This window comes from Ischnura elegans, chromosome X (genome assembly GCF_921293095.1).
Source record: "Ischnura elegans chromosome X, ioIscEleg1.1, whole genome shotgun sequence".
Classification (NCBI taxonomy): Eukaryota; Metazoa; Arthropoda; class Insecta; order Odonata; family Coenagrionidae; genus Ischnura; species Ischnura elegans.
The window spans coordinates 80,649,576-81,803,008 of NC_060259.1; the positions used below are offsets into that span (position 1 = coordinate 80,649,576).

The 1,153,433-nt window shown below is 38.0% G+C and overlaps 9 protein-coding genes and 1 non-coding gene across 22 annotated transcripts; 5 read left to right on the forward strand and 5 right to left on the reverse strand.

Moving 5' to 3' along the window:
• Positions 1-64,813: 64,813 nt before the first annotated feature.
• LOC124171393 lies at positions 64,814-235,713 on the reverse strand. Of its 2 annotated transcripts, XM_046550565.1 has the most exons (5): positions 235,376-235,713; positions 98,632-99,881; positions 81,451-81,702; positions 68,718-68,756; positions 64,814-68,221 (listed from the first exon to the last, which is right to left on the reverse strand). In XM_046550565.1, the coding sequence occupies exons 1-5, from the start codon at positions 235,635-235,637 to the stop codon at positions 67,949-67,951; spliced, it is 2,076 nt and encodes a 691-aa protein (XP_046406521.1). In that variant the 5' UTR covers positions 235,638-235,713; the 3' UTR covers positions 64,814-67,948. The 2 variants fall into 2 exon arrangements, with proteins under 2 accessions (XP_046406521.1, XP_046406522.1); XM_046550566.1 differs by lacking the exon at positions 68,718-68,756.
• Positions 235,714-271,677: 35,964 nt separating this feature from the next.
• On the reverse strand, positions 271,678-289,940 carry LOC124171676 (leucine-rich repeat and death domain-containing protein 1-like). Its single transcript, XM_046550910.1, has 5 exons — positions 289,862-289,940; positions 285,403-287,786; positions 284,371-284,643; positions 281,138-281,349; positions 271,678-272,169 (listed from the first exon to the last, which is right to left on the reverse strand). Exons 2-5 carry the CDS (start codon positions 287,458-287,460, stop codon positions 272,067-272,069), a joined length of 2,646 nt encoding a protein of 881 aa, XP_046406866.1. The 5' UTR covers positions 287,461-287,786; positions 289,862-289,940; the 3' UTR covers positions 271,678-272,066.
• Positions 289,941-333,568: 43,628 nt separating this feature from the next.
• Positions 333,569-874,383, reverse strand: LOC124170540 (potassium voltage-gated channel protein Shal). Of its 2 annotated transcripts, XM_046549334.1 has the most exons (6): positions 873,012-874,383; positions 377,075-377,237; positions 370,666-370,854; positions 368,097-368,249; positions 351,958-352,038; positions 333,569-337,905 (listed from the first exon to the last, which is right to left on the reverse strand). In XM_046549334.1, exons 1-6 carry the CDS (start codon positions 874,124-874,126, stop codon positions 337,363-337,365), a joined length of 2,244 nt encoding a protein of 747 aa, XP_046405290.1. In that variant the 5' UTR covers positions 874,127-874,383; the 3' UTR covers positions 333,569-337,362. The 2 variants fall into 2 exon arrangements, with proteins under 2 accessions (XP_046405290.1, XP_046405291.1); XM_046549335.1 differs by lacking the exon at positions 351,958-352,038.
• Positions 465,289-465,362, forward strand: Trnan-guu. Its single transcript has one exon. It is a non-coding gene; the product is annotated as a tRNA-Asn (tRNA).
• Positions 874,384-954,972: 80,589 nt separating the features above from the next.
• LOC124170545 (protein phosphatase 1H) lies at positions 954,973-979,652 on the reverse strand. 2 transcript variants are annotated; one of them, XM_046549339.1, is made up of 8 exons: positions 979,392-979,652; positions 976,640-976,999; positions 976,092-976,335; positions 975,840-976,007; positions 970,628-970,825; positions 962,558-962,740; positions 962,200-962,471; positions 954,973-957,624 (listed from the first exon to the last, which is right to left on the reverse strand). In XM_046549339.1, exons 2-8 carry the CDS (start codon positions 976,945-976,947, stop codon positions 957,018-957,020), a joined length of 1,980 nt encoding a protein of 659 aa, XP_046405295.1. In that variant the 5' UTR covers positions 976,948-976,999; positions 979,392-979,652; the 3' UTR covers positions 954,973-957,017. The 2 variants fall into 2 exon arrangements, with proteins under 2 accessions (XP_046405295.1, XP_046405296.1); XM_046549340.1 differs by having other exon boundaries at positions 976,640-977,155.
• Positions 979,653-1,000,072: 20,420 nt separating this feature from the next.
• On the reverse strand, positions 1,000,073-1,012,873 carry LOC124170546 (PHD finger protein 13-like). Of its 2 annotated transcripts, XM_046549341.1 has the most exons (6): positions 1,012,710-1,012,871; positions 1,011,994-1,012,034; positions 1,011,022-1,011,123; positions 1,010,787-1,010,910; positions 1,006,328-1,006,375; positions 1,000,073-1,004,606 (listed from the first exon to the last, which is right to left on the reverse strand). In XM_046549341.1, the coding sequence occupies exons 1-6, from the start codon at positions 1,012,729-1,012,731 to the stop codon at positions 1,004,359-1,004,361; spliced, it is 585 nt and encodes a 194-aa protein (XP_046405297.1). In that variant the 5' UTR covers positions 1,012,732-1,012,871; the 3' UTR covers positions 1,000,073-1,004,358. The 2 variants fall into 2 exon arrangements, with proteins under 2 accessions (XP_046405297.1, XP_046405298.1); XM_046549342.1 differs by lacking the exon at positions 1,006,328-1,006,375 and having other exon boundaries at positions 1,012,710-1,012,873.
• A 226-nt stretch (positions 1,012,874-1,013,099) lies between these two features.
• LOC124170533 lies at positions 1,013,100-1,030,409 on the forward strand. Of its 4 annotated transcripts, none has more exons than XM_046549316.1 (9): positions 1,013,101-1,013,334; positions 1,022,498-1,022,829; positions 1,023,074-1,023,137; positions 1,023,238-1,023,378; positions 1,023,722-1,023,952; positions 1,024,738-1,025,076; positions 1,027,256-1,027,348; positions 1,028,111-1,028,268; positions 1,028,383-1,030,409. In XM_046549316.1, the coding sequence occupies exons 2-9, from the start codon at positions 1,022,674-1,022,676 to the stop codon at positions 1,029,079-1,029,081; spliced, it is 1,881 nt and encodes a 626-aa protein (XP_046405272.1). In that variant the 5' UTR covers positions 1,013,101-1,013,334; positions 1,022,498-1,022,673; the 3' UTR covers positions 1,029,082-1,030,409. The 4 variants fall into 4 exon arrangements, with proteins under 4 accessions (XP_046405275.1, XP_046405272.1, XP_046405273.1 ...); XM_046549317.1 differs by lacking the exon at positions 1,013,101-1,013,334 and adding an exon at positions 1,022,143-1,022,276; XM_046549318.1 differs by lacking the exon at positions 1,013,101-1,013,334 and adding an exon at positions 1,022,284-1,022,358.
• A 2,924-nt stretch (positions 1,030,410-1,033,333) lies between these two features.
• On the forward strand, positions 1,033,334-1,045,643 carry LOC124171598 (eukaryotic translation initiation factor 5A-like). 3 transcript variants are annotated; one of them, XM_046550773.1, is made up of 5 exons: positions 1,033,334-1,033,429; positions 1,034,114-1,034,260; positions 1,039,631-1,039,798; positions 1,040,192-1,040,326; positions 1,042,770-1,045,643. In XM_046550773.1, exons 2-5 carry the CDS (start codon positions 1,034,153-1,034,155, stop codon positions 1,042,839-1,042,841), a joined length of 483 nt encoding a protein of 160 aa, XP_046406729.1. In that variant the 5' UTR covers positions 1,033,334-1,033,429; positions 1,034,114-1,034,152; the 3' UTR covers positions 1,042,842-1,045,643. The 3 variants fall into 3 exon arrangements, with proteins under 3 accessions (XP_046406729.1, XP_046406730.1, XP_046406731.1); XM_046550774.1 differs by lacking the exon at positions 1,033,334-1,033,429 and adding an exon at positions 1,033,515-1,033,982; XM_046550775.1 differs by lacking the exon at positions 1,033,334-1,033,429 and adding an exon at positions 1,033,515-1,033,915.
• Positions 1,045,644-1,057,878: 12,235 nt separating this feature from the next.
• LOC124171910 (ras association domain-containing protein 1-like) lies at positions 1,057,879-1,118,910 on the forward strand. 3 transcript variants are annotated; one of them, XM_046551321.1, is made up of 11 exons: positions 1,057,879-1,058,283; positions 1,058,366-1,058,457; positions 1,058,712-1,058,918; positions 1,063,771-1,063,980; positions 1,067,262-1,067,385; positions 1,106,644-1,106,792; positions 1,108,220-1,108,381; positions 1,110,087-1,110,274; positions 1,110,478-1,110,593; positions 1,114,805-1,114,920; positions 1,115,832-1,118,910. In XM_046551321.1, exons 2-11 carry the CDS (start codon positions 1,058,392-1,058,394, stop codon positions 1,116,057-1,116,059), a joined length of 1,566 nt encoding a protein of 521 aa, XP_046407277.1. In that variant the 5' UTR covers positions 1,057,879-1,058,283; positions 1,058,366-1,058,391; the 3' UTR covers positions 1,116,060-1,118,910. The 3 variants fall into 3 exon arrangements, with proteins under 3 accessions (XP_046407277.1, XP_046407278.1, XP_046407279.1); XM_046551322.1 differs by lacking the exon at positions 1,063,771-1,063,980 and having other exon boundaries at positions 1,057,883-1,058,283; XM_046551323.1 differs by lacking the exons at positions 1,057,879-1,058,283; positions 1,058,366-1,058,457; positions 1,058,712-1,058,918; positions 1,063,771-1,063,980; positions 1,067,262-1,067,385 and adding an exon at positions 1,081,677-1,082,666.
• Positions 1,118,911-1,122,229: 3,319 nt separating this feature from the next.
• On the forward strand, positions 1,122,230-1,138,928 carry LOC124170748 (run domain Beclin-1-interacting and cysteine-rich domain-containing protein). 2 transcript variants are annotated; one of them, XM_046549674.1, is made up of 9 exons: positions 1,122,230-1,122,397; positions 1,123,349-1,124,252; positions 1,125,121-1,126,086; positions 1,126,217-1,126,285; positions 1,126,442-1,126,560; positions 1,126,631-1,126,850; positions 1,127,811-1,127,942; positions 1,131,161-1,131,331; positions 1,138,256-1,138,928. In XM_046549674.1, exons 2-9 carry the CDS (start codon positions 1,123,920-1,123,922, stop codon positions 1,138,373-1,138,375), a joined length of 2,130 nt encoding a protein of 709 aa, XP_046405630.1. In that variant the 5' UTR covers positions 1,122,230-1,122,397; positions 1,123,349-1,123,919; the 3' UTR covers positions 1,138,376-1,138,928. The 2 variants fall into 2 exon arrangements, with proteins under 2 accessions (XP_046405630.1, XP_046405631.1); XM_046549675.1 differs by lacking the exon at positions 1,126,217-1,126,285.
• Positions 1,138,929-1,153,433: the final 14,505 nt, after the last annotated feature.

Here is a 1,153,433-nt window from a genome sequence, read left to right on the forward strand (position 1 = left end):
ATTCTTGAGAATAGCACAAAATGACATCATTTAAGACAAATCGGGTGTACCTATGTATGTGTGTCAATGTTTGTGTCACATGTGTGTAAAAATGGGCTAATTGTGCTTTTATTTATGATTAAAAACCTGTAAGTACTATGCTTTTTGGTGTAAGAAAAGCAAATATATCCGATATGATGTCACAAATAAACTCGTCCAGAACTGATGAGAGTTTTTTAATTTTTCTTTCTTTAAAAAATGTCGTTCAACCCAAGCATTAAGCAGGAGATTGATAAATGTTATCTTCTCTACATACCATTCAAAATCGTCGTAATGGTGAGTAATGTAGCTGAACACAGACAGTAAACTATAGCACATAATTTTCTCCAGCCACCTAGGGCCCTTCAATGGAAGAAATAATGACGACTATAAATCAGTGGAGCAGTAAACCACTCTCACCAGCAAATGTCATAAGCTTAAGATGGGTGATGGTTTCAACCCTTTAAGGTCCACAAAGATTTCCTATAAGTTTTCAGGCTTAAGTATATCAATGCGCAAATTCCAAACCCATTTATTTTAAAGTGGTATCTCAAATGATTTCTGAGATACAGTCCGGGATGTGAAATAATACCAATTCTCGCTCCTTGTAGTCCATGGGAACATGTGTGTCACATGACATAAAAACACTAATTTTGTGAAAATTAAAGCAAAAATGCGGATTTTTTAGCGCTAACTCCACAGGCTGGGTACACATAAAAGATGATCCGAATGACTTGTCATTATTGACCATCACATTGATTTGTTATTAGCTATAAAATTGCCACTTCCTACACGGCATTTGGTGGCTTAAATGCGCTCCTGGAAGCGCGGCCAAAATCGCGATGGCCAGAGCCCCCGACTTCGCTCGCCGCCATGGACGCACCACCAGCCGAAAAGCATTGAATCATATGGAGCACTATAATATAGGATATTAAAAAACATAGAGAAAGCTCACGGCTTTGATGGTTGGATTAAAAAAAATTGGACGGTGGTTGGATTTAAAAACATTTACCGCCTCTTACATAGCATGGACTGAGACTTAATATATGTTTGCAAAATCACAAATATTTAGTTGTAATATTTTCCAGAGATATACGAGGATTACTTTGAAAAGTGACGGACAACAATATTCCTAAGTTTTTGGTTTAGTAAGTCTCTTTGCACTCATGGTTTACCCAAAATTTTATTTCATACAGTAGGTAATGCTGTCTGCGGATCATTTTGACGAAGAGCAAGCAACGCTGGAATGGTATTTCACTCATATTTATTGTAAAATAGCATTAATAGTAAGTATTAGTTTTAGCTATTTTTGTAATAGTTTAACGGCTTGAAATTATGAATAAGTTATTATTATTTTGAAGCATGCATAATTCTGTAGAATTTCATCTTAGTTAAAACAAGCGAATGTTTCTTAAATTTTAAGAGACTGCTTTACGTTTAAATAAGGCTTAATTCTGTTGTCAGAATCACATAAGTATACTACATAGGATATCCTTCTAAAGCAGATAAAAATCACCATGTAAAAATTAATCATTTTAGTAGTAGCTATCTTCTTCAATTAGAATTAATCTCGATTACTTTGCCTAGTGGGAATGTACTAATCATATATTCCTTTACTACAACACTCGTTAGTACTGTGAACATCACTGTGAACCTCATTATCATAGCCGTGATAAATATCCTATAATTTAATATTTTACTTTGCATATCTAATTGTCTTAAAGGTATATCTACGAAGAATTGTAAAGCAGGCATTTATATTGGGCCATTATAATTTTGTCTCGTGGCTGAGTTTAAAGCCACCAAGTGCGTCCACTGGGTAGCGGATGGTAGATCGACCTATACATATAGAGTTTAAGGGATATCCGTTTATTACGTGAGGCGTTTAGGATGGAGGGAATCAAGCCGATTCACACCCAATTTCAAGTGGGGAAAAGTGGGGCCCCTGGCAAGTATCACATTTTTTACGCAAGAAAAAGTGCTAAATTGCTATGTTTGTAATCTTAACCTTCCGTCGGGCGCAATGGATCTGACAGGCTCAGCGAGAGCATTTCTTTCATTTCTCCGCGTAAATAGGCGCCATAGACCCTTGGCGCTTGTAGAAGCTGTTTCTTTTGACATGCACAATGCAGCATTTCGCTTTTCGCATTTTTTGTCGACAGATCAGTGACGCATTATTCATCGTAATTAATCAAAAAATATAATTTCCATACTAAAATAATTACATATAATAATACCTAATAGCCTAAAGAGCATTTAAAATCACAACTTGCTGAACCACTCCGGGCCATATGACGGCATGTAAAGTGGTACATGTTTAGCACAAAAGACATACAAGTGTTCAGCTACACTTATAATTATGAATAAAAACTTTTGGGCTATGACGTTGGGGCCACCCAAGAATTAAAACGGCGACGTAGCCCAAAAGTTTTTATTCATAATGACGAGCACTCGCGAAAGTTTTAACGAAGAATAATACTTATAATGGTGATTTCAACTTTAAAAGTGTACCTCTGTGCCATGATAAGAGTTAATAATGTTTTTTAATATAATTTACAAGGCAAAATACATTGAATATAATAACACTTAGTAGCCTAAAGAGCCTGTTTAATTACAACTTGCTGGAGCACTCCGGGGCCGTATGACGGCATGTAAAAGGGTCCATACTCAGCACAAAAGACATGTAATTGTTCAGCTACCCTAATAATGGTGATTTCGTCTTTAAAAGTGTGTCACTGAGCCATACTAAGAGTTAATTATGTTTTTTTAACATCTGTGCCTGTTAGGCACATTGCGCCTGAACTCAGCAATTCAATATTGCGCCTCATAGAGGATTAAATACTATTTCTAACTAATCATAGATAAAAAATTAAAAATATATTTATTCAACGCGATGAAGCATAGATTAAAGCATTTACACTGAAAATACCAATTTTGAACTATGTCACAAGAAATTAGAGGGAGCAGGTCGAGTAAAACCTCATGTTATCTCAATAATGGGTGCCCAAAAATCCCCAAAATCACCTCACGTAATTAATGGCCCCCTTAGCGTAAAGTGACGGAGTTCTGACGGGGTATAGGCCTACCCTTAGGTAAGGTAGGCCACTCAAATGATACCGAAATCCGTGAAGATGACGTGACTTTGTGACTGGAGGCCGCCCACTACTACGCCTCTCATCGCCTAGGGTAGAGGGCAGCAGCTCTTCTTCAGATTTGTGAAGGTCGAGACCATAACGGTTGGCTCAGCGCCCCATATTTCAATACGGGCGTGGTAACATTTACTTCAACGAGTATAATACCAACGGGATTCCACCACATAATTATCCAGAGGAGTAATAACTGCTCCACTAATTTCTATTGTTAAGGACATGGAATGTGATATCCCTTTCTACCTGCGGTAGGCTAGAAAACCTTAAGGTGAAAATGCAAAGAATGAACCTCTACGTGCGATGAACCTTAGCGATACGAAGTGGCCTGAAGGGGGAGACTCAGAAAGAGTTCCAGGATAGGTAAGAAAGGCTACTTGCAGTTTATGGAAGGGATAGTAATGGTAAGATAGAAGCCAAATCCATAGCTATTGTAGCGGTGCAGTTTTACTTGCATATCAGATTATGAATGTAAAAAAGTTAAATTTTCAGAAATTTAAGTAATCCGTGAAAAAAAATTTGACAGGTTGAAATATTGAAGGAGGTTCAGCAACAACTGAAATTTAAAGAATTTCTGGAATTCAGTATCTGAGTACGCAGGAGAGCAGATGGCGAGATGTCATTTCATGTATCTGCACTTTTGTAAAATAACAGTTCATTCCGCAATAATATATGCATGACTGCATCTATCAACACTTGAACTACCTCAGTTCGACCTGGTAGAACATTTTCAGCCCGTTTTACACAGGGCACGCAGATTTTAGCTGCATTCATTTAACCTATAACTTTTAACCTAAATTAATTTAAAATATATGGCGTGGAATTGCGCGAATACGCGAATGAAATTTGTACAGGAGAAATTTTACAATTTCATATTTAAGCATTCTCGCATGCGTTCCAGCAATTCCCGCTTCACACGACGCAATTTTAACTGCTCCTTCCTACCTACGTCAGGTTGTGAAAATACATGCCCCGCGTAAATCGGCCTTTTAAAAGCCTGTCAAATCTTTAATGCTTCGCTCCCAAATTATTCGAAATAATGGCAAATAAATGTAAAGTATTAGATAAAGTGGAAGCTGTGGAAAAGCAAACAGGAGATGATGTGATGAAAATCAGTGGAAGAGAGCTGGAAATACATTAGAAGTGCACTAGAGGCAGTAGCTAAAGCAGGTCTTGGTAGAAGACAAGTCATACTGAAAAAAGCATGGATCGCGCAGGAATTCTTACCCCTCATTTGAGAAATAAGATGTAAGAGAATGCGAAAACAGAGGAACAAAAGAATAGTTACAAGGAAATAAGAAACGAGATATACCGTTTAGTTAGGAAGGCTAAAGAAGCGTGGATAAAAAATATCTGTATAGACATACAGAAAAATCTTGTGCATGGAAAAGTTTATACTGCCTATGGGGTGGTCAGGAACCAATTCAAGGAAAGGTAAATTAGATGTGATACCCTAATGAGCTAAAATGGGGAACTAACGATTGAAAACGAAGATAAATTGAAGACATGGAAAGAATATCTGGATGAATTGTACGACAGAAACACTCTAAGAACAAAAGCTATGGAAAAGGAGAGAGAAATTGATAAACATGACATATGAGTGACAATTTTAAGATCAGAATAACTACTATCATTACTACTTAAACTGTTTATTTTATGCGGTAGTAAAAGACCTGCGGATGTATAAAGGCTTGTTTACACGGTACATTAACACGTGCGGGTTAATGTCTAAATGTATGAACGCGAGAATGAACGCCATAATGCACCGTGTAACCACTCAACTTGTGCAAATGCATGCATAGAAAATAGAAACTGTTCTAATTTGGTTCATGCATTCGAACACGTTCCGTTCCGGTCCACAGAAATCATTCATGAAAACAGACATTAACTCGTACGTGTTAATGTATCGTGTAAACACGACTTAAGGCAAATGGAATTGATGATATTTCTGCAAAAATAACTACAAATGCAGGTGAAAAGACGTTAAACCGGTTCAATTTTGAGCGATCAAAAATTTGAGCATAGTTTAGGAAAAAGAAATCTTCATATTTTAACACGATGTGTGAAGAAACTTTGGAATATAGGAAACGATTTACCCCAAGGAAACGATTTACAATGGGGCAAATAAAAGCAGATAAAATCATAGGCAACCGGCGAGTGAATACCTGAGGAAAACTGCGAATATTGATCCAAATTACAAAGCTATATCAGAAGTTGATGACTGGTACAAGAAACACAGAAAGAAACAGATATTGGGGGAAAAATGCGCTATTCATCAAAACCTATTACGAGCAAACAAAAAGCTTTACACGGCTTTCAGACGAATTAGGCTGTAAGCCGCCGGACACTCGGAGGCTACGTGCGAGGATTAGATTGCTCGAGCTGTTAAGAACAGATATCTTTCAATGTGACACGGCGAACCTCGCTTTATTTCTAAATCCGACAAAAACTATATATAAAGAGATATTTCCCGAAAGGATGGGTGTATCACTTCGTTATTTCCCTGAACTAGGAATGGCTTTAACAAATGCTGGATTGAACTCAATCGCCAATTATTGTTTCATTCAATTTTATTTTAACTTTTATTGACGGCTGGTTACCTAACACCCCCCGCCACACACCTTTTGAAGTTGCATGAGGGGTAGCGTGTAGATTTCGATGAAAATATTTTAACTCGTATCTACCAATGACCAATTTCCTTGGATTTGAAGCATCTTAGTTAAAAAACAAATTGCCATATGCGATTCATTTCTCGGATTATGTTTCACGCAAACTCTTTATCGTCAATTACCAATACATTCCATTAAATAGGTGACAGAAGAGCATATCCTGGACTAAATCACACTTTTATAGATTATACATACTGGGTGTATGGAGTTAATTTCCTTTCTTGGACCACGCACTACGACGATTTTGACTTATGTTAGGGTACCTGACGGCCACACCGGGGTTTGAACCCTCTGCCCCTCCATCAGCAGCCATCCTCAAAGCTTCCACTCTATCTATTTCTGCAATGCCTTGCATTCCTCTGCCATTATTTCAAAGAATTTGTAAGCGAGGCACCGAGGATATTCGCTGGGCAGGCTCTCAAAAGGCCGTTTTACACGGGGCACGTATTTGCACACATTGATATACGTACAAAGGGTCAGTCAAAATTGCGTCGTGCAAAGCGGTGAATTGCCAGAAGGCATGCGAGAATGCTTGGAAGTTAAATGGTTAAATAGCCCCTGTTCTAATTTTGTTCTTGCATTCGCGTAATTACACACCATAATGAGAAATTAATGCGGTTCTTACCTGCGCAATTACGTGTCCCGTGTAAAACAGAAAGAATCGTGATCTAGAGTTTGTCTGATCGGACGATATATTTTAAAGATTTTTTATACAAATGCGAGGGAAAAAATGGTTATCCCCTAATATAATGTAAAAAATATAAAATGAATAAACGATAAAAAAATAGGTTCTATCCATCTAAGGGTAGTTATAAAATGAGCATGTTACGAAGGTATCCCTGAGAATTCCTACCAGGACAAACGCAGGTAATTTAAATGTTGATAAATGCATTCTTACATATATTATTTATGATAAAACTGTTTCTCTAAAAAAAATACATGCAATTACGTCTCGCCACCTATTCTCTTGTCTACTCGGATATTGAATTCCAGAGCTGGAAGAAAAGTTCACGAATTCAATAAGGAATACAAAAAAATAAAAGTAAAATCATGAAGAGTAATGGATATTCGTGGAGACACTAACATTGATAAGTTATTTCGGAAGAAAATGGCTGAGAAGAATGAAAGTGGTGCTTAGGGGACGTATATCCGAATTGATGACTCCTGGCGATCATTTGTCTTAGTTATCGGGTCAATTTTTCTCAGTGAATGTCTCATTCACCTTGGGATTCCATGAAAAAGCTAAAAATAATTGCAACTGAGAATGCAAATAATGTGACAAGTTAAGGGCATATTGTCGCCCTATGTCATGGGGGCATGGTTGTCTCTAAGCGGTATCGTCTCAGTAGCTATTATTTGAAAAATAATAATAATTCACATTAAAAATTCATAACTTGTGAATAATTATGGGTAGATGTAACGGGGGCATTATTTGTACTGACCATTAGACAATAATACTTATTCGTCATACCCCAATGCAATATTTGAATGATTTCTTAGTACCGTGTTAGAAAATTGCAAATATCAAACACAATTTTTAATGTATGTGATATTTTCTATCCAAAACGCATTTTTCTTCCTTTCCGGAGGACTTCCATTGAACTGCAGGAATCAAAAATGTAAAAAATTCCTGATATTTACTCCTTCATCATCAACTATTTATTTTAAAGCTTTTTTTTTATACAGCCGTGAAGGAAGAAATAGCCACCCCTAATATAATGTAAAAAATATAAAATTAGTAAACGATAAAAAACAAGTTCTCTCTATCTAAGGGTAATTATAAAATGAGCAGGTCACGAAAAATAAGTTTTGTAGATTATCATTATTAGAAATTTGACAGAATTTAAACTTTTCTGAAAATCTCTGTTATATTATTTAAATTTCATGACTACATATAAGAAATTATACAATAGTATCTTACTGCCCTAGAATTACACTGCGGTGCACTGTCAACAAAAATGAGGCTTTGCCGAAGCTGTTACTACATAATACTTTGAGACTAGAGAAAAAAAGCTCACGGCTGAACTTTATGCCTACGAGTGTGTGTAAGGGGTTTTGAATGGTGGGTCAACCTCTATATACAAAGGTTAGCTTCGGTATAAACGAGTTAACTCGTCGAATAAGCAAAAAGCGACGGCATTCCGAGGTGGTATGGCTCTATCCCTGGGTATGGTAGGCATTCCATGTGATACATTAAGCCTGTGAAGATGCCGTGACTTGGTGACGGGAGATCGCCAACAATTATGCCTCTCATCACCCGGGGAAGACGGTGGTATCTCTCCTTCATATGAGTGAAGTTGGAGACTGCAGTGGTAAGTACGGCGTTACTTATTTCACTGCAGGAGTGGAAACATTTACTTTAACGACTGTAGTACTGATAAAGGGAATGCAAAGGGAAACCACCACATTGTCATCCTGAGGAGTCTAGCAATTTGATCGATGGATATTTCTTCCTCATAGAATAATCCTCCAAAATCGCTAGAATAGTAATGGCTTTACCTGGTTTCGCTATTTAGTTTGGCCCTCTTCCCTTCTACAGCGTTGACGTGTTTTTCCCCGTCCCATCCCTTCCGAACATATTCTACCCCAGAGGCGTCGACGGGCTCCTATGGCGGCGGCGCCTCTTTCCTTTTTCCTTCCTCTCCAGCCCCTCCCCGGGTGATCGGGCGTATAAGTCACGGACTTGGTTCCCGGCCCCGGTGGTTGTATCCTCGAAGGACTCCCCTGAGCCCTCATTCTCTGTCATCCTGAGGAGTCGCAATAGGGTAGTTTCCTTCATCAAAGAAAACGAAAGGCATTGATTGCGATTCGTTACCCACCATATCGTGTATTCATAATATAGAAATTATTTGGTTCAGGAGTCCCAGTTTAGACGAATGTTAATGGTCAATTTTAGCCTCATTTGAAAATGGCCAGATTGGTGCTCGTGCGATGCCACTCCACATGACCTCACAGGGACCTAGATTCTATACGAGTAGACATGAGTTTTACATCGTTTGAGATTATCAATGCATGCATGAGGCACAGGGCCCAGGGAAACATTTCTTAATAATCACCTATTAAAACTGCATTAGGTCGGAGAGTTTTATTCGTTTGATAGGGTATTAATAATCCTTATTTAAGCCAAGCACTACCTGCTAGCAGCCTGCATCGTAGCGGCGCTCATAGCCTCGCTCCAAGGTGACCTCACAAGGCGGCAGCTGGAACTAGAATGACGTCACACGGGATTTTCCCAGCATTCATACTTTTTCGCGCGCTTGAAAATTTTCTCTTTTCATTTAATCGCGAAAAATGGATATCGTCATTTAAAAATCTAAAAGCGTGAAATACGCACTCAAGGAGTGATAATCTTTCGATTTAGGCAATTTAAAAAATAGGAAACCACCCTATACTCTGCTCATTCATATATCATGACATGATGTAATTCCCTTAGTTAAAATATTACGGAGGTAAACTAGTCCCTCATTCGTATCTCTGGGTGGGGTTCACCCAAGAGGATGTATTGGTCATCTGTGATAAAGTAAGGAGGATAGGATCATAGAACATGAGGTATATTAGGACCTGTGGTATGCTATAAAATCTTGAGGTGGAATTACATAGGATGAACCTCGACGTGCAAGGACATAGCGTTATGAAGTGATGGAGTGGAGTGTAGTGTGGAGTAATCTACAGAATGATACACACAGGCTCGCTGAATGGTAATTCTGGAGTAAGGATAATGCTTATAAGGAGGGCAAGAAAAGACTTCTGCAGAGCAATGGCGGAATAGTAATGGTAAAATTAGAGTTAGTCCTAATACATAACTGTAGATGCCGGAGTGATATAGGTTTACGTGTCTATGACAGACTACGAGTACGAAGAATTTGAAAATGTCGATTAATATATCATAGAGGTAATCAAACTGGTAAATGATGAAGAAAACCTTATTGTTTCAGTTGATTAAAACACTGTCGTTGGCTAAGTTCATAACGGAACGCATGAGGGCTCAGGGGAGCCCTTCGAGGATACAACACACCGGGGCCGGGAACCAAGCCCGTGGCTTATACGCCCGATCACCCGGGGAGGGGCTGGAGAGGAAGGAAAAGGGAAAAGAGGCGCCGCCGCGATAGGAGCCCGTCGACGCCTCTGGGAAAGGAAAGGGACGGAAGGGACGGGACGAGGGAAAGACACCTCAACGCTATAGAAGCGAAGAGGGCCATACTACTAGCGAAACCAAGCATACGAAATTAATGTGCCAGCGATGTTAGTGGGTTTTCCTATGAGGAAGAAAAATCCATCGATCAAATCGCTAGAAGGTCAGTGGGAACGAAACCCTTAGGACGGGCTCGCGGGATACACTCCTGGGGCAGGGACTATAAGCGATCAGCTTTTTTCCTCTGCTACCAGAAGGGGAAGGACGGGAAGGAGCAAGGAAAGGAGGCGCCGCCGCGATGAGAGCCCGACGACGCCTCCAGGGGAAGGACGGGGAAGGAAGGGAGGGGACGAGGAATCCTGTACCGTCACAAGGCGGGCAGGTCAATCAGCGAAACCAAGCTTACGCAATTAATATGCTACCAATTTTAGTAGTTTTTCCTATGAGGAAGAAAAATCTATCGATCAAATCGGTAGATCGCTAGAAGGTCAGTATAAATGGAAAATATGGATTATAAAATCGAAATGAAAGAGGAGAAAGGCTCCTGGAGTTCTGCACAGGGCAAAAATTAGGGTGGCCAACTTACTGTTTAGGAATTATATGCGAAGAAGATATGCATGAAAATACCAGTACACAATAGAAAAATATAATTAAATCATATTTGAGTTAAGTAGAGGATTAGGAAACAGTTAAAGAACTGCAAAAGCTACCTGAACGATTGATCGTAATATAGTGATAATGGACTGCCATCTAAACATGAAGAAATTAAAGAAGAATGCATAGCAAATAGGGAGACTAACAGAGCCACAACATCATCGTGGTATTCAAGAAGTAGAAGAGATTACAATGGGATTAGGTCTGACAGAGACGTCAATGGAGAAAAAAATACAAAAATATTAATATAAGGCTTCAGGAGATCGCAAGAGCCGTTCAAGCTAGAAGGATAATTGTTAAGAAAAATAAGCCATAGATAACGGATGAAGTCATAGACCTCACTGATGAACGGAGGAAGTACAAGAATACGATAACTGAGGTGAGGAAAGACAAGCTTATTACAAGAGAATAAGGAGCGCAATATGACGCAAAGCTACGAAAGCTAGAGAAGCATAGATGATGACCATTTGCAAGTATGTGTAAATATCCTAGACCTAGTAGAAGAAAAAGCGACCTGTTTGGAACCATTTCAAATAATTGAATACCAAACAATACCTTAAGAGACAAGAATGGAAATATTTCGAATGAAAATAAAACAAAGTGAAGAGATGAAGATAATACCTGAAAGAGCTATACAACGGAAGAAAACTTAGCGCCAAAAGTTATCGTAAGTGAAAGTAAAGTCGAAAGGCTTGACATTGGGACCCAGCATCTTTATGCCGTAATTTGACGCTGCAATAAGAAACTGCAAAATAATAAAGCACCAGAGACAATGAGGTTCCAATAAAGATTACCAAAAATTCAGGAGAAAAGACTTGAACTTAGCTGCTCAAAACTATATTCTAAATGTACTCAACAGGAGATTTACCTAGTGGAAATCAACAAAAAGAAGACTAAGATATTAATATGCAACAAAAGAGAGGAGGGTAGGAGACACATTAAACTAGGAAATAAACTTAAAGAACTGAAAGAGTTTGTTAACTAGAAAGCCGAATAACCAGCAATGGCCGAAGCAAGAGAGAAATAGTCAGTAGAATAGCTCATGCGAAGAGGGCTTTCCACAAAAAGAAGAATCAATATATATCTGAGAATACAAGTATAGAGGCATATAGAAATACAAGTATATGTACCCTTCTTCAGATGCTACATAAGGAACCTGTTTGTCTACGGAAGCGAGGCTTAGAAGTTGACAGCAGCCGTGAAGTCAAGAGTCGTAGCATTCGAAATGTGATGCTTCGGAAGGTATGATAATGATGAAATGGATCGATGGAGTAAATAATGAGGAATTTCTAAGAAGAGTGGGAGAAAATGGAAGTCACCTGAATACCCTTAGGAGAAGACGGGACCATTTAATTGGTCACATTTTGAGGCACGATGGCCTGATGAAAATGGTAAAAGGATAGTTGGACGAAGAGAAGCTCATGGGACGACCGCGAATGCATTGAATGTGACACATTATGAAGGGTTTAAAAGAGAAGAAAAGCGATACTAAAAAGGCTAGCAGATCGGAAGAAGAACGAAATGGAGAGCTTCCTCAAACAAATCTTAGGATTGTTATCTTAAACTTATGATGATGGAAAATATATTACACTTAAGGTTCACAATTTATGTATAATGGACACGACCCGAGTTTCGTATAAGAGTTACATCTCTAGACTAAAGGGAAACTTCGCTTTAAACCAAACTTTTTGGTTATGAGTTATTTTTGTAAAACATATAAGTTTCCAACTACAAATTTTCAGGGCAAGTAGAGCACACCCTGATTGACATTCACCAGCTTCCTATTAATTAAAAATTGCATCAGAAATTCATTAGAAAGTAAAATTTAAAGTTTTCAAGCTAAAGATACAACAAAATGTTGACAACGGCGTATGTTACATGTCCTGAGAATTTTAAGTTGTAAGTACAATTTTTACGCGAGCATCCGTCATCCTAAAACTCCAGCGAGCTGAAGGTTTGAGTCTTCTTAAGTAAGAATGTGGAACTATATTACGGAACTCGGCAGGTTTACGTTATGCAAGGGGTTTGGATTAGTGTGTTGGCTTGAGTGCTGAATCCACACCCCGAGGGCCCGGGTTCAAATCCCAGCGGTGGCGGAGATTTTTCAGAGGCTGTTCAATCCCTACTTGGATGCTTTGTGGACGGTACCTAAAGTACAGCACTCCGGCCGCCAGAAGGGACGATTAATCGTAGTCCCCTTGGCGTTTTTTGTAAAGAGCAAGATAATGCCGACACCAGGTTTCTCTCCATCCTCTCCTCCTTACCCTTCCTTCATGGCTCATATAGCTTCAGCTATTGGTCACCTCTTACTTATACCATACTATCAATTAAATTTATATAAATGTAATTATACTAGGTGCAATATTTTTATTTTCCATGGTGGAAAAGGTATCAAAGAGTAAAGCCTGAAGTTATTTGTAAATATGGAGGAAGAAAATACTCTTTAGAAGTTTTCCACACTTAAACGTTCACCGACCTAGATTTCAACGGATGAAATAAAGGAGAGGTGACGAACTTAGAGAAGGTGCAGAGAAAAGCTGCCAGTTCAGTGCTAGGTAAACACAAAAAATAGAGAGTGTCACAGGAATCCATATTGTACTGGGATGGGAGAGTTAATAGGACAGGAGGAAAAGGAGCAGGCTATCTTCGATCAACTGTATCTTGTTTATTTTCCGATATTTAATATCATTATTTTCTTATCAATGGAGATCTTCACCCGGAGGACAGATCGAGTTCAACTACAATATATTACTATTACTTGATAATGACTATGTAGTATCGGAAACCCAGGGCCGGAATAATAAAGTTGTGTGGAATATAATAAAGTGATTTTTGTCGCACTATATTATTCTCTGCTGCTTGGATTGGGAAAAAATACAGGTCAAGGAGTATTTGAAATATAAAATATCGTTGAAAATGTATTTGATCACGAAAGTGGGGGAGAAAGCGCGGAAATAATTTGGGAAGGACATAATAAAATCGAACTATGTGGGAAAAAATTATCAACTGTACTAGATAAAGTGCCGACCACAAAGGACAAATGTAAAGTACGTAGTTATCCTTCTTGAACAAGACCTTATGGGATCGGAACGAACTACAAGAGAAAAATTTAAAAAAATTGACCCCTTCCCAAAAAATTTATATACTTAAAAAATGGGTTAAAGAATTAGGTTTCAATGGTTATTTTATAATGTTTTCAGTTGTTTTAGTTGCATTTCCATGTCACCACCAGGTCAATGACGTACTTGTAACAATTTAAGTAAAATAAAAATAATTTGGCGAACAGTAATTTTCAATATTCCTTTATGGTGGAAAAATTCCACGAAATAAAACCTGAGTCAATGTTTAGCTGTTATTTGTTTTGCCTAGTTTGATTTTATTGCAAGTAGTACCTCATATCTATAGTACCAAGTGACTCACTTGGTAATGCTCCAAAAAACTTAATTATTCCGACCCTGGATTCCAACTACGTCAATACTGAATTATGATCTCTCCGTTTCCCGGTGAATGATGTCTTATAGTTGATTTCGGGCTGTCCACCGGGTGAAGACCTCCATTGATTCCGACGTTTCGAAATCCAATTCGTTTTAAAACTGACGAAAACTAGTTGATCTGAACTCGAACAGCTCGCATTTCAAGCAATTTAATATATCTCCTAGGAAACCCTAGGTTTTTAAATATCAACAAAATTTTGGTAGTTTTATATAGTGTACAAACGGAAGAGAATATTAAAATAAAAATTTAACTGTTTAAGTGTTATTATTTCCCTATATTTAGTATCATTATTTTTCTTATCAATGGAGATCTTCACCCGGAAAACAGACTGAGTTCAACTACAATACATCACTACTACTTGATTATAACTATCAAGTAGTTTAAACCCACGGTCGGAATGATAAAGATTTTGAAACATTATAAACTGAGACTTGTCATTCTGTTATTATTATTCTATGCGGCCAGGGCTGACCAAAATACAGGCAAGGAGTATTTGAAACACAAAATATCCCTACAAATGTATTTTAAAAGCAAAATACGTTAGACTTGGTTATTTGAAAAATACTCTACAAAAGAGTATTTTAAATACCTTTAAAAAAAACATTTGTACATAAAAACTAAGAGATATTAAAAAATATAACTTGCCTTGGAACGTTATGAATACTTGAAAACATGACGAAAACGATTCACACGAAAACGAAGTAATGTTTGGAGTATAATGTTACAAAAATATTATCTACTTCAAAAGTATTTTACAAATGTATTTTTTATTTTAGACTAGGAAATACCAAAAATCTATATTTGAAATACAAAATACAAGATACATTCGTGTAGTGTATTTTAAATACAAATCAAAAATTTATTTCAAAAGCGTATTTTAAAATACTTGCACTTGATGTACTGCCCAGCTCTGTAAACTGCCTAGTACATAGTTACCCGAGATTCAAGAGCTGTGAATATTCGCGCGGATGACGTCGGAATGCGTTCGCATTGGGCCGACGCCACTGACGACTTCACCCAATGATACATTCTCGAGTCCATTGGCGCCCCACTGGACTTTGCCGGGGGGCAAGCTTTTGCGGCCTTCCCGGCGCAGCCTCACCACCTCCCTCCAGCCCCCTCCGCCCCCGAGCCCCACGGAGGGAAAATCGATGAGCAGAAAATTCGGGGAATGCCAGATGGCGGACTGAATTACACGACTTTCCCTCCAAACGCTTCGACACTTACACCCCAAGTCGCATGCAAAAAGGACATTTCCGACCTATTCGTCTAGATCTCTTGCGTCTCTTCTAGCCTGTTGCTTCCTAGTCACGCCTTCGAGGAGTTCAAGTCACGGAAATTACGAGGAGGCAGTTGGGAAACGTTTGAAACAAACTTCGGAGAAAGTTCGTACGCCATAATTTTATAACGGCGCGAAAGCATTTTCAGAGATGCACGAGTTCAACACACCATTAATTGAAATGCTTGGGTGCTGAAACTCCCTATATACACTAACACTAGGTACACAGAAACATGCATTATGCTAGCAGTCATTTTATTTTTTTTTTATTACAATTTTATTATTTTCTAGACGAGTTAGGTGCTATAATTCTGCCTTTTAAGTTCAACACACCATAAATTAAATGTTCTGATGTTAAAATGCCGAAAATAATATTATATAGAAAGAGGCGGTATGCTAACATTTTTAGTATATTTTCGACTTTTTTAAAATTTTAATATTTTCTGGACGACTATCTCAGCAATTCATTTCAAATTTAACTATTACTTGCTTACAGTTGAACAAAATCGTAAGCTGCGAATCTATAATTTTGTTTCTAGTGCTTTCACATCATTGGGTCACCCTTTATTACATAAATACTACACAGAAACAGGCATTAAAATAGCAGTCATTTTATTTTTTCATTACAATTTTATTATTTTATGGACGTTTTATCTAATCAAGTTATTTAAAATTTAACTTTTACTTGTTTACAATTGAACATACTCGTAAGGTACTTATCCACAATATTGTTTCCAGTATTTTTACATCACTAGGCCACGCTTTAATTACCTTCTTATATAAAATAAAGAATTGTACTAAAATATTTTGTTTAGTTACACTTCCTACATTCACACATATTCTAAAGAGGATTTTGAAGAGATATTGTGATGCAATCCCCATACCTGTTTATAGACCGCAGCGCGGGAGATTGTTCCGCGAAAAGATGCATTGCAAGCGGCTTGTATGGGAGTACTATAGCGTCCCACGAACCAGATCCAATATCCAGGCAATCTGTCAAAATATGAATGCCTGCGGTGCTCGGAATGCGCCATTCCGTTCGCGTCCATCGAAATATGCTACAGGGACATTTCCCGTGTTGCATGCACTCATATCACCACTGCAGAACGTTTTTTATTCCCTTCCTTTTTGAAATAATCCTCATCATCATCACCATTGGACAACAATATTAAGAGTGGCTACACGCAGCTCTCCACTTAATTCTCCCATCAGCCAATATTTTCACACCTACGAATTTCTTCTCTCTCACAACCTTCTTTAGTTGTTCCATATATTTCGTTCGAGCCTCGACCTCGACTTGTGCCTCGACGATTGTCTTCATCATGCCTCAATATGTGGCCTATAATGTTGTTGAAGAAGTCCTAACTCCTGAAATATATGTCTACGAGCGTGCTGCGCCCGCTCCCAGCGGGCTTACCCCGCTCTTTTCAATGCAGATCCACAGAGGGATAGGCGCGTTTCTAATTTTAAAATGTAGGCAGGGTCTTATGTACAAATAAAGGCAGGGCAGGGTCTTATGTACAAATTTAATTGGAATGTTCATGTACAAATTGAGGTTAGAGGACCTCTTTAAACACAACATTGGAAGTAATTACACTATCCTCTGTTAAACGCACATGATGACTCATACTTACATATCAACAGGAGACTTGAATGTAGAATCAGCGGCATTTTGATAAAAGTTATTTAAAGAATGCGAGATATTGTTGCAAATGAACAAATGTATCAGTTTGTGCGCCGTTAGCGTCAGGAACATTTACCGGTTTTTTGTTGTTTTTTTAATTATTAAAAAACCAATTGTAGGAAACAATAGCAATATTAAGGAAGTAAGATATGCCGTCGTATGTTCTCTGATAAATTCTGTGCATTTTGGTACCTCATCTGTAGAGTTTGGTTGCGTATATGTTGAGAAAAAGGTATCTATACAGTAGAAGTAATATAGAAGATAAACTTAAAACACAACATCGCTAGAATTTTATTTATTAATTTATTTATTTCACCACCAAAAATAAATGTTGATGCGTAAAAATGCCGCATGTAAATTAATACAATACCGAAACAGACATGCTAGCTGTCTATATTTATTTTCAATTTATGTTAAAACTTTATCATTTTCTGGACGAGTTTTCTCATCAACATATTTAAAATTTAGCTATTACTTGCTGACAGTTGAACATACTTGTAAGGTAGACCCGTGGGGAGCTGCATTTTTTCTGCAGAACTATACTCCTTGTCATTTAATAATTTAAAAAAGTAACCTACCTGTTAAGATTTGTTGACGAGGATCATTTTGCGCTTTACTACACTACCAAATTGGCTGTTCTCAATAAATAAATAACAGCTTAAAGATAACACAATAGATAAAAAAATAAGCAGAAAAAAAAGTGTTTAAACACGTGTAAGGGGATAATGGGCGATATAGGGTATTCGGTAGAAAAGAGAGCGCTGAGAGGTGGAAAGACGGGATCGCGGACTGGGAATCAGAGAGTAAATATTTTCCTCACTATATTACACGATTGACAGATAAATAGATTTTTCAAAATCCATACCTTTCAAAATCTTCCTTGTGTGGCTTTTGTAGTGTGGCAAAGATTCAGCGGAGTCACTTACGGGATATACATCGCGAGACATAACCTAGACCCTCCTCTTCCGTGACCTAAAGAAGTCAGCTGGAATGCCGGCGAAACTATCGTCTACAAAGATGGACACACCCGGTGTAATTCCCATAACTCTCTCCGCTGATTATAAAAAAAAACTATTCCTTCGCCATATTTTTCGTTGCGGTCATAAAGCCTTTACTTAACACTCTTGAAAAACCATCAATTAATCAGCCATTAGAACCTTAATATGAAATAATATTGCAGGAAAATGTTATCTTTAATATTGCGGTGGAAAGTAAAAATTGCAATTGAAATAAAATAGAAATAGCCGTCGTGGTTTCCTACACTTATTTATTATCTGAAACGGCTTCAATTTTTCAAGAGCTGTCTCTTACAATGGTGTATGAACATTGACACCGGTTGAGTTAGTAAATAAGTGTGGACAATTACTACGGCTGTTTCTACCTTATTGCAATGAATTTCCACGATGTAAACTCGTCTACAATCGATCCGATTGAAAACGGAGCACAGAGAAAATGAGAAAGCAGCGTCGTCCTTTTCTGATTCCTTCTTTTCCAGCCCGTCAACAATTATGAGAACTGTGTTCACAGCCCTAGTGAAATGTACTTGTAGCGAATAAGTATTGGGTATGATACAGATGCAGGAGGGATATATTTTGTATATTTTTTTACTTGGAACATATTGGTGTGATGGAACTTTGCCTATGAATAATTACCGATATTATAAATTTCGAGGAAACGATTTGGGAATTATTACCAAGAATTTCTAATTTTTCAATTACCTTGGTCATAATTCCAGCAATTTCGGTACAAGAGTTATAATGAATACTAACTAACTTGTGAGATGAGAATTCTGGAAGACTAACACACAATGTTACAGGTATGATTTGGTATGTTTGTATGATCATAGCAGAGAATCACACGCATAGATTAGATGAATTGCGTCTGATAAGCTACGGACTTCCCAGCACTGGGGTTGAGGTGGTAAACAAATATCGGTGATCAATGTACTGAATAATTTAACTTCCAGACTTTAACTTCCAGGAAATTTCAAATGGCTCTTATAACACATATATGAGATCAAAATAAACCTCTATCCAGTAAACCTTTCAATGGGGAAATAGCTTGTTTTTTTTCAGTCGACGCTAAATCGATCAATTGGTTATTTTTTAAGGTTATAACTATTCCAAATTTGTTTTGCTGCCTCTTAGTGCTAGAAACCAAAGGGTGTGTAGCAGCATTCTTAGAAGGTCCCTAAGAAACAAGTATTTAATTATAATTCTAAAAAAAATTAAGTTTCTTTTAAATAATCATTTGAGAAAGGAAAACGAATGTCATGAGGTATGAAATATAACTGAAAAATATGATGCTCATGACAGAATAGCCTAAAACTTAACCCGGTAATTCCATTAATGTTTGGAAAATTCTAAGCCAAAAATATGAATTGAACTGGTATAGATTAGATCCTGGTAACCTTAAATCCTCAAAGAGTACTTATGCAATAAACATTCCTCAGAGAATAATAACTTCTTAGTAACTCATACAGGCAATGGCTCTCAGATAAGACGGACCCAAGCTCGACTTCTATTCCACTTTTTTTTCTTGATTTTGTCTCTGAGGAATTTCCACATCAAAAATCATCATTGTATGTACATAGAACGCCAGCAAAGACTAGGATAAATTCCAATGCCGAGAGAGTAATGCATTATTAAAACGGTATCAGCTTTGCCTCTATGCGGTCCCTATAATATATAGAGTCTTCTGAAAGTTCCCCATTTGAATTTTCTGGTCTATTGGAGTAATTATATCCTACTGGTCAAACGTATTTATATCATCTATTAAACAAGACTATGCAGAAACTATCCTGTTTACCTATATTCAAAGAGTGTCAGTTGTACGGTAGAGTTAATATTCAGCTATTCAGGAGACTGCGTAGGCTTTATTAGGGGTAAAATGGCTCGTATCAATAAAACAAAATATTTAATATTCAGCTCTTCAGGAGACTGCGTAGGCTTTAATTAGGGGTAAAATGGCTCGTATCCATAAAACAAAATCATTTAAATTAAGGATATTTCATGCATCACTTTCTAACTCATCCTCTGTTAAAGGGATTCAGCTTTAAGTCAAGTTGGAATGTTAACGAACTGAAGCAAATGAGCTCGCACTGGTGAATACAGAAAATAAGAATTCCGAAAAAAATATTTTTATCTTCACTTCTGAATAAGTCTGCGGGGCAATTACCAAAAACGAGCGCTGGAGAAAATAAAGAGTTAAATTGACCAAGATAATTGGGTAGCAGACGGTATGGTAGCGAAACATTATTGAGAGGAGATATATTACAAAGAACTCGCCCACGCGAGTGGAACTTGGGAATTGGGAGAGGAGTTTCAAATCAATAGAGCTCGAACCTCAAGCAATTTAATCTCTCTCCTTTGAAACCCTAGGTTTTTGGTTATCAACAAATTTTTGGTAGTTTTTAACACAATAATAACAGAAGAAAATAGTAAAATATACAAATGTATCCTTTATTGTTTCATTATTTTCGTATTAATGGAGACCTTCACACGGAGGACAGACCGAGTTCCACGACAATATGTGCATCACTTCTACCTGATAATGGCTATCTATTAGTTGAAACCCACGGTCGGAATAATAAAGTTTTGTGGAACATTACAAATTGAGTTTTTTCGCGCTATATTATTCTCTTCTGCTAGGGCTCGGCAAAATACAAGCTGAGGAGTATTTGAAACACAAAATACCGCTCTAAATACATTTTAAATGAAAAATACAAATTTTGATATCATTATTACCCTATCTTCATAAATAATTGGCTAAGGTATTGCAATAGCGTTTTCCCCATATGATTCTCAGCTCTTGGGCTGCAATACCTAGTAATAGCAGGTTGTAAGGCATTTATAACTCATATTACAGTAATTTTAAGTAGAAAAAATAACTCTTGCGAAAATATACATAGGTGAATATCATATGTTTCTGATATTTTCTTCCCAAATTAATGATATTCATGAAACATTACTTTTATTTACTCTGGTTACTCTATCATCACCTTCAATGGACGCATTCGGTAGCTGTTGTTAAAATATGATGGAACGCGCATTTGTATTTTAAAATTTTTTCTCGTCATATATATCTATAAACCAAAATAAATTTATTAAAGCAAAACTTGAAGCTTACACGTGGTGGAAGGGCTTCATATATATTGTGAATGTAACAAAGTGTCTTTAATTGCTAATAAATTTATTACCTTTCGTTTTCTGCAGATTAATCTATTTCGGGTAGTTAATTTACCATACTTACGTCATTAGAACCAAAAGTAAATAATGGAGTATTTAAGCATTTAAAAGATGAAGCCGAGAATCGTAAAACAGTAGAAGTTATTCTCAATATCTATTGTGAAAAAATAACGTACTTTGCACATATTTATAGCTACCAAATCCATTGTTGCAATTCTCCCCTTGATGTTACACTATTTAATATTCATTCACAGAAAAAAATTCGAGAGACATTTATGGCAGACCAAAACTTCTTACAGAACAAAAACTATTACTTAAATATAAACGGACTGTTAATCTCAAATTACTGACAGGTGGACTTGAACTGGACTATCTTTATTTCAGTAGCTAGGCATCGTGAGAATGTTAACGAAAATGTTCTTAGGGTTATTTTATTGAAATGAAGTTCGAATTATAACAGTTTAATTACTTTATCAATTATATCACTCATGAGACTGCGTTGGCATAGTAGTCTAAGTAGAAGCGACGCTTCGTGGACACTGAGTTACTCAAGTTAATTTCTCGATGAACTAGTATGATTTCAGATGATACTTAATTATTTGGAACAGCAAGAAAATATTATTTCACTATTAGCTTACATTTACTACGACCTACGGTACTTCAATGTTCCGGGTGGTTTTTTATTGTCAGTAGAAAATATTCCTTGGATTTGGAAGTAAATGCCTTGCAACGGGTGTAATATTTATCCTTTAACTAGCTTGTACGTATCCGTGATAGACGGTTTTCTCCGAGAAAAAAATACGAAGATAAATAGCAATTTTGGCCTCAGTTTCGTAACATTTTACTGGAATAAATGTCGGGACTAATTTCAAATGCTATCATGACCAAAGACGGTAGCATTGAAAAAATATGTTATCTCATTATGTCATTATGTCATGTCATATGTATTTTCTCCTTCCCTGGTAACTCTATGACAGAGATCAGGACACCAATCTGGGTCCTCTGAGGGTTAAAACGCACCGGGGCTGGGAACCAAGTCCGAGACTTATACGCCCGCGCTCCCGGGGAAGGGTTTGGATGGGAAGGAACAAGGAAAGAGGCGCCACCGCGATCGGAGCCCGACGACGCCTCTATGATAGGGATAGAGTTGGAAGAGAGGGACGGGGTAAACACCTCACCGCTATAGAAGCGGAAAGGGCCCACTTAATAGTGAAACCTGGCATTAGCCATTAATGTGCCAACGATTTTGGAGGATTTTCCTATTTAAGAGAAAAATCCATCAATCAAATCGTTGGATGAATTCTATGGCAACATATTTAATCATAAATTACTTCTAATAAATTTTAACCGTTTTTATTCATCCCCATCACCACTATTAACTATTCACATGAATTGCCACGAGACAATTTCCCTTGGAACGCGAATCGAACGGCAGACCTTTATCAGGCAACTGCGCAGGCCACTTATAAACCTAGGTTCTTTAATTCCCATGGCAATTTTAATAATAATCAATGGTGCTAGGTGTTAACGTTATGGTCTGGAAATTCCAAGGTCTGTAGTTTGATACCCGGTCTATGGAAGTTTTTCTCATTTAAATTAATGAGAAATTTAAAGCCGTTCACGCAGCAGGTATGAGTAAACCACTCTTTCAATTATTGCGACGCCAAATAAAAAAATTACACTAAAGAAGGATTGAATGTAAATATAATTGACAACAAGTGATTGTATATCTTTCAAGTCTTAGCAAAATTAACCTTCGACGCAACGAGTAATCACACTAGAAGTGAAATTATCATCAAGTATCAATATGAGGTCTTAAGCCTGCAGTTATAACCCATGACTTCGGAGGAACAGCCTTAGCGAGACTGTATTTTCGCAATATTGGGGCACCGTATTCCACCTCCATGAAATCCTGGAATGTTCCCCGTTATTTTTCGGATGTAAACGTTTTGTAACTAGAAGTAAGGTATTGATTGTTTAACAAATTCCTGACGAGTATATTGATCAGAAGAACAAAGAAAAAAATATCAATGGCCAAAAAAAAAGTTGTTTATGCGTCAATTCTCCCGAGCTACCTTTTTCCTCACTCGATGTATTTCTTAAAAAATGAAAATTTACGAGACTAATGAAATTATGACATAATTAATGCATAGTTACAGTTATGTCAATATATAGATGAATTTTCTGTTGTACAAAAGCGGAGGAAAATTATGATATGGTACTCTCAGGGCATATTGCTGTGGTAAAGGTTGCTTGTGTTCTCTATATGGCCAAGTAATTCGTCATTTCCAAGAAGAACTATCTATTCACCATCCTCAAGGCAGATGATCTTATTCCGAGGACGGGAAGAAGTTGTAGCTTGTTCTTCCACGCAAACTCAATGGTACAAGGGATCTTGAGGAAAACGCAGGCACATAGCCTTTAATACTGAGAAGATTGGATAATGAACAATTTTTCATGATTGTAAGATTTCCTAATTAATTTTTTTCTTCTTACCTTGACCTCGTTTAATTCATGGTCAAATGGTCAGGTCAAATTCATGGTCAGGTCAAATGTATGTGATGCAAAAAAGTTTTTGCCAACGTTTCAGTTTATTATAAACTATCATCAGGGCTTGGCTTTGCACATATTTATTGTAATTCACATACAAATTCATTCATTCAAATTGTTTACTGGAATAAATATGTGAAAAGCTAAGCCCTGATGATAGTTTAAAATAAACTGAAAGGTTGGCTAAAAATTTTTTGCATCACATACATTTGACGTATACTCCGAGAACTATTTTACCATGCAAGATTTCCTTCATCCTTCTGATCGAATCTACAAGCATTGCGAGTTTTCCGTTCCAAGGAAATAACTTTACTTTTGCATTACCATGCTCTCAAAATCTCTTGATTAAATTAGATATTGCCATTCAGTAGGTCCAAAGACCTCAATGGAATCCACTGAGGACTCTCATACGAGATATTTTTGTATAAATTCCTCCCCATTTCATGGATAACTCATTTTTCGTAATTTCTTCATGTGGACATACAATATAAATTTAATTGTATAGATAGAATAAGGGTTTTTCCTCGCAATAAGGAAATATTATCACTATTTCTGTCAGAAAATGTCTAAAAAGTGTGTATTTAAGGTTAATCATTTCCGTAGGCATTACTGCTAAAACTGTTTATTTTGAAGTCAGATCCGCAAGAAAAAATCAGAGAAATCCTTTCCATCCATTGGCTACTGAATATAAAGGTGATGTTATCATGAAAAAGGGAAATATATATTTTGAAGGCCTAGCAATATTTCGGCGACGCTGAATTGAATTGATAAAGAAAGGGTAGAATGGAGCCTCAAAATCATAAGAATAAAAAATTGAGCTCCTAAAAGAAACAAAAAGTTATAGCATAAGTTTTAATGAAGCTGCTATAAAAATTGGCTAATGATGGCCAATGAGAAAATGTTTTAATAGAAGAAGGCGAGAGAGATATATTTTAACACTTAAATATTTTATTTGGGACGAAAGTTATTAATACTGAGAGATTTATATTTGACGCCATTTTGCTCACGAAATTATACATTGCGTAAAAATTCAAGAGTTTCTCCATTAACTGTGGCATCAAAGCACAGGGCCCGGAAATTCAAAACGTTCACAAATGGGAATACCCGAGAAGTGTCCTCATGTAAGATACAGCTAAAGGCCACTAAATCGGGATTCTCTGAGACAAATGGGGAAGTTATAAGTTTCGCTTACTTTCTACTTTTTTGTTTGCTTCGCCACGATTTCAATTCAATTATCCCTCAGATAATGTGTGTATTAAGTTCTTGAAATGCAAATTTGTGAATGACGCAGGATGAGTGTTAAATAATGACATTTATCTGGCCATAAAGAATCAAAGTTACCGAAATAAAAAACGACGGCAAATGCTTGGAACACCTTCAGAAAAATATAGTTAATACGTAATGAAATGAAGATTGAGTGAGATAAAATTTTTCAGCAGTTACAATATGGAATAACACAAATGTAAAAGATCCTAACAAAAGAACTGATGAGATGCCAGAATAATGACTAAACTAACTACAAGATAGGGCTGTTAGCAGGAAAGTACGGGGTATTTCACATGAATAGGATAAAATTAATTCAACACTCCAATTATAATCTACAACTGTTATAGAAGTGTGTAGCACTAAAATGGGTTTTGAAAGAAGAGGGAAATAAGAAAATTGCACTTGAGTGTAACTTTCAAAATAACAAAAGAACCTGAAACATAACCAAGAGTACGATAGCTAAATAGTGAGCTGCTTGATGGATACAATACGAGAACGAGGTTAAATCGCATGAACTTTCTTCGAGTAATTTTTTTCAAGGCTAGAGAATAATATGAAAATGAGTTTTGAATTGAAATAATACAGTGAATGTAAAATAGCTATTGAGGGTAAGCGGTTCTCAGAAACTAAGAAAAAGTACGAAGCAATGGGTTGAATAATATGACGTGAAAATAAATACATGAATATGACTCTTTATACCTAGGTAAATATACTCTGGAAAATTATATCGTGTATCCAAAAATTAAAAACTCCTGCTTGGATTCCTCTATACTAGGACCCTCACTGTCACCCATGCGTATATGCAGCGAATTTAAATTGCAAGGCCATGTTCAAAACTTGCATAATAATGTGACTGACTGAAATACTTACATTTTACTCATTGTAATAAAGGCTATGGAGCATGACAAACTAACAATCCATACAAGTGTATTTTCTCACTGTTGATAGTTTATAAATTTATATCTTTTTTAACTCATTCATATGTTTTTATAACTTATTTGTTTGTAGTTTTCCTAACCATTATACCATATATTTTTAGGTATTTTTTATTTTTAAAGCAATAGGGTAGTTTCCTTCATCAAAGAATACGAAAGGCATTGATTGAGATTCGTTACCCACCATTAGTATGTTCATAATATACAAATTATTTTAAGTTTTAGAAATCCCAGTTTAGACGAATGGCAATGGTCAATTTTAACCGCATTTGAAAAAGACCAGATTGGTGCCCATGCGATGCCACTCCACGTGACATCACAGGGATCTAGTTTCTATACGAGTATATAGGAGTTTTACATCGTCTAAGATTACCAACGCATGCATGGGGCACAGAGCTCAGGGAAACATGTCTTAAAAATCAACTATTAAAACTGCCTAGGGTCGGAAAGTTTCCTTCGTTTAATAGGGTATTAATAATCCTTATTTAAGCCAAGCGCCACCTGCTAGCAGGGTACTCTGCTATCTGCTAGCAGCCTGCATTGTATCAGCGCCCAAATCTCGCCCCAAGGTCTCCTCACTTGGTGGCAACCAGAACCAGAATGACGTCACACGGGGTTTTCCCAGCATTAATACTTAGCCGTCGCGTTTTCGCGCGCTTGTAAATTTTGACTTTTCATTTAATCGCGAAAAATAGATATCGTCAATAAAAAATCTAAAAGCGTGAAATACGTACTCCAGGAGTAATAATCTTTCGATATAGGCAACAAAAATAATAGGAAACCACCCTATTGAAAGCATTTTTCCAGACTCCTGAATGGCAATAGTGCCAAGACATTATATCAAAAGATGTAAAAAGGTCCAAATGAATTAAAGTATGAATTATGTTGAGACAGGTAATAGGAACTCGAAATAAGGTTTCAGTAAAACTGGAGACCTCGAATAAATTTTACTGAGGGCAAGCGGTCACTCAGGATCTGAGAAAAAATACGAAGCAAGGGGTTGAATAATACGACTTGAAAATGATACTAGAATATGACTGTTTATACCTTGGTAAATATACAATGCTCTGGAAAATTATATCTTATCTCCAAAAATTAAAAAATTAAGACTGGTGATATGGACCAAAATTCAAGAAAAAAATAAGGGTTTGCATAAGGCTATTTCCAAGTTCATTTTCAAAATAATACTTTTTGGATCATTATTAGCCAAACGTGACGCTGTTTTCATGTATTTAACGTGATTTGACCGTGTTACTCCTAACCTCGTGGAGAGCGTGGTAGCCAAAGAGACTACATGGTGGAGGCACAAGCGTCGGGGCGAATTCAGCATCAAATTTAGGGAGAGGGGTAGTGGCCTGTGTACGGGAAGTGTAGAGTACCCCCCGGAGAGTAGTTTGCTTTAACATTTGGTAGTGCTAAGCTCTACGATAAATGCAACTCAAACTTTTCTCACATTCGGGAGTTGTAGCCATGCATTTACATATAAAACCCTTTTCTCTTTTACAAGGATATAAAAAAATTGGGGATCGGCTTGGTGTGGTGGCTAGAGTGTTGGCTTCCCACCCAGCGGGCTCGGGTTCAAATCCCGGCAGTGTCAGAGAATTTTCAGAGACTGCCCGATTCCTGCTTGATTGTTGTGTGGAGGACATTTCAAGCGCAACACTCCGTCCGTCGGATGGGACGTTCAGCCGTGGTCCCCTTGGCGCCTCTCGTCAAGAGCAGGACAATGCCGACGCCGGGTTTCTCTCCACCCTTCCTTCCATACACTTCTCTCATGGCACAAATGACCTCAGCTGTCGGTCACCTCCTCCAAATACCATACCATACCTCTAAAAAATTGAAGTAATAAAAATTCAATTCTTTTATAAAATTTTGGGGTATTGTATTGTGTGCAACAGATATTATGCGGAGCATCACGAGCGAGGAATGTGAAACTTGAGGTAAATGTGGTTGGTGAAAAACTTGAGCAGGTTGAGTAGTTCAATTATTTAGGCAGTGCATTAGAGGAATATATATTAAAAACCCCTGTGACCTCCCCCACCCTAAATCCGCTAACTACACCAGTCCGTCCCGCCGAAGCTTAATTTTTGTCTTCACTTTTAACGCATTGTATTCGGTTTTCGAAGATGTCTACAGCGCGGTGACGAGGAGAGAGCGATTCATTTGTACTCACTATTTGCAGTTTATTAATGATCGTTAGGAGCAGCATTTAAAAGATATTAATGTGATACATCGCCTCAATACGAATTTAAATTTCGGTCAACAGATTTCGTATGGTATGGTATTTTGAGGAGGCGACCGACAGCTTAGGTCATTTGCAACATGAGGGAAGGGTATGGAAGGAAGGGTGGAGAGAAACCAAGCGTCGGCATTAGCCTGCTTTTAACGAAAGGCGCCAAGGGGACCACGGCTTAACGTCCCATCCGACGGACGGAGTGTTGCGCTTGAAATGCCCTCCACACAACACTAAAGCAGGGATCGGGGAGTCTCTGAAAATTCTGCCACAGCCGGGATTTGAACCCGAACCCGCTGGGTGGGATGCCAACACTCTAGCCACCATGCCAACCCGATCCCCACAACAGATGTCATTGCACGTTACGTCTCCGTAAAAATCGGATAACTCTGCCGTCATTGACAAAAGTGGCAACTTATGTGATGCCATGTGTGGTGGGTTGCAACAAATCTAGAGGCCATCAGGAGAACCCTCCACTGTGATATTCGTGGTTATCTAACGATTTGATCGTTGGATCATTCTTCCTCATAGAATGATCCTCCAAAGTCGTTAGAACATTAATAGCTTTGCTTGGTTTCGCTTTTCAGTGGGCCTTCTTCGCTTCTATAGCGTTGGAGTGTTTTTCCCCGTCCCTTCCCTTCCGAACCTATCCCTTCCCAGAGGCGTCGACGGGCTCCAATCGCGGCGGCGCCTCTTTCCTTTTTCCTTCCTCTCCAGCCCCTCCCCGGGTGATCGGGCGTATAAGCCACGGGCTTGGTTCCCGGCCCCGGTGTGTTGTATCCTCGAAGGGCTCCCCTTAGCCCTCATCCGCTCTGATATTCGTGGTGTTATCCTAGTGGTAGGAGCGGTTGAGGGTCCTGGCTAAGTCCTGGGTAAAGCCTTTAGAAATCCTCAAACATAAAATTCTCGAGCAAGCCCACTATAAAGGTGCCTATACACTGTGTAACATGTTATATAAAACAAGTTACATTTAACATGTTTTACGAAAAAGTTACAAATCCGTGTAACATATTACATGTGAAACTGTGTCATGAAACAAAAATTCGTGTCATACAATAAGCTTTGGATTCACGCATCGTGTGGGAAACCAAAAACTTGTTTTAACACGGTAACTATATTTTGTTTTATAACTCAAATGTTACGTGTAACATGTTACATGGATTTGTAACTTTTTCGTAAAACATGTTATATGTAACTTGTTTTGTATAGCATGTTACACAGTGTTAACGCACCTTAAGGATCAGACCCCTACTATGAAATGTGATATATCCTAGCTATCGATTGACTTCACGGTGAGTCTGAGGACAGTTCTATCCAGAGCTGGGCAGCATAAGAAATAAATGATTTTCAAATAAACATTTTTGAAACTTTTATAGCTTTCATTTTTTGTATCCAAAATAAAAAAACAAAGTATTTTATTATTCCCTTTCACCAGAGTAAGAGTATGTATACTGTTGTGGGTTAAATTGTAGGTACTGCAGTAAAACCTCCATTTTATATTTCGTTCTGCAATATTTTTTCATTAACCTAAATTAATTATATACGGTTAAAATGCTTGTTAACAACAAGAGTACATGTTAACTGCGGATAACCTACATAGCAGATGTGAGCTTATGGTTTTAAATTTTCCTCATAAGTTATTTCATAAATTTATACCTAAATTTTTAGAGTATACCATACTAATTTGCACAAAACGGACTGCTTAGCTATGTTTTTAAGTAGTTATAACGAAAAAAAGCAGTAAGAAATCTTAATTCTTGTTCTCATTAAGAACTTTGCAAATGATGAAATTCTTTGTCTTTGTAAGGTACTATATAAAATACTTTGAAGGAAGTATTTGCAATTTCAAGCCCCATTAAATACCAAAATATAATTTTTTTACCAGTTTCAATTATGCTAACATTGCCGCACATGGGGCTTACTTTGTTGGTCAATTACTTGTTAAAGGCTTCCAATCCGCTTTGGCGACAACGAAACCTTTAAATAAATTGACGATTGGCCATAGGCTTTGTACACCTCGCTTATGATGATAAACGCTTATGACACCGAAGGTATTTATATAATTGATTGCTGCGGCCTAAAGCCCATAATGGATATTTTTTGCCCATGGCGGATTTTATCGTTGCGGGAAATTGACCCTCATCAACGTTTTCGGCAAACGACGACCGTCGTTTAACGCTATAAAAAACTAAAATTAGTTAAATGAAACATGGAAATGTTCCAATGAATTTATTTAAGCACGATGGGTTGCGTTGTTATAACAGCATTAAAGAGTGCTTTTTGCTCACATGTTGCTGTCACAACGAAATACGTCGTGCTCAAATAATTTTATTGGAAATGTTGTAAATTTTCACTAAACCCCGTAAACTGGGGTGACTTAGCAACAGTTTTTCAAGATTTTTCCTTTCCTCTCTCATTGCAAGTTAGTAATTCTGAAATTGGTTGAAATTTTAGGCAACAGTAAATCCCTAAGTATGTTCTAACGTCAACACACTTCTCGGGATGACTTTGAACCAATATGTTTCTGCATTACATTTGAACGGACGATGCCTTTTGACAAAATCTCACCCCATTTCTATGTACACAAAACATGATTAGGATGGTTTAGGAACACCTTAATACAAACTTAGTGACATTTATTGCATACTATTATATGCTATATGTCATCCGAAGCACGCACGTGCAGCACCAGCAGAAGTTTTGACACGATTTCATACATAAACGAGAACAAACACAGTATATTACATCACAATCCAAAGAGCAGAACATGTAAGCAGGCATGAAAACCTTTCCATAATGTTCAAACTTAATTACACAAATCTGAAGCAATTGCCATTTACAGCAAAATTTGCGCAATAGAACAGAATGATGGTGGGATGATTCAAAACCGGCGTGGTCTAAATACACACCATGTGGTCCAAAGTCACTCAAGTGTACGCTAATATTAACAGCTTCCACCAGATCGCACCAAATATCATGAAAGTTTACAAATAAATTTGAGATAATACACGATTTTGGCGCTAGGAGGAGAGGAGCTGCTAAGGAGCGGTAGCTCGCTCCGATAAAATACGTGACATCAACAACTTATCTATTGAGGGGCTAAGGGCGTCCATTTTTACATACGAACAGCATAAGAAGTAGACAATGGATCAAAAGATGGAAAACGTGAGTGTCTTATTAATCAATTTCTATCAAAATAGTCAATTTGAAAACAATTTGAAATTCAGATGTATTCTAACACTTATATTGCAGTACTAACATGGAATATAACATCTAAATACAACTAAACATCTCAGTACAACTAAAAGAGAAAGGGACAAGCATACACTTTTCCCAATGCTGGACATTCTATCCATCGTGAAGCGCGACTGGTATCCTCTTCTGCAAATAATTGTTTCCCCACCAGAAGATGCCTTTTTTCTTGTTGTAAAATTCTGTTTTAATAGATAAAACAGCAGATATCGATCAATTTATCACTAACTTTTTTTTTGGCCACTCAGATGAAGCTACTGCCAGAAAGAAAAAAGTCAGTATGAACAAAACTTATTTCAGATTGGAATGGACTAACTTCTTCAACAAACAAAAGTGCACATTGGGAGTACCACTATAAGGTAAAAACATTATTTTGATAAAAATGTGCAGAAAAATGAATATTTTTAATTATGATATTAACAATGAGCATCGCTGTCAGTTGCGTGATACCGTTTGCATTGTTTCAGTCTGCCTATTCAAGGAAGTGGAGATCTTACTCCTCCACTTCGATATCGCAAAATTTACCAAGCATTGTAAATGAACAACGTAACAAAATCAGTAGATTCACGTGAATTTATTTAGCTAGATCTAGGTTTCGTTTCGCATGCCAGCATCAGAAACAAAAACATAGATATGTGAGCATTTTTATCCCTGTGTGGGAATCTGATGATGTCGTTCAATGTCAAATCAAAGGTCGTGTTCCATATATTCACGTGGTATTTCAAAGTTACTTCATTTTATCCTAACTGAAATGAGCTTAATATAGACACATTTTAATGAGACATTAAAATTTTCAATTTTAAAGCGCACAAGTAGTTTCAATTTTATATTATACGAAATGCTTTTGAAATTAAAGTTTTATTTGGGAGTTTGCAATGCACAGTTTCCGAGTGATTGGTATTTTGTATCTCACATATCATCGGAGTATATTTTCCCAGCTCTGAATTTGATCTTACCTTGCTGCAACAGCATTTGGATTCAATCACAACGTGATTTGACTTTAATGACAGTATCTTATTTAAACTTTTTTTAACGCAAAAACCGATTTCAGAAGACACGCAAAAATAATACCATTTTTTTCATTGCCAATAGATATGATTCAGTCAGAAGATTATGCTTTGAATTTTTAATTAAAAATGGAATTTCCTTCCAATACAGGCGTATCATACGAAAGAGTTTTTATATCGAGTTTCTTAAATGAATTACTACGTAAAAATGCGTATAAATGCTAAAGAAATCGTGAAAAAAATATATATATATTTACAGTCACCAAGCTGCGGTGAAATTATAAAGGCTGCAGGAGTCAAGTGACAGCATACAAGATTTTACGCTAGGCAGTCCTCAGAGGTTGATCAGCTTATTCTAAATTTATATAAAATGGACTTAACTGGTCAGAGAACGTAGCACAAGATATAGGAGAAAAGACTCTGGAATAGAGCTAAAGAAGTGAAGAAGGTGAAAGACGATGAAAGCTACAAGCATAACTAAATAAAAAATACATATGATATACATATATATATATATATATAATCACCAAAGCTTTGATCAGCTTAGGACTTTCTTAGGAGCTACAATAATAACTAAATAAAAAAATATAATCGCCATCTAGCAGAGTATATACTTTTGGGCTTTTGCTACTGTCAAAATACGGTTAAAAAGGCATTCTAGCCCTATAAGAAACCATTAGCATAGAGCTAGGCGAGTCAGCATATGACTATCTCCCCGTTGATGAATGCCAATTTATGTAGTGTAATGCGTATTTCAAGTTTGAAGTGAGGCTAGGCAGATGGTCAATCGCCCTTTATTGAACACTGATGTCAGTTGTATAATAATATTTTTATTCTCATGCCAATCAACAGTTAAACGTGGTCGAAATCCATGCCATGGATTGTTACTAACAGAGAAAGAACAAGGAACAAGACTAAGAAAGAAAGGGACGGGCATACGCTAATTTCTATGCCCGACATTCTATCCGCCAGACGTGAAGCGCGAGATGTATGGGTGTCTACAGCAAATGCCTGTACACTCCAAGGAGGTTGTAAATATCAGGAGGCGCTGTTTCCGAGTTTTTGGAGTGGTTAAAGTTCCGCCATCTTGGTGTGACAATTTTTGGACTTATGTTAGTCTCCGACTGATATTTTGAGGTGGTTAAGTTATGTTCTGAAAATGAACTACATTAAGTGAAAAATGCTACCATAATCATTAGTATTTCGCCGGTGATTGCCATAGGATTTTACCCATTATTCGCGATACCTCTATTAAGGTCACTGTACACGGTGAATTATCATACGAATGATCATGCTGAATGATCACGTGGTTATTACAGGGTCATGCGAGCAAAATGGAACATTCTCTAAAGGCTACTATACACGGCGAATGATTTCATTCGCATGATCATTCATCATGATCATTCAACACGATCATGCGAAATGAAATTAGATGAAATTAGAGCATGTTCTATTTTGTTAGCATGATCCTGTGAATGATCACGTGATCATTCAGCATTTCGCTCCACGCTCGAAACCAGTGGTGCCCCCTCCAAATATTTACAACCTCCTTGGTATAACCCCAGTGGAGGACACACTTTTGCTAGCTGTAACATTCTGTTGTAGTTGATGAAACTACAGATGATATCAATCAACTTTTATCATTTTGTGGTTTTACCTACCCAGGCAGGGATTCCGACTTACAAAAAATATTGGGGGGGCCCAAACCGGCGATCTTGCCCCGGGAAATTTTATAAGTAGTGAGTTTTAAGTTTTTTAAGCATTTTAGAATAGTCATATGACCAACATCAGAACCCTGATAACTCGAATCTCGATGTATGGACACTTCGGGGAAAATCGACAAGCCTGACACATTTTTTCCTCACACCCATAACGAATTTTGGAGGGGCTCGGGCCTCATTCAATTCAACTCGGGCCTATGACTCAATGGTAAGAGCGATTAACACCAACGATCGGGTTGTTCGATGGCTTCAGTGCGGGCTTCCCACCCAGAGACCGGGTTCAAATCCCAGATGATGGTGATTTTTCAGAGACTGCCCTGCTTGAGTGCTTCACCACAGGTACAGCACTTCGTCCGGCGGACGGGAAGTGAAGCCGTGGTCCCCTTGGCTTCCATAGTTAAGATCCGGCTAATTCAGATGCCAAGTTTCGCTCCACCTCCCTGTCTCTAACCTTCTCTTACGGCGCAAATTAGCCTTAGCCGTCGGTCACCTCCTCCAAGTATCATACCATACGTGATTGATAGCCAACAGATAAATCCAATGAATAAATGCTTGATAACGACATTTTCATGGAACGTATTTTTTCATAATTCCAAAATGGTCAAATGTCTAACATTTTACCTCGATACATGCATCATAACGATTAGAATCCACATAGAGGTTGATGCGTATTTTTCCGCGGCGTGGTCTAGATGATGTCTCCATGCTTCTGGGTTTCACTGCGTGGATTTTCTTTGCGACGACAGTTTCTCCGGTATTACAACCGGCCTCTTCAGGTCGAAGACCATCGACCTGAAGACGCCGGTTGGAATACCGGAGAAACTGTCGTCGTAAAGAAACCCCACGCGGAAAAACCCAGAAGCATGGAGACATCATCTAGAATCCACATAATATGTTTACCTCACAAATCCCACATATTCATATAGGCAGCTCTTCTCATTCACCCATACTCATTTGTCTGCTTTATTTCAAGAGGACACTGGGCTGCTCACACAGAATTACATAGGAAATTAGTCCCAAATTTCTTAGAGAGGGGAGGGGTGTTATGAAATGACTTATAACTCTCCCTTCTACTAAAAGAAAAAACAAGAATATTTTGCAAATAATAAAAGTTTTATTTTGCGAGGCTTCTAAAATATAAAGATTAAGTCCATTTCTCATGCCTGGATCCCTATTCAAAATATAACCCAATGCCGGTAATTCAGCTGTGGAACTAAAAATATTTTACTTTAGCCACCTTAACTACTTTATGAAATGGAACAGAATAAGCCATTCATTGGTGCAATTCACACTCTCAAAATCATAATGATAATAATCTCTAATAAAGAAATAGAGGATAAATTAAACTACCAGAGAAATTATTATGATGTAATGGTCTCCACTGGAGCCCGCAATGCAAAAGGGCCGCAATTCAATTGCCAAATTAAATGTACTTATATTTATAAAATAATTTAGCCGTATGACACAAAATACTTGCCATAATTCGAGCTCATTCTATTATCTTCATGAAGATATTATGAGTGTTTTATGCCACCAAACGTTATGAAATATAAAAATAAATTTCATTTCTAGCCTCAAAAAAATTAATTTAGCTGAATGAATAAAAGATATTTGAATGAGGTAGTTTATTTAGGTCCGACATCGCATTTGATACGATGATTCGGTAGATGGTTGGGAAAGAGAAGTTAATACAAAAAGGTCTTCTTTATTCTGCCATATTATCATAACTTAAAAATGAAAAAGATGCCGACCACATTTCATCGACATCTACAAACTACTCCTCAAGCCGCCTCAACAATCGTTCGGCAGGGGGTGATACGACAATAGCCGTCAATAAATAAAAAGGAATTGCTCTAACGAAATCACGCCTAGTAAACATGTAAGTCCTTATTTGCCCGGGGGAAAAACGAATTTTTGTATCTACCCGTTCGGCAAAATACCTCTCTTAATTTATCGTTTCTGTCGGAGCGGGAAATATAGTGGGGTTCTAATGTTATGTTCACCATGTGGCCCTTAACATTTCGTCAGGCGCATTATAGGCATTGCTGAGTTCAGGCGCAACGTGCCTGGCAAGCACAGATCTGAAAAAAAACATTATTATCTCTTAGCATGGCTCAGTGGAATGCCTTTAAAGTTCATAGCACCATTATTGGTGCAGTCTAACATTTTGCCTTTTTGGATATTTACACACCGGTTTACACACCATCATGCGGCCCCGGAGCGGTTCAGCAAGGTGCATTGAACGTGCTCTTTAGGCTATTAAGTATTATTATATTCAATGTATTCTGGCATGTGAATTTTTAAAGATCAGTGTTTTTTTATTTTGAGAACTTATTTAGTTAATAATGCCTTTATTTTGCTTTATTTTGCCATTTTTTCTTAGTTGTGCTAAATAATCCGCCACTGGTCTGTCGGTATAAATACGAAAAGCAAAAGGCTGCACTGAGCATGACAAAACAAACGGCTACTACAAGTGTCAAGGGTCAATGCCGTCTATTTACGCGGAGAAATGAAAAACGCTCGCGCTGAGCCTGTCAGATCCATTGCGCACGACGGGAGGTTAAAGACATCTATTCTCAATGGCACAAGTAATCTAAGTCTAGCTCGCCGCCTCCGATTTCCTAGCGGCTCCCAGCCTAATTAGCTGAACATCTGAGTAACGCTTTCTGCACGCCCGTAACAGTTTTTGACGAATCGCGCAGCTTTCCTTTTAAATTATTTAGTTTACGGATTAAGTCAATCAACGCTGCATACCATATGCTTGTTGCATATTCAAGGTGTGGCGCAATGGCGTACCCAGGATCATTACTAGGGTGGGCAAGCGATGGTCTAGGGGGAGGGTAAGCCATGGGATTGATGAGATTATCTCCTTAAAAAATATTTTTATTTTAGTTATATATCTTATACTAATGTATATCATTTTTCGTGGGCTTAAAGAAAATTTGTTGAACACTTTCATTTCAATTCAGTAATGATTTTGCTGAAAGGCTATTGCGATTGTTGCTTCTGGGGGGGCAGCTGCCGATTTAATCCGAAAATTTCCCTACAATAGGCATGATGAACCCTGGCTTCTTCAAGGCTATGCCACACATATTTTGTACATGTGTTCACCATGATGAATTAGAAGTTCTCGCTACTCCCTGAAATTTCACTCGTTTTTCGACTCTATGTTGTCTTTTCATTAGTTTGTGGCATCATTGAAGTTCCGGGGCATTAGGTCGTTGATAAAGACCCGATCCTTGATGTAAAGAATCGCTCATTAATGTGCTAGTGACAACCATCCACGATTGACCGATAAGCGAGGCCGAGAAGTAGCGCAAAAGTGGTGAGCCGCTCGGCAAGAGTCCGTGACGTCATGAACTTAACAGCAAAAGGTTAACTCGAATTTTTGCCAAATAGCCCGTGAAGTAGGTGACGGATTGAAAAACGCAAAAATAAGGGTCTCTTTATTTTTAAAAATCAGCAATAATAAAAAATGGTAACCGACCCCAATTTCTTCCTGATAAATAACAAGCATTCGAAAAAATTTCAAATTATTCTCCATTTCTTTATTCGTCCCAAGCCTCAATCAAACTCATGCTTCAATCAATTCACTCACCTCTTTCTTGTCAGACTCTTTGTACTCTTTTTAAAGCGTCTTTCTCCACAGCAGGTTTCCGTATTCCTGCTCCCCTCCTATCATTCATTGATTCCCGTGATATGAAACAACGCATCCGAATTTTCTCAAGATTTTACTGTCAACAATTACCAATTCTTTCTCACCGTTATTATCGGAATAATGACTCCTCACGTTTCCAATATCATTTCATTCCTCTACCGCAAGCACCAAAAATCCTTCTTCAGAATAAAATCCACTTTATTTCAACGTTATTCTTCGTCAATATTTCCGCTGCACTATTTTTAAAGACAAGAGATTTTATGTAATGGAATTAGTTTTGAAGGTTTAAATTTCGTTCCCAAATGAAAACATATCTAAAAACTTTCTCATTAATATTCTCACGTTCCCTTGACTCCCAGCTTAATTCCTCAAACAATGATTGAAGGAAAAAAAGTAATTAAAGATTAAAATTCTTTTAATTTCAATTCTTTTTAATTCCATCTTTATTCTGAATCTGGAAAATAAGGGGATTGTGTCAAAATATTCTCTGGCGTTAAGGAGGACGAAGAAGTTAAAAAATATGTGTCCATCCTGATTAAAGTTGAAAAAATTTTATTTTAACTTTATTTGCACCGTTTATTGTCTTGACCTCTACGGAAATAACTAACTAGAGGGATGATAACTTATACAGTATTTTGTGACCTTATTAAACTGTCATTATCACGGCGCCATTGTATTGCATTCAGATCAACGTAGTCAAGTGCAACAATGCGTTCAATATTTTCTTATTTTCCGTGTTTTCATCCCGAATTAGCATTTTATAATTTTAAATTTTATACAACAAGCTTCTGCTCTCCCATTCCCCTTTGATAGAGGCTAATACCGCCAGCAACAGCTCCGCCACCTTTTGGCCAATCAATAAAATACCCAGTCCCTGTAGTTCCATATGTCCCCGGTAGATGTCGCAGCAGTGGGTAAGCGGAATCTCTGGCGCTCCTCAGTCGAAATCGTAGTGTTGATTTTAGTCGCATCATTTTGGCGTTCTAATATTAAAGTTTGAATTTCAGTCTTCCATCGTTGATATCCATATCAATAGTCCCCTAAGGCCGTATTTCAACGTACTGTCAACCGTCTACCAAGAAATATTAGGATTATTTTTACTTCTGAAGACAAATGTGTCCAATTCTTTCTCCTCATATTTAGTTAAACAAAGTTAGTGAGTATGAGGAAGGGTATTATTAAAAAGCTACGATAAAATTAGGATGACTTTTGAACGCTAATAATCAGCGAAGATAACGCTCACAACCATAAATAGTTCATAATATACTCTCCGTGATTTGTCAGGGATTTCTCAAAACATTTTACATAAAGAATAACGTTTTTTCTAATTTTGCAGCTAAATAAAAGTTTTATTTTATCAAAAAATGCAAACCTATGCCCTACATTCAGCACAATCAATATATTGAGGAAATAACTTTTTTGTGTCAAAAAAACTATTTCACGTGGAATGATTCATCCGAAAGTTGGTTGTCACCTGTTAAATTGAAGCTCAATAAGGATCTTGTCAAAGATTAGTAAAATTCTAACATTTAGAGTAAGGAGTTCCTTTCCTTGTACCGATTTGCATCTGGGCATTGAAGGGTCTCCCAAGTCATCAAGCATTAATTAATCTTCGCAAATGCAAGCTTTGCTATGCAAAAATGTCAGATTGGCTCCGGAACATTGAAACTCAAAGTGTGGTTTATTCAGGTAAATATTTAAAAGTTTATGAGTACGAGAATTTTTTGATTCCCAAACTTATTCGTCTAATTAAAAACCAACGTTGAATACTTCGAAGTTGGTAGGAACGTCCCTTTTACATGAGCGAGAGAACTATTCCTGAGCTTTTTCTTATAATCCATCGCGTCAGCTGCCAGGTGAAGGCAGTTGTTCCTTGATATAAAAAAATTGAAAATTTTCGTGCGAAAAAAAAGTGCGAAAATAAATAAAAACATAAAGGACTTTCGCAAATTTAAAATATACCTAACCACCTTTCTTAAGTAGCAAAAGATTTTTGCCACATATGTGAAAAGAGCCAAGTAAAATAGACAATAAAATGGGTCGGGAAAGGTGGGCCCTTCAGCCACTATTACCATGAAAAGTCAGCTAGACAACTTCCCCAAGGCAATATATTATACTCTTCTAGTAACTTCTCATTTCCCAGACTTGAACTCATTTATCGACAATTAGATCACATGGATACGGGCACAACTGCTATCTGTGCTTTTTTCTATTTCCGAATGCAAAGCGTTAATCTGTCTTAACCTTGCTTTAAATAAGTATAGAATAATACTGAAAGTTTTATTCACCTATCATAGCTTTCCGTTCATCTCATCTAAGTTTAATTTAAATGACGACATGAAGAATGTATGCTCATATTACATTAAGCAGGGAAAAGCCCAAAATGTTTGCTTTCGAGGGATTTCATTCGGGCTAATCAAACATCAAAGTGCTCCTGCGACAACCATGGCCAAACTTATCCTTGAAAAATGTCTCCCCTCACCTACTAGGTAGGATATATTCTCATGATACTTCATGCCTTCCTCGTATAACTGGCAAGTACCTAAGTAACCGATTGATGGAAAATTGTAAAAATTTCTATGCTCTTTCGAAATTCATATAAAATGTATTGTGCCAGCATCAACTAACCCTTTTACTATAGAAAAGTATGGTAGGTATGATAATGAAACATTTTTTCAGATTTATTTATTTCCTGCCTTTAGTTATATCCCATTCACTGAGAGGACACCCAGGTATTAACATCAATAAAACTGCAATTTCTATGCAATATAGATATATATTTCTATAAATGGCAATAATAAATTATGCATTTTGATAAGTTGGATATATAATCAATAGTAAAGTATATGATGAACAGCTACACAATCTGCTTGCACGACTTTATTCGCTTGAGCCCATAGGAATTTCATCGAAATCTCACCAACTTCGGAATTATTATCGCACATATCGTTGAAAAGGGCTATTGAGTTCATAAAGACCAAGTAAGCCGAACTTTTTGCAACTAATCAAAGGGGATATATTTCAAATCCGGGTTAAACCTTTGAGAAATTATTAGCAAAACATTTCAACGCGTGTGAGATATCCCTCCATCTGCACCTCATTGAATTTAGCTTCATAACTTCGCTTCCCTTATTCATGACATTAGACGGGATAATTACTATATACGTTCCTTTTGGGAAAACTGTTTTCTTTGTTTCTGAATGATATGATTATTTTTTCCGTCCCCCAGAATAATAGATAAAACGATAGTTTTTTTCAGGGAAAAAAAAGAGTGATCGCTCGACCAATAATTTTCTGAATCATATGGTCATTCCTATCGTCCTTTTTTCCATTGCTTTTACTGTCACTTTCCGCATTTAATACTGTCATGCATTTAAAAGCCTAGCGTCGCGTTACAATAGCGGTTAGGGGCCTTGCATTCTAATTGTATAAAGAACGGTTCCAGCAATGGTTTCAGCGAAGAAAATTGTACGAAAATGGTCGCGTCCAACGGTCATTTTTTTCGGCCATCATCGAAGCGATCGCTGGAGCTGGCCCTCGAAAGGGATGAAATAAATGATCGTGTGATTCTGGTTTAACTGTAATTCTTGTATAATATTTCCGTAAGCGAAAGAAGACTCTGAAAATTATTTTCTACCTCCCTCCGGGCACACAAGATGGCGGCAGTGTTGGCAATAAGGGAACTCTGTCCGAACGCTAACCTCGGCACCAGGCTGGTAGGGTAGAGACATCAAAAGTATTCTTTTATGTAATGCAAGGTGTCCTGACTGATTCCTTCACTTCTCAACGCACAGCCTTAAGTATTTAAGGCAAAGCCATGCAACGTTAATAGGGCGCATACCTCCTTTTTCCACTACCACCATCATCACTTCCTTCTTTGATGATGGGTTACTCGCACAAAACTTATGACATCATTTTGAAGTTTTCTGAAAAGTTAGGCTTGCTTTAATTATTTCCATTAAGCAAGGTATGAATGGTAAGAATGAGATCAAAATATCATATTGCAACATAAAAGGAAACCAAACACATGTGTATCTTAATAATGCGTCGTGTTGCGACACGAAAATGAAATAATTCAAAGGAAGATTCCGCGTGAAAAAACGGGAAAAAATCAGACGTCACGAGTGTACAAAAACATTTCCTCGCACAGAATTAAAATTTTCAGTGAAAATAATGAATATAATTGTGAATAGCAGGTTTCTGCAAAAGAAAAAGTTGGAGGAAACTATGAAAAAAATTACCACAGATGGGAATCGAACATGGAACTACCTTGCTGACAAATAGGTACGCTCGAATATTTTTTGCTGTAATTTTTCGGTAAGGGCATATGCCAATGGCAACACGATATTTAATATTTGCATTAGCTGAATACCGTAATCATCATGGATCTCATAGTTTGAGAAGGATCTTAAATTACGACGGTTGCAAGGCTTAGCTGGAAAATTAGGAATAAAAACATGCTGTGAGCGGTCAATGCTCGAAATTACTCCCCAGAATCCTAACTATGGACAGTTAAGGTTGGTTAACTTCCCTACGTCTTGGTAAGTCTGTAAGCATAGAGCATAAAGCATTATTTGCGTCGCAAAAACCTTACATTCGGAAAAGAAAGTGCTTTCATAATATTTTCTTTGGAATAGCAATCGCATCTGTCTGTTTGCTAGGTTCCGTAAATATCACCACAGATTTTCTTTTGCCCAACATGAAAGGCATAATACAAGGCAGAAGTATTCCAAATAAAGGAGTAAAACTTTGTCAGGTTCATTATTATATTAATATGGGCACGATCCGGGTTTCTTAACCTAGTTATATCTCGTTCATCTCTCTCGTACGTCTCGCACGTAGTAACGAAACTCTGGTCGTGCCCATATTAATATAATAGTGTACCTGAAAAAGTTTCCTCGTTTATGTCAAATATGGAGAGGTTTCACAAAGTCAAGTCTGAAGTTCTCAGTAGAAGTATTCCACTTTGTAGACATCAACTGTTTTCATTTGTATCACTCATTGGAAGTTATGCAGCAGTATTATTATTACATTTCCGCTATATTTCTATTCATGATGTCTTAGGTAATTTATGCATGCCTCACATTATATGCAACGTACCGTAGTTTCTTTCATCGTTGTGCTCAGCAGACGAAATATGGCCGCCATAGTTCTGCGGGATGCAGGGATGGTACGGGCACCCTCTAGCAAGTGGGGACATTTTAGTTCCGAAAACGGCCACGAGCAGTTGCGGATACATAGACAAATCTCAAAGATGGCTCGCAAAAGATACCTTGAGTTTCATTTATTTGTATCGTAATAAAAGAGAATCAAGTCACATGCAAAGTTTAAGAAAGTTTTAATCAAAGTGATTTTACACACATAAAAGACAATGCCATATTATGATATAAAAAAGTTACAACAATGGTTCTACAATGTTTGGCTACACGGGCGGCCCCGCAAGGGGTTTGCACACCCTCTGCGCTCACCATATCTATCCGCCACTGGCCACAAGTAGGGTTTGCCATGGCGTATGTCTAGGAAGATTAGTTTAAGTAGGAGCTGAGGACGTATCAGTAGCGATTATAGAAAAAACTCACAAGGGGCGCAAAATATATCTTGAGTTGTCTTCATTTTATCGTAATAAAAAATGACTAAGCCACAGGCAGAGTATTAGAAAGTTTTATTTAAAGTGACAATACACATGTAAAAGACAATGTCATCTTATGATACAAAAAAGTTACAAATGTGGTTTTGCAATGTTCGGCGATACGAGCGGACCCGTAAGGGGGGGGCGCGCGCCCCCATCTGTATCTGCCAATGGGACATAACAAGGGCTCCTTGGCCCAACAGGGCGGGCTAAGAATACGGCCCTTACATACAGGCTAATGCTGACAATTCTCTACTTTTAATGCATTGAATAATAGAAGTTACACACGAGTAATCCACCACTAACACAGACGGATCTCCCGGGCACAATGCATCTTCTTCAGGATATGCTCCTTTTGACACGTTTTGGCGCACTAAGAAAGGGTTATTGCGAGAAACGAATTTTCGGGTTGTTTTCACCCCATTGATATTAGCTTTTTGACTCCCGTAAGAAAACATTGAATTCCGTCTATGACTTTTTCCTTATATTTTTATTGCTACTTACACTTTCGGTAGTGATTATAAATTTGTATGATGGTCTTAAATATGTAATTATTTTTTATTTTCAACTTTTCAAAACATTTTGTGGTCTTGTGATTTGCACTTTTCGATCGAAGTTTCTAAATTTTTCTTCCATTTCCACAATATAAATTAACCGTGATAATTAGGTGTAGACATGCAATAAAAACAAATTAATTAGCCTAATTGCTTTGACTAAACCTTTTTTAAGCAGCAAAACTCTGGTTTAATAAATTAAAAGGCATGTTTCAGTCCTCATTACCCATTTAAAATTCAATGGGTACTTTTCGGTAGTCTTTCATTTTATGCAGTACTGCTTTAACCCTTCGAATTCTGCAGCATAAAGTAACTCTTCGACGTAAGCTCTCTATAGGAGACGATATAGAATTTCTCTGTAGTACCAAGTGGACACTTTTAGTCATGGAAACACGAGAAAAACCAGCCTCTAACTTAGCTTTAATGAAGCACACGGGGATATCCACAGCCAAGAGGTCGTGAATATTTTACCCCTAGTGGGAGTAGCTAAAAATTGTGGGCGGGTAAGCAAATGTTGTGGATGGAGTTAAAATAAAGGCTTCATAGGAAACCGAATAAAATGATAATTACGGTAACTTCAAAACTGCCATCTATAGTAGTTCGAGGAAAGAATGGCACCTTAACTCACTCTGATCTTCAGTTTTTTTCCTCCCTTTCTTCTCGAGTATTTGGCGGACCATCCCATGCTTAGAACTACCGCTCGAAAACCATTGCATAGAGTATTAATATCCACAGAAGATAAGAAACTAACCTCTTTCACGCAAGGTGCATGTATCAAATAAATGAAACACTAGGAAGCAATGAAGGCCAAGTTAAACAGAAATAGTGAAAAGGAAAGACAAAAATACATTCTCTCAATCACCCTTACCGAGTGCAGAGATGCCGTCGTAGAACTGCGAAAATGTATCCATCCCTAAATAACGAAAAAAAGAACGCCTTTCCGTTCGACGCGTGGGATATTTCTACAATGCAGACTTAAAAATCATCACAGGACGCGATCAAAAAACGACCTCAGTGCCGTCTCTTTTGCTCTCCATTGCTACAAAGAACAGAAACTCATATTATCACGTGATGTTTTCATCAAGTAGACGAGTTCCTTTTACAGAGGACCGAATTTATGAATTAGGTAAGATATATGTAGATTCCATCAATATTTTTTATTTCTCCAACAACTTGATACATCTATCATTCACCTATTTGAGGAATTTTTTATCCCTGATAACGAGCTCGTCCATTTGTTGAAAGTATAAATTACCAGCATAATTTTTTTCTCATTGCAGTAATGTAGATGATAAGATAAGAGTAAATCATAAAAGCAATTGCTAACGAAAATAATCCCAGAAAGCGTTCCGTCTAGAACCACGTGACGGCTCGCACCAGCGTTATCAAGCTTTCTGAGTAAAATTCATCGTACGAAGTAGATAAAAAAACCATTTTTATCGGCATTGCACTTGGGTCATGATAAAACACGAAAGTCCGCTGGGTGGCGCATCCTAGAAATTAGAGATTGTGCTGGAAGCCTAGAAATTTTTCCTAGTTCCCAATCCCGCTGGCGCAAGGCATCCCGAAGACCCTCACTTCAAGGAGGGGTCGAGAAAAGGGTGGGATTATGAGGGATGGATGGGTTGCGAGGGACAGACCTCGCAGTGCCCTACGCATAACAGGTACTAACCATTGCTTCTATCGGCGCACAGTGGGCTGAAAACGAAAAAAGCTGGCCAAAAATGAAAATATTGACTTTTTCATTTGCACCGGGAGTAGTATATCATCACTTTAGAATGTTGAGGGCATGTAAAACTGAGGTTATTATTTTTCCAACATAATTTGTTTAATTTTTATAGCTCACCAAAAATCTACGAAATATCGAGTGTGCAATTTTTACGAAAATGTTCAATGTTTGTTCCTCAAGCATTGCAGTACAATTAATAATCCGGAATTTTTGAGGATATCCATTGGTAGAACTACTAAGTTAATTAATTAAAATCGAACTTTTGTTAGCGTCAATTGTAATTTATTAACTTCATGATTTGTTTAGAATATCACCGTTTATCGTTAATTTTTCACCTAGTGCTACGATGAAAGTAGTTACCGCCGCTTGCTGCTCCTGAGATATTTAGTCTAGGAGTTAAACTGAGGTCTATATTATTAGACGGGAAAGAAAAATCTTGCTTCAACTTGCTCTCCTCGGATTTTTTTGAGGCAAAGCAAAATTATGCATGTCGGTGGTCGCGCCCCATGACCCGTAATACACGGGGTGGGCACTCGGGAACTTAGCATGACATGCATAGCAGTCCATTAGAGAGAATGCGTTTTCTCTAAATCTTGAGTGAATTGCATTGAACTACTTGTATTTGCTGTGTATGTATGGTATGTACCCTCTTCTAATGGTTTTATCCCTCATTCTTTGTGCGCAATCTGCGTGCGTACCGCAATAAACCTAAACGTTACCGGTACGCGCGGCTATCACTTTATGCACCTAGATTTGTTCTTTTATATGAACAAGTACAAATTTTTCCATTCTACAAATTGTTTTTTCCCAAAATATGCCGTCTATGCGATTGGCTCGCTCATTTGTAACCGAGAGCACAACATTAGTCTCCCTTCAGTATTCCTTGCCGAAGGACGTTCACAGAGAAGTTGCAAAGTTATGAATACAACGAAAGTGACTCGCCAAGATTGACATAAGGTGATCCTGGCGAATAGAGAGGGTCCATGAAGCAGAGAAAAGCATTTGTATTGGAATTTTAACGCAAAAATCCTTATTTTGGAAGGAGATGAGCAATTAAAAACGTTGCTTGCGGCCTTCATTCAAAAAATGTTTTTTCATCAATATTTTCGAAAGTGGGATGAGTGCTTCAGAATGAACAATAGATATCTGAAAACTTGTCAACTCAGTGGGTTTTCTTAATCATTATTTTGGATGTTATTATTGCGTCATTTGGTAAACTATCGACGATCCTAATAGAGTGCCATACACAATCCTCATCCAAGAAGATCGGGGGATCTAATTACCCACTTCTCAGTAACTATGAGAGCTGTATCGATTAGACTTCGAGTAAAGGATGCGGTTTCCTCATCTTACTGCCATAAAACTAGTAAACTGTATGTCAAGCTTTACCCATAGTACCTATCACATGACACCAACTATTCATAAAGCTTTAATGCATGGAGCGGATATTGTGAAAAATGCCATACTTCCTAATGGGCAGCTTTCCGAAGAGGCGTTGGAAGCCCGCCAATAAGATAAGAAGATATCTAGAATAATACACTCGGAAAGTTTCTAGGATTGCAACGAACCATGACCTTTTCCATACGCTTCTGCTTGCATTAGATCATTTTATTTCTTGCTCTGTGGAGGTTCCCGTAAAAAAAATACCAGAGGAGGTGCAAATATTCTTATTTATAGCGTAAATATTTTAGAATACAAGGAGTCTTCATTCTCTGATTCAGATAGGATATAAATTGGCACGCCCTTGTTTTTGAGCAAGTAGCAATGAAAAGATTTATAAATGGTATTCTTCATTGAGCAGTATTTATAGTTTAAAAGACTTAATAGCAATTTTCTATCATCACTTACTTTATGAAATGCTATTAGATAGCTAAATCGCTGTTAACAATAGAAAACAATAGGAATTCTATCTTTCCCTTGATGCTCCCGTGTCAAAATTTCGAGTTGCCCCCCGTAACTAGGGTTCCCGCATAACTCCTAGCTATTTTTAATTTTCATTGCCCTCCAAAAAATATTATGGATTATATTATCCCAAATAAGTTTCACTGTTTCCTTAAAATGCACAATTCGCAAAATTTTTTATTAATTTGGTAATATTTAAGCCTACAGCGATTTTTGGCCAGCTTTTTTCCTTATCAGCCCACTGTGCGGTGTTGGATGAAAACAATTTTGTTTTAAATACCTATGTTGTTTCTAATTCCGCAATGTTCAAGCAAACTCTTCGACATAATATTTTTTTACCCATTCCATCCCTTTTAGCAATTCGTTTCTCTGAACCTATTACTTTCCGTCCTCTATTTGTCGCAAACATAAATCATCCTGCAATGAGGATCTTAGATGACCATTGCCCTTTTTCATTTCCCCAAGGACTTGTTGCACCCATGACTTACTTTTTCGGGAATTTCTTCTCCCTATTAACAACTTCGAGTACCTTCTCATTCGCTTTTCTTCCCTTCTAGTGCACCCTGTTATCCTACTAACCCACATCTATACCGTTCAAAGCCTATTATCATCTAATTTACAACTTGCGTTAAAGGGTGCTTTTTCTCCCCATGTGATGAGATAGGCCATGCCAAGCAAATATTCTTCCACTTTTCAGCATGTGTAACTGCCGTACTAGCTTTTTTTCCTGCAACAGAACCTTAATTTTATTTTTATCCACGAGTGATAATTCATCTGATGTTCTTTTCTCATGATCCTTTCTAGCAAATTTAACCATTCCACTTCATCTTGTTTTAATTATGTTAAAGCTATGGTATCGGTTAAAGTGGCGTGATATTTACTTCCCTAGAACTTGTACTTCTGAATCGTTTCTTTTTATTTCACATACTATTTCCCTGCGAAAATATTGAAGGCGCTTTTTCAGACCTCTCAGACGCCAAACCTCTCTGTACTGAGGTAATTAGCAAAATTTTTAGTTTCTTAGCCTACAGCCAAGACTTCCCTGGTCTCGCACGAAGTGCGAAGTGCAGCATTGTCTCCCGAATGAAGTGATAATTTTAAATCGGCATCAATGAAACATAACCGTTTGAGATTGTCATTTTCGATATCATAGTGAAAGATTTATATTTAAACATAATGATACGAAATGAGAGCACACCAAGAATCTCAAACATAGCTAACCTTGAAGTACTTTTTGCTCAGCGGGTCCATCGCATATTGCATAAAACCTCTCGGCTTCCACTCTGTCATTTATTAACCTCGTCGTATGTTTTTGAGATATTTCTCTGCATCGTTTTGAACTGGATACCAGTATTCCCACTGTTCAGAACCTAAATTCATTGCACTTAGCCCTACCATCGTTATAGAGGAGTAGAAATTCCTGAAATAGAGACGTTAAAGATCCTATCGTCCCTTAATTTGTTTTCTCTAACTTTTATCTGCATCTATATATTTCTAATTTCGCAATTTACTAGCAAATTCTTCGCCATGATATTTTCTTACCCATCTTATCTCTTTTGACAGTTTATTAATCCAGTTCTTTTCCGTCATCTATCTCTTGTAAACATTAGCCTTCCTGGAATGATCATTTTAGGTGATCGTCGCACTTTTTTTTGTTTCTCCAACTACTCGTTACATCTTTCTCGAGTTACATCTATCGGGAAAAAAACACTTTCTTTAATCAGTCAGCTTGGTAGCCCAAATCATTGTGCAAACATGTGTATCCCTGTTAAAATGGGCAAACAGTTCAACGGTGGACACCGGTAACTCGTTTTCAGTCTTGGCGATGCTACAGTGCAGCAAATAAATTCTAATAACTACAATAAGTTTTAATTTTTCGGGAATTATTCTAAGCATTAATTACTTTTCGTTGGCAGTCTTAAATGTATTGAATGACGATACATAAAGGCTTAATTTATTATAACCTCCAACCTTCAGTACCCCGATGTGTGGGCTTGACTTCATTTTGTATGATGTGAGGCACGATGTGTGGGAGTTCTTAATACTAGTAAAATTAGACATTGCAGTAAAAACACTGAGTTTTATTTTAACACAATGTGTTCCGTAGTTGGTTCGTTTGCGTCAAGTTGATAATGTTGTTTGTAACTACGAAACGCGTTGTGTTAAAATAAAACCGAGTGGAATTGCTGCAATGTCTAATTTTACCAGGGAATGACTTTATTGAAAAATACAATCCACAATGGATTCCGGATCAATGTGTCAAACCTTAATTAATACTTTAAGAGAAGTCATTGTTCCCTCTTGACTACCATAGTTAGTCTAACGCATTCCTGTTTTAAATTACTCTGTCGTCTGTCAATACAAAATTGAATCTTTCGTATGTAAACTTTACTTCAGAAAAAATAAAGAGAAAAATTTTTATACTTAGATATGAACCAATATTTACTTAAGTTAAATATATATAGCCCCAAAGTATTAATTTTATGGTCCGAATTGCGTTTCAGATAGGAATATTTAAATGGTGACAAAGGTCTTAAGCATCTTAAACTTTTCTCCATGAAAGCATTAGTTGTAAGCAAGAGTAAAATCACGAAAAAAAGACAATTACACCGGCTAAGGGGACTAATCCAGCTTTAAAATGGACTGGACCGTATGGAACAAAAATGGCCGCCTGTGGAACTACGTTTTCGGCGTTTTCCGGATCGGTGCGTCTCTCTCTTTAAATGACGAATACCTCCTGCTGGGTCTGTCATTTTTGGCGACGAATTGCTCGATTAAAACTTATGCTATTACTTTGAAATATTCACAGTGTGCGGAATAGACTATGGTTAAAATTTTCCTGCATCCCAAGCCTGAAAATTTTTCTTCAAAATTTTTAAAAACTTACAGTTTTAATATTTGTGATACAGGCTAGTGTTGGTCTTCACTACATACTCTGAATATTAAGATGTGAATGAATGAGCTTCACATCTTAATGGGTAACATGTCACAAAAGCAACCACACGCTGCCGCTAGAGGGAGAGGGATGTGTCTCCTAATGAATATTACAATAGAGGATTTTCTGGACGACGACTAAACGCGTCGTCGCCTACCGCGCATTTAAATAGGTTTTCCAAAGTCACCACTCGCGGCGCTGGTGAACAGAGCGATCCGAATTGCACGGGGGAATAAGCTATAATTAGGGCTCTTAGCCTAAATTTATATCCGTGATTATGTGATGCATAATATTAATCACATTTTAATTCCAATCCTTGCCATAGCAAGTGCAAGAGTGCGGATCAAGAGGATTAATAGAAACTCTGTCCCTTTGAAACTTAATTCTTGTTACCTAAATAGGTGAACTTTTAACGGCTTTCAAAAATATCCACAATAAGTTAATGACTGCTTAGCGATGCATTCAGTCTCAATATTTACTAACTTAAAATTTATAATATTTTGGTTAAGCATTTATAAGTTATGAATTCGATAGAATTTACCATCAAGAATGCACATTTTGGTTAACAGCCCTAACTATAGCTTATTTCTCCGTGAAATTTGTATCAAACTATGTCAGACAGAGGTACGAGTGTCGACTTTTGTTGCCCCATTTAAATACGCAGTGGGTTATTAACAACACGTTAAGTCGCCGATCTGAAATTACTCTAAGGAAATATTCATGAGAAAACACATCCATCTCCCACTTTCGGTTGAATTTGATTAATTTTTTGTCTCATTCGCCATTTGAAAATAATGCATTCATTTCTAAATTTTCAAAATATGTAATGTAATAATACTCAGGTATTGTACGGGTCGCAGGTAGCGGATAGCGGACGATCCAACTGATATGATGGATAGCTGAGAATTGGGGAAACCTGGATAAGCAGTCCTGGACCGAGGCGGCAGGGTCTGGAGGGCGTGGGTAGGGTGTTCTGTGGCTGGATCGCACTCAGCAAAATCCACTAGAGCCCAATGATAGTGCTGTATCATGGCGAGTCAATGCCGCCATTAAATAGGCACTGCCCGAACTGCCTTGTACGATAGAGTATAGGCACTCAAAGGCTAAGAGAAGGAAACTCTGATATAGAACCAAGGTCAGGTTAGGATCTTAGAGCTGGAGTGGAAGCCGCTAACCTAGGAGAAGGTGACTCTAATCAAAAACCCCTGGTCCTCCAGATTGGGGGTTGGACACTATGCTGACAACCTACCCCGTAGAAACACCTTGTTATGTATCGCCAAAAAATTGCCTCGCAACAGGACTGGATGTCACGGAAAAAGGACCGGCTCAGTACAAAGGAATTACGAAGATTAGCTATACCTGGAGCAATAGATATTCTATCAAAGGCACTTGAGGAGGAAACCATGGAAATTGTAACTCCACAAGAAACTAGGTGGCTCCTGGGTGGAAAAGTAAATACTAAAGAGTATGTGATATACTATAGTGGCAGTGATAATAATAGATTTTATGGAGGAACCGGATTTGTGGTGAGAAGATAGTGAAGAGCATCAGTACTCTTTCAATTCCTGTAATAATGGAGAAGAAAACACCAAAGAGAAAACAGGGAACTTTTCAACTCGCCAGACGTAGAATCTGAAGCTAAGAGCCGCAGATTGCGATGGGCAGGGCACATAAAACAAATAGAGCAAGGTGCCCTAGTAAAACAAGTCTGGGTAGAAAACCCTGATGGAAGACGACCTCCAGGAAGACCGAAAAAAAGATGGGAGGATGATGTGCTGATTGGTATGGGGAAATAGGGAGTCAACGAGGCGGATGCAGAAGTTAGAAAGAGTTGGAGGCAGATATAGTAGTACAGAGGATTTGGTCGGCCTCAAAAATTGTAGTCACTCACCACGCATTCCTTCCTCACGAACTGTCATTTTTGGCAACGGATTACTCGTTTAAAACTTATGATATTATAATGAACATTTCAAAACGCATGTTGTAAACTCTGGTCAATATTGGCCTGCATCGTAACTTTGAAAACTTTACCGCATGCCGAATTCTAATACTTTAGAATTGGAAAGGTCTTGACAACAGGTCTACATTATACCAGGGATGGCAATAGAAACTAAACGAGAGTCAAGACCAGTAAAATTTTAATAGTTTCGTTCCCTGGAGCGAAATGTAGAAACTAAACGAAATGGATTTAAACCCGGGGAGCTAAACTCTGGGTCGAAACGAAACGGGTAAGTAACGTATAATTAGGGGTATCAACCGAAATCTACATTTGTGATGATGTGATTATCAAATTAATAACTCTTCAATGCTACTCCTCGCAATTACAAAGCAATTATACCGCAAAATATAGGAAAAAAATGTCGATCATATTGCACTCATCACAGCGTCGCGGACATTTTTGAAAACCGATGAAAAGACGCCTAAAATGGCAACTGAAATCAGCCTTCCATGGAAAATACGAGGAAGGTTTTTTTTTCAACCTCCGACCGCTCAGAAAAAACACCATACCTCCGACAGGCGGGCACTGCGCAGGTAGGGAAATTGCGCGTCCTCCGTACCACACTCTCAAGTCATTTCTGACCGTAAGTTGTTAGTTTAAGGTCAGTGGCAATCTCATTAGCTACACCGACTCAATTGATTCTCCCGCCAAGTGTGCACTGCGGAGCCAGAAAACTAACCGAATGGCTTCAGCATTGTCAAGTCTTGACTTTTATGCCGATAAAAGGGTATTTTTCTTTGATGCAATGTGGCATGAGCGTGAAACATGGCGTCCATTCCCATTCTAAACGAAAGAAGAGACATTCTGACTTCTGGAAGCGTTCTTATCCGTGATAACGCCTGTCATCTCTGCGCTGATGCGGCCCAACTGCTCCTTCAGCAATTCCAATGGGAAATTTTCGATCATTCGCCGTGTAGTACGTACCTAGGGCCGTGTGACTTCCATCTTTACCCTGAAATGATATTTGCGGCTAGAGGGCAGGCGTTTTCAAACGAGCGGTGAGCTTCAGGACAAAGGCATAATTCATTTGAAGTTATCGGCGGCAACATTCCATTAGGATGGTAGAGTAAAGCTTGTCCACATGCACGACCAATTTCTCAAATGTCCGAGGCGATTACGTCGAAAGGACACCACAAGTGTTATCAACATTTAGCGATGAAATTATGTTTAATCAATCGCTTCGTCTTCTGATCATGACCCATCGGAGGTTGAAAAAAAAACGTCCCTCGTACTATGCTGCATAGTAATGGAAAATTTAAGATAACTTTTGACTCATCAACGCCTTACCGACATTATCGAAAACCGATGAAAAAGTGACTAGAGAAATCAACTTTCTATGGAATGCAGTGAGGTCTCCCGTATGTATTCTCCTCGCGTCTTCTTAAGGAGATCCAGTCTTGTGCCATTTTCTTCCCGGACGAAAAAAAAGGAAAACAAAACGCAAGCGTGCGATATGAGACGGTGCGGGCCCGGATGACAAAGGCGTCAGTGCCTGGTGGTTATGGGCGCTCGGGAGAGCATGGCCCCGCTTCGGTGGGACTTCGCGAGGGGGCGGGGTCGGGGACCGTGTTCGCTGTCAAGTGCAGCGTCGGATGTGCGGGGGATTTATATTGGGGCAGGGGGACTTTATTAGCGCTCGCTCCGCCTCCGGTGGGGCGGCAGTTTGGGGGGCAGCAAATGTGTGTGACTCTCCGGCGGAATGCTCACTTACTTCTCCTCTTCGTCGCCGCAAAACGGGTCTCATCAGCGCGAGTCCCTCTTTCCTCGGACCGAGAGGCACTCGAAGAAGTTGGCCCACGACAGCGCGAGTCAAAACAACCGCTTGATTTATCTTCTTTTTCGTCCCTACCCTCCCACAGTTTCCGCTGATGACTTGACTCGGATCGTGGAAACGTAGCGTGATAAACCCACGATACAATTTTGGAGGAATATCCCTGACAGTAGCGCAGCGAGGGGGGGTTTAGGGGGTTAAACACCCCCGCCAGGTTTAAACCCTCTGTTTAAACTTGCCGCAACACATACCCATCCTTTACAGTACTGAGTACATATATTGGTAGGCTACATAAGATATTCCTCGTATATTGGTTTGAAATGGAATCTATTCAGCTCATCATTAATACTTTAAATGCATAGTCTTGATTGAGTTGTGCCATCATACCACATAATCATATATTCAGTGGCGCAGCGAGCGGGGGTTTTAAACCGCCACCCCCAGAGCTCAGAGAAATTTTTAAGATTAATCCATTTTACTTATTTGGATCAGTATTACTTATAGAATAGAGTAAGGATTAATCAAATATCCATCAGAAGGCCGTAAAACTCGCCATTTTGAACCTTTATTCTTTAAATTTTTCAAAGGAGGGCCCTCGCAACCCCTGCTTACCTTGGCGGGTATGCAATACCCCCACAGCCCTAAGTATTATTTGTGCCTAAAACCCCCCTAGCCTTAATTCTTCGCTGCGCCCCTGATCCCTGATGCTTTGATAGCTAACTTTGTGGGACATAGGTTTAATGGTTGAAGAAGTATATTTAAAAAACTTTGTACATTCCACAAAACATTTTCATTTAGTAACAAAACATTCCTTAAGATGGCCTATGGGTACTGATACCGTTCGTACGATAATAGTGGAAAAAAGGAATTTGCTTCTTTCAAATGGAAAAATTCCACTAAAATACGCTCATTTCTTCTGATTTAAACCGTAAAAAAGGTTAATTTTAAATTAAAAAACTATTTGATATACAGTGTAATCTCTCATATACTAGCACTAACTGTTCTAGAAAATGTGCCTGCAAGCAAGGGATGTCTCAAAGTTGGTAGTGACCTGAAGAAAACCTCATTTTCATTTACCCTGCGAGTTTTATGATGTAGGAATATGAGTTAGATGAATGAAAGCTCAATTTTTCAGAGATCGCTCACGAAACCCATGGCGATGGTGTCTTTTATAGAGAAAAATTGTGCCTAAAAAGTGTCCAAGACTCTAAGTGGGATAGATCGAATACTTCGAGTTTTGTCCTCATACAAATGCATATCAATTGAGAATGAAAAGTTCAGACTTCCCTCGATGGAGAAGCTTTATGAATCGGAACATAGGTAAAAGGCATGGTAAGAGTGAATTACATTGACTGGTATTAATTGATAGAAACGAGTGAACCGAATCGTACAAAGCAGGCTAACCGTATGGATTCAAAGCTCTACTTTGGCGCACGGGGTCACACGTAGAGAATTGAGGAAATAGACTTAATAACATTTATTTAAAGATGTAATTATTTCCTTACTTTATGGGGAATTTCAATGGTTTCTCGATTCATAAAATTAATGGCGGAACTCGCTATTCCGATTGATTGCATTTTTTGCTCCTTCCATTCGTATTTTTCCCTCTCTGTATTTTACCTAAATTTAAATTTTCTTCGTACCTTCCGTTTTATTTTTTCACGCATTTCTTCTTGTTAAGGACCCTGCATATTCTAACTTTGCATAAATGTACTATATCAAAGACTAAACGTTAGAAAATTTTTGTTTTCTATGTTATATATATTCTGTGATACAGTCTTTGGTTGTATGTATTGATGCACGTTTGGAGGGAGCTCATAACACCTGAATGAATGTGTACGAATCACTTATATTGTTGTTTATTTTACGATCATATAGTTTACACGTCGGGAACCTGTTGCATGGTGATGATTGTTCACACACTGCTAAACGCCCTAGTTGTGGCTCGCAGAGTATTATATAGATTTAGATATTCGGAGCCTCGGGGCAAAAAAAACGACAAATGGAGCTCAATTACAGTGACTCAATTCCAATGTCCCTAAGTGAACGCAGATGGTTTAACGACTGGGTCCCTAACTGAGCGAACAGCTGGGAGGATACTGGGAATGAGTAGGTGAAAATTCAAACCCATTTCAGAGTTGTTTACTGTTCATGAAGACTAAGACTTTGAAATAATAAGATATAATAGCTGATAAGCTAAAGTGTTTGATGCTGAACGGTGGCAATCTAACATGTCATTGAATCTGTAATAAATATGTGGTTCAAGTTGACTACGTGTAAACTACTGTAAAAGCTTCGCTGAAATATATACGACGGTAAAACACTGTATATAAGCTCAACATAAAACAGCAATAATTTTTATAATCATGCATCTACTTTGTGCAATTAGCATTTAATTTGGTGCAGTTCTCGATTGAGATAAATGGCCACTATTAGTGGAAACTGCCTAAGTTTTTTTCCCCTTTTTATCACGTTAGTTTCCACCAAATTTTATTTAATACCCGAGAAAATTTAGTTTACAACACGTATTGCTGTTATTTTGAGCGTAAAATTAGTACTCTCTAACACTCTCTCACCTTTGAAACGTCAGCTCTGACTGAACAGCTCACATGGTGGGAATCCCGTGAAGAATTCATCGACATCATACGCCAGGAAAGACTCAAGTCAAAATAATAGTGAAAATATTTCAAAATATACCTTCAGACTAAAACAAAAAATCTGCGACGAGTAATTTCCGATAAAATTTCGTTGAAAACGATAAGGGATAGCCGCCATTACTTCGGCCTTGTGTTGTCGTGAAGATATCTTTTTCGCGTTGAAAAGGGCCTCGAGGAGGTCGAAATAGCGCTATACGCATATCACTTTCCTATTATATATTTTGACCCGCTCTTCTTGAGCTTTTTCTCCCGGTAGTTTTACCCTGTGTTTTGGTGACTACGAGTGATTGTGTGTGAGTGAGTGCCAAGGCTGGTCGGTTGAGAGGCTGTGTCCATACACAGTCCCTGCAGTTCTTTTCCATCTTCGCAAACCATTGCAGCAATTCCGGGTCGGTGTAAAACTGTAAGTGTACGATTCTCACTTCCCTTTTATACATCTTTACCCGCTCTTCTTGAGCGGGTCAAGATGTATAAAATAACAACGACAACACAAGGCCGAAGTAATGGCGGCTATCTAAGATCCCTTATCGTTTTCAACGAAATTTTATCAGAATTTATTCGTCGCAGCTTTTTTGTTTTAGTCTGAAGACATATTTTGAAATATTTTCACTATTATTTTGACTGTATTCTTTCCTGGCGCACGATGTGGATGAATTCTTCACGGGATTCCCACCGTGCATGTATTATCCCGGCAGTTTCAGCTTGGCGCGTGGGTGTGAGTGAGTGAGAGCAAAGGCTTACCGGTTGAGAGGCTTTGTTTGGTCGCTGCATTCCTTTCCATTCCGCAAACCACTGCAGCAAATTCCGGGTCAGTGTAAAGCGGATAAGTGTAACTTTTTACGGCTTTTGGAGCATTTTATTTAACATTTACCTGTCAAGGCCGTAGAGTTAAATACCTCATAGCCACCATTGTTGTCGTACGCTTGAAAATGTTCACCACAGGGAGGGAAAGTATTCGTGGCGGACGCTGGCATTGTCGGCTTCCCCCTTCGCGACCCTTCTCATCTGGTCCCTTCCCTCAGTACCGATTCCAAGAGCACACGCGTCACAGGGTTCATAGGGCATAAATCCAAAAACGTGCCCATCGCCTGATCCCAAGGATACCTCATTCAGGGAACACTTCTAATGGACAGATAATCTCCTATAATTGCAGCCGTCTTTTCTCGTCGAACAGATCGGAAGTGTCGCTCTCGGCTCGAGTATTTTTCCATTCAAATCCGCAGAGGATCGAGATGATGCGGTTGTAGGAATCGCGCCTTCCAATGGAGTGCTCAGCTTCTGGTGACGCTAAATTTGCTTTGCTGAATTCCAAGCACTTCTCTGTTGTAAAATTTCCCCGGAGGCAGCTTTGAAAAGGCGTAGACAAAGCGTAGAGAGAACGGAAGAAACTAAGTCTTGCATGAAGCAATGCTGATGTGCATTTTATTTCTTTTGTGCTGATACCCCATAATATGCTCGGAAGCTGCCGTAAAATATTTTTTCTGAAATACTTTGTACTATGGAGATACACATTTTTATTGCGTGGTTATATAATGAAAACGAGGGTATAATAACGCCTAATTTTTTTCTTCTCATAGCAGTGAAAGTAGCACATGTTGGCCTTATGCATCATTTTTTTAAATTTAAAAATGACTTGTGCTCAAACATTCATGCCCTAGATAGGGGAAATCTACCCAGACATTAATTCCGCATTCCGCAAGCATTTGCGACACCTATTCTTATAGTTGTTGTTAAATATAATATTTGTAGCTATTAAAATGCATAATTCAGCCATGAATTTCCAATTTACGCAATATTGCCTTTCCTTATGATAACTAAATGTCTCTTTCTAATGATTTATATTTTCGGTCGAGGTGTTATTAGATAAACAAACGAAGGTGACATCCGCGTCCTCTCAAGTGAACCAAGGGGACTCCCATACTATGTAATATTTGTGACGTGAACTGTGTTGTTGTTTCGGAGTTCTGTAGTGAAATCGAAGAATTTCGGCATTTGCCAGCGTGTATCGCATCGTAATAGATCTTCAAATTTTGCAGTATCGTATTTGGAGTTTTTTTCAAAATTTGGAGTATTTGAGCTGAAGCGAATAGACTTGAAATAATGGAGTGGGAAGCAAGGTCGTGTTTTAGTGATTTGAATTTGGCGGCAAATGTTGAGCTGCCGATGCCATCTGAACTAGTAGGCGAAACTCTTAACTGTCAAAGACGTTTTGCGTGGAGTTGGAAGTCTATGGTACACATCCTTAGAAATGCCTCTCTCAAGCGCTAAGCCTTGGTTTTCACTTACCTTTTGCTGTACACCTCGCGGTCTCCACTGCATTCCTCTGCCTTACACTGCAACTCCATGCCGCGACGAATGATCCTCGACTACCCCTCAGTGATTCTAGGTTCGCATTCACGACCACACTCGCATGAACCATGAATCATGCTTAGTCAAGCACATAAGGCACATAACCAGAACTGTCACTCGACCAAGGCAGTTGAAAATATGGTGAAGGCCACAGGAGGGGTCTTGCAAATAGGAATCAAGTGAGGCATTAATAGTGGTGACTGGGAAGGTTTACTCGATAGAAACAGAATATTCTAAGTGAGGCCTCACTTTGAATATGCTGATAGCGTATGGGACCCTTACGAAGGAGGACTAATAGCTGAAATCAATCGAGTACAGCGCAGGGCGGCCAGATTTGTGATGAGTTGTTGCGACAAAGAGTGCAGCGTTTCCAGTATGTTACACGAGCTAGGATGGGAATCTTTACGGGAGCGTAGATCGATGTATAGGCTTAACTTACTTAGGAAATTCAAAGAAGTTGTTTTCTCAGACGAAGTGAATCATATCCTTCGTTTACCATCGTACTATGGTGGGCATGATCATGAGAAGAAAATAAAAGAAGTATGATGCAAAACAGAGAGATTTAAAATGCCATTCTTCCCTCGTACTATTAAGGATAGCAAAGTTGTCTCAATTGATAGGATTAATGGCGTCACTTGCTAGGATGACTTTTTGTGATGACATGTTTTTTTTCCATAGTTCTAACCTTGCATGTATTTTCTCTAGGAATTACTAACCATTAGCAAGTTTTTTTTATGAATAAGCATGTATAGTTTGCTAGCATGCATAATATTTCTATGACCGAGTGGTGTGCATTTGGCGGTCCTCTTGCATGCTGCATGTTGGTGATTGGTCACCCCCTGCCAAACACCCTAGAGGTGGCTCGCTGGGTATTATGTAGATATTGTAGAACGAACACCTGGCCATTAGACTGAGAGCCAAAAGCTTCCGTGAAGAGTCAAGGAGCCAGCGACTTCTATTATTAATTTAAACGACCACGTTTTCATTTGGACAAAAAAGAAGAAAATATGGCGGACCCAGACCCAAGGTCCCACGTAAAAGTTTTAGAGATAATAGACTGCATGTTCAAAAGTGACAACGTGGAGCACATTCTCTTTATATTTGGCGATGGAGTGATACATATTTATTATCATATAGTTGAGATTTAAGATGTAGTATTGTAATTCTCTCATTTATCTCTCAACTAGGGTGCCAACGGAACATGTCATCGGTTCTCCGCAAGTGAGGCCTTAACATCATAAATGATTAGTGGTTCGGTGTACCTACAGGAAATTCTTACTATTGAATAAACAAATATTACACAATATTCACACAAAATGTATTCACCCGCAACGCGGTTCTTTTTACTGCATTTTCGAGAGCTGATAATGCTGTCGTGTACAATGGTTGCTAAATATCGTTGTTGAGTAGCTTTTATAGCAGAAAGCTTGAATGCGTAAAGCAGGCTAGACTATTAGTGTCAAATACCCAGTCCCATATGCACACCTCTAGATCACAGCATCATTTTTTTCTATCCCTCAGAGTGATAGCTTCAGCAATAGTTTTTCTGGAACCAAAAGAGTGATCGCTCGACCCATCATTTTCTAAATCACGCGATGTTTCCCACCGTCCCTTTTTCCATCGCTTATCCCGTCCCCTTCCTTTTTAAAAATGCCATTCAATTAAAAGCCAAGCATGGCATTACAATCGCGGTTAGAGATAAAATCACTTGTAGAGCCAAATAAACTCTCCCAACCCTGACAATATTAATATGATATCTTATTTAATAAATAAAATATCGTAGCACATTTCCTCAAAATTCTTTACTGCGTACAAAGCGTTTCGGCTCACTGGGCCATCATCTGGTACAGAGCTCTTGTACCAGATGATGACTCAGTGAGCCGAAACGCGTTGTACGTAGTAAAACATTTTGTGGAAAAGTGTTATGATCTTTTATTTGTTAAATATATCTAACTTCCACCAATTGAAGCCTGAATCTGTTGATTATGACTACATACGTTATACACGAGTTAATCTCTGCCAAAAGTGACGAGTCGAGATGGAGGTAAGTCCTCTAAAATGCTATCTTTTTTTCTAACCATCCATCCACTCATAACACTGAAAAACCGAAACAGTTTCCTCACGATCAATAAGGAGGATTTTGGCTTGTGGCCGCGCGTTCTGATTGGCTGAAGGACGATGCCAGCGTTAGTTTCATGGAAGGAGAAAGGGACGTGCCGAGTGAAGAGAAAAGGGATGGGATTTCTATCCCTGGAGCCATCGCGGAAAATGAATGAGTGAAACGGCCATTTTCCGCCATCATTGGAGCGTTTTGGAAAAGGGTTGGAAAGAATCACGAATATTACAAAAGAGGATCCTCAAGTCTGCCACTAAAAGTGTTGTCTCCCACCGCGCATTTGAATGGGTTTACAAAAGTCGCCACTCGCTGTCGTTGACGGAAAAAATGACCCGAGTTTCACGGGGAAATATGGTATAATTAGGGGTAATAACCGAAATGTGCACTTATGATGAAGTGATCTATCAAATACACAGCTTTTCAATGCTATTCCTCGCAATGACAAATATTTTATAAAGGTGGATTGCATTGAACTCATCACCGCGCCGCGGACATTATTGAAAACATATAAAAATTAAAACAGATTTGGGAATCAAATTGCATGCTGCATGCTGGTGATTGATCACACTCTGCCAAACACCCTAGAGGTGGTGGCTCGCAGGGTATTATATAATTGTAGATGTAAAGTGCAACCAAAGTGGCAACAGAAATCAGCCTTGTATGGGATGGCATTGGGCCTCCTCTATGCAGTCCCATTGAAAAATTGATCATGTTATCCAGGCTGAGGTTCTCTGAGGTTAGTCTGAGGTTCCAACTTCAACCTCCTTGGCCTCATGCCCGCAGTGAGCCGTCCTCTCAGAGTCACAACTGAATAAAGGGAAGGAATTCTGTGACGGTGGGAAGTCAAGCCAATCGAAGGGCGAAACTTCCTCGTTCCCACAATGCTATCCGTCGAGTCAGCGCTAGAAGATGACAAGATTGAATGGGTCAATGGACGCTGGATTTCCGACACCAACCCATTGAGTGACGCAATAAAACTCCCGCGTCCCACATAACAAGGAAAGGACCAAGAAGTTCCAAAGTAAAATGGAGGCCCTGCGTAGGGGCGCAGCTAGGAATTAAGGCTAGGGGGGGTTTTAGGCACAACTAATACCGGTGTGTCTGGGGGTGTGGAATACCCGCTAGGGTAAGCGGGAGGTGCGGGGGCACTCCTTCAGAAAAATTTCAAGATAAATAGTTCAAAATGGTGAGTTTTACGGGTTTCGGAGGGATATTTTATTAATATTTACACTATTCTGTAAGTAATACGAATCCAATTAATTAAAATGGATTAAACTTAAAAACGTTTCTGAGCTCTGGGGGGGGTTTTATCCCCCAAAACCCCCCTCCCTGCGTCACTGGCCCTCCGCACGCGGTTGATCTCGAAGTCAAAATCCTCCTTCTTGGACGCGAGGAAACAGTTTTGGCTTTGCAGAGTAATGAGTGGATAGTCAGAGAAAAGATAGCAGTTTAAGAGAACCTACCTTCATCTCGACTGGTCACATTTGGCAGAGATTAACTTGCGTATAACAAATGTAATTACCTTAAAATTGTCAGGGTAAGGATAGTAGATCTTGCTCTACAAGTGATTGCATCTCTTATATAAAAAGATTACATCAGAGAAAATAATTCGAGGAAAAAATGTGAACCATCGAATTTGAGATTTAGGCATATGTTGACAATGATTTACTTTGTACAACATCCCGTATGCTTCCTTAAAGGATATTCATCATGTACCATCATTGGCAAGCAAACTTCAACACGTAAAAGGTACAACCAAAATTTCTCATGCACTCACGCTCCTGTTTCACAGTAAATTAAGGTGTTTTGAGTGTATTCTTGTAAATGTTCAGATTTTTGTCAAAATTTGTTAAAATCAGCGAAATTATATGATAAATATGAAAAAATTATACTTCACAGTGTTTGTTTTACATAAATTCAGCTCTAATTTTAAGTCTTACTGAGCATGATATTAATTCCCGTAAAAATCAATTGTGAAGATTTAGATCTTGTAAGAAAAACATAATATGATAAACATGATTAAAAAGGATCCCTAGAAAAATTAAGTAGCATACCGATTAAATTTATTGAAAATATGTTTTAACCATTTATTGACCCTACAGTAGTGAATCCAATCACATTATGAACTAGACAACGAATAAGACAAAATTATTTCGTGGCTTCCGTTGCTAAGCTAATTTGTCCTTCAATGTAACATAGGCATAATTTTGTGTGTACCTACGCTGATACAGTATCGTAGCCAGGATTTGAAATGAGGGGTGCTACTGGAGAATCCGGGGCCCTTCCAAGTTGCATGAAAAACATCCCAGGGAATAGGGGGGATGGGATTTTTATGTTGTAAACGTGATTTTTCGGACTCAAACATAGTCATTTTGTGGGAGCATTTATTAAAATTAAGTATTTTTAATTTATTGGGCCATCTTACTTGTTTTTGGCACCTCTTTTAAAGGCTTAAGTGGGGGATTATAAACCCATAAATCCCCCCCCTTGCTTTTGAGGACATCTACGCCACCGCGAAGATAATAACAGAGGCTCCTAGAGATAAGAGATTACCATTCCAGCCGCCTCAAAAAGAACTTATAAGCATACCCTTTCCATTATTTGATTCTCTTTGACCCCATATGTGTTAAAGGTTTTGTAATGAGCGAGAAATATGTAAGTGAGATGTGGACATTAAGGAAGATTGAAATGACCATACTTGAAGCTGCAGTAATGTGGTTTTGAGGACAGTTACAAGAACTATGTATGAATAGAAAACCTTAGCCCAATTACATTTATGTGAAGTGCACGCAGAAAAAGAACTGCTGGAAATTTTTAAAATGAGAAAGTAAAACTCATTGGACACTGATTAAAACACGGTAATTTAATTCAGAACATCCCTTTCAGACCCAGTGTGTTGAAGGATAAAATCTTCGCCAAAACCAGAGGGCAACAAGAGTTTTTCACGAAGTTCGGAAAAACATTTTCAGTTGTGAATACATACGGTTCTTAGGTACAAATAGTTCCATGAGATATTTAGAAAGATGTGTGAATACTGCCAAGAAATTTTATTCGGGAAAAATTTTCAAAAGGCTATTGCATCATTCAAACGATAATAATGGATACCATTTAAATGAAGAAATAATCAAAATGACTATAGACTTTGGATATACAAAGGATATTGTACATCAACATAACTCAAACATCCGTTAAATTCATACAAATTTATTGACACATAAAAGATTTAACTACATAAAAAGGTTTTTAAGTTTTATATAACAAAAAGGTTGTGAATTTTTAAACTACATAAAATTGATGAAGTGAAATTAATTTATTTCACTTAAACTCCAGTATTTAATTATAAATAAACCTCTTTGGATTATCTTTGGAAACTTACAATATATCCATCTAAACATTCGTAAATAATAGGCCACATGTAAAAATTGGCCTTTTACTATGAATTCATCTAGGATCTACGAAAGAACATATGCTGTCTGTTGCACGTAAAAAGAATAGTCTTCCCCAAATATAAGACGGATATTGTGCGAAAAAAATATAAAATTTATTTTAATTTCTCAAGCTATAATATCAAACAATTTGGTAATTCTTTGGGTTGGGGGTCGTTCTTTTAAGGCCGTTGGGTTCTTAGCGATTCAAAGAATTACTTTTAAAAATGATGTGATGAATAGCATTTATGTAACATAAATTCACTTCCAATACTTCCAAATATGTTTAATTATTCTCCCATGCTATGTTATTTAAAAAAATACCCAAAAGTTTCTTTTTACGTGGAACTAATAAACAGCATTTTGCGATTTCTCAGGGTGATAGCCCAGATTACAACTTCTTGACCCGACATTTTTAAAGACCTATTATAGCTGTCCATTAATAGAAATTTCCTCACTGAAGGAAACATTTCGTAAACTCATAATTGGACATTAAAGCTTCATCCATCAGTTTCGGTCAATTACATCGGTTAGAATATGAAAATGTGACACTTTGGAAAGATTTTTACCGTGGACTAGAAAGACTCAGTGGCTATACATTTTTTCCGAATAGTTTAGCAAGTATCACATCTCTATATTATTTCTAGTTAGTTTCATTTGCAACATATTCTTAAGTTCAGCCAATCAAATAGCCTTTTAAAGTATTATCATTTCATTATAGTTTCCAAATAATATATCTGCATCTCCTAAGTAAACTAAAATGGAAGAAGAGATCATTGTAAAATTTTAAACTAAGATATTTTAATGCATTTAGTTTACCATTCATGAGCTTATTTCTAACTTGCCTATTGTGCACATTTCCCATCAAAGTTCCACCAAGCTCGGAAATATTTTCCATACGAATCTTGTTCATGGAAGTAATTTCACAATGAAAAGTGAACACCTGCAAACATTTTGTGATATGGAATGTATTTCTTGAATCTCACGGGGTTGCATTGGAATTAAAAAAAATAAAACTGTTTTATAAGAGAAAACAAATAGCTGCGCAATATCAATTTTTAAATTACTAGTAGACTAAACATAGGGTAATTTTAAAACATTGTGTGCTCCAGTAGCACATCATATTAATCATCAGCCTTCACTTCGGCGTTGTGAGTGGATAATTTTTTTCTGGAGTTCAGTCTAGAAGTAAATAATGTAAGAATACTGACCAAGAGTGGGTGGGCGGAATAATGATGATTTGGCAGATTAACTCGCGGACGCTTGGAATGGAATGGGGTACTCCATAAAAATATTATTGTGAGGGCTCAGTCTGACTGACTCATTTTTTTAATGCATAGCAGGAGCGTATTTCATTAAATTTCCAAAAGCGACAAAGAGAAGGGGGCTAACAAAGAACAATAAAGAAAATTGATCTTAACGGTCACTCTCTACGACTTTTCGGTAGAAAGAATCCAAAAAAACATTTGCATAGAGGAACATAACATAAGATCGAAAACGCACCTATTTTTCAGACACCCATAACTTATTCATTCCTAATAGTTGAAATGCACTTGAAACGCTAATTGATTCTCATTCCAAAAACAGAATTAGGGGAAGGAAAAATACAAAATAAAAACCAGAAATTAGTGTGGGTATTATCTTTTGATATACTACGATATTTCTTTCCGCCATTCCCAGCATTAACTAAAGAATGAATGAGTGAACCTCTTTGTGCAATCATACGACTGATATGAGTGAATATGATATAAGATAAGTATCCAGTTCGAAAAAATGAGTTAAAAAATTTAAAATGATTCTGACACTAGGGGCCGATTTTTAAAGAGAAAACAAAATAAGCTAACCTGATACTTATCGTTCAATGAAAGTTATTGTTCAATTGGTTTTCTGTGAACTTGAAATCATCTGGGACTTTTCCCATTTCTTTCCAGGAAGAATATACAATTTATTTTTACGTGAACTTCATGAACGAATCAAATATGCGTCCATTGTAAATCGGATGGACTCCTTCAACATGTAAATTCCAAAGTCATCATGTATTTTTTTCGCGGAAGGGAAATACACTTATGATAGGCTTTTTTACAAACACGCCATAAAGAGTAAGTGGTTAATTGGCCACACACTGAATGCCAATTTGAGCTTAATACATTTTCATATCCAGCAGACGAATATATGATGCTGGTTCCATTTTTTTATGGTGTAACGAGTCTTACTTGCCATTAACCACCTTTTACGAATAACGAAGATAAATTAATACACAGTTATGGCGTGAAACACCAACTAATGACGCAATATGCAGACATAACATTGCCATAAATCTACTCCAATTAACATGGGAACAGTTCTAATATAAATTCAATATCAAAATATTAAAAAAAGTTTTTAAAAGAGAAATAGACTTAAACAAGGAAATATTTCATTAAAAACGACAGATGTATAAAATGATTTCTATATCGGTATTTAAAACCTAAATGCTAACATATTTAGTCAATACTTATTTGACTAGATGGATAAAATCCATGTCGGCTGTACTAAATTCGGTGCTTGCAATAGACACTTCAACCGCATAACCCACTGCTCCAGGCATCATTATCAAATGTAAGAGTTTTTTTTTGAATACCCTTTCAGAAATATGTGGACGAATGATTTCTCGATCAAAGAAATACCTCACATTCACCTGAGAACAGCGCTTACCAATAGGCCCTTAGTACCAACATGGAGAGCAACCTGCAAGGGGTTGGGAGTATATTAACATTAAAACTATTTAGCTGAAAGGTGGGTAGCTTCAGTGAACCGGCATCGTGGCAACCTGTTATGGTTAACCTGGCTGTCGCTGATCATCCTCAGCGCTGCTCTCTTCCCAGAGTATTGAATACTCAAATAAATGTCAGTCCGGATGTTGTTTTTGCACACAAGTCTCCATTTTTCGTCGTTTCAGGTACTCATTGGCCTTTCCACAAAGTCTTGTGACGCACGCAGGCTTAACCGATGAATGCTTATTGGCAAGCGCAGCTAATCACCTTGAGCCTCGGAAATAGTCGGAGGACAAAGTCTTCGTTCTCGTCCACGTACAGCATGATCAAGGGAGCAAGCGAGTCGGGTGCACAGCACGGCTCCTGCGCCTGCACCCGGGCCGCACCACGACGGTTCTCGCCGAGCGCAGACCAGTCGTTTGCAAATTGCTCGTCCGGGATCTGGACGATATAGTCTCGCTGACGTAGTGAGCTCATCATGTAGAGTGTCTTCCCGCGGGTTGTGGAGTAAAAATCCTGAGGAGAAAGAAATATATTAAGTTTACGGGGATAAGCCGCGGTAAAAAAAAATCGGAGACAACCGCAATTTATGCGCAATTCACTGGAGGTGACTCCGGTGAAGTATATTGTTTCCTAAATTTAAAATTTTCAAATAATGGGCTAATTACTTTAAATACCTATATATTCTTTCTGATTTAACTTGATTGACCATTCTGAATACTAAGAAATCGCCCGTTTTTTTTACAAAAGCTTCTCTTTAATGAACGCATTAACCAATTTCATACAAATTTTCTGACATTAAAATATATTGAAATTTTGGAATTATGATGCATTCTAAAAGTGTTTATTTACTAAATTTCTATTCTACATTCTAAATTTATTTACTTCATGACAGTGATAACCGCTGAGGTCGGTGGAAACAAACACGCATCAAATAAATGTAGAGAAGCTAGGTATAAAACAAAAAAAGACATAAATACAAAATAATTACAGTTTAAACGCAAATACTTACGCAGCTTTCATCCTGTTGTTTAGAGCCTCCCTTATCCAGCTGCATGAAAGTAAATTAGGGAATCAGACAATTTTAAGTAGATAATAATTATTAATTTGAATTAAAGGAAACCATTTTGCAAAAAAGGATTTCAACCGCTGGTACGTGTTGATGAACCAATGATTTAACGATACGGTAGAGCCGAGCGGACGCGACACTTTTGTACCATTTGTAAATCCAACACTTTTTCTCTCCTTGAATATTTTTGAAGTGAAAACTCCTTATGTCGCGTTGAGCACTTTTTTAGATGGGTAAATGACATTGGACTCGCATCACCGTCACCATCACGGCTACTAAATATATGTGTAATTGTATATTACAATAGCACCGTTACTGTCACCAGTGCATACTCGTGCAGGAGAGTGTACTCAATACAAGAATAGTGAAGGTTAGTACAATATGGCTCAATTTTTTATTACGTTCAATTTGAGTAGCTTATTTAATAAAAACACTCCATTCGAAATTATTCCTTACATTCAAAAATGTTCACGTTATTTAAATTTTTCACTTCTGTCGGCACTCCCGGAGTGCAGTTTTTTTTAGAAAGATTTTTTGTTTTATATAAAAAACTATAAGAAATATACCTTAATCTGCGAATGTGACATTTATATCCTATGCAGTGACTGTCCATTAAAACATTGACATTTTACGCTAGTTACCATGTAAACTATGCCTGATGAGTCTCTTTCCTGGTTTCTGCAAGCATTGACCTTTTCTCGAGTCCTGGTTAAAAACTCCGTCGTCGCCAACGTTTCAAAGAGCGCGTTGCTCACCGTCTTTAGGGTAGTCGCATGCAGGGGTCGGATAACCGGGCTTAAATACGATTGCCGGATAGGAGTCAAGCTAGATATTATTGGTGGATGCACCTAATGATCAGGTTCTATGATTGGTTGAGGTGGCATCCTTGATAAGGCGAAAAAAGCGCATGTATAGAGATGTGTGAAGAAAGCGCACTAGGGCCAATTTGACTATGAGAAAGTGATGACCAAGTGAAAGAAATTAGCTACTTCTCCCTCGTTAGACCCCATTTAGAATATATTGCCTATGTTTGGGATCCTCATGAAATAGGCTTAAAAACAGATTTAGAACGCGTGAGGTTCAGTGCCAGGTAGGTGGAAGTTCGTTACGATAGTCTTGTTAGTGTTACTGACCTCTTAAATTAACTCGGATTGGAATCTCTGTCAGACCGTGGACTGAAAAAATACTAAATCCATTAGGTTAATTCAAGATCAGTTTACTTTCCTACGAAGTTAGCCATATCCCACGAACATCCCTACAGCAGATCAGATCATATAAATAAAATAAGAAGAATAGACTGTAGAACAGATTCAAAATGTCATTTTTCCACGGTCAATAAGAGATCATAATGGCAGCGTTGTTGCTCACAAATAGATGACTCGTAGTGTAGCCAACTAACTTATGTACTCCTTAATGCATGTTTTCTTATTATTTGTGACAGCATATTTTGTGCGCTGGTACTTTATTGGTAGACTACTTTAATGAGTAGTTGATAAGTTGTGCCTTTGCATGAATGTGGTAGTATACGTTTTTAGCATGCGTAGCGTCTTTTGGACCACATGATGTGCATGTGAGAATCCTATTGCATGCTGCATGCTAGTGATTGTTCACTCCTGCCTAATACCCTAGAGGTGGCTCGTAGGGTATTATGCAAATATAGATGTGGCAGTTTGGGGTAGGGTTTACGTTACCAGGTGCCTGATTTACTTGGAGCTGCCTGGAGGTGGGTCATTAAGAAGACAATAGCTCAGGTATATTTTTCCTGGCCATGGCATCCACCACAGTTCAACTCACGCTACAGGAATGTCATCACGTAATACAATAGTTCAGGTATATTTCCCACGAGCATTCGCACCACCTCACCAACCCCATTTTGGTGATTACTTTTTTGACGGTCCTCCAAGTCACTTCGCAAGCAGCAATCGTATGTTTCAATGTTTTAAACTTACAAGTGTTAATTTTCTATATGCACGCTTACTTAGTGTTTTGAACATTCAAGTAATTTTTAAAGTTTTTACATGGTACATTTATGGATGTCATTACTACTAACAAGGGTAAGCCTGCAGCTCATTATAATGCATACGCCTACAGGAAGTTTAGGAAGAAGATAGATGGGTTGATAGCTTGGCGTTCCTTATTTCTGAGGAGATAGGGGCTGGAATCCTTTTGTTACAGCAAAAGGGCTTACTGTGCGCTTTTGTTAAGATATTGATCCCCTGTTCACGGTTAAAACTTTTTCTTTATGTCAGACGAATTTCAATTGCTTATTTCCCCACCCAACTTTCACTTTCACCGAAACTGCCCCACTACCCCCGAGGATTTTGGGACAGGTTGGTGAAAGAAGGAATTGGAATTCGTCTGACGAAAAGAAAACGTTTTAACCTTGACCATGGATCGCAATCATTAGGGGATCCACCAATCACATCCGGCTTGATCCCAGGGCAATCTTAATATGTAAGCCCGGTTGTTCAATGCCTGCATTACACTGCCCTCAGGACGATGGTAACCTACTTTTCGAAACGTTGGACGATTTATTTTCAGCTGAGAGAAATTCATATTTACTATGTAAATAAGTTTTGGTAAATATAAAAGGTTGATAAATAAATGGATAATGACTTTTGATGACATCGAAAAGTTATCGTAAAGGGTCGTTATATTGTAGAAAATACACTTAGCATCATATGTGTTGTACATTGCACGTTGTATTTCATCTTACGGTCAATTCAGTTATGATATTATAACGCACATAATGTTTTTTATCTCAAGACATTGTGTATTTTGGTTCTATGTGTTTTCATTTCCGCAATTTATTAAATTTGAAGTTAGCCTAAACACAGGCTTATTGCCTTAAAGGCTTCCTTACTTGCTTGAATGGATATGATAATCTGTAAAAAAAATATGTATGCATGGAAGAATAAATTATATTATTGTTATTAATTTGATTCCAGCATGACTGCATAAATCCGGATTCTCTAGCCGCGCTTGACGTTTTTGATTAACTATAGTTTTTTAACATCATTATGCTTTCCATAGAGCAAATATAGTGACAAAAGGGAGCCGAAACTATCCAAAGCGTATCACGGAAAGCTTGGAAATCCACAAAACACCTAATATTAACCAGGGATAGCAATCGAAACTAAACATAGAAAGGCAAGAATAGTAACATTTCAATGTTTTCGTTTCAGGGAGTGAAATGTAGAAACGAAACGAAATGGATTTAAACCCGGGGAGCTAGACTCATGGTCGAAACGAAATCGAAGTTGCAACTACTTTGGATCGAAACTAAACTAAAACTGTGGTGCAAAACGAAAAACAGATAATTTTTCGCACCGGAGGGACCACATGCTTTACCTTCGAGCAGTTTAGTTTCGACTCACACACCGAGTATTAAGAATGGTTGAATGAAGTAGAGGTTCAGCCTACCGCCATTATATGCTTAAGGCACTCATATTTTTCCCGCTAACAGGAGAACCGTGTGCAGAAACTGGCCATTCGATTTTTAAGCTCGATGTGTTAACCTCTCTGCATGCATGTTATACGTAATGGGTTGGAACTATTCCCTCTTACCCCCCTCCACTCAACTTCTGGGATCGAAACTTAACTATGAGCAGCAGAATTTCGATTGATTTAGTTTTGTTCCCGGGACTAACGTTTCGTTCCGCGTCGAAACTAAACTGCTTGGCGATTACCATTTCGCGCGGGATTGAAACTAAACCTAAGCCTCGCATTTTCGTTTCCCTCCAGGTCGAAACAAAACATTTTCGTCTCGTTTCTCTTGCCATCCCTGACATTAACAGAGATAATTGCTACGCAATCAGCAATGCATGGAAGGGAGTACTGACCAATCAGTACTCTAGGGAAGAATGACCAGTGAAAATAAGGCGACAAAAAATCAAGTTCTTCACCTTCGACCTGAAGACGAAAGCAGGATTGCTTTTGAAACTGTAGTTAATCAAGAGAGAAAAACTCGGCTGGAGAACCTGTAATTTGGCAGTCATCGTGAAATCTCCGCGAAAATCTACGCAGGAATTTCATACCAGGGTTTTATTCGACAAATGCGATCATGCATTCTCAAACGCTCACCTCTCTCTACCAAAAATGTTCCTCAGAAGCTAGAGTCGGCATAAGTGGAGCTGCTCAATCGCTCTAAAATCCCAGGTTCCTGATTTTCTCACGATTGTGGTCCATATTTTCAGACTACGCAGTTGCCAAGAAATGAATGGTTGGTTGGTTAGCATATTGAGTGGTTCCATGCCACAGAAAATTTGTATTAAGTCTCTTTTACATATTTGAGGAGCAAAAATAGAGCCCTCAGCATGATCTATCATTTTTTTATAATTCATAGTAGCGGGCGTAACTTTTTGGACATCCATTATCGTAGGCATAGAAGATATAAAATTTTATTCTGGCTGAAGAATCCGGATTTATGCAGTCATGCTGGAATTAAATTAATAACAATAATATAATTTATTCTTCCATGCATACATATTTTTTTACAGATTATCATATCCATTCAAGCAAGTAAGGAAGCTTTTAAAGCAATAAGCCTGTATTTAGGCTAACTTCAAATTTAACAAATTGCAGAAATTAAAACACATAGAACCAAAATACACAATGCCTTGAGAAAAAAAAACATTATGTGCGTAATGTGCGAAGAGTACTTGTATGAGGACCAATTTGGATTCAGAAAAAAAAAGGCACAAGGGAAGCAATATTGGCCCTAAGACTGCTCATAGAGAAGAGAATGGAAAAGAACAAGCCAACATTCGTTGCGTTTGTGGACTTAGAGAAATCATTTGACAACGTGGATTGGAGCACAATGCTTGGAATCCTAAAGGAAATTGGGGTTCTTTATAATGACAGGAGAGTCATCCACAGTTTATACAAACACCAAGTAGCCGTGATAAAATCAGGGTCCAGCTGTGAAGAAGCAAGAATTAGGAAAGGGGTGCGACAAGGCTGTACATTCTCACCCGTAATTTTCAACGTTTACATTGAGAAAGCCATTAATGAAATCAAAGAAAAGGAATTGGGAGTGAATATCCATGGAGAAAAAACTAGCATGCTAAGATTTGCCGATGACATAGACGTTATTGCAGAAACAGAGAAGGATTTGAAAAATATTCTGGTTAATATGGGTAGGGTAATGAGTAGATATCAACTGAAAATAAGCACGAAGAAAACTAAGATCTTAGTATGCAGCAGAAGAGAAGAAGTCAAGACCAACATTAAAATAGGGAGGCAAAAACTGATAGAGGTGGATGAATTCTGTTATTTGGGAAGAAAGATAACTAGTGACCTATGAAAACTTTTCTTAGTACAATTTCAAAATGATACATTGCATTTTTTTACAAATTCCTTATTAGAGTTCACAAGACCGTTAATTTTTGCCTCAGAAACATGGTTCAAAGACGCATTTGATCGTACGTATACGATGATTGGCGGGAACACGATACAAGCAATTATTTTTGTTGTATTTCGTAGTTGCCAAATATAAAACTATTGTCATAGCTGTCAGTTTTCGGGAGGGAGCCCCCCGCTCTGAGGGTCGAGGAGGGAGGCCAGCGAGGGTAAGTGACTCGAGGAAAGGGTTGGGGATTAGCGACCCTTACGAGAGTGGGCCAAACCCAACTGGGGTGCACCTTAACCCTTAAATGCTTTTATTTTTTTATCAAATAAAGGCGATTCGCCAAATCTGGTCAAAATTGATGACCAAAGGAGCAAACACATGGTCAATTTTGGACAAATAAACGAATAACAAAAATAAAACTCGTTAGTCATGACGACCCGAGTTGATATCTGTGTTGAACTAGTTGAATGCAATATATTTAGAGCCTGCCGTGCGAAAGGAAGATAGTTTTAAAGAATCTAGATAGGGTAGAGGTCTTCACGGTGCCCAAAGCCCGAAGCCCGTGATTAAAGTCTCCGTCCAAGGGAACTTTTTCCCATTCAAATTAAAGATTTAGCGCTGGGCGAATTTCAGTACACAACATCAAGGCAGAGCCAATGGTGCAATCGCTTCAGTTTTTAAGAAGTAGAAAATCGGTGTAATTCATGGTAGCAATGTGGGGCTGGGGTAGAGACAGCCCAAGCCAGAGGTCAATCAATAGTAGGGCCCTCGCTCGAAGGATAATCACATTCGGACATTTTCTATAGCTTCGAGAGATAATCCGGATTCAATCTATTCAATCATCCTTCTACATTTAGAAACTATAGTAGTTTTTTTTCTAAATAAAAAAGTAAAAATCATTTTTGTGCGGCGTTAATAAGTGCAAAACCTGATGAAATTAATGCGAAAGTTAAAACAATTTAAATTTAAAAAGTTGGATTTTGATCGATTTTGATATCACGAGAAGATTTTCGTGTAATTTTTGGAGCACGCAGTATTGTATTCTTACCTTTCTAATACGTGTTTAATCAATTCAAACCGTGAATCCTAAATCTTGGAATGAATAATGTCATGCATATAAAATGGAATAGAGAAGCACTCGGCGAATTAGACAGCGAGGCAGCTAAGAAACGATTAAGCTCAATGAAAATAGAATGTGAGAGGCAGTTAGGGGTTTATTTTTTAATTGATTGGAAAAGTGATTAATTTTTAAGTATTTCATTTTGACCAGGATACGTCTTTTAAGTGCACAGAAGATGATCTAACTCCTTTCCCCTTTTTTGGTAAAGTTGACTAAATATTTTTGCAACAGTTATGTTTTATTTTAATATGTCTATTTTTTTAGCATACCATAATAAAAAATAAACAATTTTAGAGTCCGAAAATTTCTATTTTGTTAAGAGTAATTTTTACATTTTATAGCACATTTTAACTAACTAAAATGTGCTATTTTTTCACATAATTCAGAAATAGCGGCCTCTCCTTTGAAGTTACGTGCTTGAGGTTTCAATAATCCGACGCGGTGATTAGAAGTGGAAATTTGTTCGCACTTTTAATAGTTGAGGGTATTCAACTAAAAGTGTGACGGCATTACAGTTTCCAACACTTGTATACATTATATATTTCGTATTAGTCATATTGTTCCAATTTCTCAACAGAATTATAACGATTCCATTGATACGATCAACTTAAATGTGCCACTATCAAAAATAAGGAAGGTATGAGTTTTATTCAGCATTCTTCGATTTCAGACATGTGTGCGCCGCCAGTGACGCATGAGTACTGTCATTTAACGTCAAAATTTTAGCTAGTTATTTTCATTACTCATCCTTAAGGCCCCCAGCCCCCAGCAGACGAGACAAGACAGTCAGTGTGCAATTTATTCTTCAATATTAAGATATGCCTCTGTTATGCTTAGAAACTGCTATACTCAAGCCTAAAAATGAAGCCTTCGAACATACATACACTTTCCTTGCACCGAAATTGTTCTGTTCCATACCGGTTCAGATACTGTTGCGAGTCAAAATTCTATGGCTTTGTTTCTGGCTAAAGTAAAACAATGGCTACCATCCCAAGGCATTGAAAATATTGAAAAATTGTCAAAACTGGTTCTATAACCTTGATAATTTTATTTTGTAATTTATTTTGTATTCTCATTGTTAAAAGCTATCATTCCTACAAGATGAAACATATTCTCTATTGTTCTCTAAATTCATGATGTATTTAGTATTTGCATTGCTATAATTTATAATTCTTGAAATTTATTTTCTCCATTCCGCTATTTTACAGCACACATACATTTCAATATCAAAATTGTTTTTGTGGTGTTACATATATTTTTGCAGCCAGCCGCTGCTTTAAGAGATGATGGTAACCCCCAATGCAGGACTACGTAAGTTGGACCTACATTCTACTTTATTGTTTTATTTATTGTATATTTGTACTTGTATACTTTGTATACTATGTAGTATATGTATACTTTTACTTTCATTATTATTATTATTATTATTATTATTCAAATTTATGCACTTTCTCAGCCGGTTAAAACCAAATACCAACATTCACCTATCCTAAGGTCAAATTGGAATTAGCCTCGGATGTCAATGAAGAGAATTCACCCTATCCTACACTGTCTGATCATACACGGCCCAGGAATCTTCTCACAATCTAGCAAGTCTTCAGTAAAATAGCTTTTTTTTCCTAGTTTAATCAGGTGTTTTTTAATTCCCAGGTCTAAAACATCTTTTTTTAATATTTTTGATAAGACCCCCTCCGCAGAGATTATTAGTGGGTGAATGCTGACCTCTTTCAACTTCCAACTATTTTTTATTTCACCGGACAAATTTTTACATTTTTTATTATCTCTCTCTCCGTTAGTCGTGGTTGAAACGTTGTGATTCAGTGGCACTGCTACTTCAACTATATTTGCTCTTTGCTGTGATTCCTGGACCAATAAAATATCTGGTCTATTGTAATCTATGGTTTTATCTGTACGTATCGGTCTGTCCCAGTATAGAATGTGTGTATCCTTCCCTAGTACGACGGATGGATGGTATTTGTAATACGGTGGAGCATTTTTCAAAAGTCCGTAAGAAGTTGTTAGGTTCTGGTGGATAATTTTGGCCAACTGGCTGTGCCTATTAATATTGATATTTTATGCTCAGTTAGAATAATAATAGTAATAAATATTATTATAACTATTATTATTATTATTGTTGTTATTAATATTTCTATTATTATTATCATTGTTATCTTATTTTTAAATTTATTTTTTATTATTATTTTTATATTCGATAGACATCGCGGTAAGTAAAAATAGATTTTGGCCGACGGCTTGGACGAATTGGCAACATAGAATCAAAGAGAACCGAGGGGGCAAAAGCGAGTTGAGATCTTTTTTACCACCCCTCCACCCCACTCCCCTTTTAAGCCCTGGCCGCACTGAAAGCCAAGCTAAGCGAGTTAGCTGTTCTCGCAGCAACGTCCGCCGTTTGTGGGAACACACAAAAAACAATACCAGCAAAGCTCTAGCTCGATAGAGGTATATTTAAATTTATCACCAGATTGCAGAGATGAAGAAACCCTCCTCTTGACATTGACTGAAGGGAAGAGACGTAAATGGGAGCATTCTACTGCGGAGATTAAAATATTTTTTCATTGCTGGTCACTAGGGTTGGACAAATGACTTGCGTGCGCACCATTAATTTGAAATAAGTGATCCAAAGTGAATATAAAATAACATTGAAATTTCGTTTGGAAAAAATTATTTCTTAGAATTCTTTTAATTGAATCGATCGCCGAGAAGTAGTTCTTTCTTTAGTAAAGGAGAATACCTTTCGAAAATAGGGAATGCACTTATCCAATTTGTTTAGGAAAAAGCAAATTTTTACTCGGGTGCAGAAAAAAATTAAAATGCTTCATGTATATTTTCAGTTATGAAAAATAAGAAGCTTTGCTTTCTACAACTTAACCGTAAATAGTCAACTAGTTTCAATACACTGTATCATTTTCAACACTAGTGTGTAGACAAGGTGACATTTTGAAATCAAAGTTTGATATTGTTCCTAACCTACAGAAAGACTAGTATTGAAAATGGTATTGTGTATTGGTACTAGTCAACAGTTAAAGATTAAGTAGTAGAATGCGAAATTTGTTATTTTCCCTAACTTAAAATGGAATTCTATAAGGCTGAGGCCTCAACAATTCAGTGCATAAAATATTTCGGTTGGCGATAAAAATTGAAAATAAGAAAAATAAAGAATCACCACCTTGATCAATGAAGGTGAAGTTTGGTACATTCCCGGATAAAAAAATGAACCACTTAGGCCTACATGTAGGGAACCACTCTCGTAAGCTCTGCTGCTGGCCCCTATTTCAACAACGCTGCACCCCCACTACATGCCTTTGGAGGGTGCACTCATTCAGTCCTCAACCCAAACAAAGTGTTTGCAAGGATTTGGCTTACTGGAGGGTCGAAAAGTTAACCCATTTTGAGGGTAAATGCCTGATTTTTTTAGTGAAAAGGACTTAGTGAACAATAATCGGGCGACATTTCGGAAACACGATCACTTTTTTGTGCAGAAACCTTCTCCAATTCCTTACTACCGTTTTCACAATACACACGCTTGTAATTTAAAATCTATCTACGCCGTTAATCAGTTATTTCGGATAATGGTTTAAAAAACTCAGTATTGTTGGCTTTAAAGGGCAAAATGGTTTATGCTGCCGGATATAAGATGCCACCATGCAGCACATTCGCGCACACATCACCACATTCTGGAGGCTAAAGCCAGAACATGGCTCATTTCTATTCATCAGGAATGTACCCAGATATAGGAATTCCAGCATTTTCCACCACGATATATTAATAATTTAGGCCAAAATTGAGGATTTCAAATTATATCAGAGTATTTTTGGGTGTATTAATTATAACGTTCAATGTAAATGGCAATATTTTTTATTCATTTTGACAGAGTGAATTGAATGACACCTCTGTGGAAATACCGAAGAGTAAAACACAATAATTATTATTTATACAACAGAAAACTGCAATAAAAACGGTGATCCTCAGTTTCACGGCGAAATCTGCAACGAAGGCAATTAAATCTCTCATTTCTAGCTACCCTTTGAATACTAGGAAAAATGGGCCAATGCATGATGATACCCACGAATGCAACAGGTACCTTGCTTGCGTGGAAGATTCAAGAATTTCTTTCAATTGCATGAATACCTTTTTATTTCATTTGTGAGAACAAATTGAGCGTTAAATTCTTTATTTAAGGGATTTAGCTAAGATAAAATATCCATAATCCTCACCCAACTGATTACTATCTTTCAGCACGTTGGCATTAGTGTGAATTTTCTCCTCGTGAAAGATAGTACTCAGAGAAGTGGGAAGCTGGGAACTTGGAATGCATGGTAGAATAGCAGGTTTTTAGCCACGCTGAACAGCAAACAATAAAAGAAAAATATGCCCATAAAAAGCGCACGGGATCAGTTTATACCCCGCTCCACAACATAGATCGCTACGAGTGTCGTACATGTGTAGACCAAAAATGTCTTGTGAACTCAAACCCCAGCAAAAATTTTGCACCGAGAGGACTAATAGATAAGAGAGGTATTATTGGAGTTATGTTTTCTCTTTGAGCGAGGGAAGAGGTGGACCTACCCGGGATGATATCCAACCATAGAAGTTGCATTACGTGACGTAACGAACGGAAGTGACAAAGCGCTAACTCATGAGACTTGAAGGACTCGTCGGACGCAACTTAAATTAGCACTTCGGGGTTTGAGAGCATAAGATGCCCTCAATTTATTTTACTAACTTTATCTGTACTATTTACTAACTTTAGCTGTAATACGTCCAGCCGTATGGAAATGCATAGCGGAGAAAAAAAACAGATATCCTCTTTTATGTGCATAGATTATTCGTAATTTTTCTACGATATTTTTTTTTTGTTCCATTCTTTGAGAATATATTTATTAATACTTTTAATTTTCATATTCCAACTCAGTTATTCTAGTAATTTTACCGTTATGTTTATTGCGAACAGTTGCATCGTGGTGAGGAGGGAAATCTGGGGAGAAAGACAGGTGGGATGATTCGCAAAATGCTCCATATAGAAGTAACCTACATGAATTGACATGAGAAAAAAATTTCCCCTGGACCGGGAATCGAACCAAAGGTCCGCGCCAATGCGCATATCACTACGCGGCCCAGGTTCACGATATACCATTGCAACTGTACCGAGGCTTATGGTACTTGATGTTAGGCCCTAACGGTCCATGAAGGATGGTTACATGAGGGAAAAATGACTTCAATGAAGCCACAACTGGTTGATAGCCTCAAACCTACGCTTAAGCCGCGCATAGTGGTAATGTGTAATATTTCAAAAATAAAATTTCATTCCCGGTTGCGGCTTCATCGAATTTCTTTCTTTTCTTCATTTTTTCTTCTTCGTTGAAGTCGCGTTGCCACCTTTGATGGACCGCGAGAGATTAACATCTAGTACCATGGGCCTTGACACAATTGCCTTCGTAAATGAGGCACCTAGACAGCATAGTGGTCTGCGAATATTATATGACAATATCATAGTACGTGCTTTTTAAATAATATAATAGGAGTAATTGCATATGTTTGTCATGAACTGAAAAATCCACAAATTTCTCGAAATGCTCGTTTGGACTGGAGGTACCATACACAGAATTGGCCTCTATACTGAGGGTCGGGCATTCGATACCGAACCCCCCAGTTCCTTTTATCTCTTTTCTTTTTTGGAAACCTTGATAAAAATAATCAACTTTAATGTTTCATTTTTGATTTTTTAATGTTATATTAATTACATTGTTCACTTGTGTTTACCTCCAAACTTTTATTAACACGAAAAGTTTTAAGATACGCATTAAAAAGCTCATTGCAATGAATTAGAGCAAATTTTAAATGCTTGTAATGTTGTACTTATATATAATTGTATGTGATACCAATATGCTTGAAATATTTTCAACATAAACCATGAGAGTTTGTTGCCATAATATTTAGTTGTTTTGCACGAAAAAGCACTAACAGCTTCATAAAACGCATTTACCCAAGAAGCCATTGAACCGTAGTTCTTTGCCCCGTCCAGGAGATTTTTTATCTCGCAGAAATTCCTATAATTTTCATCGACGTTCCCGCGGTGGGCTCGAAATGTTACACAGAGGTAACCTATATACACTGGTAGGTTACCTTCAATAAATGAATATGCAGTCGTCGTGGGTATGAAATATCGGTTTCTAATGGAATGTTACCTTGGGCTCAGGATGAGGGCATGCTCCAGTGCATGAACCCGATTGAAAAATCCTGGGTCCATATAACCAGTCGGACCAGCCAAAAGCCCGAAAATCAACGGTGAAGCTTCGCAGGGAGCAGTTTCCGGTGGCAGTGTCTCTGCCGAGAACACTTTGACGCTCCCTGCCATCTTTGACGTCTTTGGGGCTTTTCGCCACCGCAGGTCCATCAGAGGATCGGTACCTTCCTCCTTTGCGTCGGGTACTCGTGCTCTGGAAACAAGAAAATATGCAGATATATCATAAACTAGCGGGTCACCCGACGTTTCTCGGGAAGGATAATAATAAATCAACTTTATTGGGTGACATTGGGACTAGAAAGTCCCATTTTCCATCTAACACCTCATCATATATTAAAAATTTTTGCAGTTAAGTACAAAGCCAAGTTGCTCTTGAAATTACATGCAGTCAATTATGGCAAAAGAGGCAGGGAAAAACGCTTTTCAATCCAGTAGCAACATTATAAGTTAACAAAGTTACCATACACCAAGGGTAAAAAGATGTGAGCAAAAGTAGGAAAAAACTAAGGATATTTATTGGCTTGCGACCTTATTGGAAAAAACCCACTGCAGAAAATAATCCCAATGCAAAATGGCACCCAGAGAGGTGGAAAACTTGAAATTCATCGTCACATGGCAGGATTTTTAGGTGAAGGAAGAAAGCAGGTATCCCTCTCTTAATTTTTGTTGACTCAAAATCGAACAAAGGCGGTGAGCGGAAGAAACAAAGCTGCAAACAACGGAAAAACTATTTCTGTTTACCGCGCACAGCATCAGCTTATACCCCGCTCCACAACATTGATCGTAATATGTGTCCTTACGTGCGCAGACCGAAAACGTTATGTGGATGCATGCCCCAGCAAAAACGTTTGCACAGAGAGGAAAAATTGGTATGTTTAGCATTTAGGAGTTATATTTTTCAAGCGTTTTACCTTCGATCGTATCAAGAGGTGTGCGAAACCGGCAGGATGCCCAACCGCAGAGGTTGTATAATGTGACGTAACAAATGGTAATGAGAAAACGAAGCAAAGTACGCGTTGAATCCAACTGAAAGTAGAACTGCGAGGTTTGGGAGAATGAAATGCACCTATGTACTAACTTTGGTCGCAATCCAGGTAGCCGTATAGAAACGCATAGCAGTCAGAGAAAAAGACCTCTTCTTTAATATGCATGCATAATGCAAAATATCTAAAACATGATGAAGGATTTTTCGATGATGAACGAAAATATGAATGCGATTATATTTGGTTCATTAGCTAGATGTATGTATCAGGTTAAATTATACTTAAATGATTTTTGGTGGCTGCATTTATACCTCAAACGTTTCGTGCTTAGCAGACCTTGTCACTGTAAAATAATATAAACAGGACCATTTATTACTAAGATGGAAGGTTTTCAAAACCTCTCTCATTTTGACAAAATGTGCCTAAACTAATTGATAATGTAAGTAAGCACTAGATTTAAAATGTATAATGTTATTTTTTGTTGAAAATCCTTCATCCTCTTACCGTTTGAATTTCTTCATACTTCACATCATCTGCTTACATGGATTTAATTGTATGAAAATGGCTCTGAACTAAACAAAAATTCATCACATTATTCTGCACGTTGTTTACCCCAATTACGTGTGTATACGATTCTTCAATTAGAATAATAAGATCTCAGTGTTTGATCCGACATTTTACCCTTTTTCTCTAGCGTTGCGGAAATATTGAAACTGACTGTGGATATTCTATATCATTTGACTTGATCTTTTAAAGCCTTGAGCTCTTTAAATCTTTTCCTTTCTCTAATTACCCAAAAAAACAGTCACACACTACAGACTGAATTGTGAGCATTAGGGTTTTGGTATCAAAAAATTCCCAGGAAAAGATTTTCGCATCGTTTTGGCCCGAAAAAAGGCATCAAAAGATTTTGACACGATTCTCGGTTTGGTCATGTTCCACCAATCGTACAAGGGCATAACACGATCGCGGGTGCGGAGTTTTTTGCACAGACCATTCTCTCGGATACCACCCGTAAAAACAATTTTTAAAAAACCATGCAAAACTTTTTAGACTTACACGCCGGTAGAATCTTGAAAATATTGAAATGATCTGTGGTGAATAAAATGGCCTGCGTAGACGCACGATATTTTGAGAAAAGGCATTAAAAATAAGTAGAAAAATTATTTGAATTGCTCCTAAATATTTCACATGAAAAAAGTAATTACTCATTTTACAAAGTGGACCACAAAGAATTTTCAGCTGGGCAATGCAAAGGTAATTAAGCACTCGTTTGGGAATATTGTAGGGAACTTTATAATGATGAGACAAAGAGAGCGCGAGAAAATAGGTTGCTCAATAAACTATTCATAGTAATAAATTGGATATTATTTAAGAAGACAAAAACTAACTCGTTATGATCAAAATCCATTACAGAAAATAAAGTTTCACACTATGAACAAGTAAGTACCTATTATTCACGACCAAAAATGATTTTCTACCGAAATTATGACTTAGAAACTTGAAACTCTTCTCCCGACATACAGAATGGTTTTATTTCTTATTGCCACACAAGTCATCCCACATCTAGCTTATTTTACATTGAAAATGCTCAAAAATATTTATTACAGAGGAATGAATTAAAAACTAAGCTACATAAGGAACGGTTACTTAAATGGCTACTAGGGGAAATGGAACAGGAAAAATGTAGCCAATGTAGTCAGATAATCTTTTCTCATACCGCTATCGCTGCTTTTTAATAGCGGAAAATCAGCAATGTAATTGAACGAAGAAGAGACAATGGCATTTATGATGACTTTTACAGGTAATATATATCAATAACATAAAAAGTAATTCAAATCACTGCATGAAACCATAGAGATGACATTCAGTGTTAAAAAGCGTAGATAGCGTAGCGGACGACGCGTCGCGACGCGGGTGGGGCTACTGCAGCGCATTTGACGGGAGTTTGCCGTAAACTAGCACCCTCCCCTAACGTTTTCCCTCCCCTCCATTCCCCATTACCTTTTTATTCTTGCTTTGCGTGTTGCATGCCGTAGGGATACTATGCGGGATATGATTTAATTAAAATCACTCAATGTGCAAAGCAAATGCCCATTTATTTTCTCAAAATTAGCAGACAAAAGTCACTCCGCAACCAAGTACAATGATTTGAATTAGTAAATAAATAAACACTAAACATAGGATGGCGAAAACCTGGCTAGCATCTCTCCATGCCTCACTTGTGGACACTAAGTCCTCGCACCCATACACACAGCGAACTATAACTCCTCAGTGTCATCAAAAATTACGGGATAGGAACACCACGTAGAAAATTCTTTTACCAGTTGCCACTTCACTGCGCTGAATATGAAATTATTGATTGTTGAAACACACAAATTCGTAAGCAAAATCAAGATCACCCTACAGGCATTGATGGGCTGAATATACGTGACTACTTTAGATAATAACTTTTTCGAAAATATAAAATTGTCAACCACGATGTCTCCATGTTTCTGGGTTTCACCGCGTGGATTTTCTTTGTGACGACAGTTTCGACCTGAAGACGCCGATTGGAATACCGGAGAAACTGTCGTCACAAAGAAAATCCACGCGGTGAAACCCAGAAACATAGAGACATCATCTAGACAACGCCGCGGAAAACTACGCATCAAATTGTCAACCACTTCGCACACCACACGCAGGCTTAAAAACTTGATGTAGAGAGAATCTCGTCTGAGAATCTCGAAAATTAATAACTATATACAAACAACGCCTAAAAACGTACATTGCGAGAGCACAAGGTCTAACCAGTCCACAGTTAGTGGATGTTTTCATAACGATCAAAACTTTCGAAATGAGGAGGAAATAATTTTTAACGCAATAAATTTTATTAATCAAAACTATCGTATGAAACCATAGCGTTAGTTCAGGCGCACACTCGCCCAGCCCTGGTGGCGCACGCTGCAAACAGTTTGCCCGGCTAGTGCCTCCGCTGTGCATGAAACAAGTAATTTAGTTCTAGCAAAGTTCTATTCAAGGATTAAGGTCGCCATCTTGAAGTTCCCTTGAAAAGGTGGCTTGGTGGTGTAGTTGGTTAACACGCCTGACCAACTATCGTGACATTCGAGTTCTAATCCCGGATAGGCCAAATATTTTTCATTGTGAACTTAATCCTTAGTGAGTTCTGAGGAACTGTTAGCCTAAGACAAAAATGAACGAAAATTTGAATACACAGTATGCAGAACGCACCTAAAGCTATTTTTAACGTCATCGCATCTCCTGAGATGAATTTGATTCCCTTGCTTAGGCAGGACTCCCCTTTAATAAATGAGGCTACAATCGTAATTTTGGTGATGGTCGAAGGATAAGAGAGAAAACGTAAAGCGTAAGTAATAAAATGTAAGTGATAAAACTTAGCTAAGTGATGGTGGTGAAACGATGTAAATTTCTGGTCCTCCGGCTTTTAGGAGTAACTTATCTCACATCATCAGTGGAATGGAGAGTACCTTGTCGATAAATTATGATCTTCATCATTCGCTTGATATGCCGATAGGTTTTCAAAAAAACTGTATCCTAAAGTACCATCTTCTCATCTGGATATCAGGGCGTCTAAGGATGGCAACCCTCCTTCTGCTTCCGCTTCTGTAGTGAATCGTATGCAATGATCAATATTATTTAGATAATCATCAAATTCTTCTAATTTCCTCAGGCCGTGTCTCTACACCACGAAGATGTCCTACACGAAGTGTAACTACCTTGAGGGCTTGATTATAGCATTACCCAATCCATTTTCCTAGCTTCTATGTAGCATTTTCGAGTCGTTTCTCCATTCTCCTTGGTTGGTTGCCATCCATTAAGATATTGGGCACCAATATTACAAAAGGTGATCATCAAGTCGGCCTCTCCATGTGTTGTCAAACACCACGCACTTTAAGGGGGTTTACAGAAGTCGTCACTCGTGTCGCTGACGGACACATTGATCTGAGTGTTACGGGAAAATAACGTATAATTAGGGGTGTCAACCGAAATTTACATTCGTGTTGATGTGATTATCAAATTAATAACTCTTCAATGCTACTCCTCGCAATTGAAAAGCAGTTATAATGCAAAATATTGGAAAAAGTGGATCGCATTGCACTCATCACCGCGCTGGGGATATTTTTGAAAGCCGATGAAAATGCGACCGAAGTGGCAACAGAAATCAGCCTTCAATGGGATGGAATTGGGCTTCCTCTATGCAGTCCCCATGTAATATACGCTGAGTTTTCGCATGATTCGACCACTTTTACTGCTTCCATAAGATTTCTTCCGAACCACTGTGACAGCTGCCACGCTAGAAAATCACGTGAATGGTATAGACACGTCAAAGGTGAGTGAGATGTCCTGAGACCACAAGTTTCCTATTAATTCCTGAAAGCATCTGAGAAAATTCTGCGACATTTTTATGGAGGAGCTTGCCTTTTTGAACTATGGCTAGAGAATGGAGGAAATATTTTAAGCTAAATGATACATGGGCGAGTAAATGGTCGTTAAAAGAGGCTTTTTGTTGAATTCCTTCGTATACTACTGGTATTCCTAATACACATGGTATTTTCATGAATCGGTGGGGGAATTTCATGAAATTATCGCAAGGAATGTACCAGCGGATTTAAAAAGAAATCCCCTACATGACAGAATCTATGCAATACAATTTTATTCATCTACATACTACCCCAAAAGCAACCTCAATACGTAATCGGTGTTAGGATACCAGCCATTTACAGATATAAACTATACCTAACGTCGCTCAAACGAAATTGCATCAAGCTTCCATTAACATCCTTTATTGTTCGGGGGAATACGAATTCTCATACCTTTCTGCTCAGTAAACTATCTCGCTCGATTTATTGCTTCGGTCGTACCTAGAGATGTAGTGCGAGCCGCGAGCCGAGTAATATGACGTTCTCCGTGTCGCTCTTAAAGATATCTATTCTCAATTGCTCAAGCCATACAAGCCTAGGACGCAACCTCCAAGTCTCTTGCGGCACCCAGCCATTAATCTTTTAACATATGTGTAACGCTTCCTCTACGCTCGTTGCCCTTTTCGTTAAAACCATTCAGGGTGTATACATGGGGGTAGTTGGACAAACTCTTCAATAAATGCGCAGATAAAATACTTAACATGGTTAGAGGATTGATGATTAGAGGTTAGAGGACACACTAACAGATTTGTACTTCACGTTGGAATGTAGGCAGAATTTTTTAGAAACGACTCGTGCAGCTGAAGGCTGATGTGAACTAAAAGCTTTGAAAAATTGGCAGGGGAAAGAGCTCTTGGTAACTCAATGTTTTAGGCATGCAAGTACGTAGTACAGCCGCTAAGATCTACTGCGAGGTTACCAATGCTACTGAATTTTTAGTATGCTACTGTTTATAATCAATATGAGAATTGATTTCAATCCTATTTTTACTGGATTCATAGTCTATGTCAATACGAACTAATAAATAAACATATTTGACTATCATTGAAACCGAATACATTTTTTCAGTACTTTTCAGTAATTCAAATTCAGTACATTTCCAATCGCTAAAATTTATCAATTAGGTAAGGTGCCAGATTTTTCGTATTTGTTGCAAAACATTCTTCAATATTAAGTCTAATACAATTGCAGCACACTGAAGTTAACCCTGTACAAGAAATAGGTAGCTGTAATAGTTTCATCCGCGGTCCCCGTACACTTCACGAATATGCGCCAATTTCATTCTGCATTGCAATTGGTTCGTGAAATTTCTCCTCTTTTTGTTCTCGTATTCTCCAAGATTGTTGGTATTGTTTCGGTGGATAAACTGAGAGGCATCACAATTACCCATTAGAACTTCCTCCAACGGTATTAAGTTCCAATAATATAACAGATTACTTAAGGCTCGGCTCTCTGAAACCTCTTCATATTGGAAATAAAAGAATAAAACTTTGTAAGGCTCACTTGTATATTTAAAGCCTTTCCCCATCTTTTCCATCCCCATCAGTGAACTCACACAGTGACAGCCTTAAAAATTTCTAAGTGCCCATCCACCTGTGTGCTATTAAAATTTTCCAAGAAAGAGTACCACGCAGTGATTCTGCTAAAATTCCTCCAGTGATCCATGTCCTTCGGGGAAATCAGTATCCCATGCCCGCACCATCTTTAGCCGGACTCGTGAACTACCATAGACTATTGTGACTTGGATAACTCAATGTACCCCCGCTAATATTCTCTTTATTCTCCTCTTCTCCAACACCGCAACCTTCCTTAGCCCCTCTTTCCCTCACCCACCTTACCCCCTCCCTCTCCTCACTGATCAGATACCTATCCACACAGGGAAAACCCTCCTCCCAAACTAAGTCTCCTCCTCCTTCTCCCCCTCCATTCCCTGCTTAACCCCCACCCCCACTCACAAAATCCACTCCCTTCCGATAGATGTCCTTTCTGTCACATTGAATTTTGTATAAATATGAGATGCATGTAATATCAGTCACCTGATAATGTAACTGTGTTACGAAACCCGGGTCGTGCCTATTTAAATATACAAGTGAACATTACAAAGTTTTGTTCTTTTATTTCCAACCAAGTTCCAATAAGTTTCATTTAGGCTCCGTAAACAGTAATATTTACTCTGTTTTCAGAGAAAAGTTTGTTTGATCACACAGATTCTGATTTCATCAGCCTCTCCTATAATATCAGCTATTTACCTCGGAGAAACTACTTTCAAAATGAAAAGTTTTAATAATTTCATAGTGTTATATGAATTTCCCATCTTTCGGAAGCTTTTTAAATGTTCATTATTGTATATAATGAGTATGTGAATCGATTGAATTCGTACTTGGAGCTTTTAAAGTTTTGAGGCTTATTAAATCCATTCACTTGCCCAATGGCATAGATATGGGGACCCAGTCTGAAGCCTAGCTGCCACTAGACAACACCAGGGGTCGGTGAAATCGGTTTTTGGTCATTTGCAACTTTTATACACACCACGGTGCGGGACGTCTCGCTAGGTCACTGGACAGACTCAGAGATGAGACGAGGTTGATTGAGACCGGCGCTAATGAGGGTCAGAACCTCCTCTGGAACTTCCTAATGGAATCGCAGCGGCTAAAACTTTCTGCAGACCCGGAAATCAGCCACAGACCGTTAAGTGCCGCGCTATTAAAAAGTTCCGTGGTAAATAAAACAAGACCATGTGAAAAAATCACTTATCCCTTAACGGGCGAGAGTTTCAAGTTTATTCAGAATGTATTCCTTTCCTTTTAAAGCACTTTCGGAAGGGCGATGCTTTCGCTGCCCATTGGGGAGTAAGAGGTGTCTTCGAAATGGCGACCCCGCTCTCTACCGCTAAGCCAGGCTCCTTGATTTTTTAATTGGAGAGTGAAAGTATGCCAACTGTATAAAGCCCTTAGCAGCGAAATGAATTTCAGTCAGAGTTGAAGAATCTCCATGTCCTAGCGGCACTGTCGCCTCGACCAAAAATCATACTTTCATATCTCATCCCATTCATCTAATAGCAATACCCCGGTTCTCTCACCAGTTGATTAGGAAACGTGCAAACACATCTCATCCCATTAATCTTGTTGCAATACCCCAGAATTCTCACCGGTTGATTAGAAGTAAGTAGTTACTTTCGTAAAATTCCCGTAAAAATTCCTCTTAGATCACTCTCGGAAGTTTATCAATTTTTGTAAAATTTAATTTCACGCCAGATGCAACCAACGTTTAACTTTTTTTATAAATTATTTCTCCACGGATAGAAGTGGGATTACCAAACGGACCGCTATTCAAATAATTATCATATAATTAAAAAACAAGTAAAAGATGATAATAATTATATAAGTATTACGAAGATGCTTTAATTTAAAAACGTGTAAACCATAATTATTCCTTTCGAGACCCTATTGATAAATAATAATTGACCAAAGGTTTGAATAGATGTTTTGCAGATGGCCGTTTTTTAGTTTACTATTGTACAGAAATTGGAAAAAATAAAGCCACATATCACAGCAACTGATAAACCTAACATGAACAGCATTCAGCTTTCTTTTGCCCGAAAAAATAACCGATCAACGAGAAAATGAACATTGAAGTAGTATATCACTTTTCCTCCTCAAAACACTCAAAAGGTCGCACTCATGGATTCCAGTCCATTATATTTGAGGCCATAAATGTCCTGTGCAAGCAATCAGGACAGAATGTTCGCCAACATATTACCCGGCTATTTGGGTCCAAGCGTGACATTTATATCTGATATCGGCATTTGACAGAAGAGATTTACCGCAATTCTTTTCGAAGGAAAAATTGTCTCCACACATGGGAATGACTGAAAGTAGAGGGATAAAAGGAAGACTGGCTATTACACAGTAAAACGTGCTAGCGCTTAGGTATGCAATTATTTACAATTGTGATGGAATTATGAACACTGATTCCACAAACAATTCTTATGCATTCAAAATTATATGGTAAATAGTAGTTGTCTTATTTCTGTCTTTATGATGAATAAATTCTAACAGGGTAAGTCAGAGGCATTAAGTCACATATGCAGTAATATTATAATTTTATTTATTTCAATTAACTTTGTGGATACTTGTTTTTACACGATGACTTTTAACTGAGTAAATGGTACATATGTAAGTTTATTGCGTACAGTTTTTAACATAATAATAATAAATCGTTACTCAATATTTCATTCTAATTTCACCTATGACTCTAAGCCTCATTAAGGTGACACGGTGATGACCTTACAGAAACTCAGCCACAAATCATGGAATTATTTGACGCCAATGCAGAATTTAAGACATGTTCGTGAAAAATGGATGCGATGATGATGCATATTATTTATAAAAAAATCGCGGTTTCGACAAAATTGAAATCTTAGTCATTCTTCCATCTTATTATTATATTATTATTATTAGATTAAGATTATTGTAGCCTTGTTTATAATTACATGCCTAAAGAGTTGGATGAAAGTTACAAAGGCTACGTAATTCATGTGTAAGAAAGATATGTATTCAATTTAAGAAAGGATGTTCATGTATCACAGTACAGAATCAGCCTTGGTTGTGTAACTCTTTGTATCCGAAGAAAATATCTACTCGGTGCTCTCCTTTTTAAGATTTTCAGGGAGGCTATCCCTAATTATCTCCGGGATATCTTTATTAACAGATCAGTAACTACTCACATGTCATCTCGCAAAAAGGACTATTTATGTGTTATCCTACTCCACGCACAGCTACCTACCAGAAATAATTTCTAGTAACGGCATCTAAATTTTGGAATTATTTCCTTGAGGATTTAAAATAGAAGGGCTCCATTCATGCATTTAAATATAAATTATGCATGGCTTTGCTCAATGAAGAGCGAAAATAAACTCCTACATAAAGTACAGCCAACATATTCCATGTGTTGTCAAATTTCAATCCTTGTTTATGTGTCATTTCTTTATTATCGGTGTATGAAACAATTTTGTTGTTATTACTTGATGTTTTCATGAACTTTGTGTTTTAAATGAGCCACATATTGTAAATTGTGTTTTGCTCCAAGGGTATAGCCAGATCATGAATAAATATCTATTCTATTCTATTCCATCATCGAAAGTTGAATGATAAACACGCCTTCAATGAATCGACCGCTACGAGTTAAAATTGATGTAATCTAGATCTTGACGGATGTTAAAATTTCCCATTCCGCCTATTTAATTGATGACTGCGTTTTTACACATTTAAATTCCTTACTAGGGATTATACATTATTTAAAAATGATTATAAGGTCTTACTGGCCGCCACTTTATTCAGTGCATAAAAGTATCCTCCAGTATTCTCATAACCACCTGATTCAGCTTTAACAATAATAATGAGGCTGTTGCAATAATAAAGTGAGACATGTTAGGATTTCATAGCCTGATGTTGCACTACGTGAATTCACCCAATTTGAATTTTACGAAGATCCATGGCTAATATTTTAATAAATACAGCCCAATAACGACTGACAGGGTAAGAGCTGTTAAACAATGAATAAAATTGCCCCCACGAATTCAATGCAAAGATGTCAATATACTGAGCGGATATCAGAACAGCATACTGCTGGTTATAAGATCAAGCACAGCAATGGAAATTCAATACCTGTTATCATTCAACTAGCCCCGAAGATATACAAAGGACAATTTCTCAATTAATAATTATTTCTAGTGGACGATTCCAGATGGTGATTGGTGATTAGCAATGGCGGTTGATTTCAATCGATTTCCAATATTTGAAAATCATTACTACTCACCATTCACCATAACATATGTCATATGGATAATTTCTAGTATTTGTCAGGCTCAGCCATTCTCCATGTAACGTCTATATGTATGTTGAGTGCGACGGTTACGCTATGAGCAGCAAGCGATATGCTCACCATCGCAAAAAAATCGAGCAACACAGCTCAGCAAAAGGTGATAAAATCAGCATTTTCTTTTACTCGATACTCTTGAACTCCAAAGGCATGTAATATAGTTAAATAGTATTTTTATTTACTTCTGTGATCATTAGGCTCATATTTCATTATTTAATGCAAAAAATACATACAAGAATAAAACTGTTATCGAAAACTTTATAGGCAGATGGTTCTGCTGATCGCACGCAAATGATTTATTTTCACACGAGTGCCATGCTGCTGTCTGATAATCCGAATAACGACATCCGAAAAATAATCCGAATGTCTTCGGAGGGATCATTCATAGCGATCAAAGTCAAACTACGTGTTTGCAAGGTGATGAATTTCTGGAATAACAGGATACAACACATTGTAAGGGTATAAACCCTGAAAATTTTCTGAAGCATTGGAACGTGGTGATTTGGGAAATAGCCAAAGACATTTGGGAAAGACGAGCACTTTTTCATCATAAATGGTCTCCGATTACTCGTCACCGATTCCGTATTACACACGTTCGTAAGGTAGAATCTATCAACGAAATAAATCGGTTATCATGGATTTTTGCACTGAGTAAATTATTTATGACAGTATCTTATTGTTGATTAACTCCCATAATTGAGATATATTTGTGATGCTAAAAAGGTGGAGAGGTTGTAGATTTGAAGTATATTTGATTCAAAACTACCTGCGAATATAATGAGATACGGATTCTATCGCACGTGTTGAGCAAATAATTTTATCCGGCAGAACTTTCTCCATGGATAACATGACCGACTTAGAAGTTGTGCAGCACCTATTTAAACGATAGCATACTTTCTGGTAAGAGTCATTATCTACCTTTCATTTCCTCCAGTTAGTTTTCCCTAGTTCAAAATATGGTGGGTTTCTATTATTTTTTATTGCCTAAATAGAAAGATTATTACTCCTGGAGTATGCATTTCACGCTTTTAGATTTTTAAATGACGATATCTATTTTTCGCGATTAAATGCAAAGTTAAAATTTTCAAGAGCGCGAATACGCGACGGCTAAGTATAAATGCTGGGAAAACCCCGTGTGACGTAATTTTGGTTCCCGCTGTCGGGGTGTGAGGTGACCTTGGGGCGAAGCTTTGAGCGCTGATACGATTCAGGCTGCTAGCAAGTAGCGGAGTACCCTGCTAGCAGGTAGCGCTTGTCTTAAATAAGGATTATTAATACCCTATCAAACGAAGGAAACTTTCCGACCTTAGTCAGTTTTAATAGATGATTATTAAGAAATGTTTCCCCTGAGCTCTGTGCCTTATGCATGCATTGGTAATCTGAGACGATGTAAATCTCCTATCTGCTCGTATAGAAACTATGTCCCTGTGACGTCACGTGGAAAGGCATCGCATGGGCGCCAATCTGGCCTTTTTCAAATGCGGTTAAAATTGACCATTGCCATTCGTCTAAACCGGGATTTATAAAACCAAGTAATTTGTATATTATGAATACATTAATGGTGGGTAACGAATCGCAATCAATAGCTTTCATTTTCTTTGATGAAGGAAACTACCCTATTGACTCAGGGGCTACCCAGAGGTCATCTGCTTGTCAATCACTAGACTCTCATTACCCCTTTACTTCAAACTTCCATGACAGTGGCCTCAGAAGGGGAAATGGGACCTGAGTAATCTAGCTTAGCTCTAATTTTTCCTTTGAAGAACACGATACGTTACAGGTAACCATGCTTCCATCGTTATTCTCGCCGAATGGCTATTAAGCTGGCTTTTTGATCGACGTTTAAGATTGATTTTCGTGTTCCGCGGTTGATAGCAAAAATTCCGTGTTTTATTCCATAAATTATGCACGCGACACACAACATTCACTATGGATGTTCGTGAATGCAAGACTTAGATGGAACTATTGGCTTCACCGCCGTTCGCACTAATCACTGGTCGCACCATAGGTGCGCAGAGATGCCGTCCCAGAAAACCAATACTCACCAAAAACTATGTCTGTAATGTGTAGGTAGTCTGTTACTCGTAATATTAGAATTAGAGCGTTGAAAACATGAGTTGGCGATTTTTATATACAATTTATACAGAATTATATACGCAAAGTAAATCATTTCATTTTCATTCATATTGTTTTATCTTTTTTATCATGTCTTGCTATTATTCCTTTTTTCTTGCACGTGTAAAATTTAAATATTTAATTATCTTTTTGTTTTATTTTTTGCTATATTTCAAATAATATGAAGACTTTCAAAATATGTAATTATATGTAAAAATGTGTAAACTTGAAGAATTGGGAAGACACACAAATGACTCATAAAAGAGTAACATGACGAAGCGGAAGTACATGTAGTTGCAACTGTAGGATCATAGTTCCACATGTCTGTTAGTTATGTATCATTAGCTGCCCCGAACCTGGACTTAAAAATATTCACTAGTTTGATCAATCTTTATTCAGTTTACAGAGGGAAGTTTAGCGGAAAGGATATGAGAATTGCGCGTTAATTTGGAGAGGCTGAGCAGAATACGGAAGGACTTGTTTTGAACGATTTCTTTACTTTTGCGGACTAATCTATCATTAGCAAAGATCTCACAGTGGAGTGTTGGCCTGAATAAACAAGAGTATAATTTTACTCATAGGGCTCAGTTTTCAGCTCACGAACTGTGGGAATGTGAAAAGGGGGTGGAGAGTTCCGTTGCATGCTGGTTATTGCAGTTCTTACGCCAACTATGACGATTGTTGACGCAATTTTTCGATAGATGGTCGAGGATGAACATATGTTTATATTTATGTGTAGAATAAAATTACTACGTTAATTTTCACAGCTGTTTACTAATTTACAGCCGGTTAAAGGCTATCAAGATCAATTGACCTTGATATTGAGTCTTGCAGTTGAAGCCTTGGTCGGTACAGTAAATAAATATCTGCGAAACTTAACGAAGTGATTTTATTCTACACATCGCAATGCGGTTCTACAAAGCAAGGCCTAAGAATGTGATATGTATGGCTATACTTATAATTTTGTAATGAAACTCTCCTGATTTTTTTTTTCTATTTCAACCAGAATTTTTTTCAAAATCAACCAAGTAAGAGCCAAAATAATTATACGTATATAATACGTATATATAATATAAAGCACGATACAATATCCCTCTTCATTCATAGCTTCGCATCGACGAAAATACTTCGGCTTCAATAAAAGATAAGTGATGCCAAAACTAGGGTGAGAATATTTGCCTGATAAGTATCATACACTGCTCTAATAAGGCACTAATTGCAGCACACTGCTGCTGAAAAGTGGAATTCCTTTGATTGTCTGAGTGATCATATTAAAAAATAAAGTCTGAAAGCAGAGAATTCTAAAAATAAAACCTTTTACAAGAAAAAATCACTTGATAGATTTTTGCATTGAAAAATGTCGAATAAATGAAAAAATGAAAGGTTTTAAAAATAGGCTTTTAAGTTAAAACGAAATGTAGGATTTTACATCTTTATTGATAAAAACTTGAATACAAGTGTCATTTATACCCAGCCAGTTAAATGAATTAATTTAAAAAAAATGTAATTTAATAATATAAAGATAATATGACAGCGGAGGGAAAATTGAAAATTCTTTTTTTCTTATATAACACTGTAGAACTACTGCAGTCTGAGAAGCATTTCATTAGCCTGTATCTTAGTTTTTATGGGCTGCTCACGATTGCATGTAAGACCAATACATAATATTAGAAGCTGAACTGTGAACGTTTGGCAAGCGGAAATTGAAACGCATTCAAATTTAACACATAATTCACTTTAATTCGTATTATGCAATTAAATTGAATTAAATTTGGCATCATTCCATTCATAGATCATATGTGCTTAGATCATAATTACCCAATTTACTTTATGGAATCTTGCTTGGCATTTATAAATATTTTTGTCGTTATATATATTTCAGGCTTAAACTACATTGATAACTCCGACCCATTATTTCCATTGCATAAAGTAAAAAATCTAACCGTATAGGTTGCACCGCAGTCGTCATAAACGCAGCACGTTCTCGTACAAAACCTCAAAAAATTAGATAAATGAAAATTTCAGCACATCTTAAGATTGAAGAACGAAAGATTTTGAGTAATTTAACATGGTCAACTGGCTGGATGGCGATACTCGGTGGAACTTGATGGCAGGAAACATAATAAAAGAGACACTGTTATAATGTTATATGTTCTATAGAACTTCTGTGGAACATACAATAGTGTACCTATACTATTTTAGCATGGTGTTTAAAACGATGAAAAACACAGAGAGCATCATGAAAAAAGGATTCTTTCTTCACCGCGACTTTAATTTTGAAGCCATACAAAATGATGGCAATGGAAATACGAAAGGAAGAAAAGAAATATGAAATAAAACAAGTATTTGAGCATCAAACTTGGATTTAGTCCCTCCTAAGTCAATCGCTGTCCAGAAAGGGTCGTGTATTGTCCTCATGATGAAATGCACCCAGTCATAAGTGGAGTGGGTGCAGAATTTTCACGTTCTCTGAGTAACGCCTTTCACAACACGAAAGTGGTTGACTTTTTTCCCTAGACTTCACTTTAGATGTCTCAATGCACGATTACTTACCAATTATTAACAAAGATTTAAGGGAGAACATGTCACCGGAAAAGTCGTTAAATATTTATTAACAAACAGGTAAAGGTTTGAAAGGACACAAAAATTTTGACGGCGAAGTCTGCAATGAGACGTAAGAAGGCTAATTAAATCGACGAAGGATACTTTCATGGCGAATAATGTAATTTGCTCCTAAGATAAATGATGCCCTCATCAAATGTCTCCAATGGAATGGGAGCTATCTTTGCCAATATAAGTACTAACCAAAGGGGAAGCAGGATCATACATTTAAATTAGGGTATCTTTGTGAGCTAAATAATGTTACCTAGAATGATTCTCACACATAATACAAATCTAAATATTTTCACCCAATCGTAATGGTTTCATTGATACTTTCACAAGCTCAATCCATTCAAAAAGCCACAAAAGGAAGTTGAGCTCCAGAAAATTATACAATGATATCTATACAAAACACAATTTGATTAAGTTACATTACCATTAATAAAATAAATTACATACACAGAATAAAATATTTACATTTATTGCCCATATGGGCAATGGGCATTTAAGTTAAATATTTTATTTTGGGATTTACGAATACAACTCTTCGTGAGGAATGTTTCAATCTCACCATATACATGAAATAACTCAAGATTCCTCATCAGACAGGCGAAATGCTCAATATTACTTACGCTTTTTGATATCTTATCATGAGCAACTTCACCATCTTAATCACTGAACGTGAATGGCCAAAGTAGTTGGCATGAAGTACTATCAATAAACCATAATCAACAAGGAGGAAGAGAAGGTGATGTAGTGTAGTCATGTCTGCGACGCCTATTTTTCCAATAATCTTTATTTCTTAAATGATATTACTTTTGAGAAATTACTTGTGCTCACATCATGTCCTTTCCTCAGCTAACAAATTCTGGGGCATTAAAGTACACAGCACTTCTGCTAGTAGAGGAAATATAATTGCTCAGTGGAATTTTAGATATTGGTACTCCTCATACAGGGTACCTAAAAGGTTAAGTTAGGTCTTATAATTTATCTTTTAAAAATCATTCTCGCAATAAAAATCAAAGCAACTTTTGTAGGGAGTTTACGAGGGGCAAACTTAAAGAATGAAGCTATTTATCAGCAAAACATTTTTGTACTTACCTCTCCAAAGCTTCGCCACATATCTTCTCTGTCCTCCTCACCACCTTTTCCTCGACTTGCTTTCTCGGATCCATCCTTACCGACGCCCACTGCGAAGCGGCTGGATCGTTGGCTTGACTTCGCCGATTCCTTGCCCTCTTTCAGAGGGATTTCATCACTCTTGCGATTGGATCTGCTCTGATCCTCCGTGGTCCTTGCGGAGCCTTGTCCATTATTAGCCTTTCCCTCAGGTCTTGCATCTCCTGGAATGGCACCACCCCAAATACCATCCCTCTGTCTCCTCACTCCAGCATCCCTCCAGGATCCAGGCTGAGCCAGCGGCAAAGACGGGTAGGGCGACGTGGTGTGCTCTTCCAGCGGCAGGCCAGTGGGGTTGACATTCTCGAAGACCATCCCGTTGGCGACCGCTGGCATGACAACTTGTTTGGTCAGCACTCCAGCAAGACCATCGTCATCTCTGGGGAGCTCATTGTCACTGATATCCCGGCCTTTCCTCTGCTTCCTCTCCTTCTTGTAAAACTGGCTGTCCTTCCCATGCTTTTTACCCATGTTGTCCAAGTTCCCAAAACCTCCTGTCGGCTCGTGGATCTTGTTGCTTTCAAAACCATACCCCGCGTCCAGGTAATCTGCATAGTTGAATCCCTTCCGGGTTGGACCAATGTAATTTCCGCCCATCACTTTCAGCTCGTTGTCCGTTACGGACAGGTCCTCAACACTACCAATCTCGAGGTCCGAGTTGAACCAGGAAGAGTCCCGGTAATCTGCATCCTCTTCCTCCACCTCCTCTCCGTCCTCGGACGCTTTGGAGTACAGGACCAGGTAGGCCATGGGCTCGTCGGCACAGCGCGCTTGCAGGAAGTCTTCGACGGGCAGGGTCAGTGGTCGGCGGGCACGCCGGCGTTCCGAGCGGCCGCGCTCCTCGAAACGGACGCCGAGGAAGACCTGTCTGGTGTTAGCCGTGGCGGCTGATTCCCTCACAGCGGCGGTTACGTCCAGAACCCTCCAACCGCGTTCGCCACGTGCAACCGGGTACGACGCGATATTGGTGGGTCTCTTGCGGCCGCGAGGGTCCACGCGGACTAGCCTCACGTGCATCGGTGGTTCGAGAGTCTTGCGCAGTCGGCGCTGGTGTCGCGCGGCGCCCTCGCGAGGTAGGCGTCGCCGGCGGAGGTGCAGGTGTGCCGTGAAAACCTCTTCGTTGGGGGCCAGTGAGCTCATGTTGAAGACGACCATGTTCTTGCGGTGCGGTTCTGCAAAGAAAAGAGAAAACAGGCTTTGAAAAATTGAAATAAAATGAACACAGAAGTAAGGAAACAATTCATCAGATGCCACGTATGGATATGTGTCTGTATGGATGTGAGGCTTGGACTTAGACAGTAGCAGGTAATTCAAGAGTGGTAGCATTCGTGCTACCAAAGAATGTTGATGATGAAATTAATCGACCACCTACGTTATGAGAAAAAGTTAAGAAACGTGGTAGAAAAGAGGAGTCTCCTAAAAACCTTAAGGATAAGACGGGACAACCAAGTTTACCACATTATGAGACACGATGGCCTGATGAAAACAATCGTAGAAGGACAAGTGAAAGGAAATAAGGGCAAGGAATGGCCCCGAATGAGTTACTTCGGGCAGTTTATAAAATATGTAAAATAGGTTAAATACGTCGCTATGAAAGGCTTGCGTCGCTTTGAATAGGAGAGAGGAATGGAGAGCTGTGTCAAACCAATCCTAGGATTCTTGACTAATGATGATGATTAAAATATGGCATTCTGAAGGCTACGGTGGGTAACATGGAGAATCAGTCAGTGCTTCCACCCGAACGTTGGCTTCAATGGGTGATAATATAGCTACCCTTACCCAAGCTACAGGATTGCACACATACTGGGTAGGTGGGCCCATACCATGGGCTACTTATCATTCCGATGATTTACTACGCATAAGGGTATCCAAATATGTTCCTCGGGATCTTAACTCAGAACCCTTTAATCGGTAGCCATGTGCTCCACTCACTGGACAGTCACGCCCCCCTATTAGGTACAGAACGCCCCTTTACATTCTCCACTCTCACCAGCTGTGAATGTCTTTTAGAGTTCCCACCGGCTTAGGCACACAATTTCTGCCGATGTTTCGATGAAACACTCTTTCATCGTCATCAGGGCTGCTTCATTCATCAACCCAGTGGGAAGCCCGTGAGACATTAACTGCCACCATTTGCCGACAAAGAATTATACCCTTCTCCACTCTCACCCTCTGCCTATCCTTCACTGTATTTTTTCAGCTAGGTTTAAGGCCACCCGCTCGCTTACCTGAGCCTTTTTATATCACTATTTCCAGCTTTTTTCACTCATAAAAATACCCACTGAATATCCTCCTTTCCTTTTTTGTTCAAGCAAAGCCTCATCATTCAGATGCGAACCCCCTCACGAAGTGAAAACATACTCTGTGTGAGTGAAAGACTAAGGATCGTAATTTTCCATGTGTTGACATAATATAATTCTTAAAGATGGAACCAATGTGACAAATAAATTTATTTCAGAAGTCAGCAAAATGATTATTAAGTTAAAAAAACAAGGTTTCTCAAAAGTGAAATAACACTAGGTAGGTGCTAGGACTTCAGCCATTTGAGTATAAAAAAGGAAATTCTCCAACGAAGTTCCATGAGAACGTTGGCATTTATTAAGTCCTTTATTTTTCTTAGGAAAAACGAATTCCACTACCTATCCTATCGGGAAAATATTTCTCTTTATTTGTCGTTTCTGTATGACCAAGAAATAAAGTGGGGTTCTAATATGATGCCATCCGCGCCGCTCTGAAAGATATCTATTCTCAATTACTCAAGCAAATTAAGCCAACCTTTCAGCCCCTTAGTCTCTAGCGGCTCCTCGCCTAATTTGCTTAACATCTGTGTGACGCGTATTCTTCGTTTCCTTATAAATATACCGCCCCAAATTTGCTTCGCGAGATATTTTTAGCATCATTATTCCCCTTTCTTTCCCTTATTTTTCATTTCGCTTTTGCAAATTTCAAACCCCTGTCTGTAATAAAATGTTTCTAACATGTATTTTATTTTTCGGTAAGTACCAATCCGTCCCAAATAATTGAAGTTCAATTCCATTATAGCTAAAGCGGCGTTCCTGTACGTGTAGTGGCACGTACATTTTTAGTACCTATCTGGAAATATATATTAAGAACCCAAAATGATATCCTTGGGTGTCACACTGAAAGGAGTCCCTGCGTCAGTATAATCAAATAGTGAGTATAACGAAGCAAGGTTTTGTAATGGGACTCTTAAGCAATTTGTAATTTATTATGTACATAGCTTCATTTGATTATCAGTTTTGCCGTTCCCATGAATTCAACGAAATTGAACCTTTCTATTAATTTCCTGAGCAGTAATTCTTGTTTGCACTCGTATGTACGGAACCCTGCTCTCGTTTCCTTCTTGTCTGGCTATCAAACTCTGCAAATCTAAGCAGAGTATGATAGCCAGGCATAGTTTCCTAACCCATTAAAAATAAATAGCTGTGAAAAAGTTCCAATCGCTCGCCAATACGACCACTGAGGGTATTTGCCAGGTTTTTCAATTTCTGCCCATTGCGCTTCAGCACTGATCCAAGGATGAGAATAAAAAGTGCTACTTGGTACTATGGAGGCATCCTGAATACACGGCGAGCATATGCATGGGCGGATTTAGAGGAGGGGCACGTGCCTCCCCAAGCACTTAAAAAATAGGCAATATTTTTAAAACGTTTGTAATCGTGTTAGTTTTGTTTTGTGCTTTACGAAGCCTAACTCATTTAGTTTCATATTCATACCTTTTATATTAAAATAAAAAGAATATTTCGCACCGTAATTATTGTATGATGTTTTTGGCCTCAATTATGAGAAGATCGTTTGCCTGTCATATCGTTGTGCCTCCCTCCCTAAAATAATCCTGTATCCGCCCTTAAGCATATAGGATTCATCACAGGAAGATAATCCGTGAACTTAATTAAGTACAGAGGAAAACTGCGTGATTAGACAAAAATTGTCTGCAAAAAATTGGCTGGGAGCCGCTATAGACTCGGAGGCCTTGTGCTACTAGGCTTCGATTGCTAGAGCTATTAAGAATAATTATATCTTTCCAACAGATCTGAAATGTAGATATAGGTGTAAGCTGGGAAGCGTATCAGTAGACTCGGTAGTCATACAGCTCAAAAGACATCTCCTTATCTTTATTTCTATCGCCCTAGCCTTAAATTTGTGGAAGTTCATTTAAACATTAACGAAATGAAAATGATTGTTATATTCCACAAATTTATTTTAGGCCACAACTAGCTGTTAACAGAATGAAAATGAAAAGAAAGTTAATTAAATGAAAAACTTTGTTGCATTCCACCAATTATTTTAAGGTACGACTAGTTTCAACGTAGCGGCGTCATCATGATATACCTGATGATGCGTCGCTGAGATGAAACTAGTCGTACCTTAAATTAAATCTGTGGATTACAACAAAGTTGGCACTTTCCGGGTATACTTCGAGGATTTTTCTGAATATTTGGGATTAATGAATTTAATATTTGTTTTTCCGCAGAATATTTTATTAAAACACAATCCTGACCACGACGGTTAACTTCAGAAGATCACGAATAAAAAATTCTGTGGAAAAACTAATTTTAATTTTCTTCATTCACAGTGAAACAATTTTTTACACTTGATGTGTAGAACTGAATACAACAAGTTTCATTGACCTGATGATGACGCCGCTGCGTTCAAACTAGTGGTACCTTAAAATAATTGGTGGAAAAATTGGTGGAATGAAAAAAGTTATTTAAAGAAAAAGACGTAAATGCAGATATGGATGCGAGCTCGGAAATGATTCAGTGGACTTGGTAATAATATAACTCATACGCACATCTCCATATCTTTATCTATATCGTCTCAGGCTAAACTTTGTGTAAGTTCATTTTAACATTAATGAAATGAAATAATTTTTTGTATTCCACCTATACAATTTTAAGGTAAAACCAGGTATTTAAATGTTATGCCAGATGTATATGATGTCAGGTATATGATGATGACGCCGATACGTCGAAACTAGTCGTACCTTAAAATAATGGTGGAATGCAATATTGTTTTTCATTTCATTAACGTTCTTCTCATATTATTTTTGCTTATTTACCTTAAAATGAATTAATGGAACGCAGAAAAGTTTTTCATTTCATTTCACCGTATACGTAATGATGACGCCGCTGCGTCGAAACTAGTCACACCTCAAAACAATTGTTGGAGTACAAAAAAGTTTTTCATTTCGTTAACTGTATTCCATTCAATCACCCACTATACGCCTTTAGAGTCGGCTTGTGGGAAAACTCGTACATGTAGATATAGATCGGAGCTGGAAGACGATTTAGTGGACTTGGTAGTCATATAACTCAAACGCGCATCTTTACCTTCAAAACGCAAACCGTCTCTTTATCGTCTCATGCTAAACTTGCGGAAGTTCATTTAATGTTATATGAACTTTCACAAAAAAAAAACATTGGAATGAAAAAACTTTATCGTATCCCACTAATTATTTTAACCCTCTTATGGGTTCGCTGTGCCTTAGCGGCGCTTGTGGTTTTAAAAGTGGTGTAAAAATTTTCCATTCCGATGGATCATTTTGAAATTTTCAGTAGTCTATTTTTTCTTCTTTCTTCGTCTATATATATATAATTTTGTTTGCATAGTGTCGACAGTTTATATTTTATTGGCCTCTAATGAAAAAAGTTACGTCGTTGGATTTACGGTGCCGCTGCGGCGCCGAGAATTTCCTTGTCGCTACGTCGGGGACTGCACTCTCAATGTTAATGTCAAAGCAATTAGGTTTCGCATGAAATGCTATAATCTGTTTATAATCATATTATTTATTTTTTTAAACTTTATAAACAAAATGAAATTGTTTAACAAAAGGAAATATAAGTAAACCAATTTTGCTTTCTCTTTTGGCTAGGAATCATAATATTTGCCTCGTTATAATGCTCATAGACAAAACTTCATCATTTTACAAGAATTATTCATAGAAACTCATGGCTAGGTACGACTATTTTTAACAAAGCGGCGTCATCGTCATATACCTGATGATGACGCCGATGTGTCGAAACTAGTCGTAACTAAAATTGATGGTTGGAAAATTGGTGGAATAGAATAAAGTTTTTCATTTCGTTAACCGTATTCCATTTAATCTCTCGCCATACGCCATTTGAGACGGGTTGCGGGGAAACACGTAGATGTGGATATAGATGCAAGCTGGGAAACGATTGGGAAGCGCGGTAAGCACTTGAACAAACGGAGGACAGCGGCTTGACAGCGGCGGGACGCGCCTGTGGGGAGAAGAAGACGGAGGCGCGGCGGGTATTAAACATTAAGAGCACAATCCCATCGTAATATGAGCGGTGGGCCTTTTGCCTTCATTAGCCGCTCTCCGCCTCCGCATCCAACTCCACCCCCACTCCCCCGCGACATGGCTCGCCCTTAATTTGGCTAATTGCGACCAGCACACGGCTCCCCGACCGCCGCCTCTCCTAATGATGCTGCCGCACACGGCCAAAGCCCCTTGCGGCGGGGGCGCCTGCCTCCGCTCCGCCCCCGGGGGCGGGAAACTGGAGCCGAGGGGCCCGAAACTGGATGGAGACGGCAGGAGGGGGGGAGGGAGGGGATGAGGGTTTTCTTTCTGCAGTTGGCGCCACGGGAGAGATTTGGAGGGGGTCGAGGTGTTTGGCAGGGGTGGCTGCGGCCAAATTGTTTTCTAACGAGGGGCTGCGCGGGGCGCCCGGCTGCATTGATTGGCGGGATCACAGCGGGCCCTCTTTCACTCGGAAGTCGTGCCAAGTCGGGCAGAATATCGGGAGGCGTGGGTGATTAGTGTCCTTCAAAAGTGACGGAAAGAGAGTCAGCAGTCGAAGAACAACTTTTTGACACGCTAAGCCGCTTGCTACGGAAGGAGAATTTCCGGAGGAATCCTGCGATGCGATAACAGTTTGATGTTGGTGGTTAAAAACGCTCTCCACGTATCTAGGGCTTCCGTTTTGACGTAACGGTACTCTCCACATACACAAAATTTCTAGAGTATTTTTTTATACCAGGCTATAATATTGCAGTCACATATTCAATAGAACAAGGGGATAATAGAAAACTTTACCAGTACAGGATGAGAAGTTCGAAAATGATAGGAAGGAGCTTTCGGACGTGTGTTTGAATGAAGGCTCAGATACAAAAAAATACCTATAAAACCAATTTAAATCCCAATTAAAAATAGGGATAGGTTGGTTTGGTTCTTCATATTTCCAAAAAACAAAAGATACTAACAATAAGTAGCTTTAAAGGGTTTATGTATGACGAATGTTTGTAATTATAATTAGGTGCTATTATGTGTGTACCAAAGACCAATTATGTAGGAGTTGATGGCCAATGCCAGAGTTCCTCTTGTAACTTACGGGAAAGAAATAGATGATAGTGAAACTAGTTTTATAACTTTCTGGCGCAAAATTTATAATGTTTCTGTTCAAAATTAAAAATAATTGAGCTGGTGGTATAAAAACACTCAATCAAAAAGATGTAGTTGTAAAAATTTATTCCGTCCTTTTTACAATTAAGTAAGCCATTCAACCAGAAATTAAACCATTTATAGCATGAATTTCAATAAAGGGTATTTAATCACTTCTAATGCTTTGAATACATGTTTACGCCTCGTTTCCATGACTATGAACATGAAAGAAGAATGATGGAATTCGGACATAAAAATACAACTATCATGAAAAGGCGCTAGGAAGTCCATGGAAACGGAGAAGAATTACATTACAGAGTAATTAGATTATCCCTCTTCCCTCTGAATTGCTGGAAGTTGAACCCAGTATTTCGAGTGGAAGTAATTTGAAAGAACAAAAGGGAAATATCTTGCAACGAATTGAATGCTCTTATGGGATCAAAACGTTAACTCAAATGGGCAGAGAACTAAACCAAATTTTTCAGGAAAAGATTCTACCTTAGTGCACCCATACATGACAAAAGGAATATATACTGAACACTTCATGGCTGTAACTTCAGTAGTTCGGGTTTTTCTTTGATGAGTGAATGCATTGGTCGGGATACGCCGTTTATCTTTGATATTTTATGGTTGATTTATTAACCATTCCCAGAAATGTGGAACAATTTCTTACAGCTTGATAAGTGACGAAAAGAAAAACTTTTTAACACGCTAAGTCATTTACTTTGAAGGAAAGTTTCCTCGCCCTGAATACCAGCAAGAAATATACTATGAAATGTAAGGAAGCGTATTGACAATCTATACGTTTTGCTGGGGTTTTTCATCCGAATCAAATGCCAGTCACCCAAGTTTGATGGCTAATACCTCGGAGAGCACTCATTAAATTTTAAAATAAATTTCATCAGATTAAGTTCTTTCAATTTCTGAGTGCAAATACGGCATGAAGTTTAAACTTACTAGATTAATGATTTCATTCCGTATTCAGAAATGGAATATCAGCGAATAACTCGATCGATTTGCGGCTTACCAGCAGCGAAATAGATCAAGATGTAAGACTCCCTTTCTCATTTACTATTACTGAATGCTTTTGCAATATTCATAATAAGCCATGTATGATTACACTCATCAATTTTTAGCTACAACGTAATATATAGCTACAATAACTTCAGTTCCGAGCGCACAAAAATTTCGCTGTCTTCTTGCTCTCCAACTAATAGTTATGAATCCAAAAGTTTTTTACTTTAATAGTGCCTCAGCTTTAGCCAATTATGAAGAAAATACCACATTCCCTTCAATATTGACGGTAATCAAGTCAGCAGCCAATGAAGGCCTTTTTACGTGTCAAACCACTTGCTATGAGTCTACAGCGTATGGGAGCCAGGCGAGGATTGTGCCCTCAATTTCAAAGTTTTACGACAAAGATTGTGGCGCCTTTTCTGCTTCTCAAGAAATTTCATTTTCCCTTACTCCTTTAATGTCCTTGGTCACACACCGCAAATATTTTGTTTGTGCTTTAATATGCCTATATGAACCTAAGGAGAAGTTACTTCATACACTTTCATCACTCTTTTTCTATTTATGTTGGATTAAATAATTATTCCAAGTGTATTTACGGCCAACTTTCTTCGGTTTTCACTGTCGGTTTGCCTTTTAATGTACATATTAAAATACACCCACTACATAGAACTGCGATCACCTCTTGGGCAACATGTGGTGTTGAGAAGGTGATGGCTGAGGCATTGGGTATACGTCGCGAGATATTTTAATCTATTTTCAGCTCGTTCATTAATTTTTCTTCGTAAAAATTATTCTAGTCATCACAAAAGGAAAAGAAATCGTTTTCGCTACTTAATAACAATGAATCATACACAACTTATAGATTTGTAGGCTTGACTTGATGGAAATGCGTTAATATATTACGTCTTGAATTCCATGGAGCCCCGTAGGAGTTGTACTACCTTGATATTTTCGTACTAAATGTTGACAGAGGTTAGTTGGGTGCTAAATTTCATTATATGGTTTTGAAATCTCTCTGTGTAATATAGGCTTTTGTTTTATTCCCAAAAGCTCCTTAATATCCATTAACTATTGCGCGCTGTGAACGTGGCGCATGAATTCACAGTGATATTAAACATCCCTCGGGCTCTCTAGGAATCCTTGTTTTCCTGAATGCGTTCAAAAGGGTACTCTACAATGGTATATTCTAAGCAATTAACTATTCAATGGAGTGCATTGCTTCATCAGAATAGTCACTCTTTCGTACCGTAAGCACCCTCGATGCGGATTATTCAGTACTAGGTAGACTACGTCAGGAACTAATACTTAATTTTCCCAACGTGGTGATTTTTTTCATCATGGTGATTTTGACAATGATTGATGTATCCTTTTGAAGAATAACAGCATTTTTATGGTCAGGGATTGGAAAAGAGGGTAACTCGATGATAATGGATGGAAAAAAACTCGGCGTTAGTGTTAACGTAGTTGCTCGGGAGAGCCTCCAAGGGGTCTCATGTATTAGTTTTCAGTGACAAATATGTTGTTTTAAATTACGGGAGGTATGATAGATGTTCTGTTATGAACACCAGGCTAATCACCAGCTTCAACGGGTGGGTGATGGAGCACAGTGTTCATCACCACAAACCTCAGCCTAGGGATTCGGAAAAGAAGGTTACTTGGTCGGAAAGGGTGGATAATAATCCTATGTTTAACGTGCTAGTTGAAGACTAGACCAAAAAAGACACAGATTTGCATTTGAAACTCACTTTACCATGTTATGGCTAACTTTAAAATGAAATATAAGGCTTATACTAAATGTTATATATTTATTTGTATCTGGTACATGAAGCACAGTGAGCAATAAATGAACATGGAAGTTAATTATCTCAAGGAGTGAAATATTACTCAATTTCCATTTTGACTTCACTGTGCATTCATTCACCGATTGACAGCCGCAGCTCTATCCAATTCCCTCAAAAACTCAAAAGTATAGATCTCCTCACATCCAGTCACAAAATGTTGTACCCCAAACATTGATGACTCAATTTAACTACTCAATTTAAGGAGTTAGGTCAATTCCAAGGTCCATTTCAGGTTCACGAATTGACCGGAAATTCATAAAATCGCATCGCAAGAATTATTTACATCCACCTATCTACATATACATATTATCCATACATCTACATATTATCTTAAAAGCTACCTACAGAGGGATTTGGCAGGAGGTGAAACATTCACCAACATACAACTAAGGATTAAAATTTAAAACTTCCTTTAACATACACTACTCGTCATGTACTCTACATATGACACACATTATACCATGCATGTCTTAATCATGAAGGCAATCTACCAATGAAGCTTAGAAGATGCAAATAAGCTGTTAGAATAATTAGAAAAATCCAAACACATGAATTAAGGAATGCAAAACTTATTATGCTACACTAACAGCCAACTAACCTATTTCTCAGTCCTAACACTACCGCAACATTCTACTTTCGATCGGGGAAAAGCGACATCTGTTCAATAGTCTATCTCTCTAATTTTATTTTTATGATCTGATATACCATAGTATGCATGCTATCGTAAGATATGGTGAATTTCATCGGAAAATAAACTGATCTTGAATGTTTATAAAAGCTTCAGTATAGTTTTCCATCTACGGTCTGACAGTGATTCCTATCCGAGTTTCTCTAAGGATCAGTGATACTAACTAGACTATCGAAACGGCTTTTCATGTACCTGGCTGGTCTTCTCTTTCCACGTTCCAAACCTACTTCTAAGACAATTTCACAAGGATCCATAACTTTGGCAGCATATTTCAAATAAGGTCTAACGAGGGAGAAGTAGCTAATTTATCTCACTTTGTCGTCGCACTTTCCTAATTTTCCTTCATATTCTTTTCTTACGATTAGCTTGACCTGTTAATTACCGAATATGTTTTTCCACGAAATGTCGTTAATTATTGGGGCTATTTTCGAGATATTTTACAGATTATACAAAATCTATAAATATTATAGGATATGAAAATAAGGAATTCACCATGATTGGAACCAATTTGTAGGTATTATGTTTGACAGAGGCGACCGACAAATAACATCATTGAGAGCTGTTTTAAAAAGATAGTAACGAAAGTCGCCAAGAGGATATCAGCTTAACGTCCCGTATGACGGACGGAGTACTGTACTTGCAGTGCCATTCACACAGCAACAAGCTTTCACAGAAAATTTTCCGCCAACATCGGTGTTTAAACATGGGTACTCTGAAAGAGATTCCATTACCCTAGTCACAAAACAGAGATTCCCTCGATCTAAAAAAAAACAAGACACAAATGCTGTATTGGATAATTCCTTCAGAAAATATTACCCTCACATTCCACGGTTCGTTATTGAATCGAGCAAAATATATGATTCATAACGATATGATCCAGTTAATTTGGGAGGAAAAAGCTTGAAGTGCAGCATTAGACGCGGGACTACAAATTCCCTGGGATTGCGTCCCATGTGGTTAGAATCTGTAAGTTAGTCCATGAAGTTAATGGATCGTCGATAGCACACATTACTCATTTAGGGCCGCCCTACATTAAGGGCTAAACGTGGGAGTCGACCTTAACAACAGTGCAACATATTTCTAAACATGCTACTTTTTCATAGGCTTAAACTCGGTAATTACTCTACAAAAAATACAATGAAGTTCTTTTTCAAGAGTATACCATTTTGATTTATAATCATCTCATCACACCTCATTTTCATTTCCTTTCTTTCCTTAAATGGGGGAATTGCGATACAAAGGTTTTCATCATATTTTTTCGAAAATTTCCTATTACTGCGCGGTTCTTAATTTTGCCGAAAATAGTGATTTTCCGCCGCACTATTTCATCCTTGAGGATTTATTTTTACTTAGCGCAAGAGTCACGTGAGTTACCATAAGTGAAAATAAAGTGATTTATCATTTCCTTCAGCGTTTTTTGAGTCGCTATGTCCCTCTTTTTATTCACACAGTTACGTTATGTTATGATTCGGTATTTGGTCTCTAGGGAGCAGCAATGTTACCCTGATATTTACAAATATGTGTGCAGTGAAGGTTAGTTGAGGTGTTGAACACATTAAAATAGGAATAAATGGACTTTTTGCTCCAGGATGGGGTCTTAAAATGCTCCATTTGGTACAAAAAGTGTGATCCTGTAATGTGTAGCATGTGTCATATGAGACAGTTATGATGCCAACTCAGATTTCCCGGCAGAAAGTAACGAAGAACCAGTACAAATTTAAAGAATGTGCGGAGACAAGTTTCTCTGAATAGGAATCAAGGTCTTCAATGAAGATAAAATGAATATAGTTGCCTCGTTTTTTTTATTTAGAAACAATAAAAACGTAACACGTAGTCATTTACTCGCAGTTTAATGCCTTCAGCAAATGGTATTTTTTTTAATTTTTATATGAAGGAGCTAAAATTTTTTCTACTGTCGATGGACATAGGGAGAAGCATCAGGGCGGAAATTTATCCAAAATCTCTTCTACATCACAACGACCGTAAATACCATTCCTTGGCTTCCTTGTTTTAGCTACTCACGTCACGCAGGAGAGAACGGAGCTGTCATTGGTGAGGATCAGAGCGAAGTGCACGATGGTTTTACTCCGTGGAGATGCAAAGTATGATTCTCTCATCATTAAAAGGATCTGGATTATTTCGAGTCGAATGAAGTAGCCAATCTCCTTCACGCAGAGTAATGCAACCGGAAGTAAACTCATTGAATACCGCATTCGAGGGACTGAGACAGATTAGGGCAAATCCATTTAAGAGGCCAAATGCGAAACATCCTTCAGATTTCAAGGCTGGTTCCTTGACGAGAAGCAGTTGACCTACTCCAGGATGCGATATTTTAAATATCTGACGTGTCAGTGGCATGGACGCCGGGAAACGACCGAAGAGCTCGATTTGGTGTAGGAGGAATTTCGGTTCAAAAAAGGATTTCATACTACTTTCATACGGCCGGAGATACTTATTTCTACACTATAAAGCCACAAATAATCAGTTTATGATATTATATTTGGGATATACTTGATTAATATTTTCTTATTAATTTAAATCTTTTTATTTTACCCGTCGGCCAAACAAACATAACTATATTTTTATTTTTTTTGTCCACATCCCCTCAATCAATAAAGTAAGAAGGAACAACATGACCTAAAATTTTATTTATCGATAGTGATCTTGTTTAACCACCTTTTCCATATAGAACTCAGTCCTTTTCCACTATCCATAATTTCACTGAAGCTTGATTTTTTAAGCATTTTAATCTTGTGACCGTGTTTTGGCTGCAGCACAATCGCCATGAACTTTCTGTTTGTATTCACTCCGACGACCTTACAGGTCACCACTGTGTAAAACCACTTAGGCTTGCCAAGGTCGTGTTAAGCTCATCACCCACGTTCATTAGTGAGCTCAATCACGCCCCACTCACTGGAAGCCCAAACTGATTGACGCTTAGCTTCCGACTCAGCTGGGGGGATGGTAAGTATCACTGATATCGGTGCTTGGAACTAAACCGGGATCCATAAATACGATTCTGATTATTCGCTGGCTCGTCTATGATTGCAGGCTTCATTTCCTGCTCCAATAATTACAAAATATCAATCCCATACCTGAGGGACGGTATCATAAATGCCATAGGAGTCACAGTTGTCAATCATCAGTTGGGGCCTTTTAATTCCTATGGTCAAACGTCAATTAATTGGACTGCAGCGTCGATTCAATAGCAGATCCGACGTTTTTGACTTTTGCATACTTGATTCCCTACTTGCAAAGTCTTTCAAACTCGTGTAAAAGTGAATTTATAATACTCGCAAATGTTCATATTGATGTTATTTTCAGAATGTACCCATCATTTAAAAAGACGTTACCTATACTCAGTATTACCATAAAAGTTACAAACAGGTTCTGGTCCTCAATGTTTATCTCAATGATGTCAAATATTACCCCTAATAATATTTCATCTCATTACCGTCCTAATTTCTATTTTCCCATTCTCACAAAATTAACAAGTAGGTTGTTTGGGATGGTAAGGGTATAGCTCACCACAAATTAAGCCGCGGATGTGTGAATATTTTATAATTTAAGGAGGAGCAGTTGCTTTATATGGGCTTCCTTAAACTTCGTTTACTTTTATTTTAGATTGCCTACAGGTTTCCATCAGAATTAAAACCCGAGGCAACACTAACAACTGCCAAGCGCTCTTCACACTGGGATACAACAGTCCTTATGTTTTACTTATTTTGTGCATTTTATAAATGATGCCAATTGATACATTAGGCGGTTATCATTAATTTTTGTCGAAGTATATATTAACTACAGCCACTAAAACGTTTCTATAAGAAAAGAAATAAATTAGAACGAGCACAGAAAAATTATAGAATATGCATAGGAGAAAAAAATAACGTAAAACAGCTGGATCTTATGTTATTGATTCTTATGCACAGAAATAAGATTAAAATGAACTATTTGCTCATTATCTCGAGCACACCAGGAGCAGCGAAGCGAATTCCCATCGATCCTGGAGAAAATATTCATTGCTATTAGCGTGCTCAGCCAAAGATTTACTTAGAATAAAAGCCATGAATGAAAGCTAAGGATTTACTTAGCACTTAAGGAAAGATAATAAACGAAATAAAAAACCTATAGAATATAGAGGATTGAAGCAACGCAATGGGAATGACATGAATGACGATTTCCAAATGAGTAGATTTCCCTAACGTCTGAGTTTTTTTATTTTTCTAAGTAGTGGAAAAGTCCTTTTCTAGCCAATCCACAGCATATTTGAAGCCCTACAATGTGTCAGCTAAGAGGAGAAGTCAGTGAGTTAGATAGGAAGGATTGTGAGTAAATTAGCGACCGGATAAAGGTCCATAAGTAAGGGCTACGGTAATGTAAATCAATCTGGGAGAAGAAATTTCTGAACATAAAAAGATAAATAACATCCTTACATGAAGGAAAGGTTTCAATTTTAAGGCCATAGGCCTAACATATGGTAGAAGTAACTGGCTTTAAAAATTAAAGACTTGTCAAATCATAAGACGGTAATCATAGTATTCCACCATTTTTACCAACACTGGTAACCATAAACTTATCACCAATTATCACATCATTTGACAGGAAATGATTAATTGCTTATAAATGCAGGATTTAAATCATTGCTTCCGTCCTTAATTTTCTCGTAGACCGTCACAGGAAAAATTAACTTTAGAAACAGCTGCCATTTTTCAAAATAGAGGGCTAAAATTATTATCTAGAAAAATTTTTATCGCATCGGGTGTAGAAAAGATTTTTTAAGCATTTTCCGTGATTAAAACTAGCTCAACACCTTGAGACTAATAATACAGACGATATTAATTATACAAGCACAATAAATGCAAAGCCGTGGAAATAAAGGCAACAATTTTAGTGAGAACTAAATTTATTTTTCACAGCATTTCAAATGTATTTGTGGAATGAAAATAATAGCTAACATTCCAGGTGTTTCTAACTCATGGTTAACGATTGATCGCAAAATTATGAGTAAGGGAAAGATGCACTTAATAAACAAACCTATTAAATGCAGAGGTTCAATGAAAACCAATGGGGATTACATGAACGTCGAATTTCACTGGAATACATTTCCCTAACCTCTGAGTTTTGTATTTTTTTTCAAGTAGGAAAAAAGTTCTTTTGAATCCAATCTACCACATATTTCAATATTTATTCTGGTCATGGTGTCATCTAAACCTAAAAATTCTGGATAAACGCACAAAAACTACCGACGTTTTTTATATTTACTAAAGTTCCAGGTGAATACTAAAGTATATCTTTAAAGAACCAAGAATGAACCCGATCCATTTATTTGCGGTTGGTAATTTTTAACATGCGGAGGATGTTAGATATGAAGCATTTTTGGAGGAAATGTAGTGGAAATCCCATAGCAGAAAAAGAAAAGTGACACTATGTTACGAGAGGAGAGATAGGCACGAGTTGTGCCTAAAGTCTGCCGTCAGCAATCAGTTCCCGATAGGGAGCGCAAGCAGTGTGAAGGCGATCTTAAACGGCCAGCCGGCCGGCCATTCAATATCCCTTGGCACTGGGTCCAGACGCACCTATCGCTCGGACAGCCGTCACTGCTCCCCATTTGCCCTCGTCCGTTTGCCACCCCATCCCCCCCACAGACGCAGGCGTAACCGGGAGCCAAATGAGAAACTTTCTTAAGCCCGTTTTTACACGGGCCAGGGAATTTTGCAGGTTGGAAATGCATTAATTTCTCATTATATATCATAAGAATTATATTATATATATTATATTATATATACACAATGTTTTAGAAAAATTAGATGCACGTAATATAAATAGTTCAAGTCAATTTCAATAAACATAGAAACACAAAAAAAGAAACACTCGCACGGGAAAATGGAAGCTAAACGGAAAAACATGGAAGCTTTCGAAGTAGTGACTTCTTCATCAACCTAAGTAAGAATGACTTACTAGGAACTATTGTTCCTAACTTAAAACCTAACTTAAAGGACGGTGGTAGTGCCATCGCTAATATATTCGTGAGTTTTTTTGTCTTTCATAGTCTTCCATACGCTGTCTTACCTAACCGGGGCTATATCTGTGTTACATTATTATATTATATACATATATTTTACTCATTATTAGTAACTATTATTTAAGCTTATACTAATTAATTCTTTTTCAATTGAAAATCTTAGAGCTTTGATTCCAAATGTCAACATTTTGTACTCTCTACATCTTAATTCATTGGGGAAGGCTAGGGTGTTTCGTTGTCTTTCATTCATATGCTTTTTCTCACCTGACGAATTTTCTACCGTTTACGGTTTTTCTCTTTTCATTTCCTCAAATTTTCTTTTCAAAATTTCAATCATGCAGCTTGAATCACCCTCATTTTCCCTTTCAGTGCTGGCCGCAAGTATTTTAGACTCTTTTTTGCCATTCATCTTAAGGCCGTTTGGTACGGGACACGTTATTGCGCAGGTTAGAAACTGCATTAATTTCTGTTTACGACGCGGAATCTCGCAAATGAACGAACGAAATTAGAACAGGGGCTCTTTTGCCATCTTAGGTCCATCTATTCTCGAATGTGTTCTAGCAATTTACCGCTTTAAACGACTCAATTTTGATTGCGTCTCCGTACACATGTGATACCATGCAACTACGTTCCCCGTATGGAATGGCGTTTGGAAAGACATTTTTGGTACCAGGGAAAAAAACGATAAGCACAATTTTTAAATAAATGAAAGCGAAAATTTCGTTATTCCAAATTTTTGTGTCGGACTACAAAGTTTTCGCTTTCATTTACTTAAAAATGGTAATTGCCATCCTCTGCGGCGGCGGGGTATAGTCCTTACCTACCAAATAAAAGGTCTCGGGTTCGAGTTCCGCATGTGTAGGCTTCCTCTACCCAGGGCATGGAAGTTCTTGCACGTTTAACTGCCAAGTTAAACCCGGCATTGTGAAAGGCCAGCGGTACTGTTTGCTGTGGTACAAGAATACATTTTTTAAATAAAGAAATGTTAAGCAAATCTCACCTAGTTTCGTCTGACTTAATCAATAAGACATGATTGATTAAAATCAGCTATGTGGTTGATAAAAATTAACCAGCTATTTTGCAACTCATACTACCATGATAGATAGGCATGGCTGCTATGTTTGCATAGCGACTTCGAAATCGCTTAAGATCAAGTGAAGATGTTTGGAAAACACAAATATTGTGTTTTATGCATGATGAGCAAAACTAACTTGCCAACGTTTAACTTTATGCGCCGTTGTGTGCGAATATGATGGCGAATCACGGATGCATGGCCTATTGTCCAAATAATAAGATGAAAGTTTTAAGTCAAACCATATTTTCCAACACGAACTATATCCTACTCCGCGTTCTTTGATGAACAACAATGAAATGGTCGCCGCTGCCGCCTCTTTTGAAACCTTAATCCAGGGAGAGGGGAAGAATAATCCGCTATAAATTTGGAAGAAAAGCTTTAAATGATAAATCCCAGGATTTACAGGTCAAAACAGTTGTTGTTTACATATCTGAGCCTAAAAAAATATTTTGTGTCCTCCTCTCCAGGTAGCTCTTTGGCTTTAAAACCAATCAATTCGCATATTATTCCAGCGCATTTTAACACAAAATCTCAGCATACTGTCTAATATGCATTGATATTCCTTTCTCTACTCATTTCTTTGATTGATTTGACTCATTTCTTTCTCAAAAACTTCTTTATTTTACCGAGTAAAAAATTTAGTAATCACAGTTAAAAGAGTAATTTTATAATAAAGCTGTCTTCCTCAATAATTCCACAATGCAAAATATCATACGCATACTCCTAGTCACGATTCCTCCAATATGAATGGTTATACATCCCTCAACTCTTGTTTTAGATTATATACGGCTTTCGGGTAAGGTAGGCCACTAGGTCGTAGTTTTCTCTTCAATGGAGAGCAAGAGTAACTGCATCTCAAAAAAAAAAAAAAAAACATAATTTTGTAACAACACCAATACCAGGTGGAAAATAAAACGAGTTTAAAAATTTTACAGAGTAGCTCATAACGAATATCTTGCGAGATTATCCTTGGCATGGCAATAAATGAATGCATGTGTAACAGTGAAGGGTGCAGACAATAAAGAGACAGAATATCAGAGTCTAAACATTCATTGATAGGAGATTTTAGGGGACTACTGCGACCAACCAATATTCGTGTATTTTTTTTCTAAAATATTTCCACCGTGCGAAACCCATCTAATTCGCATGAACGTAAATTTATAATTCTTGCATGCCTTCCTATTCACATTATTTATACAAAGCGTTTATTATTAAAATTGCCCAATATATATTTTACCCAATGACCAAAATATTGTAGGAAAATACGACCTCCCTATGTAGATCAAATTAAATCCGAAATATGCAAACGGATCTCCGTTACGAGCGCTAGAAACAGGTGATAAAAACTACAGCCAGAAATTTCCGCACTTTAATATAGAACTCCACTACAGGCCATGATTTCCAAATTCACAACTCCTTAGTTACTAAGGTATGACAACGTAATCTCGTTTCTGGATGCATTCTGCAATTACCTTGAAACAGATTTTCTTGTATATCTAGGTATTTCGAATTTTAATTTAATATTTTGGATTTTTAAGGACATTTAGTAATTAAAATTGGACGAAAATATGCGATTATAATTCTCTAAACTAATTATTTTTGATCTTAACTAAACAAGAGCTTTGAGCGAGTATCAAAAATACGATTGCATAGTCTCACACATTTTGAAATTTATTGTTCCAGGCTATTATAGCCGCACATTTTCGTCCAATCTTAATTATTTGATATCCTTTATAACCCACAGTTTGGTTAACTATGCTTTCAGACATTTAAATAAAATGTCTGAAAGCATAGTTAACCAAAAAAACTGCTTTCATGGTAACTGCAAGGCCCATCCAATAAAATCTTTTCCTTGCCATAGCTCAGTAACAAAGGAATGTCAACCCTATATTTATGAACAAAAAAATGTCTCACCTATCACCTCATGAAGTATTGCAAATTTCTCCTGAACACCCTATATATTACATGCGTAAGCTATTTTTGGGCGTGCAGTAGTTGAAATTACGCACCCTATGTATGCTGTTTAGAAGGTTTTATTAATATTGTTATTTTATAATTTATTAGTTAATGATTATTGGTAAATAATGCCATTAGAAAATGAAACAACTTTTTCAAATAAAATTTTCAAATTTTGCATCCGGGGCACGTGCCCCCTCCTTCCCGTGATTATACAATATAAAATCGTTTCAGGCTTGACTTGGTGGAAATACGATACATCCATGTTAAAACTACCAATTGTAATTTCTATACTTTACATAAAACTCCACTACTGAGCATGATTTCAACATATTACTTCATTTTCAAGGTTCTCTGATAATCTCGAGTACATGCGTAAGCTGTTTTTTTGGAAACGGTAGTTGAAATTACACACCGTATGTTTGCCGTTTGGAAGTTTTTTTATGTTCACTCACTCTTGATTTACTTTTTGGTATTCCATGATAAGTTTTCCTGGATATCATACAATTACTTATACTACTTATTTTTATCAGAACGCGACCCGGGTTACAATGAATTGTCATCATCTTAATTTGCACCTGAAGATGATGATAATTTATTGAAACCCGGGTCGCGCTCTGATAAAAAATAAGTGGTATAAGTAATTGTCTGATATCCAGGAAAACGTTTTTTATATTATTTATTGTGGCATTTAGAGGCGGGGGAAGGAGGGATCAGGGAAGGTGGGGTGGCAAACTGATCTTGGCCCTCCCCTGACAAAACTCCTAATTCCGGCCGTGGGTAGAATCACGTTTACCCACCGACGATATCAATTGGATGACCTTTGCTGTTCCCTGCGATGGAAGTGCGTTTCACCCCGCTGGAAGTCATGCCCGATCACCGTGATCCCACCTTTCCGATTCATCCAAAACTGTCGGCCGGCCTCGCCTCCCTCGAGCCGTCTCCAGCCTTCGAACTCGATCAATTTAATCCGCGCCGCGGTGCGTCTAGCATTGCGGTCATTTGCTCGGGTGTTAACGCCGCGGTGCGACCAATCTCACCCCAACATCCCCCGTGGACATGGACGCAACCGCCACGGGAACGCGGCGCGGATTCACACTCTCGTGGTCCGAATGCGGTTTGAAGGAGTGGTGGGCACGGGGACGCGAGTTTATGTTCATACGAAGGAAAGGCTTCATTTTCATTTTTAAATTTAAAAAAAGTAAGGCAAGTTTTCTTAACTGTCTGAAACATTATGATTATTTTCTACTAATAATCAACGTTTCTCCCAATTTATGATAAAAATAACTATTAAACTTTCCCACATTTATTTATAAAATAAGCATAGAAGTAAGGAAACAAGTCATAAGATGCTAAAAATGGAGTATGTTTCTCTATGGAAGCGAGGCTTGGACATTGGCAGCAGCAGAGAAGTCAAGTTTGAAAGCATTCGAAATGTGGCGCTACAGGAAAATGATGAATATAAAATGGATTGACCGTGTTAGTAACGAGGAAGTGCTAAGAAGAGTGGGAGAAAAGAGAAGCCTCTAAAGACGGGAAAACTTAGTTGGCCACATTTTGAGGCACGATGGTCTGATGAAGACAATCGTTGAAGGACAAGTGGAAGGGAAAAAGGGCAAGGGACGGCCCCGAATGAGTTACATAGGGCAGGTTATAATGGATGTTAAAGGGAAGAAATACGTCACTATAAAAAGGTTAGCGGATCGAAGAGAGAAATGGAGAACTGCGTCAAACTTATCTTAGGATTGCTGACTAATGATGATGATTTATAAAATATACACATTCAGTAATAACTCGTGAAAATTGTACTGATTAGTTTTAAATTCAATGTTAATTTATCAGTAAACAATATTTCTGTCATCCTATATTAAAAATAACCATTAAACTTTTCCAAAATTAATAATAATTAATTAATGCATTTGCTAAATACACTACATAAATGTGGAAGAGTGCATTTTTTTATTTTCATGATAACATGAATAACTTCCACTACACCTCGCCTAAATCAGTTGTTCATATCAGTACTTAAAATAGATCTATGTACCAATCCGGATTTTAGATGCCATTGAAAGGGAAAAAAGCAAGAAAAGAATAGATTTTCTACACCAACCGGACAACTAAACACTGATATTATTTGCATATTAAAAAATATTTAAAGAAGTTTAAAAGCAATTTCTAGGAATAATGATAAATATAATATTAAAATCGATAAATTAAACGCCCTAAATGGGTTGCGATTGAGAAGAAGTCCCTTCTCCCTTGTCTATCTCCTGCAATTGCAAAAAATAGGGAAATAATAAATTAAAAGATATGTAAATTTGTGGGGAAATCTAAAGATTTCAATTGAAACATCCTTTTCGGAAAATAATCCACTGCAATAAAACACGCAAAGGAGAAGGGATTGGTGAAAACCGAAAATATGAGGAAATTTTAACGACTACATATTTGTATGAAGCATTTTGATGCTACGAAAGCGGGATCACGATAATATCCTCATTTATTTGATAATGACTCAAGTCATAGCACGGTTACAAGCCTACGCTGGATTTTTTCATAAATGTAATAATACGGTTATCATTAATATCGGATTGTTGCTGGAAATATTATGATATCCTGCCCGTAATTAACGATTTTCCTATGATAAGCCAAAAATTAATCATAAAGGTATGTAAAAATCTTTATTTTTTGTTGCAATGTAAAAGAAAAAAGGCGGAGAAAGTTAAAATTTTCTGACCATAAGTCGGACAAGATAGATGATTTAAAAAATTCCGTTTCCCTTCTTTCTCACTGAAATCTTCTTAAAAATAGATTACAGCATTTTTCTACATTTCCTTATTACGGAAATTACAACAATTATCTCACTCTTCAGCAATTGCAATTAAAAATCATATCCTTAGTTAGGTTCACTATCTATGTTTGATGAGCACTCCCTATCATTAGGAAATGTAATATTGAGATTTATTATATTTTAACGGTATCAAAAATTTAGACCTGAACTTATTATTTTTTATAAATAGATATTTTGCAATTTCACTCACGATTATGGAAGGTTACTATGTCACCAATCACTTCACACCAGGGGAACATTTATCATTGAGAACTTAGGATATAGTTGTAATGGAATAGGACACATTTATTCAGGAAAGCAAGGCCATGACAGAAAAGACTGGATAATGAAGGCCTCGAATTTTTTTAGCAAAATTGGCATAATTGGTGTATTAAAGACACCAGTGATTTTAGCGCTGATTACATCAGGAACCAGGCTCCGAGGCTACGGGCTAGACTTTGTTGGTTCGAAAATTTGAGAAAAACTGTCTTTCAGAGTTAAATTGTGGATAATTTTGGTAATTTATTTATTTATATATCATGTTTTATGCTCGCCCATCACATACGTAACTATAGGGTGAACAATCCAAGAATGTAACTACAAAAATTAAAAATAAATGCACCACATTTACTAGTACCGATAGAACTTTTACACTCCCGACAATAAAATGCTGTATTTAAAAGTAAGTCACAATCAAAACACACTGGACACCATAGTTTCTAATAATATATATTCTCTCAAAATTAAAAGCTGATGTCCTAACGACCATGCCACACGTCCATTGAGGCGGTTTATGGGGTAGTATGTAGATCCAGATGAGGGTAGAGCTTTGTACAGAGGATACAGATTTTTTGAGATCAGTATTACATATTTGAGATTCAGTTGACCATTTTCACTGGTCTACGTGAACCTTTTAGCTGATGGTGCAAGATTTGAGAAGTAAGTTAGGAAATCAAGCAAAAATACAAAATTAATAGCGGCGGTGAAACATCCTCTTAAATAACGCTCGTATAGTATTCTCAAGGCAAAATTCAATTGAAACATTGAAGTGAAAGGTATTTGCACTTTTCCACAATTATTTAATGCACACCACGCATTTCGGCTTACAAAGCAATTATCTGGTACAAGATGTACCTTGTCATAGATGACATTTATTTTCAAATTTTTTTTGTTACATTCCTGGATTTTTCACCCTATGGTTCTGTATATGCTGGGCGAAATGAATGAACAAATAAAGAAATTACCAAAGCTGTCCACAATTTAACGGTCATAGACAAGGTACATCTTGTACCAGATAATGAGGTTTTTTACGGTAACGACGCGTTTTTTTCACAAGTATGTGAGACAAAATGCGTCGTACGCTTTAAATAACTGTGGAAAAGTGTAACTACCTTTCATTTTAATATAATGAACTTCCACTGCATCACTCTTGAATCGGGTGAAACAAGGAATTACTGCGTTGCAACCCTAAACTGAAACAATGCCTAACACTTATTTCAATTTTACGATAGTAAATGGAGGAAGCTAGCACGTTAAATGCTTCCAATTCTTTTAAAATCACGATTCTTATCCTCCTCCGTGAGAAATGAATTTATTTACAATTAATTAGATCCAATCAGAATAAATGCAATCGTCGGAATCACCCAATCAGACCGATTAGGCTCGTCACGTGCCCCGGAGATTTTGACTTTCCAATCTAGTCCGCATGCGCAAGAGCCGAAAATCGCTTTCACTCGGAGAGAAAATGCCTCTCAAGGAGTCGAGATTTGTCGAATGTGGCGCATAGGACAATTGCTGGGGTCCACGGCAGGTGAGACCCTCGGTCGAGGAAGACGGGAAAGAGGGAGGGCGGCGGCGGGGGTGTCAGCACGGCCTCCACCCCGCCCCCGGCCGGATAAATCCCGGGGGGCTTTATCGCGATGCGAGGGATCAGGTGCGGCGGCGGGCGATAATCCGAGGCAGCAATCCGCTTATACGAGGGGCGGGCGACGCCAGTAATGAGGACCAGACGCCTCTGCCTTTGTGGGGGGGACGATTTGACGGTGGCTGGGGGCCGTGCTTGCGGCGCGGGCGGCGGCCTGGGGGCGTGACCATTGGGATGCTGAGTGATTTTTCCGTGACGGCCGGTGATGCAGACTGTGGTGGTGACTCGAACCTGGCTTTTCGAGAGGTTACGATGTCACCTTACGTTAGCGCCAGTTGAAAGGGTAAATTAACGATTTCTCGTCTATTAAAAATGTACCAGCAGAGATGTCATTCATAATTGTTGGCATTTAATATTTTTGATGGATTTTAAGACTGGTGCCTATTGATAGGTTATCTATTACTACGCTAGCACCACGATGTGCCAGTGGGAAGGGTAAATTGACCATTTCGCGTCGAAAAAAACGTACAAATGCAGAGCTCATACATATTTGTCGATTTTTAACATTTTTTCGGATTTTAAAACTACCGAATATTGTTATGCAATGCCGTATATGTTATCTATTGGTATGATTTCACCTTTATTTTCTGCTGTTTCAGAGTCGAAAGCAATTTTCCTTGAATGTAAAGAACAGCTACGTGTTAATATTTAATGGATCAACATTACTATCGGATTCAATTAACTTTAATTTTTTTAAATATGCAATTTAAAAGTAGCTCTATTGTGGCACACTAAAATTGATTTTTTAATTTACATTTTAATGAAAACATAAATTAGGAAAGACATTAAATACGATACACTATAAGATATAAGGATAGTTTGAAGATATTTTCTCCGACTATTGATATGAAGGGCTATCTTTTTTCTTTATTTTACAAGTGTATTACTTGCATTACATGTGCATTACATCAAAGGGGATATAATGGAACTTCACTAGAGCTCACTATTTCCCAGTCCCTCATTTTAAATTTTCGCGCATTAGTGAAGAGGAAGCCTAAAGATTTGTCGATATTTCTTGGTGAATACATGCATTTGATAAGCAAAAAGTTATGTGAGAGGAAAACATACAAAAAATGAATGAATATTTCTACAATGAGAACTAATATGAGGGCATACTATTGAGGGAGACATAGGAAGTGCTGATGTATTAGAGATAAAACAAGGGACAAGAGATGAAATTTTGGCTTAAGGGTGACTAGAGAATATCTACATCTTTCAAGATCCTAGGTCTTCAAGCTTCAAGAATATCAATGATAAAATAAAATTTCCGGCACAAAGATTTGACCCTTTGTTGGGGGGAATACTTTTAAATCATAACGCAAATATAATCTCCCTCGCGGGAGTGTTAATAATCTAACTGGAGTGGCAGAGAAAATATCGTATGTTGAATCGAATGATTCAAGTATTCAAAATAAAATTTTTCGAGTAGTGTGGCTTAAAAATATATTTGTATCAGTGGCATTTTTCTGGAGCATGATAAGGTAAAATAAATAATACGAGGTGGATGCTGGAAAAAGATCAAGTAAAACTCCATCATTCGCGTAGGCACCTCTTTTCCGGGACGCAACAAAACTAAGTTCTTCTCGTATGGATCGCACTAGTTTAGATTCTATTTGACTGTTTCCAAAACGTATTACTAAATTATTTGTAATTTTAACTGACAAAATTTGCAATAGTTCACTGATGACTCGATCTTTTCTCCCTGTTTCAATGGCTTCCCACCATTCTGAAGTTCATTTTCATTCACAACATATTTCTACTCCCTTGATACATTCATTCATCACTTGATCATAATGCATAGATTTGTAAATACGAGGTGTTATTAAAATGTAAGAGGATGATTTTTGAGTTATTATGAAACAAATTCACAACATTTTCCCGACCCTAACTTTATGATTTTATTGGCCGAGTGGAGTCATTTACCCGATACCTAAGTGTGCATTATGAGGAGTAACTATGATAGAACTACGGAGAATAGTCATGATCACTCCCACGAATCAGAGAATAGTGGTTTCAGGAAACATCCTACACAAAAATTCAATAAAGGTACCTTTGATCAGTCGAGTGAAATCTCTTCTGTGGTGCGTTTCAGTTCCAAAGGAAACGATTAATGAGAGGTATAATATCCAGAATGGGGTACACACTGGATCTCGTTTTCCGCGGAACAATAAGGACTCTAGTGAATTTTGGGTAGACCTCAGTGGCCAAATGACCCATATGCAAACTGTTCTTGTAGATGGCTGGTGATCTGTTTTATTGAAGTGGCTTGCGGGGTAGCATATGTATGAAGCTGTAGGAGGCTATTTATGAAATTGATCATGAAAAACAGTCCCCTTATTTTACTCAATCTCATTTCATTACAATTACTAAAAAGACTCCTTTAAATTAGGAGGCTAACGGAAATATGATAATAACTCGGGTAAGTTCTCAGGTTGTGATCAACTAATAAAGAAAAATTCCTAAGTACCCAAGAGAGGCTTGAATTTTTGTACATCCTCATTTAGAAATAAAAACCACGAGAATCAGCATATGAATCTAAAGAAATTTTGATATTACTACATTAGATTTGAATGCTATACAAGTAGCTAGCTGAAAAGTTGGGGCGCAATTATCTTAACAGCTATGTGTAACAATATCTCACGTTATATTTCAATTACTGAACCCCAAATTAATATCAGGAATGAAGCCTAAAACAGTTTTATTTGACTTTTTTCTTTTTAGAAAGCTATAAGTTACCATTAGAACTCAAATACTCCTAGATCATGAATGAAAATTTAGTTAGGCTTCAAACAAAAAAACGGTTAGTCATCGAAAATCTCAAATGCCAGAGCAAAATTTTCATCTTTTCCCCACATAAAATTTCAATCCAAACATTTCTGTAGAATTCTCCTTGTGCGCACAAGAATCTAAAAATAGCATTGGTTTTAAGTGGAAATAAGGATCAAACAAATTGAAATAAGAAAGTGATGTTTTTATTGATAAAGGTATATTTCCACTTCCTCTAATAAATGAGAGTGTGTTATTTGCAGTAAAGTTTAATAATAGGAACCGGTAAATATTTTAGCATTCAATTAATTATAATCATTGACTACATGCTGCACCGAGTTTAAATCAGATAAATAAACCCTTGTAGATAATCCAATTGGATGAAAGCAGAGACAGACAATGGGGAAATACTGTTAAGGTCTGGAATCTCATTCTACTCTCTCCAACAACCTTTCTGGAAAATATGTTATAAGCCCAGGAAGGAATGGATACAAAGATATGCATAAGATAATTAGAGAGTGAAATTGCAATCGTATTAGTCCGCTAAAAAAGGACGATGACTGTTCCTCACTGAGCGACGTAATGTCTCCGCTTGGCATAACAAAAGAATAGACAACAAACACATGGACAAAAGTTGAAAATAGTCCATTACCATCGGGATTCAAACAACGTCACTGAATGAAACCAAACTACGCAGTAATTGCATGAGGGCAGCAGCCTAGCTGAACTTGAACCGCATGCTTCTTCGGAGAAGTAATAATAAGACATAGAGGAAATAGTCAATATTCTCACGTTGACTACTAGGTATCAGCCAACTTACATAACCGGCTGCATGGCGATCATACATAGACACTACCCTCAATGTGTACATTTATCGAAGCAAGCGAAGTTTTAACTGATAAACTGCTCTCTAAGCTTGAAACAAATGTACCAATATATCTAAGAGAGGAGGTAGAACGTAAAATTCCAATTAACCGAGACATGAGAACACCAAGTCCTAAGATAGACCGACTAGCACAGATTCTAGAGACACTGTTGAAATCCCGGTCAAGACGAATGGTTTCTCCTTTGTAGAATTTTTGGACTCAGGTACACTTATGGTTGTTTCCGTAAAGGTATGTCGTTAGGTTAGCCTGCAATTATTCCTTGAATGAGAGGAGTATGGCCTAAGAGTATCACTCCAGCCAAATGAATGGTTGTAAATACGATCCATGGACTGAATACATAAACAGTAATTTAAGCAAAATCTTCATAGATAAAATCAGTTCTTGGACTACATGTACGAGCTCACTCTAACTCAACTAAATATTCAGGAGGTTGGTTTTAACCCTTACTAACCCAGAGCTGCTTCTGGGAGCAATTGTATTTAAAGACTTCTAATTTTAAAACTGTGAAAATATTCTATTCAATCATAGTTTCTGTGTCAGGCATACATTTTACCATTAAAATTTACAGCAAGAAAAGAACACTTAGTTTAAATATTTTCTGAATAGAGCTGAAAATGTATAAATTTTTGATGCTACTTATAAGCATCATCATGTTATAATGGGTTAATATGTGAGGGTAGAGCTTACCCCGCACTAAACCCCAGGCGTACGGATTTCACATATACAGAACGGGGGGACCAGTTCCTTTCCCTGTGTCATTCCTAACTTCGAGGATTTTGAATAAGAGAATACGAAGGCTTCACCCTGACTTTAAATCCGGGGCCCCTTGATCTGCAAAGCACTCTAACCACTCTCATGTGCATACTACTACATGATAATTTCCAAAGCAATTCTACTCAGTTATTTGAACACCCACAGTGCATGACAATCTAATACCTAGTAAATTTATAAACTACTTTGAAAGTACCATATAACAGCAATAAAATATTCAAAGAACTTAAGTACTCCAAGACATTAACTTCTACCACGAGAAACCTAGTGTGCTACAATGTACTTATAATTTTTAAGGTATTATTTCTTCAGAAATATGAAAGACTGCATGAAATCAGTATTTAGTACGCAGCCAAATACACGGGTGCATAGTTAAATGCACCAATGGATGTAGTTAACCATGTAAAATGTTTGCGTAAGTCGGGATTCGAACCCGGATATCGCTAATTCCGGTAAGGCGTCACACCACCAAGATGACTTTGTGGCAATCGGCTAACACGCTTGGCCGGCATTGGGGAGATCGAGTTCGAATCCTGATTAAGCCAAACAAATTTTATGGAGAAATTCGTTCATTAGTGTATTCAGAAATAAAGAAAAGCATTAGTGCTGATAATAACTATACACGCAGCTGTAGTAATTTCCCACACTATTTTATTCACTCATCCGGTTTTAGTGTTTGCACACCATTATCAAGATCTGTTTTTGATAGAGAAAAGACGCTATGTGTCTCGAGACAGTTCTTGATATTAATGTGTAAAAATTGAAACCGGTTGAGAAAATAAAATAGTGTGTAAAATTACTTAGGTGTTTGCATAATCACTATCGGTAAATTTCCTTAAAAAAATTCGTCAACAACCGATGTGATTAGAGCAGATATTTTATTCATTGAGCAGTAAATAAGAGACAAATGAAGCAGAGTAATTCAGCCACAAAAATCTACGGTCAATAATGGACGCTCAACACTAACAAACTTAAACGTGGTATCAATACTCTCCAACGAGAGATTCCCTTTAGTGGAAGAAACCCACTCATGTAGAGACATCCCAGAAAATACGAAACCATTCCGAATCCGAACATGACGACGACATACATACGAACCGATAACACTGTATGAATAACCCCACGGAATCTTCCAATGCAAAGGAATCGAGCCAAATGATACTGAAGAACTCAGAGGGTTTGGAAGAAGAAAAAATACCATTCACCCTTTTGAGATCCCAAAATTGATGCCAACCAAGTTCTTTCTGAAAACGCGAAACCCAAGGAATTGAGGAAATCCCATGAAAGACTCGTAAAACATCCGGGAGCCAAGATCCTGCGGTTGGTTTGATCGGATGCGTTCAAGAAACCGGAAGAATTCCGATATACTCCAGGAAGACTTAATACGGACTCTGAGAGAGCCTGGAATGAAAGTTTTCTTGAAAGCTTACGAAGCCCAACTTAACCTCAAAGTCTTTTCCTCTTGAGAATATTTATAAAGACCTACGATAGTATCAACCTAAAATTTCCAGGGAGAAGGGAAACTAAGCTCAGCAGAAATATTTCATCATCATAGAAACATAGGGTAAACATTTTTTCCGTTAATGATTTCTAAGAATTAGCGATCAAAAATGTTTTATAATGAAGGAAAAAGTTACTGTGGAAAACACACGCAATTAGCTGACGAGAACGCACCATTATCCAAGAAAAAAGATAAAATTTACAGAAAATTGTTCATCTCTTACCCTTACTAGAGTGGGAAGACCTGAAGTTACTCTACAGAAATGAGTTTAATCAAATAACTTACAAGCTTTTTAAAAAACAGATGACTTCTATTTGAAACTTTTACATCGTTCCTCTGTTAAAGATACAAGTTTCTTCTGCTAAAAATCTGTTTATTCAGAAATTAGGCTAAAATACTGATGTAGGTCATGTGATCCAATTGGCTAACCCGTAAAGTGGTTGGAAATTGCTTGGACGAGCTGCTGTTCCTGGGATTACTTATGAACTGATAATTACCTGGAAGCTACGCTCTATACTTTGGTTTCAATGCAACACGAAAGACTTTCCTTTGAACCTAGTAATAATCCCAGGTCAAAAATAAATAGAAAAACGAGGAATAAAATTATCGAAAGGTGAGGTAGAAGAGTTATTTTTCCCAAGAGCATAATGAGGACGCATTTTCTATCGGTTGTATTTTGTCTTTGTGGCGTATTACTTGTTTAAATCTTACGATATCATCTCCCAATTTTCACCATAGCATGAACAGATGACTCTTTCCTTCATTTGACGGATTCTAATGTATTAAAAAAATTCATTTGACAAAATAGTGAGGACATTGTCCAAACTTGAGTTTCAAGCAAATGTTGAAAAGGTTCTACTCCACATGTTTGAAATTTCAAGATGATAGTTAAAGTATTAGCGGAGTGATCCGTTACAAAAAACAGTCGAGAGGCAGGTTTGCGTCCTTAAAAGAAAAATCAAAAACAATCTGCAGCAAAAATACTGCACACGCATTAAACAGGCTGGCAAGTTTCTTTGAAATCGTACAGATCTAGGCAGGGGTGGATTGAGGTCACTGAGGGGTCCGGTTCATTACTTATCACTGCGCCACAGTGGTAGGCAATATTTCTCAGTGATAATGCATGTGAGGTCTAAAATGTGCATACAAGGGACTTGTGGATATTCTTCAATAATTTTTATGTATTGTTTCCTACGCTGAGGGAATTATAACTCTCATTGAAGAGCCACTTGAAATACTACTATATTTTAAAATTTCCAAAACTTATGGGTGTGAGGTAGTCCCTCCCCCACACCACCCCCCAGCCTCCCCTTTAACCTGCCTTCAAGTTTTAAGTAATACATTGCAGAGTCATTACTTTTCGGTATTCTAGTGGAAAAGAGGGCAAAATTTAAATTAACCGACCTAATATCATGTGGAGAAATATATGATTATTGCGTAATTGAACTGCAAATACACTGAAAACCTTCTTAGTGAGACATGCACACATGAGATTATGCACATAATATAATTATAAATTTTCCTGAATAAAATTGAATAGGCTTACTAATCGAAAATAACCAAAAATGTCTTCAAATAACGTATTTGCAAATATCGAGGACCAGATGGTAACCAAATCATGATTTATGGAAGAAAAATATGTTGTTTGTTATTCTATCGAGGATCATGGTGAAATCAAGATCCAGCTTGTAAATATTTGTTCTCATGAGAAACATGGAGATAGTATTTTATGGGCGGCGGTATTTATATTGGCGTATACTGTACAAACCACCTTAAAAGCACTTGGTTTATCTCATAGGATCCTGTACAGGAATTTTCAATAGGTGAACTGGGCAAAATGTAAAATAAATCTACGAGATTCACAAAACACAGTTATGAGCGAACTGGGATAGTTACTCAGCTTTTACACGAATAAGACTTGGAGCCGCTAGAGACGCCAAGGCTGCGCTCTAGGCTTAGATTTCTTGAGAAATTATGAACTGATATCTATAAAATCAACACGGAGAGAATCACCTTAAGATCGCACTGTTTCCACACACTAATAAAAACTATAATGTAAGAAAAATATTTTACCGAACGGATAAGTTTAGCGATTATTTTTTCCCTGAGCAATAAAGGACTTCAATACATTCCTGGCGAGATTCAGCTGTCAAACCACTCCAACATGCATTTTTTTCATTTTTATAGCGTAAAAAACCTTAATCGTTTCAATTTCTTGGGCGTATAATATATATTTATCGTTTCAGGGTAGTTATGCTGGATCCGTCCTCTCATGTCTAAAAAAAAGTTTTTGCACACAATTTAACTTTAAATACGAGTTTATAAAAGTAATATACCGATTAGGATTGGTTTTCACGGAGTTATTACGGAGAATTGTGGCAGTATCCTCTTCCTTTATGAACTTCCCTCTTCAATTCACAATAAGGCCTACTCTCTTTCATTCAAACTTAAAATCCTATTATCTTCCTTCCTCTCCCTCGTTTACCCAACATTCTCCCCTCCCCGCTCAGTGCTCGCTCCATCCAAACTTTCCGTCTCCTCCGTATCTCATCTAAGGGCCTCTCCTCACCCACCATGTCCAGCACTTCATCGTTCTTCCTCCTCACCTTCTCCATCCTTGTCTATATCCACATCTCGCATGCATCCAGTATTTTCTCGTCCTCCTTCCCAAGTGTCCACGCTTCCGCACCGTTAAGCGCTACACTACTGATCAAACTCTTCACTAGCCTATTCATCACTCTCTTACATAACGATCCCACCGAGAGCTCGTTTCTATTCATGGACGCCTAATTTCCCGATAAACATGTATTCCTGTTGCCTTTCCTGCAACTCCAATACCAGTAGCAATGGGATATTTGAATTCATTGAAGGATGGAAAAGCAAAATAGATTGCCAATACGGTCACGTTTACTACGAAATGTTCACTTGACAAATGCCATGAACATCAAGTGCTGAAGAACTACGCTTACTAGTAATCATTACACTGAGATAAAAGAGAGAAAAACAATGGATTTCCATGTGTCATCGCAAAGTCCTTTAAGAGAAGTAAAACGACGCAACAAGTATACTTTACATGACCTCGGCGCGCAACGGTTTTACAGTGGATTACATGGGAATAAATTTAAATATTTTCCTTTTGAGCTGGTAATATTTCAAGATGTGTCCTAAAAGTATGAAAATGTTTTGATAAAAAGATTGAGCTCATATAATTTACACTCTGAGAGGAACCCGAAACAAATATTACGCACTTGTAATGGAATAATAAGCTGCATATTGTTTAGGCCATGATATTATCCCGCCCGTTCGTTCTATGCCAAAGATTGTCCATGAAAGTACACAGCTCAAACAGAATTTGTTTGCCTCTGGTATAAGATGGAAAAACATTCACCGCGCACTTTTAGGGTACACAGACGAACAAATATAACACTTGCATGGTACAGTAAAGAATTGCGCTAAATGGTTTAAAACTGTACGCATCCCTGAACTGAAGAGCATAATTTAAAATATGGGAAAAAATATACTATTACCAATATAGTCAACCGGCATTGAAAAATGAATCACAAGCTGCCAGTATTTCATCTGGCGAGGTAAATGGAAATTCGTTTATGTCAAATCCCAAGAAACCTTATTCCCGATATCTTCAATCTATCCTATTTCGTACCCAAATGTCCATGAACAAGTTCCATAACGTAGTTCGAAGTCTTCTGACATGATTAACTGAATTTTGCTTTTTAAAAGGCTTCATGGATTATTGTAATTTGGATACTAAATCTTAATTTGGCAAAGATTTTGTTCCTCCGTGTGAATTCCATACTTCCAGGAGAAGTAATTGTCGATATATGTTTATTAATTTTATTGAGAAAAAAAAGAACATTATAAGAGAAAATCTTTTATGAAATATCTGTATAATCGTTGCACGAGCTCAAATAAAACGCCACAAGGAAATATGGGCATATTTCATCAAAAATGTTACGAGAAAGAAGCCATTGAAAATTGTCTACTGATAAATTAAGCAGCTTCTCGGGAGTTATAACACTCCTATGGGTTCCTCTTCCAGTGATCAACGACCAAGATTAGATGAAATCTCCATTTACTGTTCATTTTATAAAACCCATGCTCATAGAATTTCAAACTTTCCGAATGAAGCCATTATATAAAACCACAGATTTGAAAATTAAGTACCCTATAGGAGGGTAGTTTCAATTCCGAATCAACGTAAGATATAATAATTTCGACATGGCATGGGATCATTCCCAGTTCCTAAATTTCCCATGCTTGCACCTATCGTTCGTTTTCTTATTGTTCTCAGCCAAACAGACTCCAGCCAAATTGTACCAGTAGTAAACACCACGTTCACTTATTTCATACTTTCTGAGAAGATTTTCATCCTAAGGTCAGTTTTAATTTCATATTTTTCATCTGCGTAACGATCTACACAATTTTCCTCACTTACGCTAAATCTTGATATTATTTTGTATAAAATAATGCCGATAGCTATTTTAATACACCTTTTATCAAAAATGACAACCAATACTGGGTCTTATTTTTATCGCCGATTGGCTAAGATTCATAATTTTCTTCCGATTCCGGGAGATAAGACGCAACCCAATGAATATTACCTCTTGTGATATGAAAACTTATGACCGTAGCTTTCTAATGCTTTCGGCATAGGTGGTATGAGCACGGAGAACTAGTATGGCTGATAATTGTGACTCAATGTGAATCTTACATGTTCTATTTTGCGTAAAAGCAATTGCAATTACTAAAAGTCTTAAAAATGGAGAAATTCTTGGCAACAATCCATTGATAGTCTGTTTCCTTTTTCCCTCTATGGATATGTTTTTGGCGTTTCATTGCTTTTATTGCTTTCGAATCTCAAAACGTTTTTGGCCATTGTAAAATTTAGAATTCGCAGTGGTTGATGCTGCACTTGATTCAAAGCCGTTCACTATGGTAATGTTAAAGCCATCTAAATGGCTTTGCGAACAATAGGAGATCAAAATGGCTCTGTGATATCTTTTCCTTGCCTAATAAATGGGGTTATGCCTAGGAATTTTAGTAAAAAGAATTGTACCTATCGGGGATTTAAAGCCTATAAATCAAACTTAATACCTGTAATTAGGACTGCGGAAAATAAAAATTACATTGAATAGTATTGGAAAGGTGGCAATTTATGTTGGCTCTAAGAGGTCTCCTTCTTAATCCATTCTTCCTGATTTCATTTAGAACTAGTAGCTATTTGGAAAGCACTTTTTGATGGATTTTAAATGCAATTTGAGTTTTGGGGAGGTAAATTCTAATTTTGATTGAATGGTAGCATTCTGATTTACTTATGCCTCAATGTTTTTACCAGGCATGAAATTAATTTTTCGCTACATTCTCTACAGTTATTTCATCTTTATTGCAAAAAGGCAAAGATTTCGCACTGTTCAATTGATGATGCCCACATGAAACTTGCTTCTCAATTGATTCCTAACTACCCCTGGTGATTAGATGTATTTCAATCTATCAGTACATTCTATTGAATTAATGAATAAATAGCACCCATATCTTGCAGGACGCGTTGAAAATATATTTTGTAAAATTCGCTGATGATAACAACACATTTCACCCACTGTTTATTTATGAAGACAGAACCGGATACACAAATTTTAATTCCAAACCAAATGTGGCAGACTAATGAAAATCGTTAGCTACACGCTTCCGCGCGATTACCCTCTTCTGTTCTATAGCATCAGCTGGAAGAAGACAATCTCTGTAAATTGAATTTTCATGACAGAATTAATCATGACTATTTCAAGTTAACCAAGGTTTAATGGGTTAGTAAATATGATAAACTGTAAAGCGGATCGGTATACCATAGTACTGTTCCAGTGGAAAACCGGGGAAAAAAGCGAGTAATGGACGGTAATGCTATACGCTATATAAGAGGGCGTTGTAATCGATCGCGTTGCTTGCCCCTCATTCAGAGCGTGCGGGTTCGAATCCCGGTAGTAGGGGACAGAAATCCGATCCCCCACTAGGCTGAAGAGTACTTCAATAGCAGGACTCAGCTTGTAGACTGAGGCATTTAACTGTGCACTTCTTGGCGCCATTCGCCCACAATATGGCGACCACGACACTAATCCCCTCCCCTTCCCTTTCTTTACCCTCATATTGCGCTTTCTTACGAACCTTCCCACCACTTCTCCAGGCCGGAAATGAACTCAGCAGGGTAACCGATTACTATGAATGTCTACCCTGGATTTTCGACGTGGCCCAAGCCAACCAACAAGGGGAGCTCTAAGCCTCTCGCAAACGAGGTAAATTGAGGCCTCGCTACAGTGCATCACGCTGCTAAGGAGGGTGAAATATAAGGTGACGCCGTTTACTAGTTTTAAGCGTTAATCAGAGCGCTACCATTTTGGTTGGACACATTCTGGACTTCGTCTTCAGTAGTTTTAGAGAACTCTGCATTTTTTTCGGCTTTTATGATATTAAAAAAATAACTGCTGAAAAATTGCTAATTTAGACTCACAAAGTTAATCTTTTAGAGCTAGAAATATGTTTTAAACCGAGCTAATTATTCAAAGTTTCCATTGAGTTCCATTATTATTCCACACTTGGAAAAGACGGCAGGGACACACTATCGCAAAGTCGCTTGCGCTTGCGCTGCATGCAGCAAGAGAGGTAGGTCCTCTTTTTCCGTTATAAATTGTATCATTTTGTAATAGCGAGCTATGGCCAAACATTTCAACGAAATTTTCCCATTAACCACTGACCCATTTCCAAGTTTTGGACAGAGTACGGGAGGCCTATCCCACACAAGCATTCTGTCACAATTTGATCCATGCTCGGAAATACTTTTCCCTTCATTATAGTCTATTGACTATTCTTGAACAATTCTATTGATTGGCTTGTAATGTTCTTTCCTAAAATTATGTGGTTCCCTATGTAATACAAGGTTTTCCAGTTTCATTCGAATATTTTGGAGCCTCAATGACCTCACCCAAGTCCAATGCGTCGAAGCATATACGTGGGTTCAAATCAGAAGTGACGACTTATTGGCCCGAGCTTGTTTATTTTTTTTAAGAATATGGGAATTATCTCTGTAAGATTCTTCTCCTAAGAGGAAATCGTTGCGTTTTTAATGAATGTAGGCACGGACATCACGGAGGGGTGGCGTAATTAAGCGTTCAAGAATATTATTTCCTCAGATATTTTATTCAAATCGTAATAAAAGATGGCTTCCTAGACAAAACCATAATTATAAAAATCTAAAGGCTAGAAGTCACTATAGTGCAAACGAAACTATTTTGGATGGATAAAAATCAACATAGTAGAAACTCTGAAGCCTTGCAACATTAATAATTCCCTTTTGTGCTTATTTTTGTGCTTCTATCGTCTGTTTTCTTTTGCACCATATAAAATTTGAAAAGGTTGAATTATAGTTTAAAAGATATGTATTTGCTTCGAGTTGTATAAAGCCCGCTGCGTAATATATTTTTCACATAATATCTTAAAGGGGAAATTACGACTGATATTTTATATTTTCAAATACGAAGATTCCAAAATTTGCATCAAATATACGATTTCAGAAGCAAGAAGGGATAGCTCGTGAATTGTAAATGGGTTCAGATTCGGAATACAAATGGAATGACCCATACTTGCTTTAATTAACATCCACAATCATGAGTTCACGTAACCAAAACACGAAATAAAGCTCATCATAGCTTAATTTTGAGTAATTTACGGCTGTCAGTCCTCCTAAAGATGCCGCATATTTTTTATATAGCTGCAGTATTTTTTCCCAACAATTCCTCTAAGCTCAAATTAATTTAGAAATCCAATCATTTTATATATTGTGGGTTCGATAAAATTATTTTTATTTATTTAATGTGGGTTTCAACGGTTTATAACTGAATTATTCGACCTTCTCAGCGAGACTTCAATATTTTAATATCAGTAGTATTTTCACCGGAAATTTCTGTCCTCTTACTCCTAAAACTATGAATGAATATTGAACTGAAATGATATGCTATACCTTTTTCTTTATTGATTAAAATTTACACCCACGAAGATTCACCTGATACGCTTTAATACCATAAAATTACCTATGGTATGTTCGTGATCATTTATGAAATCTAATCACAGAAGATTTTACACAAAATATTTTCTTGGAAACATGAAAAAAATGTAGCCTTAAATGACTAACTACTCTCTTTCCTCACTGCTTAAAAAAATTCGCCGGACACGGTTAAATAAATGTACCAATACCGACTCGAATGAAATGTACCAATAGAAACTCATGGAAACTTGTTCATTTTGATCATACAAATTTTTTCACTAGGTATTTAGTGCTACCATTTCTGAAAAAATAAAATAAATTTGAACCAAAATACCTTACGAAGTCTTTTTACTTGCTGAAAACCCATTCAACCACCGAAAACTGGAACTATTCGTCCTGTCCAGGGAGAGACTAGTTAATTTCCAACTGGGGCAGGATCCGAACGACAAATCCGGCTCGCTAAACAGAGGCAAGAGGTGGAGGAAGCGAAGGGCATTCGCGCAGAAAGGAGAGAGAAGAGGAGTAGAAGGTGGTGCGGCAAGGAGGGTGCAGAAACGGGAGCGCGGCTAGAGAGAGAAGAGGAAAGAGAGGAGAGAGAGGTTGGAAAGAAGAAGGGCTTTTGGCTCGGACCCTCCTCTCTCGCAAGAGAGAAGGGACGACGTTCTGTATGGAGAGGGAACGATGCGGATGGGATTGTTGCGTGGGTGCGGTAGGGGGGGGTGCGGCTCGGGGGTGCAGGGAGTTGAAGTGAAGCAGCAGCAGCAGCGCCGGCTTAGCGGCGGGCGACGCTGAGGAGGAGGTCTTATGAAACGGTGCGTGGCAGATGGAGGAGAGAAGGCCCTAAGCCCCCCCACGAGTGTGGAGGGGAAAAAATCTGAAAAATGTGCCGTAATAAGCTTCTGTGGAGGGAAGGGGGATGAATTCATCTTGCACCGATAGACTGAGGGATACATGCCAACGAGATGGAGCCGCGTTAAATACTTGAGAGCCGTCGTAGTTCGTAGCAATTGATAGCTGGGAATATCGAATAGTTGAACACCTACAGCTCAAGGAATTTAGACTATGCTAGTCCATTATTGAACAATCAATGAAATCGTGCGTCTTCCACATTATTTTTAACATTGAACCCTGCAGTTTTTCATCAACGGGCACATTGTACGCCACAAATGTACCTTATGAAGCCAGTGCGAAACTGTTAGTGTTCCATCAAAAAAAACTGAGGAAGAAACATAGTTACTTTGATACTTTAACTATGCATACTATCAAATATTTGAACTTCTACAAGTCAAGAAATTTAGACTATGGATCCCTGATAAAACCCCACACCTTGAAAATGATATAGAATGTTGAAACTATGGTCGTTAGTGGAGTGTTAAATTGAAGTGTAGAAATTACTATTTGTAGTTTTTATCATGTATACATCGTATTCCTACCAAGTGAAGCATGAAACGATCATGTATAGAGTTAGGAAATTCTTGGAGCCACGTGAAACACTAGACCGGCATCGTACCTCAACAATAAATTATGGCTGGAACTATCAAATTGTTGAACATCTACAACGCAAGGATTTTAGACATTGGACCCATAGTAAAAACACCTTTTCTTGAAAAACTAAAATTAAATAAATCTTGAAAATGACATAGAATATCAAAACCATTGTCAGTAGTGGAATATAATATTAAAGTATGAAACATGATAAAAACTACAATAGCTAATTTCCACACTTTGATGCAAAACTCAACTACCGACCACAATTTCAACTTATTATGTCATTTTTAAGGTAACGAAAATGACATAATATTATAATTTTGAAATAAATGCCGAAAATGGCATAATAAGTTGACACCATGGTCGGTAGTTAAGTTTCAAATGAAAGTGCAGAAATTACCATTCAAAGTTTTTATTATGGATAATGAACTTCCACGAGGTCAAGCCTAAAACGATTCTATACGTATTTGTAGTTTTTATCATGGATACATCGCATTTGCACTAAGTGAAGCCTGAAACGATTCTTTATACACATTGGAAATCCTTAATTGAAAAAAACTGAAAAAATTTGCCATAGTAAAAGCCTGTGGAGGAAGGGGGATGAATTCATCTTACACCGATAGACGGGAGGGATGTGTGCCACCGAGATGGAGTTGGATAGTTAAATACTAAAGCGACACCATAGCTCGGAGCAAAGGATGGCTGGGACTATCAGAGTTGAGCATCAGCAATTCAAGGAATTTAGACTATGGAAGTCCTTAATTGAGCAATCGATGAAAGCGTATGTCTTCCACATTCTTCATAACATTTAGCACTACTGTTATTTCATCAACAGGCACTTCCTACCTAAAATTCTTCAACTCGAGGAATTTAGACCTTAGGAATCCTTAATTGAACAATCAATATAACCACGTGGTTTCCACATTGTTATCAGCACTGGGCACTAGCGTGTTATCATCAAAAAGCACATTGTTCCCCATACGTGCGCCTTATGTTGCCATAGCAAAGTTGGTAGTGCTGAAATTATTAAAAAACAGAGGAAGAAACATAGTTACTTTGATTTTTTAACTATGCATACCTTTCTCAAAGTAAAGTTGAAAAGAATATTTTTTATGAGTCCTATTAAAAATAAGCATGGACACATTATATTTATTTATTTCAACACCAAAACAGCACCAAGGCTTTTACAATAGCTGGCCTCAATAAATAAATAACAGCCTAGATAAAATGAAATTAATGAAAAAACAAAATGTTTACACTTAAATGTATAGATAGGTCTAGTATAGATTTCTCTCAAACGAAATTCAATCCGGAAATAAAAATCAAGCACTGCCCAAATTATAATTTATTCGACAGCCAAAGACTAGAGTTTATTTCCGTAGCGAAATAATAGCGATTCCATTCCACCCAAAAAGAAGTGTGAATAGGTCTAGATAGGTTATTTAGATACAAATCAATAGGCCAAGATTTTATTGTATTTTTTTCAAATTTTTACGGCAAATATTTTACATCGAATTCATACGGTGATTTTTTAAGTGAAACTTATTTATGACAAATTCTAAATTTCGTAAAAATGGAATTTATATTCACACAAACCTCAGTATTACTCAAGTAATGCAACGCATTCCTTTTTTTAGAATGGAATCACCAGTATGTAATTGTTGCTAGAATTTCTTGAATACTTCAAATCAAAATTAAATTTTCGTAAATAAAACTGAATTACAATTAGGTCTTCTCCTATCAGTACTTTTTATAGAATTTCACGAGTGCGATAAGCCATCAAGACATCCGTGATTGTATTCGTGAATCTAATTGCAGTAAATACGAACTAGCAATCCCTAACAAACAGGTTAATTCCTATGCATTTGCTAAAATGTTCATTCCATTCACCCCGCAACATTATTTTCTTTTTATTTGTATCTAAATCCTATTCGAATACGAATTCTTTGATATTTAATCAATTACATCAAAAGTTGCATAATATTTTTATAAGTTCACTATTTTCAAAGATGAGACTTGGTTATAAATTCAAATAACCAGAATGGGCCCAGTTTTTCACAAACTGGTTATTAATTATTACTGGTAATTAAATTAATCTCCAACATAGGCCGAAGAATTATTATAAGAATGAATACGCATTTATGTTTGAATTAAATCCAATCTGAAATTCTCCCTGCTGTCCAAATATAGGTGATGGCCCTGGTCACTGGTCCTGGCCTTGATTTAGGTCAGCCAACATAAAAGCCTTCATGTCGTTTTCGGAGGTGAAATAAATAAATACAGTGTGTCAAGTTATAATTTTTTGTAACTACAAAGATGAGAAGAAATTGCACAACGTTAAGACTGGTTACCTATGCTTCCTCAAAATACGTTTGTTAAATTTGGGGACACCAGCAACACCTCACCTCACTGATGAGTTTTAAACTCACGGAAGTCTTTTTTCCCCGTTTTCTCATGTACAACCAATTTTACAAAAGGTGCGGAGACGTAGAGGTATTTAAACATTTACGGTTTATAACAATCAACCCATAGGCCACATTGAAAACATCGATAAATCAACTACTGCCGGAGCTTGAAAATTCATTGGCTCACGATAAGCACGATGTTGTGGTGAAAATTCAACTTAAATAATCGTGATCGCCATATTTCATCCAAAGAAAGACCTAATACATAACAGATATTATATTTTGTACTCGTCATATTATGTTACTACGAACGTGATGCGCCCGCTCCCAGCGGGCTTCCCCCGCTCTTTTGAATGCAGGTCCACAGAGGGATAGGCGCGTTTCTAATTTTAAAGTGTAGAAAAAAAGGCAGGGTCTTATATACAAATTTAATTGGAATGTACAAATTGAGGTCAGAGGACCTCTTTAAACACAACATTGGAAGTAATTACACTATCCTCTGTTAATACTTGTTTAGCGTTTTCTTTAATATTTACAAAAATATTTTGAAAAGATCTTATCCTAGAGAATGCTACATAAAGTTGGCCATGAAAGACAGGGTCAGGCAGGAATAAGTCAGCTCTTTGCAAAGTCTAACCCTGAGCCTTGCTAATAGTCATCGCATAGGAAATCGTAATGGGAAATTGTCTGCGAGTCAAATTAGAAGGCATGGTGGGATCCGACGGCGTTAACTGTATTATTGGGATGAGGACAATCTTGCCGGAGTCGATTATTTTTTCATCGATTTTTTTTATTTTTTAAAACCAATTTTAGGAAACAATAGCAATATTTAGGAAGTAAGACATGCCTTCGCATGTTTTCTGATAAATTCTGTACATTTTGGTACCTCATTTGTGGAGTTTGATTGCATATAAGTTGAGAAAAAGGTATCTACACAGTAGCAATAATGCAGAGGATTTTACCAAAAAGAATGGAAATTAGTTTTTCCTTGCATGATTAAGGTCTTTAATAAATGATATGCGAAATTTCGTTTGAGTATGTCCCTTTTATGTTTAAACGGCTGGTGTCAAAACACCCCCGCCACGGGCCTATCGAAGCGGCTGGCGGGGTATTATGTAGATGTAGACGTATTAGAAGAGTTAAAATAATGAAGTTGATGGTTGGTGAATTAACTTTGTGGAAGTTATTATTATTTAAGTGTTCTACCGATCAAGGTAGGTTTCCATGGAGTACTTGAGAAGAGTTCTGGGATCCTCCCTCCCAATCAACCACTTCCCTCTTCAATTCACAGTAAGGCCTACTTCCTTTCATTCTATCTAAAAATCCTATTTTTTCCCTTCATCTCCCTTATTTACCTAACATTCTGCCCTCTAGCATAGTTTTCAGCATCCTCTTCCCCCTAAGTACTCGCTCCATCCATACTTTGTCTCCTACGTATCTCATCTAAAAGTTGCCTCTCCTCACCCACCATGTCCAGCACTTCTTCGTTTCTCCTCCTATGCATCCATTTCACATTCTCCATTCTTCTCCGTACCCACATCTCGAATGCCTCCAATCTTATCTCGTCCTCCTTCCCTACTGTCCACGTGTCCGCACCGTAAAGCGCTACACTCCAGATCAGACTCTTCACTAACCTTTTCTTTAAATTCTTACATAGCGAACCTCTCATAAGTTCATTCCTGTTCATGAACGCCTCCTTTGCTAATGAAATTCTCTGTGGAAGTCATACATGATAAAATAAAATAAGCCTGGCGTTAAAAATGAGAGAAAGAAGAGCAATCGGTGGGGGCCGTTAAGAATAACCCGATGTTCGATCAATGAAAAACATAAACGCGGAGACCACTCTAGCGATGTTTACTGAACTCCAGGGTACACCTGCGGCGAGTCCCAAAAATCTCACCCGGGCCACAGCAAGAGGCAGGAGAGGAAAGGGATGGCGGCTCGATTGGAAAAGCCACTCTCACGAAATCTAACCCGAAAATAAAAATCACACACTGCCCAAATTATATTCCATTCGACAGCCAAAGACTAGAGTTTATTTCCGTAGCGAAAAAACGATGATTCCATTTCGACCCAAAAGAAGTTAAAATTGAATAATAAATATGATGTACCATATCCACGTTCAATCTCTTTGACTTACTCACTGATATTCATAATTTTCCCGCTATATTCACTTCGTTTACCATCATTAGTCAGTTGAAAATTCACCTTCAATTGAGTTTTACTGTTAATGGTCTTCGTTCCTCTGCAATTTTTTGTCATTTAAAGTCGATCACGCATTCACTTTGGTCACATTAAATACAAACAATCAAATTCAATGTCTTCAAAAACAATTTAACGTTTGTTTTTGAACAAGAACAGGGAAATGTTCCTAAGGAAGTTAGTGACGCTCATATCTGCGCTGAATCCGAATCGGTTAACAAAAGTACCTACTCAATGATATGACGCCGTAATTTTGAGATATTATGACATGAAACTTGGGGCAACGCTTTAAGTCAACAAGTGCATCTAGCGGGGTGTGGTTGAGTAGTCGACATTTAGATTAATAGTATAGCTGCGAAATGAGCTAGTTAACTGGTCAAATACGGAATCGTTCGCATGATACAACGGCATTCCGAGGTGCTTTTTATCTATTCCTAAACAAGGTTGACTGTTTAAGTAATGCTTGAATATGTGAAGACGCCATGATTACCCAAGAGAGAGGTCAAAAGCCGCATTTCAGATAACTCAAAGTGGAACCACAATGGTTGATGTAGTCTTACGTGCGGCACGATGAATACAACGACTGTATTATTGCAATTAGAAATACAAAGGGAAACCACCACGTAAGTATAACATTAGCACGGTACAGCACAAAGATGACATACAAGTTTTAGCAGACAAAACGAAAGATTTTAAGAATATACTAATAAACATGGCAAGGTCAATGGTCAGGTTTAAAGGGAAATAGATGCGAATAAAAGCATGGAAACGAGTTGGCTAAAGGTTAAAGAGCTCCTCTATCTGGGAGGTAATCTAAACCACGTTGGTCGAAGCAATAAAGAAATGGTCAGTAGAATATTGCAGCTGAAGAGAGCATTGTACAATACGAAGAATCTTCTTGAAGATGTGCAAAACAAGCTCACAATAGGGAAAAAATCATAACTTCCATCTGAAGCACATTTCTTTGCTTCAGACTTCAGTGAGAAGCGAACAATGACAACAACTAAGAAGTCATAGCATTCGAAGTGTCGCGCTACCGAGGAATAATGAATATCAAATGGATCAATGGTGTTATAAATGAGTAATGCCTAAGAAGCACTGGGAAAAAGAGTTCTCTTTTGAAATCTGGAGAAAAATGTGGAATTACTTAATTAGCCTCATCATTAGATATTATGGTGTGATTAAAATGTCGACGTAGGCAAAGAAGACAGGGAAAATCACCATTAAAGGTCTTGAATGAGATTTAAATATGAAGTATGAATATATTGTATGAATATGCCTAGGAAAATCAAGAACAGAAAATAATTACCTGAAAATACAATGGAATGCAGCGCTAACTCAAACCAAAAGGGCAGTTTCCTTTACCAAAGAAAACGAAAGGCATTGATTGCGATTCGTTACCCCACATTGGTGTATTCATCATATACAAATTATTTTGTTTTAGAAATCCCAGTTAAGACCAATTTTTATGGTTAATTTTAACTACATTTGAAAAAAAACCATGCGATGCCACTCCACGTGACGTGACGATAGGAGTTTTACATCGTCTAAGATTACCGATGCATACATGACGCACAGAGTTCAGGGAAATGTCTCTTAATAATCACTTATTAAAACTGCAAGTGGTCGGAAAGTTTCCTTCGTTTGATAAGGTATTAATAACCCTTATTTAACACTAGAACCGCTGAACTTTCCAACCCCACCAAAACCGCGGCATGGGAGTTTATTGTGCCATTGACAAAATACGTTGATCCTGTCATGTTTAAGTATAATTGACGGTTTTTGTGGTTTGTGTGAACAAAACACGTGTTTAGGTAATGCTTAAAACGTTTTATTAAGTATAACTAGGAATACAGTAAACTTATTTTGACGTGTTGGTTGCAAGCTCAGACCTGCAAACGCGCCGGGCAGAGGTGACGCGGCCGGCGCTGCGTGAGTAGGCGGCCGGCGCAGTGCACAGATTATTACCTTCCGCCCTTCAAACTGGCAGAATAACGGTATCTGTGCATTAATCCCCTTTTTAATAAACTGTTATTATGCAAAATACAAAATAAGTGTACAATAAAAACTGAAACTGTACGTTTTTCCCATATGGGACAAAAAAGTCCCATCCCGCGGTTCTAGGTAAATCGTCATTTTTCTCGTGAACCAAACATCGTACAATATTTTCAATGCAACCATTCGAAAGAGCATAAAAAATTAGTTAAAGTCAGTAAATTTCAAAGGGATAAAATCACTAGTAGATGAATGGCAAACATTTGCAAAGGGCGATGGGACAAAAAAGTCCCGTCCGCGGTTTTAGTGTTAAGCCAAGCGCTACCTGCTAGCAGCCTTCATCGCAGCGGCGAACATATCCTCTCCCCAAGGTCACCTCACAAGGCGGGGATCAGAATGACGTCACACGGGCTTTTCCAAGCATTAATGCTTAGCCATCGCATTTTCGCGCGCTTGAAAATTTTCACTTTTCATTTAATCGCGAAAGTTAGACATCGTCACTTAAAAATCTAAAGGCAAGAAATGCGTACTCCAATCTTCAGATTTAGGCAATAAAAAAATATTTGGAAATCTCCTTATCGGTGGATTCTTGACCACCCATAATGTAACCTTGAGGTGGAGAAAATTGATGTCTAGAGGTAGAAATTTGATAGCTGGAGGACAGCGTGAACCAAGTGTGTCGGGAAAATACCGCGGGTTGACTATGAGAAGTCAGTAGACGCGACATGTGCATGTAGAATTGAGTTAATACTAGTTTCTTCCATTTTTTTCTGAACTAACCGCATGCATTTTTAACAACTGAGATTCACGTAACCGTAGCACTAGCAACGCATCCCGAAGAAAATTAAGCTCATTTTTTAAGCCCGAAATCCGCATACCATGGGATGTGAGGTATTCAAACAACACTGTGTTAGCAAGAATATTGTCATTAAACATAGATAATGCATTCAAACGGATTATTTTTCACGTTAACTTCAGTTTTGTTTTGATTCGTTATATCGTTTCTTTTTATAACGAATTCTCTCTTTCTTAGATCATGGTCAATATATCATCCTACCGTCTCCAATAGGGTTCTAAATCGTCTGAACAATAGTTAAAACTTCTTTCTCATACTATTATCTGTTCCTAGCGACAATCTCAGCTGGATGAGACAAAACGCAAATCGCTCTTAGCTCTTCCACTCTCCTGGTCCGTTCCATAGCCATCGAAAAAGAACTTGTTTTTTTTTATCAAGTCCATTAGCATCGGGCAGTTGAAACTCAAGAGTTTATCAGTTCCTTAAAACCAGTCCTCTCTTCCATTAGAGGACACTTCTAGGATATTTCCTTCCCAAGTCCTTTCGAACCTTTAATTTCCTTTCCCCGTGTACTAATCACTCCTAAGAGGTTTTTACCTCCTTCCACGCCATCCGCGCTATCCCCATTCTTTAGTGAACTCCTTTCCAATGCTCTGCTGGAGGAAATCCTATTTTAGTTTGGTCAGGCTATTGAAATTCTTCCGTTTCTTTTCGTAGTTTATGCCAGCTTAGGGTGGAATTATCTTAGAGGAGACTTTTATGAGGGGTATTTTCCATTCCGGTACAGGACTTCGACATTTGTGACCGATTTATAAATTCATCCCGGAAAATAACTACTTAAGCTATGAGATTACAGGAAATGATATTATATTTTCATATTCTATGTACAAATTTATTGGTTATAATAATAATAATAATAATATATTTATTCCTACTGTTACAACTTAAACATTTTGAAATATCATAGACACAACACCAATTTTGGAGCTTTAGGTGGTCCCACAGGCTAATTTCTGTTGATGGGATCACCTTCAGGAAACAATCCTCATACTGTGTGTATTATTGAATAACAAAAATTGACTTCCAGATGAACATTTGATACATAAGTAATATATAGTTAAGATACACAGAAGGAAAAACAATGAACTAATAATCAAATAAACAAAATTAAAAAAGGAATATGGTTTGAAAATACTTCTGAGATATCCCCTATAATATTTTCTAGCATGCAATGCATAATATCTCTCTCGTATCTCATGTATACAATACTCTCTTACCTAGGCAATATGTTACTTTTCAATGCTCCCATCTTGAAGGCAATGCAATAATTACATGAAAAAGAATGAGAAAACATCTGCTTAGTTTGCAATGGGGTTCGTGTTCCGCCTTCGCCGATATATTCAATGGCTAGAATTCGTTAATTTTCCTATTTCGATGACATTTCAGCGAAATTTGCCAGGCTTGAGGCAAGGTAAAATGCGGAAAAAATTGTTATTCAACAGCCATCAGGAATGAACAATCTCGATCCATAATGCTATCACGTGCCCTTCCTTAGTATTCCATTGTTCCTAAAGTTAATCTTTCAGTGGACTTTCGTAAATAAAAAATCAATTTCAAATTCAATATACTTGGCGATGTTCCACACTACCAATGAAAAGACACTATTGCTGCCGTGCGAACCAATGAAATAGCATGTTTTTTTGTTGCCCTATGGCTAAAAACTTCCAAAATCAATAGGAAATCAAACCAAAAAGTGCATTATTTTAATACAAAATAACTCGATAACAGTGAGAATAAATAGTGTTAAAATACAAACGATAAAATATAATATTAAAATATCAGCTGGAAATATCCTAGGACAAATCTTTGTAAGCCCTTAGAAAACTCATGACTAAAATAAGGTAAAGTCTACCGTTCTAAGAATAATATTAATTAGGCGTTGAAGTAGTAAAATCAAGGAAATAAACAAAACCATGGCATATATGCCTTGAGAGAATAAGACACGCCTTGACAAAATGTGATTAACGATACGTGGTCCAAGATAAAATAATTTTCTTGTGTGTCGGATGGAGGATAAATTTTTAACACGAAAAGCCATCTTTGACAATTCTCAACAATGGAAATGGCCCTCGTCGATTGTTTTTCAGATAATTCGGAGCGAGGTGCGTGTTGAAAGTCATTTTTCACTCTCCTTTCAAATATTGGTAGAGTGGAACGGTCCATCTAGATGAAGTGAGTCCAACCAAGAAGCTCAAATGATTGCGATCTCTTTGAGAAGAACCCATTTCAAGCTCGTCGTGGGCTGCCTATTTACACCCTCCCGTCCTGAACGATCGTGGTTCCTGTTGCTCTACTTGTGCTGTCAGCTGCATTCCCTCAGTCATTCACACAGATATACCAGCCTAACTTTTAATTTCGCAGACTTATAATTACTATGATTGCAAGGAAGCAAATCATAATAATCTCCAGGAGTTGGATTGGTAGAGATGAATAATTTTAGCTCGAGGGTTTGAGTAGACATTAAAACTTTCACATTCGATATAAATGTCCCTATATTATACAATATGAACGATTATATACAAATATAACAATAACTATTGATTCCATGACGAGAAATCAAAATTTAATAGCACAAACCTAATGATTCCACGGTGTTAAATTTTAAAAGTAGGGCATCATGTTTGGTTGAAACTGTTTTTCTAATTTTAAACCTGGGGAATCACTTTTATCAAATAAGTGAAGAAGTCATAAAATTCAACGTTGTTAATTTTAATTCTACCTCTCTACAGCCAAGAGATTCCCATAAAATGCTGTGACAAATTTACTTACGTCGACAATCGTCTCCCGGACCACGTACTGAAACTGACGTTTGACATGGAAACATAAGGGGATGTCCTGATAGTAGCACATAATACAACAAGGTTCCATAAGCGCAATGGCAATGTGGGAGAAATTATGGTTCAAAGAAATTGTGTGTGCCCGATGTCATACCAGCGCTTTATCCGCGTTTGGCTGCCTATACGATATATCAATTATTTCAAACCGAATTCCAGTCAATTGAATACGAGAACCTGAGTAGAGAGGAGCTCACATTGGCCAGAAAACCAGAATATAAGGCTTGATTCCTAACCGTTGCGACGCTTTCCCGAGGGTTCTAAGGAGAGTAAATGCACTAAACGTCCAAAACTTGGATTTCAGATGTCACGAACTTGAGCCTCAAGAGAAAAGGGAAAATTAAAATGATGTGCTAAAATGGTTTTATGGATCTAAAGAGGATAAAAGTCTGAACTATAGTTCTATTCATTATGAACATTGCCGTTAATTGAGCTCAATAGCGATGCTCATAGTGAGCTTTAACGCAGAACCTAGTTAAAGTCAGCATGCGACTTGGTCAGTTTTACATTTGTGTGAACTTTTCTGAGGCCGCAGAGTCGTTATGTTTTTTGTTGTTTTTAATGCAATTAACATATGTGTTTTGCTAACCCTAATGATGAATAATGGAATAGGTAATTTCGGGTTCCGCAATAACATAAATGTAATGGTGATATTTACCCCGGAAAAGGATTCAAGGTAGTTACGGAGCAAGTCAACTCAATTACGATAGTGTTTACGGCGGTTAGTAGTTCGTTCTTAGGACAGTGAAAGATGCATTCAGTTCACGTTGTTTTCCTTAACACTCCAGGGGCATAAAACTAATTTTGCTTTTAGAGAAGCATGCAGCAGCTAGTTGCATGCCTGTGCACACGTTTTTGCTAACTGAACATTCTCAGTCGGAACATCCAGGTGTTGGACATATCCGGGAAATTTTGTGTTGTTTCATAATTAAAACAGCGCTTGCTTTTCAGCTGCTAATGATCTTGTGCGATTGCTGATGTGCATTTAAGAGTTCACAAGAGTATTGCGTTATACATGTCATGAAGTTTAATGTTAATAAACCTGCTTTTTGTCCTTGAATTTCACATATAATTTACTACAGGATGATATTTTAGTTTATGCAGTTGTTTCCATTATATGATTAAATTTGTAGAGCTTTTTTTCGTAAATATGCTCACCTCTCCAGAAATTTATCCTTCAGAAGTGTTAATTGTATTATGTAAGTTGAACTGATAAGATTAGAACTGGAAATAATTTATCATTGGTGGCATGGATATTCCGTCAGATGGATTGGTATTAAAATTTGTTTTTCCACCGAACAACAAGGAACTTAAATAAATGCCCGACGGAACTTCGTACATGCAATGGCCTCCTTTTTTGTTAATGGCTGATATCCAAACATTCCCCACCACACGGCTATTGCGGCATCATGTGGGGTAGTATGTAGACATAAATACCTCTACTTCATTCGCACGGTTTTATTTTTTGTGACAAATGACATTTTAAAAACTCACGCCATCATCGTAAAATTTTTAAGGGTAAATCAAGTTCACTTCAGTCACCATCTGTGTCTCAAATATATATTAAATTGCATCTCAACATATAATGAGGGAAAAAATTTCCAAATAAGAGATACAAACAAATTTCACCCAAAGTCCCTGAAATTAAAAGATTATAGTATGCTTTTCAATAGAGTTATACTTAACCAATTATGAAAGCAGACAAGCGGGAGGGCTCCTTGCGAAGTTTTGAAAAAGATGCATATCTCTCGCTCGATCGGTCGTTTTTAGCGGCAGATTACTTTTTTCAAACTTGTGCTATCATATTCTAATTGTCAGCTTATGAAAAGTACGAAACTGTCTACATTTTCCTGTATCTCAAACATGATAGTTCGTATTTCCCGAATTATTCTCGCAGATGTAATTTTTTATATTTGAGATGCAGGCTTCTGTTGAATAGCGTTTACTCGTTTATGGTTATGTACAAAGTAATGTTGATCTGATCCCAGAAAAATTTGACCATATGCCATGAATTAATGGAATTACAGGGCTAACTGGCCACAAAATTGTTTCGTATTAATGGGGTCAGATTAACTGTGGAGAGCATAGTTGCCTTGTGGGTAGAGCGATTGGCGGCAGACCTAAGGTCCAGACTTTTAAATCCCATATGAAGCCTTTGAGCATCCCCAAACAAAATTCTCGAAGCGCAAGGAGGCCCAGGGAAATGAACTGGCTTCCCTACCCTGAATGTGTGAAATTCACACGCCTGCGGCTTGGTCTGGGAAGAGCCTTACCCTACCTTCGGTTTGAAACACCCAAATGTTACCAAAGGTCTAAATTGTGTGTATATTCTGAATATTTCAAGATAATGGCGTAATGTTTGAGGAAAATTTTGGAAAAAGGGACGGCTCCTCCAACCCTGAGTATAAGAAATTCGCAAGTATACGGCTTAGTCTGGGGTGAGCTCTAACCGTCACCTGTCCATAAAAAGTTTCGGTTTGAATTTCCTAAAAGATACCCAAGGTATATATCGTATTTATCTCAGTGATTGAACCTGAAACTGTCCAAATGTTAACATTAGTATTATGCAACTAATACTTCACCGAAAAGACGGAGGTAAGGTCCTCTCAGGGTAGTTCGAACGCCTCGCGAAAAGTAACAAGAATTTGATGAAACTTATGTCACATTTTCTTTGTAAGGCGCATTTTGAATGATCCAAAGAAAAAGGTGTTCCCGTGTGCCTTTCTGAGATATTTGACGGTGAAATTAGGATAATTTAACATGGGCTCTTATGGCGAAATACGGTTTTTTCGAGCTAGCGAAGCTGTTTGCCACAGGAAATTGTTGAGATGGCACTCTTTAGAAGCACAAAGGTTGTGACAAATCTATATATACGAGGTAAAGTATACGTCCATGATAAAATTAGATAATTGCGAAAAACTGCCTGAAAATAGTAAGGCGGACGGGAATCTCCCGTGCCAACATTGCAAAACGAAAACCTCTACACCGACTTCGCCTAAATTACGCAAATATATACGTATATATTTAGTTTTCCGACTTTTACATAAATCTTACATATCTTTTATTTGTAAATAAATATATTTCTTTGGGATTTACCACTTAAATTGTGAATATTTAGTCAAAAGTGTCGTCCACAGTTCCGTGCGCAAAGGATGGAAGCATTGTTGAAGCTTGTCGATTTCACTACTGTTAATACCTTTTAAAAATCATTTTTGACGTTTGCATAGTGTTGAGGTGCAAATTGCACTCAAATTTTATTTAGCCAAAAGTGTCGTCCACAGTTCCGTGCACAAAGGTTGAAAGCATTGTTGAAGCTTGTCGAGTTAACTACTGTTAATACCTTATAACAATCATTTTTGACGTTCGCATAGTACTGAGGTGCAAAATTGCTCTCAAATTTCATTCCTAATTTGTTTTCTTTCGTTTTAATTTTTTTGGCGTAAATTATAGGTAGCCCGAGTACATCGCTTGACTTCAGCCGATGCCGGTCTACTACCTTACTACCTTGCCGCTATAAACTACCTTAATTCAATTTTCCGCCAATTTCCTCCATAAACCTGTCTTTAGGGAATGGATTCCTTTCGCGTCCTTTTGTCCTAGCCACTGCCTGACCAGTGCACGTCACCTGGCGCCTCACACATCGGCCGGGACCCCTCCTCCCAGCCGTCACCCCCACAATGGCCCCACCCGCTCGAGTGGCTCCGGACAGACGCCCCGTCGAGTGCAGGGCCCTTCTTGCCTCGCCACTCGTGCGGACGTCTTCGAGGGCCACTCGGACGGAGGAGGCGAAAAGGCGACGGCTACCTGACCCGCAGCCGGTTTATTTGCCGCCCCTGAGAGCTCTCGTAAATTAAGTCTTCCCTCGGCGGGAAAGTCTTGAGGGGGAGAAAAAAATGTGACGCGACGGAATAAAATGGTGCCAGGTGACTCCGTGTGGGAAGTGGGATGAGAGAATGTGAGGCTCGCGTCCACGGTATTTCTCAAGAATATTACAACAGAAGATTCTCCTGTCGGCCTCATCCAACGCACATTTAAAAGGGTTTACTGTAAATCTACATCTACATAATACCCTGCGAGCCAAATCTAGGGTGAAGAATGATCGTAGGCTTTCCCGGCGTATAGATTTGTGGAATGTTACACGGGATTTCCACCGGGTCAGGTTCCACCAGGTCAGATGGAGTTGGAGAACCTGACCCGGTGGAAATCCCGTGTAACCTTCCACAAATCTAGGGTGTTTGGCAGGGGGTGATCTATCACCAACATCTTCATAATACCCCGCAAGCCGCCCAAAAGGTGTGTGGCAGGGGGTGTTAGGACACCAGCCGTTCACACATAAAAAGGAAGTGCTCTAAGGAAATTACGCCTAGCATTTATTAAAGTCCTTTACGGTTCGGGGGAAAAGCGAATTCCCACATAGACGGCTAAGTTCTTACATCACCTATCTCAAAAATAACAACTTTTCCGGAGAGTAAAAGAAAACGATTTATTTTTTTAACTGCATATAATTTTAATTGAAATTAAAAACCAAAAAAACAGAAAACTGAAAAAGAAGCATACATTCTCAAACAAAGAGTTGGTTTTTTACTTGAATTTTATTGTTTATTAACAGTAATAGCAGTGTTAACTCAAACCGACCAAATTTTGAGATACGTGTTGTTAGAACTTAGCCATCGATATGCATGCTGCAAAACATACAGCATGCAGGAGGACCACCACATGCACACCGCACGGTCATAGAAATATTAATCAAAAGAGCAAACTATAGATACATATTCATGTAAAGGCAAGACTTGCCAATGGTTAGTACAACTAGCGTCGCTGACGGCCAAAGTGGTCCGAATTTCACCTAGAAATTAGCTATGAATAGTGCTTTTACCAAGATTTAGATTTATATTAATGCTATATCCCGATTTCATGTATTTTTTTCAATCGAATTTTCAACCGATTATGTTCTCACACTTTTTTATGCGTGTATATTCTTTTGGCCGATTCCATTTCCGGTCTATGCATCCGTCTAATTCACCTTTTCTGCGTCTCTGGAGCTTTCCTTAATGCCCGTACGGTGCTGATCGTGCTGATAGTGGGGAATGCATTCTTGGTAGACGCTGCGTGTGCGCTTTTCTGAAAGGAAAGCCACCATGCCCGTTCCATGCTGATTTTGCTGAAAGTGAGATCGACTTTTTGATTGCCGGTACGTTTAAACTTTTCTAAAAAAAATGGCGAGCCAGTTGTAAGTTCTAGAACGGATGGGTGTGGGGGGGGGGGGGGCGGTCGGATGCCGCGAAAACTGCATTCATCATTCACTCGAGGTCATTTCGTCACGATTTTCGTCCACAGGGCCGTGGAAGGGAAGCTCTACGATTGACCCGGAGTATCCGAGGGAGGAGGTCACTCTTGTTCATCAACAGTCTCAAAATACACTCCTTGCGGCAAACTCCGTATCCTTCATTTCTCACCAATATGATGTATTTCCGACTTCAATCGGCTGAAATGAGGCGTGTCAAGTGCAGAAAGGATTCTCAGGTTTTTCACCAGGTCACTGGTTGGCTATATCCTGACGTTTCAAAGAGCAACTTTTGTTTCAACGGAATATGTCCTTTTCCCTCCGAGAAGACCACCTTCAAAGTTCAGAAACCGTCAGCGTCAGTCAAGGTTCCTTGTCTGAGTCGCCCCTTGTCCAGCTGCACACGAGAGGAAAGGACATTATGATACATAAAATTTATTAGTTTTCAATGTTATTCCTAATAATTGTAAATATTATAGTGTAATTCATCATCATCATCAATGGTCAAAAATCCTAATATTGTTTTTATGCAGCCCTCCCCTTAATTATCCTTTCAACTAATATTTTCACACCTATGTATTTCTTCTTTTTCATTTCCTAATGTATCGGTTCCATATATTTCCATTCCCTGGTATTCCCTTCCTTTGATTATTTTAATATCGTCTATAATGACATGCCTAAAGAGCTGGATAAAAAGTTGCTAAGGCTACTTAATTCATGTGTAAGATATGTATTCAATTAAAAAAAGGATGTTCATGTATCACAGTACAGAATCAGTCTTGGTTGGCTAAATCTTTGTAACCGAAGAAAATATCTACTCGGTGCTCTCCTTTTTAAGATTTTCAGGGAGGGAATCCCAAGTTATCTCACGGAAATCTTAATGAGCAGATCAGTAACCACTCACATGCCATCTCCCAAAAAGGACTATTTATGTTTTCCTACTCCACGTACTACTACCTACCAGAAATCATTTCTAGTAACAGCATCTAAATTTTGGAATTCTTTCCCGGAGGATCCAAAATAGAAAGGCTCTGACCATGCATTTAAATACAAATTATACATGGCTTTACTCATGGAGAGCGAAAATAAACTCCTACAAAAAATACAGCCAACATATTCCGTGTCTTGTCAAATTTCAATCCTTGTTTGCGTTTCATTTCTTTATTATTTGTGTATCAAACAACTTTATTGTTATTACTTGATATTTTCATGAACTCTGTGCATTAGATGAGCCAATTATTGTAAATTGTGTTTTTCTCCATGGGTATACCCAGAGCATGAATAAATACCTATTCTATTCTATATTTCATTCGATGTTTTCCTTTTCCGTTTTTCCTTCGGCGGGAAAGTCTTCGAAGGGAGGAAAAAATTGGCATGACGGAATAAATTGGCGCCAGGTGACACCGCGTGGGAAGTGGAATAAGAGGGAGTGAGTCTCGCGTCCACCGTATTCCTCAAGAATATTACAATAGAAGATTCTCCAAACGGACTCGAAATTTGTTGTATGATCTTAGATTTTCCCGGCGTGTCAAGTGCAGAAAGGATTCTCAGGTTTTCCAATAGATCACTGGCAGCGTATGTTTAGACGTTTCGAAGAGTAACTTGCTCTTCATCGTCAGGGGATCTTCGAGGAAAACCAGGGAATCCTACCTGCTCTTGATTTGTTGTCAACCACCGCGCGTTTAAACGGGTTTGCAACAGTCGCAATACAGTAGTTTCCTTCACCAAAGAAAACGAAAGGCATTGATTGCGATTCGTTACCCAGCATTAGTGTATTCATAATATAAAAATTATTTGATTTTAGGAATCCCAGTTTATACGAATGTTTATTGGCAATTTAACTTCATTTGAAAAAGGCCAGATTGGCGCCCATGCGATGCCACTCCACGTGACGTCAATGGGACCTAGATTCTATACGAGTAGTCATGAGTCTGAGATTACCTATGCATGCATGTGGCATAGAGCTCAGGGAAACATCTCTTAATAATCACCTATTAAAGTTGCCTAAGGTGGGATAGTTTCCTTCCTTTGATAGGATATTAATAATCCTTATTTAAGCGAAGCGCTACCTGCTAGCAGGGTACTCTGCTACCTGCTAGAAGCCTGAATCGTAGCGGCTCTCATAGCCTCGCACCAAGGTGGCTTCACTTGGCGGCAGCTGGAACCAGATATACGTCACAGAGGCTTTTCCCAGCATTCATACTAAGCCGTCGCGTTTCCGCGCGCTTGAAAATTTTCACTTTTCATTTAATCGTGAAAAATAGATATCGTCAATTAAAAATCTAAGAGCGTGAAATGCGTACTCCAGGAGTAATAATCTTTCGATTTAGGCAATTTAAAAAAAAGGAAACCACCCTATAATAGCGAAGGTGGCCCGAATTTCACCGAGATATGAGCTATGATTAGATCTTTCACAATATTTATATTTATAATTTGATATATCAAATTCATAACTTTTTCAATGCTATTCCTGCGATTGCAAATATTATATCGTAACCTTCGTCATCACCACTAAATAATCCTAAGGTTGGTTTGAAGATACCTCTCCCCTCAATTATTCTATCAGCTAATCTTTTCACTCCTTACGTAGGTATGTGTTCTCTTTCACATCCTCCTTTGCCTGTTCCATATATTTCGTTCGAGGTCTTTGTTATCCTTTCTTGCCATGTACTTGTCCCTCGACGATTGTCTTAATCAAGTCATCAACCAAGTGTCAAACCATATTTAATTTTGATGCATAAAACATTTTCAGCAAATTAACGTTGAAAATGTGGCATAGAAACGGATTTATATGTCAGGGGAGAGGTCGGCAAGTTAGGTGAAAAAAAGAGCAGAAACTGGTGCCCATGCATTTCCTGAAACTCAGTGGGAAAAAGTCTATTGCATCGTAATTTCTAAATCGATCAGTCATTAGTGCAAGAAATTACAAAGCGTTTTTCACCCGGTTGTGTGAAGTGAAGTTCATTTAAAGTGGTTCGAAATTGAGAAATCTCTGGAAAAGGGCCATGCTTTTATAAAAGGGTACAGAACTTCAGCTCTGCACTAATTTGAATGGAAGCTAGCCTGTTAACATCTATCACCTTGGGTCATCACGTTATTTTTAAAGTATATCCATATTACTGCTACCATCATGGAAGCTGACAATACATATGGGTTTCTAAATTCTCCAACCAATTTCTTCTGACTTGGTCATCATTTGGTAGAAAGATCTCGTTTACCGTGAATGATCGAAGGCTCAGCCGTCATATTCTATGACAAATATGCCCCTTATATTATACAAATTAGTTATTCACTCATCGACCAAAGTTTTCACCTACATCTACATAACACCCCGCAAGCCGTCTAAAAGGCGTGCGGCAGGGGGTGTTAGGACACCAGCCGTTTACACATAAAAATGAAGTGCTCTAACGAAGGTGGTACTAGTGTTTATTAAATTCGTTTATGGCTCGGGGAAAAACAAATTCCCATATGTATTCATTCGGCAAAAAGTATCTCTTAATTTATCACTTCTATCGGACCTGGAAATATAGTGTTGCTTTAATATTATGTTCTCCGTGTCACTCTGAAAGATATCCATTCTCAATTGTTGAAGCAATCTAAGCCTATCGCGCAGCCTCCGAGTCTCCAACGGCTCCCAGCCTAATTCCCTTATCATATGGGTAGGGCTTGCAGGGCTTACCCTTTTCGTCCGCTTATGTGCTGTGAAAAATATAAAGGCAGAGAGAGAAATTTTTCTTAAACTTGATCAACTGTCCTTTAAACTTCTTTCTTGCTGTAGCCCGCCATCGAATCCCCACACTCAGATATTACGCCCGTGACTCTAACCTTTCCTCCCTCCGTATTTCTAAAATAACCAGCCACCGTGTGTTATTTGATTTAATGTTTTTGCATAGAATTTTTAGCAGTTTTTTTCGGAGTAATGAAGTTCTCCCCCTTTTCCGTTTTCATGTCCCTCCTCGCCCCTTAAGTAGGTACTAACTCTCTGCTTCACATTCCGCGATTCCGTCCTTCAATCTCTCAACGCTCTCTTTTCAACCGAATCCCCTCCTTGTTTAACTGCATGGCTTCAAAAATCCCTTCCCTGGACCTTTTTTTCCTCTGCGAATCTTTACAAATCCTCCTTATAATACCACCTGAGCAATTCACCGCTGCCTGATCCAAAATGCTCCTTCTTATGTTCAAACATTTCGTTTTCTCTTTGTTTTTCATTGATTGTGTTGCCTTTTAGCTGTTATTTATTTATGATAATAACCAATGTAAAAGCCATTGTACCGTTTTTTGAGGTGAAATAAATAATAAAAATAAATAAGCTTGACTTTACTTGCGGGAGACCTTCTCTGACGAACTTAATAAGTATTAGCACGCCAAGGACTTAAGAGATAGGAAAGATCTATTAAACCTCTATGGTGAAAACACTCACAGCTGTGAGGATTAATATACCTGGCGGACGCTTGTTAGAGCAGATGTGGGAAACCTATCAAGTGTAAATACTAACTTCACCGAAAAAGCTAGAGAGGTTTTGTGGGAAAACTACTCTCGAAGTTTGAAAGCCTGAATTGTAAGGCAAACTAACCCCTGCTTTACCTATCCTTGAGGGACAGGGTTTTTGGGATCGATTTTAGTTTTTTTTATGAATTTTCAAAAACTATTGAAGAATAGTTTTTTACGATATTTGCCACTGTTAACATTTGCAAAGGTTGGTTAGCCTGGGTCATATTTAAATTTGTAGAGTGCTTGATAATGAGTTAATATTTTTTTGGTTTCATATGGATAGAGGATGTATTAACTCTCCTTCATGTTAAACTATCAAAATTATTTCGAAAAATTTCGTTTTTTGAAGACTCAATTTTTACAATATCTATAATTAAGAAGCCAATTATACCTATCCAGAGAAAAATAATCAGAAAGAGCCCTGAAACTGATTCCGACCCAAAAAATTGTTTTCTTAATTCTGCTCCAGTTTTCTTGAGTAATGTCCCTGTGATATTGTTTAACGAATAAAATTTGGCATAGATAATAGAAAATAATAATAATTACTAATACATTTAGAAATTATCAAAAACGTTGCAAAAAAAAGCTTAATTTGCTGTTCAAAAAATATAACCACGTTAGAGACGTCATCATCACTCCTTTAAGAACTACCAGCATAATGTAAAAAGTTTATCAGAAAACTGTTTAAAGTTATCAACACACTTTTTTAAGTTTAAAACGCACTGTGTATTAATGTCGAGTAGAGTTGTTCATTAGCTTACGTGATGCTTTTCTAGATCTCAATTTTCCATTCCATTGTTGACATTCAAATAGTGCTTTATCCAAAGAAGTCTTGTAACATTATCGTCAGTTATAGTCGGCGGAAACATCGGATTAAAGATCCTGAAGGCAATAAATAATTTACTACGACGGTATGCTCTTAAGATATTTCACGCTTATTCCATATTACTCAAAACTTGCGCTGATGCGTCTGTTAATTTACCCATGATTCGCGCAAATATTTTTAAGAATTTCTCCACTGGCCTCATTGATTATTACTTTACACCCACGCATAGTGTTTCCTACGATAAATTTATCGAAAATATTTTTCACAAAGCGTCCTAGAACGCTGTCTGACAGAAAAAAATAGCAACAAATTAACCAATTGAAGCACTCGATTTGAGATTCCTGTTATATTCCATTTATTTTAGTTTTGAACTGAAGTTCTGCACGCTTTTTTAAGGGCATGGACATTTCCCAGAGATTTCTCAGTATCGAATCACTTTAAATGGACTTCATTTCATACAACAGGGTGTGCAACGCTTTTTAATAACTTGCACCAATGACGGCCATGCATGATCGATTTATAAATCAGGATTAAATAAACTTATTCCCACTGAGATGCAGGAAATGAATAGTCATCCGTTTCTGCTCTTTTTGTATCACTTAACTTTTCGACCTCTTCCCTGACGTATTAATCCATTTCCAAGCCACATTTTCAACGAATTCGTGACGATATACCGAAAAAAGTTTATCCATAAAAATTTAAAATGCCATGTTATTATGCATATTATGGCATAAAGTCTTCAAATTTCCATTAAAGTTAACATGAGTGGCGTAAAATATTTCACAGAATTTGTAATAAGCCATTCATTAAATTGAGTAATCATGATTGAAGCTCGCCACAGGAATTTTATCGAAAGTACATGTGGCTTATTGATTTTAATAACTGTTAATACATTCCCTAAGTGTACAAGAGCAATAAATTTTTAAAAAATTCAAATTTTTAGCTAGGATGAGCCATATTTTAGAAAAAAAGCGATTAAGAGAGGTATAATGTAAAATTCAATCCAGACTAAAAATTCCATTACTCATGCTCTAAACACTGCATGCAAGCCCCTGCTGGATCCCTTCTTGGGGCGGTGGACGGCTATGGCCAGGGGGCGCCAGCGCTATGCAGGGGGAGGACTACCACGTGTGGCGTACAATAAATACATTTTGAAATTTTGATCCTTAACCTCTTCAGATTGAATTGAATCTTAATTAATTGAATTATATTAACATTATAGTAATTATTATTTTATATACTCAAGGCAATGTTAATAGGGTGGTTTCCTTTTATTTTTTTATTCCCTAAATCGAATGATTATTGCTCCTAGAGTACGCATTTCACACTTTAAGATTTTTAAATGACGATATCAATTTTTTGCGATTAAATGAGAAGTGAAAATCATCAAGCGCGCGAAAACGGGATGGCTAAGTATGAATGCCGGGAAAAGCCCGTGTGACGTCATTCTGGTTCCAGCTGTCGCAAAGTGAGGTGACCTTGGAGGGAAGACATGTGCGCCGCTAGGCGCAGGCTGCTGATGCAGGCTGCTAATAGGTAGCGCTTGGCGTAACTATGGATTATTAATACCTTATCAAACGAAGGAAACTTTACGACCATAGGCAGTTTTAATAGGTGATTATTAAGACATGTTTCCCTGAGCCCTGTGCCTCATGCATGCATCGGTAATCTCAGACGATGTAAAACTCCTATCTTCTCGTATAGAAACTAGGTCCCTGTGACGTCACGTGGAGTGGAATCGCATGGGCGCCAGTCTGGCCTTTTTCAAATGAAGTTAAAATTGACCATAAACATTGGTCTAAACTGGGATTTCTAAAACCAAATAATTTGTATATTATGAATACACTAATGTTGGGTAACGAACCACAATCAATGCCATTTATTTTCTTTGATGGAAGAAACTACCCTATTATGATGTTAAATGAGACATCATTGAAATCAAGTTAACTGCTCAATGTGACTATTCTGACTGCAAAACTTGGCAGTTTCGGAACAGGAGGGCGCCAAAAATTTCCAGGCTGGAGGGTGCGCACCTGGGTACAAACCGGTGTCCCGGCGACCCAGCACGGACTTGACTGCATGAAACAAATAACTTTATGCTCAGTCACACCCACCGTTACAAAGTCATCAAGGGAAAAATTAGTCATGAATTATTCGTTTGGGTTAGCCAGGATTCGAACCCAGGTCTCCCGATTGCCGGTCAGTCTGATTATTGTCCTGAAAGAAGGTGGCAATGTGATGTAACTTAGGTGACCTGACTGGCAATCAGGAGTCCAAATCTCGGCTAAGCCAAACGAATTTCATTAAATACCTTCTTAAACCATTTTTTCCATCCGTTTCGAGGGACAGCTCTAGCGATCGCTCCAATGATGCCGAAAAAAATGGCCATTCCACGCGATCATTTCCCGTGAAGGATCGAGGAAAAGATTCCCTTCCGTCGAGACAATTCCATCCCTTTTTCCATCACTTGGCACGTCCCCTTTTCCGTCGCTAAAACCGTCCTTTATACAATCAAAACGCACGGCCGATAAAAGCAATTGTAACGGCACACTTGTCTTCTGATCTAATGACAGTTGCAAATACGGAAAGTGACGGAATAAGGGATGGAAAAAGGGTCGGTGGGAATGTGCGATTCAGAAAATGATGGGTCGAGCGATTACTCTTTCGCCAAGAAAACCTATCACTGGAGCTATCATTCTGAGGGACTGAAAGAGATCGTTTAATTCAGGCTTGAATCTACATACTACCTTGCAAGCCACCTACAGAGGTTATTGGCAGGGGGTGAACAAACACCAACAAATATCAGAAGATTAAAATTTGCTTCCATTAACATGCACTACGCTACACGTACGCTACATATTGCACGTAAGCTATTGAATCAATCTATATTCTACTTATGAGGGAAATCTGCCAACGGATCTAGTAAATTCCATTAGAAACACTAGGAAATTTCAGAAACATTCATCAAGGCATACATAAGATTGTAAGTTGCACTACCAGTCAACTAACCTATTTTTATTACGTTAGGTACCGTGTTAGTCTCTTATCGATCGAAAACGGCATTCTTAATCTATCTTCCTTCCTTACTTCTATCCTTCAGTCTATACCACTATTTTTCTTTCGTGATATATTTTAACTAACCTAACTTCGTCGGAAAATTACCTACTCTTGAATTTACATAAAAGGTTTGGTCTAGTTTCCAATCTACGGTCTGGCAGTGATTCCTACCCAAGCTGTTTTAAGAGGTCAGTAAGCAAAACGGCTTATGACGAATCTGGCTGATCTTATCTGTACACGCTCACACTCTGTTTTTAGCCTATTTCACAAGAATCCCAAATACAGGCTACCAATTCCAAATAGTTTACTCCGCGAGTTTAATAAGGGAGAAGTAGCTCATTTCTCTCACTTCGTCGCCGCACTTTACTAGTACTCTTTTCACAAATCCCAATTTACGATTAGTCTTTACAGTCAGTTATTGCCCACCACTGATATAAAGGAGATGTGAGTTGCATACGACTCACAGCCTTCGAGGCCATAGGCAGATTGCCTTCATAAGTAGTTGGCAAGTTTTGCCTTTGCATGAATATGGAAGTATAATTTGTTATTATGCGTAACATTTTAATGACCGTGTGGAGTTCATGTTGTATGCTGTAGACGGATCACTCCCTGCCAAACACCCTAGAGGTGGCTAGCGGGGTATTATGTAGACGTAGAGGATGCCGATTCGCCCGCTCCACCCTTCGGCCATAGAACCCCCTCCGTCACCCTAACAAACCTCCCCTCACCCAGACCTCACCCCTCCTCCACATTTCCATTTCCACCCCTGTGCTGGAGAAGGCGGTTGTGCCCCGGAATATTTCAGAGGAAAAAAATGAAACGAGCGTCCGCGAGAGCGGGTTAGTGCCATCGATATGAAGGTTACCCGTCGATAGCGGATGCAAACAACAGTGTGCACCTCCGCTAACCGCGCCGATTACTATCAATAGAAGCACTTGGCTCGAGTCCTTTGAGCACTTCAAAATTCAGGTCTTGGAAGTTTCGACGATGGCTTTAAAGGATAACCTTCGCGTCACTTTAAACGGTTAGCAGAAAATCCCAATACTCACTCAATTTCGACTGGCTGGAATTACAATACTTATTCTCTCCTTCATACATCATTAAAATTACTTGTTGCCAAGCCGTGGAAACACCGGGCAGAACTATTGTCCTCGGCTAAACTTGAACCTGAAATCAAATGTATGCAGCGCTGTTACCATTTCATATTTTGGTAACTTACTGTTGGTTTACGCCACTAAAAAACTTAATTTTCGCATATTTCAAAAAAAATTTCTATATTTCTATCTCATTTTCATACTAAATACTTTATAGCAGCGGGTTAGAGTGAAGCTGTTGATGGAGATGTCTTATTACGTAGGATATATCTTAAAATACGTATGCTACCGCTCAAGGCTATAAAGTCCTTATCACGAGTTCTGAAGGGTTCATAAGTCAGACACACCTACGCATAGGTTCAGTGGTGAAAATCAAAGGCCATTAAACGATCTTTTTCGTCCAATGTATATAAAAAGTATTGAGGCTTATCAGATGAAAATAGCTCATACAAATGTACGAGCAAATATAGGGCAAAATTATATGAAGATCCGTAGAAGACAACACGTGCGAGTTGAGAAGGCATGGAAAGAGGGACGCAACAAATAGATCCCATGATTATTTGCTTTTGCTGATCTTAAACATTTCGGTGGTTAAATTATATCGCGTTGAATATTACTATCGAAAGCATATGCTTCGTTAGAAATAAATGCGATAAACGAGGAACAGTTTGAGTAGAATACCATCTTAAGTACGTTACAGTTTATGATGTCAGTTTATTTTGACGAAATTAAAATATTCGGATTTTTACTATGAACTTTGAGGCCTCGAGATTTTTCCAGCAACGAGCTGCTTTAATATCAACGAGAAATGCTATTGACCAAAACATACTTGCCAAAAAAATAAAGCACCAAAATAAGTACTATTTTAAATTGCACATGAAATACTTTGACATACTACTCTAATGAGATACCATTATCACATTTTGTTTTCTTAATTGAGTATATTTGTGTTTTCGTGTTGCTTGGCAAGGTGTTTTGCGCGCTTGGTATGATCTCATACCGCCTACGCGAATGCAAACGCATTATTTTTATAATTGTGTATTTTTATGACCATATAGCGTGAATGACGGGAGCCGGCGCACACTGACTATCAATCACCCACTGCCAAGTACTCTAGAGGTGACACGCAGGGTATCATGTAGATTTGCAACGCATATTCGACGCTACGCAACGCTAATTCGCATATCGACTCACGCCTTTTCCTGAATCTCTCCCTTCAAAATATTTTCCTTCCTTCGCTCAACACTACAGGTGCATCGGGAGAGGGGGGTTCTTGGAATTTAAAACACGGTAAAAATGTTGAAGGAGTGGCAACATGGAAGGACGCAGGACAAAAGATGTATTTCCTTGATATTTCGACCGCAAGTTAGGTGGTCATCGTCGAGAGTGAGGAAAAAAAGGACAGAAGGGAGGGATAGGTGTAGGATAAGAAGCTGAGTGGATAGAAGTGGACGGGTGGGGTCGTGGCGTTAGGAAGAGACGATAAGGGCGAAGATTAGTGAGCACTGACCCGGATGACTAAAAGCTTGGTAGGGCCATATTCAAGAATCCAAGATCCTTAAAACATAGGTCATGTCAGGCTCCCATAATGCAATTCGGTTCGAACATCTTGGTTCCCGCCTGACCGTTGTTAAAGTGAAGATTACATAGAGCGTGTCAAAAGGGTGGTTTCCTATTATTTTTTATAGCCTAAATCGATAGATTATTACTCCTGGAGTACTCATTTCACGCTCTTAGATTTTCGAATGACGATATCTATTTTTCTTGATCAAACGAAAAGTGAAAATTTTCAAGCGCGCGGAAACGAAACGGCTTAGTAGGAATGCTGTGAAAAGTCCGTGAGACGTATTTCTGGTTCAAGCTGTCGCCGTGTGAGGTGACCTTGGAGCGAGGCTTTGAGCGCAGGCAAGCGCATACGACGCAGGCTACTAGCAGGTAGTAGAGTACCCTGCTGGCAGGTAGCGCATGGCTTAAATAAGGATTATTATTACCCTATCAAACGAAGGAAACTTTCCAAAATTAAGTAATTTTAATGGGTGATTATTACGAGATGTTTCCCTGAACTCTGTGCCTCATGCATGCATCGGTAATCTCAGACAATGTAAAACTCCTATCTACTCGTATAGAAACTAGGTCCCTGTGACGTCACGTGGAGTGGAATCGCAAGGGCGCCAATCTGGCTTTTTTCAAGTGAGGTTAAAATTGACCGTTGCCATTCGTCTAAACTGGGATTTCTAAAACCAAATAATTTGTATATTATGAATACACTAATGGTGGGTAAGGAATCGCAATCAATAGCTTTCGTTTTCTTTGACGAAGGAAACTACCCTATTTATTTCAAAAAAGCAAAATGTATCGATTGCATCGGTAACAGAAATATTTGGGAGAAATGATGAACTGAAGTGCCTTTTTAGAGCCACATAATCTACATTTCCGACTATACTGGTACGTTATCAATATATTTCTCCTTCTAAATACATTTGATTACACATTAATTTGATTATACATTTCATTATGCACATAAAGACATTTGATTACCCTTCGATAGGCACTACGCGATGTTGCCCGTACCTTGTGCGTCCACGACACTTCATTACGTACTTCAACCAATTGGATTCCACTGTTCTTTATTTTGCTTTGGAAAATCATAACCTTATCATTGTCTTTGGAAGGGTCTCAAATATTTGAAAGGAATTCCGAGTGAATGTGCACATGCTCATTGACATATCATTTGAATATTAAGTACAATTAACCGAAGTAAACGGCAACAGTACTTATAAAATATTAACCAGGATTCCGTGTTCCTTTAATTTCTTGAGTAATCTTATTGAGACACGAAAATACTACCCAGCATTATTCCTGATGTATTCATTGCTATTCCAATGACAGTATCCATCGATATTCCTTCAGTATTTATTATTTTCAGGTTATAACTGAAAGTAACAAAGGATTTGATTGCCTGTCGGCCTCGACCGTCACACGAAAATCGAGGCCCCTTCAATTTCAAGCGAAACATTGCAAGGTCTTCGAACGTCTGCTGAAGCCAAGTCGTGGAGTATGCAACGAGAAACGACGAGACTTCCGTTCGAGTTGTATCGCATATGACGAGATCGTACAGAAATCATACTGTGTTACATGAACTTGTGTGCATTTATAATAAGACACCATAGTACAAAGAATTTCCTGAATCCTCTCGAGTAGTTTACAGGGAGTCCTTTTCCCGTTTTGCAACTAATTGTGAGCTGTGTCTGTCATCTTCTTCCATTTAACACTGTCTTTCCAAAATCCATGAAATTGTTCCATATGGGATTGAAAACGTGATTACTTTCATCACACATCATCCTAATTTGTCTGTAAATACATCGCTAAAAAGTGCAGAAGGTGTAATTTTCTAATTTTCAATGCATATTAATAGATTGTTTTTACTGTGAGAGGTACCCCAATGTACAATGGTTTTCATAGCATTTCTTTCATATCTACATATTACTCCGCAATCAAATTTAATAGGGGAATCGCGAGTGGTATTGGCACACAAGCCATATCCAAAAAAGTTGCGTGTTGAAGATATTTGACTACTGAGTCCCACAAAGATTTATAAAGTTCCTTTATAGGCCGGGAGAGAAATAAATTTTCATACCTATCCATACGACAAAATATCTCCCTTTTTTATTGCTTCCATCACAACTTATGATAGAAGTTCTAATGATGAACTTTTCATCGCTCCGTAAGACGTGTTATATATCTATTATTAATTTCGTAAGCAATCTCAGCCTAGCCCATATCCCTCGAGCAAGTAGCGGCTTACAGCCTAATTCGTGTAAAACCTGTGCAACCCTACATATTCGGTCGTATTAGTTTTGGTGAATCTCGCAGATTTACTTAGTGTCTTATTTGGTTCATGGGTTAAAACTTTCTACGAGGGATCGCACGTCTTCAAGGTGCAGCCTGATGACTGCGAAATAGCACTTCTAGCATAGCTAAAGCATTCATAATGGGAAGAAGTCTAACCAATCGCAGGGAAAATTTTAGAATAAATATGTTATGGAAATTTTTAGCAGAGTACTTTTTGTCTGATGTTCAAGAAATTTTGAGGGAGCCTTGTTTTTATGGTCATCATCATCATCATTGGTCAACAATCCTAGGATTGGTTTGACGCAGCTCTCCACTCTATTCTCCTATCAGCTAATCTTTTCACACCAACGTATTTCTTCTCTTTCACATATCTCTTTACTTGTTCCATATATTTTGTTCGAGGTCTTCCTTTACCATTCTTGCCTTCCACTTGTCCTTCGACGATTGTCTTCATCAGGCCATCATGTCTCAAGATGTGGCCTATAAGGTTGTTCCGTCTTCTTATTAAGGTTTTCATGAGGCTTCTCTTCTCTTCTACACTTCTTAGGACTTCCTCGTTACTAACTCGGTCGATCCATTTGATTTTCATCATTCTTCTGTAGCACCACATTTCGAAGGCCTCTATCCTTGCTTTCTCCGCTGCGGTCATTGTCCACGCCTCACTTCCGTATAGGAGCATACTCCAGATGTAGGTTCTTATAAATTGTTTCTTTACTTCCATATTTAAGTTTTCCGCTGTAAGCAGGTCTCTCTTTTGGTGGAAGAAACGATTAAATGAATAATATAGAGAAGGGAAGTGAGGTGCATAGGGAAATGAACTGCACAAGCAATAGATTTCAGATGTTTTTGTCGCGTACAAGAAGGTACCATAATACCTGCGATAGTATAGCTCTAGGATAGCTTGACTCGGACAAGGTAAAATAGCCTCTGCATGTGTAGTTAATAACTTATTTGTAAATACTAACTATCTGCATGAATTTTTGGCATGTATTAACTCATGCACGAATCACTTACTACGATAACATATCTTTTTTATTTCACTGATAAAAATTTTCACATACATGGTAGCATTTTCATGTCCTTAGCACTCTCCTAGCTTCTGGTCTGACTGTGTCTTGTTGTCCTGAGTGCTTGGCTTGTGTACGCCTTGCCTTGGCGAGTGAGCACATTTCTGATTAGGGCTAGGATGAGTGCCGAATGCCTGGTGTGGAATCACACACCCCTGGTGGTGGCTTGCATGATACCTCATAGATGTTAAATGAAATACCTCGCCATAGGTGTAATAGCAAGTTATCATTTTCCGATAGGCAATATAAAGGAATGATAAAATGAATTCATGGCTGGAAGTACTTAGCTGCCTGTTCCACAGCCAGTTTGACTTTGCTGCGCTACCGATCGTTGCCTTATCGCCAATCGTTGTGACGCTGTTCCCTGTCATAATGGAGCACCTGTTGCTAGTTGCTAGAGCTTTGCAAAGGAGAGCCACTGCGATTGGATTACAGGAATTACTTGTTTGTTGCCACTGCTAGTCTTCCTTTTTGTGAGCAGACTGTTTTTAGTCCGTGTTTTTTTCCCGCAACTTTACACGATGTTGAGCTACAGCAGTGGAACCAAGTCTAAAACGTGCGTGCAGAGATTCTGCGTCGAACGCATCGACCCCATCCCTGTAGCACTTGATACGATAGAGATAGACCCTAAAGTTTGGCTTTGCAAAATGCAGACAGACTTACACGGTACAAACTTAATAGACATAGACGCAAAAACTCCCGACACCCCTGCTATTTTAACCGTAACTTTTTCATGAGCGTCGCTGGTGCCTTATCAATCCCTGCCGTGCGCCTGCGTATGTAGATGGAATGAAATAGAGCAGACTGCATGGGAGGCTTGTTGATGAGGGATCGACGATTAGTAATTCCATTTCTCGAGGTGCGGCGCCAGCGTAAATAAAAAAGGCCTCGCCAGGCCAGAGGTTGGACTTTAAATGATAGATGATGGGCGCCGGGAGCTGAAGCCGGCGATGGAGATATTGAAGCGAAGGTAAGCTAGGCACCCGTAACGGTGATCATGAGTTTGAAAAGCTTCAATGGATACGAGCTTGTTTAAAGAGCAGTCTAGGGAATTCAAACGATATTTATTTATCACGACTATCAATCGCGCATAAATCGGCACAAGGATGTACGGAGTGGATCAAAATATTTATCAATTCTATTTCCAAGCTTCACTCATAAATGTACACATACACCTTAGAGAAGATAAATTACTCCATGATGAAACTTAAATTGCTTTTACTTTTTGCGATTAAGTACGTATATCAGTACATCACGATTTCAATGTCCAACCTTTCCTAAGAAAGGTATTTCAACCAGTAGATGAATTACTTTCCGCCCTTAATAATTTTCTGTATCATTGAAGAAAATGAGCTTAAATTGCCCATAAATTATTGAAATTCGATATGATCCCATTGCAATTCTTTGATGAATTTCATAAAATTATCGATGCCCTTACTTGCACATGAAGTAAGTATTGCAGAAAATTAAAATGCAAGGAAAAACAATGCGCGTTAACCTTACGTCACGCGACATATTTGAAATGCAGAGTTGAAGCGCGATGTGTATGACGGGTGCGCAACCAAAAAAAGCTTTCCGGGCCCTTCCGGGTGGTATGAAAAACACCCCAGGGCAAAGAGGGGTCCTTGGATTTTTCAAATTGAAAATGTGCTTTCGAGACTCAAAAACAGTAATTGCACTAGTATTTATTGAAATAAAGTATTTTTTTATTTATTGAGGCCATCTAACACGTTTTTGGCACATATTTTAAAGTCTCAAGCGGGGGATTGTAACGCGGAAACCACCCTGGCTCAAGGCAATGCTAATGCTCAGTGGAGTAACTTATAAGTTTAAAGCACCATCATTAATGTAGTCTAACTACGTACCTTAGCTTTCCCAGCCACTACGCAGACCACCACACCATCCAAATTATAAATTTCATCCAGCAATTGCAGGCTTCAACTTAGCATAGTGTTCCGGGAAAGGGGACTACATGGAGAAGGCCCAACTCCATCTCTTTGAAGGCTGATTTCTGTTGCCGCTTCGGTCGTATTTTAATCGGTTTTAAAAAAAATTCGCGGCGCGGTGTTTAGTGCAATGCGACCGACTTTATCCAACATTTTGCAATGTAATGTTTTTCATTGAGAGGAATAGGATTGAAATTATTTTTTTACAGATAATAAGTATAAATTTCGGTTAAAACCCCTAATTATACCTTATTTACCCGTGGATCTCGGATCACTTTGCCCGTAAGCTTCACGAGTTGCGTCTTTTTGTTAAACCTATTTAAATGCGCGGCCGGTGGCAACAATATTAGAGGTAGACTTGAAGATCCTCTTTTGTAAAATCCGTGGTTCTGGGGTTCGATTCCCAGTGCAGGGGAATTTTAACTCGTGTCAATTCTTATGAATTTCACTGCTGCTCACGCGTCAGGATTGAAGTATTACACAACTTCCAATGATTTCGCTCTTTGAAAGTGAATTGCTGCTTAAAAGCAATGAGTTGCAACATGGAATTCTGAATCCAGCTTTTCTGCTACCCAAGTAGGTGAATTGAAAAAAAAAAACACGGTTCATTAGCTAATAGCGGGTAGTTGCCATGATGCTTGAATACAAGATGGAAAAATAGCCCCTATTCTAATGAAATTGCACACCCCATTAAAAAATACGCAGTTCCGAATTTTTTAATTAATTTCCCAACGTAAAACAGCCTTTAAAATGTTAAGGCTGTATAGAATAAACTTTTGTCTTAATTTGTAATATATAAAAATACATAAAAGAGATAAAAATTACAAATTTGAGATGCACGAAAACTTCATGACTTCCCGATCCCTTGTACGTCACATCCATAAATGCAGATAGCAAATTTTAGTACCGTTGAATCATTAGAGATAGGCCAAATTGCGAGAGGAAAATTTAAAATAAACATTCCTATTAAAATGCAGAGTTCCCAGGTATATTTATACCGAAAAAGACACTTTACTGTAGAAATATAAAAATACACAGCTGAGAATAATAATAATAAGTATCTTTGCTGATTATACTACTCACGATAACATTAACTGTATATATTGAGTACCTATCAACCAATGATTGCCTTCATACGGATAGGAATGTAAAATTGTCCCCATTCAGTCCATAAAACTCTATAGTCTATAAAACAAATAATTCTAGCTTGAGAGTCGATTATAAATTAAGGGCCATTTCAATAATTTTTACATGTTATGTTTTTGGGCGATTTAAATCAATTTTACCTGTATTCAGTTATTCTGTGCAATATTCTTTGCGCTAAATATTACAATTCTACCCTCAGAAAAATCGTGACAAAGAGGGAATACTTAAGACAGCGTAGGAAAAACACAAACTTAATGTTCACCAATCAAACTGTAAGCAAATAATCATGGGCGTGAAAAACTTCCGCAATTTACGGTTAGTTTCTGCTTTTTTTTTGTGATAAACTTTTGCAAGGAGGGGTTAAATCGAGGTTTTATGTATTAATGGAATAGTTGTACGTTCATTTAATACAATTATTAAATCACATTTTCCATTAAAATGCACGCAACAGAAGGATAAGAGGTTTATATAAACTCCAACCGTTCTGCGCTTCAATTTTCTATGTTTTAAATCTATTTTTAAAACAAATAATCCACTATGGATTTTAAGTAAGGAGGCACATCAGCTCAAGATTTAAAATATGAATTCGTTAAGCCAATTGAAACGGTACATGCAAAATGAAACGCCAAATTGAATACGCTGTTACATCAAATACGCTCCAAGGCCGTGAAACGTGTGTTATAAGTATATATGCTGGCCTAGACGTTGGTGAGATTTGTTGGTCGAATTGGGAAGTTACTTAACCGAAACTTGCGGGTTCTAGTCCTTGATAGGCATGAAAACTACAATTCAAGGCATGAGTATTGGTGCTTGCTCATTGTTATACAGGGTACTGTGACAGAACCAGGGATGGTTATTGAAACGAAAATGTTCACCATTATCCTGTTTGTGGTCAACATATGAGTTCCCCGTGCATCCAATGGTGGTAGGCCTAACCTGTACTTCATTCAACCATACTTCGTACTCGGTGAGTGGGTAGAAACTAAACTGTTCGAAGGTGAAGCATGTGATCCCTCCCGTGCGAAATAATATTCTTCTTATTCTTTATATTATGCTTTTTTTAGTCCCAGAGGTTTAGTATAGTGTCAACCCGGATTGGTTTTGACTCCGATTTAATTTCGACCCTTAGTTAAGCTCCTCGGAATTCATTCTTTTTCGTTTCGTTTCCACATTTCGCTCCCGGGAACGAAACTATTGAAATTTTACTGGTTTTGACTTTCGTTTAGTTCCGATTTCCATCACTGGACAGAAAACACGTTACAAAACGTCTGGTGGGAACTGGAACACAGCGTTGACATTCTCCGAGCCTCCAAGTGGGCACACGTTGATTTTTACTAACGTAAGTGGTCTGCAAAAAAACTAGTAACACCAACCTAATTAACAGAATCAAATTTGAGATATTATTTCGAACGGTTATTCTGTAATAAATTTTTATAATCAGGGCAAGGCTTTATGCTCACCCTGTATATTAATCCTAATGCATAAACCGCAAACTGCAGTTTCGGGAACAGAAAGACACAAATAAATAAAAATACGTTAGAGGAGTGTCCAGTATTTCACGCAAAAATGAGCAACGTCAATCAAAGCCGGATCAATTTTTTTTTCTACGGGGCCACAAGGACCTGACATGCTAACGGTCTTCTCTTTTTGAGATCAAAAACAACATACAAAAATTACTATGCGAAATATTCTCTTTGTTTTAATATGAAATTTATGTGTATGAAATTAAATGATTAAGGCTCCGAAATATGCATAACGAAACGAAAGTAATGATAATCGTATTAAAAATATTGCCTATTTTTTTAAGCGTCTGGGGGAGGCACGCACCCCCGTGACTCCCCATAATCTACCTATGACATCAATGACGTGTGGCCATCAAGTATTACACTTCATCACATTTCTATTATACAGATTTTCACACAATATCCGTGAGTTTATGATTTTCCCTATTGTAATTAAACATTGCAAAGAGGAGTTTTCCTAAGATTTTTGAACTGATGAACTGGTTATATGTTCATTTAGTACTTCTGTCATCACATTTGCAATGCGGATGCACGCTATTTATTTCCATAACTCAGAAACCAGCACCATTTGGCCTTTACATTGTTTTTTTTTAACATTTAGCAATCAAACTCGCACAAACATCCATGCCCTAGATGAGGATAACTTACCCAGGCGGGACTCGAACCCGCTACCTTTGGTTTGGCAGGCAAAGACTTAACCCCGCCGTCACCAAGGCCGGCATTATAGATCAATACAATCATAATAAAGTTCATATCGACTCCAGCAAATTGCGTGATTATTTTTCATTAAAATAAAATAGCTATTACCTCTCTCCTGCTTAGCATTTGCCCCTTATTCCGCATAATCTCTCCTTCTCCTCTCTATTCTTCCTTTAACTTTCTCATTTCCCCTCTCTCCATTCCCCTCCCTAAACACTCACCCCACATTCCCACATCCGCCATTGTAACATTCGTTTCCAGCTTCCAATTATTTCGATTCTCCTTCTTCCGACGGATCTAACCCTTCCTCACTCTCTCTTCATTTCTCCCACCTCTTATTCTCTTATTTTTTCCCTGGTTATACTATTTTTTCCATTTACTACTATTCTTCCTACCCGCTCTATTGTTTTTGTGTTTTTACTTCCGGGAAAAATCTTGCAACTCAAATTTCGACCACTTCCTGATTAGCTACAGCACTGAAGTTTTCAGGATAGCTTAGGACTGAATGGCAATGAAATATATTTACACTTTTATCATCATTGGAGCAGTTTCTCGAGAATTATTAAGAAATAAATGTTAAGTGTGAAGATTAGTTCCAAAAATGGCCACCAATCATCCAATCCAATGGATGTGCTGCAAACTTAACATATACCATGAAGTATCTTCAAAACACGTGTCCACTACGCTACTATGAGCAGAATGATTGTTAAATGTAAGGATCAGATAGACCAATTGAGTAGATGTGGAGTGTATTCATTGAAATGCAGCGTTTGCAATGGTGTATACGTGGGGCAGACAGGAAGAAGTTTTGAAATCAGGAAGAAAGAACGTTCGAGTGCTTACAAAAATAACAAAGATGAAAAAAGTAATTTTGCTAAACACGTAATATGCAGCTGCCATAGGAGCGATTTTAAAATGAATATTTTAAAATTTTGCTATGGCCACCGTGAATTGGGCTCTATGGAGCAGTTAGAAATTTTAAAAATTATTGAAAGTCAGGACAATACTCTTATTAATGAATTTCTTTACCCATCCTTTTCTCCTACTCTGGCGTCCGTTTCAAAATTCACCAAGTAACTAGGTAACAATAATAAGATTAAAAAATCATAATTTTCACCCGAAGATGATGATAATTCATTGAAACCCGGGTCGCGCTCTGAAGAAAAAGAAGTGGTGTAAGTAATTATGTGATATACAGGAAAACTTACAGTTCCATTTGCTAAGGTGGGCGACTCCTAAGTGGTAGAGCCGGGGTCAAGTATCTTGTGTATCCGTTTTTCCACTCTAACAAAGCTAAAATATCTAAAATTATAATATTAAAAGTCATATTAAAAATTTCAATAATCAATGGGAAGTAGGCCTTTCATTTCTTTTTTTAATAAAACGTAGTTATTAAATAAAAATTGAAATCTTTATTCAATGATATTGTTTCTCAACTTCTAACCAATCTTTTACTGGACTTCTTCAAATATCTTTATCCCCATATATATCTCAGCAAGCGTATGGAGGTGACAATGACTTTATTTGACATTTATTTCAAAATATCCAAATACTTGTAATCGTACTCGCAGAGAGACTTTTCCGACGTTTGCGAGCACTCCATTTTTCTCGGACTTTCACTCAGGTTAAAAACTCCATCGTCGACTGCTTCATCGAAGCTTCGGAGAGCGCGTTGCTCATCAATTTTACAGCAGTCTGATGCACGTTATTCGATCCTGCATCAGACCGCTTTGATGATGTTTATATTAGTATTAGAATTATGCTTATAGCAGGGATTGGGACGACTTACAGGCATTAAAAATACTGTGCTGCCCTCTTCTTTCTAAGAAAGTAATTAAATTATCACTGATTCTCTTCAAAAATTGTATATAATCTTGCAATAATAATTGCAAAAATCTCGGGTCAGAACATGGAGATTGAATAGACTACACTTCACAATAATTCTCAAATATTGGTGTTTTAAAATATGTACCTTTAATATCAATTACTTCTTTTTTGGCAAGTAATTGCACACAAAATTTTGCTTCCAAAATTTTCAAATTTTTTTTCATGATTACGACAGGGTGGCTATGTAACACTAATATGTATCCTCTTCCTATTTTTCAGGCTTTCCAGTCAAAAGACATTCATCCCTTACAAATTTAAATAAATGTTTTTGATTAATGCTGAATTGATTACAAAAACTGACCTACAAGACAGCTTATTATATTTATTTCTAAAGCTGCATCAATATATCACTTAAAAACTTTTCATTAAAGCAAATCAGGATGAAGACGTTTCTAACTTGATCTGCTAAGATCCCGATGCATTACATCCCGGAGAGAAAAATGCAGTCGCAAGGGAGTCATTTATTAGTATGGAGTAAAGCGCAATCATCGGTTATATAGTTAATTGATAAAAGTGAAGCAGTACCCTTAATCATATTAAATTATCCAAAAACTCAAATGGACGTTTTTTGATCAATTTGCGAGATTATCAATTTTGTTTTAATTTAAAATTTTGATAGCTCACATCTCTCCTTGAATCAAAACCTATCCAATGAAACTTATCTTTGCTCTCTTCTTCACCCAGCCTAAAATCAAATATCCACTAGTATTTTTTCAAGCCAGGCAACGCAATATACACCTCAAAGTTCAAGCTTCTTACTTCGCTGACGCAACCGGTTTCATGATGCTACTCAGTGGCGCCGACTCCATGGGGCTTGAGGGGGCCCGAGCCCCCTCAAAGATTCGTTTGGGGGGGCGGAGCCCCCTCAATAATTCAAGAAAATAATTAAGTTATATTATGCTTTGTGAAATCACAAAAATATATTGTTAATTTTTATTCCCATATTTGACGATAGTTACCTTTTAAATAAATTCAACAATGTGTGTTGAAACAAATAATTATAAGGTTAGGCAGTTTAACTGAATCAAGTAGTGTGAATCATGGTAGTGTTTCGGTGCTGCGACACACTTTGGATTTAACCTCTTCCCGGGGAAAGACCTCCGATATGGGCCCCCCCAATATTTTTTATAAGTCGGCGCCCCTGCTACTACATGCCCATATCACCGACTGAAAAGCAGTGATCAGAAACACAAGGCTTACCTCAATCTAATGTCCTTCCTTGCTCTTCATCTTTCTCCATTATATTAATAACATCAATAGTAATAATTAAGTAGAATCATAGAGCTTTTCGACGCAACGAGTTAACATACGCCATATTTATTGCTCGTCTAAACGTTCATTGATTTGAATTTCACTGGCGTCTGTAATATGAATCAGATAACATGTTAACCCACTATTCAACAGATTTGATTCCTTCTAAAATAAAATACGTGGTTATTTTGTCTCCCTGTTACTTATGAATACATTCTCCGGCTGTCCCTTTACTTGGCGTCTCCCGCGCAACATCTACGCTGTTCGCATACAGTCAAAATATTTCCCAATATCAGATGCAGGCCACAGTCATCGTCACTGGGGCGGTAATTCTTCATCCATGGGGAAAACCTCCGACCCCGATTTAGCCACTGAGATTTCACGTCGCCTCCAATTCATTCTTCTTCAATGAACTCAATATTTCACTATTCAGTAGAAATAAATACACATACACATAGAATATACTAATATTAAAACATTAAACATGCCATCATATTTAATTTTTTTGGCTGGAAATTCCAAAAAAGGAAACAATAATTATGAAATGTTACTAAAATGTTTTTTATCTTCTAGAATCCGTTTGATTCTAGTATCAAATATATTCAAAATTTTAAACTAATTCCATCCCCTTCATCGTCATTTTCGTTTCGTCCCCCAAATATTTGACACGAAAAATACTTCCTTTAGTTGTGGAAAATCACGCTGTGTTGACTTACTATATATAAGACATATCCACCTGTTGCACATTCCATTATGATCCACTATCCTTCAGTCAACTGATAAAAATAAGCAAAACAACCCCTCCAAGAGAAAAATAAGCAAAACAACTCCTCCAAGAGGAAAAATTTGAGGGGTTCCTAGGTAAAATTACATCCCCGGCGGTGGAGTATGCATTCTACCTGAAAAGTGCATTCCTCGCACTAATTAATAGAAAGAGGTATGTCAAGGATTCAATCGATAAAATCCTTACGGGGAATACGTATGGAGGCATTCCATCCAGGCACATAGCCTTAAGACGTCCCAGAGGGCTATGGAATTTGGAGTCCATTCCGATTTGCATCATGTGCATCACGTTGACGTTTCGATAAGCGAGTTGGATCCCATCTTCAGGATTGGGAACCGACCGGGAACGGTGATGAAGATGGGAACGGACTCGGTTTCTGAGGCGTAGGCTGCCATTTCAACATTGATACGGTGGGAAACCCGATTACCCCTCCAAGAGGAAGAACCTATCCCCGCTCGACCGGTCGCGTTTTTTATTTTGTTATTACGTATTGCTCTTTTAAATCATACTTGAAGTTTTGGAGTTGAATACATTTTACCCTAGCAAACATTTTGCTTCGTTTATTTGCCAAGTTTTTCTCAAATATTTTAGACTAAGACGACATTATGCGGTAGAATCCAACTTGAAGGATTATTTCGGAAAAACTGTCTTTCCCTACAATTTAACACTTTGAGACCAAGCGTCATTTCTAGATGACGCTCCGGACTACGCCCAGATCTGAGCTTCATCAATAGATAACGGCCAACTACGCTACTAAAAAATTTCGGATCTGGGAAAAGTTAAAATTTTTACCTTCGGGCTAAAAGTGTTAATTGGAAAAAGGAACACTACAGATATCTATGAATAAGAAAATAACTTGTATATGTCGTGATTAGGCCAGATACAAGAGGCCAAACTTATCTTCTTCGAAAATAACATGGCTGCAATTAACTCAGCCTAACCACTGCAGCTTTTTGCCTCATCTAAAGTATTACAATTAATAGAAGAGTATGAAATGTTTAATGTTCCTCTGAGAAAATTTTTAGGTAAAATTTTGTTATTTGAGATGCAGGCAAATATTGAAAGAAGTCTATATTGATTTCCCTCAAAATTTTAAAGTTATATTTTAATCTTAGCAAGAAATACGTCAGGAAAAGACAACAAGTTCGGAAATTATGTGACGTCCTCTAAGTTTTGTAGCTCCTCAAAAATAGTCATAAGCGTAAGGTCTATAAGCCAACGAGTTTCAGCTTTATGAATTGAGTACTTCGGATCTGTCAATATAATGTCACAGTTTTCTGATTTCTGGTAATACTCCTTTATTTCGCTAAGCTGCGTCCCAAAATACGGCAAGAACATACCTAAGATATTGTTGATGACGATAGTATGACGGAGATCACTGTGGTTTTGTGGAGAATTCTTTTGAAATAGTGTCTACAATAGAATGAAAAAGAGAAGATTTTCTTTCCCTCTAATTTCGCCAATTGCTACACTGATTACTCTCAAAAGTTTTAGTCGACATCTTAATTTTAAGTAATAAATACGTCATGAAACGACGGATTGGAGTATCCTCTGAATTTTGCAACCCCTCAAAATATTCGTGAGCGTGATGTCTCGAAGTTGACGAATTTCAGCATTTTGAATGGAGCTCTTCGGATTTGTCAATATTACGTCACAGTTAGTATTTCCTGATCTATTGTAATACTCGTTTATTTCGCTCGGATTCGTTACAGCAAATCGATGGCTAAGTTATAACAACACGTATCTCAAAAATAGCTGATTTTGAGGAGAGCAAAAAAACGATTAATATTTGTTACCTGCACGCTGAAATTAAAAGCCAAAAGTACATAAAATTGAAAAAGAAGCATTCATTTGCAAACAGAGTTGTTTTTGAAGTAAAATCTGATGCTTTCCCGGCGAATATGAGAGTTGGTTTTTGCTTGCATTTAATTTTTAATGTTATTATGCATTGCTTAAGATGCCTGTTTCAAACCGGCCGAATTTGAAATACGTGTTGTTAGAACTTAGCCATCGATATGTCCACGGCGATAAGTTCCAGCATACCTAATTTATTGTTGATGACGATAATATGAAGGAGATAACTGAGGTTATGTAGGGCATTCTTTTCGTGCAGAGTCTTCAAGGGAAAGGGAAAGAGGAGTCCTTTCCTTCCCACAAATTTCGCCAATTTCTTTTGGCCATTGTCAAAATTCCGTCACTTTTGCGTCACGAGCATTTCACGGCCCTTCCGTTCCGAATAACCACCACATTCTCCATTCCGCCTCATTCATCTGCGGCCGATGCGACGCGGCGCACCAATCCCAAGTTTGAAAAGGACACCGACGCCTCGGGGATGAAGGGACAATGGTATCGGAGCGTTTCCTTCCCGAGCTTCGGGGGACGAAGCGAAAATTACGATGAAGAAGAAGCCGGAAAAAATTGCGGTGGGGGTGTGCGGTGGTGGAGAAGGAGCAGGACTGAGAATGTTCCCGGGGTGGAAATCTAGAGTCCTGGCAGCAATGTACTCACGGCACCGCCACGGGGGTTGGGTGAGGTGGGTGAGAGAGGGGGATGAAAACCACCCCCATCCCTCCGATTCCATCGCGAGGGACGACAATGGTCGCTTAATATTTCACGACGCCGCCAGCGAGCGGGAAGAGGGTGAGGAGGTCGAACCCATGTGCTGCCGGCTGGGAGGAGACGTGAGGGGGGGGGGGGTAGGACGACGGGAAGAAACTTCAATTGAATAATGCATTCGCGGGGAGGATGATGTTTAACTTGGCCCGGCCTCTTTCCCCCAACCTCCTCCCCGCACGCTCAACTTGCCCCGAAAAACCCTTCGACGTTGGAGAGCCCGCAAGAGGCCTGAATAATTGCACAGGCGTCAGTGATCCGTGGGGAGCCATCGAGCCGCACTTGCTGCAAGAGGCGCCACCGTCGTCTCGAGGCGCAAGGAGGTGAAAATGGAGGCGCCGTGTCCCGCGATCCTCGGAGCAAAAGTCTGCCTTCTCGGTGGGCACGCTGTTTAGATTTTGATTTTAGATGTGCCAGTCCCTCTGTTCTGTTGAATTTGATTCCCGCATCGCTCCTTGGAGGGTGTGCTTGATTACGTTCGGAATTATTCCGATTTTTTCGACTGCATTAGGTGAGATACGATGGAATAGCTTAAATAAATGAGAATTAAAGTACATACCACTTTTAATCCTCTCCTTTTTTGCTGGTACATACTTTTAGTTTAGAAAAGTGGAAAGTTCGAAGAGATTTATTTCAACTTTTACAATATGTTTTCATTGCGACCGATTGATTTCGAGTGGTTTGTATTTGAAATTACTTATTTCGCAGAAAACATTGAGTATGGAATCTCACGTAATGACAAGTAAAAATAAAAGAAGTCAATTACCACAAATTTCGAAAGCGTTGTTATTATTCATAATAAAAAGTTTGTCAGGAAAATAGATCGGATTCTTTCCTATAAGTGCAAGGCTCGCCCACCCTTGCATCGGTTCCCTATCCTGGTTCCAGTTCCAAATCAAATGTTTCATAGCAGGAGAACATTTTTTGAAACCGATTTATGAATTTCGTAGGAATATTATGAAAACTGGCTAAATAAAAGAATCAAGTTTTAATGAAGTGTTTGCTTCGTTGTAATTGTATCCGTCCACAAGTTATACGATGTTATTGAACCACTTTAAAACGCTGTCAGTGGTTTCAGTCAATTATTTAGAAAACTGCGCAGAATAGTAATTCATCTAACAAGTGATTTGATCAAGTTATTAATTTGAATGATTTTCAAAAGCTATCAAATGTTTCCGCTTCATTAGTAGGGAAAGTGGTCATGATAAACACATTAAGTCATTCTACTAGTGATAGTAACATCCTCACTCGTTTAATCGTTAACTGATTTGAATGTAATTGTGGTGGGTCACAGCGCATTGAGCCGGAATCAAGCGGTCATTATTTCCATCAACTTTCCTGTCCCATTTCTGCTAAACTGTCTTTTCACTGCCTTGTTTACACCCTCGTCCGATTGGAAAGCGACCGTTGCGCTACAATCGCGTAACAGTGCTATGCACTCTGATTGCTTAAAAGTTGACGTCAGCAGCGGCTTCAGGAGCAGAAAAAGCGACGTACCTAGACATGGAAAAAGAAAAAGGAAGTTCTATCGCTGGAGTCATTAGTGAAAATTTGCTTATTTAAAAATAATTTACCTTACAACAGATTTATATTCCCCCCTCCCGCCGAAAACATTCTGTATACATACCATTATCTAGCGTTTCCATTTATGCATTTTAACCCAATGCGTAACGAAGACGGCGGCATTTTTTACTTTAGCTAGCCTTATTAAAATTGATTGATTAATTTTCTTTGATTTAATTTGAATACGAGACTATTTCGTCAATATTTATTTGTCTTGTCAGGGTCAGCCAGGGTCTTCAAGCCTGGCTTTAGCTAGTGTATGGCCGCATGCATCGTCTTCTACTGTTTCCCTAATAGTTACACTGTCGTAGACGATTCTTTTCTTCGATCCCTTTGAAAGAATTAGTGAGGCAAAACCCTAATGGTTTCACCAACTCATCAAAAGTGGACTGCATATTTCACGTCTTTTACGTTAAAACTACGAGGAAATGGCTAAATGATGAATACCTTTTTCGTCGTAACTCATTTTTCCTTTCATTCACCTAATTCTGTTAATAATTAGTGTTTCCGGGTGAACCACCCTATTATGAATGAGCCCGAATGAAGTAGCGGACTCTCATTTAACGACCATTTCCATATTCCATTGGATCCCTTTTTCATTACGATATTTTCCTTTGCGGAAAAAACCACGGAGTATAAGCAACAAGAAGCGTGGGTTAATTAAAATATACATGCTAAATGATATAAGTTAAGCATTTAACCCCTACATCGTAGTTTACATCGCTAGGAGTTTTTCCCATAAGGAAGAGTACGCAATATTCAACAACATATGAGATAACTATGGCTAACATGAGAATAAAGATACGAAAAGGGAAATAAAAACATCAAATTTCATTTTTTTTTCGCTGGGTTGGCTCACGGTCGCGTCAAAATCGTGGTGCATAGATTCTCAATTTTTTAACCTTAAAAATTGTTCCAGCATTTTATTTCACATAAACGGCTAACTTTCGTGAAGAATTTCTTCAGAGATTTTTATTGAAAAAAATTTAGACAAAAAAGATTGGAATTATTAGTACTTAAGATGCTATTGATTTTATCGGAAGTGAATGCATAAGCACTATAAAAATTAAGTAGAATAGACTGCTTTACGTAAATTTACGTGACAGCAGTCTTCACCCGTCAAGCACGACGCAAAAAAGTAATGAACAGGTGGCAGGAGCATGTAAATTTGCTTTTCTCCGCAATTCTAATGACAAGACAAATAAATATGGACGAAATTGTCTCATATTCACAATAAATCGATGAAAATTAATCAATAAATTAATAGGGCTAACTGAAGTAAAAAAAGCCGCCGTCCTCGTTACACATTGGGTTCGTCCAGAACCACACAATTAACCTAACCTGCCCCTATGGTTTTCACTGATTGGCTGAAATTTTCACGGTTAAATCATTTTTCATGGTCAAAGTATAATACATATCACTTACTACAGTAGGTTCGTCGTACATAAATGAAAACGCTAGATAATGGTATGCGTACAGAATTTTTTCGGCGGGAGGGGGGAATAAAAATCTAATGTAAGGTTATGTAACTTTAAATAAGCAAAATCAGCGCTTATGACGCACGACACTAAAGTATTCAATAATCAGCGGAATAAAAAAAAATTTTCCTTAGATTTCTGCGCGGGTCCTCCCTTCCCCTTTCCCGATTCTGTAGGGTTCTAATCCATGACATAGGAATAAAAAAAGTTCAATAAAATTTCAATTCCTCATCCTTCGCCAGTTGCATACGCTAACTACCAAGATCTCTACGGAGAAATAAAAGGTACACTAACAGATTATTTCATGTTAAATGTATATCAGTCATATTTTCCACGAATAAAATCAATGATAGCCTTCTCGGGTACAGTTTCACATCAATCACGACTTATGCTTTAGATCAGCTTCATCAAAACACAGCCATGATAAGTAAATATAATAAAATATTCGTAAATCTCATATAATCTGTACAGACTGGAAAGGATCTATGTCGCAATCAATAAGATCGTTTCACTTCAGAGATGGAGGGTGACATTAAATAAGTGCATGGAGCTATCATCCGGATGCAACAGTTAAAAGTGCTTGTTTCAAATTTAAAGAAATATTTTAGTTTGGAACTTGTCATTTAAATTCCACCGTAATGTAAATAATAGAAAACAAAAATTTTCATTAAGTATAAGCAAATTATAAGCTCTTTGTTTAATCCACCCTTTTAAGGCCTTGCACACCCAAATGTCACTGATCAAAAAATAAAGGAAGCAGCTTTGACTTTACGAGGGGACGCATGGATTTTCGTTTTTAGAATTTTTGCGGATGACAACAAAATTTACTCCTAAGTAAAATCAACTGATTTGGGCGTTACTTGGTGGAACGATGAAATGTTCATGGTGAAACAAAAACCAAGTACTGTTCCACAAACTTTTTATTATTAGCTATACTATTTTATTACAGTTCTATTCTATTAAACTACTTATAAATATTTCAGAGTTCATATTAAATCTAATCTGGAACTCTACAAAGAATTTGTAAATTTGCCGTTTCTTAATAGGTAGACTTTACATGCTTTTTGAAATATAGACCAATTACAAGTAGGTCTATGAATTAAAAACAAGCGAAATATTGCTAGGCACATTTTCATTCCTTAAATTCAAAACTATACTACTAAACAACACTTTTGTTACCCCATTACTTTCCCGTCGCTGTAGAGCCAAATGATTGAGGGTGTAAGGCAAATAATTTTTCCTCCGTGGAATTTACGCACTTCAAGTGCAATTTCGAATGGCCCCGAAAAACTACGCCGTTGACATGTCCTCGATTATTTATTTGAACATTGATTGTTTTTGTATACATCGCACTGAACATATAGGGGATCGGGTTTGTTGTGGTCGCTACAGTGTTGGCTACCCACTCGGTGGACTCGGGTTCAAATCCCGGCGGCGGCATAGAATTTTCAGAGGTTGCCCAATCCCTCCTTGAATAATGTGTGGAGGGATTTTTAAGCGCAGCACTCCTTCCATTATATGGAACGATAAGCCATGGTCCCTTTGGTGCCTTTCATTAAGAGCAGCCTAATGCTGACGCCGGGTTTCTCTCCACCCTTCCTTCCATACCCTTCTCTCATTGCGCGAATGACTTTAGCTATCGGTCGCCTCCTCGAAATACCCTGAAAAGATGTATCTTTACTATATCTACATAATACCCTGCAAGCCACCTCTAGGGTGTTCGGCAGGGGGTGACAAATCACCAGCATGCAGCATCCAAGAGGACCGCTACATGTACACCGCACGATCATAGAAATATTACGCATACTAGCAAAATATACATGCTTCTTCATAAAAAAAAACTTGCTGATGGTTAGCAATTCCTAGAGCAAATATCTGCAAGGTTACAACCATGAAAAAAAAACATGCAACGAGTGATCCTAGCGAGCGACGCGACGCCATTAATCCTCTCAATTGAGACAACGTTGCTATCCTTAATAGTACGAGAGAAGAATGACATTTTAAATCTCTCTGTTTTGCAGTCTATTTCTTTATTTACTACACTACCTTCTTTACTATATACTATGTAAATGACGCGTGAGTTGTCAGAGGTTATATGCACCTTTAACTGCAACAAACACGTTTCACAGAATTAGTTAGTAATGTTGTGTAAAACACCTTAGAAAAGGAACTCCGAATTCTATATTTTACAGTGCAGACTACACAGAAACAGTGAAGGGGACGTCCCTGTTTATTCTGCGTAAATTATTTCAAAAGATCTGAATGGAGTATGAACGAGTTTTCCTTAAGGCCTTTTTACACGGGGCACGTCATTGCGAAGGTTAACACTGAAAAAATGTATAAATTGCAAGAATGCGATCTGGGCATTACAGTAGGGGCTATTTTTCCGTCTCTTATCCAGGTATTCGCATGCGGTCTAGCAGGTCACCGATTTACACGACAACCTTTTGATTGCGCCTTCGTATATACGTCAGACAGCGCAATGACGTACCCCGTATAAGAAAGCCTTTAGAATCCCTCCGAACAGAAACGGGCTCTACGGAACTGTCTACTTTTTCAGTAGAATTACTTGCATTCTTTAAAAAAAAGGTTCTACAGAAATTTCTAGTAGAGTAACTGACACCTACTCGTGGCTCAGAAAACTAGACAAAATTGAACTTCTCATACGGAAAAAAAGAAAAAACAAACCTAGGAAACAGTCTCCCTCATTTTCAGGGAGAGAATTCTCCGGAATAATGGTATGGTATTTGGAGGAGGCGATCGACAGCTGAGGTCATTTGCGCCATGAGAGAAGGGTATGGAAGGAAGGGTGGAGAGAAATCCGGCGTCGGCATTAGCCTGCTCTTAACGAAAGGCGCCGAGAGGACCATGGCTTAACGTCCCATCCGATGGACGGAGTGTTGCGCTTCAAATGTCCTCCACACAACACTCAAGCAGGGATCGGGCAGTCTCTGAAAAATTCTCTGCCACTACCGGGATTTGAACCAGCCCGCCGGATGGGAAGCCAACACTATAGCCACCACATCAACTCGATCCCCACCGGACTGACCCAGAGGCGTGAGTTTTTATCACAAAAAAGGCAGGGGGAGAGTTTCTTTCCGAGGTCACCTCGCATGGCAAGTATATCGCTTTGAGATATTTTGAAAGATTCACTCGGGAAATGGACCCGTGTCCCTTCGCTCAGCAGCAAACGCTGCACTATCTCCGTCACCTTGCTTCCATTAAAATATGGGAATGCCATTCCCGTTTATTTCTTTCTCATCTACCTTCATTTGCTCTGTAGTTGTAACTAAGCCTAAGAGTTAGCCTCCTCGGAACTAGTTATTAACGTGAAAGTTTAATTCATTTTAAATTCATCTTTCACCTAGGAAAATAGGCATTAGGATTTTTGTGTAATTTTTTTTATTAGTTATTAAATGTCGAAGTTAATGAATTAATAAATTGCTAGCTTAAATTAAAAGAAATGAGCCAAAAGGTTGTCAAGGGTCAAAAGTTTCTGAGTATTTGTTTAAAAAAATGTTAATTTAAATGAACAAGAGAAAGTGTTGAAGTTAATGAATTAATCAATTGCTAATTTAAATTAAAAGAAAAAGCAAAAGGTAAAGGGTCAAGAGTTGTTGACTAGTTACAGGATAAGATGAATCAGTCAAAGAGACATCAACTAAGTGTATAATTTGAGATTAATAAGATCATTATTTACACTAATACTGTATATAATACATATTTATGGAGAAAAAAAAGAACTAATGCCAATATTAAATACATATATCCCCCTGAAACGTGACCTCTACCTATTTGTTCACTAATTCTCCAAAATGATACATCTCCGGACCACTAAGAATTTCCCGTGACGAAATCGATCGATTCGGTTATCAATTTGTGAAAATTCTTGGCGAATAAAGACATGCGACCTGATTACATTTTCACAGATTTTTTATTTGGTACGACGCATATCGAAGATGAGACGTCATTTTTGCGCATACGAAAATGGCGCATTATCGTCGAAACGCGTCGTGCATAATAATAAAAAAATCCGTGAAAATTTACAAACTTTGTCCTCGTTCATTTACCACAGTCCTCGAGCAATGACCCATTCTTCAGTTAATTATTTGCGTTCTCTATAAAATTTGCAACGAACATCTTTCCATGGTGTATAAACCAGGCGGTGAATCTTACTTGCACTCTGTAGTACCTTTTTATACTACATGGCTAAACTGATGGTAGCACCACAACAAGTTTAATAAACATTGTTTATTCGTCAGAAATGTTCACTCTGCTTCCATATTTTTATTAAAAATATAGATATATGAGAAAATAAATACTAATTGGTAGACTGCATGAAAATCATGAAGTCTATCCTCCTTGGTGAGAAATAAATGCAAATGGAATAAAACTGCTAATGGAAAAAAAGGAGAGGGGAATAAAAACTATCTTCGGAATCAGCAAATAAGGGTCCTCCAGATACGCAAAGGTCGGAGAGACAGAGGTGGGCGATCACTTTTCAGAACATTTCCTTTTCAATCTTTTCCGTATGGTTAGAAAGCGAATATAATCTTATTTATGTCTATTTCAAGTTGAAGACTGAATCTCCCGATTATTTTAAAGATTGAAGGTCAGGGATGGTGGCAACGACAGTTCAAACGATGACTTTCGGACGTCATCATTTTCAGTGTTGGCAGCAATGATAGGGATCACCGTAATTATTTCCTTCGATTGTTACGGTCGCGTTATCCATCACCACGGTGAGATGACTACGCAGAAGGCGTTCATGCTTGCTGATTGACACAGACCAACCAGCTAGTTTACCATGGCGAATAAGAATTCATTGCGCCTCCGTTTGCGTAAAATATGTGGTCAACACAATAAATGAGTTAACACATTGCGGACGGATCACGAGAATACTCGTGTTTCGCGAGCCATCTGTTACGGGCGGATCACGAGCTAACTCGTGTTTTCTACACGCTCCCTTCATTAAATTTATAAATTTACCGAGGCTATGTGCCACAAAAATTATTGATTTTAAGCATGCATTAAAAATTATTTATTCATATAATAACATTAGGTTTTATCTTAAAACACTAAAAATTTGAAAGACATACTTTAAAAATTTATTCAGATGTAAATCAAAAGTTGCATGAAAAATAAAGTCGCATGCAAAAAAACGCCTGCCTTGAAAGATATCCGGCCACTGGGGCAATTTCGAAAAAAAATATCCGGTACTTAATGTGTTAAGTTCACGGTTGCATCCGCATTCCGCACATTTTATGATAATTGATAATAGCAAAGCGATTGCATAGTGGATGCCCAATTCCATCCCATATAAGTCTGATTTATGTTTCCAAATCGGTCGCATTTAAATCGGTTTTCAAAAATGTCCGCGGCGCGGTGATGACTGCAATGCGATCCACTTTTTTTTTAAGATTTTGCATTATAATGTTTAAAATTGCGAAGGATGGCATTCAGAAGTAATGAATTTGATATACCACATTATTATGTGAAGACTACGATTAATACCCCTAATAATACCTTATCTCCCGGTGAAACTCGGATTAATTTGTTCGTCAGCGGCACGGGCGAATTTTGTAAATCCGCGGTGGGTGACAATACATTTAGAGGCCAAATTGAGGATCCTCTTTTGTAATATTCGTGGACAAACTGTTTAGTAATCCGTTCTTCTGTATTCCCCAAATGACCACTAGGTAATTGTTCTGATTGCAGGTTTGGGGGCTTTACGTGGGATATTCCTCCTAGGTACAAAGTCATGTGATGGCGTAAGCGGAGGTTGTAGGGTGGGAAAACCAATGGGATACGTGTTCAGGTACGCTTCGCTTATAATTAGAATCGCTTGCAAAATTTCATGTAGCTTAGTTAGGTCACGAAGCTGTGCAAAGAGTTGTCCAGCTGTAAGGTTTCTTTTTCAATTGACTGCTACTTATACAACTTCTTTTTTAAATAAAGCGACCCGGGTTTCGATGAGTAGGTAATTATCATCAATTAGGCGTAAAATATAGCACAATATTTATGCATAATATATTGATGGTTTCTAATCAAAACCCGGGTCACTTTGTTTAAAAAAGAAGAGGTTTAACTACAAGTCAACTGTACAAGAAACCTTAAAATGGATTACCACTGATTTAAGAATGATTTAACGAATGTTTTTCAATTGAATAAAACTTGAAAGTAAACGCTTTTTTTCTTTGCTCGTTTGTGTCTATTATGTGTCTCAAAGAGCTAATAAACAACTCTTTAAATATACCAGCAATATATAACTTCATATTTACTTTATGTCTGAGATTAATAGCTGTAATATGCGAAGTTTGGACGCTAACCGCCAGGAAAGTTGGGTAAGGCGTGATGTGCGGAGTATGGAAAGTCGCGGACAAGGCAGCTTTGGGCAGTGTGCAGAAAACGGACGTTCTTATCTACCGAGGCAGGTAAAATACGCGGAGAACGGATTAACCGAAGTGCGCAGTTTTTGCGGTAATATCAGTGATGATGACGCAAGCTCTCTCTGAGGTGATTGGGGGCCCTCGGCTGGGGCTCAACTTTTGGAGTGATTCGGGGGCCCTTCCAGGAAAATTTTAAGAAGTGTCATGCCCGGAAACGGATTTTGACGCTATTCTGGCTCTTAATGACTAGATAAAATTTAATTTAAAAATAGCAATTTCATGAAGAAAACATACTATGAAAATTGAGAATTTCCCAGCTTGTAAAATTGAATAATGTTTTACGGTTCTATTATATATTTGGTGAATTTGCTTCTGCACTGAAATCTAAAAAAAACCCTCTGCTTAAGATGACATTTTCCAATAACCCATAATAAGAATAAGGCTCTCTTTGATCTTTTGACGCCTTTATTTTGTTTATTTTTCATACGATATTTTTACATGATTGTGATGAAAACAAAGCAAATAATGATAACGTAGATTTTTCTAATTGCAAAAAAACCCTTTGGTTCAAGTAATCTGAGTACTTTATTACTACACCTTTCATATACGCTTCAATAAAGAGGCAAGCGTTGTCCCAGTTAGCACAGATTTAATCTTATCCCGAGGATAATAAACATGTATGTCGTGACGAAATCTACCTGGACGCAGACACAAAGTATAAAGAATTCACGCCGTATTTGGCGATAACGGGAGATGAATTTCCGCATATTTGGAGATACACTTATCCTTACGCCGGTAGGTGGCAGCTGCCTCGAGTACAGTGGGCGGACAAAAATAATCGTTGCGTCGTCAGCTGAGATTTATGCTAACTACTTGAAAATATAATAAAATATATCCCACATAGCATCAGGTATGCCAGAGATATCTTACCATGGAAGATGAAGAGCAAATTTCTGTAAGATAAAAAGTTGAAAGAAATTACGAAAAAATATAGCCGCAAGCGAGATTCGAACATGGAACGTCGGATTATCAATCGTTCATCTTAACCGCTGGATTGCTGATGACGAAGATGGCCTCATAGGCGAACAAATTTGACCTGAAATCGAAATTGGCAATCACTATCACCTTGTATTCGTTCCACAATCACAACCTTCGCGATGATTCCTTTCTTTACGTGTTCCTCCCATAATATCCACGTAATCCGGGATTCCCTGCTTAAATTGCCAGGCATGATAATGCGCTAGTACGTACTTTCGTAGCCCTCATATAACTTGGGGACACAAGAGCGATTATTAGGTGGAATCATTACTGTAAGTAAAACTGCGCAAAAAATATTTTGTTTTTACTCGCATGCACCACTGAAAACTAGGATTTACATAGGTAAACTCGAAGCAACTAATGGTACTGTGACATCGCCTCCCCAAGCGCTTGAAATCGTGGAAAAAAAGTATATTGAACTTGAAGGATAAGCATATTTAATTTTCTTTTAAATTTTATTCCCAAACAGCTCATAGTGACCATTTTATATCGAGGTATTCAACAAATTGAGTAATTTCACGTACTCAAACAGCCATGCTGAGGATAAGGGAAACCTACCCCGGCGGGACTCGAAGCTACGACCTTTCGTTCGGCCGGCGAGGACTTTGTCTCCACCGAAGTAAGCGATTATACCCTAAATATCTAATTTTTCCAAGGATAAGTTAAAATCTATATTAGCTGGGGTGGTGCCCCCTAAGCTCGGGTCCCTCGGCAATTGCCGACCAGCCGATTTGCCCAAACCTTCCCTGGATGTCGCTAAAGTCGTGGACTTATTCCAAAGCATTGCACAGCTTGCGCAGTGGAGATTACATAAGGGAGCGAAACTGAGGTTGTCGGCGGATTGAAGACCGTGCGGAAGGTTCGCAGGACAGTTTTCGAGACGAACATCGGTCCTGCGGGAAACCGGCCCACGGATCCATTATTCATCAATTTCGGGGGCGGGGGTGGGGTCGGGCGCCTCGGGGGGATGTAGGCCAGCGGCAGGCGGGCCCTCAGCGGCCCCCAGAAAGACCTCGAGTCGGCGGTTAGAAAAACATCCTCTGTTTTTTCTTTCCAAGTCGAGCCCGAGTCAAGTTTTTCTCCTGGACTTTCCATTTTTTTCATCTGTTTTTCTACAGGTTTATTATCTTTTCACATTCGGAACCCTAGTTTCCATCAGTTAATTCCGGATTATTTTTTATGGGCTCCCTTATTCTCTTTAATCTTTCTCACTGTTTTCCATAGCAGTGGAAAATTCAGCGATGGTGGAGCTCAAACTTTTTCCGTCAACTTTGCTGATTTTCGTTTGGAGCGAATTCGAATGTTCGACATCATTATGAATAATTGTAGATTTACCATTAACCTTTCGCTGAATACGCTCAATTCAAGCAGGAGAGACGTGACATCTGTTCATTTGAAACCTATTTTACTGTAGAATGATTTATAAATAATACTCAGTTGCATTGATCAATAAAGTAAAAGGTCATATTTAATGAATTTATCGACTAATTTTAACATAAACGAAGAGATATTGAAAATAATTACAACCCGCAAAAATAACTAGAGATGGTCCTTCTAGTAAGACATACGACCCCAGTCCCTTAAGTGCTAAAATCCTCGCCAAAATACTATATGGAAGTTACATACAGTTTTACATTCGTTCCCACAAATTGCAACTTTACATGATATCATTTTCAAAGCACAGCAGCATGTTAATGAGTCACAATTAAACTCGAGTTCCTCGGGTAAAAGGGCCTTTATAAAAGATACGACTTCAGTGCAGAATATACTTTTCCGCAGTTGATGCCATTCGGGTTTGCGCATTCAAGTATAACTCATATATGAGAGACAAAATCGCTCACGGAAGCATAAACAACAACGAAACGCGTGCGTCCGATGCGCGAGGACAAGCAGTAGTGGAAAAGCGGTGACGCCCCCATAATGAGTTCGTGACGCCATCAACTTAGCTGCGTGAGGATTAAGACCGTAGACTGATCGCTGAGAATAGCTCGAGAAGTAGGCGATGGATCGAAAGATGGAAAATACGGCTTTATTTGTATTTAAAACTCTACTGCAATCAATGTATTTATAAGTGATAAACGAGCCCTCTCGAGCGTTGGAACGAGGGATGTAGTTAAATTTTACGAACAATGAGAAAATAAAAGCAAGAGGAGTTTGCGGCTTCAGCGCATACGGCCACGGTGGAAATGGAAAGCGCTAGTCAGATCACGTGATCCCCCACCCCTACCTTTCCGTGCCTGGGAAGACCACCGATTGGCTGAGTCAGTAGTATGGGTTGGTAGGTAGCAATCTTCGACATTTAGCCGTGAGTCTGTTTACGCCTTATTTTGTTTCGATTGAAAGTTTTGCTTAAATGAACACTGAAAGCGATCGATTTGGCGTATTGGGTAGTGTCCCTACGAATCACCATTTGTCTTAACCCTTAACCGGTGACGGGTGGTCTGAGAGACCGCTGCGTTTCTAAAATTATGAATATATTCAAAATTAAGATTTCAAAATATCTATAATTCTCGTTAGCTTCATATTTTTGCATAACAAGGACATCCCACTCTTAAAATTTAACGTTCCTTTTATTAATTTCTGTAAATTTGCAATTGAACTCTATTAGCGGTCTATGAGACCGCACGTCACTTACTAAGAATGCATCAAGAAAAGGAATAAGCGGGATAAATTTCATGGCTACTTACTACTTAGCCTTCCAACATTAACATTTAAGGCCTTTTTTGAATCTGGCGAAATATTGATACATAAATATAATAATTATAACTCAATTAATGTTTTTGGCATCAGTTTTTTTATCCTGCTTCAGATCACAATTTTTTATGACAAATTGGTTCGTATTGGGAGTGTAAAAATTTTAATGTAAGTTTTAAAATAGTTAAGCATTCAAAGAAAAATTAAACAAAACAATAAAAATGGCGTAGCAATATTTTATGAGTTTTTTATTTATTGCGGTCTCCAACACCGCACGTCACTGGTAGTGTAACAAGAATTGTACGTCACTGGTTAAGGGTTAATGATCTTTCTCTGAACTTTTCTTCTTTGCTTATTGATTTCATGCACATTTTTTGCCACCACTAGAATTCAGAATCAGAATAGACAAGAAGAGTTAGCGAAACGTAGTAATTTATACCTTCTTTTTGATAGATAAACTGTGCTACCCGCAGTGATAAATGCAAGTTTAAACATTTATTACTACCTGCATTTGTGTCGGTAGAAATTTTTTGGTGCCTAGCTCCAAAATTCTTGGAATATTGGCACAGATACAAAAGGTACTCTACATATTTGGGAGATTCATAGCCTAATGCAGGGGTCCTCAACCTTTTTAAATGCAAGGGCCAAAAATTGTTTTCACATCGCCCGGAGAGGAACAATATTTCATGTCACTTAACCACCCTATCAATAAAATAAAAAACAATATAATTTCAAAGTGCATTAATCTTTCAGGGTTAAAAATTTCAATCAATCAATGTGATTTTTGATATTGTTTATTTTTAACGAGTGTGTCGATATATATTTTATATTGCGAGGCACTATACAATATTTTCTTTGGTCTCTAGAGGCCACGGGTTAAAGACCTTTCATCTGATGGGTAAAGCGCTCACCTGCTGATCGAAGGATACCGGGTTCAAATCCCGGGTGTAGCGAACGAACTCCCAATAAACCCCTCGAAGTGCGAGGTGGTCCAGAAAAGGAATTAGCTCCCCTATCCTAAGTGTGTGATATTCACACACCTGTGGTTTAGTTTCAGGTGAAAGCTACCCTCACCTATCCCAACCTACCGTAAAGTTAAAGCAAAAGAAAAAAGGTACGATGATTATAGCCGAACTTTTTTAACACTTCAACGAATGCATTTTCTAACTGACTTCAACGACTAACTAATCGGAGATTGGGTTGGTGTGGTTGCTGGAGGTTTGGCTTCTTACCCCATCGGCTCGGGTTCAAATCCTGGCGGTGGCGCAGAATTTCTGAGATAGTCCGATCCCTGCTTGAATGCTGTGTAGAGAACATTTCAAGCGTAACACTCCGTCTGTCGGATGGGACGTTAAGCCGTGCTCCCCTTGGCGCCTATCGTTAAGAACACGTTCATACCGACGCCGGGTTTCTCTTCTTCCATACCCTTCGCTCGTGGCGCTAATGTCCTCAGCTGTCGATTGCCTCCTTCAAATTCCATACCATACGGAATTCATGATAAGGCGAATTAAAAAAATTAAATCATGATAAAACCAACGGAAAAAATGTAAAACACAAACCGAACGGTTAAAACCGTTTTCGAAAATTTTAGTTAAATACGTGATCCATTTTGGGTTATATGAGGTAGCAAGAGAAAATTAAATAAAGGAACAGGAAAGGGTTTTTGATTGGGCATTTATAATAGATACCCTCAAATTAAAAAATATATCCTTCTTCACGCACCCGTGCGCGTCAGCATGGACATTGGGCAGGAAGTTAAACGGGTTGGTCGGTAAAAAATTGAATTATTTAAAATGTCACCACATTTAAAGAGTTCTCTCTGGATTTTATATATTGTTCCATTATCTTTCATTCCGAAAATAAATCAAATTAAGGGCTCGAACAAGATTACATTGAAAATAAATTGTGTTGGTTAACACGGCCTTTCCAATCGTACTATTTCAGCGCAACGATCATTATATTTATATGGGTATGCTATTACTTCAACCATACCATTATATAGATATTTATAATGGGCTACAATTTATGAAACGCCGAATTTAAAAAAAGAAAAGCATGATAAAATCAACGGAAAAAAGGTAAAACAGCAGCCAAATGGCAATGGCAAGGATTCAATTAGAAGAGAGAAGTCAATTACTTTATCCATCGTCCGCAATAATAATGAATCTCAGAGTTTTAATGTTTCCCTCAGCTTCTGACTAGAGCCCTATCACCATGAGAACTCTGTATATATTTATTTTATGCCTATATCATGTGCGTTGAAATACACTTTTGAATACAACGAGTCCAGTAGCGAGATACCTTCAGCTAGGACTTGGAACGAGGAGTACTTAATGGATAAAACTATCTTGCTCATGGGTCTAACTTACACTCAGCAATAACCCCTGCGTGAACCCAGGGATAGCCGCTAGAAATACATCTCATCAAACACAAGGCATTACATTTCTTCATGGGGCGTCTATCGATTGTTATTCAAATGCTCCGGATAAAAGTAACAGAATTGATTCCTGAGATGAAGTCTAGGAGTTATGTTAACATAACACAAAATAAATGTATTTATCAAATCCCCGAAGAAGCTAAGAATCATAATGCGCATTGTGGGATGATCTTTGGGTGAAAAAGTGGCAGAGAGTTTATGCCGTCTTGGCGCAATTCGAATACTAAAATGCCAAGATACAGGGCGGGTGCCTTTACGAAGTCCTTACGAAGGGTGATTATTCATGAAAGCCAAACTAAAAAAAATAAATTCATGATAAAATCAATCGAAAGAATACGAGACAAGGGAAAGGGATACGGAGGAGAAAGGATTGATACAATGACTCAATAAAATACATAGAAATACATGTGGGACAATAAGAAAACGAACGCAATAGCAATAGCAAAGTAGAGCATGCAGAGTAGTATGAGGTTGTGGAATTCCGCTGTAGTTTCTCACTACTCGGGAACCAATCCGTCTTTTCATAATATTCAATAGGAAGTGGAAGCACTGAGATGTGGTGCAACCAAAGAATGTTGAAAATTAAAAGGATCGGCCGAGTAAGAGCGAGTGGGTGGAAAGAGGATTTACCTGAAAACCTAAAGCAAAATACAGAGACTCAGTATGTCACATCATAGGATATGACAACCTGATGAAAAAAATCGTCGAAGGACAAGTAGACGACAGAAATGATAAAAGGTGACTTCAAATACTTTATAAGAAAAATGTAACGAAGTACGTGAAAGAGAAGAGCTAAGAGCGAAAACATAAACTGTAAGAACAGAGTGGAGAGCAGCGTCATCTAAATCTTAGGATTTTTAACCAGACTGAAACCTTCAATGCTGAAACTTCCAACTAAGCTCTATTTGAGGTTTTTAGATTACTATTTTATAGGATGTATAATCTATCATAAATCTAAAACAAAAACCTCATTATGGATTAGAACAAACAACACATTATAATCGAGCTTTAAGTGCTAAATTAAGTGCCAGCTTTGAAAGAATGCCCTCATTGCTTTAGATAACAAAACATTGCGGTAGAGTCTGCGGTGGTATTTTATTATACAAAAATCGAATATTAGAACCCCTTCTTTTGCGAATTTATTCACCTAACGCTAAACTCATCCTATCCCATAAAATTCCAAGTGCTTCTGACCAAACCTAAACATTTTTTTCATATTACTTCTTACTTATTATTCACTGAATTTTTAACAGCAGCCAAACAGTGATCTACACCGCATCCATCTCCGCACCTATTTTCGCGTCTACGGCCACGCACATGTATTAAAACTTCCACTCCTACAAGAGCATGGGGTTTAGAATGGGCGAGACTAATCCAATGGCAGTAGCCTTACATAGTTTAGAAGAACTAAGAGTGATGGAGTGAAATTTGTTCATATTGAAAAAAGAAACACTTGCAATTTTCCACGATTACAAAATTTTACTCCCGACCTAGGTTTCGATCTCACTACAACATCTTCAAGCTAAATAAATTTCTAGAGAACAAATAATAACACTATTCTGTGCCATGAAGAATATTTAGTAACATAAATGATAGATAGATAGATAATGACACCTAATGATAAGCAGTCGGCAGAAGAGAACGCTATTGGTTCCTGACCTGATCGCACCCCCCTTCGGCCTCTTTCTAATAACAGAAGAAACTTAAGTAGGAAGTTAAAGTTTATAACCGTGGAAAATTACAAGTGTTTCTTTCTTTCAATTACAGAACTTCCACCTCTCGCGTGGCAAGGCATGTAATTCTCCTTTGTGAGATATGGTTTTTCTTATTCACACCTTTTGAAAAGGGTTTTAATGATCTTCCTTATTTTAATAGTAATGTCCAATCCTATGCTTTAGCATTTAAAACAATTGTAATTCACTGTCACAACTTCTCAAATATATTCATCCGGCATTTGACCAGCAACTCATTTCCCTAATTTCAACAGAACAGTGGCCTTCTCCCTCGCCTAATCACTCTTAACGATAAATTGAGTGACATGGAAAAATGAAGAGCCAGGGGAAAGAGTATTTTTCGGCTCAGAAGGCCATATATCAGCGATGATTAAAATCACCACGGTGGGTGATGGAAGCCAGACCAGACGTATTCAAAAGAGGAATAATCCCATTATCTAGGCATATTCCTCATAAGAACTTTCTCTAATATAATACAGGAAAGTCCATAGAATTAGTGACATTCTTGGTTGTCTCCCACTAATTTCGAGCAGATTTCACACCAAGTGGCCATAAGACTAAATTAACCTCGGGTCCTGACGATAAGCAGTCGGCAATCGCATTAGCAAGAGAACCCCATTGGTTCCTGACCTGATCGCATCCCCCTTCTGCCTCTTTCTAATTAAGTCATACCTTGAGATTTTCTCCCCCTCAAACCCCCCGCGCCCTTTGGGAATCGATGGAGTTATCTCTCACGCCACAAAACGTAATCCTACATTACCATTCTGAACTCAACTCGGTCGAATGCTTGCATCTCTAATGTGATGACGGTTTGTTTCCTTCGAGGAAACTACTGAAGCATTTACCCATCTTCATAATCTTAACAATTCCTCTCCCCCTATAAAGTAAAAATAATTCAAGTCATCTTGCGTCATGTTCGTTAGCATAATTTTTACTTCAAGTGATAAGTATTTAAACAAAATAAAATACGCTACTTTCCATCCCACGGTCTTTTAATTTACAGTGATAAAAATTCAGTGAATCAATAATCGATATAATTAACACAGAAATAAATGTAAGAGAAGCGTGGCGGAAACATGCATCACTACTTTTTCTGGATAGTCAAGTGAAGTGTCATTTGCACTTTGTTCACTCATTTGCAAGAAAAGAGGTAGGAAAGAAAAACAGACTATTTTAGAGACTTCGAAACTAATAATACATAAGGTGTATCATTATATAAAATTTATTATGCCGGGTGTTTATAAATGAATATCAGTGTTTTAGCGCTTTATAACATTTATTACATTATACTTACAGTTATAAATTATGTGTCAAATGAAAGAGCAACTCAAACAGTTTTGTTTTTAGCAGCAATGCACGTATAAATCATAATTTATATCTGTAATTATAATGTAATAAATATTATAAAGCGTTAAAACCTCGATATTCATTTATATACACCCAGTATTTGTGAAGGAATGCAAAGGACATGGAAGGTAAACGGCGAGTAAACCAAAAACACGATACCCAGTGGGGTGAATTTTGCATTTCAAGAGCCTCAAAATTCTCCCTCTATCTAAGATAAGGGCAGACCGTAATCTTATACAGAAATAATACCGTTTTAAAGGGATCCACGACAATATTCGTTTGCTGCTAATTATTACGTTGAAGTTTTGTAATGACTAATAGGCTTGGTTCAATTTAAGATTTCCTTTTGTAAATAAAAGCTATTTCCATGATATTTAAGGATCACCAGATCGCAGTGAAAATTCTTAGATTTTAGAAAGCATGAAGAGAATGGTTATGTAATCGCTCGTAGTTGGCCTTGGTTGCCGCAATGTATTCTTCATTAATGCACGAAGTAACTTACGGTGACTGATAGGTTTGCTGGCGGCCTAATCACATCATCAAAAAAATTCAAAAGGCTCACATTCGTGTTCTCTCCTTAGGAATCATTCCATGCTCCAGCCCAAATCTTAATTTCCCCTTGGCACTTTGATTGCTCACATCCATACCACACTGCTACCGACTCTTCACAGTCTTTTTTGTCATATACTCATCCATTGAATATCCCAATAGAATTTGCCTCACTAAAACATGAAAATTTTCTCGATCCTCATTCGACATACAAATGCATTAATTAATAAACTTTCTGCTTTAGCATAAATACCACAGTAGATGTGAGTCTTAAGTTGCTGCACGGATGTACTATCTTGAAATTTTCATACATTTCCATATATATCCTAATAGATCCCAATGTAATAAGCACGAAAACTTTGAAGCCTTGCATTAGGAATGTGGTTGGTATAATGAAAATAAGTATTACCTACGACGGCATTTAAGTGTTAAATATGCAAAAGTAATTCACATAGGCAGGTTTTCATTTTTGGTTAAATAATTATTATTCCAAAATACAGGACAATTCATATTCAAAACGAATTTGGTTGTTCAGTAAATTTTACTTCATGATCATTCATCAGAGTAATAGTTTCACAGTGATATCTAACCGGATGACTTACTTGCTATGTTATTTTCCTCGTTAGTAATTTTTCTTGAGCAATAACAGCTTATCAACTCGAAGTTCCTCCAACTCTCACTTAAGGGCGCCAAAATTTCCTACCATTCCTCTGTATCGCACCGCGTCCGCCAATATATCCCTTGATTCCGGAAAAATATTCTTCTAGTCCTTCAAATCTCCCCAAAAAGCCGAATTCTATATCAATGCAACCACTCCTTCAAATTCTAGCGATAATAAGACCATCGGATTGCAAACGTTAGACACTAGTCTTAATTCAACTTTTTGCATAGAGATGTCGTAGAATAACGTATCGAATGATAAACAATGATATAGTATTTCCCACTTGTTTTATTAAAACAGCTTTCTACACGGGTTTTGGTTGAAACAATCATAATAAGGTACTGATTCCCTGATTTATCTGATGTGACGCGATATCTGTGTCTATCATTTTTCTTCTATGACGTCGCCTCTAATGTAAACAAGCATAACCATCCGATTCCATACATCGCCAATATTACTTCCACTATCATTTTGGCAATTTTATAAAACGGCACGGAGCTTGAGGGAGAGAAACTAATGAGACAGATAAATTACCAATCGGTTTCCACCGTTCAATGAGGCCGTCCTCGGTGGAAAGGATTAATTACTAACCTCCAAAACAAGAGGTCACGAGTTCGAGTCCCGCCTGGGTAGGTTGCCCCTATCCAGGGCATGATTGTTAATGCACGTGTAATTGTCAAATTGTTGGACAAGCTCCGATGTAAAAGGCCAATGTGTGCTGTTTTCGATGTCTCAGGAATTAAAAAGAAGTAAAAAAATGGGACGCTGACTGCGAAAAATGTAAAATAAATAAATTAATAAGTCCGTTGGAAAAGGCAAATGCCATAGCAAAGAGGCTAATGTTATTCCTAAACTGACGCAAATACACTCCTAACTACGTTGACTAATGCAAACTAGGCGCAATCCTTAGAATTTTTTATACGCCTGTCTGAGAAGTGCTCATCCTTCACAACCTGCATAATTTGTTGCACTTGATGGAATAGAGTAAGTCGTATTTGCGAACGTGTAACACACATTTATATGTCGTAGGATATTATTCATGATATAAGTACTCTTCGAAGAATCTACTGTTCCTTTGCTTAGATATAAATTGCTACTGAGTTTACGGTGAGCCATGGAGGCTAGCGATAATGATGATCGCGTTCATCTTAACAACCTCCGTTGCCTCAAAGAACAGCGAAATTGCAAGATTCGATGGGAGATTAAGGCAATCTCCAATTAGCGCGTGTTAAGTTTCCGCTTCATTTCATTTACAACCGTAGAGAGATTACCATCTCCACCAATTGTGCGTAGCCAGCCACCATCAAAGTATAATTTGAGGTTCTCCCAAATAAAAAGCCGGGTCATTTAAAAAAAAGTTTACTAGAGGTAAGTGGGACTCTTTAAGTTTCCTGAGGGATAAAGCAATCTAAAGAAGAAGTAATTTTTCTTTGTACTCCTGTATATGTGAAATGCTTTCGCATGATACAATTAAAATTACCTCCACAGCATTTTGAATGCTCGGATAATTTTACCGAGTACACCTCATGTTCCTCGTTATTTTTGTTCGGATCATAATCGCATGCTCAGATATTTTTCGTTAATTATTATTCAACGATTACTCATAATTGGAAGTGTTAAGAAGGTAACGAGAATTATATTAGCTTCGAAACACATTGAATAAATTAGAACGACCAAATGGACGTTTCGTCTCATATTCTTCACCTGAATGTTTTCTATTTACATACCACATATTTTGCCTTTAGTTGATACTAATATTGGCTTGTAGTACCAGCATTTCTATTTCAGTCTCTGTGCTAGGATTTCATGAGGTGCTAGGAATATTGCATTCTGTGTGTGGTTACGAACCACCCTCATATTTCCGAATACGTTTGAAAAAATGTTATTGCATTGAAATCTACGCTATAGAAATGTTTTCTGTTTTTTTTTCAGAGAAATCACTCTTAGCACCTTTGATGTGTGGGTCTAATGATATTGAAATTGATGAAAGAGCACTGATTGTGAGAGAAAATCCATAGCTCTATTTCACTGGATAGCCAGATCTAAAACTCGGAAAGAACGAAAAATAAAAACTTTTTAGTGTTTGAAAGTCAAAACGGCAACAGCTACGCACAGTGAATTAACTTAACCCCGAATGAGACTAACTAAAAATGACGATGGATTCAACGAAACGTTAAACAATCTGGTCGTATGATTGACCATTGCATTTCTATATCAATATCTATATATAACTCTGTGAGCCACATACAGAGGTGTTTGGCAGGGGGTGAATCATCACCAACAAGCACCAGGGGATTATTTACTGCCACGAACCCTGTAAGCTAAACAAAGAGGTGTTGGGTGGGGGGTGAATCATCGCCAACATGCACCAGAGGAAATAATTTATTGCTACGGACATGCACTAGGCAACATTCGTGATACAAACAACACTTAGTCAATGGGATTATTCTAAATCCTACTTAAGAAGGCAAATTACCTATGAAGCTAGATCATATAGAACATACTGTTAGAAATACTATGTAAAATTAATGAAGGAATGCATAAGTTAGTAAGCTGCACAAACTGTAATAAAGCTATTCCTAAGTACTAAAGCCGCCGTTATAGTCTCTTATCTATGGCGGAAAAAACGACATTCAGTCCAAACATCTGATCTACAGTTTATCTTTCTTGTTTGATTTTTATGATCTTATCTAAATCGGGTTTAACTAGGGAGAAGTAGTTCATTTATCCCTCTTTATCTTCAAACTTTCCTAATATCCTCCTAACAAATTCTAATTTACTATTTGCTGGCACTGTTATTTCCCGAATATATTTATTCCTCGATAGACCATTCCAACAGTCCCAGTTATTCGAATTCTATATTCTCTAACTGGGTACCCAAAACAAAGTATCTGAAGTACCTACTGAAAAATAAAATTAGTATTTTTAAAGAAAAATTAAAACAACGAACTAAAAATTTTATATGAGTAAGCAGGAATTATTTATCATTATTTTGGAATTAGAAAATATTTAATCCGACCATAGTTGTGTTCCTATGCCGTGATTATCTGATGCAGTAATGTGTAATAACCAATAGAGAGGTGCATGACACGATAAACTCGATGAAACACGATTGGTGTACACATAATATTTCACCGGCAGAATAAACTTGATTCCCAGACTCAATTGAAATTTTTTAAAATAGCAGAATTCAAAGCTCCGGAAGCGGTTCCAACAATAAGTGATAAGAAAAACCTTAGTCGTCAGACTCATTGGTAGAAAAGTCTAGTGGATGATTTAACAGAAAAGAATGTGAGGAATACCATACAAGTAACTAGCTAAGTCAGGAAACAGCTACGAGTCACTCCGTTTTTCGTTATCTGCTAAACTTCAATATTTGTGATGAGCGAAGGATTTTTGCTCCTCCGTGAGGTCATCCTCAGGCGCGCGATACACGGCATGAGTCATTGAATAAGGCTCCAGCAAAGGAAGTCAAAGTGCAAGGCAATCATATTTTAGACCTCATTCAAGCTTTCAGTCATATTTTTCTTCGCTCCAAATATTTTACAGATGAAATCATGAATGAGTCGGAGAATGCAGAGTCTTAAAAAACTGGGATACCAACAAGACAGTCTATTTTTAAAAAAGTACGATGGACGTTTACGCCATGAGGCAAGGTGCGCATAATAGGAGGTGGTCTCAGCTAAAAGTGGGGGAGGAAGTGCGTGACGTCACAAAGTTCCACATTGCCTTTCGGTTCTTCAGAGTTTCATTGGACGGTACCAAGTACTTTGACTTGAAATCTTTGGGTAACTGTAATATGAGGTTGAAGTAACTTCATAATAATTGAGAATACTTCTTTTGACAGATAAGTATTGGTTTGTTAAAGATAAATTCAATGTCCTTCCGCGGATCCAATATAACAATTTCTTTCTTTTACAGAAATGGTTATCACTTCATTCTGATTTGCATTACACCTATTTGAATGTGTCCGTGAGGAATATGTATATATGAATACAATAAATAATAGTTGTTTTAGATATTTACATTGTATGTAAATGTCTTATCTTGATAGCAATAGTATTCCATTTGCAATTTTGAAGTGGCTACGAATCTCCAGTCGTGGTTTTCAGTTTAAATTTTAAAGCTGGAAATACTTAAATAAAATAAACGTGTTTACCTATTTTTTAGGGTAGCTTATTCCTCTTATGGGTTTATAATTTCAAAAAGCATGATACATTACCATATTTAACGGATGAAACTATAGGATGTAGAATACGATAATTCTGCTTACTTTGCTAGTCTTATGATGCGATTGAAAAGGAAACAGGGTCATTCCGGAAGAGTATACAACGTAATATGATGGATAATAACGATATTTTTGTTGTAACTCATAAGAATTTGATGCGGAAAGGCGATATCACGACCCGGTTTCTGCTTGTTATTCCCTGGCATACGTCTACGTTAGGAACTCCGTGACGTCACGCCCGCACGGCAGTTTCAGCTGAGACCACCGCCTATTATACGCACCTTGGCCATGAGGAACGGTGGGCTGACGTCAAATCTTTTGAAGAAAAATGGAATGGAAGAACGACAAAGGAAGTTCCGGGATGGGATACACGAAATAGCCGATGAAGGATCTATTGCCGAAATATCCATACATGTAAAATAAGAATTGTTTGTATGTCCGCCATGCGTTTCCATACAGCTGCACGGATTGCGACCATAGTACGTATATACATCTCCTCCTCCCAAAGAGCTACTTTAGGTGGTGTCCGAAGCTTCCTACACGTTTTCTTCTCATTACCATTTGTTACGTCACGTGATACAACTTATGTGGTTGGACATCCTACAGGTCAGGTGAACCGCTTAATACACTTGAAGGGTATAACTCTAAGGAGTCTACACTTAATTATTAAGCCCCTTGATGGACACCATTTTGGTGGGGAATGCGTTAACACAACGTTTTTGGTCTAGGCACGCACGGACACGCGTAACGATCAATGCTGTGAAGCGGGGTATAAGCTGATTCCATGAGCGGTAACCAGAAATCGTTTTTTTCCGTTGTTCCGTTGTCTTTGTTACATATGCATACCATCATTATACCTGTTTCGTTCTATGACCTAGAAATCCTGCCATATGGCCATGAATTCCATCTTCCTAGTTTCCCCTCAGTAATTACCTTCCCGCGCAAATCCTGGTGGCGTATTAATTATGTGCAAATGTTGAAATATTAGCCGATAGGAGAATTTAGTGGCGAGCCGCGTCAAACCAGCATTCGTATTCGGTGAATGCCAAAATTACGCTACAAATTTACGCAGGTCATGAAGTCCTAACTATTAATTTTTGTAAGACGAAACAAATACTTGTGAGTAAAGCTTGTATGGGTTTTCCGCCAGGACAAAAGCACGATCATGGACTCTTCGACGGCAGCCATCGGAACGTCCACCATGATTTAGTATTTGGCCTGGAGAAAAATCTCTTAAGAATTCACCCAAAATGTGCGTCAAGAAAGCCTTGAGCGTCACAAGGAACTACCCTCATGCAAAAATTCCACAATCATTGAGGAAATTTGAGTTCATTGCATATTTTTAAAGGCTACGACGGAATAAAAAGTTATATGGTGACACAGAAAAATATTCTGACTTACTCAAAATGTTTCAATTTTAAATAATTAAGGTGCAAAAATCAAAGAGAACGAATGCATTAAAAGCTCGTGGTTTTCCTCAAGACGAGAAAAAAAAGACGAAATCTACCTCCCCACGAGGATTGAAAAGGCAATTTGTTCACTGACGATGCCTCCAATATTTTATCTCTATTCAGCTACCTCAGAACATGTAATGAAACAACTTCATGATAAAACACTCATAATTTATTATAAGTGGGGGAGGGTGATGTACTTAGGGCATAGAGCATCTAGGAACACTTGAAACTATCGGTAAGTGCTGTGACCTAGGGGCTTTAAAGTAAGCTATTAACTGAAAGAAGCACTAGATTTTAGCATAGGTCAATTTGAGTTCATTTGGATTATGTTTACAAAGAAGACGCTTGTGTGAAGTTTTTGACGCTGAAAAGTAAAACTTTTTGGTTGAATATCGAAGCCTATTACCAAAACTGATCACTCCACAGTGGCTATCGTAGCAGAGGTGAAATCGATAAATAATTTTGATTAGTATTTGCTACTTATTTGGTATTTCAGACGTAATATAAACAGTAAATTCAACCGACATTAAAAATGGCTACCTCTTTTACCAAGAAACACAAGCCCATTATGTGCCTTAGAACATTTTACTGTGTTTGTGATTTTTGTAGTCAGCCGTAATGTATGGTCTTATATTCTAATTTGCTTTTTGTGTGAAATTCATTACATTATTGGACTTTAAAGAATGCTCTCAATATAGGAGAGTTTAACCTAAGTTTATTTTTACTTGAAAGGAGTTATATTTTAAAATTGAGTTTTAACCTAAGCTGCGTCAATTTCTTTAACAGACACGTTAATTTATTTTCAAATTTAATAAACGAATCATATTAATTTCCATTTTCACTTTTTAACTGCTGTTCCCACCAAACTAACTAGTGTTCCTCGATACAATAGGTAGTGTTCCTAGGTGCATGCACCTGAGTTACCTAGGAACAATTTTAAACACTTTTAGAAGTTTTAATCAGATCCATTAATAGTAAAGTTACACGAGTCTAAAACTTAAGGTTTATGTTAAATAACCCTGATGGATTGAATTTTTACCATTACACTGAATCTTCATTAAAGATATTTTGCTTTATATAAAAATCTGAAAAAGTGTTCCGTGGTGAAACCCTCTCTCCTACGTTAAAAAAGTAATGAACCGGTATTAGGATTTAGGCACAACTAAAAGTGCAATAGCAGTTTGTGTTTCCCTGCAAGGAAAATGTAGTTTAAAATATATTCATGGATTGAATTTATGAATATCCCGTTCGAAAACTTCAGTATAAAAAATGAATGCATTTTAGGATTAATTTCCTTCTTCAGCCAAAAGCTCCAAGTATATCTAATCAAGAAAATATTATACTTATAGAAATTAATTTTACTGCAGTACAAGTGAAATTGAACTTATGCTTATATCGTGAATTCTACGATACGCTTCATTAGGACTCTGATTTCAAGGAATCTGTAATAGCCGTTCTATAGGGTAGAAAATAATCAATGACGATAGAGTTTCCGACCCGACACGCAAATACGAAACACAATCCGTCTCAGTGGAATCCTATATGGACTTCTGACTCATCCCCTTAATACAGACATTTCTCACCGGATTCCGTGAATCCCTTTCCGACTCCACCCGCCACTTCGGATCATAATCCACTTCTCTGCAAAGTCATTTTGACAGCATTTCCCCACTCCCTTCCATTATACCCTTCCCATACAAGTGGAGAATGCATCAAATTCATTGAAGATGGGTAGAATTTTTCACTCTTCCGAACATGGACAGCAGAAAAATGATCTGATCATCCTCCAGAAAGATGGAAATGTTATAAGCATATCAAGAAAACATTGGGTGGAGTATTAACAAAATAAGTTTATTCTGAAATTATGAGAAAAACAAATGAGTTTACTTAATTAGATACGGTTTAAACAATGGTTAAACTTTTTTTTTACTCGGTTAGTTCCACGACTTTGGAATCTGGTCGATTTATTTTAGGGTGGAAAGAATGCAGTTCAAGCAGCCTAATTTCAAGTTATGTGGTACAGGGAAATACTTTGGGGTAAAAATATTATCATATGGTACCAACCTGAGCATCAATTTATGACCTAGGTGAAAGACATAAGTGTTATCATGTTCTTCATCACTAGATTTGCTACTTACAATTAGATGTAATAAAGCAGTATTTCTTTAGGGTTAGTGATACATCGATCACCGATAGTTTTCATGATGATTAAGGAAAAAATTCAAAGGCAATTTATTACGCTATCCATTAAACAGCTGAAATATTGACAACGGCATCGCAAATATCTTAATTAGCAGGATATACTGACGCACTGTACGATCATCGCGTTATCATCTATGTTTAGTTATGAATATCAGTATAATCATTATTTTGGCAATGTATAGATATTTTTACCCAACACTAACAAGTCATATGAGAAATCTTAAGTAACATCAAAATAAAATCCCAAGCTGAAATGACGGATGTGACCAAACTCTTAATCACATGCCAATCGGCTGGTTATCGAAATTGAACTGATCTTCTCTCTGAATTGATAATCTCACGTGTACTTCGTTGTCTATTGCGTGACTACGTGGAATCTAATAATCATTTTAAGCAACAAGAACAATTTTTAACGAGGAAAAATCTTGTTAAAATAATTCACTTGGAGATAAAATTCATGAATATTCCATTCTATAACTTCAGTACAGACGGAAGTAAAATGCGCTTCGGGATTGAATTCTTTATTTTGCACTCATCTGTCGGAAATATATCAAATCAAGGGATTTTCTTCAAAAATAAAAAACACATAAATAACTATTATAATTCGATTATAACCAGTAATTTTAACTTTTATATTTCCTTGGGACTCTATTTCCGAGAAATTTTCTAGTCTTCCTATTTGCCAGGAGGTAATCAATGGAGAATAACAAAGTTATTTTTATTAATATCCAACATTCAAAAAATATAAAATGATCTAAGAAATTTCACTCTGGGACGAAAACGTACACGATAAGTGATTTCGTAGATCGGGTTGGTGTGGTGGCTACATTTATGGCTTCCCGCCAAGTGGATCCGGGTTCAAATCACTGCGGTAGCAGAAAATTTTCAGAGACTGCTCGTTTCCATCTTGAATGCTTCGTAGAGGGTACTTCAAACATTGCACTCCATCCGTTGGATAGGAAGACAAACATGGACACCTGGATTCCTTCGTTAAAAGCAGGGTAATGACGATGCTGGGTTTCTCTCTACTCCTCTCTCAAGGCTCAAATGATTTCAGAAGTCGGTCGCTCGCTACAAACACCATACCAGAATTGATTAAAACATTCAGTGAACTTTTTTCCTGCACTGGATGTTTGGTGCTCCGGGCCCTTGCTTCATAATCCATGAGAGTTTGGGGGTTTTCAATGGTGAAGTTTTTAGAGTAGACCTTTCCGTTTCTACCATCTATTTAATTTATTTTCACAAACATGTTTCGAAAAAATTTCATTTGTGCACAAAAAAATCAGCCGATTATGAGAAAATACCTTTTAATGAGACTGAGCATTACATACACTTAGGGGATGCTCAACGGTAATGGAATCTATCCTAAGTGCTATACTTACCCCAAAATGATGCCGAAGTAACAAGAATGGTCGGCTGATAATCACCTATACCAATCTCGCAAATACTCCCGGAATTATAATGAAAATATTAGCATTTAGTCCCTGTTAAAACCAAACTACTCGCTTTCTGATAAGTGCTAAGACGACCTGTATAAATAATCAATAATATCAATAATAGTAACTCTATCTAACAAATATTCAATAACATTTATCGGATGAGATTACAGTATTTACCCTTGGTTGACTTATAAATTACAATATCATCTCTAAAATCCTTATCTTTTCCATTCTTATCCCTGCGTTGCTGACAAATAGATACTTGCATACGAAATGTCGGACTTAAGAAGCAAACACTAATAAAGACTCAAATTATAATGCTCGATTTTAACTAATGGAGGATATTCTTTGCAGGAAAATAAGTGCATAATATTTAAAAATTAAAAATAATAGGAAACTTCGCATCAAGACAACATTAAGCCTACAAAACTGCGGAGCAAACATAGAAGATAGAGCAAAGCAAAATCTGATAACCCAATATGTTTCACCCGTGTGAGGTCACAAACTTAAACGAAAAACAGGCCGAAGGAGGAATTTTGCTGTCAGCAAAATTACGAGATCAACTCCGTGTTTGGAGAAGCCCACTCCTTGGGAATGTCGTCCAGTTGGACATTAGACCGCAGATCTGTAGCAGAAAAGAAGTCTCTTTCCAATGCCCATGAATCGGCGGTTTGTACGACAACCATGAATCACAATCTGTGTGAAAATAGAGCGGCGTTCAAAGCTTAGAAATCCTAGTACTCGCCCGACATTTCGTGTGCAAGTATCGCTTTGTCAGCAACATTGGGATGAGAATGGAAAATATATGGATTTTAAGGGTAAATTGTAGTTTCTAAGTCAAGATGGCGAGCCTTGTAACAGAATTCTTAGACGCAACTACAATTTTACTCAAAGTAATAAGGTTATGCAAATAGCCCTCTGCATTCCACATTGTTCCCATATGCCACTTAAGATGTGAGGTATTCTTATCACGTATTTGCTACCCTTACCGAACCACCACCATCCGATCGAATATTATCACGAGATCTTCTGTACAACTGCGATCTCATAATTATTATTGTGCATAAAACTATTCTTAAACACGTTGGCAATTCGGGTGCAATCGTGAAATCGTCAAAAATTTTACATGCACAATAATTGGTCATACAAAAATAATTGCTGACAAGGAAATATCCGGATGCCATAGAAGCAGATGAAGAAGGCTGTAGGTCATAGTAGCCCCGACTTATCTTTCAACGAAAGAGTAAACCAAACTTCATATACAAAATTACAAAGGGCTGCACTTTTTGTTCTATCACTATACGATTTGCTGAACCTAGAATTAACTGTATGGAAGGCCATATTTCTCGATTACATTGTATAATTTATTGTAACTCAAGTCCTTTGGAATTCATCCTATTAAAGATGGATTTTTTTCCATTCTATTCTATCTTAATGCCATGATACCTTGCTCTGTCCACTTCTATTCGAGGTCTATAAAACTTGCTTATGTAAGATCTTAGAATCTCCCGGCATAAATAGGTGCAGAAAGGTTTCTTGGGTTTACCGTGGTATGATTGTCTCCATGTCTCCCGGCGTTTCGAAGCGCAACTTGGCCTTCATTCATCATTCTAAAGAAGATTCCCTGAGTATGAAGAGCAAGTCTTTCTTCGAAACGTCGCGTCGGGTGAAATGAAGACAATTATCCGGTGGAAAACCCCAGAAACCTTTCAAAACTTGCATACGTGTGCCTTTTTTCATACGCAACCTATTCCAATATCAACATTCTTTACTTTTCCTCCCATACTTCTTCCTCCGAATACCATTCCCATATCGTAAAAGTGACCTTGATCGTATCAAATACGTCCAGATAACATATCATTCGCGCGCCTTCCCGAGGAAGGCTTGGCGCCGAGGATACAGAGGATAGCCGCGTGCTGATCTGTAAACACATTTGGAACATGAACATAGAGATAGGACGATCACCTCCGAAGGGAGGAGGCGAGACGGAAACTAGCAATCGGTGCGCACCTCCGCGGATTGAAGCGGAACCACATTTGTGATCACGAATACTACATAAGAGGATCCCCGTGTCAGCCACTAAATGCGTTGGTTTTACTTGACTTGTTTATTGTTTAACCTGGCCCAGGTGAGGCAACAAACCGGCCCCCTCCTTCCCTGGACCAGGGCCCTTTTACAGGGTTTAATGAGATACAGAGACGACACGCAGGTCGAATTCACTTTGATAATTATCAATTTTTTTGGGACATATTGGTATCTCCATCCAAGTCAAGCCGTCACCTGACGCTACAATGGACCATACTGTGGGAAACACTCAGTCGAATACTGTAAATGCAGTAAAATATATACAAATATCTTAGTGAAAAATCATTATAGAGTAATAAATAGATTTCTAAAACCTATAAAAAATATGATATAAATCTTGGCTGATATAAACTGTTAAAAGAGTCGTGTGGTATAAAATTCCATAGTTTTGTGTTAAAAATTTGTAACAGAATAAAGAAGGCAATGATAAAAGCAATGTAAAAATGGTTTAAAAACTTAAAATAAATAAATATTTATCAGGAATCGAAATGAAAGTTAAAACAGTATTTTAATAAACTGGAGAAAAAGTTCCAAATAAATGAATATTAAAACTTGAATAAATAAATGTGATCAATATTTAACAAAGAATTTCCCCTAAAAGATATATCAAGTAAAGTTAAAAACATAAACTTAGGAACGATTAGTCAATGAAATTTGAATTATTAATTAAACAATTTAGAGAAAATAGATTTCATATTGGACCTTGACGGAGGCGTTGTCAATCACTGCGTATTTAAATAGGTCTACAAAAGTGGCCACTCGCGACACTGACGGACAAAGTGATCTGATTTTCACGGGGAAATAAGGTGTACGACATAATTAACGGTTTTAACACATATTTACATACATGATGATGCAATCTATCAAATTCATAAATGCTCAACGTCATATTACAAGCATTGCACTGCAAAATATTGGGGAGAAGTGGATCGAATCTTGTTGTCCACCACCGCGCATTTAATGGGTTTACAAAAGTCGCCACTCGTGTCACTGATGGACAAAGTGATCCGAGTTTCACCGGGAAATAAGGTATAATTAGGTGTGTTAACCGTGGCTCTTTTTGAAAACGAATTTAAATGCAACCGAAGTGGTAACAGAAAGCAGGCGTATATGGGATAGAATGCGGCCTCCTCTATGCAGTCGCCTTGATCAATCAACTCAATTTTCGTGTGAATGTTTGTGCAAAATTTCTGCCTCCTAACCGACATCCCAATATAATTGGAGCAGTTTAAGAAACTGAATGACTTACTGCGCATTCTGTGGATCCCCCAAACCCTGCACCCACGAATATCACAAAATAGGATGCTCATAACGGCTCCTAAATGTGTTGTCACTAACCGCGTATTTAAATAGGTTTACTTAAGTTGCCACTCGTGTCTCTAACGAACAAATTGATCCAAGTTCACCGGGAAATAAGGTATAACTTGGGGTACTAACCGAAATTTATGCACACGATTATGTGACCCATGAAATCCACAAATTTTCAATGCTATTTCTATCAATAACAAGCACTATACTGAAAAACATTGGGGATAAGTGGATCGCAATGCACTCTGGTAAAGGAAGAAAATGAGCCAATAGCTGGAAAAAATACAATGTGGCTGTATACATTATAGTAACAATTTATCTACCATTTTATTAAATTTTTTACTGATGCCTGCATAAGTTTATTTCCGTATTGATAACCTTGTAAAGATAGCCCGGGTCCAGAGGAAGAGGAGGCTGGATTGTGGCCTCATCTGGGCCAGGTAAGAAATAAATCAAATCAAATCGTCATCGCGCCGCGGACATTTTAGAAAATCGATTAAAATGCGATCAAAGTGGCAACAGAAATCAGCCTTCTATGTGATGAATGAATATACATTGCAATCCTAAGATTGGAATACTGTTGCTCTCTATTTCTCCCAATCTCAAGCTCATTCTGTTACCTCTCTTCTTCCACGTATTCTTATTAATGCATCTCAAGCACTTGTCCCTTGGTTTTCTTCTGGGGACTTTCCTACCCATGAATCCCTCCATTATGCTTCCCACGTAACTTCTGCGTCTTATTGCTGTCTGAAACTAAGTGAAAAAACGAAACACCCAGGTGAGGCCAGCTTTCGCTTGGAACTGTGGAGTACAAATTCAAGTGATATACGTGCAAGTACGAGTGCGTGGACAATCCACCGTGTTCTTTTTTGACGAATTATAACTCTATATAACCCAGTATTGCTTCTAAGTAACGTCAAAAATGTAAACATTTTCAGCTCTATTCAGGAGGGGTGCTGGGTTCGATTATTTCGGACATCCAATTCACAAAAATCCTCTAAGGGTGAGGTGGTCCAGGAAATGACCCCAACCGTGAACGTGCGAAATTTACACACCTTTCAAAAAGTCCAGGGTGAGCTCTACCTTCCCCAATCTAGACGAATCTGGCGAATTATAATTATAATCCTTTATATCCCAGTATTTCTTCTAAGTTACGTCAAAAATGTAAACATTTTCGCCTGTATTCAGAAGGGGTACTGGGTTCGATTATTTCGGACATCGCATTCACAACAATCCTCCAAGGGTGAGGTGGCCCAGGAACCCACCTGACCCATATTCTGAACGTGCAAAATTCACTCACCTTTGACAAAGTCTGGGGTGAGCTCTACCTTCACCAATCCAAACCAACCTTCCACTTGAATCATTCAGAGGCGTTGGTGTTTGGTATGTTATTTATAGGAGGCAACCGATATCTGAGGTCATTTGCGCCATGAGGAAAGGGTATAGAAGGAAGAACGGAGAGAAACCCAGATTCGGCAATAGCCTGCTCTTAGCGAAAGCCGCCAAGGGGACCGCGCCTTAACGTCCCATCAGACGGACGGAGTGTTGCGCTTGAAATGTCCTCCGCACAACATTCAAGCAGGGATCGGAGTGAAAATTCTCTGCCACCGCCACCGCAGGGATTTAAACCCGAACCCAGGTGGTGGGAAACCAACACATCCGTAAAAAATAAATCAGCAAAAAGTCTGAAGTTTGAAGGAAGGTATCGTAAGACTAGTGATTCAATAAAAGAGTGTTTAGCCTTTAAGGGGAACAAGGATCACCTAATTTACTCAATTAATGGTGAGCATAATAGAAATTTTCCTTAATTTAGATTAATAATAAAAGAAGGCAAAAGTTTGTTCTTTATGATGGGATGTTAAGTAATTGGATGTATCTCATGACACCACACTGTCCCGATCTCTGGAATTAATCAATCTTATCATTCAGACAGAGGATGTGAATAATGCCATTCACTACTCAAACCTAGTCCAGGCATTTGTTCCTGCTGTGCACAAGCGGAACCTCACCTCATAACGTATAAAAAGTATAAGGCGTGGGTGTGGAAGACCCAGTAGATAGTGAGAAGGATAAATTGGTTAATATGTGACGGGACGCTGAATAGAGTGATGGAGGACAGAGTTCTTCTGAATACAATGCCGGAAAAAAAGTAAAACCGGATCGTGCATTTTTTGAGAGTTTGAGATAATTAATAAATCGTTCAAGGAAGAAGAGGAGGCTAAAAGAGAAATAAAGGAGCTGATAGAGTGGCGAGAAGAGGATATCAGAAAAACAACAATAATAAAATAAATTAACAATCCAACAGACCTCCCTGAATTTTTCACCACAGGGATAACATATATGACACTTAAAACAATGGATATGGAAGATCGTACGAAATATAGACCAATAACATGTCCTCCTGCTGTGCATGAAATACTCATGTCTTGTATCACAAATAAAATATATAGCCATATTGCCCAGCATAATATACTTGCGGAATAACTAAAAGGATGCCGAAAGTTTCATATGGGATACAAGGAACAATTGGCAACTCTGTAATGCTACAAAAATCACGCAAAAATAATTGAAACCTTCATGCTGCTTATACAGACTACCGTAAGGCGTTTGACAGTGTCCCAAATCATTATGTTCTGACTACTTGCAAAATCCACGGCACCATTGTTAAATTTTACAAGCAACAATGGAAAAGTGGAAAACAGCACTAATGGTCAATGTATCGTGTAAAGGCTTTAAAACACCATAGCACTAAATATGGATACAAAATAAAAAAAGCACAAATAACAGTTATACTTTGTCTCACCTTATATACATGGACGATATTAAAATCTATACCTCGATTGAAATACACTTCAAGTACCTTCTGGATGTCATACGTAGGTTCTCCACTGATATAAACATGCGATTCTGGTGGGATAAAAGCAGATTGCTTCACATAGAAAAAGGAAAATTCAAGCATGGAAACTTCAAAATTACGGACGATAAGTCAATGATATCTATGGAAGCAAATGAGAATAACAAATACCTTGGATTCCTGCAAGCAAAATCAATATAGCATAAACAGATGAAGAAAAAATTAACGACTGAATTTAATCAAAGACTAAGATTCATCCTTAAAACAGAATTAAATGCACGAAATACAATCAAAGCTATAAACACTTTTGCGGTAACTGTGTTGACATACACATTTGAAGCGATTAAGTGGACCAAAACCGAAATAGCGGGCATAGAAAGATCAATTCGTACATCATTCACAAAATTTAATTTACGAAACCCAAAAGCTGCAATAGAGAGACTAACGCTACCCCGATATATGGGAGGTAGGGGTCTAATTGGCATACTGCAGTTCCTCAGAAATCAAATTCATAGACTATTAAATTTCTTTTACAATAAATCAAACAGTTCGATGCTACATAAATCAATAGTGAATGCCGACAATAACTTTAAACCATTAAACTTAAAAAATGGCACGACCAATGGAACAACCTATGCAAGAATTGTTCTATTAAATAGAAAGGTAGAAGAAATATGGGACCAGAAGGAATTACATGGACGACACATCAATGACCTCAGTCAACCGTATCTTGATAAAATCTCACCAAACCAATGGTTGTCATTGGGTGAACTTTATGGAGAATCCGAAGGGTTCCCGCTTGCTATACAAGACCAGGTTGTCCGAACTAAAAATTATGCAAAGTAAATCCTGGGTGATAAAAGCAATGCAGATGTCAAATGTAGGAGATGATTTCAAGTTCAAGAAACAATGCAACACATTTTATCTGGTTGTAAGATATTAGCTAATACAGAATATTTAATTAGACATAATCAAGTTGCAAAAATTATCCAACAAAAACTGGCCTATCAACACAAGTTAATAGATACCAAGACTCCATACTATGAATACCACCCCAAAACAGTGCTCGAAAACAGTTCATTTAAACTTCACTACGATTTTCCGATCCAAACAGATAAAACTATAGTCAATAATAGACCAGATATAATGCTGATTGACAAGAAATATATAGAACTTGTGACAGTTGATATTACTGTGCCACTTTCGCACAAAAATTGCCAGAAAAGTAAATAAGCACCAGGAATTGGCAATAGAAATAAAAAGAATATGGAATAAGGAACATGTTTTCATAGCTCGAATTTTCATCTCTGCTCATAACCAAAACATATCCAAAATAGTTTCAAAATCCTCAACCAAATAAATTCATCAACTTGCAAAAGGCTGTAATCATTTCAACCTGTCATACCGCGAGAAAATTTCTCAACGCAATAGAATAGTAAAGAGTTGCCTTTGTGAAAACCAGTGCTCTTTACAATAAAATGACTCAGTGAAAACTGAAGAAAATTTAAGGAAAAATACAATAATAATAATATAATTTATTGTTCACGGATTGTTACATCCACTTTGAACGGTTTGTGTAAATAGTTTACAGCGCAATAAATTTTCATATTTAATGACATTGAAATAATAAATTGAAATCGATAAACAAATGAAAATGTATAACAAAGGGATAACAAATAATATAATGAGATGCCCAAGATGGGGCACACTGGAGAAATCTGTGGTGATTAAAACTTGACAATCAGGGATAGAATACGACTTGACGATGAGTAGCGGAGAAGGTATGGTTATTCATTTCTTTACCTCCATAACGCCGAAAAGAGCACAATCGACCTTTATGTCGTGGTTCTGCAACAAGTTAAAAAATGAGCTTGCACTAACATGTATGCCCTGGATCTGGGAAACCTACCAGAGGCCAAAAATCTGTTCCGATTATCGTCCGAGCCCAAGAGAATCCGACGACCACTAGGCCCGGCCAACAGCGAGGACTTTACCCCACTGGCGTCGAGGCTGGCAAAATATAAACATTGCGTGGACTCGGACGCAAACACTTAAGATACCAATCGAAGCGTATAAAAAGTAAACATCTCCGCAAACCCAAGCACGACAGAAAGATACACAAACTCCTACGAAAACAGCCATTGGTCAGAAGCTTCTCCTCTTGGCGTTCTGCGCGAGGTTCTTGATACGCGACTCTCTTATCAGCGCCACTTTCACAAAATCCAAAAATAGGGCATTTCATTGTTCGCAGAAGAAAACGGTGACGTCTTGATGCTTCTTTCACCTGTCCGTGAGGTTACAACAATGACAATAAATTAATTGGCCAAAACTAGCCCTAAAAGAGAATCCTTTCATCTATAAGATACAAGTAAAATATATCTGCAGACATAGGCGGATTTAGGGGGTAAGTTCCCCGCCCCTAACGCTTAAAAATAAGACAAGGATTTTAATACGGCCCCGTTATCATTAAGTTCGTTATGTATTACAGAACCTCGATCATTTAAGCCTTGAGCTCAATTCAAGATGACAGGTCATTCGTTAGTAAGTGGTCGAAAAAAAATATCGCCCAAGTGAGAAAGGAGCTCGAAAACTGGCGTTCTTTTGCATGAAGCTTTTTAATATTTTCATATTAATAACTTTTACATTAAAATAAAGAGTTTATTTCGTGCAATAAATGTAGTTCGTTGTTTTTTATCTGAAATGTGAGAAGACCGTTAGCCTGACAGACCCTTGTGTCCCCCCAGAAAAAATCCTGGATCCGCCCATAAATAAACAACCATCACAGAGATCGTACAACTTAGACAAAATTTCTATATAATCCCAACTTTATTCACCTAAAATTTACCGATTCATTTTTTCTCTATATTATTTTCATGTTTCCAATTTCCTTTTGACGCATAGCATAGAACATTAGCCTGCCACCCAGAATTTTACCAATACGATTCTAATAAGATTACGGTACGAGAATATTAGGGGTTGTTCTATGCAGGGGATTCATGTTTGCCATTCAGTAGGCTCCGGTTAAGCTCCCGATGTCAGAAGAAAAAATTCCGATTGAAAGCAACACCTATTCGGCTGCCTTACAGATTGATATTGATGGACTTTCTGTATTCTTTCGATAGTACGTTTATCCGGGCTCCGTTCGTTGTTCACCTATGTGGGGCTAGCGCCCAATATCAGCGGTGCTTCTATTCTCAACCAACCCTCTTCACAGACCGTCATGCTCATCGTTCATTCACTGTGTGTGTGTGCGATTCCTGATACTGATAGAGACGGCACTGCACCATTTCTCGATTCGCTGCCAACTTTTCGAGCTATCAGTGGCCAAATATCAAGTTTCCAACCCTTTATCGGAAAGGAGTACAGAAAGTCGATGTCGTCGATCGTATAATTTTATGGAAAAAAATGTAGGTAAACTTTTGCAAGAACCTTGGTTGTTGGTATGACCTTATTGTAATGCGTTTCGGTTCTATTCCTAATTATATTAAATAGATAATAGTATTATAAGCTTTTGGCTTGTGACATATTATCGGTAAGAAGCATGATATTCCGGTGAAAACCAATAAAGATGTTTAAATGGCGAAATTTAATAATATCATCTGCAGAAACTGATACTTGCTTCCAATTTTTTCCTTCTCTTCTCTCTTTCACTGATTGCTCATTCACCAAATCAATCAATCAACCTAGGACCCATTCACGGACGGACCCTTTCTAGGACCCATTCTATGACGTTCTATCAAAGCCAAGGCAAAAATATATCTATACTAATCCTTTAAATGCCAGTAAAGTAATTACAAACGACTGGGTAAAATACGTATCTTTCTCATTCCGTTGAAAAAAACCACAGAAAAAATAAATAGAGGATAGGAGCATGCTTTCCAGAAAATAAAGTGAAGTGGAAGGGATTAAAGGCAATGACTCGCATAGGGGCAACGAACCTATGGCACGCGTACCCAAAGAGTCCATTCCTTAAGCTGACACTTGAATCAAGCCAGTATGCTCTTACGTCAGGAATTTAGGTACTATAACTGCAAAAGGTTCGTCACCCCTGGTCTAGCACAAGGGTGTACCCAGGATCAAAACTAGGGGGGAGGGGAAGCCGTGGTCGTTCAATTTGTAACATTTTAGCGCAGGAAAGAAAGGTTAATGAAACCAAAATTTTAAGAAAATTGTGGCAGAAATTTATCAGTTTTTATTATTATTTGCTAGGATAAATAATTCTTTTTATTTTAGATCCCTGTCTCAAATTTATATCTATTTTCTTCAAAAGAAAATTTGGTCAAAACTTTCGTTTTGATCTTTAATTATTTCTGCTTAAAGGGGAGGGGGCAACTGCCCCCTCCTGCCCCCCTGCTGGGTACGCCCATGGTCTAGCATACATACTTCCATGCCATGGAAACTACATAAACTATCCAGGCGGAATACGAAGGTTATGCCGGGACAGAATTAAGCTTAGTTTCTGGTGCACATCGCTGGACTAAGAGATTGGAAATTACAACGAGGGCATTGGATTAGTGGACAAACATCGGAAGGAGAAGATTTGTGCCCGCGTTCCATTGCCCTCACCGGTGAGCGGCCGTTAGAGGTGTTGGTGCGGTCGCTTGGAAGACACCACGGCACATTCCCCTGCACCCCGTCCTAGGCTCGTATTCGGTTTCAGCATAATGGACTCACGAGATCTTTGGCAAGGCTTCTTCGCTGGGGGACATGGCTCATAGCGCGGACAGGGTGCAGTCCGCTCCGCGGGAAGCCACTCAAAACTCCCGGGGTCACGGCAGTCCCGACGCCACCGGGATACCAGGCCGACGCCAGCAATGGGAACAGACGAATAACTGAATTACGGTGACGATTAAATTTTAGATTATTTTTACAAGCATTAATTTACTGTTTATAATTTATTTCTTGCTTCACCAATAATTTCAGAATAGCCCAAGCGAAGAGAGCATTCCACCAAAAATCAGCGGGAAACTTAAACGTGGAAATAAAGAATTAATTTATAAGAACCTGCATTTGGAGTATTCTTCTATACGGAAGTGAGACCTGGATAATGACAGCAGCGGAGAAAGCGAGGATAGAGGCCTTCAAAATGTGGTGCTACAAAATAATGATGAAGATCAAATGGATCGACCGAGTGAGTGACGAGGAATTCCTAAGAAGGGTAGGAGAGAACATAAGCCTCGTGAAAACCTTGGCAAGAAGACTGAACAACTTTATATGCCATATCTTGAGACATGATGAAGACAATCATCGAGGGACACGTGGATGGCAAGAACGGGAAAGGAAGACCTCGAACAAAATATATGGAAGAGGTAAAAGAGGATGTGAAAGAGAAGAATTGCGTAGGTATGAAAAGATTAGCTGATAGGAGAATTGAGTGGAGAGCTGCGTCAAACCAATCTTAGGATTGTTGACCAGTGATTATGATGATGAGTACTTTACTAGTTAAGTAGTTGTTTTCAGCGATCGATCTAGGTTTGGACCTAGGGGGAGGGGGGAGCAAACACGGGGGATGGAGAATTCCCCCAGCCGAAGCGCGGTTCGAGGATTTTGGAAATTTGTTTTTCAAGACTAAGCGGTTTTAGGCTAGTTCTTTGATAAAAAAAGTAACTAATATGCATACGTAGTAGATCATTTTATTAGTATCAAAGCGTGTAAAACGGGCTCCAATTTTCAATTTAATTTGTATTTTAATTCTTTATAGGGGTAAATATACCGGAAGATATGACTAAATTATTTTGTAAAAAGTCGTAACTTCCAAGAATTTTGATTGTATTTAGTGCATGTTTCGGCCCAATGGGAGGAGCTCTATCCTCCCCACGCAAAGATCCGTCACGGTTTTTTTGCAACTGCACGAATCAAAACAAAATATTTCCACGTATTTTATATTTTTTTTCTTAATGCAGCATTTATCAAATAAAAGTGTAGCATTCAGGCGCTCTTTCGTGGAATGCTTATGTATTAATAATTATTAAAACCATGGGTACTACAAAGAGGAATCATCAGTCCCTCCAGTTTAGGCTTCATTTTTTTCTACCTTGTTTAATAGGTTTTCAAAAATGTCCGCTGCACGATGGTGAGGTGAGAGCAATCCATTCCCTCTATATTTATTTTATAATACTTAAAATAATGAATAATATTTTAATACTTAAAATAATCAATCGAATCACCACCATACATATAAACTCGGAAAGCAACCCTAATTGTTGCATATTTCACTGTAAATTTCGGATTGCATTGTCCGTCAGTGACGCGAGTGGAGAGTTATGTAAACCCACTTAAGTGCCCGGAGGGTAACAGCGCACTAAAAGGTCGAATTCTCTTAGAAAATGTTCTATTTTATTAGTCGTGATTAAAGTACTTCGCACAATTCCACACGACTTTTCGTATTATTACCGGTTGGAATGTCAACGGCGCGCTATTTTATCTTGACGATGATCTTGTAGATGTGGAAACCGAACGGCTATGTTCAAAGCCTCGTGGAAATGAACTAGGTATTTGATTAATGCTTAAAGCATTTTTCCAGGTTGACATGCAAAATTGAATTCAAAATATGTAGACAATTTAACACTAAAATTTTCAGCTAGCACTTATTCCAGAAATAAGAGCCGATGGTAGGGTCATTTATAATTTACGAACGTTATTTGACTTCACTCACAGCATTTATTAGTAACTCACTGAAAATTGGTCCATTTACGAGCTTATGTTTTATATTAATCATAAATATCAAGATATAATGAAACCATTTGACGAAGACATGTATATTCTTGGATTAATCCAATTTTTTTGCGCGGTTGGACTAGCATTTTCATAAATGCCCGTGTAAAAATGGTGACCTCTCAAATGAATTTTCCAGAATAAAGAGCACGGACGAAATTTTTTAGATGTCATTAGAAAACACCAGAAAAACATACTTTGAAGTTTTTAAAGCAAACTTTTTAATGAACTTTGCTTCTTGCACCAATACCCTCAATAGTATCTTCGCTAGATCTATGATTCCTTCACCTCTTTACTTTTCCTAAAATGTTACCCCGGACTTCCAAAATTCCGCGTACCCAATATCCCATTCACTAAAAAAGCATTTCCCGATCCAATTTTACTTTCCTTTCCGCATTGTTTTCAGATGGGGTCGCAGCAGCTCATCATTAGAAATAGGAAGTATCTGAGTAAATGTAACCCATTTGTCGGTTATTGTTTTAATTTAGGTGATTTCGAAAAATAACAATTAATATCCTCCCCATTGCTTTTCCTATAAACTATTACTTCTCGTATAGTGCTTTGTCATGTCTTATATGTAATGATAAGAAATACATTGTAGAAGTGCCGGCTTCCATTTAAAGTTTGAAAGACTAAATTGTCTATTTATATTTACATAAATATAGTTTGTTAATTTTAAAGATTAAAGAACCGGTTTGGCATCTTGATGTTGAAAGGTCGCATCATATTTTTTGATTGAGTAAAGATAAAGCGAAAAAATAAAGCTTCTCTTCTAATGTTTGGGACGAACAAAATGACGAATAGCATTTATTAAAGTCCCTTATGGTTTGGGGGAAAACGAATTTCCATATCTATCCGTTCGCCTAAATATCTTTCTTAATATATCGCTTCTGTTGGACCTGGAAATATAGTGCGGCTCTAAGATGACGTTCTCCGTGTCGCTCCATAAGATATCTATTATCCATTGTTCAAGCAATCTGTGACTATCACGCAGCCTCCGAGTTCATTCAGTGATAGATGCTGGAGAGATATCCATTCAGTGATACCAATAAGTTATAAATCCGAAATGTGAGACCAGAAATTTTCGCGGGGTTCAATGAAGGCCTTTATCTCCGGTTACTACTTACAGTTTCGCATTCACTACTGTCAGCGTCTTCCGACCGAAGATGACGTGACCTGTCTTCGACCTGATGACGCTGGCCGTAGTGGCAGCGAAACTGTCGTCATCGTCACAGCAACCGATGAGGTAGTAACCGAAAATGAAGGCCTTCATATATTAAAAATGTTTCCCATTCATTGCATACGAGCCGTCCAGAGTGGTTCCATGACAGAATATTGGGAACGGAGGACCTTGATGACTGCAACTGTCGCTCAGCCAATCCCTACAGGGGCGCAGCTAAGAATTAAAGCTAGGGGGGTTTAGGTGCAACTAATACTTGGGGTGTGGGGGTATTGCATACCCGCCAGGGTATGTGGGAGATGCGGGGGCCCTCCAGAAATTTTTAAGATTAATGGTTCAAAATGACTAGTATAACCGCGTTATGAGAGATATTTGATTAATCCTAACACTATTCTGTAAGTAATACTAATCCATTAAGTAAAATGGATTAAAGTTAAAAATTTCTCAGAGCTCTAAGGGGGGTTTTATCCCCCAAAACCCCCCCTGCGTCACTTAATCTCTACATCCCGTTTACAACCAACATCCTCGCTTTCCTAAACAACGTTGTCACTTGTGCGATAATATTCAGGAACACCAGGGAGTACCCCTTCTTTCTTCGGTAAGCACGAAATCTTTCTTCCCTTCTTTTGTTACCTTTTTAAGGGGAGCATAAAAGGAAATTAGAATATCTGGAGGCACTCTTTCCGAGTTTTTAGCGTGGTCAGAGTTCTACCAACTTTGTTTGACAATTTTCGGACTTGGACCCTGACTGATATTTTGAGTTGGCTAAATTTTGTACTACAAATGCACACATTAAGTGAAAAATGCACCCATAATCACTTTCATTTTGCTGGTGATTGTCATCGAAGTTTTCCGATCATTCGCGACACTACTACTAAATTATGAACACCAGTGTCCTAACAGCCATTTTACTGGTGGGGATATCTTCGAAAATGTACTTTTTTACTGTAATCGTTAGATTCCCATTGGTTCTATTACACCTGCATACAAGTATTAGTGCAGGGGAATAACTAGTTTACACTTGTAAAATCTCATTTTCACCTGAGCTGGTTCTACAACTTAACCGTGGTGATTGATAAACATTTTTCCCTGGGAAAATATATTTGAGATATAACTTCGCGAAGCATAACAATAAAGTAATTATAGCAGGTTTTAAGTGGGCGTTTCATCGTTTGTTTTAATGTAATAACAAGTTATGTATAAAAAATTTCACAAGTTTTGTGTTCTGTATATTTTAATGGCGATATATTTAGATTCCACGATAATTATGATTTATTAGAAAATTTTCACACTTTTCATATGAGAAGTCTTGAAATTATGAGATTTCCAATGCGTTGGTCAGAGAAAGCGTGGCTTATCCGATCCACGCAGCCCCTTTCATGCCACACTTCGCTCCATGCTCGGAACCAGTGGTACCCCCTCCATTATATTCCTACCTTCTTGGGAGTATCAAACATTTTCTTTGATTATCCTTTTGTTCATCTCTGACCGCAGATGTTTACATGTCTGCCCTAACAACCTTGTCACTACCCCTCTTTTAACCCTTTTTAATTGTTATGGGACAACTCTACGGTATGCACAATCTACGTTAAAGCCATTATAACCCAATGTCGCCTTTAAGTAACATATCAAAAATTTATACATGTCCAGCTCAATTCAGGACAGATTTCAATGACGTGTTTTGTGTGCTGTATATTTTAATGACGAAATATGAAGATGCCACGCTAATTATGATCGAGTGGAACATTTTCACATTCTTAATATGAGAAGTCTTGAAATTTAATTAAGTTGGTGGTTTCCGGTAGTACATGTGGAATTTGTAGATATTTTGGATGAATAAAATTTAAATTTTTTTTCCCAAAGAAATTTTCACTAACACACTACCATGGTTTCGACAGTTAACGTCTTCTTCTGGTTAAGATACCGTCGGTTAACGTCGGGTAACGTCTTCTGATATCAAAAGATGACGTGAACCGACGAACCATGATAGTGTGCTAATAAAAATTCTGTGGAAAAACAAAGTTAAATTTTATTCATTCAAAATCTTGAAATTTAATTCCTCCCAGAATCCGCTCCGGGTTAAAAGGGCTAAAGGGATGCTGTGTCCGACGCAGGCTTGCGTCGATGGAAAAGGGCTTAAAATGGCCACCTTTTCAGCATCGTCGCATGCTGGTGGACGCTGATAAACACGACTCATCCGGAATGGATAGAAATGCGGGCTAGTTGCATCGAGGAAGTCCCCGACGTGTATGCTCCTTTCCTCGTCACTGCCGGCCCAAACGAGTCATCACGGTGGAGAGCTGTAAGGAAAGAAGCAGCCTCGCGCGCCACCCATGTCGGGCTATGCAATATTTATCCAACAAGGTGAGGTCGTGAACCTTAATATGGGCAGGGGTCCTGAAGTGCTGATTCGCAACGCGGAATATGTCTATCCCTTAGTAATTTTACCCAAGGTTTGGTCTGCATAGGTAATGACAATAATTAAAAAAAAATAATGATAGTAGTATAGTTTCAAAATTCTTAACCCTCATCCAAATAAATTCATCAAAATGCAAAAGGCTGTAATTATTTTAACCTGCCATACCGCGAGAAAATTTCTCAACGCAATAGAACAGTAAAGAGTTACCTTAGTGAAAACCCATGATCTTTACAATAAAACGATTGAGTGAAAACTAAAGAACATTTAAGGAAAAAGACAATAATAATAATAATATAATTTATTGTTCACGTTCTGTTACATCCGCTTTGAACAGTTTGTGTAAATAGTTTGTGCTGTATAAATTTCAACTTGCCGTATCACGAGAAAATTTCTCTACGCAATAGAATAGTAAAGAGTTACCTTGGTGAGAACCCGTGTTCTTTATATAAAACCGAACTCAGTGAAAACTGAAGAAAGTTTAATAAAATAGACGACAGTAATAATATGAGGCGCAGCTAGGCTTCCGGGTTTTCTCCCGCGTCTGTTAAATTTCGTTACGACAGTTTCGCAAGGGTTGCAACAGGCGTCTTAAGGTTTTCACTTCAAACCTGAGGACGCCTTTTAGAAAAAGTGTAGTTCTGCTAAAATTTTCATTTTCAAACTAGAAATATTTCTTAGATTTTGGTGTTTTAATGCAAACAAGACCCTATACTACGACCCCGGTCATTCCAATGAAAATTTTTGCCTCGAGGAAAAGGATTACCTAGTTTGCTTTACTAACGAGGCTAAACAAACCGGCAAGAAGCGTGACAAATAATTACAGCCCTTGATGTTGGATGTGAAAGAGCTTTGTACCAATGGTTTAATCCACAGTGAAATATAATGACAGGGCTAAAATCATCGGGAAAATAACCTTTGACAGAACTGATACAAGCAGAAAAGAACATGGATACAAGCACCAACACAACAGTGAAAAATTTATATTCTATAGTTGGTAATTTTTCATTTCACGTGGAAAAACTCTGCAGCGAAATTTCTCAAACCAAACTCTTTAGCCCTCTAGTTTTCTGGCTAAAAATTATTGTAGGCCTTTATTCTCCACTGGACCAGCATGCGTAATAATGAGGGGAGCTCATGACTAAGAAAAGTCCTTGATATTGCTTGCCCGAAAAGATTTTTTTTATCAATAAATCTACAAGGACTTCGAAAGGATATCAAGAGCACTTGATCCCTAATGGACACGATTTAGCGTACGACGGTTTAACGAACTATTCAGTATAGTTTGAACGCATTTTTAGACCAAAGAAAATGAACCTAACGTCTAATAGAACTTAATAAAATAAAATGCTCAATTTTTCCTCTAATTTAACACCACGATTCTAAAGAACCTCAAAAGCGACAATAAGTGCACCATTTGGTTACGACACCAAGCATACAAAACAAATATACAATATAAATGGTGAATAGGTCTGCGGGTTGAGATTTACCATGCAAAGACAAAGCATGATCTTCGATTCTATGCGTCCGAAACATTTACATTCCTTAAACTTAATATGTAATATTGACACCAGCACATTTACGGGAAGGCAAGAAGAGATAGTAGAGATGACCATTCAATACCTGGAATCAAAATTTACCTTGATGAAAAAGATAATGGATTCTATGAATTGATTCAAAGCTTTTTATGAAGTCTTTGAGAACGAGGAGCTACCTAAACTAAGGCAACAGGTGTCGATTAGTGGTTAAAAATGTTAACTCCGAAGGCAAGCTGTTAGAAGCTCAGTTAATTTTTTTTTTGCTATGGGAAGTCAAACAAATAAATTGTGTGAGACTCATTGTAATTTCCTCAGTAGTAAAAGTATATTCTTGAAAGAAGCGGAAGCACTTCACCCGGAAAGGAAATGATGGATGGAAAACCTTCGTGGAATTCTCAATAAAACGCTTCTATCAACTCTAAATTTTGTCACATCTAGTTGAAGTGCTGTACTTTAAGCTTTGAACATTGCAATTCAATTAATAGAAAAAATGTAACTTACTAAAAGTCATGATGTTAAAACAAGCATTGAAATGATCACAAAAAGAGGCAAATGATCTTAACTCCGTGTATCCCGAGGTCTGGCAGAAAATCTACCTGTTATTTTTCTTCTCAAACCTCCACCCTGTGTTGGTAATTGCACTACTACCATCAGTACTATTCTTTTGCTTTTTTTAAGCACAGACGTAATTGAGTTCCGTACCGTCCACGATGTCAACAACCGAACAAAAGAGCGGCATGAAACCACATATTCTGGCGCCTTAGAAATTCTGTTTCCCTCCGCCGTGCACCCGACACAATAGGTCCTCGATATGGCTTCTCACCCAAGAAATTCCTTCCCATTGATTTTATCGAGTTGATGAAAAAATGAGTATGCGGGCTATTTTTGATATATGGCTTTTACACCGGGTTAAATTAAATAAACGTAGTGCATACAATTCCACTGCGAGCTTCGTCAAGGAAAATATATAGTCATCAGATAAATTTGACATACTGAGCATGATCACTCCCCAATTTCAGCTTAACCTAATTAATCCAATAACGAATAAATACTATCATCCTAAGCATTCACGATAAAGGGAATGACATTGCTCAGCTTCTCAAATAAACGGCTTAAACATAAAAGGGTATTTGTGTAATGCAAATAGTTATTATCGTCAGTTGAAATTTTAAGAAACACATAATTTATGTACAAGAAGCTATTTTTTTAATTTATTACACTGTAATGTTCACCATAAAGAAGTAATACTTCAAATATAACAATCGTTTTACTTTTACCCTTGCGTAAAGTTTTTTTTTTCACTCGAGAGTAATTTAATGGTTCCAGGAAAATGAGAGTCATATGGCATTTTAAATAGTAAAGCAACGTGAAACCTACCCTCCTCGCAGGAAATTTTTAGAAAAACTATAAGTATTAAAGTTATACTTTTTCATAAAATAGGCTTCCTATGACTGCGACGTGTCTATGGGATTTGTTGGGTTTCGTTTTAAAAATGAATACATGAAGGAGTAGTATATCAATGAAAGAAGCGTAAAGAGCACTCTTTGATTGCCAGATTCTAATGAGTAACTCAAGGTATAACGGTAAAAAATTTAAAACATACAAATGGAAGAAAGCGTCCAATCAACGGTTGGAAACAATTAAACAGAAGTAGCGAGTAATACTGCCACCATGCCTCTCATTGTCACCTCGTCAGGAAAATATGCAAGTTTCTGCATTGGAAAGTGGATTAAATTCAATCAGGTATGCAAAAATAGGGCCGTGAATGATAAAGAGTGTTATAGAATACAACTCATCCGCTCGCAATTCGATTTTTAATGTAATTCATCGAAAAGAGACCCATACCAGCATTGTAGTTCCTAGAACTACAAGACATACTGGGTAAAATCTATCGAACATAGCGACACATAGATACGCTGGGCGTTAATAAATGGAAAGTAGCAGACTGTCAATACCATTCAATATAAGACCAAAATCCTCGTAGGGTATTTCAAAAATACTATCGGGTTTTTCCTTAAATATTTCTGACGCTTCCTTGTTAGAATACTCTCAGGTAAAATGAGAATGGAAAATTATTTAATCGTCATTTTCTCAATTTTTATCAGATTAATACAAATTTTTGATAGACTTCTTTCGACAAGCCAACCAATTTTTCTATCATGCGGCTTGGAATGACCATGAAACCAGCAGCTGAATACTGGCAATTCACCAACCAGGTAATGGTAATAGATATCATTACTGCTAACCCGTGCTCGCTCATGATAACGTAGGCATGCACAACAACGGCTCTATACTTGATCGCAAATTTCCTACACGTCTGATTTTAAAGTTTGGACGGCAGAGATTTGCATCAAACCGTGTAGTAAATGTGATTCAAGGATGGTTCACAAAATAATCTTGCTTCAAAAACCTTCGACCGATTCACAAATCACCAAAAAGACGCGTAAATCTGCACTTATCGGGCCAAAATCGAAACCATAGAGTTCAGCAACAAGCAGATGATACTCCGAGAAACCTACGATTCGCACGAAGCGACTACATGGCATTCGATAAAAACAAACACCGTCGAATATTCCACTTTTTCCCTGCGAGAACCTCGGATGAGCCGATAGCCGTCCACTGCGATCCCTCCCACTGCTCGTAATCCGATTTGGACGCTTTGGCCGATAGTGCAGGCGGGTACCGGCCGCACGACCCATTCAAGCGAAATGGCTGTGTTGTGGAGGGATGTGAACAGGAGTAGGGGCATATGATAAGAGCAGCGTCTGCTGAATAAAGAAAAGACTTTAATTTGAGACTGCCTCTCAAGAGTATTTTTGCATGAATGAGGGGACCCATTACCTAGGCGAAAAGCTCCGCTACAGACCAGTACAGTTTCCCATTTCGCTATGCTACTGCGGCCATGATACACTTACATTTTTCGGTACATTCTAAGACAAGCATCTTCTACCCGCGGCTCACTGGCTAATTTCTTGCGGCCCCTAGATGCTAAAGAAAATACTTATCGCAATTACAAAAATAAAAATAATAAAAATAAATATTGGCACACTCTTCAAAAATAGGCACTGTAAAAACTCTATTCCAATGATTGTTTTTTTACCAATTAATAGTATTGCACTTTGAAATATTATATGTTTGTTTATAATTTTATTGATGCGGTGATAAAGTGATGAGGAGCATTTTGGCCCTCCGTAAGATGTGAAATCGATTTTTGGCCCTAACATGAAAAAAGGTAGAAGACCCCTGACCCCTGAAAACCTAGGTTAAAGATGAATTTGTGCAGTCATGAGATGCTGAAAATTGTGTTAAAGAGTAGAATTATTTGGTAAACGAGGGAGAGAAAGGAAGAAAAAAGGATTTTCAGATAGAATGAAAGGGAGTAGGCCTTACAGTGAATTGAAGAGGGAAGTGCTTGAAAGGGGAGGCTCCCAGAATGCTTTTTAAACACTCCATGGAAGCCTACATTAATCGGTAGAATACTATTAATAATATTAATTACGAGGCATTGTTCATTTCAGCGATGAACTTGAGTGAAGATGACGTTAAATTAACGTTTCTACCCAATTCTACAAAATATTATTTTCAGTTTTGACAACAAAAATGAGAATATCACGTAATAGCGGCATATATAGGTCTATTATCGTCGGTTTCAACCTGTACTTATTGCCTTATTTATGAATGAAAAGATACGTTCATTAAAATGCTTACGAATGTATCGAGATTTTTCACTGATGCTAACAAAGTGCTATCGAAAAAAGTAAAATATGCGTTAGCGTTTTCTATAGTCTACACTTTTATCTATTTAAATGCAGTGTTTCAATGAGTTTTCATGGATACATAGATGACGTATTTCTGATATTACTTCACGAGCGTTACGCTTTCCTTCGAGGTAGTATGCCCGCTAAATCTAGTCTAAACATCCTACTGTTCGTGCGGCTCCTTAATATATCATGAATTGTGATTGCTCTGTCCAAAACTGAAATTAACAAAAAAAAAACTCTCGGCAGTAATTTAATGCCATTTTTTATCTCCGCTATTTGAAAAGTATTTGTTTCGCACATCAATTCAAAATGAAGTAGTAGGCAAAAATGTCGTTTGCGTTCAAGTGCCCAGATAAGTAATAAAATAAAATTTGATGCCACGTTCCGTTGTTAATAACGTAAAGAAATCAAGAAAACATAACTACAACAATAAATACTTTTTACCGCATTCATTTATTGGTCGATAGAGGCAAAGTAACCAGTTAACTCACAAACGAATTGAATTTAAAAATTACTTTATACTCTTTACGACACATGTTTTCATCGATTTCTTGCGTAGTTTTGCAAAACATAAAGCGAGAAATATTGGCATAACACTGAACGCGGAGAGTATTTGTGTAAATTTCGGTTTCAAACAGAGCAATTGCCATTGTTCACTGAGCTAGGGGTCGTGTGAAAAAGTAAGGTATTCCGCTTAGCTTGACCATGCATAGATCTCAAGGAACAATCTAAATTTGAGACTTTCCTTTATTTAAGCAGAAATTTCTATTTTAGAAGCAACTTTTCACTGGAAAGAGTACCAAGGCATGATAATTGGATTAGGTTCATTTTTCCAAAACAAAACTCGGAATGAAATTTGAGGTAAATAAGTCGTCGTATAAATAAATATTCCCATCTCGGGCAAAATATTAGTTCAGCATTCGTAGTTTTAAAAATGACGTAAAATGTCCGAATCATTACTATCGACCGTTTAGCCCTGTGTTATAGCCCCGCGCGAACAATGACAAGTTACGTCCTCTGGGGTAGAAAGGGCTCAGAAATAGAAAACGGGTAAAATGCTTGACCAACCTCTCCTAATAGAGTGCGTCAAGGCGAGAGTCGTAGTCGGGAAGGACTCGCCCACACCGTGTCTGAAAAGGGTCGTCGCCGCGCGGGCCCTTCAGAGAATGGCATCCCGACAAAAGCAAGGAGGGGTGCTTGGCGCCAACAAGGATTAGGGCCAAAGCGTGCGTGAAAACGTCGACGAGGCAAATCTCCCGGGGGTATTTAAAGCTTTTTTACGCTATAGAAGAGCTGTCCGAATACTATGCAAGTGATAAGAGTCGTTAGTTCTCATTTCATTCTATTTAGCTTGCTTCGGCGAGAAGTTACACCGCCAATGTTTTTCTCTCTCCGACTCAAAGCATACGTTGACAGTCTAATAATCGAAATTAGGAAAGTTATAAGATGTTAGTAACGACGGATGTGAGAGAGAAGAACTATATATGTATGACAATATTCGTCCGAAGGATAACTGACTAAAAAGTTATGGCAAACTAATCTTAGAGGATTGTTTACCAATGATGACAATCAGTTGGCTTGTAGTATCGTAAATTAAGAGTTCCGAAAAGTAAATTTATTTTGAGCAAAGAAATCATATGCATGAATTTCAATGAGATAAAACTGATTTGTTAAGGCAAATTAACACCATGCAAGCCCCTACGAAGATGCTAATATTGTTCTTCATCGCGAGAGTGAAATGCTTTGCTACTAGTGAGTCTCGAGGTATTACCCTAATTTTCGATAAAACCGCTATTAAAATAAGCTAAGTTACTTTTGACGCTTTTTACGCGAGTGGTATAAATTATATTATAATTTTTACAACATTCTTGTTATAGCAGCTTAAACACTGAAGTTACAGACCTTCACCATTTCACTGAAAACACAAAATTTGATTTTAAAAATTCCCCGACGCTTCAATGCATACGAGGTCACAAAAATATTTGGCCTTGAGTAAAAAACATATTTGAAAATACTTCGATGTTCACCGATTGCCAAATGTTCACCACATAAGCGTGGACACAATCGCGCTGAGAAACTAAAATCGGATTCTTATGCCCCATGCTACATCCACTCACGAGCAATGAGGGTGACAGTGTTCAGATATGGCATCCACTGGAAAGCTAAGGATTCTTAATAGCATACCAACCGATAAAAATTTGGAACGGGTCACGGTATTCACATAGAAAAGATGATTAAGAAGAGATATGCGCCCTGCAATGGTAAGTTTTCAGGTAAATATCCTTCAATATGGTTTTATGAATCCTTTTCATCTCCCATTCCACTCGATATAAATATATTCAGTCACAGAATTCTGATTTCAAGCACTGTAGTGAAGCCTGCTTCGCAAAATTCAAAAACGAAATGATAATCCACATAATCTATCAAAACAACCACAGTATGAACACCATCTGTACTTCTCTAAAAGCAAGCCAAAATACCCCAAAAACAAATTTCTTCACTCAAGAGACAAATCACTTATAAATTCATTAATCAATTTGTCAACCTATATAAACGTAGAAAAACATTAGTATGTCCTCGGAAATAAAATCTTCTGTGTATCACAAATTTCAATTCCCGAGGCGGAAAATCCTTAAAAAATCATATCAGAGAACAAAATGATGCTGAAATATGCTGTGATGACAATATGCTAGCGTCAAAGATGCAAAGACTTATTGATTAATTTCTAAGAATAAACCGTCTTTGTAATAATAACTCCTAATAATAACTACACGTTAAACATTTAGAACAAAGCATTGAATTCGCACATTAAATAATATTTATTTTTTCCACAATAATATAACAAGAGATTGGAAACCCTATCACGAATTAAAAGAACACATCACTCGGTTGTATTTTGCTTTGTTTTCTGACTTGTTTATAGTTAAAAACTTGTCACCTAATCTTCTGCTAGTAAGTTCTATGAGTCCAGTTAATTCAAGAAAAGGTGCCAGTTACTTGCATTTTTTCAATCGCGAAATTTTCAGCGGACAATAAATCCACTGGCAGATGAAATATGAAAATTTTAACCCAGAAAAGATACTGAAGCAGATTATATTTCCGTGACAAAGGAGATTGCTGACAATGGTCTCTTGGATGCACACTGAAAACTTCATGACAGATATGTTTGTGTATAAACGTATGTGCTGTCAGGTTATACGACTGGCTGAGCGGGAATGATGCATACCCTAGCAAGTACGTAAGCGTACCACTAACATATTGTGATGAAAGACTTATTTAAAAACCTATGGTATAATCTTTTCATTTTCGGGGTATGCAACTCACTTCATATCAATTTTTCGAGATAAAGATAGATTTTTGGAAGAATTTACCCTAAATACGCGGATAGTAAAAAATTCAACATGACGGCGTAACTTTGAAACAATTAAAAAACAAAATACTACCAAATGGACGGAAACGAATCTAAACGGACAGTTGTCAACATAAAACACTTACACTCATATCGCAAGGAAAGAGCTGAGAACAGTAAAATTTCGATAGGACTCACCAGCAAGGGGAGCGGTGCTTCTGACGGTTACTACCGCACCACCGCCAGCCGCAACCCGGCCCGACGCCAGCCCCTCGTACAGCTCCCGCATGTGGCGTGGAGGCGAGTCGGCGACTTCGCGACCTCGGCTCGGACGAATCCTCAGCGCGTCCAGCAGGTTTTTGGCGTCTTGGACGACACTCGGTGGCGGCCAGCCCGGTGGGCCGCGGCACATCACCACGGCGAGTCCGGCTGCCAGGAGCAGCGCCACGCGGAGCACCATGCTTCCTCGGTTGACGAATTACGAGCGCGGGAAAGTGATTAGGAGACGTTCGTTCTTGGCGAAGTTGCTCCGTGGACGGCGCGGCGGCATCTGACTCGCCAGCCGACCGCCGCTTGCCGTGCGCGCCACCTGAGGGGGGGAGAGGAGGAGGGGAGGGGAGAATGGGATGAGGGGAAAGGAACCTTCCTTCGAATTGGCCGGGCTGAATGGCCTCAATGCCCCATCGTGCAATTTGTGGCTTCTTCGCTGGGTAAAAACGCTTTAGTCCTCCTTTATAAGAGCAAAATAATGTTGAGTGGAGAAAGTGCAACGAAAAAGGAAGGATATTGATAAGATTCTTTTTAAGGAAGTTTAACAGAAACTAAGCGGAAAGGAAACGGAAAAAAGCGGAAATGCAACTTGAACGAAACGGAAATGTATCGGACCGTGGTACTATCTATGCCGCAACCAGGGAAAGAATATTTATTTGTTGATATTTGGAGAGAGCCTCATTTTCCAGGTTCAATTGAAAACGCATTTTAGAATGCTAAATTCGATTTATTTGAACACGTGTTAAACATGGAAATACGTACATATACGGTATAAAAAAGCATTACATCCCCGTTTTGTTACGTTCTCTATAAGCTGTAAAGGAAAAACCATGATTTTTTATTTTTTTTGAGATAGCCTCATTTTCAACGTTTCATCGTAAACGCCTTTTTCAATGTAAAAAGACGTTTTGTTTGAATCCGTGTTTTACATCGAAAATAATTGATATACGGGATGAAATAGCATGAAATCCTCATTATGTGTCGTTCCCTATTCCCTTTCAAAGAAAAAATATTCATTTTTTGCTATTTTGAGATACCCTTTTTTTAAATGAAAGCAAACGGAAAGGGAGCGGAAAGGAACCGGGAAAGAAACGGAAACGGAGCGGAAAAGGAGCGGAAACAGAACTGAAACGGAGCAGAAATGGAACGGAAAGGGAACGGAAAGGAAACGGAGCGGAAACGGAGCGGAAACGGAACGGAAAGGGAACGGAAAGGAATCGGAAACGTAGCGGAAAGGAAATGGAAAAAAAGCGGAAATGCAACTTGAAAGATACGGAAGTGAATAGGACGGTGGTACTACCTTTGCCGCAACCAGGGAAAGAATATTTATATTATGATATTTGGAGAGAACCTCATTTTCCAGGTTTAATTGAAAACGCATTTTACAATGCTAAATTCCATTTATTTGAACACGTGTTAAACATGAAAATACGTAAATATACGGAATGAAATAGAATTACATCCCCGTTTTTTGACGTTCTCTATACGCTGTAAAAAAAACCATGATTTTTTTATTTTTTGAAGATTGCCTCATTTTCAATGTTTCATCGTAAACGCCATTTTCAATGTTAAAAGACATTTTATTTGAATCCGTGTTTAACATCGAAATAAATACATATATGGGATGAACTAGCATGAAATTCTCATTATGGGACGTTCCCTATTCCCTTTCAAAGAAAAACCATTCATTTGTTGCCATTTTGAGGTCCCTTTTTTTAAGGGAAAGCAAACGGAAAGGGAGCGGAAAGGAACCGGAAAAGAAAAGGAAACGGAGCGGAAACAGAGCGGAAACGGAACGGAAACGGAGCGGAAATGGAACGAAAGGGAACGGAAAGGAAACGGAGCGGAAAGGGAACGGAAAAGGGAACGGAAAGGAAAAAGAAACGTAGCGGAAAGGAAGCGGAGAAAAAGTGGAAATGCAACTTGAAAGAAACGGAAGTGAATAGGACCGTGGTACTATCATTGCCGCAACCAGGGAAAGAATATTTATATTTTGATATTTGGAGAGAGCCTCATTTTCCAGGTTTAATTGAAAACGCATTTTACAATGCTAAATTCCATTTATTTGAACACGTGTTAAAAATGAAAATACGTACTTATACGGAATGAAATAGAATTACATCCCAGTTTTTTGACGTTCTCTTTACGCTGTCAAGATAAAACCATGATTTTCAATTTTTTGTAGGGTTCCTCATTTTCAACGATTCATCGTAAACGCCTTTATCAATGTTAAAGGGCTTTTCGTTTGATCCGCGTTTAACATCGAAATTAATACATATACCGGATGAAATAGCATTAAATTCTCATTTTGTGACGTTCCCTATTTGCTGTCAAAGAAAAAACATTCATTTGTTGCTATTTTAGATTTTCCTTTTTTAAATGAAAGCAAACGGAAAGTCAGCGGAAAGAAACCGGAAAAGAAACGGAAACGGAGCGGAAACGGAACGGAAACGGAGCGGAAACGGAGTGGAAACGGAACGGAAAGGGTACGGAAAGGAAATAAAAACGGAGCGGAAAGGAAACGGAAAAAAAGCGGAAATGCAACTTGAACGAAACGGAAATGAATCGGACCGTGGTACTACCTTTGCCGTAACCAGGGAAAGAATATTTATTAGTTGATATTTGGTGAGAGCCTCATTTTCCAGGTTTTATTGAAAACGCATTTCAAAATGCTAAAGTCCATTTATTTGAACACATGTTAAACATGAAAATACGTACGTATACGGAATAAAAAAAGCATTACATCCATGTTTTGTTACGTTCTCTATAAGCTGTCAAGGAAAAACCGTGATTTTTTTATTTTATTTAGATAGCCTCATTTTCAACATTTCATCGTAAACGCCATTTTCAATGTTAAAAGACATTTTGTTTGAATCCGTGTTTAACATTGAAATAAATACATATACGGGATGAACTAGCATTAAATTACCATTATGTGACGTTCCCTATTCCCTTTCAAAGAAAAAACATTTATTTGTTGCTATTTTGAGATACTCTTTTTTAAGGGAAAGCAAACGGAAAAGGAGCAGAAATTAACCGGAAAAGAAAAGTGAAACGGAGCGGAAACGGAACGGAAGGGGAACGAAAAGGAGACGAAAACAGAGCGGAAAGGAAACGGAAAAAATGCGAAAATACAACTTGTATGAAACGGAAATAAATCGCATCGTGGCACTACCTTTGCCGCAACCAGCAAAAGAATATTTATTTGTTGATATTTGTAGAGAGCTCCATTTTCCAGGTTCAATTAAAAACGCAATTTACAATGCTAAATTCAATATTTTTGAACACGTGTTAAACATGGAAATACGTACAAATACGGAATAAAAAAGCATAACCTCCCCGTTTTTTTACGTTCTCTATAAGCTGTCAAGGAAAAACCAGGATTTTTTATTTTTTTGAGGAAAGAAACGCAAACAAGGCGGAAACGGAGCGGAATGGAGCGGACACGGAACGGAAAGGGAACGGAAAGGAAACGGAAACAGAGCGGAAAGGAAACGGAAAAAACGGAAATGCAACTTGAACGAAACGGAAATGAATCGGACCGTGGCACTACCTTTGCCGCAACCAGGGAAAGAATATTTATTTGTAGATATTTCGAGAGAGCCTCATTTTCCAGGTTTAATTGAAAGCGAATTTTACAATGCTAAATTCCATTTATTTGAACACGTGTTTAACATGAAAATACGTACATATACGGAAAAAATAGCATTAAATCCCCGTTTTGTTACGTTATCTATTAGCTGTCAAGGAAAAACCAATATATTTTATTTTTTAGATAGCCTCATTTTCAACGATTCATCGTATACGCCATTTTCAATGTTAGATTTCAAAGACATTTTGTTTGAATCCGTGTTTAGGAAACGAAATTGGAACCACCAAAAGGAAACGGAAACAAAACGGAAAGGGAACTGAAAGGAAACCGATAAGGCACGGAAAGGGAACGGAAAGGAAACGGAAAAGGAATGGAAAGGGAATTGAAACGGACGGTTGTTCCCTCTATCTGATTTCAAGGAAAAAACATTCATTTTTTGATATTTAGAGATAACATCATTTCCCAAGTTTGATCGTAAACGCCTTTTTAATGCTAAATGCTCATAATTTGAACCGGTGTTAAACATCGAAATACGAACATTACTGAATTGAAACATCATTAAATCCTCGTTCTGAGACACCCCCTGTACGCAGACATGGAAAAAATATTCTTTGTTGATATTCGGATATAGCCTCATGTTCAACGGTAAGGGAGCGGAAAGGAACGGAAAGGGAACGGAAAGGAAACGGAAGGGGAAGGGAAAGGAAACGAAAGGGAACGGAAAGGAAACGGAAAGGGAGAAGAAAGGAAACGGATAGGGGACGGAAAGGGGACGGAAAGGAAACGGAAAAGGAACGGAAAGGAAACGGAAAGGGAACGGAAAGGTAAAGGAAAGGAAACGGTAAGGTAGCGGAAAGGAAACGGAAAGGGAGCGAGCAGGAAACGGAGAGGGAGCGGAAAGGAAATGGAAAGGGAGGGGAAAGGAAACGGAAAGGAAGCGAGCAGGAAACGGAGAGGGAGCGGAAAGGAAATGGAAAGGGAGGGGAAAGGAAACGGAAAGGGAGCGGAAAGAAAACGTAAAAAGGATCGGAAAGGAAACGGTAAAATACTCATTTGTTGATAGTCGGATATAGCCTCATTTTCAACTGAAAGGTAGCGGAAAGGAAACGGAAAGGGAACGGAAAGGAAATGGAAAAGGAACAGAAAGGGAACGGAAAGGAAACGGAAAGGGAGTGGAAAGGAAACGGAAAGGGAGCGGAAACGAAACAGAAAGGGAGCGAAAAGGAAACGGAAAGGGAACGGAAAGGAAACGGAGAAGAAACGGAAAGGGAGCGGAAAGGAAACGGAAATGAAAAGGAAAGAAAACGGAAACGGAACAAAAAGGGAACGGAAAGGAAACCAATAAGGAACGGAAAGGGAACGGAAGGAAACGTAAAAGGGAACGGAATGGAAACGAAAGGGAGCGGAAAGGAAACGGAAAGGGAACGGAAAGGAAACGGAAATGGAACGGCAACGGACGGTTGCGCCCTCTACCTGCTTTAAAGGAAAAAACTTACATTTTTTTATATTTAGAGTTAACCTCATTTTCCACGTTTGATATTAAACGCCTTTTTAATGCTAAATGCTCATACTTTGATCCGGCGTTAACTTCGAAATACGGACATTAATGGAATGAAACATCATAAAATCCTCGTTCTGAGACGCCCCCTTTACGCAGACAACGAAAAAATATTCATTTGTTGATAGTCGGATATAGCCTTATTTTCAACGGAAAGGGAGCGGAAAGGAAACGGAAAGGGAACGGAAAGGAAACAGAACGAGAACGGAAAGGAAACGGAAAGGGAACGGAGAGGAAACGGAAAGTAAACGAAAAAAGAGCGGAAAGGAAACAGAGGGGGCGTAATGGAAACAGAAAAGGAACAGAAAGGGAAAGGAAACGGAAAGGGAGCGGAAAGGAAACAGAAAGGGAGCGGAAAGGAAACGGAATGGGGGCGAAAAGGATACGGAAAGCAAATGGAAAGGAAACGGATAGGGAGCGGAAAGGAAACGGATATGAAAGGGAAAGGAAACGGAAACGGAACAAAAAGGAAACGGAAAGGGAGCGGAAAGGAAACAGAACGAGAACGGAAAGGAAACGGAAAGGGAACGGAGAGGAAACGGAAAGGGAGTGGAAAGGAAACGGAAAGGGAGCGGAAACGAAACAGAAAGGGAGCGAAAAGGAAACGGAAAGGGAACGGAAAGGAAACGGAAAGGAAACGGAAAGGGAGCGGAAAGGAAACGGAAATGAAAAGGAAAGAAAACGGAAACGGAACAAAAAGGGAACGGAAAGGAAACCAATAAGGAACGGAAAGGGAACGGAAGGAAACGTAAAAGGGAACGGAATGGAAACGAAAGGGAGCGGAAAGGAAACGGAAAGGGAACGGAAAGGAAACGGAAATGGAACGGCAACGGACGGTTGTGCCCTCTACCTGCTTTAAAGGAAAAAACTTACATTTTTTGATATTTAGAGTTAACCTCATTTTCCACGTTTGATATTAAACGCCTTTTTAATGCTAAATGCTCATACTTTGATCCGGCGTTAACTTCGAAATACGAACATTAATGGAATGAAACATCATAAAATCCTCGTTCTGAGACGCCCCCTTTACGCAGACAACGAAAAAATATTCATTTGTTGATGGTCGTATATAGCCTTATTTTCAACGGAAAGGGAGCGGAAAGGAAACGGAGAGGGAACGGAAAGGAAACAGAACGAGAACGGAAAGGAAACGGAAAGGGAACGGAGAGGAAACGGATATGAAAGGGAAAGGAAACGGAAACGGAACAAAAAGGAAACGGAAAGGAAACGGAAAGGAAACGGAAAGGGAACGGAAAGGAAACAGAACGAGAACGGAAAGGAAACAGAAAGGGAACGGAGAGGAAACGGAAAGTAAACGAAAAGAGAGCGGAAAGGAAACGGAGAGGGAACGTAATGGAAACGGAAAAGGATCAGAAAGGGAAAGGAAACGGAAAGGGAGCGGAAAGGAAACGGAAAGGGAGCGGAAAGGAAACGGAATGGGAGCGAAAAGGATACGGAAAGCGAACGGAAAGGAAACGGATAGGGAGCGGAAAGGAAACAGAAAGGGAGCGGAAAGGAAACGGGAAGGAAAAGGAAAGGAAACGGAACGGAAAGGGAACGGAAAGGAAACGGAAACGGAAAGGGAGCGGAAAGGAAATGGAAAGGAAACGGAAAGGGAGCGGAAAGGAACCGGAAAAGAAAAGGAAACGGAGCGGAAACAGAGCGGAAACGGAACGGAAACGGAGCGGAAATGGAACGAAAGGGAACGGAAAGGAAACGGAGCGGAAAGGGAACGGAAAAGGGAACGGAAAGGAAAAAGAAACGTAGCGGAAAGGAAGCGGAGAAAAAGTGGAAATGCAACTTGAAAGAAACGGAAGTGAATAGGACCGTGGTACTATCATTGCCGCAACCAGGGAAAGAATATTTATATTTTGATATTTGGAGAGAGCCTCATTTTCCAGGTTTAATTGAAAACGCATTTTACAATGCTAAATTCCATTTATTTGAACACGTGTTAAAAATGAAAATACGTACTTATACGGAATGAAATAGAATTACATCCCAGTTTTTTGACGTTCTCTTTACGCTGTCAAGATAAAACCATGATTTTCAATTTTTTGTAGGGTTCCTCATTTTCAACGATTCATCGTAAACGCCTTTATCAATGTTAAAGGGCTTTTCGTTTGATCCGCGTTTAACATCGAAATTAATACATATACCGGATGAAATAGCATTAAATTCTCATTTTGTGACGTTCCCTATTTGCTGTCAAAGAAAAAACATTCATTTGTTGCTATTTTAGATTTTCCTTTTTTAAATGAAAGCAAACGGAAAGTCAGCGGAAAGAAACCGGAAAAGAAACGGAAACGGAGCGGAAACGGAACGGAAACGGAGCGGAAACGGAGTGGAAACGGAACGGAAAGGGTACGGAAAGGAAATAAAAACGGAGCGGAAAGGAAACGGAAAAAAAGCGGAAATGCAACTTGAACGAAACGGAAATGAATCGGACCGTGGTACTACCTTTGCCGTAACCAGGGAAAGAATATTTATTAGTTGATATTTGGTGAGAGCCTCATTTTCCAGGTTTTATTGAAAACGCATTTCAAAATGCTAAAGTCCATTTATTTGAACACATGTTAAACATGAAAATACGTACGTATACGGAATAAAAAAAGCATTACATCCATGTTTTGTTACGTTCTCTATAAGCTGTCAAGGAAAAACCGTGATTTTTTTATTTTATTTAGATAGCCTCATTTTCAACATTTCATCGTAAACGCCATTTTCAATGTTAAAAGACATTTTGTTTGAATCCGTGTTTAACATTGAAATAAATACATATACGGGATGAACTAGCATTAAATTACCATTATGTGACGTTCCCTATTCCCTTTCAAAGAAAAAACATTTATTTGTTGCTATTTTGAGATACTCTTTTTTAAGGGAAAGCAAACGGAAAAGGAGCAGAAATTAACCGGAAAAGAAAAGTGAAACGGAGCGGAAACGGAACGGAAGGGGAACGAAAAGGAGACGAAAACAGAGCGGAAAGGAAACGGAAAAAATGCGAAAATACAACTTGTATGAAACGGAAATAAATCGCATCGTGGCACTACCTTTGCCGCAACCAGCAAAAGAATATTTATTTGTTGATATTTGTAGAGAGCTCCATTTTCCAGGTTCAATTAAAAACGCAATTTACAATGCTAAATTCAATATTTTTGAACACGTGTTAAACATGGAAATACGTACAAATACGGAATAAAAAAGCATAACCTCCCCGTTTTTTTACGTTCTCTATAAGCTGTCAAGGAAAAACCAGGATTTTTTATTTTTTTGAGGAAAGAAACGCAAACAAGGCGGAAACGGAGCGGAATGGAGCGGACACGGAACGGAAAGGGAACGGAAAGGAAACGGAAACAGAGCGGAAAGGAAACGGAAAAAACGGAAATGCAACTTGAACGAAACGGAAATGAATCGGACCGTGGCACTACCTTTGCCGCAACCAGGGAAAGAATATTTATTTGTAGATATTTCGAGAGAGCCTCATTTTCCAGGTTTAATTGAAAGCGAATTTTACAATGCTAAATTCCATTTATTTGAACACGTGTTTAACATGAAAATACGTACATATACGGAAAAAATAGCATTAAATCCCCGTTTTGTTACGTTATCTATTAGCTGTCAAGGAAAAACCAATATATTTTATTTTTTAGATAGCCTCATTTTCAACGATTCATCGTATACGCCATTTTCAATGTTAGATTTCAAAGACATTTTGTTTGAATCCGTGTTTAGGAAACGAAATTGGAACCACCAAAAGGAAACGGAAACAAAACGGAAAGGGAACTGAAAGGAAACCGATAAGGCACGGAAAGGGAACGGAAAGGAAACGGAAAAGGAATGGAAAGGGAATTGAAACGGACGGTTGTTCCCTCTATCTGATTTCAAGGAAAAAACATTCATTTTTTGATATTTAGAGATAACATCATTTCCCAAGTTTGATCGTAAACGCCTTTTTAATGCTAAATGCTCATAATTTGAACCGGTGTTAAACATCGAAATACGAACATTACTGAATTGAAACATCATTAAATCCTCGTTCTGAGACACCCCCTGTACGCAGACATGGAAAAAATATTCTTTGTTGATATTCGGATATAGCCTCATGTTCAACGGTAAGGGAGCGGAAAGGAACGGAAAGGGAACGGAAAGGAAACGGAAGGGGAAGGGAAAGGAAACGAAAGGGAACGGAAAGGAAACGGAAAGGGAGAAGAAAGGAAACGGATAGGGGACGGAAAGGGGACGGAAAGGAAACGGAAAAGGAACGGAAAGGAAACGGAAAGGGAACGGAAAGGTAAAGGAAAGGAAACGGTAAGGTAGCGGAAAGGAAACGGAAAGGGAGCGAGCAGGAAACGGAGAGGGAGCGGAAAGGAAATGGAAAGGGAGGGGAAAGGAAACGGAAAGGAAGCGAGCAGGAAACGGAGAGGGAGCGGAAAGGAAATGGAAAGGGAGGGGAAAGGAAACGGAAAGGGAGCGGAAAGAAAACGTAAAAAGGATCGGAAAGGAAACGGTAAAATACTCATTTGTTGATAGTCGGATATAGCCTCATTTTCAACTGAAAGGTAGCGGAAAGGAAACGGAAAGGGAACGGAAAGGAAATGGAAAAGGAACAGAAAGGGAACGGAAAGGAAACGGAAAGGGAGTGGAAAGGAAACGGAAAGGGAGCGGAAACGAAACAGAAAGGGAGCGAAAAGGAAACGGAAAGGGAACGGAAAGGAAACGGAGAAGAAACGGAAAGGGAGCGGAAAGGAAACGGAAATGAAAAGGAAAGAAAACGGAAACGGAACAAAAAGGGAACGGAAAGGAAACCAATAAGGAACGGAAAGGGAACGGAAGGAAACGTAAAAGGGAACGGAATGGAAACGAAAGGGAGCGGAAAGGAAACGGAAAGGGAACGGAAAGGAAACGGAAATGGAACGGCAACGGACGGTTGCGCCCTCTACCTGCTTTAAAGGAAAAAACTTACATTTTTTTATATTTAGAGTTAACCTCATTTTCCACGTTTGATATTAAACGCCTTTTTAATGCTAAATGCTCATACTTTGATCCGGCGTTAACTTCGAAATACGGACATTAATGGAATGAAACATCATAAAATCCTCGTTCTGAGACGCCCCCTTTACGCAGACAACGAAAAAATATTCATTTGTTGATAGTCGGATATAGCCTTATTTTCAACGGAAAGGGAGCGGAAAGGAAACGGAAAGGGAACGGAAAGGAAACAGAACGAGAACGGAAAGGAAACGGAAAGGGAACGGAGAGGAAACGGAAAGTAAACGAAAAAAGAGCGGAAAGGAAACAGAGGGGGCGTAATGGAAACAGAAAAGGAACAGAAAGGGAAAGGAAACGGAAAGGGAGCGGAAAGGAAACAGAAAGGGAGCGGAAAGGAAACGGAATGGGGGCGAAAAGGATACGGAAAGCAAATGGAAAGGAAACGGATAGGGAGCGGAAAGGAAACGGATATGAAAGGGAAAGGAAACGGAAACGGAACAAAAAGGAAACGGAAAGGGAGCGGAAAGGAAACAGAACGAGAACGGAAAGGAAACGGAAAGGGAACGGAGAGGAAACGGAAAGGGAGTGGAAAGGAAACGGAAAGGGAGCGGAAACGAAACAGAAAGGGAGCGAAAAGGAAACGGAAAGGGAACGGAAAGGAAACGGAGAAGAAACGGAAAGGGAGCGGAAAGGAAACGGAAATGAAAAGGAAAGAAAACGGAAACGGAACAAAAAGGGAACGGAAAGGAAACCAATAAGGAACGGAAAGGGAACGGAAGGAAACGTAAAAGGGAACGGAATGGAAACGAAAGGGAGCGGAAAGGAAACGGAAAGGGAACGGAAAGGAAACGGAAATGGAACGGCAACGGACGGTTGTGCCCTCTACCTGCTTTAAAGGAAAAAACTTACATTTTTTGATATTTAGAGTTAACCTCATTTTCCACGTTTGATATTAAACGCCTTTTTAATGCTAAATGCTCATACTTTGATCCGGCGTTAACTTCGAAATACGAACATTAATGGAATGAAACATCATAAAATCCTCGTTCTGAGACGCCCCCTTTACGCAGACAACGAAAAAATATTCATTTGTTGATGGTCGTATATAGCCTTATTTTCAACGGAAAGGGAGCGGAAAGGAAACGGAGAGGGAACGGAAAGGAAACAGAACGAGAACGGAAAGGAAACGGAAAGGGAACGGAGAGGAAACGGATATGAAAGGGAAAGGAAACGGAAACGGAACAAAAAGGAAACGGAAAGGAAACGGAAAGGAAACGGAAAGGGAACGGAAAGGAAACAGAACGAGAACGGAAAGGAAACAGAAAGGGAACGGAGAGGAAACGGAAAGTAAACGAAAAGAGAGCGGAAAGGAAACGGAGAGGGAACGTAATGGAAACGGAAAAGGATCAGAAAGGGAAAGGAAACGGAAAGGGAGCGGAAAGGAAACGGAAAGGGAGCGGAAAGGAAACGGAATGGGAGCGAAAAGGATACGGAAAGCGAACGGAAAGGAAACGGATAGGGAGCGGAAAGGAAACAGAAAGGGAGCGGAAAGGAAACGGGAAGGAAAAGGAAAGGAAACGGAACGGAAAGGGAACGGAAAGGAAACGGAAACGGAAAGGGAGCGGAAAGGAAATGGAAAGGAAACGGAAAGGGAGCGGAAAGGAACCGGAAAAGAAAAGGAAACGGAGCGGAAACAGAGCGGAAACGGAACGGAAACGGAGCGGAAATGGAACGAAAGGGAACGGAAAGGAAACGGAGCGGAAAGGGAACGGAAAAGGGAACGGAAAGGAAAAAGAAACGTAGCGGAAAGGAAGCGGAGAAAAAGTGGAAATGCAACTTGAAAGAAACGGAAGTGAATAGGACCGTGGTACTATCATTGCCGCAACCAGGGAAAGAATATTTATATTTTGATATTTGGAGAGAGCCTCATTTTCCAGGTTTAATTGAAAACGCATTTTACAATGCTAAATTCCATTTATTTGAACACGTGTTAAACATGAAAATACGTACTTATACGGAATGAAATAGAATTACATCCCCGTTTTTTGACGTTCTCTTTACGCTGTCAAGATAAAACCATGATTTTCAATTTTTTGTAGGGTTCCTCATTTTCAACGATTCATCGTAAACGCCTTTATCAATGTTAAAGGGCTTTTCGTTTGATCCGCGTTTAACATCGAAATTAATACATATACCGGATGAAATAGCATTAAATTCTCATTTTGTGACGTTCCCTATTTGCTGTCAAAGAAAAAACATTCATTTGTTGCTATTTTAGATTTTCCTTTTTTAAATGAAAGCAAACGGAAAGTCAGCGGAAAGAAACCGGAAAAGAAACGGAAACGGAGCGGAAACGGAACGGAAACGGAGCGGAAACGGAGTGGAAACGGAACGGAAAGGGTACGGAAAGGAAATAAAAACGGAGCGGAAAGGAAACGGAAAAAAAGCGGAAATGCAACTTGAACGAAACGGAAATAAATCGGACCGTGGTACTACCTTTGCCGTAACCAGGGAAAGAATATTTATTAGTTGATATTTGGTGAGAGCCTCATTTTCCAGGTTTTATTGAAAACGCATTTCAAAATGCTAAAGTCCATTTATTTGAACACATGTTAAACATGAAAATACGTACGTATACGGAATAAAAAAAGCATTACATCCATGTTTTGTTACGTTCTCTATAAGATGTCAAGGAAAAACCGTGATTTTTTTATTTTATTTAGATAGCCTCATTTTCAACATTTCATCGTAAACGCCATTTTCAATGTTAAAAGACATTTTGTTTGAACCCGTGTTTAACATTGAAATAAATACATATACGGGATGAACTAGCATTAAATTACCATTATGTGACGTTCCCTATTCCCTTTCAAAGAAAAAACATTTATTTGTTGCTATTTTGAGATACTCTTTTTTAAGGGAAAGCAAACGGAAAAGGAGCAGAAATTAACCGGAAAAGAAAAGTGAAACGGAGCGGAAACGGAACGGAAGGGCAACGAAAAGGAGACGAAAACAGAGCGGAAAGGAAACGGAAAAAATGCGAAAATACAACTTGTATGAAACGGAAATAAATCGCATCGTGGCACTACCTTTGCCGCAACCAGCAAAAGAATATTTATTTGTTGATATTTGTAGAGAGCTCCATTTTCCAGGTTCAATTAAAAACGCAATTTACAATGCTAAATTCAATATTTTTGAACACGTGTTAAACATGGAAATACGTACAAATACGGAATAAAAAAGCATAACCTCCCCGTTTTTTTACGTTCTCTATAAGCTGTCAAGGAAAAACCAGGATTTTTTATTTTTTTGAGGAAAGAAACGCAAACAAGGCGGAAACGGAGCGGAATGGAGCGGACACGGAACGGAAAGGGAACGGAAAGGAAACGGAAACAGAGCGGAAAGGAAACGGAAAAAACGGAAATGCAACTTGAACGAAACGGAAATGAATCGGACCGTGGCACTACCTTTGCCGCAACCAGGGAAAGAATATTTATTTGTAGATATTTCGAGAGAGCCTCATTTTCCAGGTTTAATTGAAAGCGAATTTTACAATGCTAAATTCCATTTATTTGAACACGTGTTTAACATGAAAATACGTACATATACGGAAAAAATAGCATTAAATCCCCGTTTTGTTACGTTATCTATTAGCTGTCAAGGAAAAACCAATATATTTTATTTTTTTAGATAGCCTCATTTTCAACGATTCATCGTATACGCCATTTTCAATGTTAGATTTCAAAGACATTTTGTTTGAATCCGTGTTTAGGAAACGAAATTGGAACCACCAAAAGGAAACGGAAACAAAACGGAAAGGGAACTGAAAGGAAACCGATAAGGCACGGAAAGGGAACGGAAAGGAAACGGAAAAGGAATGGAAAGGGAATTGAAACGGACGGTTGTTCCCTCTATCTGATTTCAAGGAAAAAACATTCATTTTTTGATATTTAGAGATAACATCATTTCCCAAGTTTGATCGTAAGCGCCTTTTTAATGCTAAATGCTCATAATTTGAACCGGTGTTAAACATCGAAATACGAACATTACTGAATTGAAACATCATTAAATCCTCGTTCTGAGACACCCCCTGTACGCAGACATGGAAAAAATATTCTTTGTTGATATTCGGATATAGCCTCATGTTCAACGGTAAGGGAGCGGAAAGGAACGGAAAGGGAACGGAAAGGAAACGGAAGGGGAAGGGAAAGGAAACGAAAGGGAACGGAAAGGAAACGGAAAGGGAGAAGAAAGGAAACGGATAGGGGACGGAAAGGGGACGGAAAGGAAACGGAAAAGGAACGGAAAGGAAACGGAAAGGGAACGGAAAGGTAAAGGAAAGGAAACGGTAAGGTAGCGGAAAGGAAACGGAAAGGGAGCGAGCAGGAAACGGAGAGGGAGCGGAAAGGAAATGGAAAGGGAGGGGAAAGGAAACGGAAAGGAAGCGAGCAGGAAACGGAGAGGGAGCGGAAAGGAAATGGAAAGAGAGGGGAAAGGAAACGGAAAGGGAGCGGAAAGAAAACGTAAAAAGGATCGGAAAGGAAACGGTAAAATACTCATTTGTTGATAGTCGGATATAGCCTCATTTTCAACTGAAAGGTAGCGGAAAGGAAACGGAAAGGGAACGGAAAGGAAATGGAAAAGGAACAGAAAGGGAACGGAAAGGAAACGGAAAGGGAGTGGAAAGGAAACGGAAAGGGAGCGGAAACGAAACAGAAAGGGAGCGAAAAGGAAACGGAAAGGGAACGGAAAGGAAACGGAGAAGAAACGGAAAGGGAGCGGAAAGGAAACGGAAATGAAAAGGAAAGAAAACGGAAACGGAACAAAAAGGGAACGGAAAGGAAACCGATAAGGAACGGAAAAGGAACGGAAGGAAACGTAAAAGGGAACGGAATGGAAACGAAAGGGAGCGGAAAGGAAACGGAAAGGGAACGGAAAGGAAACGGAAATGGAACGGCAACGGACGGTTGCGCCCTCTACCTGCTTTAAAGGAAAAAACTTACATTTTTTTATATTTAGAGTTAACCTCATTTTCCACGTTTGATATTAAACGCCTTTTTAATGCTAAATGCTCATACTTTGATCCGGCGTTAACTTCGAAATACGGACATTAATGGAATGAAACATCATAAAATCCTCGTTCTGAGACGCCCCCTTTACGCAGACAACGAAAAAATATTCATTTGTTGATAGTCGGATATAGCCTTATTTTCAACGGAAAGGGAGCGGAAAGGAAACGGAAAGGGAACGGAAAGGAAACAGAACGAGAACGGAAAGGAAACGGAAAGGGAACGGAGAGGAAACGGAAAGTAAACGAAAAAAGAGCGGAAAGGAAACAGAGGGGGCGTAATGGAAACAGAAAAGGAACAGAAAGGGAAAGGAAACGGAAAGGGAGCGGAAAGGAAACAGAAAGGGAGCGGAAAGGAAACGGAATGGGGGCGAAAATGATACGGAAAGCAAATGGAAAGGAAACGGATAGGGAGCGGAAAGGAAACGGATATGAAAGGGAAAGGAAACGGAAACGGAACAAAAAGGAAACGGAAAGGGAGCGGAAAGGAAACAGAACGAGAACGGAAAGGAAACGGAAAGGGAACGGAGAGGAAACGGAAAGGGAGTGGAAAGGAAACGGAAAGGGAGCGGAAACGAAACAGAAAGGGAGCGAAAAGGAAACGGAAAGGGAACGGAAAGGAAACGGAGAAGAAACGGAAAGGGAGCGGAAAGGAAACGGAAATGAAAAGGAAAGAAAACGGAAACGGAACAAAAAGGGAACGGAAAGGAAACCGATAAGGAACGGAAAGGGAACGGAAGGAAACGTAAAAGGGAACGGAATGGAAACGAAAGGGAGCGGAAAGGAAACGGAAAGGGAACGGAAAGGAAACGGAAATGGAACGGCAACGGACGGTTGCGCCCTCTACCTGCTTTAAAGGAAAAAACTTACATTTTTTGATATTTAGAGTTAACCTCATTTTCCACGTTTGATATTAAACGCCTTTTTAATGCTAAATGCTCATACTTTGATCCGGCGTTAACTTCGAAATACGAACATTAATGGAATGAAACATCATAAAATCCTCGTTCTGAGACGCCCCCTTTACGCAGACAACGAAAAAATATTCATTTGTTGATGGTCGTATATAGCCTTATTTTCAACGGAAAGGGAGCGGAAAGGAAACGGAGAGGGAACGGAAAGGAAACAGAACGAGAACGGAAAGGAAACGGAAAGGGAACGGAGAGGAAACGGATATGAAAGGGAAAGGAAACGGAAACGGAACAAAAAGGAAACGGAAAGGAAACGGAAAGGAAACGGAAAGGGAACGGAAAGGAAACAGAACGAGAACGGAAAGGATACAGAAAGGGAACGGAGAGGAAACGGAAAGTAAACGAAAAGAGAGCGGAAAGGAAACGGAGAGGGAACGTAATGGAAACGGAAAAGGATCAGAAAGGGAAAGGAAACGGAAAGGGAGCGGAAAGGAAACGGAAAGGGAGCGGAAAGGAAACGGAATGGGAGCGAAAAGGATACGGAAAGCGAACGGAAAGGAAACGGATAGGGAGCGGAAAGGAAACAGAAAGAGAGCGGAAAGGAAACGGGAAGGAAAAGGAAAGGAAACGGAAACGGAACGGAAAGGGAACGGAAAGGAAACGGAAACGGAAAGGGAGCGGAAAGGAAATGGAAAGGAAACGGAAAGGGAGCGGAAAGGAAACGGAAAACGAACAGAAAAGGAACGGAAATGGACGGTGGCGCCCTCTATCTGCTTTCAAGGAACAAAATACATTTTTGCATATTTGGAGATAACCTTATTTCCACGTTTGATCGTAAACGCCTTTTTAATGCTAAATGCTCAATCTTTGAACCTGTGTGAAACATCGAAATATGTACAATATTGGAATGAAACAGCATAAAATCCTCGTTCTGAGACGCCCCCTTTACGCAGACAACGAAAAAATATTCATTTGTTGATGGTCGGATATAGCCTTATTTTCAACGGAAAGGGAGCGGAAAGGAAACGGAGAGGGAACGGAAAGGAAACAGAACGAGAACGGAAAGGAAACGGAAAGGGAACGGAGAGGAAACGGATATGAAAGGGAAAGGAAACGGAAACGGAACAAAAAGGAAACGGAAAGGAAACGGAAAGGGAACGGAAAGGAAACAGAACGAGAACGGAAAGGAAACGGAAAGGGAACGGAGAGGAAACGGAAAGTAAACGAAAAGAGAGCGGAAAGGAAACGGAGTGGGAACGTAATGGAAACGGAAAAGGATCAGAAAGGGAATGGAAACGGAAAGGGAGCGGAAAGGAAACGGAAAGGGAGCGGAAAGGAAACGGAATGGGAGCGAAAAGGATAGGGAAAGCGAACGGAAAGGAAACGGATAGGGAGCGGAAAGGAAACAGAAAGGGAGCGGAAAGGAAACGGGAAGGAAAAGGAAAGGAAACGGAAACGGAACGGAAAGGGAACGGAAAGGAAACGGAAACGGAACAAAAAGGAAACGGAAAGGGAGCGGAAAGGAAACGGAAAGGAAACGGAAAGGGAGCGGAAAGGAAACGGAAAACGAACAGAAAAGGAACGGAAATGGACGGTGGCGCCCTCTATCTGCTTTCAAGGAACAAAATACATTTTTGCATATTTGGAGATAACCCTATTTCCACGTTTGATCGTAAACGCCTTTTTAATGCTAAATGCTCAATCTTTGAACCTGTGTGAAACATCGAAATATGTACAATATTGGAATGAAACAGCATAAAATCCTCGTTCTAAGACGCCGCCTATACACAGAAATAGAAAAATATTCATTTGTTGATAGTCGGATATAGCTTCATTTTCAACGGAAAGGGAGGGAAAGGAAACGGAAAGGGAACGGAAAAGAAACGGAAAGGGATTGGAAAGGAAACAGATAGGGGACGGAAAGGGGACGGAAAGGAAACGGAAAAGGAACGGAAAGGAAACGGAAAGGGAACGGAAAGGTAACGGAAAGGAAACGGAAAGGGAGTGGGAAGGAAACGGATAGGGAACGGAATGAAAACGGAAAAGGAACGGAAATGGACGATGGCGGCCTCTCTCTGCTTTAAGGGAAAAAACATTCATTTTGGGATATATGGAGATAACCTCATTTTCCAAGTTTGATCGTAAACGCCTTTTTAATGCTAAATGTTCATACTTTGAACCGGTGTGAATCATCGGAATATGTACATAAATGGTTTGAAACAGCATAAAATCCTCGTTCTGAGACGCCCCCTGTACGCAGATTACGAAAAAATATTCATTTGTTGATAGTGTGATGTAGCCTCATTTTCTACGAAACGGAAACGGAAAGGATACGGATAGGGATCGGAAAGGAAAAGGAAAGGGAACGGAAAGGAAACGGAAACGGAGCGGAAAGGAAACGGAAAGGAAACGGAAAGGGAACGGAAAGGAAGCGGAAGGGGAACGGAAAGGAAACGGAAAGGGAGAGAAAAGGAAACGGTAAGGTAGCGGAAAGGAAACGGAAAGGGAGCGAGCAGGAAACGGAGAGGGAGCGGAAAGGAAACGGAAAGGGAGGGGAAAGGAAACGGAAAGGGAGCGGAAAGAAAACGTAAAATGGAACTGAAAGGAAACGGAAAAATATTCATTTGTTGATTGTCGGATATAGCCTCATTTTCAACGAAAAGGATACGGAAAGGTAACGGAAAGGAAACGGAAAGGGAGCGGGAAGGAAACGTAAACTGAACGGAAAGAAAACGGAAAATGAACGGAAAGTAAAAGGAAAGGGAACAGAAAGGGAACGGATAGGAAAAGGAAAGGGAGCGGAAAGGAAACGGAAAGAGAGCGGAAAGGAAACTGAAAGGAAACGGAAAGGGAACGGAAAAGGAACGAAAAGGGAACGGAAAGGGAATGTAAAGGAAACGGAAAGGGAGCGGAAAGGATACTGAAGGGAAGCGGAAAGGAAACGGATAGGGAACGGAAAGGGAGCGGAATGGTAGCGGAAAGGAAACCGAAAGGGAACGGAAAGGAAACGGAAAAGGAACTGAAAGGGAACGGAAAGTCAACGGATAATAAACGGTAAGGGAACCGAAAGGAAGGAAAAAGGAAACGGAAGGAACGGAAATGAAACGGAAAGGAAGCGGAAAGGAAACGGAAAGGGAACGGAAAGGAAATGGTAAGGGAACGGGAAGGGAACGGAAAAGAAACGGAAAGGGAACGGAAAGGAAAAGGAGAGGAAACGGAAACGGACTGTAAAGGGAACGGAAAGGAAACGGAAAAGAAACGGAAAAGGGTGTGGAGACGAAACGGAAAGGGAACGTAAAGGGAGCGGAAAGGAAACGGAAATGTAACGGAAAGGAAAAGGAAAGGAAACGGAAAGGGAACGGAAATGAAACGGAACGGGAACGGAAAGGAAACGGATAGGGAAGGGAAAAGAAACGGAAAGGGAACGGAAAGGGAACGGAAAGGGAACGGAAAATAAACGGAAAAGGAACGGAAAGGAAAAAGAGAGGAAACGAAACGGAAAGGGAACGGAAAGGAAACGGAAGGGGAACGGAAAGGAAACGGAAAGAGAGCGGAAAGGATACGTAAAGGGAACGGAAAGGAAAAGGAAAGGAAACGGAAATGGAACGGAAAGGAAACGGAAAGGGAACGGAAAGGAAACGGACTTTGACTTTGACTTTTGATTTAATTAACCTGGCCCGGGTACGGCCACAATCCGGCCCCCTCTTCCCCTGGGCCAGGGCTTTTTCACTGAGTAATGTGATATGTAAGTATATATTAAGCATTAATAACATCATCGCTTCGCAGACCGATGTCTGATATTTCCTTTGGTGAAGTCTTCAGGAAAAATTCCGCGATATGATGTACTTTCCCATTTTAGCATTTACAGCAGGCAGCTTCCATTCCATTTCAGATTGGGATTTTTGCTTGTCCAAAGAAATAGAAAAGTAAGTTAGATTTTATAGATACAAATAGTAAATAAATAATACTTGAATGTTACAACCGTTTGACCTGACGCCGATATAAGCGACCAAAGACATAAATAAATAGCAGATAAAAAACAATTATAAAATTATTAATGTTAAATGCCTTTCAAGTTTTGAAAGTATAATTTGAAAGTATAATTTAACCATTCAGTCAATAAAAGTGCACGGTAAGATTAGTAACACATATATTATGTTGAAAATATTAAGTAATATAACGATTTATGATAAACTGATAAAAAATGGAACAATAACAATTGCATAAATAAATAAGAAAGCTAATCATACACTCTTCGACTGACTGAAAATTTAAAAAAAGTGATTAAAAAGCTGTCCTTTTGTATAAGCTTCTTTTAAAAATACTGGAAGGGCGATGTACTCTCTCGCAAATGTGGCTGCTAAGGAGCCTGCCATCCTCGCCGAACGGTGACGAGGGATGAGAAAAGAATGTGGTGCATTCCGGGTAATAAAAACACGGGTCCAACCCAATAGGGTAAGTTTAAATAGATAAAACTTGGGAGTTTCCTCGCCCAAACCTGCTGGCCGGCAGTGACTATAAAATACTTTCTCCTCTCCCTTATTTTAAGAAGCCCTTCTTTCCGATAAAATGGTGTCATGTGCTCCCAAGGTCCCGGCCGTAGCGCATACCGCAAGCACGCGTTTTGGGCGACCTGCATTCGGTCCACGTCTCCGGATGTCATGTCACTGCATGGAATGAGGCAGTAGTCCAAAATGGGTTGTAGTAACGTCTTCATTAGCACCAGTCTTTCCCTACGTCCCGGCTTGAAATGTAAGTAAAGGAAGCCCTTAAGTCTTTTAATACCCCAGTGTACCCTGAACAGAGCCTGGGATACTTGTCTCTCCCACGACAAGTCGCTGGAGATGGTGATCCCCAGGTACTTAATGTGGGGTGAGTAGGGAATGCAGGTGGATTGGACTTGGACGGACGGCGTGGCCGACGTAATGTATTTTTCACGCAGCCTCTTATTACCCACAATCATGGAGGAGCACTTATCCACATTTACTCTCATACCCATACCAGAGATCCATTCACACACACACGCTATGTCTTCATTCATACATCTCACACATTCATCCAGGTCACCCTGCTGTACGTAGGTAACCTAGAGACACCGCCAATGAAAATGTTAAAAAAGAGAGGAGAAAGACATGACCCCTGAGGCACTCCCGTCGGGAAAACCCGCCAAGAGGAAAGGGTCCCGTCCCGCGATGAAATGGCCGCTCGCCGCCCCGACAGGTAGCTCTCGACCCACGCCACCGCATCCCGCCCGAACCGCATGCCTCTCATCACCTCCAGCAGCAGGTCGTGGCGCACGGAGTCGTAGGCTCTGGAGAGGTCGATGGACACGGCGAGGGCGAGCCTTCTCCGATCGATGGCCTCCCGGATGGGGTCCAAGACTCCGACGAGGGCCAGCTGGGTAGAATGGTGAACCCGGAACGCTGACTGCGCCGCACTCAGCATCTCGTTGTCACCGATGTGCTTCGTGAGCTGTTCCTGCATTATCAGGTCGAAGACCTTCCCCAAGCAATTGCCGACTGCGATCGGCCGGTAGTGTCCAGGTGCCGTGGGCGTCCGAATTTTGGGGAGGGGGATAATACGGGACGCCTTCCACTCATCAGGGTATTGGGAACGGAGGATACTGCCGTTGAACAAGAGGACCAAAGGTCGTCGGAGGGCGGGAAGTAAGATGCGGATCATAGCTGGTGTGATCCCGTCAGGTCCTGGGGTCCGCGACTGTAACTTGGTTACGGCCTTCTCGACGTCCTTTTCGGCGATGGCAGAGAAAGAAAACTCCAGATATGGAAAGGAAGGGATGGGGGGCCGTTGGGAGAGGGCGACACCATCCGCCGGAGACGAAGCGAAGGCGTCCAGGAGTGCCACGTGGGGAACAGTAGGGTCATCCAGTGGCTCCTTTCTCGCCCCACCCTGCTCCCGCACAGTCCTCCAGAATCCGCTTGGCCCCTCCTGGAGCCGTTGCTTGAAGTATCTTCCCTTGGCGTTCCGGATGAGCTGCTTTGTGCTGTTCCTCAGCCGTTTGTAAGCCTCCCAGGTAAAGGTGCACTTGTTCTTAGTGATCCGCCTGTAGGCCTCGTCCCTGGCTTTCATTGCCTGACGTAAGTCAGCATTGAGCCATGGTGCAGGAGATCGCCTCACTGTTTTTGTCATTAATGGGGGCATACTTGTCCATCGCGGCAGTAATGACGTCCCTGAGGAGAGCCGCGTTAGCGTTGACGTCCCCATCCTCCGAGATTGAGTCGAGGACGTCAAGGAGGGGGTCAGTGAAGGGTCCGAAAGGTTTATCAGTTTTACGCGGAGGAGCGGGCACCGCCATACGGAGGGTGCAATGAACGAGGTCGTGCCTCGATATTCCTGGCACCGCAACTTGACCGTTCAATGTTACTGCTCGAGGATCAGAGACAACTAGAAGGTCGAGAGTGTTGTGTGAAGAGAGCGTATGGAATGTAGGCCGCCGAGAGATAATGGAAAGCCCACAGTCTTCCATCGCCCTCACAAAACTTCGCGCCGTCGAGTCACACTTGTTTATAGGGACATTAAAATCCCCTGCGAGTATCACGGAGGACTAGTGGGTAATAGCGGCAATAGCGGAAACCCGCGCCATAACCTGTTGCGGTGACCTCATTTTAGGGGACAGTACGCAACACCAATCAAGACCCTCACTCCACCTGCACGCACTTCGGCGAAGAGATATTCCTTACGGTCAGTCCGCGAGGCATGCGACCTCTCGACGACCCTGGCTGTAAAATCGTCGCGCACGTCAAGTGCCACTCCGCCCCCGGGCCCATATGGTCGGTCATTTCGTATGAGTTAATACCCGGGTAACAAGAAAGTACAGTCACGGAAAGCACTCGAGAGAAGTTTCTGACACGGCAATTATTGAGACCCGCCGAGTGTCAAACACGTTGATAAAGTCCGCCCAATGACATCTCAAGGATTCTGAATTGATGTGGGCAACGGTGAACTGAAGATAAGAGTCGTTAAATCTCGTAGTATTACCCGCCATCACTGCTCCGTACTGTCTTTTTTGAGGCGCTCCAGTAGTTTGGCGTAACGATGCTTATCTCGCTTGCGTTTACCGCTCTTAGGCATCGTCTCTAAGGTCTTCTTTATCCTTGCCACGAGCGCAAAACGGTCAACATCGAGCCTCTCAAGATAGGCGTCCAGATCGTGTATGCCGCGGCTGTCACGCATGATTTAGGTAAAAAAAAATTATCTGTGAGACCACGGGCTGGAGAGAGAGATGGGGAGGGGGACCGGTCACGACCGTTCTCCATGTCGGAACCGATGGAACTCAGCTCCGAATCGTCGTAGGCATCATCACTGGCCATCGTAGACCCGGTCTCTCGTTTAGATTGTTTCTTAACACATTCACGCGGCGGGGAATCGCGCATTCGTTTCAGGGTTGAAGTAGAAGGTCCGAGCTCCATGTCCTCGACCGCAGTGTGTACGACGTCATAAGCAGCATTCTCTGTACTTGGGCCCCGGGGTGATGTGTACCCTAGCTGAGGTTCCTGCACTGTCTGCGGTTCACCACTCCCCGCCATACTAATCTGAGCAGGATCGACGCTTTCTCGGCACTTTGAAAAATGGTGCCCCTGGTTGTGACAGGTGGACCAAGTAATGTCCTCCAGATTGAGGAATTTATTATACGTAGTCTCGAGATGGACCAGAGGAACGCTTAAAGGCAAGCTTTCAATACTGTCCACCACCAGATTCGCGATCCTACGGAACCCCTGTACATGGGCAAACTCAGGGTCGTGGCATGCGGCCTTGAGGCGTTTAATCCTCCCGAAAACTTTCCCGAGACGGGACAGTGCATTGTTCAGCACACGGTCAGGAATATCCGGCTGTACATTGGACAGGAACACTCTCAGGGCCCCGGAAACATATTTACGGTAGGAGACTTGCTTGTCCTTGTATAAGAGCGGGGGGAGTATGATACCCTATCGGCCATCCAAGACTCTTTCAGGTAGACGCAGATCCGCTGATGACTAATTTTAGAGGCGTATAATATATCCCTAGCACCTACCAGCGGAAGGAGAGCCCGGAGATGATCGTTAAGTGTGAGACCCTTAACGACCTCACACAAAATAGCTGCATTCCTGTCCGGGAGGGGTTCATCGAGGGGTTCCGTGATGTGCTTGCTGTTATTTGCGGCATTCGATGTGGCTCTCGCATATGTCTGACCCGGAGTCAGCAGAGAAACTTGAGAACCTTGAGAGTTCGGCCGTGTGCCCCCGCCGGAGGGTACTCCCGAAGAGAGGAGCAAACTTTCCTCAGGGGCGCGGTTGCAGTGCTTGAGCATTGTGGGTGGTTTTGCGGACGAGATGGCGGTAGCAGCAGGGCGCTCTTGGCTAGTCATGATAGGTGACGAAGACATGGGCGACTTGGTGAGAGGAGATGGGGAGTTGGATGAGATAGAAACGGAAGATGGGGTGAAGTGGTTTTTCTTTCCCTTAAGGCTGGTAATATTGCATGAAGAAGATTGTTGGGAGTTGACAGGAGAGGGAGGGCACACAGTAGATGCTCCTTGCCTGCTTATAGCAGGGTTACGACCGCTTTCTTCGCGACGAGTCACGAAGACGACGCCAACGGTGCGGTCACCAATGGCCAAGAGGGAGGGCGATGAGCCCACCCTAGTGAGCCTACTCCCCTTATTCGGGGACCGAGGGGGGGACGCCATATCCCCAGGTCCCCTGGGGCCGCAGCCCCCAACACCGATGCACTCCCAAGTGAAAACCGAAATTACAGACAAAAGTTAAAAGCAATCGCCGGGAGATGTAAACAAGCGTAACGCACCAACTGCCTTAACTATTAAAAAATCGATTACACAGCCAAAAAAGGACGCTGAACGTTCTGGTTTGCACTGTTCAGGAGAAAAAAAGGATCAGCAAGGTTGCCAGGTTAAGAAAAACACGGCTAATAAGAGAATGTAAAATCACTCCGGTGGAGCAAAAACTCCCTAACTTTTCAAAATTCAAGAGCACAGTCAAAATGTTTCACTGTTCGCTCGGGTTTTCCCTAATCGGGAGAGGAAACGTTCATAAAGGTAGTCAGGCACAGAAATACACGGCTTATAAGGGATTGATATTACAAAAAAAACAAAACACAATCGCCACTGAACGTAAATGAATACGAAAATGTTGAAAAAACACAAAATTTAACAACTCTTGAGGTCTTCTAGGTATCAAAAACTTATGACTATTATCCTGCGCGTATTTTAAACCCAAAATAACGCACTGGGAGCAATATATGCTAAAAATTGACAAACGTACGTTCTTCACCATGTGCTCACTGTTGAAAACAAAAAACTTAGATATATCGTAAACCAAGGCACAGAATACGAAGGTAGTCATATAAAAGGAAAGGAAATTCCCGGTACAATACTGATCAACTGCGATCCACACCGATATTTCCTTAGGGAATATATAAACTGGGCATATTCACTCCGAAAATGAAGAACACAAACACACAGATTTTTCACTTAAAATCATGAGGGGAACATTGAAATTGCACCAGGGGAGCACGAACGCATTAGCAATAGGACACAAAGCCAAGGAAGTGGGCAAAAGCCACCCCCTGACCAAGGGGGGGAGGCCCTAAAGCTGGATGCTGCCGGTCAAAGTTCGTGAAGCACAAAATATAGCACAAAAACTCCAAATATCAATCAATTTGGAATATTCCAACAAAAAATTAATCATGAACACTTCACAAAGCAGATAACCTGCACAACACACAGGTAAACCACCAATTTACCACAAATAAAGCTCTTTCTCGCGGAGCGACTACGGACACGTCCGATTACGAAGCGGAAAGGGAACGGAGAGGAAACGGAAAGGGAGGGGCAAGGAAACCGAAAGGGAACGGAAAGGAAACGGAAAGGGAACGGAAAGGAAACGGAAAGGGAACAGAAAGCAAACGGAAAGTAAATGGAAGGAAACGGAAAGGGAACGGAAAGGAAACGGAAAGGGAACGGAAAGGGAACGGAAAGGAAACGGAAAGGGAACGGAAAGGGAACGGAAAGGCAACGGAAAGGAAACGGAAAGGGAACCGAAAGGAAACGGAGAGGGAGCGGAAAGAAAACGGAAAGGAAATGGAAAGGAAACGGAAAAGGAACGGAAAGGGAACGGAAACGTACGGTGGCGCCCTCAATCTGCTTTCAAGGAAAAAACATTCATTTTTGGATATTTGGAGATAACCTCATTTTCCACGTTTGATCGTAAACGTCTCTTTCGATGTTAAATTCCATTTATTTTAGCACGTGTCAAACACCAATATACGTACATTTAAGGGATCGAATAGCATAAAATCCTCGATTAGTGACGCCCCGTAAAGGAAAAAACATCATTTTTTGATACATGGAGATAGCCTCATTTTCCACGTTTGATCGTAAACGCTTACATAATGCTAAATGCTCATACTTTGAACCGGTGTTAAACATCGAAATACGTACATTTCAGGAATGAAATAGCATAGAATCCTCGTTCTGTGACGCCCACTACACGCAGACAACGAAAAAATATTCATATGTCAATACGCGGATCATCATCATAATCATCACTGGTCAACAATCCTAGGATTGGTTTGACGCAGCTCTCCACTCAGTTCTCCTATCAGCTAATCTTTTCACACCTACGTAATTATTCTCTTTCACACCTCTCTTTACTTGTTCCATATATTTTGTCCGATGTCTTCCTTTTCCATTCATGCCTTCCACTTGCCCTTCGACGATTGTCTTCATCAGGCCATCATGTCTCAAGATGTGGCCTATAAGGTTGTTCCGTCTTCTTATTAAGGTTTTCATGAGGCTTCTCTTCTCTCCTACCCTTCTTAGCACTTCCTCGTTACTAACTCGGTCAATCCATTTGATTTTCATCATTCTTCTGTAGCACCACATTTCAAAGGCCTCTATTCTTGCTTTCTCCGCTGCGGTCATTGTCCATGCCTCACTTCCGTATAGGAGCATACTCCAGATGTAGGTTCTTATGAATTGTTTCTTTACTTCCATATTTAAGTTTCCCGCTGTAAGCAGGTCTCTCTTTTGGTGGAATGCTCTCTTCGCCTGGGCTATTCTGCTGATAATTTCTTTCTTGCTTCTCCCGTCACTAGTTATCTTGCTTCCCAAATAACAGTATTCATCCACCTCTATCAGTTTTTGCCTCCCTATTTTAATGTTGGCCTTGACTCCTTCTCTTTTGCTGCATACTAAGATCTTGGTTTTCTTCGTGCTTATTTTCAGTTGATATCTATTCATTACCCTACCCATATTAGCCAGAATATTTTTCAAATCCTTCTCTGTTTCTGCTATAACGGCTATGTCATCGGCAAATCTTAGCATGCTAATTTTTTCTCCATTGATATTCACTCCCAATTCCTTTTCTTTGATTTCATTAATGGCTTTCTCAATGTAAACGTTGAAAATTACGGGTGACAATGCAGAGTATTGTCACTCTCCTTTCCTAATTCTTGCTTCTTTACACCTGGGTTCTGATTTTATCACCGCTACCTGGTTTTTGTATAAACGGTGGATGGTTCTTCTGTCATTGTAAAGAACCCCAATTTCCTTTAGGATTCCAAGCATTGTGCTCCAATCCACGTTATCAAATGCTTTCTCTAAGTCCACAAACGCAACGAATGTTGGCTTGTTCTTTTCCATTCCCTTCTCTATGAGCAGTCTTAGGGCCAATTTTGCTTCCCTTGTGCTTTTGTTTTTCCTGAATCCAAATTGGTCCTCATCCAAGTACTCTTCTGCTTTTCGTTCTATTCTTCTATAGATGATCCTTGTCAGTATCTTTGACGCATGTGTAGTAAGGCTTATGGTCCTAAAATCTTCGAACTTCTCCGCTCTTTTCTTCTTAGGAATAGGAATTATAATGTTCCTCTCGAAATCCTTTGGTATCTCACCTGTCGTATACATTTCACTAATGATTTTGTATAGCTGGTTCAACGTCTTCTCTCCTGAATTTTAATTAGCTCTGCAGGAATGTCATCAATGCCAGACGCTTTATTTATCCTGAGGTCTCTTACAGCCGCATCAAATTCCGATCTTAAAATTGGGGCTCCCATGTCATCGGCATCCACTTCCCTCTCGTTTTCGATAGCATTCGTTCTGAGGCGACTTCCTTTGTACAAATCTTCCAGATATTCCTTCCATCTCTTCCCTTTTTCTTCGTTTTCAATCAATAGTTCTCCGTTTTTGTCCCTTAGGGTATTACATCTTACCTTAAAGTGGTTCCTCACTATCCTATAAGCGGCCTCTACTTTTCCATGTTTAAGATTGTTTTGCACGTCTTTACAAATGCTTTTCATCCACGTTTCTCTAGCCTTCCGCGCTTTACGACATATTTCGTTCCTTATTCTCTTGTAACGATTCTGTCCTTCCTCTGTTTTCGCAGCCTTGTATTTTCTTCTTTCTTCAATGAGATCTAATACTTCCTGCGTGATCCATGGTATTTTCATAACGACTCTTCTTTTACCAAGAACTTCCTCAGCTGCCGCCTGCAGACCACTTCTAATAGTTTTCCAACTCTCTTCCATTGGTTTGTTGGTCGTATCCTCCCCTATTTTATTATCTACAGCCTCTTAAAAAGCCAGTTGATGCTGAACCTCCCTCAATTTTTCAATCTGCCATATGTTTTTCACGGCTTTCTTCAACTTTTTAAATTTAAGGTGGCATTTCATCATAACTAGGTTATGGTCACTATCGATATCTGCCCCTGGATAACTTTTGCAGTCCTTCACCTGGTTCCTGAATCTTTGTTTCACTAGAATGTAGTCGATTTGGAATCTTCTACGGTCGCCTGGCATCTTCCACGAGTATCTTCTTCGCAGGGGATTTTTGAATAAAGTGTTGGCAATCACTAGCCTGTGCTCCGTGCAGAATTCAAGTAGCCTTTCTCCTCTTTCATTTCGGTTACCCAACCCATATTTCCCAGTTATTATTCCGTCTTGACCTTCGCCGACGACGGCGTTCCAGTCACCTAAAATAATAAGATTTTCTTCCCCTCTTACCTGCTTGATAACTTCCGCTATATCTTGGTAGACATCTTCTACTTCTTCGTCTTCATAATCTGACGTAGGCATGTAAACCTGTACCACTACAGTAGCTACGGGTTTAGTATCTATCTTCACCATAACTATCCTTTAATTAAACTGCAGGTAGCTTTTAACACGCATCCCGGCGCTCTTTCTAAGCATTATGCCTACTCCAGCATTACCATTTCGCGATCCCGTGTGTATCATTCTGTAGCTTCCACTCCAAAAGTCTCCTTCCTGGGGCCACTTCATTTCGCTGATGCCTAATACATCGAGGTTCATTCTTCGCATCTCCACCTTCAAGTTCTCTAGCTTACCGCAGGTACGAAGTGATCTGACGTTCCATGTTCCTATCCGTAACATTCTATCTCGTTTGACCGATGTACCCTCTCGAGTAGTCCCCGCCCGGAGATCCGAATGGGGGACTAGTTTACCTCCGGAATATTTTACCCGAGAGAATTCCATCATGTCATTATATAAATTGAGTGGAGTAGCTGTGACTCCTCGGGATGATAATGTGGTGGTTTCCCCTTGCCTTCCACATCGCAGTACTACAGCCGTTAAAGTAAATGTTACCACGCCCGTAGTGGAATGTGTGTCGCTGTACCGACTAGTATGGTCCCCACCTTCGCACATGTGAAGAAGAGCTGCTGCCCTCTCCCCCGGGTGATGAGAGGCATAATTGTTGGCGGCCCCCAGTCACCAAGTCACGGTATCTTCACAGGTTTTGGTATCTTTTAAATGGTCTACCTTACCCAAGGGTAGCCCAACACCCCCTCAGAATACCGCCGCTTTTTTTCCACGACTGCTTATTCGACGAGAGAACTCGCTAATCTCGCAGCTAACCTCTATATCTAAAGGTCGACCCACCATCCGCAACCCGGTGGACGCACTCGGCGGCTTTAAGCTCAGCCGCGAGCGGATAAAGCCTCATTTTCAACGAAAAGGAAACGGAAAGGGAACTGAAAGAAAACGGAAAGGGAACGGAAAGGAAACGGAAAGGGAACGGAAAGGAAACGGAGAGGAAACGGTACGGAAAAGAGGCGAAAATATAAAGGAAAGGAAACGGAAAGGAAGCGGAAACGGAAGGAACGGAAAGGAAGCGCTAAATGAACGGAAAGGGAACGGAAAGGAAACGGATTTGAGAACAAAAATAAACGGAAAGGAAAGGGTTGGAAACGGAAGGGAGACGGAAAGTATACGGAAAGGAAACGGTAATGGAAAGGAGAGGAAAGGGGAAGGAAACGGAAAGGAAAAAAAAGAAACGCAAATTAAAAAGAAAGGAAACGAAAATGAAACGGAAGGAAACGGAAAGTGAGCGGAAAGGAAACAGACAAGAAATGGCAAAGTATCGGAAATGAATTGGAATGGAAGCGAAAATGTAACGGAAGAGAATCGGAAAGGAAACGAACACGGTAAGGAAAGGAATAAAAAACGGATAAAAAAGAGAAAGTTACGGAAATATACGGAAAAGGAGCGGTAGAGAATCGGAAAAAAAGGAAACGTAACAGAAAAGAAATGGATAGAATACGATAAGGAAACGGAAAGGAAACCAAAGAGAAGCTCAATTGGAACTAAAAAGGTACGGAAAGGAAGCGGAAAGGAAACGGAAAGGAAATGGAAAGAAATGGGAAAGAAAAGGGAATGGAAAAGATCAGGAAACGCCGAGGGAACAGTTAAGATCGCAAAGATAACGGAAAAAACGGAAAGGTGATGGAAAGGAAACGAAGAGGAAGCGGAAGGGAAACGGAAAGGGAACGGAAAGGGGACGGAAAAGAAGCGGAACTGAAACGGAAAGGGAACGGAAAGTGATCGGAAAGGAAACGGAAAGGAAATGGAAAGGAAACGGAAAGGGAACGGAAAGGAAGCGGAAATGAAACGGCAAGGTAACGGAAAGAAATCGGAACGGGCACGGAAAGGAAATTGAAAGGAAACGGAAATGATGGAGTAAGGAAACGAAAATAGAACGAAAAGGAAACGGAAAGCATACTACTAGGGAACAAAAAGGAAGCGGAGTTGAAACGGAAAGGAAACGTAGAGGAATCGGAAAGGAAACGGAAACGATTCGAAATGGAAGCGAAATGGAAACGGAAAGGAAGCGGAAAGGAAACGGAAACTAAACTGAAAGGAAATGGAAACAGAACGGAAAGGAAACGGAATGGAAGTGGAGATAGAACGGAAAGGAAGAGGAAGGAAACGGAATGTGAAGGGATACGAAACAGAATGGGAACTGAAAGCGAACGGAAAGTAAGCGGTATGGGAATGGAAATGGAACGAAAAGGGAACGGAAAGGAAACGGAATAGAGAACGAAAAGAAACGGAAAGGAAGCGGAAAGGAGACCAAAATGAAAGGCATGGAAACGGAAGGGAGACGGAAAAAATACGGAAAGGAAACGGTAAGTAAACGGAAAGAAAACGGACAGGAAGCGGAAAGGAAGCGGAAAGAATACGGAAAGGAAATAGAAAGGAAGGGGAAAGAAAAGGGATTGGAAAAGAAAAGGAAACGGTAAGGGAACAGTAAAAAAACGCAAAGGAAAGGAAACGTAAGAAAACGGAAAAGGAGCGGAAACGAAACCCTTAAGAAATGGAAAGAAAACGGATATGAAACTGAAAGGATATTTCAAGAAAACGGAAAGGAAACAGAAATGAATTAGAAATGAGGCGGGAACCAAACGGAAGTAATCGGAAAGAAAGGAAAAATAAACGGTAGAAACCGAATGGAAACGGAAAGGAATGGGAAAAGAAGCGGTAGGTAAATAGAAAGGAAACGGCAAGGAAATGGAGAGGAAACGGAACGGAAACGGTAAGGAAACTGAAATGGAACATAAAAGATACGGTAAATAAGCGGAAAGAAAGCCATAAGGAAATGGAAAGGAAAGGGCAAGGGTATGGATAGGAAATGGAAACGATACGGAAAAGAATCGGATAATAATCTGATAGGAAATCATTTATCTCTCTTTTTCATCGCACTTTCTAATATTCTTTTAACACAACCCATTTTAAAATCGCTTGACCGGTTATTTCGAATATGTTTACTCCACGATAGATCATTATGGAGAGTAACTCCTCGATATTTCACTGATTCAACTGTCTTTAATTAGGTGCCCCGCATTATAAAGCCATGTTGTAGGGTGCTTTTCTTCTTTCAGAAATTCATTACGACGCATTTTTTCTAAATAAATTCTAATTTCCATGTATTGCTCCATGCTTGGATAGCTGAGAGGTCTTTGGTTAGTTCGTCCATATCTTTGCTGCAATGGATTTCTCTGTAAACTACAGCGCCGTCTGCAAAAATCGTAGCTTACTGTGTACTCTTTCACCAATGTCGTTTATGTAAGGAAGGAATAGGAGTGGCCCAATGACACTACCCTGAGGGACGCCAGAAGTGACTCTAACCTCGTTGTAGACTGCACCGTCCAAAACTACTCTTTGCACGTGGTCGCTCAAAAGTTCTCTTATCGAGGAAAAGATATATTCATCTAGGCCATAAGATATCAGTTTTATTATTAACTTGTCGTGGGGTACTTCATCAAATGCTTTTTTAAATCTAGAAAAATCGCGTATACTGGAACATTGTCTTCTCCGAAGACTATATTATTTTGGGCGAGAGGTGCTAACTGGGTTTCGCAAGATCTACTTTGCCTGAATCCATTTTGAGTTTTTATTAACAAGTTTTGCGTGTCTTGGTGTTTTATTTATGAGCTGACTAGGATGTGTTCAAGGATTATGCATGAGATCGACGTAAAAGATATCGGTCTGCAATTAAATGGCTGTTCCTTGTCTCCAATTTTAAATATTGGCGTTACATAAGCGATTTTTCAGACATTAGGTACTTCGTGTAACTTGATGGATTTACCAAATACTAACTGCAAGAGAGCGCAATTTCTGAGGCTAGTTCTCTAAACACCCGAGAAGGGATTTTGTTTAAACCAGGTGATTTATTTGGACTGATTGATTTCAATATATTTTCTATTCTGTGCATACTAATGTCAATAGGCGGCATCTTTCGCATGCAGAGATTGTCTACTGTCTCGGATGAGTTCTCAGGAGGCTCGGTGAACAAGCTCTTGAAGTGGAAATTTAATAAATTGTCTTTTTTCGAAAGTGTTTGTCAACACATCTTCATTATCGTTTCTCAGCGAACATACGGTAGATCGTTTACATTGAACTTTCCTAACATAAGACCAACATGCTTTTGCGTTATCCCGTAACTGCTCTACTAGTGTTTTTCTTTTAAAATTCGTGAATGCATTCCTGAACGCTTTCTTCGTTGCGGCTTTAGACAACCTATATTTTTAAATTATTAACTCGTGTTCATTAGCGGATAAATCCGTGCTGACTTTTTCCATTTTAGCATTATACGCCCTCTGTCGCCTCAATGATTTTCTCACTTCCGCGTCATACCATCTCGGTTCGCTGCCTTATTTTATTGTTTTAATTAGGATGTAGCTATTTTTCCTCGAAAGAAGCCGTAAATTGAGACAAGGAAGTGGAATACAGGAGCCGAATTGCGGCGGAAAAAACCGTATGGAAACGGAAAATGAACCGTATGGAAATGGAAAAAAACGTACATTGAGACAAGGAAGTGGAAGACAGGACCGCATGGAAACGGAAAATGAACCAAATGGAAGCGGAAAAAAACGTAAATTGTGACAAGGAAGCGGAAGACAGGACCGTATGGAAACGGAAAATGAACCATATGGAAACGGAAAAAAACGGTAAATTGAGACAAGAAAGCGGAAGACAGGACCGTTTGGAAACGGAAAATGAACCGTATGGAAACGGAAAAAAACGTAAATTGAGACAAGGAAGCGGAATACAGGACCATATGGAAACGGAAAATGAACCGTATCCCAGCCAGCACAGCAGAAATGCTTTACATAAATGGAAGTGAAAAATTGAGAAAATATATCTCTAGATAAATTACAGGGTAGGAATTTCTCTATATTTTCGGTTCGCAGAGAGCCCGCAAGGTCATTTACGGCTCTGGCGCTGTGAATTTACTTTTGAATTATATGCAGAGGACTCAACGCGGTTGGAGAGCGATTTGATATTTGTGTTCCGCCATTGAAGAGACAATTATAACATACAATCTAGTATTGTAAATTCTCGAAGTGGACAATTGTGCACGAAAGGTTGTCATTGTGATGAATAATAATGCTTCCACTTAAGAAGCACTTTGGTCCCTTAGTCCTATTGACGAATTTTTCTATGTTGATATTAGTGCAACTATAGAATAATTCAGCTGCACGTAACAGGCACCTTTTAAGGGTCTGTTAGCATTTTATTAGAAGAGCAAGCTGGATTTAGGAAGGGAAGATCTTACATTGATGGTGATGTTACTTTGAAACAAATCATTCAATAACGAATATAGTAATCTAGAAACGCATCTTGCATTCATAGATTTTGAAAAGGCGTATGGTCGCTTTAATAGAGAAATGTTATTGTCAATTATGAATAAACGATGGTTTCTTAAGCATCTAATAAAAGCTTCCCAGAGTCCCAGAATTGTAATTCATGCTGTGAAACAGATCACTCAAGAAACTGTTATTACCCAACGAGTTGGACAGTGTTGTTGCTTATCCACAACCTTGTTCAATCTATATATACAGATGTACCTGTAGATGACGTTCTGAGAATATGGGAGGAGAATATTGTAGCACCAGCCTTAGATGTGGAACCATCTCAGTACTTTAATACAATGCCGTTTGCTGACGATCAGGTTGTAATATAAGATAAAGAGGACAAACTACAGATGGCAGCACATAGATTGCACGAGTTGAGGAAACTATATAACCTGAGAATTTCAAAAACCAAAAAAAAGACTAAGACATTTTTAGGAAGCAACCCGATGCGAAAAAAATGTTATTAAGGATCAAGTCCTGGAGCAAGTGACGCATTTCTAATACTTAGGATACGATATAACATATGACTAGGAAAAATATATTAATAATAAAGTTAATACTTTCCAGAGAGTACGTGGCACAATTAGAAGAACTAAAAATTAAAACGAGAAAAGAAACACGAATAAAATTTTATGAAGTGATGGCAGACGATAATGTACTCTACGGATTAGAATGATATGTACCAAAATAAATGAATTGAGGCAGATAAAATCGTCGGAAATAAATTTTTTAAGATCAGTGAAAGGCTGCACAAGATTGGACAAATTAAGAAATACTCAAATAAGAAATGAACTAGGTGTCCAGGTAGTTACTGATAAATTACAAGAATACAAACACACATGGAAGAAACATATACTTCGAATGCCAAATGAAAGAATTCCAAAACAAGCAATGGGATCAACCAATTGGCAAGAGAAGTGTTGGAAGACCAAGAAAAAGATGGTAATGTGGAGCCGGGACAGGCAGTAACCTCAGCCTGGAAGGAAGGAGAAGAAGGCTCAACTTTCACTCATCCATGCATATTTTTCATGTATTTAATTTTTTGGTTACTCTTTAATATTTTTATTGTTTTCGAAGCTTCCTCATCAGCCGATCATATGGGCATAAGCTCCATGCAGTTTTTCGAGCCTTTGTGTACAAAGCTGTCAAATAATCATTTGTACCTTCCCCTAATAGTCGACCGGACTATGTCCAACAAACTGACGTTCAATTCCTTTGCAGAAGTTGCACTAGATCAAACCGTCGTAAATACTTTAATTTACTGGAGACGCATAGTAAAGCAATATGACGAGTTTATTGAGGAAAATCGAAGATGGGCTGCTCGGCTTCGTCCCCCTACGCAAGTCTGCTGACAGCCACTCCAGTCGCAAAGCCCCTCAAGGCATACTTAGCTTCACCGATGCGTATTGATACGTGATACAATTAAGAATCACACATGATACAATTGAGATGTTTAAAAATTGCTCTCTCGTCGCAACGCAATGCACCATACAAATCCACTAAGAAAGAGGGTACGAGAAATTAGTTATTTTTATGTCAATTATTAATTGATATTCATCACAGACGTAGTACATCAAATTTTGACGCTTTTGGGATATCTTTATATTTCAAAAATTTACTAAAGAGAAAAATTAATTATTCATCTTATTGATTTCAACTCCTTCATTTATATCTATGCAAAATTATATTTATATATACTTTTGTACGTAACATGGTAAATTACATAATGAATACATTTATTACCACCCAATGCCTAATATATAAGTACTAATACATATTTCCTAGTATTCAAGGTACCTTTATGCACTCTGCTTGATTAATAATGTAATTTGCATTGTATACATTGTGGTTAATTATTATACTGGATTAAAGTTATCCATTGATCATCACTATTTTACAAGACATAATTGAAGGTGTTTCAATGATAATAAAATTGAAATAGGTAAAATACAACTTTAAAAAAGAGCACGTTAAGTGGCCTAAATAAAATGGACATATCCATTTCTTGGTAGAATGGCGGGTTTTAGTAATTTTTGCGGGTGCAATTGTATAAAGTCATTTTAAACCACCGTTGTTACATAGTACCAACAAGGGCAAAAGGTGGTGTAGCCAAGTTTCCGGGTCAGAGACATGTTTTCCTCGCACTGAGACAGGATTTCTGCAAAGAAAAATTCGGTATTTAATAGCGGCAGTAATTTATAAATGTTATAAAATTACCAATAAAAATAAAACAATTCAATGGTAAATACTCCTTTGAGGGATATTTTTTCTATTTATTGTCGCATAAAAAATGTTGAAATTACATAATTTTAATCTACTCGTAGTTATCTGAGAGTGCGACTCACTCCCTCCATTTTTATCTCAAGTGAAAGAATATAATAAGGATAACAGAACTTTTGAGCGATCGTGTGCAAAGAGTAGTATTAAACGGCGAAGTATTCAAAGAGGTTAAAGTTGCTTTTGGCGTTCCGCAGGGTGGTGTCATAGGCCCACTCTTATTCCTTCTTTATATCAACGGTGTCAGTGGCGCAGCGAGGAGGGGGGGGGGAAGTTGGGGATAAAACCTCCCCCAGAGCTCAGAAATTTTTTTGAGTTTAATCCATTTTACATTATCGGATTGATATTACTATAAGAATAGTGTAAGGACTAATAAAATATCCCTCAGGAACCAACGTAAAACTCACCATTTTGAACCATTTATTTTAAAATTCCGCAATTCATTCACCACGCACATATCGCTTATCCTGGTGGGTGTTCCATACCCCCACACCCCCCGGTATTAGTTGCACCTAAACCCCCCAGCCTTAATTCCTAGCTGAGCTCCTGAACGGTATTGGTGAAAACACTGTAAACTACGATTAGTAGCAGACGACGCTGTAGTTCACAGGGAAATCCGTTCCCGTAAAAGTAGGGATGACCTAACGAACGACCTTACTTGCTATCCAATCGTGGTACGATGCGTGGCAGTTAGAGTTAAATTTGAAAAAATGCGCAGAAATGAATTTCTGAAAAATATATAACTCCCCAAAACAAGCTATTTCATCAAGTGTAACCAAATAGAGACCGTAGAATTCGTAAAATAATTCGGATTTAGAGTTTCTAATGATCTATCGTGGAATAAACATATTCGCAAAGTAATAGGTCATGCTAATCGTAATGTAAAATTTGTTTAAAGTATACCAAGTAAGTGCAACGGCAAATTGAGATAAACTAGCTACTTTTCCCTTGATAAAAGAACGAAAATAGTAATTTACACCCTTGTAATTCAAAACTCAACAACCGACCATGGTTTCAATACATTGTGTCATTTTCAAGGTTTTTCATCTCCGCGTCATGTCATCGCCTTGAAAACGACACAATGTGTTAAAACCATGTTCGGTTGTTGAGTTTTGAATTAAAAGTGTGGAAATTACCATTTGTGTTCTTTTATCACGGATATATCGAACTGCCACAAACTCAAGCCTGAAACGTTTTTATACGTACTTTTACCTTGTTAGACCCCATTTGGAATACGCTGCCAGTGTTTGGGATCCTCATGAATTAGGCATAATAATGAAATTATTATGTGTACAGAAAAAATCACCCAGGTACGTGAAAAGCCATTACGATAGTCTTTTCAGTATTACTGACCACTTAGAGCAACTCGGATGGGAATCACTATCAAACTGTAGATTGAAAACTAGACTAAATCTATTATTTAATTTCTTGATGAGTTTATTTTCCAACGAAGTTAACCATATCTCACGAACGCATGCATGCTACGGTAGGTAATATTATATAAATGAAACGAGAAAGATGAACTGTAGAACAGATAGATTTAGAATGCCGTTTTTTCCGCGACTGTTAACAGACCCTAACGGCAGCGTTAGTACATATAAATAGTTTTTAGACCTCTTAGATAAACTCAGATAAGAATCTCTGTCAAACCGAAGACTGAAAAATAGACTATACCTGTTAGGTAAATTCAAGAGCATTGTATTTTCCGACGAAGTTAGCCATATCTTACGAACGCCAAAATACTACGGTAGATCAGATGATGCAAATAAAATAAAAGAGATAGCCTGTAGAACAGATTTGGCGATTATTCCGCGGTCAATAAGAGACTACAATGGCATCGTTAGAAATTACAAAAAGAATAGTTGACATGTAGCTTAGCCTACTAACGCATGCATTTTTACATGTAATGCATGTTTGGGAATTTTCTTAGTAATTCTAACAGCATATTTAGTGTATTCTATCCTTTTTGGCAGATTTCCCTGGCCCGTGGGAAGAGTGGACCGGATTGTGCTCCAATCCGGGCCAGATAAAATAAAAATCTTATTGGAAAGCAAATTAACTACATTCGATAGTTTGCTTAGACACTATCGATATATCGATGGTTGGTTGTAGCATGCTGTGCGATTCACACCATGTGCTCAGTTGAAGTCAATTCTGTTTCGTGTGAAGAAGAAGTTCTCATTGTATTTGTGTTTGATATTAAAATAACGTTACCACTATCTAGAAGTCAATAATTTCAACAGGTTATGGGCCCAGACTGCTTGATCACCGGAAATGTGCGGTCAGTTTTAGTGAGAGAACGTTATTTTTGTGAACTCCAATCGCAACTTTAGTTTTGGCGATTTGTTCTTCGGTTCTATGTTCCAAACGGACTATAAAATGGATTTCCGAGCCAATATTGAAAAACTGAAGGGTGCGGAAAATTGGAGTAGATGGAAACGGCAAATAGAATTATTCTTGAAGCATCACGAAGTGGCCGATGTAGTTCACGGAGGAAGACATCCCGGTATGCTTGCCACGGCTGCTTCTGAAGGTGAAATTACTGCGCATAGACTTGCTGTGCGAGAGTATGAAAAAGCCGACTCTCTGGCACAAATTATACTCGTGAGTAGCATGGGTGATGCTGATGTTGAATTGACTGCGACATGTGCCACTGCTGAAGAAATTTGGAAGAAGCTGCTGTCAGTATATGAGCAAAGTTCGGGCCAAAGAGTGGATCGGTTGATGGAGAAATTTTTCTCGTCGGAGAAAAAGGATTCCGAAGACATCGCAGCGTACGTTGCTCGTCTCCAGAAGGACTTCACGGACCTGAATGACGAGCTGAAGCGATTGACGGATGCTGTGCTCCCTGAATTGCTCTTGATGAGCAGAATTATGTCGACTTTGCCCAGGGCATACTTTGAATTCAAAAGTGTGTGGGAGAGTATACCCATTCCTGATCGTTCTATCAATCTTCTGATTGAGAGACTTCGATTAATTGAGATGAGGCTTCCGGAAAAGGAAATAGACTCATCTGCTTTTGCTGTGAAAGCCGAATCGAAGAAAGGTAAAGAAGAGACTAGAAAATGTTTTAAATGCCATCAGAGTGGTCATCTAGCAAACAAGTGCCCTGAACAAGGTAAAAAGAGGAACAAACATTTTTCAGGCAAGGGTGCAAATTTTTTATCTTTCTTAGTTGAGGGTAATAATGTGCCTAGAGAATCATGGCTTGCAGACACTGGTGCCTCTCAGCATATGTCTAATAGTAAGAGTTACTTCATGGACTACACTCCTTTTACTAAGCCTGTGAATATCACGGTAGGAAATGGTGAAGTAATTAAGGCGCATGGCTGTGGGACTGTGAGTGTGAAGGCGTCAATAGACAAAAACCTTGTTTCATGTGATATTAGAGATGTTTGGTATGTTCCAGAATTGGGAAGGAATTTACTCTCTGTAGGAAGGACTGTAGAAAAGGGATTTAAATTTAGTGCGGATGCGAGAAAGTGCATCTTCAAAAGAAATGGGCTAGTGAAACTTGTGGGAGTGAAGACGGAGACTGGGTTGTACGAATTGAAAATGACTGTTCAACGTCCAAAGGACTCTACTGAAGTCAACGTTACAGCAGTCGATGCTAGTCTTCAATTATGGCATGAAAGGCTCTGTCATCAAAGTAAACAGCACGTGAAGAAGGTACTGAAAAGTAGGGGTATTGAAGTTCAAGCAGAAGAAGATTTCTGCGTTGGATGTGTGATGGGAAAGCAGCACCGTGATAGTTACAAAACTCGAGACTGCAGACCTGATACCGTTGGTGAGATCATCCACGCTGATCTCTGTAGGCCGATGGAGACCTCATCGTTTGGAGGAAGTAGGTACTTCTTACTGCTGAAGGATGATTTTTCCAGTTATCGCCGAGTATTCTTTTTGAAGACAAAAGATATGGTTCCTCATTACCTTGAAATATTTTTGAATGAGGCAGACAATGAAGGTAACAAGATAAAAACTTTTATGAGTGATGGTGGGCTTGAATTTAACAATGCACATGTTAGAAGAATCCTTCAAAAGAAAGGTATTAAGATACGGATGTCCATGCCCTACACTCCAGAACAGAATGGAGTGGCAGAACGTGAAAATAGAACTTTAGTGGAGAGTGCAAGATCTATGTTGCATGCACAAAATCTTCCTAAAGGACTATGGGCGGAAGCTGTGAATACAGCATGCTTTGTCTTGAATCGTACGGGTCCGTCAAAGGTATATGGAAAATCCCCTCTGGAAGTTTGGCTGAAAAAAGGTCCTGTTAATGTAGAGCTCTTGAAAGTGTTTGGTGCAGAATGCTATGTACATGTTCCTAAGCAACGCCGGAGGAAGTGGGACAAGAAATCAACATATGCCAGATTTGTAGGATACTGCGATGAAAGGGATGGATATAGGTGCTGGCTGCCAAACTCAAAAAGAGTAATAATGAGCCGAGATGTTTTGTTTAAACCACTAGAAGTTTTGCCCAATAAGTCAGAGTTTAGAATCAGTAATCATCCTGAGAAGAGAAATGTGGATGAGAATAATACTGAACCACACAATAATCAGGAGGTAGGAGATCTTGAATCCGTGGACGACTCAGAAGTAGAGGAAGAACCATCTGAAGATGAAGAGATGCCCCAGCTGCGTCCCAAAAGGCAAGTAAAGCAGCCTGCATATCTGAAGGACTATGTCATGGCAGCAGAGTCAACATCTCCATCATCTTTTAGTGAAGCGATAAATTCAGAAGATGGAGACTTGTGGAAGAGTGCCATGGAAGATGAGATGAACTCCTTGAAAGAGAATGAAGTGTGGACTCTAGTTGATTTACCAAATGGAAAAAAGGTCATAAATAATCGGTGGGTTTTTCGTGTGAAAACCAATCCAGCCAATGGGGCAGTCCAGTGCTACAAAGCACGTTTGGTAGCGAAAGGTTGTACTCAACGCCTAGGTATTGACTACGAAGAAACTTTTAGTCCAGTGGCAAGATTCGAGACTGTAAGATCGGTTCTTAGTGTGGCTGCTGAGGAAAGATTGAAGCTTCAACAATTTGATGTGAAAACAGCTTTTCTTTATAGAAAACTTAAAGAAGAAGTGTACATGCAGCAACCACAGGGGTATGAGGATGGTACAAACCGAGTTTGTCACTTAAATCGAAGCATATATGGACTGAAACAGGCGCCTCGCTGCTGGAATAACAGACTGGTTGCATTTTTAGCAAAACAGGGGATGAAGAGGAGCTCTGCTGACCATTGCCTATTTGTGAGGAATAGGATGGACAAAAAACTGTTAATTGTAATCTATGTGGATGATGGGCTGATTGCTGGAACAGATGAAGGGGAAATGAGTGAGTTTTTAGAGCATCTAAAGATGGAGTTTAAAATCACTATGGGCCCTCTTAGTTCTTTCCTTGGGATGGGAATTCAGCAGCTAAGCAATGGTTCAATGTTTGTGAGCCAAGGTTCATACACGAAGAAGGTTCTGGAGCGGTTCCGGTTTGCTGATGCAAATGCTGTCTCGACACCCGCCGAACCTGGTGCCTCTGGTGGTGACGATGGCACTGAGGATCAACCCTTGGATGCCAGTATACCATATCGTGAGGCTGTAGGGAGCCTTATGTTCCTAATGGTGGCTACACGCCCTGATATAGCCTATGCCGTGAGTATTGTCTCCCAATCCCTTGAGAGCCCCTCAAACAAAGACTGGAAAAATGTGAAAAGATTATGCAGGTATTTGCGTGGCACAGCTGACTATGGATTGTTGTATAAAGTTGATTCCCCAGAGCAAGTGTTGCATGGATTCAGTGATGCAGACTATGCTGGTGATATAAAAACAAGACATTCACGGACTGGGGTGGTTTGTATGTACTCAGGGGGTGCCATTTCTTGGTTTAGTCAAAAGCAAAGAAGTGTTGTATTATCCACCACTGAGGCTGAGTATGTGGCAGCAAGTGAAGCAGCTAAAGAACTGGTATGGTTGAAAAGATTATTTTCTGAAGTGACATGTTTAAAAGACTCACCAAAGTTACTAGTTGATTATATGAGCGCTGTAAAACTTGCAAATAACCCAGAGTTTCATAAGAGATCAAAACATATAGATGTTAAATACCATTTTGTACGGGAAAAGTGCAGTGATGGAACATTGAACATTGGACATGTCGAGGGTTTGAAACAAGTGGCTGACATTCTCACTAAGCCATTGGCAGGGCCACGATTTAAGACTTTGTGTGAAATGCTGGGTCTAGTTGATGCAATAAATTTAACTTGTGTGTAGTTAGTTTGAGAGGAAGTATTGAAAAGCAAATTAACTACATTCGATAGTTTGCTTAGACACTATCGATATATCGATGGTTGGTTGTAGCATGCTGTGCGATTCACACCATGTGCTCAGTTGAAGTCAATTCTGTTTCGTGTGAAGAAGAAGTTCTCATTGTATTTGTGTTTGATATTAAAATAACGTTACCACTATCTGGAAGTCAATAATTTCAACAAATCTAAGTCAAGTCATTGCCCTCATGAGTATACGACAAGTTTTTACTTTTCATGAGTGTGGAAGAATAATTTGCTAGCAAGCGTAACATTTTTATGACCGTGTGGTGTGCATGAGGGAATTCTCTTGTATGGTGCATGCTAGAGATCGATCACCCTCTTCCAAATACCATAGAGGTTTATACAAATTACAGTCATGCGGATTAAACGAGACAGTTTTAAACTGGATACGCGACTTTCTCAGAGATCGTAAACAAAAAGTTGTTCTTGACGGAATTAGCTCCGATGTTGTAAACGTTACATCAGGTGTTCCACAAGGAAGCGTAATCGGCCCCCTGTTGTTCATTATATACATTAATGATCTCTGCTCCCGCATTAGCAGTAAAATACGTTTATTTGCTGACGACGCTGTCATCTATCGCGAAATTAGTGATCACTCTGACTATGAAATTCTATCATCTGACTTAAACAACGTTCATTTGTGGAGCCAAGAGTGGGGACTCAAACTTAATCTGAGCAAATGCATGGCGGTATATTTCTTACGGAATTCGTCCAACTCTAACCATGTTTATGCAGTGGATGGCATTAATGTAAAGGCAACAGACGAAGTGAAGTACCTGGGAGTTACGATAACCTCGAACCTCACTTGGGGAACACATACAAAGAATATTTGCGGCACAGCCCTGAAGAAATTAGGATTCGTCAAGCGTATTGTGGGAAGATTTTCGGATGAGAAAGTAAAGGAAAGGTGCTATTTCGCTCTCGTCCGACCGCACCTTGAATATGCAGCGAGCATATGGGATCCGGTGCAGAAAGACTTAATCCGCGAACTGAATAAAATTCAAAGGAAGGCTACGCGTTTCGTCAAAAACTGCTACGGGCGTACAGACAGTGTTACCCAGATGTTAAGCGAGTTAGGCTGGGAGCCGTTGGAGACTCGGAGGCTGCGCGCTAGGCTTAGATTGCTTGAACAATTGAGAATGGATATCTTTAAGAGCGACACAGAGAACATAATATTAGAGCCACACTATATTTCCAGGTCCGATAGATGTGATAAATTAAGAGAGATGTTTGCCGAACGGATAGATATGCGAATTCGTTTTTCCCTCGAACCATAAAGGACTTTAATAAACGCTAGTCCCAACTTCGTTTGAGCACTTAATTTTATTTTTAGCTGTAAACGGCTGGTGTCCTAACACCCCCTGCCATACGCCTTTTAGGCAGCTTGCGGGGTATTATGTAGATGTAGATGTAGAGGTGGTTCACAGAGTATTACGTGGATGTAGAATATACTGAGGACCTAATTGACAATGCTCTCCCCTGGTCAATGGAGGAATGCAACGCTAATACCGGAGGATGAACAAAAATTGTAATAGATGGATGGATAGACAAGCATAAATATATGAGCACATTGAACCGAAGGTAAATAAAAACTATAAATCATTCATTCATTAGTCAAAAAAATCAATTCAAAATTATGATAGACTTCTTGAGGATATTCAGTAACATATATAGTAGTATATATACAATTTATACATATTATAACAGTGTATTATATTAAAATATATGTGTATGTATTGCATTATATAATATATGTATTATGTAATAATATATAAATATTGTAACAACAACAATTATTATTACAATGTATACAAATTAGACATACCTTGTACTTAATCATCTATATATGATTACATATGAGGGGGTCAGAAGCCAAGGGGTACATGCGATGCCTTCTTCTAAAGAGGGTTAGGAAAAGCAATGAGTTAAAGAAAATAAACTAAATCAATTAGATACCATTTGATTTTCCACTCGAAGATAGATAACATTTGATTTTCCACTCGATGTCGGCACAGAACAGAGACTCACTCATATCCCTTGGCTACCAAGCTTTTTTATATCTCTTTTATCAACTAATGTTCCTCTGATAAGAAATAAAACTACTTATACCCGTTGGCTTCTTACACCCTCATATATGTAAAAACTCAAGTAAATATACATAAAAAACACGACCACTGAAGTAATGCAGACACAGTGAAGGTGGTAGGAATGTCCCGATTTTCCGAAAACCTTCTGTTATCGGCAAACCATTCAGTACTATAGTTGTAGCGCTAAATACAGCATTGTAGGTAAAAAAGACACAATTTATTTGCTTCCACTTGAATTTTGTATTTCGCAGTTTACGTAATGCTGGAAACAACAGTTTAATATTCCACGGGAAAATAACCGCTTAGGATAGCACCTGACCTCAGTCATATCTAAAGAGATCATAGTGAAATAAATTTTGCATCACCAGAACTAATCAAATGCACAGATATCCTTATTCATCTAACTATATTTTCCGATGTTCATATTTCCCATTGAACTCACCCACAGGAGAGACTTTGAATGTCCACGGTAACTGGCATACTGAGCCTTCTTCCGTACCATCTCTCATCCTCTGCCACAGGCCGTATTTCCTTCAGGGAGTATCGTAAAAGTCTATAAATCTGGCATCCACAGAGAATAGGGTTGTGTCCCAGAAGGATTGTAGCGCGAGCGAATCTTTTGTCTATATGGCAGTCCTGTGGAACTCTCTGCATCTGTGAAATTTGGACACAATAGTAAAAGAATGAGTGCTTCACAACTTAGCGATTTGTGGGTCATGTGTTCTCAGAGTCACTGGCGTTTATTGATTCTCATACCGGGAATGGCCTTGGCCAATTCCCATGCGTTCAGTTCTATACTCTGTTCATTTCATCTCTGCGGGTGATCTGGTGTGGCCAAAGCAAGTGGAGATGAGGAGAGGGAAAGTTTATCGACATGTGACTCTCCCTCGGCGAATCAGCAAACAGTAGGTGTGGCCTCACTGAGTGGCTCTCAGACCTCCGCCGATTGAACATCGTGAATATGCTCGTGGAGCAGTGTTGCCAAACCTCACGCGTTCTCCCTGTATGTGACTAAGTACGCCTTCCACCAACGGTGCCTCATTCAGCGCGATAGCTGACAATGTCATTGGCTTCTGTGAAAGGATTATCCCCAATGCCTTCCAAATGAGTAGGTATATTGTCTCGGCGCCGGGCCAAAATACCTTTTGCCACCTATGACTCACACGTTTTCAGTGACAAAGTAGGGCGGCTTTGTACATTTGGCAACGTTATGTTCGCTCCTCCTCCCACTCTCGGCACTGCCCCTTCCCCATTAGCGAAGCCATCCGAGAGTGTCCGGGCTCTCACGAAAGCTCACCCGCAGACATAAAGTGAATAGACTATAATGTATTAGCAACTCTAAGCAATGGCTTCACCTCGATGAAGATTTTAACCTTCACCACGGGATGCCATGCCAAGACACTACAGGAATATTTGTTCTTTGACCAATTTATACATTTGGCTTTGACTCTCCCGGACTAATGGTCGTGCTTGGGTTATTAGAGCTCAGAAAATATTTTAAGGTCATAAATATAGAAAGGAGACAAAAGACCAATATTCAATGTAAAGGTAAGTTAACCTATTTTGTAAATGAGGACACTCCATGGCAATTATACATGAACTCATAGGAATTATCTACACATATTTTTAATGGATAGTATAGGTATTTATATTATATTTATTTGCTTTGCTGAAAAATTGCCCATTTTATACGTACTCCATTTATTCCCGTTATTTCTAAAGAAAACATGCCTTGAATCATATACTTCCATCTATTTCACCACAAAATCATAGCACAGCTATGATGTATGGGTTATTTAATAGTTAGACTTTGCGTAAGACACGGAAATTTTTAAAATTCATTAAAGTCTCTTTCCTAATATTGTTCTATAGTTAGGTTTAAAAAATTGTTACTAAACTTTTCTCAAATATCCCACCTCATAATTGCTCAGAATGTTATTTGAAATAAATACTTGAAATATGTTACTATTCCAAACATAAAACTTAGCGGTATCTAAAAATTGGGTTTTTATAAAATATTTAAAAATTTACGTTTCTCTCCCGCTCGACATTCAGACTTCTCCGTTAGAAATACAAATCGTAGGCTAAATTTACATGCCCGTCGATGTGATAACGGCTCCAGACCACAGAAATATGTTCTATAGCTTCAATTAAAAACTATCAACGCTGCAAATATATGTTATCTGTATTATTAGCCATATGTTTTTAACGAACCTTATACCATAGAGCTGTGATTAAGATTTGGATATGACAAGCAGCTAGTATGCCTTTACTGCTAGCTGCTTGTCTTATCCAAATCTTTAGTACAACTCTATGGTATATGGTTCGTTAAATTAAGTAATGAGTTATCATACCGAAATATATATCATACCATATCTATTTTGAAATCTTATTGCCTCGCCTTATTATGTTAACACTAGCAACATAAGAACACAATGCCGTATCATTGACCTGACGTAAGCCCCACGTAGACCTTCAAGGGAAATAGGACAAAGAAATGGAAACCGAGGGGCGCCACAACAGTGGTAGTGCTAGAGGAGCATGCCCAAGACATGTAGAATGCATCTCGCTCCTGTATGTGTGAGAAATTTGTTGCATCAATGCCTAAACTTCTGCAGAAAGTGTTAGAGACAGCAAGTGATGCTACCTAATGTTAATTAAAGGAAAAATTTATATATTTACTTATTAAGCACCGATTCCACCTCGACAAAATCATAGGAACAAAATCACGCGTGAGCCTGATTAAAAAGTTTGAAGATATAGGTGGCATCCATTTCGATTAGAAATTAACGTGCTTACGTTGATAGAGGCATTATTTTAAAAAAATGGTCGTAAAAAAATTCAGCATCAACATTTTCTTGGGTAAACTTTATCTACTGTGTTGGTGTTAAGATAGACTCTTAAAAAATTAAAAACGTATGACTACTTATGACTCGAACCCTCCTAGAATTACACCGTTAGATCCGCGCACAGATATGGCGAGCTCAGCTAAAGACCCACGGCCACAGAGTTTATGTTACTATTTAAAAGTCGTGTAGAGTATTTATGACCACGACACTCGTTGCAAAAGCATTGAGTCCAAATATGAATCTAAAAAGAGGAAAAACCTCGCCTAGGAGCCCGAAATAAAACGCTCCGACGCGATGTCCCAACGTAGTCGAGGACGCGAGTTTCCTCTGTGCATTAAATCTGCTCATCTTAAATCTGTAAGGTCTTTCGCCTGGAGTTCGACACAAGCTTCAGTAGGCCGGTCGCGCCCGCTTCCGTCCTCATTGACTCTTGGTGCCGTGAAGGAAAAGAAAGCAGCTTGCTTCAAGTGCCAACTTTCCAAGTTTCCAACGACCCGACCTCATCAGCTAAGTGCGACTCGTGGGTGTTTACAAATTATTGAAAACAATATTACTTACAGCTATGGTGAAATCTTTGAATGAATTAGTAGTTAACGTTTCCAATTTTAGAACAATATAATATGCAATCGAACCATTGTGCTAAATATTTGAACCTTCAATTCATTACAGATATCATGAAGCTATGATATCTCCTTGGTGATAATTTATTGCGTTTCTGCCAAGACATTAAGAATATGGATTCGAAATTTTCAGTGATTTTCAGCCTGGTGAAATAAATGTAAGTATACTTCAATTTTTTTAATGATATGGAAATATAAATGGTTACCTTCGTTTCTGGAAGGTCAACATATATAATGGCGTTGTGCCGCAGGTCTATTTCCAGGTGATGAGAGCTGGGAAGCTCATTGTAGTCATCTGTCTTCATGTAGTTGCTTTCAGGACTATACTGGCTTACATTGAACATGCCGTTTGCGTAAAAAAAGTTGTTAAAATAGATTTCCTTGATTTTATTGTAGCGGAAGTCTACACGCTGGAGATTTGGTAATAGAGAGAAATATTCGGGTACCACCTCTATGTCGTTGTGGGACAAATCCAGGACCTGTTGATTAATAATGGATTAATTTACAATGGAGTCGCAGAAAATATCGAACGTTTTGGTCATCCATATCTTGTATTCACCTCGTTTGACGCTTTGAATTTTAATTTTAAATTTAAATGGAGGCGAAAATGAATTTATTAAATGGAGGCTTTCACTGATAAGATAAACAAAATATTTTAAGGCAAATATATTTTCCATTGTTATTTTAAGCTCTTAATCTAATTTCATCGATAAAACAGTAGCATTGTAGGTTAAAAGCTTGGTTTTTGGCAGAAGCATTCAAACAAGCAACTGTCATACTCACGCCCCCAAGTCAGTGGAGGTGAGCTCTATCTCATGTTACTCTAAATAAAGTTCTGCTTGATTCCATAGCAGGTGGAAGCTTAAGCAAGAAAGATATTTCACTTCCATGGATATGTAAATTTCCTCTCTCATTCTGCAATCATTAAGTGAGTTTGGTTGAGCATATCCAATGATAGCATAAGAGATGAGAGGGGTAATAAAAATTATGCTAGATAATAAAATTATGTATATTGTTCCAAAAATCTTATATTACCATTTTTTCGTGAAAAACGAGAAATATCCAATTCATTGACAAAATTACTTCCTCTTGAATATTTCAACAAAATGTCTACTCCCTGTGGTTACCTTTTCTTGTGATTTCGTTAAATTATCCGGGTATTATTTGAGATAATCATCATTAAATTTGACCATGTATTATAAATTCAATTGATTAGATAAGTCGCAAATCTTACTTACCTCTAAATTATGCGCACGTACCAGAAACGAGTCACATCTTTTTGTTGTAAACGTTTTGTATTCCAGGCATCCATCAAAAAATATGCCATTCCTTGATAGATTCAAGTGTACTAACTTATCCATGCAAAAGTTCAAGCGATGATTTCCATCGGCCCTGAATATATTTCGAAGGGAGTTATTGGAAAGATCCAACGTCCGTAGACTTGGAGACACGTTTCCGTTATAACAATTTAGTGAGAGTTCATCAAATACATTTCCACTCAAATCAAGTGAGACAAGAGTTTTGTAAACTTCACTGATATTTGGATGCTTAGTAAGTCGGTTATAGGAAATGTCAATATGCTCAATATGTTTTAGATGGGTATGAAAGAGGTTACCTGTGAATTCAAAATTCTGGGAGGGGGAAGAGTCAGTTGTTTTAATAAAATTGAAAGAGAGATCGATTCGTTCTAGAGAACGCAAATATTTTAATGCGTCAGAAGAAATGATTTCCAATTCATTCGATCCTAAAAACAATTCTTTTAGTTGAGGTAGAAATAGGATTGGTAGGTAACTTAGATAATTTCCTTCCATATTCAGAAAAACCAATTTCTTTGCTTCTTTAAGAGGCAATAATATTTTCTCAGGCAGATATTCAATCATGTTATGGCTGAGATCTATTTTTTTCAACCTCAGAAGCCCAAAAAAGAAATTCTCCCCCAGAGTGCTAATGCTGTTACCAGATATATTAAAATTTTCAAGCTCACGATTTTTGCTGAAAAAACTCTCTGATATATTAGAAATGAGGTTATTTGATAGATTAATATCGCTTAACATTTCATTAGATCTAAAGAGATTTGTAGGTAGTACAGTGATTTTATTGGAGGAAAGGTCCAAATTCCATAAGTTTATCATATCAGAGAATATATTTTCTGGTAACCAGGACAAGTTGTTATTACTCCCGTCGAAACTTCCGAGTGGAAATAAATAACTTTCATCCGAGGAATCAAGAGAGTCCTCATGCTGAGAAACGTCAGTTGCCATTTCATGTTCGTTGGGTTTGGAAAATAGAGGAGAAATTTCCTCCTGTCCGGGTGTCTCCTCTATATTTTCATTGTAAATAAGCATACCCTTTAAGACAACGGTTCCCTGTAATTCCAAAAGATGGTTTCCTCCTAATGATATAACGGAAATGGATCTCATTAGAGCTAGGCACTGTAAGTCTAGGTGTTGAAAACGATTATCTTCTGCATTCAAAATTTCCAAATTTTCCAATTCGCACAAGCTCGTTGGGAATTGGGAGAGGTTATTTTTGCTTAAATTAATCTCTCTCAGATTTTCTTTGGAAATAAATAAGTTTTCATCTAAGTGGTCTACTTCGTTCCCAGAAATATCAAGTGATTGTAGTTCTGTGAGATTTACCAGTGATGGAACAGCCTTTAATTTATTCTGCATCAATATAAGGTCCGTTAAAGAATAGAAATGGGAGAAAATATTACGCGGAAGGTTTATAATAGATGTTTCGGAAATAACTAAAGCTTCTATGGTTTCTGACGTCCCTCGAAAAAGATCTTCAGGTATATTTGAAAGAGAATGGCAAAATATCATAATTTGCGAAAGTTTTCTAAGATTTTGGAGATGATTACTTCTCAAACTGAAATTTTGTGATTCTTCGCAAGTTAGAATAAGAAAATCCAAGCTGTCTCCGAAGTCATTCATATCAGAAAATGATCTTTGAGGGAATATGGAAGAAAATTCCCGCTTTGGTGGAGGGCATCCTATCACGATTAGAGTGGAAAGACTCAGATGCTCAAATAATTTTGAGAAGAACTCGTAAGGATCGGTGACAACGCCATCATCACATCTGATCTTAATCATACTCACCTCTGCTCCCAGTTCTAAGTGTATTTTTTCTTGGCAGTGGCAAGAGTAATAAAACCGCCTAAAATAGCAATCGCACTCTGGATGGTTGAAAAGATTTTGCAATTTGTGGTTACCCATCGAAGAGGAATATGCAAGAAATATTGTGATACAGATTATTATAAAAGTGAAAGTTTTTCGAAGCATAATTACTTTCATGGAAATGGAAATTTTTCATGGAAATTTAGCATGGAAATCAAACGATATGACACTGAAAATTGATTGAGTTTCTGTGCAAATCTGCAGAAATATGCTGATAATTGTGGTATTAAATTAAAAAATGTTTATTGACATGGATAGGTGTGTTGTTTTGGGTTTATTTAAAGAAATTTCCTAACTAAGGGAATATAAAGTTTTTGTTTTGTTGGTCCCATACTGCTGCCTTAATGGTGGATGATTTCTCGATACAAATATTGTTTCAAATTTTTATTTATCTAAATGTTCCAATAGCTCCTCAGTCTTTCCTCAACTTCATCCCAGGGTCCCTGAAATGTGAAAGGAATTATCATTTTATGATTACGCGTATGGTCAACTGCAGGGGTGGTCTGGCCATGTCGGCTGGTCGGCAATCGCTTAGGGGCCCTCGCTCAATGCTCACGCCTAGCGTGAAGCGTTTATGAGAGGTGTAATGAAAGAAATACTCATATTGCTTGAACCAAATTTTTTTTGCTATTATAAAATTCTAAGTTTTCATTAGTTACAATATGAACAACATGTTCAGTGTAAAAACACTGCATTAAAAATAAACAAAACAAAGGTTTCATAAGATAAAAGAAAACCTTATGCTTTTTCTGTGAGGGTTGTTTGAAAAGGGTTTTTTAGAAGATTTTAAATTTCAGTGAATTTCAAGAGGCAAACTCAATAAATACATAATTGACCCACAGAACATAATTAAATTTTATAATTTGTGAAATGCTCACTGTTCAGAGTATTTCTTCATACGAAATTGCTATTTTTGTTAGCTTTTATCTAGTGTTTACGAGCCGAAACAGCGTCAAAATCCATTTCCGGAAATGCAGTTTCTTTAAATTTCCGGGAAAGGATCCCCGGTAAGAGGGCCCCACTATGAGCCCCAGCCAAGGGGCCCCAATCATCCCAGACCGCCCCCTGTCAAGTGAATAGGTGATTGGGATCAAGATGATGTAGAGTGAGACCTATAGTACACATCAACCTGGTACTTATCCTAAAACATTGCTAATGGTATAGCTGAGAGATAAAGTCCAGCGTGATGCATTTTCGAGACAATGCTACAGCGAGGTGGCAAGCCACACCATGCATCATTTTATATGAGCATGAATGACTTATATCGGAATATCCTGAAGAATTTTGAAAAGAATCTCAACTCCGGAGCATCACTCTTGAAATTCAACGCTTAGCATAACTTAAATGCATACTCCAAAGACATGGAATTTATTTACTTTCAGTTACACTTACAATGTCGAATTACATCACCCTGACCCCAGATATACTTGATATTTTGCGGTAAATTCCAACGCAATCAAAGTGCAAATTCATAAAGCTATGCTAATAGAATATGCACACTCTTTTATTAAAAACTAGGTGTGAAATGTGTCACTGTCATTTTATAGGCATTCTTCTGGAATTGCTTCCTAAATTTACCTTTAATTGCCCAAGGGGCAACTAACACATGCATTGTCAGCCAATTGCGAATTAGCAAAATAACACTGATTTAGTTTGAATGGTTACAATTTAATCCTTAGGGCAATATGCTATTCGATGCCATGTTCGTTCAAAATCTTGGAAAACAAAAGCTTTTACCCTAAGAATTAGATAAACTACCCCACTTGGGCTACTATGGTGCGAGTTCTAAGTAATGTTTACCTAGTAATGAGTAGTTTCACTCTGTGTCCTTTCCTTGGAAATGAAGAAATGGTTTTCCTAGTATTATTCAATTACTTAAGGGGGTTAACAAATGGTAAAATTAATTTAAAAAATACAACACCTATATCTTTACTTACAAGTTTGATTTTTTATCCCACTTGGGCCCATTTTGCGTGAAAATGCTTCCGAGAGGTTTTTTTCAGTCAGTTTTGAAAACGTAATAATTTTCAGAGCACGTATTGACGGCATATGATAGGAAAAGAAAAATTGATAAATTATCCCTATTATATACTCTACGCTCTGCCTAGGGAGAAGTCCTGTTTCAAGTTTTATGCGTGCTCCGCAATATAAAAGATAGTGCAAAACTGGATGGTTTGGACTAAAATTAATAATTATCATTAGAGGTCAGCAACGGAAAAATAACCATCTAGCAAGCAACTGTTTAAAAAAATACCGTTAATCAATTATGGCCTTAAGACCTAAAGGACTCACGCATACCGTAGTTCCCATTTCTATGCAATTAATGAATTTTTATAAAAGTAATTATGATATGCAATAAGACATAATCATTACACAATTTATGATGAACTACGTACATAGAGATGACATGCGAACGATGAAAATTCGGCTATTTTTTAGTGTGATGTTGGGAAAAACCGCGGGGGAAGTTAAAAAAAACTTACTAGAATGGAAAGTAGGGTTGCAAGCGGTTACATACCTGTCCTCTCAACCACTCTAACCCAAAGAATACCACCAGCCAGTGAAGCACTCGGGACGCAACTGCTGTCAAATATTATCCCCCATGTTCCTCCCATTAGTGCTTATTAACTTCGTGTGTGGAGGAGAGGTTGGACTCCGGAAGGAAATGATAAGAGTGATGAATTTAAACGAATTCTCACGTACCAGATATCGCACATCCGCCCTTTGCTCTTTCAGAATGTAATGACAATAAGATAGCGGCGGAAACTGTACGAATTAACCCGGGGTTACTCGCGCGAGATTCCCGATCGAGGTTACTCGCGTGGGGTGCTCATGACACCCCATAGGACATTTTCTTTTTAAATGGGTTCGACAATATTTTATTTGAAAAAAATACTAGAATTAATGTATATTCAAGGATAGTGTCATTAAATTTACGATGGGTCGTCGCATAAAAGAGTAAACAATTTATATATGGTAATTATCAGTGCCCAAATGCAATAAAATAGAGATGAACGAATGGAATTACATTTTACTGTGGAGGAACCTAATAGAAGGGAAAATTTTAATTTACAGTTTGTCCGTTAATTATCAGTAAGTACTTATTATGATTTAAATCAATTTCTACTTGCAGTTTTTACGTTGAGGGAGAGCATCGTACTCACGGCAGAGATGACTCACATTAGTCGAAAAAAAAACGATGCTCAATTATAATGTTGACATGTCTGAAACAATGAGCACTGTGACCCAGTGTTCCATCTGAGAAATTGTTGTTCACACTTACAATACGTACTTGAGATTATACTTGGGGGTGGTGATCCCCCAAAATTTGTATCCGAATCCTCATCCTCCCACGAAAATTACTTCATCAGAATCTTCAATATGCACTGTGAATAATGTTATCATGGTATAAGCACTGTAGTCCTTTTTCGCCGCGTTCTCAAACATTTTTCCGTAACTTATCAAATATTCGTAGTCAGGGTTTGTAATAAACATAAACAAATTGATATTTTTACAATTTATTTCCCTCTTCAGTGATCCTTGGAATTTTCCTTAAAATCCTTGCAAATATAAACCATATGGCTCACGCACATCCAATTATTGCACGAGCAACAGAACAATTTTGTTTTGATGTCTTTATTCCGCGGACATACAACACATCTACCACTTTTTCCTTTTCTTTGCTTCGTAGCACTTTCAAGTGTTGATAAATCAGCGAAATAAGCTGTCTTTCTTTTCAGTTCATTTGGGATCATTTTCATTTCCGCTCTCCTTCTTATAAATGACTTTACCAACTCCCTCGCAATTTCTCGCAGGAATTTTGATCTATACATCTTGCTTCCTGGATTTATGTTATTGTGTATAACAAATGAGTTAATGCCTACCACATTTATCAAGTGGAAAAAAATCACCATTGGCCATCTATTTGCGTTTCTTGAAACACTATATGTTACGCACATCTCATCCACTGTGTCAACACCACCCTTAGTGGCGTTATAAAAAGATATTATCTCCGGTTTCTTCTTGTCACCAGTTTAACTGTCTATTCTCATACTGCTATGCATAGTTGAAAGCAAAATAACGTTTTTACCCTTTTTGGGAACATAAGATAAGATAGTCATATTCTTTCTAAATCCAAAAAGACTACCATTCACCTCCCTCTGTTTTGTACAAACCATCTGTTGTGGCAATTCCCTTTTGTTTTTTTTCAGAGTTCCCACCAGTGTCAATTTACTTTGTAACATGTATTCTGCCAAGGGTACACTTGTAACCCAATTGTCAACAGTGACGTTTCTCCATGTCCCTGAAATTGGTTCTACTAGGCGCCTTACCACCTCTTTAGGAGTGTTGTCTACTTTGTAGGGTCCTTCAGGTTGACTCCCTGCATACACCTCCAAATTGTATGTATAGAATACATTAGAGTCAACCAATGCAAATATTTTAATGCCATTTCTTGCAGGTTTATTTGGGAGATATTGCCTGAATGAACATCTTCCCCGAAAGCCGACTAACTGCTCGTCTACCGTAGTGTACTCTGACATGACATAGTTATCCTGAAACTTTCTGACCAGCATTTCAAAAAGTTGACGAATCGGAGCTAATTTGTCAATAGTTTTTCTTTGTGCCCTACTGTTTATATCATCAAATCTGAGACACTGCAAAAGAAAACGGAATCTCTGATAATTCATGGACGCGTAAAATATTTCAACACCCAAACCATCTCGATCCCATAAATCCTTTATATTTTGTCGCCCAGATCTATTTGTTCCCGCGAAGAGCAGAAGTCCTATGAAACATTCAATTTCTACCTCATCAGTGGGCCTGGTATCCCTCGCGCGCGAATAATTCGCACCTACTTTTTGAATTTGAAGATTTGTGCATGCGGTAATTGTATTGATCACTTCCCTGTCAAAAAACAATCGGAAACAATCTATAGGGCTCTTGATACTGTCTTTTCTACCTTTGAATCCAGGCTTTTCGGAAATGATATTCCTTTTTGGTGTTCTTACATTGGGGCGCGGTTCCTTTTTGCTCCATGTAGTTGTGCTGTCTTTCCCCAGTAGAAGGTTGCTATTTTCAATGGGTAGTTCATCTTCGGAAATATCAGCCTCCTCCTCAGTTTCTGTTTCGTGTTCTGAATGTTCAACGAAATCATCAGAAGAAACATCGTCCGTGTCACTCAATTCTTTATCGGATGATTCATTCAAAAGTGTTATTATTCTTTCTCTTTCCTTCTCTAAATTTTCCGACATCTACGGATAAAAAATTGAATATTTTAGTTCTGCAATACAATTCACTAGTAAAAGTACATTAGGTATGTATAAAAAAACACTTAGTTCCATTTCACCGACACAAGATTGATTAGTAAGAAATAACCATATAAATATATTCCTTCTAAAATGATGTTGTAAAATAGTAACACAAGAATTAAGTTCTGAAATATATTTTAGAAGTAATTAAATGTATCAAAATCAAACTTACAGTAAAAGGTACTTACTTTTTACAGGGCGACCTATCACACTAGATATGAAATTATGGATGGTAAATTGGTGATGAAAAAATAATATTTTCGGATAAGTTGTGGGTGGATAGTCAAATCGAGAAGAAAATCTGAAATATGATATGAGATATTATGACCATTAAACCATGAATATATTTAATATTTCATCAGTACTGTTCAAAGATAGTAAGAGTCTAAGAGAAACCTACCTCACAGGAGTATGCCAAGGAGTATGCGGCGCGGAGTCAATTGGGGTGTTCAGGACACCCCGCGCGAGTAACGCCGGGAGCGAATGTAGAGCGAATGATTTGAAAGACGTTCTCCAGCAAATAAAAGTAAAATACGAGAATTCATGTTACATTGTAACACAAATTTCACATTAACAATGTGGCAAGCAACATAAATGAGGTTTGGTGTAAGCATCGATCGTAAAAGATTTAGTAGCACGAGCATTATCCTGCTTTGAGGCCACTACTCAAGTTACTTATTATGTATGGCTGACAAAGTCGGTGTCAAAAGAAAGAAAACATATCATATTCCAGCTACTGAAAAGGAGAGGTTTGTGGAATTAAGACTAACATATTGATGCAATGAAATAAAGGGTGGGGTGTTCAGAACACCCCGCGCGAGTAACGCCGGGTTAAATTTTTACTGATAGAGAGAGAAGAGATAGAGAGAGTGTGAAGCCAAGCCAACGAGAGGAAAGACAATTTTCTGCGCGATAAACTCGTCGCGCAATGTTTAAATGAATTCTAATAGAAATATTCCAACATCGTAAGTCAACATCTATTCATGGTTACTTTTAAAATTATAAATATTCTGAAGTATAAAATTAACAGCCTAACGTTATATATTTAAATATACGCATTATTTATCAAAGTCAAGAAAAGTTGAATTTTTTCGTTAAGATGATGTTCTTTAAATCCGTGTGGTCCCACAACTTAGTATAAACGTTTCTATTTATGCAGGGCACCTTGGCTGCGTTTTTGGAAATGAAGGAACTTCGATAGGATTCCCAATCTGGAATATATATTGAAAAGCGTTTAGGAAATAGCTTTAAAAAAATATAATAAAAAATAATAGTTTCATCCTTTGGAGCGTACTTAGGACAATGTTTTCCTCTATTACCATTACGGATGGGCTACTCTGACGTATTTAAAACCCGCGTCATCAGGATGAATTTTAAATTAATTTTCATACTCGCGAGTAAATACTTTCCCTTCCACGGACAACCCCTTTTCCAATTCCCCTAAGTACAACCATTGTCATCCGTATTTTACTTTCGTCACCTCTTCACGAGCTGGAAGAGATACCGAACAATTGAAACAGAACAGTTTCCCCACACCCACTCAGCAGAGGCGCCGACTTATAAAAAATATTGGGGGGGCCCATATCGGAGGTCTTGCTCCGGGAAGAGGTTAAATTCAAAGTGTGTCGCAGCACCGAAACACTATCATGATTCATACCACTTGTTTTAAGTTAACCTGCGCACTACCTTATGATTTGTTTTAATACATTGTTGAATTTATTTTAAAAGGTAACTATCGTCAAGCATGGGAAATAAAAAATACCAATATATTTTTGTGATTTCACAAAGCATGATATAACTAAATTATTTTCCTGAATTATTGAGGGAGCTCCGCCCCCCCAAACGAATCTTTGAGGGGGCTCGGGCCCCCTCAGGCCCCATGGAGTCGGCGCCACTGCCACTCAGCATGGCTTTAAATCGGCGTATACAATAGAGTGGTTTCCTATTCTTTTTTTATTGCCTAAATCAAAAGATTATTACTCATGGAGTACGAATTTCACGCTTTTAGATGTTTAAATGACGATATCAATTTTTCGCGATTAAATGAAAAGTGAAAAATCTGAAGCGCGCGAAAATGCGACGGGTAAGTATGAATGCCGGGAAAACTCCGTGTGACGTCATTCTGGTTCCCTCTGCCGCAAGTGAGATGACCTTGGGGCAAGGCTCTGAGCGCTGATACGGCGCAGGATGCTAGCAGGTAGCAGAGTGCCATGCTGGCTGGTAGCGCTTGACTTAAATAAGGATTATTAATACCTTATCAAACGAAGAAAACTTTCCAACCTTAGCCAGTTTTAATAGGTGATTATTAAGACATATTTCCCTGAGCTCTGTGCCTCATGCATGCATTGGTAATCTCAGACAATGTAAAATTCCTATCTATTCGTATGGACACTAGGTCCCTGTGACGTCACGTGGAGTGGCATCGCATGGGCGCCAAACTGGCCTTTTTCAAAGTCGGTTAAAATTGACCATTGCTAAACTGGGGCTTCTAAAACCAAATAATTTTATATATTATGAATACACTAATGGTTGGTAACTAATCACAATCATTGCCTATCGTTTTCTTTCGTGAAGGAAACTACCCTATTAGAGGAGGGCCTATTTTCCCCTGTAGCAGCAGTGTATTCTCTCGTGCGTTGTAACAAGTCACCGCATTACTCGTAGCAAGTTAAACGGCCAAAGTCACACTAGTACAGAATTTACGGCACAAAATATCATTAGGCAAAACCACCTCATTAATTTCCATAGAAATTCCTTCATAAACTAATTGTAAGCTGTGTCAAGCAAGTTTTTAAGTCCGATTATTACCTTGAAGAGAATTCCACGCCTAACACATGTTTATCCATATTCTGTCTCCTTGTAGACATAATTGTCCATTAGTAAATATATTGGCTTTAATTTAATACTCTGCCGATGAATTTATAAACGGTCCAAGTATGAAAAACCGAGAAATAGAACGAGTATGCAATTTAAAAATGTTTCCATATGTTACAGTAGCTAAGCTTTATCACAAAATAATTTAAAACAATATCTCCATAATATAATATAATTCATAGAAAAGAGCAAGTTTTCAATCGAAATACTCTCTAAATATATTTTTACAATAAAAGTTTCATTATACTATCGCTAGCATTACAATCTCTAACCCTGTCAGTTATTTACTATAGGAAATCATAATTCTTCGCCTTTCTCAACTTGAAAATTGAACACTCTATAACTCAATTTTGTGTGGCATAGGGCAGCAGCCTGGCTCCTTTAGAACACAATAATTGCTCAAATGCCACCAATGCTCCTTCCGAATGTGTTGTCTCTGGTTCCTTTTCCATCTCAGCGAATACCAGGTGTCAACGGATGAGATCCTTCGACTGTCCCACTTATTTCCAATGAATTGGACTAATCCTTACAACGTACACGCTCTTTTATATGCAGCGGAACATTCATGGAAATTATAACATTCACGGAAACCAGCCTCTCATTTAGCAATTTTCTCCGAGTAATTTTCTCTCTCTCTGTATTGTTTTACATTCACCGATTAAAATTAAGCATCAGAGAATGCCTATTGCTGGCATCAACAATGATTAAGTGCCATCGCTTCGTCGAAACCTGGTTCCCGAAAATTCAGCCATATTCTCGCATTATTAGGGAATTGGCTAAAATGCTTTGGTTGACTTCATGGTTGATTAGAGTCAGGAGATATGAAAAAAATCATTTTCATCATCATCAGACTTTGTATTTCTCGAAGCTTGAAGACTAACTTAATCTTACGTCAGGCACAATATTGGAATTGCTGAGTGTAGGTGCAATGTCCTAAAATATATGAACAGATATAAAATAACATAATTAACTCTTATCACGGCTCTGTGGTACACCTTTGAACTTTAGTACCTTTGAACTTTAGCACCATTATTAGTGTAGTCTAACCCATAAATGATATCTTATACCCCTATACACACCGTCATCCTGCCCCAGACTGATCCATAAGGGTGCAATTTAATCTGCTCTTTAGGCTATTAAATATTATTATATGTAATGTACTTAAGCATGTGAATTCTATATGATTAGGGTTTTTATTTTGCTATATTATATATCCACTAGTGCTTTTTTACGCTTTATTTTACCATTATTTTGCTTAATTATGCTTAATAATCCGCCACTGACCTATTGGCATAAATGCGAAAAGCTAGATATAGCGTGCCAAAACAAACAGCTACTTTGAGTATAAAGGGTTCTTTGCCACCTATTGGCATGGAAAAGTAAAAAAATACTTGCGCTGAGCCTGTCAGATTCATTGCGCCCGACGGAAGGTTAAAGCTTAACAGTATGGTTAAAAACAATAATTACAATTAATCTAAGTGTGATGGGCATTGTTTATGTCAATATTTATTCTTAATCAATAATATTAGAAACTGATCAACAATAGTTGCTCTCAACAATCAAACCAAATATCCTCCTGGAATGCATAGATGCAAATGGCGCAAAGCAGTTATTCGTGTTTCTGACCCTGTTTCACCAATTTTATAAATCTGAAAAAAATAGGATTATACTTTAAGATAGGGGTAACAACATATATTTTTTCGGCGTGTCTATTGCTTCCTAAAATTTTTAATTTAATTTTCAAAGTTTTAAACCTATGTAAAAGTTTAGTTTTGAGTTCAAAAATTTTGAAAAAATCAGGATGGTAGACCATAATAGTGTACACAATTTAAAATCAAGAAAAAGATTTTACAAAAATAAAAACTGGAGATACGGTTAAAAACTAAAAATCGTGTTTAAATTTTTTTCTGGGGTTATTTTCCATTGTTGAGGCCTTAAACTTTGAGTAAACACATTATTGGGATATAATTTAACACTAGAACCGCGGACGGGACTTTTTTGTCCCATCGCCCTTTGCAAATGTTTGCCATTCATGTACTAGTGGTTTGATTCCTTTGAAATTTACTAACTTTTACTCATTTTTTATGCTCTTTCGAATGGTTATACCGAAAATATTGTACAATGTTTGGTTCTCGAGAAAAACGACGATTTACCTAGAACCGCGGGATGGGACTTTTTTGTCCCATATGGGGAAAACATACAATTTCAGTTTTTTTGTACACTAATTTTGTATTTAGCATAATAACCGTTTATTACGAAGGGGACCGATGCACAGATACTATTATTCTGCCAGTTAGAAGCGCAGAAGGGAATAATCTGTGCACTGCGCCGGCCGCCTACTCACGCAGCGCCCCTCTTGACAAACAATACTTTTGCTGTCAAAATAAATTTACTGTATTCCTAGTTATACTTAATAACACGTTTTAAACATTACCTAAACACGTGTTTTGTTCGCACAAACCACAAAAAAACCGTCAATTATACTTAAACATGACAGGATCAACGTATTTTGGCAATTGGACAAAAAAGTCCCATGCCGCGGTTTTGGTGGGGTTGGAAAGTTCAGCGATTCTAGTGTTAAGTGTATTTTTTTTGTTCCTCAAAATATCGGGGGGCACGTTTCACCATCTTAACCTGCTAGACCCTTTGATTAGCTGGCAAACTTCGCCACAGGTATTTTTTTCAGGAGTGCCTGTTTTCCGCTTTCGATCACATGCTTGTGAGTCGAGTAACTTTTTAAATGAAGTTGAAGGTGGGTGAATTAACTTTGTGGAAGTTATGTTTGCTTAAATAAAATAAAACGCACCTACAATCGAGGCATGGTATGCATATTATGTTACTTTTTAGTTTTTTTGGGGTATCTGATTTTATTTTTGTGTACAGAAGTCTGCTTTGCGTGTTAGAAATTTTGTGTGCAATTTTATAATCTAATTTTTTGAAAACTCTAGTAAGTTGTTCAGATAATTTATTTATATAAATGATTCCACGGAATGGGGACGTTATTGTGTTTGTTAAAGCTAATTTATTTTGTGATTTATTGTAATAGTTGTTGCATTGGTCAAACTTCTCAATATTTAAAAAACCGAATATCCCAGCACAAATCATCAATAAAAAATAAAATCACTCTTTCTGCTCTTGCAAATCACAGTCTAGACTATAGCCATCATTTTGATTTCGAGAACACCAAAATTTTAGACATAGAAACCAATTTTAAGAAAAGATTATTTAAAGAAATGGTTTACATATCAAAATCAAATAACAGTTGCAATAAAAGATCGGACATCAAACACCTAAGCAAAATTTATTATTATTTATTTCATCGAAATTAAAATTGTTTAGTATAATTTAGATTCCATTTGTTAACAAATGAATCAAAATTTATAAATAATCATGATTAGCCTAGTAACGAAACTTTTCTATCACAGGTATGTTGTTTAATTCTGTACACAATTTTTAATTTACCAATGAATTTGTACTGCACAATTGTATTCAAATTTTTGTAACCACTTAATTTATTTATTTTCTTTATTTTCTTTGTAAACATTCATTATAATTAAGAGCCCTGAGGAAGGAGAATAAATCTCCGAAACGTTGGCCAAATGTGAGTTTAATTTATCATGACCTATACTCCAAGAGCATAAACATTACATTGTTATTATCATTAGGCATTGATATAAAATTTCTGCAGAAATTCACTTACGCCTTTTGCATTCAAACAATCTGGGCGATATAAATACCTCTGAGAAGGTAACGCTTGAGACATGGCACTGTCTAGAAGCATGCCGTAATGTACTTCAGCATTTGAGAGGCTAAGTGCCTACAGAGTTAAGAATCAGCACCTGATGCTGATTATGTAGCAATTGAAACACTTGTAGTACGCTGTTATAATAAAATTTGTTGGCATTGCGATATCTTCGTTGATCATTCGAACATTAATAGGATTTCCAATCTGTTTTGTGACGGGAAAAGCGTTGACTGAAGCTTAATATAAAAATATAGTGAAAAAAATTAAAAGCGTCTTTCTTTCGATCGTATTTAGGACAATGTTGCGCTCTCTTACCACTACGGGTTGGCCACCCTGCCGGGTTACCAACCCGCGATCTCGGCGCGAACAGTCGAAGGCGTTGAACTACCGTCACAGGAGTGCTATATACGTTTATTGAGTACACTGAAATTTTTCAATCCATCTCTTTATCCTCTAAAATTGCAAAGTTGAAATCAGCTGTTGGAGTTAGGTGGAGATAATTAAGAGGCCACAATGATAAGCAAATAGAAGATAACTCGGCGCTCCATTCTGAGGAAGTTCGGGCGCTGATACTGACTTTCCACATGCGATATATGCTTTTAATGCAAGATGCCTGATGATTAAGCCAAATTTTTGGCTGCTACAGATATACTTTGTAACATTCAAATTTCATGTTCTTATCACGCAAGAATCTCCGTAACACATGAGCTTTTGAAACGAAAATGCTTTTTGAAACTAAAAATAAGATCATAAATTCTGCGTTTCCTTGCGGTTTTCGGTGCATGCGATTGAAGTACTTCAAAAAACTGTGCTGAAAAACAAAGGTAGAGGCGTTATCGGGCATCAAAGGAGGACTAGCCGTGCCAAATATTGGGGCAATGGAATCGCATGAGAAGATGAAATACAGAACAATAGGGTAGTTTCCTTCATCAAAGAAAACAAAGGCATTGATTTCGATTCGTTACCCACTATTAGTGTATTCATAATAAACAAATTATTTGGTTTTCGAAATCCCAGTTTAGACAAATGGAAATTGTCAATTTTAACCTCATTTGAAAAATGCCAGATTGGCCAAGCTATTCCACGTGTCGTCACAGGGACCTAGATGCTATACGAGTAGTCAGGAGTTTTACATCGTCTGAGATTACCAATGCATGCATGAGGCACAGAGCTCACGGAAACATGTCTTAATAATCACCTATTAAAACTGCCTATGGTTGGAAAGTTTCCTTCGGTTGATAGGGTAATTATAATCCTTATTTAAGCCAAGCGCTACCTGCTAGCTGCCTGCATCGCAGCGGCGTTCATAGCCTCGCACCCAGTTGGCCTCACACAGCAGCAGCCAGACGTCACACGGGCTTTTCCCAGCATTCACACTTAGCCGTCGTGTTTTCGCGCGATTTAAAATTTTCACATTTCATTTAATCGCGAAAAATAGATAACGTCATTTAAAAATTTAAAATCATGAAATATGTACTCCAGGTGTAATAATCGTTTGATTTAGGCAATGAAAAATAGGAAACCACCCCATTGAAGGTAATTAATTAGAATAATTCCACTTTGGTACTATGAACTGCATAGGTTTTGGAAAAGTTGTTTGTCATTCCATAGCTACATTCACAACAAATAACCGAAGTGACGATTACTTCATGGCCAATATAAAGGAAATTAAATACCGCAAGCTATTATTTCTTCAATTAGGTTTCGGGCATTCAGTTTCGTTCTTGACTGAGCACATTTTAAATTTTGATTACCGGAGACACATGCCTGTTTCACTGAATTTATTATTAGTTTGATAAATTCTTATTGCTTTTCCAGTAGCAAAATTACTAACATATATGATAATGATTAACTGGTATTTGTGTATTTGTATTTTTTAAAGTTATTAGAAGGAAGCATTTTTTTCGCTTTTGGCGACACCTAGGAACCGCCGTTGTCGAGGGTTCGTACTCAGCCAAGGAGGTTCGTAGATACACTAATTGTACCTGGGATGTGCGGTCTTACTTGGGAGTACTTGGGACTGATATTCATCCGACGGTGCGGTGTTCGCACACTATTGGTCCAGGGGTGCCCAGTCAAGGGCAGCAAACACTCTCGATACGCCAATGATCCAGAATAGAATGATTTATGAAGTCACGACCATTTTTCTAAGCATAGGATGTACAGAGGGGCGCAAATTTCATCACAATTATTATTTTACGTTTATTTGTATATTTACTCTACTTTCGTAAATAATTAGAATTATTACCTCATAAAATTTGTTGTTCAAGTAAAGTAATAACATATTAACCTAAGATTGCTGAGCAAATGATAGTTGTGACGTCATGGAACTGAGCGACCGAATATCACAGCAGTGATCAATCGCCAATTTAGTGAACTACGAAAACCTTCCACCCTTACTGATCGTCTGAGAGAAAATGGGACTTCAATAAGTAATTCAATCTTTTTTGCTAAACAGTAGGTTTTTTATGGTTGCAATCGCAAGAGCTTTATGTTTTTTTTTCGATATTCTGTTTGTCAATGAAATATGTATTCAATGGTTTTAATTTCTTTGGTTATTATGGCTCTATAGCAGTGTATAATGCTATGGCATCTTGTCTAAACATAAACGATTACGAGTTAAATTGGTAGTACAAAGTAGTTCAGTTGTTACTGAGAACATTTTAAGGTTAAAATGTAAATGTTGCTATACTTTACTTCGTATTTTATTGAAATATATATTCCTGTTTCAAGGTTATTTTAATCTTGATACTTGGCATTAATCAAAGTATTTATATTCCAAGAGTGTCAATTTAATTAAGAGTTTTGATGGGAAATATGAATTTTATTGTTTTGGACCTATTTATTATGGACTTCTTTCATTCAAATTTTAAGATAATTAGAAGTTTTATCTGGTCCCTTAGTTCTCAAATTATCCTATTTCCACTTTACTTGGCTATGAAAGATAATTGTGATTTTGATTTTTAGTTCGGATAAAGCAAATATTCACACAGAATAGCTTGAATCCGCGGCGACCGCCACAACTGCTGACCGAACGGAGCCCAGGTCTTTTAGATCTCGCATTAATCGTGGGTCGTTGAGTGGAGGAGTATATTATTATTGATCGCCATTTAACTTTGACATAAAATTCAATCTGACACATTGAACGGAGATTAAATCGTGCAGCATCATGCAGGCAGCATCGTGCAGCATCAGGTAGGAATATATGTGATGACTGAAAATATTATTTATAATAGTTGTGACGTCGATATTTTCTGATACTAGGGAATTTCCCATTACAAACAGGCCATGTCAAAAGTAAATATCTACAGTTAACTAAATGTAATATTAACACGGTAAACCCAGGTAAAAGTACAACATTAGTGAAGGTATTAGTCATGGCTAGAGTCCTCCTTCCAACGTGGGTTCCCCTCCTCCCGTAGTTGTATCTTTTCCCACTGTCTTCACTCAGTACGCCTGTTCCCACTCCCTTCTTCAAAGATGTTAAATCCTCCAATCCTTCTCAGGGGTATAAATGTGATTTTCAAATGTTCAGCAGTGCCTCGTACCAGGCTTTGCTGTGATGGCTCTGTAGGCCGAAACGCGTTGTACGCAGTAAAACATTCTGTGGAAAAGTGCTACGATCTTTTATTTATTTAAATATGTCTAACTTCCACAAATTGAAGCCTGAATCTGATGAACTTAAAAAAGACGAAGGGATTGTGTGAAAGTCAAAAAACCGTAAAAATTTAAGTATAAAATGAAAAAATCTGGACTTCATAGCCCTCAGGCTACTTGTAGTTAAATGTGAAATGCTGCCGGTGGCAAATTGTGACCTACAGCCACTAAATACCTGGAAAAACTGTTGTAATAAATGCAGTGCTCAATTTGGCATTGACTACTCATCAGGCAACGTGAGAAGTTGAGGACACTCCTAGCAAAGTTTTTCTCTTTTTAAATGTTCCACTTAACCCTATGATAAATGGTAAAGTACGATAGATAATAATTGATAATCTTAATGGATATAATCAGTGCACAGGACTAATATAATTCAGCTGTACTTTCAGTATGGATGGAAAATGAAAAATAAATCCTGTGGCTACTAATCTGATAATGAAAATACCCTGAGCAACAACGATGCGGAAGATGGTCGGAGATGGAAATGAGAACGTAAAAATTTAGTCAGACTATGGCCCAAACACAGAATCCCCTAACGTCTTCTACCAACAGAAAATATCAAGACACATATAAATAGACGTAAGCGACCATTCCGAAACCTCTAAAGTTTTTCCATGCAATATTTGTGCGGAAATTGAAGTAAAATATCCCCTTTCCCTTAAACCTGCAGTGCGGCCCTAAAAGGGTGGTTCACCACTCATCAAGCACGGTGGAGCAAGTCGGCAAACTTGGAAGGATTCTTTAGCGATTTCCAAGAAATATCTGAAGTCAGATTCCGAAACATCTAAAGTTATTCAATGCAATATTTGTACGGAAATTGAAGCAAAATGCCATTTTCCTCATCAATGCTAGAAAAACAAAATGAATACTTACAAAATAATTTCAAGTACTCTCAAGTCACTCGGCATAGCGTTAAGATTTTCCTTTATAGTGTAGACACATAGAATGGGCTTCTGATTTTCCTCTATCTCTGCTGAACTCTTAACCTGCAAACAGTAAGCCACCGTTTTAACTTATAATAATACAGTCAAATTCTTTTATTTCTATCAATCGTTGGGTTAAATTGGCTATATTTTGCTACAAAATTAATGAAAAAAATGTAACCAGCGACGCACCATGTAGCTGCTGGTCACAGTTGTTGCTGTAAGGGTTCCTGAGCAAGAAATCTGTAAAGCTCATGAGTACTACTCTTGAATTCAACTCCATTCTTCGGAATTTTCAAATGTGTATAATTCTTCACTTGGACTCAACAGCAGGAGAGGTCCTTTAATGTCAACGGTAATTGGCAAACAGATCCTTTTTCGTACCATCTCTCATCCTCTGCTATAGGCCGTATTTCCTTCAGGGAATATCGCAAAATTTGTTAATCTGACATCCACAGAGAAAAGGGTTGTGCCCCAAAAGGATTGTATCCTGAGTGAATTTTTTGTGTACATGGCACTCCTGTGGAACTTTCTGCATCTGTGAGATTTAGGCACAATGGTATAGATTTAGATTGAGAAAGATATTTATTGCGGTAGAACTTAAATCCTCTTAGAACAAAACCGATTTAATGAACAAACATTATAGATTAAATATGAACATAGAGTATAGAATTAGATTTAGAAAGATATTTATTATTATAGGACTTAAATCCTCTTGAAACAAAAATTATTTAATGAACAAACATCCTTCATTAAAATATAAACATAGAATAAATAGAAACATAAAATCATGAAATAAACTCACTTACTTGTTTTGGGCGAAAAACCAACACGGCAATAAAACAAAAAGAGCTCCATTATACAAAGATTGAAAAAAGAAAAAAAGATCATATATAATGCTCCAAAATATTATAATTAGTTCCTTCATTGTCACTGTAAGTAACATTACAGCAAATCAATGACCCAGTGATAAATTACAACGAGAGGAACCAATGAGGGAGAACTTATAGGATCAGCTTTAAGTTATATGGAGTATAGGAGTGAGTGAAGAGTATAGATGTATTTATAGTAGGGAAGGGAGTATAAATTTTGTTTGTAAAAATGACGGAAATTTGCTAGGCGAGACGAAAATTCAGAAATATTAGTGCAGACCAGGGGCGCAGCTAAGAATTAAGGCAAGGGGGGGTTTAAGTCGCAATTAATACTTTGGGGTGTGGGGGTATTGCATACTCGCCAGGGTAAGTGGGAATTGCGGGAGCCATCCTCCAGAAAATTTGAAGATTAATGGTTCAAAATGACTACTTTAACCGCTTTATGAGAGATATTTGATTAATCCAAACACTATTCTATAAGTAATACTAATCCATTAAGTAAAATGGATCAAACTTAAAATTTCTCTGAGCGCTGGGGAGGTTTTATCCCCCAAAATCCCCCCCTCGCTGCGCCACTGGTGCAGACTGGTGATTTTTTCTCTCATTCTCTCTTCTTTTCTTTCATTTCATTCTTCTTCCTCATTGGTTCTCCTCACAAAGAGAAGAACCAATGAGGGAGAAGGTATAGGAACAGCTTCAAGTTACATGTAGTCAGTATTTTTAGACGTTGCCAGAGCATTTGATAGAGTATGGCATCACGGCTTACTTTACAAACTCCAACTCCTCCAATTCCCTCCTTCTGACATTCTATTTATCAAGGAATATCTCAACCACCGACAATTCTGCGTCGCCGAAGGGAAAACATTATCCTCCTTAAGACAAATGGAAGCAGGCGTTCCACAGGGCTCAATATTAAGCCCTCTTCTATTCATAATATACGTAAATGATATGCCGTCTACAAAACACACAACATTACACATGTATGCAGACGACACTGCAATTGCAGCTACATCACGTAAGGGAGACACAAACATAAATAAACTAAACACTCATTTAAAACTGATTCACCACTGGACACAAACATGGAAAATTAACATCAACGCTTCCAAAAGTACACACATACACTTTTCAAGAAGACAAAAATTCAAACCACAAACATTCACACACATAAACAAATCCCGAATACCAAGAGCAACCTCGCATAAATTTCTCGGCGTGATCCTAGACAACAAGTTAACCTTCACCCCGCACTTGCATTATTGCTTACAAAAAGCAACTCTTGCAAGACAGGCAATATATTCTCTATGTTCCACCTCATCGCCGTTACCACATCAATCAAGGGCCAGATTATATGTATCTATTGTGCGTCCCACCCTCCTTTACGGATGCGAAATTTTCGCTAGAAATAAAACCATCCGTAAAAAACTGGAATTTTTTCAAAACAAATCACTTCGTCTTCTCCTGAATATTTCAAGACGTACTAACATGAATGACGTTCGCTGGGCTTTGCGTATTCCCCCTATCAACGATTTTATTAATTATTTGGTAAAAAACTTTAAATCCAGGCTCGGGGAAACTAATAATACACTGCTTACAGACATCTGGAACTACGATCCAAACGTTCCCACCACATACATACTGCCTTTACAAATTACTCTTCTATGAGTCCATCCTATGTCTTTCTTTCTTCTAGATTTAAAGTATTGGTTATTACTGTAATAAACTTGTGTCAAATGTTATGTTACTGGACTGCAAAAAAAAAAAAAAAGAAAATATATTAACTAATAACTATTCCATCAAAAGAGACAAAACCAGAAAAAAAAGATAATAAGTCAAAAAGAAAAGAACATTTAAAAAAATAATAATGAAATGTTTAAAAATATTAAAAATAGATAATAAAAAAAACAAAACAAAGTCCAAATAAAAAAATAATTATTGTCATAAATAAATGTGCTCTTTATCTATGTAAAAAAATTATGTTATTTAATTAAGCCATCTGTTTAGTATGTAAGCTTCTGTTAACGCAAACACTCACGAACTCAAACAACACAAACAAATGCGCAAAAGAAATATTCTACTGTAATCTGGCTGGTTGTGGTGAACATGGTTTACCGGTACGGCTATGAACGCGCCTAGCGGCGCGCAAAATAATGTGTATCCTGTTTTGCATTAAAAACAAGATTTTCCCTGTCACCTCCCACTTCCCTCGGCGAGTTCACAAGATAAATACGTTATCCAGATGTAAAGCCTAACCCCATTCTCTCTCTAACACTGTTCTCATTAATAATAAGTATTTGTGTCATTTATGCCTGATTAACCATTGTAGCAATTTTGACATAGATATTTTACATTATATTGAAAAAGGCCTTAAATTAGATTTTATGACAAATTTGAAATTGCCAATAGCCCAAATGGACCTCGTAATGATGTTTTATTTTGTACTGACTCACTTTTGTTAAATATAAGCTTCCCCATGACGTCAAATCCCTGACCTTCACTCACGCTCCTCTTGTTGTATGTCTTCTGGTTTCGGCCGTCATTCATTTGTTCAACTAAACTCTTCCCCCTCCCACTCCCCTCACTCCAATTCCATATTCCCCCACCTCCTACCCTGGCCTGGGTATAAACACTGAGAGAATGTTAATGCATTACCTTGAAAATGACACAAAGTGTTGAAACCATGGTCGGTCGTTGGGTGTTAAATTAAATGGAGTGGAAATTACCGTTTGTGTTTTTCTCATGGATATGGCAAACTTCCACAAAATCAAGCCTGAAACGATTTTATACGTTTATAAATTTAATTTGTAAAAATGGCTGAAATTTGCGAGGCGAGACGAAAATTCGGAAATATTAGTGCAGACTGGTGTCGTTTTCTCTCATTTGAACGCGCGAACTGGGACTAATAGTGCTTAATAATGATTAAATATTATGAATAGATAAAAGAGACAATTTCAATGCAATGTAAGGGTAACCAATTTTAAATTACGACGCAGCGAAACATTTCCCCTCTTCATTCTAAAATAAGGCCTCCTCCCTTTCATTCTATCTAATAATCCCATTCTCTTCCTTCCACTCCCTCGTTTACCCAACATTCTACTCTCTAACACTGTTCTCAACATACCCTCCTCGCTAAGTACTTGCTCCATCCATACCTATCTCCTCCGTATCTCATCTAGAAGCTGCCTCTCCCCACCCACCATGTCCAGCCTTTCTCCGTTCCTCTTCCTCTCCGTCCATTCCACCTTCTCCATTCTTCTCCACACCCACATCTAGAAAGCCTCCAATCTTCTCTCGTCCTCCTTCCTAAGTGTCTACGTTTCCTCACCGTAAAGCGCTCCACTCCACATCAGACTCTTTACTAGCCTTTCCCTAAAACTCTTACATAACGATCCTCTCATGAGCTCCTTCCTGTTCATGAACGCTTCCTTTGCTAACGCAATTCTCTTCCTGGTATCCTTACCGCTGTATCCGGTACGCGAATGATTTTTACACACCAATAATAGATATGTACATCAGAGAACAACGGCATACCCCGACCAATCCCACGACCATGACTCATCTAACTAATCCTGACAACGGTACGTTATTGCCTCCTTTGTATCCAACGTTTCGAGGAAGGAGATTGATCCCATGTCCTATCCTTAGATACGTGCCTGCTGATAGTAATGGTAACGGCTGAGATTAGCTATCTCGATACTGAATATGAATAAGCTTCATATCTTTCCAACGAAAAAAACGATATGTATGCGAAACATTTTTTTAACAATTGTATTTCTTCGTTAAAACTTTCGCGGGTACTCGTCATGTTGAATAAAGCCTTTTGGGCTATGTCGCCGCGTCAATTTTTGGTTGTCCCCGACCGATGCTGGTCGCTTTCTGAAGGGATTTTGAAGAGGTGGGAATTTAAATTCACATATATAGTTATCCCTCTCAGGTGGAGGGGGGAGCGGGAGGTTGGAGGAGTAGGTTGTTAATTTTTTTGTATTTTCAAGCCACCAGGCACAACAAGAAGCCAAGTGACCATGAAAAATGTAAATATTCTTGTTTTTTTTTCATTTTCATTTTTATACAATAGAATTCTTTTTTATTATTTATTTTATTATTGCCAAAAAACATTGTAAAAACCGTTAACGTCTTCATGTATTAATATGCTGTAACCATTCTTCATAGTCCTGATGAAGAAATAAAAAAATATCGAAATGTCGGCAAACATTTTTGCATTTCATCTCCATGACCAATACTCCAAAACTGTATTATTTACTATTTCACCCCATGTATCTTTTCTACCAGACCTGAAAATGAAAGGATAAAGAAGATCAAGAAATATTCATCAAAAATTTATTTCGGTGAATTTTTTCACTGAAAATCGATTTTCAAAATGGGCTATGACCCAAGCCGACCCAAATCCAACAGCGAGAATAGAGTTAGGAGAGTGAGGGGCAAGAGTCCGCATGGGGCAAGATTCCTTTTCCGAATTATTTCTCTAAATACCTGGATGATGCCACTTGCAGTCACTCAGTTTCATTAACGTGACCAAATGAAACAAAGGGGTGCGTTCACTGGAAGACAACGAACGACAGAACGTGAGTTTTTCTTATTTTTTAAGTTTTACGCAACGTTTATATAATTTGTAGGGCCGCGTAATTTTTATATGTGCTTTGGGTATTTATTTAATTGCTGCGTTTCTCTAGCATTCCTTTATATGCATTCTTTGCCTAAAACATTCATGCAGTCAGCAGGTTTGCAGCCCACTATGTGGTTGAGCTATGGCGTATTAGGTGTAGAAAGTGCTGTTGGGGCGAAAGTCCTGGGGCAAGTGTCCGCACGCGGACTCTTGCCCCACTGGCGCTGAATCCTGTCCCACTTTATAGGATTGCTTTTTCTATGACTTCATAGTTTCTGCCATAAATATTATATTTACTTTTTTAATAATTGTAGTGAAAGAAAATGCGAAAAATTTAAGAGAAAAACAATTTGGGAAGCATTAGGATAACAAATTTTGGAGATTGTCTCTGCGTACGCGTCTTAAGACGCTATGTGCAATAAAACATGTAGCATGCAATGATTGGGAATTCGAAAAATGTTACCTATTTCCAGAATTTAAGATCCGTTTTATTCTTAGATATGCATCATATTGCCTGTTGTTATCAAACGTACCCCTGAACAGGCATGAGAATACATTTCCCCAGTCCTTATTTTTCCGAGAAAGCGTTTGAAAATAAGCTTGCAGTTGGATCACCTCCAGGAACTCTTTTGCCAACGACAGATTGGGTATTCATTAATTTAGATATTTATAATGACTGGCTGAAACATTTTAAGGGAGATCCAAAACTCGCTGCTGATGATCTAGTTTTGTCATGGAAGGCGGAGAAGCTTTTTTACCCTCAAATATTCCTTCCTTATACTCCCTTTCCCAATTCATGTCCATACAACCTTCCACCTTGAGTACTTTACTTTGCTTAGTATTTACTGCTTACAACTTACTACAACATTTTGCCTAGCAGACATTGGGAGGCACATGTCTCTCTTGAGAGCATTAGACTATATCCAAAAGCATTGCAAGCGTAAAATCGGCGTAAAAATTTCAAAGTGGTCGGAAATTCTTACGAGTTCCCCCAACACCCAGAAACTAAACGTGAAGATATCTAAAAAGAAAGCAAAGGGATGTAGTACTAAGCGGGGGTTTCTGAACGGCAAACAGGGCATTCACTCCACAGGAAAAACTGATTATGACTATGTAGACTGTGGAATATTGTACTCAGATCCACCAATTGTTAATTGGATAATGTGTTATGAATGTAAAACATGGTGGAAAGAACCTCGCACCTCATTTTATGGAAAGAGAAAGTTCACATGTGAAAACTGTGATTAGGACTCTTGCCCCACAATGGCAGGACTCTTGCCCCACGTGAGGGGCAAGTTTCCTATTTGTTTTTCTCTTACATTTTGCTGAGTAACTCCAGTTATTAATTACTTCTGCAGCAATGGAAGATAAGTAATGCAGTACATGAATCAGGGAACAAATTGTGAAAAAATAAAAATAATGGCTTGAACCTGAATGCATAATTTTTATAATTGTTTGTTAGATGCGTACTCTTGCCCCTCATTCCCCTACATTTTAACCACGCCAGAGACTCCAATGACTGTCGGTTTTGCTATTTTAGAACACAGAGCTTAACACCCAAGCAGCAGAAGATATCCATAGGATATCTGAATAAGCGCATTGTCATTACACGATAGATATTTTGACAATATTACCTACATATCCTACTTGTAACATCCACGACGAGTTCTAAAATTAACATTACATAGATACCCAAGTTTTAATATCCATGATATTGAAAAGCTGTTAGTTCTTACAATATCCATCGGTAGCATATGTTCTGTATAGAATTGAAAAGTGCCAATTTTTTGCTTGTATGTCTTAGGATTACCAAAAACCATAACAATCCCACCCGTTATCGACTAATCACATGTTGTGAAGATATCAAAGAGATGTTGTGATCTGAACCCCCATGTCCACTGGTGTATATCGCTGTAACGTTGTTTGGAGGGCCTTTCGGACATTTGACGGATATCCCTAAAACGTTAGTTGAATTAACATTGACATTGCACGGATATCATATAGTAACGCCGAAAATTTTTTTTTGATATCGGTGGGATATTGATTGCTGCTTAGGTAATTAATGACTGAAGCAGAAATTTCCATTTACTTGATAAATAGTTTGAGAAAAGTAGGATTAAAGATTACCTGTCATGACTAGCAATGCAAAAAATAGAAAATAAACTATTCAGAAACTCATTTATTAATGCTTTTTCGCCTTGTTTTTCAGGAAATTTACGTTTAATAAAATAACAGTTCTAACTCCGTGGCATCTTCTCAACACTCGTGTTGCCAAAAAGCAGGGCATATTGTTCATTCTCTTTCAACTTTTGCTCCTTTAATTCAAACTATGCATTGAACGGAAAGTTTTTATTTTCATTTTTTTTTTCATTTTAAAAATTAATTCGCTATAGTTTAAAGCCTGAAAAAGTTATGAACAAAGCAATTGTCAGTAACGATAGCCGATGCGTTGCTACGGTTACCATGTTTAAATAATGTCTAGAAATACGTATCCGAGAAAGTTATTTACACTTTACACTCTCCCGGTATGACATTGCATTTAGAGGTAGTGAACTACAAATATAGTCATTTGCGCCATGAGGTAAGGGTGTGATAGGAAGTGTGGAGAGAAACCCGGCGTCGGCATTAGCCTGCTCTTGACGAAAGGCGACAAGGGGACCCCGGCTTAACGTCCCATCCGACGGACGGAGTGTTGCACTTGATAGATATATTCTCCAAACAACATCCCAGTCTTTAAAATTCTCTGCTACCACCGAGTTTCGAACCCGAGCCCACGAGGTGGAAGTCGAACACTCTAGCCACCAAACCAACCCAATCCCTTGCACACTCCGTATTTTCCTAAGCTGTTATGTGGGAAGCATGAGACAATTAAGTATCACCTTCTGGCACAACTCCCTTCACGCTTCACTGTTTACACACAGGTATCTTACCATCCCGAATAAATATTTCCAAGTTCTTGATTCTATTTTTGGTTAATTGATCCATCATAGGTGTGGTATTCCGCATGTGTACGGAAAATGGAATAAGTAAGTGAATGAAATATTTGTAAATTTATTTTATTGAAATAACCTCAGATACCTCATTCGTGAGCATTAGATTTAATGGGCATATAATTTCCAATGGAAGTAAAAAAAAAAACACAAATGCAAACGCTATGGTTTTAGTTAGCAACCATTGTAGACATATTGTCTCCGAATTTGCCATTTCAATCTTGGTTGAGTGAAAGGAGTCCGTAAATCCATCTTTTGTATGCATATTTCGGATTGGTTAAGAATAAAGTCACGTTAGCTCCTTCCGAGTAACTTTGATCCGGTAAAGACAATAAGTGGGACGGATAAAAATGTCACGGATTACAAGCGCAGGAGTGAAGTGCGCTAGTTGGAGGACAGTCAAAGAGAGAGATAGAGATAACGAGCGCTCAGCGAGGTAACTTGGCAGGTGCGCCAACAAGATGCGCAAATAAGAGAATTTCCCTAGCGACAAGTGCCGGGACTAAAATTTACGCAAGGTGCACATTTGAACCGAAAATCAGCAACCACGAATATTTACTCCACGGCGAGTTCCCCGTCAAAGGTAAGGCTTTAGTCGTTGCAGTTTCTAACGTAGTTACGTGATCACACTCCGACTACTGTGGATTGACTAGGGCGGATGTCTCGAACCAAGAGGACTGCAAGAAGAACGTCCCGAAGCTGGGAAGCTAATTTACCTGTGGGGTTAAGCATGGGCGTACCCAGCGAGGGGCAGGGGAAACTTATTAAAACTTCTGTGGAACATACAAACGTGTATCTTTATTATGTTTCCTGCCACCAAGTACCACCATTTATCACCGTCCAGCCTTAAGTTGATCAGAGCAAGGAAGTACGACTAAAGCGCCTCCACCCGGGTCCATCTCAGTGTGGTCGCAAGAAGACGAAAACAAGTGAATAAAAATAACTAAACTGCACAATAGGGTGGTTTCCTATTATATGTTTATTGCCTAAATCGAAAGATTATTACTCCTGGAGTACGTATTTCACGCTTTTAGGTTTTTAAAAGACGATATCTATTTTTAGCCATTGAAGGAAAAGTGAAAATTTTTAAGCGCGCGAGAACGCGACGGCTAAGTATGAATGCTGGGAAAAGTCCGTGTGACGTCGTTCTGGTTCCCGCTGCCGCAAGTGAGATGACCTTGGCGCGAGGCTCTGAGCGCTGATACGACGCAGGATGCTAGCATGTAGCAGAGTACCCTGCTAGCAGGTAGCGCTTGGCTTAAATAAGGATTACTATTCCCCTATCAAACGAAGGAAACTTTCCGAACTTAGGTAATTTTAATAGGTGATTATTAATATATGTTTCCCTGAGCTCTGCGCCTCATTCATGCATTGTTAACCTCAGACAATGTAAAACTCCTACCTACTCGTATAGAAATTAGATGCCTGTGATGTCACGTGGAGTGGCATCGCATGGGCGCCAATCTGGCATTTTTCAAATGCGGTTAAAATTGACCATTACCATGCGTCTGAACTGGGATTTCTAAAACCAAATAATTTTATATATTATGGATACACAAATGGTGGGTAACGAATCGCAATCAATGCCTTTCGTTTTCTTTGATGAAGGAAACTACCCTATTCTAGTAATTGAATCAAGTGACTGCATAGAGGAGGCCCAATTCCATCCCATCGAAGGCTAATTTCAGTTGCCACTTCGGTAGCATTTTAATCGACTTTGAAGAATGTCCGCGGCGCGGTGATAAGTGCAATGCGATCCACTATTTTCTAATATTTTACAGTATTATGTTCGTCATTGCAAGGAATAGCATTGGAAAGTTACCATATTTACCCGGAGAAGCTGCGGACTTTCTATCCGGAAATGCCGGTAAAAAAGGGAGTGCGCGGTTTATACGAATCCTCCAAATTTTAATGTAAGCCGCGTACGATTTTCCCTCGAATTCTTTGCGTTTATTTCTCCAGATTTTAACATTGAACCAGGAAACCTTCGCAGGAATAACATGTCTAACATTATTTAAACTTATTAATCACGGTAACGTAAATTTATCGCTTTTGCATCAAATCACGAGTACTTATATTAGACCGCACCCAAAATGGCTAGAAAGTTTTTTTTTCCTCACGAGCCGACCCAAAAATGGGGGTGCGCGGGGTACACGAGGGTATGGCTTACACGAGTAAATACGTTATGAATATCATAGAATACATCATGACGTGTCTACATTTTGGTTAATACCCCTAAAAGGGTAGTTTCCTTCACCAAAAAAAGCGAAAGGCATTGATTGCGATTCGTTAACCACCATTAGTGTATTCATAATATACAAATTATTTAGTTTTAGAAATCACAGCTTAGACGAATGGCAATGGTCAATTTTAACCTAATTTGGAAAAGGCCAGTTTGACGCCCATGCGATTCCGCTCCACGTGACATCACAGGGACCTAATTTCCATACGAATAGATAGGAGTTTTACATTGTCTGAGATTACCAATGCATGCATGAGGCACAGAGCTCAGGGAAACATATCTTAATAATCACCTATTAAAATTACCTAAGTTCGGAAAGTTTCCTTCGTTTGATAGGGGAATTCCTTATTTAAGCCAAGTTCTACCTGCTAGCAGCCAGCATCGCAGCGGCGCACAATATCCTCGCCCCAAAGTCACCTCACACGCCAACAGCGCGAACCATAATGACGTCACGCGGGGTTTTCCCAGCATTCATACCGTCGCGTTTTCGCGCGCTTGAAATTTTTTACTTTTCGTTTAATCGCGAAAAATACATATCGTCATTAAAAAATCTAAAAGCGTGAAATACGTACTCCAGGAGTAATAATCTTTCGATTTAGGCGATAAAAAAATAATAGGAAACCACCCTATTACTCCAGCCCTCGGGGAAAGAGCCTTGCATCAATGACAGCCGGTGAGGAGAGCATGTGACGGGATTAGAGCACTTGAAGACAAACAGGAGGGCGAGAATGCTCAGCGCATGCAATGTATAGTTGAGGAATCCTCATTTACACCTGCATACTACCCCGCAAGCCGCCTACAATGGCATTTGGCATGGGGAGTTAGGATGTAACACGACCCTAATTCTCCCGTCAGGCTTCGCATGTGGTCGATAACAAGAGGCTCTAATAACTAGGAATTGGACATCTAAGGTGCAAATGAGGGTATCAGTGCAAGAAAGGGAAGGTCAGGGAAAATCCGCCTGCACTCGGATGGGAGGTGAAAGGAAAGAAGGCATTGCCTTTTCGTAATTCCCTCAGTGACTTACACTCCTTAAAAGTATCCCGAGCCACGTGTCATCATTGGGAATTACTTCAAGAAGGGAAGAGGGGGTTGGGACAAGGAAGGTAAAAGTAAAGGAACCACGTCGAGCAGGGGCGCAGCTAAGAATTAAGGCTAGGGAGGTTTTAGGTGCAATTAATACTTAGGGGTATGTGGGTATTGCATACCCGCCAGGGTAAGCAGGAGTTGCGGGGGCCCTCTTCCAGAAAAATGGTGAGAATAATGGTTCAAAATGGCGAATTTTACGGCTTTCTGAGGGGTATTTGTTTAATCCTAACACTATTCCGTAAGTAATACTTATCCAATTAAGTAAAATGGATTAAACTTATAAATTTCTGTGAGCTCTGAGGGGGGTTTGATCCCCAAAACCCCCCTCGCTACGCCACTGACCTCGAGCAACTGACTCTCTCGCTACCTCGGCTTCCGCGGCCTCCGCGGTTATCTCTTCGGCTGCCTGAAGTCACGAACTCCAACGAAAAAGTGAATCTTTGTCACAGGTGCACCAAAGGGGATTGCATAGAAGAGGCCCAATTCCACCCCATACAAGGCTGATTTCTGTTGCCACTTCGGTCGCAATGTAATCTGTTTTCAAAAATGTCTCCTGCGGGGTGATGAGTTTAATGCGATCCACTTTTTTCAATATATTGCATAAAAATGTTTGCGATTTGAAGGATTGGCATGAAAAAATTATGAGTTTTATAGATCAGATCATCATGTATGTAAATTTCGGTTAACGCCCCTAATTGTACCGTATTATCCCGTCAAACTCGGATCAATTTGTCCGTCAGCGACGCGAGTGACGACTTTTATGAACCCATTTCAATGCGCGGTGGGTGATAACTCATTTAGAGGCCGTCTTGAGGATCCTCTATTGTAATATTCGTGGGTGCACCGCAGATTTATGTACCCCAGTCGACGCTACTGCCACTCCGTGGGCCGAAGGATACAAACGCAGAAACAAAATAAAAAGGAACGGCAAAAACATGGCGTGAGCATAAAAGAAAACAAAAATACTCTACTTAGGATTCTCCATTCCATGGCTCCATTGATTCCCACAATTCGCAATAAATAGCGGCGCTCCAGTCGCTAGGATACAAGTCAACATACGTATTAGCCGGCAGGAGATACCCTATGCGTTGAATGCAATTGTTTATTGCTCAAACTCAAGCACAATTAATTAATATTAAGGTTGATCCTATATCTAATAGTTTATAAAAAGGAATTAAGCATTTACATGTGAAATTCACTCTCTTCAAAGCATTTACAAGTGCTAAATATGGTTGATGGTTACAGTACTGGTATAACATTCTCATGTTCCATGTTCGATTCCCATCTGTGGTGATTTTTTTTACAATTTCCTTCTACTTTTTCTTTTTCAGAAATCTGCTATTCACAATCATGTTCATAATTTTCACTGAAAATTTTAATTCTATGCGAGGAAATGTTTTTGTTCAGTTGCGACGTCTGATGTTTTCCTACTTTTCACGTGGAAGCTTTCTTTGAATTATTTTAAATTTGTGTCGCAACACGATGCATGATTAATACAAATATGTATTTGGATTTCCTTTTATGTTGCAATATGAAATTTTGGACTAATTCTTACCATTTTTTAATCGGATGTCGTTATTAGTTGAACTTTAAACACCCTGCGGAGTAGGAAAAAACATAACCGGAAAAGCTATATTTCTTGATGATTAAAATTGATATTTCTCTTGAGGGAAAAATCAAAATTTACCAACATGACGCATCTCTGGAGCCTCTAGTTAGAGAAGTGACAGCTTGCTGAGAGAAAATATAGCTGCTTCAGGTTACGTTTTCTTAAGCAGCGTCTCATGGTAGGGAATAGAAAAATGTCCGCCATGTCCACTGAATTTAGCAACTTTCAGTATCTCGGCATCATCTTAAGACGAACACCCCCTGCCACACGCCTTTTAGGTGGCTTGCGGGGTAGTATGTAGATTTAGATAAAACGGGAAGAGGATGACGTTAACCGTTGTAACCATGGTTTTGTTTTAAAAATAGTTCTGTTGAAAAATAACGTTGAAATTTTTTAATCAAAATGTTGAGTAAATTCCGCAGAGTATTACCGGAAACCACCAACTTTAATGATTCAGTCGTCGCCATATTTTTCGCAGTTTAAACATTCAATTTAGCTGTATTTTCATCTCTTTTGGCCATGGCAGAGGGACAATCATATCTTCTCTTTACGGAAGACCAATTCACAGCATATCTCTCTCAGCGAAAAACACATTTTCACCGATATATTTTACAGATCATGTAAATGTCACTAACGATAACCACTTTTTCCATTAAGATGAAGAAAATTAAAATCTTCAATAAATAGGACCAATGAGCAGGAAATAAATAATGATTACTAATGTCTTCTATAACTTTTATTTTCCTTTTTCCATCAAAGATATCCTACTCACATAAATAGCCCTAAAGTGGTTCAAGTAAAGGCTACTTCTGTTCTGGAAAATCAAAGAAGCATCCGATGAGATTTAAAAGATATTACAATAAGAATATAATTGTCGTGAAAATATGGTCAATAAGCAACAAGGTACTTTTTCTCAGTCGAACCGAATAATTTACTCACTTGGCACTTGCACTAATATTAATACTAATATTTTGAATTCCAGGCCTAATATCTAATAAGTATTGATGATATTTATCAATCCTGTATCGCCTAAAATATCTCATAGTTACGCGATGAATTATTAGCTAGAAATTCTTTATTTTCCTTGCTACTTATAACATGGAATATCCCTTATGTTGAAGTGAAAATCAATTCTATATAAAAACCAAAATTGAAAATGACACCGCCAATTTTATTTCGTTTACTATTACATTAGTATACTTTACGGTTATATTTAAAGCGTAACGAGGGGAGAGGTCCGGGGGGTCCGGACACCCCCTCCCAGAAATATAAGAACACAATCACTTCCTTTCCCAATAGAAAACAAAATATTGAAAAATCATAAATTTTAAGCAGATTTATTTGGCAAATAAAGTTTTTTCGTTCATGAAAAGTTTATTTTAAAAAATTAGTTTAAGACCCTCTACTTAGCACCCTTTTTTCAAAAAATCTTCCCCCCTGGTTTTGGATCCCCCCTCCGAACAAAATTCCTGGCTACCCCGCTGGTTAAAGTTTCTCTATATCATGAAAAGAAGAAGAAGAAGCAGAATATTTTACTACGTCAGCAGCTGCCCGGATATAGAACAGTGAAAGGCTCAGTCATCGTAAAACTCAGACTAAACTAAGAGTTTCCACTTGAAACAATTTGAAGAAACGTCAAACCAAGCAGAAACCTCCAGGTAAAAGAATGATGCTACAAATACTTTCGTCTGCGAAGTAATTTCGCTTTAAAATCCAACAACGGTAATGGTCGTAAATAGGATTTCAGTGTTTTTTGTGGAGGCAAATATGATATGGATTAATATTTCATAATAATGGAATAAAATGCTCCTTCTTTCGCGGCCAAAAAAACAGTGCCAGTTTGAATTTTAAAACTGTAACAAATAAACGTAAAAATGTGGTGACGAATTATTTATTACATTAAAAACATCAAGCAGTTACAATTTTTACACCAGTAAACATTGTGTTCATCAGCAGAGTATAACTCATAATGAGTGCTTTAGTATTGCTGGAGAACTAGCCGGCCACCCGCCGTTGCTCGGGAAGGATAGTACCCAGAAAATGAGAAACATAGAGCTTGGAATTCATGGTCATATTGACTTCTCAGTGGAAAAGTATGAAAGAACGTAGGATGAAACACGATTTTCCGGAATGCACGGTTAATAGGGCAGCAAGGTTATTCATGGGCCATGTATCTGTGAACAAATAGGGTGGTTTCCTATTATTTTTTTATTGCGTAAATCGAAAGATTATCACTCCTGGGGGGTCGATTGTATAACAATTCAGATTCCGCACGGAATAATTACGATGTGAAACGGTTGCTACGAACGGAATTGGAATCCGTGCCGTAATGCGATTGTGTAACGTAACTAGCGGAAACTTAATTCCGTGCGGAAAACAAAATTCCGTTCGAATAGACGTACGAATGGAATATTCTGTGTTGCCAGATTTACGATAAATCCAAACTTCTGCGCATGCGTATTAGTGATTCCCGCACTTAAACTTAAGCCGGTATTCGAAAAGAAATGTTAATACTTTTTATTATCAATGTCTCCAATTGTCTATGGCATGATTAGGTGGAAAAATGCTTTATTCCATGTCCTATACATTAACTTATATGTAACTTTTCTCAATGTGACAACTTAAAATACTTTCTAAACACCGACCGCTAACCTCAATTAGGTGGATATTCGGTGAAACCTTGGTGGGTTTTGTGAAGTAAAGTAGACAGGATAAGGAGCATATGATATTATTATTATGTTTATTTTAATTACATAGATAATTTTAGGAGTGATGATTTTCCTTAGACTCAAACACCCTCGTTATTATTTTCCACATTATGTAGTTTTTGATGATGACTATTGCAATGTATTTTTGTGAAATGTAAAATAAATTATTATAATTTAAGAATACACGATACATTAACTTGCGCAAGTTAATGATTGAAAGCATGAACGGGAAAATGCAATGTGTAACCACACCAAAATGTACAAATGCGTAAACAGAAAAAGAACGTACAAATGTATGAGCAAAATTAGAACACGCACGTACGAACATAAGCATAAAAGGTGAACTAAAGGGATGACAGGCCAAAAAAAGTATTATGATCATTTTCAGAGATGTTTCAGGCATTATAATTATAATCCGTGGGTTTACGTCTCGCATGGTGCGGGTATACACTGGATTTTTGTCGATAAATAAAATAATAATGATAATATGTAAATGAAATAAAGGGAAACATTAAGACTCTTGGGTACTTCCATTTTATCGAGGGATTTTGAGTGTTATTTTCAAATTAACAATAATACTAGAAGATATTAGGATTTCGGGTGATTTTCAAATTGACGCAAATTGACAAAAACTTTTAATTCAATCGCCGGCACTGATGCCGCTGCTTGTCCAGCGGGACAAACGAACCTAACTATTGTTGAAACATACGGAAGCAAGCACCAATTATTCACTTGAAATTCCTTGTGTTGAGTTTTTTTACGAATAAATTCTTTATAAAATTAACAAACGTTAACGTACAACGGTAAATTATTAATTCCTTCGCTCAAGCGGACTGCAGAAACTAACGGAAGCTGAGACAGAGAGAGACAGAGAAAAGTGACCTAAATTAAGAATGGCCAGGTAGGTTAACATTATAAATATCATAAAGAAGTGAAATTTTATAAATCTCTAAGTTGTATATAATGTCATGATATTGGATAAGTATATCAAAATCTGTACATTTAATTAAATTATCAAGGGATACAAAGGCGTCTCATGGACAAGTATCATTACTTATAAAATTCATGAAAGAAAATAAGCAATTTGCTCGTGGAGGATTTGTAGGGCCCACAGGCCGAATAAAAAACAACCAAATGTGGGAGCAACTTTCCGACCAGCTAAATGCAGATGGGAGCGGACCCATTAAGCCCGCACATAAATGGCAAAAGGTAATGTTCAATGATGGTCAAACTAGTATAATTAAAGTCTCATGACGAAAAATCATTGACATCCCCTAATTATTATCCTAGACGTGGGCAGACCTCAAGTGCTATATTAAAAAAAATACAGCAAGGCCAAGCAGCATGCCATTGGGACTGGTGGTGGACCTCCCTGCAGCCAATTAAATGCATTAGAGGAAAGAGTGCTGTCTCTGATGACTGTGGAGGCTGTGGAGGGGGACTCCTCTTTAGAGGAAGCGGGGCCCTCACTACCATTTCAGGCCATTCCTGTAAGTAAACTTATAATTTGATTGTGGAATAAACATTTGATATTAATTGGAGGTCACAGCTAAGGATGATAATACTATAATCATTGTTTTTTATGTCACAGGAGCCTGAAATTGAACTCGAAATAAGGAGTACCAGCCATCAGGTTCAGGAGCAGAATGACGAAGGACCTTTGCCACTGGTAATTTCCCTGAAAGGACTTACCTGTATATTATTTGTTAATATTTGAGAAAAGAACAGACCGTCATGCTGCAATGGGCAGTCATATAATGTTTAAACCGGAGATATATACTGTTTCAAAACCCGTTTCCACTAGTGAAATTAGTTTCAAAAAACCATGTTCCAATTGAATTAATAGTTTTTCAAGGAGAGACGAGGCTGTAATAATCAGGGTAATTTGTATAGCTCTTTTATCCTTTTCATAATCCCATTCTATCTTAAGCAGTCCACGATTCTAACAAAAATATTAAATCCCCTCATACTTCATCCTATTTACCCAAAAAACAATATTTATTACTATAGATATCTCTTCCACTGTACTCCTCCCTCCATCACAGATTTCAACTCTTGATTGTTTCTTTTACATCTGACTATTTCCCATCTTCTCCTTTCACTAAACTAATGGCTCTGCTTAAAGTTTCTCGGAAATGGGCCCACTAAAAATAACCACCCTAGCCTGTGAGGATTTAAGTAAAATTAAGTAATAGAAAATGATTTCGTTCACATACTTCAATATTCAAGTGACATTTTAACAAACAAATTCAAATAAGTATTCGACGTACAACAAATTATTATCAAGTCAAGAACTTTTGCTGAAACTATTGGTTTTTCTTACCATTCTCAGGGACCTCCATCTACTGAAATGGTCTCCAGTCCCCTGGTTAACAATAATCCAAAGAAAAGGAAGGTAGGTTCGGCTTCAGCTGAGCTTACCTCTGATTTTATAAGTATAGAGGAGAGGAGATTGGTTATGGAGGAGAGATTAGTCGAAATTAAGGAGAAGAAGGTTAAAATCGAGGAGCAAAAACTCCAACTAAAAAAGGAAAAACTAGACGCTTTAAAAAAAATCATGAAGAAAATTTAGAAGAATACAGGAGGAGGACCGCTGCTCTAAAGGAAGCATCTGAGAAAATAACACAAATTCTCAAGGATTTAAAACAGTTTTAATTGTAGAATGTTTAAAAGTATGTTTTTAAAATTTATTCTTAAATTCTTAACAATGTAGGTATACTTTGATATGTGTTCACATTCAAACTTTTATTTTTACATTAAATTAATTGAAAAACCTAAAGCCTAATTTATTGCAACAAGATGTAAAAAAGTAAAAGTAAATAGAAAAATATATTCATCTAAAATGCTGGGCGATCAGTCGCCTCCTTATTGTGCTTCCATCCTCTGCAGGGATTATGAAAAAGTTATCATTTCGTTGGCTATTAATATCCTCATCCAGTATGGCCTGTGGAAGAGGTACTCGGTAATATAGAGCCATATTGTGCAATACGGCACAGCAATTAATGATTTGACCTGAAAGTAAATGATAGATCTAAGTTTTCCCATGTTGCAATTATATTTCCAACAATTATGTATTGTATCACAATGCAGATATCTAACCTGCTTTATCTGGTGAATAGTGAAGGGTGCGATCACGTCGCAAACACCTAAACCATCCCCTCCATACTCCAATGCAGCGCTCCACACAATTCCTGGCTAGGATGATAGCAGCATTATATCGTGCCTCTGGACTCCCCTCCGGGGGATCATGCACGGGCGTCATTAGCCACGGCTCCTGGGGGTATCCAGAGTCCCCTATAACATTTGACATTCACAAGCATTATATTTTAATAATTAAAACAAATTGAACTCACAATGACCGGGGAAATAATAATAAATTTCATAGTGTGAACCAACCAATTAGCCAGCTGCTGGAACCACCTAGCCAGTATGTTGTTCTCATGTACTCCCGCAGCCGGGATGTGCGCCATACGTGGGAGTCATGGGATCTCCCTCCACGTTGCGCATTTAATGCCAGAATTCTTAAATCATTATCACACACCTGTCAATAAACATATGGTAATCTGGGCTGTTGTATAAAGTTAGACATGTTACACATTTTTAAAGCTTCTCATTGGATATAATACATAACAACATTGGAGGAAACTATATCCATTCATACTCACTACTTGCACATTCTTGCTGTGAAAATGTTTTCTGTTAAGGTAAATGTGCTCCCGGGCTGCATTAGGTGGGACTATGGCAATATGTGTCCCATCTAGGGCTCCAATAACCCCTGGTAAGTTGCTTTTTTCCATGAACCTTGAAAGTACATTTACAAAATTGTAACATGGAAATTTCATTTATATTAAAATGAAATTACTAATTTATGTTATTGTGAGGGCTTTGATGAAATCATATTAGTGAGATGGTTTAGTTCTCAGGATATATTAACTTATTGTATCTAGGTTTCAATAAATATGATCAATAAGTCAGCACTAACTTTAAGTTCAAATTCTTCTTCCAGAAAATCAAGATATTATAAGATAATTTATATTACCTTCTTTTTATTCGATTCCTTTCCCGGTCTGTGGTGGGAAATTTTATCCATTCATTTAATAATAGGTTGCTTATTGCTCTCGTTACCACGCATATACTCTTGCAAACCTCCGCTTGGCTAATGCAATTTAAATAATCCTGGCCAATTCTCCGCTGATAGCTACCACTTGCACAAAAATTCAGACAGCACAGAATCTGAGGGAAATAAAATAAATGGTCACTACTATATTCTACGCATTTCTTTGAAGATAATTAATTGTGACTGCATATGATTACTTTACTCGTGTTGCTTGGCCTTACTAATATAAATTCATATCACTTTACACGCATATATATATGACTCACATTTGCATTAATTTAATGAAAACACTTTTGAGATTCAACATCATCTGCCGATGATTTCTTCATGCATTTGCCTCTTTGCATCAATTATATATTTTTATAAATCTTTTCCGCATTAATTATATTTAAGTATCATTTTTCTCAAAAATTAAAATCCAGATTACTCACCCGTATACTATTGGGAATTCTTGTTCTTCTTCGTGGCTGTTGCAAATTGGGGCTTATTGCCTCAATCAATCGCCTCGCGCCTTCGTGAGGAAGCCTATATAGCCTTATGAGTTCTTCCTCTGCTATATCAAAAGGATTCATTGAATCTCGTAATCTCCTCCTGGTGATTACAAGATTCTGTCTTCCCTCGCGCTCCATTTCTTCCGCAATCATCACCGCAGCTATCAGTCTAGCAGCCATTTTAATATTTCTAACAATTCCGTTGTTGATTCCGTGGCTTTTTGTTACGTGGATTGTTTCGATTCGACCGAAATTAAAATATCGGAATTTTGCGTTATGCAATCGCATTGTTAAATTCCGCGCGGAATCTTTCCAATATGGCGGCGATTCCACAGCGGAATTCTTGAGCGGAAAGTTACGCAATCGACCCCCTGGAGTTCGTATTTCACGCTTTTAGATTTTTAAATGAGGATATCTATTTTTCGCGATTAAATGAAAAGTGAAAATTTTCAAGCGCGCGAAAACGGACGGGTAAGTATGACTGCCGGGAAAACTCCGTATGACGTCATTCTGATTCCGGCTACCACCGTGTGAGGCCACCTTGGTGCGAGGCTATGAGCGCCGATACGATGCAGGCTGCTAGCAGGTAGCGCTTGGCTTAAATAAGGATTATTAATACCCTATCAAACGAAGAAATCTTTCCGACCTTAGGCAGTTTTAATAGGTGATTATTAAGACATGTTTCCCTGAGCTCCGTGCCACATGCATGCATTAGTTATCTCAGACGATGTAAAACTCCTGACTACTTGTATAGCATCTAGGTCCCAGTGACGTCAAGTGGAGTGGCATCGCATGTACTCGTAAGAAAATAATAATCATCTTACATGCTGCGCTTTTACTATTCAAATATGGGTATTTTACTGTGTACGCCGTATTGTTTCAGAGAGGCCCCTGATTGGTCTACAGCAAAAATAACATTTGATTCGGATTTAAGAGTTAAAAAACATTCTTAGCGGAAAAAATCATGGATTTGCATTAAATGATAACGGAGATATTAGCGCTAACAAGCTTTGTACGATGTCCGCCTATTGTGCGTCGGGACTATGAGTCCGTAAAATCAACACTCGGAGTACGGATCTCGGGTCCCTGGAGAACCGAGAAATACATTTTTGTAAATAATTCTTTCAAATTCTTTTGCCATCATTGATGATATACGTATTCCTAGAGAAAAATTTTTGGAGTGTACCAAATAATGTGTGCCTAAATTGAAATTGCAGGCAGGGGTGGTCTGGCGAGGTCACCTGATCGGCAATCGCCGTGTTTCGGGGCTCCCCTTACAACGCTTTCGTCTATCGTGAAGCGCATATGAGATGCGTAATAAAAGAAAGACTCAGATTACTTGAGCCAAATTATTTTGCTATTTTAAAATTTTACGTTTTCTTTGGTTGCTTTATTACAACATGCTCAGCGTAAAAAGATTACATAAAAATAAATGAAAATACGTTTTCAGAAGATAAAAGAGAACCTGATGATTTTTTGAAAGAGTTAGGTATTCGAATTGGCTATTTTAGAGTTTTTTTTTATTTTAGTGTAGTTTCAAGGAACAAGTTCACTAAATAGATAGTGGAACAATATTCATTTTTAAATTGTATAGGCTGTGAGATTCTCTCTTTTCATAGCATATTTTCTAACGAAGTTGCTATTTTTATCTAGTTTTTAAGGGGCAGAATAGCGTAAAAATCCATTTCCGGGCATGCAATTTCCTTAAACTTTCGGGAGGATGCCCGCGGTTTCCCACGGTAAGGAGGGCACCAACATGAGCCCCAGAAGAGAGCACCAACATAGCTCCACAGATCGCACCTTTCTTAGAGACCATATTCAAGAAGTCACTCTCCGAAGGGAAGTTACCGCTAGACTGGAAAATTGCAAGCGTTACACCCATATTCAAAAAGGGAAACAGACATGACCCAGGCAACTACCGTCCGATTTCATTAACATCGATTATAGGTAAGATACTTGAGCATATCATCGTTAGCAATATCATGACTTTCTTGGACAGATTTAACTTCCTCCATGACAGTCAGCATGGATTCCGAAAAGGTAGATCATGCGAAACACAGCTCGCGCTCTTTCTTCACGACGTTATAAAATCTGGTGAATCGAAAAGACAAGTTGACGCACTATTTCTAGATTTTAAGAAAGCTTTCGACACTGTACCTCACAACAAACTTTTATACAAATTACAGTCATGCGGATTTAACGAAACAGTTGTAAACTGGATACGCGACTTTCTCAGTGATCGTAAACAAAAATTAGTTCTTGACGGAAGTCCCGAAGTAAACGCTAGTCCCAACTTCGTTAGAGCAATTCATTTTTTTTAGCTGTAAACGGTTGGTGTCCTAACACCCCCTGCCACACGTCTTTAGGCGGCTTGCGGGGTATTATGTAGATGTATATGTAGAAGAGAGTCCCTAATAACCCCGCACTACCCCTGATTGTAGTGATCCTCGATCTGTTGTACACTGAGGGTTTACCGTGACCCAGCTCCGTACTCTACGTTGTGCATTTTTTCATCGCTGTTATGACGGGAGCATTTCCAAGTCCATATAAATTCCGCTCACTCGGCACGTCCCAGAAAGACATTTTGATTGTTCTAGATGTCTAGAGGCCTCGATTTTCAGTTTTCTCGATGCTTGCCTGCCATTGGCGTGCCGTAATTGATACCTAATATATATAAAAATAACTCAGAACGCTGCATTAATACATTTTAATTATTCTATAAGTCTATAGACTTCGATTTTCAGTTTTCTCGATGTGTGCCTGCCAATGACGAGCCGTAATTGATACTTAATATATTTAAATATAACTAAGTACGCCGCATTAATACATTTTGATTGTTATGGTCTTCTAGAGGCCAAGATTTTCAGTTTTCTCGATACGTGACTGATACGTAATTGATACTGTACATATTTTTAAATAACTAAGCACGCCACTGTAGTACATTTTAATTGCTTAAGAAGTATAGAATCTCCAATTTTCAGTGTTAGCGATAAGTGTCAGCCATTGGTATGCCTTAATTGACACTATGTAAATTTGAAAATTACTCAGCGCACCGCAGTACGACATTTCATTGTTTAAGACGCCTAGAGGCCTCGCATTTCAGTTTTCTCGATGTGTATCTGCCATTTACGTCGTTGTATTCTATATATTGTGGTTGTTCTAGACGTCTAGAAGCCTCCTTTTAAGTTTTGTGGATGTGCCTACGCCGTTCACATCGCTGTTTACCTCAACAAAATAATTGGAATATAATTTTTGACTGTGTGTGGGCCTAGTTATTTTTAAAAAATCCCCACTAATCACTCACTGCCTTATATCCAGGCCCGTGCAGGACCCCTTCTTAGGGCGGTGGACGGCCATGGCCAGAGGGCGCCAGTACTATGTAGGAGGGGCGCAGCTAGGAATTAAGGCTACGGGGGTTTCAGGCGCAACTACTACTGGGGGACTTGGGGTATTATCCTCACACTATTCTATAAGCAATATTAATCCAATTAAGTACAATAGATTTAACTTAAGAATTTTTATGAGCTATGGGGGGGTTTTATCCCCCAAAATCCACCCCCCCCCAATGCGCCACTGCTATGCAGGAGTGGTCCACCGGGGGTCGCCAACGATCTCCTGGCTGAAGAGCGCATCGGGATACGTCCCGGTGTCTCGACGGCCCAGCACTGGCCTGCTTCTATCCACTTAGTTCCCCAGTTTATACATTTATATTTATAATCTAGAAAAATACCTCAATTCCCTTTGGATAATATTAATGAGTCCTTGGTCAGTATCTCTCCTTTGTTGGCATTCTCTCGTCCATACTCATCGACGCCGTTGTTCATTTTATTGCCGATGATCCTTGTCCAATATAAATTCTGCCACAGCCAAATGCAGTGTATGCCAATACATACCATTCGTAGTGACACCTCTTAATTTGAATGATATATAATCAACCGAGTAAATAGATATTTCGAGACAGTGGCGCAGCGAGGGGGTTTTGGGGGATAAAATCCCCTCCCCAGAGCTCAGAGAAATTTTGAAGTAATACATTTAACTTATTTAGATTAATGTTACTCATAGAATAATATAAGGATTATAAAAATATCCCTCAGAAGGCCATAAAATTCTACATTTATCTTAAATTTTTTCTCGGGGAGGGCCCCCGCACCTCCCGCTTCCCCTGGTGGTTATGTCATACCGCCTAACTCCCCAGTATTAGTTGTGCCTAAACCCCCCCCCCAGCCTTAAATCCAAGCTGCGCCCCTGTTTCGAGATGCAGGTCGTATGATAACGAGCCGTGAGATTGGCAATGGTGCGAAAAAGCGATCGTGTTTTTCAGAGGTATGATAGATCGAGGGATCATTTCTTCAGACCGCGAAAAGCTATCGCAGGAAATATATCTCAGAGAGATGGAATAAATGATCGTGTGATTCAGGCTTTACCCTCCTGTTTGACTCCAGAGATTCTAGCCCCGTCGTCCTCATCAGCGACGCAAGGCTCTTCCATCCCGAGCCGAAGTTCTTGTGCGTTTTTCGTCAATCCTCGAGATTTTTTTTTCTCAGAAATTCAAGGATCCTTAAGTGTGCCTTTACATGCGTCACCCAGCGCACATTAAAATTGGTTTACAAAAGTCGCCACTCGCGTCACTTACGAACAAATACATCTGAATTTCACGGGAAAATAAGGTATAATTACGGAAGTTAACCGAAATTTATAAGCGTGACGATGTGATCTAACAAATCCATAGCTTTTCAATTCTATGCTTCGCAATTACAAGCATTATACTGCAAAATATTGGGAAAAAATTAGTTAACAATGCACTCATCACCGCACTGCGGACATTTTTGAAAACCGATTAAAATGCGGCCAAAGTGGCAACAGAAATCAGCCTTCTATGGGATGAAATTAGGTCTCCCATATACATTCCTCTTTCCCTCCCCATTCATTCAGCCGGCGAGTGGAGCATGGATGTACGCAGACCTCGGGAAAATATAGCGCCATTGTATTGGTTAAGTTCCTCAAGCTCACGCCCTCGAATTCACTGAATATTTTGGATTGGAACGTGTTGGAGGAATAGGGTTGTTTCCTATTATTTTTTATTGCATAAATCGAAAGATTATTACCCCTGGAGTACGTATTTCACGCTTTTAGATTTTTTAATTACGATATCTATTTTTCGCGATTAAATGAAAAGTGAAATTTTCAAGCGCGCGAAAACGCGACGGCTAAGTATGAATGCTGGGAAAACCCCGTGTGACGTCATTCTGGTTCCCGCTGTCGCCGGGTGAGGTGACCTTGGGGCGAGGCTTTGAGCGCTGATACGATGCAGGCTGCTAGCAGGTAGCAGAGTACCCTACTAGTAGGTAGCAGAGTACCCTGATAGCAGGTAGCGCTTGGCTTATATAAGGATTATTAATACCCAATCAAACGAAGAAAACTTTCCGACCTTAGGCAGTTTTAATAGGTGATTATTGAGAGATGTTTCCCTGAGCTCTGTGCCTCATGCATGCATTGGTAATCCCAGACGATGTTAAACTCCTATCTACTCGTATAGAAACTAGGTTCCTGTGACGTCACGTGGAGTGGCATCGCATGGGCGCCAATCTGGCCTTTTTCAAATGCGGTTAAAATTGACCATGGCCATTCGTCTAAACTGGGGTTTCTAAAACCAAATAATTTGTATATTATGAATACACTAATGGTGGGTAACCAATCGCAACCAATGCCTTTCGTTTTCTTTGATGAAGGAAACTACCCTATGAGCGAAAGGAGTGGAGGGAAGGGTGAGCACATAGCCGCAGAATGGTAACATTGCGTCTCAGCGTAGAAACAGGATCCTAATCGGAATCGGATGATTCAACTCAAGGCATCCGATGAGTTGTTATCATGGAAAAATTATTAGAGCAGTAATAACACTATCCCTGATACGAATTTTTGAACGTCCATAAAAAAATCAATTTATATGGATACAACATCTAAACAGATAAATCAAAATACGAGGGCCGTTTTTTTCAACCTTTGATGGGTCATTAAGAGAAGACGAAGTGATTGATTAAAAATTATTTCATTGTTAAATGCTGAGCTCACTTGTGGCGTCTGTAGCGTCCCGGGGCCCACGCGAGTGAGACCTGCCAGACAACACGGAGCTGTGATTGAATCCGCGACCATCGGTTCGCCTATTGTCTGAGTGCGGCAAACTTGTATTTGTGTCCTCAATAAATGGATACGTTGTTCATAGTTACATAGGGCGTAGTCAGTTATTCCGCAGTATGATATTTTTCCTTGCGTTAATATTGTTTTGCCGAATTGTCTGTATGTTAACGGAAGTTTGCAACGAGTGAATCTTTTGTATTTCTTTTCATTTTTTCTTTTCTGTTATGAATGTAATGTCACGCTGAACGTGTATAAGTTGTACAATAATCTTCTCAAACATATTCTTGGCTCAAACATATTGTTGCTGAAAATTGAGTTTAAAATTGTGTTAAATTAGAATGTTATACCAATCCGTCATTTATTTTTTTGAAAATATTGTTTGTGTGACACTATTGTCATAATAAATTGTCGCCTTAATTTCTTGTAATAATTAGTCAGTTATATCGCAGTATTTTTCCTTTCGTTAATATTGTTTTGCCGAATTGTCTGTAAGTTAACGGCGGTCTACAACGAGTGAATATTTTGTATTTCTTTTCTTTTTTTCTTTTCTTTTATGATTGTAATGTCATGCTGAACTTGTAAAAATTGTAGAATAATTTTCTCATGGGCCACAAGGCCCACGAAATAAACGAATTTATTATTATTATTATTATTATTACTATTATTATTTCGCTCGAGATAACCCTCAAAGACCCTAAAGTGGACTTTCGACATAATCGTTACGGCGATTGAGGAATTGGTTGTACCTATAGACAAGCTTTACTATGCCTTTGGTTTTGGGGGTAACACCCCCCCCCCTCAGAGCTCAGAATTTTTTTTTTAAGTTTAATCCATTTTACTTTACTGTTTTGATAATACTAATAGAATAGTGTAAGGATTAATAAAATACCCCTCAGAAAGCCGTAAAACTCACCATTTTGAGCCGTTTATCTTAAAATTCCGCAATTTATTAATCTCGCACCTACCGCTTATTCTGGTGGGTATTCCATACCCCCACACACCCCGGTATTAGTTGCACCTGAACCCCCCCAGCCTCAATTCCTAGCTGCGCCCCTGTTGTCATGTATCAGAACACTTCCAGAAGTCTCATGTCTCTTCTTTTCTTTTGAATAGAAATGGACGTAATGTTTCACACACTAGCCACGGTGCATTAAAGAAAAATTCTCTTTTATCGGCATATAGGCCAAGACATGTCAATGCTGAAGCCATTCGACGAATTTTCTGGCTGTCCCTCCGCTGTGCACACTTGGTGGGAGAATCAGTCGAGGCAGTGTAGTTGACGAGATTGCTACTAGCCTTAAACTGACATCTTGCGGTCAGAAATTACTTGAGCATGTGGTGCGAAGGACGCGAAATTGCCCTACCTGCGCAGTGCCCGCCTGTCGCTTGTATGGTGTTTTTGATGAGCAGGCGGAGGTTGAAAAAACCGCTCTCGTAATATTAATTGATGACTGACATACTGCATATTAACATGAAATGCAATTTCTTGTGTGAAATTCTTAGGCAATCGAGATTTCATGTTAAACCCCTCAGTGCCTAGCGTAGGCTAGAGCCGATGCAGATTTTTCCTATGCAAGAGAACAAAAACAGTCATATCCAATGTAGGGGATTTGAACTGAGTGTATCCCAAGAGATGAACTCAGGCATGTCACACTAGGGTGGTCCTTATTTTTAAAGTTTTCGAATTTGTTTTGGAACGCCCCTCAGTTTTGTTCCATTTGCTGAGAAAATAAATCGTGAAAATTATTTTTGCAATCGAATACCGGGAAAACATGCCGCATTGCACTTAAAGTTTTGAAACTTTGGTATTTTTGGGTGTTTTTCGGACGTAAATGAAGATTATGTCACTCTCGGATTATTCTATCATTAGTAGTTCTACATCAAGGAGTATAATTCACTAAAATAATAGAAAAATTTTACATCAGTCAAATTAGCTGGAAATTCATTTAGAAATTTCCATTGAGTTGGGTCATGGGAAAAGGCCATAGGTCTATTTTAATTACGTAATTACTACGTTGCAGATAGTTGCAGGTGCGTTGCAATGCACCCGGAATAGCGCTTCGAGTGAGGAAAGTTATAATTCGCTATGTTTCTCATGCAAGATTAAATGAAAGACTTAGCAGAAAATACTTTCTCATCATAAATTAAGCTTACAGCGGAATGCTCTATTTATATCCCTGCAGGAATATTTTCAATGCCCCAAGCCTTCTCATAGAGGGAGCTAAAAATATATACTTCTGGCAATTGCTTATTCTCTTCAAATGACAAAGAAGTGCAAATAAAGCATCATTTTATGAGTCATTTTTTGCCTCAGAAATTTTGAACTTAAAAATTACAAGCCCTCCAAACTATTGGAGACGTAATTATTACATTGCAGCCATGTTGCAAAGCGACTTGAATGACGCTGCAACCTTGCACAATCCTGTCTGCAATGTTGTTGCAACTTGTTGTGTTTGCTGGGAATTTATTATCCCATTACCACATTTACTCAAACTAATCAAAATATGCATAAGGATACTTTCTATGCTTTTGCATATTGAGTCAATCAACATTTTTACTGAAGGAGCATTTTAATAGCCGCAATAAGTATATGTATTCATATTTAACAGAAAATGAGCAATGATATAAAATTGAGGTTATCTTTCAATAAAAATGAATATTACTCTACAGTTTCCACAATATGTATTCATATTTAACATAAAATGAGCAATAATATAAAATTGAGGTTATCTTTAAATAAGAAAGAATACTACTCTACAGTCTCCACCATTAATCTAAGAATTCCTTGACCAACTGTAAAGAGTAGTCTTCAGCAGATATAAAATAAGAAAAGACACACATAGTGATGGGTAATGGTTTAATACTTTGAAGAAAATATTTACATTTACCAAGAAGCAAAATTTTATATGAATATGAACCATTCCATTTGAGAACTCTGAGAGAGTCATTTCAAATTTTAATGTTAACTTTTCAATTTTGCATACATGGTTATTTTTCTTTCACTTGGTGAGCCAGGTATGAGTACGGAGAAGGATGTGAGACTTTTTAAGAGGAAGAATGGACACGATTCAAATGACCCTCCTCGCTAATTGCATGCACCCCAATGTGGCCTGAGTCACAGGGATGCAACAAGAGAGGGAATTAGGAAGTAACAACTGGGGAGAACATGGTGGTATGCCAAGCGTGAACTGGACTCCACTACAGCAGCTGCCCAATAAATTTACGTTAGGTCCAAGGGCAGAAACAATGCCACCCAGCTCCCCATTGTCATGTCTTTGACTACACACCTATGAGGAAATAATCAGAGCATAGGATTCACATTTGGTAACACAATTGGAGCTTTTTCCAATGTGACAAATAAAGGAAATCCAACCAGTCTCCAATCAAGTTAAAAAATTATCACAAAAAATTCAATAAGCGGAGTGTGAAAATAATCTCCAACAATTTTCTCTAAGGATATAGAGGGGCTTATTAATTAATAATTAATTCTTAAATGATTATCCAAAAGTAACCAGTTCACACCAAGAGTCTTCATAAACACAAAGCTTGTTTTCCTCTCTTGCATTGCCAATGTCCTAATAAAAGATTAGATTATCATGAATAAAACCTTGATAATATTAAGAAGAAGCCTTCTCATTTTGGGGTTCATCTCACATGCATGCGCACTCAAAAGGACTGCACAACCACTAGATTGGTCAATTGCTGGTCAATTATTGATGCCCTTTCGTGGTATCTGTAACTTTTTCGACTCACCAAAACCCCATAACTTCGAGTATATTGGTGAAGTGGTAAACATTTGGGTGGGGAAGGGTTTCTACGAGGCTGTGACTTGGGCTAGCACCTCATTAGGGACACTATCAGCAATACATGTCAGTTTCACATGACACTCACAACTCATGATCACAGTGGAAACCATGAGAGGGGTTGGAATGCATTCCATGGGTTGGTGCTCAAATGCAGACTTATAAACTTGTTTGGGGGTAAACCACATCCCACATAACTGTCCCCGGAGCAGACAAGGAGCTTCAAACTCACAATGGTATGTGACAGAACATACTCAAGTCAGATCATGCCTGTAATAGCATAGATGCAGTGCCTTAGGCCAACCCCAAACACTTGATTAAGCTAAAGAGAAAGACCAGAAGATCGGAAAATAAGTAATGTAGTAACAATTAATTTAACACAGATTAGAATAATATTTGCTTAAGCTCCCACTTACGATAAACATGAAAGAATCTGACAACATTGAAACTTCATAATATTCTCTTTTCCACCAAACCTGTCACCATTTGCTAATTTTTAAGATTACACATTGAAAGTTTGCTGTACAAGAGAAAGGTTTTTTTAACATTTTTTTTCAGATCTACAAATACAAATTTGATTGATGTCCCACAAAAATGAATTGCAAGGAGTAGTATACCCTATGGAGGCCACTTCGCTAATTTGGTACACTGTACCCTTAAGAAACAAATGTAAAAAAAATCATATAAAAATGATTGCAACCACTATGAGATTTAACATGACCGTGCAATTGGTGGCATTGCAAAATAAATCAAATTGCTCTAGAGTCTACCTGTCTCAAACCACTCACATAAGTGATGCGGGCTACCAAGATAATAACGGTCAAAACATGTTTCTGGCTTCATTTAGAAATGAGACATGACTGATCCGGAGCAAGAGAAAGTGCAATAATACGCTTGAACACATTTTTTTCAAAGATGCAGCCATCCTACTCTCTTCTCAGTTGGTCTCACACCAGAAGTCTGACTCAATTAAAATAGTGGATGTGTCACCATTTTGTGAAGAGCACACACAATTTATTTACCATGAAACATTTCTCTATGTCCTCATGGCGAAAATACTACTATTCCAGAATAACCAGACCTCAACTGACTGATTGTTTCTTCAGTTAGAATAAAATATTTCTGTCAGCTTAACATGAGTGAGAGTGTAAGCAGGGCAATTTCATCTGCAGTTATTAATGCCATGCAAGTTATCACTTTTTTGATGAATTACTTCATTTCAAAACTTACCCATCACTTGATCTCATCTCTAGATCCTTCTTGAATGCAAGCTTTTTTTCATCTCACTCTCACACTATAACTACAGCCTTTCAAAATCCTGTGCCCTTAAGATACTAATAAATTTACTTAGATTTTAAAACGTCAATTGATATTCAATTATTATAAAAACCGTTTTAGGTGAGTGGGATCAACCATGGTTTCATTTCGTACTGAATCATATCTAACCCTCCAGGGAGAAAAGGGTAGTCTGCATACCACAGAAATAAGGTCATAAACTGGGTATAGAGGGGTTGTAAAGGGGTAACAGGTGAGTTGGGTAAAGAAATGCAGCTGTTATAAAAATGACAAGGGTTACATTTAAGAAAACACAAGTGCTGCCAACTTCAGTCCAAGTAGAAGTTCTCCCAAAACTTAAAAATAATTTGTATTCGATTTCCTGTAACACTTCTTGAATCTCCTATTAAATATACAGATGTTAAACACCATGGTTTACAAGGTGATGGGCACCAAAGGAAAATGGATCGACAAATATCTTTACCCTCAAAGATTGAGGATAAATTTTAAAAATATATCACACAAAAACTTTGTTGCAACACACTCTAAGTTTTAGAAGTGGATTAAAATTCTCGTTGAATTTCAGAGCCAAAAGTGACATCCACTGCCAAAAACTGCCTTAGGAAAAATTTTTTATGCAGAGTTCGCATGCTCTGGTTTGTTGCCAATGATAAATGGCTGGACTGCTCCTCTCCTATCACAAAGGTGGCCTCAAAGGCACTTTCACCCATTAGCTGACACATATATTTGAGGAAAACAAGTGGCTTCAGAGTCAAAATATTTCTTCCAGTGAAGGATGTCAAATCCTATGTTCCACAAAAAGGAAATTGCTCTTGCTCTAATGTTTTAATTTTCACTGCCTAGAGCATGTTAGGAAAAAGGATCTGTAAGCCCTACTTCCAAACACTACCAACAGATAATGGGAACCTCTCTCAGCAAATTTTTAACGAACATAGTTTGAAATTCTTAGAATTCCTTTAATGTGAAGACAAAGAGGAATCCTGAGGATATCCTTTGCATTCAATGCAATTTTCTCGGAAGACAGGGCTCAAGTAAAATAAAAAAGAACAAAATTAAGAAAAAAACGAGCCATTTTTTTTCAGCTGGCTGTCATTAACGTTTCATTTTGATTGTGACATTATTTTAAAATTTTCACTCTACAGAGCTTATTTTTAGAAGCTTTCATTAACAAATGGTCATGAAAACCATTCCTGAACGAGAGTAAAACATATTAAACTCTTTGGACTCCAGCTCTCACCCTCACTCAAGTGTCCCAACCTATCTGGTCAACGCATTAGGGCACAATATGGGTGACGATATAGAGACTGGCCAAACCTTCATGGGAAAGACGAGGGAAAAGATCCCATGGGTAAAGGAGCTAAGGGCAGAGCCAAACGGATCGGGAGATGTGCATCACATCCCCCCAAAACACCCCAACATTGGTTGTGGTACCTCCAAAAAGACGGAGACGGGAGTCTTAGTTGGCTTTTGGTGGGTGGCACGGTAGCCTGCTCCTACACATCCCTAACCCCTGGCCGACTTCCATCTGATTCCCTTCACAATGTGGATATTCTGACGACTCCCTGCTGTGACTCCACCTGTTGGTGTTGCTGATGGTGCGGCTGTTGCTGTGGGTGGGGCACAACGTGGTCGGGGTGCGACCCGGGGGAAGTGGCGGGCGAAGCGGCAGGTGACGCCACCGGAGACACGGGCTCTATCTCGGAGCCCGGGTAGGAAGAAGGCAGGTTGACCACGACGGAAGCAGTGATGGTCGAAGACGTGGTGGAGTTGGGCTTGCCAATGGAGACAAGGGAGGCCGAGCCGCAGGCACCCCCGGACACTCCCCCTGCACCCTCCCGGCTACGCACTCCCTCCGACATGGCCCCCGTTGACGCGCCCCCATAGCCACTGCCCACATTCCCCGAGGTTGAGTGGCCAAAACCCTGGTTGAGGCTCGCTCGAGAGAGGCGATCTGGAGTGGGCTCGCCAGGGGGCGACCGGTTTGGCTGCAGGCGTATTTGAATGTCATTTAATTCTTCCTCATGAGTTGATTCAGGTGTTGCACCCCGTTGGTGCTTCTGAGAGCCTGGTTCGGCACCCTGAGGAAGGAAAGTATAGGTGAGGCATTGGCGTTACTGTACTATGCACTGCCGCCATCCTCCTAAAGGCAGAGCATGCAGGAACATCCTCCCATATGCTCGAGCAAGAGGCCAATTTCTTAAATATGACTGTTTGAATTACTTTGGTTTGCTGTTTGCCATACATTCTTATGCGTTCAAACCCTCAGCAGTATGTTTACCTCTAAATTAAGGAAATGATAGGGAGGAGGGAAAAAATTTGCCTCACTTTTCAATGTTCTTCATTAATTCAAAGGATTTTTTTCCCATTGAAAAATGCACGCTTTAAAACAAGAAATAAAAGGTTATATAGATTCAATGAAAGTTTTTCCATTCATCCTCATGAAAAAAAATGGATTTCTTGCAAAAACAAAAGAGAGCAAATGATTAAGGCATGCTAACTATCTGCAGGCATTATAAAGAATATGTTTTTATGTATATAGCAGTATGCCCAAAGAAGTGCCAAGCCTTTGATGAGTAAATCGAAATAGTATTCAATACATTATCATAAACAGTAAACATGATTACTATCATATTTCAGCAATCAGTCAATAAGGCATTACCTATCAACCCTGAATTGAAGTTCTTCATTCTGCAATTTTACCAATGAATATCATATGCTTTCTCAAAACAAACTAAGGTTAAAGAATCATGCCACCATGAAACTTAGACAAATGTGTATGTAAAGATTATTCTTCCCATTAAAATAGAGTTCATGACATTTTTTATAAGATATTCACATGAAGTAAATTCATCATCTTTGAAGAATATATGGACAACTTTGCAGATAAAAGCTGCTCAAAGACTCATGCATTAATATCTCCTCGATTAAGCACAAGAAATTGGCTCTTCACTTAAAAGGAATATAACATTTATTCAACCATCACCATTACAAAAAATGGGAACCGATAGCACTCTAATTCTTCAGTATTTCCCATTGAAGCAAAAGAAATAGCAATTTAATCTATTGAACGAGGATGAGGATGAGAAACATAAATATAGATTGATATCTATAATATGGGCCACCGTAAGAGGAGAATATAATCATTAAATTTACATGCATTCATTTGAGTAAAAAAGTTGATCTATTCATTAAAAAGTATTCTTATATATTCAGGGAAGAAAGTAACCATAACCCTTGCTTTTTTGTTTTTTTTCTTCACAAAACCTCCTAGAGTAGCTTTGCCATAATATTCAGTTTCAATTTAATAGCAAATAATAAGGCTCTAGAAACTACTTAAAAGTATTACATAATAGTAGAACCATGGAGAGTAAATGTTTTCAATAGCATGTCAAGGAACAAGGAAGAGTACCTGATGTAGCCAAATACAGTATCATTTGTCTCATAAATAAATTGTACATTATATTTGTGTCCCCAAGATGGCTATAATTTGAAGGACAATGAAGATCATAAGGTGTGATATATGTAAGAAATATGTATTCCTTACAAGGAGATATAATTGAAAATTTTATTTATTCGGTGCTGCAACCATATCAAAAATAAAGTTCAGGTCTAAAATTGGACAGTTTTTAATGTCGTGTCATTGAAAACAGTTGGGGACTGGTATTGAACTAACATGGAGCATAGCACCAGTTTTATCAGGTGTCCACAAGTTCCAAATCAGGAACTATACATAGTTCCAAATCTGATTCAGATCAGAAACTTCAATTTTTTGCCTATTTCAGGACTGATCTGTCCAATTTCAGATTTGATTTTAGTTGGGAACTGATTTGAATATACACATGTAGTTGATAGGGAAGTAGCCACTAGCATAAAATTGAGTGTTGGCTTAAGGAGTGAAAACCCACTGAAAAAGCTACTCCTCTTTAACCACAGACGATATGTGCAGAGAAACTAAAATATTGGCTAGGGGTATGTAAAAATTTATCCATGGTTCATTGCTGAATATGCTCTCTGGAAAGTGGAAATCTTCCTCTACAATACATTAGCTGAGCTGATATGTTAGAAAAAAATTTAATGCACAAAAATCATAATCTTTAGAGATTACTTAAACCATGGAGATGAGATTATCCAATACCTTTATAATGAGAGAGAACTCTACTGAGAAGATTCACTCTATTTTTGCTAGCTGTTTTTACCAATTATGACTGTTTCAAAGCCCAAAGATACTTGAGCTGGTGGTAACACTTCAATGCCATTTCAAAAGCAAAACAATTATATTCAGACACGAGTGGAGGAAATAGAAAAAAGTCTTGCTGTTAAGGCATTAAAGATTAATTTTGAAAAAGTCACTCCAATCACATAATTTCTTTACCAAAATTTTTGGCAAGGCTAAGAAAAACTAAAAAATGTACTTCAAGGCATTTTTTATTGCTCTCGTATGCACCAGATTCCCCATTTCATCTTATTAAGCCCATACATCACCACTTATTTATTTGAACTTCATATTGGCATTGGTACTGGAAAATTATGTATTATGACAGTAAATAAGTAGAGAATACTTCAAAATTATGGCTAAATTTTTGAGGTTTAGATTGCAATTGATATGCCAACATGATATACTATTTGCAGGCAAAATGTTCATAGATATACACCAGCATTTTCACTTTTAAATATATCTACATTTATCATCAGATATTTTAGAAGTGAACATAATCAGACGACAAACAAATTTTTTACCACAGTAATATAAGTTCTTGGAGTAAAATTATTTCTGAATAAACCTATCTCCAAGATAAATATTTTTCAGGAATGATTTTTGAATGAATGTATAGTTAACATTGATCACCATTTTTTAGGAATATCATCTGCAGAACTAATTTTCTGGATTACCTAATTAAAAATTCTGTCACAAAATTCAATCTTATGTTGATGAACTATCCTCACCTCAGGTATATACGTATTCCACATATGGCATATGACCATAGCAAGCCTCATTATAAGGGGAGAGAATCTAATAAACTGAGCCAGGGACACAGCTAAGAATTAAAGCTAGGGGGGTTTTAGGGGCAGCAAATACTTAGGGGTGTGGGGGTATTGCATACCCGCCAGGGTAGGCAATAGTTGGGGGGGCCCTCCTCCAGAAAAATTTTAAGATTAATGGTTCACTGGTGAATTTTTCAGCTTTCTGAGGGATATTTGATTAATCCTAACACTATTCTATAATTAGCACTAATCCAATGAAGTAAAATTGATTAAACTTAAATATTTCTCTGAGCTCTGGGGGTTGGGGGGTTTATCCCCCATAATCCCCACCCCAGAACTCTCCCAGCACCACTGAACTGAGCTATAATTCAGTGTGGCTGCCCTGACTTGAGGATGAATGATAAAGGGGTGGTTAGGGGCAGGAGGATGTGTGAACAGGGGTGGTCTAGCCAGGTTAGCTGGTTGGCAATTGCCGAGGTCCCAAAGCTCCCCCCACAATACTCCTGTCTATTGTGAACCGTATATAAAAGATGAAATAAAAAAAGACTCATATGACTTAAACCAAAGTATTTTTCTATTAAAAAATTCTACATTTATATTAACTGCTATTTCTTATTAACGTTTACCTTATTACTTTATTCTCAAGAGCCACTGTTGGGTCAAAATCTTTTTATCAGCCATACTATTTCCTAAAATTTTCTGGGGGAGGACCCTCAAATCCCCCTGTGATATGGGCCCCATCATGAGCCATGAGCTCCAGCCAAGGGCCCTTAATACCCCTAGATCATCCCCGGGTGTGAATGAGAACCAACAAAACAAACAATTCAGTGCTTATTCAGGTAGACACAACTGTGGAGAAAAAGGAGGCTTCGTTAAATATGTTCGCCCATTTTAGGCATAACCCAAGTGAAATGAAATCTAACCTCATCATTTCGGTCACATCCGCTACGTTTCTGGCTACAGGTACTTCACTGTTCAAGCCAGGGGTGCAGCTAGGAATTAAGGCTGGGGGAGGTTTAGGTGCAACTAATACCGGGGTGTGTGGGGGTATGGTAGACGCACCAGGATAAGCGGTAGGAGCGAGATTAATAAATTGCGGAATTATAAGATAAATGGTTCAAAATGGTGAGTTTTGCGGCTTTCTGAGGGATATTTTATTAATCCTTACACTATTCTATTAGTAATATCAATCTAATTAAGTAAAATAGATTGAACTTAAAATTTTTTTTTAGCTCAGGGCCCCCCCCCACATCCCCCCCTTGCTGTGCCACTGCTTCACACAGATCAAGAATCCCAGTTCACTGAAAGTATTTAGTGGATGGAAGGTTAAGATAAATTTCCAGATAAAAATAATCTTCCTCATACAAACATTCTCTTGTTAGTTTAGAATAACAAAATGCAAAAGCTGCCGCATGCTCATCATTACAACAGCAGCAGATGATATCCATCGTGTATCTAAAAATGGTACATAGATATGTATATGTATCCAAAACACATTGTTATGTTTTATATGATGGATATTTAGACAAAGTTACATAGATATTCTATTTGAAAGATACACAACGAGATGTAAAAATAACATTACAAATGTAGATAACCAAATTATAATATCAGTGATATTAAAAAATTGTTATTTCAAACAGTATCATAGGTAGCATATGTTCTGTATAGAATTGAAGAGTGCAAATATTTTGTCAGTATGTCTGGGGATTACGAAAAACTATAATAAGCCCACACATTACCCACTCATTGCATGTTGTGAGATGTTGTAATATGGACCTCTATATGTCCACGGTTGGACATTGCTCCAACGTTGCTTGGCGGGTCCTTTGGATATTTGACAGATATCCATTCAACAATAATGGGATTAACATGGATATTACCCATTTTTATTCTGGTCGCAGGCAAGTAAGTTGAAAGGACTATTATGGCTCCACCAAATCTTTGGATTTGCTTACTTCTTTAAATAGGGTGGCCATACATTTTTTGGCCTAGACCAGGACATCTTCTCACAAGGATGGGGGTAGAGGGGGGTCTCCAGTGAAGTTCGAAAACCTACAGCCTTATTCCATAGAAATGGATTTCGTTTCGTAAAATCAAGACTAAGATTATTTTTACTATTATTACATATTCAGTAGGATACACGGAGGAGATGTGAGTATGCAGCGATGAGGATGGGATCTGGCAAAGGGGAAGGGTTGGTATACTACTACCATCGCTGCTGCTGTTATGTATACTTCCCGAGATATTTTTAGCAGTTCATTTGTTTACTTGTGTTTAGCTGCCATGTCCAGCAGGTGTAAGTGACAGTTGCTATTGAACTTCTGGGTTCGCAGGATGCGGCCCTGGCTGACTACCATTGTATCATGCATAGTGTGACGTTGTGAATATCACTGATCCTGTGGCATCCAGGGTAGAATGTGTTATTGCAGCCCACAGATATAGCAGCCATGAGGTTTGGCTCCAAACTGATGGTCTTCTTTGATATTGCCGCTATTTGATTACTGTACATTGCAGTTGCTGAAATACTTTTTTTATTCTGAACTCTTATTGTCGCATTGCTGTTCACTCCTGTCAAGTTTAAAACTTTATTCCCATAATTTTTGCATGAAGCTAGGACATTGTAGAGAATTTTCAGAAAAAGACAGGATGCCCTTAATCCATTCAGTGCGGATGACACCCCTGGGCTGTCATCTGCTCCCAGCCACTGGCGCGGATGACAGCCGAGTGCTGTCACGGCCTTATGTCTCAGATGAATGGGTGTAACGGGACTAAGTGCCTCTCTTTCGACTTGCTTCCTTCTCTCAGCTCTTTAGTTGGTTTCTAGCCGTTGTGTAGTGCACACCATTTCCAATTCGGTTGAAAAAAAAATTTTCTGCGGGTTTTGGAAAATCAATGTTTTTTTTCAAGATTTTCAAAGTGATAATCACCTTGGGTCATTGTTATACAGTCTTTTGTGCTATTTGGACCCTGAAATATCAGAATATATTTAAAAAATATTATTATATAGTGTTTGTGCTCGCCAAAATTTTTCTGTGACATTTCCGGATATTAACATAGTGGTTACATTGCTGTCACCTGAACTTCCGAAGTCAATTTTTTTCTCTACCAATTCACCTTTGTATCTCAAGAGGTAAGCACGAGTATCTTTTATTAGCATGTTTTTCCATCGTTAGAAAAAAATATTCACGCATTAAATTTTTGTTTTGCAATGATTTTTGAGGTACCAAATTTAGTTTTCCTAATGGTTGTAAAATGTTTAACTTCGAAAAGTCATTTTCTTCTGAAACTAAAAATTCAAATATCCATAATACTTATTTATACACAGTGCAATATTATTAGTTTTTTGCTTTCATTTCTTCCCATTCCATCTTACTTGTATTGGGAACTAACTAATGATTTCATTAAAATTTTCTTCAGTGTATTTACCTCCTCATTGAAGATGAAGAGAAGAGTCTCGAAGGGTACGAGCCGAAGAGAAAATAACCCTGTGATGAACGCAGGTGACGATGAAACAGCCCGTCCCTCTGGTCTTTCTGGTAAGTGGCTACATTTATATATACTTGAAAATTAATATAGACTGAATTATTCGCAGGATAAACAAATGATTAAAATGTTTTTCTTTGCATTATATAGCCTCGCAGAAAAAACAACCGAGGAAAACGCTAAGGGAGGATGAAAAACGTGCTCTTGCCATGGACTCGTCGGATGACAATTTTTCGAGCGGGTTTTTATTTATTATCGACTCTGACGGTTCTGACACGGGAGAAAGTGACTCGGAAAGTGGCAGTGAACCTTGCACGACCAAGGCGGCAAGGGGTACCGTAACATCTGAGGCTGTTTGGGCGGCTCATCCCCCAGTGAATAGGAATACCCTTTCCTTTGTTGGATCCCCTGGTCTAAAGAAAATTCCAAGTGGCTCGACCGCCAAAGACTACTTTTCCCTCATGTTCACTGACGAGTTTTATGACCTAGTTATAAGGGAAACAGAGAGGAATGCAGAGTACATATTTCTGGGAAATCCGTCGCCCCGTGCAAGGATAACAAACTGGCGGCCACTGACCAAAGAAGAGTTTGAGGTTTGGTTGGGCCTGCTCTGCCCATGGGGACGGTCTGCACAAATAGAATAACGGACTATTGGAAAATGTCAATGTTTTTCAGCTTTCAGTTATTTCGCCAATGCATGGCAAGGGATCGATTTCTTGGGATATTGCAAGCCCTCCATTTTGCAAAAAACACTGATGAAAATGAACCTGCTCCATCTGATCGCCTATACAAAGTAAGATCACTCATGAATTGCTTCCAGAAAACAATGGCTTCCTGTGTTTCCCCTGGAAGAGAACTATGCATAGACGAATCAATGCTGCTTTGGCGAGGGCGATTGAATTTCTGGCAGTATATGCAGGGGAAAAGGCACAAAAATGGCATAAAAATGTACATGCTCTGTGAGCCAGCAGGGTTAGTACATCGGATGATCGTTTATGAGGGCTCTGAGGATAGCGATGTGGGTGGACGCGGACATAGGGACAAAGTGGTCCACAAACTTTTAGAAGATTTCAAAAATAAGGGGCACAGTGTATTTTTGAATAATTATTACAATCATGTTCCACTAGCTAGGGATTCTATTAAATTCAAAACTTACTGCACAGGGACCCTCCGTGTGGCAAGAAAAGAGAACCCAAGAGAGGTTTTTGGGCACAAACTGGCAAAAAACCAGATTGTTGCTCGTTGGAGTGAGGAGGGGATTTGCGTCCCCCACTGGAGGGATAAGAGTGATATGTCCCTGATATCCTCTGTAACCTCGTACCTACTGAAAGGTTGGGGAGAGGTAAACCGGAAGCAGGGGTGCCGACTTACAAAAAATATTGGGGGGGCCCAAACCGGGGATCTTGCCCTGGGAAATGTTATAAGTAGTGAGTTTTACGTTTTTTAAGCATTTTAGAAGAGTAATATGATCAACATTCGAACCTTGATCACTCGAATCTCGATATCTGGACACTCCGGGGAAAATTGACAAGCCTGACACATTTTTCCTCATGCCCATAACGAATTTTTGAGGGGGCTTGGGCCGCCCCAGGCCCCATGGAGTTGGTGCCACTGACCCAAAGCAGTGGTGGAATATAACAAGTTTATGGGTGGTGTCGATCACTGCGACCAGTTACTGTCGTACTACACCTGCCAGCACAAGTCCCTCAAGTGGTACAAAAAACTTGCCATTCATTTATTTCAAATAATGTTGGTAAATAGCTATATTCTCTACAATAAATTCAGTGGCAGCAAGAAGAGTTTGTATGGCTACAGAATGGAGGTATTAGAGTCCCTATTGTCCTCAAAAATAACTGCCTTACCCCCATCCCCCCAACCAAAAAAGGGTCTCTCCCACTTTCCGGCGATAGCTGGTGCCAGGGCGAAGGGTAAAAAACCACAAAAAAGATGTAGAGTGTGCTACACAAGGGAAGTACGAAAAGCAGTCATTTACATCAGTCCTGACTGTGAGGGTGAGCCTGGATTTTGCTTTCACCCTTGCTTCCAGGAATTTCATGACAGGGTATAAACTTTATTAATGATTTCTAATTAGGAAAATATATTTCGAGATTTTTATCGCATTTCATTTTCATTATACGTATAATTCTAGTTTTTTTCAATTGATTCCAAAATTTTAAATGCCAAATTTTTGCTTATAATATTTTTGTAAAAATAAAATACTTTTTACCAAAGAATTTCTTAGATTTCAAAATTTTTTGAACCAAACCATTATTTATACCCAAAGTGCCAAGAGATTACAGTCAGTCAGCAAATTTTTCCATAACCATGATTATTACTACGTTTTTAATTCTTTTTGTATTATTGCGTATCAAATACGAAAAAAAACTATTCACAAACTTAAGTAGTTTGTAGAGCATTCCTTTGAAAAGCACTCAAATAATTGATCTGCAGATAAAAAAACTACAAAAGTACTTGGCTTTAAAGCTCTTGAAATAAATGGACCCAATATCTTTTGATTCCGAATAAATAATACAGATAAATGTGTCTAACGACTTGAATTTACACAAAAAATTCCATCAAGAGATAGAAAAGGGGGTTTGGCAATGGGGGTTGCATACCACAGAAGTCATCATATGACACGGGTGAAATCCATGAATGTCAAAATAATAAATATTTATTTTTCAGCAAAAATGTGTAAAATAAGAATAAAATTATCATATTAAGCCTAAATAATGCAGAAATAGCTGTATGTATTGTAAAAAAAAAAACTTTCCGCTACCGGCAAAGTTATCATCTCACGTTGTCGCATTGTAAGGGTTAACAGCAGTCGAAACAGGGATTTTGTAGAGAACTCTTGGAAACCAACTGCGGCGCCCTCAAAAGAGGTCTTAACTGTGACGGTTCCGGCCAAAGCGGGATATATATGGCCACTTTATCTTTAAACAATATGAGCATATATTTAAGACTTCAATGGCCTTGGAACTCACTGCGCCAATGCATTTCAAACTTCTTCTCATCAGGCAGACAGCTAGAGCTTCGCTTCAGGGAGAGCTTGGGTGGTACACGGGTGGCATACACTCTTAACTTGCTGTCAAATCTCACACACACTATCGGCACATTTTATCCATTTATTTCATTAAATGAGCTGTAAATTTTGTTTACGTAAAGCTAAACTTTAAATTCATCATTTTTTACTTCATCATACACTTTACTACATCACACATTTTTTGGCCGCAGTTATTATGGATTTATCTCCATATACCTACATTTGATCCTGAAATATGCCGACTTTTTGAAAAATTATGAACTTTTAGACTCTAGAGGCATTTGTCAATACTATTCAATTTTGAAACATAACTTTAAAATTTTTTTGATTCATAAATACAGTTTTTATTCAAATCAAAGACATTCTTTATGCGTCCCTTGAAAAAAAATTCTGAAATGATTCCTTAAAGATTTTTGTGTCCCTTCAAATTCAAACCAACTTGTATTCAGCAAAAATGTATTTTTGCATTGTGGCTAAAACAATGTTTTAGAGCTCTTGGCCAGAAGATTGGGGCCCCGGGCCTCTTGTCTCCTGAAAAGGTGCATCATGGGTTGTCCCTATAAAGGAAAAAATTTGGACGAAGCCCCCCTGCCTCCCTAGCTACCTGCCTGCTACTCATTCCAGTTGAGACTTAAGAATGGATTTATTTTTTCTTACACTTTTAAAAGCAACTGTTTGGCTTGTAAAAGGCATGGCAGTGGTGCAGCGAGAGGGGGTTTTGGGGGATAAAACCCCCCCCAGAGCTCAGAGAAATTTCTAAGTTTAATCCATTTTACTGAATTGGATTGATATTACTAATAGAATAGCTTAAGGATGAATAGATCCCCCAGAAAGCTGTAAAACTCACCATTTTGAACCATTTATCTTTAAAATTCCGCAATTTATTAATGTCGCACCTACCGCTTATCCTGGTAGGTATTCCATACCCCCACACACCCCGGTATTAGGTAGTTGCACCTAAACCCCTCCCAGTCTTGATTCCTAGCTGCGCCCCTGAGGCATGGTATCAATGACTATTTTCGGTTTGTATTTGCCTCTGGAGATGACCTTTACAGAGCTGACACCATAAATTAGTCATATCATGGTGTTTTCATCAGAGAGGCACTTGATTGATGTTTTCAATTTTTCGAGAAATTGGGATGTTCACTCTTCCCCCCCTCGAAAATCCATGAAAAATCTCAGCAATGATTTTTATTTTTTTACCACCTTAACATACAATACTCAAATATAATTCATGAAAATCTATAAGCCATTTTTTACACATATCAGGCCTCAGACACATCATTACTGAGAGGTACTGCATAACACCATGTCACACTGGAAAGTAAAGACACCCTAAAAGTGACCCTTGTTCCTACCAGAATTCATATCCATGCCTCCCACTGCCCACATCTCCCACACCCCTCTCATTTTTCAAGTCAAGGCAGTCACACAAAATCTTATATCCATGTATAAGGCACACTTCCCCATGTTTCCAAACTTCCAGCACGGTGAATGTACATTCCCATCAAATTTTAGGCTTCCAGAGAATATCATGGAAGATTACAATGACAATTTTTTTTAATTCCTAAGGAATATTGGACATGATGCATAAAGATTCTAGCCATGAGACCACAGTCTAGTGGTGTGACTAGGAATATGCTTTGGAGCAGTGGTGCAGCGAGGGGGGGTTTTGGGAGAGAAAAACCCTCCCAGACCCCAGAGAAATTTTTAACTTTAAACCATTTTACTTACTTGGATTGATATTGCTAATAGAATAGTGTGAGGATTAATAAAATATCCCTCAGAAAGCCATAAAACTCACAATTTTGAACCACTTATCTTAAAATTCCACAATTTATTAATCTCGCACCTACCGCTTATCCTGGTGGGTACTCTATACCCTCACACACCCCGGTATTAGTTGCACCTAAACCTCCCCAGCCTTAATTGCTGGCTACACCCCTGCTCTGGAGGGGTATGGGGGGTTAAGGGGGGTGACCTCCCAGGCAGTTAAGAGAAGGGGGTGAGGTCAGGGAAAATTTTTGAAAAACGACAAGCTTAGAAATACAATTTACATAATTTTGGAACTTAAAATTTGGGTTTCACACATAATTCTGCAGGAAATCATCACAACAGGGAAAATATATGCAATAGTTTTAAATTATTTAGGTATTTCTCTGAGGCTTTGGGAGGATCTAGACCCCTTGTTCCCTCCATAATTATGCCACTGCCTAAGTTGGTTTACATATGGTTACGTTAAAAACTGTTTGCTATCTGACTGATGATCAAATGCCAATACTACATCTTGATGCTTATTTCAAAATTTTGAGATTAAAATGCAACAAAATTGATTGATTCTGCTTTCATGTGGAGAAAATTCATGCTGAATAAAGATATACATTAAGGTGGTCCTTATTTTTAAAGTTTTCGAATTTATGTTGAAAAAAACATTTGAGAGCTTTATTTAATCCGACCAAGGGTTTTGGGGATTGTAGAATATCTTTTTAGCCCTTAAAATTGAGTTTTATCATTTATAAGAGCATTATTCATACACATAGACCCAATACAGAGGGACTTCCATGGGTTTCACTTGTTGTTTTAAGCTCTGGGGTGGGTGCACCTAAGTTCATTCAGCATTAAAATATAGGACTGCTATTAGAGATCAATAGTATTTAGGAAAATAATGGGATATGGTTTTTAAATGCATACTGAAAAATATTTTATTGCCTTTGATTATGGAGCAGGGCAAGCAGAAAATGAAATCATGTGTAAGAGGTGGACCCCCATTTTGGGCTGCATTTTTTGGGAATAACCTATGAACCTCTAAAATGAGTTTACATGTAATGCATGTGCAAAATTCTTTTCTTATGAAGTGAACCAAGCTATGGCATTCTGACTGGTTACAGGAAGATACAAAAGTGATAAACATAAATTAATACTTCATAAACACTAGACCTTCATGGTGAATGTAACAATTTTTATGATCTTATTAAATGTTAACCATCAGAAATAATCCAAAAATTTGTAAAATCCACAAAAAATGTTTCAGGCTAATTAGTAGGTTTGGTCAATTAAGTTAACTCCAAATAAATGAATTTATGTTCATCTTGGAGTGACTTCAACATTTCACAAATTGGAATGATTTACTATTGAATGGAGAAAGGGTCTTTCATAGTGCTACTCTAAGAGAAAGATTAATAACATCTTTGGAGCTAAAATTGGGGTTATCTTTTGCCTTAAAATAAAAAATATACATTTCAAGAATTTACTACAATAATATTTATATGTTTTACATATATCTTAAACTCCAAAGGAATAAATTTAAATATAATTTTACCCATATAAATTTAAGCTTGTATACTTACCTCCTCGGAATTTACTTTAAAATTAACTTCATCACACATAATACAATTCATTATACAATAATTATTAAAGCAATTAAAAAAAAAATATTTTAATCTCAGATGAAATATTTGGCTTGGCATTAAAAGACACTGACTTATTGAATTTCATAGTCGAACAATTACCACAACAGCATTAAGGAAGACTGAAATTTAAATTTTGGATACTTTGAATCTTATTTAAGCAGAAATATTATATTATATAAGGTTCTCCACTTGAATTCAAACTTTTCATCACATTAAAAAACTTGCAGAAATGCGACTTTCAATCCATATTTGAAAACATGTGACAACCTATTCTAAATACATCCTCCACTTGAAAATTTTGTTATTAAAAAAACAAATTTATGGGATAATCACTCCCAAAAACTTTGCAATGGCATAATAAATAACTGTCGTTGAAATAGGGCAATTGCTGATTTATAGTTGAAATAACGCAATTGCTAATGAATAGTTGCAAATCTTTCTACCATCTTTCAAAAAATCTTTACCTCATAATAAATTACTCATTAAATTTTACTGACAATACCTAAACACACGAGTATGCAAACAACTGTAATAGTTTGTATATAAGTACTTTCTAAGTAATAAGTAATTTCTAATTCCCTTAATATTTTGTACTAAGTTATATAGGTTTTGCTCTGTATCTCTTAGAGTAGAGCTAGGCAATCCGAATGCAATTTAACTCCTTTTTAGTCACAAAAATAAGATAACTCAAAACTAGAAATACTTGCTATATGCATAAGATTCCTCTTTATCATTAGGTACACAACTTTTTTCCCCTAGTTAGTTTTTGCACCCAAGAATCATTGATTCAATGGTCTAAATAATGTCCTCAGGTTTTACAATATGAGTGTCGTAAAAAATGAAGAAAAAACTTGGCAGGTGAGGTTAAGACAGAGAAAGAAGAGATCATCATTAGTGGTAGACTTTTTTTGTTAGGTGCCACATTTGAGTCAACAGCAAATTCTGCTGTGAGCATGCAACATATAAGCTTTTAATAAAAATAATCCCAAAACACAGAACAGAACCCCCTCATTGAGGCAAATAACATAGTTTACATGTGCTAATAAGGCCTATGAAATCAAGGGAATGTACATGGCTGAGGGATGGCGGCAGCAGCAGTGGAAAACACCATAAACATTGTAAGTTTTAAACAACAAATACACAGAGAGAAAGAGACAAAGAGAGAGATAGAAAAAAAGAAGTGAAAAGTGGTGAATTTGATTTACCTTGGTCCGTACTTCGATCTTGTCGCTATAGACAAGGACCACTCGGTCCTTGCCCGGGCTTGTTGCCAAGAATGGGATGCTCTTCACGCGGCGGGCGTCATGCAGAGGAGTGGTGGTGAGTGGCAGGCGGTGTTGGGCCATGGGCCATGCACAGTGGCGCATGCGGGCACAGAGAGACCGAAGGCACATGGCCCGAGATGAGTGGTGGCGGAGGAAGTGGATGATGGTGGATGAACGAGATGGTGATGTTGGTGATGGTGTAGTTTTCGGTCGAGAGGTGCAGACGGGGGCCGAGAGCGCAGGAGGGCCGAGATGCCGTTCAGTTGGGCAGAGGGGAGGGAGTTTGAGAGGAAGAGAAAGAGAATGGGGGAGGGAGTCATGAGAAGAGGGGGAACCCTTCAAGCCGGGAGGAGTGCACGGAGAGAATGCATTGTCTTCGAAGGAAACCCTACACCTCCCCATCTCACCAAAAATGTCACCACACACCATTTCACGGTGAGATCTTGGCTATCAGTCACCTCTCCTCTTTCTCATGGTCACCAATTGGAATTTTGGAGGAATTTATAGTTCAGGGCAATACCGGAAGATCCACGGTTGAGAGATAATACTTTTATCACAGGGTTTAGCAAGGATAATCACTTGTATCATGGCTTTTTATGTCTGTGAGAAGTTGGTGAGGTGATGTGTGTATGAAAGTCTAATTTGTAAGGATATGAATGATAAGCCTAATGTGTCAATGAGTCTAAAAATGTTAATTCCACAGCAATATTCACAATTTCAGAATTGCCATTAAGATGAACAAACCTGTCTTAATTTGATTCAATAAAATACTCCCACTTGGTAATATCTAACCTTGTTAGACTAATAGTAGTTGATGAAGCACTAAAAAGAGGAAACCATGTATGTCATTTGATTTGATGGGGATTCAAACTCAGATTTCAATGATCATGAGCTTTTGGAATGCACAACATTAAGAAAGAGATGCAATCTGTGCTGTCATTAGAAACAGATTGTCCTATATAGAAAATATAAGTTGAGGTGTCTTGAAGAGGAATTTATGATATATCGTGGATATTACAGAAGTTTTCATACACTTGCTCAAAGGTGGTTATACCTCAAATTTATTTTGTTCTAAAGACAAATAGTGTTTGAGTCTACAGTGGAATTGTGCGTTGGATTTACTGCGATTGAATGTGATTTTTGTGTAATAGATGAGAGCTCAATCAGAATTACTTTTACAATAAAAATATATATTGCCTGATATGGAACTCAAAGCAAGTGCAAATGACACAAAATCATTAGAAAATAGGCATTGGTGAGAAAAATCAAATCATTATTTACACTAGTACTTGAGTCATGTAAAATTTTAACACTTTTTGCTATGCTTTTTCCATTTCTTCACAATATCTATCAATTTCCATTCAAGGAATATTTTTCCAGTATTTATTTTCAAGCTATCCAACTATATAAACTTTTTGCAGAATTGGAAGTTATATTTTAGATATATTTTAGCAATAAAAGGTAACGAAAAGGGCAAAGGCAGAGTAGTCAAACTATTTCCAAAATGTATTTTTGATGGAAAATCAAAAGAGATGTTAAAGTATGCCACTACAGGAGTCCAAACTTTTTCACTTTAGATTTACAATACATCCTGTCCCCTGAAATTTAATTCAGTCAGGAGTTTTTACTTTGTTGATGAAGTATCATTTAATGTGATGACTGTTTTTGGACAGATCCCAGTGAGAAATGGGTGGTGGAATCCACGTGGAACCCACGTGGAAATGTAACGTGGATACCACGTGTTTTTGGTCGTGGAATCAACGTGGAACCCACGTGGAAATTTGGTGGAAAAATTAAAACAGCAGTAGGTGCTGTCCTAAAACCATTAAAACCTCAACCACTCTATAGCTAAACCTTCTATATATGTGTCTACGATTTTTCATGTGCTCTCATGGCTGCCTTTCCACGAATTATATAAAAATAGAATGTGCGATACATTTTCACATAACTAGCGTGGTTTCAGGATGATAAATGACGCAATGTCACACCAGAGAGTTAAGTTCCACAAATTAGAAATTCTGTTTACCATTTTATGCTAATCACCACAAATCCACTTGAAATCAACGTGGATTCCACGTGGGTCCAACCACTCAATATCCACCACCACCAAATATCCACCACTCAACGTGGATTCCACGTGGGTTCCACGTGGACTCCACCACCCATTTCTCACTGGGATATGAATCTTGTATTTTCAAGTTAGCTTTCATTCAATGGGAAAGAAGGACCGGCATAACTATAAGGACCCATGTTAACATTTTCTATTCCAAATGCTAATTCAAGGAAACGAATGTGGAAAGCCCAATACTTTTATTGTCAGTCAAAGGAGTTATTGCAGAAGAGCATTCTTTTGGAATTTTTAGGGAGTAAAATTTCTTTGTTTCTCACTGGAATCTCCTTAAGGTAGGTTTACACCCAGTGAGAAATGGGTGGTGGAATCCACGTGGAACCCACGTGGAGAATTAACGTGGATACCACGTGTTTTTGGTCGTGGAATCAACGTGGAACCCACGTGGAAATTTGGTGGAAAAATTAAAACAGCAGTTGGTGCTGTCCTAAAACCATTAAAACCTCAACCACTCTATATCTAAACCTTCTATATATGTGTCTACGATTTTTCATGTGCTCTCACGGCTGCCTTTCCACGAATTATATAAAAATAGAATGTGCGATACATTTTCACATAACTAGCATGGTTTCAGGATGATAAATGACGCAATGTCACCAGAGAGTTAAGTTCCACAAATTAAAAATTCTGTTTAACATTTTATGATAATCACCACAAATCCACTTGAAATCAACGTGGATTCCACGTGGGTCCAACCACTCAATATCCACCACCACCAAATATCCACCACTCAATGTGGATTCCACGTGGGTTCCACGTGGATTCCACCACCCATTTCTCACTGGGCATAGAGCATTTTAGCAATCATTGTGACCTACCCCCTCCTTCTCTCATAGAAATCCTAATCTCATTTCATCATAAGACCCTTAAAGCGAACCCTGTTCTTGACCCCCTCAACTGCATTAGCTAAATTGCATGTCTTCCACTCAGTGCGGGATAATTTGCCAAGGAGCCTTTTTTTCTGCAGGGATTGCCACAGTAGGTAAAAACCCTTGTTATTCCCTTCCCATCCTTTTTGCAGGGGACCTGGGGAGGGCCCATTAAGGGTCGGATTAGTAAAGTTTCAGAAAATTAGGTGAAATTATGTGTGTATTGGATAAAACCTATTAAACTAATATTGTACGAAGTTTGATCATAATTATCTGTTTAAACTTATATTGAACACCAAGGAAATCAGTTGATATTTACTCACATTGGTTAAAACTCTTCTAGGCCTCTTAAGAACAGTTGAAACAAGTTCCCAGGGTGGGCTTGCGGGGTTACACTCTCGAGGGCAAGGCCAACAAACCCACACTGCCATGGGGACAGCGGTGCCCACTAGCAAAACAATTACTTAAGTTGCCAATTAAATTAGAAAATTATTCTATAATGAGAAGAATCCATCATTAATTTCATTGGATGCCTCATGAGAGCAGCCTAGTCTCTCAAAGGAATGGAATTGGACCCCTAGCAAGCAAGGGAAGGACTTATTTGGGTGAGAATGGAGGGTTACCAATTGATCCATTCATGAAAGAAAGAGTTAAGAGGTGACGAAGGAAAACAGGTAAGAAGAGGTGGTCAAACATTGAAGCATGTTTTTCTTGAAGCCACGAGTACACCTGTGCATGAACATTTCCTGCAGCTGAAGGGTTAACTGTCATCATACACTCTACTGCGGTTATCAGCATTCCCTCTCTGCTTTATATTCACTCCATCCATACCCTGTCTCCTCTCAATATCTCTCCTCAGCCAATGCTTCTAGTGCCTCATTCGTTTTCCTCACCATACGACTGACCTTCTCCTTTATCCTCCATATGCATATTGGATGACTATAGCCCATTTGGGGGCATCCATTAATTACGTGAGGTGTTTAGGGGGAAAGGGGTCAAGTTGATTCTAACCTAATCTCATTTGGGGGAGAGGGGGGGTCATATCCCCTTCCACTTCTCATTTTTCCCTCTCGTTCATGTTTTCTTGGCTCATCCACTGAAGACCTTTGAACAGATGGAAAACTACCCACACAGTCTATAGCCTTGTTTGCCTTGCCAAAGTACTCAAATGCTAAATCGTTCAGTCTGTTCAAGTGTATTGCCACAGTAACTATATTTTAATTTTATGTCTCATGGTCCATGCTCTCTCTGCTTTGCAAAACCATTTAAAATTGCCTCCCAGTGATCAATCTTTATTCTGCATTCCTTGATTTGCTTACAAGGCATATTCACTAACATATACAAGCCTTGCTTCAACTGATTAGTCAACAGCTGATAATTCACGAGCGTAAATAGCTCAAACATCAACCAGCTCACATTTACTACTGCAACCAAATATTCACAGGTCTCTTTTTTCTCCTCAGCATCCATGGAGAAGGGCAAGGAAGATTTGATACAGGATACAAACGAACAAGCCAACAGCATACATTTACAGTTTCACCCACATGGCCACGCAAAAATTCCACAAAAGAATTCCATTCCTCCTCAAATGTAGGATTAGAATTGCATCAATAGCATCATATTAATTGGGCTCCATCCTCATTTAGCTAGTAGACAAGTAAAACAATATGTAACAACTCCTTCGAATCTTTCCCTAAGTCTGGTGAAGTTTAAAGGAATTCCTCAATTTCACTGCTTTCTTGCCCTCAATAGCCAAAAAGTTTTTCTTTATTTCTGCATCGGAAAATTCCCACCCAAAATTATTCACATCTATCAACCCTTTTTCCTACATGTTTAATATCTCTGTTTTTCCCACACTTAGAAAGAGTATGTGAAGTATCTTTCTGTCAATTATTTCCCTTGCTTAACCTGGCCTGTTCTGCTAGTTTTGTCCCATGGGTGAAAAGCTTAAATTAGTCTGCATGTTTTCTTGGATGTGCAAATCAGAGTTTATCTCGGGCTTGGAATTTTTTACCTTGCCCCTGGTGTACAGCCAGTTTCTATGACTAAGTTCCCCAATTAATTGCATAGATGTCACTCCAGCCATCAAATGTATTTTATGTACAAATTTGTTAGAAGGTTAGGGAAATACATTCCCATCAAAGAAAATATTCTGTTTCAGGCGCACTCGTGATTTAAAAATTTAAAAAGAAATCATAAATATTGCCATCAGCTCGGATATATATAGAGGCAACCTCTCGCACAGTTGCCAAAACTGTGGCTTAGTTGGGGCTGTTCTGATTGATTGGAGACAACAAAAGTTATCGGAGGCTTTCCACACATATTTTTGTGAAAGGATCATGAAGTTCGATAGCTGAGCCCACAATTAGGCAGCAAATAAAAAGTGGAATGATACAAGCCATTATATTTCCCAAATTCTATTAGTTGTGACAATAAAAAAATTGGCCGGTGAGCTTATTATCTCCTTATGTCTTTATCAAACCTGTAAACTTAAACAACTTCTGTTTCTTGTTATGGCTAAAAATATGGCTTTACTATCCATGATTAACACATATTATTTCAAAATTTATTAAGAAAACTTTCGACTACATAATCGCATACATCCCATGCCCAGAAATCTAGTCGTATTGTCCTGTATTTGAATAAATTATAAAAATTCAAAGCCCTCCAATACATATATGTATATATAATTTATTAAAAAATAACTGGATTCCACACGTATGTGGTAGTTTTGTATTTTACTTCCACATTCAAAGAAATTTGAGATCATGACTTCCCAAATTTCATAATCTTGGTAAATTAACAACCCCTAGACATTGTAATTGAGATGAATGAAGTGTATAGTGAAAGATTTCAGTAAATGGGAACCATATTTTAAATGTATATGAAGTTCAATTGAAGAAGTGGGTGTTCACTATAAATATTTACACTAGTACTTAGGTACTACAATGGGGTGCATTTTCAAATGTATGCTTTTATTAGCTGCCATTTGCTTCATATAAAAAATCAGTGATTAATATCAGTACTGAATATAAGAATGTTCTTACCTTCAGTGTATAAGATGTAAGCTGTTAAGTGATAGTATTTTTCTGAAAAGAATGCATCCTGTAGCTCAAAAATATTTACTCTGCAAAAAGGAAATTATTGGCCATTCAGCAAAATGCATCTTAGGACTGCTGTTTACCCATGAATATATGTAATTTATTTTCTCTTAATCACTCAAATATTTTACAAATTATTTAAAAAGATACATTATGATGAGGCAATTTATTGAATAATTTATAAAATTATTTATTATCGATTTCAGATTCAGGTAATCCCTTTTTTTTATATATCTTGCAACAGATTGAAACAGATGAAGCAAAGCAAAGAGCAGTACAAATGTAATGTGCAACACACAAAAGTTTTAAGCACATGTAATAGAAGCTCTCATCAATTATCTATTACAGATTTTGTAGGCAAAATAGGTATGCAACTATATATGGTGCAACTGCTTTGACTGTGAGCAACATAGTATGTGATGAAGTATTGCATGAGATAATGTAGTGTAGGTAGCAAGCCATGAAGCTGTGTGAAATGGTGGTCACATTTGGTCTAGAGGAAGGATTTGGAAAACTACGACCAACCATAAGCTTGGGTCTTCATTTTTGCAAGATTCAACAATGCTACTTACACATTCATCTGAAACATGGGATTAAATGAAATCCCAGTTTTTTATTAAAGTCCTATCCAGGTCTTGTAAACATAGGTAATGTAGTATAAAAAATAATTTCTTGCAAGCTCTTAGACCTTTAAGATGGACTATCAGTGTAATGGCATCATTGAGTCATGTCTAACACCCAAGAGAACAAATATAACACCAATGGTTCTGCAAAACAATAGATGAGTAATTGAAGGTGGAGAAGCGGGAAGGTTCTATTGATTGGGTTGCCTGCCAATTGGGATGGTTAGAGTAGGAAAGAAAGGAAATGTTTAATACAAAAATATTCTATTGTTTCTCTACCTCTGTCTACTGCTATCAGCTAGTCTTCAATAGAGAGGTGACCCTCCTGAAAGAAATCTTTTGTTAGTCCAGTAATAATGACAGAGGAAATTACAGGTGGACATTTTCAGAAAACAAAATTAGAGAGCACATAAAAAATCAGTCAAAAAATCATTAGTAATTAAAATGACTTCTGTTATTTGTAAAAAAATGAACTTAAGTAGAACTGTAGGCAGGAAAAATTTCTCTAATACTAATACAATTATCATCATATTTAGCTGCATTAAGGAAACATGCCATTTTATGATCGGTATAAGAAAATTTTACAGGTTATACTCAAAATTAGCTTGAATTTAAATGAACATATTTACCAAATTGATTTTTACAATCAAATTTTCTAGATGCATACTTATAAAATGCAGCTAATCACACACACAAACAGCCTTGTTGAAAAACAATTATTTAAATATCAATGAAAAGTTCACAGAGCAAACAACTAGTTTTCAATATGTAAAATCTGGCTCATATCTACAGAGGCCAAGGAACACTGACTGATGAAAGCACATGTAAAATTAAGCTAAAATGGTAATCATAAAGGTATTTTGAAAGGTGAGCTGGGTTTTATTGATAGCCATTCAGTAATATCTCCATATAAATCCTTTTCAACCCCTCACTATGAATACAGACGAGTTATTTTCCCAATTTAATTACTCATTTAATTAGATGCTGGTTTGAGGGAGGGCATTTTCCTCACCAGCAGTAATTTACGACTAAAAAAAGTCATTTTACCATTTCATAGCCAATATGTATAGAAAAAGATTGCTGAAAGAATATCCTTATTGAAAAAAATAAAACCTTTGGAATACATTTGTCAACACATTCACTAGCTAATACATAACTCCACAATTTGAAATGAAATATTTCACATTCTAAAATACCACTATATTTTAGAAATATTCTTTGAGCTTAATCCAGTTTAAACATATGAGGGAAATTTCAGAAAGATATTTTCATAGAAAACTAAGATGTTCAGACAATGTCTAAAATATATAAAAAACTAAACTGCTGAGTGATTTCAATGAAGAAACCATGGCAAATTGAATGGCAGCCATGGCAAAACATCAGTAGAGAAATCATCTGCATCGATCATTGCAGCTAAAACAAAAATTAACAATGAAAAATGGCTAAATTTGTGTTGTCTATTGTCTCATAATTTTACTTCCAAAAGGGAAATGCTTTAAATGCATTCAAAACAGAAATTAGGAGAAATTTCAAGAAAATAATCATTGAAATGAAAATTGAACAAAAAAATTCACTAGGGCTGCATTTCAACTCCATGAAAAACCTAAAAATTCTGCTGTACAGTTTTCACACATTTTCTTTATGTCAGTTCAAATTTGAAACCAATGAGATTTTCTTTATTTTTCAGTATGGCCATGGTGACATTTACTGTCAATTAATTATTTATATGCTATACCCTTAATACACGTGCAATTAACTATCATCATGGGATTAAAGATCCCTACTGCATGATTTTACAAAGCCAACACAAAGATAGCAGCAATAAAAGGCAATGATTTCAATGTTTCACCTGTTAAAAAGCACCTTACATTCTTCATGAATACTAATGGGATGAATTGTTAGGTTTGCATAATAATAATCATGGAAATCAAATATAAGGAACACAATGATCTTTATCAGTATGCTTTTATGATTTTGTACTATGTACATCCTTCCAAATAAAATTGAAGGAAGGAAAATACTATGTTTTTATGAGATCAATAAGTTTTATGATTTTAAAGTAGTCCCAATAATAATGGAGGCATGTGCTTTGATTCCTGTTCTATGGAAGAGTATTTTATGCTTTTAATTACACAAGAAGATAACCAAAGCTATGGGGAAGTCATAAAGATCACAATATAATTTAATATAAAATTCAAGATCAAGTTATCAAAGGAGCTAATGAACTGGTCAAGAAACAAAAAGCTCTCCCTTGACTGAGACATAATAGGGAACAAAACTGAATTTAGCATGAGAAGTTATATTTCATGGATACAATAATGCTGTAAGAATAACTGAAGAGGGTTTAATAATTAATTTGTTACTGAAAAGAAAAAAATCTGTTGCTTTGGTGAGATAAATCAAGCATTATATCTTTGAATAATGCATAGGAATGACTTTCATATTGCTCCTGTTGTTTTCAGAAAAGGATAGGATTAAAAACTCTGCAACCCATTCACATATCATCTCACCAACTGTGAAATATACGGACTAGTACATACGTATACATATTTACATTTATTCAATTGATAATCAATTTCTATACGAACAATTTCAGGACTTATTTCAGCAATCATCACTAGTAACACCATGGACACAAAGTAGTGTGATGTAGTTTCATTATTTGAAAAACTCTAAATAAGGACATGACTTTAAAATTTTTACTACACTTTTTTTTGTTATGACTGTACTTCAAAAAGTTACTTAATAGTCACATTTCGTGCACATTATTATGGCATATTCTAAGAATTAATAAATGAACTGATGAAATAACTAATGTAGAAACTTTAAAACCATTAGCTCACATCTACTAGGTATGTTATCCACAGCTAATATGTACTCTTGTTATTGATAAGCTTTTTCACTGTATGTTATTAAGCTGAATCAATTAAATACTATTGCAGAAGAAAATATAATATGGAGGTTTTACTGCAGTAGCTACAAATTAACCCATAACAGCATGCATACAATGTTAATCTGGTGGAAGAATGGTAGCTGTCACACTAAAGTACTTTCAAATGCAATCGACATTTTCCCAAGGATGCTGATTACTTTTTTTGCTGAGAAAAATAATTCCATTCATTCATCAATTACCATTATCATAATTTTGTCATTTATTGTCCATGTTATGTGTCTAGCAAGATTTGAATCAGATCCGAATGTCAAGTATCCAAATTACCTCCCCTCAAATAGCTGAAGATAATCAATTAGAACTACGTATCACTCTCACCTGGAGCTGAGCAATATTTGATTCATTAACTTCAATCCAGAGTGGTAGTCAAGCAGGGAGTTTTCTGAAGGCAGTGCTCCAAAACAGTAAAGGCAACATGTTAACCGAGTGGATAGAGCCCTAGGCTACTGATCAAATGGTCCCAGGATTATCATGTTACTGTGCGCATTATTAATTCATAAATATTATGCAATATTAGTTACATATCAATTGATATTGGCTAAGTAATATTAACAGTGGCATTTAGTGGGTCATTTTTTCTTTTAGTGCATAGATGGATGTGTTGTTTTTTTTGAGGAAATAAAGTGAGTTCCTGTCCTATCTGGAAATGACTTGGTTGGTTCTTTTGCCACATTCTCCCTCATCCTCTGCTATATTAGCTATAGGATTTCAGCCATAGCAAATTTTAACAGACCATGTGTCCAGGAAATGCTTAACTCCAGGAAATACGTGAAAGACCTGAATTAACTGGTGGAGAAAAGTCATATAATTGTGAAGACAGAACGAATTTTGTCCGTATGTGAAAGTAAACAATACTGCAAAAGGGATATTTATGACATATGTAAATGATAAATTTCTTGACAACATCGGTATGTCATGATGACGGTTGCAAAATTACTGTTTTATCTAGTGTGAGTTGGATACCCAAGGGGAGAGCTATAGCCCCTCCCCCCCAACCCCTCTCTGGACCTACTAGTGCTTACGAGTGACTCCCAGAAAAGTGACCAAATACATTCTTGGGTAGGAAGATTAAAGAATGTAGGAAAGCAATTAGTGTTCACAAAAAATTAAAATGTCAAAGATCAAAGTGAGCATCTTGACTAAATTGGATCATCCTTTCCACCAGGTTAACCTGTATGCTACACTTAACTAAAAAAAAATCAAAACATCAGAAGACAAGCACATTTTAGTATCTGTCTGGGTTAGTAAAAACAATTTTGATGGCTATAACAAATAATAATACGGTCTCTCAGCTGATTCAGAAGGTATTGCACACAAGGTTAGACTGAAATTCAAAAAAAATTATGCCTACCATAGAAGTATTACTAGTAACTCATGAATCTCTAACCACAAAAAGCAAGTGACATGAGGTACTTCTAAAAAGAGACAGTGCATTAGAAGAAAAAAGACAGGAACGGAGATTTATTTCCCTAAAATTAGGATTCAAATAGTTAACAAGGACTACTGACGGATAAAAGAGTACTTAAGCTTTTTACAACATTGCAGCTGTGCAAGACTCTATTTAAAAGTAATCAAAAATTAATTTCTAACTCATTTAGGTAACTAAAACTACAATGGAATCATAGTATCCATTTATTATCAGTAAAAACTAAAATTTGCACGAGAGAATGAATCATTTATTTTTTCTTGTTCCAAAATCCAAGCTCATCAACTTTATTCAGCTATGTTAGTAATTAGTTGGTTGCATTTCTGTACGCAGATTTTAAAACCATTCTATAAATTTAATGAGGTTTATATCATTCAACACAACTTTAAAGTTCTTTTATCATGTTCATTAAGAAGGTACTTTTAAAGGAAGAAAATATTTTTCCACTTAAAAATCATTCAAATAATGCAAACTGCCTTGGTTACTGAGTTTATTTAATTTTTATACCACCATGAAAAAGTAGGTGTAGTGAAATTCACTCAGCAGTAATAAAGCATGGTTGGCAGAATTCATGATAAACACTAGCTTTAATTGACATTGCTTATAAAGCCTTCATGGTTCCTATCATTAAATCTATTTCTACCATATTTCTTCACTAGCATAATTTTGTGGATCATTAAAATAATTCATAGTTTAAGATACATGGTAAAATTCAGAAATCCTTTATCTACTACTCTAACTGAAATAACGACTATAATAATGCCTCATATTTGTGTTATGTTAGCTAAAAATAATTTATAACTAAAAGTTATCTAAATGGTACTAAATTGGCACTCCAGAGATTAGAATCTCAACCCTAACTGGAGTACCTTTCCTATGAATTCCTATGTATCTCCTTCACTAGCTAGCACTCTAGCTAGCTTCACTCTCTAGCATCAACAAAATACTTTTCGAACTATCACAAAAAATTCCCAATCCATCTTAGAATACCAAGTACACATTGGGTCAATGCATAAAATCAAAAAAAGTCATATTACCATGTCAAAATCTGGAAACAATGAAGAAAATACTAGAGTGAATGTTTCAAATAGAACTAAGGAGAACCTGATGGCATAAAGAAATATTTTTATACCAAATATAAACCTCCTTTTTATCAGGCTAGGAAACTGGCCAAAAAGTAAACATGTTAAATACCTTAAGCTTGTTGTTCTGAAAACCATTATTATGCTAAATGAAGGATTACATTTAAAATTTGACATTAATACTTAAAATGTGGGATTGTAGCGAATTCAGTACCTTTCCAGCAAAATTGCTCTCAGAATATTATGGTGCCCTGTAACAAGATGGACCTTACTCGTTATCAAATCTGATGTTAAGCTTATGAAACTCAGATAAAGAAATCTACGCTGCTCAGAGTCAATTAAGTCTGCATGCAATAAATTTTCTTACTGTAGCTGCTAACTTTTGAATTCGCTAACTCTGTAAATTTTTTAGCCTCATAAGAGCTGAGAGTAAGACTTAAGTGTCACCAAGATGCATGTGAGCATAATGCAGGACATGTTCATCCTAGCAGCTTGGATAACATGGAAGCAAAATAACTCATTTTCGACCTAGCTAATCATTTAGTTATCAGCCTGTCACCTCCCTAGCCAGTCCTGCCAGCTATCTCTAATCTTCCTCTCCTACCTTGCCACTCAAAATATAACTATGTATTTGATCAGTATATGTTAGCTGACAAAAACTGGTACAAATTATCTGCTGAACGCCCTATGTTTGTTCAGTCAACAGTCAACTTGTTGAGATTTTTTACTCCACTGGTTTAGCACAGGTGATTTGGGGCAGGACTGGCAAACTCAATGATAGTACTCATGACCAATGGCAGCAAAAAATATGCAGAAAACATTAGGCAAAGAAATAAAAATAAATAGGCATTTCAAAAAAGATCAAGAATAAATTATCTGCCTCTTTCGATCATCCATTTGGCCTTATGCCTCGATTTTATTAGAAAATGAAGCTCCACTGTTAATGCTTACAGTAACAGCCATTCACTTATACATCATATCATTACATCCATAAGTTGCCATGAAATTCAAAAGCAAGGGACGAGTCCAAGTAGAATTTTACTAACTACGTTGATTTTTCCACACCATAAGTCTGTATTCCCATGGTTCTGAAATGCATGACAGTAATATAGAGCAAGGTGCCTATGACACTGATGAGCATAGTATTTCATTACAATATTACACTGACCAGTTAGTGGGAAATTACTATGAGATACAGGAAGAGAATGGCACTGTTAGGTTGAATATACAATTTACAAGCTCTATTAAGATTTGCAAATGACTACAATAATTATCAGGATGAAGAAGAACTGGACTGCTTCAGAAGCATCTCAAGTACAATTTAATTTTAGGCGATGCTGATGCATGAGAATTCTTTTAATCCTACCTCTATGACCTTCTGGATTTCAACTGAGCAAACAAAATCACCAATCTAGTAGTTTTTACCGGTATTTTACTTCCTGTTCTCAATACTGCAGAATAGTTACAGAGTCGCAACTTTTGCAGCTACCTATGAGGCAGTAAGCAAAGAGTAAGCAAAAATTTTGATAGAGAAAAGCAGTATCCTTGAATAAAACTGATTGGTTTTCTTGAAACCAGGAGTGAGTGCATGTGATGTGCATGGTGAATTGTGCTCAAAGCTATGGATATATGATATCACAATAAGCTATGCATGTATAGAAAATTCCTTTCAAGTGTAAACAATACAATGATGCATAAATCTCTAAAATATGATGATATCCCCTTAGTGAAAGTGAGAAAATATGTTCACGACAGGTGATACACAGTTTTTCACTCAATGCCCGTGATAGAATAAAGAAATGATAGGGGTGTTGTCAGCAGATCTCTATTTTGAAATTACTATCACCCAATATGGTGAATCGCAAGCTCACATAGAAATCGTTCTTTGAACATAGGAATACTGTGATATACACACCAATTTGCTATAAATGACGTTTATGATCCAGATGAGGTGAGGCACAAAACCACAAATGATTGACAATTGAACAGCAAATTTAACTATTCAAAGAGATAATAATAAAAATAAAAGCTAGCAGTCAGCAATCTACGACTGTCTCAATTGAGATACCTCATGGGTAATTTTAATTTCCACTAGGTTACACTAGATAATACCAAGTTGAAAATATATATGCCTACCTCATTCTTTTGAAAATTCATTACAAATCATAAAAATAATGACAAATAAGAGATAGGTCAAAAACCAATCATATTCATATGAATACCTAAATTATAAAATAAATATTTTAAATGTAAATATTTCAATAAAAACTCATTCTGGATGGCTATTCAATGTTTATTATATTTACAAGACATTAATTATTTAAGGAACCATTTGTAGTAGAAATAAATGTAGAAAAATATATCATTGCCCTCACTAGTGGCATTTTAATTGAGGTAAAATCATGAGGACTACTCTTCCTGACTCTTTACCAACCTCATTGGCATTGTGGAAAGGTCCTCATCTGCTGAACGGTAGGCCATGGGTTTGAATACCGCCTATGTGAAATATCCTTCCAACATGGAAATAGCCATCAATCTCTTAACAGCTGAAAATGTACCGGATGTTTGGATCTCTCGATCGAAGGAAAATGGAATTGAAACGGCTTAAGTAAAGATAAAAACGTACGTTCAATCCCCTGAGAACTGTTGTTTTATCAGGTTTGAGGCTGAACGAAGAAAAGAATGCCCCGTAAACTTATGCAATTTGTCAATCTGTTTGTACTGTGTGTTGCCATATGTGCAGGATAAGTAAGAAATCGTACTTCCATTCGCTCGTTCTTCTCTTGAATTGCGTAATGCCGGGAGAAATGGTGGCAAACAAATCAGAAAATCTTTACGAACGTGTGAATTCAAAGAAATTTGATAGATCTTTTTTCTGTCACCTGTTCATACGGCTTCCAAATATCGAAGGCTGCATTTTGGTGCTAGTGCTTATAATATCAGCGTAAGAATTTTCGTAAGTGAACTTTACTCAGAAAAAAAATATTTGGAATTTAGTAAATAAATTTAAGAGACACAAATTATAATAAAAACTTTATAAAAATTACCATTTCTACGACTAAATGGGAGAAATGGTCGCGCCCGTCGTAATGATAAAAATATTGAGGAATAATTATTGAAGCATAAAATCACTGTTTTAGAACTTATAAATATGAAGGACGGGTCAATTAATTCAGCTATGATACAAATAATGTCTAATCATAGTTTTTTCATTACAAGGGAACCTTTTCCTAAATAAATACTCGATTGATTATTCGAGTAACGGTATTAGCAAAGCAATATCAGCTTCTCGGCCTCAAAAATGCTTGAAACCACCTGAAATTAAGTTAAAATTTCCGAAAAAATTAAAATCATTAAGCTCAATTGCTAATTAACAACCTCTTCCCTATGTATAAAATTTTCTTTTATAAATGGGTGAAATTCTATTAAACTCTTCAACTTTGATTGGCTTGAAGCGCTACTGAAAGATCACATTATAAAGATGTCACACTAATGTTGAATCAAATTAAGAAGGTTCGACTATTGCTCAAATACAAAAGTTGAAAAGTAAGTCCATCTCATTATGGCATTAATATTATTGGATATAGCAGTAAATGGTACTTAATTCTAGTCGTACACACTATAAAATAAACAAGGAAATGGGGTCAACTAAGAAATATTGGATCAATTTATGTTTAGTATATATTTTAACATCAATAATTTTCTTAGAGCATTTTAATGTTACACTTTTTAACAACTTCAGGAAACTCAACACAATCAAAGATAAAAATAATATTCCAAATCACGCAATCGGCAGAATAATCAGTTTTTTTACCAAGAGGCGCCAGTAGTTGCCTTTAAATTTACCTTAAAATTAACCTACCCAAGGACGTTAATCGGTCCTGGAATGCAGAAAAATACCTGATATCTTTGGCCACAACAGCGACCACAGCATGCATGCAGCAATCCAGGTTGACTGGCTGCCGAGTGAGCTGGGCTGGCCAGCGGAGAAGGAGACCCTGGCCTCTTTGGCTGCCCATTATATGGAACTTCCATTTCTACGAATTCGCGGTCCTGAAATACGAAATGGGATCTAAGCATGTCTCTAATAAATAATTTTCTGCCATGAAAAAAGCACTAATTTATCAAGACGTGCATTTTAAGCAAGAATTAAAAGAAGTAACAGTAATGAATCAAGGACAACCTCTTAAGATTCTTGGGTATGGGACAAAATGTGCCTCATTACTTTTTGAAGGCATATAGCTTCAAAGTTCAAATGCATTAACTTAAGTTCAAAGAGAATTTAAATTAAACTCAGAGCGGACTTAGCCACGTTTATTTGTTTACAAACTTAAAAAATCTGTAACGATTTGGATATTTAATTATTTGATCATAGGAATTATGACGACATAAAAATAATTGACTTGCATAGAAGATAAAAATAAATATACCTTAAAAATGAGCATATAGTGCTTATAGTGGCTCTAAATGAGATCCACTCGGCGAGATAAATAAATTTTAATCTAAAAGTAAAAACCATTAACATTATTCCATCCTTAAATGTAGGCAGAAATATACATCTACATAATACCCCGCAAGCCACCTTAAAGGCGTGTTGCAGGGGGTGTTAGGACACCAGCCGTTTACAGCTAAAAAAAAAGAAGTGCTCTAACGAGGTTGGGAGTAGCGTTTATTAAAGTCCTTTATGGTTCGGGGGAAAAACGAATTCCCATATCTATCCGTTCGGCAAAACATCTCTCTTAACTTATCGCTTCTATCGGACCTGGAAATATAGTGTGGCTCTAATATTATGTTCTCTGTGTCGCTCTTAAAGATATCAATTCTCAATTGCTCAAGCAATCTAAGCCTAGCGCGCAGCCTCCGAGTCTCCAACGGCTCCCAGCCTAATTCGCTTAACATCTGGGTAACACTGTCTGTACGCCAAAGCAGTTTTTCACGAAAATGTACTACAGGGGGCTATAATTAGGAATTAGGGTAGTTTTATTTCATACATTTTCTGCCCTTGAATTTATGTTCATCAGCTTGTATCCACCAAAAGCGAATTTATTCATTTATGTTTGCGATCGAAGCCGTAGAAAATTGTGAGTTCAACCTTTTGACTCATAGGGTGGTTGCAGAAGAAAGATAGGCCATTTAATTAAGGCCATCTTTTGTTCTGGCACGTAGCAGAAGGTACATTCAAAAGATATAAAAAGGGAATAATTGCAACAGATAATTGCAAAATAATGAATGAAAGGGCTAATTTCTCAGTAGTTTATTACATATCGCATTTAGGAAATTGCTGTGTCAAATCAATACAAGATAATAACAATAATTTGGCTCGATGTTTTAAATTTCTTTAGGCAAAGAAGTTCTTTTTACGATACCTTGCAGTTTAAAGAAATTATTAACTATCAATAATTTGATCCACATATAGAAATTAACTGATGAAATGCAGATTTAATCAAAAATATATACTTTTATAAACGCTATTTCGAATAAAATAACGTAACTGTGACCATAACCCATTTTAACACCTCCATGCAATGATGACGTTTATTCTCTGGAGCACGGATTGACATTGAGATCAAGAAATCTACAAAGATTTACGCGTCATGGAGCTTTTGTAAATGCTCCGAGGGTGGCATCTTAAAACTTCATCCCTCAGCCCAAAATTGGCTAGATGTATGCAACTGGTAGTAATTAAATTTAGCCGACCTGCCCACAACACGGACGGATAAAATACCAGAGAATTTGGTAATTAATCCGTCCATATTCCTAATGTTCATGTAGTAATTGGTTTACGCCAAGTTATCGCTTTTTTAAACACAATAGCATGAATTTTTCTGTTTACTTATTTTCGTAACACTTGAAAAGCACCAACTTGTACTGCAAAATCATGCCATCATATTACTCATCATCGTAATAAGTCAACAATCCGAAGATTATTTTGACGTAGGTCTCCATTCCGCTTCCTGTATCCGCAAAATTCTTCGTATTCCCTCATTTACATCCTTCATCCATTATAAGCAAATGTTGCTTCTGAGTCACACCAATAATGTATGCACTTTCAGTTCTATGAAAGATTTAAACTACGTGTTATTTTGAGCTGTAAATTTTAATGTTGTTGCCAAAGTAATGATTGTTTTTATGATTGAGTAGAAAATTTTGACTTTTTTCAAATGAGAAGTTTTAAAATTTAATTTCTCCCAGAAGCAGCTCTGGGTTAGACAGGATTAATGACTTATTTTAATGGCTGATGATCCCTGAGTAACTCATCCGAGGCCTTTATTTAACTTTCTTCCCGTTCATTCGTTCATTTCATTCTTCGATTGTTTTCATCGGGCCATCGTACCTCATGACTACTTTCATTATCACTACCACGCAATTACCATTTCCAGGAATCTCAGGAAAGCGGTCTCTTAAACCCGCCGCTGCCTTGAGAGAAACGAATCTGGGAGAGAACAAACATTCGTAATGCTTTACTCACTGTGGTCTTCTCTAGACAGCGCAGAAGATGGTGATGCTGAAGCTCGAATATGTCCTCTTCGCGATAATTGTCATCCATCTCTTCGCCGGACGCCTGGGCAGCGAGTCTCGCTTCCGCCGCCTTCTTTTTGCTGACGAAAGCGGCTCCAGAGGACGCCTTGGCAATTCGAATGCGTGCCAGACGCGCTTTCTGCAAAGAAAAACACGTCCCAGCAAATGAGCAGGTGCCTTGATCGTGAAGTGACTCGTTCTAAGCAAGCCTCTAGGCGGAATATCAATTGGGAAGCCCTCACTCCTGCGATGCTCCAGCAAACGATGACAAAGGACACTTCAACGTTTGCGGTCAAACTTTGTGGAACCACGAAATAAGAAAAGATAACTCACTCGGTACATTCTTCACGGACACTTAATTTTCGCCAATAGCTTTTGACACTTACATCATTACCATGATGAACATTAAGTGCCAAAACAGTGGTCAAAAACAAATTTTCCAAGTAGGAAAGCACCAAGGAAATTTTCTTTTCTTAAAACTTAAAAAGTTTGCCATTCGAATTGTTCAGAGCAGAGTGAGTTCGCGCTTCAGGGTGAGCAAAATTCTGATTTTGTATACATGGCAAAATTAGATATTCAGAATATTTTTATCAATTGAAAATATGGAAATGTTTTCGTGTTCTGATGAGTTATGAGATTTTATAGGCACCTGACTCTATGTCGTTAAGGGTTGTACGGTGTCAAGAGTATTAAAAATTGCCACCCATTATATAATTTACACTTGAGTGAGAATAATTCATTCTCAACATTTTGAAATAAGTATAAAACCTAATTTTCTGAATACTTAATTATATTTATCAATGCGTAACATGAGGACGCCATTTTTCAAAATGATTTGCTCACATCAAAGACTTGTCAAAGCTGACGAGAATACGCATATTCATTTAGTCATTAATGAAAACTGTTCAACCGGAACAATGCCCATTATATTAAAATGATGGTATTGGTTTAACCTTAAATGACATTAAGTATTCTCAGTAAACGCCAAGTTAGATTGATGTGAGCAGGTATGCTATTTACAATTTAGACCTAGTACAAAAACAATAATATGTGGCTCTTAGGACACTGGGGGAGAATGTTTCACAAAGAGTTTACTAATGATTTAAAAAATTATCTCTGAGAATAATGCTGTAAATTATAAGTAAGGCTTAAACGTATAGCATTTGTAACAGCGAGCTTCATCAAACAATGTGGGATCTGTAACTGAAGGAAATAATATATTTTTCTTCTTCTTAAGTTATTTTTTAAACGACTACTTGTTTACAAATGATTATATATGTGGACTAAATTCATCGGAATGACTCTGTTTAATTGTGATAGCTGACGTTTCTAAAACTACAGATGTAAAAATATTTATTATAATATGTCAAATAATCTAAATTTAAGAAGGAAATTTATGAAAAAATGCGTATTCATTATAAAATTGAGGAATTCAATGGAAAACAAAAGGAATTAGCAGTATCAAATTTAAAATTGAATTTATAGCAATAGATCACTCACTCATTCTCAACAAATGCTTTTGGTAGAGAAGTATATGTGAAATTTAACGTAAGAAGAAAAAGTAAATGCAATTATCAAGTTTAAAAAAACAGGTGAGCTTGCAAAAAAAGATTTCTAATGATCGATATCGAACATATCGTAGGACGCAATTACTTAATTTAAAAAATTACAGTAAATACTTCGACTCGAAATGATATAAAATGTAAAACTACTTCTAAATATTTACGACTACAGTTAAAGGGCAACAGACAGAAAAATACAAATCTACTTTTTGAACCCTGGATCATTATTGATGAAATTAATGAATGTTTTTGAAAAAAAAACAGATGACTATGGAAAACCAACTTGATTTTCGGGTACACGCATGAGAAACTGAATTATCCGAAAAGGTTCAGAAAAATCGATGTTAGGTATATTAAAAAAAGTTTTGTCTCCTAATTATTACCAGCAACTAAAAATAAATTCTTTTTTTATCCGCCATAATTTGGCAGCTAAGTCATACAATGTTTTTGTTCTTCGTTCCAATTCATTTTTCAAGGTTCTAATGCACTGGCTATCGTCAGGGATTTTTTATAATGCATAGTTTCAAGATACTGTGAGTATAGATACCGCTAAATGTATAGATAAGTATGAAAAAATAAAATAATTCCTTTTACTGTGGCGTTAATATAAATCTATTACATCTTTACAATTAAAATATCTAGTAATGAATCCACTTTCATTACGTTTGAAACCCCGATTAACTTTTTAAAATAATTTACAAGTGTATTCATCCGCTTTCCATTGGCGTTCCAATAAAAATTCAATTTTTAGCACGAATAAAATATTATCAATGGTAGTAATAATTTAAACACTAAATAGCCATTGCATATAACTAAATACAACAAGTACTTAAGAGATAGTAACAACTTTTTAAGGGCCGCCATGGCGAAATAAAATAAACGAAGGGCTAATCTTAATAATTGTAATCTTTCAGTTTCCGCGAGGCTATCGTGTTTATAGTAAAAATAATTCTTATAAGTTTTGCATATTTATTTAAGTATTTTTACAATATTTATTAAGGTATATTAAAGGAGATTTTCTCTCTTTTTAAGTTTCAACTACTTTAAGCTACAAAAAGCATTACTTTTCAAACTGTAGGAGGTTGTATTTTAGGATTCTACATGTGTGAATGCTAAAATTTAACTCTATCGGATCCCTAGAAGGCATTGGACGTTTAGGCACTGATAGGTACTTGGATAGGCATAAAGATTGACTGTTAAAGTAAAACACCTACAGTACAAGTTAGTATTTTAGATAAAGAGTTGAAGAAAAGCGATTAAAAGCGTCAAAGCACATCCAACCAACGAAAGACTGTCGGAATTTGTCTTCGATGCGTTCAGAAATAATATAATGTGGTGAAAATGTTTTCGATTCGTGCGAAGTAATGGATACCAATTCGCTTTCAATTAGCTCAGTTGTTATCAATTGTGTCCATTATGATTTAGAAACAACGGGGAAATTGGAAATCCCGATGGAAGAGAGAAAATTATGAAGGAAAAAGAAATTCTGAGAAAGAATTATCGATAAATTTAACGATTACTGAGAGACAAAGACACGAAGAGATACTGATTCAAGGAATAAATAAGAATGATATGAATTGAAAGCTCTACGTGCCTCTAAATTGTGTCAAACATGTGGCATGTGTATTTTTCGGTGAGTGATAATTGTGCTCCATGAATGAATACTACCCTCGGCAGTGTAAGGTAGTCACTGATGAGAATCGTTCCTGAAATACATAGTACTTATGCTGTGAGTGCGTGATGTTCGGTCATAGCATTTAACGGAAAATAAATTATCAATAATTTTTATGTGGTTCACTTGCACTAATGTGTGTATGTGAGTGCGGTCGCAAAGACTGAAGATAAAGATGATAGTTGGTTACCAGCACCTGGTAATCCTAAACTTGAAGAAGAAGATCTAGAAGAGAAAGTCACAGATATTACGAAATTCACCTACAGAAGAACACTCCAACTAAAACAATACTACCACTATATAACACACAAATACACATTTTTATTAATAACTTGGTGCAAAGCAATATGAATATTTTTTAAATAAGTGAATGTATATTTAACTTTATATTTCATGCTTATGATGAAAAAGTGCAAAGAATATAATGAGTGAATTCATGCATTATTAGATAGAACGTGGAAAATTAATGCGTAATTATTTCAATTAGAAACAGAGCAGATAAATTCAATAATGTACAAAAAAATCGTATCAAATCTTGAGCTAATGCAAAAATTAACCAAATACTATGAAAACAAGTAGTTTTCCAACGGTGAAGAAGAGAAAATTTGTTCTGCAGAGAAAGCTACAGTAATATTTTTTTGCAAAATAATAAATTTAAAAATAGAAGAAAATATTAAAATAATTCTTAAGATCTTTTTTCTCTTATTAGGGGGGATCACTGAATTTTTAAATTCGAATTTTCAAAGTACGATTGGCAAATTGCGATGTAAATACTAGTTAATCACTGAATTCCCTACGTTTATCAAATCTTGATTTCAGTTCAAATAGGGCAAAAAAGAAGTCATCCTATTCATCTGGAGCGATAATGCCCGTCAGCAGGTGACCTTTATCTTGTCAAGAGCTAAATTTTCTTAAAATACGAGCAGTTATCCGAAAATATCCCACCAAAATAAAAAAATGACGCAATTTTATTATTACATTGACAAAAATTTCCTAATTAATGGTCGAGAGTTCATCCCAAGACCATGGTAAACTTTCGAATCATCGAACATATGTCCTGAAGAAAAAGACAAATTTTACCCCAACAGATTCACAGGGGTATCTTAAGGGGTACTTTTAGCTCCTTAGGTAGAAAGGGAGTTTCATTTTATCCTTTGAAGCACAATAGAAACTGCGATTAAGGTTGACTTGGTGGAATGAAGTCGAACAATTTAAAGAAACAGAAGCTTGCATCTTTTTTTCATAGAAACAGGAGTCACCTACAAAATAACGGTGGATATTACCGCGTGGGTTTTTACTTTAGATGCTAGCGTTCAAAGGTGTGCCAACGGCGGGATAGTAATGCCTAGGGATGCAGCAGCAACGCTTATGCACTCATTATAGAAAGTAATCGCGACGCTCCCATTGCGCATTAAAACTACATTGGTGTTTCATTCACATGGTAATTTTGTGCCTTGCGTGTTCAAGCGATTGACTCCGTAGATATACGCCGTAGGGTTATCTGCAGTCATTTCCTACATGATTTTCCCTTTTGCTGTAGTTGAATTTGACAACGGACAGCTAAAATATTTGACAACAGAGTCGTCCTCTTTACCATAAATTGTTGAAATTAATTAATGTCATCGAAAATAAATTTGATTATAGATAGCATTGACCTGCTTAAGTTCTTACGGCCTAATAGACAGAATTTACAATTTCTTGACGACTATTAAGACCAAAAAATAAGGATTCTAAAGCAAACAAACGACGGAAAAAAATTGAAACCAATACAAAAGTGCACAACAGTCAAATATTGATTCCTGATTATGCTACGTCATTCTATGTAGATGCAATATTAAATGTTTCTCTGCATTAAGTTCTACTTCTACTGGCCATACATATTTTGACTAAGCTACACATACAAGTGCAATAATGAATGAGCATAAGACGTTAGACCTAAACTGAAAGTATCATTATTTTACGCGTAATAATATAAAAATATATCTATTTAAAAGAACGCAAGATTTGAAAATGCAATATCGAGTTTTAATGAACAAACAATGGTCCATTTCTCACGCTACATTTAATATGATCCGTGAAAAAGCATAAAGAGGGCAGCAAAGAAATGTAAGCGCTATAAAATACTTAAGCAAATAAAAGTCGTAAGATAACTTCTAGTTATAGCGCGTGTCACTTCAGAGTAATTTAATCATAGGAAAGAATAGATCGACCAAGAAATGAATAAATGTAGCCATAGTTTTTCAGCTTTGATGAGAAAATTATGTACGATACACCTGTTGGGGTTTAAACAGGATAGCATTGAATAACAGCATTCCAATTCAAGGTATGCTATGATCATGCATTATTACGGCGCAAATATGAATATCATAATGGGATAAATAAGAGGGTAACATTAACAGCTCACAAATAAGTTCCAAAACATATCATGCGATTAAGTCAACGAAAAATAGCCGAGCATAAAGGATTACTCTTGGTAAATACAAGAAAGGCTGGTAATAGCAGAACTGAACACGCCGGATAAAGTTTACGCACAAGGCCACAGTACAGAAGCTATGCAGTCACTATGTAAAACAGGTCATATCGAAACGTAATAGAAAAGAAAAAAAGGATAGACATGCCTGCTCAGCACTTTCGTCATAACTTTGAAAAAGTAGTATACGTTACGTGTTTTGCAAGGCGACCTATGGATTCCAATAAGTGAGAAAGGAAAAAGAAGAGAAACAGAGAAGAGGAGTGGGAGGGGACGGAGAAATCATGATGGGAGTGGGGGTGGGAGGATCTGTAAATGCACGAGGGAACTGCTGGACGCAAGACCGTCGCGCGGGAAAAAGAAGAAACAGATTTTGCGCGACGGTCAAACGCCCCTGCAAGGCTCTCGTGCATGGCGGTCAAATGGGGACTTCCCGGAGCCGTCGAATGACTCGCGGCAGCCCCCCAAAAGAGGTTGAGAACCTCGGGATTGCGGTTCTGATGATATCAATGATGAGAAGCTTGGGGGTGGAGTTTTTTTTAAATCTTGGATTGGGGGTGGGGAGGTTATTATTTAAATCTGGCTTGGTTAGAGATTGCTCGCGTCCAATGGAAACTGCTACATGGCTGCCAACTCCATAATATGGGTACTGTACCCGTTGCGCTTTCCTCTTGTCGGCCCGCTGGTTTTGATGGTAGATGCGACTGAAGTTGGATACGATAACAGGCACCGGCAAAGCGATCACCAGTACTCCACTGAGAGAGCAAACACCTCCCACGATTTTACCGGCAATCGTCTTGGGTACCATGTCACCATACCTGCAAGGAAAAAAGATTGAATAGTATCTCATTGGCTACTGTACCACAGCATGCTTGTATCACCGGCCTACGGCCTGCGCGACGCTGAGGCAGGGCCGGACTTGGGGTGTGGGTGGCCCAGGACCCATTTTGGTGGGAGGGCCACTGTTAGAAGGCTGCAATTTGTAACGTAATAACAGAAAATGCAAGTAACACAATTTTCAACAAAATCATTAATCGTTCCTGGCATGGAGACATACCAGATATCCAAAATTATTTATTTAATTTCTTAATAACTATTTATAAATACTATAATACTATACTTTACTACTATAATATTTTTTTAAAAACCACCATTCATTTTTGAAAGTTGGAATTTTTTTCAACAGTTGTAGATTATTAAATTTTGATACTTTCAATATTTAACATTTTTTCATATTTTTATAAAAAACTTGCATTTTTTGTGAAAACGTAAAATCAAATTTAATTTTTCCTTTCTTTCAGGTCCTGGGACCTCATAATTCAATTATTATAACAAAATGCAAAATACATTTAATCTGAGGTTTCAGGCGAGATGGAGTGGAAACGTGACATAATGAAAATGAAAAAGCAAAAGCAATTTCCACAATTTTAAAATTTATTAATACTACCGGTTTCGCTTTTCAGCATATTTCAATACCTGATGATGCTGAAAAGCGAAACCGGTAGTATTAATAAATTTTAAAATTGTGGAAATTGCTCCTGCTTTTTCATTTGCAAAATAAATTAATATGCACCACTTCACTTTAAAATGGTAATTACTTCAATGCATAAAAAACGTGGTATCTATAGCTCAACTAGTGGCGCGGGGACATACCGACTCCCCAGATCACTTTGCACAATGTTTACGCTTCACATGAGTTAGACAGACTGACAAAAACCAGTTTGGTGGGTGGGGTGCAACTAGTGGGAAGGGGGGTAGACTTGAAGCTGGTCCACCAGTAGGCTGTCAGTTGAAAATAAACTCTTGTTTTACCAAAAAATATTATATTTTAGTCATTTATCCTGAATTTTCCCAATGGATCCAATTTGAATATGAATGTCTAGAAAATATCTTCTCAAAGACATCTTGTAGATATCAGAAAAGCGGACATTCAGATATCTACAGAATATCTAGAAGATATTACAAGATATTTTCTAGACATTATCTGAATACGTTCTAGATATTTTGTAGACATCTAGAAGATATTTTGTGCTATGTGGGTTAGTAGCTGAGCGATGTTGCCAAATCACACTGGAAGCAAACAACAAATTTAACAGCCTGGGGCTCTACCATCACCCCCGCCAGTAGCTAAGGGTTATGAACTAGGTTACCCGGCGTTGCTCGGGTAGGATGGTACCCAAAAAAGTGGGAAACTTGGAGCTTGGAATTCATGGTCACATCGTATTATTTTAAAAGTTTCCCCCTTTAGCGTGTCAAGGGTTGTGCCTACCCGGCAGGATGTCCACCGCAAAAGTTGTACGATGTGACGTAACAAACGGTAACGAGAAAACGACGCAAAGGACGCATTGGACGATACGAAAAGTTTCACTATAGGCTTTGGGAGGATAAAATTCAAATGTATACTACTTTTGGTAGCCATCCGTGCGGCTGTATGAAAACGCTTAGCAGACAGACAAACAGACATCCTCTTTTATATGCACAGATGTACCAAACTGAGGTCTTCGTCTTTTTCAATACATAAAGAGCCGCGCGCGCTACTCGTGCTTCCGACGCACCATTTTGTGTGCCTATGGTTGCGCTCAGAGCTACATTGACAACGCCAACGGATAAAGTGCTTTTTATCAGCAGTGTTAAACATTTATTAAAGTCCCTGTTGAAGAATACATGTAAACCAAATGCAATCTAGCTCAACTTCAAATTCCCATACAAATTATAGCTTTTTTTCTATTTTTCCGATTTTGTGAGATTGTCCTCTATTTTGGCGGAAGGCTCATGCTTCATGGGTTTCCCAGGGCCCAGGCCATTTGTTCCCGCCCCCATTTGATTCGTTCCTGCTCTGAAGCTGGATAAGGGTAATACAAAAGGTTAGTTACATTATTTTGAATACGAAATAAGCAATTTCCGTACAATATTCATGTAGATTACCACCGTCTCACCCCCAAGCGTCACCGTGCTCCGTGGTTGGCACCCTTTGCAGACACCGTTGCTGCTTGATTGCTGAACACAATGCACTGAGATGGCGATCGCCGCATCCAATGCACGGCATCACGTGAAAGCCAAGTCGGCAGAATGGGAATGGACATAGGGGTGGTCACAAAAGATCACTGTTCTACGGAAGAATTGAAAGAATTTCCTTTCCCATAGAAAAATCTGCCCCATCCATAGATACATCAAAGTATGTTTCCAAGTAGACTTTCGTGGAGATTATGACAGTAGGCAGAGATTTTTCCGAGTTTCCTTCCGCGTTTATCCATTTTACTGGACAATATTTCGCCAGTGAACCTGAGGAAGCCAACTGAAACGTTGGCGAAACATTGTCCAGCAAAATGGATAAACGTGGAAGAAATCCCGGAAGAATCACTGCCTACAGACACCAAAGTATGGCTTCGCTAGTAAGGTCCCACGTCGCCCCGATGACGGCGTTGGTATTTCCCTATTGCCTCGTTAAGACTGCGATCGTGCGCCAATCGTAGGAACTATCGTGCATTCACACTATGACGGTGACACCTTTGCTGACCTGCAGAGCTGAAATCTAAAGTGAAGGAGAAGATGACGGTTAGAAAAGCTGTTGCGGGATCTATGGTTAAGATTTTACTGTTTTCAATTTTTATTTAATGTCTAATTCTTCCTCTGCCCATAATCTTCCTTGCTGGGACAACTCCATGAACAAATTGGAGCGATGGGAGCTTCACAAACTTTTTGACTTTCTCTTGTAGTTTCCTCTTCCAGTTTCGCAGCGCCTGATCTCGTAAATTGGCAACGTTCGAAATTATTGTCTGAATATGCGTTCACACCACTAGTTCTGCCGACCATCGTTAGGACGACCGCTGGAACGATTGTAATCTGAACGAGGCACCCACTCCTTCCATCCATCACCCCGGAGGCGTCGGCGGGCTCCCAAATGCACGTTTTGATTCGAAACACGGTATGATCGAGAACCATTTTTGGAAACTTCATATATATAGACTCTGCTACGATAATTTCAATCGCGTAAATGGAATCGTATGCTCGGATCTCTCTCTCATAACTGGTGTTAAGATTATATCCATGGCATTTCAGATTTTCCGCTCGCTCTGACTGTACGCTCCAAAAAACGAGTTAAAATTCGGGGTTGCAGATTGGTGCGAGGTTGTACTTTAGATCCACAATGTAGAAGCTTCATAGAACGACGTGGTATTAGTCACTAGGCGGAATTCCTGGGTAATATCTACTTTTTCTCTACGTTTATGTAAAAAAAGGGCTGAAAACAGGCTCCGCCATTTTGTCATATATATCTCTGGTTATTGCTGGAAAAAAATCTTTCAAATCCCTTCAAATGAAATAAAAAAGTGTCAATTAAGATAGTATAACATTTTTGTCGATAAAACTATTCATGAAACAACTGCACGAGGAAAAAATTTGTCAATTTTCAGAAAAAATCGAGGTTGGTCGTTTTTCGATAAACTTTTTCACCTTTGATCTCCCATATATTGTTAACCTGAAAACATAGGAAATAAATAATATGGAAAGTTATGCACAATTTATTTGAGAATATGTATGCGAAGTTTCAACTTCCTCGCTCAAAAAATCGTTTTTGCGGTTTTGGCCAGCTTTTTTCGATTCTAGCCCACTGTGCGGCGTCTCTTTCCTTTCTCCTCACGACAAAACCCCTCCCCGGGATGACTGGGCATATCAGTTAAGCCCAGCGCACTCGGAGTGACTATATTGTGACTACAGTAGGAAATCAGTTGCGTCTGCAACCAGTTTCCAACTGAAACAAAACTTCTGTCCGCGCACGGGCGTACTGACAAAGGCCTGGTTGTGGATCTTTTGAGTCTATTGTAAAATCAGTGGAGTGTTTATTTAATTCGATAGGCGTTTTTAAGGCCTTAGTTTGGCCATGTGCACTTACTATGACAGACTCAGACGAAGAAGGCGCTGCTAAAAACCCTTAAAGGTCCAAAAGGATTGCAGCCATTAGATTGCATAAAAATATGTTTTTAGGCTACTGTTGATGCGTGGTTTCCAAAAACATTTATATGAGAGCGATACCTCTAATAGTTTCTGAGATACAGTCTGGGACATGAAATAATACCAGTTCTCGCTCCCTTACGGTCCATAGGGACATATGTGTCACATGACATAAAAACACCAATTTTGTGAAAATTAAAAGCGCACAAAAGCGTGTTTTTTCTTACTAACTCCACAGGCTAGGTACACGTAGAGGATAAACGTAAAGTCCTGTTATAATTGATCTTCTCATTGATTTGTTATAAAATATCAAATTTCTACTTCGTAAACAGCATTTCAATTGAAATTTCTTAAAAATAAGTAAACTATAATAACTAAAGGAAAGCACAAAAATAATTTAAAACAAGAAGCCAATAGCATACAATTCAATAGAACCAATTCTTACAATAATACATATTTTCATTTAATTTTGAGATGATTTAAAAAATTTGGGGCATAAATATCTCTTTGACCTTATAGGGATAACTATTATCAATATAGAAGACGGCGGAGGGCACAGAGACAGTTAACCCGTTTTTCAGCAAAAATGTGAACTCTAGGCTATTCGTAGGATCTAGAGAGCTGTCTCAGTCGGATAGGAAGCTTAAAGCATTTCTTGAACAATTCTTGTATTGAAGAATTTCATGCTTTCACTGCTCCAACGGGCTTCGTGTTGAGTTCGTGATCACTAATGTTGAGATTGTCAATGTACGGTCGTTTAAACACCAGCAAAACAGTAGGTGGTCTGGTGCAAATGAAGTCTGAGACGCAACTGCAACCGCGGGATCACGGTTGTATGTGGCTGGTTTCAGATTGGTTTCAAATCGCCAAAAACCAGTCGCGTCGTGAGCCCCTCCAAACTCTAATACATTTCCGAGGTGGCAAAACAGTTGCGCGGTCAACTGGTTGCAACTGTAGTTGTAGAACAGTCACACCGTGTGCGCTTGGCCTGTAAGGTACTGGGTTACGGCACCGGTGATTTTAACCCTGTCGGGGCCCACCCTGGGTCCTCATCCCCTGGCTACAGTACCACATGCTTGTACCACTGGCCGACTGCCAGCGCAACTCTGAGGCTGGATGAGGAGATAACAAATGGTCCTTGCGCTGAAATTACGAGTCTAGCTCGTCATAAACATCCAATCATGAACATCCGATGCCAAATCGCGCAATGACAAGTATAGCTCTTCATCAGATTTTCATGATTTTAGCGCAATTTATGGGAAAAATATAAATATTTTGAAGTTTAACCATGTTAAAACATCTATGATGTGCATTAAGAACCCACATATCATGAAATATGGTGTACTGGAAGGAATAAAATGATTTAATGCGAGGAGCGATAGTTGTATTATCGATGTTTTTAACTAGATACTTCACAATATCAAATAATGATTACTTTATATTTCACTGTTCCACGTTGATAACAGACTAAAAATATAATTATTATCTACCATTCCATTTAAAAAAAGCACAGAAAAAATAGCTAGAGGATAGGAGCACGATATTCAGAAAATAGATTTAAAGTGGAAGGGGTTAAGTCTTTCCGAATACTAAATACGCAATGTCCAAACAAGCTTCGTGTGGATGTAAATTTATTGCACATAGCTATGGGTATTTCACCAATTTCAACTTCGTAATGAAACGGTGTAGGGTGAATAAAATAAGCCGACTGAGAAGATGATTACAATAATATTTGGACGTAAGAGATGGAACACAAATACTGATATTTCAATGGGATGAAATGGGATTTACAATTGGTTGCTCGAGGGCTAGAAAGTCGGTCTAAAATCACTGCTGTATCTATAATGATTCGCTTCTAAAAATAATAAATGACAAAGAAATAATCCATTCACTGAGCTATCATTAATACATACTTAGCCATACAATGCCATAGTTAAATCATTTAATTCAAGATTTAATTCGCGAGCTGGACGCGACTTCGCGGAGACTGAAGGAAAGGTATGCAAATATCCTACCCCATTTTCAACCAATTACAGCCACTAAAAACCCTGAGCCGTTACTCAAATTTTTGGCCAAAATGAAATCATAAGATTCCAAAATTTGTGATTGCGTTGGCGATTAAAATTTTTCTACAACTCTAAGATTTAACTCAGATTTTTGCAGCTTTTTATGCCCGCGTCTCAGATTCTCCAAAGCAATATGCAGATAATCCCATCATAAACATATCCCACTTACTCAACACGACAAAGATATGCAATTGATAATTCAAGGCGCTGTTTGGATTTATTCGATATTCCTTTAGATTTATTCTATAAACCATAAAGCTTTCATTCGATTCGATGAAGTTTTCATATTGAACGGGGGTAATCGAAAGCTTATTTTGCCAATACCAGACTCCGAGATGAATCAGGGTTGAATGATGAAGTAAATATGCCAACTGAGAAGATGATACTTGTGTGTATGTTGAAGCAAGATATTGAGCAAAAATACTGAGATTCAACGTGATGGGACGGGATTTACAACTGGGTATTCAAGGAATAGAGAGTCAGTATAAAAAGCACTGTAAAAGCTAAAATAATTCACTCATAGTAAAAAAATATAGCCCAATTAATGGTGAAAAAACAACTACGTGCCACTATTAATTCTGAAAGAAAGGATCGAAAGGAATCTGGCGATCGTCCAAATTCCAACTATCGGGTGCAGCGTGTTCAACTCTTCGGGGCTTGTCGCTCCAATCAAAGGCGGAAAACCGCTCTCTCGCGGATGCAGACGGAAATAATCCCAAGATTCAGGTGCCAACGGATCTCCAATGACTGCTGGTAGACTGATTTCAGGACAGCTGATGATGTATGACGTTATAATTTCATCGAGAGAGTGACGGCTACTGGGGTGCAATTGAAAACGAAGAATTACCAATTTTATCATGCACAGGTGTTTGAGGCGACCGTAAAAGTCACTGTCAGCCAGGGACGGTCTCGCCAAGTTGGCTGCTTGGCAATAGCCGACGGCTCCGAGCTGAGGGGAGCCCCACCACGCTCGCGTCTATCGTGAAACGTATACGATAGGTGCAATAACGAAGTCTCGAATAACTTGAACCAATTTTTTTGCATTTACTTAATTCTGCGTTTATTTACATAGTAAAAAGATCACATAAAAATAAGTTAAATAAAGGTATCAGAAGATAAAAGAGAACACGATGCTTTATTTTGAAAGGATTATTCAGAAAGGATATTTTAGGGGTATTTTATATTTCAGCACAATTTCAAGGAACAGTGTCACTAAATTGATAATTGAACCAAAATACACGATTGCAATTTAAAAGCTGTGAATTTCTCACTTTTCATAGCATTTTTTCTTACGAAATTGTTATTTCCATATTAACTTTTCTGTTTTTAAGAGACAGAATAGCGTCAAAATCCATTTTCGGGCACGAAATCCCGAATCCCCCGATAAGGGCCTAATTATGTGCCCCGAATCCCCCGATAGGGGCCAAATTATGTGCCCCAGATGAGGGCCCCCAAGCAACCCAGACCGATCCTGCCGTCAGCCATCACACCACGCCACAGGTATTAAGAATTACTTTTTTTTATGGCGGATTAAGTGGGGAGAGTGGTATGTTAGTGGCTAGAGCACTTGGCTGCCGATCTAGGGGTCCCGGGTTCATATACCGGGTGAAGTCTTAGGACACATAAAATCTAAGTCTTTGAAGCGCGAGGCAGTCCATGGAAAGGAACTAAACCCCTACCCTACGTGTGTGAAATTCACACGCCCCTAACCTAGTTAGGAGTGAGCTCTATCTTTACCTTACCAAACTAACTTTCTGGTTTAATCAATGAGTGCGGATTTAATCATTTAGAACAATAAAAGGGGGATGTTATACAATTTTTTTAATTAGCCACCCTTCATCGCCCACAAATTTATACCAAATTATGAAAAAGTTATTTGGTCCTCTTGTATTCTCACTCAGCCCTATTTCATCTATTTTTCACTTCAAATTCGACAATTTACTGCATGATACTTTAGGCGAGATTGAGGGTAAATACGAACAAAAAAGGCTGAACAAAAGGTACTCATTTAAACTGAATCGCTTCATCACGTAATTTAAATCAATATTAAGAGGAAATCCACTACGACCACCCAATGAGATTATCCATCCAAGAAATTCTGAGAGAGATTTACTTGCATTATAAAGATGCACGTAAATCTCTCTCAAACAGCCCACCGAAACAAATAGCCTCCTTTACGAACATTCCACGCGTTGAAATCGTGAATTAGGTGTTTTTAATTGCAGCAAGGTTGCAAATGAGCACGCAATGCATAGTTTCACCACTGACTGCTCGAAATGAGGCTGTCTTGAACTGGTACGCCTTGGGAAAATGCCTTTAAAGGATTCAACTCACAAAGAACTTCACAAAAATAATTTCCAATTTTTATGCGATATCCTTAGCTTATGACTAATAATGCACCATTTCGTCCCACTTCGGCCCCTTAAACTGTAAAGATTGAGCGTGCAGTCAAATTAGCTCGTAAATGAGTATAGGAACTGATAAAAAGTGACAACGAACGACTACATGTCATCTCTAAGTAATGTATAGAGGTAAATTATCGAACGAAATAGGCTACAGGCAAAATAAATTTCAGCTTTAAATCTTAAATAAGCTAATTGGGGCCTAGTAATTGAATTAAGGCTTAAATAATCAATCATAGAACACTTTTTATTGAAAATTTTCTATTACAAAGCCCTGTTATAATATCAGTCATCATATTACTCAAAATTACATTCACGTGATGAATAAGCACCTGGATAACCTCATTTTTCTAGAGAAATGGAACTGAAAAATAATAATTTTCCGAAAAACGTTTTAAATATTTTAGCGAAAATCATTTAGCAATAATTTCCGCATCACTTATGACACGTATAAATAATTAAACAATCACAAGAAAAGGGATTTATGCATACAAAAATAAATGGCATATTTATATGGTATTGATGTTAAATATGTAAATTCATGTTATTGAAATCAAGTAAAATAGTATCAATAAATAGTATTCACCTTTCTTAATGCCACTCATTGTAGAATAATACCAAAACCGGAGTCTTTCGTCATCAACCACGTTTGAAATTCAAGAGGGGGATGGAAAACAGCAGAGTATGTTCAAGCGTAAAATGTATAGAATACGATACAAGCAGCACTCAGAACTTGGAGACACTCTTAGATCAGGAAATGATAAAAAAACCAGATGTATAATACGTGATGCACTGGGATTAAAGAGGATAAAATTTATCGCTCATTCTTATTATCTCAAACTCAAGGAAACTCAATCTGGTCTATTCGTTTTGTAGCAACCTGCCTATAAGATGAGTGCAAACCATTAGAAAAACACCTCACTAATTCACTCGTCATTTCTAAAATTATACCGTCCACTTCAGTGACGTCATGGCAAAATTAGCAGTGCTGGAACGTACACTCCTTAACTTTTTTTGAAAGTGAAATATTACTCTGTGTTTTGTTTATCACAAGTTATTGTTTACATTTTATTACATTTTTTGTTTATGAAACGAATGTATATATTAGAAATTTTGCGGCAACAAAATTGATAACAGTGTTATTTGACTATTATATCCTTTTTAGCCAGTGCGGGAACGGTGTTCCGGCTTCTTGACACCACTGGTCCACTTCCTAAATATAAATCGAGATGAAATTTAGTACATGCACTCAATATAGACAGTTAGACATTTGCTGTAAATATTTGCCTGATTTTGACTTAGTCTTTTCTATATTCCTGATTTCTCAGGAATAGCACCCAAATGAACAAAATCTTCCCTAATAAAGCAAGTCAACGTTAGAATATATGAAATATTAGTGCATTTCAGAATCACAATTTTTTTCTCTGCTGCAAGGGCACTTCCACAGTTAGAAATATGGGTTATTTAAGCAAAATAATTGCTGAGTTATTGAATGTATATGGATTTAAAATCGTTCCTTAGTTCTTTGACTGGTTACCCAATTATCCAATAACTTTCATTAAAGTTATTGGATATCAATTAGATATCTCTCCAACTAAATTCCTCAAATTTCGTGGCTGGAGAGAAATGTATTCCACTGACACGTCAGATGTTCCCTGAATTGTTTTCACGCGAAATATAGCGATGCCTGATTAGCGGAAGAGGACACTTCTAGCCTAAATTAGTACAGACAAATACTTTGAATCATCATTGAGTTTAGATCGGCGAGAATAGGAAGGCTAGAAAATCAGGAAGCAAGCTACATTTTCGGCGGGAAAATCAAGGGTACACTGAAAAACGAACGAAAATCAAAACGAAACTTTTTCACGTCGATTTCTAATCCGAAATTGTTTCCATCGCTTTCGAATGGAAAAAGACTGCGCAAAATTTACTACCGTGGATTCCCATCTGAAGAAAGAGAAATTTGCTAGACAGTAAAATATTTTATGTACTATTAATGTTTGTTGTACGTTGTTAATTATGATAAACAAAATTTAGGCTGAAAACTAGGCTATTTTTTGAGCAATTAGCAATTACATGCTGCAGTTGGAGTCAAATCACGTTATATACAAGATAATGGCGCTCCTGTCGGCTCAAACAGTTGGTAGAAGAGGTAATTATAAAACATAGGAATTGAATCATCCCAATTTTTTGATGACCTTATTTTGCTTCGCAACCTCGATAGGTGTCGTCTACGATGCTAAATTCGTTTATTTAAATTAAATAACTTTAGTTTTAAAACGCGCATTATGAAATCGGTTGCGAAGTGAAATTTCAGTGAAATATTTAAAATCCTGCCGCGTGAACAGGCGGTGAAATATACATGAATTGCCATGAGAAAAAAAGTCTCATGGAAATTCATGTGCATGGAATCTAAGTACTTGTAGATAAGTGCCATTAAATTTTAATTGAACTTATAACTTCAGGCTTAACTACGTGAAAAAATTCCACTTTGGAATTGAAAGAAGAATACAACTTTGCAAAGATCACTGAAAATATTTTAATAGGCACTTAAAATATTTTTGGTTAACCCTACAAAGTTTAATTCAAATTTTTAATTCCAACTTTTAATAAACCAATATTAAACAATCAGCTTTATGTCATTACTTGATATCGCAATTACTTGAAGTCTCAACTTGGAAAGGAGGACAAACACATTTTCATTACTTAGTTTAACATACTTGAATCCGTAATGTGAATAGTAGGATGGCTTTGAGAGAAAAATTAATGAACTGCTGTGCCATCATGTGCACGGCTCTAAACGAGATACATCTGTTTCCCTCCGAATTACTTTCATCAGCTTGCACTGTACTCCGGCGATGGTAAATAATGCATAAAACATTGATAGCGTTACACTCAAGATTTTTTCTAGTTGCCGGTGAGCACTCAGGCGAGAAATTCAAAGAAGGAGATGTTACTCAACTCTAATTAAGCTCTCTTTGGCGTCCAAAGCGCTGGAGTTCTCTACGAAAGGAGTAAATACGAGCTAGGAATGTGCCAAATGTAACCTTTCATCGCAATTTGAGAGGCTACCTACCTAATAACTGTTAGTATTGAGATTCGAGTTTGAACACTTAAAAATTATAGGATATCCACGAGGTGCTACATTGGTCAAATGCGATGAGGATTTAAGGAGAGAAATGTAACACTTCGAACCTGCGGATGACTGGAGAACCTGAAGGTGAATATGCAAATAATGGATAAGGGTTTCACAGGAATCAGCCAAATGGAGTGGCCATATGAGGAAGACTTTCGGAGTGGGAGGTACAGGATTATACGCACTGCATCTGCAAATGGCAATGCGGGAATAGGGATACTGCTCTGTAAGAGCGCTATAATGCGTTCAGAATGCTTTCTGAGGTAAAATGAAAGAACAATAATGGTTAATATCGAGACCAAACCGGTATACACAGTAGTGGTATAGGTTTACATGCCAATGACGGACTATGAAGATGAAGAGGTAGATGACTTATGCGATGATATCGCGGAAGTAATCAAGCAGGTAAGAGGGGAAGAAAATTATATTGTTCTATGACATTGGAACGCTATCTTCGGAGAAATAGTAATACAGTAGATTCCGTTTAATGGGTCCACCGGTTACTTGGGGCAGATCTTGAAGAACAGAACCCAATAGAGGAATATTCCAGAGTATTCTCCGCTTAATTGGGACAGCATGCCGCTTTATTTGGCCATGAGTCGGCGACATAGACTCTATACTCGCGACGAAATTAAATTTTTTTGTTATCAGAACACTACTTTTTTATATTTTCCACCTTTGATTTACTCTTATTTTTCACAAATGTTCCCCTTCTTGCCCTATTTTGAAAGCTCTTGTTGTTATGCCAATAGGATAGAGGATAGGACTTTTATTTAATAAGACTTAGTAAAATACATTCATTCAGCATCGCCAGGGGCTATGAAAAATATTTTCAACTAATTTGTTGTAATTCTTAAAAATGATAATAAATTAAGTAAACGCGCTGATTTATTAATCAAATTAATAGTTTAATAAACTTATGTCGCATTATAAACATTATTTAGTCTTCTTTCTACCATTTCTAAGTTTTTTATGCCCATATACGAGAGAGTTCGCCTGATTGGGGCAGCCGCTTAATTGGGGCAAATTGCACAAGTCCCGGTATGTCCCAATTAACCGGAATCTACTGTAATTAATACGGAATAATAACCGGAGAGCATGGATTAGGAAGACCAAATGGAAAAGGAGAAAAATTACTGTAATTCTCAAATGAATTCAAGCTAGTGGTTGCTAACGATTCACTTAAAAAACAAATCCGAAGAAGATACACCCAAATAATTGCAGGAGACGTGAGAAGATTTCAAATACACTATACTTCGGCGAAGCAGGGATTTTAGAAACAGGGCATAGGACTGCAAAAGCTACGCCGCGCTAGATTTCCACAGCGACCATAATGTAGTGATGATGAAATGTCACCTATAGCTAAACGAATTGAAGAGAACTGCAAAAAAGGAGTGGTAAGTAGCAAATATGAAAGAGGTTCAAATTCAGCTAGAATTTCAAGAAGCAGTAGAGAATAAAATAGGAGACGATTTTATCAAAACATAGGTTGACCAAAGATGGTAAAACATAAAGATAGAAGGCCGCAAAATAAATTTTTGCGAGATGAAAAGCTGTCAAAATTTATCCACAGATCAGGGATTTGGCTACAGAGCTCATAAAAGAAAGAAGATAGGGTACAGAGATATAAAAACTGAAGAGAGGAAACTTAACTACGAGAAAATATGGAATGACGTAAGTCACAATGCGAGATAATCTATAGAAATATGGGTGAATTATACCTGCGAAGATGTGCAGAATTCACGTGGAAAAGTGGAAGTTGCCTATTGGATAGCGAGGAACCACTTAAAAGAGTTGAGTGTCAGTACAGTGTCATTTCCAGCCTCGGTGATGGCGGGTTACAGTTCTTGCCTGCCAAACTGAGGGCCGCGAGTTTGAGTCCCGAATGGGTAGCTTACCCTTAACCAGGACATGCATGTTTGCGGTCGTCTATTGTTACCTGTTGTTATTATTTAAAATGAAGGCAAGGATATGACACTAGCTGTACAAAACAATCTGTGACAAGTACACAACAAAATACATACGAAGGGACTTCGTAAAGAGCATCATCATTCCTTATCCCACAAAGAAGAGAGCGGAGAAATGTAAAGATTTCACGAACATTAGTGTAACGAAACGTGTCGAAGATATTAATAAGAATCATATACAGGGGAATAGAAAAGAAAGCAGAGGAGCTTCTGCATGCAGATTAATTCGTAATAAAAACAAGGGCAAAAGGAAAGCAATATTTGCCCATTAGGCTGCTCGTGAAGGAGAGAATGAAAATGAACAAACAAGTATCATTTAATTTGTGGACTTAGAAACGGCTTTTGATAATGTGGATTAGAATATAAGACTCGCAATCTGGAAAAAAATTAGAGTTTATAATGATATAGGTTTACATTCGAAGAGTTTTTACTATCAGTGAAATATAATGCTCGCAATCCTGAAAAATAGGAGTGTTTTATAATGGTTGAAGAATAATCCTCACTTCATAAAATGAAGAAACACCTGCGATTAAATCATGATCCAGCTGCAAATGAGAAAGAATGCAGAAAAGAATGAGGCAAGAGTGCGACGTGTTCCTGTAATTTTCTGTGTTCATAGGGAAAGCTACCTATGGCATTAAATATAATGCACCTAGAGTGAAAATCCACGGTCAAAAAATTACCACAGTGCGATTTGGAGATGACGTATCAATTATAGCTTATATAGAGAAATATCTGAAGAATATCTTATTAGTTATGGAAAAGGCAACGGTTAGATATAAGCTGAAACTTAATGCAAAGAAAACTAAGGTCTGATACGCAGTAGAGGAGAAGAAACGAAGACGAACTTGAAACTTCTAAATCATAAATTTGAGGAGGTGAATTAATTTTGCTACTCGGGTAGCCGATTTATCGCTGATGGACGAATCAAGAAGGATAAAGTCAGTGAGATAGCCTAGATGAAGGGAGCATTTCTCAGAAAGAGGAGCCTCATTAAATCTGGGGATTTAAGCGTTTGAGTAAAGAAGCAAATAATAGGGGTTTACATTCCAAGAATTATTATTATTCTTATCATTATTATTATTATTATCCTTTAATTTTCTTCAGTTTTCACTCAGTTGTTTTAGTGTAAAGAGCACGGCTTCCCAACGAGGTAACTCTTATCTGTTGAATTGCGTTGAGAAATTTTCTCGTGATATGGCAGGTTGAAATTAATACAGCCTTTTGTAATTTGATGTATGTATTTGGATGAAGGTTGAGTATTTTGAAACTGTTTTGTATATGTTTTTGGATGATACCGGTAGCTGAGATAGCAATTGGAGCTATATAAACCTGTCCCATATTCCATATTCTTTTTATTTCTGTTGCCAATTCTTTGTACTTATTTATTTTTCCGGCTATTGTCTTTTCGATGTTATGCGACAGTGGCACAGCAATATCAGCCATGTAACAAGTTCTATATTTCTTGTCAATCAACGTTATACCTGGTCTAATAGTAACTAAAATTTTATGCTTGCATAGGCAAATCGTAGTAAATTTTAAATACGCTGCTTTCAAGCACATTTTCGGGGTGGTATTCATAGTATGGGGTCTTGGTATCTATTAACTTGTGTTGGTAGGCCAGTTTTTGGTGGATAATTTTTGCAACTTGATTATGTCTACTTAAATATTCTGTATTAGCTAACATCTTACTGCCAGATATAATGTGTTGAAATGTTTCAGACACTTGAAAACATCTTCTACATTTGTCATCTGTTATGCCTTTATCACCCAGGATGTACTTTGCATAATTTTTAGTGCGGATAACCTGGTCTTGTATTGCAAGCATGAACCCTTCGGTTTCTCCCCCAGTGGCAACAATTTGTTTGATGAGATTTTATTAGTATATGGTTGATTGAGGTCATTGATATGTCGTCCATGTAATTCCCTCTGGGCCCATAGATCTACCGATCTATTTAATAGAACGGCTCTTGTGTCGGTTGTTCCATAGGTTGTGCCATTTTTTAGGTTTAATGGTATTAATTTATTGTCGGCATTCACTATTGATTACTCATTTTCCGACCAACCCTTGTACATCCTATTAAAACATCGCACAGTTTGTGATATGAAGGGTTGGCTTGATGGGCGAGAGTAGAGCACATCCTAGTCTAATTCAATGGGATTTGAACATCAAGCAATCAGGATAGGGCCACTGATCTCTGAATTCGAGCCACCTGCATCTTTTACTGAAGTTAAAAAATCATAAACCCACAATCACCAGAAGGCTGCCATGCTCACAACATACGGATATAACGTCATTCGTTCTCGCACAACTTAAAGGTAAAGCATTGATAAAACCTCGTCTTTATCGTCAATTGATTCCAAAACCTCGCACATAACGACAACAAAACTCGGCCCCAAGCATCAAAGTAACCTTCGTAAAAAAAGGTGAAAATGGGTGAGATTCACAACATAGTGCAGCGCGGACCTATTCATTAGTCACGCACACGTCTATTTTTGGATACGACCTTCCCCCCCGTATTTATATGAATGTTTATTAGCATACTGTATTGTGCCCTTACTTAAACATTATAATGCCTTCGTTGCATAAAAATACTTCATTTTGATTACTTTTTTGCGCAAAATTTATATAGCACAACACTATTACTCAAGAACTTATTTGTATTCATACCAATAATCCCATTAAAGTATGTATTTCATGAAAAATTTTAACTTTTCATTTCTCCTGTGTTCTTGATAAATTAGTTCAATAGCCCTTCTGTAGTGCCACTCTTATATTGTGTCAATAATTGAGCGGTCCCTTAAAAGAATTATAACCAAGCTATACTCTATACTTTAGGGAAAGTACAGTGGCGGTCAAAAAAATAGATCCTACTTGTTTTCTTAAGAATGAACCATAGTTGCTCTTGCCCTTCTGCGCGTGTAGCCCTTTCATCGTTCAGAGCTTATCTTTCGGACACCAAGCACGCATCAGCTGGCATCTCCATTCAGAAGATATGAGCAAGAATTGGTCCAAAAGACAAGTTGTGAAAGGCACCATTCCCTTTATTCAAAATAAAAGTGCCGGTTTAAATAATGCCTTTTTAATGAAGAGATTCGCGTGTCCCGGGCAAATATTTAATACTACTGACTTTTTACATTTCTCACATTATGTATCATTATAGATGGGGCGGGAAAATCGAACCACTGAGTATTAGCGTCACGTCATCTGTTAAATAAGGAAAGGAGGAATTCCAATGAACAAAATTTTTGGGAACTTAAATATCTTTCGAAAGTGCATTATTATGCCTTACGGCAATCAAAATAACAAAAGCTAACATCTGAAAACCGCGGTCCATCTCGCCGATTATCTTTGATGCAGATAGACGTATTTGCTTGGAAGTCGTTAAGAACCCATTCATATCCGCATCACATATAAAGCAAAATTTATCCAAAAAATATGAAGCTTATGTGTTTAGATCGACTGTTCGAAGAACACAGCATAATAGCACGGTTGCACGGTTGTACGGTCGCGGTGCTAAGAGGAAAACACACATTCAAAGTGGGCATATCTAAGAGATAAAATTAGCCTTTGCTAAAATCCACAGTGACAAGGAAGATTTTTGGTAGCGCAACGTGCTTTAGTCTGATGAATCAAAGTGTGATAGATTTTCTTCTGATGGAAAAATGTATGCTAGACGTCTACCAAACCAGGAGAAATTTCTTAGGTACACAGTTAAAACTGTGAAGCATGGAAAGGACAGTGCCATGATTTAGGGCTGTTGGTCGTGGTATAGTGTGGTTCCAACACACTGCATTATCGGCATATTGAATGCTGAAAAGTACAATTCTACAGGTTGTTATGATACAATATATAGAGTAAGTGTCTACACTCTAATAGAAATCCTTGCAGGACAATGATCCAAGGCATGCTGCGAAGGTGGTGAAACAGTTTCTTTACAAGAATAAAATGATGATCCTAGCTTGGCCACTGGAGTCACTTGATCTGCATCCTATTAAAAACTTATGGGACAGCGTTGATAAGAAAATTGACGCCTCTAAATATACTTATCATGATAAACTATGGGAGCAAGTCAAAAAGACATGATACTTCCACATGGAAGATGAATTTAGACACTTAGGCTGACAAGTGAGGTGAGTGAGTGAGTGTGAGGTGAGTCTCTGGATACGTGAGTATCTGGATACGTGAGTCTCTGGATAGAATAATTAAGGCTGTTTTGAAAAATAAGGGTTTTCCCACAAAGTAATGAACCATTAATGCAATAAAAGGACTTCTTTTGTTGATTTGTTTGAGTTTTTCAAGCAACTTTTGAGTGCCTCTATTTTTTGACCAGTTCTATTTTTTTATTTCATTTTCAAATGATGACTTTTATATTCAGTGCCTCGCTCTGTAATTATTACAAGATACATAGACTGCAATTACAAATATGCCCATCAGGTAGAATTAAACACTTTAAAACGCATAAATTTTCATCTTTCTGAAGAATACCTGGGTGGCTCTTTTTTTTCTGACCGCCACCGTATTTTAATCGAAGTGATTTAAGCCACTTCAGTTCCATCACTATTATTGAATGAGGGTTTCTCAAGTATCTTTCCATCACTGGTCATAAACTGTCAGTACTTTTCTTTTTGTCAACGTTACTCACATTCATTTCTTCACCATCTACTGCGATCATAGAGATATTAGAAGTGATTCAAAAAGTTTGAAAGTTTTTTTTCAATTTCAACTGCTTTAGCTTCGATTATTTTGACATAATGTTCTTTAAATAGTTACACATCCATTATTAATGGTAGCCACGAAAGTGCATGTCTAATTATCTACTCTGAAAGCGTCATAAAAATAATCACCTAACTCTAACAGCCTAGAGACGTTGCAGATAAGTGCAGCATGCTCGAAAAGCAGATCTATTTCTGCATTTAAATTTAACGTGTGAACATCAATTTTAGTACGTATTGTCATTATGTGACGATAAAAACGATAAGTGTCACGAAAGAAATTCTGCTAGCATCAGAAAATGCCACGTTCGCAAATGATGGATGCTATTATTTTTTTCTCTGCTTGAGAATGGATTACATCCCACATGCAATTACTCAAGTACTTCCGAGCCTGAGAGCCTCCACGTTTTCAGCGTAATGGCAGAGAAACTGCGAAATGCATGACTCTGATTGCCGAGAACTAAAACTAGCGATGAGATTTTTTGGGAAGTAAACGGCACCAAAATGAATCAGACTTCCTATGTCGTCGCTAGAGACACGAAAAGCTGTGGAACAGATACAGCAATGGTATACACGTTTATCCCCTTACACTTTCAATGAATTCTTTTCGTAATCTTCACGAAAAAATATTTGCAACACTTTCTGAAAACTTGCCTTGTCACCAACTGAGAGTACTGCCGTTACTGCAGACAATTTTCACGTACTTACGATAAAAATAATTTTATCAACCAACGAGTAATCCCAAACTCTAGCAAAATGAAGTATTTCCTAATTTTAAACCTACAATATAACAAATGATGGTTAATAGCCACACGATTAATTAAAAAATTGTCAATAAAAGCACATTCCGCATGCACAAATGTCGTGATTCCAAAAATTTCAAACTTGCGACGTTGAAAGTTTTTTGAAAAATGGCCTGGGCACCAAATGACTGTACTACCGTCACAGCACAAAATTTGACCCACTTTCGATAAAAATTGCTAAATCAACCAACGAGGACACCAAACTCTTGAAAAATAGAGTGCTGTATACTTTTACAAGTACAATAAAGCACATTACGGATAACAGCTGTTCAATAATTTCCAAAATCGTCCATGAAAACATGCACTGCGTGTACAAACTTCATGACTCGCCACACGAGGTCAAGAATACGAAAGCGGGGTTTTGCGTGCTCTCCTGCAGCTCTTATGATACAATTGCTGATACGGTAAATGGGACTATTTTTTAGTTTTTGCTTCGGGATGAAAAGGGACTCACCTCCGGGTCAAGGGCGGATTCACAACTTTTTTTCTTTTCCATGGGTCTGTCAGACGCAGAGGTTTGTTTTGGTCTCCTCATATTTGAAATCAAAAACAACATACAACAATAGGGTAGTTTCCTTCATCAAAGGAAACGAAAGGCATTGATTGCGATTCGTTACCATCCATTAATGTATTCATAACATTCAATATATTTGGTTTTAGAAATCTCAGTTTAGACGACTGGCAATGGCCAATTTTAACTGCATTTGAAAAAGGCCAGATTGGTGCCCATGCGATGCCACTTCACGTGACGTCACAGGGACCTAGTTTCTATACGAGTAGATAGAATTTTTACATCGTCTGAGATTACCAATGCATGCATGAGGCACAGAGCTCAGGGTAACATGTCTTAATAATCACCTATTAAAACTGCCTTTGGTCGGAAAGTTTCCTACGTTTGATAAGTTATTAGTAATCCTTAGTTAAGCCAAGCGCTACCCGCTAGCAGGGTACTCTGCTATCTGCTAGCAGCCTGCATCGTAGCAAAGCGCATACCCTCGCCCCAAGGTCACCCCACCAGGCGATAGCGGGAACCAGAATGACGTCACGCGGGGTTTTCCTAGCATTCATACTTAGCCGTCGTGTTTTCGCGAGCTTGAAATTTTTCACTATTCATTTTATCGCGAAAAATAGATCTAGCCATTTAAAAATCTAAAAGCGTGAAATGCATACTCCAGGAGTAATAACCTTTCAATTTAGGCAATAAAAAGTAGTAGGAAACCACCCTATTAGTGAACGAAATATTCTCATTACTTTAATATGAAAATAAATAATCGAGACCCCGTAATACACAAAACAAAACGAACGTAATTACAAATGTATTAAAAATCTTATCTATTTTTTGGGAACCTGCCCCCGTGTCCCTCCCCTAAATCCGCCTCTGGGTCAAGAAACAGGCCCATCTAAAAATAGCCAACATATTGGAGAATAGCCGAAAAAATTCTTAACTTTTTGGTTAGATGAGTGACCTAAAAAATGATCATTTCTATGATTTTGTTCCCAGCCGCTCTAATCACCATTGTAATCGCTTCACATTGTAAAAATAATGATATTTGTTGCTGCAATCTCAGAAACACAAACTGGGCTTTTTAAGAAATCGATACTCCTCGAATTTTCCAAACATTTGTCGAACTATTTAGAGAGCACCTAACATCTGCACTCGTAAATGAAGACACTACTATCTATTTAGCTATGTTTAATCGCCCATAAATTTGCACACTAACGCATCGTCCTTCTTACCGGAAGAAGTTTCTTTAAACTTCTAAAAACAAATTCTCAAAGTCAAACCAAACAGAAATTGGCAGCGTAGGACGATTTCCACATATCCTTACCACTAAATATCACTCTTTCTTCAATTGAAGTCGTACCTCCTTTGATGTAGGGTCTCTTAATCCTGAGACTATTAATTAGTATTCCTTTTTCTCAGAATTAATTTGAATGGATTCAGCCATTACTATCTAGGTGCACCCTTTCGTAAATATCTTTTGTACGTAGAGATACGTAGTCATTGCTAATGATTTCGTAACGAAAATGTTCTGATTCCTGAGAAGAAATTCGAGCGAAATTTAAAGAAACCAATGAATTGGACATGCAATTCTTTATTCGCCTTCTCTACTTTGCATATATTTTAACCTACTTCTTCAGTGTTCAATAATTTTAATATTTTCTAGGAAAAAGATAGCTGTGTGTTCTACATATCAAATTAACTCTGTGAATGCGGGTGACACCCGTAAAAGTTATCACCGTGGCCAGTCTCAGTTTACTTTTTTTTTAATCAAAAAATTTTAATCTTTTGTTAAGAAGTCTACCTTATGCTCCTGAAATAATCTTCTTCTCATCAAAACTTCCTCAATTGATAATAAATTAACAGGTAAAATTTTATCAATTCAGACTCTAAAACAAAATACCCTGCACCACAGTTCCAGATATAGTCAATCCAGTACTTTAATTTCTTAAATCTTCCTCTTGCAACCGTAATACATTTGGAAGTATCAAAACCACCAAATTCATTAATATCATCACAAAATATCTCAAACACAACTTGAAAATGCCGTAGGAAGTCAGAATATTGAATTAAACTATAATATATAAAGGTAAATATTTGATAAAATGACATTTTAACAGGAAGTGTTTGCAGAGTATTATTTCATTATTAATGATACTGTTGACCGTGAAAGTTAGTAGTAAACAAGGGAAAAACTAAATCAAATAAAAACACTGATGAGGGTATGATTTTCAAAGCGATATTATTCGTATATCGAAAGCTAAGGATAATAACAATAACTCTGATGGGAGACACGAGTATCGTGTGGTTAATATCAACTTTCAAAATCATCAAATTCTCATGTTTTGCTATGCATTCCTTTCTGTGTATACAGCTGCATACCAGCACGTGATGAACGAGGTGTTGATCCATAGTAATTATGAGCATTGTTTTTCACCTAGGTGGTACCTATCTACGAAAGCAAATATTGGCCAACAAATTCGAAATCAATCAACAAACAGCGGGAAATACCAAATGTATTTGTAGGCCCTAGATTCAGTTTATCCCAATAAATATCAACACTCAATAAAATTAAATATTTAAATAGAAATCGTATGAAAGTAAATAAATCGTTTCATGTGATCATACCCCATATCAATTACGAAGCTCACCTCGTTTGCACCTGGGAGAGATTTAAAGTAGAACAAAATTTCTAGGTATTAGGTGGAAGGAAAATGCAGGCATCAACTAACGTTTTCAGGCGCATAATAGTGGAAATAAAAAAAAGTTTCTTCGCCCTAAGTTTTCATATTTCTGCTACAATAAGCACGCATTCTTTAAAACAGTGTCATTTAAAAAACCGAGGCTGTTTTTTTAATAAAACTGAGAAAAATTACCATAGGGACGATCATTTGTGTTGTTTTCTTTCACCTATATGTGTGAGCATGTTGCATTCTTCGGTAGCAGCAATTCGTGTATCCGGGATCGTGCATTAAAATTCGAAGAGTACGGAAGATTGGTATTAAGAGGTCACTGGCATGCATTAATTTTTTTTTTCTCCCCATATATGATGCAGACGAGAATAAACAGTGACGAAATAGATCCATTTGGTGGGAGCTCACAGCAGCAATTCGATCCACGCAGCATTTAAATAGGCAAGGCACAATATTTATAAATTCATATTCTTACACCAATGAATAGCTTGTGCACATCAGGTTGCTTCCTTTTGTCACTTTATTTGAGGAGCGAATCGTATTACACAGCACAAATTCCGTACCCGGATGGTTATTACAAATATGATTTTTTTTCAAATCGGTTAATATCTTCTGTCCACCATTTTGCTTTAAAATTTCAAATTTTTGACTTAAAATAAATGTAAATAATTTATATGACATTTTAATCGACAAAAAATATAAACATAATGAAAATGACACTTTATCGTGTCCTCGAAAGCAGTTTTTAGGGTAGGCAATCCGCAGCATTAAAAGTCCTCTTACACTATGCATGCGATAAATGATGGCAAATAAAGACGTTTTTCGGTCAAAATAGTGGAAATAATGTTTGAAAACGTTTGGAAATTTGGAAAAAATCGTATTTGAAATATCCATCCGGGTGCGCAACTTAGCCGGGTTCTACGATTCGCTCCTTCAAAGAAGTGGTGAAAGGAGGCACCCTAGTCCACATGTACCCTCTCATATTACTGGAAGGACAAGACTGAGCAACAAAAATTTTCCAATGCAAAGAGAGAGGTCAGAGATGTATGGAGTGAGGTAGAGGCAACAGGAGTGAGAGAAAGTACACGATAGGCTGAGCTGCCAAAGCGGCGAAACTTCCTTGAAAGAAACTTCATGACTACACAGTGTTGCGTGAATCCTCATTGGAGAGAACATTAGCCTAATGGAACTAATGGGTTCCGGTCCTAAGTTGAAGAAAGGGGCATATACTGTTTGAGAGCATTTTCCCATTTAAATTTCCAGCATATTTCTATTTCAGAAGCGATTACCTACCTTTCAGGAATGCAAACTCGGATAAATAGTGAGAAAAGTCTCATCTTTCACACCCACGAAAGATTATTTCATATTTGGAATTTCTTTCTGGAAATACATTAAGTTTGAAGAAAAAACAAAAAACTTGGTCTCACATTACAGTCAGCGGGAAATAAAAGATAGTATTAAAAGCAAAAGTAACGTAAAACTACTACGAACAAATATTTTCCGGAGTATTTTATGAGGGCATGTCAAATTCAAAATTAATAACTTTCAACTATTTATAGCAATTCAAGGTTAATCTTCATGAAATTGAATTCCTTTTCGAAAAGTAGAATATAATAATGTAAAAGTTGGAGCATCATTTCACAAGATACCTAACTCGTGAAATTGGTCCTTAATCAGCTACTCGATGAGTATCAATGCTGGGCCATATGCCGTGTTGGATACCAAATGCTGATCGTGGGTTAACGATCAATGGAGGAACATGAATTTAATTTGCTTCCGTTAATTTTATTTCACTTTCGTTCTTAATTCACACACGATTAACTTCGGCATTTGTACTGAAAGTCGATAAGAAACGTAAATTTATCAAAATTTATATGAAAATAAGAGAAAGTTTCACAGAGAACAATCATTTGCCTAGACCGGGATGCCGGTCAAGGCGAATAGTTCAACAAAGAGTACTATTATCCGAAGAGAGCAAGAGTACTATCACACATAACCAATCTTAATAAATACACTTGAAAAATATACTCAATTTCACTCCAAATTGATAGCTCTATATAAGGAGTTAATATTCCATTTTCAACACAATTCAATGACAACATGCAAGTTTTTGCGTAGGTAACCAATCTTGGGATACTAAAGTTGAAAAAAATGCGCTTATACTTGAATATGCAGCCAACATTGCCCAACATTCCTCTGCAAAGTAATTTTATTTCGTACTTAATCAATTTTATTATTTGAAAATTAATTGCATGTTGCATATATTGGATAAAAGGAACATAGCGGTATAAGTAAAATCATCTTCTCCAACTGCAAACTTTGCTTACTTCAGGGAGGTATGAATTTTGTTGATTATTTATTTTATCTATGCCGAGTATCGGCGATTCGAGCCAGAAGTGCCCCTACTCACCCCAGCAGTATATGCTTGCATGAGTTAAGTCTTTTCACAATAAGGACGTTAAATAAAAACTGAATTCTGACAATCGCATTTGAGATAGCTCCTTATATATAATGCAGATGCGGTTTCAGACAAAAATATAAGCAATTAGACAGAAGAAAAGAAATAATCCTATTTTCTTTTCTCAGCATAAACGCTTTCAGCGTTTCATCATCATTTTCTAAGAATATAAGTGATCGTTTTCCATCGATGAAGATATTTCCTAAAAATTACAGAATTATTATTTAACGTTCATCACAGTCGGACTTACTTGAATCCCAATGCTTCACACACTGGTTATTTCAACAAGATCGAAAATAGCTTCTACATCAATCACAGAAATTTTACGACTAGATAACATGGTTTAAATATTCACCGCACTTTCTTTCTGCCAATTACACGATATTAATCGCACTTTTAATTCAGTTTTGTTTTGAAAGAAAAAGTGCGGCAACCACTAGAACTATAAGACCGTTAGAGCTCCGTACCTTGGTTAAATGGTAGGCACTTAGCCGTAATGCAAACTTTAACAAAAAGCCTCGCAGTTACATTTTAGAATTCCAAGAGAAATTAAGATTCTATTGTCTTTAAATATTATGAATTAATTACATATAAAACGTACAAATAACATCACCGTAGCTCATTGAAACCTATGGTAGTTTCGGCATATCAAACAATAATTTGTATAATGGCATATCACACGACGTGGTTAAGCTGCAAGCACAATTTACTCAAAATGTCTAGAAAACTGTTTTCGTTGTTAATCTGTATTCCTCCCACTCCTTCGGTTTAGTGTAACAGAATTCATAGATCCCAGCAAGAGCGCCATCTTGAAGTGTACCAAAAATGTGAATAATAAATAAAATAATGTGCAGTATTTCGGTTGATCATGCACCTGGAACATTCTGAAACAAGCTTTTGGATGAGAAATTGGCAAAATACAGTCAAGTTAAATGATAACTTATAATAAATCTTCACACATGAACTTGTTCATAGCTGATTGGTTGGTATGGAGCTTTTTATGAAAGGCAAAAAAGCATTTATGGGAACAATTAGAGTGTGTTTGTGATTTAAAAAAGTCTTTACGCTAAATACAGCTCCGTGATTAAGTTTTTGTCATTTTGTACCACAAATCAGTGACATTTCCTCGCATAACTAGTTTATTGCATGCATGAAATGCTTGATTGAATCACTTGGTGGAGGGGAAAATAACCAGGAACAAAAAAGCCTTTGCACTTACGTACTATGTAATTTCTTCTAGGGTAGTAGGAAAGAATTCTGACCGCCAGAACTTACCTGTAAGAAAGATGGAAAGAAAATTAATAAGTTATGACATTAAATCGATCTGTCACAAAAATATAAAAACATATTCGTTGAAAATTTCGGATTTGAAAATAATTCCTAATTTCGAGATAAGCATGGAACAATAGTAAACATTAAAAAAAATTCCAATTCTTCTGTACATTACTTGATGCATTAATGAATTGCATATAAACACATAAAAATTCCATTTTATGACACTTGAAAAGATCGATAGTAGAACAGCGTAAGATATAGGGCACTGCAGCCCCTTCACGGTCTTTCAACGCTGAGCTCACCAAACTCATATTTTTCTCTCTAATCCTCTTATTTATCGTTTCATATTTTAGACAGAACCGTTGATTACATTCTTCGATTGATCGTTACTCTTTCTAATATTTATAATTGACACCTTTTTACTTTTATGGATAGGCAAATAAACAATAACTATATTTGCTGCTTTGGGATGAATTACGCAGAGGTGATTCTCAGACTTCTCTTGACTTGACTTTTCGTTTATTTAACCTGGCTCGGGTGAGGCCACAATCCGGCCCCCTCTTCCCCCGGGCGAGGGCTCTTTTACAGAGTTCATTTCAGGCATTCCATTAGATATATAGTTCGTTATTCAAATTGAATTGCACGCAGGCCAATTATTTCATTCTGTCTGAAGTCAAGTCAGGAGGCTGTTGGTGTTAGGTATTCCATCCACCTGATATTTTTCAAGCATCCTCCAGTGATTTACCACCGTTCAACTCGGCAGGAACCACGGCCATATATATCATGATAATGAATAAATGTAAAGATAAATTAGTAAATTAATAAAAGATTTAAAACATGTATCAAAAAATAGATAAATAAGAAGATAGAAAATGTTAAATTGCTAAAAGTTTGGAACTTCCAAGTACTGAGTAAAATGAATAAATAGCATAAAAACTTGATATAAGATAAGTTCCACAATTTAAAAACCTGAAATTATAGTATGGGTTTAAATCATGATAAAATTTTAAAATTAAAAAGCTGATTAAACTCATTCTTCTCAATAATAAAAGTTGAATTTAAAACAGTATAAAAAATTAAGTAAGCGTAAAAGCATGCATACATGTGACATTAAAAATCTGGGTAAAAAATTATAAATAACATCTTGATTACAAAGTTAATCCTTAAATAAAGAACAGCAATAATTATTAAAATTTTATCTTAAAACCAAATAAGAGCGAGGTTAGACAGACAAACGGAGATCCATTTCCGGGAATTCATTGGGGGATCGCCATTTTTCTTAGACTATGAATTAGCATCTTCGTTTAAAAAGCGTGATTCATTATTTTTGGCTCAACGTACCCTATGATTAATTGTAACTCTTCGTTATGATATAATTACCGTTTTCATACCTGTAACTTTTAATCTGTACATCATATTTACGTGAATTTTTTTTAAAACAGTTGATTTACACATGGAAATGGAAAATACAATTAAAAATAAGACAGAGTTATTAAATGTTTAAGTATGTAAAACTTGAAAATTTCTATTTTACTTGACTAATTAGAAGCCACATTCTTAGTTCATCTGGCTTTTTAATTTTAGTATTAATTAGACCAAAAGATTTTTTCCATTCAATTTTATTGTAATTGTGTTCCATAATGAGACTGCCGTTCTACCTCCCCACACCATAAATCATGCTCTTGATGCGTAAATGTATTCTTACAGAGCCCCCAAGAGATAATATTGCAAAATTCCATCTCTCTTGATTTTACATCAGAAACTTCCTTATTTAAAAACGCTCAGTTAAAATATTCATACAAATATTTTCTTCAGTAATCGCTTTTTATCTCTCCACTTTAGATGTAAACTTTCAAAATCGATGAATATTCCCACATTAGCCCATGACACACCTATAAATATTTTGATTTTATTACGCATGACATATCCATTCGGGGTGCAGTGCGCTAAGAAGGTAGAAGCGCCCTTTCGAGTACCAATAACCATACTTTTTACACATATGGTTCAATGGAATCAAACAGTATTGATTGATGGCATAACTCAATATGAAAGCTCCCCATCTGGGAATCTCCAAACACTGTTAGCGGCAACTGATAAGTGTGTGTGATACATGTAACAAGTCCTTACAAATCGTACATAAAAAATTTAGTTTGCGATAAAAGGTCTGGGGATTAGTTTTTTTTGTACCCCTATTAGATGCGTACATAAAACGTGTTTGAAGGGTATGGTATTATTCGTTTACACCAGGCACTAGTATGCTTTTAAAATTCTTACAAAGTTTCAGTAAGCCAACAACAGAATAAAAAGAAGTATCCGTCGTCTATCATTGTAGCCCATATCCAATTATAGCGATCATGGTATCCAATCAGAGTAAGGATAAGAAAAAGTGATTTTCATATTCTAATTTCAATCCAATTAGTACAATTACTACCAAGGTCAAGAAATTGGCATGGGGTCTGAAATTAAAGGCAAGAACAAGTTTTACAACTTCAGGACGCAGAGCGCTTCTAACAGCTTCACTTACTGAAGATACCCAGAAGGTACGACACAACTGATACATACTGCAGATTATTTTAATTGGGAAAATGAGTAAGGAGAATTTGACACGTGCTATCTTTATCTAGATCGATCCAGATAAAGAGAGTACGTGCATATGTAGTGTTTGATATCGCTAAAGAGCAAAAAAATCATGAAACTATTAATTTCCCAAATATACGACTACGCCACGTAATTATTCGTACTTTCTCATACGCTGCATTGTTCCAATGAGACTCCATCTTCCATCAAAATGAGACTCTACTTCGCTTAGAGCCCACTATCGCTTTCCCCCCTTGACATTCACACTTATTATATCAGCGCGTTCAGTCAAAATATTCCTTCTTATTTTTAATTCGTTAAAGTCGTTCTTTATCTCTCTATTTCAGCTGAATACTTCCAAAGATGATGAATATGCTCAAATAAGCCCATGCAACGAGTAATTACTCACTGCAAAGGATTGACACATCTTCTAGTCCGCAAGAGTCCTTTTTTCAAACTTTAAGATAATTTTCAGGTCAATTAAAGTGAAGAGAATTGATATTAAGAGTTCCTTACTCAACGGCTAGTCGCAAAGCAAAGCAAATTAGTAGAGATCTTATACCCACGCATGTGTGAAGCAAATTAATCCATGAAATCCATTATTTCACTAGCTCACAAGACAGAAATTTAGAATGAGCAGTTTACATGTTTACTGTTAGGGCTATCAGAGCTGATGCTTCGAGTTTCTTCCATAAATAGGCAACACATATACAATCGTATATATTAATGAAAAAACTTTGGCTTTGGATTTTATGAAGATGAATATGATGAATTTGCTTAGCCTTCTTCAAGCTTCTAGCTAGCTTAACATTCAGCCTAGGACACTATCCTCTATGCTACCACGCTCCCCTATTTTCTATCCTGCTTCCGCAACTCCGAATATATCCCTGCAAGACGTCTATTTCACCCTTTTACCATCGCAGACATTGGTACAGCAGTTTGTAAACGGGAGGTAATTGAAAGAATCCGTGATAATCCTTCAAATTGTAGACAAGCGTATAAGCATGAGGAAAATTCAAGAACCATCCGACTGCGAAAGTATTTTGATTCAGCCGGCAAGGGATGTGCGATAATAGCCTGTATATCTGCCTGCCTGCAATACCTGCGGGGCTGCCCGTGAGCACCCGGGGAATACCCTTTCGGCGACGAGTAACAACTTGCATGCCGGTCACTGTCTCGTCATAGATGCTGCAGTTACCCATTCCCGTAGTTCAGTCCACACTGTGACCATCCGGTTCACCAGAACTGGTGATACTCTCCTAGATTCTCCAGCATAAACTATATCGTTTGAACAAATTCGGTGAAGATTTTTGTGCTACTTTGATTGGAAGAATGAAATTTATTCAAATGAAATAGCACTTGAAATTTTCACTGGTTGAAGCACAAAGGTGTGTGTGTTGTTTTTTTCTTCCCTGAGGGGATAAAGGGGCTAGCGAAGCTATTGAAACACTCTATACCAGTACCATATAGTTTGATATACTACCATTACCTTTGAACTAAATTCTGGGGTTTCCATCGAATTACAGATTCCTGTAAAATACAAGGCAATAAAAAAATTTTTTCGTGACATTTGAAAATACGCTAATTAAGACCAGTAACGAAAAATGTAACCACATAATTATCACAACTGAAACTGATGAAAATATCGCGGCGGGTATTTTCTCTTAACTTCGCACCCAGGTAATTTCATGGCAAGAGACTAAAACATGCTGTTCTCAAGATATTTTATGCTGTATGTAACATTCCTGCTAGGTATTTTCTTAGTTAAATATTAGAAAATACGTATAGCCGAATATCTGCGACGCGGTTGCTTAGGCCGCCACAAATACTTCCGATTGTATGCACACCAGTGGCGTTTACATATCCACATTTGTATTCCCTCCGCCCTTGTAGTAGTCCATGCGGGGGCTACCATTAAAAACTTTTAACATTTGTATCAACGAACCTGCATAGAGGAGGCCCAATTCCATCCCATAGAAGTGTGGTTTATGCAGGCACTTCTGTCGCATTTTAATCGGTTTTCAAAAATGTTTGCTGTGCGGCGATGAATGCCATGCGATCCACTTTTTTCCAATATTTTATAATATTTTGTTTTTCATAGCGAGGAATAGCATTGAGTTTTTATTAATTTGATGCATCGCATCATCATGTAATTCGGTTTAAATCATCAATTACGGTTTAAACGGCTGATAATACCTTATTCCCCCGTGAAACTCAGATCACTTTGTCCGTCAGCGACGCGAGTGGTGATTTTTGTAAAACTATTTAACAATATAAATGCGCGGTGGTTGACAACATTTTTTTTTGGTCGACTTGAGGATCATCCTTTTTAATATTTGTGATTTGTATGATATAAATACAAAACGTAACCTTGATGATGAAATACGCCATTCAGGACAATACTCGTCAAATTCAATAAGGCATTTTTGGCCCAACGCTGTTCCTCCTTCTCTCTCGCTCGAGTACTCAGCATAGCAATAACTTGAGATGATGGACTGGTAATTGAAGGAGGTCGAGATAAATTTTAGCTTAAGTTAAATCATTCCATACAAAGACGCGCCATGATATTTTATTCTTAAATATACCCAAACAATAATGTACATGACGGATAATGACTGTATTCCGTTCTCTCGCTCATGATTCACTGAACTAATCTATGCTATGATAGTTTATTCTTTCTCCGTTACCCTCGTTTCGGGGGGGTCCTTGGCACCCCGAATTATACACCCCTGATTCACGCGACGCGGCTGACCGTGGACACGAGCTGAGCAGGCAGTCGAGTACAGCCAGACTCAGTAACTCCTCTGAATACCGACAAGACAGGGGCGTACCCAGGATCAAAACTAGGGGGAAGCAAGCCATGGTTGTTCAAGTTATAGGTAAGATTTAAGCATGGAAAATGTGAATGAAACCAACATCTTAAGGAAACTGTTACAGCTCTTTATCATTTTTTAAAATTATTTGCTTGAAAAAATATTATTTTCCTCAAAGACATTTGCGATTTTTGCTCCTAGAGGGAGGGCAGCTGCCCCCTCCTACCCCTTGCTGGGTACGTCCACGCAACAAGAGCGTCTAGGTGGCGGCAAATTAAGCCAAACGCCAGGCTAATACAAAAACCTCAACATTGCTTGCGAAATGAATGGTTATCAACTTACAGTTAAATACCGATAAAACTTACTATTGAACTCCAGACACTTTTTCTTTTAAAGAAAGTCTAGATGTAGTTAAAATTATATTTTCTAGCTGAGTAAACAACTTGAAGGCAATCACTGTCGTTGCAATCAGCCGAACATGCCAATCAAATCCATCACGTGATCTTGAATTATTCGACTCCAATATTGGTTCCATACTCAGAGGCTGTCGCTATTTATATTGTTTCCTCTCAAGTTTAACTTAGTTTAAATTAGTTAAATAGTTTAGGCAAATGATTTTTTATCTGTGGATCTTTCGCGCGTTTCCTCTCAAGTTGGACTCAAAATTAGATGACTGATGTTTACTTTTCTCATTAACCCATAACCGGTCACGTGCGGTCTGAGAGACCTCTATGTTTTTGAAATTATTAATATTTTCAAATTGGCTGTTTTTAAATATCTAAAATCATCGTTAGATTCAAATTTTTGTATAATAAGGATATAAAACTATTAAAATTAAACGTTTTTATTATTTAATTCTGTAAATTTACAAATTAATTCGATTAGCAGTCTGAGAGACCTCACGTCACGCCTGAATAATGCATCAAGAAAAGGAATAAACGAGATAAATACAATTGTTTCCTATTAGTGAGCCATATTATATAATTATGGCGAGATATTGACGCTTAAAAATGATAAAAATAATTCAAGTGTATTAGATATCAGTCTTTGGATCCTGTTTTAAATTACCTTTTTTACCGAAAAATTGATTCGTATTGGTGACGCATAAAATATAGAGTTTTGAATAGTTTAGAAGATAAAGAAACATCAACTTAAGCAATAAAAATGGCGTCGCAACATTTCATGAATATTTTATTTATTGCGGGCTCCTAGACTGCACGCCACGGGTAGTGTAACAAACATTTCACGTCACTGGTTAAGGGTTAATTTGCTTTCCCTCACTATTAAACATTGAGTGTTTATCTAAACTAGTAACTATATTATAAATATTGAATTGTATAAATTAATAAAATAGTTGAGAAATATATACACAAATGTATAAAACATAGATTAATAGTTCTCATTCCACGAGTTTTTATGTATGGTAACTGACCTACGCTAGGATCTCAGGGAAGGATAACGCTGGGCAATGTGACGGTCGAACAGAGTGAAAATGTGTAACCGCCAATGCCTCCACCTGTGTGTTTCAATAATTCTTGGAAATAACTCGATAATTTTCACCGATAATATCCAGTTTTCATCGACCATTTCCTTGAAGAGAATCATAAAATGGCAAAAATTTAAAATATATATTAGGCGATATTTTCTAGGAAAAATCTGGGAACAAGCAAGCGACATGACTTTACGAAGTGACTTGCGAACGTTGGTGAATTCCACTGGGGCCAAGTTATTTATCTTAGTCGGGATTCTAAACGGGTCCCAGGAGCTAGGATCCAAATCCCGGTCAAGGCAAATAATATTTCCTTTGCGGTATTTTTTTATTCGAAATAAAATACAATATTTTTCGGAAGGCTCTCTAACGTATGAACTACCTCCGTGCAGAGAGGCAAGGATTTCTACGACCCTATATACCAATGAGCCAAATCTCCATAATGAAATTTGTAACGATGATGTTCACAAAGCAAAATACCATTCATATTCCTTGATCCAATGTTGTAAATGGTTTCTTCGTATGCTTAAGAACTCATACCATTCGATCCACTCTCAGATTAAGGAAGGAAAGGTAAAGGGGACGGCCCCTCGCCTATTTGGAAAAATTTGAATGGATTTCGGGAATTCGTACAGATTTTCTGGAAATATATGGCTGTAAGATTGTGAAAAATGCTGACTATGATTGATTACGATGATCTCGTTAAGCTCATAGAAATTGGGCGCCAGGGGGAGGTTGACAATTATACAGGCCGTATTACACGGTACACAGAATTGCGAAATCTGAAGTACGTGCGAAGGCGCAATCAAAATTGCGTCGTGTAAAGCGGTGAATTGCTAGAACACATGCGAGAACGCGTGGCTGCGAGACGGCAAAATAGCCCCTGTTCTAATTTCGTTCATGCGTTCGCGCAATTACACGCCATTTTATAAATAAATGCAGCTCTAACCTGCGCAATTCCGTGCCCCGTGTAAAACGGTCTTACGGCTCGACAAATAAAGGGTCATTTCGCACAGCATACAGAGCAAATCCATGCGGAAATAGAAAGAGACCACAATTCATTCACAATTCATATCGTCGTAATCTCCACGGAAGCCTAATTGGAAACTGCAATTTACTTTGATATCGGGCACATATAGATATACTGACGCTTCGAATTACGGTTCTTAAGCTTTTTGATTTAACTATCGATTCACAATTTACTAATACATATGTAACTCGATTCCTAATAACTAAGGTCTCACATTCATAGCAGCGAAGTGCAGTTTACTTAAGGCAGCGATTCTTCCGGGTTTTCTTTCGCGGTTATCCAGTTTGCTGGACAATATTTCGTCAGTGGACCTGAGGAAGCCAACTGGAACGTTGGGGAAATATTTTCCAGCAAAATGTACAAACGCGGAAGGAAACCCGGAAAAATTGCTGCCTATCGTCGTAGTCTCCACGGAAGCCTGATTGGAAACTGCAATTTACTTTGATATCGGGCAGCTACATTTTTCTAGCTCTGCCTTCTATGGATTTTCCAAGAGTAAGGTGTGAAGATGGGAGCCATCTGCACCCCGCTAAAAATCCTGTTGCTTGCAATGGGAGGGTAAAAAAATAAGAGTTTCTCCAATATAGAATAAATCGTATTGGTGGAACCTTTAACGTAAATTAAAATCTGATGTAAAATTTCCAAATCTAAAAATTGAGATGTACCTATGTACTGCAAAGAGATTTTCAACTATGGAGAATTTCTTACTAATACTCATTCACCAACAAAAAATTATAAAAATCTAAGTACACTCACCTGAATCCAATGCTGTTCGTTCCAACGAAATATCAAGACTTCCGAAAAAGACGAATTATTTTGAGGTGAAAACTCAAGAATCCCGGAGGAAAAATTATCCTATATGGAAATCACAACGGTAAATTAACTCTTCTTTAACATATTCATTCTCCCATTCATCTTACAAATAAAATTACAAACAAATTAAACAATCAATATTAATTTAAGAACTCTGCATCGATCAATATGATTTTGTGGTGGAGATACCACTTGTGACATAATATGGCCTTAAGGCTATTTTTCACGAAGTTATTTAAGAACTCTGGTTTTCCTGATACAATGAATTATTTTTCCACGAAAATCGATTCGATCAAAGGAAAACAGAATAGTGCAATTTTGTATGCAGTGCAAACGAGCATAAACGCAAAAACTCACCTCGATGTATGAGATCAAATGAATTTCATTTTTTATTAGAAAACATTTAATTAAGCATTCGTTTTGAAGATGAATTAATACATAAACGTGCCATTTTTAATGAAATATAACTTAAGAAAGACTTTTTTATTATTATTTGGTAAATAAATAAACTGATATGATGACCAATACAAGGCAATCCCCTAAAATTTTTGCGGAAGCGGCTGCAATGTCTGAAAGAATACCCAATCGTGTAAGAATGAATTTTTTTTTTGACGAAGGCCTTCGTCATACTAGTATTAGAACCATGAGCGTACCCAGCTATGGACAGAAAATATTAAATTTTAATAAAGTTTTGAAAAGGTCTTCTACAATATGATATGAGGAGAGACATGTAACTAGAAAGAACTTTTAAATTTCTAGCAAATAACTATATTAAATGATAAATTAACTCTATAGTTTTATAGAGTGCTCTTAAAGTCATCATTCGCCCTTTCCGCGTTGAAATGTCTCAACCAGGACGACCACAGCTTCCTTTTTTCTTCATTTTGATCCCGAGTCTCTTGATTAAAACTTCAGCGGTCAACAGTAGCGGCCAACGATATTTATGATATTTGGGCCGCGATGCTTAACCTTAGGGCGCATTTGATTTGAGAGGCACTGGGCGAAAAGTTCTTTTTGGTTTTTCACAGTCGCTAAGTGGCAGATCCACATGGCTCTCCAAGTGACTGTTTATTTTGTAAGACTTTCTTTATTGTCTCCACTTACTATGACTTCAAACATCACCAAAGGAAGTCATTCAAACTAGGTTCTGAGGAGCACACAGTCACCCAACTCGTCACGATTTTGAAACCATTCATTACCAATGTAAATAAATGAAAACATTTGTTTTTATAAATGCATACTAATCAAAATAATTTTAAAAATTATCTTGCACGATTTGCATGCAAAAAAACTGGATGTCAATTACGAATTCTCTAATTAACACGTTGCAACGTCTAGATTAATTCGGGGTGTGTAAGATGTCGTCTTAAGTAAATTAAATAGATCGATACTAACCACCAAGAAAGTCGTAAACCTGGCATTAATCGTGTACCCCAATTATTTATGTGACTTACTTAAAATTTTAAAATGTGTTTAATGCATGGAGTAAATACAATTTTTCTTACGTGTAGCTTAGCAGACACAATTGCGTCTGAACTCTGCTCAAATATTGCGTCGGACGGAATCTTAAGAAAGTATTCCAATCACGGCACCATTGAATTTCACTTCCATAAGTGGCATTTACATGCATTCTAATTACGTGCTTACGGCTGTACGGAAAAAATACGATCGCTTTCATCCAACACACCGACCGCCAGACTTAAATGAATTCTAATTCAGATTTATGCACAAGAGACGTTTGGGGAAAATCTTTCGTTCATTCATGAAACTCATGTTATCAGTTATTTTACCCAATGGATTGCATCAAGGAGAATTCGAAATCGTAAGCTGGAATAATTTCAGGCATTCAGAAAAACCGAAAACTCTGGAGACATTTGATTGTTTATTGATGAAAAATGTATCGACCGTTTGGTTTTTTCATCATTAGACTTAATGAATGAGTAAATGTAAGTTGAAACTTACGTAGTAACCTCTATTTGAAGCAGAGTTCTAAAACAGAGCTTTTTTAAAACTTTAAAACAAAATGCGTCGTCGGAGATCATTTTCAATCGCTTCGTTCAACTGGCTTTTGTCATTTTGAGGGATTAAGCAACGCACGCATTAATATCACGTTAATACATGAAAAGCAATCATTTTAAGGCAACTGTTTGCCGATTTTCATCAAAATATTGTAAACCTATATTTGCTCGAATAATCTAGGCACATCAGCTACCTACTAGCAATATATTTTGCCCACAGCATTAGAGCAAAAATACTTAAAATGTAAGATACATAAGAAATTATTTATTAACTATGTGACTCCTTCGGTAAAATTTAAAGTAAATGATATTCATCAATACGTATACATTGAGTTTTTTTAGCTACACATGCATGATAGCTTGTTAAAGAGAGTGAAAAATTTTATTCATCACACTGTCTTCAACAAAGCAAGATATTTTAAATCATATCAATTGGAGCAGTTAAAAACCTTTCGTAATGTGAAAGTTGTTATTCCGTTGTTGATCAAATGATTATTCACATTTTTTACCATTTTATACACTCAGTGCAAAATAGGTAGAGTATGGTTTGCATACAGAGATTTATCCTCCGCCAAATTGCTTCTCTGCAGATAAAGATACTCCAATTTCTATATGTTGATTTTCCACTAGAAGATGCATTAAAATAATTATAACTGTGAAAAATGTTTTCAAAATATATCGAATGATTAATACCTACCTACTGGGAAATTTCACAATTGTGGAACAGAAATAAGTCATATTTCATTTTATTTATGATTTTATTGCAGAGCAGATTGAACTCTACGGCTTGTTTTAAGATCCACGAGGTAGCAAAGGCTTTATTTTTGCAGTAATTGTCTTTGCAAAGAAAACGTAAGAATTCTCAATCATATAGCCATAGAAAGTTACATCTGAGATCGCTCATTTCATTGAAATATTAATTTGAATGACCTGAAATCTCTTCTACCTTGTTTCTATTTGTCAATGGCGTTCGAAAGCTGAGACTCGCATTTTTAGCCGAGTAATTGTAAAGAAAGCGAGGAATTATTCGTTGCTTATAGTCACGTCGTCATCCATTCAATATTTATGAAAAGGAAGATTTTATTTTTCAGTTGCATTTTCTGCATCAGAGTGGATTAAATAATAAGCAAAAAAATCACTTTTTCTCACAAAAATACTTAAAAATAGAGCAGGCGAACTTCATATTTCCGCATTAGAAGGCTGTTTGAAGTCAAATGAGCTGGAACGAAATCAGAGTCTCAATGGCGAGTAATTCATTCGCATTGAGCTGTAGATATAGATCACAACTCTAACTCCAAACGTGGGACAAATCTTAAAAGAGGAAAGTATTGCCGAAAGTATCCATGTATCCAATTCATACATTCATTGAGCTTTTTTCCGTGAAGCCATGACACAAAAAAATGGGGAGATAAGATTTTGTGAAGAGTAAAATGAAAAGACTAATACGATAAGGTGACTCTAATCGACAAAGTGGATATTATTCAGCCAATCTACGAGTAATTAGCACTCATGCCATAGGTTATAAGGAGAAAAAACCTAAAATTTAAACTATGGGTGTGGTCACAAAAAACATGATGGGGAACAGAGAATGATATGAAGGGTGGGAAAACTGCGTGCGCACATCAATCAAAGAGATTTTCAGTTAATAAAAACGGTAGAAACAAAGAACACAACACAAAAGGTGTAATTAGAGGAAACGACTACTACGAACATTAAAAAAACGCTTTAATCAATTTGAACCATACGCTGAGAAATAAACCTCATACGAAGTCAGTATTTCAGCACAATTTATGAATAAAACAAATAGTACATTACCTCAAGAATTTTAAATATGGACCTTTGAATTCGCCTATACTTACTTACTACCAACACCTATTTTATTACCCATCTTTCTTATAAACACTTTTTAGAATGGACAAAGACTTCACACGAAGTTGTACTAGTCTTATTTCTATAGCGGATACATTGGACAAACTGCATCTTCGTCATATAAAATATATTTTGGCATCATTATACCATAGTTAAAAAGGACTCCCATAGCTAATTCTACACGACTTGTTGTGGAAACATGAAATTTTCAAATATTCAAATAAAAACTAAAGCACGAAAGTATTTCGGCTTTACTTTCTCCGTGTACAAGCTGTTAATGCCGATAAGATGTTAAAGAGCAACAGTAGTTCATAAAATCTATAAAAAATATTAATAAAATGCCCAAGGACACATTGAACTCTGACCTAACACAAATGGTTTTGCAGAAGTCATGAAAAAATTGCAATCAGACCATTCAGGTCGAATTTATCACAGACTGCTTCAAATCCTATGAAACCAATATCAATATTTGAGCCCAATCTTATGCTTTTGATCAAAATCGATCAGTTACAAATGAGATTAGCCACATATTTCATGATATCAAAGTAAGCACTAAATGAAAACCTACGCGTCACATCCTAGCCAACAAAAGGGAAGGGAAATAATACCTAAGCTTTTCTGATAAATACCCTGATTAATGAGCCCAACTTTATTGGCTCACTACTCCGTGAATCGTTTTCTTTAAGTGTTTTAATTAACTGCTATTATTAATAGTGCCCTTCATTGTCCGCGAGAGATACAAATTCCTACAACATTCGATCGAAAAAGTCAACCTTTTCTTTAGTTGTTATAGGACCTGTACGTATGGTGCGGTTCTTAAATGATGCCGCCTGTTTCGTATTAACAAAATTCTGTTCGTGGCTCAAGGAATGTGAGCCTAGCACGTAGTCTTCGAGAGTCTAGGGCCTCCAACCCTAAACCCGTGTAAAAGCTACGTAAGGCCCATAATTAATAAGACTTAATAAGGCTCGCTCGTAACTTTTGAAGAATAATGTCCCTTTTCTTTGCTATTTATTTAGTTGGCGAATTAAAATTTCTACACGGGAACCCATATGCTTGCTAATTGGGATGTAGCCTGACGAGTGCGAATAAGCACCGCTCTTTCACCTTTGCCTTCGAGGTTATTCCCATTATATACCCGATGACTTCTACCGTTATCGTGGCTGGGTGCAAAATATTCCTTGCATGAACTCACCACGACAGGTACTAAGTGTATCGTAACTCTTGAATACTCTAATACGTCTCACGCCTTTATACTAACGCCATCCACAACACATACATGGCCATAGTTACTACATCCTACGTAAGGAATTCCCTTCCTTAACATCTTAAATATGAGGAAAATTGAATAGCCCTCACCAAATGGATGGAATTCCAACAGGAAAAGAATAAGCTTAGTATAGGAATTTCTTCACGATTTATTTCTTTAGGAATCCCCTATATTAATTGACAACTAAAGTATACTAATTATAGCATGATTGCTGCTTTTTGGTACCCATAATGATGAAAACACGCTTAAATCGATTTTAGGCGTACGCGGAGAAATAAACCCGGTAGGTTATGGTGCTTTTAAGTAACTAAAATGTACGTGAGAGTGGACGCGAGTGAAGGTATTCCATTTCAAGTTTTAGGTATTCAATCTTTACCAATAAAACTTTTATTCAGGATTGAGACATACTTGAAAATTTATTTTCGGATTTCTCCGTGTTATTAGATGCCTGATTATGTTCATCATAATCAACCACGCACAACAATTATACCCTCCGTTTTAATGAATACACAACCAAAATACCGTAATTGTAGTATGATCGCTGCTTTTTGATACTCATTATGATGAAAATATAACGTTATGGTGGTATTGAAACTTAATGCGGTTGCGATAGTGGACGGGATGGCCGACATTACATTTTGAGACGTAAGATTCAATCTGTGCAGAAAAAATGGATTGATCAGGACTTAATCATACTTCAAAATGTATTTTTCGACTTCTCCACGTCATGTGATAAGAGATCCTTTAACACCGTTTTCCATGCAAAAGTTTTCCACCCTTCAAATAACATTTTTTCATCACTCGGTCAGCCCAAATTGAGGAATGAGTAAGCATTTAAACCCAATGTCTGAGTACAAATAACACTTAAAAAGGTAACGAGAGAGGTCATTTTAATATCTTATTTGAGATGCTCCATTTTTCCACAGAATCTTGACTGTGCTCGCAATAATCCAGGCTTAAATATGTTGAACTGCATGAAATTGGACCCAAGTTGAATTTTAGACAGGGTTTCTCGGCCAGAGAATGAGCGCATTGGATTTTGTTTCTATGCGTTGGTTCGATGCTCCTAAAAACTTAAAACATGATCAATTGTTTCAAAATATGCATAAGAAAGCATTGTAATGTCAACAAAGGGCATATATGATTTTCCATTTTCGCCAGTCATCACCGGTTATCGCTCGTAAATGGAAATTGTTCGCCGTGAAATTTCCAAGTTTGAAAGTAACCATAAATATCGAAGTTCATCAGCAAACGTTAGCCCTTTGAACTCGATGGCGAAACTGCCAATTCGGAACGACGACACCATCTACCCCGCGGTGGTAATCAGGATTATTACTCGCATTAAACAACCTAAAGGTTTTGAGATCCACCCCTACCTCAATTGGGATTGTGCATTGCAGAATTCAGGCCGAGTTAGGTATTTCTATGATGGAAGCGATCTTAAGGTGCAGATAATTTGCACGAATGGGAAGGGCAAGACGGTAAAGCTGGAGAAAAAACATCAATTCGGAATTATCCTGTTTTTTACTAAAACGCCAAGGGAACCACGGTTTGACGACGTACCATATGACGTACGGAAAGCTTCACTTGAAGTGTCCTCCATAGAAGACTTGAACAAGGCGATACCGGAAAATTTCCCACCACTATCGGGAATTGAACCTGAGCCCACGACATGGGAGGCCAACAAATTAGCAGTAGACCAAAAATACCCATTGATTAAGTAAGATATGTACAGTCGGCGACAGAAAAAGAATGCATAGTGATAATTTGTCTATAACATTTCCTTGAAGTGGCCAACACGTTAAAAACCTCCCAAAACATAGTGTGCGACATGAGGAGATCCGCTTTTGGCAGAGCATTTCGTCTGGAATTGGCCCCGAATCTTTTCTTCCACTGATCTCTTATGCGAAATATTCCACCTCTGTAAACGTGATTGTGTTTGTGTTCTGAGAATGAAATAAGGAGTTAACTTTTCAAATGTGGGAGCGACCATTGTAAACTTGGCAGTGTGAGTGAAAGAGAAGTATGAATAAATTCGGCTAGTGATCGCGGGAAGTGCACACGAAATCGGAAGACTAAAACCGGTACACAAAGTGACAAATATATGAGGGAAACTATAATGGCCTGATTTCATTCATTTAAAAACTATTACTCCAATTATTTTTCCTTTTTTAGATATAAAACCTACTACTTTACTCCCGCACCAAAGCTTAAAGGCTTCAAAGTTTGATGGCTAAGAAAAGATATCGAATGCACCGATGCAGGGGCGCAGCTAGGAATTAAGGCTGGGGGGGTTTAGGTGCAACTAATACGGGGTGGGTGGGGGTATAGAATACCCACCAGGATAAGCGCTAGGTGCGAGATTAATAAATTGCGGAATTTTAAGATAAATGGTTCTAAATGGTGAGTTTTACGGATTTCTGAGGGATATTTTATTAATCTTTACACTATTCTATTAGTAATATCAATTCAATTAAGTAAAATGGATTAAACTTAAAAATTTCTCGAGCTCTGGGGGGGGGGAGGTTTATCCCCCAAAACCCCCCCTCGCTGCGCCACTGAACCGATGCACGTCAAGTTAAATACTCTAAACAATGTCTGGGAGTAACTGTAAGTAATTGTCTCAACGGAAGTTACTCCACTAATATAGAAGGGGATGGTAAAACTTCAAAGGGAGTGCGCAGGCGAAAATCAGGTCAAAAAATTTAAAGGCCAAATTTTGTCTACGAAACATTTAAGCCATAAAACAATAGTTTTTTGACAGTTGGGATCTTAGTGATGGGTTCAATGGATCAATATAGGCAAGGGGGAGTTGGAGGCGCAGAAATTATTACACTCGGTGCAGTGTGGGAGAGAGAAATTAAAAAAAAATAAGGCGATGAAATGATAAAAAAGCAGTGCACAATAAATGGCGTGCCGCTATTTTTAGAGGGACCCAAAGAGGGTTCCAGAGTCGGGAGGAGGATTTTCGACGTCCCTTTCGTAAAAATCCCTAGTATACTCCCCTCCCCCACCCTCCTACACCTGCACCTGACCTACATTTCGCAACGGAGTGTCGCTCCGCCGAAATCCGTACGTGTCTGAGAATGACATCTGCATCCGCGAGCGAATTGATTCCCACGGACTTATCCGGGCGTGTGCATTTAAAACTTTTTGGAAGCGGCAATGCTCGCCAAAGAGTTTCCGAATATGGCCGCATGGGGGCTGAGGAACCGTACCTGGGAAGAGAAGGTTCGACAACGAATAGTTTCTTCCCCACCCCTCACCCTGCGACCAGACGAAACAACGATACCTATCAATCCGTATACTTTCTTACCAAGAATGTAAGGGGTCGTTCACTCATTATTAGGTCCAAAACAAAAGAATATCGTAAATGGAAGGAAAATATAAGTTGCGGCGTTAAAAGTTTTCTTCCTCAATCAAAAATTCCCTCTTAAAATAGAGAATTTGTCACGTTAAATCTATTTATTCTAGCATAGTAATAAATTAAAAATTACTGGAAATATCCCACAAATACTTAAATTCCATTTCACAACATTAATTTTGTATTATTTTCACGTGATGGATGAGACTATTATTGAAGCCAGTCGAGTGAAATTAAAGAGTTTGTGAAAAGTTTAATTTATTAATTCTCTGCAAACCCTTACACTTACAAGGTTCCGATACATTGGCTAAGTCCATCAGTTATCCCCTTAAAAGGCACAAGGTAACGATATATCAGCCATATGGTTTATCCCATGAAATATGTTTTCTTACAATATCTCAAGTTTGGTTCACCCTTCATGTAATGACTGCGACGAAGGCGCGAACATGGAGACTGTTCCAGTGAGTCCATCTCACGTCAACAAGTCAGATTACAAAAGTGACTTGCCCATATGTTCTGTTGACGTCTGTAGTGTTTTTTGCGTAAAAATGAAACTTAAAAACTAAATGAAAAACAGCATTGGTTAATATTGAAATTCATGCATAACATAAGGATACATTAATTTATATTGTAATTATTTATTATTCATTTTTTTGTCATTTCAATTATTCTTTTTTCCATTTATAATTTTGTAATTTTTTTCCGCTGTTAATAAATATCATTTTTTTTATTTCTTTTTTCTTTTTTACAATGATATATTCGTATGACTGACATGAATTCGCAAAACCTCCTTCGCATTATATGACTGTGATTTGAAGGAGGTTAAGACAAAAGACTCATAGGCGAGTAATTTGATGAGGCAGTGTGTATGTAGTTGGGACCTGGGTCGTTGTGCCATACGTTCGTAAGCAGTGCATTATCTGTGACCTTCAGCCCGGACTTACAGTTATATACTAAGTGTGGAATAAAGTAGTTGATGGTGGAGAGTTTGTGAGCTGATCTGACACCTTTTTAATTAATTAATTTGCTAATAGTAAGGAGGTATACTGGAGGTTATATAAATGTTTATCACTCATGATGGAATGGTATTTCTTCTATAGTATTAAGTGTTATAAATAAACAAAAGAATTAGTTTGTCCAGATACTTGCTTGTATGACACCTGACGCGTTCTTGAATCGAGCTTGCGCTTCTTGGGAGTGAAAACGGATCTTGTCGTGAGAGCGTAAGGGATAAGAAAAAATGAAAGAATCGCGATAGTTTCGGCCACAAATATTACGAAAGAGGATCCTCAATTGTGCCACTATAAGCGTTGTCACGCACCGCGCATTTAAATGAGTTTACAAAAGTCACCACTCGTGTCGCTGACGGACAAATTGATCCGAGTTTCATGGGAAAATAAGCTATATTTAGGGGTGACCGAAACTTCTACACATGATGATGTTATCTATCACATTCATTACTTTTAAATGCTATTCCTTGCAAATACAAACATAATAATGCAAAATAAGTGGATCGCATTGGACTCATCACCGCGCCGTGGACATTTTTGAAAACCGATTAAAATGCGGTCGACGTGGCCACAGAAATCAGCCTTCTATGAGATGGAGTTGGGCCTACTCAATGCAGTCTCCTTGGTTTTGGCCTAAGATTCATGGTTAGGTGGCATTGATGGAGTTTCGGATCATTAGTTAGTTCAGAATTAACCATTCACCGAAGGAAGGAATCACTCTCAAGAGCTTTGCATTGAGAAGTTATGAATATTCAATCACGTCATCCCGAATATAAATTTTGGTAAACAGCCCTAAGTGTAGTTTATTTCTCCGTGCAATTTGGATTGCTGTACCCGTCAGGTTCATGGGTGGCGACTTTAGGAAACCCTGCGTGAAGAGTTCCGGGATCGCCACCGGGTCAGGAGCTGTAATACTGCCGACGTTTCGATGCCCGACTCGGCCATCGATACGACGGAAGTAACGCAGTGCCTGTCCCCGCGGCGATCTCGAGAACTCTTCACGCAGTCTATTCGCCGGGAGAGCACAAAATCTTTCTTTCAGGGTGTCCTTCGCGTCGATTCATTTTCATTACCACAATTTCATCGGCGTTGCAGCAGGCGTCTTCAGGTTTGAAGTGAAAACCTGAAGCGGCGAAACTGTCGTACCGAAGATGAATTGACGCGGAGGATAACCCGAAAGCCTAGCTGCGCCTCATGTTATTATTTTTATCACCTTTTTTATGAAATTTTCACCAGTTTCCCCTGAGTTTTTTTATGCATAGAGCATGGATTCTCACCAATGTAACTCTTTACTGTTGTGCTGTATTGCATTGAGAAATTTTCTCGTGATATCGGAATTTGAAAGTTTTACAGCCGTTAGCAATTTCATGAATGTATTTGGATGAAGGTTGAGTTCATATTTTAACTATTCTGTGCATGTTTCGGGATGATACCGGTAGCAGAGGTGGCAATTAGAGCTATAAAAATCCCTTCGGGTCGCTCTACCCGTCAGAGATATGTACGGCAACTTAAGGAAACCCTGAGGATGATGTCCGAGTCGGACATCGAAACGTCGGCGGTAATGCATTTCCTGACCCGGTGGCGATGCCGAAAACTCTTCATGCAGTCAATTCGCCGGGAAAGCACTAAATCTTTCTCAAGGATACCCACTAAAATACACGGTGGGTAACAACACATTTATTGGTTAACTGGAGAATCCTATAGTGTAATGCTCTTGGATTCCAGCTTCACATTCCTGGTGAAGCCTTCAGAAACCGGAAAATAAAAGCTCAAAATATGAGGTTGCCCACTGAAAAGAAATCTTCCCCTCACCTCTTACCCTAATTTATGAAAACCAACCCAACGGTGGAATTAGCGTGTGAGTAAATTACTTTTCTTTATTGGAAACCAAAAAAAATCCAATATTAACACTTCAGAGCAAATAATTTCCGCGCATATTGAAGCCCAAAAAACAGTAGTAGCATATCGTGTTTAAAAAATAGTTTCGTTCAATGGATGGCATCCATGGATATTAAGTAGCAAAGTAATGCACATAGAATGAGTGCACTGAAATTGCGTTCAATAGAACTAGCACAGTTTAAGAAAATATCAAAAATTCTATAATCACACGTAAAAAGACACAGCATTATGTCAAAACGACGTCATATCAGTAATAACTTCAGCAAAGAAGTTGCTGCTGATGACACAATTTCGACGCAATACAGAATCAGGGCAATAAGTGGAGATAACATGATATTTCGGGCTTCATAAAATCACTTCTGCGCCATTTTCACGCAACTAGGATGATTTTACTTTAATTATAGCGTTCGTTTGATAATTATTAAAAAGTTAGTGAGGTAACGAGCACACGTTGTACTTCCATCGTCATTCTTACTATGTAGTGAAATGCGTAGCATGTGCTTGCTAAATCATTCGTAATCAACAGTTTTCTTATAGTTAAGCCAGGGTCTAAGGATAAATTCTTATTTTCATACGTATTGGGAAGAAAGAACATACACTGCCCAATAGGTTTCGACAGTTGATAGACGCAGAATAAGAAAAGTATGTATTAGAATTTTCATAAGGGTGACAATTCCTCCGCTTCGCAGTGGAACCAAGTTAGAAAGAAGCGTCAGCCTGCTCTTAAGGATCCAAGGGGACCACGGCCAAACGTACCATTCGACGGACGGAGTACTCTAGTTGCACTCAATTAAGCACTCAAGCATCGATCTTGAAATCTCAGCCTCTGCCACTGATGGGACTTGAACCAAAGACAACAGGGTGGGAAGAAATAACACAACAACCCGACCTTCACTTTGCCTTCTACGTAATGAGATGTATACCGAGCGTGAAGCAACGACAAACGGCAAAACTTTCCCATTTTTTACTAAAAGCAAAAAGAACAAATTAGTAAATTCTCATTCGAAACCAGTGTATGTATTGTATGCATGTATGCATAATCGATGCACCTGAAGATTGTAACGAAACCTGTGTCGTGTTTTTAATATATATTAAGTGGGTTACCTTACTTACTTAACAAAGTCTATTATTTTAATTTCCGCACACGCGAATCATGTAGGAAGCCTTATAGGGTTCTCATTTAACTAATTTAGAAAAAATATTTCATAGTCTTGTCCGTGACGATTGTTTGTATTTATCTATTTAGAATGAGTGGAAATTAACATAAATAAAATGTAATTACTTTCATCACTCGTGTAAAACAAATCTATAATTGAATTCCTCACAAAAGTTCACTTAATATTATTAAATGCAAATAATTTAATGCAAGAGCAAAATTCACACGGGATAGACAGACATTGGAAAAATATGCCCCGTGTTTAATAACTTACCACCTCATCCAATGGACGGAGAGTTGCATCCCGGCATACCACCAGCATCTCATATGTAGGTACTCATCCAATTTCCCCGAATGAACCCATGAACCCAGAATGAACCCATTACAATTGCATCTACACCCTGAATATTGAAATGATATTATAATGCTCGGATCACCTCATTATAAGATTGATTTAAAATTTTAAAGCATTTTAAGAATGTTATTTTCGTCCAAAGGTAGAATCAGTAGCTACTGCCATAAACAAGGAAAAAATATTTCTCATTGCTATTTCTTCCTGTACTTCTTTCTTCTCTTGTTGGGGGTGCACGATAACTCTCGAGGTAGTAAACGAAATTCATCTTTACCACTGTTTCATTGCTAGTACACAAAGGGATTGGCATTCATATTTCCGTGCAATGTTTTCAGCGCGGCCGAAAAATAACTAAGTTATTTCGTCTAAAAATAACTAAGTCATAACTATCATATCCCACAGTGTGTGGGATAATCCACGGATAATGCATTATCACTAATAACTAGTTCTCAGTACTGGACTCAAATACGGCTTAAATCGCAGATATAGGGAAAGGCCGGGAAAAAGGATGGGTTACTCTAGATAAAAAGAACGGAACGGCCCTATATCCTCTAGAGAGATCCCATGGGGATCAATGCAAGTCGATACCCGGCGAGTTATTGGCTGATATAGGCGTAATAATGAAAGAGATGGGATCATAAAATGGGTGTCACCACTCATAGGGGGTGATAGGTTACGCTTCGAGGCCATTAAAACCAGGGCGACACAATCATTTATCAGAGCTGGTGTTTTTCGCGAATATCCGCATGGGTCCGTAATGACTCGGCATTTATATTCTCGGTGAAGAGCAGGTACACACACAGCACAGTGCGGCTTCACTCTGAAGGGTTCCCGGCCGTCAAGTGAGGAGCGAGAAGTAATGAGTCTTTATCGCGGAAACGTGGCGGATGTCACAGATCCTATTTTATTCCGCGATTCGATCGCACAAGCACGTTCGAGAAGGACGCGATCGCACACTGGAATGAAAACATTGCAATCACTAGTCCGTTGAGTGCTATTGACTAGTAGCCCCGTATCGGGCATTTTACCGTTTTTAAATATATAATGGTCTCCTCTGCCTTCACGATAGTTATTTTTTTATATTTCGTGAATGTTAACCCTCTGATGGACGCACTTAACCTGTAAGATGACGTAACAGACAACAGAAGCCTGAGAATATTTTGCCTTACTAAGAAACATTTGATATTTTGTAAATGGTATTACCTTGCTGTGTTTCAAAGAAGCAGCCTGATAATGTTTTCAAGAAGTTATAAATTTTTTAAAATTTTATATTTTCCAGTTTTGTAATATAAAAGTGCAATGATGTGTGGAAATGCTGTATAAAAACAAAAAATACACAAGTATTAAGGAAATGTTTACTTTTATATGTTAACTCCTAAGACTACACAAAAATTGCATCACTTAATCTGACAGATGAATAGCGTCCGAACGTGGTAGGTTTTGTATTGAGTCTACCAGAAAGTTAATGAATTGTTGTCCTTCGACCACACACCAAAAATTTTATTATCGGCTGCATTAATTATGAAATAATTGCTGGTATACCTAAGAGCGGTCATTTTGACCGGTACAGTTAATGTTCTGCTTATTATTTTTGTCCTTTAAAATCCGATTATCCTACCATCTTTAGTAGCAGTACCGTTAACAGATTGAATTCACAACTGATTTTCTGCATGTTTCTATACAGTCTCCATTTTTAATGCAATGCAGATATATCACAAGACCATTAGCCAGACTACCACAGAGTTTACCTATCAAAGTTTGTGTTCAATTTGAAAAACTGAATTGTGTAAAAAAAATTATTTATATTTTGAAAATATCGCAAATTTGAGTTGAAATTTAAAAAATCATACTCCGAAATAGATGTATGAAAGAAATTATTTAAAAACACCACCAGAACAAGAGAAAACATCTACCGATTCAAATTACCGATGTCAGCGGTTTTAAGGATAGGAAAAAGACGGCACTTCTTGCCAAAAGCAGCCATATAGTTTCCACGACGATCGTTTTAGAACAAGGGAAGTCGTGAATCGTTGTTACTTTCTCGGAATATTTGGAATTATTATCTGAGATCGAGGAAAAAACACGGGAAAAAACATTTTTGGGAAATTATTCGGAGGACTAAAAACTTAAAAATGACATTAACCCAAGTGAAATCAATAGAATCTTTTAAATATAAATACTGGAAATATCTTTATAAAACTTTTTCTTTGTAAAAGTCTTTCCCACCTTTGTATATTGTATATTCTTGAACACTATTAAATAATATCATATGCAATGTAAATGTGCACATCTATAATATTATTATTTGTATTCACTAGTGCCGACTGATATATTATAATGTAAATGTATTGTTTTTCTAAGGTGGCTTTGCCACAGAAAATAAATAAATATATTATTATTATTATTAACAATTTGATTGGTATTCAAAATAAGGTAGGATTGTATGACTTCTCAAGTAAGATAACATTAGGTTATTTGAACTCATAACGATAGCTTGTGCCTAGCTTGAAAAACAGAATTTATCGTGGGCGACTGGTAGTAGATTATTAAGCCTTATCAATTATAATAAACAGGTGACTAGGAGTGTAATATTTCACTACATACATTCACGTGAGATACTGCGCAAATAATAAATTATCCTATGGAAATACTGAGAAAAATAATGAATAGTTTCTAGCTCAAGGTAGAAGTTTTTCCCACTAAAGATATTTCACAGTTTATCAGCATAGTTAATCATAAATATCCTATCATTGATGATACATTGGTGTAAGGTAATAATATACTTAAATTCTGAAAGAAAATGGTGATGGTGAAAGAAAAATATTATAATATTCTGTGATTAAAAAATGTAATAAAATGGAATGGCGTACATTTCCTATCATAGCTAAAAAATGTTCTCAAGAAAATTAAACGCTAGTTTAAAAAAACACTTTTCTTTTCGGAGACTTGGCTTTAGTGAATAAAAGTGTTAGCTAAAAATTTCAAACCAAGAATAAATATACCGATGGCAGAATAAAACGTGAACCAACCAAAAAAAACAACATAAAACACAAGCAATTACTTGGAACTATTTAGGTTAAATAATTGAAAATTTCATTAAAAATAGAATTAATTTGAGCATATACAAGAAACAAAAAAAAATATTTAAACATGCATTCTTGATTGATAATTAACTACCCCTGGACTAAAATTTCATCTCCAAGGGCAATTTCTGAGATCAGAGAGTGTTTGGTCTATAAATATTCATCCAAAGCACTTCTGACTCGTAATACCTTCATGCAATTCATGTGCTACGACAAAATGCTAAAAATTACAAACAGCAATTCGGGCCTTCATTTTCAACTTCCGATATCGCTGCAATTGTATTCATAAGCCAGAACAAATTGGGACTGCGTGTAGTATCTTCATAGCTATTACTTCATCTTGTGAAATTTCCTTCAAAAAGAAAAATTATAGGATCTTAAATAAACAAAGTAGAATAAGAAAATAAGAATACCTATATTTAATCGGATAAAGAGACGTAAAAAATGAAATTATCCACAAATTAAAACGAGTAAATTAAATAGGCGACAGTTGAGTATAACTGTGTCTCTCTACCGTTTCATTAAATTTGAACGCAAAATGATATCGGATCAGTGACAACGCTATTTCATTAGTAATAAACGCTGCAAACGGTAAGCAGAAAGCCTATAATATCAATGAATGAAAAATGTTAAAATGGCGATAAATTAGTCATTAATTTTAAGACATCTAATATGCATCAATTAAGTTGAGTAAAAGCAGATAAAATAAAAATATTAATGCGTACCATATAAATTGCATTTCACTGGAACGGGAAGTTGCAAAACCACTTACAATTAGCACTTTTATTAATTCCATTTTCATTCACGTTAGACAAAATATTGTTGCTTTTTAATCATCACATTCAGAATAAAGTAATTAATTAATATAAATAGGAATAAAATGACGTATCCGAGATAAAATGTCGCATGCTCCCGTTTCGAGTGTAAAAATTATATTTATGAAAGTCATTCGAACGCATACAACCACTTTAAACAATCGGAAACTAATAATGTCGCCTGACTGTAAAAGAAGCAGCCTGATATTATTTTCAAGAAGTTGTAAATTGATTTTTAAAATGTTATATGCTCGGGTTTTGTAATATAAAAGTGCATTGACAAATGGAAATTAGGACCTTGAGGACCTTACTCATACATACGAATAGGGTAAGCAATTTTAGCATACCGCCAATAATCCGTTAATATTTTGGAACCTACACTATTTTGGTGTCATTGCATTTCTGAAAAATTGGTCTCAATGAACCAATAACAGAGGAGAATGTGCTTTCATCTCCATGCCTAAGTGGAACGGTGGTTTTCATACCATCTGCCGATAGCAATTGCGTCATGTTACGAAAATTATTCTCTCAAAAATAAAATCGCTGGAACATAAATCAACAAAGGAGGATGCAGATAAGTCCACTCACCAGATAGAATAGCCTCTTCAGTCCCAGTGCATCATATATGATACATACTTTTTAATTCATTTCCTGATCTAAGAGTGTCTCCAAGTGATGAGCGTAGTATTCAATGCATTCTGCGCTTTAACATACTGAGCTGCTTCCATCTTTCTCTTGAATGTCAGGCGTAGGTGATGACAAAAAATTCCACATTTGGTGTTATTCTCCAATAAGTGGCATTAAGAAAGGCGAGTACCATTTATTGATACTATTTTTATACTGATATTATTTATAATTGATATTATTTCAATAACATGACCTTATATAGCATCAATATCCTGTATATATGCATTTTTGCATACAACCCTTTTCTCGAAATTGTTGCATTATTTTTTTAGGGGTTACTATCACTAAAATTAAATTTTTTTAATTAAAAGGATTAATATTTTTCGGCTCTATTTATGTGGAAAAATGAGGCAAACGCAAATTATCTGCGTAAAATACACTTTCATGTCTGAGAGGATATAATCAGTAGCGTTAAAAACATTAGCAATAAATTAATAGAACATGAATCTTGAATCACCAGAGCATTATTTCGCTACCATCAATTATTTCACTTTTTCCGTTGAAGTAATCTACCTCATAATCTACACTCTTTTCTTTCATCTGCTGATTACAAACTCACCAGATGATCAGCTGCGACTGGAGAGTAGATGATACGACGAATCTCCTGGAATCAATGTCAGATGCAACAGAAATACATCACAGGTTTAAAAATAACATTCCACTGTCGTACTTTCCGCATTAGACGACGCCCAGATAGCGCAATACTCATTATACAGACGGCGGCAAGATGAAGGTGGCACAGAATAAGGAGTTTGAATCCTCCAAGTATTCTGAAGCGGCAAGCAATGTTCGTAGAGTCTTCAAATTCGGAATAACTCCTCCTATCAACGCAACGTTCACGTCAGAAACAAAAGGAGAGCGTAGAGCTAATCCATCACAAGATGTCATACCATTCCTTGCCTCGCCCACCTAGTTTCCTTGTACAACACTCCATCTAGAGCATCAGCAAGCCTCACTTCCCCAACGATAGCAGGGCACAAGTAATGTCACTCGTCAAGGCTGTCTCTACAGTTTCCGTTCACATTCAAACTTTGAACCCACTTTCATGGTACCGTAATAAGAAAAAAAAACAGTTATAGGTAAACGAAAAAGTCTTCACTTAGCAAAGAAATATTTCGCTAAAATATTTTTTTTACTTTATTTGATAGCTTAATCTCCCTGAGGACCCACACCTTACTTCTCAAATGATATCAGGACACACTTAATGCATTTGAAAATACTGCCTCTACAGTTTTCGCTCAAATTCAAACTTTGAGCCCACCTTCTTGGTACCATAATTAGAAAAAATATCTATAGATATATATAAAACAGCCTTTCAAAGAAATTTCCACTTAAATTAAATTTGTTATTTCATTTGATAATTTAATCTGTCCGAGGATCCATACCCCTTTCTTTCACCGAAAAGAAGTTGAGAAATTTGCATACCAATTGCAATAGCACGCAAGTAGGAGCAGAATATGAAGGACTTTAAAGTCACGTCATTGCCCTTATTAAGAAAAGGAATGTAGGAGAAGAGGCCAGTAACAAAATGGAAGCTTTAGAGAAGCACTAAGAAGAAAAATCTGAAGATTTCATTTCCAAAATGACTTTTTGCATTCGGGTGTCAATTGATCGCGATTCAGTAGTAAACATCGCAACAAAAGCAATAAAACCAAGCAAAAATGTCACAGGCAATGAAAAATGGATGACCACATATTAGTTTTTTTACCTTCCTCCGAATAACGTTGTAAAAACTCTTTCTGGCGGATGATGAAAAGCTTTGAAAGAGGTTCGCGTATTAATAGGTGGTTTTAATTTCATGTGTAGATGCTGCAAAAACCTTAGTTTAACATTAAATATTATAAATTGATTAAAATGATCTGAAACAAGGAATTACGAAAGAAAAGACACGAGCGAACACTTAAAAATATCAGACAGCTAATACTCAGCCCCTCATACTTTCACACTTCATAACGTGACATATGGATTGACGTATAAAAAGTAAGGCGTAATTTTCTCGCAATTCGAGCCTTGCACGTAATTCGTAACGTAATGCATACCTTTTTGACGTGATTGTATCCCTAAAAAAACGTGCCTAAAACATAAATTATGATATCTATGGATTAATATGGATTAACTATAGATAGAATTATGAGCACTCTTCAGGATTAATACCCGAAAAAAAACTTTGACTAAACATTTCGCAGGAAAGCACTATATTCCGCTTCATGCACGCAATTAATACCACAGTTCGAATTCGCTCATTATTTTATCCCATTCTACGAAAAGGTTAACATACTTCAATGAGTGGTAATTTTATCTCACTCATTCTTTGCTTATATTTTATGATACAAAGTGATTTTATGAACTGTGACAAAAGATTTTATGCAACCATGTTTTAACCTATTTCCGTTATCATATGACAATATTAATCACAAATTACATAAAATCTACGAAAGAAATAAAATAATGCAAAAAGAAAAGTTGTGAGTAGGAATCTGCAATAAACATTAAGGAAGAGGATCGAAATGATTTAAGTTCTACGGCCGTCGGACGTCGAACGTATTTCTGCACGCCATTTTCATGACCACATGATTTCACCGCCTTCCATATAGCCCATTTCCAGAGATATTTTCCACCTCTAAAACTTTACCAGAAAAATATACAACTACGTGCATGGAGAGTACGTAATTATCAAACCGGATGCAGCACGGATTGAGCTGCTCGTTAATGACGAATTGTAAGAGCTTCAGAGTGACTATCGCAAATTAACAATTTGGCGCGGATAGGATGAGGGCGAAATTACTTCATTTCCGTAAAAGGGAAGATCAAGAAAGAAAGAAAATGTACCTAGCGTCGACTCAGATTGTGAAGTTTTCCTACGAAAATTCAGCCGAAATAAAACCATTTTGTAGCCATTCCTTTCATCTTCCTTGATTAAGCAGATCACATCAGTTTTACTTAAAAGAATTTTTTCGTGATCCCACGCGCACCCTGCTCTTTGATAACTCAAGAGTAAGGATCACGAACTTCAGTAATAATTAATCTGCAAAGTAAGCATTGCCATTCCATCTTCGCAGAAAATTGTAATGATCCCCACCTGAAACTTTGCTTGATTCCATGAAAGACAGCAAGAGGATATGCCCTTGCCGATGAAGACTCCAATTGTTATATAGAGGTGCAGATCCACCCCGGAAGTACGCAGAATGAATTCAACACAATACCTACACACATTTTTATCAGTTGCAGTCCCATTTAAATGCGATGAAAATTGAAATTAAATGGAACATTAAAAATCAAAATATTGCCATGGTTAAGCAACGAAGAACTATAACTTAAATGCCTCTGATTGATTAGTATGCCTGCTTAAGTATACCTTGCATCATTTTTATGAATTAAGTGATACATGATATTTTCCTGAAAGAATATTTTTCCGCATTTTAGCAGTACTGTACAGTAAACTGAACAGTAGACTTAACAATTAATATTCATTGTTTTTTCATGGATAAAAAAGAGATTAAAATTTTTGCAATATTACGTAGAAAACCTCCCGCCACTTATCATCTTAATTTTGGACGCTAACCAATAAGTAATTTAAACTTTTAATGAACCTAAAATATAAGCAGAACAGTAATTAAGAGTTTCCTTGATTGAAAACTTATAGCATTAATAGGTTATTTTAATGATAAGATTAAATATTGATGAAAAGAAAAATGGAGAGTATAAATGTAAATATTACTGAATAACTGTGAGCTCGGTGATGAAAAGAAAAACTTTTGTTATATTCCACCCACTTACAATTTTAGTGGAATGTAACAAAGTTTTTTATTTACAATAAAATGAACTTCCATGAATGAGGTTGAGCCTTAATGAAAGGGAAAACTGTCCGCTCGCTCAGGTAAAGCCTGTTTTAAACGGGGCACGAGAATGCATATCTTGGAGCTATTAGGCAGACATTTCTCAATTGGGGGTACAATCGTTTTATAAGTAGAGCAGAGTCTATACTTCTATTTCCCCTTACTTGCAAGAATTGGTGCATGTGTAAATAAATTCACGGCTATATACGATGAATTTTGAAATGTATGTCCGTAGGCAAGGCCGTATCCATGATTTTTTCTGGGGGGGGGGGGGCACAAGGATACCTAGTAATACAAAGCGAGCGCAATGATAATCGGACCGTATTAAAAATCTTACATATTTTTTAAGGGCCTGGGGGGAACGTGTCCCCGTGCCCCCCTGGATCTGCCTCCGTCCGTAGGATTACGTGCCTCGTATGGAACGGCCTTATGCTAGGTTCTAGGCGCCATCACTGAGCTTCGGACCTTGAGTCAGTGGACATTTTGCTGCCTAGGATTGGGTAAACGAAACACTTGTCAGCAAGGTAATGCAGCACGCCACCTCTTGTCAGCTCACAGAAAATAACTCCGCATCGCTGCGGACTCATAGTACGGATAAGTGATTATCGGCTTCTGCACTTGCGACGAAGATTGCAATGTTAAATCCAGGTCATATATTCACCCACCCAAAGAAAGATTGCTGATTGGCCGATTCTGAGCACGGCGTTGTCTGATTAGCGGTGGTGAGTTGGTTTACAACTTTATTTTATTGAAAATTTTATTTTCATTCAATTAAACAATCACGAAGAAGAATAAACATTAAAATAGGAAAAGATTTATAACAAAACCTATTCCTGAATATTAATTCCAAAATGACCCTTATCCTTGCCTCCCTCAACCCTCAAATCCCAGTCTTCCGTTTCTGAGTGAATATCGTTGATTGGCTGATTTCGCCGATAGCGTTTGTTTTCACCTTTTATTTTTAAACTTGGTGGTGCAAGTAGTTGCAGCCTGAAACACTAATAGGAGCCTCATTGCAGTGCTTGAAGATTTCCCGTGGCGCGTAAACTTCTTCCCCTCGATACCTGATAGAAACACAACATGAGACATGGAAAATACGACAAAAATCCGACGTGGTGGCGTTAGAAGCGGATCGACTTTGTTTACATTGATCTATCTGTTAACGAAGAACAATGATAAAAGCATCAAGCCAACGCTAGACATATCATCAGCCTATCCTTGTCTTTGCTTACAAGCAACTCATAATGCCCTTATTACACATCGTTCACCTCATAATCAAACAAAAAATACCTTCACAAAGCCTTAAAAAAACACCATTTTATGGTATGTCAATCCAGAATGCATCCTTTCATTATCAACGTCATCCCTTTTCTTATATTTTTTCACAGTATCATGGTGTATATTCATCTTTATGGCACCTGCGCTCAAAAATGTCTCCAAAAATTATTATTTCCATTAATTTTCAACAAATTCTAAGAAGCAGGAACTCTGTCACGTACCTGCATCTAAATACATTACGTATTATCCTCGAACTGAACTGACGAGTCAAGAATTTATCAGATCATGACTGCAAGAGTTAAGTCAAGTTTTATAGCTTCGAAAGTACATGATATCTATGATTTAATGAATCCCGCAGATGATGGAAATAAGATGGGCTAAATTTTGTAAAATGCCAGGATCCAAAGCATTTAATCGTCTAGTTGGAATCCCAGACAGAATTGGCTATGCATTCTTATGGTTTCTGTAGGATTGTGAGAAACTGATTCCTATTAAGAGGTAATCGGTTGATAATTTCAATTATGACTTAATTGATCAAGGTTGATTAAATTGATTGACAAGGTAAATTAAAAAGCATGAAATTTAATATCCGACCGAACTTTAATATCAAACCAACAAATAGCTTCACAAAGCCTAAAAAACACCATTTTATGATCTGCCAATCCAGAATGCATTCTTTCATTATCAACGTCATCCCTTTTCTTTTATTTTTCGCAGTATCATGGTGTATATTAATCTTTGTGGCACCCGCGCCCAAAAATGTCTCTAGAAATGATTATTTCCATTAATTTTGCAATAATTTCCACGAACTGTGATTGCCATCGAAATTCATTACAATTTCCATTGGAAACCATTATTACTCAAATACCATCCTCATTAACGGCATTGGATTATCAGGTAAATTTTCTCGATAAAGTGACGGCTCCCAGGCGAAATTAAAATTTCTCACTCGATAATCAATAAGAGAATCGTAATTTGTGCAAATTGTATAAGAACTTATACTTTACAACGCTAAGTTAAGAAAGAAAACTTTTCTATCTATTCATGGTTTTAGTGATAAATGTTCATAATAATTAGGCACATTATTCATGATTTCAGAAAATACTCTCACTTCAAAGCTTCATCTTTGCACTGAGAGCACTCTTTAAGAGCACTAATTACGAGAGAGTACTAATTAGAATTTCAAAATAAATTCAGAGGTCAGTGTTGCAAAAGGTATGGATTTTTTCCGTCTAAAAAAGCATATCATCATTTCTTTGGTCCTTAACTCTGTTAATACATCAAATATTCAAATGTGACGGCTAGAAATGGGTAGTAAAAAGAGTACATAAGTAATAGATCTTGAGATATAATCATACGCTACTGTATAGCAGAATATAACTCTACCACGAAACCTGTCTGAATGGCAAAAGTCTTGTACGTGACACAATTCCATGTTGACATGGTGTTGTTAATCAATTACTTCTGCATTCACTGACATTTCATTTAGAATTAATTTTATTTTTCGCATCTCTGATTCTTTTATTCATTTAAATGCCACCCGTTACAGACCCATAATTTACATCGAGAATGATCTATCAGTTTCTTTTCAATATCGTCGCCGTGAACCGTGAACCCTTGTGTTGATCGTGCAAATGAATTTAATTTAAGCAAAGAGCAGACTCGAGTCGTTTATGAACTGGATTTACGAGAATGAGTTAGCTTCGTGGCTTCAAAACCCCCACAGTATATCACGTCTTATAACAATTGGTTTATATTTAAGGGTTGACGGAAGCCACGTATTTGTAGTCATACCATTCCACGAAACTAAGATTTCATTGGAGAAAATGGTAATCACGTATTTACACAAGATTTCAATACCATTAACTACGGCTAATGATAAAGGGTATACCATTTGGTGAGTATTCCTTCGGTGCTTGTAATACCTGGTTCCTTTTTAGTCTGTAATGTTTCTCCGCGATGGACAAGCAATTAGGAGGAATACATCTTTATACATGAATGTGTATGCACGATTCTCGATTCCTCCCTCATTTTGAAAACACAAATTGTTTTATCCTTAGGACATATATTGAATGAATTCTTCCCAATCCACTTTTGCTCGTTATTGAAACGACGGAGTTTTTCATAATTTTACAGGATTTTATTGACAAAAGCAAAATTGAAATCAATATAAACCATTTAAGTGCCAATAATTTCCATGAACTATGATTGCCATCAAAATTCATCACCATTTCCATTGGAAACCATTATTATTCAAATACCATCCTCATTAACGGAACTGGATTATCAGGTAAATTTTCTCTATAAAGCGACGGCTTCCAGGCGAAATTAAAATTTCTCACTCGATAATCAATACGAGAAATGCTCATCAAAACTTCAAAATTTTCCGGCCACTTTTGCAAGGGCCAAATTATGATCACCGAGTGCATTTGAGGAAAAGAAACTTAATTTTGAAACCAGAAGGTAATGCGTTCTTATAGATCTCAAAGATCTTCAAAACCTTATTTATTATTGACCAAAATTACCGTTCGCGTTAAATGTAATAGAAAAGAATGGATACAACTTTATCAATCACGATAAGAAATGTTATTCGGAATAAAGCTGCTAACATAAGTTCCTAAATTCTCATGGCAGTGGTACCGAGGCTATATTTTAGGCCCTCATGGTCCATCAAGAATGGCAACACGAGGGTTAAAGGACTTCGATGAAGCTACAAAGGGTGAGAGCATCAAGCCTGCGCTTAAGTCATACAAGGCGGTAATGAGCAATATTTCGGGTATGTTATGTGAACGGTGGTGAAACTTACATGAAATATACATAGGTCCGTCGTTCAATTCCAGGTCCACCGAAATTTTTCTCGTAGAAATTTATATAAATAAACATTCTTGGTTTATTTGAGAGCATGGAACTCAAAATAATAACCAGACTTTAACAATCATATAAGAGGGGGAGAGAAGCCAAAGGGTACATGTGATTTTCTTTCTAAACAGAGTTAGCTACAGAAATTAGGTAAAGAAAACATTACAGATCAACTAGAAACTTTGTTCTGCATTTGATTTTCCACACGAAGTCAGCACAGAACAATGGCCACCAAAGTTTGTGCATATTTCTTCAATCAATTTCAGTACCTTTCTCTATTTAGAAATAAATCACTTGTATCCCTCGGCCTCATTCCCTAATATCTTGAAATTTAATTAATTCTACGCACTCTTGCCAATGAGCAGTTAACAGACGGCTAAAATATAAACCCACTCGTAAGTACCTTGAATAAAAAAGAGCCACAATTATCACCTACTTCGTCTTGCCGTATTTCAAACCAAGTACGACCCAACAAGTTTATATACAACAATGCAAGAAAGAACTATATTTGACCCTTCTAACGAGCGTCCGGAGTTTAACAGCCCACAGGGAACTAAAGGAGGGACAGAGACACATTTAAACCGCGCTAAGAGATGAAATCGACGGTCGTTCTAATAATATATTTCCCTCAGCCTGCGGTTCCCTTTGGGTTGCCATTATGTTCGCGTGCGGACATATCCATCGACACTACGCCTCGGCAGTGATCCAAACACAACTTCCTGCCCGCTAGCACATCGTGCAAAACTTAAATGAATAGTCTGATGGAGTGCAAACAAAGGCTTTTTGCTGACTAAGGAACCACTCGTGAAAACCAAATCAAAGAGCGAGCAAAAGGTAAGTGAGGGAATCCGAAAGGAACGTATGAATGCATAGATCCGCATGAATGATGGACGAAAATGAAAGCATTTCTAAAAAACATTACTACATGAAGAAGCGATTTTATTCATACATGGTATTCTTTTTTATTCTTTAAAAGAGATGTTCAAATCTAAAGCCAGTCATGCATGAATATTCCATTCTTCCTCAGAGGAAGTGAAATTACAATTCACAGTTTTATTCACATAAAGTACCCAAACTATAAATTTTCAAAACTATGATGTACCAATGGGAATCATAGAAGTTGGCGAAAGTTAAATGAATGCTATAAAAATCTAAAGAGAAAGACAGGTATTTGGGGGCGTCAGAGTGAAAACATGTGCTAAGATCACCTAATAGCCTTCCTCTTAGTTCACGTTCCAGTCTCCCATGGCTAGAGAGAATTCGTACTTCAAAAATGGGTAAAAATTCATTAGCAACCTTTTTAAAATCGATCACACCGATTTGGCAACAAGATAATCAGATGATATTTAACAGCCCTGACTTCTTGGGGCATAGATTAGCTGATATTTACTTTTTTGGGATGCTTAATCTGAATATGGAATCAGTTTTTTGCTATCAGCAGTAATTTGGTAGGTATGGCATATCCATTTTTCACTCGTTTTGATTTCAAAGATATTCAGAGATTGGAAACATATAAACGCCCTCTTACTCATCATAATCACATTATTTTAGCATCGATTAATGAAAACAAGTAGAGATATTTCATTAGAATATTAAAACTATGGAGGACCACTACCAAGGAAGATGGAATAAGCACAAGATGGCAGATTGTTCTTGGAATCTTCGGGGAGCCCAGTCTGTCCAAAGTTATTCTAGCATTTCTCGGAAAAGTAGCTTGATTGGTGAAATCTGACTTTTCAGCATCTATATTTCTTTAAATAAGTTTTGTCGTAAACACGTGCTCCTAATATCTTTTATGAGGCATTTATTTCTTTCTTCATTTTCTCGAGAAACTATAATTATATTTACAATCAAAAGGTTGTTATTTCCTATCTCATTGGCAACTTCAATTTTGCAAGGTGAATCGCATATTTTTAGGATATAAAAAAACTAGAGCTGTTGCGGAAAACCTAATGCTGGATTTGGATTTGGGGTTTCAGTTTCATGTCGCTCAACAAGTCTCAAAACCTCTAGCACCAAAACAATTGTTTACTAGTGTCATGAAGTCAAACCACGTTGGTTACAATTAAATTTTATGCTCTTGTTCTTATGAACAAAAAATATTTAAAAATATAAGAATTAAATTTTTCTCATTCCATGAAACTTAACTTTGCGTTACGGCATCATTGAATTCCACCAAAAAAAATAGGAGAAAATTTAAATAAAATATGAAAGATGCACTAATTTCAGTCGTTCAATTACTGAAACCGTCTTATATTGCGAGAACTGTTGCAGCTTCCCCTTCCTCCATGGACAGAATAAGTTTTGACTCATCACACCCCGTCATACTCACGATCAGTTCAGAGACAAAGAGAAAAATTAAAATCGAACACGAATAGGAAGCTGAACTGCTTTAGTCTGGGGACCAAGGCCACTCACTGTAATATGTCTGAATTAGAGTATGATCAGAATGCGGCCGAAATACTTTCCATTCATAATGAAAGACATAAATGATAAATTTATTAGGTATTAAAAAATTAATTATTTCTTAGTGATTTAAATTTAAGGATGGCAGTTTCCACACTGGTGATAACCATTCTAGATAGTTAAAGCTCCTTTATATATATTTTTTTGTAACCATAGCTGTAAATTTGATGTTATATATAATTATAATAATTATTATAACTATTATTATTATTCAATTTTCTTCAGTTTTCACTGAGTTGTTTTAGTGTAAAGAGGTTCTCACCGATGTAACTCTTTACTGTTGAATTGCGTGGAGAAATTTTCTCGTGATATGATAGGTTGAAATCAGTACAGCCTTTTGCAATTTTATGTATGTATTTGGATGAAGGTTGAGTATTTTGAAACTGTTTTGTATTTGTTTTGGGATGGTACCGGTAGCTGAGATGACAATTGGAGCTATATAAACCTGTTCCATATTCCATTCTCTTTATTTCCATTGCCAATGCTTGGTACTTATTTGTTTTTCCGAATATTGTCTTTACGATGTTATGCAACAGCGGCACAGCAATATTAGCTATGTAACAAGTTCTATATTTCTTGTCAATCAAAATTCTGGTCTAATATTAACTTTAGTTTCATCTGTTTGGATGGGCAAATCGTAGTAAATTTTAAATGCGCTGTCTTCAAGCACAGTTTCGGGGTGGTATTCATAGTATGGGGTCTTGGTATCTATTAACTTGTGTTGGTAGGCCAGTTTTTTGTGGATAACTTTTTGCAACTTGATTATGTTTACTTAAATATTCTGTATTAGCTAACATCTTACAGCCAGATATAGTGTGTTGGATTGTTTCAGGCACTTGAAAACATCTAAATTTGTCAACTGTTATGCTTTTACCATCCAGGATGTACTTTGCATAATTTTTGTGCGGATAACCTGGTCTTGTATTGCAAACATGAACCCCTCGGTTTCTCCATAAAGTTCACCCAATGACCACCATTTGTTTGATGAGATTTTATCAACATATGGTTGATTGAGGTCATTCATGTATCATCCATATAATTCTTTCTGGGTCCATAGTTATACCTTTCTTATTTCTTTCTAGTTCGCCTAATGAGGCAAATTCCTGAAAATTAATTTCACGATGTGGCCCGTGTTTTAGCAAAAATTATCATAATGCAATTTGTAGTTTGAAATGGGATATTTTATGCTTAATATGCTGTAAAATAGTTTAAAAAGTAACATTTTTGCCGGAATTGTACGGGTTTTAGAGAAAGGTCATCACGCAAATTATCATAGCATTATAATTTTAACATTTACTAGTAAAGATAAGCTGTTTTTACCGAGAAAATATTAAACAAAAGACGGCTGATTTCCAGTTTACAGTGTTAAAACACATATTAAGGTGGAACGGAAAAAGGCTCTGAAGAATCAATAGAAAATAACGACGAGGGTCATCAGTGAGTATTTCCACGGATTTTCCTGACAAACGAGACAAAAAGCTTTATCACGCTTGTCTCGTTTTAGGTGATGACATCCGTCCTCTGCCAATGTTACTGCTCAATGATAGCGACACGCCGCGTGCGAATTCACAGGGCGTCTCTCGCGGTGATCGAGGTGGGAGCTAAAGATCTCACGTGGCCACGACGCTACGTTTGAGAGTCCGCTCCCCAACTGGCGGGCCGCCAGCTGATTATCTGCGGTTCGCCACTCTTAAAGGAGGGAATATTTTTATAGTTAATCTTCTCGGAGTCAATCCGTCTTTCATTTCCAAATATAAATCCCTAAATTTGCTCGGGAAGAGCGAGGGCTGTCATGATGAACCACCTAGATGCAATGCCATCAATCACGGAGCAGTCCAAATCCCATGACGCAAAAAAAGCTGATGAAAGATACGAAAAACGAGATACGAAAAGATACGAAAAATTTCAAAGATATAATGGTTCAAATAAAATTATTATGGTTTCATTTCAAGAAACATAGACATAAATGAATGAAAATTAGATTAATGGATGCAGGCGATAGTTTGTGGAAATCCAAATGCTGAACAATACAAATTAAACAGCTTTGTGCTTTCGACACAACATTATTTATACACCCCGGTCACTTTCAACGATAAAGCTTCATTTTTAAGTTGGCTCAACCTTGAAATGACGATTAATCAAAAAACATCTACATAAATCTGTGTGGAATCTTCAGAGTTGTTTCATTCGCCGCATATCATAAAAATATTTCACTAAGATTCAACGCACGATTCCAGCATTAAAAACTGATGCATACGCAAAAAAATTAACACAAAAAATTACCTCACGGAACACATTTAAATCGCATGTTTATTAGCATATGTACTAGTGTAACATCTACTAAATATCTAGTAGTGTAATATCAACTAAACAATCGTTTCGACAAAAGTAAAACCCTAAAATTCATACCCGTGGTCAATTCAAACCTAAAAGTTGATTTCAAAATGCGAAATGGATTTCGTTTAAAAAACGTTTAAACTTTCAGTTTTTTAAATAGAGGAGCATAGTGATCCATAATTTTAATATCTGCATCAATACTCATATTTGAGGCACTATTTATCCTTGGGTGCATTTTGCCGAAATATTTTAATTCAGCAACAGGTTCCGTACAAACGAGGCATTTGCAGCTCATTACTGCGAGTTCACTGGAGTGCAAGCTTTTGGAGAGCATACAATGAGCAGGTATATGTTGAATTTACAGAAGATAAAAAATGAATTATTTTCCATAGGAACTTTTGAGCAAGAATACCATGACAACATTTAAAAAACGTACGATTGCAGCTACTTGTACTTATTCCAGCCATCGATTACACGCCATCAGGCTTGAGGCAACAATATTTGGCAACCTTTTATAAGCACCCGGCACAAAAAGAGAAATTATGGACGCAAGGAAAAAAATATAACATCCCATGTCATTATAATACGCAAGTAAGGAACGCTGAAGAGCAATAATCAATATTAAAAGCCGGTTTAGGTCAATTTAAAAAGAATTTCACGTAATTACGCTATTGATATCTTTAAAGGCATCCTTTTTGTCTTGTTATTTACTATGGCAACATTTTCAATAGTGTGTTGAAATATTTTTAAAAAAGATACTATTTTTCTTGATTAATACGTCCCTATAATGTAACTATTCATTAAATTTAAATTTTTTACTTGAGCGTTGTTTTAAAACATGGAAAAAATGTAGAAATATTTCCATCGGCAAAATACTTATTTAAGTGGACGCATGACCCCAACCCGAAAAGCCTTATTTTGTAGGGTCATATTATTCATTTAAACTCTGCTTAATTATCTAGAAAATTTGAGAGTAAATAGATTTTATCCAAATTTTTCCTTTGTCTCAAGCACAAATAAGATACTGGGTATATTTTTATTTTAGATAGAGCCAAATGTTTACCAGGGTATACCTAATATATCCAGGAAATTTAATTGCCATATAGTAAATATAAAACGAGCAAAATATCACCAAAAATGATCGGTCGAGTGGGCAAAATGTGTCGAATTAATATCCTTGTATTTGAGCCCAAAGTACAGGTATGTAATTAACGAGCAGCCTGATGTATACTCTTACATATAAGGAGGTAAGTCAGACAATTATTTTTTGGGACTATTCATGCTAACGTGTCACAATCAAAATGGCCCAATCAGCATTGAAATTTCATTTTTTATTTCAGAATTACTAATGTGAATACCTATATTTCGGAGCCAATGCAAATATTCACTCGCTCATTTATTGCTTCAAACAGGAAGTTGGCTTGGATGGATTCGTATAGAGCCCACATTATACTAAAACACAGACATGTGAGAGACACAAATTCAGACTAGGGGGCCAGATCCCATACACGAGGATAATGCTAGGAAGAAACTTCAGATTTACTACGAGCACCCGGGATGTAAATGTTGAATACAAAGGACTATTTTTTTGGCCTATCTACACTCATTTTACGACTATTGTGAGATAAATACTCTGCGGTACACATCGACGGTTTAGGTCCCTACAACCTTGAAAAGGTTTTAATTGGGTTCTGCGAATGTTTTTAGTGCGTGTGAGTGTGATTGCGTGATTACTTGCCCTCCTTTACTGCCCTTAGGATCCCATTAGCTCTGCGAAGATCACATGTTGTGCGTTTGTGGTAACAACCCGGCATCCTTAGTGGGGTCCCATCAGCCCCACGAAGGCTACAACCCAAGTTTACCCAACAAAAGTTACAACCCAAGGTTACCTTAGCGAGGTGTCAACAGCCTTGCAAAGGTTTCGTTCGGGTGATGCGTCCGCGGCTGTGGCAATAGGGCCATTATTTTCTCGTAGTGTAGCTAAAAACCTCAATTTTAAAAAATCATTGTACTTTTAGTGTGCATTCAAATTGCTTAAAGCTGAAAAAATCACCCGATATTGAAATAAGTGTTAGCAGCTTTATTCCGAATAACATTTCTTATTTTGATTGATAAAGTTGCTTTTAAGTACCCATTCTTTTCTATTGCATTTAAAGCGAATGGTAATTTTTGTCAATAACAAATAAGGTTTTGAAGATCTTCGAAATCTATAAAAACGCATTACTATCTGGTTTCAAAATTAAGTTTCTTTTCCTCAAGTGCACTCGGTGATCATAATTTGGCCCTTAAGGTTGCGGAAGTGGCCATAAAAATGAGCACGAAGGCTCCCAAGTTACAACCCAAGGTTACCTTAGCGAGGTGTCAACAGCCTTGCAAAGGTTTCATTCGGGCGATGTGTCTGCGGCTGTGGCAGTCCCTAGCGAGAAAGCATTACCAACGTGAATTGCCACAGAAGGGTTATTTGGGTAGCATCGTTGTTTAATTTGACGAGAGGTGAGAAATTTTACGGCCTTTGGAGACTCTATTTTTGTTTTGTACTGCTTAGAGGCCGTAGAGCTTAATTTCCCTTTAACTCATTAACTATGATGTATTTTGCATGTACATGGCATTAGTTTTCACCCCGTAGGTTTCCGCAGGTTTTTCACGCCCCCTTTCTAATTTTGGCATTTTCTTGCAGTGGGTTTTTTCGTTGAAGGATACTACTACTCCCTTATCCTCATATTTTTTCCCACGAACAGAAATCTTTTTTCTTGTACAGAATTTCCACATATACTTGTTTATCTTGTTTGATATTTCACTAATAGTGTACATTGGATATTTTTTGCATTTTAAACGTTTATTTACCTTTTTAAATATGTTAGCATTGACGTTAACGAGGGATTAGGTGGAAGAAGGAATAACATAGAAGCAGGAGCAATTTACACAATATTATAATTAATTGTTAGACCTTGTATTTACAATAATATATTTGTTGTATGACGGAAATTGCTCCTGCTTCTTTGTTATGTTCCGCTCCCACTCCATCTCGCCGGAAACTTCAGATTATATTTGGAAGAGGGAACTTATTAATCTCAACCCCACCTGAATAAAGTCATCTATTATTATTTTACTTACACGTCACTCAAAAGGGGAGTTTATTCGCTTCATCCAGAGTACCACCATATATCGCTTTACATTTTCAAAAAGGCACTGTGTACATTATCTGGACGGAATAAGGAACTTAAAAATAAGAGCTTTTTACTTGCCATTTTCACGAACGAAAAAGGCTTATATTTCCAAGGAACAATTTTCATCAACAGCAGACGTTACGAACACATCACTTTGTGCTGTTAAAATGAGTATAAGAACTTTCTCCAAAATTAATGAGTCCTCACTAAGCTGTGAGCCAAGTATTCACGGCGGATCACAATGAAAAACATTATCACCAGCAAAATGTAAAGGAGTTATTAATCAAACAGAGAATTATGACGCCACCGTACACCATTACAAGTATGGTTGGTAGAAACTGTACCCAAAAACTAGATGTTATTAATGAAAAATGGTTTTAATTCTCTGCATTGGCAGGTTATTCGGTGGATTAATCGTATTATTAAAAAACAAGATCAGCTGGTTCCATCAATGATAACATTTCTGATGCTTCCATGTAAGGAATATGCAGCGTTCAACCTCTGTGACTTTTGAATTGGGCACAGCATAGTAAAATCTTAGGTTTAATATGGCACCCCAAGAAGTGGATTGCTTGTAAACTTAATCGCCAGATATGGTCTTTATGCACTGGTTTCGAGGCATGTTACTTTGACGTTAGAAAATAACCACTGCATGAGCTAGAAAACATTTAATAGATTGCAGATTACTAGGCCACCAAATATATATATGTACCTAACTAAAACGGTGATTCCAGCAGCAAGGAAAGCTCTTAGAGAATATCTTTTAACTCACAAACATATTTTCTTTTAAGATTAAGTCTGTAAAATGTGATGCGATTTTTCTATATGATATGGCTAATAATTTATTACGAAGAAATTGTTTGAGAGGGAAAAAATTTGAATCATTGACAGGTAAATAAGGTTAGAGATAAAAGCATCTCGAAGCGGAGACATGAATTTTCTGAAATATATTTCAATCCATTATTTATCGAGGCATCGAGCATCTTCAGCTATTTAATAATAGAGGAAATCATAACTGTTACAAGGACAGATAGGACATTTTCTGAGGGTCAGAGGCAAGAATTGAAGAATTAAAAAGGCATGTTAGACTACGTTTGATTACACATCCAAAAAAGGTTAGATATTTCTCAAAGGCATTCTGATTAATCATTTAGATATGCATTGTTCAGGAGCAATATAAGGATATACAAATTTGCAATACAAAGAAGAAAATAAATAAATATTTCAACGACAATGTATTAGAAATTTACACCGGAAAGTCCGATAGTGTATGAAAAAAATAGGTCAATTAATGAGGCAAATTCCTGAAAATTAATTTCACGATGTGGCCCATTTTTTAGGAAAAATTATTATAATGCAATTCGTAGTTTGAAATGGGATATTTTATGCTTTATATGCTGTAAAATAGTTTTAAAAGTCACATTTTTGCCAGAATTCTATTGGTGTTAGAGAAAGGTCATCCCGAAAATTATCTGTGCATAATAATTTTAAAATTTACTTGTGAAGATAAGCTGTTTTTACCGAGCAAATATTAAACAAAAGACGGCTGATTTCCAGTTTACAGTTTTAAAACACATATTAAGGTGGAACGGAAAAAGGCTCTAATCATAATACCCCAAGTTGCAGGCGATGTCCACCGGATATCTAAATAAGGTTGATGTCTCCAAAACACGTTATTATGCGATAGATATTTCGACAACGTTGCGTAGATATCCTATTTGTAACACTCACGAAGAGTTATAAAAATTACGTCGCATATATGTCCCAGTTGTTCTATCAGTGATTAAAAGAAATTGTTATTCCAAGCAGTGTCCATAGGTAGCATATGGTCTGTATAGAATTGAAGAGTACAAATGTTTTGTTTGCATGTCTGGAGATTACCAAAAACTATAATAAGCACACCCATTATCTACTCATTAGATGTTGTGAAGATATCTAGTAGATGTTTTATATGGATCTCCATGTCAACTTTTTGACATCCCTGCAACGGGTCCTTTGGATATTTGACAGATATCCGTACAACGTTAATTGGATTAACATGGATATTGCATGTATGTCGTATGTAATCGGCGACCATGTTCTCTGGATGTTGTTGGGATATTGATTGCTGCTTGGAACATTTTCTTGCAGAAATGGTATGACAATATTGGCCCGTTACTAAGTATGAAATTGTTACTCTTTGGTGGGCCGAGGGAGGGGATCTGGAGCGGCCAGCGAACGACCCACGAATATTACAGAAAAGGATCCTTAAGTCGGCCTCTAAATGTGTTGTCACAAGCCGCGCATTTAAATGAGTTTACAAAAGTCACCACTCGCGTCGCTGACGGACAAATTGATCCGAATTTCACGGAGAAATAAGTTTAAATTATGATTTTTAACCGATATTAATGAACATGATGATAAATTCTGTCGTATTTATAACTTTTCAATGCCATTCCTCTTATTTACAAACATTATACTGCAAAAAATTGGATAAAAGTGGATCTCATTGCACTCATTACTGCGCCGTGGACATTTTTGAAAGCCGATTAAAATGTGACCGAAGTGGCAACAGAAATCAGCCTTTTATGGGATAGAATTGGGCCTCCTGTTTGCAGGTCCCTTGGAACGACCTAAAAAGTCAGAAGAAGTTTCAGGATAGCGTGATCAGCGCCACGGCAGCCTATTACCAAGTTGACGCCTCACATCCCTGCTCCTCAAAAGTTATCTCGTCCCCAGATTGATGGCTGGCCTGTGCACTAGCAGTGGTGCTAATACAAAACCAGGAATCTGAAGATAATGTGGATGAACATTTAGCCGTTGAAAAGTGCCTCGCACGCGATCCGCAAAACTCCACCTTCTGCATCTTAGTCGGGTATAACGCAAACCAGGCGCCTCTATACAGAAGAGACAACCGCGGCTATTAAGAGGACGTATCACGTCCATATTTTTTATTTGCATTTTTGTTGTATTTTTTGTCGTAGTTTTTTTTCTGGCGTGTTGCTCGTTTAAACATCCATTAGAAATTGAATACAGAATATTTACATTCCGTATCATATCTTTCGCGAGCTAATGTAAAGAAATTGATAGTAGGTGGAAACACATTGTGGAGGTTATGCATAGTAATAATAAGAGGAACTTTTTCCTTTCCACGCTGGCTCAGCAAACCAGTGCAAAAAGTACAGGGTGCCTTTCATTATTACTCATGTAAAGACATTGGCATCGAAACCAATTATGGCAAATTATCCGATATGGATGCATGTCAATGAAATCCGTAACTACTGAAAAAACGTTCGATACTTTAAAACAGAGTACTTGATTAGCCACAAGCTCAAGCAATTTTTCACATGTTTTGCTACTGCTAATGTATAAAAATTTCATTTAATTAATAGATATTATGCCAGAAGAGGAAGAATTTATCAGCTTTAAATGAAAAAATACTCTCCCAGGTGATTAAGTTTTCTTTAATATTTTCTACAATGGTTCTTTCCCTGGCATGAAATCCGTTTCCAGCTAATCTTCGTAATTATGTAATTAATGCAAGGCAATTGTTAAATTTTGAAATTTATTAAGTCACAAGTCATTCGTTAGCGTATTATGCGTCAAGCAAAACAAGAAAAGACTTGCACAAACAAATACACAAACCATCTCATGACTTCAATCGACTAAAACTTTTCTGGAATGACTGTGATTTATTCCTCTCGCATAGAATTACTGTATTCGCCTTTTGGGTGAAGTTCTTAGACGGCACTAACCTATGAAGAGGTTCTGTAATATTTTTGTAGGGTTCCGCATTTCTTTGAAAAACCAGTTGAGAGTTGAAATGAAAAGAGCAGACAGATGTCAATAAATCCGAGCAACGCTACAACGACTACGGAAATAAGGTATCTCGCTGAAACCCATTGCTTTCTTGAGTATGGCACACCCAACGGAAACGTAATTTATGCTTCATACGGTTTGCGCAATATTTTATTGAGCTTGATACTTCCGCCGAGGAGTTCAAAAAGCGTACGTGTAAGATTTCATATTTCCCTGGAAGTCCATTGAGCGGTAAGAATGCACAGAATAAAGTTCAGCAAACAAGAAAATGAAATAAGAATTTTATACAACGTTTGAAATAATGTCAGCTATAAAAGCTCTGAGAGTCAGAGAATGCCTTAAAATTCAGAGGAGACCCTTTCCATGATGAAGTAAGATATAGAACAAAATAAATAGAGATAACACACATAGAGTACTTCAAAACGTAATGAGCTATCCCATAGCAACATGAGAGTGCGATAAGAGTGGATCACGAGAGATCTGAATGGGGATCATTGCCAAAGCAATTTCACGACTGTTGAGTGATATTGATGATGATTAATCAATGCCACCCTTCAATTATCGTCATTTCCTTTCCTAATCTTAGAATCATCGAGAGCACCATCTCATTTTTACTGTTGCATCTTATTATACACTTCATGACGATGCAATACGATGGAAAGAATAAAAAATCCCAATGACTTAGCAAAAATAAATATCCAATTTCTCCCTTTTTATTAAACATATATTTTTACTCTTTCTTGAAAAATTATTTATTGAATATACTAGTGTCCTTAAAACGTTTAAGATGAAACCCTACAAATGCAAACTACGGCTTTAACAATTCTTAAGCCCTGTGCGAGGGCAACACCTAATACACTATGCCCTATGTAAGATAGCGTTAAAAGAAAAAAGCCAAAAATAATTTAAAACTTAGCACAGAGCATTAAAAATTACCTTTATTTATGATGAATAGCAAAATATTAAGAATTTCATTTGCTATTTATTTCCATTCAACTTCTTAACTACAGATATGACCCTTGAAAGTTTTATTTTAATGTAAGTGAATGCGCATGAAATTTCACTTTTCTCAATGAATGAAAACTGTGAAAAATGATGCTGCAAATAATGAAATAAATTGAGTGAAAATCTTGCAAAGTTGACGACTTAAAAAATGAATAATAATAAGATTTTTTCCATGAAGATTATTTCGGGAGGACATCATTCACTAAAACGCAGCGAAAGATGAGGAACGACTCGCAGCGGACAAGCTGTGAGTCTAAATGAAATCACTAAGCAAAAAAAGTGCTCAATATTGCTAACAATGGAAATTTCAAATTTTATTTTAAAGATTTGCTGAGTTGCTTTCAAGTTATTAATGGAAAAGTAACTTTGCACATTTTTGCACAATATCTCGGAAACTTTGGTCCGTTTCCTTATTGTTTCGACGAGCCGTGGCGAAAGTTTGCCCCTAGCGTGCAATTTCCACATGAGCCGAGGCAAAAGTGGTCCTGACGTGAGACATTAGCAAGAACACCTTAGAGCTGTGTACGTAGTTTAGGAATTACCAAGTGTAGTGCAGGAATAGGCACCAATAGAAAGGAAAAAAAATCACGCGATATATCCCGTAAAAAAGAGACATTATAATGGTGTCATCAATTGGTACTTCTTAATTCGAATTGTCATGAATACCGACGGTAGCGAATGCAAATTTGAAGGAACGCTTTCAAAGCGTGCACACACAGTCCTTAACCACGAGAATTGAAAGCGTTACACGAGGCTTTTACATTTACGTAAAAACTTCAGGTTCTAACAGAGTAGAAATAAGGCTAATTTTAACAATTTTCATAGCTGTTTGCAAAGGAATAGCTGCATAGTTTTAAGGCTTACTTTAATCGGAAATACATATAAGTATAATTCTTATGAAATAACTGAACAAGTAAACGTCATATTAACTTCAATCTACAATTTATTCGAGGCACCAAACATGAACAAAACTGGAGCAAATTTCGGTCACTGAACGGCTTAGTGACAGATTTTATGACCGGACAATGAGACCGGTCATCAACGCTACTACTGGCTGAATGTGATCGACGTCTAATGACCATAGTTTTACTTATACTGCCTAATTTGTAACTAATCGAATGAAAAATCATAAGTGTTGCCTGATTCATTTTCGACATTATAGGTTTCCATTGTCACTTCTCGTACACTCTCAAAGAAGTTACGGTGGTCCAAATCAACAGGAATAAAGAATATTCAATTCTTCGATTATTTGAGACTCATCATATGACTTTCATATTTTCATTATCTGGAATCATTCACCATCCGCATTCTATACTAAGGAAAAAAATTCTGAGTCATGATTAATCCTCTCAGTACCGCTATTTAACCACGATTATTTTTAAAAGTACTATCTGCTCTACCACTATGGAAAGGAGACTGCGTAAAGGAGGTCTCAATTCATCCCGTCGAAGCTTATTTCTGATGCCACTTGGGGCATATATTAATCGGGTCTCAAAAAACGCACGAAGCGCGGCGATGATCGCAGAGTGATCCATTAATAATGTATGTTCTCTACATAGTAATTGCAATGCCGAGGATAAGCAATGAATATTTCAATATCCATTGCCATAACACCCCCCGCAAGCCGCCTAAAAGGCGTGTGGCAGGGGGTGTTATGACACCAGCCGTTGACACATAAAATGGAAATGCGAAATTAGGATTAGCATTTATTAAAGTCCTTTATGGTTCAGGGGATAAATGAACTCCCATATCTGTCCGTTTGGCTAAATCTCTCTTAAACTATCGCTTCTGTCGGACCTGGAAATATTCGGGCTCTAATATGATGTTCTCCGTGTCGCTCCTAAAGATATCCATTCTCAATTGTTCAACCAATCCGAGCCTAGCGCGCAGCCTCCGAGTCTCCAGCGGTTCCCAGCTTAATTCGCTTAACATCTGGCCAGGTAACGCTGTCTATACGCCCTTAGCAGGTTTTAACGAGCCGCGCAGCCTTCCTTTGTATTTTATTCTGTTCACGGATTAAGTTTTTCTGCACCGGATCCCATACGCTCGCTGCATATTCAAGGTGCGGTCGGACGAGTGCAAAATAACACAATAATTTTGCAATAAACATAATTTTGTATATTTAGGACATATCACTCTAAAAAATTAAAGTTCTTATTATTTATATCTGAAAAATTGCAACTGAATTTGAGTAGCGGTCTGTGAGAGGTAAATTGCAAAAACCGATAAACGTAATGCTGATGGAAATGATTCAAAAAGTTATTAAAAACAATTCCTAGTGATTTTTCAAGAATAATAATAATAAATAATTTGTAAGGAAGCATTTTTAGTTGCATAGCGTGGATAATTAAGTGCTTAATTAAACAAAGTACCATGATAAAAATAATAGCTCAAGTTTTTTTGATCCTGTTTCAAGTAACAATTTTTAATGAAAAATTTGGTTTGTATTGGGAATGCATAATATTACATATAAGTTTTATAATAGTTGAGAAGTCAATGAAACATTAAACCAAGCAATAAAAATGACTTTGCACCGTTTTACGAATTTTTTTTTGTTGCGGCTTCCCAGACCGCACATCACTGGTAGTGCAACAAGAATTGCACGTCACTGGTTAAGGGTTCAAGACAACGTTTAGGAACCACCACTACCATAGAACCTGGACAAGGTGAAGAACCGGATCTATACTGTCATAACATCAGTGATGAAGGTAATGTTTGCCTTAGTGTAGGAGGAACTTGAGAATGGATGTGACATTGTTCGTATCGCTGAAGGAGGACATATTGAAAATATATAATATAAACTTCAGAGGTTTGTAAATATATGTCTAAATTTTCATTTTCGTTTGTCATTGTTTAACAAGACGACCTATGTTTATTTCTCGTTATTTATTTATTTTTTAACACCACTATTTTTATTCTAAATAAAAAGGCAAAAAATCTCGTGCACGCAGCATTACATCGCATAATCCGTGGCGGAACTGAAAACTAACAGGTTTTTTTCGCGACTCTGGAGCAGCTACGCGAGCACCCACTGACGCGCGCGAAACCTACCGGCTTCGATCTCTAAAATCGTTGGGAAACATTTATCACGTAATTATTTTTATTTTTATTACTTCTATACCACCGAAATCAGCACGTATTTGCATTTTACATCGGGGTTTTCAGCATTTTAACTAATACACGGGCACGAATAACAATAACAATAACTGGATAGGGGAAATCCACCTAGGATTCGAACCCGCGACCTCTTCTTTGGCCGACTAAGACTTTACCCCGCCGCCACTAAAATTAAGTATCAATGGGTGTCCTCTTGAAACGCAAATAATACCATGGTCATTTAATAAGAGAATCAAAAATCTGTCAAAATAATTTTAACGCATAATCTACAAAAATCACCACAATATTTGTCAATAATAAACATTTGCTATCCATTTCAACGATATACAATAAAAATAGACATATTATGACACCCATAAGAGATAGATTTGACAGTCATTCAAATAGTTCCAAATTTATGGATAAGGTCTTAAGCATTAATTTAACTTGGCATTGATGAACCAAGCAAAGAGAATATATGAGATTAAGCACTCCGTATGAAAACATATGGCAATTTCAAACTTGATATTCCTGTAACAATGACTTTAATATTAATTTATTCCTCGGTTTTATGAACTAAGCAAAAAGGAAGTGTGATATTCAAGCACCCCGTCTTCAAATATATGGCTGTTACACACGTGGGATTCTTTGAACTTGAAGAAAAAATAGCCTCTGTGGCATCTATCCAGGTGATACCGAATGAGAAAGTAAATGGTCTATATTTCAACTTTTATTATTTGACAAGTAACCACCAACCCAAGGCTTGAAGAGTTACCTGATACTCTTGCTAGATTGCAATTGGTACATGCATCATCTTCTGCTACGAAAAATTTTATGCGCATAAAAAGTTAATCTAAATGAGAAAAGGATAATAAGTAACTTCATGTAAAGAAACTATAACGATTCTTAAGTACTATTCAATGATCACCCTCCAATCCTTACACTCATTGCCCAACGCAAGTAATTCTTAGATACAACTAAAGTTTTTAAACGCTCCTTTCATTACACGGATGAGTTTTACGAGAAAAAATATAATTGTAGTCTCAAAATGCCAATTACTACGTTCCACAATTCATAAATATTTTTTTACATTCATTAAACGAAATAAAACTATCAAACATATTTTAATTATCGTCTACATTGGGCGTAGCATTCATCATTTCAGTTTCACCCACGGAGGGCGAAAGAAATATATTTTTCTCATTTGACAGAGTATAACAAAAAATCATGAGAGACGATCTTTTTCAATTCTGGTTTCTGAAGTACCCTAGTCTAAATTAAAATTATGCTGGGAAGTTTATTAAACATAAATGAAACATATTCAATGATTTCACAAAACAAATAATCTGTTTTTCCAGATTTAACGGTTATTGCTTCATTTTCAGAATCTTCGATCGTACTTGTTCGATGTTATTATATTTCTCCATTGTCAAGAGAGCAGTGTTTTAGTAACGTAATAACATTTTTATCAAAGGAGATGCTCAAGAAATATCATCATGCTTGTTCAAATATGCTGATTATATATAAGAAATGGGGTGGAGATAAATAAATTGGCATAAAAAGAGAAAAAAGCTCTACACCAATCAAAACAAGCAGCCCCAAAATACATATGTCTGATGGAGCATTACGGGAGGGAATGCGTTCATCAATTCAAACTTTAACTTGCCCAACCAGAGGGCTCGACATCTGAGATGGAAAATTGTACAAAATACTGCATTTTAAGGATAAAAAGACGGAATTGAAGAAATAAACGTTAAACAATTATTTAGAACATTCTAAGCACATAAATTGATATGAGGCCACTTTAGTATCTAATTGTATCACTAAGGTTCTGGATTGAGGTAAACGCATGTTATGTCAAAAATTTAATCGCTGCATTTGAAGGAAGAGACAAATGGTAAGGGTTAGATTTACGATGGTAGTATAGTTTGGAAAATTAACGATAATAGCACATTTTGTCTTCAAAAATGATAATATGAAAAAAATGTCCATCAAAGTTAAATTAAAATTCTGCATATGCACGAATAGTGCGATTTTAACATCTTTTAATTCTATATTGAGGCATTCTCGGTTAATGGCTGATAAATATTTTTTTCTTTTTTATAATTTCTTACATACAATAGTCCATGTTTACTTCATTCGCAGTGAAATCCCTACATCCAAAATGCACTAAATGCCTATCCACGCGAATGAAATGGGATAAGGAAATTTTAATAACATATTTAGGATAAAGCGTAATCTAGCCAGGAATATTTCTCATTGCAGAGCAAATAATTTAAACGAGTGTTTGAACACTTAAAACCTATTGGTGATAAAAGGTGATTTCTGAAATTAATTACGGGTAGGAATACTTCAAAAATGTAGCAATTTTTATTTATGATTTATGGAACTTTTCCATGCATTCAAAATCTCATCTTTTGACATGAATTAAATACGTAGCTGTTTCATAGAAATCATTTGAAAAACAATTTATTCCAATTATATGACTTAATACATCCTGATACATACTTAATACAGCCTGAATACGAATATAGAGGTACAATTGCTCAGATTAGTATCTATATCCTAAGAGGTTATTAATATACTGCCTTTGCGGGATATATTACGCTCAAAAATCAATTTGGGACCCCTATCCTCCAAGTATTTATTCAACGAAATACATAATGTATTTATGATTGAACTATAAATCATGCAATTAAAAAAAATCTTATTTTTTATATTTTCACTCATGCCCAGGAAACGTCAGTGAAAGCAATGTGAAACTCAATTTCATATAATCCGTACAGTGGTGATGTTTATTTATTGACTTATTTATTCAGTAACACATTGTGTTTATATACGGAGATTAAAGACCAACCTTTGCAGCTTGTACGTGAAAACGTCAAACAGTGCAAGAATGCAAGTTAAACGGGGAGACTCATTTTATTAAGCCCGTTAGTTTTCAATGTCAACATTAAAATGAAAAAAATCTCGAAATGACTGCAAGCATGCATTCTTTCCAAATAGAACTTATTTTATTCCAGTGGTTCCCAGATGCTTATTCTCATAAGAGAAATTTAACTTGATCGATCATTTAACCAAATACCTGAATTAACATTCCAACATTGCTTACAATTACAAACACTTTTAAAGCATTTCTGCTCAGAAATTACATCGCCGAGAATTTACAATCATTAACTTACACGATTAAAGCAAAAGGCCTGAGATAAAGGCATGGCGAGGAAAAAGGTAGCAAGAGCAAAATTTTCCCCATTCATTATTTTAACTGGTTCATAAAATATTGTGTGCGTTGATGAATTCACCTCAGCGATGAAATGGCGATGCTACATTTTGTAGCGCTGAAAAGCCTTGAATGCAATGCAAAGGGTCATTACCTCCTTTCAACTCCCATCCTTTTTCATTCCCTCGCGCTAAAAATGGGCGCATAAAAAGAAGGGAATAAATTTTTTATCGGCATTTGCAACATAAATACTATTTTCAGGCAGCATGCCTTCACCTTCCTCCGCTATGATTTCTTACAACCCGGAAAATTATTTTTGGTATCGCTGATATGGTATATTTTGTCAAAATTATATTTACATTAAAACAGAGCACGATATGTACATACTTTTTTGCTATAATAATAATAAGATGTCTTTATTCGAGGTTGAGACTAAGATGTCCCCTCTTCCACCTAACCCCTCGAAAGTGCCAATGTAAACGTATTCAAAAACGGTTGATAAACGTTTACAATACAAAAGATATACAATATACACTATTTGTGAAATTTCAAAAAAGATAAAAAAGTATATGTGAAAATTTTGTTTAAAAAAGATTTCTGTTTGTAGGAAAAAACATGAGGATAAGGGTGTAGTATCCTTCAGCGAAAAAACTCACTGCAGGAAAACGCCCACACAAGAAGAAAAAAACCTGCGAAAACCTACTGAGTGAAAGCTAATGTCATGATAGGTAATCTTTGAGCTTAATAAATATGCATTCATGTATTCAGAACAAAAGTCCACGTTTATTACACTTTCTTCCCTCATCACCTCTTAAACGGCCTTAAATTCTTCAGACTCTAGGTACGCACACGTGTATCACCACGTTTTTATTATTTTAATCCTTTTAGTGTGAATTATTGTCGTTCAAACCCGCCGCTGCCCTTCTTTTAAATTTTCAATTCTGATTACCAGAATATTATAATGTTTTAACGTTTTAATTCCAACTTTTAAAGCATCTGATTTTCATTCATTTCCTTCACTGATTGGTGAGAATGCAGCCTAAATTTTTTGTATATTCAAGGTATTTGTTTTTTATAATTGCTTCAATTAATTATTTATTTATTTTATTTTTTATTTATTTTTCATACACATGTCGTATATGCTGGATTTCCTGAGATGAACTCGAATGAAGCAAAGAAAAGACTTGACGAGCCCGGCATCCAATGACCATTGAATGTCCAAGGAGCTGAACCAAATGTACTAAAAGAAGAAAATAATACACACCGATACCATATTTTGTACTATAAGAATGAAGTTAAATATTTATGTAAAAGAGCCCTGGCTCGGGGGAAGAGGGGGCCGGATTGTGGCCTCACCCGAGCCAGGTAAAATAAAACAAAAGTCAGGTCAAGTCTTTGTACCTTGCAGTACACGATTCTGCCACTAAATGCCACATGTGTTTTGTTTTGCATTCGTAAAACCACGAATATTACGACTGTAAGGATCCTGAAGTCGGTCTCCAATTGTGTTGTCACCAAGGAGGTTGCAAATATATGGAATCCGCCATCTTAGTTTGATAATTTTTTGGACTTAGTCTCTGACTGATACTTTGAGGTGGCTAACTTTTGCTCTAAAAATGAACTACATTAAGTGAAAATGCTACTATATTCATTAGTATTTCGCCGGTGATTGTCATCGGATTTTTCCCATCATTCCCGATACTTCTAATAATGAATAAACTCTGCGTCTGTCAGACACTTTACTGGTGGGGATATCCTTGAAATTACACTTTATTACCGTAATTGTTTATTTACGTCGGCTTATAAAAATTAAATACCAGTATAATTGCAGGTTAATTACTAGTGTACTCTTGTAAAATTTTAAATTCAACTGAGCTGGTTGTAGAACGTAACCGTTATGATTGATAATAATTTTTCCCTGGGAAGATTTGTTTGAGTTCAACATCGCGAGGTCTACCAATGAAGTAAGAAAAAAAGGTTTAAATTGTGCGTTCCATAGTTTATTTTAATGTATTAACGAGTTATGACCAAAACTTTCTCCAAATAGTAAGCATTGGCATTATGTGATTGCCAATGTTTTGGTCAAAGTGGCTTGTCCAACCCAAGCACCTATTACGGCTACACTTCGCTCAACGCTCGAAACCAGTGGTGTCCCGTCCAGATATTTACTACCTCCTTGGTCGTCACCCACAGGGCATTTAAATGGTTTTACAAAAGTCGCCACTCGCGTCGCTGACGGACAAATTGATCCGATTTTCACGGGGAAATCTACATCTACATTTACACAATACCCCGCAAGCCACCTAAAAGGCATGTGGCAGGGGGTGTTGAGACACCAGCCGTTAACAGCTAAAAAAAATGAAGTGCTCTAACGAAGTTGGGATTAGCGTTTATTAAAGTCCTTTATGGCTCGGGGGAAAAACGAATTCCCATATCTATCCGTTCGGAAAAACATCTCTCTTAATTTATCGCTTCTATCGGACCTGGAAATATAGTGTAGCTCCAATATTATATTCTCTAAGTCGCTCTTAAAGATATCCATTCTTAATTGTTCAAGCAATCTAAGCCTAGCGCGCAGCCTCCGAGTCGCCAGCGGCTCCCACCCTAATTCGCTGAACATCTGGATAAGAAGGTATAATTAAGCGTGTTGACTGCATGTTTATACACGATCATGTGATCTATGGAATTTATGACTTTTAGTTGTTATTTATCACTGTTATTAACATTGTACTGCAAAATATTGGAAAAATTGGATCGCATTGCACTCACCAACGCGCCGTGGACATTTTTTAAACCGATTTAAATGCGACCAAAGTGGCTGCAGAAATCAGCTTTTTATGGGATGGAATTGTGCCTCTTCTATGCAGTCCCCACGGGTAAAAATGATGGATGATACAACGGCAAGCAAGATAAGTGTGCGCTGTCAAGTGCTTTCATTAAGCTACGCATTCAGTTGTTTAAAACTAATAAATAATGCTAAAAAGATCATATCAATTGAAAGTAATGAATGATAATAAATAGGGATGGACGAATCCAGGATTTTTTTCTGATCCGGATTCGGATCGGATCCTTGATTTTCGGAGCCGGATCTTTCGGATCGGATATTTTCGGATCCAAATGCATTTTCAAATTCCTGCTATTAAACGAAGTAATTATTCAAGTTTATTCGGGGTACGTACAATCGAAGGAATGCTTACTAGATTTTCATACACATTTTAATATATTTATAAATTGAAAATCATTTTTATATGCCGTCAAGTTTTTTATACATCTTTACATGCTTAGGACCTAAACTGTTACGCTTGGGATTGGAAATGAAAATCGGAAAAATCTTCGGTTAAAGCACTGACCAGTGGCGTAGGACAAGAATCGCATGCGACACATTGGAAGAGAGAATCGGAACTCTTTCCACCCTTATTCACTGAAGCTATTATTTAAAATTTCGGATCCAGATCCGATGTCCTCCGCGAATTTGGATCCGATGTATCCGATGAAGGGCAATGTCCGCGGATATTTGGATCCGAGGTATCCGATCCGACCATCCCTAATAAAGTATTCTTGATGAGTATAATTTCTTTGTATTATCGTAGTGCATAAAAATATTGTCGTAAAATCCCAATCCTACATATGTTCTAACCATACTGTAAAATTTTTTTTTGTAAATATATATTCCAAATTTCACTATGATTCTATTTTTTCCAGCCACCCTGATTATGGAATGAGCCTTAAATATAAATAAAACAGCTCGGAGACCCATGGGTCCGAAGAGGATAAAGAAGCATGGAATATCATTTCTCGACTTCATATTCGCTCCATATTACATCTTCTTCCAAAATTTGCCGTACCGATGATACCAAAGCTAAAATTGTCTATATCCATGATTTTATTACTTGGGACTACTTCGTAGAGAACGAAAACTCCGTTTGAAGAGATATTTTAATCGTAATGTATTCCATATCCCGGCTAAACACTCAATATTTCCCATATAATATTTACAATGGCGAGGTACAGTAATGAATAGTTTTGAACTTGATGGCCATGTGTTTATTCATCTTTTCAAAAATGTCCGCAACGCGGTGATGAGTACACAAAGATCCTCTTTTTTTGCAATATTGTGCAGCATGGTATTGAAAATTGTGAGAAATGGCATTGAAAGTTATGAGTTTCATAAATTACATGATATGGAGCATAACTTTTGGTGAACAGCCCTGATTATAGCTTATTTTCCTGTGATATTCGGACCGCTTTTCACGTCAGCGTCTGTGACTTCTGTAAACTCATTTGAAATGCGCGGTGATTGGAAACATATCTGGAGGCCGACTTGAGGATCCTATTCTCTAATATTTGTGATTCTTCCCTTGAAGCTTTTCTGTCTACATTCCTAAAAGAGGGTGGAAGTCTTTCTGCGTGAAATCTTCCATTTGAAAGGCAAGAAGAAATTGAAAGCCGCGATAGAAATGTCAATTTTCGTTAATCGGAACGCAACAACCACTCTCTTTGTCAGAACATTAGAAATTTGCCTTACATACACCAGTAAAAGGAGCAGATGGACGGTAAAAATGGGTTCTGGTGGGTAAAATGAGAATAATTTACTTTTTTATGCAGTAGATCCTTGTAATGCCATAGTTAACTTGTAGGGCTTAAACTCTAAATTTACCACCTTTGGTAAATTAATTAAAGAAAACTTAATGAGCTTTTTCTCTGCCACTAACTGATTGCAATAAACACATCAAAAGCTCATAAATTTTATCCCATCGGAAAAAAACAAAACAATTAAATACCTTTACTCCAAAGTTACGCTCAAATAGATATCTCTTAACTCAAATATTTCTGGTTTGTTGACGAGTATGATCTCTCCCACATTTTTTAGCAGTAAGTCATGTTTAATAACATTTTTTTAAACTCTTGCTAACATCATGTTAGGAAGAATACTCAAACGTTTCTAGTACTAATTTGAACCCAAGGAACCGATGGGCATAGCATAAAGGGGATAACATAAAAATTCCTTTAACTTTCAATCGTAGGATTCAACTTAATAGTCTTCACTGAGCCAAGGCGTTGAGAAAGCTGTACTAATACTTGGGATGCATGTTGTTAAAGAAGATAAAAATATCATCCTTGTGATTTGTTGTATGTGCCTCATTTCTTTACATCTTTCGGCCCAATATCCATATAGCCATCACGATGAAGTTTGTTCATGCAAAGAAACTTATAATTGAAGAAAAGATTTTTTCACGTGAGAAATATTTACGGTCACCTATAGTTAGGAATATGAGTGCGCCTAATTGATGAAACAGCTTTAATCAGCTGTAATACAGTGTCACATTATGTCCCATTAAGTTAAGTTGTGATATTTACACATCAATAGCTACTCAACTAATATCAACAGTAATTACACGACGAGGCTGATTAGTGCCTTGACTCCTTGCTGGTTTAAAGGTATCGTTTCATGGCTGCCACGTAAATAATGCACTTCAAACTCATTTACTGGTAAATATTTGAAAATATAATCCATAAATACCAATAACCCATGGTTTAAATACTTCACTTTATATTATCTCCACAAATTTAAGCATCAGATTACACCGCGGTTTCGAACCTCATTACGTCAAATCCATGGAACACAAAAATTATGGAGAAAAAGGATGTTATGAATAGGAGGACTTATTGTTTTCAGCCTAACTGCAGCGGTAGCTTTGAGCCAAGCGTTATGTCATCAGGTTTTAAATTATTTATCATAAAAAGCTGATAAATATTTTCCTTCCAAGTTTAAAGGCATCGCTACATGGCTGGCACATAAATTATGCACTTCAAAGGCTCATTCGCGCGTAAATTAGTGTAAAGAATCCATTGTTAAAATAATTCACATTATATTCTCTCCATAATTGTAAATATGAGACTATATCGTGGTTTTTATTGCCACAAAATATTGGCACAAACAAACAATTATGTCGAAAAAAACATGTTATGAATAGAAGAACCTATTCTCTTCGACCTACCTGCAGCGGTAGCTTTGAGCCTAACGTTATATCACCAGGTTTTAAATAATTTATCATAAAAAGCAGAGAAAATGTTTTCCTTCCAAACGCTGAAATGTTTTATCGACGTGCATAACACTCGTAGCTCATTCGCGCGTAAATTAGTGTAAAGAATCCATTGTTAAAATAATTCACATTATATTCTCTCCATAATTGTAAATATGAGACTATACCGTGGTTTTTATTGCCGCAAAATAATGGCACAAACAAACGATTGTGTCGAAAAAAACATGTTGTAAATACGAGAACCTACTCTATTCGGCCTACCTGCAGCGGTAGCTTTGAGCCTAACGTTATATCACCATGTTTAAAATAATTTATCATAAAAAGCAGAGAAAATGTTTTCCTTCCAAACGCTGAAATGTTTTATCGACGTGCATAACACTCGTAGAACGGTCTGGGAGAGGGGGGCCGAGGAGTCGCAGAGGTCAGGAGGTCAGGTTGGTCAGAGGTGTGCCGCGTCGGTAGCGTGACTCAAGCACACTCAAACCTCCGCACCCCCCAACACTCCCTCCAGCTCCTTCCACTCCCCGCATCTTTTACCCGCTCTCGACTATTAATAGCTGCTCCGCTGCGGGAGAGAGTCGCTGTTGACGGGGGAGGCGAAACGCCAGTCAGCGACAATAAAGCACCACCCACACCACCACCGCTCCTCCTTCCTCCACACGAGGGGTCGCTGGGTGCGGGGCACCGCACCACGGGGGCATCCGGAGCCTCGTCTCGAATGCACCAAAACGCGGGAAACACCTTTACATCCCGCCGGTACCCTTTCGAGCAGATCGGTGCAACAATGCGATATATTGCCCATCCGAGAGAACTATTGACCAGGGCAAAATGCACGATAATAGTAATAATAATAATTCTTTATTGCGCGATATTAGGACTCTAAATTCCCATCTTTCATCTGACCCCTCGTCATACATAAAATATCTGAAGCTTAATATATTGTCGAGTTACTCTTGAAATTAAATGCAGTCATTTATGGCAAAAGAAACATGGAAGTACGTTTTAAGAAATGACAAACAAAATTCAAAGTAGACTAAGTTCAAGTACATTCACCAAGTATAAAAAGATGTGAACAAACGTGATAAAAACCTAAGGATATTATATTCGCGAGCAGATCGGTGCAACAATGTGACATATTGCCCATCTGAGATAATCTATGGACAATAGTAGGATTTTTTTTAAATTCATAGGGAAATCTTTACTTTCCGTAAAAACATTAAATTATGGTTTCGTTTGTAGTGGGCGTTGGGATCTCCTTATTTAGTTTAAAAATGGTGCGTTTTCGACCTAAACATCGCTGGTAATTTTGTTTTCTACTGGCATCAGCTATCATCTACGGGAAATCGCTGGGTTTTTCTTCCCCGAATAAAAATCTTTCCTTTCTGTAGAAACATTAAATTATGGGCTAGTAGTGTCCCACGTTGTCCTAATGACGGAGCTGGGATTTCCCTATCCGACTCCTTCCATCCCTATCCTTTCCTTGGAGGTGGCGTCTCATCGCGGCGGCGCATCCTATCCTTTTCTCTTTCCTCTATTCTTCCTCGCTGAGGTTTGCGGGTGAAAAGCCTAGGACTTACAGAATCGGCCCTCAGTAGTCTTAACCTCGCGAGCCCGCCCTGGGTCCCCGTTTTACCTACCCATCTCAGACAGCTATCGACCAGGGAAAATTTCAGGATAGACCGCGGCTGAAAAGGGTTCAAAGACAACAGAGGAGTCATTCCCATTTGTAACGTTTTATGTTTATGTTTTGATTACTGTTATTTATTTGATGTGAATGTTTAACGAACACTAATGGAACAGTGCTAAAGAGTATGAGAGTGGGAGAAGAGAATAGAATAGAAAATTATAATTTGAAAGGAATAAAAAGGCCTTTGGAATAAAAAATGCCTGATTTTACAGATGAAGACTATTGATCCCACAATGTACCAATACGCGGCAGGCAATTTTACAACCCGCCGGCATCTTCACGGGCAGAACGGTGCAACAATGCGTTCTATTGCCCCTCTGAGACATCGACCAGAGCAAAATGCAGGATAGACCGAGATCTAAAGGCGTTTGAAAACAACGTAGGGGTCATACCCGTGTGGACTCATGGGCGGCTATGGAGCAGGCTTGGACATCAAAAGAGGGCAATCATTGAGCCACTAGACCTCGAGCCAATACTTTGAGCCGCAAGAGTCAACGCCAATGATCTATATGTGGCACCGAAGAATGAAGCGGAAGCACTACCAACGTATCGATAGAGATCAAATTCAAGAAACAAAGAGAAAAGAACAAATTAGAGAAATTTTACCTTCTCTGGATAATAATATATGATAAAATATTTTTGAAAAATCAAATGTATATACTATAAAACCCACTTCCGACCATTGAATTACTCATACAAATTTTTGGAGTGAACGAGACGAGATACGATATAAAGTCATAGAATCGACCCTTTCTAAAATTGTCTGAAAGCCTAGGAAATTTTTTCTTTATTTTTAATCAAGCTAAAGTTACATATCACCGTAAAAAGGATACTAAAGGTAGTAGAAAACTAACCCCACCGAAGCCTCCGTGGCGCAATCGGCTAGCGCGTTCGGCTGTTAACCGAAAGGTTGGTGGTTCGAGCCCACCCGGGGGCGTCGCTCTTTTTTAACTGTGCTCTTCCTGTCTCTTTTAAAACCTCCTGGCGAGAGAAATCTTGTTATAATTATAAAAATCTATTGAGTCCTATTTCATTTTGTAAATTGTCTGTTTGTACTATATTTGCTAAATCAAGTTATAGTTTTAAGTTTCCTGCTCATGTAAACACAAAGCTTCCTTGACAATACAAACATATCTGCAATAAATATTCATATTTTATTATTATCGGTAATTTGAGGCTACTCATGGGCTCGTAGACCTAACGCCTTGATATGGGAGGGAGTATATACCTTAAATTTATAAGCCAAATAAGTTATCTTCCAAAATCACCGCTGTGGAAATTGATTTTTATATCCATCTTTCGTCTTACCAAGCGTATTGATGCTATCAATGTCATTAATAAATTCCTGGCTATAAAATTAGTATGAATGTCCATGAATTCAATTCAAAGGTTTCTAGAATTGCACACTACGAATACCTGAACAGGTCCACTACAATGGCTATTTGCAACTATAGCCATACCCTCGTCATTTTCTACTTTTATCGTCTTACTCTTCACAATCATGTTTGTAAACAGGCAGTGCAAAACCTAATACTATTTTTTCATCTATTACAACAAGAAGTTTCCCTCGCTTTGCAAATAAATATATCACTCCATTTAGTACCGGCGAGGCTCCCAATATTTTTGCCTAACATTCCCAAAACTCCAAATTGATGACTACAATATGTTTATTATTACTTAAAATGTCACCAAACATCTCCTGTGAGTCCCTACGCAATATCATTTATTCATTTTGCACTCCTACTGATCTTCGCATGAACTGTAAATCAAAAATCTCATGCCGGAATCTCTTGTAGGTGACAACACGCGTTCAAAATTGTAAAACTGGATTGAAAAGAGGAAAATTATTCTGATAAAGAAGTCTAGCACCTTAAAAGTCCTTTAACTGAGTGTATCACCACAATATAAATGGAGTTTACAACCTTATTCTCATATTAATTAAACCCCTTTATTTTCAACCCCTTCAATATCGTAATGTCATTAGCTTCCAATTTCAATTTTTCATCTACATCGACGATTTATGCATTTAGTATTCTGAGAATTTCCAGCAAAATTCCCATTTCTTACAATATAAATATGCAACTTAAAATTTGCCGTAAAGAACACGAAGAAAGTATTATAAAGTATTCCCTTAAATACAAACGGTAAATCTACCGTTATTCAGTGGGAGAAAGGAGATCTAAATGGCAAAATGTCGACTGATTTTTCATAAGTCTCAGAAAAGTCAATTTTTATAGGAAAAGTCTCAGCACTTTTAAAAAGTTCAAAAAAGCCTCACACCCCTCACTGCTATACAATACGGCAAAATTTGTGAATTTTTGCTGTTAAAACGTCAGAATTCACCCTCTTACAAAAAAGTTAAATGATTTTTTTGCATTCTTTTGGTGATTTTCCAACGAGAACTAGACAAGAGTATCCTGAAGTGCTCTACAAATATATTAATACTTCGCTTAACAGAATACGGTAAACAGTGTAGTCCTCCTGAATGGTCATGCCACACATCGAGGAACAGGTTAATTAGTAATTCTCGACCGTATTAATTAATTCAAAAAACGCCCTTCACACACGAGTGTGACCTCATAAAAGCAACCTACTGCAGTGCGGCCTTTCCACGGAACTTTAGCCGGTAGCATGCTATATTCTCTAAGATTAGCATCTCTTATAAGGGATGGAATCGTTTCCAAAAATAATCGGAAATATTATAAAAATAGTCTCTAATAATAAAAAAGTAAATTCCTAAATTTTACCAACACATCTCTAAAAATTTAGACTTTGCCAGAGATAAATTAAAAGCGTCAAACGCCATTACATGAAGCTTGGATGGCCCATATGTAAATCAAATAATGCCCTTAGAATGTAGGGCAATAAAATGCACTTTTGACTTTCCACATTGACATTCGTTACCACCTACGATATTCAGATATTATTATACAATTAAAAAGGCATAACACTCGAGTTCTCTCTTCACGACGTTCTCAAAAGGCGTACAGAAAGCATTACATAGGTGTTAAATGAATTAGTCTGGGAGCCGCGATAGACTCATAAGCTACATGTTAGGCTTACATTGCTTGGGCAAGTGGGCATTGGAATCTTTAGCCCTTTCTAACCCAGAGTTGCATGTGGGAGAAATAAAATTTCAAGACTTCTCACACCAGAAATGTGAAAGTTTCTACTCAATAATAATTATTGTGGCAGTGAAATGTTTCTCCATTAAAAATTACAGCACCGAAGAAGATGCAGTTTAAATCTTTCCGGAATACAGCCGAAATCGTAAATATTTTTAATATTAGTTAGAAGCAACATTGGGTTAGGTTATAATGGGTTAGGAGCGACACAGAGAATACTACATTTTCAGCTCCCCGCTTTATGTCCAGCTCCAACACAAACGATAGATCATTAAATATAAAATAAAGGACTTTACTTAATGCTAGGTGGAACTTCACATGTGCATTTCCTTTTTATATGTTACCGGTTATTGCCATGACACCTCATGCCACACGCCTATTGAGGCAATTTGGGTGGTAGTACGTAGGTGTAGCACACTATTGAAACCACGAACAGTGCTAAGAAATTCGCAATGTGGAATGAAAAAAGTAAATTTTCCCCTATACTGTTGTTCCACAAAGTTACGCCGGAAAATTTAAAAAGGCCCTTTGAAATTATTGATCAAAAAGAGGGAAATTGTACGAAAAATCGTACCCGCCCAGAATAGCACTAATCATGCAATGGATTTTGATCACCTTAATTTTTTTGTAATAAGGAACAAAAAATTGAGACAGGTGATTGAGCAACATTATCAAATTTTTTGATGTGACATGGGTCCAGGGTGCCACTATTGGTGCAATAGCTTCGTATTTTTTGATCAAAAATTCCACTGTATAAGTGATTAGCGAGAGTAAGCATTTCAAGAGAAAATTGCAGCAAGTGGAAATACTATGGGGGTATCCCTCAGCGCAAAGGCATCTCAAATGCTTTATTAGTTGAGTATTTCAATGAACCGCTCATTATGTTTCAACGAACGACGTAGTGTTTTCTTGAAAAACTATACTCCCAAAAACTCTGCTGTAACCAAAAGAAAGTGATTATGCTGTTCTTTTGCAGGTAATATATTTATAATTTAATTTCATGATCGGAAATGGCATATTGTTTTCAATAATTCGTCGTTTAAAAAAATATGAATGAATTTTTAACTGTTTGCATTAATCCTCTACTTTCTAATATATAAGCCTAAGAATGAGCGCAAGAAAGTGCAGAAGCCTGTATCCAATCAAAAATTCAACAAAAACAGAGGTCTCTCCTTGAAATAGGAACTTCATATTCGCTGAATATTTGAAGCACTACGACGAATGCTTAAACCTGAGTCACAAAAAATGATTTTTTCCGTTCTTCAGAATTATAGCTCCAGCGATAGCTTTTCAGGGTCCAAAAGAGTGATCATTCGACACATCATTCTCTGAATCATCCGATCATTCCCACCGTCCAATTTTCAACTACTTATTCCGTTACTTTCTATATTAAAAACTGTCATCCACCTTTTTCCAATATTTTGCAGTAAAATATTTGCAATTGCGAGGGATAGCATTAAACTCTTATGAGTTTGATAGGTCACGACATATTTTGTATAAATTTAGGTTAGAACCGCTAATTATACCTATTTCCCCGTGAAACACGAATAATTTAGTCCGTCAGCGAATATCCTGTCATTATGAATTATCCTGTCATTATGAATTATCCTGTCATTCAGTCTATAGTTAAGTGCCTGACATCGCGAATGAAGGAGAACCTGGTGGCGCTCTAGCGTTAAAGCTTCTCTTTGGGTGAAAAGATTTTCATGGGAAGGAAGGAAAGAAAACGGAAAATAAAAGATCGCAAACGGTACACGAGGGAAGATTCCCCTTTGCGTGCCATCTACGATGTCATGCGACATTTCATTTCGGCGATACGTGTTTCGGCTTGACACGATCAATAAAGCACCAGTTCTCTCACCAGATGCTTGCCTTTGATTCCGTCTGCCTATGTTACCATCGGAGACAATTAGTTTGAACCGTAGTGAGTCGTGACAACTTCTCCTAGGTAAATTAGATAAACATAAACCACGTGTTGGTAGGGGGTTTGCGCTACAACAACGGGTTCTAGCGGGCGCTGCCGACATTGTAAACCGGTCCACGTCTGCTGAAATTAATTAAAAAATCTCTTAGTGCTTTGATTAATACTCGGTATATAATCTATATTTACACAGTTGGTGTGGGCTTCAGCGGAGTGGTGCAGTAGGCACACCAAGTTTTTTGGTTGTCTTCCGCGTCGATTCATCTCACTGATGAGGGTTTCGCGGGCGTGTTCGGGTGTGAAATCAAATCTGAAGACGCCTGCTGTGACGCCGATGAAATAGGGTGGTTTCCTATCATTTTTTATTGCCTAAATCGAAAGATTATTACTCCTGGAGTGCGCATTTCACGCTCTTACATTTTCGAATGACGATATCTATTTTTCGCGATTAAACGAAAAGTGAAAAATTTCAAGCGCGCGAAAACGCAACGGCTAAGTAGGAATGATGGGAAAAGTCCGTGTGACGTATTTCTGGTTCCAGCTGTCGGCGTGTGAGGTGACCTTGGGGCGATGCTTGAGCGCTGATACGACGCAGGTTGCTAGCAGGTAGCTGAGTACCCTGCTAGCAGGTAGCGCTTGGCTTGAATAAGGATTACTATTCCCCTATCAAACGAAGGAAACTTTCCGAACTTAGGTATTTTTAATGTGTGATCATTAAGAGATGTTTCCCTGAGCTCTGTGCCTCATGCATGCATTAGTAATCTCAGACAATGTAAAACTCCTATCTGTTCGTATAGAAATTAGGTCCCTGTGAGGTCACGTGGAGTGGCATCGCATGGGCGCCAATCTGGCCTTTTTCAAATGATGTTAAAATTGACCGTTGCCATTCGTTTAAACTGGGATTTATAAAACAAAATAATTTGTATATTAGGAATACACTAATCGTAGGTAGGTAAGGTATCGCAATCAATATCGCAATCGTAGGTAAGGTATCGCAATCAATGCATTTCTTTTTCTTTGATGAAGGAAGCTACCCTATTGTCGTCACGAAGATGAATCGACGCGGGGGATTAACCCAAAACCTTGCTGCTCCTATAATTACACTATTTAATCCTTGGAACTCAATTTTTAACCATCAGTGACTCTTTCGCGCCATTGACACTATCGGCGAGGACGCCGGTGCTCGCCGCATAACGCTAAGAAGACGTCCCGACGCCAATGAGTTATTACTACCGACACCCACGTCCGCATGGTTCGTTTTATGGCATAGAAGAAGAAGTACTTTCGAGAGACTCAAGCGACATTAGTGGAAGATTACGACACAGTTTTATTCATATAAATACAATTTTTCAAGTCAAAATATTTCCTATTGATAAGATTTCTAAGCTTTGACAAGAAATCATGGTATGCAAATCGATTTCCGTAACACCATTCCGATGCATTCCTATACTTTTTTATTCACTCTTGATAATCTAGTATTTTATACTTTGAGCAGAAAATAACAATCATTATCCCAATGCGTATATTGCCCATGAGATCAAAAATTCATTACACATAGGAATCCATCAATAGGTTACATAAGTAAAAAGTTATTCCAGCTATATAACATATATCTGATAATATTACTTTCTATTAATGCGCTCATAGTTTAAGCTTATTCCTGCATCCAATTAATTTCCATTTAAAGGATATTATTTCATCGAGTGAAAGTAATAATGACACTTCTTAATCTTTTAGATGAAACTGCCTTTAAATATCTTTCATTAGTCTGAAGAATTTGACTATTTATAAAGAGTTCCTACCTGAAAATGGCTACAAATGTATACTAATAGCAGAGGTTAAGCACGAATTAATTAATTTTTTACCAGTAAAATATATAGGTGATTGAGGCGGAGTAGTAATTGCATTCCAATTAAATATCTCAGAATAGAATACCACCTGTCGACGTTAATCCGGTACCAGAAATGGATGCATAAAACTGCCATCGTAAAAAATAACAAACTCACCATATTGAAGGCAAAAATGAGTCATAGGTCAAGGCGTGACGTTAAAAGAATTGTAACACATAACATTGCCTGCTTGGCAAACAACATGTTTTCGGGTTACCAATGAGAAGTATGCAAGATGGAAAGAAAGTTTGTTTCTTAATTTGAGATCAAACAGGAATTCGAACAGATATGGCTGGTTATCGGTTTTCCAGTTACTTCTCAGTGATCTTAAGGCAAAAAAAAATATTTTTATGAACTACGTATGGAAATAACCAAGCATTGATCGATCGTGTCTTATCATTCTTAAATATAGAATTAGAATGCCTGTGCCCCATGTTAATTTCGTCGCAAGATATAAATTTCACCATTTAATTGGCTGGCTTTGGTGAAATCATGGAAATAAATACGATTAAATCCGACAAAGCCGAAAAATCAACATCATTGCCACCGGGTATCTCTTTTCAGCAGACGGCTACTTTCAATTTTAACAAGTTGATTCAAAACAATTAATTCATGAGCTACAAGTACTGGAAGTTTGCAGCGATTTAGATGGCAAGCCAACCTTCAGGAGTTAGCCATAATAGTACAGAAAGAAGGGCATTGGAAGTAATCATAAGAAGGTGGCACATAGAGGAAGGACTTCCGCAATATCTGGGATGACCAGTAAAAATACGGAGATATGGAGAGAGCTATAAAGACAAATGAGTTAAACCAACGTGAAGACAAGACTCAATCGTTACTAAAACCTAAGGGCTACCTTTGCCCGAAAAATTAAGTTGAAAATAGAACGGATAATGAGTGGAATGAAGATCAACAGTGATCCAGCATAATAATTTAAACGATGCATCACACCCACTCAACCCATAGGTGGATTTAGGGGGCAATTCCAGACGCTTAAAATAAAGACAAAATTTTTAATATGTAATTTTTAATCATTTTTTAAATAATTGTTTTAATCATTACGTTCGTTTTTTGTGTATTACGGTTTTGCCCCCCCAGAAAAAATTCTGGATCCACCCTTGGCTCAACCTGTCGTACTATTGTAGGACATATGTCGTATTTTATATGAGTTTTATAATTCCTTTTTTGCAACTAATTTACTTGTTCAAAACTTATTCTATCATAGCAGTAGGAGCGATAACGTTATTTTCCACGAAACGTTAATTAAATCCAAAAGGTTTCTACACTCACTATATCATTCTCAAAACTCGACAACACTGCCGAATCCCTCAATCCTCAACTAGAATAAAATACTCATATTGAGAAATCACAAAGCATTGGGAATTATTGAACTTAGAGCCTGCGTTTTCTATGCAAGACAGAGTACAATAATTTTTTCTGAAATTTTTAAATTTATATGACCTTTCAATAGTTACATCAATTTTTAATTAAATATTTTCCCCCATTAATTCTATCTACCACGCAAAAGCTGTTTTTAACTCCCATCGTTGTCTTTCTGCTCTCATCTGCATCTGAGAAATTTGTCCATGAGTTGAACATCACGTTTAATCTCTCCTCGTTCTCTTACCCTTAATTCCTCTGTCCTCTCCGATATTCTGCGGCAAGCGTATGTGACTCGGCAGAGAGATGTAATCAATTAAAAAAATTAAAGCTGTGTGACTCGCCAAAAATGCTACGAGTGACCAGAGAGCGTCTCTGAACTTTTACGCGACTTACGGCTGGGAGTCGCAGGAGACTTAGTTTATATTGCTTGGTAAATTAAGGATCTCTTATAAGATAGACACGGAGAGCATCATCTTAGAAGCTCACTATATTTCTAGGCCCAACAGAAACAATGAAATTAGAGAGATATTTTGACGAACGGATAGTAAAAAGATTTATTTATCCCTCTTACGATAAATTACTTTGATAAATGTTAGGCAGCCGACCTCGGTAGCGGCGGGGTAAAATCCTTGCCTGCAACACAAGAGGCCACGGATTCGAGTCCCGCCTGGATAGGTTACCCCCATCCTGGCCATGAATGATCGTGTACCTGCGCTTTATTGTTCAGTAAAATAACGATACTTAAGTCCCAAGATGCTGCTTTCGATAGTACAAGACTAAGTAAATAAGTTAGTAGTCAAATTATTTCAATGTGCTTTCTACACGGCTGATGTCCCAGAGTTCCTCGCTGCATGCATATTAGGGTGGTTTGGGGGTATCCAGTAAGATACTAAGTAAAATATTAAGTTATTTGGATAAAAAGAGAGCCAGAGTAATTTATAGACAGAAAAATTTATAGTATCGTCACCACTTGGCCATTATATTCTAAGCTTTCTAAGTGATTGTGACGATTACTTTGCATATTATATTCCAGGAGGTTCATAAGCGTGATAAACGCAAGTTACCCGAATAATCTGGTAAGAATTGATGAACTAGGTCAGTGAGGGTAGAATATTTTGGTAAGTGGCAGCTTGCAACGGGGAAATAGGTGTGTCATTAATGCCACTCTCAATGGAATGCACAAATGAAGTCGCACTTCAGGCGATTTATACTATGGCCCTTGAATTACTCCCTTATTGTCGCCCACATAGTAGCAATTTTTGAACATCAGAGGCCAGTAATTTCATTCAATGAATGGCGTAAGGTTATGCATAACCATATTGCAACAGAGTTGCTAGGGTAAGACTGTGGTGCATCATTATTAACGCCATGAAGAGATCAAATTTCGGTGACTGTGAAGTGGAAGTAATATTGAATGACAAATTATACTCCCCTTCAAGAATTTACCACAACTAGATCCACGATTTGATCATTGAACTGTTGTACTTCATCAATTGTAATTAATGCGGTGACAGAAGAATATATAGTGTCGTCACCAGCTGGCTAATGTATTCTAAGTTTTCTAAGCGATCTTGATGGTTACTCAGCATATTAAATTCCACAAGGTTCCCAAGTACGAAACACGGAATGAGGTATAGCAAAAGCGAGTGAAAGTGTATTTAAAATAAATAATACATAACTTCACCCCCCGTATGACATGGATTCGAAATTATGAATCAATACTTATCTCCGGCTTGAGAAAAACGATGTGTCAAAATTTTATACGTGATCGTTAACACCACTAGTATTTCACAGGGAAAGAAGAAATTACTCCACAATATCTGAAAGACTTTTACATTAAACATCATGGGTGGTATTCATAAATGAAATAATTGCAGCTTTGTCTACACTTAAAAATTTGTAAAAAAGTTACTACTTGCTGATTTTAAAGGAGTATTCTATTTTTAAAGAGATGAAGCCATTGGCTTAGACTATTGTATATACGATGCAATCGACCTCAAACAAGCTATCAGTACGAATTATCAATAAAAGTCGTTCATAAGACATGTATCTCACCAGCATTCTTAAGAGTAATATTTTTTATAGGACGAGAGCCAGATATCGGTAAGAGAACATTTCTAAAAAGAGAGATTGTAAAAAAACACTTTCAACCTTTATGTATCTCGACGATATTTCTAATATTAAACTCCACTATTCAATGCAGTTCAGTTCATATTTTTTATCTCAATTTCCATAATACACGGCGAAAAAGTTTCATATCCAGAGGATACACAATATTTATCATATTTTCGCTTACTACAAGAAAATGTTGTTGAAGCGCGCATTTTTCAGGAGTGAAAAACGAGCTGAATATTTTAATACAAGTAGACAAAGATGAAATAAAGTTTACATTGACCAAGATTTAAATTGCTGATGAAATTAAAAATTATAATGATATATGTCCAATGGTACCTTATGTATCATAAATCGCGCAGAAACATACCATAATTTGTTTGCTGTTCCTATATCCCGCAGATTGAATTCACTGCCGGATGATTTCATAATATGTCAATCCTTGGCAAGTTTTAAAGAAAAATTTTAAATGCAATAAATTCCAACATGCAAAACTGAAAATAAAAATTGACTGTCGTATTTCTTTATCGTTTTTTTTAATTCACTCCATGTATTGCTGTATCATCCATTCACTCTTCGTGAACACATAATTAAGGATTTTTAAGTTGCATTTTTATTACGTTTTATATACTTGTTGTTTCTGTAAATTTATTATTTTGGTTGTACATCTATCAATGTCTATACGCGCAAGACGTCCACGATAGTAAATGTTTATTATTATCAATATAATAATGCTATACAGTGAAACAGATAAACTAGAAAGCAAGATGTGGTTTTACGTTGCATTTTTTATTATATTTTATTTATTTGTTTTTGATGTAAATTTATTATTTTCGTTCTATATCTACCAATTTCTAGTTGACCAAGAAGTCAAAAAATATATCTTTATTATTATCAATAAAAAAATGCTACACAGTGATACAGATTGACTGAAAATCAAGATGTGGTTTTTCAGTTGCATTTTTTATTTATTTGTTGTTTATGTAAATATGTTAATTTGGTCGCACATCTATCAATTTTAAAAAGATCAATAAGTCCTAGATAATTAATGATTATTATTATTATCATTTTTATTATTGCTGTCATTAGCATTACCTTTATTTTGTTTCTATTAAATATTATTGTATTATAAAAAGGTAACATTTGTATGTAATTAAATTTCGGCTAACTTTGTTCTTTTTGTAAAAACTAGCATTATGTTGTTATTTGCTCAGTGAAAAATTATTATTATAAAAAATGCTGTACAGTGATACAGATAAACTGGAGTTAGAAGTTTTATAATTGCGTTGATTCTATTTAGCATACCTCTCACGCTTATATTGAGGATAAAGACAGCATACTGTTAAGCTTTCACCATTTCCGCGGTATTTTTTTGCATTCCAAGATCCACACCTACAAATATTCCCGTCGCTATATGCCCACCACGAATGTGGGCACGTATTTGTGGGCACGACGCCCGCTTCCGGCCTGAGAATTGCTTTGGCGATATACCGCAGAGGAATTTGCAATGGGATTTACTCATCAAACGACGTTACCTGCATACCAGCAAATCCTACATACCGAGCCACGTCCATTCTTCCGCGTAAATGGACGTCCTTAAAGCTTCGTGACGCCTATTTTCCCGTAATAAGTGTCCATTTATTATGATTCGAGAATGACCTGGATTTGAGGTTACCAACAGGTTAAACTCTATACTTGGATGACATATTCATGAAGGATCAAAAACGTTTCTTTAAATAAACCTTTCCTTTAGTTGCGTGAGCGCATTCTTATCGGGACCGATATCCATTTAATCGCCAATCGATTTTCGACCGGCTGGAAAATAATACGCAGCTTACCATTCGTGAAGGCCAAAACATTCCGTTATTTTTACCACTGAAACTTGGTCACTGAAATGGAGGTTTAGTAATAAAATAGCAGAGTGACTTACACAGGTATTCTTTAAATGTAATTTTACATAATCTCCTTACGTGTCAAATAAGGAAAATAGTACAAGCTTTGTCAAAATATCTCAACTATATACATTAATTATGTTTTTACGATAAAAAGAAATACCATAACGTTCATTTAATCTAGAAATTCAAAAAATAAAGTCCAACGAGCAATGGGCAAAGATAAAATCTCGCTTGTAAATTTTCAAGAAACCTATGCACTGAACAATGCGATTTACACAACCTTGAGTGTGCCAATAGCGATTACTATGGCAAAGAGAACACTGTAAAAAGCAGTTCGTCCAAAATGTCTGAGATTTTAATTTTTTTAATCGTTTAGGTGCTGAAATATATAGTTATAGCGCAATATTTTAATTTTAATTAACCCGCCTCAAGTCAAGGAATCTATGAAGACACATGAGTTCTTAAAAACTTCGTCAGTTTTTAGGCCCCACAATCGGTCACTTATTTGGAAAATTCTACGAAAACGTTATGATTATATGCAACAGGCATACTCTTCATGTTATTATTTTACGTTTTTTTCATAAAAAGCATGGAAAATGGTGTAATCATTGCCTAAATATCTTAAAAAGTGCGTCTTAGGTTAATGATAGAGGCGGTCGTTATGGTCTACCATGTTGCGGTGTGTTGCCTACTCTAGAAGGAAGGCGTCGAGGGGCTGAATGAAACCGCTAAAGGCAGAACTACTAAACGCGTGGTAAACTTTTTCATCTGAGCATGTAGTGAACACTCCTCATGACCCCATGAAGGGAAACGGGGTTTCCCTTTAAATAACACCGAACGCAGATTATTTTTAATTCGAAACTTCTTGGAACAGATTTATATTACAAGATTAGATTATTTCATATTTTACTTTTTAAAAATACTGAGCTTGGCAACTTTAATGTCAATATTAAGCGACCGATATTTTAACGAATTTAGCTTGCAGAGAAATCAGTACAATGAAAATAACAGAGAAAAAACAGACGGCATACGGTGAAATTTGGATATTTTGGGATAAATGACTGTTCAAAAATAATAACGAAATTTCGGAGTGCTTAAATAACTGTGCTGAATGTGTCCTTTACAATATATTGACGAGAGCATAGCAGGAGGCAATTATTTGATTCCAAAAATTGGTACCATCAGTTTCAGTGGAGTTAATCCCTACACCTCAAATGAGTCATGTATTTAATTTCCCTTAATAGGTCTTAACTTTTCACGTAGATCTTCGTGCCTTGAAGAAGTTGATTTTGGTGGAAAAGGAAATGGATACACAATAAACTAAAGAAAAGCAGCACGGTAAAAAAGTTATGGAAACCATACATGGTACTAGTAGCATAGGGTTTTAGAGTATGTCGACAAATGATTATTACGCATAAAATCGTTTCAGGTTAGATATGGTGGAAGTTCGATATATCCACGATAAAAACCACGAATGGTTATTTCCACAATTTAATACAAAGCTTAGCTACCGACGATGGTTCCTTCATTTCATGTCATTTTCAAGGAATATAGCATAATATGTTGAAACCATGGTCGGTGGTTGAGTTTTGTATTAAAGTGTGGACATTGCCTTATGCAATTTTTATCATGGAAAAGGTCGTTAGCCCCAACTCTGCAAGGTCAAAAAGAGACTAGCAATAGAGAACCCACGAGGCTTTCATTATGAACGAATAATATAAATAAGCTTCCAATTCGAATAATAATGAACCATACTTTCAGCATATCGCTTCAATTAATAAACTATTATCATCAAATGGACTTCGCTTCTCGTCAATATCCTCCTGCTATCGCAAAGTACATTCCAACATCACACTCCGGAAAAAAATACTATCAGGTAGACAAAGAGATGAGCTTCAGTAAAATTATAAGCAGTGCGCATAGAACATGGACCTTTTGAACATATGCATGGTAAAAAAATATCACAAGAGCCGTAACGAAGGTAGATTTAAAAATGAGTAAAGCCATTGAAGAGCATACAAGCATTAGAAAGATCCTATGTGTTCTGCGCAAAGTTGTTCTATGGCAACTGCCAGTACACGTGGCCACCATCCGATTCATTAAATACCTACACTAAAGAGTCTCTCTTTCAGAGAGTCACGTAGATTTTTCCGGAGAGAGCGTTTACAATGAGATTCATAAAGTAAGTAAACTCATTACCACACTTGGGTGGTGGGAGGCTATGCGCAATATACGTGTATTTAATAGCACTTATGCAATAGATGAAGGCGTGACTGTTTGAAACTGTAACTTAATGAACAGTGTCATAAAAACTTAATAAAATGCCTAAAAAACCTAAAAACAGTTTTTGAAAGTCTATGCTAAAAGTAAAATGTTTGGTCTATTCATGGAGCAGTGAAAAGTGATGCCTACTTTCTCCGGATCAGTCTTTATAACTATGTCATCTCAGTTTGGAACAATTTGGAACACAACTGGGAAACAATCTACCACCCAGATGATGGTACACTGTTCTATGCTGTGAAACCCAGTTCTATTTCTCATAAAAGAATGCGAATTGAAACCAGGTGACATTTCATTTCGCATTGATAGAATGTGATACTGATATGCTTATGTGATGTACAAAACATTTTCATGCTGCCGCGAAAGGCCGGAACCAATAATTTCTATCCACGGTTCATTGAAATAATAAAATATTTTAGTACTGGCTGGGCAGGAAAATGCATTTCACCGAGGACACTTCGGCGAAGACCCAGGGCTGCCTCTTATCGCGTTATACAAGGGGGCTGTCGACTTAGGATGACGGATAGAGCAGTCAACAGGGATTTAGATGCCACCAATAAGAAACAACGCCAGAGAATGTGGCTCTATACAGAGGACTTGAATGCGCTTTCAAATGCTTTCGCATGAGTGACCGTTGAAGTGACCCTGGGTGGCAAAAAATGTTTTTTTTGCCACCCAGAGATGCCAAAGTTTCAAGCCTTGACGTCACTGTCCTCACTTAGATAAGAGTCTGTGGATATTTCAAATTATGGAATTCTTGTTCGGCATCAATACTTCTACGAGCTAAGGCTCTGTACATTTTTATTATGGTCTATATTTCAGCATACATATTTCGTTCCCAACCAATGGACAGGGGTTTGTGATGGCGAGGACAGAACCACGAGGATATCCCAAAGGAGACCAGAGATTTTTATAAAAAATATTTAAATTAACTCCACAAATTTTAGGAGAAAGTATCATTAACGATAACATATCTGCAACGTTGGCCTGAATAGCACCAGTCATCAGGCCTCAGCATGTCAATAAAGTTTTTTATAGCGTCAAACTTTAAAGGCCCTCGATTGCTTGCATTGCCTCAAGATTTACGATATATTAAGGCACGACTTTTGTATCACCGCGAGCACTTGATGAATAGTTTCCCGTATTGCCATGAGGTTTAAATACCTCATCAGCAACCAAAGGGAAATATTGTATAAAATACAAGGAAACACTAAATATTATAACATATTCTCGACCGTTATAATAGAGTAATTGCTTAGTATTCATAACGACAAATAAAACAGTTTATGGTGCATACACCAATACCTATTTCTATTCAAAAATTAGAAACTATTCGCACTTCCCAACAGGTGTGGCATAGGACTGAGACGAAGATTGCTAATCAGCCAGACGCAAAGGAAGCCGTCAGTAACATTTTCATCGCTGAAATCCAAAGCTATCGCTTCTGAATAGTCTTGTGATATCCGAGATCGCTTTCTGTCTGCCAAGATCTTCCAAACGGCTGTCTTGACGGGACAATTAGCCTCGCGCGCCTAGAGCGAGCCAAGTATTAGAATCACGCAAGCGAAACCATCGGCATAGTCGAGCTGGCAAGAAAGCGACAGAGATGGGGAGCGATGAGCGATGCTCAGTCGAAGAACTTCGGATCTCATCGATCTCGCCGGGTGTCAATGGGATCTGTCGCTAAGACCCCAAATTGCAATGGAGGAATCTATCTATCTATTCACATACTACCCCTCAATTCGCCAAAAAAGGCGTGTGGCAGGGGGTGTTAGGACACCAGCCAATTACGTATAGGTAAATAGCAAATCTCAAACAAAATTAAGACTAGCGTTTATTAAAAAGCATAATGCATAGACTGATTACTACATTTCAGGGCAAGTAAAAGTTTTTCGAACAGTTTTCTTGTATTTCATCGATTACTTCCAAGGGCCTTGATTAAATTTTCCGGGGTGAATTTGTGAAACCACGATATAGGGAAATAAACTTTACTTAGTTCGTTCCACGTTGTGAATTCATCAACACCAGCCGTGGTTTTGATACTGTTCTAAATTTACATGCTACCCCTTAAGCCGCGTCAATATGCATTTGGCAGGGGGTGTTAGGACACCAGGACACCGATTACCTATGAAAGCAAATGCTCCAACAAGAATACGGCTATCAATTATTTAAGTCCTTTATGGTTCGGGGAAAAAACTAATTCCCCAATCAATCCGTTCGGTAAAATATCTCTCTTAATTTATGGCTTGTTTCGGACCTGGATATATAGTGGGGCTCTAATATTATGTTCTCCGTGTCACTCTTATTCTCCTAACATCTGGGTAACGCTATCTGTACGCCCGTAGCAGTTTTTGACAAATCGCGCAGCTTTCCTTTGTAATTTTTCAGTTAACAGATTAAATATTTCTGCAACGGATCACATATGGTAGCTGATCACATATTCAAGGTGTGGTCGGTTACATTTATAACTATATTCTTAGTCATTTGTAGTTCGCATCGTGACGTCAACTTGTACACCAGTTAAATGATAAGTTGAAATACAGTATCTACGTTAAAACGATCTTCACAGCCGCGAAAACGATGATGAAGATAACATCGTCTTCAAACCGCTTCGAGAATGGAATCATCCACTTTATTTACCTTCCCGGGGTAGACGTATTCCTACTAGAAAATTGCGGAACAAAACACTTCAGGTCCTCTTCTTCCAAGGAGTTTCCTTTGATTAATTACTTCTCTTTGTCGTAAAGAATTTTTCAAACTAACCAATTCTTTGCTCCAAGAAATAATAATCGAATAGTTTCAATGGACAATTATTTGATAATTCCATAGAGACCACTGAGAATCGCTCGTTACCAAATGGCAAAAATAAATAAATGCCAAAAAGAAATGCCCTTATTGTGCAATGAGATAGGATGGGTAAGGGCTAGTTTTGGTCACTGGGGAGTAAGCCAACATAACATCACATGACTATTACCGGAGTTCCCGAGAGTTATTTACTTGTGTATGTCCACAAATTCCCACTATTCACATCTGTACACGAATGCGTATGAGCATTCGTATGTGTGTATTCCGAATGCAAACACAGCTGCGTATTACCACTATATAAACACAAACGCTGGGTAAAAGAGCAATAAATAACGTGTCGTCACGACGTGTGATAATAGTCACGTGGTCTTGTGTTGGCTGCCACTTTCGCTATTACGCGGCCGGAACGAGCGCTCTAAATCAACGGTATCTCTTAGGTGTTGTGTGTGCAAGCTAACGAGACTTACAGGAAAACATGGAGGTCATGTGTTTCATCGCAATTTTGTAGATTTCGGTAATCATTAACACATTAATGATATCTCCCACGGAGAAGTAAACCTTGAAATTTAGCATTTTGTGTGATACCAATTTCTTTGACGCAGTCTCCAAAAAGTGAGCCATAACTCTAATTTTTAAAAATTATTCAGCAGATTTTTAGGAAAGATTAGTGCCGATGGAAAAAAGGGTTCCTAGATCAGCCATTTTCCCATAACTTTAAAATGAAATAATGTGAAAGTTGCCGCCCACCTTTCAAGAGCTAGTGACGTCATTGGAGTTTTAACTCATAAACTCGTTCAGAGCAACTCGATCCTAGGACGGAGAGATTCGCTTACTTGTGTGCTAATAATTACGAACCACGTGAGACGGATGGACGCGGCCAAGGAGTAGTGGGGAAGTGGTGAGCTGCACAGTCAAAGTTCGTGACGTCATTAACTTATCTGCGAAACGTTAAGCCCGTCGATTTTTTGTCGCAAATAGCTAGACAAGTTGATGACGGATATTAAAATTTAGAGACGGATTTAAAAACCGTAAAAATACTATTATCCTGAATTTTCAATCCCTATCGCAATTCACAATAAAGTAGAATTGGTGAATAAGCCCTTTCCAACTCAATTGAAATATGGGTGTGCCAAGAGTACTGATCACTCATTGATACTCAAGTACTCGAATGACTGCTTTATTTCTTAACGAGTAAATCATTGAATGCCACCTTTTGGCTAGGTACTAAACCAGAAATTCGCTTTGAATGGAGCTTGAATGGTATACGGTGAATTTGATCACTCCTCACGCTATGGATACCAATAATTTCATTAAATACGCAATACATTTCGTTTATAGAGTCCTGAAAGCTATAGTCATCGTCGGTTCTTGTAAAGCAGCTGTAGTTAATATCGCTTGGTCTCCGTAGTCGTTTCTTGCCGAAATACGACTAATTTTTCGTCAAAATTAAAAATGTTAGCTAGGGCATAGGCGATAGTGGTTAATATCATCTGATTTTGAGAAAATTTCTTACTCGAGACCATGAAGCCCTTTAAGCCCCATCCCTTGGCTACGCATAAACGTGTGGTACTGTCTATCTGCCAGCATAAAGCAATTTGTCCTTCTAATGCCAAAAAAAAACTTCGCAGATGAAGAAAAATTCAAGTTGGTTCAAGTATCAGAACATTCAATTCGAATTCGACAAATTCGGGTTCGAATTTCGATCAAGATGCATTATATTTCCTTTGCACATTACGTGCACCAAGCAAGTGACTCGGTAAAAGTGCACCACTGTATAATCCAAGGATAAATCAATATCTGAATGAATACTGAGCACTCAAATGATAATATTGAATACCCAGGCTAAAGCATAGTAACAAGTTCCTAGACTCGTGTCTTCATCGCACTACTCGCCGGTTAATTACCGGGTATTTCAAGTACTCTTGTTCAATAGTATTCGCTAAGGAACTGTATTTTCATTTTTGTAATAAAGCGATAATTTAAAATTAATTTCATACTCAAGTAATTATCTGAGTATCCAAGAAATTACTTGGTTGATTTGTTGATGGAATGGTTTATGTTTCTTTGAGAAGTACCCTGATGTATGGACCTCTCTTGATCTGCAGGAATATTTCTCGGATTTCCCACCGGGTGTCGTATCGGGTTGTAGTTCCTGATACGACACCCGGTGGGAAACCCGAGAAATATTCCTGCAGAGCATACGCCGGGAAAAACTCAGATTCTACTCTCTTGATCTATTTCGATCATCCCATATTTAACCTGTCTACCACTTGAAAACGTGAAAAGATGAATTGTGACCAATTCAGTTTTAGTCCGGGCACAGTATAGTTTATGTAATCTAACTAGAAACGACGCTAAGATGTGATTAGACCCATGGCGGCAATTAATGGTGAAACTAGTAACAATGAGCGATAACTTATAATGGAGCATGATGAAAAGGTTAAGTCTTTCGCTTATCGTTTTTCCTCTGTATATCTCCAAATGTTTGGTGAGGTACTTCGGCATCAGAGACGTATTCACAGTTTTTTCCTCTCGATTCAAAATAAACGTAAATTCAATTCAATGTCGCAAACGTGATGATTACCAAGGGTATTACTTTTTTTTAATCTTGCGACTAATTCATCTTTCAAAATAAGAGGTTTATAATAGGGACATGTAATTTTAAAATATTTTAAATACCTGAGGCGGGAAAGTTAAAGGCTCGCGCTATAAATTAGAGAAGAGTACAATCTTTTTCCTCCCGCGGTTTCAATTGCGGGCCCTTGAAGAGATCTTACAATACACCTTCATGACAGCTAAAATTCCTTTCTTGCATTTGTTTCTTACCTGTAAAAGAAGAGAAAGAGCGGAATTAAACATTTGGACAAGGAAATAATGATTTTAAGTACTTAAAGTAGGCTAACAATTATTTATCATAAGATATTAAGTAGAAAATTCCATACATCGCTGTTTAAAAAGTTCCCTTTATAATACAACTAGTTTTTTAAATGATTTTTTTAGAAAATAAAAGAGTGAAAAATGAATATTTGATTCATATGAGGTGTCCATTTAAATACACGTTAAAGGGAGAATAAATACCGTTTGACCGTGTCCACCCAATATTGAGCAATGGAAATAAATATAGATAAAATATCAGTTTTTATGATTTGATAAGATAGATCCATCGAGATACAGAGGAATGCATCAACCAGGGTGTAATTGAAAATAAAATAAGGCGAGTGAGTCGTAGGCAGTTGTAATTGAGGCAACTGTAGTATTTTTCCACACTTTTAAAACTTACTCAACCGGTTTCAATGCTTACACATCATTCTCAAGAGCAGTCTAACCCAGGGATGCCGACTTACAAAAAATATTGGGGGGGCCCAAACCGGGAATCTTGCACCGTAAATTTTTATAAGTAGTGAGCTTTAAGTTTTTTAAGCATTTTATAAGTCTTATGATCAACATTAGAACCCTGATAACTCGAATCTCGATATCTGGACACTCCGGGGAAAATGGACAAGCCTGACACATTTTTTCCTCACACCCATAACGAATTTTTGAGGGGGCTCGGCCCCCCTCAGGCCCCATGGAGTCGGTGCCACTGGTCTAACCTAAGAGCAGCATGCCTGGCATTTACATTGAAGGTAGGTATAGGTGGGGTAAAAATATAGAAGTCGGAAAAAATAGAGTAGAGCCTACCCCACCGACACCTACCTTCAATATAAATAAAAGGCTTGCTGCTCTTAGGTTAGACAGCTCTTGAGGATGATGCGTAAGCATTGAAACCGGTTGAGTAAGATTTAAAAGTGTGGGAAAATACTACAGTTGTCTCAATATTATCTATGGACTTTCACAAAGTCTACTCGTCGACAATCAATCTGAGTGGGAGGTAGTTTTTAGTTTTTTTTTAATATAGTAAATACTGTATAACTTGGTAATAACGTCATTTAAGGGACCACACAATTATTGACTCTACATCAGAGTGACAATATAAAAGGATTTTTATACAAATTAATCGATAACACAGGATAAATGAAAAGTTACAATTTTTCATGAAATAAATGAGATTATTGGCTTAAATATAACCAAATTTATGAGTAATATTGTTGTGCTATTTAAATTTTATGTAAAAATAAAGTTAACAAGATGAAGGTTACTTTGTTGTTTGTAGCCGGATTTCTTTGACGTTATATATGAGGTTTTGGGGTCTATTGACGATAAATACGGATATTTATCCAGGGATAGGAAGTGAAACGAAATGAAAATGCTTCATTTCGACCCGTAGGGAAACGAAAATACGAGGCTTAGGTTTACTTTCGTTCCTGCACGAAATTAAAATCACCAAGGAGTTTTGTTTCGACCCGGGACGAAACTTTACTCTCGGTGTGTGGGTCGAAACTAAACCGTTCCAAGGTGAAGCACGAGGTCCCTCTGGTGCGAAACATTATCTACATTTCGTTTCGTCCCAGAGTTTTACTTTAGTTTCGACTTCGATTTCGTTTCGAGCCTGAGTTTAGCCCCCCGGGTTTAAATCCGTTTCGTTTCCACTTTTCGCTCCCGGGAAGGGAACAATTGAAATTTGACTGGTTTTGACTTTCGTTTGGTTTCTATTGCCATCCCTGGTTTTACCAATGTTTACACTTTAACCCAATAATGCCCACTGGCCACCTGAGTTGCCAAAATTTGCTCGTTTTTGAAAGTCCCTTTCTCCCCAATATGCGTCTTACACCACCAATTGTTTCCTTCATACGCTATTTACTCTTTTGTCGAGCAAGGTCGGCATTTTGCCTTGCAATTTAAATGTAATAGAATCTATGAGGGAAAGTCAGTGAAGGGTACACGAGTGGTCACTCCGTAGCTTGACATTGAAGTGTTCGCTCGTGTCTCTCGTGATATATTCTGTATATTTCTGAATGTTAATATGGTATGGGCACACGTAGCATACCTACGTTTAATGCCACTGAGAAATAGTATTGCTGTTCGTTTATTGTACTTGTGATTTATTAACTGTGGAACTTTACTAGCAACTTAAGTTAATAGCATAAAAAACATTGCTCCTCTTTCATAATATTTAAAAAAATATTTTTCCCGAAATAAGGTACCTATGGAGAGATACATAATTTTTGATGAAAATTGTCGAGAAAAATCATCTCTGGGCAATGGGTTAAGTTTGGCGGGACTTTGGAACAAAAGACGTTGTAACCGTGTTAAAGTTACGGCCGAGGCCGTAATAACCAAGTTGCACTGCAGTAGATTTTTTATATCAAGTACAATTAAGTTTTCCTGAATATACATAATTACTTATACCACATATTTTTTATCAGAGCGCGACCCCGGTTGCAATGAATTATCATCATCTTCAGGCGCAAATTATGATTTGTTTACCTGATTATTGTTACCTAGTTTCTTGATGAATTTTAAAACTGACGCGAGAATAGGGGAAAATAATAATAATAGGGGAATATGGGAGTAATTCATCTAGTAACTAGGTAACAATAATTAGATAAACAAATTGTAATTTGCGCCTGACGATGATGATAATTCATTGAAATTCGGGTCGCTCTCTGATAAAAAAAAGTGGTATAAGTTATTGTGTATATCCAGGAAAACTTAAAATGGAATACCACAAGGTAAAACAAGACTTAGTGAATTTTGTTAAGTACAATTATTTAAAATATGCTCTTTTCTCCCAGCAAATAAAGCGTTTATCAACATCCAATTCCGAAGAATCCCATTTCTCATTCAACAAAGACATAATCAGTAACTTAAAGCTACCTCACCGCTAATCCTTGCCAAAATATTGGCAATGGTAATTTAATGCATGAGTGAGTCGCTGTCTCAGCACGCAGGAAACCCGAAGAGCCAAGTAACACAGACAAGCCGAGTGTTGGCGAAGTGCTTGCTCGCACAGAGAGGGACCTCCGCAGAGTTTGTAAATATTCCCTCAATCCTTCCGATTCTAAAATCTCCCGAATGACCCGTTTCTGGGGACGTTAACTAGGACGGAGCGTCTTAGATGTCAGCTCACGAGAGCTCAACGGAGCACTTCAGCAAACCCCCTCATCAAACTAAGCCCAAACAAACCGGGGGAGAATTTACCCGCGCTGATGAGAAGGGCTTTCTTTTATTCATCTGAGGGTTGATTATTTTGGACCGGATGCCGTCTTTGCACTCGGCGCTGATGAAAGGAATAGTTTTGGTAAGTAATCTAGTAAAATGAATCTGATTACTTGCATTACTTAAAGCTACCTCACCGATCAACCTTCCAAAATATTGGCTATGGTAATTTAATCCATGAGTTAAAGTAAACGGATTAATTTTAACGATTACTTTTGCAATAATTTGTACTTGTAACGATTAATTTTTACAAAACGTAATATTTAATTGTTATTTATTCCTCATGGTGAAAGACGAATCATTACTAACTCGTAATTGGCGATTACTTTACTGATTTCACTGATTTACCCAGACTTACAGATAATTTAGAATCCTTGAGTACCATAATTTGTTTGTTTTGGTTTAGCCACCATTATGTTTCAGCTTACTTACGATGGGTAAAAAATATGACACCACTTGTGCTGTTTTAGCAGTTGTATTATTATGTATTTCAAGTGCAATGACGGCTTTAGCTATTTCTATTATTCAATTCCACAATTTTATTGCACCATTTGGCAGTTGCCAGGCGAAGAGTTTCAAGAGTGGAAAATATTACAACAAGTAATTGTAACGGTAATTTTACTGATTTATTTAATAAATTCTGTAATTTTTACTCGTTATTGCTTGCTTTTATACAAAGTGACTGCAATCGAGCCCAGTAACTTTTTCTCGGTACTTTTAGCAACACTGATTATTTTGGTCTGGATGCCGTCTTTAGGACGGACGTTGCTGAAGGGATCAATGAATGGATGGAGCCACTATGAGTTTTTGCACACTCGATTCGACACTGCATAAATCACTCATACCTCGAGTAGAAATTTATTCAATGAATTCGGTATATGGGTTATTAGTTGCGATAAAAAATCTTCCTCATTCAGTCATCATATCATAAGTTAAAAATAAGAGAACACGAAAGCTGCCGTCCACTTTTCGTGAGTTTTTGAAGTTATTATATGTCTTATTTACTCTTTCAAGGTGAAAATGTCATCGAGGAAAGGAATCTCTCACAAGAGTGTACATAAACAACGATTTCAACCGTATTCCACAAATTTTATGAACGTCAAAAAGGGTCGAAAAAAGATATGTTATGTACTAATCGGGCCAATCAGTTGATCTCGGTTTCACCATTTCATTACCGGTCGCACGTGTTGAGGCCGGTGGTGTAGCTAAGGAATCCCCCGAAATATTTTAACACGATTACTTTGCTTCACAAAAGAAAAATAAATGTTGAAAAATCATGAATATACAACATATTTAAAATCTTTTCAGGCTTAATTTTGGGGAATAATGCGATATCCATGGTTATAGCACAAATGGTAATATCCACACTATTTTATTTATCACTTCACCGACCATGGTTTCGACAAATGGTGTCATTTTCAAGGTTTCGAGGTTTTACATTTTTTTACCTTGAAAATGACACAAAGTGTCGAAACCATGGTCGGTTAAGTGATAAATAAAATAGTGTGGATATTACCATTTGTGTCTTAATCATACAAAATATTTCTTTGAGAAATCGATTTTTTTATTATGAAAATTATTAAAATTAGTTAAACATCCTCTAATTAGTACCCTGTTCAAAAAATTATCACCCCTGGTTTTTTAACCTTCCCCGAACGAAATTTCTGGCTACGCCACTGGATGAGGCCGAAAATAGCACATGTTTCTATACATTCCGATACATGATTAAATTCCGTCCACATTCCACACATGTTGAATAACGTCGAAGAGACTATTTATGGGAGAAATCATTGGGTCATGACACATGTTAGGAATTAAATATCGCCGACAGGGATTGATTCTTGGAAGGGAACTGCAATGAGGAGGCACCTGTCCGTCCCGTTTAAGTTTGACATTTGTTGGCCTTGTCATTTCAGCCGAAGAATGTCTGCAGCAGTGATGAGGTGAGAGCGATCCATTTATTCTCAATGCTCACTATTTCACGTGTACAACCGAAAGAAAAATCACGTGAAATAAGTAACGATCGTCACGACGTGTGATAATAGTCACGTGGTCTTGTATTGGCTTCCACTTTCGCCATTCCGCAGGCAGAACGAGCGCTCTAAATCAACGGTATCTCTTCGGTGTTATGTGTGCAAGCTAACGAGACTTAAAGGAAAACGTAGAGTTAGTGTGTTTCATCGCAATTTTGTAGATTTCGGTAATCACTAACACATTAATGATATCTCCCACGGAGAAGTAAACCATGAAATTTAGCATTTTTTGTGGATACTGATTTCTTTGACGCAGTCTCAAAAAAGTGAGCCATTACTCCAATTTTTTTAAATTATTCAGCAGATTTTTAGGAAAGATTAGTGCCGATCGAAAAAGGGATTCCTATATCAGCCTTTTTCCCATAACTTTAAAATGAAGTAATGTGAAAGTTTCCGCCCACCTTTCAAGAGCTAGTAACGCCATTATGAAAAGTTATGAATTTGACCGATCGCATCAACACAAATATCTTAGAGACCTAGGTCTTAAAAATATCCTAAAACCTAGCATATTAGATGTTCTGTGATAGTAAAAAGCGAAAAAAATCCTATTCTCCTTATTAAAATAAATACAGTTTTGTTACTACGTATTTATACCTTGTTTCTTCTCGAAATTCCAATCGCCTTCTCCTTCAGCGACGCTAGTGGTGACATTAGTAAACATATTGTAATACAGGGTGCAGGGTTGGAGCTAGCAGTTTATTAAGTGGGGTAAAGATCATTATCTCGCCCCCCTCCTCGAAATCCTTCCCGTTCTCTCCTTCCACTTCCCCACCACTAAAATACAATACATACGTAAGTTAATATTTTGTTATACGGTTGCTGAAAGCACACACCTTGTGTTTTCTATTTAGAAGTTCTGCTAACATTTCTTTTTTAATATTTTTTAAATAAATAATGATTTTCATAAAATTTGGTTCAAAAAATTAAATAATTAACATTAAACTTCTCAAATTTTGCCGCCCCCTGAAATCTGCCACCTGGGGCACGTGTCCCCTCTGCGACGCTCAAGTTCCGGGCCTGGATGGAGGGCAATATTTCTGGAGACCGCCTCTATTGCAATGGTTCCCAACCAATGGTACGCGTACCCCTTATGCGACGAGCCAGTCGGGTGTACGCCGGAAATAATCGGTAAAGGCGGATGCCAGGAATTACGCATCACTTAACCATGAAATATGTATACTTATTATATGCGGGGTTAAAAACTAAGTTTCTATTTATAAAATAGGGTGGTTTCCTATTATTTTTTATAACCTAAATCGAAAGATTATGACTCCTGGAGTACGTATTTCACGCTTTTAGATTTTTAAATGACGATATCTATTTTTCGCGATTAAATGAAAAGTGATAATTTTCAAGCGCGCGAAAACGCGACGGCTAAGTATGAATGCTGGGAAAAGCCCGTGTGACGTCATTCTGGTTCCCGTTGCCGCCGTGTGAGGCCACCTTGGTGCGAGACTATGAGCGCCGCTACGATTCAGGTTGCTAGCAGGGAGCAGAGTACCCTACTAGCAGGTAGCGCTAGGCTTAAATAAGGATTATTAATACCCTATCAAAAGAAGGAAACTTTCCGACCACTGGCAATTTTAATAAGTGGCTATTAAATCCCTGTTGTGTTATTGTGTCCCTGAGCTATGTGCTTCATGCATGCATTGGTAATCTCAGGCGATGTAAAACTCCTATCTACTCGTATAGTACCTAGGTCCCTGTGACGTCACGTGGAGTGGCATCGCATGGGCGCCAATCTGGCCTTTTTCAAATGAGGTTAAAATTGACCATTGCCATTCGTCTAAACTGGGATTTCTACAACCAAATAATTTGTATATTATGAATACACTAATGGTGGGTAACGAATCGCAATCAATGCCTTTCCTTTTCTTTGATGAAGGAAAGTACCCTATTATTCATGACTAAAAGTGTCACCTACCCGTGGTGAAATTATGTAATAAAATGTGCTCGTTTTATTCATTGGGTACAATATTAGTTATACAGAGACTAGGGATACAGGATGAAAAAAGTTAGGAAATCGCTGCTCTATTGTAATATTCGTGACTTCGTGAATGAAGAGGACAGAGAGTGGAATAGATATCCTGGCTCCAGACTTCCTCAAACGCCTTCATAGAAGCATCGAACCGTTCTCGGTACGCAGACTCCGATAACGTGCTGTAAACATGATCTTTGCGTGGTGGAAGCGCGCGCTTCCCGCGGCTCGTGACTCGGTTCTCACCACCTCAAAGCGGAGGGGAGGATTTCCTGGGAGCCCTCCATTTGGCAACCGGCGAACGCTCCTCGAATAACGGATCGGCGTTCAGAATGAGCGGGAGCCATTAAGACCTGCCCGCCCCGACCTCGACGGCCCCATCTAACGCGCCGCCAAAATATCGCGACGCTCAGTCAGTGTGGAGGCGAATGCACCGCGTGGCTCTACAAGGCGATGACAAGCAAGGTGTTGGGAATGTTATTTACGGGTTCAAACGGCGGAGTTGAAGCGAACCTAAATCTTCTGATTTCAGGTGAGGGATATGTAGGTAAACAAAACAGAATCACGAAGAATCTAATTTATTTTCACTTATGAAAGCAGTACGTAGTGAAAGTAAGGCGTAGTGAATGGGTAATTATCTACCTCTTACCCTATCCTGTATCTAAAGTACTTAAACCACTATTTTTTCTGGTTATTTAGCCAGTGCCAGGTGAACTCACTAGCCAACACGCAAGCCATGACGGAGATGCTTATCCGAATGGCCAGGAGTTCCCACTGTGGTCAGCACTCGTTGAATACTATATCTACATTATCACAATCAAGAGTTGTCGCGTCTTACACTGCGTAAGGTCATAATAATAATAAAATGTCAATGCATTGGAGGCACCTGAAGTCGATGAAGTAGCATCATACGGATGGCTCAGGCATGAGTAACTCCTCCCAGAAAAAAAAGGATTTATGGGGGTAATAGAAGACCAGGTGATGAAAACATTAAGTTATGAAAAATATTTAATCAAAAACCCTACAAATATCGGATGACAAATGCAGAAATTTCAATAATAAATTCAATGATGCCTCCGAAAAGATACAGCAAATAACAAGTGGATGCTTTAACGTATGCAAAATAGACTGCATAGATACAATTAAAGATGTAACATCATCCACCAGAAATTAGCTCTTAAATATAAATTCATAGAAAATGCAGTGCCATACAATAAATACAGGCCTAAAATCGTCCTTGAAAATGATATCTATAAGATTTATTAAGACCGATCAATTATCACCGATAAAATGATCCATAGCAATGGACCTGATCTGACACTGCAAGACAAAAACAACAATACAGCATAGTTGATAGATATTGCTGTAACTAATACGCATACCATCATGAAAACCTATATCACCAAGGCTGAAAATTATGAAGAACTCAAGGAGGAAATTGGGAGATTGTGGTGCAACAGATTCATAGCAATTCATCATCGCATCAATTAATAACTTTCCATCAAACGGCTGTACAGAGAAGAATTTTAAGATCAACGGTAGAAATATTTTTGTGATAGCCACACGCGAGTAGAGCTGATGACAAGGTAATGAACGGTTAACTAGCGAAATTGGCCTTAATTTCTTTGTAAAAGGAAAATAGTTTTCCAAGAGATCAAAGTTCATAATAGCGGGGATTTTGAATCATCCGAACTCGTTACATGCGGGGGCATTAACATTAGTGATCATAGGAAAGTGCAATTCACCGGAAACTCACCTGGTTATTGGCGGGATTTCGTTACATGCATGATCGTCATAAGCGAGTTTTAATGTATTTTAAATCTGAAAAATACCCAGGTAAATATTTCAAATTTGTAAAGCATTTATACATTAAAATGAGTTTACTTTACATACCCTGAAAATTTCAAGTTGATACCTTAAGTTTCATACGAGTAATAACTAACGGCAAAAGATCAGTCAAGTTGGAGTGATGCGTTCCTTCAATGCGTGTGCATTTATGCTAATTGTAAGTACTTCAACGAAACATGAATTAATCCTTGCAACACAAAACTTTACCTCTGACATATCTTCATGGAAGCTGAAATCATCCAACGGTAAGTAACTATTAATAAGTAATAAACTATAATTTTACATCACGTTAGTATTTTAAAAAATATTAATTTTAATTGTAAGGAGCAGCAGAGATTAAATTTTAAAATTTCATAGTTTAAAGATGGAAATTCAAGTTAGACTGAAAGCAGCAGATGAAGCATAAATAAACTTTTGAGCAGCAGATCGTTAAGAATAAAAACAACAATAAGAATCCATTAAATCGTATTACGATCAGTAGCATCATCAGAAATCTTTCAATTAATCGCGATTGTGGGCCTGACTGAACTACTCGAATGTTCTACAGGCATTAAATTTTGAAGACACGCATCAATTGCAATTTATTAGGGCACTGAGAAAATATTGTTGGAAGATGCAACCTATGGGGTTGTCGAACTCCATTCAATTTTTATATTCACTTCACGTAATAAGCAAACTACTACTGACAGAACCTTGGAAATTTCAGAAAATATTCCTGGTAAGATAAAATAAAGCACTTAAGAATTCATCTGTCGAGATTAAAGTATGAGGTGGTTTTCGCCTCATCAGTGTACGCTTACATTACGGGAAAAAGAAATTTTTCAGCGAAAGAGCCGCGAAATTTTTAGAATGCGAAATATATCTCCAGTGCCATCAATACGAACACTATCGAAGGATATTTTAAGAAAAACCATTTTTTCAGTTGTTTTGGAACACTTAAGTTTATTAAAAAGAACTAAATTATAAACAATATTCCCCTAGTTTTATGGCTAGGATAACCAAGGTGGGAAATGGTAGATAGCCCTTTTTTGAGATTATTTTTTCCTCACAAACTCTTTTTCTTGGGTAAAAAAGCAAAATATTGGTGACAGTCACAAAAGACTTTCAAAAGGTGTCTTCATCAACTCCATGAAACTAGTAAATAATTTTTCTAAGGACCAAGTTTTGTTGCTGTACTGACCCCATTAAAGTTCTGCTTTGCTGTAAGGACAGCAAACTACTGGTGATCGAGCCATAAAAACTCCAGATTGTATCCCCAATTCAGGATATAAGCAGTCCAAGGAGTGTTTTTTGAAACATTTTCGAGATTATTTTTACTCCAATAAAGTTAAATTTCACTTCAATAATAATTGATTTAACTTTCACGCATATTGATTTTTTTCTGTTTTTTTTTTAAATATTTCCACTGAAAAGATGAGACATGATTTACCCTTAATTTTGGTGAAGTTACAGTGATGGAACTTCCATTTATTTTGATTTTAATCAATGAGCCGCTTTTCTGAAGGATATTTTCAGTAGGTACTCCCCAAATTTATCATTCCCTATATCATACGCTGTAATCCAATTGGAGGCTGAAATGCGATTTCTTGGAATAGTGACCAACAAGCCACTCTTCGTCGGCAACATTACTCACAACGCACAACCTAAGAATGAGACAATAACGTAGAAAATGTGATGAAAAATGGACACCTATACATAACTTAAAAATAACGATTATTTTGTGGGAAACAAGCAGTTGACAAAAGGACTCGTGTGAACCTCATCGACTCGATACTTCACAAAAGAACACACGACTCCCACGGTATGCTGAATTATTTGGAGGTGGGGACGGGGATTATGGGATATTAAAATGGGAATAGGCAGGGCACTTATGATTTCGGTTAGCAGAAGGATAGGGTTGCTGCGATGGATGAGAAAAAACAAAACTGGATTAATTTGAATATATTTGCAAGAAGAGGATACCATTGAAAGGCACAGGAAAGAAATAGATAGACTAAGTAGTTGAAGCAATGTAAAACTGTGAAGTATTCCCAAAAAACCGTACCACAAGAGGAATGGGATGGAGAAGGAAAGGAAGACAATGGTTAATGAGAAGGAGAAAGAGATAGGTTTTTTATGTGTCAAATAATATTTAAGGACATAACCTATGTGAGAAAGGAAAATTTAACTTCCGTCGCTTGCCGCGGTAAACAAAAGGTATGACACAAATTGATTAATTAAATTAAAAATGCATACATAAAACTAAAATTATTACATCAACACTTGATTTTTTGACCCTCTGTTGAACTTGAATGGGCACTTACTACCATGGTTATTATATAATTAACACTATATTGATTGGCTATTTCGATAGAAACTAAACTCCAATTCCCTGGTGCCTTGGTGGTGACACCTACCAACGACTGACGCAAACGTGTAGCTATTCCTTCAATTTTCTTCATCTCCTTCTCACAAATATTCAAACGAAGAGCATGTAACAGTAGGAATACGATCTGCAATTCTGTGATTGAGAGTAAGGTACAATTGCAATTTCACAAAACACTGCAAAAATGCGCTGATTTTTTATGCTAACACGAATCAGGAGATATTAAATTACACTCGTAATGTAAAGGAAATTTGGTAAATTTTCTAAATGAGTATTTCTATGTGAATAGAATTCCAAATAGGTATAAATATATTTTGCAATGTATCCTTGAAATCCCTATTATTACTTATTGAATTTCTTAATTCATTGAAATTTTCACCCTAAATGAATTTCATATATAAATTATAGACCATACCTATTTTAAATTCGGGAAATCTTTGCTAAAATACGGTTCTCATTTAGGAAAAAGGTTAAATTTTGTTTTACTTAGGAATTGAATTGCATTGTACTCGTATTCGTGGATTCATACGATTCCACGTGAAATACTCTAGTCTCAATTGCAGTTTCACAAAACACTCTGCAAAAATTACTTAAAAAACCCTAAATAGGTCAAGCCTTTACCCTTTCAACTACATTTTGCATTTCAATTACCCAAGAAATATCGGACGGGAGCAGCTTTGAAGAGCCAAGTGGATGACAATGCACAGCCACTGAATTCATTTTCTCAAAAGCGACACTGATTGTCATCACCACATGAGAGGACGTAGTGATTCGTAGCAATATAAAAGACGATATACATCCTTTACTTTAAGGAATTATATTCCGTTACCATTAAAGGTAGATCTGCTCCGTATCATAGAAGCTGCTTTTAAAGCAATCATTACTGTCTTTACGAGATTTTACAAGCATTCACGTTGATTATTTATTATACGCTAATTGCACAACGTAAGACCCTTATTACAGATATCCCGATCACCACCTAAGTGAATCCTCAGGTGGAATACTGCAATATTGCAAGGAGATACAAAATCATTTGTAATCTTCACTCATTAAAGTGTTTTCCCGTTGTGAAACGGTCTTATTTAAGGTTAAGGATATTCTTTTTTGTTTCTTTTTTATGATTTTAAGAATATTCCTTGATAATGTTTCAATGAGGAACTTAAAATAAAAAATATATATATTCCTGACCAAAAGAGAATATAAAACGTTTTAAAAAGTCTTGAAAACTAATTTCATAAACACTATCAAGCGCTATCGTGGGAGGGAATGGTAGTGATGATATAGGCTACCATAACTGAAACGAATTCAAATCCTCTGGGTGCTATTCTCTGTTATGCCAAAGGCTTCAAACTGCAAATCCTGTCAAATAGGCGTTATAGGCTTACGAGGACGAATACTTACAGGTTGCACATTAGGATATAGGGAGATAATAAAAAACTTCCATTTTTACGGAAGCTTTGGGTCATAAGTTCTTCCTTTTAGGAATCACTATAATGCAATATATTTTCGGAAGATTTTTCAGATTCCCCAGTCAGACCTTTTTCTACTTGTAGCGTTTTACAGATTTCACAATGGCCTCCATAATAAATTACACAATAGAGAACTATCACCGTAAACTTCAGCTTTCCCTGGTAGGTCAATGTTGACTTGTAATATGCACTCACACTAAATTGTTTCAAGGTGGACGTAACTTTCGGAGGATCTAATATTAGACACTTCAAGTATAAAATATATTTTTCACTTTTATGCCATGATCATTTCCCTCTGCTGCAAGAGTTTAAACTTTGGCGTTGGGAAGGAATAGGCCCTCCTAGCCTGAATCTTTAGCACTCATCAGACTATGACTTTAACTCGGGTGCAGCCTCAAATTTCAAAAACCGCCTTTACGATGAAAAACTATGCAAATGGATTAGAATGCATCCCGGAATTTATCATCATGCATCCATTACTGGTATAATTCACTGATATCTTCTCCACACACGCGTTCAACACTAATAAACCCGATAATGGTAAGTACACGGCCACTAAGGGAATAACGAACGCTACGGTATTTTTTATTTATTCTCATACCACCGAATAAAGCTCATATCAGCCAATTTACCTCGAGTTGTTCCACAAAATTAACAATTACGGAAGCACGAACCTCCATGCCCTGTACAGGGACCACTTACCCAAGCGGGATTCAAACGCGTGACCTCTTCTGTGGCAAGCCACGACTTTAACCCGTCGCCCAGCATAATTTTCCGGGTTTCCTATCCTCAAATAAATTTATATTTCTTCATGCTCACACGGGGTACTGCAAAAATGCATATAGTATGAACAAGAAAAGTCATTTTATGGAATTTGGCTTGTGCGATTCAAGTAGCTTGACCATCATCATCTCTTATATCAAATATTAATAGACGGACACTATCCACATTATCCAGCCCACACAATAACAATGAATCGCATTTGGAGAGGATATGCAATCGAAAGGCACACTTCAGGAGCACAAAAATATCCGATCGTAATGGAAGTGGACCCGGTTGCTTCCAACTTCGGCAATACTTTTCCGTTGAACTCCCCTTTTTTCCCCAATCGCGCCCACGGCCCTGCAACTCTCCACAGACTTTTCATTTTGTCATTGAAATTTTTAACGACCCTAGCGCTCAACCATCTCAATGTGGGAGCAAAAACTTTTCCCTACAACTACACAGTCTCTGGCAGCAAACCGTGAATGGGATCTGGACGGTGCCAGCATGATAGCGTCCTCGAAACTTTAAAACCTTCACGCTGGAAATGGGTTTCAAGCCTCAAATTTTTTTTTCTCATTGCTCTCTAGATCCGGGGAAAACGTGGGACGAATTACGGCAGTTGTTTGGCGCAGTTAACCTCATATCACCAAGCCAACATAACACAGTTTCGAATTTCAGAATAGGAGAACTCATCACACCCCCACAATCAATGTATTTTGCCGCGATTTCCTGATGCACTACTTGTTTAAAACTGACGTAATCACCATGATATTTTTACGAAATACTGAGTACACCATTAGGTGAGAATCACCTGTATCTCTAGCTTATTAAAACTTTTTGTACCTGATAATGATGAAAACTTTGGATGTTATGATAAATTAAAATTTGGTGGACTAAATATTGGACACTTTCACGTGAAAAAATGTGTTTCCTACTTCGATACCATAACCATTTCTCTCATCTGCAAGCGTTTAAACTTTGAAATGGGAAGATATTCAGGTAAGGAATAGACACTCCTAACCTCAATCTCAGGCACTCATGACTTAACTCGAGGTAATATAACATTTTGAAATTGATATTTAAAATCGACTGCTGATAGAACAGGTGGTAAAAGTAATTTTTACGATAACTAGATATCACGCCGGCCTCTGTGGCCGCTGGGCCAAGTCCTCGCCTGCTAAACCGAAGGTCGCAGGTTCAAGTCCCGCCAAGGTATGTCGCCCCTAACCAGGGTAAGGGTATTTTTGATCGTCCCACAGTGTTGTTTGTTACGTTTCCCCCGCTGTAAGGCTACAAATGCGCTGTTTTCAGGGTATTGAAGATAAATAAATATCAACATGGGTCAATAGGGTGGTTTTCTATTATTTTTTACTGCCTAAATCGAAAGATTATTACTCCTAGAGTTCGTATTTCACGCTTTTAGATTTTTAAATGACGAGATCTATTTTTCGCGATTAAATGAAAAGTGCAAATTTTCAAAGGCGCGAAAACACGACGGCTAAGTATGACTGCTGGGAAAACCCCGTGTGACATCTGGCTACTGCTGTGTGAAGCCTCATGGGTGCGAGGCCATGAACGCCGCTACGATGCAGGCTGCTTACTGCCGAGCATGGCGGTAGCGTAGAGTACCCTGCTAGCAGATAGCAATTGGCTTAAATAAGGATTATTAATACCCTATCAAACGAAGGAAACTTTACGATTACAGGCAATTTTAATAAGTGATTATTAAGAGATGTTCCCCTGAGCTCTGTGCCACATGCATGTACTGGTAATCTCAGACAATGTAAAACTCTTTACTACTCGTATAGCATCTAGGTCCCTGTGACGTCACGTGGAGTGTCATCGCATAGGCATCAATCTGGCCTTTTTCAAATTAGGTTAAAGTTGACCATTGACATTCGTCTAAACTGGGAATTCTAAAACCAAATAATTTGTATATTATGAATACACTAATGGTGGGTAACGAATCGCAACCAATGCCTTAAGTTTTCTTTGATAAAGGAAATTACCCTATTAAGGAGTACAGGCATGCCACATGAGCACAATAAACAACTATAAGAACTTCAATCTCAATAATGGAACCTAGGAATAAGATATGACTGATGATTTCAGGCTTTACAGGGTGAAACGTGCCCATTATGGAAAATCAAAGAATAAATTTCGCGAGGTGTATATGGACCTCAGAAAGTTGTTTCTTTTTTTCTTTCAAATTTTGTAAGGTGCTATTAAAGATATCATTGAAACGTACAAAGTTCTTCCTCACAATGTTTTCATGTTCTATGAATAAGTAAGAGTTTTGAACAGGTCAATAGATCAGGAAATTATGATAAAATGCGATAGGCCCAGTGGTATTCATGCGTTCCGTTTAAAAATCAATTAATTCTACCTCTCCGAATGGGGAAAAATGGTTCAATAGATTATCGTACTCGCCTTTGAGGTACCGAGTAATGGTAGAATGCTCCGTACCGTGAAACAGTGGTCGCTTCATGCGGTTTACCATGGTAATATCCCCACTCATGACCAGCTCGAAATCACATGCCAACCGCTTGAGTCCAGTGATGAATTACGTTCGCTTTCCATCGGCACGTGGCGAAAATTCCACTCCGACCTCGGACCGGTGAAAGGAGTACGAGGGGCACTTTACATCGACTCCCTTCCCACACAACCTTTCGTCACGGCACGGAATGCGCGCTCGAAATGGAGAAAATTACAAGGTATTGCAGGCAAAGTGGGAGGAATGACGCTGCCTCATGGCGGTTAACGATCGCTGACGCGTAAACGTACGGCACCAACGCCGCCAAACGGTGTCATTTGTGCGAGACGAGAGCATGGGTAAAAAACTGTACTTCGACTGTATTTCCGTGTGATCAATGTCTTTGATGCCTATGAGGAAATTCACGTGGAGAAATCGGCTGCACGGTAGCTTACGGCGGAAGACAAAACATAGTCGTTCATTTATATTCGAAATCACAATTCGTTCAGCCCTCTTGGTGCCACCAAAATTTGGTGGTACTAGCGAAAAGTGTCAACATAAATATAAGTAAAAATCATAATGATTATTGACGAGTCCATTCTGTGGAAATTCATCGATAATGATGATATAAAACAGCTGTAATAATTTTCCCCGCTTTTTTATTCGCTCGACCGGTTTCGATGTTTGCACATCATTCTCGGGAGTATAGACCTCTCCGGATGAGGAAAATGGTACTATAGATTAACACTTTGGGTGCCGGCCGCTAATTTTAAAGCCATACTGAAAAATCCCGCCATTTTTACTAAATTCGCAAATTTTTTTAAAACATTAACATCAAAAATTTATTTTATATCGATGAGTATTTAAATAAAAATGGACTTCGCTCTTCTTTATGAATGAGTTGAATAACATTTATTGCTAACTTTTAAATATCAATTTCAATAATGGAGACCTACTGTTTTTGAAAAATAAAAAAGTTGCAACAAATTATTATTATGCCATAAAATGTATAATATTTTTATTACGCTCAATTTGAACTATTTTAATAGCATTGTTCCATGCAAAGCATTCAAAATCCTGGATGACGAAAGGGGTCACTGCACCCTCAACGAACGGTTCTTTCCTCCAAAGAATTTTCACACAAAGTAGGCTTAGAAAAGGGTACCGGTAGCTGCTGAGGACTTTTCGTCCTCAAGACATTAAAAGAACTCCTATTCCATAGAGCAATTGGTTTTTGAAATAACAGAACCACTAAGCAGTAAACTGGAAAAGTACCATGGGCGAAATATTACAGCTTTACGCAAACAAAGTCAATGAAATAGTTTGGCGTAATATTACGTCCATGGCAATCCTCACAAGAATTAGCAGGACGTAATTATACGCCCATGGCACGCAAAGTGTTAACGTACTCGCCTTTGAGGTAGCGCTCTTGATAATGATGCATATATATTGAAACCAGTTGAGCAAATACAAGTATGGAAAATTACTACAGCTGTTTGTATCATTACTATGGATAAAAATTATTTGAGCACATTATTAAAAACACTATACGAAGTTATTTTCGATATGAATGTAATGATTTTTTCATTCTACTAAAAAGAAATTAATTTTTGTAATAATTTTCTAATACATTGGGTAAAGGAGAGAACAAAATATATTAAGTTATTTCAATTTTGCACCCTCGAGCAGATATAACGGCTTGTGGGTTGAAAATCACTAATTTTAATAAAGATATATTGAATGATCCACAATCTGTGTACCCTCATATTTGCTTTTGAACCTCCATGGATATCATCAAACGGTAATTGAAAGAATCAGTAAGGCATTCAAATTGTATTTGTTTTGCATCATTGAGTCGCTAACTTACCTCCTTAAAAAAGAGGATTCGAGGACTATGGAATACCAATCATGTACCATAATGCCATACCAAATGCCATATTGATGAAATTTTCAGGTGATGACGGCGGCGTGCAGCTCTTAATTTCTAAGGACAGGATCACAAACATAAGAGTTTGTAAAAATACCTTTGATCTATAGATCTATATAAATGAGGTTTTGAGAAGAAGGCAGGTTATTTACATTTAACAACACATCTCTATCAATGAATGTAACTTACTAAAATATGTAAGACATGAATGCGTGCATCAATTTTCCATTGACGAACACGTAGGAGAATTTATATCTATGCACGATGAAATTATCTGGAAAAACGTCAATAACCAGCCATTTTCTGGGCGTGACGCTAGTTTTTTTTATTTGAATGGCTCGAAAGCAGCATTTGCACAATCAGAACCAATTCTGAAGTCACCCAATTCAATTCCCGTAGATCGAGGTTATTTACCTACCGGTTCTCTTCTTCTTCCACTGCACACGAAGCAATAAACTCACGATTTGCTTACTCATAGATACCTATTTTTATCACGTGGATTATCTGATAGTTCCTCATATATCAATCATATTTATTTCTCAGGTAAATTAGAAGAGCATACAAAATACAGTAAGACAATTCAAATTTTCAATATAATCTTGTCATGAAACTTCCTTCATTATATTTTTATCTACTCATCGTGATAACTGCTCAATTCAAAGATTTGATACAGATCCACCATGCTGTTATTCATTATTTGCGTTTAAATAATCTGTTCCCAAATTCCGCCATGGCGTATAATGATGCTGGAGGAGTTAAACAAATATTAAGATTTTGCATAGGTAAATTTCACAAACCTGAGTATGCTAAAAGGATGTAATCCTTGTCAGTTTTCATTGGATTACCCTATACACATTGTTTCCGCAACCAATATGGAATGTCTCACCTATCTTCATGGAATATCTTCGTTACGTAGAATATCTTTGCTAGACCGGTATGTGAAGGAATCTTAATATGAGAAATACGTTGACCTCGCCTTAAAAACCAATAATCGCTCCGCTAAGAGGTAATTCACGCATTTTCCGCCAAGACCCCCCCACTCCAACATGAAACACGCAGTCTGGCTGATACTCGTATCACGTCGATAAAGCTTAAGTACCGAACTGCGCGGCGTCAATGAGGACTTTTTTTTCTCCGTTTTATAATTTTTAACCCATTGCCGTCACGAGTGTGGGACGCCTCAGCTATTTTCCCCCTGAAGCACCTCCACGGAATGTTCGCGAGCGCTGCCCAGTTATATTACGGCGATGGATGAGTCCTGAACTGGCGTCTGGCTTTTAAAGGGGAAATAAGGCGACCGGTGCATTCTAGTCAATAGGGTGGTTTCATATTATTTTTTTGTTGCCTTAATCGAAAGACTATTACTCCTGGAGTACGTATTTCACGCTTTTAGATTTTTCAATGACCTACGATACCTATTTTTCGCGATTAAATGAAAAGTGAAAATTTTCAAGCGCGCGAAAACGCGACGGGTAAGTATGAATGCCGGGAAAACCCCGTGTGAAGTCGTTCTGGTTCCCGCTGCCGCAAGTTTATTAATGTAAAGGCAACAGACGAAGTGAAGTACCTGGGAGTTACGATAACCTCGAACCTCACGTGGGGAACACATATAAAGAATATTTGCGGCACAGCCCTGAAGAAATTAGGATTCGTCAAGCGTATTGTGGGAAGATTTTCGGATGAGAAAGTTAAGGAAAGGTGCTATTTCGCTCTCGTCCGACCGCACCTTGAATATGCAGCGAGCATATGGGATCCGGTGCAGAAAGACTTAATGCGCGAACTGAATAAAATTCAAAGGAAGGCTGCGCGTTTCGTCAAAAACTGCTACGGGCGTACAGACAGTGTTACCCAGATGTTAAGCGAGTTAGGCTGGGAGCCGTTGGAGACTCGGAGGCTGCGCGCTAGGCTTAGATTGCTTGAACAATTGAGAATGGATATCTTTAAGAGCGACACTGAGAACATAATATTAGAGCCACACTATATTTCCAGGTCCGATAGATGTGATAAATTAAGAGAGATGTTTTGCCGAACGGATAGATATGCGAATTCGTTTTTCCCCCGAACCATAAAGGACTTTAATAAACGCTAGTCCCAACTTCGTTTAAGCATTTAATTTTTTTTTTTTTTTAGCTGTAAACGGCTGGTGTCCTAACACCCCCTGCCACACGCCTTTTAGGCGGCTTGCGGGGTATTATGTAGATGTAGATGAAGTGAGGTGACCTTGGGGCGAGGCTCTGAGCGCTGATACGACGCAGGATGCTAGCAGGTAGCAGAATACCACGCTAGCTGATAGCGCTTGGCTTAAATAAGGATTAATACCTTATCAAACGAAGAAAACTTTCCGACCTTAGCCAGTTTTAATGATGTGATTATTAAGACATGTTTCCCTGAGCTCTGTGCCTCATGCATGCATTGGTAACCTCAGACGATGTAAAACTCCTATCTATTTGTAAAACCAAATAATTTGTATATTACGAATACACTAATGGTGGGTAACGAATCGCAATCAATGCCTTTCGTTTTCTTTGATGAAGGAGACTACCCTATTTATTGCAGCGCCCACGGTTACATCGATGCACTAACGAATCATCTGGTGCTTCAGCGGTAAATGCAGTGCTTGTCCCCAAATAGATTTGATTTAAGTACGACTTAATGTGTGAATGCATGAACGGTTTTGGTGCACCAGAATGTAACATGTACGAATGCATGAAAAAAACTAGAACGGGTTTTACTTTCTGTTCATGCGTTCGCGCAAGTTGGGTGGTTACACGATACGTTTTGGCGTTCACTCACGCATTCATAAATTTAAATATTAATTTTTTACGCTTTGTTGTATCGTGTATCCAGGCCTTTACACTATTCCGTAATCGGCGTTATGAGGTGCGGCTTAGCAATTTAACACGACCAAGGATAAGGCTTGAAACTACAATAGCATTGTGGATAGCTTTTTCGGATGATCTGAGAGCAAATTTCGAATTACAAAAACCAGGTTTATGATTCCGGGGATGGTTCACATTTTTCATTGACATTCTGCCCCTATTCCAGTGCTAGATGGATAATATTGAAATAAACCCAGTTCTATAGCCATAACCTGTAATCTATGCCATGCAATAAAATTGCCATGGGACTCACGGAACCTATAAAGCCTAGTAGTCTGCGCCGTAGCACAAAAAGCCGTGTTCGATTCCTACTAAAAGGGATTTTTTACTCATCCCCATTAATGTGTATCAACTCTGACCGCTGCATATGGGATGGACACAGACCTGACGGGCGCTTTCAGCAAACAATATCTTACGTGTATGACCTGATGCTCTGCACCGAATGCTGCAGTTAAGTCTAATCTATCATCGGGTTAAACCAACCCCTTATGTGGGGGAGGGCAGGCTATGGGGTCCTCAGCCCCCACAAAATTCTTTCACTCGGAGCGACTACTCGCGATGCATCTTTGGAGGAGATCACTGGGCCTAGGACGTTTGCTGGCACACCATTTTTTTGATCCAGTTACATGCACTATCTTAATATTTCTTTAACTCCTCCACCATCATTTTACGCCATGGTGGATTTAGGGAACAGATTATTTAAAGGCAAATAATAGGTGATGAATAACAGCAAGGTGGATCGGTATAAAATCTTTGAATTGGGCAGGTATTGCGCTATGAGTGGATGAAAATATAATGAAGGAAGTTTCATAACGTCAGCCATTAACAAATCTTGTATTTAAATTTCACCATTATCCACACAAAGTATAGCTGATTAAATGAAATAAATGGGTTTTTCATTGCGAGGAAATTGGCAAGAAGACATCAGTTAATGCAACCCGTTTTCCTCCCGAGCTCCCAGGACGCAAATTTCTGGCTTAGCGATAGGGTTGATCAACATCGCTGATATAACTGATACCTTCAAGCGTAACTGTGTGATCACTTTCCATTCTGGAAAATAAAAGAATTAACTTCGTACGTATCACAAATATTTTTTTTTAATCACGACGTATGTTTCATAACATAGTCAAATCTTCTCCTAAAAGATGAGATGAGGATAAATGTTATGAAGCATGGGTCTTGATTTAAAAAAATATAATTGTGAACCTAACAACGTGCGTTCTATTTAATTTTCCAATATCGCCGATTTTCAGGAGTATTCACGGCCTAAAATTCACTTCGAATGGGATACGACTCCAGTAAGTTAGTGACATGGAGGTTTGACACGTTGAGAAACACGGATAAATGTCGATAAAATTAATCATCAGCGGTACTAAATTTCGTTGATGTGATTACCTTCTGGATTTTTATTCGGAAGGGCCCGATTCAAATTTCTGTAAACGAAGAGATATTTTACGTGATCTCAACATGACTGTCATTGAAGGACATTTCACATCAGTGAGTATTGAGTTAACGATATTATTAATCCGTACATTAAGCGTTCAGTAGCTCAGTGATTCCACCCGATGGTCTGTTTGGATAGGGAACGGTTGATCTCACCCCTGAGTAAGGCCGTTTTCCAATCCATGTAGTGTGCACTCATTCCCTCGTTCCCTTTCTCCCTTGCACCCTGCTCCCTTACTAATGCTCTACTGGCGCCGTAAAGTGTGAACGGAAATAATGAGAACTATCGATGGTATTGAAAATTGAAGTGCAGGGTAGTGTCAAGGACAACTGGTGGTTGATTTAAGATTCAATTTCACCCTACTTCTCGATTTGTTTACGTTTGTAATTTAGACTGCTTAATATTTTGACTTTTCTGGCACCGATTGGACGTTCTCTTTGCACATAATAAGCACAAAATTACTTACAACTCCAGTTCAAGATTTCTGAGTTTTCCATTGCCGCCATTTTCACGTCCACTTCCTACGAGGGCACGTTAACTAGGGAGCATCCGCGTTCCCTTGTTCACTTACCCTTCGTTCCCATGCGCCCTCGCCGATTGGATCCACCCTTGCTGTCGTCACATCCGTAAGTTGACGATCGAAAAGTGCGCGAAGGGTGAATAATTGCGAATTGGAAAACGGCCTAAGTCACAGGTGTATGAATAACACGCAGATTAGAGACTCACAATCAGTTCTTTTCCCTGGGACACCTCAAACTTCGAGGATTTTTACTTATGTCCAAAGATTTTACCCGGGATTTGAACCAGGTACTCTTTGGCCCATGATCGATGTAACTCTGAAGTCAGCATTCGTAAAAGTAGGAATACATTTTGAGTGTGAAGACAGAAACATTGCAGTTGCAACGAAATATTTCTGGTTCCATTCTCGCGAAAAGGGGAATTGGTCACATCGGAAAAAATCCAGGATTTACACTATTCTAATGACTCATTAACACACTTCATGAATACCTCTCCATAGGGAATCGTGCCAAGAGAGCCTCGGTTTGGCCTTCCATTCGATGAACGAAGTAACAAACGTTGGCCCCAGAGTGACGATCAAGATAGCATTAAAACATATCGGCTATCGTGGGTATTAAAAGCTGGACCATCGCCACTGGAGGCAAGAGCATATGAAGAGATTCTTTCATCTGGGTTTTCAATTCCTAGCAACTTTGTGTAGTAATCCACTCAATTTAATGCACTCAACATATGTCAGCATTAACTGCACCAACATTACAGGAATATATACCCTTGATAATGGCACAGTAAGTGCCGATGTTGGTTAGCTCAATAAATTTTGTGTGGACTATTACAAATTCGTAATTACTCCCATCATCATTGGGAATTTTCAGAAAGTTGAAGTAGACGCTGTTGAATCATTAAAACACATAGTTCAAAGCATACATGCGATCCTGAATTCTGTCAATCAAATAACTTCAATGAAGGTTCTTCAGCTATGTATATAAGTAAAACTCCAGGTTTCTTCATATTCATTATTCGTCTCCAAAAAACTTATTTCCAAGACAAATCATTCTGTGGAGCACAAGTTGACAGCCACCTCTCCAAATGAGCAAATAAAGAATATGGTTTCTTGACACCAGTCCCATATAAAAGCGTAAAATAATCAATCAGATGAAAAGAATGGTTGCTGGCAGTCAAACGGCAACTACAAGAAATGAATAAATAATTGGCAGTCAATCAGGGGGAAGTGAGGGGATCAAATTGCCTCGCGAAGCTCTCCATAAAAAATTCAACCTCTTTCCCGGAATGGGTCACGCTTAAAAGCGAGCGTCGAAAGACGCGTAACGCTCGATAACACGTCGCTAAAGTGCAACCGGTCGAAAGATTCAGGGATACCTCCACGTTCCAACACTCCTCGTAAAATTTTCCACATTTTTGGAGACGATGACGGCGCCGTTAGCGGTACTAAGCAACGCTTGTAATTATTCTTTGAGTAAAAGATCATAAACTTTCCCGGCGAATACTATTGATGAAATCTTCACGGGTTTCGCTATCATCTATCTATCTTCATGTATCCCATTATCGGTCCACAGCTTTTCAAGGATAATTTACCGTAGCCGCGTCACAAACATGGAATAATCTTCCCAAATTAATCAAAGACCCTTCATCCCTGAAAGCGTTCAGAAAAAAATTATACCTATTCCTAAATAGCCGAAACTAAATCATATTTTGAATGTTTTACATTCATTAATATATGTTTTACATTGTGTTGTATATTATTATTTATTGTATATTTTTATTTGTTAACAACTTTAATTTTTTGTTCTGTGCTTAGACACTAAACTGTGAATGATATAAGTTATATATATACATGATATAAGTTATATAATACTTAAGTTTCAAAAATATAGATAAAAAATGAGATAGGTGATTTTAAGCTAATATTAATTTCATCAGTATGAATTCTATGCACTATGAAAATGTTTGTAAAGTCTTTGTTATATTTATGTTTATTTTATTACCATATTTAAACATAAAAATTATTGCTGAGCTATAAGCTGTTCTTTCATAATATGTTCAAATCGGATTTAATAATCTGTGAACAATAAATTATATTATTATTATTATATCAGGGATATGGAGACCGTTGGTGGATAAAATACAACGATCGCGGACTCAATCGAAATTCCAATCCTCCTGAGCCATCTTAAATCGGCTGGCCAACAATGGGTCAACCGGCCTTCAGCTAGCCCGGCGTTGACCAAACTCGTCAATCAGTCTTAGCTCTGATGACGATGAGGGAGTTTCTCATCAAAATGTTGTCCCTAAACAGTCTTACCCGGTGTCAAGCCCGAAAAGATTGCATCAATTCTTTGGTTGTTAGCGTAAAAAATCATTTCAGGGTTTGCATCAATCCCCAAGGACTATTCAGAATATCCTCTTTACTTCTCCAGATCAGTGGCAAAAATAATTCCTTTCAATTTAAGAGAGAAAGTTAACACATCATATGGAATATATCACGTAATTTTTCCAAGCATTTGAATAACCCTTATGATTCGCAAAGGTGAAAAAATAATTCTGAAATATTTTGTAATACGCACGAATGAAGGATAGGTACAATGTTAGCATCCGAGTGACTATTATGCAATTTAAACCCATGATCTCATGTTCAAAAAGCATGCGTTCAGGAGTTGAGGTTAAACGCCATGCTGTGAGTATCAATTTAGATTTTCGGCGTTGAATGAAAATAGCGAAGTTCCAACCCGATCACCGGAAATCCAACCGGCAGCATAGAAAAAGAAGCGCTAATCTGGCGAATTCCACAGTCCAAATAATGCAACAGATTATATATTGTGATCCGCCGATTAAATTGGTACAGCAGATATTTTCATCGCAATAGCGTTTACAATTGCACCTCTCAAAACTCACCTATTCTCTTCTGCGTGACATGATGGTATCGTTCTTCGCATGTTCATGTCTTAATCCAATATTGGTGCACAGGTTACGCGAGTAAATAAAAGGATTAATTCCCGAGGCAGGTCTACCGCACTGTGGCCAGCGGTCACGATTAAATACGACACGTGGGTGTGCTGGTCAAGCTTGGAAATCGTAAGAAGAGGTGCGGCGACCGTCCCGGGCTTTTCTTTTGCGGTCCCAACTCCTTGGCTTGCCTTCACGGTGAGTTACGTCCCTCATCCCTCCCCCCGTTTCCAACACACACTGCCCCCTCCCCCTAAACCCCAACCTCGTTACACGACGTGTCTCGAGCTTCGTGGTTGACTTAAGATGGCGTTCCCCCGCACTTGTTCTGAGTCTGAGGTTCAGCCATCCGAAAAACGGGAGCTTTTCTCTTCGCGGCGGGGTAAGGCCAGATGAAGCTAAAGGAATTGCACCTCACGAGGGTGATGCAGGTGTCAACTATTCGCAACGCTCGCCTAAGTGTGTAGAGAAAGTTAAGTGCGGCCTTAGACATAAATAAAATATTTACGGCTCAGCAGACACTCGGAGTAATTGTTATCAATAAAATTACATGTGCATACCTGCTTTTTTCACTTGCTTCAGAAATCATCAGCACCGAAGGAGAGCATCATGACCACCAAAACTGCGAGTGATGAAAAACATTTTGTTTTGGAATACGAGATTATACACCACTGGAATTTTATACAAGACTGGAAGATTAGATTTGAATTATATGATTAGACCCTGAATGCATTTAATTATTTGATTGATCAAGTGTTCAAGAAATAAATTCATTTTTCAACTATTCCAGAATTATTTTATTGATAAATATAGTGCATTTTTAAGATAAATGGATGAAATGAGTAGGCAATGAAGAAGTGGCTTAAAGATTTGGAGAAATGAGAAGTCATCAAAAAATCTTAGGAAGAAAACGGGAAAACTTAATTGGCCATCTGAGGCATGGTGGCCTCATGAAGACATACTTGAAGGAGATGAATTTGGGCAGTGAATTCCGATGTCCCAATGTGACCTTCCGATGGCGGATGTTTCTTAGATCTCCCAATACCAATTCCAGAGCGGTGTGCTTCAAGCTTAGTTTCCAGCTTATGAAAGGAGACACGAAAATGAAAATATTGGGGCAAATTGATAATATTCTGAATTCAATCGATTCGGCTTTTACTTTGTGAAAATCCATGTGGAAATGAAAACCCACAACCCTGGTAACTTTTCACTGGAAAATTATTTTACCAATAAATAATTTTCCTGTGAAAAGTTACCAGGGTTGTGATAATATTATGCTCATTTCAGTACCTTATCCTTCTCGGTCCTTCCACGAATTTTGCTCCGATCCTTAAAAAGCTCTAGCTAACTGCTTCCCGGCAGTTTGGCGAACGGTTTACAGATATACAATGGTATGGTGAAAGTGGTTTGATCAGTCCGCTGGACAAAGGAGTTCCTCGTCTGGAATATTGAAACAAGCAGTTTGAAGTGGCCTTCTTGGCCCGGATGTATTTGAGCATCTTTCGAGTCTCGATGGAGTTGTCTCTCGAGGCAGTTGTCGCTCTTTGGCTGAGGAGCTCTTCGGAGTCTGACGGAGGCGGGGAAGGCGCTAGGGGGGCGGAGGGGCGGGGGAGGTTTGGGGGCTGAAGCACCTCTCGACGCGCTCTCCCCTTCAACTTCGGAGATCGAGAAATTGTCGAGGAGGTCTTTCTGGTGAGCATCGAGGGCTTACTCCGGAGAGGTGATAATGATGATGAAGGTACCGAGAGGGAATTTGGACCACCACTGTAGCCCGCAAGAAAAACGCGACAATTTTGTCGAAGGCCGATTGGACATATCAAATTACACCACCTAAATTACCTCTAGAGTTCTCTACGTAAGCCAAGAAGGAAAACTATTATACTTTACCTGATAGACAAGACGGATAAGAACCACGGTAATGCATGGAGAAATTGATGCATATAACTTGAATGAAAGAACTTAAGTATATTTCATTCTTGCTCTCAATAAAGTTCAGCTTGTTTTAATGTCTATCATTATCGATGGAACAATTTCTCCGCAACACATAGGAAAAAAGGATATTGAAGTCATGGCTAGTTTACCATCGGCATACAGTGGAACACATATAGTCTATCTATCTACCAGGGATGCCGACTTACAAAAAATATTTGGGGGGCCAAACCGGTGATCTTGCACCGGAAAATTTTATAAGTAGTGTGTGTTAAGTTTTTTAAACATTTTAGAAGAGTCATATGATCAACATTAGAACCCTGATAACTCGAATCTCGATATCTGGACACTCTGGGGAAATAGACAAGCCTGGCACATTTTTTCCTCACGCCTATAACGAATTTTTCAGGGGTCGAGCCCCCTCAGGCCCCATGGAGTCGGCACCACTGCTATCTACAATGCGCTGGCCATGATTTTCACGGCAAAGTACACTGTCACGGTGTGTATCCCCCTAGGCTTTTGGTGTTGCGATTGATTATTTTTTCACATTAGGATAAACGGCTACGTAAACCATAGATGATAAACCTGAAACCTCTCGTTCTGAAACCCCTAAATAAATAATTCTGGGGCAAAACCAGTAATCAAATATTATTTTAGAATTCGTAACTGGCCGCCAGATAATTTTTTGCGGTCGATTCCAGTGATAATCCTAACTTTTAGTACAGCGAAGGTTAAACCCTTAAATTGATTGTGTGTATCGTAGAATAGAGACGAAATCAATCCAGTTTGAATCCTAAAGCGCCACTTAAGTACTTGATAAAAAATGCTAAGTAACAAATCTCAAGCTATTACTTTCTTAGGTAGAAATGAGAAATTGTCATGGGGCTCTACCTGCCCTTCGCTACCACAATTCCATTTTTTTATCATTCGTCAATGCCGGGGCTTCTGGTATTATTTGTCTTATTTAAGTATCCAGAGCGATTTCGTTACCATGCTTGTTGTGGTTTTACTTCGTATTAACTGTAGCGAATAAAGAGTAATTTAGTGAACTTTTATACTTAAATGCAGTTATAGATAGCGTGATAAGCTGGTGAATAGAGCACTTAGCCTCCAGCTACAGGGCTCCGGATTCTCATTCTGGAAGAAACCTTTGTACACCTTAACTCAAATATCTTATACAACTCTCGTCTTGTATCACTAAAAAACGATTGATTCTTAAACCTAACCTCTTTTCACCTTCTACACCAATCTTTTAGAGTCGAAATCGGGAAAACTTTGAGTAATTTAGAGGTTACATTTAATAAAACCATCCATGCCCTTATTTAAAATGAATGAGAAATGCTTCCACAACGTTTTTCCGATAACCATATAACTGATAATCGTCAGGCTATTTCTTGCATACATTGGTGGAATTGTCATGCACTATTCGATCATACTTCTCACAAAAATCGCACCACTGCGAAATTTTAAATACTTCAAATATTCATAGGGACTTGCAGCATGTCTGCATTGGTCTGGCAGTGGAAAAAAGCAGAGTGATTCGTTGGTCAACGCGTGTTTCATCATAATGGGGAAATACATGGGGAATTCATGGAGTATAATTCATGGAGCTGAATAAAACAACCCCTTACTCAGGAAAAAATTTGTTGTATTACTTATTTGAATCCCCTCGTATCACTATTAAATTCATATTTCAACCAATGATCTTGCTCTGTCGATATACTTTCCATAAGGAGCCTAAAAATTCATTTCCTATGCATCATACTGCAACTTCCAACAACTATATTATTCTGTCTACTTTATTTGCACAATAAACTTTTTCAACAACCGCTTATTTAATAGCCATCATGCTTATTAAAATTATTAAGACCTTGTAAACATTTCTACCTCTACCTTTTTTACGCAAGTTTTTTTATGTACAGGATTTTTCTTAAACCAAAGGAAATAAATGTAGACATTCCAACGATCCAACCAGATTAAAACGGACAAATCGCGTTCCTTGTTGAAATTCCAAGCAGGAGGAACGAAGTTCTTAGCATTATATTGCAATATAATATAAAGTTCATTCCACGCAGCATTTACACGGAAAACGGTTTGTACTAGTGAACGAGCTTCATGAGACGCATATCTTACTTATACCGATGTTCTGAAAATTAATAACGCAATACTTGTACACTTTATTAGCAAAATAAAAGTTGAAAACTTACAATATTGCATGTGGCCACATGTATTAACACAATAGCAAATTATAGCAGGAGTGGTGTGAGGACGGTAAGATTTTATTATAGCGATGCATTGACGATAAGTTTACTAATAATCTAGATTCCTTAATAACGACGAATAAAATTCAGTAGCTTGAAATAAATGTCTTTGCTGAAAGATTTCAGGAAATTGTGACAATTTAAAAAAAAGAAATATGGCGAGAAGAAACTCTATGACTAAGGCGATGCGCACAGTTGGAGCGGTGTGCGATGTCAAGTTTTTCCATAAGCAAGCGAAACCTACGACTCGTTGATGAATGCACATCGAGAAGCTGCGGAGCACAATTGCTACAGCTGGCTAAACACGCTGAAGCAGAATGCAGGTCAAGAAAAACAAGGGAACCAATGCCTTGAACTCAGAGCATACGGGCGCAACGCGAGTAGCGTTGAATGCACAGCATCGTCATTAAACCTTTCACAATTAGTGGAATAAGTCAACACATTGATACTACGGCTATCTCTACATCAATAATTTCATCCTAAATAGACGTTTATACAGTTTATCTTTCCTTCATATCTTAAAAGCCAACACTGTTCGGAGTCACTGCCATGTTCAGTAAATTAATAATGATGACGCCAACTTTTTAAAGTTCGCATTTTAAAGTTTAGTCACAAATTCATAAATTTAAGTTTGTTATTTGTACTGTCAAGATGTACTTTTCACGAGAAAGTCTTAGTGTGGTTCGGATTTCTCTGTCATGCGTGTATTTTTGGCTGCTGAATCCGAGTCTGAGGTTTGTTCACAAAATTTCGTGACGCAACGTTGCAAAATATGGCAAAATAAGCCAAACAGTTTAACTTTTTAAATTTAATTTTAACAACATTTATGTTTAACTCGGAATCTATTAGGGAAGTATTTAAGGAATAATTTCTTCCTTTAAAATTTAAGTGCCTTCATAAAATTTCCTATAAATTTCAAGCCATGGTTCATGGGCCATGGTTCTAGTTCAGCTCTTCTCTTCAATTTTCATTTGTTAATTACCAAATCCCTGATAGTACCACATCTAATTAATTGAAAAAACGTGCTTTATATTACAGAAGGAAGGTTCAGAGAGGCATATCAATTTCAACATGAATGGGATAAAGAGCGGATTAATTTCTGCTGGCCATTTATTTCAGCTATTCATGAGCACTGAGATTAATTTCTTTAATTCACATTGGGAGAGTGAAGCTTCCTCTAATGTGGCTGAGCGAAATTCGCGTGTTTTACACTTCAGTTCTACTTCGCCGTGCGCGGCATGATGCTAACTCTTTACACGGTTTCCATGGAGAATAAGTGAAAATTTTCATTAAAGAAGACGAAAAGACATCGTGGCTAAAGCTCCCTTCAACGTAGATTCACTCAACATAATAATGCTGTATCGAATCGAAATACGCGCGCACATACGAAGCATCACCTGGGTTCCATTCGTCAAGATGACGTGTTAAATGTTGCACCGAAATAGATACCAAACGGAACATGAAAGAAACAGTGTGAACCAGAGTACGAGTGTTTCAATACACTTCGAAACAGAAAAAAAATGTCGTAAATGAAACCGATGATCTTTCTCTGTCAACATATACATTCTTTGTTAGGGCGGATAAAAAAGTTATGTGGTTTTTCCAAGACATGATTCTCATCATAACCATTAACAACAAATAAAATTGTAGCAATTGTAATGAGTAAAAAAATAAATTTCACCTTTTTTGGCAATTTATTCCCAATTAAGTTTCCAATAATTTATCCCTCCACCTATTTCAGCATTTTCAAAAATTCAATGATTAGAAGGCACGTGTAAGGTAACATTCGAATATATTATTGAGAGAAAAAAATTATCTTGCGCTCTAAAGTTGAAAATTTAATAATAAAATTTTCATCTTTTGGCATATTTTTAAAATTTCCAATCTGCAAAAATTTGACTTGCCTGAAGAAAAGGATGGATATAATCGGAATCATCAGCGAAAAATAGATAGGAATCAATTATTAGCTACTGAAAATACTTCCATAATTACCAGTTTAATTAATTACGGAGCCACCTCCCGCAAAAATTTAAATTTAATTTATTTATACTAGCCCCGCAAAAAAAAAACATAAATATTCAAATGGCGCTTATGTGTAAACGTTTCGTCGGAGAAAAAATATTATTCTCCAACCGCAAAAATAAGTCGAAAATATAAATACAGCTGCTCGAATAAAGCGAAATACATCACGGTTTGTACGTAATCGCCGGAGTATGGAATAGCAAATGACTTCAAAACGTTGTAGGATATTAGAGATACACTGAGGGCTAAGACGAAATAAACAATTACAATTTACGGTTGGTGAGTCAGCTTCATGGAGTATGTCCTAGTTAAAAATTCGAACACTTCCCTAAACTCCACCCTAACTCGATGATAAAAAATAAATTCATTTATAAAATGGAAAAATACTGAACCACCAGACACGATTAGTTCCATAATTTAAATTTTAGCAATTTACGTTCAACCACTTCAGGAAGGCATTATATTTGCCCCTCTGGTCATTTTTATGAATGTTGCATTAGCTCTAGGTGGTCTCTCCTTACTCTCTTCTTGCTCAATGCAAAGGTACAACAAAAAATTACTAACTTATATTGAATTGGCAACAGAATTCATTAGTGCCAACTCTGCCCACATAATCTTTTCATTTACTTATGCGTTGATATCGATATTTATAAATAATAATTGCCTTTCGAAAGATTGAAAACGTAATTTATGGAAAGTCCACCATTTCGATTACAATTTGTTTGTACCTTTGATACGGCGCCAGCTGGTTTAGCATACAGCAACACGAATAATCAGATCAATTTCTCTTTAATGTCATCACACGCATGGGAAGTGCAGGGCAATTCAATCTACCGACACAGGCTTCAGAGTGCGATTTTTTTATAATTAAAGTTTTAATTCATCAGTAACTCCGCACATTCAGCGCTGGTCCCATAATTGGCTGCAAAAGTTTCAAATGAAAAATTAAAACAGGATACTTTCGAAAATGTCATTCGCATGGCATAGATAGTGGAATTGTCTAGACACTCTCCTAAATGGTTTCCTAAAATTGCTATGGTAATCCCACAGATTAGCATTTGAGCCGCCATCTGCATGATCACATCAGAACTATCGCACTAGCTTAAATGAAACTGGGGGAAGAACTTTATGTTGATTGAAATGCATAACAATATTATTGATAAAAAAATCATACGCATAATACTAAATGACAGGAAGATAATTTTGCGGCTAATAAAATAGAAATGCAACCTATAATACATTGGGGGAGTAAATCTGCATTACATTGCACACAATTTGTTATGCTAGGGGATATAACACACATGTTAATTGTGATTGAAATCCCTGGGTGTATTTTATAATGTTTACCAATTAATCAGTATTATCAGAACGCAATATTATCAATATGTGAACATAATTTAAGTACGCATGTTCAGGGATGGCCACTTACAAAAAACATTGGGGGGGCCCAAACCGGGGATCTTGCCCCGGGAAATTTTATAAGTAGTGAGTTTAAAGTTTTTAAGCGTTTTAGGAGAGTCGTATGATCAACATTAGAACCCTGATAACACGAATCTCGATATCTGGACACTCCGGAGAAAATCGACAAGCCTGACACATTTTTTCCTCACGCCCATAAGGAATTTTTGAGGGCGCTCGGGCCCCCTTAGGGCCCATGGAGTCGGGGCCACTGCGCATGTTGATAATATTGCGTGCTTAAAAGTTCACCAAAGTTTCCTTCGTCTACGAGTGGTATTTCTATTGGATAAGACTGAGAAAGTGGCGAATTACTAAAATCAGACCCAAAAAGTTTGATGGAAAATCTTTCCTAACGCATACCCAATTGCCTGCCCCAAAAGACAAAAACCCACAAATAGGTTGGTAATGGGGGAATCATGCTCCAAGTATCCATATGTCGTTCACCCAAGTGAGATCTATGCTATCTATCTCAGCAGATAATCACCGAAGCCTGGTTTCGCGCTGCTCATATTTTCGCCCGCAAATGATATTTCTCCTGCCAACTAGCCCACCGATTCTCAACGAGACGAAAATAATGAGTCTTCCGAGGGTGAGAAAAACTGGACCCGGCCAGAAACACGAGGCATTCACGCCGAAAAAAGGTTTTCGCGGCAGACTTCATGAACCGTCACGATGCTTCACTTCTTCCACGTGAAGATAGGAAGGAGCGACTTTCAGCGTCTGGGCATGCGGCCAAGATGGAAATGGAAACAAACCGAAATCACGTGACCCCTCCACCGCCGACCTTTCCGCACCTCGTAACATCGCTGCTTGTTTGATTCCAACGAAATCATAGCTTGAATTGTAGCGGTAAGTTTGTTTACATTGGGCTCGTTCGATCTGAAAATTTGACTTCCACTAAATGAAACTCACACAAAGGAGAAGCATAAGCATATTTGTAAAATAGATTTATGTGAACGATAAAAAATCTGCACAAAGAGCCATCTCTATTCAGCCGATACCTCCACAGGCGGCCTCTTTCCCGTGGAAACTGAATGCATTTCATACTTATGCTACGTAAATTCAACCTTTATATTGCGGCGAAAGGCTATGTTTTTTCAGACAACGACATAATTAACTTAAAGTCTCCAATCTTAAATTCCGAGAAATAGTGTTGAATACCGTTCCTTTCCCTAATCTAGGTACACTACACTCTAAAGAGAGTCAACATAGAATTCTAGAACTCGACTTAGAAAATAGCCGTCCCTTTGTAGCCTGCAACCAGCATAGCATAATTTATTCATTTTTTCAATGGCTTTAATACGCAAATTAAGATTTTAAACCTCTATTCATTTAACAGTGCCATTTTTAGTCATAAATTTATCAATAATTTTAACTCATTATCACGTTGCGTACCGGGGTATTTAAATGTAGAGGAAATACGTATCTGGGCAGAGGTGTTGAGTTGGAAAATGTTTGTTAATTTGGGCGAACCTCTTTTGGTTTGAATATAATTAAAACGCCAAGTTTTAAAACATAAATGCATCTAATCAAACTCTACGATACATCAACTCATTATAACTAACGAGAAACAACAGAAAACTTAGTACCAAATATCTATATTATGCTTTAAAATTATTTTAGTTGACACGCATAGATGAAGAAAATCTTCATCATCCATCCGGAACGCTCGCGAAAAAAATTATGAAAAATATCGCCACCCATATGAAACGTATTAATCAGTAATTTGGCTTATTTTTACTATTTTCAAGTCCTTAAAAATTTACCTCCTAAAGCGGCCTTTGTACTTCAGCCCATACTACGGCCGCTAAAGGCAGATTTCATTCCCTATGATTCTGAATATTTCTCCAGTTACAGCAATTATATTGGAGCTAGGGTTTTCAACGGGGTCCTTTTTAATATTTTGCATGCCATGGACGTAATATTACGTCCTGTTAATCTTTCTTAAGATTGCCATGGACGTAATATTACGTCTTTCTATTTAATTGCCTTTGTATGCGTGAAGCCGTAATATTTCGCCTGTGGTACTTTTCCAGTTTACTGCTCAGTGGTTCTGTTATTTCAAAAATCAACTCCTCGATAGAAAAAGAGTTCAATGTGTTTCTTGAGTACGAAAAGTCATCTGTAGCTACCGGCATCCTTATCTTAGGCCAATTAGTGTGAAAAATTTTTTGGCCAGTGAACCGTTCGTTGAGGGTGCAGTGACCATTTTTGTCATCCAGGATTGATAATGCTTCTCTTGGAAAAATACTTTTTTATGATTTCCATGCTTTAAATAGTTCAAATTGAGCGTAACAAAAAATTATTATGCATGTTATGGCGGTACATCTTATGTTGTAACTTTTTTATTTTTCAAAAACAGTGGATTTTCATTGTTAAATTATATATTTAAAAATTAGTAATAAATGTTATTCAACTCATTCATAAAGAAGATCAGAGTTCATTTTTATTGAAATACACATCGATATAAATATATTTTTGATGCTAATGTTTTAAAAAATGTACGAATTTACTCAAAATGAATGGATTTTTCAGTAGGGCTTCTAAATTAGAAGCCGACACTCAAACTGTTAAGAATAACCACCTTGATAACGATGCTCACATTTACCCTGACTTCATATTTATAAACTACTGTACTGCAGCGGATTCAAACGGAGTATTTCGAGAGCTCTTCCTACCCCTAATTGGACCCAATCTTTAACTACCACCTCATGTCACACATTCCTGCGGCCGCCCACGAGGTAATTGGTTTGAAGGCCGGACGAGGTTGTGGCACCAAATTAATGGTAGTGGAATAAAAAATCTGAAGAGGACGCAGTCAAATAATAATTGTCAAGAAAGAAATATTCAAAAGGATTTCGGTCAAAAGATATTAGAATTTGAGGGATAATGGAGGGATTCAAATAAAATAAACTGAGAAATATCGAAGAAAAAATTATAAAAGTGCTCTCGTTTCAGAGAGAATAATTCAAATTATTTGCCTTCACTCCGTGCAACGGAGTGCGAAGAGATCTCCATCAAAGCCGACCTAGATAGGAATAGTCCGTCCGCATTGTATCCTGCGGCCTATGATACCGCTCCGCGTATCTATGTCACGCCTGTGGTTGTTGCCTTTCTATGCGGCCATATGGTAAACGATAAACCTCAAACGCCGCATTTCCGAGAAGGCAATTGCTATGACTGCTCCCATAGAAATAAAAACAAAAGAGGATCGGATGGAATACATAGGCGGATTTTGGGGGGAGCAAGGGGGCACGTGCCCCCCCAGATGCTTAAAAAATAGACAAGATTTTTTATTACGGTTATCATTACGTTCGTTTTGCTTCGTGTATTACGAAGCCTCAATCATTTAATGTCATAATTATAACTTTCATATTAAAAGAAAGAGAATATTTAATTACAATAATTGATGTATTATGTTTTTAACCCCAAATATGAGAAGGCCGTTTTCTTTTCAGACCCTTGTGCTCCCCCCAGAAATATCCTGGATCCACCCTTGTAATACAGTACAGAATTTTCAATGACTAGATGGAACTTTTGATGGGTAAAGGTCCCAGGATAAGGCTAGCGGCAAAACCGTTCAACGCTCAATCCATATATTCAATATTGGGGTCCAGCAAGAGTTTTTGCATTATTTTATGCCAATTGATGATAAAGTCTATTTCCTTCGGTGAGCGTCATTCTTTCCCATCGGAATATTCATCTGTTAGGAAAATAACGAGAATAAAATGAAACAATGTGCCTGCTGAAACAACAAAATAATGCGAATTAATGGCAAACAAGCCACACGGACCAATAAACATACCAAACAAAAACATCTTATGACCAGTTTATCACGAGCAGGATTCAATCAATAAAAAGTAAAAAAGGAAAATGTGTGCAAGGATGAGTGTGAATATTGTACATAATAATTAGTGATTAAAAGAGAAAAGAAGTGGTTCTAAAAATAATACATGCAGTTTAGAGTGGTAAGTGAAAGTCAGTGAAGTAATGCAGAAATAACTGTCAAATAATCAAATATAAAATTGAGTAACAGAGATTGAATACAAAATCAATCAAAATTATCAGTACAGATTACGCGTAATAGATTACGTCATCATTTTAACACGTTTATTTTTTCCGTTTTCCGATAACACTCCTGAGGGAATTGATGTAATAATTTTTCATTAAATTGCACAATTCGTGTCCGCGAACTCTTCCCTGACACGACTTATTGAGGATAAGTATCAATTACAAGGCATAATCACACTCATCAAGCACAAGGGCGTAGGCAAAACAACGTGCTTTACGCACTCTTTCTCGAATATCCCGTGAAAGAGGTGGAATTAGGATGAACATGTCGTAATCAAAACTGGTTTACGTCCTTCACTTTATAAAGCGATGAGAAAATTAAAGGCTACACCATGAATCTGCACTAAACTTTGACGGAATAAAAATCCTATCCGAGAGGACCGTCATGTACACACGTCAAGGTGAATGTTTTTTTTCCTCCGCGAACATATATAATATATATTCTTCAACATTGTAACGTTTTCACGTTTTCAAGTAGCGATGTGACTCTCAATATGAAACTATACTATTGGAATTGATATTGAAGCGTATGGAATGTGGGCGTTTCGCCATCCAAACAAAAATTGCACACATGCTACAGATGTGCTTCGACGTTTTGCTATATTTTTCTCTTCTGAGAACAACTTACTTCTGAACTGCCTGCCATTCAATCCATAACTCATTATTTAGAGTGATACCCCTGCATCATATTCACTCCATAACTGGTTGGACATATATGTCGCTTTAAAATGGAGAGCTATGGGATCCATCGCACTATGGAACTCATTAGCAAAACCTAGACGTGGAATATGCCTCTTTCGCATTTAATCTTCCAATGGCTTTCTCAGTGATACTTCATTCTTCAACGGCTAAATGGAATAGTAGTATGTGTTCGTGATTATTATGAACAGATAATTATGAACAAAGTTCAATTTCAACTGATAAATATTTAATTCAATAAGCGTTTGCATTAAATTCAACTGATTCAGTCGTGATGTATTAGTGGGTCGACATATTAAAGTAAAAGGTAGTTGCACCTTTCCTAAGTAAATTTTTAGAGAAATTAAAATAACCTTTTATACCAATATACATTTATATTCGTGAAGTCAACGACTCCGCCTGCATATTTGAGATCCAAAGTTTTACTACAATGTACTGAGACCTTGAAGCAACAAAAAAACTCGGTAATATTCGCTTCATAAAATTTTTTTGAGTAACCCAATTTTCCATCGCAGTTAATATATTTCAAGGCATGGTATTGCAACGATCATTGAATCTTGCAATTTGTTTTCCACTAATGCACACTTCGCGTGATTTAGGAGGAAAACCTTTATTGGAAATAAGGAGTCACTTCACATACTAGCCAATTTCTACAATTGCATGAAGATCAATAGACTCTTTCAGAACCAGTGTAATCAGAGTAAGTAACATTGTAGTAGTATCGTCTTGCTAGGAATAAAGACTTGGTAAGATGAAGGTAATGAATGAATAAATATCAAACAATGGAAAAAACATTTCGGTAATGAGGAAAACGACGCAAAGGACGCATCGGCCACAACCGGAATTAGCACTACGAATTTGGGGAGCATGAGATGCGCCTACATACTGACTTTGGTTGCAATCCATGCGGCCAAATGGAAATGCATAGCCAGCAGACAAACAGATATCTTCGGGAAATTATGTAGGAAAACCACTGTCGGGGTTCACACAATGTTCTATTGGCTGAAATTCCACTCTACAGGAAGTTTCCCTGCACAAATAAGTTCAAATATAGGACCCGCCAATGTGAATCATTCCATCGCATATGAGATAGCCCGCTTCTCAAAAACATAAATTGAATAGCTAGGCATGACTACCTACTTAGCGCAAAGTTTGAGTTGAAAACTTTGCATTTGTCACCATAATAAAATAGGGATTTGAAAATGTTAACACCTAATAGCTAATGACACATAAATTACCTCTTCTTATCCTATTCTGAACTCAGTTACATGACTAAAGAAATTTAATGAATTAAATTATCATTTGAATGCATGAAATGGATGGTACCAAAAAACATTCTGAGTTTATGCTAGATTTAACAAAACAATGGAAGCATGCGGGTACGAAAACTAATTTCATGTAAGCTTCCAAGTAATTTGATCCTAATCGGGATAATACATATTATCTAAACTTTAATTCAAATAATGGTACTCTCTCAGTTCCTCCGGTTTTATTTCCAGGGTAATTATTTTGGCAGTCGGCGTGAACGCTCAAGCCTAGATCTTTCCATTTTTACAGCGAAGGGTAGAGAGTTAAAAATTGACTGAATCAAAATACAATTTGACATTATATGAAGGCAATAAGCGGAAAAAATTACAAGCCAAAGGCAACATGTGGAAAATAACGATAAAAATTAAAAGTTATTATAACTAATGCCAAATTTTAATTGAGAAAGTAAACGATAATAATAAATAGGAAAGCGAAGAACGAATATTGGAGGCGGTCAGCATATTTAAAGCTTTTAAACAAGAAAAAATTACGTTTCAAATCCTAGGTTACATTTTGTAATAGAAGATGGAAACCGTAAATAAATACAAGGAAGGATATAAATTCGAAATAACGAGCCGCTCCATTAAAAAGTTAAAAAAAATGAGTGGTGTGAAAAAGTCAAATAGCGCTGAAAAATTTGCCCATGAAAAACGGTGGGGAAATATGTACTTGGGAAACAAATGTGTTGAAAAAAATTGCATGTGAAAGAAAACTCGAAAGAAATATAGCGCCAATATAAAAGTAACAAAACAATATGAGCTGAAACGGAAAAAACGGGAGTTGATGTCAAAAAAATGGAGCGGTAAAAATATAAGGAAGAGTCCAAAAAGGAGAAATAAAAAAAATTGCACGGGAAAGAGAACTCGAAAGAAATATAGGTTCAAAAAAAAAGGAACAAAAAAATAGAGTTGAAACGAAAAAAATACGGGAGTTGTTGGAAAGAAAGAAAATTTAAAAAATAAGGAAGAGTTGAAAGAAAAGAATGACGACTCGCAAAGGGGTGAGGTGAGGGTGGGAGGGAGAGGATAGGGGGAGGGGGAGATGAAGAGAGGGAATGGGGCGTGGGAGGGGGTGAGAAATTTGGAAGCGCAAGAGGGGTGTGTGCCGTGAGAAGGATCTGGGTTCTGATTCTAAAGCAGCCAGGGGAATCGATCGAGCTGCCTACCGCTTGGCGTCACAGCTTTCTCATTGCGAAACAACACAGATTGTACGCGCTCCGGTTTCGACTGCTTCGAGTGATGTGCGAAAGGATGGCGTGAGAAACGCGGGCCACGCACGCGTCGGATGCCCGCCCTCGCACGCACGGCCCGGACGCAGAACCACGGGAACCAACCCCTTGAGTGTAAATACTATCGAGAGGAAATTTCGGCTCCTTAAACTGTCCCATCAATGCACTCTTCTATGCAGTGGCGCGGACTCCATGGGGCCTGAGGGGGCCCGAGCCCCCTCAAAAATTCGTCTTGGGTGTGAGGAAAAATTGTGTCGGGGATCGAGTGGGTGTGGTGGCTAGAGTGTTGACTTTCCACACCGTGGGCTCGGGTTCAAATCCCGGCGGTGGCAGAGACTTTTCAGATACTGCCCGATCCCTGCTTGAACATTATGTGGAGAACATTTCAAGCGCAACATTCCGTCCGTCGGATGGGACGTAAAGCCGTGGTCCCCTTGGCGCCTTTCGTTAAGAGCAGGCTAATGCCGACGCCGGGTTTCTCTCCACTCTTCCTTACCTACCCTTCCCTCATGGCGCAAATGACCTAAGCTGTCGGTCGCCTCCTCCAAATATATCCAGTCTCCTATCTATCTCCAAGTCTATCCTCTAGTGTCCACATATCGAGATTCGAGTTATCAGGGTTTTAATGTTGATCATATGACTTCTAAAAATGCTTAAAAAACTTAAAACTCATTACTTATAAAATTTCTCGGGGCAAGATCCCCGGTCCGGTTTGGGCCCCCCCCAATAGTTTTGTAAGTCGGCATCCCTGCTTCTCGGAATCTGTCCCATGTCTTTACCACCTTCTAATCTTAGGTTTGTTGCTTTTTATAAAGGTAAAAATAAAAGCAAGCAATTGGATTGGTGAAATTATCTCGGGTTTTCCACCGGGTGAGTTTCATGTAGGCCGCCGTTCAGATGACTATCTCAGCCGTCAATGATTTCAGAAAATAGTTCATAAATTTCTCAATAAATGTCATGAATTTCATGAAGCCAAATTTCATTCTAATAATCATGAAGTAGGTGGTTCATCTCTCGTGGAAGCTTTTGGCTAATATGCGGACACTTGAGCGTTCTTTATAATGCTTATTCAGGGTACGAACCCCTGTTATTTCCCACTGTAAGCAAAAGCCTCACATACAAAATGGAAAAAAAATCTTAAATATAATTGAAGCCGCGAACTCAAGCAACGTTTATTTATATAAAGCACTTTCTCCATGCATTTCCAAAGCTACCGAAGCATACTGCATCCTATGTACGCAGAATTAAGTGAAATCCATCCAGATAATGGTTAATTTTATCAAAAGAATGTAATCTTATTTGGAAGAGACTAACGACAGCCGTTAGGACGCATTCCTCTCAACTAGCCCTTTTTTGCTCAAGGATTAATCGCGTAGAGCATATGCAATAATATTGAATTAAGGGCAGGCAGAGTAGAACTTGTTTTGCATTTACCTGTATCTCAAACATTCAAACTTTGCATCTGAGAAAATGACTAAAAGGTAAAATTACAAAATTGAGATAATGGCTGGTATTGATAACAATCTACTTTATTTACACTTAAATTTTGAGACTACCCATAAATTATAACCCTCCGTTGGTCACGTGGTGTCTACCGCCATGCCATTTTGTCCTTGCCCACATCGCATTTTCATAGTTAGGAAACTCATATTCCTTGTACCTTATTTTTTTATGTTTCTGAAATGTTCAATCACCAATACGATTATATGTTTTGTCACATTTATGGAATAAATTTTGATACTTTGTTGTTTTTAGAGTCTGGTAGACGCCACGCGATAACTTGAGTTACAATACGTTACATGCTAATAGCGTCGTGATATTCATCGAAAAGTTTTTAAATATGCTTATATTTAAACAGACAACTTTATAAAGCATTTAATTTTGGATATACGCTTAATTTCGGCGATTTTTTTATTGCAATCAATTTAACACCGGAATTAAACTATTATTGCGAAGAAGTTACTATAGTTCTCAAGTAATTTGAGTGAACTTTGGCATATTACACCGTTTTCCCCTCTGCTACATACGCTTATGGTTGCTTATTACATTGATACAGATGCATAACATTAACCGGAAGCATACACGGAACAATTTTGTGGTTGCATCAAATAATAACATTCAATCTCATAGGAGATATTTTGTTTCAAGTCCAACTGAACGTTATATCAATATAAAAGGTCTCCACGATCAATAATTCCCACGGTAGTCAATATTATTTGTTAGGTAATTAGCAAAATCCATGCTGTGAAACTGTAAATAATACGTTTCATTTACTGTCCAAACGTAACATGTTGGTATAATTTTAATGAAAGAAAAACTTTAAGAAACCTCAAAATAAGTAGTTTTAAGTCTTTCATTAATGCAAATATCTCCATCATTAATACGCATGGATTTGTTTTCGATTCATAAATCAAGTATTCAATGAATTATTTACTGTAGTTAAAATTGTTGCTTTCACTTTCATGCATTTTGTTTAACAATTCCAAAATGGTGCCTGTGAGACGCCTCCCGCAGCGTTCCAAATAGCTTTCCAAAATGTGACGCGACTGACATCTGACACTGATGTGGTGCGTCAAGACAGTCATCAAATAAGATGATCTAGCGGGAGGTGTACGTGTACGTAAGGTTATTCTCCTAGTAAGGAAGGGTAGGAAATAAAAGGGTGGAAAGAAATTTGGCGAAGGTATTATTAGCTCGCTCTTGGCCGATGGAGACCACAACCTATCGAAACCATTGCCAACCAAGCGTCCCAGCGGTAATCCACCTATAAATTGGATTAGCACGTCCAGCAGAATTTCTATGGATAAATCGTCAGACATTTTTCGAAAGGATCCATAGCTAAGGATTACGGCAGTTTGCAATCAATATACCTAGAGTTTTTTTAATTCATCATTGTCAAGAACATTTAGCCCAGCAGCAGCGATTTAAACATAAGGTAAACTGAAAACATAAAGCAAAATATTCTAAAAAACCGATGAAAATGGTTTTAAAAAATTACGGCCTGATATCAACCGAAGAGATTTTTTCATCGTTTCTTTCTTCATTTCCAATTTTCGTATTAATTTTCCACCTTTAGCATCTCCTTATGGGGTAATCCCATACTCTAACTACTAAAATGTCACATAAAGGTGATATGAAGATAAAATCAACTGTACATCTAGATAAGAAAAATATCATTTCGTGAGCTACAAATCCTCTCAGTTATTTAACTAGGTCATCAGTAGAATGCTCTATGCTAGAATACAACTTGGATAGGCCATGAATCAAGAGAATTTACGTAGGATATAAGTTTAGGGTAGAAAAACGACAGCTTTACTTCCCTCCCCTTTAATTGATCCGCTTACTGTGTTGTTGGATGCTATGAAATTGGTTAGGGTATTGCCATTGAAGTAATTCCCAGATTTTTTCCGAGTAGGGATTGATATTTCCAGGAAAATATATTGCGAACATTTCCGGGATAGTAACCTAGGATCTCATGATTCAAACAAAGTTCTAGTCCGAAAACCGCTATAACAATCCTAATCCCTTGCCCAATACGGATTATCTACCACAGGCTATGCCGCAATACCCGCCTACGCCTCCCAAATACCAATCCGAATATCAAACGCATCCCATACAGGAAAAGCACGCTCTCCCTCGCTTGGTCTTGATGTGATTGATGGCATTCACTACAATCAATAACCAGCTATCCCTTTTTTACATTAAAAAAGTATTCCATAATTTACATCATAATACTTAACTCGGGAAGCAATCGGAAGTTGACACTCGTACGATTAAAGAGTTGTTTCGCTCTCAGTGAGTAAGGGTTAAAAATGGCTATAGTATCCTTATTTTTGTTCATTGGGGCTGCGGCATAAGGTTCTTTGTAGGGTTCTAATTTATTTTCTATCAGCATCAATGACGTATGGAAGTACACTTTCCAAGTGTGACTACCTACCTACATTAGCAGACAATAGAGCCTTAGTATGAAGATGAGAACTAGATTATTGTACGTCTTACAAGGAATTGAATACAAACATACTCATTAAATATTATAAGCTAAATTATATAAACTCGATTAATTTTTTCCGCATCTAGGTTTTATTCCCTTTCGTTCCTCTTCCGTGTATCATGCTTCCGTGTAACTATTTTCCTCATTTTGACTTGGGTACAAAAGAGAAAATCGTAATGAGAAGTAAGAAAGAAGGGCTAAAATTATGGTAAAAAACTAGAATTCAAGTCCGCCCCAAACACGAACATTAAACAATTATTTTAATGCTCAAATAGGAACAAACGCTATGCGGCTGTTAGGATGATGTAATTGACAGAATCGTAACAAAAGTGGTGAGTTCAACCGAATTAATTCCACGCCTCAACATCCAATATAAAATGGACTCCATAGACATCCAAGATAAAATAGACTAATACTCCATCCAAATTTGGCCGCAATAGAAAATAATAATTTGAAATATCTCAAACGCATTGAATACAAAAGATTATTGGCAATGAAACTCTTTATTCTGCCTTAAAGATAGTCATTCTATTTTCATCCCTACAAATCTATCAGTGCAATTAGATGACGTAAAGAAGCGATAACAAAGGTTTGACGGTAGGGTGGTAAAGAAATAAATACGAGGGAAGGACGAGTTGCTCCTTTCATTTGTCGTATTCAAAGATATGACGTAACATTCCGTGGAATTACAGTTGTACATGAAGTTGTATCCGAAGAGTATCCGTAGAGGAATCGGTGCATTAAAAAAATATGTCCCCATTGTGCAACAAAAAAGTACCTCATGGTTCGGTAATCAGCTCTCCAGTCATCCCACGAGCGTGATACCTCAAGATGTGCCCATCCTTACAGCCATGCGTGTGTAGCAGGGGCGATCTGGCCAGGTCGGCTGGTCTGAAATCGCCGAGGGCCTCCCAAAATCTTCGCGACTATCGAGAAGTTTATATAGAAGGTGTGATAAAAAAAATCAGATTACTTGAACCAAAGTATTTTTGGCAATTATAGAATAATATGCTTTCATTCACAAAATAGTATGTGTAAAAAGATAATTTGAAAAATAAATAAAATAAAAGTGTCAAACGATGAAAGAGAACCTGATGCTTTTTTGAAAGGGTTATTCGAAAAGGTTATTTTAGTTTTTTTTTAGATTTCAGTGCAGTTTCAAGTAGCAAATTCACTAAATAGATAAGAGAACCATAATAATACATCATTCAAATTTATAAGATGTGAAATTCTCACTTTTGATTGAATTTTTCTTGCGAATTTTCAATTTTTATTATCTTTCATATGATTTTTATGAGGCAGAAAGAATATCATCATAATTCTAATCCTAGAACGTTTTTTCCTTTAACTTTCCGGGGGAGGAGCTCGCATCAAGAGGCCAAACCGAGGGCCCCCAATCACTACCGACCGCTCCTGGTGAGCAAAGAACTTCGCTTTGAGATAAGCGGTTCATTAATTTTCGGCGAACCCGAGGGTATGCAATTCCTCTCAACGTAAAGCTATTTGAGGTAATATTCCTCAAAAAATCCTAAAAAGTGTTGCATATGGAACGGGTAATGTACCAAGTTGCGACGGGAAACGTCGATGATGATTTGGTTTGCTTCTCTCAGGTCAACGAAGTCTCATAACTAGGGATGGACGGATCCATGATTTTTTTTGGATCCGGATTCGGATCGGATCCTTGATTTTCGGAGCCGGATCTTTCGAATTGGACATTTTCGGATCTAAATGCATTTTTAAATTCCTGACGCTGAGATTCCCCCGATGATTGTTCAATCTCTTGGGAAGAGTCACACTATGTGCCAGTCATATTTTGCCTTTTTTTTAATTTCCTCGGCTGAAATTCTGCTACGTAACCTCTACGAGAGCTTTCAAACAAAACGGTTCATGAGTAGGACAAGAATCGCATGCGACGGAGCATTCGAAGAGAGAATCGGAACTCTTTCCACCCTTATGGGGATTTGTATTCACTGAAGCTATTATTTAAAATTTCGGATCCAGATCCAATGTCTTCCGCGACTTTGGATCCGATGTATCCGATGAAGGGCAATATCCGCGGATATTTGGATCCGAGGTATCCGATCCGACCATCCCTACTCATAACCTTCACTTTCTGAATTCACCGTGGTCAAATCGTTTCTCTCCAATCAAACCATCATTCTCCCATAACTTGGTGCCTTCATGCGCCGACAACTCACTCATTCACTAAAGCATCACCCCGAACGCTGCTATTGGTTGATTAGGGTTGAGAGCTAATTACGGGGTACGCCATAGCCGTGTGGATTTTGAACGCTCATGAAAAGGGAGCAGGTTCCTTTTGCTGGGCCACCAAGTACCAAAGGTTTTTTTTGTCTTCTCGTTTCCCGAAAACTTCTCCAGGTCACAAAGCTGGAACCTCAAGATTAGTGGCTGAAAACTTGCCTTCGACTCGACACATCTCTACAGGAATGTAATTTTTCTGCAGCAGTTAACTTTCTTGTCATTCGATACTTCTTAAACTAGTTTAAAGCTTCGAAATGAACGAATAAACACTTGAGCAGAGTTTAAACTCCCACCATGTGGAGCTTGACGAAGTTAAACTTAGTATGTAGACGAAAACTTCCCCCTTTGCTCCCTGCAGACTATACGAGCGCCTTTGGGTCTCGAATAAGCACAAAGAATTAACCGGCACCTTCAAAGCAAGGTGAATACCTTTCCTTGAAGTTTCTATGACTATGACCAAAGTTAGGTGCAAGTACACAGCCGCAGGAGGTTCATCAATCAAAGCCCTCTCAGGCACGAATATGCTAATATGCAAATAGTTCGATTCAGTTAGCGACTAGCCGATAATTATGGCACTGATATGATCGATTCATTTCGCTGTGAACTGAGAATTATTTCACTAACATGAGGATATCTAAGGAAATATAAATTATGTTAGCGATATTTTCAAAGACGTAGGAGAAACTACTCACAATTTGCTACAAAAAGACTTCACAGAACGGTAAAAGGCTTCATTTAACATAGCATTCTAACACGATAAAGTTCAACTGAATGTGTCGACTTTTGATTCACTTACAGTTTTCCAAATAAAAGTAGATTTTCTAATGGAGATAAATAAAAAATACTGCCTCAGTATGTAAGAAAACGACAATCTATATAAAGATGAGAATTTTTTCCCTGAATAAAATCGAAAAAGTGTTTAGTGAACACTTATTTTGACGTACAAATAAAGGAGGCGTCATTAAAATGCCTCATACATTCATTTCCCGAGCAAATAATCAGTCCGTATAAATTATTGCGTAACCTAGGAATATATGATTTTGTTAAAGCAATAAATTACAGAAAAATTATCTCCTTATTTATTACTTCATATATCAACTATGACCTATCAACGGTGTCCCAAAATATGAAGCAAATAAAGGTAGAGATAGGTTAGGAATGCACGCAACCGTAAATCATGACAATCAGAGAAAATCACTACGACAGGAATTAAAAATAAGAGCATCGACTATTTTATCCTGAATCGCGCTTTATAACTGCAAAACAAACTGGAAAATGAAACTTTTTCACATGTAAAAATGTTTTCACGAACGTACTATAATTATTCAAATCAAATTGAATCCTATTTTAACATTTAAAAAGTCAAAAGATGTTGACGGAACAATAATTTCATACGTCTTTTTCCATTGTTGCAACTTGTACGACCTGCTGAGCACGAAGTCGATGCCAATACTTTGAAGCAAAAAATGTTTATACCTTATATTGTTCATTCCCACTACGACACCTAACATACTTGAGCAATGTCTACAGACCCAAACGAAATCAATAGTAAAAGAACCGTGGACATCCACATTGAAATAAATAGTTTTCCAATAACACAGAGCTGAAAGATTAAATGTGAACAATTTTCTAAACCCTATTTCCTCATTCCTTAAATAAATATGAAGTAAAAATAAAATCACAAGGCTGAGAACAAGGTAGGATTTCGTTAGCATGTGCTAGTTTTACATGCAAGGATAAATTTTATATTCCATCAACATACGATTGAAATCAATCTCTTGTCATAACACCCCATCTAAGGAATATCACTGAGTAGTATATCACCCTGTAATGCCACGCTAAGGCAATTTTAGCTTCCAGATTTTCTCCTAGGTGTTCTTCATGATTAAATTAATTGAATGAAAACGTTATTCTTACCACACTTAATCAATTTAGGATCTTTTTTAAAACCTCAAAGGAAACACTGCTCGTTAATGAATTTTTTATCAAAATGAGAACCTATTATATGTGATATTCTCCCGAACAGTTTGGAAACTTGAACGCGATATCTGACTTCAAGGTAAAGCATCATAATATCATCGTACAAAATACTGACTGATTGAATTAGCATGATTATATTTCTCATCACTATTACTCGTAATTTACTCCTTGAAACAATTTCAATTAAGAATTTCAATCCTTGGGTCATATTTAATAACGAGCGATTCCCGATGAAAAGATGATCCCTATGAAAACCAACGTAAATCAAACGCAGAATGGGGGACTTTTCAAGGGATGTCCTACTTTATTTACGCTCAAGGTAGCGTTGAATACTCTTACATACTTTTCTAGTGTTCATTTCCTTAGTTGTCAGAACTTTTTCGTGCATGGCGTCAAAATATATTCCTAAGGAAAGACGGTTCATCAAAATTCTTTTATCCAAGCAGAAAAAATATATTAATACTAATACTAATAATACAAATATAACGGCAAACATATAATTACGAACATACACTGTTAATGTGTACTCATATCGGTACTATTTAATCGCATTACACCGACCAGAGTATTTCCTACCAAATGTTTTAGTGAAATATGCTGACTTTTTAATATCAAGCAGCGGAAAAAGATTCGATGTGGTGAAGATAGCTACGGTGAAAAGGCCCAGGTATATAGACAATACACAGAGTCCTCACAAATATAGAAGTATGGAAGCATTGATCGTAGCGTATTTGTAGGAGATGGACTTCAATGGACCAACGGTTCAGTAGAGATAATTTACACAGCAAAAGAAGAGGAATATTAACATACGGCTGAGAAGAAAACAGTGGGTTGTCTAGCAAAAGAAACCGGTAAGTAAAGTCAATTATGGCGATCAGTATGTGTTATAATAAGTGAGATTGTGAGTGAACCATACTCTTGGAAATAGAGTTACGTTGTGTCCCAGAGTTATGTTGACTACTATGTCTTAAATATTAGACACGGTGTCAGGCGTTACTTTGTGGAATTGCTTCATTATAGAGTAAAATAAAATAACTTTCTTTTATTCTACACTTTATTTTAAATAGCACGACCCGGGTTTCAGCATCTAATGCTATCATTAGGCTAATGCTATCATCATGCTGTTCCTGATGATAGCATTAGATGCTGAAACCCGGGTCGTGCTATTTAAAATAAAGTGTGGAATAAAACAAAGTTATTTTATTTTATTGTATACTATGTCTTCAGTTAATTTGATCTCAACGGCGGACTAATTCATATTACGGACACTTTCATTGAAGGTCTTTCAATGACTAATTGAACTCAGGTGGATAGTCAGTTTTCCAGTCGGGACAGTCGTTCATCGTTATTTAGCCCCTCATCGCCGATCATCCTTTCGCTCCTTCATTTTCCAAAGGGGTCCCGGGACTTCCCTCAACTCTTCAAGACGCTGAAATTCCTCGTCACCTTCGGGTAGAGTGGGGCGACACTGCAGGCCTCGCTCGGACACGTGAGTGGGTAGTCGGACGCGCTGCAGACATGGAACTGAGTGACGTGACGTCACGTTACTGATCGCATGGTATGGTATTTGGAGGAGGCGACCGACAGCTGAGGTCATTTGCGCCATGAGGGAAGGGTAGGTAAGGAAGGGTGGAGAGAAACCCGGCGTCGACATTAGCCTGCTCTTAACGAAAGGCGCCAAGGGCACCACGGCTTAACGTCCCATCCGACGGACGGAGTGTTGCGCGGACACAACATTCAAGCAATCATCTCTAGCAAGCAAGTCTCTAAAAATTCTCTGCCGCTGCCGGGTATTGAACCCGGGCCCACCGGGTAGGAAGCCAACACTAGCAATTACTGATCGCTCGCCAGTTGAGTGAGCGAGGAAATCTTCGCTCACTTCTGGGAGGTAGTTCTGCTTTCCGAATTTTGGCTCAAATTCGGATGACGTGACAGATTAAGCCAAATAAGGACATTGTTTGGAAGTTCAATAACTGACCATCGATGGCGCATGAGTTATGGCTCATTTTTTAATTTAAATTGGCGGCTTTCTTACATCCCCTAACACCAAAGCCATCCGTGACCCAGAGACTCATTATCTACCGGCTATCTCTTACCTACAATGCCGTCAATACCCCTTTCCTTGACATAGCATCATCCATTTCAGCATTCATGACCACAGTCAGCAGACTTCCTCTCTAAACCATCCTTTCCCTTTCCTCTTCACTATAATTTTAATTTATACTATAATTAATTAATAATTACCTCTATGGATGATGCTATCTCCTCAATAATTATCTTCCGTAGTGTCTTGTTATTAGTTACATTATTTCTGGGGATTATTTTTGTTTTATTTATTTAAATGGTTTAATAAAATCCAATGCAAAGGTTATCTCTTGCTATTTTTAGATTCATACCGAATAAAATTAAAAATTAAATGTACTACTACGCAAAATCCCAATTAAACTTACACCCCCAACTTGAAATTTTCTGAGCATTTTGAGTAGACCTTGGCCGACATTTGCTTGTTCTTCAATCATAAAAATTATTAAATTTGAGAAAATAATTGGGTAAAATTTTCACATTTGAGATATCGGCAAATGTTGACCAGGGTCTGCTATATTTACACCGAAAATTTTAAGATGATAACGAGTAATCCTCAAAAATGACAGATCGAATCGCAGTTATGCGTTTTGATTAAGTAAGTTGATTTCAAAGTGTGACGCGTTTCACTTGTTCGGGTCGACGCAGACCCCACGCACAACCTTGGGCGAGCATCGAGGTCCCGCGGAAACGGGGGGATAACAAAGTGATTGCTTTATCTTATTAAAACCACTAACAGGTTGACGATCGACGAAGATATCGTATTGACCACAGTTTCATTAACAGAGCACTACGCGTGTTTCAATCGTTATACAATCATCATCGGGTACTACTAGAAACTAACTAACTAATTATGATCGTATAACAATTTAAACATAAGTGGTAGTATGTTAATAAAATTGTGGCCAATACGATATCTTCGTTTATCATTGGTTATGTTGTTCCACGTCATCTCTCCACAGAAAATTGACTTTACCCTGACAGGTTTATTTAAAAAATAGCGACAAATTAAAATTCAGCACTTAATGAAAAATTACTTTTACAGCGTTGGAGTGTTAATTGAATATATTTAAAGTCGATGAAAGGTGGAGATGGACTAGGCATCGTCATTAACTCAAATTCATAATGCTGCTCGAATCTCTTCCGAATGTCTCCTTCCGTGACTCACGGTTTGATTGACAAAACACGGGTAAAAAGCGCAAGGGACACTTAAACAAATGACTACAACACTCCTAAAATTTCACGTTAATTAAAAATCGGCCAAATCTCACGCTTAATTTACTAGGTTCCGCCCTATTTTTTCTATAAGTCTATTGACGTATGGCTACTGGAATCTTACGTTAAGTGATCCTTACGGATAAGCTGTTGCTAATTCTTTCCATACACCGGACTTAACCCCTTGATCTGAAATGACGGGTTTAGCTCGTCACCAACTTCCGATGCCAAATGTCGCATTAAAGAGTTGAGTTTGTCGGTATATTTCCATAATTTTAGCACTATTTAGTGGAACAATATGAATATTTGAAAGTTTAACAATTTTAAAACATCCTTAATGTGCATCATCATCATCACTGGTCAACAATCCTAGGATTGATTTGACGCAGCTCTCCACTCAGTTCTCCTATCAGCTAATTTCTTCACACCTACGTATTTCTTCTCTTTAACATCCTTCTTTACTTGTTTCATATATTTTGTTCGAGGTCTTCCTTTTCCATTCTTGCCTTCCACTTGTCCCTCGATGATTGTCCTCATCAGGCCATCATGTCTCAAGATGTGGCCTATAAGGTTTTTCCGTCTTCTTGTTAAGGTTTTCATGAGGCTTCTCCTCTCTCCTACTCTTCTTAGGACTTCCTCGATACTAACTCGGTCGATCCATTTGATCTTCATCATTCTTCTGTAGCACCACAAACTAATATTTCAAGAAATATGATGCTTTGGAAGTAACAAAATTATTTTATGCAAGTAGCGATAGCTGTGTTCTCATATGGAGTATGTTTCTCTATGGAAGCGAGGCTTAGACGTTGACAGCAGCAGAGAAGTCAAGAGTGGAAGCATTCGAAATGTGGTGCTACCGAAGAATGATGAAGATAAAATGGATTGACCGTGTGAGTAACCAGGAAGTGCTAAGGAGAGTAGGAGAAAAGAGAAGCCTCCTAAAAACATTAAGCAGAAGAAGGGACAACTTAGTTGGCCACATTTTGAGGCACGATGGTCTGATGAAAACAATCGTTGAAGGACAAGTGGAAGGGAAAAAGGGCAAGGAACGGCCCCGAAAGAGTTAAATCGGACAGGTTATAAAGGATGTAAAAGAGAAGAAATATGTAGCTATGGAGAGATTAGCGGATAGGAGAGAGAAATGGAGAGCTGCGTCAAACCAATCTTAGGATTGTTGACTAATGATGATGATGATGAGCGATAGCTGTGTTCTCAATTTATTTAAATTGATATCTCAAAATATGAAATGATTATCACTTTTTATTTCAATTATTTTCATTACTAACCATTCCGTTTAAAAATAACCACAGAAAAAATAAAAAGAGGAGAGGAGCACGATATTCAGAAAATAAACTGAAGTGGAAGGGATTAAGCCGCGGGCTTGTGAATGTCACTCATCCAAAGCAGGGGGGATAATTCTTTCTCTGGTCCGCCTCGCAAAGAAGGTTTCGTTTGAGGTATACGAAGGCTTCAAGTCGATATTTGAAATCGAAATTCTTCGATCAGTAGGCAAGCGTTCCACCCACAAGGTATCCACGCGCCCACTCAATTTCCAAACGGTGATTCACAAAATTATTCGAACCTTTCCCCATCGCTTAGAGGGCATTTTTTATGCATTAATTTACAAAATAATGATTTAAATTTACAGAATAACTTATGAGAATGTCAAAATCCGTACGCACTGAATCCTGTATATTTCTCAAAGAGGAACTACACAAAGATCGGGCTCGGTTGCTTCCGATAGTAATGAAAATCGTCGTTTTGATAAAGTACGTTGCCGTGGGGCGATTTTCGTATTTTTAGTTTATTAAAAGTAAGAAAAACAACATGAAAAGTTTCTAAATATTCTTTTACATGTAGCATACATAACTGCGATATTCATTTTCCTTTTTACACCGCGGAAATTGAAATCTACCATTCGGCCATTTAAAAAATCAAAGAATGGATACAAGTGAATTTTAAAAAGCTATTTGTAATGCGAAGAAGTCGTTCTCTCCATAAAAAATACAATTAAGTGCACCAATCAACTATTTTGCCCGTGACGAGATGAAGAAGACGACCGTTTCGCCGTTTTCATAGTTTTTCACGTGTTTTTCTTCACTCTTTTGACCCTAGAAGCAAAATGTTTAAGTTTAAACAATGTCTAATAATAATAATAATAATATCGTTTATTTTCGTAGGCACTGGGGCCCATGAGAAAATATAAGTACATCTTTCTACATTTCACATTGAGATAGATAAATAAAAGAAAAGTAAATAAATATATATACATATACAGTCAAATGTGAACAGTACATATCGCCTAGTACATGAAAGAAACAATACAATATTTTCGACAAAAAAAAATAATAAATAATCGCACTTCGATATAACACACTAATTACAAAATTTAAGGTGACAAACAAAAGAAATATGAACAAGAGATATGAACATAAGAAAGTGAATATAAACAAGAAATATGAACATAAGAAAATGAATATAAACAAGAAATATGAACATAAGAAAGTGAATATAAACAAAAGAAATTTAACTTGGGGATAAGGAGGCATTCTTCAGAAACCCATATGTGCTGTGTTTGAACCTATTGATATTTGTACTGCTTCTTATTTGGGCTGGGAGAGAGTTCCATATTTGTGAGGCGGTTACTATGAATGATTTGTTCATATGAGGCGTGTGATGTTTTGGAATATGGAGGTCAATGTTATGATTTCGGGTAGGTATATCATGAACCTCAGATTTTCTAATGAATTTCTCATACAAGTATGGCGGGTAACCGGTCGTTAAGATACTAAAGGCTAGAGTTATTATGTAAAGGGTGCGACGCTCTTTATACTTAAGCCAGTTGAGGTGATTGTAATAGTTACTGATATGGTCCCATTTTTTTAAATCGTAAATAAACCTTACAGCTGAATTCATGGCCAATTGGAGTTTATTATTGTTTGCGTCGTCTTGATTAGTGAATAAGGCTGTGCAATAATCCAAGTGAGGGAAGACTAGTGTTTTAACTAATGAAATTCGTATGTCGGGTGTAAGTATTTCTCTGGCTCTGACAAGTTGATGTAGTGATCCCAAAATTTTACTAATAATTCATTGCTGTAGTTGAATAAACAATGAGTAAAACGATGTATGAAACGACCCTATGGAGGTTCGGCAGGGCTTTATACAAATAGTTTAAGGGGATCGGGTTGGTGTGGTGGCTAGAGTGTTGGCTTCCCACACCGTGGGTTTGGGGTCAAATCCCGGCAGAGAATTTTCAGATACTGCCCGATCCCTGCTTGAGTGTTGTGTGGAGGACATTTCAAGCGCAACACTCCGTCCGTCGGATGGGACATAAAGCCGTGGTCCCCTTGACGCCTTTCGTTAGGAGCAGGCTAATGCCGACGCCGGGTTTCTCTCCACCCTTCCTTACCTACCCTTCCCTCATGGCGCAAATGACCTAAGCTGTCGGTCGCCTCTTCCATATACCATACCAAACAAATAGTTTAGGTTCAACGTTCTTCCTTTTTTGCGCCGATAGTAGGTCGTACAGCATTAAATTTACGTGGAATTATAAAGTTTTTTTGCATTTAATTATGTCAATTCCATGAAGTCACGCCCGAAACACCGTATTATATAAATAATTAAAATTTAAACTCTTATGCTGACGCATAAAGTGTTCGTAATAATTTGGAGCGTAGCAGCCAAAGAAGCACGAAAGGAGGAAGTCGTGAGACAACCGCATTCGTAAACATTAATAAATCGTCAAATAAAAAAACTACACCTCGAAAGCGGACCCGGCTCGTGAATTTTTCTGGTGGATTCGGAGCAGCGAAAGAAGTTCACAATGGAGACACGGAAAAAGGAGATACAGAAACATCTTCCACGGATGGAGTCCACGTGACCTCGAAGCATCCACACAGCTTATGGCGTATTCGACGGAATGAATGGCAAGGAGGAAAAATCCACCTCATGAAGACGCAATGGAGTCCTTAAATCTATTATTGATCTACGGAGGCGGTCGGGTGCCCAGGTGCCCGAAGGCCGGAATGGGCCCAGTGTGTAGAATGGACGGACGCACGTGGAAAGCATCATAAAGATAAAAAATATGGAGGAAAAAAATTTCGGCGAACCTTTTCTCCAGCTGCCTCCTCGACGATTCTTGACGTAAAGCCGAGATACTGCCAAAGCAAGAGATAATGCCTCGGCAATCGAATGATTCTCGCGTGATTCTTCAAAGATGGAAGGTCAATTTCATGGGGATGGGATAAAAAAACGTTACTGAGACATACTGGTGGCTCTAAACCCATATTAATGTCTATTGGGGATTTTTGATGCGAGTAGCTTGTGGAATATTTAATAAGAATCGATTACTTACAAAAATGATCGTTTAGGCAGCGCAACAAACGCAAAATATGAGACCTCTCAAGGGATATTTCATCTCCCTAACGTAAGATAGAATTCTCTCAATGTAAGGTTGAAGTCCCTCACGCACCGTTTTGATACTATTCTCCTCGCTTTATTGAATTATCTTGGATAGATCGTGGAAACATATTCCAAAGAAATATCTACTGTTCGCAAAGCTAAAATTATTTATATCGGTAATAAATAATAGCTGCTGGTGCCACAAATATGGGGGCTAAGATCTACGTTGGTGGGCTCCACGTCATTACTATTATATTATAACATGGCATCACATGATTTTACTCAATACCAGCGGTTCGGATGATATGTGCAACTTTGAAATATACATGAACAGAATAAGAAGCGATGAAAACTATAATTAAAATATCCTGTTTTCGATACGACACATACAAACCCATTTACGGCCAAAGTTGCGAAAACGCAACATTATTAGGAAATCCAAAAAAAATGTTTCAATTGAATTTTATTTATATAGAATTCGCTTTTTTAGATAAAAGTAAGTTTAAACTGATTTTTAGTGAGATAATAATGTCATTTCATAAGTATTTCGATATTATAAAAAAATCCTCAAAATGTGTCAATTGTTAAGTCACCTGTTACGCAAGATAAATGCGTAAGAGAGTAACTTTCCTAAGAGTAACTATTCCCTTGATTAAGTTTTTTATTCGTCCATGTTAACGTCAAAATTTCATTTAATAGATGTTACAGCTTATATTTCGTCAGAAAGTCAACATTAAGCGAAATTCGGATCGGGAACATAATGTTGCTTTTTCGCAACTTGACCAAATTCGGTATGCATAGGCAGTTACACAACCCCCATCACCATATAATGCCGTCTCGAAGGAATATGCCGTTTTTATTGTCAGATATAATCCTACGGCTTTTTATTCCACATATTTGACAGATACCACCATAATTGATACTTAAAATTCTTAGATATTATGTTTCCAATGAGATGTTGTACTATTTAACCTTAATGCAATATAAAATAGAGATGCTTTACAGTTTGAAAGATATGAGTCAAAGCGAATATTTTCCCAGAAGATAACGTGTTTTCCAGTTTTTTATTGACATTTTAATTACTAAAGATTGGACTATAACAAATCATGACTATTTATGAAATACATGAAAGCATTTCGGGTGCTATGGAACACAAAACTTTGTACATTCATTCCGAATTAGTCCTTCATTACATCACGAATCAGCGATATCACCGACTTCCACCACAAGATATGGGTCGAACAAAGACGATTAGTCGTGGATTTGGTTCGGAAATCATAGAGGCAATACATTTTTAGATTAATAAAAAATAATTTATTCTTTTCAGACAATTCCTGTCTGGACAAAAATGACCGAATTGTAAATTATGACTTCTATTTGACGACTTGAATAAAAAATTATTACAATTCGGAATATTTACGATCATTTTTCAATCGATGAGCAAATGGTACCTTACTTTGGTCACAACAGTGAAAAAATATTCTTTAAAAAAATCCTTTTATATATCGGTTTAAACTTTGGAGCTTATTTTCCTCAGACGGCTTTAGGGTTTAAACAGGCGATGGGAAATGACCTCGAACGAAAGTTAGGCTTGGAAGCAATTCTTACTTTGGAATTTCTCAAGGTTATCCCTGAACCTCTAATTATCGTTTGTTTTTCGATAACTTCTTTTCATCGTGCAGACTATTTATTGTTTTGAAAGTTAATGATTTTTTGTCACTGAAACCATCCGTGAAATTAGAGCGGAGTAGTGCCTGATAGAATATAGTAAAACCATCGGAATAAAACCGTGAGGAACATGAAAACAAGCATTTGATGAAGCTGTTGGTCTTAGGTTCGATGAAATGATAGCTCTGTTGTCACTGTAGACAGTAATATAAGTTCTGCGCTTCCATAGGGCACAGGGAAACGCTTCATCAGAAAAATAAAATGCTATTCCACAGCCTGAAGTTATTGGGGAGTATAGTAATAAATAAGAGGTGTGAGGCTACCTGATAATGCAAATTTAAACTACCGCACTAGAATGTGGGGGAAAAGGTCCTATTTTATCAACCTCCTGGACAGCGTTTGCACTAACGCCTGGAAATTGTACAGGGTATGCAACGAAAGTAAATGTCACTGGTAGACTTCAAATCGTATCTAGTGGTGAAGTGAATGAGTAAGTAGATGACGTGCCCCTATGCAATTCACGTCAATAAATATAGCAAAAGGTGGGCCATGTAATTCATCGTGGATTCGTGAAGTATGAAAGACGAATTGGCCATGGAGCTCAAAAAAGTGAGACCAGATGTAGTTGTCGACGTGTAAAAGCAAAAGGAATAGTGTGAAAGCCAAACCATATATGAATGTACAAAATGTTGTGTTCCATTGCACCCACCATGCTTTCATGTGTTTCATAAATAATCAATAATTGTTGTAATTCAATCTGTAATGTTATAAATAATGTCAATTAAAAAGTGTGAAATACATGCTAATCTGAGAAAATATTCGCTTTGACTCGTTTCTTTCAAACCGTAAAGCATGTATATTTTATAGTGGATTTAGATAAAATAACACAACATCTCGTTGGAAACATAATATCTAAGAATTTTCATTATCAATAATGACGATATTTGCCATATACCAGGCATAAAAAGGCATAGTATTATATCTGACAATAAAAACGGCATATTCCTATGAGACAGCAGCATATGGTAATGCGGGTTGCATAACTGTATATAGATACCGAATTCAGCCGAAGCTGTGAAATTGCTACACTTATTTTTTACCATAAGTAAAGGCCCATATTTTCAATTTACCTTATTTAGCATGTTATTGGGTAAAATGAAGAGAAAAACAATTATTTTCAAGTAATTCTTTACTCGGCCGGTAATGTGTTAAAAAGCCCTACTAATAGGAATTTTGGAGGAATCTATCGCAATTTATTTTGGGAAATGCACTTAATTCGAAAATAAAAAGCAAATTGATAAATCCACTCCATTTTTATCATAAGCTGACATTATCTGTAGCTGTCATGAACGGGATTACACTCAGGTGTGGACTTGTGAATTATACTTGGAATGAACTACCTACTACATAAATCAATTTGCTCAGATCCGAGAATAGAACCTTATTGGTAAAATTTGTAGCTTCGAACGCCATTATACAATATAGCATCTAGAATTTGGAGTATTACAAAATATACCACAAAAAAGAGAAAAATTCATCAAAATTATTCCCCAGCATATACATAAGAGCGAGGAGAAAATGCATAAAAACATGGGTCAATTGACGATATCATCACTTACCCTTTCTTTTGAAAGCAAGTCTATTTTATTCATTCATATGATTTATTGCAATATTTCATTAATTTTAATGGTTGAAAAACGATGCATAATTTTATTACATCGATAATTTATTCAATTTATCAAATGCTTGGAGTTTGTTTCTCAACGGAAGCGAGGCTTGGACATTGACAGCAGCAGAGATAGAAAGAGTGGATGCATTTGAAATGAAATGCTGCCGAAGAATGACAAAATGGATCGACCGTGTTCGTAATGATGAAGTGTTAAGGACAGTGGGAGAAAAGAGAAGTCTTCTAAATACATAAAGGAGAAGGCGGGACAACTTAGTTGGCCAAATTACGAGGCATGATCTGATGAAAAAAATTGTGGAAGGACAGATGGGATGGAAGGGAATAAGGACAAGGGATGGGTCCAAATGAGTTACATAGGACAGGTTGTGAAGTATGTGAAAGAGAAGAAATACGTCGCCATGAAAAGATTAGTGAATGGGAGAGAGGAATGGAGACTTGCGTCAAACCAATCTTAGGATTGTTAACTAATGATGATGATAATTTACTAGAATTTAAATATTAATACATTATCAAATAATATAATCTAGCTAAAAAATAGAAAATACGCAGGACAGCAAAGACTAGAGTACACTTAACTTTTAACTTTGAATCATGGCTGTCTAGAGGCTTGCAGCGGACTTTTGTGAAGGGATTGTAAGCAAAGAAATCTGGGTAATAATGGTTTATGACATCTCATCTCCCTAGCACAGAAAAGCCACAAAGTAAATACCAATTTTTTTTATTTAGGCCATTCCTTATAAGACATTGCCTTAAATCCGAAAAGGCTGCTTGTTACCTGTTTCACGGAGATGAGATCCGTACCCGGCTTTTGGGAGAGATAACAACTTTCATTATGGTTTTAATTACTTGCTCATTCATCCTTTCGGTCGGTCAAAGTTGCTGTTTTCAAAGAAAATTTAAGTTTCTTAAATATGATAAAAAAGAATCTTCTTACAGCTGAGAGTTCAAGCATAGAAGTAAGGAAGCGATTCATCAAATGCAATATATGGAGCATGTTTCTCTATGGAAGCTAGGCTTGGACGCTGACAGCAGCAGAAAAGTCAAGAGTGGAAGAATTCGAAATTCGGTGCTACCGAAGAATGATGAAGATAAAATGGATTGACCGTGTGAGTAACCAGGAAGTGCTAAGAAGAGTGGGAGAAAAGAGAAACCTCCTAAAAACCTTATTCAGAAGAAGGGACAACTTAGTTGGACACATTTTGAGGCACGATAGTCTGATGAAGACAATCGTTGAAGGACTAGTGGAAGGGAAAAAGGGCAAGGGACGGCCCCGAATGAGTTATATAGGACAGGTTATAAAGGATGTAAAAGAGAAGAAATATGTAGCTATGAAAAGATTAGCGGATAGGAGAGAGAAATGGAGAGCTGCGTCAAACCAATCTTAGGATTGTTGACTAATGATGATGATGAGAAATAGGAGGATATAACTGATCAGATGCTACATTTGGAGAATGTCTCCGTGCGGGAGCGAGGCGTGGACAATGACAGCAATAGAGAAATCAAGAGACGAGGGATTCGAGGGAAACGAGAAAGTTCTAAGAAGGGTGGAAGAAAAGAGAAGTCTTCAAAAAATCTTAAGAAGAAGACGGTACAACTTATTTCGCCACATGATGAGATATGATGGCCTGATGAAAACCATCGTATAAAGACAGGTGGAAGGAGAGAAGGACAAGGGACGGCTCCGAATGAGTTACATAGGACAGGTTATAAAGAATGTAAAAGAAAAGAAATACGTCGCAATGAAAAGGCTAGCGGATAGGAGAGAGGAATGGAGAGCTGCGTCAAAGCAATCTTAGGATTGTTGACTGATGATGATGATAATAAAAAAGACTTCATTTCACGGGAAATAATATTATCGATGTACATATCATCAATAATGTGTAAAGGTACTAGTATTTTAAATTTAGTCACGCGCAACACTATGATAACATCAAATAACGCAGCATTAAATAATTGCAATAATATTGTCTAACCCTTTCAGTAACATTTTTTTCTTTATGTTGCTATACATTTTTCTCGCAATTTAACCTTATATAACTTTTTGGACACTTTTGCCAAAGAATTCGGTAATATTTCACGGATTAAATGTTGTAGTCAATGTTTACAGTTATGTATTGATAGCTCAGGAAGGATGAATCCTCTTAAGGTTATGTCCATTTAAATGGACGCCTCTCTCATATAATCAACGCCGAAACTGTCAAGATAACACTGTTCGTTTTGATAAATGGACTAATTGTACCCCCTGAAATGTAATTTGATGGGTTCATATCAGCTTAAAAATAACCTTTTCGTAGAAATCTTAATCAGGCACAAATTTCTCTTTTGCTGCATTGCGGATTGTAATTTACCACAAACCTGCAATCCTCTTACTGAGCCTTGAGATTCCAATGTATACACTCGAAATGCTTAATTTATAACCGGGCCATCAACACTTCTGAGTATTGAATCGAAGCTCTCATATTTTGGGAAGCATTTAACATATAAAGATATGGTGGCTTAGCGTCTTCTATTAAAGATTAGACCGCTCGGCCCAATTCTACTACTGTGAAATAGATTATTTTCATGAGGCTTCCGAGTTTCTTTTCGTTAAATCTAATGGGTCTTCCAAAGAGGATTTTCAGGGAAGACAGATAATATTTCTTCACTGTTTAAAAATATAATCTCTGGCATTGTAAACTCTTACTATCCGCGGGATACAGAAGCAACGATATTCCTCAATTCAATTCTGTGTAATTGACATAAATTTCTTATAACACTTTTTCTTGAATGAAACACATGCTATTATAACGACAATGAGTACTTAGACCCTAACAAAATGTGACTCCACTTTGGTTGGTAGATATAGTAGCGGGATAAGGTGGAATCGTTTAAAACTGTTCGATTTGTCTTACGCAGTGGTCTAATTAATGTCCCCGACTCATACTCCCTTACTGAATGTAACTTAAGCCTTATTTATCCTGCCTATTGTATATCTGAATCATACCGCTATAGAATCTCGGATCCAAGTTGCTTATTGAACGTATTAAGGCCGCCTGATAGCTTGAGAGACATTGGTTATATATTTTGACAAATTTCAGCATCAATGTTTCACTTAGAGTTTGCAGTACTACAATACAATATTTATGTCCAGTTGCATAAGTTGCGTAGCCCACAATTTCAGACTCTTCTTCTCGTAGATAGGTGTTTCCATAAAGTAAATGAAATAAAAATGAGTAAATTCCAATGTAAATACTTGCGAAATTGAATCATGTTTGAACAAGCATGCGTATATGGCCATATCTTGTAAAAATGCTATTTGCGGGAGCCCTGAACTGGTAAACATAATTTTGAATGAGGCATGATAAATAGATAATACGCACGATCGGCGATTGTGTATATTACTAACTTTATTTGGAGGGTAAAGTAATCTTTCAAGCAATTCTGATGGAACAAATGTTTATGGGTCATTAATCTTTTCATCGTGAACCGGCATGTCTGTTTTCATTATGAAGCGGAACCTTTCATCTGTGTTCTGCATATTAGTTCATCTTTGACTACGCTTCCTTTCACAAAGTTCGACCAATTATCGCCATCCACCCGTTCAGTTGATTTATATTAATAATTAACCTTTATTATCGTGGACCTTTAAGGCCCTAAAGAGTTTACCGAAATAAAAATTTTGTTTACTTTCACAATTAGAAAAACTACAAGAATTTCTACAGAACACATTAAATTCAACAGAAAATAAATAGTACCGTTTATATTGCAGCAAATATTATGTACTCATATTCGCGATGATCCATCAAATTCAAAAATGTTTAATAATAATTTATATGACAAGAAACACTAGGAAACCCGTGCGACTGGGTAACTGTGTTCGCACTTACACGTTATCAGGGAATAAGTAAGCTAAATAAACGCTGTGTTTGGGTTTTGAATAGAGAAGAATGTGTATTGTAAAGTACTTCCTTTATACTTATTTCATTGCCAAAATATACAAAACATATGAATACAATACGGGCAAGAGAGTTTGCTACCAGTAGGAACAATCAGTGGCGCAGCGAGGGGGGGTTTTGAGGGATAAACCCCCCCCCCAGAGCTGAGAGAAACTTTTAAGTTTAGTCCATTTAACTTAATTTGATTAATGCACTTATAGAAGAGTGTAAGAATTAATAAAATATCCCTCAGAAAGCCATAAAACTCACCATTTTGGACCATCTATCTTAATTTTCTGGGAGAGAGCCCCCGCACAGCCCGCTATTCCTGGCGGGTATACCACCTACCTCTGGTCTAGTTGCGCCTAAAACCCCCCTAGTCTTAATTCCTAGCAGCGCCCCTGGGAAAAATCATGACGTTATTGAATTCTTGAATACTTTCAACACGATATTTTTATTTATTCGTGATACGATGTCTCTTTTAGAGGACATTTAACCTATAACTTCATAGATTTTATATTTAATATTTTTTCCTGCATATGTTACGTTTCTTTGGTTTAGTTGTGGATGCAACGGGTTTTTTAATGTTTTTTTTAAGTTTGGAATAAAAAAAGTGTGGAGTAGATATACCTCGAGCGAGTACCTGGCATAAAAATCGACACTTTTAAATCAAGTTGATGGGTAAATTGTAAAATTTGAGATTGAGATTGTATTTATCGTCATAAGCCGGTGATTAAGAGTTAAAAATGATACTCAATTTATCACTGCAGGTTCAGTATTAACGGAGCATATACGAAATGACAGAAAAAGACAGTTTTGTCGTAATATATATCTATGGCTAAATTCTAACAACACGTATCTAAAAAATAGCTACTTTTCAGGAGAGAAAAAAAAAAGATTTATTTCTTTAATTGTATATAATTTTCATTGAAATTAAAAACCAATAACATATAAAACTGAAAAAGAAGCATACATTTGCAAACAAAGAGATGTTTTTTGCCCCAATTTTATTTATCATTAACAGTATTAACTCAGACCGGCCAAATTTTGAGATACGTGTTGTTAATACTTAGCCATCGATATGATAAATGAATCGCTCTCCACTCATCGTCGCGCTGATAACATTTTAGAAAACCGATTAAAATGCCCCCAATATGGCAATAAATATCAAGCTTCAACGGGACGGACTAGAGTAGTCCTTTCGCACGGATACTCGATGACTGCCCAACCCCATCGCAAGACCCCGAGAATGGCCGATTCGGAAAAGAACGGAAAAATATCCAAAGATGAGGGGCGGGAAGGGGGCGAAGGGGATATTTTTTATTCCCTTCCCCCTCGTCCGGATGCGCCAATCAGCGGCGCCTTGAACGCCCCGCTTTGGCACGGCGAAGGAAGCCACCTCTTGAATGGCGCCCGAATTTCGCCCAATTGCCGCTCAATTTGACCGCGGAGGACCGCCGTGCATCTGACGGTCGCGGATGGAAGGGGTAGGACGCCATACTGGGTCACGTAGCTAGGGCGCCATACGTTTCTCAGTAGCGCCACGGAGTAAGCACAAACAAAATGCTATAGATGAACACAAGATAGCGAAAAGTTATTGATAACAATAAAACCGCTAACTTCATATTACTGTGAAATGGAAAACGTGGGGAAATGGAAAAAGCTTTTACCCTCATCAATAAATTTTATTCCAACTCTAAATAGTCACTGTCCTTCGTGAATGATGAACTCAAAAGAAGAAAATGTTTTTAGTGAAATGAACAAGATGATCATCATTAGTCAACAATCCTAAGGTTGGCTTGACGCAGCTCTCCATTCCTCTCTCCTATTCAATAGTCTTTTCATGGCAAAGTATTTCTTCTCTTTTACACCCATTATAATCGGTCCTAAGTAACTCATTCGGGGCCACCCCTTGCCCTTCTACCCTTCCACCTGTCCTTCATGAGCAACGTTCATGTTAATACATAGTGCTATCGTAAGCTTACGCAATCAAATGCGCAGAACATGAGCAAGGGTGAAATATTTGGGAGGGTTTATGAAAGGAAGGAGAGAGGGAATATAGCAGGCAGAATAGCCAACGAAGCTCTTGGTGTAAAATTGGAATCCCAAGCGGTGTTGAAATATTCGATTTCTCATAGTGCATGGATCATGCAGCTAGCTTCCACTCTTATATCACAGCGGTGAATAGCTGGAAGCATATATTTTAAGACGACAGTTCAGAGTGGCTAGTGAAAAACGTAAACATTTTTCTACGAGCGATACCCTTTCAACCGCGAGAAGTTAAGGTCATAGTCAGCATGTATTGTACGCAATTCATAGGCTTCACAGAGCATTCAAGCCGAAGTTTCGGTTCTTGAATAAAAAATTCATAGCCGAATATATATCGGCTTTCCGAAAAGAATCACAGCCAAATACTCCACACAGGATTGGTGCAGAGAGCAACAATGCTGAATATGATTTTTCTAAGAAGTTCTTCTTCACACTTAAGGAACAAACTTAAGGCACGCTGAATACCGAATCAAATACCAAGTTTAAATCAAGGGACGGGAAAATCCTTCTCAATTTACCATTATACACCAACCAAAAGAGGATAATTTACCCATTACTATCTCCAATAGCAAACGTTGGGATTCTGGGAACAGAAATATAAAAATGAAACATGGATATGGAAATGTAAATTTATACCATCAAAAGGGAAAGGTTAACCGCAAACTAAATGTGCAACCACCAATCTTGGAACATATTTCACTCCGAAATAAGTGATTTGAAAAATTTATTCCCGGGTTATTAAGGGACCCGGGTTCAAATACCGAGTGAAGCCTTCGGAACACCCAAACAAAAATTCTCGAAAGGCGAGGTGATCCAGGGAAAATATCTGCCCCCCCTACCCTGAATGTGCGGAGTTTACACGCCTATGGCCAAGTTTGGGGTGAACCATAACGTCCGCTTGCCGGCCTCTGTGGCGATAGAGTGAAGTCCTTACCTGCCACGCAAGAGGTCGCGGGATCGAGTTCCACCTGGGAAAGTTGCCCCTATTCAGAGCATGCATGTTCGTATACTTATAATTTTTTAATTAAAAGCTCCGATATACATAATATAATTTCACATTCACACAAGTCACCACAGGCGAATATAAAAACATAATATCAGACACGGTCTCAGGCGTTACTTTGTGGAATTGCTTCATCATAGCATGAAATAAAATTACTTTGTTTTTATTCCACACTTTATTTTAAATAGCACGCCCCGGGTTTCAGCATCTAATGCTATCAATAAAAACATAACTATATATGGAATTATGGATGGTCACTTTTTAGATGAACAATACGTCACGAAAAGCGATCGCACGAGCACGATGCGACCTCTTTAGAATCTTTCTAAGAATGCGAGATGATGATTACAGATTCGTCCCATTATTCAATTTCCCGGCACCTCAACGTTTAAAGTAGGCCTTAATGCTGATGGGGAGAGAGTCACGCTGTTCTGCCCTAGCCGAAGGAAATCGCTAGCGTCGCGCTTTTCAAGCTTCCGAACCCCCGGGTGGTGGCGGCACCTCCGCCCGAATATTACGAAATCGTCGATTGTGACAAGGGGCACGGTCGTCGCCTGGGTGGGACTCTAGCGAAGGCGACGGGACCGGAAAAAAGAGGACAAAATTGGACAGGGACGGAGAGAGATTCGATTCGGTAACAGTCAGGAGGGCGAGGCGTTTTTTTTCCGGCCCGCCTCCACGATTTAAGTCCCAAACTGGTAGAGGTAATTCTTATCAATCTTTTTCGGCCTCGGTAGCGGCGAGGTTAATTTCTCGCCTGCTAAACTGAAGGTCACGGGTTCAGGTCCCGACTGGGTAGGCAACGTGGCCTATGTATATTGTATGTTCGTGTAAGTTTAATTATTATAAAAACCCCTATTTAAAGGCCAAATAACTCTGATTTCGGCGAAGAAGCAATAAAAAATATAAATGGAGAGTAAAAATAAATAAACATAAGCATAATTAAAGAATAGAAATAAATAAATTATAAGGTCACAATCCCGAATCTTTGGAAAGGCTTCAGTGGTGAATTGTGGGTGGAATCATGATTTCGGGGCTTCCACCGCATTGTTAGATACATGATGATATTTTCGCTGACAACATTGCCAGCATCCTCATGTGAGGAGTGGAGTTTGACACAAAATCTGAACATACGCCTAATTGGTGGTAGTTGGGGTCGCTGATCAGTCAGGTTTGTTCTGCCATGACTTCAGCCAATTTGGCGTAATAGCAAATGAAATTTACACATATAATAAGCACATATGCCAAGAGGTAAATAGATATAACTCTCATTGATAATGGTTATCCCACTGAAACGTCTGGAAAACATTTTTTGAGTGTCCCATTTTCTGTGTTTCTATGTATCAAAATGAAAATCTAATCCCATTGAGAATGGAAAGCCATTTAGCATCACGGTCACTATAAATATTTCAAGTCATAAATGCACCAAAAGACAGCGAGGTACACTAGAAACTTGATAAGACATTGCACAAATAGTCACATGAACATTTATGCTAACAAAGTGAATTTATATTTCTCTTTGCAGGTTAACATGCAAAAATATAGGCACTTATATATTTCGCATTATGCCAATGAGATGAGCGAGAAAATTGTACGATTTCGATGTAGCGTTCAACTAACATCATGCCACTGAGTCTTCACTAAACGTACAATGAGTGCTAATGCTGACTCCAGATGAAAGTCTGACCCGAGGCATTTCATATACAGTGCCAAAATTGTTTTTCATGCTCGTAAACGCATTGGATCTTCAAGAATAATTCAATTTTAATGACGAAGGCGGCAACAGTTAACACATTCATTCAAAAGCAATGGAATATTATCACGTAGAATGCACCTAAGCTTCAAATTTTCGACTTCATTTTTCCATTCTGTCGGCATTAGAAATTTAGTTTGTGCAAAAAAATCCAAAAACAACTTGAGAATAATTGATTGGACTGAGTTATTTCTACTATATTTGCAAGAGATTTTAGTGATTGAAAAATCGATTGCTGACTAAAGAAAATTGGTTCTTCCAACACTCTGCGACCCCATTACAACCATCATGATATATCGTCCAGCTCCGATATTATTGAATATCGGAGGTTTGCCCCTCAAATTGAATACCCCGACCCCATCGGGTGCATCGGGAGGGGTGGGCTCACCTGGGCCAGGGGAAAGGGAAAGCGATGACGTCACGGATTAATGGACCAACCCCACCGCTCCTGCCAGCATCAACATCCAAGGTGGGCCCGGCCCCGCTTTGCGTATTCATCTAGCGAGGATGCGGAAAGCTTCCCAGTCACGACCGGCCGAACCCACAAGGAAGGTCACAGGGTGTTTTCAATTCATGAGGTCAAAGCGGTCATCCCCAGCGTCCTGACCTCGCAAATCCCACTTGGCTGACCTCCGCGCGTCGCCCTGGAGAGGTCAGCGTGGATATCCCACGGCTTGGAATACTCCCGCTGCGCCCAGAGTTCCCACTGCGCTCCGAGAATGGTCCAGCGGTGCATGCCGAAAGAAACGTGCGTACGGAACGATTCTACCCTGCGACCGGACGAGACTTAGCCTTTTCAGTCACATATTTTTTCTCTACCTTGATAAAAATTATTCTTCTTGCTATTTAACCTTAATTATGGTGTCATGAACGCTTTGCCAAAAAGATTGGCTATATTTTGCGAAGTAAATTTTATGGCGACTGGATTTTCAAGAAGAATTTGATTTTAAATACGAAGATAGCACAAATTTAAACCTTCTTCCCACGGTCATGGAATATTATCGCGCAGAATGCTCCTCAGCTCCAAAATTTCGACTTTATTCTCCTATTCTATCGGCATCAAAAGTTAAATAATTCCAATAAAGTCCACGAGCAACTTGAGAATAATCAAACAGGAATTATTTCTGAAACATTTGCTTGTTTAAAATTATCGACAAGCATGCATACTGGGAGGTTAAACTCCCCTAAATCTCATGTCCATTTTAATGGACACTTTGAGGGAAAGGGTTAAACCATATTCCACATCTGCATCATCTCAAAGGCGGTCTACATTAATATGCTGAATCGTTTGAAAATACGGAAAACATGATGCTCACATCTCTCTCGGGAATGTGACCCTAAACCGAACCATAAACATAAATTTCCAAAAATTGTCCTCAACCCCACTCACATCCCTTCCCCATAATACTTACCGTACTGAACTTAGTTCTGTATATCTATAACCCAGTGCTGGCCATTTTCAATAAATATGTGCTATTTCTTAATAACCAATATTTCATGCGAGGAATATGAATTTGGTGTCATTTTAAAGAATTAATTTTACTTTTGTTTTTTCTTCATTCGTTTATTGAGAGGTGATCGTCGCCTTGTTAGAAAAATGGCAATGAATTATTTCACAAAAGACGGATGGCGTAATATAACACCCGTAGCAAATATCGAAGGATTTCACATGGCGCTTTGTAACGCCCCTGGCACGAAAATCGTTAATTCCCTTAATAGGAACTGTGCCATGACTATACTTTTCAGAGTTGAAACCCCAACCAACATTTGAAGAAACCTTCATTAGTCAGCTGTAAAGCTGGGAGTTGAGAATTAGAAAAGACCGAGGAATTTGTTGCGTGCATGCGTACCCGGTGACCGGAAGCCTTTTGGGGTCCAGTGCGGAGTGACTCGCGACCCGAGAAGAATGTGTGACTAGAACTGTTGTCAGATTGACTGAAATAAAGTCATTCCAGACATGTGCGTACCGAGGGAGGGGAGGAGGGGGCAGCTGCCCCCCTCTAGAAGCAAAAGTAAATTTATATCAAAACGAATTTTTGGAACAGATTTTCTTTGAATCCAACAAAAGTGATATGAGTATTTAACATGTAATCAAAATGAAAATATTTATTCCAAAAAAATAATTTTAAAAACCATTAAAGCGCTGTTATAATTTTCTTGAAATTTTGGTTTCATAACCTTTTCTGTGTAATGACTTGAATGACTACGGCTTGCCTTCCTCTAGTTTTGATCCTTGGTACGCCCTTGAATCCAGAATACAGGCGGTAAAAAATTCCCTTATGAGTAAATCACTCCACCGATAATAATAAGTTTTTAATGAACTCCTACGTTTATCAATGTAGTTTTCACCTTAATTAACCAGAGAGACACGACAAGTGTTTCAGTAACATGAACCTATCCATGCACATGAAGACGAACAACTACACGTGTAAATGCAGCAGATTATCCTCAGCACTATCTTGGCGTCTACTTTGTATAGTTTCATTAGTCTCTCTTCTAAGTAAAGAAAATTTTTTGGTAATATTCCACTAATTTCATTCTAACCCTACCGGTTTCTACATGTGAGTGCCATTCTCAAGTGAACTGAAGTGAAAAGAAGAACAGATGAACTGAAGAAAACTATAAACTATAAGTGACGATGAGAATGTCACGTGTTGAAACCCGTTGGGTTAAAATACGATACGTGGAACATTACCGAGCGTTTTTTTAATAAGTGGAAGCAGATCACATTTGCGTGAACCGCAATATCATGACAGGTATTCGAGTTCCACCTCAACTCTCGATTGATAGAAATTCATCTGAATATTCAGGTGATGTTATGCCTAACGTTGAGAGTAACTTTCACCGGAACCCAATGCTTCTCACTTAAGTTTTTCGCGGATAAAAAAGTAATCCATGTAAGCAATCACGACAAATATATCCATCTCAGATAGCATCAGCCTACTCGTTTCGGCTTCCATGTTTTCGCATAGGTAATCGAGTACTTTGATGGATTCATAGGTACTCTAAAACCGGACGACCACCTGTGCTTTTGAATGTCTGCTCTCAAATACATGGCACTCTCCTGTAGGTCGCCAATAATAGGATAAACGCTTAAAAAATCCTTAGAGCGACCTACTACGGATCGCAACGAAACCAGTGGAAGAAAGTTACTTCGAGGCGTTGGATATTTGAGATTCTTTGAGGTCTCCCAGCACCAGAATTCCAATCCAACTATAACACCTCAGCAGGCACACACTATGTTCAATCACATCATCGGGATACACTACCAAACCATAGCGTTTCTTCGGGCGAGAGAGGCGCTCGTATACCGATGCGGTCGTCTACGAACTATCAAGCAGAAAAGTCGCTTCGTGCTGCGCTGAGTCGAGGGATATACATAAAGAATATGGATAAAAATAGTAACTAGTACATAACTGACAGAGATGGTATATTCATTGCTGCTTAGGTAATCATTAAGGCTATAGGGAAGTTGGAGGAATAAATTCGGCCACAGATGGAGGATGGAATGTGTCGACGAACAGCTTCAATAGGGTGGTTTCATATTATTTTTTTATTGCCTAAATCGAAAGATTATTACTCCTGGAGTACGTATTTCACGTTTTTTAGATTTTTAAATTACAATATTTCTTTTTCGCGATTTAATGAAAAGTGAAAAATTTCAAGTGCGCGAAAACGCGACGGCTAAGTATGAATCCTGGGAAAAGCCCTTGTGACGTCATTCTGGTTCCGGCTTCCGCCGCGTGAGGCCACCTTGGTGCAACGCTATGAGTGCCTCTACGACGCAGGCTGCTATCAGGTAGCAGAGTACCATGCTAGCTGGTAGCGCTTGGCTTAAATAACGATTATTAAAACCATATCAAACGAAGGAGACTTTCCGACCATGGGCAATTTTAATAGGTGAATATTGAAAGATGTTTCCCTGAGCTCCGTGCCTCATGCATGCATTGGTAAAATCAGACAATGTAAAACTGCTGTATACTCGCATAGCATCTAGGTTCCTGTGACGTCACGTGGAGTGGCATCGCATGGGCGCCAATATGGCGAATGAGGTTAAAGTTGACCATTAACATTCGCCTAAACTGGGATCTCTAAAACAAAATAATTTGTATATTATGAATACTCTAATGGTGGGTTACGAATCACAGTCAATGCCTTTTGTTTTCTTTGATGAAGGAAACTACCCTATTCTGTTGTGGGACATTACAAGTTGATTACTAATAAATTAAAATCATGTATACGAAAAGAGACTATCCACGCATTGATTTTTAAATACTAATATATATTATCAGCTGGACGTGAACATACACAAATGCATGAAACTCAGACAACATACATCTTGTCGAAAAATTTCACGCACACACCAGGGAAACATACGAGTAAGAAAATTAAAGAATAAATTTTTTTAGGTCCACTTATGTGTTTGAAAAAACACGACCCGAGTTTCATAACATTGTTGCATCGTCATTTTATATTGTCAGGTAATATAATAGTGAACTTGACAATGTTTTTTTTTTCATTTTCCGCAACAGAAATGTTTCACACAGAAATCATCAGTTATAAACGAGTAAGAAATAAAGTGATACTTTTACCTATATGAGGCTTTTAAACATTTGTGCATTGTATTAAATAACAACTACAAACTGAAAACATATAAACCTATAAAAGATATTAGCCTATAAGACTAAAAGCTTATATTGATAAAATAATATTTTAAGAACAAACGATACGGTTTGGACCGTGTCTGCCATGTTTCTTCAGTATAGCCGGTAAAGTTAGATGTACCACTCGAACTATGAGATACCTCTAGAAAATAACGTGTAAACGTTGAAACCGGTTGAGTTAATAAATAATTATGGAAAATTACTCTTCTATTTAATTCGAACTACATCTTGTTTTGGTAGTCAAGTTCGCCCAAAATCTTTTAAAAAAATGTGACGTCATTTCCGGGAAGTGGAGAAATTAAAGTACGCTTAAATATACCCTAAAGTGGATTGTAAATCGTCCTTCGATAATCACCAGAACATATTAAATGAATAAAGGTTCCACCGAACGCAAATAAAAGCGTTTAATTCCACCGCAACCCTTTTAAGACGCGGCCAGACAAGCAGTATTTGCAATGAAATCAGGAATCAATGGATACCTACGCAAAGAAAAAATCCTATAAAAAGATTTTCATCAACTCGTAAGGGAGAACATCATTTATGAGCGGATGAAGACATATCCCAACAGAATATGTTCCATCAAAGAATATAAATTGAAACTGAAAAATCTCGAAATAGTCTAGCAATTTTAATGCACAATATTATAACGCGCTCTTGTACAAAAGTAATGTACATAATGTGATAGATGCAGAACAGATTTAACTGAGGCAAAGACGTTAAGATGGCATGATGTGGTTACTCAGTTTGAGTGAAATATGAGGATGAGCAATTCATGGAGCTGAGAATTTTCAGGACAAAAACCAAACATAACAAATGGCGCAAAAAAGACATTATGAGTATTCTCTACGACATAAATAAAAAAACCTAAGATGATCTAATCAATTAATTGCACTTCTGAAGAAGAAAATCAATTTTAATACGTCAGGATAACTGTATTAGCGTGAAATAGTAACAGATTAACACGGTATTATTATTTACCTCACCCAAGACGGCCACGATTCCGCAAAAACTATAATAAATGCCGTAACGATGGGAATTAAGGCCCTGTATACACAGTAAATACGTAGCTGAAAATAGACGGCTAATAATCATGAATGCTGTAATATAAAATTTAATACGATGAAAATTTTTCGTGCGAATGGTCGCTAAAAATTATTATGAGGCGCTTCTATTTAAAGAAATTCAGTTGCTTTCCTATACTTAAAAAAATGTACTTCAATTTGGTAATAAATTTAATTTAGGAGAGAGGTTAATTAATTAGAGAGGTTTTGACGTCGAGTACGACACAAGATAATAGATAATATTATAAACGTACCAGCATACGCGACGTATTTTTTTAGATCCTAAAAAAATATTTCCTAAAGGGCAAGGCTAATAAAAAAATTAATCTCTATCCCACAGAAAGAATAACATGACACGCTTAGCAAATTTGTTTTTTATATATTATGACTGACGTTATAAGAAACACCAGGAGTTTTAAAACGAATATCGGGGTCAAAACTCTTTATTTATTTCCATTACCCCATATACATCACATTTACGGCCTTTACAATCGGGAATTAACAACTAACAATGAAGGACATCCACGCACGCCCATGCTCTGGATAAGGGTACCTTACCCAGGCGGGACTTGAACCCGCGACCTTTGGTTAGGCAGTCGAGGACTTTACCCCGCCGCCACCGAGACCGGAAATATTTATATGAATATAATATTAACTTATAATATTTATAACGAATATTGGGGTCAAAACTCTTTATTTATTTCCATTACCCCATAAACAGCACATTTACGGCCTTTACAATCGGGAATTAACAACGAACAATGAAGGACATCCACACACGCCCATGCCCTGGATAAGGGTACCTTACCCAGGCGGGACTTGAACCCGCGACCTTTGGTTAGGCAGTCGAGGACTTTACCCCGCCGCCACCAAGACCGGAAATATTTATATGAATATAATATTAACTTATAATATTTATTAAAGTCAACGTGCAGCTATAAATGATACAACGCATAAAGGTCCAACTAAAACAGCTATAAATAAAAGCCTACAAGTGTTCAAACAGTTTTACTTAAAATCCTTCAAGCGTTCAATGTGAGCACCATTGGCAAATTTATTGTACCAAATATTATAAAGCGTTAAAACCCCGCCAAATTCATTTTGAAACACCCGGTTCATCTCACAACCATATCTGATGCATAATGATGCTCATACCCTCACTTTTTTAGGTTTCACGTGGGCATAACGAGGGATACAGCTGAGACAATTTATTGATTATCATACCACTGAAAACAGCACCACATTGGCCTCTGCAATAGGGTTTTTGTAACAAGTTAAGAGTGATCGTTCACCAATATCATGCCCTGGATAAAGGCATCCTACCGAGGCGGGGCTCAGACGCTCGACCTTCGGTTTTGCAGCCGAGGACTTACCCCGCCGACGACGAGGTCGATAACTTGATATTTCAACACACCCTGTAGTACAATTTGAGCGATTTTTAATCAGGTATTGTAACCGGATATGAGGTAAAGGTACTTTGCAATTTTTCACATAAATATTTATCTAAAAGCGAGTCAACATGTCTCACTGTATTGTAGCCTTCATTCGAGAGTCCCGATGGTGCTGCAGTGCAGGCACACATTTTTAAATAAATATTTATGTGGAAAAGTGCAATTTATTTGTCCCTCATATCCTAAAATGGACTTCCACAAAGTGTCAGCCTCCATTTTATTCATTTCGTATTGTAACCCGCCTTACCCAGCATTAAGATATTGTTTCCTCAATTTACCCGCGAAAATATCTTGGCAATAAATGTTCATGAATTTTCATCATCAATAAATTGTGACTATGCGGCCTTACTATTTTTTTTAGTAAATGCAATATAGGGCTCAATTTAGGTAGAAAGCTTAGGAATAAGGAATGCAGACTACAATGATGTTCACCAATCTCATTGGTTACGAAGCGTACTGCAACGCAAAATCGGAGTCATGAAAACAAAGCTTATGGGATAAGGGCTTAAAAATTAAAGTTTAAAGTTAGATCCGGAAAAATAATAAAAATAATGAGGACCAAATACGCTGTGAATCTTCAGGAGAAAAAAAATAAGTTTTCCTAATCAATGGAATGAAGCATTTAACATCAAATTACGGCAATAGGAGGCATCATTAGAATTTTTCTCCATAAAGGAAAACAAATGTTTCTGTTGCACTTATCTTTTCTTCGCTAATTTTAAGATTGTTGTGATTTTAGGGATTTCCGTATTATATGGATATGAATATCTGTATCCAAATTTTTTGATCACCCATGGATACCACACGGTTGACCCTATTATTCGCATAGCAGTTTATGAGACATAAGGTGAAATTTATCAGGAACATGCATATGTCTTGCATTTCCGAATTCATTAATGAATATTTTGAGCACATTGACTCATACCCTAACTTTCCACAGAAAATCCACAGAGGAAATATAAATAAAAATCGCTGCACGAAATATTTTACCTAGGATATATAATCCGAAAAATATGCCAGAAAAATGTTTCAAACTGCAAATATTGTAATTCCAGATTAAGAAAAATTAGTCAAAAGTGCTCAGTCTGGGATATCAATATTTGACGATAATATTCCAATATTTGTTGCGGTAATTCAAGGACTATTTATCCGTTACAATGGTACAATTTGGTACTATACATGACTGAAGCGCATGAAACGAATATTTTGCATGTTAGCGATTAAAATACCCCGAAACATATCTCTCTAAAAGCTAAATAAATAGAAATAAAGATATAAAGGTCAAAATATAAGTTAATACCATAAAAATAAAGACTTTTTACCATAGCTGTCGGGCACCAATGACTTGAATGGCTTTTGTAAAGTTGATGGCCGTTTGGAAGTGTGAAGTACTACTAAGTAAACACACTATAACACGTCATCAGTGGATAGGCAAAAGAAGATTTTCTCCGGTTGACTTACCTGCAAAACAGATGGAGAGACAAAAATTAGCCAACAAGAAATATTGAATTATACTCATATTGCAACAAAATAAATAAATTAAATTATGTTCACACAAACCTACAAATAACTTTAATTCCTTAAATACGCACCGCAAAACAAAAGGCATTCGTAGCTCCAAGGCTTTTCTTTAATGGAGTAACTTTTCACAAAAAAATAGGATAAAATTGTTCCTTGGTATCGCGTTTGGTCCTAATTTTTGCCGCTAGGACTTCTTTTTAAACAATCATGAGCACAAACTTCGAATTGCCAGGCTAATTAAAACCTGGTGAGAGAATTTGAATAACATTAGCTATGGCCACATTTTGAACAGTTGGTTTAGAAGAACTTGGCCTTTTTCCATATTTTCACTGTTACATGAAATGAAAAATGAATTATAAGGGTCTGATTAGTCCTTCTTCCTTACAGAAAATGAATACAATTAATGGAAAACTTGAAATTGGCCCATTAACTGGAATTTTTACTAAATTTCATGACATTTAGGTTACTATTCAAAAAAGTGCATTGAGCAATGCATTTTCGGTGAGAGCTCACACAGCCTGTTGGCATAAGCATGAATTATCGCCTATTTTTCCATGACTAAGAGGACGTATTTTGGTGTGAACTTACCCCCTGCAAAACATCCTTGAATTGGCTTGCGATGTATTATGTAAATGTACTACATATAGCTCAGATTTACGATTCGCTACTCCATTTATGCCCAGCCTCCGAGTCTGTGGGTTTATTATTATCTCTCCCTTGAATTGTGCTACCAAGAAAAAATTGATTAACTATCGAGAACTCCTACGCCATATCGTCCTTCATTTTCCCTGACTACGCATTCACATGCAGCTGTATGAGATATTTCTGTTAACGGGAGCCGCTGCTTTATTCCATTAGAGCACAAACGATCTAAGAGCTTCAGTTTTTTTTTATTCCGAGAGAATTGTCCAGTGCGCGCTACAAATTCATCCACTTACACCGGCAAACACGTGCCAACTCAAGGAAAGCGGCTCAAATATTAATTCGGGGACGGGCGTGGAGTTGGAAAGGGGAGAGATGATCTCCCGCTCGGCATCCGCGCGTCCGTACCTCTCTCCCGTAGCCAGAAGCACGTGAGGAGTGCAATGAATTCACTCGGCGGGTTAACCGTGGCAGCTACGAGGAAGGGCACACCCCATCGCATTATTTACGAGACTCAAGAAAGTAGTTCACGTGCCGGACTTAAGGGTAGGATCTGCACGTAACTGATATTTATTCAAATATTTTCGCTGTAGGAAATCCGAGAAAAAGGTCTATCTTCAATATCTTAAAGGTCACTCATCATAATCGAGGGATGTTGAAAGTCCTCCGATAACGTCCTAAACGCGTGAAGTCAGGCGATGAAATTAGAATAATAGTCCTGGAATACATCCTATAGTTTAGCTGGTAGACAATATCTTTTGCGAAGACCAACGAATGAATTACGACTGCTTCTGCCGGCAATTGTTTTCTTTGCGTGTAAGCAGCGTGACTTCTACGGGAGTTCGTATTTCTAATTTCTCTCTTGACTACTTTATGTTCAGGTTTCTCAGTTTGGATCCTTTATTTCACCAAAAATGACTACCTAGAAAAATGCCTTAGCAACTGATTGGAACCAACCGTTAGATTTTTATGCAGCTGTCAGCAGCAGATACTCATTTCTTATGAGAATTTTAGGGAAATTGTATTTTTTGTACATCAGTCCTATTCGCCGCGATATACCTACCATTAACTACACAGCATTCTTTATTGATTATCATCAAGACAACAGGAACTGCATCAGTGCTTTTCACTTACAAACACATTCTTCTACTCCCTTATAATTTCACGCAAAAACACAAGCTGTGCTGCCACTACATTCTAAGTTTATGACTTTGCTGATCGCCTTAGTAAAAAAAATTAACGTTTCCAATGGTTTAGCATCTAAAAGTATGCACAATTTTGAGTAAGAGATATTTCAATAAAATAAAAAAAGGAAACGATCTCTGCTCGAAAAACTGTAATAGATAGCGAGCGAAAAAAAATATTTTCGCTGGGGCACAAGCGATATAATTGAAACTAAATAATTGCTCGAACAGCTTAACTTGTAGCAGCAAATATCAAATTATGTCTGAATTTTATTTGCCCTGAAACATATATTTACGGGTCGGCTAATGCTGAACTTCATGAAATTTGAATAGTCGAATACGATTAGCAAGAAAAACATCAATATTTATACGGAAAGAGCCTCAATTAGACTATTAACACGCAAAAAAAATTGAAACGGAGGTGAAATAATTTCCCACGAGTTAATGCGGCATTAGAAAGGAACAATAAAGCATGGCCTGAAAGTTGTGTTTACAGCGTGAGAAGTTAACACAAGGTTCGGTAGCTCATCATGCCAGTGGCGCAGCGAAGGGGGGTTTTGGGGATTTTGGATTGATATTACTAATAGAATAGCGCTAGGATTAATCAAATATCTCTCAGAAAGCCGTAAAACTCGCCATTTTGAACCATTATTCTTAAAACTTTTCTGGAGGAGGGCCCCCGCAACTCCTTCTTACCCTGGTGGGTATGCAATACCCACAAACCGCAAAGTATTAGTTGCGCCTAAAACCCTCCCTAGCCTTAATTCTTAACTGCGCCCCTGCATCATGCCCAAGGGCAGCATTTTCAAATTGGCAAAGTTTCAGCACTCTCGCTACCTTACATGCTGAAATAAATAGCCAATTCTTGAGATGCTATTCTCGAATAGCCGACCTGGAGCTCGGGCATGCAAGGGTTTCCGCAGAGCATTGATGTGCAGGGACGGACTCGTATATGACTTCAGTATTTTCACACCGCACAGTCTAAATCTCACCGAAGCGATTGTTATCTTACAAAGAGCATCCATCTCACTAACAAAATTCACTAAATCTTGATTTACTTTGTGGTATTCCATTATAAGTTTTCCTGGATATACAAAACTACTTATACCACTCATTTTTTATCATAGCGCGACCCGGGTTTCAATGATTTATCATCATCTTCAGGTGCAAATTATGTTTTTAAAAATAATTTCCCACGAGTTAATGCGACATTAGAAAGGAACAATAAAGCATGGCCTGAAAGTTGTGTGTACAGCGTGAGAAGCTAACACAAGGTTCGGTATCTCATCATGCTCAAGTGCAGCATGTTCACATTGGCAAGAGAAGATGATAATTCATTAAAACCCGGGTTGCGCTCTGATAAAAAATATGTTGTATAAGTAATTGTGTATATCCTGGAAAACTATCCATCTTACTAACAAAACAAAGAGTAACCCGCACACCATTAGACAATCCATTTCCAGCCACATATCTACTGAGGACAGCAATTTCTTCGCGCCACAGCCAGCATGGTACTGCAATGCTGTACCTATTAATACACGAAATGCTTCCGATAGTTCTTCCAAAAATAAAGCATTCGACCATGCGTATACATTAAAGTGATTTTAACCTTCTACAGATTTACAAAATTTATAAAATATGTGATAAATATCAATATTCGGCAAATTCAAGTGATTTGGATATGTACCCTGAGGGTGGGAGGGTGATACGGTTGATGCAGATGAAATGGTAGCATGTATGTAGTTGTCGCCTCGGAAAACCAATCACAAGCTGAACTATAATTAAAATGAAGAGAAAATATGTGTATTCCATAAAAATTCAATAATAAAAGAATATGGCATTACAAAGCAACGTGGGATACCTTTCACAGTATCACTAAATAGCAATTACTCATGCTTTCAACCGAAATTGATGCCTAATGTGGAATCCGAAAATCCTCTTCATTACGTTCACCTACCAATCCAAATAATTCATGAACGGAAATTAGTAACATCATCACCTTTTGAGCACTTTCATCATCACCTTTTGAGCACTTGTTTTCTCCGTAATGTATTCGTCAATATTTGATGCCTGTGTAATGCAGATAAAACATTCACAAATCTTTCTTGGTCTGAGTGAAGGAAACCAAAATTCACATGGACTGGAATTTACTTCTTGATTATTCACGAAATCATTGTTGCTTAGGTTCTGTGGAAATATAAAACGATATGTATTGCAAATATTGTTACTTTCAAATTATTTCATGGCTTTTTCTTTTATACCAAATGTTTCCTAATTACTTACCATCCACATTTCCGCGATAGACTTCTATATAGCGTACCTACTCGTTAAGATTTTGAAAACGAATGTTGAGGTGAAAGAGTGGTACAACTCCGGACTGTTTAATCTTCGAATACCCTGAAAGCATTTTAAAGCGTCAGCCAAATTATTTTATCCAAGAAGTAAGCATACAAAACAAATAAAATAAGAAATTTTCAAAGTATAGCAGGGCGTGCTCGTAAAAGCAACTGCAACAGAACTCCACTGGACGTACGAAGATGGCATGAATGGTGAAGATTGATTGAGCTGTTCAGAACAGATGTGCTTTGGTGTGACGCAGGAGATACCGTTTTGACGTTGCGCTCTATTCTAATGACCGGCAGGAAAGATAAAATAAGCGTGACCAAAAACATAAGTTGCTCCTCTATCGGATGCTTTTAGGAAAGGCAAGAAATTTAGCTGCACCAAGAACGTTCCCAAAAGACAGTCAATCTTATCAGCTCCCGTTACAAGCGCGTATACGATGCGCTTCGTCTTACTATCGCGACTCCCTCATTGGGCCGTGTACAGAGGAATTTCAGATTAATAGAAACCATGGGCATGTCGTACCATGCCATTTATATTTTCAATGAAGACGATAGAGTTGTAATAAAAGATATTTGATTGAAGTGGCAATAAGTTCTGTGTTGAATTATCATTCATTTATACACCTTTATGAATCCTACGCTGTGTGTACCCATCCTGGGATATTTGGAGTTTCAACATATCAAGGACGCTATACTTGAAGTTTTAGGTATTTAGGGATAATATCAGAAATACAAATTGTAAATTTAGATCAATTTTCACAAAACGAGACGAATACGAGGACAACATGTAATAATAATAACTTTAAACGCTTAGTTACAGACAATTAACAACTATTTCATTCACAACATTTTCATAAGGGTTACAGGCATGGTTAATTTTAAAAAATAGAATCGTAGATAAAAGTAAATTTCTGAATCTGGCCCTGAAGTCTGGAATAGGAGGAAAATAAACTGATAATAACGCATCTGAAGAAAATCACAAAAAAGTGAAGAATAGAAACCGCTACATCCACTTCCACATATATATGGATTACAATAAAATAAATTTCGGCTCATTTTAACACTATTAAACACACGAATAGTGCGCCATTAGGTGTACTGAGAAAAAATTACTGACGAGGATTCCTTCATTTATTTCTCAAATCAAGGGTTACCCCATCAATAAAAGTGTGGAGCTATGAGAATAACGAATTGTTTCCCTATAAAATCCTACCCGGTAGTGCACGATGGTGAAGAGGCACAATTAGTCCAATGATTTCGTTCGATAGCTGTTAAATTTCACTTATTTGTAGCTGATAGTGGCAGAGCGAGCAGTGGCCATTTCATAAAAAAATGACTCGCTTCCAAGTAGGAAATAGAAAGCAATGCAAGACAAAAGAGCATAAACGACTAAAGTTACAGAGTAACTGCACTGAGAAATTTGTAATGGGACACCAAGTAGCTAGGTAGAATTGACTGGACAGTAAGAACGAGGGTGTCAAACAATGTATTTCCATAATGTTTCCGGCTCTAAGCAAACTAAAACCCCACACTGGCTCCAATGGGAAAGCACTAAGGTGTAAAGCTTCTTCGTTCTCGGCCATAGGCGGCAAAGGTCACCACCAATGGATGAAATCAAAGCGAAGGAATTCCTAAACTGGGGGGTGAGGACGCCATTACAGGCGAGCAGAATGACGACGAGAAAGGAAGCTACGCCTGAATAGCCGCGCGTATGCCGAGCGAATCGTGTCTCTGATGGGTGCTTGGGGAAGGGAATAAGGCGAGGTGAGGCCTAATGCGCCCAAGACGAAAAGAGCCTTTCACGAATGGTGCACTTGGAAAACACAAGCTCAGTGAATTAGCGCTTTCATGGGAGTTTAGGATGAGGCCCAAGGAAGAGTAAGCCGTCGACGCTGCTCTCAAGTTCAACGAAACATGATGTTCACGCTTACGAGTAGCTAGGTATTTGGAGCCATGGCTCGTGCCATGCAACTGGAGAGGTATGGAAAGGTGTGGAGTAACCCGGCAGTAGCAGTCGGCAGTAGCCTACCCTTAACGACCGACGCCTAGGGCACCTCGGGTTAACGTTCCATGCGACGGACAGAGTGTTGTCCTGAATTACGCTTCATGTAGAAAATATGGAGTCATAACTGTCGTAATTCTCAATTGACATCGATCTTTTGCCAAGAAGTTCCATCGAACCTTGTGACTGAGGACCCTGCCTAAAGGCCGTTTTACACGGGGCACGGAATTGCGCAGGTTAGAGATGCATTAATTTGTAAAATGGCGTGGAATAGGTGATACCTAAAAATTCAAGTGCCTAAACCTAAAGATTATTACTCCTGGAGTACGTATTTCACGCTTTTAGATTTGTAAATGGCGATATATATTTTTCGCAATTTAATGAAAAGTGAAAATTTTCAAGCGCGCGAAAACGCGACGGCTAAGTATGAATGCCGGGCAATCTCCGTGTGACGTCATTCTGGATCCAGCTGCCGCCGTGTGAGGCCACCTTGGTGCGAGACTATGAGTGCCGATACGATTCAGGCTGCTAGCAGGTAGCGCTTGGCTTAAATAAGGAATATTAATACCCTATGAAACGAAGGAAACTTTCTGACCATAGGCAATTTTGAAAGGTGATTATTAAGAAAAGTTTCCCTGAGCTCTGTGCCTCATGCATGCATTGGTAATCTCAGACGATGTAGAACTTCTGACTATTCCTATAGCATCTAGGTCCCTGTGACGTCACGTGGAGTGGCATCGCATGGGCGCCAATTTAGCCTTTTTTAAATGAGGTTAAAATTGACCATTAACATTCGCCTAAACTTTTATTTCTATAACCAAATAATTTGCACATTATGAATACACTAATGGAGGGTAACAAATCGCAATAAATGACTTTCGTTTTCTTTGAAGAAGGAAACTATCCTATTTTGCCATCTCACGTCCACGCATTCTCGCATGTGTTCTAGCAATTCAGTGAGTATATTTTCAATAAAGTGTGTTTTTAAAGCCATTTTACACGGGGCATGTCATTTTACAGGTTAGCACTGAAAACATTTTGAAATTGCGAGAATGCAAGCAAAGAATTAGAGCAGGGTCTATTTTACCGTCTCGCATCCACGCATTTTCGCACGTGTTCTAGCAATCCACCGCTTTACACGACGCAATTTTGACTGCGCCTTCGCGCACACGTCAGATTGTGCAAGTACGTGCCCTGTATAAATCGGCCTTAATGATATCTATAACCAGGCGATAAGACAGAATAAAATGAGGTAATAATAGCTGGTTCAGGGGCATACATTAACAGGTAAAGAGCAAGGTGAAATTATCATCCCTAAGTTACACTTTCAGCATTTGTTGTCCAAATTATTATTACCATCCGTAGATTCCATATATAAAATTTAAAAAAAATGAAAACCGGAATAATATCCTTATCAATATAAATAGAAAAAGGTATAACCTATCTTATTGATGTAACATGAATCAAATATTCAATTGCCCATGCATCAACATAAATGAATGTCCTAGGCTAAAATGAAATAAACACACTTGAGGTAAAATAATGGTAAATCTCGCGAGACACAAATTGGTGCTAAATTTTTTTGGAACGCTCCATTGCCATATACTTAACGCCATATTATATACCAAGCATATATTCTTAACTAGAGCTGCGGCTTGTTAGGTCTTCCATTTTTGCCAATGCTCCTATCCTCGACACGTTCACAGTCATCATTTTACAGCCCTCATGAAGATGCACGGCTAAATCATCGAAGCGTCAACCACAACAAAGGACCCAATGAAAACATCGGGAAGAGTTAATGAAATCGTTGACTTCCACCCTTTCATTTTTTCCTGAATTAATCAAAAACAACAGAAAAATAAAGTCAAGTGTAGGTTTTCACATAATAATAATACAGGTGGAAATTATAATACGACAGAAGAATATCATTCTGAGTTAAGCAATCCTAAAACCACTTTTAGAATCAACATTTACCATTTTGAATAAAATACTCATTTACGAGCTTAGAGAAATTACTTATACCACCCTTCAGTCACACATTGAGCATTACTTATTGTCCAAATAATTATTACTACCATTAAAAACAATGGGGAACATGGTCAAATATCCTTGTTGGTCTAAGTAGGAAAAATAATAATGTACCGTACTAAAATAGCATGAAGAAAAATCCAATTGACCCATACGTTAACAAAAATAAATGTCCGAGGGTAAATTTAAATACACGTAAGAAAAAATAATGATTAATCTCACGAGATAAAAAAGGTGCCCAATATTTTACCGCGTTGAAAACACCGAGGGAAAAGTATCGCTGAAAGCTTTATCGCCAAAGGTCGATTGGGTATTCGTGTGAGCGACGGATCAACTAATGTGATCGAGAGTGCAGCCAATTTTACACAATTATGCACTGACGGAAATTTGGGATTTTTCAGCTTTTCCCCGTGCCCTCTCAAACACCAATCGTTGTAATCCACTAACAGGAGCTTAAGAAAACTTACGAGCGTATGCAGTTAAAGGGCCACAAGAGAATACCGCGCGGGAAAAAAGGAAAATAGCGGAGGGAAGTGAATTATGCTGAAATTGCGTTATCGTGGAAGCGGCGCCACTGGATCCAATCCTTCCATTACCTCGAAAGTGACTTTTCAACGACTACTCTGGAAAAATGCTCGACGTGACGCATTGATTTTCCGAGTGGCACTACTAATTGTAAAACTGTAATCGTATTTTGAGGTTCACCGTGGATTTGGAAATCTAACGATTGAAATCGCTCTGGTGCACACGGCTCTTTTCATGGCAAATGCCTAATCTGATTATTATCACTCCTCTCGAATTCTGACAAATTCTTCACAAACTTTGAACTTAAATAACTATTCACTCACATAAGCTAGGAAATAATGGAATGTTTTATAATATCATAATCAAGAATATAGCTGTAAAACTAATTTTGCACGCTTCATAAAAAAGAAAATTACACTTTTCCAAAGAGGTAACATACTTTGAAATATTGCTAATAATGTAAGTAAATTTTACATAAAGAACAACTTGGGGAATTGAGCACAGAAAAATATTTAAAAAATAAATATATAAAAATAATCTTAAAAGGCACTTATGAATGCGTAGAGAAGTCAAGAAAAAACTTTGACCTTGTTTGAGTTGCGTGACAATCGGTCATTCGCCGTGGGCAAATATGTAACTAGCAACAGGAATGAGTCAATTTAACTAATGTTTTCAGGACAAATACTCACAATATGGGGTACTGTTTCTTCACTTTCATCCTCCTGATACGTTTCACACTTGCATAAAGTCAAGATAGCAACATTCTCAGGGTCTGAACAATAAATGGACTATTTCGGCCTTCCCCTTTCAAACTTCGGATTACACGGTGAATGAACACTTACAACAGAATTGGCTAAACACTAACTATAGCCTTTAAAAGAGTTTGATATGTGCACTCCTAAATTACCTGAAAGTCAATTTAAAATGCACGACAGATCCCTCTTTCTCTCAGAAAATGAAGATAATTGATGAATTACTTGGAACTGACACGATAACTGGAATTGTTGACACAATTCAAGACACTGAATAATATTACAATATAATAATACCGCTTTTATATTAAAAAAACACCAGTTTTCTAAAAAGGAAAGACATAACGGCCTTAAGCTCCTTAAATTATTAAAAATTTCAAATACGTTTGACGAGAAAGTTACAATAAGTTTTAGAAGAACATTTCAGATATCATAAAAACGTGGTTTGCATATAAGATTATATTTACTTTCGCTAAGAGACAAGGATGATATCTTTTAGCCTGCACGTATTATTTTTATATCAGTTTCCTATCCCTTAGATCCAGGCTCTGCCTCTCAGGAGTCACTCACCGGGTGACACCGAATAATGTTAATTTGCCAGTGTTATGAGGAGACTTCATTACACCTAGTTTGATTGCAGCGCCTCCATTGGATTTTGGAGGCAATTTCTGGAACTGATCTCCATATTTAATATTTATTTCTAAATATTACTCGATATACTGTTTCGTTGATGATAAAAGTGTATGGACATCACATTTTTATCCAGTTCTGAGCTATCCTGAAAATTTTTACGCTCCAGCTAATCAGAAAGTGGTCGCAGTTAGAAGCGGCTGATTATCCTCAATAAAATTACCATCAATTCATACGAGGGGTTTGTTTATCAAACTCTGTATTGATCAACATGCCTACTAGAAATAAGGTAAAATAATGCGTTTCGAATTTCGCCAATTCGCAAAGGCCTCAAACATTTTACGCCAGACGACCGAATTAGCTATCAAATCATGTTGCAAATGAAATAAATTAAGGCATACATGCCTCACAGCTACGACAGCACACATTTACTCAGCTTATTTCATCGTCTTTTATTAGAAGTTAATTTATAAACCTAATTTTATTCGCACATTTTGTCTAGATAATCATCAATTATTTTTAATCATTAACCACATGATAGTCATTCAAGCAAATGATTGCAATTTAAAGGAGTAGCCCTCCGAGATTTCCGTGAAAATATGATCCCGTGCATAAAAAATAGAGACAAATCGAAGGCTTTAGGGGTGAAATTTTTCCATGGTGGAAATAAAACTTGCAAACTTCGTGTTAAAATTTTAAATTATAGAACGACCCGGGCTATAATTAAATGTCATAAATTGAAATCCGCTTAATAAATTTCATAAATTGAAATAAACACTTCTGTGCATTTCCAACAAAAATTGAGAATTATAGATACGATTTTTGAGTGTGCAGCAGCTGAATCATGCAAAGAAATGTCACAAAGAACACAACAAGAGAGGAAGCAGATCCTCCTATGAGTACGTCCATGTCGGTTTGAAAAGGACCTCAATGGCGAAGAAATCTTTCCCTGTCATTCCGAACCCACAGACCTCACGACTTCCACCGTCGAGTTAATTCGCTTTCCCCGTCCCGAACGCAAGGAAATTCACGGGAACTGCACAGCTTTATCCGGTGATCCGCAGAGAAAAGGTGAACTGGATATTGGAGATAAAAATAAAGAGCCCTCCCCCCTCTGTTTTCAACATCTTCGGCAGAAATGAGATTTACGGGCGTCTTCGAGAGATGCTGGACGCCTCCAGGCTGGCGGAAGTCGAAGAGATGCATGACGGGTAGGGAGGGATATAGGGAAGGAGGACCACATCGAACCGGATGAGCTGCTTCGAGACGTCACGGAATCGAGTGAAAGAGGGCTGAAGGAGACGGGAGGGGAATTCATCAGGTTATTGACGAGAACCTGATGTAATAAATCGATTTTTATTTTATAGTGGGGACAAAAATCAAAAAGAGGAAAACTCGTAATGAAATGAACCAGAAACGGGCCACAGGATGGTGGGATAATATAATGTGATCTGGTGCTGGGATAATATAATGTGATCTAGGGGGATGACTTCGAGGTTTTCTCTAAACTTGTAGCTGACATGAGCCAAAACTTCGTTCGCCTTTTCCTTGGCATTATCCCCCGCAGTTCTACTGATATTATAGGAATTTATTCTCCACGCAATGTTTTTTTTGCGATAGCTCTAGGCAGTAGTGGCAAGAGTTATCTTGATACAGTTAAAAAAGCTAGTCATTATTCATTGAAAATAAAAAGAGAGAATATAATTGAAACAGGTTCTAATGATATTATAGGTGCCTATGAATAGGACAGAACCTGATTATATATACCCGAGAACAGAAGACTTCGTCAACATTTCTCAGATCACCATGAAAATTTATACATTTTTTGTATAAAACACTGTGAAACACATGTATTTTAACAAGGAAAAGGTATATATATACCCCCTTTTTGTTTTAAATGGCCTACAGGGTCCCCTTATGGCGTTCCATGCTAAGCATTGGGCTGGATGGAGCGATCTTTCTACATTTCAACGGTGCTTGCCCTCAAGAAAAAGTGCTTGCCCCTTGAATGTTCTGATAGAATGGTTGAATACACGAAGTTTATAAATATTCTAATTCATTTTCATTTTCGCTTCGTATTTCTATTAAAATTATGTTTTCCATTGAAAATATTACATTTTTTCTCTGCGATGAGCTACACCATATATTTTTGACAACCAGTGGTAATAATAAATATAAATACTAATTTTGACACTGATTATTAATTTAAAAGAGGATTCTAATTCGGATATTTTATAGGAATAAATATTCCTCTTTCGATCATCCTTTTTCCACAGGCATGCTGAGCGAAAGAAATACACAGGTTAGACGTTAGCTACGTTTTACTAGCATAATATATCTGCGGCATACCTGAAAGGAGGAAAATTTCAAAATTCAATTCACTAAAATACACATGAAAAGCTTTATCGCATGTGCTGTCAGGTACAAAGCGGATACGACAAGAAGGAGAGTATAAAATAAAAGGATTTTATCTTGCAAAACCTATATTGGAATCAAAAATTTCTTTATACATATACTCTAAGCAACTTTTGGCATACCTGCATATAAGACTCAAAAACTAGGGCTCTGTGGAAATTTGAAAGGAAAACAACAACAATTTTTTTTAATTTGGTGCTGGAAAAGAATGTTAAAAATATCTTGGACAAAAAGGGTTACAAACCTCTACTACAAAGACTGCAAAGAATTTGGGCGGGATAATAAATGTTAAATTCTATTTGTAAAGGAGGTAAACCTTTAATGGACGTATTACATTGCTTTCAGGCGGATCACTGCGTTATGGGATTAATAAACGAATGCTCATATTTTAGATTTGTTCCTGAACTATTTCTCAAAATGCTTAAAAAATACCAAAGTAATACAATTTTTCATAGATGGAGGCAACGAAAATGAGTAACGTCCTTTACTTCTCACACATCATTACCCTGAGCGCCACTCAGCAATTCTCTATTCTCTAGTAATAAGGGCAGAATTTTTTATTGCCACTGAAGCATATAAAGAAATAACCGCTGCTTTGAAGTCATAATCAACTTGCGAGGAAGAGTTTCTGGAAATAATAAATTTTCATCCAAGAAAAAAGAGGATTTACGGTCACGACTTACTGTCCCGTTGACAATGGATATCTCTCCATGAAAAAGAAATTATGATTTAAATAATGTGATGAAAAAGAAATTATAATTCGAACCTGATGATGACGTCTAACGTTGAAGCCATGGTCGTAAATTTGTGAATAAATATTTATGTGAAAGCATAAAGTTCTTCTTTTTAATTTTAATAATGAATCGCTTTCACAAAGTTACGCCTCAAACAATCAATTGGAATAATGGTTTTAACTCCACAATGATCTCTTCAGGGTTTTTTGTGACATCTTACAATATCAGTGGATAGCAATAATATCTCTAACTTTGGGTGCATATGTGTATATATACTAGTTCTGTGGAAAAAATGGCTGACTAACATTTAGGAATAGCGAGGCAGAAGGGAGTTAATTTCCGGATGAGTGTGATATGGCAACTAAACCAGCGTACAGGAAACAAATGTAAATATATATCAAGAATCCGAGAAATTAAGAAAGGGTGAGGCAGGCTGGCAGGAGAAATAAATATGAAGTGGCCCTCATAGATATTTCATTGGTAGATTGACAATGAAAAACAAAATAAATGGTGAGAGGATTAAGTAATTATAAGATAGAAATATTTCGAGAAACAACAGGCTATACAAAATTTGTACGATTAATCCTGAGCCCGCCGATAGATCGACAGAAAAATGTAACCAATTTTGATGGTGAAAAATACACACCTGGACTGGAAATCGGACCATGGACATTTTATTTCCTGGGCCACTGCGTTAATGGCTTTTTAAAAATTTTATAACGGACAAGTTACCTCGTTAGGGCAGTCAAAATGTCCCGAATAGCTATATATTTTCCCATCTAATTTCGTATGCAACGATTTTCATTGTTTTCCTCGACCTCAAATACGAAGGAATAAAGTAAATTTACGAGAAGTGAAGCCACAGAATTGACATTAGTTCAAGCATTAGCATTATCCAATCACAGCAAGCCACCCTGCAACCACAGTATCTAAGCAGTTTTATTGTTATGCATTCAAAATCTCAGCATTAATCATTTCTACACATTCAGTTATTTCAGATACTTAAGATAATTTCCACTGAATGAAAGCTCGTTACCCGGAGTTTTCTACCTCATAATAACGATTCCACGGAAAGATCTCACTTATCATAATCTACTTTGTTCAATGACAGTCTCGAGCGAGAAAGTCTTAGAAAACTATCGAGCCGTCTACTTAAATAAAAATAGCATTAATTTCTGACCTAATGTGTGGATAGCGTAGACATGGTCATCACCGAAACTAACTACAAACGATTTTTATTGGTTATGATTCCATTCAGATTTTGTAGCGGCTCCCACCTCTGTTCCCTTCCAGCTGCATTCCATTTTCTACAAAATTCCCGTATTGCCGCGTAAACTTTCCCTCTCATTTCATACATGTCTTTTCCTGCCACTGCGAATCCAAATATACATAATAACGCGATGGCTCTCGTCCTATTGAGCGATTTTGATTCACGCACATGGACATAAGTTATTACTCACTGTCACAGTTGAACCCCTAGGGATTGGTGCGCTATACTTGTAATCCATTCATCCCAACTCCCATTAAAGGCCTTTGCAAAATAAATCCTCTATTTTATTTGGTATTTTATTTGATTTATAAAATACCATGACCATGATTTAAATTATGCGACATGTAAAGTTACTTTATCATCATTTCAGTTCAAAACATAAAGAGAAAAATCAGTTACGGGGATATCTCATTTGTGATAACATTTTTAAACGCTGATAAGCAACTAAAACCAGAAATATAATATCTCAGCTTCAATGAATTCGTATTTAATATTGAAATATACCATTAACCTTATGGAATTAGTACACACCCTACTTAACAGCCTCAATTTCAACTGACCACTGACTAAAACCAAATATGTACTCATATTATACCTGCACTACGAAAAAAAAAATGGAAATGTATTTTCTCTCCGCTTTCGCTCTGGCTAACAGGGAGAGTTCCGTGCATTAATATGAGGTACATGCATTATTTTAACAAAAAATTCGGATTGAAGCAGCTGAATAGTAGCTGAGTAGATAATATTTTCCTTAAATATGTAAAATTACTGTGGGCACCGGTTCCTGTAAAATTACTGTGGGTTCCTCCTCCTAGTGCCTACAATAATTTTGTGTATCGCTGCGTGCAGGTATATTTTGCAAAGATAAAAGAACGAAGAGAAAAACAGAATAAATATTCAGTTAAACGTGCCCTAGTATTCACTATTGCATCTTCACTTCTATTGGTTGGTAGATACATTGTATTACACACTAAATTAAATTTAGCATGATAAAAACAATCTGAGTTAATACTAACAATAAAATTCGAAACAAATCTCTTGAGATATCAAATGACACAGCAGATAGTAAAATGAACCATTGATAAACAAAAGCCGCTCAGAAAAGCAATATAAAGAATTACTCTTCAATGTTAGCATACAAACGATAATATACCCTTCCAACAAAGGCTTCAATCCATAAAGTACTTCAATACAGGAGAATTAAGGGCAGCGAGTGAAAATGATACTTCTACCGCATACATAGATATAAGAATAAAATATTCACGGCTATAGATGCCTTAAATCAAAAGGACAATATTCAAGGAAGCAATAGGAAATTAAAATGAAATACTTCATCGCTGAAATTACGGACGTTCCAATGGAACACTGCAGGGAGCGTAATCATTTTTCACGAAAGAGTTGAAGGTGAAACTGCATTTTACGAACTTAGTCAGCCTAACACCTAAGAAACATGACAAGAGTTGGTAATATAACTGACCTTTTAGTAGGAAAATAAATTATTTTGAAGTTTTTCAACAATTGAAGAACAACATTCACGCAACAGGATTCTTGTATCCTTTATTTAAAAGTGACCAGAGTTTGCACGAAAATATGCAAACATTTAAGTCATTTTAAGACTAGGAAGATATAGCTTCTCTAAATTCTAAAAGATAAGGCCAGGCTTGATACACGCAAACTTTGTGCACTACCATGCATACAGTTATTTAACCCGAAGAAATGCAGACTCGCCCAGAGAAGCGTAATGGAAACGTACTATTTGTAAAAAAAAAAAAACGGGAAGATTAGGTATTTTTCATTTGAAAAATCCATTAGATTTTCAAACGAAGTTTGTAGTATGCCACCATACTACATTCCAAGGTCTATTAATCTGTGTTGTCTTCTAATTGACGAGCTTTCAAATTTGGGGTAAACCATCAAAGACATATTTGGAGTTACAAGTCCTTATGTTAAACCATCATTGCATTTCTCTCACACCCTTTGCGGGAGTGACGACAGATTTATCACGATGGACATAATAAACCCTTCAATTCAGCAGTGCGATATGCTTTTAAAATTCAAAAAAAAATTTAAAGCTTAATAGACACTGAAATGAAATAGTATTTTGCTTGCTAGTAAGACCCTATTGGTAACGATGAATGAGAGCAGCCTGTTTGTTAATTCCAATTCAATAAACATAAGTAAGTTATCCACTGATGTGCATCTGCTTACGTGAGTTAATACATTCCAAAAGCTAAAAGCGACGATAGCTTTAACCCCGTGAGCGGAAAATTGGAATGCTCGTAGTAATGATTTTGTTTATCGCGTGGGAGTCGATTGAAGTACGGATTCGGAGAATTCAAACGTCGATAATTCCCCGCGTTGTCACGCTATGATCGGCAGGTGGAACATTTACCTGGAATGATACCACGCGGATTCCCGAATACGTTTCAGGGATTCTCATTTCCTGGATAAACCTACACCATCGTTTCGATCAATCATTTGCCTCAATCGACGATTCCAGGCCCATGTCTATGGGGAGATCTTCGAAAGACAATCCGAATTTGGGTTCTGAGGATTACTCTCGGTGATAACGATTGAAATCAATTTGCTACCGAGTGTCCCTGAAATTTTCACGTTTGTAGGTTTATTCTAATGCGTGACCGAAATTGAGAAAATTCATGGTCGTTGAATTAAGGAACGACGCACGGATAACTTACTACATTTTGAATAAGGGGTTGTCAAACAGAATCTGGAGAGCTGAATTTGAAGTGCATTTGAAGCACCTAGAAAAGCATCCTAGCAGGTATTGGGACACTTTTGAAAATCTTTCTCATACCATTTGCGGAAACATTTTCGGAGTGACGACAGGATTCTTTTATCGCGATTGGCATAATGAACCCTTCATTTCAGCAGTGTGATGTGATTTTAAAATCCAAAACTTTTTTAAAGCTTAATAGACTAAACTGTAATAGTTATTTGCCTGCTAGCGTAAGAGCGTACTGGAGACGATAAATTAACCCTTAACAAACCCTTCAACCGTTGGAATTTGATCCCGGGCCAGCGGGGTCTTAAGCGTTGAATTTGAGAAAACACTTCCGATGAAATTTCTCCAAGGCTTGCGGGAACTAAACGCATGTCCTTCAGACTACCCACTTAAGACGCCTTTCTTATTTTTATTAGCATTTTTATCTCGGAAAAGGGGGGGTTGGAATATGTGGCTATGGCAAAATGCGCCAATTACGCAGTTGAGAGGGGGATAGTTTAATGAAAGTTGTGATCAAGGGAAATATTGAAGTGCTTCATGGAACAGGAACGCAGTACTAAGAAACAGATGCAATTAAGACAGTAAAGTAAATGGTCCAATATGTGCATTGAAAGCCGATTATACGTCGGGGCTCAGCAATTTCCAATAATGAAATATAGATTCAATCATACAGTAAGCGTATACCATACAATTGACTTCAATTAGAGACAATAACTGCTGGATGAGTTCAATTAAAGCTTTTTACGAGGAAATATTGGCAAAGCCAGATGTTGGGCAAAAATAAAATCTGTTTTCTCGTCAAAAACCATCAGTTTTCCGTGGAAACGTAGCACAATTAGAAAAAGGGATGTGTTTCCGTATTCCCCTGAAATGTATATCTGGCACATAGGTGAAATACTATTGCTACAATTTAAGATTGAGTCACTTTTTCACGTCTTATAATAAGTTTTTCGATAAAATTGAGAAGAAAATAAACACTGACTATAAAATTTATCCCCCACCATATGTATTAGCTAATTCGAGATTCCATTAACTTAAAGACCATTGAGAGTGAGTGATTCAATAGACAAAATGACAATGAAAAAAATATTGGAGCGTTCGCTTTGATATTTCCAACTTTGAGGATACCGTTGATAGCGTACGGAGAAAAGTATTAACTCGTATATCCTTCAATGTGGCATTTATGTAACAAGAAGGTTGATGAATCCAAAGATCGCCAATATGGCCCAAATAAATCATCCCAATCACATTTGAGGAAAAGAGCGTGAGTATGATCCTAACACCAGCTTAATGACGCTGAAAAGACTATATGTTTTGGTGCATAATACGAATTTTTAAACCAGGAAAATCTTCTTAACAGTCGGGTGTTGCTTTTTACACCGGTTATAGTCTCATAGTGCCGGCTCTCAAACATTCTTGCTGGACTATAGTATCTATATTTTTGATGCTACTCAGGAGACGATATGTTTCTAACGCTCTGAACATGGAAGTGAGGCAGAAGATGATGAGGCATAGAAGAAATGTTTTGGTTACCAGGCAGGCTTTGTTTATTTCTTTACACTAAATATCCACATATACTTGTTTAGTCTGACATTTCACTTACACTGAATATGTTAATTGTACATTTATCTATTGATAAAGTTTATTTACCTAAATATACATATAGGCAAGGACGCTAACGACGGATTCGGTGGAAGAGAGGACATTTTAGCCTCAACCTTGCCCGAATAAAATCATCTATCTACATAGCTATATGGTATCCACAGGTTTCATCAATTATCTGTATACATTGACCTAGATTTTGATTAGATTAACTCAATATGGGGAAGGAATTATGAAAAAGTAATACGCTGTAGGTGGCTTTTTTCTGTAAATGTAGGTGGAAAATCCAATCAATCAGAAGTATAAGTTGGTAAATTTAAGGCTCAACGAATTTTCTCTCATTGGGAGTCCAAACTTATAAAGCATTGAAATATAAGCCATTGATCATGCACACTGTATACGCCCAGCGAAGATATGATCACAAATTTTTTTTTTATTTTCACTCCAGATGAAATATATATTCGCAATGCTGCTTGTGAAAATAATTAGTTCTCGAATAATTAGGAAAGTGTGACACGAAAACAGCAAAGAATACGAACTTCATTAAACAAAGGTCTTACGTACGAAATATTAAAGGACCCAGAGATCTCTCAGTCATTATTCATTCAATGTTCTCCTCATATTTGTTTTGCCATTTTTCGGAAGCATTTTATAATATGCAATCGTACGCCAAACAAGAGCGCAAAACGTTAATATCTAATGAATTCTCCAAACTGGCCACCAAATAACGGAGATCATTTGAAGAATTAGTACAGGTTTTTTTTATAATCATTTATCATTAAAATGCAACTAATGTTTATTTACCATCACCTCTTTTCCCTTTTTATCTTTTTTTGACAACATTAGATCGCCGGAGTGAGCTGCGGTAACGGCCATACAAGTTCACCGATTAATTTCATTAACTTCTGTAATTTCAGCGTGTTATTAATTAATTTTCATAACCTGGCGACAGGTAAATAACTCGAACGGCCATCACAGGAAGCTGCTATCGACCCATCGATTTTATCAGAGGAAACAGCAATTTTCAACATGACGGTCACTAATTCTCAGTGACATTATCGCAAAAAGCAACATATATAAATGCGATAAAAGTTACATCTGCTGTCACATTAAGATTTTTATCGCGGGTAACTGAATAGATGCGTATAATAATGCATGTGTGCGCAATAAATTCTTCAGCCAAGCTGCGTGCGAAATCACCCGCAAGTGCACAAAGGGCACGAAAATAGCGCATCCATAAAAGCATTAACCTTGAGCTGGATTCGAACCAAGGTCCCCAAGATCCGCAACGAGAGCTCTAACTGCTGACGATGTTTCCTTTCATTAATTATCGCATTTTTATACCAGTTTCAAATGTAATTAACAATAAACTCGCCTAAATAATACACGGAAGGTAATTGATAATACCTGATATTTCCTGTATATTCTTAAGCATGCATAAAAGTCAAGTATCCTTGCGTTCGTTTGGGGGATCAATTATCAAGACAGGTACCAAGGGCTCATGCATATGCCAAGTATTCGCCTCATTTGAATACCTATACATAGAATAAGAATAGAAAACTAATCCAAGATAGTTAAACTAATATGTGATAAAAAGCTGTGATAGTGACGAGAAAATATTAAACAATTTGGAAGCAATAGCACCCAAGTCTCGGAACTCTTCTCATTTCCCTGAATTGGGCCATTGATATGGTAGGCATGCTCTAAATATCAAGTGACACCTGACATGACTAACTAAACATTCATTCACGCACAAGTATATACTCGCTATATGCCAACGACTCTTCACTTCTAGATATATTTAGAAGTGAGGAGTCGTTTGAAATCGTTGAAATATTGAGGTCCGTCGAAAAATGATTTCAAATACGGTAAAATGAAGCCCATTGCTTCATTATATACCCTAGAAAACAGAGCAATTTAGCCTCTACATTGGGATGATCCGTAAGCTATCAATTATACGTCCACGAACAACCATGCTCGGGATAGGGACAATGAGATGAGGACCCAAGGGAGGGTCCTCTGAGGGTTACAACGCACCGGGGCTGGGAACCAAGTCAGAGACTTATACGCCCGCGCTCCCGGGGAAGGGTTTGGATGGGAAGGAACAAGGAAAGAGGCGCCGCCGCGATAGGAGCCCAACGACGCGATAGGGATAGGGTTTGAAGGGAGAGACGATGTATACCCTCGCCGCTATAGAATCGACCAGGGCCCACTAAATAGCGAAACCTGGCATCAGCCATCAATGTGCCGACGATTTTGGTGGATTTTCCTATAAATAAGAAAAATCCATCAATCAAATCGTTGGAAGCTCAGGATAGGGACAATCTTCCTAGACATGACTCGACCCTACGACCTCTTGACTAGCAGACAAGGATTTTACCCCACCGCCACCGAGGCCGGCCACCAATCCAACGAGATCGCTAATACCTTTGATGGCCGATCCATCAAAGGTATTGGCGATTCCCTTTCCATTTTATGACTGTTAGAGTGGTATTTGAGTTGAGCTACACGCAAAAAAATGTGTTATTCACACCGCCATAATTTAATCTACCGTATCATGATTCGCACCTGTTCAAAAATTCACGACGCAGCGGCACCGCTCCACCAGTTTCCACTGTTTCGTGACCGAATGGAGAAGGGGCGCACTTGCTAATCCGGGTCACCATGCTCCACACTGGATTGATTAGCCTCTCACCCGGGCACCCTGGGTGCTCACGCCAGAGAGCCGTGCTAAGGTGCCATCCATGTTCTGCCCTCAACAACGCGGTAGATCATATAATTTATTAGCTCCTCATTCCAAATTCCTTTGTAAAAGCGGATTCATCCTATTAATGATTAATAATAATTGAATATATTAGATTCCGACAGTTTGGACCAAGAAATATTAGAGGCAACCGCTTCTTGGTGACAAATATCCAAAAATTAAAAACAAAAGGAGAATTATACCGTGTGGTGTACGGATAAATGGGGAAAAAGTCGTATAAATGGACCACACCTAAATGGTATTTTCCCGACAGAACTAGTAAGATAAGTGATTGTTTACACACTGAAAAAAGAATTCTGTTCTTCACCCTTAGTATTTGATCCAATCCTTAGTATGGATATCAGTCTGGGTATATTATCATTCCCTTACCTTTCATAAAGAAAAACGCTCTCAATGGCCCCTTCAATGTAAACACCCCCACCTTTTTCGCTAGAAGGCCTACAAAGAGGTTTTTGAACTTATAAATAATGAAAAAACATTGTAATATAATTTGCGATAATTCCCCTATTACACGTTTTCTTCTCAATTGACGTATAAGTATGGAATTATTCCCCTAAAATTAAAATTGTGACCCCAAGAGGGTCAGCAGGTACAGACAAAGTCAAACCAAACGACAGCCGAGCTGATAATCCTACCACCCGAGTCAATCATTATTGCACGACACACGGATAATTATGAGCAGCGGAAAGATAACGAATAGATAAAAACGCTGGAGATATGCACACTAATAGTAGATACCTTAAGTGATCCGCAGACGTAGAAAAATGCAAACTATGTATCAAATTTCCAACACCAAATTGTTCCTCAGGGAAACAAAGCCTTGGTGGGGAGGGTATAGTAAAGGGGAGGAAATTGGATAAGAGAAAAGCGAAGATATTACAGGAAATGAACACAAGCTGGAGGAATCAGATAAATTAAAAGATAGGGAAAAGAGCGACAACATCCAGTCAAAATTATTCCAACTAGGAGAAGAGGGTAAGTTTGCTAGGTGGAAGTATATCAATAATACGTCATTGTGTAAGAAACATTTGAAAGACTTAGAAGCTAATGATAGTCTCTTCGCATATGAGAGAGTCTCCTCGATATGCTGCAAAGTTTCAAAGACTTTAAGGAGTACTGGCGCAAACAGAAATTCTTGCAATGCTATCCAAAATTACAGCATCAGATACAAGAACCAAACTAATGGTATCCCAAAACAACATGCATGTAACATTATTTCATTCAGAATTATTAGAGTATGGAAAATAGTGTGTTATCAAGCACACAACACAGTATTCTTCAACATTGCAGATAATGTTTCGATGAGCTCACTCTTCAAAGCCTGAAATGCAAGAGTTAGCGTTATCCAAACATCCCATGCATTATTCGCGAGTGAAACGTCATCAAGAAATGGAGCCGCTTAACCCAAATTCAATGGTACGTAACATTTACTACGTCAAATTCATTCCGATAGGTCCATTGTCATTGTTCAAATAAAATGGGAACGGATATTTTCGACCTAAAATGCTTAAAACTATAAACTTCAGAATACTACGCATGTAATGAGTCAATAGTTGCACTGGTCGATTAACTAGATTCTATTTTCTTTACCCCCACCCCACAGCCTAGTTACTCAAAGAATCATTTTTTCTAGGTATAAATAGATAGTGATACAACCTATATAAGTAACCAAAGTGAAAAAAACTACTTCGTCAAAATTATAGTCTATTTTAAAAAGCAAAAACTAAAATCCTTAGTATATAAACGGAAAATGCCAAATTTCCTCCAATAAATACATGCCTTATGTCATAAGCTAAAAGAAGTCACCTAATACAGTTCCTTCCAGATATGTAAAGCAAATACTAAATAACAGCAATCCAAGTGATTCTTATCGTCATCGAAAGCAATAGTATTGCAAATCAATAATAAATTAATCTGATTCTATAAAAATTTGTCCAAATTTTCATTTATACAAACTTAGCATTCTAATTTCTCTAATTCAGCAGGAGAAGAATTGAGAGCTTTGATGGAATGACCTAAAAGGAAACCAGCATATTTTAAAAGAATGGCTTTTTAGTTCGGAACGAGCCATCCGCGAACACCACCGCTATCCGATTCTAGGACCTGATGCTCAATATAATCATATTAAAGACTCGCCATGAGAAAATCTACAAGCATCACAGCCATTTCAAATCTCTGGTTAACCACTAAGTAGAGTTTTCATGTTACCGATCTTTCCTCTGCGTCCATACTTCAATGTTACAAACATTATTTTACAATTCGCCGAAAATTCAATGAAGAGGGAATAGAATTCAAGCTTACGCAATTTCAACTCCACCCCACTTCCTCTCTTTGTTCTTTTTTCCCGACGTTCTTTACGGCCCTTAGTGGTATCGGCACCGCAGACCACCCAGTCTCAATACGGAGAATGACGCAGCATTCCATACTACTCAGATACTCAGTGTCCTCTTTCATGCTGAACTCTCGACCAGCTATTCATTTCCACCCAATCCGAAGATGAGTTAAAACATCTGCTCTCATAATAACGCGAAATATCGATGCTACGCTACATTCCCTTATATTTTTATAGTTTTTGGTAAAATTAGATATCTAATTATCATTTGAACAACATTTTAACATAGCTCATACACGTAAGAAATGTTTTACAATCATTTGATGAATGAGACTTCGGGAGCCAACCCTCTCTCCTGACGGTGCATAACAGCATTCCGTATTTAAGACAACATAAAAACACTGCAAATTCTCCAATTCCACCTCATCAGTGAGGAGTTAAAACATCTGCTTTTATAATTAGGTGATAATCAATCGCCAGAAACAATCCCCATACATTTTTCACGTTTAGGAGTTTGGAAAATGAAATCAATAGTTGATAATAATTTGAAAATGATTTCAGCATAGCACACATTGTTAAAGTGCTTTGATCACAATGGCGCTAAAATTCACGAATTATATTTGACTAAAAAAATCTCATTTTCAACCTTGAAATTGGCCTTGGTAATTCAGGAATGTGAATCACCTAGAAGTCTGCGCAGTGGCCCAGAAAACTGAAGGCCCGTGGTTTGATTCCTGATTCAGGGGAATTTTTTCTCTTGACGATTCATATAAATTTTAAGCGGCAGGCTCAAAATATGACACATAAAGTAAATAGGTTAAAAATGAACATAGCTGCATAAAAGTTATTGCTCACACAACTATATATACACACTTCTTACTCTAGAGGTTTCCATTGCTCTGAGCCACTTTTCGCTGGAGAAATCCCCAGATAGGCTTAGGGCATAATACAAGTAATGAATTTAAACATGCTCGTTGCACGCAGCTTATTTATTTATTTTCAATCTGTACAAAAATATGTAAAAAAAAAAAAAGGTCATTTGCATTCGAATAACGCATATCCCCTTCCCTTCGCCAAACGCCTCAACTCAATTTCACATATATCACGGCCTGAACGAAATCATTGTGTCATGGGGTTTTCAAGACCCACCTGTTGTCCTCAATATGCCTAGCTCTCACCTCAGTCTTTTGAATATTCCGTTTCTCATGCTATCACCACAATGACGGGGAAAGGGAACTTTCTTTCACCTTTTATTCCATCAATCAAATAAGGAAATTTCATTGTAGTGAGGAAGAGATTCGGGTAAAAACACTTCAACAACACTTCACTTTACATCTGCACAACTATATCCCTTCAGCTATTAAGGTAGCCAGATTATAATTACAGCTAATAAAAACCATTTTATTCCATAACATTCAAGTCAAAAAGAACATTTTCATTTTACTCTCATTTGATTACGAATCTTTATAGCGTAAGCAAGATGACAAGAAATTCCGATTTTCTCCATTAGATATTTATGGAATTTTCCATATAGCAAATTATAATCTTATGTAAGACAATACAAATACGAGAATACCTTAGTAATTCGAGTATATTGCTCATAGGTGTCCGAAGGCTTCACTGGCTCTGACGGCAGGGGCGCAGCTAGGAATCAAGGCTGGGGGGGTTTTTAGGCGCAACTAATACTTACGGGTGTGGGGGTATTCCATACTCACCAGGGTAAGTAGGAGTTGCGCGGGGCCCTCCTCCAGAAATTTTTAAGATCAATGCTTCAAAATGACTAGTTTTACCGCTTTATGAGAGATATTTTATTAATCCTAACACTATTGTATAAGTAATACTGATCCATTAAGTAAAATGGATTAAACGTAAAAATTTCTCTGAGCTCTGGGGGGGTTTTATCCCCCAAAAGCCCCCCTCGCTGCGTCACTGTCTGACGGTAGTGGTATTTGGTGGAGGCGACCGACACCTAAGGTCATCGGCGCCAAGAGGGAAGGGTATGGAAGCAAGTGTAGGAAGAAACCCGGCGTTGACATTAGCCTGCTCTAATGGACAGACGTCAAGAGGATCACGGTTTAACGTCCGATCCGACGGACGGAGAGTTACATTTGAAGTGCCATCTCCACAAGGCACTCAAAAAAACCTCTAAAAAATCTCTGCCACCGTCGCGGCGCGTCGGGATTTGAATCCGGTTCGACTGGATGGGAAGATAACACTCTAGCTACCATACTGACCAGGGATGGCATCTCCCCTGAGGCGGAGGATGTCCAGGAAGGGTAGCTCTCCGTTCGTTTCAGTCTCCATTGTGAAACGTATGGTGGGGTGACGGCTATTCATGTGGTCGACGAATGAGTGCAGGGTATCCATTCCGTGGGGCCAAATGATGAATGTATCGTCAACATACCGGAAGAAGCACTCATGTCGCAGTGGAGCAGAGTTGAGGGCGTTTTCTTCGAAGTCTTCCATAAAAAAGTTTGCAAAGACCGGCGATAGAGGCGAACCCATCGCCTTTCCATCTGTTTGCTCGTAGGAGTCCCCGTTTTATAGGAAGTAGCTGGAAGTTAGAACGTGGCGGAAGAATTCCACTGTTCTCGGGTCCAAAATTCTTCCCAGCAAAGCCAGGGTGTCAATAAGTTGTACTCTCGTGAATAATGACACTGCGTCTAGGCTCACCATGACATCCGTTGACTGTATGTGAATCTCTTGTAGGGTTTCGACGAACTCCACGGAGTTCTTCACGCGGTGTTTCCGTACCAGAAATGGTGCAAGTACTCCACTTAAGTATTCTGCCAGGCTGTAGGTTGAGGCTCCAATAGCAGAAACAATGGGCCTTAGCGGTACTTAAGTCTTGTGGATCTTTGGCAGCCCATATATCCTCGGCGGGCCTGGTGCCTTCGATCGCAGATTCCTTAGGTCTTCCTCAGGAATGCCTGACTTTTTGATCAGTTCAGTGGTCTTCCTCGATATGGCGTCTGTAAGATCACGAGGCATAGCTCTGTACGCGTCGTTTGCGAGGATGTCCAGAATCTTTGGTGGTAATCTTCTTATTTCATAAGGACCGTAGCGCTGCCTTTATCTACCGGGAGTATCATGATGTCCTTGTTGTCCCTTAAGATTTAGAGGGCCAACCACTCCTTCCTCGATACATTTGATTTTGGAGGCATGACCCTGATAAGGACCATTGACACTTCATTCCGTATTCCTTCTGCTTACTCCTCAAGTAGCTTCCGCACCGCCTGCTCTACTGCTTCATTGAATTCCATGTGCGGAGGTGGTATATTCTGTCTACCAGTTTCAACGATTTGGCCTCAAAGGTCTTTTCCGTATTTGCTCCACTGAGTGTGATTCGTAACGAGTGTTAAATTCGAAACGTGTAGAATCGGAAGGAATAAAAAGGGATACAGTAAGGTCCTCGCACCGAAGATATCTCAAGCGAAAAAAGGAACTATAAACATGAATCGGCGATGCAAGTTTTCGATTCAATTTTCTCGGCAGGAAGACCCGCAACGAAGCATTAGAATTGGGTCAACGGCTCAAATTAGTTCGAGACGCTCCTGGGGACGATATTAATGGATTTTTCCAAAACCTTTGACGCAAAGGAAGAATACACTTGGACGCGTAAAGATAATTAGTGTATACCCATATTTACATCCGAGGATCGACCAGCAGTTTCATTGCGTGGCTTACGTCGACTTGTAAGCAGTGTGCCAATGTTTTAAAATTCGCACTCGGGCCGACTTCAATTCAATACAACTTTTTTGTTCAGCGAAGATATGATGAAGAACCTAAGAAAGAAATCGCCCATCATACTTAAAATCCATACTCAGATAATAACTAAATTCATTTATCCTTTCTTAACATAACTTCATGACATATTGGACCTCTTAACCTTTCAGAGGCTGCCTAAGGCCAATAAATAATTCATCTGGCCACGCACTGAATTCTCACCAATTCATACACACACATCCTCGACAGTTAAAATGAATAGCGAAAGTAAACAATTATAATATATTTTCAATTTGATGAAAAAATTGATTTTATAATGACCAGAGCATTCCCTCTGATCCTAAGTGGAATAATTAGCCAACTATGATAAATATAAAGGAGAACCTTTCTTATACACAATTGATAAAAAAACAAAGCCTTCCTGCATAAAAAAGATATCACATAGAAGCGCTATTTAAGCATACCTCCTTAAGCAGCCACATATCTATCTCCCTTAAATCCACGAGCCCGGCTCCCTTTTCCCAAATATCTGTCCCCCCCCCCTTCGCCACCTATACTTGCACGCATTACCTTCGAAACGCATGTTAGAATTCGTAACATCCTTATCCTACAATTCTCTCAAGACATATACTATGAACTCCACTCAAGATACTCCCACCATACCTTTTTCCAGCAAATTAAGAAAAGATCGAAGGAACCCTTTCTTCATAAGGAGGTTCAATATTTTGGAAAACAAAGAAAACACCAGGTTTCGCACCTCACACTGGGTAAGGTCCTCCATATCTCCTTATGACGCTTCGATGTGCAATTTGCCCATCTTCCTCAGAGATTTAAGAATCCAATGATCCTGGATGGGATTCGTGAATCACTGAGGATGATGGGCGAGTTGCACACTGAAACATCGGCAGGTGATATGGAGGGCCTTATCCGGTGTGAGATCCGAGAAATCTTCACTACCAGATACCATGGTACCTACCATTCGCCTACTAACACTATCGCACTCCTAACAAAGATGCTAGGGCAATTTCAACAATTTTATATTTATTATACGACCAGTTTCACTTATAGCATCATCAGGTATATGTAACAAGGTGTGCAATAGCTTAAATATACGACGACGAATATTGTCATACCCCCTCACCGACTCCTTAGGTTTTTCCAACCCAAAAGCACATATGGCTGTACAGTAGGGCGGATCGCAAAAATCGATTTTTTTCAAATCCATCTGGCCCAATGAAAAAAAGTTGTGGGACCGATCAAAAATAAGGCCTGAAAATTTTCAGACCTGTACGTGAACCCCTGACCCTCGCTCAAATGCAATTTAGGGGGGGAAGGTCAAAATTCGAAAAATATAATATTTTATGGTCAATCCCTATAGATTTTGCCGAGTTACTGCCCTTCTAGGGCGAAAATTTCGTGCATTTTGACGTATCTGCCACCGTTTAGCCACAAAATGCCTAATTTGAGTCCGCGTCCGCGAAGAAAATATTCCAACGCCCACGCAGCGTCGCGGATACCAGAGCCGCAGGCCGATCCCTTCCCCTCCACGCTCGCTTCTCCCCCTCCCACGCCTCTAATACAGCAAAATTCCTTCCGCGCATGCTGCTAGGAGGTCGTTTATCTTTGATAATATAAATCAGAAGATGGTAGGAGGTAAAAAACGATGCGTAGTGAGACGACTTTTCCCTTATTTGGCGCCTCGTCGGCGATAAACAAATCGATGTTACCAACTTTTAGAGAAGTGATGAAATATTTTTAGATCTGCGCACGCAGGAAAGGAGACTACCATCTATGAAGACGCCTCTCGAGTGGCTATGAAGGTGTGCGAACTATGGTGACGCGCTTCTCTTCCATTATGAATGTGACTAAATGGATTTAGCGGTACCACAGGAAGTAATAAAACTTACGAAAATCGTCATTTGCCAAAAGTAGGGTTTTATTGAAGTAAAGACTCAAACAATTTTAAAGGAACATTTTAAATTGTGCGATATTTTTGCGTGTAAGTGCATTGAGGAGCGTAAGGTTCCCCCAATGAAGAAGTATTTTGAGAGACAATCTGACGAAAAGATAAATGATGGCTGCTGGATTGAACCCTAAAGAAACTCTACAACTTAGGAAAAAAGGGAATCGTAGGAGAGCGTTGAGTCATCATCGTCAATTCTTGAACGGGAAAATAGTATCAAAAATTTCCTTCATCTATTCATCCGAAGAAAATTAAACTGGCGAGAAATTAGCCGATTTATATCTCTACTTTCCTCATGAAATAAACATTAAGGACTATAACCTCAAATTGGAACTTCTTCGCGGAAAATGCGTCTGCCAACTGTGAAAGAGGTATATGCAAGAACCAAGCAACAGCAATTATCGTTCCCGTAACTTTAGCTGACGCAAAAGTCATAACTTCGTAAGATACATCAAAGCTAGTGTACCAGAATTACTTACGTAGACAGAAAAAGATACTAATTACTGTGAATAAGAAAAGAGAGGGGTCATCAAAGGGCCTTATTTTATTGGAATGAAAGACTATACTCTTGTCTGATGAAAAAAGGGAAGAGGACTTATCAATACAAGTTTAGAGGGGAATGTGTGGTGTTAGTTGAAGAAACAGGGTTCCTCTTTTGGAGGTTTGCCTCCCCCGTCGGAGGATTAGCAAAAGTTATAAAATCTGCGATTATCGATTTCTTTCCGAGTGAAAATTAGATACACAGAATTAAAAAGGATTTGATTATGATGGTACTAAGCGAATAGCGCCCAAAAAGGAGGCATTATCCCTTTGCTAAGTATAAGCATAATTACAACATCCCTTGCAGTGTGGGTAGACTCTTCTCGGGATTCCCACCGGGTTAATTTTTCCATAATGGCCAACATTTCAAGCTCCGACTGGGGGCTCATCCTAAGGGATAAATTTTGTTGAACCCCGAAAAGAGTTTACACACATCATTCGCCGGGAAAGCATCAAATCGTATTTCATCCCTTACAGTGGACTATTTACTAATTGCACTAAGTTGACTTGGATTTGCGACATAAACGTTGGGAGGGTAATCTAGGGACCCAATTTGCGTTTCTGCAAGGATGCGTTTGGCGACCAATCCGAGATTTTTTTAATTGCTGGATTTTAATATCGACGTGAAGGACTACCCGCTAATGATATATTGGAGAGAGACTCCGGTTCCTTCGGATATATCTGAGCTTAGAGCTGTGGAATTTAAAAATCTATCGATGAAAGTTCAAATTTGAATTTCAATATTCCTTTTATTATACATACGGACGAGAGATTCGCGAAAGAATTTACCAAAACATTGTTGAAGGCAGCAAAAGACGAGGAATGACACCAACTTAAGAAATACAGACTGGAAAGCAGGTAATTGAGTAATTCCTTCATGATTGTTCCTCACTGGACGATGCTGATACATCAAATATTAGTAAGACTAACGAAGAAAGACGCACTTGGTGTGAATTTTGGTGCATCTGGGGCGTTCGAGAGGGGAGCGGGGAGGTTACGCCGGCGGCCTTCACCCTTATTCATCCGTTTAGTCATAGCTGTCGGACAATACCGGAATATAAGTGCATAGCCTAAGTTCCCAAACTTTCATAGCCACACGAGAGGCGTCTTTATAGATGGTAGTCTCCTTTCCTGCGTGCGCAGATCTAAAAATATTTCATCACTTCTCTAAAAGTTGGTAACATCGATTTGTTTATCGCCGACGAGGCGCCAAATAAGGGAAAAGTCGTCTCACTACGCATCGTTTTTTACCTTCTACCATCTTCTGATTTATATTATCAAAGATAAACGACCTCCTAGCAGCATGCGCGGAAGGAATTTTGCTGTATTAGAGGCGTGGGAGGGGGAGAAGCGAGCGTGGAGGGGAAGGGATCGGCCTGCGGCTCTGGTATCCGCGACGCTGCGTGGGCGTTGGAATATTTTCTTCGCGGACGCGGACTCAAATTAGGCATTTTGTGGCTAAACGGTGGCAGATACGTCAAAATGCACGAAATTTTCGCCCTAGAAGGGCAGTAACTCGGCAAAATCTATAGGGATTGACCATAAAATATTATATTTTTCGAATTTTGACCTTCCCCCCCTAAATTGCATTTGAGCGAGGGTCAGGGGTTCACGTACAGGTCTGAAAATTTTCAGGCCTTATTTTTGATCGGTCCCACAACTTTTTTTCATTGGGCCAGATGGATTTGAAAAAAATCGATTTTTGCGATCCGCCCTACTGTACAGTGTATGAATCCCTTTGATGACACACTTCGATTCCTTTCTTTTCGCTTTCACAGTAATAGGCATATTTTTCTGTCTACGTACGTAATTCTGGTACACTACCTTGGATGTATCTTACGATTTTATGATTATTGCGTCAGCTTAAGTGGCGGGGACGATCATTGCTGGTACTTGGTTCTTGCATATACCTTATCACAGTTGCGAGACGCATTTTTCCCGCAGATGGTCCAGTTTAAATTAAGTCCTTAATGTTTGATTTCTCGTCAGCTAAAATTTCTTCGGATGAATTGATAAAGAAAAATTTTGATACTATTTTGCCATACAAGAATTGACGATGTTGACTCAACGCTCTCTGATGATTCCATTTTTTCCTCAGTTGTTGTGTTTCACCCAGCAGCCATCTCTTTCGTTTCGTCCGCTGGTCTCTAAAAATGCTTCTTCATTAGGGGTAACCTTATGCTCCTTGCATTTACACGCAAAAATACCGCATAGTTTCAAATCTCCTTTAAAAGTATTTGAGTTTTGATTTTTCGGTGTCGTTTTTCTTCTCCTTTTGGCCTATCCGTATTTTCTGTAAGTTTTAGTACTTACTGTAGTACCGCTAAATCCACAGACATTACGAAAGAGAAGCGTGTCACCATAGTTCGCACACCTTCATAGCCACTGGAGAGGCCTCTCCATAGATCGTAGGCTCCTTTCCTGCGTTCTCGGATCTAAAAATATTTCATCACATCTTAAAAAGTCGGTAATGTGGATTTGTTTAACGCCGACGAGGCGCCAAATAAGGGACAAGTCATCTCACTACGCATCCTTTTTTACCTTATACCATCTTCCGATTTATATAATCAAAGATGAACGCCCTCCTAGCAGCACACGAGGGATGAATTTTGCTGTATTCGAGGCGTGTGAGGGGGAGAAGCGAGCGGGGAGGGGATGGGAAGGCCTGCCGCTTCTGTATCCGCGACGCTGCGTGGGCGTTGAACATTTTCTTCGCGGACTCAAATTTGGCATTTTGTGGTTAAACGGTGGCAGATACGTCAAAATGCACGAACTTTTTGCAAAAAAGGGCAGTAACTCAGTAACTCGGCAAAATCTATAGGGATTGACCATAAAATATTAATTTTTCCGAATTCTGACCCTCCCCCCTAAGTTGCATTTGAGCGAGGGTCAGGGGTTCACCTAGAGGTCTCAAATTTTTCAGGCCTTATTTTTGATCAGTTCCACAACTTTTTTTCATTGGGCAAGATGGATTTGAAAAAAAAAATCGATTTTTCTGATCCGCCCTACTGTACACAAATCCCTTCCTTTCTTCCCCTTCCTCCGTCTTCCCGTCTTACCACCCCCATCCTGCCTTCCAATTTAAGCCTTTGCACACCTTGTTATATGAACCTGATGATGCTATAAGCGAAGCTGTTCGTACAATAAATATAAAATTGTGGAAATTTCTCCTGCTTCTTTGCTATGTTCTGTTTCCACTCCATCTCGTCTGAAACCTCAGATTAAATCGCACAACATTTTTTTAATTTCCGATTTATTTTATGCATAAATTATATCTTATATTCCCTTAGTTAGAATTACTTAACCTTACTTTAAATTGATTTCTCCACCTCTCAAAATATTCTCTAGTTATTCCACTGCCCTGAAGGAATCGTCCAGCTCATTATGTCCCGACTCCGGTTCCCAAATTTCCTCCGAAGAACTCAGGGAAAAGTCTAGATGACGTGGTTTCTGAAGTGCAACCCCGCGGGGTCGAAATCCTTTCGATTGCACTCCCTCTTCTCCCATCACCATACTCTATTCCATAAATCTATTCGCGAATAGATTCGCGTAGATCCTCTCTCCGCGCTAGCAATTCAAGGAGGATCCCTCCTTTCATACGAGCATATAACCAGAGTATCTATTCCACATTCTTTCACCACCCACGCAAAAGCGCCACTCCAACTTTGTAACGCAAACACTTTTCAAAGAGAGCTTTGATGACTCTCGGGAGTCTCTCCAACTTCTCAAATAACCTATTCCCAAGGTATTCGGTAATGCATGCCATGGAGTTGGGCACTAAAATCATTGCAAATCCATAAAAAGTACTTAATAACATGAATTAGATTTCATGGCCTAGTTTTATGACGGAATGGAATAATATATGAATTGTGGAAATTGCTCCTGCTTCTATGTTATGTTCCGTTTCCACTCCATCTAGCCTGAAACCAAGGTATTCTGTAATGCATGCCATGGAGTGGGGGACGAAAATCATTGCAAATATATAAAAAAGTACTTAATAACATGAATTAGATTCCATGGCCTTGTTTTATGACGGAATGGAAAAATATATATAATTTGGGGCCAGAACAGTTAAAAGTTAACACACCATACTGATTTTAGCAAACAGCACTAGAAATCTTTACGGTTTCAACATGATGCCGGGTTTAAATTCACCGGTCACAATGGCGTAAATGACCTAGGTGGTAGTCGCCAACCCAATATATCACCAGACAAATTATTTTTGCAATTACATATTTAAAATGTTACCTTAGTACAGGGTGCTACAAGTTACCATATATCATTAAAGATCAACTGGAATGCCGGTTTTTTTCAAATATTATTTTGTGACTATCAGTGGCGCCGAATCCATAGGGCTTGAGGGGGCCCGAGTCCCCTCAAAATTTCGTTATGGGGGTGAAGAAAAAATGTGTCAGGCTTGTCGATTTTCCCCTTAGTGTCCAGATATCGATATTCGAGTTATCAGGGTTCTAATGTTGATCATATGACTTTTCTAAAATGCTTAAAAAAACTTAAATACTCAATATTTATAAAATTTCCTGGGGAAAGACCCCACTATGCCCCCCAATATTTTTTAAAACTCGACACCCCAGCTGACACCAACTGACAACGCCAGCCATTCATTTGGACCCCAGTTTCTTTTTTAATGCAAGTTAGCGCGAAATAAGACCTTAGGCATCCCCGTTGAGCATACAAAAGGAGTTCTTATCGGGTTTTCCACCCTTGATTTAATTCATCTACCCCGAGGAAGATGCCCAGTCAAGCGTTGAAACGTCGGCCATGGAGATTCTCGACCGGAGGAGAACCCTATAAGAATTCTAAGTTAACGCCTTTCCTACCCTTGCCCCTTTAACCTCTCCCTGTCATGGAAGACCGCTGATAGGCTTTTTATGACGATGATGTTCATATGCATTCGAGTAAAAATTTAAAGCTTAACACTAAAATAGAAAGAGAAACATTGAAATTTCAATTTATTCTTGATAAATAAAATCAACTGATTTGGGCGTTACTTGGTGGAACGATGAAATGTTCATGGGGAAACAAAACCCAGTACCATTCCACAAACTTTTATTTTAACTGTCAACTAGTTTATACCGTCATTATCAAGACTAACTGGTTAGTTAACCTAACCAGTTAGTCTTGATAGTGACGGTATAAACCTTACCAGTTAGTCTTGATAATGACGGTATAAACGTCGAAACTAGTGGACATTTAAAATAAAAGTTTGTGGAGTAGTACTGGGTTTTGTTTCACCATGAACATAATTCTTGGTAACTAATTTATCAGCAAGCTACCTCATTTTCTTTAGTGACATTGTAATTGGAGCTCTTAATGTTATCCTTATCTTTTTGAGAAAGCGCATCTGCCTTTAGCATTTATTTTATATTTACTTTGAGAGAGAGAAATGGCAATATTTATTATGAGTTATTTGTCATTTACCTAGATCCATGTTGTAGTTGCCTGCGCTAAAACAACCGAATTTTGAAAGGCTGATTGTGGTCACCTTCTGGATATCATTGTAAAATACACATAAAGTAACTAACTGTTGACAAGGGGTCATCACTCAATCGCGAACTAATTCGCATCGATTGAGAATCTAAAGCCTACAAATCCGAATAGAATTTCTGAATATTTATCCAGCTCAACATGCAGCAAAAATATCTATGCAATATTATGAGTCTTTCGGGAAAGATTCTTTCGTAGGAAATACCACAAACTTTCGTGGAACTGACCTTCGGTTTATATGATGAACGCTGACAGTTTTTAAGGCAGGAGTTCAAAGCCAATTTAGAGGCATTTAGAGGGACGGACAAAAAGACCACATCTCAGCTTCCAGCATGCGCCAACAGAGATACAAGGGATTAACTGTCTTGGGGCAAAGGCGTCAAGGAAATTGTGACAAAAATCTCAGTCTTCATTTTGTGAATCGCCTCTCCTTTGGATAGAGATACGCTTCAGATACGCTTGATGAACTGGTATGATAAGAAAGTGGCTTCGTCCTTGCCATGAGATTATGAATGGAATGAGCTCGTCGCCAAGTACAAAGACTGCCAAAAGAAATCAGGTTAGCCAAGAGACCACTCATTTCCGCATATACAGTTAAATACAATCAGGAGCTATGCATAAATGCTATGCTAAAAATACCATTCAAGCTTGAAATCAAAGAAAGATCATATCAATGAGTATGGCATGGTATTTGGAGGGGGCGACCGACAGCTGAGGTCATTTGCGCCATGAGGGAATGGTAGGTGAGGAAGGGTGGATAGAAACCCGGCGTCGGCATTAGCCTGCTCTTAACGAAAGGCACCAAGGGGACCACGGCTTAACGTCCCATCCGACGGACGAAGTGTTGCACTTGAAATGTCCTCCACACAACATTCAAGCAGGGATCGGGCAGTCTCTGAAAATTCTCTGCCACTGCCGTGATTTGAACCCGGGTCCACCGGGTGGAAAGTCAATACTCTAGCCACCTCATCAACCCGATCCCCCTCATATCAATGAGGTCGTTATCACAGCATCAGTCAAGGAATAACCGCGGACTATTCAGCGGCGTACCATAACGGAGTCATTCGCAGGTGCACTCAAACTCTATAACTAACACGCTAACGCTAACACTAACGCTATAACTCTACAGAGGAAAAAGTCATTTTCCTAGACACTAAATAGTATCTAATATTATGGAATACCGTATGGGATTTTATCTCTTCTAACTTAGAAATTCGACCAGCCTCAATGGCGTATATAGCCAGGATGGCAGTTGCCAGCCGTAAATATCACCATACCAATTACACAGACAATTAGGCATTTAAAACTGTAGCACAGCACAGGGTGCTAAAAGTTATCATATAAAACCAAAGACCAATTATCGACTTTACGAAAAAAGCCACCCCTCCGTGGCACTATATCACATTATACCCGTGGTATTCATACTCATGAAATAACAACTTTAAATTCTTACCACATAATCACGCCAGTTTTTGGTAAAAAAAATTGATTAATCCGTCATTTCATTGTTAATCAATCCCAAAAACCTAACATCTGTCGCCTCGACCGCATCCTTAAGCAGCTATTTTTTCCAACCCGTTCCGTGGAGACTTTGGCTCAATTTTTTCGATTGGCGAAACCAACGTCACACCACCAGAAAGACTTTAAATCATTTGCTGATCGAAACGAAGTGGGAAAATCTACTATAAGCTATGGTAAAACTGGAACATACCGGACTGTTTCGTGACTACGTTTCTGAGGCAACGATTCCGGCGAAGGGAAAGGCGGTAATTCTTTCAGTCACCGTAAACAGTCCCTGGATAACATTGTTTCGTCGAGGGAACAAAATAGAGACGGAGCGAGACCACTTAAGCCATCTCCTCCCATTATCGATCCGATACTTTACCCCGCTATTCCCCAAACGAGCGGACGATTAATTCCTCGCCACGTCACCACGAAGAGAACCCGATGCTAAATCCCAATATTCCAATAAATTCCGCGGCATGTGAGCAAACACTTGCGCTCCCAGCGGATGGATTCCGAAGACACGGCCGATCAAGAGCGCGCACGTGAGTCGTCGAAAGCAAACACTGGCTCTTTGGCGAGGAAGAAAGATGACCCCTTCCCCCTCGTGCTGGATTCAAGCCAAGAAACTTCCGCGAGTCCAAATACCCACATGTTTCTAATTCCGAGGGATTTCCTTTAACACAGCATCCTCGCCGAGGGGAATGCAAGTGGTGCTCTCCAAAATGCCTCATTCACATTACGATTGTTCCAGCGATTGTCGGAACTATCATGCATTCTCACGACGATTGTTAAAACCTGTACAGCCCTCTAGTGCTGATATCTAAAGTGAACGGGAAATTAACGGTTAGCAAAGATGTTGAGGTATGCAGGGACAAGATATTACTGTGCTCGACGTGTATTTACCGAATAATTTTTCTTCCGCCCATATTCTTCCTTCCTAGGACAAATCCATGAAAAAAATAAGAGCTTCACGAGCTTTTCGTCTTTCTCTTGTCGCTTCCGTTTCCGGTCCTCCAGCGCCTAACCATCGTAAAGTGGCAACGTTCGGAACTACGTCAACTATTGTCAGGACATGCATTCACACGGCTAGTTTGGGCAACTATCGTTGGGACGATCGCTCGGACAATCGTAATGTGAACGAGGCAAAAGCAATGGTGAAACAAAGAAGCGCGTTGGAGGCAAACAAATTGCACACAACCGGCCTTCCGATTTCCTGTAAAATAGAGCTTCAAATACTTACATGGCTCGGTTACAAGATAACTAAAACCACTTCACGACCATTTGAGTGAACAGTTTTGATGGAACTGAATGGAAAATGTGTGAATACATGGACTAAAATACAATAGGTTCTATCTACTGCTTATGCCTTTGATTAACTTTTACGAGTTGATTGAACGTGTAGCTAAAATTTGTCACAGGATTTCCTTACTCAAATCTTCTCCATCTACATGCGGTATTTTTTCATTAAAAAAACAATTACTCGTCCTCAATTACAGTTACTTCGTCCCCTCAGTTACCTACAATCGCAGCGTTATTGGTATGTATCTGTTTAAAAGCGTGAGTATTTTCCTTTCTAAGGTATAGATAGTTCCAAGGTAAGTTTTTTTTTCCATTTACAATGATATTTTAAAGAAGAACAGAGACAATAAGTAGAGGTTTAGGTTGTTTTCCTTGAACATGAGGATGATTCATAAACTCTGGCTGGAATAAATAACTTGTAATGAGAATTAAATGGAATATGTTGCTGTTTTCAATATATTAACTCCAAGCGGCCGTATGAGCATTTCTTCTCAAGCTCTTTTATTATCATGATAATAAAAGGTATATCTCCCATTTTCGCTTAAGTTTTTTTTAATTGCAGTTATTTTCCTAATTTTTGATGTAGAAATTGCTATTATTTTACCGGTAATAATAGTAATAAACACTTCACTACCCGAGATATGGATAATTACATTCTCGATTTTCATCGTAATCTTATTAGTAGGATTATATTTCGAGCGTGAACTCTCGCTTGAACGAAACTGAATCCCATTTTTAAAAACTTTTCGCGAACTCGAGTACTCGTTTTCCTAAGTATGAAATAGATCCTACTGCAGCGTGATTCGCACAAGTGTACAATATCGTAGCTAGTTAGAACACATAAAAAACTTTCACGGTGCACTAAAGCACTCATGGAAGTAAATAGCTTATGTTTTAGTTCCCTTATGCGAAAAGCAAGCGTTTTCAGATTCCTGTGTTAGCTAGTGTTAAAATTGGTATCGCATGACTACCGCACTTGTATCTACCTTTAGGGCGTTCAGTTAACTCCTAAGTTTGGCTTAGTATTATGGAAATTAATGAGTTTATAGTGAAGAAAAATCGTTATATAGGTAATGGATTAAACAACTTGAACTAAATCACGTATTATGTATCTTAAACGTACCAATCTTCAGCACTTAACGCATATTATCGAGCACATATGATAATCAACGCTGAAATGAATATAACGCGATTGGCAAAGCATGAGCGTTAGTTGCTTTTACGCATTAACTAATTTCTATGTTGAAATATCTCAAATTAAATTCTCAATTATAATTTACTTATTTGCAAGTGGGTACAACATGCATAAATATATCGGTACCAATTTCATCCAACGATTTTGGAGATCACGCTCCCCAAAAAGTCAAAATATGACACTATTTCATCAATTTGGTGCTGAAGATGTTTCAATAGGAATATATCAAAGAGAATAAATGTACAGGTGTATTTAAATATGTATGTTAGAGTTAACTGTGTGTTTAATTATGCGAATATGGGGGCATTGCCTGGAGCTTCCTAAATGGTTATCTATTTCTCAAAATGTAACTAAAGATGCTTACGGATATATTGTGAAGTTGAAAAAATAACCTGACAAAAAGTGTAAAAATGGAAATATTTGAGGAGCTATGAAGCTATTCTGTGGTACGATAAACAGTACCCTTTAGTTCCCTTATGCGAACCCGCGTTCCCTTATGCGAATCCTTATTCCCGGTGGGACCTAATAATATCCCAATACACTATTGTACACACTATTGTATTACACTATTGTTGGATAAATAAGGCTGGATGTTGTATGCTTTTCTCAGTTAGTCTTGATAATGACGTTGTAAACGTTGAAACTAGTAGACTGCAAAAATATAAGGTTGTGGAATAGTACTGTGTTTTTATTTAACCATGAATATCCCAATATAGATACATGGTATGTTGGGAAGCGCTCTTTGCGACTATATGCGTTTGTTGATACGATAAACCAACAGATAACAATGGAAGCTCACCTCTTCGGTAACACCCATAATGTCACTTTTACGGTAGTACGTAAATGTGCAATATTGCCTCCATAGAACGAGTTTGAATGCTCTATTCGTACTGCTTAATATTGAGTATCTTCAACGATCTTGAAATAGGTTTACGCGATAAAAACGTAGTTTAATCCTCAAAAATATCATACATGTGCAATAATGGATACATTGTTAAGAGGACACTTCACAACCTCTCTACCCATCGTGCACCGCCAAATCTCTTGACGAATTACTCCTTTAAACTGAATCAAATCTCGAAAATATCATGACATATATATAATATTTCATTCACCAACATTTTCCTGCATCCCAAATATAAAAATTTTATAATTGAGAATATACAGAGATAAAACTTTTTAATTTAAGAAGCAAGCAGAATCAAAATGGGCTAAAATCACACTCCGAAATTCTCGAGATGATGATACACAAAATAATAACTTTTACTGAGTAATTTTAATGACTTTATTTTACATTTTCAAGAGATTCGACAGAGCTGAGCAGGAATCTAAGTCAAACATTCGTAGAAATCGGTTTGTATGCATGCATAGAAAATTTGCTGCTTATGAGGGTAAATTCTCAGTGAAATTAATTACAAGACCAGCCACCTAATGCTGCCTCCTTTGCAGTCAGGTTTAGCTCATTGGGCATAGCCCGTGTCGCATAATGGGAATGAGAACAGGTCCATGGAGCAGGGCCGTATTTTAGGTCGATTTTTAAACCAAAAAACATTCATATCGACTATTGTCATCCCGCAGCCACATACGATAAATTATGTCGATCAATTGTATCGTACTTTAAGTATTACAGACGATTTTTGCGACTTTTTACCGAGAATTAGGGCATATTTCTAAGAAAGTGTGTTTTAATTTCAGTTTTTTCGATAACCTCGGTATTGAGACCAGCGTAGGTCCCCAGATGGCGTTTTATTCATTTTCACTCGGATTTCTGCGAATGTAACATGGCGGTTTTCAAGAAAAGATACCCCTGAACGAAGGAATTCACAGAAATGTACACCGAATGATCCACGAACGCAATAACGCCTGACAAAAATAAGGCTCCCGAAGTGCACTTCATCACCTATCGAACTCCAAGAGAACTGGGAGACTGCAAGTTATAATCAGAAAGGTAACCGGGAGACAGACACGACTGCTAACTTAACATATATAGAGAGCACTAAACCAGTTCTACATAAAGTCGCCAATATTACCAGGATAGAATAATTTTAATGGTACTTAATGGCCGCGACCAAGGATTTAGCTCACTTGTACCGTAAGGAAGGGTAGACGAAGAACAGATAGAAACCCTCCGTAAAAAGTAGCGAGTTCAGAACTAGACACGCCAAGGGATCGGTCAACTTCTTTAATATCAAGCCCACTATCTGTATTTGAACTGGAGCTCACAGAATGGGAAGCCGACATCCCATCCACCACAGCAATCCATAATCCCTTGAATCAATTTGAACTGATAACTAGCTTGAACGTCGGCGTGAAAAGAAGCATTCGATTATTTTAAGGTCAACCCTCGTCGCTCTAGCAGCAGAGCAGGAAGGTATATTACTGAAAATTAAAAAAAAACTCTCTGCGAATACGTGTAGGTACTACTGGAGGGCCGTAATGCGATTTCCTACAAAAAGAGCGGAGGAAGAGATTGAGTGCGCCGTAAAAGTAGCAATTTGTCATCAGAAACGCTTTGAATTTCGATCGGCCGAGCCACGGGCAGAGGGAGGTGCCGCACCGCGGGGAAGCAGCGATTTGGGTGTGGCGCCGGAAGAGGCGCGGACTGCGATGGGATGGGAAAAAAAGCTGGCCTAAATTAAAGAAACTGTTCTCCCATTCTCGAAGCTGAACTTTGCACCATTCACTCAGTGTAATTCAACCCGAAGGTTCATCTACATCTACATAATACCCCGTATGCCGCCTAAAAGGCGCGTGGCAGGGGGTATTAGGACACCAGCCGTTTACAGCTAAAAAAATAAAGTGATCTAACGAAGTTGGGACTAGCGTTTATTAAAGTCCTTTATGGTTCGGGGGAAAAACGAAATCCCATATCTATCCGTTCGGCAAAACATCTCTCTTAATTTATCGCTTCTATCGGACCTGGAAATATAGTGTGGCTCTAATATTATGTTCTCTGTTTCGCTCTTAATAATATCCATTCTCAATTGTTCAAGCAATCTAAGCCTAGCACGCAGCCTCCGAGTCTCCAGCGGCTCCCAGCCTAATTCCCTTAACATCTGGGTAACACTGTCTGTTCGTCCGTAGCAGTTTTTGACGAAACGCGCAGCCTTCCTTTGTGTTTTATTCAGTTCGCGGATTAATTCAAGTTTGGTTATGTACACATACTGAGTCTATCTGACAATGGCAATCATCTTGGAGAAAACCTACACTCACATACTGCCCTCCTAGCCGCCCCAATTGGCGTATGGCAGGGGTGTTAGGATATCAGCATCATTCATTCGGTGTAATTCAACCCGAAAGCTGATCGTGTACGTGCATTAAGTCTATCTGACTATGGTGAACACCTCGGAGTAAATCTACATCCACATAATACACCGCAAGCCGCCTCCATAGATGTATGGCAAGGGGTGTTAGGATACCAGCATTATTCACTCGGTTTAATGCAACCCGATGGCTGCTTATATACGCATACTGAGTCTATCTAACTGTGGCAATCGTCTAATCTGTCTAGTCTATCTAACGATTTGATTGTTGGATTATTCTTCCTCATAGAATGATCCTCCAAAATCGTTAGAACATTAATGGCTTTGCCTGGTTTCGCTATTTAGTTGATCCCTCTTCGCTTCTATAGCGTTGAGGTGTTTTCCTCGTCCCATTCCTTCCGAACCTATCCCTACCCAAGAGGCGTCGTCGGGCTCCTATCGCGGCGGCTCCTCTTTCCTTTTTCCTTCCTCTCCAGCCCCTCCCCGGGTGATCGGGCATATAAGTCACGGACTTGGTTCCCGGCCCCGGTGTGTTGTATCCTCGAAGGGCTCCCCTGAGCCCTCATTCTCTGTGGCAATCGTCTAGGAGTAAATCTATATCCACATACTACTTCGCAAGCCGCCTCCATAGACATGTGTTAGGATAGGGGGTGTTAGGATACCAGCCGTTAACGTTGGAGTGATTTAACTACAACTTTCCTCCTAGGAATTATTAAAGTCCACTATTTTCGGGGAAAAATGAATTCTTACACCTATCTGTTTGGCAAAATATCTATTTTAATCGCATATGCAGGAACAGGAAATACAGGGAGGAACTAAGATGATGGTCTATGTGCCGCTCTGAAAGTTATTTGTTCTTAACAGCGGAGTCATTCTAAGCCTGACATGTAGCATCAGTCTCCATCAGCTCACAGCCTATTTCACGTAAGATTTGAGAAACGCTTCCTGCTCGCTGGTAGCAGTTTCTAACAAATCGCGTAGCTTTCTTTCTCACCTCATAATAGGCCTCACGAGTTAGTGTTTCACATATTCAGGCGAGGGAAGCCGATTATTTTCCCTGGACCACTCCGTATTGGAGTGCTTTTTTACCGGAAAGTTTCACCCTTACTCGAACCCTATACCCTTCAATCTGCAGCCAAGCACTCTTATCCTCTAGGCCACAAAGGTAACTTTGCACACGTAAAATTAGTCTATATTTACATTCTGGTAAGTTAAACACTAATATTAAGAGCATTCATACTTCATCATATCCACAAGTATAAAGTTGCATTAATTGATTACAAGAGTTCACAATATTTCGCGAACTTCCTAAAACTAAGTTTAAAGAATAACTACTATTCTGCAGCGGAGAATTAAAATCAAAATCAGTCGCAGAATTTTTTTACATCAGGTAAACTTTATATTATTTTGCTTTAATATCATCGTAAATCGTGGTTACGAAAACATTCGAGTGCTCAGGAAATTAATTAACCTTCCGGATACATTCACAGCAGTAGCCTTAGAAGGCGTTAATGCGATTAACAAACTCAAAGACGCTTAAAAGCTTTTATTTTTGGAAGGTCTTGATAAATTACCAGACAGCATACGATGCCGAGTACCATAATAGCTTTTCGATCGCGCGGTAGTGCACGGGGCTCCGCGGCAGTGAGGGGAGCGGCTGATGTTTTGGTGAGATGCTCGCTTCTTCTATGCCCAGTCAATTGGTGAAACGGATGGGCTAAAACTTCTTAATTCGATAGTGTTGAGGCCGTTTTACACGGGTGCGTAATCGCACAATCTGACGCGTGTACGAGGGCGCAGTCGAAATTGCGTCGTGTAAAGCGGAGAATTGCAAGAAAGCCTGCGAGAATGCGTGGACGTGAGATTGCAATACAGCCCCTGTTCTAATTTCGTACGCGTATTCTCGGAATTCCACGCCACAAAGAGAAACTAATGCAGCTCTAACCTGCGCAATTCCGTGACCCGCGTAAAACGGCCTTTAGAAACATGTCATGGCAACAAAACTATGAATCTCACGATGAGATCCGTTTATGAGGCTAAAATAGATTCCTCTTTGTTTGTAGTTAGGTAATTGCAGGAGTTGACCGACACCTCATGTCATCTGAGCCATAGGGAAGGAAAGAGCCATAAGGAAGGCGTGTGGAGAGATACCCGGCGTCTGCATCAGCCTGGGACGGGATTGAAACCCAGGGCCTCGGAATGGGTAGCGTCTCTATAGTACCGGAACCAACTCGGCACTATTCACTTACATTTTGTTGATATGAATGAGATATATGCTAGATGAAGTAAGATACTAGTAATATACAGGTGATCGGAATACTGCCACAAATATTAATAATCAACCAAATTTACCTTCATTACATTAACCAAGGAGAATTTTTTTTCATTACAATGATTTTCAAACTAAAAATTCTTTTAAACACCTATTAACCTTAAACTATTTTATTCATATAAAACGAATGTGTCTGCTTTGCTTTGAGGATGGTGGTAAGGATTTTATCCCAATTGTATTGTTAGCAAAAAAAATGATTTATTCAAAACACCAAAAATGCAAATGATATAAATAATAGTTTTTACTCGACAGAATATGATATACCTATATATTCTTACTCCCGTTACCGTAACTTTTTTAATGCCGAGAACGGAAGTTACAGTAGGAATTCCATTAATCGAGTTATTATATACATATTCCTCTTTTAGATTGACAGTGAATGACTAAAAGTTTTGTCATTACTACCAGCATAAAAAACAGAGTATCATATCTAGTCGACATTATTCACCCTCGTTCTCTGACGTCAACTGTAAATGACTAGACAGATAATTCACTAATTTTGAATGTATGGGTAAACACATTTATATATGTTTCACTATGCATTCTAACTTATGTGTATTTACCAATTGTATTGAAACTCAGTCCACTTCATCTGAAAGTCATTTCAATGGCCTTCCCATACACCTGGAGTAGATACCCCATATCATCTGTTGGGCTCAATAAATAATCAGCCACAGACACTCTGCAACACGGACTATTACTGGATCACTTATACATTCCTCTTCGTAAGTACATTTTCTGACTTAAACGGTAGATCTTTATCACCCTATAAATTACGTGGCTTCTAAAAAGGATGTCCACTGGGTCATATATCAAATGAAATTTAAAGCAATGACTATTTCCATCAAAATACACAGCAAAAAAAGGAAATACTGTCGTCTCTGGAAGGTAAGCGAAAAATATATAATAAAACGTTATTAACCCATACCCTGCTACATGGTAATCAAATTGATTATTTTATTTACACTATAATTATAAAACCTCTCTAAACACCATCATTTTAAGGTCTTTTATAAAATAAAATAATTTACAAAAGGTTGAAACACCATACAATATCTTTTTCAACTACTCTGCGTCATGACGCGTGGAATCGCATTCAAATAATACACAAACAATAAGCCCAAAACTGCAAATGGATAAAAATGAATATTTCAGAGCAATGAAGGAGGATTGAATTCGTAGCGACTATCGCATTCCACAGCAAGCTCGTTCAAACCCCGAAATAAAAAATGCAGCGTGCCATACCGCACAGTCCGATAAAATCGATTTGAGAAAAAAAGAATTAAAAAAAACAAAAGCCTAAATCATTAATACAAGTCCCTTGGATGCGCTACTTCGCATTTTTTTCTCAATAAAATGTCCTTCCGGGTACTCTGTACGCTGCATAGCTCGCATTTCTCCGTGGGCTCATATCGAATCCGGAGGATTTCTCATAGCTCTTGCCTACCTCAAGCCTTAATTACTCCCCTTCAAATGCAGCGGATGCCCTTGGGCGGGGAAAAGGTGTGCTGAAAAATTGGAGGTCATGCATAGTTCGGAGAATTGTGAAATTCGAGGTTTTTACGGCCTCAAGGAATACCACCGACAATTTGTATTTTTATGGGAAAATTTCCAACTATTCGACGAGCATAGAGTCACTGAAGAGAGACTAACTTGTGCTCTCACTGGTTTGACCGCAATACCCTTTGCCGCTATTTAAAAGTGAAATGTTGAGGACAGTCACAGAAACCTAAATTTGAGTTTTTTTTATTTTTTTCTTTAGCTTTTTTGTTATTTATTAACTTTGAATATCGGCATGTTATCCACAAAGGAGTGTCTAGTGAACACTTTCCTTTTCTTTCCTGCATAAAATTTTCAAATCAGTTAAGACTTTGTTTAGTACATTCACAAGAATTTTGTAAAAGGTAGGTGAAATAGGACACGAAATGAAATAAATGGTGGAAATTGGCGAAGATATTTCCACTCCCGAGGATTTTTATATACTCCATTATGTCAATCAAGGGTACAATTTTCACTTTATAAGATTTCCTCCCGACCGGTGGTATTTTGTCTTTTGTGTCACGTGTATGTCGTTCAAAACTCAATTTATAGCCTGGAAGTTTTCAGGGTACATACAGAATGAGACCCTTTTCAATATTGACCTCTATCTTAAATTTAAAAATATGATGAAATATCGAGGTAAAATATTCAAAATGTGGAAAATGCAGGAAAAATTATTTTTCAAAAGTTTATTTTTTATGTCCTGCAAAGTTCAAAACGATATATAGAGCTCTGAACTAGTAATACACGATGTTGGCTTTTAGTTTTCCGTGGAATTCTGCATTTTTGGATCTCTCCATCTCTTTTAAATACTTATGTATTATTTAATTATTAATACGCCACCAAAAATGACCTGTCGAGAGGAATGGATGCATCCTCATAATTCACTATTCTCACGTACTTTATTTAATATTTACCACCCAATGGCTAGAAATCATATCCCATCTATCCATTACCACGTCCCTTCTTTACGTTTCCCATGAATTCACTCCTAAGATTTTTTCCTCCTGAATTATATTCCTATGCGACTAATGGGATTCCCGCGTGAGTCTCACTTAACCCAAGTCTAGCCTTTGAATTTTTCAGTACCTCGCTCATCTCATATCCTTTTTCTTCTTATTTTCTTTTAGTCCTTGATAAACCCCTTTAATATTTGACCTGAATTGTTATCAATATTTTTCGAAAGGTAGTACAATGGCCCAGATTTATGATTGATACGTAGGTTTTAGTAAGTAGTGTTATGGAGGAAATGAAAGTGGTTAGATATCCGCTGAACTTTTGCCCTACAGTTAGCCTTATGTTGACAGAAATCACAGGAAAGAAGCTCTCCACTCTTTTTAGCTTTGGTGCCGCTTCTAATTCAATTAAGGATGACACAATATCTTGCCATATTCACGGCATCCGCCAAGTTTCAACTACGAGACCACTTGTATAATCGTACTGTTAGGTTGGAACAACTATGAGCGTACAATCGTAAGAACAAACCAAAACATAATTCGATCAAAAATCAATGCCACTTACAAATGTGATTCAATGCAGAATGGTGGCCACAACAAGAGATTGATTGCATTAGAAAATAATTATTGAGATCAAATTCAGGCATCAGTGTTTGTAATCAGTTAAAAGTAATAATCACAATTTAAAAACGAAGTCGTTATAGGCACAAGTACAGTTACTATTCATCGAACGAAGAAGAAAGAATATTGCACGGTGTAATATCTCTTTAAGCTAAAATTTTATTTTAACATATAAAGCCACATTTTAATTAAAATACAATCATTAAAATTGTCGTAAATCCATTGAGATAAAATTTAAAGTCATCATGAATAACCATTCATGTGCCTACGTCTTTGCCCCAAACAAGGTAGCATAGAATGAGTAACAATCACTCATAAACATCATTGAGTCCAATACAATCAATAGCTTCATTATCGAAAATCTAACGACTACAACGACCAACTTACGGCAAAATATAGCAAATGTAACCGTTACCTAAAAGTCAAGGTACTTCTACTCTGCTACCAGTCATTTGTGGCCATGACAATGTAAACAATATGAGAGGTGATTGTTCTAACATATTAAATCGTTTCACAGAGTATTTTCAATCCTATTCCAACTAATAGCATCCAACTTTTCCGCAGACGTGAAGTCAAGATAGAATGAGACCACGAGGAAAGCGCTGCTTTAATCAAGCCCAAAAGGTCACACGATAGACATAGGATGACATCAAGCGAAAACAAGCCAAAGAGGAAGTCTTAACGCAGCCCTGGGGAAGGAAAACTATTCCGGCGAAACTAAGGCCGTAATAGAAAATGACTCGGTGTAAAATCCTCGAAAAATACGCCAAATAAATCTAATTTTGACCACTGATAGGGGAATAATGTCTCCAATAAATATGGCGAATCAACAGGAGTGAATTTGACGGAATCGGCCAAGGGAACTGCATAGAGAAGGCCCAATTCCACCCCATAGAAGGCTGATTTCGGTTGCCACTTCGGTCGCATTGTAATCGCTTTTCCGTAATGTCCGCGGCGCGGTGATGAGTGCAATGCGATCCACTTATTTCCTATATTTTTCAGTATAATGTTTGTAATTGCGAGGAATATCATTAAAAAGTTATAAATTCGATAGATAATATTACCATATACATAAATTTCGGTTAACACCTCTAATTATACCTTATTTCCCCCCGACACTCGGATCACTTTGTCCGTCAGCGACGCGAGTGGCGACTTTTATAAACCCATTTAAATGCATGGTGGGTGACAACACATTTAGAGGGAGACTTGAGGATCCTCTTTTATAATATTCGTGTAATCAGCCAATACCATACCATACCATTGTAGAAAGTTCCATAAAGGGCTGAGAGTCACTAGTAGAGAATGGGAGTTGAAACCATTTGGTGCGAGTCGAGTCCTTCCACCGTTGAGGCTAATTGGGTGGCTTCCAGGGTCGAGGGTTTGTGTCTTGATCATTTTTTAACTGGATTCAACTCTCTGGATTAGTTTTCTCGTTGTTTTTTTTCACGATATTATCATATTTTCAAATTGTTGGATTTTGCTAGCGGCGGCGCAGGGGAAAAGTCCTCGCCTGCCAAACAAGAAGGCGCGGGTTCGAGTCCCGCCTGGGTAGGTTTCCCCTGTCCAGAGTATGGTTATTTGTGCATGTTAAATTGGTAAATTTGTTAAATACCGCGATTTAAATTGCCAATATGAGCTGTACTCGGGGGTGTGAGAATAAAATATAATAAATAAATAAAATACTTATTTCTATGGTCTCATACTAAACGCAGAGTGCGCGATGGCGGGCGACTCCACCATAAATATGTTTTATCATCTTCATGCACTCGCAAAAAATCATTCAGTCTACAATCAATTGTGGTCATTTTACAACATAAACTTCCTATCCAAATGAATGCTGAAAGCACAGTGTGATTTAAAACTTACAAGAATGCATCGTGAATTAACGCGAAGCATATTTTGGATGTGCTTAAATATGTGCGTATTTCCATGGACCTATTCACATTCCATTGCATTGGAAATTCATTTTATAACAATCCAGGCAGACAAAAATTCTTTTGGAGTTAAATACTGACGACGTTTTCAAAGAATACCGAAAATTTACTCTAAAACACAAAAATCAATGATAATATCTTTCGATTTTGAGCCCTCTTGCCATGCTTTGCCAAACTTTGGTGGCTCGCAAGCCTATATGCGATCTTGTTGTATCTGTTGATGTGATTCTCCTCAAATTAAACCAAAGGGGAAATTCAATCCTTTGACACACGATGCAATTTTGACACACAATGGATTCGAGATACAGCTCGTTGGGAGGATATGTAATTTGGATACAATAGGCTAAAATGCTTCCACTTTCCCTTGCATAAATAATTAATATCAAGAAAAGACAAGATCATAAGCATCAATGCATCAAACTGAAATACAGGCATATTGAAAACGACAAATTGGTGAAACATCTCGGCAATATATTTGAGTATCCGGAAGTAACCGAATTTATTTCATTGGAGACCAACAGCGTGACCATACATAATCACAGCATTTCAAAATGGATGGAGCAACACACAAAGCATAGGAGCGAAGTCTTTCCCTGATAGAATTCGAAAACGAACCATGGACAGTAGAAAGTGACCCCAGGAAACAGGTTCCATTTATATTTATGGCGCGAAAATTCCTCAATTGAAAACCATGGCAAGCCACTTGATAGTGGCAAACGGCAGGATTGATTTCAGCACAAGAACACGAAGCGTGCGACCGGAAAATATTCCTTTTTGAGTGAGAAAAACACTGATTTCGTGCCGAACAAATTCCCTCGCATCACCCATGGTTGCAGATCCCATGAGAGTTTCCCCGATTCCCGGCCATTCTCCAGGCAAGTTCAACTCCATTGGCTCGCCCCGGTAGGTTTGTCTTTTGTGAGAGGTCGGAGAAATGAAGCAACCCACCGCGGATTATGGCCACGGAGAGTAATTACTAATTAGCACGGGTCACCTCCCGACCTCTCCAAGCCCCTCTACCCCCTCCACCTCCTCTTCCCCCTTACGCCGCCCCGCCCCTTGTCCAGGAGGCCACAGAGAGCCTCGTGTCCAGAGACGAGAAGAATCGATTGCCCAACCCGGACCCCCCCGCCCCCCGCTCAGCTGCCAAAAACTTGCACCGCGCCCCACCACGGCCGCGCGACCCCAAAATACTTCGCCAAGGCCTGTTTTAAAGGTGCCATGCCATTGGGCATCCGAATTCACCATTTCATGCACATGCTAAATGCACGCATCGTTGCATGTTGTGAAATAAGTATCAAAACTAAATTCATGAGCCGCACCCATCCAGGGCTGCACGGCCCCTAAATCCTTCGCAGAGGATTTTTTAAGGATGCTGTGTTGAGCATTAAAATTCACCGTTTCATGCTCATAAAAATGCACGTGTCGCTGGTCGCTAGGAGACAAGAACCAATTCCAAAAGCTTGCACTGCGCCCCTCCGCGGCCGCGCGAGCCTAAAATAATTTGCTAAGGTCTCTTTTAAAAGTACTATGCGAATGTGCATTCAAATTTACCATTTCATGAGCGTAAAATGTACGTATCATTGCACGTTATGACAAGCTATAACGTATATGTCACGTGAACTATTTTACAAAAAATGCATACATTTGGTATCTTTCTCCTCAGAACGGGTTCCTCTAATGCGTAATCTAATTACCATGGAGGATACACCCGCAGACTCCACGTGCAATTACTTGTTCATTTCTTTACCCCCAGCCCCTCAACCAGTCACTGTAAAGCTGCACGCCTCCACCACTTACGCGCGGAACCAAAATAAGGCATGTTATTAAGTGCTATAAGGGCATAAGATTTCAAAGATTGATGCACATAAAAAAAACCGTATTTTTTTCTAATTATAATCAGCTCTATGGAAGTGGAACGATTGTACGTAAAATGAAAGCATTTGGCAAATTGTTTGATTCAAGATGTAATTGAAATTAACAACTATGGATTCGAGGTAAAACGCATTGGGTGGATATGCAATTCGGAAACAATAAGTAAAAATGCTTCCACTTATAAGCAAATTACAATCTTACGCATGTGCACAGTGTAATCATTTATTAATCACGTGTAATTTATTGCTCACTTCTTCCCCTCTCAGATCACAAAAAAATTGCATCGGGTCAAACAATGGCTGCTGCACGCAACGACATTAGCAAGGTGCACATGACTGGAACTTCCGCGAGCAACTGATTATTTAAATTTGAAAAATAATACCATGAGTATGAAATAAAGATTCAAAAAATATTTTAAATTATAATGATTTCAACGTGGGTAATGATAGACTTTTTCGTGAATTATTCAATGCAAGCACAATGCTCAATTAAAAATGTACACGTGTCTGCGTGGTAAAATGAAGTACATCCGTTACTGCGTGCTTAAAATGGGTGGTGTAATTTATTTTTTATCATGATATGGCATAGAAATATATTTTTTATTCCAATTAACAGCGTGAGAGAATATCCTGTGACAAATATCATATATACCGGCGCACGATAAAAACAGCGATAACTGAATTATTGACGAGCAAGAACGAATAGGAAATGCATGGTTGAGCTTAAATTTAAAAAATATCCGCTCTCAAGTCCTAAAGAGGAAAATACAAAGTTGTTTTGGGCCCATGGGCTGCGATTAAAGAACACAGAATCACTACAACTAATTCTCCATGGTTTGCGAAAGCTCAGTTTAGAATGCTCCCCGAGGTCCTGCATCACATAAAGTCATGGTTTCATCACAGAAATATTTCCTTTTATTTTATTCTCGAACCACCGAATACAGCGCATATTGGCCATTTTACATCGGGGTATTCAACAAATTTAACAACTAAACGTACACGAACAACAATGCCCCGGACAGGGGAAATCTACCCAGGCGGGACTCGAACCCGCGACCTCTTGTTTGGCAGGCGAGGACGCAACCCCGCCGCCACCGAGGCCGGCAAGACCATAAAAAACCAAGAACATCCATTCATCAACTTATCCATTTAAGTCGCTGGAGATCTTAAATGGTTATTGAAAGTATATTAAGTGGAATCTATGTACAACAGAGGCGAATCAAGTAATCACGGAATTGAGATAGGGGAGTTTTGGATTCGAGCTATATCAAGGCACTTTCACTGGTGAGAACAACTACCAAACACGGATACCGCTCCTCGATACAACAGACCTGTAGCGGAAGAAATATAAACTCCAACTGCGGTGAGCGATTTTGAATTGACTGGTGAACAATGGATTTCGACCGTTCTCGGCTAGCGAGAATAAAACACCCAGCATGGACCTAACTCGGCAATCACACTCAGCCCTGATTGCGATAATAATCCAGTAGTAAGAAATGAAGGCCAGCGTTTCCGTGGTGACTGCCGACTCATGGCACTAAATTTTTATTTCAAAAAGTGAGGAGTGGTAACTTGACAGAAAGAAACTTTTCTTAATGTAAGAAGATATATTAGTGTAGAAGTTGGTGTCTACCTATACTGTGGTTACGAACTGAGATACATTTATGAGGAACACAGTAGTGTGAAGTTTTAAAATATGACTTGTAGCAAATAGGAAAATATTTTTATGGAATGAGTGAAAATTCATTAAAGAAAGAATGTTAAGGTAAGTGAATCACCCCACACAGGCAACAAGTCCCACATTTCAATGACTTCCCGCCAACATCTGTGTGGGGTAACTCAGTTACCTCACCAATAAAAATTGAAATTTTCGAAAACAATTTAATGTAAAAAAATCATTCGTCACCTAAATGACGACAAAGTGGTTGAGCTCAGACACAAAATATATCTAAGGGACAAAATAAAAAATGTATACAACATTAACATAATTTGGGGTAACTGAGTTACCCCGCACAGTCACGGTAGGGTTAAAGAGGCACTTTTCGAAACGTCGACCTCCAACGGCCTCATCCGGTGGCACACCCGAGAACGTTTTACAAATATTTTTCACTAAAAAAGGCGAATAGATCGTGAGAGTAATTGGAAATTTCTAACAATATTAGGAGCGAAGACAAGTCTTTCTAAAATCCTAGGTAGAAGATGACACAGTTAAATCGATTGCATGATGCGACACGATGGTCTAATGAAAATTATTGTGGAATGACAGGTGGAAGGGATGAACGCAGGGGTAGATTAGGGGTATACAGGGTGTCCCATTTATCTCGACCACCCGAAATAATTTTTTGTCCAGATGCAAATTCAAAAATGTGTCAAGCAAATGTTCATTAGCCGTCAGGGGGACATTAATCAGCGTGATTGCCTTCCTTGTAGCTTTATTATTTACAAAGTTATGAACAGCGGCATGCTCATAAAAATGCACGCCACAAAGCAAGAACAAAAATCATTTTCTTACACTGTGCTCCTGCATGAAGAAAATAACCATGAAGTGAAGATGATAGTGAAGATTAAGAATTGCGAGGAGTATTTATCTAGAGTTATTCAGTAAAGATGGAACTTGCATGAAAGTCTGAACATTTTCATTCCCCACTCCAACTCTCTCTCCTCTCAAACCCCACCCGCCCCCTCCTTTCGCCCACGCTGTCCCTTGGGGGAAGCCGCCTCCACAGCCCCCTCCCTTCGTGGCCCCATCCCTCGACCCCAGCAGACGAGCTGCACACACTCATGTTACATCTGCAGTTGACCCCCATCACACAACCCCCTAATCTCGGAGGAAAATTTGTAAAGCGCGCGTTCAAATGCAGCGCGTAGATACAGCTCTGAAACGAATCGCTCGTACTGTTTATAGCCTGAACAGGTCGTTGTTCTCCCTCTTTCCTATATTTATCAAACTGAAGATACTAGCCTTGAGGAACCAGTTGCCAAGTTTATTCTATCATCGCGGTGGTAATGGCCCAAAAGTTTTAGATAATTCCCATCCACACTGTGCGAACTACTACTTCACATGCATTGCCCAAACTAAGAGTTAATTAATTCAAAAGAAGCTTTACTTTGGGCAGAATATTCACAACCGCTTGCCAAAATTAATGACCAAAGAGAGCCTGACCATTCATACCATCCAAAATCAGGAGAAAATCAGGCTATTTATTGTAATTTCTATTAATTTCGTGCATTAAACTAGTAATCGCTCTAAAGAACGATCAAAGCACTGTTGACGTACTACATCGTGGCCACAGATCTGAAATATGATGCGCACGAAGAGATTGTTTTCAATTGTTAACTAACGCACGGATTTGTATTTTTCATTGTTTTCCCCATGAAAACTTGAAATCATCTTGCAGTGCTATCATCTTGAATTTTTTAGGTTTTTTATCATCTTGTATTTTGAAGGACTTAAGTAGACCGTTTTAACATTTTACTTCGTCAAAAATTGACATTTTTACTTCGTCATTATTTCCCTAGGCGTAATTTTTATATTTTATCTACAGGTATATGTTGAGTAGGGTCAGTTATTCTTACCCTGAAAATTCCAAGACGATACCATTAGTGTTACGCGATTTATACGTCGTGGGATATGGGATTATATCTTAAAATGGGATATCCCACATTCTCCCGCATAACATCCCATATTTCCCTTCAGTGTAAAACCGACGTTGAATTAGCATTTTGAAACAGAGATAGCGAGTGTAGTACCAGGCATATATAAACGAATCGGATCGTCAAAATTCCCCACTTCGACCCCGCCGCCTCTCAGTCTGCCGTGACCTCCGCAGCGATGGACGGCCTTTACGACTGCCTCGCGCAGAGATGAGGCTTCCGCGAGGATCACCTTATGCCCTCCGGGCGACCGTGGCGGTTTTTACCGCTCTCGGAATATTCACTATTCCCCTCTCGGACTCCAAATGCCTGGCAACCACCCAAAAAACACGATTCAGGGAGAAGTGGGACCGAAACGCCTGAAGTCGCAAATAGGTTCCGAATGACTATTCATACTCCCTGTAAGTCCATCGACATAAACTTAGCCATTTTCTTATTATTATTAAACAAATAGTTTCAAGTCAACCATGTGGTCGTGTGGTAATATCAGCTCAAAACTTTATAAAGTCTAAAATAAAACATTATAAATTATAAATACAAATATATCATGCTATCAGGTGGTAAAAACAGCACAAAGATATATATAATCCGGGACACAAAGTATAAAAAGAAAAACCCAAAAATATAAAAAATATGCAAAAGTATAAAAAATGCACTCCCTCACCCTCACCTGCAGGCCCTCACAATTCAATTATTAGGCTCGTCATTAAAATCCGACTATTAATTGGGAAGGGCTCCAATATTTCTATTTCTCCGAGTAAACTATTCCAGTCATCAATCCCCAGATGTAGGAAGGAGAAATTTTAAGTGATCGAGAGCTGCCTCCGAAGCTCCATCTTACAATTATGATCCTTCCTCGCCAAGTAACTATGGCATTTTAATGTTTGATAGTTCCCTCAACAAAGGACCACCAATGTACGTTAAGTTTATCACCAATCAGATCACCAATTATTTAAGAATGTGTAAGGAATACAACACTGTAAGTGGCCAGTAAGATTTATCGTGGGATAAAAATTTATTTACCTCCCACGTAAATTTCACAATGAAAAATATGCATTATGGCCTGTAAATTATACATTGCTTGTGACTGAATTTAATATTTTGTTTGGAATAATTATTGTAGTAGTTGATAATGAGAGCATGTGTATTTTTCTGTAATGCCCATTTTAATTATTTTAATGCTATAATATATAGAAAAGATTATTTTAATTGGTATTCAATTGGTATTGGCATTGTTTTGTACAAGCTAGAGGTATAGTAATTGGTTATCAATGTTTTTCTTATGTGTTTTCCCTTGGGTTATAGGGAAAACATATAATGAATAAATACATTTTCTGTTCCTATGGATTCATTTGTAGGAGAGCGTGGCTTTCGCAGTAGGAATTATTAAACTAACGCCAAGAGCAATAGATGAATCGTAACTATAATAATAATTAAATTAATTAAATGTCTTTATTCGGGCGAGGTTGAGACTAGGACCCTTTCCCACCTAACCCCTCCATAGCGTCAATGCAAACATATTAAAAAATAATAGACAAACGTTTACAATACAAAGGTTATACAATATACAATATTTGTGAAATGTCAAAAATATGAACAACTGTATTTGAAAATTTTTTGGAAAAAAGATTTCTGTTTGTGGGAAAAAACATGAGGATAAGGGTGTCCTTCAGTGAAAAAACCCACTGCAGGAAAACGCCCACACAGGAAGGGGGGCGTGAAAAACCTGCGAAACCCTATTGAGTGAAAGCTAAAGTCATGTTATTTGTAAAATATAACATAATCAATTAGTATAAAGTATCAAAGGTGAGAGTATTAAGATGGATTTACTGCTCTAAGCATTGCGTCATGTATTAAAAAGCGGAAAATATATATACGTTGGAATAAAGTCAGCCTACCCCATAGTGCTTTTCTACATCCATTTTTCGCTTCTAACTTTGAAAAAGCTACTACGTTCCGTCTTTATAGTGCCCCTGAAACACTCCTACCATTTCATCTAGCTGGTAAAAAGCACTGTATCAAACGGAAATCCGTGGGAGCGTGTGTCACAACCATAGGCTACACAGAGATTCGTAGACTGCCATATTTTTAATGGGCTAGACAACCATGATGTAGATATACTGAACGTGATAGAGATATCGCTTCAAAAACATGAGTGGATTCCCTTTTTATTCCACTCTTTTTCTCAACTTGCTTCGTAAGTCAGTCTGTTCAAATCTTGAAATTGATTTTTAACCTAGTTGCTGTTGTTGGATTGGTTTAAAATTTAGCGTGCTTGCTTAAACTAATTAAGTTATTTACCACTTATAATTAGAAAATGTAAAAAAAATAGAAAAGCTTAAAAAAGCATGCTTTTCCATAGAGAGCATAAAATGCATTAAAAAATAAGCTTTTCATTACTCGGAGAATATATCGTGGGTGCTAATTAGGGTCAGATGTTAATATTGCGTGCCAATCCTTACTCACCTATAAGGCTCTTCCACTCTCAATTCTCACAAAACTAATTTCCACGCTTATTTCCCCGACTAATGAAAAGTTTATATAGACTTTTTGGTGCATTTTTACTGTTATTGGAAAAAGCGTGTTTTTTTCAAATCTTTTATTTTCTTTAATAAGAACTGAATGGGTGAAAGCTTTGAAATATAGAAAATAAACGGAATTTCTATAAGGTGAAAGACAGCTTAGATCATGCGCTCCATGAGGGAAAGTTAGAAAAGGAACTTTGGAAAGAAACACGGCGTCGACATTACCCTGCTCTTAACGAATGGCGCCAGCTTGAAATGCCGCCCACTCAACATTTAAACAGGGATCGGACTACTTCTGAAAAGTATCTGCCATCAACGGGATTCGAACATGGTCCCACGGGGTGTAAGGGCTAGTAAAAATCTAGTCACCACGCCAGCCCGATCCCCAAAATAAAGAATAATTCGAGGATACGAACGAAAAGACTTTAATGAAGAACAAGAACGATTTTGATGTCCTACCCCAAATTTGGCAATGCACAGATACAACTCCTGACTTATAAAAATACGATGACACGCTAGGCATACGATTTCGGATAATATTTTGATCCATGGCAGAAAAAGTATGAACATGTGATAAATTTATAAAGCACATTTTTTCCGGTTTCATAGATTTTAGCCTGATTCCCCTGTATGCAAGTACATCTAAACAGGTATTGAAAAATTAAGGAAAAAACAATTTAATATCGATTCAATACGAGGCTTTATTTATCATGGTTTCCTGATGAAAGGAACACTCAAGTGTGTAACCAGATGGAACTATATCAGGTTAAAACGTAGACGAAAATGAAATTACAATAAAGAAAGGAAGAGCTAAATCCTCCCCAAATTTCCTGATGTTAAATATCATCAAGCTCTCCTGGAACTATTTGCTGCATCTTAAGCAGCACAAAAAAGTGAAAATAGTTTATTATGTTGCTTTTTGTAGAATAAAATACACCATTTCAAAAAAAAATATATGCACGGACTTTTATCCATGACCAAAGTGTTTTATTAAATTGTTTTCACTTAGTTTATTGGAAAACATAAAAAATAAATAAATTTTCTGTTCCTATCATTTCATTTCATTTGATTTTTGATTTGATTATTTTGTAGAACGACCTGCATTGATGTACACAGAGCAGAGGCGTAACTAGGAATATGCTTTGGGAGGGATTAAGGAACGTGGGGTGGGGACCGCCCCCCCCCCAGACAACGGGGATTCCGGGAAAAGTTTTGAAAAAAGGCATACCTGGAAATATATTTTACATAATTTTGGCACTTAAAATTTAACTCTATGCAGGTGCAGTTATGTCAAAACTAGACCATAGTTTTAAATATTTTTTTTATTTCTCTGAGGTTTTGGGGGATCTATCCCACCCTCATAGTTACGCCAATGACACAGAGGTATCTCCGTTTTCCCAGCATAAATATAGAAGAAAACCAGATATAGAGAAAATCGAATCCAGTTTATATTTAATTGCAGAAAAAACCTGTCGATCAAAACGCTTCAAGTTAATGCCCGTTTCTCTATTTCTAGATAATTGTCCCAACTTCTTATAGCAGAGATTACATTTCCTCAGACATACTTTAATACAGCCGTACAAGGAACTAAATCCATCGCAAAGGAAATCAAAACTGCTACAACAATTTTGACTGAATGCATACGAAAGGGGAAAGGTTAAAAAAAAAGCAATTGGAAAATTTAGTATACTCATCTTCAACGCTCCCTATCTCATTTTTAACTGTGCGGTACTCCATTCTAAGGTTTCTTGGTAAGTCAACTTTTCTTTATACCAATTCTTTTTTTACACAAAGTGACAAGGATTTAGATGAGTAATCATCATCATCAAGCGTAAATTATTATGTATTTATCTTCTTATTGTAACCTAGTTACCTAATTGAGGATGGGACGAAACGAGACGCCAGAATAGGGGAAAAAATGGGTAATGATGCAACGACCGCTGCGAATTGGATTCTAGAGAGCAGTTGAAAGTTTTCAAAATTTTAATGCGCAGTACAACACTCGAATATCTTCACGCATCTTTCTCACCTATTCTGGCGTCCGTTTCAAAATTCATCCCTTCCTCCGTTAGGTAACTAGGTTATAATAATAAGATAACTACATACTAATTGCGCCTGATGATGATGATTAATGATGATCACCCAAAAAAACCCGGGTCACTTTATGGAAAAAAGAAGTGGTATAAGTAAAAGTTAACTAACCAATAAACCGTTTATTCTTCTACGTCAAAAAACTGCTAAATAAAAATATATAAATAGTTTTTCGAGATAATGTATACATTCTTGTGATAAAAAAATAATGACACGGTAATTGCTTGATTTAAAATCGAAGGTAAAATGTATTTAGGTAATTCCAAAACATTTGTAACATTTGAGTTACATCAATTAGGACAAAGCAACCATTGAAGAGCTTAAAATGGGAATTATTGGGAGAGAGATATGCAGGGATGAATCCAACAGGGCGTATGAAAAACGGAAAACAAACCTAATTTTACACTGAATGTGGGAGTATAGCTCTCCACATTAAAATCGGAGAAAACAGCCAGACCACAATCATTAAAACAAACAGTTTACCCTTAAAATTGAACCCTCAGATCAACGAAACCACTAGAGTATTACTTTTTCAATTCCAAATAGGCGATTACTGAATTTGGAAAAAACGGAAGAGCAAATTCATTTAATTACTCATTGATTAAATCCTGGATTTAATTAAAGCACTTTATCCCTTTGAGTACCAACTCTGAGCAAGATGGATGGTTGGAATTGGAGCTTCGTGTACATTTGCAAAAAAAAATCAACACTTCGCCAAAATTGACCATGTAAACCACGCATTAGATTGCAAAAGTAAAGGATTTGTCTTTGAAGCTTATTCACTTTTTAACTCAAAAGAGCTTTGGCATAAATTAAATCTAAATGAAATTCCGAAGCGCTGATTACACCACCCAAAGGATCAGCTACACATTGAAGGCAGTGCGAGAAATGTAAATGGATAGCATAGCACATTTGTCCATCAAATATTCAGCTGCCCGTCTTTTTTATTAAACCATATCCGCGAAGTATATCACAGATGTGGGTTAATGCCTTTTCAAAGGACAAAAATAATGTTTTGCTCATTTTAAAATCCATTACTATTTCAAACCACTTACTCATCATTTTGTCATGCTTAATATTTCTCATAAAAGGAGTTTGTTAGCTATAAAAATTCATTGAGGTAGATCCTAAGAGCCTCCAGACGAGAAAATTAATATTACTCAATCACAACAGTTTCTGGTCTCAAATTTTCCCACAAAAACTGTTATTATCTAAAATTAGATCATAGTTCATACAGGTTCTTTCAGTGGAACATAAGGAATATGCCTTTTCAGGAGGTCGTGCGACTATCAAGCCTCAAAACGCAGGTACACGGAAACTGTAGGAGAATAGCAAGTCACTAGTATCGAAAGAAATTATAATTTTTAAAAGAAATAAAGGACCCAGTGAGAGGGCCGGGGATAGAAACAAATGTGTCAATATACCCACTGATTTAGGATAACACGAATATATCCTAAATGGATTTAATACATTTATGGTTTCCTAAGAGGGCTACTTTCCCCTTTACCTCACCTGAATTCCCCACTGAGAGTTCCGAAGAAATCGAGAAAACTGCACAAAATGATATGAAATACCGCATCACTGCCCTGGCAGCAAAAACAAGGGTAAGTAAAAGTTGACGACTCAGGCTGAACTCTGCGAGGGTATTCCCGTCGGTCGGGATTGAAACGTTTATATGGCCAACACTTTCATCCTCTGCGATATTCAATTCATCGCGCCCTACTGCGATTGGACAATTAAAAATCGGCACCGCACTTAACCCTTCTGAGTCCTCACGATAACGTCACCCATGGAATTCAGCAAGAACCAGATGCTGATGTGGGTTACACACCTCTCGCATACGCAAAGTGTGCAGATATTCAGACGCTTAACCACTGTCGTCTCTTATTCATGGAGAATACAATCAACTTGAATGGAATCCCACAATACTAATACAAGATACGGGTTTATTGGCTACAGTATACCGAATGTACCTTTAAACTTTTAAATGACATCGTACATAAGTATAATAAAATGAGGTGGGATAACGAAAAATAGTAGAAGGAAAAACTGTGAAGCACCATGCGCATCTTGCTATTTACCATCCTGAGGCAGAACGAGGGGAAGTCTTGGATATCGAGTGAAATTTGAAATAAATTTTCCAAAAATACAAAAATAATATAAATGAAAGCAAACAAAAACCGCACAGAGCGTACTTTAGAATTCCATTTCATACATTATTTTGGTTGAATAGTCCAGAACTAGGTGCCCTATATGTTAGCAGCTTCCACAAGCTAGCAAAGAACTCGGCACAGGTAACGAATAAGGCAATTTAAGCGTTTAATTCCAGGTTTGAGATACTTGAACAACCACCATTATGATGTTAGTGATGCGTCTTCAATGTTCTTGGGAACTTCAATACATTCCATCCTGTGCGTAATCATAAAAAAGGGGTATAATAATAAATGATAATCTTCGGTGGCAAAACAACCCTTTTTTGGAGTAATTAGAATTTTATAACATGGAAGAGAAATGAGGATATAATGCATAAATATTAAACAATGACGTACCTCAATTTATCCAATACTTACCATTTCCCAACGGATTCCAGTCTACGTCCTCTACGCTCTAGCAAAATAAATCTCTCTCTCTAAACGCTTGTTCCCTACGATTATCTTAAGCCTGAATCACGCAATGTTTTTGGCATCCTTTTCGAGGGAAAGTTTCAGCGATCGCTACAATGATGGCGGAAAATGCCCGTGTCACGCGATGATTTTCCGCGATGGCTCCGAGGATGGAGATACCATCCCTTCTTTCATCTCCTAGCTTCCTTTTTCCGTAACTGAAACCATCGCTAGCACCGTCCTTCAGCCGATCAGAACGCACGTCCGCTAACAGCGACTGTAACGCCACGCTTGGCTTTTAATTGAACTACAGTTTTAAACATGGAAAGTGGCGTAAAAAGATATGGTGGAAATGACCGTGTCATTCAGTAAATTATAGCTCGAGCGATCTTTTCAACGGTCGCTGAAAAGTCACCCTTGTAGGAAAAAATGATCATGTGATTCTCTCACTGATAGGGATGGAAAAAATGACCTTGCCGGCCTCGGTGGCGGCGGGGTAACGTCCTCGCCAGCCAAACAAGAGGTTACTAGTTCGAGTCCTGCCTGGGTAGGTTTCCCCTGTCCAGGGCATGTTTGTTCTTGTACGTTCACTTGTTAAATTTGTTGAATACCCCGATGCAAAATGGCCAATATGAGCTGTATATAAATACTTATTTGTTCAGTACTTATTAATACTTTTTTTGGTATCATCGACATTAAAGCTTCTTACTTAGACTATCGCACACGGAATATGATGAAGAAAGAAACTGTCTTGGTTCTCGACCAACAAACCACTCAAATCACTGATAGCCGATGAATTGATAAATTCTAACGAAAAAAGTAGCCACCGTAACATGCACGCGTGATGAATTATTGTACGCCTAAGAAGCAATACCAGCCTATCGACAGAACTACGATAGGCATACAGGTAGAAAGAATATGTATGGATAGCATACTCATGAAAAAAAAGGAAGTCCGAGAACTCTAATCCGAAAATGAAGCTGGTTTACAATCCCAATTCCAGAAATAAAAAAGTGAAACTACAGGCAGTGTTGCCAAATAGATATGATTTCTCCGCTACTTGCATTCGAATAGTTCATTTTCCTTGGTGATTCGCCGTAATATGTACTTAATTTCATTGCATTAAAGTTTGGATTGTTGGACATTAGTCGCTAAAGCAAGAGCTAAATCATCCATCACTTTATTGAATTTCAACCACAACAATACGATTCTCAGAGGTATAAAGAGGGCCTTAAGTGACATATGATGCTGCATTAGCAATATTTTCGAGCAACGCCGCTCATCCATCACGATAATCAAATTAATGCTCCGACTGGAGTGAGTTTCGATGGGCATTGGTCGCTTGGCACTTAACGCAGACTGTACGCGCAACCATGAGTTCGGTGGAGACCCTCATAGAAAGTAGAGTGAAACACTTCAAAAAATCAACTGAATCGCAATTTCGGAAATTTGATTTCGGTATTTTCTCTCAGGTAAAACTTTTATTTCAGTTGAATTTCAATTCGAAATATTTTTGTTACATTGAAATGCGTCATGCTAAAATAAATTCAGAGGAAATGTTGGAATATTTTATTTAAACACACTCAATGCTGGAAATGTATATGAAAGCGATTAACTAGACAAATTTCTTTTATAGGAACTGTAAAAAAATATATCATTAAACATTTTCAAAACAAAAGGTAATAAGTGAGATCAGCATAAGTTTTTCACACGGCGATTGTAACTACGTTTCACCATTCATGCTGAAGACAAATTTAGACAGTAAAATCAGAGAACCTTCTGATAAGCCACATATGTCTCAGAAATTCTCAAAATGTAAAGAAAATGATGGCCTGCTTCTACCAAGTTCTGTTACACTCTATGTAAGTAATCAGCAGATCTAGCATTGAATCTTGAGGGGTATAGTTGGCCAAGAAACATTTGGATATTTTGCCTTGCATTAAAGACACCAGCATTGACTGTACTAACTAATATTAATAACTTCCACCACATCGTATCATATATAATAAAACAAATTTCATATTTCAGACGCAGGTTTATTGACTACAGTATTGCGGATACATCTTAAAAGTAGTAAATGATATGTTACATAGTTAAAATGAGAAGGCATAACGAAGAATAGAAGGAGAAATAATTGTGGAGCACTACACGCTAGATGAGGACCACGTGGAATGGCCATTAGACATATGGCACTGTAAATACGCGAGAGATATAATGAAGAAAAAGTGAGGGAAAATTTCCCCGAAGAAGTCCTACAGTTACATGAAGGGGCAGATCATTATCATTATCGATAGTCAACAATCCGAAAATTGGTTTGACGCAGCTCTCCGTTCCTCTCTCCTATCCGCTAGTCTTTTCATAGTTTTCGAATTTCTTCTCTTTCACATTCTTTATAACCCGTCCTATGTAACTCAGTCGGCGCCGTCCCTTGCCATTCTTCCCTTCCACCTATCCTTCAACTATTGCTTTTATCAGGCCATCATGCATCAAAATATGGCCAACTAAGTTGTCCCATCTTCTGCTAAAGGTTTTTAGGAGGCTTCTCTTTTCTCCCACTTTTCTTAGCACCTCCTCGTTACTTACACGGTCAACCCATTTTATCTTCATCATGCTTTGGTAGCACCACATTTCGAATGCTTCTACTCTTGACTTCTCCGCTGCTGTCAACGTCCAAGCCTCGCTTCCATAGAGAAATATACTCCATATGCAGCATCTGATGATGAAGGGGCAGATAAAGAGGGAAATAAGGCAGGAGAAAGTCACGGAACTGAAAGAACTAGTTTGACAAAGGGAGAAATATAGAGCTGCAGCATTCCATTCTTAGGGTACAAAACCAATTTCACCCCTCCGATTGGCAGATTCATACAAATGTTTGGAATGAAGGAGATGAGATATGGGAAACTTTTATAGAATCAACCCCCTAAGGTCGTCTGAAACCCTAATAAAAATATTCGAAACACTATATTTTCAACCTATGATGGTGTTACCTACTACCGCCATGCCTCTACTTTTTGGAGGTATTTGAGAGTGAAACATTCTCATTTTTAAAAACGTCATTTTTCCAATCTAGACCATGTGATACGTCAAGAAATAAAATCGTGAAATTTCAGCATTTCGTGAATTATTATCTAAAAAAATAGCTTCATAGGGTTCAACAAAAATTATAGCAACTGGCAGATTAACCAGAAAAGGGCGCAGAACTCCCTCAGGGAGCGGAAGGAGTACCATTCTTAGGATTTCAATACCTTGAATTCACGAATATTACAAAAAAGGATCCTCAAATCCGCCTCTTAATACGTTGCCGAACACCGCGCATTTAAATGGGACGAGTTTCACGGGGAAATAATGTAGAATTACCGGTTTTAACCGAGATTTAAACACACGATGGTGTAATCTAACAAATTTATAACTTTTCAATGTTATTCCTCGCAATGACAAACATTATATTGCAAAAACATTGGAAAAAGTTGGATAGCATTGCACTCATCACCGCGCCGCGGACATTAGTGAAAACCAATTGAAATGTGACCAAAGTGGCAATTGAAATCAGCCTTCTATGGGGAATTGAGTCTCATCTATGCAATCCCCTTGCATTAATTAATGGATGGGGAGAACCAGGGGCGGATCCAGGATTTCTTTCTGGGAGGGGCACAAGCATGGCCGTATCCAGGATTTTGTTCAGGGGGGGGGCACAAGGATACCTTGTTATACAAACGAACTAAATGATAATGGGACAGTATTAAAAATCTAGCATATTTTCAAGGGTCAGGGGGGGGGGTGCACGTGCCCCCGTGCCCCCCCCTGGATCCGCCTATGGGGAGAACATTTGAAGAATATGTGGCATCAGAAAAAAGATAAAAAACGACCTGTCGAGAGAAAGTGACGCATTCTCTTGAGCGTCAGCTTGAAGTACGTTCCGAACGTAATTTTGCCGCGTAGCTTGGCTTCCGTGTCGCAAGCGGCGACTACTAATTTGCAGTGCATGACATTTCGACATCACGCAGTTAGAAACTAAGGCGGTCTCAACTTGCCATGACCACGCCCGGGCCCCTTAAGAGGGACCCGCCTCTTCGGTCCCGTCGCATTGCAGAACCCCCAAAACACGATCCCGGTTAAATTAAGGTAATTGAGCTCTACGGCCTTTACATATTAGCAAAAGAAGAAACGGGTCTCCAATGGCCCTAAAATTTGGCACCACTCTTTAAACTAAAAAAAAATTGAAAACCACAAAACCCTCCTGCGGTATGAAGGAATAATTCACGGGTTTCCCACCGGGTTTGATTTTGGGTAATTAGTCCCAATGCTTCAACGGCTGAGTCAGAGTTTGTTTTTAAGGGTAGAATCAGCAGCAAAATTCTTTTTATGGCATTTTGTTTACTCAATCATTTATGTTTTCGGTTTCTCTAATAGCTGTTTACTCATATAGCGATTAATAATAAAATTCTACGCACTGTTTAGTTGGAAGCCTTTGTCTCTTTATGTTCATCTTTCCTACGTTAATTTCAATCGCCTCTTTTACAATACGATCCCAATAATTAATAGCGCGGCTTAGAACCTCCATATTATTGATATTTATTCCATGACCGAGATCCAAGCAATGCTATACTACCACCGAATTCATTGGGTAAAGCAAGATAAAGGATTTCGACTAAGCATTACGTGGAATCTCTTAATTGATCGCTATATGAGTAAACAAAAATCAGGGAAACCAAGTACATGAATAAAATAAGAAAATACAGTGAAGAATTTGGTTTCCGATGCTACCCCTGAAGACGATAACAGACCCAGCCGTTGATGCGTTAGAACCAATTGCCCATAACCAGAGAATTAATCCTTCAAACTATACGCTGGAAAAAAACTAAAATTCTACAACCTTCTGCGGTAGTTAACGGGAATATTACTTCCTCGCCAGGGAATACTACAGCCGCATGCACACCAACCGACTGGAAACCTTTGCGAGGCTAAAATGACCTCGCAATGGTAATATTGTGTTGTTACCTTGGATCCTTTATCAGCCCTAAGAAGAATCCAAAGTTACAACTCGAGGTTACCATAGCGAGGTCCCTACAGTCTTGCAAAGGTTTTTAGTAGGTTTGTGTGTATGGAGCTGTAATAGTTCCTGGCGAGGAAGTAATATTCCCGTAAACTACCACAAGAGGGTTTTCCAGTTTTTTTGTTTTTATTTTGACGAGTGGTGCTAAATTTAACGCCGATTGGAGACCCTTTCTTTCATCAGTTAACGATCCCGATTGAATATTGACTCTTCATTTTTAATAATTAAAATAATAATAATGATAATAGATGCCTTTATTCGGGCGAGGCTAAGACTAAAAAGTCCCTTCTTCCAGTTAACCCCTCGTTAGCGTCAATGCAAACATGTATATAAAGGTAAATAAACATGTACAATAAAAAATACACATTTACAAAATGAAAAAATATACAATTACAACACTTTTAGCGAAACTTCGAACAAGACGAAAAAATGTGGAAATTTTGTGTAAAAGATTTTCTGTTTGTGGGAAAAAACACAACTATAAGGGAGTAACATCCTTCGGCGAAAAAACCCACTTCAGGAAAACGCCCACACAAGGGGAGCGTGAAAAACCTGCGAAAACCTACTGACTGAGTGAAACCTAATGTCATGAAATAAACAACATACAACATAATAAATTATGTACATAGCATACAAAAATATAATAGAGCAGCCCATTTAATAGTCCACGGCGGCTTGATTGAATTCATCGAGTGGTGAAGACCGTGTAAATATTATTATAACTCGCGTGTTGCACTATGTAGATAGACCACGTCGGAGTGTCCCCCGGAATGCAGGCCGGGAAGGCCTTGAAGCAGCCTAGTGAATTGGATTTTGGACATGGACTACGCCCGAACTGGGTCAGCTTAATCCCCTGAAAAACCTGCCGAGGGGATGAGGACCCTTGAGCTGAAATACGAATGTTGCAGAGGAATTTCGAAATAAAATCGCAGTGGGAATTCCAATAACATTCAAACTACAAAAGAAAGATGTGCTGTAGCCGGAATATTGATTATGGCTTTGAAGTACGGGAGATTTTCACAAACACTCAGGAGTTTAGGAAAGAAAAATCCACCCGTGACGCATCAAGCATCCTGCGTGGAATTATATTTGGCACTATTCGTAAGTTCTTGATAGTTGTAACTGAATGGTTACCCGCAAAGCCATTCCTCATATTAATTACAAAGCCAACGAGTAGGGTTTCCAGAGAACGATTTCCCCGAACAGCCTTCTCTATAGCCTTCATTAATTCTTCCTCCTATTCTTTGCTCATAGTCTAAGACAACAATACTGAATTCTAATTACCTCATTAGTCGTTTGTAAACCCAATAAAAAGACCAAACCATCATTCATAAAAATTTGGCATGTATTTTTTTACAAGTATGAAATGATAGTGTTCATATGAAGCCAACGAAAGGGATTAAAAATTATTAATTATCTCCGTGACTTCAAGTGATCATAACCAACATTTATTTAAATATGAAATTGGCAAAACGCAGCTAAATGATATCAAGCGCAACACGTGAGTATAATTTCAGACTAATTTTTCAGAATAAATACTAAAAAACTAAGGTCTCGAGAGTGGAGTTATCTTTAATTATTTCGTCTTCACCTACTGACTGAAAAGATGGTAATGACAACTTTAAAAATAAACATAGCCGATGACCAAAAAAATTAATAGTACCTATCATTCCATTTAATTTAAGGTGCGACTATCGCACAGAGGAACAATTATAAAATGAGTCAAATGAAGGAGGCCGCAATACTGAACAAAATTACTATTTCAATGTAAAAGCATTCATTGTTAAATAAAAATCGGAAAGGGTCAAAATCAGCCCAAGACTCATCGAATTACAATTTTTCCTCCATTTCGACAAAATATCCTGCAAAACAAGAGTCATCGTAGTGACGGGCCCCTTTGACGGACGCGGTAATTAATCAAAAAGCTCTTTCTCGGTCGCTCAAAAAAGCACGTATGGTTTCATTAAAAATGGTTTCCTTTCAGTTTGTTCCATTAGTGCGCAATCAGATATCCAAAAAAGAAATTCACAATGTAAATAGCTATCACGAATGAAACCTTGTTGAGAACCGCAGTTTCAAAACAAGTTATCTTAATCATGAAAGGCCCCTCTTCATGAGCGTTTACAGTTATAGATAGGAGAAAATCTAAATAAAAGTTGCAGAATACATGAGACCTCTTTGAGAACATGAATTTTCAAAGCTTTGAAAGGCAGGGGTGCATCTTTCCACTGCTACGGAATGTGCGTAAGAATATCAAGAGGCATGCAATTCCACTAGGCATTAGGAAAATTCAGAAAACGGATAAATAATAGTAATCATCGCCGTCATTCATACACAAGCGAATTATATCATGAACTCAATCTTTAACTGATATTTTGAAACTAATCATCTTTTCTGTAAGAACTCGTTGCTCTTTGCAGCTGTACACTTTTATGTGTAAATATTTATTTCTACAGAGAAATTTGAGAGGTAGTATCCGAGGTATGACTTCAGTGAGAGACTTGTTTTGACATCTTAAGAAGGTTATGAGAATACGTCCTCCTGCCAATGAAGGAAATAGAACGTCCACCAGGATTTGTGAGGCGCTATTATATTCTGCGTATTATGTCTTCTGAAGCTCTCCTTAGGAACTCAAATTTTTAGGATAACCATTCCATGAACACATGAAAATGCTTCAGAAGGAATTCCAAACATATAGAATGATTATCAGTCTTGGATTTCCAGTTGAAAATATAACTAAACTCTGCAAAGTTATCGACATGCCAAACACCAATGTCTGATGTTTAACGTAGCCTAGTTGGTCAGTATGTGCGTGTCAATGATTTCACTCCAAAGAGCTAGAAAGCGCAGATTCTGGAAAGCTTTTGAAATAGAACGATTCCACTTAGAACGGTACAATTTTATGGCGCACCCCATTTACACGGTGGGATATCGGAATATGCGAATCACGGAGAATGACCTTTACCGTACCAGAGAGTCGATATAATCAACGCCAAGTGTCGTCAAAAGATACAATGATGAGTAAAACAGAGAAATCATTTTAGGTGGGGACAATTACCGCCATCGCAGGAATTAGTCTAAGATAAGGGCCTGGAGACAAAGCATCCAATAAGCACCATTTGGACGAGCTGATATAAGGGAAATAGCTATTTACATCCGATCAATATTAAAAGAAGGGCTACGAAACAGCGCCTAAACGCGAAGGTGAGTTGATGGGGATAAAAATATTAATTAGGAGCACAAAGAGAAACGTGGATTCCTCAAAATCAGAAAGATTATATGAAGATAAAGCAGTATTTTCCTTATTCAGTATTAAAATCCTTCGCTGAAAGATTTCTAGGAATTCTCCTAAGTAATCGTGTTTTAAAAAATATTTTCGTTCTAGATGTTATTCAAGCCTGGGACGTGGAACACGTAAGGATTCAAGCAATGGAAACATCATCCAATGTTCATATTGAATTCTTGCTGCTCACAGAAATATGAACAGAGGAAACCCAGAAGATGTTGTAGTATTTCTCGACTATTGGATTCCTTCTAGTGGACACCTCAATTGTATAATTTTGACATTCAGTTTCATCTACAGTGAAAATAAATGGATATATAACAACTCATCGTTAAGGGTTACTCTCCATGGTTTTTGCTGCATTGAGCGTAAACACGTATCATATGACAAATGCTTATCCATCCAGCACACTCAAAAGCTCACAATTATCATCAAGTTTCCTTAAAATCATGAATAAGTAACATCTCTTAAATTCTCTAGTCCACAATTTTCTCTAAGATCGGGAAACGCTGGTACATAGCCTCAAAAATGTTCACTTTTGCGGGCATAGAAGAAAAACACGTACAGCAACCAGTTGGATGAAAATATTACTCACTGAGTTCTTGATTTCTCAGCACAATGATGAATCATGGCACTTACCTGTAAAGAAAAGGAAACATTGCTTTTAAAATCATGCATAAAATTCACACAATGTTAAAGAATGAAAAGGAACCATTACCATGACGGGAGTATAGCTCCCTTAAAATATCTGACGACACATTTGACATCATCATAAATTCATAGTGAAAAAATTAACGAAGGAAGGACACCAGCCATATATAGGATGGAATTTTTCATCCTGCATCCCATAGAAGGCTAAGTTCTGTTGCCACTTCGGAAGCATTTTAGTCGATTTTCAAAAACGTTCGAGGCGCAGGAATGAGTGCTATGATATCCGCTTTTTTCAATATTTTGCATTATTATTAAAATAAGACATTGCAATATTTCCACTGAATGCAATATTTGCAGCATTGCAATATTTCCACATATTTCCACTGAATTTATTATTACATAACGCATTTCGTCGTTACGAACAACATTATCAATTGTGACAAGTCTTAAAGAGTTTCTTCTTATATATGTCTTGGTGCTTGAAGGTACAAGAAGTAGAATTTCCCTCCATCCTTACCTCCTCCCTTTAAGCACCAAGACATATATAAGAAGAAACTCTTTCAGTCTTGTCACACTCGATAATGCTGTTTGTAACGACGAAACGCGTTGTGTAATAATAAATTCAGTGTAAATATTGCAATGTCTTATTTTAATAATATTAAGAACTTCCACTATATCGTGCCTAACATCATTTATGATATTTTGCATTATATTGTTTGTATTTGCAAGGAATAACTTTGAAAAGTTATGAATTTGATAGATCACATCATCATGTATATAAATTTCGGTGAAAACACCTATATATACCTAATTTCCCCGTGAAACTTGGATCAATTTGTCAATTAGCGACGCGAGTGCCGACTTTTGTGAACCCATTTAAATGCGCGGTGGGAGACGACACATTTGGAGGCATTAAATTCTTGCCCCTTTCTCTCGCCCTACGAAGCTGTTGCGAAGACACCAAACATTTGACGAGCTACGTCTCCATCCTCATCACCGAAAGCGCTTCGGGTAATTTGGGCATCGCAATGAATTCAATTTCGACGATACTCGATTCCTCCAAAATAGAGGACATGCGTGCGTGATGCAAGTGAGACGTGCACGATGATTAAGCGACATAAGCCGAGAGCACGTGGCTGACCTGGTTAGCATGATGAATAATGCACCCGCCAACTAACTAAAAGTCGCTGGTTCCATGCCCGCCCCAGGCATGCATGCTGCGATGCCGTCACGTAATGAGACTTGAGCCGAGTTCACGCCGCGATGCGCTTTAAGCCGTGGGCCCACCGTTAAAATGAAAAATAAATACATAAAGTCCCAGCATCCCTTGCAGGCGCACGTGTAATATGGATATGCAGTCGAAGCGTTTCACTACAGGCAACGAGCTTTGAAATCCTTCGACGGAAATGGAGCAAAAGGCGTTTGTCATCAGCACAGGGAACGACGATATTTAACTCCATTCAAATATTGTATCCTCCGGCATTCATTATCCTGACTTGGAAATTGTAGGACCATAAATCGATTCATTGAACTAATATTAGCATTTTCAAAATGGATGACAATTGCCGGCCTCGGTGGCGCCGGGTTAGAGTCCCCGACTGCCAACCTAGAGGTCGTGGGTTCGAATCCCGCCTGGGTGGATTGATCACCATCCAGGGCATGGATGTTTGTGATTGTTAATCAAGTTAATCAAGTAAGAGAGGACAATGTTGCCCTAAATTCGCTTGAAAAAATAAAGACATTATTAAAATTAATGGATGCCATTTACCAGCCTCGGTAGCGATAGGGTGCAATCCTTACCTGGTAAACCGAAAGTCGCGGGTTTGAGGCTCGCCTAGATAATTTGCCCCTATCCAGGACATCGATTACTGTGATGGTAAATTGTTATTACATAGTTGTAACCCCCATGTAAAGTCGTAATAACGATCCTTCCGAGGTCATGAATATAGCTAAAAATTCGGATTAATTCTGCTCAAAAGGCTCTTATTCCCACAGTATTATTACTCAGAATAAATGAAAGAAATTGATTGGGTGCATCATTAATCCTCCTCCGGCATTAATAAACGCTAAAAATATGTTTAAAATAAATGTCCCAAATATATTATCAAAAGAGGGAATTCCGTTTCGAAAATACAATGTAAACAACCATGTGTTCAACTTTCCGACATAAACAAGGTCGTATTTTTGTAACTGTATATATTTCCACTTGTGCAACAGATTTTCGCATTTTGAACTGAGACGTAGTACTTGCAAGAATAAAAGACAGACTTGCGCATGAGATAAATCTGTGAATTAGAGCGTATTCAACACTCTAGGAATGGGTTCCATTTCAAGCCACGATGAGTAACAAGGCAGATCAAAATGAGGAACGAAAGACATCATGCTCAAAGAGGCGCCGTGTTCACAGAAATAGAAGGAAACATCGCTAGGAATTTGCATCAGCCTTAAATGGAGGGATAAATCAGTTCCTTCCTCATTAGAGCCTTCAAATACTTTTTTCGGATATTTAGTAGATTGGGACTCGGTCAAGGCAATTTTTTTCCCCTCAGTCAAACTTTAAAATTCTGTTCCTATTAAAGCCAAGGGCACTGGATAGAGGAGACCCAATGCCATACCATAAAAGGTGGATTTCTGTGGCCACTTCGGCCGCATTTTAATCGTATAAAATCGTTTCAGGCTTAATTTTGTGGAATAATGCTATATCCATGGTTAAAGCACAAATGGTAATATCCACACTATTTTATTTATCACTAAACCGACCATGGTTTCGACAATTGGTGTTATTTTCAAGGTGTCACCATGGTCGAAACCATGGTCGGTTTAGTGATAAATAAAATAGTGTGGATATTACCATTTGTGCTTTAATCATTAATCATACATTTTAATCGGTTTTTTTCTGTCCGTAGCTCGGTGATGTGTGCAATGCGATCCTCTTTTTTTTTCAATATTTTGCCTTATTATGTTTGTGATTACGAGAAAGAGCATTGAGAAGTAATTAATTTGAGAGATCAGATTATAATGTATACGAATTTCGGTTAACAGCCCTTGTTATATCATATTTCCCCGTGAAACTCGAATCAATTTGTCCGTCAGCGACGCGATTGGTGACTTTCGTAAACCCATTTGAATTCGTGGTCGGTGAAAACACAATTAGAGGCCAACTTGAGGATCATCCTTGGTAATATTCGTGACTAAAGCACTGGATTAAGGTAACCCTATGATTTTTACGACTTTTCTTCCTTCTTCCTTCACAGTCGCCATCACGTGACGCGACGCAAATCGCAAAACTCTTAGTTTTTTTAGGATCAAATTAGATGCGCTTTCCAACATCCCGACGAGCGTCCATATTCTCTTTACGCTCATCCGCCTTGATCCGGGATGAGAATCGGGGGCGAGAATTGTGCGACAGTGGAGGCCAGCTATCAAAGTGCCGAGAGAGGTCGCGTGGACCTGAGGATAAAAGCTGTGTTCGTGTATTCCCTGTGCACTTCATAGGACACAAGACTTGCAGCGGAAACGAAAGAAAAGGCAGACCAGACAGTGAAGGAAGTAGTAGACGAGGATGTTAGGTCCTTTCTTTCCATAGTCTATCAAAAGAAGTAGTTCATGCTGCGTATTAAACCATTTCTAGACAAAATTCACTAACTCTTGATTTACTTTGTGGTATTCCATTATACGTTTTCCTGGATATTAGACAATTACTTATACCACTTATTTTTTATCAGAGCGCGACCTGGTTTCAATGAATTATCATCATCTTCAGGTGCAAATTATGCCAATTATTTATGCAAATTATTATTAATTTGCGCCTGTAAATGATGATAATTCATTGAAACCCGGGTTGCGCTCTGATAAAAAATAAGTGGTATAAGTAACTGTCTGATATCCAGGAAAACCCATTTCTAGCCGCTGCGCCATGCTGATCCAAACCCAACAAATTATTTCAAGCTGCCACGAAAAGAAAGTACAATATCTACGAGGTGTACTTTGACAACTAAGAACCGGCGCTTTTGCTTTGACTTAACCCTTTCTAACCCAGATATACCTCTGTAGGAAATAAAATTTGAACATTTCTCATTTTGAAAAGTTGAAAATTTTGCACCCAAATATGATTATCGTGGCAGATAAATATTTCGTCATTAAAATTCACTCCTCAAAATAACACGTAGTTTAGATATTTACAAAAGAGAGTTGAAAATTTACACATTTATGATGTTTCTTAGAAGCAACATGGGGTTATAATGGGTTAAATACAAAATTGAAGTCTTCATGCGAAGCACCCAATTTCAAATTAAGCGCTCAAAAGCACCCATACTGCGTATCGAACCGTTTCTAGTACCATTATCACGTTGATTCACACATTATGGTAAATTTTAAGCCACCAGGAACGAGAAGGACAATACATACGGGGTTGAAGCATTCAATTTGTTCGTTGACAACTAAGAAACCGTATGAGAGTAGCTCCCTTACTCATCCGTGATAAGAAAAATAGTTTCTAAATAATAGAAAAATTTATATCTAGCGCCTCAATTATAGAAAAACATTGAAGCACAAAATACAAAATTGAAGTAATCAGACGAAGCACCCAATATCAAATATAGCGCTCAAAAAAGGTAGCCCATGCTGCGCACTAAACCATTTTTAGACGCATGACATGTTGATCCACATTAACTTCAAGCCACCAGGCTCGAAAAGTGCAATATATGCAGGGAGTACGTTGACAACTAAAATCCAGTATGAGAGCAGCTCCCTCACTCATCCGCGGTAAGAATAGTTGCATAATATTAGAAAAATGTATTTCTAGCACCTTTTCTCTGACATTAATGCAAAATTGAAGCCTTCAGACGAAGCACCCAATTTTTAAAAAGCGCTCAGCTGTTCCCCGGCTGCAAATGGAGAAAGTTGAGGCAGTCACACTTATTGAAATTGTTTTTTATAATGTCATAACTAGTTCATAAACTTCATAACTAGTCGCATTTTTTTCTGTAACGCTTCTCTTCACCAACTTTTGGAACCAAACTCACCTTACTGATAAGATAATATATTAATTTCATTACTTAGAGACATCATTCGCATTTTGATAAACTATTTAAGATATTTCAACAATAAATGATGATATATAGCGTATAATCTATTTACCTAGCATTGTTAAAAGTTTTTACCAAGCATTGATTATTATACTCAATTAAAAATATTCATGAAAAAAACTTAGAAAGTTTTTAGAAAGACGTATCGGGGGTCTAAATCTGGAACTAATTTGAACTGCAATTCGTTTCTCATGGATCACCGGCGTAATTGGCAAAACTCTAGACTCTCTTGAAACTTCCGGTGCAAAGCCGCAGCACACGTGCTCAGATTTTTTTGTCTTCCAGCGACCAGGTTTTCTGACTATTGATTTCCGGGAGGCCATTAGTAGTTTTCCATTATCTTAATTCTTTTGCCAGCTAACGAGCATGAACTTCTTAAAGTAGGACTCAAATTCATCGAAATCACCTCCTTCATCGACTGAAAAGTCTCAGTATGCCTTCCGTACCTCAGCATAGGAAGAAAAAAGTCCGTTTCCAAGGAAATTTTCCCGAGAACGTTACGAAGCACCCCTAATTATTATCAACCGAATAAAAAGTTCCAATTCTAAAAACAGAAGCAAAAGTTTCTGTCTTTTTTCCGAAGTCTTCGGTCGACGAATGAAGACATTTTGAGATCGATCAATGTGATTTGCACTAGTTTCCCAATATTTTTTCGTGCACACATTACGGCCATATCATCTCAACTTACTGAATTGGTAACAAAGTATCTTCGTAAAAAAAATTTCAAATACTAGCAGCGGGTAATTACTCTCTTATTGGAAAACTGTGATCATCACACGAATGTACTCAAAGGTAGCTGGGCTACATGCGTTCCACATAGCTTGGTAACTACTATAAATATTGCATTGTAAATTGCATATCCTCCAAAGGGATTTAAATTCCATTACGCTCCAAAAAACAATTGATATTATGCTGGTCATCTCATTTTTGCAGATATATTTTCGGATTTAAAAGTAAAACACATGAAGTTTTTAGTAGCATAGTAGAAGGGTAATTAAATGTTTATTGTCAATTCGTAATTTTTATAACTCCAAAGTTTTCCATCAAGTGTGCAGCTCGGAGGCATGGCAACTCAAATTCTTTATATTTGAAACCCAAATGGATTAATTGATGGATGCTCAATGTGAAAGGCAATCATCCCTCCATAAACACAAACCAGTTGGAACCCTAGTTTCGGCTAAATTCATTCATTTTAACTGTGCGAACGAGGGTGGTAAAAAAGAGCATGAGAGCCAAACAATATCCCTTTGAGCGTCGCAACCCATGCGAGGTTTGAGAACACTAAGTTGAATCCATGACCTATTCGCTTCGCTTCAGATCACATTGGGATGTACACCTTAAAAAAAGCCTCACACCATTATTCCACACAGACGATTCGTATAAAAAATAAGCAACCATATCAACTATGAAGATAAATCGTAAGGCTCAGAAAAACAACTCGTGCATAGGAAAATAAACAAAATTAAAATGATAGATTCCATCTTGCCGGTGACCTCCAATTGGAATCCTCCATTCATCACACTTGTCCCACGATGTCTCTGTCCACGGTTAAAGTCTATTGACGAGCCAAGCATTACGAATACCATTCCAACTCTGTCTTAGCCCCGGCTTTTTAACAGAATTTTTGGAAAAATAAAACGGTTATGTGAAAGAGAGAAGCCACCACAAGCTATTAACAGCTCATTTGGAGTTTAGTGCAAGCGCGAATGACCCAAACGAGGTAAGGATGAAAGCAGAATTTTATTACATAAGCTTCGCCAAGTCTCCAGATCCGTGGTGAGCTGTTACGAAAAGCAAAGCAGTTTCCAAGATGTCTGACAAGTCAGGATGGGAACCTCTACATGAGAGTTAAGCAAAATATAGGATGAACTTATTCATACTTGGGCTACATTCTCTAGAATGACTGATTCCATGTTTTTCTTTTCCCATTTATAACATATGAGATGTTTTCTTTCCTTCACTTCTTCACAGTAATACATTTCTTCGATAACAACCTTGCATTGGTAAACTGGTTTAAAGTGCTAATTTTTTACTCATTCGGCTTTCTATTTAAGTTTAGGTTTTAACGTGATATGTCCATGCACTCAGTCCCTAAGGACAACAGCAGGGTCAGCTATTGAATCGTCGGCGCGGGGCTAAGCCTAAATCCCTGCGGTGGCAGAGAATTTTCAGACTGCCCGATCCCTGCTTGAGTGTTGTATGGAGGAAAATTCAAGCTCAATACTCCTTCCGTCGGATAGGACGTTAAGCCGTGGCCCCCTTGGCGCATTTCGTTAAGAGGAGGATAATACGGACGCCGAGTTTTTCTCCATCATTCCGTCTATACTCTACCCTCGTGGCGCAAATGACCTCAGCTGTCGATCGCCTCCTCCAAATGACATAACATATCACAGCGAGAAAACCTGAAGTCTTTGAAATATGAAGGGGTTAGAAGCCGTTCGACAGATTAAGGCGTTATATGGTGGAAGTTCAACATATTTAAGTGAAAGATGGTAGCACTTTTCCACAATAAAATGCGTACGACGCGTTTCGGCTAACAGACCAGATAATGGCCCAGTCTTGTACCAGAATATGGCTCTGTGAGCCGAAACGCATCGTATACATTAAAATATTGTGTAAAAGTTCTACCATATTTTATTTAAATATGACACAGTTGATTTTTGTTCTAAATAGAGTTAGGCACAAGAATTGATAAAGGACATATACAAAAACTTGGTGGACAAAGTATACGAGAAAGTCTCTGTTTTGGGCTGATATCGAGTGGAAAACCAAATGCACCACTAAATATTTAGTTGATCTCGTTTATTTTCTTTACCTAATTTCTGTGCCAAATTATTTGATACAAGAAATATAAAAACTTGGTGGCCAAGGTATATGATTGAATCTCTGTTCTGTGCTGACATCAAGTGGAAAACCAAGTGCACTACTCAACCCTTTCTAACCCTGAGGTGCTTCTGGGAGAAATCAAATTTCAAGATTTTTTCAATTTGAAAACTTGAAAATTTTGCACTCAATCATAATTACCGTCGCAGCTAAGTATTTCGTAATTACAATTTACTTCATAAAATAATGCATAATAGAGCAGAAAATGCATACATTTTTGTTGTTAATTAGGAGCAACATTGGGTTATAATGGGTTAATGTCTAGTTTATCCCGTTTGCTTTCTTTACTTAACTTCTATACCAAACTCTTTTTAGGAAACAAAATCCCTTGTACCCCTTGGCTTCTCACCTACACGCATGTAATCATCTCTTCATCTAGTTGTATCCAGAGTACTCTCCCGGGTACTCGAGTACCTAGTAGAGCGATCGATGGATGCTAGAACACCTATACTCAAGCAGGAGCGCAGCTAGGAATTAAGGCTAGGGGGGGTTTTAGGCGCAACTAATACTTACGGGTGTGGGGGTATTGCATACCTATCAGGGTAAGCCGGAGTTGCGGGGGCCCTCCCCCAGAAATTTTTGAAGAATAATGGTTCAAAATGGCGAGTTTTACGGCTTTCTGAGGGATATGTGATAAGTCCTATCTTTATATAATATATCTATAAGTAATACTGATCCAAATAAGTAAAATGGATTAAACTTTCTTTGAGCTCTGGGGGGGTTGATCCCCCAAAACCCCCCTCGCTGCGCCACTGTACTCAAGTACATTGGCCACACTGTTTTGAGTTCTCCGCCCGCGGGGACGTGCACTTTGGTGCTCCAGGGAGCGGAGTTCATCGCCTGACCCCGGCAGTGCGATTACGGCAGCCGGGATAATCGAGGTCGCCGGGTCGGGCGTGGAAGCAGCCAGGCCCCGCGAGGCCGAGTCCTTGCGCGACGAGAAAGTCCACCCCTCGCGTAGACGTAATGAAGGAGCGGGTCACCACTTTCCACCCTCTCTTTGCACTTGCGATCGACCAGACAGGGCGTGGAACAGGAGGGGTTGTCCCGCCGATGTCACGCCGCCCTAAAAATATCCTGCATCCGCGCTCTCTCCGTTTAGAAAACACCGATTGCATTCGAGCATGTAAAATCGCATTGATTGCGATTCGTTACTCACAATTAGTGTATTCATAATACACAAATTATTTGGTTTTAGAAATCCCTTTTAAACGTATGGCAATGGTCAATTTTAACCGCATTTGAAAAAGGCCAGATTGACGCCCATGCGAGACCACTCCACGTGACATCACAGGGACCTATATGCTACACGAATATTCAGAAGTTCTACATCGTCTGAGATTACCATTGAATGCATGAGGCACAGAGCTCAGAGAAATATCTCTTATTAATCACCTATTAAAACTGCCTATGGTGATGTGATCTTTCGCAGCTCGTACACGGAAAAAACAGCGTTAAACCTTCTCTGCATTCTCTATCATACTATATGATACACTACACTCATTTCCGGTTACTTCTGAATGGCACTATAGGGTAGTTTCCTTCATCAAAGAAAACTAAAGGCATTGATTGCGATTCCTTACCCACCATTTGTGCATCCATAATATACTAATTATTTGGTTTTAGAAATCCCAGTTCAGACGAATGTTAATGGGCAATTTCAAGCTCATTTGAAAAAGGCCAGATTGGCGCCCATGCGATGCCACTCCACGTGACGTCACAGGGACCTAGATTTTATACGAGTAGTCAGGAGTTTTACATCGTCTGAAATTACCAATGCATGCATGTGACACAGAGCTCAGGATAACGTCTCTTAACAATCACCTATTAAAATTGCCTATGGTCGGAAATTTTCCCTCGTTTTATAGGGTATTAATAATCCCTATTAAAACCAAGCACTACCTGCTAGCATCCTGCATCGTAGCGAAGCTCATAGCCTCGCACCAAGGTGGCCTCACCCGGCGGCATCCGGAATCAGAATGACGTGACACGGGCTTCTCTCAGCATTCATACTTAGCCGTCGCGTTTTCGCCCGCTTAAAAATTTTCATTTTTCATTAAATCGCGAAAAATTGAGATCATCATTTAAAAGTCTAAAAGCGCGAAATGTGCACTCCATGAGCAATAATCTTTCGATCCGGCCTCGGTGGCGCCGGGGTAAAGCCCCCGACTGCTAACCTAGAGGTCGCGGGTTCGAATCCCGCCTGGGTGGTTTGACCACCATCCAGGGCATGGACGTATGTGATTGTCAAACAAGTTAATTGTAAGAGAGGACTATTTATTCCTAAATTCGCTTGTTAAATAAAAGACGACATTATTATTATTATTATTATTATTATTATAAAAAACAATAGGAAACCACCCTATTCTTTCTCTCTAACGCATGAAGTATCAGATATGATACACCTCGTTGTTATACGATATGGTTCTCCAAGCAGTCAGTAGGTGCCAAAGGTGACCAGCTTCTAATTATGTTAAAGGAGATCAGCTCCCCGTATGAGTAAAAGGATTTAACCGAGTGATATATATACATGTAATTAGTAAAGGTACGGGCGCCAATAAGAAATTTACAACGAGTAAGTAAAATGAAAACCTTTCTTGGAACATCCCCAAATCTGTGATACATATCCATTTAATGAAAAAATTGCCCATTACCATAATATATCACATGTGATACATATTAAAATGTTTCCTTAAAAATTAAAAAGTAGCTGAAAAACTTATTAAAATGTAGTCATTGAATATTTTCCGGTATATCTGGATACATTTCATACAGAAAAAAGTTTTGCCACGTATTTAAAAATTCATGAGGTTAAGGGTTTAAGTGACTGTTTAACTCTAGTCGGCGACATCCAATTGTATTCCTCATCACGGCTAATCATACGTCTCCCACAATGTCTCCGTAGACATAGGCAAAGATATGTAGACGAGCCAGCAACTATTACTATTGTTCGAACCTTGCCCTCTCGTCCTTGCTTTGTATTATCCACTTACAGGACGACCATATAATCCTTAATTTATCATAGTATCCTAAATTATCATAATTTAATTCACAATATGATCATCGATATTACTCACCAACTCATTTTAAACTGTGTGCTATTCCATTACGAAGTTTCTTGGTTAGTTAACTTTAAATTATACCACTACTTTTATATGTATCAGTAGCGGTATAATTAAAAGTCAATTAACCAAGAAACCGTAATCATATTATATCAGTCACGATCTATTCATTATCATATTATAATAATCATAATCTACATTATCATATCTGATTTATAATATAATTATCATAAATCCTAAATTGGGTACAGTAAATAACACTGTTTGTACTTAAGTTTCTTCATTCCATTTCATCTTAAACTGATAACCCTGTTTTCAAAAATCTACATGCAAAAGAAAAGGTTACAAACTGGTAAAACTCAACGCCAATGACGATATTATGAGAACTGGAAAACAAACTTCGCTTACTGCATTCCACACATCTTTACACCAACTAAACTAGGATCAACCATAATATCAATTTTTAAGGTCTTAAATTCTACAACTAGCAAAAAGAACGCTGTATGAGACGCGTGATATTGAACATACAGATATCAATTAATAAAATTTTAAACTGCAGTGGTGGCCACATTTCCCGCTGTTCTGTGCCATTGTGAAATATTTTAATACACATTCATCCACTTGGCATAGCGCACGATTTTCTGATGCCATGGGCATATAGAACAGCGTGATTAAACGAACTCACTATTACGGCATAACTGAGCATAGATATGACCTCAGGGATTACTGGATCAGCAGGGGCTTTCTTTGGAGATCAACTTTGCGGGCTTTGAGACGATTAATGGAAGAAAAATAAGTAAGAATGTTTACAAGGGCTAGGGCAATGAACATGCCCATTGCTTTCCTGACTGTGGTCACTAAAATCCTCGAGATCAGACCACCTTCATTTCTGATGAAGGAATACGAGTGAATGTAATCAATATGATAATTAATTTAACTATATTAATTAATTTAACGCACGAACAGGGCGTCAGAAATATTGCTTTCCTTGCTGGCCTTCTCGTATAGTGTGTTTGCTATGATGAGATCAATTTCTAATGCACTCTCCACAGAGAATTAGTTAAACATTTGATATCATAGCACAAATACCACGCAAGCACTAACTGCTCACACCCCTCGCTGAAGCATGCCTTCATGGGGTGGAAAACGCCAAGTGTTGATAACCCAAGCCACAATCTAGGCCCACATGATAACATACAGTTAAAGTTCCCAAAGTAATCTATAAAAAATATATACCTCATAATCGGCTAAAAGAACTTCCTAAGAACATGGAATTTTTTTTAACTCCTTTGAGTTTCACCTTCGCATTGGCTGTAAACATTGGATTGGATAATTGACATCATAAAAGGGAGGGTTCCCTCACTGGCTTTTATGAAGCTGTAATATGAGTAAGCGCCATAAAACCTGTTATCAATCAAATGTTGGAAGGGCACTTCAGCTAAAAGTCATTAAATATTAATGCGGAGATCAATAAAGAGGCAAAAATATTATATATGCGATAAAGCAATCAATGCTTTTCGGAGATATTTGGTTTAAAATTAGGCTTCATATTAGTAAGTGATGGACTTGTAAAGCGATAAAGTTAATGGCATTTTCCCCACGTAAATGTTACAACCTTCACGGAATCAATCAATCTAAACGAAAAATAAGTAACCATGTATTAACTACTCCGTTAAAAATAAGCAACATTGATAAATTCAAAAAATACGCATTGTAAATACCACCATTTTTTAAGGTGAAGTGGAAGGGGTCTTACGTATAGGACCAGAGTTGATGAAATAAGCAATTGAATTTCTAAAACTGCCATTTAAAAGAAGAAATCTTCAGTCGATGAATGATATTTACAAGATCATATGTACATCTAATAACATGGATTCTTCATAAAAAAAATTTGCTGCCATTTTTTTCTCTTATATTATGATATTTTTTTCTATGTCACCGAAAACAGCTCTATGCGGCCTTTTACATCGGGGTTATCAACATGTTAACCGTTAAGCGTACACAAATAATCATGCCCAGGATAGGGGTAACTTGTCCAGGCGGGACTCGAACCCGTGACCTTCTGTTCGGCCACATTTTGCCATTTATTCCACAATTAACACTAATTACGTGACATTGCTATTGTTTACAATTGTTACGAAACTTAAGTACTAAGTAAGTTTCATGGTGACAACCTCGGAGCACATTTACCAACTCTGCACTATCACCAAGTATTTGCGTTCTTTACTACAAAAAAATACAGGTGACCGTCCATGTCTTAGGAATTGTTTATGCTTTCGAAATACTCCCATAGACTAAAGAAACGAATACAATTTCAAAATGATAACAGCCAAAAATGAAATGAGAATAATTGTAAATGCAAATGAAAAATAAACAGCGGTAAACGACAGCAGTCACAACGCGAGCTTCGAGTATTTCCCTCCACGAGCCTTTTAATTTAATCAAAGCAGCGATTTAACGAAGTCACGTAAAATACTGACTTTACGTTCAACATTGAAATCAAATCCTAGAGAGTTGGATTACTTCGAAGAGATTCTGGTGTAATCGCATCCAGAGAGAACAGAGGCGGAATTTTTTTTATTATCCTTATAATCTCGATTAACTCCGCACTCTTATTTCCAGGAAGATTAAACGCGAATAATAGAGGCTAGCAGAAATACGGAAGGAGCGTATTAAGAGCATTTTTTCTCATCCCGTTAATATTGCGAGAAGTTAATGAATATTTTTTAAGAGCAACGAAAACTATACTTACGAGTGCATTTTTCCTTAATCAAAGATAATCACGAGGCTTCAAAGTATACTAATGGGGCAGTATTAGCTTGTGTTGAGGTTGCAGGTTATTTCACCATGATTTTATAAGGTAACTTAATCGTATCTTCTGTGTTATGAATAACGGCCCTTGGAAAATTTTCAAATTATTAAATGAAAATTAGCATTTTCATAGTTCATGTAATAATAAATAATTTTATTACTCCACACACAAGTTACATGACAATAGCAAAAATTGAGTAATTTTAGGTAGCCGCGAAGGATAGCCTGTTTGCGGCTACCATCCAAAATAATAATGCATTATGCTTGACATAGTGTAGCTCATTTTGTGTTACCTTGATAATCTATTCTAACAAAGCTTAATTGCGTACATGAAAAAAACAACTAAAGTAGTATTTATTATTCATTTACATCAATATTTTATAACAATATTTGTTCTACACTTTCCTTAGTGAGAAGCCAAGAATGTGCATTTTGCAAAAACTTTTTCAAAGACTTTGAAATAAAGCATGACGGGGGAAACAAATTAAAAAATTTTGGTCCTACGTACAAAAAACATCTTTTAAACAAAGTCAAATTTAGTTGTGGTAAGGGCACACTTATTTTACGGCACTTATTGTACCGCAAGGGTAGAAAGCCGGGAGGCGTGAACCCTTTTTCCCTAGAAATTAATGCGACTTTTATCACTGCTCATTAGGGTGGTCCTTACTTTCCGATTTTTCGAATTTCTTTCGGGACGCTCCCTCATTTTATGCCAATTGGTATAAAAACATATCCTGTAAAATATTATTGCAATTGAATAACGGGAAGACGTGCCGCATCGCACTGAAAGTTGAGAAATTTTGGCATTTTCGGCTGTTTTTCGGATATGAATAGCGATAAGGAGGCGCTGGTATTTTTCGACTGATTTCCTACGGTAAATAACGATACACTGGACGTTTGGTATGCTGCTTCTAAAATATTTTCCAATTGTGACCAGTGGTTCCGGAGAAACGGCCCCAGTGTGAGCGCGCGCCACCCCAGGCAGATATTTTGGGTGGCACACGGGTTGCACACGCTCGACATTTGTTGTTCATATTACCTTGAATGCTATTGATATCACTGTTTATTTCCAAAACGGGTGGTATTTGGGCTTAGTGATTTATTCTCCTAATGTTTTGAAATATTGAAAACAAAGGAACATTGGCGTTCGAAGACTAACCCGACCTTCGCATCGAAGACACTTTTTGAAACCAGCTTGTATATGTAGTGCCGGCATGATAGAATTTGGAAACTATAAAAGCCGATCAAATATTCTTAATTGGCCATTATGAGAATCGTATTATTGGCTATAATTTGCCATGCAATGGGCAGGTGCTAAGGTTTCTTTTCTATAAGTTTCTATGTGTAATTTTAAATTTGCGATCTAGTTCTAGGCTTCCACAGAAAGAAAAGGAAGTTTTTTGGGAGAAAATGCGATAATTTCAGCACAGCAGCGGAAATTTTGAAATTCTTTAGCATTAGTGGCGGTTATTGCAAAATTCTGGACGAAGAACTCAGTCGCAAATGGAAAAACAATTAAAATTCGTGCCTGCCACCGATGGTCTGCTCAACATCGCCCATGTCGATGGTTAAGAGAAGATATTTATATCCGAAGAGTATCGCCATTCATATCCGAAAAACAGCCAACAATACCAAAATTTCTCAACTTTGAGTGCGATGCGGCACGTCTTCCCGTTATCCAATTGCAATAATGTTTTACAGGATATATTTTTACACCAATTCGTATAAAATATATTCGAAAAATCGGAAAATAAGGACCACCCTACTGCTCATATTGCAGGCCCAATATTAATCACGTATAACTCATGTATTACCTCAGGTGTCAATATTCCGTTACTACGTTACAATATGCGGATGTTCGCGGGGACTATCCGGCCACATCAAGATACATGATGGCTTGATGAAGGCTATCGTCGAAGGCCAATAGAACGTGAAGAAAAGTAAAGCAACGGCATCGAATGAGTTATGCAGGGACATTTTATTAATAATTCAGAAGAAAATACACACGAGAATACATTGAGGGTGGCTGATCGGAGATGTATCTTGCTACGTCAATATGAGCCTCAAAAATGAGTAATTTACGATTGAATTCAATGTTTATGGTGGAATAGTAGCCTGATGGGTAGAGCGCTACGCGACTAACCTAAGTTCCAGTTTCGGGTAAAGCCTTTGGAGACCCTAATCAAAAAATCCTCGACGTGCAAGGTTACCCAGGGGAAGGATTGCCTCTGTATCATAAATGCATGTTACTCATAATCCTATGGCCATCCTTCAGGTTGAAACACCAACTGAGTGAGTGAGAATCATTTAGCGTCATATTTGTATACAACGGAAAAAACGATTAATGATATGAATGTGCTTCGCAATCGATGGCTTGCTACCAAATTCAGCGACAACCTTACGTAGCAAAACAAAAACAAGTCGTTACATAATATTCGGAATGAAACATAAAACGAAAGATGATTCTTTGACGAGCCTCGTGAATGAGCAAAAATTCAAACAGAGTGTCAATTTCTTGCGGTCCAAGCGAGCAGTAATGGACTGAGTAAAACTAAAACGAAGAGCGCATTTATGGAGCAGCCATTTTCATGACAGCGGAATCCCATGGCATCCAACCCAATGGATTATTGGAGATCAATCTAAGCACAAAAGCAAGGCTCGACTGAGTAACGAATCTAATGAATATATCATCAGATTTTCTCACAGAAGTGAGTCATATGTGAACTAAAGCGTGTCAAACTTGGTGTGCGACACAAATATAGCAGAAATATGGCTGCACATTAGCTTCCTGTCTCACAAAGACAGGTTAATTGCGGATATGAAAAAAGGGCATGCATTACTTTCTTTTTTACCTTATCGGAACAAATATTGGTTGATGTCACGATTGGATACAAACTGAGCAAATAATAATTTGATTATCTTCCATCATATTATATGCATCACTAGTTACACACACTAATTTAGTTGTCTTCCATCAAAATTTGTCCATTAATTGGTATACACAATGAATGCAATTACTTTCCACTATGCTTCACTTAATGTAAATATATGGAATTTCAGTCAATTATTTTCCATGCACACCAGTAGTAATTGAATTTTCAACGGTTAACAGAGGAAATGGAGTACAAAATTTATAAAAAATGTTGGTATTCAAGTTCTATATTCTTCTCCTGCTCGATTTTCAATTTGTACATTCCTGAGTTCCATTGATAACTACATTAATCCAACGAAATTCTAGGCGTCAATGATTAACTTTTTTAATACTACAAAGTTAGAAAAAAATGGCAAAGTCAACTGACTTCTCCACTCTGGTTAAGAACGGGTGCTAAATAATTTTTTTCACTCGGCACGAGTAACATTGCTAGAGTTTCAATATAAACGAGTGGTTTCTGCATAGCATCCGACTGCAGTCCGAAACAAGACTGATAGCATTGTCCAAAGCCACAATCTAGCGATTTGATCGATGGATTTTTCTTCCTTATAGGAAAACCCACTAAAATCGGTGGCACATTATTTGCGTATGCTTGGTTTCGCTAATAGTAGGACCCGCCCGCCTTTGTGACGGTGCGGGATTCCTCGTTCCTTCCATTCCTTCCCTATCCCCTCCCAGGAGGCGTCGTCGGGATCCTATCGCGGCGGCGCCTCCTTCCTTGTTCCTTCCCGTCCTTCCCCTTCTGGGTGCAGAGGAGAAAAGCTCGCGGTTACAGTCCGTACCCCAGGAGTGTAACCTTGCGAGCCCGCCCTGGAGTCTCGTTTCCACTGACCAAAGCCACAGGTCAACAATAAAATAAATGTCGTTCTCCGATGCAGAAGTATACGAGTTCGGTCAAGTAAGTATGATACCACAAGCAACAAAACACATTTTAAAACCTGAACTAGACGAGGTCGCTTAACTTTGGGTCATTGGAGAGCGCAAACATAGTAACTCGTGTTCTGCGACCCTATTTCAATTTCAAAAATATAGTTATTCAAATTGCCTGCTGCTTGATATATACTTGAGATTTTCCACGAAGCAGTAGACCTATCCCCCTTCCTTTTCATGACGTCATGCCACACTTACTTAATCAAGATCAAGGGGACTAAATGAAAGATGCCCTAGTCTGTCCCGTAGCAACTTGATATGTTCACTTCGGGTGCATTTTAATTTGTATTCAGAAATGTCCGAAGTGCAGCAGTAAGTGCAAAGCCATCCATTTCATCTAAATATTTGTAATAGAATGTTTGCCATCATGAGCATTACCATTGAAAAGATAAGAATTTGATCGCTCAAATCATCATAATTCAAAATTTCGGTAAATATCCCAAATTATACCTTATTTCACCGAGTCATTTGGATCGCTCTTTCACTCAGCGACGCAAGTGACGAATTTTGTGAACTCATTTTTGAGTGCAGTCGGTGACAAGGAATTGGCGTTCCGCTGGAGTACCATCTGTTGGAGTTCAAGATCTATGGTTATATCCCAAATTATAGCTTATTTCTCAGAGTACTTTGGATGGCTCTCTTGATCAGTGACGCAAGTACAGACTTTTGTAAACTCATTTTTTAAAGCGCTCTGAGTGACAACACAGCTATAGTTCCACTTGAGAATCCCCCATGCGTGTTCAAAAGGCACGCCACGTATTTTTGAGGGTGGATTTGAATATATTCGCACCTGGAAAATGGAATCCGACTAGGCAGCAAGAAAAGGTTTTCCTCCGTTTGGGCAGACGCTGGACTCCAGCGGTAGACACGAAGAAAATCTCCCGAATAGAATGCATGTACAAGAGAGGCAGATATATCCTACGTGAAGCAATAAGTGCACAGTCATCCATTTGTTCAAAATATTTTAGAACAAATGGATGGCTGATAGAATGTTTGCCTTTGCATTGAGAAGTTAAGAATTTGATGGGTTCAAAACACCATAGTGGCAAATTTAGGTTAACATCTCAAATTATAGCTTAATTATCCGATTGATTTGCATCGCTCTTTTGGTCAGCGACTTTTATGAACTAATTTCAAAGCGCAATGTGTGGCAACACAACTAGCGTCCCATTGGAGTATTCTCTATTCCCTTATCAATAGATGTGATATAGCAATATATCTGTACATGATATGGATTCACTCGTACATAGATCTTTGGGTACACCACGTATTATGGGAGGATGGATTTAAATATATTCGCACCAAAATACTGGAATCCGACAAGGCGGTATCGAAAGGTTTTTCTCCGCGAGAAGATTTCTCAGGATCGCCATCGGGTTAGGAACTCCATTACTGCATACGTTTCGATGACCGACTCAGCCATCGAAACGGCGCGACGTTAATGTCCCTTTTAATGTTCAATGTTATCCGTGAGCTGGTGCATCAAAGGCAGTAAATAATGCAACATGGAGGATAAATTCAATTGAAGGTTTTTCTTATTCAATTATTTGTCTTTCGAAAATCACGTTTCCTTGAGTGACTAAGTTGTTCAACTGTAAACATTATCGAAATCTTGACGCGTAGGCAGTAATACAGTTTCTGACCCGGTGTCGATCCCGAAAAATCTTCACGCAGTCTTTTCGTCAGGAAACCACTAAATCTTTCTTCAAAGTTTTCCTCCGTTTGGGCCAGGCGTTCTCCCCTGGAAGACACGAGAGAAATCTCCCGAATGGAATGCACGTGCAGGAGAGGCCGAAAGGAAGGAAGAGTTCCAGAAGTTCCGCACGACCACATATTACTCGGCACATCTCGGGCAGGAGGGATTATGCACAGGTTGTTTGGACAACTGCCATTGCTCCGAAGAATTCGGTCACTTGGCCACTCGACTCACGGATTAGGGAACGGGGGATCGTGTGGAGAAAGGACTCATTCAAAGGACATAATTTGAACAGCTGTTTACATTGTTTACGACAGCGGCGATAGAGAAATGAGCGCCAAATGATACATATTAGAAGTTATGGCGATTTTTACAAAATGACGAACTAATTCATAGTTTACCCTCGCGAATCCAACGTCAGGGTTTCAAAAATTCTAATATTTAGCCTGATTAACGTTTGACCAAAATATAAGGATAAAATATGCGGATAATATCACTTAAAACGTCTTCACTGAAGAGGGAGGGCCAATAATGAAGTAAATGCTAAAATAATTTATATTCATCGTAAATATACGGTAATCGTACAGTTAGAGAACCTTCGTAATATTAGAATATATCACTGTGATGACAGCTGAATTTGGACCGTCCAATAATTTTAATGGCCTTTTTTACGTCGGCTAAGCCCGAAAAAAATTTACCCATTTTTAAAATGCTCATACAAGAATAACCATTGTAGCTATACTTGAAGCTAACATAGTTCTTTTCAATCATTTGCTAATAACGCTCGAGAGGTTGCATAATAGGGTAGTTTTGTTCATCAAAGAAAACTAAAGGCATTGATTGCGATTCCTTACCCACCATTAGTGTATTCATAATATACAAATTATTGGTTTTAGAAATCCCAGTTCAGACGAATGGTAATGGTCAATTTTAACCTCATTTGAAAAAGGCCATATTGGCCCCCATGCGATTCCACTCACGTGACGTCACAGGGACCTAGTTTCTATACGAGTAGATAGGAGTTTTACTTTTTCTGAGATTACCAATACATGCGTGAGGCACAGAGCTCAGGGAAACATCTCTTAATAATCACCCATCAAAATTACCTAAGTTCGGAAAGTCCTTCGTTTTATAAGGTAATAATGATCCTTATTTAAACCAAGCGCAACCTGCTAGCAGCCTGCATCGTATCAGCGCTCAAAGCCTCGCCCTAAGGTCACTTCACACGGTGACAGCTGGAACCAGAAATACGTCACACGGACTTTTCCCAGCATTCCACCTTAGCCGTCGCGTTTTCGCAGGCTTGACATTTTTCACTTTTTGTTTATTCGCGAAAAATAGATATCGTCATTCAAAAATCTAAGAGCGTGAAATGCATAGGTACCCCAGTAGTAATAATCTTTCGATATATGCAATAAAAAATAATAGGAAACCACCCTGTTTTGGGATATAAGTATTATTAGGTCGTTAATGAGAAAAATAAATCACCGCAATCGTGGCAAATTCACACACCATTAATGAGAAAAAACATTCATTAAAATCTAAACTCATAAATATGAAAAAACTTCCTGCTCTTATCACCGGATTTTATATTTGTTTACCCTAACCTATAACACGCCAGGTTTCAAAAACATCCAAAATTTAACCCGATTCACGTTTAGTCAAAATATTTCACAATATCAGCGTAAGGTCAACCCAGCAATTGTTTTCCTATGCATCGGGCTATTGACTTTTGAGTGTAAGTGAAATAGTGCACAGCTGTATTCAACAAGCAAAGAAAAGAAATAACTTAAGTACAATCACTGAATCGTTGATTACATAATTTATAATTACCTCTCTAGTGCATTTGAATTCGATAAATAGCGAGAAAAAATTTTGGGCGATATGAGATTTATGGAAAAAAAACAAGAGGCGACCAAATTACGCTAATCATAACTCAATTGCCTGAAAATTTTGTTAATGGGGGTTTTCTTAAAGATCTGCAAGTGATCATTCGAAACTACACTCAATCTACATTATTAACATCACAAAATATACACAAACTCTTGTTTCTATTTTCTAACGGGAAAGCGAATATATTTCATGATATCGAAAATACTAAAAAGTTAACCTTTTCCGAGGCATTGACCAAAAAAGTTTATTTATATGAATTACAATAGCTCGACTGCATGATTGAGGGGAACCAAAAAGCACCTTTTCGCGCTTCATAACCGACGTGCCTAGGTGAAAAACTCATTGAAGAGAAGATAATTCTCACTGACCTCCTTGATTTTTAGCAAAGAAAGATGCAAATCACATTATTAAAAAGGAAAGTCTTAATTACCAGCATTCGAACTCGTATAAAAATCCCCCTTGACTGGGGAACAAACTGCACCATAGACCCACAGGTGTAAGTGCTCAAACAACCCTACCTGGGCACTTGGCCAATTCGGCACTGAAACAATCAAAGTTTCTGCTTCAATTGAACCAGACACCCCGCCACGACCCGAGGCTACACCAAAAGCACATAGCAAGGAGGTTAATTACCCAATTGACTGAGGGCCCCAATTCCCATCAAAGGAACCACTTCTGCACAAGCAGAGTACGTCCTGGGATGAGCATAGTAGGCGACTCGGGCTAAGGTAGAGCCACATCGGGCCACCCAAAGTTTCTCCTCCCTCTCCGAACACTACGGACCGAGGTGATGCACTAGGGAATCACATAACTTGGAGGAACTTAACAGAAATTGGCTTAAGAGGTCAGGGTTAGCTAGTTTTACTTCACGATTACAAAGAAATTAGGTCATTTGCGTTGCAATTCATCACAAAGTCAGCAAGTAGACACTTTCACGCTGTTTCTAATTAAGTTACATAATTTCTCAAAGTTGATCTCCGTAATTACTACAGTCAAAACCATAGTTAGTCACTTTCACACTTTTTCTAGTTAAGTTACTTCGTTCCTCAAAGCCGATCACCGTAAATACTACAGCGAGAAGTATAGGCAGGTACTTTCACGGTATGTAAAAAAGTCAAAAAACTTCTTTTCTAAATTCATAACTTCATAATTCCTTATATAATTTAAGGTATTATCAGGTAGGGCGTTAGGGTTCTCTTCCTAATTAACTGCCTTCATTTGGCTCATGACTAAAAACTACAGAGAATGGTGGCATTGAACAGATATATCAAAGACAGAAGGAAAATCACGTCATTGGAGGAATATTTTTGGCAAGAATATAAGATCGGAGAATGTCCATAAAAAAACGTTTTGCCAGCGGCAACTAACTCCATCGCTCTGCAATCAACTTACCGAGCGCTAACTTGACACAACTTCCATGTGCCATCCAAGTGATTAAAAAAAATAACGCTTGCCTTCACGGCCGTATGACATTAATTTTTTCCCCCGGCGTTGACCGTATAAACAGAGCAAATTGAGCGGTATCTTGGGGCTAAAAATATATTCGCCACTTTTCACGCGTGACCAGAGCGCAGAAGTACGCACATTATGGAAGGCTGAGAGAGGGGCAGGCGCAGAATTAACAGCCGCTCCTTCCCGCACCCCCGCTCCACCCCCACCCCACCACCTCGCGGCCGCTCCGCTGCGCTGCTGTCGGCCCGCGCTCAGCAGTCAGAATGCAGAGGGAGCGGGATGTTGCTTGCCGGCGTCCCCGGTAGCTGGCGGGCCCGTCGCGCTAACTCCTACACGCTAAACGATCGATAACCGTGGCACCGAACTTGAGGCGATGCTGACTGCTTCGCACTCCCCCCTCCCCCTCCCTCCCACCCACAGCCCCGCTAACTTATCCCATGCCTTTGAAAAGGCGACCCGCACGGCACCCAACCCTTTCCGCAGACTCGCGGGAGGATAGAAATTATATGTACACATACGTTTACATTAATTTTTCTCCGCCGAACGCTTGCACTTGTTTTCCTTAGGTCCGTAATCTACTCTTAATAGCATATTAATGAATCGCGCATGACGGTTGCTTTACTAGGAAAGTTTTGGAGTCGGATACTGTGGCTGCAACTTTTTTTTATGGTGGGAAAAATTTGGTAAATTTCTACCCCTAATTTCACATTTGCGTGCTCTAAAAACAAGTAAGGTATGCAATTACGTGCTGTTTCGTCTCACGAAAATTGTGCAAATAAATAGCTGTAAGTGTTGATACATTTTAAAGGATTACCTTATATAGCTTTTGTTTCTTCATTGATGAAACATATTTCGAATTTTCAGTTCAAGTGTTGTACCAGCAGCGATTTTGCGTATTTGTTACTGTGATTCAGCCATCGCAATGACTCATAATTACTTCTATGGACATTCAAAAACCGGTCGATATATGCATGATATTAGTAGGGATTGTATTTTTTTAACTATTTAGGGGTCATTTTATGGGCCGTAAAAACCGAAAAATTTTAATTCTACTACAATTAAAAATTGCTAGAGGTGAAACTAGATGGAGGACTTGTCCGTACTGAATAAACTATGAATGAATAGGAAGCAGGAAAAGTTATAAAACAGGAAAATTGTGATAAAACCGGAAAATAGTGATAAAACAGGAAAAACTTGGGTCGTGTAATAATTATATTTTCATCTTTCAATTTGATGCGAAAATAACACCTTGAACAGTTATATTCCGCGCTGCAAACTCAAGATATTTTTGCAGAGCCAAAATTAATATCTTTATAGATAAGAGCCTGTAACTGCGTCTGACCTTTAGACGCAGGCGAATGCATGACCTCCAAAGAAACGCAAGCGGGAACCGCTTCATACCATTATCCATAAGCTTCTACTACTGAGGAAAAGAATGGAATTGAATTTCACTGGTAGAAGTGTTCAATTTGAGGCATCTAATGAAGATGCATCACTTTACGCAACCGATTGTAATCTTTCTTCATTTATTTGCTTAAAACTCAAATTATCATCTAGAATTTTTTCTGAAAACCTACAGTATACGATTGAAAATAAAAGCCTGTGTGGCACATGTGAAACTTCAACCATAGGGAGAATGCTGAGGTAAATTTTCCTTATTTGTGATACACATGAATTTCGACAACAGCTTATGGAATGAACTCCCTACATTTTTCATGATAATAGCATAGGTTTTTAAAATTAATTATTTCAGGATAAAATTGGGAGTAATGTGTTTTCTAAACTGACATATATCAAGTGCCCTTAACGCGTTTAGGGTATGCAATGAGAGTATGAAGGTAATTATCTGACTTCAACGATAATGGCAGTCTTTAATTAAACAATTTAGTCGGCCTTGGTGGCGTTGGGATTAATTCCTTGCCAGTTTACCCGAATTTTGCGGGTTCCAGTCACGCCTGGGGTAAAATCTACCTATCCATGGGTAGATTTTTTTACATGTTTTGTCCAAGTATATTATAACGTTAGTAATTGTGCGCACCTGTGATCATTAGATGCATTATTACACTAAAAAGGGAGGAATCAAATTAAGCTGAAATAAAATCTCTTAGTTTCTTGGCTTATTACATTCATATTAGCAAATCAATTTTTGAGATGCCCGAGTGCAGACGAGTATGAACTACAGGCACCACTATATTATCTCAATACGTCATTTTAAATAATAGATCCTCTCAATTGGTCATATTTTTTCACTAGAGGTTACTCGTTTAAAAATGATACTGTAGCGTTGAAAATTCAGAAGGTATATTGAGTGAAGCTATCAACATTTTTATGCATCTAAAATATATAAAAAAACAAAACTAGAGTACCAATCTATTTAATTTTCATGGACCACTCCTCCAGCTCAACAAAGACCAAACTCGAGATCGAAAATGAGTATCATAGGTCAACAAACTTAAAATTGGCTCGACAAAGCTCTCTACTCAATTTTTTTATCACCTAATCTTTTTGCATCTACGTATTCCTCCTGTTTCACATCCTTCTTTATCTGTCCCATATATTTTCATCGAGGTCTTCCTTTTCCGTTCTTGCCATTTGCCTGTCCCTCGAGAATTAATTAAACGATGACGACGACTAAAGAGGAGCGATTCGTTTCCAAAATATGTAGTTCGAGCGGGAGTGAAGCGTCTTCTTTTTGTATTCAGTTTCATGCGCAAAATAAAATCGAAAATAAGACGGCAGTAGTGGACGGGACAGAATTGCTGCAAGAGCAACCGCATGCCAGTGGTTGTGTCGGGCGTTGTCGTACAGGCGCATTCCGTGCCCGCCGTGGAAAGAACGCCGTCTTCGATGGCAGCTAGATGCGGAGGAAGTCGGGGTGAAATGGTCCCAAAGCACACGATGGGACAGCGAAAGATCCCCCGAGGGGCACACGATTGCACGCGGTCGGCTGGAAATGCCGCGGCGGCAAATGGAATCTATTCCGCGCAGTATGCGACGCCACCTCAGAGTGTGAGTTCCACTTTCTTCCCGCCGATTTGTTCGCCCAAGGGGACTACCTTCTTAAGTCTCAGTGATGCGTCTGGTTTTTTATCTTATCCTGATCATTGAGTGTTTCCAAGTTTTGAGCGCCGCTTGTATCCTATTCTATACATTCTGAAAGAATAAATAATTTTTTAAGTGGATATATATTTTTCAGTTTTATTTCTGCATAAAAATGAGACAAACCCAAATTTTATAGAGGAGTAATGATACAAACAGCTGCAGTAATTTTTCACCCTTTGTAATTTGATAGACAGGTTTCAAATTTTACACATCATTATCAACAGCTGTCTATACCTGTCTATAGCTGTCGATATCATTTTATATCATTACTATTGATGAATTTCCACAAAGTGAACTCGTCAACAATCAATATTATACATAGAGGAGGCCCTATCTCATCACATAAAAGCTTGATTTATATATTTCCGCGCAATGCGCAATTTAAACTGTTTTCAAAAATGACCACAGCGCGATCTATTTACTTACAAATTTTGCAAAATAATATTTCCAATCGCAAGAAATAGCACTAAATAGCTATTAACTTGATATATTGAATAATCAAGAACATTCATTTCGGTAAACAGCGCTAATTACAGGTAATTTTCCAAGAAATTCCGTTCGCTCGGCCAGTCAGGGACGTGATTGGCGACTTTTCTAAATCTGTTTTAATTTGCGATGGGTGACAGCAAATTTAGTTGCCAACAGGAAAACGCTCCATGGTAATATTCGTGGAAATATCATAGTGTGCAGAGCGATACAGTTATTCTCAATATTTGCAATCAAATATTTGCTCTTGCGTTGATTGGAGTTAAAAAGTTATGACCTCGATAGATTATACTATCACAAATATGCATTTCACTGAACAGTCCGAGTTATTGCTTGTTTTCACGTTAAAATTCCGATTGTAATAGACAAATATAGTAACCAAATGGAAACTCCTCTACAGTAATATTGAGGATTCACCCGTCCCCTTACCGAGAAAAAGGATTTAAGTAGATAAGGAGTTTCTGAGAACAGTTCCATCTCGACTGAAAAACAAATACTCTCGATACATTTTGTTTTCCAAAATTATTACTTTCATCGATGTCATACACTGACGCTAAGACGCTAAGTAGGATTGTACTACATGTGGAATATACAATAATTACATTTTCATTTAATACACCATCAAATAAACTTTACCTTTTATACCCAAAACAATTCGAACCAATTAAAGTAATTTATATCAGACGGATGATAAGTTCATACAGCCATTCTTCCTCGGAACCTCTTCCCTACACCTTGATTTTATCTACATCAAATGCATTATTTGTAATATAATTGAGAAAACGATTAAAATGCAGAAGATAAAAATGGGATAGTTTATGAGAGGAAACAAAATGTTCACGAATGGATGTCAAGTTATAGCCATACGCATCCAGGGTAATATTTCTCTTTTAATGAAACTAAAAATCTACTTTTAAAGCCGCGAGCTCAACTGTTATACCGCAAGATGTGAATTCCCTTTGAGAATGCTTACGAGTTGGTAAAAATTATGGGTTGCCGAATAAGTTTCGTATGCAGTACTATGCCACGAAAATGATCAAAATATATCACCACACTGTAAAGAGCCGCCTCTTTGACCGTAAGCACGGGAAGCAAGCGAGAATCTCAAATATAAAATCACGATTAAAATTATTAGAAACGCATTATTACTAAATTGTGCTAACACTTTCTTAGCCAAATAATTTTGTCTTTAATTGGACTGAGGATTTAAATCAAACACGGTTGTATCATAAACTGAGTTTGATACTCACCTTAGATGTTCCACCCTCATTAAACAAATTAATGAGGTAGAGCAGTTGCTGAACTCAACAAATTTTAACAGAAGATTTTGCTGCTACCATCGAACCGTTTTTAGAAGCCAGGATAAGGACTTCAAAATCTCCGAGTGACCTTCACGAATTTCTTATTTTCCGAAAGAAACATCGGGTGTATATTTACGTATGGATATACGGCAGCTAAAATCGTAAACGAGTCTACCCGGTCGGCCAAAAGGCAAATACCTAACGACCCAAATCAATGAGAGCGTTCAGCCATGGGGAAAATATTTCCTTAGAGATATCAAATGCATTTAGATGCTCATTGCATTAATTCTACGCGTAGATTTGGCAGTACATGGGGGAATACCGCTCATAAAAACTTTTAAGCTCCATGTTTTTTTCTTTCTAAGAATAAAACGAAATCCCTAGAATCACCGCGATAAAAATACCGCCAGCTTCCCATAAACGTTTTTTTTTATTATTTCATCTCTCATAATTTGAGTCGCAGATAAATAACTGAAAAGGAATAATTCCTGGAATACTTGAGCCAAACGACAGTTTTTAATCAACTTCTGATGATACTAAAGAGATATCGGAATACAAGCAAATTTCCGTAAATCCTGATGATAAATAGAAAGCAGTTAGCAAAAAGTAGTAAACAGTTCTGTAGCAGTATAATGAGGCCAAAAAACACCTTTTATACCACATGTCAATTACTTGGTTTCCTAAAATGATTTCAACCGGCTAAACTTAATGCTCACAGCTAATATTTGTCCTATTTATAATTAATGCAATGGCATGAAAAGTATTTAAATATAAAAAAAATTCATTACTAAATTTCATTAATTTGCTTTTAAATCATAGCACTAATTATCGGCAATGAATCTGGTACTGTTGGCTATGAACAAATGACTAACTAATGCATTGAAGATATGATAATGATATGGCAGAATTGGTACTATAGATTCTATTCATACCGCAAATATCCCCGGGTAAAAATACGAATTATAATACTACTGAACACGGATCTTCGTCGAGTATTCAATAGCATGAATAAAGCTTTTGCTTGACCGTGTCCCAAGACAACTAATATGGCAAGTCCTTGGTGCGAAATTGGAGTTCGATTGCAAAATGAACATTTTTTAATATAGGAGAATATGCAATGAATTAAATTTCTCGTTATATCGATGGATACATAAGATAATTAGAGGACATGAGTAGGTGCAATATGGAAGGCTATTGGAAATAAAATAGCCCATTTATTGTTTCACTTTACTTTCTTGTGCATGCCTCAATACAGCCATTAATTTATTTTATTATAAATTATTTTAAGCGAAAGCAACATCAATTACCTTGAGGTTCTGGAATGTGAGGTCACAACATTTTATAAAATCACCACAAATCCGATATTTTACTAAACTTTCAAAAAGTGAATCCGCATTTAATAATTATTTAACTGCAGAGCAACATAGTATCTTTCGAAAATTATGATAAAATATAAGGGAATAATTCGACTTGAGTTTTTTTCTTGGATCAACCAACTCAAAAAATGCATAAAGCATTATAGAAGGTGTGTAAAAGAAAGCCTCACGCCGCAAAATTTTCCGCCACAAAAGTTTCAAGTGCTATGAAAGGCAGCTTAAGTATTTACCACTCCAGTTTTTGCACGTAGACTTGTCGGCATATTTCAAGACATCTCGGGAGAAATCGGGAAAACACTCAACGCAACCAAGGCTTCAAAAAAGCGTCTCCACTTTACCCCTCCAATTTATTGAAGAAAGAAAATATTTATGCCCCCAGCATCCTCCACAATGCAGTGGGCTTCCCATACACGGACTCCAACGGAAAAAAAGAAGACGTCGCCTTTTAAAGTTGACTCACCATTAGCAATTAGGCAAGATATCGGTATTTTATGCATACAATGACATTTAAAATAAAAAATAATTAAAAATAAATGCAACATGCTCAGAAAGTGCGCTTAGTTGGTCCCTTGAGATAAAATAAAATCACGCTGATTATTATAAACGTGAAATATAACTTTTGAAGAGGTAATAAAGAAAACAAGGATAAATTCCTCCAAATTTACGACTGCGTAATGCGTTTCGCCTCTCACTCATTCGCTACTTTTTAATGAGGAAATTTCAACACCGGACATTTCTCTATCTTCACAACAGAACTGAATCGTATGCTATACAGTTGTACGGAAATAAGAGACCATAGCGTGCTCAATTATCCTCTTTACGTGCACTCATTGAGGCTCATACTTTGAACTCACATTTCAAATGAATCTTTTCTCGCAAGGTATTACCTAGCCTATTTAGTATTAACTATATTTTCACAAGCATTAAGTACTACACAAAATAGAGGAATAGTACATGTATTTCCACCTGGTTCCCAACAAAAAAATTACTGAAAAGCATCTCATTGGTAAATAAATGATTCGGAAATTCGTCCTGAGGGCACTCTGAATTTTCAAGGGATTAACCGCCAACTGCAGCCGATGAAACTGCGCGACATTATGCATTGGAAAGGGTCGCGCACGTGTCTGACGGAACTGGTGTGAAGTCACGCGCAATCCACGTGCAATCGGCTTGATCCCCACGCACGGCATTCGCCGGAGGGGGGGCACGCGAAACAAAGTCGCAATTAGTTCGCTTTGCTTTTTGTTCGATTACCTTCGAGTCCAGAGGTCTCACGCTGAGAACAGAGAAAATGGCGAGCCAAACTTGTTTCAACCGACATCCTCTTTTTCTCTCACTCCGCCGTCGAAAATGCTTGGATACAAATTTCCATTCTAATCTTGGAAATCAACAGTGGTGACCAAATTAATGAGAAAGTATTACTGAGTGCAATTGCTTGGGCTAAATTGTCTACCAGCGTTGATTACTAAAAAATGTGTGATGTTTAAGCAAATTGCATTGAGATTACTTTCGAAATCTGTAGCGAACATATCCCAGAAAGTGTTGCCCAATTTCTTTTTTCCTGAAACTTAATTTTTCTACTTTCTTTCGATGCACTTCATTGTTACAGGATCATTCAAATGCTCTAACTATAGGATTTTATTTATTTTAATTGTTTATTTTTAGCGCTATGGGCAGTAAAGACATTATTTTACAATACAATACGCACACGATTGGAGGAAATACTTTATGAAGTCTGATTACGATTATTTGTACTAACCCAATCTGCTTGACCTTCATTGAATTTAGACAGCACTATAAAAATTCAGAAATTCCCAAAGTACTCGCATTGGTGGAACGCGTTTGATGGTAAATATGCCATTTATTACATGTTCGTCATATTTAAAAGATTTCTCTTGATATGCTCTGCATACGTAGTCATAAGAAAAAATGTAATACTTGCAATGCAAAATTTCGAACAAACAGTGCAGCTTAGAGTTTCTTGCACACAAAAGTAACTGCTACTAAATCTTTGCAATCTTTACAAATACAATACTACCTAATTAAGAACAGACTATTATTACATCATAAGTAACGACTACAAGTAAAAAATGCATGAAAATTTTACATTGTCACTAATTCAAGTACACGACCATGACTGCTGTCCATCACTGGAGCAGATCGGCTTTCGATAATTTCATTAAGGGTTGATGGAAGCTTGCACCGAAAACCGCAATACAGTAATTATAGAAATTTCCAAGAAATTGTATTAGATTATTCTCGCGTTTCAGCGCATTTTAGGCGAACGGTTATTTATTTCATCATATTAACACGTACCAATTTTAAATGCCGTAGGTCGCACGGCATGCAATTGCGAGCAGGAAAAACGACACACTAGAGATTTGATTTCCCCATATTCTCTCCCGCCAATTTCTCCTTCGCAGAAATTTCTCAATATCATGGAATTTAAATGATATTATGAAAACCACATAGTTAATAACGCACACTTCATACCACACGGTCAAAAACAAGACGCATTCACTCCTGTTGGGATAAATTTCGAATTGCAATTCCAGGGTTTACATAGCACAATCAGCCGCGTTCTCAATTCAAATTATCCTACCCTGAAAAATGCTATTCATGTGAAGAGACAGCCTGCTTGTGATAATTCCTTCTGGACATAATGCTACAGCTTCCGAGGTTATTTTGAGTATTTTGCTGTTTCCTGTGCATGCTAAGGAAAGTATAGTTAAGAATATATTTTAAATGACCATAAACTTTCCCATATTTCCTTATTAATTGTTCACGATTTTGGATTCACCAGAATTAACATAACGCAACTGGTCTTGCATTTGGAATATAAAATTAGAAGAAATCTTCCAAATATTTTACGCATACTGTATTCAAGAGAGAGTGGATTTCCGCTGTCTGCACTCAATGCTCAAATCTAATAATTATGCTATCCGCAATAAATACAAGGAGATAAAAAGGGTTTTAAAATGATATTACAACTAAATTTCAATGGGTATCTTTCCCATTCACCGTAAAAACATTTTATATTGGATTTTCAAGGTTTGAATGAGATTTGTTCACTGGGCAGCTACACTCAGCATCCTTGTATAAAATTGATCTGACTATCCCAGACTACCCAATCGGAAAATTCACCAACCCGCCTTTTTTTAGCCTTTCGACGCCTGTAGAGTCGTTGGCCGATTCTTGACTGACCAGCGATGATCAGTATTTATTAAGACCAGAAATTATTATTTCCTGTCTAATTTTCCTATATTATGAAACCCGGGTCGAGCTTTTTCAAACATGTCAGTGAATCTAACACAGTTTATTCTTCCATTTTCCATAATTTTTAACTTGTTCGAGACGGATTATCTGATGGATTTGTTTGCAGGGCCGGTCTAGGGAGAGTTGGCTGAGGAAGTTCGATCGCGTAGGGCATTGCGGTCGGTACGCGTGTACCGGTTTTTATGCAACACACGGGCCGGGGATGGAAGCCGGAGTCGTGGGCGGAGAGGTGGGCAGCCATCGGCGAGACGGCTTCGGAGCGGAGAAAGTAACGGGAAGTGGGCGGGCATTTCATAGATGGCGGGGAATGGTTCTAGTTGAAGGCACGCCGATACAGGATAAATTCAAAGAACGACTCTCGCATGCTCCTTAGTTGATTAACATCATAACGAACTCGCTGCATTGGCTTGGTAAGCCTCTAATGGCAACCGCACAGGTGCGTTCCACATGGTGCAGTTGCATTTGCATTTTCTATGCACGACACAAACCAACGAAGTTGGTATTACCAGATTACATGCTAATTAGAACATAGATTTCTAAACGGTGGATGCGTTGCGATGGTAATTTTTCGGCCATAGCTTTTTCACGATGAGTCATTATTAGCTTGCCTAGGGCTACAGGAGAAACATGCCCGATGAAATACGCTACACGTGTGCATTGTTAATCAATTTGATTTAATGCAAGAATTATTTCAGAGTTCTCCACCTGGTCAGGTCACTTATCTGCCCTGATGACGATGCACGAGTCGAAACGTCGACTCTGGACAACCACGTCCAATCGAAAATCTGAGAAGGATTCTTACACTAGCTCGCTGTCAAGCTTACGATCTGCGATACGGAAAGCCTATAATGTCAAATTTCGAATGCCTATAATCGCTAAATTAGCCTAAATTTATCATAACCAACCAATATCCCCAGAATTTTCAACAAGTATTGGTTGTCTCTCTGATATTTTCTCATTTCAACTGTTTTAAGTAGTTTTCAAATAACTGTTTGAGAGGAAGTTTTTTTATGCGGGCGGTCGGATGAGTGTAACTATTATTCTACGGAAAAACCAGAACGCTATTTTTTGTTATAACCGTCAACATCAGAGTAGATGGAAATATATTGTGGAACCGTTTGGAAGGTAACGTAATCATAGTTCTCTGTCCTTATGGTCATAAGATTCTTATTTATTGACCCGATTATAGGCAAGATGTGTAATAACTAGACTTTTAATTATTTTTTAGATATATTTTGTCCTAATCAGGCGTGGCATATTTATATCTATGGACCGTAGAAACGTTCATCTGTGACTGTGCTAACTTTCACTATGCACTACCAAATAATTTAATCCATCCTCTTAATGTATTTTTGCATTAGCATCATCATTCTTCAACCCTGCATTAACAGTTAATCCGTAAAATCGCAATATGCGCACCATAAAAATAATGCGTTTTTCTTAAAAAAAAAGTATTCTTTTTTATATTTTTACAAGTAAGCTAATTATTCAGTGGGGAATAAAGGATAATTAAGACTTCATCCCAATAATAATAAATAACCATTGAATGACACATTCAATTTTAGAAAAGTGTTCTCTTATAATAAATGATATTTAAATGCTTTATATGACTTGGAATTGTTGGCTGGCCTATGGTATAAAAGAATTTTTTGAATGAGCTCTAAATGACCATTGAATTATTTCACATTCGCGCATTTATTTCGTTTGCGTTGTAATTTAAATACGTGAACACGTGCATTCTGCATGATTTATGTGATAAATACGAGCTGTAGCGTCGCAAGCGCTCAAATGATTTCCACCATTTATGCCCGCAGTGAAGAATTTCTTTTCACCAGCTAAACAAAAGACATGCTCGGCCCGTAATGTTACTAAGGCAATGACGCAATGCCCCATTTTTAATAATGAAATGAAGACAACGAATCATATGGATATGGTGGTTTTAAAATTGAGGTTGTGAGCGTCTAATAGCAACACCTCGCTCAAAAGAGTTTTCTTTGAGCGTTGAACATTCTAACGGTTCCAGGATCACAAAATACCGCGTACTTCTTTTTAATTTACGGCGTGAGTTAGAAGCTCTCTACTCATATTAAAAGGCCGCAGTGCAGACAAATTGCACCATGGTATGTGAGTACGTGTGCATGGCGAGTGTGTGCCTATGTGACTTGGATGTGATAGGCGTGTGTGAAAGGGGTGCAAAAGCTTTAGTGGACTCCTGTGCGGATACCCAGCATCTCAAACGCTCCATATTCAGTTTCACCCATTTGGTCATTCGGAATTTCCATAAATGGTAATGCGACGTGAAAATGAGCCTTTTGGGCATTTTTATTCTACCCTGCGTTAAAGTGTACCTTCTTGAACTCGTTCTGAACCCGTCACTGGCTGAAGTATGCCTGTAAGAGGATTGGAAATATACGGTCGCGAATAATTACTGCCCCCTAGCTAACTGAGATATAGATTTTAATTTTTATTAAAATATTGCAAGCTTTATAAAACGGCGATAATCCATGTGTGTAGACGGTGGAAAATATCAAGAACTATCTTTAGCTTCCTGGCTTTCAATATTATTCAGTTAGTATTGAGATTGGGTATCACGGCAATTAATCAGCACGATAAATTTCAAAACATTATCGAAGTAAATAAATGGATTTATACAGACTCAAAATTCTCGAGAGGAGAAACAAAAATCTTTGAAGACGTCGGATTATGAAGAAATGGTGAATATGTTACCGAAAATACCATTAGCCTTAGAAAGGACCTCAAAGCTCAAAGAACATGATGGCCGATAGGAATTAATAATTCCTGGTTTAAATTAATACTGATCATTGCAACCAATATTCTTTTTGCAATCATCGTGTCGGTGACACTTATCTTTGAAGCAATATTTGAAAAGGAGTACCATAGAATTATTGCAAATTAAAATTACTGCAAATTGGGTCTGTCAGATAATTCATTACGGATAGAATGACTTCCCATCGAATATGGATTCAAAGGAATGGAAGAACTATGAAACTAGTGAGAATTACTTGCATACTAACGGAAACACCGATTTGAATTTGTTTCATAAAACAAAAGAATTAAAATAAAATTATTAATTATTCCGCAGAATACTTACGGATTCACAGATCTGAAGTAATACAATACTTTTGAAACTAAGCACCCTTTATGTACTTTGCAGAGAGATTCCTATGGGTTTAATACGCGAGGTCGGACGTTATTTTTTAGGATATGTGTATGATGTGTTGATCTTAAATTTTTTTAACAGAATAAACTTCATTTACGAGTATGATACTCTTTTGGTTCTCCAGCACATAATTTTCATTATATCAGGCATTCATTAAAGCTTTTAATAATACACTACCTACTACGACCAATAAAAATAGGTCAAAGGTCGCGTACAATTACATTGTAATCCTTCCATCAGCTCTTTATTATTTACTCATTGCCTTTTTTTAATTTTTGTCTTTTTCTTTCTAAATCTCTAACTCGTGATACGTCGGAGAGAAAAAGAATTCCTATTCACTATAGAGGGCAGTTTGTATGGGGTGGCCCATCTCTATAGGGAAATATTCTTTCCAACTGACTGAAAATTTAAAAATAAAACAACATCTCTTCTCCAAGTTAACGGTAATGCAGTTTCTCTGCATCGAAGAAACGTCACTGCGACGGGTTTTTTTCTCCCCGGCCGTCAAGTCGCACCGTTCTAAGTGCGCGGAACTTTTATCTCGAAGGCCTACAACAACGTACTGAGACTTCCCAGGAATTTCTGGAAGCAGTCAAGGTGATTTCATTTCATGGACGATGCATCTGATTTGAGAATTTGGCAACGGGAGTAGGTCACTTTTTATTTTGAAACATCTCGGAAAATTCTCCTTAAAAGTTGTATGAACTCTGCTTACATCCATCCATGCTTCTCGTCCGTACAAAGCTCCCAGTATCGTTATTGAGCACAAAAACGTCGGTTTCGAGGAATGAGATGCCATAATTCATAGAGGACTAAAGGAAACAGAAAATAGTGTATTTTTTAATTTTGTGCACACCGAACACTATCATGAAAGTACACAATGGGACTGTTCGGGGTTCGGAGTGTTGAGAATTCCTTAGCTGTCAAACTTTACAGAGGTACTCTACATACGCATGTGAAATAAAATACAAATAGCAGTATTCAAGGAAACAACCGCAGATTAGCTGGTGGGGTACCTCTCCGCGGACCCGAGAACGGGAAAGTACCTAAATGATTTTTCCACAGTTAGAGTTTTGCCGTTCACACATTTAAAAACTTTCATTACAATCATCAAGTAGAGGAAACCACATATAGCAATAGTTTCCAATAACATAAAGAAGTTGGAGCAAAAACATATCTAGAGATTAAGGCATAAAAAGACATTAATGTTCTACAAAGTAAATATAATTCTGTATGATATAATTTGCGGAATTAAGTATATCGATACATCATATTAGACGCAAGGGACTTGAGAACTACAATTTATATCACCTCGCCAGAGTAATATTATTTAAATCGTATGAAATAATTTATACGGTACGACAGTCAGCAGCATAAATAAAATTGAAATAATTTACCTAAAATGTCAAAAAGCAAAGTAGCTGGTAAAAGAAAAGTTGATTTTCTAGTCTCACCATTTAATCCAACCTTTGGATGGCAAAAAGAATATTTCCAATTCTATTTCATTCCGATGCATACCTTGCACAGTACGTTTACAGACACAAGATTACATGTAAACTGATTCAAATTTATCCTTTTTGCTTTGCGCGAATGATATTTACAAGATACTTCCATACACGAAAATTCTCATTCTCTTTCTAGTTGCTATCTAAAACTAAACATCTATATATTATAGCGTATTTAACAATGTAAAAACTAAAGATGCTTAAAATATGAATGCTTTCATAAAAAGATGCCATTTAAGGAAAGTGAGATAGATATCTATGAAATAGTCCAATATGAGGATGACAGGCAATGAATATGAATAGTAATTATTAGTATTTTCAAATAAGTATTTCTTAGCTTAAATTATTTGCATTAAATTTGATAGCTTAGGGACACTTAGTGAGTCCGTAATAGATTTTCTAGCGGGGAAGATGAAGACCTGAGAGTAAGCCCAAAATATAGAGTAAAAAGAAATTAAGAGGGATGCACAAATTTCCGCCAAGACCCCGATGGCAAAAATTTGGGTGAACTTTCCATTTACAATTAGATCACGCGCTTGACTCACGAGTGGTCCCGTAAATGATGCAGAAGAGTTTTTTCACGTCTGAACTACGCTGGAGAAGACAGAAGACTTGATGAAAGAGAAATGAGGTGCATTAAAGAATTATATTCTTTCAGCAGATGGGCAGACAGGTTGAGAGTAGCAAGGAGGAAGAAAGAGACATTTAGAGAAGTATCATATCAAATATCATACCAAGCAGATCGCACCCTAACGCCATTGAAAAATGAACTAGTAAAACCTCCTCAGTTTCTAAATTAAACTGTTTTCGGAAAAATCAAATGGATTTTTAATTTAATTGACTTGTTAATACTCGAGTACCTATTTTTAGCTCCATGATATAATGAATTTTAAATTAGAGCTGCTTCCTCTGCATTAGTGTTATTTTATGCTACGCTTTCCATGGGAAAATAAAATTTGCCTGAGACACTTAGACATCTGCGTATCAATTATTCGTATTTTCAAGGGAAATGAAACACTATACACTTCTTTTCATGTCATAAAGTCCATGACAATTTATATGGGATATAAACTCATAAGATCCTACTATCTTTTTATTTTTCCTCACTATTATAATTTTTATCGCTATCTCATGCAATTAATCTCTTCTCTATATCTTTTTCATTGAGAAATGCATACTCTGAAATAGGAGTTATTTAACAATATTTTGACGTAATATATTCAAGGAGTGAATTTTAAACATACGTATACGAACAATTGGTGACAATGGAATTACCGGTGAAATTCTAGTCTCATATTCGTATTACACACAATGTAGTTATAATATAGCAATCTAGCTCCATTTGTGACATTATTTTATGCACCACAAGTGGTACTCGTCCACCGCAGTGAATGTTTGATTCTCATTTGGATGGACATAGACAGTCTGAAGACCGTCGTGGCCTTTCACGTGGACTCACGTTATCCAAATAACCACCGAGTACTTCATCCCCAGGCATTTGTACTACAAACCTTAACACATTCATTCAGAAAGTAATGAAATATCCACAATTCCGTCTTCGTGGAATACTTTTACGATATTAAATCACTGATTTTGTTTTAACATCCATTTCTCAAATGTTCCCAAGGAAATATCTAAAACTGACACAAAAATTGAGTTTTTTGCTTGCATAGAGGGGTTGAGCAATGTTCCTTGATTATTAAAGCCTTTTCTTACATTTGATAGCTATAAAATAACTTTAAGTTCAATATAATATTTAAAAAGATGTTTATTTGTACAGCCAATTCTAGTTCTAATAGTCTAGCTAGCTATAAAAATAACTTAAAGCGCAATATAAGTTTTGAAATATATTTATCTGCACAGGCAATTCTAGTTCTAATTGTCTAAGACTGGACCCAATAAAATAATACTGAATGCAATAAAATACGTAAACGTAAATATACCATCCTTTAACGGCGTGTAATTCTCCTTTAAGACTGTAAATCGGTGAATAAAACGTTCTCAGATTACTTTCTAAAGTACGCATGAATGAAAAACCGAGATTAAAAAAAGGTGGCGAGGATCGAGACGCAAGAGATATTTTCACGTCCCTGAGGCTCATCCAGGAGCCATTGCTCGTTGAGCACGCTGAAAGGGATAAGATCGATGGAGCTGATAAAGGATGGATATTGATCAGGGCCGATCGCCCAAGAGTAAGTCATAGACAGATTCCACCCCGAAAGATACGCAACGCCTTTTTGACTTCAACGACGCCGTTAGAGTGCATTTGAGTGACGGATTGAAGGATATATATTACTCATCGATCTCTTTGCGCACGAACAATACTCTTGAAACCGTCTTCAGGTGAATGATTTCCTATAAATTCCATAGGAACTTTTGCGACGACGGTTTTTCAAAGAAAGTGATTATGTTTTGAAGTAAATATCGTTTTCATTCTTGTGAATATCCTGGATGACGCTTGAATGTTAATATTACTGATGAAGTTAAAGGAGAACTAGCAATTTCTTAATCTTTTATCATTCAGTACACATTTAAAAAAGTAGGTTAAACAAATCTCTCACGATTTCTATCTCTATACAATAAAAATGTACCGTCATTTTCATCAAAAACCTATACCACTCCACACTTATATGTCGAAATAATATCAACCACGATTGACAAGATATATACCAGAGTATTCTATCTTTGATTAAATGAGGTCAATTTTTTCCATCAGAGGAGAGTATCTCCATATTCAGTGAAATACGTAACAAAAGGATCAGACGAATAGGAGTAGCAATAATTTTGAATGTCTTTTCCCTAGTTCCCAGAATAAAGTGGATTATCAATCAACGTAATATAAATAATGCATCTGTTATTTTTTTACGCAAGGTAACCACCTTAATTGTGCAACAAAAACACAACTACCGATTTAAGTAAATGAAAGGTCGTAGCACTTTTCCACAAGAATTTTTAATGCGTTGTACGCATTAAAAATTCTTGTGGAAAAGTGCTACGACCTTTCATTTACTTAAATATGTCTAACTTCCACCAATTGAAGCCTGAATCTGTAGAACTTATTCGGACAACTACCGATACCCCATTGCATAGCCATGAATTGTGTTAAGCGGGTCGCATGCTTAGCGAGACACGTATGGTGGGTTGCGTCAGATACTCCTATGAATACTTACACACGGGTATTTATTTTAATTGAATTATTAGCAGAAATTTAGTTTGACCCGGACTTTTTCAAAAAGCCATTAATTTCATTTAGAAGAACTCAAATACAGATAATCATTCAAATAGAGGAAAAATTTATCATTTTTACGATTACCAAAGCGATTTTCGCCTCAATAGACTCTAACTAGGTATAATGTAAACATCAAGGAATAATACGGTGGTAATACTGGTTATGTCTTCTCGCGATTACCACCGGGTTAAATATTACGTATCATTAACGTTTCCATGGGCTATTACCCATCTTCATTGAGTATATCATTATATATAAACATAATTACTAATAGAAGATGGAATAATGAAATTAGACCACAAAAACAGTTGACGTTGACAGAGCAATGGTGAGGAGAATTATTTATGGCCAAATACACATGAAAAAAGTTTCACCTCGACCGAAAATCGACCCTAGGACTTCTTGCTTCCCATGAAAATGCTCACTGTGCTTATTTCCTGTATCTTCGGCGGGGGTTTAGTAACAAAAATTAGATCAATGAGCGATTCTATTTAAATATTTTACACTATCGTGAGACAAAAATATTCTTACCTTTTAATATTTACTCATCTGCTTATGAATTTGATTCAAACAATCCTTTTAACACAAAATCACTTTTTATACATTCTTCCTTCGTATAAACCAAATTATATAAATTTATATTTAGGGAAAGCAAAGACAGACAGACAGTCTAGATGATGTCGAAATAGCTGGGTTTGAGGCTGATTTCACCAATAATTATGATAATTAAATTAAATAGCTAAGTTTATAATAAGTACAACGCCAAAACGACCGTAGAAAGATGTTAATGAGTCTCTTGATAGAACTTGTTGGACATACCTGATTAAATATGAAAAACATACCTCAGGGAGTGAAAGTGCCATATTATGTCGAAACACCCAGGTTTGAGGCTGATTTCGTCGATAATTATGCTAAAAAATATTAAAAAGCTAAGTATATAATTTACACAACGCCGAAGCGACCGCAAAAGGATATTAATGTGCGGCAACTTAGGACTTGTTGGAAATATCTGATGAAATATGAAAAACATGCCTTATTTAGCAAAAAGGAAAATCCAAATTTTGTCCAAAACGCCAGGTTTATGGCTGATTTTGCTAATACCTAGCTAATAACTAACTACTTTTGCTAAGGATGAAATTATAAAGCTAAATATTTAATTAGCACAACGCCGAAACGAACGTAAATGGATGTTAACATCTCGTTCCTTGGGACTTGTTGGAGTTACCAGATGAAATATGAAAAACTAAGGACTATTTTATGTCAAAAAGATAGTAAAAGGAATACAAAATTTCGAAATAGCCAGAGTTGAGGCTGATTTCGCCAATAAGTAGGCTTAAATAAAACACTGAGTATATACTTAGCAGGATGCCTGAACGACCGTAAGTGGATGTGAATGCCTCGATAGTTAGGACTTGGTGGAGATACCTGATGAAATATGAAATACCTCCTCAGGTAGTAAAACTTAACGGATGGAATTGTGACTACCAAGTTATCGAGCTCGGAAAACCTAGCCCAAGCAGTGCCGAGCGCGCGTAGGGCAAGGGTCAGAGTGAAATGATTCTCTAACAGAGGTCCCAGGGCCAATGCGGCGTCGGTGTCGACCGTGGGTGGAGGGGGGGGGAAGCCTTGAGGCGCACGGACCCCCCTAATGAATGACTCATGAGTGCACGGAAGCAACTACCCTTCCCCGCCGCTCATAACCTCTGGCCCGCACACGCCAAATCCTGCACCAAGAGCGTCCATCCTGGATGTCCTCTCTAACCCTCCCCACAACTCTCCTCCTCGCTTGCAGGCAAATCTGCGACCCCCACCCCATTATGCGCCGAGAACAATGCAGCTAATTAAAGAGCACGCAGAATCGCCGGAGACATAGTAACACCTGGACGTCGATCCCAGCTGCCGGGGATAATCACAGAGAGGAATGGCTGACACACCGAGGGAGGGGAATCTGGAATACCAGACGTTCACATCCGCACATAGCCTTGGTTATGAATTTTGTTCGGGCGGCTGATTCATTATATTTCTCTATGCGGCTACGCCAATGTCACCGACATTTCACCTGAGAGGTGTGCTTATCTTCATAACAGTCGCAATTCAGAATCAAAAACCCTTGAAAGGGAAATCTCAATTATAAATCGGTACACTTTTTTTAACCACTTCGAAATTTAAGACAAACAATATTGCAATAAATACCTCATTACGATGTTTTTTATTCCATGTCACGAATTTTGACCTAAAATGACCTGATAAGTTTAAAACAGTAGAGGTTATGAAAATCTGAAAGTAAGAGCGCCGGAATGAAATTGGTACTATTCAATAGAAGGCAGGACTTTGAAATGCCTTAAAAATAAGTGAAGTAGGAAAATTAATGGGAAATAGACAAAATATTTTATGCTATCTAGATAGGTGTTCACGAAGGGGCACTTCGACTTCAAAATTTGAATCCATGTATTCTTGCTGAGGCCATACCGCTCAATTTCACCGTCACCTCAGGTTTCATGCACTTAAAAAAAACGGCAAAACATTCAGTAAGTAAAAGAGTGGAAAAGGTCCATAATTTTTCCATAAAACCAATTAAACAAACGCCAGAATTAAAAATGGACACTTTATGAGATCCATTAAGCCTTACTAGTGCTTAAAAACTGAACAAAATAGATTATTCAGACTATTTCAATCTCTCATAATGTAATGAGCGAAATATTTATACATGACATCATAGTGAACTAGGAAATATCATTTCTAACTTTTGATAACCATTATGTAGGCCCTCTTATTTAAAGACAAATCCCAGCCTTTGAGTCTCTAAATACAATCACACAAGAAAGGTACATCTGTGGTTTTCCTTTCCTTCCCCTCCATCCTTTGTTTTAAAAAGCATATAAAGTGAAATATTAAATGAAAGAGAATACCAAGTTGTTAGGCTACAATATATACTATCGAATAATACCTAAAATGATACATTAATGGGGCCAAAACAAGAATTATATCGTAAGTAAAATCTCCTAAAGACGGTGCTGACGTATTATCTAAGACTTTAGGGATGCCGAATACCCTTTAAGCGAAGGCAGGGGATACACTCCAAACCATGATAAATAAACTTCATTACTACATGCAAACCATTACAAATAAATCCAAATTTACAAACGCCCAATCCTAAATAACCAAGTTGTAAAAATAAAACAGTTTTACTGCAGCTTAAAAAAATTTGATTCGTTCCGACAGATATACATTTCAATATCCAACGTGTGTGTAAATCGCTAAAAATTATCCTGGATTCATTAGGTTTTCACTGCGACATAACTACGCTATCACGTCGGCCTTCAAACATCGCGAGGAGAGGATAGAACTCGACTATTCGTTTTCCAGCTATAAAATCCATTATCAGAGTTAGCAAGACCCCTCACCCACGCTCGGAAATTGATGGTTCGCCTCAGCTGCGACGTTTGCTTAATCCCTTTCAGCCGCACGCCGTCCAGTGCCCGCACCCTCTCGACGCAATGAAAGCGGAGTCGACGCAATAGTGTGCACCAGCACCGCGAGCACGGCTACCGGCCCCTCTGCACCACGCGGGGCGCTCACTCGAGAAAACATATCCGCGGCGCCGCCACCGCGCGCTTCCGGCCCCGGCCCCATTCTCCGCTGCGCCGTCAAATGCGACTCGCTCCGCCGTCAAATGGGACTCGGTCCGCCGTCAAATGCGAACCGCTGGCCCGTGAATTCCCGCTCTCTGGGCTGTGAAGCCGGCCTGTTCGCACTGCCTGGGAAAGCCAGCCCCACACAAACTCCTCTCGCCTCACCAATGGACACACGGACGGGATTAATAAAAAAAATAATACCCTTTGGCCGGACCGACCGACGCAACGCAAAATTCGAAAGAGCGAAGGGAATGCAGAAAGCTCTCGTGGCTCTGACTGTACAAGTTCAGCGGCGCAAGGTGGAGTGGCTGATGAAAAATATATTCATGTTTTTGTTGCTCTAAAAGAGAAGTGAAGTAGAGCTTAAGTCGGAAATAGAATCTGCTGACAATTAAATATTAAGAACAAAATTAATGAACTCAAAATATAAATTTAAAGCGAGTAATTTATTTTTCGTTTGAAGATTAATCGGCGGCTCTTACACGAAAATATTATGCAAAAATATTCTTCGTATTAAAGACAACAAATTTAATATTTTAATTATATTTATGGTGCTAAACAGAAGTTGAAACGGGGAGCGTGGCAGACAAGTGGGTAGAACACTTGGCTACTGACCTAGAGGTCCTCGGTTCTAAGATTGCTTTAGCCTTATGACGCTCACAAGGTAATCACATTAAGTGCGAAGTAGCCATTGGAAAATGACTTGCTCCCTATGAATGTGTTAAAACTACAGACCTGAATATTACTCTGAGATGCTCCGCCCTTACTGCCCAAATCAACCTTTGAGTTTAAACACATAGTAAGTGAAAAGACATTATTTAGGAATGGGATTGACTGAATTTCAGGGTATCTTCAGGGGTTAAAAAATTGGGTACGAGGCTACGAATTGGATCATGTGGTAAATTTTACACCAAAGAACGAAAGATCTAAGCGCTGATTCAACCTTCAGCGTACTGATCAAGAAAAAAGTTCTACGCTGGTGATCCAAAAATAGCTTTATTGATGCCTATTACTGAAATAACACATTGGTATTTAAAATTTAAAGTAGAAAGATAAAGGCGACTACCCTCAAAAGGTGTCAATACATCAACCGCGGCAATTGGCAGTCAAAAAAAGTAGTAGTCCAAGGCTATCAATAAATGTACCTTATGCTTTGTGTAATATATTATTTGCCAAGAGAGCAAGTTAAATACAACCGAAAAAGTACTGCTCTATATATCCCAATGCTACTGTTGAACCTTACACCCAGAAAATTGGTATAGCGCATTCAACTTTCACGCAGGGTGGTTTCTTAGGATATAACATTTGCAGAAATTTAACTCTGAACTCGTGCAAAAATGAGTTCAAACCAAATGTGTCCCACCAACCTCTCTTCGGGCATACCTCAGGACAACGATTAACGTCGGAAGGGCCCAAACACACTCAAATTACACATGCAGGGATATTTGCAATTGATGGCCGCTCCCCCACGGTCGGCGAGTGATTTACATGGGCTGAAGTGAGGACGTATTAAGTTGAAGCATACGCTAAGAAATACGACCAAAAGCCCCCATTTTGGACCCGTTCAACAGAAATTAAGCGTCCCATTTGTCAGTCGCGTGGAAGGCCATGACAGATGACGGACGGCTCCACGCTTCGGGAAAATAATGAGGCATCAGGGACATCGAGGGGAAGGCGAAGGTGTGTGGACGGCAGCCTTCAGTCTCCGCGTGATTTCTTACCTATGTCTAACAATTGATTGAACTTTCCGGATAACCAGATGGACACTCAGTGGCCTATAGCGCAGGTACGAATCATTCACCCTTAATAACAATCCAAAAAAAGATGTGTGCCAAGTGGAAAATCCAAAAAAGTAGTATATAAATAATTAGCAGAGAAAGGCAACAATATGCAAAAGGAACATAGACGGATTTAAGTGGGGCATGGGGGCACCAACAAAACAAGATTTTTAAATAAACAAGATTTTTAGCATAGTTATCACTACGTTCTTCTCTTTATTAGTACGGAGCCTCAATCATTCAATTTCATATTTAAAAATTTTATATTAAACTAAAGAGAATATTTCGTACAGTAATTGATGCATGATGTTATTAATCTCAAATATGAGAAGACCCTAATGTCCCCCCAGAAAAAATTTTGGATCCGCCCTAGCAAATGAAGATATCAAAACGACATCACTGATAAAAACCATGATGGATAAAAAGAAGTTTACCTTCAAATTTTCCTCGTCGAAGGTTTCGACAAGGTAAATTCCGTTTGCCCTGAGATTCGAGTCGAGGCAAATTATCTCCCGCTGCTAAAGTATTTCAACTTATGTGGACATGCGGGTAACTCGGTGAAAGTATCCTCGGTTGCTCGCTGGCGTTTATTGCATATAAAATATTCCTTGGCTCACTGCTTCATCTTGCCATCGCCAGCACTGACAAGGCTGTACTATGCTTCCGACTAATCATAGCATTCAATAATCGCGACTTGTATATGTAAAGTTATTATTGAAAGCAGAAACATCTGCAGCCCCAAAGCATTTTTCCCCATCCACGATGGTTGGTATGGTATTTGGAGGAGGCGACCGACAGCTGAGGTCATTTGTGCCATGAGGGAAGGGTGTGGAAGGACGGGTGGAGAGAAACCCGGCGTCGGCGTTAGTCTGCTCTTAACGAAAGGCGCCAGGGGGACCACGGCTTAACGTCCCATCCAACGGACGGAGTGTAGCGCTTGAAATGTCCTCCAGACAACATTCAAGCAGGGATCGGGCAGTCTCTGAAAATTCTCTACCACTGCCGGGATTTGAACACGAGCCCACCGGGTGGGAAGCCAACACTCTAGCGACCAAACCAACCCGATCCCCCTCCCATCCACGAATGATTCAAGGAATTCATTTATTCATTCATTTCACTTCATTCATTCATTATAATTTATTTAGTCAAATTCACATGCGAAGGTGACTAATCCGCACGCAGTGTAAATTTCATTATCATCAAGGATTACAAAGACCATAAAAATATGATTTGGTTGACCCAAGGAATAAATAAAGTAGTAAAACTTTGTCAGGTTCACTGCTATATTAATATGGGCACGACCGTAACGTAGTTGACCTGAAGATGTAACTACGTTACGAAACTCGGGTCGTGCCCACATTATTTTAATAGTGAACCTGACACAGTTTTACTCCTTTATTTCCAATATAAAGAGGTTTCACAAAGTAAAGCCATATACCAAGAAATAAACATGTTTATTCCAAATGCTGAAGGTTGACACCGGGTTACCCCCCGAGTCACCTTTCTTAAAAAAAAAGTCATGATGACTTTCAGGAAAAATAAATTTGCACTTCGAGTACACGCAGCAGCAGAAGGGACAATAGACGTACTTTCCAATCACGACTATTGTCCCTTATGACCATTCAACGTGAACAATTTTCGAAATTACCGCAATACGTGCAAATCCTGGTGAGAAGCTCGGCTAAGAACAAATTATATCTTCGGATTAAATTTCACCCATACTGCAAATGACTTTGCACTGATGAACGTGACAGCGAGCAAGGTAAATTGCAACAAGGATTTATTTTCATGTTTCTTCACGAGGGGAAAACTGAATTCGTAAGAAGCATTATTCCGAAAGCACTCATCACTATTTCTTAGATGCTAATGAACGACCTCGTCCTTGTTTTCCCATTATTATAGCAAAGTGTAAGTTTTGATTACCTCACAACTTTTTACATGTCGACAGCTCAATATAATGTACTGAAAGCCTTAAAAAAATTCATTAATAATTCCCATATAAGTACTTTTCCTTTCAACCTGCTAGTTATAATATTCTTATAGAGTCTCAAGCAAGCCAGACATAGAAATAATGACTCTTATTAGCTGCTTCTCCAAGGTCCAATCGTTGAATATGGCAACGTAATTAACGAGTAACATTTTCAGTATGCCTAAGAGGCTCACTTCCAATCTAAAGACAAACGGTCTCCTCACTAAAGAACTTCAGGTGAAAGTTGTATGTGAGTCACTCGGTTTCTTTCCCAAAAAGTGGAAAGAAAATCCCGACCTAAATTTACTTTTTAACGGAGATTCATAGCAACTCTTCTTAAAACTTAAATAACTTTTTTAGGGCTCACTTCACTGAAAATTTATATAAGGGGGGAAAATCCGGAGAATGTTGCATGCATCCTACTTCACCAGGTATCCGACCAGGCTTTTTCCTGCGAAAATTTTATATCCGTCTTGAAACTTTTTTAATTTCCCATAAGCCAAAAACCATGCTCTTCTCGCGGCCTTTCGCAAAAGCAATCTTTCGGCCTCTAAGCACCGGGTTCCATGCCAGAGGCCTCACCCTGAGTGTACTGCATGGTCGACCGGCGAGGAAACATCAACACAACCCATGACGCCGAAAAGGCGGACTTTTCCGACTAATGAAAGCAGAAAATTACGAAAGTTTCTCGAGTCGTGCCCCCATCTAACTCGTAAAACACTCACGGGGAACGTGAACATGGAGCTTAACAAGCCCGCCAAAGATCTGCTTTAAATTGCTTCACTTGCTAAGGTTTTCGCGGGTCCACAAGGATTAATGATCCTTATCCCGATGCCGTCAACTTAATATATGATAGAAGGGGGCAGTTAAAATCCGTTTCTGGAGGATCATCACCATCACAATTTGGAGAGGTGCCCCAGTGGAAAGGAAATAATATGCTCCGTGTAAGCTAAAAGGATGTTTTGACCTAATTTACCACATGATTCTCCTGCCATCTCTTCGATGCACGGCAAAAAAATAGGAAAAAATATATAAATGATTCCTAACCCAGTGCTGCTTCCGGAAAAAATTAAACTTTAAGTCTTCTCATTTTAAAAATGTGAAAAACGTTTGAAATATGTAAATCTTCAGTGAAGTAAGCCGTGAAGAGTTACTTCAGTTTTAAGAGGGGTTGCTATGAATCTCCGTTAAAAAGTAAATATAGGTCGTGGTTTTCTTGCACATTTTCAAAAAAAATATTTCTACTTATTCATAATTATTGTGGCAGGTACATATTTTGTAATTAAAGTTTATAGAACACATAGTTTAAATAGATGTTGAACTTTTTGAATGAATTTTCCGAATAGATGTTGAATTATTTCCGAATTTCCGAACAGAATTGATGTTACTTAAATGCAAAATTGGGTTATGAAGGGATACGTGCCGAAGTTGACGAATTTGCACCACATTAAGCCATAGGAGTTGGATATAATAGTGACAAATAAATAAGTCTCTATAAAGAATTAAATAATGAGATCGAAATATTTTTTCGCCGAATATGCGTTATCACCATGTCCATAGGCACAGATAAATGACATAGATAAATTCGATTATCGTCAATTTCGGTCTTAGCGTTGCAGATACGATAAGTACAAAAATTTTCAAGCATTTCGATTATTTCCTTGGATTTTGAAACTGATATCGAGGACTAATTCCCTGAGATTGACTGGTGATACCACGTTTCTACCATTTTTTATAAATTAGGAGAAGGATTCTTATTTCCCCCAGGTGTGCGTGGGACACCTAAGGTAATTGGAAAATCCATCCATTCAAGCCAATCGCTGATAAATAATGTATCACATGTGTTAGATGACAAACAATGGCTTATCCATGCATTCAACATATTCATAGATTAATGCAGTCTAGAAAGCACTAACGGAAATAATAATTTTATATGCTACATACATGATTGGTGTTTCTCTATTACTTTTATTAAAAGCAAAAATGCATACTTTTGTTTGACATGTTTCTTCGCCTATCGGATGCTTAGGTAAATGGAATCTTTACTTGAAATATAACCCACTTACTCCGGCTTACATCGGTATTATAATTTGAAAATTTACTGAATTTCGATGAAAATGTATTAATTAGCCACTAAATTTACTGATTAAGGAGATAACAAATCTAAAAGACTTTATAACGCATGTACTTGGTCCCTGTATCCTGGTGATTGTACACTAAGACATCGAGCGGATACGGATCATCCAAAGCGTATGATGACTAAATCTGCGACTCAGAATTCGGATAGTTTTTAAATAAGTATTACACATTTTGTAAGAGATCGGCTTGTGACGACAGATATAGAATATAATAGCAAAATTTATGCATCGAAGAAATTGATGATATTCAGCTTCCAAAAGGGCGATGAACAAACAATGGTTTATACATGCACTCGTCGAGCACATCGACTAAATAATGAACATCAAAACGTATTTCCGATTACAATACATAAAATAATGAACTTTAGTATCATATTTATCAAAAATAAAATAATTTCAATATGGATAATTGTTCCCCATGCGCTTACATGCATATACATGAAAATTTTAGAGTAAAACAAACGGAAATTAATCACTTTTAATTATAAACTTACAGTGATTAATTTTTAATTAATCCATAATTAAAAATTGATCTAATTTATTTTAATTTATTTTAATTTAATTTTTAAAATAAATTTTATTATTTTAATTTAATTAAAAATTAATCACTATAAGTTATGCTAACATATATTCCCTAAGCAAACTTCTTTACTTTTGAGAGCGCAGTATAAGCCTTCATTTAACATATACCTAAGAGTACTTGAGCAGTGTTTACTGCACTTGAACGTGAGCATGGTGTTTTTTCAATTATTTTTTTCCAAATTTAATTCACATTATTACCAAATAGAAGAATACATATCAATACTGTCTAGGATAAATTACCCAAGGCCAAATGAGATAGTACAACTTCAGAAGGTATGCGTGGCAAAATGACATATTTCTACTCGTAACTTGATGAAATATTTGTAAATTATTAAATAAAGAAAGCTAATTTTCTCAGGCTTTCGGAAGCTGAAGTATTATCTGAAGGAATAAGCAATAAATAGAAATAAAAGTGAAGGCATATATCAATCTTATCGACGGCAGAGCTAGAGATGAACATTCACCTCTGCCATGCTACTTCTGGTATGCAGATTATTCGGTTAATATGCAATATTGTATACTATTCAGCTCTTGTCTTCAGATCTACGTCTACTCTGAGGAAAGAGCGAAGATGCTGTAAGGTAGCTGGCAAAGGAGGCCCTTGAGCAGGTATAAAACAAGCCAAGTGCCTGTCGTTTCCTGTGGCCGTAAGAAGAGCAGACATCACCGAAAGGTTTCGAGACGGATGGGCCTGGTCGCTCGTCAAACTCATTGAGTGGTGGGGTGGAGAAAGAGGGACTCCTTCGCTTCTTTCCTCCCTCAGCGATGAAATGTAAAGACATGCATACAGTTTACGGGAAAGAACATCAAAATACGTTTCTCCCATATCAAGATATATTACAGCCCAAAATTACAATACTAGACCATTCAAAGCCGTACAGAGAGTCACTGCCATTCGTCTAGCTTTGCGAAACATGTAGCATAGCAATTTCTTTGATATAAATAGGCTATGTGTACTGCTATAAAGTACGCCTGAGACTTTATACGGACTTTCTCCCAATAAAACAAGGTCAACTATTTTTATGGGGTATTCAAAATCTTGAATTGGCCTTTTCTCGAATGACGGATGTATTCAGCGCAGCCCTATGGTTGATGAAGAAGGGGAGGAGGAATGATTTATGCATCACGTACCCCAACGTGAAAATGCATCTCCATTTTACAAACCCGATTGGGTAAACACGGTAGCTTTATGCCGTTTACGTGGGTAACCCTTGTTTATAATAGATTACTTGGATATCGTGGAGTTGACAACACTAGATTTACGGTACAATCACTAGCTACACACGTTTGTTTCTTCACAGTTATTCCTTATCCATTTTCATAGCAATATGGCAAACTAGCTAAAAGGCAAACAGTTCCCGTTAGTGTGCTTCGTTTTGCCGCTTTTTTTCTCGGAGCCAATTTGAACACCTGCCTAATCGTACCTATGTTTGATATTATTTTCGCAATCGATTTAAAACTATGGACAGGATTTTTTTGCTTCTATCTTTTGAATTTATGATCGGAAATGATAATTTTTTCTAATTAGGGTGAAATATTTTTTAGCAAAGAGGCATCAGCTAAGAAGAGTAATTTCATGGATTTCAATATCCAAGTGAAATGGCCATTTGTAAACGATTACTTGACATAATGCGCCGTCTCAAATGTTATCCTTACTTGTCATCATACTGTCATTTTTAATTAAAGAGATGGGGAAGTTGCATAGTTGCGCCATATGAGCTCATCAAATTGAAGGAAAAACAAAAATATATATTTTTTAATCGGTACGGCAGTAATAGTGTATCCCGTATCATTCTCGGTTCTTTGACTAATTTCAACAGTTTTCACCGAATGCAACTGTGATAACATTGGGTGAATCTTTATCTGTAATCTTAAAAGAGACTAAATAGGTGTAATACAGGTAAAGCATTAAAATTTTGTATATAATTGTTTAAGAACTATTAGAAACTAGAGGATACGGTATATGCCATAAATATCAAGATAGGAAGTAGCAAATAATGCTGTTCATTATTTCAGAAAGAATTCTTTCTTATTGACATTCTCTCCCATCTGCATGAACATTCATCATCAATTGCGAGGGGAACTATTTCTTGTGGCTTGATTTTTCAACAAAAAGGCTCCCCGGGGTTGGATCTCCGTCATTAGGCAGTCATCCAAATACATTCGACAATAAAAATTATGAAGCGGCATAAAAGAAATATCAAATGATAAAAAAGCAAACTATGAAACAAGGAACATCAAGATACCAAGCTTTGTTTGCAGTCCTTAATGAGGATATGGACTTTCACTCAGGAGATTTTTGGGATGACTATGAAGGAGACGTGAAAGGCATAAGCGTTTGTAACAAGGTAGTGATTAATGGTAGGTTTTCTCAAGCCCCAAGGCCTTGGAAGCGAACAATCAACTCCATTGGGTTGCCATGGCAATGCGTCCCACGCAAATATTGAAACGCAAGACGAGATAACGCCACGATTAGGATTCCCAGAAGTTCCTAATATTTGCACAGAATTCGGATTCCCCGATCATCAAGTGCACTTGAGGATATTCTAAATATATTCTCGACCATAAATTAAACATTCATTGATTAGATACACGTGCCATGTTTCTTTAGGGATCTCCTATTACGACAAATTGTACAAAAACAAAATTTTTATTTGTTGATTTTAAGATACAGGGTTGAGAAAGAGGGATGGGTAAAAAGAGCTTCACTGAAATTAGAAAAATGTCAAACTATAATTGGAGCCTTTTTTTTTCAAACCTTTTTTTGTAAACTCCGTTCTTCCAAATTTCAATCATAAATATATTGCCCTAAGAAGCAAATTCTTTAGTCGGGCAGTTATATAGGGTGGAGAAATATTGTTTCACCAAATTTTAACCCTGGATATCTGATGCCAGTAGGAACCAAAATTACTAATTATGTCCTGTCCTTTGTCCAGTTGCCATGCTATCACTGAGCTAGCAAGCTACCTTGGATACATTGCGATCTCCGGTAGGCAGAGTATTCGAGTTGTTCACAGTAGCGGATACAGAGATAACTCAAGGGGGGGTGCAAAAGATATCTTGAGTTACCTTTACTCTTATCCTAATAAAAAATAAAAATAATCAAGTCACATGCAGAGCTTCATAAATTTTTAATTAAAGCGATTATACACTTATTCAAGACAATGTCATCTTATGATATAAAAGTTACAATTGTGGTTCTGCTACGTTTGTCAATACGGGTGGCCCCGCAAAGGGGGGGCGCGAGCCCCCTGCGCCCCATCTGTATCCGCCACTGGTTTTTCAGAGCATCCGACAACAGGGCAAACTCACGGCCAATCGGAACGATTTGTGCAAATTTTCTGTAGTTAAAATGGTACGTCCTCGACCTGGACATCAATGGCAATTTTTGTTCCATTGGCATCGGCTATCCTGGATTGAAATTCCGTGGTACAGTTTTTCCCCACTCTGTATAACTTGGAACTAATAACATTAAAGCCCAAATTATTCCTCAAAATCATTTCCACGGTACAATAGAGCTGTACCTTACTACGGTTTTCCCTTTCTTTTCTCCGTCACGCATAAACGCGGTGCCAATCTCCGGCAAAACTCGATTGCATATTTGTGAATGCAAATTCAAAGTAATCACAATGAAAATGTTGAGTCTTAACACTGCGTGTTGCAAAACCAGAACTCAAGCCTTAGGAAAGGATTTATAATTTTATTGCTTTCAATCCCAGTTGGCTATAATTGTCCCATACAATTATAATAACTAGGTTAAGAAAATAAATTTCTGGATGCACACCCCTTAATAAAATTAGAAGCAACGGGATCGTGAATAATATGAGATGATGATTGATAATAGAGCCATTTATTTAATATCACTTAATAAACGTATATACATATCGTCTGCTAGTCAGCTCTGGAAATAGAAAAAGTGCAGGAGTTGGAAAATAACATATCAACTCATGGAAATGGAAAGAGAAATGAAGTTGATAGAATAGATTAAGAGCAGCAACATAAATTAAAAGTACCATCTTCGTCTTCATTATTGGTATGGGGACCTTAGCTTTCACTCCTGCAGCAAATTGAACCGAAATGTGAGGGAACGGTAATGACGACCACCTGACCTCTACTTCCCCTTACAAAACAGCCAGTCCCAAGGCTCTCTCGTTTTACAGGCAAATGGGAGACGACTTCAGTCATCCAAGAGGTCCTTCCGGCCTCGACAACTGGGGCCTAGCCATCCGACACGGTAAGGAAGGCCAGAAACACGATGCATGCTCTTTCATTCTCACTGCAACACCAAAAACCACGTGCCGCAGTGTGCCCAAGGCCATGCCGGAAGGAACCAGATATTAAACACCTTACAACAGTACTGCGAGATAATAGAAGAGAAATGTGAAATCCAGCAGAAAAAAGAGCTATGCTGAAGGTCGAACATAGGACAAGCCTTAAGGAATGACAAGAAAATATCGCCTCAACCAAACTTCCTATTGCCTATACTCTTAATTTGCAGACGACACACCCTTGAGAATTCTGCCTCACCATTCATCCTAGATTCAGAGTCGAAAGTATGCAACGAAATATACGTGTCGCCCTTCTCAAAGTCTTATTAGAATCACAAAATCAGGAAAGGGTAAAGTTTTGGACATATAATTCTCAAATATAGGTCATTATCTTCTGCTTAGGCAATAAAATAACAGATGCCTTGCGCAAAAATAAAATTAGGATGATATCTACGTTGACATCGAAAGATAGTTATATTTCTTTAATTTTATTAAACCTAGCGGAAGAATCTAGGATGTGCTCTCGTTTCAGTGAAAAATTCTTAGGGATGCTATAATTTAAATAGGAATTAGACCGCTTGATCTCCCAGCACTATTTTTTACTCTAAAACTTTCAAGGTATCAAATGAAAATGAGTTCTGTTGTGAAATAGGGCGACGCTGAACAAATGCAATTTTTACTATTTTCATCAACAATGTTGACTACGATTGATTCCCCTTACCTTTAGGTATCAAAATATAGAAAATGCAGACATTATATCGGAACCCCGAACTCATAACCCAAGTTTTGAGGCGAAACTAAAGCCTAATAATCGGTTAAATGCATGGATGTTTTTAATATTACCCTATATAAACATCATGAATTGTACTTACGTTAAAAAGAAAATTTGGCGATCTATATTGACTTATTGTAACAATTTTCCGAATTTTAGGGCAATATTTAGATACAAAGGCGCAATAAATCGTTATCATCTTCATATTTCCGGCAATCTCGACTTCGGTATCCTGATTAAAAATAATTAACATAATGCTAAATTAAAAAATTATTTATTACAGATCAAGCATTCAGTGAATAAGTGAATGAAATGGCAAGGGCAATAAGATTCAGGCTCGCACTCTTAGGGCCGTATTCTTAGTCGACCCTACATATCCGTCCCTACATAACAAAAGGCCCCTACATGCGTTTCTCAGTCGACCCTACATAAGTGGTGGGGGGTAATTCCGTCGTCAAGTTCTCTGAGATGACGTAGATGATGGCGCAGCGCCAATTTTACACTCTGGTGGTGTAATGGAACTAACTATGAAACTAAGAAAAGACGACCGAAAATTTATGACCGAGCATATTGTTTTTGTAGGGTGTAGGACTGGTTCAGCTACCCTACATCAAGTAGGGCCCGTTTAGTTCCAAAAACGGCCATATGTAGGGCTTGATGTGGCGTATGTAGGGCGAGATCGGTTTATGTAGGGGCTGATGACGTATCCAGGGTCGGTTGGCCCTACAGGGTCGACTAAGAATACGGCCCTTAGTCAACCCTAGATTCATAACAAGAGGCCACTACTAGTCCCTTCATAACAAGAGGCCCCTACATGCGTTTCTCCGGGCCGTACTCTTAGTCGACCCTGTAGGGTCAACCGACTCTGGATACGTCATCAGCCCCTACATAAACCGATCTCGCCCTACATACGCCAAATCAAGCCCTACATATGGCCGTTTTTGGAACTAAACGGGCCCTACTTGATGTAGGGTATCCGAACCATACCTACACCCTACAAAAATATGGCGGTCAAATATCGTCTGCTGATCACTTCGGTTAAAGAATCTACGTTGAAACCCATATTTAGGGAGACGAGCTCGCACAAACCATTTTAAAATGTACAGTAACACAGCGGAAAGGTAATAATACTACCACTTTATAGCCACCAAGTTAATTAAACTATAAAATTGACTGAACTAATAAGAACAATTTAGCGGTATACAAGCAACTTGTTTCTACGAATATATGATAATATTTTCACGTTTGGCACTTGGTATACTTTTGGGAAACCAATACTTCGTTTACGTATAACCATAGAAAACGTATTTTCATGCCACGTAATAAACTTAACTACGGAAGGTAAAAGTGAATGACGAACCTAGATGATGGAACGTAAGTTCACACGTCAATGATCATATTTGCTCCGTACTTATTACTATCTTCTACAGACCGCTTTTAAAGTAATTTAAAGACAATAAGGTTCTACTTTTGGCCCGATATGAGTGTATTTGTAGCGATAATTAAGGTACCGACACGACCTGACGGACGACTCAGATTGTTTATTTACCTTGAGCCGTTGCCCTAACAATACGCCCGAAAATTATCGGACGTCTTTTCTTAGTTTCATAGTTAGTTCCCATTACGCCACCAAAGTGGAAAATTGGCGCTGAGACATCATCTACGTCATTTCAGAGAACTTGACGACGGAATCACCCCCCACCACTTATGTAGGGTCGACTGAGAAACGCATGTAGGGGCCTTTTGTTATGTAGGGACGGATATGTAGGGTCGACTAAGAATACGGCCCTCAGTCTACCCTACATTCAAGAGTAAGACAACCAATGGATGTTCACAAGTGGGATATTTGGATATCCATAGGAAGTCCAGTGGACATCAAAAGGATGAGATGTCAGCCAAGACATCCAAGGGATGTCCAATATACACCATTGCAGTGCCTGGGAATAGCATAATATTTCTCCAAAATAATAGCAATAATATATTTACTCCCAAAGTTTTGACTGTACACACCGGTCATTGCAAAGGAGAGGGAGATTAAGGTTGTCTAAGGTCACAAGACCAGGATTGAGCCACCAGCAAATAACAGATATGTACACATACAAAATAAATGCAGTAACTATTACTTTAGTATTGTTACAAGGTTGTAATTGGATTCATTGGCGTCATTAATATATTCCAACTCAACTTTTTGAAGCCCATTATAATCATCCAGAATCCATAGTAGTTTCTCGTGGATTCCTGTCACAGTTCTCTTCTCCCACTGAAGACACCCCTAATATCCCAGCCACTGTTCAACTGAGAATTACGCCTTCCGAGCACTCCTGTGCCATACATGGGTAGAGAGCTGGGGATCATCCGTCTCGTAGCCTCGCAAAAGATTGCGATCCGCGCGCGACCTTTGAAAATTCCCCGCCGGATGTCAAGCGACGCTGCCGCCCACGAATCTGTGTCACGCCGAGGCGTCGACTCACAGCCGTCCCAGATGAGGGCAAAGAGTGAGACGACTCAAACAAGGAAACGGGAACAAATGAAGCCTCTGGACCCAGCCATCCTTTATTTTTCCCTCTCTCCTCCCCAAAGGATTGACGTCTCCTCAAAGACATCTCTCAGCGAATCTCATCCTCATCTACATACCACGCCTCAAGCCGCCTCAAAGGGCTCGTGGCGGAGGTTGTTCGGACACCATCCGTTAGTTTGTACGAGAAAACACATTGTGTACTCACTGAGATTAAGGTGTGTGTTGCCTATTGTGCGGTTCCAGAGCCTTAATCACACGGTTATTTATTTCCATCCCCTACGAGAGACAGCTCCAGGTATCGGTTCAATGATGGCGGAAAAATGACCGTTTCAACGATAATTTTCGCAATGGTTCCAGGGATGGAAATCACATCAATTTTTCCACTACTCAGCATCTCCCTTTTTCCGTCGCTGGCAACGTCTTTCAGCCAATCAGAATGCACAGCCGCTAAAAGTGATTATAACGCCACGCTTGGATGTTAATTGAATCACAGTAGTAAATACCGGAAGTGACAGAAAAGGCAATGGAAAAAGGGTTGGTAGGAATGACTACGTGATTCAGAAAACGATAGGTCGTGCGGTCACTCTTTTGTTCCTTGAAAACCTATCGCTGGAGGTATCATTCTGAGGGATGGAAAAAAATATAGTGTGATTCATGTTAAGACGACGTTCACCGTGTCAATCGGAAAGGTATTTAGAATTGCTCCAGCAATATGACCTTAACCCCGAACTAGCAGCTCCCAACATGCCTTTTCTGGTCACTCTGCAAGTTCTTACAGTTTTTGTTTAACCCTATGACCCAGCACCGTATTTCTCTCGGTAGTAACCCTATGACGCAACACCGTACCTCCCTCCTCCTGTTGCTGAAATAATAATTCACTAACTAGTGAAATTGACGATTTTGTTCAAATTAAAAGTTTCCGATCGGTCTATAAATTGGTTTCTCGATTAACCATGTGGTCAACATTCGAAATGTTAAAGTTTTGAAAAATCCATTTTTCCCTAAATTCTTCGAAGGTAAAGGACAAACTGAGCATAAAGGCAGTTGGCAACCTTGTAATGGTTAGAAAATTTATGGTTTCGACAACTTTTCCTAGGGTTTCAGACGATTTTAGAGAGGATAGATCCGATAAATTTTTGTTGTATCAAAATAATTCACGAAATAGTAGCACTGTGCGATGTCTCGTTCACTCCAAACATTTGCATGAATCAGTCAATCAGTGGTCGGAAGTGGATTTTACAGCATACAGATACGGCACGATGGCAGACACGCCTTCTGAAACCATTTTTATTTGCACTTGATAGCAATATGCACGAGGAATGTTTTAGGAGTGACTATGGCAAAGGCCTTGCATAAATTCAAAATGGTCCTCAAATCAAAATTCAATCCCTAGACTAGGAGTGAATGAGTGAATAGGCAAATGGAGCCTTCGACTTTTCATATCATGTAATAACCATTATACCAACATCACTTTGGTCAATTACACTTGTCTCAGTAGGGAAATTAGTTTCCGGGCGATTTTCAAGTGACCTCTAAAATTAAGATCGGACTGAATACAAAAATATAAATTCTTTCTTAGACCATTTCAGATTGCTTGGCTACCTCAAAATTTCATTTGTAGTACACCGTAGAAGTAAGCAGCAAGAAATTCTGAAAGTAATCCTTCAACTAGGCGATGAAGCAAATAGTTGGAACCCCGATCGCAAATAAAGAAGTCGAAAAGTGATGCTCAATCCAAATTAGCTGAATCTATGGAGCTAATCTCCACAGGATAAGCTCCCATAGTATTTCCATTAGCAAACTCAAGGATTACAAATCCACGACTGATATTTTTTCATCCTCACCAGCTATCTGGCTATAAAACACAAGCGAAAATTATATTACGTAATGTTAACTTCACCATCGAACTTGGGGCAGGAATAAAATTATCGCACCATTTTAAAAGTGTTACACTGGATTTTAGCACACAAGTACTTGAGCCACAGCATTGAGTTTGGTTTGGAATTTATCAATACAGTAGAAGGAACTTCGGTTCGAGAAATAGAAGTCCGTTCATGTGTGAAAATATCAGGAAGTACGATACAATGTTGATCGGTATTCAAAGCAGGGCAGCAATGATATTCCAAAGGTTGGTAAAAACCTTCTCGTTGCGCATAAATCAAAGGATTTTAGCTAGGTAATAATAGTGTTTCATATAAAATTTTCTAGTCGAAATTCCCATCCACCACTTTGAAAATTTTCCAATGTCAATTGCTTTATAAAAATGTTAGATATTACGCATGCACGGCAACTCCCAACCGTTTTATACGAGTGAGCCACTACAGTCGGAGATTTTCTGAATCTATCTATAAAAAATTCAAAGATAAAATATTTTATCAATATTATTGAAATAGGAAAATTTTCATGCTCACAGGCTTAAACACCTCTCTCAGGCCGTTTGTCCCAGAAATTGAGCTCCGTTGGCAAGCATTTTATTTAGCCTTTAAACCTATGGTGTTATGTACGAAAATATGTATTTTTCCAACCACTACATTTTAATATTTTCGGCTTCTTCAAGACATTTAATGGAGATCTGCTATTACACTATTAGCCATCACTACTTGAAACACAATTATTACCGCACAGCGCTCCAATTCGAATCAATGTACCATCATAAGCATCAAGAAATACCGTATTTTTAAGACGCGAACATTTTGACACAATAGTTTTCACTCTTCATGAAGTATTAAGATAAATTACCATCATCTAATTACAATAATTCTGGTATTACTGAGAAAACCGCCTTATCATTGTACCTTCAGGAAAAAAGAGCTGAAAATAATCACAGCTTCTTTTAAAAAATAAGTTGCAACACTTGACCATGCTCATGACGAAATGAAGAATCTTGGATACACAGAGGCTGGCAACTGATGTCGATGAAAACCAATGGGTAGAAAGAATGGAAACAGCCCAAAATTCATTCGCGACAACATGTCATAAGAAGCAGCCAGAGGTGCAGTGACGGCGAATGACCCTTGAGGCTCCACCAGAGAAGGCTTCCATTGGCGACGAAAATATACTCATAGCGCACGACGACGGTAGAAGCCTCTTCAAGCGGAAGAATACATCTCTCCCGGAACCAGGAATGATAAAAATACAAACATCGCCCTTGATTGTGCAAGATTCCCATTTACTCCTCAAACATGCGCTCACGGCAAGGCCCGTAACTTCATAAACTTATTAAAAATTCAAATAAACGTGAAAAAAGTATAAAGCAGTCAGAATGACTGCGATTGTCGCTCGTGCCACCTCGCTGGAAATAAAAAGAATACAAAGTATGCAACAAATGAATCGCGGATTGCGTCGAGAAGTCTGAGACGTAAGGAGGGGACTGGAATGCCTTAGTGGGATGTACTGTCGTGTATTATACACGCTCTCTCTGCATTGGAATGTTCTATTACCTGATTTCCGGAAAGGTATCATAGAATTGTTTTGGCATTTTTACGCGAAAACATTGTCCCCACGATTTGGTACCCAGATGAAATTTCCTCTCTCTCATCTTTCGAACGTAATGATTGAAAATAGGATTACTCCAAATATCTCGCTTTGACGCACTGCAAACATAATTCCTATGTTTCGAGTTATTTCTTAAAAATAAACTCCCTATCCTGTCCACAGTGCAAATGTCTGGATGCGATTTGGTCTGACATAATTTCCATGCGACACTTTCAAAAGAAAAAATGAAATGAAGGTGATAAAGTTGATGGTATATCATGGACATAAGGCATTTGACAATGAATCCGACAGCATCTGAACAAGGGCAAAATTAACAAAGTAACATACGCTGTGGACCCAATCAGTCTCAAGTATATCACTCTTTGCCGACAGAGAAGGCCAAGGGCTGCATAGAGGAAACCTATTTCTATCCCACAGAAGGCTGATTCCTGTTGCCACTCAGGTCGCATTTTTATCGGTTTTCAGTAATGTCCACGGCGCTGTGATGAGTGCAATGCGATCCCCTTATTTTCCAATATTTTCCATTATAATGTTTTTTACTGCGAGGAATAATATTGAAAAGTTATGCATTTGATAGATCACATCATTATGCATAAAAATATCGGTTTACACCCCTAATTATACCTTATTTCCACGTGAAACTCGGATCACTTTCTCCGTCAGCGACGCGATTGGCGACTTCTGCAAGCGCATTTTAATGTGCGGTGGTTGACAGTACATTTAGAGGCCGACTTGAGGATACTCTTTTGTAATATTCGTGCACTGAGTGAAAGAGTCTATCATTTAGTCGCTACAACTCTCTCTTGTACTCTAATTTTCACCGCTTTCATACGCCGGTCACCATGGACACAAATTGTTGAAGATAATCAGTCGAATGTTGCTCGTGTAACTATCGCACCGTAGTAGCATTGCTAATGATTTCCTTAGCACGATGTCTTTGACGATTTTTCTTGATGTATATGAGAACAGCTTTTGAATTAGAGAGTCTATCAGGCGTCATTAACCGCTTATCTATCTGGTTAACCCTTTTAAATGCGCGTCGTATTCCAACACATGTAAAGGACAACTTGAGCGTCCTATTTTGTAATATTCAAGAAATAAGTATAGCCCGTACGATTAGTCGAAATTTACTAGTCATTCCCAGGACGTCAATCCTTCCCTTTCAGACAAATAGAGAGACTTCCTACTTGACGCTCACTTGTGTATTATTCCATTGCTACCGAAGAGCGGTTGTGCACTCTCTTACTTCATGAAGCCGTGCGAGGCTGAGACATCAAAGTGACTCCTAAGGTGAAGGACGAGTGATTGCTAAAAGCTATGAGGCACATGTCTCCCGGAATAAAATGAGGTCACATGAATATTCGCCTTCTACGGTGAAGCTTTCTAAAGACCTGTTGGCATTAAAGCTTTTCAAAAACTGTATCGGAAAAATATCAGAAGACAGTCATGATTGATCATACTATAACGTCCATTTTCATTCATGATCCATACCCATAACCAGTGGCGTAGCTATTAACTGATAGATCCCCCCCAAAGCTTCAGACAAAAAAGTTTTTAATACTATCTTCTATTTTTGACATATAATAACTGCATCGGCTTAAAGTTAAATTTTAAGTGCCAAAATGATGTAAAATGTATTTACAGGCACATGATCTTTCGAAAATTTGCCCGGAACCGGGGGAGAATCGGGTTATTGTGGTGGCTAGTATGTTGGCTTCCCACCCTGCGGGCTCGAGTTCAAATCCCTGCGGTGGCCAAGAACTTTCAGAGACTGCCCGATTCCTCTTTGAATATTATGTGGAGGACTTTTCAAGCGCATCACTCCATCCGCCGGATGAGACGTTAAGCCGTGGTCCCCTTGGCGCCTTTCGTTAAGAGCAGGCTAATGCCGACGCTAGGTTTCTCTCCTCCTTTCCTTCCACACCCTTTCCTCATGGCGCAAATGGCTTCCTCCAAATATCATACCATACCGGAACCGGTGGGGGTGGTCCCCCTCCCATACCCCTCCCTCCCCCTAAAGCATGTTCCCAGTTACGCCACTGACTAAAACTACACATTTTATTAACGTTGACTTCCCATGAAATTCAAATCCAGCACTCGCTCCGTTAGTGTTTCGTGACGACTCCTGAGATTATATCTCGTTGAAAGTTACGATACGGCAATTAGGTGAACGTAGGCATGACCTAAAGTGTCTTTTAGAATATCGAGAGGCTACAACGTCTCTTTTTGGCATAACGCTGACGCCGCACTCCAGCAGAAATACGTACATGTACTTGCGAAGTAGGTCATTCTGGGTGAGTGGGTAACCTGGTGGGAGAAAAAATATTTCAGCCCGAGAAAATTCTCTGTGCTTTCCACTCGGGGCGTATCATCGCCTAAGTAAACACAGTATGCAAATGCAAAAACACTTGTTCGTGCGCCGAACACACACGAGAATCATCCCGGACTCAAATCGGTGCCAGTTGTCGAAATGCGATCCCGAACACCTGTACGTGTGCCAGAAAAGAAGATGCGAGATAGAGGATTTTTAAATAAGTCCCGTGAGTAATTAAAAGTAATTCTTGTCATTATTTGGTGGGAGAAAGTATAGCAGACAGATGAGACGTGTTTCGTGTATAGCATCACAACCAAAGCGGAAAGCCAGGTGCAAACGTCAGCGCGTGAATTATTTACGGGAGAATTACGGCACTGAATATTTCATGTAGAGGGAGACACTGAAAGCAAGAATTTCCTCCGCAAAATAGGTACCAAACATTTTTAAATAGAAATTTCCAGAAACATTCTACAAAGATATGTCAAGGAAGGTCAAACTTTTCGTCAGTATCTGAGGAAACTAAATTACTCCAAACCCTCATCCAATTCTTAATTTTGCCTGCTTACAACGTGATTAAACTATTCCTTTCCAAGTGACCTACTTGCAAAGGCAAAATGTCAATAAGCTGTCAAAAAAATGAAGCTTATCCTCCGTAAAATATGATGAGATTCTTTCCCGGACACGGAAAGTCTTCCAGATGAGATGAGATATTTGAAGAGAACATTCCGGCAAAATGGATACAGTGACCGACAGATCACTTTGGCCATGAAAAGAACTTTTAACGAAAATTTGTCGGGTGGGAAAGAAGAGTCTAAGCCTGTAGCCAGGGCCGTTCTGCCATATATGTCGACAGTATCTACTAAGATCTCGAACATTCTCAAAAGATACAATATAGAGACAATACATAAACCTATTAGTAAACTGAGGAACCAATTAGTGAAGGCAAAAGACCCCGTTGGCCTAATGACACCTGGCGTCTACCAGATTTCCTGTGAATGTGGCCAAATCTACGTGGGGGAGACTGGTAGAACGATAGCCACCAGGATTAAGGAGCATCGGAGGCATTTCAGACTTGGACAGCCTGATAAGTCTGCTGTGGCTGAACATAGCATTAATAGGGATCACCAAATTAAATGGGATAGCGCCAAATTAATCTGCCGTTCCAACAACTTCTGGGACAGGCTCGCTAAGGAGGCCATTGAAATTAGGCTTAATAAAAATAATTTCAATAGGGACACTGGATACAAAATTAGCAATGCGTGGAATCCCATTTTAAAGAAAATTAAAAATCTTAGAACCCCACCGTTTCATAAAAATTCAGATTTTTCCGGCCGATCAGGGGTAACTTAATTGTTGCAATTTGTTTATAGTTACTTATAAACATTCTTTAATCAGTAAAAAAATGTATTATTCACCCTGAGGACGATGAACGAGGCGTTCATTGAAACGTTGGTGCCTATAAATCAAATCAACCGGTGGAAATCCCGAGAGGACTTCACTTATCCTCCGTGTTAATTTAAAAATAAATCTATAAACAAATCTATCTAAATTTCTGACTCGTGCTTAACACCTGTATATTGGCGGAAAAAAATATTTCCAGCAAGGTAGGTTGACAGTTGCAAATACTGACGCACTCGCTGTAGAAAATTCATTGAACAAATTCTTGGTAGATTCGAAGATTCTCTCGGCTTAGATCAGATGATCTCTGCATTTTCTTCGGACTCTCACCTCGTCCGTTGGTTTTCGTTGAAACATTACGTTGTTTATTTTGTTGAAATGTCAGTAAAACTGTTGACGCGGTGAGAACTCGAAGGAAACAGAGAGATAAATTATAGGTAGAATCCAATCAAGGTCATAAATGCTGTAAACAATTTTCTTACACTAATGACTAATGAAAAGTTTCAATGCAGAAAATGCTGAAAATATGTCGAAGCTGAGAATTACAATAAGTAGGTGACTGTTGGATACAGAAAGAAAATCTTGAGAGTCCAATGAAATCAATGGACAATGAGGAATATCAAAATAAACTTCTCTTTGCCCTATTTTAATACAAAAATGGCGCAAATTACAATGAAACTCCCATACATTAGTAATTAACTCCCAACACAGTCTATTTTACGAAGTAAATGTGCTTTGGGCCAAGATCATTTACGTATAGAAAATTTCAAACGAATAAATATCATGGAGGTGGTCAAAATAATGGTGTGGCAGTCTTTCACGGAAACGTTTAGAGAAAGGCCAATAGTGAGGTTTTATGAACGAAATTTTGGTCTCTTTTTGGATGCTGCGTGCAGAATATTTCATATCCAGTTGTCTGTCAATCGGGTGGGACGGATTCATAAATCCAATTGTCATCCTACATAGGCCAACAGTGGCACTAAATCTATCGCCACCCGTCTTCTGTATACTAGGCACCCCATCCAAAGGATTTCTTAACTGCGCACCTATTCAAGTCAACATTAAATCTATGACCAAATTTTCAAGAAAACATTAGTTCCCTTCTAAAACAGGAAAAGATGTGCGAGCTTTGCTATAAGGTTAGCAATCACGCCGCCAGCGTCAAACTCCTTTGCGACTTCCTGATCTGGCATTGGTTTCCTCTATACCAAGCGCATTTTTGCTCTATATTTTCACACCCCCACCACCATATTTTCCTTTGCAGCCACTCCTAAGCAGCCTTCTGAATTTCCTCTGGATCCACGTATCCCCGCAATCCAACTAAAGGCTCAATTCCTCGCTGATTACTATTTATTTCCCATTAGACTTTTTCCTCTGCTGGATATTTTCTCTATTATATTACTGAACACCTTCAAGTCAGTTATATAGGGTGGTTTCCTATTATTTTTTATTGCCTGAATCGAAAGATTATTACTCCTGGAGTACGTATTTTACGCTTTTAGTTTTTTAAATGACGATATCTATTTTTCGCGATTAAATGAAAAGTGAAAATTTTCAAGCGCGCTAATACGCGACGGCTAAGTATGGATCCTGGGAAAATCCCGTGTGAAGTCGATCTGGTTCCCGTTGCCGCCAAGTGAGGTGACCTTGGGACGAGGCTTTGAGCGCTGATACGACGCAGGCTGCTAGCAGGTAGCAGAGTACCCTGCTAGCAGGTAGCGCTTGGCTTAAATAAGGATTATTATTACCTTATCAAACGAAGGATCCTTTCCGACCATAGGCAGTTTTAATAGGTGATTATTAAGAGACGTTACCCTGAGCTCTGTGCCTTATGTATGCATTGGTAATCTCAGACGATGTAAAACTCCTATCTACTCGTATAGAAACTAGGTCCCTGTGACGTCACGTGGAGTGGCATCGCATGGGCGTCAATCTAGCCTTTTTCCAATGAGGATAAAATTGACCATTGCCATTCGTCTAAACTGGGATTTCTAAAACCATATAATTTTTATATTATGAATACACTAATGTTGGGTAACAAATCGCAATCAATACCTGTCGTTTTCTTTGACCGTAGTAATAAGCTTTCGATATAGGCAATAAAAAAATGATAGGAAACCACCCTATTGCCTGGATCGACGATCTAGGGAAAACCTCAGGACCATCTCTTGCTCACAGGTTGGTCGTTCCTTTCTCTATGATGAGAATATTCTAGGTTTCGCTAGTAAAATCTCGATGACAGCGTCAGATCCACCCTAATCTTATCTGCACAAGGAAAAGTACAGATTAATAAGGTCTTTCGTTAGTACACACTTGGCGTCGGGGTAAAATCCTTGCCTACCAAACAAGAGGTCGCAAATTCAAGTCCCGTTTGGGTAGGTTGTCCCTAACCAGGGCATGGATATTCACTAATATTTAATTGTTACCTTATTGAAAAAAACGATGTAGAAGGCCATTCTAGTGCTGTTTTCGGTTGTATGGTAAAATTTAAAAAATTAAAATCGACTGCCTCCCCTGAGCCTGTCAGAACGGCCATATTTTGCCTTTTTATGATGGCCCTAAATTAATCATTTCTAAGCTAATTTTTCATTATATATATATATATATATAGGTCTACAAAATATTCATCTTTGAGAAAAAATCCGATACAATAACCCCGCACTTCCAATATGAACTTGAATGCAACAGCCTAGGAATAATATGCATTTGGAACAAAAAGAATTACCAATAAGGAGTTGAAAAAATAGGAGATGAATATTTGTTAGAGAAGATCAAATTGAGAGAGGATTGCAGAGTTAAATTGATACGCTGACAAATGAAACCTTTTCCTTTCACGCAGTTGCACGTTTTTATTCAGAGAGAACTCTCAGGACACTGTTACAGAAAGTTTTTCTTCTTTTCGCTAGGAAAAGTAACCTCCCGGTTATGCTAGCAGTGACTCGATAGCGGCACGATAGTCTACCTTCCTGAAACTTCAGCAACTATCTTAAAACATTTATGCATTTCTATTGTTCATCACGTCAATTTCCCGTACTCTAATTCCTTCCCAATCTACAAACCCTTTCAGGATTGCAGCATTGAAAAGCCCGAAGACATGCATACTCGCCGTAGCAACGTATCCGATACGCATAAGCAAATGGCAAGATCAATTAAAACATTTTTTCCGACATGGTGACATAAGATAGATGAAAAAAGATTCTATGTTTTTCTTCAATCTCCGCGCTTAAAACGAAATGCAAATTCGTAATTCACCATTGCGAATTAGTTAAAAGTAATTCTTGTTATTTCTCAGATTGAACTGTTTGGCGGAACGACATAAATTGCTTAACTATCCTCCTACAACTAAATAGCGCTAGGATTTGGCTTAGAGAGACGCTGAAGTATTAGTGAATTCAAGTGAATAATTTATAAGACGTGGTGGACACGAAGAAAAGAATGCCCGGAAAATCTGCCATCTATTTCCGAGTAAAATAATGAATACAGATAATATGGAGACATAAATTGAGTGTACACAAGATAACATCAACGTTGGCATCAACGACTTGGCTGACATAATTTCAATAGGATTACATGCGACAATCTGTAACTAATAGACAGGCGCCATTACACTAGTAGCCATACTATTTGTAGAGTTCTATGAATCACGAATCTCCCTGATCAATGGGCGCTGCTCATTTGAAAGATATTGGAATAAAACAACACTGGACTTTCTCTTAAAAAAAAAGTATAATGGATAGAACAAACTCGGAAATAAATTACAATCTATTTTCCGGATACCTACCAAGCTTCAATCGTCCCACCCGGAAATGACGCCTCCAAATCTAAGACCACCGAGGATCGCGCTGTGCAAGACTTGGGGGCCCGCTCCTTTCATTTCGCCCTGCTTTTTTTTCAATTTCCGCCCTCGCCCACCAATTAGTTTCCGAGCTGTCCTCACCACGAAGGTCCCCCTGCCCAATCGGCAGCTGCTGGAGGCGAGCCGAGGGAGAAACACAAGGGGAAGAAGGGAAGCCCCGCAGGCATCCCCCGCGGTGTTTGCATATCTGACCGTCGTGGGCTAGGATCGCGTCGAAGGATATACTAAGACAGCACGCGCGAAATGCGATGGGAATGCGGAGTGGAGGAAAGTACTCTACGAAAAAGTAAGGGGTTCACGTACGCCCACAACACCCAAAGCAGCTTGGAAGTTATCCGGAAAATACATTGTAATTTATCTCCAATATTGCTTTATCCATTCCACTTTTTTAAGAGATCATCCTCTGTTGTTTTATTCCGGCATCTTTAAAATATTAATACAATTGTTGAGGGACAAGTACATGGTATGAACGGTAAAGGAATACCTCGAATAAGATATATGGAACAAGTAGAGAAGGATGTGAAGTGCGTAGGTGTGAAAACATTAGCTCATTAGAGGAGAGACATGTCAAACCAATCTTAGAATTGAGGACCAGTGATGATAATGATGATCTTTCAACTAAGCTCTGCCGATTGATAGAGGTGAATAATGATTCATAGAATTCCTATGGAGCCAATAACTGAGCCTTCCATTTTCTATCTTTCACACAGTTGATTGGAAGGACCATGTATCTATATCCTAGAAGTATGTATATAAGGTATATGTACATATATATGTATCTTTATAGTGTGCGTTTTTAGACTTAATCTGACTGAAATCTAACGTATTGATTAACAGACTGGCAATACTCCGTAAAAAAATTAATTACGCTGCAGGTACATTTCCTATTATCACTAGGTGACGACCGACCTGATAATAATACGATCCGAATCGACACCAGTAGTGTTATCAAGCTTTTTTAAGGAAATTTAGAGTATCTTTATTAATGCGAAGAACTTTCTACGACTGATGGTGTTTTTAGCAATAATAGTCCATTACCTTCCTGCAGGAGAGCGCGGTGGCTCAGTGGATATACCGATCGCTGGGTCCCAGTTTCGAAACCCGGGCAAAGCCTTAAGACGTATAAGTATAAATTAAAAGTTAAAGTTAAAGTATGAATCCTCGAAGTGCGAGGATTTATTTAGGGCGAAAATTTGTGTTCTCTGGGAATAATAACCAATTATTTTCAATCACACAACTTTTTAGCCACAATTTTCATTCAGGCAGTGCTTTCCCTTCCGTATTTAACAAAGAGATTAAGCGTTTAATTTATTTTCTGAACCATATTGAACACGAAGTTAAATTTTAGTTTTAACTACCACACAATGTTATAGACTTAGGTGAAATATGTTGACGATATTATGTCATTTCTTCATTCTGAAGCTTGAAGTGGGTAGCTATTGCTGATATTTTTTATTTCCTTTAGGATTCCTCTTCTTGTATCTAAAAGTGGTAATTTATCACCCTCCAGAAATCAATGACAGAGACCTATTGACTTTAGTAACAAAATAATTTAGACTATACGAGAAAAAATTAAGAACATACCGTTAAGATTAAATCTAACTACTTCTTTAGGATACAGTGTATTACTAGAGGCAGATAAACGTTAATATGAACGTGTTAAACATTAAGAATCCTGTTTTAAATTTATTCCCATTTAACTAAGTTAGTTGGGCACATTATGAGGTATAATGGCCTGACGAAAACAATCGAAGAAGGACAAGTAGAAGGGAAGACGGGCGAGGGACGGCCCCCATTGAGTTACAAAGGACAGGTTATGAAGGATGTAAAAGAGAAGAAATGTGTCGCTATGAAAAGGCTAGCGGATAGGAGAGAGAAATGAAGTGCTGCATCAAACTAATCTTAACATTGTTGACTAATGTTGATGATGATTTTCTTCATTTAAATTTTTAAAAATTATTTAATTCAACATTCACGAAGGGCAGTGGCTATTTGGTTGATATGCGTACAGTTTAGTTAAATTTATATTTCAGGACAAAACTTAAAAGGCTAGAGGGTAGGATAGAAGAATGGAGAGCTGCGTCAAACCAATCTTAGGATTATTGACTAATGATGATGATGAAACTTGTTTTTTTATGGTTTGAATGGAACGTTGCATGACACGATCTAGAAACGGGGACATTCCCGATAGCTTTTATCGTCGCAGGCCTTAACGCATACCGTTTTGAGGTTTAAACGAAGTTTAAAGCATCCTCTGGCAGCGATCAACTCGCACTTCCCCGCTCGTACGTCACGCTTCGCACCAGCCTTTGAAATAACGCGCGCCTTCCCCCCAATGAATTGTGTTACGTTCGCGAAAATACGGGCAACATGGCTCCCGTGCGCGCGGGGAGCGTGAGAGGGGCTGGGGAGGGGGTAGGGGGCGCTGGGCTGCATGGGAATCGATAGCGCTGGGTCTAACCCGGCAGCGGCGCCCGCCGGCAGACGCCGCGAAGCCCACCGCCACCTTCGTCCGGGCCAACACGCACCAACACCCGAGCCGAGGGAGCAGCCCAAACCCGCACCGAGCGCGAGAAAAACCTTGCCGCGCCACCGCGGCATCCCACGTGGTGCAGGCCAGTCGCGTCAAGGACTCGTGCACTTTGACATAAACACCACGCTCTTATTTACACTTTATATATTTGATGCCGAATGTTGAATTAGGACTCTTTTAGGTGCGCATTAAAAAGCTCAAATATTTGTACATTGTACAAGTATATTTGGGCTTTTCAATACACACTTTAGAGTGCACCTTCTCCCATGACCGAAACAAGCTATTCTATAGCTAAACTATTACAGATATTATGGTACCTCACTGTTTTCGGAAAATACAGCATCTTAATGTCTATCGGTTCTGGAGTCTATTTCCCAAATCTTATCCATGAGATCCTTTCTAACATACCATGAGGCACAAAGCCCAAAAATATTTGTACATGGTACATATGTTAATGGGCTTTTTAATACAGGCTTTAGAGGCTTCGTACACTTCGTGCATATAGTAAGTATGTACAAATAAAATATGTTATTAACCGTGCCTACAGAACCTATTATCCTGATTCGAGTGAAGCTATTCTAGAACTAAACTATCGCCTGTATTATGGTCCCTCATTGTCCGCGGAAAACACAGCATCCTCAATCTATCAGTCTTGCAGTCTATTTCCTTAAACTCATCTATCTGATCGTTTCTATCATTATAATTAGGCTCTCTCATGGTAACTTGAATGTCAGGCAAAGCTAATTATAGTTGAAATTTCCTCAAGAGATGATCACCCCGTGCCGCACACCCTCGTGGTGGCTTGCCAGGTACCTCGTAGATGCACACGCCGCAACAGATGCGTCTGTGGCGCTAGATGCCAGAAGTAATTTAACTTTTTTGTCGAAAATGTATTGGACAAGAAGGGTAATGTTTTATGCTTCTGACGTCACTGGAGAATAGCAAACAAAAAATCCATTTACTCGGTTGAGACATGGATCTACGCCAGATTACCAGAATTACAAGCAAAGAAAACTGAGGATTGCTTCAAACAATTGAGCGTATCTATAAAATTATACAAAGTAGGATTTTCTCTAGCGAATTTTATCTCTGCTGAAACCTGACAAATAAGTTAATTTATTCACCTAGAATTACTTCAATAATACAATGGCATAAGTGCAAACATTGTTGAGCATGCAATATCTTATACTTTCTGAAAAATTACATTAGGAAATGAGACGCTGAATTTCAATCTATAGATATAGAGAGCTAGTCTATAGAGAGAGAGACTAAAGAGATTCAGAACTGTTTTCCTTTATATTCTTGGATCAGTAGTGCATGAATTTTCAGCAGTTCTACCGTGAAAGAAGGCTATTTTTAGCAGTTCAGAGATAAAAATTTTACTCTTGATGTTTCACCTGACATACGAGAAGAAAAAACTTATTTGGTAGATTCAAAGAGACCTACTGCATGTACAATGAGATACTTCACTAACTTAGCTGTTTCGTATGCATAGGCCAGTGAAAAACTCGTTCGCTGTGAATAAATTTTATATCCCAGTCAATGTACTACACTGTATCGAGATATTAAGTAGATGGGTAACATTGCAAGACAGCCGATTAAACAACCACATACCCCAAAACATTCAATATGTATGTGACGTGAAAGTCCAAAGTAACATGTAAAAATGTCAAATATGCACGAATATCGCATTATATAATAATATGAGATAGAACACTTTGATTACTCCTTAGAAGTTGATAATTCGGAAGAGAATAAATACCATGTTAGTTTAATTTTTGAACCGCGGCGAGGAGGTAGGTTAGATAGAGAATACATACCCTTCATTATTAATAAAGATGCAAACGCCATTCAAAATCCATTTTGGAATAACAAACATGGCTTTTATAACAATCAGAAGGTTCACAATCCAAATACATTTCACTTTCAGAATTTGCGTTTTCGCATATCCTGGCAATTATATTGCATCTGATTTCTTCAAGATTTTAACAATATGTAATGGATAGAATGCAGAGAAACATCTTGAAGGTTAAACGATGTACATGAAACGTGGGATGGAAAAGTACTTGTTTTTCCATCATTCACGAAACGAATATGTAAAGCGCTCCAACGACGAATTTCCATTTCGTATCATTGTTTCCCAGTTGAATGCGCTGACGTTTTCCCTGGTGTGAACTATTGTTCCTCTCCATCGCTGAACTTCTGATCGCTGATCCCGGCTCCACTGAGACGCAGCTCCGCACTACGGTGAACAACTTCTCACATTCGCGCGACGGACTGAGGAAACAAAAAATCTACTTCTTCTAGCTCGGGCGCCACGGCTCATAAAAAGGCTCGAAAGGTTCCAACAAAGGCAATAGGGGGAACTCAGGAAGCTTAACGCTAGGTCGAAGGGATAAGTAAAATCCATTCCGCGAGGTCAAAGTTTTCACAAAATCCAAGATAAAAATAATGGAATAAAAATAAATGTGGGATACGAGTAATGCCAGCATCGCCAACCACTTCCTCCTGAGTTGCGGAAAAAATGTAGTAATGTAATGACTTTTAGATAGGGCATTTCACATCAGCCTTTGATCGGGGAGAGCATCATTTGATTGGTGATTCACGATTAAAATTCGAGCTACCACTTTCCAAAAATAAAAAATAGACTGCTTGCAACGGTATCTTTCAAACACTAAAGTTTTAATTCTGCCCTAAATTTCCTTTCTAAATAACAAATTAAAATCTCTGCGAACAATGAACTAAGGCATTCTCCCATACACCTAGAACTAATCATCTCATTACCAGCATATAGCCGCAGATACTCTCCCAAATCCCTTCGCGCGCTCGTCCGATGATATGAGAACATAGAGTGGTGGGAGTAAATATTAATGCCACGTATATTCCAAACACACGCAATTCATGTTATTCCCAATTTTAGGCTATTCAGAGAAACGGCTTTCTAAAAACTTTGAATGGAAATTACTAATCATTAAGGGAAGATAAACAGAATAAAATTCACAAACATGCCTCTGGCAACGCTTGGTAAAGGCAAGTAATCATCAGACCACTGTTTAGCCAGTTCAGTGACGATGACGAGAGGCAACTCTAATGTCAGGCATCAAAATATTCCGACTTTTTGTTGTCGGCACACATGCTCACCAAGCTGCCGCGAGGATAGTGTGGCACAAATGTTGATGTAGTTTCAGCAGCGGCCATAATCCAAATGGCCAAATGGCGTTCGCCATCGGCTGGGCGGGAAATCGGGGTAAAATCCATCAGACCGTCGGGTTACGCTCGCTATTTGTTTTTTTTCCCTGCGCCCGTACTCTCACCACTATTTCTGGCGTCACCGCTAATACGACCCCTCGTCTCCCTGTGCCTATTAGTACCCGCGTCTCCCACAAGGGGTGGGGGAGTCGATGTGCACTCAAACGTGATTGCTACTCTGTACACGTAATCATCCATAAATGTCCAAATGCTCTCGCTCCAATCACGATTCATTTGAATGCCGCTATTCACTCATTTATCACTCTCGCCTGCCCATGTGCAATTTTTTTCCGGTCGCAAGCTTGCAACCGGAAAATACAAGGCAGTATATTTTTGCTCGTCCTCCTTTGTCAGACAGGCATTGGGTTCACAATCCCGATGCACTCTTTGGGCGGTAGCGGTGCTCCACGTAATCACCGCAATCACATCTCGGGAATAAACAATCTCTTTGTTGCGGTGCCACAGAATGACAGCTTGCAATGTCAGAACGTAAAATATTCATGGCACCAACGGTGATAGCCGCCTCTAAAAGCTAAGTAACTAATTAAAATTAATCGCTTCAATGCAAAAAAAAACTATAGTTGCATTAAAACTATTCCCATGCCAGAATTCTCGTAGATTGAGAACTAGAGTAAACCTATTATGTAAATTCAAGAGCAGTATATTTTCCGACGAGGTTAAACATATCTCACGAACGCCAACGTACTACGGCTTATCAGATCGTAAATATAAAATTAGAGAGGCAGGCTGTGGAACAGGAAGATTTGGTGTGACATTTTTTTCCGCGATCGGTCAGAGACAATAACGACAGTGTTAGGACTTAGAAATAGATAAGTTGACTGGTAGTGTAGCTTACTAACTTAAGTGTTCCTTAATGCATGTTTCTGAATTTTCCTAGTATTTCTCACAGCATTTTTTTCATGTTCTAGCTTCATAGGAAGATTGCTTTCATAAGTAAGATTTAGTAACTTCTGTGCCATATGTACACGTGTGGTGTGCATGTGGGGATCCTCATGCATGCGACATGCTGGTGATTGATCATCCCCTGCCAAACACCCCAGAGGTGGCTTGCAGGTTATTATGTAGATGTAAAGTTCACACTTCCTAAGACCTCATTGGTGAAATGAAGTCGATTATGACCAGATTTAAGTTTCAGCCTCAGGGTGAACTTCAGCAAAATAAGTTATACGCTTGTGTAACGTTTTTTTTATTGCATGGCAAGGTGGGTGGTAACAGTTTAACTTAAACGCCATTGAGGGTGGATGATTTCTTATGGCAAGTTGCTATTGAGGAGGATAATTCGATTGATGAATTAAAAATGATATGAGTATATTTTCAGGCATTCACGGAAATGATCTTTCTTCAAGTTTTTTCCGTAGATCTTCGTACCCGGAAAAGAGTTGTTGAAGGATTTTGGGCATTGCTTAAGCCTCGTAGGTGATCTTTCCATTTGTACCAGAGGCGATAGGGGGAGAATACATCACTCCCGCGATAGTAAAGTAGAGACATCCTCTAAAAACTGCATCATTACCGTAAATTGGGCCCGTATCTACATATATGCCTCCATAATATCACGGTAGCCGCCTCATTGGAGTGTGGTGGGAGGTTTAAGGATGCCATTCGTTGACATGTACAAGAAAACAAAAATAATGATCCCAATCAGACATTGAGTGTTTTTCAGACAAACACGTCATACGCTTGTTTTAAGTTTTATGATTACTTGGAAAGGTTGGTGTAAACAATTGAACTTTGGTACCATTGAGGATAGGTGAGCTCTTACGGAAAATTGCTAATGAGGAGGATCATTCAATCGATAAATTATAATTATCATATCTCTCAATACAATTACAGTTCAATCGATGAAATACGGTTAGCGCATTCTGAAATTTCTCAATACGTTATCTTCAAATTATTGAGATATTCCCCTTATCATTTATTGCAATCCCTCACTATGCGAGGTAAAACTTATTACAAAACCTACACGTTTGGAAAAATGACTCTTATTTCATCGTTACTGTCTGACTTGGAAAAATATTGCGGCTATTCCTCGCGTCACTCTGAAAGCTATTTATTCTTATGACATCCCCGCAAATCACGCGAACTATGAGACAATCGTCACACAACACTCCATGCATGAAATGCTACTCAGGGCATACCCACGCGTTACGACAAGCTCAAAATCATCGAAAATAGCCAAAAACTGCAGTCACAGTCAAATAATAATTAGCTAAATAATATAAAATAAGCGCAAGACGCACGATGCCATGCCCACCACCTTCATAACTAGCGATGCTAGAATGGACTAGCAAATAGCACTACCGCGTGTTAGAAAAGGTTTACAAAATACTCTTAAATAAGTTGACAAAAATATAGTATGAACATATAAAAACACACTAAATTGACATTGCAATCCAAAGACTAAGAGCCTTTCTTTGTGGTATTCAAGAAATCGCCAAATTAGAAGTAGCGCGTTCGATCCCTAGTTTATGCTCAGAACAAAGCGAAATCACGAACCCTATGTTCAAAAAACGTGGTATTCAACACATAGCGCAATACACAACGATAGATTCACTCGTAGCCGCTGTCGCAAAGCACGTCTTTGAATCAGGCTACTACATCACTTCCGCAGACCTCTTTGTTGAATTTCGCATAAAACCGACCATGAGGTGCTTACGAAAACTAATTTTTACTAAACTTTTACCGGTGTAAAGTACCATACAACGAAAAAGATATCATAAATATCAAGCTCTTTAGCACACAGGGGAATCTCAGCTAAATTTTACTAGATAAATACGTACACCATACGTTTATTCCTAATAAATCAGGTACTTTTAGCCCAGGAATATATCCTTTGGTACATCTACCATTGGTAAATAATCTCTTGATAACGAATGAGTGAGCACCCTCTTGTCCAGCTACCGTAGCTACTTATTTTCAATGTTCCAATGAAGTTACAATCATTTAATCCCAAATGCGTGAGAATAATAAAAAGGAATTTTCATTCCTTTGACAAACATTCAGTTTCATTCGAAAAAATATTAAGGTAATATGTGTCCATTGGATACTCACTGAAAATGATGGCGATGGAATAAAGTCCTTTCTCTGAATAACCGCAAGTCATTTCCCAATATTTCGTTATCCCTAGGAAACAAGAAAGTCGTTTCTCCTATCTGGAATGGAAGATATAATTATACAGGGGTAAGCAACACCAAATAGCCATTACTGAAGCGTAGAATGGCTAACCTATTATGCCTTTTAACGGGATAAACCTGAACCTGTTCCTTCACTAACTCCAAAATCAAAGGTTTGTCAATCCACCGCCAATTATAGAAGTAGCGCGGACGATTATCTTCACAATATCCAACTTCGTGAACTACTCCAAGGGCACAAATACACTCGACGTGCACCTCAACACTTCAACCGAAGAACTGAGGCCTGAGTGCTCACAGCGGTATCCTAAGTTTTGTTATGACCGAGAAACATGACGTCACGCTGATAAAACAATCTTGCTAGCAGACCTTCACACAGGTGGTGTTGGTATTATTCGAGCAACTCACGTAGAGCATTCGTCACCTTCAACCTTGAGAACCTCGATTCCAAATCTCTCTGAATAAGGTCACAGGTACTTCACAACCGGGCGACGAGAGTTTTCCTGCACCGCAATTCAACTCTGGAACGTAGCCATTCGACGTTCGGACTTCTGTTACAGCGATCGAGAGGGCGTCATAACACGAGTCCCAATTTAACGCGACTGAAGGACTGTGTTCAAGAATCTCTTAATAGCCAACATTCCAGAGTCTGCCAGAAGGTCAGACCCATTTAATTGTCTTTCAAGTTACGGTTCGGATCCGTAAAGCCGCGCCTATTCCTTCTGGTCGCGTAAGTCACTCCCCTTCTGGCAATCAAGTAAAAAGACTTATCTCTAATGATCTATGTAAAAGGAATATAAGAACTCAGGTATGCCAAGGATAGTCAGAAGTTAGACAGAACTAGAAAGTTATATTCCTAATTCTCATTTTTTAATGGTTTTAACATTAATGGTTTAAGGGTTTTCGCATAAGTTACGTTCTTTTGCATGCGAAATAGATAAATTGCTTGAATAACACTTCCAATAATCAATATCATCAACAAACTAATGAAAAATTCTTAACGGGAGCATATAACGAAGCGAAATTATTTTAAGACTACTGCAACACAGTGTTAATGATAGAATAAATTGACTAAAAATTATTAATAGTAATTTAAAATGTATAAGTTACAGTAGTAGTTTATTAAAAAGGTTATTCATCGATTACTTTAAGAAATGAAAAAAGTTTTCTGGTTTTTAAGACACAGTACAATTGGCAAAGAGGAATAACCATAAACCATTTCGTTTGACGACATGATAATTCATCATAAAATTTATCCCAAACTAGTAGTGGTAATGACTTGTATCGACAATAGCAATTAAATTAACTATTCGATTATTTAAGATAAATGCACAAATTTTACGTAAAATTTCATCAATTAAATAGCACATTAATTGATGAAGCAGATGTCGACAATCTCATGAATGCTATCAGAGGTTTCCAAGAAACTCTAATTTCGCGAGGGATTTCATCACAGAGGAAGTTATGAACGTATAACTACAACTTGCCCTATTTCAGCCATCGCAAGCATATTGCTGTGGTGAATAGCATAGGGAACTGCCATAATAGGCTGTTCAAACGATAATCGTGCAACCTGAATACAAATATCACAGCCAAAGCATCGAAAAATACCCATATCGATTTTATCTATACTCCAAAAATGCAAAAATTATTTTGTCGCCAGTACCTGACACATTGCGAATGGCAGGTCCCTCGCCGGATTCAAAAGCGGTAGGCAGTTAAATTAGGCCTCCCAAATAAGATATTTTTCAGGTGAAAAAACTTCGCAACGCAACAGGGGTAGAGCAACCGAGAATCGCATCAACTTTAAATACCAATTACATATTTCTTTCCAATTGTAAGTCGCAGAGTATGCATTATTTTAGCAGGAAGAGACACACGATCAGAAGATTGGTTAATCGATCAAGAAATAAAACTTTTATTTAATATTTTATTACTTCAAAGAGCTAGCCGTAACTCCAGTTCAACTAAGCATACCAAATTTCACCTCATACAAACGAATTTTTCCCGCGCAGTCAGTTAAACACAAGAAGGTTGTAAATATAGTAGGGGGGCACCACTGGTTGCGTGCGTTGAGCATAGTGTGGCAGGAATGGGGGTGCTTGGGTAGGATAGCCACGCCTACTTTGACCTAAACATTGATAATCTCATAAGAGTCAATATTAGCTACTTGGTGAAATATTCGGTCATGATCGTTTTTACGTTAAAATAAACTATCGCAAACGAACACAGTAAACCTTTTTTTCTATCATTACGGGAAGACTTCGTAAAAATATGCTTTGAATATCTTTTCCCGAGGAAAAATCATTGTCAATCGCCACGGTTCCGCTGTTCAACTAGCTTAGCCGAAAATAACATTTTACAAGTGTAAAATATCCATTCCCCTGCACTTCGACTGATAATTAATATGATGAAAATCTTACGATAGCGGACCGGTCGCAATAATAGTAGAAAAGTGTGTTCACGACGATATATTATCACCTCGACATGACTATACGGACAGTTTAAAATACACAGTAGTATGACCAACGATCGGAAAACTCCGACGACAATCAGGAAGTAATTGTTGCATTTTCATTTTATAAATCAGAGGCGATATAAGGAATAGAATAATTGATTATATACGTACACTGTTTGAGACTAAGTCCGAAAATTGTCAAACCAAGATGACGGAATTCTGACCACGCTTAAAACTCGAATGCAGCGCCTCCAGATATTTACAACTTCCTTGTTTATACAACACCTATGATAACTCCTAAACGATATCCCCCAAAAAAACATCGGTAAATGTTTCCACTCATGTTCTCCGTCTTCAGAGATTTTTTTCGCCTACATGTGCACGGGGAAAGACAATATGGATATGGGGAAAAAGAATGAAGAAGAAAAACAGGAATTGAAATTGAAAAGGTTGAAATATATGGTTTAATAAAGGCTAAGATCGCCGTGAAGGCCGTGGAATGATATTTCTATGGAGAAACAAAGTAAGTCGTAATAAGATGGAAATGAAATTTTCCCTGTATTAGCTCGCGCCTTTCTTAAGAACCAAAAAAGTATGCACGTTACTTTGAAACGCCCAGCCATATTCCCAACACTCTCCTCCGACCGCATCCAAACGAGAGAGCGTAGTCTCGCTCGCCTCGCCTAATTAGCTCTCCAGGTCGCAATCGACTTGGGCCTCCGTAAGCCGCTTAATCCTTCGTCTGATCGCAAGAGGGAAATCCTTGAGTTATTAGCGCGAATAATACCATAAAATTTTTAGCCTCGGTTCAAAAATGTATGACCAATTCAGGCGTGGGAGCGGGATGATTACATCTCTCCGCAGTGCTCAAAATTCTGACGTAGCCAATGCCCACACTTAAACCCAACGGGAGAAGATAGTTTTTTTTCAAATACCAGAGAAAAAACAGTGGAGCTCTGATAAAGCACCTCTTTAAAGCCCTAAGCCAACATAACAATTGTACTTCCATCTGCAGGAAAGGGACCGGTGATTTCTGGTAAGAAGCAAGTACGTACACAAGTGAGATTTAGGTTAGAACGATGGATCTTTTTTTAATTTGCAATATGGAATCAATCCAATAGAAGGGCATAAATAAGTATTACTTAAAAAATAATATTCCAAAATGTATCGCTCTATAGGATTAAACTACTTGTGACACAAACTCTGACGGCAACACTCTTATTTCCTAGAAATGTAAATTCAATATCAACGCATCTAATTTATGATAATAGAAATGTGCCTAATCTAACATAGGGAAGCAATACAAGTATTTTCCTGTTTAGTCACTACAGCTCATACTATATTTCGCGATACAAATTTCTTGCCTTAGAGCGAGAATGTAAAACCTCTTTTCTTTATCTGTGATCTCAAAACAACATTTTAACCAACCCCAGTCATTTCACCGGGATATTTTCCCCAGCTCAAGCACCACGATCCACAAGATTTTTTGGTGTGTCACTTAGCTACCTGTGACCAAAATTTTCAAATTTGTCAACATTTCAACAAGGTGACTGTGTCTATGAGGACGCATCACTCCCATCCATTATTATTTATTTTGACCTATTTCTCACTTACTACATGAGGTATAAACTTACAATATTCAGGGTACATAGATAAGATCTTTTTCAACATTTAAATGAATCTTAAATATGAAAAGCTTACAAAATTACCATAACTGAGATGCAGGCGTGGTCTACTATATACAATGCGTTTTCCCTGAATGAGGACTTAGGTCCCTTTGCGGCCACCAAAAGTTTTCTGAGGTTCTTCCATGCATCTCAGAAATATTACACTACGTCATTTTTCGCTTGAGCTACGTACATTGGAGTACTCCATGTCCCTTCTCGGAATTTCCCAATGGAGAGAGAGAGGCATGCATACTAAAAACAACTTTCCTCGAGCAATTTCATGCGATTTATAGATAATTATTCCTTTTCGCCGCTAAATTTTAGTCAATTTTAAACATTATTTATCCTTTACCTGGCCTAATTCTTCATTATAGCAAGGAGACCGAGTTTTCGAGCGGAGCAGTGGGCTGATAATAAATATAAATTTTCATAAACTCGGGTTTGGGCTTAAAATCCGGGTGAAGTCTATGCACAAACCAAACCAAATCGCCTTATTAGAGCTATGAGGTGATCGGTCATCAAAAGAGACAGCGAGAGAGCCAGAGTCCAAGTTGACTTCCCAACGGTATCCAAGTCGGCCTCGGTTCCGATGTGAAGAAAGAAATATTCCAAATGTAAAACTTCCAAATTTATAGTTATATCGGTTGAATTATAAAAGTAAAATATGCAAAACCTATGATGAAATATAATCACTGGTGGTCACTTTAGAGGACATATGGCGACTCACAAGCGGAATTTGGGTAGAAAATTTTCAAATTTGTCAACATTTCAACAAGGTGACTGTGTCTATGAGGACGCATCACTCCCATCCATTATTATTTATTTTGACCTATTTCTCACTTACTACATGAGATAAACTTACAATATTCAGGGTACATAGATAAGATCTTTTTCAACATTTAAATGAATCTTAAATATGAAAAGCTTACAAAATTGCCATAACTGAGATGCAGGCGTGGTCTACTATATACAACCGGAAATTTTGAAATGTTATTAATAATGCATAACTACCTTTACTTCCAGCATCGTGAAATTTTTTAGGAAAGTCCGAAAATCTAAGAAGAGTACGAATTTTATGTCCATCTTCAGCCAAAACAAAATAATATGAACGAAATATTTGTAATATTTCTCTTCAGCACAACATTTATATGCGGGGCGAAAAATGAATAACTTATATATGACTTCACTTTTGAAAGCAAATATTGATCACGCAAAATATAGGAATCGATAGCTTCCAATGACCATGTGATATTAGTTGTGAATGAATTGAAATCTTCGTGTCAAATTGAATATCTATAATTCATTCGTGTTAATTACTAACGAGTTTATATTTCTCTAAATGTATAGTTCAAAACGGGCAAAAACTATATTTTTTTCTTTAAGTCCTCGGAGGATCATTCATTAAACACATGAAAAACCATTGCATACCTGACCGCTAGCCACAATAAAAGTATAAGGTACAATGGTAATGCTTTTTTTAACATGAAATTTTTACACGTGTCAGTGTGAGCAGCTTTGTAACAACATTCATGGTGGATATTTCATTTTATTTTATCTTCCTCGAATAATACTATTTCCCCCCAAAAAACTCCAAACTTTATGAAACAAAAGATAAAGGATAATCACGTAAAATTATAAGGTACGTACATTGAGAGCTAAAAAATGAACATTTTCTTCGCATTTTTTATCCCTGGCGAGGCATGACAGCTCTCAGTAAGCACCTGCCGATTCAAAACCCAGACAGCGAGGATTTTGAAAAACAGAATTTCCCCTGGAAGTGTCACATCCTTCTACGTAAGGCGGATTCAAACGAAGCCTTGGAGCCAAAAAAAATATCGGGAACGTTATTATAAAAAAAATACAGGAATCCTCTCGGAAAAGGAGTCCTGTAGGTGGCAGACACGTATTTTCTTAAATCTTGCCACCAAGTCAAGATCATGCAGCAGACTTTGGGGAAATGATTAAAACGCTCCAGGAAAAAAAGCGTCGTACAAAAGAGACCTTTGTCTGGGTCAGTTCGCCACGTGGCGGATCAAAGGGTAAAAGTCAATTGAGCATTGACACCTGAAGAAAACACACGGTAATACGACAAAGAAGTAAACTATAAAGTAAAATTTTTAAAAGAAGGATGATTTTAACGCCTTACTCAGTCTCCGTAAGTTAAGAGGTAATTTCTTTCACTTTATGGAAAAGTAGTTAATCAAAATACACGGCACATAACTCGGATGAGTGAACTTTAGAGTAATTTCTTCCAAAATACTGAAAGCACCGCCATTGAATAAATGACTGTTTAGGAGTGATGCCATAACCGAATACTGAGATAAAATGTTGAAGTCCATCAGCTGAGCTGAATTGTAGCATGTAGCCATGAAGTTTATTCGTGCCACTTCTATAGTAACCGTGTTCATTCAGCTCAGCTTAAATGTTTTTAAAGCGTCGCACCATCACCAGAAATTAACAATATTGATAAAATGAAACGATAGATATATTTTTTTTACATTTTTTCATCGATAACAAGATAAGGTATAGTTGTTTTACGGTGGGAGCAATCACATTCATAATTTTACGACGGCTCTTTACTTCGGTTAATCACGACAAACTACTACTAAGACTACATTAAATAAAATTGAAAACTCCGACCTTCATTTAATACTAATCATATTCGTTTTACTCACTGATACCAGGAACGTTCCATCCGAAAAAATGACATAAAGGCCTCGATACTACAACTTGTTCATCGAGTATTAATATTTTCAATAACTATGCTCCTCCAACAATATAACTGGCGCATTCTATGAAAGAGATTTCTATGTCCAGCGAATATCCGGAGTGAGCAATTCGAAGATTTAGTGTTCTTAACCATGGACTGACCGATTTCACAAACATTCCGAGATTTCAGGATGCCAACGCAAAATGCATAAAGCTCTTTCGTAAGGGTAGTAATTAGTGGCGTAGCCACGGGGGGTTTCGGGTTACAACCTCTCTCTTGAGCTTTTATTACTTTATTTTATATACATTTCATACTTTATTTTTATAAACACTCTTACAAAATTACTGTATTTGAGTCCTTAAAATCACTCTGTCAGCATCAAAAATCCCAAATTTTTACCCCGGGCCCCACTATGCCCTGGGGTGTTTTCCATACACCCAGCCACGAAATCTCCTGTAAACACCCCCTCCCAATTTCAAAATCCTGGCTACGCTACTGGTGGTCACCGCCCAACACCGATTTCCAACGCATGGGCCGGACAGTTGTTTCCCGTAGATACGTTTGCGAAGCCCTTTCCGTGCTCAAAGCACGGCGTGCATAGAACGCCGCTTAGGTTGCGCAAGAGCGTGACGGACCGTGAAGACGGAGTGAAAGGAGGTGTGCAGCAGAAATGGGACCGCGTACTACACGGTGAGACAGGAGAGGGCAAGGGATAAAGAGACGATCAATGAGATGCAAGTGGACGGTGGATGGAGGAGGAGACGGACACGATGCGAGAAAAGGCGATATCGCGATGCATCGGGATCGAATGTGGAGCATTGTGGACTAGAGGGCAGATACTAAAATAATAACTTCGTCTTTCGATATCGCGATATATCGATATCGACACGCGATATCGTAATACGCAGAGAAGAGTATACAATTTCATCAGAACGCATTACTCACTGACTGTGGAGAATTGTGGACTAGGGGGTAGATAATAAAAATAGTAACTTCGTCTTTCGATATCGCGATACATCGAAATCGACACGCGATATCGTAATGTGGAGAGGGGAGGATACAATTTCACTAGGATGCATCGCTCACCTACTGTGGAGCATTGTGGACTTGAGGTTATATGATAATAATAAAAATAATAATATCCCAAAAAAGTTATCTGCACAGACACAATCGAATCTGTGACATTATCCTCCAGAAATAGGCTCAAAAATAGAAATCCGTAGAAAAGTACCTTTCTATAAATAATCGTCGAAAACCATCCTTGATAATGATTTCTGTAAGATGCATTACCACCGATAAAACAATCCATAGCAATAGACCTGATCTGGCGCTGCACGGTAAAAACCACGAAACAACATACTTGATAGGTAATATTATAGCTAACTAACACAACATCGAGAAAACCTATACCACCCAAATGCAAAAATATGAAGATCTTACAGAGGAAATTTAGACTATAGAAATCAGAGAAAGTGCACATTATACCAGTTATTATCTCTACCACAAGTGTAGAGACACACTCAATGCATCTCTCTCTTTCTCTCGGGTCTCAAAAATACCGGAATATCGGATTACTGAAATTCTTGTTCCTTATTATACAAAAATCAGTAATTTTAAATGTACGTCAAATCGTCAAAAATTGCTTGGTGTAACGTACCTCGCCTAAAACCAGCAAAAATGCTGTGGTAAAAAAGTACTAATGATGATGGTAATTATAGCAATAATTTCGTCTTTATTCATCAACGGAATTTAGGACTTCATAGTCCTTTCTTACAATCAAGTTGATAGACACGCATATACATCTATGCCCTAGATGGGAAAAAATCCATCCAGGCGGAATTCCTTCCCGCGACACCTGGATTAGCAGGCAAGGACTCTACCCCGCCGCAAACGAAGTCGGCACTGTCTGGCTTCCGTTCCGGACCCGGGAGTCCGGGTTCAAATCCCGGGTGGAGCTTCCGAACAACCCAAATAGAACTCGATGAGCGAAATGGAACAAAGATAGGAACTGGCCCCCTACCCTGAATGTGTGGCATCAAATGCATGTGGTTTAGTCTGAGTTGAGCTTTACCCTCACTTCTCAAAAGAAAACCTCATATTGAATCACTGTGTTATTATTTATGTGAGTGAAAATACTTCACTCCCTTTTATCCAGCCTTACTTTTTTTTTCTTTTTTCCTGTTGCATACCTGTTCATAACGTAAGCTATCACCTTGAAATTTTCAGGGCATATAGCGTGTATCCCTGTCATAATTTAACTGTAACTCAAGTAAGAAAGTACTTAGATAAAATACTGAGATAAAATTTTCATATTCCAGGCACAAAGTAGTGTTGTGAAGGGTCTGCTTGAAGTACAAAATCTCAAGATGATAGTGTGAGTTAATATACATACGATTGGCAATCGATGTGATTTTTTCCAATGATCTGTCAAAAAATCACATCAGTCAAGCGCGGGAAATGCAGTCGAATACTATGAAAGACCTCGCCATGCATTAATCATAGTGCTCATTTGCATGACACGTTATGCGCGGTATTCATTCGAAATTCTTTCCCCAATATGTAACACCATGGAGAATTTTCCGTTCGATGGTGCATTGCTACCGAGATGAATTTTCCACGCAGCCGTCCTATTGGTGAAAATAGGTTACACTGAAATTGAAATGCAAACGGGATGGAAATTCCAGCCGAGTGACAAGCATAAAGTTATAAAAAAAACGAATAAATCCATTCAAACAATGAATCCAAACCTCATCATTATCGTGAGTCAGCAAACCTAGAATTGGTTTGAAGCAGCTCCCCACTCAAAAAATCCCACCACCTTCCTTTTTTCTATTTGCGTGGGCCATCTCCTTTACATCCTTGATAATTTTTCCAACAAAACTTTTAAGTTAATCATATAAGTCTTCCTTTTACCGTTCTCAGGACCTCATGGCTATTACATGAATTACATATTTTTTCATGGAGGGACGATACCGAGACTCAACTCGCTAAATTGTTAATTGTATTTGCCATAATCACCATTGACAATAATGAATATCTTTGTTAAGAATGTGACCAACAATTAACCATTAGAAATGGCAGGCATGGCGTACTCCAACCGGGATACAAGTGACAGACTAGACCCAATGACGATTGGTTCGATCAATACATCCCACAGCTCCGATACGAATCTCAGCATCGCGATGTTGCAATGACAGCACTCCACCGTGCTCTACTTGGTGGGGGTGGTCATGGGGGCGGTGACGGGTCGGGGAGTCGAGGCGAGACTGCAAATACGAAGGTGTATGATTATACCTTCACGAATATTTATAATAATCCTAATGATGACAAAAAATAACGGATAAAGCTTTTCAAAAAAATTAATACAAACCCACTCATTGAGTAATATTTTTTCTCATTCGGTGTCCTCATCGGCCCATTAGACGTAAAGGGCCAGCGTATTCTCCAGCATTGCCATTGATAATCCACATTAACATACTAACCAGCAAGCCGCCTCATTAGGCGTGTGGCGGGGGGTGTTAGGACAACAGCCTTTTACTTATAAAAAGGAAATGCTCTAACGAAATTACGTCTAGCCTTTGTTAAAGCCTTTTATGGTGCGGCGGAAAATCAAATTCCCATTTATAACAATGAATATAGTCTTAACTGAGTGACTGAAATTCTTTTTTTTTTATTATTATTGAGTTTTGTTGAAAATCTGTATTCAATTATCCAACTCGTTTTTAATGGAACATTATTTATGTATTTTTTCTGATACGTCCATTTATACCATAAAACAAAAGAAATTTCTGAATGCATTAAAATCTGGGAAAGCACGTCCAATTGTGGAATGTCCAAATATTTCTCTGAGCTCTACACTTTATTTGAGCATAAATTCTATCATTAAATGATAGTACTGACAATTTTTTAAGCATTACTGGTTGCGACTCCTTATTTTTTATACCCTGACGCAGATCCATTAGGAGACAAACGACTACGTAGACCCCGAGGCATCGAACTCCATCAATCCCTGCCAATGCTCCGATGCGAATCTCTGCATCGCAATGTAGCAAGTAGAGCATTGAATCGCGCTCCCCTCGGGGTTGGGAATTCCGCAGGCGACGGAAAGGGGTAGTGAAGTCGGCAACAGTTTCGACATAAAGCACAAGCGCGTATGGAATACCAACCTGAACCTTTCAATGTGAGCTGTATGATCAAAAAATAGGTTATGGTATTAAACCCGTCATAACCTGATGTTGCTTCCAAGTATTATTAAAAATGTTTTAATTTTCTGATCTATTCAGTAAATATCTAAGCTACGCACTATTTTGTGGTGTAAATTGCAATGACGAAATATTTAGCTGCCACGACAATTATGATTAAGTGCAAAATGTTCAAGTTTTCATAATGAAAAATCTTGAAATTTGATTGGGATTGAGACTGGGAATTGAACCACGGACTTTTGGCTTTACGAGCCACTGCGCAGACCACTACGCTTTCCAAGTTCTTTCGTAGGAAATTGAGATTGAAAAGAACCTGGAATACCGTAGTGGTCTGCGCAGTGGATAGTGCATCACGCTATCCAAGTTCTTGGATTGGAAATTGAGATTTTTAAAAGAACCTGGATAGCGTAGTGGTCTACGCATTGACCCAGAAAGCAAAAGGTCTGTGGTTCCATTCTCGGTCCAGGGGGATTTTTTCTCATGGCAATTCATGGGTGTTTCATGTGTATTGATTTTTTCCAAGGTGGGCGGATATCGTTCCATTAGAGGTGAAGAAGTTAAACGCATTCGTCAGCATCGGCATTGACAATAATATATATTCGCTGACGATGAGGCCAATAGCTAACCAATGGGGAGGGCAGACTCGGCTAAGTTCCCTGGGAAACAAGTTAGAGACCCCAAGACGATTGCTTCCATCAATGCCTGCCACAACTCGGAAGCCGATCTCAGCATCACGGTGTTACAACGAGAGCATTGCACCGTTCTCCAGTTGGGGGCGTTGGGGGCGGAGGGTTGCACAGCTCTCTAGCAAACCCGGACGTGCTCTTGAGAAGGGCGAAGCGGAGACGCGGCGGATGCAGGAGGTCGGGTGCGGGAGGCAGGGAGCAGGGGGTCGTCGGGAGGCAAGAGCCGCGCCGGAGGTTATCAAGGAGAGTGAAGCATGCAAAATCCCAGGGCACGTCGACTGGGTGGGTCGGGTTGGATTTAAAAAAAATGAAGAAAAACAAACGACTGTTGAGAAGCGGGGGTGTCGTGCTTACGTCGAGGGAAGTTCATATTCTTTTTTTCTCGGCGCGAAAAGTAAGTTCTGCAGCGCCCGGTTGGGTGGGACTCTGAGGATGCTTACTCTTTTCCATGATTGCGACCTCTAGTGCGTGCGCAGCCGAAGGTAAATGTGACGACCACAGATTTCAATTATTACCGCGGCACGATCACAAAAACCTGATGGAAAAGTATTGCTCTCCTAACTTTTGACCAAGAATATTGCGTAAGAGGATCGTCAAGTCATCCTTTAGATGTGTTGCCACCGCGCATTGAAATGGGTTTACCAAAGTCGCCACTCGCATCGCTGGCAGACAAAGCGATTCAAATTTCACGTAGAAATACGTTATAACCAAGGCTTTTAACTAAAATGTATATTCCTTATGATGCAATCGATTTTATTAATGATTTTTCAGTGCTATTTCTCGCAAACGCAAATACTGATCCGAAAAATATTAGGAAAAAGTTGATATCGCTCTGCTCTCAGCGTCGCGCTGCGGACATTTTTGAAAACAAATTAAAAGAGGCCGAAAGAAAACAGAAATCAACCTAATATGAGATAGGATAGGTCCTCGTCTATGTAGTCTCCTTCGTTGCAGGCTTCATATGACTGAAATTTACGTTTATAACGTGTGAGAAAGAAAAAATTGGCTGATCCACACAACGTAAATTTGCTACAACTGGTTTCAATGCATTGTATCATGATGTGGCTACTGAGAACAAAAGTATTGTTTGCTGAGTTTTTCTTTCCTACGCATCATGAAGGACTTCCATGAAGTTACGCCGTTTCAAAGAAGTTTTAATTAAATGCATAATACTCCCAGCATAACAGATGTTTATACTAGATTCGTCAAGATATAGAAATCTTAATTAAAGGAAATTTACTATAAATTTACGGAAAATTAAATCATATAAATGAATTAAGAGAGATAGACTGTAGATCAGACAGATTCAGACCGTCTTTTTTCCACGATCAATTATGGATTATAACGGCAGCGTTAGAACTCATAAATATATTAGATGACTTTTTTGATGCTTCTTAACTTATGTATACCTTGATGCATGTTTTTGAATTCTCTTGTTTCTTCTAACAGCATTTTTTGCTTGTTCTAGCTTTATTGGCACATAACCTTAATGAGTAGTTCGCAAGTTTTGCCTTTTCATGAGTCTGGTAGCACAATTTGTTAGCATGAAGTTACGCCGTTTCAAAGAAGTTGTAATTAAAAATTAATAACATAACAGATGTTTCTACTAGATTGGTCAAGATATAGAAATCTTAAGTAAAGGAAATTAACTATAAATTTACGGAAGATCAAATCATATAAATATAATAAGAGAGATAGGCTGTTGAACAGACAGATTCAGAACGTTTAGTATAGATATCGTTTTTGGACCGTGTGGTGTGCATGTGGGAATCCTATTTCATGCTGGTGATTTTTGCCCCCTGCCAAATACTCTAGAGGTGGCTCGCAGGGTAGATACATATATAAGAAAGAAGACCTATGCATAAAAGAGGTCTGTTTGTCTGCTCACTATACATTTCCAAACGGCGGCACGGTTTGTATCCGAAGTTAGGTCGTAGGTGCATCTAATGCTCTCTATGCGCATAGTGATACTTTACATTGTCTCCAACGCATCCTTTGCATCGTTAGTTCACACGACGTTTTTTGTTTACGCACACATGGACACACACATAATACTTGAGGCGCCGACTAGGACGAACGTACAGTGAGTGCATTAAGTATTCGGACAGCGCTTGTTTCTGGATAAAATTTAAATTTTCCCTGTGTTGCGCGTTTTTTTCTGGCTTGAAGTGATTATCAGAGCATTCCATAGTCTCTCTTAATTCATGTATACACTGCAACTACAGCAATAAAAAAGTTTTGCCTTTGTATGAATGTGGTAAAACAATTTGTTAGTATGCGTAACGTTTTTTGTGTGCATGTGGGAATCCAATTCCATGCTGGCGATGGATCAGCCCCTGCCCAACACCAAAGAGGTGGCTCGCAGTGTTTTATGTAGTAATAGATATCGATACTAATTCTCCATTAGCTCATTTCTATAGTCCTGAAAGCTCCTAAATTCAAAATAATCCGGAGCGATACACATTAATCAAATATCGAATAATTATGATTGATGACGAACGAGAAAAGGAAAATTTATTAAATACACCAGAACTTAATGTCAGAGAGCCCACCAGTAACAGTGCAACGAAAAACTCTGATCGCATCATATGTTTCCAGAATAGAACCGATATATTCCCCAGGAAGATCGCATCCGCTCCACGGGGTAAATGCTGATCAAAGGCCCCACACATGTGGAAAATGGCCCGAAAATTGCCAACAAAACTTAAAGGCACGTGAAGAGAGGAATGCAATGCCGTCATGGTGGTTGTGGTAATGACCCCCAAACAATTCCTCCGTGCGCTAAAACCATGAATTATTCGGAGAAATTAAACACACTCTTTTCTCAGCATTTGGAGTGTAAATGGTGGAAGCATATGACGGATCGCATCGAGCTAGAGGCAACGGGATTGAAACGTAAATGGCCATATTTAATCGTGTCCGCTATTGAGAATTCGTAGTAAAGCAAAGCTAAATGATTCACAGCTAGCACATTAGTCTTGCACGGCACCAAATGAAGCTCAACAGCTGCATAGCACGACGAAACGACCATTTTTAAAGCGATGCGGGGAATGATATGAAATACTGAAGGAAAGCATTAATTGCAGGGCCATTTTCTGGTCGACCGAATCATGAAATATGTAGCCCCAATTATCTAGTGTCTGATCCAACGTATGCAACGAGTAAAGCTCGATACTAACGGACACATTGCTCCATATTCATTACATCAATAATTCAGCAGTTGGATGGGCGTAGAAAATAAGAAATGGATAATATTGCGCGAAAAATACACGAAGAAAAAAATTACTCGCCTTGATGGGAATTCGAACCCGCTCCTCCCAACTTTCGCACGAGTGCTTCAGCCAATTAAGTTACCGTGGTGTCCTTCTCCTCAATGAAAATTTGATGATAATACGGGTCAAGGTGGTATGGACTGTTGAGCATATGATACGACAAGTAGCCCTAATTGTGCACCGCGCCAGAGCCAGAATTCAAATCCCGAACTTGAGGTATTCATGGAACACATAGAGGTGTTTGCTCTTGGCTAATTTAAGTATACCGGGACTAGCTTTACTTTACGGAGTCACCCACAATTCACAAACTGTGTGAAAACTCTGTAGAGAAAAAAATCATTCGCCTTGACCGAACCGGGATTTCCCACCACATCTCGCGATATCCAGTCGAGTGCTGTTGCATGCTAAGCTACTGGGGTATTATTATGCTAAGCTACTGGGGTATCCAATGTAGAATAATAGTTAGCTGTTGAGCAGCTTCCTAAACACTTTTTTGACATATAGTAATAATAAATAATTTTATTACTGCAAAAAAAGGAAAAAAGGTAAATTATAGGCACTTAATTACATATGTACAGGAGTAACTTTTGGTATTAATTAAGGAGAACAATATATAAATAGTTATGGCTTGGATTCCACCGATAATATTTACTTAAACGGCAAGAATATTGGTGAATGAAAAATATATTACTTTTATCGCCAGCAAAGTCGCATAAAGCGGAGAATAAGTATCATGAAAACATCTACTGTGGGCGCGGTCTAAATTACAAACTGGTCATGGAAAGTCCCTAATAAATTAAACTACTTAAAAACAAAATAAATCAAGCCTCAAGCCACCATAATGAGAAAGAAAAGGACATCAACCGAACAATTTCGCTGCTGGCCAATCCCAGGTATTGCCGTCGTCCTCTCAACATTGCGAAACACGCAACCTCTCGTTATGAAGACTTGGGCGCGGTCCGCCCTTGTAATATTCTATAATGAATGCTGGAAGGAAAGAAAAGGACACGCACTTTAGGTCATTACCACCAGTTAAATCTAAAATTTCAAATGACGGTTTAGACAAAACATATGGTGAAGTCTATCGCAGACAGCTTGCTACATGTGGATATAGTTTACAAAACTAGAATACCTTCCAGTCATCTGTTTCGGGTTACAATTTTATTACTGCAAAAAAAGGAAAAAAGGTAAATTATAGGCACTTAATTACATATGTACAGGAGTAACTTTTGGTATTAATTAAGGAGAACAATATATAAATAGTTATGGCTTGGATTCCACCGATAATATTTACTTAAACGGCAAGAATATTGGTGAATGAAAAATATATTACTTTTATCGCCAGCAAAGTCGCATAAAGCGGAGAATAAGTATCATGATTATGCATCGTCTCATAGTAGAGAATGGAATAATGCTGGCCCTATCCATCTTCAGTACTATCAATGAGCGATATAAGTGAATTAAATTAGGCATCATAGATTCTAGGGGTGCTATGCATGCATAGTGGAAGTATCGGAAGTTCAGTGACTGACAAGGGTTGCTCTATGGCTAGCTTCTGCATTCTCGGTAGTATCTTCTCTGTTTTCTTCTTCAACCTTTTCCGCTCTTCATTACCCACAATAAATCAAGGTTGAATAACATTACTCCACCAAAAGGAACAGCGAGAGAATGATTAATTTCTTCTCGTTGCCAATGGTTTGACAACCTTGTAACTGTAGACGCATTCTACATCTGAGCGACGACATGATATGAAACCGAAATGAAGAACGACACAGGCAGCCATGAACGCTCAAGTGTGTACGACTGGGATAACGGGTAACAACCTACGCTTGGTAGCTGCTTAACCGCACACTCTGCAAAGAGCGAACAGGGCCACCTCCGTGCTGATGACAGCAACGCAATAGTGCGCTCCGCGACCCTCTTGTTTCGCTAAATAGCGAGCAATTCGTCTGGAACCATCGTAGCTTTCATCACAGCTCCTCTCCAGGTATGCTAACCTTCATTTTTCCACGTAGGTAAAACGCGTGCGGGTGGCATACATATCAGGAATATATGCGTAGGTTTAAGATGCATACTTCTTCTTTGAAGATACTTGCAAAGCACTTCCGCCTTCATACTAAGGAACTGTAACATGATGTATGAAACAAAATATACCAGCCTAATAATTTATTAAAGCTTGAAATTTGATGGATGAAGCAAAAGTATGTAACAATTTTAATCAATAGGCCCTAAAAATAATCGCTATATGCAACCATTATGTAAAAACTCCAAGTAAAATTGATATTTGCGATAATTTTTTATTCTATTAAGTAAACAAAACAGGTTAGTACAATTCTCTAACACGAGACTGATCTCCATAAAATGCGCGCCAAAAATCTCATCTAACTACGAATACCAACAAATAATACACCCCACTGTGCCATTGGTACGCATGACTAGCAAATGAATTAAAGTAATTAATATCCTTAAGAGAACAATAACTCAACTCAAATTCGATAAGGAGACACCGTCCCATCAATAGTCAGTCACTCTTTAAATCATTATACTGATACTTTCATTTCTGAGAAAGTTCTCATAGAATCATTTTTCCCCAATTATTAAAGGGGAACAAACTTCTGCCTCTCGCAATCGCAATCACAATGCATAGGCCGCGATGAGAAGATCTCCCCCGCAAAAACACTCTCCCCGTCCTTCTAAGAATAGTCCTGGAGGCACTGATTAAGCACTTTGTCAGACGAGAGGAGAAACTTCGGCGTGGAATAGAAAGAGGCTCTCGGAGTGCTCATAATAACGTCTTGCGGTTTTGTACAAATAAATGAGTGCTCTTGAAACGCAGGTGGCTGAATTTTTAACCATTAAGACTGGATCGTTAGATGAAGGACAAAAGGGGTAGGGATATAAGCACGAAGACCCTTTTTCACGTCCGCGGGAGTCGAGGAACAAAGCCAACTCAATGCACTCGAGAATACGTCAGAGTTACCAACTTTCAAAAGTAATTTTACCTCGGATAAGGTGTCAATTTTGTGCGCGCATAAGACATTGATCAGGCTCAGTTTTAGGGATAGACAAATGGCATAAAAGGTAGTTGCACTTTTTTCACAATAATTTTGATTCGTGCGACGCGTTTAGGCTCACGGTGCCATCATCTAGTACATACAAGACATCACAGTGCAAGAGAAAAAAATGTTTGCATAAATGTCATGTTCTCATGTACTATGGTGTCTTGCACCAAATGAGCCGGAACGCATCGTGAGCATTAAAATTATTGAGGAAAAGTGCAACTGCCTTTCATTTCAATAGATTACTGGCGTTATAGAAAGAGATGAGAAGCTTCTTTATTTCGGAAACAATAATTTGCGGTACGCACCAGTTCCTTATGGTCTCAATAGCAGATTTCTCAGTATCATAAGTAAAATCTTCGGAGAGAAGGAATGTTAATCTTGATGAGATATCGACACGTAGACCACATTCTAATAAAAGAGCTACAAAAGTCTCAAGCTTAAATATTAATCGATAACAGGCGATAGATAATTGTTGAAAAATACAGACATGACAATACTTAACACTGTAACACTGCAACATTTCCAGCAGTATGTTACCTCATTAAGGAAATATTAAAAGTAACATAAAAATCGCCTTAACCAGTTCCATGGAATTTTAACAGCAGATACTATTTTCAATCGTTCTTCCGCTTGATTTCAACTGGGTGGTGACCATGTACCATATCCATTTGGTATTTCATCGATAAAATAATGTTAAAGGGAAAAACATGCAGATCAAACGATCATATTCATACCGCAGGGTCGAAAACAATTCACTTGGATTGTTTGAGAGGGAAAAAATCCGAAATCAGGTCATAGATTTACCACTCCATTTTTTTTACTTGCGGAGGGAGCTTGGTCATATACATTCTGATAACACACACATCTCTCGCCAATACGTTTCCGTTTTCCACCACCTATTACATTTCATAGCGAATCCTCTGAGGTGGAATCCTCCACATATTTTTAATATAGATGTTTTTAATGATAAAAAAGTTCAAAGGGATATGTGACGTGAAGGGGTGGGAATTTTTCATATGATCTCACAGTGGCAATTTGGCGCAGGGGAGCAAGACACTTTTGATCGGCCACTTGAAGAAGACGAAGCGGGCGACAACTGTCCCAGCCGGCAGGGACACTTTACAAATTTCTCGGCTCATCCAAGCGCATTTTATGACGCCATTCCGGAGCTTAATCATTCAACTTCGTTGCTCACCATATTTGCATGCGCTAACAACACAGAATTTGACTCCAGGCGCTTCCAATCTCGCTCTCCACCCCCACAGTGTTACGAACCGCACCGCACTGCGGTAATTCAAACTCAATGATGCATAAAGCAGTCCAAGATCTTCTGGCAGACTAGGGTAGTGATGCAGAAGGAACAAAAAAATTAAAACTGCAAACAAAAATTCAAGTCAAGCGCACGATGTATTCCGACTTTGACTCGAATAGACAATAACAGCTACAAGTTTTCTAGTACCTATTTCGAGAAAATATGGAAGAAAGGAAAGCATTGCCAGCTTCAAAGAAAAGAGAAAATTAAGGTCATAATTAAATAAAATTAAATAATTTTTCTACATCAATTAAATTAATGTAATCAAATAGCAAGTATGATGCAGAGTATCAAATAACATTGACTCGGCATAACTTAGGACAAAAAAAACTTAGTAATCCCACATACATTTAATACTATACGACCAAGCTTTCGATGCGGCACGTCATCATATGGTATGATAACGTGTGACGTTGGAACCTAGTATTTAATTTATGTGGGATTTTTTGTATATCATTACGTTAAGACGATTCCACGAAGCTATTACCAAAACAACGAATTAAATTGACTCAGATTACCCAGACTTAAGAACGAGATTAAAAGTTCCAATAAATTCAGCTAAGGATACTCACGACCGATAGCCTGCATACCTGAGAAATAACGGAAAAAAAATCTTCCCGGCATAAGCGATGAAGAAAAGAAGTCTCGCTTACGTGCCCGCAACAGACTTAACATTTCAAAGTTTTCCATGGCAGGTAGACAAGGTAATGCACAAGAGCTCCCTTGAGGCGGGAAAAATATTCCTCGATAAGGTCAAACATTTCCATCGGAGCCTTGAAACCTCGAAACAAACGAAAAATCCGTGATCTATCTCTGACTCAAGAGACAGAATTTTCAAAATTGAGGCTTCATCAAGTAATTCGCATCAAACGACAAATAAATTCAGTTAGAGAAATCAGCACGCGAATAGTTTTTGGCAATTTCCATGTTCTTCATTTTACCCTGACCCATAAGCGCTTTTTCTTTTATAAACTCTATATGTATCTCTGTTTCGGTCACCCTCCACGGACATTTCGAAAACTCGTTATGACGAGTTTCCAACGAAACAGTCGAGCCATATGATTCGTGTCAATCTGAGAATTTTCAAACTACCATTGGAAGCGCTACTTCAATTTCCCTTTAGTGTTATGAGATCGGCGAGAATTCATCTCCAAAATCCAATAGCCCAGACGGATTTTAATAATAAGCCATAAATTTGGGTTGCTTTTGACCTTTTAAGCCTACCAACTGTTTTGCCGTGGTATTCTGGCCGATAGCGAATTACCAAGCGTAGCTCTCTACTACCGTTTCATAAACTCCAACAATATAAGAAAAGCTTATGATTATCATCTATACGGATCACAGACGGGGAGAAATCAAGCCATACAATATTTAATTTTTTAAATAGGAAATGGCGGGAAGGAAAGAATGAAGGGAAAATCAGCATCGATGCTGAGCTGCTATTAAAGAAATGCGCCAAAGAAACCACGGCTTAACGTCCCATCCGACGGACGGAGAACCGCCCTTGAAGTGCCCACCACAAAGTACTCAATCGGGGAGCGGTGTCTGAAAATTGTATGCATCCGGTGGGATTTGAACCCGGGCCTGCTGGATGGGAGGCCAACATTCCAGCCACTAAAAGAATCCGATACTCTCCTGTATTCCTTATGACATTCATAAAGATATTGACATAAATAGATACAGGTACATGGATTATTTTCTGCTCTTTTACACAGAGAAAAGTAATGAAGTATTGTATGAAATCGTTTAAGGCTTTACTTGGTGAAAATTCTATATATCCATGATAAAATGAAAAATTCAAATGGTAATTTCCTCACTTTTAATATATAACTCCGCTACCGACCATGGTTTCCAAATTTTATATCATTGTTAACCTTTAAAATGACTAAGAATGTCGAAGCCATGTTTGGCAGTGGATTTTTACATTAAAGAATGGAAATTGCCATTTATAGTTTATATTTCATTATGAATGAAGTATCGGTTAAAAAAGTTCAACAAAGAAAGAAAACTTGAGCCTTACGTGGTTTCAAGACGATTACTGCCGATAGTTACCATCATGATAAAGGTATTTCACTTCAGGAACATTCATGCCGTAAAATAAACCCGATGACACCAATTAATTCATCAGAAATATATCGCACCGCATAGGCTCAGTACCGCTCACGAGCCTGAGTCGCGGGTGCACGGAACCTAACCTATATGTAGTCTCCTGGTGACACCCCAACCCACGCCATTCCTTTTAGAGGAACTCCCTAGAATCTACTTCATCGGAGTCGACAACGCCGCCCGGCCCCCCAATTTCCGCGTCCGCTTGTGCACTTGCGCTACACGACCCCTTTACTCCCGCCCAGACACCACTGCATGACACGAGACGAGAACCACTCGGACCCAAGTCTCACCGCTATGGGAGAGAGAACGCTTTTATCACATCGCCGAAATATTGCCACTGTGATTTCACCAGATATTGGCGTTGAGTACTTGCTCCCACGGTTTGCAAATGGGGAATTTTCTTATCGTCTAAAGATCAGTTCGTTTTAAAGTCAAGAATATCGGAGACTGAAAAACGATCATTCTAGAGTAATGGACTATGACCCATCATCATTATCACTGGTCAACGATCCTAAGATTGGTTTGATGTAATTCGTCACAACATTCTACAACCAGCTATTCTTTTCACATTTCTTTCATTTCTTTCATTATCTGCTTCATATATTTTATCCGAGGTTTTCCTTTTCCGTTTCTGCCATTCACGTGACCCTCATCAGCGACCCATGTTCTTTTTCAAAAATTTTCATTATAATCATGTTAGCCTTATTATGTTTACGATCATTTTATAATTATGTCATGTTTAAAATATTTAACCAATATAAAAACCGCATGTCGTGTAATAACTCGGTTAAACTCAACCATCTAACAGGTTCTCTTTTGTTAGCCGGGGCGAAAAATAGTACCAATGAAGGAATGTTTCCATATGTGAAGACAAATAAAAAGTACACAAAATAAAGTGATGTTATTTTGGCGTGGCTTCATGGAACTACATATTTATGTAATGGTTAAAAAAAATAGACTTTTATCTCTAATTCTCACTTGTGAAACGATTATTTGTTTCCGTATTACTTCCCGTTCTTACCCATAGCCCTCCCTTCTGCCAATGCATTTCATTCTTCACCTTAAAAAACATTCTTTCCGTAACATTCCAACCCACTTTTCTTGCGCTCCTGTACTTCCCAACCAAATGCCAAAATTGTATTTAAGACCTTGCAACCTGTTATTTGCACTTGATAATGCCTACGAAATGGGTGAAACCTGGGACGGTTTTTAAATATTGTGTGGAATACACTTAAGTCTCTTTTTCGTCCATTCACTAAACATACAAAATAGTCAAAAACACAGCACAATCATAGTAAGAAATATTTATGAGGGAAGACAAATACCAATTGCATAGCTAGTCTCACATTTATGAAATATTTTTATCGCGGTACTTGCTTCTGGGAACGAGGGTTTATGACGGTCACATAGTAATGGACGTTAGGAATGAGACACTATGGCAGTGTGCATTACTCGACTGATGAATCCACCTCTTCTCTCGTGTTACAGTACACAAAAATGATATTTTACATAAGAGGAGTCAAAAATCTGTAACTATTCCCTGCAATTAAGTCAAATAGTACGTCCTATAGGAATATATTTCCGAAACTACATGAAGACTAAGCCAATATGATGACGTGCGTACAATGCAGATAAAGCGCTCATAATTGATGAATTCTATTATTTGGATGGAGATAATTACAAAAGAAGCCGATGAAAAACAGGGAAAACATTTTGAAAAAGTAGTAAAAAAAACCTGCCAACTAGTATCTCCTCAACTGATACTCAATTCACACCCCCTCCACAGCCACGGCTATTATGACTATAATTTTTGTCTTACTATCTGACATCCTTGCACTCAATATTCTGATTGCATAACTCCATGGCCTTCATTTGAACGAGTATGAGCAATCAATGACCATTTTTACTAGTTGTGTTTTATATTCCTGGAAGTTATAGATTTTTATTTTACTCTATGACCTCTCACCATTGCTTTAACTATCTGACCAATTATATATTGTGTTTTACTCAAGGGTTCATTTTATTTTTAATTTTACAGGTTGTAGTCTAACGACTTAAAGTATGGTACAATTTGTTATCTGCTTCGATTATTATGGATTTCAAAATTTCACCTGGTGTTCCTTGATTTAACTATCAACTCCACGCTTATCATTTTACTCGCTTGTTTCAACTGCCACACACTACTTTTAACCATGAACTAGGTCTTGGATTTTTATCCATCCCCCATCCCCCTCATTTTAGTCTTTCTTGATCCAACAGACACTGCATATAGGTATTTTTTTCAATTCGCCAATATTCTGCACCTTGATAATTAGCGTTGTATATAGCTGAAACCTCCGTTGCAATGTATCTGTGAGACACTGCAAATCTGATTGTATCTATTTTATTTATCCATAATACAGATGACATTAAATGACTCTTGAAATGGAACAATCACTGGACAAGTCCATGGTTCAATCCTATGTAAAGTGAACTACTTCCCGAAAAATATAAGAATATGCTTCGTTAGGTTCACTTGTATATTTCAATTGGCACGACCTGGGTTGCATACCATTGTTAAATAAATCTTCAAGTTACTATGATCTGAAGCCTGGGTCGTGTCTAATTAAATATACAAGTGGACCTAACAATGTTTTAATCTTACACATTCCATACTGAGAAGATTTCACTTATTTGCGCCTGACGTTATCAGCTGAATTGCTTCCTACTTGATGCTATGCTGATACCTTCGTCATAAATCAGGCAAAAACAGTGAAACCTCGCCATCTGCTCCTGCGCGAATTTCTTCGCGGCTGAGAAACTCAAGCATCTGCATCGAAACATTTCTGGCAGTTCGGCACGGAAGTCGGATCCTTCTTGCCTTTGGGCCCGTAAGCCGAGAACGGGAATAATTTAGAGGAACCAATCCCCGTGGCTGACTGCATCCGGATGCGCGCCGCGTTCGGCCGCGCGCACGCCGGAAGGGGCACCCCGGTCGCACGCATAATCCCCTCTCCCACCACCCGCGAAATTACCCCGCGGGATCACGGTCCAGCTGGCTCACATCATATCCCGGCCGAGACGGGGCCTTTGACGCCGCTCGGCCGAAATGCCGGCCGGATTGAAGCGGAGTGTAACGAGGGAGACGTGGACCTGACGAAGTTTATATTTAGACTCGGTGCACCACGGGAGCGGACAAGCCGGGTCACCGGTCAAGGCAGGGTTGCCGAGTAGGGAGAATTCCGCGGTTGCGGTAGCAAGGATATTGCGAGGCCGCGACCGGTCGTGAATCGATCGACGAGTAACATTAAATATCGATGTCTCGAGTATAGGTTCGGTTAGAGATGGGCGCTGAAGTGGTGGGCTTCCCAAGGGGTCCGCGGGCGAAACGCGGAGTAGTCAGAAAATTTACATGAGAAACTAGTGCCTTCGATTTGTGGAGCCCTCCTAACATGAGGCCCACCAAAACCAACGAAACCAATGAATTCGCTAGTGATTTTTTTTTTACTTTTTTCGGTCTATTGAATGGAACAAACAAGACATTGTATGGATATCATGATAAAGACAAAACAGTTGTTTCATTTCCACAGATTTTGTTTCTTAACCGACCAATGTTTCGAAAATTTACGCTGTCCTTATCAAGGTAGTGTATATTGCCGAAACTTAGGTCGATTAAAAAATAAAATATGTGGAAATGAACGACTGTTTTATCTTTATCGTGATATTGATTCTCGATTTCCATAAGGCCTCGCCTAAGACGTTAAACAATTCAAGACATGACATGGTATTTAAACGAGGCGTACATAACTTCGGTCATTTGAGCCAAGAGGGCAGGGAAGGTATGGACGGGTGTAGAGAAACCTGGCGTCAGTATTAGTCCAATCTTAACGAAAAGCACCACGGGATTACGACTTAATATCCCATCCGACGGAAAGTGTCACTAAAGAACCCTCTAGCATGGATTGGGCTGTCCTTGAAAAAACTTTGCCATCGCCGGGATTTGAGCCGGCGTCAACAAGGTTCATTTTTTTAAAAGGAAATTTAATTTTATAATGAAGATGTTCAGATAGAAAATTTATGTCATAATTACAATTATTTCTTGGAAAATCAGCAATGCGGAATAACTCATAATATATCGCATACACTACTTGAAGAAATCTGCACCACGGTGCCAAAGCAGGAACAGAATTCCATTACATTTCCGTGATTCATCAATTAAATACGACGCTGACGCTATATTTTTTATATCTAGGTTTGTAAACCAGCTTATTTCTCTAATGATGTCAAACAGCAGGAAATTTAAGTTCATTGGTTACATCTTTGCTTTCAAGGAAACTTTGGTCGGCTATTATAACATTCATGGCGAGAATAATGGTATACATGAAATCGGTCACATGAAAATACCAAACATTAAAATTATTCCAATTTCTCCATGTTTCCGGTGCAACCGCGTGGGTTTGTTGGTGATGACAACAGTTTCGCTGGCACTGCTGCCAGCGTCTTCATCCATCATCTTCGACCTGAAGACGCTGGCAGCAGTGCCAGCGAAACTGTTGTCATCACCAACAAACCCACGCGGTTGCACCGGAAACATGGAGAAATTGGAACCTGAACACCGCGGAAACCTACGTAGTCACATTAAAATTATTTGTTGATAAATTATGTGGCTAAATTCTCGAAAAGCTAAAGAAATCTTTGAATAATAGTTCTATCAATCTGCAGACAGGCGAAATATTACCCATGCATGGAGCAATCATCAATCTCTAATCGGCTGGAGCTAAATTATTCATGAATTAGGTGTCTATATACGTAATTCGTTCAAAGGCAAAGGGTTAAGTAACCATGACAGTAACTTAATTAGGTCTCAAGCATCACTGCACACTATTTATTAACTCATTAAATCCGAATATCACGTAAAGAAAGTGAAGTAGAGGATTAAACGTATGCTATAAGTTTCTAGAGGTATAACAGTGTTTGAATCAACATCACATAAGGAAAACTACGGGTAAATTACTTGAGTATAGCTAGACTTCGTCTATTAATCCGACTATTTCACTGCTACTGCATAAATTTAATGTTCCGTGTGAACCTATAATAATGATATTAATAAATATTACCCCAAATGTGTAAAACTTTACATTTTTTTAATTTTTACAAATCCATTTACATATTCTATTTGGAAATATTTTAGACCGAAAGAAGGAAATCTCAGGAAATACCCGCGTATTCATCAAATGGCGGATTAAGTCTTTTCACTCACGAGCAATAATAGTGTCTAATAAGACGCTGACTATTTCTATATTCCGAGGCTTATACTCCCACCATCAACATAGAGCTTATATATTCAGCGTATTACAGATGGTACATGGAAGAGGGATGGGTCACGGATGGCGAAAGGAGACGAGAAATGAATGGGTCTGCGGCTCGAATATCATCACTCGTCGAGGGACATGTATCGACCGTATAAATCGAGCCGCGAGGGAGGCGGGGGAATCTTGAATGACGCCGATTAGGGTGAGGGGGTGGGAGTAGTATCCTCACACAACCAGCGCCAGCCAGGCGGGGTGTCAGAGGTCTACGACGCTGTCCCGTCAAAGGGCTCGAACCCCGATTGTTAGGCTGCTTACAACAAGTTCCATGCTCAGATTAAATTTACAGCTACATACTACCCCGTAAGCCAACTCAATAGAAGTGTGGCGGATGGCTTCTTTTGACCTGCCTCATTAGACGGAATGCGAAAACTTTTCTAATGAGCTCTAATTACTTACCTAATTATTTTTCTCCAATTTTTAGCCTATTTATTTCATTATTTTGTTGAATAACTATACATTTTTCTTCTGGTTTGTTCAACTTTAGTTTTGGTTCATTATTTTTTTCTTTTTTGTACTAGTTTAGGAGTATATATGCTGTAACAATTGCTGGTTGATCATCAAATTCTCTTCATGTTCAATTAGGTTGGATTCGTGCTGTTTTTCGACTATTTCTAATAGAATAAGATTAGCTTTAATTTTAATATCTTTCATCATTTAACGAGAAGGATATTCTTTGCCTAATTTTTACACATTTCTGGACACCAGCGCTTAAACTGTGCCTAAAAAAAGTTTTCCTACGCACTTAGAGATATTTGACTGCTTCAGTTCGACCTGGAATTTATCACAATTCTTCATTGTTCGGCGGAAAAAGAATTTTAATACCTATCCGTCGAAAATAATGCGCGCTTACTATTGTAATTGTGAGGTATGTTTCCTCTGTCCCGTTCAGATCGGTTGTACTGGTCACAGAAATACCTTCCTGTGTAGACTATATGTTTCTGACAAAAGATAAATGCGACGAATAATTTATTATGAATTTATAAACAACTTCCAGGCTCAAAGAGTCTCTCAGCCCGAAACCCAGGAGGCGTAAATTCTATTTCCGGTAGCCCTTTCCCCCTCCCAGGAAACCATCCCAGCATCGGCTAGTATTTTCGCTTGTAATGACGTAAATTCAAAAGTACAACTGCGAACTTTATAGCCTTATTGAAAAATGAATTATGCTAATATTATGCATCAATTCTGCAGACAAAATGAACGATTTCATAATATGTATTCATTTATAAATAATAAACGTCCCTTGAAAGTCAATCCGTGGTATTTAGATTGCATGGAGAAGAGCTGGTGAATATAAAACAAGCATTTTTCTTTTTAATAGATAAAAAGTAAAAAGTACTTCAGAATTAAAAGCAAGTGACACGAAATTATACCAGAAAACAAAGGCTCAAAGGAATAAAATTGCACTGTGATGATGGAAATTTTATAGAAAAATCAATCACCGAATCGTTTTAAAAGCAAGGCCTGAAAAAACCAAAGAGCATCACTCTATTTTTCGTATGAATACTGGCAGAATGTTTGCGAATGCACTCAATAACACAAATGCACACGGGAATTGAAAAAAAAATCAAAACAGCAATATTATTGGATTCAATATTTTCCCTTCCGATGGAGACGGCCGGAAAATTAATGGATTCGAAGCCGTCGTTCAATACCGCTAGATTGAAAGCGTCCCGGAGCGACCTCACTTTCCTGCGAAAGACCACTGTGACACGATGGGTCACATTTTCACCACCTCTCCTCCTTTGTGAATCACAGGCGAGTTTTCGCAGGGGAATAAACACTTCTCAATTTTGTCCCGTGCCGCAGAGAAGTCCACGCCAGCATCCGGATTCCGCACATTTTGTGACCAATCAAAAAGGGTAGAGGAAAGGTCCACCAATCCGTACGTCTGAATTCCGCAAATGACCAGTAAACACACAGGTCGTGTGTCATTTTTGACCTCTAATTTTAGTTACTTTCAATCGAGAAATATTCATGATAATTGGCGTTATTATGGGGAAAGATCCCAAGTTTTGTTGAGTGTAAGCAAACTTTTACAATTTTGGCCTCACATTGTGGGTCCATACCAAAAATTTGAATTTACCTCATGGGGTTTCAAGGTTAAAAAATCGAGATAGAAAAAACTCTGAAACTCGTTGACCAAGATGTCGAATCTTAGGTTTCCGGACATGGGAAAACCGTAAATAACACTTTTATTCACGAAAATTCAACTGTTGACCCAGTGAGTTCGCAGCCAAAGTCATAAGGGTGGCAAAAATAATAGCATACCAACAAATGTGTCGGTCCATGGGTTTAAAGGTTACCCCAGTCAATGATGTTGTCCTAATACCCGTATTATTCACTATGTGTGTATATTAAAATAAAAGGTATATGCCGTTTTACTTAATAATTTAATGCGTACGGCTCGTTTCGGCTCACAGAGTTATCATCTGGTACAAGACCTTGTCTGATACCTCATGATGGCTCTGTGAGCCGTAACGCGTCGTACCCATTACATTATTGCGAAAAAGTGCGCAATCTTTCATATCAATTTGTCGAACTTCCACTATATCACGTCTGAATAGGTTGAACTTGACCAGTACATTAGTTAGATTAGTAGTTGTTCCTCGCGGGTGTGGGGGAGGTGCGTGGGATATTCCTGATAGGCGTACGGCATAGAGCGAAGTTGTGACTGTATAGCATTCCTTTTCTACTGATTAAAACTTCATTAAAACTGAAAATTGAAATTTAACTTTTATTGGTCATTTATGTCCACTGTATGCCTCGAACAGGAAACAACTTTCATTTCAGAACAGATAAAGATGTTTCTTCATCGTTTCTTTGAATCGTGCGCACGTGAACTAGCTGAAATCCTTAACAAAAATATACCACTAGTGATCTCCTCAGCGTGATATACTTGTTCAGGGTTTAAGCTAGAAGTTGGGTCGCTACTTCCGAGTAAAATATTTCAAAAAAAGCTATTTTAGCATTTGGCATTTGGTGCTTCTTCCTTTGGTAATCATAAGGGTATCAGGTCATGCGGAATTTGTTTGCATGATGAAGTGAAGGGAATAGAATTTAGAATGCAGAATTCCCATCGAAAAAAATCAATTTTGACGGCTAAAATTAATAACAAAATAAATATGCTTCTATGAAATATTGAAAACATTCTGTAAAACATGAATTTATTCATCAAAAAGTTGGAAGAAATGCTATGTATTCCTGAAAAATATGAAAATTTCAAATGAGGAAATTGTATTAGAAAACAAGGGACAAAAGCACTAAAATGTGTAAGTTCATTGCGAACAAAGCCCACTTTAATGGTTAAGCAAGTCATAGCAGTCAAGAGGGGAAATTTTGGGAAGGGAAACGAAAGCATCACAGGACGAGATCAAGTTTTACCCACTCTCACAGTGTAAGAGCCCCTATAGCAAATTCCTGAGACCAGCCGAGACGGATGCTGCGTGTCATGTTTCTGCAGTACTCCTTATCGTGATGATGCAGCGTTAACTACACGTGTCATTTTGCGCTAACGTCTTTTCCTGTCTTGACACCCTGAGGATCCCATGACGGCAATCATTACATCTCTTTGCTTCCTATTTGGGGCATTTACGCTCATCTACAATTACACATTTCCCCGCATGCCGCATCTGTAGGCGTGTGGCGGGAAGTGTGAGCAAACCAGCCGTTTACCAGCAACAAAAAATAGGTACCCTTTAAGATTGATTTCACAGCCTGATTCCTACCTTTTATAAAGTTCTATATTTTGAGAAAAAATCAATTCCTATTCCAATCCTTCCGCGAAGTATCTCTTTCATTTCATCGTTTTATCCGACTGTGGAAATAAAGTGCGGTCCAAAGACAGTGTACACCGTGTCACCGTATCAAAACCGAAAGGTGTCCTTTGAAATTCAATGCAAGTCTTTCATGCAATCTAAGTCTATAATATATCCCTTGAGTCCCATATTGCTCCCAGGTCATTTCGAGTTAAAGTTATGTTATGATCTCTGTTCCACCGTAGCAGTTTTTAACGAATCGTGTCGCTTTCCATCGTTTTATATTTAGTTCGTGAATAAAAATATTTACGCTCAAATCCAAGAAATATCCCAAAATGAATTACATGTGCTAACATATTCCAAAACCCTAGACAGAGGATAGTGACAATCATCAAGTAGAACACATCGACTGGATTAAGGGATGCTTAGCAGTTATTAGAAGAACCGTACAGAACCCTCCGCAGGCAGAGGACCCATGACGACGTTATATTTCTTTCCAGGGCCACTCCAATTGTCCGGATTTTCATCTTAACCTACTGCCCTTGACAGAGAATGTGAGCTCAACTCCCGGTAGCCCCGAATAACTACAGTAACAAGTACATGAGATAAAGAATATCTTTCATTCGTTCAACCAATGGATAGTGGAGTCAGGTGTCCGGTTCAGCAGTGCTTCCGTCATATGATGCGCCAACCGAAGACCCCAGGGGCTTCTCATTAAGAGTTCCCCCTCGCCTATCCTCAAAAGCACAAACGACCTTCACTGCCGGTCCTCTTGCCTAATGACCTCCATTACGACCATTATACCGTAAAAGTGGCAACGTCGTGGAACTCGAAGAAGACGCGCGCAGCAGCGGCAGCGAAACCCGAACGTGGACGGAGAAACCCGATCAGGCAAGCGATCATCTCCCCGTAGCAGGGATAACCCGGCGGGTGCGATAAATTCCCCGCACCCTCCCAGCAAGATGCTGCACCGCGAGGAGCGGGCGCGGGGCGGGTGCGGCAATAAATATCCGCGAGAACGGAATCGCCCTTTCGGCTCGTTTCTCATTTGGCTAATGAGAGAGGAATCGCAAAGAGGGGAAGTTGGAGGGAAGCTGCCGCCACCACCAAGACCTCGTATATCCCAACGCCCTCTCCGCCCCTCGTGGGGGAGGCCTTCTCCGCCTGCCGGAACATCCGAGGACATAAATTACGCTTCGAGTTGCCTCCGTGAAGAAAGCTCAAGGCCCCCCTCATGCTTCGCCTCCCTCTTCCAATAACCACCTCGTCGCCTGCGGGGCTGATAATGCATTGCCCATTTAGGGAGTCTACGCCGTAAAATTATGTCGTTGTGAAACATAAAAATACCGTACCATCAGCTTCTCGAAAAAGAAAAAAAATACGGGAAATTGGTGGGGCAGATGTGGTTGCGCAGGCATTAGCATTGCGGTACCTCGGCGAGGCTTAGAGCATAGTCTTTAATTATCTAGTCAACACAACTAGGAATCTCCTATCAGTTTTTATATTTCACAAAGTCACCAAAAGCAAAATTCATTACAGTTCATATCTTGATTGAATATTGCGTCTAAGATGCGGAACTACTGAGAAAGGCCGCATCCTTTAACAGCTTTTGCCACTTGAAATATAAAATAACTTTCACATAATAATGACATCATTTTTTAGAAAACTCAGGTAGAACATTGAAAGCAATAAATACGAGAATAAAGTGATTTATAACTGATAACTTCAGGCTTTACTTTGTGAAACATCTCCATATTGGAAATAAAGAAATAGAACTTTGTAAGGTTCACAAATATTTTAATATGGACACGACCAGGGTTTAGTAGCGTGGTTACATTTTCAGATACACCTGAAGATATAACCACGTTACGAAACCATTTTTTTAATATATCGATAGCTTATAGATGGATAAAAAAGGATAATTTCCAAAGTATTATGTCCATAAGAAGGTTATAGTACTCGCTTCTGATCTCCTGGTGCACCTGAAGATATAACCACGTTACGGAACCCTGGTCGTGCCCATATTAAAATATTAGTGAACCTTACAAAGTTCTATTTCTTTATTTCCAATAAAGTGATATAGTTCTAGAACTGGCTCCCAGTGGTCTTGGGTTCTAATTCCGGCATATGAATTGTGAGGATAGTTATTACTTTCAAAAGGGGCTTCTGCGCCTATAATTTGAGTGGCCTCATCGAAAAATAAATCAACGTAAGATTCGACCGAGTTCGAAATGGCGTGAAATCAAAGAAACGTGTGTACGTCATATTTCTTCTGCTGCTGAAATCTCGTGCATTTGGCGAGAACAAAGTAAAATCTAGCAAATAGAGAGAAAAAAGAGATCAGAAGCGAGAACTATTACATTCTTATGGACATAATAATTTGGAAATTATCCTTTTCTATCCGTCTATAAGGTATCGATATATTTAAAAATGGTTGCTGGGGGTTAGGACCGAAAATTCCTCTTACAAGTATAAACCGCACACTTTTTAATTATAATAGCCATCAAAATATTCTACCAAAGTATTCGCTGTAAGTTACACAGAACAGCAGCCCTTCAAATATCGAGGATGAAAATGCGAATTTAATTTTTAAATCACTTCGCAACTGAGAAAAAAATTAATCAAAACACATAATAGTAGATGAAAATCGCCACGAAAAAATTTGAATTTTTTATTTGAAAACTATTTTTTCATGACGAATTTCTTGTTCGGTGCGCATAACATCACCTTGCGCCTGACTGCGTACTAAGTTACTTGCTTCATGCAGTGCTTTGCAAAACACATAAGCCGGCCATTTTTACAGAGGTTGGTGACCGTAATTCTCTGTATTTGTGATGAGCCTATCATATTCATGAGTTAATTATTTACTCACAATAATTGCTGTCCAAGTATGTCAAGACAAACACCCAATTTTTTCGTCATTTCTTCTGTACAATTCACATTTTCTTTATTGCCGTAAAGAGAGTTGCTCTTTCAAGGTAACTTCCGATCGCATCATTTTAATTGAAGCAAAGAGATTTGATAATTTATCTCTAATTTATAACAAGCAACGCTTTTCGTAGTTGTTCATTATCCCCTCCTCTCAATTGCAGACAAAAATCAATAAATCAATCGAATACTCGGGATTCTGTACAACGAGCAGTTAGTGAAAAGCATTTTCAAATTATATAATCATGATAAAATATTAATGCTACGACAAGCAATAAAAAAACCACATCAATTCGCAGATTTTATGAAAGAGTAAATGTGGGGCTTAAATGAATTTTTAATGCTCAGTCTATGATTGGAGATAAGAGTTCATATAAAAACGCTAGGAAAAATGATAATGTACAGCCAACAATCGAATAATTTGACATTGGAAATGACAAGCCCTTCATGGTGGCAAATGCTAAAATATGTTTTTTTCTTGTTCGCGCACAATAAACAACGAGAATATACCACGTTCCATATTCGGGAATAATTCATCCTTAAGTCTCATGATAAAAAAAATGTAAACAAAAAAGTATCTATATTTTTTCTTTCTATTTCGGGTGATATCATGAATCGCTATTTTTTGTTTAAATGAAACACAAAATTAACACATCGCCACCAAGGTTAACTTTATTTTTAGTTGAACCTCATGTATAAAAAAATATATTTATAATGTAGAGAAAAGCTTCGGGGGAGAGCAAACCCCCCAATTTCCATTTTGTTATGTAAAATCAGGGATGAGTCATTAAAAAAACACTAATGTAAATCATGATAAAAATTCTGATTTTATTCACCTGATTTTTAAAAATAAAAATCATGTGAGTTACGTTTCCCATCATGGAACTTTTAAGTCCAAACATGAAATTATTTAAACATAGAAGAGAAGTTTCTTCATTTAATACATTTTTCATGTGAAAACCTTTGATTTTCACAACCCGTTTAATGGTTCCTTTATAATATGAAAACCAGTTCATTAATTTAATCAATTTGATATTTAATAAACTTGATTGTTTCTGGCTTTACTTTGTGAAAATCCATTCTTAATAATAAAACGTTATTGTACTTTTCCACACGATTTAATTAAACGCTGGTGCAAACTGAGTTATTATGGAAATATTTCACAGGCAACCGCAAACCTTTTTCCCAGAGAAAACTTTAAAATAGCATATTATAACACATCTAATTTAAGGGCGTTATTATGCAATACAAAAGATAAAATTGACTTAAATGATAGAAGTGGCATTTACAGACTCAAGTGCAGTGACTGTGAGACCTATTACATAGGCCAGACTGGTCGTTCGTTCCGAGTAAGAGCAGAGGAACACGGAAGGCATTTGAGAAACGGGGAATTAGAAAAATCGCATTTTGCGAAACATCTATGGGAGAGTGACCACAGGAGCAATTTTGTTCCGGAAATTCTCCACCTTGAGGGAAAGGGAAGAAGGATGGACTGCTTGGAGGAGTTGGAGATAAGGAAGCATATAAAAAATGGAATTTTAGCAAATGAAAATATTTTTGTAAACTATTCCCCGCTCTTGGAGATTCCCCTGAAGCTGAGTGACGCTCCAACCCCAACGCAACCCTCCCCTACCAACGTAATAGCAACCAGATAAACAAGAACAAAATAACTGTTATTATAACGGATTCTGTACCTGATGATGTCGCCTCTGCGACGAAACCGGTCGTATTAATTAAATCGTGTGGAAAAGTACAATAACGTTTTATTATTAATTTGATATTTATTTGAAATTGAAGTTGGAAACCGAATATATCAATGCGAAATTATCTTAAATTGAATACTTCGTCATATTACTGGCTAAGGTTGCTATTTTGTCAACAAAAAAATGTTTAAAGAAATAAAATTGGAGGGGGATATTCCTCTTGCCATCAAATTACATTTGCTCAATGGAAAAGGTGCATGACCACTATGATAATTGTAGCAATGAAATAAATTCACTGATTCATGCCAAAAATAATGATCGTCATGGCTGAAAGAGTAACAGTATTCACAGAAAAATTACCCAGCCCATACAGATATTACAGAAGCGATTATTTTCAAAATTTTACAATATCTATCAATTATCAAACTATCAATATCAGAATTTTTATCCCAAATACTCAAAATTTCGACTGAGAACAGCAATACTTAATGTCATTTTTTCGGTCGGAAGGACTATATTTTTGGATCATGATGAATATTGGCATTAAGATATCAATATTCGAGTTTTATTTCCATTTTATAATCGATAAGATGGCGTTGTACAGTGCCCCTCGAGAGAAAGCAACTCGCAATATATATTCGCTCATTTCTAACGAAGTGAAATTTTTTTTTCTGTTCATCCCGCAATGTCATTGGGACAAGCTGTTGAGATGAGTCAAATAAGCCACTCCTTTGTTCACATTGTTTTCGCCATTATTTTGCCATTTAATATCAATGGATGTCACCGATAGATCAACATTTTTTAAATAAAATATACGAAATTTTTCAGTTTGGAGTGGATAAGTCATGTTGAAACCTCCCCCATTTCACTGAATTCACAAAAGCACCCGTCTCCATCCCTCAAACACAGAGTGCGAAACTTGAATGTCACAACGACACGCTCGCATTAATTGGGCTTTTCAGACCGGATGCTCTACTGCTTTGCTTCGTACGGTACCACCATTTCAGTACCCATGATTGTATCCTTGGCACGAAAAAGGGAATGGCGTTACAAATGTGTAGCAAATGTATATAACTTTCCAGTGTAAGTAAAGGAGAAATTGAAGTAAAGGCTGCGAGTGAGAGCGCGCATTGCACACTAAATAAGGAAGATAAAAACAAACATAATGAAGCAGAGATTGCTCTAAAACGTCAGATAAAACAAATAATATAAACGTAAAACTAATCGGTATAACTAAGCACCTGCATGTGGCCAAATGTCGGTCCACAGAAGAAAAATATTATCAAGTACAGAATAAAGCAATAGAATTTGAACACAATAAGATTAATGAGACTCGTTTATTTGCTATAAACTTTAATGTCGAATAGCGCAAGACTTATTCGTATTATTATCGTACCTAGCATTAAGGGCCTTTGAAAGCTAAGTTATTCACAATTTTTTTTAACTATTACACAAGCTAAATTTTTTTCTCCCGACAAATTTCCACGAAGCCACTTCAGTTCCAGCACGAGCTCTCTTCGCAAGCGAGACAATCTTTCCTGTGGGAAGTACGAGACGGCTCGCATACCACGAGAGAAACAGCAATATATTTCGTTTACCACGTGCATCCGGCCCAACACGCGTGTTGCGTAATCTCGTGGCGACAAATTTAGAAGGTGCACCAGAAGCCTTAACGGCGCGCGCGTGCACGCATCTTCCAGTCCACCAGGACACAGCAGATACCAGACCACGGGAATAAAAATCACTCGGAAATCTTTACACTCACTCTCTTCTTACCCTTGCGGCATGAAAGAAGACAGCAAGACGCTAGTCAATAACAGGGCCATAGTCAACAGGGGGTCAAGCATCCCAAAGCCCCCGAAGATTATCGAGAGAGACAGTCTTAAGATGGTCATTAATCCCCCTGAACCGGTCCTCCGTGGTCCATTCTCCAGACATATGAAATGCATAAAGCTTACGGAGTACATTATGAAATTTTTCACGACACATGGACACTTTCCAAATTAGAAAACGAGAGGATGAGATGCCTTGGGGTACAAGTGATGTTCTTTCTAGACAGAGTGAGGTACAGAAATTAATGGAAGAAATATACAAAGGATTGGTGGCCAAGGGATACGAGAGAGTCTCTGTTCTGCGCTAACGTCGAGAATAAAATCAAATGCAGTACTAAATATCTATTTTACCTGTAATATTTTCTTTACCTTATTTCTATAGCTAACTCTGTTCAGAAAAAAATATCCCTTATACCCATTGGCTTCTCACCCCTCAAATTATTCTTCAGAGAAATACTGTGCCAAAATTTTTATGATTGAGATACAGATGAAGTTAGACAAGGGTTTGTTCGAAGATTCTCGCGGCGTTGATCACAGCCAAACTGAAGAATAAGACGCTGACTTAATGTCAGCGGAACTGTTATCAACAAAAGTAAACGGACGTGGTGAGAATCCAAAGGAAGCGCAGAAATCGTAGAGAAGGGTCTTCTTCATATGCCATACAAATTTTAAAATGAAAACGTGAGACATAAACAAATAATTTGTCACAAAAAAGCCAGTCAAGCGGGAGTGATTAGGTGTACCCCGTCCAAATGAGTCCCCATTCCCAAAACACTGTTCGAATCTCCTTTTCCCACGAAGGTTGGAGGGGTATCGGGTTGGCGTGGTAATTATAGCGTTGGCTTTATATCCCGTCGGCCAGGGTTTGAATTTCGGAAACGACACAGATTTTTCAAGAAGTTTTCTGATCGCTCCATGAGTGCTGTACGGAAGGCACATTAAGCACATCACTCCGTTCATCAGATGGGACGTTAAACAATGGTCTTAGTGCCGATTTTCATGTTCATCCTCTGTGTACATAAATATGTTCCTTGGATAGTAAATAATTTAGGGCATGTATATGCAATAATAAAAAAGGCAATAATGTATTTTCAAAAACATTGAACAGGTATAAAACGTGAGAGTGAAGGTGAATTATGGAAGTAAAGAAAAAATTTATAAGAACCTACATTTGGAGTATGCTCCTATACGGAAGTGAGGCATGGACAATGACCGAAGCGGAGAAAGCAATGATAAAGGCAACATAATGAAAATACACTTTTGTATGTTCCACAAGAGTCTTCATACTCTTGTGGAACATACAAAAGTGTATTTTCATTATGTTTCCTGCGAACAAGTTCCACCAAATATCGCCTTCCAACCTTAATCTGATCAAGGATAAAGGCCTTCGAAATGTGGCGCTACAGAAGAATGATGAAGATCAAATGGATCGACCGAGTTAGTAAAGAAGAAGTCCTAAGAAGAGTAGGAGAGAGGATAACCTCATGAAAACCTTAACAAGAAGACGGAACAACCTTATAGGCCACATATTGAGATATGATGTCCTGATGAAGACAATCGTCGAGGGACAAGTGGAAGGCAAGAACGGAAAAGGAAGACCTCGAACAAAATATATGGAACAACTAAAGAAGGATGTGAAAGAGAAGAAATACGCAGTTGTGAAAAGATTAGCTGATAGGAGAATTGAGTGGAGAGCTGCGTCAAGCCAATCCTAGGACTGTTGACCAGTGATGATGAAAAGTGAATCAATCTGATGAAATACCTCAAGAGCAAACTGAGGATGAAATACGTCGTGGATAATTATGAACAGTTAAACCAATGGAATATCAAATAATGAAACTAGTATTCTAATAAAAAAATTAGAATTAAATTGGTGAACTGTGAAATTGTGAGTCATGAAACCATTTTCAGTCAAATATGAAGAGTACGCGTACGCTATTCGACTGCTAGTGCATCTCCGCTTCGTATGATATTTCACAGTTCCTGGTAGGGCGGTGCCCACAGCCCGTCTCGTAATAATTTGATTTGAAAGCAAGGCCTCTTCCGTCCCCCCCATAGCGATACCCTAATTTCCCTCTCAGCCCGCTTACCCACCTCTCAACAACATGCGTAACTAGGTTAGAGGCAGACTCTGACGACTAACGGGAAACACTTCATACGCCGCACTCAGCCGCATCCATATTCGGATAACGAGTGCCCATTGCTTCAGATGGATTTAAAAACGATTTTAAAGGTAGGTATGTATCTCACGATATGTGGGACGACGTGGTGGAAGTTATTAATGTTAGTTAAATAAGGCATTGAAATATTACGACTGCATTTATTTAAGCACGACTCGTTTCTCTGTTACGACAATATTCTTAAGTGCATGACAATATAGTTGTAGCAAAGATACGAGTCGTGCTAAAATAAATTTAGAGGAAATGTTTCAACTTCTTTTTTTAATTATTATTTTAAAGGTGTTCATTTTACAGAAATACTGCCATTTTTATTTAACTAATGATTTTAAAGGTGTTTGTTTTGCATATTTCTCTCATAAAGATATGGCTAAATATAGCGACAGCTCCGGCTCGTTAAACTAGAGGAGGAACCTTGAACTGCGTAACTTCAGTTTTGAACTTGGCGTTCCACCATAGTCATCCAGGCTACCAAAACCAAGTTGTTCCACTAGTATCATCTGATTCAACCTGATTCGAGTGACTAGACTCACCGCTGCTACCGCATAAGTATCACAATTTTAATCACTCTTTTATTCACTAATCAATCTTTGAATATATAATTTAAAGAATCATATTGACTACCTTCGTCAACAAAAGCTCAAGTTACTGTATGTGATGTGCGCCCCCGATCACCCGGCCCTGATGTTGCTAAGGACAAAGATATAAATGCAAATTTAGAACAACCGACGCAATGTATTATGCTTATTCTAACATAGTTGATACAGCATAATGCATAATGTTTACAATAAGGTACGTAGTCATCATCTTCAAATGATATCTTTCATCTCAGACTTACTCTGCAGTCGAAACTTATGGATTTTGACGAGCAATTATTTCCCATAAAAGGAATTATTACTCAACCTTTATGAAATGAAATTTACTTCCTTTTTTTCTTTTTATTGTTAAAAGAAAAATTTCAGTGAATTCCAAATTCACTGAATGTTTTTAGAGGCTGATAATTCCATAAGCTTTGTAGCTCATGTTTAATATCAACGTTAATTGTCGCTACGAATCACAGTTTCCTCTTTTTCTCAAATGTATTTCGTGTGTTTGATCGCATTGGTTGCACACTGACACTGAGAAGGTATAAAAAGTACGAGTTTTGAACATTTCAGGTTGTATTATGTCGACAAAAGCCATTACAGATGCGTGCAGATTAATGCGTGAAATTATAGTTTTTATTGATATCCCTTCGTAAGTAAGTGCATTGATACTTACAAAAATATAAAGAAGAAAATCCGTGCGCAAGGAATATTCTCGCTAAACCTATGAATATGAATTGTAATAAAAGAGCAACCAAAGAAGAAAAAGGGTAAAAAGTACTTTATATATTCTAAAAATTGAATAGAAATCCCACTCCAGGTGCTAGTGTCTGCAGTAGATGTTAATTGAAATGTATAAAATGAGCCGTGTTAAAGTAGCAGAAATATGCATAGTTGATTTTCTCTGGAATTTAATGAATTTATCAACAAACTATAGATAAAATCTTCTCACGCCATCATTGAAAACTTATTGATATTGGCCTAACCATCAAATGTAAACAAAAGCCGCCATATTTGTTTTCGTAAAGGGTCCATCCGGTACCTCAATCCACGTTATCCAACCGGCATCTAAGGTCTTCCCCGATTGGCTGACATTATAACGGCCAAATGATTTAATTCCCTGGTGCCCTTCAGTAGCTATTTGGTTAATATAGCCAGGCAAAAAGCGAAAGTCTTGTCTATCTGATTGAGTCTTTGAAGATCCTCTCCAGTTTTTAATTTTGTATTAACGATGGTTATGCTATTAGGGACGTTGTCAAGTAAAAATTCTAGCCGTGGGCAGTTATTAAAGAAAAAAGTATTCCTAATCCAAAATCTTTGACTAATAAGAAACCCTTCAGGTGTCATGAATCAAGTTGCTCATGAAGTTTGGTAATTTAAAATCCCACTCAACGGTTGAGTCAAGCAATAATGAATGCATCAAAGAATAAAACTTGCACACAAAAAAACGTTGGCACTAAACATTTTTCGAGGAAAATCAGAACTTTAACTTCTGTATGATTTGACCTTTCGCTCTTTTCCTCAACTCTTTCGAAGTCTTGTCAACTGTCAATTCAGCAAAAATAACGTGTTATCTCTTTAGAAAATAAAACTAAATATAATTACTATTTTAATTCAAATTTCAACCATTGGCCTTAGAATGCGTTGAATGATCGGAATATGTTTCCTTACCCCAATGCTACAAAAGATAACTATTTAAAAATCAAAATTTTATACGCATGATTTTTCATCATTAGGTACATACTTACGAATTCAGTGGCTTTCCCTGATAGGTTAAACGTTTCCCGTAGGTTGCGATGTTTGTGAATATTCGCATCTTGCTTCCAGAGTTTTTTTTGTGGTGTTAGCTCCGGTTCATATTTCAGTCGATGTCTTTTGATTTCCGCAAAAACGTTATCCTCGTATCACTGCAGGTGGAGAGCAGTGCTCCAGCGTCCGTCCGTAAGAACACTAATTTGCTGATCCCTTGGGGGCTTAAGTGAAAACAAGCTTTAACGTTGACGTTTCGGGAGCGTTTGAGCTTGTCCTCCACCGCCTTGCATTCACCAGACCACTTTGGCATGTTGAGCGACGTAAACGCCGCAATTATTTGATCACTTCCTCAATCATCAACGGAGCGGATGGATCAAACCATATCGGAAAGAGTAAATCCGATTTTTAAACGAGTTTGCGAGGCAAATTGATTCAATTACCTTAAAAAAACTCGTAAACTCGTGACGTGGGGGTGCACTTTGTCTGCCTCCCTAATCTGTTTTGCAATCTCCGCCTTATTTCTCCTTTATGACCACCGAGACCAATCTCGACTAAGTTCGATGAAAAAAAATAACTCACCGGCTCCATTATGGATTTCACGAGAATATCCGCCAGCCTCTCAAAAGGCCACTATCTTTCCTCATGGCTTCCTCTTCCCCTCTATTGGCATTCAAGCCGCGGCGCTAATGTGGCCATTCATCACTCTGCGAGCCTTTTCATTGAATTCGGTGACAAAAGGCGAGGGGGAGTTCGGAAGGGAATCACTTTACGGAGGTTATCACGAGAGTGCATCCGTCGGAGAAAATGAGACACTCCCGACTTTTCATTTCTATCGAGCAAAAATGTGAATAATGTTAACGTGCTTAAGGTTGGTAGCTAGCAAAACCTAGAGCGATGGACTCGTTGTTATCGTTAGTGAACCTGCTGGCCGGGTCGAGGGTTTATTCGTGAGCGAGGCGTAAATGAGTTATCTTGAAAATTTTCAACCGACGGATGAGCTAATACAGTTAGGGCCGGTTTTATAATGTCCAGTTAGCGTTAACCGGAACATTACACTGTCGTAACCTTAACTTGAAGGTATTTTAAACTTAAAGTAGTGAACATCAGTTCAGGATAACGGTTAGTTTAACCCTAAATAACCCAGAACTGACTTTGAGAGAAATCAGATTTCAAGATTTTTCATTTCGAAAACTTGAAATTTTTACACTCAATGATAAATACCGTGGCAGCTAACAATTTCATCATTAAAATTTACGCTACAAAATAATGGGTAGTTTAGATATTTCCTGAATAGAGCTGAAATATTAAACATTTTTCATGTTGCTTAGAAGCAACATTGGGTTATAAAGGTTTAACAGGTGACTTCAAGTGGAAGATATCGTTGACTCTGATTTTTATGCTCCGAAAAAACTGAACTAGACATTATAAAACCGGCTCTTAGTGTAGCGCAGGGTTACCTAGGCATACTTTTTCAAGGAGAGACTCTTCGTAGCTCTTGAAGGGAGGGAGGAAGGAAACTCTACCAAATTATGTTTTTAAGAGGGCCAGAGATGGGGAAAATTTTCAAGAAAATAATCGCACCTTTACCCCAGAGTGTGCATTAAGTGCGAAAATTCACCAGAAGATTTGCCTTGTCCGGGATTTGAACCCGGTATTCTCTAATTTGTTAGATTTTGGGGATACTAAATCGAATCCTCGTTGAAGAAAATTCCTTTTTCTCTGCAAAATTTTCGCACTTGATGGGTGAATTATGACATCCCAGTTACTTGAGGATTATTACTAAAGTATTCTACTGATTAAGGAAGGTTTCCACGATAAAAACCCGAAAGGGGGGGGAGGCCCTTTCGCGCCTTACCTGACCAACCACAGGGACACCATTGGCTGGGGATGCACGTATTCAAAATATTAAATTGAGTTTTGATTCGAAGGCGACAACGTACAATTTACCCTTTCTAGCCGCTTCTTCTGCGCTGCTTCTGGAGAAATTAAATTTCAAGACTTTTCAGTTTAAAAATGTGAAAATTTTCTGCTCAATCATAATTTTTGTTGAAGATACATATTTCGCCATTAAACTTAATAACACAAAAGAACAAGTAGCTTAAATCTTTCCTGAATAGAGGTAAAAATGTACGCATTTTTTATATTGCTTAGAAGCAACATTGGGTTATAAAAGGTTGAAGTGCCTTGAACCTAAAATGTGGAGGTATCTATAAATTTGTTTATATTATTCTACCTGAAGGAGGCATTTGTATGAAATGACAACCGGTGGTCTTGAATTGTTCGTTTTTAAAATTATATTCGATATTTAATTAATTCCATCCCTTAATTTTTTCGGAAAACAATGCGCGGTTCTCTGTTTTTACATATCTTCTTCATAAGTTTTGTTCGGCTTTGAATTGTAAGTGTCTTTGGCATTGAAGTGTGGAAAACTTTCAATTAAACTTCGCAGGACCGAAACATTACTATTAAGGGCATCTACTTATTTTATATTTTAACTTCTATCCGAAAGCATTACTGCATTTTAAACTAAGTTTTCAATATTATCATTAAATAGTACGCAATTAAGATAACAAATGGTCCAATTTGAAATGGTTGAATAAAAAGGGAACTGTGATATTTTCAGCTACACCAATACTTTATTTTTATAACCTAATCACTTAGTACCATGTGCATTCATTACCTTTGGTTGGATTTTCGGATGGATGTAATGAACTTCCCTACGGGAGAAAATGACACCGACTGTACCTTCGAAAGTCTATTGCAAACTAAATGACAATTTTTAAATCACGCCCGCGTGCAACAGCGCTACTTACTTCGTTTATACGCTCCTCTCCAGGTTTGTTACCGTCCATTTGCGCTGCCCAAGTTTCCGAAATCCGGAAGCGAACTTTGAGGAATTAAATTCGGCAGAGGTCGTTCTCGTGTGATGGCCAGTACTGCCATTGAGAGCGGCGCTTAATTAGGTGACGGAAGGCGGTGAGGTCGGGCTGTGGGCGGGGCTCCATTGTGAGCGTTAACCTCTTCCTTACGGCGGCAACGCGGTGCAACGCAGGGCCGCAGTTGAACTTCGGACTATCCCGGGCGGCGGCGGCCTGTTCCCGGGTCGAAGTTTCTTCGGGGTGTGACAGGAGAGGACCGGAATATTAATGCAAATGGTTGAGAGGCTCGGGATGGGGTTCTTGAAATGGTGGGTAATAGTTAAGGAACTAATTTTCACCTCCTTAAACGTCTTTGTTTCCTCATGAATACCAATTAGTGTGAATGGAAAAGGTAAAATAATATTGATGAGCATTAATTTTATTGAATTCCAACATAATGCCGAGAGTCTCCTTCAATATTCGACATGATCCGAGGATCTATGCTTTCTTTGGGGAAAACGGTTGAAGCTAATATTGATCGGTGATAATGGGTTGCCGCACCTATTAGGATGGATTCTTGGCGCTAATAGGCGAGAATAGTTAGAAAACTTGTGCTAGTATTTGCTCCTCATAATGAATAAAACCGGCAGATTTCATATTTTTTCATTCATTCACTACGTAATCCCTCATGTATTCTGATAAGTTTGTCTGTCACTCGCTAATCATCAAATCTTTGCATTGATTTTCGGATTTCATTTATATTTGACCCTTACTAGCTTAATGTAATTCTGAGCAGCGGGAAGAAACTCCATATACACATGTGTGCAGCGTGCATAATCAATTTTATGAATAATAAATATGACCTACTGGCCATTTTATGTTGCAAAATGGAATAATAAAATATAAAGCTGCTGTTGATAAGTGTGATTGAACTGGAAAATGTTCATATTTTCTGAATGACAGATCTTAAAATTTGATTTTCCCATAAATAACGCTGGATTATAAAGGGCAAAAATATCTTGTTGAAATGTTTTTGTAAGGATATGTGATCGTGTTTGAGACTTATTACACATTATGATCATAGCAAGGCGTAAAGGATGGACCAGAATATAGGAAAATTAGGCCTCAGCAGCCTTCATTATAATTGATGCAACTTGGTAATCATTCCCGTAAAAGTATGTCCTTGAAACCTCCTCCCTACGTACTGCTTGTGTGCATCTCTCTTCGTCCTGTTCGTTAATCCCATCATATCTATCATTCCCGCTTAATCGCGGCCTCCGGCATGTCCTCGTTCTATTACCGCCGCGTCAACCACCGGCCCTGTCTCACCCTAATATCCTGATGCAATATCCTTGGTGGTCTCCCGAATGCGACAGCTGTACAGTCTGTCGACATCGCGGCAGGCTGCTTGTAACCAGCCGATAGCATGTTTGACGATTAGTGCATGCGTGGTGGAGTTGCCTTATGGAGCCAATAATCTCTGGTATGGGTGGAAAGGTGCCATGTTGGTAAATCTATAATCCATGAACTTTTTCGCACGCTTCATGCAATCGTTTTATTCTCATTAGTATATCATGAGTGATGACAATCCAACCACTGTCCGAATTTGATTACTATTAGTAGGCAAAGGTATTTCAATTATTGTAATTTAATGCGTCGAATACATTTTTTTCAGCAGTTGTATTGCATCAGGGGAGCGTGGTGGCCGAGTGGGTAGTTAGGCCACTGATTGAGGGTCCCAGGCTCAAATCCCAGGTGAAGTCTTCGGACGCAATACAATCCTCTAGTTGCAAGGTGGCCGAGGGAAAGGAACTGGCTCCCCTTCCCTGAATTTGAGACATCCACCCGCCAGTGGCTTAGTCTGGGATGATCACAACCTTCACTTACCCGAACCAACCTTTGGTTAACTTACTTAGTGAGCGAGTGTATAGCATCCAAAATTTAACGATTAGTGCAGCGCATAGCCAATATTAGAGGATTAATCGACGATGATCAATCCCATACTATTCACTATGCGCGCAAGATGCATTAAATCGCTATTGAACCAATACTTCTACGACTTCTACAAATACTTATCGAGTAAAATGATGGCTTGCAAAAAATTTTAGTATTCCAATACGGTTGGCGTTGATCGGAGGGACGGTAATCCTGCATGATTGATAGATCCAAGGGACTACATTAAAGGAAGCTCAAGAACAGGGCGGCTGTTATATCTGTTGCCGTTTCGCTCGTATTTCATTCGGCGGCGCCACTAGGCAGCTGTATCTCGTTCAGTGTGATTTACGCCATTAACTGTATTGGAAGTTTTTTTTTTTTTTATCGACAATCGCCTCGAAAGGGTTAAATGTTTGCTTTATATGATATATTACATCAGTTACAAATTACTGCCGTGTTTTTACTCGTGAAAAGTGGATGTAGGTGACTGGTGGCGCCGCGAGTGGCGATTTTGATATCTGCTTTTAATGCGCGTGGAGCGACAATAATTCTAGCGGCGGCATTGAGAATCCTCAAATGCAATTATTCGTGCATAGAGCCCTGCAGAGCGCATTTCAAACTGCCCAACTTTCACTCGGCTGGCGGTGGAAACGAATGTACGCACTTGAACCTCGTATTAACAGTGTGTGGCTGTGATCTACCGCCCACTCGTCTCGAGTTCACCGTCAACCACAAAGTATGAACGGATTCGTGTGAGTCGGTAGACGCTTGGGCGTCGCTCACTAATTTGCCTTGCTCTAATCAGCTGATAGTAGCGTACGGAGGAAGAGCGGAAAGTGAGGTGCGATTCAACGGGCAGCCGGGCGAGAATTACTGTACTTGACGATTCGTCGTCGAGCGTAGCCTCACTCGGACTCAGGTTTCCGATGACTCCGCCAGAGGGCAGGCTTTTCGCACATTGCTCCGTCAAAAACGTGGAATGGGAAATGACTAGTTAGCAGCCGACCGGTTGTAGACGAGCACGGTATTGCAGGGCTCTTGTGGTAGATGACGTCGATTCAAATCAATTCATCGCCATAAGTGCACTAATTTATTGGATATGTCGTTTGTGGTGCACAATTGAGATGCGTTTTTTTACTGAAGTTGTTTGTATTAATTATTTGATTCACATTCTCATTGACTTTGTTCATAATCGTATCGTAGATATGTACTGCCTTATTTGTTTTCATTAGAGTCATTAAATGCAAAACTGAATAAACTGTTTTCGCGTAGCCGAGATTCAAAACGTGCTTAAATACAGGTTTTCGTGGAAAGTATGAAAAATAAAAACCATCTTAAAAACGAGTTAGGTGCTACTCAACCCATTATCGGGTGTGCTCCCATTACCCGCTCTATAGTGATATTGGAAACTTCATTCCTGAGAAACTACTTCACCTCCGTGTTATTGAACGAAGTAGGAGCTTTGATAAAACGTTATTGCGTTATACTAAGGGCAGGTTTTGACAATTGAGGGAGAATGAATGGTTATTTTGATATCACATATTGTTTTTGTATTCATGAGTGACTCCATTAATTTAATATCTAAAGGCTTTGAATTAAAATATTGAGTTTCAAAAAGTTGCCAGGCTCTAATTCCTGTCATTTACAATTACATTCAAGTCAAAATGATGCTAATTACGAAGAAACGTTTAAAAATGAATTGTACATGGATACCCTTGCTGGATACCAGTAGTTAAATCAACCCAGTCAGCGAAAATATGGTCAGAAGTTAATAAATTCGGATGCATTTCCAAGTACCTAAGTTATATAATTAATACCATCTTCTGGATAAAATCGAGCTGATTGACGTACATAAATGAGGGAGCGGGACATGAAATTAATGAACTGGCCTCATCCGACTCTTAATTGACGAATTGTCACTCCAACCATCTATCTCTCGGAGTATTACTTCGAAAGAATCATTATAGATTAGCTCAGCGCGAGCAAGTGGAACGACCCTCGTTCACGCGAATGAACATGTTAGTCGTCGGGATTGCAGAAGGGGGAGAAAGGGGAAAAATGCTCGGAAATGCACGAAAATGCGTCTGTCAGTCATTAAGATAATGGCCATCCGCGGGAGATAAAAGATTTGAAGCCGTGTATTTCCCGAATGGGAGTTGGATTTATTTTAATGGTTTCCTTCCTTTTATTTATTATTACGATGTTTCCATCGCTTCTTTTTTTTACTATTCCGCCTCAACCATCGCAATTACTTCGCCGGCAATTTGGTTTGCCGGGTTAATGAAAGCCGATAAACTCCAACGGATTAGTCCTCCAACCATCGAGGGAGTGGCTTCGCGAACGAAAAATAATTACCCAAACTCACGCGGCGTGCTCTGTGATGCGCGCAGTGTTTTGTTTTACACGGCGCCCGCGGTCCCAGGTTGCAGTGATTTTGCAATGGCCAGGGGCGCAAGTGAATGGGGGGCCGCCCCTGGTCAACCCTCCCACCACTGTCACCTCCGATATAACTTCATTATGAGGGTCAGGCACTAGTCGTTCAAGATGAAGCCATCAGATATCATGCGCGATACCAAATATTACAAAAGAGAATTCTCAAGTCGGTCTCTAAACGTGCTGTGAACGACCGCTCATTGAAAAAGGTTTACAATAGTCACCACTCGCGTCGCCGAAGTAGAAAGTGATCCAAGTTGCACGGGGAAAGAAGGTAAAATGAGGTTTCAATCGAAATTCGTGCACATGATGTGTTTAAACAACTTCATAACTATACGATGCTATAGCTCGCAATTACAAAAATTATATTATGCAAAATATTGGAAAAAAGGGGGATCGATTTGCACTCCTCACCGCGCCGTGGATATTTTTGAAAACTGATTAAAATGCATTACATTCGTGATGATTGTATGATTATCAAATTAATAACTCTTCAATGCTACTCCTCGCAATTACAAAGCAATTATAATGCTAAATATTGGAAAAACGTGGATCGCATTACACTCATCACCGCGCCGTGGACATTTTTGAAAACCGATTAAAATGCGACCGAAGTGGCAACAGAAATCAGCCTTCTTGGGGATGGAATTAGGCCTCCTCTATGTAGCCCCCTTGGGTGAGGGGCGCAACTGAAGGGGAAGAGGGTACGTAGCGTACCCGGCGCACGGCGACCCCCCTCCCATCCCCGATAGAACTTCAATATGAGGGTCAGGCACTAGTCGTGGAAGAAGAAGCCATCAGACGACATACGCGATCGAGCGTTCTTCCGGAATAAAGCTCTCGCCTCCCTTGAAAGAATGAATGACAGCGCAAAGAGAGCGAGAGAGAAAAAAGAGATAAGACTGTAGCGAGCGGGGAAAATTTGTCGGGGAGAAAAAAAATATATTATCCGGATTGCCTTGAATCGAGTGGGATGTCGATATGTTTTGAAGTCGAGAACAAAGATTCGCGGGGAAATGGAAACAATCAGATAGTTGAGATGGAGGCGAGGCAAAAAAAATTAATAAAAGTTGAGTGAAGGAAGAAAAAACGAAGTTTTCCATTCGTGATCAGGATTTTCGTGGATCGAGGGAAGGGGTGTCGATATGTTTTAAAGCTGAGAACAAAGGTGCTAGGAAAAAAAGGAACCAATCTCGGAGTAGCGGTATGGGAGAGGCAAAAAATGTGAAGTCGTGGTGAAAGACGGAGGTAATTTCCTTCACAGCTGGCTAAGCACCTTTTCTTCCCGAAGTGACCGAATCTGTTCTACCAACAATTCTAGCAAAGAGCGTCAGCGAAAGAAAAGCTGGGACCATTGCGGCATCGATCTATCGATCTTATTGCACCTTTTCGAGAGCTAGGAGTGCAACTAATCGCTATCGAAAATATTCTCCTTAATCTATCGAAAAATTTGTTTACTTTGCGCATCGGTTGGTGCATCACATTAGTCCTGAATGAAATTATTTCTTTAGTTTTAGTGGAATGAAACACTCTTTAATTTTTAATATAATATACAATTCCTGAATGATATATTTCGATTAATTACCCGTGCATGCAGTTGTGAAATGGAAAGGATATCAAATTGAATAAACTAGTATTGAATAATCGTTCGTGTTACTTGAAATTCCGTTTATCACTCCGCCGAACAGTTGCACTTTTACTCTCAATATTAATGATGTTCTTGGCATTCATAGGTCATTTTGAAACACACGAATGAAATTCCGTTGACAAGGCTTCATTTTCTATGTTAGGATCCTAATGAAGTCTGCAATTCTATGCAAGCATCTTTCTATTTCATCGTCGATAACCACAGCACAAGCCTTGTACATGCGCCAATCGTATCTTCTTAATATTTTCCAAGAATATCTTCGCAGTTGTGGTCAAGCTGTTGAGAAATTGGGAATAGGTGTCAGCTGATTCCAAAGGTGAGCTCTACCTAGCTCACTATAGGAATCGAGGGCGGTTGCAGAGTACTGTGAAGAAAGCTGTTGAAGTAAAACTAATATTATAGAGGACTTCAATCACGTAAACACGATATCCGTCAGTTCAAGACACCCATATTTATCACATTTACCCGCACAACCTCCCTTACTTTACAGTATTTGACCAAAATTTGTAGATGAACCGGGCTGCATTTGGTTGACACACCATGCCATCGTTATGAGCAGTTGATGTTATGATTCTGATTCTGCGCAGATATCGTTAGTGCATGGGCATTAGGTAGTAATAAGCGAACACAATGGTTAAATCAAAAAGAGTCTAAGTGAAAATAGACATAACAAAAGTGCTTGTCCATGGATTACAAATATGAGCCAAAGTTTCCTTTTCTCCATTTCTGCGCTGAATTCAAAGACGTCCAATCAATAGTTTCCGCCTGCCTGTGGATACTTGCTCCTCCAATGAATAACACTCTTCTTCAGGGAGAGCAACTGTCGCTGGGGCAGGAGTGAAGGAGATTTAGTGCGCAGTCAATTGAATTCCGGGCCCAGAACGGATTCCATTTCCAACCAGCCAAGAACAGATGTCACATCTAAATCGCGACATTCAGACGGGCTCCGATTACATCGCATGGCCGGGCTTCTGTATGCACTAACTTTTTGGCCATCAAGTCCCCAGCTTTATCACGGTAGTTGAGTCCTTCACATGAAAGTTCAAAGGAAAGTGGTGGAATGGGGTTGGAATTCATTTTTTCCTCAGTGATTCCCCCTTCTCTGTCGAATTGGACAGATGAGCGAAGGGCTTGCTCCAGAAAAACATAGATATGATTCAAATTTATGGGTTAATTGGCCCTTTAGGTCAAAAAGCCAAGATTCAAATCTCTCAGAAAAAAATATCTTATGCTTTCGAGGCGTATGCTAGTTGTAAAGGCTTCTCGGGTGGTCCACCGGGTTATCTCCTCCATGCTGCCGACGTTTCGGGATGTTCGATGGAGCACGACTCGTACACTGAAACGTCGGCAGGAAGATTATTCGTTGGAACACCCGAGCAGCCTCCACTTCAAACCCCTCTCTGAAGGAGAGAATAGAGTAATTTTTACAGTAAGGAAATTTTAGGATAAGCTGTCCTCAGCATTCGCTCGCCGGGAAAGATCGAAATTGATCAGTGAAGGGAGTCAGGATTGCTATTTTTAACTGCTAGCTTTAACCATAGTGCAAAGCAAGAGGAATCCTGATGTCTGTTAGCACCACGGTTCATCTTGTTTCGTACAAGCCATTCAGTGAATCAGTGTCAGTCATCCAGGAATCCATAAAACTGTTGAAATATTTTATGCGTCTATTCATCCACCGTTTTCTTGAATTTTTAGAATCTACATATGTGTCATCCAAGTTTTTTTCACTTTTTTCCTAATCCCTACCTAAATTCAGCTTATACTTATTACATCAACTACCCATAAGGTTTACCATAGCCATCTGGGTAGTTACTATCGCGTACCTATGGTTTACCTTCACATTTTTCCAATGATGTTACGGGGTAAATTCCGTAAACTGGCGAAGATCTCAGCCTACATTTGATATTTATCATCATTTATGTACATTTGATATAGATCATATATAAATATATGGTCTATTTTACGAATATAAAGTGAAAAAAATGTAAAATTTTATTCTTGAATATTGTAATAATACGTGATGACACAATTGAAAACTAAACTTTATAAGATTCTACATTAATACAAGTGCAATCGCAAAAAAAATCATTTGTATCATTCGAAAAATGCATGTGGTAAGTATTTGAGTAAAAAGCATAGCAACAATACCGGAAATCACATTCAGGGCCGGTTCTAGTCATTTTTTTAGTGTAAGCAAACAATATCCACCGCCCCCTCAAAAATAACCCAAGAGGTATAATGGGAGGGATTCTCTCTGGATACATTTTAAAATATATGCAAATACTTTAGGAATACGGATTGTAAAAACCTGTAAACGTAAATGTAAGACATTTCAAAAAGAAATATTATGAAATATTGCTACATGTAAATTGAATATTGTAACTTAACTGATTATTGTGCTAATGCTAAAGTAAACTGATTATAGTGCTGATGTTAAAGTCAATAATATGAGGTCATACGTTTGTCGTGATGATAATCATATATACATGTGTATTGTTTTTGTTCTACCCTGTCATATATTTAGTCGCATTCGATAAAATCAGATGTATTTATGAGTTCATACGTTTTTCTTGCTGTTAATTATATATACCATATGTATTTTTTTTGTTCTACTCTGTCATATATTTAGACGCATTCTGTGAAATCGATGTATAATGTAAATCAAGTTATTCCTCTAATATGTCTGATTCTATGATATTTATGACCATATATGTTCCTAAGGGACAAACTTGTCCCGGAATAATAAATTTCATATTCTATTCTATTCTACGGATCGAAACTTAAATATCAGCGTAAACTTAACACGTGCCTGCTCTTATATATTGAATGTGATATTTTTAGAGCTTAAAAAACAATTATATATAAAAATGCAGAGCGCTTAGAGTCCTTCTGGTTGTCGTCCTACGCGGCCGCTTACTTTGCGTACCACTAAAACCGGACCTGATGAAGTACTCGAAAGAACGAGCAGGCGTAGAGTGGAAATGACTTGGAGTCATTACTGAGGCCCATGCGGGTAAGGAATGATGTTTTGAGGATAGCTGCAGCGGCTGAGGCTGTCTGTTTTGGAATAATTGTAATACTCCTCGTAACCATGTTACACAGTCGGCTGCACTCAACACGAGCTGCAGAGGGTGTTCGATTGCCTCACCGAGTGGCTGTCTAGTCCTGAAGCATTTCAAGCGAGGTTTCAGTTACACTCCAGAGCAGACAATGCAAACAACGCATGTTAGTCCATCAAAATAACCTAAAACAACTGATAAATGTCTTTTCCAGAATCCAATTTGGTGGTCTGTCCAGATAAACGCTAATGTAACAGTAATAATTCCACAAATTCAATAGTTTAACTCATCCTATATCTATTTTAGATTGCTCCGAGATTCTTTAATGTTTTGTGAAGTGAACGGCTTCTTCGTCAACATTTTTTCGTGATTAGTGTTGAACTCCGTCTACATCTGCATTCCTTTCGCCATTCATGCTGATCTACATTTTCAAGTTACATGGGCCTATTCTATTTTTTTAATGAGTTATCTGAGACTCTTTGACCAAAAGAAAATAAATTAAATCACCTGTTAACCAGATTACAACGACATGCGGTGTTTTCCATGATCTAAGTAAATGACCTACTGCCAAATAAATCGCCTCATTCTGCATTCGGTGGTCATAAACTCAAAGTTCAAGATGAAAATAAAATTTATAGTTTATATTTAAGTTTTTACGGTGCAATTTGAGGTTGCATCATTCCTATACACATGAAACACTGAAGAATCTTCATCCATTGTGACAGTTAGATATAGAAAGAAGGATTACGGAATCAGAAGAGAAGAGGACTCTGTTAAAGGTGTTTTCTAAACACGCTATTTATTGACTATTTTCAATGTTATTATGCACTTCGTGTACTTATACAGCTGTATAAAAAAGCTTCATCTATAGCTGTATTAATTAAAGCAATCAACCATAACCACGGACATTAACCGCTTTTTTGTACACCGTTAGACGTATCTATTTTTTACCTGCTTTTTGCCACGGTGATGATACTTTTTACTAATTATCCACTGAATAACAATGATTCAAATCAGGCTTCATAGAGGCAATGCTAAAAAAAATTGTAACGCATACTTAAGTTGTACACCTCTCAATAAAATATGCCTGCACTAATTATAACATGGCGTAATTCTCTCTTAGAAATGTATGGACTGAAGAGGAACGACTCTCATTCAAGCAATCATGAATCACACGCGATTCATGTTTGAAAATTTTATCAGAAGACAAGTTTTCCAAAGCATTGAGGTTAGCTAGCATAAACTTTGAAAAACTGGAGTTCGAAACTTTTCTCGAATGCTCGTACTTCCAAAATGAAGTGTAGGGTGAACTTTTCTTATTTTATACGCATTGAATTAGATATGACAGTGATTTGATTGTATTGCTCTGACGAATTTATTATTATGTACACTAAGAAAGCTTATCCATTCCATGTAAGCAGGAATGAAATAAAAGAAAACGGTGGTAATTATTCATCAAATACTCCCTGCCGTTTCGTCCATTAACTAGTTCTAGAAACTCTTTTTTCAATTTTTTCTCAGTGAAATATTATAAAAGCCGCAGAGGAAATTCCTACCGATATTCGCGTGATTCCGCGTCAATATTTCAATGTTTCATAAAAATCTTAAAATATTCAGTGAGTGAGCTGCTTTTGGAAAAGAATTTTCGATGAAACAGAGAGAGTGATCCGTTGGAGTACAATGAAAAGTCAAGATTTTAAGAAAAAGGATATACTTTTTTAATTTATCATTACCAAGTAATGGAAAAATTCTAGTTGCGGGCTTTGTTATTACTGATTTATAGAAGTTTATTCGTCGGCCTCGGTGGCGGCGGCGGGGTAACGTTCTCGCCTGCCTAACAAGAGGTCGCGGGTTCGAATCCCGCCAGGGTAGGTTTCCCCGGTCTAGGGCATGGTTGTTTGTGTACGTTTACTTGTTACATTTGTTGAATACTCCTGTATAAAATGGCCAATAAGAGCTGTATCCGGTGGTTTGAGAATAAAATTAAAAAATAAATTAAAATAAATATCAGCTGCTCAATGAGGTAAGAATTATTTAAGTATACCGGGACTAGCCGGTAAAGGTCGAGGCGAATGATTTTTCCTCTGTGGATTTTTCGCACGAGGTAAGAATTATTTAATGGACGGAATTACTTACGAGAGGGAAAGGTGGAAAGAAAGGCGGTTTTCTATTCTTTTGTCTATCCATAGCATTAAAAAAGCCTTCAAAACTTGACAGCTCTCCCAAATATCTAAGACCTGCAATTCAAGTACTCTCATCGTCTCACCCAAGTGTGTATTAGCCTTGGAATCTGCCCATGCTTCATCTCTACCAGAGACGTTAGCGTCAGGATGAATAAGGGGGCCTATTACACAATCCCTGACCCAATGGCCTTGGCTCACGTTCAGTTAAGCTTCACGTTCACCTCAAATTAGGCATAATACGTTTATGATCAACACACATTTCGTCAGAGTGTATTTTGGATCGCGATGTTGAATCAACTGCCTCTAACAATTTTATAGCCCGGAACTACAAATACTAGGAGTGCAACACACTTCGAGTGTGATAAATGTACTCTAGTGCTGATGTATCCATCTAAGTTCTTGAGTACTGAGGCGAGAAGGGGGAAGTACCCTCTCCGTGACCTGCAAATACCTCAACGGATACATAATGAATGTCACCATGAATACCAACGCTGACTTGTCTATTCACCTAGGTTCTCGATGACCGAGACAATTACAGGGATACTCGAATATTATTCAGGAAACTCTCGCACTAATACTCGAGTACTTTTGGCGCAATACTAATTAATACTGCAATCCTCTACTAATAGTCAGCAACATTGTATAGCACACAAGTTATTTTCATTTTTGCCCACCATTGATTGGTTGTTTTAGTGGGTGCAATTTTGCTGTTCGAGTATTATAAAAATAAGTTTAAGAAATCAGATCAATTGAACGCCAAAATCGGTCGCTATGGAGCTCCAACTAGGGATTTGTCAAAAGTAATCTTTCACTTTAAATGGGAGCAAGAATGATTATTTCACTAATTAATCCTCGAGTACTCACATGAAAAAGAGAATTCTCAAATTATTATTTGAGCACTCAAATGATGACGTGACCGCACAGTGAATGCAATATCAGAACCTTATCAACCATGTGTTCGTGCTCTGCAGAGAAAATCATGGAGTAGGGAGACGTGATACAAATGCACCCCAGTGGCGGATACATATGGAGGGCGCCCCCCCCCTTGCGGACCCCGCCTTCATTGCTGAACATTACAGAACCACAATTGTAACTTTTGAATATCATAAGATGACATTGTCTTCCATACGTGTATACTCAGTTTGATTAAAACTTTGCATATATCATGATTACTTTTCATTACGATAAAAGTATATGTAGCTCAAAATATCCTTGCACCCCCTTGAGTGTTTTCTGTGTCCGTTACTGATGCACCCACGAGTACTCGGTAACCTTACTGGATACACGAACCTAGAACCTGGCTGCTTTAATATTATCGTCGGTGTTCATGTTAACCATTTTAATCCACACTCAATCCTTCAATAAATCAGTATTTATTAAGGTAATCCTTTACTCTTTTCAATGCTGAAGTAAATACGGAAGTAAATTTATGAATTTGTATCTTGATGATCTTATAGGTCATACTTGGAGGCATGAAGATAATCGTCGAGGGACAAGATGATGGCAAGAATGGAAAAGGAAGACTTCGAAAAAATAGGAACAGGGAAAGAAGGATGTGAATGAGAAGAAATACTATGTAGGTGCGAAAAGTTTATCTGATTGGAAAATTGAGTGGAGAGCTGCGTTAAACCAATCTTAGGATTGTTGAACAGTGATAACGATGATCGTGGTCAAAACCATGGTTGGAACTGCGTTAAACCAATCTTAAGGCCCAGTTACACGGAACATTAACTTTTACGTGCTAATTTCAGTTTGCAGGAATGATTTTTGTAGACCGGAATGGGATATGTACTAATGCGTGAATCAAATTATAGCAAGTTCTATTCTTCGTCCATACGTTCCCTCAAGTTATGTGGTTAAACATGTTCGTGTTCATTCATGCGTTCGTACATTTAGATTTTAATTTCTACGTGTTAATGAATCGTGTAGCCAGGCCTTTAGGATTGTTAACCACTGATGATGATGATGATCTTGACAGTGAAGTAAGTATCGAAACGATGATTGATAATAATCGTCCGTGTGAACGTATGTGCAGAAAGAATTTCTCTTCCTGTTTCGCGGGTCTTTAGGATTGTTAACCAGTGATGATGACGATGATCTTGACAGTGACGTAAGTGTGAAAACCATGATTGATAATAATCGTCAGTGTGAACGTATATGCAGAAAGAATTTCTTTTACTGTTTCGTGGATCCATGAATTCAAACTGCAAACGATAAAAACAAATCTTTCGGGTCCTTAAAAAACTGAGATAAACCCGAGAAATACTCCTTCAATCTTAGCATTGTTGACCACTGATGGTGATGATGTTGATGGCGAATTAAGTGTCAAAACCATGGTCGACAATAAATTTTCAAAGTGAACTGCACATACAAAGTGAATTTCTTTTCCCTGCATCGCGGTTCCACAAACACGAGCCGCAAACGTTAAAAACAAATCGTTCGGGTCCTCAAACAACTGAGAGTGATTACTTTTGGCACGGCCCAAGCTCCAACTTCACCAGCCGCTCATCCCTTCCCCCCGGGACCTTTTCGCCTTAGTGCGTTAAAGACGTCCGGGTCGAGCTCCTTCTCCTTTGGTCCTCTTTAAGCGTTTGTTTGAGGAATAGTCGAGGCTGAAGACGCTTCATCGATCGGGTAGGGATTTTTTTTTGAGGCTGGCGGGAGGGGGAGAGGGCAAGTCCATTCGCTTTTTGGTCGCTCATGCCGCCGATTATTTGTGTCTCGTGTCATTTTATTCTTCCTTCCAATGGGATTGAATAGGAACCATAGAGGGAGAGAGGAGAGAAGGATCCTGCTCTACGTGTCAGTTTGAAATGGCCCCTTGATTCCCGACAACAGAACTTATCCGTTCGGTCAGATTCCAGAAATAGAACGGAAATGATTGGACTGAGCTCGCGGAGCCGACCTCCTATCTCAGAAAGCGTTCACGTCTCGCTGTGACGCGTGGGTGATTGTTCAGCGGTCTCCTATGTATCGGAAACCTAGTTTAAAAAACTGGGAATGAAAAACTTTCTTTCCTATTTGGACTCGTTGTGACTATTGCAAGAAAAACCAAGCCCTCTGTATGCACTTTGATTTCCACGTCTACAAGTTCTACTTTTTGGCTTAATAAACGGAGATCGACCCTGAAAATGTAAGCAGAATTAGAAAATCAAAGTAGGACGGTTTAACTTCATAGCTTGTTTTGTATTAATTATTGTGTATGATTTTGCTTAAGTTTCCATTTAAGGTAAGCTTTCTGATCACTTCCTCTGAAGTCCCAGGTGAAAGGATGTGGTAACATATATTAACACTTTCTAACCCACAAGTCCTTTTGAGAAAAAAAAATTCAAGATTATAAATAATTATTGTGGAAGCTGTATATTTCGCCATTAAACTTTACATCGCAAATCAACACTTAGTTCAGAACTTTACCGAAAAGAGCTGAAATTTTTTACATTTTTGGTGTTTCTTAAAAGAAACATTGAATCCTTTATTGAGCCGTGGTCCTGGCTTTAATAAGCCTTTCAAAACGAAGAGGTTGAACTTTCATGGAAATTGTTCATGGATAAATTTCGACAATCCCAATACTTTTCTTAATTTTCTCAATGGCTTAAACTGTAATTCAGTGATTCAATCCGAGAGTTGATTTTGGTAGGTGAGGGTTGAGCTCAACCTGAATTAAGCCGTAGGCTCGTGAATTTCTCAGAGACAGGGTAGGGGGTCACCTAGGTCACGTTACTTTACGAGGATTTTGACATGGATTGTCCGAGGGCTTTACTCGGAATTTGGAACTGTAATTCTAATAACCAGCATCCAAGCGCTCACGAGGGTACCACACTCTCCGTCTTATATTTATCAGTGAATACTAATCCCCACTGCTGTGCTTCGAGGTAATTCTCTCAAGTGCAGCGCTACGACCGTTTTTAACTCTCGGTGCGTGCCATGAATAGTGGGATGAAGTGGTTGAACCTCTTGCATCCAACCATTCCTCCTACTCTGTAAATAATCCTTCGATTAGAAAATTCCCCAACCATTAAAGTGCTAATAATCTCAGTTGACAGATGCAGTCCCAACACAGTATACGGTGCTGGCTTTATTAAGCTTTTCAAAAAGAGGAGATTGAACTTTCATGGAAATTGTTCATGGATAAATTTCGACTATCCCAAACGTTCCTTAATTTTCTTAATTCCAGAAATTCCTGGAAGAGAATTGTAGATGGCGCTCTATTATGATTGACGATCACTAATGATTTACCAACTCACGCTATAATAACATCCTAACTGATTACCGATTAAGAAAACCCACAAAAAGTAAGATCTGAGGTTTTCCCGGCGTATGCTGTTGTTGAAGTTATTTCGGGTTTCCCACCGGATAAGGTTCTCCATCTCTGCCGACGTTTCGATGGACGACACGACCTTCGAAACGTCGGCAGAGATGGAGAACCTTATCAGGTGGGAAACTCGAAATAACTTCAAAAAAACCCACAAAGTTGACAGAGTGAATTCCCTGAAGTAAAAATACTATTTCCACTTCCGTAATATTTTATGGCATTCACAATCAATATCAACTTTCGACAATTTTCAATTTCAACTTCCAATTGTTTATGCTAGAATATACTTAGAATTAAATGCTTTGATTTACCAACTCACGCAATGATAACATCCTAATTGATTAACGATTAAGAAAACCCAGTAAGTTGACAAAGTGAATTCCCTGAAGAAAAAATACCATTTCCACCTCCATAACATTTTCTTGACTCGTTGATCCCCAATGATGAACAAATAAATGTGTGAAACTAAATTCACTAACTCTTGATTTACTTTGTGGTATCCCATTATAAGTTTTCCTGGATATCAGACAATTACTTATACCTGTTCGTACGCAGGTTTCCGCGGTGATTACTTGAGTTCAGCATTCTTTCGGGCGCGGATGCAGCTCGAAAGAATGCTGAACTCAATTACTTATACCTCTTATTTTTTATCAGAGAGCGTCAGATATCAGAGTCTGGATATCAGAGTCTGATATCCAGGAAAACTTATAATGTGTGAAACGTTGTCTCTAGCAGAAATATGTTTTTAAGAGAAATTTCCAGAGGGGTTACACTTCCTCATTGACGCGCCCGTCATGGCATACTTTTCTTTTGCATGTTCCCAGGGTATATTCTCAGACTGGTTGATATATTCATATTCAGAGGCGGATCCAGGATTTCTTTCTGGGAGGGGGGGGCACAAACAAGGCCATATCCAGGATTTTGTTCTGGGGAGGGCACAAGTATACCCCGTAATACAAAACGAACGGGATTATAACGGGACCGTATTAAAATCTTGCATTTTTTTAAGGTTCTGTGGGGGGCACGTGCCCCCGTGACCCCCTAGATCCGCCTATGTTCATATTCAAGGCCTAACCAAGATTGGGAGTCGCGTCAATTTATTTTCTCTCTTCCCCAGGCTAATGAAGGTTAACGAGAACCTTTGATGGTTTTCTTTCATCTTTCCTATGAATTGGAGTACTGCTTATACCAAAGGCTTTTTCGCGAAAACCTTATTTTACTGTAACAGGGAAGTGCGACAACTTTCCGCTCCAAAAATAGCCCTCAAAACGATGGACTACTTGGCACCTTCTTTGGAGAAGGGCGGTAATTTTTTTCTCAATGCCTATGCCCCTCAAATAAATCTTCCCGTGCTGGGGAACAAACTTCTTTGTATGAGTTGTGTTCTCCAAAAAAGAGCATTATCCAGGAGGCATGAATTAAATAAACATCGTCATTTTTAATTTTTTAAACTACTCATGATTAGGCGCCAAATACTTCAAATATACCAGTAATTCTAGTCGAAGAATAATTTTTTGTCTCGAAAATGCTTAGTAAAATTCATTTCAGATGATTTACGTCAATGTGAAACATTTGTGTGCTATAGTATGCGTTTGAGTGTCCGAGGACAATGCTTGGGACAACTAGACGAATAATTGGGGACACCATTGAAGGTGTAATCACCACCCCAACATTTACATAGGTATGAATTACGTATGGCCTGAATTCCACTTGTGTGAACACGCTTGTCGAATGGATACAGCCCATTGTTGGGCTTACGGATCAGTTCAACCTCGGGGATCCTGTGGTTGTCGCTTCCATTGTGCAAACATTTTATCTCGAGCTGTCAATAACAGCTTCGGCCGCGCCTCGAAGGCACGGTTGTGACGTCATGCTCGTTGATTGGTCGTGGTGGGGGGGGCTGATTTCGTTGCTGGAGGGTGAGAGAATAATCGAACTCTCAAAAATATACCATTCACTACTCCACTTCTAATGAAGCCTATACATATACTTATTTCGTTTGATTCTATTCTCATTAGTTGAATGCATGTACTGAGTTCCATGACTAATACAAATTTAAAATAATTTCACTAGAAGATAATTATTAGATGCATAGATTTTCCTGCGTACCACTGAGTTACCTGCGTCACTTTCGAGAGTATGGTCCCTTCTTGTTTTTCATTTTTTGCCGGAATCTTAAAAATGGAATTCAACTTTTTTCAAGATTCAAATGCTCGACCAGGTATTTTAATTTTGTTATATAATATTTAATCTTTCATACAGCTTTCTACAAAATTGTAAATCGCCATTTTATTAAAATATATTGCATGATGCGTGGCAAGATGTGGTGGAAATTTAATATTAGTTAAAGAAAACAGCGCAATATTCCCACTGAATTTATTTTCACTGGACGCGTTTCGTTTCTACAATGACTTGAGAATGTTGTTGTAACAACGATTCGCGTCACGTTAAAATTGAATTCAGTGAATATATTGCAATATCTTGTTTAACAAAAAATAAATCATAAAAAATAGATTATTTCCTTTCGCTGTAGTTCTTCGAGCCATATCGAATTTAAAAAAGGTAAAATAAGCTTGAAAAATGATAACCTGAGATTGAAATCAAAGATAACTATGGAAAACTGGAAATGGCTCAAATTATATTTGATTTCGCGATAAAATTAAGCAGTCAGCATTACTTTCGAACCAAATGACTACGTCATTCCTTTTCGCCCCGGGCAGTATTTTCCGGGAGGTTGAATAATAAATTGAAATGGCAAAATCCGAGATCATGGAACTGGACGAATGAGTCTGAATAGCTGACTATGACGCCTTTGTTTTCATGAGGTTAATATCGATGCGAAATTTTGGGTGCCTTCCTTTCACCCGAGCGCAAGCGCGCTTCAAAAAAACTATACAGCTGAGTTGGGAGTGAGCGAGGGTGCGCTTCTGATGCAAAAATTGTTCTTCAACCGCGCCCATTTAAAGTGTCTATAAATGATGCATAAAGTTATTGTTTGATTAAAATTGAAAATTAATATCGATATTATTAAATCTTCATTTTGTAACATTGAATAATTTCTTCAAAATGATAACTTAATATTAGCTCTCTGAATCAATAATTAGCCCGAGCTATAATTGCCTTGTAGTCTACTTATTCTTTGATAATTCGTTTTATTGTTATTTTTCCAAGTGATGAAATTCCTTGGTGTAATTCGTAGGTGCCAAATGTATTCTTTCGTAAAAATTTAATAATTTCAGAAAAGGCACTCCAGACTTATATTAGCGCTATTTTCCCAGCAGCTCTGAGTGTAGTGATCTATAATTTACTCTAGCTGAGTATTTGAGCTTTCTGTGGGCACCTGTGAAATATTATCATGAAGTCGTCGCATCGTCAATGGAGTCCCCTTGGCATTTACATTCGCTGTGGAGCTACCCCGCGGCGGGGACGTCCGTTGCGAACATCGTGCAAAGGGCTGTCGGGGAGCGGGCGTTGAGGTGCCGATTCCGCACCCGAAACGGAAAACAATCAAGGGCATTTGGCGATGGCAGGCGCTCCTCGGGAAGATGAGCGTTTCTCGATATGAAATGCAATTGCAGCTTACGGTGCCGTGCGGTCGTGTTGAAATCCCAACTACAATCGCCTGGGAGAGCCCCGGTAAATTTAAAATACGAACCAAAACGTAGGTTCTAAACAATGGTTGCTTTTTGATTTCCTGGCTTTTCCTTGGATTTTAATGAATAGCATCACTTCCGCTCGACCTTTATTTTTTCAAGTTTCATTATTCGTACAAAGCGTGTTCTGTCATGTATAAATTGTCAGCGGGTAAATAAAAGCCCCTTGCTAGAATATAGTTGTTCCACAAGAAGCACCATTTTCCGGTATTAACCCTTAGCTACACGCGCCCCGCGAGGATAGCGCCAGTGCACGCTTGCGAATTTTTTGCCTCACTTTAATATTTTTGGTTTTCCTAAATATACATTAAAAATTTAGGGTATTTTAACGCATTTGGATAACTTCTAATAATTAAAAGCGCTTTACATATTTTTTCTCATTCATTTATAAACAAAAATAAAGCATATTAACATTCAAATTTCTTGATAAATACTTTGAATAATTTATCCTAAGGAATTGCAGACGATAGTGTTCTTGGTCGAGGAAAAAGTAGAGATAATATAATACCAAAATTGCGCCACCAGTGATCTATACGCAGTAAACGCATTTTGAATTTTTTTCAAATGCGGCAAAATCCCCGCTTAGCGTGTAACTAAGGGTTAATTATTGAAACCCGGGTCGTGTTATAATTTTTTATCCATTTTCCCCGAAGATAGCACAAATATAGTGACCCTTTACGACGGGGAATATTCAACAAATATCATTAAACGAACACACACGTTTCATGGATAAGGGCCACCTACCTACTCAGGCGGGACTCGAACCCTCGACCTTCGGTTTGACAGGCGAGAACTATGCCCAGCCGTCACCGAGGCCGATAATTCGAATTTATAAAGTGAAGGCTATCTTTTTTGTTTATTTCCACCATTAAAAATGTTCACACAGCTACCCTTGATGCGGTTTGATTGGTTAACTTGCTCGACTTCGCAGTTTTCTATCGAATTCCGCTGCTCTTTGCGAGTAAGCATGAAAAAATAAGACCACTTGGCACTTTTACACTTAACTTTGGCCCTGTGCTCTTGGAGGGTTTAATTTTGGTCAATATTGTGGCTCTATCCTGTTTTTCCACTCGTAAAATATCTATTACAGTAAAGATGCAGCTTATCTCAGACTTGTAGCAAAGATATGGCAAAGTTTTATTAAAGTACCCAAGTATCGGCATGTGATACAACTACAAATTATGTGATGGAGCTTATCTTGAAGTAATAATGTATTTAAAAGTGCGTATAATGAACACTGGCACATATATAGGGGAATTCAAGGTGATAGGTCATCAAATTATTTTTTTCATAATTATTTTCTCGCGTCCTTCCATACGGAATTTTTTCGGCTTTCTTTTTTGCTTTTAATTCAGTAGCAAAATTTATGTTAAAAAAATTGAAAAAGGCGACGTTAAATTGCGTTTGCACAGAAATATTTCATCAGCCTCAGAATTGCAAGGCCAGATAAACAAACAAACCAAACGATTTTCTGTTTATCATAATACGTTTCGCTGGAATTTTTTTTACATTTCATTGTCGATTGGCTTTTTTCTGAGAAAAAGTAATCCCAGAGGAAACTAAGGCAGTCTGGCCTTAGTGAGACAGTGAGTTGGCTCTCCCAATTGGAAATGACGCATTGTTGAAATGAAAATGAAAAAAAATGAAATGAAAACATGAAAATGACGCATTGTTGTTGTAACCGATCGGGGTAATTAAAAGTCTGTGTGGAAAAAACGAAGTAGTTTCATTTAACATGCTTAATGGTCGGAAATTCCACGAAGCATCGCCTTCATCTATCTATTTAATTAGTGAGACAGGACGCGTTTTGCTGGAGAGAGATGCTAATTTATCTCGACTTTTAATGGGCGATACTTAGGAATTGATTATCATTGTATGTCCCATCAACATACCTCGAGCCTGACGGGGCATAGTTGTATAAATATTCTTTTATTATAAACTAGCAAGCCACCCGGCGTTCCTCGGGAAGGATAGTACCCAGACAAATGGGAAACTTGAAAATTGGAATTCGTGGTCAAATAGCAAAATTTTTTAGTTTTGAGCGTGTCAAGAGGTGTGTCTATCAGGCAGGATGTCCAATCGCAGAAGTTGTATGACGCTAAGTTGCAAACGGTACTGAGAAAACGACGCTAAGGATACAACCAGAAGTAGCACAACGGGGTTTGCGAGCATTAGATGCAACTATATACTGACTTTGGTTGCAATCCGTGCAGCCGCATAACGGACAGACGAACAGGTATCCTCTTTTATGTATATAGACGAGCGTGCTGCGCCCGCTCCCGGCGGACTCTCCCCACTCTTTTCAATGCAGGTTGGAATTTTCATGTACAAATTGAGGTCAGAGGACCTCTTTAAACACGACATTGGAAGTAATTACACTATCCTCTGTTAAACGCACATGATGACTCATACTTACGTATCAACAGGAGACTTGAATGTGGAATCAGCCGCATTTTGATAAAAGTTATTTAAAGAATGCAAGATATTGTTGCAAATGAACAAATGTATCAGTTTGTGCGCCGTTAACGTCAGGAATATTTACCGGTTTTTGTTTTTTTTTTGTTTTTTCTTAATTATTTAAAAACCAATTTTAGGAAACAATAGCAATATTTAGGAAGTAAGACATGCCGTCATATGTTCTCTGATAAATTCTGTGCATTTTGGTCCCTCATTTGTAGAGTTTGGTTGCGTATAAGTTGAGAAAAAGGTATCTATACAGTGGAAATAATATAGAAGATGGAGTGAAATGGAAAAAAATATGTTTAGCTGAGCTGAGCGTGGTGCATATTTCTCGGATATTTGCTAAAAAGAAAACAGGTAGAACCCTAGCCAAAGCCGATGGCATTGCACAGCAGACGACTTCGACACTGGACAAGTCAACAATCTAAAAGCCGGTTGTCGTAGGGGGGAAGGAGAGCATTGATGGGCTCAAGTGTTTGATTTTCGTTACCCCTTTTTGAGTTTTGCCTCGAGCCCTCAATAAATTTAAATACACCTGCTACTCACTATTGTGGATTGTGGACCTGTTGGTGTCCCTCCTTCGACGGTTTTATCTTGGGAAAGACGGGGAAGGGTCGGCTACCACGTCACAGATTAGTAGGATTATCGTGTCAGCCTCAATATCTTGTCCGGTATAGCCCACAAAATTCTACATGTGGGCAAGACGCCTTGGTAGATTAACTTGATAAAGAAATCGACCGGATATAGTGGAATCCGGGTTCGAATCCCGGTCAAGGCGAATAATTTTTCTCTACGTAATTTCCACTTGAAATTTGTGATCACCCCTTCTCCACAAAAGTGGGTTTAAAAAAGTTCACTCGCAACGCTAACGGGCAGAGTCATCTGATAATTAGGGCGAGATACGTTTATTTATAGAATTTTTCATCATTCATTTGTATTGTGATAAGTTTATACATCCAGTTCATAAGTTTTAGGTGCTATTACTCACAACTGCAAATGCTGTTTTGAAAATATTGAGAATTATTGGATCGTTCTGCACTCATTGACGGGTTGCGGACATGATTAAAAACATATTGAAATTCGCCCAAAGTGGCTAGAAGAATCGAGCTTCTAAGCTAAGGGATCGCATAGTGGAGGCCCAATTCCATCTCATTTAAGGCTGATTTCTGTTGCCATTTCGGTCGCATTTTAATCGGGTTTTTTTCAAAATTTTCCGCGGCGCCGTGATGAGTACAATGCAATCCACTTTTTCCCAATATTTTATACCTTATTTTCCCGTGAAACTCGGATCACTTTGTCCGTCCGCGTGGCGACTTTTGTAAACCCATTTAAATGCGGGGTTGGCAATACATTTAAGAGGACAACTTGAAGTTCTTCTATATTAATATTCGTGGGAAAGGCATTTCCCGTACGATTACTCCAAATTTACTAGTCAATGCCAGGTAGTCATTCCATCCCTTTCAGACAAATAGTAAGACTTTCTACCTGCCTTACACCTGCGTATTGTTCCAATGCTACGGGAGAACTTGTGTGAGAAATAGCATCGAAAAGTTATGAGTTTGATCCATCACATCATCATGTGCACAAATTTCGGTTAGAAACCCTAATTATACGTTATTTTCTCGTGAAACTCGGTTCGTCAGCGACGCGAGTGGCGACTTTTGAAACGCAATTACATGCGCGGATGTGGACAGTATTTTTAGAGGCCGACTAGAAGATCCTATTTTGTAATGTTCTTGCTGATTTATGTTGCCACTTCGGTCGCATTTTAATCGGTTTTCAAAATTATCCGCGGCACTTTGATGAATACAATGCAATCCACTTTTTTCCCAATATTTTGTGATACAATGTTTGCAATGACGAGATATAGCATAGAGCTTTTATTCATTTTATTTATTTCATACACCACCGAAAACAGCACTGTTCGGCTTTTACATCGGGGCTGATAACATTTAACAATTACAAACATCCATGCCCTGGATAAGGGTAACTTACCCAGGCGGGACTCGAACCTGCGACCTTCGGTTTGGCAGGCGAGGACTTTACCCCGCCGCCACCGTGGCCGGCAATTTTATGGCTTTTATGAGTTTGACCAATCACATCATCATGTGCACAAATATCGGTTGAAAACCCTAATTATACGTTATTGTCTCGTGAAACTCGGTCCGTCAGCGACGCGAATGGCGACTTTTGCAGCCCAATTACATGCGCGGATGTGGACAGCACTTTTAGAGGTCGTCTAGAGGATCCTATTTTGTAGTATTGGTGCTTCTAAGGAACGGAATGTGTCCTCCTCTATGAAGTCCCCCATGTCCATGCCAGTGCAGCGCAGCGCAGCCGAGGTGGGGTCGCAGGAAGGATGGCAGACTCGATTGACGAAGGGGAAGGGATGGAGGCGAATGGGGTGGGGGTGTAATGACGTCACCAGTCCCGCTCACTACTCCGCGACGTTTTCAAATGTCACCATACCCGTCCAATTGTCCGATGCGTATTGCGATGATCTTTTAAAATCGGTAGAGATGCCATGCATCACGGGACTACGCTCGCACGCAACGAATTTCTCCGTCATTGATCCGTTTTCGTCATCAATAAAAAATTTTATTCACCTGGCATCATCGTATGTGACGCAAAATGACAATATAGCTTGCTAAATGTTGAGGTTGTACCCACTGTAATCGGTTTGAGTTTTTTTGTTTTGTTACTGTTTGATTAATAATTTTAATTATCCTATGAGTCTAATTTTTATTTTTTATAAGGACACTTTAAATTTGAGGTATTGCTGCATATGTGCCATTTTCTTTAATATAAAATAAGCTGGGTATTTTATGCTTGGTTGTTTCTGACAAAAGAACGGTTAGAGTCATGGCATAGTTTCAAGAGTTAGGTTGAGGTGGGGGATTTGGAAAGAGTTAAGTGCGTATAAGGGCTTTAAGGACTTAAGAAAGGAGTTTTAGGACTTAAAGTATGTGAAAAGTATTTTAGCAGGGTGATAGTTCCAGGGGGAAGTCAGCATTATATAATAGGTTATTTTAAAGGATTTTGCAAATCTCTCAATAAGGAGGCACCGATGTTATACGTATGGCATTTGGAGGAGGCGACCTATAACTACGGCAAATCGAATTCTTCCATACACTGAACAATTTCTTATGACTTCATGTCCCCAGAGATATATTATTTAATTACGCTGGTTTCATTGGCTAATAAGGATACATTATTAGCTTACACTGTTATTTTTCTGTAGTGCACTAATCACATACTTTCTATTTTGAATTCTATGAAATTAATAATTGGCTACATTTGATTGATACTTCATTGACAGGAGTCAGGAATGGAAAGGAAAGAAGAAGCATGAGTTTATTTTTCTATAAAATTTCTCATTGTGGTTAGAGTTTCGAAGATGGCCTCCTTCACTCATACGTACCACATGATTCATTGGAACCACATTCAAAAACCTTTTCTGTTGTGGTGTAAAAAAAAAACTATTTTTTGCCTTAAACGTAAAACGAGTCGATTCTATAGAACCTGTACCCAAGAGGGGATAAAGGTCTGATAAACTGCATTTGTCTCGGTTGAAATCCTTTAAATTATCGGTAGCTCAAATTGTGCCAATATCTCTGGGCACTTGATCAGTCTACTCCCCTTGGCTAATTAACTTGACGCCATCCTCGCCACATTTCCTCACTGCTCTCCCAGTCATCCGTTTGACCTCACAGTGTGGTTCCGGACTCCTGACCACAGGTGGATGTTGTGCGCGCGGCTGTGTATGGGCCCGAATTGGAGCACGGCGGACTCCCAAGATGGGTCCGTTGGGAATGAGCGTCTGCATCTCTGTGATGCTCAACTGGGACGGGAGATAAGCTTCCAGCGTGGTGCAGTTGACTGCGCTTCCCCCCAACTCCTCCCGTTAAACCTTTCGCTCTGTCCAATGCCACTAAATTATCTTTCTTCGGTAGGGTCAGCGTGAGGTGGAGCATATATGGATGTGGCGAGTGCAGTGAGTCGCGTCCGTACCAGAGTCCAAGAGAAAGCTTAAGTCACTGGGCATGGTGATGAGGATACGCCGGTCGAAATCGATTTTTCGATCAATCGATTTTAATCGAAAAAAAGCTCAACTTTTCAACGAAAATCGAAATTTCAACCAAAAGATCGAGTAATCGAAAATAGGGACGGTTCTCTAAAAAAACAGTAGGACAAAAACTCAAACTACAAATCGGAGTAGTAGAAGTAATCTAATTAGAATACATCCTTGAATTATAAGAAGTAAAAATTTCCAAATTCATACACATTAAATCTTTGGATCACTGCGTAGAAAATTTTTTTAGAAAAGATCAACTTTGATGAGATCAATTGAGATGCATTATTGATGATTGAGGGGGTGACTTTAAAATTTCACCGCCTTCACAGAAAAGTCCTTCACATGGGACGGATGATGTTATCTTAAGCCGATATTGACACTACTGAAATCAAGCGAAATGAGTGGAAAAGTAGCACCTCATGATCATACTAAATATGTAAAAGAGAGCTCAAGGCTGTTGCTCAGCATTCAAAAGTAGAGGCCAACATTCAAACACCAACTTTATTATTGTTGAAAATAGAAACATCGAAGGAAATACATTTGTTTTACAAAATTTCGACAAATTAATATATTTGTACTATACATATGAATAGACTTATGAGATTTTAATACTTCTCCTGCTTTGTGCGCAATCAATATAATAGTTAAAACTTTAAATCGAAATAAATATCATGAAAACAGACATTATCGTCGAAGTCCGCAAATCATATTCAAGTATATCCATGTATATAATATATGAAGTTACCCCGGATTTTTCCATTCCAGTGAAGGTGGCATGCGTAGTAGCCGATAATTAATCGTCCCTCTGTAAATTTACTCTGAAGGTACCAACGGTGACCGTGCGAGCGAATTTTTATGATTCTCATGGCCAACTTCTATTTTTTATGCTTTCCACGAATTTAAATGCATTCCACTCCTCACCGTAATGGATTATGAAGGGGAGCTCTCTTGTGATCCATGCATTACGTAGAATCGAATTTCTCATCGCAGTTCGGCATTTCATTTCTACGCTTGAGCCGTTGCTTTTTCTGCCTGTCATGTGGTCACTTTCTCCTCCATTCTCCTCCTAACGCCTACACATTTTACCTGCTCTGCTCTACACTTTTGGACTCCACTGAAATCCGCTCAGACCTGCTTGCTATTTGGGATGTCCGGAGAGGAATGGAGCAGATTGATAAAGGGTTTTGAAAGTTTGGCAAGAACAAAGCATCCGAATAAATTGTCTCATTGTGAGACGAAATTTATTTCATGAGAATTTGGTGGCTATTAGTTTAATGAGAAATTTCGGGCCGACGATCGCTACGATGTCTCTTTTCACGACACAAAATGTTTTTTAATAGATGAAAACAACTCCTTTGTCCATTTATTCGCAGTACTCCTTTTAATCCCCTCCCCTCCAAGAATAACATTGCACAAATAAAGCATAATAATATATATTTTAAAATGTATTAACCGTAAATAAAAGGAGTTTCGCTTTTAGAAATAGCTATGCTTCAAACTTCTTTGGAAAGGGTTTTATTAAAGTTTAGATAATAATTAGAATTTATGATTTCAATACGTGATGATCCGATGAGTTGTCATAAGTTTTAAACGCTCTCTTTGATGGCATCATTTCCATTTCAAATATCCCTTTATTATTATCTTAATGTATACTTTATATTTGATTATTTTTTCACCTATCCCAATTCACAATAAAATGTGACTAAACTTCATTCCTTCCAATCCTTTCAATTATGTTTTCATTGTTAGTGCGGTCTTCCTCCATCCCTTACCTTACTGCGAAATAATACGTCTCTTATTTCGCCAAGTTTAATTTGCGAATAGTGGTTGCGGTTTAATTATTGATAAATTTGATGGCATTTATCGCAAAAGGGATGGTCGGAAATAAGTGGACTTAAATAAGCGTTGTTAATTTTACCCAATATCGCTGACTCTCTAGTGATGGATGTTCAAAGCTAATATTCTCTCTATAGTCTTGCCCGATAATTAATAAATTCTTGATGAGGGGAGTTAACTTAACGTAATAGTAATTCATTTTTTCGCTGCTTTACGGTCGTTAAATTCCAATTTTCAATTAATAAAATTGCCTTTTGGTTCCGTAATCTCTATATCTCGTTATAATCTCAGTTTAATAAAGTCAAAGTCATGATGTCAGAGGCTGCCGATATATTCTTCATTTTCCTCCATATTTAGCCTACAGTTATAATTCCAAAGAAGTGTTTGACTTTGGAGCAAAAGATTAAATATTGTGTTCCAAAATAGAAGCGTAGAAAAATCATATGCTGGTTAATAGTATTTAATTCTACTTATATTATTCTATTATATTTCTGTAACATATAGAAATTTTTTTCACCATGAATATCGTCATTTGTGACTATAATATCGTTCGTCGTTTGTTGAACTGACAAAATTATCATGTGCGGAGGGTAGCCCTGTTAAGACTCGGAAAACTAAGCGACCCAGCTGGGAAAGCGTTTTATCGATTAACTCTTTCCCTATAGCTGTAGGTTGGAGAATCCTCAGAGGTAGCGCTCTCTATTCACCGGGCTAGAAGAGAGACCGAACGGAAATTCTCTAGCCTAGACTCATTTTGCGTGCGAGACTCCCCACCGCGAAAATTGCCGCCCAGACCACTCTTGCGTCACCGGGTGGCGGCATTCAATGGAATTTTGCCACCGATTGTGAATTCCAAATATGCCTAACCTTCATGATGATTGTAAAGGGGATATCTGTTGCACTTTTCACTCCCTGCGCATTATCGTATAAAATAAAGAGTGCCGCAATGAAGGTTCAAAAATACTCCGCCTTCGGCTCCATGGTGATCATTCAATTCTCATGCATACATGCTTTCCGTTGATTGATTCCAATTGGTTATTTCACCACTTTTATTTTATTACCGAATGTGATAGAATTTGAAAACTTTTTAAAAAATCCGTATTTTTTGTGATTTCCTATCCGTCGCCTACCTCTCGAGCTATTCGCAACTTTGAAATTCTTTGAATAAACTTTCGCAAATTCGAAAATTTGACGGCCTCAACCCTTTCCCAAACAAGTTGATGACGTCATGAACTCATGCCAAGTGTGACGCCGCTTCTCTGTTACTCCTCAAAATTTGATATTAAATACAATAACGCATTACTCTTTTAAAAAAAGTAATCAGTAGGATTACAATCACTTCAAATTTTTATTCTATTCATGATCCAATCGCTCACGATATCTTCTCAAACTGGGAGTGCTAAAATACAAACAAGCATTTTAACTATTATTAAATATCACATCATAAAATAGTAATTAAAAATTTTATTTGGACACTTTAGGCATAAACAAATATGTTCAATCAAAAAGGTTCCCACATGAATGAGGTAATATCTACTGAGTCGTTTTTTTATTATCTCTTTGCCAACATTTTGGGCACTATTCACGAAGCGCGCATTGAGCTATTATGGTATGAGGATCTTAAAATGGAAAGTTTTCCGCCTATCAAGGCGTGTAGCTTCCAATTCTTTTGTACCTTTAGTTAAAGAGCATCCTCCAACTCCAATTTATTCCCAAAAATTCTGTTCATATAAGTGTTCATATATCCACCGGAAAATGCGTTATGGTATTTTCTCAGCTATCCGAGGAGGTACGTCAGCGTACCACCAAGAAAGCCGCCTCGATGGGCGTGTGAAGAGATATGTTAAGACACCTGCCGTTAACGTGTTCGAGAATGCTAAGATATTTAGTTGCGAGAAATGTGAGATAATGACTGCATGAGTTCTACATGGCTCGATTCCATTATAGAAGGTCTAGATCAGACCGCGGAAATACTCACGCCAAGCACACTGCATAGTCAACTTGTTCCGGATAGATATCGTAGAACACCTTATTGAAATGATTCCCAAAGATATCGCATCTAGTCATTTTATTTTCACAAACGCTACTCACATTTCTCAACTGGCTAGCAGTCATCATCAGATCTAAAATTAGAATAAACGATATCTTTGTGTATCATTACATAGAGCAGACCCCACTGAGTCCTGCAGATGCTTAATTGATGTTCAACTCGGGCGCATATTCAAAGATATATAAAGGATATTTAAAGATAATAATAATAATTTGACTTTATTGGGCGAGATTGGGACTAGAAAGTCCCATCTTCTATCTAACCCTTCGTCAAACATTAAATATTTGCAGTTTAATACATTGTCAGATTAATCTTGAAATTAAATGCCGTCAATTATGATAAAAGAGACATAGATGTTCTCAGCGAAGCCATGAGAGCAGAGAAATCTATTTATTCTCAGTAATTGCAGTATAGTATTTTCAATCAGGAGGTGTTGCACTTAATATCTGTGAATTTATTTGATCACATCATCACGAGCATAAATTTCGGTTAACAGCCCTAATTATAACTCATTCCTCCTTAAAATTCTGTTCGATCTACCAGTCAGCGACGCGAGTGGTGACTTTTGTAATCATATTTAAGCGCGCTATGTGACCACACAATTAGAGGACGACTCGAGGATCCCCTTTTGTAATATTGTTGATTTCATAAATCACACCCGCGCTAAGTGTTCATTTTGTGACCGAAGCGGAGTTGTCAACAAGTATATATTTCCGAATATTGTATAGATGCGGATTTGCTTTGAAGAATTGCTAAACAGGAAACTCATATCCAACGTTAAAATTAGGCTGCAACATTAGATAGATGTCAAACGATTCCAGCCAAATTAATTGAAGTTATGATCGATAAAATTACACATTCGATTAATGCAGTCTTCAGCTTTAGCATTGGTAGTGAAAAAATTAAATTTATATAATGCATTGGGACATCAAAATGTTATTTTTGAAAATCGTCTATTATGACCTCTGACAGGTGACTTTTGTGAACCCATTTGAGTGCGCGACGGCTGACCATACAGTTAGTGAGCGACTGGAGGATCCTCTGTTCTAGTACACGCGCACTAACTGGCGAGTGTGGAGGGGAGTGTGTTGGGGAAGAAGGGTTGACAAATGCCAAACGACTGATGACGAGGAGCCACGGAAAGAGGGAAGGGCAAGAAATCACGGCGGGCGAGAGGGGAGCGGGAGGGGCATTGATCGACGGAAAGTGGGGTGGAGAGTGGGGCGCAGGGCGGGGAGAAGGGGCTGAAGTTTCGTAGATCGAAGGCAGTATAATCAAGGCCTTATTTAATTGCACCACCGAAAGGTATACCCTCCTCAGTCCAGGGACATATCTACCGTTATTTTTGGTCCGAATTTCATGTTTTCCGGTTAATTAGATGTTAACAAACAACTTTAGCGATTTATGTGAATCATGCTTCTGTGTGATGCTATCAGCTGTCGGGGAGCACTAAATTAGTTGCAATAACAACAAAATTTCTCTTGATAAATGGAAACACTTTGTGTTGAGGACATACACAGTTTTTTTCATTTGTTATTGCAATATGTTCCACAACATCTCGCTGAACACCGTTGAACATTTCCCTCACCCAAGCGGTAAAATATTCAAACGCCAATGCCGTATGTCAGGACCGTGGAGGCCACAATTTCATGGACGTCGCCAATGGGGGCAGGGTTGGTGGGACAGCTGCCCCTAGACAGCACCCGAAGTAGGAAATTGTTGATATACAGGATGTTTCAGGAGGAATTTTCAATAGTTCAGGAGGAGTTGGGGGAGACAATATAAAGAATATTTTCTCCCATAAACATGGGGTTGCAATTCCTTAGTTACTGAGCTAGAGCAAAGCAAAACTTCTGTTGGATGCACTTCGCAGTTACCATGAAAACGCTGAATAACGTAATACGCGGTGATTGAAGGGATCTAAAACTTTTGCTGATTGTGCTTGAGATATTTTTCGCTCATATTATGCTATCCACAAAGAAAATGGTGGCTTATTTTTAAAGTAGAGTCCGAATAATTGTAGACATTTCAACTTTCAAAGGCGTATATTTACGACAAAAGCTGTATTTTCAGAGATGACATAAAATATTTCATAGCTAATTTTTAAGAAAATTACATTTATTTATTGCAGTAAACATCGTTTCTTTATCATTATTTGCACGGATGATATGGAAACTTAAGTGATGTTATACCCGTTATGCAACATTCCGCGGGTAGTGAGAGAGTTGTAATTTTCCCTAGTTACCGAGGCTCTGTAATGAATTATGATTGAAAACTTTTGGGCTATGTCGCCGCGTCAATTCTTGGGTGGCCCCAACGTTTCCCGACCAATGCTGGTCGCTTTTTCAAGGGATTATGATCATGAAATTTCAAGGGATTATGACATAATCCCTTGAAAAAGCGACCAGCATCGTTCGGGAAACGTTGGGGCCACCCAAGAATTGACGCGGCGACATAGCCCAAAAGTTTTCAATCATAATGACGAGCACCCGCGAAAGTTTTAACGAAGAATCACTGTAATGAAATTAATTCTCATAAAATTAAATAAATTTTGGTGCTACAGAAGAATGATGAAGACAAAATGGATCGACCGAGTAGCAATGAGGAAGTGCTAAGAAGAGTGGGAGAAAAGAGATGACCGCTACAAGTTCTAAGAAGAATAAGGGACACCTTCATCGGTCACATCTTCTAGCATGAGGGCCTGATGATGGCAATCGTTGGGGGACAAGTGGGCACGAAGAAAGGTTGAGGACGGTCCCCGAATGAGCTACGTAGGGCAAGTTAAGAAAATAAAATAGAAGAAGACGTAAATATAGTAATGTTAGCAGATTGGAGGGCGGAGCAAAGATCTGCGTAAAACGGAGGTACTGGTATTTCCTCAGGTTGTATAAACTTCCTAGTAATTTCGTATAAAATCCGTATAAGCTTCCTAGTTAAACTATAAATTTCCTATTTAGTTTACTCAATTGATCTATCTAGAGTGTCAAGTGCAATAAAATGTCATATGTTTTCTCTACCATATTTGTTCTTTTGCAGAGAACGTCGCAGATCGCAATTCACCCATTCCATTTTCATAGCAAAGCTGTCCTTCATAGAATATAATCGCTTTGAATTTAATGGCTTTGATTACTTGACGCCTTAAAGTAAAGACCAATGAGATAAATTTGAGACGATATAATGTAAGAATACATGCAAGAAGACGGCTATAATTTAGGTTAATCCGTCGCATTTACCCATTCACTGCATGTAAAAAGGTATTATCCTCTGGATCGTTGTAATTGGCATCACTAGCATTACTTCGTTAGGTATCCAGGTAATATATGCATTGCCCTAGTGATATGATACTCAATGCTCTGTTTCTAAGGAGAAGTGATAATCTCTCAAAAATTTCTGAAAGTTAACTATGAAAAAGTATCATTTTTACTCAATTTTTATCTCCAAAAATTAGCTATTTGCGATTAAAAGTTACCCTTCTGAGAAAAAATTAGTTAAATTTACTGTTATGATAAATATCATATTATTGTCATCTCAATGATTTTTACTAAAAATTTAAATGTGTTAAAAAATTAGTGAAATTTAGAGTGTTAGAAATATCTAATAACTTTCATTTTGAATTTACAAATTTTGATTAATTTCACTTGAATTATATAAATTTTAATTTACTGCAGCCTTGGATTGCGGGTGAAAGCGTTATCAGGCACTTAACTATCTCAATGCACAGTACTTTCGACGCCGTTTATTGATGTCATGGAAATCAGCTGCAGAACATTTATATCCTGCAGCTCAAATTTGTAAGTGTAGCGGTAAAAGTCATTAGATACCTGTAGAAATATTTCCTTAGCGTTCTAGCTCGATCCAAAAGTATTTCTTTTTAAAGGCTAGACTAAGGCGTTCAAAAAATATAAATATTGATTAAGGTCTTACTGCTGACTGATATATAAATCTACAAGCGCTGAGTCTTTTTATGTAAATTAAAATTTAGACCAAAAATAGGAAATCCATGGTATCGTAGATGATTTAGTAATATTTTGGGCACGACTTTAATATTGATTGGAGCTAGGGCCTTGCTGTTTACTGATATATAAATATACTAGCACTAATTTTTTATTAAGTATATTACAAGTAGGACCAAAAACTAAGGAAACCATGAGTATCATCGGTGATTTAGTAACATATTTTGCGCGATATAAATATTGATTTGAGCTAGGGTCGTACTGCGTACTGGTATATAAATCCACTAACGCCGAGTCTATTTTGTTTTTTGTATAAATTACAATTTATACCACAAATAGGAAAACAATCAGTATCGTTTGTACTTTAGTAAGATATGGGACGCGATAAAAATATCGATAGGAGCTAGGGTCTCACGACTTACTATTATATAATTATAGTAGCGTCAAGTATTTTCTGTTTTTAAGTAAATTACAATTTGGACCAAAAATAAGGAAAGAATGAGTATCATTGGTGATTTAGTAATACATGGAACGAGTTTCCTCCACAGAGGAAATCCTGTGATTGCTGCCTCTCTGAAATCTCGTATCGTCGGCGAATCAAAACGAGTGGGATGAGCCATTTGCCCGACGCTGCGATCTGCACCCCGTTCGCCGCTTCCCTACGGGGAGGTATAGACCATCTCGCATTGCGTGATCCTATTCCCGAAGGCTTCTCATTACGCCCTTTCTCGGAGTATGCGATGAAAAGGCTCGTCAAGAGAGGACGGAATCGGGTCGAAATGTTTTTCGACAAGTGCAAGGGAAACTAATAATACATTCGCTCAAGGTCTATTTCTACGGTTTGCATCAAGTGGAAGAAGGAATAGGGTTAAAAGTTAAAGCAATTTAATTCCGCGCGAGGTCACCCTTTTATTCTCTGACTCACTTTTTCCGTCATTAAGCCAAAATTGCAAATGATTCAACGAATGTTATGAAAATATGAAACCCAAAATCTCGATTATTAACAAAAAAATGCGCTTATAAGAGTGGTCTATTGCAGTTATTTCTCCTTCAACAAATTAAATAATGCAACTTTGGCTTATCAGAAATTAGATCAGTCTTTCATTAAATGAATGCTTTGAAATAATGTTTTGCGTTGCGCCCATTAAATTCCAAAGCACGGACAAATTTCCACTAAAAATGTTGGAGTTTCCATCCGTTATTTTATTCGGCAGACTATCGCATCGATTATTTCAAGGCCATTGATGAAGTGTGATTTTATTCGTTTTTCTCGGCCCTTGAGTAACCATGTATCGAGTGAACGCAGTTGGTTTTGGGCTCTTACACTGCTGTCTCCAATTTCACCTATGTAACCTTAGTCAAGTTTTGTCTTCCATTAAAAATATTTACCCATTCAGTGAAACATGTGCATAAATGTGGTTATTAATTCGTAAACCCAAAAAATAAAAGTATGCAATAAAATGCTGAAAATGTGTGTAGATATTAATTATAGACTTCCAATTAAGGGAAAATTGTTAATTGAGTGAATTTATTTTTAACATTACAATAAACTTCTGTAAAAAACTCGAGTTTTCACCATTTTGTTCTGAAAGTGGATCTTAGAATCTGGTTCTTCCTTAGATTCAACAGTTGGATAAATATAATGATCAAGAAATAAAAAATACAACATAAATGCAACTACTAATTATCTCAAGCTGAGAAGCCTTGTGCCTTTGGTCTTGTGTAAAATACAAGTAATGGTAAGCTATTTGATGGTGATCGAGCGTTTCATAAATAAGTGAACCAAAAATATAATTTATACCACTGCATCTCGCCATGCTACCACTACTTCAATGCACACGCGATCTTATCACATTCGTGAAGTTTGAACGGTAACTGTCAAACACTTCTTTGGGTTGAAACTATCTGCACCGTTGAAAATTCCTGTGGATAAAATTGAATTTTTTTTACTCAATCGTGCATTGCTAACTCGCTGACCTATACGACACAATATCCCACATTTATTTAATCCGTGGGACAAGGCAAACGATTCGTCGCATTTTACGGGACGTACAAATTTCATTCGAATTCCCGTCTCTCTCCTTCATTCCTGATGACCTTTAGTGCAGATAATGGAGTCTTCTCGGGACCCGCTCCGTCGATGTGCGGCAAGAGAGGAGATTTGGAGCGCGGGGTGGGTGCGGCTCACCTTCCTTTTTATAGTCCGCACCCACAGCGCTGCCCTCAATAAAACCCGGCACGCATTTGCATAATGAGCCGCATTAGGGAAACAGAAATTATCTCTTTCCCCATCCTTCCATTAATTTCCCCGGACGAATGGGACGCAGAAATCAGGCTGCTTTACTGCCTATTATACTGACTATCCATCCGCCAGGGTCAACCAAAGGAAGGTTGTCGAGCGATGTCTTAGCTATATTCGCGACACTGAGTAGAAGGAAGCCTTTTCTATCTTGCTGCTTTTGGCACCTACGCTATTATGCTACGTTACCATAATTTTAAATAGCGTGACGGCCTAGTGGGTTGCGCACCTTGCTGTTGATTGAGGGGTCTCAGGTTCAGTTCCCGAGTGAAGCATTCGGATAGGTACGCTAAATAAAAATCCTCGAAGTGAGAGGTGGCCCAGCAAAAGGAACTGCCCCCTATCCTGATTCCGAGAAATTGACATGCATGCGCTTAGTCCGAGGTAAGCTCTACCCTTAACTAACCAATCAAATCAGATCGATTGCTGACGAGTTCACTCTATTGGAAGGTCATTGCAAAAAGATACAGAAAGCTGCAGTAATTTAAAATATTGTTTTATTCGCTCTTATTACTCAATTAGAATAAAATACTTCGGGGAATTTACTTCAGCTGTTTGTAACTTATAAATAAACTAACCCTCCAGTTGAATCACTGAGAGAGTGAGTGATCACTAACGTTTAGCAAAATGCAAATAGCGAAACTGTGATCCTTATTTCCACTCTCTCTAATTACGTGAAATGAAGTTAGTGTTACTTTCTATTCTTCGTCCTTTCTAAAATCAAATTAGTTAGTTTATACCCTTGTATTTTTCGTGTTCCCGATCGCATTTCGGTTTCTTTGTCAAATTTTTAGCCACTATCTTTTAGCCCTAAGTTATTTGTAAATACACAATTATCCTCGTGCTTGTAGTTTCGCAATTCACTGTCTCGTATCCCGAGTTTATATTTTTTAACATGCTATTGAGTGAATTTATTTTGAAAAAGATATATTAGAAGTTATATGAGGTTATGTAATAAATATTTACAAAATCAAGTATTTTTCGATGAGCAATCAATGTAAAAAAAAAGGGAGTAAAATTTTTCGTCCTTTGTTCTGTATGGATTGGCATCCGGTTAAAAATTCGCAGCATGATAAAAGTATGTATTGTTTTTAGGTGGATATACAGTGTGAACAATATTTTTGTAGAATTTGACACTCCAAATCTCACTCGGTAGAATCCGTTGTTATCGATCAATGTCAATAATTAGGTCAAGATTGCTAGCTCATCTACAAATAATTTTTTATTTTACTGGCTCAATTCCTTCTCTCTTGGCGTGTGCATCAATATTTTAGCGTCATATCTCGTCGTGTTATGTCAGCGCCTTCCATCTTGGATATACATTGCGAGAAAATCTCCCTTGGCACGGACCTTTCTTCATCAAAAACTTAATCTCTGCTTTGCTTCGCGACTGTCCACTCTGCACACGCCAAGGTAGTTTTCCACGCGTTAAATCACGCTCGAGGACATCTTGGCGCGTCCAAAGGGGCTCAGCCGGTGAAATAATTAACGATGTTCACCGGCGCGCGCGCAATTCGGAAGTGGCCGATAATTTTGGGAAGGTAAATAAACCCCGCCCTCCGAGCCTCGCGAATATTAAGCTATTGCTCTCATTCCCGCGGGGACTTCGAGTGACTCACGGCGGCACCGCTATCTCGGCCAATTTTTTCGCCGATATCGGGACACGTTCATCAGGCTCCGTAATGATAATGTCCCCGCCCTCGTTTTACTTTGTTTCCGCAGGAGAAAAAAGGATGGGCATCCTTTACGTCCTCTTTCACTGTACCAATATTACCAGGCTCATGAATATGCATCGATAACCTCACCACCGAGACAATTTGCAGAGATATTTCTTTTATTGGCTTAAGGCGTGAAGACGGGTGTTTTGGAACATCCATATTATTCCTCTAGCCTGTGACTTGTCGAAATTATATGAGGAAGGTAATTTTAGAGTATCGGCTATGCAGAATGGCTTGAAAAATGACAGGTAAAATGGGAATTTGGATAAATAAATGACAAAATATAAATTAACTGTCTGCTGAAGGAGTCACCTAGCGTTAACTTTGTTTCCGTTTTTCTTGTTATATGTTCATTCTTAAAATTCACGAAATGAAGGACAATATGATTCTTCATGAGTTCTCACGTTTGAAATACACTTTTTATTTATGAATGGATTATAATTTTTTTGCTATGAATGATGAATGGGAGGATTTTTCCACTGCTGCTGCTAGACAGAGATTTCTGTTCTGCATCGTTCTAGATCTCATATGATCCGAAGGCTTCGAATGAAGGAGTGATTATATTTCACCAAAAGCGATAACCACCTGCCTGAAGCCGCTACCAGAATCATCGTTGTAAACATTATGTAACCATCTGTTATCTCTTTTATAAGTATTTCAATGATATGAAATGATTATGTAAATATATAAATAATTTGGACCCTTAAGATACCTAAAAATAACTTAATCTATTTTATTCGTCAAATTTACTGCTTAGCGTGGCACTTCAGAGTATTTACGAAATGTAATCATAAATGTTTAGTGCGGTCGCACTATTTTTTGTGCTAAGTTTTCTTACTTTGAAATCCAAATTCGATAATACATCATGATATTACCTCCGCATTTAACAGTATCTGATTTAATGCTACGGCTTTTACTATTCCCGATAACAAGAGAAAGTAAATCCTTCATAGCGTTGTAGTCTTTTTTATTGGAAATTTTAAAGCGACTCTTGTTGCTATATTTAAATTTCACTCTGTCTTGTGGATTTTGCGCCACTAAAATTTTGTGTACTTTTCGTGTTCACGAAATTCTATCTCGGAAAGTGGAACGCAATGGTTTCACGGACTTTCTACGACGTCGCCATTGCAAATGAGACGGCTGTAAATTATCACGCTGGTCAGATAAGGTTCCTGGTTTTCCGCCAAGGCAGTCTTAGCTGTGAAGCGAGATACGAAAGAGGACGGAACGAAGGGGTTGGGGTTGAGAACTTGTGACCAATTGCGTGACGTAATTTATGGGCATCCTTTCTTTAGCTCCGAGTACCCACCTCTTGGGAAAATTTCTCTTTCATGGGCAAGAAGAGGACGAGTCCAAATTCCAGGAGTGTTTTGAGGTGACGCCGTGGAAGAGTGAAGGTCTTCCTTTTATAATTTATTTATTTAAATAATTTTTCACACACGGCCGTGAAGCCGATTCACAGTGAACATTTAAAAAAACTTGAATTAGAAAAAATAATCATAAAAACTATCCAAGAATAAACGAGTGCCTATCTTTTTAAATTAAAATATAAACCATGAAATCTGTGGTGGCTCAAGAAATAGAAACGGTCCATTCTACAATCAATGTGTGAAATTCATATGCTTATTCCGTGGTGAGCTCTATCCTCACCTGTCCAAATCAATTTTTTTATTGATACACTGAACGAGTGAGTGAAATAAAAAATGTACCAACCACTGACTGCGTTGAATTTCACTCTATTCGAATATTTTGTGCCCTCCGGAAAACTTCTTTTTGCTGTTAATAGCTCGAATATTTCATTTCTCTCTTTTTTTCCCACAAATTTAACTTTAATTCAGACTGGCATCTTCCTTCCTCTTAATGAAAATGCAGAAATTTCCGCGGGGCTAATTCCTCGGAAGCGGGAGTGAAAAATTTAGCCCGCGAACGGCTGAACCAAGGTGGAAAAAAGAACTTGGTTTGCATTTTTTCAAGTGCCCCCTGGGCAGTGTTATGGTATTCATAGATATTAGTGGCGTGAATTATATTTTTTCATGACACTAAACTTGATGGGGTGTTGTGAATTCGTTTCTTCCGACCATTAGCATCCCTTTTGCCCTCAGTGTCATAAAATCAAGTCCTCTTACGCCTAACATTGGCCATGAGCAGTATGGATTTTGCTATACATTGTTTCATGGATTGGTATAATGATTTAAATAATTCTCTTATTATTATCTGGTTTGCTGTTGATTAATACTCTTTTCATGTGATTTTTTCTCACAGTAATCGGCAAGTCATCATGCAAGTCACGGGGTTTAAAAATATGGCCTAATTACACCACTAAAAGGCATCTGTCATATATGAAGTTATTTCCAAGGAAAGATTTTCAATAGAAAATAATAAGTTAATGCTAGAGGATAGGCTCAAGAGCGGACTCCATTGACCAGTAAATTAGAAAATTAAATAGCACAATCCTAGAAAATTCTTCATATCCTCCAATTATATGCGCTCTTTATTTGCCGGTCACTAGTATTTTTACCGTTACGAATGATAAATTGATAGGAAAATGGGTTTAATTTTTTACTCAATCTAACCTATTTAACTAGGGTAGGTAAGAAATAATATAGTAACTATGCAAATGAAATTAGGATGAAAAATGGTAGCAAAAAATGTGCATAATACTACCATGCCGAGTGGAGAAGTGCTTCATAAGGCGTTTTACAGGCGATGTCTTCGTATTACTTTTCTTTTTGACGAAGAGCAGTATTTATTCTACATTTAATCAAAACAAGTTGTATTTATCCCTTTTAGATGGCTGAAAATTATGTTTCAAAGTTGCAGTTTCTGGTGTCATCAAGTATTAAGGTTGACTAAAATGGTTTTTTTGTCTTTGTGGAAATCATTCGTAAAAACTTCTCTCGAATACAAATTCTTTCAAGCCTTCATGAAGCTCATGCAAAAGGAAGAGGCGGTGCTCGTTATTCCTATCGCCTCTTTTTTTGCTCGGACTGGAATCGGAAAATGAATAGCAAGTTTCCTTTTTTTCCTTATCCCTCGAATCGTTTTCTTACTCTGAGGCTTCCCCTCTCCTGGGAGCCGTGGATTCGATTGTCCGGTCGCCGATTATTTGCGCCCCCGGGATTCGCTGCCTCGAACGCCGCGAGGCGACGGGGGTGTCGCCGACACACTCGCTATTAAAGGGAGCTCCCAACCCGCTGCCTTCTCTCTCCACTCCCGCTTGACGAAGCTCCCGCTGCGACAAGGATCGATGCGAACGACGCCCATTAAGGGACCCATTAGAAAGTGAGGAGCGTAACGACGCGCCCGGAGGATTCTGGGAGACTTCCCGTGATGCCCCGCGAGGCGGCGGATGTGACCGGGATCAATCGTGCCCGAACGTGAGCGATCGCGCGGCCGAGGCGCCACCCGACGGCGTGGTGTGACACGTGTGGCTACCGATTGAAGACAAGCTTTCCTTCCAATTCTGACAGAAATTATTTTAGGTTCACTAGAGTTGCTAGGAAGCAATGGGAAGGTGTGAGTCGGGCGCAAATAGGGGCGCTGGGGAAATTTGTTATCGTACGAGTAAGCATGATAGTCATTAAATCGAAACTAGAAGTATGAACGTGGTGGAAGGGCTCCATATTAGCAATAACTTCCAGAATTTATCAAACAATAATAAATTTTGGATGTCACGAAGTGTTATCAATCCTAACACAATTGTCACGTGCGAGTTCAGCGGCAGATAATATATTTATTATAATTTATTTTGGACGATAAATTTTACCATCAAATTTCCATTTTAATATTATTGTTTACATTTGATACACTGTTTACTGTTTTCCTCCCATGCTACCACAATTCAAATCCAATCTTTGATATTAGATTTCAAAGAAGATGTTGAGGGATTAAATGTTTTAAATTTATATTCTAATTCGGAGAGCTTATCCCTAGAGTTATCATTCGTTTCTTTGTAATTTAATTGATTTATAATTCTTGATGGATTATTAGCACGGGGCAGAGTAATTTAACTATTTTGCTCTAGTGACGTGAACTATAGAGAATTTATCATTTGGTTCTCACGCAACACCTCCTATCTGCTAAGGTACAATCATAGAAGTTGTTACGTACTGTGGGTTAAGATATTTATCATGATTAGAATCGTCTGTACCTACTGAAAAAAATAGAAATTATTCAACAGAAATACGCCTCAATCTTCACCATCTCTTTCAAATCAATTCTGTTCCATTTCTCAATTCTTTTCATCGCTGCCCTGATGCCATGCTACCACAATGTGGTGGGATAGTGCGCTGGAATAGGAGAACGATTTCCCCGAAAGTTGTCCATTTAAACATGTAAACATTCAAATTAAACAAAATTATAGTTATATTTAAATTTAAAACAATTCTTTGATGTTGAATTTCGAATAAGATATTGAGGTATTAAGTTTAGTGCAGATTCAACAGTTAAAACTGCTATATTTGATAAGGATCAGGCGATATTTTATGATTCTTAGAAAGTAATCCCTGAACTCATCGATGTATTAGACAATCAATGAAATAAAATCGGTGCAATGATTAAGTAAGTAAAGTTAAATTAAGGTTATGAGACAGAGTTGAAGACAGTGAAATTGAATTCAAGGCTTGCTGGCGACCGACTAGATCTTTTATGTACTGTACATACTTGGGGGAAATGGTCGCATTAGTAAGGACATATGGAGAAAATGGCGTTCATGAAGATGTGTACTAATTGGTAAATCGACGAGTATATTGCTTAAAAGCGTGCGGAAACGTTTCACGACAAGTTAAATACAGATTTTCACGTTGCATGGTGCTTAAATACACACGATGTCGAGGTGGGATGAAAATAAATTGTAAGTGCTCGAGTTGTAGGAGTGGAGGTGAATGATATAAGGATGGTAACAAAGAAATGACAAGAGGATGCAGGTGCGCGTCATGGTCGGTGTGGATATGAATTAAGGCTTTGCGGCGTTAGGGGAAGACAGTAGGAGGTTACTGGAAGAGATGGTGTGGAATTATAAAGTTAATTAATTTAAAGATGGATGTGGGACAGGCAGAGGAATGAAGCGGAACTGGTATTTTGAAAGAGGTAAATGGAAGTCTGGAGCAAGCGGAAATGAAGAACAAATTCCTAGGAGACGACAGCATACTCGGCAGAGGAGTCAAATTGAATGATTTTCATCTTAACCTATCGTAACAGATGGAATACTTTCAATAGAACCATCTATAATCGTTTTGATTTCATATGCTCCAACAGGTTTATGTAATTGGCTGATATTATGAAAAAAACGCGTTTTCTATGTTTACCATAATTTGCCATAGGTAAGTGGAGTAGTGTTTCTACACGGGCAGAAGTGAAAATTTCAAGAAAAATGGACGGTTTAATATGGATGAAACTGAATTATTGTAACTCACAGTAATTATGTCAGTGACATCCTTCATTTCTTCACCCAGATTTGCAAAAGATTCTTCTATCATTCACCCGTCGTTTTTCCCACTGGACCACCACGCTTGCACAGTTAATAAACAATCTTTGAGCAGGAGGACCGCCCACGCGGGAACGGGGTCACGTAAAAGCAGCGAAACCTATTGCTGGGACGAGGGATATGCAGCGTCGGTGGTGTAAGAAGGTCGCGTCTGCGTATCTGCGTTCGTTTACCGCCAGCCCGGCTCCCGCGCCCCGAGTGCACGCGTCTAACCCGCCCGAGGCGATGCGCGGTCATAACAGAGGAGCAATCCGCAAAAAAACGGGGAAACAAACCGTCGGACCGAAATAGCGCGAGGCTCGGAATAGTCTACCCCTTCCGCCTCCCAACTTCCTACTCCTCCTTGCGCAATGGGACCCTCTGCCACCCGCGAAGAGACTCCATGGAACACCACGTGGACCGGGAGCAACAGAGAAGAAGATTGATGGTCCAGTCAATGAACGTCGAATGTTACCGAATAGGGTAAAGGAATAGTTTTTGGTGATGCTTTTCGGGTGGGTTAGTACAGTGGCGCAGCGAGGGGGGATTTTGGGGGATAAACCCCCCCCCCCCCCCCATAGCTCAGAGAAATTTTTAACTTTAATTCATTTTACTTTAATGTATTGATATTACTAATAGAATAGTGTTAGGATTAGTAAAATATCTCTCAGAAAGCCGTAAAACTCCCCATTTTGAACCGTTTATCTTAAAATTCCGCAAGTTATTAATCTTGCACCTAACGCTTATCCTGGTACGCCCCTGGGTTAGTATACTAGTTGAAAAAGTGACCAGCAACGGCCACGAACCGAAAAAAATATGCGAATGAGGATAGTCTTTCTGTGGAGGTGAAATAATATTTCGGCACGAAAATAAACTAGATAGAATTTTCTATAAACATATCTCTGCCTTTTTTCTGTAGAAGTTGTAGTTTACGAGTTTATCTCACTTAATTTGTTAATTGTTCCCGAAAACAGCAAAATGAGGCTTTTACATCGGGGACTCAGCAATTGACAATAAACGATCACACATATCCATGCCCTGGATAGGGGGGGCTATTCAGGCGGGACTCAATCCAGTGACCTTCGGTATGGAAGGGGAAGACTTATCTCGCCGCCTGCGTTACAGAGGATGTAAGATTGGCAATTTTTGTAAGATATAAAATCAGTGGAATTGTATCAACATTTAAAGTTAAATGAACTTAGAACCAACACATAAATGCTTTTGGTATTGAAAGAGCAACGTCTGCAACGAGTGGTCAAGGTGATCGGCGCGAATTTTTGAGATACAAGTTCCATTCCAGGAAAAGGCAAATTATTTTTCCCCTGCTAAAATTTCCCACTTGTAGTGCCCTTTTGAGTGACTCCATAGAGGTTGACGTCTGGCCAGTCCGCCAGTTTGTTTTACAGTTAGTCTGGCATAATCTCCTGGAAGCCACGATGTCAATACGCGACGTCTTCGCTCTTGTTCAAAATTATTGTCACGGGGAAAATCCGCCCGGACCGAGAATAAACCACGTTACCATCAGTAAGGCGAAAATTTTTAATCGCCTGGCCCAGGTGAAGTAAGCAGGCGGTAAATCAAAAAAATTATGAACTCATAACCTTGCTCATGTACAGCACCATGTTTTCGGGAGTACATCGCGTACTATGTCGCTTATAATTATACACTGTTTAATATATTTAGTCGTCAGAAAAAGTAACCAGCAACGGGCTTAAAATTAATGGCAACTATTTATATATCACGTGGAGTACATTCAAAAATTCTAATTACATCAACATTATGGTTATCCGATCCTCCTAAGATTCCTATGGGATTGGCAGCGACTCCATTAAACTTGCTCAGGGTCACGTCATATGTGCCCTGAACCAATTTATCGTACATTTTCAACAGCGTATTTAGGGCAATTAATACTAACATAAAATTAGGTTGATAGCGTAAACTTTAAAAGGTAATGACGATTTTAGTGAACATTTTATGGAAATGAATGTTTTCATTTATTAATTTTAAATACATGTCTTTAAATTCACGACAAGTTCGAAAGCAATGATGTTTTCAGAAGCAAACTTGAACAGCTCATCGTGGTGCGTATCGAAGTCATGAGGCTGACTCGAGCTCCTTAAAATGAACAGCTAATAAAATAATCATGTAAATTTACCACCTATAGACAGATTTTTTTTAAATTAGCGCTGTGCCTGTTAGGTCCCCTGCACCCGAGGGTAGATTAACTTTTCGTGTAAAATAGCCAAAATTATCGACCTTTCTTAGCACTAAGCGCTATGAACCTCGGTAATATTGCCTTGGAATTTTAAAGCTCACGGATAGCGTAGTGGTCTCCGCAGTGGTCAGGAAAGTCAGAGGCATTATTTTGATTATCGTCTTGTGTAACATTTTCCCTGGGAAATTAGCTGAAATTTCACTGCCATTCACGCGGCATGTTCGCAAAATATTACTCTTTCCTCCAAGAGTGACTTTATAGCAGTTATGAGGCTCTAAACCGGTTGTGGAGTCTTCTAAATCAATTCTCCCTTTCGTTGCCACCCTTGTTTGACTGCGAATGCGTAACATCTATCGCAATGATCCTTCGCTCACACTTTCCTCCGATAGTGACTTTATACCCGGTTTAGGGCTTAATGGTTGAGTGCAGTTTATTCTCTGATGATTTTCCTACTCATACCTTTGGTGTGTATCCAGGGTATTCGAGGGATTTGTGGAATCCTTAAGGATTCTAAATCGAGAGAGAATCTCACTCACCGCACCTCTTGTCTGGCGCGGTCGCACTGCTTCCCACCTTAGCCCCGCGTTCCGTCCATTTCACTTTCGCTCGGGATGCCAACCCAACGGAAAGAAACTCTTTTCTGACGTCCCCCTCTTTTAACGCCCGGCTGGCTAAGTGATTTTTAGCTCCGGGGCGGGACCCTTTTCACGGGACATCTCGCAAAGTCCGCTCCTGGCCACCGCGAACCGAGTTGATGAACGGATTTCGCTGAAGGAGAGATAGGGACTTCATGGTGAAACAAAACCCAGTACTGTTCCACAAACTTTGTATTATTTGCTGTCAACTAGTTTCGACGTCTATACCGTCATCATCAAGACAAACAGAACACTCCTGTTAGTCTTGACAATGACGGTATAGACGTCGAAACTATTTGACAGCTAATAATAAAAAGTTTCTGGAACAATACTGGGTTTTGTTTCACCATGACCATTTCATCATTCCACCAAATAACGCCGAAATCACTTGATTTTAGATAGGAACTTCATTTTTTCCCGGCGAATAGTGGCAGTAAAGTCTTTCCAGGATTTCATCTGGTTATTCTCAATCGCTGTCGCCGTTTCGATGAAAAACTTTGCCACCGTAATCAGGGCCGACTAATAGACTAAACGTTATTCATCTCGTTAATAATAAGAATCATCAGTAATTTTTATTTTATCGACATCAATTGCTTAAGCCGACATATCACCTCTGCCCTTTATCATCGAGCAAGTAAAGCACATTTATCGCCTCGCAGACATGAACCTCAGTGGTATTGCCATTAAGTCTCACGGATAGCGTAGTGGTCTTCGCAGTAGTCAGGAAAGCGAGAGACCCTGTTTAGGTTGTCGTCTTATGTAATATTTTCCAAGATAATGTGATGACGATGGAAAAGGATTTCATCGAAACGTCGGCAGAGATGGAGATTGAACAGATTACCTGGTTGTAATCCCGAGAAGAATTTACAGAGATACGGACGTCTATCTCACTCGGGTCTTGCGTGAAGAATCCATCTCATTGAGGCAGATAACTGTTTTGCGGTAGGCTAAGTCACCTTTCCGATGCAAATGCAAAATGGGCGTTCGAATATTTTCATCCTTTGCTAAGTAATCAAAATCGGAAAAGCTGAACATATATCCGAAGTGGATTCTTAAAAATTGGACCTTGATGAAGACTCTTTTCTTCTGGAGCTCATATCTTACTAAAATCCCAAAATAGCTTTATCCCAGGAACGGCTAGTAAATTTCCATAATAAATATAGTAGACTGAGATATGTTTTCCCTAGCCGTCGTCCTAATCAAGGTATTATTTTATAATTTTTTATTGGGGTGAAACAGTTATTGTTGGGTCAGTCTACTTTTTCGCAACACTACAGCTGTGTTTATTTCATCTGAACCAATAATTATAATGTATTTTGAGGGAGTATTGTTGCGATTTAACGATAAACGTTGCAGATGGGCTGAATTAAATGTTGACTTCACTTGAACTATCACTGCTATCTCTGAAGTCTGGAAATCGTACTCATAGAGGAATTCAGACCCCTATAGGCGTTGATGCACTCGCACTTTTGTGTAAAGATCATGAATTTGGACAACGGATAAAATTCCTCTTAGAACTTTCATGAGAATACTTCTCCTCAGACTTCGTGATAGTTCACTTTGTTAACCATTATTACGATTTTACCCTCCTTTTCGCACTACTAAAAAAATAGATACAAGGGCAATGATATTTTGAAAATATCTGAAACAGATTACTTAAGCGGAAGACGTGCAATTATTAAGTATGGAGATTTTCAAGTCATTTTACTATAGGTTGTGATATCATCATAGTTTCCCACTAATACGTTTATTACTCGCTTCTAGAATAAACTTTACGATTGCTAGATATGATTTAAATGATACAAAATTACTGCCATAAATATGAAGACCAGACTAATCACTTTTTTAAATGGTTTATTTCTTTATCCTTTGCTCAAACAAGAGGGTATTCGATGGGCGGACACGAAATGATATTTTTCGAGTTCTAAAACGGTAAAATAGAGGATCTTCTGCTTAGATCCCGTTCGGCGTTTTACTCAGTTGTTTTCAGTGAAAGAGCCTTGACCTACACATTTCTCGTTTCAGACCCATTGATGGAGCACTACTAATGGATTTGTCAATACCCCCTAGATTTCGTCTGCTTGCTGGTTGCCCCTTAACCGTTAATATTTCGCTCCGTTAATTTGTTGACTGCATCACACCAGATACCAATATCCGGCACGTAATAGGGCACCAATATCTATGACGCTGTTTTAATATTTTAGGCTTCAAAATAAAAGCCTCTTAATTATAACGTGGCTACAAGACTGTGTAAATTTATAGCGTTTAAGTGGGGCCCCAGTGGTTTATCGTTTTCTCCCTGGAACCAACAACACTTTCTTGAGTTGGCGATCGAGGTTAAATATGAACTGAATAGTAAAGTTTATTCACTTATTTTTTTGTGATTGTATACTATGGATGTACTCATTCTCTCTATGGTTCAGCTCGAAGTTTGACATGACCAGGTGAGGGTAGATCTCACCCCATATCAACCCTGAGGTCAGCCATTAGAGACCCAAAATCTCACCCCAAATTAGCTCACTAGTGTGCGAATATCATAATCTAAAATTAGGTTTGGGAGACACCATTTCCTTCAGCCATCATATACCTCGAGACCTAATTTCTCTAGAGACATCATTGACCCTGTACTTCGATGGCTTTTTGTAGGGAAGGTAATCCAAAGGCCCCACTCGGGATCTAAACCCGATAAACTTAAGCCAATGCTTCAATCGCTGTTTTTCTTTATTTTTTATATCTATTCCCATACCACAGCTCTCTACCACAGCCCTCGGGGTTTTCAATATGTTGGCAACTTTAGTGAAATGTACAACCATACCCTGGATAAGGGCAACCTACGCAGGCGGTACTCGAACCCACGACCTCTTGTTCAGTGGCACAGCGAGGGGGGGTTTTGGGGGATAAACCCCCCCCCAGAGCTCAGACAATTTTTTAAGTTTAATGTATTTTATTTATTTGGATTAATAATACTTATAGGATAGTGTAAGGATTAATAAAATATCCCTCAGAAGGCCGTAAAACTCACCATTTTTAACCATTTATCTTAATATTTTCTGGAGGAGGGCCCTCGCACCTTCCGCTTACCCTGGCAGGTATGCCACACCCCTAGTCATCCCAGTATTAGTTGCGCCTGAACCCCCACTAGCCTTAATTCCTGGCAGCGCCCCTGCTCTTGTTAGGCAAGCGAAAACTTTACCCCGCCGCCGCCGATTTCCCAGAAGTATGCAAACACCTAGAAAATTGTGAGAATTCGATGCGCGCTACCATGAAGTAATGGTAATTCCATGTCCACAGCCATCAGAGACACGAAATCGCCAGCTAGCAGCGTTGATAAGGAGGAAGCGTCCCGCATCGAGTTCCCGGCGCCTGGAGGCGACCAATCCGTTGAGAAATGTTGACGGCCCTTCGGCCACTCCCCTTGGCGTGAGGCGGTGGTTGCTGGAATAGCGCGAAATATGAAGGGGGGGCTAGAACCTTTGTGGGGTCCAGTGGAACTATTTCCGGACGAGTCAAGCCTCGAGGGGTTCTGAACGAAGCTAATTATCCGAGTGGTTGGGGGAGAGAGGGTCAGGGAGGCTGCAGATTCGTGGCAGTTGGCGTCCTTGAGAAGGGAAAGGACTGCCAAGGCTTCGAAAAATCCCCTGCGTCCTTCAACCAAGGCAGTCTCATCGTGTCCTGCGCTTGACGCCGGCCAGCGAGACCTATTTATCTTGGAACGCCTTTCTGGGGAACGGCTGAACGTTTAGCGGAGCGTAGAAACGAGAGGATAAGTGTTTCCAGGACTCTGTCCGATCGCTTGCATTTGTCTTATTTGAAAGCTTTAGCTCGCTCTTAACTAACGGTTCTTTAAATTTATCTTCACTCCCCGGTACTTCGAGATTAGAAGACTTAGAGCTTGGGTGTATATAATTCATTTTCGTTGTATGATCACTATCTAAAGCAAGAGAAAGTTCAGCTTTCTCATATTTTTAATGTCGTATATTCTTATGGTCGAATATTTTTACAGTCGTATATATTTACTGTCCTTGATTGTTTCATGCAGTTTCTTTTGTATGTTAGCAATGATTCCACCACGCTCCAGCTTCTAATTTCGATTTCATTAAATTATATGTGACGTTTTTCATGCGCAGAGTTTGAAATATTTCACATGAGCACAAATTTTAAATGGATCTCTTAGTGGAAATGCCTCTCAAATATGGCCAAATAATATATATGACGCATGGTGGGCCAAGTATCATTTCCAGAGTTTAAGTTTATAGTTGACCAAACTTCATGGTTTATTTTCAAAAAAATATTCTAGTTTTATTGCCGTATAAAGTATTGAATTGCATGCGTATCTTCCGTAAGCGCAACTTAAAATCCTACGTTGTCGAAGAATAGCAACCTTTTCTTTTTATATCCCATGGACCTCAACTTCTCTTCATTTTAAGTACCAATGTAGCTAATAATAATGTAACTAAAATAGATCCCATCTAAGCATTTTGCTATGTGAAATGATCGGTATGAGGCGGTTATGAATACTAATAATTACGCGTGATTTTCTTAGTGAACCCCTGTTATCATACATGCAAATGGAGTATATTGTTAGTTAACTCGAATTTAAACGATAATCGACCTATTTCTAAACAATTATCGAGTGGTATATGTAAGAATGGCAATAAACATAATAGAAGGATGCATCAGAGTCTATTTTCAATCTATTCCATTTCTCATACAAGTATCCTCGAATTTTTTTGCAAATAAATCTTAAGATTTCGATAAATCATTCAGTTCCATAGCTTGAGTATACGACCAACAACTGAGACGGTTTGCGTTGTTAATAGCTGGCTAGTAGGTAAGTAAGAGAATAAAAACTGTTTCAGAATATAGGTAGATGGTTGACAGAAACTAAGAACTGATAATAATGTTGGTTAGTTTTATAAAGAAATTAGGACTATGCAATCCTCTCTTTCATTTTAATTGATGGAGGAGTACAAAATATCCAAGCCTCGGGTGTTGAAAAATCATCCAGGTGGGATTCAAACCCGCCACCCATTGGTAAGCAGACGAAGACATTACCCCGCCGCCAACGAGGCCGCCACTCGAGTAAGGAATAGTGGTATTAGAGAAACGTAGATAATAAAAATCTGCTTAATATCTCTGCCAACTCCGGTAATCGAGCCCTGGCTCTTCGGGATTGGACACGTATTTAAGCTAACACAAAACATTGTAGCCACTCCATTATTTTAAATTTAGCTGTGGTCTATAGAACTTCGAGTAAATTTCGAAGTGTATGTTGACGAGAGCCACGAACATACTAAAAAAAATGGAGGCAAATTCCTCTCCACTCTTACCACCATGAGCTTCCCTTAGTAACCCACGTATGTGCCTTCTCAAACCACCTCAGCCATCGTTCAACCCTTGAAGTCGAAGATCTTTCGGGTTTTAAGCGGGGTTATATTTTCGATGTCATCTTCTAACTTTGCGAGGAGCGACTCGCTCATGTTGAACAAGAATATTGGAGTTCACGTGGATTCTTGAGCCCTTGATCTCAGACTTGGATATATGGATACCTGAAGACAATTGCAGTAAAAACGTTGGAAAAGGGATCGTTTTAGGCTTTACATTGTAGTTGTAATCTCCACGGGTTGGTGTGGTAGCTATAGGGTTGGTTACCCACCCCATAAGCTCGGGCTCATATCCCGGCGGTGACAGGGAATTTTCAGAGATCACGATCTCTGCTTTAACCCATTATAACCCAATGTTGCTTGTAAGCAACATCAAAAATGTATAAATTTTCTGCTCTATTTAGGTAATATCTAAACAACGCATTATTTTGCGGTGTAAACATTAAGACCGAAATATTTAGCAGCCACGATAATTATGATTGAGTGCAAAATTTTCAAGTTTTCGAAAAGAAAAATCTTGAAACTTGATTTCTCCCAGAAGCAGCTCTGGGTTAGAAAGGGTTAATGCTGTGTGGAGGACATTTCAAGGGCAACTCTCCGTCCGTTAAGTAAGGGAAGTTAAATCGTGGTCCCCCTTGGCGCCTTTCGTTTTGAGCAGGACAATATCGACGCCGGGTTTCTCTCCGCTCTTCCTTCCATATTTAGACCCTCCCTCACGGCACAAATGACCTCAGCCGTCGACCCCTCATTCAAATACTACACTATACTGTTAATCTCCATAATGAAACACAATGGTAGACTTCACACTTTTAATTAAAACTTAGTGGGTTACGTGAGTGCTACGCTATTGCGTTTCATTGTGAGTTTGAAAGAAGATGCGGAGAACTGAATGCGTGATTAAAGTCAAGAGATCCCAGCCTATATTGCTCGTCGGGGAAGCAAAAAATATTATACACTTAAACCCCACCATTTCTATGCGTTATCTGGAAATTAGGAGGTTTCCCGTCGACTTTACGTGAATTTTAGTGACATTTATGCAAAGTTTACTGAATTCTGTGCGGACTATACTATTGCGTTTCATTAAATTTGAAAGAAGACGGTGACGGTGAACCTAATTCTAGTTGACAGTCGAGAGATCTAAACCTATATTGTTCGCAAGATAAGTAACTAACATTTTATGTTTCAGTCCCTTCAATTCAGTACATTATCTGGAAGTTTCCCGTCGACTTTTTGCGGATTTTAGTAAAACTTTTGTGAAATTTACTGAATTGAGAGCGGACTATACCAATGCATTTCATTATATTTTAAAGAAAACGCGGAGAACCTAATTTGAGGCGAAACTCTAGAGATATATACCAATATAGCTCGCCAGGGAAGCAACAAGCGTTATATTCTTCAACCCCTTCAATTCAATACATTATCTGGAAATTAGAAGAGGCTACCCGTCGACACGGGCCTTATACGTATATGCGGATAAGATTCAGTGGTGTCTCACCGCATTGCGCGCCTCTCTTGTTTTTTTATGCTCTTTTTCCTCCCCCACTCCCTTCCCGCAGTTAATTTCCCCGAGTCTCATTTGTTTTTTCGCCCGGCACTCTCACCTCGCAACACCCCTGCCACTCCTCCCCCACCTAACCCTCTCCCCACCCCCTTTATCTCCCTCCCCTCCCTTTTTATTCGCTCTCATAGTCCTTATCACCATTCGCCACTCTCCCGACTTTATCTTGTTCCCATTTATCGGTTGAAAGGGACCTGAACATTGATCTTATATTTCCCTTCGCTTCGATAGTCCATATATTGCCCGTTACTGCAGATATAAAGAAACCACCGAGGAAATTCTTGAAAGCTACGCGAAAGAGCTTATCCTCTACTGAGCGAAATATTGCAAGTACCTACGAAACTAGCATTATTATTCGTAAATTTGTTTTGCTAAATTGATTAATACAAGGTATATTATTTAAATTACTTAATAAATATGAATTCATTGGAGTCGCTGAGATAATTTTTCATTGTGGTGTCCCGTTTTTTTATTATTTGATGTACTTATGATGTACATTGTAGTGTTGGTAGAGCGACTTGTAGTCATTAAGTTGTTTCGCTACAAAAAGGGTTATCGATTTGAAAACAGGATCATTGATTGAGAGATGTAATGCAATTGCTTACTTTTGCTGTTAAGCCTTATTCATGTGCATGCGCTGCTGGCCTACTTCATCCAGAATAAAAAATTTCAGGAAGCCATTACGCTCTTAATTTTTAAAAATGGCAATAGTGCCCGAGACAGAATAGACAAATTTAACGAACTTCCTCAACTCTCACTTTACTGGAGGTCTAAAAATTTAAACATCAAATAACAAATAACTGCAACAATATTTTGAAACCCTTAGGAAACATTAGGAAGCATAGTCCTTTTTGAAACCTTGGGATGTACCAGGAAATGTTAGAATTCATTACATTCCCCGATACAACAAGGTATTATTCTCCTTGAATACTTTGTCTGCTTAATGATCGTGTTTATTCGCATATATTTTGTCCATCAAGGGAGCCGGGGATCGAGTCACGCCATGATTTTTCCACCTCTATATCCCCGCGGATAATTGCTTCGAGAGGTATTTCGCATAGGTGGTAGGATTGAATATTTAATTTGGTTCTCATGGAGAGATCGAGATAATTCTAATTCGCCATGTTAGTCGCTCTTTCTTGGATAGATGCCTAAGCCTAATGAAGTTCTTCCTTATCAAGTATTCAGTTATGTCAATTATGATAAAAAAATTCTTGATTTATTTTACAAATAAATCCACCATATTACTTTGTAGCTAAACGTCCAATAGTTAATGAGCAAAAAATATCTAAGAATATAAATGCATGGAAATGGTAAAAGAAGAAATACTGGCATTTCCTCAATAATTTTTGACTCCGCGGAAAATAAAATACAAGAAATAAGTCACTCTCTCCGCTCAAAGCTATGACTTATGACCTTGATGAAGATTAAATCATTAATTGGCTATAATACTAGCGGCTATTAGTCTCTGCCGCAATATCATCTATGCTTAAATCTTTTTCCAATGGGATGCCATAACTTGGGATTCAACTGAGCATGCCTTGACGTAGCGCTGTTTTTCAACTGAGAGCTCGATACCTAAAGCGATGTTTACACTAAAACATTATTTGAGTAAAGTTCAAGCGTAGGAGTCATAAATAACCGAGCTGTTGAAGTGATGAATCACTTTTCATGCTCACAAATGGTGACTGCCGCATGAAACAGACTGGATTACATTTGCATGGCATAAGGTGTCCAAAGTGGTTATATTCCTTCTCAACCTCGCTACCGTGAAACATGCATGTTTTCGTATATAAATATTGAGTTCATGTGAGGAGGTAATAAGAGTGTGAAATTTTCGCCACGCCTCCCGAAAGGAAATGCTCTCGCAATCGATCCGCACGTGGTTGTGCGTGCGATTCCGTGCACGGGCGTGCCGCGGATGCAGGACGGACGTGACCCACTTCAACGCCTGGTCACGCACGGCCGAGGCTGTGACGCCGTACAGCAGTCGGCCTTTGCTTTCCGAGGGCAAGAAAGGGTAAACCCTAGGAGTGGATACTAGTGCAACAGTCAGCGAAGCGAAACAAGACTGTTCCCCCGCCACTTGGCCATTTAGTGAGATGACGTGAAGTTTTAGCTACTGGCTGCCTCTTTGGGTACGTCCAGGAGGGACTATGTGACCTATTCAACCGTACATATTCTGCTATCGCTGACACTGGACTAATGGCTATCCTGAGGCAAGGCTAATGTTGCGGCAGCTTATGGTTCGATGCCTGACTAAATTGATCACGTAATTCGTGGGATTGCAATAATTTGCCTAAAATGTGTGTTATTAATGTTAGACTGTAAATGATACGGTTATAGACACTGGTTTGACGACCAAGTTCGTATAGCATAGTAAATTCAGAGGAAAATAATCTTGGAAAACCAGTATATTAAATACACGCGTTGAAAATAGCCCATAACAAACGTGCAAGTTGAATCACAAATCATAAGCATACATTTATCATGCCACACCCTACTACCCTGTCAATTTGCCTATAAAAGGTATCTTAATTCCCTAGTTATCTACGACCTTAATTGGAAATACTTATACTTATCAGTATCTGACTTTCATTTCAGAGTCTTGCCAGCTCTGAAAGCTCAAAAGGACGTTTCGTGGAAGCTCCATCATGTTGCCACTACGGTCGCACTTCATTCGGTTTTAAATGTGTCCATATTGCGGCGATAAATGCAGAACGATCCATTTATATTATCTATACTTTCATATATCAATATTTATAATAGCATAAAAATACCCCAGGTTGGGCAGAATCACAGTACACAAAAAAGATAAAAAACACTCACAGTACTAAATTTTCGGTGGCGCGTTACCACCTTCCTCAGAGTTAGGTAGGAGACTTTGTGAGTGTTTTTTACCTTTTTTTGTGTACTGTGATTCTGCCCAACCTGGGGTATTTTTATGTTATTTACCTCGTCGAGGAACATTTCGATGTAAATATTTATAATATTTAATATTTATCAATATTTGCAATAGAGTATTTTCCCTCACGAGAAATAACATTAAAATATTGTGAATTTGATAGTTAATACTATTTATAATACAAATTTCTGTTAAGAGCCTTAATATTAACTCCTTTACCAATAAATTTGGATCGCTCCGCCGTCAGCGATCCGAGTGACGTCTTTAGTTAACTCATTTAAATGCGCAGAGGATGATAATGATTTTCGCGCTATGCTTAGCTTATTTGAGAATAAATATTTTTAATAGCCACACGGAGAATATCATATTAGGACCATACAATATTTCCAGGTCCGACATAAATGATAAATTAAGAGAGATATTTTGCCAAATGGACAGATATAGGAATTCGTTTTTCCCTCCACCAATAAAGTACTCTAATAAAAGCTAAGCGGAAGTTCGTTACAGCATTTCTTTTTCATTTGTTATTGGCTGGTGTTGTAACAGCCCGCGCCACACGTATATTGAGGCGGCTTGCGGGGTATTAAATAGATGTAGATGAGTAAATTTAGTGGATGAGTGTAGAATGCTATATTGTTTTATTCGTTAAGATATCAATAAAATAGCATAATTAGAAGCTGCACTAATTTTTCTTAAACCCGTTATAACCCAGTGTTGCTTCTAAGCAACATCAACAATGTTTAAACGTTATGCTCTATTCAGGAAATATTTAAAATACCCATTATTTTGTAGTGTAAATATTAATGATGAAATTGTTAGCTGCCACGATAATTACCATTCAATGTAAAATTTCAAGTTTGCAAAATGATAAGTCTTGAAATTTGTTTTCTCCCAGAATCAGTTCTGGGTTATAAAGGGCTAAGGATTCTGACAATTCTGACATCCGTAAAATATTCCAACCCGATGCGTTTTCGTGGAACAGTGCAGCAGGAAAAGCTGTTTCCAGTGCCGTCGGAACGTAAAAATGGACCGTTGAGCTTCAATGTTCGACCTCGGAAACAATTCTGTACCACCCAACTGCTCAACATCGATTCAGCCGTACGTGCTATGACGGCAGGAATCATGTCGCAATCGGTCGAACATGCTCAAGTTCGAGAATAGCATCCGCGCGTAAAACGTGTGGAAATGACCAGGGATCGTCACCTCGGCCCGTCAGGAAGGTCGGCCCTGTGGTCGTCTTGCGCTAAAATATATGGGCCGAGGCCACGTCCTGGCGATGGCGGATGCAGATTGCACCAGTTTTTCCTTGGAAGTGACCGACAGTCCAGTTCGTCTTTCGGTCACTAGTTTCTTGACGTTGAGCAGGGAGTTGGCTGACAGTTAAAATTTTCTGATTTTTTCCGATCGATCACCATTGCATTTGAAATAAGAGGGAATCGCTCGATTATTAATTGAGTACGACGCGTTTCGGCTCAAAGAGCCATCATCTGGTACAAAACATTTTAGTACATGAGAGCATCACATTCATTCTTTTGAGAAAGTGCAACTACTTTATATTTCATAACTTTGAAATTCCAATACATGGCGCCTGAACCGGTTGAACTTGCCAAGTATTTCATCAAAATGACAATATATGGTAACATTTTGTCACTGTCAAGATTCTACTTTGATTGGATTTTATGAATAGAATACCTTCTCTAAATATCTATCTATCTTCTATAAAAATTTATATGAGTAACGACACTGAGCCTAACGTAGTGAAAGCGAGACTTACGGTTGAGTGATCTGTCATCCTTTTCTAAAACATAAATTTAAAGTAATAAAATATACACCTCTTTATTATCCCCATCTGACCACTATCTATCCCCATATGATCACTGACATTTCTTTATTATCCCGATTTACTTCCGATAACAAATAAATAGCTTCTTTTGAATGTTTGGTATTTCACCATCTAATGATGGCATTAAAAGCTGAAACATGTACTTTGATTGAACATGAAAATCTGCTATAGTTTTTCCCGTCGCAATTATATTTTTACACAAGTTCGAATTATATGGGAGAGAGCAAACTAAGGTAGAATGGCAACAAACTCGCAAGGGAATTAGTCATTTCTCTGCTAAAAAAACATTTCACCGGATTCTTCTTAAACACTCCATCTAATTCACTCAACTGGTGTTCGTCAGGAGTTATATTTTTGATTTTCTTTAGTGTATAATGAACGAAATAATTTCAAACTAATATATTATGACGCCATTAGGATAGATAATTAGATAGGAACTTTTAAGGATGTATGAGCAATTATTTACATGTAACCTGAGTTAATAGAAAATATCGTATTAATACCATCGTGTATATTTGGGAAGGCTACTTATTGAGTTTCGATATTTCTTACGCCCTAGCCAGTAGGAAAAAGATTATCAAAATTTTCTCCGCTTCTCCCAAATCTTTTTCAGATTCTCTAGTAATGTACAGGTGCACGAAAAACTTGACTTGAGGCGCTACTACTCAAACCCGGACCATCTAGGTCGGAAGACACTGCGTAGGCCCTTATTCTGCCCGTTCCCCTTGAGATGTCATTGACGAAATACCTGCTTTTCTCTGCATTGTATATATCTCCTTTTTCCGTTAATAGCGGTGGAATATTAATGCGCTTAATTAATATTGCGAATTTAAATACGCAGCAGTTTCAAAACCTTGATCCACATAACGCCATTTAAAATACAATCTCTCGTACTATTTTGGAACGGTCATATGTCATTGGTTGTGCTATGAATCTTCCAGTATTTTGCTTCGCGTTCCACTTATTAAAAATTCAGCAAGAGCTGATAATGAGCGTCATGGGACACGCCATGAGCTTTTGTCGACAAGGTTAACTTTCGTAAGCGGCATTGTTGCAGGTAACGGAGAATAGACGCCTTCACCAACACATGCAATGGCGAAACTTGTCCTCATTCACTTTAGTGCACCAACCTTAGGTTTGGCGTGGAAGGAATGCGGGACTTGGCGGTATCTGCCATGGGAGAGTGCAACGTGAATCAAAGGTGACGGCTATAGGGAAGGTCCCTCATAAGGTCCACTTGAGTCGCTCTACACACCATTCTCACTGTCTCCGACGAAAATTCTCTCTTATCTGAGACGTGCTCGTAATTCTTGCGTGGTTGTCGCTAGACTGTGATGCATATAACGACAGATTTGGGGGAATGCCTCTTCATACCTGCCGTCCTTTTTATGCACCAAACAATCTGCCTGCTGCAAGTAAAGACCATATGTATAACTGATAACTTCAGGCTTAACTATGTGAAACCTTTTCACTATGGAAAATAAAAGAATTAAATTCTGTTAGGTTCACTTTTATAGAGTATGCGAACTTAGCAAAGTTTTATTCCTTGATTTTAAAGTTAGACCATATATGAACAAAAAGAGGAAAAAAGGAGTATTAATGTGTTGATTAACCTGTATTTTAGGTATACCTCTTCCAACCCATTATAATGGATCAATTAATGCATTGGAAAACATTTTTATGATCGTGGGTTATCTATCGTCGTTATAAAATATAATTTTTTAATGTATTCTGTTCTCGGGTAATTAAGGCTTCACCGCGCTTAAATGTACAGTAAACTACGAGGAGTTTCACCTACCGAACTACGACAAATGCCTTACCAAAAAAACTGGCAAAAAGCGCTAAGTATGGCTTTTAACTATTGGATTTCAGTAATGTAAATTTGTCGTTATAGCCTGAGAAAAATAAAGGTAGTTTCCCAATCATCCCATGAAAATTCAGTAATTTTGTAATAGAAAAATGGTCGGTACTCTGACATACAATGCTGGAGAAATTCGTATTTTCACTATTTGCTCTTTGAAGCCCTAACTCCTAGTAATCCATCCCTATGATTGAGAGAGTATTTTGAAGCGATCGTCAAAGAGAATTCCATAGAAAACAAGGCATAGAAAAGCTACCACTTTGAAAACACCCCGGATTTTATCAGTCGTAACGGTACAAGAGAAGCACCAGTCAAGTTGTGGCCTGGTGTATTGAAAGGTTTCGTAGGAAAAAAAGCGTTTGTGTTCCTCTGCTTCCGTGCCCTATCGCGGCTCTGTGGACGGCTCATTCGGTAGATATTCTGTTTCCTTGTTACCTCGCGACTCCGGAAATAGGGTCCGGAATGTACGCCAGTATTCCTCCGAGCTTGGAAGACGAACCGCAAGTGCCGTACTCCGGTGGCCTTTATTTGCTCCCTATGCGTGGATCCCGGATTCGCGTGTGGGCATCTCCAATCTAGATTGAAGCGTTGCCGGGAATCGCAAGGGTCCTTCATCCTTGCTCGTATCCCCGGAGTCGCTCAAGCTTCGTTGCTCTAACCGTTTGCCGCCACTATTGGACTACCCTGAACGGCAACGAAGGGGCTGTAGGGACGTCGAAATACCTGAAAGACTTTGTTCCACTGTCAACGTACTCAGTTGACGGGTTCGGAAAGTGCGTCGTAAAAGGAATTCTTGAAGAATATAAGTAATCTGACGTCTTCTATTGTAAAAGGAGTCTCTAAAATTTTACTAAATTTTTTTAATTAAAATTTCAGAAGGGTGTTTGTGCATTATTAAATGGTGATATCGATACTTGGGTCACATCTAGAAAATCTTCAGAAAATTCAAATACTTAAGTTTTATTTCAAACGATTTAGCCTAATTTTGATTGATTTTTCTCAAGTAAAGAGCAAAAGCATCAAAATTAACGTTGCTAGCATTACTCTTGCAAATGAAAGAACACTAGCAATGCTGTTGACTGATAGAAGGAACGACAGTTTCTAATAGATTAGGTATAGTGCCTTATCAATGTCAATAAAAAAGACGTTGATAATCATAAATAACGAGCTCGTGTATGCATGGTGTACATGTGTGCACACTCTGTTGAGCAATTAGACGAATCTAGTTGACAGATTCTGAGATATGACCCTGAGACGTGGAGTGCCACGGAGTCGAGCTTGACGTGGTGGAAGAATCCATATTTCAATCAATAAATTCTTAAACGTTTTCCATCGGTTGCAGGAGAAACGGGTGATGAAGGCTTAGTGAGTAGCAGCGATTTGCGCTTTGGTGTAAAATTATGCTGAGCTGTTTAATTCATCGATTGCTTTAAATGTGACATCGTCTTGAAAATGAAACAATGGAAGGTGTAATGAATGAGTAGGAGTTTCAAGTGGGACCAAGAGTAGGATTGATTATGGAATGATAAATGGAAGGTTTTTGAAAGGCTGAGGTGTTGGAAGAAAATAGAAGTTGCGGGCTTTCAACAAAAGTTTAGTCTCGCAAATGCTTAGATGACTGATGGAAATAAAATAGGCACGCGATACGGTTCTCTGCAGTAGATTTTGAAGCCCTCTTTAGGAATAGCGAGCTTGTCTCCCAGGATCCACTCTCATTGGCAAGCGACCCACCTGCACGGATGACAAACACACCTATCGATTGGACCGGCATTGCCTCAAGGGCTGCTTGTCTTTGCACAGGAGTAATCCGAGAATCCCTCGAATAAATCTCCGTCTCGGAAAACATTTTTAAACCGTATTCTCATGGAGATAATTTGAATTTATATCTTAATGGATGAAATGTATCACTCAATAACCCATGAATTCAACCCGTAGTTATACTGGTAGTTATTTATCTGTAGCTTTCTGATAAAGGGCTTTATGCTACTAAAATTATTTTTGCTACAGAATCACAATTAGCAAAATCCGCCCTAGTTGTAAATTTTTCATTGATCTTTACATTTTACGAAACAGATCGTAATGCTAAGGAAGGTTGCTATTTTACAGAAAATAGTAGATATAATATTTTTTTTGATTATATATGTATGTATACCCGTTAAAGTGACTCACACGAGCAAAATAAATAAATTACTTTTAGAAAAGAAACTACGAAGACTATCAGGCTGCTTTTTATCCCAAGCTAAACAAGCGTAAATCCTTTGCCTTTACGAATGAATTTTTTAAGAAACATTTTTACTGTGCAAAATAGTCCATGCACTTGAGTTTTTCAAGTCCTTTTGGTCGGTTTCACCGAGTACTCATTTTCGTCTCTTACAGTTTCTTTAAGACGTTTTTCACCTATATTTCGACCTACTGTAGAGATAAATATTATCATCATTAAGATTTTCTAGTTCCAGCTCACAAGTAACGGCGAGGTAAATATTATTCGGAGCCTTAGTTTTCGTGCACGAGAAACTGGGAAAAAGATCACCATTCTAATGGCAAATGCAGTCTTTTCACGACGACGATCACATGAATGAGTGATGCGAATAGAAATTAAGTGAGCGCTAGGTGCAACCTTGGCCCCGAACCTAAAACTGTACTCGCGGTTCCCTTCCCGAGTGGATGGGATGTCTTCCTGTTTTTGAACCGAAAAGTTCATGAAATCCGCTCTACTGGGCGCAGGAATTATCAGCTGTCGCTTACTCCTGCAGCTATGTTTTCTTTTGAACGATCAAAATCACTATGGCGTTTAGTCTATGAATAAAGTTACTGCATTGATCTTCCAAATGAACATACTGGATTTCACTAAATCCATGAATTCAGTAGTTTACCTTGTAGCTTATCTTGATCTCAATTTAAAATTAAAAAAACAAGTTTTTGCGTAAAAATGGACTTAAAATTTATGGATAGCGATTGGTTAATTACTGCGGAAATATCTTGATTGGGAATCTTATTGCCTTCGCATGAGTCAAATTTTTGGCCTTTTACATGTTTCTATTTGTGTTTTAGCCGCCATAGTACAATCCAAAGTGCACAAGAAAGAAAGAACTTTCCGATGGAGTTAATAGTAATCATGTGGAAATTTTTAGCACAACATGGACAGATTTTTCATTGTACAATGACCGTATTTGCATATTTTCTGGACACAGCATGATTTTTATGATGCTTTATTGTCATCACTGATAAAACAGTGGCGGCAGACTGACGACACTCACTATTTACGCCATAGGAAGTAATTATTTAACAAATATTTTGAGAAACAATACTGACTGAAAGATAGACTGAATATAATCACTTTTTATGGTATAGTAGGTCATTCTTGCTTGAAAATTATGTGAAACAATGCTTAACGTTATATATGTACCTAACGGTAATGCTTACGCAATATAACCGTGATTCTTTCGTTTCCCTCAATCAAGTGTAACACATTCTCTACAAAATTCATTGTTCACTCATTTGTCAACCATTATTTGAACCACGAATGTGTATGAATGGTTATTACCTTTACTTTACAATCAATAGCTTTTTAATATTTAAAATTTTACTCTAGAGATTCGTTATCATAGGTCAATCTTGGTCAAATAGGCGATTTTTCCGTCCTATCCCTGAACTGCTGCAATCCACAGATATGTTATGTATCGCGTGTAAGCGCTGTTTCAGGATGTTCGTGTTAGAATTGTAACATGAAAGTCGACTACATTTCATTAGTAACATCTGTATTGTGCGTAGCAAGGTTTTGGGGTTGACCTCAACGTCGATTCATCTTCATGACGACAGCTTCGCCGGCGTTGCAGCTGGCATCTTCAGGTTCGAAGAAGAAGTTCACTTCGAACCTGAAGACGCCAGCTGCAAAGCCGGCGAAACTGTCGTCATGAAGATAAAATCGACGCGGAGATCAACCCCAGAACCCGAAAACTAGCTATTCATGCTGCACCACTCCGCGAAAGTCTCCATCAACATTTGATATCTGTACTGTTTTCATCCCATCTTAATTTTACGAAATTTCGCAATAGCAAAAATGGATGAGCGTAGTGAGCACTAACGGGCGGGATGAGAAACTAGGACCTACGCCATTAAGGGAAGGGCTTTACCCTCGCCAATTATAGGTTCAACCCGTGATTGAATTATTTACATTGTATTACCGGTCCCCGCCGTATTTTTCTCCAAATTCTTCCGCTGAATTGAATGTGATGTAGTCATCGGTCGAACAAACGATATTTCCGCCTCTTCCGTGAACTACTGCAACCCATATATATGGTACGTAGTGCGTGTAGATGCTATCTCAGGATGATCGTTTAAAACTTATAATAATTTTGGCTATCACGTTTAATTTGTGTAATTTGTACTGTATCATCATTTTAGTGCTCACTTCACATTCAATTCAGCTTCAATCTCCATATGGTGCTAAAAATTCCATCCACAGGATTAATATTGACTCCACCGGCTCATTCCTTCTTGAACTCTTTGCATTATAAAATGGCGGTTAAAGCACTAATAGAAGCACGTGAAAGCTCATACCTTTGACACATGCAAAGACGAGATGATTAAGTCAACAATCGTGAATTAATGGCTGCATATTAAACCAACATGATCTCCGATCCGGTTCGCGGACCTCAAGCATTCGCCCAATCTATAGAGATTATAAATGAAAGATACATTTTTAAGGCTTCTGTGCATGCCATTTAGATTGAAAATTCGAAATCATTTAGAATGTTCCCATCATTTCACATTTTTGTGCCGAGGAACACAGACTAATTTTATCCAAGGAGCAGCGGTGAGTTTGCTTATTTCGAGAATAAATGTTTTTTCAATCAAACGTATAACTTGCGTTGGAGAATATTAATGTATCTGCATGTATGTATGGCATGGCTTTGTATTAAAGTGGCATTAACCCTGCTTGACCACAGATACTGAGGTGAAACTGTTATTTTTTCGATACGGGTGTTTCTTGGCGAAGACCAGCAAGAATTTCACAAAAAAGTTCGCATACCGGCCCATGATGCCGAATACAAAATTCTGCAGAATGAATTGATATTAATTTTCAAGCGGAAAATTGCTCTATTTGTGCATACTGAGGTATTACATGGCTAAAGCTTAACGAAAGAATGGATAGTAATTTTTTTAAGTTTTTCCTGGATATACACAGGAAAAACTTATAATGGAATACCACAAAGTAAACCAAGAGTTAGTGTATTTTTTTAGTAAATGTTTTGATAATTATTCCCGGTAAATGTTTTAGATGATGAAATTTTAAATCATGCTGGTAACACAAAACGGAATTGAGACAAAATATCCGAATACCACCTTAAAAGACCATTCCAAGAGGTATAATTCGTTCCATTAATGTTAACGTTACGAGTATTTTCATCTTTCCTTGAAAAAGATCGCAACTCCCCCAGAGTCTCATGGTTTCAATGTTGATCTCAGCATTCGGTAGCTGCGCAGCCAAGTCTTGTTTATCCTCACTCCGAGGTGCAAGTTGGGCGCGGAGGCGGATGACGCGTTGCAGGAACGACGCCTCGCGGAGTCAGCCGACAGCCAGCCTCCCGAGGGGCAGGCGGAGCGGAGCGCGGATCTGGAAGCGCGGTCCTTCCACTCGCCGCGCTTGGAAACCGACAAACACGAGAGTCCATATGGAGGATCTTCAGAGCAAATTTAAACCAGAGAGAATTTCGGCTTCTGCTCATGCGAACAAGATGGAAATGGCAAAATAACATATTACATCGACTTACTCTGACGCTAGAAAAGAAGGATGAGTATCAGTATTTTGCTAAAACCTATTATAAGTATAGAATCCGAAGTATTAAATCCGAGGATCCAAGCGTAATAGAGCGGAATTTTTCATATTGAAATGAAAACTTCCGCGATTATAAGATTACTTATAGTGGAAAATTGCAAGTTTTTTTCAATATTTATAAGCATTTCGTGTGCTAACTTTTCCATTGCCCGTAATAATACTGAGGTTACACTTCCGAGGAATAGAGAGTGGAATTTTTATTAGAAATTTTCATGTAATCGTGTTTTTTAGGCCGAATCCACCTTTATATTTTTCATTTCCAATGAACAATGAATTTTACGGGCTGGTCCGTCTCGTGGAATTGCAAACAATCTTGTTAATATCCGTTTCCAGCACGCCGCCATCCATATATTCGGTTACGTCACGCATTTTTCTCCTTCTGTGCGTCAATTCCGAGAAGCTCTGTCATAGAAGTCAGTCTATGCTTTTAACTGGCCACGCGCAACCAGCGGTGAGTGGTCGTAAAGAAATGGCGCACCTTCCTTTCATTACAGTGGGCGCCAACAAGTCACGCATCATAAACCCTCAATAGTGGAAACACGTGGGCTTGACGTTTTTCTGAGAAATCCCGCCTCGTGCGTTTATATCGTATGTTTATTTAGCCAAAAATAATTTATTCCTATTGCTTCATAAACCAACTGTCTATTTTTGGCCTCAATTTACGTCCGATCGTCTATTATGAAACTTTCATACAGCTTCAGAGGTTGAATGTTTCATGATGGAGTGATTTCCATACATTAAATGCAAATTCTGACTGAGCACATGTGACAACACTGATATTGTGATGTTCTTATTCCGATAGGAATGTCTCCAGCCTTTATGCGTATAAAATTTGCGTTCTGATTTCATATATAGATTATGACTAACTTTTTTTATGACAAGGTCTAAATGGATTCAAAGGAAATTTAATGCTCTCTTATTGGGGCACGGTCAGGATTTAACCTTAAATTAAGGAAACTCACTCATACATGAAATTTAACATAACTATCCTGAAATACTGAGTTTTACGATACTCCTTTAACCATGCTTTTGCGCATGATCTTGTGAAAGCGAAGAAAAAGTTAGTTACACTAATGTTATCATGAGATATACATGAACCATTTTGAATCATTTGATGTTAAAGACCATATGCTGAAAAAGGGGTGACTTTGGAAGTACAGGGTTAATTGTTTACGGTTATGCATTCACACGTGAGAAAATTGGATATGATCCCTTTATATTGTCTTTAATATATAACTATTCCATTAATTTAACGAAGAAATCAAAGATAATGATTTTTCTATCACAATAAACGAGATTTATTTTTTTCATTGTAAGCGTTTTTTTCATTCCTTGTACGTGTAAAAATATGTTGGTTAAATGTTTTTGGGAGAACTGACGTTTAGATATAGCAAAACGCGTTATGTGGAGAAAATCCTCAACATAAGTTTCCATGTTTTAATAGCCAAAATTCCACTGTAATTCGATCTGAAGCAATAAAATTCATATATATTAAAGTTAATATCGGAAATTTTACTCTTTTGTATTCTATTTTATTTTCTCAACGCCTTTTACTTTGCAAAGAAAGATTCTGGAAATTTTCCTCATATTCCGCAGTGAAAAAATCCCCGTACCATAATTAATTATTTTATTTATTAAATCATATACTGCCCAACATTTTCGCTGAATGATATTCTTTTCTTCATGCTAATCAAAAAAAAAATTTCCTCTCCGCTCAAAATTCGGATACCAGCTGCAGAACTTCAATCGTGATAAACGTTTTTTCCTCATTCTTATCAACTTATCAACGGACTCAGCCTCAATTTCGGAATGAAATTGTGGTGTTGACTTGAAATATTCATCCATATTTTCATTTGTGTCCTTTTGACCAGTTCCGATCCAAGGCGAGGGAGAGACCCGCGGACCATTACGACACTGACCGAATCAATTTTCATACCGGGACGTGAAAAAACGATTACTCCTGTCAGTAGCATACCACACATTGCAACTGAGGGGAAAGCAAACGGGTATCCAGTGGAAAAATCCATGCGCAAATACATGAAGCCGGTGGGTGGTGTTTTAGATGAGTACTTAAAAGTGGATGCGATACACCCTTCCCTCTCAGCCCCCGAGCCAGTTTTTTTTCGCTTTCCCCAACACTCGCGTGCCCAGCCCCCCTGTTGAGGCTTGGGAGGAAAAAATGGAGCACTTGTGTGAATACGTTATTACCTCATCCACGTCGAAAACAGTGCAGAAAATATGCAATAAATCCTTGTTGCGCTATCCTGCTGAGGGATGGAAATTAGTTTCTGGGGGGAAAAGGAGGGCGTGTGAACTGCCTACTCCTCGCCCACAGCTTGCGACGGTCGGGGGGACGGTGAGAATTCATCAAGCTATTTGGATTTTGCGAAGATTTAAAGACTCCCCTCACCCCCGTATTTTTTGAGTGTTTTTGAAGTGGGTCATTGGCCCAGTTATTTTGCGCCAATAGCAGTATCTCTCCCCTCTTCTTTGTATCTCCCCCTTCCCCCAACCGCCCGCATGCACCCCCGCTTGGGGTTTTCGGCTACCAAGTGTGACGTGAAGATGGCTGGGCGGGTGGCGAGGCTTGAGGACAGGTGGCGTGCCGGTGGGGATGTTAAACCGACGCCCCTCCCACCTCTCCGAAAGCCCAAGGTCTTTTCCCCCACCAACACCTTTTCCCCCCCTCCCCCCGCCCCACTCCTGCAGTAACTGCTGAGACTGTTTCCCGGGCAGTTCTGGGTCCAAGGTCGCCCATCCCACCCATCTACTTATCCTCCAAACGGGAAGAACCCACTTGCGCATCCGGTGCCGTGAATCTTTAGTGACGGCGCTGCAAATTTTACGAGTAAAAGGGTTTTTTTTCATAGACGGGTGAGGAACTGGGGTAATTTTCCTCGAGCGGTTGAGAGGGAATGCAGGCTAACTAAAAGGTCTGAGAAATACACGAGTTTATAGTATTCATCGTTTCATATAACACTGATCAATTCAAATAGCCTGCATTGAATGATGCTTGGAAATTGTCATGTTTTAAGAATTACCCCAAAGAGTAGGTGAACGAATATATAATCTACAAAATTAGGTGTAGGGTGTCAAAATACTGGTGAAGTAATCGAGTAAAAAGTCATTTCAAAACAGTGAAAATGTATTTGATTTGCTTCCTTGAGCAATCAGCAATTCACGGGTATCCGTACCCAAAGAATTGTTGCAAGAATACCAATATCCTGGTTAAGGGTTTCTAAATAAAAGGAATCATTGCATTCAAGCCGATGTTACTGTTCGAATTCGTTATGTGCATTAATTATATTCATTGACATCCAACGGCTCTGTCTAACCGATATATTAATCTGCCCCATAGTCTATTTTCTTATGCATAGTGTTTTGTAGAATTTTCAAGTCATGATCTAGGTCACTTATTTGTTTTCTATTTCAAAGTATGAACTTATTTCGTCATAATTTTAGCTTGCTTAAACATTCAGTGTCCACCTGCTATAGAGCGTTTCAATTTCTTATTTCCTCCATTCTTAGTCATATCCCTGTTCTTCAGGGTCGTTTTTAGACTTTTATCACGCATTAATTTTTCCCCACGCTCTAATGGGACCTATTTAAGTTTGAACGTACGTTTTCGCAGTAAGAGGCATCGTTGCTAACGGCTTCCGGATGCAGCTGCGTGCAAGCTTGCACGACAAAGCGCAACGGTCGCGAAAGCTTGCACGACAAAGCGCAACACGCAACTACACCCGGAAGCCGATAGCAACTATTCAAGTTTGATTTAATTTCTCCCTCCCAAGGGCGTACCCAGGATCAAAACAAGGGGGGGGCAAGCTGTGGTTGTTGAAGTTGTAGGTAAGATTTGAGCATGGAAAAGGTGAATGAAATCAACATTTTAAGGAAAATGTAACAGCTCTTTATTAGTTTTTAAAACTATCTGTTTGAAAAATATTTTTTTCCTCACATACATTTGTGATTTTTGCTTCTAGGGGGGCAGCTGCCCCCTCCTGCCCCTCGCTGGGTACGCCCATGCCCACTCATCATCATCACTAAGCAGCAGTACTAAGATTGGTTTGACGCAGCTCTCCACTCAATTCTTCAATCAGTTAATCTTTTCATACATACATATTTCTCCTCTTTCACATCTTTCTTTACCTTTTCCATACATTTTCTTCGAGGTCTTCCTCTTCTGTTCTTGCCATCTACTTGTCCCTCGGCGATTGCCTTCATCAGGCTATCATGTCTCAATATGTGGCCTAATTGCTCCCTGCTTGACTAAATTGCAATTGGGTTATTTTGAAGCCCTTTTTTCAGTAACTTATATTAAAAATCCATCTTTGCCCTGAAATTTTGCTAATAGTTTTGAGGCATTACATGTAACCTTGTGTTTAGGCATTCCTCATAGATTCGTGTGTTTCTCACTCAAAATTATGAGGCTATTGTATCTCTCCAGAGACATGGTACAAGTAACTTCAGTCGTAATTCTCGAACCCGCTCATATTTTCAAAATCGCGCATACCCAGATTTCCCATTGTGATTGTTTATATCAAGGGAAGGGCACTCATAAGTTACACGTGTTAGTTTTACTTTGATCCATGCGTTTGGGGGTCCATATTTTGACTGAATTCGTTCGAGGCACCATCTCATTCGTCTTATTCCATTCGCATTTCCTTTATCTTGCAGTGTCATCCAAAAGCATAGCGTATCCCTCTCGTGAGTTTCAACTTTATTTATTTACTTCCTTATCCCATCAAGGCTAAGAAAAACCACTGGGTCAAATTAGGAACGAGCAATAGTCATTTATGAAGGTGAAATAATAATAATAATACACGTTTATTGTCGTGGAGCTATAAGGTCCTAGAGGCTTCACAGAAATAGATATTTAGCTAGCTTCAGCGATTAGAAAACTACTGTAAATAATAATACATTCCGAAGAACTTCAACAGAAACATTTAATTCAAAAAAAAATGTAGTATCTTCCGATAGTATATTAGTAGTTAGTATATTGCAAAAACAACTACCTATCAATATATAACTAGACATGAAACAAGATATAGTGTTTACCTGGAGCAGAATAGAATTTGAGGAAAATATAATGAGAACATAATAAAAATTGATAAAAAATATAATAAAATAGACGTAGGCAATAGGTTACTGTGACACAGCAAAGTGATAACGAACGGACTCGTCACCTTTGTGCATAGACCTTCTCATTCAACTAATTTCAGTCGATTTTGCTGGATATTGCGGTTTCACCCAAAAACATGGCGTGTCCCTCTCGTGAAGTTTAGCTTCCTATACCTATTTTTTTCATCCTATCAAGGACGTTACGACAAGTCAAACTTGGAGTGAGCAATGGACATTTCTGAAGGTAAAATAGGCGTAGACCAGTTTGCAATAGGTTATTGGGTGGCAGCCAAGTGATTGCGAACGGACTCGTCACGTTTTTGCATAGATTTTTACCCTTTGGCGCGCTTTCCCGTCAAGCACCGCGCAGAAACTTAAAACTCGTGGCGGGAAGTGGGGGTGCGGCTCAGTGGGCGGGAGCGAAAGTGGCGCCGCGGGCGGAGATCGTGGCGGAGAATCGATATAAGGGAGGAAGGTGGGATAAGAAATGGAGGAGAGATAGAGAGAGAGCGAAAAAGAGACATGACGTTGAGGGGAGACGTGAGAATTCACCGCGACTTATTTCGGTGCACTGTCCCAAACGGTACTTGGAACATGAGTTGGCGTTTCATGTTTGGAATGAGTCCCCTCTCTACTCAGTCCGCCGCGAACCTCTTCATTGACCTCTTCCAACGTCATTGCTTTTATCGTTTCTTGGCATATGGTTTTACGCATTGATAAAAGCACTTGCAACTCAGCCTACAACCAATCTCAGCTATCCACTGTTAATCTGAGAAATGGGTAAGACTCCTACATTCACTGATTTGTTGTTGCGACGCCAATCATCACTTTCAGTGTTCAGGGAGTAAACTGTTGTGATCAGCAGCACATTATTTTTCCATTCGAAGTACTCATAAATGTATTTACATCCAAGTAAACCCAATAGTAGAGCATGAAATGATTTAGGAAGGGCTTTGTATACAGTGTTACAGGGAAAGAACTCTTTTATCGGTGGTTTAAATATGATATTAGTGGAATTGCTTTCTTTTTATTATACAAATACCTCTATTTTTAGCTCAAACTACGTTGCATATTCCTATTCAACATGGGATATTGCTCATTTTTATGACGTACGAGCTGCGAGTATGGTGCTGTTGGTCATCGTCTATTCTCACTTTTTCATCTGCCGAGTTTGCATTATTTCTCGGAATGTCTTGAAATTTTTCTTTCCATAGACCTTCTAACTGGGAAATGTTTTAATATAAATGTTTTTAATTGATAAAATGTATTTATTTTCGAAATTTTTGTGCACACCCTTTCGGATTTTAAGCTAATAAATGCCCATTTAGCTATGACTGCTGACCACATATTTCCTGGTTACTCTCCGCGTTGTTTATTCCGGTTCACTTCATTGTCAGCAGTTATTTTTGTTTTACCAATATAATGTTATAAGCAAATTACAGATTTGAAGCACATAGCTTAATTGTTCCCCTGGAACTCTCCCAAGGTCATTGTCTTTATCATTTCTTTGCCGTTCAGGCGGTTCTATGCATGGGTAAAAGGACTTAGTTTTTGTCTGCCTAGAACTTTTGTCGACAAATTAAAAGGGATAAATTATTCATTTATGCTATATGTATTCATGATTACATTTCAACTTAGAGGGTTTATTGATTTCACCTGTTTTCTTGTAGCTAATTAAACTTGGTCACTGTTGAGGGTTTAGTAAATTATTGTTTCTTCACTCAACACAAATTTTTTTCCATTTTTCAGACGCAGAATTTATGTCGTAACATTTATTTCTCTCTTCCACATTTAAAAATTGTCTTCCATTTGGAGACACCATTAGACTTTCGAATATAAATATTGTAGCGGGGATGATAAACTAGAAAACCTATAAATAAATTAGTTAGGCTTTCATTCGATTTTTTCATGCTTACTGAAAAAATGGAGCGTTTACTTCGCGTTTTATAGTTTAAGCTGATGCTCTTCGTGAAATCCGTGGTTCTAGTGTAAAGATTTACCATTTATTTTGTATTTATGTGTGTGTATGAACAAAATTATGACCTCCTTAAGCAAGAAAATTTTAAATGGAAAGGGCGTGTTGAGGTATTCCATAAAAAAACATTGCCTTTGGTTATTTCTCCCCACGTACCACGACTATGGAGCTGGCATGCGTGAAACAATACGAATAATGTGTGATCGAAATAATGGGTACGAAAACTTTTTCTCTGAAAACCCCTAAATTCTACTCACTCTTTCTTCATGCCTGGTGACCCAAAATTCTCTGATAAAAGTTACGACAGTGGTTTTAATAAATATTTGTGGACGCATTACGGTCTTCAATGTTTAGCGGAACACATGACATTCTGGCGCGTCGCAAATGATTAAGGCCTCCAGTTACGCGGTATGCTCCCATTACTCATTGTAGTTACGTCAGTAGTATATTCTGTCGTGAATGTCTCGAGAATTGACGATAAATTTTCATCAAATACTCAGCATAGGAAGAAATTTAATGTTGACCCATTATTTTGACACCGGTTTGTAGAATATATGGGCGTCAGTCATAACGATCACCCGTAAGTGGTCAGGAGGCGATTGGCGTCCAGTGTCTCTTCTGGTAGGTACATTGCCGAGTAGGTTTTCATTGAGCTTATTATCATTTTTATCAGGCAGTAGGAGAGGAATTAAACAGAGAATATTATAATAGATCAGAGTATCGACAGTATAGAGTAAATTGCCCAAAAAATTAATAAGAAGCCTTTCTTCTAAAGAGAATAGAGGGAAATACCTCGCGATTGACCGAAAAATATGGTATTTTTATTGTTCATTTTTTATATCGTTAGCAAGCGCTTATTATCGTTAAGTTTGCAATCTCGAGGGAATTATCGCTAACAGTAACTATCCAAAAACGTAGGCCAAGAACCGAGCTTGAGTTACTCATCATTTTCTAAAAAAAGTTAACTACTTTATTACCTTCTACTTATTATCTTACTTAGGAAAGAATCAATATCTTTGTCTATTAAGTAACAACTGAATCAGATATGCATCTATGCGCAGCAATGTTATATTTGAAATATTCATTGTGCTCTCTCGCGGATAACCTTCTCCACCGAATGCGCCAAGTCACTGATGTTTTAAGGGAAAATATTTTAATCATTTACAACGGGAATCTGTAATTAACTAATATTTTATATTTAAAAATGTATAAGATAAGAGTCTAATATTAATGTCGTGCAATTTTTCTGTGCAATGATTGCGAGATGCGATAAGTGAAGAATGAGACCCAATTACTTTTTCCATTCTTTATGCACTCAAATAAAACTCGCCTCATCAATTAGTTTAAAGTGTATTTTCACTTTCCCCACTACAATTTTAGCGTATCGCGTTGAAAACCAATTTACTGAGTGTTGATAGTTTGTTGCTTGTTGGACCAATCAAGATAATCGGGAGGTGAGCAAGAGCGTACCATTTCAACGAGTTCGTTTTAACTAGAGATGCATACTTTGGCCATTCAGAGTTCAACAATCTGCACGTGACCCTGCTACTGATACTAGCAGTAACACGGCTACATGAAAGAGGGATCCAACAGCTTGTAGTGTTTGCATTTGAGGCATGTTATCTGTTCACGTGACGTTATGGGGTCTTTTGAAAGGCATCGGAGCACGGTTACCTCTCAGTGATTTCCATCTGTTTGAATTCTCTTAGCACTGTGTTCGTGCCTTTTAGTGATAAAACCTATTTGAGCCACTCCGCTTGAAATTGTGAAAAGGAACTCGCTGTGGTCAAATGCCCAACCCTTTTGTTCGGACGCTATTGTCCGCGCTATGGATATGCTGCGGGGCACGAGTAATAGCTTCCGTTCCAGCCCTAAAATCGTACGTTTTGAGCTTTGCCATTTTTCTAACCCATAACCTTCCTTTTTCGTGTTGACTCCGACCGAAAATGAAAGTAAGAGGAAGGATTCCTGGTGAATATCAGCCCAAAAACTTTCCTCCGCACGCGGCCAAGTCTATACTTTGACACCGATATGGTGCCAAAACGGAAAATGAGATTCCAAAAAAAAAACAAAAGACTCTCTGAGGCGCTGATGTTTGTGATGCTCAGGGAAAAACACGTGGCATTGAGCCTGCGATAATTCTTTTAATTACGAACGAAAGTGATCGAAGGCATTATTTTTGTTGGAAGATTTTTTTTTTACTATTCCTTAAAGCTAATTCTAGTAATTTCTTTTGCGGTTCTTTGGGATGAATTCTATTAGTTCTATCAATATGTAACTCCAAGTGACAAATGTTTAGTATCAATTCTATTAAGTAGTTTCATTTCTTTCCGTTAAATCTAAAGTTATTTTGAGTTAGGTGCGATAGCTTTCAGAAGGTCATTGTTGAGACATAGCTATTGTGTCCCATATTCTTAAGTCTCATTTCTACTCCCAAATGATCGTGGAAAACCGCAGGCATTGCAAGTTGCACTTCAATTAAATACTCTTGCACTCGCAAGAGTGTAAGTATGATTACTATTTCATTCAGCCATATTCCTGACTTAATGCTCGTCACGCAGTCACCGATGGATATATTGGATGGCGTTATAGTGATAGTTTATTACCTAAAATCCCTAGATCCTAGTCACGCTCCTCTCTCATTTTTATTTAAAATATGTGAAAGCTAATACCCTCAATATACACAGACATAGTGGGAGTTCATTTTCAATTTTTATCCGCTCTTCACTTCAAATCCATCGGCAGGACCAGCCAGCCATTTCAGCCATTTTGAGATAAACAAATGCATAGTTCTACAACATATTAGGGCAAATATACTTCGTAGAATCAAAACAAAAACATTTAACTGGGATTCAGCCTAGATTTCATCTATTCTGGCATCATAAAGTAAAATTCATCACGAAGATGCCATATCTGATCATATAATCATCTATTACGCAGAACCTGATTTACTTTATGCACAATATTCGATGTATTTTCTCTAATGATCCACCAACGGTTGAAATATAAATTGCACCACTGTGAGAACATTTTATTTGGAGTTGAAAAAATTATCTTTAATCTTGGAGGCATGGATAGTTTCAATTTAGTAACTCCCGCCACAATTAAGCTTATTTAGTTTGACTTCCTCCCCAGCAAGCCATTCAGACTTTTCCCCAAGCTCCCATCGAATTGACTGCAAAGTTTCCGTGGGCCTTTTCCTTACTTTAGTTGAAGGAGTTAAGACCTTCCCATCGGGTTGCATGCTAAATCTAGGAAGGGGTCGTGGCATTTGCCGTACCCGGGGCTTGCCATAAAGGTGCGGCCGGGCCTCGAGCGGCGCCCCGCCCCCATCCGCCGAGCGCCGGGTTGTAATCCCTGCGGCAATAATCGCCGCGGGACCTCGGTACGGCTAGACCTCAATAATCCGATGCAAGGTAATCCGACAACGTGGCGATCGGAGAGACATTGCGTAATCGATGTCGGGAACGCGTTCGAATCAATTTTCCGCCGTAATCGGGACAGCAAAAAAGAGCTAGTTGGTATTAGCATTATTGTAAAATGAAAATTAATCAACTCAGTAGCCTATCACGGGTTTGTATAGCAATTACCCAGGTTTCAATGATTCTACAGCCTTTATTTAGGTCTGTTGCATAGTCGAAGAGAGACTGAACCCTGGTTCGTGCCATTCAAAATCCGTCAAAGGTTATTATGCTGAACGATTTAATCGTTGGCTCAATGGTGTGAAATATCGTCATGATGATGGGAATAATAACGGTTTGTTAATTTTCTTCGCAACGTCCATTTAACCAAACTGGTGTCGGCACTTACTGTTTCGAAACCGGTTGGGTAAAATAAACATTTTGTGTAAAATTACGAAGACGATATTGATCCCACTGTCTTCATTAATCTGGTATACTTTTATTATTCATTAGCGTGGAATTTCACATTGTCAAGTTTTCCACTTCCAATTAGTACCAAGTAGTCTTCTCTTAGGCAGTAAGAATCCGACTTCAGAAAATTCTGGAATGTAACAATATTAGCGGGTCATGATGTGCCATGAGTCTAATGTAGATATATGAATGTAGTGAACTACCCTTCCACCTTAGTTACGGAGCGCAATGGATGACTTTAAAATAAAACACTGTAAAATAGTAATTGGAAAGTAGAGCAATAACCAGCGGCCATTAAAGTAAGCTATTAAGCTAATCACGTTAAATTTACTCATTTTACCTTAATATTCCGTAGCGAAAATGTGATAAACCTGCTGTTCCAATCGTAGTCATAGCCGTTACTCAAGAAAGAGCCGTTACTTAAGTATGCATTTTCACCTATTTATTCAATTTTGCATTAGTAACAGCAATACATCAATTAGGATCCGGCGGCAAGATACATTTTAACGGTCGCATCTTTTTCATTCCAAATTGGAAATACCTTTAAGCCCAAAGATCCAAACATTTATTGAATAACTTGAAAATATTTTCTTGAATATTTTGAATTGAAATGAATAACTCACCAAATATTGTCTATTAAAAAACGGAAGATAATTATGTACGGTGACAATTATTTTCAGTAAAAAGATGCACCATATGGTGGTTTTTTTATAGATGGCCTTACGACGTTCAGGTGTTTGATACCAATTTTCATCTTTATTTAATTTTCATCTTTCAGTAAAGACACACTGTATTAATTGCATGATGCAATTTATTATCTTGTATTAAGTATTCCAAGAGAAATAAGGACATCGCACGCAGAAGAGCATTATTCCTTTCAATCAGGGTCTATCTTACCACCATTCGTGCCCATCCTCACGGTAAAAAGAATCAAAAACTTAGCAATGTGCTATGATTCGAGGTGTAGGGGCTGTGGAACGAAATATGAAAGGGCAATCTGTGGAGATTCAATTCCGAAACAATTAATAAAATCGTTGTTTATTAAGTGCGGAAGGATTTATTCTCAAATTATTGAGTTCTTTCAACAGCTTGTATTTCTAAACATTGTCTCGTTCGCTATCGGGGTAATAAGTATTAGGCACTTTTAAGAACCGATTCCGAAACAGTTAATCAAGGCTTTGACTATTAATTGCGGAAGGACATAGTTTTTCATCTTAAAATGATAATATTCATCCACCAGCTTACATTTCGACCTTCTTTATTGGAGTAATCCTACACCTAATCAATGTAATAACTGATCCACTCCTATTCAGTCAAAATATCTTCAACCGCTTCATTCGCACACTTGTTTGTACGCGATCAATTTCTTGTTTTGGAGGGTACTGGCTGTACTCGCGTCCTGCAACGCAAAAGGAGCTAAGTCCAACGGAAGACATTCAAACAACATGGTTCCGATTTCTCATCGAAAACAAGCACGTCTCGCTTTCTCTCGTGTGAAAAAATTCTGTTTCAGCAGAGGTTGTGATTGTGAGGCGTGGTGTCGGTCGAGCCAGGAAATCTGCCAGTGATCGTCGGTGAAGTGGTGGAGGGGCGAGGGAATTTGGATCCGTGCCACCGAAGACAAAACCGTGCCGACAGCGGCGTCGCTTCAAAGTGACTCAAACGGATGCACAACGAAAGGCAGACAGGTACCAACGTTCGACCGCTCCTCTGAGTATTTCATACAAGGAGATTGCATAAAAAGGAGGCCCAAATCCATCCCATAGAATGGTGATTTCTGTTTTCATTTCGGTTGCATTTTAACCGGTTTTCAAAAATGTCCGCGGCGCGGTGATTTGTGTAACTCGATCCACTCTTAACCAAATATTTTGCATCATATAATGTATTCAATTGCTAAGAGTAGCATTGTAAAGTTATGAAAATGAAGTTCCATCACTACAGGGAACCAAATAATTGCCAATGAGACCGCATAGATTTTCCAATTCCATAACAAGGTAGGCTGATGTCTGCTGCCACGTAAGTCGCTTTTTGATCGGTTTTCAAATATGTCCAAGGCGCAGTGATGAAAGCAAATGCGATCCAGTTTTTTTCCCAATATTTTTCAGTATAGTATTTCCAATTGCTTGGAATAATATTGATAAGCTATGAATTCGATAGATCACATCATCAGGAATATATATTTTGGTTACCAGCCTTGATTATAACTTATTTCAGTGACTTATTTAAATTAAGTGACAGACGCCAAGGCGATTGGGTCCATGGGGACTGCATAGAGTAGACCCTATTCCATCCCAAAGCAGACTGATTTCTGTTTCCACGTCGGTCGCATTTTAAACTGTTTTCAAAAAAGTCCGCTGCGCGGTGAAGAGTGCAAAATGATCCACTTTTCTCCAATATTTTTCATAATATAATGTTTGTATTGCGAGCAATAGCATCTAAAAGTTATGAATTTGATAAAACCCATTATCAATACATTATTTTCAGTTAAAACCTATTTTTACCAAATTTCCCCGTGAATCTCGGATCACTTTGTCCGTGAGCGAGGCGAGTGGCAACTTTTTTGAACCCATTTCAATGCGCGGTGGGTGACAACACATTTAGAGGCCGACTAGAGGATTCTCTTTTGTAATATTCGTGATTTCGTATATCAAACCCGCGCTAAGTACCGAATTTGTCTGAATATAGTCCCCCCTTTTTTTCCAAACATGCCAATGGTAAAAGTAAAGAGGGGACTATATTCAGACGCATTTTTATAATTTTTCCCGAAACTGAAGCCTCGAAATTAGGGGGGGGACTATATTCGGAGAAATACGGTATTCATTGTGCGGCCGAAGCGGAGTTGTCGACACGTTTTCATTTCCAAACACTGTTGAACTACGGATTTACTTTGAAGTATCACTAAACAGGAAACTCATATCGAACGTTAAAATCTGGGTGCGAAATTAGACAAATGTAAAAAGAAACAAATCAAGTCAATGCAATTGAAGGTATGATCGATAAAATCACACATTCGATAAATGCAGTCTGCAGAGTTAGCATTTGTGCTGAGGTAATAAAATTTGTATAATGCATTGGGAAAGCAAAATTTTTTTCAACATCTTTATGATCTGCATTGTATCGTTGTCAAGATATATCGATTTAATATTTTTAAAGCATTCAAACTTCTTATAGTATCAAAGGTACGGGTCCAAACTTTTTAGAATATTATACGGTTATTAATTTTTCATTAATTGATGCACTGAATTTTTTAGGCATTAACCTTATTGAATTCCATTCTATGCTAGGAAAAATGTCAGCTTTGCTTTCCACAACTTAACCTTTAATCGTCGACTAGTTTCAATACACTGCATCATTTTAAATTTTAGTGGTACAAAAAATATTGGCTCTTGGTTATACACCAGGTCGGGTGATGGATGCGGTTGGGTGTGGATTTGCTTTGAGGAAGCACAAAATAAGAATGGAAATTCACATCGTACATTCTACGATAAAAACTTTATTCCCAAGCATGGCTTCAACTCATGGCATTAGCGGTAGCCTAGTAGGCAGAACACTTGACGCCTGACCAGAGGGTCGCGGGTTCTAATCCTCAGCGAAGCCTTTGGACACCCCCCTCTTAAGTCCTCAAGGCATCTGGAACGGAAGTGACAACCCTACCCTGAATACGTTCCGTGACTACATCCGGGAGGTGTTCAACCCTCATCTGTCTAAACAAACAACCAGGTTGAACCACTGAGTGGTGTCATTATCGGCGCATAAAATAGTGTAAGTACATGCCTCGAATGCTAATTACATTAAGAGCATCAGTAGGGGAAGTGAAGACCTTCCACTTCTTTCCTCTGGCCGTGCTATTGTCGAAACCATGGTCGGGAATAAAGTATTTTTGTAGAATAAACTTATTGAATTTTCATTTCCTTATCATGCCCACTCTGTTCTGAAGATTTTCCTCTTCTGTTTGATAAAGGGTTTTCTCTTTTTTTAAAAATATCATGCATTACATTTAAACGTGTTTTCTTCTGTCCACTAATACTTGTACATTATTTCTATTTAAAAAACCTGTAAGCTCAACTTTGCGGAACTTTATCGATTCATTACCAAGGCTCATATGCAAATAGTTGTATCTGTTTATATGTGCATAATAATATTAAATAATTCTTTTCATGAAAGACTTGATAAAGGGTCGATAAAATTTCGAGACGTATCCTTACATTCATGTTTATTCAGAAAAATAAGACACCTCCAATAAATAATCATAAACATATGTATTAAGGCATCAAGTAGATAACTCATTCTATTTATACTTTGATTGACTTTCACCAAGTCGGCAATAACGTTATAAAAAAGTGAAGAGTAAATACAGTTTTAGCGTCAACTACTGTTGAGGCCCAGTGAAGGCATATATTCCTTTTTGATTCTTAAAATACTCTGGTGTATTTTAAATGCCGCAATTCACGTCAGCCTATTTCCCATACCTATTGCGTTTAACTTCACGTAGTATGCTGCTTATCATTACCCGTAGAATTCAAAGGGGTTATTTCCGTACGTATGCATACGGAATAAATTCTAGCTGGAAGTGCTTGTCCTGAGTGTGTGATTTCCTCTCCTCTTGGGGTCGCTTGGAATATACCGCTTCGCTTGCCGCTGGAAAACTTGGCGGTGACAAGAAGCGACGATGCTGTCTAGCGCTAGGCTGTCCCAGTTCCTTCTCATGGAAGAAAAAGCCCTCTCCTCTGTCCTCGGATCACCTTGCAACAAGCTGCAACTCGAGACCTTAAAAACAATTTCCGCCTTCCCGGATTCCACGTATTAAGAGCAGCTTCGCATTTAACGCGAGAACAATGCTCAAGAACACGGAGCGGTGGGACATTATCCTTTCAGACATCTGATGAGGGGTTACTGCAGCCATGCGTTCTCCTCTGTCATAGCTCTTAAACTGCATCGTACATCCCCATTCCTGCGCCTTTCTGAAATGCCGCCAAGAAAATAGTCTTCAATGAAGGCCCTCCTCTTTTTCTCTTACTTACTATTTTCTCCTAATAAGTATTTAGTGAATACGCTATCTTATTACCTGTCACTTCATTCTAGACTATGCGTTGTTTGCAGGAGCCTTATTCTCTTACTCATTGTGTTCAAATTGATGTCATATTTTATTTATTATTACTTGTAGAATTCACAGGAGTAATTACCTACTATTATCTTCTTTATAGTCATTAATGAACGAACTATCACGGTGTCAGTCAATTAATTCTAGACTTGCATATTCGTCGTTCACAGGAAGCACTAAGGGTATTGATGCACCCAAATATGGCATTGAACGGAACGCGAACCCGGACTCTTCAAACTCTCGACAAGTTTTCATAACACATACGATATCAAGGCATCGTCTTCCCTTGCGGTATTTTGTTACTCATGTTTTTTCCTGTATTTTTTTATGTAAATAATTTTCCCCATTGTAATCTTAAAACTTTGTAAGCACTTGCGGATGACATTGCAAAGTTATGCCAAATTATTCTGGTGTATTATACCTCACTGATGAATCTTTGGAGAGCGATCCTAAGTTTCGTATCGATCGATAATATACTATATTTATGCCATTCAGCTCTTCGTACGGTAACGAGAGTTTTCTGCGTACGAAGGGAAAATAGTGTTTTACAAGTATGAACATTTTTTCACCAGTCACGCTTCTCAACGCAATGCTTTGTCCAAATCCGGAATCAAGCCGTCTCCATAGATATAGCACACATAGCGGAAGCTTATACCGAGGCCCTACAAATGTAGAACTAGAACGCTGTTTCATCGATTCTCCGCATTGCTCCATCACCTTCTTTCGCGTTAATACTTCTCTGCTACCTACTTTTCCGTATTTTTCTTGCATGCGTTCTTCGCGAAATATATATTTGGTATGGAAAGCCCTGTATTTCTTTGTACTATCCAAATATCAGATCCACGTCTTGAGTAATCATTTTCTGTTTTAGTTACAGTTATTTTGGCGGCCACACATTGGTAAATAATTCATATTATCATTCACGTCAATTTCGAAATAGTGCATTCACAAATGATTACTTTTGCAGCCCATACAGAAAGCTACTGAGTCTATATGCCGGCTAAAAGTATTTAAACTTTAAAATCATAGCTATTTGCTGTTAATCTAGGAAATGGCTAGGACTCCTAATGTCACTGATTTATTGATGCGATACCAGTTATAACTTTCAGTGTTCAGGGAGCAAACTCATATGATCATCAACACATTATTTTTCCAACCCAAGCAGCCGTAATTCCATTTGCTGCCAGGTAAACCCAAGATTAATGCATGAAATGATTAAGAAAGGGCTTTGTATACAATGTAAGAGAGAAAGATTTTTTTATCGATTTATTTTTCAAATATGAGATAAGTGGAATTTCCTTCATTCCACTGCACTAATACCTCTATTTGCAACCTAAACTATGTGGAATATTCCTATTCATCATGGTATATTGGTCATTTTTAAGGCTCCACGTATTCCTTACGCAAGTTTAGTGTCTTTTTTCATCGTCTTTTCTCTTAAGTTAATGAAATGAAAAAATCGTTGTATTCCACCAATTAATTTTAAGGTATTACTAGTTTCGATGCAGTGGTGTCTTGCTCAGGTACCTTGCTTGGTAGGTATCAGGGAGGTACTTGAGGATGATGCCACGGCGTCGAAACTAGTTGTAGGGGAGAGCGGGGTAATAGTGTGCAGGGACGCAGCTAGGAATTAAGGCTGGGGGGGGGGGGTTTGGCGCAACTAGTACTAACGCGTGTGGGGGTATTGCCTACCAGAGTAAGCAGGAGTTGCGTGGGCCCTCCTCCAGAAAAATTTGAAGAATAATGGTTCAAAATGGCGAGTTTTACGGCTTTCTGATGGATGTTTGATATATCCTAACACTATTCTATAATTAACACTGATCCAAATCAGTAAAATGGATTAAAGTTAAAAATTTCTCTGAGCTCTGGGGGGGGGGTTTTATCCCCCAAAACCCCCCCTCGCTGCGCCACTGATAGCGTGCACTTGGAGTTAGTAAGCCCTCAGTTCGAGTTAGTCTTTAAAATTATAAGAAAAGCTGACAAAACAGAAAAACTTTCGTCAGATACACGTGTGTAAAGGCAGAAGCTCCCAGATTGTCTTTATCGGTTTCGCTTTCCTTCCGCTTTGCAGCAGTACTTCCCAGCGCTCACTAGATACTCCAGCGGATCTAAAATTGTGGTGCACGGTATTGTCCCATCGGCTATTATTACCCAAAATCGGTTATTATTGTCCTAAAATTACCCCGGTCTTCCCTACCTTAAAATAAGTTGATGAATACAACAAAGCTTTTAATTTCAGTTGCGTTCATTTTAGAACTTCCACAAACTTGAGACTGAGACGATAGAGATAGTCTATTCTCCTTTTTAATCAATGCGCAGGCAGGATTATGTCCGCGCGAAAAAAAAAGAAAAGTCCCCGGGTTGGGATCAAAAGGGGTGAGGTCAGGGGTCACTCCGTCGGGAAAAAATATCCCTCGATAACTTATTCCGGAGAGGAAAACATTTAGTGGGCGCGCGGGCGGAGTGGGAGGCGGGGGTTGGGGGTCCCACCGCCCGCCATAACTACGTGCCCCGCGGCCGGGGCCCAATGTCGGAAATGTCAACCTTTTGGCGCCAAAAAGGAAATGACAAACTGCCAATCACATTCCCTCTGTCCCGTTCGCAAACGATTTGGACGCGGGGTAGGTAACTTGGAAGTGTTTTTGGATGCATCCAATGCTGGGCATGAACCATTGCCCCCTCTTCGATTGGGCCGGAGATCAGTTGTGATGATAGAGTGCGAACACGCCTTAGGCCCTCTATCATATCACTCCATTCAGCTCTCATCGTCATGGTGTCGGCGATCCAACTATCATTACTTCCAATCGATTTCCTTCCCACTGAAGAACTTGCAATGAGCGCGGCCTAACGGGGATTCTTGAGCCAATGTTTTATTTTCCGTGAAATGATCTGAACAGTTTCCATGACAGTTTGAAATGGGTGAATTAACTTTTTTCTTTTTAAACCTTTTGCTAATTGATGCACGGGCGCATGACGTATAAGGGGAAGGCGTAGGGGGCCCGACTCCCCCCCCCCCGAAATGAGGAAAACATTAAGTGATTAAGCTATCTACCACCCGCCGCTTAGTATAATCTAACCATTTAATGTACTTGCTTACTGCTCTCATTTTTTGCATTTCCCTTATATTTTCAGGCGATAATATTATCAAGGGATATCCCAATTTAAAATAACTTAAGTTGACTCCACATTTATCTTACCGACACATATGATAGAAGTACTGCAATGTACTAATGTAATATATTGATTGTACATTAAATATATTATATCAGCATTTTGAGTATTCCATATTCAATACTCAATTGAAATATGACACCTATGGCTTCAATTCTCTAGTTTTATTGTGCTCTATATTGCGCGCGCACATCCACTCAACTATGCTGGGTATCCATCCGATTAGTTATTTATACTCTTAGGAAAATGAATGAGCTCACGAATGATTCGTAAAAGTTTATTCAACATAAGGAAAGCTGGAGAAGAGTGATGGAAAAATATTATGCAGAGAATGGCGCAGTTAAAAAACGTTTGATGCAGATGAGGAAGATCGTGGCAAACTACTACCAAGTTCAGTTGATCAATATTTTGCCATTTTATGACTTCCTGGCAATCAGGTATACATTTTTAGCTCTGATTATTTTTGGCTAGTTTTCCCTCTTTTACATAGGCCGCAGAGTAAGAGTCTAGCACGTTTACGTCTTTAATGTATATGAGCTAATATAAAATGGGATTTCAATTACTGTGGGAAATTCCAAAATAGACTTTACTCTAAAATAATGAATATGATAAATTTGTAAACAAATATTACACCGCATTTCATCTAAGTGAAACAAGTTAGATACTGTACGCAATTAATGAATATTCTGATCAACAGATAACAGATTACGTTTACTTGCCATTTCTTATACAAATGTAACCCCGTGTGCAGTGAGAAGGGAACAATGTGATGTGATATGTTCTATTTTATTGTTGGGTTATACGAGTGCATCATGCTTCGCAGTACACAATTATTATGGTTATTTACAGCCAGAAAATAAATAAAAATACATAAAACTCGGGCAATACGAATAGGAATAGGCTGCATGGACTTGCGCTTCCGGCGGGACAAGTATTTTTCTCGAAGATCTATTTGGAATTCACACGAGCACGGCAGTAACACGTCAATGGGACAGGCTCGCGCAAGATCGCCGTTAATACGACCGTCTTGTGTCCCGGAGAGAAAGGGAGCGAAAAAAAATACCAGCTTCACTATCGTGCACCAAGATGTCACCTTAATCCTAACGTACCGCCTAAACCTCCAACCCAGATTCGTCGCCAGCGACGACGTTCAGCGGAGCGGCTTGAATAAATCATTCGTCACAGTCCCACCCACCCCGCCAAAGTCTGTGCCCTCTCGAGCGCTCTCACGCGGCCGGGAGCGGAATCACTCGCGACAGGGGGGATAGGAGGGTGGGGGAGTGAGGAAAGGGGGGACAAGTAAGGCCGAGTGGTAGAGAGATATCGTCCACTGGGGTCACAAGATAACGATAATACTACACCAGGGGTGGGGAGGTCAGGCCGGCCGGTAGGGAGCGGTGCCTCGTGGTGGTGGGAGTTTTTAAGAGGTTTGCTTCAAGGTAAGGAGGTTAATGTTAATTCCTTAGACCTCCTCCCCTGAGGGGTTTGAGGGAGCGAGGGGACTCGAATATCTGTTCGCGAGAACGGAGGCCATTATCTCCGATAAGAATCGCCAGCCCCGCTGTGGCCTTTCCGTCCCCACTCCAGGAGCTCCTCGTGACAACCCCTTCGGATGAACAATGCCTAGCGGACGATCTAGCCGCGGGAGGTCGCCGAGTGGCCAATTGCCTTGCGGTGGCATGGGTTTTCTGTTTGATTTCCTCAAGATCAATAACAATGCGCTATAATTTCTTAAAATATTTTCAGTGCGGTGATTATAAGGTGAATCTGCATTGAATGCATTTGACGACTGCAATGAGAGCTTAGAAGGAGCAATGCGCTGAGGTTCCCTTTTTCGGTCGTTTAGCTTGTTTGAAATTCGCGCTATCATCTAAAAAATTTCAGGACACATATACCTTGTCAATTTTACGTTTACTTCAAACATGAAATTTTTACTGCAGTCATTCTGCAGTGGATACATTTGATGACTGTAATGAGAGCTTAGAGGAAGCAAGGTGCAGGGGTTCTCTTTTTTGTCACTTATCTTGTTTGACATTCGCACTATCACCTTAAAAATGTTCAGGACACACATATACCCTTGTCAACTTTACATTTATCTCAAATATGAAAATTTTACTTCTCAAATAAAAACACTGCAGTCAACTTTGGTCGTATTTGCTACCATGTCCTCTCGTTTCATAAATTAGTGATCGTTACCCGCACTGAGTATAAAATGATTAAAATATCGACTAAGTAAGATGAGTAAAATAATTGCAGGAATATCCCAAGGGAGGGAAGTAAATACCACGGATTCAAGTGCTTTGCCCTGAATAGCGGCGTATGTAAAGAGGAATAAGGTATTGCACGAGGACCGCTTATGTGCAAAGTAATGCATCGCAGTCATTCGCGCAGACCGGAATGCCCGCGAAAACTTACAGTAGGAGCATTAAAACCGTCTCTTTCTCGTATTCATTCATTTTTTCCAATATTTTTCTCTTGACACAATGCAATTTTCTTTGCATTTACCTTGAACATCATGGTACATGGACACCTTTGTTTACCGCCATTGCTGATCGAAATAATCATTTTGTTATCTAGAGATTTCGATTGAATGATAAAAAACTTACTTAAAATCTCTTTACCGTTACAGGAGTCTTACAAAAAACATGTGAAATCGCATCGACATTCGACTTCCCCTAAAGGTGGCATCACTTCATTTTGTTTTCTGAAGGGCTACGAAAATAATAATTACCTACTGTGTAATAGCCAAACTATTTCTCAGTATAAAGCTTAAATCACAACAACGTGACTAAACTTGGCTCACCTATGGAGTTGAAAACTCAAAAGGGATCTATTTTCGTTCAAAACAACTTAAAATGGTGTAACTTGAATTAAGATTGTCATGAGCTGACCAAAGGTCAATTTTCTCTTTTGAAATTCACCAGTAGTAAGGGAAATACTTTTTTCCGTTGAGAGGCATAGCTATTATTCCCTTTTAAATCTAAGCGTTATATTTGCATTTTGAATTTGTATGTATTGAAGTATTACATCATCAATTTCTCATAAAACCTCAACTTATACCAATTTAAGTCGTTATGGTCGTTACATGAAGTTAAGTCATTGCTTTAAGCCTTACCGCTTCTCTTGTCAGCGTTCGCTAAGCTCCATGTGGATTTTATAATAAAGGTTAGAATTTCTTTGGTACCTTCTGGTAAAAATGGGCATTATGGAAGTGGCACAGTGCCTAATTATAAGTTATGGGAAGCCCGAGGAAAAGTTTGATAAGTGCCTTCATTGAAAGCCGTTCATTATCCAAATAGAATGTCTCGATTGATTTCCCCCTCTACCCATTCGTCGCTGGCACGTAATGATTGACTGGCTAGTGGCTCTTCGTCTTCGAATCGCTGTTAAGAGAGGAAAAGTAATCTATCTTTTGGAATGAAATCCTCAAGATGAGCAAATGCATGTGCATATTTTCCGCGTCCAGATAACTGCAATCTCCGTCCGATAACGTTTCTGAGACAAAATTCACCTATTGATGCCTCACTATTTCTTTTCGAGAGTGGGCTATTGAAAAGGACGATTTTAGGAAATAGATCCCTCATCTAAATGTAATGCGAATTTCTTTTATGAATCGCCTTGTTAGCGAAAGAAATGTGTTCATTTAAGCAGCGTAAATGGAAAGGTAGCCAAAAGTAATAGCGAAGAAATCTAAGCCTACCCGATTCAGTGTGAGAATTATAGCTCATCAGGCTATCCGCAGGGCAAAAAAGAATATATTTTTCTTTTATTATTTCTATTAACAATAGGAATTGGGCGAGAAAATATTTCCAATTATTTCGTGTGTATCAGACTCGTGACTCTTTACTCTCACGATATATTAAGTGTGCGCTTTGATTTCATTTTCCATCAAATTATCAAATATTCACAGATTATTTTTATGCTCACTTTAAAATTTGGATAAAATATTTCCGAGCCAAGACATTTAATTCGCCATTGCGATGAATAACGATAAATTACCACAAATTTTAAATATTTCACACCCGCCGTCACCTTAATTTGTGACTACAAAGCCTTCACAATAAGTGGAATCATTAAATTAAAAATGCTCAATGCTGCATTTTGCATAGCTCAGTACCAGTAATGCTTCATGAGTATAATCAGCTAAAGCAGGACAACTTGACTGTCTCTATCGTGAGCACGGCTTTTTTCCGTATTAATTATCGGGTTTGTTACTTTCGGTTGGCGCCGTTAATCCTTCATTCATAACCGTATACATTCCGTAATGAATGGCAATTTTATTTTCCTCGTCTGTAGTACAGATGACTTAAGCCGCCCGACTTGAATCTGAAAAGTGAAGAATTGCCTTTATTATCCTCCCCACTCTCCCTACCTCAGCACGGGAGTAAAATCAAAGGCGTAGGTCACGTCTTGGAAAATTGGCCAAGCACCTGGAATCGTTTTTAAGTTCCACCATTATCCTTCGTCTTGATCGCTACATATATTTCGGCTATTTATTCTTCCTCTGCCCTAATAGGCTTAAATCTCGTAGGAGAATCGAAGTTTTATGAGAAATAGAATGATAACATGAGTGTAATTCTGGAAAATATTCAGAATCACTAATGCAAATGCCTCAAAATAATTTGTGCGTAGCATAGCATGATTTCTGGACTGAGATTTATCGCGTCGCATATCACCTGAAAATTTATATTAATGGCATTTATATCTTAATGGAGTAGGACTTTGAAGTGCCGTCGAAGAGTTTTCTTTGATCAAAGGAAGAGTGATTGCACCCTACATTTCAAGATTTTTGTGAATAAAATCACCGTTCTGACTTTTATTTATTGGATGCATAACGAGAAGCAAATTTTCGTGTACATTTCGCGCATAGCTGACGTAAAAATGGAAAAACAATTACTTTGATATCAAAGAAGAATCTGATGCGGACAGAGAATTAGTTTTTTTCCCCTAAATTTTTCTGCATCTTCTACAATTTCCCTTCCCTTTATTTCAAAGACTTTCTAGAAATTATCCGCGTAATGTGCGAATTTTCTTATATAATAGAGGTGATTTAGGATTGCTCGAATATGGCTAACTAAATGATAATTTGTTGGCTCTAGTTTACACTCGAGCGAGAAATTGACCGTCCTTGTTCAAGGAAATGAGGGCATCCAAGCCGAGGGTTTGATAGCTCGTTACTTCCGCACTTGAAGTCATGCCGAAGACGGAAATATTTCTCGGGCGTGAAGCTCCACCTGTCAAAGGATGATCTGCAAGCTGTGCTTCGATCGCGACACCTTGAATCAAATTAGTAATCTCATTAGCGTACCCTTGTGAAGAAATTTTCGTGAAGGATTAAATTTTTTTTCTTAGCAAAAAATAATGCTCCAATTTCTTCATACAAGGAAAATTTTCATAAAATTAGCATATGATGGCATGAATATCGACCGCTTTCCACCGACCAAGTCTAGTGTAAGCCAAAGAAGTTACATTTGGCTGAGTTTGTCTCGAATTTTGAGTCTAGCTCTTTATTTGACATACGATCAAGTATCCTGGTAGTCGTGTCAGAATATGTCGGGCTATTTAGCTTAAAACTTTTAAATTGAACGTAAAACATAATGATACCTTAAAGGGTTCACCAACATCTAATAAGGAGACGAGCGTGATGCGTCCGCTCCCAGCGGGCTTCCCCCGCTCTTTTCAATGCAGGTCCACAGAGGGATAGGCACATTTCTTATTTTACAATGTAGAAAAAAAGGCAGGGTCTTATGTACAAATTTAATTGGAATGTTCATGTACAAATTGAGGTCAGAGGACCTCTTTAAACACAACATTGGAAGTAATTGCACTATCCTCTGTTAAACGCACATGATGATTCATACTTCCGTATCCACAGGAGATTTGAATGTGGAATCAGCAGCATTTTGATAAAAGTTATTTAAAGAATGCGAGATATTGTTGCAAATGAACAAATGTATCAGTTTGTGCGCCGTTAACGTCAGGAATATTTACCGGTTTTTTTATTATTTAAAAACCAATTTTAGGAAACAATAGCAATATTTAGGAAGTAAGATATGCCGTCACATGTTCTCTGATAAATTCTGTGCATTTTGGTACCTCATTTGTAGAGTTTGGTTCCGTTGTTGAAGGTTGAGAAAGTGAAGTTGAGAAAAAGGTATCTATACATTAGAAATAATATGGAAGATTTCTTTAGGTAAAATCGTTTGAACTAGATTTCCTAGGGCCTCAGAAAACCCCAAAGAAAAGATTTCGAGGACATTAAATTCACGGCACAATCAAAATCACTTATTTAAGCTTGGGTTTGCTTATTACCTCTCTCTGCATGGAAAGTATGAACTCCACGATTTTATTCCCTCTTATAATAGAATAAGTTATATACGAGGTATGTTCCGAAAATAACGGGAATTTTAATTTTTTTAAATATTCATTTATTCGTCCATATTAATATTGCCGCCTTCAAAATTGTCCCCGTTAGATACTATTCACTTGTGCCCGCGCTTTTTTCAATTCTCGAAACACTTCTCAAACTAATCATTGGGATAGCATTTAACTCTATCAGCGATTTCAGTTAATGTCACATATGCTTGTAAAACAACAATTCTTTATGGTTCCCTTTATTTTTGTAAATAGGACACGGAGCCAGGTCTTGCGAATAAGGAGGCTGGGACATCGTTACAGTATTCGCTTTGGTCAAAACTAAACGAAAAAGCAATGAAGTGCGAGCCGAAAATTGCCAAGCTCATAAAAACACGTCTAACCTTAGTGGCTGCCACTGACAAATTATACAATCAATACAGCTGAAGGTTTTATCCTACTTCAAGGACATGTACACCAACATAATGAAAAATTGACGATCGAACTCTAAAAACCCCCTAAATTTACATATTACCGTCATTTTCTGAACATACCTCGTAGACAAAATGCTTATGATTTTTCACCGTCTAAATCCTCCGAGTTCATTATCATTCAATGGGCAACTATGTAGGTTATCTATGTGGTGAGCCCAAGTTGATCCAATGGCATTATTTTCAGTGCAAGGAACTCACCGAAAAAAGACACGGTGATATTTGAACGAGTTTTATATTATTATAATTACGGAGATCATTTAAGGCTGTTGAAATTTAGGAACTTAATATTCCGCGCTGCCTCTGTAGTTGCAGAAAGTTGAGTAAATTCATCTGTTTATTCTTTTCATTACAGGTCATACTTACATATAATACTCAATATTCGATTCAGAGGAAAAATCCCCGCTGCACTTATGCACTCCGTTCCATTATAATGTGGCATGAAATAGCTACTAATTTTATCGGATCACCCTTCGAATTATTATCGTGAAGTAAATTCAACGGGCTTTATGGAAAACTTCGATCATCGCCTGCTGGAAAGATTGAATAGCGTACATTTCTAAAAAATTATAATAAATTTTATTGAAGTATAAATATTATTTTCAGTTTTCTGTGCCTACTTATATATCTATCAGTTTGACCGAAATAAGTGCGTTACTAACCGATGGCTCTTCATCATGGGCTTCATCACCAGTTTTATTTAATCGTTGATTTTGATTGAGAGTGAATAATGAGAAGACCCATATCTTTCTGTTTTTCGATCCGCTGCCAGCATCTCGAGCTGTGTGTGACGAAAAATCTACGATCTCAACCCTCTCGCAGATAAGCTTATGACGTGGCTAACTCATGCCAAGTGTGCTTCCGCGCCTTCGCTCCCCCTCGGCCTTGTGAATTGGCCGCGCCATGTTCGTTTTTGTCTACACACTTGTGAGCGATTTCTTCCCTCAATGAAAATTCTCCCTGAACGAAACGAACATGAACTGTAATCACGCCTCTCTCACGGGCTCTCATCGCGGCGATGCCTCCCTTCCTTTTTCCTTCCTCTGTCCTCCCCCTCTCGAGAGGCACGGGCGTATAAGTCTCAGACTTGGTTCCCGGTCCTCGAGAGCGTGTTTCCTTTGCGGGGCCCGCCCTGGGACCCCCGAACCCACTGTAATCACGTCACCAACTCATGAAAATTGGGCGACAACTTTGTCGTTTACATATTTAGCACTTGAAAGTCAATGATTGAATAGGGAAAATTGTTTATTCGTCGTGAATTATCTTTCTCTTCCATCTATTGAATTCAAGTTATGCAATCCGATTTCGTGACTGAGTAAACGACCACATAGGCTTAGCTATTGAAGGAGCTCTTGTTAAGTAGGTTGGTGTGAAGAATTCTTGAGTTTGGAGGAAGTGTGGGGAGTAATGAAGCGTATGTAGTGTTAACAGAAAAGCGAAAACAGATTCGGAGCTGGGCACATTTTGTAATTGGAGTACCATCTATATTGTACGTTGGTAATAATTTGAATTCGTTTTTTTTAATCGCCTTCCTGCGAGCTTTGAAACTGAACCTGAGGAATAGACTGCCTTTGCTCACAATCATGTACAACCAGAAGAGTGCTCGGAACATTATCAACCTCAGCATACCTATCTTATTGAAACTGTATCCTTAAATTCTTCCTCACTTCCGCTTATTATGGGTACCTATAACTTCCAGCTACAAATCGCTCGTATGCCGACGGGAAACTGTTCCTTAATCTTCAGACCATCGGGATAGAATCACTGCATTCTGCCAATTAACAAATCCGACGCTTCAAGAGATAATGTTGAATTGGCGAAGCATGTTTTATTTGTCTTTGCATCCGGTTGGGAGGAGAGAGTCCAGAGGGAAAATCAAAACCCTGGAAATGCAGTCAGTCAGGATATTGGAGATTGATTGAAATAAATCAAATCGTATTTTCAACGCTGGGCCTTCCTCCCAATTAATGGGATGCATGAACTCAACTTTTGTTGCCTCAGTCCAGATTTGCGATTCATTTATTGATTCACGTTGACAGCATATTTGATTAAATTTACGTCATATTTTACCTCTACTGATGTGAATTTGCGTCATCGAATAACTTTTTGGTCTGGAAAACATTGATGGAGTTTGCATGCTACTGTTCTGTTGAACGATGAACACAGCTTATCTAAAGGTCATTATATATTTTTTCCACACGTTTTTATCGATGCAATTATCTCTTCCTTCAAAATGAACAAGATGAGATCTTGAAGCCTAGTAGAGCAGTGTAATTCTGGGTTCCGGATGTTTTAGCTAAATCTACAGCATTCTTTGAGAGCTTAGGTCCTAGAAATTTTATTTCATTTATTTTATTTAATTTTTATACAGGCCGTATCTAGTGAATTAACAGTCAAATATACGATGAAACCCATTTTTTCTCCAACGATTAAAATTTATTTACACTAATTATGCATGCTGGCCCACTACCTCCATTTCAAACGACCTATATTATATTATATTCCTAAAAATATAAAATTTCAACCATGTTACTTAAGAAATCAGAAATTTATTCCTTTAACACTTGAAAATTTATCTATTTCCGATTAATTTATAATTGATAGTTTATCGTTTCGCAATCACTTGCCCTCTCTCCAGGGTTTGCGGATGGCATGGCGTGTGCTCGCTTAAAATATTTTAATGATATTTTTTTGAAGTCTTCAAACTTGAGTTACATAATTATAGTAGATTTTTTGCAGCTTTTTTTCAATATCTCTTCTGAAACGATTTTTTTTCACTGTCAGTGCCTCGAAATAATTAATCGACATGTGAGAAAATACCAGAAAATGAGTTGAGGCAGTTGTATCGCTCCACCCGAGCTTTTATCTTCATTACTAATTTATAAAACTCTAGTACTCAACAAGCATCATCAATTTTGCTTTCTATTTTATTGATAAATGTAAAATTTATAAATATATCAGCATTATGACATTAATTAAACCAATCGTTTAAGATTTCCCCGCGTTTTGTGATTCTTCTGATTGTAATGGAGTAAAAATATTCTGAATGATATTTGGGGGTTAACACGTCGATAGTTAATAGCGTAAGATCTCGATCCAAGTCAAATTTCAAGCAAATGATTTGAAAATACTGTATTCAAATTCACAACGAACATAAAAGCCTAAGTAATTTTTAATAAACTTGATTGTTTCTGGCTTTACTTTGTGAAAATCCATTCTTAATAATAAAACGTTATTGTACTTTTCCACACGATTTAATTAATACGACCGGTTTCGTCGCAGAGGCCAAAACTTAAAAAAAAATAACTAAAAAAAAATAACTGTTAAAATAACTGTTATTATAACGGTTTCTGTACCTGATGATGTCGCCTCTGCGACGAAACCGGTCGTATTAATTAAATCGTGTGGAAAAGTACAATAACGTTTTATTACTAAGTAATTTTGATATCGTTCTAATGTAAGTATCTTGTTTTTTCGTTATTTTAATGTGAAAATTTTCATCGTCGGATATTTTTTTTCGTTTGCTGACTAATAAATTAGCTACCAATTCCCTGCTCCCCGTCAAAGGATTAGCGCTCAAGAGGACTTCATGGAACAACGTTCTGAACTGGGGTTTTCCGACCTTATTGATTGCGAAGTTCACCCAGCTATTTCAGTTCCTTTTGAGATCCGTATGAAAGAAACGCTGTTTTCTAAAACCCTTCGGTCTGGGGTGTTGATTAAGCCACGTCTCTGTGCTTACACTTCGATACTGACGAATCCGAAAAAAATGTGATGAAATTATTTTCCATGCCAAGCATCAACATATTTTCAATTATGGAATGAAATTCGGAATCGGAAAGGAAGTTATTGCGGCCTTGGTCCCAATGAAGTTTTTCGGTGGATGAATATGGGTGGCTATCGGCGGAATTTTCGCTTTTTTATTTACTAGTAACTGAAATAAACTTGCATTGACTCCATCACGTACTTCTACATTGTTGGAGCATTATTATTCCTGAAGGTATGAAACTTCACCTGTGGTACTTAACAAATCAGAAATGAATTCCTTTGATACTTGAAAATTTATCGGTTTCTGGATAATTCCATTGTTTCGCAATAACGTGGCATACATTTTCTTCGTCTTTTAATTATAGCTCTTTAGTTGTTATTCAGTTCATACATTACGGTAATTTATTTCACACGTAATATGAAGTTGCAAGACATGGCAGGGGATAAGTTGCTTTAAACGTCTCTCAATGTTTCAATGCGATGGTTCGTAATTTTCACAGTTTTTCCATGGGAAAAATAAATTGACATGTGAGAAAACACCGGTAAACGCGTTAAGGCTGTGGATATCATGGGCAAAGGATCAAAATGCTATGGATAGTCGTCGACATCGACAATTCATGCCGCCGCACGGGGTTTGTTTACTTGAGGCACAAAGAGTTTTGACCGGGAATGTAAAGATAGAACTGTTCTGTCAGTGAGGGATGAAAGAAATGCACAGCAGTAATTCTTGCGAATAAAAGCACGTACGTTGTGCTTCGATCGAACGATATCGGTCAAAGGATTTTTTTGCCCTTTGGTGCAGCCATTGTGCCGGACAATCAAAAAAATTCAATGCGGTTGAGCAACGAACATAGTTATTATTTTCCTGATGAGGGCTGAGTACCAGGTTGTTTGGCTGACTTGTCGTCATTGCACCAGAAATTGGACGGCATGAAATATTCATTCCATATATGCAAACTAACAACTAGGGACGTAGTTTATCTCAGGGACTTTAATCAGAAATAATTTACGATTTCAGGACGAAATAATTACAATGTCGAAGTTCAATTACGCTCGGGTTATTAATGGCTGAGTTAAATGGAGGCGAATTAGGTCATTCCGCATAATTTTAACAAAGCCTTGCCGTTGAAGCCATTGTCAACACTGAGAGGCTTAGAGGACGGGTAAATGTTGGGCCAAAGGGAAACGATAAATCAAAATTTCATTTACTTCCCTCGTGTGATGCTGGGAATAGACCATCGTGGTGCTATGGGGCGGAAAAACAGAATATGGCGAGTCGAAATAAAATCAAGGAGATAATTGGCCTTGTAAATAAAAAATGCATAATTTAAAGCTTCTAAATCTGCAAAGGCCAAAAGTAATTCTGCGCGCAAAAAAACAACTCCATCCCGATAACCATCGACATTATTTCAACAACCAGTATTTTTTCTCATGGAGCTCTGGCCGCAGAATATAGGTCGTAATTTTTACTTTTTTCTCTTGTCACATCTTTAAGCAGTAAAAGCCTCACGAGCCGCCCCTTTTCAAGCAATCATTTCAATGACCTATTATTTTATCCCTTGAACTAATGAGCAATTATCTTCATGAGTATATTTTTGTATTTTCAGCAGTCATCTTATTAGGTCAGGCTAAAATCAGTGCCTACATGACGTCCAGGCTTAACTTTTTGAATACTTTCGAAGAATAATGGTTTGGAGATGTTGCAATTTTTATGAAATAGCATATTTCAACAGTCGATGGCAGCTAGAAAACTATATTGTTTTGTATTATCACCTATTAATTTCATTCATCGGCTTTATTGTGCCCTTTACATTATGTAACACGGTTTCTAATGCACCTTAATGCTTTGAGCAATTGTAAGAAGTACGCATTGCTTCCCTATGATTTCAAGGGATTATGATATTTAGGGTTTAGTATTTCATCCATCTTTGATCGATAGCACTTGAAAATATCAAAATCAACTGCTCCAAGGACTTCTACCTTTTCATGGCAGGGATAATAGATAACTTAATTCTACAAAAATTGAAAAATCCTTTTTTAATGTGTATTACATCTCTACCATTGATAGGCTCCGCGAATTATAAATTAGTATGATATTGTTTATATATAGGGGATGAAGTTTATTGGAGTCGTAACTGTTTAGCAACGACAGGATTCTCTTGGTGGTGGTTATTTATATTCATAATTAAGAATTCGTACTTTCCCACATAATTTTAATATTTGTATTTCACCCGATGATGCCAGTTAGTGGTGAAACATTTTGTACGAATATTAAGATTAAGTGAAAAGGCAGTTATTATTAAAATTATGAATAAGAGACGTAGGTATCTGTCAACGTGTACTATCAAAGACTCAATAAATAAGTAAATAGTTAGACTTTTTATTTATTTTCAATTTAAAATCGACGTTATGACCCGCCTGACATCGATTTATTTACCAAAAAACACAAATTCTATCAATAATGATCATTATTCCAGTTTTGATAAGATACCTTTAGATCCAACATACAAGTGCGGATTATCAAATACAATTTGCAGGAGATAAAGATTTTTTATGTACGTCGACGAAGTAAAATTAGATGAGCATATTTTGGAATTTTTAAAGAAATTTTATTAAATACGTCTCTCGGTGAAGCCTTCTATATTTCGTAGGAGTTCCCATCCATCGATCCGCCACTGATTCAACGCTATTGCCACTGTTTTCGGACACAGATACGTTTCCGTCAGTTGCCATAAATGCGTTAGAAATCCTTCAAGGCATTGAATTGAGAAATTGGAAAAATCACTGCTTATAAATCCATTTATAGGAATGAAGAAAATCGGCCGTTTTCCACGTCTTTCATTTTAGTTCAACAATAAAAGTTTTGGAAAAAGTCGCCATAAGTCTAGTTATTGATGATTTAGATAACAATTTATTATGAATATAAACAGAAAAAATGCTGCATGAAGTAGTTATTTGTCGTGAGTATAAATTATCTTTGTGAAATCTAAGTTGAGAGATTGGTTTTATTTTATTTATCGCAATTATATTCACTGCGTCTCACGGTGAAGCCTTCTTAATGTCGTGGTCGTTCCCATTCATCGTTCCATAACCAAGCCGTCACGGTAACATCCACGTTAGTCCAGTACCATCATGATGCTATTTACGTATGGGTACTGAAATATCATGCTAAATGCTCCTAACGGATAATTAATTGTTAATGTTTTCGACCAACATACACATGAAGTATTTGTTTTGAATACCTAAGTGGCGGCCCAAACTCATTGTTACCCAAGTTGCAGTTCGCAAGTGCGCCGAATGTTATGTACGGGTGGAATTCATTGCGTTCGCGGAATGACTTACAGGCGCCAAAAAGGGAGGCATCAATCTTCTGGAAGAGGCGGGACGAATATCGGAGGCCGCTCGGTGCCAGTTAGTTGAATCTCCTCCGTAGTACGTGCGAGGGAACGCGAGGTGTTTACAATCGCTCCCTTCCAAATTCGTTGAGACATTGGTCGAGAAATCGGAAGAAAAATCACCCCCCTCGAACCTAATAATAGCCATGGAGTCGATATCGAACGTTTTCCACGTCTTCCATTTTAATTCCTCGATCAAATTTTTTTATAAAGGCATCAAAATTGGAGAGAGTCTCCCGTTCCTACATAGATAAAAATGTATTTTAATGGACTTTGTTGGCTTATTCTTCTACCATTGAAGCGCATGGTTCTCAGCAATGGCAAACTTCGGTTACCGGTAAGTGAAAGTACAAAAAATCACGGGAGTGCCGGAGTTCGGACAGCTAAGCTTGATGGACACAATTCGGTATGGCTAGTAGTCTCCAAAGATATTCATAGAAACTTCAAAAGCAATTCATTTATAGTAGAATAATGAGCGAATAGAATGGAATAATTACTTCAGACGATTTTATTCTTAACTTTGTGAAACCTTTCCATCGTGGAAAATGAAAAAATAAACTTCGTAAAGTTACTTATATTAGTAGCTTACAAACTTTATTCTTTCGTTTTCCGTGAAGGTATTTCAGTTTGCAATTTTCCGGCCACCCTATGTGAATCTAAAAATAGCCCTCTCTGGAGTGAATTTTCTAGTAGTATGAATGATACACGATCTCTGGAGGCTTTCATTCTGTTCCTTATTGTAGTTAAGACAATGCTGATGAAAACTCGTATGCACTGCATACATTTTCGCTTACTGCAAGTTTTTTAGTATTAATATATGTATAATGCGTTAGTAAAATATCAATAAAATTTCAAATCGTTGAATAAGGGTTACCCCGAGTTCGTTTAATGAATTTTAGTATCAGATATCACCTTCACACAAATAAGCAAAGTAGTTACAATGCTTGCTTTCATTAAATTTCTGTGAAAAAGTAAAGAAGGATTTTTCCAAAAGTTCCTGCGGATTGCCATTGTGGATAGTAAGTATAAAAGATGCTTGAATTTCAAGATGCTCACATTTTCTTGGATAACCTGTATGGAAGCAAAACCCAAGAAATTCTTTTCAGGTTTTTGAAATTTCTCATAATTTTTTACTTTTAGTTTCCAGTGTGAAAAAATGAAACTTTTTATCGTCAAATTTAATACACTTGTAACAAACATCCGTAAAATTGTGGTTAAGGTCGTGACACTTCACATGCTATCCTTAAAACTTATTATCCGAAAGATATATTGCCATAGTCTTCATTTATTTCCTATTCAGTTTTCATATTACATTGTAAAGACGTTTTTAGGACATTTATATCATGATTTTTTGCTGTGAAATCATAAACTGTTATTCATAGAAATCACAATACATACATAGGGAGTTCAATAACCAATGAAGATATTTCACGAGGAAAACTCGATGTGGATGAATGCATGTCATGGTTTTGGGTATTTCAAATCTGTAAACATTGGTAATTGTATTCCACAACTCCTTGGTTACTTTGCAGAACGACTGCTCGGAAACTATTTTAACCGAACTTAATTAATTATTTTGTCATACGGGTCTTGAAGTTATGCCCGTGGTAGTCGTACTACGAAAACGATATCCTACTAGCCTTCATCCGAGCTAGCGTGGTAAATAATTATCTTAACCTAAAACTAAACCTCCTCCTTTGTATATAATTGATATTTAAATCCATATTGTAGCACTACAGTTCATTCTTGTAACTGAATGGTAAATTCATTCACTTTAAAATACCCTTTTACAACTCCACCGTCCTCTGCATCAAAGATACAGCACGGAATTATCAGCCGAAGGATTAGAAAAGGAAGCGTAGAATCTTTGACCGTAAGTCGAACGATAGATTGGAGAAAAAATGAAAGCGGAGACGCAAGGAAAGGTAAATGCCGAGTGGAAGCAAAGGAAATTGAAAAGAAAAAAAGTCGAACCACCTTTGTTGGCGCTGATACCCGCCCTGGAGCATTATCGTGGGTCGCGACGACGCGTATTCCGGAGGAAATTCGAGCAAACTACAACTGCAGGAGATTAATACGCGCCCTCCGAAGGGAACAGACGGTTGTGGCAACAAATAGGGGGGAAAGCGGCTGAACGGGGGAAGGAAGCCGCTCTTGATCTTTAATGTATACACGGGGAGAAGGCGAAGATAAAAGGACGTGAACGGACGCACGCGGGGAGAATCAGCACATTGGACGGCGGGGCTGCTCGCGGGGAAATAAAGAATAATTGACGAGGATACTAATTTGGACGGAGAAAGGAATGGAAGAGTGTTTGCAGCATGAAGAATAGAAGGGAGGAAGAGACAGTTCTTTACGAAGGGAGTGTTATCGTCTTGAAGTAATTCTCATCGGTAACAAACATAAGATTTAAAATCAACTGATTTGGGCGTTACTTGGTGGAACGATGAAATATTCATGGTGAAACAAAACACAGTACTATTCCACAAACTTTTCTTTTAACAGTCTACTAGTTTCGACGTTTACACCGTCATTATCAAGACTAACTGAGCAATAGCGTACAACGTCCAGCCTTATTTATCCAACAATAGTGTGAGGGAAGGAGGAGGGGGGGGGAACTAAATGAGGAGGAGCATTGTTGGTTGGGCATTGTTGGTTGGAAGTTCCCCCCCCCCCCCTCCTCCTTCCCTCACAGTATTGTTGGATAAATAAGGCTGGACGTTGTAGGCTATTGCTCAGTTAGTCTTGATAATGACGGTGTAAACGTCGAAACTAGTAGACTGTTAAAATAAAAGTTTGTGGAATAGTACTGTGTTTTGTTTCATCATGAACATAAGATTTGTTTGACGAAGGTCTCCACTCCGTTTTTCACGTATTTTTGATACTCCACAGGAGAAACGGCACGTTATTCTAAACTACATGAGGGTACAACTTGTATTAAGGTATATTTGATGGCATTGGATGAAATAATTATTAAAATGTTTGATTTAGGCACTTCAGTCATAAATAAACATGTTCTACCGAAAATTCCCCTCCAATTCCAAAATTCCTCAAAAAGGCAAAAATGACCTATTTCCTCGTCGGTTTTCGTATGACTTATATCAATTGCCGTCTGGAAATTTTTCCCTTAATCACGAGGCAAGTTGAATCACGAACCATAGGATTTACGGATGACTGTGCAGAGCACTACACCTAAATAGTTCTTTGGCAGATTTTCATGTCATTTGCAAATAAGAAAGCAATCTGCGCGGTGGTCCGCCAATGTGGAGGTTTGTTAAACAATTCCCATTCCGGGGAAATTTTCCCACAAATATTTTGTTACATTTCACTACCGTTCACCAGGAATATTTGGAATATATCACACAATCCTATGATTGCTTTTATGCAGTTCTCCACTCGATTCTCTCATGAGCTAAACTTGTTTTGTTAAAAATGTTCTCCTCTTTCACATTCTCCATCACCTTCTACATATATTTCAACCATGGCCTTCCTCACTGATTCGTGCCGTCCATTTTTCCTTCTACGACAGTCATCATCAGTAATGTCATCTTTGCTGTAACGCCGTGAGCAGAATAACATGCCTTTACTCAGTTTAAACGCGTCGGTCGAGTCACATTTGAACAAGCGGAAAATTCAAGCCAATAAGTGAGGAGGCGGGAAGCCAAAAAAAAGATCTGAAGGTCTGAACTACGAGATATTTCATGCTGTAAATTTTAATTGAAAAATATGTAGCTGCCATGATAATTTTGTTGAGTTGAAATCATACTCATTATTTGAATGACAAATCTTCAAATTTGATTTTTTTTTCAGAAGAAACACTAGGTTAGAAAGACTTAATGGTCTGACACAGGTTTTGACACAATTCACTTTGTCGTTCTCAAAGGTAAAAATACACATGTATATGAATAGCTAACTGCAGAAAGGCATAGTGTCCGAGTTTGAAGATTTTTCTTTTTTTATTATTAAAGTTGTTGCTAGGTGCAAGACACAACGTTTCCTAATAAAAGGAAACATGCTATTTTCTATATTTTTTATCTATTTTTTAAATTGATTTTTTTATTGATATAAGGAAACGGGATGATTCGTGACTTCCTGAGGGCTCATGTCATCCCCGGAAATGCTGATTGCGTCTTGTCATTTTTAGGTACCAATCTCGATTAAAGACTGGCATTACTGCGAATCTCCCTTCGATAAAGATCCGTACGTGGCCTCGTGATGTTCTGCATCGATTTCAGATTGCGTTGAATCATATATTCTTAGTGGTGAATTTTTTCGGGGATAGGATTGATCGTGAGGAATTGCCTAGTGTGAATACTTTTTGGAAAATTTAAACCGTGAGGCACTGATTTTGTAGATACTTTTCGGGAAATTTCAAAAGAGCATATATATTATTCAGTTTTAACAAATTTCTTCATTATGGGAAAGTTTGGGTTGGAAGCGCAGAAAAAAACCCATTTTATTTTGTCTAACTTTTCTTACCTGTCTTCATCATTATTCGATGCCATCGTATGAAATAATGATCAAAATGTTTTATTTAGGCACTTAAGGCGTAAATTCTCCACCAAAAGTGTACCTACAAACATCAGCTGGAGCTTCAGAGGAGTTACAGAAATGGATTCTTCAGTCATGAACATGGATAGAAGACGATCATCGACACACAGACGGTGAACTCAAATCCACCCCAGTGATCAAAGCAAGCCGACAATAAGAAATCGGTATGCAACCCCGCGGAAAGAAGCACGACGTCTTTGTTCGCAACGTGTCAAATGATATTCTTGCGATCACATCAGAAGAAATGAATGGCATGGTGTTTGCTACCTTATTTCTCTCTTTATTCGCAGAGCGGTGCATAGTCGACTGCCATCTTGAAGAAGAAATGAAATACAGAGTTTCTCTAACCATGCGTGAAGCGCTTTCTTCGTATAACTGTCGTCAATATTCTCTCCAAGTTTATTCCTTCAATGTAAATTACCTGGGAGCACAGTTTCTTGGAAATACTCAGTTACTGCATTTTTCAGTTATTTTTTTTTAATAATTTTGATTATCACTCAATTATACTTGCTGTTGAGGGAACCATTTACACCTCTTAGCATCATCAGTCCACTCATTTTTGCCGACTGTTTTCCTTTCTGCCTTCGCTGATGTGATATACTTGTTAGGTAAAGGTTAGAAACTTGAAGAGGGACAGAAAGTTTCGATGAAGCTATTATTAGGCTGTAAGGGGATTTTGAAAGCCGTAGCAGAGGGAAGAATGTAGATAAGCGGGGGAGGGGTGGGAGATAATAGAATTTATAGATACGCAATGATTCTACCGGGTTTACTTCCGCATATATCCATTTTTCTGGACTATATTTCACCAACTTTCCAGTTGGATTCCTCAGTTCCACTCAATAGCCGATGCATAATTTTGTCACCAATACATACTCCCTGTTTGGCGCCTTTTTTGTGGCGATTTGCTCTGGTTGGAAGTTTCCTCTCCTCAAAAAAGGTGCCAAACAGGGTGTATATATAGGAGACCAAAGTCTCCATCGGCACTTCAGTGGACCTGAAGAAGCCAACTGGAACGTCGGCGAAATTTTGTCCAGAAAAATAGATAAACACGGAAGGGAACCCGGAGGAATGACTGCCTACTCTCAAATATCCGCGGAAGCCTAAAGTGAAGAATTTATCGATAGAATGAAAGAGATTAGGCCTTAGTGGGAAGTGAAGATGGGAGTTGAATTTTGGGATGATGGACATTCGGGGTGATTTGCTACATGTTCTACATGAAGCTACCTCTACTGGAATAATATCTTTAATTCTAATAATCGCTTTTTATGTAAGTACCAGTACAAATTTTTATGTTATTTCTACACTAAATCTACGATGGGTATGCGTGAGATATAACTAATTGAGTATCACAATACGCATCAAAATAAATGTCTATATATCTTCCTAGTGAATGTACATCCATTAGGCAAAAATTATTTTCTCATGCCGAAATTCTTTCGAGGTGTCAATGTTTCGCTCCTATATAAATATCCCCAGTATCCTGCGAGAAGAGCAGCACACCGCGTATGCCCCATGAATCGAAGTGGTGAAAGCAACCTCAAGAAGTGAAAGAAAGGCGAGGGTGAAAAACAGGTTCCCAGAATCCTTTCATGGATGTTCTAAAGGGCAGAGAGTGTGCTTTTTCACTCGTTAAAGTGAACGCTCTGATGTTTACAGTCGAAGAAAACCTCCAACCCACTCCTCCGAAGGAGGTAAAAAAAAGAAATACGTTTACAGATGCGAACGGGGAGGCGCAAAGACTTGGCTTAGATGCCACACTGTCTTTTAATGACTGTGTCAAATAGTTATCTTTGATGTATGTAAACAGAGCGGTAGAGGGATCCGGAATGAAAGCCGGAGACGAGTGGGAACCGCTGGCCATAGCGATAAGGTGGCCAGTTAAGCGACCTAAAAACACTTAAGCGAGGTGTTAACTGATTCATCTGACGGAGGTTTCCCCTGTAACGGCCACCTAGTTGCCTCACATCACTCGGTGGCTACGACTTTTAAGCAGTATTGAAATCACACTCAACGGCTATTATCCAAGTAGTAATCCTTCTCCGAGAGGTTGATTTGCGAGTCTGATAAAATAAATCAGCAATCTGGTTAATTGGCAGTTGTAATAGCTAGTTTACGCAAGATCTTACAATGCGTTCAACCTGTATCTCCACTATAAAGTCAGCTCTGTTGTATTCAAAGCAGTTTATTTAGATTTTCTAGCTTATTTTCGGAAGCTTTGTTGTTTTTTCGACCCTTCTCTTGAGAAAGCACGCGGCGAATTCGATATTTCAAAATAGTTCCTCTAACGAGCGGCACCATTTTTTTTTATTGAAATAATAAGTATTTCCACATACATATACTACATTACTTCACAGCTTATAGTGCCACATTTCACTCCCTTTTTGCTGCAAAAGCCATTTGCGTAGCATTTCTTAATACTAATATTTTGTTCACCCTCGCAAAATTCCTAAATAATAGTAAGCAACGTTTTCTGAATGCAATTGTGCCTCAATTGATAAGTAACATATCGATATAGACAAATCAACCGCGTCTTTTTTTTTCTAATCCAATTATTATGTATTTAATTTCTAATCCAATTATATATTTTATTTCAAATTCTCAATTCATCATCATCATCATCATCATCACTGGTCAACAATCCTAGGATTGGTTTGACGCAGCTCTCCACTCAGTTCTCCTATCAGCTAATCTTTTCACTCCTACGTATTTCTTCTCTTTCATATCTCTCTTTATTTGTTCCATATATTTTGTTCGAGGTCTTCCTTTTCCATTCTTGCCTTCCACCTGTCCTTCGACAATTGTCTTCATCAGGCCATCATGTCTCAAGATGTGGCCTATGAGGTTGTTCCGTCTTCTTATTAAGGTTTTCATGAGGCTTCTCTTCTCTCCTACCCTTCTTAGGACTTCCTCGTTACTAACTCGGTCGATCCATTTATTCTCAATTACAAGATTTTTTTTCCAACGACCCAGAGTTAAAGAATTTGAATGTCGTTTAATATGGATTTACCATAACCTCCGGAGCCAGTGAAACCTTTGATTTGTTAGCCTCAAATAGCGAACCCTTCTGGAAGGTAAGGGAGGCCCCTCCCGGTTCTACCTCCCATGAGGCCCCTCCCCCCCGCGTCTCCACGTGAATCGCGACCCCGGGGGCCCGTCACGGACCGCTCCCGTCTTCCATGTGGGTTGAAACCGGTCACGCGATCGAATGATATGAGGTTTACGAAAGAGTTGGAAGAATCCGGCCCGCAGCGGTCGTAGATTAAAAAGAGTAGCCGAGTGTCTTGCAGGCACAGGAAAGTGAAGGATGAAAATAGTTACCAAGGCTATCGCGAATTACTCAATGAAGAGTAAACAATAAAATAAATCACCTATTTATTTTAGCTCGATAAGTTTTTGGCACGTCATAGCACAAAATCTAAGAGCTGATTAGCATTGTTGAACTACTTAGTGGGTGTTCAATTTATTCCTATAAATCCTTTTAAGTGGGCTGTTATTATACATACTTTGATCCGATGAATGATAATAATTCTATTTGAGGCAAAAAAATCAATGGTTTCACTGGCTCCAGAGATTACGGTAAATCCATATTGAGCAACCTGCATCTGTTCACTTAGTTATTATTGCTTTTCAGCAACATGTAGCATCTTTTGTATTTGAACATTTCTCAGTTTAACTAAGACATTTTACATCATTCCCCGAAAAATCGAAGAAAAAATAATGAATATTGCAATATTTGAAAATTTCCACACGAATGGATGTACTACCTTCTAATTATCGTTTACACTTAAGGTTTAACTCACAGTTGCCAATTTATCGCCGTTTCAGGAGTTAATTGGGATCGGGTGAAGTCTTTCTCCGCAATCACATGGTCTAATTTTGCGGAAGTGAGCCAATGTAATCGTGGGCTATATTCATGGGTGAATTTTTGCTGTTTAATCTCTAAACGTTGTCTCTCCATGAAATTATGATATTCTTCCATAGCTTCAACATATAGCTTCATCAAGTCGGAAAATTAGACGACCCTCTATCCTCGCTGAAGAAGTCTTATGTCAAAGATAATTTTAGTTGATATTCGATGAAATACATACGCGGATATTGAAAAATAATTTCATTGTTAGCTTTGGCTAATAACTCGTTTTATTTTGCTACTCTTTCACCTTTATAGTAATTTCCACAATTCTCATTTAGCAAGCTCTTTTTATAATTATTTTTTCAACGGCAGTTCATGTGAAATGAAAATTTAGGACGTTTATGAATGAAGCTGATGAAATGAGAACTGAAAAAAACCAAACCTAAACAGCGACATATTTCGGGAAAAATAATGGGTAGGCAATTGAATTTTTTTAAATATCAGATTATAAGCAGGCAAAACCTCGAGTGAACCTTTGTCGCAGATTTAATACTGGCGATTACAAATGATGATAGAATGAGAACTAAAGAAAAGAAAATTAAAACGGAGGAAATTTTCGGGAAAATAATGGGTAATTCGCTGAATTTTTACAAATATCAGATTATAAGTAGGCAAATCCGCGAACGGATCCTACTTGCAGCTTCACTGATGATTCCAAAAGAAGTTGATGAAATGAGAACTGAGAAAAATCAATTTAACCAGAGGCAAATTTCGGGAAAATAATGGGTTTGGCCGTTGAGATTTTACAAATATCAGATAATAATAAGGCGAATCCGCGAGTGACTATCATTTGAAGATTCAGTGCAGATTCATTACGAAGCTGATAAGATGAGAACTGAGAAAATCAATGTAAACGGATAGAAATTCCGGTAAAATAATTGGTAGGTCATTGAATTTTCCAATTATCAACTTATAAGTCGGCGAATATGCGAGTTCATAATGTTCGTATATTCACTGGCGATTCCAAACGTATCTGATGAAATAAGAACTGAGAAAAATCAATTAAAACGTACATTAATTTCGGGGAAAATAGTGGGTACATCGTTGAATTTTTAAAAATATCAGATTACAACAAAGCGAATGGGTGAAAGAATCTTGCTCGCAAATTCAATGGTGGATCATAGCGAAGCTTATGAAATGAGAACTGAGAAAAAGCAATTCAAACAGAGACAAGTTTCGGGAAAATAATGGGAAGGGCGTCGAATTTTTCCGAATATCAGATTAATAATAGACGGATCTGCGAACGGATTTCGCTGGCGTGCCTTCTCCTACTTGCAGAATAGCGCCGCTGTTTGCGTTTTCAAAGACGCTTCCTCCCAAAGTCGCGCGCCTCTGCCGCACACCGGCCCCGAGGCAAGTCGGGTGCGGCGGAGCGGGAAGCCAATTCTCCCTTCCCCCACACCTCCTAGCCCCGCACCCCCTTCCCTACCCACTCCACCTCCAAGGCAGCTGACAGGGGAAGTGGGCGGTAATGGCACGAACGGCTAAAATCGCGTGCGTCGCAACACCATCCCAAGCGACTCCATTTATTCTTTAGTACTACCCATCATCTTCCATTTTTATCATGCAAAAAATTTAGTTCTTAAAGATGTCCCGTTGTATTTCTTAAGCGAGTTATTTGAGGTATGAAAAAGTAAGTCGGAGTATTTCTTGGGACGAATTAACCGGAGCTAATACAGGTATCTTATCAATCAACTCTCCTCTCATAAACTATTCTATTTATAAATGAAAATCTAGGCATAGCACTGATGAAAATAGTTGGTAGTAACAAAAAAGATACTTTAAAAAACTTAAAATTAAACAAGGATAAATTGGCAGCAACAAGGTTTCAAATGTTACAGGTTGAGTTCATGGCCTACACTTAACCATAGTTCTTTCATTATTCTCCTCAAACTACACTAGTTCTTCATTCGCTCGAATGTTGCATATTTATTTTTTGACCCGAATCTTGTACTTTGATCCTGATGTACACTATCATTTTCAAAGTTACATGGAAACTCTAATTGTTCAGCAGTTCCTCGCGGCTGTGAATTCCTGGTAGAAAAATCTCTTAACTTAGCTCTTAACCTATGTCTTTTTGTTCCAATCAAGATATATTAATATTTATAGAATTTTAGGCTGATTTCCTTCATGTTTTTCAAAAATTGCTCTTTACTATCTGAATTCTTAGTCTCATTTGCTAAAAGTCATAAATCGCATTTTTAATATCTTAACCTTTTTCATCTTGTTAGTACATACCTCATAGAGAAATAATTATAATACGTGTATTTTTACGAGTGTTTTTGGTCCAGCATGAGGAAATACGGTTAAGGTCACGAGGATAAAATTAATGTAGCTAAAGAGCTCCCAGTGAATATTCTCTCAGAATATTTCATTCGAGAATTGACAGTTTGCAAGAAAACGTAGAAACTATGCAAGAAGGTAGAGAAAATTACTGGAAAATAGTTTTTATTCGCGCAATATTCTATGCTACAATTCTCTAGTGGTTTTTTTATGCCAAAGATATTTTATTTTCATGAACAAAAATTCACCGATGGAAATTATTTATTAATAAGGTGAGTGCTTATGTTTTAGTACCAACGTAAAGTAAAATAAATACCTTTCCAAAATTATAATTATAAAAAATAGAATATTTACTAAATATTCAAAAGTAAACATCTTTCTCATTTTCATTGTTTCTCTAATCATCTACTTAATTTGATACAGGTTACAGATTCGTCAGGCTCAATAAATGGATTATCCCCACAGTGGCAGGCTGAGCTCTGTGAGGCCAAAACGAATCAGGAAACAGTAGGAAAGGTAAAATACATTTACCGACACACATTCTGCTTAACTTTACGAATTGTTTTATGTCGGTAGAGTTTTTGAAGAAAAAAACTTGACTGAGCAGGGTATGAATAAAATCCCTAATTACAACTGAGATGGCGGTTAGTGGGTCGTTGGAATAGGTGTGTATCGAATGTATTGGAGCAAAGGTATTGAAGTACTCATACGGTACATTGTTATTCTGGCCAGTTTTTTCAGTACCCAATTTATTTTGAACCTTACTCGAGAACCTCGATGAATACTTGAAAACCTGGACGATCAAGCAAATATCTTCCAAATTGAGGCGGATACCTACTTAAATGCCTCCGTGATTTCACTTGTAACCTCAATAAATACTATAACGGTGTCTGAGTGAATACGGCCTCTTAGCGATGCATTCTTTAGGTTATCTAGTCATCATCAACACTCATCAATCCTAATATTGATTTGACGGAGCTTTTCACTTTGTTCTATCGGTAAATATTTTAACACCTACATGGTTATTCTGAACAGTTTTAATTTTTCATGGTTAATTATATTTAGGAATTCCTCTCGGGCTCTACACCAGGTTAATCCAGTCGCATTGGCCAACGTTTCGGAAAACGACTTGTCTTCCATTACAAAGTCGTGTTACTATCTGAATGTCCAATTTCACACTGAAATTTTCGCTACTGGGATCGCATAATTAAGGAAGCCATCGAGATCCACCTCAATCCAAAAAATTTCCATCGTGATGCTGGCTCTCATTCAAGCCATTCTTGAAAGTAAAGTGCATAAAGAACTTTAAAAGACCAATAGCGAATCGGAACACACGTGAGCCGTATTGTTGTACTCGCCAAACGGTTTATTCAGTTCAGTGTGCAATTGGATATTCAGACAGTTACACGAGAATGGAAGACATGTCTTTTTCCGAAACGTCGGTCAATACGACTGAATTAACCTGGTGTAGCGCCCGATAAGAATTCTTGAATATTATTCACCAGGAAAAATGAAAACCTTTCAGAATAATTATTTAAGTGTTAAAATATTGGCTGATAAAACTGAGTGAAGACTATTTATGTTGACTAGGTAACCTAAAGAATGCATAGGTATGAGGCGGTATTCACTCAGACACCGCTGTAGTATTCGTTGAGGTTACAGGTGAAATCACAGAGGTATTTAAGTAGGTATCCACCTCAACTTGGGAGATATTTGCTTGATCGTCCAGGTATTCAAGAATTCGTATAGGTTCTCGAGTATGTACCCAGATTAATTCTGGAAAATCGGCCCGGATAACAAAGTACTATCTGAGTGCTCCAATGCGATTGAATTAACCTGGTGCAGAACCCAAGAAGAATTCCAGAATAGTTGTGCGAAAAATCCACAGAGAAAAAAATCATTCGCCTAGATCAGGATCTTTCAACACAATTTCATAAACGCAACCTTCCACGAAAAATAACCCTATCATGATTTTGATATGTTCATAACTTTTTCATACAATAAGTTACAGCAAAATTTCAGGAAACCTATCACCAACTGTTAAAACCCTATTGTATAAAATGCAATTTCAACTTCGTCTTCCTTTAATGTCCACTTCTACGTAAAAACACTTACTGTTTATCCTGGTCATGGCGAATGATTTTTCCTCTATGGATTTTTCGCACAATTTGTGCAATGCGGGTGACCCCGTAAAAGTTATCGCCGTGGCTAATCCCGGTATACTTAAAATAAGTCAAGAGCGAACACCTCTATGTGTTCCAAGTCTAGGCCTGCTCTCCGGCAGTGGCGCTGTGCACACGCTTTGGACTGCTTGTGCCATCATATGCTCAGCAGTTCATAACACCTAGTCCAGTTGTGTCCACAAATATCCACAGGGAGGAATAATGCCTCGTTAGATTAACTGGCTAAGGCACTCAACTGAAAATTGGAGGATCCAGGTTCGTATCCTCATCAAGGCGAATGATTTTTTTCTCTGCGGATTTTTCGCAAAATTTGTGCATTTTGGGTGACTCCCGTAAAAGTTATCACCTTGGCTTGTCCCGGTATACTTAAAATTATTCCTGAATAGTTATTGTGCTTCACATCCTTCATTATTCGCTACATGCATCTATATACGGCCAATCTCTGCCGTTCCTCGTTTCCACCTGTCCTTCAGCGATTATTTTAATAAAAACCTCGTTTATCATGATGTGACCGATTAAACTGTACCGTCCTCTCCCCAAGGTATTCCAAAAACTTCTCTTTTCAGCTTCGCAGAACTTCCGCATTACTCACTTGATCTATCCGTTTCATCGTCATTATTCCTCACTAATACCACATTTAAAAAGCATATCAGTTAATTGAAGGTTATGAATATATTGAAAGCTTATTTAAGGTTATCTAGTTGGCAGTAAAATACATGGATACTAAAGTGCGTATCTGAGTATCTATTTGTATACTCGTGCGTTCATTTCGTTTGGGTAGCATTCAATATTAAGGTTTCCATGGGATAATTACTCAAGATAATATCTCGGGTCTTTTCATTAGCTTCATAACCCTGGTATACTTTGCTAAAAATTTGGCATGCCTTTTCTTTATTTTATCCCCCTCTTCAATGCGATACATTGAAAAATACTAATCTCGTTCCAGCCAAAATGCAGTGGAGGATTACCTATCTGGGCACTTCCATAGCATCGGGATTCACGAATACCTGTACTCGCGGACATATGGCACACTTACGAATTTGGGAGCATCATTATGAATCCCTCGAAGTCTAGCGACTCCTAAGAAGCAAGAGGAGTGTCGCACTTTCATTGCAGAGTCAGTCACGCCAGAGACTGACTATCTCACGGGAATGAATCGAAGGATGACCCTGTGTGCGTAAGTTTGGTCTTGGTATAACTTTCTGCTTGGAACCACAAATATTTTTGAAACCGTATTTCGGTTTGGTAGGTATTAGAAGTACTTAGGTATTATTAAAAGGTATTATTTAGTCCGAGTTCGGAGGTATTAGTTAAGTTTCACTCATTTAAAATTGGTGAAAATATTGTTCCTTTATAATTGAGGGTTGAGTATCAGAAGATTCACAAGTCGTCTCGAGCAACACTACTAGACCCCAATAAGCGACATTTTCGGGGCCTCTGTCATACTGTCCTCCAGTCGAAATATATCTTGGGGTCATCCTAGTCCCAAAAAGACTTTAAAAAACTTAAAGATAGCCCTTATTCTGTTCTTCAGCATTTCAGATTTCATCCTTTACCTCACGTTGTCTCCAAAAATACTTATACATCGCATTTATGTACAGTATACTTCACCGCTATTTCACCCAGATCCTCAATTATAACATTAATGCATTTTAATTTGACTGCGATCATTCAAATATAAAATATGTTGAGTTAGAGAGAAGAATTTAGGAATAACCTCTTGCCCCTCTTGACTAAAAAGTTCATAAAAGGGGTTCTTATAATGTTCCTACGAACATATTCAAACAGTTAGTAACTAATAAAACACTCATCATGTATTTTGAGTGCTTGTAATATTCAGCATAAAATTTTCTACGCAAAAATTGATGTTCACAGGTTTGTTTTGTCAGTTACGTAAGGCTTTTATTATTTCCCTTATTGAAATGTAGCTTCCCTTTTTTACTGTCTTCCTCAATTTGCAATACCAAAACATTCCGGTTTCATTCCAGTGAAAATGAAATAGGCTCCCGCCTCCCTTTTGATGACTCCCTCTCTCCCAACCATTTCCTTGTAGGGATCCGCATAAATTTACCATTTTCCAAAGAGCGAACGCATTTGGGCAAAACCTATCTGTTTCCATAATTATGAGCCCACTCAAAGCCTCCCGGCAGCGGGAATTAATATTTTATGTTTGTATTGACGCTGTGACCTTGCTGGCCTAGAGGTCATTGTAATGTGCATGCTTCCACTCCTAAAAAATGTTATTGAATATTATTGTTAATCGGCAGTTGGGTGTACACACGGCGGTTTTCCGCATACATGTTTATTTTAATAATACGCAATAATTGATACTAGTATTTATATGATGATTTTCAGTAATATTTCAGCGGTTCTTCTCTAATGCATAAGAAATTCTTTCGAGTGAATGGTGGTATCATCATTTTTTCCATTTTTCACTCATTGAAATACCCTCAATGTTAACTATCGAAATGTAGAAATGTACTCCTTTTTCGAGAAAGTTAATTGAATGACTGCTGAAGTACTTTATATCCATGCCTTGTGCATAGATATCCTATAAAGAGATCTGGAAGCACGATTTTATCAGTAAAATTGAGTAAAAACGCCAACATTTAATCGCATTTGAACAAACCTCTTTATTTCGTACGGGAGGTGACCCATGTTGCGTTGGTACGGAATCCCTTCGCTCAGGATACGCACCGTAAACTTCCTATGATATAAATCCACGATACATTTCCTCGTGCAGCTGTACTGAGAGGATGTACTTCAAACATCGTCGTCTGAAAATGATAACGCATAAAATTTGGACGGAATTACAAATTCCGTTCTTGTTTCGGCCATTTAAATGGTTTTCATGTCTTGTAAATGGGTGGTCCTGTTATGGGACGCAATAATCTTCCTCCTGAGTGTTCCACTCATGGTAAGGATCTCTTCTCTATCTCATTGGTTCCTGCCCAAAAGAAAACCGCGAGAAAGACCACAACGTTTTTTTAGTAATCCTACCTAAGTATCTTTTTCGGCAGTTTAAGCAAAACCTTTCTCGCGGTATGGTTTCGTAAAAAAAAAAAAACATTTCGTCTTCTCAAAGGGTTGATGTTTTCACAACACTGAAAAGGCTTTCCTCGCTGGGAGTTCGTGGGATACCTTAGGAAAACGGACGAAATACCTAACGTAAATTCAGCACTCCTCTGGCTTTCCTCTGGTCGACAATTTTGTTTCATTACCCACTTTTATTTCACATTTTGCCGTCAAGAAATGGGATCGGGTCGCGATGGAAGGCCCTTGAATTTGCTTCCTTCCATTCACTGTTCCAGACCCATCAATTGCGACAGATTTACGTGGTGTTTATGTTTCGGTACATACGCCGCAACATTCTTCGTATGTAATATCCCAGTATAGTTTCGTTGAAGGGAGGGATATCGTTTCTCTTATCTCAAATGATAACGTTAAAAGTTTTAATTTAAATTCCAAGTCAAGAAAGCTTAGACCAAATGAAACTCTGGCCGTATTTGTGAGTGAGTTTATTGTAGTGCTTGGAAACGTTTTTAGGATAAACTAGAGTATACTTTGCCAAGAAATATATAAGCATAAATCAACGGCATGACGATATTGAGAGTTTGTTTATTTCCTCTGTTTGTTATATGCTAGCGTTTAACTGTTTTGCCAAGAATTTTTTTATTCTGTGTAAATGTTGTGAAAACTTCGTGTAATGAACAAATATTGCTTCTAATGGCTTCTCATGACGCTAAAAGCCTCACCATGAAGACTTCAGTGGTTGTGCTATGAGGAAAAATCGGAGAAAGCTGAATAAAACTCTTCCAATATAGGTGTGCTGACATTAAGCCGTCATAAAAATTACAGAAAATTATATTTAATTGATCTAAGTACTTTGAAATCCTGAAATTTTTTCCAACCAAAGAAAAAATGAACCAAATGTTCGTGCTCATTCTCGTTACGGCGCTACCTCTGCAATGGTCAATAAAAGCGTCAAAGATATTTTAAGCAAGCCTTAAAGGAATGGTGCGCAGAAGAGCGTCATAAATATAACTTACACCTTAATTTGCTGATAGGCTGGTATCGAAGCATTAGGGTTTAACTGAGCATAAGTTCATGTCACTTCGAGCTAGTTTTTTCCGCTCTTTTTGTGCCAGATAGCCGCAATCGATCGCAATTATTTGCTACAACTTGTGCAAGGAAAGCCTTTGAATAAGAAAACATAATCGTAACCCCTGAATTGTAACTAAAAGTCATAATTTGGACCTGAGTGTGTTACTTTCCAGTGAATAATGTATAGATCGGGTGAATCGTCGCAGTCCTCAATCTTGGTAATACCGCGGGAAAATAATAATGACGCTAATGTTCTCAAGCTGTGCAGTGTTTCGGTGTGAATATTTTCACGACAGTTCGATTCACTGGGTAAATATTTTGGTTAAATATCAATATTAAGCCCAGAATTTCTCCTACAAATCAGTCGTCACCTCCGCATCGTTGAAATCTTTCGATCTGGCCCTTGTCCAATATTCTCCTGTCACACAAAATAGAGAATCCAACTCTTTAGGGCACGCCTTCTAATAATAGAGCTGGAAGAGTTCTTGACCTTTAGGGTAAAAAAACACTTGTGAATAGAAAGCGAGTGTATTGCTGGCAGAACAAAGGAACGGGTCCCCTGACTCTTGAGGATGTCTTCGCGAGGATCAAAACAATAATATCAACCATGTTTACTTCTCCGCATGAGTTAAATTCGAGGTTGCGGAACACCAAGAATCGGTCGATTGAGGCATACATAGGAAGGGAGTGGAAGGTGCCCGTTTGGCCAGCAATTACCCTCACGATGGGCGGATCAAATCGTTTGATGGCCGAGATGGCACTCTGCTAAGGATCGTATCAACTCACCCGAGAGTCGTCATGGTAACTATGGTGTACCAGAAGGCGGCAGGAATGGAGGTGAAGTTCGTCCCGTCCACGTTCTTCTCCGCGTAGAACATGACGGTGGCGAATATAATGATGGCCATCGCTAAGGAGAAGACGAGGAAACCCAGCTCGGAGGCGCAGGATTTCAGCGTGTACCCGAGGATCCGAAGTCCCTGCGAATGTCGAGAGAACTTGAAGATTCGAAAGACGCGGAAGACCCTTAGCGTGACGAAGGCCCCGGAAACATCGTCGTTGTCCGTGATACCAAGTCCAATGTAGTAGGGCAAGATGGCAACCACATCAATTATACTCATAACGCTCCTGACAAACTTGCACCGGTCCGGTGCCGCGAAGAGACGGAGAAGGTATTCGGCCGTGAATATCATGACGCAAGCAGTATCCAAGCAGAAGAATACAATCTTGTAGCGCTCACCACAAGGCAGTGTACCTGCCCGTCCCGGGCGGTGCCCGCACGGCACAGTCTCCACTACGTTTGCCATGACGGACACGGCAATGAAGAAACCCGTCACATAGTAAAATACCAAAGCTGCTGTGGATGTGTGCGGGTTCTCGAACGCCCTCCACATCTTCTGGCGAATGTTGGTCAGCTGCTGAAGGTTTTGGTCTCCATTCTCCGAGAGCTTATCGTCCATGAGTCTCTCGGCATTCTCTCGCTTCCTGTCCCTATAGTCCTCGTAACAACAGTCGCCGATGACGTCTGGTAGGATACCGAAGAAGGCCAGCTCCTCGTCATAGCTGGTCAGGCACTCGTGTTTGGGGTAGTGCAGCTTCCCCGTGCGGTAATAGTTGAGGATGTGCCGGAAGATATCGGGATCCCTGTCGAAGAAGTACTCCTTGCACTCCTCGTCGTAGAAGAACTCTCGCTCGTTGGAGCCGAGCAAGGTGTCCGGGTACTTCTCGAGGGTGTTCCGCCAGGTCTCGAAGCGACGGCCGGACACGTTGATGAGCAGCTTCTCGTCGTCGGCCTTCCGGCGGTCCTTGGGGATCGGCGGCGGAGGCAACGGGTGCGTCGCGATGGGCACCCACCCGATCGCCGCCGCTCTCGCGAACGGCAGCCACGCTGCCACCGAGGCCATGCTGTGCGGAGGAATCTTAAGCCCCTGGAGCACGCTTCCCCACGGCACCCGACCCGCGCTGAGCTACTCCCTCCGCGTCCACTGCGGTCAACCTCGGCTGACCCCGCTGCGCTTCCCAAGCTGCTGCCTGTGGTGGTTGCCGAGGCCCGAGCGGTGGCCTCGGTGAAGGAGTGCGTCTCCTCCTCACCTCTGCCCGCGGCGCAGCGCTAGCATGCCGCTCGTCCGCCGCTCCCGAGGGGGGGTGCGGTGTGTGGAGGGCGGAGGGGGTCGGGTGCAGGAGGGGAGGCCGGCGCGTGCGCCTGGTCCGCGCGCGCGCGGCGCCTCGCACCCGAGCGGCGCCCACCCCCTCTCGCGGCGCGGCCCCGCACCACGGTGACGGCGCCCCGTGTATTGATTGGTGCGCGGGGTGGGAAGGGGGTTTGGAGTGGAGGACGGTGGCTGGGGAGTATAGTGGGCCACTCGGCCGAGAGCCTGAGGAGAAGACACAGTGGGCCGGGCACAGAGGGGGCCCCTCCCACACCGTGGCTGCAGACGTAAACTAGTAGTAGTAGTTTTTTCCAATGGAGCGACGAGGAGGGTGCGACCGATGGCTGAGGTCACTCGAACCCGCTCGGATTATTGCGTATTCGGCGCGATTTTCGTGAAACCATGCGGAGTGGGTGGAGAAATTTCGTTGATGTCAGTGTCGTTGGGGAATGAAATTTTCGGGTATGGGTTAGATGATTGATGCCGTCGATCAAGTTGGATCTCTGGAAGTTGATAGATTAAATAGCTCTTGAAAACCAACCACCAGCCAAGTGCAGAGCTTTTTTTTTTGGATTGAATGAAGCAGGGAGGGATACCTAGCGTTGACGTTCTTCTCGTGAGAGATTCATTCTCGTCCATCACTATGAATAATTAATTGATATAAGGCGAAAAGTAAAGTTTATTTTTGCAAATTACTCATTGAAAAGCATTTCTTTGGGCATCATAAATAGTCGTTATCTCGAGCGTGACTTCATTCAATCGACTAGCGCATTGGAAATAAAAACTTGGTAATTCCACCTTGGTCGTAATTAAATAAATTTATGTTGAATTACAATTTTTTTACTTTTCATTATATCATAAATAGAACCATTGTTTCTCAAGAAATTTAAATAACTTTCTCCTATGTATGCGATAAAATATACCATAATCCTATACATATCTCAGTACAATGATACATGTTCTAATTGAATGTATGTTGTATGACTCTTTGATCGCGTAAAGGAATTAATAATGGTTTGGCCATGGCTATCCCTCTTAGGATTTCAAAAAACATTTTAATGACAAATTTTGCGTTGCATCATGACGAAATAGAATTTAATCGTGAGGATATAAAGCGCGGAGTTCAGTGCTAATTGACATGAGCACTTACTTGAGTGACTTCGAATTAAATGAGACTAACAACGATCCGACTTAGGAGTCTCTGTGGATGAAAGGCTCTGAGAAGTCTGCTCTACAATCTCAGGAGAGATTGAAAGATCTACTTCCAGCCGAAAAGTACTTATATTTGTTTTACCCCAAGGAGCGGCGACCTAAAAACCCAGTCACTTGATTCCTTAAGTATTGCTTTTTATTCGGTGGAATTTCCAACAATCTGGTAAATTTGGCTATTAACCTGCCGTTTCAGCTTTTTAAACCCTGATTAGCAACAATCCGATTGGGAAAAGAATTTTCAATTATAAAAATATAAAAATCGGTGAAATTTCATGGGAAATTAGGAAAAGACTTTTTTGTCCGCGATTTTCATTTGGCTACGTAAAACCTTCGCTTATTACCTCTCACATTCGCGTTCATTGATGACTGTTCACTGACTTCCTCTTCGCATTTCGTCATATTGTCGTTGCCAGCCCATAATATATTTCAATCCAGAGAGGAGTTGGCACCTGCTGGAGTCAGTACGGTCGTATGGATGGAGAAACATTTCTCTTCTAGGAGTCTTTCACTAGGATCCGAAGTCGCAATTCAGTAAAACGAATGGTCGATGGAATGAGAAGATAAGGTATAACGAAACGAATCTTCCTCATTCAGCCATTCTATTGTAAGTTAAAAAAATCGCTAAAGTTGCTGCCCACTAGTCATGAGTTGGTGACGTAATTAGAGTTTCGGTTCTTTACTCGATGAGGAGGAAGGAACCACTAAGGGTAAGAGTCGCTTGCAAGAGTGTAAACGACGACGAACCACATGAGGCCCATGCACAAGACTGAGGAATGACAGAGGCGCGATGACACTCTAGACATGAGTTCGTGACGTCATTTGCTTCTCTGCAAATGGGTTAATGTCAACGATATCTCCTCTCGATTATCTCGGAAGGTAGGCGTCTAATCTAAAAGCAGAAAAATACGAGTCTCTTTATTTTTCTAGCACAATCGTCATTAAAATAAAATTGGTGAACTAGCTCATCAGTTATTGAAACGCCCGAAAAAAAAACATATTTTTTCAGGTTTATCTCCTACCATATTTTGCAAGACAGAGTAGATCCTTGACATTCAAAAAAGGCGGAGGTTCCAACTTGATATAGTATCTAGTACTCTCAATTTAGACTGCGGATTCAAGATTTTTTTTAAATTTCGTCGCGATGTTTATATATCACGAGCGTAAGGCCATAGTTGGTGACCAGTCAACAGGGTCCAGAATCGGAAGTGTGTCAGCTGCAGTCCAAATCAGAGGTTTTAGTGTGAAATTCAACCCTCACTGGAGAGAGTACAAAAAAAATAGTTTGATGAATCTGATTAGCCTAACTTGCAGGTTTGCTATGCACAGGGTGGGTATCCAGAGTCGCTGTAATTTTTGGCGCCACCGCTGCTGTATTGATGAAAAAGGTTATTGTTTCATTTTTGGAACTATTGAGGAATAATTAAGGTCGACACACTCGCTACGTAATCCGGGAAAGCAATTGATTCTTAGGTGATGCAACTCCAGGGAAATACATGTGTCGTGTTTGACTACAGGTAGTTGGTTAAGGTAGTAGAATTCTTTTACTTGACATATAGATGGATAATGGATGGATTCCCCAGTAAAAATGCTAAAAGTAATAATATTTTCGCTAACTTCGGCGATGAGACTTTTGATTTCGTAACGCTTGTAGGCTGGAGGGAAAATTTGCCATTTACGATGCTTGAGTGCTGCCCTCTTCATTTATGTTTATAATTAATTCCTATGGTATTTTAAAGACATTTTTGGAATTTCTCTCTAAGCCTTTTTCTATATTTTTTTCATCAATAATTTCCTCTGTACCGTCTGGAAAGTTTTTGCACCGCAGACGAAGTCCAATGAATTAATTTTTTTTTTCATTTCTTTCATTTACCTCTCCTCTTTCTTTTTCCTCGAAGACATTTTTTCCTTTTTTATCAACCCTTATTGTTATTTTTTCTTATTTTTCTTTACGTTTCCAAATATTTCAAACGAGAATTTTCAATGTTCCTCGATGTAAAGAAGAAGAATTCTCACACGAATAAATATGCTTCACGTAAACGGATACACCAACTATTTTCTAATTTTCAATTTCGTTTTATTTTTTTCTGAATAATTTTATTTCCTCTGGATTCTTTTCCAAGGATTTACTTCGTTACTTTACATGGTACATCTTTATCTCCTAAATTGTCCGTTTCATTTCTAGCTTTCCTAAGCCATGCAAGGGAACGAACCAGTCTTCTAGAGACACTAAATCAAACTGAATTTCAACACGCAATGGCATTATTTGCTATATTTTATATATATTTATTTATTTTTATTCATTTATTTGTATTGCGTGTGTGTAGATATTTATTTATATATATATACGCACACACACTTCGACGAATCGGCTAATTTTCGAAAGAAAGTAAATTGAAGTTCTGGAGGTAGATTTATTATCTAGCATGAGCTGCACAATTTATGTGGCATTAAACATTGCGCATATCTCGTATACATTTCCCTTTGATTATGTTGTAATGAAAATATTGCGGGTGATGGTGTTGTCATAGAAATGTTGCAAATTTTTGTATAATATTCCCTCCTATTGCTTAGTAGAAAATACCGAAACTGAAATCCCAAACTAAAGCGAAATTGGCGCCGCCCAATTTGTGAAGAAACTTTTGGAAATCACTGTACATTAAGCCAGTATAATACGTAAGTTAATTATGAAGAAAATGAACATCTTTCTATCAGTTTTCGCTCTTAGCTTTTTCTCATGTCCATTTCTCATGATTGGGAAGATTTTTCGCGGAAAACTGAAGGTGAAGCCTCGTGCTTTGCAACGTGTTCCTCATTTCCGCATATTTTCGAAAATAAGTTTGCAGTCACCAAAACTAAAAGTATTTTTGAAGTCAGTACAACTACGGAAAAGTTAGCTGTTCATTTCTAATCTCCCTCTATAACCATGAGATGGCTTATAGCATTCTTTCACTTCCCCGGGAATAATTTGATCACCTTATACGTATTCATTCATCTAAATGTTTTTCTTCTTCAGTTGGTCCGTAATAGCTTTGTAATCATGCGACAGAATAGAAAAGTACAATACTCGTAATGTTTTGTTAGTGGTATCATTTTGTGTATTATATTCAACTTTTCCATGATATCTCCATATGTTTCCCAATGTTGATTTACTTCATAATTTTCTAAGATCATTCCTTCTATTGATTAAATCTTTCGTGTTGCATTCCTGAGTATTCGAACCTTTTTCGGGATGCTCTGCGTCTCCGTAGATTGTTTCGACATTTCCCCACCGCTGCTATAAGCCTCTTTTGGGTATAAATTGTTCCTTTTCATAGTATCTTTTAGAATCTTCTATTACCGTTGACCCTAATTTTCATTGATATTGCGGGGCTTTGATTTCATTATGGGCTAGTATTAACCAGTCCCGGATTACCACGTAGGAGCCTGCAGAGAGATGCTACAAGCAATAAGCCTCCTACGGGGGGAGTAGATGCACACACACTCATGATGGTCTGCTTTTCCAGATGATATAAATGTCACGATTAAAATTATATGTAGTCGAACAACGCGTGCCTTGAAGTCACAGTGCACATGTGCCCGCTTTGCGTTATTAGTGATACGGGTGTGAGGATAACGACAGAAAACTACCCTACACTTTAAATTTTTCATAAATAGTTTTATTCTCGTTTTTATGGTATATTTTTAATACTTCAATATATTACAATGGTCTTCCAATGCAGTCAAACCAGGTAACCATTGCCAAATGCACTCAATCCTTAGGATAGAAAAACTAACATTGAAGTGAAGCCGCCGTCATATCGTATCAACCGTTGTTAACCGTAAAACAGATTTCCTAATGGTAATTCAATGGAATTTCTCTTTTGAAAATCCCTTTACTTTTGCTATACATGAATGAGTGATGGATACTTTAATCCAGAGGTATAGACGTGTTAGAAGGAAGAAGGAAGTAAGGCTGCTAATGCGACTTGAATTTAAATAAATAATTTATTCTCGAGATATGAGGACTTTCATGAAATACCGCTACTTAAATTACGGAATGAGTTATGAAGGAAATCATTATTACTATGAAGAATGTGTTTCTTATTGGGGTGAATATTTTTATAGCTCGGCAGTAATCATAGGATATTCATCCCTTGCGCTAATTTTTCCTGAACAAAACCTGGGGAACGTCATGGGAAGATATAAAGAATAGCAGAGCGCGAGCAGTGAAGTTAGCCGGAGGCAAGTATCTGACTCGGATAAGATACATGAGTCGGACGTGCGAAAGGTATGGAAGTCTCAACGAAGAAAAGGCCAGGAAAAGACGCTTTCGATTCAAAAGGAGTGAAAATAAAGTTTCATAGCAACTGCTCAGGCAAAGCAAGTGAGAATGTTGATTTCTTTACTTGATCCGTGTCTTAGCAGAAATAATTCTGCTAGGAAGTCCCTTTCAAGATGAAGAAGACAACTGGGTAGAAGGTTCGCAAAGTTCGATGAATATGGATAGAGAAAAAAAAGCAAATGCGTGTAATAGTAAATTTCTGTTAGTTTTCAAATATATAATCACATATTACTTATTGATAAATTCTTTGGGTACAAGAGGAAAGTACCTCAGACCCCCGTAACGTGTAATAATCCAATTTTCATCCCAATTGTCGGAACGTGACAAGTAGATACCTATATTTGTTCCATCTAATTAATCTGTTTGTCTCCTACTATCAGTTTATTATTTTACTGACAAGTAGTTAATAATTGTAATCCCTAATTTGTTCTATCTCTGTCACACTGCGAGTTCTACTCAACATAAATAAATATAATATCCATTAAGATCGACAGTAATATTTTCATTGCGTGCTAGAATTATATTTATATCAGTTACCAGTAGCAATAACAATTTTTTGATGGAAGGGACTGTCAACAGTTATTTTTTCTCTGTCTACCCAAATACTCCAATCTATGAATTTGTTTATGATGAGCCCTATTTTCGGTCCGATAAACAAACCCCTGGTATTTTGAAATTAAAATATTATTTCTTCCATCGTTGGGGCTTGTTTTTCTAAGATCTGCCTGTGTTCCTGACATTTTCATTTGGCACTTTTTGTATATATCCACTGTATTGCAATCTTTTCACAAACTGTCAATTTTCCATGGTGCAAATTAATGTATTTTTCCGTCTAATTCACCTCTATCCATCTGAAGCAAAATTATCTTCTAGTTTTGCCATTGCAAAAGCAAATTTTAATGACAAGTTTTAACTTTTTAGTAAAATTTGTGTATTTTTCGCAATTACAGCAAGTTAAAAGAGAATTTTTCATTTTTTTGGTTTTACGGAGAAACTCACCAAAAAACATCCCTCTGTCACACTGCGAGTTCTACTCATCATAAATAAATATAAAATGCCTTCAAATCAACAGTTCACATTTTCATTTTATGCCAGGTATACATTAATATCATTTTAAATATCAGTAAAAATTATTTTTAGGGTGAATTGTCTTTATAGTTCCTTTTTGTATGAACTCATTGACTTTTGACCTTAAGAATTCGTCATATTTAAGTAATCACTGCTGGGAAAACCAAGTGCAAGGTACATGCTGACTTTTCTACTAAGAAATCCCTTAATGTTATCATCGTCCATTTCAGATTCAACACCCAGACACAATGCGATATTTTAATAAATAATATATGTCTTAATTTCTTGCTGAAATCGATTTTAATCCATCCATCCATCCATCTTTTTATTAATCCATCTGGGAATGTATACCAGTTTCTCTTAAAAAAGTAACTTTTATTATTTTTTTAATGCATCAATTAGAATGTCTCACCAGCCACTACAAGATCTTTAGGACCTGTTGAATTTCCTCAAATAAGATACAACACATTTTTTGAAACTTCGATATTTAATATGCAAATATCATTATTATTAATACTATTATTATTATTACCATTATTATTTTTTTTCTTTTAATTGTTCCAATGAGTGTTTTTATTCATACGAGATTTATTAATACATTATTATTATTATTATTTTTACATGCAGTATTTAAGACGTATTCTGGCAGTCTCCATTCCTTTCATGGACTACCCTCTTCAGTTCATAATAAGACCTACACCCTTACATTCTATCTATAAATTCTACTATCTTACTTCCTCGCCCTCGTTTACCCAACAATCTACCCTCAACACTGTTTCAACATCCCCTCCCGGCTAAGTACTCGCTCCATCCAATCCTTCTGTCTCCTCCGAATCTCATGTAGAAGCCTGCAAATATGAAACGTTATAGATGTAAAATTTGCTGGAGGGAGAGGTAAATGCCGAGGTGAAGTCCTTCTTCCGTTATTCGGTGGAAAAGAGGACTAGCCAAGCCAGACATAAGGCTGAGGATGGGAAAATGGTGACTGAATGGCAAGAGGCTCACAGCGGTACGATAGGCTCTCATAGATTGGTGAACACGAAATTGGTCGCAGAAAGTTAGTTAGAGATGGTTAATCTCGAGCCTGCACTTCCTGAAGTCTAAATAGAGAATCGTAAGAGAACTGTAGGAAAGTAAAAACGGCTTGAATGGGCTTGTGTTCGAAATGGTGGGGCGAGGGAAGCAAATAAGTAGATAAGATATGAAAGGACGCCAAGGGAGTGAATGAAGCGTATACTGCGGTGCTCTTAAGGCTGTAATAGGGGCAAGGACATTGGGGAATCCGGGAAGGAAGAAAAAAGAACGGAAATGATTGATAGAATGAGAGAGAAAGGTCCAATGCCAAACTAGAGATTCATGTACACATACCATGGGAGCGAGGGTTGGATGTTGTTAGCAGCAGAGAAGTCAAGAGTGGAAGCAAGTCAGGGAAGAAATTGAAGAATATCCTGGTAAGGGTGACTAGAATAATGGGAAGATATCAGCGGAAAATACTCTCAAAGGTAGCCAGGATTAACATTTTTAATTGATGATTTCATGTAATATAATTTTAATATATTTATAATAAATTTTAAACTACGTATTAATTGTATAAATTATATATAAATTATATTAAGAATAAGATTATTAAATTATATTAAGATTAGTTTTATGCAGTATATGAGGAAAAGACTATCATTTTGTCAGAACCTACATTTGGAGTATGCCTCTCGACGAAAGTGAGGCAAAGACGATGATAACAGTGGATAAATCAAGAGTGGTGGCTTTCGAAATATGGTGCTACAGGAGAATGATGAGGATCAAATGGATCGACCGAGTACGCAATGAGGAAGTGCTTAGAAGAGTGGGATAAAAGGGAAGTCTTCTAAAATCCTGGAACAGAAGACGGGACAACTTGATTGGCCACAATATGAGACATGAAAACGACCGTAGAAGGACAGGCGGAAGAGAAAGGGCAAGGGACGGCCCCGAATGAGCTACATAGGACAGGTTATAATGGATGTATAAGAAAAGAAATTCGTCGCTATTAAAAGGCTAGCGGATAGGAGAGAAGAATGGAGAGCTGCGTCAAACCATTCTTAGGATTGATTTATGAGGATGATGAGAAAAGGGGGGGGGGAATTTTATTGGTTTATCCTATCACTTGTAAACCTTACGATGAAGTAAAAAAAACTTTTATTTCTTGTATGATCTACATTTTATTTACAGTTGAGACTTCATCATTTGGTCTGGGAACTTGACGTGATCCTTAATTGTCGAAACCCCAGTAGTTTCTGTACTGCGTAAAACTTCGGGCCAAACTGCTACTATTTAAGCTTTACTTAAATGTTTAAAATAATCTTACATCACATACCACCTATCACTCTAGAGTTTCTAATGCCAAGGGTGGAATTCACGATGAAAAAATCATTTGGCTTAGGCGTAGTTTAAACCTAAATCTCGCAATGAATCGCTCGCTCCCAATTTGTTTTTAGTACCGACAAAGCTACATTATTAAGAACTTTGCACCCGTACGCTTACAAAGGTACTCTATTCATGTATTAAGGTATATTTCGCGTCTTTCCCGGTAGATTACCTCATTGTACCTATTTTTTAGGATCATCATCATCATCACTGGTCAACAATCCTAGGATTGGTTTGACGCAGCTCTCCACTCAGTTCTCCTATCAGCTAATCTTTTCACACCTACGTAATTCTTCTCTTTCACATCTCTCTTTACTTGTTCCATATATTTTGTCCGAGGTCTTCCTTTTCCATTCTTGCCTTCCACTTGCCCTTCAACGATTGTCTTCATCAGGCCATCATGTCTCAAGATGTGGCCTATAAGGTTGTTCCGTCTTCTTATTAAGGTTTTCATGAGGCTTCTCATCTCTCCTACCCTTCTTAGCACTCCCTCGTTACTAACTCGGTCAATCCATTTGATTTTCATCATTCTTCTGTAGCACCACATGTCAAAGGCCTCTATCCTTGCTTTCTCCACTGCGGTAATTGTCCATGCCTCACTTCCGTATAGGAGCATACTCCAGATGTAGGTTCTTATGAATTGTTTCTTTACTTCCATATTTAAGTTTCCCGCTGTAAGCAGGTCTCTCTTTTGGTGGAATGCTCTCTTCGCCTGGACTATTCTGCTGATAATTTCTTTCTTGCTTCTCCCGTCACTAGTTATCTTGCTTCCAAAATAACACAATTCATCCACCTCTATCAGTTTTTGCCTCCCTATTTTAATGTTGGTCTTGACTTCTTCTCTTCTGCTGCATACTAAGATCTTGGTTTTCTTCGTGCTTATTTTCAGTTGATATCTACTCATTACCCTACTCATATTAGCCAGAATATTTTTCAAATCCTTCTCTGTTTCTGCTATAACGGCTATGTCATCGGCAAATCTTAGCATGCTAATTTTTTCTCCATGGATATTCACTCCCAATTCCTTTTCTTTGATTTCATTAATGGCTTTCTCAATGTAAACGTTGAAAATTACGGGTGACAATGTACAGCCTTGTCGCACTCCTTTCTTAATTCTTGCTTCTTCACAGCAGGGCCCTGATTTTATCACGGCTACTTGGTTTTTGTATAAACTGTGGATGATTCTTCTGTCATTATTAAGAACCCCAATTTCCTTTAGGATTCCAAGCATTGTGCTCCAATCCACGTTGTTAAATGCTTTCTCTAAGTCCACAAACGCAACGAATGTTGGCTTGTTCTTTTCCATTCTCTTCTCTATGAGCAGTCTTAGGGCCAATATTGCTTCCCTTGTGCCTTTGTTTTTTCTGAATCCAAATTGGTCCTCATCCAAGTACTCTTCTGCTTTTCGTTCTATTCTTCTATAGATGATCCTTGTCAGTATCTTTGACAGGATAGGCAAAATATTTCCAGTCTTACTTCACTACATCTTGGAAGAGTACAGCATCTCCGAGAATTCGTGGTTGAATATTTGCGGTTCTTGAGTCGTTTCCCAATAAACACTGATCGTGTACTTGGGTACGAAGTGAGCGATAAATACGTGCAAATTCCTGTGGGTGATACTGAAGGAAGACGGACACCACCTTCTGATATGAAAGGGAATTAGTATAACTGGTAGCACGAAGACAGAAAAACGAGCGTATGATTTGAGGTGGAAAAAAATGTATACATTACCTCGCATCATGTGTAATTATGCCTTGAAAATGGCATAGCTTATCGGAACATGGGTCGGTAAATAAAAATATAAGGACCTCCATCAATCATTAGTAAACAATCCTAATATTGGTTTGACGCAGCTTTCCATTCCTCTCTCCTATCCGATAGCCTTTTCATAGTTTTCGTATTTCATCTCTTTTAAATCCTTTATAACCCATCCTATGTAACTAAATCGAGGTCGTCCCTCTCCCTTCTTCCCTCCCACCTGTCAGTCTACAATTGTTTTCATCAGGCCATCATATCCTATTATGACACATTTTCATTTGGCACTTTTTGTAAATATCCACTGTACTGCAATCTTTTCACAAACTTTCAATTTTCCATGGTGCAAATTAATGTATTCTTCCGTCTAATTCACCTCTATCCATCTGAAGCAAAATTAACTTCTAGTTTTGCCATTGCAAAAGCAAATTTTAATGACAAGTTTTAACTTTTTAGTAAAATTTGTGTATTTTTCGCAATTACAGCAAGTTAAAAGAGAATTTTTCATTTTTTTGGTTTTACGGAGAAACTCACCAAAAAACATCCCTCTGTCACACTGCGAGTTCTCGTCATCATCATTAGTCAACAATCCTAAGATTGGTTTGAAGCAGCTCTCCATTTCTCTCTCCTATCCGCTAATCTTTTCATAGCTACATATTTCTTCTATTTTATATCCTTTATAACCTGTCCTATATAACTCATTCGGGGCCGTCCCTTGCCCTTTTTCCCTTCCACTAGTCCTTGAACGATTGTCTTCATCAGACCATCGTGCCTCAAAATGTGGCCAACTAAGTTGTCCCTTCTTCTGCTTAATGTTTTTAGGAGGCTTCTCTTTTCTCCCACTCTTCTTAGCATTTCCTCGTTACTTACATAGTCGATCCATTTTATCTTCATCAGTCTTCGGTAGCACCACATTTCGAATGCTTCCACTCTTGTTTTCTCCGCTGTTGTCCACGTCCAGGCCTCGCTTCCATAAAGAAACATGCTCCATATGTAGCATCTGATGAATTATTTCCTTACTTCTATGCTAATACTCTCATCTGTAGAAAGAGTCTTATTTTTGTAGAAACACCTCTACGCCTGCGCTATTTTACTGACTATTTCTTTCTTGCTTGATCCATCTTTGGTAATATGAGGACCATAAAAACTATTATTTTGCCATGCTAAATGAGAAGGAATATTGAACAAAGAAGTAGAACGGACAGGTCAAGAAATAAATAGAAAAGAATTTGAGTGAACGTGGATTTTGATTGGGTTGAAGGGAATGCTTCTCGGATGTAGAAGTGATTGTACTCATTGCACTCTTTTTGGAGTGGTTTTAGCCATTACAATGTAGTCTTGAATGGCAAAGGAACTAATGATTTCATTTTCGAGAAAATAATGATGATGAGGATGATTATATTAACAGATAACTTTTATTTATTACCTCGGCTTACCTGCTACTCCCCCTAAAATCGGAAAATTTATCGAACAGCCAAATTTAAAATTGGTTAAATTACGGTATTTTGTCGTTCACGAAAACAAAGGATCTATAAATAGTATTTATTTAGTTGCATAGTTATCCAAATTTAGGCCTGCTATCTAATATGCCATAAAGCATTCCGCAAATATTTAGTTCGTTGCTTTAAATAGGTACTTTTTTAATTTAATTGAAATTATTATGATTCCTAACAGTTAATCAGTAACCTGAAAACGATTCCATCCTAATAGTGGCAGCGTACATATCTACTTTCAGCCATAGATCAAGTACCTTCTGGACACTTTTGGGGACCTCTTACAATCGTCATATTTCGAGAGTTCTGCGCTTATGGGAACCTTCCGTCATGTAACCAGATTATGCGTTTATAAAGCAAAAGTATTTCTCCCATCATCAAAGCTTTTTCATAAGAAGTCCTGAGGAACTCAGCCTGGACCACTAGCGTCACGTACCCATGTCTGTTTGGTGTCAGCCCACTCCATATCCCTGGGGTCGTGCTGTGAGTGAGAAACTCTAAACATCTAGCCGAAACCATTTCATAGATGGGCTTCTCAGGTGTAAATATAAACGTTGTGACGTTAGTGATCCGCGTTGATGTTGGAGGCAAACTTCTTCAATGGCGAAGGCATGTAAAGGAGCGTATCTGTTTAGGTATATGATTTAAGAAGTGACACACTGTAGCCGCATATAGCACCCTAGCCGCTTAGGTGCGGCAAGTTGGTCCTTGTTTATGTTTACGACGTGGCAACGTTGCACCCCACACCGCTCTATCACCCGTCCATCAGTGAGGTGCATAATTAATATAAACTTAGTGACGTCAGTAATCCGGGTTGACATTGGAGGCCAACTTCCTCAATGGCGAAGGCATGCAAAGGAGCGTATCTGTTTAGGTATATGGTTAAAGAAGTGACACACTGTTGCCACATATAGCACCCTAGCCACTTAGGTGCGGCAAGCTGATCCTTATTTACGTTTACGACGTGGCAACGTAGCAACCCACACCGCTCGATCACCCGTCCATCAGTGAGGTGCATAATTGCCGCCCGTTACCCTATCCACGTCGCCGATGATAAAAGTGTTTCTTTCTCTTCCTCTTAGCGAGGAAGCGAAAAGGCGGGAAGCTGGAATGTTGAGGGGTTGAGGGTGTTGATTTGGCGGGTGCAGAGGTGGGTGCGGTGTGAAGGCTCGTTCCTCACGGCTTTAACGTTGCCGTGGAAGACGCAGCGTTCAAGTGGCAAGAGGGTGAGCACGGGGGGTGGGAATTATTGACGTTCCACAGGCACGAAACAATTCAAAACAATAAGCTGTTTCAGGCGTGACTTTATGGAATCTACTTAACGTATTGAAAAGTAAATAAAAATTGTAATATTTCTCAACTTGCCGCGTGAACGGTGGTGAAATATACAAGAATTACCATGAGAAAAATACCCCTGGACCGGGTATCAAACCACGGATCTTAGGCTTTCCGGGCCATTGCGCAGATCACTACGCTATCCAGATCCTTTAATTCCCACTGCAATTATACCGAGGCTCATGGTACTAGGTGTTAGGCCCTCGCGGTCCATCAAGGATGGCAACGCGAGATAGAAAGGACTTCCAAGAAGCCACAACCGGTTGAGAGCCTCAAACCTGCGCTAAAGCCGCGCAAAGCGGCACGTGTAATATCTTATATATGTATATCTGTGTGTAATATCTAATCCTGCCGCGTGAACGGCGGTGAAACATACAAGGATTGCCACGAGAAAAAAATCCCCTGGACCGGAAATTGAACCGCGGACCTTTGGCTTTCCAAGCCACTGCGCAGACCACTACGCTATCCAGGATCCCATGGCAAATATACCGAGGCTCATGGTACTAGGTGTTATTTTTTCTCAGGGCAATCCTCGTATATTTCACCGCCGTTCACGCGGCAGGGTTAGAAATATTACATACACCGCTGTGCGCGGCTTTAGCGCAGCTTTGAGGCTCTCAACCGGTTGCGGCTTCTTAGAAGTCCTTTCTCCCACGCGTTGCCATTCTTTATGGACCGTGAGGGCCTAACATCTAGCACCATAAGCCTCGGTATAATTGCAGTGGGAATTAAAGGACCTAGATAGCGTAGTGGTCTGCGCAGTGGCCCGGAAATCCCAAGGTCCGTGGTTCTATTCCCGGTCCAGGGGGATTTTTTCTCATGGCAGTTCTTGTATAAATAAAACTGTAGAATTCCACATAAATATTTAATGTACAAGCTAGGTTTCGACGCGGCACGTCATCATCTGGTACAAATCCATAGAATTACTTTTAGCAATAGAATCCTCTGCCTTCCATTCATTTGTGCCAGATGAGGACGTACCATGTCGAAACCTCAGTCGCATATTAAATATTTATGTGGAATTAAAAAATTTCCTTTAATTTTCAATAAAATCAAAAAATATTTAACGTCCCACTCACACGCTGTACCACTCAATTAAACAACACAAAGATTGTTTAGGATAGGTGAAGGCAGAGCTAAACTCGGAATAAGCCATAGGCGAGTGAATTTTGCGCGATTAGGATAGGGGGGCCAGAATCATACCCTGGGCCACCCCTGACTTCGAGGATTTTTGTGTGAAGTGCCTGTGGATCCGATTGTTGTAGTAGTTAGAGTGTTGGCTTCCCACCCCGTGGACTCGGGTTCGAATACCAGCGGTGATAGAGAATTTTCAGAGACTGCCCGATCCTTGCTTGGGTGTTATATGGAGAACATTTCAAGCTCAACACTCCGTCCGTCGAATGGGACGTTAAGTCGTGGTCCCCTTGGCACCTTTCTTTGAGAGCAGGCTAATACCGACCCTGGGTTTATATCCACTCTTCCTTCCATACCCTTACCTCATGGCGCAAATGACAACAGCTGCAGCCTCCTCCAAATACCATACCACTTTCTAAGGGACGGCCGTAAGCTTCACAAGGGATTTGAACCCATTGCCCCCACAGTCAGAAGCCCAAAGTTACATCCACTGAACCACCACGCTTCCACACTAACCGTACAGGTATTTTGTTAAAAAAACACTTTGGGGGCCATTGATGGCATCCATTACTGTTCAAGTTTAGACTATAGCACTCATAATTGGGACAATTCAAAGGTTGTATTTTTTAAATTGATTTCTCAAGCTACATGAGCCGACTGAGGCGCTATTTTCATGCAACTAACGTGATCTGACTTCGTCTGAACTACGCCATTATTTTTCTAACATGTCAAACAGGAGTATGGACACGCCCCCAAATTTTATTTCCGTAACAGTTCAAACGTGATAACACGCTTTATATCGCTATCGTTTTTCTCGCTAAGAGTTTTATACTCAAGTTCAATCCAGTAGCATTGCTTTAACAAGTATCCCTGTGATAGCCTATTTAAAATATGGGATTCTCGAATTCAATTTCCAGAAAACATATTTTGGGAAGAGCAATCATTATCATTAGTCGCTCAGTGTGAGGTACAGTTAAAAAAGCATGTATAGGGATCTCTATGGAAATATTTACTGTGTTACTCGATGGGTCTTCCTTAAATATTGAGAATGGGAGAGTAGCATAAAAAATTCCTACATCAAGTAGTCGTTTATAACTTTGCACTATCCAAGACTTTATTTGACCATGCAATAATTCTGCTTGGATAGTCGGCGCTCAATTTAAGTTTCTCTTTATAGCTGGGCGTAAGATTGCAAGCTATGGAAGGATATACAAAGAAATTAACAATGGTTTGGCGTGGTGAAAGTTCTGACTTCTCCTGATAAAAATTATATTCACTTCAATCTAAAATATTTTATTAATCATGGCCTCGGTTTTGAGTAGTAATACCGGCACATAACTGCTAATGATGGCATTTAGCTGCTCTAACGCTAGCATGGTCTGCTGGTCATCAGGCCATCATATGTGGCCAACTAAGTTATCCCGTCTCCTGCTTAAGATTTTTAGAAGACTTTTTCTTTTCTCCCACTCTTCTTAGTACTTCCTCGTTACTTACTCAGTCGATCCATTTTATCTTCATCATTCTTCGTTAGCACCACATTTCGAATGCTTCCTTTCTTGTTATATCCGCTGCTGTCCACGTCCAAGCCTCGCTTCCACAGAGAAACATACTCCATATGTAGCATCTGATGAATTATTTCCTTACTTCTATGCTTACACTTTAATCTGCCGGCAGAGTCTTCTTTTTGTGGAAACACCTCTTCGCCTGCGCTATTCTATTAACTTTTTTCCTCTTTCTTATGCCATCGTTGGTAATTCCAGGTGATAAAAATCTTTCACCTCTTCAAGCCGGCCGGCTTAAGGGCCGGGTAACCCGGGGCGGCGTAGCATGACGGGATTAAACGCCCAAACAGCAAAAAAACTTTGTTTTCTAATTTTATCAATGAAGATATTACTTAGATTATAAATGGATAGACTACCTGGATAAAAATCCCCAATTAAGACCGACAACTTCTTTCTGATGTCTTTTTTTAACGAAAACCGTAGACTTTAATGTGTGCAAAAATGGTGATGATATATATATACTTATGCAAAAAATCACTCTTTTAAAGTTTTCTATTAATTCCCGTGGGAGGTTTCCCGGACCTCCCGATTAATTGAGGGCCTCCACTTAGCCTCCTCTCTTTTGTTCTAAGATTTTTGTCTGAAATAAGAACCTCCTCAAGATTCCATACACCGCCACCAGCCCCATCTTAGCCTGTCCACCGCAGCTGGAACGTCAAGTCTGGAACGTCAAGTCAAGAACGTGTCAACATGGCATCGCGAATCTTTTAAAAATTTTCAGACAAGGATGCATGCTCATTGTTTCTTCATTGCGCTTCATAACGTTCGCTCGTGCACTCACAAATATGATTCCAATTTTTTTGTAATGATCCAGCTGCCGGTGAGTATCTATGCCACCTCTTCAGGGATTTTGATTGTGCTTTTAAACCATTATAACCCAATGTTGCTTCTAAGTAACATAAAAATGTCAATATTTTCAGCTATATTCAGGAATGATTTGAACAGTGTGTTCTTTTGTGTTGCAAAGTTTAATGGTGAAATATGTAGCCGCCACAATAATAATGATTGATTTGAAAATGTTCACTTTTTAAAATGAAAAGTTTGAAATTTAATTTCTCCCATAAGAAATCCTGGGTTAGAAAGAGTTAATGCGCGCTAAATGGACAAATGACACTACTAGTTTAAGGGCCAGTGTTACGTTTCCAGCTAAGAGAAAGAGAAGATGAAAGACAGGCTACCACAGAGCGCGTGCAATGAACACTAAATCTAGTAAGAGCTAAAGCCAGTGGATAACTGACATAAGGATAATAGCCCGAATGGACAACAATTATTTTAGCATAAAATTTTCATTTTTTTCTTCCTTATTTAATCATTTTTTGTTTTTAAATTATTTTATGATTTTGTCTGTTTATTTTTTTATCTTTTGTACAGATTGGAACTCAATTTTTAGCTTTCAGTGACCGATTCGCCACATCAATTTGGAAGCCTCCGCACGTCGCAAGAATTATCTCCGAAGGCTTTCGCCAACGAAGTCTACAGTCGGCGCCAAGGTCTGGGCCAACCACCAGCACTCTCACCTTAGCCCTGTGCGAGTTAACACCTGTTCTCTTTACCGTTGATAATTACCAATCTGTAGAAAAGGAAGATACTCAAATGGCCGTATAAACGAGTATCTTTCTTTTCTGCATCTTTGAGTCGGTATAGCTCAGGCCGTTTTGCAATTACCAACCGAATTACCACTTGAAGACAATTGAAAAACCGGTTTCGTAAATATTTTTCCTATCTACATAAATGAGATTTTTTTATCTTCACCAACCCGAAAACAGCTAGTTAAAGGCCTTCGCACCGGACGAACAGAACGAGTAACAATAGTGATGGACGATTACGAAAGGAAATAAGATGCTTCCCTGGTGTATGCTGACAGTGAAATCTGCTCTGGTGCTCAATCGGGTAATCTCCTCCATGGCTGCCCATGAGAAGATGAAAGACAGGCTACCACTTAGCGCGTGCAATGAACACTAAATCTAGTAAGAACTAAAGCGTTCGATAGAAATCGTTGGATAGATAATCACGACAAAGAGTATGAGGGTTCAGGGCGAGCCCTTCGTGGATACAACAACGCACCGGGGCCGGGAACCAAGCCCGTGGCTTATGCGCCCGATCACCCGGGGAGGGGCTGGAGAGGAAGGAAAAAGGAAAGAGGCGCCGCCGCGATAGGAGCCCGTCGACGCCTCTGGGGTAGGATAGGTGCGGAAGGGATGGGACGGGAAAAAAACACCTCAACGCTATAGAAGCGAAGAGGGCCCAACTAAATAGCGAAAACAAGCAAAGCTATTAATGTTCTAACGATTTTGGAGGACCATTCTATGAGGAAGAATAATGTAACGATCAAATCGTTGGATAGATAATCACGACAAAGAGTATGAGGGTTCAGGGCGAGCCCTTCGAGGATACAACGCACCGGGGCCGGGAACCAAGCCCATGGCTTATACGCCCGATCACCCGGGGAGGGGCTGGAGAGGTAGGAAAAAGGAAAGAGGCGCCGCCGCGTTGGGAGCCCGCCGACGCCTCTGGGAAAGGATAGGAGCGGAAGGGACGGGACGAGGGAAAAACACCCCAACGCTATAGAAGCGAAGAGGGCCCAACTAAATAGCGAAAACAAGCAAAGCTATTAATGTTCTAACGATTTTGGAGGACCATTCTATGAGGAAGAATAATGTAACGATCAAATCGTTGGATAGATAATCACGACAGTCGCGAATGGCCATGCCCTGGATAGGGGCAGCCTATCCTGGCGGGACTCGAACGGTGATCCTCTTGTCAGATGAGTACTTCCCCGCAGGTTCCTGGATTTTTTTGTCTTCGGACTCACTCAGCACTGAGTCAGCTGACCTCGCATCATACGGGAAGAATCACACAGCCGGCGGGGAAGCCCTGCGTCGCCCATCGAGACGCCTGAGGGGAGCGGTGAATCCTGACCAGTAGGAGGGCAGCGCGAGGGCATTTGACTAACAGCAGACCAGGAGGGTGACCGCGGGGGGCAAAGGGTTTGTGTGCACTCAAGAGGGGGGAGTAGAAGAGCGAGAGTCCGTCGGCACTTTTGTAATGATCGAATGAGAGAGGAGGCAGCAGTCCGGGGGAGGATGTTATATGGATCGACCTACATTTTCAGGGAGGAGGACAGGCGTCTGAATTTAGGGTAGGCACACGTTTGTGGGGAGGAGGGCCTGAGGGCGGAAGGGGAAAGGGAGAGTGAGGGGGGCCGTAGTTGTTCCGGGGACGGAGAGGTCCCCGGGCGGCGGCGGCGGGGTTATTTCGGTATCGGGCACGCTTGCGGAGGCGGCTAAACGTTTTCAGGGGAGGATGTGACGCCCCCTCCGGCCCCGTACTCGCCTGCACTCCACGCGTACTCCACGCCACGCTCTCGTCCGCGTGGTGCGGAGGAAGCGACCACGGCCGTGGACACCAAATATTTTCGTTTACGATACATGTCGGGGGAGGTTTGTTTGGCTAAGAGTTAGTTTCGAGGGATTATCTCCCACATACTTCGGTAGGTTATCTTACCAGCTCGCTATGGCCTTCGAGGCTAGCGACAGCCAAGGTGTCCATGCCATGAGACAGGGAGTGGTGCGGAGTAGACGACCACGGCCGTGGCCACAAAATATTTTCGTTCAGAATACATGTCGCGGGGAGATTTGTTTGGTTAAAAGTTAGTTTGGAGGGATTATCTCCCACATACTTCGGTAGGTTATCCTACCAGTTCGCCATGGTCTTGGAGACCAGCGACAGGCAAGGTGTCCATGCCATGAGACAGGGAGTGGTGCGGAGGAGACGATCACGGCCGTGGACAAAATATATTTTCCTTTAGGATAGATGTCGCGGGAGGTTTGTTTGGCTAAGAGTTAGTTTGGAGGGATTATCTCCCACATATTTCGGTAGGCTATCTTACCAGCTCGCAATGGCCTTGGAGGCTAGCGACAGCCAAGGTGTCCATGCCATGAGACAGGGAGTGGTGCGGAGGAGACGATCACGGCCGTGGCCACAAAATATTTTCGCTTGGGGTAAACTACGGGGGGGGTTAGTTAGGAGGGGCTATCGCACACATACTTCGGTGGTTGACTTACTTGATCTCTACGGCCTTGGAGGCGAGCGACAGCAAAGGTATGCTATGGGACACGGAGTGGTGTGGATGAGGCGACCACGGCCGTGGATAGAAAATATTTTCGTTTGGGGTACATATCAGGGGGATAGTTTGGAGGAGCTATCTCCCACTTACTTCGGTAGTTTGACTTTTCTGCTAGCAGTGAAGATTTCTTGGGTCTCACATTGGGTAAGGTCTTCCATATTAAGATCTGATGCTTTCCCGGCGATTAGATTCCAAAAGGGCTATCCGGATCCTTGTGGTTTTGAAACTCCGGGGGTCTACCAAATTCCTTGCGAGTGTGGGCAGTTTTGTATGTTGGAGAAACGGGGAGAACCATTAATACCAGGATCAAAGAACATAAGAGACACCGTAGGCTCTGCCAACCGGAAAAATCCGCGGTTGTAGAACACGCCATTGAATCCGACCATAGGGTGAAGTGGGACCACGTGAAAATTCTATGTTGTGAGACTAAATTCTGGGAAAGACTGGTAAAGGAATCCATCGAGATCCTGCTGACAAGTAACACCCTCAATCGTGACGCCGGGTATTCACTAAGTAATGTAAGGAAACCGGCACTGAGGAAAATAAGATTGGCTGTCTCCCGGCCAATTACGTAAGACCTTAGAACCAATTGAAGAGTATATAAGCTGGCAAATTTCATCCGCTCACCATTAGCCCTGATGATGGAACCCGACTCGTGTTCCTAAACGTCGGCAGAATGTATGGAGACCACCCGGCTGGAAGCCCGAATAGCCCTTTTGGTCTTCCATATTTCTTCTAACGTTCCGATAAGCAGCTCGCTCATCGTCTTCATGGATTCAGGAATCCAATCACTGGAGGTGATGGGCGAGTTGTTTTAATTTATAGTTAATTTTCTTTGTCAAGTCCTTCATGATTCCACTTAGTGGATTCCTGAATCCCTGAAGACGATGAGCGAGCTGCTTATCGAAACGTTGGAAGGAGATCTAGAGGACCTTACCCGGTACGAGATCCGAGAAATCTTCACTGCCATTGTTCGCCTGGAATAAAACCAGTCATTGCATATATCATTACGGCCTTGTAGGCGAGCGACAGCTAAGGTTTTGTAATGAGATAAGGGTACCAAGTGTGGAGAGATGTCATTCTTCTAGTCTCAACGAAAGTCGCCTTGGGAGCCTCGACTCATCTTCCCATATGAAGGACGGAGTGCTTCTCTTGAAGTGCCCGGCTAATGAAGGGAGTGGACTTTTTTTTAAATAATCTCTGCCAATGACGGGATAAGAACCCGGCCTCATGGGGCGGGAAGACAATACTCTTTCCACCACACCTGCCCGATATCTGCTCTCGTTTGCGTAGTGTATTATTTGGATTTAGCGGCCAACAGCTACGCTAATTTTCGCCATTGATGAAAAGGTAGGAAAAGATGAGTGGAAAGAAACCCGGCGGCGATGACCGAGGGCCTTCAACTAAGTATGCCATGGGGACCTCGTTTCTTAGTCCCTTCCGACAAGACGGAGTGCTGTACTTGAAGTACCCTCGGAATATTAATCACGAAGGGTTCGGACTTCCTCAGCAAAATTTCTGCCACCAACGGCATTTGAACCCGGGACCTCAGGGCGGGATCTTCTCTTCTCTGCGCTGAGTCGGTCCGGAGGGTACTCCACTCACAGTCTTGGTGTCCTTCCGCCTCTCCGCTATATCGCCAGTTGCGTATTACACCATATTTTGGATATCGTCGCGCAACGTCTGAATGTCTCTATTTTTCTACTGAAGAGCAGAATCAGTCACATTGTCCGTCGAATTGGACGCCAGTAATGAGGACCCATGGAATAATACACCACCACAAGTAAGTGGATGTACCCTATAACGTTCCTCAACGGCCGTTAACTACTGTGAGATCGCACGCGGTTGTTAAGATATGAGACATGCGAATGGATTACAGCATGGAGAGTATAAAAGGCATCGAAAATGAACGTTGACCTGCTATGGAAAGGCTGAAATTGGCGGTATCACCCCCATTCTACAATTGGTAGGCATGCTTAATGCATGCTTGAATGAAGTGCGAAAATACTTCAGCCCACGCATCGCGTTGAAGCAATATACTGTAGCCACACTTGAGCCAATGATAGTAAGTCTCCCCCATTTGCTGTGGCATTTTCCTGTGATGGTCTAGTGTTTTCCGTGTATTACGTACCGTATTAATTCGTATGCATCAGCTGTATAGTATTTGTTTGGTAGTAAGTGCTATGTCGTTCGTTCAGTTATGCATTGTGGAGTGCAGCATTTCCAAACTCAGTTTCTTGTATTGGCAGATGGCAAGAAATATTTGCTAAACATCGCAGAAGCTAACAGGATTTCCTCTCAACCTCTCCAGTTGCTTCTCCAGTGGTTTTAATCCCTATGGGATCAAAGAATCTTTCTAGATATTTGCGAATCCGTATGCACGGTGATTCGTTATTCCAGTTCAACAATTTCATTTGTCACCCACGCTGCAGATGAGAAGGGTCAGTTCGTATTAACGCGGAGCGAAACGTTTTGGTCTGGAAAGCCATGGATTAAAATATATAAGAATATGCGTATAAAAAATTGTATCATGTAAATAGATTGATTATAAAAATAATGCATATTTTATGCGTTAAATATTAGTCATTAAATGACTGCTGAGAAATCATTCCCCGTTATGGTGACGAGAAAAATCGCGTAGCCGTGTTGCCGAAAATATAACGATAAAATAATTCTTGGAGTGAAGGTCATTAAATATAACGAAAATATAACGACGTTATTTTAGAAAATGTTCAGTAAAACTAAAGCTATGCACACAAGTCAAGCAAATGAGATATATTGCCAAATAATGCACAACAATGCCTCCGACAGTTCCAGATGTATCCACAAGTGAGGACAATTTTTAAAATAATTTTGAAAACCACGATTACCACTAAGCTGCAGAGTATCCTGAGGGTTAAAAAATACCAATAAACATATTGGTTGTTCCCATCTTCATAAAACATCTAATTTTAGTAAATTTAATAGTGCAGTGTAATTATGTGTATTCATTACATTATTTATGATCAGTTATTCAAACAGGCATGACGTATTCATAATATCATGGTAGCAATCATATGTATACAGAGTATTGAAAAACACAACATTATACAGCTTGGAAAAACGCACTTGGGTTACACCAACTGAGGAAGTATGAGCGGAAATGGCATATTTTGATGATGAGTGCCAAATCTAGAATTAACTCAAAACTTTACTTTCGGTACTTTCTTTAGGGTTTCTTCATATTTACAATTTATTCTACTTTAATTCTACAAATTAGATATAGAGAAAATATTATATACACGTTGCCCTTTAAGTAGTAGATGACAAACTGATCCTATTCGTGTAAAACCTCCAGTTGCAAATAAAATAACTGGAGGATGAATGCTTTATGTCCATTTTTTCCTCCTCTAACGCTGGTTTTCACTTCTTCTCCTCTGATGAATAAAAATAAATACCATAGTTTTTCTTTTATTGAATTTCAGCAGAGACTTGGCCATTTCTCATACCAAATGTATCGTTCTACTTCAAATCCCACTCCTTCTTTATTGCGGCAGCTATTGGTCAGTAAATCGTAGTTTACCAATTATTCCCACGTGAAGACATGGAGTCTTCTCTTTGGTTTCATTAATGGCTTCCCAGATTTAAATTATGTAGGACTAAAATTAAAAGTTATGAGGGACCCTGCACACACTTGCGCAAATGTTGCGGGTGTCGGTTTGTTCCTCTCCATTCTCTCCTCTGTGAGATGCCTCAGGGTCAAGATTGCTTCTCTTTTGCCCTTGCTCTCTCTACATCCGAATTAGCCTTCAGCCAGGGACACTCCTGTTTTTCCTTCCATTCTCCTGTAGATCATTCTTGTCAGTGACCTCGATGCATGTGTCGTCAACATATGGTCCCAAAATCTTCACCCTTGTATGCTTTCCCCTTTTCAGGTATAAGCATGATGATTTTCTTCTTGAATCCGCGTAGCATAACTTCTAATGTGTGAATTTCAAAGATCATCTTGTAGGTCTGAGTCTTTTTCGTGTATTCTTAATGGGCACAGGAAGAAAAGCATCCATTCCCATTGCCCTATTTCTCCGTAGGTATTTCATTGCTTTGTGATATCCCCACTTTAAGATAGTCTTCCATGTTGTCCTTTTCTACTTAACATTCCTCATAGATTATTCTGTAATCTTGAGAAACTCATTTCGTTATTCTCTCTAACTTTTCTAATGCTGAATTTTCAGTCTTCCACGTGAATTTCATACATACTTTTCGTGCATATTTCATACAACTCAATGTCTTCACGTGGAAATAATTAGTAAATTACGATTTACTGACGAATAGCCGCCGCAATAAATAAAGAGCGGGATTTGATGAAGAACGATACATTTGGTATGAGAAATGGCCAAGTCTAAGCTGAAATTCAACAAAAGAACGTATTTTATTTTTATGTCTTTTCAGTCAGCAGATTTACATTCCCATCCCTTAAATAATTTCATGTAGCCCTGCCTGCTTTGAAATTCTTCCTCACTTTTCAACGCATTAGGTTTAATGTGTATCCACAGGTCATCCCGCCACGTTTCCTTGGCTTTTATCGCTTTACGACATATCTCGTTCCTAAAAGCAAATCTGTACTTCCCAAATTTTCGGATTCTTCCTCTTTCTTCTTTCCTCAAAGAGGTGTACGACCTTGTCAGTGATTTCCTGCTTATTCATGACCACTGTCCTCCCTGAGCTTCCTTAGAATCTTTATGTGTTGTTTGTCTATTAATCTTCCGTTTCCTTCTCAGTCTATGTCGTTTTACTGACCACTCACTTGAAGACAGTGGCGCAGCGAGGTGGGGTTTTTTGGGGACATAACCCCCCTAGAGCTCAGAGAAATTTGTAATTTTAATCCATTTTACTTAATTGGATTGATATTACTGATAGAATAGTGTAAGGATTAATATAAAATCCCTGAGATAGCCGTAAAACTCACAATTTTGAATCATTTATCTTGAAATTCCGCAATTTATTAATCTCGCACCCACCGCTTATCCTGGTGGGTAAGATAAGATAAGATAAGATTTATTCATCCAAGAGACACATTACACAGTGGCTACTGGTATATGCATGGGAGAAGACAATATGCAAGAAATCTTACATAAATTACAAAAAGAAAGTATGTATTACAAATTTGGCACCAAGTATTCTTTAACGCTATAAAAACATTTATCAACCAGATATTCTTGGACCATTTTTTTAAAAACAGGTATCCTCATTTCTTTTTTAATGTGTTCTGGTAGGTTATTTTATAATTTCACACACATAGACCTTGGACCATTGGATGCCATAGACAAATTATTTGGCTTAACATGTAGGTCGTTACATTGCCTTGTGCAATACATGTGTATTTTACTATTCAATTCAAATCTGCAATTATTTTGTTTCACAAGTAATACACTATGATAAATATAAACACAAGGGGCGGATAATAATTTTAAACTTTTAAATAGAGGGCGACAATGGGCATAGTAGCTTTTACAACACATCACTCTCACCATCTTTTTTTGTATTTTCAGTACACTGTGAAGGTGAGTATGCTGTCCCCACAACACAATACCATTTGAAAATTCTTGAATAAAATAATCCATGGTATACGGTTATTAAAATCTTTTGGCTTACAGAATGTCTTAAAATTGATAGCAGGTAGAACACAGAATTTAGCTTTTTTATCATGAGTGTGACATGAACATTCCATTTCAGGTTACAATCGACATGAAGTCCTAAGAACTTGCAAGAATTAACAGTATTTACCTGATTACTAATTGTCAAAGTAGAGTCAATATCAGTAGTGCTATGAACAGAAGAGAAAACCATAGCTTGGGTTTTATCAATGTTTAAAACCAAATTATTATCATAGCACCATGAAGTCATACTTTTCAGCAGTAGTTCACTAGACGCAACCAAATCACTTAAATGTTTACTTGAAGTCAGAACACTTACATCGTCTGCATACATAACACTTTTATGTGTGACACTGTACTGTAGCTGCCCAGGTAGCTCATTAATAAAAATTAAAAACAATATAGGGCCAAGCACTGATCCCTGTGGAACTCCTCTGTTTAACTCCAGAGGGGCAGAGAGACAGAGATTCCCTTCATGATGATAAACAACCCTTTGGCTTCGATTTTCAAGATAAGATTTCAGCCATCTTAATGCCACACCCCTAATGCCCAGTGACTCACATTTAGAGATCAACTGACAGTGATCAACAGTATCAAATGCTCGGCTCATATCAAAGAAAATGCCCATAACCTTACACTTGGTGTCAATCTCTTGATTGGTATTCCATGCCCCCACTCACCCCGGTATTAGTTGCACCTAAACCCCGCCCAGCCTTAATTCCTAGCTGCGCCCCTGCTTGAAGAAGAGCTGCTGCCCTAACCTTCAGGCTTACCCTGGTCAAATTTCAAATTGCATCCCCTTGGCAATTGAAAACAGGGAGCCTCTTTACGTGAGAGTGACTCATTCCATATTATTTTTACGTAACACTGTTCATTACGAGTACCATTTCAATAGTGAGCTAATTAAATAACGATAAAGTAACAATTTCGATTATTTTAAAACAATGGAGCCTTAGTAATTTTAAATTAAGATTATAGATCAATTGCATAATATTATATTTGACGGTTATAGTCATAGAGTTGGTATATACACCTCACGCACTGAATATCTACGGAAAAAATATTACCTATATATTTATGAGATCATATCACCATTATTACCCATATGCTATGAAGGAATTGAAGAAGATTCTTAAATTCACGAATTGTGATCATAGAAACAGTAATCTCTAGATATCAGCTGGAAAGCCAGATAAAAGCAAGGTGAAAGAAAATATCACTCAAGGAAAGAGTACCGACATATACCAATACCAACTCTATGTCTATGATCTTCAAATAAAATATAATTGATCTAAAATCTTCACTTAAATTTACCAAGGCTCTTTTGTTTTAAAATCATCGAAATTGTTGTATTAGCGTAATTTAATTTGCTCACTTTTAAATTGGTACTCGTAATGAATGGTGTTACCCAAAAATAATTTATAATGTCTTATAAATATTTCTCGGGTTTCTAGCCGAGTGAGACTTTTTTGTTCTAACGTTTCGACGGAACACTCTTCCATCGTCCTCAGAGAATGAATGTCACATGGAAGAGTGTTCCGTCGAAACGTTAGAACAAAAAAGTCTCACTCGGCTAGAAACCCGAGAAATATTTATAAGAAATATTCGCCGAGAAAAAACAAGATCATATATAATTTATAATGTGCCTATTTAACGTATAGAGGGTCCCTATTTTCAATTGCCAAGAGGATGCAATTTACAAATTTGCCAGGGTTAGCCTGAAGGTGAGGGCAGTCCAAAAAATTTATCTAATTTTTCGTTCCGGATTTTTTTTGTTTTATTGTTTCACAGGATGTTAGCGGACCGCGAATCGCCAACACCTACTCTTTAGATCCCCATCCAAGTGAGAAATCAAGCAATCATTTTGTGAGCTCATATTTCCTCCACAGCTATGTCCCCGAAGTTTTGTGGGACAAATTTCGCATGGATCAATTGGATGATTGCGTATTGGCCGATTTGGAGTAATAAATGAACTTTCCTCTCTTCTGTTTGGAAAAGTTTTTAAGTTATGGCCGCATAGCGTACCCACAAATCTCATCGATTTATTATTTTGTGAAATTCATTTTCCTAAATGGTATTTTCTCGTCGCTTTGTCTTTGATGTCATAAATCTGCCGGAATTTGGTGATGATTTTCATCCTCTCGGACGCTAAAGTTTGAAAAGATGTGCCCTGTTCAGATGTATCTCTCTCCATAAATCAGACTATACTAAAGCTGATTAATGGCCACGTGAAAGTGACCAGATATTTAGCTGAATACCACAGAGCAATTTTACCTCGCGGCATTGACTCATGTGGCGTCAAGGAATTTTTCACTTTTTTCCTGTGGAATCTAGGTTGTCTCGACTGTATTTTATTCGGAGGATTTGACCCCTTATTTCACTAGCTGTAACTTAATTTCACCTTTAAGAATTGTATTTCACTGATTGTATATTGAATTGCTTGCCTCTGGAAAGAAGGTGACATTGACTTGATTGATTGATTGACTAATTAATATTTGATCTATCTAAAAGTGTGGCGGCAGTTTTTTTTGGAAGTTTACCGAGGATTATCATTTAGCTAATTGGTTGCGTCACTTTTTTCTGGACAATGGATACGAATTAGAAAACTAAATTGTTCCTGAGTTCCAAAAACAAGTGATCTCCCCACCTAATCTGTCGGGAGGGTATTACACAGTTCTAGTTACACATCAACGTCAACAATTTAATCGCAGAATTTTCCATTTTTAGTCACGCTCCACACGTTAGTCAGTTTTTCCGATGAAACTCACTTCAAAGAGCGATTGGCATAAAGTAAAGTAGGAGTACCCCTCTGAAATGGATTGGCTGATAAGGGATGCGGCTGGTGGTTACTTAACTAACGGTAGTGGATAGTTTTACTAATGAATGACAGCATCTGCTAGGGTTTCCAATCGTGTCCGTTGTCATAGTGACAACAGTTTCGACAGTAAACAACGAGCACGGTTGGAAACCCTAGAATATGCGTCATTCATTACGCAACACCGTAGGAGCATTCGCACCAGTTTTATTAATAGCTATTTGTACATAAATAGTAGTACCTTAACCCTTAACCTGCTCCCATTGTCTATAAGCGATCGCCTTAGCAGACTGTTTCCATCGTTTATTGACGATTTGAACTAGGCTTCTACTCTCCGAGTCCATAGGCGCTTAGAAGTTTTTCCTTTGACGATTAGATATCTTGCGGACATCTTTTACTCCTCTTTTTATTTTTATTGCCTTTCAGTATCCGCCAGGAACCCTCAGTAGCCTATTTCAGCTTATTTACGCGGTTAAAGGGTTAAAGCAGCAACCTTGTTTTGATGATTTTCATTAACGACTATGGATTAAAAAATGCATTTTTTTTACCGACATGTAATTATAGCTTCCATTATGGGGAATACTAGTAATGAGATTTAAGGGGTTCTGGTTGGTGTGGTGGCTAGAGTGTTGGCTTCCCACCTCGTGGACTCGGGTTCAAATCCCGACGGTGGCGGAGAATTTTTAGATCTCTGCTTGAATGCTATGTGGAGGACATTTCAGGCGGGTTTACAAACAATCCGTCGGACGAGACGTTAAGGCGTGGTCCCCTTAGCGCCTTTCGATAAGAGTAGGCTAATGCCGGCACCGGGTTTCTCTCCACCCTTACTCGCCTACCATTCCCTCATGACGCAAATGGCCTCAGCTATCGGTCGCCTCCTCCAAATACCATACCATACCATGAGACTTAGTACTTAAAGACAACTTGATAAATCACGTTTTGCTCTAAAATATTTACAGTTACAATAGTTTGCATATTTTTTCATTTGGTAAAAGTATATACATGTCATTTGAAGAAAGGCATGCTCTAGCGATGAAAATATTGCGAGAATGTTTGGCCCAGACGCACCGAAGACATGAAAATATTTTTTGAAACAATACTTTTAATTCTTTTTTTCTCTCCCGCGTATGGATTAGATATTAAAATAACTTTTATATTACAGTTTAAATGTGGATTTTCAAAGGATTGACGTTTTTTAATACGTTTTCCTGTACTGATATACTCAAAAATAATTGGCATCGAAATGATGGGATGAATGAATTAACGGCAGGCCACTCACGATATGGACTCCCACGTATTCCCTTAAAAGCAAAATTCCGAGCGAGAATTGATGACCACCCACGCTTCGGGTTGATTCCTAGTTTTTCTCTCGGACGCACGGTACACTACGCAGAATTAAAGGAAGCTGCGGGGAGACGATATTAATTCCCAAACAAAAAAAAGGCGTCGGAAACACTCGAGGAATGCGTACGGTGGGCGTGGAGTAAACTTTCACTGCGAGTACTATCTATCGTAATTTACAGGAAAACGTGCACTCGCGAGGTCATTGAACTCTATCATATTGGCTGTTTGACAAAAGTTTACTTTCAACTTATTTGTTTTTTGTGGCTTTTTTGTCGACCGTGGATGAGCAAGTGTATGATTTTTACTCGGAAATAATGACCTACATGTCGCCTCCTTTTTAGGAAAAACTGGTGATAACACTTAAAGACTATAGATAACATGATGATTCACGTTTTGTGCCAAAATGATATACGGTGACTATAGTTGTCATATCCTGTCATTTGGTAAAAGCAGACATTTTATTTTAAATTAACCCTTGTTTTATAATAAAAGTTTTCCAATAGGGTAGTTTCCTTCATCAAAGAAAACGAAATGCATTGATTGCGATTCCTTACCCACCATTAGTGTATTCATAATATACAAGTTATTTCGTTTTAGAAATCCGAGTTTAGACGAATGGCAACGGACAATTTTAACCTCATTTGAAAAAGGCCAGATTGGCGCCAGTGCGATTCCCCTCCACGTGACGTCACAGGGACCTAGTTTCTATACGGGTAGGTAAGAGTTTTACATTGTCTGAGATTACTAATGCATGCATGAGGCACAGAGCTCAGGGAAACATATCTTAATAATCACACATTAAAAATACCTAAGTTCGGAAAGTTTCCTTCGTTTGATAGGGGAATAATAATCAAAGGTATATAATAATAACAATAATAATAATAATAGGTTATTCAGCTACCTGCTAGCAGCCTGCGTCGTATCAGCGCTCAAGCCTTGCCCCAAGGTCACCTCACAAGGCAGCAGGGGGAACCAGAAATACGTCACACGGACTTTTCCCATCATTCATACTTAGCCGACGCGTTTTCGCGCGCTTGAAAATTTTCACTTTTCGTTTAATCGCGAAAAATAGATATCGTCATTACAAAATCTAAAAACGTGAAATACGCACTCCAGGAGTAATAATCTTTCGATTTAGGCAATAAAAAAATAATAGGAAACCACCCTATTAGCAATGAGTCAAATGATAAGTAGAGCGAAATGCTATGTGTATGTTTCTAAGGCCATGTAATGGTTGATCATCAAATTGAATTTCATCATCAAATTCTTGGAGCCATTAATCCATAGATCTTCGATCCTTAGCGTTGAGCTATAAGTAGGTATGATCACAGAACTAGTATATGAGTCGAATCCGTTGATTATTTTACTGGCCTAGGATTCAACAATTAAGGTCATTTTCTATGTAAAAGCAATCTACTAAAGCGATCCTCTTACTCTCTTTAATGCTGAAAAATATTAAATCTGTGGCAAACTATTGTTCACGTGGCGGACTAATGAAATCAAGTATAGAAAAAATTTTCTTGCATTTATATTTTCGAAAAAATTACCTACTGCCGAAACTCTCGAAATGAAAGATATATAAGCCCCTTTTGAACCTCAATTTTTTTTGTTTTTTAATTATCTTTGTGTATTTTTTATTTACCATACCATAGAATACAGTAAAATGCGTGAAATAATATTTACCGAAAGCTAATCTGAATACTAATTGAAAATTTTAGGGTAAATTATAATTTACGAATTTTTTGTCATCATTTTTTAATGCTGTCCGAATATATTCATTTAAATTCACTCTTCCGTCTTAGAATATAATTACTCATTTGTTTTTCTAAACACCGGTATGATTTTTTTTATTTTTAGTTAAGGCAAAACTATTTATATAAGGATGTAGAAGAGCATTATTTTCTCGACTTATATACCTATCACGTAGCATATTGTATGACTTTGTATTTGATATTCTATGAAGTTTCTGATGGAGATTACCTTAAAGTGACAGCAAAATTTCGCGGAACTAATTTTTTTCTTTTGATTGCATATATTACGTATTTAACATCACAGGAAAAAACATATCCACAAATGTAGATTTAACTATATGTGTAACAGAAATGTAGGAACGACAGAGAGAATTTTACAGTTTAAATAGTAATTACTAAGCAGCATTCCAGTACAATCATTCAGAAAATTTGCTATTAGAGGTCAATGACAAAAGACGAGTCGATTGAATGCGTCTCATTATTTCCATCCTTGTGGCCACCATTTTGATTTAATTCGAACAAAACTTTAAAAAATTAACCTTATGTGCGAGAAAAATTTTCTCTCAAAGCCTTAAATCTAAATACAGGTGTGTTCAAATATGTATATGTTAACCCATTAGCGAATAGCGTCCGATATATTGGAAGCGCGTATTTAAGTTTTTTTCTGGGCTCCAGTTGATTTGTGCTACATTTTGATACTATATAAAGTTCAAATGGATGCCTGTATTTACCACCCTGCTAATATTTTAGTTGGTTCCGTGAATTTATCGACTTGAGAAGCATTTATGTGAGACATGGCATTGAAAGAATTTTCAGTCACCCGCACGGGGTAAGTAAATTATTTTTTATTATAGTATTTTGCTCAATATGTTGATAACTTTGATCTCATTTTTCTTCATAAGGTTGATCTTTTTTTTCAACATTATCAAGTTTTTCTGTACTATTTTGAATCTGTAATCAGCACTGACAACTGACCGTCCGATTTATCGAACGGGCTGTATTATTTAAACTACTGATTGTAAAAGTTGTACTGATTGAAGAATTGCAGAAATATATTAAAATAAACCTTATTTGCCAGAATAATTACTTTCTAAATGAATATTTGACAAAAATAACTTTATGCACTAATGGGTTAATGCAATACACTACAGTAAAATCTGCTCCGTGTGAGAAAGAACGGGAGAAAAGGGGCGCTGGAAGAAAGATATGGAACCAATATAACTAACCCGAATTTTATTTTTATCCAGTCAAAACGAGAAATAACACAAGGGGTTATAATAATATGATCCACACATTTATGTACCGATTAGGATGCAGTAAGTGAACTCCAGAAAAATGCGAAACTACTAAGGTACACTCAGCTTTTCACTGTCTTCAATGCTACCGTTGGACCATTGAGCAGTTACGGATGGACAAAGTATGCAAGCATGTGGAAAATTTCCGAGATACAATTTGCCTATCACAAATTTTTCATAAATAAAAATCATTAATAACGCAGAGATAATTAACATGGAAAGTATGAGGAAAAACAGTGATGCTTCTGATTTGTGAATTGAAAATGATCGGTGATTATCTGATTAAAATGGAGGTAAAAGTGACACAAGATGCCATTCCATCTATAGAGGTTAGCATGCTTAAAAATACAAAATGGAATTAAAATTCAGGTGCGGAATAAAATCTTACACGGCAATGAATTTTGAACGATGAATCATGTCAATCGAAGTTATGGAAATACGACGATTAAATTTAAGAGGGAACGAACAAATATACATGGCATAAAAAGAATTCTGCCAAAAAATTCTCGCCAGTTAGGCAGTAGTAAAGCATTACGGTTGTTGTGCTAAGTTGTGAGCCAAGAGTCACAGTCCGTGGGTGGTGCCGATGTCTTCTTCGTCGTCCATACCTATATTTTTATGTGAGAGTTATTGTAATGAAAATAGATAGTGCAATATTAAACCTAATTTGAGAACTAAAGTTTTGAAAAAAACTGACGACGCTAAATGTGATATCAAATCACGAATATTACAAAAGAGGATCCTCAATTCGGCCTCTAAAATTGTTTTCAACCACCGCGCATTTAAATGGGTTTACAAAAGTCACCACTCGCGTCGCTGACGGACAAAGTGATCCGAGTTTCACGGGGACATATGGTAAAATCAGCGATTTTAACCAACATTTTTATACATGATGACGTGATCCATCAAATTCATAACTTTTCAATGCTATTCCTCGCAATTACAAACATTGTACCGCAAAATATTGGAAAAAGTGGATCGCATTTCACTCATCACCGCGCCGCGGATATTTTTGTAAGCCGATTAAAATGCGACCAAAGTGGCAACAGATGATGGCCTGTGGGATGGAATTGGGCCTCCTCAATAGGAACAAAATTTTAAAGTATGGATCGAACACTGAATGTGTCCTTTCGTTGAAATATTTATTTTAGTCCAAATAGTTGGCGTATAAAAAAGAATCTCGAGGTTTTCCAACTAAATTTAATGCGTGTTAATCCTTAATCACTTGACTTTGAAGTAGCTGCAGCATTAGGTAATGCACGAACCTAAGTCACCACTATTGATTAGTGCACTTGTGACTGAAATTGGCTTGCTGAAACAGAAATGTTAGCAGGTCTCCGAAAGTTGACTGCAGCGCTAGACGGTGTGTGGCAAAAGTGACAATCTGCTTCTTGTACCTATCACTGTTTTCATTGTTATAGAGTCCACGGATAAATGTTTTTTTTATTCACATACATTTACATCCATGTAGATTACTTATTATAACAGAATCGTCATAATTCACAAGCGTATATGCTTCACATCGATCCATGCCCTGGATTGTGGATATCCCACCCAGCTGGGATTCGAACCAGCGATACCCCACCACAACTGAGGCCGGAAAGTAAATTTAAAGGGAACATCGCTATGATAACTAGGTAATATTTAAAGACACCTTGGCAACTCATGTTTTGTGTCAAAATATTCTTTCGGGGTTACCCACTGTAAAGGTAGTTCACATATTCCTTCATTCAGTAAGATAACCAACCTACTATCTCTTTATTAAGGGTTTTATTCGAAAATAAATTGCACTCTTAATCAAGAACATTTACCGCTGTGCATTTAAAATGGGAAAATTCCAAATCTCGTTACGTCTATATCCTCTCCCATGGCCAGGCCGTGTTATGAAATATCGTTGATTAACTTACTATGACGAGGTCATTGCTAGACTTTGTTGTTTTTATATTTATTTCGGGTGAATATTAAATTTCCATATTATTTAAACTCTCACCGAAGTGGAGTCTTAAGGTTGTTTGTAAAATCTATTTATCTAAAACATAAGTATTTAATTTAATAACTTGTTCCAGTTTCCAAAATAATATTGAATTTGGAGCTTTCAACAATGACTTCAAATGTTGATCCCTGTGTAATCAACGAGAACGCTCTGTTGTATTTCCTGAGGGAAATTATAGTACCGGGATTTAATTGCACGTAATTTGGTCAAATAGTTTATACTGAATTCTTCGTTAAAACTTTCGCGGGTGCTCGTCATTATGATTAAAAACTTTTGGGCTAAAAAGTTTTTAATCATAAAGTTTATACTGAAGTTTCGTATACGTGCAATATTTATTTTAATACAAACATACCTCAAGCTGCTGTAAGCAGTCTAGTTTATTTAGAATGAACCTGAAGCTTGCTTTGGATGGGTGAGAAAGCCACGAACTAAGTTACAGGTGAATGGTGTCAACACATTCATGGTAGCGGGGCCATTTCCTTTCCCTGGGCCTTCTTCGAACAGTAGCCAAGCGCCACGCCAAATCGGCTAACACGCTCCCCCAGTCTAACACACAGCCTTATTTTAGTTAAAAAGCCCTTGAATGTTAAATTAATTTCTAATTTCTCCGTCATTGTGAATAGTGCGTGAGGCTCAATGAGTGTGAATAAACGTCATCTTTGGTAATATAGGTTTTGCCTCTCTTTCTTGCAGATATGCGCTGAACCTTCGGCCTACAATACACAATATCATATACATATCTACCATATAGTTATCTCTCTGACCTTAGACCTGCATTATGACCTTCGGGGGTCAAAAAATCAACAATACGGATCTATGAACTGCAAAACCGACTTTGGCACCCTTTAAAACCTATGTTTCCACTCTTTGGTTGTCACGATGGTCCGACGTTTACCTCTATCACCTTTGACCTCCGTATTAATCTTGGATGTCAATTAGTGGATTATACGGGTATTAGGACAATACCATTGACTTGGGCACCCTTTAAAACCCATGGATGGTATGATCTTGTTGGTATGATCTTGTTTTTGCTACCCTTAAGGCCTTGACTGTGACCTTACTGGATCAAAAGTTAAATTTTCGTCAATAAAAGTGTTATTTTTGGTTTTCTTTTGTCTGAAAACCTAAGAATTGACATCTTGGTCAATGAAATTCAGACTTTTTTCCATCTCGATTTTTTTAACATTGAAAGTTTTTGTTTGGACCCACATTGTGAGACCAAAAGGTCAAAATTTTAAACTTTTGCTTACACTCAACAAAACTTAAGGCCTTTCCCCATAAGTATGCCAATTTTCATGAATATTGCTCTATGCGAAGTTACTCAAATTAGAGGTCAAAAATTACACACGACCTGTGGGACAGTCTGTATATCTGCGCATCCGATTAGTTCCGGTAATTAAAACTCAACAACTATACGCTAATTTTATCCACAGAATCGTACTCGTCCTTAGAATTAATTTCCTATTGCCTTAAGCCAGAATCATAAGATCATTTCTTTTGGTCCCTCAAGGCCGTTATACACGGTACACGGAATTGCGCAATCTGACGTACGCGCGAAGGCGCAATCAAAATTGCGTCGTGTAAAGCGGTGAATTGCTAGAACACATGCGAGAATGCGGGGATGCGAGACGGTAAAATAGCCCGTTCTAATTTCGTTCATGCATTCGCGCAATTCCACGCCATTTTAGAAATCAATGCAGCTCTAACCTGCGCAATTCCGTACCCCGTGTAAAACGACCTTCAGAGTGGCAGCTCCAGCGATAGGTTTTCAGGGAACAAAAGAGTGATCGCTCAACCCATCCTTTTCTGAATCACACGGTCATTCCCATCGTCCCTTTTTCCATCGCTTATTCTGTCACACTCCATATTTAAAACTGTCATTCAATTAAAAGCCAAGCGTGGCGTTTAAACCACTGTCAGCGGCCGTGCTCTCCGATTGGCTGAAGGACGATACCAGCGATGGTTTCAGCGACGGAAAAAGGGACGTGACGAATGATGAAAAAAGGGATAGGATTTCCATCCCTCGAGCAATCACGGAAAATTATCGCATGACACTGTAATTTTTTCGCCATCATTGGAGCGATCGCTGAAGCTCCCTAGAAAGAGATGGAAAAAATGATGCTCTTCTGATTCAGGCTTTAGCGTGCGACAGTAAATCGTTTTCTTCTGAAGCCGCGGTTCTACCATATGAAACATTCTTACTTGAAATGTGCTTCTGAGTTTTTGTCAATTAGCCTCATCTCAATTCAACGTGTCACCCTGCTGATGTGCAAATATCAAACTCCAGTGGAAGCTTTCGGGCGTCCATAAACAAAATTTTGGAGTAGGGTGGTGGACAAGGGAAAGGAACTGCGTAACTTGAATTTGTGGCACACGACCGTTGGTCAGCTCGGAGCGAGTAGGGGCGCAGCTAGGAATTAAGGCTGGGGGGGGGGTTTAGGTGCAACTAATACCGGTGTGTGTGTGGGGGTATGGAATTACCACCTGGATAAGCGGTAGGTGCGAGATTAATAAATTGCGGAATTTTAACATAAATGATTCAACGTGGTGAGTTTTACGGCTTTTTGAAGGATATTTTATTAACCCTTACACTATTCTATTCTGTTAGTAATATCAATACAATTAAGTAAAATGGATTAAACTTAAAAATTTCTCTGAGCTCTGGGAGGAAACTTCTCGAAATTGCCCAAATCCTACTTTTAAAATTCATGTTATGTTCTCAGCTGGCCAATGAAGATAAAAGCTTGGGCAGCCGGTGTAGATTATTCCGGAAAGCGTGCCCCAAGTCACAATGTCTACTTGTGGAAAAGTATCAGTATTGTTCAATACACTACATACCGGGGTGTGTGGGGGTATGGAATACCCACCAGGATAAGCAGTAAGTGCGAGATTAATAAATAGGGTGGTTTCCTATTATTTTTTTATTGCCTAAATCGAAAGATTATTACTCCTGGAGTACGTATTTCACGCTTTTAGACTTTTAAATGACGATGTCTATTTTTCGCGATTAAATGAAAAGTGAAAAATTTCAAGCGCGCGAAAACGCGACGCGTAAGTAGGAATGATGGGAAAAAGTCCGTGCGACGCATTTCTGGTTCCCCCTCCCGCCTTGTGAGGCGACCTTGGGCGAGGCTCTGAGCGTTGATAGGACGCAGGATGCTAGCGGGTAGCTGAGTACCTTGCTGGCTGGTAGCGCTTGGCTTAAAAAAGGTTTTTAATACCTTATCAAACGAAGAAACCTTTCCGACCTTAGCCAGTTTTAATAGGTGATTATTAAGGCATGTTTCCCTGAGCTGTGTGCCTCATGCATGCATTGGTAACCTCAGACGATGTATAACTCCTATCCTCTCGTGTAGAAACTAGGTCCCTGTGACGTCACGTGGAGTGGAATCGCATGGGCGCCAATCTGGCCTTTTTCAAATGAGGATAAAATTTGACCCTTGCCATTGGTATAAACCGGTATTTCAAAAAACCAAATAATTTGTGTATTATGAATACACTAATGGTGGGTAACGAATCGCAATCAATGCCTTTCGTTTTCTTTGATGAAGGAAACTACCCTATTGCGGAATTTTAAGATAAATGGTTCAAAATGGTGAGATTTTATTAATCCTTACACTATTCTATTAGTAATATCAATCCAATTAAGTAAAATGGATTAAACTTAAACATTTCTCTGAGCTCTGGGGGGGGGGGTTTATCCCCAAAAACCCCACTCGCTGCGCCACTGGGAACGGGCTCTACCATTACCAATCTAAACCAACTCTCGGGTTAAATAAATGAAGGAGTGAGAGATTTCCTCAGATATAGGGATTATGGAATAAAGTTGTGCTTATAGTTTTTAGTGAAACATGATCAATCTAGCGTAATAATATTTCAAGAAACGTGATTATGCACCATCTTTTTTCCTCTTTATACTGATAGATTTTGGTCTGGGTCGTGGTTAAGCGGAGGGCTATCTTAAAACGTTACCCCTCAGTTTTACATTTCATCATGGACTTGCGTCAGTGATTGAGAGCAATTGTTAAGTTACGTAAAGGCTAAAAAATAACGAGATGAAAAATTTTTCAGGGCAATAAATATTTGTAATAATAAACGGTTCGAGAAAATTTTTATCTCACTTTTTTCACTGCAGCATTATATTCCAATCTCTTCCCCTTTTCATTTATAATTCCTTTTATTGGCAGCCATCATCATGATATCACGTTTTAAAACATTTTCTCGTGCTAACAACAAACTGTTAACGCTGCGAAGAATAATTTGACTTCTCCAGAATTCATTACCAGATTTACCAATTTTCGGTCGCGTTTGCCAGCACATAAACAAGGGACAATCCTCTATTTATATTACCTATCTTTATATTATCCGCTATTAATATTATTATTATTTTGTTCTTTAATTTTCTTCAGTTTTCACTGAGTAGCTTTAGTGTTAAGAGCACGGGTAATCACCAAGGTAACTCTTTACTGCTGAATTGGGTTGAGAAATTTTCTCGTGATATGACAGGTTGAAATTATTACAGCCTTTTGCAGTTTGATGTATGTATTTGGATGGAGGTTGAGTATTTTGAAACTATTTTGTATATGTTTTGGAATGATACCGGTAGCTGAGATGACAATTGGAGCTATATAAACCTGTTCCATATTCCATATTCTTTTTATTTCTATTGCCAATTCTTGGTACTTGTTAATTTTTCCTGTAATTGTCTTTTCGATGTTATGCGACAGTGGCACGGCAATATCAACTATGTAGCAAGTTCTATATTTCTTGTCAATCAACACTATATCTGGTCTATTATTAACTATAGTTTTATCTGTTTGTATAGGCAGATCGTAATAGATTTTAAATGCGCCGTTTTCAAGCACTGTTTCAGGGTGGTACACATAATATGGGGTCTTAGTATCTATTAACTTGTGCTGGTAGGCCAGTTTTTGGTGGATAATTTTTGCAACTTGATTATGTCTACTTAAATATTCCGTATTAGCTAGCATCTTACAGCCAGATATAATGTGCTGGATTGTTTCAGGTACTTGAAAACACCTTCTACATTTGTCATCTGTTATGCTTTTATCACCAAGGATGTACTTTGCATAATTTTTAGTGCGGATAACCTGGTCTTGTATTGCAAGCATGAACCCTTCGGTTTCTCCATAAAGTTCACCCAATGACAACCATTTGTTTGATGAGATTTTATCAACATATGGTTGATTGAGGTCATTGATGTGTCGTCCATGTAATTCCTTCTGGGCCCATACTTCTACCTTTCTATTTAATAAAACAGCTCCTGTGTTGGTTGCTTCATCGGTCGTGCCATTTTTTAGATTTAATGGTGTTAATTTGTTGTCGGCATATACTATTGATTTGTGAAGCTTCGAACTGTTTGATTTATCGTAGAAGAAATGTTTTAGTCCATGAATTTGGTTTTTGAGGAGCTGTTGTAAATCTATTAACCCTCTACCTCCCATATAGCGGGGTAGCGTCAGCCTTTCTATTGCAGCCTTTGGGTGATGTGAATTAAATTTTGTGAATGATGTACGTATTGATCTTTCTATGCCTGCTATTTCGGTTTTGGTCCAGTCAATCACTCCAAATGTATACGTCAACACAGGTACCGCAAACGTATTGATGGCTTTGATTACATTTCGTGCATTTAATTCTGTTTTAAGGATGGATGTTAGTCTTTTATGGAATTCAGTTGTTAATTCCTTCTTGATCTGTTTATGTTGTATTGATTTTGCTTGCAGGAATCCAAGGTATTTGTAGTTTTCATTTGCTTCCATAGATATTATTGACTCGTCATCTGTAACATTGAAGTTACCATGCTTGACTTTCCCTTTTTCTATGTGAAGCAATCTGCATTTATCCAATCCGAATTGCATGTTTATATCAGCGGAGAACCTACTTGTGACATCCAAAAGGTACTTGAGCTGTATTTCATTTGAGGCATAGATTTTAATATCGTCCATATATAGAAGGTGAGACAAAGTAAAACTGGTGTTTGTACTATTTTTTATTTTGTATCCATATTTAGTGCTATTGAGGGCATTTGATAATGGGTTCAACGCCAGGCAAAACCAAAGTGGACTCAATGAGTCTCCTTGGAATAAACCCCGTTGTATGTCAATGGTTGGTGTTATAAAGCCTTTACCCGATATATTGACCATTAGGGCTGTTTTCCACTTTGCCATAGTTGCTTCTAAAAACTTAATGATGGTGCCGTGGATTTTGTATGTAGTCAGAACTTTCAAGAGCCAATTATGTGGGACACTGTCAAACGCCTTACGGTAGTCAATATAAGCAACATGAAGGTTTCTGTTATTTTTGCGTGATTGCTGTAATACTACAGAATCAATTGTCAGTTGCTCCTTGCATCCCATATGGAACTTTCGGCATCCTTTTTGCTCTTCTGCAAGTATATTATTCTGGTCAATATGGCTATATATTTTATTTGTAATACAAGACGTGAGTATTTTGTATATAGTAGGTAGACATGTTATGGGTCGATATTGTATTGGATCTTCCGTATTCATTGTTTTGGGCTTCATGTATGTTATCCCTGTTGTGAAGAAATCAGGGAGGTTTGTTGGGTTATTAATAATATCATTAAAACATTTGGCTATGGCTCCATGTAGAGACGTAAACTGTTTATACCAGAAGTTTTGAATTCCATCAGGACCTGGTGATTTCCAATTATGTGTCTTTCTTACAACTATTTTGATGTCCTCGGTTGAGATTTTAGTAAACTGCATTTCAACTAAATTGAGGTGTAAGTTTTCCTCGTTTCCAATCCAGCTTGCACTCGAATTGCTTTCTGTTGGGGTCGACCATATTGAGGACCAGAAGTTGTATACTCCATCCTGATCTGGCAATTTACCTTCGATGTCAGTTGTTGCAGATGATCTCAGCTTCTTGTAAAATGATTTTTCGGAAGTTTTAAATTCCCGGTTTTGTTCCTTTCTATTGAAAGACTTATTGTATCTTTTAAGGCGCCCAACTTTAACTGCTAGTTTTTGTTTATTAAGTTCGAGCAACTCTTTGACATACCTGCTGTGGTTTTCATTAGCTACATCTGTGTTGAAATTTTTAAAAACACATTTAAGTGATGATACTAACTTTCTTGATCTATTTCCATTTTGATATTGGGTCAATTTACCAATTTGCTGTCTTAGATGTTTTATGTCGCTCTCTAAGCGTTTTCTCCATGGTGGAATTGTTTCTTTTCTTACTGGCACTGTTTCAGATCGGGAGTTCGGTTTGATTTTGAAGCCTAAGTGTTTACTAATGGTGATAGAAGCAGCATAAATCAATGTATGGATGTCGGAAATATTGCTTAAATACTGGGTTAGCTGTGGTAGGATATTATTGACCATAGCGACGGTTTGCATAAACTTCGTTGATGTATTTATTTTTGGAATTTTCGGTCGCTGGCTGGGATCTGAACCGTAATATTCTATTACCGTTTTGGTTAGCAATTCTGATATTTCAGTCTCTTCAAGATTTGTCGTTTTGGACTGATTGGTGTCAATATGTTCTTCTTGGCATTGGCTATTGATGATTCCTGAGTTTCCTGTTTTAAAAGTTTCGTTCCTAGATTACTCTGCGGGACGTGGGGTTGTTGACGGTTCAGCTTCGCTAGATGTAGGTCCAACATTTAAACTGATTTCATCCTCATTTATTGGTGGGTACAAAAGCTACTTTTGGACAATTCTTTGCTTACTTGATGTTTTATTTCTTCAAGTATTGGAACTGGTAAAAGGTTTTTTAATACAATTGCACGTCTCTGGTCAGCTACTCTTTGTTCGGTGACTACACATTCTGGGTAATGCTCTTTAAATTTCTCAAAAATGTATTTTCTATAACTAGTTTTATCTATTTCAAGCCGGGTTATGGTGTAATACGCATGCATGACACATTTATTCATTTCGGGAGTCCATTTCATACGTACACGATTTTTTCCTGCTTTAGTGGTCCCTCGATTTTCTACAGATGTAGATTGGGAAGCATCTAAAGCAGGTGTTTGCAGGTGGTGGTATTCATTCTATTATCATCGGCTGTGTTTCTTTCGGGTTCCCCGATGGGTGTCCGCCTGTTCAACCTCCCATCACTGACGGCTTGCATGCTGTCACGTCCAGCGTCAGCTCCAGACGTGCCCTGGCGAACCCCAGGCAGCGACCTTTCTCCGAGGCATCTCATACTCCGAGTCTCCATCTTTGATAGGGGATTTGCATTTTATACCTACTGCCAGGTCTTTAGAACAGCCGCCCCTGACATGGGGACAGACGCTGACCAGGACGCCGCCCAATGTGGGAACAGACACGCCTGGATTTCGGTTTCCGTTTTGGTCCGCGGGTGGTATTTTATTTCCCACCTACCCTGCATATCTGCCGAGCATTCCCCTATCCGCCACCTGGGGACGCGCCTGATGGGGGACGGAAAACCCCACACGAGTTATTATTATTATTATTATTATTATATCTCTAAAAAACATCCTCTATTCCACAGTAACTGTTTTTCTTTGTTGCAACGTCCTCTGTTAGCATCCACAGGAGAATTTTCAATATCACATATATGCGTTATTTGTTTTATTTTTTCAATCACTCGTCCTTTTTATCTTCCCGCATGAATGCCTTTTACATGGAACTTTTCCCTCTAAAATTTATTCGTCGAATTTCCTTGGCTTCTATTATAAATTTATCGTCCAAAATTCATTTCCATGCAACATTTTAATCCACACTGAATTTTATTCGTTTTTTGTTTAGAAACATACTAAGACCTATTGATGGAATGGTATCTTCCGTCATTTTTGCCTCCCTTTTTGTCCTTAAATTATTACTGATCACTTTTTTACTCATCAATAAATAGTATCCCAATGTTTCTTTATATTTTACATGTTAATTACCTCTCCGTTTCAATGCTGGTCGACAGTTTATTTATGATAAATTAGTCTTAGACAAATTGTGTGTCGGAGTTTATTCACAAGCTTGCATATTTTTTTTACCTGCTTACTGCTGTACCTGCTTAACGGTCCAATAGCAGCATTCAAGATAATGAGAAGCTACGTGCACCCTCGTAGTTCTGAATTTTTCTGGAGTGCACTTCCAGTTTTGTAATTGGTACAGAAATGTAATATCGTATTTTTACATCCATTACCGTGTATTATTTTTCGTTTTAGCTCGACATCAGTGTTTTTTTTAATGAAGTGTTGCTCGAAGTAAATCGTGCAAGGTATGAAATTGGTACTTTACAGTTTCATGATAAGTTTAATTACTTCCGAGAGCAGACCGCGCGTCACTCCTAGCCTTGAGCTTCGTCACTGCTTCACGGCAGAAGTGTCGATTCCATTTCATCACAATTCACTAATCGGAAGAAGTTATCAGCGAGAACCATGAAACGTCGAGTTTTATGGAGGAACACGTAAGAAATTTCGAAGACGAGCAGAAATCATTACGAGTACATCAACCGTCGCACATATCTTAGAGCCCCACTATACTTACAGATCCAACAGAAGCGATAAATTAAAAGAGATATTTTGCCCAACGGATAGGTATGGGAATTCGTTTTTCCCCCGAACCATAAAGAAATTCCATAAATGCAAGTCGTAATTTTGTTTGATCATTTCCTTTTCAAATGTAAACGGCTGGTGTCCGAACATCTCCTGCCATACGCCTTTTCGGGTGGATTGCGGGGTAGTATATGTATGCAGATGTGTATTTGCTAATTTTCGTGAATGCGAATTTTCACTAGTCATTCATGTTTACACTATTTTTTACATGATTTCTAGTGCCGACGGCGATAATAACGATTCTTTACCATTTAGAAAGGCTTTCGGACCTTACCACCCCATGTAACAAATTGCAAACAATAATAGAATCGCGAAAATACACCCTCGTGCAAATCAAGGATCCCTGCTCATCGAGGGGGTGCGCGTGCGATTTCTTGGTACGGTTCCCACCCGCGTGAAGAGTTTGATATTTATAATCCCATGCCCGCTGGCCGTAAAATGCCGACACTGGATCTGATAACCACTTGGGATGGACCGGAATCTTAATGAAATATCTCTGTCGCGAGGTTTCTCTTCCCTAACCACGCCCACCTGCCCCGCCCACCTCGACTCACTCTATTTTTGAATCGCTCAGCGGGGGCGGAGGGTTGGGGGACATCGCTGATGGCCAATAAGGCTGCCCCCGGGGGCGGGAGGGACCACCGCCACGGACAGCTCAAGCGACCGGCACGCTGAAAACAAATGGAATCGGCGCGAATACCGTTGGAAGTGATTAAAAGCGTCGCAGCCTGTTTGCATGCATTCAAGACACGCATCCCTCGTTGGAGCATAGTCTGAGATTTTATAGAGCACGTAACTTCCTCTTTAAATAAAGGTGAAAAACTCTTTCTATGAGGATCGTGTTAAATAGTATATTTTAATTATTATTCCGGAGCATGTAATTGCTAAATTTATAAATCCCATGACGTAGTATACTCGTAATTAAAGGTTATGGAATTCCTTGTAAGAGGAAAGATGGATTGATTCACAAGGAGACCGAACTCTGTCATCAATCATAAAAATACAAATCTACCAATCGATGCACTAATCATACGGCTAAGCAGTGATAATTCACCATGCCGAAAAATATCATCTTGTACTCATAATTACCTCTAATCCTCACGGGAAATTGCGTGAAACGCCATAGAGAAATAGAAATGGAAATAAGATTTTTTAATGGTCTACTGCACATTCTGTACTCTTTGGGCCACTGTATGGATACATTATATCCTCCTTTTTCAGGTTTAAATGGCATTGAAGGTAGCTACAGATGCAGTAGAGAAGATGATGAGAAACTGACTAGTTTCAAAGGAGTCCTCATATTAGTCCTTGAATTTTGGTGTCTAAATTTCATAGGACACCAAACTTCTCCCATGTTCCATGCTGAAACATTATTCCACAATATCCTCGAGAAAATGGAGACAATAATTGTGAAGTTGTTTTCATTAAATGTCGTCTTTTTGAGCTATTCACGTAACTCAAACTTCGCCAATATAACCTCATTGCTGACTTTTTTTTAATAAAAGGTAGAGGAAAAAAGTCTCGTAGATTTCATCATAGTTTAATGAAATCGACTAATTCCTCGAAAATGCCGAACTCTCTCAAAAACTGCAATATTTTCTGGCCAGAATAGGGTAGTTTCCTCCATCAAAGAAAACTAAAGGCATTGATTGCGATTCGTTACCCACCATTAGTGTATTCATAATATACAAATTATTTTGTTTTAAAAATCCCAGTTTAGACGAATGTTAATGGTCAGTTTTAATCTCATTTGAAAAAAGCCAGATTGGTGCCCATGCGATGCCACTCCACGTGACGTCACAGGGACCTAGATGCTATACGAGTAGATAGGGGTTTTACATCGCCTGAGATTACCAATGCATGCATGAGGCACAGAGCTCAGGGAAACATCTCTTAATAATCACCTATTAAAACTGCCTAAGGTCGGAAAGTTTCCTTCGCTTGATAGGGTATTAATAATCCTTATTTAAGCCAAGCGCTACCTGCTAGCAACCTGCATCTTAGTGGCGCTCATAGCCTCGCACTAAGGTGGCCTCACACGGCGGGCTTTTCCCAGCATTCATACTTGCCGTTGCGTTTTCGCGCGCTTGAAAGTTTTCACTTTTCATTTAATTGCAAAAAATATATATCTCCATTTAAAAATCTAAAAGCGTGAAATACGTACTTTGGGAGTAATAATCCTATATTGGGAGCAATAAAAAAATAAAAGGAAACTACCCTATTATTAGATTTAACATGGTTCATGTCCCCAATACTGGCCCATAGATTCTGGTCAAACGAACACTTATTCTTTCACAAGCGTCAAGTGTACCCCTAGGAGAAATAAATGCTTCCGATATTGAGAATTAGTTAGAAAAACGAAGTTAATCGAATACTATTCATTATTCCCCTTTCCAATAATTCCCTTGCTTTCCTATTTTAAGAAAATCGTCAGAAAAGGACTGGAGAGTTTTCAGAAACTTATTCGAAATGAAAACGATGATTCTCAAACATACGTAGGTACAGCCAGAAGGATTTAACTGCAATTCAGTGAAAGATACTTCACTATGATAAAGTAAACACATTGATTTTAGAGTCCTTATTTTTTCGTATGTCCTCTTATTTTACCTTTATCGGAAAATAAACCCTTCTCTTTTCGCTTTCAACTGAAAACAACTTACTACGCGAAAATTAGCGCGCGAAAGAAAGGCTTCTTCACACCATTCATGTATGTTCTTGCTGCGGTAAAGTTTCACCATTTTTGTTTTTGAATCTCCGCAAAATTCATTGCTAATTACTGGCTTTCCTCACTTAATCGAGAACCTTCTTCGGTATAAATGAGCACATGTTTGTATAAAAAGTTTTTATATGATCAATAGAACTTCTAGGTGAAGTTTAACATGAGAATGTTTTTTTTTTCTATTTCAGAATTACAAGGGCACAATGAGGTATCGTAAATGCCGTAGCCTCCATTAATTTTATTAACTGAGAAGCCGTCGCTGTCTCAGATAGTGCGAAGAAAGAATGAATTTTTAAATATCTCTGTTTTTCAGTCCAATAGTACGACGGTATAGTTGTCAAACGGGAAATACGTTCAGTCCTAGAGCAAAGTGACCGCTTATGGAGGTACACGCCAAATGCATTCCAAATGCTCATCCAAAAAAAAATTTAGAAAATTGAATTCACGGAAATAGATTTTGACGCTATTCTGGCTCTTAAAAACTAGATAAAAGTATGGATATGCGAGTGGCACTTTTTGATCTCGAGTGGAGTATCGAGTCGAGTATGATAATTTCTAGACCAGGCAATACAGCAATGCAGGCTCCAATATTTTCTCATTTTTCTAACCCCCTCGTGAGTATACTATTCTGAATAATTAGCCTTTGGAATAAAGAAAAGTATTATGAGTAAAATTGATGGTTATTGTATGAATTAGGGGATGAATGAAAATTAATGGGTTCAACTAGAATGAATGAAAATCAACTACTTAAACAGTTCCATAGACACAATTGAAATGAATTAACCTCAAGTATTATGTCGACAATTTAAGTAATATGTATATATACAGCCAAACTTCCAGGGAGAGCCCTGAGTAAAGTCATTTTCACAGCTATAATAAAGATTACATACTACGAAAAGAAAATTATGGAATATTTGATCCTTTCGAATTCTCATGCAGAAAAACCAATTACTCTGCATGCTCAGGCAGCAGGTTTACAGCATTTTACAGTGTTATACTGCCTGTAGAAAACTGTCTTTCGCTACGCACTTGTGTGGTTGGATAAATACATTCCGGGCAAAATTGGAAGATATTGGAACCTTTGGAATTTTTATTAAAAATTATGTCAATGAATTTTGTGGACCTTGAATCTTCATAGAACTTGAGTGAACGAAGTGAACGAACTAGAGAACTTAGCTTGGGCTTTGTACAGCCAAAAACATTCTATATTTCCCATGTCGCGTCATTTAATCAACCTTAGCAACCCTTGTTTTTAAGTTAAAGAAAGGAGCTAATCGCAACAAATGAAGAAACGAAAATTAACATCGGACGTACACAGTAATCAAAAATGCTAAAAGATGACAACACTTGTGAGGTCAAGCACCGGGAAAACCGGCATTGTCCGCTAAAACCTTGAAGTACATATTAGTCTTCCTTTCAGGAATCTTAACAATGTTTTACACATTCTCCCGGTGTTTGAGTAAAGAGAGTTGGGTAGGGTACGAAAGTATCGCATAAGAAAGTAGGAGCGATGCAGCGATTCACTCCGAATACGCCGCCAAGTCGGAAGACGATCGGCCGCCGCGGCTGACGAAAAGGTATTCGGCGCCAACATCGACAACTAAAGTGTATACAGCAAGCTAAAACTCCCAGGCCAAGGCATTTGAATGAATAATCGACTTTAAAAACGATATTATCAAATGAATTTCATAATAGTGCTTCCTGTCGGCAGATTGCTGGACCTACTGACCTCGACGGCTCTGTAACCTTAACTACTCGACTCGACATTCGTAATGCTACTCGAAACACTCGAGTCAAGTACCAACTACTCGACTCGACTCGAATTTTCGAGTACTCGCACATCCCTAGATAAAAGTTAGTAAAAAAATTGCAATTTCGAACAAAATACTATGAAGAGTGAGAATTCCACAGCTTATAAAGTTTAATGATGCATTATTCTATTATCTATTGAGTGAATTTGTTCCTTGAAACTGCACTGAAATCTAAAAGACCTGTAAAATAGCCTTTTCAAATAACCCTTCCGAAAAAGCATCAGGTTATCTTTATTCTAGGGTGTTAACCATTATTTTACTTATTTTTATATGATGTTTTTACACCAAGCATGTTGTAAATAAAGCAACAAACGAAAACAAGTAATCTAGTCTTTTTTCATTACATCTTTCATATACGTTGTGGAGGTCCCCTAAGCTCGGGGCCCTCGGCGATCACCGAACAACCTACCTGGCCCGACAGCCCCTGGATGGGAATGCCTCGAGGTCCTGGCATTCTGAATTTTCAAGGTCAATTTTTTCAACATGGTAAATTTCCCTTTTGTCCTATTTCTTATTTAGTGCTTATAATCCATCTTGAGGAATATGATATACTGCAATAGTAATTCGAGGAGAAATATGAGATTCTGTCAATTTTCATCGCCAAATTTTTCGTTTTCTCATTGCAATTACGTTTCACTTCCAAGAGAAACTTCAAGGAAAAAGGTAATTATCTGTCACAATTTAATATAATCTTTTTAAACTGAAGTACGCTGTAAATAAAGTAACTAGTGATGATAACGCATAATTTTATTATTGCAAAACACCTTTGGTTCCCGTGATCTGAGTCTTTTCTTAATACAACTTTCACGTGCGCTTACACATTCGTTACACGATAGACGCATGCACACGCACAACGCATTTCTCTTTCCTTATTTTCAGTATTTCCCAGCCACTGGCTGTCTATAACTTATTTCATTTTTTAATTGTTTCAAAATAAGGTACAGTCATGGCATATCTGATATTTAGATTAAGGGAAAAATACATGGGATTGTAGGAATGCAGTTTTGGAGACTTCATGTTTTGTTTTCACAGGCAGGTTGTAATCTCAGGGGTGAGAAAAGAGTTCATTAGCATTTAGATGCAGTGACTTAGCGAATGTACCTTTTAAACAGTGCGGTATGGGAGCGATTTTAAGATCTTTTCGAAGGTTTTTGTAGCTGAATGCTGATGAACCACGGAGCACCGACTATCCTGCGACCTATTACTATTTCTGTGGTTTGAAGTTTCTTCAGTTAAGTTTCTGCAGCATGAAGCCAAAACGATGAAGCATACGAGGGAAGGGGTTTAATGGATTTGGAGTAAAGTAACAATTTCTTTTTCAGGGAAAGCGGTGAAGATGATTTAATTAATTAATTTATTTATTTTATTTATTTATTGGTTTTTATTGTTTTCCGAACAACATAATTACAGGAAAAATACAATTAATAGAAAGTATATAAGCATAATACAACAATACAACCCCAGTTTTTTTGGAATATAACACATCAAATTTAGTCGTCATAGTTCATGAAAAATATTAGAGCCTTACAATACTCATTTCTGTGTTGAAACAAATTAAGTTCATAACAATATTTTTATATATCTTACACATTCTACGTAATGATAATTTTTTGCATAATCATGTTTCGCATCATTTAAGTAAAACAAAGATTTGGGCCTCAAATTAACATTTGAAGCATATAAATTTAAACTCGCCAAACAAAACTGGCATTCACCAATATTTATAATGTCAAATTAATACATGAGATCTGTAACATGCCTTCTCTTTTCTAAACTTTGACAGTTAAACGATTTCAACAAGCTTTTATACGGTACGTAATTCTCTTAAGCGGGGTAAATATTGAAACGAATATAATACAAGTACCTGATGAATTTCTTTTGAATTTTATCAATCTCTTCAATGAATTTTTTGTAATATGGCGCCCAAACCATTGATCCATATTCTAATTTACTTCTAACAAAAGAGGAATACAGTATTTTCAGAGCTTTGCATGAGTCTGTGTACTTTGATTTTCTGTAAACAAAACCCAGAGTTTTACTGGCTGACAAGGTTACATTCAAAATATGAGGTACAAAGGTCATTTTTACGTCAAACGTAACTCCCAAATCTTCATTAAACTCAAATGACTTCATTAATATTATTATATTATTAATGATTGGTAGAAGACTGTTTCGGACTCTTATCGCTTTGTCAATTTGTGTCTTGATGTGGTGGTCTTTGGCGATTGCGGATCATCCAATCTGGCCAGACCGCCCCTGTTCCCAGTGCTCATATTCAAGGTCTATGTTCGCGAGGTGGTGGCTGCGTCACTGTGTCCCCCCCCCCCACCCCCGTCTCCGTCGCGTCTGCCAGAAATGTTCCGGACCGTTACGCCTAAGATGGTCGCCCTACTTCCCACGCCATCGCCGCTAAACGGCCGACTAATTTATGAAAGACCCTGTGATTAATTTCTTCGTGAAGGGCTCCTCCGTCAGGTCATGCGATTCTTTGCAGTTACTGCGAATGTTACAAAAGAGGATCCCCTAAATGTGTTGTCAATGCGAATTTATATGTGTTTACAAAAGCCGCCACTCGCGTCGCTGACGGACAAAGTGATCCGAGTTTCACGGGGAAAAATGATTAACCGATATTTACAAACGAGATGACGTGATCTATCAAATTCATAACTTTTCAATTCCATTATTCTTCACAATTACAAACATTATATAGAAAAATAGTGATGGGCACTATGCTGGTGAGTCAGTTCAAATGTGCGACTCAGCAGATAGAGCTGTGAGGCGAGAGAGTCTTATTTGGTGAGTCGCGACACCTTCCCCTCCGCAGACCTCACACGAATCCCTCCCATCCTCAAACGACTCCCTCCGCGCACACTGTGCGTGTTGGAGTCGTGAGCGGTAGAAGTCGGCTCCATGCGCACATGACTCCTTCCACAAACATTTTCCGTGTGAGGCTCATCGCGCGTCTGGCGGGTCAAAGGGAGCACATGGCACTTTTCGTGGGGAACCCACTGCCAGTGGCGCCGACTCCATGGGACCTGAGGGGGCCCGAGCGGTGACCCCAAAACTAAAATGTGGGTGAACTTGCGTATTTTTTCCTACCAATATTTTTCTTGTATGTATTCTAAGTGGATTTTTTAGGATTTTTTCTACCTCTCACATGTGCAATGAATGTTTTCCGATTAACATGTTTTTATAAAAGCTGCATTGAAAAAAATCATTTCATTAAGGCATTTCCAGGATTTTTTCATGGCACGAGGCACAAGGCAGGTGGCACAAGGGTCTGACAGGCAAATGGTTTTCTCATATTTGAGATTCAAGAAAATATACAACAATTGCCGTCAGAACTTTTCAATATGAAATTAATAATATTAAATTAAATGATTCAGGCTCCATAATACACGAAACAAAACGAACGTAGTGATAACCGTATTAAAAATCTTGTCTATTTTTTAAGCAAAATTCACTAAATCATTCTTAACTGTGTGTTATTTCATAATAAGGTTTATTGGATAGTTAACTCTTACTTATACCACTACTTTAGTTACATAAAGCGACCCTCCTGTCGATGAGTAGTTATAAACCAGGCGTAAATTATTATGTAAAAAATTAGTGGCATACGTAAAAGTTATCAATCCAGGAAGCCTTATTTTTTAAGCGTCTGGTGGGCGAGTGCCCCCATGTACACCCCTTAATCCGCCTATGCTTTTCATGCTCAGTTTTCTTAATTGCCGCTTATTTTTATATCCAGGAGAGAATGGTACCGAAGCGTTGGCCACTGTGGTGGATTTCCTTGAGGGTGACTATATCTCCCGAGATTTTCTGCCCCTCTCATCGCTCTAATTATAAAATGACCGTCCGGCGTGAATGGAGGAAAGGGAAGAATGTCCCGCTGCCTTCGCCGCATGAGTCTCGCCAATCGCTGACAAAAAGGAGAAGAGACACTCGGTGCAAAGGATGTCCAGGCATCCAACAATTTCTAGCATCAGAGGATTTTTAAGACGTACCGCATTGACTTAGTATATCTATACCCCAGAGCTGGACATTTTCAATACTTTTGTGTTGTAAACAGCCAACCTTTGATGCGAGGATTGGTCTTTGGTATCGATTTAAAGAATGATTATTGCTTATTTTCATTTGTTCAACAGATGTTAGATTACGAGGTTTACCGCTTTGTAAAAAAATTGGCAAACTATGATTTTTCAAAAGGCGGATGGCGTAATATTACGCCCTTTTTAAAAACCAAAAAATTTCACGAGGCGGATATGAGATTGTTTCTTGAAATTTTGAATATTTTCCCTACGAATCATTGGGATGGAAATGTATAGAGGTCCTCATAGAGTGAGAATCTGAATTTTCAAGGTCAATTTTTTCATCATGGTATATTTCCCATTTGTCCTATTTCATCCTGTCCCAGCTCATCATCCATCCTGAGGAATATGATGATCATTCATCATACATATTACTACAGAAAGGTCTTTTTCTGTCATTCCATTTATGCTCCGTTAATATTGCACCTATGAGGAATCATTTTAAACATTGAATCACCGACTTCTGAGAAAAAGTACGGTCTTAATCTCTAATTTCAATATTTACCTATTGATTTGACTTAATAATTTCTATTTTTCCATGTCGAATACCCGCTAGAGGTATATCGACTCAACGCATTTTTTATTCTAAATTTCAAAAAAAGGTTGAAAAACCCGTAAACTCCATTATTAAACCAAAGAAACATAGCATAAGTAGGAAAAAACGTTAAAAATAAAATCTAAGAAGTGTGAAGAATTTTAAACGTTCTCTAAAAGAGACATCGTGTGTAAGGAACTTAAAAGATAACGTATTTCACGAATGAATGAGTACCAAACTCTCTTCCCTGTATTGTATCCATATGTTCTGTATATTTCTGCAAGTATAAGTATAAAGAAAGTACTTTATTATACACCTTCTTCTCTATTTAAAACTCAATTACACCGTTTCCTTAACATACTTAATCCCCGATAGCTAGAAAGCGCGAAATTTTCCAACCGGTAACGTAGTATGTTGTAATGGTTATCTGAGGAGAAATGTGAGATGTTGTACAATTTTATCGCCAAATCTTTCTTTTTGACGTTGCAATTACGTTTCACTTCCAAGAGAAACTTTATGGAAAGAAAAGTCAAGTATCTACTGCAATTCTCTCGATTTTTTTGAGGTGCCTATTAAACATTTCCTCAAATATGAATTCTTCTCTACAAATAGCTGTGGTGAAAACTTCCCTAATTTCCTATATTTCTCACGAAGTAAGACACGGAGTTTTTAGGCCGTTTTTAATTTGAAAATATTTTCTCTTTGCCATATCACTCATTTAGCGGTTACCAGAGTTAAAAATAACTCGAGACATAGCATGTGGTTCATCTCATTCTTTAGCTATGACAGCATCTAGAGAACTCTATACCTGGGGGCTTGGGAAATATGGTCGATTAGGTCACGAAGATTTGCTTTTCCAGCACCAACACATTACATTATTGATTCATTATTCGATCGAAGTGCACCTTGGAAATCTAATTAAACCTTCGAGTCCAATTTCTGAAGGGTCAATAAGGTGGTTTCCGATCATTTTTTTATTGCCTAAATCGAAAGATTATTACTCCTGGAGTACGTATTTCACGCTTTTAGATTTTTTAATGACGATATCTATTTTTCGCGATTATACGAAAAGTGAAAATTTTCAAACGCGCGAAAACGCGACGGCTAAGTAGGAATGATGGGATAAGTCCGTGTGACGTATTTCTGGTTCCAGCTGTCGGCATGTGAGGTGACCTTGGGGCGAGGCTTGAGCGCTGATACGACGCAGGCTACTAGCTGAGTACCCTGCTAACCGAACCCAGCTTTCCGAACTTAGGTATTTTTAATGTGGGATTATTAAGAGATGTTTCCCTGAGCTCTGTGCCTCATGCATGCATTAGTAATCTCAGGCAATGTAAAACCCCTATCTACTCGTATAGAAACTAGATCCCTGTGACGTCACGAGGAGTGGAATCGAATTGGCGCCAATCTGGCCTTTTTCAAATGAGGTTAAAATTGACCCTTACCATTCGTCTAAACCGGGATTTCTAAAACCAAATAATTTGTATATTATGAATACACTAATGGTGGGTAAGGAATCGCAATCAATGCCTTTTGTTTTCTTTGATGAAGGAAACTACCCTATTACCAACATGGAAGCGTGGTCGCCTAGTGGGTAGAGCACTTGGCTGCTGGTCGAGGGGGGCCGGGTTCAAATCCCGGGTGCAGCCTTCGGACACTCCCTATTAAACACGTCGAAGTGCGAGGTGGTTCAAGGAAACTAATTAGCCCCCCTAACCTTAATGTGTGAAGTTCACACGTCAATGGCCTAACCTCCTCGGTCCTGGCGTATCGTATACAAAACATCGACGTTTGAATTTTTTTCCGCTTGGCTGAGTGAAAATCGTTCTCGCAACATGTCCAGTGATTCCTGGCAGATGACAGCATCATACAGAAGCATGATTCTCAGAAATCGCTGATATTGTTTGTTAACATTAACCAGGAAACATGAAATTCAGGCCAAAAATAACGGTAGATACGTCCCGAGACTGAGGAGGATAATCTGAGGCGAGCTTTACCCTTACCTAATCAAATCTACCTTCGCGTTGAAAAACTGAGTGAGTGAATGACCAACGATGCTCGTGATCCCAAATTCATGGCGGCTGAACTACGTTCTCTTGAGTGGGGTGCACTTGACACTGATAGGAATAATTCCGAACGATTCCGATTTAAGAACGAACGATTCCAATTGGTTGTAACACGATAGGACTTTGTTACGCTGCAAATTTTTTACTCCGAAGATTCACTAAGAGGACTTGCAGAATAATATTTTTCAAACAAAGCAAATTCCGATCGCATTGCCAACAAATCAGAATCGACCGTTCGGAATAAAAGCCGATCGGAGTTACAGTGGCGCAGCGAGGGGGGGGGCTTTGGGGGATAACCCCCCCCCCCCCAGAGCTCAGAGAAATTATTCAGTTTAATCCATTTTACTTAATGGATTAGTGTTACTTATAGAATAGCGTTAGGATTAATCAAATATATCGCATAAAGCGGTAAAACTAGTCATTTTGAACCATTAATCTTAAAGCAACTTCCACTTACCCTGGCGGGAATGCAATACCCCCACACCACAAAGTATTAGTTGCGCCTAAAACCCCCCCTAGCCTTAATTCTTAGCTGCGCCCCTGCGGTGTAATTCCGATCAGTGTCAAGCACACCCCACCAGACGGATTTACTGAGCTCATCTTCTATCGTGTTGACTGAAAATGGGATCGTTCACTTAGACCCAAATAATTCGTAAGTGGAAGTGAATGATAAGCTCATCATCATCATAGTCAACAATCCTTAGTTCTTGCTGCTCTCCATTCCGCTCTCCTATCTGCTAGCCTTATCACTGTGACTTATTTCTTCTCTTTCACATCCTTATTAATCTGTCCCGTGTAATTCATTCGGGGCCGTCCCTTGCCCTTTTTCGCGTCCACCTGCCCTTCCTTGTAAGGAAACAATACTACTTCCATGTAAGGAAACAATACTACTTCCAGTGGCGGCGCCAGGGGTGGGCCAGGGTGAGCCAGAGTGCCTTGGCCTACCCATTTTTTTTTCGGTACACCCTCTGGCCCACCCAAATGACACGGACAAATCTTAGATTCGAAGTCCAAAGTTATTTCATAAAATTAAAAAAAATTCTACACATTTAAAGGCCACTCTGTTAATTTTCTAAACAATTTTTCACTGTCCATATTAATTAATTAATTAATGTTTCATAGTGTTTCGCTTTTTTATCAATGGTATCCATTTTGCTGTTTTTCGTGTTAATATAAAATGAATGCACTCTCGAAAACGCTCTGAGGCCTGAGGCATTATTAATTTTTGCTGCGTGGCATGTCAGGAAATGGGTGCCATTCGTAAAAAGTCAATAAATAAATGTTTTAAATTATATTTTGTCCTTCGTATTTATCCACGTTAACTCGAGGTTAGGCCGCCCATTTTTTTAAATCTGGCCCACCTATGTGATACATAATAAAGCCGCTACTGCTTCTATGATTGTTTTCATCACACCATAATGCCACGTAATGTACCCAACTAAGTTATCGCGTCTTCTACTTAGGGTTTGAGAAAACTTCTCATTTCCTTCACTCGTCGTAGCACATCTTCATTATTCAATCGATCGATCCATTTTATCTTCACCATTTATTGGTAGTGCCACATTTCAAACGCACCATGCTTCCACTCTTGACTTCTCTGCAGCTGCCAATGCTCAAAACCCGCTCCCATAGAGAATCTCTATATGTAGCATCTGATGAATTGTTTCCTTACTTCTATACTTGTATTCTCAATTATTAGTCACAACAAAAAATATTCTTCACTCAATCATTCTCTCATAAAATAAGGCACGGTCTCAGGCGTTACTTTGTGGAACTGCTTCATCATAAAATAAATTACTTGGTTCTATTCCACACTTCATTTTAAATAGCACGACCCGGGTTTCAGCATCTTGTGTTATCATCAGGTGATACAATGATTACTCGAAGCGGAAATATAATTCTGTACCATTCATCCTAATTTTTTGATACATTTTTTCACGTCCCTCCCAAAGCACACAAAAAATTATGAAGGTTAAGTACCAGCACTATGCACCACCACTGCGTAAAAATGCGTGCAGGGATCGAGTTGTTGTGGTGACTACCAACTCCAAAGATCCAAGTTAGAATCTTGGTGTCATGGAAATTTTTGAAGGAATTATATATCAAAATCTGTTCTGAATTCAAAAAATGCGCAGCTTTCCGTCTTTCATTCCGGACTTTATGTCACATCTCCCTCGCTCTCATCGTGTAGAGTAAGCCAACATGGACGCCGAGTACGTCTCCATCATTTCCTTTGAAGCAAAAATGGACATCAAGACTTGGTATTGAATATTTAATATCAATATCAAACTTCACTCACTCAATCTTAACAATGTGGTATTCTATTATAAGGTATCTTAGTTAGTTCACTTTTACTTATACACCTTCTTTTTTTTACATAAATCGACCCTGGTTTTTATGAGTAATCATTGTCATCAGGCGTATATTATTATGTATTTATCTCATTATTATAACCTAGTTTCCTAACGGTGGAAGAGATGAAATTTGAAACGGACTCAAGAATAGGGGAGACATACTGATAAATATATTCGTTTATCAGAGAGTTGCCCTGGTTTTCACTATTTTTTTAAATTATTTCGAACTGGTTTTCTTTACTTTTCAAACTTCATCAAAATCATGAAAGAAAGGAAATTATCGAACGGGCCCATTCTAATTTGACCCTAATTTACGTTGATACTTTATCCCATGGCACTTCTTAGCAAAGCTTTTGGCCACTTGCTCCATGACGCCCTGTCGTGATCGACACGATCAAGGAGGGAGACTCGAGTGGCTGTGCCTCTCTTCATAGGCGCCGACTCCATGGGACCTGAGGGGGCTCGAGCCCCCTCAATAATTCGTTTGGGGGGGCGGAGCCCCCCCAATAATTCAAGAAATTAATTAAGTGATATTGTGCTTTGTAAAATCACAAAAATATGTTGGTATTTTTTATTTTCCTTGTTTGACGATAGTTACTTTCTAAAATACATTCAGTGATGATATAAAACAATAATTATCGCGGCATTAAACAGGTTAACTGAAAAAAGTGGTGTGAATCATGATAGTGTTTCGGGGCTGCGACACACTTTGAATTTTTCCCGGTGCGTGAACCTTCGGGTACAAACTGGCGGGCCAAGAGGGATGTAAGCTGCCTCCCGGTTGATTTAAATGGAAGAATGACTTATTTTTGCGCCAATAATGATCACAAATTGACCAAATACAACATAAACCCTACTGAAACCAGCCAGATAATAATGGGAGGTTTGTGGCGTTTTGGACCCTTTGTGTTACCGCAGTTACTCACGCATAAGACGGCTTTGAAAAAAGAACAATATAGGATTTTAGAGAAAAAAAGAAATTGGACCTCCTTGCTCCTACTAAGTACTATGGATGGCGTTTTGTGGGAGAGTGGGGGTTAGGATTGTCTTACATGGTCTTACGTAACGAGGGACTGGAACAATATTACGTAAGATCTTGTCCGTATTGTAACATTGTATTGTTCTTCAATAAAACTTAGTTGTGGAGGTGAAGCATTCGCTCGCTACATTCGTACATTTAGTAATCTCACCCCTAACATAATGCTACTCATCTGTCGCCTGACTGCCTGGCTACATTACCTTCATGGTCAACCAAAACAGGATATATCCAGGAGACATTTGTTGATGGATTGGTCAATCCACCTCACTACATTGTTGTGGAAGGTGCAACAAAGATTCTAGTCAGAAATTGTCGATTTGCGCCTGGGTATCAGATGAATTTGCCGACACATCGGGCTCATCTACACGTTCGCTTCCGAAGCATACGCAGCTTGGAGTCGTCTGCCGCGAATCCTTCTCTTAAGCTCATATAACAACGCCGATTTATGCGAGTAAAAGCGACAAAAATCCTCATCCTACTTGTAAGTAAATACGGTATAGAATTGAATTTTAGAGACTTTTTAGGATTATAATGACTTTTAATGATCAAGATCAGCAGAAATAATGGCCAATAATGGTAATAATGACCAATTTGCAGGCCTGTGGGCCAGCGCTGCGGCCGCGGCGACTGCAAAAGGACTTAATCAGAAAGCAGAAGCACCTGAAGCACTGCGCGCCTCCGCATCGCGGCGCGTTGACACTTCAAGACATTACGACGCCGCGGCAATATGGAGTTCACCATGCTGGCGCAGTCATTCAGTGTGGATATTTCCTTTCAGTGCAGACGTGTTTAGCATTTCGACTTTAGTATTTAGGAGACTCTTTTATGTGACTATATGTTATTTGTTTACTTTAGTCTCTTAGTGTATTGTGAATTAAGTTAGCAATGGATAAATTTGTTACCAAAAAGGCGCGCTTGGAAGTTGATGGTACTGCAAGTCAACCTCCGGCAATCATTGAGTCGTCAATTGCTTCATTGTCTTCAGGCGAGAAGTGTTCACAGCCGATACGTGGACAATCCGGCAAGGGAAGATCATTTCAGAAGTCTTGGTTGACCAAATATGCATGGTTAGAAGATGAAGCATCTACCTAAAAAGTTAATTGCAAAACCTGCAAAGAGGCAGATGCTAAAAATGTATTACAATTTTCTTCAAAAAAAGATGATGCATTTCTTTCCCTAGGCTAATCTAACTGGAAAAAGGCCTTGGAAAAATTCCGTCTTCATGAAAATACGTTTACGCATAAAAAAGGTGTTCTGAGACTAAATTCTATCACTAACCGAAGTGTGGTCTCCCAACTGAACGAACAGTTAGATAGTGATATGACGAAAGGCCGTTTAGATCATGAGACAATTTTTACTACCATGCAATTTCTATGCCGACAAGGACTAGCAATCAGAGGGCAAGAAGATGTAAACTCACATTGTTTTCAATTGTTGGAACTCCGAAAGAATGACGTACCTGAGTTAAAATATTGGTTAGGGCGTTCGGGTACAAGTGAACATCCCACGATATTCAAAACGAGATCATCGATCTACTAGGAAAGACCCTGTTGAGAAAGGTATTGGCTTCAATCAAGAAGACTGAACATTATTCTATTATAGTTGACGAAGCAAGTGATTCTTCGATTCACGAACAAGTACATTTTGTATTCGTACTGTCGATGATTCTTTAATCATCAACGAAGACTTTATTGGCTTATACGAGATCCCCAACACTGAATCACAGACTATTTATTATAATAAAAGACGTTCTGGCTCGTCTTGAGTCAATGGATAACTTGAGAGGACAGTGCTATGATGGTGCCTCTAATATGAGAGGTAGGTTCAAAGGACTACAAAAGTTAGTTTTGGATGTACAACCAAAAGCACGTTATGTGCACTGCACTGCTCACAGTTTAAACTTGGCAGTTGTAGACAGTCTCCGCGCTCTTACGTGTAAGAGGGATATTATGGCTTTTGCCAAGGACATAATAAACACCGTAAGGGAATCCACCAAAAGGATGGGACTTTTCAGAAGCATACGCTGTGAGAGCGCCAACGATCAACTTGGTCTACGACCTCTTTGCCCGACTCGATGGACAATGCGAGCTTCCAGTATTTTGAGAATAGTGAAAAACTTTGAAGAACTTCTGGTGTTTTTTTAAACATTTAGTGCAGAGGACAAAACAGAGGCTGGTTACAAATGTGCAGGCTACCTTGAGTCAATGTTACAATTTAAGACTCATTTATTTTTACGTCTTTATTGCCATGTAATGAACCCAGTAGAGGATGTCAATGAAAAAATTCAATGCCCTCATCTAAGTGTTGCTGATCTCGGAAAAATATATGAGGGCTTGATTGAATGGAAGGCGTGGTAGTTTTTAACACTTTTGGGAATAGTGTTTAAAAGAGAAACCCTCACAAGTTAATGATCCTCCGCTTCCTCGGAATCGACTTATGACAAAGAAATATGAAAACGACAAAGCCAGCTCACCGCACACATTCAAAACCCCAAAGGAATACTACAGAGCTATCTACATTGAAGTTTGTGAAACGGTGCAATCTTGCACTACTGAGCTGTTTTCATCCACTGGACTCACGCAGGTTATTGCAGTTGAACAAGAGTGTTTGCTTTTAGTGAACATAGGGGAAACAATGTAAACTCAACTGAGTTTTTCAAAAATGACCTCGACATTGAAAGATTGCGCTTACACTTGCATATGTTAGCCCATATCGCTAATAAAAAACAACTGGTCTTAAAAACATGCGTGATGTAAGAAAGTACATTACATAAGAGCCTGCAGTTGGAGAAATGTTATGCGAAGTAGTGAAGTGCATTAAGTTTCTCCAAGTAGTTCCAATAACAACAGCGACAGCAGAACGGTCATTTAGCGCCCTTAGACGCCCTATATAAATAAAATAAGAGAGATAGATTGTAGAACAGACAGATTCCGAATGTTATTTTTTCCACGATCAATAAGAGATTATAACGGCAGCAATAGAACTCGTAAATAGATTGCATGACTTGTAGTGTAGCCTACTAACCTATGTAAAACTTCATGCATGTTTCTGAATTTCTATTCGATATTCTATTTCTAACAGCATATAGTAGTATAGTTTGTAATTATGCGGGACGTCTTTTGGACGGTGTGGTGGGCATGTGGGAGTCGAAATGCATGCTGCATGCTGGTGATTGATCACCCCCTGCCAAACACCCTAGAGGTGGCTCGCAGGATATTATGTAGTTGTGGACGTCTGAAATCATATCTTCGATCAACAATGGGACAGAAGCGATTGAACAACTTGGCTGTTCTCCATGCCCACCGTGATGTTTTGGATGAATTGGATATCCGACCAGTCATCAACGACTTCATATACAGTAATCCGGTCAGACGGTCGACATTTGCACCTTTCTAAAGACACTCTTGCACTAATAATGGTATTTATAGAAATATTAAAAATCTTTATAAAACAGATATATACATACAGAATGTTACATTTTTAGTTTCAAAATGTTAGTGATCAGTACTGTATTTATTGATATATTATGATTATATCTTGTTTCGTACTATAGCACTGTATTATTTATTTTCAAGTACTTCGGTTTTTTTAGTGTGTAAGACCCAATTAAAACCCGCTATTTACCAACTTGTTGACTGAAAGTATTAGGCGTACTTTATAAAAGTTGCCAACTGTATTAAAGGATTAACGTTGAAATATTGTTTTAATTAAATGAGCCGTAGAGTCTTCTTCAAAGTAAACTTAAATTACCTACATCACTTATTAATCAAAGCTGAGCAACAGCAATATTTTATGTTTTATTCTTTTTATGATATTTTATTTAAATATAATTTTAGTTTTTTTCAGAACTATTTATTCACTGCTCTGTAGTAGTCTATGAGCGTATTTATAACTGTAAATGAAATTAGCTTTTTACCAAAATACCGTGCTGTTGATGTTTTGTTTCTTTTTTCAAAGCCAAAAAATGTGTTAGGCTTCTAGAGTTTCCCAAAGTGTCGAGTTATAGAGAGTCGAGTTTTCGGGGTTCTAATGTTGATCATAAAACCCCTCTAAAAGGCTTTAAAAAAACTCACTATTTTTTATCTAAAATTTAGAAAATTTCCCTAGGTGACAAAATTTCCGCGGTATGGGCCCCCCCAATATTTTTTATAAGTCGGCGCCCCTGCCTCTCTTAATCGGGATTAGGGCACCAAAGAATTGAAATACACGCGAATCAGATCTCAGAGAAGTTTAATTGAGTGAGGTTGGTGATGAGATTACAAAAATATACTGCGACGGGCAGACACACCTCGTCCCTCTCGTGTCTACCCACACACTGCCCCAAATTCCCGCGCTCGTGTCGTCAGGGCACAGGTCAACACCTCCAAGACCAGGGAAGGGTGGCCTGACTCGACCCATCCTAGGAAGTGAGCAACTTATCTTCGTCAGCGAGACAATAACCATTTGTCCAGAAAATTTAGATGCTTACGACTGGTCGAGGAGACGCTGACCACATTCCTACGCCTCGACGACCGATGACCCAAATTTATTAACGGGAACCCTTGCCTTCGACAAATATGGTGACGAGACGACAGAAATGTGATCGAATGATCGTCTCGCACCTTGGGACAAAGATATACAATGCACATTTATTTATTTATTTATTGAATCATTCAAAAACAGCCAAAACGGCCTCTACATTGGATAGACAACTTAAAATCTGCAGCTTTAACAAATGTAAACTATTAAAAAAAACTAAAAAAAGGATATAAAAAAGGAAAAAAAGGGATTCAGAAGATGGCTTTTCGAAGCTGCCTCTTGAATGATCTGATGGGCATTGAAAGATCCAGGGAAGGGTGAGTAGTCGAAATGGTATTGAAAGAGGTGGGAGTCTGTAAAAAAGTGATCTCTGAGAGAGAGAAAGACGGAATTTAGGTTGGTGTAGTAGGTGGTTATTACAGAAGGAGCGGGTGGGAATGTGGAGTCAAAAGAAAGGCAATATTTCTGAGGATCGGAACTTACCATCTAAGGCATTGTAAACGAAGGAAATATCATGAAAAATCCTACGGGGATACATTTGCGAGCATAGTGGGGCCAATGATAGGGCAGACATTACTTCAGAGCGAGAATAATTACGGAGGTGAGGAACACGGTGTCGGACTACTGAAATAAAGAAATTAACTGGGCGTTCAAGAATTTCAAGGTTGGAGGGACAGGCAGTGGAGTAAATAACGGAGCAGTACTCGAGGATTGGGAAAGCGCAACCGGTGAAAATAGCTCTTATATTGAAAATACCTGACCCTTCGTCATACACATTACAAAAATAATACACAATATACCGCACAGTTTTTACAATTGCATAGATTTGACCTTCCGTCATTACCCGTTAACATTAATGATACTCAGAATAACCCACAGTTATTACACCCCAGTCGCCATGGGTTCGGAAGAAAGGCATAATGATCATTTACGACGCTTCGTCTGGTATGGTATTTGGAGGAGGCGACCGACACCTAAGGTCATTTGGGCCATCTGGGAAGGGTGGATTGAAATTCGTCGCCGGCATTATTTTATATTGTCTGCTCGTCACGAAAGACGCCAAGGGAACAACGGTTTAACGTCCCATCCGACTGATGGTGTGCTGCACTTGAAGTCTCCTCCTCAATGCACTGAAGGAGGGATCGGGCAGCCTCTGAAAAATCTCTGACCCCGCCGGTATTTGAACCCGGACTGGGAGGGAAGCCGGTCAACGCTTCGTTTCTCTTCCGTATTGTGGCCTCCGAGCAAGGATTTGCAACATCGATTTTTGGCTTCAGTACATACGTTCAAAATCTACTAAATGTGAAGCACCCAGATCACGTGATCCTCCACACTAGGGTGGGCCGAAAAAAGGTTTTTTTCCTGATCAAATTTGCCCTATGCGGGAAAGTTGCGAAATGATATAAGGATCTCGCACACAAATTTTTTTTCAAATCGGATGATATTAACCACTGCCGCCCGAGCTCTAAAGTTTAAAATTTTGCGAAAAATCAGGCTGATTTCAGAATCAAACGGCTATTAAGACGAATTTTATGAAAATATGGGATAATGGATAATATCAAAGAGTGGATACATGTTTATATTTTTTGAAAATCAAATTTGAAGTTTTTTTGACAAAATTTATGGCTCAAAAAATGTCTATGAATTAACAACAAAATTATAGTATAGACCACCCGCACAACACAACTCATTTTTGCCTACATTTCTAAAACTCCATTTTGGGGACTAAATTGCACGTAAAATAATATTTATTTCGATTGAATTTCATTTCTTATCAAATAAGTCATCATATGGTAGTAAATAATACCACAAAAAGTATTAATAAGGTAAATTATTTGAAATTAACATCAATCATAATGACGAATAACGTACCTGTGGAGCTATTTTCAACAAGAAATTCAGCCAAGGCTGAGAAAGAACAGAACCTGAACACCAAGCATTTCAATAAGTAGCTCTCTGCTAGTTTCGTAAAGAAACTACCCAGAACTCACCACGAGGAAGAGGCTACCGTCGAGTTCCACCCGTGTCCCCCCCAGCCAACCTTCCGAAGGACACGATTGTGAAAGCACATCAATTACTCTGGCAAAATTATTTTGTGATTTTTTTCAAATTTCGGCTGAATTTCTCCGTCTCTTATGCACGATAATGCCCATCCATGCCTGCGTTCTATATTGCACACGGAGTTTGATGCTAAAATTATCATTTGTACCATCCTTTCAACTGCTGTGTATGGCAGGGAAAAGGTACTTCTAATACAGATCTTTCCTTAACAAGGTCTTCCAAGTTTTTGTTTGTCATCCCAGCTACTATTGGTGGTTGATTTACCTCAATTTATTCCCAGTCAACCAATTCAATATAATTTTGAGCATCGAAGCTTAGAAAGATTTTGTGCTTTCCCGGCGAATGGACTGAGTGAAGAGTTCTCGGGATCGCCACCGGGTCAGGAACTCCATATCTGCCGACGTTTCGATGCCCGACTCGGTCATCGTCCTCAGGACTGTGAAGTGTTCGTTCACAGCTGAGTTTCTTTCGATTTCAATGTATTTGTGATGGCCATTGCACGAATTTGTCTGCGTTCATCGGCTAACATTGCAAGCAGAATTACATTTCCCTGAATCATATAGTAGCGGCGTAATTTGATGTCTCTATCTATATATTTCATAAGAAGAATCATGTTCATATCATGCTTCGGGCCTTCTGTTCAATATTGTCTCAATTTTATTGAAAACCGCATTGGAGCGTAAACTTCGATAACAAATTTTTCCAGGGTCATCAGTTCTTTTGACGGTGCTGAACGATAGTTCATTGCAATGAAGCAGGCAAACAAGCCAATGCAAAGGTCTTCTTAGGGCCATTTCCATTCTCCTGATTACTCCGGCATGGCTTCCGGTGTTAATCTCAGATCCATCGCACACAATTGTTTGGAGTCCATCAGTAATGATCATTTCCTCCCCTAGAAAATTTGTGATGGAATCTTAGAGGCCAATAGCTTTGCCAACACATGGGGTGACATGCACAAGTAGCGTGAACCAGGCTCTTGAACGAGAGTTACATGCTCCTAACCAATTGTTTTTCACTTTGATTGACTATAAACGAAACCAGAGTCTTTCCTCACGTCGAAGTAAAGCGCTTGCAGTTTAACAGTTCCCACATTCCTCCGAATACACGTGCGCAATCTCTCTCTTTCCCTTCTAACTTTGTTCTTGTCAATAAAAAGTACATTGACTCCTTGAGTAACCAACCCGATATCTTTTAGGTGCGCAGATGCAAGTGCTGCAGAGGTATGGTTTGATATGCAGAATTATTCACAGGATGATGCAAATCTTGGCAATTTCAAATTACTTACACTAACCTTTTTCCATGAAATCCTCTCCTTCACTTGCATTGCATAACTCTCTGTTCAATGTCATTTCATCACCTGAGTCTTCCGAACTGAAGTGTTTTGACAAAATAGGGTGGAACATTCGGGTGTTCCTTTTTTCTTTCCAACCTGCAAAGCCTCGTCTTCCTATTTTTGGTCTCCTGCACATCGATGGCACCTATCTTCATTTTCCTGCCACTTCTCTGTCCTTAGGGAATTCCCATTCTAAAAAAGGCATTTTCGAAAGAATATCACAAACAGAATCAGTCTCACTAAAGCAATTCACATGCCGCAACATCAAAAAGCTTACGTGCGTGACGATGGAAGTCTTGCTTCAGATCAATGAAAGCATTCTTGTTGACAGATCGAAGAATATTGCGATTATTTCCATGATATTGAATAATTCGTCAAATAATTTGCCTATATCCAACAACTGGGATAGAGGATCTATGCCAAATGCCTTCAATGGCATAATACACTGTCTCCGCGATTCCCGGCAGAGAAATAATGATATTTTAACTTTATTCTTCTTCTTCTTCAATGTACCGAGAGAACAAAAACATTTTCATCATCTCTTCATAAGTGAGCAAATCATTACCCATGAAATTTTCGGGTGCAACAAATATCACGCACTCCACTCCACACCTGGTACGCTTTTCCTCTATTTTTTAACCAATGCGTCAATCCTCCCGTAATCCTTTGGAAGGTTGGTTGGGGGGACACGGGTGGAACTCGACGGTAGCCTCTTCCTCGTGGTGAGTTCTGGGTAGTTTCTTTACGAAACTAGCAGAGAGCTACTTAGTGAAATGCTTGGTGTTCAGGTTCTGTTTTTTCTCAGCCTTGGCTGAATTTCTTGTTGAAAATAGCTCCACAGGTACGTTATTCGTCATTATGATTGATGTTAATTTCAAATAATTTACCTTATTAATACTTTTTGTGGTATTATTTACTACCATATGATGACTTATTTGATAAGAAATGAAATTCAATCGAAATAAATATTATTTTACGTGCAATTTAGTCCCCAAAATGGAGTTTTAGAAATGTAGGCAAAAATGAGTTGTGTTGTGCGGGTGGTCTATACTATAATTTTGTTGTTAATTCATAGACATTTTTTGAGCCATAAATTTTGTCAAAAAAACTTCAAATTTGATTTTCAAAAAATATAAACATGTATCCACTCTTTGATATTATCCATTATCCCATATTTTCATAAAATTCGTCTTAATAGCCGTTTGATTCTGAAATCAGCCTGATTTTTCGCAAAATTTTAAACTTTAGAGCTCGGGCGGCAGTGGTTAATATCATCCGATTTGAAAAAAAATTTGTGTGCGAGATCCTTATATCATTTCGCAACTTTCCCGCATAGGGCAAATTTGATCAGGAAAAAAAACCTTTTTTCGGCCCACCCTACTCCACACCTCTCCACCGGCCATTCCGCGTCTGGAAATCGCGATCGCTGATTGGCTAATTCCGTCTATGAGATTGTTTGACTTGTCGCGGCGAGTTCGTTTACATGATTTTCATTTCGATTGAATCAAGTTCCTTAAAATTTTATTTCCATTAAATTTGGGACTCAATAAGAACAAAATGTTACAGAATTTGAATTAATTGTATTTCAAGGCGTAAAACGAGAGCGGATGACACCCTAAAAGTTATAGCGTTTGACTAATGGCAGAAAGGTCATGGGTTCAAACCCCTTTGAGGCCTTTTGACCCCCACAGCAAAAAATTCCCTCGGATCGAGGTGGCTCACGCAAAGGAAATCTCACCCCAACCCTGAATGTGTGAAATCAGCCGCCTGTGGCTTAGCATGGGTCGAGCCCTACCCTCACCAATTTAAACTGAAGTTCTGATGAGAACACTGAACGACTTCAGAGTTCCCACATCACTCCCACGCAACCGGTATATGTATATTCAAACCGTAAAGCCTGGTAACACGGTATATTAACACGTACAAGTTAATGTGTGAATTCATGAATGATTTTTGTGCACCGGAACGGAATATGAACGAATGAATGAACCAAATTAGAACAGGTTCTATTTTCCGTTCGTGCGCTCACACAAGTTTGGTGGTTACAGATTGCATTTTTGTGTTCTTTCAAGCGTCCATATATTTAGACATTAACTTGTACGTGTTAATTATTTTGTAACCACGCCTTAATGCTCGATTAAAATTTAAACTGCCGTCTTGAAATTTTCAGGGTATACAGAGTAGATTCATGATTGAGGCACCAGCAAATGTTGCATATATCTACTCTTTGTATGAGCCCAGGAAATTGTAAGATATTAACATAAGATATGAACGAAGAATTCGTTGCGAAAGAAAACAAAATACGACCAGTCGAAAGGGAGAGATGCATCCTCTGAGCTTTCAAAATGATGTCGGAAGTTCGGGGTTTTAAAGTCGCCCTCAGCTTTTGATTATCGCGCAGTCACCTTGAGCGCTGTTTATATTCTTACTCTGAGCTGGGTTGGATTGACCCACATAGCACAAAATATCTAGAACGTCTTCAGCTAATGTCTAGAAAATGTCTTGTAATATCTTCTAGATCAGGGGTTCCCAAACTGGGGGGCGCGCCCCCCTGGGGGGGCGTGACACCCAAATGAAATAAATAAAAAAATTACAAAAATAAATTCCTCAGATCTTTGAAATAAAGTCTTCCTAAGTTTTCATAATTGTTTTTGTAAAGGTTCAATAAAGCTGTAAACTTTATCAAAGAAGGTTTCAGTACTGGTTAAAGTACTTAAAGTTTACCCCAGTATTTCAGAGAAAGCTGTTCGGATGTACATGCCTTTTTCAACAACATACATGTACGAGAAAGCGTTTTCAAATCTTGTGGCGATCAAAACCAAGTACCGCAACAAACTTGATGTCGAAAGTGACCTACGCTGTGCTTGGTCTGAAACTCAACCCAGGATCTGTCAACTTATCATCATGCAAGCGCACCCATCTCACTAAATTACATTTTATGTTTTGTTTTTGTAAGTAGGTAGGCCTATTGTTTCACCTTCCTTAAATTGAAAATGTATCTGTGTTACAATGTTGAATTTTGTATCAGTAATTATATTCGTTTTTCATTAAATACTTGTTTTAATTTCCATCATACGTACAATTATTGAATCTTTCCATTCTGCGTTACTGCATTCAACAGTGAACAAAAAAATCTACCTACTCACCGTATCAAGTAGGCACATACTTGTACGAGTACAAGTACTTGTACAAGTAGGAGTTGGTACGTACGGCACCGTAGAAATAGGGTATTGCAAAATGGAAAGCTGATCTATGTAGCGGGGGGGGGCGTGGTACAAAAAAGTTTGGGAACCCCTGTTCTAGATATTTAGTAGATATCTGAATGTCCGCTTTTCTGATATCTACAAGATATCTTGAGATGATATTTTCTAGACATTCATATTCAAATTGGATCCATTGGGAAAATTCAGGATTAATGACTAAAATATAATATTTTTCGGTATAACAAGAGTTTATTTTCAACTGACAGCCTTCTGGTGGAGCAGGAGGTGATGGTAGGGTATCTTATGGGGATTCTTCCTCGATATTGGAACTTCTCTGGCTTTTGCTTCTTACTAATAGGGGCTTCCTCCTGCGATTCCAAATTTGAAGTTTCCAAAGCAGCTTAAAATTTCATTTTAAATTTCTCAAAGGAGTCTGCAACATTATCCATGAATATTGATTCAGTCCCTTGCAATAAAGGTCTTGAAATTTTTTTAATGCTTTTCCAACGTATTGAAACGCCTTCATCAAGGCTATTAATGAATGAATACATAACTGTGATACGTAAAAGGCAATATTTGTTACGTTAGTAAAAAAAATTAGTTGTGAATTAATTATAAAAAGAAGAGACTAGAATTTTGACATACCTTTTATTCCACTGACTTGGATTTATTTATTTATATTTATTTATTTATATTGAATTTATTTATAAATTTATTTATTGATGGTAACTAAGATGAGACAGTTCATAGTTACCTATCAATTTTTATTAATTAAATAATAATGACTTTTGCTCAAACTGTCGGTGTCTGCTCTTTCATCACAAATATTTTTGATTTTTTTCTAAATATGCATCATTCCTTTAAATAATCGTTTTCTTAAATAACTTTCAGTATCTAAAATTCCGGTATTTTTGAAAGCTTAGCATTAGCCATACTTTCATAGAATAGACATTCTAGACATCTAGAAGATATTTAAAAATGAAGCTATCGTAACTTTAAATCGCTTTCATAAACATTTTCCAGAAGAGTTGCCTTTGCTTCTTTTAGTGCTCGTGCGTACACTGATTTTATCCATCCATCCACCAAAAAGCATAGCAGTTATGATTTTTTTTAGATTTGGGTGCTTTTTGGCTAATTTCACTGGATATATACAAAAAGAGTCTCGGCTCAAAAAAGACATATTGTAGACACCTACTAGACATTTAAAATATCCAAGACATTGAAGACATTTTCTAGACATCTAACAGATATTTAAAGTATCCAAGACATTGAAGATATTTTCTCGGCATCTAGTAGATATTTTAATTATGCACGACATTGAAGATATTTTCTAGACATCTAGTAGATATTGTGGAGGTTTCTAACTTTACGTGGGCCTTTGATGGTATGGAATACCCACGGGCTGTCTGAGGGGTTTGAGGGCCCTCAGCTGGGGCTCATGATGGGGCCCTCCTTACGGAAGAATTCAGGGGTTCTTCCTCGGAAAAGTTTAGGAAATTGCATATCTGGAAATGAATTTTTACGCTATTCTTGCTATTAAAAACTAAATAAAAGTTAACAAAAATAGCGATTTCGTAAGATAAGTATACTATGAAAAGTGAAATTTTCACAGCGAATAAAATTTAATAATTTATTATGGTTCTATTATCTATTTACTGAATTTTTTCCTTGGAACTGCACTGAAATCTAAAAAAATCTGATATAACCTTTTTGAATAACCCTTTTAAAAAGGCATCAGGATCTCTTTATCTCATCTAACACTTACATTTTATTATCTTTTATATAATATTTTTACACTGAGTTTGTAGTGAATAAAGAAATTAATGAAAACGCAGAATTTTATTATTGCAAAAAAACATTCAACAAATCGGAGTAGTTTTTATTTCGCCTTTCATATATGCTTCACGGTAGACGTGAACGTTGTAGGGGACCTCTAGGCTCGGGGTCTTCGGCGATTGCAGACCAGCAGACTTGGCCAGAACGCCCCTGACAATACCTCCAGCTATAATGAGGATCTGGTATGATATGCTCATTGAAGTGGCTTTTATATATTAATCAGTTATTTTTAATTATTGTTTGTTAAGCAGTTGAAATAAAATCTTTAATTAGATAGCCACTTCAGAGATTATCATCTTTCTAATGTTTCCAGAATAGGGTGGCTTCCTAATATTATTTTATTGCCTAAATAGAAAGATTATTACTCCTGGAGTACGTATTTCACGCTTTTAGATTTTTTTAATGGCAATATCTATTTTTCGCGACTAAATGAAAAGTGAAAATTTTCAAGCGCGCGAAAACGCGACGGGTAAGTATGAATGCTGGGATAACCGCGTGTGACGTCATTCTGGTTCCCGCTGTCGCCGTCTGAGGTGACCTTGGGGCGAGGCTTTGAGCGCTGATACGATGCAGGCTGCTAGCAGGTAGCAGAGTACCCTGCTATCAGGTAGCGCTTGGCTTAAATAAGGATTATTAATACCTTATCGAACGAAGGAAACTTTCCGATCTTAGCCAGTTTTAATAAGTGATTATTAAGGCATGTTTCCCTGAGCTCTGTGCCTCATGCATGCATTGGTAATCTCAGACGATGTAAAACTCCTATCTACTCGTATAGAAACTAGGTCCCTGTGACGTCACGTGGAGTGGCATCGCTTGGGCCCCAATCTGACCTTTTTCAAATGAGGATAAAAATTGACCATAGCCATTCGTCTAAACCGGTATTTCTAAAACCAAATAATTTTTATATTATGAATACACTAATGGTAGGTAACGAATCGCAATCAATGCCTTTCGTTTACTTTGATCAAGGAAACTACCCTATTTACAATATCCCTATAGGGCCGGCCGCCCACTCAGCCCGTTAAGAATAATAAAATAAACGTTTATTGTTGTAGACCTTTAAGGTCCAAATGATATTACAGAAATAATAATTTATCTTGCTTACACGATCTGAAAACTATCAAAATAATGATAAATTCTGAAGAACTTCAACAAACATATAATTCATCAGAAATTACATGGTACCTTCCATATTACAACAACTACCTACTTCCACTCAATACATAAGTAGACCTGAAATAAGAATGATTTATCTGGAGCAGAATGAAATTTGAGAAAAATAAAATGGGGAGAGTTCGTAAAATATAAAAGAAATTGACACGCCACGGACTCTAAGATTTCGTCATGCAAGACACGTGGATCTCTCCACCTTCCGGGTTTTCACCGCGTTGGTTGTCAGACGTAAATCGCAGTTAAGTCAGTATTCCACTGAAATAAAGTGGTATGATTTTATTATAGCCAAATACTTGATAAAAAACAGCATTATAACATATCTCCACTCGCAACCGGAATGAGTTTCCGGCACCTCTAGCCCACTCGACTTCTATCCGATAGGAAAGCCGGCCTCGAGTCGATAGGAAGCCAGTCTGAAACGCACGGATTGCCTGGCCGATAGTAAGTGACGTAGAATCCGCGTCAAGTCTCCCGATCCGCTCGGAAAGGGAGACTCTGAAACACCCCCCAGGAGTCTTCGAACTGAACGGAAACCGAATTTGAAAACCCTGAACGACGAAGATTCAGAAAGCCACGGAGAACTACGAGCCAACGTTGGCCTACAATTTATTTCGACTTGTTTTTCTCGCTTCAGGATCGGCTGACGTAGTAGAGAGGAGATAGCCGTGCTCAATGAAGGCCAGCGGCGGTCTGGGGTGATTGGGGGCCCTCGCCTGGGACTCATGATGGGGCCACCCCTACTGGGGGATTTGAGGGTCCTCGCCCGGAAAATGTTAGGAATTAACATTAAAAAGGAGAACTTTGTGCTTCACATTAATATTTACTCACAAATTTACGACCGTGGTTTCAACGTTAGACGTCATCATCAGGTGCCATCATCAACGTTAGACGTCATCATCACCTGCTGATGGCGTCTAACGTTGAAACCATGGTCGTAAATTTGTGAATAAATATTAATGTGAAAGCACAAAGTTCTTCTTTTTTAATGTTAATCATGAATCGCTTTCACCAAGTTACGCCTCAAACAATCAATTTTATCAAATGTAAGGAAATTTCATGTCCGGAAATGGTTTTTGACGCTATTCTGGCTCTTAAAAACTAGACAAAAGTTAATTAAAAATATAACAATTTCGAAGGAAAAAATACTATGAAAAATGAGAATTTCACAGCTTAAAAATTTATTAATGTGTTATGGTCCTATTATCTATTAATTAGTTAATTTGTTCTTTGAAACTGCGGTGAAATCTTAAAAAAAAACTCTAAAATAACCTTTCAAGATAACCCTTTTCGAAAATGCATTAGGTTCTCTTTTATCTTATTTTAACTTTTATTTTTTGCACAATCTTTTTACAAGTAGCATGTATACAGTGAAAAGCAACTAATGAAAAAGTATAATTTTATAATAGGGTAGTTTCCTTCATCAAAGAAAACGAAAGGCATTGATTGCGATTCGTTACCTACCATTAGTGTATTCATAATATACAAATGATTTGGTTGTAGAAATACCGGTTTAGACGAATGGCTATGGTCAATTTTTATCCTCATTTGAAAACGGTCAGATTGGCGCCCAAGCGATGCCACTCCACGTGACGTCACAGGGACCTAGTTTCTATACGAGTAGATAGGAGTTTTACATCGTCTGAGATTACCAATGCATGTATGAGGCACAGAGCTCAGGGACCAATGTCTTAATAATCACCTATTAAAACTGGCTAAGGTCGGAAAGTTTTCTTCGTTTGATAAGGTATTAATAATCCTTATTTAAGCCAAGCGCTACCTGATAGCAGGGTACTCTGCTACCTGCTAGCAGCCTGCATCGTATCAGCGCTCAAAGCCTCGCCCCAAGGTCACCTCAGACGGCGACAGCGGGAACCAGAATGACGTCACACGCGGTTATCCCAGCATTCATACTTACCCGTCGCGTTTTCGCGCACTTGAAAATTTTCACTTTTCATTTAATATAAAATAACGAAAAATAGATATTGCCATTTAAAAATTAAAAAGCTTGAAATACGTACTCCAGGGATAACAATCTTTCGATTTAGGCAATAAAAAAATAATAGGAAACCACCCCATTGCAAAAAATCTTTGGTTCAAGTAAGCCGAGTCTTTTTTCTTACACTTTTCATGTACCTACGTTTCACGATAGACGCGAGTATTGTAAGGACGGGGCCCTCGGCGATTGCTGACCAGCCGCCCTGGCCATACCGCCCCTGCTGAAGGCTCTTCATGACTGCTCCTGTTGGAGGGGATGGCAGGTGAAGAGTTGAGACACCGATTCAACGAAGCACTCGGCGACCCAAACTCCACGGACGCCAGGAAAAGAAATGTGATGGCCGAGGAGTCAAAAGATAAGTACGGTCCCTCTTGAATGAATGAGAGGGGAGAAATACTTAATCCCGCGCTTTCATTTGCATTAATCATGTTTGACTTTCTCCGAAGATGTGCCTTCGCCCTAAGGAGCAGTAAGACTGTATACCTTCCCCTCTCTCCCGAATAAACTTAAAAAGTTGAGTTTTAAGGTCTGGTTACACGATACATTAACACGTACGGGTGAATGTCTAAATGTATAAACGCGTGAATGAACACGAAAATGTACCGTGTAACCACCCAACTTGTGCGAATGCGTGAACGGAAAATAGAACCTGTTCTAATTTGGTTCATACATTCGTACATGTTCCGTTCCGGTCCACAAAAATCATTCACGCAAACGAACATTAACTTGTACCTACGTGTTAATGTACCGTGTAACTTGTCCTTAAAGGCCTGTTTACACGATACATTAACACGTACGAGTTAATGTACGTTTACGTGAATGATTTTTGTGGACCGAAACGGAACATGTACGAATGCATGAACCAAATTAGAACAGGTTCTATTTTCTGTGCATGCATTCGCACAAGTTGGGTGGTTACACGGTGCATTTTGGCGTTCATTCTCGCGTTCATACATTTAGACATTAACCCGTACGTGTTAATGTACCGTGTAAACAGGCCTTAATATATGTTAGGTAAGCATAATGAGGATAGCTTTCAAGTTGAGAATTATTTAAAGTACCCCTTGCCTCAACCAGTGGCGGTTACATATTGAGGCGCCTCCCCCTTCCCCCCCCCCCCCCCAGCGGGACCGCCCGCATTACCGAATATTGCAGAGCCATAACTGTAACATTTTTATATCATAAGACGGCAATTTCTTGTATGTGTGTAACATCAGTCTAATTAAAACTTTTCTAGGTGGGTAGCTCAATATTTCTTTTGGCCCCCCTTGAGTAATTTCTGTATCCACCACTGGCCTCAACACCCGGTGAGAGTGAACAAAGGAAGATTTATTTATAAGTACGCAATTTATGACTTTGTTCAATTCTCCTTGGGAAGTTTTTGTCATTACTATCATCGATTAGGTACAACGTCTTCAAATTTGCTATGGGGATAAATATGATTACTTGAGAAAAGCAAGTCTATTATTTGATATTTGGGATGACTTAAGCGATACAATAACAATTCATTTTCTATATAAGATAAAAAAAATTTCTCCCTCGACCCAAGGTGGGTAAAATCAGAAATCAGGAGCAACGGGCAACAAGGGCTGCGCGACTTATTGGGTGATTGTGGCTGGTGCCTACAAGCACCTGCTGCTGCATTTGAGTGGTGCACATGGCCACGCTTAAATACTTAATTCCTGGAAAACTGTTGTCTGGACCTAAAAAAATTTATATTTTGATATTATGCCACCAGATTTTGAAGTAAAACCCCAATGAATGATGCTTTTTTCTTGTCTTGATAACATTCATTGCCATTGCATTTAGATCTGTTGAGTGGCCTCAAAACTAACTATGTACCAGCTTATACTGTTTTTAACTATCCATCTAATTTTTTAGTATACATCCTCATATTTTAAAAGTAATGGAAAATCAGAGAGAATTATGCAAGTATGCTGCAGTGCTAAGCCTCTCTTGCCACGATGTCCATTTTTCTTGAATTTTTTGAGATACTTAGTACTTTGCTTTTGTTTTTTCAACTCCCCCTTTCTCAATGACAAATGTCAAATTTCAATGGTGAGCTGCGAACCAATGATGAGCTCCTCCACACCCTGAGCCCCCCATCTTATTTGGGCAAATTGGGTACCATTAAGGCGATTTTTTTAATCTCCATAACAATCCTTAGTTCAAGTAAGGAACTGTCTGTAGCATTATTTCATGTCAATCAACTCACTTTTGAGGCGTTAGCTGCAACAATTACATTAAAAGCAGCCTTTTTAATAGTAATCCATACAAGTTATGCTTATATATGCTTCAAATTATTATAATGAAAATATGGAGACGTATTAATGGAATAAAAATAAATGTTATTCAGCAAATAAATGTAAAAACTAATGAAGCACTGCTTTAACAATATATATTTTCCTAAAAAATTTTGTTTTCATTTGTCTTTCATATGATAATGTTGAAACATAAACGATCATAGCTCTACTCCCCACCCCCAGCTTTGATCCAGGGTACACTCTTTGCTGTAGAAATATATTCAGCTGTTGGAAATGTAATGAAAAAGTAGCCTGTACTTTTTAAAAATCTGGATTTTTCAATCTCTGCATTAATCTTCCATTTCTCTTGGAACAGTAAAGTCAGTTTCCCTGCAATGTTCTAATGATTGCGTGAGGACTCCCCATCCTTTCCTATCCCTAACCACACAATGGTGGATTCAGGAAGGGGGGGTGACGGGTCATGACCCCTTCAAATTTTATCAATAATTTTTAAATTTTTATTAGTGTCATAGTGTTTAAATCCTTGTAAAAGAGTAAAGGGAGTGTTTATGCAAATGCATGACTACAAGCATATGCTGATTTAGGTGGGTGGTGGGGGCACATGACCCCGCACACTCTTATAAAATAGACAAGATTGTTAATACAGTTGTCATTACGTTTGTTTTGTTTGGTGCATTATGGAGCCTCAACCATATAATTTCATATTAATAACTTTTACATCAAAATAAAGAGATTGCTTCATTCAATTATTGTTGTACGTTGTTTTTTTATCTCAAATATGAGAAGATTGTTGACCTCTCAGATCCTTGTGCCCCCCAGAAAAATATCTTGGATCCATCCTTGGCTACAAGTCCTGAACGTTAGAGAAGTTTGAGTTTTTTTCCTGTAGTGAATTTCTTTGGCATTTACTGTCCTGTCCTCCCTGCTCTCTAGGTCTGGGAAGAAAAGTCCTAAACTTATGGGCTTGCCAAAAGAGTATATCCCCCTGGATCAACCCAGGGCTCTTTTTCCGTAGCACTTTTCCACGATGATTATATTACCCAACCAGAGTCAGAAATTCTGTGCCACTTTCGAAGAGATAGCAGGTCAGAGCGTGGGAGCAGGGACAGTCTGGCCAGGTCAGCTGGTCGGTAAATGCCAAAGAAATTCACCACTTAATAGATGATAGAACTATAACCTCGCAGCTGAGCCACCGAGTGCGTCCACCAGGTTGCAGATGGCGGGTCAGCTCGCATCTATCGTGAAGCGCATATGAAAAGTGTAATCAAAAAGACTCAGATTAGTTGAATCATAGTTTTTTTGGCGATTGTAAAATTCTACATTTTCATTAGTTGCTTTGTAAATCAGATACTCAGCGTAAAAAATTATACAAAAAAAATATAAAGGAGTTAAAAGACACCAGATGCATTTTTGAAAGGGTTATCCAAAAAGGTTATTTTACAGGTTTTTTTTACTTCAGTGCAGTTTCAAGGAACAATTTCAATAAATAGATAATAGAAGCATAATATTTTTTTTTAATCTTATAAGCTGTGAAATTCTCACTTTTCATACTAGTTGGTCCGACAAAAATGCAATTTTTTATTAACTTTTATCTATCGAGCCAGAATAGCGTCAAAATCCATTCCCTAAAACTTTCCGAAGGAGGACCCCCGATTCCTCTGGGAAGAACCCCCTATGACCTCATACAGCCCCTGTATGGGAGTAACCTAATGCAGTGCACCTGTAGGGTTACTACCAAGCTTTGACTTATTACCCTCTTGAAAATGGCAGAGAAGTACTGAAACCAGTGGGGTAATAAATCATTGTAGAAAAGTGCACTCTATGTTTTATTCTTATAGACCTCCAGAGGGTGACCACATAAGCTGTGCATATATTTGGGGAATATATTTGTATAGTGTAGTTGCAGCTGTGGAAAAAATACCCACCTTTACATTAGCCTCTTAATACTACAAAATACAGCGGTTACCTGTTAACCTACATGTTTCAAAGAGCATTGAGGCAATAGAGAAACATAAAGGAGAACTTTGATAATTACGAAGATTAATCAATCAGCTTTGGATATTCATATACAGTAGATTCCGTTTAATGGTCCACCGGTTACTTGGGGCAGCCACTTAATTGGGGCAGATCTTGCAGAACAAAACCCAACAGAGGAATATCCAAGAGTATTCTCCGCTTAATTGGGAAAGCATGCCGCTTTATTGGGCCATGAGTCGGCGACATAGACTATACTCGCGACGAAATTAAAAATTTTTGTTTTCTGAATGCTATTTTTTATATTTTCCTCCTTTGATTCACTCTTATTTTTCATTAATGTACCTATTCTTGCCCTATCTTGAAAGGTCTAGTTGTTATATTACCCGCAAGAGAATAGGACTTTTCTTTAATAGCACTTAGTAAAAGACATTCATTCAGCGTCGCCCGAGGCTGTGAAAAATATTTTTAACTAAATTGTTATAATTCTTAAAAATCATAATAAATTAACTAACCTCGCCGATTAATTAATCAAATTAATAGTATAATAAACTTATGTTGCATTATAAACATTCTTTAGTCTTCTTTCTATCATTTCAACGTTTGTTTATGCCCACATACAGGACAGTTGGCCTAATTGGGGCAGCCGCTTAATTGGGGCAAAGTGCACAAGTCCCGATATGTCCCAATTAACCGGAATCTACTGTATATCAATCACTTGTCAGTTGCTATCCAGCCATTGTGAGCGGTTGGTGTGCCGAGCTTCCACCATACTAATTCTAGTAATTTGTTTTCGGACAAAACTGCGTGCAAATGACAGACCATATGAGGGATATCAAAATTTCTTTATTCTTTTATTTTTCTTAAATGATAACTGATAAATATTGATTCACAGAGCCTAAAAAATATGCAAGTTTTCTCTCCTTTCTTACCAAAAATTCACAGAATATTGCAGGAAAATACAGCAGTTGTACCTCAATAGTACCTGGTATTGGATGCCAGGGTAATTTGCATAAGCATAACAACATATTCGACCAAACTTACAGAAAAATAAATATGAAGGGCAAACTGGAATAAGGCGGTATTTAACAGTTAGACACCGCTGCGTTTGAATTATCAAGCATTTAATTAGATTTACTGTACCAATAGCAGAAAAGTTATTCAAAATAAATAAACCACATTGCATTAAAACAAAATAAGGTAATTTCAAAGCTATTTCAACATATAATGATTAACAAAATAAATGCCAATTTGAACATATCGCCCAAATGGGGGATACTCCCTTAAAACCACTTGGCCCTTCAATTCTGACTTCATGGATCTATCTTTCAGAATGAGATACATGCAACAGAACCTCACTGGAATGAATACTGTCACCATAAAAACTCTCAGGAGTATTGAAATGTAAATGAGTATAATTTATTTTCATTTAAGAAATGACAACTTCGACGCCACGGTAAACAGGTCATTTTCAAGGTACTGTCAAAAATAATCCCCTTAGGACAGGCCAACAAGCCCTACAAAAACTTTGGAAACAGTATCACCTCAGCATCTTTTAAAAAATGACATTATTACTAGATGCACCACTCAAGCACATCTTGGGGATCCATTCAAATTCTTTTGCCAGCCATAAACTATGAAATACTTTCCACTTCAAGAGTAGACTATAGCAAAGTAGATCACTTAAAGAAAATGTCACTTGAAATAAACATCTAATAACTTTAAAAAATCACAGTAAATCCTCAGCATAAATTATTATAGCAACCTGCAAGACAGGTTTTTCCTAAAAATTTTCAGAATAACAAATCCAGAAGTACGGATTAACAATTATTTTCTTAACCACAAAAAGCACTATAAGTGATTCCACAGAACATTAGATAGCTGCATCAAAAAAACATATTGATCATTGGCCTCATACACATTTTTCATTATGCTCTGACAATATAATTAACATCTACCATAACATTCACAGAGAGTCAATGCCTGTGACATAAAGATGTTGATCAGCCTTTACTATTAACTCTACACTAATTTTTGAACTGTCTCTGCTTTTAAAAACATCCCTGCTTACTACCTCAAACAAAGTATGAAGTATTAAAAATTGAGCACTGCCAAACTGGGATGTAGATGCTGTTACAAAATAAAATTTGTGCACAAAATTTTAATAAATACCAATAAACTATATAGCCAAATGCTGGAATGAGGTCATTTGTATATAAATGAAATTACACAATGGAAATAAAAACTTTCTTATCACAAAAGAACATTTACAGAACTAAGATTTGGAATGTTTATGTTTTCTGTCCCGTCAGATTTCCAAATGGCTTGAAATGGCACGACTTGAAAAACTAATGGAATGTAATGGTACATTAGAAATGATTGCATACACTTAACAGTCACACAACTAAAACAAATAAGTCCAAATGCAAAAGATACCCGTGTGAAAGTTTTGTGGAATAATCAAACGATGAAATTGCCTCCTTGGTGTTCCATAATTGAACTGCTGATCTTTACATTTGAGGAGACGAGAGCTGTCAACTAAACTGACACAAATAGCCAAAACTTTTCCAAAAGAGCTTTAGATCACTATCAAAATATTAAAATTAAACTAAGTAACAAACTAGAAAATTAAAATAAAACTAATCCAACAAAAATTTAAACAAAATTTCTAACTATAGAAAATTTGAAGGAACTAAGATGTTTTGAGAGTAGGAAACATAACTCAAATAAATCAAGTAGATCATTTTTTCAAATAACTAATGAATTATGAAGAATAATAATGCACAGCCATGTTTGAGATGCATCCATTGAAGATATGCTAAATTGAATTGTTTACACAGACCACATCACTAATTTAAACAATTCTGTCAGTTTCATGAGTCAGACTCATTCCTTTCCAGATCCTCTGTGGCTGCAACTGTTTCCTCCACATCAAAGTATGGGCCATCAGTCTCTTCATTTTTCAAATCTTCCTTCACAAGGCGTACATCTGTCTCTCCTAAATTAAGTGAATGTCTTTTCTGCTTATTCGGCTTCGAATGCTTCTCATCTATGCCATCAACTACATTATCACCGTGGCCAACTACATTAGGTAAATCTTTGACCAACATATCAAAATCGTTACTGAAACCACTTTGATTTTTTGAAACTGACTGATTATCATCATCAAAGTGATTAGCCACAGGCTCATCAAGCTTCTCCGAGTCCTTGTTGCCTGTTTTCTTCCTAGCAGGTGAGGTTGAAAAATCTAAGCTGAGACTACCGAATTTTTGTGCTGGGTCATTAACCCTCTCATAAAGCTCTTGCATGTACTTATATCTAACTTTCCATTTTTGGTATGATTCTTTATATGGTAACAATGGGATTACAAACACAGATATATCATCAATTGTACCAGCTTTATTTTCTGATGACACCCAACTACCTTCTGTCAGTTTTCCACGAGAATGCATCACTAAATCTTGAGCAGCTGAAGTGTACCTGGATGGATAACCAGAAGGATTTTGTTTAAATTGGAGAAAATGTAACACAAGTAAGGGAATTCACAAGATAAACAGCAGTGAAGACAAATCACGATAAATCTAGAAGATAAAAATAGTTGGAAATCTAGCTTACTGGTAGTATTTTTTGCCAAAATAACTCATTAGAATAATGATATCGTTATGAGCATAAATACTAGTCAATACAAACATTATAATTTTTAATGCAATGGTGGGTGGCATAACATGGTGGAACTCCTTTATGATGCACAAAGGGTAAGAAAAAAAAAAGACTTTACTGTTCCAGAAAATAAAATAAAATATATTTGCCGGATGATGATACGCCGTATCGAAACCGTTTGCAAATATGCTTTATTTTGTGTAACAGAAAAAGACTTTTTTCTTACCCTTTGTGCATAATTTTTAATGACCAGAAGTAAACATGATCCCTTACTACATAAGGACATAATTATGTAGCTGAACATTATTTAAAGCGAAAAACTATGGGGATCATTAAAACAACCTGTCATTGATATTATGCGATATGAGGTGGAACAATAGTGAGGGCAACTGGTATGATGAGTACAGGGTTAAATGTAGTGTTGAGGAGGAAAGTCAATGACGGGTATTTTTGATATTAAATGGCAAGCTCAATAAGAGAGAGAAAGATATAGATCACTGCATGAAACAAGTACATAACTTTATATGCATTCATGCACATGGGTGCAAAGTTATATACACTGATAGACTTTGTATCATACATTTCAAGCATCGTAGGAAGGCTCTAGGTATAGAAGGAAGGGTACTCAGATTTCCCACAACATAACTGTTGACATTGCTGCATTCCAGCATGCGGTACGCTGAGAAAACATGAGAGAATACTTCATAGCAGAGCCTCAATAACACATTTGCATTTGGATTAACGGTCTGTAGGCTTTTTGTCTTCGTATCCTCCTAACCGGGCCCCTAAACTCTGCCTTTCATTCTTCTATCCTACCCTTCCCCCTCTCCAAAATAACAAGTGCGTACATCAACGAAATGGAAACTAAAGATGCAGAGAGAGAATGACTCAGAAAATAAAGCAAATAATGCTCATAAAATTATCATGGATGAGAATCTAATCGTGATCACTGCCAACACTTCAGCAGCCAAGGCTTCATCTCCTCCAATATAACCTTCATATTTTTAGACCAGGTTTTGATAATCCATGGCCCATAAAAAGATTGAAAGCAATTAATTTTACTTTATACAGAGTGCTCAGTAAGAGTATGAATTCATTAAATTAAGTACACCAATATTTTACTAATAAAACTGCCCTGATAGGCTGTTACTTGCACCCCATATTGTCATACCAACTTCAGCCAGCAGCCTGTATACATGAATTTTTTTCCGATGAAAAGATGGAACACCTGCTGGGCATTAAATGCCACAGGGGCCACCATAATCTTGCACACAGCGCAATGTTCACTATGCTCACTCCAAGTAATTTCTAATCTGTACATAATAAATATAAATTAAAATAACCTTAAACCATCTACCTTCACGCAGTTCAGAACTACAAATATGATAATTAATGAAATATGAATACAGGCATCCCCCGAGTTACGTATGCCTCGAATTACGTAAATCCGTACTTATGTAAGTGATAACTGTATTTCAAGTGATTACGTTAATTTTCGAATGCGAGCGCGATGAAGTAGATATTCGCTCGTATACCCAATGGCAGAAAAAATTTCGAATTGTTATGGAGTTTTTTACGTGCTAAACAAAACAAAGTGACCCATGCTCAAGATGCTACTCTCAGACTATATTGTTTATTGATTTTTTATCTAATAACGTAAGAATACGCGGAAGAGTTCATGAATATCGCAGTGAATTGAATGAAGCTTAACCGAGAATGTACCACGCATTTCTCCGCTGAGAATTCACCCCACCGATCGAAATCTCTGAAGCACTAACGCAGAATGTTCGACTTACGTAAATTTCGACTTATGCAGAGTCTGCCGAAACGCATCCCTTACGTAACTCAGGGGATGCCTGTAGTGTGGTTTCCTGCTCCAGACATTAGAATATATAAATTGATCAACTGAAAAACAGGAATACTCCAATGCAACTGTAAGATTTTGTGAGTAAATTATCAAGTTTTGTTTTAATCAAAATGTGGGAAACTCTTTTGCATATTCATTGGCTATTTCGTACGGCATAGTTTTCTTCGATCAAGCAATAAAACATAAGATTTTACTCATAGCGACAATAAATTAGAGTGTGATCAATGAGTGCACCGTATGAAAGAACCTGTAGTATCATTAAAATTGAAAATAGGAGAAAACTAACTCCAATTCTCACCAAAAATAACTACAACTAATTCTCTTAAATTCCTGATTTTATATTATTTACCCACAAAACTCAAGAAACTGCTAATTTACTCTACCCATCTAAATCTTCCATCAATTTAGAACCACTGCCATAAATCTCAAGACCAACCCTTAATTAAGTACCTGTGTAATGACGAAAAGGATATTGTTGAGTATAAATAGCAAAAATAAGTTGTTAAATGTATACTGAAGCACTGTTTGTAGATGAGGCAGTTGTAGCAAAGCAGGGAAAGTCGGTCTTTAGCGAGTGCGCCGTGAGCAAAATGTTGAGGAAAAGGTATTTAAACTGAAGCATTTGCTCTGGAGTAGAAGGTATAGCTTATGCATACCAAATTGAGCAAATGCTTAAGCTCTTACCTTTTGCTCGAAGCAAATGCTAATGCTCCAAGCTTATGCTCATGAGCATTTGCTCAGCTTTTATTCATTCGGCCCATTGGCTTCTAGTTTTAAATTCTTTTTGCGATATCCTTTAGATATTGTTGTTCCCACTTTGTTAAGAACTTTTACTTGAAATGCTGCTTACGATGGGGAAATTTGATATTTTATAACAAATCAATGAGAAAGTAAAAATTAACAGAATTTTTGGTTTATATTTATGTCTACATATCCTATAAGGTTACTGCAAAAAACTTCACAACTATGCTGTGGTTTAGAAAAAATTAGTGTTTTTATGCCCTGGGACACATACGTCCCATGATGGATGGTGTCCCATTGGACCATAAGGGAGCAAGAATTGGTTTTATTTCACATAAATTGATTCGTAATTGAATGGCTACCAATATTAGCACCGCATGAACGGTATTATAACCTGCTTTCGGCATCATGCTCCCTTGCAGAAGGGAAAATGCCTTACATTTTGTATGCCATGTGTTATCTCATGGTGTTGATAGATTTACTAAACACTGCCCATGGAGAAAATTAAACTAGTCTAGAGCGAACACCTCTTTGTGTCCGGGCCTGCTCTACAGCTGTGGCGCTGTGCACACGATTTGGACTGCTTGTGGCATCATATGCTCAGCAGTCCAGCAATATCTTGTCCGGTAGTGTCCGAAAATATCCACAGGGAAGAATGACGCCTCGGTAGCTTAACTGGCTAAAGCACTCGACCGGAAATCGGGGGATCCGGGTTCGAATCCCAGTCAAGGCGAATGATTTTTTCTCTGTGGATCTTTCGCATAACATATATGTACTAAACTGACTGGACACCTCTGACCCCAACTACTCTCCATGGTACAACCCTTCTACAACACCCAGCCCTAGAAGCATTTCTTTATTATTTTCATAACGTAATGCAGTGCTTATGATTTCAAAATTCTTTCAAGAGACATTATACATATTGTTGATTATTGGCAATATACGGCACTTGCATGTCAGGATCAGAGGACCAATTGTCCCAAAAACTCGGAACTACATTAACTGATAACTCATCACTATAATCATCCCCAAAAAGCATGCTAATCTCTTCGGCAGTAGTTTGGAAAGATGCCCTCATTTGATGAACATCATTGCCTGATGATGCGCCCTGTAACCGACGCGAAAGCTTGCACGACAAAGCGTAACACGCAGCTGCACCCGGAAGCCATTAGCAACAATTCCCCTGGCTGCGAAAACCTACGTTCAAAGACTACTAAGTTGCAGATGGAAAATCATAATGAAGTAATATTTTAAAATGATTCCACCAGGAAACAAATTGAGCTCTGTTCTCGATGAGTTACACACAAATGTGAGGGAAAATAATTTGCCTATCTTCGGATCACTCTTTCAAGAAAAAGTGGCTACAGAAAATTATAAATTTCATTCTCAGACCTCTACTCCAAGATGTTGTTCATTATTACACCTGAGATATACTTAAATACTTTGAAAATGCATTAATTTCATATTCACGAATACCATGAAATGGCCTAAAGAAAACAAATGAAATTTATAAAGAAGAAACTACATAAATATTTCCATGCAGGAATAATTGTAAGATGATAGTTTGCTAAGCCACACAATTTCCACAACCCTGAATCTATAGAGCAGACTGAGGATTGAAATATGGGAACAGCACTAAATATTTTTATAAATTTTAACTACTGGAGAAGAGAAAAATATTTCCTCATGGTAACACATAACCTGCAATAGAAGCTGTTTAGCAATAATTTTACACATTTAACATGCACAAAATAGATCTTGGAATTTTTTCCCAAAATTGTATTTACCTGTACCTCCGCCCTGGTTCAACATCAGCAGGGAAATGATCCAAACTCTTTTTCACTATTTCTGTCGCTTTTTCATTATCAGTCACATCCCAAAGGCCATCTGTACCCATTATTAAAACATCGGAGTCAGTCACAGATTCATTTTCAATATCATACACAATAACTTGAGGTTGAGATGAAAGAAATGGTTTGATCGGGAAGGTAGTATGGATAGCTTTTAAGTCATGGTCACCAAAACCACGAGTTACACCAATAGTTGCCAAAACACGACTCTGAAAATTGAGCATACACGTGTGAGTAACATAATAATTTAAACATAATACGCTAAATTAACTATGGAACATGGCCCACTACTAACCCTTTTTCCTTCTCCATACACCACAGGGAATCTCAAATCTTCCTTAGTCACAGTTTTGTATGCCCATCCAGTCATGTGAGCTTCACGATATAACACCCTTTTCCCGATATCTTTGGAGGTTGGTCGGCGAAAATAATCTCTTTGAGTAAAAACTCTACCAAGAAGTTCTGGCTGTAGAGCAGCCTGAAAGCATATATAGCAAAAATATTTTGAAAAGCATACACAACACATTTACAGGATTTTCAATTGCCTTTTTAAGCAAAACCAAATGAAAGAATCCACTATCACTTCCACAAAAATATTCTTATGCAAGATACATCAAGCATCAAAATTTAAGCACACAAACAAATTAATATGAATGAAGATAATAGTAAACCAAATACATACACCAATTTTAGATGAATGCATTAAACCATTCAGCTTTATTACACATGAAGCTTGAAAATTCATGGGAATGACAATGCCATGTAGGAGGTGCAGAAGGATTCAAGATTAAAAATGGAGGGAAAAGGTTTTCAGACTGCAATTCTGAGTACATATTAAGAAGGAATATAGGCAGGCGTGTTTTTTAGCCAGTAAATCTAGGTACGACTGATGGATGCATCCGGTTGAAGGAAGGAAGTGCTGAAACTTGTTCTATGTTGATGCTCTACTAGTGTTGATGATATTCAGGCTACTAATATCATATTTAATCATTCACTACATATATTCATTATTGTCCTACCCTAAAATTACTTAAACTATTCTGTATTTTGTCAAATGACTGTTTCACTGCACTTAGTGGTCACATGATACATTATGAAAATATAGAAAAAAATAGATGCTACAAAATGCTATAAACTGTAATTGAAAGTGCTACTTACACGTATCTCTAATCATAACATATCATTTATAAAAAACTAAATATTTTGAAACTGTTATTAAACTGCAGAATACTGGATGAGAGAATCTCTCTCCTCAAGAATCCGTCACTTTGTTTGGACAAAGAGCAAATTTATTACGCCACCTCACTGATGTCTGACCGATTCTGCTAAAAGCCTAATGGTTTGTAGACGTATATTGTAAAGTTCTGCGTGCAAGTTTTGATATCATTAATATCTCTTGAGTAATGGATGTATAGTAAACATCTATCACAAATAGACTGATGGAAAGCAAAAAGATGAAAGATGGATCTGAAATGACAATAGCTACTAATCATTTAAATGAAGTCAGGCATTATTGGCCTTCTCTCATGGACATTCTCTTCTTATTGCCACTACAGAGATATATTTCTTAAAAAATAATATCTTAAAATATTCTCATTCGGCTTTGAAGTCATCTGCTTGAAAAGTAATCCTAGGATAAACAATTTTTCATTTCCACCCTTTTGCCCTCCGAATTCATTCAGCAGTTTCTTTTCATCTTCTCATAGGCAAGACCATCCAGCATAAATAACATGTGTGTGAAACACAAACTCCTTGGCTGCTACATGATGCAATCAAGGGTTGATGTCTTCCCAAAAGCAGTAAGTACTAGACATACGACCGTGAAGCAATGCGAAACCTTGTTCGTAAGATGATAAACCTATGCAAGGCATCGAAAAGTGTAGTTATTCTACAGGATGCAACACTGCATTACAATTTTGCATAAACTTATGATTATTACGAGATGACCTAGCTGCGCATCTGATGCGGCTTGAGCCGAAAAGAATTTGCTTTCTGCTGGAAAGAAGAACAGGCAAAACTTGGAACAGTTCCTGACTTTACAATGGATTAATTGATACTTCATTCAGACTGTGATCAAAGTGTGTGTTCCTCTACGCCACACTGCGTCGCATCGGCAACTCCAAAGGTGCCATATTTGAAATTTTGGGCACGCTTAAATTTTTTGAATGTTCATGCCTCTGAAAAGTTCGTAAATTTAATTTTCGTAATTATTGGGCTTACCATATGGCCAATTTACAAGCAGTAATGAGTAGGTCACCATGTGTGTGGTATATAGTAGGTCATAGTTATCATATGATGTTGCTTGGATACTGAAGTATCTCTGACTGAAGAAAGAACCATAATTGATGCTCTTGGGCACAGTGCATGAGGAGAACTTCAACATAGTTTAATGATTATAATGAAGAGTTTTGTACATCCACCTAAATGCCATTGCTTATCCTTGGAACTTCTTATCAAAGTTCTTTGCGAAACCGCCAGGACTGAGCTTCGTAATAAGGAAAGTTTCATAACATTTGTTTCTTTTACTATAGATTGGATTAGCATTTATGTCGGGACCAACGATTTGCTTCGCATAAATGAGAATTTCGTAATAAGGTTATTCATATTAAAACGAGAGCGTACTTCATGTCCCTCACCAAAAGGGAAGGGAAGCTATACCCAGCACAAGAAATTTTAATATGTCCAGAAACAATGTGCTTAAGTGATCCAATCCATCAAATAACATACAGAGCAAAGACCTCTTTCTCAAATCTTCAAGTCACAAATATTAAACCACAAGTGTATCCATTCAGAATCCTATCTGTACTTCAAAATGACTGGTGAGAATGTCAATGTAATACATTCCTGTTATTTGGGTCACTGAATAGAACAGGGCAGCCACTTACTGTGGAAAAATCTCTTAGACCAGAACCCAATAGCTAAAGTATCTCGATTTTTATCTGGTTAATAAGAGCAAAAGGCCATTTAAACAATATATCTACTTTGATCCACTGAATAAATATAGTTTAACAAAGGAATGTACAAACTGAATGATTGAAGGGGTAAATGTGTGACATTTGCCCATGATAGAATGAAAATGAAATTTGCCAATTTCACTAAATAATTTTTATCACGGCTCAAGTTCCCACATGTAACACCATCTTCAAGCAAAAATACAGTTTCAGTCCAATACATGTTTAAAGGGTGTAGGCCAAGGGCAGGGGAAGTGGAGGATGTAGAGAGTGGGAAGGGGTTGTTAAGTTAATTGGTAGGCAGAAAAAGGGGTTCGGTCAGTGAAATGGGAAGGACAGGGTGAGACAGTTATAATACTTCCACTTTGATACTTAAGACGATGCAACAACATAATAAGTTAAGGCTTAAAGCTTTTGTATGTTAATGCTCCATACATATGCTTTGTTTAAGCAGCTCCTCATAAAATTTGGCTGACGCTGCTGTAAACCAGGATTATTCAGCTTTCATACTGGGTACCAGTAAAAATAGATAACACGAATCTAGTATTTGGATACATATTACAGTAAACTCTTGATTTTACGAAGCAGGATTTTACGAAGTTTTCGATTATACGAAGTGATATTGCAGTCCCGGCGAAAAGCCTATGCTAAATACATGGCGCTATTCGATTATACGAAGTTTCGATTATACGAAATTTTTTGAATTTACGAACCTCGGCTCGGTCCCTAGGAGCAAATGGCATTCGTTTACACGAACTACGGCGAAAAATTTGTCAACAAAACTAGTTACGCCGGCGTAAGAAGCTAAAAAATCAGCGCTTCCGACTGTGGTCCATCAAGAGTACGAAATCGTAAATGATAATGCAACTTTGGAGAGAAATGGGTCGCCAAAAACCTCACTGTGGGAATTTAGGGGAAGTAGGAGTTCAGTAAAAATATCGCGGCTGACATTATGCCCCTATTTACGTGCCTGTTCGTAAACATAGCATCGACAATAATTCGTAGTTTAACATGTCAGGAAGGGCACTCAGGGTATTTCTTACACTCCTACTTAAACCCTACGTAATTGAATCATACCACGAATATGTCACAAGTCCATAAAAATACTCAAATTTCAACATTCTTGCGGGTTAATAATCTATAATAATAACCTCATGACAACACTTTTCTCATCAACAGTTGGAAATATGAGGAAGGAAGAGAATTAATGCACTCGATGATAGAGGAAATATATTTATTTCATTTTAGACGCTAACGTTATATTTCGGAGGGGGGAGGTCGGGGAAAATACTGCGGTTGTCAGCGACAAGAGATGGGGAGTAGTAAGGATATCGCTGATGATATCATATTTTATACACGAGCCTATATTGAGGGAGAAATTGCTCCTCTATTGCTAATTCGAATGGGGATTTGATGATTCTGTGCATTAAGTTTTCGCCCAAGCACATTGGTATCTATCCACAAGGTGGCGTCTGGCTGTCTTTCGTCCTGAAAGCGCTGAATCGTACGGGATGGGCTTGTGCTAAATTCACGAGGGTGCGAAGGGCTTCAGTCTGTGCCTTGCGAGTGCTTAAGCAACAACCAGTGCTTCTCTGGATCTACAATAGTAACGTTTTCTTTGCGAGTGTGTTTGAAATTTGGGAATATGGAGCCTTCACAGCTAAAACGAAAAAGAAGAGTATTACCTTTAGAAATAAAAATGAAAATTATTGAAGAGGTGGAGGCGAAGAGATTAACTAAAAGTGAGATAGCGGAAAAGTTTGGAATCCCACTGTCGACTTTGTCGATAATTCTAGCAAACAGCGGCAAACTACAAGAAAAAGTCGGGTCGGGTGTTTCGCTGAAAAGGAAATATCTGAGCTGCGCCAAGTTCGCGGAGGTTGAAGAGGAGCTATACACTTTCTTTTGTAAGTGCCGTGAGCAAAATCTTCCAATTAGTGGACCAATATTACAAGAAAAGGCCGAATACATAGCCTTGCAAAAGAAAATTGACGATTTTAAATGTTCTAGTGGGTGGTTGACTAATTTTAAATCAAGATTCAACATTGTATCTCTGAAGATAAGTGGAGAAGAAGGCCCTGTTAACACTGAAATTATTGATAAATGGCACATCGATAACGATGATATACTTCAAGAATATAGTCCCAGAGATCGCTACAATTTTGATGAAACTGGACTATTTTTTAATGCATTACCTGACGCAACCCTGGGTTTCAAAGGGCAAAGGTGCCATGGGAGGAAAAAGAGTAAAGTGCGTGTTACTGTGGGGCTGTGCGTCAACCAAACGGGCACGGACAAAATTAAGCCCATTGTCATTGGGAAATTTGAAAGGCCACGGTGCTTAAAACATGTAAAATTGGAAGCCCTCCCAGTTTTTTACCATGCAAATAATAACAGCTGGATGACCCGAAAAATTTTCCAGCAAACGGTTATACGTCAACAGAGAAAAATTGCTGGAGAGAACCGCAAAATTGTTTTAATAATGGGTAATGCCACCGTCCATAAATACGTGGAAGATCTTAAATTGGCTAATGTTTGAGCCCTCTTTTTACCCCCGAACTCGACTAGCAAGTCCCAGCCCTTGGATCAAGGCATTATCCAGAATTTTAAATTCCTGTACCGGAAGAAGCTTGTGCGGTATTACTTGCGATGGATCGGTATGTATACATTCATCTATTTTGGTCATGTGCGTTTGGATATCGACTTATATATTTTTATTCATGATTATCATTATTTCAAATCTATTTGCTGCTTTTAGAAATGGGATCAGAAATTAATAACATCCTGAAATGGACGTTGATACATGCAATCCGCGCCATAGCAGAGTCCTGGAGAGAGATTTCCTCCACTACCATCGCAAATTGCTGGTAATCGGCCGGATTCCCTCCGATAGCGCATCATAAGGATGTTCCCGAAGTTGGTATTTGATACAACTAACCTAATAATAATTTTACTGCTTTAATATCACGGCTCTGGTTGAATCGTTACGTTATACCTTCAGGAAGCTGCAGCAGATGAAATCGCGGAGGAGATAAGTGGCTTGAAAGAAGAATTTAAAAAATATTTGGAAAAAGCAGGAGCACAGCGCGCAACATCAAGCGATTATATTGCACTAGATGATGATCTCCAGGCTTGCGACGATTCAACGCCGGTGCCTGTGTCGGAAGAAGCAGCGGCCGGGACTAGTCAGAATAGCAGTGACGACGATGATGAAAGTGAGGAAGTAATTCCACCTAATAAAAAAGAAGTATACGCTGCCTTCCAAACATTAAGACATTTTGATCTGGCTAACGATTTGGACCCCCAATTTAATTACCACGTATGCAAGTTAGAAACCATGGTGGAAGCGGCGATGGAGAAGGGAAAAAAGCAAAAACAATAACAGATTTTTATGGATAATATGCGTGTATATATTGGTCTTTGTGAATAAACAACTTAAATATCTTAAATATTAGGCTCTATTTACCGCCAATTTATATTTCAGGCTTCTCGTAATGAAGACGCACTTCGAAGTCTAACCATGAACTTTCTTCTCACGCGCTTCCTTGTTCTCCCATGCTGGGGTTCTGTCTTTCCAAAGCCGTCCCTTCCCTCCTGCCGCCTTTGGCTGATCTTGCTGACACCCACCTTACGCATCCCAAACCCCTCCTTCCCCAGCATTTCCCATTCACTCCCTCCCTAAGGAGACTGAGCTTGTGTGCGTTGCAAAAAAATACGGCCCCCAAAAGTAGACTGAGGCAGAGCTGAAGGCCATTTCCCCACCCTTCTTTGTCCTGCCCCCTTCACCAGTCCTTGTGCTGACCACACTTCTTCCCTCAGGCAATCCCCATCCCACTCTTATTCACCCCACCCACTGGGAACGTTCCCCGATTGTGGAGAAGGGCATGGTTCATCTTCACCTGCAACGGGGGGAAGTTATTAACCGGAGAGAGGCGGAAGAAGTATCTTCCACTATCGGGAAAATGGTGCCGCGCTTATAATTGTCTCTCTTCTTCTCAGCTGACTTTTCAATTGAAATTAATTTCTTTGCTCTATCCACACTATATTTATTTACGATTATGGCGCGACTATTTTTTAGTGCTAAAATTAAGAAAATCTTTTCTCTATGTCAATGATCCTTTGCCTAACTTTCAATACGGCGGAGAAAGGAACACGAAAACTAAATGAGGTGACGGTACAGGTTTTTGCGTGTCATTTTTTGGGAATTCACGCTAGCGAACCAATACTTAACCACGTTGAGAAATGATAAAACGTCTCTTGTAGGAAAACAATCAATGTGGATAATAACGTTTCTATCTATATTTCTCCGATACTGTAAGATGTTTCTCCTGTCGTTTTCCGGTTGGAACCTTGCTCCTGTCGGCATAAAAGGAGAGAAACATACTATATGAACAGGTCACCTCACACCCGGTATGAAGAATATGGTCCTGATGAAGAATTAAGTCTTTTATGGCAACGTCTCCAAAGATGATGGAACACAGTAGTCGGACGGAGAACTCAAACAGAATTTACTTCAAATATTCGCCAGAAGATAATCACATCCTACGTTATTCATGATCGTAATTGAATCTCAGTGAAAATAGAGCACATTCTGCAGAAAATATGAAGTAACTCGAAATATTAACTTATGAAGGTTATTTTGGAAACGGGCCAAGACCCTTGTTTTTCTTTTTTTCTCGTCACTGAGCGATAGAGGGCGGCATAAATGGCGGTTAAGCCAGCTGCCGCTAAAATTCCGTGGGTGTCAGAAACAAATATCTACCTTTAGCATACTTAATAGTTGCTATTCGCTCCTAACCACAAATTTATAACATTAAATTCTTATAATAAACATTGCAATTCATTATTTGATTACGTTTTCTAAACTGGCCGGGAATTTCTTAAGCGGTCGTTGATGTTGAAGTATGAACAAGAAATGGGAATTTTATGGTGGTATAATTATTTAACAATTTTTCACATCATAAATCGATAACAAAAAGCCTTTTCTATGAATTATACCGAGAATAACCACCGAAAACATTTAAATAAGACTACTTAAGACAAAAAACGGCGGAAGAAACAAAAGCGAACATTTTTTTCGTGACTTATGAAAAAGGTTTGAATTTACGAAACTCGATTTTACGAAGTGCCAATTTTCTGGTCCCACTGACTTCGTAAAATCAAGAGTTTACTGTATCCATTTTTACTGTTTCACTATTACAAGTATTATTTTGCCATTACTTTTCAGTGGACAACAGCATGCATGAAATTCCAATTTTACTTGAACAATAACCCACAGACTTGATGAACCAAGTCAAAACAATTGCAATGAAATGGAATCTAAACATGATGTCACATACACGAAGGCTAGAATTTGAATGCAATCTATTCAAAACATAATTCTTAAACTAAGCCTTAGGTGAAACAGTGCTTACCAAGTGCCTGACTCGTTCTCTTTCATTCTCCGGAGTGAAGTCAAAAGATAAAGGAATAGGCTTCCAATCCTTGCACAGAACAGCACGAGAATCTCCAGCATTGGCCACATACAGTTTTCCCAGAATAAATAGGGCTACAAGGGCTGTACATCCACCATTGAGCACATACTTGACTCTATCTTCAGCTATCATTTGGTCCTAAAAATAATAAAAGATGCAATAGCAGATATCCACCACTATGGTAACAGTTGCTGGGCCAAACCAATGAATCAAGAATACTTCATAAAAGTACACCAACAATAACTACAATTAATCATTATTGAAAAACATACAGCAACTTTCCAAAACGGGTTGTTGGGACGGAAGTCTTTGAAGGATGCTAGAAGGCAGGTCATAAGGGACGTATGGTGAGTGGAAGGACATTTTGTTGTAAAGATAGAGATTCGTTGGGAAGACAGTGCGTAGGCGGTTAGAAATCTAATGGAGGGAATGCCTGGTGGAAATGAAATTTTGAATAAAAAACGTTTAAGCTGGAAAATACTGGTGCTTCAGGAATGTAAAAAAGGTATTGAAAGTGGAGGCACACGCATCAAAAACCGGGGTACGATTCACGACTGGATGTACAATCGGTTAATTGATGCGAGGCAGAGGTGTGCATCGGTGCACATGATGAGCACATTACACGGAAATTCACGTGTAATTATTTATATACGTCGTCTAATTCGCGCGGTAAGGCACAATTCGGAGTTTCATTTAAAATCCATAAATTGATATTAAATTTAAAAAATCGCGAAGTGACTAATTAAAACGAATTGGGGTAAAATGTTACAGTGATTTCAAAAATTGGAAGAGAGAAAAAAAAATTGCCGGCGCTGGGTCTCGATCTCGGGACACTAACTAAAGCATACAAGACTAACGCCCTAGACCGCACCGCCACGGCCGTTAATGGGAAGAGGTGCTTACTCAAGGGACCTAATGCTGCGCGAAATCTTTACATGCGAATATCTCTCGAACCCGGGCCTATGTGGAAGAAAGCCGTGACACTTTTTCTACCTTACCTATATAGTTTTAGAAAATAACATCCGCATCCAGATCCTGAACATCACTTTGGCGACCTCTCCTTGTTAGTGATTCTGTGATCCTAAGCCACGGATATTTGAAATAAACTTACAAACTCCGTGAACTAACCATTTTGTATTTAGAAGGTTAAAAGGAAAGACCGATTTCAAATGCTTTTTTGGCTGAGGTGATGGAGCCAGAGGAATTTAGAATTGCTAAGCTTGACTTCATGGAATCAGTGGAATGACATATTAATAACACAAATGAAAACACTTACTATTAGTCAAATTCCAATCCTTTATTAAAACCATTGATGTTAAATTTAACCTTTGATTCCTCCCACGTCTAATTTAATCGCCACATCTTATCCCCCTCGGCATCCCCAGGACTAAAATTGAATCCCAATGCAATGGTTTCAATAGCAGTGTATGGGAATTAACTAAGTGCATTCGTTTAAGTTATTTTCGATTATGGCATCATGGAAGCTTAGATGTTTCAACAGATCCCCTGCCGTTGTCTCAGTCTTAAAATTCCTCAAAACGTTTCTAAGTTTTATAAAACGGGTTACACCATGAGCAACAGGCATATCAATTAGTTTTCATGGAAATAAAACCAAAAATAAGATGAGAAACACCACAAAATAAATTCATCGATTTAATAACCCCAACACTAGAAAGTTAACTAACGAAATAGAACGCTCAATAACCACATCATGGAAAACAGCACAACTTAGAACATCATCAATGGAATGATTCAGGGGGAGATGGGTATAATTATGTGTCATTTACAACACTGAAGAGCGTCAACTGTGCTAAAACAGTTGCCTACGCAATTTAAGTATGGGTTCTAAGTGACTTAAGTGGAGGTGTACTTTAAAGTATACCGGGACTAGCCGCGGTGATAACTTTTACGGGAGTCACCCGCAATGCACAATCGTGCGAAAGATCCACAGAGAAAAAATCATTCGCCTTGACCGGGATTCGAACCCGGATCCCCCGATCCTCGAAATATCCACAGGGAAGAATGACGCCTCGGTAGCTTAACTGGCTAAAGCACTCGACCGGAAATCGGGGGATCCGGGTTCGAATCCCGGTCAAGGCGAATGATTTTTTCTCTGTGGATCTTTCGCACGATGGAGGTGTACTTAAAGAAAGCTGGTGACACCTACACTACCACCTTAAATATAGAGCCAATTTAAGTGGTCACTTAAGGTACTAGTGTAGACGCGGCATATGGTGCTCGGTTCCACGAGTTCTTGATGATTGGTGGAAAAACTAGTTTGAACCCTGTTCACTTGTTGAAAGTAAACGTTTCCAATTTCCAACTAATCAATCATAATCACAAAGAGAATCATATGATTCATGTTAGAGATAACAACTTTTAGTTTAAAAATGTCATTCAGTATCCTCTATCTATAGTGGATGTGAGCCTCAACACGTAATTTTTATTTATCACATTAATATATAACTATGATAACTTCATTTAGGTATTGAAAATAATGGTTGTGTAGTCTATTAACATGAAAATTTTTCTTCGTTCAAAATCTATCATACATTGTACTAATGAAAAAGTATCTATCACGCTAGGAGAGCTATCATCAAGTTTATCATGCAGTAAGCAGCAGATAACAGTCATCTGTACCCGTAAGATCTTGGGTACAGCAAGTTTCAATAACAATTTTGCCAACATTTCAACACACCAGTTGAGTGTCATCCTTAGGCCAGAGGTAAGTGAAATTTCTCTCCCGTGAGGGTGACACTCACCTAGAGTGTAGATGACACTCACACCTCAAGCTCACACTTCTTTATTTTAAGATTATTCTCTTTTCAGTGTCCTCCTTAATTTCCATTCAAAATGACTTTTTTTATTTTCTAACAACATGAATGAGAGTTTCTGCAGGCCTCACAACAACTTAGAAGGGAAACCATTGTGGATTGATCATTTCTAACACATCAATAGGTAATTTGCATTCTCTAAACTTGCATCAGCAACAAGGGTGGAGGAGACGAATGAGCTGTTCATTAATATTTCCAGTAATAACCTTGAAAACCAATTCTGCAGAACCAGTACACACCATGATTAATTCCTAGCTTAAGGAATGAGATGCCCTCTTTTTTGGGAAGGTAATTTTGTCCACTGCATTTTTGCAGCCAACTTTCAGCTTCATAATGTTGGTTTTTAACAATCTGGATTCTCTAATATCACCGCTTAAAGCATGTGAGCGACTGGCCAGATAATAGTTGGCTGGGACTCTACGTGGCCGTGAACTACAAGTGGGCATGGGAAAGCTACACCACCGCCACTATATGTCTTATTCCTTAATTTATTATTTTGTTCGACAACATAATTATTCAAAATATTCTGTATTTTGTCATATAACTGTGTTTCACTACATTTTATCGTCATCTACCTCATTATGAAAATAAAAAATAGACGCTACAAAATGCGATTAAACTGTTATTGAAAGTGCGATAAAATAAAAATGTAAGTGCGACTTTCACGTATCTCTAATAATTATATCACTTATTAGATGATCTTAGGGATTCAGCTGTTATTATCACTGATAAGCGCAAAAACTGGGCAGCAATACTTTTTCTTCAATCAAAAATTAAGTCATGCAAGTGCTAGACTTACAACCAGAACCAAGAACCGAAGTTAAGAACAAAAACAAAAGCAACTGGAACAAACCCATTCCTATTAAACACACTACTTACTGAAAAATGAAATATTGCGGAGAAGTGATTCTTGTTTTACAATTACAGATTCCTTCTACTACATCAAGCCTGAATCTGATGATATTAATTATCATGCAGCTACTTGGTCGGCCAGATCAAGGAGGGGTAAGTTATGATGACTAGTGACGGTAATTCTTCACATATCCTAACTTATTATTCTTTCGATTCACACCTTTTCTACTGTGATAGATCTTCCACTTGACCAACAGATGAATCATTTCAGCTGATGTTTAGAAAATTTATTTTGCTTCAGTATAAAAATTAGGTACTATAAATTCAATTCACACGTTGAAAAATGGATATTACCGTTGGGGAGGCCAAATGGATTACTACATCACCAAGAAACTCTACTATGTCCCAGTCTTGATATGCTCACAGTTAAAAAAATCAATAATAGCTGGTTTTATGGAAAAGATACATTATTTGTTGGAACTGAATGCCTTGCTTCCAAGTAATGAGTAGTGAAAATTGATGCCTCACTCCAACATCCCCAAAAATAGGTGATTTTTCATAGCACCTTGATATAAAGCATTTAGATATGTTTCTAATGCTGAAATGCAGTCATAAACATGGAGTTGAAAAAGAAAAATTATGTTGCAATTGCAATTTTTCCCTGAATGCAGTTCCCCTCTTTCTCCATACAGGAATTCTGAGTCAGCCACAAATCACAGGTTTGCTCAGCCCTCCCCTATCAAAACCAACCTTCAAGTTGAAGCACTGAGTGATTGGATAAGATTTTCTCAAGTTTTACCATTGTTATGACTACAATTAATACCAAATGGCTGGCCCAGACTATACACTATCCACAGCCAATTGATATACCAAGTGATACAGAGAGGTATCAGTATATTTTTGAAGGAAACCAAAGTATACCATATCAAAGTTTAGTTTTTCCTGTTTATTACCCGATTTTAAATTGTAAATACTGATAAGTCCCTAATTCAGAAGCGCTCCTGGTCCACAGCTATGCTATAATGACACTCAGACAGTGGCGGATGCAGATGGGGGATGCAGGGGGCGCGCGCCCCCCCCTTGCGGGTCCGCTTGCATTGCCGAACATTGCAAAACCACAATTGTAACTTTTTTATATCATAAGAAAGCATTGTCTTTTACATGTTTATAATCACTTTAAATAAAATTTTCATATACTTTGCCTGTGACTTGATCATCTTTTATTACAATAAAAGTAAAGACAACTCAAGATATGTTGCACCCCCCCCCCCCAACCCCCCCCCCTTGAGTTTTTTCTGTATCCGCCACTGCACTCAGAAATACACCGAAACATATATTCATAGCCTATCTTTGTCTAGCACACTCATATAGAACCACACCGATGACAATTGTCTGATATAATGGATAGATCACTCAGTTTCATTCAACATTGCCTAATGATTTTTTTTTCTCATAATTTTACTCACCATTTCCCAGAAAGAAGCTTCAAGTGCTCCAATTATGAGTGACTCTACAGAGGGGGCTTTCTCTGGGAACCACATGGATACTCCTCCTTTCGTAGATGCCTCAAAGTGATGATCAGCCACTTCATCAAGGGGAGGTAACAGGTGGTCAATAATATCCACTAGTTTCTCCTAAAATTGAAACCAAAAGGAACTTTTAACTGTACGTATTGCAGGGTAATTTATGATTTTTGACTGAAAATTTTCAGAGCTTACATGTACAATGTGGTGTAGCTGATTAGCTGCAGCTACAGCGGCACCATACCCTGCATGTCCATCAAACAATGCAAAGTAAACATATGGAAGGTAGGCATGAGCACCTTCTCGCTCTGGGGTGGACGGATATACAGCACCTTTGTACTTGGGAGAAAACTTGGTTTTCCTATCTACCCTGAGTAATGCACCCTTAATACAGCATGCCTGGTCTTCATTTTTTTCTGACTTTCCTGCATTGACAGTCCTTCGGAAATAGACAATCAGAGATGAGTTTTGCACATACCTGATGGCAACAAACTGACTGAACCCATAGTCAAAAGTACCCCAGGCCTCCAGCCATGCTGGTGTGCCCCTGGGCAAGACACCAAGGCCACATTGCCAAATAGCCAACAGAACTTGATAAGACATAATTTTTCATGCATTAGTATTAAGTAGCATTACCACCACTTATATCCCGAACACTGCAGCATAATTGAGGTTACCCGTTGTCAGGAAAAAAACAGAAACATTCCGCTATCAATAAAAATAAAAACCAAGCATTAACTTACTCTGCATAGCCAGCATTCCACTCCAATTTTGAGATATCCCTCGGCACTATTATAGGCCTAACTGAATGATCTGCTGACACATTTATTTCTTCCTCTGTATGGAATTGCAGGAAATGTGGTCTGGTATAGGGAAATTTTGGAGTCTTGCTACCCTCAATGGCATCTTCCGCAGCAGGCAGAGATGGGATATTCTCTACCCCAACGGCACTGTACACAGCATTCTTGAATCGGTTAAACATGTTTATATACGTAGTGACGGATAAGAATACCGGCACCACACTACGTACATAAGAATAAAACAGGTCCATCTACCACTGGAATCTTGCATCACCACTAGTATGTGGCAAAATTAGCATGGTCCTACAAAAAACAGCATTGTATCACATGAATTTTCTTCATTTATCTTCCTGACAACAATAATAACGATGATTATACTTTTTTTTCACCACTACAGTCCCATGAATAATGTCAATAGAGTAAACATACTAAACGGAAAGTTGGTGCCAGCATCTGAAGCTATGGAAAAAAATTATAATTAATGATAAAATATGTAGATACAAATAAACATCACATTAGCAAGCATGACCCAGTAAAAGAAACGGAAGGGTTCAAATGACCTGATAACAATATATACAACTACTTTTCTTCAAAGCATTCAGAAAGATAGTAATAACATTTTGCAGACAGAATAGATTTAATTTTTTAAACAAAGACAGTAAAGAGCTTTTTTGTAGAGAATTAAAGTAAAGAAACTAGGACTTTTCAGAAAGAGAGAGCTGGTTTATTTTTTTGAATGAATATTATATCTTAAGCGAGTGAAATAATGGTGGCAGGAGGAATCAATAGTGAATTTTAAATGGCTTGGTTTAACAAAACAAGCACATCTGAGAAAAACAGAAAGTATGTAGATCTTAGATTCACCAAAGAGTCAATTGCCAGGGATATGAATAGGGACTTCATTCATACCCATGATACCCAGTTAATGACCCCAAAAAGCTCTCAAGCACAGGAATCATCCCATAAAAAGATGGCATATGCATTTTGAGGATGGATTTTGCATCATAGGACACAGTGCGAAAAACTTCCTGCTCGTGTAAGTTTACCCAAATAAATTTTTCTGATAGTGACCTGGATGTGATGTACCAAATAAAGGCCATCCACAATTCCTCGTAAATTTGTTGAATTCATTAATAATATGATGGGTAATTTCAGCTTAAATCAACTGGATGAAGATAGTTACCTTATCATTAACTATGAGATTTTTGTCACTGGCTCATAGATACAATTCCTTCATAATCAAATTAGCTGAGTCAATATAATTTTAATAGCAACATTGGTAGAAAATATCAGTGGGCCGAGGAGGGATGCATGAAATAATACCCTCATCGATTTCATGGAACTAAAGTTAATTATAAATTATCTACAAGGATAACAGACAAACCAGTTACGGCATGTCCCTTACATACGAAATGATCCAATGATGGGCTGAACTTATGATACCAAGAGTAGCTAAACTATTATAACCACTTACACCAAAGAAAATTCGAACAGTACTGAGTTAATCACTTTGGTCCAGAAGGAGGTAGTATGTTAACTAAAAAGAGGCAGAGGTTTAATACATGCCAATTATAAAACCAAACGATGGTTATATAAAATTATGTAACAAGATTGATTATAATGTAATGAGTTGCAGAGTTAACCTTGCTCTTGTTAGCAGAACGATTTACTAAACACCCCTGAGAAAACTAATGAGATAGACATTGGTGAGTCGTGATCAGCTTCGCCAAAATCAGGCTTTTGGTGAACAAGAAGTACAAGTTTTAAAAGTAGATGGAGATTGACCAGCAGAAACACCTGCTAGTATCAACCAAGTGTGACAAGTATGCTTCAGTAAAATTAGGTGAATATTTTACCACGCGCTTAGGGATGTAATGAATCCCAGCAGAAAATGAGTACTTTAATGGAAGTATTGTTTCTATAAGCTCTGAAGGATCATTTGGAAAGAATGAATAAATTGACTAGTGACTTTGTAGCATGCTGGATTATGGCGTATTAGCAGTAGCTTGGGAAGCTACATTACAGATGTGAGAGTTAATATATCTGTCTTCATCTCATACCCAATGAACTTGATATTGAACTTTACAAAAGATATAGCGAAAATCCTGCGAGGAAAATTACTAATAACATATCATGATGTTTAATTGCTTTATTTGAACTTTAGAGCAAATCTCAATTTGGGGCAGCCAAGCACACCAAAAAATCTTTGGATCCCAAATTGGCTTTAAAGTAGGTTTGGAGTGAATTAGGATCATTACATGTGCGAAAGTGAAGGACGCGATTTTGATAGGGGAAAATAAGGACATACAGTGCAAAAGAAATATAAATCAATACATAGTCTCACTATGCTAGATCTATCTGAGTAAGAGCAAAAGTAAAGTACAAAATAAAAACATAATGAAAGACACTGAATTTACCAACACATCCAGAAGCCGTCTACCTCTACCGACGTCCTATAGTAAATTACATGCTCTTTCATAAATACGGCAATTACATAATAATATCTCACGAATACGTAACATTTAATTCAGCAGCGTTCCGAACTACAACTGCGCAAGGTGACAAAACAGAGAAACAGCTTTTACGATTTTAATTAGAAAAAACGCAAGGACAACTTTCAACTATAAATTTCAATAAAATTAAATCAGATCTAATGCATAATATTGCAATAAATTATTTGAAAATTTTACAATACCTGGTTACTTCATTTGCTCCTTATGGCGTTATACTTCGGTGAGCATGAGCATGAGAATTCACTATAATAACACATCACTCCATTCACCTCAAGAAGTATAACTGAACTTCAAGAGGTTAAGACACAGCGATTCAATATAAATTACCGTGAGATAGGTCTGTTCTTGAACACTTATTAATCCGCATCTTGCACAGTTCTGAATGACAGATCCCTTATCACCCCGGAACCCTTACACCCACTGGTTCTTACGTGTAATATGGCCTTCAGTAACTGGGTACATTATCTTGACCCACGTAAGGTCATCCCACGCCCTGGGAAATAGCGACAGTGAATATGTAAAGAAGGAATGGTTTGTATTATTGTTATTTAAGCGAATTTGTTAATGAAACGAGGTGGAATAGTTAAAGTAACGTTAATGATTTAATTTAACAATATGAAAATAATGTATTTTTGATATAATGGGTGAAAATAAGACTTTATCATATTAGTGTAGACAAAGCTTTATTGGGTTATTCATAAATACATAAAAGCGACAATGCTTTGAAAACAAGCGTACAAGTAGAGGTAAGCAATCAATATATATGTAACGTACCATTGCAACCCGTTTACAGCAAATGTATGTTAACAATAACACTGTAATTACTAGGGCGCTATTTAAAAAACAGACCCCTTGGGAAACGAGAAATCAGGTAAACTTTGACATTGGATGTTACATAGCATAAAGACAAGGCACGAATGAAATTATTCCTTAATGCAATGGGAAATATTATAATCTGTGAAGGGGATCATTAAAAACATCGTAGTATAACGATAAAGAAACAGAAGACATTATATAAACTGGAGCGCTATCGGAATGACGCCTCGTCGAAAAAAGTGATTGCAGGCCATATGTCACTGGGTCATTCATTTGAACACCTATACGAATAAACTAAAACAACGAGCTTCATAAGAAAGAAGAAATAACAAAATTTATTAAACTTAGGATCCCCATAACCATTCAGCTCACATAGAAAAACCAAATTTTTTTAAAAATAGGGCGCTATTACATTTCGACACCGAAGAAATCCTCAGTAGGGGTTAACATTTACACTGACACATTCAAAAAGGTAAAAAGCGAATTTTATTCAAAACGCAAACCTAATTGTGATATGCAATGACGAAATAAAGACACAGCCGGAGCAGTTTCTAAAATTGGAATTAACGAAGTAGGAAAATAAATAATAATAATTGACCTACCAACAAATCGAAGTAAAGTTTCAATGGGTAATTTTTTTTAAATTGCAGGGAATTGTTTTGTCCGAACTCCTCTAAAATACGATAAAAAAACATCGAAGATTACAAAGCGTCCATAGACCAAATCGTTTAATAATAAATACAGTAACCTGGAGTCAACAAATACTAGGGCGCCCACCAGGGGCGGATCCAGGATTTTTTCCTGGGAGGGGCACAAGGATACCTCGCAATACAAAACGAATGCAATGATAATGGGACCGTATTAAAAATCTTGCATATTTTTGAGGGTCTGGGGGGGCACGTGCCCCCGTGCCCCCCCCCCCCCTGGATCCGCCTATGGCGCCCACACGAAATCACGCCCATGAAAAAGGATTGAACAGGCTTGGAAGTCATTTTTTTCTAACGACTGTGACGTACCTAGAGCTGAGATAAAGCATACATAACAGAAAAGACATGCGAGACCAAATGGAAAAAATGAAAAACAATCATATAAGCCTCTTTAAAAAGCCTCTTTAAAGCCACTTAGCCTCTTTAAAAACTAAACTTGGGCTTGCACAACCCACAGTCTCCGCACCAAATCAAATTCAGGAACAGTAAAAATTTTTATGTCTGATTAATTTGCAGCTGCGATGAAAGGAAAAAGTATAGACACTTTAATAAAATCAAAATAATAGGACTTGAGGGTTTGAAATAACTTTCACACATAAAAGACGGAGAAATAAAATAATTTGCCAGAAAAATATTCGAGAAATGGGTTTAAATTCGTCATTTTAAAAAACCGTTAAAGCGAATTTCAGATGTAAAGTCACCAATATTACGTGTGAACACATCTAAGATTATGGGAATCCCATAACCCAAATCGTTTTAATAGAAATGGAGAAACCACGAGTAGAAAAATAATAGGGAAGCCACACCAAATCATCCATATGGAAGGGAAGTGACATGAATGAGAAAATATTTTTTTCCGACGACTGTGCCCGGCGTAAAGCCGTGAGAACACCCTAATCATAGTCAAACATTTTCAACCGAGAGATGAAAATGAAAAACTCTCCATTCAAATTTCGTCTTTGAAATCAAGGCCTGGGATAGCCCAAAATACAGCCTGCGACAAAAATAATACATGAAAAAGTTATAAGTTTTTAAATTCTTTATTTTCGGTAGCAATTTGAAGAAGTTTACAGAGTCGCAAAAGAAATAAAAACACGGCGATAACACCGTTTTAAAAATTAACTGCAAAATGTAAAAAAAATAGAGGAAAATAATAGACCCAAAAAAATGGAAGTAAACATTTAAAACTCTAATTTTCAAAACTCTCCTTCAGAATTACGGATCGAAACTCATCTACATTTCGAGAAAACAAATCAAAGATTACGCTACACCCATAGCCCATACAGATTTACATTACATAGAGATACCACGAGACGACAAATACTTGCTCGCCCACAACGAATCAAGCGCATGGAAAATAGGTGATGCGAATGGGAATATATTTTTTCCAAAGACTGTGCCCGGCCTACAGCTGTGATGACACCCCAATCGTAGGAAAATGTTCAAACAAGGGATTGAAATTAAAAACGACAGCGTAAGTACTTCTCCCCTTTGAAATCTAGGTCTTGGATGGCCCAACCCACAGCACTCGACGCCATCAACAAAATCTGGAAAAGTGAAACATTTTTAAAATTTTTATTACCGGTAAAAGTGAAAAGAAATTTACCACAATCCCAAAGGAAACGAAAGCATGACGAAGCCTCCGTTTACAAATGCATTTGAAAAATTTACGACACTAGAGGAAAATACTTGACCCACAAAAAACTGGAAGGAAAAATGTAAATGTGACATTTTAAAAAGACTCCTTCAGAATTTCGGGTCGAAACTCGTCTACATTACGAGGTAACACATCAAAGATTACGTAACACACATAGCCCATACAGATTTACGTTACATAGAGATACCACGAGTCGACAAAAACAAAGTCGCCCACCCCGAATCACCCGCATGGAAGGTAAGTGGTATGAATGGCAAAATATTTTTTCCCGAAGATCGAGCCCGGCCTAAAGCTGTGATGTCAGCCTAATCGTAGAAAAACATAGTCAACCAAGGGATGGGAATGAAAAACGACTACGAAATTACTTTTCCCCTTTGAAATCTAGGTCTTGGATGGCCCAACCCACAGCCCTGGACACCATCAACAAAATCTGGAAAAGTTAAACATTGTTAAAATTTTTATTTTCGGTAAAAATGAAAAGAAATTTAACGCAATCCCAGAGGAAACGAAAGCACGACGATACCACCGTTTCACAATTCAACTGAAAAATTTACGACACTAGAGGAAAATAATAGACCCAAAAAAATCGAATTAAACATTTAAATCTCTCATTATCAAAACTCTCTTTCAGAATTTCGGATCGAAACTCATCTACATTATGAGGTAACACATCAAATATTATGTAACACCCATAGCCCATACAGATTTGCATTACATAGAGATACCACGAGTCCACAAATACTTGCTCGCCCACCCCAAAACAAGCGCATGGAAAAATAGGTGATGCGATTGGGAATATATTTTTTCCCGAAGACTGTGCCCGGCCTTCCGCTGTGATAACACCCCAATCGTAGAGAAAAATGTTCAAACAAGGGATTAAAATGAAAAACGACTACGTAATTACTTTTCCCCTTTGAAATCTAGGCCCGGGGTAGCTCACACCACAGCCTGCGGCACCAACTAAAAATCTAAAAAAAATTTAAATACTTTATTTTCGGTGAAAATAAAAAGAAGTTTACCATAATTATTATTATTAAATGTATGGAAGAAGTAAAAACACGACGGTATCACCGTTTTAACATTTAACCGAAACATTTACGGCACTGCAGGTAAATATAGAACTAAGCCAAAAAAAATCGAAGTTAATTTTAAATGTGACATTTTCTAAGTTTTCCATGAGAAATTCAGATCAAAACTTATATACATTACGAGGTAAGACACCAAAGATTACGTAATACCCGTAGCCCATACCAATTTACATTGCACAGGGATGCCACGAGTCGACAAATACTAGGTCGCCCATCCCAAATCATGCCCGTGGAAGATAAGTGATATTAACGGAAAAATATTTTTTCCCAAAGACTGTGCCAGGTCTTCACCTTAGATAAGAGCTTAATCACAGAAGAACATATTCCACCGAGGGACGAAAATTTAAAAACGTCATCCATTAACTTTTCCTCTTTGAAATCAAGGCATGGGATGACCCAACACACAGCCTGCGATACCAACAAGAAAATCTGGGAAAGTAAAAAAATTTTAAATTCTTCATTTCGGGTAAAAATTAAGAGAAATTTACCACAATCATAGCTGAAATAAATCACGACGATATAACCGTTTAAAAATTTAAAGGAATCATAAAACGGCACTACAGAAAAATAATTGACCCACCAAAAAATCTAAGTTAATTTTACATTTGACATTGTCTAAATACTCCATAAGAAACTCAGTAAGAAACTTATATATATTACGAGGTAAAACATAAAAGATTACGTAACGACTGTAGCCCATACCAATTTACATTGCATAGGGATACCACGAGTCGACAAATACTACGTCATCCACCCCAAATCACCCGCACGGAAGGTAAGTGATATGAATGGGAAAACATTTTTCCGAAGACTGTTCCCGGCCTACAAGTTTGATAACACCTTAAATATAGAAAAACATGTTTAACCAAAGGATTAAAAAGAAAAACAACAACGTAAGTACTTCTCCCCTTTGAAATCTAGGTCTTCGATGGCCCAACCCACAGCCCTCGACGCCATCAAAAAAATCTGTAAAAGTTAAACATTTTTAAAATTTTTATTTTTGGTAAAAATGAAAAGAAATTTACCACAATCCCAAAGGAAACGAAAGCATGACGAAACCTTCGTTTACAAATGCATTTGAAAAATTTACGACACTAGAAGAAAATACTTGACCCACAAAAAACTGGAAATAAAATGTAAATGTGACATTTTAAAACGATTCCATCAGAATTTCGGATCGAAACTCGTCTACATTACGAGGTAACACATCAAAGATTCCGTAACACACATAGCCCATACAGATTTACGTTACATAGAGATACCAGGAGTCGACAAATACGAGGTCGCCCACCCCGAATCACCCGCATGGAAGGTAAGTCGTATGAATGGTAAAATATTTTTTTCCGAAGATCGAGCCCGGGCTAATGCTGTGATAACACCTTAATCATAGAAAAACAAGGTCAACCAAGGGATTAAAATAAAAAGCGATCGCGTAATTACTTTTTCCCTATGTAATATAGGTCTGGGCCGTGAAATTTAGCCGTGTTATATATAATCAAATATTTGTTGTTCCCATGGATTAATAATATATAAAATGAATTCCTTGTGTTTGTCTGAGCGTTAAGAAGTGTTAAGCGAACTCCTAACGATCATATTGACGGGTTTAGACTACATATTTTTATTCCATATTGGCTGATTTGGAACTGAAATGAACTCCACTGATGTTAACGCTAGAACTCCGATTGAAATTTCCATGTGATAAGCGAAAAACGAAGAATTCATGACTAACTTCAGATATAAGCTACGAATATATTTTCGGAAAAAAGACCACAAATATCAGTGGAAGACCGCGCGGAGGGGATAGAAAAGGGTCATTCAGTTCTATGAAGGGCATGGGCTCGAGGGACATCCAATAAGCTGGTCTTTTGTGCCCTCGGCGGTCCCTTTCCTAACCCCCGCGCGGTGCACACGCACGGTCAGGCTCTTTAACCACTTTTTCGGACAATTTCGTGCCACACGGCATGAAACTATGCGACGCGGAAAATAAAGTGTATGGGATCCTTAACTTTCAAAAGTGAAAAGCTTCATGCCGGCCTGGTCCGAAATGAATCGGATCGTTTCGTGCCTTTTCGTCAAATGTTTGTTTCACCGCAGCTCAGTTGTATATACGTTCATAAAATTTTCGTGAATATTTTCCGTTAACACGGAGTCATAAAATTTTCAATTGTATTGAGTGTGAAATCCTTGATTTGAAATTCATCTACATCTACATAATACCCCGCAGCCGCCTAAAAGGCGTGTGGCAGAGGGTGTTAGGACACCAGCCGTTTACAGCTAAAAAAAATGAAGTGTTCAAACGAAGTTCGGACTAGCGTTTATTAAAGTCCTATATGGTTCGGGGAAAAACGAATTCCCATATCTATCTGGCCCGAAAATTGGGGTGGGCAGGCCCAAGGCTAGTTTAAAAGTATTGCAATGAGTCTTGTGAATTTGAAACGTACGCGATTACATGTTTTTACGATGATCTTAGAGCAATAACAGTTTTTAGCGCGTTAAAGTCGCCGTAAAAACATTTTTCGATGCCAGTCTGCCACTGGGCCGATTTCCGGAATATTCTGCATATTGTTTATTGGTTTGGGGATGTTCTGCTTCACAAATAATGATGTGTAATATTATTAATAGTAGCGGGCGTAACTTGGTGGAAATACATAATCGCAGGAATAGAAGGATCTACAACTTTGCTATTTCCACGTAGCAGTTTATTGACACCAACCATGGTTTCGTAACAAGGTGAAAAATGCAGGTAAATTGATAGTATGTATAGCAGAGGGTTGGGTGTGGAAATACATTACAAGATTTCCCTACCCAACACTGTCAATTTACTTGCATTTTTCACCTTGATAATGTTACTGTGTAACGAAACCATGGTCGGCCTCAATAAATTACTATGTGAAAATAGCAAAGTTGTTGATCCTTCTATTCATGTGTAATATTTATATTGAGGTGCATTTACAATGGAAATTCTCTTTATTTTTTATGAATGACATAGTGAAAGATATATTTTCATTTTTTTCCAGGCTAATTATTTTGTTTTAGCGTCGTATTTTGTTGAAATCCCGTTTTAAAAATTTTTTACTGTGCCTCGCTTCTATCTAAGTTTATGAAAAATTGCATATTTTATTTCCCAGAAATAACGACATGATTAAATTATAATTAATTTTCCTGAGTCTGAAGTACCTGTTATGAAATTGGGATGGAGTGGCCCAACGGTTTTTTAAGCGGAGAAGCAATGAAATGGGTCTTGCGTTTTTTTAACGCTAGAGATAAGATTATTATACGCTGATGTAGATTTAATAACAATTTTTAAAAACAAATTCGTTGGGACAAAATAAGTTCCGATGCGTATGATTTCTCTTTCCATAGGGCCGATTACCGGTTGGCGCACTAGTATTTGGTGACCCGGGAGTACCCTGTATGTACATCGATTACGGTTTGAAGGAAGTTCTCTTTCTTTCATTTTATTATTTCATTTTATATCAATCCATCTGAATTTCATTTAAAATTTTCTTCAATTGTTGCGTGATTACCCGGAGAAAATATCATTTAAAATTTTGAATGTTAAATATTTTCCATACATTTGTGTTAAATATTGTCATAATTGTCTTAAATTCCAAATGAAATTTTTCACTCGTTGCGTCATTGTTGCATCTAAGATCATGAATAATTTCATTTAATACTTTCCAGAAAATAACAAAATTATAAAATTTTTACTTTTCCTAATCGTGATTTTCTAGCTGGGCAAATGAGGTGGGCATAGGTATCAAGATATTTCAAGATAGATTCAAGCATAATTTCAGGAAGAAAAATCAATGAAATGAGTTGTAGTACTTCTCGACTTGCATGTGCTCTGAATATTATTTATTGGTTTCGGGATGGCCTGTTACATCAATTTTGATTTTATATCTTGACAAAAGGATTATTCGAAATTTGCTTTTATGTTATTTGTAAATGACCCAGTGAAAATTATATTTCGATTATTTCGTGTATCTTTTCTTTTCTTATTTTTCAAACAAAGAGTAGATAAAATTGCAAACATTTCTTACCATGTGTCATTATTAAATATAAGTGTGTGGTAAATTTCTTTTCTTATTCTCCGAAAATAACGATAAAATTAATTTTAAGGTGGGCCAACCAGCAGTGGCGGATCTATGGGGGGCTACTGGGGCTATAGCAAACGTTAACCTCCTTGGGAATCCAATTTACGTTAGATAGCATGGTAATTATTTCCGACCCCCAATATACTGCTGGTATTTTTGACCCCACTTAGCCCCATTCCCTTTTCCCTATCCTGGATCCGCCACTGCCAATCAGTGGCTATTTATCAAAGCGGAAAAGTATTGAAATGATTCTGATGTACTATTACGTTATGGAATAACATACTTTTACTATTTAAAACATCCTGGAATAATATCAGCAATCGGCACAAAAAGAGTCGTCGGGAAAAATATAATCCAGTACGTGCCATTTCTCATCCGCCGCGCCGCGCCGGGACGATTTCGTGCAGGCGCCCTATTAATATTTATTGATTCGCAGTTACATTATACATAGTTAAAGTTTGGGATGGCGTTCTCCCGCAATATTTGATGTTTTATCTTGTAATATAGAAGAGTTACGCTTTGAAATTCGATTCCAATTTTTTTTAAATAACGCGTTAAAAACATTACTTCGATTTTTTTTGTCAGTAAAATATTTTCCTTCAGTATCCTCCGTTGGTTATATCCAATTTCTAACATCGGTGACGTGTCGTTCTGCCATCTAGTTGTGTGGAAAGTTTCCTTAAAAATCTTCAGAAAATAAGGAAGATATAAAATTTTTACCTTTCCCTGTTTCGAATTGGTGGCGGAGACTGTGGGTTATCCCATGCCTTGATTTCAAAGAGGAAAAGTTAATGGATGACGTTTTTAAATTTTCGTCCCTCGGTGGAATATGTTCTTCTGTGATTAAGCTCTTATCTAAGGTGAAGACCTGGCACAGTCTTTGGGAAAAAATATTTTTCCGTTAATATCACTTATCTTCCACGGGCATGATTTGGGATGGGCGACCTAGTATTTGTCGACTCGTGGCATCCCTGTGCAATGTAAATTGGTATGGGCTACGGGTATTACGTAATCTTTGGTGTCTTACCTCGTAATGTATATAAGTTTTGATCTGAATTTCTCATGGAAAACTTAGAAAATGTCACATTTAAAATTAACTTCGATTTTTTTTGGCTTAGTTCTATATTTACCTGCAGTGCCGTAAATGTTTCGGTTAAATGTTAAAACGGTGATACCGTCGTGTTTTTACTTCTTCCATACATTTAATAATAATAATTATGGTAAACTTCTTTTTATTTTCACCGAAAATAAAGTATTTAAATTTTTTTTAGATTTTTAGTTGGTGCCGCAGGCTGTGGTGTGGGCTACCCCGCGCCTAGATTTCAAAGGGGAAAAGTACTTACGTTGTCGTTTTTCATTTTCATCCCTTATTTGAACATTTTTTTCTACGATTGGGGTGTTATCACAGCGGAAGGCCGGGCACAGTCTTCGGGAAAAAATATATTCCCATTCACATCACCTATTTTTCCATGCGCTTGTTTTGGGGTGGGCGAGCAAGTATTTGTGGACTCGTGGTATCTCTATGTAATGCAAATCTGTATGGGCTATGGGTGTTACATAATATTTGATGTGTTACCTCATAATGTAGATGAGTTTCGATCCGAAATTCTGAAGGAGAGTTTTGAAAATGAGAGATTTAAATGTTTAATTCGATTTTTTTTGGGTCAATTATATTCCTCTAGTTTTTTTAAATTTTCAAATGCATTTTTAAGCGGAGGTTTCGTCGTGCTTTCGTTTGCTTTGGTATTGTGGTAAATTTCTTTTCATTTTCACCGAAAATAAAAATTTTAAAAATGTGTAACTTTTCCAGATTTTGTTGATGGTGTCCAGGGCTGTGGGTTGGGCCATCCAGGCGTAGATTTCAAAGGGGAGAGTAATTACGCTGTCGTTTTTCATTTTCATTCCTTGGTTGAACATGTTTTTCTACGATTAGGGTGACATCACGGCTTTAGGCCGGGCTCGATAGTCGGGAAAAAATATTTTACCATTCGTACCACTTACCTTCCATGCGGGTGATTCGGGGTGGGCGACCTCGTATTTGTCGACTCGTGGTATCTCTATGTAATGAAAATCTGTATGGGCTATGGGTGTTACATAATATTTGATGTGTTACCTCATAATGTAGATGAGTTTCGATCCGAAATTCTGAAGGAGAGTTTTGAAAATGAGAGATTTAAATGTTTAATTCGATTTTTTTTGGGTCAATTATATTCCTCTAGTTTTTTTTAATTTTCAAATGCATTTTTAAGCGGAGGTTTCGTCGTGCTTTCGTTTGCTTTGGTATTGTGGTAAATTTCTTTTCATTTTCACCGAAAATAAAAATTTTAAAAATGTGTAACTTTTCCAGATTTTGTTGATGGTGTCCAGGGCTGTGGGTTGGGCCATCCAGGCGTAGATTTCAAAGGGGAGAGTAATTACGCTGTCGTTTTTCATTTTCATTCCTTGGTTGAACATGTTTTTCTACGATTAGGGTGACATCACGGCTTTAGGCCGGGCTCGATAGTCGGGAAAAAATATTTTACCATTCGTACCACTTACCTTCCATGCGGGTGATTCGGGGTGGGCGACCTTGTATTTGTCGACTCGTGGTATCTCTACGTAACGTAAATCTTTATGGGCTATGTGTGTTACATAATCTTTGACGTGTTACCTCATAATGTAGATGAGTTTCGATCCGAAATTCTGAAGGAGAGTTTTGAAAATGAGAGATTTAAATGTTTAATTCGATTTTTTTTGGGTCAATTATATTCCTCTAGTTTTTTTAAATTTTCAAATGCATTTTTAAGCGGAGGTTTCGTCGTGCTTTCGTTTGCTTTGGTATTGTGGTAAATTTCTTTTCATTTTCACCGAAAATAAAAATTTTAAAAATGTTTACCTTTTCCAGATTTTTTTGATGGTGTCGTAGGCAATCCAATACCTAGATTTCAGAGGAGAAAAGTACTTACTGTGTCGTTTTTCATTTTCATTCCTTGGATGAACATGTTTTTCTACGATTAGGCTGACATCACAGCTTTAGGCCGGGTTCCATCTTCGGGAAAAAAATATTTTACCATTCGTACCACTTACCTTACACGCAGGTGATTCGGGGTGGGCGACCTTGTATTTGACGACTCGTGGTATCTCTATGTAACGGAAATCTTTATGGGCTATGTGTGTTACATAATCATTGATGTGTTACCTCCTAATGTAGATGAGTTTCGATTCGAAATTCTGAAGGAGTCTTTTTAAAATGTCACATTTACATTTTTACTTCCAGTTTTTTGTGGGTCCAGTATTTTCCTCTAGTGACGTAAATTTTTCAGTTGAATTTTAAAACGGTGGTATCGTCGTGCTTTCGTTTCATCTATGATTGTGGTTAATTTCTTTTCATATTTACCGAAAATAAAAATTTTAAAAATGTTTAACTTTTCCAGATTTTTTTGATGGTGTCGTAGGCAGTGAGTTAGGCAATCCAATACCTAGATTTCAGAGGAGAAAAGTACTTACTGTGTCGTTTTTCATTTTCATTCCTTGGTTGAACATGTTTTTCTACGATTAGGGTGACATCACAGCTTTAGGCCGGGCTCGATAGTCGGGAAAAAATATTTTACCATTCATACCACTTACCTTCCATGCGGGTGATTCGGGGTGGGCGACCTTGTATTTGTCGACTCGTGGTATCTCTACGTAACGTAAATCTTTATGGGCTATGTGTGTTACATAATCTTTGACGTGTTACCTCCTAATGTAGATGAGTTTCGATCCGAAATTCTGAAGGAGTCTTTTTAAAATGTCACATTTACATTTTTACTTCCAGTTTTTTGTTGGTCCAGTATTTTCCTCTAGTGACGTAAATTTTTCAGTTGAATTTTAAAACGGTGGTATCGTCGTGCTTTCGTTTCATCTATGATTGTGGTAAATTTCTTTTCATATTTACCGAAAATAAAAATTTTAAAAATGTTTAACTTTTCCAGATTTTTTTGATGGTGTCGTAGGCAGTGAGTTAGGCAATCCAATACCTAGATTTCAGAGGAGAAAAGTACTTACTGTGTCGTTTTTCATTTTCATTCCTTGTTTGAACATGTTTTTCTACGATTAGGGTGACATCACAGCTTTAAGCCGGGCTCGATAGTCGGAAAAAAATATTTTACCATTCATACCACTTACCTTCCATGCGGGTGATTCGGGGTGGGCGACCTTGTATTTGTCGACTCGTGGTACCTCTAAGTAACGTAAATCTTTATGGGCTATGTGTGTTACATAATCTTTGATGTGTTACCTCCTTATGTAGATGAGTTTCGATCCGAAATTCTGAAGGAGTCTTTTTAAAATGTCACATTTACATTTTTACTTCCAGTTTTTTGTGGGTCCAGTATTTTCCTCTAGTGACGTAAATTTTTCAGTTGAATTTTAAAACGGTGGTATCGTCGTGCTTTCGTTTCATCTATGATTGTGGTAAATTTCTTTTCATATTTACCGAAAAAAAAAATTTTAAAAATGTTTAACTTTTCCAGATTTTTTTGTTGGTGTCCTGATAGCGCCTTAGTTTTCTGTACATGCGTAGGATAGCGCCTTAGTTTTTGAACATGCGTAGTTTATGCTGTATATATTGTCGGGGTTGGGAATGATATGTTACCATATGTTTGATTCTTTGTGTTTCATTTACAATTCTCTGTTGTTGATATGTCGCATAGTTGAAATAATAAATGTCCAGGTTACATATACACTGCAATCTCTTATTGCGACTTGCCCACCTCTCGATAGCGCCTAAGTATTTCATGTTATGAGGTTTATTAACGGATAAATTAAGGTCCCTTTTAATGTCTTTTTCAGTGATACTGAAGTTTATCGTTAATTCAAAGGTGGATTCAGTCGGTTTTTCGCTGTAATTTTTCCGTAAAAGTCAGTGTCAAAAGTTGCCTTTACTAGCGCTCTCGACGGGACACATCAGGATAGCGCCCTAGTATTTAACGTACCTTTTTTTTTTACATATTTATCCTTAATGCTGGTTGAAATGTTAAGTTACATCAATTTTGTTTACTTCTCTATACTTTTAAGGTAATTTTTTTGCTATATTTTGTTTTATGACTTATTAAATGACTGAGTGGAACATTGCCTGTACTTATATTTTAGAGTGTTTTTCCTGCCAATATGTGATAAGAAAGAATAACTTTCTTGCTGAAAATAATAAAATTAACCAATTTTAAGGTGTAATTATAAGTTTAATTAAAAAAGCCGTCTTTATACCAGAAATATAAAGCATTATGTGTTAGCATAATTCTGTCGCTATTTCCCGGGGCGTGGGTTGACCTTTCATGGGTCAAAATAATGCGCGTTCAGTAACTTGCGTTATTCTGATACGCGTAGGAATAACCAGCTGTCACCGTTATCGATAGCGGGAGTAAAACGAAAGCACCTATTTAATTAAATTTGATACAATCTGCTACTAAACGGCACGGTCTACACTATGAAAAATATCTTGTGACTATAACAAACAGTTGAAGACAGTATGAAACATATGAATATAGCATCCCGTGAAACTCGGCTGCTACGCTGGTGGTTGGCAACGTAGCTACTCCAAAATCCTCCCACGTTATTAATTCGATTTAGTTTCGTAGCGTTGGCGCTGGTAGTATTCGTGGTTCTAGGTATGATAGTTCGTTTTACATTACGTTTACATAGAGGTGAAAGGACCCTCACTCAAGATTACGACGGGAGTTACACTCCAAAGACTCATCTGCTGAAAGACTCAACGTTGGACAGCAAAGAAGATCTGGCAAGAAGGACTGCCAGACCTAAACACATCCCTGTTGATTACGTTTACATAGAGCGACATGTACCACGGAGCCTCAATCATTGAAGAAGATTCGGTTTCATATGAATTACTTTCATATAAAATTAAAGAGAATATTTCCTAAAGTAATTGTTGCATCAATGTTTTTAAGTAATCTCGAGCATGAGAAGAACGTTTGCCTATCAAACCCTTGAGCCATCTTATAAAAAAACTGTTTTCCCATTATATCTACCTTTTATCTTTATTCCTGGGCGTACATATGTAGTACCATAGGCGTACAGACGTATGTACCAGAACCGCGTATCACATCAGTACCATCTATCGGCAGCTTTCTCCGCGCGCAAGTTTTTTGGAGTCACATGGCGGCTCCTTTTGTGCCTCCTAATTATAATATACGTGAGTGTTTCAAAGGGCCCCTTTACATTACGGGTGCGCGAGCTCTACCCTCTATTACCAACGTAAAATAGTACTGTCCTCCACGGGACATATTGGAGTAATAAGTTGCGATCAAATTCCGGCTATATGGGGGATAATATGCAGATATATATCCCTTTTTCATTAATATTGTGATTTGCTGTTGTCATTCCGTTGCAGCATTTAGCCCAAACCGTGAGTGAAATTGATTTAAAGTCACACAGATTGTTCGGGGATGTGTTTATATAGACGTATAGAGTTTCAAAATTATATTATTTCCAATAAAAGAAACAATTTTTTCAGTGACGCTGAATAAAGGACAAAGTTGCGTGACATGAAACCATGGTAGAAGAATTCTTCTTCATCTATAGGGAAACTAAGCGCCTTCAATATTGATACCAAAACACTGCAAATTAAAAATTAATCATAAAACAAACTGCGCAAATTTTGCATGCAAAAATTGAAACTGGTACAGTTATAATATGATCTACCTTATTAAAAAAATTTCCAGTCGTATTCCTCATCCAAGCAAATACTCTATATAAAGTTCCTTATGGTAGTGTACTTAACATAAGCTATGAGAGAGGATGACTCTTCCCTCACCTAATGCACATTGAGGAGGAAACTGCGATTCAGTTGGAAGTAGTGTATCAATCTGGAGCAGGATGCCATCTTCCTCATCGGTATAGCTCTTCATTCTCTCCAGCTTGCTTGAACTTCATTTTCTAGAGCTTACATTATTAAAAGATTTATACTTCATTCATTCGATGTTGCCGCCGAAATGATAATCTACTGTCACTTTTTCCAATTTGGATTCTCATATATTTCCTCTGAGTTTGGATTGCGACAACAGCGCTTACCGTGGTTAGCAACGACGTTTTTGGTCATTTTTGGTGTAAGGACGCGCTGCGCAGTCAATAAAATGTGAAAGGTGCCAAAAATGAGTGATGTCCATGGTCCTGAGTGGTCCTGAGCAGGTCCTGAGGGCTACGGTGATGTCTCCCTTACACTATAACTAAGTCATTCGAGATGTTATGAACGAAATTGAAATGCACGTTTTTCTGGATTAAACGAGATTAATTCACCAACCGCGGTTCAGAGGTATCATCAAACTAATACAGCTGCCTAGCGTTCTATAATATCAATCTTAAGAAACGTTCGACTCGGCGATTAATGGTAGCGGTAAGAATTAAAATCTTAAATATGTTTTTGTACTGTAAAAAAATCTCGGTCCACTGATTGCTCATTTCGGCTAGGCTCTACAAAGGAAAAGAGAAAGGGCATTTTCACCCCGAACCCTGGAGGTTCGAGCCAAGAGGCGCGTGGGAGTCCTTTTCATCAGTTAGCCTCCCAAGTCACATTCATTATGCCCAGTATGCCATTATCCCACCTGCACATCTTCAACACGTCCAGCATATTGACTCTTTCTTCCTCCAGTTTTTCCTAATCCATTATAACAATTCCATTTCCATCCCTGGGGACTTTTCCCCTATCATGCTATTGCAGTGGTTCCAGTCCTCCCTCACTATAGACTAGTGATGTAGGAGTGGAACTACAACTCATATTGAACAAAGAATTGGAGGTTTTCCTAAAAGCTTTCAAGCCAAGGAGGTCTTTCACCCTCATCACATCATTAATAATTTTCTTATGTGATTGGTCCATGTTTTAGGCTCCCAGAGGATTATGAAAACCTTCACTAATGTGTTGGAAACATATAGAATGTATGCCAGGGCCTCAGTAGCAGATACAGAAAACACTCAAGGGGGCCGCTAAAGGTATTTTGAGCCACCTACACTTTTATCGTAATGAAAAATAATCAAGTGAGATGCAAAGTTTGATAAAGTTTTATTTAAACTGATTATTCGCATATGCAAGACAATCCCATCTTATGACGTAAAAAAGTTACAATTGTAGTTCTGCAATGAAGGGGCCCCCGCACCCACCATATATATCGGTCACTGCAGGGCCTTATAGGTTCCTCACATTCTAAGATTCTTTTTAGGGCTGCATTTGCAGAAGATTTACTTTTAGCTATTTCTTTATCTCTCATAGTGAATCCATCCAGTCGGAATTTCTTTGGTTGAGTAGCTTCTGAGGAGGGTTTTCCTTGTCTTTTATAGTTTTTGTATCATAAATAATTGCTGCTAAGACTACTCTTCCCTGGGAGGGATAGTGATGACTCTTAGCATTAAGGTGTAAGTCTGTATAGTAGGTTTCTGGGACACAGCATCTACAAGTGACCCATCCTCCTTGTGGTGCATCAAATGTCCAGGAAGAGTAATTGGAATTTCTTTTTTTTTCCCTTTTTGAACTTCATGTTGGGATGTTGCATGTCTATGTGGTCCACAGAGCCATCAAATAACATATTTCAGCACAGTGCAGGCAAACTATGAACCATTCATATATTTCTAAAAGCACAAACCATGAACCATTCATGTATTTTTAAATGCACAAGCCATGAACCATTCATATATTTCTAAAAGCACTTGGACACTCAGCAACACATGGAAAAACTGATTATACAGTCGATAGAAAAAACAAGAGTGGAGGCCTCCACCCAGGTACCAATCAAACAAAAATTGTGTGATACTCAATATTAGAAATTGCTGCTACTTCCCAGATGTTGAATCTCTTCATCCCTGAAGGCAGTGGCATGCCACTCTGCAGAGTTAGCTGCTGAAAGTTAGGACCCATTCACCCAGTTAACAATCTGAGAAAATCTTCTGTATGGAACATTGTATTGCAAAAAGAGCTCATTATTACAAACAAATGGTTCGACTTCTTTATAAATGTGAGAACTCGTGAGCCCAAGAGATATCACATAGATTACATCCTGGTAAGACACAGGTTTAAGAACAGAGTGAAAAACTCAAACAGAATCCTTGTTAGTGCCAATTAGATATAATGCAAGGTTCATAAGGCTTAGAAAAAGCAGAAGGATCAGGAAGAGGAACATAGCAACACTGGAGGGGACTACAAGAAAAAAGTATGCAGGAGAAAAAGAACATGGAGACTGTGTAGCAATTTTGGAAGAGAGCTTAACAATTATTAGAAAGAGTAGCAGAGATGTTGTGATTGGTTTCATGGAGAGAAGAACGATTTAGAGACCATGAATAATGGAGGAAATGATTGGGAAAATGTAGGAGAGAAATAAGTGGATGAATATGGACACAGCAAGGTACCTAAAAGGGAGTGGTATGGTGGAATACAAAATACATGATGGAGGTAAGCAAAGAAAGTATGAGAGGCTTAATGGAAAATGCAGTGTAACAAATTTCATAAGTGTTAGAAGCAGGGAGGTGAAATGGCATTATCAAGGAAAAGTGTAAAAAGTAGTAAAGATTTAAAGTTTGGCAACGCCAAAAATTAGGGCTGATAAGGAGAGGATGATAATAAATGAGAATATATCTCATCAGAACAAATGTAGAATTTAGAGAAGGTGGGTAATAGATTTTTTGACATCATCCTGAGGGCAAAAGCAGCCGGACATGAGCACGATTTTATGAAGATGATTTTTAATTCCTCTGCCGACAACAGCAGAATGTGGTGAGTACAGGACTATATGGCATGTAGAAAAAGTAGTACTTAGGATGATAAAGAGATGAGTAATGGCAAGGGAAAATGACTACATGTGCAATGAATAATCCATAAGGCAAGAAAAGTTGACCAGAAATGCAATTGCACCAAGAAGAAAGTAAAGAGTACTTTGTTTTTCTCTCCTTCAGCCTTTTTTTTAACTTCTCCAGTATCCTCCACCTTTCCCTTAGGCCACAACTTTGTTGCTGTGCAAAGGCTTGCGCGTTCCTATGACCCCTAGAGCAGCACTGGCAGGATTAATTCTAAATTAATCTCGGTAGGGCCACCCATGCCAGATAGGTGGAAGAGTACGAGCCAGACGAAAGGTAGTCCACGTGATGGTGTCATGTGAAAAACACTGTTGGATTGGAAGTGGGAAACCCTACCAACTATTACTTCCGTGAAAACATGGAGTACAACCAATTGAGCCTCGGAATCTCATCGTCCGGGACCCGTCCACAAAGGGGGGGTGTCGGGCACGGCAGCGAGGTTGGCAAGGTCCTCAGGGTCGTCAACATGCAAAATCCTTGCAGAAACTTATCATCATCATCATCAGCTGCAGCAGCAATGAAGAAGGAAGAAAAGAAGACCAAGAAGATGGAGAAGAAGAAGTTGGCCATAAATGTAGGGACGTGGCATGTGAGGACTATGATGAGGGCAGGGAAGTTAGAAAATATCAAAAAGGGAAATGGATAAAGGGAGGATAGATATCTTAGGATTATGCGAGGTGAGGTGGAGGGATGGGGGGCACTATTGGAGTGATGGGTATAGGGTTATATATAGTGGAGGGGAGGAAAGCCAGCGAGGGGTAGCTTTAGTATTAAACGGGAAGATGGGTAAGCATGTGGTAGGTATAGACCAGGTAAGCGATAGGATTCTGGTGGTAGAAATTGAGGCGCGGCCCACCAACATTGTGGTGGTCCAAGTTTACATGCCCACTAGCAATCATAGGGAGGAGGAAGTAGATGAGGTGTATGAACAGCTTGAGGAAATAATTAGAGACACACCGGGTAACAAAAATCTGGTAGTGATGGGGGACTGGAACGCTTCAGTCGGGGAAGGGAGGGATGGAAAGGAAATAGGAGAATTTGGATTAGGAATTCAGAACGACAGGGGTGAGAAAGCAGCAGAATTTTGCAGGAGAAACGAGTTATTCATCACCAACAATTCAATTCAAAACAGTTCAATCATCATAAAGGGTGAAGGTACACATGGAAAATTCCAGGGGATGTGGGGAGATATCAAATAGACTACATTATGGTAAGACAGAGGTTTAGGAATAGTGTTAAAAACTCGTGCAGCTTCCCAGCGGCAGATGCGGATTCAGACCACAACCTAGTACTTATGAAATGCAACGTAAGATTCAAAAGACTTATGAAAGTTAGGAAGGCGAAGAAATGGAAGGTAGAAGCCCTGAAGGGGAGTATGAGGAGAGAATATCAGAAACTAGCGGACATTAGTATACGGGAGAAAGAAAGATGGGATAATATTAAATACGGGAATAGTCAAAGCGGCGGAGAAGTCAATTGGTTACGTTGACAGTAGAAGGATAAAGAAACCGTGGATAATGGAGAACATGATAAGGGAAATGGAGGAGAGGAGGAAGTGGAAGAATGTGGACACAGAACAGGGCAAAAGAATGTATAGACAAATTAATAATCGATTACAGTGAGAAACTAAGAGAGCAAGGGAGGCTTGGTGGAAAAGACAGTGTGAGGAAATGGAAAAGTTTCAGAAGGAAGGAGAGGTAGGAGCGTAATACGGCAAAGTTAAGTAGTTATTGGGCAGGAAAAGATGGCAAACCATGTCTAAAATTAAGGCTAAAGATGGAAGGAGGCTAAGCGAACAAGAAGAAGCACAGAGTAGATGGAAGGAATACATGGAGGATCTCTATGAAGGAAGGAACAGACCGGAGAGATTGACTTTAGAAGATGAAAGTGAAGTGGAAGAAGATAATCTTGGGCCGGGGATATTAGATTCGGAAATAGAGGAAGCACTTCATGATATGAAGGTGAGCCCCCAAAATAGTTCAAAAATTTCAATCCGTTTAAGTTTGTGCCCCTTTACTTTCACTCCAACCATTAATTTCCTTGATCTCAAGGCTTTACAGAATTGATTGACTGGAGTCTTCTTATGATTTATCTTCATGATGTACCCCTCACAGATTTAACATAATTACTGCCTGGTAATGGTGTCTAGAATTGGACCACCATATGATTTCCACCCTCCATTCGGCTAAAGGGAGAAAATTGGATGCCTGCAGGCAATGAACCATCGGCCTAAGGGCCCGGTATGGAATTCCATCTGCCTCCTAAATAATATCATCTTCCCAAACCCATCTCCTATGTTGTTTATAGCAAGTTAGTAAGTAGGTTAGTTAGTTATTGAGGAAGTACTAGTGAGTAGGTTCTTGGGGTGTGCTGGAAGCTGTTAAAGATAAATAGAATTTGGATATGAGAGGAAGAGAACAGGGCGCATGTAGAATAAAGAATGCTTAGCCTTATGCCAAACGAAAGAAGCCTATTTGTTGTGAGAAAGACAGCCTCAGGTGATAAGATCTGTTTTGTGATTAGATCATTTTAGCGTATCCTAACCAGTACAATACCCATTTTCAAAATAATGCAAGGACCTTCAATCTTACATCTTGGCAAGATTATATGCTTACTTTCGTACTAATACACATATAAAAAAGGCTTATTGTGTAGGTACGGGGCAGTGAAAATAAAAGAACTGCAAACAATATAATTGTGTATTTATCCAGAAAAGCTGTACATGATTGACTTTCTCATGCTTGGGAGAAGCCACATTCATAAAATATAGCTGTCAAATTACAATAAATATTTACTTTTTACAGATCTTTCAATCACAACAATATCCTTTAGCCTGATGAAAACCAACTGGACACTGGAAAATTAAGTGATCAATACAAAATTTTTTACTGACCATGGGAAAGAAGTATAAAACCTCAACCTGTACAGAGGGTCCATTTAATATTCATACCAGGAGAAGATAAAATAATAAAAAATAAGGCTATGCTTTACCCCACTAAGTTTAATCCAAACTTGGTGTACAGTAACCCATTCAGTACAAAAACTTGCTTTAATATCTCATGTTCACTTCAAAGTTTTTTTTCCCAAATGAATGTAAAAAGAATATCTTATATTGCGGCCATTCGGATATAGGTACTCGTTAACACCAATCATATCTATAAAAGTCACAACTTGAATTCTTACTTTCTCTTTGTAGCATGAACTTCAAAATTCTGCCACCATAATCATCCACTTATGACTATTATATCAGCACCATCGTTAATACAGAGAAAACACTCCTCAAAAAATTACATAGGGCATTTGCACTTCCAATGGTGAGTAATGCCTTTTACCAACAGCTTTGCTTTCATCAATTACAAAATACGGAATGATAACCAAACATTCCTCCACCACTGGAACTTGTGAATTCTTGAATGAGTTTAGAAAAATTACCAGGCTTGCATTACAATTCGGCTTTTTCAACAACTAACATGCTCTCTATATCTAACAGCACTACAATATCAAATAATTTTATAACAGAAGAAAATCTGCCCATAAAAATGAAATATAGATGAAAATCTCTGAAGAATTAAGTACTTCCATGCATAAAGTTTTAAAAAAAGAGCTCATTGTAATCTGACAATCTATAGAATTTCGGATTTCTCCCAGTCACATCTGACTATGCAGAAGCATAGCCAAGCAAGCAAAATAATTCTTCAAACTAAACCCTATTTCCTACTAAGGAATGTTTTCAAAATCCATAAGAATGATAGTAATTCAATAAGAATGAAAGATTCTGCACCGCCTTCACAGAGAGCACATGGGCCATAAGTGGCACCCAGTAGTTAACTTTTTTTTAGACAAATGATGACCAGTAAACTTTCAAACATTAACTTTATTCATCCAATTATAATTAACCTTTCAGTATTTTGTAAATAGATTTAACCATGGCATAGAGCAACTGCTTTAGGTGACTCCTGGAAGGAATACATTGAAAAACTATAATACTCCAATTTTCGGCCAGCAATAAACAAAGTTTTTCATATTGTAGCTTGGAAGTTTGTTACTAGTCAAACTTAGTAGCAAAGAACATATAGGAATTATAGTGTTCATGTTATAAATCTAATTCAAAGGAAAACATCCATAGAGTGCCTGTTCACAACCATCAAAAAATAAAAAAGAGCACTAAACATTTGCAAGATTGAAAGTAACTTAAACCAGGTACTTCACTGTGGTAACACAGATTTTTTTAAATCTTGCCCTTGGGTTGAATAACGAGCCTGTTTGCATAAGACAGAGGCCAGAACAAATCTTTAAATTATAACCTTATATCTACTCAAAATGATCGGACTGTGCATCGGTATCCAGTTGGGCACAAACATTCATACAGCGTCATTGAAATATTGCTCAATAAGAGGACAACATTCAAAAGACAATATCATGCAACAAAATAACTTTTCATGTATCCACATTACCTGGATTCTTCACTGGGAAACACAAAAAGTTGGCTTCCCATTGGCTTTCACTCCAGACTCTTTGTAACAACAAAATAAATGTATATACAACTTTTTTGACATGTTAAATGCTGCATATAATAGTCATGACTTTCAACAAAACAAGAAGAAATATATGAACAAAGTATTGACAAATAAAATTACACTATTTACAAAGACAAAAGCAATGCTGTGATGGTTGTATTGCTTGCCAGTACAATGACAATACATCATGATGGCAAACAAAATAAACACCAAAATTCTCAACAGAACTCAATCCAACAACACTTATGTGAAATATTGATGCATTTGCAAAGCAATCCTCTATTAAGTCTTAGGCAAATATATATTCATTGTAACATCAAAGAAAGAATTTAGAGAATCCTGAACTGCGTGTGAGAAGATAAATTTAAGTGATCATCAACCAAAACAAGGACTGAACCGAAATAAATCCAGTACATTAGAACAAAGTTGTCCATATTCCGATTCTAGGAAAATGGGAGCAGTTCAAATACAAGCATGAGGGAATCAAGAATAGATTTGTCTACTCTAAATAGAATTGGAAAATGTGTGAGAAGGGTACCCCATCATTATTTTCATCATGATTGATCACATGCAAAAAATATTCCCAAACACCAAAATTGCTTCAGTAGCGGAAGTACTCTGTACAGCTGTATTTCTAATCAACAGCTGCAAATCACTTATTTTGACTGTAAACAAGCGTGAGCACATGCAGCAGAATTAAGACACACAATATGAAGAATGTGCAACATAAAATCAGAACTCATGCTTGACATGACTCGGAAAATGAAACCATTAAGACCAATAATATTTAAAGTTATAATTCATCAATTATCACAAGAAAATTGTAAAGAAATAATGAGAAAACTTAGGATCATTTCTTAATGCTTGAAGGCCACTATTTAGTTTCAAAACAAAAAACAGCTCAGTCTGAACCATAAAGGTCAGCACAATTGTAATTTAAGGAGACTTCAAGACCTGATACTGAAAAAAATGTTGATTGGAGAAAAAATTTGCTCTCCAGATTGCTAGTTATTAATACAACATAGAAATGGCACTACACACTGCAACAATAATCTCACATAAGTCTTCATGGATAAGAGCACCAAATACATTTTTTCTCTGCAAAAAATACATTTTTCTCAATAATTAAACATGACATTTACAATTTATTCATTCATACATTGCACTAAATGGCAATTCACTCATTCAATCAGGTAACTGTTCTCTCAAATTATGTTACATCCTGAATCACGCACAACTGCTCAAAAATTACGATTAAAACTGCAAAGCTTCTCAATTAACAAAAAAAGGCATTGAATTTCATACTCCACAACAAGATAGCTAGATGTAATGGTCAAAATAAGCAACACATTTGTGCACACCATAATATGCATCAGCATTTTCTCATGGAGAGCACACATAAAAATATATATGGCTTCACAGTAATGAAAGTTTGCTGCATTACATCATTTAACTCATCACCTTTGAATGAAATCCCCTGAAAGTACACAAACAACCTTCAGAAACTTTAGGAAGATTGCCACCAATTGTTTAGTCTCTAGTGGGCAATCAACCATCAATCAAGGATGTAACAATGAGGAGGACATTCACGCATAAGGGAGGATTAAGGAATATGGCACCTGGATTAGGATTAAGCCATGATCTACTCTTGAAGATGATTTTTATGACTAGCAAGAATCTAAATCATGGTGGAAATAAGAAATTTTTCCATAATACAAAAAAATATAACTCCTTTTTGTTGGCAGGTGGACCACAAAAATGAGCCAAGGTCCATTTCATTCAATTTTCTTCAATTAACCTAAAATAAATGATGAGTAGAAGCTATGCAAAGCTGAAATAAGTCAATTAAAAGTAGGGAAAGTAGAAATTTCATTACATCACCCATCAAATTCAAATGATAATTTTCCATAAATAAGCTAAAAAAATAAAAACTCTTCAGTTGATTTATCATGTTAGCTATCAGCTTGTCTGCTTAAAGTAAGTTTTGACAGGATTTAAAATTCTACATTTGATTGGCTCTTATGCTGATTTGAGAGAATAGATAACATCATCTTCTATATCTCAGTTTCTCTAAATCATTAGAACTTCAAAAATATAGCAACTTCATTTCGCCTCAAAATTTGTGCTGCACTAAACTTCAAATGTACAATAACACAATGTTGATTTATGCCATAAATTACTGAACATTATAACGTTCCCAGTATATTGTCAGACACAACCAAGTCTTTCCATAAAGCAACAGAGGGCATTTTCACTTGAAACTGTTAAATGCAGCAGCATTCATAAAATACTTGGCCTTTCTGCACACATGCATATTTACAAATACCTCAATGATGCACACACTACTGTTGTAGCCAAAAAGACTACTTAGAGATACTTTACAAGGCCAATCACATGGCACACAATCATCAACAATCATAAACTTGTCTGAGTAAACCCACAACACATCTTTTCCTACACTGACACTTTCTTCTTCATCCTTACTGGAGGCGATGAACCTGATATGCTTCGTAAAGAAGGTCTCCTCACTGTGTGATTTTGGCGCTTGCACTTGTTACATATGAACACTTCAGGTATATTAGTTTTCTTTATTTTGGCACATGATAAATGAATCCATGTCAAACATTTACTGCACTCAATCATTGGCCGTCCAGCAAATGGTTTCAAACAAAAGCAGGTGATGAGATCATAGGAGTCCTCGTCTGAAAAATAGAAGAAATTCACATCAGACATAGGTTCTAAAAATTATATTTTCATGACTCAAAAGTTTACCATAGTGCAACAGTTGCCATGGATATTTTCAAGATCAGAATTTAATGACAATCCCTTTACTAAACCTCCTGTATCAGAGCTGTGATTGAGCAAATGCCATACCACGCCAAAAAAGCTAGCTACAAGGATGACCACATGACATAAGCGGAACTAAAATTGTGTGTGGCAGCATTAGCAATAAGATGAAAGAAAGTTAAGCGGAGGAAGGGATGAGGAGAGGGCAACAGTCATGAATTCAAAATGTTTTTGACAGGTTGAGAAGATTCCAGCATTTCTGCCTTAGGTAGGAGCTTGCTTCGTTCCCACAAGTATGAATAATTAAGACTGACAAGGGTTTCAGAAGGTAACCATGACCTAGGATGTCTCATTACCCATTCAGTCCATACTTTGCTACAGCAAGTCCAAAATTTGAGGTATAGAATAAAAGTTAGACTTGCACATGGGAGTGGCAATGGGAGCATCATGTGTAATCTTCCTTTTTTTGATAAATTTATGCTGAACTAAGATAAGATGCATGTAATGCCACATTGGGCATTGTTTTACTTGGCTAAATAGTAAAGAACAACAACCTTGAAATATATGAGTAAGTAAATGATTCGACATAAGTGGTGGTGATTTACGAAATTATGCTTCACTAGATATTTAGCTTGGAATCATATTACTTATCTAAAAAGTACAACATCATGTAGCATAATGATGGTATTATTTGTGATTATTTCATAAATACACTTATTAAGTCTACTATTCAAGTAATGTGCTAGCAATAAGTGATGAGAGAAATTCAACATAGCATCAGCCTATCAGAGATAAATAACTTAAGTGAAAACAATTGATCCGTGATAGTGCAAACTTCACAGATTCACTTCATGGAAGCCCTAAACTATCACTTCATAAAAACAAGATAACAGCATAAAATAGACTGCAGAAGATAATGCATGAAGGAATGCTCACCTTGAGCAAGGAAAATTGTGTACACCTTTTGTGGAGATACATTTTGACATTGGTACAAAGTGGCATGTACCCATCAAACAATTTCAAACTACTTACTTCAAATGCAATTATGCTTAATAATGACTATTAAGATATTATGTTACGCAGACTTGCCAAAATATAAAACTATGTTCATTTATAGTAATTACTTCATGAAATGGAATGGCTTTTCTTTCATGACAGATTTTCAACGTTGGCTAATGATCCATCATTACTTGGGATATAAGCAACAATTCATACCATGAGTTATCCCCCATCAACCCATTTAAATACCTTAGCAAACGTACATACAAATTTGGGGCATTAAATGGTACAGGAAGCGCCATTTAAACAAATTGTAAACTCTAGATAACAACTAAAATTATTGGATGATATCTCTCATTTTCACAAATTTAATGTTTGTTTACTGTGGAAGTCATAAATTCACCACTCCTATGCAAGAAATGTTTTTCCTTGCAAGTGAAAACCTGGCAGGTAACTTTTAAGAAATAGGTATCAGATAAAGCATCATTACGACATCTGATGGATTTCCATAACAACAGCAGCTTAAACTGGTAAGAAAATTTCATAGACTGCTAAAATAATCCTGAAAAGAAAAACGTCTTGTTTTGACTACAAAATTAATGATATAAATTAAAGATATCTTTACAGGAATTCTTACCAGAAAAATGAATGCCATTCCAGTTCCACTCTTGCGAACCAGTCTTAGCTGAAAAATTGATAAATATCATCAGACATTTACCACAATTAGAGGAAACAACTCTAGAAATAAGGGAGCATGCACATTCACCATTAGGCATTTGAGTTTACATTATAAATCGCAAGTCACTGGCCAAAGCTATAAGAGTCTACTCGGATAGGCCAAATCATATTTTGGCCTAAATTACCAGAAAAACACAACAGGGTGAACATAAAATAGCAACTCGCAAAAATCACCTCATATTTTAACTGTGTTACCTGTATTAGATGGCCAAAGGTAATTCCGATTAGATAACTCAAAAAACTTCATTAAAACCTGCATTTACCTTGGAACATTTTTCCATAACGAAATAGGTTTTCAGTCATAAAATGAAGGACAGTGAGTGCATTACAACCAAGAAACCTAGAGAAGTGTCTACAATTCAGCTTTAGAGCTACAAGGCAGTAAATTCAAACCCAAATCCCAGCTTCCAGAGATGCACATTTCAAACCAGCTGCCATTAGAAACTAGGGAAAAAAACATACTGACCCTAAGACATGCCTTTCATAAAAATCAAACTTAACCCATTTGCATCCATCCCCTGGGATTCAAATCAACCATCCAATTTAAATCAACCCATTTTCAGCCGAAATCTACAATTAAGAAATGTAATTCTCATGCGATTTACAAAAATTTTTTATTTTATAAATAGCCACCAGATGGCAGCTGCTATCAGGTACACTAACTGGTAAGATGGCAGCATAATCAACTGATACATATCACTATGCATTCTGTGTACCGGTACGCTTACGGTGTTTGCGGCCAGCTTCAGGCCACGCACCAGAACAGTTGTGGATGCAAATGGGTTAAGGAAGATAAAAGACAAACTGGGAATGCTACCTCATTATTATGTACAAAAGACTATCACTAGAAAACCTGAACCACTGGGACGTGCTACTGACAACTTGAAAGGAATGGAATACTAGTAAGAGTATGAGCACATTTCTCTCCCGAATTAAAATATAAATCTTTTGCACATGAGCCTTATTAGACGAGGAAGCCAGACCACATCTCCATTGATCCAGCTAGCCACTCATCATCTGGCATTGATTCGTATTAAGGATATTAAACTAAGGTTACCAGAGATATGTTGATATATCGCATAGCCTGGCCACCTCATCTTATAAGGGCCTAAATAATTTTAGAGCCAATTATACAGCAGACTCTCGTTAATACAAACACTGTTATTACGAAGCACTTTGTTGGTCCCAACAAAAAGGCCTATCCAATCTATAATAGAAGAAACGTTATTATGAAATATTAATTGTTATGAAATTACAAACCTCAGTACCGGCGGTTACAAAATGAACTTTATTAAGAAGTTCCGCAAAAAAGCAATGGTATTTAGTTGGATATACACTACGCTACATTATCATCATTGATCTAAGTTCTCTTCTTGTGCTGTGCCCAAGAGCATCAATTTTGGTTCTTTCTTCAGCAGAAGATACTTCAATATGCACGCAACATCAAATAATAGGCTTTATTCCTGTGGAATTATGGTGACCCACTCATTAATGCTCGTAAATTTAACGTACAGTTAGTCCTCTTACTATGCACATCCTATTAATGAACTTTCAGAGATACGAACATTCGAAAAATTCAAGCGTGACCAAAATTACAAATTTGGCACCCTTGGAGTTCGCCAATACAAAGCAACATGGCTTATAGGAACTTGCACATAGGGTAAAATCTTAACAAAGTATCATTTTATCCTGTGAGAGGTCGGGAAATGTTCAGCGTTTCGCCCGTTCCTTCTTGCCGTGGACAGCAATTTTTTTCTACTCCGGCTACGTCGCATGCCTAGCTAGATAAGTTCGTCACAATCGAGTTAAGGCATGATTGTGATGCAGTGTTGCATTTTGGCGGATAACCACTTCCCTGGATGCCTTGTATAGGAATTTGCTTGTTTTTATATATTTGAATGTAATTTAATTGCAAATATTACACACTTGACTCTGAGGCTATTTTACAGTGCACCTATAATTACAGGAGACTGAAGAGACAAGAAATTCTGACAAAGTAAGTTCTTTTTTCCTTCAATGATTCCTAAAAGAAACGTTCATACAAACTTCGTTATTATGAACCTCCGGTTTTTCGGCCCCATGAACTTTGTAATAACGAGAGTCTACTGTATAACTATAACCATGTTATACAAAATATGAGTTTGATGATATTTACATTCAACCCACCAATGAAACTACTTTTGAAACTGCCCTGAACTACATGGAATGGTTAAGTATTTGGAGGAGGCGAATGACGACTAAGGTCATTTGCAACATAGGAAAGGGTGAGCAAGGAAGAATATAGAGAAAGCTGGTGTCTGTTCCAAAACAAAGCTGCCAAGAGGACAGCAGCTTAATGTCCCATGTGACAGGTGCACTTTAAATGTCCCCCCACAGAGCACACAAGTAGGGATTCGGCAGTCTCTGAAAAATCTCCGCCACCACTAAAGGTTTTGAACCAGAGCCCATGGGGTTCCAATGAACAAGCCATCACACCAACCCGAATCCCCAAGTCCATTAAATATGTGAGGTAATTTTGGTGATTTTTGAACCTCCTTCCTCCTTAGTGAGATTTGACTTGCCCCTCCCTCTAATCCCACACAAAATTGCTCAAAGTGAGTATTTTCGGTGTAAATATATTTATCTAGGCTTAATTGCATTGGGTGTGTTAAAAAAACAATTTAATAATTTCTATTCTAGTATTTAAGATTACTATAATTGCAACTTTACACATTTCTTGCAAAAAAATGTGATACCAGCCAGGAACTCTCCCTCATGAGATAGGGTGAAACCCTCTTCCTCCCAAAAAGCCTCACCTAATTAATGAATTACCCTAATCTACATCTCCTCCAAAATCATGCAATAACTAAATCCTGCCTCATCCATTTTATGCCTTCACTTTACCATAGGATAGCTTGTCACAAATCAATGATTTCCCTTAGTGCAGGTGCTTGAAAAGGTATAAACATGAATTTGTATGCATATCCTACAATGCATACATTTATCCACACAATTCACCAACGAGAAAAATTCTAATGGTTAATGGAAAGTTCCAATAACCATTAACACTACATGACTGAAAAGAGCTTAAATGAAGATGGAATATTAACTATCAAGATACTAACAATATATGGCTAGTGAAGAAGACAAGGCCATAGAATCAATGCAAATACCTACAAATAAAAATTTCCTAACAATATCCCTCATACACATAGCCGCAGGTCTAAAAGGTATATACACGGTTTGACTTAACAAAAGGGGTGACAAATCGAAAATGGCATCAAGGGTAAGGCCATGCATAGGAGGTAGAAATTCATGAGCATATTATGAACTCCAAAATATGATGCAGTATATAGAAGTTTTTTCTCCCCACTTATGGAGATGATAAAAATTTAATCATCATACATCTCACAATGTATCAATGAAACAAATTTCATAGACACTACCAATTCTTACACTGTTTTAACTTTGCAGCTACACTTTGAGGAACCAAATTATAATAAAAGAGAATTCAATAGGCACATTCCACAAAAACACTTTTCTTAACCATGGCTTCTACACAGCCACGTTGCCCTTGAGACATTAGTGTGTCTAAACCATTGTAATAAATGAAGTGTATAAGATATCAATTATCAAGCCTACATTTCCAGGCACTTATGCACTAGAGACATTATTTACACCAGCAGTTAAAATACGAACAGCATCACCAAGTGGAAAACGCAAAACCAAGAGTGCAAAATATGCTATGTTGAGGAACTACTGAGTTACTGTAATCATTCAACTTGCACAGGCATCTCAGCAATGCCTTAAGGCCTGTTTACATGGTACATTAACACATACGGGTTAATGTCCAAATGTATGAACGCGAGAATGAACGCCAAAATGCACCGTGTAACCACCCAACTTGTGCGAATGCATGCACAGAAAATAGAACCTGTTCTAATTTGGTTCATACATTCGTACATGTTCCGTTCCGGTCCACAAAAATCATTCACACATTAACTCGTACATGGTGATGCATCGTGTAAACAGGCCTTTAGTGTAGTAAGTAAATGGAACACCTGACTTTCATAGAAAAAATTATGCACAAAAAGAAATGTGGGACAATTTGTGTCTCCAAATTTGTGAATTTCATTCATGCTTGTTAATAAATCTAAGCCACAGCACAAATTGCAAGCCATGAAAATCATAAATATGGATGCAGCACACACAACAACCTAACAGCCAAAAGAGATAATATTTTCAGCAAAACTACCACAGTGGTCACATATTCACCACACAATTATACTTAATAATATCACTTCAACAGAACAAGTATTAAATCACCCCACGCGCATAGAAAATGCTAAATAAAAGGAATAATTGAAACATATAATTACCTAAATCAACTTCTGATCCTTTACGGTCATCAGGGGTTAGACTCCCGGAGGTTGACTCTGACTTGATACTATCAGATAAACTACCGGTGCTACCTATTGGGCTTCCAGACTTCTCCCTCAGCTCCTGAAACCAGGGTTTCACCATTACACAATGTTCCGAAAACAAATTAATTGCATATTACGGATGTAAGCACTTTGAATTGATTAAATGATTCCAACTAAAGTCAACACTTACCTCCTGCTTCACCATGTCGTAATTTTCATATTCAAGAATGAATTTACAAAACATATAAAAGTCTTCCGCCGTCCTTGGTCTCTTTGAAGTGGTGGCCAAATGCTAAAAATAAAAGATAATCATCAGTTAATGAAACGATATTAACATCGATATAACGATAATAGACGGTTTACTATCTGTATTCATTGCCGATCGAGATAAGAGGCCGAAATCTTCAGTCGTGAATATACGTTTGAACGTGAGTTGGAGGAGGTATACCGTTTACACCGAAGCCGAAACTAACATACTTCCCGTGGGAGGATTGGTATCTTAAACACAGTAGAATCAGCGACCAATGAACGATAAACCCTGCATTCGAGCCTTTATATTATGCAATGAAAATAATTCATTCATTGTTTACGGATAAGAATCGACACAACTTGACAATGAAATTAATTTCAACCAACGCGCATACATTTACCGAAGGTCTCTCCGCGAGGTTCTAGTGTTTTAAATACACAAAGATTACAAGCTTGACCTTTCCCATTAAAGATTTGGCGCAAAAAATGTATTTTTGGAGAAAAGATTGAAAAGGTTTTATAGGAATATAGTGATTGTGTGTCCAAATCCGTCATGTCGCGAATGTGATTGACTCGCTCTGAAAAGATTTGTACCTCAGCCATCACGCAGTCAAACCCCTAATAGACATTCATAACCAACTACGACACAATTTAATTCTGTGGGGTGCATTTTAAGAGAACAAAAGAATAAACATATTATTTCAATAAACAGTCCGAAAGGGAACTCCATTTTGAAGCTCAAAACACGGGTTGACGCCACTCCATCGGGAAACGAAAACAAGTCTGCCATGGAAATATTGCTAATAGCTACATTTTGAACACTAAGTAACACACCATAATTTGGGCCTATTAAGGTGTAAACAAGAATCTTAAAAGAGTTACGAGATAAAATACTGCAATCTTGTATACTCACCTCTTCGTCTTCGATCTCCATAGATTTCTTTGATTTAGGAGCTGAAAAGAACAGAAAAGTTAAGAATAAGTGTTATAAACTGGTTTGCTGCGATCAAGACGCTCAAATTCAAGCGTAAAACACATAGTTTCCGTGAACTACGGAAACCGACGTAGATGATGCTACGATAAAAACATGACGACGCGGTCATTAATAACCGTCCCTATGAACTTAATCTTATTTTTGCAATCCAACTTTAGAAATTTTTAAAAACTAGTAAGGTTAAAACTCCCTAATGATAAAATCAAACGGGTTTGTGTGATCTTCAAGCGACTTGCGTTTGAGTCAATGCTTCTCGGAGACACAACATGAAGTGAGGTGCCACAATCCAGTAAAGCATAACAATTAATTCTCAACACTTAAACATCACCAATGTGGTCATAAGCTACAATACCAGACAAAAAACTAAGAAAGGCACAGTGGTCACTTGCACAATGACTCTATGGACAATTATGAAGTAACGCACCACCTACAGCATCTTAAAAACATTCTGGATGGATTATCACGCATGACCAATGGAAAACCTAAAATCTCACACAAAATTACATAAACATGGAGAAATTAGACTGAAATAGGCAAGCTATCCACATGCAAACCGAAAACAATAGCTGGCAAGGTAAACGAACACACATTGTCACTTCATGTAGCTATAACAGAACACTAAATTTTACATCTACCTTTAAAAACTCCTTCAGACATATCTCATGTGGTTAGGATCGTATATACACAGGATGAACAGCCAATAATACTACATTAATAACATGACACTTGACGACTGTCGCACCGAAAACTAAAGCCTCGTACATTTTATGGACGCAAACCCAGACACAGTTGGTAACAAGACAGTCTGTGACGTCACATGGACAGAAATATTCTACAATTTATTCAAACGATGTTACATCGGAAGAATTTTATGAATATTGAATAATAAATATTTCGATAAATATACTTGAATAAATTTCTCTAGTAAAGCCTTAAATGTATCACTTGGTAGTAACAATTCTTAGGTCGTATCCCCGGTGTGAGGCTATGATTAGCATTTGTTTTTTATTTGTGATGAAAATGATGCTGTGGGGTTGTAATTTCATATAAGGATAAAATGATTTCGTGGCACTTTATTTATAAGTAGGTACTGAATTCTGGATAATCGTGACGCAGTTTAACAATGTATCTTGGATTTTGACGCAGCCAAGGTAGAATTCAAATCCGAAGATGAGGTGATGCTAATTGCGCCTCAAAAGTAAATTCGTAATGTAAGCGTCTGTTGTGTCACTGTACTACTCTATACGTTTTTCATGTTCGGTGAGTTATTTATTTAGCATTATAGTAGTAGTATTGACTTTACTGCTTCTGCTCTTAATGAGTTTTAGAAATAATATTTTTATTTCAAGAAATCCAAGCTAAAATAATCAATTTTCAATGGTACTTGGGAGTTCAAATGTATTCAACTGTCTATGCGGATGTACATAAAGCATGATGTACAGATTGGTACAGATGAGCTCATGAAGTCAGTAGAATGGTCGAAGCATTCGTAGGACTGTGTATGAAAGTCGTTTTCAGCCACCCCAGGGAATCGGCCTTGGGGTAACTTCAGCGAGAATATCGTTTATCCATTGAGTTAGAGTTGAAATTAGTGTAATAATTTTGATGGAATGTTTTATTTTTTACATATCTTAATTATTTTGCACGAGAAATCGCATTCTTCTTATCTCATTTTCATGCCGGTGTGTCGCAGCCATGGGAGAAAAGCATACCTCTGCCTTTTTACATTCCGTGAAAGGTGATGTAATCTTTAAATAAATAAAAGATCGTAGCACTTTTCCACAAGAATTTTTCATGCGTACAACGCGTTTCGGCTCACTGAGCCATCATCTGGTACAAGACGATTGATGTAATCAATGACGAAGATTTGCTGTTTCGTCGATGCCTCTCCGTCTGTTTTGCCGCATTATTTTATGCTTTCCGCGATGTTCAGTCTTAAGCATATACCTTTGAAATAACAGCATTTAATGGTTCTAGGTATTTCTTATCAAGAATAAACTTTCTTCTATTGTTTTAGCTAACTATGCAGTGAGTACAAAAATTCAAGTCTTCAAAATTTATCATTTCACTTGATTAATTTGAGAAAATCTTAACAGTTCAGTAACATTTTCTGGTATAATTGCCTCGGTGTCTTCTTTAGTCGGCAGATGTCTTCTTACCTTCCTTGTCAATGATGAAACCAGAGTTCCCTTCATTCTTGGGGTTAACTATGCTTTCATCACAATACACGGTTACTTCCTTTCACTTAATCTCTTACAAACATGCCTCAATCAAACAACATGTTCCATAGTCCAATGTCATTTTAAAGTATTGGTCAGAAATACCTGTCCCTATGGATAAACAACTGCTAGGATATTCCTGAATTTCTTGTATCTGGTAACACTGTGCTTTCCTATCTAACGCAAAAATATAAAGCGAGTGGACTTGACATGTTGTGTTTCCCAGCATGGCATATTGTATTCATTTTCACCCATCAATTCATCCACTTACCTCCCTCCCCTGTGTTTCCCTAATTTTGCCGTAAGTTCCTCCATAAGATGACAAAAAAAATCATTTTTTACTCTGATCAGTCTTGTCAGTCCAATCCGATTTTCAAACTGATTCAGAAAGTGAGCCTACTTTGTTTGGATTTTGTTACTAACTTAGACTGAGTCGGCCACACTGATCTTATTTCAATTGTTAAACGTGGTGACTAGTTGGTAAAAAGCAGAAGCTGAAAGAGATTTCACACTTGCTGAGAGATACTGGGACAATGACACAGTGCACGACTCAAAAAACGAAGAACTTATTCTTATCAGCCTAAGATTACATTGACTCCCTCAGATACCTTTTAATTCTTCCATGATCCGATTCACATATCCTTGTGACAGGCCCAGTCCTGCAAGCACAGAGTGGGGAGTAACCCATACCCGTCTCTTTCACTTCCTCCTTAGGTTCCTTATTTAAACAATTCTCAGTGGCTGTTGGAGAGAAATAACTGTTGCGAAATTAGCGAACGAAGGCTGCAGACAAAGACACTAATAATTGTAGAGCAATTGGTTGAATGATCTGTTGCTTGACATCTTCAAAACACAGAATAACTTTGAACCAAAAATATGGAGAAATCAGTGGTAGCAAAGAATCTATTTTTTTTAGGTGGGTCTGAAAATTCAGTTGAAAAAATGCAGGTCTTAGCCTGAGAATGATTTTATGAATTTATTATTTTACAAATGACTCGTTCCCAATACCATAAAAATTTAACAAATTCCCCAGCTGTGGCTGGAGCCAACTAAATTAAACTAAATCAAGGCTCTTAATCCTTAATAAAGCCATGACACAAAGACAAACACTACTGCTGTTGATCCAGGGAATAAAAAATAGTCAACTAGCCCCTGCAAGATAAGGATAATGGAGCAGGAATCGGTACCAATCCCTCCCCACCTTTCACAATTAGGGTAGGAGGTTATAACTGAAATATGCTGCCTTGCCCTCCCAACTCTTCCTGTAAAGGCTGCAAAAGCTTGAATCTTCAGGAAAAGCACAATGAAGCAGCACCCAAATACTTCAAACCACAAATTCAGCAGCAATGGCCTAAAATCTATGGTAACGCCTTGATTATGGTACAATGTTTTGTGTTTTCGAGGTGATGGTAAATAAAAATTCTTAACAGGGCACATCACTTATAGGAAGGAATTTTTATACCTCCATAAGAATTTCTTGTTAGCAGTGAAAGGGCCTAAACTTGGGCGTACTGTCATGAACTATCTGCCTATCTGTGCCAGGGGGGGCTACAGAAAAAACTCAAGGGGGGGTGCAAAAGATACCTTGAGTTACCTTTACTTTTATCGTAATAAAAAAATCAAGTCACATGCAAAGTTAAAGAAGGTTTTAATTAAAGTGATAATGTAAAAATACAAGACGATGCCATCTTATGATGTAAAAATCAAAATTGTGGTTTGGCAAATAGGCAGCCCCACAAGGGGGGGAGGTACGCACCCCCTTCGTCCCCATCTGTATCCACCACTGGTCTCTGCACCTTAAAAGGGCATCGAAATTATGTGCTTTATGACCTCAATAAATATCATATTTTTATCCACCATACCAACGGGGGGCCATTTACCTGTACAAAATTCTGGCAGAATGCAGGTTAGAGCTGAGTAATATTTTTTACCTCTTATGATATAATCAGAGGTTGGCAAAATACCTATCAAATCTATTTTGTATACAAAATGTAAATTACTCCTTAATATTGTATTTTAAATAAGAAACATGTACAAGTTACTCCAGAAAATTATATTTTCAATACAAAATGTAATTGCTATGTATAAAAGTACTTCTTCAATATGCAATCTACTTATGCTCAGGAATATAGAAAATAGTCGTCAATGCTTACTATGGAGCCTATTTCTGAGGTCTATGCGGGTACCAGCTGAAATTTCAAGGGTTTCAGAATAAGGTGCTATGGAAGAATGATGATGTGGAAATAGCTATGCTGCTGTCAGAAAATGTTTTAGGGTTTTTGTGTTGGGGGAATGCATTTCAGAGGAGTTAATAGGGAGGAGAATGCATTCTTTGGGGTTCATTTGGAGGTGATACACCTTAGACCCTATACAGCCCAAATATTCCAGCACAGATTTAGAAACACTTTCTGATCAGCACAGCCTTGGCAAATGAATAGAATTAAGAATATCCTAAGGAGGATGAGGGAAAAGGAAAGTTCTCTGAAGAGCCTGAGAAGACTACAAAATTATCAATTGGCCCCATTTTGAGGCATCATCATATGATTAAGACAAATGTTGAAGGAAAAGTTGAGCAAAAGATCAAACAAATAAGCTTAAAAAGGTAGGTGAATGCAAGAATTGAGTGTAGAACCATATTAAAACAATCCCAGGAATGGCTTAACTGTAGATAATGGTTTCCTATTCATGCATGTACATTAGTTTTGTCTTCATAGTCACAGATTCCCTACATCTTGCGATTTAGACCCAACTCTCTTTTCTCCCTACCTTTTCATATTAATCTTCGTTTTCCCTTTAACATCCTTGATATATTATTATTTTTAACCATTAATTTATCTTCATTACCCTGAATATTGAATAACCAGGCCTTGATGTTAAGGGGTTAATTATACAGAGAATCACAAACACCCTTGCCCTGGATAGAGGCAACCTGCCCCTGTGGGACTGGAAACTGCAACCTGCTACCCTGGTATGGCAGGGGAGCACTTTGCTCCGCCTCTAACAAGGCCTATTGTTCAATTCAAGGTCTACCATTGCTATTCCTCTTATCCAACAGTCCTTTCAAGTAATTTCTTTATCAGAAAGTCATTTGGACAATTAAGTTGCCCTAAATTTGTCATAAGGTGTTCAGAAAATAACTTTTCTCCCACTTTCCTTAGCACTTCCTCATTACTCTCTTAGTTTATCTATTGGGCTACCCATACCTCTTGCTCTAGGAATATAATCTTATCTTAGCCCCACTCTACTGAATTGGGTCCATGAATTAAGATGTACACTGTTTGCTTAAGTCTTCACTTCCTCATTTCTATATTGACTCGTGTCCAAATATCCAGGGGGGCCTGAAATATAGCTTACTTACTCATGAAAAATGCCTTGACTAAACTCACTGCAATTACCACTACCACCTTTCCATCTCGAGGTTGTTCAGCTTCTGCCCAGTTACAGATCCTCAAGCCTGCCAAGTATTCCATCTATGTATACATATATGTAAAGAGAGGATGTCTGTCCACAATTCATTTCTATACAGCTTCACGGATTGCAACCAAAGTTAGTACTTGGGTGCATCTCATGCTATCAAACCCTGTAGTGCCACTTTCAGTTACGTCCTACATGTCATTTGCATCGTTTTCTCATTACTGCTTGTTGATACAACATGTACAACTTCTGAGGTTGGAAATCCTGCCGAGTAGGCATAAACAAAAATCCTGCAATGTGAACATGAGTTCCAAGTTTCCCCTTCTGTGGACACTATCCTTCCCGAGCAGCACCGGGTGGCCTGCTCCCAGTGAGAAATGGGTGGTGGAACCCACGTGGATACCACGTGTTTTTGGTCGTGGAATCAACGTGGAAATTTGGTGGAAAAATTAAAACAGCAGTAGGTGCTGTCCTAAAACCATTAAAACCTCAACCACTCTATATCTAAAACCTTCTATATATGTGTCTACGATTTTTCATGTGCTCTCATGGCTGCCTTTCCACGAATTATATAAAAATAGAATGTGCGATACATTTTCACATAACTAGCGTGGTTTCAGGATGATAAATGACGCAATGTCACCAGAGAGTTAAGTTCCACAAATTAGAAATTCTGTTTAACATTTTATGCTAATCACCACAAATCCACTTGAAATCAACATGGATTCCACGTGGGTCCAACCACTCAATATCCACCACCACCATATATCCATGAGTCAACGTGGATTCCACCACCCATTTCTCACTGGGCTAGATCTTGATAAAAGGTCTCTCCTTGTTATGTTTTTTATAACTACGATAAAGCCATCCTGCTTGCAGTCCATGGTTGTAAAGGTGTCTAATGCCAAATGCTTGAAGGTGTATTTTTGTGCCAGAAACCTCAAGGACAAAATTATTGCTACGTGTATGAGCTATGTTTTGTTGGTTCATAATCGATTATAAAGGTCATATGTGTATGAATGGTAATGTAGTGAGGTTTGAATGAATTGGGGGAACTAGTGCCACTTAGTTTTGAGATGATGTTGCACAATAATTGCAGATAATACTAGGTAAGAGTTAGAAAGTAGGAGTAGTACTACTCTTACTCCACCACCCGTGTGTATGGACATTTACCACAATTCCTACTGGGTCCTTAACGTTGGTCAGATACTCAATCATGCAATTCCTGCTGAGGATGTATATGTTGGAACTTCTCTCAAAGATTTGTGAAAGAAGAGCAAATAACAATGGGAATGAGTGGAAGAGTCAAGACAAGTGACAAGGTGTTGTTGATTTTGAAATTAACCCTTCTGTTACTTACATTTTCGTATGAAGCAGTTCCAATAGTGAAAACAATTCAATCAACTTTTCAGGCATATTTCCTCCTTTGGCTGCACTAGCCCAAGGAAGTTTTTATCCTTGCCAACAAGTCACTTATCCATCTTCAGTGATTATCCACCCTTCATCATCTCTGGTCATTTCCTCAGGTTGGGTCCTTTCAGAGCCTATGGTTCATAGTTTGTCTTCTACGCAGTTCAATCCAGGGAGGAAGAGAAATATCCACTCCCCAAATCCAACAAAGAATTTTTTTTATGGCTAACTAGTTCAGGGGCGCAGCTAGGAATTAAGGCTAGGGGGGGTTTCAGGCGCAACTAATATTGGGGTGCTTAGGGTATTGCATACCTGCCAGGATTAATGGGAGGTGTGGAGGCCTTCCGCCGGAAAAAAATTAAGATAAATGGTTCAAAATGGTGATTTTTACGGCTTTCTGAGGGATATTTTGTTAAACCTCACACTATTCTATAAGTAATATTAATCCAATTAGGTAAAATAGATTTAACTTTAAAATTTCTGTAAGCTCTGGGGGGGGTTTTATCCCCCAAAACCCCCCCTGCTGTGCCACTGAACTACTTGAAAATAATTTCACCTAATTATGTGTTCCACCTGCACCTGTTAATTATGTGCAACACCTAATTGTGCATCATATATTGCCTAAGATCTCTGGAAATTTCCCTTCAAATTGAAGTCTGGATCTGCATCAGGTCTTCTCCTGTCAGGTGTACAGCTTGAAATTGGTTTCATCTTCCCTCATGGGTGTACCCAGCGAGGGGCAGGAGGCAGTGGTGCAGCGAGGGGGGGTTTTGGGGGATAAACCCCCCCCAGAGCTCAGACAGTTTTTTTGAGTTTAATTTATTTTATTGGATTAATATTATTGATAGAATAGTGTAAGGATTAATAAAATATCCCTCAGAAGGCCGTAAAACTCACCATTTTGAACCATTTAAGTTAAATTTTTTTCTGACGGAGGGTCCTCACACCTCCTGCTTACCCTGGCAGGTATGCCATACCCCCAGTCATGCCTGAAACCCCTCGTAGCCTTAATTCCTAGCTGTGTCCCTGACAGGAGGGGGCAGCTGCCCCCCTAGAAGCAAAAATCCCAAATGTCTTAAAGGAAAATAATATTTTTTCAAGCAAATAATTTTAAAAGTAATGAAGAGCTATTACAGTTTCCTCACAATGCTGGTTTCATTCACCTTTTCCATGCTTAAATCTTTACCTGTAACTTGAACAAACATGGCTTGCTCCCCCTAGTTTTGATCCTGGGTACACCCTTGTCTTCCCTTACTATCTTTTGTATGCTTTTATTGTAGTATAAGTTTGAAACATTGACAAAACTATCTCAAATGCCAGATTTATGTTAGGGTTTTTACAAATCTCTCTTAGCTGTATTTTCTTTTCTAATGCCACCTTAGCAATTTTGTCCAAAACTTCTGCCCTGAATTTTATTGTTTAACATTGTTGCATTCTTTATGAGGACTTTGTTTCAGACCTAGCAGACCTGTAGATTAGTAATTGAAATATCGGCTTCCTGGTGGGTCCTAATGATGGAGAGATGGAGGAGGCATGGTTAACGAGCTAAATATTTACTTGGTGCCCACCATAGTCTAGCCTGGTACCCACCATATGGTATATACGGTGTTGGGGGTGAGATTAATGGGAGGGGTGGAGCTAATAAGACTTAAGTCATCCTAAACGTGAAAGATTGGTGCTTAATGTATTAGCCTGTATACAGGTGTAATTAGGGGAGGTGAGTGAAGTGGATGATTTAGAAGTTGGGGTGGGTTCATGGAGCTCTCTAAAATGAAGTGGACTAATTGGAACATTTTACAAGAGTTGAAGTAACAGATCAAAGGGATCCTTTCATGAATTGCCCTTATTATTTTATGCGTTGATGCATTGTAGTAATCAAATTACCAGATGTATTTTACATGTGCTTGGCACTGTTCATTTATAGACGTAGTATATGAATTAGTAATGTATGGGTGGAGTTTACAGTTTTATGTTAGGGTGGCCAACAATCAAGCCAGGATTTGATGGACTATTGATATACCCTATGGTGAAATTGGGGGAGTTTCCATGGGGCCCTCCCCTGGAAAATAATGTTTCTGATTTATTTAAACTTTTAATGATTTTGTTTTTACTACTCTTGAATATATGTATAGGTTTCATACTTTTTTTTGGAAAAATAACCATTTAATTTAGGGGCCAGGTTCCCCCTGCCCCCCCATTAAACTCTGCCCCTGTCTTTTGAAACTCATATGTTGGGTGACAGATGACTTCTTAATGTGTCCTAGTGTGTAGCTGTATGCTGTGTGTTCCTTTAATCAGTTCATGATATTTTCCTTCGCTCATCCAGTGTCCTAATGTTGTATCATTGATTGAGGCTAGAGATTTTTGAGCCTGAAGTCCAACTCAAATACTATAGAAATGGTCGTTAACAGTCCAAGACTTGAGGATATGAATGGTTAATGCTAGCTTGATGTTACCTATGGTTAATTCAACCTGAGAGGATTTGTAGCAACCAAATAGAAAAATGAAGTAATGGTATTCATATATGCATTTAGGCTTAGCCAATGACACCGAGTCCATGGGGCATGAAGGGGCCCGAGCCCCCTCGAAAATTCGTTATGGGGGGTAAGAAATGATGTGTCAGGCTTATCAATTTTCCCTGGAGTGTCGTGTTATCGATAGTCGAGTTTTCAGGGTTGTTATGTGGATCATATGACTCTTCTAAAATGCTTAAATAGCTTTAAAACTCACTATTTATAAAATTTCCCGGGGCAAGACCCTAGTATTATATTTTATATTTTTTATAATTCGAAAACCCTGGCCTTAGCAGCAGTAATAGTTATCATTCCACTCTTTCCGCTGGAAAGCAGTGTGTATTTCCATGAAATATGCATGAACATTTTCAAGGTTACAAGTACTGAATGTTAATTTTCCGCTTGTAAACGTTTAGATTACGTGTGATCCTATCGACCTAGATTTTACGCTTCTTTTCCTCTTTACTCTATAGTTAAATTGCCATATTCGGCGCTTAAATCACGTAAAAAAACGAACTCTTCAAGATAAAGTGACTCTAAATTGAGCGCCATTTTAATGTGAGGGGCGCGCTGCCGAAAAAGAGGTCGAGATTATCGATCAATTATCGGCATATCGATAGTGCGTAAAAATGGAGAGGATGAGAAGGTACGTAGTTTTCCCCGTTGTTGCCGTTGTTACTGATTATTGTTTGTTGTTTTGTTAGCCATTTCCTTAGAACTACTTCAATGTAATCTTATCAGTTTTAACCGTTTAGTCATTAGCTACCAAATCATCACTCGTTTTTAAGTGCTGTTCCTGCTGTACCTCAATGAAGCTTAGAATATATCTCTTGTTTCTTTAGAACATATCTCTTGTTTCTTAAATAGTGTTGCTGTCAACATGGGATTGTCATGGAGCTCGTAGAATTTTGCCATCATTGACGCTATGAGAGTGGAATGGGATTTTGTGACTGCCAGAATTGTCGAGATAATGTTCGGCAAAGATATTTAGCCTACTCTAGCCTTTTCGAAGAGGACTGCATGTTTGAAGGAATTCAGAGGTGATGCTTCGGTCGCAGAAATTTGGAATTATCATGGAGCGCATATGGCGAATTTGGTTACTTGTTGCTCTGGGATTACCGAATTTTGAAACGATGTACTATCCAACGGTTAATCAGTGTCAACTATGCAACCTGACGTTCAACTCTTGCTCTATGCAGGTATTGCCATGGAATTTTAGCTGAATTTTTGTAAAGTATTGTGTATTTCTTTAATATATGTTTGAGCAGTCGTCTTTGGTGTCTTGGTTAAAATGGGACAACAATTAATTTGGTATCAGTTTTTTTAATCGAGTAATTTGATCTGCTGTTTGGAAATTATATTGTGTAAATTTTTAGTTATTTTGGGAATTACGTGTTTTCCCAGAGTTAGACCCCGTGAATTGTATTCAATGTTTACTTACAGTTTCCCCAGTATAACCTTGACAACGATGATTGCAGGATGAAGGTGTTTAGGGTTGGAAGTAAAGGTAAGTAGAAGTTGAATCTTGTTATCTGAATCTCTCGGCTTTGCTACATTTAATCGACGAACAAACGGTTGATCCTTGCAATCGGATTTATTTTTTCTAGAATGCAGTGCTCTACAATTGGGCGTTCAAAATCATGTCGGAGGAGGCGGAGAGATGCTTTTGCAGTCCTACTTTTTCCAAGCAGACCCGTCGTATTCACAAACAGGATTTAATGTGTCATTTTATAACTTCACTTGGAGAAGTAAGTTCTAAATTTTTATTCTGTAAGTTATGAAAGGCCCATAGCTTATGTTTTTGTCCTGTTTACTCTTACGTGATTTATATAAATAAGGTAATGCCACGAAACGACCGAAGAGTCTTCTTGCTCAGGCATTTGGGTTGTATTCGTTCAGGGAAAATACTCTTCGTCCATATTACCACGTTTTACGAGTCTTTAATTCTTAGATAACAAAAATATCTTTGTTTCATCAGGGTCAGCCATTTAGTTACGCAGTAGATGCATATTTGTTTGTTGTATGCCTCATCAAGGCATTCATGATCAACGTTGGATTTTCAGGAGAGTACAAAAAGTTTTCTTTTTCCAGGAATTGTCATGAGGTTTATCAAGAATGGTGAATCAATAAAAAATTCTTGCAGAATTTTTGATTTTTCTGAAAAATTTTTATCATTGAAGCCTACCTCCTTGTTCTATGATTGTCTATGGTCATTATCTGGATATGAAGGCGAGACATTCAATTTTGAATATACAGGAGAGAATGATATCTCGGGAACATACAGAAAATCTGTTTTCACTGTCCCTAGACATAAAGGAATCAGTAAGTATGAAATAGATATATTTAAATAATCAATTTCTCTGCTAAAAATTATAAACTGAAGAGAGAATCTATCAGGTTACCTTAATTTGCTGTTCTTGCATGAAAATTCTGTGGTCTGAATTCAGTGCCTTTCCTATTTGCAGTTGAGATCCTCTTCATTAAAATTAATCCTGGTTTTAATATAAAATAGGGCCAATTGCAAGATTCGATTCTGGTTGGCATGAATAATATCAATTTTAAAACTTTTGAAAAAAATTCCATTAACAATATCACCTAGATCGAATGCTGAAAGCTTTCCTTTAAAGCCTTAATTGGCTATCCTGGAATGCTGGAAATAAATGTTCTTATTTTTTTTAACGATACATATTTCAATGCCTGCATTCTTAACCCACCAGAGTAGCCAAGCTCTTCTCTGTATTATAATTGGTTGATTCTGAATTTTCCATGTCATTCCAAATATCCTGTATTACGAATAGCCAAAATACTCTTGAGGTAGTAATACATCTCTTGCACTAAATGTGGCATGATAATATCAGTCCTTTGATTTGAAGTTAAATATCTCATTGAACATTCTCGAATAAAACCTGAATGTTGCTTAATTTTTGCCATCTTATAAATGGTCAAATTGGGATGAAATTTCCTCGAAGTATCTACCTACACCAAATGTGTCATGAAAGTATTGGTCTGTCAGTTTGATTGTTAGTATTTTGTAGAATAATCAGTGTACACGTTTTTTTTTGTGATCTATCAGGGAATGAAACCATTGTTATCTAATTTTTTTTCAGATCCGGGTATTAAGGAGTTAAATGAGAAAGAACTTTTTATGTATGTGGATATAACTGACACTCCACATGTAATTTTAAGAGTGCAGACTCTTCCTGAAGAGTATAACGTCCATACATACAATGTGAAAGCTTATAGCGGAATAAATGGAACTACAGGCAAAGAAGCTCTAACAATCAAGAAAGACCAAAATATTACTGTTGAAAAGGGTGATAGAGAGTTAATATTTCATTGGGACTTGGGAATATTTCCGGGTAACTATTTCTTTGAGGTACAACCAATAAGTGAGAAGTGCGGTCATTCAGGGTGCCTGGTCTCTAAGTCCCCTGATATTAAAATAGGTAAGTGAAACTTAAAAAATAGTCTTTAATGTAGTTTTTAATACCATTTTCCTCTTTGGTCCCCTAGTTGTCCACAGTGAATGTGTACGCTAGGGTCAAAATGTTGCTGAAGAGCTGGTTGAATAACTTGTAGCTCCTCCGTCTCAAAAGGTTGCCAACCCTTGCCCTAGAGATCAGTAAATTGCTTTGGTTAACACTTCCTGTGTAAATTATACATAGTATGTAGTCCTTGCAAATGACTGCAGTTTTCTGGTAATCTTAAGTGTTGAAATATTTGAAGTAAGAATTTACTCCGGGTGGCCACTCGTTTGGAAAACAGAAAGTCAAGGAATTACATTGTCTGGAAAATAATTAAATATTGGGGTAAATTAAAAAAATATGGACAAGTAATATTAGCTTTAAAGTGATTTTTCCTGTCCCGCAATGTGTTCCATATTTCAACTTCTCATTCCCATCATTTCAACCAGGTAGTTAAATTCTCCCTACTGGTTAAATTCATTTTTATAGCTTAACTTTTCTGAACTTGAGTAAGATTTAAGTTTTACTGCACTTCATCAAAACTGTTCCTATTGGCCATCATTTTGGGCTAGCAAGGATGTGTGGGGTCTGTGACGGCTCAATAAAATAAAGTCACGCTTAATTAATGATAATTGCTCTTTAATGTGCTCTCCATTGGGCAAAACCTACACTCAATCTCATCACGCTCTCGCGCCCAACACATGACTTCAACTGCACAGTATTAAAGACCCATGTGATCAACTGAGATATGAATGCAGGGTCACTGCCTCTGAAGCCAATAGTGCTATGGGATTTCAATGCCTTGAAGGAGAGTGGGTGGCTCCGTTAAGGAGCCAAGTATGAGGGTTTTGCCCATGCACCTTCACCAAACCGAGGGAAAAGCCCTATGGTCACTGATATTGTAACCTGCCCTCACTGTTATGGCCCAAACCTTTTCCCTGTTGTAAGTTTTGATGTTTGGAATATTGAGTAAAAGGTATGACAAGTCCAGGAAAATCAGGGAATTTCAGTTTGTTATTTAAGTGGCCACCCCTATGCAGTAATGGTGAGGTAAAAACCATGTTCAAACTTCCCCTACACTAGGTTGGATGGATGAGGCAGATACTTTGTGGAGATCCATTATGAGATATGAAGTGAAACACTTTGCACTTTCCACATAAAAAATTTATTACACTAGAGTCGACATGTTTTGCTGCACTGCAGCATTATCAAGACTTTGAGTCTTGATAATGCTGCAGTGCAGCGAAACATGTCGACTCTAGTGTAATAAATTTTTTATGTGCAAAGTGTTTCACTTCATATTTCCCCTACACTACTTTACCCAGGATTGATTTTCTGGAAATAAAATAGGAAATGTATGCAGCAGAAACATTTAGATTTGATTCCAATGGTTCCCTTTTATAGTTGTCTGTTTAACATAAAAGAATTGTATTTTCATGCATAGAAATGTAATTTCTAAATTGGAAGCAATCCATTTTTTGAGGTTGACATTCAACAATTTATAATCAACTTTGTAGGTAATATTTATGATGCCTACTGGAGAATTTTTTGTGAATTTATCATGCCTGAAATTTTTTATTATTTTAAGAAATGAATGGTAAATAACTAGTTTATCATAGCAATTTTTCAGGTGGTCTATCTCTGAATTCACTTATTAATTCCTGTGAACTGACATTCATTAATATCATTTTATATCACGATCTTCTGTATTCTCAGCAGGCATTGCATTCATAATAAATCATTTAGCTTCTGGATTGATTACTTAGCATTATTTTTTTCTCAGTGCATAATTTCAGCTATGAACTATCAAAGGAATGCACATCCATTTGATTTTAACTTTTCACTTGATTGCCCTGTATCTTAGCAACTCTATTGTGTCTGGTTTGGAAATCAGTGTGTTGCTCTACCAAATCAAGGGGTTTATTTCTTCAGAACTTGGGTTGACAGGGGAAGCTTATTTGTGAATTTCAATACTTGAGGTTTTGTGGTAGAAGACATTTTTCGTGGCCATTTGGTGTGCTCAACTACATGCATGTAAGATATTAGCAGGTTACACCATGAGATTCTCTTCCCAATTTATAATCAACTTTGTAGTTGTAGTCCATTAATAGCATAGTGATAGAGTGTCCATCTGTTCAACATCTGATTCTTTATTTTCCAGAGCCTTCTAGCAGTCTCCTCATCGCAGGAGGTGTATTTTTGGTTGTGGTGATTATCTTGTTCATCATAGCATGTTTCAAATACATGGCCAGGGGTAAGCAGTACAAGGACTCATTGTACTCTTTTATTGTCCTATCATTAATATTGTTTATCAATCAATTTTCTTTTAGCTTTTTTTATAGCTAACAAAAATGTAACTTAAAATCATTCCATCTCAGAGTAGATAGAGAGACTTTGATGCACCATTAGTGCAAGGCAGCATAATATGTTGTGGACTAATCAAAATTAAGAATTGGATGTTTCTCAAAATTAGAGACAGAATATAATGTATACTTTGTGGCTCTACGCTGTGTAACTCCATATTAAAATTTTAATTAACACATTTAGTGCGGAGCATATCAATAGACATGCTCTGCCGGTCAGGGCAGGTGCCCTTCCTCCACCTCTGTTCATGACCAATATCCACTTCAAAGTCTTCCGATCGTGTGTATGGCCTTCAGCAAGCTTCCCTCTTTCAAACTTTGTGTGCTGTTTGTAAAAAGCAGTATTTGAACAGAAGTTATGGTGCAGAAATCTCCATATATTTTTCTTTCTTATTTTTATGGCCGTTTTTGGCGACTTTAATGAAAATCAGGCTCGCATTGAATGTGTTAATTCATCACAAAATTAATCAAAAACTCATTGTGAATACCACTACCATTATAGATTAAATGATTTTCAGGCATTATGTTGGGATGGATTTTGATGCATAAAATTTATGTTATAATGTGAATTCATGTGGCAATGTAACTTTTGACCCTAACCACATGTTAAAAATGTTCATTTCCTGCATTTGTTTTTGTTATGTTATCTGCAGGTGAAACTGTGTCTGGAAGGCCTCGACTGCTGCTCATTTACCGCTCCACTCATTCATCTCACATTAAGGTGGTGCTGGAATTAGCTCAGCACCTGAGGAAAAATTGCAACATTGAGGCAATGTTTGATGAGCTGGATGTGAATAAATCAGAAACACATGTAAGTGCATATGTCTTGCTCTCTAATGTTTTGTGGTAGGATTAATAATAGTTAGGCCTAACATTTCTACTTTTGATTTAAATTTTTTAATGATTGTTTTTATGTACTTTTTAGAATCCCTTCAATTGGTACAATGATGCCATAGCTCAATCGGACTTCATTGCCATTGTTTCCTCACCAACATGTTGCAATTCCATCTGCGGTATCTACCCCAAGGCGGATGAAATGGCTCTCAGTTTGTTACAGGGCAAAGGATTTAACCGGAAACCATTAAGTATGTGCAATGTGATGGTATTTATGCTGCCATATTGCTCTGAGAGAACTCTTCCGCAAGAAGTTAAAAATATTAATCTCCGATTTTGGATTCCAAAAGATATTGATAAAGTAGTAGATTACATTCACCATTTCCAGAGAAAATATTTTATTGGGAGATTTTATTACTGCTTGAGGTCTGTTTTCTTCTGGTACATGCTTCAAGGAAAAGTGTCTCTGAAGAAGTGTCCTGGATTAAATGATGCTATAACGGAAGCAGCTGCAGAGGTGAAGAAATGTCTGAGCTTGGAGAAAAGGACAAGTATGACTCTGGAAAGTGAGAAAAAAATTCCCAAAATAACGGATGAAAAAGTTTTTCATGAAACTATTAGGTCACCTCTTGATAATATCAACAGTGTTTCTGAAACATATTCACTGCATCAAGGCTTCCCAAATATTGAAGATTATAATCTACTTGGGGAAGATTCAGAGGCGGCTGATGAAGATGATTTCAAGCCTGAATACAGAGAGATTTCATTGCTTGATGAATTGAATTTGTAAATATTGGTTGTTGCTTACTTAAGAGTGCTTTATATTTTGTGAATATGTGTGAAATTTTAATGTTTGTTAACTATTGAAATCTTTTATCTCATTGTAATGATGAGTGATAACTTACTGTTGATATGTGTGAGTGTGAATTCAGTCAGCTCTATTAATGTGTGTACATTCATGTGATCAGTGTTTTTGTCAACCTATAGTTTTTTTTCCTTTTGTTGCCTTAACTGCATTTTCCAAATGGCCTCAATCCTCACTGCATCTTTTTTACATTTTAACTCTCATAGAATGAGAAGGCAATATATCAGCTTGAACGTCTGTGTGGAGAGCTAATATTTTAGCCTCCTTGAGAAATTATTTTTGTGCTTCATCTACCCTAATGATTATGTTTACTCTTTTGGAGATGTGAAATAGGTTCATCATTATCAAAAGATTCAATTTTAATGAAATCTAAAAATGCAACTTGATATCTAAAACTACAACATCATAATATCTCAATTAAAGTACTAAATATTCTTGAATCATCCTCCATATTTATTGCTATCGCACTGGATGAATTATTCCATAGCTTTGGTATCCAGTGCTAGGGATTAATGATGAAAGCTAGTGCATCAGCAATGATAAGTGGCTTTTGGAATTTATCATTGCTGATGCTGAAGTACAGATCATGCTTGCAATGTGGAGGGGCCTATATACCAGGAGTTTGATTTTCTCCCTTCCAAATTTTTGGAAGATAGTTTTCAGTTTGCCATCTCCTGAACATTTTACCGACTATGATCTAGTTTGGTATCATCATTCCTAAAAAATTGGATTCCAAAATTAGGGAATAAACCTCAAGAACGGAGTAGGTACTAAGAGAGTTAGTATTGTTAAATATGTCTGTATTGTGTGCATTAAATTTTGTATTATGCGCTATTTTCAATGCTTCTTCCAATTACTGATCTCTAATCCAGCAATGGCTGTATTCCATGCGGTCCTCATTAGACTACAATTTTAAACCTTCATATGTTATATGCCAATAGTTTTTATATTTTAATACAGTAATATCCGAATTTTATCATTGTTAGCCTAATGTTCATAATTCATATTGTGCCAGCTTTTTTCACTGACTTTGATATTTGCCAATTAATAACTCTGTTAAGAGTGCTTTGTGATATGTATCCAGAAATGTTGGTGTGCCAAGCGCATTAAAAACTTTAATCCATTTAACATATCCATTTTGCACATGCAAGTTTGGAAGTTATTTCATTTTTAAGTTTTTTAAAGCTCTATATGAGTATATTTTGACTGTAAAAGTTATAAACTTATATTAAATTTGTGTGAATTTTTTCGTACTTGCCTTGTTTGTTTTACAATAACCAAGCCCCTGTTGTTGACTATCACCTCAAAGACGTTATATGATGTGAATCACTTTGTTTATCAAACTTTCTAATTTGTCTGAACTGTGATTATTGGGAAATTTATCAGAGATATTAATGAGAATGTTAATTTTACTGACCTGGACATAATGTGCCACTTGTGATTATCAAATTTATTTATGGAGGTAAGGTTTTGCTTGTTTTGGTGGGTATTTAAATTACTGTTCGTCTTTACATGAAGGAAAATCATTAACACCCTACTTAATTTGCGATGAAACCAGCATGGAGATATATTTTATTTGAAGGGGAGACACTATAGCAAATCAAGCCGATATAAGACTGTAGTAAATTAGAAAAAAGGGATACTCAGAGAAAGTTACCAGCAATACTGAAATCAGTTTATTTTCCATATATGACCCAAGTGCTATTGTTTTTATTTCCATATATATCTCTGCCCAAGTGCTGGAAATCAACCTTGCAGGGGGATACTTTTCAGAGTGGCAGGTCAACTGAAATGGTCGACTACTTGGTAATGTAGTTCTAACTACATTATAGTATTTTACCAATCAATGGTCTAATTTGCATTCAGTGACATTTTTTATCTCCGGGAAAGTGTTGTGCATGGAATCAGCTATCCCTTTGAAAATGCTCGGTGTTCTTCAATGAGATCACATTAATTATTATGAAGTATTTGAGTCTGTCGGCGGCTACATATTTCTTTGAATGGATCTCATTGCAATGGGCACTTTCACCATATTATCAGTTGTGAAAGAGTTTGAAAAATGGAGAGACCTTAATTTTCCCTTCCTCATTCCATAGCCTGCTTCTTGAGCTATTAAGGGCAAAAATCCAACAGCCTTAACCCTCATACAGAAAGGTTGATGTCATGAACTCATGCTGTATATACTGTATACGTCTGAATATAGTCTCCTTTTTTTTCGAAAATGCCTATGGTAAAAGTAAAGGGGGGGACTATATTCAAACACATTTTTTAACTTTTCCCGAAACTGAAGCCTCAAAATTAGGGGGGGGGGACTATATTCGGAGGAATATGGTATAACCATTTTTTCTCTACTCCTTGTCTGAATGGATCGGCCTTATGCCTCTATTGAACTGATCCTTAATATGCTTGCTGCGTGAGATATAAAAACAGAAGGTCTCAAAAGATTAAAGAGTGAAATGCGGACGAAGAACGTATTTGAAGAGGTACTAAACAACATATTATAGTTGGATTTATTTTATTTAAAACCTTATTAAACATTTGAATTTAGGTCAATGATATGGTGGGAGCCTCCGGTAGGACACAATGAATCAAATCAAAGAAAGTGGCTCAAAACCAGAGGCTTTAAAAGGGAGGATACTATTCTGGAAATCCAGGTTCTATCAATCCCAATAAATAGAAAGAATCCCAAATTAAATGGCAAATAAATCTAAAGAATGGTCAAAAGGCTTGTTACTCATTAAAATTCAGGTTATTTTCTATAATGCATAATTTGTTAATTGGTAATAATATAATTATTATAATTAATATTTCATCGGAAAATATATGGCAGGGTTGATAGAAGTCTGGGAAGTAAAATCACGACTGAAATTCATGAAAATGTGAGGGAATTTTGATTATGGTCAGGAAAAGTGTAGAGGTGCAGGAAAGAGATGAAAATTGTGGCTGAGTGGCCAGGTGGGCATTTTGTTGCTCTCTTAGCTGGGTGGCACAGAATAGTGCTTATTGACTTCTTGACTTTATTTCTGCTGCGACTATTACTATAGGTAGTTGACTTAATCTTAAAGTATATCTTTTTAGATTTTTCCACAAAATACCTGTATGAAACTAATTTATCTAAGAGGAAGGTGAAGTAGGAAAGACTGATATTGGAGCCTTAACTCAAAGATTGGAATTCAATGCTGTGGTCAGAGCAGTGGCGGATACAGATGGGGGGCGCGCGCCCCCCCCTTGCGGGTCCGCCTGTATTGCCGAACATTGCAAAACCACAATTATAACTTTTTTATATCAAGATGGCATTGTCTTTTACATGTTTAAAATCACTTTAAATAAAATTTTCATATACTTTGCCTGTGACTTGATCATCTTTTATTACGATAAAAGTAAAGACAACTCAAGATATGTTGCGCCCCCCCCTTGAGTTTTTTCTGTATCCGCCACTGGGTCAGAGACCTACATTTGAATGAGACATGTGGGTATAAAATAACGATAAGAAAAGTTACCTGCATATAGCATGATGAGAATGATAACACACGAGTCAAATATATTGACTAGGATAATCTGCAGATGATTTTGACTTGCAAATGATATCAAGCTGAAAATTCTAGGCAAAATATGAAAGGAATCCAGCCGGAAACATTAATGCAGGGTTAAATCTGGAATTTCTCAGAGCAACCCATTCATTGTACACCACGCGTTACTATTAATCTATAATTAACCAATGTTACTTTTTAGTAACATTAAAAATGAATGAAATTTCAGCTCTATTCAGGAATGATTTAAACTAAATGTACTTTTGTGCTCTAAATTTTAATGTCGAAATATGTGGCTGCCACAATAATTTTGATTTAGAATGGAAACTTTTCAGATTTTCAAAATGATAAGTCTTGAAATTTAATTTCTCCAGGAAGCAGCTCTGGGTCAGAAAGGTTTAAGGGCTCGCTCCACAGTCTTACAAATTTTGTTTAGATTGTGCATTTACCTTTAGAGCATTGCATATCTGATAGATAACGATTTTAATACTCGCAGAAAATATTTTAACATATTCTTAATGATTCGACATTTAATGTGAGTGTATTTATAGTGACAATAATCCTCTCAATAAAGAAAAAACATTACTTTTCACTCGTTACCAATTTCATTGAATTTGAAAACGGTACCACTTGTGCCTGCTGGAGGGAGCCATTGTGGGGACCCCTCCAAGAGGTAATCGAGCGACGATTGAGAAGCGCATGCGTAGGAATTTGTCTTGGTAGATTTCACGAACCTGTCGAATGTGAGTACTGTATCAGCAAATTTGAGATTCATTTTCATGCGAACTTAACATAATTATTTTCAAATATCATTCAAAAAATTGTCATTTCCTTTTTTATTTTGGCTGTTTCTTGTCTCCTATTCCTATTTGTCTCAAATATCCATGCGAGTTAAATTTAGTGATGTGCGTGCGAGCCTCATGTCGTTCGTTATTTCTGTGATGATGGAATCAGATCTCTTTTTAATGTAGAGCAATTGTTTGTATAGGTTATCACTCGAGACGCATTTCGATATTCGCCGTGCTGTATTGCCTCTTGGGGCAAGTTAATGTTTTTGTGCCGGCATTCAACGTGACAGAATAGTAGGGCCTCTCGTATCATTTCACATTTATCCACTGGCTTAATATGTTTCAATGAAAATATTTCATTTGATTTAGCAGTTGCGACTGTCTATGGAGGATCTGGAGACTCATTTTCGTTCAACTTCGGGTTCGCCACAGTTGCGACTGGTATAATTGACTTTGCCATCTACTACAGTAACATTAGTTATATTCTTGGAACCTGTTGCTCTCACGTGTAGGTGACCGTTATTCGTATATTGTACTTTTTAAGAAAATTATCCGTCTGTAATGAGTACATATTAAGCCTATGGTTTCCGAAGTTTCTACTCTCTTCTCATTTTCTTAAAGGTGTCTGGTTTCTTTCAGCTGATTTCAGTTCATCTGTTGACCCCCTATTAACTTACAATGGCAGATATTGACGACACTCATTTTGAAACCGGAGATGCTGGTGCTTCAGTGACATATCCCATGCAATGTTCAGCTCTGAGGAAAAACGGATTCGTGATGCTCAAGGCGAGTATATATCCCCAACGTACATGAAAATCACAATAACATGCATTTTCAAATTTACATTTTAATCTTTGCTCATATCCGCCGCTGGCAATCGTAGTTTTAAGATGATGTGCATAAATCTCTCAAGTGTACATGAGGCTGATATAATTTTTGATAGTGTATTGGGCATGTTGTTCTCAATAAGGGCATCATTGCATGTGAACGGTGTATTAAGTCTTTGTATTTTCAATGGAACTTAAATTACGTTCATCATTCACAAATCATCTTTGATTACTTAATTTATTGGTGATTGAAATTCCCTCTAAGGAAGGGGAGGCGCATGCATTGAAAGGCACTTACATTTTGCCTTTAATTGGAAGCAATGACTATATCGAATTGTTTATGGGTGTTAGCAGGGTTTTAATAAAATCCCAGTTTCTGTCGAATGTCCCCAAATGAATGATTTATTTCTTATTTTACATTTTAAACATTACTAAATGTAGACTATAGTGCTGACATGTCAAAATATGATAAATAGAGTTCTTGAATCATGAATTGTGGAAGATTAAGGTTGACCACTATTGTCTTATGCATTAATGATTAATGGGGAGGACTATTTGAAGGTACATAGTTAAAATTTATAAGTCAAATCCTACCTGTAAGTGCAATGGTCAGTTAGTTTTTTTTGTCATATTCAGGTTTCTTAACTTAGGACACTTTAAATTCTTTAATCCAGTTATTATTTGGCTTATCAGCCACCCTGGTAAATTTAAATCATTACATCTCAAGTGTGTTTGAAGCTGTAGTATGACCCCTGAATGGGAAGAGCTACCATGAGTTGATGGGAATGTCCAACTGTGGGAGACGCTATGCAGGGGAAGTTGAACCTCTGCCTTTGTTCAGATATGAAGAGTGCAAGAAAAGGGATGGTTGGCAGGGTGGCTAACACCATTGCCATCGGGTGATTCATGGGAGAGGAATACCATGGCTTGAAATCATATCTTGCTGTGGTTGGGAAAGGCAGTTAGTTGAGTACAGTTGTTGAAGACTGAGGGTGGTAAGGGAGAGTTTTCTCCATAGTGCTCAAAACCCCTCTATGCAGCTGTTCATGAAAATGGACTTGTCTGATCTAGTACTGATCATCTATTTATGTAGGAAATTCTGTGGATAAAGATCATATCCATAGCTGTTGACCAAGGGCTAGCATATCTTGTAGAATGCTGAACAGATAATTTATCATTTGTGAACAATGAATTACTTCTTTGGTTTCCTCAGAGTTTTTACCCGACCTGGGACACTACACTTTTTGGTGGCATTTGTGGTTTGGTTTTTTCTTTATCACATTATTATTCAGTTGATTCTCTGAGATACTTAGCCAGGGAATCTGCCCCACCTTAAAAAGGCGAGGGCAGAATGAAGTTTGCCACTGCCTACTTTGGTGAAAAAAAGGGTCAGGTATGCTCTGCTGCTGCTCTTAACTACGCAAGTCAAGCTCATTGGTCTGGCCAATTTGTTAAGGCATGAGGGTATAATGACCTTTGGCATAGCCCTCTTCAGCATCAATAAGAGTTTGCTTCTCCTGCCTATGTTTACTCGGCTGATTCTCAAAGTTCATCTCAAGGTTGCTCACACCTAATTATTTTTCATGTAAAGCTGCAGAAGCTACTTTGTATGTATGCTTCATCAGTGCCTGAAACATTGTGAGAATTGACTTCTGACTTGGATATCTAACCTTCAGAAATTTTGCAGCTTCTTTTATCAATTAGACTCATTCTTTTGATAAAACTCCTAGTAAGATGAGCAAAACATGAGAAACAATTATTCTGATGTAGAATTTCCTGAAAGATACAAAAATAATTGCTTCATAGTTATATTTTATATTATGTGTTTAGTATATATTATAATTAAACATTTCTATGTATATATTGTGCCAGTCCCAACTCCTGCATAAGCTTTTACCCACCCTCACTCCGATCCTCCAAGGATATTAGGACGAGGGAGGTTAGCTAGCAGGGTGACACACACGTAATTATTTTTTCCTGGGTCGGAGGAGCCACGACCTTCGTCCACCACTCCCCCCCTCTGATCCAGATGTGGGAACATGATTTCAAGCGATCGGCACCGTTTGATTTGCATTAAATATTAAAATTGAAGGCTTCTAGAGGAATCACTAAATAAGGTGACAAATCTCCACCCTTATATAACCGGATGCCAGGCCTATTTCTTTTATAACATTTACCAATTTTAATAAATCAAAACATGGGAACAAGAAATAACACTCAGAACACAAAATACCCTTTGAATAGTGCAACAAACTGCAATAATTATGAACAATGAGATTTAATACCCTTTAGCAATGCCTTTAATAGAAAATGATGTAATCGACAAGGCAATTTAGATAGATAGTGTATGGTGAGAGATTAACAAAATGGTTCCTCTTCTTCACCCTTACATGCATGGGAGCATGAAGCATGCACTAGAGCACACTTTTTTAAGCTTAACTGGGCATAAACAGCGACGACATAGTGGGAACTAGATGAACTAATTTCCATCACTTTCACTGTTCATTTGTTCACTTAAACCCTCATTCAAAAAGATTCAAGGAAAAAATCAATGCACACAATAATAAGTATAACAACAAAATTAACTAACACAATGAAATAAGCCTTTTGGCTGTTATTTACGGGCTGCCGTCACAATATGTACATACATATCTTTTGCCAGATGTATATCTGTGCTGTTTATGATCTAGATTCTTGATGTTCTTGTGTAATATATAATTCAGATTAATGATTTTTTAGTTTTATTGCAGATTTAGATTGGCTTTGTGGCCAGTAAATACATCTGGAAGTAGTAAATTCGAGTGCCAATTAAAGTTAGAAGTTAAAATACCTGAGACTCTAGTTGATTGACTTACAAGGAGACATCGCCAAAGTAATTTTTGGGATCTGGATGTGGATATTATTTTCTGAAACTATATAGGTAAGATAGAAAAAGTGTCATGGCTTTCTTCCACATAGGCCTGGGTTCGTGAGATATTCGCATGTAAAGATTTACCGCACGATGACTTCCCTTGAGTAATCGCTCCCTCTTCTAGGGCACTAGACCTCTAACCTATAATGGGTGTCTCGGGTTCGAGTCCCAGTGTCGGCAATATTTTTTCTCTCTTCTAATTTTTGAAATCACTGTTACAACTCATCCCTATTCATTTTATTTAGTTACTTTGTGATTTTTTTATTTTCATATCAATTTATGGATTTTAAATGAAACTCCGAATCGTGGCTTACCATGCAAATTAGAGGATGTATATAATTACTTACACGTGAATTTCCGGGTTATGTGCTCATCATGTGCACTGATGCACACCTCTGCCTCGCATCAGTTAACCGATCGTACATCCATTCATGAATCGTTCCCTGATTTTTGATGCATGTCCCCACTTTCAATGTCTTTTTTCTATTTCTGAAGCACTGGTATTTTCAGGCTTCAACGTTTTTTATTCAAAATATCATTTCCACTAGACTTTCCCTCCATTAGATTTTCTCCACAGCCCACCCACTGTCTTCCCAACAAATCTCGATCCTTACAACAGAATATACTCTATCTTCCACTCACCATGGCTCCCTGATGACCTGCCTTCTAGCGTCCTTCAAAGAGTTCTGTCCCAACAACCCTCCCTCCACAGCTGACCCTCGATAATCCCTGAATGAGGTGCCGAGGCTAAACAAAGAAGACCTCGAAAACGGCTTGAGAAGGCTGCTGGAAAGCAGGGTCATTGTACTTGAAGGGAAGGAGGTGAAACTGGCTATGGTCAGTAACTGAATGTGAGGATAGACAATGGTGTTTATTTGTTGAGAAGAAAGACTTGAGATTACGAATATACAAAGAGGCCGTGGGAGCAATGGTTAGGGTGAGGATGAGCAAATTCCCCGGAAATTTGTGTGTAAGTCATTGTGTGTGTCCTCTAATTAGTGTAGTAAGTCACAATTCAGAGTTTCATTTAAAATCCATAAATAAAAAAATCGCGAAGTAACTAAATAAAACAAATAGGGATGAGTTGTAATAGTGATTTCAAAAATTAGAAAAGAGAAAAAATATTGCCGACACTAGGACTCGAACCCGGGACACCCACTATAGGCTAGAGGTCTAGTGCCCTAGACCACACCGCCATGGCTGTAGTTAAGAGGGAGCGATTACTCAGGGGAAGTCATCGTGGGGTAAATTTTGATATGCGAATATCTCTCGATCCTGGGCCTACGTGGAAGAAAGCCGTGACACTTTTTCTACCTTACACATATAGTGTCAGAAAATAACATCCGCATCCAGATCCCGAGCATCACTTTGGTGATGTCTCCTTGTAAGCCCTTGTTCCACAGAGGGATAGGCTGCAAGTGCCCAGCCCTCGGCAGGTAAACACCTTTTTATCCTCCATGTTGATGATTGCCTTGGACTACAGAAAAACCGGTTTCAGAAATATTTTTCAGCCTAACTTTAATTGGCATTTTGATTTCCTGTATTCTGGCGTATTCATTGCCAATCAGTAGCTCAAGTTAATTATTCCATTTGTGATCATTGTTTTGTACTATGATATAATTTTTCGACATGGATGTGTTTGTCATATCTCTGGTGATTGAATAAGCTTCACCTTGAAAAATGGGCTACCGTAGGAAATGTTTGGAATCTGCAGAAAATTTCACTCTATCAATACAATGGTAATTGGTTACAGAGTTAGCTGGCCCTAATTTTTTCAGAATTTGGGAAAGTGATGTTTTCCTAGTCTCAAAATGGCCTTAATGAAGTTTATATATATGTGCTATGATTTGGACACTTAAAATTTACAGAAACTCATGCCCAAAGGGCCCTAAGTACTAGGGATCTAAAATTGGATTGTCCTGGGGCTAAAGAAAAACTATCCTGGAGACAAATGTGAAAGTAAAACCCTTGAGGGCTGAAATGTGCTGGGACTAATCTCTAAGCCTTGGAGTTATAGCCACCCCCCACAATTGACAAATTTGCAATATTTATCACTGGTGTGATGATTTATATTGATAAATCCTGCAATTTCACCATTAAAGCTCTTTTATGCATCCATTTTACTGATGCTCATGTGTACATTGTTAACATAGCATTGGAATTTGATTTTTTTCTTTTGTTAAATTGCTAATGTCATGTAGATGCTGTAAATATAAGCTAAATTTTATTACTTTTACATAAATCAATCATTATTTTGTGTGGCATTGATACCTATGTAAAGGGCTTGGCCAAGTGTAAGTTTTCAATCATCTTGCTAAGAGTTAACTTGTATGTCTCTTCATGTATCAAAATTATGGCCATCTTATGTTCATGAAATATTGTTTATATTTTCTTATTTTCTCTTTTTTGTGTTTACAGTCTCGTCCATGCAAAATTGTTGAAATGTCTACTTCAAAGACGGGAAAACATGGACATGCCAAAGTCCATCTTGTAGGATTAGATATATTTAGTGGCAAGAAATATGAGGATATATGTCCTTCCACTCATAATATGGATGTTCCATTTGTTAAGCGAGAGGACTATCAGGTAATAATTCAATTAATAATTTATTGTTTTATGCATGAGATTTTATTTTAAATTACATTGAGTACATTTTGTCAACTTTTATAGCAATATTTTTTGTGAGGTAATCCATTAAATTTCTAATATTTATCAATGACCTACCAGATTTTAGTTAACTGACTATTTATGTTTAGGACGGTGGAATAATTGAAATGACTCTTCTATATTCAAATTTGTTACTCCCAAGTTGTTACCCTTGAGAGCATAGGAAAGATAATGGTTTAGGAAGACAAATGTTTTTCCTGCGAAAGGAATACATATTTCTGAGGGAAGGGAACTGTATTGAATTTCCTAAGACACCCATTATAAACAACCATTATTTATATTTATTCATTATTGTATTATTGTGAATTCTAGCTTACTGATATTTCTGATGATGGATACCTGTGTCTGATGGCTGATAATGGTGATCTTCGTGAAGATTTAAAGATTCCTGATGGGGACCTGGGCTCACAGTTGAAGACTGAATTTGAAGCTGGCAAGGAGTTACTGGTATGCATTACTTCTGTCATTTACCTTCAAAATTACATATTCTTTTAATATCTCCCTTATGGAATAATAAATTTGATCATCTTGGAAATGTGGTGGACAGCAGAGTACAAATCAGAGGACAATAGTGTGATTTTCACTTCTTTGGCATGGCTAAAAGAAATGTTGTAATGATAAGATACTGCTGCCACAAATCGCCTCCAACAAAATAACATTTATTATTAGTTCAGGGTTGCATCTGAATTTAAAGCTGGCTGAACTAGGTAGGACTGACTTTGACTTAGCCAATCACCCTCATTGGTAATGCTTGGAGAACATAAATCTTTAAATGTAATGCATAGCATATCATTTTGGAAGTGCACTGTTTTCCCAATAAACTAAACTGGGATTATTGCTGTCTGCACAATTGAGCAAATATCCTGCAGAATGAAATTAGCAGATATTGAAACTTTGGACTACTAATGATGCAGTGCGTGATATTTTCAGCTCACATTGGAATGCATTTTCTGGCATATTAATATGTATTACTAGAATATGTCATATCAAATAACCTAATATTGTTTTAAATTTATAATTATAATAAAATTTATTGCATAATAACTATAAAATCTTGTAAAACAAGGAAATATTTGAGGACTATTTAATGAAAAATGCAATAAAAAAATGTTTATGAAAAGAAAAATTCTACCAAATTTTGTTAATGTGAACGTCTGAATTTTTTGCCTTGAACTTTTTAATAACTAGTCTACTGTAGTATAACAGAAATTTTGCTGTGTGTAAGCAATCTTGTCTGACTTGCTGCCTGGTTCTATCTGTGATTGGCAGATTGCAATAGGGTGGTTTCCCATTAATTTTTTTATTGCCTAAATCGAAAGATTATTACTCTTGGAGTACATATTTCACGCTTTTTTTCATGCTATTTTTTGCAATTAAATGAAAAGTGAAAATTTTCAAGCGCACGAAAATGCGACTGCTAAGTATTAATGCTGGGAAAGGCCCATGTGACATCAGGTTGCTGCTGTGTGGGGCCACCTGGGTGTGAGGCTATGAACACCGCTACGATACAGGCTGCTTGCTGCCGAGCATGGCGGTAGCGTAGAGTACCCTGCTAGCAGGTAGCGCCTGGCTTAAATAAGGATTATTGATACCCTTTCAAACGAAGGAAACTTTCCGACCATAGGCAATTTTAATAGGTGATTATTAAGAAATGTTTCCCTGAGCTCTGTGCCTCATGCATGCATTGGTAATCTCAGATGATGTAAAACTCCTATCTACTCGTATAGCATCTAGGTCCCTGTGACCTCAGGTGGAGTGGCATTGCATGGACGCCAATCTGTCCTTTTTCAAATGAGGTTAAAATTAACCATTGTCTATGCTGGGATTTCTAAAACCAAATAATTTGTATATTATGAATACACTAGTGGTTGGTAACGAATCATAATCAATGCCTTTTGTTTTCTTTAATGGAGGAAACGACCCTATTGTCATTCTTTTTCAAATCACTTTAACAAATACAATTTTCTAATATTTTCACCAATGTTTAAATGAACACAGAGACAAGAACTATCCAAAGCTACAGGAAAAGTGTTACAGCCATTAAAAAAACCTGAAGAAAAATGCCACTGCATTTAACATGATAATTTGGATCTCATATGCGTATGTCTAGTGGCTTTCAATCAAGGACGAGCAAGTTTATCATTGTTTCTCATTCCTGCTTATCTACTGATGTGAAATTAAATTTTTTATGTGATTTATGCAATGAAAATGTGCCTGGTTTCATCTTGCATTAGAGTAGGACCTCTGTGTGAAGAAGCACCTTTTAATCATTATATTAGTAAATTTTTCCCAGTCCCAAGGATGTAGTTCTAACAAAGTCCGGCTGTATATGCAGTGTGTATTTTTGAGTACAACATTACCTTTGGTTTCAAACTACTAGCTCATTTTGTTGGTCACATGTTGAACTCGTCAAAGTAATACCCTAATTCTTTGAGCATTGTCATATATTACCGTATTTGACGGCATATAAGACACTTTTTTTTTTCCTAAATTTTGTCTCAAAAAAGTTATCTGCATCTTATAGGTGAAGGACACAGGTTAACTTTCAATACTGAATGCTATTTTCAGCTCGGATTAATCTCAACTCAATGACCAGTATTTAAAATCTGTATGTAAAAATGAGTCTATATTGTATCCTCTCCTTAATGTGTCTTGAAAACTCGTTAATTATCTCTGGCGTACGAGCCATGTACAAACGTGGACCTTTCTGGATGGTAATATCTTGAAACACTTCACTTACTTAGTTTTTTTCATTTGTTGAGTAGCAGTATTGTGTCATGAGGATGATAAACAACATCCCTGAATAAGTCATTTATTTTCAATGCAGGAAAAGTTAAATATTATGTTTTTCAATGCTTGTTTTTCATTCTGTCAAACTCTTTCCCTCCAGTGTACAGTCCTAAAATCGTGCGGCGAAGAATGTGTGATTGCCATCAAAACAAATACTGCTTTGGACAAATAATTGATGTGGAGCACATCCTCAGTGCTTTGTGGCCAAGGGAGATTTTGAGCTACCTGAAGTGGCAAGTGTCTGCTGTTGTGGGGGATTTATTGGGGAAGAATCTCATCGTGGTGGAAATATTTAGCTCATCTTTTTGAACAATTGAAGGGGAATCATTTGTTTTGATTTTATTCCTAAGGGTGCATTTTATTTGGTATTCATTTCTTTTCTCCCAAATGAGTAGTGGAAAGTTGATGAAAGTACTTGAATATTCAGTCATAATTAACTTTTCAAATGCAAGGATAGCACTACATAGTTTAAAATATATTTGTTGGACATTCTTAAGTTAAATGTATTGTCATGTGCCTTTGTTAGTTCTTCCTAACTATTAGTAAACATTGCTACCCGTTTGGCCATTATTACCACCAGGTATTTGTTAAATATCAAACTCAGCTGAGACACAGGTTTGATTTTATGGATTTAGCAATGCAGTTAATTTTTCTTAGTTTTTTAAAACATACTTGCTTCCAAATTATTTAAAAATAAGGCAAATTTTTAGTATATTTGGTCATTCTTGCATGGTTGCTTTACTTGATTAGACCGTTTGTAATGGTTCCAAATTTTATCATAACTTATGTTTTATACACATAAAATGAATTATTGACATAAGTTTCCTGGTAGAAATGTGTTGAATTGCCATGGAATTTCTATGCATTGATATAATATTTTAAGAGATTATAATGCTTCAAGGCAAGTTTTCACAAGTACACATTTCAGAGGTATATTTTGGATTGCTTAAGCATCTAAGGTGCTATGTAAATGATAATCTGTGGGGAGAATGCATCATAGTATATTAAACTTTTCTAAGATCATAATTATAATGGTGTAGCTTAATTTGTTGCCTTTGGCATGCCTGACTTCGGTGCTTATCATTCAAAGAAGTGTGTGTGCAAGGGAACTGTAGGAAAGTCAGTTCTATCATGTACTGCAGTACTCAAGGATGTTTTGAATGAGCCCACTATTTTTTATCAGCCCTCAACGATGTAGAATTTAGTGTAAAATTTAAAATACTAAAAAAAAGGGGGGAGAAAATTCTCTTTGTATAGAGCCTGTCATAAGTGATATTTCATTTTGCAACCACTTCTAATTCTCTATGAAACTAGATGTCTTTGCTGTAGCCATTTTGTGCATGAAGAGCGTTGAAAGAAAATGTTTCAATATATCTTTTGGAGCACCTTCCTGGCAAGGGCAATGAATATTTTCCAGGTTAATCGGAGATGTAATGATTGATCTTGGATCCTAGTTTATTTTGATTTATATGCCTGTAATTGATTTTGCTACAATGAGAAAAGGCAAGGAATTGAATTACGCAAGCATTTGTGCATTTATTTGAATATTATTTATTTTGTTTAGTGTCAGACATTCCATATTCCTTGTGCCCAGCATTTCATCCATATGAATGTGATTATGCAAATAATCATGCTATTGATTGCTTATTTGGCTCAAATATGATGATATATGATAGTAAGGGAAATAATATTTTCTGAACACTTAGGGATTTCCCAATGCATGGAGTAAATTTATGTTGCATATACTCTTTATGTATACATACATATTTGGGTTTTGGTTGAAACTTTCAATATAATGGAACTTCTCAATCTTAGTAAGCATATAAATTATATTCTACCCAAAGATTCATATTGTAAACATAACTACGTATGTGTAGTTTTCCATGGCTTGAATAAAAATACTGGAAACTACGCGTTTAATTGTAATCAAATTTTAATAATCATAATGCACACTTTGCATTGAGTGTATTCCAGGAGAAAGGATATCAATCAAGCTTAATTTTTGAGTGTATCAATTGCTGTTGCCAGTCCCAAACATTTAAGCATTCTCTAGCTGAGAATATGTAAAATGCAGAAGCTAATGGAGAGATTTTTTGTCCTCTTAGTTAATGTGACATGTCTTAAACGGTGAATAGATTGTAATCAGGGTTATTTTTATCTGTTGCTGTCATTGAAAAAGTGTGTTGGTGTTAGAGTTGAGAGCTAATTATTTAGCCACTGTCTGTGAAATCATTTTGTGATTAAGTATGATGTTTGATTTTGTATAAAGGCAAAAAATATTATACTGTGCATTGTGGTTGGAGGGTCTGAGCTGAGCAATAGATTTTCAGAGAAGAAAATACAAGGCTCTAGCTATAGTGATGCATATATTGTGATAGTGCAATGCAATTTGGGTGGAAGAGATTATAGTACTTTTTGGCAGTGAGCTACAATCTATTTCTCTTGATGGATTTGGAAATTATAGTCATATCAGGTACCACATCATTTTGTTAAACTTGGTTTCTGCTCTTTTTATCAGTTGATATTCAGGTTTAAAATTACCTCTCTGTTTTGCACTTATTGCATGATGAAGATGGGAACTTTTTGGAGAATTTCTATATGGACTAGTTTAGCTGAAAAATTTTACTCAGTTTTAAATTTTGCAGGAACTTGAGGAATTTTAAAGTTGTGTTATATTTCCTTAAAAAGCATTTTAGGTTATTGTGAATACTGTTTGACATTCTTTCATACACCATTCTATAGTTCTTTTTTCTGAAGAATAATTAGTTTTCAATATGAATAAATTGTTACTTGTAAGGATATTAATGACTGTAGTGGCATCTCAGGTGGAAAATTTCAAATTTCATGTAAATTTCCTATATCAAAAAGTTAGCATTTCCTGTCATGAGAATGTTTCTAAAGATATTGTTGCATGGCTGGATATTAGAGATGGTGGTGATTATTTGTATAAATGATTAAATTAAGATTTTGAAAATCCTGTTGCTTCATTGTTTACTTGACTCTTCAGTATAGCAAATAGATATCAGCTCACCTCAAATAAGCTCATTGCTGATACCTACTTCTTGGTGATCTCACAGCTGTGAAATCTGGTTTTGTGTTTAGAAATGCCTTCCTTTAGCAAATCACCTGTTTATGAGAAAGTAAGCGGAAATTATTATAGTTAAGCAAAGGTGTGATGGAAAAATGAAAAAATATCAAATTTAGTGAATTAACTTTTTGATGTTGTTGTTTATTCTGTTGGGAAGTGTTTGCACTCTTTTCAGCCTTCAAAATTAATAATGTTGACCTTAAAAACATATATGTGAAGTTTCCATTAGATATTGAAGCTATGTGAATGAGTATGTTCATTTGCAACTAGCTCAAATATGATAGATGAGTGTACTTCCAAAGTCAAAGCATTTAATGGTGTGATCGTCTCTATAGAAATGAAATATCTCCGTAATGCTTCATTCTTAATTATTGTTTAGCATATCTTAGAATGGACAACATACCACTTCTTAGTAGGAAACTAAATTCTATCAAGATTCTTCAATGAAATCACAAAAATGTTTACCGTGCAGTAAACCTTACAATGCTGTTCATTTAGTATATTATGTGCCGCAGATTCTGCTGCAATGCAATTTGTTTTAATAGCCTGTGATCTTTATGGATTGATCCTACGATAGAAAGGATATGAGCTGAATTTATTCTTTAGATACTCCCTGATGAATGAAAGAACTACATTGTGTAAATGTTAATTTCAGTTGTTAGTTGATGGATCTGATTAATAGCATTGCTTCCCTGTGAATTGGGTTGTACTGATGTGAATTTGGCAATCCTTGATCTCATGAAAACCCACAAGAGCTAGAAATTAAGTGGACAGGCATGTTCCTTGAATCAATGAAAGTTGAAACATCTCCACTCAATGTCCTCATCATTTAAGTTTTCAAAGGGAGTCAAATGTTGTAATAAAGCGCTCTGGTTCTCTTTTTGCAAAATTTGCTGCTTTGAAAGGAAAATTTCAAGCTCTCAACAGTTTTAACACCTTTTTCTAATTTAATTTGTAATCCTGCTGCATTACTTGTTCAGGGGCGGGTCTCTCATTTGCACAAGACATAAATGTGGAAATAGACATTTAAACTGTTAGATTAGCTTTGTATGTTGAGTATAGTTTTTCTTGAGTACAGTAATATTTTGGAAATCCACCCAGAGACTGTCATATGAATTGAAATCACTGCCATGTAAACATTCCATTAGTATGACTGATATCAGTCAAACTTTCATACAGTGCAAACTAACAATAAAGCTGGAAAGAATGAGGTGAGACCATAATTGTTCCTTTACTTTGAAAAACTTAACAAGTTGTACCTGTGAATATGGTCATTTGTATTTTGAGATCAGATCACAAGTTTACTCTTGACTTAAATGATTTTGCTGGGGATCATTGGTGGTAGTGGTAGGAGCTGACTGCATGTTTAGAAAGTGTATATATATGTGCATACATTCCAAAATAAATTGTTTTATGTGATTCAAAGTTAAAACCCCTAATTCATGTATATTTTGATGTCTGGCTAATTTTGCATGAAAATTTACTGTAAATGTGGGGAGACACAATGACTCCAATATGTAAGTTACATTGCTGATGGGTGTAGGAGCTAAGTAATTATTGTTCATTCATTTGTGCTAATCCTCCCACATTTACTTCCAACTTGCTAATCATCTGAATATTGTGACATGATAGAAGCGTCACTTTTATGACTACTGTCACTTCCTCTACTTAATAAATTTCTCTGGATTTGGTCATGTGCAGCATCTATTTTTAGGGCTCTCAGCCTATGTCCAAGTTCAAAAATTGGTTTTGTGTAATACTTTATGAATGGTAGTTTTTGGCTAACTTCATAGCAGATGCAAATTTCAATGAACTTTTGAAGGAAAAGCTTTTTTAATATTAATTTGGTTGCATTTTATGGCTTATACATATATGATATTGTAGCCGTGGGAGACTACTAGCTTTGTGAATGGATGTAAGATAATGGGAATGATGTGACTGGTTTGAAAGAAGATAGTCTTGGGAAAAATTTTATCTCAAGAGTGCCAAAAGCATGTGAAGTAGCTGTCACTTTAGAATGTGGCATCATTGAACGTATTTTTATAACAAAATTTGTGAAGTTCCTTTATCTCTAGTACTTAGGCTGTAAGATTGGTTTCCTCAAGTGTTAGGAATGCTATTTTCCATGTACTGAGGTGAATGTAACTTGTTTATTTATTGTTCAGTAAGTATTCTATTAATTTTGGAAGTGGTATGAAGGAGTTAGGCTAGCGGTATTCTTTTTTGACCAGAGAGGGATATGTATATGAACTGAAAACAATTCCTGCATTATCTTAACATGTGAAATGGTGACATATTTTCATAAATTCGACTACTAAAGAAATAGTTACTGATAAAGTAGAAGTAATGAAAAGGATTTGTTTTGTAGGCTACTCATAAAGATTTCTTTATGGTAATAGCACTTTTTTACTAAGCTTCAATAAGTGCTGTATTTGGCCAAGTATCAGTAACAAGAGAGTGTCTACAGTTTTTATATGGACATTATGTATTTGATATTCATCTAAAACTTATAATTTATTCTCCTCCATCATCATCACTGGTCGGTTATTCTAAGATCGATTTCATGCAGCTCTCCACTCGAATCTCTTATCTGCTGATCTCTTCTCTCCTAAGTATTTCTTCTCTTTCTTTTTCTCTCTAATTCATTGAAATCCTCTTTTTAGATTTTTTAAGGGCCATTTGAAAGGTGTTAGAAGTAGGAAATGTGTGGGAAAAGACATTAGAAGTTGTAATTGATGGGACCTGAAGAAAGAAAAATGAGGAAAATCTGGGAACATGTAAAGGTGGATCTCCTTTTGTATATTTGAACTTTAACCCAATTTAAGTGATGCTTACTTGTCACTTTCTTTAAGTGCCAATTGCTTATATGCCGGCATATTAAACTCTTATTTAAGTTATGAAAGTTTCCAAAGTATCATACTCTGTAATATGCATAACAGCTCCAAAATTAATATTTCTGGGATAAATATAATTTGTTTTATTTAATATGCTTAGTTTGAGAAGAAATTGTTGTAACTGAAATGGCACTGGAAGAGCTCCATGCTGGAGTTATCTGGTAACCCTAAAAGGAAATGGGAAAGATAGTAAAGAGATCATTTTAGTTTGATTGCATTGCAGAAATTTTGCATATTATATACATGCTGTAATTATAATATGTCATAATGGAGGGGAACGGAGATTGTATAATTGAAAGGAATTGATAATCATCCATTCAATGTTATTTTCTTTGCAATTAGTACTTTGCCATGTGTCATATTCACGCCCATTCCTTAAACAAGTTGAGTTGAGGTGGGGAAGAGTGGGAGATGGAGAAGTGAAATGAGGGGGAGAAGAAGGGAGTGTCCAAGGTGACTGGAGGGTAGGTAGATCACCCAACGAAAATTCAATCAGACAAGTTGATGTTTTCAATGTGTCTCACATATTTTCAAACTTAAATTCACTCTTTAGTAACTACATGTATTATGAAGCACCTACTTGAAACAGTCTGTGAGCTGCTCAGGATATAAGCTCAACATTTGAATCTTAATTATTATTAAATCATTTTGGACATGTGTGTGTGTTAGTAATTGTTTTATAGACAATTGAACCTTGTATATGTCACTATTTGTGTGCCCTTGCGCAAGATAATTATCAAGGAGTGGCATAGTACATCTTAGCAAATGCATTTTTGCTATTCTTATTGCATTCTATCCTCCTCCATTCTATTTGTCTTGCATTCTATGGAAGTAAATTGAATATTGTAAAAATTAGTGGAACTAACGTCGTTGGATGATCTTTGGCTTGGGCATTCTCATGTATGTAATTCCTGTTTTAAATTCTACTTCATCTAATCACTAGTATGGGTAACTTATGATTGCCTTTAATTATCAGTGGAATGTGGGAGTGATTACTTGTGAGACATACTAATTAAAGTTACTTTTTCTCCACTTCTTGATAAACGGCAATCCTAGAACGATTGTACTTTTGATTCTTAAAAGCAAAAAGCCAGGGTTGCTCACTGGGTGGCTCCACGGTGTATTGTGTTCTGCTAAAAATTTTGGATGGACCACTAGTAAAATTTAATTGTACAATTTGTTACCAAAATTAAATAATAGAATAATGAAAAGTATCATTGAAGATTGATATAGGGAGGCACCTCCTCTTAAGTAAAATCAAACAGTGAATCTACATAGAATTCCTTGATTGCTCATTAGTCCTACAAAGAAACTGATGATGTAGGTAGGTGGCTTTGATTCACAGAAATGTCCACTTAGAAGGTGCTTTCAAATGAAAAGGTTATTCTTAAAAATTTTATATAGGTGTGATTGAGTCATCAGGTTTAGTGGGATACAGGTGACCCATCTAGCTTGAGGGATGTGGGTATCCCTAATGAAGTATCTACTTCTTTTAATTTCCCCCTAAATAATTCTGTGGGCTAATGTATTCAGTAGAATACTTGGTATAATTTGCTGTATTTTCCCATTCCATGGCATTTAAATTTATGACCAACATACAATAATTAGAATATAAACTCCCCTGTTGCGTTATGAGTCGTAATGGTATTAATGTGACGTATGATCTGACTGCATTTATAAAGGTAAACTTAATGTCTTCTACCTGTACTGTGCTGGCTTATTGACTTATTGTGATAGAATGCCTGTCTTGTTGCCTCTTATTTTGTCTGAGAAGGATGGATCCCTTTTTTATCTAATCATTGGTTCGTATGTGCAGCCTGGCTCAATTTTTTATGTAAAACTTTTGTTCCAATTTTTTTATTTCTCTAGGTAGATCCTGTATATATTATCAATTCTTGTATCATTCATTGCATAATAAATAGAGCCACTGTTTACTTAGTACATTTCACTGCTAAGCATTATCTATTTTTTATAATATTCCTCATGGTGAATCATTCAAATATATATATGGTTGAGCATTTTTTTGTGACAAAATTCTTCAAAAATTTGAGGATGGTGGGGTGCTGAAAAATTTACAGCCTTAGAGAAAGGAAAGTGTATCCTCTGTATTTTAAGGAATGTGGCACTATTCTTTGCATATATCAAGTATTGGTTTATTTCAATTATGAGACTTGGAAGTACAATATTTTTGAAACCTCAGAAATTTGTGGTTGTTGCAATAGATCTCTCCGTTTTAAATATAACTTGCTCATGCTCCTTAAAGATGCAGGAGAAAGATTCACAATATTTTCACTATTCATATATTATTTATGTTAAATATGAGATTGAAGTGGTTATGCATGAAATTTAAAACAACTTTTAATAAAGGTGTAAATTCTTTAAACTTGTTGTCTTGATTGTCGTTGAATATATGCCTGCCATAAATTGGTACTCTTTTTATCTAGGTTTAACTGTTCCTCTTGAAATGAGTAGAATTATATTTCAGTTGCATTTTTAAGTCCAAAGGCATGACTTTTGCTAGTGGTCATCATCACTCTTAAGAGAATTTGTATACGTTTAGAGAAAACATGATTTGACAATGTAAGAATGATTACTGAAATTTGCAATTCACTGATTGCCATTTCCAAACATAGTGAATATCACTGATCACATCAATCGCATTTTATACTAAAATATTGATGTTAAGGTCACGAATCTTGGTGCAGGGTAAATATCAGTGAGTTAAGCATTGGTGTACTTCGGCATAATTTTGTAATCAATGAAATCTCTCCATAATAATCTGCTGGGACCAGAAATCTGGATGAAAGTGCGTAAACATTAAAAGATGGAATGCGTAGTTGGGCATATTGTGAAGTCTGTGAATGCCCATTGTAAAGAGGAAGTGTATCAATTATGATTGCTATGAAGGGGTTCCACTGTATAATTTTTGTAACAAGAGTCTGGAATAAAATGTGATCCTCCAAAGTAAGGCCTTTCGATAATCTCTTTTTGCACCTCTGCAATAACTCTGCCTCCTGCTGGCGGTTGGCTTTAGACAGAGACTGATACTACTTGGCTTAAAGGGCCAAGTCCCACTCTGGAGTTTCCTTGGGTATGGTGTAGGGGTGCCTAGACAACATGGTCATTTGCACAAAGGGGGTAGTCCTGCTGGTGTCCGTCTCTGAAAAAGCGATAACAAGCCGAAGGCTGTTATTGCCCTTATTCAATGGTGCATTAATCTGTACAAGTTGATAGAGAGAATTTCTTGGTAATACAGCTGAATAAATTTTCTAAGTTTTTTTGTTTTAATGGGTAGAAGAAGCTGGAGGCATTTGCTTGGGGTATGGTGGTAGAGGGGACACATTCCTACACTATCCAGGAACAAGAAGAAGAGTGGTCCACTGTACTTATGTATTTGTGGAAGTTATGCAAATACACGAGCAGAAAATAGAACCTGTTCTAATTTGGATAATGTATTCGTACATATTCTGTTCTGGTCCACCAAAATCATTCATGCTACATATTAACTTGCATGGGTTAATATATTGTGTAACCAGGTTGTTACCAGAGGTGAACCACATGGATTGGCTCAAGGGGGGAGTATAAATGTCACACATTTTGCCACTTAATTATTCCTAGAGCTAGTCTTTAAACACCATGGCCATGATGGGCCATGTGTGAGTGAGTCTGCTGTGCAACTCTGCATAGTCACATTTAAGGAGTTAGGACTCCCCCTCTATGCCTGACTTTCTCTTTGTACAGCACACCTCCGTCTTTAGTGTCTATGTCCGTAGTACTCGGTGCTATATGGAGATCACTTCCTAAAGAATGCATTTTTCTAAAGCTTGCCATATAATCAGCAAGAGGAGAAATACACTTTCTGGTTGTATTAAGTACCTCAATTTTTTTTCCCTAAAAATAATATGAGAAAGAGACCAATAAATCCTTTTTTAACTGAAAAATTAGCAAAGGTTTCCATGAAAATAGCTCTTTCCTCTACCTCACATGTGCACCATATAAACTCTTGTGACCATGCCGAAGGGGACTGAAACCTGCGGCAGAGCACTGAGATCAAACAAGTCAAAACCAAGGGCATACCCAGGACCAAAACTGGGGTGGGAGGCGATGGTCGTTCAAGTTTTGACATTTTAACATGGAAATAGGTGAAGTATACAAACATTTTAAGAAAATTATAACAGTGCTTCATTAGTTTTTCAAATTATTTGCTTGAAAAAATAAGTTTTTTATATAAGTTGCTTATTTGATACTAATATCATTTTTCGTGGGTCTAAAGGAAATTTGTTCCAAACTTTCGTTTCAATCCAGTCCTGATTTTCTTTCAAGACTTGTGCGATTTTTGGTTCGGGGGGGGGGGGGAAGTGGAACTGCCCCCGCTGGGTACGCCTATGGTCACGACGGCTTCGACCAATAACCTTGAATTTCAATTCTTAAGATACAAAATTTCCTTCCAACTTTTGTATCTTTTCACCCTAGTAGCACAATTTGTGTTCAGAGTATGCTCAGGGCATTTTCAACACATATGTAAGATGTGTTCAACATAATTTGAGCACATGCTGAGCATATGTAAATGTCCGGCAAGGCATATGCTCAACATATGTTCAACACAAGTTTTCAACATATGCTCAGCATATTTTCCACACATGCTCAACATATGTTTTTAACATATGCTCAGCATATTACCCACTCATGCCCAACATATGTTTTTAACATATGCTCAGCATGGTATCCAATTATGCCCAACATATGTTTTTAACATATGCCCATCATTCTCCCAAAATATGCTCAGCATACCCTAGTGAAAATATCTACAGGATTTTTTTTTCCAATAGTAATTTGACAATGGGAAACATTTGTTTCTATAGGAAATTTTTATGTTCCTACAGGAAAATTTTATTTTCCCAAAGGAACCTAAAATTTTCCTATAGGAACAATCATTTCCCAATGTCAAATTACTAAAGGACAAAGAAATCCTATGGAGATTTTCACTAGGGTGAGGTTGCATCCATTTATCCCCCTTATGAAAAGTTTTCCCTTACAACCTTGCAATACCTATAGATGCACAAATTCTCTCCTTTTTACCGCTCCTGCCTTTCACTGTGGACTCAGGGCATGATGTCAGACCTACACATTGCATTCACTCGAGTTATCAGATTAGCACTTTAAATTGAAAATGTATAATCATTAATACAACTAAATTTGGTCAAGGATTTGAAATCGCCAATGTTAATTTAAAATTTATAAATGATAAGCATTCGACAGAATAAAGCATCGATGGTATTGATTATCAGAAGGAAATAACCATGATCCTGCTTCTGATCCAACATCCTTATAATGACCAAAGATTAATTAATTACCAACTTAATTGCTGCTGCATCTAAACAGTCTACATCCCGTAGTGATTTAAGAGCAAATCCTACACATGAGATAGTCATGAGGGAGTACTACACCCTGAAACTTATTACATAAAAAATAGATTAACCTTCTACTATGAGAAGCAATAAAGTTTTAGTTACATGTGATGCCTTTCAGAAAAGCTGAAAATATTGCAAAATAAAATGGTTAATCAACCATAAGGAACAGCAAGGAATAAGTGAATCTCTGAAAAAAAAAGTCTCCCACAAATTGTTCAACTGAGATTTCCCCACTTCTATTGTTTGAAAACAATGAAAATTTTATGCATTCCAAATAATGTAATTAATTAGCCATATAATGTACGTAATTTTATCACGGATCATTCCTAAAGTTGAGCCAACGAGAGTTGTCTGATGATAGGCAGAAGAGGCAAGTCAGTGGTAGGCAGCAATGCTGCCTGGTCAGGATGGGAAACTCCCACGGAAGGTGTACAAAGGGTTTACGAAGACAATCCAGAAAAGAGGATGGAGAGAGAAGGGCAAACAAGAGGGATGAAGTCATTATTACCTTTTTCCTGTGACGAAATTGTATGAGTAGGCAAGGGTGAAAGGTACATTTGGGTAATAGCGACTGCCTGCAAAACATTCATGTTGTCTAACCCTTCAACATCCTCTTTAGCCCTGTCATCGTACAGCTCTCACCAGCTCCACTGCACATGTGCTTCTGAAAGCATTACACTCCACACTGCTAGATTACAACGTACGAAAGATTGAACGAACAAGGAAAAGGGCTAAGGCATGTTTTAGTAACATTAATAAGAATATTGATACATAGGTGGTATCATGAGCCACTAATGCTTTAGCCCAAATTATTTGTAATTATTAAAGTCTACTGCCACTTTATCCTTTGATGGAGCTCCTACGGAATATGTAATCAATTGGTAGATAATGGATTACATAGGATATAATAGGAGAATCAAGTATGACATAGTTCTGCAATTTGATAATGAAGTAGATTTATTCTAATAAAAAAACATAAGCATTTAACATTATCAACAAATATTTCAAGCCTATTCTTTTCCTTGATTTCTCTCAGTCTTCTTCAGGCAGCACGACCATCGTAGCCACTCCCCAGTTAACTCAAGAAAGGCACATTTATCAGCACTGCTAAACATAAGACAAGAGTGGAGAGCATCTGTAGATTAAAATAAACAGAAATCAATATTTATCCACTAAACAAGCACTAAACAGCAAAAAATATTACTTCTTTAACCTGAAAATGGTGAATATTGACATCTTTCATGAATGGTAAATTAACATTAAGTTGCAAAATTTAAAATTTGCATGAGACAGACTAAGGAGAGGAAGCAGCAGTAAGGGAAGTATTGCATCATAAGTTCACACAATATGTAATGTAAAAGTTATTCATGTCAGCTAGTGTATATACATTGGTCTTAAATATCAATAATCCTACAATACATTTCCATGTAAGTTCATCATCATAATACAATTATTGAGTGCTAGATGAAGATAATACTAATAGATTAGTGAGGTCATGAACATTTTAAGACACCGATTCATTTCCATGCAAGAGGGTGATGAGGTTCTTCAAAAAATAAAAATGTCATTTTTTTGCATGACTAAACAGACATTTCTCATTAACAGATTTTGCATTGCTTAAAATATGTAATGAAATATGGAAAGCAAGAAAATTATGATGAACCTGAGAATATCATGTTTAACAGAACAAACGGTTCAATTGACAACATTAAATTTAATTCCACTATAATGTGGAGCCTTATTTTCCATAAAAAATCGCTTAAGATACACATTATGTGACTTTGGTCTCTAATTGTCCATGAAATTATAAATACCAATGGGCATATGGTGTATGTCTTGAAATCCGTGAAACCCAAGCAATATATATGCCAGATTTGGTTAGTATTTGAGGCACGAACCACAGGAATACTGTAGATACTGCAAATCAACTCGATTATTTTTGTCCCCTTACTTCTGAGTGAATCGCCTAAGTGCTAAAGTAAATTTTTAGTAATCTGATGGAAAAAAACTAACGATAGTACGTATCATGCACACCTTTTGAGCCTTCCCCATGGGTTACCTATGCCAATTCTTTGCTTCGTTCCCTCATATCAGAGTGCAACTGTGTTAACATGATTCCTAGTCGAGACTACTCATATTTACTGTTAGCACTTCGCTGCGACAGTTATTCACAAAATAAGTTCGTTAATGATACTTGGTTACAAATTAGTTAATTATGCCTCAAAATGATACCATGAAAGAGAGGGCTAATTCATCATCCAGCGATTAGTTTAGCATTCATGAAATATGCTGCCGTTATCATAATTTTATGGCCTTGTTACAATATTAGCATGAACAAAAAAAGAGTTTATGAATAGATTCACAAACGAAATTAGAACAGGCTCTAAGCCTTGACCAAGAATTTATTACTTCCTTCACATTTTATTGTGGCTATGATTGATTTTGATCGAACATTTTCGCACTCACTCGGTTACATGCATCATATTCGATCCAAGTATTTACATTGGGCAGGAATAACTTAATACGGCATTTACGACCACAATTCAGTTCATAAATAGCCATTGAGAACTTTTACCATACCACACAAGAACAGTTAGAACTAAAATAGTAATATCATACATTCATCCGTTCATAAACAGCGATTGAGAACTTTTACGATATCACACAAGAACAGTTAGTACTAATTGTAAAATAGTAATTTCATATATTTATCTACCAATGTACTTACATTTCATGCTTCTAGATGATTCCGAGGTAACTGGGCTCTCTCCTCTTGTATAAAGTAACGTAAACAACGTGCGATTTGAGCAATGAAATCATACCAACATGAACACACACAACAACGTCGACGCATGCGTCTCGCTCTTCAATTGTTTTAAAAGTGTTAAAATCAGGGCCTTGGTTAAAATTATGAATTGATATACTTGAATTAGAATAAACTAGAACTAGATATATTCCTTTACATTAATTATAAAACTAGCATGCAGTATTCGAATCCTGATCGCTGATTTGTCGACGAAATATTTCTCAGAACGCATAGATATTTTCTTGAAAATATGCCCAACATATTTCGTTGAACACATGTGGAGCATATGTCTACGAGTATATGCTCAACATATTTCGTTGAACACATGTGGAGCATATGTCTACGAGTATATGCTCAACATATTTCGTTGAACACATGTGGAGCATATGTCTACGTATATATGCTCAACATATTTCGTTGAACACATGTGGAGCATATGTCTACGTACATATGCTCAACATATTTCGTTGAACACATGTGGAGCATATTTCTATGAAAATATGCTCAACACATCGTCTGAACATATGCTGGAAATATTTCGAGCATATGTTGAAAACATGTGGTTTTAAACATCTGCTGAACATATTTTCAGCATATGCTAATGTTGTGTGCAAAACATATTTCCCTGACATAATCTGAGCATATGCTCAACATTTCTTGTGCTACTAGGGCACTAATGAACAAAACAATAAATAGCCCTCAAAATTTGGCATTAGGATTATGATACTATTTTAATCAAAGATAGTGGTTAAAATTCAAATCTCAGCTTGAAGAGAATCCCCTATTCAACAAAATAAATATTTTGTCATGCAATCATATTTATATTATCAACAGAGTGAAAAAATTTTCCACAAGGCACTTTTGTATTGAACATGGCGCCGCGTCAAAGGTAGTGGATGAAATAGTGTTGAGAACGGCCATCCAGAGGACTCTGCGGTGGGAACTGCAGCTACCATCTGTTGACCAATATTCGAACTTCTTCAAATCATTGTGATGTTTACAACTATTTCTTTCGAGGCTCTTTTAACAAAATTTAATAATAGGGAAGGTTCAAAATTTTACTATTTAATTCTTAGAGCAGTTATTGAAATGTGACTTAAAAATAGGTTATTTATCAAGAATGGCAAATCTTATGAACTTTATTCTTTCGATTGTTATTACCGGTGGTAACGCGATGGAAAACAAGGAAAACGTAATTTAATTTGAACAGGAACCATCAGTGCTGCACAGTATTTCTGAATATGTGGTCAATGTTCAGTGGTATTTAAACGTGAGGAATGTATGTTAATATGGTAGGATGAGTCAGACTGTATCATGGACATAAGTTTCATTTTCTCCTGTAAGATGATTTTACCTGTATACCTGGTTTTTACATCAATTTCGATAAAAAGTCGCGGCCCAGTGATATGCAGAAGGTAAATTCTAAATATTTAATACTTTTCATGTGCTTTAATTGAACAATTTGGTGTACTCTTTGTATTCTCTCTCTATATCAAGGCCATTAATATCCTGATGCAGTTATTATGATCACTATGTCGTCCAGCAAACCCTATGGCCTCCCAAATCATGGCATTTCATCCGGAGGGGAGGTTAGTGTTTTTTTTCCTAAAGGGAACTAACTGCATAATTTTTGTTTTGAGACATTTCAATTTTCTGCGCAATTTTCATACTGCTGTTCCATTTTATGCCCTATTATTTTGGAATAATCTCTGCGGTGGAATTTATAATTCATTTTAGTTTGGGTATTTTTGTAATTTCTTGAAGATATGTGATGGAAAGTACCTTAAGGTAGTACCTAATTAGGCCAACGAGCCAAATGGCAATACTTATGCCTCCTTTCCAGGCAAGCTCAGACTCAATTGGGTATCAAGATTGGCACTCGAGGTTCAATCAAGGCATAGGAGATTTCCTTAATAGCTGGTCGGTGTTTAGCCCATTTAGGAGAAGAGCAAGCAGAAGGCAAGCATCTGATTCTCCTGAAAGGCCAAGCGCTCAGAAGGAAAGCCTTCCAGCCGAACACATCGAGCTCGTCCATTTTCCGAATGCCAAGGTTTGTTGTGCATATTTCTGGTTACTGAACATTCTCTTTTGGAGCATCCAGACGTTGGGCTTATCTGGGACTTTTTTTGTCATAATTGAAAGAGCGCCTGCTCTTCATTTGCTAACGATTACTTTTGATTGTTGAAGAATCTTTAAAGAGTTCACTTTTAGTTGTTCACTTCACCTTCTATTTAATAAATGCCACGAAGCTATATCTAGGCTAGCATAACCTATAGCCTTGAATTTAGTATGTCCTCAATTACAAGATGTTTAATTCCTTAAGTGTATACATTTGTTTCCTTAGTATGATTAAATTGTGAAAAAAATTGTAAATATGTACAACTCTCCAGAAATCTGTCCTTCATAAGTGTTAATTGTATTATATTGGGTAGGACATCCGGATTAATCCAGAAATGTCAACCTCTTTAGATGTCCGTCCGGTGTCCAGGCAGATATTTTAAGTATTTGATTATGTCCCCCTTTTTTGTCATCATGATTGTATACATAGCAAATCTTTTAATAGCCATTCTGATCTTCTCAAAATTTATGAATATTTCTTCAGCGTACCAGGGCACATTGAAAATGTAGACAGGGTATTTTCTCTTAATTTTATCTCATTGGACTGATGAGAGAAACAAATAAAACATTGATTCAGTAAAGGGACTCATAATGGTCAATTACAATTTCAGAAAATATCCCTCCGTGGAATTTTATAGTTTTCTGTTAAAAACGCCAAAATTTCTCTAAAAGAAATTAGATCCACGGAAAAATATATTAAAGAATAGTGCTAATAAATTTTTATTGTTCTGAAGTATGAAAGTATCGCTATTTTTCAAGTATCCTACTTCCTCCCCCCCTTTGTCTCCCTTTTTCATAGGGTGATGTACTCTTTTTCATATCTTGGCATTTGATTGCACTAATATTAGGTGAACTGATATGGTTAGAATTGGAATTAATATATGATTAGCCCCATGGATTGTATGCCAAACAGATTGGCATAGAAATTTGTTTTTCCATCGAACAGTAAGGAAAACTTAAATGCTGGGTGGATCTTGTACAAGCATTTCCCTCCTTTTTTTGTTACCTACTGGCTGGTGTCCTAACACCCCCCACCATTGGCCTATTGAGGAGGCATAGGTGGTAGTATGTAGGTGTAGAGGAATGGTTCCAAATTTCCCCACAATCAATTGGGTCTTAGGTAATTTAGCCTCGGGCAGTAGCAGGCACAGAAAAAACTCAGGGGTATGCAAAATATATCCTGAGATACCTTTACTTTTACCGCAATTAATAAATAATCAAGTTAAGAACGTTTTATTTTAACTGACGAGCGTGATGCGCCCGCTCCCAGTGGGCTTCCCCCGCTCTTTTCAATGCAGGTCCACAGAGGAATAGGTGCGTTTCTAATTTTAAAATTTAGAAAAAAAAGGCAGGGTCTTATGTACAAATTTAATTGGAATGTTCATGTAGAAATTGAGGTAAGAGGACCTCTTTAAACACAACATTGGAAGTAATTACACTATCCTCTGTTAAACGCACATGATGACTCATACTTACGTATCAACAGGAGACTTGAATGTGGAATCAGCCGCATTTTGATAAAAGTTATTTAAAGAATGCGAGATATTGTTGCAAATGAACAAATGTATCAGTTTGTGCGCCGTTAACGTTAGGAATATTTACCGGTTTTTGTTTTTTTTTTTTGTTTTTTTTTATTATTTAAAAAACAATTTTAGGAAACAATAGCAATATTTAGGAAGTAAGATATGCTGTCACATGTTCTCTGATAAATTCTGTACATATTGGTTCCTCATTTGTAGAGTTTGGTTGCGTATAAGTTGAGAAAAAGGTATCTATACAGTAGAAATAGTATAGAAGATTATACATGTACACAAGGCAATGCCATCTTATGATATAAAAAAGTTACAATTGTGGTTTAGGAATGTTTGGTAATGCAGGCGGCTCTGGCAGGGGGGCACCTCTTGTGCCCCACATGTGTATCCACCACTGGCCTCAGGTGAGATCTCTGTAGTTAACCTTGTCATATTTTAGTCACTGTGCATGTAGGTCTGCTGCAATACACATTCCATCAACTCAGGTTAAGGTTATTCCTGATTATTGTAGTAAGGGTATACCTAATGCAATTTAAGCATATCCTAAAATGATTCACGATCAATCACAGCCGATGCTAATTTTTGTTTTAATTTCATGAGTTTTCTGATGATTTTTTGTGTGATTGGTGCTATTGATGCATGGATACATACTGCAATATGATACCAAGTGCTTCCCACTGATTATTTATTGCTCATTTATTCTATAAACCTGCATTTATTAATGTATACTCCCTGTTTATAGTTTATGGTTTCATTTTTCAGTGGCTAAATATGATCAGAATTAGAGGAAGATATGAATTTGTACCTGACTATGTCAAAGGAAGATTTCAGCTACAATAATAGGGCTGTTGAGTGATGAAAGACATGGTTAATAGGGAATGTGGTAGTTTTGAGAAACATGGATAGTGCAGGATAAGAAACTCCCTCATTTCTTCCGTTCAATTCATAATTATTTTAATGATAAGCTCCCAAAAAGCAGTAATGCGTGGTCAACCTATTATATCAGAGTATTTGTTTAGGCTTCAATTGGCAAGAGGAATCAAAGTAGCTGACGTCTGGTGTGTTTTCTGCAATTTTGTGAAGCGAATAGGGATGTATTTCTCAGTTGTGAATACTGGATGAAGTAATTTTCTCCATATCCAACATTTTGGAGTTCACTAGAGACTTCAAGAGGCCCTTCGTTGAGGGCTATGAAGTGGAACACTGTAATCACATATTGGAAGTTGTGTTGGTTGAAGTACTGGAGTATTTGGTTCTTGTAATGGGCTTGTTACTACAAACAAGAGGTATTAATGGCAAGTCACATGAGGTACACGCTTTTTGGAAGCAAATTGGTGCTTATTTGTCTATTTTGTAGTATAATATTTGACGATTTTCTTAACCATCTATTGCGATAGATCATTATTAAAATCATAGAACAATATTTTAGACATCTCCTCACATAAGTCATCCCTCCTCAATAAGCTAATACATATCTTTTGCTTTATCATTGTTAATAGTTATCCAACCTGTATCACTTCCCACTCAGAAACCCTCATTGACTTAATAATTAACAACCTCCCTTTGTCCTGTTTCTTCTGTTCTGCTTTTGATTCCCTATGCCAGACTAAATTGCCATTAATGCTAGAATAAAAATTTAAGGCTTCATAAATACGTTCTGTTAATCAGCCTACATTAAATATACAGATGCATATGGCATTCCTGGTACTTCAGCATAGTATGAATGCTGGGTTTGGAATACTACCACGAGTTATTTCTTGCTCCCAGCTGCTTCACATTATTCTCAGTTGTTACGATTTTAATTATTTCCCCAACCCCAACTTTCCTGGCTTATTGGATAGCTGAAAATTCATTGATAGTTATGTACATATTACAAATTTGATCAACCTTCCTTTAGTCTGCATCCCCTCCTCTGGCACTCCCATACTTATGCGGACATCTTTTAAGAAGGCATTAAAAAATACATTGACGTTGTCATGCCCTTCATATACTTCAGTATTAGGGATTATAATTTTTTCTAAAGAAAGCTAACTAACTCTTGCCCTTTCTCAAGACATGGTCCCACTTCTTTCTCAAAGTAGGGGTTTTGGGGAATCTATGTAGAGAGATAGCATTTGTCTCACACTGGTTGGTACAATTATAAACGCCGCACATTTTGTTGCTCAAGAACTTCTCCCTCTTATGTATTTCCATCATAATACTATTGATATTCAGCTAAGAGAGTAATACTGGCATAGTATTGGCTGGTTATCGTTTCACACAAACAAACGTACTGTTGCAACCGATCATCTCTATTTGGCCAAGACACCTAATTTAGTGCTGCCACCTAGATTCCCTTCCAGAAGCCAATAGGTGACATTTTCATTTATAGATTAATTTTTAAGGTGGTATTACTGGCATTCCTTATTATGTTATTTGAAATTCTGATTTTCTTTGCTAACCCTTGCAAAACTATGTTTATTTTAGTCACCTCAATTTAATACACATACCTATCAGGGTGTCTATATTAGTAGATTTGAGGTGTTAACAAGTGTATTTAAGGTTTAATACACATATCTCGACATGTGGTCGAAGAGACCGACGCCACACGTACACTAGCCATAGGATACAATACAATGAACAAAAGAATGTCTAAATATAGATTTAGGATTCAGCCGCTGTGGCACTACTCTGTGGCGGCCAATACAAATCACTGGCAGCTGTTGGATTACACCACCATTAAAAACAACAGTCCTAGTTGTCATCATCAGATCTGTGAGGGGTATCAAATTTGATGTTTTAAATTTTCATCTTCAGGTTTTCAAAAAATATGGAACCTTTCATTATTGTACCTTTTAAACAAATAACAAAAAAATGAATAGCATATTAGCAAGGTGAGCATGGTGAAACCATTCCATTATAGGGTAGGTAAATGGGAATGCAATTACTCACAGAATTGTTGTTATCATGTCTGTGGTATAAATTACTATTTTCTTGTGACCAATAATAGTAGTTCTAACAAAATTCTTTTTCAAAATTATGCCCGAGTTGCTTTATTGGGTGAAATATTCTGTGCTCTCAGAGAATGCAGAGGTGTTTGGTTCTACAACTTGTTCTATTTGGTTCAGAAATATTTGCATGATAGTATTCTATTAATGCCAGATTTTTTTCAGGACTGATTGGATATACTGTGGTATTTTCAATTATTTAAATGTGATTGTAACCTTAAACAGTATTTGAAATAATTTTAATTAGGTGTTCTCAACTATTCAGGCTCCTGAGTCTTTGTGGGACAATGTGCATGGTAAAGTAGCGACTCCTAGTGGTGTACAATTTGCAACTTGCAATAATCCTGACATGGTTGCATCAAAATCATATGGAAGCAGAAGTGAAGGGAAAGCAGCTGTTGATGTGCCTTCCCAGAAAGAAGAAAACATTTGTGCAGTGAGCCTGAAAAAGTTGGCAGCTTTTTTATGGGAGGAGGTAATCAATTTATTTCATGCTTTAAAATCCTGACTGCCGACTGATGAACTGATTTTCTTGTGCTTTTTCATTCTTCCTTTCATTTATACATCATCTTTCACGTTTCAGCATAACTTTTAGAGTAATGAATGGTAGTGTAAGTAATGAGTGAAATAATCTTTAAATTGCCGTGGTGCAACTATGATTACAGAAGAAATGTAACAGGTCCAGTAATGTGCTAGAGCCAAGAGGCTTAATAATTTTGTGATTTATCTGTAGCAGTTTTATCCACAATAGTGTTTACTACAGTCTGCTGCACACATTGCCATTAGTGAAAGTTTGTGGGTAAACTCCATTGTGCCGCTTTCAGCAACATATAGTTTGGTTATATTTGTGTTGGCTTGTCTTGGGTACCAGAGAGTTGAAAAGAGTGTGTTGTTTAGGGAAAACTTTGATGAGTACATTAAATTCTCAAATAGGTCAACATGTGGCTGTCATCTGCGTGTATCCAAATTTTCAAGGATTTTGCAGACTCCTGCTGTAAACTCTTGATTATCCATGTTGTAGTTTATCCGTGTGTATTGTTGATTATCCATGCATGAGTTTGACCCTCCTTCGATGTTTTCCGCTGTCTTTATATGTATAAAATATAACATTGGATGCTAAAACACCGGGATTATCATATTTTGATGCAAGGATACACATGCTTATTATTTCCCTTAGAACTCCCTTTGTTAACCATAATGATTTTCCTTACTTGTTCACAAGGATGGGCAAGGATGGATCAAGCTTACTTGAACATCTGCTCTAGTATTGTAGAAGATGATGAGTGGCTAAAAAAAGGCTCTGGCTTCATTTTAGAGAATTTCTTCAATGAATAACCAATTTTGAATAAAGAATATGTTATCTATGATCTTTAAATGAATTTTTCATATAACTGAGAACTTCAGGCTTGACTTTGTGAACCCTCTCCATATTGGAAATAAAGGAGTAAAACTTTGTCAGGTTCACTATAATATTAATATGGGTACGACCTGGGTTTCGTAACATACAGTGGAACCTCGTTAAAGCGAGTACGGGTTATAGCGAGACCCCCGCTATTACGAGAGATAGCCGATGCACCGTCAATTGATCCTATAATAAGCATGTTAAAAATTTCGTTTTTACGACGCCCTTTTGGTGTTGGCTCTCGCCATAGCGAGGGTTTCACCGCCGGAAAAACTTAAACCAAGACTCCTTAATCTCTGTAATTGCTAGCGATCTGTTAGAAATGAAGTTAATAGAGTGCTCAGTCTCAAATTTATGTGGTAAACTGTCGTTCGATAAATAAGTAGTTAATTTTGGTGAAAATATTGCGGCATTCGCGAATGCTTGATCTTCTTTTTTTCCTCGGGCGGCAAATATCAGTCGGCAGCATACCCGCACGTCCGTGAGTTGCGTGAATAGAAAGCATTTGATGGCAGACACCATGGCCAAAAAAACACAAAACACGTCTAAGCGAGAAAATAAAAATAAGGGAGTAATATGAGGTATATTGGCTATTATTTGCTCCACCTCCGGTAAAGCGACAATTCGCTATAGCGAGTGTTTATTGGTGCACCGTGGGGTGTCGTTTTATCGAGGTTCCACTGTAGTTACATCTTCTGGTGGAGAAGACCTGAAGGGACCTGAAGATGTAACTACGTTACGATATCTGGGTCGTGCCCATATTAATATAGTAGTGAACCCGACAAAGTTTTTCTACTGAATTTTTCATATTGCAAATGGGCAATTATTGCTGAAGCCTTGCATGTGGTTGAATACATTTTAGGGGAACCAGAGATTTTGTAAATTGTTTTTTATCCAAATGCTAAATTATGCTTTTATCAAAGTATTTGATTTGATTGCAAAACATGTGGAATACCTTGCTACAATTTTTAAGGCTGGAAAGATATTGCCATAATCAAAGTGAAGAAATTCTATTAGACCTTAATAACTACAGATATATACATTTATAAAAGTTGAAGGAGCAAGTGTTGAATAGATGTTGATTTAGCAACTGCAACAACAGCTCATATGTAGACTCGGAATCGTCGGCAAAAGTTGGTGCTACATGCAATGAGATTCCTCCACCTTAAGTTGGTTAATTTTCTTAACTGTAAATGTCTTCCGCTTCAGCTTGGCCCTCACGCGATTTGCAAAATAAGCTGCGTGCAAATGGAATGTAATAGTTGCAGTTGATTCCACGTAGGTATTGTGTGCATTGCCAGTGTTGTGAAACACTTCAGATGAGGTGGATGGCTAGGGAACAGGGAAGGGGTGGGGGGGTCATCATCAATCCCAAGGCTATATTCGTGGGCTCAGCACATGCCCCCCTCCCCCATGTAGAATGTTAATCCTCTCAATTACGTTATTTTAATCTCGTGAATGCATCCGATATTACTGACCTTAACCCATCAGTGCATAAAGTTATTTTTGTGGAATATTCATTTAGAAAGTAATTACTCTGCCTAATAAGGTTGATTTTCACTTATTTCTGCAATTTTTAAATTCTTACAGTCAATAGATTAAATAATACAACCCGTCCGATGTATTTTGAAGGTCATTTTCCAGTGTTGATTACATATTCAAATAGTATAGGAAACTTGATAATATAGAAAATGAGAAGATCAACCATTAGAATGAGATAAAAGTTATCAACATATTGAGAAAAATAGTACAATAAAAAATAATTTACCTACCCCGTGCGGGTGACTGAAAATTCTTTCAATTCCATGTCTTAACATAAATGCTTCTCAAGTCAATAAATTCAAGGAGTCAACTAAAATATTAGTGGAGCGGTGAACACAGACATCCATTTGAACTTAATATAGTATTAAAATGTAGCGCAATTCAACTGGAGCCCAGAAAAAAAATTAAATGTGAGTGTCCGATATGTCAGACGCTATGCACTAATGGGTTAATGACTACTGATTAATGCTCCTCTTACCACTTTCCCTTTCCCGACCCCTCCCACCACTTCCCCTAATCTTTTATCCAATATGTGGCCATTCTGTTTTCTGACTCTGAAGAAGGTGTTAAGGATTGCCTGAAATTTGAATAGAGAGAGCTGTATGTTCTTTTTCCCATGCTCAAATGGGTTAGAATTTAATGAATGAGCTAATGTATCACATTTATTAACAAATTTTATTTAAAATGGTGGTTTGTCATGTGTAGTTGATTTAAATGGGTTTAGATGCTAAGTGTATGAAGTTTAATTTTTGATCTGCAAAGGAACTTATTTCAAGCCATTCAAGTAATTATAGATGAAATGTTTGTTTCAGCCAGATGATGGGCAAGGTGCTGGCCACGACTTTGTTTACTCTTTCTCAAGCAACCCAACGTGGTGTGACAAGTGTGGAGATCTTCTCTGGGGAATCTATCAAGCAAAATATATGCGCTGTCAATGTGAGTATGTCATGTCTCAAAATTTTAACATCTAGGAGGTACATATCTCTTTGTAGTGTTTGTTGTGATTAATAAGAAGTTTTAAGGAATAGGGTTTCCTCTTTTGTGAAAACTATTTGTTGTAAGCAGGATCAATGGAATGAGCATTCATTGCAAGCGCAAGCATGCACATGAATTTAAATTTGACACAAGTGTTCTTGATCTCTTAAATTATTGCATTGCAGCAACAATTTTTGTAAAATGGAATTTTCTCTAGATTTTTTGCCAGTGAGAGGTATTTTTGGTGTAGTGCATTCATTGGAGGGGATGGGAGGGGACCTGATTTTCCTGTAAGCTCCCAAAAAAAAAAAAAAAAAAAAAAAAATCTGTGACTGAGGAGATGGCACATGGTAGAAGGCATCACATTTTTGGGCTTACTGAGCCTAATTTTTTAATAATAATAATAATTTGTTATCCCCAGTAGACAATATACAGAGTAGGTTATAAAATAGCCTACAATTAGTAACCGTATAGGGTACGTCAAAAATTTTGGCATACAAAAACAATGTCACTCAGTAATTATAACAAAGAGAAAAAAACATAGGATGCCATTGAAGGAAAAGGCACAGGAATACAATTAAAGGAAAAAACATATCTCAGTTTCAGGTTACGATAAACAAACAAAATTCATTTAGGCAACTTGTCTGTCAGAAATTCACTTAGTGTGTAAAAAGATTTCATTAACAAATATTTTTTCACCTTGTTTTTAAAACTAATAATACATCCAGTAGATTTGATGCCTCTGGGAGTGAGTTGTATATTTTTGTCCTCATTGCAAATACACTGTTGCTGGATATCTTTGAATTGAAATCAAAATATGCCTAAAAATAGCACCTTTTTTTACTATCTAGCAATAAAATTTAGAAGATAGACAATAATTCATTTAGTAACATTTTCACAGACTTTAATGATTATCTTACCCAGGTTATAACTGTACCAAAGTAATTTTCAAGATAAAAATGACTGCGCCACAATTGATTCTGTGGTGGGGAATCATTAACAGAGTATGATATCATTTTTCTGTCATGGAATGTCCACATCATCAGTCATTACCACCAAGTTACCAATGTCACCATCAAATCTATTCAAATTTGTGAGCTAAAAATTTGATCCTCCTCAACTGTAGATTGCAGTGTAGTAATATTATCTCAAAAATTTTCATTACAATTAAATTTGAACAGCATATAGAGCATCAAAATTTTCATTTGTTACAATTTCAACTTTATTTTTCAACAATTATCATGTATGACTTGAAGTTGCATGAGATAATGTCCCTTAAAATATGTGTGAATGAATCTACATGAATAAATCTTTTATTGCATTACATGCTAAGCTATGATATTAATCTACCAGCTTTGTATTCCAATGATTGCCCAGCTTGTGGATATAAATTCCTATTATGATAAAGTTTGGCGGACATTTAAAAAATGCTCAGTATTTGCTTACCTACTTAGTGCATTTGAAGAAAACTTAAGTGTTTTGGTGATCCTGTATTTTAGAGGATTTTATTATCTGACGGGGTTAGATCTATTGACATCTGATGTTCATGGCCTGAAACTTGCTGACATTACGAAATCATTCTTAATATTAGAAAATTTTCATAATTACTTGGATTACTATGTAGCAAAATACTTCACTCTGTGTGACTTACGACCCATGAGCTTGTATTTGGCATGTGAACATTCAAAGTTTTACATTTTTGTAAATGGTAAACCGAATACCAAGCGAGTACACTTGCGGGGAGTCATGCATGGTGTGTACCTATTTAAATTGTGGTGTAGTGAATAATTGTTGAGTATTACTTTTTTATGGGAGGTAAGTTCAGTGGCCAGATATTAAAAAAGTAATTAACACTTTAAAGCAATTATGTAGTAATTTAAAAAGGAAAAAATTGGCTTGTAGTTTTGTTTTAATACTTTTCTCCAATTTGCTTGGCACATAAGAGCCCTAAAGACTTTGCTATTTGGTTCATTTTTTAGCATAATAGGAGTTGTGTTTAAATGGAATTATGTATTGAAATGGTATGTTTATGTTAAGAATAAATTTTAAACCAGCACTCATTTCACCGTGTAATTAAATTCTGTGTTCAACTTTTAGGATCGCTCAATCAATGCTTCAACCCAATGATTAGTTTGAATGAGTGGCGGTAGAGTCCACTTTATACTAAGCCACAAATGCATGAATTCACAAAGTCAAGGTGGGGGATCAACTCCTTTCCCTGGGTTATACCCTGCTTTTCTATGATTTTGGTTTGTGGTGACTGAAGGCCTCACCCAGGAGTTGACCAAGGTACTCTTAGAAGGATTTGGTTCTTTCCCGGCGAATGCTGTTGATGAAATCTTCTCGGGAAATCAGCCGGGTGATTTCCCGAGAAGATTTCATCAACAAGGTACTCTTAGGTCAGCTGCCCAACGCTTTACTCGCTGGATCACCATGCTCCCCATTATCAGGGGAGAGGATCACAGTGGCCCAGCGAGTAAATCACATGATCTTTGATGGAAGGGTCTGTGGTTCATATCCCAGGTTACGTGAAGACCTCCTGACATCCCTAAACCCAAATATTCCAAGTGGCCCAGGGAAAGGAAATGTCCACCCCCAATTGTCTAAATATGTGAATACGCATGCCCATGGATTAGTCTAGGGTGAGCTCTACCTTCTCTCATCCAAACCAACCATTGAGTTTCAACACTGACGTAGTGATTCAAGAGAGTGTTATACAAATAACACTCTCTTATATTAAGAAAATATTCTGGGCACCTACTTAGGAGGTGCCCGTTCTAAAGTCAAGTGGGTGCCTCTCAATTTAAGAAATTTTTTCGGTGTAAAATCATCAATCGATAGGACTGACCACGGTTTTCTTTTAAATCACAGCTTCTAAATCTCCAAAAATCGCCTTTCAGATTGTTAGAAGTTGGCCCTTAAAATCATGATGGTTTCAATATTTTGACACTTCTAACCATTTCCATCTGTTTTCTGGTATTAAGATGCAAGAACTGTGTATTCTGGATTGAGCGTAACATTAGCATTTACATAAGAAAACTCACCTGAATTTTATGCAGGTTGAGCTGTCTAATTATATGATGTTAGACAATTTATATAACAGACAAATATTATTAGACAGCTTTGCACCGCTTCCGCGGTGAGTTAATTGGTGATTGTTTTTCGGGTTCATTCCACATTGAATCATATCATAAGGCATATGCCATCTTGGATGCAGATTCGCTTGCTAAATAGAAACAACACCTCCTTACCACACTCCAAGAGAATAGCTGCGATCGGGAACTGATTCGGAAAATTCTGCGTAAGGAAGAAGAGAAACGAGATGTGGCCTGGGACACTGCAAGGAAGACCAGTAAAAGGCAGAGACACATGCTTTCTTGCAATACGTCGCAGGAACTTAGGAGAGAGTCACTAGAGTTCTCGCCAATTATATCGTTCTGACGAGATTCAAAAGTTTGAAGAAGACCTCTGACCACCTCCAGAATGAAAAAGATCGTTACCCATCTGACATTTATGAAGGAGTGTATGAAGTAGCGTGTTCCTGTGGTATATCATGCATCGGGCAAACATCTAGATCCCTCAAATGCAGAATAAATGAACATCTCAAGGCAACCAAAAAGAAAAATTTTCATATTTCTGCGGTTGCAGAGCATGCATGGTCAGAACCTGGGCACGTCATACTATTCAAAGAATCAAAGATCATCGCCAGGGAAAATAAATATTTCCCTCGGCTGATTAGGGAGGCGATAGAAATAGTGAGTCATCAAAAGAACTTTAATAGGGAGGACGGCTATCCTTTAGCCTCATCATTCAAACGGCTTTTCCTACAATGGAATTCAAATCAACGGCCACCTGACTAGTCTTATATATAAAGGATTGCAGATCATTTGGACCGGAAGACGGGAGCTTGGAACGCGCCCGAAACTGTCGCCCACAAAATATGAGTGAACACAGAATGAACCTGAAAAACAATCACCGGACAAATATTATAATAAAATGAATGAAATTGCCGCTATATTATGGTTTAACAATTTGTGTGAAGGATGCATTTAGATATTCTTATAAAAAATATTTTTTAAGTACAATGCATTGGAAATTATAAAATTTATTTGGATATAACCACGAACTATAGACCATTAAAGGGAAGTTGTGTGGCAACAAACAGAAAAATGCTGGGCTGTAGACTACAATCTAATCAAGGTACTGAGACAAATACCCAACAAGGCCTAAATTGGAAGCTTTTGTCCTAAAAAACTGCATTACTTATGCGGCACCAAAAGTCATCAACGTGTCCATTTTTGCAATTCATGTGAGGGACAAGATAGTAGTTTGAAAAAGATGAAATCATTGTTATCTCAAGAATGATTCCAGTCGCATCTGCAGCTACTTAATCTGTAATGGTCATCTGAAAACTAAAAACCACCACTCCTTGGGAGGTTTATCTTTGCATGCCTGTATCTAGAGCAGGGGCGCAGCTAGGAATTAAGGCTGGGGGACGTTAGGGTGCAACTAATACCGGGGTGTGTGGGGGTATGGAATACCCACCAGGATAAGCGGAAGGTGTGAGATTAATAAATTGTGGAATTTTAAGATAAACGGTTCAAAATGGTGAGTTTTACAGCTTTCTGAGTGATATTTTATCAATCCTTACACTATTATATTGGTAATATTAATCCAATTAAGTAAAATGGATTAAACTTAAAAATTTCTCTGAGCTCTGGGGGGGTTTTAACCTCCAAAACCCCCCCTCGCTGTGCCACTTATCTAGAGTATGTATGGTGTCACGTATTATGCCTGTAACAGTCATTTCATAATCTTTCCAACCTTCTTTTGCTATCAGTCGTCAGTGCACTGGTATAATTACCTTCAAATCCAGTGCAGTTTACAGATGCAAAACTACCATCAATGGAAAATTTTCCACACAATCTTTTTTCTGGTGTGATGTGTAAGTTCTAACTTACTTTATTACATTATTGGTAGTTTAGTTTCCAACATTGTGCAGTGCTTTGATGCATCCTTGCAAAGATTTTTCCCTGGACTCTCCCTCGCGTATCAAGCAGCCACAGTTGGGCGGTTCACAGGAACCAACGTTTGAGGTCCTGCAACTCTCAGTATTATCTTAGTAAATACTAAAAGGCAAAATGTATATTCAATCATTTTTTAGCACTTTTTATTTTCCAGAGCTCAATTTTCTATCATAGTTAAATCATTTTTTATGCAGAATCCCATATAGTGTACAGTGGTGCAGAGTCCTCGAGATGGCCTCGTAATAACTATGATGTGGAGTCAACAGAGTCCATGCGCACTGTGCTGAGCATAGGCATTGATAAATGCTGAGTTTATTTTCAATTTTCGCATCAAAAAATTAAAAGAAATGGACATTTTTTTGAGTATTAAAATTTCTAATCACTTCATAAATGAGTTTCGGGCTTTTCACTTATTTCTGATGTCTCTCTTCAAATATTTGTAATTTGGTTCTTACCAGCTCAGGGAAACATCTCAAACCTTCTTCGGTGCCCAACAATCTCCATACATTCAGTAGAGCTTAAAAAATGTATGATATCTGCCTATTTCTTCACAAGGGTGTACTGTGGGGTGTATAGCCTAGCAATGGTAGACACTACCTTTCCTTAAGTGTAAGTGCATGCAATGACTTGGTTTGGTGATGGAGTAATGTTGAGAGTGCATACCAAAGGACTCTGCACTTGTACACCACCAAATGTTGCATAAAATAATGCGCAGACAATGTCTCTTATGAATACTATGGCTGATAGACAAGTTTATTTCAAAGAAATAACAATTGTTTGTATAATAGCCATTTTGAATGTCTATATAATGAGCCCCATGTGAACAACCGATGTCTTCACAACTTTCAAAGTTATACTTTAAATGTTAATGAGAAGAATGTGTTCAATGTTAATAATTGTGTAAGGATCATTGAAACTTACGTTGCAAGCCATGTAATCATAGAAAATTTAGTGTTGCTATTAATTTAAAAGAAATATTAGCTTCATTATAAAAAATTAAACTATAGTGAAATCACTAATTTTTAGGTCCCTTGAATTTAGTTATACCAAGGTCCTACTGTATACACCAATCATTTCATATTCCTCATCATGATTACACACATACCTAATTGTTTGAAGCCATTGAGCTACAATACCCTCATAGATTCCTTCAGCTTCACCACGGTATGACATGCACTTTTCTGGAATCTTTTGTTGCCGAGAAAAGTTATGGTAGGCCAATATGTAACTCATGGTCAATCATAGTTATCAAATGAAAGTTTTTTAATCATATTTTTGAAATCACTTTCTAGCCACTAGAGGTAAGGGGGAGACTTTTAAAAATGGATTTTCTAAGCCAAACACAGGGTAACGTAGGCAAATTTGTTGACATTAAAGAGTGCACATTATGTCTGATTGGTGCCAACCTAAACTTTGTCTGCTGCCAAAAAACGTTTTTTGGTTTAAATGGTAAAATAAAATATTATATAGTGTTCCTATTTGTTATGTCAATTTTTATTGTAAGGCTATCCAGTGGCAAAGTTGGGTATCCATAAAATAGCTTATGCTACCCACATTTGAAGTCGAGAAGTTTACGTCTGATTGTAAGATGAGCCCTCTTTTCTGCTGGAATTGGGAGGGAAAAAAACCTCATCTTAGATAAGTGCAAATATGGTAAGGTATATTATGCCAGCCTCTATTCTCATAGCAAGAGGTATTACCTTCCATACCCATTTAGTGTGTACAAAATTATGTGGAAAAAAATATCGATTATGCAAACACTGATGGAAAGACTATTCTATTCTATCAAAAAAGCTATTCTACAAGTATTGCATTGGTAAGATATTTGTGTAGCTTTCCCTTGGATGTGCTTAATGTATTTTTTTGCTTTCATTTTGATCTACAAATGTCAGTTTGTGTCCGTAACTCTTCAAAGATTATACAGATTGTCGTTGATAATTATTTTAACCTACAGCATTTATTTATATAATCTGTGATTTAAAAAGTTAAGGAAAGGCCAATTATTTGATATTTTGGAATTTACATTGTTTTTCTGCAAAAATATTGGTGGCCTGTTTATACTTGAATTCTATTCCTGTGCAGAATTAAAGTATTTTCAGCATTTTAAATGCTGTCATAGAATGAATAATAGACTGTTTCCTGAATAGTAAAATTGGATAACAGAAAATTTGATGGACAGGTGCATCAAACTAATTTCAGGATTGTTGGCCAAGGATGCTGATGAATTGTGCAGTCCTCAATTCTTACCAATCTATGATGAGGAAGGTGCAAATAAGTCTATTAATTAATTTTGTTCAAATTCATTCCACTTCTAGCTGGTGATTTATAAAATTACTTTGTAATGAATTTCTGTAGGATACTCTGAGCAATTAGGAGTTCAATTTATGTATAGAAACAGCTGATATTGGAAAATTAGTGTTTATTGTACTTGTTTTTTGTGTCACATGCTCGGTAATTCATCACTTGCTTAGAGCAATGTGGAATTTATTCTTTCAGACCTGCCTAATTCTATATGCTGAACAAGACCCTGCATATCATTCAAAGTGGCATTATGATTTGGCAGACAGTATTTTTCAGTTGTCATTGAAGATGTAGTCAATTCACTTGTATCCGAGCTTTTTGAACCCTTGAACTATTTGCAGAAATTATATCAGAAAGTATCAGTGTGATGAGGAAGAAAAAGGATGATTGAATGCAATATTAATATGGATTCTCTCGAGCTTTTAAATAATGGAAAAAAACATTGATTGAACAAATAATGACTTTTAACTTACATGTAGAAAAGATGTGATATTAGTTCCTGTATACTCAAGCACAATGATATGTATTCTCTGCAGGTTTGGGTTCATACGCTGCCATGTTCACCTCAGCTTATTGTTAGACTTACCGTTTTTCATTTTTTGATCGTTTGAATTTTAGGTATATGTGTGTTGTATTTCTTACTTGTTTATGATTATTACCTGATATGACTGGGTTGGAGGAACAGCCAGATAGTAGGATAAAGCTTATGTTCAAACCATATTGTTCAGCTTCCATTCTCCCCAATCATTAGTACCGGTGAAAGTCTCCTCTAAATGAGGAATGAGAATGAGACAAAGACATTTTTGGTGCTATATTGTGTCCTTGCCTTTGCTACTATTGTGGAAGCTTATGCTTATCCACAAGTCTAACTGTTTTGCGAGAGAAATTAATATTCTACATGGATCAAACTTTTGAAGCATAAGGCTCACTATATCCTGCTAGTATTTTGGTCTTTCAATTACTGCAATTTTTCTTGCCCTGCTTCCAGTTTCATGGGTCATTAAAAAAAGCCTTCTCGTAAAAAGCACAATGAAACTGGCAGTAGAGTATGGCATGACTATGGAAGAATACAATTGAATCAATCATAGGGTCAAAATTTTCTTGCACTCAGGAAAATGAGCTTCGAAAATTTCCAAAAGAAGTCCTTTAGACCCAGAATTTCATCATAAATTTTCCACTGATTGATGTGACATCTAGGGTATCTAAAGTAGTGCTATTCCCATTGTAAGGCTTCATTACTTGCTGAAGAGTGGAAAAAATGACGAATTTTCAACCCTTCCCTTATTTCCCTTAAACTACACTGAAAAATAAGTCTTAAGAAATACGCTCGTTCTGTGCGTGTTTCCCAGGAACCCTGAAAATGGCCTGTAGCCGAGGATATGCTGCTTTGTCATTAGGAAATGGCTTCCAAGAGAACAAGAGAGATGTTGCAGATCCCTCCCAAGAGGTATAGTTCACCAGTGACATCGTTATTATTCGCATTAACCAAGCATGTATTGGAGCCTGAGTTTCTAACATATGCTTTCAATTTGCACCGTCTTTGAACTAATTGCTTCTTTGACTATATGTGGCTTTACAAACATTGGGGTTGACTTATTCTAGTCAGGACAGGGGCTATTCATATCTTCCTAATACATATCACTCATGGTATGTCTGAAAGCTAGTTTAGGTATTAGGTGGACCTATATTTGGACCACCTTTTGTGTATTAAATTGAGGACAAACATTCAGTCAGATGTGAAGTTATCTTGTTTTGAAGTCAATCCACATTATGCTTGCTAAATGATAGAGAATGACTGTAACAGGGTTAATTCAGTTTCACGTCATAGGTGACAATTGATCTGAGCCACTGTTGCATAGCATTAATGGGTATGATATACATGCATTTGCATTATGATTACTCTGGAAGAAATTGATTGTATTGAACTCAATCTAAAAGATTCATTTCAAATGCGTATTGAAAAATGACGGAATGATTTACTTTTTGCCAGGATAATATCTGGTATATCTGGCTTTTAATAGGTAATTTTTTCCAAGAAAGGTATTTTTGATGACGAAAACAAATAGAGTAGCCACAATTATACAGGAATAACTATACTAGGTATGGTCACCTATCTAATTTTTACTTTTTTTGGCAATGATGTATTGTTTGCTGTGCTTTAATATCCAAAAAAACCTAGCATGACATAGTGTAATTCTCGTGAATTTTTGTAGGGTCAAAAATCATTTGAACTGCTCTTCATATCTTTGATAAGAATTCATGTGTAATGTTCCCATTGATCCAAATTTCATACTTTGCTGTAATTTCGAACACACTTTTGTTTACTCCAGTTCCTGCTTTTTCCTGCTTTGAATCGGTAGCCCTTGGAAGTTAGACTTTTGCCCTTTGTATATATCCATGCCAATGGAACTTACTAATATTATCATCTCCCTTGATTTGCATGGTATTTTAACTTATTTTCTGTCGTCACTTGCCCGATGACATTTTAAATCTTATTCTTTTGTTTGATACTGTGAGTACAATGATATTCTTTTTAGTGTCTTTTGCTTACTGACCACAAAATCTGCTATCTTCAATTTCATTGGTTCTATTTCATAGCTTTCAACTTCCAAAAACCTCTAACGTGCTTGTTAATGGTGGAGTTGTATGTGCTGGCTGTCTTCTCATCCTATATTCTTGAATATCACTGAAAGTATATCTTTCTGTTGAACTTATTATGCTATCTGTAGAATTCCCAATTATTCTATCCCATATTAGTTCAGAAGCTTAAATTCTTGGTATTCTTTTTATGACTTTTAAATTATACTTCATCTTAAATTCCAATGAAGTGTGCACTGATTATGGCTTCCACAACACCGACTGCCTCCTGGAAATATCTACATGTGTGCCTGATTTTTGAATGAATGTCATTATAGAATTGACCAAGTCATTCATTCGCATCATTTTCTATTCTCCTCTTCTTTTTGTGAAAAAGGAGTGAGTGTGACTATTGTTTTATTAATTGCTTTCATACTTCTTTACGTGAAGTTTATGCTAGGTTATTTCTGGTAAGTTACATCCCTCAACTCATAATCTGTGGTTGCAATATCATCTGATTTAATTACTAAGGTCTTCTCTTCTTTCTGAAATTTCATTCATTTCTTCCCATGCTGTTAACTCAATGTCCAATTGTGGCCTTCCTTTCGCCGTTGAAATTTTTTTCATCACTATGTGGTGAACTAAGTCATTACTGGTGAAGCCTAGAGATGGTCTTCATAGCGTATTTGGAGCACAGAGCAGTGTATTTTTTGCTTACTCATCATATTAATTTCTATAACTATATCTCACTAATCAAAGATATATCTTGCATTATTTGTGGTAGTTTGTCAATTATGGTTTTTCAGGTACAAAAGGCATAGCAGAAAGTAGGTTAAAGTTGAGGCCACTCAACTGCATAGATATGATGACTATAATTTACTTCTCTAGAGGCCACAGATATTGATATTGTAAAGGTTTTTTTTTTACAACAAGTGATTTGGTTAGTGGTTATGAGTACCTTTTTAATGCAAGTTTATGTAACATTATTGTTGAAAATTGAGAAATTTATGCTTGCTGACAGGTCGGGGTTTGGAATTACTTGGTTGGCATTCAACTCGCCCAAAGCTTGGTATGGGTGCTGCTCTCACCAATTAAACAAACCATTTGGTGGGAACTCCAGAGGTAAAGAGCAAAGGTTTCTTGAGAATGGTTACCTCCATCTTAGAGAATAGACATTTATTAGTGTCATATGAATTTAGTGAATTGGGCTTTTTTAAAAAAATGATGTTATGCTTTTGTGTACTGTTAAACTTGCAAAGGCTCCTCAAGCTCTGCACTAGGTTAGAATTTTTATTGCTGATAAATTTCAGGCAGCAGCTTGTAACCCATTCTCGAAAGATCTCGATTCGAGAGATCTCGAAGGCAAAGATTATGGTGTTGAAATGTACAGAGTTTGATGACTCAGTGTTTGATTGATCGGGCCCCAGTTGTTGGGCTGGGAGACTTGAGTTGTTGGGGTATAGTTTATGTAAAAACGAGAATTTGAAAAGAATCCAGATTATCACATCTAGCCTCCATTGTTCAGTGATATTTCAGCCCTCGGTAACAATGCCAGTTTGATCAGTTGTGCACCACCTAACATCCGTGTCGAACCAGCTAAAACTTCAAGCCTCTGCATTTGCTTTTAGGATTAATAACAAGTAGCTTCCCAAAAAATCATCAGCAATAATTTTTTTTGCTGTGTTGAGAGAAGCTACAAAGGTATATGTAGTCCGTAATATGCTCCCTAAAGACTTAGATTGTTAATTATGGGTGTTTGTTTTGTGGTTACGCTTCTGGTTTCCATGGCATGTCACTTGATAAACGCATTACTCCTGTGGGATACGGGACTTCAGTCTAGGCTCAATGTTTTCTGTATTTGTCAGCCAGAATCTTGTGACCACATCATGTTTTCAAGATTCTGGCTCATCTTTCTGATGTTCCTCTGGTGTATGGGATTGCTAGGCATGATGCTGATCTTGTTGATGCACTCCCCTCAGTGATATGCTATTCCCTGGGTGGGCAGAAGTATATATCCTCCACCTAGGGGCCCTTTTCTGGACCATTCCCTTGAAGTCATTCTTAGGTAGTAGTTGCTTCTTTTCTGAATATAATGACTCGGCATCAGAAATGGTGAATGCTTGGTGGAGTAGAGAGGTTACAACTGAGGCTTTTTGGGGAGGTGGTAGTGTGACGTTGCATTTAGGTATCAGTTTGTGTGCTTTGTGTTGCTATAGATGGCATGTCCGAGGCTACCATCTTCTTTTCTATTTATCTGTATGTCTGGGAAGGCTAACTTGCTTTCTTTCTCCTTTTCCATTGAGAAGTGTTGCCTGTTCAGTCGTGCCAAACACGTATTTAGTTCTTTTGAACTGTGGCGCTAGATGACAAACATGTCATTAGCATAGCGTGCCATTACTTGTTTTTTTGGTAGATGTTGATAGAATCTGTCTCGTACTTCTCTTGAGATTGGCTACTACAAGGAAAAGTTGGCCTAGTCATTTTTGTGGCATTCTAAGGTAAATTTCTTCATTCAACAGAACGGCTGGGCCATTGAAATGTGGTACTTAATCACTATGGAATGTTATGGAACAAGGGAAATAACGTATCAATTTTAAACGAAAACTTTGAATTTAACTTTTCTCATTACATAGATGTTAATGTCATCGTACCGAACGCATTGCTTTGTGAAACGGTAGAGGAACATGTGCACAGTTAGTCGTTGCTCTAGATACATATGTATGTATACGTGTATCCCCGTTGTCTATGCAACCAGCCAGTCACATGTGAGTTGTAAGAAAGTGGTGTGTCCAGGGGTCCAATGCGCTCTCATGAGTGAGCATTGAAAATCCTCGGGCTTAAGGAAAACTTCACGATTCTGATTGCATTGTGTAATATTTATCGTTTTTATATTATTAACTGCTGGAATACCGCCTATAAATTTCATGATACCTTCTTTAGCAAAAAAAGTCTACTTATTAAGTGTTGGACTTTCGTGCTTAAATAACTGATTCCTAGTTTCGTAGGTATCATTTATTCGTTAAAATCCAATCAAGTATAGTGTAAGTCGACATTTTGTTGGGAATAAGAAAAAATATACATTTTCCATTTCCAACTTTTAAAAAACTGTTGAAATTGGTTTCGTGTGTAAAATGAAGCCCACAATGCAAAGTGGGGAACAACATTTTTAGAAAACATTTGTTTGCCGCTCATTTTCTTATGCTAGTCATTGTTAACCGCACTTGGATGCATGAAATTTCTTCGTTGACAGTATGACTTAGCACATGGAAGTTCTACGTTATTTTCAGTTGATCAACTTTGGAGAGAGGGAAAGGGTAAGCTTCGTTTTTCCCCGTGAAGCTACAGTTGTAATTGGCATATTGTTTTCGGTCTGATTTTCCTATTTAAGTAAATGTAAATGTACAATTCGCACATCTGGCATGACAGAGCTTCAGTCGCCGCAGCGTCGTAAAATTACACGAATCAAAATTTAATTTTACATAGTATGGAAGTACTCAAATAGAAAAAAATAATTTTCATGTACATATTTCTCGACTGTATTCATGAAAATGGAGGATGTTCTAACAATAAGAAGGTAGCCAGGACAACTTTCGGCGGGGTATTCATTTGGAGTAGTAATTTAGACGGAGTCCATTTGACGGGGTACACGCATCACTACCACCAGACCAATCGTATTTTTCCTTTTTTCGCTGATTTCCATTTCAAACTCTAGGTATCACCTTGAAATTTCAGATCACATAAATGGGACCTTTTGTCAACTTTTCCCTCCTCTCAAAATTTGAAAATTCGACCTCAGTATTTTCTTGGATGTAAATTGTTCCTATTCGAGATACAGTGCAATTTTTACAGCGGTTACTTATGTTCAAGATAAAGAACTTATCTCTTTGATACGAATAATGCTTCTCGGAAACTATGCTAAATTAAGATCTATCGAGGAAGAGTGATGCGTCCTCTTAATACCATATCTCCCATAATTTCGTAGGAAGTAGTAATCTCTGGCGTGACTTCGTGAAATTTCCCAGTAATTACCGAGGGAGAGCTTTGGCTTAGGAGTTCCGAATTATTAATTCGACAAAAAATAATGTGGGATTACTTAGTCACAACTCTTCATTTAAAAATCTCGTGGGGGTTTGAACTATGACTTCGGTGCTGGCGGCGCTCGCGAGGCGCAGCGAGAGCGTTGGCGTTTCACCGCCCGGTGAGCCGACCACGTGACGAGGGGGCGCCTTCCCTCGCGGCTTCGGGTGTGTTTACGGTTGAGCGTGGGAAGGAGCGGCGGGGTCCGGAGTGGGGTGGCGGAGGGGGCCGGGCGACACGCACGGTGGGCTGACCTATACTTGGCTGCAGCCGCCAGTCGCCGTGAATGTCTTCCCTCCCTCGGCGGATAGAGGGCGCGCGGCCAACTCGGTTTTTGGAACTTCCCTCGGACGTACGCGGCCCGCGATGTTGATGGCGCCCTGCGAACTTGTGCTCTGCGGTCTTGGGTAGTCTAGTGAAGTTTTACATGGTTGAATTTGAAGTGCGCAATCGCCGATTCTGGGGATGGCCAATACAAATTCTCATGAAATAATGATGCCTCTTTGATTAGCTACATTTTATCTTCAAAGAATAATGTGAAAGGTGTATTTACACCTCAGGAGGCCTAAAAGGTTGTCATAGCCGAGTGTCCTGGAATTTGTGGCTGTGAATAATCCGTGACATGTTGATATTTTTATTGAAAAGGGAAAAATGATGCGATGATGAATTTGTAGCATTGAACTATGGTCGAGGTGGATGCAAGATTTTCATGAGCCTACCCGCGAGATGTGGGCGAGTAGGATGTCTGGAATATGTTGTGCTCCTTCGTGCTTCCCTCCGTTGCTTTAATGGTTTGGATATGCCTTTGATATTGAAATAAACTCGTGAACCTCGGAAGAAGCCTCAGGGGGGAGGGGGCGAAATCGCCTGCCGTAATCGTGCCCGACGTCACCAGTGTGCGTGGGGATCGCTTCTTCCGGCGAGCGCGTCTCGATCCTCGGTGCGCTCGGTCGCCATCGTGCGTCGACCGCGACCCTCGCGCCCGGCCGCGACTCGCGGGCCGTCTGCGAGTGGATGTCACCGCGTGGCCGGTTGAAACGCCGGCAGCACGCATGGGTCTTGCCGAGAGTGCGATGGCCCCTTCGCCGGTGAGGCGGTCACCGTCCGCGCGGGCCCCCGCAGCCGCCCCCTCGCAGCCCGGCCGCGAGGAGACGGCTCGGGTGGCCGTGCTCTCCGACGGCACGGCCGCCTTCTTCAAGGGTAGGCGCCGGTCCAACTCCATCTCCAGCCCTCGCCTCGACCGCCTGTCCGAGGAGACAGGTAAATACGAGCTCTTCACGCCGATTCCTGTGCACACGTGTTCCTCTCGTATGTCCTCTTTTTGTCGCTAACGTGCATTTAATGAATCGAATTATATTCTAATGATGCATCGGTCTAATGTCGCAGCAGGCAACTTGCGTGCAGTGTGTTTTTCAATTTTCTTACTGGATAATTACTTCCTGTGATGGAAGTTTTTTTTCGTTGCTGTTGTAGGCCTTTGGTTAATGTATTTTGAATGTAAAAACCCTTTCGTTTCGCGCGCCGTAACCTCTGGGCTTCCATTTGATGTCTTTTGTAATGATAGAAGTGCTTTTTAATGTGAGTTAATCGGATTTCTTGACGTGGGACGTACTTTCCGTACTTCTTCTATTTAACCGTGATTATGAACGTGAGTTTGGAAAAAATTACGATATGTATAATCCATTATTGACAAGTTAGGTAAGTGCTGCGTGAGGATGTGATGCATAGTTGTTCCCAATGGCGGTTTAAAATTTAAAATTGTCACTGTTTCCATTTTGTGGATTGTGAATCGTTCTGTGGTGATGCAGTTGATCGTCTTTTTTTAACGTGAGTCATTTTCCATCATGAATGACTGGTTAATGCGAATGTAAAATATCATTATTTGTTTTTCGTTTTGTCATCGATTCGTCAGCTAAGGTGCTTCGAAGTCTCTGGCTCTTCCTTCGTGGTTATTTTCATCTCGGGATGTTTTCTGACTCCGTGTTCTATTTGACGCGTGTTTAAATTTGCAGTTCCCAAGTTTTGCACTGTTTTGTTTGTCATTTTTAAAATAGATGAGGAGGATGTATCAACGATGTAGTATGTGTGATGTATGTGATCAAAGCATTCATTTGTAAAAATTTTTAAGCTTTTCTAATCTGAAAATATTCTGGCTCCTTAGGATTCCATAAATATACAGAAAATTTTCACAGGTTTTGTCATTCTGTGGAAAGTGTATATAACGGTGTTATGCCTGATAGTAAACGTTTTTTTGTTTGCAATTGATGTTGAACAGTGAAACTATTTAAGTATGAGGTAATCCCTCATTGAGGCATACTTGGATGCTAAATTCATTCTTAAGTACCGGTTTAGATTGAGGTAATTTTCATCTTATCATGTTCCAACTTAGTAAATGACAAGTATATCTATGTAGTTATAGTTGAACTCATACACAATTTTTTAAATTAAAATAATAGCCTTCTCAATTATTCAGCTTCGTCTTTCTAACCTCCACGAAACACCGTAAGTCGTATGCACACCGTGTTGGAGTCTTCTTATTTATATTTCAAATTCTCAGGCTGTGAAATTTGATTTATGGTCTCTTACGCTTCAGCACCCGAGTTCATGCTGTAGTTATTGTAACAGTCGATATCTCATTTCAATGAATTTTTAGCTACGGTACCTCAGAGTGGTGAAATATAGCGAAATATACATTGTTATTACCCCGTGAAATCCGTAGCAATCGTTTTAATCACTCACAATGTAAAGAATACAGAGTGAAAATTGTGGTTGTGGTGAGATCATGGGACTTCTCCTCAGTATGAATAAAGGCCTCTCGTAATCAATGGGACTCAATTGCTCTCAGTGATTTTTGGGTATGTCGCTGGTTCGGGTTTCGGCGTAACTTTGCTGAATCCCACTTTATAACATCACTGTCCTATGCTGAAAGCTAAGCTTGAGTCCCCCTTTCCTACTTCACCGGTTGGACCTTTTACAACCATTATGGTGACATTATTAGGGAGTGCGGTATCTTTCTCTTATTTCTGTGGACTCATTGCTGTGATTTGTCGTTGAAAGTAGTCAATGTCTTCGTGAACGGCGTGGTCCTTTCTGTGCTCTCCTCTACGGCTTCGGGAATTCTTATCTCTCCGCCGGACGGGAAGCAATATCCGTCTGCTTTCCAGCTGATAGCTGGACTTGCGAAGATAACTGTCTTGTCTTACGTCTCCGTTCTCACCAGCTCGTCGCTGAAACTTAAGATTTGGTTTGAGAGGGGTTTACATTGACTCCGTCATTGGCGGATTCAGGGGGCGTCATAGGGATCACCCCTCCCAAAATTTTATCTAAATTTTTAAAATTTTATAGTTTTTGTATACTTTTGAAGGGGTACAGGTGGTGTATATGCATGGCTACAAGTCCCAAACGTGAGAGAAATTTAAGTTGTATTTATCGTAGAGGGTAGCATTCCCTGCAAAAACTTTAACCCGGGAGATCGTCCCTCTCTCCCGGGGAGTATTCCTGGGTTTATCGTCGAATTTCTTCGCAGTAAATTCTCATGTTCACCCTGAAAGTCGGTGTCACTTTTATGGCCGCCATTTATGGCGAATCGGTAGAAAATAGTGGTGAAGCATTATTTACTTGTTCAATTTTCATGGAGCATTATTTTAGTTCCTAACACTTCTGCGTTACTTATGGGATGAAAAGGTTTTATTAATTGCACCAAATGGTGCGGAATGCTTGGAAACGAGAGAAGGTGCTCCGTCGAAGTACTAGCTGGATCCGACGTTTAAAAAATATTATGTAGAACTGCTGTGAAAATCTAAGCAGAGAATTTAAATTGTATTAATCTCTTTGACACGAAGTTTTTACTGGAGTAGAGAGGTGGCAACGGAATGGCTTTGTAATAGTATTTTAACTGGTTTTAAAAATCCTTATTCACCTAGTTAGAAAATTTACCAAATGGCTCCGTTTTGACTTCGGTGGCGGAGATGTTGGACTTTTTGATTCGTATTATTTGGGTGTGTTATTCGCATATTTTTGGTGGTATAACATAAAATAAAGTTTAATGTATCAAAGTGATATTTGTACGATACAACTAGCTTACGTTGCAATTAAATTTCACTTTTGCATGTATTTCATCCATGAGAGCGAATGTGAAAAAAATATTTCAATTTTTCTCTCGTGAGTGTAATTTCGGAAAAAAATATTTGGTACATTTATGCAGGTATGTTTTCATTCGTCATCAGTATAAATATGAGGTTTTGTTCGGTCTACCTTTAGCGGTAAAGTTTATTTTCTGCAGTAAGTATTTAACCGTGACGGCGTAAAAATGAAAGCCAATTCATGAGAATGTGTCGCAAACTCGAGTACAGTGAGCAAACTCGGATTTTTTCAATCGAGGTTCATTCATCATTTCCGGTAAATACCATTGTTTACAAGTTGTGTGAAGTAAAATACCTCTAGCCATGGATGTGAGTTTAAAACTTGGGCACGGGTCTATCTCCGAATTCTGCCTTGCTTTTGGGGATCGGACGAATTAGTTTGGGGATGATTTTTAAAATTAGTGGAATTAACTGTTGGCATCTAAAGGCGAAACTTAGGCATTTGTATGGTTATTGAATACTTGGCATCAACATTTGCCGTATGGATAGTTACGAGTTAGATTTTTGGGGATGTAAGTGCTTGTGAAAACTAGAGTTTACAGAAGACTGATTGAGGGTTTAACAATCAAAGCAGAGTAATGTAAAAGCCTAGTGTGAGCGTTAAATGTTTTGAGGAACGGATGAAACTTTTTTGGGCTCCGTTGGAAAGGAAACACCCTCACGGAAATAGACTTAACACCACTATTCCATTCTCATTGTTAATCAGGTGTGATTTTTTCGACTAGGGAATTTTTTCGATGAATAGATCGTTGGACGATCAGAGCTAGTGCATTTGTCGGATAGATTGAATAATTGTAATGATTTTTCCTCGCAGCAGAGTCTTCCAACGTTTGTTCATTATCGCTGTCCTTATTAATTGTTTTACTGAACCAATCTTGAGATATTTTCAGATTTTTTGGTTTTATATCATGTAAATAAAACACAGCAGTTCATTTCTACTGCCCGATTCATCGTTATTGTATTATTTTTACAAATATGAAGATTGTCGTTTATTGACCGATATATTTAACGTCTGTTATTGGATCATCGGTCGATGATTGAAAAAATCGTGCTCTGGTTAAAGTTTCCCATATTATTTTTGCAATATCAAGTCTATGGACGAATTGTTAGCAGTGTTAACCGCACAGCTGATTGAAAAAAAACTCAGAAAAGATGGGGTCAATAAGTTGAATTTAAAAGATAATTAATGATGCAGTAAATGAAAAGTTGTATTTATAAAAATTAAAAAAAATTGTATTGACTTAAAATATACGGGAAAATTGGTGTTAAGGATATATATAAAGGATGAAATGTGCCATGAAAAAATAATATGGCTTAGCCGTAATTCAATCCCGGCTCTCCCGATTTTTGCTTAGGTATGCTACCCTTACGAGGTTGCTTGTTTCATGTGGTGCTTTGGTATTAAGGATGTCGTTTATCAACCTATTACCCTACATATTGCCAATTATCCCGGATAGTAATGCTATTGGACATGCTCGGTAGCTGAAAATCGCTCTACACATTAATATTCTAATAGGTGAACTACCGATTCGAAAAAACGACCTATTAAGCTCACGCTGTTAGAAATTTTGATGTAGTCCATGTAATAAAAAGTCCCGCGAAGATTGTGACATTCTAATGTGTAAAGGTCCCATTTTTGAACATTGTCACCTATATTATCCTCGACGGAGATTCGTGGCTGACATGAAAGCCTATACAGGGTGGAATGGTATTGATTTTTCAACTTCCTTCATAACGGCTTCATAGATAAGATCATAGCCTTTGATAAACCCGTGGGGGCTTTATATAAACAACTATGTCAATGTTTCCTATGGATTTTTCCATCGGCCTTGCGATTCGAAGTAGGACGCAAATCCGTTTTATGAAGATTTATGTGATGCGTACCGATATTTCAGCCGTGAAATCAATCCGCAGATGAAAAATTGGGAAAGCAGTTCATATGAATGTTACGACTCTACTTAGGGAGTCAGATATAATCAGTGTAAGATAATTGTTCAGAAACATAAAAAGGTGCTGCCGTTTAATGCTGATGAAGACGCACTATTGAATTTCTTGCCGTATGAAGGTTTTGATGCGCACTGCCATTTCAAATATATGGCCGACAGTCACGCTGAATTGAAATAAACATATAGAGTCTTATCGTATTGTTATCAGGATCCCCCATGTTTTCGCGACTCCTGCTGTTCACTTCTTCTTGTAGATTGTCCTCTATTTGACCCGGGGGTCGGGGGAAACGTCAGGGTTTTCTATTAATCACGCCGTATGACTGATGCAGATTTTTTATTTCTTTTTAACCGTGGACCACCAGGGCATCAACTTAGTTAATCGGCTGACGTTATTTTGGTGAGTTCTGTGCTAATATAGGGATTGAGTTTACCTTCTAAACGTGCTCATCTACATCTTTACCCGGATGGAAATCAGTCTGAACTACTAATCACCAAGGATAATGGATATACATTTCCACGTCCCATTTCGTTGAAAAATGTTTCCTTCTCAGTGCAAGAGACGATGTTTCGTAACTTAAAGAGAGATTAATAGGCTATTTTTCCTTATGAGTTCCCTCCGGAAAACTGTTTTATAACCCCAAAAGGAATAATTAGTCTATGGAATCAGTCGCGAAAGTTTCCAAGTAGTCATCATCACTACGACACGTTATTATCTCTAGGGATTGGTTTGACTTTGGTGTCCTATTTCTTTTGTCAGCCGATGCCTTAAGTTTTGCATGCTAGTAATTATCCCATCATTCTTTATTTGCTCCTGATACCATAACAGAGGATTGCCTCAGTATATCTCTCCGTAAACCCTATGGAATATAAAGTGAGAATTTAGTCTACGCGATTAAGAATCGCAACCATGGGCCTTTTGGATTTTCGAGACAAAGAAAGATTTTTCCCTGTTTGCGCTTCGCGAGTCTCCTGAACAGGAACGGATCAGAGAGAGGTTCCGGGCCCTGGGCCACCCAACAAAGCGTCAGCCTTTCGCTAATATAGAGTTAATGCTCACAAAATCGGAGAAAAAAACAGAAATAAACCATTTTGTACATGGGGATTCAAAGTGAAGATGGGTTGTATTTAGTTATTACGCATTCATCAACATTGACGTGAGATGGTTAACGCTGCTGTTAAAAACACTTTATCCGTTGGCGTTCTTAATGTAGCTCTGAACGCAACCAGTGGCACGCCAAGCGGTATCATCGGAAACACGAGTGGCACGCGCAGCTTTTTGTGTATTTAGGAAGACGAAGAGCTCAATTTGGTACCTATATTGTTAATAAATTTTCTGAAAGTTTTGTTACGTGTATTTTCTGATATTACTTTACAAATTGTAACACCTTGAAACAGTCTTCCACAAAAATGGACCCTGGGCCACCCACATCATAAATCCGGCCCTGCCCCTGGAAAATTTTTATTGCATCAAACGTGTCCTTTCGATGCATGAATGATAGTTCCTTTATGTCTCGAAGAACTATCCTAGTTTCGTTTTTACGGCATATTCAGGAGCTACACAAATTTGAAAATTGCATTAATATTCTCTCCTAAGCTTCATTGTTGTTTTTCACGCATGCTGGTATTTATGCTATAATTTTGGGTAAATGTCGCGTCAAGCCTTAAGTGTCTTATGCTCTCACAAGTCCTGTTCTAATGTAGCCTTGCCACGCTCAGCTGCGCGTTAATTTCTCGGAAACCGGAATTGCTCCTGGTTTCTCAAACAACCCGCTCGTCTCCGATCCGGAGAAAGACGATATATTTTTTCCGTCGCCACAACCTTATTCACTTTGAGACATAACCCTTGTTTTTGCTAACCTTTGCTTTGTCCGTGTTATTTATGAAACCGCTCTCTGTTGCGAATCTATTGCTCTAATCCCTCGCGGCCGCAATGGCGAATCAGGTTCTACCCTTCCGTTCGGTGACTTTTTCCTACCATAGGGTAGTTTCCTTCATCAAAGAAAACGAAATGCAATGATTGCGATTCCTTTCCCACCATTAGTGTATTCATAATATACAAATTATTTGGTTTTAGAAATCCCAGTTTAGACGACTGGCAACGGTCAATTTTAACCTCATTTGAAAAAGGACAGATTGGCGCCAATGCGATTCCGCTCCACGTGACGTCACAGGGATCTAGTTTCTATACGAGTAGATAGGAGTTTTACATCGCCTGAGATTACCATTGCATGCATGAGACACCTACCTCAGGGAAACATGTCTTAATAATCAACTATTAAAACTGCCTATGGTCGGAAAGTTTCCTTCGTTTGATAAGGTATTAATAATCCTTATTTAAGCCAAGCGCTATCTGCTAGCAGGGTACTCAGATACCTGCTAGTAGCCTGCGTCGTATCAGCGCTCAAGCCTCGCCCCAAGGTCACCTCACAAGGCGGCAGGGGGAACCAGAAATACTTCACACGGACTTTTCCAATCATTCCTACATAGCCGTCGCGTTTTCGCGCGCTTGAAAATTTTCACTTTTTATTTAATCGCAAAAAATAGATATGGTCATTTAAAAATCTAATAGCGTGAAATACGTACTCCAGGAGTAATAAATCTTTCGATTTGGGCAATAAAAATAATAGGAAACCACCCTATTGTGGCGTCGCTGATATAATCATAGAGGGACAGAGAAATTAATATTTGTAGGAGTTGAAGGAATAAAAAAATTGCATTTTCGACGTGGTGATTTATTTTGTCCGACCATGGTTACACACCGAGAAAATTTTACGCGTTAACGGAACCATGGTCGGTCACCTATGTCACAACCAATCACTATGCCGAAAAAGCAATTTTTTTATTCCTTTAACTCCTGCGATAAAGGATTTCCACCAAGTCACACCCGCTACTATTATTTAAAGTTAAACTTGTTTTGTTGAATATTGCCCGGAGAGTTTTTCGTCGGAAGGTAATGTTCAAGTGACATTTTTCGCATGAACTACTCCACGCTAGTGTGGAACGCTCAGAGTAGTAAAAATTGTGCGTTAAAAGTTCATTTGGATTAAAATTTACGGTTCCTTGGAAAATTTCGGCAAATTATCGGTGAATGAGCGTATTTTGTTTTTCTTTGTGTAAATTCCGTACGGAAAACTTCAAATGGAGTCTTTGCCAATCGTGCACTTAACTAATATTTGGTTGTTTTTGCATACCTATAATGATTGTGTGAGTATGCGATAGCAGAAATATTACGGAGTGCGGGCACGTAGGTTGTCAATTATCCTATTTTTCGCCGATTCGATATTCTTACGGGATGCTGGTGTGATCCTGGGCCACCCACCAAGCATGAGCCTTCCGCCATTACAGAGGTAAATCCCACAAAATCGGAAATACAGAAAAAATCATGTATGAGGGGATTCGAAGTGAAGCTCGGTTATTTATATGGTCAACGTGTATTCAGTATTGTCGTTAATAAATGGTTAACGCTTCTGATAAAAAACTCTTTGCTGGTAATTGTATTACTTACATTTCCTGTAATTACGTTACAAATTGCAACACCATGAAAAAGTGGACATCCCCGGCCTCCCACCGAAACGAGCCCTGGGCTAACCACATCCTAAATCCGGCCTGAGCTTATGTTCACGAAATTTTCTTGCTGTAATTGTTGAATCTAAGAAGGCAGATGTTGAAGAACTTTGACATGAGAATATTATTTTTTATGATATGCTACGATACCGCCTAAACCTGCCATTTTAGGGTAGAAACGAATGTGTACGAAGTAAAGTGATGCTAAATTTCGTTACACTGATTTCGTCTTTAACGTCAGCAATTCTTAAATACTTGCCTGTATGCTGTATAAAAAAACATCAGAGTGAAACATTAATTAAATATCGTAATTCCGCAATATCGTACTTCTTAATGCAATGCGGCTTAAGCTTCGCTCTTCAGCCGTCCAAGTTGCCAGCTTTAGGTAGTAGATTTTTAATTTGCTCTTGGTGATTATACATGGCAGCAACTTAACCTGGATGCATGATCTCAGGCCCCGGCTATGAGTGGTAAACTCAGTACGGCAGTTTCCCCACGAATGAATGCGAAAATTAGCAATTTTCTTCAACAACTTTTCGTGGAGATGTAGACAACAGGTAAACTTGGCAAATGATTTGTTCCAAATACTACAGTCATACTTGCTGATTATGCTATTCGATACGCAATCAGTTAAAAAGTTATAAATAACAACAAAGAAAATTTCTATATTCTACTATAAGTTTATGAATAGTTTTCCTTGTCATTCCTGTTTATAAACTGGATCTACTGGCTTTCATTTCTGTGGGTTGATTGCGTGACATGCACATGCATATTATCATATTTAATAGCTGCTGCTCTAGTGTCCCTTATGAGTTACTGTTATTTTTCGTGTACGTGATAATAATGTAATGATATCCATTGCTATAAATTATGCTAATGTGTGACGAAACCAGAGGTGTTGCTACTATTTTATAATCACACTTCCTCCTCTCCCAACTTATTTAGATCAACGCGATTGCAACTCGTTGAGCTTTCGAGTCTAAAACCTATCGAGCTACATAAGCGTCCTTATCTTTTTTGTATTCTTCCGGCCGTGATGGTTTCTTAAGAAAAGAGTTTCCTATGCCCTCAGTGGCCTTGTTTTCCTGTTACATTGTTCACTATTCATTCATATTAATGAGCAATATTCTTCTTGTATCTCAGGCACCCACTCCGATTAAAGTCTCAGGGAATCACAGAATTCTAATGACGCTGTTATACTCCGCTATTATAGGTTGAAAGATGAATGGCCTGAAGCCCCAGTGTGATTTTTTCTTGTTCTTTTATTTAATTCGTGTCATTATCATCTTGCTAAAAGGATTACTTATCATTCCTTCACGACGGGTCGTATTTTGCCTTTTTTGCGATGTTTTACTCGTTTAAAGCTGACGGAATTATCTTCATACATTCAGAGTAAACTATTGTCAACATTTAGAAATGTGTGATACATAGGAGTGTAACTGCCGAGATAATACTGATGTAAAATATCGTATTGAATGTACCGTAAAATTGTGGAAAGGGACTACTCTATCTCCTGAAAATTTCCAGATGATAGCATAAGTTACTTAACAAGTGATTAGCCACGAAAATGCCCGGTTGAGCGAAAGTGATGTTTCTTTTAAGGCCACTGTTCATACGTACCTTTTTACTTTCCATTTCAATCCCGTAACTAGAGATGCGCATGCGCCAAAGATCAGAATGGAAACTTGAAAGAAACACAAATTTGATTGTTTTCAATCTTGATTCCTCATTAAAAGCAATTATTAATAGGTTAACTCCAGGAGATACGAATGGAAAGGAAAAATGAATGTGTGAATTATATATTACGTTCTATAGCTCTATATTACGGCTTATGACTTCGAAAGCAAAAACTACCTGCCTTAGCTCTATCCGACCATGTCTTCGGCGGAGGCGTTGGTCTAGAGGTTGGTAAAGTTGGGTAAATATTTCGTGCGGACATTTCGAAGACGTTCTCCATGAACCAAAAATAAAATTTTACATATTTTGTACGACAACTACTCACTTCAGCCCCTTAAACGTGTGACACTTGAGTCGCGAGAACCATATCGCGAAAGTGCGTAATAGAATTGTGATATATTTCATTTTCGATGTCTCTGTATTCGCAGTTCAACCAATGCATAGTAGCCGTCGAAGAAAGAATAAATATATGGTCTACAGGTATAAATGTCGGCTGTAGCTTCCGCATTTGAAATGTTCTGGCCACCTCTACGGCTGTGCCGTTGGCTCCCGTTTGATGTATTTTTTCTTTCCCGTGTAAAATTTTATTTTTGGTTAATTGAGAACGTCTTTTAAATGTTCACTTCGCTTAAATTATCTTGTTTTAGGGTTTGTAAGTTAGGGAAAAATTAAAAGGTATATTTTTTGACCTGAGCATACTTAAAATTCATATTGACCTAGTATTGACCTAATATTCATCGGTTGGCAAAAAGTTAGTTCTAATTCATGCGAGCCTGGTGTTAGACTCATTCCACATAGTGTTTGGTGAAGTCATTATGGAAGTGGTCATTTTTCTCGATAAAGCACATCCATACGTAGTTGCTTTGTGGAGGGAATCTCAGGTACTCCTCTTGTCAGTAAGTACAAGCAACAAAACGCAGTAGACCTTTCCTCTTGTCAGTATCTCATTTGTATTCATTCACCGTGAAGCGGCTTTGGTCATCGAAATTATTTGGTTATAGGTATAAGAAGAAAATAATTTGTTTTAATTATTTTCCGTGTTTTTAGTTAATTAAAACCATCTGACGCTTGTTTTAGTTTCTGTGACTTCGCAATTTCTATGATGTCGTCAGGCTTACTACTTCTTTACTTTTAGTAGGCTAATGGACACATTTAAGTGGGACGAACTTAAGAAGGGAGCACTTGTATTTCTTCACGCGTCTGATTTTTACTGTGGCACTTCGTGAGAACTAATGTGGACTGTAAAATTAGAGGGAGAGTTTGTCATAAGGATAATGCATGCACCCGTGGCAAAACACGAATAAAATTCAGGTAACGTTCGAGGGAATGAGTTTTATAAAATTTTTATCCAGTTCTTATCACGTTTTTCTCTTACTTCCTGTGCTTTAAAATCCTTCCGTCTGCGTCACGGATCTTGAAACATTGAGCGCATACTTTTTCTGTATATCGTATTAGTGCCTTCATATCTGCTACATAACCTTGCGATTTCTTATTTCTAAGTGAAAATATATTAATCATTTTGTGAGAGAATACATCATTTTCTTCGCGTTGGTATTTATCTGGGAAAAATCCTCATTTTAAGTTGCACCTTTCTTTCACCTTAAATCCAAAGAAATGCAAAAATATCTCCAGTATGGCTACTGCTCGCTTTCGACATTTTACCTTAATTTCAAGCGTGGCGGCTCTAATTGGCGTTATATAAATGAGCAGTTCTTTTATGACCTTTTAATTCAAACGCTAGAGTTTCATCCGTTAGCGTAGGCAAGGCATCAGTCGTGATACGTCGTTCACAACTGCGGAACGCTGTTCAGACTTACGTTGCTTACTAATACAAGAAGTTGTACTAATCATGTAGTAGGGTCCAAACATAGCGCTCCACGCTGCGCTTGCTTTGTTCTTACCTCCGTGCTTTTGGAAATATCCGAATTCTCCACCGTCCAACGGCCGCTAAGACATTTTAATATGATAACCGTGTAAGCCGTGAAAAGGTCGCGAGTTCGATTTTTTCCTTTCGTCTTGAGAGAAGGGGGAGCCAAACTAATCTCCCCGTATTGTCGGCCATGGCATTTTTCCGATTTCTTTCTTGCGATCGAATGATCAGGAAAATATATAGCTTAACCCCTTTTTCTATTTCCAGCCACTGATTTACCTATATTAAGTCGTTGACATGAATAAGTTTCTTTAGTTCCTCATATGGAAGCCGCTGAAGTTCCTGACTTTTTTAATTTGGTTGTATTTTAATAACAGAGTTAAATAGAAGTGGCAGACTTTTCGGTTACGTTCTTGAGCGAGAAGGATATAAAAGATGTTAGGAGGTGGTTTGGACTGCTCTTCAGTCTTGGTTGGGAATAAACAAGAGGTCGCGAGCTAAGAAGAATTTGGGGGGTTCCTAAATTTGGCATTGTATATTTCCTCTGTATATCGAATATGAATTTCCATTTCCTCCCCCCAAGATTTAAAATAACCTTACCTAGTCTATCTTTACTTCGGTAATATCCACCTACGTTTCCGTCTCCCTAGCGGTTCTTTCTGATAAATAGCTGGCGACTTCATACTAGCCCCCAAACAGGTCTCTATGAGAAATTTCTGTTTTTTTTTGTACCATGTAAATATTTTATTTCCAGACTTTCTTTGCAACAAATTTTTAGCTCGAGCTCGTGACACCGTCCTGGTTACTGGAAAATGTGTATTAAACTCGTAAGGAATCGTTTATTCGAATTTAAGTGGAGCAGTTTTCCGAGTGTTGTCTTTTTTTTTGTTGTGGAAGAAGAGCCGTCGTCTATGGCTACAATAGGGTGGTTTCCTATTTTTTTATTGCCCAAATCGAAAGATTATTACTCCTGGAGTATGTATTTCACGCTCTTAAAGTTTTATATGAAGATATATATTTTTTCGCGATTAAATGAAAAGTGAAAATTTTCAAGCGCGCGAAATCGCGACGGCTAAGTATGAATGCCGGGAAAACTCCGTGTGACGTCGTTCAGGTTCCCGCTGCCGCAAGTGAGGTGACCTTGGGGCGAGGCTCTTAGCGCTGATACGACGCAGGATGCTAGCAGGTAGCAGAGTACCATGCTAGCTGGTAGCGCTTGGCTTAAATAAGGATTATTATTCCCCTATCAAACGAAGGAAACTTTCCGAGCTTAGGTATTTTTAATGTGTAATTATTAAGAGATGTTTCCCTGAGCTCTGTACCTCATGCATGCATTAGTAACCTCAGACGATGTAAAACTCCTATCTACTCGTATAGGAACTAGGTCCCTGTGACGTCACGTGGAGTGGCATCGCATGGGCGCCAATCTGGCCTTTTTCAAATGAGGATAAAATTGACCCTTGCCATTCGTATAAACCGGTATTTCTAAAATCAAATAATTTGTACATCATGAATACACTAATGTTGGGTAACGAATTGGAATCAATGCCTTTCGTTTTCTTTGATGAAGGAAACTACCCTATTACCACGATAAAATGAGTTAGAAAATGGGAATTTAAAGTGGGTATCTGTAGTGCACTGGATATTGTATTGGGTTTCCATCCTGGGGGCTGGGATCTGATGTCGATGATAGCATAGGTTTTTCAGAGGAAGCTCGATCCCTACGTGAGCTGTGTATGGAGTTCCTCTAGTTCAACTCTCCGTCCGTCGAAAGGAACGTTAGACCGTGGTCCTCCTGGTGATTTCAATCTAGAGAAGGTTAAGACCAAATTCTGGTTTCTCTCCGCCATTCTATACCTTCCCATCCCGCATGGATTAAATAATACGACTGTGCGTGCCTTCCCCAAATACCAATTTCGGGAACGAAACAAACTTATCATGAACTGAAATCGTCTAGTGGACCTCAGCCTTAAGTGTTGATGCAGGTGAGGGAAATCATTGTAATCAGGGAAAAGAGGATCTCTTTCAAAAAAATTGAAAATTTGTCATGACGCGCGAATCAGAAAGAACCGTTGCGCTGTTCGCTGGCTGAGGGCCTACGAATTTGTGACTTCTGTAGGACTGAAATTAAGTTTACGAGTTGCTGTTTTTGTGCGAGGTCATTGTAAATAAGTACATTTTTAAAAGGATTGGAACATATTTATAGTAAACTTTGGTATTATATTAACTCTAATTCTTCTAATTGTAATGCAATGATCGAAAGGAGAGAGTGATAAATTCAAGAGAAATAAGATTTACTGTCTGGGGAAAGTTGAGGATTGAATGGACCCGTTCTGCATTATTTTTTTTCCTTGATTATGATAGAATTAGAAAATAATTGACCTGTATTTTTCCGTATTTCGATCCTTCGCCTACTTTTCTAGCTATTCGTGGTGAAAAATCGGCAGCCTTATTCTTTTCGCAGATAAGTTAATGACGTGACCGACTCCTGCCGGGTGGTTGAAAGCATATTTCAATTAGTAGCTCCTGGGCCTCGCGTATAGCCTCGCGGTGTTCGTTGTTATTTTTACTCTCGTACGGATTCCTTCATTCAGGGACCGCTTCTCGCTGAACGAGGGTATGGACTAGTACTAATTACGTCACCAGCTCATGAAAAGTGGGGGAAGTTTCCTCGTTTATATATCTTAAAATTTTGAGAGACTGGTTGAATGTGGAAGATTTTTTCGTCGTAACGTATCTCTCCTTTCAATGTCTCGAATTATTAGCCTTTCGCGCCGGACCTTCGTTGAAGGAAATTCTTCCTCAATACGAGTCTCTTGAAAGTTTTCTTTACTCCTCTGTATGAAGCCTTTCCGCGTCGACTAAGACAGTGGGTCCCTCCCGAAACATTTTTGGACCCAACTCTGTGGGGCGCCGATCCTTTTCCTCGGCCTCTGTCCCAGACCCTAGAGGGATTAAAAGCCCCTTCCTAGGACGACTCTTCCGCGGTCAACTAGCTAAAATATTTACGCAGAATATATGCAAATTCTTGTTGTTCGTATCGATTTTTTTAAATTCAAAATGAATTTCTTGTTTTTTTCTGAGCTTGCAGAAATTTTAAACGAAGTTCTAACGTTTATATAGACGGACTTAGTATATTTACTAGTTGTTCTATAACTCTGTTGATATTAACGTTAGAATTTCGTTTGAAATTTCCATGTGGTCAGCAAAAAAAGATGAATTCATTTCTAGCATTGGATTTCAAAAGTAAGCAACAAATATTTTTTTGGAAAACACACTGCAAATAACAGTAGTTGACCGCGTGGAGAGGATAGGAAAGGGTCGACCTGAGCGGCCGAAGAAGGGACTGGGCTCGCGCTAAGGCGGATCACAAGGGGCGACCGCGTCCGTGGGTCTATTGTGTCCGCCACGGTCACTTTTTTCGACCTGTGCCGCACAGGCGCGGCATTCGTTGGTTAGGGTAAGAACATTCAGGACGCACTGGTGTGGCATTCGTAGTTGAGGAAAAAAAATCCTCGCCGCACAGGTGCAGGATTCGGCGCGAAAGGGTTAATGAATAGAGTGGCTTCTATTGTTTTTATTGCCAAAATCGTAAGATTATTACCCCTGCAGTACGTATTTCACGCTTTTAGATTTTTAAATGACAATATCTATTTTTCGCGATTAAATGAAAAGTGAAAAATTTCAAGCGCGCGGAAACGCGACGGCTAAGTATGAATGCTGGGAAAAGTCCGTGTGACGTCATTCTGGTTCCGGCTGCCGCCGTATGATGCCACCTTGGGCCGAGGATGTGTGCGCTGCTACGATGCAGGCTGCTAGAAGGTTGCTGAGTACCCTGCTAGCAGGTAGCGCTTGGCTTAAATAAGGATTATTCATACCTTATCAAACGAAGGAAACTTTCCGACCATAGGCATTTTTAATAAGTGATTATTAGGATATGTTTCCCTGAGCTCTGTGCCACATGCATGCATTGGTAATCTCAGATGATATAAAACTCCTGACTACTCGTACGGCATCCCCGTGACGTCACGTGGAGTTGCATCGCATGGGCGCCAATGTGGCCTTTTTCAAAATGAGGTTAAAATTGACCAATGACATTCGTCTAAACTTCGATTTCTAAAGCCAAATAATTTGTATATATAATAATACAAAAGTGGTGGGTAACGAATCGCAATCAATGTTTTCTTTAATGCAGGAAACTACCATATTGCCATTTCAGATCTAACAATGAGCGAAAGACCCTGTTTGGGATTATGGCAACCCTGCCTCTAATTAAATCCGCCTCAACGTGGCTGGTCAATATTAGAAAGCTGGGATCAATTTGAAACTACGGGAATCATAAATAATGCTGATATCATTAAATTAAATGGAAAGAGTTAGTAAATTGAAGCCTTATGAATGTATTCTCATTGTCTATTTTTATTTGTAGTCTTCAATTTTTAGAGAATAGAATATTCTCTGGAACTAGAGTACTGATTCCCCATTAACGCAGTTACAACAATATGGACAAGGGCGAAAGTCGACGGATTGCACAGTGGTAGACGCATCCTAAATATGCAAAAGAAATATTTCCATATTTCTGTTTATTGTGCCTTCGTCCCTTAAATCTATCAATCAAGTTGACCCGTGAAAGTGATTCTGATGTTTTTTTAATCCTATCTTTACACTTAAAATTTCCACTACTCTCCTATCGCTATGTTGTCTCAGGAAAAATCATAGTTTAGGTAAATGAAAATATTGATCATCTTATTGACTGCTTGTAATCAACAACGTATCACCGTCTTTTACTCTTTTCTACCGTAAATGACGCGACGAAAGTATTTTTTGCCTGTTCGGGCTGAAGGAGCCTGGTCGGTTATTATTGCTGGGCTCAGTTCACAGAATGTTGAAAATGCTTCTGTAATGCTTTGCACCTCAGTGTACCGCTCAGTACAATGTCGCGATACTTACGAGATTGAGAGAGCCAAAGTCTCCATTTCCTTGCTGGCTTCTACTCTTCTTTCATGAACCCGAGCGTGGGCCACCCAGCGAGGGGCAGGAGGGGGCAGCTCCCCCCCCCCAGAAGCAAAAATTGCCAATGTCTTTTAATGAAAATGGTATTTTTTCAAGCAAATAATTTTAAAAACTAATAAAAAGCTGTTACAGTTTCCTTAAAATTTTGGTTTCATTCACCTTTTCCTTGCGATAAACTTACCTATAACTTGAACAACCATGGCTTGCCCCCCCCCCTAGTTTTGATCCTGGGTACGCCCTTGAATCCGAGTCTATTTACGACAAAAGTTTTTCCTCCACAATTATTTTAAGGTTTTTGCGCACTCCGACGATCGGTGTCACGTGCAAAATCACTTCACTCCTTGGGTATTTCATAATAGAGCTCCACATGCGTGATTGAATGCTGTCTCCTAAATCCAGACATCTTAAGGAAGAGTGAGTTGACTTGGGGAGTTATTCCCTTGGGGTTTGCTAACTTCGGCGTCCGATGCTTTGGGGTCAGTGATTCCAGCAATGGCACTAACAGAGGTGGTCATTCATCGTTGCTGGTGTCAAAGATGGTAGCATTAATCCGAAAATATTGATAACCCAAATTAATGGAATGCCTAACCTCTGTGGGGAAGTCATAAGATTCGCAAGGTCGTATTTAAAGTGAACTCCCCGTTATCACGACGATGCATGACTGAAACCGCTCTTCACGGATGGTGAAACTCGACTAATCCACAAAATTGCATTTAGGTGAATTGCATGATATTAAAGTGCGTTATGCGCTCCGGGTAACTCACATTGTCAATGTTGAAATTCTGATTTTCGTATCTTTATTAAATTTTATTCATTCATACACCTCTCGGATATATAGGAGTACTCTTGCGTTTTGCATATTATGGCAAAAGTATACAGGAGATGCTATGCAAAGGATCGACTGAGTTCAAGGACGTAGCGATTTTCAAGATCGCCCGTTTGGCGATGAACCAACTATATACACCTTGTAGGCCACACAGTCCTTCCAAATCCTTGGCGCTGGCCCGGACCCAGATAGGCCTTTTCCGTTAGGGGCTCGGGATCGACCCTCTCACCGCGGTGCCATGGTTTCAAGGCCACCCTCAGAGAGATAGATAGAATCTTGCTGGAAGGTTAAAATCGGAGATGGGGCGGTGAGAGCGTCACTGATCGCCATTCCAAAATAACTCATCCGGATGCTGGCTCGGCTCCTCTCCTGCTTCATTTGCGACACATTTCCACCGCGCCTCGTGCGATGCAACTCCGGCGAAGACTGGCTGGTCCTCATTCTTGTCCAAATATCCATGAGGATACATAACAGATGAATTCAGGCTTAACCGTGTAAAACCTTTCCATTTTGGAAAATTAAAAAAATAAACTTTGTTAGGTTCACTAATATAAATGAAAAATCACGATCTGGTTATTATAACTAACCTGACGATGTAACCGGTCGTGCTTTTTCAAATATATTAATGAACCTAGCAAAGTTTATTTTTTTCACTTTCCATGAGGATGTTCAAAAATCTTCTTAATCGGCCCTCATCTTAATCTTAAATCGGCCCTTAAATCTTAATCATGTTTAAACTGAAAATTTTATTTTGAGAATTTTGCTTAATAATTTTGGCAAAAATTGACATTTCCGGTCTCATCCATACAGTCAAATGGCCAAAAGTTTGTTTCGGGGAGAGCTTGAGCGGCATATGGTTGCCTGTTCTGATACTTTGTTGTCAATTCGCACGCATCGTAAAACCATAAATTTCCTTAAATCAGCTCTATACAGAGTTGACATAAAAGAATGGTGCGGTTTCAGTCATTCATAGGAAAATAGTAGGGATAGGGGGGCAGAGATTTTTCAGAGGCTGCACGATCCATGTTTGAGTGACTAGAAGATGGCACTTAAGCGCAGCACTCCGTCCGTCAGATGGGACAAGCCGTGGTCACCTTGGCGCCTTTAAGCGTATGTCGACGCCGGGTTTCTCTCTTGTTGAGCGACAAAGCCCCCACGTATTGAAATGTATTTATTATTTAAAAAACAGTTTGAGAAGGCAAATTCGAAGTATAAAAAACACGAACTGCAAATAATTCTGTTTTCATATGAACCATGTTCAAAACCGCACCATTATTTTATGAAAACCCTCTATATCGTTTGCATAGTACGGAAAGTTAAGTTCATCATTGGTTATTGGCAGAAATTATGAAATAAAACTACATCGAAAAATTAGTGTATGAGTATAGGCATCCTGGGGCTTGTGATATCCTCAGCATTATCTTGGGTAGTCGCCGCTAGGGTAAAACTTTCGCGGGCCCGAAGCATCCAGAGCTCCCCCTCTCCAGTTACTTTCCTGCGTCCAAAGTCACTAACGCGAAGATTGGCATTTCCTCTGTTCCTCGGGTTATTCTAAAATTCTTATGGGTATTCAGATATTCTTTTGGTCTCTTTAGTAGATCCACATATAAACGGAAAATGCTATTTTGAGAACTTCATTCTAAAATGGTGACAGAAGATATACTCACGTACTTGAAGGAGGCTAGGCTTCCTCTGTTTCGTGCATAGTCATTCTCGCGAAGACTGGCATTTCCTTTTTCCTCATTTGCTTATGAAAATCATGTATATACAATTAGAAATCTCCATCGTCTTCAGCAGCCTGTTTACTCGAAGTATTAACACGCACGAATTAATGTCTTGCATTGCATGAACGACTTTGGTGGAACGGAACATGTACGGATGCATAAATCAAATCAGAACAGGTTCTATTTTCTGTTCGTGCATTCCCACAAGTTGGGTGGTTATACGGTGATTATTGACGTTCATTCTCGCGTTCCTGCATGTATACCTACATTACTTTGTACTAGCTAATGTACCGTGTAAACAGGCCTTTAGATGGTTTATGTCGATACCTCCACTGCACAAACGCTCAACAATCGCCCACTGAATCAAATCCGCTCATCTAGAAGCCCTAGTAGTACTAGATGAGTGAATTTGATTCGGTGGGCGATTGTTGAGGGTTTTTGAAGTGGAGGTATCGATGTATTAACAAGAAATTTCATTTGAGGATTTAGTTAAGAAATGGTGACGGAAAATGTGCTTTTTTACTTGAAGAGTCTTAGGCTATATGTCCCTCGTCTGTTGCAATAATCGTGAAGGCCTCGTTTTATCCTAAAAATCTCGTTTATATTCTGGTACCTCCTATGCCTACTTAATGGGTCCTTAGGAAATTAGATTTTGAGAATTTAATGTGGTAATGACAGCATAAAATTACAGCTACGTGTTTGCAAAATCGAGTGATTTTCCAGCAAATGCTTCTAGTAGTTCCTTCCCGGCGAAACCCCAGAAGAATCCGCGAGTACTTGTGTCCTTATCCCATCGCTACAGCACGATGTGGACCTTGGCCTCTCTGAAGGCCTCTTTAATTCTCTTGCTCTTATCTTTTCCACTCTCTCCCAAAACCTGGCAATACTCATACTCTTTCATATCCCGAATAATTTTTTTCCTCGGTCCATTTGTGGGCAGGAAGTATGTTTTGTGAAATGTCACCAGTGGTGAAGTGGTGTGCAGCAGTGCAGCGTAGTATATACTTCTTTAGTATAATTTTTTCGAAGTCTCTATACTGTCTTGTTTTACTGTAATTCCGTTTTTATGTCTTTGCTTACTCATCCTGAAGAAGGCAGAATTTTATGCAAGCTTTTAAAATTTATTTTAGGTAATTTGTAGTAGGAATAAACAAAACCGAATTCAGTTCTAGTTTCTTTTTCTATCATGGTTTTCACTATCAGTGGTACTATTAATTTTGTCACCATTCTCTGTTTATTTTCGATGACTGGACATCCTTTTTCTCTGTGCAACTTGACGTCTGGTTAAATATTGTGTAACTTTTGAAAGCGTTGACTGAAATACTTGATTTCGTCCTCCTCTCTTCTGGAGTATTATTTCCTGTAGTATTTTCTGGTCCTCAGCGTTCGATCTTAAAATTTAATTTAAAAAGTAAATCTAATTTGTATTTGCCATTGTTTGCCTGGGTTGGTTAATATCAGCTAAGTTATCCTCTATACTTTGAAGAAATGCTAAGTCAATTTTATTCCTGTAGTACGGTTGTGTGCACGGTCAATATTCTATGTAACCCGTCATAGAATTAACCCATTTTCTTGGGGGTCCATTTGGCATGTCCTTGAATTTCGCTTCATTTTGTCCAGTCGCAGATGTTAGTTTCCTTAATCAAGATTATCAACGAGAGATTGGAACTTTCACGGAGTTATTTTAAGTAAATTGAATGCAAATCTTTGTGATAGGTATTGCGCCGTAATTGTCATACGTCGCTCCCCAGTTTGTGGGGATGAATTAATATGACTGAGGATAAATGTATGTATTTTTTCTTTTTATTATGGTTTGTAATGAAATTTTTCGTTTTTGGTCATGAGAATGAATAGAGACATAACCCTCGAGTTAGGTTGTTTTCCTCCTTGAGAACATGAGTATCGCTCATGAACGCCAATCACCGGGTGATCTATTTTCCTCGCTAAAATTTTCATTTCGCGAATCTGTTGAATTGTGATGTTATCCACAGGGTGTGTATGTGGTAACCTTATTATATTTTCATCGTCGGTCAATGCGCATTGTCTTACTGTTCCTCTCAGGATGCAGCAGGTTGTGTGATGTTATGGAGCTTTGATGGGCGAATTCCTCTGTGTCGGAAAAGTGCGATCCTCGGGGAAGGAAGCATGGACGCAGAAGTCAGTGGAAGGCTCGCTGGTTGGAGATGGACAAGGGAGGATACTGTTATGTAAGAGTGGAAGTGGTATTAGAAGGAAAATAATTCAAATTACAGCTTCAATGAGATATAAACCTAAAACCAAAATAACTTTGAATGGGATTTATAAATGAAATAGTTGATAATTTAGAATGAGGAATTTTGGAGACATTTTACGACAGTAATAAGGTAACTTATAATGAATCCTTATTTAATATGATGAATGCTGGCGATGCAATTCTCACTTCACCGTGGTAATTAATAATACTAGTGGTCGATAAGGAAGTGAAAGTTATGGAAATTGTGAAGAAGAGTAGGTCTTAAAGTGAGCCCTATTGTCCCATATGGGACGTTGCTGATATGCAGAGGGTGAAAATAAGAGTATGCAACAAGGGACGCTGGAGGTTTAGTCGTTTCTAGATGTCATCATCGTATTGCCTTTTAACGCCTTGTATTTAATACCATAATTTGGTGTTGCTATATACGCGTCAGGATTATGGGGTAAGGGTAAAGGTTTGAGGGGGGACTTGGGGGTCCGGAGCCCTCCCCCACCCTCTACTTAGTACCCTGTTTTTAAAAAAGTTTACCCCGGACTCCAATGGTTATTGACCCCACCCCTCACGAACGAAATTCCTGGCTACACCACTGAGGGGGATGGGTCAAAAAATTTCATGAAATGCTTAAAAATATTTTCTTCGTGCATTCGATCGAGGCTTCGCGCGGTGAGTGGATACCAGTTTTTGCACCTTTCCTGGTCCCGATTTTGAAGGCATTTATTTTGAGCGCTCACGATATGCGAATTTCGTAGCCTAGATTTTGGGACATTGTCATTTGGCGTGTGTCGACGACTCGGCCTCCCCGCGCTTTCCCCATTCCACGGGTGAGGGTCGCGGCGGCGTCCATTGCGCGGCCCAGACGGCGTGCCCGCATGGCGAAAGAGCGGCAAACGGCCATTTGCTGAATCCACGGCCGAATTCCGCGCATTGCCCGGGCCTATTTTCGTTCGGTCGAGGCGCCGAGGGGTGCGGCAGGGGAGGGGTGCGGGCGGCGGCCGCTCCGCGCGCGGCAACTCGCACTCGCGCCGAGGCGATGGAGTCTGCGGGGCCGGAAGGTGCCGCCCCCTCCGCCTGCCTCTACCTGGCCTACTGTCCCCTCGACCGCTGCTTCCGAGTGGCCTGCGTCCTCGATGGTAGGTGTCCGGCGGTGGTCAGCGCTATTGCCGTTGTGGATGGGCCGTTTTGCGCCCCTGGGTTCTCTTCAAGGGGTCGAAACTCTCTGGTCGCCCACCAATGACTCTCCATCCCATAGGTCAAGGTTCGAGTTGTGCCGATGGTGAAGATTTTCGGAATCGTTTTATTGCTTTTAATGGTTCTACGCATGGAGCGCTACATTTTTTTGCTACTGAGAGGTGGAATATTTGACTGTGGTCACTCTGACGCATTCTGTCTGGAGTATATTGATGCAGATGCCCGATTTCTGTGTTCCCTTTCTCGATTTCTCAGGGTAACTCTTGGAAACTCTCTAACCACCTGTTATTAGTGGCTTTAATAGTCTCTGTTTATGATCACTTTGTTATTACATTGCTCGTAATATGCTTTTCTCTGCTGCAAAACATTTAACGAACTTTGTAATTACAAGCCTGTATGTTTATGAATATGTAACTTACTCTTTCGAAGAGTTGCAGTAATCAGGTACTTGAGTCATCCAGGGATATTGTTAAGGTTATGTATATGTAGGATCACCCTGTTCTGGGTGAAATAATGTTCTTAATCGTAGTCATTAACTTTTGAGGAGATGAATCTTATTTATTTGTGACAGATGCATTTTGAATGTAAGGTGCTTCGACTTATGGCTTAAGCTTATTTGAAAAGGAAAAGTTATTGAATCGAGGGAATACAGGAATAGTCAAGGCACTCAATATTTACTTGTTATTCATACTTTTTAATTTATTAATTGTCCTATATTTTCATTTATAGGCCGTTGTTCAATGGTTAGTGCGTTCCCACTTAAATTTGTATTTTAGTTGCAACGCAAAGTTATCTTGGAGAAAAACACGACCTGCAGGAATAAATAATTACTATAAAATTGATTTGATCTTGTGGTGCATTGCCAGATTTGAAAGAAAATATATTTATCATTCATTGCCATGTTGTATTTTCTCAAATGAAGTTGTTCATCACTGTGGGGTGAACATCCATCCCTCATACTGTTAACCTACCATTTGATACACAGTGCTTCTTTTCAACATTTGTGTTCCTTATTTTCTCTCAATTTTACCCTCACTTTTGCATTGTTTTTCAGATTGCCATTACACATGCCACCCACAATGCCGAGACTTTGTTACCTTGGACTGCCGTGCATTTGAGTCTGGAGCCACAGAAGCCAAGGAGGTTTCAACATCTGATAGCAGCGATGCAGGTGATGACACCACAGAAGCTGAAACATCTAAGGTACATGGTCTGATAATTAAAAATGTTAGTAATTTAGAATATCATTGATGGCAGGATCAATGCAAATGAAAAGCTTTTTTTTGCATTTAAAATCTCTGCAATTGTTAATCGTTGTTAGTTTGAATTGAGAGACTACATCAGCTCAAATGACTTCATTTTTCAAAAATTCATTTTCAATAATACTATTCACGTGCATAATTTTCTGGAAGTTTCTCCAAATTGATGTAAATAAGATGCGATCAATTTCAGTGGCCAGCAAATAAAATTAGGATGGACTGGCATTGATCCATATAGTGGCTTTTATTTATACTTGATGTCTCGAGTTATGCATAGTCCTCACTGGAAGTCTTAGCCACTTATTGTCTTGTTTTTTTTTAGTGCTTAAAGAATCACATTGTTGTAGAATAGAGAGTTTATTTTCTGAAGTTCATGGAATGATTCATGATATTGGGAGGAATGTTTTAAGGGGCTGTTGATGCTTAAAGTAGCTTCATATGATGGTCACTTCAACCTTTCGCACTTAACACTGGCTACAGCCAAAGTAGATTTTCCAAAGCAAACAAGCAAGAGTTATCTCCTGCTGACTAAGTTTTTCCTAAGCGAAAGAGTGAAAGGCGGCTATGTCTGATAGAGGGGATGGGAAGTAATATTAAACTCAGGCATGCCTCTATCCTTCTTAGACCCAGATTAGTGAGAGATTAGGCTTGCTTTATAGGCCCTGTACTTAAGCCTTCAACTCATTTTCCACCACTCAAATCTGGCAATGGCTCGAAAGGGTAAAGTTGAGCAACCACATGTATGTAGTCTCAATTGAGGAAATGTTTTTCATTATTAGTCACCTCTCCCAATTTACCATCGTTATCTGAGAAATATTAGTTGAAATTGTTGAATATGATCGGCAAAAATTCAGGTGTGCAATTGTTGAATGCCCGAGGATTGGGGATTTGCAAGTTTTTGGTAATTTTCAAGTTGCAGTAAATATGCTAGCAATTCGGTTGAAAATAAGATTAAAAAAGAGTACATATTAGGTTGGTGTGGTGCCTAGTGTGTTGACTTCCCACCTAGTCGGTCTGGGTTCAAATTCCAGCGGTGGGAGAGACTATTAAGAGATTACCCAATCCTCCTCACTTTAGTAATTTGTGGAAGGCACTTTAAGTACACCACTCTGTCCATCAAATGGGACGCTAACCTATAGCCACCATGGCACCTTTTGTTTAGAGCAGGCTAATGCAGTCGCTGGGTTTCTCTCCAACCTTCCCTCCCAACCGTTCCTTTGTGGTGCAAATTTGTCAGTTGTCTCCTTCTAATACCAAGAGGAAAATAATTTCTGTTCATGCATGCAAGAATTCTAATTTTTAACATTATTACTGGCCTTGCAGTGTGCGTATATTTTAATTTTTATATTGGGCTTTTGTATTTATTATTAGTGTGATGCATCAGAAGGGGATTCTTCTACTGAGACATCGAGTTGTAGTGGAGAGCAAACTCCAGAGAGGACTGGTGATGTGATGTGGCAGTCCGTGGAGGAGTTGAAATGTCTTGTGGATGACTATACAAGTGCTGCCCCCCCAGGCCTAGGGATGACATTGGTATGTTCTAATATCCTCTATCGGTAAGAGTTGGTTGAAAATTCTTGTCAGATAAGGGTTTTCTTTCAAGGTCTGCATATCCTAAGGAAAGTACATGTGATCACATATTTCTCATTTTGGTAGCCCTTGAAGATAATGGCTGAATATTGAAGGTTTTTTTCCCCGTAACTTATCTTTCCTTCTTATCTACGGAATTCTTTTAATGAATCGTTTTGGATTTTAGTAAATGACCCTATTAAGGTTTAATAGTAAAAAATAATAATTTTCCTCGACTCAAATAAAAAGTGTCCAATTGAAAGGTTAAATATATATTTTATAGTTTAAATTTTGTCCCACGTGATGGTGATATCAAAATTCAGTATCAACATTGCCATCTCTGTAAAAGCATTTACTTATATCCTATTCACAAGTTTAAATACAACCTGAGAATTGCTTTGCCCTTACCCTTTCCTAGGAAAGTTAATTAATCTCCATCCACAAATGTTCTAATTGCCAGGATTTATGTCTCCTCTATTTGATTCTAAAGCTCCTAATATCATGGTATCCGTGCAAGTCTATCTCTGGGTTTTCAACCTCTCAAAATTCTGTATCCTGTTTTGAAGTGATAAGAAGGTGGTTTTCCTGCTGATAAGGAGGCTGCTCTTACAGTAGTGACAGGAAGGTCTCTCGTCTTAGTTGAAAAGATTTCTTGTGCTGGCATTCTTATGAGTGGAACCTTCAGAATTTCGTATTTTTTTTTAATTTTTGTAATGCTAGTGAGTGATTTCTCTAATTACTGAATGGCAGAGAAATCATGCAGGTATTACAGTACCATGTCATTCATGGCTGAAGCTATGCAGCAAAAACAAAGTGTGGTGAAACATCTAGCGTCTCGTTTGTTCATGAGTGACTTGGTAATATATTTCTCTCATTAATTTCTTTGAATTTGTTTTGGATTACAAAGAAATGTGCATGGGTCAATCCTTACTGATTTTTGATATTAACTACGGGGAAATGCTAACTTTTGGGAGTGTTATTTTATTGTTCCCATGTCTGAAGTTAATCGTAAATGACCTCTAAAAATATTCATTTCGCTATACATATAGTTCTATTAATCTTTTTATGTCAGTATTTGTGATTCAAAATTAGTGGAAAATATTTTTGATCACATTATCTAAAGTTTCTGCCGATTTTTCTTTGGCAATGCCTTGACAAGAGCTGTTTTAGACCACCTCTAAATGGTTTTTCTCATGTTTTTCATTTGAATTTACGTTACGATTTCTTTTTTCCCTGTTATTCACCGTTACGGCAGTTAAGACAACCACCATACAAAGATATCTATGCATTGTCTTTTTCCCTGCAAGGCCCTTAATTTCACTGCTATTCAATGTGTGACGAGCATCACATCTGGCAGTGCTACTTGCACGCTTTTTTATATTATATTGATAAGTAAAATTAAGGTTTTGTAAAGGAAATCACCCAAGGTGTAACATTAATTTCTGTATTGAATATCACCTTGTATGGGTGCTTTACATCATAATAATATCATTGTTTATTATTGATTATAATAATGAAGATTATTGTCTTTGCTTATTTCTCATGCTTGGATTAACTGAGTTTTTTTCCTGCTGAAGGTATAATAGTATAAAAGCAGTATTATTTTCTGCTTCTTTTTCTTGGACATAGGTTTTTCAAGCTATGTTTTTCTTTCAAATAATATTTTTAGGAAGAAGATGGAACAACATTCCATGGTTTTATTAGGGTTCATTTAAATTTAAGTCGACCCATCAGTGTTGTGGCAGGATCTAGACCACCATCTATATATGATATCCTCAAGGAAGATGAAACTCTGGAAAAGACTTTGACATCATTTTACTTACCTCGAGACACTGTAAAAGCTCTGCATATTACAAGGTTGGTTTCTCACTCTTATTCTTTGAACAATGTTAGTGTACCATTTGCTGTGTCTCTTGGAAATGTGTAGATTTCGTGACCATTACATAATGTGAATGATCTAATGAAATGCTTTGTCTAGTATTTATTCATATAATTTCTCAAGTGAGTAGTAATAATTTTAGCGGAGATGAATTAGCTGACATGATTTTTTTCTTTAATAGTGAAACCACCACACATGAGGTTGTTGTTGCTCTGCTGAAAAAATTCAAAGTTGTGGATAATCCAAGAAAATTTGCCCTCTATGAGCGATATTATGAGGATGGTGATGCTAATAAAGGTAAGGGCTAATTATTTTCCTTTGCTCCTAAGGAATTGGATGGTTGGATAGCAGCCAATTGCTTTAAATGTCTTACATTATAAAATCAATTTCTGAATGGAAGATTATTTTATTTTCAAGCACTATAGATTAGTGGATTAGCTCCATTTTCATGCATTCAGTTATGCATAACCAGAGTCTATTAAGCCTTTAGAATGAAGAATGTTTCGTATGACTTATGTTGCTCTGGGAACTGACCATTTGTCATCTTTCATCATTTATTAATCCAAATATGAGCTGCATTCATACTCGCTGAAATAGATTGATGGATTTTACTGGTTTACTTACTCAGTCATTTTTTAATTGTTATTCAAAGCTTGTTAACATTGGCTACCATCATCTTCAGCTATCTCCTCTGGCAGACGCATGAATGAAAATGCGGGAAGTGCAATATTAGAAGCTTGAAGATACGGGCAGTGTTTGTGACCTCATTTGTTCAAACAAATATTTTTACTTATGTTTTTACTCTTGGGTATGAGCAGGCATTTTGTAAAATACATGCTTTTAATTATTTATACTTGTCAAATACAATTTTTACATACTGCAATATGCAACTCATTTTTAATAGTGCTTCTCATTACAAAGCAATGTAGTGTAACTTCCTCATGAAGTCAGTTATGTGAGAAAAGGTAACTTGCTCTGCTGACAATCCGAACTGCCTTTTCTCACATTTATCATAGCCACCAGGCTGTGAGCGGGCTTGTAGCCTGACACTTGTTTTGGGGTAGCTGGGGTGGTATTTCAGGTTGTTTCCACGGATACATATTTTGTTTTCAATTCGCATGCATTTGAAAGCCATGCATTTCATTAAATCAGCTACGTACGTATGTATTTTGTTTGAATAATGCTGAAAGTGAAATTCTCTTTTGGTTATTGGAAGATATCATGAATGTAACTACAGTAAAATTCGGTTATAACGCGGGTCTAGGGGGACATAGTTTACACCCGCGTTATCGGACAACCGCGTTATAACGGGAAATACGTGGGAAGCAATAAAAAAAACCCTTAAAGGTAATTTTTATAGCCAATTTATTTGCGTAATACATTATTAAAATATTTATTTTATGATTTAGACACTCTACTTTAACGGGAGTTACTAAAATACTCGGATATTTTCTTTTGCCGCGATAGTTGATGGCTTTTCTTTGTCACGTAATTTTTTATGCTTTGCAAGTGCAACAGATGAATACTATCGCAATCACTTTGTCCCTCCAACCAATTCATCAATTCACTATTATTATGTAATAAATGGCCAATTTTTGGCATCTCGACCTCACATTCGTCTTCTCCATTCTCGCTCTCATCTTCCGATGATGCAGCTGTTTTTGCGCGGCTCTGGACTGCAGCCACAATTTCTTCGTCACTCTTATAAGCAGATACAGGAGTTTCCTCGTCTTCGCGAACCCAGGCCTCGAGATCACTCACAAATAGTTTATTTGAAAGAACATCTGAAGCTTCACGTGCGTCCTCTTCCGTGAAACCCAAAAACTCGTCTTCGTCTTCCATGGTATCGCCCGCTGTATACTCGCACTTTGACCAGCAATTTAGGATTGTAGCTGAAGTTATTTTCTTCCATGCCAATCCAATATTATAAGCCATATTCTTCAGGGTGACTGTTTTCAGATATTCTTGTACCTGCAGTTCTGAATTTATGACACTAGTGAGCAATTCCCGCCGATAATGGGCTTTAAATGCTCTAATTATCCCTTGATCCATGGGCTGAATAAGAGCTGTCGTATTTTTTGGTAAAAACGAAGCCACTATTTTGCCATCCCTCGATATCAAGAGCTCAGAAGACGGATGGGCCGGACAGTTATCTAACAGAAGTAGAGCCTTCTCTTCTAACTTTTTTGATCTTAAGTGGCTCTTAACCGACGGAACAAAATCTTCATTGAACCAAGATAAAAAAATGTCTCGAGTCATCCAGGCATTCTGACTGTTTTTGTAATTTATGGGTAGTGCTGTCATATTAACGTGCTTGAAGCACCGAGGACTTCGATTTTTACCAATACACAGAGGTTTTAACTTGTGACTTCCTGATTTGTTCGCGCACAGTAATAAAGTCACTCTTTCTTTGCTCATTTTTATTCCGGATTTATTTGCCGACTTCTTAATATCAAGTGATTTTGTTGGAAGCAATCTGTAGTAGAGAGCGGTTTCATCGCAGTTATACAATTGCTCTTCAGTGTACTCACCCTCATCAATCATCTTGCGTAAAGTCCCACAGAATTCTCTAGCTGCTTCACTGTCACTGGAACGAGATTCTCCTTGCATGTTAACTTGCGCTACCCCGTGGCGAATTTTCCACCTCGATAGCCAGCCAGCAGAAGCAACAAAATCATGTGCACCACCTATTTGTTTATTTAATTTAATTGCCTGTGCTTGTAAAAGTGGACCAGATAATGGAACACCTTCACTGCGCTTCTGAACAAACCACGTGAACAAATATTCATCCACATCACCAGCAGCACTCAATCTGGCCTTTTTTCTATCAAGTCCTATTTCGTCATCCACTTGATCAACGAATGATCGTAATTTAACTTCTTCTTTCATCCAACCACAAATAGTTCCTTCAGGAACACCAAACTCCCTGAATAAACTTGATTTTGAATCACCGCGTTTCACTCTGTCGATTATGCCCAACTTTTCTTTTATTGTGTAAGTTTTCCTTTTGGCAGACATCGTTTTAACCCTAAAATCAATGAAAATTTTCGTAAAAAAGTAATTTTCATATTCATATTAAGACAAAGGTAAAACAGCCCATTCATTATTAAATGCTCGAAGCCTGTGAGCATTGAGTACCTACCTTGGTTTGAGCGCCGCGGTGCGAACGTACGAATGAGAATTATCTCAATCTCCCAGAATCTCGAAAATTATTATGGCCGTGCAACACACTTTTCAGCTCGAGTTCGCAAGACACAATGACCGATCAGGCATTACCGAGTTTTTTTATGGCTACGAAACAATGTATAGAATACGTCGCCAACCGAGTTAATACAGTCGCTTGAAGTTGCAACGCGTCGGTAGTCACGCCGAGATAAAATTCGCCACAAAGTTACCTACCTCAAAAAAAAGGTCAATGTAATCATCTCGGGGGACATGGTGAGACCCGCGGTATATCCGAAACCGCGGTAAAGTGAGGCGCGTAATAACCGGAATTTACTGTATATGAAAAAAATAGTGTGTCACGATGCCCGTAGGCTTGTGGTCTTCCCTGCAGATGTATTGTGGATTGTCATCTCAGGCAAAAAAATTCAGGGGGGAGGAGCCAATGATAGCCAATGTTAACTGGCTTTGAAGAACAATTTTGAAAAATTTTGATGGGCCTTTTGCTATCATTTGCTTGAGTGTCCTTAGCTCCATGTATTACTCTAAGCTACCTGAAGTCCGGAGGTGAAGAATCTGTGGAGGGTAAATACCCAATGAGGGTAAAAGCTCTGGGGAGGGGGTACTGAAAAAAATACCAAAATGTGTAGCCTAATGTTGTCAACTATGGCATTTTGGAATGATGAGTTTGAGTTTTCATAGACTATTAATCTCTAATGGATGCCGTACAGGCCTGATGGGATATCAATAAAAGAATGCATGTATATATGACATTGAAACATTCGTGGTGCACTATCATTTTTTCATTGAGCCTTGATGGCTGAAAATTTTAGAATTTTAGCCTAAATCAAAGGTGGCTAAATGATATGTTTAATATCAATGTCAAGCGAATTTTTTTAACCTGCAGTTTTAGGCTCAGCTTAAGGATACTGAGATACTACTGAAATTCATATTCTTGAAACCATTGATGTTTGCAAGCAATATCATCAAATTACTGATTTAATATTTGAATGCTTAAAGATTTTTTTTTCAAAGTACCTACCTAGTCATTCGTATGCATAATACACAATGAGTTACCTTATGCTTAGTGGGCATTAATAAACTTAGAAAATGTTCAATAAAAAACATAATTTGTGCATGATAGAGTTAAGAATTTAGGGTATATCTGCCATAAATAACTTGTTTTCCTTATTCTTAGTTATACCTGAGGCATTATGTTATGAGGAAGAGATCTTAACATTAATGTGTGCTAAGTGGCTGATGGTGATTTTCTGCTGCTGTTTTGACTCTTTGCATTGATTACACTTAAGGCATGAAGTGTATTGAAAGTTGTGTTTCTTTTGCAGCTAAAATGAGGAGAATTGCGGAAAGTGAGAAACCCCTGATGCTAGCACTGAAGTGGCATCAGACAGATTGCAGTAAAATGTTTGTCCTTCAAGAAAATGAAACTGAGGACATTTTGGTGAGCTAAATTTTTATAAAAATATGCAACTTTATTTTATTTGATGTGCTGATTCTGAAATGTTTGATAAATGATATGATCTGCATTCAAAATTACTTATGTTCCTCAAAGGGTACTCATGTTTTTCCGGCCATCTATTGTTCTAAAGCATATTTGAAAAATAGACCACAATTCATTGGGCCCTCCACAAAAGGGATGAACCAATAGCATGTGGCATTCAGCAATCTGATGTTCGATGATCTCATTTATTGCCTTGGAGAGATGAAATACTGCCATCACAAGAGTTACCAGGTTTCTGTAAAATCCTGGAATTGCCATACATTTAAAATCTTCTCCAAAATCATGGAGGAATTTTGAAAAAATTTAAATGTCTTCATTTTTGACTTATGCAAACATTTAATGACATTCCTCTGCTTAACAAAAATTGTAAAACTATAAATTGTCTCAAATTCCAATCCTGAACTTTACAATGATTTGTTTGCTGATATTCTACAAAAGATCAGTTACCAAAGTATGACTGTTTGATTTTGGCTCTGAAAAGTGTGTTAAGCATAGAATATTCTTACTATTCTAAAGATTCTTGCAAAAAAAGATATCCTTTTCATTAAAAGATGTCTTGTAAGAATATATGCATAAAATCCTTCAATTCTTGATAGAAAATGAAAGATTTTTCTTGCCTGATTTATCTGATCCATTATTTAATTATTATATTCAATGATTTCCCAATTTTTCATGGGTGTAATTAAGGGAGGGTCTGGTAATTTATAAGAGTCCTTAGTCTGAATTAGTTTTCTAAACCCCCCCAGCCTTAATTCCTAGCTGCACCCCTGATTGAATACGCTTTTGAGGGTCACTGCTTTCTCAATTGTTACCTCTCACCTTGTTTCATTTCTTCAACTTCTTATTTTTAGTGGGAAGCTTTCACACTTCCAGAACTTGGAAATTTCCTGCGTATTTTGGATCGAGAGGAGGAAGAGTACAAGAAGAGGGTGGAACATAAATATGAGCTAATGGCATTGAAACTGCAGGAAGCAATGAATAACCTTCAGGCAGCTAATAGCTCTTGCCCATTGCAATGTGAATCATGTGATACTGTTGGTACATCAAGTGATATCATTGCTGAGCAAGGGAAGTCGTGAGCTACGCTAGTGGAACATTGTCAAGAGAAAAGGAAATTAATATTGTCCATTAGGGCAGAGGTGATTCACTCTGGCTATATGGTGAAGCACTATGGGAAAAATAGAGCAGTTAGCCCAGGAATAATTGCCACAATTGGTGGTGTTAAGATGTCTTAATACTGTGACTGAGACCTGGAAAGAAAATCTGGCTTGAGTGTAGATTTCAGTATGTATTTGCTTTTGCAGTTTGTAAACCAAGGATTCCTGTTGTCTGTTGAGACTTTGGTAACTCTTTAGTGTGTGCACTGTTGTTGAGGGAAGAAATTCTAAATGCCGTAGAACTTTAAAATCTGTAATGTTGGAAATAGGTCTTCAGAGGATGTTAAAAACTTTAAAGCTTTAAAAAACATAGTGTTGATGCATTTTCTTCCAGGAATAAGCTTTGAGAACTGTGAGAATGCTATGCATCGCCTGAAACTGAGCTAATGTAGACTCAAATCCTTTGTATGTCTGATGATAAGATGTTTAATTGGTTTATATCAGAGGCCAGATTTTTAAAATTGGCCTGGAATAGTCTTGCCAGCCAAGATGTAGGAAGGAATATGACCAATGGCAGATTTGCCAGTCATGAAATGATGGAAGACCATTTTTGGTCAATACTGGGGTAAAGATTAGGATTGCAGTTGTAATGAAAGCCTAATATAAAAATACTACATTGCAGAGAAAAATACTGAAAAACCATGTGATACAAGTCATGAATTCTAATAGTCAAATGGTACAAATGATAATTTTAACTATAGATCACTCTAAAATTAAACTCCGGTCAAAGTATTGTAAATATATTCAGTTAAAAATATTTATGTAATGTTAATTTAAAAAGCTGTCATATTATTGTTCTAAATTAACTGCTCCCAATTTTAAATACATATATCAAGTGTTAGGTCAGGAAATTGTTAAAATATATGTTAATTCTATCAGTGCAGATGAGTAACTTCAGTGACATTATTCGTATTAAAATATCTTATTTAAATTTTGTTAATTCTAATAAGTGATTTAAATCCAATATTATTGCATCATTAATAAAATTACCTCTTTATTGGCTGCTGATAAATCTGTTATCAAATATCATGCATCCATTTCAAATCATTATTGAGGCCATTTTCCTTAGTTTGACCTTTGGAAGAAGTAAAATGGCTTGTTTATTAGAAGTAAAAAGCATTATAAAATTAGTTATGTGTGAGTGCCATTAGTATCAGCTATTTTTATTAGTTTGTTAATAATTACCATCTTAATATTCCAAAAGATTCAATTATTACTAGTCATTCAATAGAATTGGAAAATGTTCTTCATGCACTGAATTTTTTGAAGTGATTTCTAGTTGGGGCATGAAAAATTGATGGAGTTGATGTTTAACCTCATTGATTTCATTCCTACACCCAGGAAAAGTGGGATGTAGAAAGCCTATTTCTTGCTGTTATTTCCTTCTCCGCTAAGAGAAACTGAATCTGCTCAATAATAGTTTTTACTTGCATTCTGAGGATTTTTGCAGTCCTATTTTATGATTCATCAAACCCTCTGAATAATTTATTCCTTTATAGAAAAGTGTCAGCTTTGGTTAAAATTATGACAACAAATCTGTACTTTCATCTTCATTTAAAACTGTTTGACCATAACCCTTTTTTCCACCTTAATACTGTATTTCATCGGTTCACCGATGCTGCATGATTGAAATGATCTCTTTCTTCCCTGCCAGCAGATTTAAGCTCTTCATCTTCAGCTTAGTGGTCTGAACTCAAATTAGAGGTGAGGGGAAGTTCTCTTCTGATTCAAATTCATTGGTTTCGCGTAATTGGTTATAATGCTTAATGTAGGATTGTCAAGTCCAAGTGAAAGGGATTAATGACATGATACCCTATAAATACTCAGGAATAGGCCAATTGATCATGATTATTCTACACTCAGTTCCTTCTTACTCACTTCTTCCAAATTGTAAGACAATAATAGCCTCAGTTGTTGATGCCTTTGAAGAAAACCAAGAATACTATTAACAGCATCTCTTCATCCTAATGGGTGCTTGTGAGGCTGAACCAATTGCCAGGATGTAGACATGCATGCCTGGGGATACACTTTTCCTGAAAGGAATGTACTTTTTTTAAGCGTAATAGATTTTGTTTACTGCCTGATTTATGAGGTTGAGCTCTGTACTCATGTTAAATGTTGTTCATACCTGTTTTGAGTGGTGGGGCAAAGTGAATTGTATATTTCTGATTTAATCAGAAAATACATTATTTTGCTGAAAATATCACTTCAACCTCTGCCAAAACTAATTTATGGATTTCTTATTGGGAAATTGAAGTACCAAGTTTACTTTTCATTGTAAGCTTGTAGAAACTTGTTTGAAGGTCATTATGTGTTGTAATTGGCCATATCTTAACCATTTATAACTTTGAGTGATAGTTGGTAAAATTAAACCTTGCTAATATGAGTGCACTTGTTGTCTGCTGTTAATGCAAGTCTAGTCGACAAATTTTAGTGTTTCAGTGAATATTTTTAAAAAATCATTATATTTCATTTGTATTGTCATGATCTATACTTCCTTACTCATATGTGTCTGCGTGTATGTGTATGCAATTTTTGTGTCTATTCATTGTTGTTTACTCTTATTACTTTTATGGTAAATTTCTTTGGCCCACCTAAAATTTCAAATCATCAAAAAAATAAGCTCTTACTGAATTCATTTTTTGTTACTCAATGACTACATTGTTAACATTTGGAGTAGATCTTTTATTCAAATGTTGCAGAAAATTAAAACCTATAGGTTTTATAACCTATATACATCATAATGTTTTCATATTAAAAAATTTATTTAGAATGGCTCTTTTATTGAAAACCCCTATGACCCGATGCCATGTACCAGTATAAAAAATCAGTATGGTAAATTTTGTTTTTTGGGAATTGGGAATCACTTTTTCCTGTTCCTTACATTTTAGAGGGGAATTGCACTTTGATGATGAATTTGAAAGAGGAGATATTACAGGGCTTACACTGGTAAGGGAAGACATGAAAAAGTCTGAAATAAAAATTTATTATGGAATGGAAAATAAAGTTGAATGTCGTGGAAATGTCAGGGAAAACCTTCAGTGGCATAGCAAGTAGATGAGGTTAATCTTGCGGAGTATTGATGCATACGAGTGACAAGGTAGGTGTTTTCTTGCTCTCGTGGCTGGGCAGTCAAGCACTCTGTGCTATTTGACTTCATTTTTAAATATACTTCATTCATAAATACTACCACTGCTTGACTTTATTTTAAGTTACACCTTGCTGAATTTTTTCATAAAAACCATGCTATTGGTACTTAGCTATTGATATAGAGCCAGGGATACATTAAAAAATTCAGACTGGATATCGAGGAAATTTAAAGGAAATTGAAAAACTGGAGGTTAGTATCAACCCTGTATTGCTGTTCATTTGTTGGCAGTGGCGGCTGGTGGTAATTTATCTAGGGTGTGCATTAGAGCAGATATAGGATGATTTAATTATATTATGTTAATCCTAATCGCATGAGCATCATATTTCGTCGTAATAGAATACATGGAAAGCAAAACATATCACTGGTACACTCTACCCTTAAAATTGCATGAACAGAAATAATATTAGCATGTATGAAAATAATTATTCTCAGCACACCTTTACAAGTGACGGTAGTTGAAATTCATTCACTTTTCCTTACACCCTATGAGGAAGTAGTGTAGAAAACGGCCATACAGATGGCTCTGTAGACGGACTAGGATCCTGGGTGCAGGTAGTGTAGGTGGCGGCTACACCACTACACTACCTGCTAGTCAGTCACCAAAAATATGCGCGTGCGCACTCGCATGGTTTTGAGTCTGCTCCCATCGCCCCTTTGAACAGCACATACCCCCCCGCTTACCTCGTCCCGCCAGAGCACTCTCAAGCGATCGCACAGACCGAAAATGCGCCCGGCATGATGCCACGGGATCGCACACTTGTAGAGCGGTGAATTCGAAAAGGAGATAGCTGTAGCGTTCAGAGGCTCATGTTTCTTGCACATGCAGACAGTACTTTTATCCTTCGCGTTGCAAAGGAATAGTTTTCTTTTATGATTTATTCATCTTTGGGTGTGCACTTGCTAACATGCGTATACGCACGCGCCGCCACTGTTTGTTGGCGAACTAAAGTTCTCTTTTTACATTTCACACCTGTGGCACAGTGAGGGGGGCGTTTTGGGGGATAAACCCCCCTCCCCCAGAGCTCACAGATTTAAAAGTATTTAATCCATTTTACTTAATTGGATAAACATTACTTGTAGAATAGTGGAAGAATCAATAAAATACCCCTCAGAAAGTCGAAACATTCATCATTTTGGACCATTTATCTCAAAAATTTTCTGGGGAAGGGCGCCCGCAGCTCCTGCTTACACTGGTGGGTATTACATATCCCCCAGACCCCCCAGTATTAGTTGCGCCTAAAACCCCCCTAGCCCTTATGCCTTGTTGCGAGCCTATTTCACACTGAATTTTGAAATATTTCCCTTGATAATTATTTAAACTATGGTTGGTGTCAATAAAGGTCAGTGTGGAGCGCACAAAGTGAATTTTATTCCCCTATATCAAGTGAAATTTATTTCCCTATATCATGGTTCCATAAAGAAAAGCCGGAAAACTTCACAGTGTTAACTTGCTGATCTAGCTCTTGAGTATTAGCACAGTGAATGCACCATTGGATACCCTTTTATTTGTACTTCTTTACCCATGCTGGAAAAGTGAATGCACCATGGGATACCCTTTTCTTTGTACTTCTTTACCCATGCTGGAAACCATCTGGTGTTCCTCAAGTCTTCCTACAGGTATGTTGTCTACGTATGACCTACCTCCCCTGTTCTATCATTATGGGTCTCCAGTCACCTTAGCCTAATGAATTCAACATAAAACTAAAATCTCCCAGATCAGTGAGGACATCTGCTTCTTCATAGATTGTAAACAAAATGATATTTTTCTTTCATAAACCTTTACCATTATATATTTCAACGGCGTCCATCACTGATTATCACCATACCATAATAGGAGCAGAAACAAATGGAAACAGTGACTGTGGATGAATCTGTTGGGCTTTTCTATGAAAATATAACTTATTCAAGATATATCTGATTTGCTGGGCTGCCCATAGAGGGGGCAGAAGTTGTATCTGGGATAATAATTTTTGATGGAATAACAAATTTGGCCAGGATTTTTTAAGTTACATCTATAATCCCCAGGGTGGGGAGAGAAAGTAGTTATTTTTGGGTGGGAATGTGCTATCAGTATCGGTGGGATGAGGAACCCTGGTGATATGAGTACCTATACCTACATCCCTGATCATGTGAAAACAAATTGACCCCAGGTTGTGAAGCTTGTCCTTACTCGAGGGAATTTTTTTAAGTGTGATTTAAAAGTTATATATGTAATAAATAGCCAAATTTAAAAATATGGTAACAAAACTGTTATTACAATGGCTGAATATACAGCATTAATATCAGAAATAATTATAGTAAGGCGATAGATACAATCAGTTTCATTCTGATGATGCCAAATGTTTAAATCATGGGCGTACCCAGCAGGAGCCAACTGCCCCCCCTAGAAGCAAAAGTAAATTTAGTTCAATACGGATGTTTTGAACAAATTTTCTATAGATTCATGAAAACTGATGTTATTATAAGACACGTAATTAAAATGAAAATATTTTTTTTCAAGCAAATAATTTAAAAAAATTAATACATACAGCGCTGTTATAGTTTTCTTGAAATTTTGGTTTAATAAACCATTTCTGTGTTACATCTCAACGACCACGGCTTGCCCCCTTCTAGTTTTGATGCTGGGTTTGCCCTTGGTTTCAATACTATAGTTAGTGCATATTGAAGTGGTACAATTAGTCGTAAGTTTACTTGCCATACAAGTGTTATTGATTTTATCAATCAATCAGTGGTTACTCTGACGATCAACCACTCTTTCCCTGCCATCTTCCCCTCTATATTTAATCAGAAACGGATCCCCATATTTATATCCCATTTAGGAGTTAAGTCACCATCCACTGAACAGGAATTTCGAAGACCGCCCATTAAAAAAGCCCGTTTTTTGTTTACCCGTGTAGCGGGTTGCATACCACGAGTGTTTTGTATGAAAATTTTATAACGTACGAATGCTACCGTCGTCTGGATGAGATGAATGGATATTAAGGACGGAAGAAGTAATGAATTAGGACGTTTGTTTTTGGATTAGTGAGTTTGTTGAGCAATGATCTCGTGATTCCTCCATAAGCGCCAATTATGTTATCTATCGAAATGATGTTAAAATAAATGGCAGGTAAGCTAATTTAATTTCGTATCACAAATCAGATTGTTGTTATCGAGTGATGTTTGTTATCTTCCAGCTGTCACATTTTTGAATTCATCGTTAATAAGAAATTTGGCTCAAGTTTAGAGTGGAAAACACTTCTCATTCATGCATTATATTCTAAGACGTAATTGTTTCTTTTTCTGAAGTGATGTCTCTTTTCAATTGGAAACCAAAGATTATTTGTATTTATGAGTGTTTGCAGTGGGCGTTCATTTAAAAATAGTTTATTCAGTCATCTAATCTACCAACAAGTTGATTTTGTTAGCCTCGTATTCGAGATCAAAGCTTGCATACCAAGTTGAAGTCTTCCCAGCATTTGTTAACCACAATTATTGATTCGTTACGAAGAATCTACAAAACTCTGCCCCTTTAGTACAGTACTTATGTAGCAATAAGAACATTGTGAGATAACGTTGCGATGTAGGGATCTAAAAAGCCTATTTTCATCCGACTGTTTTTCGAGATAGGGTTTGACCATGTTCCCATAACTTTTGATAACTCTGAGGCGGTTGAAATGATTATTAACCTCGGAATGGTATCAGAAATTGTTCATTTTCGTCTATTAAGTTGACCTTGATACGTTTTTAAAATACTTCACCTGTTGTCACATTATTTTATTTTGTCAAAACTCAAGATTGACACGATCCGTGGTCTTTTCCATATTAAAGCCATAATTTCAACTTCCAGAGCTCCTCTTCATTTTTCTCCTTGCCTTTTGTATATCATGCGTCCTATTTTATTTTTTGCAAACTTGCAATCCTTCAAAATGGAATTTTTTATCGTCATCAGATATAATTATTGTTATTCCTGTAGTTCTAGTTTGAATTTTGAGTATTTTAAATCCTCTTTAAAATCTTATTATTTTCTTCATTAGCTTTTGGGGAACAACTGTAGCTGATGATTTATCATTTTTTGCAGATTGTTGGTGGCAGCAGTGCATCTCTAAGCCCTCTGAATGTTTTCTCGCACTGAAGTCATGAGACGTAAATATGTCATATCCATAGTTACAGAGGCGTCCTCTGGTTGTGTTCAAAGATGTGCTGGGGTATCACAACCCATGTGATAAATAACAGCAGATATCTACCTCACCAAAATTTTATTTAGCCACTGTCAATTCTATGTGATTCATAAGAATGTAGTAGTTCTAGTTTTGGTAATTCATGCTGTCACGGTCATCTTCTAACCATTATAAAAATGGATTTGTGATGTATATATGCTCAGATTTTTTTAAATAATGCCAACTTCTAAGCTTCTTGATTCACAAGCCTTATTCCTTTCCATCTTGCACTCTTAATTTGCATGTTTGAGATTAGTAATAGTCATGACCAATGATTAGGAATTCTTGAAGAGAGCTTAACTTAAAATCACTTTTCGTTGGTCAGAGTACTTGTGTTGTTTGTGTGTGGTACACATCAATTCAAGTGCTATCACCACATTTTTATGGTGGTTGTCTATTGGAATACCTCTAGATCTATTCATAAATTACACGATGAATTCAATACTGAAATCAGTTTCGGCAAGGATGACAGTGGAGGGGAAAGACACTTTGGTGAAAAGATCCTTAATGTGCCATCTTTCGGAGAGTGTGAAAGAAGTCCATTTGGAGTTGAAGGAAAAGGGAGAAGGCTATGGAAATACCCTCGATAACACCGATGCTACCAACTCCTTGTGTGTCAGTTTAGAAGCTGTCTTCATTCATGGGTTAAAGGATACATTCATCAAGCGAGTTTCAATGGTCATATCTGGAGATGTTGATCAACGCCCAGAACCAAACTTTTGGGGCCCTCTCCTGGTTTTCTCTCATAGGAACATAATTTGTCAGGTAGTATATCTGTCTCCTTATAATATGTTAAAGTTGTTCTTAGCAGTTATGAATATGAGGAAATGGCTAGGACTTAAACTCCTTGTTAGGTAAATATCTGTCTGGTGTGCCAAGGAAGTCGTGGTTGGCATGTGAATATTCCTCCTGCATGATATACTTTCCTTATTAGTAATGGGTGTACTTTTTTAATGCTGGGTGCATTCAGGGGCAGTGAGTACTCAAGAATGCTGCCACAACAGCTGTGGAATTTTCCCCTGAATTCAACTTGTTTGTAGCCTCTCTGTATAAGCCTTCAGTCATTTCTTGGAGCAATCTATTTGGCTACTACTTGCCTTAAAAATTGTTGCTGATTGTTCCAGCAAGTAGCTCAAATTTTAATTGTAGGTGGGCAATGCTGTATTGTTATAGAGAGCTCTGAGCTCTCACTGCCCGTAAATGTGGCCATTAACTGAACAAATCCCTCTAAATCAGTGGTTCCCAACCAGTGGTATATGCATCCCTAGGGGGTGCGTGACGAACCAGTCGGGGGTACGCTGAAAATAATCTATAAGGGCGGATGCCAGGAACAATATATGTATCTCTTATCCAGAAAATATGTGTACATGTAATGTGGGGTATTTAAAACAAATTATCTATTTATACAATTATTTATAACTAAAAGTATCACCTACCCATAGTGAAATTATGTAATAAAATGTTCAATAAATTAGTTATATAGGGGATATAGCGGGGTATGGGAGGATATAGGGGAGATATAGAGGGGTATGGGAGGAAAAAAAAGGTTGGGATCCGCTGCTCTAAATGATGTGAACTGCAGCTTGATTATTGATGTGGATTGTAGTTGATTATTGTTCTCTCCATCCTGCAGATTCTTGACCTTTCACAAATCCAAACTGATGTTGGCCACTGTCGGGCATGGCTTCGTCAGGCTTTGAATGATGGACTCTTACCTAGCTATTTGGGTGCAATGAGACGGGATCCAAGTGCCCTCAGTCCTTATTACCAGCGGACTGCATTGCTCAGAGATGTGGAACTGCTGGAAGTGATACAACAGCTTATGCAGGGTATTGAGTCATACCCCTTTGCCTTGGCCTGCAACTCAAGTGTGCTTAACACATGGACAGATGCCCCACTTTTGCTCTCTGCCATCTGGACCCCTCCAATGCGTTCCTGCCCAATCCCCTCTGGTGTGGATGTCGCCCGTAAAATGGACGAGCAACCCGAGGAAGCTAGTCGAATTTCCCTTCGCAGGCCACATGACAATGCTGAAGGGTTCTCAGGCTCCCCACATGGTTCATTGCTCAGTCAGGCCTCAGGTTTAGATGAGGATGAGAAGCTAAAAATCATCCTGGGAGCAAACATAAGTAGTTCGCCTCCCGTTGACAATGGTGTCAAGTGTGATAGTGAGCGAAAACTAGTTGAAGCCGCAGCTAAGCCTAGTGAAACAAAAGAACAATGTAGTGGTGGCACTGACGTGCCCCAGAGAACTGAGCTGATGAGTGGTGAGGCCAACTGTGGAAGTTTGGGGAATTCATTGGCGGGAAGAGTTGGTTGGTCATCGTCGTTTGATGAAGTGGCCGACAGAGATGACGATGATGCGAGTGGAGAGGTAGCTGAATCAAGGGAAAGAAAGAAGTCCTCAGTGACCAAGAACATGGTTTCAGCTAAAAGTTTAAAAAGTCCTGGTGAAATGCAGAGTTACCACTCTCTATTAGAAAGTTACAATCTCCTCTCTAGCTCATATGTGAAGACACCTGATTTAAGGGACTTCCTGCAGAAATTTGAAGGTTCAGTTCCTGTGAATGAGTGCCCAAATGTAGAGCCTGAGGATCCTGTAAGTATTTGCTGTCTTTTAAATTTAGATATGTATCTAGTTTATGGCTGTATGAGTAATTTAGGTCCAAAGTTTAGGACTTTTTGGAATATCCTAGTACATCACAGTCCCCATTTGTGTCTTTGTGTAGTTTTTTCCATTGTATGGATTGGGATTTGAAGTGGTTCCCATGTCTCCAACTGCTCTTTTTGATATTCCTGTAAGTATCCAAGTTAAAGTTCTTAAATGTGGTGTATGCTCTAAATTTTATCTTTATTCCTGCTCAGTAGTTTTTGACACTCTTAGCCTTTGCCTTTATATCTGCATGCATTCACATCGCTTCATACTAAAATATTCTTTTTTTCTCTTTTTATAGGAATTTCGGACCTTTGTTGGAAAATTAGGGAAAATTGCTAATGAGCCTGGCTTGGATTCTCAAAAATATTGTTGTGCCAGCTGTAACCATCCAATTGGAATTTCCTTAGGAGATGCCAAGTAAGATATACATTCCTTGTGCTATGTAAATTGTTGTAGGATTCTATTTAATCCTTATTGAATTCTTTAGGGTCTGCTCATTTTTAGGAGCATACTATTGCTCAGAATGTCAGCTTGAAGATGAGATGATAATTCCAGCGAGAGTTGTGCATAATTGGGACTTCAAAAAATATCCAGTGTCACGCTCGGCAGCTGCTTTCCTGAATGAAATCCAACACCAGCCACTACTTGATTTAAAAGTCTTGAACCCCACTCTATACAATGCTGTTGATGATATGGCTCGATTGCAAGTATGTATGAATGGCATGTATGGAGTTGATCCATACTTGAGAGAACTTGGAATGCTGTCATGTATTAACACTTTGAACCCCATACATAAATATGACTCAGGCTGCATACTTTTCCTCAGTGGCTTAAGGTGGCTTACCACGTTGTTGAAAAGCTTTGCTGCTGACAGTCATGATTTCCTATTTCTTTAGATACCCTTGGCCATTATTCCCTTAAATTTTTCATTATAATCTGTGGTAAGTATGAATTTAGTGTTGTCATTGTGAGACGTAGTTCATTTTAGCAACCGCAGTTATTGGCCCTTTATTGCTGAATGTTAACCACATGCATTATTTCATTTATGAATACAAAGCAACATTTGCAATTTAAAATGCTTAGAGATATTTTGAGATTTTTCACTGATGATTATTACAATACAATATTTACAAAATTCATGATATGCATCAGTATATTCAATATTGTTCACACAATTATGATTACAGTCTTGCGTAGAGTTTGCATACAAATATGGCCAATAAATGGCTGCAATTACTTTTCAAATGTTGTGCTTTCTGCTGTGTAAATGGTAGTGTACCACTTTGAGCTGGAGCACTGCTTAGGTTGTAATGATTTTGCCTGTACATTATGCTGCCATTTTTCCTCACACTTATCTTCCTTTGGCATTTGCCTTGGCCCCTTATCCTTTATTCATTGGCATGGTACGGCCCTATGTAGCTCGTAAATGAACAATTAGGCCAGTAGGCTCTGAGCTGTCCACCTTGGGTCAATTTTGGTGGATTAAAAAGCAAAAGCCCTGGCATTTGGGACCCATTTGAATTTTAACTCCCCAGGCTTCAAAGTGTTTCTGGAAAATAAAATTCATTTTGTTCAGCATGAAACTATAAAATGCAATCTTTAATAGTTATTGGTATTATTAAGACTTGACTGAGTCTTTACTGATACGTATGGTTTTATTCTTTCAGACAATGAGGATTCAGCTTAATTTGCTGCGTGCTTATCTATTCACATGCCGAGAGCCAATAATAGAGGAATTGCAGAAGAGAGTTTGGCCGAGAAGTTACTTATATGAACATGTCCATCTTTATTCAGTGCTGGTGGGTATATTCAACATTAGTTAAATTTCTTATTTTAATTCCCATTGTTTGTGTTGAACTCTAATGTTGTTGAGGGTAGAAATTTACATTTTAATTTAGAAGTCTGATTTTGAATTCTGAAGTGCTAGTAGTGTGCCAGAGGGGCAAAAATATACTTTATGTGGAAATTTAGTCGGAATCCACATTTCAACGAACATTGCATGCACACATACATTTTCTTCTAATAAGTTGACTTTTTTAAGCAAATTATTTTTTAATCCATGTTATAAGCTTGTTAAAAGGTATCAATTTGAAAGTATTCAAATTTCTCTTCCTATTTTTTCTAAATCAAAATGTATTTTAAACTCCACAACTGCATGAAATTCATTGTAAACCATTTCGTTCATTTTTGTATAGGATGAAATCATTTAAATGATGTGCAATCACTTCATTAGTGCACAACTGATGAGGTTTAATATACCCATGCACTTTGCTATTTTATATATTATTTCACCTATAATTATGAGCCTAAACTTATTTCATTTGTATATTTGTGGTGGAGGTATTTTTTTATGGCTTGGTATAATGCCTAGGTGTACTACATGATGCTCAATGGTAATGCATTGTTAGCCAACTTTACATTCATTTCTTTCTGCTCAGTTTCTCCATCTTCCATTTTTTTTCTAGTTGTATAAAGTTATTTGGCATTCAGAGGGAATAAATCGTGTTATAATTGTCTGTAGATAAATTATAATTTTTCCAAATGTTCAGGTATAGAACAAATATGTTGATTTAAGAACATATTGATTCAAGAATCACAAATATATTCTAAAAGAAAAATAACTTTAATTCATTTCCAAAATTAGATGAGAACTGTATGAATCTGTTTATTGACCTAGAGGTTTACTTACATTTAGCTAGACTACATGAATTTAAACAAAGGATTTATGAGTTCCACTTTTGATTCAGTTCATAGTGGTTCTTGGTCTCTGTTCTTGGTTCCAGCTCCAGCATGCATTCACCTGAAGTGTATACTATTGTGTCCAGGCGTAACTTATGACAGCCAGTTTGTGATCACTGACTGACTTTCTGATGGAGAAATATTTTGTATGTTTTGCCACTTTATACAAGCTACAGTTGAGGACCTCAAATCCGGAAAGCTTTGGACCAAAGGGTTTCTGGATTTCTGGTCTTCATGGTACATTTTGTTAATTAATTAATTTATAAATGCGTTCAGGCTCTTGTACTCGATATTTGAGATCCCTACTTGTCCCTGCCTAGGTTGTTAGCATATGTTCATAGCATGTGCTAACTTCCTACTCGTCCCAGAACAAGGCTCAGAGAGTTTCAACTTAATTTGCTGGCACAACGTGGCAAGTTGAAACACTACGCTGGGGAATTTTCAAACTTTCCGGATTTCTGGTTTTCCGGGTTTCCGGATTCTGGATTTGAGGTCCTCAACTGTACATGTCTCTGCAGGGCTATTCTACTAAACGGGGCCATACGTATGGCCGGCCGTAAGTTTCTTATGGTCTGACCCGAAATTACGGCCTAAACCGATTCCACTCTCGAGGGGCCATATCGTATGGCCCGGCCAAAAGTCTTAACGCCCTTTCTGCAGGCGAGTATGAGAATTATAATTCGTACTATAAGTTTGGTTCACTTTTTTATATACTAGTCATTTTTTTGAGAAGGTAGTTTGTTCTAACGTGAATAAAAAATTAATTATATGTTCCTTAACCGAAATGGACTCTTATTAAAGGATAAATTTGGATTTTCTTTAAACACTAATCTAGCGGCAGACGTTGAAGATCTTTAAAACAAGTGAAGAACGCAAATCACGGGCGAGAAGAAGCAGAAGAAATTTGTACCGTGCAGTATTATAATATTCGTGAATTGTGCATGTAATGGATAGAGTTAGAACATGACATCCTATTGTAGTTCTAACCCCCTTCCTCTCCTTCCAATGGTGTAACTATTGTCTCATGGCTGCAATCATTTGCCCCCAAAAGCCTTATAAATCCAGCCAATGCACGAAATCTAAAGATGAAATTGAAACTTTAAGTTTCATTAATTTTATTATCAGAGGCTTATGTTTCGGTAGCTGTATAAAGTTAAAACATCAGTATGAGACTATCATTCTTTCCTTGATTTGTGGACGACATTTGTCCTTTACGCATCGACTTACTGAAGATTGCCTTACTGCCAAAAAAATTTCTTGCTCTATGTTTCTTAGATATCCTCCCTCATGAACCGTTATGCTACGAGAATCTTAAAATATAAAACATTTAATAGCGGATATTTCAAACTACCTACAGCTTTTCGAAACAAGTAAGGAATCTGCTAGCAAATGTAGCACAGAAAGCAAATAAAAGCCGGCTCCGGGAAGAGGAACGGGCCCGTTCCTCCGTTCACTTTATAGCAGAGCATCCGTTAAAAGTATTCCTAACTTTTTAACTACAAGCGAACTTTTAGCTCATCCGCTATATCTACTTAAAAATTAAGTAACAACTTTTGACGCACGGAAATAGTTAATGAAAATATCGTCATTGTATGCGAACGGATTACCTACACATATCCCGTATCCTCCTTATGAAATCGACGTCTTTTTTAAATATATCTAGCCAATGCCCGTTGAATCCGTATGTGCTCACCCACAATATTCATATATTTCTTGAAACAATCGCTATGTAATCGATGACACTTCGTAAGTTTCTTTTATAACACCTTAGGCGAGCAATGTTATTTCGTATGGCCCGTGTTATGACCGCCTCCTAGGCAGGCCATAATATTACGGCCTTTAGGCCATAGCTACCGCCCGACTTATGGCCTTTCGCTCAGAGTAGAATCGCTCGAAGCCATACGTATGTCTCGAGGCCGTAGTTATGGTCGATTTCGACTTATGGCCCGGCCATACGATTAGTGGAATAACCCTGCTGGTACTTGTGAGCAGCAGACACAAACTGCTTTTATTGATGGCTCGTATTATTTGGTGTACCTTTTGTGGGGTAGAAAGGATGGCAGGTTTAGATGGAGGGGGAACAATTTAGGGACTTAATCATAGTATTTTCACCAAAAATTATAAACCTCTGACCCCTTGTGATGAGGGTAATGTATCTCTGGCCATGCTCAATTATATGCTGCTATAGGCAATAAATTAAAAATGAAAAGGGTTTCTTGTAAAATTCATGCGTTAATTTTTAATGATTCCTCACTGCATTCTGTTTTCCTCATTGCAGGATCTGCAACAAATACCAACTGGTGCTCTAGCACATTTTTTGCAGCAAGTGGTGACCTTTGCTCGAAATCATGTCTTGAGCTGCTGGCTCTGCAGCCAGAAAGCTTTTATATGTGAAATGTGTAAAAATCCAAAAGTGATTTATCCTTTTGATACTGATTCAACTTACCGGGTGAGCTTTTATTTTTGCTAATGTATTTTCTCTTCTCAAAGACATGTTTTCATTGTTGAAAGGTGGTAGCTCAGGTGAATGAAGCAAGTTCGGCATGCATTAGCAGCATTCTATTTGCTAAGCTGAGAAAGGCTCTATTCTGATGATTTTAAGGGTTCTTCGATTAGCTGTCTATCAACTCAACAATCAGTATGTAGATACAGCCCTATACAACCTTTAACCATGACCATTTCCTCTTTATCCAAGATTTGACAATCTGCTTCTTTTAACTGAAAATAACATGTACATTATGGTGTGTACATGCATTGACAAATGAAATGCGTATTATTCCATCCACGCAGCATCTTATGACTAGGGGCCTAATTTACAAATTCAGGGAGTAAGGATATCTTACTACTTGCTCCTTTAACGAATTTATTTTTCCTGCAGTAATTTACAACTTATTCTTGAATATCTAGTGCAAATTTGTTCCAACGCTGCTTAGCTGAACCAAATAACCTTAAAACGCTTTCTTGAGTTAACGTGAACTTGTGCTAAGTACACTTGAAATTGCTCTCATTTTTTACATATATTAATGGCATTGCTTGCCTCAAATCTTCTTTGTTTATATATTTGTCGAAATCCATTGCTGCACAAAGGCTAAAAGACTCTTCATGCGGTCCAGATAGCTGACCTACCAAAGTAATTTAACTCATCTCTTTAACAAAATGACATTAGTCTATTTAGATCCTTAATTAAGTTTGGAGCTAGTGGAAATGAGTTTTTTCAAGCAATACTTTTTGAGACATAATTTTTGCCGTCATACGTTATCGAGCGAATTGACTTAAGGGTCCATCTTTAAGTCTTCAAGGTCTTCGGTATCCATGGGGGTGAAATGGAGCCATGATAGCCGAGTTGCATATGAATAACATCAACATGTAAAAGGGTCCGACAGAGATGGCCTCAAACAGTGGCTGTGGTCTCAGTGGCTTCTTTCCCTCCCAGCAGTCATTGGCGCATATCAGGAATACAGTGCGGGAGTTGTTCAGCAGTAGAAAGTGATTTTGATAGAGCCATAGGGAGTAAAAATCAAGTGAACAATGGCAAAAAATAGGAATGCGGATAGAAAAATGAAGAAGTTATCAAGAGAAAGCGTGAACCTAGAAGAGAAATTGAAAGTGGCCAATAGGGTAGTTTCCTTCATCAAAGAAAACGGAAGGCATTGATTGCGATAAGTTACCCACCATTAGTGTATTCATAATATAAAAATTATTTGGTTTTAGAAATCCCAGTTTAAACGAAAGCCAATGGTCAATTTTAACCGCATTTGAAAAAGGCCATATTGGCGCCCATGCGATGCCACTCCATGTGACGTCACAGGGACCTAGTTTCTTTACGAGTAGATAGGAGTTTTACATCGTCTGAGATAATTAATGCTTGCGTGAGGCACAGAGTTCAGGGAAAAATGTCTTAATAATCGCGTATTAAAACTGCCTAAGGTCGGAAAGTTTCCTTCGTTTGATAGGGTATTAATAATCCTTATTTAAGCCAAGCACTACCTGCTAGTAGCCTGCATCGAATCAGCGCTCAAAGCCTCGCCCCAAGGTCACCTCACATGCCAACAGCGGGAACCAGAATGACGTCACACGGCGTTTTCCCAGCATTCATACTTAGCTGTCGTGTTTTCGCGCGCTGGAAAATTTTCACTTTTCATATAATTGCTAAAAATAGATATCGTCATTTAAAAATCTAAAAGCGTGAAGTACGTACTCCAGGAGTAATAAATTATCTATTTAGGAAATAAAAAAAATAATAGGAAACCACCCTATTGCTTTGAAAATGGAGAGCATCAAAGCTTTATTGCATTTTTAAATTCACGAAATCTTATTCTGAATAAAGTCAAAGTTAAAACGTCAGTGACATCAGCGGCACCAACTTCAACCAAGCGGTCAACACATATGCGAAGTTCATTGCTGGAAAAAACAGAAAGACTTCTGAGTACAGCAGACTCCTGATTATCCGGCTGCGGTATATCTGTGTCGCAGATTATCTGTGCATGATTTTCACTCTCGCTCAATATTTTCTGTGATCTTTATAAAAAAATAAAATCTGACGCAAAATCATTGGAATTACTTCATTAATGCTAGGATACACTGGGCTAATTATTTCCGTTAGATCCCCTTCGTAAATGGAAGCGATCGCTCGTTAGCTGCATTCACGGGAGCACCTTGTTCCTGTTTTTCAAGCCTCGCAGTGCAGGACCTCGCTCCGTGATCACGGATACACGTCCCTCAGCAGTTGCAAACCAAGCAAGTACGTGGTGCCTGACAGTGTAGTTTCTGACGTCAAGCAGTGGTTTTGAAACATTCGTGCTAACCACTTTTCTGTATCCATGATCACACAGCCACAGATGTGTGGTTTTCGAAACCAGGCCTTACATGGAGCATTAATAATAAGAGTAAAACCATGTTGTCACCACTAAAAAGATCGCTAAATGGCAAAGGAAGGTCTCAATGAGTCAGGGAAGCACTCTAAAATAGCAGAAAATGGCATTAATAATAATATATTGTTTGTTTTACGTAAAATATGAACATTACAAGACATTTAAGTGAAAGTTTGGGTCATCCGTGTTTTCCGATTATTGGTGCCGTCTCTCCCCATCATTAGCCCAGATAATCGGGATAATATACTACACCTGGATTTATAATAAATGGTTAAATGATGTTCCTTTATCTCAGGCAGTTATTTAGCAAAAGCTGTGACTTCATTTGAATCTGTGAAAGAATACGAGGGTGGTAATCGCTCCGAGACATGTAGTGAAAGCTGTGTTTGGTTCCTGAAATTTTAAATGGGGGCAGGCATTTTCAGTGCAGTGATTTCAGGTGAATCTGCTAGGGCTGATAGGGCAGTCGCTGCAACAATTCTCTGATGAACTCCAAGCTGTGATCGAAAGTGGCTCCTTTCCTTCTCCATTAGTTTTTAATGTTGACGAGACAATATTGTTTTGGAAAAAAATGCAATCTCGTTCATTTATTTTCAGGGAAGTAAAACCTGGGTCAGGTTTCAAGGCATTTAAAGACTGTTTCAATTAGCTGCTAATGTCTTGGGGAAGCCATTTATGATTTATCATTGACAAACTCCTCGAGCAATGAAATGGTATTCAAAATAGCATCTGCCTGTCATTTGTATGAGCAACAAAAGGGCCTGGGTGTCACAATAATAGGGTGGTTTCCTTTTATTTTTTTATTGCCTATATCAAAAGATTATTACTCCTGGACTACGTATTTCACACTTTTAGATTTTTAAATGACGATATCTATTTATTGCGATTAAATGAAAAGTGAAAATTTTCAAGCGCGCTAAAACGCAATGGCTAAGTATGAATGCTGGGAAAAGCCCGTGTGACGTCATTCTGGTTCCTGTTGCCGCAAAGTGAGGTGACCTTGAGGCGAGGACATGTGCGCCGCTAGGCACAGGCTGCTAATGCAGGCTGCTAGCAGGTAGTGCTTGGCTTAAATAAGGATTATTAATACCCTATCAAACGAAGGAAACTTTCCGACCATAGCCAGTTTTAATAGGTGATTATTAAGACATGTTTCCCTGAGCTCTATGCCTCATGCATGCATTGGTAATCTCAGACAATGTAAAACTCCTATCTACTCGTATGGAAACTATGGCCCGTATCATAAAAGTCCCCTCGAAGCCGGCCTCCACCTCAATGTCGTCAGGAGGAGGAGATACGATATCATAAAACCGACCTCAACCTCAAAAACGAACCACCGTTACCACTGGGCCACCGCTGTCTTCAAGTAAATGTAAGGAAATACCGGATATATACCTTAGACCCGTTTTTTACGATCTTTAATTGCTTTTTTCTTGAAAAGTTTTGAGAAGTGCGTCGCCTTGCTTCGGCATATTTAGTTGATAGCCGTGATCTACCGAATCAGAAAATTTGAGCTCAATCGGCCACCCCAGTCGTCAGGTCGTGTATTCCCCTTGTTAGCCATTTCTGTTTCTATTGTTGATATTGGCGGGTATATCCCCGGCCGCATTCGGTATATCGCTACTGCGCATGTCTGGGCAAATACGATTCGAAAAAATGAACATGGAACAATGCTGGAAGACTGTCAACTCTGAAACCAGAAATATCGTCCTCAACAATGCGTCATTTCCGCTGGCTCAAACCCCTCCTCCTATGAGCCGAGCTGGAGGAGACTTTTATGATATGACGCGGTCGAGGGATCTCCTCGTCGAGCTAGGCCGGCTTCAAACGAGGCCATCCTTAACTTCAACTTCGAGGGGACTTTTATGATACGGGCCTAAGTCCCTGTGACATCACGTGGAGTGGCATCACATGGGCGCCAATCTGGCCTTTTTCAAATGAGGTTAAAATTGACCATTGGCATTCGTTTAAACTGGGATTTCTAAAACCAAATAATTTGTACATTATGAATACACTAATGGTATGTAAGGAATTGCAATCAATGGATTTCATTTTCTTTGATGAAGGAAACTACCCTATTGTTTTCAGACCGGTTGGAAAATTTGTCTGCTACTGGCAATGCATTAGGAACCCCTGAGAAAGCATCCATTTTTTCCTAGATGTTAGCCCGCCAATACAAAAAGAGGGAATTTCAAAAGCACGTGTAGATTTTTTTTAATGAGAAAAAACGTCTTTTAATGCAATACTTTTTTATAATTAAAGATATTTTAAACTGTAAATGTTTTTATAAGTAAGGGTTTCTAAGGCTAATAACAAGAATATACATTGATTATACGCAATTTGATGCCGAACACCTATGCTACCAGGAACGCATCTCTATCTCCCCAATGTTAAAATGGTCTTGAATAATGCAGATTCGATTAGCGCAAAGACCACAAGGAATGCATCCCTCGTGCAAAGTGAGGCATCGGTGTATATCATTTATATTTACATGTATGTATTGTAATCTGGATGTCTGGTACCTGTGTGCATGAGCTTTCTTTTCTTTGCCCTCTTCACTTAGCTGGGGTGGTGATTCCTTCTCATACCACCATATATCTTAGTGTATATATCTTCTGATGTAAGTTTGGTCTTTCATAGGTATTTTGATGAATCCCCCTTCTTGGGAATATTTTTCTATTGGAATCTGACCACAGTATGCCACTTCTCCGTACAAATTAAAATTAAATAAACTTTCTTTGTGTCCCTGTTTTCCAGTTCCACCTTGTCCTATGTTTTACTCCTATTATTTTCACATTTCTAGCTTTTTTCCCTTACACATTGCCTGTATACCTAGTTGTCTCTATTGAGAATTTATTTTATCTTTGTTTTTCGAGCTAGACAATGAAAACTAGTTAAGGGTAATTTTATTTTCATGTATGTATTCTTAAATTCTCTGAACTTCCTAGTCTTTTGGGTAGCCATTTGGTTATATTTGCAGTGCATTGGAAAAGATAATGAAACGACATATCTGAAAGTCTTGTGAAGTAATTTCCTATTACTCCTTTATTATTTCATTCTCTAATTCCTTTGGAACTGGTGATTGATTCCTTGTGGCTGACGTCCCGGTATCATGCTGGCATTGATATTTTACATCTTATGAGTTTATTTGTTCTGATCATAACTACAACTTTCAAAGTTGCTTAAAAATGCCTCCTCCTTATTCATTGGTATATTGCCTCAATTCTTGTGTTTTTATATATTTTTCCATTCGCAACCTATCCATCTTTAATGCCTTAATATATTTCATGCTCACTGTTTCACTTTTCTAAAAGCACTTTTGGTCACTTCATAACTGTTCACTCTATCCCTGATGTCAATTGTTCATAGCTCAAGATGCACTCCCTATTTATACTTCTCTTTTGCCCTTTTTTTGAAACAAAATTGATAGCATAAGTAATCTATATTTGAAGATGTTTGAGCAACACAAAATTGAAATTTTATTACCTTCATTATTTGTGGTTATTTTAATAAATGAACTGAGTAATGCTGATTCTCCATAGCATTCTTCACTGTCTAAAGCGTTAAAGAAAATTATAGGTAGCATTTTTTAAATAACTGTATCTGAACGAATCTAAGATGAGGTTTATTTCCCATTAATGAGAGTTGCATTTTTTTATTGCCGGTGGCATAATCTAAATTACGGATACCCAAGTTTGCTGGCGGACAGTTTTGCAATAAATCTCATGTTCAAAATAGCTGCACCATAATTTAAATAAATTTGTTTTATGTTTTAAACAAAAAATCATTTTTTGGCATCTGGCAACATTTCGGCAAATCAGACTTTGGGTGCACTTCCTGACGTCCGTGAATTCGCCTGTGTTTGTCTTAGAAAAGCACCCATTTTTTATTTTTTTCTGTGTAGCTAGGTAGTGATTTTATAAATATGATTTTGAAAACTTAATTCTAATACGTTTTATATTGGCCTTCAGTAACTTTTCTCGGCTATAAAAGGTTTCAGAAAAGTGCACGTTATCTTGTTCTTGTAGCTCGGAACTTGCTTGAAATGAGAAATTGCATAAGAAATAATAATTCCCTCAAAATATGGTCTCTGGTTTCCAGTAATCAATAAAAACATCTTAATTAATCGCTGGAAACAGCAAATAATTATGTCCAATACATCATAATTCATACCTTGAGGGTGATGTTCAGGTTGCCTAATTCTTAGCTCTAGCGCTTGCACTTCGTTATAGGCATACATCCTTTAAAACTAAATTATTGAAGGGGGCCATGATATAGGCCACAGTATTACTTATCTCCCAAAGATTTTGGGCGAAACAGAGGGGACTATATTTGGAGATATACATACGGTAATTATTTTTCAAAATTAATTTTTTTTTAACCAAAGTTCCAAAAAAATTCACCTTAGAGTTGCATTTATCTTAGATTCATGCAAATATGGTAGTTACTCCTCTTGCCTTCCATGGTGAAATTTTTCTCATATCTTCTCTCTCACCTTTCAGTGTGGCCATTGCAATGCTGTTTTCCATTCTTCATGCCTTGATTCATCTCGGCCCTGTCCAAAGTGTGATCGGAGGAAAAGGAGGGAGGACATCACCCTTCTTGAACCTTTTGAATCTTGATATTTTTATGTTTATTGCTATGCTGAGATTTGAGGTTGTGAATACATATTGTATTTTACTGCAAAGCTAATGGAGTGTTAAAAAATGGTGGCAAAACTTTTAAAGGATCATCAAGAAATTATTTCGTGTGGATCTGGAGATCTATATTTTATAATTGTTCTGCATTTACAGTAAAACCTCTGCATCAGAGAATATGAAGGGACCAAATTTTTCTTCTTTTTTTTCTAAAAAAAAAGGAGCTATTTCCAAGGAGGCCCTTGGACACCCATTACATTTGGGTAAATGTACATATTAATGTATTAGAGTCATAACCTGTACTTTTGCTACTAGAAATATTTCTATTATGCAGCCCAGAGGAAGATAATGCGTGTGCATAAAGGATGTGATCAATCGGTAGTGAGCATATAGACAGAACTCTGGCAGAAGCTGAGGTATCTTGCGATTTCTTTGACTTTGTTGTTTTTTCCTTGTTGTTGTTGTTATTTGAAGATTAATATTTTTAATTGAGTTCCTCTTTTGTGTGTATTAAAAAGCTTTGAATGTGATGAACTAACCAACTTTTCCTTGTCATTTCCATATAAAAGTTATTGGTGCTTAGTGGAATAGAGAATATCAAAGTTCATTTGAGAGAGGCACTCATGTATATTGTGTGGTGAAGTACTGAGTATTGCCAGCAGCAAATGAGGCATCTATAAGTGAGATTCCTTTACCCACTGTTGGTACTTCAGCAATGCATTTCCATGCTGTGTGTACCTACAATTGAAGGACATTGTCGTAGGCCATTTTGTCAGATGTGGAGAGTGAATGAATGAAAGTGTAATGGTAAACCATGGTTAACTCTTAAGTAAAATACTAGTCTTATAGTTATGTGAGTTATTAAGATAAATACAAAAAAATTCTCCCCACCAGGTATTGAACCATGGACCTTAATTCCATCCTTAGTTGACCATTAGGAAAAACATGGATAACTATCAACCATCATGATATCCTGACCCTTTAGATGCTTTGGTGGATGCAATGATCCAGAATGCTTAAGGTGCCACAATTCCTTAAACAGGTGAAGTGTTTTCTTGGAAATTGACATCTTTCTATTCCCTCCTCTTAAGAGAGACATCCTGTTGCTATGCTGAGAAATAGGTTTTAATGCTATTTGATCTAATGATTTAACTAAATGAGCTTAAGTGAAGGACTTGTAAGCACAGTGAAGCCTCCATTATCAGATGTTTGAGTAACTGTTTACCATCCGCCTATCACTTCCTCAGGATGTCCCACCATACTCTCCCAACTCGTCTTTTTCTATTCCCTTCTATTCTCACCTAAGAAGAACTTGTTTTTCATGGGATAGGTTCTAAAGAAGCAGAGAAAGTATCTCATTGAAATTAAAGTAAAAATTACGTAGGCAATGGTTAGGAATGTATTGTCTGAAGCTTTTGGTTATCCATTTGGACTGTCCTTAAAATTTGGATAAATAATCAGAGCTCTACTGCTTGTACTTGTGATACACTCTTGTGCTCAAAGGAATTAAAGAATATTTTATGTATCATCCATATATATTTAGTTAGCTGCTTGCCAGTCTCTGCATTTTGTACAGTCATACTCTAAGGTCTATATCAGTCATACCAAGTGCTATAGGGATGGTGTTTGGTGTGCTTGACAAAGAATCTCTGCACGCACATAATGAGACTTGGTCCCAGTGCTGTAGCTTGATATTGTGTTAAGTTGCAGACAAAAATGTGCAAAAACCGACCGAAAACCGCCTGCCCAAATGGGATACAAGCAGTGGCAAGCCACAATTAATTCCTGTCTCTCCGCTGCAGTGGTTCTCCTTTGCAAAAATCTAACAACCAGCAACGGGCGCAACACAATGACGGGGAACAGAGTCACAATGATAGGCGACAAGGCAACGACTGGTAGCAAATTAGAGTTAACCTGGATGTAGAGCAGGCAGGTTGGCTCTGCTAATCTCATTCCTTAAGGCCTCCATGAAATCACAGTGCAAGATGTCATCTTTCATTGCTGCTTGGTTAGAGCACCTCCCACAGTATCTCATGGAAACATTTTAAAATCCCAGTTTTGAAAAAAAATTTCCCTGTGATTCTTCTAGAATTTGCCTTCATTTTGTTCTTAACTGCCTTGGCTTTTGAATGGTCATTGCCTATAAATAAGCTATCCGATTACGTAACTTGTACTAACCAGGTAATGGAAAAGGCTTCAATTTCATAGAAAAAACACTAGCTCTCTTACTATCACAAAGGAGATCTACTGGTGCCATCACCGCTACAACCCAAACTCTGTTCTTTGTTTTTTAGTGTTGTGTGCTGAAATTTTACTAATGAAATGTGCATGTCTGTTACCTCTATTTCGGTATGGATCAGATTGATGTGGTAGCTAGGGCTGTGGTTTCCTACCCTGTGGGCCAGGTTCAAATCCTGGTGGAGGTGATTTTTCGGATATTGCCTGATCCCTGCTTTGATGCTTTATAGAGGTCTCAAGCACAGCACTCTGTCTGTCAGATGTGACGTTATGCTTTGGTCTCCTAGGTGCCTTTCACTGCTAAAGCCAGGTCTCTCTCCACCCTTCCCTTATGGTGCAAATGATTTCGACTGCAGGTTGCTTCCTCCAAATGTCTTACCATTGAGTGTGGATCCCTGGCTTCACTTGCTAATAATGATCTCTCTTCATCCATAACATGTGTAGTGTTCTCTTGAGTCTTTCCCTTGAGTCATACATTTAAGGGTTGAATATTACTCCCCCTGCACGTAAGATGACGAAGTGGCCGCAGATGCTGCACTGATTTTCTTTGTGACAAGTAAAAGCTATGAATAGTAGTTATGAAGATGTAGAACACATGTTTATAGGGTTCTGATGGGTGAAGCTATTTTGCATTATTCACAAAAGTGTCAGTCAGGGTTAAATTGGTTCATAAAACATATATATGTGCCCCTTGTAAGAATCAAAGTATCGGTTTCTCTTCAGTAAAAGGAGTTTGTATTCTGGCTTGTCATTTTTTTTAAAGAGTAAAAAATGTTGCCTTTTAACTTTTTGAAACAGTCAGACCTTTCCTGAGTGATTAAGAATTTTATTTTCCCACACCATCACTATCACTTTGAAAAATAGATCATTTGTGCATTTTTGGTAATTGTGTAGCAGTTTTATTTTTCCAAATGGCATTATGATTAATGTATGTAATTTCTCTTTGTCTATCAGACTTTATTTGATTTCTGTTACTTAGGGCTCTTCTTAAATATTCTATTTATATTTAACATAAAAATATGAACACCATTGAGGCCCAATATGAAACAGAAGGCCCCTATACCCATAATTTACTATGCAATAACTGTTCGGTTTTTCTTTAAAAATTATCATGGTATGAATTTCTACCATGGTGTCATGGAAGTCATGAATGTGAATTTACCTCCTTCAGCTGATTCGAAAAAGAATAAATTTTCCTAAGAATCAGCTGTACCACCATGAAACCTCCTATGAGGGACTTTGGTAGGTGATTGTTTGATGCTATTTGGGAAAAAGATCAGGAAAAGGGAAGCAAAATTGGTACGTATGTATTTTGATTAATTAATGGTCAGTTATTTCTTTACATGCAGTGACGTGGTTTAGTGGTTACATTTTTTTGAATATGTTATTAATTGTAGCTGATAAATTAAAAAAACTGTTAATGTTCAGCTTATTTAAAGGAAATATAGGCAAGGTTACATTTGAGTTATCATTTGTGAAATGTTGAATGCCTTGTAATCTCCTTTTAATCAGTCCTCTATACCTAGTAATAGGGTGGTTTCCTATTATTTTTTTATTGCTTTAATCGAAAGATTATTACTCCTGGAGTACGTATTTCACGCTTTTAGATTTTTAAATGACAACATCTATTTTTCGCGATTAAATGAAAAGTGAAAATTTTCAAGCACGCGAAAACGCGACGCTTAAGTATGAATGCCGGGAAATATCTCCGTACGTCGTATTTCTGGTTCCCCCTCCCACCCGGTGAGGTGACCTTGAGGCGAGGCTTAGCGCTGATACGTCGCAGGATGCTAGCGGATAGCTGAGTACCTTGCTGAATGGTAGCGCTTGGCTTAAAAAAGGTTTATTAATACCTTATCAAACGAAGAAAACTTTCCGAACTTAGCCAGTTTTAATAGGTGATTATTAAGACATGTTTCCCTGAGCTCTGTGCCTCATGCATGCATTGGTAACCTCAGACGATGTATAACTCCTATCCTCTCGTGTAGAAACTAGGTCCCTGTGACGTCATGCGGAGTGGAATTGCATGGGCGCCAATCTGGCCTTTTTCAAATGAGGATAAAATTTGACCCTTGCCATTCGTCTAAACCGGTATTTCAAAAACCAAATAATTTATGTATTATGAATACACTAATGGTGGGTAACGAATCGCAATCAATGCCTTTCGTTTTCTTTGATGAAGGAAACTACCCTATTGTGGTAATAGTAAGAAATGGAGAGAGAAATTTAGTGAAATGACTCACCATCGGAAAAAAAGGAAGCTATTTTTTATATATTCATTTGCAATGCATATAATAAGAACAGGTTATTTCCTGGGCATGCATGTGTGCATTTGCACAATACTGGTTGTTCACACGGTGCAATATTGATGGTGAATGGTATTACGCATGTTCTCCAATGGGTAATTGCATCATGTAAAAATGCCATTACAGTTGGGAAGTGTGTGATGCTGTGTAATATGAAGGTAATGAACTGGAAAGAAATCTCACCTCTTAATTGTAAAGCCTCCTGCTCCTAATTTATTTCAGCCAGATTTTTAAATGCTTGTGGTTATGGTTGTTGACTCACATCAATGTGTTCAATTCCTAACTGATTGTGTTTAAAAGATCACATAAATTAAGGACCCCTTCACTTCTCACTCTTATTGGCAGCATGGAACACATTCATATTTGCTACTATCTTGGCACACTCCATACAATGTATAGTTGGTGTGAACAAATCTCTGATAGGTAAATGTATTGTACTTAAGAATCGTAACATCTCTTGATTCTATTTTGATACAACCGTACTGTACTGCTCACTTAATAATCCAGCAAATGCCTATTATAACAGTGGAAATGGTTGTTTTGGCATGAAGGAGTAGGTTTTAAGTCATTAGAAGACTCAGCATTACAAGCGAATTCATTGTTGTTTCATTTGTTTATTGTTGAAATTAATTCTGCTTGTTAATGCTGAATCTCGTAATGCAGTTATGAATAATTATTGAATACAGAGGTATTACTGTACATACAAATAAAATTTCTCCCCATTGATGAATGTGTCATTATCCATTCTTTACTTTTATTAAGTCTTAATTTTGGAGGTGATGCTGTGAACAGTTTTAATAGCTATTTGTAGGATTCTATATCAAATCCTAGTCTTTAAGCTGAATAACTTCTGAAAGCTGTGTGTGAGATTTTGAATACCTAAATGGGTCATGCGTCTTCATGTATTATTATTCAACACCAGCAACATATATTCTTTACAGTTTATAGGTATTCCCAAATCAATTCTTGAAGATTTTTGGTGCATAATTTGTTTTTAAATGGTTGGTTCTACTCTTGTTATTGGCTTCAACAAATAGCTTGAATGATGTAGTACGAGTTAGTTATGTAAATAAGAAGGATGGAATTTTATGTGTATGCTTATCCTTTTTCAGTACATAAGTTTAATTTTATTTGATTACTAGAAGGTACTGGCATTTTTTTCAAAAAGTGGAGACACTTGAGTTTTGCAATGTTCTATCTTGGTTACAAATCCATCCATTACAGAAATTTTACCTGGAAATGAAAGATTGATTTTTAATATCATCCACAGAGCAGGGGCAAATGGTAGACTCACACCCCACTCTGAAATGAGGAAAATGAAGAAAAAATTGTTGTCATAAAAACTGAATGAATTATTCGCTGCATCATCAAAACTGCCTGCATGGTCATGGCACGCAGTGGCATCATCGTTCATTTAAATATGTATAAGAACAAAGTATCATGGGGTGTTCTCATTGAAAATGAGTTGCATAATCTAATCTTGCAATCATCATAACCCTCCCCTACTTAAATTAATTTATCATCTCAAGTTATTGCTAAGCATTATTAGCCCACAATAGAAAATGAGTGAGCGATAGAAGGAGAGGAATCGCAGGGGCCAGAAATCGCCTTAATGAATTTGATGAATATTTCTGATGCATTCTGATGGGCACAAGCACCTCTTGTGACAGTGGTTACTCTTTTTGCTTGGGCTTAACCAATTTTTAGAGTTGCTTATGGTAAATGGAAGAGATTTTACAGAATCCACTTGTGTTCCAAACCACTTATATCTCTCATTTATGATGCGACGGTTTTAGCACATCTCACCTGAAACAATCAATTTTATTGTTATTAGTAGCTTCCTCGGGGGAAAACATATGAAGAGTTCACCCATTCCTCCTCTCAAAATGAGAGTACATATATGCCACTGACGTTATACAAGTAAAAAATATATTTTAAATGCATGTCCTGCAGCAAAACAGTGATAATAAAATAAAAACCTAATTATACTGTTGGTACAGAAAAGTGGTTCTTTTAATTCTTAGCATGCTAAGTATCAGGGTTTTTAAATGTAGAGGAACAAATTTCCACTTCGGAAGTGTATACACTACTGACGATACTCAATTAAATCTAGACATCCCATATATTTAGGAATTGATGGAAGAAATCTCTATACAACTTGAATGGATAACTAAACAACTATGTACAATCAATAAAGAATAGTAAATCTCCGGGTCTGGAGGGAATACCTGCGCATGTCCTCGAGGAGTTAGCTCCACAGATTGCACCTTACTTAGAGATGATATTCAAGAAGTCACTATCCAAAGGAAAATTACCACTAGACTGGAAAATTGCAAGCATTACACCCATATTCAAAAAGGGAAACAGACATGACCCAGACAACTACCATCCAATTTCATTAACATCGGTTATAGGCAAGATACTTTAGCATGTCCTCGTTTGCAATATCATGACTTTCTTGGACAGACGTAACTTCCTCCACGGCTGTCAGCACAGATTCCAAAAGGTAGATCATGCGAAACACAGCTTTTGTTCTTTCTTTACGATGTTCTAAAATCTGGTGAATCGAAAAGACAAGTTGATGCATTATTTCTAGATTTTAAGAAAGCTTTCGACACTGTACCTCATAACAAACTTTTATACAAATTACAGTCATGTGGATTAAACGAAACAGTTGTACACTGAATACGCGACTTTCTCAGAGATTGTATACAAAAAGTAGTTCTTGATGGAATTAGCTCTGATGTATTAAAAGTTACATGAGGTGTTCCACAAGGAAGCCATGGGCGTTCCCAGCGGAAGGCGGTATCGGAGGCGGTAGCTACCCCCACAGAAGCCAAAATAATTTTGGTACAAAACAAAAGTTTTGAACAAATTTTCTTTTGTGGAAAAATGGTATAAGTTTGAGACAGGGATCTTAAATAATCATTATTTATCCAAGCAAATAATAATAAAACTAATGAATTGCTGTCATAATTTTCTTAAAATTATTGTTTCATTAACCTTTCCTGTGCTAAAATGTTACAACTTGAACAACCACGGCTTACCCCCCCTAGTTTTGATCCTGGGCACGCCCTTGAGCGAAGCATAATCGGCTCCCTTTTGTTCTTTATGTACATTAATGATCTCTGCTCCCACATTAGCAGTGAAAATCGTTTATTTGCTGACGACACTGTCATCCATTGCAAAATTACTGATTACTCAGACTATGAAATCCTATCAGCGGACTTAAACAACATTCATTTGTGGAGCCAAGAGTGGGGACTCGAACTTAATCCGAGCAAATGCATATCGGTACATTTCTTGCAAAATTCATCCCACTATTACCATGTTTCTGCTGTGGATGGTATTAACATAAAGGCAACAGATGAAGTGAAGTACCTGGGAGTTATGATAACCTCGAACCTCACGTGGGGAACACATATATAAGGAATATTTGGGGCATAGCCCTGAAGAAATTAGGATTCGTCAAGCATATTGTGGGAAGATTTTCAGATGAGAAAGTAAAAGAAAGGTGCTATTTTGCTCTCGTCTGACCGCACCTTGAATATGCAGTGAGCGTATGGGATCTGGTGCAGAAAGACTTAATCCGCGAACTGAATAAAATACAAAGGAAAGCTGCGCGTTACGTCAAAAACTGCTACGGGTGTATAGACAGCGTTACCCAGATGTGAAGCAAAAGAAGGCTGGGAGCCACTGGAGACTCGGAGGCTGCGTGCTAGGCCTAGATTGCTTGAACAATTGAGAATGGATATCTTTAAGAGCGACTCAGAGAACATAATATTAGAGCCACACTATATTTCCAGGTCCGATAGAAGCAATAAATTAAAAGAGATTTTTTGCCGAATGAATAGATACGGGAATTGGTTTTTCCCCCGAACCATAAAGGACTTTAATAAACTCTAGTCCCAACTTCGTTAGAGCACTTCATTTTTATATGTAAACTGCTGGTGTCCTAACACCCCCTGCCACATGCCTTTTAGGCGGCTTCTAGGGTATTATGTATATGTAGATGAAAGCACCTGGGTAGAGGTGTTGAGATTGAAAATATTTGCCAATTTAGCCAAAGTGCCTTTGGTGTAAATGTGGTAAAAAGGTAATGCTGTTATAAAACTATCTTGTCAAACATTATGACATGTCCATTCATTGTAAATAATGAATTTAGGGTCTTTAAGGGTTATTGGTGCTTGTGTAGAGCGAAACAACTGCACCTTATGTAAAAATGTATCCATTTATTTAGGACACTAATACAAGCTTGTCGCACTCAGAGAAATATGATAATTGGCTGATGGCCGCAGATTCAAAGACACCTTCACGCATTTGCAGGCAGGTCCGACTCTCTTGCCCTCAAGGATGCTACTCCTCGGTTAAGGGTGCCAAATCCCAGGGGTTCGGTTACCCGTCCAGCACCAAGGCTCCTCCACCTGTCTTCCTCCAGGCGGTGCTGCCTTTTGGCATTAGCACACATTGATTTGAACACAACAATAAACAATAACTGAAAACGTATTACCAAATATCCATAGTATGCTTCAAAGTGTTCAACCCTTTTCCGCCAAACATCAGGTGGAAAAGACAAACATTTCAATATGCAGAGGACCTAATGTTGGATATAGGGAAGTGACCACTGAGGTGGCAATGGTCGGATGCATAGGGCCTGCCTGAGACCCAGCTTAGCGAAACCTAAAGGCCTGTAATTTAGCCCAAACCTTCCACTCATTTATGGACCCTTCCATACAGACATCCGTTGTGAAGTGTTGATACTGTCAATTGTTTTTACAAACAAACATTTTGTTGCATACTCCAATTTATTTACAGTGCAACCTCGATATAACGACACCCCACGGTGCACTAATAAACACTCGCTATAGCGAATTGTCGCTTTACCGGAGGTGGAGCAAATAATAGCCAATATACCTGTTGCGAACAGATATACAGGAACAGGAGTGGTGCGGCGACAGATAAACATCTATCCGATAAACGTAAGCATAAATCCAGACAAAAGGCGATGTTTTTTTGCATCACTAAATTTCCTTACTCAAATAACGACTAACTATTCAAACAATTCATAAGCACCGCACTGAATAAAAATCATGCAAAGCATTGTTTCGTCAATCATTATATTTATCGAACGACAGTTTACCACATAAATTTGAGACTGAGGACTCCATTAACTTCATTTCTAACAGATCGCTAGCAATTACAGAGGTTAAGGAGTCTTGATGAAAGTCTTCCGGCGGTGAAACCCTTGCTATGGCGAGAGCCAACACCGAAAGGGTCTCGTAAAAACGAATTTTTATAACAAGCTTATTATAGGGTCAATTGACGGTGCATCGGCTATCTCTCGTAATAGCGGGGGTGTCGCTATAGCCCGTACTCGCTTTAACGAGGTTCCACTGTATACTTTGAAAAGAATTCGTAATTTTGTTCTGATCATAAGCAATTTTTCAATGAAATTTTAGTGTTACTAATAATGGACTTCTGCATGGTATAGTTTTAAAAATTTTTAGTTTTTCTTATGGAAGAGTAAGTTATTGAAAATCAAAAGCAATATTTGGTTTAAAAAAACACCTGTAACACAATAAGTTGACCATGGACTCATGCTAAGATATGCTATTGTCCAGTGACCAGGGTAATTGCCACCACCACCTCTCCGAATTGGGTCCCAAATTGGTGGGATGAGAATACCAGGGCAACTCCTCCCAAAAAAGAGCTCTGTAGATAAGAGGTTTAAAAAATTGTAATGCTACTCGTACATGGTAAATGTTTTGCCGGCAGGAAAGCATTATGTTGATGTGAAGTTTAAATGACAAGAATATTTGTCATCTGTTCAAAACACACAGGGAAAAATGACAAGAATTCTGGACATCCTTGTGCAATAACTGAAAGACTAATGAAAAATTTCAAATAGCTGTAGGCACCAAGTAAAAATTTAATTATGTGTTCTGAGTGAATTTCAAAGATTCTCCAATCTAGACAAATCTGATGGAAAAAACACCTTTTTAAAGATAAATGGTTTCCTTAAATTCACAGAAATTGCTTCCAGCCAATGGACCACAATAATATGTCATTCACATATTGATATACAGAGCATTCTGGCTTGAACTAAGCAACTTAATGGTAAAAGTTGATTACGAAGAAACTTAAATTCACAGTAAATGCCCATCCTATATTTGTATTTGTGGGCATATGAAGTACAACTCTGATGGAGAATGAGGCAACTGATGCTAACTGATAACTCATAACTTGGAATTCTTTGCCTGCATTAGCCTTTCTATTTGACAAGAGCATCTATAGCAACTGAGTGAACTTGCAGCCAAGCAGAGTGCTTGGCTCAGAGATAGTTGGTAGGGTTTCCCACTTCCATTCCAACGGTGTTTTTAACGATTGACACCATCATGTGGACTACCCTTCATCTGCCTTCAATCTATCTGGTATGGGTAGCCCTACAGGGAATAATTGTGAATTAATCCCGCCAGAGCAGCTCTAGGGGTCATAGGAACGCACAAGCCTTACCACCGCGACAAGGTTGTAGCCCAAGGGAAAGGTTACTTTTAATAAAGAAACCAAAAATATTTCTCGTATAATCATCAGTGAAGCATGTATTTTACCTGCATAGTATACATATATTTTTCACCTGTAATACCATCAGACCACACAATTCTGAGAGGAGCAGACTTAATTGATAACATACTGCATCCATTCTAGCACATACTGTGGCATGAAGTCCTTAAATCTTCCAGATTATGAACGTAAGCTCCAGATACAGAGAACTCCAATCATCTGTCACTAGCTGGATGAAGGTAAGACTCCACATACAAGAATAATCACCACTCAAAGAAACAAATGTCACAAAATTACGAGTCATTTTCAATCAATATCTATTACAAGTAGAAATATTCAAAATGAAATTATTGCAGAAACAATGATGATAACTAATAATCTCATGGGAAACATAACCAAAGACTAAGTACAGCTGTATTTGCCTGACAGCACCAAAAATGATTTTTAAGAAATCACTCTCTCAGCCGACCGATGTGTTCACTGTAGGTGCCGAAAGGAGAAGAGGCTGACCAAACCCCGAGCAGTGTCAGAGTGGAGGGGAGGAATTTGCTAAGGGGGGGGGGGGGGGGGGGGGGAATAGCGCGATGTCCAAATTAGCTGCATCAGTGTAAAACTCCCAGTAGGCGCCCGTGTTGACTGGTACCTCTGGAAGACATCCGTCGTCTACGCCGGGGTTGGGGGGAGAACAGCTTACTGCCTGCGGTTTCCTCTTCTCTATCACCTGGGTTGGAGACATAGGCAAGTGGTGTGATAGCTGGTAGAGGCAAGCCATTGGAATTCCAGGAGGGGAAAGACATAGTAGGATTAAGTGTTGGAGGGAGAGAGAGTTGTGATAGGACAAAGAGGAGTATTTCTTATTAGTGGGATAATCTTGACTACATATGCCTTTTTTTCATAACCAGTGGCTAGAGATCACTCCTTTTGCTTCCAAAGATGTGGCATCGAATTAGCGGCACCCAGATTCATCAAACAAGGCAGCTGTCTTTTTTAACTACCTTGCTTACAGGCAGTACTTTGGTTGATAAATTTGGAACGTTTTGATCTGCAGTATAGCTCTTTACAGTGAGGGAACATGGGCACTTTGGGAGGAGAACGATAGAGACTGGAGGTGTTCGAGATGTGGGTAAGGAGAAGGTGAAGTGGACTGAGAGAAGAAGGGAAGACAAATTTAGGACATGTTGAGTGAGGAGAGGCAGCTTCTAGATAGTATTCAAAGGAGACTGGAGGTATGGATTAGGCGAGTGCTGAGCTGAGAAAGGATGTTGAAAACAGTGTTAGAGGATAGAATGTTGGGTACACTAAAAGGAGAGAATGGAAGAGAATACGATTCTTAGATAAACTGAAAGTGTGATGGCCTCATTGTGTTTTCAAGAGGAAAGTCCATGAGGGCAGGGGGGACTTTTGGAATGCTTTGTGAATGCTCCATGCATACCTACCTTAAGTGGTAGAATACTTCAATAATAGTGTCTTGGAGTTTATTTTAATGCAGTAGAAGTTGTGCTTCATTTTTCTGTTTAGGAACTGCTTGTTTTTGCAGAAAACCTTTCATATATGACTTTTTAAAAGCTATTTTAACAATTATGTAAAGAATTTTTGATCACGACGAGCAGCAAAGAGGAGAAGCAGTTAACAAACTGATTTTCAGACATCATGTATTTTACCCATTCCTTCCACCAGCAAAATAATAAATGAAATCGCGTTTGTGATGGCTGAAAATACAATACACTGCGCTTCCTCGTTGACTTTTTTTGAAGTTAGCTGCACATGTGCAGCCTGCACATGTGGGATTTCAAAACCACAAGGATCCTTGCCTTTAACAAGTAGGTTTCTTAGTATGGAGCATGGTTGAAAAACGTATTGAATAAGGCAGTGGCATTCCCGTTGTCAGCTGGCAGTAACTTAACCGCATTGTCGTTACTGCATCCGACTAATGCTACTTCAACAGCCACTTCCATTCTCTTGCATCGGCTAGTGCCGACGTCTGGTCGTGTGCCATTGAATAATCCCTGACAGCTTTACTCAACGTTTGGCATTCAAAATATGAAAATGCCTATCGGCTCCACCTGACATCGATGTGAAAGGGTTAAATAAAATGATGTCTCAACATACGGTAGTGGCCTCACTCAGTGTCAGAAATAAACTAGAGGGTGGCAGATTGGCTATTTGATCTCTAGTAAATGACCGTGCAATAAATTGTGTAATAAAATGATATTCGGTTGTGAAATTTTCGCCCTTGACGTTCACTTGGGGTTTTTCTCATAGGCACGCCACCAACTTGTCTGCCATTATTTCCTTGAATTTTATGCTTTATCGTTGAAAATCCCTTCCCATTATTTGGTGTAGTAGAGTGTACCTACATCTCAAGATTTCCATATGCCCGGAAGTGCCCCTAGCCAAAGCATATTATGTTTTTTCACATTAATATTAAGTATAATCATTTGATTTAGTTCCATGCCATTCCTATATTCCACAATGCCACGTGGAACAGCTTTCATGAACTTCGACAGATCCTAAAATCTGAGTTTAACTAAGTTCCTAATCTGTGACCTATCCTTATGGCACGACAATATTTATTACATAAATAAATAAAAAGGAACCAAAATTACAGATGATGTTTTGGTTGAAAAGGCTCTATTTTTAAACTACAGAAACTTTGAGCCTACTTCTCCGATTGGCCGTGAGTTATGTCCGTTGTGGTAATTTCTTAATAAATCTTGACTTCTAATGATTTGCCTGCATACGAATTCCTCTTTAACAAGAGCATCTAGCAACTGAGCAAGCTTACGGCCAAGCAGAGTGCTTGGCTCAAAGTTTCTGCAGTTTAAAAATGCTGTGTTTTCGGCTTAACCATCATCAGTAATTTTGGCTTCTACTTCCATCAGCTATCCAGGGTTAAAATTTCATGACATCATTTATCTCTATCCCCTTCGATTAAAATGATGAATTTGGACTTTTGAAGTGAATCAGCAGAAAAAATGAAATTGGTCCTGATGAATTCAATAATGAAGTTGAAGGAGAAGGAAGGCGGTTGAGCTAAATTCTTACGAATAATTTTTCCATAGTTCGGTGGTGACTGCTGGACGGTAGTTGGGCTGGTGATTCGTTGGGAATGACCATCACCTGTGGCTGCACACTCCATACCGGTTTGGCTGTGAGCATCAGTCCAGGAATCTCAGAATTAAACTGATTTATGGTTCTGATAATGAACTTACATTGATTGCATTGGAACTTGGTCTGTTTTGTGATATTTACAGACCAAGTAGGTGGCATTATTGAGGATCGAATCGGTTTCATTGTATATTAATGTAAGGCCGGAAAATGAAAAAACAAAACAATAAAGACCACAACACTATGGATGAATATTAGAGACATCTTTTAAATAATTTTACATGACTCTTATTTACGGAGGTCAATCATCATTACCTTAGCAAGAAAATGATAATTTTATCATTAGCTTTCTCATGTAAGTTTTAATATAATTAATGATTTGTCCTATTTCGTTTCCAACCCTCCCTTCCCCGACTGAAGCGTCCCAGTCCTCCATCTATACCTTATTTTTCTTAGCCGGAGTTTCTCTGAATATTTCCTCGAGCTGTTTGTACACCTCATCTACTGCTTCTTCCCTATGATTGCGTGTGGGCATGTAAACTTGAACCACCACAAGGTTGGGAGGACGGGAGGTCTTACCTCAATTTCTACCACAAGAATTCTATTTTACTTGATCGATAACTACCACACGCACACCCTTCCTCCTGTTTAATACTAAAGCTACCCCTTGTTGACTTTCCTCCCCACCACTATATATACCCCTATACCCTTCACTCTATTAGTTCCCACTGTCCTTCCACCTAACTTTGTATAGACCTAAGATATCTATCCTCCCTTTATGCATTTCCCATTTTATATTTTCTAGTTTGCCCGCCCTCATCACTGTCCTC

Bases quoted from the DNA above. Each gene is read 5' to 3' on its own strand.
- LOC124171393 (XM_046550565.1), bottom strand. From the start codon at position 235,637: ATGGTGCTCCGCGTGGCGCTGCTCCTGGCAGCCGGACTCGCCGTGGTG. The intron at 99,882-235,375 runs GTGAGTCCTATC...TTTTCTTTGCAG, and splicing joins AAGCACCGCTCCCCTTGCTG to AACCGCACCGCAAGAACATG. The intron at 81,703-98,631 runs GTAAGTACAAAA...TCTTGTTTCCAG, and splicing joins TGTGGCGAAGCTTTGGAGAG to AGCACGAGTACCCGACGCAA.
- LOC124171676 (XM_046550910.1), bottom strand. From the start codon at position 287,460: ATGAAAGTAATTATGCTTCGAAAAACTTTCACTTTTATAATAATCTGT. The intron at 284,644-285,402 runs GTAAGTAAGATT...ATTAATCAACAG, and splicing joins TACGTGCGCATAATTTAGAG to GTCCTGGATTTGTCCCACAA. The intron at 272,170-281,137 runs GTGAGTTCAATG...TTTTCTTTGCAG, and splicing joins ATTCAAAGTCTCTCCTGTGG to AAATCCTGTCTCAGTGCGAG.
- LOC124170540 (XM_046549334.1), bottom strand. From the start codon at position 874,126: ATGGCCTCGGTGGCAGCGTGGCTGCCGTTCGCGAGAGCGGCGGCGATC. The intron at 368,250-370,665 runs GTGAGTAAAGCA...TTCGTATTTCAG, and splicing joins GCTGTCTAGAGAAGACCACA to GACCGCGAATTCGTAGAAAT. The intron at 337,906-351,957 runs GTAAATCAAATT...TTCCTTCCTCAG, and splicing joins AGATCGAAGTACGGACCAAG to GGTGCCGAACCAGGCTCTCA.
- LOC124170545 (XM_046549339.1), bottom strand. From the start codon at position 976,947: ATGGACCTGTTTTATTCTTATGTACGTAGTGTGGTGCCGGTATTCTTA. The intron at 976,008-976,091 runs GTAAGCTCTGAA...TTTCAATTTTAG, and splicing joins AGCTACACCACATTGTACAT to GAGAAACTAGTGGATATTAT. The intron at 962,472-962,557 runs GTTAGTAGTGGG...CTCAATTTTCAG, and splicing joins TGTATGGAGAAGGAAAAAGG to AGTCGTGTTTTGGCAACTAT.
- LOC124170546 (XM_046549341.1), bottom strand. From the start codon at position 1,012,731: ATGTCTGAAGGAGTTTTTAAAG. The intron at 1,006,376-1,010,786 runs GTAATTATATGT...TCAATTTTTCAG, and splicing joins AGGATCAGAAGTTGATTTAG to CTAAGACTGGTTCGCAAGAG. The intron at 1,004,607-1,006,327 runs GTAAGAATTCCT...TCTATTTTTCAG, and splicing joins GAATGGCATTCATTTTTCTG to ACGAGGACTCCTATGATCTC.
- LOC124170533 (XM_046549316.1), top strand. From the start codon at position 1,022,674: ATGCTTCGGTCGCAGAAATTTGGAATTATCATGGAGCGCATATGGCGA. The intron at 1,023,379-1,023,721 runs GTAAGTTCTAAA...TTCTTTTTCCAG, and splicing joins TTATAACTTCACTTGGAGAA to GAATTGTCATGAGGTTTATC. The intron at 1,025,077-1,027,255 runs GTAAGTGAAACT...TTTATTTTCCAG, and splicing joins GTCCCCTGATATTAAAATAG to AGCCTTCTAGCAGTCTCCTC.
- LOC124171598 (XM_046550773.1), top strand. From the start codon at position 1,034,153: ATGGCAGATATTGACGACACTCATTTTGAAACCGGAGATGCTGGTGCT. The intron at 1,039,799-1,040,191 runs GTAATAATTCAA...TGTGAATTCTAG, and splicing joins TTAAGCGAGAGGACTATCAG to CTTACTGATATTTCTGATGA. The intron at 1,040,327-1,042,769 runs GTATGCATTACT...CTTTCCCTCCAG, and splicing joins AAGCTGGCAAGGAGTTACTG to TGTACAGTCCTAAAATCGTG.
- LOC124171910 (XM_046551321.1), top strand. From the start codon at position 1,058,392: ATGATCACTATGTCGTCCAGCAAACCCTATGGCCTCCCAAATCATGGC. The intron at 1,063,981-1,067,261 runs GTAATCAATTTA...TGTTTGTTTCAG, and splicing joins CAGCTTTTTTATGGGAGGAG to CCAGATGATGGGCAAGGTGC. The intron at 1,067,386-1,106,643 runs GTGAGTATGTCA...ATTGTTTTTCAG, and splicing joins AAAATATATGCGCTGTCAAT to ATTGCCATTACACATGCCAC.
- LOC124170748 (XM_046549674.1), top strand. From the start codon at position 1,123,920: ATGAATTCAATACTGAAATCAGTTTCGGCAAGGATGACAGTGGAGGGG. The intron at 1,126,851-1,127,810 runs GTATGTATGAAT...TTATTCTTTCAG, and splicing joins ATGATATGGCTCGATTGCAA to ACAATGAGGATTCAGCTTAA. The intron at 1,131,332-1,138,255 runs GTGAGCTTTTAT...CTCACCTTTCAG, and splicing joins ATACTGATTCAACTTACCGG to TGTGGCCATTGCAATGCTGT.